The 1,051,923-nt window shown below is 44.4% G+C and overlaps 10 protein-coding genes, 1 long non-coding RNA gene and 1 pseudogene across 27 annotated transcripts; 4 read left to right on the top strand and 8 right to left on the bottom strand.

Moving 5' to 3' along the window:
- The first annotated feature begins 123,926 nt into the window (after positions 1-123,926).
- LOC130367851 (adhesion G protein-coupled receptor E1-like) lies at positions 123,927-241,722 on the top strand. The gene is made up of 18 exons (XM_056570738.1): positions 123,927-124,160; positions 168,518-168,586; positions 177,844-177,963; positions 188,213-188,353; positions 191,168-191,206; positions 199,315-199,394; positions 199,826-199,906; positions 204,542-204,743; positions 205,269-205,376; positions 210,152-210,306; positions 211,522-211,692; positions 211,771-211,965; positions 214,406-214,641; positions 219,294-219,357; positions 237,569-237,660; positions 237,865-238,036; positions 239,686-239,778; positions 241,460-241,722. The coding sequence occupies exons 1-18, from the start codon at positions 124,103-124,105 to the stop codon at positions 241,535-241,537; spliced, it is 2,154 nt and encodes a 717-aa protein (XP_056426713.1). The 5' UTR covers positions 123,927-124,102; the 3' UTR covers positions 241,538-241,722.
- On the bottom strand, positions 124,396-525,933 carry LOC130367855 (uncharacterized). The gene is made up of 6 exons (XR_008892203.1): positions 525,657-525,933; positions 460,103-460,152; positions 338,839-338,878; positions 237,548-237,646; positions 150,642-150,724; positions 124,396-124,989 (listed from the first exon to the last, which is right to left on the bottom strand). It is a non-coding gene; the product is annotated as an uncharacterized LOC130367855 (long non-coding RNA).
- Positions 213,586-213,745, bottom strand: LOC130267925 (U2 spliceosomal RNA; annotated as a pseudogene).
- ADGRE5 (adhesion G protein-coupled receptor E5) lies at positions 360,464-544,667 on the top strand. 3 transcript variants are annotated; one of them, XM_056570735.1, is made up of 19 exons: positions 360,464-360,851; positions 404,889-404,927; positions 435,463-435,522; positions 460,981-461,139; positions 463,869-463,991; positions 469,183-469,320; positions 479,051-479,097; positions 480,791-480,877; positions 482,067-482,232; positions 500,297-500,398; positions 504,752-504,942; positions 508,305-508,457; positions 510,032-510,235; positions 519,954-520,168; positions 521,896-521,962; positions 525,537-525,628; positions 533,902-534,070; positions 534,206-534,307; positions 544,358-544,667. In XM_056570735.1, the coding sequence occupies exons 1-19, from the start codon at positions 360,800-360,802 to the stop codon at positions 544,385-544,387; spliced, it is 2,196 nt and encodes a 731-aa protein (XP_056426710.1). In that variant the 5' UTR covers positions 360,464-360,799; the 3' UTR covers positions 544,388-544,667. The 3 variants fall into 3 exon arrangements, with proteins under 3 accessions (XP_056426710.1, XP_056426712.1, XP_056426711.1); XM_056570736.1 differs by lacking the exon at positions 360,464-360,851 and adding an exon at positions 399,491-399,600; XM_056570737.1 differs by lacking the exon at positions 469,183-469,320 and having other exon boundaries at positions 360,466-360,851.
- Positions 544,589-560,139, bottom strand: DDX39A (DExD-box helicase 39A). Of its 2 annotated transcripts, none has more exons than XM_056570739.1 (10): positions 560,002-560,139; positions 557,175-557,390; positions 553,480-553,700; positions 553,216-553,399; positions 552,184-552,302; positions 550,674-550,805; positions 549,721-549,830; positions 547,077-547,221; positions 546,811-546,958; positions 544,589-544,793 (listed from the first exon to the last, which is right to left on the bottom strand). In XM_056570739.1, the coding sequence occupies exons 2-10, from the start codon at positions 557,380-557,382 to the stop codon at positions 544,777-544,779; spliced, it is 1,284 nt and encodes a 427-aa protein (XP_056426714.1). In that variant the 5' UTR covers positions 557,383-557,390; positions 560,002-560,139; the 3' UTR covers positions 544,589-544,776. The 2 variants fall into 2 exon arrangements, with proteins under 2 accessions (XP_056426714.1, XP_056426715.1); XM_056570740.1 differs by having other exon boundaries at positions 557,175-557,386; positions 560,002-560,131.
- Positions 560,132-680,096, top strand: LOC130367848 (serine/threonine-protein kinase N1-like). Of its 5 annotated transcripts, none has more exons than XM_056570731.1 (23): positions 560,132-560,271; positions 571,880-571,944; positions 622,144-622,522; positions 624,406-624,545; positions 633,178-633,292; positions 634,125-634,270; positions 638,387-638,594; positions 639,092-639,274; positions 644,240-644,349; positions 645,293-645,436; positions 648,765-648,840; positions 650,703-650,817; positions 651,227-651,281; positions 660,971-661,023; positions 663,340-663,415; positions 665,127-665,218; positions 666,046-666,222; positions 666,465-666,527; positions 668,220-668,296; positions 672,205-672,347; positions 676,943-677,050; positions 679,159-679,239; positions 679,735-680,096. In XM_056570731.1, the coding sequence occupies exons 3-23, from the start codon at positions 622,204-622,206 to the stop codon at positions 679,936-679,938; spliced, it is 2,685 nt and encodes an 894-aa protein (XP_056426706.1). In that variant the 5' UTR covers positions 560,132-560,271; positions 571,880-571,944; positions 622,144-622,203; the 3' UTR covers positions 679,939-680,096. The 5 variants fall into 5 exon arrangements, with proteins under 5 accessions (XP_056426706.1, XP_056426707.1, XP_056426709.1 ...); XM_056570732.1 differs by lacking the exon at positions 560,132-560,271 and adding an exon at positions 560,434-560,484; XM_056570734.1 differs by lacking the exon at positions 560,132-560,271 and adding an exon at positions 560,447-560,465.
- A 5,099-nt stretch (positions 680,097-685,195) lies between these two features.
- On the bottom strand, positions 685,196-708,987 carry PTGER1 (prostaglandin E receptor 1). Of its 2 annotated transcripts, XM_056570741.1 has the most exons (3): positions 708,740-708,987; positions 707,577-708,440; positions 685,196-685,829 (listed from the first exon to the last, which is right to left on the bottom strand). In XM_056570741.1, the coding sequence occupies exons 2-3, from the start codon at positions 708,384-708,386 to the stop codon at positions 685,584-685,586; spliced, it is 1,056 nt and encodes a 351-aa protein (XP_056426716.1). In that variant the 5' UTR covers positions 708,387-708,440; positions 708,740-708,987; the 3' UTR covers positions 685,196-685,583. The 2 variants fall into 2 exon arrangements, with proteins under 2 accessions (XP_056426716.1, XP_056426717.1); XM_056570742.1 differs by lacking the exon at positions 708,740-708,987 and having other exon boundaries at positions 707,577-708,650.
- Positions 708,988-733,194: 24,207 nt separating this feature from the next.
- Positions 733,195-747,266, bottom strand: GIPC1 (GIPC PDZ domain containing family member 1). Of its 4 annotated transcripts, XR_008892201.1 has the most exons (8): positions 747,073-747,264; positions 743,103-743,424; positions 741,057-741,242; positions 739,660-739,840; positions 735,936-736,051; positions 735,733-735,814; positions 733,922-734,155; positions 733,195-733,678 (listed from the first exon to the last, which is right to left on the bottom strand). XR_008892201.1 is itself a non-coding variant. In XM_056570729.1 (7 exons), the coding sequence occupies exons 2-7, from the start codon at positions 743,385-743,387 to the stop codon at positions 734,004-734,006; spliced, it is 993 nt and encodes a 330-aa protein (XP_056426704.1). In that variant the 5' UTR covers positions 743,388-743,424; positions 747,073-747,266; the 3' UTR covers positions 733,195-734,003. The 4 variants fall into 4 exon arrangements, 3 of the variants coding, with proteins under 3 accessions (XP_056426704.1, XP_056426702.1, XP_056426703.1); XM_056570729.1 differs by having other exon boundaries at positions 733,195-734,155; positions 735,945-736,051; positions 747,073-747,266; XM_056570727.1 differs by having other exon boundaries at positions 733,195-734,155.
- A 23,874-nt stretch (positions 747,267-771,140) lies between these two features.
- Positions 771,141-785,639, bottom strand: DNAJB1 (DnaJ heat shock protein family (Hsp40) member B1). Its single transcript, XM_056569150.1, has 4 exons — positions 785,483-785,639; positions 780,253-780,504; positions 774,166-774,758; positions 771,141-772,906 (listed from the first exon to the last, which is right to left on the bottom strand). Exons 2-4 carry the CDS (start codon positions 780,461-780,463, stop codon positions 772,676-772,678), a joined length of 1,035 nt encoding a protein of 344 aa, XP_056425125.1. The 5' UTR covers positions 780,464-780,504; positions 785,483-785,639; the 3' UTR covers positions 771,141-772,675.
- A 60,202-nt stretch (positions 785,640-845,841) lies between these two features.
- TECR (trans-2,3-enoyl-CoA reductase) lies at positions 845,842-897,327 on the top strand. Of its 3 annotated transcripts, XM_056570724.1 has the most exons (13): positions 845,850-846,072; positions 864,715-864,765; positions 869,937-869,988; positions 875,212-875,256; positions 878,354-878,457; positions 882,411-882,526; positions 883,975-884,080; positions 888,347-888,419; positions 890,584-890,627; positions 890,967-891,024; positions 893,776-893,864; positions 893,996-894,041; positions 896,936-897,326. In XM_056570724.1, exons 1-13 carry the CDS (start codon positions 846,058-846,060, stop codon positions 897,061-897,063), a joined length of 927 nt encoding a protein of 308 aa, XP_056426699.1. In that variant the 5' UTR covers positions 845,850-846,057; the 3' UTR covers positions 897,064-897,326. The 3 variants fall into 3 exon arrangements, with proteins under 3 accessions (XP_056426700.1, XP_056426699.1, XP_056426698.1); XM_056570725.1 differs by lacking the exon at positions 864,715-864,765 and having other exon boundaries at positions 845,842-846,072; positions 896,936-897,327; XM_056570723.1 differs by lacking the exon at positions 845,850-846,072 and having other exon boundaries at positions 864,426-864,765; positions 896,936-897,327.
- Positions 897,328-919,049: 21,722 nt separating this feature from the next.
- LOC130367844 (adhesion G protein-coupled receptor E3-like) lies at positions 919,050-949,987 on the bottom strand. 4 transcript variants are annotated; one of them, XM_056570718.1, is made up of 18 exons: positions 949,754-949,987; positions 943,188-943,223; positions 942,763-942,819; positions 939,623-939,676; positions 936,316-936,411; positions 935,498-935,556; positions 932,699-932,779; positions 932,162-932,330; positions 930,196-930,306; positions 929,926-930,113; positions 926,869-927,036; positions 925,721-925,915; positions 925,117-925,352; positions 924,730-924,790; positions 924,551-924,642; positions 923,230-923,398; positions 923,038-923,136; positions 919,050-920,889 (listed from the first exon to the last, which is right to left on the bottom strand). In XM_056570718.1, exons 1-18 carry the CDS (start codon positions 949,851-949,853, stop codon positions 920,836-920,838), a joined length of 2,025 nt encoding a protein of 674 aa, XP_056426693.1. In that variant the 5' UTR covers positions 949,854-949,987; the 3' UTR covers positions 919,050-920,835. The 4 variants fall into 4 exon arrangements, with proteins under 4 accessions (XP_056426693.1, XP_056426694.1, XP_056426695.1 ...); XM_056570719.1 differs by lacking the exon at positions 942,763-942,819; XM_056570720.1 differs by lacking the exons at positions 939,623-939,676; positions 942,763-942,819; positions 943,188-943,223; positions 949,754-949,987 and adding an exon at positions 936,521-937,170.
- Positions 949,988-966,370: 16,383 nt separating this feature from the next.
- LOC130367345 (adhesion G protein-coupled receptor E3-like) lies at positions 966,371-999,188 on the bottom strand. Its single transcript, XM_056569757.1, is given in 13 exon segments — positions 966,371-966,441; positions 967,653-967,739; positions 967,844-967,927; positions 967,930-968,017; positions 978,224-978,315; positions 978,402-978,462; positions 978,859-979,094; positions 983,083-983,277; positions 987,269-987,436; positions 987,767-987,954; positions 988,037-988,147; positions 989,830-989,998; positions 999,111-999,188. Coding segments are annotated over 13 exon segments (1,563 nt in total). The 3' UTR covers positions 966,371-966,435.
- Positions 999,189-1,051,923: the final 52,735 nt, after the last annotated feature.

The raw sequence follows: 1,051,923 nt of genomic DNA, 5'->3' as shown, positions 1-1,051,923 counted from the left end.
AAGTTTTAGCACCTCCCTAGTACTCTTGACGCATCTTTGTTTGCCCTGCACCTTAGAGAAAGCAGTCTCAGTGTTTCCTTGCTGTGTACCACACCTTTGTATTCCGTGACCCGGCCGTGTTTCTAGCCGCCAGCCTATTGACCTTCTGCTACCCTACTGACTACGCTCCTGTGCCGCCTGCCCTGACCTCTAGCCAGCCTGACTATGTCCTGCCTATTCCTTCGGTGCCATGCTCCACCTCAGCCACCTGTGTGGTCGAGTCATGCCAGGGGTTGCGACCTGGGTGTCGCCTGCCGCAGCAAGTCCAAACCGCTTTGTGGCCGGCTCTGGTGAAAACCAGCAGCACCTTAGACTCCGCTCCCTGGCACGGCCCGCGTCATCTGCCACACAGGTCCAGCGGATCCACTATATCACCTGTTCCAGACTACCGTTGAACTACAGATCTACTACTCCCTGGGTACCTACCGTCTGCGGTGAGTCTAACAATATCTATCTATCTATCTCATATCTGTCTATCTATCTATCTCATATCTATCTATCTCATATCTATCTATCTATCTATCTCATATCTATCTATCTATCTATCTCCCATGTGTCACATGTCCATCAAGTTCAACTGAATCATTGTGTCTTTAAGTTGTACACAAAGCAGAATGTTCCTTTAAGGCAATGCGGTACAGAGCCAGCACGAGAGGACTGGCAGGATACAAGTGGTGATAAGAGGCCAGCGTGCCCGCCTGATGGAATATGGAGCCACACAAAGTGCTGTATCTGAGGTTTGTTTTATATCAGCTATTCTCAGCTCTCCTTATTTTACTCTCTTTCCAGGCTGCTTAGAATAATCATCTTCCTTCTATCCATGTAGATGAGATGCAAACCATCTTTAAGAGGTTAACAAAACTGCTCAAAGATCATGTATTATACAGCACTGGAGCGATTGTCTCCCAGATACAGATGTACAAGTTCAGGCACCTACCGGGGCTCGACAGGATTTACAGCCTTTTTTTGTTTTTATTGAAAAGTTTACTTTTAAGTTTCATAAGAATTACATCCAGAAAATGTAAGGAAAGTGTGTGTCCTATATTCAAGAAGACAGTTCATTAAAGAAAAATTCAAAAACTTATTTTCAACTTTGTGAAAAAATAGCCTTACATACATTCAGGGGCCACATGGGTTCAATTGCTTGTTGACACAAATAGCTAATTGTCAATCACATGACAGCAACTCAATGCATTTAGGCATGTAGACGTGGTCAAGACAACTTTCTGAAGTTCAAACTTAGTATCATAATGGGGAAAAAGGAGGTTGGCAGCCGCCAGCATGTAGCGCAATCCGCTGCCTACCTTGGATAAACTGTGCCACACAAGGTATGTCTTTTTAAGGGTCTGTGTGTGCCTCTGATTCTGCTCCCCCTCCAATCCCTGACTGGTATCACCTATTTAAGGGCATGCCACCCTCCTTTCCTTGCCTGAGCGATATTGTAGTTCCACACCTGTTGGGGCGTTACAACTTTGAACGAGGTATTGATGTTGGTGCCATACAGACTGGTTTGAGTATTTCAGAAACTGCTGATCTACTGGGATTTTCATGAACAACCATCTGTAAGGTCTGAAAAAGAGAAAATATCCAGTGAGCAGTATTTGTGTTGACAAACATGCCTTGTTATCACAGGAGAATGGGCAGACTATTTTAAAATATCAGAAAAATAACAGTAACTCAACCACTCGACACAACCAAGGTATGCAGAATTTCATCTCTAAATTGTAGCCTCATTTCCTGTCCTTAGCTGTACCTTAGTTGTACCAACTAAGGTACAGCTAAGGACAGGAAACAAGGCTACAATTTACACAGGCTACCAAAATATGCCAACGGCTGTCCGGGCATGCTGGGAGTTGTAGTTTTGCAACATCTGGAGGTCCGCAGGTTGAAGACCACTGGTATTGGAGGTTATACTCACGTGTTCCCGACACTCCGGACCGTCACCGCTCATCACCGCTGCCCTGGATGTCGCCCTCCATCGCTGTCGCCGCGTCCCCGGGGTGTCCCCGACGCTCCGGTAAGGCCTCTGCTTCCCCGGCATCCTTGCTCTCCGTCGCCGCCATCACGTCGCTACGCACGCCGCTCCTATTGGATGACGGGACGGCGTGCGCAGTGACATGATGACGACGATGGAGAGCGCCGACGATGCAGGGGATCCCGAAGAGGACGCGCCGGAGCCCCGAGGACAGGTAAGTGATAGTCAGCGGACCACACGGGCACCGTAAATGTTTATGCGATGGCCCCGACATACAAAACCATCGTATGTTGATGCGGCCTCTCAGAGGCCATTGTATGTTGAAATGATCGTATATCGGGGCCATCGCAGGTCGGGGGGTCAATGTATTCTATTTTAGAGGAAATAAAAAAATGCCTACAGATTGTCGTTTTGTCCAAAGTAGACTTTGTACTCAAATAATAAATAAATAAATAAATCTCAAAAATTCTGTAGAAAAAAATGAGACTGAGTCATTAAATAAAATACCCACATTGTCTGTCTTTACACATACGTTTCTCACTTATAACCAAGAAAAAGTCTAACAGGATAATACTCTGATCATTACTCTGCAATTCTATGTAAGTTCCCGTGTGTACCTCCTGACTCTCACTTGATTTGCGCTGGTTTAACTTCCTCCTGTACTTACTGAGAAAATCTCACAACATTTGGTGGTTGCTAAACTGTGCAAAAAATAGTATGTAAGTCTGCCTGACAGGACTTGACACTTAGCCACAGAAAATGTACCTAAATTGACCATATTGTATTTGCTGTCTACAGTTGTAACAGTACTCTGTGTCCTGCAGAAACCAGATGGGGGTTAATTTTGGAAATCTGCCCCCTTTGATTGCGATGCTTAACATGATGTGAAGATTATATCTGGGCACCTACCTAGCAACAATGAATAAACTTTATTGGGCACCAAAGACGGTATCATATGAGACAGCACTTAAAGGGAACCTTTCATCAAAAAAAACTTTTGATATATTATAGATTAATGTATGCAGAATAACTTTCCAATAGCATGTTATTAAAAAATATGCTTCTTTCTATTTAATTTTCCACTTTGAAAAAATGACCACTAGGGGTCTCCCTACCAGTCCTTTTTTTTATAGATTTCAGACTCATGAAGGAGTCCTAAATCTCGGACTGCAGCCGGGACACAGACAAACTCAGCACTGCTCACTGCCAGGGAGTTTGCCTGTGTCCCGGCTGCAGTCTGAGATTTAGGACTCCTGCATGAGTCTGAAATCTAAAAAAAAAGGAATGGTAGGGAGACCCCTAGTGGTCATTTTTTCAAAGTGGAAAATTTAATAGAAAGAAGCATATTTTTTAATAACATGCAATTGGAAAGTTATTCTGCATACATTAAACTATAATATATCAAAAGTTTTTTTGATGAAAGGTACCCTTTAACCTCTTAAGGACCCAGCCATTTTACACCTTAGGACCCGGCCATTTTTTGAACATCTGACCACTGTCACTTTAAACATTAATAACTCTGGAATGCTTTTAGTTCTCATTCTGATTCCGAGATTGTTTTTTCGTGACATATTCTACTTTAACATAGTGGTAAAAAAAAATTGTAACTTGCATCCTTTCTTGGTGAAAAATGTGAAAATTTTATGAAAAATTTGAAAATTTAGCATTTTTCTAACTTTGAAGCTCTCTGTTTGTAAGGAAAATGGATAGTCAAAATATTTAAATTTTTTTTTCACATATACAATATGTCTACTTTATGTGTGCATCATAAAAGTGACAAGTTTTTACTTTTGGAAGACACCAGAGGGCTTCAAAGTTCAGCAGCAATTTTCCAATTTTTCACAAAATTTCCAAACTCACTATTTTTCAGGGACCAGTTCAGGTTTGAAGTGGATTTGAAGGGTCTTCATCTTAGAAATACCCCACAAATGACCCCATTATAAAAACTGCACCCCCCAAAGTATACAAAATGATATTCGGTCAGCCTTTTAACCCATTAGGGGTTTCACAGGAATAGCAGGAAAGTGAAGGAGAAAATTCACAATCTTCATTTTTTACACTCGCATGTTCTTGTAGACCCAATTTTTGAATTTTTACGAGGGGTAAAAGGAGAAAATGTACACTTATATTTGTAGCCCAATTTCTCTCGAGTAAGCACATGTAAAGTGTTCGGTGGGCGCAGTAGAAGGCTCAGAACCGAAGGAGTGACAAGGGGATTTTGGAGAGTACGTTTTTCTGAAATGGTTTTTGGGGGGCATGTTGCATTTAGTAAGCCCCTATGGTGCCAGAACAGCAAAAAAAAACACATGCCATACCATTTTGGAAACAAGACCCCTTGAGGAACGTAACAAGGAATTAAGTGAGCCTTAATACCCCACATGTGTTTCACGACTTTTGCATATGTAAAAAAATAAAATAAAATTTCACTAAAATGTGTGTTTCCCCCCAAATTTCACATTTTTGCAAGGTTTAATAGCAGAAAATACCCCCCAAAATTTGTAACCCCATCTCTTCTGAGTATGGAGGTACCCCATAAGTTGACCTGAAGTGCACTACGGGCAAACTACAATGCTCAGAAGAGAAGGAGTCATATTTGGCTTTTTGAGAGCAAATTTTGCTCGGGGGCATGTCCCATATAGGAAGCCCCTATGGTGCCAGGACAGCAAAAAATACCCACATGGCATACCATTTTGGAAACTAGACCCCTTGAGGAACGTAACAAGGAATTAAGTGAGCCTTAATACCCCACACGGGTTTCACGACTTTTGCATACGTAAAAAAGAAAAAAAAAAAAAATTTCATTAAAATGGGTGTTTCCCCCCAAATTTCACATTTTTGCCAGGGTTAATAGCAAAAAATACCCCCCAAAATTTGAAGCCCCATCTCTTATGAGTATGGAGGTACCCCAAAAGTTGACCTGAAGTGCACTACGAGCGAACTACAATGCTCAGAAGAGAAGGAGTCATATTTGGCTTTTTGAGAGCAAATTTTGCTCGGGGGGGGGGATGTCGCATTTAGGAAGCCCCTATGGTGCCAGGACAGCAAAATAACCCCTACATGGCATACCATTTTGGAAACTAGACCCCTTGAGGAACGTAACAAGGGGTACAGTGAGCATTTACCCACACTGGTGTCTGTCAGATCTTTGGAACAGTGGTCTGTACAACATTTTTAATTTGCACAGCCCACTGTTCCAAAGATCTGTCAGACACCTGTGGGGTGTAAATTCTCACTGCACCCCTTATTACATTCCGTGAGGGGTGTAGTTTCCAAAATGGGGTCACATGTGGGTTTTTTTTTTTTTTTTGCGTTTGTCAAAACCGCTGTAACAATCAGCCACCCCTGTGCAAATCACCTCAAATGTACATGGTGCACTCTCCCTTCTGGGCCTTGTTGTGCGCCCCCAGAGCACTTTGCGCCCACATATGGGGTATCTTCGTAGTCGGGAGAAATTGCATTACAAATGTTGGGGGGCTTTTTTCCCTTTTACCTCTTGTCAAAATGAAAAGTATAGGGCAACACCAGCATGTTAGTGTAAAACATTTATTTGTTTACACTAACATGCTGGTGTAGACCCCAACTTCACATTTTCATAAGGGGTGAAAGGAGAAAAAGCCCCCCAAGATTTGTTAGTCAATTTCTCCCGAGTACGACGATACCCCATATGTGGCCCTAAACTGTTGCCTTGAAATACGACAGGGCTCGAAGTGAGAGCGCCATATGCATTTGAGGCCTAAATTAGGGATTTGCATAGGGGTGGACATAGGGGTATTCTACGCCAGTGATTGCCAAACAGGGTGCCTCCAGCTGTTGCTAAACTCCCAGCATGCTTGGACAGTCAACGGCTGTCCAGCAATACTGGGAGTTGTTGTTTTGCAACAGCTGGAGGCTCCATTTTGGAAACAGTGGCGTACCAGACGTTTTTCATTTTTATTGGGGAGGGAAGGGGGGCTGTGTAGGGGTATGTGTATATGTAGTGTTTTTTACTTTTTATTTTATTTTGTGTTAGTGTAGTGTAGTGTAGTGTTTTTAGGGTACAGTCACACGGGCGGGGGGTTACAGCGAGTTTGAGCTGCCGCGCAAAATTGGCTGCATCGCAAACTTGCAGCCTGATACTCACTGTAAGCCCCTGCCCATGTGAATGTACCCTGTACATTCACAGGGGGGGACCTCCAGCTGTTGCAAAACTACAACTCCCAGCATGCACAGTCTATCAGTGCATGCTGGTAGTTATAGTTTTGCAACAGCTGGAGGCACACGGGTTGGGAAACACTGAGTTAGGAAACAGACAATGTTTCCCAACCAGTGTGCCTCCAGTTGTTGCAAAACCACAACTCTCAGCATTCTCAGGCATGCTGGAAGTAGTAGTTCGGCGACATCTTTAGAGCCAGATGTTGCCGAACTACAACTCCCAGCATGCTTGGAGTTGTAGTTTTGCAACATCTGGAGGACTACAGTTTGCAGACCACTAATACAGTGGTTCCCAATCTGTGCCCTTCCAGATGTTGCAAAACAACTCCCAGTATGCCAAAACTGTCCAGGCATGCTGGGAGTTGTAGTTCTGCAACATCTGAAGGGCCAGATGTTACAGAAATACAACTCCCAGCATGCCTGGACAGTAAGGGCATGCTGAGGATGTGTAGTTTTGCAACATCTGGAAGGGCACAGTGGTCTCCAAACTGTGGACCTCCAGATGTTGCAAAACTGCAACTCCCAGCATGCCCAGACGCCAAGGGCTGTCTGGGCATGCTGGGAGTTGTAGTTTACAGGGTCCCATTACAGCAATGCATGTCGCTTTACGGCGACGTGCATTGCTGTAAAGGGCCCGACCACGGCTGAAGATCTACTCACCTGTCGCTGCCGCCGTCTCCGCTGCCAGGATCCGGGTCTTCAGGGACGAGGTAAGTACCGGGGCCGGTCCCCAGCACTCCCCCGTCCCCCGCCGCGTCCTCCGGTCTTCCTCCCGTCCTCTCCGGACTTTCAGGGGCCGGGCAGGACGGGAGGAAGTAACCGCCCCCCCTCCTGCGATTGGTCTGTTAACTAACCGACAGATCGCAGGGGATCGGAGGAGGTGGCAGGCTTGCCACCTCGCTCCTATTCTTTAGCATGGTCCTGGCTGTCTGTGACAGCCGGGATCATGCGAAATTACCGGGCGGTCGGGTCCCAGAGACCCGATCAGCCCGGTATCGCCGCAGATCGCAAGGGCGATTTCCTACATGGCCCCCCTCGGCGTTTGCCCTGGATGCCTGGTGAAGGATTTCAGCAGGCATCCAGTTCCGATCTCTGCCCGGCGCGCGGCAGAGACCGGAAAACGCCAGGGCGTATGGTTACGCCCTGGGTCCTTAAGGCCCAGGGTGTGAGGGCGTATCCATACGCCCTGGGTCCTTAAGAGGTTAATGGTGTAGAAATCATTTGAATATGTTTTGTATGAAATGTAATCCGACGTTAGATTTACAGGAACAGTTCGGCTCCCATAGAGCCTGCAACTTCAGCAGCTCCACCGCAAATCTTTATCCACTTTGTGGCAATCTACATTATAATCTATAAGGGTATGTTCACACTACAGAATGAAGCCAGGAAACTTTTCCTCCTGAATTCCTCTTGGGAACTGCACCTTCCTGCTTCATGGTAAATGGAACAGAAATTATGCAAAATCTGCACACATATATATAGATATATATACAGTGACCCCCCCCCCCACCCCCCCGACCTACGATGGCCCCGACATACGATAATTTCAACATGCGATGGCCTCTCAGAGGCAGCGTCAACATACAATGGTTTTGTATGTCGGGGCCATCGCATAAGCGGCTATCCAGCAGCGCAGACTGCTTCAGCTACCACCGGATAGCCGTTTACGGTGCCCCGTGAGCTCCGGTGATGGTCACTCACCTGTCCTCGGGGCTCCGGCGCGTCCTCTTCGGGATCCTCTGCATCATCGGCGCTCTCCATCGTCGTCATCACGTCGCTGCGCACGCCGTCCCATCATCCAATAGGAGCAGTGTGCGTAGTGATGTGATGGCGGTGAAGAAGAGCGCGGTTGCTGGGGAAGCAGAGGCCTTGCGGGAGCGTCAGGCACACCTCGGGACGCAGTGTCAGCGATGGATGGCGACGTCCCGGGCAGTGGTGACGAGCGGTGACGGTCCGGAGCAGCGGGAACAGATGAGTACAACTTTCTCTAACAGTGGTCTACAACCTGCGGACCTCAAGATGTTGCAAAACTACAACACCCAGCATGCCCGGACAGCCGTTGGAGGTCCGCAGGTTGTAGACCACTGTCCTATACTTTACATTGCACGGATCCCTCAACATACGATGGTTTCAAAAAACGATGGTCCTTTTGGAACAGATTACCATCGTATGTTGAGGGACCACTGTATATTCACACTACAGAATTAAGCCAGGAAACTTTTCCTCTCCCTCTTGGGAACTGCACCTTCCTGCTTCATGGTAAATGGAACAGAAATTATGCAAAATCTGCATATATATATATATATATATATATATATATATATTGTTTCTTTTTTTTTTTTTTTTTTTTAAGCTCTAAAGAAAGGAAAAGTAACACCATCTTTGACCAAATACTGGCCCGCCATTGCTAAAAAATAGAGTTATAGCTTTGTAATGTAAATGTGCCGCACCTTGGTAACCCATCATTTATTCTGTATGCTAATTCTTTGGTGATCAGATTAGCATAAAAAGGAGTATATGAACTTAAAAAAAGAAAGAGGAAATAAAAGAGCACATTAAAGCTGTGTTTATCTCATACAGGACTGTCACGATGCCGGCTGGCAGGAGGTGGATCCTCTGTGCCAGAGAGGGATTGGCGTGGACCGTGCTAGTGGACCGGTTCTAAGTCACTACTGGTTTTCACCAGAGCCCGCCGCAAAGCGGGATGGTCTTGCTGCGGCGGTAGTGACCAGGTCGTATCCACTAGCAACGGCTCAACCTCTCTGGCTGCTGAAGATAGGCGAGGTACAAGGGAGTAGACAGAAGCAAGGTCGGACGTAGCAGAAGGTCGGGGGCAGGCGGCAAGGTTCGTAGTCAGGGTGATAGCAGAAGTTCTGGTACACAGGCTTTAGACACACAAAACGCTTTCACTAGGCACAAGGACAACAAGATCCGGCAAGGGAGTGCATGGGAGGAGGTCAGATATAGTCAGGGACCAGGTGGAAGCCAATTAAGCTAATTGGGCCAGGCACCAATCATTGGTGCACTGGCCCTTTAAGTCTCAGGGAGCTGGCGCGCGCGCGCCCTAGAGAGCGGAGCCGCGCGCGCCAGCACATGACAGCAGGGGACGGGAACGGGTAAGTGACCTGGGATGCGATTCGCGAGCGGGCGCGTCCCGCTGTGCGAATCGCATCCCCAACGGCCATGACAGTGCAGCGCTCCCGGTCAGCGGGACTGACCGGGGAGCTGCAGGGAGAAAGACGCCGTGAGCGCTCCGGGGAGGAGCGGGGACCCGGAGCGCTAGGCGTAACAGTACCCCCCCCCTTAGGTCTCCCCTTTTTTTTGTCCGGTGACTGCCTCCCCTGGGATGAGGACACCGGGAAGGAATGGATGGTTTCCTCAATGGCAGGCAGTACAGCAGGAGTAGGAATGGGGAGGGAGGGCAGAGGGTGAAGCTTGGCACGGGGCAGGGAGACACAAGGACGGGAGCCATGAGGGGACACAGAGGCTTGCCTGAAGGGACTGGGAGGGGGGGAGAGGCATTTTCTGTGGCAGGCAGAGTCCCTAACGACCTTAGGGGGACCGGATACAGGAGGAACCACAGGGTCACGGCAGGGAGTACTGGGAACCGGTTTAAGGCAGTCCTTGGAACAAGAGGGACCCCAGCTCTTGATCTCCCCAGTGGACCAGTCCAGGGTTGGGGAATGGTGTAGAAGCCAGGGTAGTTCAAGGAGAATTTCGGAAGTGCACTTGGGAAGGACCAAAAATTCAATTTTCTCGTGATGAGGTCCGATGCACATTAGGAGGGGCTCCGTGCGGTAACGCACGGTGCAATCCAACCTGGCTCCGTTGACCGCGGAAATGTGGAGTGGCTTGACAAGACGGGTCACCGGAATGCGGAATTTATTCACCAAGGACTCCCGAATAAAATTCCCAGAAGCACCAGAGTCCAGGCAGGCCACGGCTGAGAGGGAAGAGCTGGCTGAAGTAGAAATCCGTACAGGCACCGTGAGACGTGGAGAAGCCGACTTAGCATCAAGAGACGCCACACCCACGAGAGCTGGGTGCGAGCGTGCGTTTCCCAGACGTGGAGGACGGATAGGGCAATCCACCAAAAAATGTTCGGTACTGGCACAGTACAGACAAAGATTCTCTTCCTTACGGCGATTCCTCTCTTCCAGGGTCAGGCGAGACCGATCCACTTGCATGGCTTCCTCGGCGGGAGGCCTAGGCGCAGATTGCAGTGGAGACTGTGGGAGAGGTGTCCAGAGATCTAAGTCTTTTTCCTGGCGGAGCTCTTGATGTCTCTCAGAAAAACGCATGTCAATGCGAGTGGCTAGATGAATGAGTTCATGCAGGTTAGCAGGAGTTTCTCGTGCGGCCAGAACATCTTTAATGTTGCTGGATAGGCCTTTTTTAAAGGTCGCGCAGAGGGCCTCATTATTCCAGGATAGTTCAGAAGCAAGAGTACGGAATTGTATGGCGTACTCGCCAACGGAAGAATTACCCTGGACCAGGTTCAGCAGGGCAGTTTCAGCAGAAGAGGCTCGGGCAGGTTCCTCAAAGACACTTCGAATTTCCGAGAAGAAGGAGTGTACAGAGGCAGTGACGGGGTCATTGCGGTCCCAGAGCGGTGTGGCCCATGACAGGGCTTTTCCAGACAGAAGGCTGACTACGAAAGCCACCTTAGACCTTTCAGTAGGAAACTGGTCCGACATCATCTCCATGTGCAGGGAACATTGCGAAAGGAAGCCACGGCAAAACTTAGAGTCCCCATTAAATTTGTCCGGCAAGGACAGGCGGAGGCTAGGAGTGGCCACACGCTGCGGAAGGGGTGCAGGAGCTGGCGGAGGAGATGATTGCTGCTGAAGTTGCGACTGAAGTTGCTGCACAATGGTGAATACTTCCGACAGCTGGTGGGTTAGATGGGCGATCTGTCGGGATTGCTGGGCGACCACCGTGGTGATATCAGAGATATAAGGCAGAGGGACGTCAGCGGGATCCATGCCCGGATCTACTGTCACGATGCCGGCTGGCAGGAGGTGGATCCTCTGTGCCAGAGAGGGATTGGCGTGGACCGTGCTAGTGGACCGGTTCTAAGTCACTACTGGTTTTCACCAGAGCCCGCCGCAAAGCGGGATGGTCTTGCTGCGGCGGTAGTGACCAGGTCGTATCCACTAGCAACGGCTCAACCTCTCTGGCTGCTGAAGATAGGCGAGGTACAAGGGAGTAGACAGAAGCAAGGTCGGACGTAGCAGAAGGTCGGGGGCAGGCGGCAAGGTTCGTAGTCAGGGTGATAGCAGAAGTTCTGGTACACAGGCTTTAGACACACAAAACGCTTTCACTAGGCACAAGGGCAACAAGATCCGGCAAGGGAGTGCATGGGAGGAGGTCAGATATAGTCAGGGACCTGGTGGAAGCCAATTAAGCTAATTGGGCCAGGCACCAATCATTGGTGCACTGGCCCTTTAAGTCTCAGGGAGCTGGCGCGCGCGCGCCCTAGAGAGCGGAGCCGCGCGCGCCAGCACATGACAGCAGGGGACGGGAACGGGTAAGTGACCTGGGATGCGATTCGCGAGCGGGCGCGTCCCGCTGTGCGAATCGCATCCCCAACGGCCATGACAGTGCAGCGCTCCCGGTCAGCGGGACTGACCGGGGAGCTGCAGGGAGAAAGACGCCGTGAGCGCTCCGGGGAGGAGCGGGGACCCGGAGTGCTAGGCGTAACAAGGACACAATATCAGGTAACTTAGTCCATGGTTTCCAAAAAGAAGAGTGGCCCATATTAACTTTTGAGTTTTTATAAGTTTTAGACAATTTTTAGACCTCATGTCCAACATAAAAGGGAAGTGACCTTGGCAAAAGGGGTGGGGCTTGGAGATGCAACGCTGTGCGTCAAAAGTGTGCCAGAATTCTGATGTAAGATTTTGGTGCAGTTTTGGTCAACTAATAGATGGTCTAATCGGCTTAAAACTAGACAGTCTAAGATTTCACATATTTATCCAACAGCACGATACACTTTGATAAATCAGGCCCAATCTTAGACTATATCCAAGAAAAAAAAGAAACACGCAAAACAGCGCACACCCATGAAGAGTGAATATCAAAATGTTCTCTTTATTAATACATAGATCAAAAGGACAGACAGGATTATTAAAAACATTTAAAACAGGCCAAAAACAGCCAAAGCACAAAACAGGATGAGCCCCCTCAACAAGGGAACCCCACCCAGGGCACCTGCCTATTACAATACATCAATAACGTCACTATGATATACACATAAACTGCCACATAGTACTATATTCATCTCAACAGCCCATATACAACCTGTATTCTCATGTAGCAAAGATATGATGAAATGACATAGGACGGTTAATGGAGGAGTTACCAGGCAGGTGCCCCCCTAAAAACCCCACGTGTTCCGTTGCCCGTCGGCAACTTACTCAGGGGTGCCCAATCTTAGACTGTCTATTCTTAGTTTACATTGTTTAAATGGGCACTCTCATTAAAAATTTTTTTGCTATTGCACTCCTTATGGTAGATAAAAAATCTCTCTAATGTACTATGTTTAAAAACAATGAAGTTTTCTATGTTTTATTTGTGTGTTAAAAAAAGCTGCCACTAGGTGTCTCCCTACTTGTCCAGAACACATTTTCCCCCATCTCTTGCATAGACTTTGGACTCCTGCTGGCCTGGCAGAAGTCCAAAATCAGGAAATATTGGGGGGGGGGGAGGTAGCGGCCTTAGCCAATCATAGCTCACTTCACACACTGAACTGCTGTGGGCTGTGTGTGGCAGAGTGAGGGAGGAAGTTCTCCCCTGTATGGCTTCAGATGATGTCGCGCCTGCTGGGGAACGCCCCTTCCCAGTCTGTGGATCTGACTGAGACTAAGCAGAATATACAGAGTAACATCAAGGTAGGAAACTGAAAAATAATAAAAATAAAGACTAGGGGTAGTTTATCATGATGGGGACAGTGAACTGGGAGGGAGGTTTATAACATTTTATAAGATCATGAGAGGTATAAGACATTAATAGTAAACCTGGACTTAACAAAGTAGGAGGTAAGTCCAACATCCACCTGGACTTATCTCCTTTTTTTAAGTCTTTTATACCTTGATAGTCCTCAAAGGTACATGTCTGTGCATGCCCCATGATAACAGCAACAGCAGCCCAGTGTTCCTCAATCAGTGGCTCAAGTACTGTATTATTAAATTGGCTTCAGGGTCAAAGCCATCTCAACTACTGTAGTTAAACTTGTAGGACATGTCAAGGCAAATATATTTACATATGTATTAATTTAGCTAACATGCCTTCTTCTCCTGATATTACTGCATCTTCCTCCCCTTGTTGTTTGCTTGTTGTCTAGGTTACAGACCACCACTCCACTCTAGAAGCAGTATTTTGGGTGGTGTATACCAGTCTGACCCAACGCCCACTTCTAGAGTGGAGCAGTGGTCAGAAACCTAGACATCAAGCTGCCAACATGGGAAGGGAAAGGAGCAAGAATATCATAAGAAAGAAAAAAGGTTGTTTAATAAATGTATTTGCAAAAATATTTAACTTGGCATGTCCTACGTGTTTAACTTCATAAGTTGTGATGGATATAACCATTTAACATAGTGCAAAGAAACATGTCAGTTTTCCTGGTATAACCAAGATAAAGTAGAACCCAGTATACACTCACTGTCAAAGACTAATAAGAAAGCTTTTCTTTTATTGGAAAATCCAAAAAGTAAACACATTGGGGGAGAAATGTATCAAAACCTTTGCAGAGGAAAAGTTTACCATTTGCCTCTATCAACCAATCAGATCGCTTCTTTTATTTTTGAAAAGGCCTCTGAAAGATGAAAGAAGCGATCTGATTGGTTGCTATGGGCAACTGGTCAACTTTTCCTCTACACGGGTTTTGATAAATTTCCCCAATATACCTTTCAGTCCTTCACAGACCTTGCTTTGTAAATGTCACCTTGGTTTTGGTTCCTAAATAAATACCAAAAATGTAATTTGTAAATTACTTCTGAATTTTTTGCTAGAAGTGCCCCCTCTCGTCTGGTAAGGTATACTTCCGAGACCGGAGCAGGGCAGAAGTGGAGTACAGAAGAAATAATCCCTGTTCCGCTTTCCAGACAATCCCTTTACAAATTCACTTTTATTGCCTATAAAAAAAAAAAGCCAGATAGGGCCCAAGCTACAAGTGATCACACTGTTATAGAGAACTTTGCTGTCCAGCAGTGGAGAAAATGGGGGGAACCTATCATTGGTTTTACCTTGGTTTTGGGGTGTACATTTGCCACACAGTTTGTCTCAGATGCTGTTTACAGTCGCTTTGCGACTTTTTCTTTAGAAGTTTTTTTTTTAAGGTGATTTAAGCTGATATCAGGCAGTGGTCAGGAATTTATCATGCGCGACTTTCCAATTTGTCACATCTGACCTTACTTAAAGGGGTACTCTGATGCCCCAGCCTTCGGAACATTTTATTCCGAAAGTTGGGTGCCGGCAGCAGGGGTCGTGAAGTCATGACATCACGCCACGCTCCCTCAATGCAAGTCTATGGGAGGGGCGTGGCTACCGCCACGCCCCTCCCATAGACTTGCATTGAGGGGGCGTGGCCGTGACATTACTACCCCCCGCAGTTTGCACCCAGCGTTCACAACAAATTGTTCTGAACGCAGGGGCAGTGGAGTAGCCCTTTAAACACTAATCTACACCAGCCCTGACTTGGCTAACAAAACCGACTACAAACAGCATTCTTAAATTGTCACATGGGATACAAAAAGTCGCAGAGGGGTAACATACAAAGTGGTGTATTGAAGTAAGAAATGTGATCAGCACCAGATTTATCTCTTGCCCTGCACCATGTGATAAATTTGGTGCAGGTACACAGTTTTCACCACATGAATTAATGGGGTACAAAAACGTTCACCTACCCCACTCTTAATGAATACCCCCCCCCCCCCAATGTGTTTTGAAAGAATGCATCGAGTTCTCTACTAAAATTAGATTTTTGACTGGACCATAGCTTATTGGCATACATTTACAAATAAAAGATACATTTTAACATATGGGTGCATTCATGTTAGGAATCACGGCAGGTGGACAGCAAGTGTTGGATCCTCTGGGTGTGTGTGGAAGGAGACTTGAGCCGTGCCAGGGAGCAGGGTCTAAGGTGTGACTGGTTTTCACCAGAGCCCGCCGCAAAGCGGGATGGTCTTGCTGCGGCAGGTGGCACCCAGGTCGCGACTCGTCCACACAGGTAGCTGGGGAGGGTGACGTGGCACTGATAACGACTGGCAAGACGTGGCGTAATGGCAGAAGAACAGGGCTGAAACACAGGTACAGTATAGGACGGAATTAGGAACAGATACACAGACTCTGGGAAACAGGACTTTACTAAGGCTTGACAACCAAGGAATACCAAAGATCCGCCCCAGGAACAGGGAGGGCCAGATACTTATTGCCCCGGGAACAGGTGCAGGTGCTAGAACAACTAATTGGGTGCTGGCCCTTTAAGAAAGTGAGCTCCGGCGCGCGCACGCTCTAGAAGGCAGAGGCACGCACATCGGAGCTGCGTGGACACAAGGAACAGAGATACAGGACCGTAAGTGACAACGGACTGAGATTTACATGCAGGCACATCTCGCGATACGAATCTTAGCCCTGCCGGCAGCAGGCACAGAAAGCGCTCCCAGCCGGCGAGGATGGCCGGAGTGCAACTGTAACAATTCACATGACGTTTAGGCACTACGACGGCTGGGAAATTTCAAAAACGGGCACTCCCGCGTCCCATCTGGACAGGTGCCGAAACCAATTCACTTTAATGAGCCGACCAGAGTCAGATAGTGACTCCGGTCGGCTCATTTTTAATCTGTATCCGGTTTTGTGACCTGACTTAAAACCGTAGCATACCACCATTTTAAGTCCGGTCACAAAACCGGATACGGGGGCAGCCATAGTGCCTAAACATGATGTGAATGCAGCCTTACTATTAATTGCCAAAAAAAGTAGTTATATTTGCTGGTGCACTAACAGCAGACTAGTGGTGAGTAGAGATGTAGAAGCTTTTACATCATAGTTCAAGTTAGTAAAAGCAAAATCTAATTTTACCCAGAGATTGTGTATTTAGAATGAGATTTGACAATGTCATGTTCACCTCTATGTTCCTAATAGTTTTGATATTCAGCTTTGTGCAATGCACACTCTTCACTTTATCCACTCTACAATCTTTTACCTGCCAAGATCTGAAAAGAAACTCACGTCACTGCCCTATTCTTCCACTTGGCAAGAGATTCTGTATATAGATGCTTTCTTTGCCCACGGGCACAGTGGTCCTTCTCAGAGTCCATATATTAGACAGAGTATGGCCACGTCTGGCATGTTCTTGGTGTGAGATGTTACTGCAGGTGTATCTATTGTTGTAGTGACATTCCTCACATCTTAGCTGATACAGGTGAAACTTGAAAAATAAGAATATCGTTCAAAGTTAATATCTTTCAGTAATGCAACTTAACCCATTAAAGACTGAGGGTTTTTCCATTTTTGCACTTTCGTTTTTTCCTCCTTATTTCAGAATCATAATTCTTTCAATTTTGCACCTAAAAATCCATATGATGGATTATTTTTTGCACCACCAATTCTACTTTGTAATGACATCAGTCATTTTACCCAAACATTTACAGCAAAATGGAAAAAAAAAATCATTGTGCTACAAAATTGAAGAAAAAACACCATTTTGTAAATTTTGGGGCTTCCGTTTCTACACAGTAGATTTGTCGGTAAAAATGACACCTTCTCTTAATTCTGTAGGTCCATGCGATTAAAATGATACCCTACTTACCGTATTTTTTGCCGTATAAGACGCATTTTTTCTTCCCCAAAACTGGGGGGAAAAAATCGGTGCGTCTTATTCGGCGAATGCACCCCTATCGCGGCGGTCCCTGCGGCCATCAACGGCCGGGACCCGCGGCTAATACAGGACATCACCGATCGCACTGATGCCCTGTATTAACCCTTCAGACGCGGCAATCAAAGCTGACCGCAGCGTCTGAAGGGAAAGTGACACTAACCCGGCTGTTCAGTCGGGCTGTTCGGGACCGCCGCGATTTCACCGTGGCGGTCCCGAACAGCCCGACTGAATAGCCGGGTTAGTGCTTACAGGACACCGGGAGGGACTTTACCTGCCTCCTCGGTGTCTTCCCTGTTCAGGGATCCCCTGTATGGCCGGCGCTCTCCTTCCTCGTCATCACGTCGTCGCGTACGTGCGTCGGCGTGCGTAACGACGTGATGGCGGCAACGGAGAGCGAGGATACCCGGCCGGCAGCAGAGACGTTCCGGAGCGACGGGGACACAGCGACAGCGATGGAGCGACATCCAGGTCAGCGGTGACGTGTCCGGAGCGGCGGGGACACGTGAGTTTTACCTCCTATGCAATGGTCTTCAATCTGCGGACCTCCAGATGTTGCAAAACTACAACTCCAAGCATGCCCGGACAGCCAACGGCTGTCCGGGCATGCTGGGAGTTGTAGTTTTGCAACATCTGGAGGTCCGCAGGTTGAAGACCACTATTGGGTTCAAAATCTTTATTTTTTTAGATTTTGCACCTATAAATTGGGTGCGTCTTATACGCCGGTGCGTCCTATAGGGCGAAAAATACGGTATATCGGTTGATTTTGTCGCACTTCTGAAAAAAATCATAACTACATGCAGGAAAATTTATACATTTAAAATTGTCATCTTCTGACCCCTATAACTTTTTATTTTTCTGCGTGCGGGGCGGTATGAGGGCTCAATTTTTAATAGGTGATCTGAAGTTTTTAGCGGTACCATTTTTGTATTGATGGGACTTTTTGATCACTTTTTATTCATTTTTTCATGATATAACAAGTGACCAAAAATACGCTACGCCATTGAGCGTGCGGTTAAATTAATTATATATATTTATAATTCGGACATTTCCGCACGCTGGCGATGCCACATATATTTATTTTTATTTAAACTGTTTTTTTAAATGGGAAAAGAGGGGTGATTCTTACTTTTGTTAGGGAAGGGGTTAAATGATCTTTATTAACTTTTTTTTTGCAGTGTTATAGCTCCCATAGGGGGCTATAACACTGAACACACTGATCTTTTACATCGATCTTTGTTATCTCATAGGATAACATTGATCAATGATTCTGCCGCTTGACTGTTCATGCCTGGATCTCAGGCACTGAGCAGTCATTCGGCGATTGGAAACGCAGGAGGAAGGTAAGGACCCTCCTTGTATCTGCCAGCTGTTCGGTACGCCGCGATTTCGCTGTGGCGGTCCCAAACAGCCTGCTGAGCTAGCCAGGAGCAGTTTACTTTCACTTTAGACACGGCGATCAACTTTGGACACCACATCTAAAGGGTTAATAGCACGTGGCACCGCGATCAGTGGCCTGCACTGTTAGCCACTTGTAGCAACGGCTGGGCCCGACCCACCATGACACGTGGCCAAACCGTGGCCCTGTGTTAAAGAAAGGGAGCGGACTCAAGGTGTTCAGGTACGTCCTGCGTCCTTAAAGGGGTACTCCGGCCCTGAGACATCTTATCCTCTATCCCACCGCCGCTGGCGACCCCCCTCAATCTTGTATTCGCCACCCACCTGTTTGAGCTGCACGTCACAGTGCCAGCTCACAAACAGCCGGGTGGCGACCACGGGGCCGAAGTATCGTGACGTCACGACTCCACCCCCCCCGTGTGATGTCACCCCCACTATGCAAGTATATGGGAGGGGGCGTGACGGCACGTCACGCCCCCTCCCAAAGACTTGCATAGCGTCACGCGTCACACAACAAAGGGGAAAATTTGTCAAGGGATTTTCACAGGATTTTTGGTGTGCAAAAGTCGCAAAAAGTTAGCTTAGAAAATGTGGCGTAAAGTCTCGCATGCATCTAACATCCGCTGTCCACCCCATTTCTATTACCCGCCGCCCGCTTCTATCAATGGCTGCCCGCATATACCACCCGCTACCCACTGTTGTAAGTCTAAAACTCCCAGCATGCCTTTACAGTTAGGACATGCTGGGAGTTGTAGTCTTTCAGTAGCTAGCTAGTTGGCTGGGGAAAATGCAGCCGGACAGCAGGTGGTATATGCAGGCAACGGGCAGTAAATGGGGGGTTCAGGAGAGGACCCCCATGTCCTTACTGTACCCCCTACTGAACGGAGAAGACACCGAGGAGGCAGGTAAGGTCCCTCCCGGTGTCCTGTAAGCACTAACCCGGCTATTCAGTCGTGCTGTTTTGGACCGCCGTGGTGAAATCGCGGCAGTCCCGAACAGCCCGACTGAACAGCCGGGTTAGTGTCACTTTCCCTTCAGACGCGGTGGTCAGTTTTGATCGCCGCGTCTGAAGGGTTAATACAGGGCATCACCGCGATCGGTGATGTCCTGTATTAGCCGCGGGTCCAGGCCGTTGATGGCCGCAGGGACCACCGCGATAGGGGTGTATTCGCCGTATACGGCGAAAAATACGGTAAGTACTGGAAGGATTAAGATTTTTTAATAGAAGTAATTTACAAATCTGTTTAACTTTCTGGCACCAGTTGATTTAAAAAAAAAAAAAAAGTTTTCCACTGGAGTACCCCTTTAAGTGCGGCATATATTCTGTATGGATAAGGGTGCATTCACGCTACGTTTCTGGCATATGGCAGTTGGATCCGGCAGGGAAATTAGAAAAACCTTCCGCTGCCGTATCCCATTTATTTAAATGAGCTGGCTGGGGTTAGATTGTGACTCAGGTCATCTCATTCTTGCACTGTATCAGTTTTATTGCCGGACTGAAAACCACAGCAGACAACAGCTTTCAGTCTGGCAACAACTGGCCGGCTCATTTAAACGAATGGGTCCGTCAGGGATACGGCAGCGGCTGGTTTTTAAATTTCCCTTACTGCAACTACGAGCTGGACTTCTGTTTCTCTGTATGAAGACTGGGGTTCCAGGGTAACAAATACCAGAGCTATCATTGTTTTTAGTGGGGGGGGGGGGGGGGGGGGGTTATGTGGTTTCATTACCTTTCTATGCTGTGCCATCACCATATGGGTATAACCTTTTGTTCAATTTTCAATTTTTATTATGAATAGTTCCATTGTAAAATGATTTGTTTTCTCCTTGTACATCAGGCTAAATGATGCTTAAAATTACTTCTGTTTTGTCAAGATCTTATTTTTTTTTTTTTTTTTTTTTTTTTTGGTACATTGTTTTTATTACATTTCTAATGTTAAAAAGTTACAGATATTTATATGTTTGCAGCAAAACTAAACAGAGGTAGAGTACCCAGTGAAGAGATAAACCATGCATGGATATGATACTGGATAATCTTCACCAAGACAATGTGGAAACAAAATCCTTAGAAAAACACATAAGCCAGGTAGGAACTTTGCAGGTAACAGGGTTAAAGGGGTACTCCACCCCTAGATATCTTATCCCCTATCCAAAGGGTAGGGGATAAGATGTCTGATCACGGGGGTCCCGCCGCTGGGGACCCCCGCAATATAGCATGCGGCACCCACCTGTTTCTTGTCCGGAAGCGTTGGAGGGTCTGGGTTCCGTTCACGGGATCGGAAATTTGTGGGGCGGAGTCGTGACGTCACAAACTTACTTTCCCGTGGACGGAACCCAGACCCTCCAGCACTTCCGGACAAGAAACAGGTGGGTGCCACATGCTATATTGAGGGGGTGCCCAGCGGCGAGACCCCCGCAATCAAACATCTTATCCCCTATCCTTTGGATAGGGGATAAGATGTCTAGGGGTGGAGTCTCGGGCCAGCCAGAGAAATAAAAATGTTAGTGGTCGGGAGAACTAGGGTATCCTCTTTAAAGGGGTACTCCGGCCCTGAGACATCTTATCCCCTATCCAAAAGATAGGGGATAAGATGTCTCACCACGGGGGGTCCCGCTGCTGGGGACCCCTGCAATCTTGTATTCGCCACCCACCTGTTTGAGCTGCACGCCGCGGTGCCAGCTCACAAACAGCCGGGTGGCGACCACGGGGCCGGAGTATCGTGACGTCATGACTCCGCCCCCGTGTGACGTCACAACCCCCCCCCCCCCGTTATGCAAGTCTAAAGTACCCCTTTAAGTTAAAATATTTATGAGCTGCTGAAGTTGAGTTGTTCTTTTCTGTCTAAGCTCTCTGATGACAACTGTCTCGGGAAATGTCCAGAGTAGAAGTAAATCCCCATAGCAAACCTCTTCTACTCTGTGCAGTTCCCGAGACAAGCAGAGATGTCAGCAGAGAGCACTGTTGCCAAACAGAAAAGAACAACTCAACTTCAGCAGCTGATAATTATTGGAAGGATTAAGGTTTTTTATTGAAGTAATTTACAAATCTGTTTAACTTTCTGGAGCAAGTTCATATAAATATATATATAAAAGTTTTTTCCTGGAATACCCCTTTAAGATTTCTTAATACAAATCTTTATAACTTTCTGGAAACATTTTTTTCTACAGAGTACAAGCTTTACATAGAAAACATGAGAAAAAATGGATGGGGATATAGGATTGCGTTGAAAGCTGTCTGCATTTTATTTAAAGAGACCTTCATAGACAAGGGTAGTTGACTTTGTATACAGCAGTTTGAACAATATTTGGGTAAACGGTGTTAAAAAGATGTAGACTATTTGGGCCAAAATTGTGAACAAAAGGGTCCTGAACATGCAATAGGTTAGGGATAGACTAATGGAGATGTCATTAAAAACAATATGTCATCTGTGAAAAGGTAAAGTTTATGGTGATTTTCTTTTTACAGTGAAGCCAGCTATATTCAGGAATTGTGGATCCAACATTATAAACGCAAGAACTTTAGAACCTAAACCGGTTGCCTCATCATGGCCACCCAAGAAATACATGAACAGCTGAAGTCTATGAAAGCGTGCTGGTTTATTGAGAGGTTTCTAGCGGGGAATTTCTCTATGATTTCCATACCCTAAGGGTACGGTCACATGTGCATATTTTGCTTGATTTCAATGGGTAGCAAAATCTGCTACAGCAAATCAGGTGTTTTTTGGTAAACAGCCACTGCAGTTTCTAAGCCAAAGTGTAAAAGACGTGTATTCAAAAGGGATAGGAATTATAATGGAAGGACTCGTACTTCTCCTTCCTACTGGATCCACTTCTGACTTTGGCTCAAAAACTGCTGTGACAGTTTTCCAAAACAAGGTCAGCAAAAAAAAACCTGTGTGGAAACCTAGCCTAATAGGGATATGGACAGGTGTTGTCATCATGGGACAATCCTTTTAACTAGTAGAAAACGGAAGATGTCCAGCACCAGGAAGGCAGGTAAAAACGTATTTATTGAGGTACAAAAATAACAAACAGCATATCGAGGAGCGTAGAGCCTACGCGTTTCAGGCTAAAGAGTCCTTAGTCATGGCATAAAAACTTTACAACACTGTGTCCTTTTATAATAAAACACATTAGAGTCACATGATCTGAACAGCAAAGTGTTGGATCATCTATAAAATCCGGCATGGAATTGACACGGGGATAGAGCAGTACCTTTGCACTGTAATCCTTTTAACTAGTCAAATGTCAATGAAAGTATTGTGCAGTTGCAACATCTCAAAACACAGACTGTCTGCAGAAGTAGACAATGGACACTCTACAGAATGGGACCAAAAAGTACTGAAGTCAAATCCATTTCCAACCACCTCTGAAAGTTACATTTGTTCAGAACATCATCAGAAGACTCATGTATGAAATTTCCATGGCCCAAAAGCTTCACACAATCCTGAGCATGATTAGTAATGTAAGTTTCAGTCATGCGGACATTGGGGACTGAAAGTATATGAATCGCTGAATGCAAGTCCCACAATCTAGGGAAAAGCCTTCCCAGAAGAATGGAGGTGTTTATAGCAACATAAGAAACGGTCTTCATGTTAATGCTCATACTGTCGGAATAAGATACTTGATGAACACATATGGAAGGGATATTCAGACGTCTATATACTTTGAGCCAGGTAGTATATAGATGGCATATTCTGTGCATTTTTTTTTAGAACTAGCTGAGTACCCGGCGTTGCCTGGTTTTTCCTACCTTATCCTTGTGGGGGAAGAAAAGCAACAAAGGAGGAAGCTTTTGTCCTCATATCCTCTCCTTAAATCCTGACCCCATATCCCCTCCTCATATTCCGACTTCATATGCTCTCCTTATATTTTGTCCTCATATCCCATCCTCATATCCAGTCCTCATATCCTGTCCCCACATGCCATTCCCCATATCAAATCCTCATATCCCGCCCTCATATCCCTCCCTCATATCTCGTCCCCATATCAAATCCTCATATCCCATCCTCATATCCAGTCCTCATATCCCTTCCTCATATCCTGCCCTCATATCCCATCCTCATATCCCGTCCTCATATCCCGACCTCATATCCCGTCCTCATATCCCGTCCCCATATCCTGTTCCCCATATCTAATCCTCATATCCCGACAACATATCCTGACCTCATATCCCATCCTCATATCCCGGCCACATATCACGTCCCCATATCTCGTCCCCTTATCCCGTCCTCATATCCCGACCTCATATCCCAACCTCCTATCCTGTCCTCATTTCTAATCCTCATATCCCATCCTCAGGTTGGGCTGCGTTGTGGTAAAGATATTGTAAGCTGAAAATAAAGGGGGGGGGGGGTGGCTTAAATGGTTGGCATATCTTTGCAAGATGGGGTATGGCATGAGGGGAGGGTGTGACTTGCCAGCTGGACTGACGCATTCACCAGGTGATGCAGAACGGAGGTTGTGGAGTAAGGTACCAGAAGTCTTATATACTTGCAGGGGACAAAAACCCCATCCTTCACATATGGGGGTAGGTTAGGGTTAATTGAACTATTATATATTTTTATTTGACATATACTGTAAGTAACATGTTACCAAGTATTATCGAAATATCTCCAACCGTACTAAAGTTATGCTGGAACATACATTTGCTATAGATTTGCATTGGACTCTAAACAAAAACCCTGACCCTCGCAAATGAGGGTAGGTTAGGGTTAAGTTAACTATTACATATTATACATTTTTAGTGGACATATAAGTAACATGCGACCGAGTATTATCTCCAGCTGTTTGGAAGTTATGCAGTAACATATATTTCCCATAGACTTGTATGGGACTTTAAATAAAAACTCAGACTCTCGCAAATGGGAGTGGGTAAGGGTTAAATCACCTATCCTATGTTTGTTGTTGACATATAAGAACATGTGTACCAAGTTTCATGTTAATCTCTTTACACACACACACACATACACACACATACATACATACATACACACATATACACACATACACATGCACACATTGAGTTTTATATATATATATAGACTAGCTGAGTACCCGGCGTTGCCCGTTTTTTCCTTCCTAATCCTTGTTGTGGAAGAAAACCAACAGAGGAAGCTTTTGAATTCATATCCCAACCCCATATCCCGTCCTCATACCCCAATCTCCTATCCTGACCTCCTATCCTGACCTCCTATACTGACCTCCTATCCCGTCCTCCTATCCCGTCCTCCTATCCCATCCTCCTATCCCGACCTCCTATCCTGTCCTCCTATCCCGTCCTCCTATCCCGTCCTCCTATCTCGACCTCCTATCTCGACCTCTTATCCCGTCCTCCTATCCCGACCTCATATCCTGACCTCCTATCTCGACCTCCTATCCCGTCCTCCTATCCCGTCCTCCTATCTCGACCTCCTATCTTGACCTCTTATCCCGTCCTCCTATCCCGACCTCATATCCTGACCTCATATCCCGACCTCCTATCCCGTTCTCCTATCCCATTCTCCTATCCCGACCTCCTATCCCGTCCTCCTATCCCATCCTCCTATCCCGACCTCCTATCTCGACCTCCTATCCCGTCCTCCTATCCCGATCTCCTATCCCGACCTCCTATCTCGACCTCCTATCCCGACCTGTAATATGTGTACAGGGAACTGAAATATCTCCAACCGTACAGAAGTTATGCTGGAACATACATTTCCCATAGATTTCATTGGGACTTTAAACAAAAACCCTGACCCTCACAAATGGGGGTAGTTAAGGGTTAAATTGACTATCCTATATTTTAAGTGGACATATAAGTAACAAGTATTATCGAAATATCTCCAGCCGTTTGGAAGTTATGCAGTAACATAAAATTCTCATAGTCTTGAATGGGACTTTAAATAAAAAACCCCGACCCTGGCAAATGGGGGAGAGTAAGGGTTAAACTACCTATATATATATATATATATATATATATATATATATATATATGTATATATATATATATAGACTAGCTGAGTACCCGGCGTTGCCCGTTTTTTCCTTCCTAATCCTTGTTGTGGAAGAAAATCAACAGAGGAAGCTTTTGAATTCATATCCCAACCCCATATGCCGTCCTCATACCCCAACCTCCTATCCTGACCTCCTATCCGGACCTCCTATACTGACCTCCTATCCCCTCCTCTTATCCCGTCCTTCTATCCCATCCTCCTATCCCGACCTCCTATCCTGTCCTCCTATCCCATCCTCCTATCTCGACCTCCTATCTCGACCTCTTATCCCGTCCTCCTATCCCGACCTCCTATCTTGACCTCCTATCCCGACCTCCCATCCCGTCCTCATATCCCGACCTCCTATCCCGTTATCCTATCCCATCCTCCTATCCCGACCTCCTATCCCATCCTCCTATCCCGTCCTCCTATTCCGACCTCCTATCTCGACCTCCTATCCCGTCCTCCTATCCCGATCTCCTATCCCGACCTCCTATCTCGACCTCCTATCCCGACCTGTAATATGTGTACAGGGAATGGAAATATCTCCAGCCGTACAGAAGTTATGCTGGAACGTACATTTCCCATAGATTTCATTGGGACTTTAAACAAAAACCCTGACCCTCACAAATGGGGGTAGTTAAGGGTTAAATTGACTATCCTATATTTTAAGTGGACATATAAGTAACAAGTATTATCGAAATATCTCCAGCCGTTTGGAAGTTATGCAGTAACATAAAATTCCCATAGTCTTGAATGGGACTTTAAATAAAAACCCCGACCCTGGCAAATGGGGGGTGAGTAAGGGTTAAACTACCTAGCCTATGTTTGTTGATGACATATAAGTAACATGTGTGCCAAGTTTCAGGCTAATATCTTTAGCCGTTGGGGAACATACACACACATATACACACAAACATACAAATGTTGAGTTTTATATATATATAGATTATCACTGGAGAAAAAGTGAATAGCACTACAGTGTTGTTATAATGAAGGCATTTTGCATAGTGAGACAGCAATAATGAATGTCTTCAAGCTCGCCCAATGTCGTCCTCCTTACATTGTAGCTTAATTTGGTATCATCCATGCATAACACAATCTCAATTTAGAATGCTTGGCACATAGGCTGGCACACAATTTAGTCTAAATCATTATGCAGAAGAATCATCTTCCTCATAAGAGCACCATCTAGAACAAACATTCGAGCATTCACAGAAGCATTTTATTTCACAAAACCATATGCTGTTGTAAGAGAACACAATATATGGATAAGTGAATGGTTCTATTGTTAAAAGCAAATCATGGGAATGACCCTCTAATGATAAATTTCCATAGTGATAAAATACAATAAAACATCCTTCAGACTACGAGGTCAATGATTTAATGACTTAATGACTACTTCTCTCCAATCTTAAATTGAGATCATAGTTTACATCAATGAGTGAGTGGTGCAGTCACAATATGAACTATAAGCAACTCCTTCACTTACTTCATACACTAGTTTTGACAAATCTCTGTCATTAAAGGTGTCTTCCCATGTTATATATGGATGGCTTATCCACAGAAGCCCTCCCTATTAAAGAGTACCTGTCATCAAAAATTATTTTGATATGTTATTCATTAAGCTCTCCCTAACAACTTTCAAATTATATGTAATTAGAAAAAATGTTTATTTATATCTTAATTTTTTTATGTAAAATATGACCCGAAATCTCAGTACTGGGAACACTGACAAACGCAACTACCTGCCTATCAATCAGACAGGCAAAAGCGAGTGCTAAGCCCGCAGCACAGCAGGGCGCGCTCCTGATTGGTTGGCCATGTCCGCCGGCTCCGACCCTTTTGGAGAGTCGGCACGCGCTGGCCAGAAGTCAGCGTAGAGCAGCTCTGCTGCACAGAGGCATCGGGTCTGCCTTTCTTCTAGTCTGATCGAGGTCTTTTAGAGAGAAGTGATTTAGAGAGAGAGAGATACAGGTGCTTTAGAGAGAGAAGAAGGGCGGAAGTGAGCCAAGACAGGCATCAGCTGACATCACGCCCACCAGGCCACTCCCCATTCCTCTCTCACAGACAGCACAGAGATAAACAGCCATGCAAGGACAGTTTAAGGTAGGAAAGAGGTTTAAAAAAAAAATACAGAATTAGCATCAGGAAGAGTCAGGGACAGTTTAGTTCATGATAGGTACGCTTTAAGTAAACAGGGGTCTTGTGATTCCTGTCCGCAGGGTCATAGCTGTAGTTCATCCAGTACAATTTAATGGACAAGATGGCCACACAAATCAGAAATGTATGGTCTATCCTTCCTATATGACATACGTTGGTCAAACCAGATGGGTAGCACATCTAATATGGATCACAACTGTGCTGGGTGTAAGTAAAGTAATGGATCTGATCACTTTCTAGTTTCCTCTCTGATCTGTGACCCTGCTGTTGCTGTACAATAGTGCACATACTTTCCCGCAATCCCCTGGGCTTGCATACACAGTAGAGATTAACAAGCAAAATGTAGTTGAACTGAGCATGTGCGACTGTCTCAGTGGATGCCCTGAAATAAGGGCATGGGGGATTAGTGTGTATATATATATATATATATATATATATACAGTAGGGGGGGAGTATTTAGTCAGCCACCAATTGTGCAAGTTATCCCACTTAAAAAGATGAGAGAGGCCTGTAATTTTCATCATAGGTATACCTCAACTACTAAAGACAGAATGGGGGAAAAGAGAACAGAAAATAACATTGTAGGATTTCTAATGAATTAATTGGTAAATTCCTCGGTAAAAAAATAAGTATCTGGTCACCTACAAACAAGCAAGATTTCTGGCTCACACAGACCTGTAAGAGTCTCCTCTGTCCTCCACTCGTTACCTGTATTAATTGCACCTGTTTGAACTTGTTATCAGTATAAAAGACACCTGTCCACAACCTCAAACAGTCACACTCCAAGCTCCATTATGGCCAGGACCAAAGAGCTGTCGAAGGACACCAGAAACAAAATTGTAGACCTACACCAGGCTGGGAAGACTGAATCTGCAATAGGCAAGCAGTTTGGTGTGAAGAAATCATCTGTTGGAGCAATTATTAGGAAATGGAAGACATACAAGACCACTGATAATCTCACTCGATCTGGGGTGTCATCCTGTGGTGTCAAAATGATCACAAGAACGGTGAGCAAAAATCCCAGAACCACACGGGGGGACCTAGTGAATGACCTGCAGGGAACTGGGACCAAAGTAACAAAGGCTACCATCAGTAACACACTACGCCGCTAGGGACTAAAATCATGCAGTACCAGACGTGTCCCCCTGCTTAAGCCAGTACATGTCTGGGCCGTCTGAAGTTTGCTAGAGAGCATTTGGATGATCCAGAAGAGAATTGGGAGAATGACATATGGTCAGATGAAATCAAGGTAGAACTTTTTGGTAAAAATCGTGTTTGGAGGAAAAATAATGCTGAGTTGAATTCAAAGAACACCATACCTACTGTGGAGCATGGGGGTGGAAACATCATGCTTTTGGGCTGTTTTTCTGCCGAGGGAAGACTGATCCGTGTAAAGGAAAGAATGTATGGGGCCATTTATCGTGAGGGCAAGGGCATTGAAGATGAAACGTGGCTGGGTCTTTCAGCATGACAATGATCCCAAACACACCGCCCTGGCAACAAAGGAGTGGCTTCACAAGAAGCATTTTAAGGTCCTTGAGTGGCCTAGCCAGTCTCCTTATCGCAACCTCATAGAAAACCTTTGGAGAAAGTTGAAAGTCGGTGTTGCCCAGCAACAGCCCCAAAGATCTCCATGGAGGAATGGACCAAAATACCAGCAACAGTGTGTGAAAACCTTGTGAAGACTTACAGAAAATGTTTGACCTCTGTCATTGCCAAAAAAGGGTATATAACCAAATATCGAGATAAATTTTTGTTATTGACCAAATACTTAATTTCCACCATAATTTGCAAATAAATTCTTTAAAAATCAGACAATGTGATTAGAGATGAGCGAAGGTGACGAATACAAATTTGTTATGAATTTCATGAAACATTTGATTCACAACTAATGCGAATATTGCCGTGATTCTATTGCGCAAATGGCTTTATTAAACTCCATTTAGTGCAGTCCAGGCTCCAGGGCATCTAAAATGGCGGAGATGGGGCAAGGAATCCTGGGAAGGTGGGAAAAAGGAATCCCATGGAGGATCCAGCCTATCAGCAGCCAGTCACCCCTGTGATGTCACAGCTCTATATAATTGGCCGCCATCTTCCGGCTAGTCACTTCATCCTTTCACTGCAGAGAGATAGGACAAACATCGCTGTGTGTTACACAGAAAAGCTTTTTTCAGCAGTGTTTCACCTCCTAGTCGCTTCAGCGCTCCGGTGGACAGAGAGCAGTGCATTTTTCACAGAAAATTATTTTTTTACTTCACCCATTAACCTCCCAGTCACTTTCTACAGTATTGTATTACAAAGAGGGGAAGAGAGCTGTGTGTTGCTGCTTATGTTTGAACAAACTGGCTCAGCTGGAGAAACTTTAGGAGAGGAGGGAGGAATACGTTTTTACCACAACTCTGTGTCTTTTGTCCACAACAAATGGTCTGCTGGTTATACTAGTCTTTAGATGGTATAATACATACCCAGCAGTCCATTCCTAATAGTCTTTGAGAGAGAAAGTGCAATTTTGGGTTTAGTACACAGCGACTGTGTGCTGCAGCACTGTTGTGTACTGCTGGTGTTGTGCACAGATACTTATTTAAGTGTACTGTAGCACATTTTTCTGCCTTCATAAGTGCATACCACATAACTAGATCTAAATAGGGTACTATTTTGTACCTGTTAATCTGTCAAGGGCATAGATACTGTGAAAGGTTGGGCAAAAGTACTCACCGGCTGGTGTTGTACTCAAATTCTTTTTTAAGCATACTGTACTGTATTTTTCTGCCTCATAAGTGCATACCACATAACTACATCTAAGTGGTGTACTATTTTGTACATGTTGAACTCTCAAGGGCCTAGATACTGTGAAAGTCCAGGCAAAAGTAATCACCAGCTGGTGTTTTACTGAAATACTTTTTTAAGCATACTATAGCGCATTTTTCTGCCCTAATAAGTGCATACCACATACCTACATCTAAATGTATTATTAAGTGTACTATTTTGAACCTGTTAATCTGTCAAGGGTCTAGATACTGTGAAAGGACAGCCAAAAGTACACACCTGCTGCTGTTCTAGACAAATACTGTTAAGCGTAGTGGAGCGCATTCTACTGCCCTTGTAAGTACATACCACATACGTACATCTAAGTGTTGTACCATTTTGTTTCTGACAAAGTCTTAAGGGTCTAGATACTGTAATAGGCCAGCCAAAAGTACACACCTACTGCTGTTCTAGACAAATACAGTTTTAAGCGTCGTGAAGCGTATTGTACTCCCCTCACATACACATTGGGGGACATGTATCATTATTTGTGTATGGTAGAAGCAGTTTACCCCTTTTCCCAAACTCTAAATTATGCGCAGAAGCGCTAAATGTATCAATCAAGCGTAATGAGCTTCATAAATTGCGGGTAAATATAGTAATCTCCTCAATCCACTCTTTGGAAAATAGAATTGATGATTTAGAGCATCTTGCTACGTTAAGTCCAAGATGGCTTATATTTGCGCAAAAAAACCAGCTCTTGCAGCAAAATTTTTGGTGTAAAGGAAAAGTACACAGTTAATAAATCCATGCGTACTATAGATGTCACTCCAAGGTACCCCGATTAGGCCACATCTGGAGGACATACTCTACCAAAACGTGCGCAAAAAAATGCGCCAAAAAAGGGCTTGCGCAAAATTTTGCACAAAAAAATACACACAAAACAGGGGTAAAATCTTTGATACATGACCCCCACTGAGTATGTCAGGCAGAGAAGTGCCAGGACGTGCACAGAGGAGTGGCAGAGGTCTAAATTAATCAGGCGCAGGCAGAGGTCACATCAGACTAGGGGTGAGTGGCATCAGGAGTCGCAGCAAGAGGCCTGATCTCCCGATATTAGCAAGCGGTCGTGTCTCGACCAGCAACCCATCTGCCGTCATCAATTGGTTAACACGGACATCCACTTTATCACAAGTGACATCCAATACCCCCAGTCAACAGTCGGTGGGTTCCTCAGACACAACCCTCAGTTGGTATGGTCCAGGAGCAGTTCCTGTCCTCCCATTGCCTGTGTCCTATGCTGTTCTCTCCCCTAAAGAAGTATCTTATGCTGTGGGTTCAGCTCCACTATTTACTGAGGATGATCTAATAGAGGACAGTCAGCAGCTACTGCCCAGCCAAGAAGTGCAGGAGACATGCGTCGCTTCCTTGCGAGCAAGTAGTGATGAGGAGAGTGATGTGGAAGGCGGTGTTGCCAGCATTCAGGGTCCTGAAGCAGACACTGTTGAGGAACCTGAGGAGGACATCAGTGACATGCAGACACATGTTGATGATAATGAAGCCGATTGCAATTTGGAGCCGGGTACAGAAGGGGCTTCATCATCATCAGGAGAAGAGGGTTGAGCCAGCAAGGTGTTAGCATGGTTAGCAGTCAGCATGGTGGCAGAAGTGGAAATTCTGGAGCCAAACGTGCCCGGGGGAGAACACCTGCTTTGCGGCAGCCTAACTTACCGGGAGGTAGTGAAACAGGGGTTCCTGGAGACATCGGCAGTAGCAGTCAATTAGTGCGGACTGTTGGTGGAAAAATTAGGTACTCGGTGGTGTGGCAGTTTTTCATCAAGCATCCGGAGGAGGTTAACAACAGTGGCTCCGATGTGGTGGTCCAGCCTGCTGCATCACCCAGTGGCACACTGCTCCCTCTTTCAGCCAGCTAAGGCTCCACCACCTCAGCCGAAGGGAGCTGTGTGTCATACCCTCCTTCTGTTGCTCCTGATGCTCCTGCTCCTCCTACTTTTAGTCAGTCATTCCGCCAGTAATCCATTAGCAAAGCCATGTCCTAGAGACAACAGTATGCGCCCACTCATCCAACGGCGCTGAAGCTGAAGGTGCTCCTGTCTAAGTTGCTGCTGCTGCAGTCACTCCCTTTTAAAGTGGTGGACTCTGCAATTTTCAGAGAATTGATGGCTTGTGCCGAGCTGAGGTGGAGTCCCAAGCCGTCATTTCTTTGCGAAGAAGGCAGTACCAGCCCTGCACAATTTTGTGGAAGAGAACGTGGGCCAGTACTTGAGCCTGTCGGTGTGTACCAAAGTGCATGGCAGCACCGATGTCTGGAGCTGTAACTACGGTCAGGGACCATACATTTCCTTTACGGCCCACTGGGTGAATGTGGTTCCTGCACAGCCACAACACCAACTTGGATAGGTCACGCCGCTTCCGCCTCCACGCTCTCGGGCCATTGGTCCTGTGACAGTCTGCGACTCCACCTCCTCATCCTCCACCGTGTCCTCAGCCTCCACTGCACGGACAAGTCTCAGTGCCCCTTAGCATACCATATGTGCAGGGCACAGCGGTGTCACGCTGTTCTTCACATGGTTTGCCTTGGCGAACGTAGTCACACAGGGGAGAAACTGCTAAAAGTAATTCATAAAGAAATCAGAGCATGGCTTACTCCACGAAACCTGGAAATGGGAACCCTGGTAACAGGAAGAACATCTTGTCTGTGCTGCAACAAGAAAGGCTGAGCCATGCACCCTGCATGGCACACGTGTTCAATCTGGTTGTCAAGCAGTTCCCGAAGTGTTCCCCCCCATTTGCAAGACATCCTAACAATGGGAAGGAAATTTGCATGCACTTCAGCCACTCGTACATCGCAAAGTAGCGTCAGAATGGTATCCCCCAACATAATCTGAATTGCGACGTTTCCACGTGTTGGAATGCCACCCTGCATATGTTGGACCGACTATAAGAACAGAGAAAAGCCATTGCCGATTTTTTGATGATCCAAGCAGATAGGGGGACTCCCCTGTGTAACTTTAATGTCAACCAGTGGCAGCTTATACGTGATACCTGCCGTTTGCTCAGGCCCTTTGAGGAAGCCACATTATTAGTCAGTCGCCAGGATTATGGGATGAATGACGTCATTCCACTGCTTCATTTCCTACAACTTATGTTGGAAACGATGGCTGGTTGGGGCACTGGAGACGTGGCGCCTACATCTCACGGCCACATGAGCCATGTGGGGGGCTGAACTGTAGGAGGAGGGGAGGGGCATGGTGGAGCACAGTTTAGGTTTCGTGAAATGGGTGGTTTTTCTAATCATCTGACAGGAGAGGAGGAGCAGGAGCAGCCAGAGGAGCTAGAGGGTTATGAGAAGGCGAGAAAGAGGACCCAGACACACCGTGGCAGTATGCAGTGGAGATGGAGGTAGGGAGTCCCTCCGAGTCACTTGCATAAATGGCACAATGCATGCTCACTTGCTTGCGTAGTGACAGTTGAATTGTCACCATTCGGCAGCAGGAGGACTTCTGGCTCTCCACCTTATTGGACCCTCGCTGCCGCCACAAAATGGGGGCCTTTTTTACACCCACTGAGAGGGAGGACAAACTGACCTACTACAGAGACATCCTACGTAGTCAGTTTGCCAATGCCTATCGGCACCATTGTCCAACAGATCTGACTCGGGGGGCCCTCTGCGCTCACCTTCCACTGCCATGGCTGCTGGGGAGGGTTGGGGTGGCAGGAGCAATACTAGCTCCATCAGCTGCAGCCTGAGTCTACAGTCGCTGATGAGTATCTTTCTTCACTCGCATAGTGAAGCAACTCATCAGCAGCAGGTTGACCTGGAGCAGGACCTGAACCAGCAGGTGGTGGCATAGCTTGACATGCCCAAGATCCGCTGGACTTCTGGGCAGCAAAACTTGATTTGTGGCCGCAACTAGCAGAGTTTGCCCTGGAAAAGCTGTCCTGCCTGGCCAGTAGTGTGAACTCAGAGTGGGTTTTTAGTGTGGCGGTGCCATAGTGACCCCCAGGGAGAACTCGTCTGTCCATGAAAAATGTGGAGAGACTGACCTTTGTGAAGATGAATCAGGCATGGATCAGCGTGGATTTCCACCCACAGATGCCTGATGCATCAAAGTAGATTTATCATGGTGCCACACCAACACTTCACAAATATGTATAGTGCCAAACAGATTTAAGGCGCTTCTCCTCAGTTACAAGCATTCCTCCGCATCAGACCTTTTTCACCCACCTTTGTCACCAGGTACTGGTATTGCCACCCACCGTACCACTCTGTCACCGGGTCACTTTCAGGACTCCTGATGCTGCTGCTGCCAGCTCCAGGCTGTCTCATTCTGCCACCATATGGTCTCCTCATGCTTCCACCAACTCCAGGCTGTGCCATTCAGCCACTATATGTTTTACTCATGCTGCTGCCAACTCCAGGCTGTGCCATTCAGTCACTATATGGTCTCATGATGCTGCCGCCACCTCCACGCTGGGTCATTCAGCCACAATGGTTACGTTATGCGCTCCGGCCAAACACGCTGGCTGTGAGCGCATGGTCACGTTACCTGCTGCTGCCGGCGGGGCTGGGACTCGCAACGCAAGACACGCCCGCATGCGAGCCCCAGTCCATCACTCACCTGGTGTTTCTGCTGCCCCCGCCTCTTTCTCTCTGCTCCGGCACGCGCTGGGTTCCTGTCTTCTGAAACGTGAGTGTTACAGTAAGGTTCCGGCCATGGATCCTGTTGAGGTACCCCTGCCTGAAGTCACGGATTTTCCCTCCGTTAAGATATGTCAGTCGCAGCAGTTGGCCTGACATGCGCAGCAACTTTGTCAACTTTGTGCTATGATGCAACAGCTTTTGGCCTTACAACAGCAGCAGGTACCGCAACCTGGCCCACTCCCACCACAGGTTCCTGCAGTGTCTTCTGACTCCCAGTTAAGTCTTCCATTACCTTCCAAGTATGATGGGGATTCCAAGTCATGCAGAGGTTTCGTTACACAGTGCTCCATGCACTCGGAGCTCATGCCTGAACAGTTTCCGACAGAACGTGCTAAGGTGGCCTTTGTCAGTAGTATACTGTCCAGAAAACTCTGGCCTGGGCTACACCCCTTTGGGACTGCGGTGATCCAGTATCCTCCAATTTGTTGGCCTTCTTGGCAGAATTTCACAGTGTCTTTGAAGAACCCGCATGTGCCTCTTGTGCTGAGACGGCTTTGCTGAACCTCTGTCAAGGGAATTCTTCTGTTGGTGTCTACAGCGTTCAATTCCGCACTCTTGCCTATGAAATTGCATGGAATGATGAGGCTTTGTGTGCCACATTCAAAAAAGGACTGTCAAGGAGGATTAAAGATGTCCTCGCAGCACATGATCCTCCATCCTCTTTGACTAAACGTATCCACTCGGCCACACGCATTGATGTGCGTTTTGCTGAGAGACAGGAGGAACTACGCTTAGAGAGGGAACCTACATAAACAAGGAGATATCCTCGTCTAGCACCCGTGTTTCAACGTCCTCCTCTTCTGTTTCCTGCGCCTCTTTCCGAAGAGGCTATGCAAGTGGATCGTTCACGTCTTACGCAACAGGAGAGGTCACGACGACGTAGTGAGAATTTGTGCTTGTATTATGCTAGCCCGGAGCACTTCCTCAAGGACTATACAGCTTGCCCACAGAGTCCGGGAAATGCTCACACCTAGGGTTTGTGGGAGAGGCATCCCTGGGTATGAATACTACCTCTCCATGCTTAACTATTTCTGTACAAGTGTTCGCTTCTGCCAAGTCTTCCTTCAGTGCTACAGCATTTTTGGATTCTGGATCAGCAGGTGACTTTATTGATGCTTCTTTAGTCCACAAGTATCATCTTCCTCTTACTCGGCTTGCCAAGCCATTGTTCATCTCCCCTGTTAATGGACATAATCTGGTCTGTATGGTTCCCTTCTGTACTGAATGTCTTGTCATGCAAGTGGGTGTATTACATAAAGAAAAGATTGCATTCTATGTTCTGCTACACTGTACATCAAAGATTCTTCTTGGCCTTCCTTGGCTGCAATGCCATTCTACGCAACTGGATTGGAGAACTGGAGAGATTATTCATTGGGGGCAATCCTGTCAAAAACTTTGCCTCCAATCAGTTCAGTCTAAAATTGTTTTCTGTCCTCCTCCTTTACCTGGCCTGCCACCACCTTACCAAGATTTCTCTGACGTTTTCTGCAAGAAACAGGCTTAAATCTTGCCTCCACATCGTCCTTACAACTGCCCTATTGATCTTCTGCCTGGTACCACTCCGCCTCTTGGAAGGATATACCCTCTATCGGTTCCTGAGACCAAAGCCATGGCTGAGTATTTTCAGGAAAATCTCCAAAAGGGATTTATTCGTAAATTCTCTTCTCCTGCTGGAGCTGGTTTCTACCTTGTTCGAAAGAAGGATGGCTCACTCCGTCCATGTATTGACTACAGGGGACTTAACAAAATCACGGTCAAGAACCGTTACCCTCTACCTCATATCTCAGAACTTTTTGGCCATCTACGTGGTGCCAAGGTCTTCTACAAGTTGGACTTACATTGTCACGATGCCGGCTGGCAGGTAGTGGATCCTCTGTGCCAGAGAGGGATTGGCGTGGACCGTGCTAGTGGATCGGTTCTAAGTCACTACTGGTTTTCACCAGAGCCCGCCGCAAAGCGGGATGGTCTTGCTGCGGCGGTAGTGACCAGGTCGTATCCACTAGCAACGGCTCAACCTCTCTGACTGCTGAAGATAGGCGCGGTACAAGGGAGTAGACAGAAGCAAGGTCGGACGTAGCAGAAGGTCGGGGCAGGCAGCAAGGATTGTAGTCGGGGGCAACGGCAGGAGGTCTGGAACACAGGCTAGGAACACACAAGGAAACGCTTTCACTGGCACAATGGCAACAAGATCCGGCCAGGGAGTGCATGGGAGGAGGTTAGATATAGTCAGGGACCAGGTGGAAGCCAATTAAGCTAATTGGGCCAGGCACCAATCATTGGTGCACTGGCCCTTTAAGTCTCAGGGAGCTGGCGCGCGCGCGCCCTAGAGAGCGGAGCCGCGCGCGCCAGCACATGACAGCAGGGGACGGGAACGGGTAAGTGACCTGGGACGCGATTCGCGAGCGGGCGCGTCCCGCTGTGCGAATCGCGTCCCCAACGGCCATGACAGTGCAGCGCTCCAGGTCAGCGGGACTGACCGGGGAGCTGCAGGGAGAAAGACGCCGTGAGCGCTCCGGGGAGGAGCGGGGACCCGGAGCGCTAGGCGTAACAGTACCCCCCCCCTTAGGTCTCCCCTTTTTTTTGTCCGGTGACTGCCTCCCCTGGGATGAGGACACCGGGAAGGAATGGATGGTTTCCTCAATGGCAGGCAGTAGAGCAGGAGTAGGAATGGGGAGGGAGGGCAGAGGGTGAAGCTTGGCACGGGGCAGGGAGACACAAGGACGGGAGCCATGAGGGGACACAGAGGCTTGCCTGAAGGGACTGGGAGGGGGGGGGGGCATTTTCTGTGGCAGGCAGAGTCCCTAACGACTTTAGGGGGACCGGATACAGGAGGAACCACAGGGTCACGGCAGGGAGTACTGGGAACTGGTTTAAGGCAGTCCTTGGAACAAGAGGGACCCCAACTCTTGATCCCCCCAGTGGACCAGTCCAGGGTTGGGGAATGGTGTAGAAGCCAGGGTAGTCCAAGGAGAACTTCGGAAGTGCAATTGGGAAGGACAAAAAATTCAATTTTCTCGTGATGAGGTCCGATGCACATTAGGAGGGGCTCCGTGCGGTAACGCACGGTGCAATCCAACCTGGCTCCGTTGACCGCGGAAATGTGGAGTGGCTTGACAAGACGGGTCACCGGAATGCGGAATTTATTCACCAAGGACTCCCGAATAAAATTCCCAGAAGCACCAGAGTCCAGGCAGGCCACGGCTGAGAGGGAAGAGCTGGCTGAAGTAGAAATCCGTACAGGCACCGTGAGACGTGGAGAAGCGGACTTAGCATCCAGAGACGCCACACCCACGAGAGCTGGGTGCGAGCGTGCGTTTCCCAGACGTGGAGGACGGATAGGGCAATCCACCAAAAAATGTTCGGTACTGGCACAGTACAGACAAAGATTCTCTTCCTTACGGCGATTCCTCTCTTCCAGGGTCAGGCGAGACCGATCCACTTGCATGGCTTCCTCGGCGGGAGGCCTAGGCGCAGATTGCAGTGGAGACTGTGGGAGAGGTGTCCAGAGATCTAAGTCTTTTTCCTGGCGGAGCTCTTGATGTCTCTCAGAAAAACGCATGTCAATGCGAGTGGCTAGATGAATGAGTTCATGTAGATTAGCAGGAGTTTCTCGTGCGGCCAGAACATCTTTAATGTTGCTGGATAGGCCTTTTTTAAAGGTCGCGCAGAGGGCCTCATTATTCCAGGAAAGTTCAGAAGCAAGAGTACGGAATTGTATGGCGTACTCGCCAACGGAAGAATTACCCTGGACCAGGTTCAGCAGGGCAGTCTCAGCAGAAGAGGCTCGGGCAGGTTCCTCAAAGACACTTCGAATTTCCGAGAAGAAGGAGTGTACAGAGGCAGTGACGGGGTCATTGCGGTCCCAGAGCGGTGTGGCCCATGACAGAGCTTTTCCAGACAGAAGGCTGACTACGAAAGCCACCTTAGACCTTTCAGTAGGAAACTGGTCCGACATCATCTCCAAGTGCAGAGAACATTGCGAAAGGAAGCCACGGCAAAACTTAGAGTCCCCATTAAATTTGTCCGGCAAGGACAGGCGGAGGCTAGGAGTGGCCACTCGCTGCGGAAGGGGTGCAGGAGCTGGCGGAGGAGATGATTGCTGCTGAAGTTGCGACTGAAGTTGCTGCACAATGGTGAATACTTCCGACAGCTGGTGGGTTAGATGGGCGATCTGTCGGGATTGCTGGGCGACCACCGTGGTGATATCAGAGATATAAGGCAGAGGGACGTCAGCGGGATCCATGGCCGGATCTACTGTCACGATGCCGGCTGGCAGGTAGTGGATCCTCTGTGCCAGAGAGGGATTGGCGTGGACCGTGCTAGTGGATCGGTTCTAAGTCACTACTGGTTTTCACCAGAGCCCGCCGCAAAGCGGGATGGTCTTGCTGCGGCGGTAGTGACCAGGTCGTATCCACTAGCAACGGCTCAACCTCTCTGACTGCTGAAGATAGGCGCGGTACAAGGGAGTAGACAGAAGCAAGGTCGGACGTAGCAGAAGGTCGGGGCAGGCAGCAAGGATCGTAGTCGGGGGCAACGGCAGGAGGTCTGGAACACAGGCTAGGAACACACAAGGAAACGCTTTCACTGGCACAATGGCAACAAGATCCGGCCAGGGAGTGCATGGGAGGAGGTTAGATATAGTCAGGGACCAGGTGGAAGCCAATTAAGCTAATTGAGCCAGGCACCAATCATTGGTGCACTGGCCCTTTAAGTCTCAGGGAGCTGGCGCGCGCGCGCCCTAGAGAGCGGAGCCGCGCGCGCCAGCACATGACAGCAGGGGACGGGAACGGGTAAGTGACCTGGGACGCGATTCGCGAGCGGGCGCGTCCCGCTGTGCGAATCGCGTCCCCAACGGCCATGACAGTGCAGCGCTCCCGGTCAGCGGGACTGACCGGGGAGCTGCAGGGAGAAAGACGCCGTGAGCGCTCCGGGGAGGAGCGGGGACCCGGAGCGCTAGGCGTAACATACATGGAGCGTATAACCTCATTCGTATCCGCAAAGGAGATGAATGGTAAACGGCCTTCAATACTTGTGACGGACACTTTGAGTGTCTTGTAATGCCTTTTGGTCTCTGCAATGCTCCAACCGTTTTTCAAGAGTTTGTCAATTAAATCTTCCGTGATTCTCTACACCTGTGTTGTCGTATACCTAGATGACATCCTGATCTTCTCTTCTAACTTAGAGGAGCATCGTACTCATGTTCAGCTGGTTCTTCAGCGACTACAGAAGAATCATCTCTACACCAAACTGGAGAAATGCCTGTTCAAGAAATCTAGTCTTCCGTTTCTTGGCTACATTGTCTCTCATCAAGGCCTGCAGATGGATCCAGACAAATTGTCTGCAGTATTGGATTGGCCTCGTTCTTTGGGCCTACGTGCTATTCAATGCTTTCTTGGATTCTCAAACTATTATCGTCAATTTATCCCACATCTTTCATCCTTGGTTGCTCCAATTGTTGCTCTCACTAAGAAGGCATGTAATCCTAAGTCTTGGCCTCAAGAGGCTGAAGAGGCCTTCTCCCGTTTAAAGTCTGCGTTTGCCTCTGCTCCCATGCTTACAAGACCTGATCCGGAGAGGCCCTTTGCTTTGGAGGTTGATGCCTCATCTATTGGAACGGGTGCCGTTCTTACACAGAAAAATGCCAAGGGCAAGACTTGTGGGTTCTTCTCCAAGACCTTCTCTCCTGCTGAGTGGTATTACTCCATTGGAGATCGTGAACTCCTCGCTATCAAGCTAGCTTTGGAGGAATGGCAACATTTATTGGAAGGTTCTTCTCATCCAGTCAGCATCTACTCCGACCATAAGAATATTCTATACCCCCGCCAGGCTAGGTGGTCACTGTTCTTTTCTAGGTTCAACTTCTTCATTCATTTCCATCCAGCAGACAAGAACATCAGGGCTGATGCTCTCTCCAGGTCCTCTGACGTCATTGGTTTGGACTCCACGTCTAGGCATATTATTCCTGCTGACCATTTGATTCCTGCCGCTCCTGCCGAGATTCAACAAGTTCCTCTGGGAAAATCCTTTGTGCCTGCCAGAATGAGAGGCAATGTCCTGAAATGGGGTCATTCTTCCTTGACAGCAGGACATCTTGGAATACGCAAGACTCTATTTCTTATTCCCCGGCACTACTGGAGGCCCCATCTTGAATGTGATGTTTCTGATTTTGTTCGTTCCTGTGAAACTTGTGCCCGTGACAAAACTCCTCGACAGAGACCTGCAGGACTCTTACAGCCTTTACCCATTCCAGAGACTCCCTGGTCCCATATCGCCATGGATTTGATCACCAATTTGCCTCCATCTCATAATTACACTGTCATCTGGGTCGTTGTAGGTCGATTTTCCAAGATGGCTCATTTCATTCCTCTACCAGGTCTTCCTTCTGCCCTGCAGTTGGCGAAGTACTTCTTGTTGCATGTCTTTCGTTTACATGGTCTTCCTCAGCATATCGTTTCGGATCAAGGTGTGCAGTTTGTCTCTAAGTTCTGGTGAGCCCTTTGTAATCGTCTGGACATCAATCTGGACTTCTCTTTGGTGTACCACCCTTAGTCCAATGGAGAGGGTTAATCAAATCCTAGAGACATATCTTCAGCATTTTGTTTCAGTTCGCCAAGATGATTGGGTCGACCTTCTCCCCTGGGCTGAATTCTCATATAATCATAAGGATTCAGAGTCCACAAGGTCTTCCCCCTTTTTTGTTGTCTACGGACTCCATCTCCGTCCTCCTCTTCCTCTCCCAGTTTCCTCCGGTGTGCCTGCTGTTGATGAGCTGGTCCGTGACTTCTCTACCATCTGGCAACAGACCCGACAGTCGTTATCCCAGGCTTCTTCCCGCATGAAGGCGCAAGCGGATAAAAGTACAAGAGCTCCTCCATCCTTCTCTCCTGGTGACATGGTGTGGCTTTCATCCAAGTACATCCACTTCAAGATCCCCTGTTACAAGCTCGGTCCTCGCTACCTTGGTCCCTTCTAGATTCTACAAAAAATGAACCCTGTCTCCTACAAACTCTGTCTACCTGCCAAGTTACGTATTCCCAATTCCTTCCACCTCTCTCCTCAAGCCTCTTGTCATAAACCAGTATCCTCAGAAGAATCTTGTCCCACACCTGTCTCCAGCTCTTCTGACATCTTCAAGTTTAAAGAGATTCTTGCTACAAAAGCTGTGAGAGGTAAACAATTTTTTTCTGGTCGACTGGGAGTGTTACGGTCCTTAGGAGAGATCTTGGGATCCTGAGGAGAATATCCTGGACCGTGACCTTCTCAGGAGTTTTCTCTCTCATAAAAGGAGAGGGAGGCCAAAGGGGGGGTACGTTACCTTATGTATGCGCTTCAGCCGCACACGCTTGCCGGGAGCGCATGGTCCCATTACCTGCTCCTGGCGGCAGGGCTGAGACTCGCATCGCAGGACGCGCTCGCATGCGAGCCCCAGTCCATCACTCACCTGATGTTTCTCCTACCCCCGCCTCTGCCTCTCTGCTCCGGCACGCGTGGGTGCCAACTGCCGCAGCAAGTCCATCCCGCTTTGCGGCGGGCTCTGCTCCGCTCCCTGGTATGGTCCGAGTCATCTCCCACACAGGTCCAGTGGATCCACATCCACCGGGGTTCCTGTCTTCTGAAACGTGAGTGTTACAACTATATGTTCTACTTAAGCTGCCGCCAACTCCAGGCTCTGCCATTTAGCCACTATATGGTCTCCTCATCTGCCGCCAACTCCAGGTTGTGTCATTCAGCCACTATATGTTCTACACATGCTTCCGCCACCTCCAGGCTGTGTCATTCAGCCACTATATGGTCTCCTCATGCTGTCACCAACTCCACGCAGTGTCATTCAGCCACTATATGTTCTCCTCATACTGCTGCTAACTCCATGCTGTCCCATTCAGCCCCTATATGCTCTCCTCATGCTTCCGCCACCTCCAGGCTGTGTCATTCAGCCACTATATGTTCTACTCATGCTGCCGCAAACTCCAGGCTGTGCCATTCACCCACTATATGGTCTCCTCATACTGCCACCACCTCCATGCTGTGTCATTCAGCTACTAAATGTTCTCCTCATGCTGCTGCCAACTCCAGGCTGTACCATTCAGCCACTATATGGTCTCCTCATCTGCCACCAACTCTAGGCTGTGCCATTTTGCCACAATATGTTCTACTCATGCTGCCGCCACCTCCAGGCTGTGCCATTCAGCCCTTATATGATCTCCTCATGCTTCCGCCACCTCCAGGCTGTGTCATTCAGCCACTATATGGCCCCCTAATTCTGCTGCCACCTCCACGCTGTGTCATTCACCTTTTATATGTTCTACTCATGCTGCCGCCAACTCCAGGCTGTGCCATTCAGACACTATATGGTCTCCTCATGGTTTGCGATGTTAGCTTTCAAGAAGGTGTTTGTTAAGAACACCACCTGGTTTACCATAGATAAACCCCCTAGTCTCCTCGTGTGGTACGTAACCTCCCCCTTGACTAGGTTCAACCTGTTCCCCCATAACAGTTGGAAAAACAGGCTGTAGACCCTAGTGTAGTAAGCCTCTGACAAGATACATACTCTGCCCAGTTGGATAAACAAGGGGAGCAGGTACGATTTGATCAGGTGTACCCTTTTCCTGAGGGTCAAAGACCAACCCTTCCACTGGTTCACCCTCTGAGTGGCATCCTGGAGCTTAGGATTAAGATGTTTTAATAGAAGTGATTTACAAATCTGTTTAACTTTCTGGCGCCAGTTGATTTGAAAAAAAATTGTTTTCCACCGGAGTACCACTTTAGACAGATTTGTAAATTACTTCTATCTTAAAAATATTTACCCTTCCAGTACTTATCAGCTGCTGTATGCTCCAGAGAAAGTTGTGTAGTTAGCACAGTGCTCTCTGCTGCCACCTATGTCTGTGCCAGGAACTGTCCAGAGCAGGAGCAAACCTCATAGCACCTTTCTTGCTCTGGACAGTTCCTGACATGGACAGAGGTGTCAGCAGAGAGCACTGTGGTCAGACTGGAAAGAACTACACAAGTTCCTGTGGAGCATACAGTAGCTGATAAGTACTGGAAAGATTAAGATTTTTAAATAGAAGTAATTTACAAACCTGTATAATTTTCTGGCACCAGTTGATTTTTTTTACTTTTCCTCCAGAGTACTCCTTTTAGGACATTGGAGGTAAATGTACTTAATAGAATATAAGATGTCTAGGAGTGGAGTACCCCTTTAATGAATCAGGACAAACGTTTTGTCCTAAGCGGCATCCCAACTATGAAATGAGAGCTATCAGCAGCACTGCCCTTACAGTCAATGATAGAGAACAGCGATCTTCTCCATCATTTACCCCTTAAGTGCTGTGATCAATAGCAGTCGCGGCACCACAATTGTTATTCCCCCAATCAATTGTCAACCCATCAACATGTAAGTCTGATCTTTTTGTTGGCCCTGTGGAGGTCCTCTCACCTACTCTATGTCAGTCCCACTCCTAGTCAGTGCACTCCTAGTCACCTCAGTTTACATAAGTGAACATAATAATGTATACACCTATAGTTATTACCCATATATAAACACCTACAGTGCATAGTGAAAGTATTCGGCCCCCTTGAACTTTTAGACCTTTTGCCACATTTCAGGCTTCAAACATAAAGATATAAAACTGTAATTTTTTGGGAAGAATCAACAACAAGTGGGACACAATCATGAAGTGGAACAAAATTTATTAGATATTTCAAACTTTTTTAACAAATAAAAAAACAGAAAAATTGGGTGTGCAAAATTATTCAGCCCCTTAAGTTAATACATTGTAGTGCTACCTTTTGCTGCAATTACAGCTGTAAGTCGCTTAGTGTATGTCTCTATCAGTTTTGCCCATTCCTCCTTGCAAAACAGCTGGAGCTCAGTGAGGTTGGATGGAGAGCGTTTTTGAACAGCAGTTTTCAGTTCTTTCCACAGATTCTCAATTGGATACAGCTCTTGACTTTGACTTGGCCATTCTAATACCTGGATATGTTTATTTGTGAACCATTCCATTGTAGATTTTGCTTTATGTTTTAGATCATTGTCTTGTTGGAAGACAAATCTCCGTCCCAGTCTCAGGTCTTCTGCAGACTCCATCAGGTTCTCTTCCAGAATGGTTCTGTATTTGGCTCCATCCATCTTCCCATCAATTTTAACCATCTTCCCTGTCCCTGCTGAAGAAAAGCAGGTCCAAACCATGATGCTGCCACCACCATGTTTGACAGTGGGGATGGTGTGTTCAGGGTGATGAGCTGTGTTGCTTTTACGCCAAACATAACGTTTTGCATTGTTGCCAAAAAGTTTGATTTTGGTTTCATCTGACCAGAGCACCTTCTTCCACATGTTTGGTGTGTCTCCCAGGTGGCTTGTGGCAAACTTTAAACAAAACTTTTATGGATATCTTTAAGAAATGCCTTTCTTCTTGCCACTCTTCCATAAAGGCCAGATTTGTGCAGTATATGATTGATTGTTGTCCTATGGACAGAGTCTCCCACCTCAGCTGTAGATCTCTGCAGTTCATCCAGAGTGATCATGGGCCTCTTGGCTGCATCTCTGATCAGTCTTCTCCTTGTATGAGCTGAAAGCTTAGAGGGACGGCCAGGTCTTCGTAGATTTGCAGTGGTCTGATACTCCTTCCATTTCAATATAATTGCTTGCACAGTGCTCCTTGGGATATTTAAAGCTTGGGAAATCTTTTTGTATCCAAATCCTGCTTTAAACTTCTCCAGACAGTATCTCGGACCTGCCTGGTGTGTTCCTTGTTCTTCATGATGCTCTCTGTGCTTTAAACGGACCTCTGAGACTATCACAGTGCATGTGCATTTATACGGAGACTTGATTACACACAGGTGGATTCTATTTATCATCATTAGTCATTTAGGTCAACAGAGGATCATTCAGAGATCCTCACTGAACTTCTGGAGAGAGTTTGCTGCACTGAAAGTTAAGGGGCTGAATAATTTTGCACGCCCAAGTTTTCAGTTTTTTATTTGTTAACAAAGTTTGAAATATCCAATAAATTTTGCTCCACTTCATGATTGTGTCTATATCTTTATGTGTGAAGCCTGAAATGTGGCAAAAGGTCAAAAAGTTCAAGGGGGACTAATACTTTCACTATGCACTGTATAGCTATTACCCAGAAAGTCCATTTTAACCCCTTGGGGACGGAGCCCATTATAACCTTAAGGACGGGAGCATTTTTTGCAAATCACTTTATGTATTTATAACTCTGGGATGCATTTACTTATAAATGTTATTCCGAGATAGTTTTTTCATGACATATTCTACTTTATGTTAGTGGTAAATTTACGTCTATACTTGCATAAATTCTTGGTGAAAAATTCCAAAATTTCAGGAAAAAGTTGTGAATTTAGCATTTTCTAACTTTGAACCTCTCTGCTTGTAAGGAAAAGGGACAGGTCAAATAAATTACACATTGATTCACATATACAATATGTCTACTTTATGATTGCATCATAAAGTTGACATGTTTTAACTTTTTGAAGACATGAGAGGGCTTCAAAGTATAGCATCAATTTTCCGAATTTTGCTGAAATGGTTTTTGGGGGGCATGTCGCATTTAGGAAGACCCCATGATGAAAAAAAATAAAAACACATGGCATACTATTTTGTAAACTACACCCCTTAAGGAACGTAACAAAGGGTACAGTGAGCCTTAACACCCCACAGGTGATTGACAAACTTTCGTAAAATTGGGACGTAAAAATAAAAAGAATTCTTTTTTTCAATAAAATGCTGGTGTTGCCACAAATTTTTCATTTTCACAATGGGTAATAGGAGAAAAAGCCCCCAAAAATTTGTAACCCCATTTCTTCTGAGTATGGAAATACCCCATATGTGGATGTAAAGTGCTCTGCGGGGGAACTACAATGCTCAGAAGAGAAGGAGCTCCATTGGGCTTTTGGAGAGAGAATTTTGTTGGAATTGAAGTCGGGGGCCATGTGCGTTTACAAAGCCCTCGTGGTGCCGGAACAGTGGACTCCCCCCCATTTTGGATTTTAATTTAATTAAAATGTAATTTAATTTAAATATTTTTACACTACATGAGGGTGTAGCCCCCAAATTTAATTTTTCCTAAGGGGTAAAAGGAGAAAAATCCCCCCAAAATTTGTAGTGCAATTTCTCCAGAGTACGGAAATACCCCATATGTGGCCCTAAAATGTTTCCTTGAAATACGTCAGGGCTCTGAAGTGAGAGAGCGCCATGCGCATTTGAGGTCTAAATGAGGAATTTTCAATAGGGGTGGACCCGGATACAAGGATGGGGCTTGTTTCCACCAAAACCCTACAGCAGTGTTTCCCAAACAGAGTGCCTCCAGCTTTTGCAACAGCTGGAGGCTCTGTTTAGGAAACACTGCCGTATGAGATGTTTTTCATTTTTATTGGGGGGAGGGGGGACGTGTGAGGGGGTGTAAATGTAGTGTTTTACTTTTTATTATTTGTTAGTGTAGTGTAGTGTTTTTAGGGTACATTCACACAGTTGGGTTCACAGTGAGTTTTCCACTGGAAGTTTGAGTTGCGGCGGAAAATTTGCCGCAGCTCAAACTTGTAGAAGGAAACTCACTGTAAACCCACCCGTGTGAATGTACCCTGTATCCTGTACATTCACATGGGAGGGGGGGGGGGGGGCACCCGAAACCTTCAGCTGTGGCAAAACTACAACTCCCAGAATGCACTGACAGACCATACATGCTGGGAGTTGTAATTTTGCAACAGCTGTAGGCACACTGGTGGGGAACCACTGAGTTAAGAAACAGACTCTAGCTCAGTGATTCTAACCTGTGTACCTCTAGCTGTTGCAAAATTACAACTCCCAGCATGTGCGGTCTGTCAGTGCATTCTGGGAGTTGTAGTTTTGCAACAGCTGGAAGCACACGGGTTGGAATCACTGAGTTAGGAAACAGACTCTAGCTCAGTGTTTCCCAACCAGTGTGCCTACAGCTGTTGCAAAACTACAATTCCCAGCATGGCCAGACAGTCAGGGATGCTGGGCAGTGTAGTTCTGCAATATCTGGCCCTTCATATGTTGCAGAACTACAACTCCCAGCATGCCTGGACAGTCTGGGCATGCTAGGAGTTGAAGTTATGCAACAACTGGGGAAGAACAGTTTGGAGACTGCTAAGTAGTGGTCACCAAACTGTAGCCCTCCAGATGTTGCAAAATTACAACTCCAAGCATGCCCAGACTGTCCAGGCATGCTGGGAGTTGTAGTTCTGCAACATATGAAGGGCCAGATATTGCAGAACTACACACCCAGCATCCCTGACTATCCCTGAGGTGGCAACACTGCCAGCTCGCTCCTATCCTTTAGCATGGTCGGAGCGGTCTGTGACAGCTCCGATCATTCTTATTTTCCGGGCGATCTGAATTGACCGGCGATTTGCAGCGATCGCTGACATGGGGGGGTCTCAGGACCCCCCTAGGCATTGCCACGGGATGCCTGCTGATAGATATCAGCAGTCATCCCGGTCCGATCACCGTCCGGCGAGCGGCAGTGATCGGAAATACGGAGGGCATACAGGTATCCATAAGCCCTCTGTCCCCAACAGGTTAAAGAACACCTTAGATTTACCTTCAATCCCATTTACTGCTGATGTTCCTTTGCAAAACTCAGCTCTGTTCCCTCTGACACCATATCCCACGGCCGTCACGCCCTCTCCCATAGACTTGCATTGAGGGGGCGTGGTCGTGACATCACGAGCGGGGCACGGCCATGACATCCCGAGCGGGGCGCGGCCATGACATCACGAGCCTCCGGAGCTGCACCCGATGCTCTACATGAATGCTGGGTGCAGCAGAGAGATTCTGGAGGTCCCCAGCGGCAGAACCCCCGTGATCAGACATCTTATCTCCTATCCTTTGGATAGAAGATAAGATTTCTAGGGGCGGGGTACCCCTTTAAGCAAATAAAACACTTTTATGCCACCATACTTTTGTCCACCAATACTTTCTGCTGCAGAAAAATCCCCCCCCCCCCAAAAAATAAAATAAACACATTGATATTTTTGATTGTATGTTCATATATGGAGGCTTTCCTCTCCCTCCTGGCTGGTGTTAATTTCTGATCCTATTACCCGAGTCAGTGGCTTAGTGGTAATATATGGGGATTGTTTTGTGAAAGTCTCTCTTCCTACATCTGAGTCTACCTTAGTCTAATCCCTTGTTCAGCCAGCTGGGTTCCTCTTCTATTCCGCTGTCATTTACATAAGCATTAACCTTGTGTAGAGAATTAGCAGTTAAATAGCTCTCTCCATTGTTGCACTTGTACCTGAAATACCCACACAGGATCATCAGTAAAACCTCACTGGTTAATCCCCTTCCTCGCTGAATGATCAACAGCTGGTAGAAAGCTGTCATTCACGTCGCAAAGATTAGTTACCACTGTGCGACTTATTGTCACACACATTAAACTGCATCGCTCTGTCCCTAGCGCTATGCCAGCACCAAGACCCCTGCCAGCCTGTCCGCATGGTATCTAATTTATAGATTTACTTATAAAACCTACAATAGAAGTTGCCTTATATAGATTTATTAATAATGCCCCCCCTTGTGTCTGAACAAATGGGGAAAAACAATACAAGTCATAAAGAGATATTTCTATTCTTTCTCGCTTACATACTATTCTTAGTAATGCTTTTAAGAATGATGTAAGGGGCTCTGTCAGCCACTAAATGGTTAATTTCTACAAAGAACTAAGCTGCATTACAGGAGGAAATAGAGGGTGGAATTTCTAACTTCTTTTATAAAATTTTACGTTTGGTGAATGTTGTAGCTGAATAGACCTAAGGAAGAATAGCAGCAAAAATCTAATAAAAACAAAACAAAAAAAACCTAGTGCTTCGGCAAAAAGTCCATAAAATTGTGTTTTTTTTTCTCTTTTAATTAATCAAGTAATTCAAGATATACACAAGCATGTAAAGAATTGCATTGTAGCATGTTTTGGATGTTTTGGCCTAAAAGTTGAAATATGTCGTGCTACAGTAAGTACCATTTGTTTCCATGCTTGGATATGTAAATTGATAATAAAACTACGTTTTATGGACTTTATGCCAAAGTGCTGTTTTGTTTTTGCTTTATTGTTTTTTTTTTTTTTTCTTATTGGCGAGACCATTTTCTCTTGAAAAGCAGGAGAAGCTGTTGTTTCTACAGGAACAATAAATGGGTTAAAAGAGCTCACTAGAGGACTCCTACTTGAAGCTGTTTAAAAGGTGCTGTGGTGTATTTTTTTAGGTTTATTGAAAAAGTATTTTTTATATTTTATCAACATTATAACTTGCATGTGCACAATGATAACAGAAAAGTTGCATACACTACTTTTACGGTACTTAGCTGACCCAAAGTACCACAGTCTGACATTACACTCACCTTGTTTATATAGAGATATAGAAAAAAGAAATAAAAAAGGCGCACTAAGTGCTGTTACCCAATATGGGTTTCGTGACCACACGTAGGGCGGTAAAGTGCTCACCTGGGGTGTCCTGCTAAGGCAGTGTTTCTCAATTCCAGTCCTCAGGGCCCCCTAACAGGTCATGTTTTCAGGATTTCCTTAGTCTTTCACAGGTGATATAATTGTGGTGATGCCTGATTCACTGACCATAATTATGTCACCAGTGAAAGACTTAGGAAATCCTTAAAACATGACCTGTTGGGGGGTCCTGAGGACTGGAATTGAGAAACACTGTGCTAAGGGCACAACACCGTATAGCACATATAGATCAATTGGGGAAGCCAGAATCGCGTTACACCTTCTCCCATAGACATGAATCATTCCTGTCTATGGGAGGGGGTGTAAGGCGTGACGTCCCAAGGGGGGCGTGGCATTATTTCACGTCTCCAGTCCCAGTAACCCGGAGGTTTCCGAAATTGGAGACGCAGCCCTGCATACAATGCGGGTGCTGCAGGGAGATCGAGGGGGTCCCAGTGGCGGGCCTCTCGCGATCAGACATCCTATCCCCTATCCTTTGGATAGGGGCTAAAATGTTTAACCCCGGAAAACCCCTTCATAGGGGTACTCCAGCGCTTAGACATCTTATCCCCTATCCAAAGGATAGGGGATAAGATGCCTGATCGCGGGGGTCCTGCCGCTGGGGACCCCCGTGATCTTGCACGCCGAACCCCGTTTATAATCAGTCCCCAGAGCGTGTTCGCTTCGGGTCTGATTACTGTCGATCACGGGGCCGGAGCGTTGTGACGTCAAGGCCCCGCCCTCTCAATGCAAGCATATGGGAGGGGGCATGACAGCTGCCACGCCCCCTCCCATAGGCTTGCATTGAGGGGCGGAGTGTGATGTCACACAGGGGCGGAGGCATGACGTCACACGCCGCCTGCCCCGTGGTCGGCGGTAATCAAACCCGGAATGAACACGCTCCAAGGACTGATTATAAACGGGGTGCAGTGTGCATGATCATGGGGGTCCCCAGCGGCGGGACCCCGCGATCAGGTATCTTATCCCCTATCCTTTGGATAGGGGATAAGATGTCTAAGCGCCAGAGTACCCCTTGAAGCACAAGGCTGCAACATGACAAAATGTGAAAAAAAGTAAAAGGGTCTGAAGACTTTATAAATGCTCTTTGTATATAGTCCTTATACACCTGCAGTATACAATGTGCTTCCCCAGAGCCTTGTCTCTATCCAGATCTATGACGTCTCTGCAGACTTTCTGGCTCTCCCCTTTAAAGTAATAGCCTTTACTGAGAAATCTCATAAAACCTTTCATCAGAATCCAGAGGCCTCATATGCATACTGTTTTTGTCTCGTTGTGAGGAAGTCGTCCCTTAGTATATTAGATATCCATTGACTGTTATGGTAACTGAATGCTAGATGATAGCAGTTTTCCTCTGCAGATTTGAAAGCAATTTTGGTATAAACAGTATTACTTACTGTCATGTATCTATCCAGACACTTGAAGAGTAGCATTTTGTGCTATGCAGGTGTGGACAGCTGATCTAGGTTTTAATGCATTTTAAATTGAGCTTTAGAAATGCCTGTAAGCATGCCAAGTCTTAACACAGGGGTTAAAATGACCTTAAATTGGCACTGTCAGACACAAAAACTTTTTATATGCTGTACATCTTGGCAAAACATTAACCTTTCTAATATACGTCACAAGAAATGTTAGTATCCTTTTTTTTTTTTAGAAATCATGGCTTATAAAATCATGGCTTTGTCAAAGCTGAAGCACAAGCATAGACAAAGTAAATGAGGGTGGGCTAGGACTGATAATACAGGAGAGGGCACAGAGGAGTACCATCAGATAGGAGAGAGCACAGAGGAGTACTAGCAGACAGTAGAGCACAGAGGAGTCCTATCAGACAGGAAAGAGCACAGAGGAGTCCTATCAGACAGGAGAGAGCACAGAAGATACTATCAGAAAGGATAGAGCACAGAAGAGTCCTATCAGACAGGAGAGAGCACAGAGGAGTACCATCAGATAGGAGAGAGCACAGAGGAGTACTAGCAGACAGGAGATCACAGAGGAGTGCTATCAGACAGGAGAGAGCACAGATGAGTACTAGCAGACAGGAGAGCACAGAGGAGTGCTATCAGACAGGAGAGAGCACAGAGGAGTACTATCAGACAGGAGAGAGCACAGAAGAGTCCTATCAGACAGGAGAGAGCACAGAGGAGTCATATGAGATAGGAGAGAGCACAGAGGAGTACTAGCATTCAGGAGAGCACAGAGGAGTGCTATCAGACAGGAGAGAGCACAGAGGAGTCCTATCAGATAGGAGAGAGCACAGAAGAGTACTATCAAACAGGAGAGAGCACAGAGGAGTACTATCAGACAGGAGAGAGCACAGAGGAGTCCTATCAGACAGGAGAGAGCACAGAGGAGTCCTATCAGACAGGAGAGAGCACAGAAGAGTCCTATCAGAAAGGATAGAGCACAGAGGAGTCCTATGAGATAGGAGAGAGCACAGAGGAGTCCTATCAGATAGGAGAGAGCACAGAAGAGTACTATCAAACAGGAGAGAGCACAGAGGAGTACTATCAGACAGGAGAGAGCACAGAGGAGTCCTATCAGACAGGAGAGAGCACAGAGGAGTCCTATCAGACAGGAGAGAGCACAGAAGAGTCCTATCAGAAAGGATAGAGCACAGAGGAGTCCTATGAGATAGGAGAGAGCACATAGGAGTACTAGCAGACAGGAGAGCACAGAGGAGTGCTATCAGACAGGAAAGAGCACTGAGGAGTCCTATCAGACAGGAGAGAGCACAGAAGAGTCCTATCAGACAGGAGAGAGCACAGAGGAGTACTATCAGACAGGAAAGAGCACTGAGGAGTCCTATCAGACAGGAGAGAGCACAGAAGAGTCCTATCAGACAGGAGAGAGCACAGAGGAGTCCTATCAGATAGGAGAGAGTACAGAGGAGTACTATCAGACAGGAGAGAGCACAGAGGAGTACTATGAAACAGGAGAGAGCACAGAAGAGTACTAGCAGACAGGAGAGAGCACAGAGAAGTACTATCAGACAGGAGAGAGCACAGAGGAGTGCTATCAGACAGGAGAGAGCACAGATGAGTGCTATCAGACAGGAGAGAGCACAGAGGAGTCCTATCAGACAGAGGAGGGCACAGAGGAGTACTAGCAGACAGGATAGAGCACAGTGGAGTCCTATCAGACAGAGGAGAGCACAAAGGAGAGCTATCAGACAGGGGAGAGAGAGCACAGAGAAGTGCTATTAGACAGGAGAGAGCACAGAGAAGTGCTTTCAGACAGGAGAGAGAGCACAGAGGAGTGCTATCAGACAGGAGAGAGCACAGAGGAGTGCTATCAGACAGGAGAGAGCACAGATGAGTGCTATCAAACAGGAGAGAGCACAGAGGAGTCCTATCAAACAGAAGAGAGCACAGAGGAGTCCTATCAGACAGGAGAGAGCACAGAAGAGTACTATTAGACAGGAAAGAACACAAAGGGGTACTATCAGACAGGATAGAGCACATAGGACTCCTATCAGACAGAGGAGAGCACAGAGGAGTACTGTCAGACAGGAGAGAGCACAGAGGATTGCTATCAGACAGGAGAGAGTACAAAGGAGTGCTTTCAGACAGGAGAGAGCACACAGGCATCCTATCAGACAGAAGAGAGCACAGATGAGTCCTATCAGACAGTAGAGAACACAGAGGAGTACTGTCAGACAGGAGAGAGCACAGAGGAGTGTTATCATACAAGAGAGAGTACAAAGGAGTCCTATCAGACAGGAGAGAGCACAGAGGAGTGCTATCAGACAGGAGAGAGCACAGATGAGTGCTATCAAACAGGAGAGAGCACAAAGGAGTCCTATCAAACAGAAGAGAGCACAGAGGAGTCCTATCAGACAGGAGAGAGCACAGAAGAGTACTATTAGACAGGAAAGAACACAAAGGGGTACTATCAGACAGGATAGAGACACATAGGACTCCTATCAGACAGAGGAGAGCACAGAGGAGTACTGTCAGACAGGAGAGAGCACAGAGGATTGCTATCAGACAGGAGAGAGTACAAAGGAGTGCTTTCAGACAGGAGAGAGCACACAGGCATCCTATCAGACAGAAGAGAGCACAGATGAGTCCTATCAGACAGTAGAGAACACAGAGGAGTGCTATCAGACTGGAGAGAGCACAGAGGAGTGCTATCAAACTGGAGAGAGCACAGAGGAGTCCTATCAGACAGGAGAGAGTACAGAGGAGTACTATCAGACAGGAGAGAGCACAGAGGAGTGCTATCAGACAGGAGAGAGTACAGAGGAGTCCTATCAGACAGAAGGGAGCACAGAGGAGTACTATCAAACAGGAGAGAACACAGAGGAATCCTATCAGACAGGAGAGAACACATAGGAGTCCCATCAGACAGGAGAGAGCACAGAGGAGTCCTATCAGACAGGAGAGAGCACAGAGGAGTCCTATCAGACAGGAGAGAGCACAGAGGATTACTATCAGACTGGAGAGAGCACAGAGGAGTCCTATCAGACAGGAGAGAGCACAGATGAGTCCTATCAGACAGGAGAGAGCACAGAGGAGTACTATCAGACTGGAGAGAGCACTGAGGAATCCTATCAGACAGGAGAGAGCACAGAGGAGTACTATCAGACAGGAGAGAGCACCGAGGAGTTCTAGCCCTTCCTCACTTACTGGATTGTAAAATCCGGTTCCGATTGATGCGCCAAGATACAGGATAACTTTTGTATTTTCTGCTCATTGGACTTTGTCAATGCCTGAGTTTCAGTTTGGACAAAGCCATGATTTTATAAGCCATGATTTCTATAAAAAGGAAATACAATTTTCTTATGAAGAATATAAGAAAGGTTAATGTTTTGCCAAGATGTACAACATATAAAAAGTTTTTGAATCTGACAGTGCCCGTTTAAATACATTTTGTTCCAAAGAGGTCAATTGGAGAGATTTATCAGAACCTGTAGAGACACATAGGACTCCTATCAGACAGAGGAGAGCACAGAGGAGTACTGTCAGACAGGAGAGAGCACAGAGGATTGCTATCAGACAGGAGAGAGTACAAAGGAGTGCTTTCAGACAGGAGAGAGCACACAGGCATCCTATCAGACAGAAGAGAGCACAGATGAGTCCTATCAGACAGTAGAGAACACAGAGGAGTGCTATCAGACTGGAGAGAGCACAGAGGAGTGCTATCAAACTGGAGAGAGCACAGAGGAGTCCTATCAGACAGGAGAGAGTACAGAGGAGTACTATCAGACAGGAGAGAGCACAGAGGAGTGCTATCAGACAGGAGAGAGTACAGAGGAGTCCTATCAGACAGAAGGGAGCACAGAGGAGTACTATCAAACAGGAGAGAACACAGAGGAATCCTATCAGACAGGAGAGAACACATAGGAGTCCCATCAGACAGGAGAGAGCACAGAGGAGTCCTATCAGACAGGAGAGAGCACAGAGGAGTCCTATCAGACAGGAGAGAGCACAGAGGATTACTATCAGACTGGAGAGAGCACTGAGGAGTCCTATCAGACAGGAGAGAGCACAGAGGAGTACTATCAGACAGGAGAGAGCACATAGGACTCCTATCAGACAGAGGAGAGCACAGAGGAGTACTGTCAGACAGGAGAGAGCACAGAGGATTGCTATCAGACAGGAGAGAGTACAAAGGAGTGCTTTCAGACAGGAGAGAGCACACAGGCATCCTATCAGACAGAAGAGAGCACAGAGAAGTCCTATCAGACAGGAGAGAACACAGAGGAGTACTGTCAGACAGGAGAGAGCACAGAGGAGTGTTATCACATAAGAGAGAGTACAAAGGAGTCCTATCAGACATAGGAGAGCACATAGGAGTATTGTCAGACAAGAGAGAGCACAGAGGAGTGCTATCAGACTGAAGAGAGCACAGAGGAGTGCTGTCAAACTGGAGAGAGCACAGAGGAGTCCTATCAGACAGGAGAGAGTACAGAGGAGTACTATCAGACAGGAGAGAGCACAGAGGAGTGCTATCAGACAGGAGAGAGTACAGAGGAGTCCTACCAGACAGAAGGGAGCACAGAGGAGTACTATCAAACAGGAGAGAACACATAGGAGTCCCATCAGACAGGAGAGAGTACAGAGGAGTCCTATCAGACAGGAGAGAGCACAGAGGAGTCCTATCAGACAGGAGAGAGCACAGATGAGTCCTATCAGACAGGAGAGAGCACAGAGGAGTACTATCAGACTGGAGAGAGCACTGAGGAATCCTATCAGACAGGAGAGAGCACAGAGGAGTACTATCAGACAGGAGAGAGCACCGAGGAGTTCTAGCCCTTCCTCACTTACTGGATTGTAAAATCCGGTTCCGATTGATGCGCCAAGATACAGGATAACTTTTGTATTTTCTGCTCATTGGACTTTGTCAATGCCTGAGTTTCAGTTTGGACAAAGCCATGATTTTATAAGCCATGATTTCTATAAAAAGGAAATACAATTTTCTTATGAAGAATATAAGAAAGGTTAATGTTTTGCCAAGATGTACAACATATAAAAAGTTTTTGAATCTTTTTAAATACATTTTGTTCCAAAGAGGTCAATTGGAGAGATTTATCAGAACCTGTAGAGATGAAAATTGGTGCAGTTGCCCATAGCCCCTAATTCCATTTCAATAGTCACATTACTACTGAAAAATGAAAGAAGCAATCTGATTGGTTGCCATAGGCAACTGTACCATTTTTCATCTGCACAAGTTTTGATAAATCTTCCCCTACAACTTTTCAGTAGCAGTGTATATAGTCATTATTTGACCAGTTTTTATATTATTTTGCTGCAAAAACGCTGTGGCCAAATGTTGGCAGGGAGTCAATAGGGAATAACTAAACTCATTTTGGGTTTTTGGGAAAACTAGAACCCTCCCCTCAATGCAGCATGCCGAGACTATGGTATTTTTGCCATCAAAAACTTTCAGTGTCTATATAAGAAGTGATGCACAGCATCACTACTTACCTCCATCGGTAGTACAGAATCTAGTGCTGTATAGTGCATCAGCATATCACTGTATACTGTCCCTGCTGGTAGCGGGACTGAGCTGTGCTACATTATATATCTTCTGCCCAGCAAGAATATACAGTAAGTCAGCAATCTGTATAGACCGCTGGTTTACTGTAACCCCTTACTGACCTGAGCACTATGTGCCAGCCCAGCAATGAAAGAGTTAAGCACTAGTTAACTTCTTTGGGAGGGGGCGTTCAGTTTACATCCATCTAGATAGCTGTTTACAGCCAGCAGAAGTTCACTTACCCACCTTCATTCCTATTCTGGCCTGGCCCGGTGTAGCACAACCTCTAGTAATAACGTCACTAAAGGTGGAGCTACAAACAGAAACGGGGTTAGTAAGTGAGGCTGTGTTCACATTGTGCGTTTTAGCATTTTTTTTTCCGTTTACAAAAGGCATGTTAAAAATGTATAATGTGAAAAGACCCTTTATGGCAATGTTTGTAACGCCGGCCGTGAGCGCTCTTTGCTCATGTCCCCACTGTCGCTGGGGCTGGGATTCGCATCGAGGGACTCGCCCGCATGCGAATCCCAGCCCGTCACTCACTTTCCTTATCTTCTGCCTCTCTGTGTCCTCGCAGCCCCGGTGCGCGTATCCCCGCTTCCTAGGGCGTGCACGCGCCGGAGCTCTTCCTTTTAAAGGGCCAGTGTTCATTTAATTAAGTGTCTACACCTGCACCCTGTCCTGAAATATCAGCTCCTCCCTTGGTTCCCGGCCGGATCTTTAGTTACCTTGTGCATAGTGAAATTCCTGTGTCCCTGTTACCGTGTACCTGTTCCTTGCTACCTTACCTCCCCTGCACCTGTGTTACCTGCCCTGACCTACTGCCATCCTGCCACGTCCTGCCAGCCTCCTTCTGTGCCATGCCCTCTCCCTGCTACCCGTGTGGATGAGTCGTGCCAGGGGTAGAGACCTGGGTGCCACCTGCCACAGTAAGACCATCCCGCTTTGCGGCAGGCTCTGGTGAAAACCAGCGGCACCTTAGACTCCACTCCCTAGCACGGCTCACATCATCATCCACACAGGCCCAGAGGATCCACCACCTGCCGTATCCCGTTACAATGTTTCCTAAAGAGGGAGCCTCTGGCTGTTACTAAACTACAACCCTCAGCATTTCCAAACAGCCGAAGGCTGTACGGTGACAAAAGGGGAGTATGGTAACAAAAGAGTTAAGCAGCAAATCCTTAGCAAATCCTACAGAAGCAACTAATCCATGACAGCTATGAACAATAGAAGTTATCAACTGGGAACTGAGGTCAGATCCACAGGTACAAAATTTATGGAGCAGATGAAGAGCCTATTCAGGGAATGGAGACAACAGTCAACCTAAGGACATGTAATACCGACGGTTAGAATTCACTGGAGTATGGTGTGTATCACTGCTTACCAGTACCACGCTGTGTGTGCAGTTCCTCAGCTATGCTCTCGGCTCCGGATGTCCTTCTCTTCTGCACTGTAGCATGCTGCGACAGTTTCTACCATGTCCCATAGGGGCTGCACGCATGCACGTGCCTCCTCTTATAGAACCAGTGTGTGCTCCTGATTCCTGTCCTCCTCCAATCCCTGCCAGACACCTCCTGATATGAAAGCACTCCACCGTGCATAATCTTGTAGTATCTACAATTGAATGTGTCTGTTCCCTTGTTCCTGACTTACACACCTGTGTTTGACCTGAACCTGATATCTTGACCCTGCTTTTGCCTCACCTCCTGTACCTGCTTGATACTCCTGTGTATGATATGATTGATGATAACAGCTATACACCAAATCAGCTTGCTTCATTGGACATTGTTGCTGTGCTAATACCATCTATAACATCAGCACTCCCCACCTGCCTATGTCTCAGCCGCTTAGCAGAGGGGCTTTCTGGCCTGCCTGGCAAGACCTGGTGTCTACCCTACAGCTGATGCCCAGCTTCTGCATCCTGGATTGGGTCAAAGGGTGAAAACCAGGGAACACTTAGACTCTGCTCCCAAATCTGGTCTAAAGCCAAACCAGTAAGTGCCACAGCGGGTCCACACCCATTGGGGCATTACGCAACACCTGAAGTAAAACTGATATGGATACAGATGATCAAAGGGAATCAAATTAACGGGAATTACAACCTTATTAACTGTGTAGCAAAAAATTTGATAGCTTGCCCCCTCTTAGGGAAAACATCCCCTAACCCCCACAAACACATTTTGCATCAAATCTAATCTATTATGTATGGCTTTTGCCCATTTTAACACATAGTAGGATGCAGGGAACTCATAGATTGCTAAAATAACAATAGATAAACAGATTTACTATAAACAAATGTAGTCAGTCAATCTGCCCCTCAAAGTACCTCTATTTAGAGCTGTTTATGACGGTTTTAATTATTAATCTCAGCTAGTTGGGAGGGTTGGAATGCATGCCATGTAAAGAGTAAATTGAATTAATGCATCTAAATCTAATTATTTTTGTTACTGCCTGTGGTGAATTGAAATGGATTTTTATGCCACAATCTTATTTACTTTTTTTTTTTAGCTTCTGAGGGTGTAAAATGAATTATTACACATCATTAGAACTAAAACTAAAAAAAAAAAAATTCTGTGCAAGTAACCCAGTAACTTAACTTCTATACTTAATTCCCCGTATTTAGGTGATGGCGTCCCAACATACTACAGTCCCTGGGCCTATCTTATATGAAGGATGGCCTTATGCCTGGTATGGCATCTACATTGGATATACATGGTACTATGCATTATTTACAAGTGTGTATTTAGGAGCATTTGAGTACTGTTTGCACTGTGCACTTTAGTATCTTGCATTAGTATTTGGAGATTCCTTATTTAGTTGTCTGGAGGTTGGTTAGACAGCTGACGTTGTACATGTGTTACATTTATGGGACCCTCTCCTTAGGCTATGTAAGCCAGAGTATGGGGTATAGTGTAAGAGGATCACATTTCTCCACTTGTTCATATGTACTTTTTAATGTGATTTTAATTGTCTGTATATTTCTTTTTGTGTCCAATAAAAATTCATATTTCTATATCATAGTCATTTTTGGTGTGCATCAACTGCTTATAGTTGTCAGAAGAGATGAGCGAACTTCCAGTAATTCGATTTGTCACGAACTTCTCAGCTCGGCAGTTGCGGACTTTAGCTTGCATGAATGAGTTCAGCTTTCAGGTGCTCCGGTGGGCTGGATAAGGTGGATACAGTCCTAGGAGACTCTCTCCCAGGATTATATCCACCTTTTCCAGCCCACCGGAGCACCTGAAAGCTGAACTAATTTATGCAGGCTTAAGTCAGCAAACGCCGAGCCGAGAAGTTTGTGACGAATCGAATTACTGGAAGTTCGCTCATCTCTAGTTGTCTGCTTTCCTTCTTCTTTCTGCATATGTTGAATTATTGACAACCAGTCGCACCCAGATTTATTTAGTGGTTCGTGGTTGCTGTGCCCATCATTTCAGAATTATACACCAATTGTAATAGTCTCTTAAAGGGGTTCTCCACCCCTAGACATCTTATCCCCTATCAAAAGGTTAGGGGGATAAGATGTCAGATCGCGGGGGTCCCACCGCTGGGGACGCCAGGGATCTCGGCTGCAGCACCCCGCTATCATTACTGCACAGAGAAAACTCGCTCTGTGCGTAATGACAGGCGATACAGGGGCCGGAGCATCGTTACGTCACGGCTCTGCCTCCTTGTGATGTCACGGCCCGCCCCCTCAATACAAGTCTATGGGAGGGGGCAAGGCGACCATCATGCCCACCCCCATAGACTTGCATTAAGGGGGCGGGCCGTGATGTCACGAGGGGCCTGAGCCGTGACGTAACTATGCTCCGGCCCCTGTATTGCCTGTCATTATGCACAGAGCGAGTTTTCTCTGTGCAGTAATGAAAGTGGGCTGCTGCAGCCGAGATCCCGGGGGTCCCCAGCGGTGGGGGATAAGATATCTAGGGGCGGAGTACCCCTTTAAGGATAGGTATTAGGCAGGATAATAGCTGCCCAAAATGACATATGGAAGGGGCAGATTTCTTCCATATGATTTTGAAGTGCCCTAAGGACACGAGACTATGGGAAGGATTTGGGTCTGAAATGTTTCATAGATCAGGTCAAAAGGTAACACTAGACCTAAAAATATGTATTCTGGGGGAATCGTCCAAAGTGGATCTTTAATCAGAGTTTTTACCTGCTTTTATGGGTAAAAAAGTGGGTCATTTGTTGACTTTTGCAATTAAGAAATTAAGGTGTGTTGTGATACAAAAGATTTGTAATAATTTTAATGCAGTGGTAATGGATTTTTGACCGAATCCCCTTAATTTGTCCCAAATTTACACAAGCCCAAACTTGTCTTACAAAACTTGCTGTGGATTTGTAAAAAGTTGCACATTTTGGTGCAAACGGGTTACAAAGTCGCAGAAAACATCACAGAGGAGGCACCATACAAAGTGGAGTACTGAAGTAAAAATGTGCGCAGCATCATCTTTATTACATTCCCTGCACCATTTAATACATTTAGTGCACATAGACATTTTCCTTCACACAAATTAAAAGTGTAAAAAAATGCTCACCTACACCACCCTTGATAAATTCCGCCCATATTTCATTAGAAAACCACTCTCTGTGGAAACATGGAAAAAGCTTAAAAGGGTTCTCCCCCCCTAGACATCTTATCCTCTATCCAAAGGATAGGGGATAAGATGTCTGATTGCAGGGGTCCTGCTGCTAGGGACCCCCGCGATCCATGCTGCACCCGGCGTTCATTTAGAGCGTCAGGTGAAGAGCTGGAGGCTCGTGACGTCATGGTCGCACCCGCTCATGATGTCACGGCCACGCCCCCTCAGTGCAAGTCTATTGGAGGGGGCATGATGGCCGTCACATCCCCTCCCATAGACTTGCATTGAGGGGGCACGGCCATGACATCACGAGCCTCCACCCCGCATCGCCAGTCATTCGGCATGGAGCGAAGTTCGCTCCGTGCACCAGATGTCTGGGGTGCCGCAGCCGCCGATGGGGACCCCCACAATAAGATGTGTAGGGGCGGAGTGCCCCTTTAATGGTAAAATGAAATGTAACAACCTATTTTTGCTAAAAGAAAGCGGTAAAATCGTTCTGGGCAATAGAATATGGGAATGATAGTAAAGAGCGTTAAAGGAGGGGCTACCTGGAGAGGTTATTTTTTTTATTGTTGCGATATTGCTGCGATCCTCTTCCTGTCAGAAATCATGACGCTTGGGAGTGGAGTGATGTTGGGGCCCAGAGTGTTATACTGCCACTCAACCAATCACTGGCCAAGACAGGACATTGCTGTGTCCAGTGACTGGCTGAGCGGCAGTATGACACCGATGTCACTCCGGGCCCAAGCATCACGATTTCTGGTGGGAAGAGGACCGAAGCTGGGGACCATAGCAGGACACTGTGGGCACCGAAGGAGCAATGGAGGTAAGTAAAGGTTTTTCTTTTCATAACAAGTATAGTGGGCAAAGTTATACCCCCCCCCCCCCACCCCCCACCAGATGACTAAAGTAATGGGTTTGAGACATATTTTTATTTATTTATCTATTTTGTTTCCGTGCTTGTGGGGGTTGGTTGGGGGAGAGGAGGTAGGGAAATGCATTTATCAATGTACTGATATGTTAGCTTGCAAATTAAATTGTATTTTGTTATTTTAAGTATCTCTGAGTATATAAAGACTGGTATTTTACAATGCAATGAATATATTTCATTGTGCAGTTTTGTATATTATGTAAATACGTACTCTGCATTTCTATTAATTATCCCTAATTGTTTATGAAAGGCTAACTATAATATAACTCCCATTAGAGTCCATTGGACATCCACACGTATGTATATTTGTACTCCTACTGTACTTACCTTTGAGTCCTCCCTTACCATTTCTCTTGGCATGAAATATCCTGAGGTTACCAGCTTAAAGGGGTACTCCACTGCCACAGTGTCTGGAACATTTAGTTCCGAATGTTGGGTAGGGGCTGCGGGGGTCGTGACATCACACCACGCCCCCTCAATGCAAGTCTATGGGAGGGGGCGTGACGGACATCACGCCCCCTCCCATAGACTTGCATTGAGGGGGTGTGACATCACAAGGAGCATGGCCGTGACGTCACGACCCCCACACCCAGCGTTCTGAAGTAAACGTTTTGGACGCTGAGGCAGGGGAGTACCCCTTTAAAAAGGTGTTTTAAATTAGGTTTTTTAAAATATATTTTCAAAGCTGATTTTATTGCACAACTCATCTCAGGGTATCTCATGCCGTATATATTCTATATTCAGCCAGCTACCTCATCTACCCTCTAAATGGAGAGAATTCACATTAGGTGCCTAGGGCACAGCCCTGCCTAGTCATTGTTATCTAATTAGCTGATAAACATACTTCTTGAAATAAAGATACCATTTTCCTGTTTTTTTTATCTATAAATCAGTAGTTACAACATATTTTTTTTAGCACTTCTTCTTTTTGAGGTACTTTGCAAATTCTACAACCGATATGAAGGCTCCAAAGGAAACATAGATGTTAACGCCTGTCGAATCAGCACAGCATAAGGCAGTGTTTCTAAACTAATGGGTCGTGACCCAAAAATGGATGGAAACTTTGTTATAGTTTACACCTAGAGGCTGCAGACCCTTGTCCAGCTTACATTTATTGTAAGACTGCTGTAGGTAAGTGCACACCTGCACTTTACAGTATACAGTAAATCGACCGAATTCTGCCATGTAGCTCAGAACCATAGAAAAAATGTAGCTCGGCAGAAAAGAACCATTTGGCTAAACTAGTCTACCTAATATTCTGAATACTATGAATAGTCCCTGGCCCTATCTTATATGAAGGATAGCCTTATGCTTATCCCATGCATGCTTAAAGGTGATCTGTAGGGCAATATAACTTATCCCCTATCCGAAGGACAGGGGATAAGTGATAGATCACGGGGGTCCGAGCGAGGTCCGGGATCTCCTGAACGGGGCCGCAGCAGTATGCTGGAAAGGGGGCGTTCTGTCCACACATGACGTGGCGTCCGACACGCCCCTTCCATGTACCCCATAGACATATATGGAGGGGGCGTGTCTGCCGCGGCTTTCTGCTGGGGACAAAACTTTGCTTCCTGCAGACTGTCGTGGCCCCTTCCAGGAGATCTTGGGGGGCCCCAGCGCTCAGACCCCCCGCGATCTATAACTATATAACTATATCTATATTTTGCACTGGAATACTCCTTTAAACTCCTTCACTGCAGCTATCACTTCTATAGGAAGTCTATTCTATGCTTCCACTACTCTCTCAGTAAAGAAAGCCCTGGACAGGAAAGCATTGTATGGGAGGGATACATGACAAGGGGGGTCTGTGCAGGGCACGAAGGGTTAAGGTCAGGGTCAGATAATGGGCAATGGGAGGAGTTGAGTGGGGGTATAAAAGAAGGGGCTGAGGGGAGGGCTATCAGTCTGCGGGAAAGAGCCACAAAGAAAGGTTGTTACTTACCTGTGGTGAAGAGCTCCAGCATGTCGGCGGCGATAGAAGAGGTCTTGGCATGGATGCGGGATGAGGCGGAGCGCCGGGGCCCCGGTTGGCTGGAGGAGCAGTGGAGGAGCCTCATGGGGACAGCGGTGGTGGAGCCTGCGGTGGTCCGGCTGGGTGTGGAGAGGGAGTCTAGGGTGAGCGGTCGGCGCTCCCGTGCTCCGACCCAACTGAGTCAAAGCCCTGTCCTGAGGTCCCGACGCCGCCAACGCAGCCCCAGTGTTCACCTCTCGGCCTCCGCTGCTGGTGTGGCCAGTGGTGAGCGGTTGGGGAGGTCCGGGGGGTTGGCGAGGAGGTGCGCTGGTGAGGCGGCAAGGGGAAGTGCAGACAAGGCTTCCCCTGCAGTACGGCGGCCTAGCGTGCTGGAGCGAGCGACGGCCCGTCCCTGGGAGATGATGTCAGGAGGGGGGCGGGCCCGGCAGGAGAGGATGGCGGCCGCAGCGATCCCTGTCTCCGGGAGAGGAGGGCAGCCACCTGCAGGCTCAGTGGTGATCACCCGGGCATTGGTCCACAGGAGTGCGGCGGCTGGTGATGGGAGCCTGGCCTTGCTCGGGGACACAGCGGTGGGCGTTGAGGTCACTGGAAGTCCCGCCCCTAGGTCAACGAGCAGTGGTGGTGAGGAGGAGATGGCAGGGGATGCGCTGCCCCTGAGCCCTGCGGAATTGTCAGAGGAGGAGGAGGTCGGAGGGGGTTCCCAGGCCCCACGGCATTGTCCGGAGAGATGACGGCCCTTCTGGGGCTTCTGCTGCCTGGTGTGCTGATGGTGGAAGGAGGAGCTGTGGCCGGGGGGCGCCGCCCTCTCCACTACAGAAAGAGCTGTGGAACTGGTGGCTGCTGTGAGAGCTGTGCACCCTGAGGCTGCCAATGCTGCTGCTGTTCGTGATGGCAGGGGGGACCCTGGCCGGAGGCGTGTGGATCAAAGTCGGGCGGTGGACGGAGGAGCTTCTGCGGGAGAGACGGCCGCTGGTCAGGACGGAGGCAGTTGCTTTTAGGGGGTGGTTTTGGGGCTGGCGGGTCTCCTGTTAATGTATGGGGGGGTCAGGGAGGGGGACCTGGGCCTGTGAAGATTTCTGCGGTTGGGGGTAGCGAGGCTGCTGCAGGGGGGCTGTTGGGTGTAGGGCCTGCGGTGGTTCAAGGGACTGTGGTGGTGGTAGCTGGTCCTGAGGTGGGACAGGTTAGTGGTAGTGGGGTTAATGCGTCTGGTTCGGGGGTGGTTGCTAGTGGGTCAAGTGTGGGAGGAGAGGTGAGATTGGAAGATGCTGCAAAAGGGGAGGTTTATGTGTGTTTTGAGGGGCCATTGGGGGCACACTTGAAGCCGGAGGTGCGGGAGAAGATTTGAAAGGGGGAGTTTGTGGAGATATTTACTCTCTTGCCCTTGAGAAGTTTAATTTAGATAGGGTTAAATCTGAGGACACAAGGAGGAAGGAGGAGGAGGAGGAGCGTCGGCGGTATCGCTTGATACCGCGGACCTTTTGTAATTGGCTGCAGGCATTTGCTATCCTTGCAAGTGTGATTGGGGAGAAGGCGCCGGAACATTGTTCCAGAATTCTGTTACTTAGATTCGGTGGGGGAGCCATATAGGGTGTATGGGGGTACTGCTTGGCTGTGCTATGATGAGCAGTTTAGGCAGCGCATGGCAGTCAGGCCGTCGTTGAGGTGGTACCACAAGGACATTGGTCTTTGGATGAGGCTGATGGCAGCGCCGCGGGGGGGACAGCAGTCCTTTCGGGAGGTTGCCGGCGGGTCCGGCTCAGGAGCAGGGAAGTCAGGGACAGCAGCAAAGGGACTGTGTTGGCAGTTTAATGAGGGCACCTGTAAATTTGGGGTGGACTGCCGCTTCAAACATGAGTGTTCAGGTTGCGGGGGGTCGCATAGCTTTGCCCGTTGCTTTAAGCGCAGTCGGGTAAAAAGGAGGGGAGGCTGAACAGAAGGGGGGCGACGCCAGTCCTGGTGGGAAGGATGGCGCCTTTTCTAGACAGATATCCAATTAGAGGGGCGGCTGCCTTATTAAGGGAGGGGTTTACAGATGGGTTTCAGATTCCGAGTGTTACGGCGGGCCAGTGGAAGGGGGGGGGGGGTGCGCAATTTGTCTTCGGCTTTGGCCCAGCCGGGGTTGGTTTTGGAGAAGTTGCTGAAGGAAGTGGCGCTGGGTAGGATGGCTGGGCCTTTTAGTTCTCCTCCTTTGCCTGACTTGCGCGTTTCCCCTTTGGGCCTTGTGCCAAAGAAGGAGCCGAACAAGTTTCGCCTCATTCATTACCTCTCTCACCCTAAGGGGGGGGGTCGGTGAATGACGGAATTGACCCTGCGCTTTACGCGGTGTCATGCACGTCTTTTGATAGAGCTTTGGTTTGGGTTAGGAGATACGGGAGGGGTGCGTTGTTGGCCAAGATGGATGTTGAGGCTGGGTTTAGGTTATTGCCGGTTCATCCGGAAAGTTTTCCGTTGTTGGGGTGTTGTTGTGGGGGGCAGTTTTTTGTGGATTTGTGCTTACCTATGGGGTGTTCCATTTCCTGTGCCTATTTTAGCATATTCCTTGAGTGGGTGGTGAGACAGGAGGCTGGGGTTGCTTCAGTTTTACATTACCTGCATAACTTTTTATTTTTGGGCCCGGCTGGGTCTAGGGTGTGTGCCATACTACTTCAGGTAATGGAACGGGTGTCTAGCTGGTTTGGGGTTCCTTTAGCGCCGGATAAGACGAAGGGCCAAGTATGACAGTGCAGTTGTTAGGGATTGTAATTGACACTGTTGCTATGGAATGTCGGTTGCCTGCTGACAAGTTGGGGTTGCTGCGCAGTGAGGTGGAGCGGGCATGTCGGATGCGGAAGCTTAGGTTACGGGAGGTCCAGTCCTTGTTGGGCTGTCTCAACTTCACTTGCCGCATTATGCCTATGGGGCGGGTATTTTGATGCCGGCTGGCGGCTGCTACAGGTGGGGTGCGCAGGTCACACCATTTTGTGAGGCTGACGAGGGAACTGCGAGAGGACTTGAAGGTGTGGAAGAGCTTTCTGGGGCAGTACAATGGGAGGTCGGTGGTGTTGGAGCGGCCGGTGACTAGTCAGGATTTAAATTTGTATACAGATGCTGCTGGTAGCATGGGTTTTGGATGTTTCTTTCGGGGGAAGTGGTGTGCGGAGGCTTGGCCGGTGGAGTGGACGGTGTCAGGGTTAGTGAGGAATTTGGCGTTGCTGGAGCTGTCTCCCATTTTATTAAATTTGGGGGGCGGAGTTGGGAAATAGGCAAGTTTGTTTCCACTGTGACAACTTGGGGGTGGTTCAGGCGATCAATGCTCAGTCAGCTAGCTCCCCTCCGGTAGTTAAGTTGTTGCACTGGTTAGTTTTGAAGGGGCTAGAGTTGAATGCGCATTTTGTGCCGGGTGTCCAGAACTCCATTGCTGACGCTCTTTCTCGTTTTCAGTGGGACAGGTTTCGGGAACTGGCGCCAGAAGCGGAGGAGCAGGGTCTTCCTTGTCCAGACGGGATGTGGCAGCTGGTTTGGGCCTGGTGCAGCGGTCCGTGAGTGGGGCTACCTGGGCGGCTTATAGCCGGTGGTGGGCTGATTGGGAGGCGTTGCTGGATGGTTTGGCGGATATTCGGGTGAGTGATGACTGGGTGGCTGCTTTGTTGTATTATGTGGGGGTCAGCTTTTGGGGCAGGGGTGTCTCCGTCTGGCATGGGCAGGCGCATGTCTGCCTTGGCCTTTTGGTTTAAGTTCAGGGGTTTGGGGGATTTTATTAAGTCTTTTTTGGTAAAGCAGGCATTGAAGGGTTTTCGGCAGGGGGCGTCTAGCCGGGATAAATGTAGGCCTGTGTCTTTTCCTTTGCTTGAGCAGTTGGGGGTTCAGGTGGGAGTGTTGGGTGTTTCTGAGTACGAGATTGCTTTGTTTTGCGTGGCTTTTTCTTTGGCGTTTTTTTGGGCGTTCAGGATTTCTGAGCTGGTGGCGACTAGCCGTGCGGTGGCCGGGGGCTTGCGGAGAGCGGATGTGAGAATGGCTGATGGGGTGGTTGAATGTTGGATTCGCAGGTCGAAAACGGATCAACTTGGTAGGGGGGTGTTTGTTCGATTGGTGGCACATGGGGCATCTCTGATGTGTCCGGTGGCGTGTGTTGGTCGTTTCTTATTGGTGATGGGACGTTTCTTTTTGGGTGATGGGCCGTTCCTGGTGCATGCGGATGGCAGTTTTCTCTCTCGGTTTCAGTTTGTTGCGGTGTTTCGGAAGTGCTTGCGGGAGATTGGTTACGAGGGGTCGGAGTACAGTTCCCATTCGTTTAGGATAGGGGCTGCGACAGAGGCGGCCAGGTGGGGGTTGTCCCCGGATATCATCAGACGTATTGGGAGGTGGGAATCTGAGCGCTTCAATTTGTACATTCGTCCACAGCTGTTGTAATTTGTATTGTGCTATTTGTGTTTTCTTTTGCAGGTGCTGGAGTATGCCTGGTGTGGATTTGTGGGCATTCTTATGTAGCTCGGGGGAGGGCCAGAGCTGCAGTGTGACCAGAGGGTTGACAGTTTGGTTTCCTGCGTGAGGAGGTACAGGTGTGGTGGTTGGGAAAAGGGGGGCTGATGTGGGCGGGTTTGTTGCCTCATATCCAATATTTTGTGGATATGGATCGGGCCCCAGATATACTGGTTATCCACGCGGGGGGAAATGACTTTAGTCTGCGGAGGTCTAGGGATGTCACTAGGGATATTAAATTGGACATGTTAAGGTTGTGGGCTACTTTTCAGGGCATAATACTTGTTTGGTCTGACACAGTGCCGCGCCGTAAGTGGCGGCAGGCCAGGTCTTTGGCCTCGGTGAACTGGGCACGGGCCAAGACGAATAAGGTTGTCACTAAATCTGTGCAACGGAATGGGGGCCTGGTGGTACGCCACCATGAGCTGGAGGCTGGGGCCCTGGAGTTCAAGGATCCTGATGGTATACACTTGAACGCCATGGGTATGGATCTGTGGACTCTGGCGATTAAGGAGGTGGTAGAGCAGGCTGTGGTGTTGTGGCGGAGCGGCGGGGAGTGAGGGGGTCACTTCTGCCATCTTGGCATGTTTGTGGGGAGGAAGACTTGGAGGCACTTTTGAATGCAGAGATGATTAAAATGAGGGTGTGGCTGGGTGAGGATACCCAGCTTGGTGAGGACCTGGCGGGCATGGGGCCCACAGGTATAGTTAGGGGACTTCGAAAAGGGTGCCCCGGAGTTCGGTGACCTACGGCCAGGGGTAAAAGTAGGAGGACCCGTTATAGGTGGAGAAAAGATTTGACATAGAGAGTGGAGAGGTGCCTTCAGGTTTTTCCCCCCACTTGATAATGGGTGTTTTGGCTCAGGAAGTTTAGATATAATGTTATATATAATGTTCGTGTATGATGTTCATACGGTTTTATTTTGGTATTTATAATGTTAATGTTTAATAAAAGTTGGTCTGCTGTGACCGTTTTACACCAACAGGTATCCGTGTGTTATTTAAGGTAAAAGGTAGGGTGTAACAGGCCAAGCTACTAGACTATCCCTTAGTCAAGTAATACTTCCTGATATTACTGCAGAAACTTTGGCCCACTCTCATATAAGCAGTAACATTTTGACCCTAATAAATTACTTACTGCATCACTAGAACTGTTGCTGGCTTCTGGTCAGGTGACTCTTCCACTAGGCCTGTTAGGTGGGCACCTAAGCCCTTGCCACCTGCCACCACTTGTAGATGAGAAAGCCTCCACCACTTTAAGAGAGCAGTGCTTGCTAGTAGTAGTACACGTGCTGCACCAAGCGCAGGCAAGTCTTCTATACACGCACCTGATGTGAACTATGATGTTACTTGTGTTGAATTTTTTTTTTAGGGTTGTGACTTAAAGGGGTACTCCAGTGGAAAACTTTTTTTTTAAATCAACTGGTGCCAGAAAGTTAAACAGATTTGTAAATTACTTCTATTAAAAAGTCTTAATCTTTCCAGGACGTATTAGCTGCTGAATACTATAGAGGAATGTTACGCCGAGCGCTCCGGGTCCCTGCTCCTCCCCGGAGCGCTCGTGGCGTCCCTCTCTCTGCAGCGCCCCGGTCAGACCCGCTGACCGGGAGCGCTGCACTGACATTGCCGGCGGGGATGCGATTCGCGATGCGGGACGCGCCCGCTTGCGAATCGCATCCCAAGTCACTCACCTGTCCCGGTCCCCGGCTGTCATGCTCTGGCGCGCGCGGCTCCGCTCTCTAGGGCGGCGCGCACCAGCTCTCTGAGATTTAAAGGGCCAGTGCACCAATGATTGGTGCCTGGCCCAATCACCCTAATTAGTTTCCACCTGCTCCCTGGCTATATTACCTCACTTCCCCTGCACTTCCTTGCCGGATCTTGTTGCCCTTGTGCCAGAGAAAGCCTTTCCTTGAGTGTTCCTAGCCTGTGTTCCAGACCTCCTGCCGTTGCCCCGACTACGATCCTTGCTGCCTGCCCTGACCTTCTGCTACGTCCGACCTTGCTCTTGCCTTATCCCTTGTACCATGCCTATCTCAGCAGTCAGAGAGGTTGAGCCTTTGCCGGTGGATACGACCTGGTTTCTACCGCCGCTGCAAGACCATCCCGCTTTGCGGCGGGCTCTGGTGAAAACCAGTAGCAACTTAGAACCGGTCCACCGACACGGTCCACGCCAATCCCTCTCTGACACAGAGGATCCACCTTCAGCCTGCCAAATCGTGACAGTAGATCCGGCCATGGATTCCGCTGAGGTGCCGCTGTCAAGTCTTGCTGACATTTCCACGGTGATCGCCCAGCAATCCCTAATGATCGCCCAACGAAATCACCAGCTGTTGTACTGGTGACACACCACCACCGTGACACAGCAACTTCAGTCACAGATACAGCAGCTGCTACCGCAGATACAGCAACTTCAGTCACAGACAAAGCAGCTGCAACAGCAACAACCATCTCCTCCGCTGGCTCCTGCACCTCCTCCGCAGCGAGCGGCCGCTCCAAACCCCCGCTTGTCCCTGCCAGACAAATTTGATGGGGACTCTAGACTCTGCCGTGGTCTCCTGTCTGGGAAGGCCCTGCCATGGGCCACACCGCTCGGAGCACCTCTCTCACAGTATCCTTTGCAATCTACCCCTGTGCCTCCCGCCGAGGAGGCTATGCAAATGGATCGGTCTCGCCTGACCCCTGAAGAGAGGACTCGCCACAGAAATAAAGATTTACGTCTATACCGCACTGTGCGTTACCGCACAGAACCCCTGCTCATGAGCATGGAACTGCATCTCGAAAAAATTGAACTTTTTGTTTTGCCCAAATGCTCCTCTGAAGTCCTCCTCGGTCTGTCATGGCTCCAACGACACTCTTCTACCCTTGTCTGGACCACCGGGGAGATCAAGAGCTGGGGTGCTTCTTGCCACAGAAAATGCCTCACGTCTGCTCCCAGTCCCGTCAGTCATACCTCAGTGCCTCCTCCTTTACCTGGTCTCCCCAAGGCCGATCTGGACTATGCTGTGTCTCCTCCTCATAGCCCCCGTCCTGTTAACACTCTGCCCCGTGCCAAGCTTCACCCTCTTCCCTCCCTCCCCACTCCCACGCCTTCTTGTTTGCCCGCTGTTGATGTGGTTTCCCGGGGCTTCGCCACCGTCTGGAAAAAGACTCAAAAATTCCTCATACTAGCCTCATCCCGGGTGAAGAAGCATGCCAACAAAAAAAGAAGAACTCCTCCTGTTTTTGTGTGGCTCTCCGCCAAGTATATCCGCTTCCGTGTCCCCAGTTTTAATCTGGGACCACGTTATCTTGGACCCTTTGAAGTTAAGTGCCTAGAGGAAGCTACTCCTGTCTCCGGGTCCTCAGATGTCTTCCCGATTAAAGAATTTTCAGGTCCCAAAAAGAGGGGGAGACCCAAGGGGGGTCCTGTTACGCCGAGCGCTCCGGGTCCCTGCTCCTCCCCGGAGCGCTCGTGGCGTCCCTCTCTCTGCAGCGCCCCGGTCAGACCCGCTGACCGGGAGCGCTGCACTGACATTGCCGGCGGGGATGCGATTTGCATAGCGGGACGCGCCCGCTTGCGAATCACATCCCAAGTCACTCACCTGTCCCGGTCCCCGGCTGTCATGCTCTGGCGTGCGCGGCTCCGCTCTCTAGGGCGCGCGCGCGCCAGCTCTCTGAGATTTAAAGGGCCAGTGCACCAATGATTGGTGCCTGGCCCAATCACCCTAATTAGTTTCCACCTGCTCCCTGGCTATATTACCTCACTTCCCCTGCACTTCCTTGCCGGATCTTGTTGCCCTTGTGCCAGAGAAAGCCTTTCCTTGAGTGTTCCTAGCCTGTGTTCCAGACCTCCTGCCGTTGCCCCTGACTACGATCCTTGCTGCCTGCCCTGACCTTCTGCTACGTCCGACCTTGCTCTTGCCTTATCCCTTGTACCATGCCTATCTCAGCAGTCAGAGAGGTTGAGCCGTTGCCGGTGGATACGACCTGGTTGCTACCGCCACTGCAAGACCATCCCGCTTTGCGGCGGGCTCTGGTGAAAACCAGTAGCAAATTAGAACCGGTCCACCGACACGGTCCACGCCAATCCCTCTCTGACACAGAGGATCCACCTCCAGCCTGCCAAATCGTGGCAAGGAAATTATTTTCTTTTTGGAACACAGAGCTGTCTGCTGACATCATGACCACAGTGCTCTCTGCTGACATCTCTGTCCATTTTAGGAACTGACCAGAGCAGTATATGTTTGCTATGGGGATTTTCTCCTACTCTGGACAGTTCTTAAAAAAGACAGAGATGTCAGCAGAGAGCACTGTGCTCGTGATTCAGCAGAGAGATCTGTGTTCCAAAAAGAAAATAATTTCTTCTGTAGTATTCAGCAGCTAATAAGTACTGGAAGGATTAAGATTTTTTAATATAAGTAATTCACAAATCTGTTTAACTTTCTGGCACCAGCTGATTTAGAACAAAAAAGTTTGCCACGGGAGTACTCCTTTAACCTGTTAAGGACCCATGACGTAACGTTACGTCATGAGTCCACTCCCGTCATAGCGGGTCGGGCCCGTGGCTAATAGCGCGCGCACTGATCGCAGTGCGGCGGGCTATTAACCCTTTCTAAAGTGAAAGTAAAACCATGCCAGTTAGCTCAGGGAGCTGTTCGTGATCGCCGCGGTGTAATCGCGGCATCCTGAACAGCTGCAGGACACGAGAAGGGTCTCCTTACCTGCCTCCTGGTGTCCGATCGCCGAAGGACTGCTCAGTGCCTGAGATCCAGGCATGAGCAGTCAAGCGGCAGAATCATTGATCAATGGTTTCCTATGAGAAAGCATTGAACGATGTAAAAGATCAGTGTGTGCAGTGTTATAGCCCCCTATGGGAGCTATAACATTGCAAAAAAAAAGTGAAAAAAAAAGTGAATAAAGATCATTTAACCCCTTCCCTATTAAAAGTTTGAATCACCCCCCTTTTCCCATTTAAAAAAAAACCTGTGTAAATAAAAATAAACATATGTGGTATCGCCGCGTGCGTAAATGTCCGAACTATAAAAATATATCGTTAATTAAACCGTACGGATAATGGCATATGCACAAAAAAATTCCAAAGTCCAAAATAGTGTATTTCTGGTCACTTTTTATATAATGTAAAAATGAATAAAAAGCGATCAATAAGTCCGATCAATGCAAAAATCGTACCGCAAAAAAATTCAGATCACAGTGCAAAAAATGCACGTAAAAATAAAAAAGTTATAGGGGTCAGAAGATGACAATTTTAAATGTATACCTTTTCCTGCATGTAGTTATGATTTTTTCCAGAAGTATGACCAAATCAAACCTATATAAGTAGGGTATCATTTTAATCGTATGGACCTACAGAATAAAGAGAAGGTGTCATTTTTACCGAAAAATGTACTGCGTAGAAACGGAAGCCCCCAAAAGTTACAAAATGGCGGGGTTTTTTTTCAATTTTGTCTCACAATGATTTTTTTTCCCGTTTCGCTGTAGATTTTTGGGTAAAATGACTGATGTCATTACAAAATAGAATTGGTGGCGCAAAAAATAAGCCATCATATGGATTTTTAGGTGCAAAATTGAAAGAGTTTGGATTTTTTAAAGGTAATGAGCAAAAAACAAAAATGCAAAAACGGAAAAACCCCTGGTCCTTAAGGGGTTAATGACCAAAGACAAATGTGGGTCCTGAGGTTACATGGGTTAATAACCACTGGCATAGGGAACTAACTGGCTGCCATACGTGTGTGTTGTCACTAAATATCCAGAGGAAAAAATATTAATTGGTGAAATACCAATCAGTGTTAGTCTCAAAGACACTGGATTACAGCGTATTAAAGGAGAAATCTACCCAAAATTGTTCTCAACACATCTTCGATATATGTCAGAAGACAGCAAGACACTTTAAGTATGGTCCTCTGGCAGATTCCAAATGAAAGATGATAAAGTAATTCTTAGACCATGTTCACACGTTGTAATTTCTGTGGGATTCTCTGTACACAGCAGAAATCCTGATTCCGGAGTGCCAGAAACAATAGACATGTCTAAAAGTCAAAGTTCTAAGAGGCAAAACTTTATTTTTCCATCCAGAGACTCATATACTGACTTGTTTTACTTTGTAATGACACTTTTCATTTTACCATAAAATGTATGGCACAACCCAAAAAAATATTATTTGCGTGGGGCGATACATAAGAAAACCACAATTTTGCATCTTTTGGAGGGTTTAGTTTGTACGCTGTACACTTTATGGTAAAACTGACTTTTTTTCTTTTAACTCTGTAGGTCAACACGATTGAAATGATACCCATAGTTACATGCTTTTCTATAATTGTACTGCTTTTTAAAAAAAAACTCAAAACTTTTCTAACAAAACCAGCATGTTTAAAATCACTTTGTTCTAATTTTTACTTTGTGATCTGTAGTTTTTATTGGTACATTATTGGATATTGTTTTTAATGCGCATATGTGATTTTTTGATACATTTTTATTTATTTTCTTCTGGTATGTGATGTGACTAAAATCAAAATTTTTTTACTTTTTCTTCTTTTTTTTTTTTTACTTTTACGCCGTTCACCATACGGGACTATTAACATATAATTTTAATAGTTTGGACATGTACACATGCGTTGATACCAAATACGTTGATTTATTTTATTGTTTTTTACATTTTGTTTGGTAAAATGTGAAAAGTGGGGAATTTATTATTGGGGAGGGGCTTATTCACTTTTATTAAAACTTTTTTTTAGACTTTTTTTGTCCCTACAGGTGACTATTTTTTGCAATCTTTAAATTGCAGATACAGATCGGTGCTATGCATATGCATAGCACTGAACAGTGTTATTTGTGATCTACCTCTCTGGTCTGCTAGAAGGCAGCAGGAGCCGGCTGGAGGAGGTTAGAGGAGCGCCGCCAGCCATATTAACACAAAGGACCACCTGCAAAGGTAGTGTAGTAGCAGGAAGCACATGGCAGGTATCCAGTACCAAAATCAAGCTCATTAGATAAAGGACCAGAACATATCAGTACAGAAATCAATTGCAAAGTCTGGTTGATCCAATGCTAGATTTGTACTTTGTAACATTACACCTCCCAGTAAGACCTTAACGGTGCTAAAGGTATGCTAGGAGCTGTGGTTTCATGAACAAATATGCCACTGCTCATTATCACACTACAAACCTGTAACACCAAAAGTTCTGGACTGCAGAACTAGGCTTTACCTTTCCAAGGACCCACCTCTCCTGGTTCCCAATATATAGATACCCCCAGGACTTATGGAAGGGAAAAATAGAACAACCAGTCAACAGTCATGTGAGTATGGTCATGATGAAGTATGGTTGAACCATATGGAAAAATAAAGACTGTTAATCGATTTTATGCTAAAAGTGATTCTATATAGATCCTTTTGGTTATACACCACAGTAGCAGTCATTACCAGGACATCCAATTTTTTTCTCTGGCCCCCATTTTAATTGCCGAAGAGAGTAACAACCTGGCCAGGGGCCAGGCAGCGATTCTGGAGAAAAATATAACAAATAGGTTTGTTAAGCATCTGTGATCTTATGTTCAATAAAAACTAAACACACATTGTCCCCTCCGTGCAACTTCCCCTTTTCCAGTGAAGAATATTTATATGTTCCTGGGCAATTTTTGAAAAGTTAACTTGGCCTTCTCTGGCAAGTCTCGTGTGGAGCATCCAAGGAAGGGTGTGAAGGGCTTTCCAAAGTGCTGCTGCTATATCTCAGATAAGGAGGATTGTGACAGCATCCTAGCTCTCCATCATTCTCCATGATCAAAACAGCTGGTATTTTAACCCCTTAAGGACCCTTGACGTACGCGTACGTCATGACACCCTGGTACTTAAGGACCCATGATGTACGCGTACGTCAAGGAGAATTCCGGCACCCACCGGTCGGGAATCGGACCAGGATGCCTGCTGAAATCATTCAGCAGGCATCCCATGCAAACGCCCAGGGGGGTCATCAGACCCACCCATGTCAGTGATCGCGGCAAATCACAAGTGAATTCACACTTGCGATTTGCGCGATTCCGGGTCATTCCGGGTCTATGGTGACCTGGTGATCCAGAATATAAGGGGGATCGTGGTTGTCTAAGACACCTACGATCTCCCTGAAGGGATAGTAGTGAGGTGGCAGGGGTGCCACCCCTCCTGTCCCTGCTATTGGTCGCCAGAAGCGACGGCCAATAGCAGATCGGGGGCGGGGGGGTTAACTTTCGTCTTCTCCATCCTACCCACCCACAATAGGCAGGGCAGGATGGGGAAACCCGACAGGGAATGGTGCCAAAGGTCACTTACCCGTCCGGAGGCTGCGGGCGACGGAGATCGGTGGGTGGCGACATCGTGCAGCGGCGACAAGCCGGTGAGTTGCCTAGCAACATCTGGAGGGTACAGCTTGAGACCACTATACAGTGGTCTCTAACTGTAGCCCTCCAGATGTTGCAAAACTACAACTCCCAGCATGCCCAGACAGCTGTTTGGGAATGCTGGAATATATAGTTTAGCAACAGCTGGAGGGCTACAGTTTGAGATGACTATACAGTGGTCTCTAAACTGTATCCCTCCAGATCTTGCAAAAGTAAAACTCCTAGCATGCCCAAACAGCTGTTTGTTGTCTGGGCATGCTGGGATTTGTAGTTTTGCAACATCTGGAGGGTCACAGTTAGGAGATCACTTTGCAGTGTTCTCTAAAACTGTAGCCCTCCAGATGTTGCAAAACTGCAAATCCCAGCATGCCTAAACAGCTGTCTCGGCATGCTGGGAGTTGTAGTTGTGTAGCTCCAGCTGTTGCAGAACTATATCTCCCAGCATGCCCTTCGGTGATCAGTACATTCTGGGATTTCTAGTTTTACAACAGCTGGAGGCACACTGGTTGGAAAATACTGAGTTAGGTAACAGAACCTAACTGAAGGGTTTCCAACCAGTGTGCCTCCAGCTGTTGCAAAAGTACAACTCCCAGCATGCACGGTCTGTCAGTACTTTCTGGGAGATGTAGTTTTGAAACAGCTGGAGGCTTGCCCCCCCCCCCCCCCCCCATGTGAACGTACAGGGTACATTCACACGGGCGAGTTTACAGTAAGTTTCCTGCTTCAAGTTTGGGCTGCAGCAAATTTTTTGCCGCAGCGCAAACTCCTAGCGGGAAACTCACCGTAACACTCCAGTAAAACACTACATATACACCCCTTACACTGTCCCCCCCCCAATAAAAATTAAAAACGTATTGTATGGCAGTGTTTCCAAAACAGAGCCTCCAGCTGTTGCAAAACAACAACTCCAAGCATTTCTGGACAGCCACTGACTGTCCAGGCATGCTGGGAGTTTAGCAATAGCTGGAGGCACCCTGTTTGGGAATCACTGGCGTAGAATATCCCTATGTCCACCCCTATGCAATCCCTAATTTAGTCTTCAAATGCGCATGGCACTCTCTCACTTCGGAGCCCTGTCGTATTTCAAGGGAAAAGTTTAGGGCTATATATGGGGTATTTCCATACTCGGGAGAAATTGCACTACAAATTTTGGGGGCTTTTTCTCCTTTTACCCCTTATGAAAAGGAAAAGTTGGGGGCTACACCAGCTTGTTAGTGTAAAAAATAAATAAATGCTTGCACTAACATGCTGATGTTGCCCCATACTTTTTATTTTCACAAGCGTTAAAAGGAAAAACAGACCCCCAAAATTTGTAACGCAATTTCTCCTGAGTATGGAAATACCCCATATGTGGGCGTGAAATGCTCTACGGACGCACGACAAGGCTCAAGAGTGAGAGCGCACTCTGTACATTTGAGGCCTAAATTGGTGATTTGCACAGGGTGGGTGATTTTACAGCGGTTCTGACATAAATGCAAAAAAATAAATACTCACACGTGACCCCATTTTGGAAACTTCACCCCTCACGGAACGTAACAAAGGGTATAGTGAGCCTGAACAACCCACAGATGTTTAATGAAAGTTCTTCAAAGTTGGATGGAAAAATGAAAAAAAAAAGAAAATTTTTCACTAAAATGCTGGTGGTACCCTAAATTTTCATTTTCACAAGGGAAAATAGGAAAGAAAGCCCCCCAAAATTTGTAACCCCATTTCTTCTGAGTAAGAACATACCTCATATGTGGATGTAAAGTGCTCTGTGGGCGAACTACAATGCTCGGAAGAGAAGGAACGCCATTGGGCTTTTGAAGAGAAAATTTGTCCGGAATTGAAGGCCACGTGTGTTTGTAAAGCCCCCACTAGTGCCAGAACAATGGACCCCCCCACATGTGACCCCATTTTGGAAACTACACCCCTCACATAATGTAATAAGGGGTACAGTGAGCATTTACACCCCACAGGTGTCTGACAGATTTTTGGAACAATGGTCAGTGAAAATGAAAAAAAATTTTTTTCATTTGCACAGCCCACTGTTCCAAAGATCTGTCAAACTCCAGTGGGGTGTAAATACTCAATGCACCCCTTATTACATTACATGAGGGGTGTCATTTCCAAAATAGGGTCACATGTGGGGGGGTCCATTGTTCTGGCACTGGGGGACTTTGTAAATGCACATGGCCGCTGACTTCCATTCCAAACAATTTTTTTCCCCAAAAGCTCAATGGTGCTCCTTCTCTTCTGAGCAATGTAGTGCGCCAGCAGAGCACTTGACATCCACACATGGGGTATTTCCACACTCAGAAGAGATGGGGTTACAAATTTGGGACGGCATTTTTTCCCATAATCCCTGGTAAAAATTTTACATTTGAGAGAAAACTAGCATTTTAGTGAAAAAAAAAATCATCCAACTTTAACGAAAAGTCGTCAAACACCTGTGGGGTGATAAGGCTCACTGGACCCTTTGTTACGTTCCTTGAGGGGTGTAGTTTCCAAAATAGTGTGCCATGTGTTTTTTTTTTTTTTGCTGTCCTGGCACCATAGTGGCTTCCTAAATGGGACATGCCCCCAAAAACCATTTCACAAAATTTGCTTTTCAAAAGCCAAATGTGACTCCTTCTCTTCTGAGCATTGTAGTTCGCCCACAAAGCATTTTACTTTCCTAACATGGGGTAATTCCATAGTCAGAAGAGATGGGGTTACAAATTTTGGGGGGCATTTTGTCCTATTATCCCTTGTATAAATTTTAAATTTGAGGGAAAACTAGCATTTTAGTGAAAAAAAATCATTTACACATCCAACTTTAATGAAAAGTTGTTAAACACCTGTGGGGTGTTAGGGCTCACTGGACCCCTTATTATGTGCCTTGAGGGGTGTAGTTTCCAAAATAGTATGCCATGAGGTTTTTTTTTTTGTGCTGTTCTGGCACCATAGGGGCTTCCTAAATGTGACATGACACCAAAAACCATTTCAGAAAAATTCACTCTCCAAAATCCCATTGTCGTTCCTTCCCTTCTGAGCCCTCTACTGCGCCCGCCGAACACTTGACATACACATATGAGGTATTTTCTTACTCGAGAGAAATTACGTTACACATTTTAGCAAGATTTCTCTCCTTTCACCCCTTGTAAAAATTCAAAAACTGGGTCTACAAGAACATGCCAGTGTAAAAAAATGAAGATTTTGAATTTTCTCCTTCAATTTGCTGCTATTCCTGTGAAACACCTAAAGGGTTAACAAACCTTTTGAATGTCATTTTGAATACTTTGAGGGGTGCAGTTTTTATAATGGGGTAATTTGTGGGGTATTTCTAATATGAAGGCTGTTCAAATCCATTTCAAAACAGAACTGGTCCCTGAAAAATTTCGATTTTGAAAATGTAATCAAAAATTGGAAAATTGCTGCTATACTTTGAAGCCCTCTGATGTCTTCCAAAAGTAAAAACATGTCAACTTTATGATGGAAACATAAAGTTGACATATTGGGGGAGATTTATCAAAGGATTTAGACTGGTTTTTCTTGTCTAAATTTGTCGCACAGAAAGTCGCAGTCTAAATATGTGCGACTTTTCTGCGACTTTTGCTCTAGAGGATTTTTAGAACATGATGCATTCTAGTCTATTTTAGACTGAAATGCATTGAAAAATGCATTGGTGCTGAATTTATCAAAAGCGACTTTTCAGCGACAAGTCGCATAGGCTGAAAGTACGCCGAAATGTCAGACCACACTGGAGCAGGTTTAAATATAGACTAAAGAATAGATCACGAAGTCTGTGCACAGAATTTATCAAGAGCCTTGCGCCATTTGATAAATTAGGTGCACAATAGACCAGACTAACCCTCTGTAGTTTGGTCTATATTGATGCGGGACATAGACAACTTTGATAAATATCCCCCATTGTGTATGTGAATCAATATATAATTTATTTGGAATATTCATTTTCCTTATAAGCAGAGAGCTTCAAAGTAAAAAAAAATTCAACATTTTCAATTTTTTCATCAAATTTGGGATTTTTTCGCCAAGAAATTATGCAAGTATCTAATTTTTTTTTTACCACTAACATAAAGTAGAATATGTCACGAAAAAATAGACTCGTAATCAGAATGATAGGTAAAAGCATCCCAGAGTTATTAATGCTTAAAGTGGTCAGATGTGCAAAAAATGGCCGGGTCCTACGGTGAAAATTGGCTGGGTCCTTAAGGGGTTAACAACCAGTCCAACCCTTTCCCATGTGCTGCCCTACAAGCATATGACCACTTGAGGTGGTCAATAAGTAGGCAAAGATTAAAACATTGCTAAATGATCAACGTATCTCTAACCCCATGGTGCATAATGGGGATTTTTCCTAATTGCCACAAAGGCGGTTGGTAGCCGCAGGCATGCAGCATATCCCACCGCTCATTTCGGCTAAGCCACACACTCAGTTTTCTCTCCTTGCTAAAGGCTCTGGACTTCCTCCTCTGCATTGTCACTTTAAGGATCCATGCACATCCCTGATTTCTGTCCTCCTCCAATCCCTGCCAGGTACCACCTATGTCAGAGCACTCCTTCCTTCCTGTGGTGCATGAGCAAAGGTGTCTGATTGTTTTCCTGTGATCCTGCGTTCCTGAACAAGTCTGTTACCTGACTCTGCCTTAACCTGATCTCTCTACCTGTCTGCTTCTCCAGTGCATGAGCCGGATTGTCGGCCACGCCTCTCTCTGCTGATCAAACCAGCTCCACCTGGCTGCATCTATGCTCCTCAGCTCTGCTGTTATAACAGTTTCAGCTCAGCTTTGAAACAAGTCAGCACTGCTTCTTTAGTCTCTGTTGCTGCACTATGTATGTCCCACTTGTGTCAGGATTTTCCATATTTCTTTTCCCACCATTTGTTCTTCACCTCCTTCCCAACTGTTCTTTTTTCTGTCTCCCTTTATTTCTTGTTTGAAAAAAATTAAAATAAAATTGTTTTAGATTTTGAAAAATGAAATATAAATTTTGCTTACCTACCCTGCTACCCCACAGCTCTCGGTCCACTGCCTTACAATTTATCCTGCACCCTGCGTGTAGCTGCTTCCGCAATCATGTATCAAAGCAGTACCTTCCTGCTTAGCCAATCACTGGCTGCAATGGTGACTCATCTTTACCTGTGATTGGCTGGGCAGGACATTTCATCTCAGAAACAGTCACATTCATAAACAGCGTGGGACCCAAGTCAACAGACTAAGAGTTGTGGCAAACCAGGGTAGATAAGTATCATTTATTTTTTTCTTTTCATCAGCCTTACAAAAACATTTAAAAAATAATACATTCCATAATGCTTCCTTAAAGTTTTGGAATGGCCAAGTCAAAATCCTGACCTTAAAGGGGTACACCGGTGGAAAACTTTTAATTTTTAAATCAACAGGTGCCAGAAAGTTAAACAGATTTGTAAATTACTTCTATTAAAAAATCTTAATCCTTCCAGTACTTATTAGCTGCTGAATACTACAGAAAAAAACTATTTTCTTTTTGGAACAAAGAGCTCTCTGCTGAATCAGAAACCAATTGACCAGGGGTAACCCCCTGATCACAAAAACCCTAATTAAATTCCCAACCCTTAAAACTTAACTTTTATGGTGTTAATAATAAATGAGATTGGTGTGAGCTAGAATCTGTTTAAAAACACAGACCTATAGTGTGAAATTTCAATATATATGCATATTATCACAGACACTTCTGTTCATCTCACATGAGTCAGCAATCACCAGTGGCCTGCAGATGCCCTGGTTGGTTGCAATGATAACACACAATTAGGACTGCTTATTAAAACCTAACACTGACCCCTCTACATGTTTCGTTACTTCCGTAACGTCTTCAGGAGTGAAACAAGCATCAACCTGTTTATAGACCTGTCTCACTATTTATGGGCGCTGTAGTCAGAAATACCCCGGCCTCTGATCGCCTCCCGGCCAACCAGCGTAGCTCCTTGTGCGGCTCAAAGGGTTACCTCATCTGTTTGGGATCTTCTCCTGATTACTCCTATCCGGATATCCTATGGAATCCTTCCCTGTCAGCGACGTCATCTTTGTGCGTCCCCATGACTTGTAGTCTCGGTCGCACTCTCCGCACCGTAACTTGCGAATGCGCAGACCACAGGTCTAGCTGCGGCACTCGCGCATGCGCAGAAGGTGCTTTTTTGCACTTAGTCTCTGCCGCCGATGTCAAAAGTCAAAATCGTGGGCAAGCTAGACCCCCACCAACTTTAGGCTATAGTAACCAAAGTAGGACATACTCTGAATCTGACACGTTAGGTACGGAGGGAGGTTTCTCAGATACAAGTGGGTCCCAGCGACCACAAGGAAAGAGGAAAGCCAAATATTATAGGGGGAGGCAAAAAGGCAACGAAAGAACTTTCCAACCAGGAACCTATAGGGCACCCACACAACAACATCAAGTACGCACAGGAATTATACAACAACAGTGCATGTCCAGGACCCTCACAAACAAACAGGGATACAATGGCAAGTGGTGGCGGTACATCATCATTGGTTGGGCCATTGGGACCATCGCTCAACTTGGGAATGCCCATTGGTGGCCAGTTGCCACCACGACAAGGTGGCAACAGGACAGAGACAATTCCACCAAGCCAGACAACTATGCCAATGTTTCTAACACAGACCCCTGCGCAAGGAGGAATGCCTTTTTTACACCTACCCCCAACAATGTAGTTGGGGATGATAGATGTAGTTTAATTAATGGGTCGGGAACAGAGTTACAAGTATATAATCTATCTACACGACAATTAAGTGATGCTGAAACCAAACTGCTTGGTCGTGGCCTTTCTTTTGCACCTATACCAAAATTTGATAAATTCAATTGGGTCACAGATATTAACTTGTTTGCTAGAAAGATCGTGTTGCATAAATGGCATACCCAACGTGATTCTGATGCACGATACTTGTTACAGAGAGATGAACAGGTTCGTAATGACCTTCATGAATTATTTTTGGAGAGTGAAGGCTACCCGATTCAATTTGTGGCCCCGTTTACTGATCTGAAGCCCAGGTAACCCCACAGTTCTCACAATTCCCAAACATTGAGATGTTCGTGGAATTGGTGACACGCGATATTGAGAACATTCGGGATCAGAAACAGATTGGACCGGCAAATTTAACAATGGAAGAGCAGAGGGCCTTGGAGAATCTGAGGGCTGATAGCACAATAGTCATCAAGCCCTCAGACAAAGGCGGTAACGTCGTTGTGCTAGACAGAGGACAATATGTGGATATGGTTATGGACCTATTGTCTGACCCCACAAAATACGAAGTTCTTCCGTCAGATCCCACACATCCGCCATGTGCACCTAATTATGCAAATTTATTTTTGGGGTGGTGGGAGGACATGGTAGTTTTCGGTGACACTTTAAGTTTATACACGGATCACATTTTATTTTGGGGACGCTACATCGATGACGTCCTCATTCTGTGGGATGGTGGTGGGGATTTGTTTGGTGAATTTGTTAAAATACTCAATGACAATGAGATAGGGATGACATTTACCTTTGAAATTGGAGGCCAGTCCATCAACTTCTTATATATCCACATTTATGTGGATCAAGAGAAAAAACTACAGACTACTGAGGGCCTAAGTATCAGAGATGACAACCCTAGTGGATACTGGTCTCCCTAACAGCCGGGGGAACAGCTCAACTAGTAGTGTGGGGGATGGTAACGCAGGTAGGCCAAGACAGTTAGTTGTGGTAGGGGATTCTATAATCAGGAAGACGGATAGAATAATTTGTCGCCAAGACCTAAATGTAGCCCGAAAAATTGTAATCCCAATAATTCAAAAAATTCCATTAGCCCCAATAACTCAAGAACTACAATAAGCCCCATTAACTCAAAAAATACTGATAGCCCCAATAACTTAAATAATAACGTTAGACCCAATAACTCAAAAAATCCCATTAGCCCCAATAACTTAAATAGTACAATTAGCCCTTATAACTCAAAAAATAACATTAACCCCAATAACTCTGAAAATCCCATTAGTGAGACTATATGTGTAAAACTTAATGGAAATGTAAAGTGTATGTTCACAAATGCCAGAAGCCTAGCAAATAAAATGGGGGGGCTTGAGGCCTTGATACTGGAGGAACATATTGATATAGTTGGGGTCACTGAGACATGGCTGGACTCCTCGCATGACTGGGCTGTCAATCTGGAGGGTTTACATTGTTTCGCAAGGATAGAATGAACAGAAAAGGTGGTGGAGTCTGTCTGTATGTAAGAAGTGGTATGAAAGTCAGTGTGAACGATGCCATAGTGTGATGATTCTGAGGATGTGGAATCACTGTGGGTAAAATTACAAAAGGAGGGAAATACTGAAAAAATAATATTTGGTGTAATCTACAGACCCCCTAATATCACTGAAGAGATAGAAGGTCGGCTGCATAAACAAATAGAGAGGGCCGTCCAGGCAGGTACAGTGGTAATAATGGGAGATTTTAACTATCCAGATATAGATTGGGGCCGGGGGCTGGCTAAAACTACAAAGGGGAGAAAATTCCTAAATTTATTGCAGGATAATTTTATGGGCCAGTTTGTGGAGAACCCAACAAGAAGTGATGCCTTGTTGGATCTGATCATTTCCAACAACGCAGAGCTGGTTGGTAATGTAACTGTACAGGAAAACCTTGGTAATAGCGACCACAATATAGTTACTTTTGACTTAAAATGTAGAAAACAAAGACAGACGGGGAAAGCAAAAACATATAACTTTAAAAAGGCAAATTTCCCTGGGCTGAGAGCTGCACTACAGGACATAGACTGGGGGGATGTGTTCTCAAATACGGATACAGAAGGTAAATGGGACATCTTTAAATCAACTCTAAATAGCTATACAGCTAAATATATACCAAAGGGGAACAAATATAAACGATTAAAACTAAATTCTACATGGCTGACAAATGAGGTTAAAAGAGCAATAAACAACAAAAAAATAGCCTTCAAAAAATTCAAATCGGAGGGGTCAGCTATAACATTTAAACAGTACGAAGAGCTTAATAAAATCTGTAAAAATGTAATAAAAACAGCAAAAATTCAAAATGAGAGACAGGTGGCCAAAGAAAGCAAAACTAATCCTAAATATTTTTTTACATATATAAATACAAAAAAAACCAAGGACAGAGCATGTAGGACCCCTTAATAATGATAATGGGGAGGTTGTCACGGGCGATCAAGAGAAGGCGGAGCTACTGAATGGGTTCTTTAGTTCTGTATACACTATGGAAAAAGGAGCTGACATTGGCCAGGTCAGTGCTGGTAACACATCATGTAATGTACTGAACTGGCTTAATGTAGAGATGGTACAAGGTAAGTTAAGTAAATGTAAGCAAATCTCCAGGGCCGGATGGACTACACCCAAGAGTTCTTAGAGAGGTAAGTTCAGTAATATCTGTACCCTTGTTCATGATATTTAGAGATTCTCTGGTGTCTGGTATTGTGCCAAGGGACTGGCGCAAGGCGAATGTGGTACCAATCTTCAAGAAGGGCTCTAGGTCTTCCCCAGGAAACTATAGACCGGTAAGTCTAACGTGCATTGTGGGTAAATTGTTTGAAGGACTTATAAGGGATTACATTCAGGAATACATAGGGGATTATAGTATTATAAGTGATAGCCGGCATGGGTTTACTAAGGATAGAAGTTGTCAAATCAATCTAATTTGCTTTTATGAAGAGGTGAGTAGAAGCCTTGACAGAGGAATGGCTGTGGATATAGTGTTTCTGGATTTTGCCAAAGCATTTGATACTGTCCCTCACAGACGTCTGACAGGTAAGTTAAGGTCTTTGGGTTTGGAAATTTTAGTTTGTAACTGGATTGAACACTGGCTCATGGATCGTACCCAGAGAGTGGTGGTCAATGATTCATACTCTGATTGGTCCCCGGTTATTAGTGGTGTACCCCAAGGTTCAGTACTGGGCCCGCTGTTGTTTAATTTATTTATCAATGATATAGAGGATGGTATTAACAGCTCTGTTTCTATCTTTGCAGATGACACCAAGCTTTGTAGCACGGTACAGTCTATAGAGGATGTGCATAAGTTACAAGATGACTTGGATAGACTAAGTGTCTGGGCATCCACTTGGCAAATTAGGTTCAATGTGGATAAATGTAAAGTTATTGTTACGCCGAGCGCTCCGGGTCCCTGCTCCTCCCCGAAGCGCTCGCGGCGTTTCTCTCCCTGCAGCGCCCCGGTCAGACCCGCTGACCGGGAGCACTGCACTGACATTGCCAGCGGGGATGCGATTCGCATAGCGGGACGCGCCCGCCTGCGAATCGCATCCCAAGTCACTTACCTGTCCCGGTCCCCAAGTTATCCAAGTTATCCGTATCGGTACGTATGATGGAAAAACTGATGAAATAATGAAAATTCTACGCCGACACTGGCATTTTCTATCAGGAGATGTTGACCTGATGGTGGTGGGCAGAAGACCAAGAGTGACATTCCGGTAAGGACCCAACCTAAGAGACCTTCTTGTAAGGAGACACTTGTCCCAGGAGGATAGACCAGGGAACTGGTTGAAGAGCAAAATAATTGGCTCATATAGCTGTGGCCAGTGTAGTTTTTGTACCTTGGTACCCAGAATAAAAAAAATTACGAATCTGGTGGATAACCGTGAGTATGAGATCAGACAGTTTATTAAATGCAAGTCTAAAAATATTGTCTAGATTGCATGCTGTGGGTGACCTAAACTATACGTGGGTAAGACCACCCAGCTATTTAGCAGAAGGATTAGTCAACACCTAAGTGACTTCAGAACAGGAGTGGACACATCAGTGTCGAGACACATACAAGCAGTGCATGGAGGCAGAAGACATGATTTGAGATTCTGGGGTATATGTCAATTGACATTGGGCCCAAGGAAGGGGAATATTGACAAGGCCCTTTTGAGAGAGGAAGCCAAGTGGATGTACAGGCTAAAAAGCCTGTCACCTAATGGTCTTAACTAGAGATGAGCGAACTCTTCAAAAATTCGATTCAGCCGATTCGCCAAATTTTCCGATAAAGTTAGTTTAGATCCGAATTTTTTCGCGGCAAATCTATATTAAAAAAGGCTATTTCTAGCCTACATACAGCCTCTATAGGGGTATAGAACACTTTGATGTGTTCTAAAATGCATATGGAGTGTGCTGGGTTAGTGAAATAATACTGTTATTCAGAATAACATGCAGATTACCGGCATCGCTTTTAGAATCACTGGCCCACAGCAGCACAATTACAGAGCCTGGTGGTGGCATCAGTGTCAGGAGACCATATAGTGACTGAATGACACAGCGTGGACGTGTTGGAAGCATGAGGAGACCATATAGTGGCTGAATGGCACAGCATGGATGTGTTGGCAGCATGAGGACACCATATAGTGGCTGAATGGCACAGTGTGAAGGTGTTGGCAGCATGACACAGCTTGGATGAGGATGAAGCATGAGGACACCATATAGTGGCTGAATGACACAGCGTGGATGTGTTGGCAACATGAGAAGACCATATAGTGGCTGAAGGGCACAGCATGGATGTGTTGGCAGCATGAGGACACCATATAGTGGCTGAATGGCACAGTGTGGAGGTGTTGGCAGCATTAGGACACCATATAGTGGCTGAATGACACAGCTTGGATGAAGCATGAGGACACCATATAGTGGCTGAATGACACAACGTGGAGGTGTTGGCAGCATGAGGAGACCATATAGTGGCTGAATGGCACAGCGTGGAGGTGTTGTCAGCATGAGGAGACCATATAGTGGCTGAATGACACAGCATGGACATGTTGTCAGCATGAGGAGACTATATAGTGGCTGAATGACACAGCCCGGAGTTGGCAGCATCATGAGTAGGCACTAGGCCTTCACAATCCCTAAGATTAAAAGATGAATTAAGAAATTTAAGCCAAAGATTTTGGATAGCGGGTGCTACCTATGAGAAAATTTGAAATTCCCAGACCCAGGCCCAACAGCGGCATCAGTAACCCATATATTGCCTGAATGACACAGCCTGGAGTTGGTTGATGCACGAGTACACACCAGGGCTTCACAATCCCCCCAAAAAACACCGAAATTTTAGAAATTTTTGGAAAAGATTTTGGATAGCGGGTGGTACCTATGAGAAAATTTGAAATTACCAGACCCAGGCCCTACAGCGGCATCAGTAACCCATATATTGCCTGAATGACACAGCCTGGAGTTGGCTGATGCACGAGTTCACACCAGGGCTTCAAAATCCACCCCCCCCCCCCCCCCAACAAAAAAAAAAAAAAACACCACAATTTTTGAAATTTTTGAAAAAGATTTTGGATAGCGGGTGCTACCTATGACAAAATTTGAAATTGCCAGACCCAGGCCCCACAGCGGCATCAGTAACCCATATATTGCCTGAATGACACAGCCTGGAGTTGGCTGATCCACGAGTTCACGCCAGGGCTTCACAATCCCCCCCAGAAAACAACACAATTTTAGAAATTTTTGAAAAAGATTTTGGATAGCGAGTGCTACCCATGAGAAAATTTGAAATTAACAGACTCAGGTCCCACAGCAGCATCAGTAAACCATATATTTCCTGAATGACACAGCCTGGAGTTGGCTGATGCACGAGTTCACACCAGGGCTTCACAATCCCCCCAAAAAACACCACAATTTTAGAAATTTTTGAAAAAGATTTTGGACAGCGGGTGCTACCCATTAGAAAATTTGAAACTCCCAGACCCAGGCCCAGCAGCGCCATCATTTTTTTATTTGAAATTTAAAACAACCTTTGCGTGTCCCGGACCCCAGCGTGTGGGTACAAAGGACCAAATCCAACAAGCCCCACAGGGCTCATGTGGCCGTGAGATTTAGGCGCAATGTCTTCATTGCCCTGACCGGCCATTGTTTCCAAGACTTCTCGCCAAGGCAAACCATGTGAAGAACAGCGTGACACCGCCGTGACCTGCACACATGGTATGCTGAAGGGCCAATGAGACTTGTCCGGGCAGTGGAGGCTTAAGACACAGTGGAGGATGTAGAGGCGGAGTAGCACACTGTTGCAGGACCAACGGGCTGACAGAGTGTAGCAGGAAGCAGAATCCCAAAGAAAAAACAACCATTTTAAAAATAATTTTAAGAATATTTAGGACAGCGTGTGCTACCTATATATTGCCTGAATGACACAGCCTGGAGTTGGCTGATGCATGAGTACACACTAGGACTTCTCAAATCATCCAAAAAAACACAACAATTGTAGAAATTTATGAAGAAGACTTTTGGATAGCGGGTGCTACCTATGAGAACATTTGAAATTCCCAGACCCAGGCCCAGAAGCGCCATCAGTAAACCATATATTGCCTGAATGACACAGGCTGGAGTTGGCTGATGCATGAGTACGCACCAAAGCTTCACAATCCCTAATAAAAAAGACAAACATTTTTGATGAAAAATGTTAACGAAAATTTAGGACAGCGAGTGCTCTCTATATATTACCAGAATGACGCAGCCTGGAGTTGGCTGAAATGTGTGATTTTTTTTATTTGAAATTTAAATCAAAATTTGTGTCCCGGACCCCGTCGTGTGGGTTCAAAGGACCTAATCTCACAAGCACCCACAGGGCTCATGTGGCCGTAAGATGTAGGCGCAACGTCTCCATAGCCCTGACCGGCCATTTTTGTTTTTTGTACCTTTGTTTAGGAATAAGCGCATATCCAAGAGTCCAGAAGACTCTATAATGCAGGACGGTGGACCACCAAAAGACATTCTTCTATAAAATAATTTTTATGAAATAAAGAAGCAGAGTTCATCCCTGTTTGTATCTTTTTTTTTTTAAATTCACGCGCAACAATCGTTCAATGGTGTAATGGTTATTATTGTGGAAAATTCATGTTTATTACTGTGATAATTATCTGAAAATTTGAAAAAAACACTAACCAAGAGTATTTAATAACCCCATACATTGCACCATAAATGTTGAAGTTTAAATTAACCATGTATGTATGTATTTTAAAAAACCTAAAATTAAAGGCCCAAGCCCAGAAGCATCATGAAGTCAAGTGGTTCCTGAAAGACACAGGAGCAGTCAGGAGTAGACATCAGCAGTACCCAAGAGGCTTTAATAACCCCTTACATTGCATGATCACTCGCGAGATTGAGCAATAACTGGTGTGTTATGCCCTCAGATGTCCGGGGCTGCACGCACGCTACACTGAACGGACCAGCGTGTGTCTATCTTTCACCGACAGGTGCGGGTAACCCGCTGAACCCCATTCTCGATAGGGATCAGGGATTGCAATTGTTTGCCAGGAAAGAAGAATAACAACTAAGCGCGGATCATAAGCTTGGGTTCATTAAGTCCCTGCCCTTTGTAGACACAACATGTCTCTACTACCGATTGGATGGTTTAGTGAGGTCCACGGATCGGCCCCGGCGGGGTGAGAGAAGGCCCTAGCAGAGCGCCGAGAATTTTAAGATCATTGTTGAAATTTGCATTAAGCATGTATTAGCTACTGCTAAACTTCCAAAAATTGAAGGCCCAAGGCCTGAGGCATCAGGGGGTCAATTGTTTCCTGAAAGACACAGAATGAGTCAGGAGCAGTCATTCGCAGTACCCAAGAGGGTTTCATAACCAACCCCTTACATTTAAAGATGAATGTTGAAATTTGCATTAAGCATGTATTTAGCTACTGCTAAACATCCAAAAATTGAAGGTCCAAGGCCTGAGGGCAGGGAGGCAAGTAGTTCCTGAAAGACACAGAATGAGTATGGAGCAGGCATTCGCAGTACCCAAGAGGGTTTCATAACCCCTTACATTTAAAGATCAATGTTGACATTTGCATTAAGCATATATTTAGCTACTGCTAAACATCCAAAAATGAAAGGCCCAAGGCCAGAAGCATCAGTGAGGCAAGTAGTTCCTAAAAGACACAGGATGAGCCAGGAGCAGGCAATGGCAGTACCAAAGAGGGTTTCATAACCCTAATTGATAACCCAAGAGGGTTTCATAACCAACCATAATTGGGAAATGTTGGTGTAGCAGCATGGTCAATCTACTCTGAGGCATCTGGCATTGGTGGCTGGAAATCCTGGCTGATCCATCTTGACAAACGTCAGTCTCTCCACATTTTTAGTGGACAGACGAGTTCACCTTGGGGTGACTATGGCTTCGGCCGCACTAAACACCCGCTCTGATGGCACACTACTGGCCGGGCAGGACAGCTTTTCCAGGGCAAACTCTGCTAGTTTTGGCCATAAATCAAGTTTGGCTGCCCAGAAGTCCAGCGGATCTTCAATGGTTGTTGGCATGGCCATGTCAAGGTATGCCACCACCTGCTGGTTCAGGTCCTGCTCCATGTCTACCTGCTGCTGATGAGTTGCTTCACTATGCGGGTGAAGAAAGCTACTCATCAGCGACTGTAGACTCAGGCTGCTGCTGATGCAGCTGGTACTGCTCCTGCCACCCCTCCCCTCCCGAGAAGCCATGGCAGTGGAAGGTGAGCGCAGAGGGCCCCCCGAGTCAGACCTGCGAGTGGATGGACTATGTGGCTGACTACGTAGAATCTCTCTGTAGTAGGTCAGTTTGTACTCCCTCTCAGTGGGTGTAAAAAAAGCCCCCATTTTGGGACGGTAGCGAGGGTCTAATAAGGTGGAGATCCAGAAGTCATCCCGCTGATGAATTTTGATAATTCGGGGGTCATTACGCAAATAATGTGGCTTCCTCAAAGGGCCTCAGCAAATGGCAGGTGTCACGTCTGAGCTGCCACTGGTTCACATTGAAGTTACACAGGGGAGTACTCCTATCTGCTTGTAGATCAAGAAACCGGTGATGGCTTTTCTTTGTTCGTATAGTCTGTCCAACATATGGAGGGTGGAATTCCAACGTGTGGCAATGTCACAAATAATACTATGTTGTGGGATACCGTTCTGACGCTGCAGCTCAAGGAAGGTGTGCTTGGCGGTGTACGAGTGGCTGAAGTGCATGCACAGTTTCCTTGCCATTTTCAGGATGTTTTGCAAATGGGGTGAAGACTTGAGGAAGTGCTTGACAACCAGATTCAACACGTGTGCCATGCAGGGCGCATGTTTCACACTTCCTTGTCGCAGTGCGGATACGATGTTCTTCCCGCTGTCGGTCACCATGGTTCCCATTTCCAGATTTCGTGGAGTAAACCATACTCGGATTTCTTTATGAATGAATTTTAGCAGTTCCTCCCCTGTGTGACTCCGTTCGCCAAAACAAACCATGTGAAGAACAGCTTGACAACGCCGTGCTCTACACACATGGTACGATGAAGGGCCACCGAGATTTGGATGTGCAGTGGAGGCCGAGGACACGGTGGAGGATGCGGAGGCGGTGTCGCACACTGTAACAGGACCAACTGCCTGGGAGCGAGAGCATGGAGGAGGAAGCGGTGTGACCTTTCCAAGTTGCTGTTGTGGCTGTGCAGGAACCACATTTACCCAGTGAGCCGTAAAAGGCAAGTATTGTCCCTGCCCGTAGTTACAGCTCCACATGTCGGCGCTGACGTGCACTTTTGAACACACCGACAGGCTCAAGGACTGGCCCACCTTCTCTTGTACTAACTTATGCAGGGCTGGTACTGCCTTCTTTGCAAAGAAATGACGGCTTGGGACTCTCCACCTCGGCTCGGCACAAGCCATCAATTCTCTGAAAGGTGCAGAGTCCACCAATTGAAAAGAGAGGGACTGCAACACCAGCAACTTGGACAGGAGCACATTCAACTCCTGCGCCGTTGGATAAGTGGGCGCATACTGTTGTCTCTTGGACATGGCTTCGCCGATGGATTGTTGGCGGAATGGCTGACTAAAAGCGGGAGAAGCAGGAGCGACAGAAGGAGGGTTTGACACACAGCTCCCTTCGGCTGAGGTGGTGGAGCCTTGGCTGGATGAAGGAGGGAGCGGATGGCCACTGGGTGATGAAGCAGGTTGGACCACTACATCGGAGCCACGGTTCTAACGGGCCGCTTGATTGCGGTGAAGCATGTGTTGACGCAGGGCTGTGGTGCCAACATTGGGACCCTGGCCACGCTTCACCTTCTGCCGACAGATCTTGCACGTGGCTAGATGAACCACCTCCGGATACCTTATGAAAAACGTCCACACCGCGAGTAGCTGATTTTCCCACCCGCAGTCCGCACTAATTGACTGCTACTGGCGCCATCTCCAGGAACCCCTGTTCCACTACCTCCCGGAAAGGTAGGCTGCCACGAAGCAGGTTGTCTCCCCCGGGCACGTTTGGCTTCTGAATTTTTACTCCTGCCACCACGCTGACTGCCAACCGTGCTACCGCCTTGCTGCCTCAAGGGCAACGTGCAACTCTCTTCTCCTGATGATGATGAAGCCCCTTCTGCACCCGGCTCCCAATTGCGATCGGCTTCATCATCATCAACAGTTGTGTGCACGTCACTGATGTCCTCCTCAGGTTCCCCAATAGTGTCTGCTTCAGGACCCTGAACACTTGCAACACCGCCTCCCACGTCACTCTCCGCATCACTACTTGGCCGCCTAGCGGAGCAAGCGGCGCATGTCTCCTCCCCTTCTTGGCTGTCCAGTAGCGGCTGACTGTCCTCTAATAGATCGTCCTCAGTAAATAGTGGAGCTGAACCCACAGCATAAGATACTTCTTTAGGAGAGGGAACAGCATAGGACAAAGGCAATGGGAGGACAGGGACTGCTCCCGGGCCATGCCAACTGAGGATTGTGTCTGAGGAAACCACCGACTGTTGACTGGGGGTGTCAGATGTCACTTGTGATGATGTGGATGAGCGTGTTAACCAATCGACGATGGCAGATGGGTTGCTGGTCGAGACATGACCGCTGGCTTATAACGGGAGCTCAGGCCTCTCGCTGCGACTCCTGCTGCCACTCGCCCCAAGTTTCCTGCCAACTCTGCCTGAAGTATTTAATCCTCTGCCACTCCTCTGTGCACATCCTGGCACTTCTCTGCCTGACATACTTAGTGCCTTTATGAGGGTATTACAATACGCTACACTACTCTTTAAACAGTATTTGTCTAGAATAGCAGCAGGTGATTACTTACGGCTGTCCTTTCACAGTATGTAGACCCTTGACAGATTAACAGGTACTAGATGATACAATACTTGGATGTACCTATGCGGTATGCACTGATGAGGGCAGTAATATGCATAACTATACACAGAAAAAACTCTGTATTTTTGTAAAACACCAGCAGGCGAATACTATTGTTTGGACTTTGATGGTATGGAGCACCTTGACAGCTTAACAGGTACTAAATGGTACAATACTTGGATGTACCTATGTGGTATGCACTGATGAGGGCAGTAAGATGCCTAACTATACGCAGAAAAAAATCTGTATTTTTGTAAAACAACAGCCGGTGGATACTATTGTTTGGACTTTGACGGTATGGAGCACCTTAACAGCTTAACAGGTACTAAATGGTACAATACTTGGATGCACCTATGCGGTATGCACTGATGAGGGCAGTAATATGCCTAACTATATGCAGAAAAAAATCTGTATTTTTGTACAACACCAGCCGGTGGATACTATTGTTTGGAGTTTGACAGTATGGAGCACCTTGACAGCTTAACAGGTACTAAATGGTACAATACTATAATATTTTTTTTAAAAACAGCCAGTGAATACCATTGTTTGGACTTGCACAGTATGTATCCAGCCCCTTGACAGATTAAAAGGTACAAAATGGTACAATTGCACTACAGTCCACTGAACAATCACGTATTTCTGAACGGCAGCAGGACCCAACAGTGCAGCACCACAAAAAAAAAAAAAAAAAATCCAGGGATTAAACCCTAAATTTCACTCTGTCACACAATTCTGAGCAGCAGAAGATTTGTGGAGCAAATAAAATAAACTCAATTGGGCTGAAAAATTAGGAGATAAGATGCTGTTCAGGCAACTTGGAGATCTGTATGAGGCAGCTGACAGCTGTCTGCCCCTCTCTGCTGCAATGCTCAATAACGTGAATAGGAGGTTTAGCAATCAATGATCCTTCTCAGTGTAACAGCAAAGCACTCTGCACTCCTGGCCGCCGATTATATAGGGGCTGTGACATCACAGGGGTCAGTGAACACTGATAGGCTGCATCTCACATGTGGTTCAGGGTCAGCCCGCCTACCTTCATTCCCGCCGCTGTTTGCCGCCCTCCCATAATCCCCTGCCCCATGTACTCACATGTGGATCTGCCATCTTAGGTCTCCAATAGCCTGGAACGCTGTAAAATGGAGTTTAATGAAGCGATTTGCGCGATAGAATCGCGGCGATATTCGCATTCGTTGCACATCGAATTTTTCATGAAATTCCCAACGAATTTGGGTTCGTCAACTTCTATTCGCTCATCTCTAGTCTTAAAGAAGGATTTTCTTCTGCAGCATTTTTGTAAATATAGGGACATTAAGTTGCGACAAATGACTATTAAATACTGTAGATTAACGTAAACTATTGATAAGTATACTGTGAGTTTTTAGATCTCATTACCTGTTTTATACCTGGCTATACAGTGACGATATATGGCATTACAAGCAATGTGTAATGGGGAAGCCAGTTTTTGACTAAAAATGGGATAGAATATTACCCATCTGGACTAATCTCATTAACCCCTTAATGACGCAGCCCATTTGGGCCTTAAGGACACAGAACATTTTATTTTTACATTTTCATTTTTTCCTCCTCGCCTTCAACTCTTGCATATTTTCATCCACAGTCTAGTATGAGGGCTTGTTTTTTGCACGACCAGTTGTCCTTTGTAATGCCATCACTCACTTTACCATAAAATGTATGGCGCAACCAAAAAAATACTATTTGTGTGGGGAAATTAAAAAGAAAACCGCAATTTTGCTAATTTTGGAAGGTTTCGTTTTCACGCCGTACAATTTATGGTAAAAGTGACATGTGTTCTTTATTCTTTGGGTCAATACGATTAAAATTATACCCATGATAACATACTTTTCTATTACTGTTGCGCTTAAAAAAAATCACAAACTTTTAAACCAAATTAGTACGTTTAAGGTCCCCCTATTTTGAAGACCTCTAACTTTTTCATTTTTCCGTATAAGCGGCGATATGAGGGCTCATTTTTTGCGCTGTGATCTGTACTATTGATACCATATTTGCTTATATAAAACTTTTAATAAATTTTTTATTATTTTTTTTTTAAATAATATGTTATAAAAAAGCAGCTATTTTGGATTTGTTTTTTAACGTTCACGCCATTTACCGTACGGTATCATTAACACTTTATTTTAATAGTTGAGATATTTACGCACGCGGCGATACCAAATATGTATATAAAATATTTTTTTAACACTTTTTTGGGGGGAAATAGGGAAAATGGGGCAATTTACGTTTTTATTGGGGGAGGGGGTTTTTCACATTTTTTTACTTTATTTTTTTACTTTTTTAACTTTTATTTTTACACTTTAATAGTCCCCATAGGGGACTATTTAAAGCAATCACTCAATTGCTAATCCTGTTCTGTGCTATGTATAGGACATAGCACTGATCAGGGTTATCGGTCATCTTCTGCTCTGGTCTGCGGGAAGACAGATCAGAGCAGAAGACTCCCGGAAGACAGTGGAGGCAGGTGAGGGGACCTCCGGCTGCCGTGCTGGATGATCGGATCGCCGCGGCAGCGCTGCGGGCGATCCGATCATCCAATTAAGTGACCGCGATGCTGCAGATGCCGTGATCGGTATTGATCCCGGCATCTGAGGGGTTAATGGTGGACATCCGCGGTATCGCGGATGTCCACCATTACCGGCGGGTCCCTGGCTGCGATCAACAGCCGGGACCTGCCGTGCATGGTCCGAACATCGTAAATGTACGTCCTGGTGCGCTAAGTACCGCATCACCAGGACGTACTTTTACGTCCTTTGTCGTTAAGGGGTTAAATAAGTAAATATATTGATTGTAGGGAGATGTGCCCCTCCAGTATTATAGTCCGATGTAGAATTATCCCATGTCCTTATTGTACACCTTTATGATTAAATTCAAAAGTCAACTGATAAAGTGTATATTTTTAAGATACTATATCCAACAGTCAACTGAGAAAATGTTCTAATCAACTAATATTTACATTTGGAGTCATTATTCTGATTAGAGAGATATATACAATGGATAATGACTGGGAACTGGCTCACTAACATGGATGGGTAGGGATAACCCATCTATGTGAGTTAGATGGATATACACAATGGATAATGACTGGGAACCAGCTTACTAACATAGATGGGTATTGGATTACATTGTACTGGAGAGTGAGGACTATACGCATGCGCGGCTATCCCTCTATGTTAGAATGAGGACATCGGCGGCAGAGACTAAGTGCGAAAAAGCACCTTCTGCGCATGCACGAGTGCCACAGCTAGACCTGCGGTCTTCGCATGCCCAAGTTGCGGTGCGGAGAGTGTGACCGAGACTACAAGGCATCGGGGACGCACAAAGATGATGTCGCTGACAGGGAAGGATTCCATAGGATATCCGGATAGGAGTAATCAGGAGAAGATCCCAAACAGATGAGGTAACCCTTTGAGCTGCACAAGGAGCCACGCTGGTTGGCCGGGAGGCGATCAGAGGCCGGGGTATCTCTGACTACAGCGCCCATAAATAGTGAGACAGGTCCATAAACAGGTTGATGCTTGATTCCTCCTGAAGACGTTACGGAAGTAACGAAACATGTAGAGGGGTCAGTGTAAGTTTTTAATAAGCAGTCCTAATTGTGTGTTATCATTTCAACCAACCAGGGCATCTGCAGGCCACTGGTGATTGCTTACTCATATGATATGAACAGAGGTGTCTGTGATAATATGCAGATATATTGAAATTTCACACTATAGGACTGTGTTTTTAAACAAATTCTAGCTCACACCAATCTCATTTATTATTAACACAATAAAAGTTAAGTTTTAAGGGTTGGGAATTTAATAAGGGTTTTTGTGATCAGGGGTTTACCCCTGGTCAATTGGTTTCTGTATGTTTTTGACCTTAACCCGTTCTGGGGAATTTTATTTTTGCTCTGCTGAATCACGCACACAGTGCTCTCTGCTGACATCTCTGTCTATTTCAAGAACTGACCAGAGTAGGAGAAAATCCCCATAGCAAACATATGCTGCTCTGGACAGTTCCTAAAATGGACAGAGATGTCAGCAAAGAGCACTGTGTTCATTATGTCAGCAGAGAGCTCTTTGTTCCAAAAATAAAAGAATCTCCTCTGTAGTATTCAGCAGCTAATAAGTACTTGAAGGATTAAGATTTTTTAATAGAAGTAATTTACAAATCTGTTTAACTTTATGGCACCAGTTGATTTAAAAACAAAACAAAAAGTTTTCCACCTGAGGACCCCTTTAATCCAATAGAAAGATTGTGAAAGGACTTGAACCAAGGAGTTTGGTGGAAAAAACCCACCAACATAACAGAGTTAAATCTGTTTGTATAGAGCAGTGTTTCCCAACCAGGGTACTCCAGCTTTTGAAAAACTGCAACTCCCAGCATGCCCAGACAGCCTTTGGCTGTCTGGGCTAGAGATGAGCGAATCGAAGTTGACGAACCCGAATTTGTTACGAATTTCATGAAAAATTTGATTCGTAACGAATACGAATATCGCCGCGATTCTATCACGCGAATCACTTTATTAAACTCCATTTTACATCGTTCCAGGCTATTGGAGACCTAAAATGGCGAATCCCCACGTGAGTACATGGGGCAGGGGGAATATGGGAGATAGGGAAACAGCGGCGGGAATGAAGGTAGGCGGGCTGACCCTGAATCACATGTGAGATGCAGCCTATCAGTGTTCACTGACCCCTGTGATGTCACAGCCCCTATATAATTGGCGGCCATCTTGCCTCTCTTCATTTCATCTATGCACTCAGATAGGACGGGACTGTGTGTGTGTGAATAGCTCATACCACAGTGTTACACTGCAACTGCTACTCACATCAGCATTAGGGAAAGGCAGGAGTGCAGAGTGCTTTGCTGTTACTCTGAGAAGGATCATTGATATCTAAAACTCCTATTCACGTTATTGAGCATTGCAGCAGAGAGGGGCAGATAGCTGTCAGCTGCCTCATACAGATCTCCAAGCTGCCTGAACTTTATCAACCATCTTATCTCCTCATTTTTCAGCCCAACTGAGTTTTTTTTTGCTCCACAAATCTTCTGCTGCTCAGAATTGTGTGACAAAGTGCAATTCAGGGTTTAATCTCTGTATTTTTTGTTTTTTTGCTGTGCTGCACTGTTGGGTCCTGCTGCTGTTCAGAAATACGTGATTGTTCAGTGAACTGTAGTGCATTTGTACCATTTTGTACCTGTTAATCTGTCAAGTGGCTACATACTGTGCAAGTCCAAACAATAGTATTCACCGGCTGGTGTTTTTTCTGCCTATAGTTGCGCATCTTACTGCCCTCATCAGTGCATACCGCATACGTACATCCAAGTAGTGTACCATCCTGTACCTGTTAATCAGTAAAGGGCCTACATACTGTGAAAGGACAGCAGTAAGTAATCACCTGCTGCTATTCCAGACAAATACTGTTTAAAGAGTAGTGTTGCGTATTGTAATACCCTCATAAAGGCACTAAGTATGTCAGGCAGAGAAGTTCTAGGATGTGCACAGAGGAGTGGCAGAGGACTAAATACTTCAGGCAGAGTTGGCAGCAGACTTGGGGCGAGTGGCAGCAGGAGTCGCAGCGAGAGGACTGAGCTCCCATTATCAGCCAGCGGCCATGTCTCAACCAGCAACCCATCTGCCGTAGTCGATTGGTTAACACGCTCATCCACATCATCACAAGTGACATCTGACACCCCGAGTCAACAGTTGGTGGGTTCCTCAGACACAACCCTCAGTTGGCATGGCCCGGGAGCAGTCCCTGTCCAGCTCCACTATTTACTGAGGATGATCTATTAGAGGACAGTCAGCAGCTACTAGACAGCCAAGAAGGGAGGAGACATGCGCCGCTTGCTCTGCTAGGAGGCCAAGTAGTGATGCGGAGGGTGATGTGGGGGGAGGTGTTGCAAGGGTTCTGGGTACTGAAGCAGACACTGTTGCGGAACCTGAGGAGGACATCAGTGACGTGCACACACCTGTTGATGATGATGAAGCCGATCGCAATTGGGAGCCGGGTACAGAAGGGGCTTCATCATCATCAGGAGAAGAGAGTTGCAGGTTGCCCTTGAGGCAGCAAGGCGGTAGCACGGTTGGCAGTCAGCGTGGTAGCAGGAGTGGAAATTCAGGAGCCAAACGTGCCCGGGGGAGACCACCTGCTTCGCAGCAGCCTACCTTTCCGGGAGGTAGTGGAACAGGGGTTCCTGGAGACGGCGCCAGTAGCAGTCAATTAGTGCGGACTGCGGGTGGGAAAATCAGCTACTCGGCGGTGTGGAAGTTTTTCATAAGGCGTCCGGAGGAGGTTCACGTAGCCACATGCAAGATCTGTCGGCAGAAGGTGAAGCGGAAATGGGAACCATGGTGACAGACAACGGGAAGAACATTGTGTCCGTGCTGTGACAAGGAAGTGTGAAACATGTGCCCTGCATGGCACACGTGTTGAATCTGGTTGTCAAGCACTTCCTCAAGTCTTCACCCCATTTGCAAAACACCCTGAAAATGGCAAGGAAACTGTGCATGCACTTCAGCCACTCCTACACCGCCAAGCACACCTTCCTTGATCTGCAGCGTCAGAAAGGTATACCACAACATAGTCTTATTTGTGACGTTGCCACACGTTGGAATTCCACCCTCCATATGTTGGACAGACTATACAAACAAAGAAAAGCCATCACCGATTTCTTGATGATCCAAGCAGATAGGAATACTCCCCTGTGTAACTTCAATGTGAACAAGTGGCAGCTCATACGTGACACCTGCCATTTGCTGAGGCCCTTTGAGGAAGCCACATTATTTGTAAGACACTTGGATTATCCCATGAACGACGTAATTCCACTCCTACATTTCCTACAACAAATGATTGAAACCATGACTGGTCACGGCAATGGAGACGTTGCGCCTACATCTCAAGGCAACATAAGCCCTGTGGGGGCTGAACTGGAGGAGGAGGATGATGAGGGGCAGAGCGGAGCACAGTTTAGGTTGGATGAGATGGCCGGTGTTTCTAGTCATCGGACAGGAGAGGAGGAGCAGCCAGACGAGCTGGAGGGTTATGAGGAAGGCGAGACAGAGGACCCAGACACACCGTGGCAGTATGCAGTGGAGATGGAGGCAGGTAGTCCCTCCGAGTCACTGGCACAAATGGCACGATGCATGCTTAGTTGCTTGCGTAGTGACCCCCGAATTGTCAAAATTCATCAGCGGGATGACTTCTGGATCTCCACATTATTAGACCCTCACTACCGTCCCAGAATGGGGGCCTTTTTTACACCCACTGAGAGGGAGGACAAACTGACCTACTGCAGAGAGATTCTACGTAGTTAGTTGGCCGATGCCTATCGGCCACATGGTCCACCCACTCGCAGGTCTGACTCGGGGGGCCCTCTGCGCTCACCTTCCACTGCCATGGCTGCTGGGGAGGGGAGGGGTGGCAGGAGCAGTACCAGCTCAATCAGCAGCAGCCTGAGTCTACAGTCGCTGATGAGTAGCTTTCTTCACCCGCATAGTGAAGCAACTCATCAGCAGCAGGTAGACATGGAGCAGGACCTGAACCAGCAGGTGGTGGCATACCTTGACATGACCATGCCAACAATTATTGAAAATCCGCTGGACTTCTGGGCAGCCAAACTTGATTTATGGCCGCAACTAGCAGAGTTTGCCCTATAAAAGTTGTCCTGCCTGGCCAGTAGTGTGCCATCAGAGCGGGTGTTTAGTGCGGCCGGGGCCATAGTCACCCCAAGGCGAACTCATCTGTCCACTAAAAATGTGGAGAGACTGACGTTTTTCAAGATGAATCAGGGATGGATCAGCCAGGATTTCCAGCCACCAATGCCAGATGCCTCAGAGTAGATTGACCATGCTGCTACACCAACATTTCCCAATTATGGTTGGTTATGAAATCCTCTTGGGTTATCAATTAGGGTTATGAAACCCTCTTTGGTACTGCCATTGCCTATTCCTGGCTCATCCATTGTCTTTCAGGAACTACTTGCCTCACTGATGCTTCTGGCCTTGGGCCTTTAATTTTTATAAGTTTAGCAGTAGCTGAATACATGCTTAATGCAAATGTCAACATTGATCTTTAAATGTAAGGGGTTATGAATAGTGTTGAGCAACATAGGCCATATTGAATATTCGCGAATATATGGACGAATATTCGTCATATATTCGCGAATATTCGCAATATTCTTGTTTTATTTTCGCATATGTGAAAATTCGCGTGTGCGAAAATTAACATATACGGAAATTAACATATACAAAAATTAGCATAAGCGAAAATTCGCATGTGCGAAAATTAGCATATGCAAATTTTCACATATGCAAAAATTCGCTCACCTGTCTCACACAGTAGTATTAGAGCTGGAAGCAGAGAGGGGTGATCACTGTGATGTGTACTGTGAAAAAAAAAAAAATGAATATTCGTAATTACGAATATATAGTGCTATATTCGCGAATATTCGCGAATTCACGAATATGCGATATTCGCGAATAAAATTCGCCTTGCGAATATTCGCAAGCAACACTAGTTATGAAACCCTCTTGGGTACTGCGAATGCCTGCTCCTGACTCATCCTGTGTCTTTCAGGAACTACTTGCCTCACCGACGCTTCTGGCCTTGGGCCTTTAATTTTTGGATGTTTAGCAGTAGCTAAATACATGTTTAATGCAAATTTCAACATTTATCTTTAAATGTAAGGGGTTATGAAACCATCTTGGGTACTGCAAATGACTGCTCCTGACTCATTCTGTGTCTTTCAGGAACTACTTGCCTCCCTGATGCCTCAGACCTTGGGCCTTCAATTTTTGGATGTTTAGCAGTAGCTAAATACATGCTTAATGCAAATTTCAACATTGATCTTTAAATGTAAGGGGTTATGAAAGCCTTTTGGGTACTGCGAATGCCTGCTCCTGACTCATCCTGTGTCTTTCAGGAACTACCTGCCTCACTGATGCTTCTGGCCTTGGGCCTTTAATTTTTGGAAGTTTAGCAGTAGCTAATACATGCTTAATGCAAATTTCAACAATGATCTTTAAATTCTCGGCTCTCTGCCAGGGCCTTCTCCTACCCTGCCGGGGCCGATCCAAGGACCTCACTAAACCATCCAATCGGTAGTAGAGACATGCGGTGTATACAAAGGGCAGGGACTTAATGAACCCGAGCTTATGACCCGCACTTAGTTGTGATTCTTCTTTCCTGGCAAATAATTGCAATCCCTGATCCCTATCGTGAACGGGGTTCAGCGGGTTACCCGCACCTGTTGGTGAAAGATAGACACACGCTGGTCCGTTTAGTGTTTTGTGCTTGCAGCCCAGGACATCTGAGGGCATAACACACCTGTTATTGTTAGAACTCGCAATTGATCGTGCAATGTAAGGGGTTATTGAAGCCTCTTGGGTACTGCTGATTCCTACTCCTGACTGCTCCTGTGTCTGGAACTACTTGACTTCATGATGCTTCTGGGCTTGGGCCTTTAAATTTAGGATTTTTGAAATACATACATGCTTAATAAAAATTTCAACATTTATGGTGCAATGTATAGGGTTATTAAACACTCTTGGGTAGTGTTTTTTTCAAATGTTTTGATAATTATCACAGTAATAAACTTGAATTTTCCTGAATAATAACCATTACACCATTGAACGCTTGTTGCGTGTGATTTTTTAAGTAAAATTTTCAAAAAAAATATGGAGAGGGATGAACTCTGCTTCTTTATTTCATAAAAAATTATTTTATAGAAGAATGTCTTTTGGTGGTCCATCGTCCTGCATTATAGAGTTTTCTGGACTCTTGGATATGCACTTGTTCTTAAACAAAGGTACAAAAACCAAAAATGGCCGGTCAGGGCTATGGAGACATTGCGCCTACATCTTACGGCCACATGAGCCCTGTGGGTGCTTGTGAGATTAGGTTCTTTGTACTCACACGGCGGGGTCCGGGACACAAATTTTGATTTAAATTTCAAATAAAAAAATCACACATTTCAATGGTCTCCTCATGCTGCAGTCAACTCCATGCTGCGTCATTCTGGTAATATATAGAGAGCACTCGCTGTCCTAAATTTTCGTTAAAATTTTTCGTCAAAAATGTTTGTCTTTTTTATTAGGGATTGTGAAGCTTTGGTGCGTACTCATGCATCAGCCAACTCCAGGCTGTGTCATTCAGGCAATATATAGCTAGCACCCGCTGTCCTAAATATTGTTAAAAAAATTTTTAAAAAATGGTTGTTTTTACTTTGGGATTCTGAAGCCCTGGTGTGTACTCAATGCTGCTTCCTGCTACACTCTGTAAGCCTGTTGGTCCTGCGACAGTGTTCTACTCCGTCTACACATCCTCCACTGTGTCTTAAGCCTCCACTGCCCGGACAAGTCTCAGTGGCCCTTCAGCATACCATGTGTGCAGGGGAAGGCGGTGTCACGCTGTTCTTCACATGGTTTGCCTTGGCGAAAAGTCTTGGAAACAATGGCCGGTCAGGGCAATGGAGACATTGCGCCTACATCTCACGGCCACATGAGCCCTGTGGGGCTTGTTGGATTTGGTCCTTCGTACCCACACGCTGGGGTCCGGTACACTCAAAGGTTGTTTTAAATTTCAAATAAAAAAATGATGGCGCTGCTGGGCCTGGGTCTGGTAATTTCAAATTTTCTCATAGGTAGCACCCGCTATCAAAAATCTTTTTCAAAAATTTCTAAAATTGTGGTGTTTTTTGGGGGGAATTGTGAAGCCCTGCTGTGTTCTCGTGCATAAGCCAACTCCAGGCTGTGTCATTCAGGCAAGATATGGTTTACTGATGCCGCTGTGGAGCCTTGGTCTGGTAATTTCAAATTTTCTCATAGGTAGCACCCGCTATCGAAAATCTTTAAAAAAAAATTATAACATCTTTGTGTTTTTTGGGGGGAATTTTGAAGCCCTGCTGTGTACTCGTGCATCAACCAACTCCAGGCTGTGTCATTCAGGCTATATATGGTTTACTGATGCCGCTGTGGGGGCTTGTGAGATTTGGTCCTTCGTACCCACACGCTGGGGTGCGGAACACTCAAAGTTTGATTTAAATTTAAAATAAAAAAAATGATGGCACTGCTGGGCCTGGGTCTGGTAATTTCAAATTTTCTCATAGGTAGCACCCACTAACCAAAATCTTTTTAAAAAATGTCTAATATTGTGTTGTTTTTTGGGGGGAATTGTGAACCCCTGCTGTGCACTCATGCATCAGCCAACTCCAGGCTGTATCATTCAGGCAATATATGGTTTACTGATGACGCTGTGGGGCCTGGGAATTTTAAATTTTCTCATAGGTAGCACCCGCTATCCAATATCTTCGGTTTAAATTTCTTAATTCATCTTTTAATCTTAGGGATTGTAAAGGCCTAGTGCGTACTCATGCTGCTGGCAACTCCGAGCTGTGTCATTCATCCACTATATGGTCTCCTCATGCTGCCAACACCTCCACACTGTGTCATTCAGCCACTATATGGTCTCCTCATGCTGCCAACATGTCCACACTGTGTCATTCAGCCACTATATGGTGTCCTCATTCTGCCAACACCTCCACGCTGTGCCATTCAGCCACTATATGGTCTCCTCATGCTGCCAACACCTCCATGCTGTGTCATTCAGCCACTATATAGTCTCCTCATGCTGCCAACATGTCCACACTGTGTCATTCACCCACTATATGGTGTCCTCATGCTGCCAACACCTCCACGCTGTGCCATTCAGCCACTGTATGGTCTCCTCATGCTGCCAGCACCTCCATGCTGTGTCATTCAGCCACTATATGGTGTCCTCATGCTGCCAACATCTCCACGCTGTGTCATTCAGCCACTATATGGTCTCCTCATGCTGCCAACACCTCCACGCTGTGTCATTAGGCCACTATATCTCCTCATGCTGCCAACATGTCCACACTGTGTCATTCAGCCACTAAATTATCTCCACATGCTGCCAACACCTCCACGCTGTGTCATTCAGTCACTATATGGTCTCCTGACACTGATGCCACCACCAGGCTCTGTCATTGTGCTGCTGTGCGGCAGTGATTCTAAGAGCGATGCCGGTAATCTGCATGCTATTCTGAATAACAGTATTATTTCACTAACCCAGCACACTCCATATGCGTTTTAGAACACAGCAAAGATTTGCTTCTACTCTGGACAGTTCCCGTGACAGGTGTCATCAGAGAGCACTTAGACAGAAAAGAACAACTCAACTTCAGCAGCTCATAAGTACTGAAATGATTAAGATTTATTAATAGAATTAATTTACAAATCTAAAAAAGTAAAAAAGGGAAGTGGAGCTCACAACAAAGGGCATGAGGTTAACTGTGACCCTCTCACCCAGGGAGGGAAAGGTATCAGAAAAGAAAACTAATCACTAGTGTTGAGCGGCATAGGCCATATTCGAATTCGCGAATATTCGCGAATATATGGACGAATATTCGTCATATATTCGCGAATATTCGCATATTCGTTATATTCTCGTTTTATTTTCGCATATGCAAAAATTTGCCTATGCGAAAATTAACATATGTGAATATTAGCATATACAAAATTAACATACGGGAGTTTTCGCATATGCGAAACTTAGCATATACGAATTTTCGCATATGCGAATTTTCGCACGCCAGTCTCGCACAGTAGTATTACAGCCTTCTTTACACCACACAAGCTGGAAGCAGAGATGGGTGATCACTGTGATGTGTACTGTGAAAAAAAACAAAAAAAAAAAAAACTAATATTCGTAATTACGAATATGTAGCGCTATATTCGCGAAATTCGCGAATTCGCGAATATGCGATATTCGCGAATAATATTCGAATTGCGAATATTCGTGAGCAACACTACTAATCACCACAGTCCTCAGTGTCCTACCCCAAAGAGTATATGATGGACTTCGGTAGTATATAAAAATGATTTAATCTACTCACATATAAAAATATGAATAATACAAATGCACATAGTGCAGATAAAATCAAAAAAATAATCCGCAGGACCCTTGCGGTTTGTAGCAACCAAACTCAATACTGTACCCACAATAACCCATTCTTTGTCTACATTGTGGGTACAGTATTGAGTCCGGTTGCTACCGCAAGGGCCCTGCGAATTACTTTTAGATTTTATGTATTCATATTTTTATATGTGAGTAGATTAAATCATTTTTATACACTACCGAAGTCCATCATATACTCTTAGGGGTAGGACACTGAGGACTGGTGATTAGTTTTCTTTTCTAATTTACAAATATGTTTAACTTTCTGGAGCCAATTGGTATAAATAAAAAATATAAAGATTTTTCCTGGATAACCACTTTAACCCCTTAACGACGCAGGATGTATATTTACGTCCTCCGCCGGCTCCCGCCATATGCCGCGGGGTCACGCGGTGTCCCCGCGTCATATTGGGTCGGTCCCGGTGGCTATCAACGGCCGGGACCCGATCGCGGTGATGCCCTGTATTAACCCTTCAGACGCGCCGATCAAAGCTGACCGCCGCATCTGAAGTGAAAGTGAAAGTATCCCGGCTGCTCAGTCGGGCTGTTCGGGACCACGGCGGCATCCCTAACAGCTTACAGGACACCGGGAGGGCCCTTACCTGCCTCATCGGTGTCCGATCGAAGAATGACTGCTCCGTGCCTGAGATCCAGGCAGGAGCAGTCAAGCGCCGATAACACTGATCACAGGCGTGTTAATACACGCCAGTGATCAGCATGAGAGATCAGTGTATGCAGTGTTATAGGTCCCTATGGGAGCTATAACACTGCAAAAAAAAAGTTTAAAAAAAGTGTTAATAAAGGTCATTTAACCCCTTCCCTAATAAAAGTTTGAATCGGGGTGATTCAACTTTTATTAGGGAAAAAAATAAAACAGTGTAAATAAAAAAAAATAAACATATGGGGTATCGCCGCGTGCATAAATGTCCGAACTATAAAAATATATCATTGATTAAACCACACGGTCAATGGCGTACGCGCAAAAAAATTCCAAAATCCAAAAAAGCTTATTTTTGGTCACTTTTTATACCATTAATAAATGAATAAAAAGTGATCAAAAAGTCCGATCAAAACAAAAATCAAACCAATAAAAACTTCAGATCACGGCGCAAAAAATGAGTCCTCATACCGCCCTGTACGTGGAAAAATAAAAAAGTTATAGGGGTCAGAAGAGGGCATTTTTAAATGTATAAATTTTCTTGCATGTAGTAATGATTTTTTCCATAAGTACGACAAAATCAAACCTATATAAGTAGGGTATCATTTTAATCGTATGGACCTACAGAATAAAGATAAGGTGTAATTTTTACCGAAATATGCACTGCGTAGAAACGGAAGCCCCCAAAAATTACAAAATGGCGTTTTTTCTTCGATTTTTGGTCGCACAATGATTTTTGTTTTCCGTTTCGCCGTGAATTTTTGGGTAAAATGACCAATGTCACTGCAAAGTAGAATTGGTGATGCAAAAAATAAGCCATAATATGGATTTTTAGGTGGAACATTGAAAGGGTTATGATTTTTAAAAGGTAAGGAGGAAAAAACGAAAGTGCAAAAACTGAAAAACCCTGAGTCCTTAAGGGGTTAAGGCGATTCATCACTGGTTTTGAAGACTTATAACTCAAATAAACCTGATTTCTATGGTCACCTCAAACTTGCCTGACCTTGTCTGGTCTTCATGCATGACAGATACTCGAAATCATTTCATGGGCTTGGTCATCACGTCTACAGACATACTCAAAGGTCTTGTAATTTCTCCTAAAAGGCTTATGTCTTGGTTCCACCACGCCGCGTAATTACATCAAGATAAAAATGAAATTGAGAAAGACAGACTGCTTGATAGATATTCTAAAAGTAATTAGTTTTGATCAAATTCCTCATATACAAGTGCATATCTCTGCTTATTGAACAATAAAAACCATTCTAATATAGAAATATCTAAGAATGATAGAGATTCTAGAAGTAATTAGTTTTGATCAATTGCTTGATATAAAAGATCATACCCCTTATTATGGAACAATAAAATCCACCAGAATATACAATGAACTGAAATTAAGCTCTATGTATTCTTTTAATGTTCAATTACAATTTAGCATTATACAGTAGAGCACTGCCTGCTTAAAACAGAAGGTACTTCCAAAAAACAAGGGGTTCATTCCATATTTTCAGGTGATGGGTCAACCCATTTAAATTCTACCATGGACTCATCTCTGCCAGTGGCACACGTGTTGCTGACTTCACAGTCTAAGTTTCAGAAGCTACTGTATGTGTCAGAACAAGCAGCAGACCGATGGAAACAGCGTCTGTTGCTATATAACACTGCCTTTAGCAGGGGCATCATACCAAGTGTAAAAGGTTAACTTTAACCCCTTAAGGACCAGGCCCATTTTTGCCTTAAAGGGGTACTCCGCCCCTAGACATCTTATTCCCAAAGGATAGGGGATAAGATGTCAGATCGCCAGGGTCCCGCTGCTGGGGACCCCGGGGATCGCTGCTGCGGCAGCCCGCTATCATCACTGCGCAGAGCGAGATCGCTCTGCACGTAATGACGAGCAATACAGGGGCCGCAGCATTGTTACGTCACGGCTCCGCCCCTCGTGACATCACGGCCCGCCCCCGTCAATACAAGTCTATGGGAGGGGGCGTGGCAGTCGCCACACCCCCTGCCATAGATTTGCATTGAGGGGACGGGTCGTGATGTCATGAGGGGCGGAGCCATGACGTCACGCTGCTTCGGCCCCTGTATCGCCCGTCATTACGCACAGAGCGAACTCGCTCTGTGCAGTAATGATGGTGGGGTGCCGCAGCGGCGATCCCCAGCAGCGGGACCCCGGCGATCTGACATCTTATCCCCTATCCTTTGGATAGGCGATAAGATGCCAGGGGCGGAGTACCCCTTTAAGGACCAGACCTATTTTATTTTTGCATTTTCATTTTTCCTCCTCGCCTTCAAAAAATCATAACGCTCTTATATTTCCATTCACAGACCCATATGGGGCTTGTTTTGTGCATCACCAATTGTACTTTGTAATGACATCACTTATTTTACCATAAAATGTACGGCGCAACCAAACAAATATTATTTATGTGGGAGAATTGAAAATAAAATCGCAATTTAGCAAATTTTGGAAGGTTTTGTTTATTCTGTGGGTCAATACAATTAAAATGATACCCATGTTATATGCTTTTCTATAATTGTACCGCTTAAAAAAAAATCTCAAACCATCTTAACAAAATTAGTATGTTTGAAATTGCCCTATTTTGACCACCTATAACTTTCTAATTTTTCCGTATATGGGGCTGTGTGAGGGCTCATTTTTGCGCCATGATCTGTAGTTTTTATCAGTGCCACTTTTGCTTAGGTTTTACTTTTTATCCATTTTTTATAAAAAATTTTTGGGAATACAATGTGAAAAAAAAGCTGAAATTTTTGACTTTTTACTATTTTTTTACGTTTACGCCATTCACTGTACGGGATAATTAACAATATATTTTAATAGTTCAGACTTGCACGTGGTAATACCAAATATGTGTATTAATTATTTTTTTTACACTTTTTGGGGTGTAAAATGGGAAAAATGGACGTTTAAAGGGGTACTCCGGTGAAAACCTTTTTTCTTTTAAATCAACTGGTGGCAGAAAGTTAAACATATTTGTAAATTACTTTTATTAAAAAATCTTAATCCTTCCTGTACTTATTAGCTGCTGAATACTACAGAGGAAATTCTTTTCTTTTTGGAATGCTCTCTGATGACATCACGAGCACAGTTCTCTCTGCTGACGTTATTATAATAATAATAACGCTTTATTTATTGTTGTCCTTAGTGGGATTTGAACCCAAGTCCCCAGCACTGCAAGGCAACAGTGCTAACCACTGAGCCACCATGCTGCCCTTAGCATACATCTGCTATGCATGGTTGCTAAAATGGACAGAGATGTCAGCAGAGAGCACTGTGCTCGTGATGTCATCAGTGTTCCAAAAAGAAAGAAATTACCTCTGTAGCATTCAGAAGCTAATTAGTACTTGAAGGGTTAAGATTTTTTAATAGAAGTAATTTACAAATATGTTTAACTTTCTGCCACCAGTTGATTTAAAAGAAAAAAGGTTTTCACCGTAGTACCCCTTTAACTTTTTTATTGGGGGCTTTTTTAGTTTACATTTTTTTACTTTTTTTTTTTTTACACTTTAATAGTCCCCATAGGGGACTATTCAGAGCAATCATTTGAGTGCTAATACTGTTCAGTGCTATGTATATCGATCTCAGACCAGAGCAGAAGACCCTTGTAGATAGCAGGAGCCAGGTGAGGGGACCTACCTCCAGCTGCCATGCTGGATGATCGGATCCCCGTGGCAGCGCTGCGGGTGATCCGATCATCCATTCAAAGTACCGAACTGCCGCAGATGCCATGATCTGTATTGATCACGGCATCTGAGGGGTTAATGGCGGACATCCTCGCAATCGCGGATGTCCGCCATTGCCGGCGGGTCCCTGGCTGCTGATAGCAGTGCGTAAATGTATGTCATGGTGCGTTAAGTACCATGGCAACATGACGTACATTTACGTCCATTGTCATTAGGGGTTAAAGGAGTACCCCGGCTGGAAAACTTTTTAAAAAAAATCAACTGGTGCCAGAAAGTTAAACAGATTAGTTAATTACTTATATTAAAAAATCTTAATCCTTCCAGTAGTTATTAGCTGCTGAATACTACAGAGGAAATTATATTCTTTTTGTAACACAGAGCTCTCTGCTGACATCACCAGCACAGTGCTCTCTGCTGACATCTCTGTCCCTTTTAGGAACTGTGCAGAGCAGCATATGTTTGCTATGGGGATTTTCTTCTACTCTGGACAGTTCTTAAAATGGACAGAGAGGTCAGCAGAGAGCACTCTGCTCGTGATACAGCAGAGAGCTCTGTGTTCCAAAAAGAAAAGAATTTCCTCTGTAGTATTCAGCAGCTAATAAGTACTGGAAGGATTAAGATTTTTTAATATAAGTAATTAGCTAATCTGTTTAACTTTCTGGCACCAGTTGATTTTTTTAAAAAAGTTTTCCAGCCGGGGTACTCCTTTAACCCCTAATGACAATGGACGTAAATGTACGTCATGTTGCCATGGTACTTAACGCACCATGACATACATTTACGCTGTCACGATGCCGGCTGGCAGGTGGTGGATCCTCTGTGCCAGAGAGGGATTGGCGTGGACCGTGCTAGAGGATCGGTTCTAAGTCACTACTGGTTTTCACCAGAGCCCGCCGCAAAGCGGGATGGTCTTGCTGCGGCGGTAGTGACCAGGTCGTATCCCCTAGCAACGGCTCAACCTCTCTGGCTGCTGAAGATAGGCGCGGTACAAGGGAGTAGACAGAAGCAAGGTCGGACGTAGCAGAAGGTCGGGGCAGGCAGCAAGGATCGTAGTCAGGGGCAACGGCAGAAGGTCTGGAATCACAGGCAAGGAACACACAAGGAACGCTTTCACTGGCACTAGGGCAACAAGATCCGGCGAGGGAGTGAAGGGGAAGTGAGGTGATATAGGGAAGTGCACAGGTGTAAACACTAATTGGAACCACTGCACCAATCAGCGGTGCAGTGGCCCTTTAAATCGCAAAGACCCGGCGCGCGCGCGCCCTAGGGAGCGGGGCCGCGCGCGCCGGGACAGAACTGACGGGGAGCGAGTCAGGTACGGGAGCCGGGGTGCGCATCGCGAGCGGGCGCTACCCGCATCGCGAATCGCATCCCGGCCGGAGGTGGTAACGCAGCGCCCCGGGTCCGTGGAACCGACCGGGGCGCTGCAGTGAGGGAAGTGTAGCGAGCGCTCCGGGGAGGAGCGGGGACCCGGAGCGCTCGGCGTAACAGTACCCCCCCCCTTGGGTCTCCCCCTCTTCTTGGGGCCTGAGAACCTGAGGATCAGACTTTTGTCCAGGATATTGTCCTCAGGTTCCCAGGACCTCTCTTCTGGACCACAACCCTCCCAATCCACTAAAAAAAAAGTTTTTCCTCAGACCTTTTTGGAGGCCAAGATCTCTTTGACAGAGAAGATGTCCGAGGAGCCGGAAACAGGAGTGGGAGGAACAGATTTAGGAGAAAAACGGTTGAGGATGAGAGGTTTAAGAAGAGAGACGTGAAAGGCATTAGGGATACGAAGAGAAGGAGGAAGAAGAAGTTTGTAAGAGACAGGATTAATTTGAGACAAAACTTTAAAAGGACCAAGATAGCGTGGTCCCAACTTATAGCTCGGGACACGGAAACGGACATATTTAGCGGAGAGCCATACCTTGTCTCCAGGGGAAAAAATGGGAGGAGCTCTTCTTTTCTTATCTGCGAATCTCTTCATGCGAGAAGAAGCCTGTAAGAGAGAATTTTGGGTCTCTTTCCATATGGTGGAAAGATCACGAGAAATTTCATCCACAGCGGGCAGCCCAGAGGGCAAGGGGGTAGGGAGGGGGGGAAGAGGGTGACGGCCGTACACCACGAAAAACGGAGATTTGGAGGAAGATTCAGAGATTCTGAAATTATACGAGAATTCGGCCCAAGGTAGAAGATCTGCCCAGTCATCCTGGCGGGAGGAAACAAAATGTCGTAAATAGTCACCCAAGATCTGGTTAATTCTCTCTACTTGTCCATTGGATTGAGGATGGTATGCAGAAGAAAAATTTAATTTAATCTTGAGTTGTTTACAGAGAGCCCTCCAGAATTTAGACACAAATTGGACGCCTCTATCCGAGACGATCTGTGTAGGCAACCCGTGAAGACGAAAAATGTGTACAAAAAATTGTTTAGCCAACTGAGGCGCTGAAGGAAGACCAGGAAGAGGGATGAAATGTGCCATTTTGGAGAATCGATCAACGACCACCCAAATAACAGTGTTGCCATGGGATGGGGGTAAGTCAGTAATAAAATCCATACCAATCAGAGACCAAGGTTGTTCGGGGACAGGTAGAGGATGAAGAAAACCAGCGGGCTTCTGGCGAGGAGTCTTATCCCGGGCACAGATAGTGCAGGCTCGCACAAAGTCCACCACATCAGTCTCTAGAGTCGGCCACCAATAGAAGCGAGAGATGAGTTGCACAGATTTCTTAATGCCCGCATGACCTGCGAGATGGGAGGAGTGACCCCATTTGAGGATCCCAAGGCGTTGGCGTGGAGAAACAAAGGTCTTTCCTGGAGGAGTTTGCCTGATGGAGGCTGGAGAAGTGGAAATCAGGCAGTCAGGAGGAATGATGTGTTGAGGAGGGAGTTCAATTTCAGAGGCATCTGAGGAACGAGAGAGAGCATCGGCCCTAATGTTCTTATCAGCAGGCCGAAAGTGAATTTCAAAATTAAATCGGGCAAAGAACAGAGACCACCTGGCCTGACGAGGATTCAGCCGTTGGGCAGACTGGAGGTAGGAGAGGTTCTTGTGATCGGTGTAAATAATAACTGGAAATCTTGATCCCTCCAGCAGATGCCTCCATTCCTCAAGTGCTAATTTAATGGCTAGAAGCTCTCGATCCCCGATGGAGTAGTTCCTCTCCGCCGGAGAGAAGGTCCTGGAAAAAAAACCACAAGTAACAGCATGCCCGGAAGAGTTTTTTTGTAGAAGGACAGCTCCAGCTCCCACTGAGGAGGCATCAACCTCCAATAGGAAGGGTTTAGATGGGTCAGGTCTGGAGAGCACGGGAGCCGAAGAAAAGGCCGACTTGAGTCGTTTAAAGGCGTCTTCCGCTTGAGGAGGCCAAGACTTGGGATCGGCATTTTTTTTTGTTAAAGCCACAATAGGAGCCACAATGGTAGAAAAATGTGGAATAAATTGCCTGTAATAATTGGCGAACCCCAAAAAACGTTGGATGGCACGGAGTCCGGAGGGGCGTGGCCAATCTAAGACGGCAGAGAGTTTATCTGGGTCCATTTGTAGTCCCTGGCCAGAGACCAAGTATCCTAGAAAAGGAAGAGATTGGCATTCAAACAGACATTTCTCTATTTTGGCATAGAGTTGATTATCACGAAGTCTCTGAAGAACCATACGGACATGCTGGCGGTGTTCTTCAAGATTGGCAGAAAAAATCAGGATATCGTCCAGATATACAACAACACAGGAGTATAGGAGATCACGAAAAATTTCATTAACAAAGTCTTGGAAGACGGCAGGGGCGTTGCATAGACCAAAGGGCATGACCAGATACTCAAAGTGTCCATCTCTGGTGTTAAATGCCGTTTTCCATTCATCCCCCTCTCTGATGCGGATGAGATTATAAGCACCTCTTAAGTCCAGTTTGGTAAAAATATGGGCACCTTGGAGACGATCAAAGAGTTCAGAGATGAGGGGTAGGGGGTAGCGGTTCTTAACCGTGATTTTATTAAGACCGCGGTAGTCAATGCAAGGACGTAGAGAGCCATCTTTTTTGGACACAAAGAAAAATCCGGCTCCGGCAGGAGAGGAGGATTTACGGATAAAGCCCTTTTTTAAATTTTCTTGGACGTATTCAGACATGGCAAGAGTCTCTGGGACGGACAGAGGATAGATTCTGCCCCGGGGTGGAGTAGTGCCCGGGAGGAGGTCAATGGGACAATCATAAGGCCTGTGAGGAGGTAGAGTCTCAGCTTGTTTTTTGCAAAAAACGTCCGCAAAGTCCATATAGGCCTTAGGGAGACCGGTTACATGAGGAAGCACAGGGACACGGCAAGGTTTACTGGGAACCGGTTTTAAGCAGTCCTTGGAACAAGAGGGCCCCCAACTCTTGATCTCCCCAGTGGACCAATCCAGGATTGGGGAATGGAGTTGAAGCCAGGGAAGTCCAAGAAGGATTTCAGAAGTGCAATTGGGGAGGACCAACAGTTCAATCCTCTCGTGATGAGATCCGATGCGCATTAGAAGGGGCTCCGTGCGGAAACGTATAGTACAGTCTAATCTTTCATTGTTTACACAATTGATGTAGAGGGGTCTGGCGAGACTGGTCACCGGGATGTTGAACCTGTTGACGAGAGAGGCCAAGATAAAATTTCCTGCAGATCCAGAGTCCAAGAAGGCCACAGCAGAGAAGGAGAAGGCAGAGGCAGACATCCGCACAGGCACAGTAAGACGTGGAGAAGCAGAGTAGACATCAAGGACTGTCTCACCTTTGTGCGGAGTCAGCGGACGTCTTTCCAGGCGAGGAGGACGGATAGGACAATCCTTCAGGAAGTGTTCGGTACTAGCACAGTACAGGCAGAGATTCTCCATGCGGCGTCGTGTCCTCTCTTGGGGTGTCAGGCGAGACCGGTCGACCTGCATAGCCTCCACGGCGGGAGGCACAGGAACAGGTTGCAGGGGACCAGAGGAGAGAGGAGCCGGGGAGAAGAAACGCCTCGTGCGAACAGAGTCCATATCCTGGCGGAGCTCCTGACGCCGTTCGGAAAAACGCATGTCAATGCGAGTGGCAAGATGGATGAGTTCATGTAGGTTAGCAGGGATTTCTCGTGCGGCCAGAACATCTTTAATGTTGCTGGATAGGCCTTTTTTAAAGGTCGCGCAGAGTGCCTCATTATTCCAGGATAATTCTGAAGCAAGGGTACGGAACTGTACGGCATACTCGCCAACGGAAGAATTACCCTGGACCAGGTTCAACAGGGCAGTCTCAGCAGAAGAGGCTCGGGCAGGTTCCTCAAAGACACTTCGAATTTCCGAGAAGAAGGAGTGTACAGAGGCAGTGACGGGGTCATTGCGGTCCCAGAGCGGTGTGGCCCAAGCCAGGGCTTTTCCAGACAGCAGGCTGACTACGAAAGCCACCTTAGACCTTTCAGTGGGGAACTGGTCCGACATCATCTCCAAGTGTAATGAACATTGGGAAAGAAAGCCACGGCAAAACTTAGAGTCCCCATCAAATTTATCCGGCAAGGATAGTCGTATTCCAGAAGCGGCCACTCGCTGCGGAGGAGGTACAGGAGCTGGCGGAGGAGATGATTGCTGGAGCTGTGGTAGTAACTGTTGTAGCATAACAGTCAGTTGAGACAGCTGTTGGCCTTGTTGCGCAATCTGTTGTGACTGCTGGGCGACCACCGTGGTGAGGTCAGCGACAACTGGCAGAGGAACTTCAGCGGGATCCATGGCCGGATCTACTGTCACGATGCCGGCTGGCAGGTGGTGGATCCTCTGTGCCAGAGAGGGATTGGCGTGGACCGTGCTAGAGGATCGGTTCTAAGTCACTACTGGTTTTCACCAGAGCCCGCCGCAAAGCGGGATGGTCTTGCTGCGGCGGTAGTGACCAGGTCGTATCCCCTAGCAACGGCTCAACCTCTCTGGCTGCTGAAGATAGGCGCGGTACAAGGGAGTAGACAGAAGCAAGGTCGGACGTAGCAGAAGGTCGGGGCAGGCAGCAAGGATCGTAGTCAGGGGCAACGGCAGAAGGTCTGGAATCACAGGCAAGGAACACACAAGGAACGCTTTCACTGGCACTAGGGCAACAAGATCCGGCGAGGGAGTGAAGGGGAAGTGAGGTGATATAGGGAAGTGCACAGGTGTAAACACTAATTGGAACCACTGCACCAATCAGCGGTGCAGTGGCCCTTTAAATCGCAAAGACCCGGCGCGCGCGCGCCCTAGGGAGCGGGGCCGCGCGCGCCGGGACAGAACTGACGGGGAGCGAGTCAGGTACGGGAGCCGGGGTGCGCATCGCGAGCGGGCGCTACCCGCATCGCGAATCGCATCCCGGCCGGAGGTGGTAACGCAGCGCCCCGGGTCCGTGGAACCGACCGGGGCGCTGCAGTGAGGGAAGTGTAGCGAGCGCTCCGGGGAGGAGCGGGGACCCGGAGCGCTCGGCGTAACATACGCACTGCTATCAGCAGCCAGGGACCCGCCGGCAATGGCGGACATCCGGGATTGCGAGGATGTCCGCCATTAACCCCTCAGATGCCGTGATCAATACAGATCATGGCATCTGCGGCAGTTCGGTACTTTGAATGGATGATCGGATCACCCGCAGCGCTGCCACGGGGATCCGATCATCCAGCATGGCAGCTGGAGGTAGGTCCCCTCACCTGGCTCCTGCTATTATTTATTAATAGAAGTAATTTATAAATCTGTTTAACTTTTTGGCACCAGTTGATTTAAAAAAAAGTTTTCCACCGTAGTACCCCTTTAAGTCCCGTAAATTGTGGGGTGAGGGTCAGATAAATTTTTCCATCAAATTTCACAGATGTGTGTTAGACTGGTTCTTAAATCAAGCTTGACACCTTGAATTCTTTATCATGTTCCTCAGTGCTGTCCTGTTGAAAGAGGCCAATGCTATAAGGGAATACTGTTGCAGGTAAATCCAGCGGAAGGATTGTGAGTCAAAGGGGGAGATTTATCAAAGGATTTAGACAGTTTTTTCCTGTCTAAATTTGTCGCACAGAAAGTCGCAGTCTAAATATGTGCGACTTTTCTGCGACTTTTGCTGTAGAGGATTTTTAGAACATGATGCATTCTAGTCTATTTTAGACGGAAATGCATTGGAAAATGCATTGGTGCTGAATTTATCAAGTGCGACTTTTGTGCGACAAGTCGCATCTGCCCAAAATACGCTGAAATGTCAGACCATGTTGGAGCAGGTCTAAATGCAGTTTAAGCTGTAGACCCTGAAGTCTGAGCACAGAATTTATCAAGGGCTGTGAGACCTTTGATAAATTAGGAGCACAATAGACAGGAGACTACCACATATGCTGGTCTATAAGCATGCCCAGAATAGATTAGTAAATGTCACCCAAAGTGTCCTCCTCTTGTGTCTATTTTTGTCAGAGACATGTGGGAGGGGGGGGGGGGGGAACTCATCAAACCCTTTTTAATCTTTTTTTTGTCTAAATTTTTCACAGCGTGATTCCGTGCAACTTATCTGAAACTTTTCATCTAGAGCATTTTAGAATCATAACCACATTGTTGACTTTGACATTGACTGCCACTCACCATTTCTTGTCTTCAAGCTTCTTCATTATCCGAAAAATATTCACATAGCAAACTGGGGAGAGGGACATATACCAGATGGTACAGATAGGCAAAAAGCTCCATTTCACACTATTAATTGCTTCTTCTGGCCGTATGGCCGGAAGAAGCACTTAATAGTGCGAAAAGGAGCTTGTTGTCCATCTGTACCCCCCGGTATATGTCCCTCTCCCCAATTTGCTATGTGAGTATTTTTCTGATAATAAAGAAGCTTGAAGACAAGAAATGGGGAGTGGCTGGCTTTCATTTTCTCTTCGTCATGTGGTTACCTGTATACTATTCCTAGCCTGAGCACCGCCATATGTCCACGCTGCAGTATAAGCATAGTCCCAGTGCCAGAGTGGCCGTCTTTCATTTTCTCTTCGTCATGTGGTTTGATGAATTTGTTGCATGCAGGTCAAAATCACCATGACATTTGTGTTCTAAACCTTAATTATATAAGAGTAATGGCTCTTTTAGAAGGAGGAAAACCTAAAATTGGCTGCAACAATAAAAGGTTAACCCCTAACCATACCTTGGCATAAAAGTGCCACAAGTGATATGAATTTAATCAGATAGCCTAGTAAGTATCTTACTTCCGTCCAAATTCAGTATAGTCTTCGATTAGATTACGTACATGCACCGTAAGTAAATCACACAGACACACACATGGTCAGTGGTAAAATACTTCTAACCTTTATTAGGCTTTCCACTTGGTTATATGACCTCTGTATTTAGCATAAATCCCCACCCTCAGTAAGGGGATAAGCCTAGGTGTGGCTTATAATATAAGGTATGCTTTTCCTGAAATGTTTGGCAGGCTATGAAGTCTTTGTCAAGGAACTCTACTCGATGGGAGGGGGTGAGCAAGGAGCAGAGTAGCATGAAGAGAATGGAGGCCCCTAAAATGAACATTTTATGTATACACATACGTAAGCATATATATATATATATATATATATATATATATATATATATATACATCCATTACACAAGAACCTTTGATTGTAAGTGCACTATGACTTTTTATTATGTCATGGTGATCATATAGTCATTGCCTCTTTGCCAATTCAATCAGTGATGGTAAGGGCATGTTCTTATGTGCATGAAACCTATAAGTAATTAGCTAATGTTTTCATGTACAGTAACTGTAATATCCATTCCACTGGTGGGTCTTTGGCACTCCAGTTATGCACTTGGTCTGTACATTTTATATGTAGGTGGTACCTGTCATAGAAACATCCATATGAATGCCAGGACCCAAGGTTTACCAGCAGAACATTGCTGAAAGCATTAGGCTACTTCTGCCAGATTGTTTTCTTACCATAGTGAATCCCCCAGGTAGGATATGCAAATGCATTAGTCTGTAAAATGGGATTCTTCAGACCAGGCCATCTTCTTCCATTACTTCATGATCCAGTTCTGCTGCCCACATATTAGTTGTAGATGTTTTTGGATGTGGAAAGAGATCAGCATGAGAAAATTGACTGTATACAGATGAATACACAGCAAGCTGTCATTCCCTGCTTATTCTGACACCTTGGTATTATAGCCTGTAAGGAATGCCAGGAAAAATCTAATATACTGATCCACAGAATAATTTTCGCATAAGAGAAGTCCTGTGGACAGGAGTGAGAGGATCTAATAACTGAGGACAAGTGTTGTTGGTCATTGATTAAATGTTATGTGTAGTGCTCCGGCCATTCATTCTGGATGTGAGCGCCCCCTGCCGGTTCCAGTGGCCCCAGGACTCGCTGTGCGGGACGTGCCCACATGAGAGTCCTGGGGGTTGCTATGGGCAATGCTACGGCCATTCATCACGGTCGTGAGCACACCCCTTCATATGCGCCCGCACACAAGCCACGGGCATCTCCTTACCCTATGGAAAATAGAAAAAGCAAAGAGTCAGATCACCATGTGTTGTAATCAATCCTCTAATCCTGAAGGATCCTTCCAAGGAAGCACGAAAGAGGAATGGGCCGAATCCCAGACAGTCAACAGTAGGAAGCTGGATTACATATATCTTCATCTCCTTACCCTGCAGTGCTCCTGGCCCCTCTCTGACAGTGTGCCACAGGCAAGCGCGTTCCCTTTCCTTAGGGTGCCGGCACTGCCCCATTTAAAGGGCCAGTGCGCCCTTAATTGGTCTGCTGCAGGACGGACCTTATTTAAGTCCGGCACCTCCCTATCATGGTGCCAGATCTTCGTGCCTTGTGCCAAGTGAAAGCGTACCTACTGTAATTGCCTATTTTGTGTTCCTGACCTCTTGCTCATGACCAGGCCTTGCTCCTTTGCCGCCTGCCTCCTGACCTAGGGCTCGTGACCTGACCTTGCTTCTTTGCCGCCTGCCCTTCTGACCTGTGCTTGTCCTGACTACGTCTCACCATCTGTGCCAAGTTACATCTGGGCTACCTGTGTGGACGGATCGTGTCAGGGGTATCGACCTTGGTGCCACCTCCCGCAGAAAGTCCATCCCGCTTTGCGGCAGGCTCTGGTAAAAAACAGCGGTACCTTAGACTCCGCTCCCTGGTACAGTTCAGCCTTTGTCCACACAGGCCAGTGGATCTACTACCCAGCCACTTACACTAAATGAAGGGAATGAGTGGGTTTATAAACTAAGATGAGAACACAGATGTGTGATGGTCCATCATGTCTCCATTAAAGCCTTGTAACTCCACATGTATGAAGTGGGCCATGAGTTACAGTCACTATATCTGATTCTTTACAACCAAATGATGTAGTTTATAAGTTATATAGCTGGCTTATTGTCCATTCCATTAGTACTTCTCTACTTTACTCTGTCTAGTACTGTATAGGAAAAACAAACCCACTTTTATAACTTCCTCTTATATTTGCAAAACCAGACATGAGGAAAGAGTAAGCTTAAAAGAAGAGCATGCAGATATGTCAGCAAGAGGATACTGATAACATATACAGAAGAGTGCATGTCAAAATATTAGGGAAGGAAATAAAGGTGGTAAATAAAGCCTAAGAATAGCCTTTCATTTCACCGAGCCTGCCCCGAGGACAGAGAACATACATGAGGAGCTCTGAGGATACTGGACTGATACAGTAGTGATGATGCTGTGGTAAAAACAGGAAAGTTATCTATAAGTTTCGAAAATGGAAATAGTTGTTTGATACAGGGATAACTGTTCTATATGACCTAAGGTACTAGACACTGGGTATCAAAAAAACGCTGAAGCAAGAAGTATTTAGATCATATCCTGAACATGAAAGAATTCGGAATGGATCAGAGGTTTCCCACACATTTACTGCTGCTTATACTCGGTAATACTCTATGTGTGTCTTTTGTCATATTACTGTACTATGCAAGTGTTCAGCTGGTCATTGTCCATGGTATAGGCTATCAGCTGTCTGTGGACTACTGGATCACTACACTGGCATTTAGATTTATATTAGAGCATTAGAATGTATAAAATATATTTAAAAAACAAAAAATCTCTCTATGGGATTAGAAGTGGAAAAAAAACACACACAAAAAAACACGAAACCAATATCCTTTCCAAAATACCCTGCATTTGCATATATTACAAAAGACTTTATCAAGCATAAGTCCCAAGATGTAAAATTACGTACATATATTTTGTACTGTTTAAGGTGGTTACAATCTGTACATTAAGTTTTTTAAGCATTAATAAAGAGCGTCTGGTAGCCAATGCATGTGAAATTAGCAGTGCTTGCTTCTTAGTCCCTTAGCATGTACAACCTGCCACATTGAAATTGCAGTCCAACCTGAAGATACTGTATCAGGAGAAGCTGAGCAGACTAATATACAGTTTTGTGGGAAAAGTTCCAGGATAATTCTATATTTATTTAGTAAACCTGAGCTAAGTAGTCATATGAGCAGACAGCAAAGAGAAGACAAAAAGATGTGTCTGCACTCACCATAATGTAGCAAATATTGTCGGACTTAATTTTGGCATGTCCATACATTTAAAAACTTCACCCACTGCAGGGAGGGAAAGCGTCTCCAAGCCTGGAGCAGGGGCGTACCACTGGAACAACAGTACCGTTTCGTGCCACAGACGAATCTTCTGGTTCCTTCAGGAACGGTGGGTTTGATGTGATTTTCTGTCTTTGGGCTTCGGTCCTAAGTCTGTGTATGAGATGGGAGAAAATGTGCTCTTCAGCTTTTTTAAGCAAAGTATATTAGAAATATTTTTTATTTACCATAAGGAGTGCAATAGCAAAAATTTATTTTAATGAGAATTACCCTTTAAAATAACTTAGAAAGTTTTCTACAAGACACTAATAACTGAGGAGTAACATTGCTCCCTCTTTTTCACTACCTGTATATATGTGGGAATATGCAGAGAAATTTTATTGAAATAAATGTCAATTTCCCAATCAGTATTAGCTTGATGGAAAGCAGAATAAAACTAAATTTTCACTGTTTTTGGTCAGTGTTTACATCCCCCCCCCCCCCCCCCCCCCCCCCCGGAAAAAACACAGGGAAAAATGCATTTTTGCTGTTATTCTAACATTTTTGCCTTTGTCTGGAAACTGTGTTTTTTTTTCTCCTTTGACAGATTTTCCTGTACCTGTGTTAACCCCTTTTTTTTTTTAACTCTTAATTAAAAATAAAAAAAAAATAAAAACTGTATGTTGAGCCCAAATGCGCTGAAAAATGCCAGTGAAAAAAAGACGAAAAGACAAAAATGACAAGTATGTTGTTTTATTGTTTTTTTTCTTTTTTAGAAAAAAAAGAAAAGAATGCAGTGCGCATTTGTGGCATTTTTGGAGAAAAAAAAAGTGGAAACCCAGCCTCAGGCTCTGCTCTCATCTAGTTATTTATGCTCCAATGTGTCCATATCCTTACCCCTCACACACCCAAAATATGCTAAGACTACTTTCACACTGCCGTTGTGCCCCGTCCTTAGGCTTTTTTTTTTTCAGCCTTAAAAGGATGTTATCAGGACTGGGCACAACGGGCAATAACGTGTCCCAATGGATCTCATTAACCATAATGGCATCCATTGGGCGCCATTATTTTGTAGCGGGAATAGCAGGAGAAAAAGACGGCACATGCAGTAAATTTTCTCCCCCTATTCTCCCTGGCTTCCCCGATGGCCGTCACTGCCGAGTCTCCTAACGGCAGTGTGAAAGAAGCCTAACAAAGAATGTTCTTTTGGCATATGTTGGGCTGGAAAATGTAGTCTAGTAAGTTTTACTATGCAACACAATAATGTCTGTTGTTTATATTCATGAAATCTCCTGAAGTATAGCATCATTGGATAAAGCTAAAAATAACAAGATTTGAACAGAGCCTAACGTCCAACACCTTTCCAAAAAGCTGCTGTTCCTGGAATGTGTCAATAAGTTGTTGACTAATCAGTTAGTTGTGTTTAGTTTAGGATTTTGAATACATAATGGTAGTCTACTGTGAATGGTTTATTAATAATCCTAGGCTAGGTTGACACTTTGGAATTTCTGGACATAGATTCTGAGTGCGCCCAACTGAATCAGTCGTCACTAGGACCATGCGTACATTGCTGACCTCAAAGACGCCAATGTCTGCGGCGCAGATTCCTCCTAAAGAATCAGCATGATCATTTTTTGGTGGCGGAATTTCAGTGGCGGAATATCCACCACTGACATTCCATAGTTTGCACTGTCAGCTGAATCCCTTAGCCAGCAAAGGCTAACAAAATTCTGAAGTGTGAACCTAGCCTTAGAATCCTTCTTCTTTAACACATAAAAACCCAATGCATTTAGTAGGTACTATATAAAAGACGGCATTGTTATCAGCAAGGCAAAAGAACCTTTATTTAATGCTGTTGTGGATCTAGACATAGATATACACCATGCCCTATTGATTCTTCCAGGCTTCTTTTGGCTGTAGACATTGGTGGAAATTTTTGTGATATGTCGGAACTTCTCAAGTACTAGAAGTTCACTTTAGGAAGTCTTAAAAATGTCGTAATGGATAATTACAATGAAGACTTTTAGTGTTGTTTCCCTTTTAATCAAAGGGTTAAGTCATGTATGCGCACTAGTGTTGTAGTTGCCAATTCAGCATAAATGTGTGGTAGCCCTTGAGGGGTGTATGGTAGGGATGGTATGGTGTTGATATATGAGGGGTTAATATTAACCCTGTCACTCGTGACACCAGGGTGAGGGCTGGTATGCTGAATCTATGTTCCGGCCTATAGCCGCCCTTCCCTGAAGCGATAGGTGCAATGAAATGACTGAAGGTCCACAAGCAGATTTAACTTGAACTTGAATAACTTTACTGCAGTGCTTGCAATATCCAATGCATAGTAACAGTCTCATATAACAGTTCTTAGGTTGCTTAGCGACTGGAAGAAGTTGCGGACCTTGCATTAAACTTATAGTCTCTGAATTTAGGGAGTGAAGTGCCGATCCGTCCGGATTTAGGGGAAATATTGGGTCCGGTGATACTGCAGAGTGCTTAGGGGATGACACACTCTATAATTTAGATCATTCAGCCGTTGCCGCAAGGCTCAGGCTTACTCACTGCGATTACTGCGATATAGGTCTTCTCTCATCAAGAGCCAGGAGAAAGAGAGCGAGAATATGGCCGCCACTCCCTTATATAGGCAGGGGGCGTTTTGATTCTGATTGGTCCGAACGTCTGCCATTCACCAGTACATGGTGGGATGGGATTACTGACGTAAGAGCACCTCCAAAGGTCCTTAAGCTAAAACCATAGAGTTCACCATGTCACATGACCCGCAGGTCCTGCAACGCTAATAGAAACAGGTAATTAACCATTTATATACAGAAATAATACTATATACATTATTCTATGGACAAATTAGAAATCTATATATTATAATAGAGGCGACTAGGGGCAGACTGACTAACAGAGATTACTAAATCCTAGGGACTCTGGCTACGGGGACCCATAGGTAAATAAGAACCATATGAAATACGGTACTGGGACACCACAAATGTCTTCATGCAACATCGAGTAGTACATCTGTATCATCCATTGAAATACACAGCTTATTACAAGTAGTCAAAGTAACTCTAACCTAAATATATACATAGATACACTGATAAATACATAGATAAAATAATCATCTGTGTAAAAGTAAAGCATCATGTGTATTATTTATACTTTAGTACTACAGTCCTATGTTTTAGTTGTATACTTAGGCTAGGTTCACATTGTGTTAGAGCTTCCGTCAGATGTATCCTTCAGCATCCCTTTTTCACTGTAACAGAGGGTAATGGATGCCATTAAAGGGGTACATCGCTGCTCAGCATTTGGAACAAACTGTTACGAAAGCTGGAGTCGGCGACGGGAGCTCGTGACGTCATAGCCCCACCCCCTCATGACGTCACTGCCCCCTCCTATAGACTTGCATTGAGGGGGCGGGGTGAGCAATCATGATGGGGCGGGGCTATGACATCACAAGCTCCCAATGCTGGCTCCATCGTTCTGAACAATTTGTTCCAAATGCTGAGCAGCAGAGTACCCCTTTAATTTCAATGGCCTGAACAGAATCATGGTTCGGGCCTGTATGCACTATCTTTGAGTCCTCTTAAAATAGTGCATAGAGCCCAAACGTGGACTCCATTTGGGCTATAATAATGAATGTCAATCTTTAAAATATTCATTTTTACTTTTTATTTTTTACTGTAGCCCCCTAAACAAACAAAATTCAGTTTTCATGGCTAAATATATGTCTGGCACACACAACATTAAAATGACCACAGGGACTTAAAATATACCAGCAAAGGTGTTCGTACACAGGGAGAAAATTCAGGTGGAATCTGCAAGGAATTTTGCACAAAATCTGCATTAAATTCTGCTACGTCCGACCTTGCTCTTGCCTTGTCCCTGTGTACCGCGCCTTTCTCAGCTGTCAGCTGGGGTTGAGTCGCTATCGAGGGGAACGACCTGGGGGTTACCCGCCGCTGCAAGTCCATCCCGCTTTGCGGCGGGCTCTGGTGAAAACCAGTAACCCCTTAGACTCCGTTCCCCTGGTACGGCCCACGTCATCACCCCACTGACACAGAGGATCCACCACCAGTGTCCTCGCTGCATACCAGTCCGGATCCTGACAGTAGATCCGGCCATGGATCCCGCTGAGGTCCCGCTGCTTAGTGTCGCTGACCTAACCACGGTGGTCGCCCAGCAATCCCAACAGATCGCGCAACAAGGACAGCAGCTGACTCAACTGACCGTCATGCTGCAACAACTTTTGCCACAGCTTCAGCAATCATCTCCTCCGCCAGCTCCTGCATCTCCTCCGCAGCGAGTGGCCGCTCCCAGCCTCCACCTGTCTCTACCGGACAAGTTTAATGGGGACTCTAAACATTGCCGAGAATTCCTGTCCCAGTGTTCCCTACACTTGGAGATGATGTCGGACCAATTCCCCACTGAACGGTCTAAGGTGGCTTTCGTGGTCAGTCTCCTGTCTGGAAAGGCCTTGTCATGGGCCACACCGCTCTGGGACCGCAACGATCCTGCCACTGCTACTATCAAGTCCTTCTTCGCTGAAGTTCGTAGTGTCTTTGAGGAGCCAGCCCGGGCCTCCTCAGCCGAGACTGCCTTGCTGAACCTCGTCCAAGGGAGTTCTTCCGTAGGCGAATACGCCATCCAGTTTCGTACCCTCACCTCAGAGCTATCCTGGAACAATGAGGCCCTCTGCGCGACCTTCAAGAAAGGCTTATCCAGCAACATCAAAGATGTCCTGGCCGCACGAGAAATTCCTGCTAACCTGTCTGAACGTATCCATTTGGCCACCCACATCGACATGCGTTTCTCTGAAAGAGGCCAGGAGCTTCGACAAGAAAAGGATCTTGTTCGCACCAGGCGATTTCTCTCCCCGGCTCCTTTCTTCCAAAGTCCTTTGCAATCTGTTCCTGTGCCTTCCGCCAAGGAGGCTATGCAAGTGGATCGGTCCCGCCTGACCCTACAAGAGAGGACTCGCCGCCGTAACGAGAATCTGTGCCTGTACTGTGCTAGTACCGAACACTTCCTAAAAGACTGTCCTATCCGCCCTCCGCGTCAGGAGAGACGCACTCCGTTACCTCACAAAGGTGAGACGACTGGTGTAAATTCTGCTTGTGAAGTCTCACTGTGCCTGTGCGGATTTCTTCTTCCGCCAACTCCTCCTTCTCAGCTGTGGCCTTCTTGGACTCTGGTTCTGCAGGAAATTTTATTTTGGCCTCTTTTGTTAATAGGTTCACCATCCCAGTGACCAGTCTCGTCAAGCCGCTCTACATTTCTTCTGTCAACGGAGAAAAATTGGACTGCACTGTGCGCTACCGCACAGAACCCCTGCTTATGAGCATTGGACTGCATCATGAAAAAATTGAATTTCTTGTTCTGCCCAACTGCACCTCAGAATTCCTTCTCGGTCTGCCATGGCTCCAACACCATGCTCCTACCCTTGACTGGACCACCGGGGAGATCAAAAGTTAGGGTTCTTCTTGTCTCAAACGATGCCTCACGTCTGCTTCCACTTGTCAAACCCCTGTGGCTCCACCTATACCAGGTCTTCCCAAGGCCTACCAGGACTTTGCTGATGTTTTCTGCAAAAAGCAAGCAGAGATCTTACCACCTCATAGGCCTTAGGACTGCACCACTGACCTCCTTCCTTGTACCACTCCACCCGGGGCAGGATTTACCCTCTGTCTGCCCCAGAGACTCAAGCCATGTTCGACTATATCCAGGAGAACCTAAAGAGAGGTTTTATTCGGAAGTCCTCATCCCCTGCTGGAGCCGGGTTCTTCTTTGTCTCTAAAAAGGATGGATCCTTACGACCATGCATTGACTACCGCGGTTTAAATAAAATCACCATCAAACCCGCTATCCCCTGCCTTTGATTTCTGAACTCTTTGACCGTCTTCGTGGCGCTAATATTTTTACCAAATTGGACTTAAGAGGCACATATAATCTTATTCGCATCAGGAAAGGTGATGAGTGGAAGACCGCGTTCAATACTAGAGATGGACATTTCGAATATCTAGTTATGCCCTTTGGGCTCTGCCAGGCCCCTGCAGTCTTCCAGGACTTCGTTAATGAGATATTTCGGGACTTATTATATACCTGTGTTGTGGTTTACCTGGACGACATCTTGATTTTCTCCTCTAATTTGGAGGAACACCGTCGTCATGTCCGTCTAGTGCTTCAAAGACTTCGTGAAAACCACCTGTATGCTAAAATTGAAAAATGTCTCTTTGAATGCAACAGTCTTCCTTTCCTAGGTTACCTAGTCTCTGGCCAAGGGCTTCAAATGGATCCAGATAAACTGTCAGTGGTTTTGGATTGGCCACGCCCTTCTGGACTCCGTGCTATCCAACGATTTGCCAACTACTATCGACAGTTTATTCCCCATTTCTCCACCAATGTGGCCCCTATTGTGGCCCTGACCAGGAAGAATGCTAATCCTAAGTCATGGCCTCCTCAAGCTGATGAGGCCTTCAATCGTCTCAAAACTGCCTTCGCTTCTGCACCAGTGCTGTCCAGACCTGATCCATCGAAACCTTTCTTTCTGGAAGTTGACGCCTCCTCAGTCGGAGCCAGAGCCATACTTCTCCAAAAAAAACTCTACCGGATGTAACATCATTTGTGGTTTCTTCTCTAAAACTTTCTCTCCGGCAGAAAAGAATTACTCCATTGGAGATCGTGAACTCCTGGCCATCAAGTTAGCACTCGAAGAGTGGAGGCATTTATTGGAAGGTTCCAAACATCTCATAGTCATTTACACTGACCACAAGAATCTCTTGTACCTCCAGTCTGCTCAGCATCTGAATCCTCGCCAGGCTAGATGGTCGTTGTTTTTTGCCCGCTTTAATTTCGAGATACACTTCCGTCCCGCAGACAAAAATGTCAGAGCTGACGCCCTCTCTCGTTCCTTTGATGCCACCAAATCTGAAGCCCCACTGCAGCATATTGTACCACCTGAGTGCCTGGTCTCCTCTGCTCCAGCCTCACTGGGTCAAACCCCCCCTGGAAAGACTTTTGTTCCTCCACGCCTTCGCCTCAAGATCCTCAAATGGGGGCATTCCTCTCACCTAGCTGGCCATGCTGGCATTAAAAAGTCTATCCAGCTCATTTCCCGTTTGTATTGGTGGCCTACACTTGAGGGTGATGTTACTGACTTCGTTCGGGCCTGTACCATTTGTGCCCGGGATAAAACCCCTCGCTAGAAGCCTGCTGGACTCCTCCTTCCTTTTCCCGTCCCTGAGCATGGTCCCAAATTGCCATGGATTTCATTACTGATCTGCCCGTATCCCATGGCAACACCGTCATCTGGGTGGTCGTTGATCGTTTTTCCAAAATGGCTCACTTCATTCCGCTTTCAGGTCTTCCTTCTGAGCCACAGTTGGCGAAGCAATTTTTTCTGCATATTTTTCACCTTCACGGGCTTCCCACGCATATCGTCTCGGATAGAGGCGTTCAATTTGTGTCGAAATTTTGGAGAGCTCTCTGTAACCAATTAAAAATTAAATTAAATTTCTCGTCCTCTTATCACCCCCAATCCAATGGACAAGTAGAGAGAGTTAACCAGATTCTTGGTGACTATCTGCGACATTTTGTCTCCTCCCGCCAAGACGATTGGGTCGACCTTCTACCCTGGGCTGAATTCTCGTATAATTTCAAAAATTTGGAGTCCTCTGCCAAATCCCTATTCTTTGTGGTGTACGGCCGTCACCCTCTGCCCCCCCCCTCCCCATTCCCACTTCTTCTGGATTGCCTGCTGTAGATGAAGTTACCCGGGACTTCTCTGTTATCTGGAAGGAAACTCAAAAGTCGCTCCTACTGGCCTAGTCTCGTATGAAGAGACATGCAGATAAGAAAAGAAGAACTCCTCCTGTCTTCGCCCCTGGGGACAAAGTGTGGCTCTCTGCCAAATATATCCGCTTTCGTGTTCCTAGCTACAAGCTGGGTCCACGTTACCTTGGACCATTTAAAATCAAAAGTCAAATCAATCCTGTCTCCTACAAACTTCTTCTTCCTCCTTCTCTTCGTATTCCTAACTCCTTTCATGTTTCCCTTCTCAAACCTCTCGTTCTTAACTGCTTTTCCCCCAAGGTCACCGCTCCTGCTCCTGTCTCTGGCTCCTCTGATGTCTTCATGGTAAAGGAAATCCTCGCCTCCAAGGTAGTCAGAGGTAAAAATAAGATTCTCGTTGACTGGGAGAATTCTGGCCCTGATGAGAGGTTTTAGGAACCCAAGAATAATATCCTCGACAAGGAGCTCATCCATAGGTTCCTGGACTCCAAAAAGAGGGGGAGACAAAAGGGGAGGGGGTACTGTTACGCCGAGCGCTCCGGGTCCCTGCTCCTCCCCGGAGCGCTCGCGGCGTTCCTCTCTGTGCAGCGCTCTGGTCAGACCCGCTGACCGGGAGCGCTGCACTAGTGTCACCGGCGGGGATGCGATCCGCGTAGCGGATCCCAATCTCCTCACCTGCCCCGTTCTCTGTCTGCTCAGTCCCGGCGTGCGCGGCCCAGCTCTCTAGGGAGCGCGCGCCGGCTCTCTAAGAATTAAAGGGCCAGTGCGCCATTGATTGGTGCCTACCCAATCAGTACCTGCACCTGTACCTTGTGTATATAAACCCACTTCCCCTTCATGTCCTCGCCGGATCTTGTTGCCTTGTGCCCTGTGAAAGCATTTAGTGTGTTCCCAAGCCTGTGTTCCCAGACCTTCTGCTGTTGCCCCTGACTATGACTCTTGCTGCCTGCCCTGACCTTCTGCTACATCCGACCTTGCTCTTGCCTTGTCCCTGTGTACCGCGCCTGTCTCAGCTGTCAGCTGGGGTTGAGTCGCTATCGGGTGGAACGACCTGGGGGTTACCTGCCGCTGCAAGTCCATCCCGTTTTGCGGCAGGCTCTGGTGAAAACCAGTAACCCCTTAGACTCCGTTCCCGTTGACACAGAGGATCCACCACCAGTGTCCTCGCTGCATACCAGTCCGGATCCTGACATATATAATGTTGTGACAACGTGTGACAGTATATAAAAGCAAACTGCATGTATCTATGTAAAAATGCAGAAGTACCAGCTGTGACAGCGACTCCAATGCGCATGCGTAACTTGTGTCTCGCAGTAAACTTTATCACATGGCTTCTTGTGTCGGCGCCTGCTGCTTTTCTAGCTGAATTTTTGCATTGGATTTCAGGAGGGAATCCTGCCTTGTGAAAGGGCCCTAAGGGTGGGAGGAAACATAGAGAAGGTTTCCATAAACTATGCTTATGCAATGCTAGTCTTCCCATCATTATGACACCCTAATAGTACTCACTGGACTCCATTATCTGTCACTAAAGGCCAATAAGGATCAGAGATATTGGCTATATGACAGATCTGTGTGGTAATGTAAAGTGGTTTCTGTTGCAAGCAGAAACTACAGTGCGAGCGTGCTGTCTACAGGATGTCAACACTGCATGATCATCGTGTAAAGTGAAACTCAAATGTAACGTAGTGGCCAAAATGCTGCATACATGTTATATATGAATGCACACTAAATAACCTGAAGTTTGAGAAAATTCTTCCTGCATCAAAACCAGCTATGTCTACAGTGCATCAATCTTTAAACTCATATGTACCCCCTACAAAAGACTAAAACTCAAAAACGATACAACAATATTTATTAATTACCAAAATAGCTACAAAACAACATAGAACAGCCCTACTATTAAAAAATAAATAAAATCCAGTCACAAGATGGGAGGCACACACAAGAATACCCCAGTACAAGTGACTCTAATCATGTATGCTGCTGTACCTAGCTGGGACATCCTGGAGGATCTGTGAGTACCCCCCCCCCCCCCCAACACATCAACACCTATCAGGAGGTGGGAGAGGGGGCATGTCAATCTGTAATGGCGGCACATACTTTCTCCATGTCTGTAAAATAGTCATACCTGGCCTGTCCCTTTAGACTAAATCCCTAAGCTTCAATATTGGTTATTTCTATATGCAAAGTGACATACACATCAGTGGGCATCTTTACCAGTAGTATCATCTCACCTAAACAAGCCATCTATACATGTAGCACTATCTGTAGGAGACAGCTTGATCAAGTCCTTTTTTTGCTCATTAGAATATATTGCATCTGATTCTTTTTATTGCAAAGTGTAAAATACAAAAATATATATATTTTTAAAGGGGTACTCTGGTTAAAAACATTTTTTTTAAATCAACTGGTGCCAGAAAGTTAAACATGTAATTCTAAAAATAATATTTTTTTAAAATTCATTCTGTGAAACTTTTTTTTTTAATAGTAATGTATTTTAATGTGTTTAATGTATTTTATTGTGTTTTATAAAGAGTGTGTGATTTTTTTTTTTTACTTTTAAAATGTATTCTCTTTTTTTAGACATTATTTAGGTACTACTACTCCCAGCATGGAACAGTGTCATGCCTGCACTAAGAGACAGATCACAGCGGGTGTCACTCCTGACACCTGTTGCGATCATCCTTTATGTTTCTGAGATGTGGAGCAGCTCTCTGCCACGCTCCATATCTCTGCTCTGTACTCTGGGCCAGCCAATGATGTTAATAGAAATTCACATCACTGATTCATATTTACCAGAGCGGTGATGGTGCCAGCCAATAACCGCTCTGAGCAGCGTATATGAATCGGTGATGTGAATTTCTATTAACATCATTGGCTGGCCCGGAGTACAGAGCAGAGATGTGGAGCGCAGGAGAGTGGCGCTCGCCTCTCAGGAATATAAAAGACAATAACAACAGGTGTCAGGAGTGGAGATGTTTGTACAACTCCATTTAGTGGGTGGTACACAAACACAACCAAAAAGTTATTTAAAAAATGTGCAAATTCATCATGCATCACTTGACAACTTGATCAAGTGCAAGCTCAAAAGAAGGATGAAATGTCACAAATGATACATTTCTACCATTATCTCCAAGTGAAGGGAATTTGAAACAGTGATGAACATTTCCAGAAGTGTTGGTCCGAAAGGCATTAAAGGGGAATGCAGGTGGAAACCAGTGTAAAACAAATGTTTTCAAATCAACTGGTGCTCGAAAGTTAAACAGATTAGTAAATTACTTCTATTTCAAAATCACATAGCTGCTGTATACTACAGATATACTACAGAGAAAATTGTTCAGTTCTTCCCAGTCTGACAACAGTGCTCTCTGCTGACACTCTTTTTTATTATAAAAGTACAAAACACAAAACAAGTTCATTTCACTGTAACAAAATTAACAAAACTGAACATAACAACAAACTATTCATCTCAAAATAACAACTTAAACCGGCCAGCCCAGATAAACCAAAAATAAATAAATAAATCATTACCTACTATAGTCCAACACACACACACACACACACATACCTATTGAACATAAATAAAGCTTTCCTCGCTGGGATCAAAAACTAAAAATATCCAAACTAGGAAACATAACCACACTGCCCCCCCCCCCTAATAACAAGACAAAAAAAAATGGCTAGCTGCCGTAACAAAAATAATCCAACTTGGATAACAAAATATATATTATTTTTTTATACATCTATATTTTTTTTTCCTTTTTTTATATACTATATATATATATATATATATATATATATATATATATATACACATATACATACATACATACACATATCCACATACATACACATACACACATACATACATATATACATACACACATTTTTTCTTTTTTTTTTCTTTTTTGTTTTTTAACTTCCCCTATCCTCCAACCCCTGTTTCTTGGGGCCCTGGAAGGGTGTCCGGGAGATCAAACATGGGATCCCCCCCTCCCAGCCAGAGACTTTCACACTTATCCTGGTTGATCTTAGACCCGGATGCCTCCGAGTAGCGGTCCACCTCCGACATCACCACACCGACCTCCTCTCTCGTGGAGACGAAAATAGTGACATCGTCAGCGTAAGCCACCACTCTCTGGGTGACAGCCGGCTCCGCCAGACTCATCCCGACTCCCGCCAACGGCCCACAATCTACCCTCCGGATGAAGGGATCGATTGCGAACACGTATAAAAGCGGGCTCAAAGGACAACCCTGACGGACTCCGGACCCCACCTCAAAAGAGCGGCCAGACCACCCGTTCACCAGCGGGAAACTCTCTGCCCCTGCATACAAGATCTTAAGCCAATTAACAAAAGTAGTTGGTAAGCCATATCTCAGGAGGACGGACCATAGGTACTCGTGGTTTACCCGATCAAATGCTTTGGCCTGATCCAAGGACAGCAAGTACCCCTTCCAAAGACCTGCACTACTCCGCTCCACTGCCTCCCTGACACTAAGGACAGCACTTAAGGTGCTTCGGCCTGGAACAGAGCAGTGCTGAGCCCCCGAAAGGAGCCGGGGTGCAAACTTCACCAGCCGATTAAACAGTATCTTGGCCAGAAGCTTCCTGTCCGTATTGAGAAGAGCTATGGGCCTCCAATTCTCAATCTGGCTAGGATCTTTACCCTTTGACAGAAGAATCAGGGCTGACCTCCTCATTGACTTCGGCAGAGTACCCGAGGAGAGACACTCATTGAATACCTCAGTCAAGAGGGGAGCTAAAGACTCCTTAAAGGTCCTGTACCACTCGGATGTTAAGCCATCCGGACCTGGCGACTTCTTGGGGGCGAGCCCCTCGATCGCCAGTCTCACTTCCTCTTCCCTGATTTCTTCTGCCAAAACATCAAGAGAGGGGTCTACCCCTGGCTCAGGAATGGTTTCAGTCAGGAAAACCGACATCCTGTCTCGATCTAGATCCTTCCTCCCCAAGAGGTGCGAGTAGAAGGATCTGACGACCTCCAAGATCCCTGATCTGGACCGATTCAGAGATCCTGTACTATCAATCAGTCCTGAAATGACTTTACTACTCACTGACATCTTACAGTTTCTGTAAGGGTCGGGCGAGCGGTACTTCCCGTAATCCCTCTCAAAAACCAAAGATGTGTGTCTATCGTACTGACACCTCATCAGCAAGGATTTCACTCTGGAGGTATCCTCTCGGCTACCTCCAGTCGAGACGAGAAGCTCGAGTTTCCTCCTCAGACCCTGATACAAGCGATACCTGTTCAGGGACCTGAGGCTCGAGAGCTGGCGGAAGAACCCCGCAACCCGCTTCTTGAATATCTCCCACCACTCTGACTTACTACTACATAGGTCCAGTAAAGGTACCTGACTCTGAAGAAAATCCTCAAAGGACTGTCTTATCTCCGCTTCCTCCAGGAGGGACGAATTCAGCTTCCAATAACCTTTTCCCATCCGGGAGGTCTCTGAAACATTCAGGGAAAACAAAATCATACAGTGATCGGAGAACTCCACCTCAACCACGGACACTGCAGAAGAGACGGCTTCCTCCTTTAAAAAAAACCTATCTATCCTAGACCTGGGACTACCTTGATGATAGGTGAAACCCGCGTGGCCCGAGGGGCTCCGGATGTGGGCGTCCTCTAGGCGAGCTTCTCTAGTTATGCTAATCAGTGCCACACTATCACAAGTCAGCGGACCATTGGAGCCTCCCCGATCTTGGGACCTCGTGACATTATTGAAGTCCCCTCCAAAGATCACTTGCCGACTCGTAAAAAGAAAGGGCTTAATCCTCATAAAGAGATCTTTACGGCCCCGCTTAGTTTGCGGGGCATAGATGTTAATGAGCTGGAGCTCTTGTCCCTTCATGAAGACATCTAAGATCAGGCACCTCCCCATTTCTAATTCAATAACCCGTCGGCATTCAACAGGAGCGGTAAAAAGGACCGCCACCCCACTATACGGCTCAGCTGCAAGAGACCAGTGGGAGGGGCCGTGCCTCCACTCTCTTCTGGCTTTTACCAGAGAGGCTAGATCTGACAACCTGGTCTCTTGTAAAAAGAAAATATCGGCTTCAACACGGCCGAGAAAATCAAAGGCTGCAAATCTAGCCGTATCCGACTTTATGCTGGCACAATTAATAGATGCCAGCGTCAATGGGGTGAGTGCCGCCATACAGGGTGATTGAATTAGACGGCCACACCCTTTACTTTTGCTTCCCTTTCTTTTTCGCCCCCTCACCCCTGAAGAAGATGAGAGGGCAGGACCACACTTAGACCTTTTTTTGGATTCAGATTGATCCATTTGATCCCCGTCTCCATCCGGCCCCGGTCTAGCCCTGCCCTCCGAGGAAGGTGTCCCGACAGGACAGGGCCCAGTTCCCCCCAGAGGCTCTTTCTTCCTAGGCACCCCGCCCTCACCTTCCCCCTCCAAGGAGGGGGAGGAGATGGTATCGAGGACGAGGTACCGGTTTGACAGGTCAATCAGAGGGGGGGCAGTCAGGCTTCCGTTTTGGACCTGGCCCGTAGTACAAGGAACAGATGACTCTGACCTCTTCTTTCTCCCTTTCCTTTTGCCCTTATCTTTCTTTTTAGGCCTCTCCCCACTATCCTCATCCACACTTTCATAGTGGGAGGAATCAGAAAGGTCGGCCATATTGCCATCCTCTTTGCGCAGTCTCCTGATCTCCTCATCTAGCACGTTCTCCTCCAGGGCTTCAGCAGTTACAGGGCCAGCTTCAGGAGCAGGGGCTGAAGCTACCCCCGCCACCTGGGCACTCTCCAGCTCCCTACTCCTTCTACGATTTTCCTCCCGCCTTAGTTTGGCGGGGCCCTTTTTCCTCCTCACTAGCCCTGTTGTGCCCCCATCCCTGCTCGTACCCTCCCCAGCCGAGGCAACTTCACAGCTCTCCTCAGCCGGAGCGGCCGCCGCACGGGTGAAGGCACTAGGACAACGGCTAAAAGGGTGTCCGAGGACACCACACAGGTGGCACCGGATCTGCCGACAGGATGCGGCCAGATGACCCACCCCACCACACAAAGCGCAGACCTGCACAGTACAGGCTGCGCTAAAGTGGGTGGGGCTGCCACACCTGTGACAGACCTTAGGCTGCCCCTGGTAGAAGACCTGGATCCTGTCACGTCCAAGGAAGGCGGCTGACGGAATGTGGGCAACCGTACTGCCTGAACGCTTGAGTTTGACGGAAAACGTCCAGGCCCCGGACCAGATCCCGTGCTCATCAAAGTTTTTCTTGGGCATGTCCGTCACATCCCCATACCGACCGAGCCAGGTCATGATGTCATAACAAGAAAGAGACTCGTTACGGATCAAAACGGTCACTTTCTTGACAGAGTTCTGACGGGAAATCGCCTTTACGGTGAAATCCCGCCAGCCGGGCTTGTTCTTCGCCACTTCATAGTTTGACCAGAAGAGTTCAAGACCCTCTGGCCGAACGAAACTGACGTCAAACTCAGACGAACCGTAGGGGTGAATCAGGGCAAAGATGTCACTCGCCCTGAATTCCATCTGAAGGAGGAGCTCAACCACTTTAGCGCGAGGTGGACACGCATCCTCGCCCCTCCAAATCAGACGGACCACATTCCTACGGTTATTGTCCTGCCCGGGTGTCGGGAGGGACCAGACCACCTCCCCATTCCGCTCTCGGAAAGCCCCCAAACCGTGTCTCTCTATCCAGAAAGACAGGTCGACCTCACCCCTTCCCTCTACCTGGATCGACCTGTCACCCCTGCGTAGAGCCTCCAGGAGGCGCTGTTGCAAATGGCCCCCAGGGCCGGACGGAGACGGGGACCCCACTGAACCCCCGGCAGCGACATTAGCATAGCTCCTGGGAGCAGTCACTGCCGGGGGGGCAGCCGGACCAGACCCAGAGCCAGAACCACTTACAACACCATTCACACCACAACTCTCAACCTCTTTATTTCCAGCCATACTATTACCACTCCCATCAACATTCACTCCACTGACACTCCCACATACACTCCTCTCACCCACAACACTACTACACCCATCAATATCACATCCTACATTCTTGTCCTGACTAACAAATTCTGGGCTGGCTGGGACTTGTAGTATGGCTGGCTTTAGTAAAGCCCTTTGTGCTGGCTTAGCCGCTGCTGGGGTAGACGCCGATGGCTTCTCCTTCATGGCTGCTATCACATCCTGATTCTGGGACTGCCCCACCGGGCGCACCCCAGCTCCTCCCACAGCGCCAGCACCTGCTTCACCCGACTTCACAGGCTCTGTGGATAATCCCGGCGCCCGGACACTCCCCCCCCTCACAGGGGAGTGCCTTGCAGTGCCGGTAATGCCCCCAGTACTCGGGGAACCGCCCCCCGAGCACCCAGGGGCATAACTCGTGCTGCCCACCATGAGCCCATCCTGCCCCTCCCTACCGGCAGGATGGGTGGGCTTCACATCTATTGCGTCTGCAGCTTTTACTGACGCCATGCTGTATCCCCCATGCTGGCTCCGTTCCACCACAGAAACGGAGTCTGGCAGTTTAGAGTACCCAGCAGCCTGAACCAGCTTTGCAGCTGGCCCAGACTGCTGGAAAGGACGGAACACATAATGCACAGTTTCCTGGGTCTTCTGTTTTTTTGCCTTTCTTTTTACTAATGTGTCATCACACTGGTCATCACCAAATGTAAAATTCTGGAGGTGGGCTGGGGACTCCTGCATCACTATAGCCCTCAGCAATCCCCCAGCCTCACTCTCCACATCATCATCCTCACTATCGCTTAGCGGTAGTGCCACCTGAGCCGGCTCTATGTAGCTGTCCTGAGTCTTAGTGGTCTGGGTGTCACAGGGAGTAGGGTCAGGCAATACATCATCCTCCACAACCTGTACACTTTCCTCCAACTTCTTCTCCTCCACCTCCTCCTCCTTTACACCAACACCACCATCCTCTCTTTCTTCACCGCCACTACTCTCCCCATCATCCACCTCCACCTTACCTGGGGATTTCATGGCGGCAAACCGATCCCGGTTCTCCATCTTCTCCCTGAAGAGACCGCTTCCCTCCAGGATCTCTGCTCTCCTCTCCTCCATCTTTGCAATGTCTTTCTTCAGGGCTGCAATCCTCTTTTTCAGTTCCAGTTTATTCTTTTTGGACCCAGAGCATGCCAGATTCTGGGCTCCACGCAGGTCCTCTCTCATCAACCTAAGCTCCCTACCGCAGCGGTCGTATTCCGCAAACCGTGCGGTCATGCGGGAGCAGTAGGTCTCGCTGGACTCTTCGGGCCCTCTCTCAGCCCACAACTCAATACTTTGCCTCCTCGCCTTCCTTCCACTGGATCTCTGGCTGGCACCCATTGCCGGAGGAGCCGAGCCTGCATTGCTGCAGACTCTGCCAGATCTTCTTCCTCCGGCCGGAAAAATGGCTATCGCTGTTTTCTCTCCACCCCCCGCCAGCCTGGAAGAACGGGGAGTGGAGGCCAGGGGCTCCATGCAGGGAAAACTCTCCCAAGGAGCCTGCCACACCCCTGGGAAAGGTTGGTGAATCACCTGCTCTGCCTCTGGAACTCTGGAGAAACACAAAAAGGGACACACCCAAAGCTGCTTCACACACAACTGCTCCTGGCTACTGTGTTCCACAGGAAGCGCTCTCTGCTGACACCTCTGTCCATGTCAGGAACTGTCCAGATTAGAATCATATCCCCATAGAAAACTTATCCTGCTCTGGACAGTTCCTGAATTCCATGGAATTTCCAAGCGGTATTCGGTTTTGAAATTTAGCTCGGATATTCAGGTACAGCAATGGGATGGTGAACACTGCAGAGTTTTCGAAGGTGGACTTTTTGCCCGGAAAATCAACTCAAAAAATTCCACCAGGACATTGAACAAGTTCAATGTTCTGGCAGATCTCTGCTCTGCAGACATTTCCATCTATGGGTACGGCAACGTCTGCACGGTCCTAGAGCAATGAATCAGTGCACTGTCGGCATTCGGAGTCTCCGGACGGATTTTGTCTTCCCAGAAATTCCAAAGTGTGAACGAGGCCTAAATGGTGAGGAAGAATCAAAGACTGTAAATAAAAAGTTCACCCTGAAAAGTTCTGCATTGTGGCTGAATTGAAGCAATTCTGAAGAATTTAGCACTGACACTAAAATACTAAAATAGTATTACCAAATGTTGGGGGAAACGGCCTGTGGTCTAACCATTTTAGTAAAATGTAGTTATCGGACTGTCTATTTTGCATCTTCTGTTCCCATTATTCTCAGTATTTTTTTTAAAGTGCCACAAGATAAGCCAAATTTGGACTACTTTGTACAGCAATACTTTAAAAATATTCGGACAAACTCATAGTTGCAGTAAGTAGCGGAATGCTGTATCAGCCATTCAGTCACTATAACTGACTGTCCAGAGAATGGCTGTTGGGGCCTTGCCATCCCCTGAACTTCACTACTGGTATACTACCCATTGGTCTAGGATTCTACAATCAAATATTTAAAGGGGTATTCCAGGAAAAACTTTTTTATATATATCAACTGGCTCCAGAAAGTTAAACGTATTTGTAAATTACTTCTATTAAAAAATCTTAATCCTTTCAATAATTATCAGCTGCTGAAGTTGAGTTGTTCTTTTCTGTCTGGCAACAGTGCTCTCTGCTGAAATCTCTGCTTGTCTCTGGAACTGCACCGAGATGAAGAGGTTTGCTATGGGAATTTGCTTCTGAACTGGGCGGTTCCCAAGACACGTGTCATCAGAGAGCACTTAGACAGAAAAGAACAACTCAACTTCATCAGCTCATAAGTACTGAAAGGATTAAGATTTTTTAATAGAAGTAACTTACAGATCTATAGATAGTGGGGTGTGTAGCACACTAAAGGATGAGAGGAAGTGTTCGAGGTTAAAGGTGATGCCTTCACCCAATCAGGCCTATTCAATTTAGGAAAAAGTAAATATGTAAAACCAGTCCTCAAGAACACTGTGGGTATATAGAATATAGTGAAGAGTAGATTAAAAGAAGAGAAAAGATATTGGATCAAATAAATATAAATTTATTAATGTAAGTATATGAATTAATAACCAATCACTCTGCAGGGCCCTTGCAGGAGAGAATTGGAAAATACTGATAAAAATGTAAATAAAAATATGAGTAAATACAAATAAAAAATAAAATATAAAATAAATGCACCAATTAATAAATAGATATTTTCATTAGTGTCCACTGGATGGTTAGCAATATGTCTCTTTCTATTGTGTCCCAGGGTGTCCAATCGAAAAATCACAGTTCAGTAGGAAAAGAGTTCAAAGAGTGAATGAATGAATGAATGAACTGTGAAGTTCTTATGAGTCTCATCAGTTACTGTAACAGATTTGTAGTTGTAGCAAATATAGCAGCAGTTGTGGCTACAGTAGCGATCAGAGCAGCAATTGTAGTGACTTTGTTGCAATCTTTGAATATGTAGTATCGGTGCAGAGCGCCACTCACCCTCCTTCACCAACAGCCGAGAAGGAGGGTGAGTGGTGCTGTGCACCGATACTACATATTCAAAGATTGCAACAAAGTCACTACAATTGCTGCTCTGATCGCTACTGTAGCCACAACTGCTGCTATATTTGCTACAACTGTTGCCATTTCTACAAATCTGTTACAGTAACTGATGAGACTCATAAGATCTTCACAGGAGTTCATTCATTCATTCACTCTTTGAACTCTTTGATTTTTCGATTGAACACCCTGGGACACAATAGAAAGAGACATATTGCTAACCATCCAGTGGACACTAATGAAAATATCTATTTATTAATTGGAGCATTTATTTTATATTTAATTTTTTATTTGTATTTACTCATATTTTTATTTACATTTTTATCAGTATTTTCCAATTCTCTCCTGCAAGGGCCCTGCAGAGTGATTGGTTATTAATTCATATACTTACATTAATAAATTAATATTTATTTGATCCAATATCTTTTCTCTTCTTTTAATCTACTCTTCACTATATTCGATATACCCACAGTGTTCTTGAGGACTGGTTTTACATATTTACTTTTTCCTAATTTACAGATCTGTTTAACTTTCTGGCGCCAGTTGATATATATATATATATAAAAAAGTTTTTTCCTGGATAACCCCTTTAATCATATCTGAGCTTCTTCCAACTTTTGTCCACTTAATAATCTTTTTCCATTTTGAGAGGTTCTTATAAAAAAAAAAATAATAATAATTTTCTTCATAGCAAACATTATTTTTATCAGAGCACACTAACATTGTGTTCTTTGGATACCCATTATTTGCGTCACACTGGAATTAAGTGGAGGAACTGGTAGAAAATATTTGTATATTGTAATATTACTAGATTGATTTGCTTATTGCTAAAACAATAGAAATACAGTCCCACCGCATACATACACACTAGGATTCACTTCAAAACCTTCTTTTACCGTAAGTCAACAGATGGGCCAGACCAACCCGATTTCCAAAGGAATCATCAGGCCTCGGTTCTTATGGGATCGGTAGATCGGCACAAGTCTACTGGTTTATCTCCTGCTGGATAGAAATTCTGCATACCCATCACCATTGAGGTGTCTCTCTCTACACTAGATACTTCATGATGCTCTGGGACAATAGGCTTTCTCGTTCCACTTTATTTTACAGGCCGGGTCTGCTGATCCTCTTGTTTCATAATCACAACTTTCCCCAGAAGTTAGGTGGGATGCATTTTTTGCTCTACAAGACTTTTCCAGATTAGTCAAGCCCATTTGACTTTGCCCGCATTTACTCAACTTGGTGACTCCTGTCCTATTACTGGAATACTGACCATTTCTATTCTGGCTCTTTTTATTTCCACAACTGTAAAAACCGTCAGGGAGACATGACTGCCTTAGTGACTATGCACACGACAGAATTTCAGCTTGCGGAATTCCGCCTCAAATTAAAGGGGTTATCCAGGAAAAAACTTTGATTGATATATATATATATATATATATATATATATATATATATATATATATATATATATATATCAATCAACTGGCTCCAGAAAATCACAGAGATTTGTAATTCCACCTCAAATTAAAGTCCATAGACTTCTAAGGGATTCCGCACTCCCATTCACACTTCTGAATTTCCGCTTGCGGAAATTCAGAAGTGTGAGTGGAAGTGCAGAATCCCATAGAAGTCTATGGGCTTTTAAGGGGTATTCGAGGAAAAAAATGTTTTTATATCAACTGACTCCATTTACAGATTTGTAAATTACTTCTATTAAAAAATCTTAATCCTTTCAGTACTTATGAGCTGGTGAAGTTGAGTTGTTCTTTTCTGTCTAAGTGCTCTCTGATGACACCTGTCTCGGGAACCGCCCAGTTTAGAAGCAAATCCCCATAGCAAACCTCTTCTACTCTGTGCAGTTCCCGAGACAAGCAGAGATGTCAGCAGAGAGCACTGTTGCCAGACAGAAAACAACAACTCAACTTCAGCAGCTGATAATTATTGAAAGGATTAAGATTTTTTAATAGAAGTAATTTACAAATCTGTTTAACTTTATGGAGCCAGTTGATATAAATATATATATATTTTTTCCTGGAATACCCCTTTAACCCCTTCACGACGAGTGACGTACATGTACGGCGCCGCGAAGTGTCACTTGGCGCGCGGCGACGTACATGTACGTCGCGGGGTTCCGGGAGCGCCGCGTCACCGGTAGCGATGATCGGACCGGGATGACTGCTGTTATCTAACAGCAGGCATCCCGGCACATCGCCAAGGGGGGTCCTGAGACCCCCCCATGACCGCGATGCGCGCAAATCGCAGGTCAATTCAGACCTGCGATCTGCGCGATTCCGGGTCATACGGGTCACTGGTGACCCGGTGACCCGGAAAATAAGAGGGATCGTAGGTGTCCGAGACACCCTAGATCCCCCTAAAGGGATAGGAGTTTGGTGGCAGGGTTGCCACCCCTCCTATCCCTGCTATTGGTCGGCCGAGCGACCGACCGATAGCAGACCGGGGGAGGGGGGGTTAAAGTTCGGTTCCCCCGCTTTGCCCACCTATCGGTGTCCGGGCAAAACGGGGGAACCGTCCAGGGAGGGTCGGCGCCGAAGGTCCCTACCTGGATCCCGGATCGTGATCCTCCATGCGGGGATCCCCCACGTGCGGCGGCGGCGGCTTCCGGGTCCTGCTAGGTGAGTTGTTGCCTAGCAACATCCGGAGGGCCACAGTTTACAGTGGTCTCTAAACCGTGGCCCTCCAGATGTTGCAAAACTACAACTCCCAGCATGCCCAGACAGCTGTTTGCTGTGTGGGCATACTGGGACTTGTAGTTTTGCAATATTTAGAGGGGTTCAGGTTGTAGATCACTAAGTGGTCTCAAACTGTAGCCCTCCAGATGTTGCAAAACTACAACTCTCAGCATGCCCAGACAGCAGTTTGCTGGCTGGGCATGCTGAGAGTTGTAGTTTTGCAACATCTGGAGGGCTACAGTTTGAGACCACTTAGTGATCTACAACCTGAACCCCTCTAAATATTGCAAAACTACAAGTCCCAGCATGCCCACACAGCAAACAGCTGTCTGGGCATGCTGGGAGTTGTACTTGCGTGCCTCCAGCCATTGCATAACTAGATCTCCCAGCATGCCCTTCCGCAATCAGTACATGCTGGGAGTTGCAGTTTTGCAACAGCTGGAGGCACACTGGTTGGAAAATACTGAGTTAGGTCATAGAACCTAACTCAAGGTTTTCCAGCCAGTGTGCCTCCAGCTGTTGCAAAACTACAACTCCCATCATGCATGGTCTGTCAGTGCATGCTGGGAGTTGTAGTTTTGACCCCCCTCCCGTGTGAATGTACAGCCTGGCGGCAGATTACAGTGAGTTCCCCGCTGCAAATTTGAGATGCGGCAAATTTTCCGCCGCAGCTCAAACTCCTAACGGGAGACTCAGTGTAATCTGCCGCCAGTGTGAATGTAACCTAAAAACACTACACTACACTAACATAAAATAAAGAGTAAAACACTACATATACACACGTACACTGCCCCCCCACCCCCCACCCCCCTTCTCCAATAAAAATTAAAAACGTATTGTACGGCAGTGTTTCTAAGATGGAGCCTCCAGCTGTTGCAAAACAAAAACTCCCAGCATTTCTGGACAGCAATTGACTGTCCAAGCATGCTGGGAGTTTAGCAACAGCTGGAGGCGCCCTGTTTGGGAATCACTGGCGTAGAATACCCCTATGTCCACCCCTATGCAAGTCCCTAATTCAGGCCTCAAATGCACATGGCGCTCTCACTTTGGAGCCCTGTCGTATTTCAAGGCAACAGAATAGGGTCACATATGGGGTATCGCCGTACTCGGGAGAAATTGCCTAACAAATTTTGGGGGGCTTTTTCTCCTTTTACCCCTTATGAAAAGGAACAGTTGGGGTCTACACCAGCATGTTAGTGTAAAAAAATAAAAAAAATTTACACTAACATGCTGGTGTTGCCCTATACTTTTCATTTTCACAAGAGGTAAAAGGGAAAAACGCCCCCCAAAATTTGTAACACAATTTCTCCCGAGTACGGAGATACCCCATATGTGGGCGCAAAGTGCTCTGGGGGCGCACAACAAGGCCCAGAAGGGAGAGTGCCCCATGTACATTTGAGGTGATTTGCACAGAGGTGGCTGATTGTTACAGCAGTTCTGACAAACGCAAAAAAAAAAAACACACCCACATGTGACCCCATTTCGGAAACTACACCCCTCACGGAATGTAATGAGGAGTGCAGTGAGAATTTACACCCCACAGGTGTCTGACGGATCTTTGGAACAGTGGTCCGTGAAAATGAAAAATTTTGCACAGCCCACTGTTCCAAAGATCTGTCAGACACCAGTGGGGGGTAAATGCTCACTGTACCCCTCATTACATTCTGGGACTAGTGAGGGGTCTAGTTTCCAAAATGGTATGCCATGTGGGGGTTATTTTGCTGTTCTGGCACCATAGGGGCTTCCTAAATGCGACATGCCCCCCGAGCAAAATTTGCTCTCAAAAAGCCAAATATGACGCCTTCCCTTCTGAGCATTGTAGTTCGCCCGTAGTGCACTTCAGGTCCACTTATGGGGTACCTCCATACTCAGAAGAGATGGGGTTACAAATTTTGGGGGGTCTTTTCTACTATTAACCCTTGCAAAAATGTGAAATTTGGGGGGAAACCCACATTTTAGTGAAATTTTTTTTTTTTTTTTTACATATGCAAAAGTTGTGAAACACCTGTGGGGTATTAAGGCTAACTTTATCCCTTGTTACGTTCCTCAAGGGGTCTAGTTTCCAAAATGGTATGCCATGTGTTTTTTTTTTTGCTGTTCTGGCACCATAGGGGCTTCCTAAAGGTGACATGCCCCCCAAAAACCATTTCAGAAAAACGTACTCTCTAAAATCCCCTTGTCGCTCCTTCGCTTCTGAGCCCTCTACTGCGCCCGCCGAACACTTTACATAGACATATGAGGTATGTGCTTACTCGAGAGAAATTGGGCTACAAATATAGGTATACATTTTCTCCTTTTACCCCTTGTAAAAATTCAAAAATTGGGTCTACAAGAACATGCGAGTGTAAAAAATGAAGATTTTGAATTTTCTCGTTCACTTTGCTGCTTTTCCTGTGAAACACCTAAAGGGTTAAACATTTACTGAATGTCATTTTGAATACTTTGGGGGGTGTAGTTTTTATAATGGGGTCATTTGTGGGGTATTTCTAATATGAAGACCCTTCAAATCCACTTCAAACCTGAACTGGTCCCTGAAAAATTGCGAGTTTGAAAATTTTGTGAAAAATTGGAAAATTGCTGCTGAACTTTTAAGCCCTCTGGTGTCTTCCAAAAGTAAAAACTCGTCAATTTTATGATGGAAATATAAAGTAGACATATTGTATATGTGAATCCAAAAAAAAAAATTTGGAATATCCATTTTCCTTACAAGCAGAGAGCTTCAAAGTTAGAAAAATGAAAATTTTTTAATTTTTTCATCAAATTTTGGAATTTTTCACCAAGAAAGGATGCAAGTTACCACAAAATTTTACCACTAACTTAAAGTAGAATATGTCACGAAAAAACAATCTCAGAATCAGATTGATAACAGAAAGCATTCCAGAGTTATTAATGTTTAAAGTGACAGTGGTCAGATTTGCAAAAAAGGGCTTCGTCCTAGAGGTGAAAATGGGCTCCGTCCTTAAGGGGTTAAAGCCCATAGACTTCTATGGGATTCCACATTTCCATTAAATGGGAGTGCGGAATCCCTTAGAAGTCTATGGGCTTTAATGTGAGGCGGAATTCCACAAGCTGAAATTCTGCAATGTGAATAGATCCTTACAGCCGGGACCTCTGTATAGCCTCTTATCAGAAGAATATAATAGAGCTTGATCTGATATCCCGATCCCTAACTCTTTGAAGCCGATTGGCACAAATCATTTATTTCTAACCACAAATTGCCACTGGCCGCCCATGCACATAAAAAAACAACAACAAAATAGTTAAAAGATGGTATACCTACCCTGCTTTCATGCAATCTTCCCATCTGTGTGTAACCTTTGCTAGCACTGTAACCAAGCATCAATTTCAATCACCAAATTCCATGACGGGGTAAAAAAAACAAAAACCTAGAGTAACTAAACCCCCATACTTAACAAAGTGTGGTGTTAAAACTTCACTTTTATTAAAGAATTATATATAAGATCTCGGTGCATGAAAACCTGCAGCGCAATCCCATTAAGTTATATAGGCTCTCATGTCCGGAGCATGGCAATTATATCAACCAGTGTCTGCAGTACGCTGTGCAGTATGGGCATGAGGCTGTTATTCAAATAAGTTCACAAATTTTTCTCCCCTACATGTTTCGGGGTTAGACCACGTCTTCAGGGGTTAAGAGACAAATGGCTCCAATTAGGCAAAGTGCTTTCTTTTACAACCTTGTCTAAGACCTCCCACTAACAGGCAGCCAATCACCACAACTAACAAAAGAATGGAAAAGTAATAAGCCAATCACATATTGGAGGTCAAAACAAACATTGAATTACTTCCGGCGCTGGATATTTACCTGGTTCCGGCGCGCTGATTCCACATCACTGTAAATCTTCCACTGTTCCTCTCCTGGCTAAGTGTGTTGGTGGTGTTATTTACCTAATGCTTATGGAGAAAAGGACATGATGGCTTAAAGGGGTATTCCGGGCAAAAACATTAGGGGATAAGATGTCTGATTGCCGGGGGCCCGCTGCTGAGACCCCCCGCAATCTCCCTGCAGCACCTGCTTTCTATGTTGGTGCTGAATCTGTAATGGCCGTTACACCCCCGCCCATAGACATGAATGGAGGGGGCGTGGCGTGACGTCACGTTCCCAGTCCCGGAAACCTGGAGGTTTCCCAAACTGGAGATTCAGCATCCGCATAGAAAGCGGATTCTGCAGGGAGATCGCGGGGGGGGGGGGTCTCAGAAGCGGGCCCCCGGTGATCAGACATCTTATCCCCTATCTTTTGTAGTGTTGAGCGGCATAGGCCATATTCGAATTCGCGAATATTCGCGAATATAATGGACGAATATTCATCATATATTCGCGAATATTCGCATATTTGTTATATTCTCGTTTTATTTTCGCATATGCGAACATTCGCGTATGCGAAAATTAACATATGTGAAAATTAACATACACAAAATTAGCATACGCGGAAATTCGCATATGCGAAAAGTAGCATATGCTAATTTACGCATATGCGAATTTTCGCACGCCAGTCTCACACAGTAGTATTACAGCCTTCTTTACACCACACAAGCTGGAAGCAGAGAGGGATGATCACTGTGATGTGTACTGTGAAGAAAAAAAAAACAAAAAAAACGAATATTCGTAATTACGAATATATAGCGCTATATTCGCGAAATTCGCGAATTCGCGAATATGCGATATTCGCGAATAATATTCGAATTGCGAATATTCGAGAGCAACACTAATCCTTTGGATAGGGGATAAAATGTTTTTGCCCGGAATACCCCTTTAAATCTTTCTGATCTACTAGTCTGGACCTGAAGGGGGGATTTATCAAAACCTGTGTAGAGGAAAAGAGGTAAAGTTGCCCAGAGCAACCATTCATATCGCTTTTTTCTTTCCTAAAAAAAAAAGCCTCTGAGAAATAAAGAAGCGATCTGATTGGGTGCTAGCTACAGCTGCACCACTCTTACTCTATACAGGTTTTGATACATTTCCCACATGGTCTCCACTGGCCAAATTTACAGTTAACTTACACCTGGCCAGATGGCTCAGCCCCGACTTAAAGGGGTACTCCACTGGAAAAACATATATATTTTTTTTAATCAACTGGTGCCAGAAAGTTAAACAGATTTGTAAATTAATTATATTTAATAATCTTAATCCTTCCAGTACTTATCAGCTGCTGTATGCTTCACAGAAAGTTATTTTCAAATTTCTTTTCTATCCAGAGCAGGAGAGATTTGCTATGGGGATTTGCTCCTGCTCTGGACTGTTCCTGACATGGACAGAGGTGTCAGCAGAGAGCACTGTGGTCAGACAGAAAATAAATTTTAAAAGAAAATAATTAATTAAGATTAAAGGGGTTCTCCGGTGCTTACACATCTTTTCCCCTATCCAAAGGATAGGGGATAATATGCCTGATCGCGGAAGTCCCGCAGCTGGGGACTCCCGTGATCATGCATGCGGCACCCTGTTTGTAATCAGTCCCCGGAGCGTGTTCGCTCCGGGACTGATTACAGGCGACCACCGGACCGGCGGCGTGTGACGTCACGCTCCGCCCCTCAATGCAAGCCTACAGGAGGGGGCGTGACAGCTATCACACCCCCTCCCGTAGTCTTGCATTGAGGGGTGGAGCGTGACGTCACACGGGGGCGGTGGCTTGACGTCACACGCCGCCTGTAATAAGACTGATTACAAACGGGGTGCCGCGTGCAAGATCACGGCGGTCCCCAGCAGCAGGACCCCCGCGATCAGGCATCTTATCCCCTATCCTTTGGATAGGGGAAAAGATGTGTAAGCACCGGAGAACCCCTTTAAGGATTAAGGTTTTTAAATAGAAGTAATTTTCAAATCTGTATAACTTTCTGGCACTACTTGATTAAAAAAAAAATTTTTTCAACCAGAGTATCCCTTTAACCCTTATTTTACCTATCTATCTTTCCTTTCCTCTTTGGCCCCTGTTGCAGAGACCCAAAGGGTGGGTTTCTAAATATTATTCTCTTTATTGTTATTGATATGATACCGCGTGCTATCATGTAATCCTCCCTCTTTTTTTCTTTCTTCTCTTTTGATTTCCCCTCCTATATTTCCCCTTTTCTCTGTTATCCTTCTTCCTCATGCTTTGTATTCTCTTACTGTTGTTCTTTTTTATACTACTATACTATTTCTATATACTACCATCGGATGTACAGCGTATACGCCAGTGTAGTACTGTATCTAGTATCCCCATAAGGGTAGGGTCACACATGCTGTATTTTACTGTATATATGCTGCTGCGTATTTCCCTACCCATTATGTGTGACCCCCTACCCTAACACGGAATTCTTATTAACAATGCCCACAGGAGTTGCAATATTGCTTTGCTTTATGGTGTACTGGGTCTGTTCTGTGCTGTTCTACTGATTGTGGGTGTCTCATTGGTTGGACGCCCAGGGACAGCTGGAATAACCCTTCAATAAACCATTCTGTACCTTTACCTCAGACATGAATCATGTTTACATTGCAGTCTAAAATATTTGCACTTCACATTACATAGGTTTTGATAAATCTCCCCAAGAGGAAATATGGTGCAGTTGCTCATAGCAACCAATCAGTTTGCTTCTTTTAGAGGCTTTTTAAAAAATTAAAGAAGCAACCGGATTGGTTGCTATGGGCAACTGCTCCACTTTTCCACTACCCAGGTTTGTTAAATCTCCCCCATTGTGTATAATAGTGTAAACTGCAATGGCTTTAACCCCTTGAGGGTTCAGTGCATTACATGTATGTCCTGAGTCATTAACGGGTTAAAGGGGACTCCACTGCTAGCCTTTTAATCCCCTATCCAGAGTATAGGGGATAACATGTCTGATCGCGGGGGTCCCCAGCAGCCAGACTCTCCACCGTGGCATCCCTATCATCTGATGCTCCTTACCTTGTTTAGTTTTTAGTCTTACACTGTGGAGTAAACATCCACAGTGTAGGGAGAAAAAGTAAGTAAACCCTGCAAAAACCTGGCAAAAAAAGAGGAGTGCTCAGGGGACTAGTGAGTTGAGTAGTGAGAACCAGGTCCTGTTCAGGAGATTGCAGATGGTTCCAGCGGTTGCCCCCCCCCCCCCCCCCCCCCCCCAAGATTAGACGCATATCCCCTATCCTGAGTATAATTTCAATGAAGTCCATACAAAACATTTTATATATTAGCCATTAACCTCTATAAAGCTCCTTGCTGCAGTATAAAGAAAACACAAAACAGCATGCAAGTTCTGAATTGAAAAACTGTACAATGAAGGGAATTTGTTCTTCTCAAATGAAAACAAATTTCAGAACTGAAGTTAAAGAGACTCATTTAGCTAGAAAAAGCTACAAAAGTATTGCTAAAGCCCTGGGTGGACATCAGTTGCGAGGTTAAACAAATGGGACATATTCAGATTCAACCAGATTCTCTGGGCTTGGTGGTAAAGGAAATGACTAAGCAGTAAAGAAGCAGTGCTTGAATGGGACTGTGTGGGGCAAAAAAAGTGGCAAAATGTTGGTGTAAAGAAAGACAACCAAGTCTATTTGGTCTGGACTTAGTCTAGCTGGTTAAAGATGCATCAAATTTTCTAACAGCCTGTGTTAGTTTGACAAATCGGGTGCATTTGTAGACTATCTAGTCTATGTTTGCATCATCTAAGAATTAGACTGTTGGTAAATTTCCCCTCTTCTACAAATGAAGAATATTCAGGACTATAGCTAATTTCACAAGGAGTAGGAATTCGGTTAAGGAAAATCCTTACAGGCTATCGGCAATCCTGAAAGATGTGAGAAAATAACCAACGGTTACAGTAAAAATTCTATTGAAAACTCTACAAAATGTGTCCAGTATTAGAATAACAACGAACAAGAATGCGATCATGAAGCACAACACAAAGGAAGGCGCTCTTGTAAAAAGAAAGAAAAAAAACAATAATAATAATTAATGCCCATTTCACATTTGCCTAATGTCTTGCGATCTTTGAGAGAAGTACAAACAATGATCAAAAACACATATGTTAAGCAATTAAAGAATGTTTTGGACAATAAGATTTGTGATTTGGAATGTCAGAGACTAATTGCTGTGCCATGACCTGAGGAGGGCTGGGCATGCTTGTTGCACTGTGAATGTTTACATGATGTGTTCAATAAAAGTCATGGACAGTAGAAATCTATGTGTGTGAATTATTTAGTAAAATTACAAGTGTCTATAATTGTAGGCCATAAATATACTAAAAATCATGCCCCCGTCCCTTACTGAGAGGACAGTAAGATAACTACAGCAAGCACTGAGTGTATTGGCTGCAACTGGTTAGAGCAAAAGAGTTCATTCTTCCTGTGTTCGGCTGATGCATCCTTCATTGTTGTTTCGTCAACCAGGCCAATTAGGAGGCTTGGATGATAAGCCAATTACATCTAGCCTCGGTATCCACACCCTGCCTTTGTTCAATTTCTACACTAGCTCCTAGCTTGTTGTGGTTTCCCAGTACAGGACCTCCTCCTGTCCCTTGTATTAAGTCCCCTCAGCTAGAGCTCCTCCATCTCCACAGGGCTCTCCTGCAGGGCTTGCCTCTTGGTCACCTCATATAATTGCATTAACATGTCAATTATTTAATGTATAGGTATAATAAATGTATAGGACCTTCCAAGGTCATGTGATCTACCATTGTGAATGTACATAGGTTTAAGGACCTTACTGGGTTATGTATTGTACCCAGAGTTCACTGGGTTCAGGACCTACAGGTTTGTTGGCCAATGAGCTTAGTCCAGCCCCTTAATATATAAAGGGCTGTTGTCTGTAAATTCGCTCTCTTCTCTCTTATCTCCCGGATCCAAAGTAATCGCAATCAGCATATCTTCAATCTCAATTCATTTAGGCCAAAGCCTAAAGGATCAGCAGCCACTAAAACTGTGAGTTATAAAGTTCAACCTACAAATCCTGTGTGACTACTATTCTACTCAAATCTTATAATTAGTAGCACAGTGGCCTGCATAAAGCTCATTACTATCCATCCCAACAAAGCCTGTGAGGAACCTGCATCCCAGTTACCTCAGGAGAATCTGTTTCATTGTAGAGACTGTTGCATAAAAGTTCAAGTAAAAGTTTCCAGTTATCTCATAAATTCTGCTGTGGACATTCCGTTTATTATCCCTGCCGTTTTGCGGCAGGATCTTGAATACTTAGTAAACCGCACTCTGTCGTCACGACAAGTAAGGGTTAATACCACCAGACCCTTCATTCACCATTGCAACACCCCAGACACCACATTGTGCTTTGGCTTGACCTTGGCTTTTATTTTGCTTGACCTTGGCTTGTTCTTTGACTACTCTTCTACTTACTGTATTTGTACTGCCATGTTCTCACCAGTATCAACTTGGCCTATTTGACTCTGATTTTATATTTGGTTGTCAAATTATTATTTTTTTTATTAAGGTTCATGGAATAACAAGCAGACTTGAGCACATAATAGTGCAAGGCATATTGGTAAAAAAAACAAGCATGTGGACACAAAAACATATAACATTTTCCAAGAAGCATGAGAGCAACAGGCACTCAGGGTATTGGGAACAAGATTAAAATACCCTGAAAAAAATTGAACAGTCGGGACTCCAACTACACAATAGCCATCCCACAAGAATAAGCCCCCAGAAGGGGCAAGACCCAAGAAAAAAAAAGAAGAGAGATAGATAAAGAGAAAGGAGAGAGAGAGAGAGAGAGAGAGAGAGAGAGAGAGAGAGAGAGAGAGAGAGAGAGAGAGGGAGAGAGAGAGAGAGAGAGAGAGAGAGAGAGAGAGAAGGAAAAAAATGGGGAGGAAAACTCACACAGCCACTATCCACGACCCATTGGAAGAAAGGAGGAAGAGAGCCACCCACATTAGACTGAAGTGGAATAATTATGCCAGGGTTGTTAGACCTTCCAAAAATGATTTTCTTTATTTATTAAAATACTATGAAGACGGTGATTATCCATTATCCAATTCAGTTTTGCCCTTACTAGACTAAAAGCACTGTCATTTTCTTTCAAGAGGTCGCTATAGCATTTTAAATAGGAAGGATGCAAATTTCTGTGAATACTTCAACATCCCTGGAATAGGTTTAATAAGGCATAAGTGGGAGACATAATTATGTTAACCTGGGTAGGAGAAAATAACATATTAAAGATTCTCCTCCAAATGCAACAAATCTTAGGGCAGGTCCACCATGTATAAAAAGGAGAACTCACAGTCCCACAATTGTGGAAGCACATAGGAGAATAACTCTGAACCATCTTTGCAATACGTTATGGGACTATTAACAAAGAAAAACCTTGTAATTAGCTTCCACTGATGCCATATTGATAGAAACTTCAGCAGTCGTTCTGCCATGTCTTGCCATCCCCTCATAGAAAGACTTAGAAATGTGGGCTTCTCAGTGCACATATAAGAAAACTTACAGGAAGGACAAATCAATACTAGAACAAATAAGAGAGAGAGTATGTTAGCCGAATGTAGAGGCCAAGCACTATTTTGAGTAGCTTAAAAAATTGGTAATCTTATTAAACCGAAAATCGTCTATAAATAAAGTCCCCAGTATGAGAAAGGCCCTTGACCTTGGCCTAGATTAAAAGATGAATTAGACAACAACCTTGCTGCAGGGGAAGCCAAACAATATGTATAATTCAGTCTGTCCCACAAAGCCAGGGTAGAAGAGAGGAGGGGGCATAAAATAGTCGGACTCTCTTTCTGTGGGATCCAAGGTAGAAGGTCAGTGGCCATCGAAAAGCAAGCTCACTGTTCAAAAGGAGTTACAAAAAAACCAGAGCACTAACCGAGCCATATGATAATATTTAGTCAAGTTTGGAAGACGAAACCTTCTAAATTTCTTCATCCCCAAATAAATACCAAAATATTGTTATGCATCTGCTTTAAAAAGTAGAAAGGTACACCCACTGGAACTTCCATAATGGCCCCAAATTAGCACTATACAAAGACTCAAAGATGCAAATGAAGGTGTCAAAAAAAAAAAAAAAAAACAACCAACCAAAATAGATAATTCGTCTTCTCTCCAGCACAGTTTTAAATTTGATTCTATCACCTGGGCCATACGAGGGTACACAGTGAGGACTCCCACAATCACTTGCCAACTTACAAACTTGACACTACAGAAAAGTCCCAAACTCCCTTCCCTACCTAGTCCATTGGAATGGTTATGGACCAGAGGAGAGATCATGGGTTCTTGCCTCCTGGGTTCATGCTCCTACTCTGGTGAGGAAATTTCATGCCTTTCATCTGCACACACCTTAACCCATGATAAAAGGTCTGGTGGCCCCTCATAAAAAGGGAGGAGGTACTGTAATAGGTGTATCTGTTTTTGGTAGTAGGATTAATTCCTCCTGTGTCCGGCTAATACATTCTTTATTGCTGTGACTTCTGGGCCAATCAGGGGACTGGTATGACATTTGGCCTTGGCACCCACACCCTTTTTAGGTGGACTATATTTTCTCACTTGGTCTGTTACTCTGAGCCAGTGTTAGCATTGAATTGTAACACAGCTCCTGACTTGTGCTTTGCTTTCATTCTGTGTATTCTGATCTTGGCTTATTCAGTGACTACTTTTCTGCTTACCGTATCTGTACTCTGATGCTCTCACTGGTACCGACTTAAACCTGTTTGACTCTGATTTTCATTTGTATTTGCATTCTCTTTCTCTCTTTTTGCTGTGCTGTTAGTTAACCATTGTTTATTACTATGACTTTGTTAGCATAGGGCACAATACAGTCCCTATTTATGGGTTTGTGTGACCTATCAATGCAGCTACTGGCAGCCGCAGCAAGAAGGAGGCAGCATATAATGCAGTGGCAAGAGAGGCTCTCTACTTTCTGCTTTCAAGATGTCACGTTGAAGCAGAATCTGCCTGCTTAACCAATCACTAACCCCAGTGGTGGTTGAGTGGTACTGCTTCAATGTATCATCTTGAAAGTAGAAAGAAAAGAAGAGCAATGGGGGACTTAAAGGAGCCACAGTGGGTCCTGCAGGAGTTCAGAGTAGGAACGTTTAACTTTTGTTTTATTTAAGAAAGAAAATTTAAAAAAATAAGTAAAATCCTGGAAAACCCCTTTCAAGAACTAAATCTGTAATGTTTGGATGGAAGAAGGAAAAGAGGGAACAAGAAATTATAAACTGTAAGAGGAAGGAGATGCAGCACTCACCGGCCTTTTTAAGTTCCTTTAGCAAGCATTTACATAATGTTCAGGAGTGTTTTTAAAGTATCTGAACACAAGAACAAGGGGCATATATATATATGTGGTAGCCCTTGGGGGTGTGTATAGTAGTGGTGATATGGTATTCGGTATATATGGGGTTAATGTTAACCCTATAGTTCGTGACGCCAGGCTGAGGGCTGGTATGGGGAGGTAATGCTCCGGCCTATCGCCGCCCTTCCCAGTAACGATAGGTGCATGAAATGACTGAAGGTCCACAAGGAGATTGAACTTGAACAACTTTACTTAAGTGCTTGTGATACATCCAAAGCACAGTAACAGTCTCATACAAACAGTCCTTATATTGCTCAGTGACTGACAGTTGTTGCGGACCTTGAGCTATTTAGAAGGTCTATGAATTTAGGGTAGGTATTTGCAGATCCGTCCGGATTTAGGGGTTATATTAGGTCCGGAGATGCTGCAGAGTGTCTGGGGATTGATACACTCTCTATTCTGAATTACTCAGCCTTTGCCGCAAGGCTCGGGCCTAACTCACTGCGATAGTTCCTGTGCAGATCCTTCTCGTTTGACAGCCCAGGAACAAGAGAGAGAAAAGATGGCCGCTGCTCCCTTATATGGGCAGGGGGCGGGGTGAATCCGATTGGTCCGAACATCTGTCATTCACCATTACACAGAGTATTGGGATTGCATACATCACAGGGCCTCCAAAGGTCCTTAAGCAAAATAGCATAGAGTTTACCTAGTCACGTGACCCGCAGGTCCTGCAACGCTATGGAACCGGTAATTAACCATTTATTTACATATATATTACTATATTTACATCACCCTTACATAAATTACTAGGCTATTAGTCTGAATAGAGGCGACAAGGGGTAGGCTACACAACAGGGATCCCTACGTCCTAGGGACTCTGGCTATGGGGACCCACACATACATAGGTACCGTATAAGATGCGGTACCTGACACCACAAATCCCCTTACTTAAGATAAGTCGGCCTTGACGTCTGTCCCCTGAGACAGAGGGACTAGGACAGGATGCTATAGAAAAGGATGATCTGTACTTTTGCTCAGGGCTCAGGTATGTCCTTCATATAAGGATATACTGGCTAATGTCTCATTTTTACATCAGTTCTGAGGATTAGCTAATATCATTGTATATAATTACCACAGGATTGAAACCCCACTTTTGTCCATAGGTGCGGGTCCTCTACCCCATTGTATGAGTGCACAATTGCACTTGGGGTTGAGCACCTGTTATCACCTTGAGACTATGTTGTTTTGTTTTTCTGATCTGTACTTTTGCTATACATCCTAAGTAGATTAAACACATTTACATTCTTTTGATACCTTTCCTAGTATCTGGATTAGGCAATTAGAAATCTATCTAGACATATAATGCTATCTAGACATTTAAAGAAGCTATCTATCCTTTAGTTTCTAGCTTCCTATACAACTTTTTCAAACTTATTATACATTTGAAGCTTACTAGACAATTAGGCAGCTATCTGACATGTAGTTGCTAGCTCCTAAGACACTATTAGCTCTCTATACATTTTTATGAGGCTAAACTGAACATCAGCACATACTTCTATACATAAGGCTAACTAGACATTAGTACAGCTTTCTATACAGTTAGCTTCAAGCTGACTAGGCATTTGAATTATCTCACACATTCTATTTGCCAACAATAGGTTCCCTGCTAGTTACTACACAAAAGGTATACTGGCTAGCCGGAAGCTAGGTCACTGCTAGGGTCTATAAGGCTGCTAGGGTCTATAAGGATGGCTGCTAGGGTCTATCGGCTACACGCTACTTATCCCTAGAGCACTTTCAAAACAACCTACTGTCACGATGCCGGCTGGCAGGTAGTGGATCCTCTGTGCCAGAGAGGGATGGCGAGGACCGCGCTAGTGGACCGGTTCTAAGCCACTACAGGTTTTCACCAGAGCCCGCCGCAAAGCGGGATGGTCTTGCTGCGGCGGTAGTGACCAGGTCGTATCCACTAGCAACGGCTCACCTCTCTGGCTGCTGAAGATACTGAAGATAGGCGAGGTACAAAGGAGTAGGCAGTAGCAAGGTCGGACGTAGCAGAAGGTCGGGGGCAGGCGGCAAGGTTCGTAGTCAGGGGAGATAGCAAAGGTACTGGTACACAGACTATTAAACACACAATAACGCTTTCACTAGGCTCTAGGGCAACAAGATCCGGCAAGGGAGTGCAAGGGAGGAGACTAGATATAAGCAGGGAACAGGTGGGAACCAATTAAGCTAATTGGGCCAGGCACCAATCATTGGTGCACTGGCCCTTTAAGTCTCAGGGAGCTGGCGCGCGCGCGCCCTAGAGAGCGGAGCCGCGCGCGCCAGCACATGACCGCAGGAGACGGGAACGGGTAAGTGACCTGGGATGCGATTCGCGAGCGGGCGCGTCCCGCTGTGCGAATCGCATCCCCAACGGCCATGAGAGAGCAGCGCTCCCGGTCAGCGGGACTGACCGGGGAGCTGCAGGGAAAGAGACGCCGTGAGCGCTCCGGGGAGGAGCGGGGACCCGGAGCGCTAGGCGTAACAGTACCCCCCCCCTTAGGTCTCCCCTTCTCTTTATCGGGTAACTGCCTCCCCTGGGATGAGGACACCGGGAAAGGATGGAGGGATTCCTCAACGGCAGGCAGAACCGCAGGAGTAGGAATGGGGAGAGAGGGCAGAGGGCGGGACCTGGCACGGGGCAGTGTGACACCAGGAGGAGGGCCATGAGGGGACACAGAAGCTTGCCTGATGGAACTGGGAGGGGGGGAGGGGCATTTCCTGTGGCAGGCAGAGTCCTTAATGACCTTAGGGGGACCAGATACAGGAGGAACCACAGAGTTACGGCAAGGGTTACTGGGAACCGGTTTTAGACAGTTCTTGGAACAAGAGGACCCCCAACTCTTGATCTCCCCAGTGGACCAATCCAGGGTTGGGGAATGAAGTTGAAGCCAGGGAAGTCCAAGGAGAATTTCCGAGGTGCAATTGGGGAGGACCAAAAGTTCAATCCTCTCGTGGTGAGATCCGATGCTCATAAGAAGGGGCTCCGTGCGGAAACGTATGGTACAGTCCAACCTGGCTCCGTTGACCGCGGAGATGCGGAGTGGCTTGACAAGACGGGTCACCGGAATATGGAATTTATTCACAAAGGACTCCCGAATAAAATTTCCAGAAGCTCCAGAGTCCAGACAGGCCACGGCTGAGAGGGGAGAGCTGGCTGAAGTGGAAATCCGAACAGGTACCGTGAGACGTGGAGAAGCCGACTTGGCATCAAGAGACGCCACACCCACGAGAGCTGAGTGTGAGCGTGCGTTTCCCAGACGTGGAGGACGGATTGGGCAATCCACCAGAAAATGTTCAGTACTGGCACAGTACAAACAAAGATTCTCTTCCTTACGGCGATTCCTCTCTTCCAGGGTCAGGCGAGACCGATCCACTTGCATGGCCTCCTCGGCGGGAGGCCTAGGCGCAGATTGCAGTGGAGACTGTGGGAGAGGTGGCCAGAGATCTAAGTCTTTTTCCTGGCGGAGCTCTTGATGCCTCTCAGAAAAACGCATGTCAATGCGAGTGGCTAGATGAATGAGTTCATGCAGGCTAGCAGGAGTCTCTCGTGCGGCCAGAACATCTTTAATGTTGCTGGATAGGCCTTTTTTAAAGGTCGCGCAGAGAGCCTCATTATTCCAGGAAAGTTCAGAAGCAAGAGTACGGAATTGTATGGCGTACTCGCCAACGGAGGAATTACCCTGGACCAGGTTCAGCAGGGCAGTCTCAGCAGAAGAGGCTCGGGCAGGTTCCTCAAAGACACTTCGAATTTCCGAGAAGAAGGAGTGTACAGAGGCAGTGACGGGGTCATCACGGTCCCAGAGCGGTGTGGCCCATGACAGGGCTTTTCCAGACAGAAGGCTGACTACGAAAGCCACCTTAGACCTTTCAGTAGGAAACTGATCCGACATCATCTCCAGATGCAGGGAACATTGGGAAAGAAAGCCACGGCAAAACTTAGAGTCCCCATTAAATTTGTCCGGCAAAGACAGGCGGAGGCTAGGAGTGGCCACTCGCTGCGGAAGAGGTGCAGGAGCTGGCGGAGGAGATGGTTGCTGCTGCTGTAGCTGAGACTGAATCTGCTGTAGCTGCGACTGGAGTTGCTGAGTCATGGTGGTCAAGTACGACAGCTGGTGATCTTGTTGGGCAATCTGTCGGGCTTGCTGGGCGACCAGTGTGGGGAGGTCGGCGACAACAGGCAGAGGAACTTCAGCGGGATCCATGGCCGGATCTACTGTCACGATGCCGGCTGGCAGGTAGTGGATCCTCTGTGCCAGAGAGGGATGGCGAGGACCGCGCTAGTGGACCGGTTCTAAGCCACTACAGGTTTTCACCAGAGCCCGCCGCAAAGCGGGATGGTCTTGCTGCGGCGGTAGTGACCAGGTCGTATCCACTAGCAACGGCTCACCTCTCTGGCTGCTGAAGATACTGAAGATAGGCGAGGTACAAAGGAGTAGGCAGTAGCAAGGTCGGACGTAGCAGAAGGTCGGGGGCAGGCGGCAAGGTTCGTAGTCAGGGGAGATAGCAAAGGTACTGGTACACAGACTATTAAACACACAATAACGCTTTCACTAGGCTCTAGGGCAACAAGATCCGGCAAGGGAGTGCAAGGGAGGAGACTAGATATAAGCAGGGAACAGGTGGGAACCAATTAAGCTAATTGGGCCAGGCACCAATCATTGGTGCACTGGCCCTTTAAGTCTCAGGGAGCTGGCGCGCGCGCGCCCTAGAGAGCGGAGCCGCGCGCGCCAGCACATGACCGCAGGAGACGGGAACGGGTAAGTGACCTGGGATGCGATTCGCGAGCGGGCGCGTCCCGCTGTGCGAATCGCATCCCCAACGGCCATGAGAGAGCAGCGCTCCCGGTCAGCGGGACTGACCGGGGAGCTGCAGGGAAAGAGACGCCGTGAGCGCTCCGGGGAGGAGCGGGGACCCGGAGCGCTAGGCGTAACACCTACTAGGTTATTCTTAGAATTGCGTGTTTATTTTTATATTTGCAAGAGCACCTACTGGCCAGGCAGAGCATCTCACACACGCAATGAAAGAGAAGAAAAAGTGTACCTAACAGTGGCAGGAACTGGGTATCAATATGCTACAATTCCTTAAGTGTTTTCTTAAGTGAGATATTTATTTTGATGTATGTACTAGAGAAATTTTGAGGTAGTACATGTAAGTGAGTTATCTAAGGTACTATGTGTACAAGTACTAGTTTAAGGGAAATTCTAACTACTATTTTTGTCGAGACAGGTGTTAGCGATGGGCGACAGCAATAATACTACCCTCGGAGAAGCCGAGGTGTCCCCTATTGAGTTACCTACTAAACACCTTTAGCATTCTATAAATTTATATGTACAAGAATTAGGTTTTTAGTGTTGAGTGTACACGTGCAGTGTGTCAATATTTTCTGTGTACAGCTCTAACTTACTTTTTATGTACATAGACATTAGACTATTTTCCTATGTACAACCTTTACTTACTACTTATGTACACAGATACAAGGATATCTTTTTGTGTACAGAACCATATACATATTTGCTATACATTTATCAACACTCCAACATGTTTCAGATGCATTCATCCGATAAGTGCAACATTTATCATAAGAGTTCTTATGAAGCTGGTGGTATATACATAAAGCAGATGTGTAAGGATCAGCAGTCCACCTACACTAAGAGTCCAAAGAAAATATACAAGTTGGCGTATAAGGATCAGCAGTCCACCTACACTAGGAGTTCATAGGAAGGGAAAGGTAAACACGGCCTTAACCACAACTCAGCCGGGTACAGTCCTTAATGAATCTCCTACAGGCTAGGAGTCTCTTGACTTAATAGTCAGGCACAAGCTTAGTGGTTACGTTGCTGAACTTTGAACTGGAAAAATCTTAGCACAGTCCTGCTAGGCACCATTCTTGAACTTGGTTACTGTAAGACAAAAATGGTTAGACAGAAAAACAATATGACATTACTTTAGAGTCTCTTTAGAAGATGTTCTTCTTTACTCTTGTAGTGCCTCTTCTGGTTCCTCTATATCTGCCAGCATCAGGGGCAGGATTAGACTTAACATAGCTTTGCCACACCACATTGGTGAGGATGGAGTTGTGGAAGGCAGCTTGAGAAGGGGTTATAGGCTTACTAGCCAGGATCACAGTGGGGCAATAGGGCTTGAGCACCATCTCCAAATTAGGAGCAACCCATGACCCTTTCGTTGGTACCTTAAGAACTGGCAAACTCTCACTGCTCCGAGAGGGCCTTGGTACATCTGTGGGTACCCCAGGGTTAGACAAACTCTCCCTGCTCCGAGAGGGTCTAGGTACCGACTTGGGTGGCCGCAACTTTGGCCTGTTTTCTTCACCCTGTGCAGAACTTGACTCTCGACGGTATGAAGAAGATGATGAACTTGACTCTTTGCTGTATATAGAAGATGATGAACCTGACTCTTTAGGCTCCTCCTCCTTGGGTACGCTGGTGGAGGCTTTAGGAGCAGACCTCGTCGGCCTCAAGTTGAAGGGATCGGACTCCCAATCCGTCGACGGGAAATATTTGAAAGGAAGCTGTGTTGGGGCTGTTGGTCTGGTGACTGCTGCAGCCCATTCTCCACGAAGGCTCTGGACAGGGGTGTACTCCACAATTTCACCCACCTCCAAGGTATAGAATTTCTTATGGAGATATGGCCTTTGCACTGCTCGCCGGTTTACGAGGATGGTCCCATAACCTCTTGTCGAACTTGGCCACAGTTGCTCTCCCTCTTTCTAATGGCTCCTCCCCTTCTCGGGGATGATCCCATTTACGGATGTACAATGCCTTCATTTCTTTGGTATTTTCTTGATACCGCACTTTTTCTTCATAAGGCAAATGTACGTGCTTTGGAGCGTATGGGGTCCTTTGTATCGGGCCTTTAGCTTTTCCATCAATTCGGCCAGCTCTTCTTCTTGACGGGCCCTTTCCCTTTCTGCAGTTGGGATTGGTGGGAGTGTCTTCCCAGGTAACGGTTGAAGTACTCTGTGCATGTACTTGATCAGCTCCGGCTCATCTCCGAACACCCATTGCAGCAATTTTGGTGAGCACGGTCGTGCACTTGGCAAGCTTGATCGAGGAATGACCTCAGGGCTGGAGGAGGAAGAATAGGCCGCCTCTGGCTGGGTACTCACAGCAGACTCCTCCGACGGGATCTCGGCCCTCGAGCCCCAGGTTCTGTGGTGAGGGGACAATCTCACCGGTGACGCACCTCCAGGTGTCCCTGCACTGTTCGGTGGAGGTGTCTCTGGCCAATCGTCGTCGTCGTCATCATCAGGCAGTGGGGGAAGATTGCAGGCCCCCTCTTCGTCTAATGACAACCGCTGCAGACGATCAGCAAGCTCTTGAAAATGTTGGGCTGCGACTGCCACAACTTTCCGTGTTTCCGGCGCCATTTTGCCAACTTGAACTTGACGGCTGGGATACAGCAACTTGGTGTCCACGCCCAGGGGCGGGGCGTGGTGCAGCGCGGGCTTTCTTCATTCCGGCAGCAGTTCGGCTCCGCCTGTGCCGACCAGACCAGAGGATCGCAGCAAGAACTCATTGCGCAGTTTAGACATTTCAACTGTAGACAAATCTTCGCCTCCCCCTTACTTTTCTCTTGGCCCCCTTGTATGGTGCCCCACAAGCACCGTTCTTGTACACAGCAACACATGAATAAAGTTCGCTTTCTGGGGGGAGGAGTACACTTTCCCTAGTGGCAATAGCAGGCACACACCCGAATCCTGTTTGTGCAACGCCAAAAAGGCTTTGTGGTAGCCCTTGGGGGGGTGTATGGTAGTGGTGATATGGTATCGGTATATAAGGGGTTAATGTTAACCCTATAGTTTGTGACGCCAGGCTGAGGGCTGGTATGCTGAGGTAATGCTCCGGCCTATCGCCGCCATTCCCAGTAACGATAGGTGCATGAAATGACTGAAGGTCAACAAGGAGATTGAACTTGAACTTGCACAACTTTACTTAAGTGCTTGCGATACATCCAAGGCACAGTAACAGTCTCGTACAAACAGTCCTTATATTGCTCATTGACTGACAGTTGTTGCGGACCTTGAGCTATTTAGAAAGTCTCTGAATTTAGGGTAGGTATTTGCAGATCCGTCCGGATTTAGGGGTTATATTAGGTCTGGTGATGCTGCAGAGTGTCTGGGGATTGATACACTCTCTATTCTGAATTACTCAGCCTTTGCCGCAAGGCTCGGGCCTAACTCACTGCGATAGTTCCTGTGCAGATCCTTCTCGTTTGACAGCCCAGGAACAAGAGAGAGAAAAGATGGCCGCTGCTCCCTTATATGGGCAGGGGGCGGGGTGAATCCGATTGGTCCGAACATCTGTCATTCACCATTACACAGAGTAATGGGATTGCATACGTCACAGGGCCTCCAAAGGTCCTTAAGCAAAATACCATAGAGTTTACCTAGTCACGTGACCTGCAGGTCCTGCAACGCTATGGAACCGGTAATTAACCATTTATTTACATATATATTACTATATTTACATCACCCTTACATAAATTACTAGGCTATTAAGTTGGAATAGAGGTGACAAGGGGTAGGCTACACAACATGGATCCCTACGTCCTAGGGACTCTGGCTACGGGGACCCACACATACATAGGTACCGTATAAGATGCGGTACCAAGACACCACATATACTCGGTGGTGTTTTTTGCAGACAATGTTTAATGTTTGAAACCTTTATCTTCCAGGCAACAATTTGGGAATGTGTCATCAAAACATTACCTTTTGTTTAAATCACATTTTTATGTTACCCATATTTTTAAAGAATTATTGGTAATGTTTTTTTCTAATTTTCAATTTTACTATTTATATTTTAGTATTTTTAGCCTTCCTCTGAGAAGGTCAATGAGCATGCCCAGTAGCACCTTCAATTCATCTGAATGGGACAGGTCCTATCTATTGTTGCCTATGTTCCATGGATCCTGCTGTTTAGCATATCTCTAAATGATGTTTAATGAGGTAAACAACTGAGACAGGAAGACAGCCCCCATATTAACGTACAAAAAAATAAAATAAAAAATTCCAATCAGAAAATAGAAATAGATTAGAAAAAAAGAATATGTTTTAGTATCTGGCTCTAATCAGACAAACAAAATCTAGGAGATAAATTCACTTATAACCCTTTGCAGATTTGTGAGAATCTATAACCCTCTTTCTGAAACCTGTGTGGTGCACTTCACTTTGATTTCCACCAGAGCCACTACTTCTGCAAAATCTGCAATAGGTGACCCACCTACCATATTAACACTGGTATACATGTAACCTAGGGACCTTTGGTCCTTCTTATACACTACACCTGGGTGTTCCAACTATACATATAAAGCTGAAAGGTTAGGGTTCTATGATGGAATTGCTAATTCGTATGGTGGGCTCCCTAAAAAATTCTTGGGAACCACAGATGTAAAACAATGCTAATTCTTTCTTTTTTCCCATGCACAGGTCTCACTGTATTTTCCATGGCTCAACAAGATGCAATTCAATGTGTAAAGGAAGATGAACTTCTTGAAGGTCAGAGAAAATTTCTGAATTAATCTTAAAGGGGTACTCCAGTGAAAAACCTTTTTCTTTTTTTAATCAACTGGTGCCAGAAAGTTAAAGGGGTACTCCGGTGGAAAAAAAAAAATTTTGTTTGTTTTTTAAATCAACTAGTGCCAGAAAGTTAAACATATTTGTAAATTACTTCTATTAAAAAATCTTAATCCCTCCTGTATTTATTAGCTGCTGAATACTACAGAGGAAATTCTTTTCTTTTTGGAATGCTCTCTAATGATGTCATTATAATATTAATAAGTCTTTATTTATTTATTTATTGTTGTCCTTAGTGGGATTTGAACCCAAGGCCCCAGCGCTGCAAGGCAGCAGTGCTAACCACTAAGCCACCATGCAGCCCTTAGCATACATCTGCTATGCACGGTTGCTAAAATGGACAGAGATGTCAGCAGAGATCACTGTGGTCGTGATGTCATCAGTGTTCCAAAAAGAAAGGAATTTCCTCTGTAGCATTCAGTATCTAAAAACTGGGAGAGTTAAGATTTTTTAATAGAAGTAATTTACAAATATTTTAACTTTCTGGCACCAGTTGATTTAAAAAAGAAAAAACATTTGTTTTTCCACCGGAGTACCCCTTTAAACAGATTTTTAAATCACTTCTATTAAAACATCTTAATCCATCCAGTACTTTTTAGGGGCTTTTTAGGGGCTGTATACTAAAGAGAAATAAAAAAAAAATGCATTTCCTCTGATGTCATGACCACAGTGCTCTCTGCTGACCTCTGCTGTCCATTTTAGGAATTGTCCAGAGCAGCATATGTTTGCTATGGGGATTTTCTCCTGCGCTGGACAGTTCCTAAAATGGACAACAGAGGTCAGCAGAGAGGACTTTGGTCATGACATCAGAGGAAATGCATTTCTCTTTTGGATTTCTCTTTAGTATACAGCCCCTAAAAAGTACTGGAAGGATTAAGATTTTTTAATAGAAGTGATTTACAAATCTGTTTAACTTGCACCAGTTACATAGTTAGTTAGTACGGTTGAAAAAAGATATACGTCCATCAAGTTCAACCAGGGAATTGAAGGGTAGGGGTGTGGCGCGATATTGGGGAAGGGATGGGATTTTATATTTCTTCATAAGTATTAATGTTATTTTGTTCCAGGAATGTATCTAATCCTGTTTTAAACCTTAAAGGGGGGTTTAACCTGGAACAGTTTTTCTCCATATTTTTTGTATGGGCCATTAATATACTTATATACATTTATCATATCCCCCCTTAAACGTCTCTTCTCAAGACTAAACAATTGTAACTCCTTTAATCGCTCCTCATAGTTAAGATGTTCCATGCCCCATATTAGTTTAGTCGCACGTCTCTGCACCCTTTCCAGCTCCATAGTGTCCCTTTTATGGACTGGTGCCCAAAACTGAACAGCATACTCCAAGTGAGGCCGTACCAATGCTTTATAAAGGGGGAGTATTATGTCCCTGTCCCTCGAGTCCATGCCTCTTTTTATACATGACAATAACCTGCCGGCCTTGGAAGCAGCAGCCTGACATTGCATGCTATTCTGTAGTCTGTGATCTACAAGTACACCCAGATCCTTCTCTACCAGTGACTCTGCCAGTTTAATCCCCCCTAAGACATACGATGCATGAGGGTTATTAGTACCCAGATGCATAACTTTACATTTATCCACATTGAACCTCATTTGCCAAGTGGATGCCCAGACACTTAGTCTATCCAAGTCATCTTGTAACTTATACACATCCTCTATAGACTGTATTGTGCTACAAAGCTTGGTGTCATCTGCAAAGATAGAAACAGAGCTGTTAATACCATCCTCTATATCATTGATAAATAAATTAAACAACAGTGGTCCCAGTACAGAACCTTGGGGTACACCACTAATTACCGGGGACCAATCAGAGCACGAATCATTGACCACCACTCTCTGGGTACGATCCATGAGCCAGTGTTCAATCCAGTTACAAACTAAAGTTTCCAAACCCAAAGACCTTAACTTACCTGTCAGACTTCTGTGAGGGACAGTATCAAATGCTTTGGCAAAATCCAGAAACACTGTATCCACAGCCATTCCTCTGTCAAGGCTTCTACTCACCTCTTCATAAAAGCAAATTAGATTGGTTTGACAACTTCTATCCTTAGTAAACCCATGCCGGCTATCACTTATAATACTATTATCCCCTATGTATTCCTGTATGTAATCCCTTATAAGTCCTTCAAACAATTTACCCACAATGCACGTTAAACTTACCGGTCTATAGTTTCCTGGGGAAGACCTAGAGCCCTTCTTGAAGATTGGCACCACATTCGCCTTGCGCCAGTCCCTTGGCACAATACCAGACACCACAGAATCTCTAAATATCATGAACAAGGGTACAGATATTACTGAACTTACCTCTCTAAGAACTCTTGGGTGCAATCCATCTGGCCCTGGAGATTTGCTTACATTTAAATTACTTAATTTACCTTGTACCATCTCTACATTAAGCCAGTTCAGTACATTACATGATGTGTTACCAGCACTGACCTGGCCAATGTCAGCTCCTTCTTCCATAGTATATACAGAACTAAAGAACCCAATCAGTAGCTCCGCCTTCTCTTGATCACCCGTGACAACCTCCCCATTATCATTATTAAGGGGTTTTACATGCTCTGTCCTTGTTTTTTTTGTATTTATATATCTAAAAAAAAATATTTAGGATTAGTTTTGCTTTCTTTGGCCACCTGTCTCTCATTTAGAATTTTTGCAGTTTATATTACATTTTTACAGATTTTATTAAGCTCTTTGTACTGTTTAAATGTTATAGCTGACCCATCAGAATTAGAATTTTTTGAAGGCAATTTTTTTGTTGTTTATTGCTCTTTTAACATCATTTGTCAGCCATGTAGGATTTAGTTTTAATCGTTTATATTTGTTCCCCTTTGGTATATATTTAGCTGTATAGTTATTTAGAGTTGATTTAAAGATGTCCCATTTACCTTCTGTATCAGTATTTGACAACACCTCCCCCCAGTCTATGTCCTGTAGTGCAGATCTCAGCCCAGGGAAATTTGCCTTTTTAAAGTTATATGTTTTTGCCTTCCCCGCCTGTCTTTGTTTTCTACATTTTAAGTCAAAAGTAACTATATTGTGGTCGCTATTACCAAGGTTTTCCCGCACAGTTACATTACCAACCAGCTCTGCGTTGTTGGAAATGATCAGATCCAACAAGGCATCACTTCTTGTTGGGTCCTCCACAAACTGGCCCATAAAATTATCCTGCAATAAATTTAGGAATTGTCGCCCCTTTGTAGTTTTAGCCAGCCCCCAGCCCCAATCTATATCTGGATAGTTAAAATCTCCCATTATTACCACTGTACCTGCCCGGGTGGCCCTCTCTATTTGTTTATGCAGCCAATCTTCTATCTCTTCAGTGATATTAGGGGGTCTGTAGATTACACCAAATATTATTTTTTCAGTATTTCCCTCCTTTTGTAATTCTACCCACAGTGATTCCACCTCCTCAGAATCATCACACACTACGGCATCGTTCACACTGGCTTTCATACCACTTCTTACATACAGACAGACTCCACCACCTTTTCTGTTCATTCTATCCTTGCGAAACAATGTAAACCCCTGCAGATTGACAGGCCAGTCATGCGAGGAGTCCAGCCATGTCTCAGTGACCCCAACTATATCAATATGTTCCTCCAGTATCAAGGCCTCAAGCTCCCCAATTTTATTTGCTAGGCTTCTGGCATTTGTTAACATACACTTTACATTTCCATCCTTTATGTTATTGGGGTTAATGGGATTCAAGGGTGTAAGTTTTATTTTCCTATGAAGCCTATTCCTATTAACCATTCTAACCCCTCCCTCCGCTCCACCCCCAGGTACATTTATAATTCCCACCTCTCTATCTACACTATCTTCCCCCTCTTTGCTGTGGGTTCCCTCCCCCCAAGTCCTCCTCTACCCTTCTAGCCATCTTCTCCCCAAGCACAGCTGCACCCTCCCCATTGAGGTGCAGCCTGTCCCTACGGTAGAGCCGGTAACCGACAGCGAAGTCGGCCCAGTTCTCCATGAACCCAAACCCCTCCTTCCTACACCAGCTTCTGAGCCACTTGTTTACCTCCCTGATCTCCCACTGCCTCTCTGGTGTTGCTCGTGGTACTGGCAGTATTTCAGAAAATACTACCTTGGAGGTCCTTGCCTTAAAGGAGTAGTCCAGTGGTGATTCAGTGGTGAGCAACTTATCCCCTATACTAAGGATAGGGGATAAGTTGCAGATCACGGGGGGTCCGACCGCTGGGGCCCCCTGCGATCTCTTGTACGGAGCCCCGACAGCCCGCGGGAAGGGGGCGTGTCAACCTCCGCACGAGGCGGCGGCCGACACGCCCCCTCAATACAACTTTATGGCAGAGCCGAAGCGCTGCCTTCGGCAATCTCCGGCTCTGCCATAGAGATGTATTGAGGGGGCGTGTCGGCCGCCACCTCGTGCGGGGGTCGACACCCGCTATCTCGGCAGAGAGCCGGGGCCCCGTACAGAGAGATCGCAGGGGGCCCCAGCGGTCGGACCCCCCGCGATCTCAAACTTATCCCCTATCCTTAGGACAGGGGATAAGTTTTTCACCACTGGACTACCCCTTTAAGCTTGCGGCCTAAGTCCCTGAAATCATTTTTAAGGACACTCCACCTACCTCTTACTTTGTCATTGGTGCCAATATGTACCATGACTGCTGGGTCCTCTCCAGCCCCGCCCAGCAACCTGTTAACCCGATCCGCGATATGCCGAACTCGTGCGCCAGGCAGACAACACACTGTTCGGCGATAACGGTCTTTGTGACAGATCGCCCTGTCTATCCCCCTAATAATTGAGTCCCCCACCACTAGTACCTGCCTGGCCTGCCCTGTACTCCTCCCTCCCTCCTTACAGGAGCAGCCCCCCGGCGGTCAGAGGCAGTATCCTGCTGCAGTTCTGCTAGCTCTGTAATGGCATCCCCCTCATCTGCCAAGCGGGCAAACTTGTTGGGGTGTGCCAGTTCAGGACTAGCCTCCCTGACACTTTTTCCCCTACCCCGCTTTCTAACTGTAACCCAGCTAACTGCCTGACTGTCCTGCAACTCCATGTCCTCCCCCACCTCTACTCCTGAGAGTGCCTGCTCAGTGAGCAGGAGACTCCTCTCCATGTTGTTAATGCTTCTCATTGTTGCCAGTCGCTCCTCTAGATGCAGGATCTAGGCTTCCAAACGAACAACTAGCACACATCTCGCACAACAATATGCACCCTCAAACTGCTGTTCAAGGATTGCATACATTGAGCAAGATGTACATTGGACTGCATTTTCCAACATGGAGGCCATCTAGTTATGGGGATTTCACAAATGTATAGGCAAAAACAGACAGTCAAAACTAAATTTCACATTTTTTGTAGACCTTGTGGGTTCAGAAATTAACACTCACAGCGATCTCAACCTCCTGCTTTGAAACTCCTGCTTTTGAAACTCCTCTTTCACGCCCCCTCTTACAAAGCAACACTCAGAAAGAGCAAGCTGATTTAAAAGTTGATTTAAAAAAAAAAAAAGTTTTCCACGGGAGTACCCCTTTAAAGGGAGTCCGTCAGCAGTCTGGGGTTTTTTCATTTGTGTGGAAATTGCACCTTGACAGTTTTTTTTGGTACACAAAATTTGTTGGGTAAAAAAAGGATGCAGTAATGATGGAAAAATATTTATTTAACAAAATTTATATTTTATAGCAGCATTTTAATTAATTGTTAATAAAGTGTGTGTGTTTCACTTTTTTCTCTATTTTTTTTAAACATTTTTAGGTAGTACTACTACTCCCAGCATGGAACAGACTGTTCCATGACGGGAGTAGTAGTACATGTACTAATAGACATATTGCCCCGTGTGTCAGTCATGACACCCGATGCGATCGTCCATATTATAGCAGAGATGCGGAGCGGCTCTATACAGCGGCTCATATCTCAGCTCTGTACTCCGGCCAGTGATGTGAATAGAACATCATTCATTCATATTTTCCGCCTAGAGTGGTGATTGGCCTGGTGGTTTCCGCCAATCACCGCTCTCAGAGGGAAATATGAATGAGTGAGTGGCTGGCCGGAGTATAGTGCAGGGATGCGAACGCAGGAGAAAGCCGCACCACATCTCTGCAATAGACAGGACGATCACAGCGGGTGTCAGTAGTGATACCCGCTGTTATCTGTTCTTATCTGCAGGTACTACTACTCCCAACATGGAGCACACTCTGCTGGGAGCTGTAGTACCTGCATTAATAGACAGATTGCAGCGAGTGTAAATTCTGACACCTGTTGTGATCTGTCTATCAATGCAGCTACTACAGCTCCCAGCATTGAGCAGAGTGTACTCCATGTTGGGAGTAGTAGTACTTGCAGTTAAGGAAAGATCACAGCGGGTATCACTACTGACATAATATAATGTATAGTGTATAGATGCGGCCAGGCGCTCTTCTATGGTCCCCTGCACTGACGTATATATACACATATTCATATTTCCCACAGAGCTGTGATTGGATGGAACCATAGCTCTCTGTGGGAAATATGAATATTTGTATATCTACGGCAGTGCAGGGGACCATAGAAGAGCGGCTGGCCGCATCTATACATTATACAGGAGGATCGCAATGGGCGATCTGTTAATTACATCATGGAACAGTGTGTTCCATGCTGGGAGTAGTAGTACTACCTAAAAAAATTTAAAAAATTAAGAAAAAAGTGAAAAACACACACACACTACATTTTTATTATTGTCGGCTAAATGTTTAGGTCCCTGCCCGCCCACATACATTGATCCCTGTTTTAAAAATGAATTAAAATTTTGTTATAAAAAAAGATACATTTCGTTAGATACAATTTTTTCCTTCACTACTGTATCTTTTTTATTTTTTAATAAATATTTTTTACCCTACGAAATTTTATTAAAAAAGGTATCTCCATCACTTTTTTTGATCGCTAAAGTCCAAAAAAGAATAAAAACCGCCTGCAAAAATGCCAAAGTTAAAACCCACATATTTTTTCACTCCCATAGACTTCTATGGGAGAAAAAAGCCACGATTTTGACCAAAAAAAATCATCAGTGGCTCAACATGCTGCGATTTTGGAAAACCGCCAAAGAGCTAAAAAACACCAAAAAAAGAGTGAAAAAACAGGATTAAAAAAATGCCAAAGTGAAAAATGCTAAGTGGATTAAGAATTTGGCGATTTCTCATTGATTTACAGCTAACATCTGTCCGCAGCGTAGAAACTTAGCCTTAGGCTGACAAACCACAATACAGAATTATAGCTTGTTGCAATGATGAGGAGAAATACAAATTATGAATGTCTAACATGTCACAAAAACTCTTTGTTAAAACAATGCTTCTTGTCACATAGGTTTCTCACTGTAAGGGGGAAGTTACATATGTCTCACAAACCACAGGCATTTGAGTAATGTGAAACTTAAATACACATGAAAAATGCATCTATTGCTCAGATCCCCCAATGTGAAGTGGTTCCCCCCTCCCAAACACACATAGGACAGCTCTTGAGAAGTAAAAAGCTGTTTTATAGGCACTTTACAACCAATGAAAGGGGAAAATAACATTTTATGTCTGAAGACATAAAAAGTTTACTGTCTTTAAAGGGATACTCCGCCCCTGGCATCTTATCCCCTATCCAAAGGATAGGAGATAAGATGTTAGATCGCCGCGGTCCCGCTGCTGGGGACCCCAGGGATCGCCACTGCGGCACCCCGCCATCATTACTGCACAGAGCGAGTTCGCTCTGTGCATAATGACGGGCGATACAGGGGCCGGAGCAGCGTGACGTCATGGCCCCGCCTCTCATGACATCACGGCCCGTCCCCTTAATGCAAGTCTATGGCAGGGGGCGTGACGACCGCCACGCCCCCTTCCGATAGACTTGTATTGACGGAGCGGGCAGTGACGTCACGAGGGGCGGAGCCGTGACGTAACGATGCTCCGGACCCTGTATTGCCCGTCATTACGTGCAGAGCAATCTCGCTCTGTGCTGTAATGATAGCGGGGTGCTGCAGCAGCGATCCCCGCGGTCCCCAGCAGCAGGACCCCGGCGTTCTGACATCTTATCCCCTATCCTTTGGATAGGGGATAAGATGTCTAGGGGCGGAGTACCCCTTTAAGAGGGAACCTGTCACATGGAAAATGCAGTCCAATGTAAAACCATCATGATATAGAGCAAGAGGGGCTGAGCACATTAATATATATTTTTGTGGGAACTGTTCCATGACAACTTGTCACTTGTGTAAATCTCAGTTCATTTTGGGCTAAGCAGTCATGTGAGTGGTCCTATTCAATGACTGACAGCTATCTGTGTATAAGAATGCATATAGTGAGAGCTGTCAATTAATAACTACACCACCCACACGAATACTAACAGATTGACATGAATATATTACTGGCTATCCTTTAAATTTTCCCAGTAAACTTTATATTAATCTGTTCAGCTCTTTTTGCTCTATAACATGATGCCTCCCGGTTAGACTGTAATTTCAAAATGGCAGGTTCCCTTTAAGACATTAGATCACGTTTAGCTTTAGCCTAATTACTATGTTTAAATACATATATATATCTAAATTCAATATAGAAGAGGATATATACTTATAAATATGTATACCCAAGCCAGTAAGCATAGCATAGGACATTAGAACCATGTCCCCCAATCAGAGGCTAAGGACAGGAGCTACATGTAACTCCATAGTTGTTGGTTGATGCAGGCATTACTGAGCACCAGACGCACAAGGGATGTCATAGTGATACAAGGACTAGAGAAACAAATGATATCATCTTAGATTAATGGAACAGAATAAACCTGGAAAGAAATGGTATGTCTAGTTATCAATGACAATGAGTGATCCACATAAGACTGCTTTTCAATAAAGGATAAAGGATATTTCCTCTGTGGTCAGAACGGTCAGGCATTTTACATGGGTTTTTGTATTGACAGAAAAACTAGTTGATGACTACTTAAAGGGGTTATTTAGGAATAGAAAGACAGAGCTAATTTCTTTCAAAAAGAGTTCCACGTCTGTTCCCATGTTGTATGTGGTATCCCTACTTGGCTCCATACACTTCAATGGAACTCAGCTGCAGAACCAAACACAACTTGGAGACAGACCGGGAGTGGTTTTTGAAAGAAATTAGCTCTGGTTTTGTATTCCTGGATCACCCCTTTAAATACTTTGCAATTATATGAATTGTGCTCCTCTCAGGTAAACACGAATGTTCAGGCAACTGGATCTGCCCATCAAATGTAAGTTGTCACCAAACCACGTGTCGCTGCAAAAAAGGATACTACCCATGTCAGAAGAAGAATGCCAGATATTGTAGAGGTGAGTGGTCTGAACTTTCTGTTATCACAAAAATGTAATAGTGGGTAGCTATTTAGACTATTTCACTTTAGAGGCCATACTGATCATGATAAGCTGAAAACATTTAGAGTTTATTTACACAGGAGGTTTATCCACGAGTTTCCCGCTGCGGGTCAAACCCCTAGCAGTAAAATCGTGGGTAACCTGCCTGTGTGAACGTAGAATAGTTTAAGGTCTAAACTATCATTTAGAGTCCACACCAGTTGTATTGTCTAAGCAAATCTGGAAGCAATCTGTAGAGTAACCTACAAGACACATCCATACTAAATTGAACAGATTTTGGTGAAGTTTTGATGATGATTTGATGGTGTTGGTTAAAAATCCATGTGTTTTTTTCTTTGTTTTTTTTTAAATGCAGTTGTAAATGTTACTGTATATCCACAGGTAATCTGCTGTAATATCTGCAACTATATATTGTTTGTAGATTTCATTGTAGATTTTTATTTTCCCATCAAAGTAAATTTGAAAAATACACAGCAAATTTAACCAAAGTTGTGGATTTTAAAATCCTTCCTGCAGGTGATATTCCATGCTCAAAATTTTCACAGAATGTGCTTGTTAAAATCCACCATATGCGAAAGATTTACCATGGTCCCACTCCAAATCTCTTTGGAGCTCTGTTCATTCCTTATCACCTTGCAGTTACATTTCTCACTATCTCCAGAACTGGGTATGCCATGATTAGGTACCCATTCTCTTCCCGTTTCCCATATAAAATTGCTTTGTCATTTATAGTCCAACAATGTAGAGAACGGTGAAGCACCATGCTGGGATTTATAGTCTGAATATAAGATTGTTGATCTATCCAGGGTGTTCAGCTCCAGGACTCGACCCATGGTCCTAAGGAGGAAGCTGCACTCCACTCAGGCAGAATTAAGTTGAAGAGTTTATTCACCTATCCGTGACAAACAAGCTACGTTTCGGCTCCACAATATAGCTTTTCTAAAGCATAATACATAGTGCATCAAAGAAGAATTTATAGGCCCTCACTCGCACACAATCATTGAGTGTGGGAGGGTGAACAATAAGTGACAGCATAAAAAATAATGGACATTTATATGATCAAACATGTAGTGTACATTCATCGTATATATATATATATATATATATATATATATATATACTATCTTACAGAGTGACAAGCTTCGTAAGTTACATTATACAGTGTGTTCTGTGTCATAACTAAAACCCCCTAAATGTGTATTAAACCATAATTAGGGGGCGTCCCTCACCAAAAACAAAGAGATGTCATCAATATAACTCACATGACCAGACACAGGGCTCTGCGATGTGTTTGTAAATAAACTTACTGTGCAAGTCAATGTGTGGGTTTCCAGGTCATTAGGGAATCAGGGAAAACAAACCGGCGTTATCAGCATGCCAGGCCGCAGTCTCATGACTATAACCATAGCGACAGTTGTATACAGCGACCAAGGACCGCCTCCACAGTCAGCTAAAAGTTTAAGCGCGTCCGTGTCCTGGCTCAGGCTCGCAACACCATCACTATAGTGATAGATCCGGCCCACAACTGTGTTAATATCCACCATATCTGGTAAAGTATGATATATTCCATTGTTCTTTTGTGAAATATTTACCATGGTCCCACTCCGAATATCTTTGGAGCTCTGTTCATTCCTTATCAACTTACAGTTACATTTCTCACTGTCTTCAGAATTGGGTATGCTATTGTTAGGTATTGATTCTCTTCCCGTTCCCCATAGAACATTTATATATATAGCCTCCCTAACAGCTCTTGCTCAAAACTGAAAATCCACTACAGTCCCCAAACTATTGGTCAATAATAACTACAAAAAAAAAAAAAAAAACAGACAACATCATACAAAAGTGGACAAAGGGGGTACTCCCCTAGAAAACATTTTTTTTTTAAATCAACTGGTGCCAGAAAGTTAAACAGATTTGGAAATTACTTCTATTTAAAAATGTGAATCCCTCTAGTATTTATCAGCTGCTATATGCTCCACAGGAAGTTCTTTTCTTTTTGAATTTCCTTTCTGTTTGACCACAGTGCTCTCTGCTGACACCTTTGTCCATTTTAGGAACTGTCCAGAGCAGGAGAGGTTTGCTATGGGCATTTGCTCCTACTCTGGACAGTTCCTAAAATGGACAGAGATGTCAGCAGAGAGCACTGTGGTCTGACAGAAAGGAAATTAAAAAAGAAAAGAACTTCCTCTGGAGTTTACAACAGCTGATAAGTACTGGAAGGATTAAGATTGTTAAATAGAAGTAATTGACAATTATGTTTCTGACACCAATTGATAAAAAAAAAAAAAAAAAGTTTCTAGTGGAGTACCCCTTTAACCCCATAAGGACCAAGCCCATTTTCACCTTAAGAACCAGATAGTTTTTTTGCACATCTGACCACTGTCACTTTAAAGGGGTACTCCGGTGCTTAGACATCTTATCCCCTATCCAAAGGATAAGATGCCTGATCGAGGGAGTCCTGCCACTGGGGACCCCCGGGATCTTGCACGCGGCACCACGTTTGTAATCAGTCCCCGGAGCATGTTCGCTCCGGGACTGATTACCGGCGACTACAGGGCAGGCGGTGTGTGACGTCACGCCCCCGCCCCCCGTGTGATGTCACGCTCCGCCCCTCAATGCAAGCCTACGGGAGGGGCCGTGATAGCTGTCACGCCCCCTCCCGTAGGCTTGCATTGAGGGGCGGAGCGTGACATCACACGGGGGCGGGGGCGTGACATCACATGCCGCCCGTCCTGTAGTCGCCGGTAATCAGCACCGGAGTACCCCTTTAAGCAGTAATAACTTGGGATGCTTTTACTTTTCCTTCTGATTCCGAGATTGTTTTTTTGTGAAATATTCTACTTCACCTACTTCATTCTATTTACATCTACTTCTATGTTAGTGGTAATTTTTTGTCGATACTTGCATCATTTCTTGGTGAAACATTCCCAAATTTTATGAAAAAATTGAAAATTTTGCATTTTTCTAACTTTGAAGCTCTCTGCTTGTAAGGAAAATAGACATTCCAAATACATTATATATTGATTCACAAATACAATATGTCTACTTTATGTTTGCAGTTTACTTTTGAAAGACATCAGAGGGCTTCAAAGTTCAGCAGCAATTTTCCAATTTTTCACAACATTTTCAAAATCACAATTTTTCAGGGACCAATTCAGTTTTGAAGTAGATTTGAAGGGCCTTCATATTAGAAATACCCCAAAAATTACCCCATTATAAAAACCGCACCCCTTAAAGTATTAAAAATGACACTCATTAAGTGTGTTAACCCTTTAGGTGTTTCACCGAAATAGCAGCAAAGTGAAGTAGAAAATTTGAAATCTTAATTTTTACACTCGCATGCTCTTGTAGACTGAGTTTTTGAATTTTTACAAGGGGTAATAGGAGAAAAAGCCCTCCAAAATTTGCAACCCAATTTCTCTCCAGTAAGGAAATACCTCATATGTGTATTTTAAGTGTTCGGCAGGTGCAGAAGAGGGCTCAGAAGGGAAAGAGCGTCAATGGGATTTTGGAGAGTGAATTTTGCTGAAATGGTTTTTGGGGGGCATGTCGCATTTAGGAAGCCCCTATGGTGCCAGAACAGCAGAACCTACCCCCCCCCCCCCCCATGGCATACAATTTTGGAAACTACACCCCTCAAGGTACGGAACGAGGGGTCCAGTGAGCCTTAACACCCCACAGGTGTTTGACGACTTTTTGTTAAAGTCGGATGTCTAAGTGAAAAAAAAAAAAATTTCACTAAAGTGCAGTTTTTTTCCCAAATTTACCATTTTTCCAAAGGATAATGGGAGAAAATGCCCCCCAAAAATTTGTAACCCCCTCTCTTCTGAGTATGGAAATACCCCATGTTAGGACGTAAAATGCTCTGTGGGCAAACTGCAATGCTCAGAAGAGAAGGAGTCACATTTGGCTTATGGAAAGCAAACTTTGCTGAAATGGTTTTTGGAGGCATGTCGCATTTAGGAAGCCCCAATGGTGCCAGAAAAAGCAAAATAAGAAACACATGGCATACTATTTTGGAAACTACACCCCCCAAGGAACGTAACAGGGGGTACAGTGAGCCTTAACACCTCATAGGTGTTTGATGACTTTTCGTTAAAGTTGGATGTGTAAATGAAAAAAAAAAGTTTTTTCACTAAAATGCTAGTTTTTCCACAAATTTTACATGTTTACAAGGGAAAAGTAAGGAGAAAATGACCCCCAAAATTTGTAACCCCATTTCTTCTGAGTATGGAAATACCCCATGTGTGGATGTCAAGTGCACTGCTGGCGCACTACAATGCTCAGAAGAGAAGGAGCACCATTGAGCTTTTAGAGAGAGAATTTGTTTGGAATGGAAGTCAGGGGCCATGTGCCCATTTTGGAAACAACAACACTCACAGAATTGAATAAGGGGTGCAGTGAGTATTTACACCCCACTGGCGATTGACAGATCTTTGGAACAGTGGGCTGTGGAAATGAAAAATTACATTTTTCATTTTCATGGACCACTGTTCCAAAAAACTGTCAGACACCGTAAATGCTCACTGTACCCCTTATTACAGTACGTGAGGGGTATAGTTTCCAAAATGGGGTCACATGTGCTGGGGTCCATTGTTCTAGCACTATGGGAGCTTTATAAACACACGTGGCCTCCAATTCTGGACAAATTTTCTCTCCCAAAGCCTAATGGCGCTCCCTCTCTTCTGAGCATTGTAGTGCACCCACAGAGCACTTTACATCCACATAGGGGGTATTTTTTTACTCAGAAGAAATGGGGTTAAAATTTTTGGGGGGCTTTTTTTCCTATTTTCCCTTGCGAAAATGAAAAATTTAGGGTAACACCAGCATTTTAGTGAAAACATATTTTTTTTTCATTTTCCCATCCAACTTTAATGAAAATTCTTCAAACACTTGTGGGATGTTAAGGCTCACAGCATATTGTTGCTGTGGTACATGCCATGACTCACTTGAAGATATACAAAAATATACTATCCTGATCTTCCCTCCTTAAAGGGGTTCTCCGTTGCTCAGAATTTGGAACAAACTGTGACATCACACCCCGCTTCCTCAATGCAAGTCTATGGGAGGATGCGTGGCGGCTGTCAAGCCCCCTCCCTTAGACTTGCATTGAGGGGGCGTGGCGTGACATCATGAGGGGGTGGGGCTATGACACCACAAGCTCCCGGCGCTGGCTCCAGCGTTCTGAACAGTTTGTTCAAAATTCTGAGCAGCGGAGAACCCCTTTAACCCCTTAAGGACCCAGGACGTCCCGTGACGTCCTAACACCATGGGCTTTAAGGACCCAGGACGTCCTGTGACGTCCTGGCGTATTCCGGTCCCTGCCGCGCGCCGGGCAGAGACAGGAACCGGATGTCTGCTGAAATCCTTCAGCAGGCATCCAGGGCAAACACCGAGGGGGGCCATGTAGGCCCCCCATGTCTGCGATCTGCAGCGATACCGGGCTGATCGGGTCTCTGGGACCCGACCGACCGGTAATTTTGCATGATCCCGGTTGTCACAGACAGCGAGGACCATGCTGAAGTATAGGAGCGAGGTGGCAAGCCTGCCACCTCCTCCTATACCCTGCGATCCGACCAATCTGGAAGTCCGGAGACGACGGGAGGAAGATCGGAGGACGAGGAAGGGGACGGGGGAGTGCTGGGGACCGGCCCCGGTACTTACCTCGTCCCTGAAGACCCAGATCCCGGCGGCGGAGACGGCGGCGGTGGCGACAGGTGAGTTGATCTTCCACGGCGGCGCGGGACCTTTGCAGCAGTCCAGACCGCCGTAAAGTGTTCTGGACTGCTCCATCTGGTCCCCTTACACAACAACTCCCAGCATGCCCAGGCAGCCCTTGGCGTCTGGGCATGCTGGGAGTTGCAGTTTTGCAACATCTGGAGGTCCACAGTTTGGAGACCACTGTGCCCTTCCAGATGTAGCAAAACTACACATCCCCAGCATGCCCTTACTGTCCAGGCATGCTGGGAGTTGTAGTTCTGTAACATCTGGCCCTTCAGATGTTGCAGAACTACAACTCCCAGCATGCCTGGACAGTTTTGGCATACTGGGAGTTGTAGTTTTTCAACATCTGGAAGGGCACAGATTGGGAACCACTGTATTAGTGGTCTGCAAACTGTAGTCCTCCAGATGTTGCAAAACAACAACTCCAAGCATGCTGGGAGTTGTAGTTTGGCAACATCTGGCTCTAAAGGTGTTGCCGAACTACTACTTCCAGCATGCCTGAGAATGTTTGGGAGTTGTGGTTTTGCAACAACTGGAGGCACACTGGTTGGGAAACATTGTCCGTTTCCTAACTCCGTGTTTCCCAACCCGTGTGCCTCCAGCTGTTGCAAACCTATAACTACCAGCATGCACTGATAGACTGTGCATGCTGGGAATTGTAGTCTTGCAACAGCTGGAGGTTCCCCCCCCCCTCCCCTGTGAATGTACAGGGTACATTCACATGGGCAGGGGGCTTACAGTGAGTATTAGGTTGCAAGTTTGCGATGCAGCAAATTTTGCGCGGCAGCTCAAACTCGCAGCGGCAAACTCCCTGTAATCCCCCCCCCCCCTGTGTGACTGTACCCTAAAAACACTACACTACACTAACACAAAATAAAATAAAAAGTAAAAAACACTACATATACACATACACCTACCCTGTTTGGGAATCACTGGCGTAGAATACCCTTATGTCCACCCCTATGCAAATCCCTAATTCAGGCCTCAAATGCGTATGGCGCTCTCTAACTGTCGTATTTCAAGGCAACAGCTTAGGGCCACATATGGGGTATCGCCGTACTCGGGAGAAATTGCCTAACACATTTTGGGGGGCTTTTTCTCCTTTCACCCCTTATGAAAAGGTGAAGTTGGGGTCTACACCAGCATGTTAGTGTAAAAAAATAATTTTTTTACACTAACATGCTGGTGTTGCCCTATACTTTTCATTTTGATAAGAGGTAAAAGGGAAAAAAAGCCCCCAAAATTTGTAATGCAATTTCTCCTGACTACGGAGATACCCCATATGTGGGCGCAAAGTCCTCTGGGGGCACACAATAAGGCCCAGAAGGGAGAGTGCACTATGTACATTTGAGGTGATTTGCACAGGGGTGGCTGATTGTTACAGCGGTTTTGACAAACGCAAAAAAAACAAAACCCCACATGTGAACCCCTTTCGGAAACTACACCCCTCATGGAATGTAATGAGGGGTGCAGTGAGAATTTACCCCCCACTGGTGTCTGACAGATCTTTGGAACAGTGGGCTGTGCAAATTAAAAATGTTGTACAGTCCACTGTTCCAAAGATCTGACAGACACCAGTGGGGGGTAAATGTTCACTGTACCCCTTGTTACATTCCTCAAGGGGTCTAGTTTCCAAAATGGTATGCCATGTGGGGGTTATTTTGCTGTCCTGGCACCATAGGTGCTTCCAAAATGCGACATGCCCCCCGACCAAAATTTGCTCTCAAAAAGCCAAATATGACTCCTTCTTTTCGGAGCATTGTAGTTCGCCCGTAGTGCACTTCACGTCAACTTATGGGGTACCTCCATACTCAGAAGAGATGGGGTTACAAATTTTGGGGGGTATTTTCTGCTCTTAACCCTTGCAAAAATGTGAAATTTGGGGGGGAAACACACATTTTAGTGATTTTTTTTTTTTTTAACCTATGCAAAAGTCGTGAAACACCTGTGGGGTATTAAGGCTGACTTAATTCCTTGTTACGTTCCTCAAGGGGTCTAGCTTCCAAAATGGTATGCCATGTGTTTTTTTTTTTTTTTTTTGCTGTTCTGGCACCATAGGGGTTTCCTAAATGCAACATGTCCCCCCCCCCCCCCCCCCCAAAAAAAAAAAAAAACATTTCAGAAAAATGTACTCTCCAAAATCCCCTTGTCACTCCTTCCCTTCTGAGCCCTCTACTGAGCCCGCCGAACAATTTACATAGACATATGAGGTATGTGCTTACTCGAGCGAAATTTTCTCCTTTTACCCCTTGAAAAAATTAAAAAATTGGGTCTACAAGAACATGCAAGTGTAAAAAAATTAAGATTGTGAATTTTCTCCTTCACTTTGCTGCTATTCCAGTGAAACACCTAAAGGGTTAAAACACTGACTGAATGTCATTTTGAGTACTTTGGGGGGTGCAGTTTTTATAATGGGGTCATTTGTGGGGTATTTCTAAGATGAAGACCCTTCAAATCCACTTCAAACCTGAACTGGTCCCTGAAAAATAGTGAGTTTGAAAATTTTGTGAAAAATTGGAAAATTGCTGCTGAACTTTGAAGCCCTCTGATGTCTTCCAAAAGTAAAAACACATCAATTTTATGATGCAAACATAAAGTAGACATATTGTACATGTGAATAAAAAAAAATTATTTGGAATATCCATTTTCCTTACAAGAAGAGAGCTTCAAAGTTAGAAAAATGCAAAATTTTTTAATTTTTCATCAAATTTTGGGATTTTTCACCAAGAAAGGATGCAAGTGACGCCGAAAATTTACCCCCAAAATAAAGTAGAATATATCACAAAAAAACATTCTCGGATTTAGAATGATAACTAAAGGCATTCCAGAGTTATTAATGTTTAAAGTGACAGTGGTCAGATGTGCAAAAAATGGCCGGGTCCTAAGGTGTAAAAAGGGGTTAAGTAGGGAAGGTCAGAATAGTATATTTTTGTACATCTTCAAGTGAGTCATGGCATGTACCACAGAAACAATATGCTGCCTAAAAATCCTCTCTAAAAGTCTAGTGTCTAACGCTAATCACCATAAGGTGATTTTAGTACTTACCTGCCAGACAGTAACTTGGACATGCTTCAGAAGGATCAATGCTTGTCTTGAAGCTAAATGGCTGTGTTGTGAGTCCACCATTACGCTGCTGTATTCTTTTTGTGAAATTGCTATTTTCTGTGGTTCTCTCTATCCAAATACAGTCCCTGAATTCCATGTTTGTAAGTATGAGGCCACCTTTCTCCCTCCCACATTTCAGCCACCCCACCCATTGAAGCACACATAAGCTTCTTTTCATATTGTGCTGTAAAGAATAGACCAGTGGTTTCTTACCAGGATGTCTCGTGCTGTTGTAAAACCACAAGTCCCTTCAAAATAAATTCCCCCCACCCAGTCGTAGCTCCACCCAGACAGGCCCCCTTTTATTACCTGACAAGTGATGTAATGTCTCGGGCCGCACTGCAACCTGGAAAAACCTGAGAAAACACTCATTTTGTATGCTGCTAAAAATGAAGATCGGGGCAAAGATCACATAACAATTGCGAGACCATCAAGAAACACAGGTACAGATACTATATTATGAACTACACTAATTTTACAGCCCCGTAGCATAGTCAAACTAAAAAATACCCATTTAAGAATTCATGTCTTCATAAAACACTTCAATTATAATTATACAGTAGGTCAGATCACATTCACCTCATGGCTATATTTCTCAAAAAAAAAAAAAACACTTTGAATAAGAAAAAGGATGAAAACTGCATGTAGTGTGAACTGACACTAACCTACTTAAGAGCTCAGCTGTTTAGGTTTCTGGTTGCTGGAAGTCTAACCAGGTTAATAAATTTGAATTGAACAACCCCCTCTTTGCAAAGCCAAAGGTTTCATGGGAAATGAATGCAGCATGACCATTTTAGTTTTGCTCTGCAATCAAAATCAAAACATGGCCCAAAACGCATGTACACCACATCAGCTAAACAGAAGGAATACACAAATGCCTCTACATTATTCTCTAATAATATACTATGATGTGCTATATAAGCAAAAAAAATTATAATTCCCAGAATGCTTCTTTAAAAATCGCTAAGCATGTATGTTTACAAATACTAATAGGCGTGTTCATTTTAAGAGGATCACCAATGGAAAATATTACTACAGTATGCTTAGCATGTCACAATATTAAGGTGCGGGTTGGCACGAGCAATCATACTGTCACACAGAGAATTAGGCTGCATTTATACTACTGTAGGTGGCACAGATCTTCTGTTTTATCAGATTTGACAGAAAGAATAGCACAGTATGCATGCCTAATCTTTCACCATAATGACAGACATCATGAAAGAACCCGATGGACCCCATTATAGGACAGGCATAGTTGGCGTCCATTGTATGACCGATCCGAAAATGTGCTATGGTTTCCGATTGTAACAGAAACCATGGGGGTAATGTGAACCCAGTCTTACATGTAACTAGGTACAGTATTTGTTCTGTCTTTCAGATTTAAATGAATGTAACAAGAATCATGGATGTGGAAAAGGAGCAACTTGTAAGAATACACTTGGGAGCTATTATTGTGAATGTGACAAGCAAAACTCCACTAAGTTCTGCCCTAATAAAAATACAGAAAATTATTGTGAAGGTAAGCAAATTTCTAAGTATTTGATAATATTACATAACATTACTAAGCTTGTTCCAGGAGACTTTTTCTAGAAGTGACGTATCACAGAGAGAGGAATTAGAGGTTACACGTGTAAAAATTGGTTTGGGATATAGGCGTTGCGCCGACATGCTGGATAATACTGGTAACATTGTGGTGGGTACTCATGATTGTTCTTTAGGCTGCCCTATCGAAGGGCAACATACACTAGTTCCAGACACCCTTACAATCTTTTATGAAGCTCATCTCATAAATCCAGAGTTTTTGTCCAGGACATTAAGGGTCTATTCAAACATACAGTATCCTGGGAAGATTCAAGTTCACCTTGAAATCTGCAGAACAAAATCCTGCGCATCAAATTCTGCTCATCAAATCTGCGCAAAATACTGTACATGTGAATACACCATAAAGTGGAACTCTGCACCTAAACATCTTCAAAGGATAGGGGATAAGATGTCTGATCGCGGGGGGTCTGGCAGCTGGGACCCCCTGCGATCACTGGCACGGCACCCCAGTCATCTGGTGCACAGTGTACTCCGAACCATGCTGAATGACGGGCGACCACAGCTTTCATGCCCCCTTTATTCAAGTCTAAGAGAGGAGGCTTGACGGCTATGTACTAGCCGTCATGCCCCATCCCATAGACATGAATGGAGGGGGGATGGCGTGACATCAGAAACACAGAAGCTCTAACCTTTGCAGGGGGTCCGGCCGCTGGGATAGAGGATCCTTTGGATAGGGGATAAGATGTCTGGGGGCCGAGTACCCACACTAGTCGGACCTGACACTGCTGCAATTTGGTTCCTGGTTTTGCTTATCAAGCACAGGTAGGCTAGCGGTTAGGTCTAGCACCATTTGAGAAACCTTGGCGTTGGTGTGCGGGCCCAGGTGTGTCCTTCATATAAGGATATACTGGCTAATGTCTAAATTTTAACATCAGTTTTGAGGGTTAGTTAAAGGGGTATTCCAGGCCAAAACTTTTTTATATATCAACTGACTCCGGAAAGTTAAACAGATTTGTAAATTACTTCTATTAAAAAATCTTAATCCTTCCAATAGTTATTAGCTTCTGAAGTTGAGTTGCTGTCTTCTGTCTAACTGCTTTCTGATGACTCACGTCCCGGGAGCTGTGCAGCTCCTATGGGAATATTTTCCCATCATGCACAGCTCCCGGGATGTGACATCATCATTGAGCAGTTAGACAGAAAACTTCAGAAGCTAATAACTATTGGAAGGATTAAGATTTTTTTAATAGAAGTAATTTACAAATCTGTTTAACTTTCCGGAGCCAGTTGATATATATATAAAAAAAAAGTTTTTGCCTGGAATACCCCTGTAATGTCATTGTTTACATCCACCACAGTAGTGAACCTATATTGTGGTCCACAAATGCAGGATCTCCACCCCAGCTAAGAGTGCACAACTGCACTTGGGGTTGAGTATCATCTGCCATTTTAGACCACCTCAGTGATTTTGTCCAGCAAATGATTTTGGTGTCCACAGTAGTCATGGACATTCATTCATGGGCTGCCGATCCCTCCGCTCACTGGCTGTTTACTGACAGCTTTCTGATTATGCTGTGTTTAGACTGTTGTCCATCAGTTACGGGAGGAATGAGAGGCAGCATTGCACTTGTCTCACTCTGGAGGGCTCTTTTACTAGTTCATGCTACTCTCAAATAAGGCAGTATAAGCCTAGAGACAGATTTCCTTAAAATAAATGGGAATAAATGTGCTTTATCAAACAATGCTATGGACAAGATTTGTTACCAGGAGAAAGCAGAAATCATATCACACTAAGAGTAACATCCAGTTTTCTGAATGGACTGGAGATGTAGGCAGGAACATAAACACTACAATATGAGGCCTTCTTAATTCTGAAGTGCTAGTTTTTACACAAGATGCAAAAAAGAAGTCTTTCTGTTTCAAGCTTTACTTTTAAGAGGGAAAAGGCAACTACCAGACATCTCAAACATGAAGTATGTGACAGAACTACAGAGAGGCACCCACACCGTTTGGGTGAAAACACACACCTGGTTGCATTGTGGTTGTGTGTGTTGCAGTGGGCACCATATGAAGAGAAGTCATATTTTCTAACACATATAATGAGAGAGCAATCTTATTCTTCATGATTTCCCATCACCGGCTGAGGGGGAATATCCCTGTGGCATACGATTAGGTGATCTGCAGTGTTAGTGCCGACTCCCAGAAGCAGAAAGAAGATTGCATCGGAGGACATCATTTCCCACTTATTTCCCACAGAGAACTTTTTATTTGCTCTCCATTTGTTTCCTCTTCTCATCATTTACAATTTTTCTCCCCTGCATCTCGCATACACAGGAACCCAATACTGAATACTACCGGCTTTCTCCAGCTATTTGAACCTTTATAATCACCCTAAAATTGCACCTCTATTTTCCCACCTCTCTTATTCTGTAATAGTCTGTCAATTAGTAAGATTTTGTTAATTGTACTTGCTTGTTTATTATATGTTCATATCGAACAGTATAAAAAAAAAAAAATTTTTTTCTAGTTATGGCCTCAGTATACACTCAATACACTTCAGTCATAATGTGTTTTAATTTAAAAAATTTACAGATATTAAAGAATTGAAAGATATGATAACGTGTAATTACATCCATGAACTGATTATGACTAGACAAGAAGGCAACAGGGATAAATGTTACAATAATTGGAAATCCATCTATTTAATAAATTATTCCACTTGCATACCATATGGTTATAAGATTGACCCCCTTCAAGCCACCATGTAAATACAACATTTCTTTCTTTCTAGCTGAAGTTCTTCCACCTCAGACAACGACATCCCCACCAGGTATGGCTACTATTACATTACTGAGTAACCTACAATTACAGATGTAAAACAGTGGTAGATGACACAAAATAAAACTTTATAGGTACCTATCTTATAAAGGATGGCTCCTATTACTCCCTTTTTTTCTCTGGAAATGTTCATGTTTAAAGTTTATATGCTATTTACCCCCTTTCCCTACCTTAAAAAAATGTCCTCAATACACACTTGCCCTGCAGACCCACAAGTGGAATAAAGGCTCCTATTTACACCTATTAATATAGTCTCACACTTTCTCGTGTGGCAGGTTTACTCTATGGCGCAAGCGCCACTTCACCCAGGAAGCGGCACATGCAGCATAGAGTAAACCTTTTACATGAGCAGGGAGGGAGGTGATGCATAGGGATGAGCTGGGCGGAGTGACCGCCCGGCCGATGATGACGTAGGGGTGCCCGGAGCTCCAGCTGTAGCTCCACCCATGCCCCAAAGACGTAATGTACATAAGAAGAAAAAAAAAGAATAATGGGGAACAGCTGGAAATTTCGGGACACGGTAGGCATTGTTTTCCTCAGTGGGTTATACTGATGACTAGATATGAGCAAATTTTTTAAAAATTCGATTCGCTGTATTTCCCCCCAAAATTTGTTTCGGTCTGAATTTATTTGCAGCAAATCACTATTAAAAACAGTTATAATACTGTTATTCAGTATGACATGCAGATCAGAGGCGCCGCTATTAGAATCACTGTCGCAGGGCTGCACAATGACAGAGCCTGGAGGTGGCATCCCTATGAGGAGACCATATAGTGGCTGAATGACACAGTGTGCACGTGGCGGCAGCATGAGGAGAACATATAGGGGCTGAATGACACAGCCTGGAGGTGGCAGAAGTATGAGGTGACCATATAGCTGCTTAATGACACAGCGTGGAGGTGGCAGGAGCATGAGGAGACCATATAGTGGTTGAATGACACAGCCTGGAGGTGGTGGCAGCATGAGGAGAACATATAGTGGCTGAATGACACAGCCTGGAGTTTGCAGCAGCATGAGGAGAACATATAGTGGCTGAATGACACAGCCTGAAGGTGGCGGCAGGATGAGGAGACCACATAGTGGCTGAATGACACAGCCTGGAGTTTGTGGCAGCATGATGAGAACATATAGTTGCTAAATGACACAGCCTGGAGTTGGCAGCAGCATGACACCACAAAGTGGCTGAATGGCACAGCCTGGAGTTGGCGGCAGCATATAGTGCCTGAATGACACAGCTTGGAGTTTGCAGCAGCATGAGGAGAACATATAGTGGCTGAATGACACAGCCTGGAGATGGCGGAAGCATGAAGAGACCATATAGTGGCTGAATGACACAGCCTGGAGGTGGCGGCAGCATGAGGAGAGCATAAGGTGGCAGTTTGAGACAGCTTAAAGCTGGCATCAGCATGAGGAGAACATATGGTGGCAGAATGAGACAGCCAGGAGCTGGCATCAGCATGAGGAGAACATATGGTGGCAGAATGAGACTGCATGGAGGTGGCATCAGCATGGGGAGAACATATGGTGGCAGAATGAGACAGCCTGCAGCTGGCATCAGCACGAGGAGAACAAATGGTGGCAGAATGAGACAGCCTGGAGGTGGCAGCACCAGCATCAAGAGTCCAAAAAGTGACCTGATGACAGCGTGGTGCAGTGGGTGGCAATACCAGTACCCGTGATGAAGGTGGGTGAAAAAAGGAGAACTTTGCATCAGATGTGTGGCATCAGGCAGGTGGCAGGATAAGAATAGTAGCTGAGGCAGGTAGTCAGAAGAAATTTTTTGTAAAAGTGTTAGTGTGCAAAAGTAAGTATTGAGGATATGCATTACGTAAAACTTAACTTTTAATTATATGCTTAGGATAAAATATATGGACCCCAAAATTTTTTTTTTTATTAATCAAAAGGAAAGGTGTGCAAAAAACACCGTGTGCCACCTACACCATGAAGTATTAATGTGATGCAAAGACCCTTGTAAGCGGTGGGGGTAAAAACTTCCCCTGTAAAGCCCTACTCTCGCATTATTAATTCCCTTCTTGGCAAGTGTTACTCACCCTAAAAAGGGTGGCCCCACACAAGAACCTCTCCCTATTTCCACCTACAAACACTGCCATTTCCCAGGGTTTTTAGGTGGAAATAGGGATTGGTTCCTGTGTGTCGCTGCCCTTTTGAAGACGAGTAACACTTTCCTTGAAAAGGTGGAAGGGAACAATGTATTGTCCATTGTAACAGGTGGGGGTAAAAACTTCCCCTGTAAGGCCCTACTCTCGCCCTATTAATTCACTTCTTGGCAAGTATTACTCACCCTAAATAGGGGAGCCACACACAGGAAACTCTCTCTATTTCCACCTAAAAACCCTGGGAGATGGCAGGGTTTGTAGGTGGAAATAGGGAGAGGTTCCTGAGTGGGGCTGCCCTTTTTATGGTGAGTAACACTTGCTAAAAAAGAAATTATGAATGCAAGAGTAGAGCCTCACAGGGAAAGAGACCATGGCCAATCTACTCTGATGCATCAGGCATTGGTGGGTGGAAATCCTGGCTGATCCATGCCTGATTCATTTTCACAAAGGTCAGTCTCTCCATATTTTTCGTGGACAGACGAGTTCTCCTTGGGGTTATTATGGCCCACGCCGCACTAAACACCCGCTCTGATGGCACACTACTGGCCAGGCAGGACAGCTTTTTCAGGGCAAATTCTGCTAGTTGCAACCACAAAACAAGTTTGCCTGCCCAGAAATGCAGCAGATCTTCAAGGTGTGTTGGCATGGTCATGTTAAGGTAGGCCAAAACCTCCTGGTTCAGGTCCTGCTCCAGGTCTACCTGCTGCTGATGAGTTGCTTCACAATGCGGGTGAAGAAAGCTACTCATCAGTGACTGCATGCAGTAATTTTTCCGCCACGATTTCCCGTCACTGTATAACGTCCGCAATGGATTACGGGCATATACGGGTGCAAACGGGCAGTTACAAAATCCCATAGATTGCAATGCGATTTAGTCTCGGCCGTCAGGGGTTTTGTAACGGCCGGCGTTCGCTGAAAATCGTGATGGAACATGCAACGGAACTTCTATAACGGAAAAATCACTATTCTGAAAGGAACCTAACACGTGTGCCATACAGGGCGCATGCCTCAGGCTTCCTTGTTGCAGCGCAGACAAGATGTTTTTCCCGTTGTCAGTCACCATGGTTCCCATTTCCAGTTTTCGTGATTAAGCCATGATTCGATTTGTTGATGAATGCCTTTTAGCAGTTTCTCCCCTGTGCGACTCCGTTGACCAAGACAAACCATATGAAGAACAGCGTGACACCGCCTTGCCCTGCACACATGGTATTCTGGAGGGGCCCTGAAACTTATCCGTGCAGTGGAGGCTGAGGACACGGTGGAGGATAAGGAGGCGGAGTCGCACCCTGTCACAGGACCACTGGCCTGAGAGCGTGGAGGCGGAAGCGGCATGACCTGTCCAAGTTGTCCAACATGGACAGGAACACATTCAGCTTCTGCACCGTTGGAAGAGTGGGCGCATACTGTTGTCTCTTGGACATGGCTTCGCCGATGGATTGCTGGCGGAATGACTGACTCGAAGTAGGATAAGCAGGAGCATCTGGATCGACAGAAGATGGGTATGACACACAGCTCCCTTCGGCTGAGGTGGTTGCGCCTTGGCTGGCTGAAACAGTGAAACAGGCTTGCCACTCGCCCACCACATCGGAGCCACGGTTCTCCCAGGCCGCTTTATGGTGATGCTGCATATGTTGACGCAGTGCCGTGGTGCCAATATTGGGACCCAGGCCACACTTCACCTTCTGCCGACGCATCTTGCATGTGGCCAGGTTAACATCCTCCGGATGCTTGATGAAAAACTCCCACACCGCCAAGTAGCTAATTTTACCACTAACAGTCTGCACTGATTGACTGCCTCTGCCGTCGACTCCAGGAACCCCTGTTCCGTTACCTCTCGGGAAGGTAGGCTGCCGCAAAGCAGGTGGTCTACCCCAGGCATGTTTGGCTCCAGACTTTCCACTTCTGCCACCATGCTGACTGCCAACCATGCTACCACCTTGCTGGCTCAGCTGCTGCCTCATGGGCAACCTGCAACTCTCTTCTCCTGATGATGATGAAGCCCCTTCTGCACCCAGCTCCCAAGTGTGATTGGCTTCATCATTATCATCGAGTTGTGTCTGCACGTCACTGATGTCCTCCTCAGGTTCCTCAACAGTGTCTGCTTCAGGAGCCTGAATACTCGTAACACCACCTCCCACGCCACTCTCCTCATCCCTATTTGCCCGCCTAGGGGAACAAGCGGTGGATGTCTCCTCCGCTTCTTGGATGGGCAGTAGCTGCTGACTGTCCTCTAGTAGATTGTCCTCACTAAATAGTTGAGCTGAACTCACAACATAAGATACTTCTGTGGGGGAGGAAACAGCATAGGCCAGAGGCAATGGGAAGACAGGGACTGCTCCTGGGCCAAGCCAACCGACTGTTGACTGGGGGTGTCAGATGTCACTTGTGATGAAGTAGATGGCTGTGTTAACCAATTGATTACAGCAGATGGGTTGCTGGTCAAGACACGACTGCTAGCTGATACCGGGAGCTCAGGTCTCTCGCTGCGACTCCTTCTCCCACTCGCCCCTAGTCCGCTGCGACCTCTGCCTGATGAATTTAGGCCTCTGCCACTCCTCTGTGCATGTCCTGGCACTTCTCTGCCTGACATACTGTGCGTATATGAGGGGAGGAAAATGCACTCCTCTATGCTCAAAATGTTATTTGACTACAACACCAGCAGGTGTGTACTTTTGGTTGGCCTTTCACAGTATCTAGGCCCTTAAGACTTTAACAGGAACAAAGTAGTAAACCACTGAGATGTACGTGTGTGGTATGCACTTATAAGGGGAGGACAATTCGCTCCACTACGCTTAAAACAGTATTTGTGTACAACACCAGCCGGTGTGTACTTTTGCCTGGCCTTTCACAGTATCTAGGCCCTTAAGACTTTAACAGGAACAAAATAGTACACCACTGAGATGTACGTATGTGGTATGCACTTATGATTGGAGGAAAATGCGCTCCAGTACGCTTAAAACAGTATTTGTGTACAACACTAGCTGATGTGTAGTTTTGTCTGGCCTTTCACAGTATCTAGGCCCTTAAGATTTTAACAGGAACAAAGTAGTAAACCACTGAGATGTACGTATGTGGTAGGCACTTAGGAGTGGAGGACAATGCGCTCCAGTATGCTTAAAACAGTATTTGTGTACAACACCAGCTGGTGTGAACTTTGCCTGGCCTTTCTCAGTATCTAGGCCCTTAAGACTTTAACAGATACAAAATAGTACACCACTGAGATGTACCTATGTGGTATGCACTTATGAGGGGAGGACAATGCTCTCCAGTATGCTTAAAACAGTATTTGTGTACAACACCAGCAGGTGTGTACTTTTGCCTGGCCTTTCACAGTATCTAGGACCGTAACACTGCTCTCTGTCCCGCTCTCTCTGTGCAACAGAATGCTGATGTGACTGGCAGGTGAATCGCTGCTGGAAAAATGTGCAACACACTCTCTCTCTCTGCAATTTAAGACTGAAGTGACTGCCCGCAAGATGGCTGCCGATTATATAGCGCTGTGACATCACAGGGTGGCTGGCTGCTGTTATGTCTGTCTATATCTGTGTTCACACAGCCATTTGGATTTGCTTGTGTGGGACCAGTTTTACATTCCCTGTTCAGGGAATAGTTAATGCCTCTGTTTTTTTTCAGCCAATAGCTCCTAGGGTGTGTCTATTTAATGTCAGCCCAGTCTAGCCTCTATCCTGACTTGCTAAGATGCTGGACATGCTGCATGGAGCTTTTGGTGATTACATCTTGCTGCTGCCATGTTTGACATGCTGCTTTGGAGCTTTGGCTGAAACACTCTTTGTTTGAGCTTTTAATCTACTATCTCTGTTTTAGCATGCACTTTGTATTTTCTAATGAAGTTCTGTGTTTTATATTTCTGTTATACTACTTTATTTCTATACTACTATATTTCCTACTGGGCCAGCATCCTGTCCACACTGGTGAGTGTGCCGCTGGCCAGTAGTCTATTTGGATTTATTATTAATAGCTACTTCATTAGTGGGGTGGAGTGTCCAGTTTGTGTGTCCAGTGTGAACAGTGTCCTATGTTAGATCCCTGTTACGGCTCCATGGGGACTCCTTGTCTATTGGAGGTTTTCAGAGGGTTTGCTATTCCTGTCTTGTGTTCAGCGTGAATAGTGTTCTATAATTAGATCCTGTGTATTTTGGCATCCCTGTTACCTGTCCATGGGGACTCCGTGTCTACTGGAGGTGTTCAGAGGGATTGTGATTATTCCTGTTTAGCGATAGATCCCGTTTACCTGTCCGTGGGGACTCAGAGGGTATTGTTATTCCTGTGTCTACCGGAGGTTTTTCTAGGGGATTAAGCTTATTCCTGTTTTGTTCTGGAGTATGTTCATATTTATCCATTTTCCTCTCTGGCGTTTTGAACTCTATATGTTTATTTGGTCTTGATTTCAGATTTTGAAGTTCTGTACATGACTACTGATCTATAGTGTCCTCTGTCCACGACCACGGATCTATAGTGTCCTCTGTTCACGACCACTGAGTCCTCTGTTCATGTCTGCTGATCTATAGTGTCCTTCGTTCATGACCGCGTATCCATAGTGTCCCCTGTGCTGCTCACTGATCTGAGTCCTCTGAACTTAATCTGTTCTACAGTTCTATGTTCCTGTTATGTTTCTGGTTTGTGACCGACTATTTATTAGTATGTGTTTTTATTAGGCCCCTGTACTTTAGTTCAGGGAGGGACTGGCATCCAGTTGTCGATTCACCGGTTAGGGTGGATGGGCAAGTAGGTAGGGAGAGTGGTTTTAGGGTCAGTTTAGTGCTCGCTCTGCCTGTCCCTTGGTCAGTCCCTGACACTGATAGGCTGCATGCTGCATGTGATTCAGGGTCATTCCGCTTACCCTTATTTCAGTCTTTCCAGGATTCCTTGCCCCATGTCCTCACATGTGGATCTGCCATTTTAGATGCCCTAGAGCCTGGATCGCAGTAAATGGAGTTTAATGAAGTGATTTGCCTGGTCAAATAGCGGCGATGTTTGCATTTGTTTTTCGAATTTGGATTTGTCAGATTCGATTCGCTCACCCCTACTGATGACAGATTCCCTTTAAAGTTTATATGGGGTTTTCCCCTTTCCCTACCTTGATAGGAGATATCCAAGCCAAAAGAGGTAAAAATAAAAAATAAATTAAAAAAAAGGTAAATTTCTATGCTCACATGACTCCAAAAGGCATCCCAGTTGAATTGTTTGAAAATCGGACCCTCCATAGCCCCCATAAACAGCCTTTGAACATCAGACCTTCAGCCCCTGTGCTTGTTTCCTGTGTGAGCTGCGGGAGGACCTGCCTTCAGAGAGAAAAGCAGGACACATGATTAGGGAAGCAGTGAATATAGATGAGGGAAGTGTGTGTGCCAATCACAAACTAAAGCTCTCTCGGCTCTCTAAGAGCTGAGGAGAAAGAGTGTGACATTGCAAATTGACATCATGTGTGCTAAGAATTACTGGGCTTCCTGCCTGGAGGAAAAGCTGAGAGAAACGTGGTATGTTCTGAGCAAAGATTATACTTGTACATTACAAAGTTATATAACTTTAACATGTGCAGCTTTATAAAGGTCATTTCATTTGGCTGGAGTTCTCTTTTGAAGGAAAATGATGTCAAAGATCTCTTACCAGTAGATTATTCACTTTAGTGTGTATCCATGGTGTAGACCAGAATCATAGATCCAACCACATTAGAAAATAATATGCACAGCTTTTTCTGGACACTCCAAGAACAATATACAAAAGAACTGATTGTGTGAGAGTTGATACATGTCAAACATCGGAAGAAGTAAAACAGTGCTTATTGCATTCGTGTGGCCGTCATTTTCTTTCCATGATACTACTCTATATACATTATTTTTCTTTTCCTGTTTATTATAAAAATAAAAACGATTTGACTGAAAAATAATATTGGTATGTAGAGAAGAATGTTTGTGTTTTTCTTTGTATTTTGCTTAACATTCTCTCCCTTTTTACTCTTTAGACAGCAAAGTGAAGGATAAATGTGATTTTAATAGTTCAGAGTTAAAGGAGAAGGAGAAATGTGATAGAATGAACCCACCAGTAAGTCAATATATCACAGTTTATTATCTGTCATGGTATAGGGTTGGACCGGCTCACAAAGGATCTTCTTATAGGGCCAGGCTTTGACACAGTTATGGGACACAAATACAACAGGGCCTTAAAAGGGAAGGCAGAAAAAAGCTCAATTTAGAGCTAACTTTGTAGACAATCATTTCTTGGTTGGGTCTACTTTTTATGGGATTATTTACGAACAACCTATTAGATCCTACAGATATGTCCTCTGTGAACTAAGATACACATTTAGTGAACCTGCATCTGTTTAATATGAATGGAGGGAGATCCCATATAATCCATGGACCATGTAGCATCTAGAGGCTTGTACTAAACATTTCTAAAAGTAGAATATAAGACCTAATATTATTGCTTCTGTAAGATTTTTATTATAACCCCCGCTATCTCTGCATTTGCAGGATGCCATCTGTTCGCTGCTGCAGACCGCATTTGCTAGGTTCAATTCTTCCTGTCATTCAAACACCAATGTGACCAAAGAGGTGAGTACATTTGGGCTAGATTTATCAATTAAGTTCTTTTTAACCCAATTTGCGTAAGTGTACTTCATGTTACCTTCCTACATTTATCAAAGAGGTGCACATTCTTCATTAAAGGGGTACTCCACCCCTAGACATCTTATTCCTAATCCAAAGGATAGGGGATAAGATGTCTGATTGAGTGGGTCCCGCCGCTGGGGACCCCCGCAATCTCCCTGCTGCACCTGGTATTCGTTTAGGGTGTCGGGTGCAGCACCAGAGGCTTGTGACATCCCCGCCATGCCCCCTCAATGCAAGTTTATGGGAGGGGGCGTGCCCCCTCCCATAGACTTGCACTGAGGGTGTGTGGTCATGACATTACGAGTGGGGCGTGACCGTGACTTCACAAGCCTCTGCCCCGCATTGCCAGTCATCCGGCACGGAGCGAAGTTTGCTCCGTGCACTGGTTGTCTGGGGTGCCACAGCCGAGTTTGCAGGGTCCTCAGTGGCAGGACCCCCGTGATCAGACATCTTATCCACTATCCTTTGGAGAGGGGATAAGATATCTAGGGCCGGAGTACTCCTTTAAGTAGCTAAAATGTAGCAAAGTAGCTTGGTGGCTTAAATGTAGACAAGTTTCTAAGGGTGGTCTGTGCTGGGGTGAGGTTGCTTAAAAGTTGAGAAAAAGTCCCAGTTGATAAATCCCTGATCACTGCAAAATGCATTACCATACCACACTACATTAAGTTGTTTACCTGAACGAGTGTAAATGAATTGCGCAAAAAACATGTGAATTTATCCCAGCAAAAAAAACTGTGTATAACCAATTATAAATTCATAATGCTTTTGTAACATCTGCTCCCTGGCCAGACACGCTGGCCGTGAGCACTCTCTTGTCATGTCCCCGCTGCCGGCAAGGCTGGGATTCGCATCACGGGACACTGTGTCTCTGATATCTGTGTTCCTTATCCTTGTTCCATTACCTGACCCTGCACCTGTGCCCCCTGCCCTGACCTACTGCTACCTAGACCTCTTCTTGCCAGCTTCCATCTGTACAACACTTCATCCCAGCTACCTGTGTGGACGAGTCATGCCAGGGGTAGTGACCTGGGTGCCGCCTGCCACAGCAAGACCATCCCGCTTTGCGGCGGGCTCTGGTGAAAAGAAGCGGCACCTTAGACTCTGCTCCCTGGCATGGCTCACGTCATCATCCACACAGGCCCAGAGGATCCACCACCTGCCGTGACCCATTACAGCTTTCATGTCCATACATGTATTAACCCCTTAAAGACGCATGGAGTTTTCATTTTAGCACTTTTATTTTTTCCTATCCCGCCTTCTAATGGTCATAATGTTTTAAATTTTCCACCTACAGACGCATATAAGGGCTTGTTCTTTGCGCCACAAATGTTTATTTGAAATTACATCACTCCTTTTACCACCAAGTCTATGCGTAAACAAATAAATACATTAAATGGGCACTATCACATCCAAAAACTTTTTATATGTTGTTCCTGATGAAAATTAAAGACCTTTTGCAATATGGTTGCAATATTTAATAAAGAAAACAGCCCCTGAAAATTTCACTACTAGGGGTCCTCATACTTACTGGGACACTTACCAGTCCTGCAGCAGCATTAGGCTTGTCCATGAGTCATAGACAAGGCTGCATGAGCAGACCCACCAATCACCTCCCACCACCACAAGAAGAGACACGCCCCCTTCCCTTGAGAGGGTTTCTAACACTGTGAGCTAATGAAAAGAGGTGTTTTTATAATGAATATAGGTGATAGAGGCATAAAATTAGATTTACATGGTCACGATTAGGTACTCAGTAAGATATATTCTTTGTGGGATCTGATAGGTACGCTTTAAAGCATACCCATCAGATCCAACAAAAAAAAACAACTTTTTTTTATATATCACTCAGTATATAATCCTGACCATGTACATTTTTATGTGTCTAGCACCTTTATTTTTTTTTTTTATTAAACTTTTAAATTAGCTCACTAGTCTGAATTCCTCTCAAAGGGTCTCACGGTGCAGGTCTCCGCCCCCTCCCTCAGTATGGTGTCTGCTCACATCTCCCCTAGCATTAGCAAAACTACAACTCCCAGCTTGTCCTCACTGACAGTAGAGGGACACAAGCTGACAGTGGGAGGATTTTTCCTCCAGTTGTGAGCCCTGCGCTCACGGCTGTCAATCAAGGAAGTGTGTCCATGACATAGGTGATGATGCATGGACACAGCAGGACTAGTATGTGTCCAAGCAGGCAGGGGCGGCAGTTGTTTGACTGACTTTTTCAATATGAAATACTGAACATTTTCTAATGAAAGCTATTGCAAAACCTATTGGTTTTGCGTGCTTTACCACATATGAAAAGTTTTGTATCTGACAGTGCCCATTTAATTTTTTTTGCCATTTTGTAAATTTTGGGGGTCTCCATTCCTATGCAGTGCTTTTTTTTGGTCCTTAAAATTACAACAATACCCACTTTATATAGTTTTTTTTATTTAAATTTTTTTTACTACTTTTAGTTAGTACTATTCTGGTACATTAATTGACCAAAAATATGTAATTTTAGACTTTGGTATTTTTTACATTTACGTAATTGACTGTGTGGTTAAATAATGTAAAATTTTAATATTTCGGACAATTACGCACCCGGTAATACCACATATGTTTCTGTTTATTTTTGTTTACATTATTTAAAAAAATGGGAAAATGGGGTGATTCAAACTTATATTAGAGAAGGAACTTATTCAAATTTTTTACACATTTTATTCACTATTTTTTAGTCCCCATAGGGGACTATTACATGCAATCTTGCAAACTAATGCATTGCACAATGCTGTGCTATAGATCAGTGCTCCATTAGTGCAGGCTACTATGGCTGCCTGTACTATTCGACCACTGACTAAACAAGCCGGAAGCAGATAAGGACCATTCGTCTGTCCGCTGAACTGAAAGGGAAACCGTGATTTTGCCACCGTTGGCCCTGATCAGTTCCCCTGAGCTAACCAACAATGTATTTTAACACATTTAGGCCCCTTTCACACTGCTGGTATGCCCCATCAAATACGGCTGTCAAACTCCCTTTTTTATTTTTGCAATTTGACGGCCGTAATTTTGACGGGTCATGATGGCCAATAACGAGTCCCCATGGACCCCATTATAGTCAATAATGTCCATCGGGCACCGTTATTTTCGGAGAGAATAGCCGGAGAAAAATATGGTGCATGCACAATTTTTTCTCTGACTAGTCTCGATCCTAAAATAACGGGCTTCACACTGCCGGAGACAACCAGCAGTGTGAATGTAGCCTGTGTGTGATTGTGATAACTAAAGGGTTATTGCCAGACATCAACCTGATCGGTAATGTCCCTAGTAATAGCATCTGTGACCAACTGGCTATGAAGCGCACTCAGCTCCTGAGCACACTTCATAGTACGGGAGCAGTGTAGTGTGTATATTTATGCTGTATATCCTTAATGGATTAAAGGAGTACTCCAGAATAGTGTTTTTGTTTTTCAACATTCCCATTTTGTCAGGTGTGAAAAATAAAAACTTACTTCCCGTTGCTCCCCTGGTGCCTCAGTTGTCCCGCTGTAATCCCCAATGCACTGCTCTTCTGGGTTCCCTGTGGTCAATACGTCACATTGCGGCTCAGCGAATGGCTGATTAGCAATGTGATGTGTTGAGCCCTGGTACTAGGAGGAAGAACTGGGGCTCAGTAAGTCACTTTGCCACTTACCCATCACTGGCCAAGACGGAACATCCCTGCGGCCAGCGATTCACTGAGGTATTGACCACAGGGAACCAGGAAGAGGAGCGCACCGGGAATCGCTGCGGGACCAGGGAGGCACTGGGGTGAAGGCAGGATGTAAGTAGATGGTTTTTTTTTCTAGATAGAATGGGGATGTTGGTTAAAAAAAACCCTGTCCCAGAGTACTCCTTAAATATATAAATAATGCTGCCATACAGTGTCCCAAAAAGTGTGTTTTACAGACCACACGTAATACCGCTGAAATAATAATGGAATTTATTGTCCACATAACAATAACATGCATTACTATCTATGCTTCATCCATGGGAGAACATGCCATATCTGTTGACAGTATGTAATACTGTTGTTACATTCTTATTCCTCCAAACTTCGCCTCCACCCTAGGCACTTCAATGTCTATATTAGAAAAAGGTCCATACTTTCAACAATTATTAGACACTTGTGCACAAACTTTCTTTTTACTTTTTCCTCCTAAAATAAGAAAAAACAGATGACCTTTGTGCTGCCTTCTGTCGTGATTGGCTGATGTTTTATTTGATCATTTACATACATTACCTAATATTGGAACATTTATTTCATGTATGTGGCCAGCAACAGGGTAGGTTCCCTGACGTGTCCACTCTCAGTGTCCCTTAAAAGGAAAACTGCTTTACATGCTGATCTTCCTACTTTTGGTAAATGCCAGTGTATGATAACTAGTAGGTTTTTATGGTTGACTTTTTTTTTGTAAATTTCTTGTTAAAAGTAGGGACCTTTCATGGCTTTCCACTATCATCAGCCCAATGACCGTTTAGCTAATGCCTTCAATAGCATGCTCGCCCTTGTTTTTGGCCTCCATTCTTTACAATTACTCTCTAACATTCTTTCCACAGGAAGCCAAAGAACAACTTCAACAGGTCACAAAACACCTCAGTGATAAACTTGATGAACTTGATAAAACTTATATCGATTCCACCGAGAACAGAACAGAAATTGGTCAAATTGCTACAAACATCCTAAACTTTGTGGAGACAATTATGCTGAAGTCTTTTATTGACACCCCAAGAAATCAAATCGTCATCACACCAAAGCTTAGTGAGTACATCTATAACTGTAACAAGACAACAAGTGTGGACCTACTGTACTTTGATTTTCCGCTGTAGAATTTCCGAAGTGGAAATTCTGCATTCCGGATTCTGCTAAAACACTGAACAGAATTCCCCCCCAGAGTTCACAGAAGTCCAGAATCTGTTTGTTAAGCACAAGAAATTCTGCATAAGTTCATCACAAATTTCAAGCACATTCTGCATTTAGTCCAGCGTAGGGACCATCGCCCAGTTGGGGGCCACCCTTTAATTCAGATCATCAAAATAGGTAGAGCTTGTGGTTGGGGTGAGATCCAGGACTGCACTGTTCCCTACTCTGGAGATGACAGGCTGCAGTTGGACCTTGGCCGAGTGGACCACTCTACCACAAAAGAGATCATCAGTACTATTAGTGGCAAATGCTGGTTTACAATGTTGTTCTTGATTCTAAAACTTATGGCAGATTCTAAAGCTCACACAGGAACTGAATAAAAATGTATATTTCTCTAATTATTTGTTATTACCTGATTTTCAGGTGTCTCTATGAAAGCTTCCCATAACATCTGTACTTCTGGTGTCTTGTTCTTTAGCCTGACCGTAAATGACAGTCTTATGGAATTTCCATGTCCACAGGGAGACACAGGTAACCGGAAGTATGGAAAGTTTAAGAGATTATATTATGTATGTATGTGTATGTGTGAAAGTCGTCTGCTAAAATCAAGCATATTATAAATTGAATAAAATAAATATAATTATTTACCAGGCACTGAGAGAAGGGACTGACATTTATACCGCTGTACTTTACCCCAATTCACACGTCACAACTGTCATACTCATCATACTCATCAAGCCGTTTTCTACATAACATTCATTAGAGTTCTTTTAGCTAAAGTAACCCTGGGAAGACCTTCAAGAAAAGAGTTAAAGGGGTACTCCCTTTTTTTTTTTTTTTTTTTTAATCAACTGGTGCCAGAAAGTTAAACAGATTTGTAAATTACTTCTATTAAAAAATCTTAATCCTCCCAGTACTTATTAGCTACAGAATACTACGGAAGAAATTATTTTCTATTTGGAACACAGAGCTCTCTGCTCAATCACAAGCACAGTGTTCTCTGCTGACATCCATTTTAAGAACTTTCCAGAGTAGGAGGAAATCCCCATAGCAAACATATGCTGCTCTGGTCAGTTCCTAAAATGGACAGAGATGTCAGCAGAGAGCACTGTGCTTGTGATGTCAGCAGAGAGCTCTGTGTTCCAAAAAGAAAATAATTTCCTCAGTAGTATTCAGCAGCTATTTAGTCCTGGAAGGATTAAGATTTTTTAATAGAAGTAATTTACAAATCTGTTTAACTTTCCGGCACCAGTTGATTTAAAAAAAAAAAGAACGTTTTCCACCAGAGTACCCCTTTAATTCAGGCCAGAAAGACTGTGCCCATTACATACTGTATAAATAAACATAGTTAGGCCTAAATTCTGCGGTCCCTATTTTTCTCTTAGAGGGTTTCCTAGTGTTATACAAATAATTTACCAATAAAAAATTCTCCAATTTCCTAATATACTTTGTTTCAATTCCTCACCATTTTAAAAATATTTAGTTGCAGTCAGTATCTGAGATCTCTTTACATCCACATGCTGGAGTCCTGTATATAGCTAGTCCTACTCATAACTAAGACGTGGAAACAACTGTATCCCGCCTAGGCAATGCTCTGTGAGCTAAATCCATCAGCAGCTGAAAATATCTTTCTTAGTTTTCTACAATGTATCAATCCGAAGTCCTAGATATGTTTGGGATATGTTTGCTGCATTTGAATGTAAACTACCTATTCACTGACGGTAAACAAAGGTCTCTAAAATTTTAAAATATTGAAAAGTATATTATAAGGTTCTATAAATATTAAATTATCTCTCTATTTTTTCATTTATTCATTAATTATGGCTAAGAGTTTTCTATGCATGTGATAATACTGTATATCTCAAAATAATAGTCTAAGTTACCAAGTAAGATGAGAATACAAGGATCAAATATCATCATACATGTTACCACTACACTGTTACTGAATACAATCCACCATACATAGACTGATATTCCCACATACAGTGACCATATGCTAGTGCAGACCATAGAAATGATGACAGTGCAAATATATTTAGTGACTCACAGGTAGTACCTTCTCTGAACGAGTTGTTCCCTTTTCCCTTTTTCCTTTATGCGGCCCAGATCACCATGACGACTTCGCCTAAACAAGACTTCTCTCTGCAGAATTGTCAGACAAACATTTTAGGCTCGATTTTCCAACACCATCTCCACCTCTTTCCAAACTGACCATGTGTACTGTCCAACACATTAACAGCTCCCTTATAGTAATTAGGCCCCCCACACTTCCCCTATATAGTAGTAAGGCTCCATACTACCCCATATAGTAGTGGACACCCATACTGCCCTCTTATAGTATTAGGCTCTCATACTGACCCCATAATGTATTAGACGCTCATACTGCCCCCATATAGTTTTAGGCCCCCACATGGACGATATATAATATTAGGCACCGATATTGCCCCATATAACAGTAGGCCCCATATAGTATTAGGCTCTCATAGTGCCCAGTATATCACCCCAACATAATAGTGGATGCCATGAAACAAAAAATACTCATCTCTCCATTGCCAGGGCTCCACCTCTTTAAGCCCTCGGTGCAGCTAGCATCATACAGAATCACTGCCTGCACAGAAGTTTGTGGCTGAAGTGACAGGACAAAGCTGCTAGCTTTGTCTCGTTTCCAACACAGTGTGCATTTTACTGTGTGTACAGTGGGGCAAAAAAGTCACCCACCAATTGTGCAAGTTCTCCCACTTAAAATATGAGAGAGGCCTGTAATTGTCATCATTGGTATACCTCAACTATGAGAGACATAATGAGGAAAATCCATGAAATCATATTGTCTGATTTTTAAAGAATGCATTTGCAAATTATGGTGGAAAATAAGTATTTGGTCACCTACAAACAAACAAGATTTCTGTCTCTCACAGACCTGTAACTTCTTCTTTAATAGTCTCCTCTGTCCTCCACTCGTTACCTGTATTAATGGCACCTGTTTGAACTTGTTATCAGTATAAAAGACACCTGTCTACTACCTCAAACAGTCACACTCCAAACTCCACTATGGCCAAGACCAAAGAGCTGTCGAAGGACACCAGAAACAACATTGTAGACCTGCACCAGGCTGGGAAGAATGAATTTGCAATAGGCAAGCAGCTTGGGGTGAAGAAATCAACTATGGGAGCAATTATTAGGAAATGGAAGACATACAAGACCACTTAATCTCCCTCGATCTCGGGCTCCATGCAAGATCTCACCCCCGGTGTCAAAATGATCACAAGAATGGTGAGCAAAAATCCCAGAACCACACGGGGAGGGGGGGGGGGGACCTAGTGAATGACCTGCAGAGAGCTGGGACCAAAGTAACAAAAGCTACCATCAGTAACACACTACGCCGCCAGGGACTCAAATCATGTACTGCCAGACATGTCCCCCTGCTTAAGCTAGTACATGGCCAGGCCCATCTGAAGTTTGCCAGAGAGCATTTGGATGATCCAGAAGAGTATTAGGAGAATGTCATATGGTCAGATAAAACCAAAGTAGAACTTTTTGGTAAAAACTCAACTCGTCGTGTTTGGAGAAGAAAGAACGCTGAGTTGCATCCAAAGAACACCATACCTACTGTGAAGCATGGGGGTGGAAACATCATGTTTTGGGGCTGTTTTTCTGCTAAGCGACCAGGACGACTGATCCGTGTAAAGGAAAGAATTAAATGGGCCATGTATTGTGAGATTTTGAGTGAAAACCTCCTTCCATCAGCAAGGGCATTGAAGATGAAATGTGGCTGGGTCATTGAGCATGACAATGATCCTAAACACACTGCCTGGACAACGGCTTCGTAAGAAACATTTCAAGGTCCTGGAGTGGCCTAGCCAGTATCCAGATCTCAACCCCATAGAAAACCTTTGGAGTGAGTTGAAAGTCCTTGTTGCCCAGTAACAGCCCCAAAACATCACTGCTCTAGAGGAGATCTGCATGGAGGAATGGGCCAGTGTGTGAAAACAGTGTGTGAAAACTTTGTGAAGACTTACAGAAAACCTTTGACCTCTGTCATTGCCAACAAAGGGTATATAACAAAGTATTCAGATGAACTTTTGTTATTGACCAAATACTTGTTTTCCACCATAATTTGCAAATAAATTCTTTAAAAATCAGACAATGTGATTTTATGGATTTTTCTTTCTCATTATGTCTCACATTGTTGAGGTATACCAATGATGAAAATTACAGGCCTCTCATCTTTTTAAGTGGAAAAACTTGCACAATTGGTGGCTGACTAACTACTTTTTTTCCCCACTGGGATCCAGAACATGTGTCCCTTCACACGGGGCTTCATAGCAGTGGTGTGCCATGCCTTTATGGTAGATATGCTTGAGGTTCCGCTGGCAGTTGCAGAACGGGGAAGAAAAAAGCCAAGTAATTTTTGGGGCGCACGCCGCAAATTTAAGAGAGCTGTGGATGCCGTGGATTAGATCATAGTTCTTTATTCACGTAGACAACGCGTTCCGAGAGCGGTCCGCTCTCTTTTTCAAGTGAATAAAGAACTATAATCTAATCCACGGCATCCATGGCTCTCTGAAATTTGCATTGTGCAACCCGAAAATTACCTGGCTTGTTACTTCCCATTCGGCAACTGTCAGGGGAACCTCAAGCATCCTTCAGCCACCCTCATCAGGTAGACCCGGGTCCGGAGGCAGCCCCGCACTACATTTTTTATGCTACTATAGATGTTGAGCTCTGAGCCCAACATCACAAGGTACATGAGAAATCAGAACCCCTGATTTAACCATCTCACCCCTGGTAACGGCACAAGGCAGCACCTTCCCCTGTCTGTTTCTTTTTGTCTCTGCATATATCTGCTCTATGGTAGATATGCCACTGATGCCAATACATATTGCTGGTGAAAGTGGACAGGACAAGAAATTTTTTTTACAGTACACTACTATAGATGACATTTGGATGGAAAGGGGGTTACTCATATCCTGGCTTTGCAAGGTGGCATGTGAATAGAAATGACAGAAACGGCAGCAGTAGAATCAAAGCAAGGAAAGGGTTACGAGTGTCATTTTTGGTAAATTAAGTTATTTACTTATATTACAGATCACATAGGTTCATTGTAGGGAAGTTGTTTGAAAGAACTAAGAGCTTATGTACCTATGGATAGAACTAGAGGGACAGTTTTCCACCTTCTGATAAAATACTGTTTTGTATGCTTTTTAGCCATGGAGCATTACCTACAAGATTCCATACTTTTATCTGGTTCTGCTCAGGGAGGACAGTATGGACAGTGATATTAGTGACATGTTTATCAACTTTCTCAGGTCCATCAGATGGTGCCGTTTTTATTGTCTACCAAGACTTTGAATCCACCTTTAATGAAGTCTCAGAAGATTATGAAATCAATACAAGGGTGGTGACTGGTGCCATTACACGCAATCTAACTTCACAGGTGACATTCACCCTTGCTCATATTCAGGTTTGTATTATGGGGCTGAGGCTTTGTTAGTAATTGCAAAGAAGAGAGGACAATGCATGAAAAAGTTTTTAAAGTGAAAAAGCTGAAAGTGAAAAATTCTCATTTAAAAAGTATTCTGAGGAAAAAATGCATAAGATCCATACAGCTACAAAACATCACAGAAAGTGCCAGATTGAGGTTGCAAAATGATTTATGATCTGATTTATGTTCATTCCAATAACAGAGCAATATGTAGAACCTTAAAGGGGTTCTCCGGTGCTTAGACATCTTATCCCCTATCCAAAGGATAGGGGATAAGATGCCTGATCACGGGAGTCCTGCCGCTGGGGAGCCCCTTGATCTTGCATGCGGCACCCCATTTGTAATCAGTCCCCGGAGAGTGTTCGCTCCGGGTCTGATTACTGTCGATCACGGGGCCGGCGGCATGTGACGCCACGCTTCCGCCCGCGTGTGACCTCACGCTCCGCCCCTCCCATAGGCTTGCATTGAGGGGCGGAGCATGATGTCACACAGGGGGTGGGGGCGTGACGTCACACGCCGTCGGCCCTGTGGTCGCCGGGAATCAGGCGTGTTCGCTCCGGGGGCTGATTACAAACGGGTTGCCGCGTGCAAGATCACAGGGGTCCCCAGCAGTGGGACTCCCGCGATCAGGCATCTTATCCCCTATCCTTTAGATAGGGGATAAGATGTCTAAGCACTGGAGTACCCCTTTATGGTGATGGGTTAAGGCAAAAAAAAACATACCTAGTAACCCACCGTCCTCCACAACTCTTGTTTGGTTCCCTTCGATCCCCCGATCTTATTTTTTCTTCTGGCTTCCGAGACAAGCACTTGTTGCCGGACCTGCGATTGGTTAAGGGGGTAGGGTCCTGCAACATGCACTCGTTTTGGAAGCAGGAAGATCAGGGGAGCAGACAGAGCTGAAAGAGAGCTTCGGGGGACCTGGAGTATGTAAGTATGAGGTATTTTTCTATTTTCCTTCACTATATTATTATTATTATTATTATTATTTTTTAGCACTGAATTACTTCCTTAAACAAGTTTGGCATTAAGACATTAGAATTTTCTCCATTATTCCACCTATCTGCTTGACAGAAAGAATGGGGAAACATTCATGCATTTTGATTTAGTTCATATTATGGCTATTTCCAATGCTCATATGCATATGAAATATAGAACCAATGATTGTCAATAAATGTCAAATAATAATTTCAGACATTTCAAAATTCTAAAGTTCCAACATGTGTGTTCTGGGATCCTAAAAAGAATGACTGGAGCACTGATGGATGTACCACTGAATATTCCAAATCTAATGACACACACACCACCTGCTCCTGTAACCATTTATCCAGCTTTGCGGTAATCATAGCACCATTTGGACATGAGGTATTCATTCATTTATCAGGGTCTATTTTTATGGGATGATTCACCTAGTGAAACTTATTGGTGATTTTTTTTTCATAGGACAATCTTGGTCTTACAATTGTGTCACAAATTGGCTTAAGTTTATCTGTTGTCTGCCTGGTACTGTCTCTTCTCACATTAAACCTCTGTCGCTCTTTGAGGAGCGCTCACACATCTGTCTTGACAACTATGTGCAGTTGCCTTTTCCTGGGACAAGTTCTGTTTTTGGTTGGACTTCATCAAACAAGCTGCAGGGTAAGTCGGCTAGAATATTACCGTACTTGGTTGGTTTCCTGGTTGTTGATCACTGGTAAAGTTACATTAACTCCTTATGGGCAAGACCAATTTTCATTGTTGTATTTTCATTTTTTCTTTGCACCTTCTAGGAGCCATGATTTTTAATTTCCCAACTACATAGTTATATCATTGACTGTTGTTTTGGAAAAACCACTTGTACTTTGTAATGAAACCCTACCATATATATTCTTACTACTTCTATTTTATTTTTATACAATATATATATATATATATATATATATAAATATTTAAATTAGCTCACCACACCACCTTCACAGATAGTTGTTACGCCGAGCGCTCCGGGTCCCCGCTCCTCCCCGGAGCGCTCACAGCATTCTCCTGTTCGCAGCGCCCCGGTCAGACCCGCTGACCGGGTGCGCTGCGATAATGTTCCCAGCCTCGATGAGAGTCGCGATGCGGGACGCGCCCGCTCGTGGTGCGCATCCCGACCCGCTTACCAGACTCTCTCCCCGTCTGTGCTGCCCCGGCGTGCGCGGCACCGCTCCCTAGGGCGCGCACGCGCCGGGTCTTTGCGATTTAAAGGGCCGGTGCGCCACTGATTGGGGCATGGGTTTTAATTAGTGTCTTCACCTGTGCACTTCCCTATATTACCTCACTTCCCCTGCACTTCCATGCCGGATCTTGTTGCCATTGTGCCAGTGAAAGCATTCCTTGTGTCTTCCTAGCCTGTGTTCCAGACCTCCTTGCCGTTGCCCCTGACTACGATCCTTGCTGCCTGCCCTGACCTTCTGCTACGTCCGACCCTGCTCTTGTCTAATCCCTTGTACCGCGCATATCTCAGCAGTCAGAGAGGTTGAGCCGTTGCCGGTGGATACGACCTGGTTGCTACCGCCGCTGCAAGTCCATCCCGCTTTGCGGCGGGCTCTGGTGAAAACCAGTAGCAACTTAGAACCGGCCCACCGACAAGGTTCACGCCAATCCCTCTCTGACAAAGAGTATACACCTCCAGCCTGCCGAATCCTGACAGTAGTGTGTCCTGTGACCCCCAAACAAACCTTAGCCTTCGCCTCCAGACCAAAAGGTACCTGCGAGGTTCCAGGTTCGATGTCCCTTTTCGCCGAAGCTACTAGGGGACCACAAATGCTCCCGGCATCCCCCTTGGCGTTAGCCAAGGTATCTGCCCGCAGAGCCGATAACGGTAGGTACCCTGCCAAAGCAGGAGTACCCGGGGTGTTTGCAGGGAGGTGCCTAATGACCACACACACCTCCCCTAGACCGCCAGGAGGGACACCCAGAAGGGCTACCGCATCCTGACAAATCCTGTGAACACACAACACGAAAAAAGTGACACAGTGAGACAAAAAGAAATAAATAAGCGAATGTGTTAAGATATACTGCCCGGACATCCGGCCGGATCTATAAAAATTTCTCTGATCCTAGCCAGAAGGCCGGGAATCAAGAGGTGAGTGCCATAAGGTGAAGAGATTATGGTGCCCGTGCTTCAACTCAGTGAGCCAATCCTCCCAGTGAGTTTCGGCACCTCGGGGTCACCACTCCCTGAGGCACAAAAATACCTCGGCTCCAGACCCTCTCAGCCTCATGGCGAGACCCGGAGGGAACAGGTCACATCGGGGCAGCCGTCAAGCTGATTCCTCAGAACCAGCCCCGGAAAGCCCTGGTACACCTGCATCCTCCATGCAGCACCCATCCCCACCAGCATGAAAACTGATAAGAACAGATACCACACTTGATCTTAGCCAAAAGGCTGAGAAGCAGACAGCTGTTTCGGGGTGTTTGCCCCTCGTCAGTACAGAGCAGGGTGATCTGGCTTGGCTGTGGTGAGAGGCCTGTGGCTTTAAACGGAGTCAGTACTTTCCTCGGGGAGAGGACACCTCTTCAGGTGTAACAGAGATTCAAGTTAGGCCATTTAGCACTCCGCGGGCTTCTGGGTAAAAAAATGGAGCCTGAGCTGTTTTGCAGGACACACTACCTGTGAACGTGGTGTGGTGAGCTAATTTAAATATTTTTTTAACCAGAAGCCCGCGGAGGGCTAAATGGCCTAACTTGAATCTCCGTTACACCTGAAGAGGTGTCCTCTCCCCGAGGAAAGTACTGACCATATATATATATATATATATATATACACACACATATACATACACACACCCATATATAATGTATTTGTCGACAACCTATTTAACTGCTCAGCACCCCACATTGTGTGTGCAATCCGGTGGCAAAGTGGAACCCCCCTCTATATACTGGTGGATCTAGAGGGTTGAACTGCTGCAGAACACAGCCAGTACGCAACATTTATGAAGTGTGCTCCGCTCCTGTGTCTGCTTCACACTCCCTGCCAGACATTATGAGACATATTTATGTGAAGATCGTAATATATTTTACATACTTCTGATCTCCCCTTCTCCCTTATATGCAGGTCCTTTGCTCTATTATTGCTGGTGGTCTCCACTTCCTATTCCTCTGTGCATTCTGCTGGATGTCTATAGAGAGTGTTCTATTGTTTATGACTGTCCGTAACCTTAGAGCTGTGAATTATTTGACTTCTCGGCGGTCAAATTTCCCAGTGATGTGTTTGCTGGGGTTTGGGGTTCCAAGTGTCATTGTTGGGATCTCTGCAGCAATACAGCCCGATGGCTATGGCACAGATAACTAGTAAGTCCTCCTCAGTTTTCTTTAAGTATGGTTTTTGTCACTTCTTTAAACAATAATAATATTTTTAGATTTTTAACTCCTATTTGTTCCACTTTAAAATATTATTTGGTCGAGAACTACAATCAGGCAAAGATCTGACCCAATGAAATGGCAACTATCATAGAACATTCAGACACCTCATAATAAAACAAAAAGAAAATAATCCTGCTCATAGATGTTTATGTCATAGGGTCCTGTACAGCAACATATTGGGGAAATACCACTGTATTCTGTATGCATCTGTGAGAAAACTTTCCACAGAGCATCAAAGATAAATGGAGGACAAGTATGGGCCCATGGCCACCTCTACAATTCATCTATATGAAATTGTTAGACATCATAGCCCATTTATAAGTAGTTGGGCTCCTTTTTGTGGTAACAGCCACTGCTCTTCTAGTAAGGCAACAAGATTTTAAATAACGTTTGTGGGACTTTGTCCTATTCAGTCAAAAAAGCATTTCTAAGGTCAGACATTGCTGTTGGCTGTATACCAAATCATCTGAATGGTGTTATATGGGGCTGGCATCAGGGATCTTCAGTTCCTCCACACCAAACTCCAAACCATGTCATTCTAGATCTTGCTCTGTGCATTACAGTCATGATGTAACAAAAACATTAGAAGCGTAGAATAGTCGAACATATCGTTGTTTGCCGAGTGTCAACAGCCAAGTGTCCCTGAAGCCCACCTTGGACCAATCGATTCGGTCCCTGGCTGGCAATCGCTCCTATTGGTCTGTCAGTAAAGACAGACCAATGGCAGGGATATAGCGGGGGTCTCCTCTTTCCACCTCTCCTCTGTGAAACGATTGGAATAGAGGGGGGCCCGTCAGAGCTGCGCTCTGATCTTGAGTAAACCCTGTAGACGCTGCAGTCACTGTGACCGCAGCATCTATTAAGGAGGAAGGGAGCTCCCTCTGATACTGATTGGCACTCTGCAAAGTGAAATCAGAGAGCCGATTGTTGCCATGGCAACCGGAGGCCTGACCTCCATTGTCATGGTAACAGAAGCTGATCAGCCTCTACCTAAAGTAGAGACTGATCTGCTATCCTATGTCTGCCAGTGTAAAACTGACAGGCATAGGCATAATTCAGTGGAGTACAAAACTATTTTTGTAAAAAATTAAAAACATGTTTTTATTTTTTACAAAAATAGTTTTTATGCTATATGTACTAAAATATAAAAAAATATAAATTTGGTATTGCCATAATCGTATCAACCTGCAGAGTAAAGTTAACATGTCATTTATACCGCAAAATGAACAACCTAAAAAAAATTATAAAAAACAACCACAGAATAGATTCTATTTAGTTATACCACCTCATTAAAAAGCAATTAAAAACGATCAGTGTCACATGTACCACAGAATGGTACCAAACAAAGCATCAACTTATCTCCCCAAAATATTTTTGCATTCCAAGGCCTCTGCAACTTTATATGATGCCAGCAAAATATCCTAAACTAAAAAGAGGCCCCAAAATCCACACAGCACGCGTTCAAGTCTGAGGCCTGTGTGTAAGTCATGTAGCACACAAAGGTCACATATGGGATATTTCTAAATAGATCAGAATTTGGGGAATAAATTTTGAGGTGCATTTCCTTGTCAACACCTTAATATATCCGCTGAATATATCAAAACTTACCACTAATGTAAAGTACAATATGTCACGAAAAAACTATTTCAGAATCACTTTCATAAGTGAAAGTGTTCCAAAATGATTACCAAATAAGTGGACACATATCAGATTTTAAAAATTTGCCTTGGTCATTAAGGTCAAAACAAGCTAAGGAGTAAAGGGGTTAAAGTGTACCTGTTGTTTGCAAAAACATTTTATGCATATTTGTAATATACATTGCTTAAAAAAATCTTAAAATTTTTGGGAGAAAAATTGCCGCCTCATAGACAAAATAAGGAAAGAAGGGGCGGGACAAGAAGGACTCTGTGCAGGCTCCTGCCTTGTCAGTCTTCCTGCTGTGTAAGCCGGGGACATGTCATAGAACCTCAGTGTACAGAGCCCTGCTTGTCCTCAGTGCACAGAGCCCTGCTTGTCCTCAGTGCACAGAGCCCTGCTTGTCCTCAGTGCACAGAGCCCTGCTTGTCCTCAGTGCACAGAGCCCCGCTTGTCCTCAGTATACAGAGCCCCGCTTGTCCTCAGTATACAGAGCCCCGCTTGTCCTCAGTATACAGAGCCCCTGCTTGTCCTCAGTGTACAGAGCCCCTGCTTGTCCTCAGTGCACAGAGCCCCGCTTGTCCTCAGTATACAGAGCCCCGCTTGTCCTCAGTATACAGAGTCCCGCTTGTCCTCAGTGCACAGAGCCCCGCTTGTCCTCAGTGCACAGAGCCCCGCTTGTCCTCAGTGTACAGAACCCTGCTTATCCTCACTGTACAGAGCCCTGCATTTCCTCAGTGTACAGAGCCCTGCTTGTCCTCAGTGTACAGAGCCCTGCTTGTCCTCAGTGTACAGAGCCCTTCTTGTCCTCAGTGTACAGAGCCCTGCTTGTCCTCAGTGTACAGAGACCTGCTTGTCCTCAGTGTACAGAGCCCTGCTTGTCCTCAGTGCACAGAACCTTGCTTGTCCTCAGTGCACAAAGTCCTGCTTCTCCACCACAGCAGCATCTCGGCCCCTAATACAAGGAATAGATCCAGCATGGTGACTAGCCCTCACTAAATACGCAAACAGTTTACCATTCTTGTCTCTGAATTCAAACAGGGCAGTCTCCCTATCCACCAACCGCAACTGGACCCTATCTTACAAAAAAATAAACAAAGACCTCTGAGCCTCTGCCCACGCCCTCTCATTATCAGGAGATGGATTCCCAACATATTCTGCCTCCAACACACTCACTTCCTGCAACAGCCTACCCTCCATATCCGACCTAATTTTCCTCTGACCCGCTACACCTGCGATAAAGGCTCCTCTAACCATTGCTTTGTATGTGTCAAATTGAACTAAGGGATCAGGATAAGAAGCATTGTTCTCCCAATACTCAGCATGGGCAACCCTCACTACTGCCTCATCATGCAGCTAGCTAGGGTGCATGCGTCAGATACGGGAAGGGGGACTAGGGCCTAAGTGGAGAACTACCAGTACAGCAGAATGGTCTGAGATCCCCCTAGTGGTGTAGGAAACATCTCTTACCGCCTGAAGGAGGTCCTCAGACATCAGCACGAGATCAATTGAGCTGCAGAGTAAAAAGAAAAGGAGGATGCAGTTGGGTACTTTCCCCTCCAGAGGTCGGTCAGGCCCAATGCCAAGCGCCAGGTGTTAAATGAGAAGGAGCAAAGGTCAGCAGCATTGATGCGGTCAAGCATTGGATCAGGAACCACACTGAAATCACCTATGAAAAGAAAAGGATCAGAGGGAAAAGACAACAGTTTGTTAGCAATTAGCTCCAGCACAGAGACAAGAACAAAGGAGAAAGAACCCAGAGAACAATGTAATATTACAAATCTCCCAAAGTAGTCACAGGCCGCCTGAGAGAAGGCTAACGGCAGGGATTTGGTGATTAACACAGAGACACCCCTAGCATAATTGGAGTATGAGGCATGATTACCCCACGCTATCCAAGCCCTTTTTAGGGCAAGAACTTTCTGACCCATAAAATGGGTCTCTTGTAGACAAATAATGTGAGGAGACTGGCGTTTCACAAAGTCTAGACATAAGGCCCTTTTGAACTTAGAATTAAGCCCCCGAACATTCCAACTAACCACCTTTAGGGTCCCCATCATAAAAAATAATGTACAGAAAAAAAAAGAAAGGTTGCAGCAACACTCTTGGTCAAAAAATGGAGTCTTTTAGCGCACTTTCTGATCAAAACGTCTCCCCCATCCATTACGCGAAGGTGGTCTCATTTTGGATGGGACCCTGACATGTTTAATACACTCACCTTCTGCTGGGCATATGGTCTCTGACTGGGTGAAAGGCAGGATTCACTACCAATTTAAAACCTCCTGTGGACAGGAAGGGGTGCAGGGCTAGAGAGTGTGTCATTCCACCTTGCTTGTAAAGCAAAAACACAAAAAAGAAAAACAGCCAGCACAACTACCTAATACACAGGTGCACACTGCTGTGGCAAATACAGAATTTACAAAAAAAAGAAAGAAAGGTTGCAGCAGTACTCTTGCTCAAAAAAATGGAGGCTCTTAGTGAATTAAAATTATGTAGTGTGAAAGGGACCTAAAAGGGTGTTTACCAAATTATGGGAACATAAAATAGACATGTTGTAGTTGTGAATTAATAATTAATGTGGTGTGGAATTACTATTTTTCAAATAAGCAGAAAATTTCAGATCTAGAAAAATCAACCAAGATTTGTCACTAATATAAAGTACAATATCTTACAAAAAAAACAAACCTCTCATAATGGATTGAGTCAGTAAAAGCATTGAAAAGTTATTACCACATATAGAGATACATGTCAGATTTGAAAAATAAACCTTGGTCATTAAAGGTCAAAACAAGCAAAGGAGTATACGGGTTAACTTGAAGCACAGAAAAATAAATGGCTAAAATTACACTATGGTAAAAGGTGTGGTTATATTCATGAAAAAGAAAAATAGTAGATGTATAATATGAGTCCCATAATGGGTTGCTTTTATCTTATATTTCCTGCAGTTGTTGGCTCAAACCCAAGTCTACAATTTGGAGTTTCCTTGGTCCAGTAGCAGTGATCGTCATTGTGAGTACATAGAACAGACTGAGCTCATCAAAATGAATTTATCATTGGTTTATAGTATAGCTAGTATTTATTCTGTTTGAATTCATTGGTGTTTCACTCAAAATAAGACCAAATCTGCATGAGAATTGTAGGTACAGAACAGTTGCTGCTCCAAGTTCAGCCCTATCAAATTTTAATTTTCATATACGCATAAAACATTCTTTAGATTCTCTTGTTCTCCTGAAGAATTATGCCCATAAGTATGTGTATATATATATATATATATATAGAGAGAGAGAGAGAGAGAGAGAGAGAGAGAGAGAGAGAGAGAGAGAGAGAAAACAGGGTAGAGCAGCACCTCAGTGGAAAATAGAAAAAGTAGTGGGGGTGCGCGTCAGTCGCTGGGACCCTGGTCCTGGGTCCAAATACACAGCATAAAACAAAAGGGATGACTGCAGCACTCTATAGATTGAAAAAGAAAATTGTCTTTATTCCATGAACAAAACTTGGTGCAACGTTTCGGTGTCCTCACAACAGAGAATGGTGTTGTGAGGACACCGAAAAGTTGCACCAAGTTTTGTTCATGGAATAAAGACAATTTTCTTTTTCAATCTATGGAGTGCTGCGGTCATCCCTTTTGTTTTATGCTATATATATATATATATATATATATATATATATATATATATATATGTATATATATATGTATATTTGTTCCCACAGTTAGATTTAACCAATTTTTATGGGTCAAGGATGTAAATCTCTTCACTAGGAAGTTGAAATGGAAAAAATACTTCCTATTGAAGGATCAGAGACAAATTAGATAATTGGGCCTTGACACAGAGGACATCTCTTTGTTCCATGACATGGTTGGCCTGACTGAAGAAGCTGAAATAACGGAAGGGCAAGGCCCTTCACAAAGCTACATAAAAAAAACGTACTAGGCCAGCCCCCATAAGTGATTATAGCAACATTGATATATTCCTGGAGGTAGTTACTAAAGAACTGAGGTCCTTAAATACTACAATACAAGAACCACAAAATGTATCTGCAGCAGAAAGAAAGGCCCTGATGTCCTTGGAAAAGGATTCCTCCCTGGTCATCAAACCCTCCGATAAAGGGGGTCACATTGTTTTGATGGCCAGGGAGGAATATAAGAAAATGTGCTTACGTCTGTTGGATGACACAGAGTGCTACAAAAAAATGGTAGAGAACCCTACAAAACAATATAGCGCAGAATTGTTACATATTCTCAATGAGGCCAAAAGTGCTAAATTGATTAATCTTGCTGAGTTTGAATATCTTAAACCACCTGATGCACCTAAGACAGCTTGCTTTTACGCTATCCCCAAGATCCACAAGGGGTATCCCCCATTAAAAGGTCGCCCAATTGTCACAGGGGTGGACAACTTAACTCAAGCCCCTAGCCAATATGTGGATCAGGTTTTGAGGCCCTTTGTATATTCATTGCCCTCATTTGTGAGGGATACAATGGATGTTCTGAGGAGACTAGAAGATCTAAGACTAGATGAAGGCTCATTTTTGGCATCATTAGAGGAGTGGAGGCCCTATATTCTAGTATTCCACACGATCTGGGGCTTAAAGCAACAGAATATTTCCTGAGAACTAGGGGGTTGCAATATAGCGCACCCAACGAATTTGTTATTCGTTTGCTATCTTTTGTTCTTACAAGAAATCATTTCGTCTTTGAGGGGAGGTCCTTCCACCAGCAGCGTGGAACAGCCATAGGGAGCCCTTGTGCCCCCAGTTACACTAATTTATATCTAGGCTGGTGGGAGGACCAAACCGTATTCACTGATGAAATGATGGAATGGACACATCAGTCTCTGGGTCAGATACATAGACGATGTCCTTCTTATTTGGACATCGTCTAATGCAAGGTTCGAACAATTTGTAAACATTCTGAACAATAATACTATTAATTTGAAATTTACACATACCATCAATCCACAAGAAATTGAGTTTCTTGACATCAAGGTAAGATTGATGCCAGATCATACAATTCAAACCACACTGCATAAGAAAGAAACGGCAACTAATACCCTTCTTCAGTGGGAGAGCTACCACCCTCTCCCACTGAGGAAGGGTATACCAACAGGACAATATCTTAGGGTGAGGCGCAACTGTTCCACCCTGTCTGAATTCAAGGAGAAAGCACAGGATCTTAGAGAAAGACTGAGAGAAAGGGGGTACCCTAACAAGGTATTAAAAAGAGCGTACCATAGGTCCCTCCAGAGCTCTAGAGATCAACTACTTAGGCCTAAACCAAAAGCAGAAGAGAATGAAGTCATTCGTATTATAGGCAACTTCGATGAGAAATCCAGCCAGATTAGAGATATTTTGCAAAAGTATTAGTCGATTTTGCAAGCAGACAAAACAATATCTCCAATCCTATCAGATAGCCCTCAAATCACCTATCGTAGGGGGAAGAACCTTAAAGATAGGCTTACTAAGAGCTATTTTGAGCCACTAAAAAGCCAAGAAACATGGCTCAGGACAGGACTCAAAGGAACTTATCCCTGTGGGAGATGTTCCATATGTCCATTCATTGAAAAGGGACAGTTTGCCGTAAGTGCAAGTACAGGAGAGAGTTTTCCATTAAAACACTTCTCCAATTGCAACATGAGGGGGGTAGTTTACATGCTGAAGTGCCCTTGCCCAGTAAATTATGTCGGTAAGACCTATAGAACATTGAAAAATAGCATACAGGAGCATCTTGCAGACATTAGGCACCAAAGAGACACCCCGGTGGGTAACCATTTTTCTCAATATCATGAATGGACCCCAGAAGGACTAAAAGTCCAAGTTTTGGAAGTGGTCCCTCCACCCACTAGAGGTGGAAACTGGGACAAAATACTCCTGCAAACAGAAGCAAGGTGGACTTTTCATATTGATTCTGTTAAACCGAAAGGCATAAATGAGTTCATTGCCTATTCTAGTTTTATCTAATACTAAATGTATAGGTTAGGTTATCCATACAATAGGAAGAAATGACATAAATTGGGTCTCTGCTATGTAATGAGTATTTTGGACATACCCATTTAAATTTCAAAATGTAGGTCCTGAATCTTTAAATCACTGAATCTTCATTCTAAACTAGGGATAAGTCTTAGTAATCTATATATTCACTGTTAATAATAGAATAAGACTAAAATTCCAGTATTGTTTTAATGTCCTAAATAATCCACATAGATTTATCCATCAAAATTTAGGTTTAAAATACCTTGTTAATACATTTCCCTGTAGTGACTAGACAGAACGTAGTTAACTCTCCTGTCAAATCAGTATACCAGCCCACTTAGTAGCACCTGAGCTAGAATAACCCGATACCTGTGAATGGGAGCGTCAGAGTACTGACGTATAGCGACAGGATTGGGAGAGCCAGGGAAGTTGCAGTAAGGGGAGGGTTAAGCGTCCTACAAAAGGAAGTAGGAGTGAGTTCATTTGATGCTGACCACCATCAGTGTCGGACATCAACTTCAATAGATCCCTAAACATCAGCCAGGAAACGGTTCCTGAGGATCTGGCTAAGGAAACGCGTCGAACCGGAATATACAGAGTGATCTAATATCCATCTGAAGCAGAACATAAAGAGGATTCACAACACGGCTGGGATCGATATCAGGTTCAGTTAAAAAAAATGATGTTGACAATCACATAATGTGCCAAATGTTGGACTTTAATGAACTATGCAGCATACTATATGGTCATAAAATGGGACTCAGCAATTAATACAGTGTTTTTGACCATATATTATGGAAGACTTACATCCATTCATAAATACCTTGGAGTTCCCTTTATGTAAGACCTAAATGTGGAGATGCAGCAGGTCACTGCACCTAATCTCACCTGCCTATAATTAAGTGCAACAAGCAAGCACATAAAGTTACAAGTTGAGATCATAAAAATGGATAACTGTGCAATAATGTCACTCATGAGGATTATATAAACACCTATTGGATTCCATATATGGGCAATATAACTGTCTAATATTCATACAATGTTAGTGACTAGAATACTACATATAACGCACTAAAAACGCATTGGTATCTGAACACATCCCTAATACATTGAGGGCTTGTTTAACCCTCACGGAGGTGTCGAATCCAAAATTAATACCATGCTAACATAGTTACTAAACATATCGGTGACAACTCTGAGTGCATGTGTCAACTAGGCATGAGTGAGTACATGCTATATAATACCTGATAGTAGAATAATACCAGGATACAGCAGTTATCAATGCTGATATAAGGGCTATATATAACTACAATAGGAATCCATAATATCCAAGTAGTACCAGCGACACTGCTCAGTGAATATAATATATATGGTTCAGTATCATGATCAGTACCGCTTTATCTCTAACCACTCTAGCATATGAATGAATGCATGGGTATGTGGATGTTCCTATACTGTTTTGTGACAACAGACGCACTATTTGATGGTACAAAGTATGCTTAACAAGGGTGTATGTTAAATAAGCACATAACGCAATATCGCACTTAATAACGCACCATGGTCTGAACAGAGACTTATATTGAAAAGTACCATTTTTGGAAGGAACTATACCCAAGTGTCCAATAATCTGTCTCTTACATTGTATTGTGACAGCAGACGCACTATTTGATGGTACAAAAGATGCTGAACAATGATGTATGTCCAATAAGCACATAATGAAAAACGGCATATAATAACGCACCATGGTCTGAACTGAGATTTATGATTCAAAGTTCCAACATTGGAAGAAATTACACCCAGGTGTTCAATTACTTGTCTAATACTGCCAGCAGGGACTGGGAAAGATATCACTCATGTGAACATGATACTATGAGATATATAGTCACTATCTCTTTTCCATCCATACTGGAAACAGTTGTACAATTAAATACGGACTGAGCAGGATACAACATCCAATAATCCAGGACATTGTTTAAAATACAAGCATCTATCTGGATGTAAACCCTCAATATATTAAACACAGTACTTCGAGGACGCTATCTATGAGTTAAAGGACCAATGTGAACAGTGTGCTAATATTCTATCCTAACGACACCATCTAGCACGTACGGAAAATAGTGTGTGGACTGTGTATGGACATCAGTGTTGCTCGCGAATATTCGCAATTCGAATATTATTCGCGAATATCGCATATTCGCGAATTCGCGAATTTCGCGAATATAGCGCTATATATTCGTAATTACGAATATTCGTTTTTTTTTATTATTATTTTTTTTTTCTTCACAGTACACATCACAGTGATCATCCCTCTCTGCTTCCAGCTTGTGTGGTGTAAAAAAGGCTCTAATACTACTGTGTGAGACTGGCGTGCGAAAGTTCGCATATGCGAAAATTAGCATATGCTAATTTTCGTATATGCGAATTTTCGAGTATGCTAATTTTCTATATGTTAATTTTCGCATACGCGAATTTACGCATATGCGAAAATAAAACGAGAATATAACGAATATGCGAATATTCGCGAATATATGACGAATATTCGTCCATATATTCGCGAATATTCGCGAATTCGAATATGGCCTATGCCGCTCAACACTAATGGACATTGATGGAACGTATTGACTATTATAGACAGTGGAGTTGTATACTCCGTAGCATTGGTGGCTGTCATTGTTAATATAAATTTAAACATTTTTTCTACAATTTTTAAAGGACTAAATAAATCGATATGTTTTAAAGGTTCCCTAATTTTCATATTTTTTCATTTAATTGTGGGAGACCTCACCTTGGCAAGTGGACAGCACCACTATTAATTGCTATATATATATATATATATATATATATATATATACACACATCACATAACAGAACGAATACACTTGCACTCACCGGTCATGTGATTATCTGTATTCCGGATTATCCGTTATGCTGGGCCACTGAACCGCTAATATATTACCATTATCCCACTGCATTTAATTGACTGAACATAGAGACTGTGCCTTCCGAATTCTCTGAAATTGCACTAAATATATATATATATATATATATATATATATATTGTAAGGATTCCTCCTTGGGGATTAGCTCTGGGATAGTCCTGGTCACTTGCCACGGGACACGTTCTTCACAATAACACCACAGACCACAATTCCACATACAAGTCTGGCTCCTCGCCAGCTTTATTTCCACAGGTTGCAGGTAAAACAAAACATAAACGGGAACAAAAATAAAGTCCTAGACCGTCTGTTCACTGACTACACATATCAGCATGCCCTGACTACGAACTGGTGAGCTACCCTCAGCCAGTTTAACATGTGTCTCCTGCAACCTGTTACTCACAGTTCACACCACTTCTTGGACCACTCGCAGCGCCTTCTGCGTGTTACCTAAACAGGGTCCGTGTGTCTCCCCCTCTAACAGCCAGCATACTGTTTCCCAGGGAAAGCCCCAACTTTTCTGTTTCCTTTCCTTTTAAACACACTTCCCCTTCCTGATACCTCATTAATCAGGCCACAGGTGGATTCTCCGGAGTTAGCAAGGGAAATACACCCTTTCCTTGCCACACTGAGATGTAATATTGCAATTCCCTGTGCAGTAATGCATTCTGGATATGTTGATTTCCTAGACATTAGATTACTGCTCAGTGCTTGGTAAATAAAAATTACACTTACCAGACCTGGGTAGCCAGAGAGTGAGGCCTCATCCACGAATCATCACTGCCCTTCACAATGGCTGCAATATCTCTGTTCAAACCATCTGACATATGTAAACCCGCATCTCATTAAGTTGAATGAGTGGTATACCACGGTTTTCAGTCTATCACAAAACTGGATACGGGGCAAAAATGAGCTGACCAGAGTCACTATGTGACTCCGGTCGGCTCCTTCAAATGAATGAGATGCGGGCTTGGTCTGGCTGGGATACGGGAGCACCCGGTTTTCACATCTCCGAGCCGGATCCGGTAACCGTATTGAACAATCGGGGTGTGAATGCACCCTAATAGAGTTTTTAGATCCACAGTTTGATGACTTTAATGGTACAGATACTTGATAGCTACAACTTCTGCATACGTATTGACATATGACATAGTACTTGCATAAAAGTTTTAACAGGGGAACAATGGCTGATGATTACCCCGCAGATTATATTAGCTCGGCTCCTCTATTTGCAGGCTTTGGGCTGAATAACTCAGTTGTGTCGCTGGATCAAGGTTAAGTTTTGCAATTTATCTTATTACACAAAAAAATGCTTCTTTCTCATGGTATCAAGCTTCTCTCAGACCCCGCCCCCAACCTATCAAATGTTATCCACTCAATTTGTCCTGTGTTTGTCCAGCAGCTCACTTAGTGAAAAATACAAGCTATAAAAGTCTATGGAAGGGTGAGGGGAAAAATGGGAGGATGAGTGTCTGGGAACACACACAAGCTGCAGTGAAACTGCAAAGTGAACCAAAGTTTACTGCTCACTGCTGCTCTATCTGTCCTTCATGCTGCTGCAGCTGTTAAGGCTGTCTACAGACACATAGAAGTGCAGGCTCCCATCCTGTACATGTGTGCAGTTTATGGCAAACAAAACACACACTAAGACTCCCCCCACCAGTTCTAGGAGAACTTAAAATTATATAAGAAGCCCACAGAACAGAAATCTGCTGAAAAATGTTATACACAAGTTATACATTATCTATGTTTTGTATATCATGTGACGCCAGTCTGACATTACACTCTGCTACAATGTAACGTAGTGAGTGCGCAGCCTGTATAACAGGGTTTAATGTTGTGTCCTCTCAAAATAACTCAACCTTGGCCACAAATGTGAGCACACCCCTAAGTGGAAATGTCTAAATTGGTCCCAATTAGCCATTTTCCCTCCCCTGTATCATGTAAAAAGGTAATAGGTGTGAATGGGGAGATGGTGTCATAACTTTGGTGTTATCGTATTCACACTTTGTAATACTGGACACTGGAAGTTCAACAGGGTGCAACATGGAAATAACTCTCTGAGAATGTAAAAAAAAGATAGAAACTTAGCATGACCATTCTGTTACAGTGAGCGCTCTGGTTTGGCACTCTGACCGTGAGCGCTTACCTCCCCTCTTCTCGCCTGCCTCCGCTATGGAACAGTCTCCTGCTGCAGCCGGCGGGGCTGGGATTTGCATCGCGAGACTTGCCCGCATATGAACCTAAGCATTTCTATTGTCTGTTTGCCTTGCCCGTATATTTTGACACTTCAGCTACGTTATTTGACTATGCACCTTTGCCACCTGACCTGACCTTCTGCTTAGTCTGACTACGTCTGTGCCTCATCCTTCAATATCTCGTCTTGCCCAGTTACCTGTGTGGTTGAGTCGTATCGGGGGTAGCAACCTGGGTGTCGCCTGCCGCAGCAAGCCCATCCTGCCTTGCGGCGGGCTCTGATGAAGACCAGCGGCACCTTAGACTCTGCTTCCTGATACGGCCCAAGTCATCGGCCACACAGGTTGGAAGATCCACATCTAACAGCGCTACTACTACTACCGTGAGCGTTACACATACAGCAATTTCAAAGAAAAGATTTAGTTCAGAACAGGCCTGACATGGTTGAGTGAACATGCTCAGCATCATTTCCAAAGGTTGTCTTTGGGAAACAGACATATAAGTGCTACCAGCATTGCTACAGAGGTTGCAGGGGTGGGGAAATCAGCATGTCAGTGCTCAGACAATACGCTGCACACAGCATCAAATTGGTCTGCATGGCTGTCAACCCAGAAGGAAGCCTCTTCTAGAGATGATGAACATGAAAGCCTACAAAAAGTTTGATGAAGACACGCAGACTATAAACATGGATTACTGGAACCATGGCCTGTGGTCCGATGAGACCAAGATAAACGTATTTGGTTCAGGTGGAATTAGATAGATGATACAGTATGATAGGAGTCACGTGTGTCCAAGGGTTACTTTAGGTATCAGCACAGATTTACTACTTACATATTTGTGTTATTCTTCTCCCATGTTTACCAAGGATTTGTGTAATTTATCGACTTCTACCATTTTAAATAGGATTAATCAGTTTTGCCATCTTCATCTATTATGTATTATATCTTTCCTTCATTCCACATTTGTTTCTTTTCATCATGCATTTATTTATGTCTAATGTTCATTCCTCCAAAAATCCGAATGGACCAAAATGTACAGGGAATTATATATCTTCTTATTGACTTTGCTTACTATACACTTTCTTCGGACACGGTGCTATTGGGGTTTCATACAACATTTTCTAACATTTCAAAGAAAAAAAAAATCTTGGTATCATCCATTGACAGATAGCTATGCATATGATTAGAGGTAGCAACAAGACTCCAAACCCTTTGTGCGTGATATTTTACATATGATTACAAATGGATATAATCAGTATCAGGATGCATATAGCTGTAATGTTGAATTATATATCATCAGGGAAAAATGTAGGATTTTTAACCTGTTAAGGACGAAGGGCGTTCTTGTTCCCGGTACCAAAGTTTGAAGCATGCTCATGAGCTGAGGTCCCGGTTGCTGTCAGCAGCCAAGATCCACGGTTAATGCCAGACACTGTCGATTGGGCCAATGCCCGGCATTAACCCTTTAGACACCGCAATCAAATCTATAGGTGCCGGTAGCTCAGCAGAGCTGATCAGGACATCTGCTGATAAATTGCAGGTCCCGATCAGCTGAGTGGATGGCAGGAGGGCCCTTACCTGTTCCCTCGCCGTCTGATCGGTGGTCTTATGTCTCCAGCCAGTCATGGCAGGCTAGAGCAGCAGAGCACTGATAAAACTGATCAATGCTGAGCCAAAACTCAGAATTGAACAGTGTATGCAATCAAAAGATTGCCCCCTATGGGAACTTAAAAAAAAAAAAAAAAAGTGTAAAAAATGAGTTTTTTATTCATTTTTTCATGATATAAAAAGTGACCAAAAATGCACTATTTTGGACTTTGGGATTTTTTTGCGTGTACTCCATTGACCGTGCGTTTTAATTAACGATATATTTTTATAATTCGGACATTTCCGCACGCGGCGATACCACATATGTTTATTTTTATATTTATTTACACAGTTTGTTTTTTTCTGGGAAAAGGGGGGTGATTCAAACTTTTATTAGGGAAGGGGTTTAATGATCTTTATTCACTTTTTTTTTTTTGCAATGTTCTAGCTCCCATAGGGGGCTATAACACTTCATACACTGATCTTTTACATTGATCAGTGGTTTCTCATAAGAAACCACTGATCAATGATTCTGCCGCTTGACTGCTCATGCCTGGATCTCAGGCACTGAGCAGTCAATTGGCGATCGGACAGCATGGAGGCAGGTAGGGATCCTCCGGCTGTCATGTAAGCTGTTCAGGATGCTGAGATTTCCCCGCGGCGATCCCGAACAGCATACTGAGCTAACCGGCATGGTTTTACTTTCACTTTAGACGTGGCGTTCAACTTTGAAAGCCGCGTCTAAAGGGTTAATAGCGCGCGGCACCGCGATCAGTGCTGCACGCTATTAGTCACGGGTCCGACCCGCTATGACTAGTGTTGAGCGGCATAGGCCATATTCGAATTCGCGATATTTCGCGAATATATGGATGAATATATGGATGAAATTCGCATACTCGTTATATGTGGTTTATTCGTATATGCGAAAATATATGCGCATATTCGCGAATATTGAGCCCTCCCTTCTTTAATGGTATAGGGAACTGTGACTGGTGCATTAACTCTGTGATTTTTTGCCCATTGAAACCAATAGGTCAATTGTGGTCTATGGGGGAGATTCATCAAAACCAGTGTAGAGGAAGAGTTGTGCAGTTGCCCATAGCAACCAATTACATTGCTTCCTTCATTTTTGAAAAGGTCTCTGAAAAATGAAGGAAGCAATCTGGTTGCTATGGGCAACTCAGAAACTTTTCCAGGAAAAGTTTCTGAGTTGCCCATAGCAACCAATCAGATTGCTTCCTTCATTTTGCAGAGGCCTTGTGAAAAATGAAAGAAGCAATCAGCAGCGTTTCTAGGAAAGTAAAGCTAAACCACAACACTGTAACACTCAAACCCGTGGTGGTCTCCCATCCACTGTGTTACCAAGACGGTCCTGCTTAGCTTACTGTATTACATGCCGTGAGGTCCCCATAGACCACAATGGGCCAATTGGTTTCAATGGGCAAAAAATCACAGAGTTAATGCACTAGTCACAGTTCCCTATACCATTAAATAAGGGAGGACTCAATATTCGCGAATATGCGCACATATGCATACAATTTTGCATATGCAAAAAAAAATGAATATTCGTAATTACAAATTTATAGTGCTATATTCGCAATATTCGCGAATTCGAGATTAAAATTCGAATTGCGAATATTCGCAAGCAACAGTAGCTATGATGCGGGGCCACGCCATGGCCCAGCGTTATAGATCGGGAGCGGACTCATGAGGTACTGGTACATCATGGGTCCTTAAGAGGTTAAAACTAGTTTTAACTAGGCAAACCTGTTTAACTGAAACAAATCAGTTAAAAGCAATTAAAACTTAAATAGAAATGAAAGACATTTCTATGATGCAGCATTTGTTGAGGTTACAACAATATTCAGAATAATGTATAGGATACAACATTCGTTTTTTATATTAGTAGTAACATTCTAGTTTGAATGAAGGTGTTCGGTAAAAACCTGGTTTTAACTAGGGAAAGCAGTAAAATCTAGTTTTCTCAACAGCGTTCAGTGAAAAGTGTTTTTACTAGTTTTCTAATTAAAAGCCAGTTTTAACTGCAATATATATATATATATATATATATATATATATATATATATATATGCTCAACTATACATTAAATCCTCTGTTTCTGTAATCCTTAAATGTCTTTCTTTCTTGAGTGTTTTTGAAGTTTCCTCTTAGTATCTTGATTTTACGGTCATGTATGCAGTCATCTATTTGGGTAAAGTGGTGTCCTACTGGGGTGCAATAGTCATTCTCTTTATGGTGGTTAATGGAAAATCTATGTAGAATTATAGTTTCATTGAGTTTCTGGCTGATTTCACCAATGTAACATCTTATTTCACATAGCATCAAGTATACCAGATTTTGAGATGTGTAGGAGTATAGTCTTTTCATTTTGTATGTCCTGTTGTTGTGGATGGTGTGTTGGCAGAGTTTACAGCAAGGTTTTGGGAATTGTTTGGCCCCATTATCTGTGTGTGTTGTTCCTGTGGGTAGTTTCCTGTTAACTAGCTTTTTTTTTTTAAAGTTGTGTGGTTTTCTGAAGACCAAGATGGGAGGTTCAGGGGGAAGTTGTTCTAGCAACACGTCTTCTGCTCATGTTGGCTGCAGGTCCTTGATGATTTTGCGTGTTTCTCCAAGAACAGGATTGTAGGTGGGTACCAGTGGTATGCATGATGAGGTTTGTATTGTAGCAGGTATTCATTTGGTGTTTAAAGAGTGGAGTGTATTTTCTTATAGATGGTTCTTGGTGTGTACCCTTTTTGCTAGAATTTCTCGGATACTATTTGTAGATGTCTCTGTCATCATTGCTGGAGCAAATGCGCTGGTACCTGGCAGTTTGAATAAACACTTACATTGACGTGATCTAAGGTGATACAAGGTGCTCAACCCCAAGTGCAGTTGTGCACCCACGTTGGAGTGGAGGAACTGCACCTATGGATCACAATATGGTTTCACTGCTGTGGTTAATGTAAACAATGACATTAGCTAACCCTCAAAACTGATGTAAAGACTGATTGAGACATTAGCCAGTATATCCTTATATGAAGGACACACTTGAGCCCGCACATCAAGCCAAGGTTTCTCAAATGGTGCGGGACCTATCAGCTAACCTACCTGGCCAGATAAATAAAACCAGGAACCAAATTACGGCACCCAAAGGTCCGACTTGCAGATTGCTCCTCAGTTACCTCCAGTGTGGACTAGGCACACATACAATGGGAGGGAGGAGACAAGCTACGAGCCCCACCCTGGTTGGTTAATTTATAGCCGGCCTCACAGGTAAAACCCTAATGCTACCCAGCAAGATAAAAGGGTACATTAGTATAAGCCTTAACCCCTTAAGGACCGGGGGTTTTTCAGTTTTTGCACCTTCGCTTTTTGCTCCTTGCCTTTAAAAAATCATAACTCTTTCAATTTTGCACCAAAAAATCCATATGATTTCTTATTTTTTGCGCCACCAATTCTACTTTGTAATGACATCAATCATTTTGCCCAAAAATCTACGGTGAAACGGAAAAAAAATCATTGTGAGAAAAAATTGAAAAAAAAAAACGCCTTTTTGTAACTTTTGGGGGCTTCCGTTTCTACGTAGTACATTTTTCGGTAAAAATGACACCTTATCTTTATTCTGTAGGTTCATACAATTAAAATGATACCCTACTTATATAGGTTTGATTTTTTCGTACTTCTGGAAAAAATCATAACTTCATGCAGGAAAATTTATACGTTTAAAATTGTCATCTTCTGACCACTATAACTTTTTTATTTTTCCACGTATGGGGGGGGTATGAGGGCTCATTTTTTGCGCCGTGATCTGAAGTTTTTAACGGTACCATTTTTGCATTGATAGGACTTATAGGACTTTTTATTCATTTTTTCATGAAATAAAAAATGACCAAAAATGCACTATCATGGACTTTTGAATTGTTTTTGCGCGTACGCCATTGACCGTGCGGTTTAATTAACGATATATTTTTATAATTCGGACATTTCCGCACGCGGCGATACCATATATGTTTATTTTTATTTACACTGTGTTTTTTTTTTTTTATGGGAAAAGGGGGGTGATTCAAACTTTTAATAGGGGAGAGGTTAAATGAGCTTTATTCACTTTTTTTCAAAATTTTTTTGCAGTGTTATAGCTCCCATAGGGACCTATAACACTGCACACACTGATCTTTTACATTGATCACTGGTTTCTCATAGGAAACCATTGATCGATGATTCTGCCGCTTGACTGCTCATGCCTGGATCTCAGACACTGAGCAGTCATTCGGCGATCGGACAGCGAGGAGGCAGGTAGGGACCCTCCGGCTGTCCTGTAAGCTGTTCGGGATGCCGGGAATTCATCGTGGCGATCCCGAACAGCATACTGAGCTAACCGGCATGGTTTTACTTTCACTTTAGACGCGGCGTTCAACTTTGAAAGCCGCGTCTAAAGGGTTAATAGTGCGCGGCACCGCGATCAGTGCTGCGCGCCATTAGCCACGGGTCCGACCCGCTATGACTAGTGTTGAGCGGCATAGGCAATATTCGAATTCGCCATATTCTCCGCGGCTATCCCGAACAGCCCACTGAGCTAACCGGCACTTTTTACTTTCACTTTTAGCCGCGTGGCTCAGCTTTGAGTGCATGGCTAAAGGGTTAATAGCGCACAGCACCGCGATCAGTGCGGCGCGCTAGTAGCGGCGGGTCCCGGCTTCACTATGATGCTGGGCATGCCGTGACATGACCCCGTGTTATATCCCGGGGGGGGGGGGGACCAAGGACGTACTCATACGTCCTTGGTCCTTAAGAGGTTAAGTAAAGACATGTCGGCTTATATTTGCATGAACATGGTTATAGCAGGAAACTCAACCCCAAGTGCAGTTGTGCACCTTTGCTGGGGCAGAGGTCCTGCACTTGGAAACCGTTGCTAAGGGCGATCCCCAGCAAAAATTGCATACAATGGAGGATGCCTGCAGACGGTCACAATTACCACAGTGGCATCCTGACACCTGATAAACGTGTATGTGGATGCGTTAACCATGACTAACTTTAAACAAACAATTACATTGACGTGATCTAAGGTGATACAAGGTGCTCAACCCCAAGTGCATTTGTGCACCTAAGTTGGAGTGGAGGACCTACACCTATGGATCACAATGTGGTTTCACTGCTGTGGTTAATGTAAACAATGACATTACCTAACCCTCAAAACTGATGTAAAATTTAGACATTAGCCACTATATCCTTATGTGAAGGACACACTTGAGCCCGCACACCACGCCAAGGTTTCTCAAATGGTGCGGGACCTATCAGCTAACCTACCTGGCCAGATAAATAAAGCCAGGAACCAAATTACGGCAGCCACAGGTCCGACTTGCAGATTGCTCCTCAGTTACCTCCAGTGTGGACTAGGCACACATACAATGGGAGGGAGCAGGCCTCACAGGTGAAACCCTAATGCTACTGTGGTTTCCCGGCACCGGATTGCATCCGTTGCCTTGTGGTGAGGTACCCAAAGTCAGAGTCCCTAGGTGTAGGTGGGGTCCTCATCCTTATCTAGCCCCTTGTCACCCCTTTTGTAATTAAAATTATTTAAATTTAATGTGTATATATTTATATAGTAAGTGTACTTACCTAGTTGGCGTCGCAGGACCTGCGGGTCACGTGATGCGTTCCAAAGACTCTATGATTTGTAGTTCAAGGACCTTTGGAGGAAGTCAGGTGTTTACCCATCAGGCTATGTAACGGTGAGAGACAGCTGACTTGGACCAATCCAAAACGGCCCTGCCCATATAAGGGAGCGGTGGCCATTACTCTCTGTCTTTTCCTCGTGGGCTGTTGACAGGGAAGGATCTGTGCTGCTGTCATCAGTGAGTTAGGCCCGAGCCTTGTGGCGACGGCTGATCTTTAAAAAACTGTGAATGTAATCAAGCCCTAAGCACTCTGCAAGATCACTGGACCATATCTAACCCCTAAATCCGGACGGATCTTCGCAAATTACCCTAAATTCTGAGACTTATATCAAAAGTCAAGGTCCGCAACAACTGTCAGTCACTGAAGTGTATGGAGACTGTATTAATGAGACTGTTACTGTTCATTGAATGTACCGCAAGTCTTTAAGTAAAGTTTATCCAAGTTCAAGTTCAACTACCTTGTGGACCTTCAGTCATTTTATGCATGCACCTATCATTACTGGGAAGGGCGGCGATAGGCCGGAGAATTACCTCAGCATACTAGCCCTAGCCTGGCGTCACGAACAACAGGGTTAACCTTAACCCTTGATATACTGAAGCAACACCCTGACTACACTACCCCTACCCCTGAGGCCTACCACACTACCCAGCAAGATAAAAGGGTGCATTAGTATAAGCCTTAAGCAAAGACATGTCGGCTTATATTTGCATGAACATGGTTATAGCAGGAAACTCAACCCCAAGTGCAGTTGTGCACCTTTGCTGGGGCAGAGGTCCTGCACTTGGAAACAGTTGCTAAGGGCGATCCCCAGCAAAAATTGCATACAATGGAGGATGGCTGCTGGCGGTCACAAGTACCACAGTGGCATCCTGACACCTGATAAATGTGGATGTGGATGCGTACAACATGACTAACTTTAAACAAACAATTACATTGACGTGATCTAAGGTGATACAAGGTGCTCAACCCCAAGTGCAGTTGTGCAGCTAAGTTGGAGTGGAGGACCTGCACCTATGGATCACAATGTGGTTTCACTGCTGTGGTTAATGTAAACAATAGTGGTTTGGCTTTATATGATGCCTTTTATTAGTGTAAGGAAGGATGGAAACTTGATTTGTGTAAATATGTCAATTGGTGTGTGGGTTTTCTGTATACAGATTTCTGTAGTGTGTCCTTGTTTATTGGCTAGGAAGGTCACACTTTCACTACAGAAGTCTATTTTGAGCTTGCTAGACAAATTAAATGTGTTAATGGCATTATAAAACGTTCTGAATTGTTTTCTTTTCCTTGAGTCTAAATAATGAAAAAATAATCAATGCATTAGTAGTATCTAGAGGGTTGTGAAATTTTGTGACTTTATGTATCTAGAAATTGCTGTTCTAGGTCTGCCATGAATAGATTGGCATATTGTGGTGCTTTCCTGGTCCCCATTGCGGTGCCCATCATCTGTAGATATATGTCACTGTGGAAGATGAAGTAGTTGTGTGTGAGGATGAATTTTATGGGGGAGATTTATCAAAACCTGTCCACAGGACAGGTTGCTGAGTTGCCCATAGCAACCAATCAGATCGCTTCTTTCATTTTTTTTTAAAAAGGGCTCTGAAAATGAAAGAAGTGATCTGATTGGTTGCTATGGGCAACTTAGGAACTTTTCCTCTGGACAGGTATTGCTAAAGCTCCCCATATAAGTTTAGTAAAGATTTGAGGGCTGTACTTTCGGTTGTAGGTTTGGGAGGAGTGAATAAAGAGAGCAGGCATCAATTCCATCTTTGTATTTATGAATCCTGGGTTTTCTTTATTATAACCAGGCGTAGAAGTGAGACCATTGGCTGTTTAGGGTATTCTATTGTTTGTAGTGATCCTGGTTTCCCTCTCTCCTTGGTGCTTGTTGAAATTTTGGGAAAATTTGCTCAGTTTCTTATTTTTCTTCATGAAAAGATCTCTTTGTTGTTTTGCGTGGAAGTATTGCATTTCTTTTTCCACTTGTTTAGCCATTATTTTCCAGTAGATTCTGAAGTAGGGATTGTTTTATATTTTGAATGTCTTGTGTTTCTTCTTTTTTTTTTTTTTTTTAGTACAGTAGGTGGATAAGATGGTTTCTAAGTTTTTTGCTGGTGTGTTTGCAGAGGTTTGGGTATACTGAAAGTTACGAGTTGATGCAACTGGACTCTTGATCCTTAGTCCTTTGGGGAGGAGTCTCTTTTTTTCACAGTAAGATGAAAAAGTATATGTCACTGTGAAACTGTTAAGTTATGTGTAATAATGTAAAATGACAAAAAGAAAAAATATTTTTACAGATATTTATTTAATACTTTGTATAAAAGCCTTTGTTGGTAACAACAGCTTAAAGACTCCTCCTGTATGGAGAAACTAGTGGCATGCATTACTCCGGTGGGATTTTGGCCCGTCTGTGTTCTTGCCAAAATATTGGTGAAAATTTGACTCAAAATAAGGTGTGCACATAGCTTTAGAGCCACAGTTTGGTTGTTAAAAAAATAAAAATAGGTAAAAAAGTAAATTACAGAGAAGTCGCAAACAGAACACCCTGCAGCTTACATAGAAGTCAGCCTAGAATGGCTGCATGTGACTTGCAACCTGTGACCAAAAATCCAACAGTCCAACACTTTTCATGTCAAGGGACCAGACTGCTCTGAAGCCCGAGCCTTATACAGTTCCTATTATAATAACAATAATCCAGTTATGTATATTTATTGTATACTTATGTAGAAAAGGTGTAGGAGTAAAGAGCGTCAGACAGCCCGGTTCAATCTGTCTCCAAAATAAACAAATAAGCCAGCGCCATTTGCATATATACATTTCCAAACATTTTACCTTGTCTCTCTTTCCTCCTAGACAAACACAACACTCTTAGTCTTTACTGTTCTACTCCTCAGGATCAAGCTTGCAAATCTGAACACAAATGTATCCACCCTGAAAAATAATAGGTAAGTATGAATGACAGTGGTTGGAGGATCAGTGCATGATACGTGTAGTGAATATCTTAGCGTAGTCAAATATTAAAAAAAAAAAAACATAAGTAAGGAACAGGGTAAATAAGTTACATAAAGCTCTAAGCTAAATGTAATTTGTTTATAGTTTCCTAGTTTCCATTCACTTCATATATATTTTTTTCTGTTTCTCCGCTTTAGGATACTGACATTCAAAGCCTTGGCTCAATTATTTATTCTTGGCTGTACTTGGGGTATTGGTTTCTTCCAGTTCCATGGAAGTGGTTCCCTGGTTATAGCTTATATTTTCATAATATGTAATAGTCTACAGGGTGTCTACATCTTCCTTGTACATTGTATTTTCAACAACCAGGTAAATTTTTATTTGTGAAAGTTTATTTTATATATATATATATATATATATATATATATATATATAAATATATATATAATCCCAAAATAAAGCACCACTACTTATCCATTCCAACCAGAAAATTGGTGCCAGCGTCCCAAAGGACTTGATCAGAGTCCATCCAAGATAAGAACCAGATACAGACGCAGCACTCCAACAAAAAAGTGATTTAATATCTCATGTCAGCATTACAACGTTTCAGCTCCTCCTGGAGCCTTTTTCAAGCAAAGAATAAGTCAGCCAGCACTTTAGTTGATACCAAACTATTATATGGACCTGGCCTGCAGGTGCACGCTACTAGGCTAGATATACAGCAACAGAAGAATGCAGCAGCACACTGCCAGCCAAGGATATAGGTGAAACATGAATATGCAGATAAAACATGGAGAGCTATACAGCTATGGTGTAATAGATGCAAATGTGAAACTATGAGATAGTGAGGCACTTAGGTCGCAAATTTGTCTCCGCCGGCGGTCAAATAGCTTGGACCGTCCCATATATATATATATATATATATATATACGGTAAATATATATATAGCTTGTCAAAGACGTATAGCAGGACTGTGGTGGTGTAATGTACCCAGTCTCCTCTCCCAACTATGACAAAAGTCTGGCTGTGTATTCTTGACTTCCCCCTATAACAGCAGACTGTTGGAGCGCCCCCTATAAACGTAATCTGCTTGTATTGTTTTGCCACAGAGACCTGTCAAAAGTTGGGATCAGATAGAGTCTCAGTGCTGACAGCCCCACCAATCAGGAGAATGAGTGGGGAGACATGTATAGCTACATGCTTCACTCTTTGGCTCGCAGCAATCTCTGTCCCGTGGCCCCATAGACTTATAATGATCGTCAGTGAAGGTCTTAGCACTTATACTGGCCCGAGACTACAACAATCAGGATACAGGCTTGCCCGGAAGCCAATAGACTTGCATGTGACTTCAGACAAATCCATATCCTGATCACTGTAGTCTATGGCAAATCTTCAGCTAGAAAGATGTAGGGAAAATTAAACAGAAATCCTGCCATCAGAGCATCATCGGAGTTACGCTTTACAGCATAAAGAAAGCATGTAAAAAACAGAATACTCCAGGGAATCACTCGAAACAAGGATGCATAAAATGACGCTAACCAGCAAATGACATCACCGTTTATGGGATTTAGTACAGTAAATAAAGTAAAAGACAACGTGCTTCCAGACGTCCTCCTCTCTTTTGTCTGGACGTGCCAAAGAGAGGAAGACTTTCTGAAATGTGTTGTCCATAATCAACATTTTATTATTTCACTGTAATAAATCCGGTAAATGGTGGTCTCATTCACATTCAGCATCATTTTTATGCATTCTTGTTTCGAGTGATTCCCTGAAGTTCTCACCGCTGTTCACCACTGTTTAGACCACTCCCCATCAGACCCCACTTTTGCTATCCACCTCTATATGCCTATACAGTTATTCTGAACAAGTTAGCACTATTCTCATGTTCCTCTTTTTTCTATATTCTTAGACAGCATAAACACGGCCATACTCTTTGCAAAGCATATAATACAAGGAGGCTGAGAAGACTTGTTAAAGACTAAAAAATAATCCACCTATTGCACTTTTGTACTTTACAGGTGAGACAAGAATACAGAAAACTGTTCCGCAAAGCTTGGAAACGTGACAAACAGTCATCGGATGAGGCCACCCCTCACACCGGCAGTAGAACGGTAAATGTCTATGACAACATTTACTTTCCCACCCAGATCTATTCTGCAGTCTAAGAAGGGGGAATTTATAAATTTATGTAGACTATATTTTTGCTCTAAATTTGGCACAGTTACTTTTTTTTATCACTTTTTTGTCACTGTTCAAGTAGAGGACTCATGATTGTGTAAAATTTGTTGTTTTTCTGCGGTGGTTATGAATTTACCAAATGCGACTTTTGAGCCCTCAATTTGTTTCAAATCTACAACAGCCCTGATCTGGCTTTGCAAAACTAATTGTGGACAGAAATAGTTGCACATATATTCTCGCAATGGGTTAAAAAGTAGCAGAAAAAGTCAAAGAAGAGGAACCATACAAAGTGATGCATTGAAATTAGGGATGTCCCAATACCGATACTAGTATCGGTATCGGGCCGATACTCGGAATTTGCATGGTATCGGGGACTCTTTTCATGTCACCGATACCATGTCCGATACCTGCTGCTGTGCTGCCCCGCTCCGCTGTCCAGTTCTCCCGATCGCATCATGGCGTCCTATGGAGGAGCATGTGACACACACATCACTCCTTCCCTGCGCCCAGCGTAACACTACGGAGGAAGCAGAGTGACGTGGATGTCACATGCTCCTCCATAGGACGCCATGATGCGATCGGGAGAACGGGACAGCGGAGCGGCAACATCCGAGCACAGCCGCAGGTGAGTGCTGTCTATAAGGGGGGGGGGGCTGCAGGCTATAAGAGGCGGGCCTGCTGTCTATAAGAGGGGGGCCTGCTGTCTATAAGAGGGGGGGCTGCTGTCTATAAGGGGGGGGCTGCTGTCTATAAGAGGGGGGCCTGCTGTCTATATAAGGGGAGGTTTGCTGTCTATATAAGGTGGGCTGCTGTCTATTTAGGTGGGGGGCCTTCTGTCTATATAGGGGGGGGGGGCTGCTGTCTATAAGGGGATGGGGTCTGCTCCCTACAAGGGGGACCCTACTGTCTACAAGGGGAACAAGAGGGAGCGCTGTCTACAAAGTGGCGGGGCCTGCTGTCTACAAGGGGGGGCCTGCTGTTTGTAAGGGGACAAGAGGGAGCACTGTCTACAGGGGGGGCCTGTTGTCTACATGGGGGACACGGGGGGCACTGTCTACAAGTGGGACAAGAGGGGGTGCTGTCTACAAGGGGGCAGCGCTGTCTACAAGGGGGGCTGTGGTCTACAGGGAGGCTGCTACTAATGTCTGCAACTATTTATACTACCTACAAGGGGATACTACGTACTATTAAAGACAATCTTACAGCAGAGTCACCTGCACTAACTTGAATTTATATGTAGATAGTGCAAGTGACCCGATTTCTACTGCTGCTCACCATGTGAACGTCAGCACAATTGCTCCGGAGACATCGGTCTCGCCGCCAATGCAAATTCCCTGTTCTGTCCAATGGAGAAGAGAGATCTTGGCTCATATTACAGCAGCCGCCTCCATTGTACACAACAATAACCCACATATCAGCACGTTAAGCAGCGCCAGAAACCAGGTCACCCTGGTGTCAGATTCCCTTTAAAATAAAAGTACTTGTACTTGGTATCGCCGAGTACTAGAATTAAAGTATTGGTACTCGTACTCGGTACGGGACATCCCTAACTAAAATGTCTACCACCCTTGATAAATCCCCCCTAAATCTCTTTTTTTTTTTTTACCTCCCCAGATAAATTTAACTGAAATTACTAAACCTGCGATCTGTGAACAGAGCTCTGAGGCTGAGAGTAAAGTGAATTGGCAATAGCTTGGATGGATGAGGGAGGAGAAGCTGCTGTGAAGTGAAGACAGCATTTGATCTGTACCTATCAACCGTTATCTCTTTCTATGACAGTTTTATTTTTTACATGCCCTCACAATGTTTTTCTAATATTGTATAATAAAAGCAATCTATACAGTGAAACCTCTTGAGAAGACCACACCCACCGATTTTTTTTTTATTATAGTCTATGCTGCTCTATAAGTAGAACACTTCCTTATCCAACCAAAGACCACTGTTTTGAGCAACCTTTTCAGCTAGAACCCCTCTGAATAGACTCTCCAAATTAGACTTAGATGCACTCTGAATCATCTGGTTGTAGATCAACACTGTGCTGCATCGCCAAACAGACGCAGTATAAGGAGGCTTGAAATTGACATCAAGGGAGAGTTGCTAGTAGTATTGTTTCACATCACTGGATCTAGCAAGGGGGGAGTGTTAACAGCATCAGCAAGTGTGATTGGATAGGAGGCAGGAAGAGGCAGGCCACAACGGGGACAGCAGCCATGCTGGCGGACAGGAATGAGAAGGAAAGTCATACCAGGAGTCCTGGAAAAAAAGATGTGGCCATGCTGGGATCACAAATGAGCGAAGATCCATGCCAAAGGACAAGAATGAGATGGGAAGCCTTGCTGAGGACCAGGGATGAGAGGGGAAATTTGCTGAGATTACGATTTGAGATGGGAAGCATGCAGTGGGCCAGGAATGAAAATGAAAGCATGTTGGGGACTGGAAATGAGAGGGGAGACAGGCTGTAGGCTAGGAGGGAGATCGGGAGCCACGTATCAGAGACTGTCAGTATCAGTGGCACACATGGAATCTTTATGGAGGTCAGGTGGATCATGACTGCTGGAAACCTCCATGCCAGGGTTCAGTTTGGGGTCAAATGTAAATGTTTCCACTATTATGTTTTGCACTGGTCTCCTAATTAAAGGGGAAATAAATGGGTGGGCAATTTCTGCAGCTTCAGTCAGGGCCGGCCCAAGACATTGTGCTGCTGTCCAGGAGTGAAATGCTGCCATGGCAAATCAGGAGGACATGATTAAAAATCGCAATTCTGGGGTTGTGTATATTTTTTACATTTACACCATTTACCTTAGTAATGTTATATTTTAATTGTTTGGACAATTACGCACGCGGCGATACCTAATATGTTTATTTTTATTATGTTTACATGTTTTTTATATGGGAAAAGGGGGTGATTTAATCTTTTAATATGGAAAGGGTTATTGTGTGCTGTTTTTTCTTTAAACTTTATTAAACTTTTTGTACACTTTATTGGTCCCTTAGGGGACTTTTAGGAAGAATTATTAGATTCCTCATAAAGATCAATGAAGTTCCATTCAACTTTATTGATCCGTTTGCTCTGCAATCATTTGGTAGAGCCTGGTGCAGCCAGGCTCTATCAAATGAAGAGCCATGGACCAAATGGAAGCAGAGGTAAGCCCTCCAGCTATCTCTACAGTGGAATGCCTCCCCACGATCGTGCTGCTGGGGGGGGGGGCAATCCACCCCACTGGACCACCGGGGATGGTTTAAAGCTCCCTTTAGATGCCGCTGTCAGCTTTAACAGCAGCAATCTAAAGGGTTAATAGTCAGCTGGGGCGAGGACCCAGGGGGACCCACTATTGGGCCGGCCCTGGCTTCGGTATCACTCATCCTAGTCCTGGCCATCTTAATGGAAGTTGTGATGTGTCAACATATCCCCCACCCTTCATCTTCAAACTGTACATATTTACTTCCCTTGTCACAGCTTTACTTTGACATTAATTTCAAGATCAGGGAACTGAGGAGTCTTATTTTTGTTAACTTTATGCCTACAGCTTGGTGATTTAGCAGACACAATGTTTTTGCTATGTATGTAGAGATTTAATAAAGCTGTGGCCGGTTATAAATCCTACAGATGTGTTTTTTTTTTTTTTTTTTGTTTATTTGGTGGCAAGGGTGGTGGACAACAGCGGAGAACCCAGAGAACCCATCTTTGTAATTTTGGATAGTAATGTTTCCCCTTTTTGCAGTCAAGATCAGTGAAGGTCTAACTGCTATCACCCCCAGTGATCAGATAAATGAAAGAGGTGTGGCATTCTACCAAGCGATGCAACCCTTCACTGTTTGATAGACACAGGTCTACTTTTAACTACTAAAAGTAGGGGACATGGCACTCAATTGATCAGTGGGAGTTCCAGCAGCCGACCTTCCATCATCTGATATTGATTGCATAACCTAAGAATAGACTAATTCAAAAGGGTTTACCAGGACTACAACATTAATGGTTTAATCTTATATTACAAATTGTTATGCAATGTACACCATGTACATCTTGTTAAAGGGGTACTCCACTGGCCAGCATTCGGAACATTTAGTTGCGTGGATCGGCCATGCTTTCTCATGCAGACAGGCCATGCCCCCTCAGTGTAAGTCTATGGGAGGGGGTGTGATGGCCACAATGTAACTCCAAGTCAATCACACATGTGTGAAATCACACTGTCTACTCAGGAAGCAACACTGATTGACAATTAATTTCACATGCTGTTGTTCAAATGGAACAGACAACAGGTGGAAATTATAGGCAATTAGCAAGACACCACCAATAAAGGAGTGGTTCTACAAGTGGTGACCACAGACCACTTCTCAGTTGGTTTGCTTCCTGGCTGATGTTTTGGTCAATTTTGAATGCAGGCGGTGCTTTCACTCTAGTGGTAGCATGAGATGGAGTCTACAACCCACACAAGTGGCTCAGGTAGTGCAGCTCATCCAGCATGGCACATCAATGCGAGCTGTGGCAACAAGGTTTGCTGTGTCTGTCAGCATAGTGTCCAGACCATGGAGGCGCTACCAGGAGACAGGCCAGCACATCAGGAGACATGGAGGAGGCCGAAGGAGGGCAACAACCCAGCAGTAGGACTGCTAACTCTGCCTTTGTGCAAGGAGGAGCAGGAGGAGCACTGCCAGAGCCCTGCAAAATGACCTCCAGCAGGCCACAAATGTGCATGTGTCTACTCAAACAGTCATAAACAGACTCCATTAGGGTGGTATGAGGGCCCGACATCCACAGGTGGAGGTTGTGCTTACAGCCCAACACAGTGCAGGACGTTTGGCATTTGCCAGAGAACACCAAAATTGGCAAATTCGCCACTGGCACCCTTCACAGATAAAAGCAGGTTCACACTGAGCACATGTGACAGACGTGACAGTCTGGAGACGCCGTGGAGAATGTTCTGCTGCCTGCAACATCCTCCAGCATGACCGGTTTGGAGGTGGGTCAGTAATGGTGTGGGGTGTGATTTCTTTGGGGGAGCAGAACAGCCCTCCATGTGCTTGCCAGGGGTAGCCGACTGGGGCGACACACTGTAACAAACCTCCTCCTCATGTAATCTCCTTACTACAGGGGCAACACTGTAACAAACCCTCTCCTCATGAAATCGCCTTACTACTGTGGTGACTGCCATTAGGTACCGAGATGAGATCCTGAGACCCCTTATGAGACCATATGCTGGTGCGGTTGGCCCTGGGTTCCTCCTAATGCAAGGCAGTGCTAGATCTCATGTGGCTGGAGTGTGTCAGCAGTTCCTGCAAGAGGAAGGCATTGATGTTATTGACTGGCCCGCCCGTTCCATAGGCCTGAATCCGATTGAGAACATCTGGGACATCATGTCTCACTCCATCCACCAACGCCACGTTGCATCACAGACTGTCCAGGAGTTGCTTTAGTCCAGGTCTGGGAGGATATCCCTCAGGAGACCATCCTCCACCTCATCAGGAGCATGCCCAGGCATTGTAGGGAGGTCATACAGGCACGTGGAGGCCACACACACGACTGAGTTGGATCAGTCTGTAGTGTGGTTTTTCACTTTGATTTTGAGTGTTACTCCATATCCAGACCTCCATGGGTTGATAAATTAGATTTCTATTGATCATTTTTGTGTGATTTGGTTGTCAGCACATTCAACTATGTAAAGATGAAAGTATTTCATACGATTAGTTAATTCAATCAGATCTAGGATGTGTTATCTTAATGTTCCCTTTATTTTTTGGAGCAGTGTATGTGCTTGTTACTGTAGTGAACACTAGTATTATGTTCACACACTTTGATCATATGCAAGTTCGTGTTGTGAGTATCCATTCTTATTCTATATTGCCCTAAGACAATGTGTAATCCTGTGAATCTCAGTGGCATAGGGGGGCCTCCATCTAGGTAGAGTCCCCAGCCATGCCGAATATAATAATTCACTTTTTTTTAGTTTTGTACTCAGTCTCCCCCACCCCCCCATACAGGCTAATCTGAGACATGAACAGTCCTTGGAACAGCAACAGAAGTTCCATGCAGAAGCTTTTCAAGCCCAACAACAAGAACAACAGCAGGCCATCGTACAGTTGCAGAAGTTTTATTCAGAAGCGCGTAGGGAGGCAGTGTCCTCTGACGTCAAGCGCATGCTTGTATTAGGTGTCATTGAGAAGTCTACTAGTGAATGGTCAAGTCCTATTGTGCTAATCCCACAGCCCAATGGGACATGGAGATTCTGTAATGACTTCAGAAAATTTAATTAGGTCTCAAAATTTTATGCATACCCCATGCCCAGGGTAGATGAACTTATTGAGAGGCTTGGGAGGGCAAGGTACATCACAACACTGGACCTTACAAAGGGTTATTGGCAGATACTGTCATCTGAGGAGGCTAAAAAGAGAAGACTGCATTCTCCACTCCAGAAGGCCTGTTTCAGTATGTTGTGATGCGATTTGGGTTACATGGGGCCCCTGCTACATTTCAGAGGCTGATGGATCTAATCTTGAGACCACATCGTGATTATGCCGCTGCTTACCTGGACAATGTGGTAATTTTTTTTATCTGACTAGAAAAGTCACCTCTGTAAGGTACAGGCTGTGTTACACGCCATCATTGATGCAGGCTTAACCATAAACCCTGATAAAAGTGCAGTATAATTGGTAGAGGGCTGGTTAAACCCACAGATCAATAAGATTGAGGTGATACAGAACTGGCCCAGGCCATTAACAAAGAAACAGGTGAAGGCCTTCCTTGGCATAACCAGGTACTACCTTCGGTTCGTGCCCAACTTTGCCTCAATTGCTACACCATTGACAGACTTAACAAAAGGTGGTAAGTCAGTAATGGTGAAGTGGACCCCCAGAGGCAGAAAAGGCTTTTCAGAGCCTAAAGTCTGCCCTGTGTGAACAGCAAGTGCTTGTTTCCCCAGATTTCAGCAAACAGTTTCTGGTCCAGACGGATGCGTCTGATACAGGTTTGGGAGCAGTCCTGTCAGAAGTGGTAAATGGGGAAAAACACCCAGTATGTACCTGAGTAGGAAACTGACCCCAGCAGAGAAAAATTATGCCATAATGGAAAGAGAGTCTCTTGCCATCAAGTGGGCATTGGAGTCCCTGAAATATTATCTGCTGGGTAGAGGATTTGTGTTGGTGACAGACCATGCTCCTCTATCCTTAATGAAATTAAATTAAGAGAGAAATGCAAGAGTGACCCGATGGTTTCTCTCCTTATAAAATTTCAGTCCTTGGGGACGGAGGGATTTCCACTTTTTGCACTTTCATTTTGAAGAGACCATATAGTGGCTGAATGACACAGCGTGGAGGTGGCGGAAGTATGAGGAGAATATATAATGGCTAAATTACACAGCCTGGAGTTGGTGGCAGCATGAGGAGACCAGATAGTGGCTGAATGACACAGCGTGGAGGTGGCGGAAGCATGAGGAGACCATAGAGCGGCTGAATGACACAGCGTGGAGGTGGCGGCAGCATGAGGAGAACATATAGTGGCTGAATGACACAGCCTGGAGTTGGCGGCAGCATGAGAAGAACATATAGTGGCTGAATGACACAGCCTGGAGTTGGCATCAGCATGAGGAAACCACATAGTGGCTGAATGACACAGCCTGGAGTTGGCGGCAGCATATAGTGGCTGAATGACACAGCCTGGAGTTGGTGGCAGCATGAGGAGAACATATGGTGGCAGTTTGAGACAGCTTGAAGCTGGCATCAGCATTAGGAGAACATATGGTGGAAGTATGAGACAGCTTGGAGCTAGCATCATCAGCATGAGAAGAACATATGGTGGCAGAATGACACAGTCTGGAGTTGGCATCAGCATGAGAAGAACATATGGTGGCAGAATGAGAAAGCCTGGAGTTTGTGGTAGCATGAGGAGAACATATAGTGGCTGAATGACACAGCCTGGAGGTGGCAGCAGCATGAAGAGAACATATGGTGGCAGTATGAGACAGCATGGAGCTAGCATCAGCATGAGGAGAACATATGGTGACAGTATGAGACAGCTTGGAGCTAGCATCATCAGCATGAGGAGAACATATGGTGGCAGAATGAGACAGTGTGGAGCTGGCATCAGCATGAGGAGAACATATGGTGGCAGAATGAGACAGCCTGGAGGTGGCATCAGCACGAGGAGAACATATAGTGGCAGAATGAGACAGCCTGGAGGTGGCATCAGCAGCATCAGGAGTCCTGAAAGTTACCCGGTGACAGAGTGGTGCAGTGAGTGGCAATACCAGTACCAGGTGACAAAAGTGAGTGAAAAAAAGAACTTGCATCAGATGTGTTGCATCACGTGTGTGGCAGCTGAGGCAGAAGAAAGCGGTCTCTTTTAGTGTGCACAAGTAAGTATTGAGTATATGCATTACGTAAAACTTAACTTTTAATAATATGCTTAGGATAAAATATATGGACCCCAATTTTTTTTTTAAATCAAACAAAAGGAAAGCTGTGCAAAAAAACACCATGTGCCACCGACACCCCCAAGTACAGTAACCCCCCGCCTTGCGATGGCCCCGACATATGATAAAATCGACATACTATGGCCTCTCAGAGGCCATCGCATGTCGATGTCAGCATCGACATACGATGCTTTTATATGTCTGTGCCATCGCATTAACTGCTATCCGACAGCGTAAAATGCTTAAGCTGCTGTCGGATAGCAGTTTAAGCATCCCGGGCAGGTTCGCCTACCTATTCCCGCTGCTCCGGGTCCACTTCGCGATCCTCCGGCGTGTTCTTCATCTTCTCCAGGGTCCGGGCCTCGCTTTCTGGCGTCGTTATTACGTCACCAGAAAGCGAGGCCCGGACCCTGCAGAAGATGCGGAAGAAGCCGGAGGATCGCGAAGAAGACACCGGAGCAGCGGGACAGCATCGGGAGCCCCTTGGACAGCATCGGGAGCGGTGAGGACCTGGTCCTGAGTGGCGGGGACAGGTGAGTACAGCTTCCTATACTTTACATTGCACGGATCCCTCAACATACGATGGATTCGACAAACGATGGGTCATTTGGAACGAATTACAATCGTATGTTGAGGGACCACTGTATTGATGTGATGCAAAGACCTCTAAAAAGGTGGAAGGGAAGAACTTATGGTCCATTGTAACCGGTGGGGGTAAAAAACTTCCCCTGTAAGGCCCTACTCTCGCATTATTAATTCCCTTCTTGGCAAGTGTTACTCGCGCAAAAAAGGGTGGCCCCACACAGGAACCTCTCCCTAATTCCACCTACAAACACTGCGATTTCCCAGGGTTTTTTGGTGGAAATAGGGATTGGTTCCTGTGCAGGGCCGCCCTTTTTAAGACGAGTAAGGGTGCGTTCACACAGCGGATATTCCGTCTGGCGTCCGCCGCCAAAAATACTTCGGTGTTAGGGCAACGGGGCACTGAGCCGTCACCATTGACAGCTATGCAGTGCTTGCGCAATCTGCACAAAAAATGAACATGCTCTTTCTTAGCGCAAAACAATTTCAGTGGCGGAATTGTCCACCGCTGAAATTCCGCAGTGTGAACGGGTCTCGCGTAGACCCATTCACACTAATGTTAAGTTCACACCACGGCCTGTGGAATTCCATAGTGTGAACGTACCCTAACACTTTCCTCGAAAAGGTGGAAGGGAACATCGTATTGTTCATTGTAGCAGGTGGGGGTAAAAACTTCCCCGGTAAGGCCCTACTCTCGCCCTAATAATTCCCTTTTTGGCAAGTGTTACTCACCCAAAAAGGGCAGCCCCACGCTCTCTCTATTTCCACCTAAAAACCCTGGGAAATGGCAGTGTTTGTAGGGGGAAATAGTGAGAGGTTCCTGTGTGGGGCCACCCTTTTTAGGGCAAGTAACACTTGCCAAGAAGGGAATTAATAATGCGAGAGTAGGGCCTTACAGGGGAAGTTTTTACCCCCACGGGTTACTATGGACCATACGTTGTTCCATTCAACCTTTTAGAGGTCTTTGCATCACATTAATACTGGGTGGTGTAGGTGGCACATGGTGTTTTTTGCACACCATTCTTTTTGTTTGATTTCAAAAAGATTCTGGGTCCATATATTTTATCCTAAGAATATTATTAAAAGTTACATTTTACGTAATGCATATCCTCAATATTTACTTGTGGTCTGATGCAGAGTAATGTCTGTAACTGGGGTGCAGTGCCTTAAATATGTTTAGCACTATCCATATTTGTCAAGTGTTGGTGTGGCACAATGGTCAATCTACTCTGATGCATCAGGCATTGGTTGGTGGAAATCCTGGCAGATCCATTCCTGATTCATCTTCACAAAGGTCAGTCTCTCCACATTTTTCATGGACAGACAAGTGCTCCTTGGGGTTACTTTGGCCCCCACCGCACTAAACACCCACTCTGATGGCACACTACTGACCTGGCAGGACAGCTTTTCCAGGGCAAACTCTGCTAGTTATGGCCACAAATCATGTTTTACTGCCCAGAAGTCCACTGGATCCTCAAGGTGTGTTGGCATGGTCATGTCAAGGTTTGCCACCACCTGCTGGTTCAGGTCCTGCTCCAGGTCAACCTGCTGCTGTTGAGTTGCTTCACTTTGCGGATGAAGAAAGGTACTCATCAGCGACTGTAGACTCAGGCTGCTGCTGATGGAGCTGGTACTGCTCCTGCCACCCCACCCCTCCCCAGCAGCCATGGCAGTGCAAGGTGAGCACAGAGGGCCCCCCGAGTCAGTCCTGCGAGAGGATGGACGATGGCGCAGATAGGCATCGGCCAACTGACTACATAGGATGCCTCTGTAGTAGGTCAGTTTGTCCTCCCTCTGAGTGGGTGTAAAAAAGGTCCCCATTTTGTGCCGGTAGCAAAGGTCCAATAAGGTGGAGAGCCAGTCATCCCGCTGCCCACTGGTGACAATTCTGCGGTCACTACGCAAGTAAGTGAGCATGCATTGTGCCATTTGTGCAAGTGACTCGGAGAGACTGCCTGCCTCCATCTCCACTGCATACTGCTCTGTCTTGCCTTCATCATAACCCTCTAGCTCCTCTTCTCCTGTCAGATGACTCGAAAAACTGGCCATTTGGCAAAACCTAATCTGTGCCTAACTGTACCCCTTCCCCTCCTCCTCCAGTTTAGCCCCCACAGGGTTCATGTGGCCGTGAGATGTAGGCACCATGTTTCCAATGCCCTGTCCAGCCATCGTTTCCAACACATGTTGTAGGAAATGAAGCAGTGGAATGATGTTGTTCATACCGTAATCCTGGGGACTGACTAATAAGTTACCCCCCCCCCTTTCCCCATAGGTATAGGCAGAGTTACCCCCTCCTTTCCCCATAGATCTAGGTAGAGTTACCCCGCCTCTACTTTCCCCATAGATATAGGCAGAGTTACCCCCCTTTCCCCATAGGTATAGGCAGAGTTACCCCCCTCTTCCCCATTGGTATAGGCAGTGTTACCCCCCCCCCCCCCACTTTCCCCAAAGGTATAAGCAGAGTTACCCCCCCCTTTTCCACCCCTTTCCCCATAGGTATAGGCAGAGTTACCAACCCTTTTCCCCATTGGTATAGGCAGAGTTACCCCTCCACACACTCTTTCCCCATAGATATAGGAAGAGTTACCCCCCCACACTTTCCCCATAGGTATAGGCCGAGCTACCCCCCTCTTTCCTGTAGGTATATGCAGAGTTACACCCCCCCCTCTTTCCCATAGGTATATGCTGAAAAATGATGCTCACCTGATGTCCCAAGCAGCAATCTCCTCAGCAGCAGGGGCCTGCGTCTTCTCCCCTCCACAGTACAGGCATCGATGAGTGACGTCATCGGCGCCTGTACTGCGTGCTACGTTGGGGCGGAGGTCACATCTCCTCTGTGTAAGCTGCAGATGTGGCTCAGACAGAGGGGACGCCTTCTAATGTATGTGCGTGTATCGCACATACCGCAGAAGGCAGCAATGTCTGCTGGGGATCTGGGACGAGTGTCCCGGATCCTCAGCAGCGGCTTCGGCGGGCTCTTAACCTGGCCAGGCCCTTGGACGACGTCTGATTGGACTGGCTGGTCAGTCCACCCCTAGCCCCCCCCCCCCTCATTAGTTGCTTCTCGTGTGACACAACTCTTCTTATCTGTGTATAGGGAGAGGTTACCATGAAGAGTCATTCTCTTTCCATTTATTCTCTTACTGGTCCAGACTGTCATGAAGACTTCTTCATCACTCTGCTCTGTAGAATCTGTTGTACATATATCCTGGGCTCACGTTTTATTCAGCACCATTCCTAACTTTTCTGGACCCATCATGTCCTAACTAGTAATAATGCCCCCCACCCCCCCACCCCCAGTAAATAGAGTGCTTTCCCTCAGTAGTTATGGAGTTGTTTCCCCCAGTACATACAGATTCCATTCCCCCTCCCCCCACTTAGAAAAACTTTTATGGGCCCTGCCCACTTATCCTTAGTGTCGTCACTCACATAGGTCAGCAGTAAGTTTGTCTGTCATCTGTAAGTTTCATCTTATCCAGGAGAAGTTCACCTGCTTTAACATTGTTTTACTGGACCAGTGTATTTGCAATAAAGACTGAGAAAAAAAAGAAAAAACAAAAAAATTGGGGAAAACGCCCATGATGGGGGTTGTAGTTTAGCTGCAGTTGGTGGCTTCCTGTTGAGAAACACACTGCCAGAAAGAATATGTTTACATTATACAAAACGCATAATGAGAACAGACCCATACTCACTACCCTGGCTCCAGGCTGTAGCTTTGCCTCTAATGACATAATCACAAGAGGTGGGCTACACCGGACCAGGACGGGACAGGAGCCAGGTTGATAAGTAGAGGTCTGGCTACTGTATACCCCAAAAAAGTTAACTAGCACTGCTCAGCAGTGCAAGTTAACTCTTTCCTTGCTAGGTTGACGCATAGTGCTCAGCCCAGCACATGGTTACAGTAAAGCAGTAATATATATAATTAATTATGTATATATGTATATAATAAATTTTCATTGAATTAAGCTGCGGAAAACACACCAAGATCTGGGCCTGCCTTATCTTCTATTCCACCTACATTACCATCTACCTTGCCTTTTTATGTTGTATCAGGTAATAAATGGCCTCCTGAACCTGCTACTGAGACGCTATCATCTTAGATGGAAAAGTCACTATAATCACCCTCAGATCAGTCCACCACTTCCACTGTCAACAGAGAGAGAGACAATACCTTACAAGGGTGAGGAATCCACAAGATCGTTAAGATTTTTATTGTAGTGGAAAAGAGTGCCATATATGTATATAATGCATGCATTTTGCACCACTGTAAATATTAGTTCGGTGATTGATTTACAATCCTGATTTCCTCCTCCTCCTCCTCTCCTCTATTTTTAGCAGTTGATCAGACTCAGTCAGTGCTCGTGCATGATTATTTGGATAACACCATTACATATGACTTAAAACACTACAATAATAATTATAAAAAGAATGAGTGGATGTGCAGGAAAGTGATACAATCTGTAGTCATCATAAAGAAAGCTCAATCCTTTCCAAAGGAAACAAGGAACCGAGTGACCAAATATAAAGCTATTAAAGAGGAGATGAACCCATTTTGATGTAATAAAACGTATGACATTTTTGCCAAATTGAGCGTTGTTTGGGAACGTTACACAACCTGTCTGCTAATAATTGTTCCATACCATAGTTGTAATGGATTGAGTGATAAATGTCCTCCCAATTTGGAAAAGTGACACTATTTCACTAATTAGCAGTCAGTTGTAGAATATACAACACCAAGGGACCTGTCCATGGTCAGAAAGGACTCAATGAGGGGAATTTATCAAGTTGTTTAAACAGATTTTTTTCTAAATTTGTCACAGGAAAAAACGCAGGCAGGTCCCGTGCAACTTTTCCTGCGACATTTCATTTAGACTGTTTCATTTTTATTACCACAAAGTGATCTGATGCAATGCTGTGGTCACTAATTTATTATGTACGAATTTTCTGCGAAAAGTCGCAAAAAAGTTGCACAGGCCAGATTTAGAAGAAGTCACAGGGCAACTAAACCCTGCCCTATATGTATCCATGCAACAATTGTATTAAAGGGGTACTTCGGCCCTAAGACATCTTATCCCCGGAGTACCCCTTTAAGGTCTGTGCGACTTTTTGGGCCACGGTACACCTTTAAGGTCCGTGCAACTTTTAATACAATTGTCTCATGGCCACCATTGCTCTGCAACATTTAAACAGAGCAGTTCAGTGGGCACTTATTAACATCCGTGCGCCATTTGATAAATTTGGCGCACAAACATCACTTTGCCCGGAACTTTTTTTTTTATCTAAACTGAACTAAAACCAAGTCCAGTTTTGGTAAATGCCCCTTAGAAGAGCAAAGACAGGTGACCATTCAGTGGAATAGCCAAGTACTTCCATAAGCATTTTTATAAAAAGCCGTTCAACGGGGCTGTAAGATGAAGCAACTCCACCAGATATGGAGGATCAGGACTGTTGCCTCTTTGCACCTCCAAGTTGCAGTAGCAGAGGGAAATATTTTACACTATTTGTTATATTTATAGGAAAACAAAGAATGCTTGGTGTGATTATATTGGCTTACTTGCACCATTATGAAAGTACTGAAGCTCTGTTTACTCTACGACCATTGGCTGTCTGGGCTGTCTTGCAACATCTGGAGGTCCACAGCTTGATAACCACTGCTGTATGGGTTTTATACATATGTGATACTGTTAACTAAGTTGTCACAGCTGTCACTTTTTGTCAGTATTTAAACTAGTAACAAGCGCTGTTATTGTATATAAACTGTACATTTAATATAAATTGTATCCAATATGCATTTTCCGTTATAACTTATTAATGTTTATTAACATTTATAAATGTCTTTACATGTACACTACTAATAAGTGAGCACTAGATGTCGCTGTTTTTATATTTATTGAACATTGGTTGCTTTAGAAGGCTCTAACAAAGACAGGTTATTGCTCTGCTCATATATTTTGCAGATTTTACCACATTAGAACAATTTTTTTTTTTTTAAATATCGGAACATTCAGTGCTCTTTATTATGACAAAATGACAGGCACATGAACCAGACAATGCCCATTATAGGTCAATCCCACCCCTAAAACTTCGCTTTTATTGTAATGCTAAGAAAAGATTGATACTGGATCGAACACTGTTAAAACCAATGGCTCAGATACTAGCTAGTGTATCGTAAAATTGCTAGATAGATATTCTAGCAAATCATCTGTTCATGTGAGCCTGCAGTGCTGACGACTAAAGCTAGAACATCTAGACCAATGTTAAATTAAAGGGGTATTCCAGGAAAAAACTTTTTTATATATATCAACTGGCTAGAGAAAGTTAAACAGATTTGTAAATTACTTCTATTAAAAAATCTTAATCCTTTCAGTACTTATGAGCTTCTGATGTTAAGGTTGTTCTTTTTTGTCTAACTAATCTCTGATGACACCTGTCTCGGGAAACGCCCAGTTTAGAAGAGGTTTGCTATGGGGATTTGCTTCTAAACTGGGCGTTTCTCGAGACAGGTGTCATCAGAGAGGACTTAGACAGAAAAGAACAACCTTAACTTCATAAGCTCATAAGTACTGAAAGGATTAAGATTTTTTAATAGAAGTAATTTACAAATCTCAAAGCGAAGATGTGATATTCGGCACTGCTCCTACTGGCTGAGCTGGACTGCTAGACGGGCGTACGACTAGGACAAACCAATAGAGATGTGGTGGTGCTCTGACGTAGTAGCAAAGTTCAAATCTTCAGTACAGAAGAGAATTAGAAAAACATCGGCACTCACCGGTCTTCTCTTTGAAAAAGCTTCTTTATTAATACATTCTCACAACATGAAATGCAGTAAGGGAGAGGGATCCGTGCAGGGGGGGTAAGTAGTAGGCAACGAGTGAAACAGAGTCTGTTGCCTACTACTTACCCCCCCTGCACGGATCCCTCTCCCTTACTGCATTTCATGTTGTGAGAATGTATTAATAAAGAAGCTTTTTAAAGAGAAGACCGGTGAGTGCCGATGTTTTTCTAATTCTCTACTGTACTGATAATTTACAAATCTGTTTAACTTTCTGTAGCCAGTGTATATATACGAAAAAAAGTTTTTTCCTGGATAACCCCTTTAACTTCAAACGTGCCCCCTCTGTGTCCGCAACATCATCAGGAGGGTAATGGACAGTCATGAAAGTGGTCGGCAAGTTCCGGTATTTATAATCTTGACCCCTATTGTGTCATAGGATTTTCTGTCAATATAACCAATGTGTCTCTATTTCACATCTCAGTGGACGGTGCCATCCAGTTTGCACCACACGGTTTTTGACTTTGCACAGTTTTTTTTCTAGGAATCAAACAAGTGAAACTCTATTCAAAATGGAGTGAAAAATTAAAAACTTATGTTTTTTTTCCCTTAAAAAACGGATGCAACCGGACATCATTTTTCAAACCATATACTCTTTGTAACCGTATAGAGGTTGAAATTTGTACACACGTTTTGATACAGTTTAGTCAGGTTTTGGGGAATCCGTTTTCATCAAAAACCTGATATGGGAACTGTATTGCAAAAACGTGGTGTGTATGCACCCTTACATCATGCCATACTTACCAAATAGCATCACTACCAGGTCAACAACTGACAGATAAACATTACGTCACAATCTGGTGTCCACCTTTCGCATCTCTCCGCACTGCGCCTGTGTAAAATCTACTCTCTAATCCATCAGTTTTGCACATGTGCTGTATAAAGCTGTCACTTTCACGCATGTATAGTATGGATCAAGGTCTTAGAATAAGCATGCATGTTCCATGTGCTTAAAGGGGTACTCCGCTGCTCAGCGTTTGGAAGAAACTGTTCCAAGCGCTGGAGCTGGCGCCGAGAGCTTGTGACGTCATAGACCAGCCCCCTCATGATGTCGCAACCCACCCCCTCAATGCAAGTCTATGGGAGGGGGCTTGACAGCCGCCACGCCCCCTCCCTTCGACTTGCATTGAGGGGGCAGGGCAAGACGTCATGACGTCACAAGCTCCCGGCGCTGGCTCCAGCGTATGGAACAGTTTGTTCCAAATGCTGAGCAGCGGAGTACCCCTTTAATGTATTACTATAACATCTAAAATAAACTGAAATAATACCTGTCTCTAAATCCAATGACATTAAATGTTTCGTATCAGGAATTAGACACAGATGTATATAAAGCCCAGGCTGGTTAAGGGGTTTTTAAATATAAATGCTGGCTTACTGACACCTATGACACATCTGAACACTTAAGAACTTGACTGAGATGCTATGGTTTATAGCAACATATTTACCAATATCTAAAGACACAATTTGCCATATGATCTGTTTATATCTAATCCATTGTTTCCTTTCATAAAAGCAATGTCTAAATGTTGTTTGACAGATACCACTGGCTAAAGGAAGCCGCCTGATCACATGACACGATAAAATCCTATATATGCCTACCCATCAAAATGGGAGCACAGGGAGCTGCCATTGTTTGGTTCAATACAACTAAGCCTAACCTTACCTATTTTACCCTGGTCAAAACAATCCTTGGCATCTCCTCATAGCAATGTGATGGACACAATTTAACAATTCTGTCATAAAAACAAGACGTTATAAAGTAAAAAAGGAGAATTTAAATTTGGTATCATAGAGAAACTGTTCTAGATATAGAAGGTGCTTCCAGTATATTATATGGACAGCAATACTAAGAAGTGGCAGTAGGGGGCAGTAATTGCATAACTTTTGGTGGCTTAGTGTAATGTCTGAGTGTAAACCTCTAGTAACCTTTTCACTGCCTGCCAGTTTCACTAAAACATGTTGAGGAAATGGGGAAAGGAATCCTGGGAAGGCGGGAGCAAAGGTAGGCGGGATGAACCTGAATCCCATGCAGGATGCAGCCTATCAGCAGCCAGTCACCCCTGTGATGTCACAGCCCTATATAATTGGCAGTCATCTTCCGGATAGTCACTTCACCCTTTCACTGCAGAGAGATAGGACAGTGCTGTGTGTTACACAGAAAATCTTTTTCCAGCAGATTTTAACCTCCAAGTCACGTCAGTGTTCTGGTGGACAGAGAGCAGTGTGCTTTTCACAGACATTTTTTTTAATGCAGCAATTAACCTCCCAGTCACTTTCTACAGCATTGTATTACAGAGAGAGGCAGAGAGCTGTGTGCTGCCTAATATGTTTGAACAAGCTGGCTCAGCTGTTGAAACGTTAGGAGAGGAAGGAGGAATACGTTTTTAGCGCAACTCTGTGTTCCACAACAAATGGTCTGCTGGTTAAACTAGTCTATAGACGGTATAATACATACCTAGCAGTCCATTCCTAATAGTCTTTGAGAGAGTAAGTGCAATTTTGGGTTTAGTACACAGCGACTGTGTGCTGCAGCACTGTTGTGTACTGCTGGTGTTGTGCACAAATACTTATTTAAGAACACATTTTTCTGCCCTCATAAGTGCATACCACATACCTAGATCTAAGTAGGGTACTATTTTGTATTTTACAATTCTACTTTGCAATTCTACTTTACCCAAAAAGCTACCTCAAAATGGAAAAAAAAATCATTGTGCGACGAAATTGAAGAAAAAAACTCAATTTTGTAACTTTTGGGGGCTTCCATTTTTTACGCTTTCTACGTTTTCTACGAAGTACATTTTTGGGTAAAAATGACACCTAATCTTTATTCTGTAGGTCCATACGATTAAAATGATACCCTACTTGAGAGCGCATGCGTGCGGCTCACAGGAGGAGACGTGACTAATGTGAGCTCCGTGCCGACCTGAGCTTTCAGCCTTAATTAGCGCCGTACTATCGGCTCCACACACCCGGTTGCCTACCCACCTGCAAGGGGAATATGCACCGCACGCCGCGGAGTAGGAATAAGGGACGCTCGCAGCAGCTTTCTCAATCTATCCCTGACATTTTCCGCGTCATCGCCCACTCCAAGATGGCGGCCTCCCGCTCCGGCTCTCCAGTGCCTCAGTCAGAGGGAGAGGACGCTGATGTATCAGAGGACCTCTCCCCTGCAGCTCTGTTCCGCAACATCAAGGCCTTGTTTCAAGCAGAGCTGGCGAAAGCTGTTGCAGATTTTACCTCCCAGATCCACAATCTCGGGCAAAGAGTAGCGGACTCAGAGGCGAAACTAGACGAGCTTGCTCACGCAGTTACAGCCGACCGCCATGACATAGACGATCATGCGACACAGATACAGGCCCTAGAATTGAAGCTGGAAAATCTCAAGAATCGCTCGAGGAGAGCGAACACACGTATACGGGGCTTACCTGAATCCATCACCGACCTTCGGAAGGTGGTATCGGCTCTCTTCTATGAACTTCCGCCCCAGCTGGAACCGGAGCTCCGCCTCGACCGCATCCACTGGGCGCTGGCTAAACCGAAAAACCCTGACCTGCCCAGGGACGTTATAATGAAGCTACATTACCCTGAGGTAAGGAACACTTAATTGCAAGCGGCTCGGAATCTGTCCGTGCTGCCTGGACTGCCGCCAGCGGTACACTTATATTCGGACCTGGCACCGACTACCCTTGCCCGCATATGGGACTTTCGCCCCATTACACTGGCTCTACAGAGGGAGGGAGTGTAGTACCGTTGGGGGTCCCCATTTTCTCTGTCATTCCAACTTAATGGCCGTTCCCATAATGTACGCACGTTGACAGAAGCGAGGGATGCCCTGATTAGGGAAAATATTACAGTGCTGGATCTCCCACCCCTGCCTCAACGCACAAGACGCCCTGCTCGTACTTGGCAAACGGTGACCCGGGGCCACAGAGGATCCCAACGGCCTGATCCTCTTGAACTGATCCATGAGACCCCCCTGTTCTTCCTTCATACCGATCTGGACCCGCTTGCTCGTGACTGTTGTTAACTCTCCCGCTACTTACCTTCCTATGGTTTGACGCCCGACAGGTTCACCTGGTCTTTTGCACCTGAGAGGCCAATACTTGCCCTGATGGTCCGGGACTACTACCTCAACAATGTTCTCTGATTTTTCTTTCTCTGTCGGCGACCGGCCCTAATTTAGAGGTTGGCTTGGTGTCGGACTATGGCGCTCCTGTACCCTTTGGGGGGTGAGTGGAAGTACGACGGGCCATGCTCCATGGTGGTCCCTCTTTCCATGATAGATGGACATTTCTGTTTTGTTTATTGTTTATTTGTCTGGTTTGTTTTTTGTTTTGTGGTGTATGTATGATGATTGCTCAATTTATGGCCATGCTGTTATCATGCTTGCTATTCCTGGGCGGGATGCTATTGACACTAATGTTTGTCTTGGAAAGCCTTCTAGCAAAGTGTTTCCTAGTGCATCATGAGTAAGTTTCTCTCCCATAATGTAAGGGGATTTAACTCCCCACAAAAGAGGGCTAAGGCTTTTAGGGACTACCAGAAACACGCCCCCGCAGTTATAAATCTACAGGAGACACATTTTACTAGCACCTCACAACCCCGCTACTTCCACAGATCTTACCACCGGGTTTTTATGTCCAACTATGTCACGAAAAGTAGGGGTGTTATGATTTTACTTCATGATTCTTTCCCTTTTCAGGTGAGGGAGGAACATTTAGACAGTGAGGGTAGGTACTTGATATTGCTTGGCTCACTTTATGATAGGACCGTCTGCTTGGTTAATACATATGCTCCTACTGATTCTCCTCTTTCCTTTCTACAACAGATGTGCGACCTGCTGGGCTCCTTGACCTACGAAACCTTATTCTGGGCATGATTTCAACATGGTGTACAGCAGGAAACTTGATAGATCCAACACCGCCCCATTCCGCAGATCGGGAGCCCAGCAGCGCCTTCTCTCCTCTCTTTTTGCCACCCACTCGCTGACTGATACCTGGCGTGAGTATAACGGAACTGCTAGAGGCTACTCATACTTTTCTCCTGCACAACAACACTATACTCGCATTGACTGGCTTCTAACTAACACCTCTTCCTTACCTCAGCTGCTCTACGCGCGCCACATTGTTTCTGCATGATCGGATCATGACATTGTTCTGGCAGCTTTTAACCTGCTGGATCCGCTGCGCTATCACTTTCGATGGAGACTTAATGAGGCGCTCCTTACGATGCCTCGTGTTAAACAACAACTGTCTGAGGACATATCCTCCTATTTTACTCAAAATGCTGGTCGCGAGGCGGATCCAAAGTGGGCTTGGCTTGCACACAAATCGTTTATTAGGGGTCGCATTATATCGTTGGCCTCAGGCATTAAACGCGATAAGACACACACCCAGATAGCGTTAGAAGCTAAATTACATCGTCTCACTTTCGCACATCAGCAGGACCCATCTCCCTTCCTGTACAGAGCAGTGCTGGACACCAGGGCGCAGCTGGACGCGTTACTGTCGACCAAGTTCGAGAAAGCCCTGCGGTGGACCAAGGCGACCTATTATAGGTATGCCAATAAACCAGATCACCGGCTGGCAAGCATGCTCAAAAAGACTACTTCCTTTAATAGGGTCGATAGCCTTCAGCTGCGCCCTGGGCTCCGCACCTCCCACCCTGATAAAATAGCCTCTGCATTCCACTCGTTCTATTCTACTCTCTATGCTGAACCACCCCACTCACCTTCTTTTTCGGACTCTCTTCATAATTTCCTCTCTACTATTTCTCTCCCTTCTCTCTCTTATGATGCCAGGGAGGCACTGAACACTTCCATTTCTGTTGAGGAGATTTAATTAGCTATCTCCAAGCTGAAGAAGGGCAAGTCGCCTGGGCCCGACGGCTTACTACAAGAATTTTGGTGACCTCCTTATTCCACACCTACAATCCCTATATAATTCACTGATGACACCAACCAGTCTTCCTTTCGGAGTTTATGGATGCCCATAACTGTACTGCCTAAGCCCCAGAAAGATCATTTGAATGTGGTGAACTATCGGCCTATATCATTGTTGAATATTGATCTTAAGTTGCTAACCTCAATATTGGCTTCACGCTTGAACAGATGCCTCCCGAGCCTCATTTATGCGGACCAAGTGGGCTTTGTCCCCGGTCGACAGGCCCCGGACAATATTAGAAAAGTGCTCTCTCTTATTCAATGGTCTAAGGACACATCCTCCCCTATGTCAGTGCTTTCCTTAGATATTGAAAAGGCCTTTGATTGTGTCTCTTGGAGGTATAACTGGCCCTTTTGCACAAATGCTATCACATCTCTATTATTCCCCTCAGGCTTATCTTAAGCTTCCCTCGACCTCCCCCCAACCCATCACTATCAGACACGGTACCCGCCAGGGGTGTCCCTTATCTCCGGCCCTATTCGCTTTGGTAATGGAACCCCTGGCGGCCAAAATAAGAGCAAACTCTGATATCAAAGGAGTAACAATTTCGTCTTCAGAGTATAAAACATCTCTTTTTCTGACGATTACTGAGCCCCTGGTGTCCCTCCCCAATCTGTTTTCTCTCCTTGACTCTTTCTCGGCTTGCTCTGGCCTTCGAGTCAATGCTTCTAAATCTGAAATCTTGTACTGTCAGGTCCCTGCTGCCCAGAGGGCTCTTATTTCCCTTAACTTTGGCTTTAAGGATTCCTCTTCTGGTCTTCCTTACCTAGGTGTTAAACTTACCTCCTCACTCCAAGAGTTATACGCTAAAAATTACCCCCCCCCCCCCCTTTACTCCTCTATGCGTTCAGACATGGTGCAATGGGACTACCCCTATCTCTCTTGGATTGGGAGAATTAATGTTGTTAAGATGGTGATCCTGCCCAGATTGCTGTATCTGTTCCGCTCTTTACCTATACCCGTTGTTAGGCGTGACGTTATGGCACTCCAGAAGGATGTCTTCGCTTATGTCTGGGCGCACAGACGACCTTGCATCGCCCGCTCTGTGATGCACTATAGGTGGCCTCTCGGTTTCCCACTTTCTCAAATATTATTATGCAGCTAGGCTAGCAAAGTTGGCCCTTATTAATGTCCGGTGGGGAGCACCCCGATGGGTTACATTGGAGGAGTCCTTGTTACTCCCTCATTCCTACCGGGCCCTGATGTGGTCTTCATGCTCCATCTCCGATTTGCTCCCTTCTTCGGCGTTGGTTGTCCTTTATTCGCTGTCTCTCTGGCGTCAAGTATGTTTTAAGTTCCTGCTGCAGTCTTCCGTTTCCCCCCTCCTTCCTTTCCTCTGTAACCTTCTCTTTCCTCCTGGTATTACCTCTACGAGTTTTTCTTGGTGGATTCAGAATAACCTGTATTGTCTTCACAATCTTACCAGACGACAACAGCTTTACTCATTGGACCAATTTCATATTGCACACTCCCCCCCCCCCCCCCTAGTGAGTTTCTACGCATTAGACAGATTTTTTCCTTCTATACGGCCCTCCTTCCCACACCTTCCCTGATTTCCCTGATATTCTTTGAGACATGTATGCTGCACACACCTGACCGGTTGGGGTTGCTATCTTTGCTGTATGCCCATTTGAATGCCCCCCCCCCCCCACCTGGCAGGAAGCTGAAGTTCAAGTTGGAGTGGGAACGAGACTAGGGCACTACCCTGTCTCTTGAACAATGGAGAAGCTGTAGTGAAACTTTGAGTCGGGGCAGTTGGCAGGTGTCTCTGATGGAGACAGCACTTAAGGTGCTTCACAGGACCTATTTTGTCCCAACCAGATTACATACTATATACCCACTTGTCTCTCCTCTGTGTTTCCGTAGTTGTGGCATGATCGGCACAATGTATCATGTGTGGTGGTCGTGCCCTGTAGTGGCCTCCTTGTGGGCTAGGTTCCGCGATCTCTTAGCTTCTATTTTAGCATGTCATGTACCGGAGACACCTGCCTTTTGTCTGTTGGGCCTAAACCCCACTAGAATGAAGTTCAAGACTTTCCGATTAGTTCAGCTTATTCTCTTGGCTACCAGAATCAATATTGCATCCCAATGGAAACAACAGTCCCTACATTTCTAGTTTTTTTTTTACAAAGAATTAACACTATAATGTTATATGAGAAATTGACTGCAATTAGGGAGGATACGGTATCTCGTTTTGAAGAAGTTTGGGAACCCTGGCTCACTTCCTCTCATAGTCCTGATAAGCGCCATAGCCTGTCGTTATACTAACTGAATAGGTTTGTGTTCCCGCCCGGGAAGGTATTTTGTACTTGCACTATATGGTACCTGATAACGTATTTCCTGTATTTATCTCTATGTACGCCACTAGTTCGGTTCACTTTTGTAGGTCATATTGACCTTACATCATCCTGTTTATTGCTTGTACTTGTGTACATTTCCTTTTGATTCAATAAAAGATTCATGGTTTGACCATTAAAATGATACCCTACTTATATAGATTTGATTTTGTCATACTTCCGGAAAAAATCATAACTACATGCAGGAAAATGTATATGTTTAAAATGGTCATCTTCTGACCCCTATAACTGTTTTTGTAACCATTTTTGTATTGATCGGACTTTTTTATCGCTTTTTATTCATTTTTTCATGATATAAAAAGTGACCAAAAATATGCTATTTTAGATTTTGGAATTTTATTGCACGTACGCCATTGACCCTGCCGTTTAATGAATGATATATTTTTATAGTTCGGACATTTACGCACGCAGCGATCCCACATATGTTTAAATTTATTTTTATTTACAGGTTTAGTTTTTTTTATGGGAAAAGGGGGTGATTTGGACTTTTATTAGGGAAAGGGTTAAATCACATTTATGAACTTTTTTTTTACACTTTCTGTTGCAATATTATAGCTCCCATAGGGGGCTATAACATTGCATACACTGATTGCCAGCACTGTTCACTGCAAAGCCATAGCTTTGCATTGATCAGTGTTATCGGCGGTCGATTGCTCAAGCCTGAATCTCAGGCTTGGAGCAATCAATCGCCGATTGGATGTGCCAGAGGAAGGTGAGTGACCCACCGCTCGTGTCCTAGCTGATCGGGACACCGCATTTTCACTGCGGTGGTCCCGATCAGCCCCACTGAGCAGCCGGGAAGGTTTTACTTTCGTTTTAGACGCGATGGTCAACTTTGAATGCCGTGTCTAAAGGGTTATGAGCGCACGGCACCGCGATCGCTGCCGCACGCTATTAGCCCCGGGTCCGACTTCAGTTACATGCCGGGACTCACCCTATATGAAATGCGGTCATCGCGTGACCGCGCGTTATATTGCGGGAGCTGGCCACGGACGTAAATATACGTCCGTGGTCGTTAAAGGGTTAAGGGTCAGTGTGCACCTCTGATTCTGCTCCCCTCCAGTCCCTGCCTGGCATCTCCTATTTAAGAGCTCTCTGCCCTCCTCTTCTTACCTAAGCAATATTTAGTTTTCTGCAAGCGAAGGTGTCATCTGTTGTGTTCCTGCTTACCAGTTTCCTGACCAGCTTCTGTTCCTGACTTCGTCTCTGCCTAAACCTTTTGCACCAGTTCAGCTTCTCCTGTGTTTAACTTCGGACTGTTTGTCTACGCTTCTCTCTGCCAGCAAACTTGTTCAATCCAGCTGTACCTGAGCTATTCAGCTCTTCTGTTTTAACAGCATCAGCTCTGCTAAGCACCTGACCTGATCTGCTGTATCTGACTCAGCCTGCTGTGATCTCCCATCTCCAGTGTCTGCTCGCACTCACCTGCCTGTATCCCTGGTGCTTTGCTCCCAGTGTCTCCTCTGCAGCTAAGACCAGCTTCACCATCAGGATAACGGGTGAAAACCAGGGGAACACTTAGATTCCGCTCCCAAAGTTCGTCCCTACGCCAAACCAGTAATTGGCACAGCGGGTCCACACCTGTTGGGACGTGACAGGTAGTAAACAGGAGAGGATCCAATTTTGACATAATAGAACCTATCCCACTTTTGCCATTATTCCACTAATAATTGCTCCATACCTTAGTTGTAATGGATTGAGAGACAGTTGTAATGGATTGAGAGACAAAGTTTCTCCTAAATATGCAACACCAAGGGACTGTCCAGTGTCAGAAAGGACTCAATGTTCAGAGATGGAGGAGCAAAGACAGATGACCATTCAAATACTTCCATAAGTACTTTGCATACAGCCGTTCACACCAGATATGGAGGATCCTGCCTGTTGCCTCCTTGGTCCTTCAACAAGTTGCAGTAGTAGAGGGAAATACTTTAGAAAGCCAGACTATTTGTTATTTTTATAGGAAAACAAAAGATGTTTGATGTGTTATAATGGCCTACTTGCACCTTTATGGAATTACTGCAGCTGTGTCTTACTCTAGGAACGTTGGCTGCCTGGGCATGCTGGGAGTTGTAGTTTTGCAGCATTTGGAGGTCCACAGTTTGAAGACCATTGTTCTATAGGTTTTGCTCATGTGTGGTACTGTTAACTGAGTTGCCACAGCTGTCACGTTTTGTAAGTTTACAAACTACAGTAGCAGACTCTGTTATTATATAAATATATATCTATCTATATATATAAAACTCAATGGCCCTTATTTACTATTGCAAACTCGACATGTTTTGTCGGGTTGTGCACCAGATTCTGTAGCATTGTGCCAGAAATTCTGTCTGCGCCAGATTTTGTGCCAGAATTTAAAAAACCCCAACTAACTCTCCATTTTGCTAAGAAAACCTAAAAAAGAGGCATGGTTGCCGGGAAAAGCGGGCGTGGTTGACGGGAAAAGGGGCAAGTTCCCGACATTTTCACAAAACCCAACATATTTAGTAAGGTTTCCACATAAAATGTGGTGAATTTGAGCTGAGGAAAACCCAACATATTAGAGCAGGTGTAAAAAAGGCAAAATGTAGGGAAACCTTAGTAAATACTGTGGAAAATAAATTGTAGGGAATTAAAACCCACAAAGAAATGGCTCTCGATTGTATTCCCATTTCGGATCGGTGGATGGCTGTCTGTAAGTGAGCCCGACAAGGGAGGAGCGGTTGTGGTCATGTTGTGGTTCACAATATTTTAGGGAGGCTGCCAGACAACTCAACGATGGACTCACTTACAGACAGCTATCCACCGATCCGAAATGGGAATACAGTCGAGACATTCAGCAAATAGTCACAACAGCACTTCACAACAAACTGATTGATAAAGCCTTATTCAATTACCTCATTGTGCAACACCACATCACATCAGTTTTATACCTTCTAACGAAGATATATAAAACTCTACACAATCCACCAGGCAGACCGATTGTTTCCGGATGAGAATCACTCACAAGTCACATCTCCATCTTCCTGGATGAAATTATTAGGCCCTATGTATACAATGCTCGATACATTAGGGACACAGGTGATCTTTTGAACAAAATCAAAGATCTTTACATTCCAGACGATGTCATATTGGCCACCTTCGATGTCATCAGCCTGTACACCTCCATTCCACACGATGGAGGTGTACAGGCAGTGAAGTCATTCATACATGCTGACATTTCCCCCGAACAATCCAACTTCATCATCACACTCTTGCAGCTGGTTCTCACAAAAAATTATTTTACATTTTACGACATCTATTATATACAATTGGTAGGTACCGCAATGGGGAGAAACGTGGCGCCCATGTATGCAAATCTATTTGCCACCCACTTGGAGGAGGAGTCTGTTTATGTATCTCCCCACTTTGAACATGTTTTGAAGTGGTGGAGGTACATAGATGACATCCTCCTGATCTGGACCAGTACAGAGGTCCAACTCACCAACTTTCACATGTTTCTCAACCACAACTTCACAGGTTTACAATTCACACTCACCTCATCCAAATCAGACATACATTTCCTTGACACCAAAATCCCCATAGTTCAAAACCATCTTGAGTCAGACATTTTAATTAAACCTACGGACTGCAACTCAATGTTGCGATTTGACAGTTATCACCCACGTAGTATGGTTCGCTCCCTGCCTCTGAGCCAAATGATCAGGGCCAAAAGGATCATAGGCTCAGAGGCAAGGGTTGATTCTGCTTTAGACAACATGATGCATAATTTTCTAGATAGAGGCTACCCCAAAAAACTCGTATTAGACAACAAACACAAAGTAACGACTATCACCAGAGAAAGTCTATTGTAGACAAAAATCAAACATCCACAAAACAGACAAGCCTTTGTTTCTACATACTCAGGTTTGTCGGACAAGGTTTCCAATATCTTTAGGAAAAACTGGCACCTCTTACGTGAGGGTACAGACAACATTCCTGAATTAGGCTGGATTCACATCACGTTTTGTCCCATACGGGACCACAAACGGCAGGGGGAGCTGAAAACTTGCGCTCCCATATGCGGTCCCGTATGTAATTCATTTCAATGAGCTGACCGGAGTGAAACGCTGTCGGGTAATTTTTGCCCCGTATGCGGTTTTCCACCGGACCTATAATCGTAGTCGACCACGATTTTAGGTGCGGTGGGAAAACCGCATACGGGGCAAAAATGAGCCGACCAGAGTCAGCGTTTCACTCCGGTCAGCTTATTGAAATGAATTACATACGGGACCGCATACAAAGGCATTCGGGAGAGCAAGCTTTCATCTGCCCCTGCCGTATGCGGTCCGGTATGGGACAAAACGTGATGTGAGAGACAAAAAACCTTGGGGAGGCAACTCCCCTCAGGGTAAACCCTGAATAGAGACCCTCTCTGGTCTAAAACTTAACTTTTAATTTTACAAATAATAACTATATTTACGTGCTCAAAATTGCCCACTAGGTGGCAGTGTGTGATTTAAAATTACAATCCCGTATTCATTTGTTTTAGTTTTGTGGCATATTGTGCTTGGATGTATCTGACCACGGGGCTCTGTATACAGTGCTCTGCTCAAATGCCGTCTATAGACTTAGCATCTCAGAGCTCCGTGGTCCATCCATATATTACTGCCGGGATTGAGCTAAAATCTGTTCTCCTCTATATCAACGTTTCGCCGGTGAGACCCGGCTTTTTCAAGAGTCTGAGGTACACTGCGTTATGGCCGCTTTCTTATTTATGCCCTCGCTACTAACGCGCTAATTGCTCGGCGTTCGCATCTACCAATAGCACATCGTACTTTTACTTACATCATCCTCCGTCACTCATTCCGCTCACATTCATTGGAGGTTGTCATTTTTATGTTGGCCAATGTGAATTGTTCCTCTGCGCATGGCAAGGAACTTAGTCCTGCCGACTAACTTTGCTTGCTTGTCGTACTTGTTTCTGCGCATGTCTTTGGACTTATATTATTTTTCAGGTGCCGAATTATCTCTGCGCATGTCTTTGGACTTAGTTTTTCTTCTTGCATGTCATTTCTCCCTTGCACATATCTTTAGACTTAGTTCCTCTTCTGTCATGTCTTTGTTTATCTGCGCATGTTTTGGGACTTAGTTTTACTTCTATCATGTCATTGCTGCTATTTTTCTCCGTTCACTGTTCTTTATCATTCTGGAGTCTTAGTTTTCTAAAGTGTAACGTCAGCTAAATATATACCAAAGGGGAACAAATATAAACGATTGAAACTAAATCCTACATGGCTGACACATGATGTTAAAAGAGCAATAAACAGCAAAAAAATAGCCTTCAAAAAATACAAATCTGATGGGTCAGCGATAACATTTAAACAGTACAAGGAGCTTAATAAAATCTGTAAAAATGTAATAAAAACAGCAAAAATTCAAAATGAGAGACAGGTGGCCAAAGAAAGCAAAACTAATCCTAAATATTTTTTTAGATATATAAATGCAAAAAAACCAAGGACAGAGCATGTAGGACCCCTTAATAATGATAATGGGGAGGTTGTCACAGGCGATCAAGAGAAGGCGGAGCTACTGAATGGGTTCTTTAGTTCTGTATACACTATGGAAGAAGGAGCTGACATTGGCCAGGTCAGTGCTGGTAACACATCATGTAATGTACTGAACTGGCTTAATGTAGAGATGGTACAAGGTAAGTTAAGTGATATAAATGTAAGCAAATCCCCAGGACCGGATGGACTACACCCAAGAGTTCTTAGAGAGGTAAGTTCAGTAATATCTGTACCCCTGTTCATGATATTTAGAGATTCTCTGGTGTCTGGTATTGTGCCAAGGGACTGGCGCAAGGCGAATGTGGTGCCAATCTTCAAAAAGGGCTCTAGGTCTTCCCCAGGAAACTATAGACCGGTAAGTTTAACGTGCATTGTGGGTAAATTGTTTGAAGGACTTATAAGGGATTACATACAGGAATACATAGGGGATAATTGTATTATAAGTGATAGCCAGCATGGGTTTACTAAGGATAGAAGTTGTCAAACCAATCTAATTTGCTTTTATGAAGAGGTGAGTAGAAGCCTTGACAGAGGAATGGCTGTGGATATAGTGTTTCTGGATTTTGCTAAAGCATTTGATACTGTCCCTCATAGACGTCTGACAGGTAAGTTAAGGTCTTTGGGTTTGGAAATTTTAGTTTGTAACTGGATTGAACACTGGCTCATGGATCGTACCCAGAGAGTGGTGGTCAATGATTCGTACTCTGATTGGTCCCCGGTTATTAGTGGTGTACCCCAAGGTTCTGTACTGGGCCCGCTGTTGTTTAATTTATTTATCAATGATATAGAGGATGGTATTAACAGCTCTGTTTCTATCTTTGCAGATGACACCAAGCTTTGTAGCACGGTACAGTCTATAGAGGATGTGCATAAGTTACAAGATGACTTGGATAGACTAAGTGTCTGGGCATCCACTTGGCAAATGAGGTTCAATGTGGATAAATGTAAAGTTATGCATCTGGGTACTAATAACCTGCATGCATCGTATGTCTTAGGGGGGATTAAACTGGCAGAGTCACTGGTAGAGAAGGATCTGGGTGTACTTGTAGATCAAAGACTACAGAATAGCATGCAATGTCAGGCTGCTGCTTCCAAAGCCGGCAGGATATTGTCATGTATCAAAAGAGGCATGGACTCAAGGGACAGGGACATAATACTCCCCCTTTATAAAGCATTGGTACGGCCTCACCTGGAATATGCTGTTCAGTTTTGGTCACCTGTCCATAAAAGGGACACTGCGGAGTTGGAAAGGGTGCAGAGACGCGCGACTAAACTAATATGGGGCTTGGAACATCTTAGCTATGAGGAGCGATTAAAGGAGTTACAATTGTTTAGTCTTGAGAAGAGACGTTTAAGGGGGGATATGATAAACGTATATAAGTATATTAATGGCCCATACAAAAAATATGGAGAAAAACTGTTCCAGGTTAAACCCCCCCAAAGGACGAGGGGGCACTCCCTCCGTCTGGAGAAAAAAAAGTTTAGTCTCAAGGGGCGACACGCCTTCTTTACCGTGAGGACTGTGAATTTATGGAACGGTCTACCTCAGGAACTGGTCACAGCAGGAACAATTAACAGCTTTAAAACAGGATTAGATACATTCCTGGAACAAAATAAGATTAATGCTTATGAAGAAATATAAAATCTCATCCCTTCCCCAATATCGCGCCACACCCCTACCCCTTAATTCCCTGGTTGAACTTGATGGACATATGTCTTTTTTCGACCGTACTAACTATGTAACTATGTAACTATGTAACTATGTAACACATTTATATGATATTAATTTGTTCTTATATAGGTGAGATATACCTATATCTCATTATTGATTAACTCCTTAATTTTCAGATTATATATGAGTTCATTCACATGCTAACATAAGTACTATCAGGATTTCATATATAACTAGTCCTATCAGTTTTATTACTTGCTCATTTACTTACTAGATGTTTTGTATTTTAATACATTTCACTATCGACGAGCAGTTTTGCAAAAATTACAGGAGTCACAATTGTTTCTGATTCTATGTATTATGAACATTGAATCTATTAATGTGCATCGGCAACAAAGCTCCATCATTCACCATTGTGGTAGATACTAAGTAAATTGTTGTATTTTCCTGTGGTTTTTCGTTCTTACTATTGTTTTTTTATATATGTATTTTTTCACTGTATATTACTTTATGTTCTTTTAAGGCCAGTTCTTACCTTTTGTTGAATGATAGCACTTTTTTGTATCATTTGTGTCCTAAGGAGTGCTTGATGTTATTAATCCCTTTATTACTTGGTAACTCAAATACTATGTTATTTTATATTTATATGTTGTCCATATAGGAGTTGTCCTTTGCTTTTCTAAGGTACCAAATGCCTCTTTTAGCTTTACACACAAAGTTATATAGTATATAGTTTTATGCCAACAAGTAAATTAACCATTGTCTTTTCATTATATATATATAGTGGACTGTCTCATTCCCTTAACTCTCCTCCCTCTATTTCCCGTGTGTCCACCGAACCTCCAAACTCCAACACCTCTTCCTCTCAGCATAGGTAAGTGTCTTGTGGATGGTTTGTGAGGAGGAATGGAATAATGGATGTGCTAATTGGTGTATAACAATTGGGCAAATGTTCTCCTTTTTCAGAAACAATTGTGACTCCTGTAATTTTTGCAAAACTGCTCGTCGATAGTGAAATGTATTAAAATACAAAACATCTAGTAAGTAAATGAGCAAGTAATAAAACTGATAGGACTAGTTATATATGAAATCCTGATAGTACTTATGTTAGCATGTGAATGAACTCATATATAATCTGAAAATTAAGGAGTTAATCAATAATGAGATATAGGTATATCTCACCTATATAAGAACAAATTAAGATCATATAAATGTGTTACACTTTAGAAAACTAAGACTCCAGAATGATAAAGAACAGTGAACGGAGAAAAATAGCAGCAATGACATGATAGAAGAAAAACTAAGTCCCAAAACATGCGCAGATAAACAAAGACATGACAGAAGAGGAACTAAGTCTAAAGATATGTGCAAGGGAGAAATGACATGCAAGAAGAAAAACTAAGTCCAAAGACATGCGCAGAGATAATTCGGCACCTGAAAAATAATTTAAGTCCAAAGACATGCGCAGAAACAAGTACGACAAGCAAGCAAAGTTAGTCGGCAGGACTAAGTTCCTTGCTATGCGCAGAGGAACAATTCACATTGGCCAACATAAAAATGACAACCTCCAATGAATGTGAGCGGAATGAGTGACGGAGGATGATGTAAGTAAAAGTACGATGTGCTATTGGTAGATGCGAACGCCGAGCAATTAGCGCGTTAGTAGCGAGGGCATAAATAAGAAAGCGGCCATAACGCAGTGTACCTCAGACTCTTGAAAAAGCCGGGTCTCACCGGCGAAACGTTGATATAGAGGAGAACAGATTTTAGCTCAATCCCGGCAGTAATTTATGGATGGACCACGGAGCTCTGAGATGCTAAGTCTATAGATGGCATTTGAGCAGAGCACTGTATACAGAGCCCCGTGGTCAGATACATCCAAGCACAATATGCCACAAAACTAAAACAAATTAATACGGGATTGTAATTTTAAATCACACACTGCCACCTAGTGGGCAATTTTGAGCACGTTAATATAGTTATTATTTGTAAAATTAAAAGTTAAATTTTAGACCAGAGAGGGTCTCTATTCAGGGTTTACCCTGAGGGGAGTTGCATCCCCAAGGTTTTTTGTCTCTGATTAAAGTGCCCGTAGACCCTTTAGGAGGTATTGTGGTTATAGAAAACGTGATGTGAACCCAGCCTTACAGAATTTCCAATTATGGCATACAGACGTCCCGCCAATTTGCAAGACAAACTCGTGAAAGCTGATATTGCCTTACCCAAAAGCAGTCAGAGATATTTATAGGGTGCAAATTCAGGGTAATTTCCATGTAGAACATGTGTGAATTGCAGTTACATGCTACAATTGTAGTTGTAGTTACATTGTAGTACCCCTTTAATAATGCTAATGTGCATTCACAATTTGTGTACCGCCGTTGCACGCTATCTTGTAATATGCTTTTCACTATGATTATCATGTATATTATGCATCACTGGTTTTGTTTACATATCAATTATGTTAATTGGTGGGTGGTCCTGCGTGACCTTAAATACCCTCCTCTTACACCACTTTTTGCTTGATAATGGCAGAGTGAGGCTGCCGAAACGTAGCTCACTTTGGAGTGAATAAAGACATCACCTTTTTTTTCACACACTTGGAGTGCCTCTGCTTATTTTTGGCTCTCTGACCCGGATAAACAACAGGGGGCACCCGTGCATCATCTCTATAGGAGTGCTGCTTTCTTCTTCTTCATATATATATATATATATATATATATATATACACACACATATATATATATATATATATATATATATATATATATATGTATATACAAAATAGCACTATATATATATATATATATACATATATATATATATATATATATATATATATATACAAGAAAAAAGAAAGATAGCCAGCACAACAGCCTAATACACGGGTGCACACTGCCATGGCAGATACAGAGTATACAAAAAAAGAGGATTGCAGCAGCACTCATTGGTCAAAAAAATTGAGGCTCTTAGCGCACTTTTTGATCAAAACGTGTCCCCCATCCACCACGGGGAGGTGGCCTCATTTAGGATGGGAACCTAGCACAAATTCTGAGCCTAACACTCAACTATCCACTCACCTCTGCTGGGCATATAGCCTCTGACTGGGTGACATGCTGGATCCATTTAAAACTCCACCTGTGAGAAAGGGGGAGGGGTGTACAGCTAAAGTATCTGCCATGGCAGTGTGCACCCGTGTATTAGGCTGTTGTGCTGGCTATCTTTCTTTTTTCTTGTATGTACAATTCAGGGGGAAATGGCACCCTCTTTAGCTGTGCACCCCTCCCCCTTTCTCACAGGTGGAGTTTTAAATGGATCCAGCATGTCAGAGGCTATATGCCCAGCAGAGGTGAGTGGATAGTTGAGTGTTAGGCTCAGAATTTGTGCTAGGTTCCCATCCTAAATGAGGCCACCTCCCCGTGGTGGATGGGGGACACGTTTTGATCAAAAAGTGCGTTAAGAGCCTCAATTTTTTTGACCAATGTGTGCTGCTGCAATCCTCTTTTTTCGTATACTCCATATATATATATATATATATATATATATATATATATATATATATATATACACTGTACATTTAAAACCTTAAGGATGCAGGGCTATCAGCTGCCAAGATGATGGTATCGCCGCGTGCATAGATGTCCGAACTATTAAAATATATTATTAATTAAACTGCACGGCCAATAGCATAGTGTAAAAAAAATTAAAAAGTCCAGGAAAGAGTATTTTTGATCACTTTGTATACCCTAAAAAAAATGTATAAAAAGCGATTAGAAATTCTAATCAAATCAAAAGGTACTACAGATCACAGCACAAAAAGGACCCTCATACATCCCTGTATATGGAAAAATAAAAAGTTATAGGGGTCAGAAAAAGAGAATATTAAACATGGTAATTTTCATACAAAAAGAATGCTAATTTTTTAAAGAAGTAAAATAAAACCTATACAATCTGGGAATCATTGTAATCGTATGGACCTACAGAATAAAGATAATGTGTAATTTTTACCAAGAAGTGCACTGCGTAGAAGCAGAAGCCCCCAAAAATTACAAAATGGCAGGGTTTTTATTATATTTTGCCCCAGAAATATTATTTTCTTTGTTTCGCTGTATATTTTGTGGTGAAATTATTGATGTCATTACAAAGTGCATTTGGTGGTGCATTAAGCCCTCATATAGGTCTGAAGGTTGAAAAGCGTCATGATTTTTAGAAGGTGGGGAGGGGGGGAAAAAAAAAGTGCAAAAATGAAAAAAAAAAAAAAAAACTACAAGAGCCTTTAAAGGGGTACTCCGCCCCAAGACATTTTATCTCCTATCCGAAGGATAGGGGATAAGATGTCTGATCGCGGGGGTCCGCTGCTGGGAACCCCTGCGATCTCTCCTGCAGCACCCACTGTCATCTTGTGCAAGGAACGAGCTTCGCTCCGTGCACAAGATGACAGGGGGTGCTGCAGCAGAGATTGCGGGGGTTCCCAGCAGCGGGATCCCAGTGATCAGACATCTTATCCCCTATCCTTTGGATAGGGGATAATATGCCGAGGGGTGGAGTACCCCTTTAAGGGGTTTAATATAAATTGTATCCAATATTTCTTCCTAATAAGTGAGCACTAGATGTCGCTGTTTTTATATTTATTGAACATTGGTTGCTTTAGAAGGCTCTAACATAGACATATATTTAGAAGGCTCTAACATAGACATATCTGCTAATATATTTAGCAGTTTCCACCACATTACACCAAAATAAATAAAAATATAGCGTAACACTCAATGCTGTATATTATGGCAAAATGACAGACACATGATTGAGCCAGACAATGGGGTCTGCTGGGTCCTGCTTTGTATCCAGCAGATGTAAATAAAGCTCAGGCTTGTTTAAGGGTTTTGGAATATAATTGCTGGTTACTGGCATCTATGACACATCTCAACACTTAAAGTGTTTTTTTCTGCCAAAAAAATACACAATTTTTAATCAATGTATATTACAAATATACATATAATGGTATTATCTACATTATATAAAATGTTTTTGTTGACGACAGAAACACTTTAACCCCTTAAGGACACATGACGTACTGGAACGTCATGTGTCCGCTCCCGATCTATAATGCGGGGCCACGGCGTGGCCCCACGTCATAGCGGGTCAGGCCCGTGGCTAATAGCACGCGGCATTGATCGCGGTGCCGATCGCTATTAACCCTTTAGATGCGGCATTCAAAGTTGAACGCCGTTTCTAAAGTGAAAGCATGCCGGTTAGCTCAGGGAGCTGTTCAGGATAGCCGCGGTGAAATCACAGCATCCCGAACAGCTTACAGGACAGCCGGAGGGTCCCTTCCTGCCTCCTCGCTGTCCGATCGCCGAATGACTGCTCAGTGCCTGAGATCCAGGCATGAGCAGTCAAGCGGCAGAATCATTGATCACTGGTTTCCTATGAGAAACCAGTGATCAATGTAAAAGATCAGTGTGTGCAGTGTTATAGGTCCCTATGGGAGCAAAAAAAAGTGAAAAAAAAAAAGTGAATAAAGATCATTTAACCCCTTCCCTATTAAAAGTTTGAATCACCCCCCTTTTCCCATAAAAAAAAACACAGTGTAAATAAAAACAAACATATATGATATCGCTGCGTGCGTAAATGTCCGAACTATAAAAATATATCGTTATTTAAACCGCACATCAATGGCGTACGCGCAAAAAAATTCAAAAGTCAAAATAGTGCATTTTTGGTCACTTTTTATATCCTGAAAAAATGAATAAAAAGCGATCAATAAATCCTATCAATGCAAAAATGGTACCGTTAAAAACTTCAGATCACGGCGCAAAAAAATGAGCCATCATACCGCCCCATACGCGGAAAAATAACAAAGTTATAGGGGTCAGAAATTACAATTTAAAACGTATTAATTTTCCTGCATGAAGTTATGATTTTTTTCCAAAAGTACGACAAAATCAAACCTATATAAGTAGGGTATCAATTTAATCTACCTACAGAATAAAAATAAGGTGTCGTTTTTACCGAAAAATGTACTACGTAGTAACGGAAGTTACAAAACTGCGTTTTTTTTTTTCAATTTTGTCTCACAATGATTTTTTTTTACCGTTTCACCATAGATTTTTGGGTGATGTCATTACAAAGCAGAATTGGTGGCGCAAAAAATAAGCCATCATATGGATCTTTAGGTGCAAAATTGAAAGAGTTATGATTTTTTAAAGGCAAGGAGCAAAAAAACGAAAATGCAAAAATGCAAAACGGAAAAAAAACCTTAAGAGGTTAAAAAGTACTTGACCGAGATGCAACATATTTATCAATATCTAAAGACACAATTTGCCATATGATCTGTTTATAGCTGTATATATAGGTTGTATATATAGGTTTCCTTTAATAAAAGCAATGTCTAGATGTTGTTTGACAGATACCACTGGCTCCAGAGGCACCCCACTGACTTATAGTGAGGTCTGTCAATTTTTGCTGGGTTTCTGTCATTTGCATATGAACTAATGCTGCATTCACACAAGATTTCTGTTCTTTTCACGTTTGAATAGCATTGCAAACTATGAAACTATGCTTCTTCTACTCACCACATAGAACAGAAGCTATGGGAAGCCACCTGATCATATGACAAAAGAAAAACTTATATTAGGCTGCATTCACATCTCGTTATGTACATACGGCGGGGGGAGGGGCAAAACCAGCCGGATCAGCCCGTGAATCCATTTACTTTAATGAGCCGACCTGAGTCAAACGGTGTCTCCGGTCAGCTCAGTTTTGACCCGCATGCGGTTTTAGACCAGACCTAAAACCGTAGTATACTATGGTTTGAGGTCCGGTCAGGAAACCGTATACGGGTCAAAACTGAGCCGACCGGAGTCACCGTTTGACTCTGGTCGGCTACGGGCGGCTCATTAAAGTAAATGGACTTACGGGCTGATCCGGCCGGGGTATGGGAGGGCCCCGTTTTCCCCAACCCCCCCGCCGGATCCGGCACCCGTATGTACAAAACGAGATGTGAAGGGTACATTCAGACAAGCAGATCCACAGTGTATTTTACGCTGCAGATGCGCCACTGAAGGACCCCTACAGGGTGCCTGCTCAGAGCGGTAATACATCGCTACGAGCAGACACACCGCTGCGATGTGCGAGTTGCAGCACATGCGCAGTGTACTCGCAAACATCGCGGCCGTTCCCCCTGCTCCCTGAGCTAGGCCAAGAGAAGCCGCGATGTGCGAGTATACTGCGCATGCATAGAGACTCGCACATCGCACTGTCTGCTAGTAGCGGCAGATTGCTGCTCCGAGCAGACACCTGTAAAGGCAGCAGATAGAGGTCCTTGAGCAGCGGATCCGCAGTGAAATACGCAGTCGGGATCCCCTCATCTGAACGTACCCTAAGGCTACCTATCAAAACGAGAGCATAGGCAGCTGCCATATTTTGCTCCATACAACTTAGGCTTACCTTACCTAGCATACCCTCAGAGCAATTCTGTCATTAGAACAACACTTTATAGAGTAAAAAGGAGTACTTTAATTTAGTATTAACACATGCTACACATATAATACATTTGGTGCTACTCACCGTATACTAGACACACTTCCTAATGCCACCTCATGGCTATAGTAGATGTACATCTGTATTTTATACAATACAACAACACACCAAAAATCACAACTACATTTGTGTCTAGCATTGTCAAGTTTTAATGTTTTTTTTTGGCATTTTTAAAGTAACAAAAAGTCCCTTTATAAATTAGAACTATACATGCTTAAAAAAAACAGAAGGGAACTTGCAATAAGAATAAATAAATATTTCACACTATGCTTTTAGATACTGCAGAAAAACCTAAAAAGGAAGTAACACTTGCTTAATGCAGCACAAACCATACACCTTATAGTTCACAGTTTTATAAACAGCAAAAATATGATAACATAGAGATGGGAGAGAGAGAAAGATAGGTAGATATGAGATAGATATGTGGTGGCGGGGTGTGATGAGGGCAGATGTTGTTACCCTAGGGGCAGAAGGCATTAAAGGGGTACTCCGGTGCTTAGATATCTTATGCCCTATCCAAAGGATAGGGGATAAGATGCCTGATGGCGGGGGTCCCGCTGCTGGGGATCCCCGTGATCTTGCACGCTGCACCCCGTTTGTAATCAGTCCCCTGAGCGTGTTCGCTCTGGGTCTGATTACCGGCGACCACATGGCGGGCGGCATGTGGCGTCACGCCCCCGCCCCCGTGTGATGTCACGCTCTGCCCCTCAATGCCAGCTATCACGCCCCCTCCCATAGGCTTGCATTGAGGGGCGGAGCGTGACGTCACACGGGGCGGAGGCGTGACGTCACACGCCATCGGCCATGTGGTCGCCCGTAATCAGACCCGGAGCGAACACGCTCCGGGGACTGATTACAAAAGGGGTGCCGCGTGCAAGATCACGGGGGTCCCCAGCGGCAGGACCCCCGCGATCAGGCATCTTATCCCCTATCCTAAGCACCGGAGTACCCCTTTAACCCCTTGTATTTGTGACGCTAGGGCTTGGTTTAATCTATAACCACCCGCTGTATCCTGGGCTAGGCACGGGGGTAATAAAGACTCAGACGCCAAGTTACGGACAACGGTAGCTTTACTGAGGGTAGACAGATGGTAAAGTCTTTACAGTTCAGCCAGGGCCCAAGGAGGTGACCAGTGACACAGAGACCTTAAGGGCTTGCTGGGACTTGTAGTAGGACTAGACAATTTTGTGCAGGCCACGTTGCTTGACAATTTGACAGAGACTGACTTGACTGATGACGGACAATGCTGCAGGTTTAGCTTGCTTGCACTTGAATGTGGCTGCAGGACGTGACTTGAGGCCTCCAATACTCTGGGCACACACACTAGGAACGACTGATCTCAGCAAAGACTTGGTGCCAAAGAGAAAGAGCTAGCTCCACCCAGGGCTTATATGGGGAGACTAGCAGGGAGCCCATAGGTCACCCCTGGGATCACCTGGTCACTGGTACCTCCTGGGTAACAATCACATGACATATCACATGGTATAACTCTTAAAGTGATAACACATTTTATACAGTACAACATATTTACAATGGGGAAACTAATGCAGGAGGCCCTGGGGACACTGAAGGAGGACAGGACAGGACAGGACAGTGAAGATAGATAGATAAATATATAGATATGAGATGGATAGATATGAGAGATATAAATAGATATGAGATAGATAGATAGATGGATATGAGATAGATAGATAGATAGATAGATAGATAGATAGGAGATAAATATATAGATATGAGATGGATATGAGATAGATAGATAGATAGATAGATAGGAGATAAATATATAGATATGAGATGGATATGAGATAGATAGATAGATCGATAGATATGAGATAGATAGATAGATATGAGATAGATAGATATGAGATAGATAGATATAAACCAATAGTAAGCAGCACATCCAGTAAAAAGAGTCCCAGGGGTGCACGCCAATTGAATCTCGGTGCTCCGATCCCACTTTAGATAATGTTGATAATAGGCAGCACACCAAAGTTAGTGCAAATAAAGGTGTTCTTTATTCCATATACGAGACAACGTTTCAGCGATCTCACATCGCCAATTGCATGTGGCGATGTGAGATCGCTGAAACGTTGTCTCGTATATGGAATAAAGAACACCTTTATTTGCACTAACTTTGGTGTGCTGCCTATTATCAACATTATAGATAGATAGATGTGAGATAGATAGATAGATAGATAGATACAAAAATAGAGAGGTAGGATTGCAGCACTCCAAACAAAAAGATCTTTCATTTATTCCATCCAAATGCAATGTTTCGGTTGCCCCATGCAACCATTTTCAAGCAGCTTGAAAATGGTTGCATTGGGCAACCGAAACGTTGCTTTTAAGATTGAATAAACTAAAGATTTATTCAGATTTTTTGGAATGTTGCAATCCTACCTCTCTATTTTTGTATCTAGTAGCCCTGGACCAAGGCTGTTTTGGACTGCTGTCACCATCCTCCCTCTATTGTGGTTGTGCTGTTTCTACGCCTGTTTCTTAGATATAGATATGAGATAGATAGATAGATATGAGATAGATAGATATGAGAAAGATAGATATGAGAAAGATAGATAGATATGCGATAGATAGATATAAAATAGATAGATAGATAGAAAGATATGAGATAGATAGATATGAGACAGATAGATGATAGATAGATAGATATGAGATAGATAGATAGATATGAGATAGATATGAGGTAGATAGATATGAGATAGATAGATAGATATGAGATAGATAGATAGATGATAGATATGAGATAGATAGATAGATACCAAATAAAGCGTATGAATCAGCATGTAAGATACTGCATATAAATCAGACCTACAAGGGGTCAAATTTCCTCCCAGCATTAAAGACAATAAGAGAGAACCTAAATATAAAGGTGTGAGGGGAGTGCTATTTAAGACATAACTTTTATTGTATGCTTCACTAAAAAAAACACCCAATGTGCAAAGTGATTTATTCCCAAAATAAGGATAAAATCATGCGACACAGGATCCACTAGGACCACCACCCATCTGGTGGATTTATATTAAATCTCTAATATAGATACAAATCTCTTATCATAAATCTCTTATAAAAAAACAAAACAAATGCTCAACGCGTTTCTACTCCAATTCAGAGTTGTCAGGATCCGGGTACTGAGAGGATACTGGTGGTGGATCCTCTGTGAAAGTGGGGTGATGACGTGGGCCGTACCAGGGGAACGGAGTCTAAGGGGTTACTGGTATTCACCAGAGCCCGCCGCAAAGCGGGATGGACTTGCTGAGGCAGGTAACCCCCAGGTCGTTCCACCCGATAGCGACTCAACCCCGACTGACTGCTGAGATAGGCGCGGTACAAGGGATTAGGCAAGAGCAAGGTCGGGGTCTGACCGGGGCGCAGCGAGCAGGTAAATGCTGCGAGCGCTCCGGGGAGGAGCAGGGACCCGGAGCGCTCAGCGTAACAAGAGTGTCCTCAGGAGAATATCATAATCACAGAGATAATATGAGTATCACATTTAAACAATCATGGTTATCCTGAGTGACCCACGATACAGGGTGTCACTCAGTGGGTGTGATCCATCCCAGCTGGAGCAGGAGTATGCCGGCACAACCTGAAAAGAAAACCAACAATACAGTCAGCCCAATATGCGGACTTGCACTAAACATAGTTTCTGTAGGGCTGAAAGACTCACAGTCCTTGCCGTGGTTCCGGACGCCTAAAAACAAGATAATACGTTCCTATCAGTAAACATAGGCTCCGCTGTACCTGCAAAGCAAATCTAGCAGTATCGCCGCTAGTTCGCTGTACTCACTGTCAGCTGGTCAAAGTGCCGATCACTGGATCACGGGAGGTGCGCAACCCGCAGTGGAGGGGAGCCGGAATGATTCTAATCGGCTGCGATGCGCTCACCTTCCGGGTCCCTCGGCGTCTGGCGTCATATCCTGGCGCCCTCGTGTGATGTCGGCCGTGCCCGCCCTGCTCTGACGCCCACAGGAGGCGGATCAATATGCCGAAAACACCACTGAAGTCCAGGGCCAGGTTACAAGATAGGTGGGAGTGACTTGTGGCTAATTATAGAGTATATTAACTCCTAACTGACTGGCAAGTATTGCTCATGAGGCTAATGGGAGTTGGGAAATAATGGCATTAAAACAAGTACTCATTATACACCAGTACTCATTATACACATAATGCCCTGTTCCAAATTATTATGCAAATTATATTTTTCTCTTTTGCCTAAATAATTGATGTAAATAACAGTCAGCATAATTCTCATGTTATCAACTATTAAGAGTACAATAAAAAAAATTATTGAACAAACCTCCTAATGAAAACAGCATTTTTTTAAACTTACAATGCACTGTTCCACATTTTACGCACAGTGGGGGAGATTTATCAAAATCTGTCCAGAGAAAAAGTTGCCCAGTTGCCCATAGCAACCAATCAGATCGCTTCTTTCATTTTGCAGAGGCCTTGTTAAAAATGAAAGAAGCGATCTGATTGGTTGCTATGGGCAACTCAGCAACTTTTGCTCCAGACAGGTTTTGATAAATCTCCCCCAGTAAGTTTCAAAACACTTTATAGGTTGTAAAGAACTGAAAATTGTCATTTGTTGTGTTTGCAGCATATTTACTGAAATCAAAAGCTATTTCAATCAAACTTTTAACGACATTGTAACTTTTTAAACATTTTAACAGGTCACATTATATTTTAATATAAGGACCTCTTATTTGATAGCAGCTTCACAAGACTTGCATCCATTTTTGGACAGTTTCTGCTTGAATTTGTTTGCAAGATGTCAGAATAGACTCCCAGAGCTGCTGTTTGGATGTAAACTGCCTCCCACCATCATAGATCTTTTGCTTGAGGATGCTCCAAAGGTTCTCAATAGGATTAAGGTCAGGGGAGGATGGAGGCCACACCATGACTTTCTCTCCTTTTAACCCCTTTAGCAGCATTGATGCAGAGGCATTCTTTGCAGCATGAGATGGTGCATTGTCAAGCATGAAGATGATTTTATTAGGGAAAGCATAGTTCTTCCTTCTGTACCAGGGAAGAAAGTGGTCAGTCAGAAACTCCACATACATGCAGAGGTCAGCTTTACACCATCGGGGGACCCTTAGGGGCCGACCAGCAATCTTCCCAGGATTCCGGCCCAAAACATGACTCCACCACCGCCTTGCTGACGTTGCAGCCTTGTTGGAACAGAGTGGCCGTCCACCAACCATCCACTACTCCATCCATCCGGACCATCCAGGGTTACAAGGCACTCATCAGTGAACAGGACTGTTTGAAAATAAAAGTCTTTATGTATTTTTCTGCCCAATGCAGCCATCCTTGCTTGTGAGCACTAGTTAGTGGTGGATGAATAGAAGGTTTATGCACAGTTTCAAGACTCCGGAGGACTCTACACCTTGATGTCCGTGGGACTCCAGAGGCACCAGCGCTTCAAATATCTGTTTGCTGCTATGTAATGGTATTTTAGCAGCTGCTCTCTAGATCCGATGCATCGATCTGGCAGAAATCTTCCTCAATGTGCCTTTATATTGACGAACCCGTCTGTGCTCTGAATCAGCCACAAATCTCTTAATAGTGCAATGATCAAGCTTACGTTTTCATGAAATATCTAATGTTTTCATACCTCGTCCAAGGCATTGAACTATTTCACGGCAGTAGAGAGATCCTTTTTCTTCCCCATATTGCTTGAAAATGGTTCTCTGCTTAATAATGGGAAACACCCACCTTTAGTAGTTTTTCCTTAAATTGGGCTCACCTGGCAATCTAATTATCACAGGTGTCCGAGATTGTTTTCAGTGATCAGAAGAGCCCTGAGAATCAACGCCATCCATGAGTTACACAGAAAAACAAAATATTTAATCTTTGTGACACTTAAATAGAGTTTGCATAATAATTTGGAACAGGGTGTAGTTGTGGTCAAGACAACTTTCTGAGGTTCAAACCAAGCATCAGAATGGGGAAGAAAGGAGATTTTAAGTGATTTCAAATGTGGCATGGTTGTTGGTGCCAGATGGTTTGGTCTGAGTATTTCAGAAATACTGATCTCCTGAGATTTTACTATCTCTAGGGTTTACAGTGAATGGTCTGAAAAAGAGAAAATATTTATTGAGCGGCAGTTGCATGGACGAAAATTTTCATCGCTCACTTTGGCCCTTTAGTACTAACTAAGCATTGTTTAACAGTGACAGCCTACTTGAGTATTGTTGCTGACCATGTTCATCCGATTATGACCACAGTGGACCCGTCGTATGATGATACTTCCAGCGGGATAATGCTCCATGTCACAAAAGTCACATAATCTCTAACTGGTTTCTGAAACAAGACAATTAGTCAATTGTACCCCAATGGCCTCCACAGTCACCAGATCTCAATCCAATAGAACATCTTTGGAATGTGGTTTCGCATCATGAATATGCGGCCGACAAATCAACTGTGTGATGTCATCACATACATATGGACCAAAATCTCTGTAAAATGTTTCCAGCATCTTGTAGCAAGTATGCCATGAAGAAAAGCAAATTGGGATCCAACCCAGTGCTAGCAAGGTGTACCTAATAAAGTGGCCAGTGCACTGTGCAGTGTACATTTATTCGGCAGTACTGTAGATTTTATTTTTTTATGCAGTTATGCAAACGAGTAATGCAATATAATAAAGGGAAGTGTTATCGCTTTACACCCAGTTATGTAACATTGCTTAAGTGTTTTTTTTTTTCAGCAGTTGAATGCGTCTTAAGTATCTAATTACACGCACCGTATCCTCCGCATTATTCATGCACAGGATTGAAGCTTCAGATTTTATGCTGCAAATTTCAATGTAAACTAAATATCTGAACACAGCATCAAATCTGCAGCTTCAAATCCTGCGATTACAATATGTGCAGGACACCGTACATGTAAATACACCCTAAGGGTACGTTCACATATGCCCTGCTGGCACACATAGAGTTAAGGCATAGAGAGCTCCCTGCTGCTGCTGCCGCCATAGCTCTGTGTGTCCGCTCATGACTGCGGATTTCCCACCAGCAGTGATGAGCGGACACATGGAGCTACTGCACCAGCAGCAGGGAGCTTGCTCTGCCTTATATCTGTGTGTGTCGGCAGCCCATCCACAGGGTCAATTACGCTGCAGATGCCCTCCCGTGTGAATGTACTCTAAGGGTACACACACATACGCAGATTTGATGCGCAGGATGTGATGAACAGGATTCTGCTGCAAATTTCAATGTAACCTAAATGACTGAGCACAGCATCTAATCGGCAGTTACAAATCCTGCGCATCAAATCTGCGCAGGATCCTGTATGTGTGAACGTACCCTAAAGAAGCTATCTGGGCAAAAGTGTTAAAAATACTTAAAGGGGTACTCCACTGGAAAACATTTTTTTTTTATCAACTGGTGCCCAGAAAGTTAAACAGATTTGTAAAGTACTTCTATTAAAAAAAAAATCTTAATCCTTCCAGTATTTATAAGCTGCTGTATGATCCACAGGAAGTTCTTTTCTTTTTTGAATTTCCTTTCTGTCTGACCACAGTGCTGGGGTCAGACAGAAAGGAAATTAAAACAGAAAATAACTTCCTGTGGAGCATACAGCAACTGATAAGTACTGGAAGGATTAAGATTTTTTTAATAGAAGTAATTTACAAATCTGTTTAACTTTCTGGCACCAGTTAATAAAAAACTTAAAAAAAGTTTTCCAGTGGAGTACCCCCTTTAAATTATATATATATTATTATATTAGTATTTTTTTGTATACTCTGATGCCATAGCAGTGTGCACCCGTGTATTAGGCTGTTGTGCTGGCTATCTTTCTTTTTTCTTGTATGTGCAATTCAGGGGGAAATGGCACCCTCTTTAGCTGTGCACCCCTCCCCTTTTCTCACAGGTGGAGTTTTAAATGGATCCAGCATGTCACCCAGTCAGAGGCTATATGCCCAGCAGAGGTGAGTGGATAGTTGAGTGTTAGGCTCAGAATTTGTGCTAGGTTCCCATCCTAAATGAGGCCACCTCCCCGTGGTGGATGGGGGACACGTTTTGATCAAAAAGTGCGCTAAGAGCCTCAATTTTTTTGACCAATGTGTGCTGCTGCAATCCTCTTTTTTTGTATATATATATATATATATATATATATATGGACAAAGCCACTGATGTGGTGAAAAATGTTGAGGGGGGCCAAATGACTACATGTGCTTCTACTCCTACCAAGAGTTTACCTGTGTAACTGCAGACACAGGTACACAAAAATCGAATATTGCAATAAGAAGAAGCCAGATGGCCGAGTGCAATAGATTTCACTATGTAGGATCCGATTAGGTAGAATACAAACACAAAGTGAAAATTTGTGTGCTAAGTCTCAGATATCCACCTCTCTCCACTCGGCACCTGCATAGAATCTACTTTCTCCTCCGTCAGTTTCGCATATGTGCTGTATGGATCAAACGGGACTTAGTCTTCAAAGGTCTAAAAATAAGCATGAATGCATGCATGTATTACTATAGCATCTAAAATAACATGAATTAATAACTGTCTCTAAATCCAATGAGATTACATTTTTCTTATCCAGCCCAGGCTGGTTAAAGAGTTTTTAAATATAAATCCTGGCTTACTGACACCTATGACACTTCTGAAAAATTTTAAAAACTTGACCGAGATGCGATTGTGTATAGTAACATATTTACCAATATCTAATGTAAAGGCGCAATTTACCATATGATCTGTTTATATCTAATCCATTGTTTCCTTTTATAAAATCAATGTCTAAATGTTGTTTGACAGATACCACTGGCTCCAGACGCACCCCACTGACTTATAGTGAGGTCTGTGAAGTTGTGTTGGGTTTCGTTTTGATGGGAACTAATGCTGCATTCACATAAGATTTCTGTTCTTTTCACAAGTTTGAATAGAATAGCAAACTATGAAACAATGCTTCTTCTACTCACCAAAGGTGCTGAAAACCTCATAGAACAGAAGCTAAAGGAAGTCACCTGATCACATGACATAAGAAAAACCTATGTATGTATAAAAATGGGAGCACAGGGAGCAGCCATCGTTTGGCTCAATACAACTAAGCCTAACCTTACCTATTTCACCCTGGTCAAAACTATCATTGGCATCTCCTCATAGCAATGTGATGGAGACAATTTAACAATTCTTTTTTTTTTTTTTTTTATTCAAATTTTTATTAGTTTTTCCACAACAATTAACAAGGTCATACACAGTGCTTATGCAACAAAAAGCAGAACATATAGGAGACTGGCTTTTTGGTCAACCAAACAGATCCAGCATTGAAGTCAGGGTAGTTAACAAGGGGCAATGTAGACAAAACCCGCTGTTTCAGTGGAGACCTCTATTTTGAAATCATGAGTGGGGGAGACAAAGAGGGTAAAATGTAACAGTGTGTATACTTTGGCGCTCAGTGGCCCTAGGTAATCCATAGGAGGCGTCTGGGAGAAGTAGGTCCAATATTGGACGATGTGGGGGGGGGGAGGGGGGATATAGGGAGAGGAGGGGGTGGGCAAAAGGGGGAGGGGAGGGACTCGAAGGGGTCGGCAAAGAGGGGAGAAAGAGAGGAGTAAGGAAATGAAAAGAGAGGGGAGAAAAAGAAGAGCTAAAGAGTAAGTAGAGAGGAACAGAGAAGGATAGAGAAAAAAAACATCTCAATAAGCGCCTACACAGGAAACTCGGAGGGTGAAGGGGATACCTGTGGTGATAACGGTAGGGGTATTTTAGAGGTGTAATATCTGGAAGCGCGCCACTGCAACCATGTTCTCATAAAATCATCATGAATTCTATTCGTCCAGCCGATCGACAATTTAACAATTCTGTCATAAAAAACTACACTTTATAAAGTAAAAAGGAGATTTTTTAGTTTTGTATTAAAGAGAAACTGATAGCTAATTCACTTGCACTAAACCCAATAAACTGGGTTATAGTGTGGGTGAACATCTATAAAAAAGAAGGGTTTCTCACATTATTTGGTTAAGTATTTCCTGAGTTCTGGGCATTTATGTTTCTGTAGCTATTGCATTTTTTTGTGCAATGGAGGCGGGGAGCCAGCTCGCTGAGCTCCCCTGCCCGGCCCACCCCTATCATGAATACATATGCTAATTTATTTACTAGCTTGCTGGTAGTGGTCTGCCAGGTGCCTCTGCCTTTGGGGTGTAGCAAGGCAGTGCACTGACCCCCGACAGCTTCTCAAATCCTAGTGAGAGTAATTATATTAGCATAATCATGACAGGGGCAGGCCGGGCATTTAATATAGAATCCATACACTTAAATTTTGTATCCTTTTTTTACTTTTGTTTTTCTGTGTTACATATCTTAACACTGTAACAATGCTGACAGGTTGCTAGACTGCAGAACCAGGCTTTACCTTTAAAAGTTGCCTTTCCTGGGTCCTAAAAGAGGCTACCAGTACTCAGATACCTCCAGGACTTATGGAAGGACAGAACAGAGTGACCATTTAAAAGATGCACAAAGAATATAAGTATCATTGTGAGAATCAGTAATACAAAATGGCAAAATCTCCCCATTTTATGGCAAGAACTTATAATAGTGGTAAGCTATAATTAGGTGCGCACGATGACATCACTCATTGTGTGCACCTCTGCGCGACATAGAAGGCAGAAGAAACATCTCTGCTGGGAGAGGTATGTTTTTTTTTTCTTTTGGCACAAATGGTGGCATTGTTACTGGGGGGAAAGAAATCACCTCATCAAGGGGCCTACCTACCACCAGGTACATTACCTACAAATCTACGGGGTCTGCTTACTTAATAGGGGGACTTACTAGGGGCCCTTTCTGTCTACTGGGAGAGCCCTACCTGCTTTTCTACTTGAAAGAATTACTTACTAAATGGGGAGCCCTACTTCTAAATGGGGGGGCTTTATACCAGGGCCCTATTCACCTAATAGGTGGGACATCCTACCTATTTAATAAGGAAGACCTACCTAAATTAAATGGGTTGTCCGAGCATTAAAACATACTATTTTAGGACTCATGGATTAATAACCCACATATTTGACTCTGACCCTAGCAAAACTGTGTACATAACACAAAAAGAATCGCTATCATAATATAATGCCCTGAAATAATTGCAACAAGGTAACAAAATACCCACAACTAGAATCTATTTATTCCAAATACTAATATCTTTATGCTCATTTAATCCCAGGTTGCCTAGAGCTATGAGCGTAAATATATTAGTATTTGGAATAAATAGATTCTAGTTGTGGGTATTTTGTTACCTTGTTGCAATTATTTCAGGGCATTATATTATGATAGCGATTCTTTTTGTGTTATGTACACGGTTTTGCAAGGGTCAGAGTCAAATATGTGGGTTATTTTACACGCACATTGTCTTCTACTAGTTTCTATTGGTAACCTCAGTCTTGACCTGTAGCTCTTTAATCACTGTGCTATTGCTATTTTAGCTTTTGTATTTATATAGAACAATTTTTGCATGTTGTGTTTTTTTCTATGCGTTTTTTTTTCTCTGTGTGTGAACACTCACCTGAGATGTAACCAGCTTCAGTATGCGTCCTCCTCACCTTTTGGTACTTGCAGAGTTAACTCACAGGTGAGGTGAGATTGGGAAGGCGGATCGCATACTTAAGTTTGAGAAACTGGATGTGACGTATGGTCCAATAGAAGCCACAGGAGCGGTGAAACGATCGTTGACCTGTCCCTCTTGTCGCCACTCCCGATGTCTGTGAATCCTTTGGTTTGAAATAAAGAAGCACCTTTTATGCCAGCACATCGAGTGCCGTGAGCATTTCTTCTTTCTATTGTTTGACACGTGGATCTTTTGCTAAAGCCACTGAGCACCGAAAGACTGGCTTTGTGATTGTGACAGCTCCAATAATCTGGCACCTCTACAGTTTCCAGGTAACAGATGGTGAACATTTATATAGCAGTGCCGCCCCACATCTTTATTGTGTGTTTCATTAATTTGTGTAGGGTGGGGAAGGTGCAGGAAAACATATTTGTCCAGCACATTCTGCAAAGATGAATTATTTCTAGAAGTTATCTTGCTCCTCTGGGCCGTTCGAAGAAAAAGGGAAAAGTGAACAACTCTGATCAGAGAAGACGTCACCTGTTAGTTATCGGATGCAACTGCGCTGTAATCTCTTATATGTTTTAAAGATCCTTTGTTCAGCTGGCATGTACAACCATATGGTCACTGTGTGGGGGTAATATCGATTTTGGTATAGTGATTTTATTCAGTAATAGTATAATAGTATTACAGTAAAATCTCCCTTAGCGGACACCTCCCAATAGTGGACAGTATATAATTCCCCGGCAGAGTCCCATAGGACTTAATGGTAAGTAAGTAGAGGAAACACAGCCAGGGCACATTATTTAAACAAGAAAATAAGCTGAATAATTGTCACGTTAGGCAGGAATGTGTGCAGCCCTTTGCCCACCCACAGCCATTTTTCCTGCCTCCTTGATGATCTGTCCTAAGCGACAGACCCTCAACTGGATAAGTAAGTGGCGTAGCGATGTCAATACAATAAAGAACAGTACAAAGTTTAAAGAACAGGTGAGGACACAAAGAGTTAACCAAAACAGCCAGGAAATATGAAACATGATGGCGGGGGGTCCAGACGCTGGGACTTTCAGTGGTCTCCTGTTCGGAGCCCCAGCTACATACAAGTCTTCAGTGAGTTCCGGCCCCCAACTTCTTGGATGAGTACAAGTAACAGCCCGCTCAGTCAATAATGGCTTCAGCAATCTTCCACCTCAGCCGCTAAGCCGTTAAGCTAGAAATCAGGTAGACACCAATACAGTGAACCCCCTACCTACGATGGCCCCGACATACGATCATTTCAACATACGATGGCCTCTCAGAGGTCATCGCATATTGAAGGCAGCATCAACATACAATGCTTTTGTATGTCGGGGCCATCGCATAAACGGCTATCCGGCAGCGCAGACTGCTTCAGCTGCCACCAGATAGCCTTTTACGGTACCCCATGTGGTCCGCTGACGATCACTTACCTGTCCTCCGGGCTCCAACGCATCCTCTTCGGGATCCCCTGCATCGTCGACGCTCTCCATCGTCGTCATCACGTCGCTGGGTACGCCGTCCCGTCATCCAATAGGAGCAGCGTGCGTAGCGACGTGATGGCGGGGACGGAGAGCGAGGATGCCGGGGAAGCAGAGGCCTTGCCGGAGCATCAGGGACACCCCAGGGACACGGTGACAGCGATGGAAGGCAACATCCAGGGCAGCGGTGATGGTCCGGAGCGACGGGGACACGTGAGTATAACCTCCAATACCAGTTGGTCTTCAACCTGCGGACCTCCAGATGTTGCAAAACTACAACTCCCAGCATGCCCGGACAGCCGTTGGCTGTCCGGGCATGCTGGGTGTTGTAGTTTTGCAACACCTGGTGGTCCGCAGGTTGTGGACCACTGTCCTATACTTTACATTGCACGGATCCCTCAACATACGATGGTTTCAACAAACGATGGTCCATTTGGAACGGATTACCATCGTATGTTGAGGGATCACTGTTTTACAGGCAAGATGCCCAAGTAAGACTGAGCTTAAATAGTACGCAGCAGGAAGACGTGGACTGCAAGACCAACTACAATTGGTTAATCATCTACGCCTTTAATTCTTCTGCGCATAGTGCAGTCAGTATATTACTGTAATGTATTCATGATGCCGGATGTTCCTGTCATGCAGAAGACCTAAAACTGCTGATGTGTTAAAAAGGTGTACACATCTTTGGTAGAACAGAGGTTTATTTTTGCTTTTTTTATTTTTCAACTTTTATTATTTTATTTATTAAATTTTACTACATGTATTAATAAATTTCAGTTTTGCAGGGTACACATAATCTTAGCCATTTTTTGGGCTACATCAAAAACTGTAGCCCAAAAAAAAACCAAAAAACTGCTGTTTTCAAAAGAGATCTTTGGAGGTTTACATCCCAAAATATGACCATATCAATGACTGAACAGAAGGCCCTTGACCTTTTATATCAGTAATAATTACAGCTTTAAAATTACTGGGTGTGTGTGTGAGTATAAATAACCATTTCTGTATGAATTTAACCCCTTAGGGAATTTTCACCAATTCTAACAACTGTCACTTTATGCATTAATAACTCTGAGATGCTTTTACCTTTTATTCTGATTCCAAATTAGTTTTTTTCGTGACATATTCTACTTTAACATAGTGGTAAATTTTTGTCATTACTTGCATCCTTTCTTGGTGAAAAAATCTCAAAATTTCATGAAAATTTTGAAAATTTTGCATTTTTCTATCTGGAAACTTTCTGCTTGTAAGGAAAATGGATATTCCAAATACATTATCTATTGATTCACAAATAAATATGTCTGCTTTATGTTGGCATCATAAAGTTGACATGTTTTTACTTCTTGAAGACATAGAGACAGAGAATGTGTCGGCAGATAAGAACCATTTGGCCCATCTAGTCTGCCCAATAATCTGAATCCTATCAATAGTCCCTGGCCCTATCTTACATGATAGCCTTATACCTATCTCTATCTTATATGAAGGATAGTCTTATGCCTATCCCTATCTTATATGAAGGATAGCCTTATGCCTATCCCATGCATGTTTAAACTCCTTCTGTAAGACATTAGAAGGCTTCAATGTATAGCAGCAATTTTCAAAATTTTCATGAAAAATTCAAAATGTGAATTTTTCAGGGACCAGTTAACCCCTTAAGGACTCAGGGTTTTTCCGTTTTTGCACTTTCGTTTTTTCCTCCTTACTTTTTAAAAATCATAACCCTTTAAATTTTCCACCTAAAAATCCATATTATGGCTTATTTTTTGCGTCACCAATTCTACTTTGCAGTGACATCAGTCATTTTACCCAAAAATTCACGATGAAACGGAAAAAAAAATCATTGTGCGACAAAATCGAAGAAAAAACGCCATTTTGTAACTTTTGGGGGCTTCCGTTTCTACACAGTGCATATTTCGGTAAAAATTACACCTTATCATTATTCTGTAGGTCCATAAGGTTAAAATGATCCCCTACTTATATAGGTTTGATTTTGTCGCACTTCTGGAAAAAATCATAACTACATGCAGGAAAATTTATACGTTTAAAAATGTCATTTTCTGACCCCTATAACTTTTTTATTTTTCCACGTACAGGGCGGTATGAGGACTAATTTTTTTGCGCCGTGATCTGAAGTTTTTATCGGTATGATTTTTGTTTTGATCGGACTTTTTGATCACTTTTTATTCATTTTTTAATGGTATAAAAAGTGACAAATACGCTTTTTTGGACTTTGGAATTTTTTGCGCGTACGCCATTGACCGTTCGGTTTAATTAATGATATATTTTTATAGTTCGGACATTTACGCACGTGGCGATACCCCATATGTTTATTTTTATTTACACTGTTTTATTTTTTTTTATGGGAAAAGGGGGGTGATTCAAACTTTTATTAGGGAAGGGGTTAAATGACCTTTTATTAACACTTTTTTTATAGGGACCTATAACACTGCATACACTGATCTCCTATGCTGATCACTGGTGTGTATTAACACGCCTGTGATCAGTGTTATTGGCGCTTGACTGCTCCTGCTTGGATCTCAGGCACGGAGCAGTCATTCGTCGATCGGACACCGAGGAGGCAGGTAAGGGCCCTCTTGGTGTCCTTCAAGCTGTTCGGGCCGCCGCGATTTCACCGCGCCGGTCCTGAACAGCCCGACTGACTAGCCGGGATACTTTCACTTTCGCTTTAGAAGCGGCGGTCAGCTTTGACCACCACTTCTAAAGGGTTAATACCGCACATTGCCGCGATCGGCGGTGTGGTATTAGCAGCTTCATATCACGGGAGCCGGCGCAGGATGTAAATATACGTCCTGCGTCGTTAAGGGGGTACTCCGGTGAAAAACTTTTTTTTTATTTTTTTTTATCAACTGGTGCCCCAGAAAGTTAAACAGATTTGTAAATTACTTCTATTAAAAAAATCTTAATCCTTCCTGTACTTATTAGCTGCTGAATACTAAAGCGGAAATTCTTTTCTTTTTGAAACGCAGAACTGTCTGCTGACATCATGAGCACAGTGCTCTCTGCTGACATCTCTGTCCATTTTAGGAACTGTCCAGAACAGCATATGTTTGCTATGGAGATTTCCTTTTATTCTGCACACTTCCTAAAATGGACAGAGATGTCAGCAGAGAGCACTGTGCTCATGATGTCAGCAGACAGCTCTGTGTTTATAACGGAAAATAATTTCCACTGTAGTATTCAGCAGCTAATAAGTACAGGAAGGATTAAGATTTTTTAATCTCTATATATATATATATATATATATATATATATATATATATATATATATAAAACTCAACGTGTGTATGTATGTATGTGTGTATGTTCCAGCATCACGTCCAAATGGCTTAAAATCCACTTAAAATATAGGATAGTTAATTTAACCCTTAACTACCCCCATTTGTGAGGGTCGGGGTTTTTGTTTAAAGTCCCATGCAAATCAATGGGAAATGTATGTTCTCACATAACTTCTGTACGTCTGGAGATATTTCAATAACTGGTACACATATTACGGGTCGGGATAGGAGGTCGGGATAGGAGGTCGGGATAGGAGGTCGGGATAGAAAGTTATTACTGCAAGGACCCTGGTTGGCTACACTCTGCACTCTGGACAGTTCTTACAGCTCTGAGTGAGCAATCCACTTCCAGGACTTACCTGCCTCTAAGTCTGGACTCAATCAGTTTCAGCTCCTATGAATTGCAAGACTCCTGACGTCAGACGCTGAAAACACGAGGCTCTGCATCCATCTCCTCGGTATCATCTGGCGGTATCACCCGGGCCCTGCGCCGTCAGGACCAGCCGCCGTCTGTGCATGCCAGCACACATCTCTGCAAGTATATCTGCAGCTCAGCGAGGGATTGCTGACTAGAAAGGAGCACCATAGGAACTGATAACAAAACATTGTTTTTTGCTACAGTTTGTAGTGCACTCAAATAATCCAACCAGAGACAATTTATTATTGTAACATCATCGTAGCGACTATTGCTACAACATAAAGGACAATTACATTTCCTAAGTATATCGGTGTCCATCAATGGACACAACTTGCAATACTAATAATAACTAACATAACAAAAGTGGCATATAGAATATTTTTGCATGATGTTATATATTTTTTTATTTGTATTTTAACATTGTTTCTTCTCCCACAAGGGCCCTGTGAGAGTGGGATATAAGATATTATAACAAATTTTTAATAAATTATTGGAATAATTGAAGCACGGTCTTATTGCAACATTATTACTATTTAAACACTAACCTTGAGGTGGGGGATACTGTTTTTCTGTTCTTTTGATATATTTAACACACCGTGGTATAGGTGTGTACCCCATATCACCTCGGTAAGTGTATAATTGTGAGCTGCACCAACAAATTTTCTCAGATTTGTAAATTACTTCTATTAAAAAATCTTAATCCTTCCAATAGATATTAGCTTCTGAAGTTTTCTGTCTAACTGCTCAATGATGACGTCACGTCCCGGGAGCTGTGCATGATGGGAGAATATTCCCATAGGAGCTGCACAGCTCCTGGGACATGAGTCATCAGAAAGCAGCTAGACAGAAAACAGCAACTCAACTTCAGAAGCTAATAGATATTGGAAGGATTAAGATTTTTTAATAGAAATTTTTTAATAGAAATTAATCTGTTTAACTTTCCGGAGCCAGTTGATATATAAAAAAAAAAGTTTTGGCCTGGAATACCCCTTTAAGTACTGATGTTTTGTAATTTCCCTATGTGCAGCAGTTCTGTTGGTTCTTCCACCACATGTGTAGCTTATCTCTGCTCAGTATATCTGCAGAAAACAGTTTCACATAGTTCCACTCAGTGTGCTTAACCACAGAGAAGATATAAAGATCAGATAAATATAAAGGATCATTATACCAGTGCCTGCACCATCTCCTCTCTGGACATGACGTGGCATATAAAAAGGAAGTATATTGTAAAAACAAATCTACCATAGAAAAATGATAGCAAGAAGAGGTATTTAACACCTTAAAGGAGTATTCCACTGCTCAGCGTTAAGAACAAACTGTTCCGAACGCTGGAGCTGGCGCCGGGAGCTTGTGATGTCATAGCCCTGCCCCCTCATGACATCACGTCCCGCCCCCTCAATGAAAGTCTATGGGAGGGGGCGTGACAGCACCTTACATAGACTTGCATTGAGGGGGCGGGGGGCATGACATCATGAGGGGACGGGGTTATGACGTCACGAGCTCCAGGCGCCAGCTCCAGCGTTCAGAACAGTATGCTCCAAACTCTGAGCAGCGGAATACTCCTTTAAGGACCACAGTTTTTTTTCGTTTTTGCACTTTTGTTTTTTCCTCCTCCCCATCTAAAAATAATAACACTTTCAATTTTCCACCTACAGACCTATATGAGGGCTTGTATTTTGCGCCACCAAATTTACTTTGTAATGATTTGAATCATTTCATCACAAAATCTACGGTGAAACCAGAAAAAAAATCTTTGTGGGGCAAAATTGAATAAAAACTCCTACCAGTTTGTAACTTTTGGGGGCTTGCGATTCTACCCAGTGCACTTTTTGGTAAAAATGACATCTTATCTTTATTCTGTAGGTCCCTATGATTAAAATTAAACCCAAATTATAAAGGTTTTAATTCTGTTAAAAAATTATATCTTTTTGCACAAAAATTAGAGTACACAAAGTGACCAAAAATACGCAATTTAGCATCTGGAATTTTTTCACGTATACGCCATGCGGTTTAATTAATGTTATATTTTTATAGTTCAGAATCTTACACGTGGCGATACCCCATATGTTTATTTTTATTATGTTTACATATTTTTTTTCTAAGGAATTTGGAGGAAAAGGGTGTGATTCAAACTTTTAATATGGAAGGGGTAATGGGTGTTTTTTAAGCTTTTATTCAACTTCTTTATTACAATTTATTGGTCCCTTAGAGGACTTTTAGGAGGAATTATTAGATTCCTCATACAGATCGATGTAGTTACATAGAACTACACTGATCTGTGTGATCTGCGCTCAATTGATAAAGCCTGGTCCAGCCAAGCTCTATCAAGTACAGAGCCGCAGCAGCCAGAGGATGAGAGGTAAGCCCTTCAGCTACTTCAGCACTGGATCCACCCCACTAGACCATCAGCTTTGACAGCAGCGATCTAAAGGGTTAATAGCCGAGCATGGTGATCGCCGCATCTACAGGAATCAGTTGAAGGCCGCCAGGTCAAGGTACGACTCAAGCCTTCGCCATACACCGTTAACGGCACAAGGACGTGTATACACACACACAATGTAAACTAAATGACTGAGCACAGCTTCTTATCTGCAGTTACAAATCCTGCGCATCAAATCTGCGCAGGATCCTGTAAGCATGAACTCTGCTTCTTAAAAATCTTATCCCCATGCGGCACTCGGCTCTGTGGCGGATGATGGGCAACCACAGCCATCACAACCCCTCCATTCATGTCTATGGGAGGAGGCATGATGTCTATGTACTAGCCGTCACGCCCCCTCCCACAGATATGAATGGAGGGGTTGTCACGTCCCCCTCCATGCTTCCATGTTCATGAATGCTGTGGTGCCGGCCCGGAGATCACAAGGGGACCTCCCCCCCATGATCAGTCATCTTATCCCCTATCTGTGGCCTTCCGATGCCTCCCATTCCTCTCTGGTGCTTCCCCTTACCCTTCGGTAACTCCCTGAATATGCTGTTGGCCTGCGGCCTAGCTCAAGCAGTGAGACCACGGCCTGGAGTGCAGTCCGGAGCCGGCACTGCCTCCTGATCCTCGGTGCCTATGGTCCTGACATTGTGGGAGCCCCCTCAGTCTGGCCAGAAGCCCCGTTCTCTATCCTCCCTGCAGTGATAGATCTTCCTGTTGCAGGGAGGAGGACGCCATCACTTAGGTCTGTGTACTACTCCTTCTCCCCTGCAGCTATGCTCTGGCTCATGCTGTCCCCTCTTTTCCTTCGGCTAGGTTTCCAATATATTTTTTTTTTTTTTACAAAAACGTCAATAAAAACGCCCATTCTGCCACATGGCTGCGGCCAGATGTTAGCTGCAAGTCAATAGTAAACTGCAAAATGCCAAATCCACTTGCCGTTTTTCAGTTTGCCGTTTTTTAATCCTTTTGGCGTTTTTGGGCTCCTTGGAAGTTTTTAAAAAACGACCTCTTGTCGAGACTTTGGCATTTTTTCAGGAAAATCTTGCCGTTTTTCTCCCATAGAAGTCAATGGGAGTGAAAAAACGACAAGAAAAACACCATGTGGGTTTTAAATTTGGCGTTTTTTCAGGCGTTTTTTATTCTCTTTTGGACTTTAGCGATCCAAAAAAGTGTTGGAGATACCTTTTTTATAAAAATTTTGTAGGGTACCATTAAAAAATAATAATAAAAAAAGATACAGTAGTGATGGAAAAAATTGTGTTTAACGAAATGTATCTCTTTTATAACAAAATTTTAATTAATTTTTAAACAGGGATCAATTTATGTGTGCGGGTAGGGTACTAAAAATGTAGCAACAATAATAAAAAGGTAGTGTGTGTGTGTGTGTTTCACTTAATATTTTTTTAAAAATTTTTTAGGTAGTACTACTACTCCCAGCATGGAACACGCTGTTCCATGATAGGAGTAGTAGTTACCTGTACTAATTGACAGATCGCCGGGGTCCGTTGCGATCCTGTATAATGTATAGATGCGGCCGCTCTTTGATGGTCCCCTGCATTGCCGTATATACATCTATTCGTATTTACCGCAGAGAGCTGTGATTGGTCAGATGGTTCCAGCCAATCACAACTCTGTGGGAAATAGCAATATGTGTATATATACGGCAGTGCAGGGGATAATAGAAGAGCGGCCGCCCGTATCTATACATTATACAGGAGGATCACTGCGGTTGTCAGGAGGAGTGACACTCCCTGCAATCTGTCTATTAATGCAGGTACTGCAGCTCCCAGCATGGAGCAGAGTGTGCTCCATGTTGGGAGCAGTAGTACCTGCAGTAATGTACAGATCACAGCTGAGGTCACTCCTCCTGACACCCGCTGCGATCCTCCTGAAGTGACTGTCGGGATGTTCTCAAGGCTACAGAGTCGGTAGAACAGCTGACGCTGAGCCATAGGTATACATCGTATATATTCTGCCCAGCAAGAACTTACAGTGAGCCTGCAATGTGTATACAGAATACACATTGCTGGCTCACTTAACCCCTTGCTGACCTGTGCGCTAAGCCAGCCCGGCAAGGAAAGAGTTAACTTACACTGCTGGACAGTGTAGGTTAACCTTTTGGGCGGTATACACTATATACAGCTATCTATAGATAGCTGTATACAGGGGCGGACTGACAGGCCGGTCCATTCGGCCCTCGTCCGAAGGCCCGGACGGGGGAAAGGGCCCGCTGTCTGCCGCCTGCCACATTAAATAAAATAAAAATTTGATCTAATTGCCCGGCACACACCCGGACCCAGAGAACGGTGCTGCTGGCTGCTGTTTGGCATCTCCCAAACAGCCACGGCAGCCCTGTAAGAGAACCGCAGTGGCTGCCTGGGAGATGCGCTTTGAACTCCGGCACATCACCGTGGCCACGTCGGAGGTCACGTCACCGCGCCCACGTCGAAGCTCACTGTGTGCCCGCCGCCCTGTTCGCTCGTACAGGGCCCACTTGTCCTCAGGTACGGAACCCCGCTTTTCCTCAGGTACGGAGCCCCACTTGCCCTCAGTGTACGGAGCCCCACTTGTCTTCAGTGTACAGGGCCCCGTGTGTCCTCAGTGTACAGGGCCTGCTTGTCCACCGAGGACAAGCGGGGCTCTGTACACTGAGGATAAGCGGAACTCTGTACACTGTGTACAGAGCCCCGCCTGTCCTCAGCGCACAGAGCCCCGCCTGTCCTCAGTGTACAGAGCCCCGCCTGTCCTCAGTGTACAGGGCCCCGCTTGTCCTCAGTGTACAGGGCCCCGCTTGTCCTCAGTGTACAGGGCCCCGTTTGTCCTCAGTGTACAGGGCCCCGCTTGTCCTCAGTGTACAGGGCCCCTCTTGTCCTCAGTGTACAGGGCCCCTCTTGTCCTCAGTGTACAGGGCCCCTCTTGTCCTCAGTGTACAGGGCCCCGCTTGTCCTCAGTGTACAGGGCCCCGCTTGTCCTCAGTGTACAGGGCCTCGCTTGTCCTCAGTGTACAGGGCCCCGCTTGTCCTCAGTGTACAGGGCCCCGCTTGTCCTCAGTGTACAGGGCCCCGCTTGTCCTCAGTGTACAGGGCCCCGCTTGTCCTCAGTGTACAGGGCCCCGCTTGTCCTCAGTGTACAGGGCCCCGCTTGTCCTCAGTGTACAGGGCCCCGCTTGTCCTCAGTGTACAGGGCCCCGCTTGTCCTCAGTGTACAGGGCCCCGCTTGTCCTCAGTGTACAGGGCCCCGCTTGTCCTCAGTGTACAGGGCCCCGCTTGTCCTCAGTGTACAGGGCCCCGCTTGTCCTCAGTGTACAGGGCCTGCTTGTCCTCCGAGGACAAGCAGGGCTCAGTGTACAGAGCCCCGCCTGTCCTCATTGTACAGGGCCCCACTTGTCCTCAGTGTACAGGGCCTGCTTGTCCTCCAAGGACAAGCGGGGCTCTGTACACTGAGGACAAGCGGGGCTCTGTACACTGAGGATAAGCGGAACTCTGTACACTGTGTACAGAGCCCCGCTTGTCCTCGGTGCACAGGGCCCCGCTTGTCCTCGGTGCACAGATCCCTGCCTGTCCTCGGTGTACAGAGCCCCGCATGTCCTCGGTGTACAGATTCCCGCTTGTCCTCGGTGTATAGATCCCTGCCTGTCCTCGGTGTACAGATCCCCGCCTGTCCTCGGTGTACAGATCCCCGCCTGTCCTCGGTGTACAGATCCCCGCCTGTCCTCGGTGTACAGAGCCCCGCCGGTCCTCTGTGTACAGAGCCCTGCCGAAGAAGTGCCCTGATCTCTCTGCCAGCTTTCTCAGTCGGCATCTGCATGGACACATAAACAGGCTAGCCTGGCCAGGTGGGTGGCTTATGAATTGTATAATTGTATGTATCTTCTACCTGCCTTTCACCGCGCCCTATATCTCTGACTGTGCCATCATGTAGGGGGTGGTAAAAGGCAGATAGAAGATGGCGTAGGCTTCCCAGCAGCACAGAGTATTTCAGACAGTCTGCCTCACTACAGTTCCCTCCAGAAATCCTCTGTGCTGCTGTGCTATTTCTGTAATAAATCTAAGAGGCCTCACCCAAGCAGGAGGCAAAAAAGGTAAAGTGTGTGGCTTATGAATGGACTATTTGCTATTTTCTACCTGCCTTTCACTGTTCACTATATGATGTCAGAGATGAGTTCTATATCTGACTGTGCCATCATGTAGTGAGCGGTAAAAGGCAGGTACTCCTGTGAAAAACTTTTTTTTAATCAACTGGTACCAGAAAGTTAAACAGATATTTAAATTATTTCTATTAAAATGTTAGAATCCTTTCAGTACTTATTAGCAGCTGTATACTACAGAACAATTTCTTTTCTATTTAAGGGATTTCTTTTCTGTCACGACCACAGTGCTCTCTACTGACACCTCTGTCCATTTTAGGAACTGTCCAGAGCAGAAAAAAATCACCGTAGCAAACATATGCTGCTCTGGACATTTCCAAAAATGGACAGAGGTGTCAGCAGAGAGCACTGTGGTCATCACAGAAAAGAAATCCCAAATAGAAGAGAATTTCCTCTGTAGTATACAGCAGCTAATAGGTAATAGTAATTTACAAATCTGTTTAACCCCTTAAGGACCAGGCCATTTTACACCTTAGGACCAGAGCATTTTTTGCACATCTGACCACTGTCCCTTTAAACATTAATAACTCTGGAATGCTTTTAGTTATCATTTTGATTCTGAGATTGTTTTTTCGTGACATATTCTACTTTAACATGGTGGTCAATTTTTGTGGTAACTTGCATCCTTTCTTGGTGAAAAATCCCAAAATTTGATGAAAAAATTGAAAATTTAGCTTTTTTCTAACTTTGAAGCTCTCTGCTTGTAAGGAAAATGGATATTCCAAATTAAAAATTTTTTTTTTCACATTTCTAATATGTCTACTTTATGTTTGCATCATAAAATTGACGAGTTTTTACTTTTGGAAGACACCAGAGGGCTTCAAAGTTCAGCAGCAATTTTTAAATTTTTCACAAAATTTTCAAACTCACTATTTTTCAGGGACCAGTTCAGGTTTGAAGTGGATTTGAAGGGTCTTCATATTAGAAATACCCATAAATGACCCCATTATAAAACTACACCCCCCAAAGTATTCAAAATGACATTCAGTAAGTGTGTTAACCCTTTAGGTGTTTCACAGGAATAGCAGCAAAGTGAAGGAGAAAATTCACAATCTTCATTTTTTACACTCGCATGTTCTTGTAGACCCAATTTTTGAATTTTTACAAGGGGTAAAAGGAGAAAATGTATACTTATATTTGTAGCCCAATTTCTCTCGAGTAAGCACATACCTCATATGTCTATGTAAATTGTTCGGCGGGCGCAGTAGAGGGCTCAGAAGGGAAGGAGCGACAAGGGGATTTTGGAGAGTATGTTTTTCTGAAATGGTTTTTGAGGGGCATGTTGCATTTAGGAAGCCCCTATGGTGCCAGAACAGCAAAAAAAAAAACACATGGCATACCATTTTGGAAACCAGACCCCTTGAGGAACGTAACAAGGAATAAAGTGAGCCTTAATACCCCACAGGGGTTTCAAGACTTTTGCATATGTAAAAAAAATATATAATTTTTTCACTAAAATGTGTGTTTCCCCCAAAATTTCACATTTTTGCAAGGCTTAATAGCAGAAAATACCCCCCAAAATTTGTAACCCCATCTCTTCTGAGTATGGAGGTACCCCATAAGTTGACCTGAAGTGCACTACGGGCGAACTACAATGCTCAGAAGAGAAGGAGTCATATTTGGCTTTTTGAGAGCAAATTTTGCTCGGGGGGCATGTCACATTTAGGAAGCCCCTATGGTGCCAGGACAGCAAAAAAAAACAAAAAAACACATGGCATACTATTTCGGAAACTACATCCCTCAAGAAACATAACAAGGGGTACAGTGAGTCTTCACACCCCACAGGTGTTTGATAAATATTCATGAAGTGGGATGTGAAAATGAAAAATTTGATTTTTTTACACTAAAATGCTGGGGTTACACCAAATTTTTCATTTTCACAAGTGGTAAAAGGAGAAAATGTCACCGTAAGTTTGTAAATACATTTCTTTGGAGTAAGGACATACCTCAAGTCTGGGCGTAAACAGCTTGCACACTGGTCTGAGAGGAGCAGGTTGCATTCAGGGGCCTTGAGCTTCTGCGTTGCGGCCTAAGGAGCCAGAACAGTGGGACCCCCCCTCAAGGGGCATTACATGGGGTAAATAACTGGGGTACACTAAATAACTAAAATGGGGTACAGTGGGACATAAAATTATAAAACAGGTTATGGTCCCAGAATGATGGCCCAGAGCATAGCCAATACTAAAAAATATGCCCACCCCAAACCCTATGCTCTGAATCATCATTCTGGGAATGTGACGTGTGTGGCCGTCCCTAACCTGTTGCCTCAAATGCGCAGCCCGCTCAGGTGGAGAGAGAGCGCTGCGCATTTGAGGCAACAAAAAAAGTCCCCGATGATAGTGACTCAGTAACCCATGACCCAGAGAAAAAAATACCCCCAGAGGTCTCATCAGTTTTTTGTTTTTTTTTAGATGAGTTTTTTTGGGCAATTTAGTGGTTTTATGGTGTTAAAATTTGGAATGTACTCTGGACTTGGTACATTGGGGTCAAATTATGGAAAATTAAAATGAAAAGGGAAAATTTAGTACTCCATGGAAGTGTGATACTCCCTGAAGCAGTTTTTAATGCAGAGGCCCGGATGATCGGGGCAAGTGTCACACTGAGTGGTGGTGTCCTTCCGAATCCCCCTCTTGTTACACACTCTGCATTTTTTCTGGGATCGTCCCTTCTTTCCAGTATGGGGGACTTCACCTGGAAAGTGTTGGCCTGGGACGATCCTGGCACCTATAACTCCAGTTCCTTGGGAAGTACGGCCTGCTCTTTCCCGGTCGCCAAAGATCAGGACCTTTAGGACTTCTTCTTGGAACTGGAGGAATGTCCCTGTGTTGCCAGCGTACTGGGACAGTACAAAAGAGTTGTACATGGCAACCTGTACCATGTAGACCGCAACTTTTTTGTACCATACCCGTGTTTTCCGCATGGCCATGTATGGCTTGAGGACTTGATCAGAAAGATCAACTCCCCCCATATACCGTTGTAGTCCAGAATACAATCGGGCTTGAGGACCGGTGTTGTGGTACCTCGCACAGGGACAGGTGAGCTGCCGTTGCCATGAATAGTGGTCAGCATAAGGACATCCCTCTTATCCTTATACCTGACCAACAACAGGTTTTCATGGGTAAGGGCACGGGACTCACCCTTGGGCATAGGTGTCTGCAGAAAATTTATAGGGAGGCCTCTCTGGTTCTTCCGCACGGTCCCACAAGCGGACGTGGATCTGGCGGCGAGGGATGTGAAGAGAGGGATGCTGGTATAAAAGTTGTCCACGTACACGTGGTAACCCTTATCCAGCAAAGGGTGCACAAGCTCCCAAACGATTTTCCCGCTAACACCCAGAGTGGGGGAACAATCTGGGGGTTCAATACGGGAATCTCGTCCCTCATACACTCTAAACTTGAGAGTGTACCCGGAGGTACTCTCACAAAGTTTATAGAGCTTCACGCCATACTACGCCAGCTTCGAGGGAATATACTGGCGGAAGATGAGTCTCCCCTTAAAACTGATAAGAGACTCATCAACAGAGAGGTCCCTGAGCGGTACATAGGCCTCCAAAAATTTGGCCCCAAAGTGATCGATGACCGGCCTCACTTTGTAAAGCCGGTCATGGGCGGGATCACCTCGGGGCGGACATGCCGCATTATCTGCATAATGCAGGCATTTCCGAATCGCCTCGTACCGCCTCCGTGCCATGACCATACTGTAAAGCGGGGTCTGGTAGAAGATGTCCCCGCTCCAGTACTGTCTGACACTTGGTTTTTTGACCAGGCCCATATGCAGCAAGAGGCCCCAAAATGTCCTCATCTCTGCTGCATCAATGGCGTACCATTCATTGGGTCTGGCCAAAACAGAATCAGGGTGGTGGGCGATGAACTGCCTGGCGTACAGATTCGTCTGCTCCACCATTAGATTGACAAAACTGTCACTGAAAAAATAACTGAAATAGTCAATTTCAGTGAATCCAGAATTGTCAATCCGGATTTCGGAGTCGCCAACAAACTCCGGAACCCGTGGCTGATAAGCCTCTGGGGGTCTCCAGACAGGTTCACCGGAAGGGGGCTCTGGTAAACTTGTCTGGGGGGTCGGACTCCCAGTACGAGCAGCATCACCACTCGCACTAGTGCCGGCCACTGGGCCACTATCATGGGGGGTGCATGGCCTCACCTGACGGCGTCTCCGCCGCCGTATAGGTGACTCATCATCAGTACTAGATGAGGAGGAGGACGATGAAGAACACAGGAATGTTGGATCTTCATCGTCCTCACTGACAGATTCAGAGTCGGAGGCAAGAAAAGCATATGCCTCCGCTGCCGAAAATGCCTGGCGAGCCATCGCCTTTTATCTACGGTGGTGGTGGGGGGGTTGGTGGCGGGTGTGTGTGTGTGGGGGGGGTGAGTATGTAGTGTGTGTGATTGGTGTAACTAACTGAATGGGGGGGAAAAAAGCGCTGCAGCCAAAAAAAAAAATGGGCAAATGCAGCGCCCTGAATCCCTAATAGGGCCCGGGTCACACTAAAAAAAAATTGTTGCGGACCCTTTAGGTCCTATTTAGGGGGTCAGGGGGGGGGGGGGAATGTTAACTTTTTTTTTACTTTACTTTTTTTTACTGGTTAACCCTACCTGTCCCTGGGGCTGTACTCTCTCCCTGCTCTAAGGGGGGTCTTCCTCTGTGAGGGGCTCCGATCTTCACAGAGGGGGGGTCCCTGGCTCCTTCTCGCAGCTCTGGCCGCTGAATGAACTCAGGGAGCAAGCAGAGCCGCGAGAAGGGGCCGTTAACCCCTCCCCTGTAGGCTGCTATTGGCCAATAGCAGCGATCCTGGGGGGGTGACGACATCGCCACCTCCCCATAGATACAGAGGGTGATAGGGGGTGTATCCTACACCCCCGATCACCTTGTATCTCCGGGTCAGCGGGTCACACGTGACCCGCATCACCGGAATCGCCGATAATCGCAAGTGTGAATTCACTTGCGATTTTCGGCGATCACCTACATGGGGGGGTCTGATGACCCCCCTGGGCATTGGCGCGGGGTGCCTGCTGATCGATATCAGCAGTCACCCCGGTCCGGTCCCCGCCCGGCGCGCGGCAGGGACCGAAATTCCCACGGGCATACAGGTACGCCCTTGGTCCTTAAGTACCAGGGAGCAAAGGCGTACCTGTACGCCCTTGGTCCTTAAGGGGTTAACTTTCTGGCACCAGTTGATTTAAAAAAAGTTTTCCACCGGAGTACCCCTTTAAAGGTGAGTGGAGGCTGGAGCCAAGTTGGACTGGGTATCCCAGACAGAGATCCCAAGTTGGCACAAAAAGGAGGAATTCAGTGTTTTAAGGCACTCGGTGTAGTTAAGGTGATTGGCATTGCCATCCCTCAAAGCACCCCATAGCCTCAAGCGCACTGCACCCCCTATTCCTTTCTATGGCAAATATTCATATGCATACTGGGCGGGAATAGGGGTGGGGCAGAGGTGGGGCCAGGGGTGGAGTCTTGCTGGGGGCCCTTGCTTTATTTGGTCCAGGGGCCCTGGGTGGTGTCAGTCCGCCCCTGGCTGTATATAGTGTATACAGAAGATGGAGAATTCCCCTTACCTCCGTCCAGTCCCTGCATGTCCATGTAGCTCCGCCCCTAGTGATGACGTCATTAGGGGGTGGAGCTACAGACGCGATCCAGGCTGGAAAGGGTATAAGGCTCTTTTAACATTGTCCGTATTGGATAATGTGAACAGACCCTTCTGCCAGTGTCTACCCAGACAGGGAGACTCCAGCTGTTGCTAAACTACAACTCCCAGCATGCCCAGACAGATCCGTGTATTCAGAGGATTACGACGGATTCGATGGATTACCACGGATGAACAGGATTTTTTATATTTTAATAAAATGGTTAACGAGGGCTGTGGGGGACTGTTTTTTTAAAATAAAATAATTTTTCCAATCTGTTGTGTTTTCTTTTTTATTGAATATTCAGGCTTAGTTATGGAGGCTGTCTAATAGATGGAATCCATTACTAAGTCAGGGCTTAGCGTTAGCCCCAAAAACAGCTGGCGCTAACCCCCAATTATTACCCTGGTACCCACCGCCACAGGAGTGCCAGGAAGAGCCGGTGCCAACAGGCCCGGAGCATCAAAAGTGGCGCTCCTGGGCCTAGGCGGTAACAGGCTGGCGTTATTTAGGCTGGGGAGGGCCAGTAACAATGGTCCTTGCCCACCCTGGTAACGTCAGGCTGTTGCTGCTTGGTTGGTATCTGGCTGATACTGAAAATAGGGGAAACCCTATGCGTTTTTGTTTTTTTTAATTTATGAAAAATAAAATGCATAGGGTTCCCTGTATATTCAGTATCAGCACGATACCAACAAAGCAGAAACAGCCTGACATTACCAGGGTGGGCGAGGACCATTGTTACTGGCCCTCCCCAGCCTAAATAATGCCAGCCTGTTACCACCTAGGCCCAGGAGCACCATTTTTGATGCTCCGGGCCTGTTGGTACCGGCTCTTCCCGGAACCCCTGTGGTGGTGGGTACCAGGGTAATAATTGGGGGTTAGCGCCAGCTGTTTTGGGGGCTAATTCTAAGCCCTGGCATAGTGATGGATTCCATCTATTAGACAACCTCCATTACTAAGCCAGAATATTCAATTAAAAAAAGACACAACACATTGGAAAAACTATTTTATTTTAAAAAACACTCCCCCACAGCCCTCGTTAACCATTTTATTAAAATTAAAAAAATAAAGTTATTCCGTTGTAACCCATCAAATCCGTCGTAATCCTCTGCATACACGGATCTGAAACGAGAAGAAAAAAAAAAACACAAAAAAAATGGGTTAGGACATTTTTTGCGCTCTCTGCAGGGGAGAGCACCCATAATGCAATGTCTACCTAAACAGTGAGCCTCCAATTGGTGCAAAACTACAACTACCAGCATGCCCAGACAGCCTTTTGCTGTCTGGGCATGCTGGGAGTTGTAGTTTAGCAACAGCTGGAGTCTCCCTGTCTGGGTAGACACTGGCAGAAGGGTCTGTTCCCATTATCCAAAACGGACAGTGTGAACAGAGCTTCAGACTAGCCTGAATACCGTCTGTAGCTCCGCCCCTAATGACGTCATCGGTAGGGGCGGAGTTACACGGACCGGCGGTGACAGAAACAAGGGAGGTAAGTGGACCTCCTGTTCTGTATACACTATATACAGCTATCCATAGATAGCTGTATATTCTGTATATCGCCCAAAGGGGCTATAGGAGCAGGGAGTCCTGTCAGTCTGGTGACAGGATTCCCGGCTCCTGTATAGTATATACGGGTACACTATGGCCCCCTGTATACTATACTGCCGGAGGAGGTGAGTAGTGATGCTGTACATCACTCCTCATCTCCTTACACTCTGTGGACTGGGCGCTCAGCATCCGACCCACTGAGTGGTACCCAGAAGGCAGGGAAAAAATTACAACAGGGGACAAATTTGGCTGTTTCTACACACCAGGGAAATCGCCAGAAAAAACGCCAGAAAAACTGCCAAAACTCAGGAAAAACCTTCCGTTTGAGGAAGCACCACTTTAGTATGTCACAGTACATGTTGGCATTCATGGTTCCCTCAGTGAACTGTAGCTCCTCAGTCATGCAGCCACAGACCATGACATGCCATTACCATGCTTGACTGGAGGAAAGACACACTTGTCTTTGTACTCCTCACCTGGTTGCCGTCACATTGTTTACAGCATCTGAACCAAATAAGTTTATCTTATGTCCTTAGTCTGCTTGTCTATGGCAAACTGTTTGTGGGATTTCTTGTGCTTCATCTTTAGAAAAGGCTTCCTTCTGGGTGAACAGCCATGCAGACCAATTTGATGCAGTGTGTGGTGTATGGTCTCATGGTTCAGCAATGTTGGCAGCCCTCCTGCATCTATTTCCCAAAGGCAACCTCTGCATATGGCGCTTGATACGTGCACTCAACTTTTTGCCTGACCATGGTGAGTGGATCCTGTCCTTTGGTGAGTGGATCATGTCCTTTTCAGATCATCAGAGAGTTCTTTTTCATAAGATGCCATGTTAAACTTCACATGGCCAGTATTAGAGAGTGTGGGTGAGTGATAACACCATATTTAAGACACCTGCTCCTCCTTCACACCTGAGACTTTGTAACACTAATGAGTCACTGACACCACTGGAACGCAAAAAAGATTTTCTATCTGTCTGTAATTCTACTGAAGAAAGTTGTGAGAAACCATTAAAACGCCTGAATACTAGCTTGTTCCACCTATCAGGAGAGGTTTCCCTATGCTGTACTGACTATCCCTAACCTGACTGCTGCATTTCATATTAACCTCTCCAGGAAGGATGTACAGGTACGGCCTTGTGTCCTGGTACTTAAGGACCGAGGGCGTACCTGTATGCCCTGATCCCGTTACCGAGGTTTTAAACCATGCTCATGAGCAAAGCACACTTCAAATCCGGTGGGTCCTGGTTGCTATGAGCAGCCGGGACCCACAGTAATGTTTGGCATCCCTGATCAGGGCGATGCCTGGCATTAACCCTTCAGATGCCGCAATCAAAGTTGATTGTGGCATCTGAAGTGTGGGGTTAATGGTGGTCGTTAGCTCAGGGCAGCTGATCGCTACATCCACGATGAAATCATGGGTCCCGATCAGCTAAGTGGATGGCGGGAGGGTCCTTGTCTGACTCCTTGCCTTCTCATCGATGCTCTGAGACTCTGGCCAATGATGGCAGGCTGGAGCAGCAGTGCACCGCTAACACTGATCAGTGCTATGCTATGGCATAGCACTGAACAGTGTATGCAATCTACAGATTGCATGTTATAGCCCCCTATGGGGACTAAAAAAATAAAAGGTAAAAAATTAATTAAAAAGTTAATAAAAGTGAATTAACCCCTTCTTAATAAAAGTTTGAATCACCCCCTTTTCTCATTGTTTAAATAAAATAATTTTATAAAAAATAAACAAATATGTGGTACCGCCGCGTGCGTAAATGTCCGAACTATTAAAATATAAGGCGAGTGGGGGCGTGGCTTGCCATGGCTAAGTGAGGAAGCGTGCTGCTGGAGCTCCAGTCCTGCACCCGTTTCAATTGCGGACTCTGGCGTTCTTTATGGGGAAAACCTACAAGAAAAACAAGAAAGGGGCTCACTCTCGTCCCCCCTCTCCACAAAAGGATCTGGCAACGTACTTTACCTGGTCCCAGCCCCGCCGGAGTACGCCGCTGCCTCTGGGTAATATGGCTGCAAGCAGCTCTGTGCAAGCAGGCCCTGCATCCTTGCCTGCTGTTCCTCTGGTCCCTGCTCCACCGTGCACCCCGTTACCTGCCTCCTCCTTGCCAGCGGGGATCACCACTGCCTCCCAGCCACAGCCGGTCTCCTTCATGATGCAGCCTCCACCTCAGGAGCTCCCGGAGCGCTGCGCCTCTCCTGTCGGGGACAGCGGCCCTCCTGCCTCTCAGGCCGCAACTCTCACCGGGACTCAGGCTCAGTGCTTGCCCTCACTTGCCCCCTGGATGAACTACCCCCCCCAGGGACCTAGCTCCTGCTCCCCTGCTGTCCCCTCCACAGGAGCATGAGCTGGAGGACTTGCTCTCATCAGACCCCATTGCTGTTCCCCAACTTCCACCTGTCCTCATGGGGTCAGCTCCTGGTGGTCTTGATGCTGTGGGGCTCAGTCCTGACCTGACCCGAGAAGAGTGGCCCCCTGTCTCCCTGTGGGGCTCTTCTCCTGTGATGATCTTTTATGCTATGCCTGGTCACATGCACCATCTGCACCAACGGACTGTTGCTTCGCCTCCATGGTCCTCAGGCTCTTGGTGGGACTCCCCCTCTCACTGCTTTCTGCACCTTCATACTGTGGGTGACATACTGCCTTCACCTGCTACAACACCAGTGAAAACGAGTTGTGCTGTGGAGACCCCCATCCCTGGGTTCCCTGCTCCATCCCTGGGTTCTGCACCCAGCCTGAGAGGTACCCCTTGCATTTTTGGTGCCCCTTCCCCTGACCGTGCTCCTTCAATATATGCAATCCCTCTCCGGGACACTCTCTCCCCCCTTTACCTGACCGCCCTGTTACTCTAGCGGACCTACGTTCACTGGTTGCTTCACTTCTTTATTCTTTGGCTAAACAGATGGTGGCGGAGTGCAAGCAACAATTTGTTCAACTTCATCAGGACTTTTCGGACCTGTCCACTAGGGTGGTGGCACAAGAATCCTCATCTTCCTTTGTTCAAGCTTTCCAAAGCGGTGGTGCGGCAGCACATTGATCAGCTCTTCGCTCTACAACAACATCTTAATGATGTTGAGAACCGCAACAAACAAAACAATATTCATCTACCTGGCTTGCTGGAGTCTGTGGGCCCGGATGAGCTATACCCTGCTCTGTTGTCTTTCTTCAACGATCTTCTGGAAAGTGCTCCGGATGCCCACATTGGACAGGGCACACAGAGCCCTCCGGCCTTCTCATCCCGATGATCAGCACCCAGAGAGTTGAGTCCACTTTTTTGCCATTAAAGAGGACATTCTATGCTCAGCTCGAGCCCGCAGGAGAATTTTCTACAAAGATGTCCAAGTTCAACTGTTTCCAGACTTGTCGCGTCATACTTTGGCCCAAAGAGCTGCTCTCAAGCCCCTCCTTGAAGTTCTGCGGGAGCGTCATTTTCCTTACCGTTGGGGTTTCCCGTTTGCTCTCTCTGTACCAAAAAGGCGGGAAGACCTTCACTGTGCACTCCACCGAAGACTTGCCTGGATTAAGGCGGGACTTGGACTTGCCTTCAGTTTCCCTGCCTGACTGGCCTCAGTTGTCCTGGAGCCCTGAAGAGACCTCTCCAGCGGTCCCCTCAACCATCCTCCAAGCTATCCCGTCCAGGCCTGCCTCACAGGGGTGGTCGCCGTCAGCGGCTGATTACCCATTGGGAACCTGTCCCTTCCGGGTCCCAGAACGGACCCCCACTGACCACCTGAAAGCCTTGTCATAATTGCTTAATTTGTTTCTGTTATTATGTGCTTTTTTGATACAGGATGGCCTTGACCTGATGGCAAGATACTTTACCTGCAGCCTCGGTGACCTGTTGGCATTGTAGTTTCTGTTGTTCTCTCTTCATTTTTCATACCCCGGCCCTTAAAAATAGACACTATCCCGTCTAGTTTTGTGCCGATAATCCAGACTCTAGGTCTAAGGGGGTAGCGATTTCCCTACATAAATCGTTAACTCATCAAGTTACTAATATCCCTAGGCAGTAACAGGCTGGCGTTATTTAGGCTGGGGAGGCCCAGTAACAATGGTCTTTGCCCACCCTGGTAACGTCAGGCTGTTGCTGCTTAGTAGGTATCTACATACATTTTTTATTTATTTATTTTAAAAAAACGCATAGGGTTCCCCCTATTTTCAGTATCAGCCAGATACCAACCAAGCAGCAACAGCCTGGCATTACCAGGGTGGGCAAGGACCATTGTAACCAGCCTAAATAACACCAGCATGTTACCGCCTAGGACCAGGAACGCCATATTTGATGCTCCGGGCTTGTCGGTACCGGCAACCCAGTGGCGGTGGGTACCGGGGTAATAATTGGAGGTTAGCGCTAGCGGTTTTTGGGGCTAACGCTAAGCCCCGGCTTAATAATGGATTCTGTCTACAAGATGGCTTTCCAAGCCTGAAAATTAAATTATAAAAAACACAACACATTGAAAAAATAAAAATAAAATACTCCCACATAGCCCTTGTTAACCCTTTTATTGACATTAAAAAAAGCTGGTCATCATCGCAATCCACTGAATCTGACTTAGTCCTTTGCATTCAAGTATCTGAAATGAGAAGAAAAGAAAAACACGAAAAATTGGGAAAGCGCACATAATGCAGTGTGTTCTTAAACAGGGAGCCTCCAATTGTTGCTAAACTACAACTCCCATCATGGGGGGGCTGTAGTTAAAAAACAGTTGGAGTCTCCCTGCTTGGGAACGCACTGCCAGAAAGGCTCTGTTCCCATTATGCAAAACGCATAATGAGAACAGAGCCATATTTACCACCCTGGCTTCAGGCCGGGACTGTGTAGCTCAGCCCCCTAATGATGTCATCACTAGGGGGCGGAGTAGTAAAGGTCGCAGGGGGTCTCAGGAGTGAGACCCTGTGAGATCTGTCCCTCTGCCCTTGGACTACTTACTCCCATCATAGGACATTCTGTGCCCCATGATGGAAGTAGTTGTAGTACTGCATTGAAGAGGGATGGCATTTACAAATCACCCAGCTGCGGGACTCTTTTGAGACTGTTAGGACTACTACTCCCATCATGGACAGACTCAGTCCATATTGGGAGTTGTAGTCCGGGGACTGAAGGACAGATCGCAGCAGGTCATTCTCCAGAGACCCACTGCGATCTGCATTTATTAACTTAACAAGCGGGCGGCACATGTGGCTCCACTGCGCTCCTCGCCGGCTCCAGTCTACTGTATACAGCTGTCACAATTCATAATCCCTGGCGACGATCGCTCTGATTGGTGAAAAGCTATTCGCCAATCGGAGCTCCTGTCTCCTGGTGGCGGAATTATGAATTGTGACAGCTGTATACAGGAGCTGGCGGGGAGCGAAGTGGAGCTGCCTGTGCCGCCCGCTTTTTAAGTAAATAAATGCGGATCGCAGCGGGTCTCTAGAGAATGACCTGCTGCGATCTGTCCTTCAGTCCCTGGACTACAACTCCCTAACAGTCCCAATAGAGTCCTGCAGTTGGGGGATGTGCAAGAGCCATCCCTCAGTTCTGCAGTACTACAACTACTCCCATCATGGGACAGACTCTGTCCCATTATGGGAGTAGTTGTAGTACTGCAGTGCTAAGGGCTGGCTCCTGCATCCCCCAGCATCTGACACTTTCTATGTGTCCCTGCTAGCAGTCTTAATTTGTATGCAAAAAAAACTAAATTGCGCAAAAAAACAAAACATCCAGACATTTTTTGCGCAATTGATACATACTAGTTCACTGAATAAACTGGTGTACAGTACACCAAACAGGTGAAAACTTTGGAATAGCATCCACCCAAAGAAACTCAGCACAAATGAAAAAAAAGCGCAATTGCATAAAATTTGTAGACATGAAAACTGGTGTAAAGGCAATGATACATGTCCCCCATTGTCCTTTCTCTGTTAGTGGGTGGCAGGGCCTTCACCCTCATTAACGCATATGCCCCTAATCAGGGCCAATGTGATTTTCTTGTTAGCCTTGTTGATCGTGTTGCCGGTGGTATGGGGGACTGTGGTACTGTGCGGAGACCTGAATCTAACTCTGCATCCTACCCTGGATAACTCCTCAGGTCGTTCCAGTGTTTTCTTTTCTGCTATTAAGCGAGTCAAACGTTCCCTCGCTCAGCTTCAGCTTTGTGACCCTTGGCGTTTACAACATCCCTTAGATAGGCATTATAGATTTTTCTTCTTCTCCGCACGGGTCCTACAGTCACCTGGACTATGTTCTGGTTCAGCACAATGCCCTCTTCTGGCTGTCAGCTACTGCGATAGGGAGCATTCTCTGGTCGGATCATGCCTCGGTCTTCTGTTGCCTCCAGCTTCCATTCCTGACTCAGTCCGCTTGGTCGTGGAGGTTGAATGAGTCCGTACTCGATACAGTTTGTATGGCTGATCTGACCAGAACTGATTCCGACTTTATATCTGATCATGCATTGGACCCTACTGCTTGCTCATTGGAAGGCACTCAATGTGTTCTCAGTGGGGTTCTTATCAGACATGGCTCTAGACTAAAACGGGAGGAAGCCCATGCCCTTAGTAAGGCTTCATCCAAAGTCTCTTCGCTTGAACTGGTACACAAGCGTTCGCTTTCACAGCCAGTTTTGCAAGATTTGCAACTGGCTCGGCTGGAAATGAAACGCCTTTTAGAGACCTCCTGGGGCCGTTGGCTCCAAATGGGGCATAGTAAATTCTATGAATATGGGAACAAAAGCGGAAAAATGCTTGCCAGGGCTCTGCAGAGTAGACTGGCCCTGACTCCCCACCATTTGATCCCATTCCGGGGCTATGGTGCACATCATGGAAGACATCATGTCCACCTTTCATTGCATTTTTTCTGATCTCTATAACCTAAAGTCCCAAAAAGTCACATGAAAATAAAAATGGAACCAATAATAACTACAGACCACGGCGTAAAAAATGAGCCCTCATATACCCCTGAATGCGGAAAAATAAAAAAATTATAGGGGTCAGAAGATGACAATTTTAAACACACTAATTTTGGTGCATGTAGTTATAATTTTTTGAAGCAGTAAAATAAAAATAAAAACTACATAAATTGGGTAGCTTTGTAATCGTATGGATCTAGAAATAAAGATAAGGTGTAAATGAACTGCGTAGAAACGGAAGCCCCCAAAATCTACAAAATGGCGTTTTGTTTTTTCAATATCACCTTACAAATATATACATTTTTTGCACACAAAGAAGAAAGCAGGAGGAGGTTGAGGCAGAGATGGTATGGGGGGAATCAGGCGTCGGGCCACAGCCGTATAGCACCATTTGGTGCTTCGTCAGGCCCCTAAACGGTGCAATACGGCTGTGGCCCGATGCCTGATTCCCCCCCCCCATACCCTCTCGGCCTCCACCTCCTCCTGCCGCCTGACTGCGATGTGACAACCTGACTACTTACCTTGGACTCTGTGAGCTGCTCTGCAAATTTCTTCTTTGTGTGCATACATTTGCTTGCTTCCTTTTAGCGTGTAGCACCACCCACGTCAATCCTTGGACTTTTGCATTGTGTTTGGCTATCAGCACGTACATTGTTTGTCACTTCATATTATATAGAAAGGACAATAGAAGTGCCGGAATCCGCTTTTCTAATGCGGTTGTGTGAATATATATTTTTTTGTTTTGCCGTAGATTTTGTTATGAAATTATGGATGTCATTACAAAGTACAATTGGTGATGCAAAAAAAAAAAGCCCTTATATAGGTCTGTAGGTGCAAAATTGAACGCGTTATAATTTTTAGAAGATGAGGAGGAAAAAACTAAAGTGCTAAAATGAAAATTGGCCTGGTCCTTAAAGGAGTACTCTGGTGGAAACAACATTTTTTAAATCAACCGGTGCCAGAAAGTTAAACAGATTTGTAAATTAAAATGTACAAGATACAGAGTCCGGCACTGCAACGGTAATCACTGCGGTAAACCACGAGGACACAGGTGGATACTGACACAAGCCAATCCAACTAGGTGCTCAGTCCATAAATACAATGGTAGTAGACACAAAGAGGATGTGAAAAGTATAAGACGGCACTCACCGGGATTATTCAGGTTTGCAAAAGCTTTTTATTGCATAAGCAAAAGGTGCATAGCGGTGCAGTGTGAAGGCAGGTGAGGAAGTGCGGAAGCATGACACAGCTGTAAGCATCACGCTGCATTTGTTATCCGGCGTCCTGGCCGGTTACCTGCCTTCACACCGCACCGCTATGCACCTTTTGCTTATGCAATAAAAAGCTTTTGCAAGCCTGAATAATCCTGGTGAGTGCCGTCTTATACTTTTCACATCCTCTTTGTGTCTACTAGATTTGTAAATTACTTCTATATAAAAATCTTAATCTTTCCAGTACTTACCAGCTGCTGTATGCTCCACAGAAAGTTGTGTAGTTATTTCCAGTCTGACCACAGTGCTCTCTGCTGCCACCTCTGTCCCTGTTAGGAACTGTCCAGAGTAGAAGCAAATCCCCATAGCAAACCTATTCTGCTCTAGACAGTTCCTGACAGGGACAGAGGTATCAGCAGAGAGCATTGTGGTCAGACTGGAAAAAACTACACAACTTCCTCTGCAGCATACAGCAGCTGATAAGTACTGGAAGGATTAAGATTTTTATATATATAAGTGAATCACAAATCTGTTCAAATCAACTGGTGCCAGAAAGTTCTAAACATTTTTTCCACTGGAGTACCCCTTTCCACTCCGCCCCTAGCCTCTTATCCCCTATCCAAAGGATAGGGGATAAGATGTCAGATCACTGGGGTCCCACTGCTGGGAACCCCCGGGATCTCCACAGAAACACCCCACTTTCATTACTGCACAGAGCAAACTTGCTCTGTGCAGAATGACTGGCGATACAGGGGCCGGAGCATCGTGATGTCACGGCTCCGCCCCCTCGTGCCGTCATGGCCCACCCCCTTAATGCAAGTCTATGGTCTATGGGCCATCACGACCCCTCCCATAGACTTGTATTGAGGGGGCAGGTCATGGCGTCTCGAAGGGGCTGAGCTGTGACATCACGAAGCTCCGGCCCCTGTATCGCCGGTCATTACGCACAGAGCGAGTTTGCTTTGTGCCTTTAGATAGGGGATAAGATGCTAGGGGCGGAGTACCCCTTTAAGGTCAAAATGGGCTGAGTCAAAATGGGGTTAAACCTCTGCAAGAGCGTGCACTCCAACACTCCTCACAAGGATATCACCGCGCTGTCAGAAAACCTGCTCTACTTTCTCCCTTCCCCGGAGTTAACTCACATGGCCGGCCAGCACATAGGGGACGCTGTCGCCGCGTCCCCGTGGTGTCCCCGACTTTCCGGACGTCTTTTTCCCTGGGATCCACGCTCTCCGCCGCCGTCATCGCGTCGCTAACCACGCCGCTCCTATTGGATGACGGGACGGCGTGCGCGACGACGTGATGACGTCGAAAGGAGAGCACCGGCCAAGCAGGGGATCCCGGCATGGAGCAGACACCGAGGAGGCAGGTAAGGTCCTGCAAGCTGTTCGGGACTGGCGCGATTTCACCGCTGCGGTCCCGAACAGCCCGACTGAGAAGCAGGGTTAGTGTCACTTTCCCTTCAGACGCGGCGGTCAGCTTTGATCGGTGCGTCTGAAGGGTTAATACAGGGCATCACCGCGGGTCCCGGCCGTTGATGGTCGCAGGTATTCGCCGTATAAGACGCACCAACTTACCCCCCCCCCCCCCCCCCCAGTTGGGGAAGAAAAAGTGTGTCTTATACGGCGAAAAATACGGTATATACAGGACCTCACTGCCACACTGACCTGAAAATCTGAGCTCAAAACAAGTTCTGGTTTTGTTGCAAAAAAGATAAGCAGCAGTGGATTGCATCACGCCTTCTTTACCATGAGAACTGTGAACTTATGGAACAGTCTACCTCAGGAACTGGTCACAGCAGGAAAAATTAACAGCTTTAAAACAGGATTAGATACATTCCTGGAACAAAATAACATTAATGCTTATGAAGAAATATAAAATCCCATCCCTTCCCCAATATTGCGCCACACCCCTACCCCTTAATTCCCTGGTTGAACTTGATGGACATATGTCTTTTTTCGACCGTACTAACTATGTAACTATGTAACTATATGTAACTATGTACCAGAGCCTAAATAACACATTGCACAAATGTGATCTAATCTTCCATATAAATGTGAAATATTTTGTAATAGTTTTCAGACTAGATTTATACATGAAGTCACTAAAACCAACAATCACCAACTTTCTATGTAGTATACAGCAGCTGATAAGTACTGGAAGGATTAAGATTTTTACATAAAAGTAATTTACAAATCTGTTTAACTTTCTGGCACCAGTTGATTTGAAAACATTTGTTTTTCACCAGAGTACCCCTTTAATTCTATTGGAAACTAATGGTGACAATTTTTTCCAGAGCCAGATATAACAACCTGCTTACGTACCATTTATGATTGCAATTTACACGTTTTAAAATTAGAAAAATTAAAATATGTGTAACGATGGAATTGTTCATCATAGGCTTTGTTTTGCTATTTTTTGTGGTCATTTTCTATTTTTAATCTAGACAGATCCAGCTGATCCTATTAACAATGTATTTTTCCTGGCTTGAGCATTTCGGCAGGATAACCATCTGTTGTCCCTTCTCTGAGGTCTTTTATTTCCCAGAATGACTCTTTCTTCCCTTCTTCACACATAACTCTGAATTTCCCTTTTCTTTTTGGAAACTCCAGTACAAAATGAGTTTTAAAACTTACATAATATAAATAGCCCAATTATCTGCGTCCACTTTTTCATGGCTTAAATGGGCACTCTCATTAAAACAAATTTTTGCTATTGCACTACTTATGAAAAATATTTCTAATTTACTTTGTTTAAAAAAAATGAAGTTTTCTATGTTTTATTTGTGCTTAAAAAAGCTCAAGAGCACATTTTCCCCCATCTCATACACAGACTTAGGACCAAGGTCCAATACAAAAAGTGCAGCCTGGAGTGCTGAGGGGGGGGGGGTGTCCAACCAACAGCATATGGCAGTTATGTGTGAGAGGAGCTATGATTGGATGAGGCTGGACACACCCCCCTCAGCACTCCAGGCTGCACTTTCTGTGTTTGGGCTCCGGTCCTAAGTCTGTGTATGAGATGGGGGAAAATGTGCTCTTGAGCTTTTTTAAGCACAAATAAAACATAGAAAACTTCATTTTTTTTAAACAAAGTATATTAGAAATATTTTTCATTTACCATAAGGAGTGCAATAGCAAAAATTTGTTTTAGTGAGAGTTACCCTTTAAACATTGCACATCATACTTGCGTTTATTCTTCCTCTTATTTATTCCCCTAAACTTTCAACATTTGCAGTTCTCTATATGGTATTTGCACTTTTCACCCTTACATTATCATCTCAGACTATTTCCTGTCACTTTAAATTAACCTTTCTGCAAAAGATCAGACTCTTAGGGTGCTCCCGTAGAAATGAATGTAGCATGTGCTGTCTACCGGTAGAAGACACGCGCTCCTCAATGAGAGAGCTGGGGTCCCGGCAGTTGGACTCCCCATGATCAGCTACTTAACCCCTATCCTGTGCATAGGTGATAAGTACATTTTTGCTGGAGTTCTCCTTCAAGTCATTTATTATATTGGTGTATTCATTTTGGGAAGTGGGACTTTTTGATGCTCTTAGACACCAGGACCTGAGTGCAACTGCTCCCACAATGCTTGACTAGCTCCCCACAGCTAATATATTGATAACTAATACAGCCAAAAGACAAGTTGTTGCTTTAGTGCATGTCAGCTTTGAAGTAGTCCTTCAAATGTTATGTCATGTGCAGGGGGGTGTAGCTAACCTGATTTTCCCTGTGAACCCAAGTTCCCTTTGTCAACTGAGTTGTTCCCGAAGTGGTTAAGCAACACTTTATTGAAACTTCTGCATAAAGGATAGGGGATAAGATGTCTGATCGTGGGGGGGGGGCGCCGCTGGGAGCTCCCCCCCCCCCCCACCCCCACGCGATCTCCCTGCAGCAGCCCGCATTCTATGCACAGCTGTGTCTGCCGTTTCGGAAACCTCCGGGCTTCCAAGACGGGGACGTGACGTCACACCACGCCCCCTCCATTCATATCTATGGGAGGGGGCATTGTGGCCGTTACGCCCCCTCCCATAGAAATGAATGGAGGGGGTGTGGCGTGACATCACGTCCCCGTCTCGGAAACCTGACGTTTCCAAAACTGCAGATGTAGCTACGCATAGAATGCGGGCTGCTGCAGGGAGATCGCGGGGGGGGGGGGGGTCCCGCGGCGGGCCCCCCGCGATCAGACATCTTATCCCCTATCCTTTCGATAGAGGATAAGAAGTTTTTTCCCAGAATATCCCTTTAATCCTTCCTGTACTTAACAGCTGTTGTATGCTCCACAGGAAGTTATTTTCTTTTTGAGTTTCCTTTCTGTCTGCCCACAGTGCTCTCTGCTGACACCTCTGTCCATTTTAGGAACTGTCCAGAGTAGGAACAAATCCCTGTAGCAAACCTCTCCTGCTCCGGACAGTTCCTAAAATGGACAGAGGTGTCAGCAGAGAGCACTGTGGGCGGACAGAAAGGAAATTCAATAAGCAAAGAACTTCCTGTGGAGCATATAGCAGCTGATAAGTACAGAAAGGATTAAGATTTTTTAATAGAAGTAATTTACAAATCTGTTTAACTTTCTGGCACCAGTTGATTAAAAATTTTTTTTTTCCAGGGGAGTACCCCTTTAAACCTACAGAACGTTTAGACTTAGAAATACCAAAAGAAATACTGTGCTTTGTAAACCTTCTTTTAAAGGAGTAGTCCAGTGGTGAACAACTTATCCCCTATCCTAAGGATAGGGGATAAGTTTGAGATCGCAGGGGGTCCGACCGCTGGGGCCCCCTGCGATCTTCTGTACGGGGCCCCGACAGCCCGCGGGAAGGGGGCGTGTCAACCTCCACACGAAGCGGCGGCCGACACGCCCCCTCAATACAACTCTATGGCAGAGCCGGGAGTGCTGCCTTCGGCAATCTCCGCCTCTGCCATAGAGTTGTATTGAGGGGGTGTGTCAGCCGCCGCTTCAAGCGGTGGTCGACACCCCCTATCTGGCCGGAGAGCCTGGCCCCCGTACAGAGAGATTGCATGGGGCCCCAGCGGTCGGACCCCCTCGCGATCTCACACTTATCCCCTATCCTTAGGATAGGGGATAAGTTTTTCACCACTGGACTACCCCTTTAACTAAAAGATACTAACCATTTAAAAAAAAAACATTTGACATGTCATAAGTTTTGATCAGTGGGTGTCTGGGTGCTGAGACTCCCTCACTAAAATATAGAAACAGAAGTGCTTACCTGAATACAGAGCCCATTTGTTTCAGACTATTTTAGCAGAAAGCTGAGTTTTAGGTGTATGGATTTACAGAAAGTCTAAAAACTTTATAGGCTCAGCTCTCCAGATGTGTGTTGCCTAAGACGTGTACCTATGCAGGCAGTTCATTGATGTCCTCATGTCCCCTGCATTGTACCACAGAAGACTGGCCCCATCTTCCCTGAAGCTGGATGATGGCATGGGAGCATTGGCAGCTGATTATTCCTTACTGTAGGGTGCTGGGCCATTTTTATTAACACTGTCTTCAAAGGGCCTAGTGTGGTAGCCATATTTCATGTAAAGGGACTAGTGTTTGGGCCATATTTCATAAAGAGGGATTGGGGTGGGGGCTCCATTTCATGCAGTAGGCATGGTGTCGGGCCATACATTAATCAGGGGGTGCATTGTGGGTGCCATATTTTTTATCAAAGGGCAGATTGTGGGGGCTATTTTTTTTATAGTCAACAATTGGAACACTTGTAACTAGCATGGGCACAATATTGAAGGCATGGAGAAAATACAGTAATCTTGAATAACAAGGATAGGTGAGAATATATGCATACAAACAAACACAGTCTCAATTCCTCGCTCCCCCCTGAAACACCCAAACAGAGTAAATACTTAAACCTTGTAATATCCGTGGTAGTAAAGTTCCTTAAACAACAAGACCAGATATTGGTAAAACAATGAAGGTAACATCAGTTCCTTTATAGTATTTTATAAAATAGAATATAGAAATTAACCAATTTAGCCCACTGAGCCAAAGAATGACCATCTGGTCACTTCCAGGGTATAATAATAAACAATACAAAAATCGAAGAAAAAGTCTTCTATAATTGCCAAATAAAGATGTCCAAGACTACCAACAAACACCCCTGAAAGGAAATGACCCTAGGGATTTCAAAATGTTGTACAACCATAAGACAGATGACCAAAAAGGTGAAATTTTGTCACAGGACTGGACAGGATAAAGAAAAGTACATTGTTCAGTGTGGCATCTAAAACGCTTATCAGATGAAGCAACCCAAATATTCTGAGCCTGATAGAGTGCAGTAGACCCTGTGTAAGAATTTATGGTAGGATAAAACATTGTCCATGCTAATAATGGAGAACAGAAAATAATACACAATGAGCCTAATTTATTAAGGCTTTTTCCAGTAGGTTATTTTGTGTCACGTGCAACAGAATTTCTGACAAAAGATCCAAATACCCCTACTAACTCTCCACTAAACTCAGAAACCCTACAAAGGGGCATGGCCATCAGGGAAATGGGGCGCATCTCCCCCAAAAAAATGTTTTTCAAAAGAAACCTACCAATGTACTAATGTTTCCACATAAAATGTACATTTTATGAATTTTAGACATTTTATAAATTAGGAGCTGTAACGTCGCCTCACTCACTGGGAGACTAAACCATGGCATCTTTCCCTGATAGTAGAATGAAGAGAGAATACTGTCCAATGGGTGACTCAAGGGCAATGTTATTGGTAAGGAGCCATGGGTGGCCATAATTTTATTAGTGACACAGCAACATCATCATTAGGGGACATGTCAATCCATTCCTGGGGGTATGACTGATAGGTTTTGTATATAAACATACATATTAGATACAATTTAGCTTTTAGTAAGACGTAACATGGTCATTTGCAATTCCTTACCAAAGGGCAGATAAGACAATGGAAACATTGCATGATATTGACCATTTCCTCTTTCTCTAAGAAATGAGGCGCCAAAGAGGAACCTGCTTAGCTAGGTTATTTTCAGAGCCTATATAACTGCAAGCTTCAGAAATACACATTTACAGTAAAATCAGGAGATTAGTTAGAGAATTGAAGGCTTAAAAAAAGCTTGCCTTATTTTACTTCAAAACTTTTCTGTTTTGAACAAAAATTTATTTTTGGTATTTTTAATGCCAGGTTTCGTGTTCAAGCATTTATGAATTTTCCCCTGTAGTCTCTCCTACATTTTTTACAATCTGTTCGTTTGCTTGTTTATTGTTATGATTCAGCTTTACGTCATCATACTGGACTTCTTAGATTGTTCTGTAATGTGTACACAGGTGTTGTTTAAAGGGGTTATCCAAGTACTAAAAAGTAACTCTTATTGTGCTGGGGCTGCCATGAAAATAATAAAAAACTAATACTCACCTACCGTGCTCTCTTGGGGACCCCCCTGAGAAGTCTTCTGGTGAATGCTCCAGTCGGACTCATCTCGGCAGTGACGGCCCACTCAGCCAGTCACTGACTGGCGATGCAGCCGGTGATTGGCTAAGTGGACAGTGACTGCTAAAATGAGTAGCGACTTAAAAAACATCTGTGGGAAAATCCCTGTGGAGGAGGTAGGTAGGTATATGCTTTTTATTACTTTAAAGAGGTTATCCAGGAAATAACTTTTTTTTAATAAATCAACTGGCTCCAGAGAGTTAAACAGATCTGAAAATTACTTCTATAAAAAAAAAAACTTAATCCTTTCAGTACTTATGAGCTGCTGAAGTTGAGCTGTTCTTTTCTGTCTAAGTGCTCTCTTATGACACGTGTCTTGGGAACTTTCCAGAATAGAAGCAAATCCCCATAGCAAACCTCTTCTACTCTGTGCAGTTCCCGAGACAGACAGAGGTGTCAGCAGAGAGCACTGTTGCCAGACAGAAAAGAACAACTCATCTTCAGCAGCTGATAATTATTGGAAGGAGTAAGATTTTTTTTTTATAGAAGTAATTTACAAATCTGTTTAACTTTCTGGAGCCAGTTGATATAAAAAATTTTTTTTTTCCTGGAGTACCCCTTTAATGGAGGCCCTAGTAAAATAAGAGAAACTTTTTAGTACCCTTATAACCATTTTAACCCTATGCTTTCTTTCCAGTCTGTCAAGCTGCTGCTTGCTATTAAGTGCTTTAGTTTGTTGTTGGCATTTATGTACCTTCTTCTCCCCTCTTGGCAGTCTGAGGTAGTGTCAACATGTTAGGGCAGAGGTGGCATTAATTGTTAACAGTATTTCTCAGATAAGTGCTCTCTAGGGAAATAAATAAGTCTCTTCTTCTGTTTTTTATGTCTGCAAACGTATTCCAAAAAATGTATACTGTCTGGAAACTCATTCAAATTCTCAGTCAAATTAAATTGGCTTTGTGCTTTGTTGGATGAACATCACCTCTCTTTGGCTATATATAGGCTGTACTTGGCTGTACGCTTTTTTTTTCTTTGAGTTCTCTGAAGGTATTTGTAGTCCATTGAAACCAGGTGTTCCCCCCCCCCCCCCCTCTTGTTATAAAAATGTGTACGAATAAACTTCCAAGAATAAAATGAATGTCAGCACTTACCAATGATTCCGTTCTTTTTCTTGTTTATTAGCACTACTCACATATTACATAAACAGCACGGCAGACAAGGGGGGGGGGGGGTATCACAAGGCGACAGCACTGTTTCGCTCACCGGAGAGCTTCAACGGGCCTGAGGCCCGTTGAAGCTCTCCAGTGAGCGAAACAGTGCTGTTGCCTTGTGTTACCCCCCCCCCCCCCCATGTCTGCCGACCTGTTTATGTAATATGTGAGTATTGCTGATAAACAAGAGAAAGAACGGAATCAACAATGGTGAGTGCCGTCATTCATTTTTTCTTGGAAGTTTATTCGTACAAATTGAACTCGTAATCAGAGCACCACTTTATATTCCATTATTTACAAGACTGTGGACCGTTAATAGGTGTAATACGGATCCAGGTGGGACGCAGTGCCGGACTAGTTTCTTTATCAGTTTTATAAAAACGTGTGTCTGTACAAAGGGGTTTTCAATGAAAACTAAAAGTTTTCTATCTGCTTCTAAATACTATAGATAAAATAAAAGAAAGTGTACTTACCTCACCTGCTCCCCCACTGCAGCAGCTCTCACATCTCATGAAGGGAATGTATTATTCCACGGACACATTATTCTAATCGAGAATTAGACTGGCTTACAATGTTCATAATTATGTTCTACCTAATTTTATTAAAGCCCTCTGTACTTTACTAGTGTCTACTACTTGGGTCGAATAAAGTCTGAATCAAATATACCAAGCAGCTTGGAATTTGCTCTATATTATATTTAAAAACCATTACAACATCAATATTTTTGGCTAAATCACCACTACTGTGCTGCTGGTAGGATGTAAGGAATATGTTGACTATTGAAATCTATACCTTTTCCCTAACAGCAACACAAGCCTGTCTTTGGTAGGATAGCTATTCTTTTATAGGGTCTGGGGCTAGTAGTGTTTAATTTGACTAAACATTCTATTTTCCCTATTAGTGCACAGGGTTGGGAATACCCCATTATTGTGCTGCTCTTAGATTAAGGAAAAACTGATTTAGATTAGAAATTAACACTTCAGTTACTGACCACTTCTGTGGTTGATGGTTCTTGAAATTTGTTGAATCTTAAGATTGTCTTAAAGGGTTACTCCGGCCCTAAGACATCTTATCCCCAATCCAAAGGATAGGGGATAATATGTCTGATCGTGGGGGTCCGGCCGCTGGGGACCTCCGCAATCTAGAATGCAGCACCCACCTGTGAGAACTGCAAGAAGCGCTGGAGGCTCCAAGTTTTATGCCTCCCGACCACGGGGGCGGAGTATAGTGAGGTCACGTCTCCGCCCCCGTGTGATGTCATGTCCTGCCCCCTCAATGCAAGTCTATAGGTGGGGCAGTGGTCGGGAGGAATAAGACTTGGAGTCTCCAGAGCTTCCTGCAGTGCTGACAGGTGGGTGCTGAATGCTAGATTGCGGGGGTCCACAGCGGCGGGACCCCCACGATCAGACATCTTATCCCCTATCCTTTTTATAGGGGATAAGATTTATTAGGGCCGGAGTACTCCTTTAAACTTAGATATGAAATCTGAGAATTTGAGCAGGCGTTGATGAGGTTTTTCATACATTAGGTTAAAACCTAATAAACTTGTCTGACTAAACGTCTACACACCCTTCTGCTAAACCCCACAAATTTTTCTTGTCCCTTCTCAAAAGTGGCAAAAGGAGTAAGAAGATGTAGATTATAGCAAAAATATTCATTGCATCATAATCTGAAACTTTTTTTATAGCAAAAAAGCCAGTATAAAATTGATATATTTCTACCATAGTTTATGAGACCAAAGAAATGAAGAGTGGAGGGCTTCCATACCCTCACTACCCTTCTCAATGTGAAGAGGGCAGAGAGTTGGGGGCAGCACTCTCATGAACACAACACACTCAAACTATGCTTTCAGTATGGTCTCTGGTCCTTCCTATTTGTGGTCAATGCTTACCGGACAATGTACTTACCGAACATTGTTCTAGCAACCTTACCTAACGGTCTGAGGTGTGCCAAAACCGTACGTCACGGCACGCCTATAGAGGGCATGCCCTATGTAATGGTGAAAAGAAAAAGGGGAGGGCTGGGAGGGATTGAACGCTACATACGCACCTGTTGCAGGTAAAGGGAGGGTATATATAGGGACTCCCAGCTCCTCCCACAAATTAAGCCCAATGGGCTTCCACTTGTGGTCAATGCTTACCGGACAACGTACTTACTAGTGTTGCTCGCGAATATTCGCAATTCGAATATTATTCGCGAATATCGCATATTCGCGAATTTGCGAATTTCGCGAATATAGCGCTATATATTCGTAATTACGAATATTCGTTTTTTTTTTTTTTTTTTTTTTCTTCACAGTACACATCACAGTGATCACCCCTCTCTGCTTCCAGCTTGTGTGGTGTAAAGAAGGCTCTAATACTACTGTGTGAGACTGGCGTGCGAAAATTCGCATATGCGAAAATTAGCATATGCAAATTTTCGTATATGCGAATTTTACCTTATGCTACTTTTGTATTTGCTAATTTTCACATCCGCAAATTTTCGCATACGCGAATATTCGCATATGCGAAAATAAAACGAGGATATAACGAATATGCGAATATTCGCGAATATATGACGAATATTCGTCCATATATTCGCGAATATTCGCGAATTCGAATATGGCCTATGCCGCTCAACACTAGTACTTACCGAACATTGTTCTAGCAACCTTACCTAACGGTCTGAGGTGTGCCAAAACCGTACGTGAGGGCACGCCTATAGAGGGCAAAAACACACAGATAGGGTTTGAAAGGTTTATTTTCAGAAACAACATTACAAAGCCAAAAACGTAAATACCTCGGCTAACTCAGCATGTGGTTTAGGGATATAACGTTCAAAACAACCAGAATCCCACCTGCCCAAGCTTTTAATCAAATGAGCAGGCACTTTGTGATGTGAAGCGGCAGACGCTGCCCCCATACAGAATGAGTGCCCAGATATTGAGTTGGGATCGTGGCCCAAGGCGGCTACTAGTGTACGAACGTGTTTAACGAACCAAGAGGTGGTGAGTGGTAGGTTATTGTGCGGGAGTAAGCAAATGTAAGGACCTGAGCTAATAGTGCCGCCAGCAACTGCCGCAACACCAGAACCGGGCACCATTTATGCCTAGAAGGGAAGAACCTGACCTGTACTGGTGTGAGGGTAGTTTTAGTATGTTTCAGGGTGAGGGTAAAATATGGGTCCTGGAAAACTAACTGGCCCTTCGATAGTCACGGCACGCCTATAGAGGGCATGTCCTAGATATATATATATAAGTATATATACACTTAGTGGAGGAAACAGTAAACTCACCTGGTCGTAGGAAACCATAGAACCCTAAGTAAATGGCCGCCTTGATGACTAAACTGTCCAAAAACCCAAAGGGAAGGGCGTCCAGAGCATCAGACACACTTCTGAACAGTTCACCGGAAATGGGTACTCGACTAGGGGCCTTGCGTACTGATAACTTGAGAATACCCCTTAAAATAGCTCTGATTGGATGGGTGGCAAACAAGGACGGCCTACTAGGATGTCTGAGGGCCATGTGGTGTTGGATACCTGCCAAGTAGTTTTTGATGGTGCTATGTGACATATGCAAAGTAGAATGGCAAAAAGCCACAAAACAAAGTAGGGAAGAGATATAGTCCTCCGTGTCTTGAGGGTTAGTGGCTAGAAAATTCTGATAAGCATCCCATGCCACCCGATAGGCCCTCCTGGTGTTGGCTGACAGTGAACCGATGATGAGGCCATTGGCAATGTGTCTGTAGGAGCTCAACCCATTATCAGGGACTGCCCCGGGCATTGTCTGAAAGAAGAGATGAAATTTAGCTTTAGACAGGGAGTCTGCAGCAACATTGTTAACCCCTTCTATGAACTGTGCGGTGAATTGGAAATTATGCAATAACGATAAATACACAAGCCTCCTGAGAAAGTGCATGATTTGAGAGGACTTTGATCTGCCTTTGTTGAGTATTTCCACCGTGGCTGCGTTATCGCAGACAAAGGTGACCATTTTCCTGGACCAGAGCCTACCCCACAGCTGGGCTGCTACTACTACCGGGAAGATCTCAAAAAGTGCAGAACACGTTGAAAAACCCTGAATACCTCTAACCTGCTCCGGCCACGTGTCGGCCACCCAATGGCTGTCAAAAATTGCTGCGAAACCTATAGATGAAGAGGCGTTGGTAAAAACCCTGGGAGAGTCTAATGAGACACTGGGCACAAAAAAGGACACCCCATTCCAGTTCTGTAAGAACTCCTGCCACATGAGCAGATCAGCTCATGTGGCAGTGACCCAGATGGACCGCAACCTGCTGACTAGGGGCTAGCGGCAATAGTTCCAAGAGACCTGACACAAAGGAGCAACCCTGTGGTATAATCCTCAGCGAAAGCTAACATACCAACCAAGCTCCGGAGCTCTACTCTGGTGGCTACCTGGGACCTCGTGAACCTACCAATCACGGAACGGATCCTGTCCAGTTTGTCTGAAGATAGCCTAGCCTCCATCTTTGCTGCATCCAATACGACCCCCAAAAAGGTCAGCATGCTCACCGGACCATCCACCTTTTTTGGGGACACGGGCACCCCTAAATGCTCGAAGAGTGCTAGACACTCCTGTAACTGGAAAGGAATTACCCCTGAAGGCTCAATGACGAGGAAATCATCCAAATAATGGAGTACATTCCTGCACCCGACAACGTTCTCCATGGCCCAATGTAAGGCAATGGTCAACTGATCGAACAGCCAGGGGCTGCTCTTTGAGCCAAACGTTAGCTTAACCGCAAAGTAGTACAGCTGCTACCATTTAATGCCGTACCACTGCCAGAGGTCCTGCCTGATGGGCAAAAATTTAAAAGCATCGGTGATGTCAATTTTTGACAAAAACGCCCCTGGGCCTAGCTGCAGAATCATTGATCCATGGATGCATATTTCATGTCGAATTCCTCTGAAGGAATTAGGGAATTCAAACTGGGGATTAAGGATGAATGAGGTGCGGACAAGACATAAATCATATGTTTTTTTTTTTTTTTTAATTAAAATTACCCACCACTACTCCAATCGGGCTGACCCTCCAGGAGATAAATGGTGAAACACAAAAGGGGCCAATAACAAAACCCTTGGTCACCTCCGCCTGTAACAGTTCCGTCACTGCCAGTGGATCTGCCATGGCGGACCTGAGGTTATCACACTCATGTGTGGACTGAGGCAGTGCCACCAAGCCCGTATGGAAACCTTGCCGGAATCCGGTGAGCAGCCAATTAACCCATCCTCTGTCAAGGGGATCTCGCAAGACCCTGTCCAAGGCCATCACCTCAACCCCGCCTAGTCATGCCTGAGAAGCTTTGACAGGGCATACAGACCGAGGATGAGCCCAAAAACAATTAAAGCAAACGTGAAGAAGCCTACATTGATAGTAGTTGCATGTTGATATATTAAAATTATTACAAATCTGGTTGCGCCCCAGATACCTGACCGGTCTCCCCAACTTGTCGACATTGGCCGCGCCTTTCTGACCCCCGCCAGCCCCTGCGCCAGACCCCCTGCCCACCTGGCTGTCCTCTTGCGCCAGGGAACACCACGCAGCCGTATTAGAGATGGACTGACACAGGGTACAGGCAGGAGCCCTCAAGCCCGCGAAATGCCTACAGAAGAGGTCAGTATCGACCCTGGACCAATCAGTGACATATCCGTACTGGGCAAAAGCGGCCGCAGCCTTAGCTGCGAGCGACTTGTGGTAGTCATAAAAAGATGATCCGTCATATCTGTAACCTAGATCCGTCACATCAAGGAGGTACATGTCTAACTCCTCCCTCCTGTCCGGTCTGGCGGAACAGATAACATCACGGAAAAGGCTAAAGGCAATGACAAACCCAGGTATGGACAACTTTCCGTTCAGCCTGGCGTCCTTACTCCTGAAGGTTACCGCCAGCTCCCCACAAGACACCGTTTTAGCCTCAGTGATGTCATGGGTGGATATGAGGAATGATGTCAGATTGACATCCCTGCCCTCCAGAATATCCTTGCGGATGCTGGCCGTGATGAAATGGGAAGGAGCTACCCTGGGAGGTTTCTTCTGCGTACCTGCTGCGGGTGTCAGAAATGAGGATGCAACTGGCATCAAAGCAGCACTAGGCCCCGGGAGAGGCTGACCAGCCGGCTCCACGACAGGAGTACAGGCAGCTTGTGCGGCCTGCGCGTTGCTTCTGTCCATGGCGTCGAGCCTAGCCTGAAAGACCGCCATGGTATCCTGACTCGGCAGCCAGTAACCTATAGAGTTCCACTTTCCGGGCGCACGCTGGGTACGCAATGCCTCTCCTGCGGAGCTCGTCCATCAGCCTGGGGATGGTCCACAAGCGGTACTGCAACCCGCTGTCCCTCTGAGAACTCCTCAGCGGGGTAGCCGGTAGAGACATCATCTCTTCGATGTCCGAGCCGTGTGACATATCCGCTCCCACCTAACATGGCAAAACTGGTACCAGCATAAGAAAACAATCGTAAGAACACCGTAACACCAAACGTACGTGGCTCATTGGAGCGAGAATACACACCTGATGACAAGCCACTAGAACCGTAAGCTGCTCCTACAAGACGTAAGCGCAATCTGAAATCGACAAGAGAACAACATGAGTATGCCCTGGGCCAAGAAAAGAACAGCAACACTTCCACCTGCACACAACTGAGCACCTGCTGGCAGCCCGACAGAAAACTGTGGTGAGACCACGGACCTCTGACGACAACAACTAGAAAGACACAATAAGGAAGAGAGCCATCTGTCGGCACGTATACTACCCCTAACCCAAAATAACCTTGTTATTAACTATATATATATATATATATATATATATATATATATATATATAAAAAAATTTTTTACCCTTGTGATACATACTCATGCGTATTGCAGTGTGTTCCCCTACCCCTGGACGTGTATAACCGTATGACTGCGCTGAAGACGAGTCAGGAAGCAGTGATAACGTGATTGTACTGAAAGAGACAGTAACAAATACCCCAGTATGAAATGTTTGATTAACTGTGCTGAGTGGAGTCAGGAGACAGTTTCAACTACGAAATTGCTCTGAAGACGTGTCAGTAACAAATAATTGTGTACATACGGATTGCTGCTCTGAAGATGAGTCAGGAGTCAGCATGAACGAAAATTGCTCTGAAGACGAGTCAGCAACAATTCCTCGTATGGGTATCAACTTAAACTGCTCTGAAGACGAGTCAGCAGACAGTTTGACTACTCAATTGCTCTGAAGACGTGTCAGTAACAATTAATAAGATGTATGTAGGGAATAACTACTGCTCTGAAGACGAGTCAGGAGACATTAATGATAGTGCCGTCGCTCTGAGGATGAGTCAGTAACAATGACAGGGTACGCTGAGTTGCTGCCGTGACAACCGAGCCCGTGGACAGCAAAGCTTGAGATTGCTCTGATGATGTGTCAGTAACAATTAATAAGATGTATGTAGGGAATAACTACTGCTCTGAAGACGAGTCAGGAGACAGTAATGATAGTGCCATCGCTCTGAGGACGAGTCAGTAACAATGACAGGGTAAGCTGTCTTGCTGCCATGACAACCGAGTCCGGGGACAGCAAAGCGTGAAATTGCTCTGATGACGTGTCAGTAACAATATGTGATGCCAGGAGTGTAACCGCTCTGAGGAAGAGTCAGAGGCAGCTAATGAGGTAGCTAAAATCCATACAGGAATGACCTCATGTGTATGGAAAATATGTACTGGCGGGTACCTATGCCTGAGTATATGTAACGTCTAGAGGCCCCCCTTTCCCCCCCCCACTACCCATACCTGAGCATAACCCTCCAAAGTCTCCCCCTTATTATTATTTATATATACAGGTATATATATATATTTTTTTTTTTTTCCGTAACCCGTAGCAACCAGGCCCAAACTAATACAAACAAAACCCCAAGAGTAAAATGAATGGGGAGGCAATGCACCTGACACACTAAGCCAAAGACAACACTGTAAAAGAAGAAGACAAGAGGGGGAGAAGGTATAAGCAAATAGCAGGCTGCAGGTCACGTGGCAACCTGAAAAAAAAAACACCATACTTGTGTGGAACATATGACCCCTGCAGCTGCCCATACAGAGAGCCTGAGGGAAGCGTACGCTGAGGCTGACCACTGCCGGCGGCGTGAGGCCTGCGTGCCGTCCCCCCGAGCCGGGAAAGGAGAGGAGCGCTACAGCCGCACCACCCCAGTAAAGGAGTAGTGCATCCCGAGCGCCCGCCGCCGTCCCCGACCCGAAGGTGCACTCCTGCCACTCCCCCCGCCGGACAGACTCGCAGCAGGAGCGGGGGTATGCCGCAGCTGCCCCGAGAAGCCCACAAATTAAGCCCAATGGGCTTCCACTAGACAAACGACACAATACATTTTTTGAGCTGCTCTGGCTATTAGGAGAGCAGACCTTTTCCCATTACATAGGCGAATGACAAATGTTCTTTATAGTAACAAAATGTTTATATTGAAATCATCCAGTAAAACGTGTGGCCTGAGAAACCCCATTAATCCATGGCTGAGAAAGAGCTAAATATATACACAGACAAGTGCTTCACATGCCACTGTCTAGCTCTGCCCTGCACATGTGGGCACAATGTCAAATATGGGGCAAGTTTTTTAACAAGGGAATTTCCAATCTATTCTGAAGACCTTCTCTTATGTTTTTCCCTCAATTCTGTATTTAACAGTGGTTATCTGCCTATCCTAAAATGTATTAAAGGGGTACTCCACTGCCCCAGTGTCCGGAACATTTAGTTCCGAATGCTGGGTAGCGGCTGCGAGGGTCATGATGTAACAGCACGCCCCCTCAATGCAAGTCTATGGGAAGGGGCGTGACGGACGTCACGCCCCCTCCCATAGACTTGCATTGAGGGGGTGTGACACCACTAGGGGCGTGGTCATGATTTCCCAACCCCCACACCCAGCGTTCTGAACTAAATGTTCCGGATGCTGGGGCAGTGGAGTACCCCTTTAACCCCTTAAGGACACATGACATACTGGAACGTCATGTGTCCACTCCCGATCTATATAGTCCCGCGTCATAGCGAGTCGGGCCCGGCCTCTAACAACGGCCGGCACCCGTGGCTAATAGCGCGCAGCATTGATCGCTGTGCCGCGCGCTATTAACCCTTTAGACGCGGCGTTCAAAGTTGAACACCGCGTCTAAAGTGAAACCGAAAGTATGCCGGCTAGCTCAGTGGGCTGTTCGGGATAGCCGTGGCGAAATCGCGGCATCTCGAACAGCTTACAGGACAGCGGGAGGGCCCCTACCTGCCTCCTCGCTGTCCGATCGCCGAATGACTGCTCAGTGCCTGAGATCCAGGCATGAGCAGTCATGCGGCAGAATCATCGATCACTGGTTTCTTATGAGAAACCAGTGATCAATGATATTGATCAGTGTGTGCAGTGTTATAGGTCCCTATGGGATAACAATGATCAGTATAAGAGATCAGTGTTATCCCTATGGGAGCTATAACACTGCAAAAAAAAAAGTGAAAAAAAAGTGAATAAACATCATTTAACCCCTTCCCTATTAAAAGTTTGAATCACCCCCCTTTTCCCATAAAAAAAAAACACAGTGTAAATAAAAATAAAAATAAACATATATGGTATCGCCGCGTGTGGAAATGTCCGAATTATAAAAATATATTGTTAATTAAACCGCACGGTCAATGGCGTGCGCGCAAAAAAATTCCAAAGTCCAAAATAGTGCATTTTTGGTCACTTTTTATATCATGAAAAAATGAATAAAAAGCGATCAATAAGTCCCATCAATGCAAAAATGGTACAGTTAAAAACTTCTGATCACGTCGCAAAAAATGAGCCCTCATACCGCCACATACACGGAAAAATAAAAAAGTTATAGGGGTAAGAAGATGACAATTTTAAACGTATAAATTTTCCTGCATGTAGTTATGATTTTTTCCAGAAGTCCGACAAAATCAAACCTATATAAGTAGGGTATCATTTTAACCGTACGGACCTACAGAATAAATATCAGGTGTTATTTTAGCGAAAAATGTACCACGTAGAAACGGAAGCCCCCAAAATTTACAAAATGGCGTTTTTTTTTTTCAATTTTGTCTCACAATGATTTTTTTTTCCGTTTCACCGTATATTTTGGGGCACAATGACTAACGTCATTACAAAGTAGAATTGGTGGCGCAAAAAATAAGCCATAATATGGATTTTTAGGTGCAAAATTGAAAGAGTTATGATTTTTTAAAGGCAAGGAGCAAAAAAACGAAAATGCAAAAACGGAAAAAACCCCGGTCCTTAAGGGGTTAAGTACATCAAACTTCAAATGCTTTTAAACATATATATGTTTTTACTGTAATGAAAAAATATATATAAAAGCACATTAAAAGGTGTAGCAGCAGCATCCAGATAGAAAATACAAGTACATTGGTGGGGATAAAAGAGCTGGATGGACATTGGGGTGGGTACTTGCATTTTATTGGATTGTTTGCTTCTTACTGGGTTGCAATAGATAGATTTGCATGGGCTTTTATGTGTGGGCAATTTTATTATTTTACCTGTAGTGTGGATCGTGAGCATTGACTTAGTGTTTTGCCCAGTCGCTAGCAAACAACATGGGGTGCCAGTACCATACTTTTTGTGTGTCCCTCTTTTTTGGTTATCATGTAGTATTTATTTTATTGTATTTTTTTATCACATACCAAGATTAAATGTCAGCTGTTTTATGCAGCATGTATTTAACTGATGACACAACTTATAGCAAAGTGTATCAGTTGTCTAGTATACGGCGGTCATTATTTGCACATTTTTGTCCCTCAATGTAAAACTGCAATGTTTTTGCAGCAATTAAAGAAACCATGGCAAATAAACTTGAAACTTGAGGCCTAAGAAAGACCAAGGCCTTAGAAACGTTGCATGACTTGAATAAAAATGCAACAATTACCGTATTTTTCGCCGTATAAGACGCACTTTTTCTTCCCCAAAACGTGGGGGGAAAAGTTGGTGCGTCTTATACGGTGAATATACGCCCGAGGCTGCTGCGGGCGAGAGCGGGAAGTCAGCAGTAAGTACAGAGGCTGCGGCGGTGCGGTACAGCGCTGACTACTCGCTCCCCACCCGCAGCAGCCTCATGACCGCCGGTGAATTTTTCACCTCTCACCGGCTATGTTTATTGCCCTACGCCTGGAACATACAGTTCCGGGCACTGGGCAAGTGAATTACTAATAACTGTATACTAAAAACCAGGGTGCCTCCAGCTGTTCTGAAACTACAACTACCAGCATGCCCGGACCAGCAAAGGCTGTCTGGGCATGCTGGTAGTTGTAGTTTCACAACAGCTGGAGGCCCCCTGGTTTTTAATATACAGTATTAGTTTTTACCTGCTCTGGCCGGCCCCCGCCTGCAGCCGCACACAGGAGCCGGCCCGGGCAGATAAAATCATAGGTTTTCCTATGCCGGACATCCTTATGTCCCGAAAAATCTTTTCGGGACATAAGGATGTCCGCGGGTCACTCACCATTCCCCGGCCGATGCGCGCCCTCCTCCGGTCTTCCTGCGATCCTCCGCCTCTCTATGGTTGTATGCACGGGACCTCAGTGACGTCCCGTGCGTACAACCATAGAGGCACCGGAGGACAGGAGGACCGGAGGAAGACGTGCGCTGACCAGGGCCTGGTGAGTGACCGGCGGCGCGTAATCTTCAGCGTTCCGGTCACCGCTCCTCCGGTCCCGGCACCTACTGCTATGGTCCATAGGCCATAGCAGTAGATGTGACACTGGGCCAGAGGAGCGGTGACCGGAACACTGTGGGGGCAGCAGTACAGACATACAGCCTCCAGCCGTACACTGTATAGAGCTGGATGTCTGTGGGGGGGAGCTGCCTACTATTGCGGGGGAACTATACTGCCAACTATTGTGGGGGAACTATACTGCCAACCATTGTGGGGGAACTATACTGCCAACTATTGTGGGGGAACTATACTGCCAACTATTGTAGGGGAACTATACTGCCAACCATTGTGGGGGAACTATACTGCCAACCATTGTGGGGGAACTATACTGCCAACCATTGTGGGGGAACTATACTGCCAACCATTGTGGGGGAACTATACTGCCAACCATTGTGGAGGGGGGGGGAGCTGCCTACCATTGTGGGGGAACTATACTGCCAACTATTGTGGGGGGGGGGGAGCTGCCAGTGCCTACCATTGTGGGGGAACTATACAGCCAACTATTGTGGGAAACTATACTGCCAACCATTGTGGGGGAACTATACTGCCAACTATTGTGGTGGAACTATACTGCCAACCATTGTGGGGGGAGGGGGGAGGAGCTGCCTACCATTGTGGGGGAACTATACTGCCAACTATTGTGGGGGGGGGGAGCTGCCAGTGCCTACCATTGTGGGGGAACTATACAGCCAACTATTGTGGGAAACTATACTGCCAACCATTGTGGGGGAACTATACTGCCAATTATTGTGGTGGAACTATACTGCCAACCATTGTGGGGGGAGGGGGGAGGAGCTGCCTACCATTGTGGGGGAACTATACTGCCAACTATTGTGGGGGGGAGGGGGGAGGAGTTGCCTACCATTGTGGGGGAACTATACTGCCAACTATTGTGGGGGAACTATACTGATATAAAATATTTTACTACAGTATTTGGTTCAGAATCTTTTTTTTCTAGATTTTCCTCCTTTAAAATTGGGTGCGTCTTATATGCCGGAGCGTCTTATAAGGCGAAAAATACGGTACCACATGGCAACATTTTTGGTCTTTCATAACACCCCCTCTACTGCTCTTGCATCACTACAAAAAACAAATAATAATCTGCATCTGGATTATCACATCTACACATACTGTATCTAAAGGGAGAAATGTAAACATAAAATACAGTCTTTATGTGGTGACTAACTTACCTGGTCCAGTTTCAGCGCCACTCTGAACACCTCTTTGATCCTTCAATGAGACATTAACACATACGTCAGACCAAAACATGGCATCCGTAAAGTTTTTTTTTTGTTTTTTTTTTAAGAGAAGAGCATATTAGGCTATCACTATGGCATAAATGCACTTGGATTGGAGCTTTCATGAATTATTTGATGTAATAGGCAACATTTTAAGAGGTGTTTTTCCTCCCAAAGGCAAGATACATGATTTTGTCCACCAAAAAGGAAATGTGTTTTGCATTACACATCCCATGCTTAGACTTCAGCCTCCCACATATCAAAATTCATCCTTCATGATTCCCAAGAGCAGAGCAAATTCCATCGTTTTATTTTCCCAGTAGTAAAGTCATCTAGAAAGTGAAAATCGTCAAACATCAAGTGCCCTTCTTAATAAAATCCACAAACATCCACTTGTGAGAAGCTATACAAAGAACAGATCCCGCTGCTGATGTCATTTACCAATTATTGCTTTATTTATACATATGCTTTATTTTTTTTAGTGGGTGGTTCTTTGGTTTTAAATTTTCAAGACAATGTACTCTGGACTGGTACATTGGAATCGAATTCTGGGGAATGAAAATAAGGTGAAAGGATTAAAAATTTAGAACTCCATGGTAGTGTGATACTCCCTGAAGCAGTTTTTAATGCAGAGGCCCGGATGATCGGGGCAAGTGTCGTACTGAGTGGTGGTGTCCTTATGAATCCCCTTCCTGTGACACACTCTGCATTTTTTCTGGAATCGTCCCTTCTTTCCAGTGTGGGGGACCTCAACTGGAAAGTGTTGGCCGGGGACGATCCGGGGGCCCACAGTTCCAGAGGTGCTCTCACCCGCTCTTTGGCAGTCAGGCCTGTCGCTACCGAACCGGCAAACCAAGCAATTGCTTGGGGCCCCGAGCTGGCTGGGGGCCCCGAGCAGAGCCGGTGCACATCCAGTAGCGACGGGGCACTTCGGGGGGCCCGCACATTTCAATTAAATTACCTTTGTAGGGCGCGGGCCCCTTAAGAAACAAAGCGCAGGGCTGGCACCGGACAGGTCAGGGGCTGATGGGAGTAGAGACATCACGTGCCCCGCGCAGGCACGCACGTCCACTCCGATCACCTGACCTGTCCTTGCTTACATCCCTACCCGAACCTCCAGCATCCTCCCCATGCAGTGACAGGAGCAGCAGAAGACTCATGCCGCTGCAACGATCCGCAGCAGGGTAAGTAAACTGTCCGGGGGGGAGGGGGGGGGGGAGGAGGATTGTATGGTGGTTAGGGGACTACATTGGTGATGAGGGGTGTGTGTGTGTGTGTGGGGGGGGGGGAGTGTTATGGGGGTGATAAGAGGTGCAGTAGGGGTGTTATGGGGGTGATAAGAGGTGCAGTAGGGGTGTTATGGGGGTGATAAGAGGTGCCGGGGGGTGTTATGGGGGTGATAAGAGGTGCAGGGGTGTTATGGGGAATGTTATGGGGGGTGTTATGGGGGTGATGAGAGGTGCAGGGGGGAGTGTTATGGGGGTCATGAGAGGCGCAGGGGTGTTATGGGGGTCATGAGAGGTGCAGGGGGTGTTATGGGGGTGATAAGAGATACAGGGAGGGGTGTTATGGGGGTGATAAGAGATACAGGGAGGGGTGTTATGGGGGTGATGAGAGGTGCCTCTCCTCATCACCCCCCCCCCCATAACCCCCCCCCCCCCCCCTGGTTATAGTAATATTTTATTCAGGGTACAGTGTATGGCAGTATTATATTCAGGGTACAGTGTGGGGCAGTATTTTATTTAGGGTACAGTGTGGGGCAGTATTATATTCAGGGTACAGTGTGTGGCAGTATTATATTCAGGGTAAAGTGTGGGGCAGTATTATATTCAGGGTACAGTGTGGGGCAGTATTATATTCAGGGTACAGTGTTGGGCAGTATTATATTCAGGGTACAGTGTGTGGCAGTATTATATTTAGTTGGTACAGTGTGTGGCAGTATTATATTCAGGGTACAGTGTATAGCAGTATTATGTTCAGGGTACAGTGTGTGGCAGTATTAATTTTAGTTGGTACAGTGTATGGCAGTATTATATTCAGTGTACAGTGTATAGCAGTATTATGTTCAGGGTACAGTGTGTGGCAGGATTATATTTAGTGGGTACAGTGTATGGCAGTATTGTATTCAGGGGTACAGTGTGTGGCAGTATTATATTCAGGGTACATTGTGTGGGAGGATTATATTTAGGGTTCACTTTCTGGCAAGGTTATAATGATTACTGTCATCATGCAGAGGATGAGGATCTGCTGATAGTGAGGAGCCAATGATGTCTGGATGTCAGACTCTGCAGAGAAGATGGAGCTGGGGGAAGACCTGGTCTCTGGACCCAATAAAGAAGAAAAGATAACAGAGAAGATGTCACACAAGGCAGAAGACGTCACTCAGGTCACTGATATCATTGTGTATTCTCCTGACTGTCCCATCAGAGCTGTAGTCACTTGTAAGTTCTGCAGTGATGATGGGTAAAACTGTGTCCAATCTGTGTCTCTCCAGCTGTTACAAAACTTCAACTCCCAGTGCCAGAGGCTCTCCAGACATGATGGGAGTTTTAGCTTTCCAACAGCTGGAGAACCACTTCAACCGATGTGATCGGTGGGGGTCTCAGCAGTCAGACCCACACCAAAAAAAATGGCCCTGGGGGGGTGGACAGGGGGTATGGGTAGGGAACACTGCTTCACCTAATGTGGGGGGAACACTGCCTGCCTAATGTGGGGGGAACACTGCCTGCCTACTAAGGGGGAACACTGCCTGCCTAATGTGGGGAACACTGCCAACCTAATGTGGGGAGAACTATGCTGCACCTAATGAGTAGAGGGACATTCTGGGGGTTCAATACGGGAATCTCGTCCCTCATACACCCTAAACTTGCAAGTGTACCCTGAGGTACTCTCGCAAAGTTTATACATCTTCACGCCATAATGTGCTCGCTTGGTAGGGATGTCTTGCCGGAAGCTGAGTCTCCCCTTAAAGCTGGCGGTCATACGCGGGATCAGTTCGGGGGGGGGGGGGGGGACACATGCCGCATTATCAGCATAATGCAAACATTTCCAAACGGCCTCGAACGTCCCCACTCCAATATTGCCTGACACTGGGTTTTTTGACCAGGCCCATATGCAGCACGAGGCCCCAAAATGTCCTTATTTCAGCTGCATCGACTGGGAACCACTCATTGGGTCTAGCCAAAAAATGAGCCCGGGATTGGGGCAACGAACTGTTGGGTGTACAGGTTCGTCTCGTCAACAATCAGATTGACAAAGTCGTCACTGAAAAAAAACCTGAAATAGTCCATTTCAGTGAACCCGATTATGTCAATCTTGATTCCTGCGTCGCCAACAAATTCAGGAATCACAGGCTCGTGGTCCGCTGGCTCAGTCCAGACAAGTTCTCTGATACGGGGCACCAGTAAACTTGGCTGGGGGGCTTGATTAGTATGAGCGCCAGGGGGCGATGATACTAGCATGGGGCACAGAGTCAGGAGCAGATGAGGTTTGGGGTCCCGCATGGCGGTGTCTCCGCTTCCTTGGTGGCTCATCATCAGAACTAGATGATGAGGAGGACGAGGAAATAAGGAAGGTGGGGTCTTCCTCGTCCTCTGAGGCGCTTTCAGTGTCGGAGGCAAGTATGGCATATGCCTCCTCTGCTGAAAACTCTAATGGGGGGGGGGTGAAGGGCATATATGTGGGGGGGAAATACTTTCTTGGTGTATGTGTTGTGTGTGGTGTGATACTACCTCCCTAACCCGCCCTAACCTAACTAACTAAACCCGCCCTAACAGACAAATATAAACTAAAAAGGGAAAACAAACTTTTTTTTTTTTATTGACTTCTAGCGCAAAAAAAGCCCTGCGCCAAATAGGTGCACGGACCGCCTATAGGTGCAAAAAATAATAATATAAAAGCCGCTATAATCCAAAAAAGTGCCTTCACCACAAAAAAAAAAAAACGCTGATCAGTACTATGGGACTGATCAGCGATGGGTGGGCTTTAGCTAACGGCGGAAAACCGCTCGCTCTTTTATAGCTAAGAGGGTCCGGCCACATATTTAGCAAAAAAAAAAAAAAAAAAGGTCTGCACCAAAAAAAAAATAATAATAATGCTGGTGGCATACCGCGGCGGCCCAGTAGGACCGGGGTCATGAAGTTAAAGGTGCTATGAGAACCCGCGGACACCTGCAGAATGTACACTGAAAAAAATATATATATCTTTTTTTTTTTTTTTTACTTCTAACTGTCCCTACCTAATCTAAAGCTTTCCCTGACTGCTTTCTGTGCCAAGGGGTCACAGAAAGGGGGCAAAGGGGCACTTTTAAAAAACTTTTTTCACTCTGAGGGGGAGATGGCAGCACGTGGCTCCGTCCTGCACACCAGATCTCTCAGAAATGGTGGGCAGAATGGAGCAACATGCTCCTAAACCCACCTCCCCCCTCCCCATACTGCTGTGATTGGTGCGGTCACTACAGCCGCCCAATCACAGCTGTACTGGGGGGTGGCAACACTGCCACCTCCCAGTACTGTACGGATGATGAATGGTGGTATATATTACACCACCGATCAACATCATTATCCGGGTAATGGGGTCACTTATGGCCCACGTTACCCGGAAGTGTCGCAGACCGCAGGTGAGTATTTAACGGTGAGCGGGGATGCCTGCTGAATGATTTCAGCAGGCATATCGGTCCGATCCCCGCCCGGCGAGCACGGGAACCAGAATCGCCGAAAAGCGCCGGTCTGAATTTACCATTGATTTCCAGCAACCGCCTACATAGGGGGGGGGGTCTCAGGACCACCCTCAGCGATGTGCCGGGATGCCTACTGAATGATTTCAGCAGGCATCCCAGTCTGGTCCCTGACCGGCTAGTGACAGGGACCGGATTTCCCACAGGTGTACCCATATGCTCTACGTCCTTAAGGACTCAGGATCAGGGCGTATGCCCTGCGTCCTGAAGAGGTTAATCACCCCAGCAGATCTGCTAATTTAGGATTTGGACAAAAGAAACTCTGTTTTGGACATGGAAGATGTGGTAATTTCTGCATCCAAAACTGTGTTGTGTTATTACCAAAAACATGTCAAAAGTATTGTATACTGACAGGAGCACTGTAAAGTGGTTGTGCCATCTTGTAACATTATCCCTTATCTAAATGATAGGGGATAATTAGCTGACTGCTGGGTGTCCAACCTCCTCTGTAATCTTGAGAAATTAGATGGGATGCATAATGACACTCCATTCATTCTCTATATGGGCTCCCGGAAACAGCTGAACACTGTATTTGTATGTTTCTGCTGGTCCCATAGAATGAATGGAGTGTCGCACATGTCGAACCAACTGCTCCATTTTAAAGGGAGACTGGGGGGTCTTCATTCTCAAGATCCAAGCGGTGGAACACCCTGCGATCAGCTAGTCATCCCCCATCCTGTAGATAAAGCATAGCTTTACAAGATTGCACAACCCCTTCAAAGTGTCCCAGTCATTATACAAAACTTTTAAAGTGTCAAAGGGACAAGTCAAAAATTTTGATCAGTTGTGTTCTGAGTGTTCAGACCCTAGCTGATCTCTAGATACAGCCCGCTGTAGGCTCATGGTAGAATGCTTTACTACCCGGCTGGCCATGATCACCATCGAGTTGGAGGAAATGGCTCGTTCAAGGGGTACTCCACTGGAAAACATCTTCTTTTAAATAAACTTGTGCCAGAAAGTTAAAGGACAACTGCAGCACAATATACACTTATCCCCTATCTACAAGATAGGGGATAAGTGTTTGATCGCGGGGGATCCGACTGCTGGGACCCCCCTCGATCTCCCTAATGGGGCGCTGCCATTAGCGCTCATGGTGACTTAGCGTCGACCTAGAGGTCGACGGTGATGCCCCGTCTCCTCCCCGTCCCCATACAGTTCTATGGGGGAGACTGGGAGGCATGAACGCTGCCTCCCTGCCTCTCCCATAGAGATGTATGGAGGAGGCGTGCTGGCTGCAACATCATGCTGCGGCTGGCACGCCCCCTGCACTGGACAGCCGCGGCCCGGTACAGGAGATCACAGGGGGTCCCAGCGGTCAGACCCCCCGCGATCAAACACTTATCCCCTATCCTGTGGATAGGGGATAAGTGTTAATCACGCTGCAGATGTCTTTTAAACAGATTTGTAAATGACTTCTATTAAAAAATCCCAATACTTCCAGTACTTATCAGATGCTGTATAATACACAGGAAGTTCTTTTCTTTGTGAATTTCCTTTCTGCCTGACCACAATTGCTCTCTGCTGACACCTCTGTCCATGTCAGGAACTGTCCAGTGCAGGAGCAAATCCCCATAGCAAACCTATCCTGCTCTGGACAGTTCCTGACATGGGCAGAGAGCACTGTGGTCAGACAGAAAAGAAATTCAAAAATAAAAGAACTTCCTGTGTATTATACTGCAGCTGATAAGTACTGGAAGGATTGGGATTTTTTTTAATAGAAGTAATTTGCAAATCAGTTTAATTTTCTGGCACCAGTTGATTTAAAAGAAAATGTGTTCCAGTTGAGTACCCCTTTAAGGACTCTGAGGCCATCTACCATGCTGCTTCCACATTTAGAGAGGCCTGAAAACGCAGATATAATGACAAGGACATTTTAAAACGGATTGCTGCCTTTTATCATTACTTCATTTTAGGTCCAATGATCTGTGCTGTTTATTGTCTGATATAGAGCTTAAATTCAGACCCATAGCAGTCTCTCTCAGGATGTGTAGATAACACTGTTCATATCACATCAGATAGATATATTAGACGTAAAGCTCTGATGATTGCTATTGTACAGACACAGAGTGGCATTTGTGTCCCCTAAGCATTGGCGACAATGTTAAAAATGCAATGTAAAGTGCGGTTTGCTGTTCTTTCATGCACAGTAAAAACAAACAAAAAAGAAGTATGAATGCATAGCGTTTGAACAGAGACCAAAAAGTCCAGGGTTGCAGAAATCTTTAAATATATATGCAATGCAGGTTTATATTACTTATAGCCAGCTACTTATGAACAGTTACTAACAATGATAATAGGTTTTAGAACCACAGAGCTCTAAATTCCTCATAACAGTTTTCACTGTCAATAAAGAAGCATTGGAAATATAAAAGGAGAAGAAGTGTATGTCTATATATTATTAATACATGGGAGAATATGTAGAGATTGTTATATTGAGATCAACCTACATGAACAGCAGCCTTAAAGGGGTACTCCGCTGCTCGGCGTTTGAAACAAAGTGTTCCTAATGCTGGAGTCGGCAGAGGGAGCTTGTGAGGTCATAACCCCGCCCCCTCATGATGTCACGCCCCGCCCCCTCAATGCAAGTCTATGAGAGGGGGCTGTCATGCCCCCTCCCATAGACTTGAATTGAGGGGGTGGGGCGTGACGTCATGAGAGGGCGGGGCTATGACGTCGGAGCTCCTGGCGCCGACTCCACCATTAGGAACACTTTGTTCCAAACGCCGAGCAGCGGAGTACCCCTTTAATGGTATTGAGGGACCTCATGACTTATTTGTGATGTTAAATATATTCTTTTTATGTAGTTTTATTGCTGCAGCCAACTCCATTAACAACATAAAACTAATTCTACCCCATACAGCTGTAATGTCCCAGTACAGGACATGGTCCTGCACTACACTTAGGCCCTGTCAGGTTGAGTCCCTCAGTGACCTAGCGGCTCTCCTGCATTGTCTCCCCTGCTTTTATTATAAGTGTCATGTATTGTCCTAGGATTATAGTCAGTGTCTTAATGTACAGCTAGTCTAAAGGACCAGTGAGATGTCTCAAGGACCTGTGGAATGTCACATGTTATGTTATGTTATGTTGTTACATGATGGTACACAGAGAGCACCAGCTTAAGGTCCTTGGGTCACTTGTTACCCACAAATCTTTGTAATGGTGATTGACATCAGTATGGACCAATTAGCACTAGTCCGGCCCCTGCCCATATAAGGGAGCTACGTCCAATTATCGCTCTCTTGGGTTGCTGCTCTCGTGGATGCCGGACTAACAGGATGGTTCTGCGCAACTTTCAAAGACACACTAGGCCTCAAAAACCTGCCGGCCTCAGCTGAACCAAAACCGTGAGTTCAAATCTAAATCCCTGCTAATGCTAGCGTGACTACTGGACCGCAACTAAGTCCCCTAAATCCAGTGGAACAACGCACAGTACTAAAAGACTCTTAATGCTAAAGTCCCAACCTTTGTCAATCTCCAAGGAAAGCCGTTGTTATGCTTAAAGAATTATGTTATTGGAGCTTGCAGAAAACCTTCAGTAAAAGTTAATAGTGTTTCAGAAAACTCTCTGGTTGTGGACCTACCTCCCTATCGCTCTTGGGAAGGGTGGCGGTAGGACAAACGTTGCTGAGGAGCCCTCACCCTGGCATCACAAATAGCAAGGGTTAACAAACACCCTTTAATAACTGCACAGCTACACTCCCCATACCCTACATCCCCCAAGCTATCACAAGTATAATAGGTCCAGAAAGCTGCAAGGTCCTTCTGTGTTCCTAGCCACCCCTCTGGGATTCTGGCCTAGCTGTGAAGATAATTCCATCTGTCTTAACTCAGTAAAGTCTCCATTAAACCATAACTTGGTTGTGGACTCTCCTTTCACTAACTAGCTATTGGAATTGCAGAGATACCGTTCGTGTGGTCCCGGTACCCAAAAACCACTCTGGCATCACAAACACTAGGGGTTAACAACACCTTGCCCCGGGGGTTAATACCATCTTGCCCCTCCACCTACCCCGCTACACCCCGTGGTCCCGCCATACACCGTGGGTCACCACACAACAAAGATAAGATATTTTTGTGTGAATCCCATAACAGACATGTGGTTACTATGAGACACATATACTAGGAACATTAATAACAAGAACATGACTAACACTGAGCCCCATTTCCTGTAATAAATGCTTGAAATAGATGAAAAGATCTACCAGAGAACTGATGAAGATTTGATATTTTTGAAAAGCAAACTGGAGTACAAAACTTACTAGCACAGATTATTTTTGGATTCTGATCATATAACATAGGAAATTCACATGTGATTATAAGCCACAATGATTTTGATAATATGACAAAAGACTTGTACTGATGGAACAGATTTTCTGTCAGAAATAGATTATCACTACATGATCATTGTCAGTCCTACTGTCTGAATTATCTAAGCTCGGCCTGAGAATGTCCATTTTGCGTATTTGCTGACAAATGTGTATAGCTGGCTGAGGATTTGCTTCGGATTCCTTCTCTCTCCAGATATTTCTTTCCCCCTGGGTGAGAGGGACCAGAGAAGGCAAGTCTTTCTCTATGTGAGGGAAAGGCTATGTCCAGAATTACTCCGGTGAAAAACTTTTTTTTTTTTTTTAAATAAACTGGTGCCAGAAAGTTAAACAAATTTGTAAATTACTTCTATAAAAAAATCTTAAAGGGGTACTCCGCCCCTAGACATCTTATCCCCTATCCAAGGGATAGGGGATAAGATGTTAGATTGGCGCGGTCCCGCTGCTGGGGACCCCGGGGATGGCTGCTGCGGCACCCCGCCATCATTACTGCACAGAGCGAGTTCGGTCTGTGCGTAATGACGGGCGATACAGGGGCCGGAGCAGCGTGATGTCATGGCTCCGCCCATCATGACATCACGGCCCGTCCCCTTAATGCAAGTCTATGGCAGGGGGCGTGACCACCACCACCACGCCCCCTCCCATAGACTTGTATTGACAGGGGCGGGCCGTGATGTCACGAGGGGCGGGGCCGTGACGTAAAGATGCTCCAGCCCCTGTATTGTCCGTCATTACGTGCAGAGCGAACTCGCTCTGCGCAGTAATGATAGCGGGGTGCTGCAGCAGCGATCCCCGGGGTCCCCAGCAGCGGGACCGCGGCGATCTGAAATCTTATCCCCTATCCTTTGGATAGGGGATAAGATGTCTAGGGGCGGAGTACCTCTTTAATCCTTCCTGTACATATTAGCTGCTGAATACTACAGTGGAAATTATTTTCTTTTTGGAACACAGTGCTCTCTACTGACATCATGAGCACAGTGCTCTCTGCTGACATCTCTGTCCATATTAGGAACTGTCCAGAACAGCATATGTTTGCTATGGAGATGTCAGCAGAGAGCACTGTGCTAATGATGTCATCAGACAGCTCTGTGTTTCAAAAAGAAAATAATTTCCACTGTAGTGTTCAGCAGCTAATAAGTACAGGATTAAGATTTTTTAATAGAAGTAATTTACAAACCTGTTTAACTTTCTGGCACCAGTTGATTTAAATAAAAATAAAACGTTTTTCACCGGAGTACCCCTTTAACCCCTTAAGGACGCAGGACGTAAATGTACGTCCTGGTGCGGTGGTACTTAACGCACCAGGACGTACATTTATGTCCTAAGCATAACCGCGGGCATCTGAGCGATGCCCGTGTCATGCGCGGCTGATCCCGGCTGCTGATCGCAGCCAGGGACCCGCCGGCAATGGCCGACGCCCGCGATCTCGCGGGAGTCCGCCATTAACCCCTCAGGTGCCGGGATCAATACAGATCCCGGCATCTGCGGCAGTGCGCGATTTGAATGAATGATCGGATCGCCCGCAGCGCTGCTGCGGGGATCCCATCATTCATAACGCCGCACGGAGGTCCCCTCTCCTTTCTCCGTGCGGCTCCCGGCGTCTCCTGCTCTGGTTTGTGATCGAGCAGACCAGAGCAGAAGATGACCGATAATACTGATCTGTTCTATGTCCTATACATAGAACAGATCAGTATTAGCAATCATGGTATTGCTATGAATAGTCGCCTATGGGGACTATTCAAGTGTAAAAAAAAATTTAAAAAAATGTAAAAGTAAAAAAAAAGTGAAAAATCCCCTCCCCCAATAAAAAAGTTAAACGTCCGTTTTTTTTCCTATTTTACCCCCAAAAAGCGTAAAAAAAATTTTTTATAGACATATTTGGTATCGCCGCGTGCGTAAATGTCTGAACTATTAAAATATAATGTTAATGATCCCGTACGGTTAACGGCGTGAAAGAAAAAAAAAAAGTCCAAAATTCCAACTTTTTTAATACATTTTATTTAAAAAAAAATGATAAAAAATTTATTAAAAGTTTTTTATATGCAAATGTGGTATCAAAAAAAAGTACAGATCATGGCGCAAATAATGAGCCCCCATACCGCCGCTTATACGGTAAAAGTGATTATAAACGTACTAATTTGGTTAAAAAGTTTGTGATTTTTTTTAAGCGCAACAATAATATTAAAGTATGTAATAATGGGTATCATTTTAATCGTATTGACCCTCAGAATAAAGAACACACGTCATTTTTACCATAAATTGTACGGCATGAAAACGAAACCTTCCAAAATTAGCAAAATTGCGTTTTTCGTTGTAATTTCCTCACAAAAATAGTGTTTTTTGGTTGCGCCATACATTTTATGATATGAGTTATGTCATTACAAAGGTGAACTGGTCGCACAAAAAACAAGCTCTCATACTAGTCTGTGGATGAAAATATAAAAGAGTTATGATTTTTAGAAGGCGAGGAGGAAAAAATGAAAACGTAAAAATTTAATTGTCTGAGTCCTTAAGGCCAAAATGGGCTGAGTCCTTAAGGGGTTAATACATGATTAGCCAGAACATTGGGGGAGATTTATCAAAACCTGTCCAGAGGACATGTTGTCCAGTTGCCCATAGCAACCAATCAGATCAATTCTTTCACAGGAGACCATGGAACTTCGGAGAGACCAGGAATTTTTGTGGTGCTGATCGGGGAGAAGTCAAGATAAAATTATTTTTAATGGTTATGGTGCAACATGTTTCACTGCGCAGGCGCAGCTGTGCCTGCGCAGTGAAACGCGTTGCACCTTAACCGTTAAAGGAAGTTCATCTTGATGTACACACCGTGACTGACTTCTCCCCGATTAGCGCCACGAAAATTCCTGGTCTCTCCGAAGTTCCATGGTCTCCTTGATCTTCACGAGAAGGCTGCAGATGGGTTCATGAATATTTTGTCATTCATTACGTGCTGTCCATTGTTGTGTATGCCGGTACACAACCGGAGCGGGTAAGCAGCCATTGTGCAGCCCTCTGTATAATTACCATCCAGCATATGTGATTCCCCACAGGGAGCGCCTTTTTGTTGCTTTTAGGTCTCATTCTTCACAGGCCTCTTTAAAAATGAAAGAAGCGATCCGATTGGTTGCTATGGGCAACTGCGCAGGTTTTGATAAATCTCCTCCATTATAGCTACAGTGAATAACATAGATCATCTCATGGTACGTTCACACTGTTACGCCGAGCGCTCCGGGTCCCCACTCCTCCCCGGAGCGCTCGCAGCGTTCTCCTGTTCGCAGCGCCCCGGTCAGACCCACTGACCGGGAGCGCTGTGATAATGTCCCTAGCCGGGATGCGATCCGCGATGCGGGACGCGCCCGCTCGCGATTCGCATCCCGGTCCGCTTACCAGACTCGTTCCCCGTCTGTTCTGTCCCGGCGCGCGCAGCTCCGCTCCATAGGGCGCGCGCGCGCCGGCTCTCTGCGATTTAAAGGGCCGTGCGCAACTGATTGGCGCCTGGTTCTAATTAGTGTGTTCGCCTGTGCACTTCCCTATATAACCTCACTTCCCCTTCCCTTCTTTGCCGGATCTTGTTGCCATTGTGCCAGTGAAAGCGTTCCTTGTATGTCCCAAGCCAGTGTTCCAGACCTCTTGCCGTTGCCCCTGACTACGATCCTTGCTGCCTGCCCTGACCTTCTGCTACGTCCGACCTTGCTCTTGCCTAATCCCTTGTACCGCGCTTATCTCAGCAGTCAGAGGGGTTGAGCCGTTGCCGGTGGATACGACCTGGTTGCTACCGCCGCTACTTTGCGGCGGGCTCTGGTGAATACCAGTAGCAACTTAGAACCGGTCCGCCGGCACGGTCCACGCCAATCCCTCTCTGACACAGAGGATCCACCTCCAGCCTGCCGAATCCTGACAGTAGATCCGGCCATGGATCCCGCTGAGGTCCCACTGCCAGTTGTCGCTGACCTTACCAGTTGTCGCAACAGATAGCGCAACAAGGCCATCAGCTGTCTCAACTGACTGTTATGCTACAGCAGCTTCTACCACAGCTTCAGCAACCATCTCCTCCTCCAGCTCCTGCACCTCCTCCGCAGCGAGTGGCCGCATCCAGCCTCCGTTTATCTTTGCCGGACAAGTTCGATGGGGACTCTAGACTTTGCCATGGTTTTCTCTCGCAATGTTCCCTGCATTTGGAGATGATGTCGGACAAATTTCCAACTGAACGGTCGAAGGTGGCTTTCGTGGTTAGTCTCCTGTCTGAGAAGGCCCGGTCATGGGCCACACCGCTCTGGGACCGCAATGATCCTGTCACTGCCTCCGTACAGTCCTTCTTTGCTAAGATTCGAAGTGTCTTCGAGGAACCAGCCTGAGCTTCTTCTGCCGAGACTGCCCTGCTGAACCTGGTCCAGGGTAATTCTTCAGTAGGCGAGTACGCCATCCAATTTCGTACTCTCGCCTCCGAATTATTTTGGAATAACGAGGCCCTCTGCGCGACCTTCAAAAAAGGCCTATCCAGTAACATCAAAGATGTGCTGGCCGCACAAGAAATCCCTGCCAACCTGCATGAACTTATCCATTTGGCCACCCGCATTGACATGCGCTTTTCCGAAAGACAGCAGGAGCTCCGTCAGGATATGGACTTTGTTCGCACTAGGCGGTTTCTCTCCCCGGCTCCTCTCTTCTCTGGTCCGCTGCAATCTGTTCCTGTGCCTTCCGCCGTGGAGGCTGTGCAAGTAGACCGGTCTCGCCTGACACCACAAGAGAGGACACGCCGCCGCAATGAGAACCTATGCCTGTACTGTGCCAGTACCGAACACTTCCTCAAGGATTGTCCTATCCGTCCTCCACGTCAGGAAAGATGCACTCCGATCCCGCACAAAAGTGAGACAGCTCTAGGTGTGAACTCTGCTTCTCCACGTCTTACTGTGCCTGTGCGGATCTCTTCTTCTAACTCCTCCTTCTCAGCTGTGGCCTTCTTGGATTCTGGATCTGCAGGAAATTTTATTTTGGCCTCTTTCATTAACAGGTTCAACATCCCAGTGACCAGTCTCGTCAGACCTCTCTACATCGCTTAAGTTAATGGTGAAAGATTGGACTGTACTGTGCGTTACCGCACAGAACCCCTGTTAATGTGCATTGGACCTCATCACGAAAAAATTGAATTTCTGGTCCTCTCTAACTGCACTTCTGAAATTCTTCTCGGATTGCCTTGGCTCCAACGCCATTCCCCTACCCTTGACTGGACCACCGGGGAAATCAAGAACTGGGGTGCTTCTTGCCACATAAAATGCCTCACGTCTGCTCCCAGTCCTGCCAGTCAAACCCCTATGGCTCCTCCTATACCAGGTCTCCCCAAGGCCTATTTGGACTATGCCGATGTTTTTTGCAAAAAACAAGCAGAGACTTTGCCTCCTCACAGGCCTTATGACTGCCCTATTGATCTTCTTCCTGGTACTACTCCAACCCGGGGCAGGATCTATCCTCTGTCAGCTCCTGAAACACAAGCCATGTCGGAATACATCCAAGAAAATTTAAAAAAGGGGATTCATCCGCAAGTCTTCCTCCCCTGCCAGAGCGGGGTTCTTCTTTGTCTCCAAAAAAGACTGTTCCTTACGGCCATGCATCAATTACCACGGTCTTAATAAGATCACAATAAAAAAACGCTATCCCCTGCCTCTTATCTCGGAACTATTTGATCCCCTACGCGGCGCTAACATCTTCACCAAATTGGATTTAAGAGGTGCATATAATCTCATCCGCATCAGGGAAGGGGATGAGTGGAAGACCGCATTTAATACCAGAGACGGACACTTTGAATATCTGGTTATGCCCTTTTGGCTCTGCAATGCCCCTGCTGTCTTCCAGGACTTTGTAAATCAAATTTTTCGTAATCTGTTATATACCTGTGTTGTGGTTTACTTGGACGACATTTTGATTTTCTCTTCTAACCTCGAAGAACACCGCCGTCATGTCCGCCTGGTGCTCCAGAGACTCTGTGACAATCAATTATATGCCAAGATGGAGAAATGTCTCTTTGAATGCCAATCTCTTCCCTTCCTAGGATATTTAGTCTCCGGTCAGGGACTTCAAATGGACCCAGACAAACTGTCAGCCGTGTTAGATTGGCCACGCCCCTCCGGACTCCGAGCTATCCAACGCTTCTTGGGGTTTGCCAATTACTACCGACAATTTATTCCACATTTTTCCATCATTGTGGCCCCAATTGTGGCCCTAACCAAGAAAAACGCCAACCCTAAGTCCTGGCCTCCCCAAGCGGACGAGGCGTTCAACCGTCTCAAAACTGCCTTTTCTTCTGCTCCCGTACTCTACAGACCTGATCCATCTAAACCCTTCTCACTGGAGGTAGACACCTCCTCGGTGGGAGCCGGAGCTGTACTCCTACAAAAAAACTCTTCTGGACATAACGTTACTTGTGGTTTCTTTTTCTAGGACCTTCTCTCCGGCGGAAAAAAATTACTCCATTGGTGATCGAGAACTGCTGGCCATAAAACTAGCCTTCGAGGAATGGAGGCACCTGATGGAGGGCTCCAAATACCCAATTATCATATACACAGATCACAAGAATCTCTCTTATCTTCAGTCTGCCCAACGGCTGAACCCACGCCAGGCTAGGTGGTCGTTGTTTTTTGCCCGTTTTAACTTTGAGATTCATTTTCGCCCTGCTGACAAGAACATCAGGGCTGACGCCCTCTCTCGTTCCTCTGATACCTCCGAAATGGAAGCCCCCCTACAACACATTGTTCCTCCTGACTGTCTGATCTCCTCTTCCCCAGCTTCCATCAGACAAACACCTCCTGGAAAGACTTTCGTCCCTCCACGCCAGCGCCTCAAGGTCCTCAGGTGGGGACACTCCTCGCACCTCGCCGGCCATGCTGGCATCAAAAAGTCCATCCAGCTCATCTCTCGATTTTATTGGTGGCCTACCCTGGAAGCAGATGTTGCTGATTTTGTTCGGGCGCCTCCTTCATCCTCTGCCTGTTCCTGAGCTACCATGGTCTCAGATTGCTATGGACTTTATAACGGACCTGCCTTTATCCCATGGCAACACAGTCATTTGGGTGGTCGTTGATCGTTTCTCCAAGATGGCACATTTTATTCCACTTCCAGGTCTTCCTTCTGCGCCACAGTCCGCGAAACAATTTTTTGTGCACATTTTTTCGCCTTCACGGGCTTCCCACGCATATCGACTCGGATAGAGGCGTTCAATTTGTGTCGAAATTCTGGAGGGCTCTCTGTAATCAACTTGAAATCAAATTAAATTTCTCGTCTTCCTATCATCCCCAATTCAATGGGCAAGTAGAGAGAGTTAACCAGGTTCTTGGTGACTATTTGCAACATTTTGTTTCCTCCCGCCAGGATGATTGGGCCAATCTTCTACCCTGGGCTGAATTCTCGTACAATTTCAAAATCTCTGAATCCTCTGCTAAATCCCCGTTCTTTGTGGTGTACGGCCGTCACCCTCTTCCCCCCGTCCCCACTCCCATGCCTTCTGGTTTGCCCGCTGTTGATGAGGTTACCCGGGACTTCTCCACCATCTGGAAAGAGACTCAAAAATCCCTCTTACAGGCCTCATCCCGGATGAAGAAGCATGCCGACAAAAAAAGAAGAACTCCTCCTGTCTTTGTTCCTGGAGACAAAGTGTGGCTCTCCGCCAAGTATATCCGCTTCCGTGTCCCCAGTTATAAACTGGGACCACGTTATCTTGGACCCTTTAAAATCAAGTGCCAAATCAATCCTGTCTCCTACAAACTCCTTCTTCCCCCTTCTCTCCGTATTCCTAACGCTTTTCATGTTTCTCTCCTTAAACCGCTTATCCTTAACCGCTTCTCTCCCAAGGTTGTCGCCCCTACTCCTATCTCCGGGTCCTCTGATGTCTTCTCGGTTAAAGAAATTCTCGCGTCTAAGACGGTCAGAGGTAAAAAAAAAATTCTTGTAGATTGGGAGAATTGCGGCCCTGAGGAGAGGTCATGGGAACCCGAGGATAACATTCTCGACAAGGACCTCATTCACAAATTTTCAGGTTCCAAAAAGAGAGGGAGACCAAAGGGGGGGGTACTGTTACGCCGAGCGCTCCGGGTCCCCGCTCCTCCCCGGAGTGCTCGCAGTGTTCTCCTGTTCGCAGCGCCCCGGTCAGACCCGCTGACCGGGAGCGCTGCGATAATGTCCCTAGCCGGGATGCGATCCGCGATGCGGGACACGCCCGCTCGCGATTCGCATCCCGGTCCGCTTACCAGACTCGTTCCCCGTCTGTTCTGTGCCGGTGCGCCACTGATTGGCGCCTGGTTCTAATTAGTGTGTTCACCTGTGCACTTCCCTATACAACCTCACTTCCCCTTCCCTTCCTTGCCGGATCTTGTTGCCATTGTGCCAGTGAAAGCGTTCCTTGTATGTCCCAAGCCAGTGTTCCAGACCTCTTGCCGTTGCCCCTGACTACGATCCTTGCTGCCTGCCCTGACCTTCTGCTACGTCCGACCTTGCTCTTGCCTAATCCCTTGTACCGCGCTTATCTCAGCAGTCAGAGGGGTTGAGCCGTTGCCGGAGGATACGACCTGGATACGACCTGCGGCGGGCTCTGGTGAATACCAGTATCAACTTATGTGTGGTGAGCAGGAGGAAGAGTAATGCTGACTGCGGTGTTGCGATGATAATGTCGGGTCTATTGGTGTTAACCCTTAAATGTCGTGACGCCAGGGTGCGGTTTCCTCAATGTAGTAATCCTACCGCCAACCGTCCCACAAACAGCAGGGAGAAATAAAGGAATGTCCACAGCAGATTTTATTAAGTAAACTAGAAGTAACTTTACTGTATTTTAGGCAACGGCATGGAACATAACAGTCTTTGAGAGAGAGAACTGTGGTACAGGTTCCTCACAGGTTTGCTGGGATTCCGGGATCAATGAGCTTTGGTGCTAGCCACGGTGCTACTATTTTTAGGAGAATTGAGTTTCTAGTTGTCACACAGGATTCAGTAGTTTGAGCTTTGAGTAACTCACGTTTAGTGTCTGCGGATTCCTAGGCTTTGGGCCTAGCTTGAATTGATGCTGATGAGATGATGAGATGTGCTTCTCTGATAATCCGGAACTAAGAGAGAGAATTTAGTGGCTGCTGCCCCTTATATATTAAGGGAGTGGGACAAAGCTCATTGGTCAGCAGAACCTGTCAGTCCTGACCCAGTGAACTCTGGGTATCACATGACCCAAAGGTCCTTAAACCATAATACAATTTAATTAAAGGCACATGACCTCTAATGTCCTATACAGAGGTATTCCTATATAACATGTTAAATATATATATATATATATATATATATATATACACATTAAATACAATTTATATGAGGCGACTAGGAGTTAGCCCTACAGGAGAGCCCTATTGACATGGAGAGGCTCTGGCTGAGGGGACTTCAGACAAAGGGACAGGACCAGGTCCTGAACCGGGACACCACATATGCACAGATTTTTAAATGGAATCTGCCATCAGTGTTACCTGCACTAACCTGTTGGTAGAGGCTTGTACTGCAAGCGATACTGATAATAATGATACCACCACCAGATCCATGGATCTGTTCATCCGTTATCCTTTTTCAGTATATGCAAATCGCCAGACTTGGCGTTCTTACGTAGCCCATGAACAACGATGTCCCCACTGCTTCATCCTCGCGGCTACTGTACATGTGTCACTTCCACAGTCTAAAGCGGCCACGGCTGTGAAGCAGCGCTGTACACCACTTCCGCATGTATCCTTGAAGCAGTGCACGCACAGTAACCATGAATAGGAGCAGGCAGACAGAGCTTTATGAATATTCATTACCCAGGCAAACGGAGGACCAAGCAATGGTGACATCACAGCGCATAGGGGTTGGCATGGAAACATCCCACACACACCAAATCTGGTGATTTACATATTCCAGAAAAGAATAACAGACAAACAGAGCCACGGATCTGGTGGTGGCAAGTATCATTTTCATCAGTATCACCCTCACTACAAGCCTCTACCAACAGACTAGTGCGGATGAAACTGATGAAATATTCCCACTAAACATCCGATCTCCTTTCCCACGGATAGGGGATAAGATGTCTGATCATGGGGGTCCAAACTCTGTGTTCTGTGTGGGTGACCACAGCCATCATGCCCCCTCCATTCATGTTTATGGGAGGAGGCATGACAGCTATGTACTAGTCACCACGCCCCCTCCAACAGACATAATTGGAGGGGTCATGGCGTGACGTCATGAACATGGAAGCTCCAAGCTTCCGTGTTCAGAGCGCCACGGTGCTGTGTCAGAGATCATGTCAGCATCCGGACTCCCCGTGACCAGACACCTTATACTCTATCTTTTGGATGGGGATAAGATGTCTAGGGGCAGAGTACCCTTTTAATTCTAACAACCTTCTTTAAAGGGGTACTCCGGTGAAAAACTTTTTTTTTTTTTTTTTTTATCAACTGATGCCAGAAAATTAAACAGATTTGTAAATTACTTCTATTAAAAAAAATCTTAATCCTTCCTGTACTTATTAGCTGCTGAATACTACAGCGGAAATTCTCTTCTTTTTGAAACACAGAGCTGTCTGCTGACCTCACGAGCACAGTGCTCTCTGCTGACATCTCTGTCCATTTTAGGAACGGTCCAGAACAGCATATGTTTGCTATGGGGATTTCCTTTTACCCTGGACAGTTCCTAAAAATGGACAGAGATATCAGCAGAGAGCACTGTGGTCGTGATGTCAGCAGAGAGCTCTGTGTTTCAAACAGAAAAGAATTTCCACTGTAGTATTCAGCAGCTAATAAGTACAGGAAGGATTAAGATTTTTTTAATAGAAGTAATTTACAAATCTGTTTATCTTTCTGGCACCAGTTGATTTAAAAAAAAAAAAAAAGTTTTTCACCGGAGTACCCCTTTAACCCCTTAACGACGCAGGACGTATATTTACGTCCTGCGCCGGCTTCCGCGATATGAAGCGGGATCGCGCCGCGATCCCGCATCATATCGCGTCGGTCCCGGCGCTAATCAACGGCCGGGACCCGCGGCTAATACCACACATCGCCGATCGCGGCGATGTGCGGAATTAACCCTTTAGAAGCGGCGGTCAAAGCTGACCACCGCTTCTAAAGTGAAAGTGAAAGTGACCCGGCTGCTCAGTCGGGCTGTTCGGGACCGCCGCGGTGAAATCGCGGCGTCCCGAACAGCTGATCGGACACCGGGAGGGCTCTTACCTGCCTCCCCGGTGTCCGATCGACGAATGACTGCTCCGTGCCTGAGATCCAGGCAGGAGCAGTCAAGCGCCGATAATGCTGATCACAGGCGTGTTAATGCACGCCAGTGATCAGCATTAGAGATCAGTGTGTGCAGTGTTATAGGTCCCTATGGGACCTATAACACTGCAAAAAAAATGTAAAAAAAAAGTGTTAATAAAGGTCATTTAACCCCTTCCCTAATAAAAGTTTGAATCACCCCCCTTTTCCCATAAAAAAAATAAAACAGTGTAAAAAAAATAAAAAATAAACATATGTGGTATCGCCGCGTGCGTAAATGTCCGAACTATAAAAATATATCATTAATTAAGCCGTACGGTCAATGGCGTACGCGGAAAAAAATTCCAAAGTCCAAAAAAGCGTATTTTGGTCACTTTTTATATCATTAAAAAATGAATAAAAAGTGATCAAAAAGTCCGATCAAAACAAAAATCATACCGATAAAATCTTCAGATCACGGCGCAAAAAATGAGTCCTCATACCACCCCATACGTGGAAAAATAAAAAAGTTATAGGGGTCAGAAGATGACATTTTTAAACGTATAAATTTTCCTGCATGTAGTTATGATTTTTTCCAGAAGTGCGACAAAATCAAACCTATATAAGTAGGGTATCATTTTAACCGTATGGACCTACAGAATAATGATAAGGTGTAATTTTTACCGAAATATGCACTGCGTAGAAACGAAAGCCCCCAAAAGTTACAAAATGGCGTTTTTCTTCGATTTTGTCGCACAATGATTTTTTTTTCCGTTTTGCCGTGCATTTTTGGGTAAAATGACTAATGTCACTGCAAAGTAGAATTGGCGACGCAAAAAATAAGCCATAATATGGATTTTTAGGTGGAAAATTGAAAGGGTTATGATTTTTAAAAGGTAAGGAGGAAAAAACGAAAGTGCAAAAACGGAAAAACCCTGAGTCCTTAAGGGGTTAATCTAATCCTTTAGTCAGGACGGGTTGACTGATAAGTTCAGAAAACATGACTACTGTGTGTGACTTATTCTGCTTCCTATAAACGGATGGTATAATTGACTGCATAAATACAACAAATGGTTACACTTCGGACCCCTGTATACACCCCCGATAGCTTAGAGGCTCTGTATGTCTATTACTTCCTTGCTTGGTAGTCACTTCTTATGCTGCCAGCTGATATTGTATACCTTTTTGTGCCGTGTTGCTTTCTATTTCTGTTATACTTTTTCTCTTTAGAACATTTCTGTGTTTCCCCTCCTCTTTTTCCTCTTCGCCTCCACACCTCCCATTCCTCATTTCTGTATCCTGATTATGACCTCACTCTTACACCCCCCTATCTCAGCCACTTCCCCTAAATGTACACAGAATGAGAGAAAGCATTGAGCAGGAAGGATACAATAGAACACACAGAGTGACCACAGGACTTACAGGGACTCAGAAGAGTGAGAATAGGGGCACCCTAAAAACCTGCCCTAGGGTACATGAAGGAACTGTCTGCAGATAGGAAGAATATTGCAGTTCTATGAAGGTAGTGGAGAGATATTGGGCTGTGTTCAGATATAGCACATAGTTCACGTGGACTCTCCTCTCCCGGATACACTGGATTACATACTACAGACAATATGCCACACTTTTGGAATACTGGAATTTGCCTGGCGACACTTCTCATAAATGGTAATATTATCTTTCCTAAATGCTTTTTGTGTATCTGGTGTCTCTATTGCCAAGTTCAATTTTGGGGCATACATATGTCAATGGAAAATTCAGATTTCACCATTATACACAGCTGTATTACAAAGTGGGGTTTATGGGGGGAGATTTATCAAAACCTGTGCAGAGGAAGAGTGGTGCAGTTGCCCATAGCAACCAATCAGATCGCTTCTTTCATTTTCCACAGGCCTCTTTAGAGGCCTGTGGAAAATGAAAGAAGCAATCTGATTGGTTGCTATGGGCAACTGCACCACTCTTCCTCTGCACAGGTTTTGATAAATCTCCCCCTATGTGTGTATATTTTTATATACAGTGAGACCTCTTTTCAAAGAAAATTTATAGTGTATGGTGGACTGACTATCAGTTACACTAAAACTGGTCCAGAAAAGGGGATGGTCTTCTCAAAGAGGTGGTCTTTTGGAGAGGCTTCACTACAGAAAGACTATTTGATCAATTTAAAGTTTAACCTTTGTGAGCACATGATTTGATCCATCCAATCTATAATTTATTTCAGATGCAGAAAAGCTGCAATATTTACCCCTGTAGTTGTTATTAAGGATAGTGGATAAGATGCCTGATCGCGGGGGTCCCGCCGCTGGGGACCCCACGCAGCACCTCAGTTAAAATCAGTCCCTGGAGCGTGGGGTCTGATTACCGGCGGCCACGGGGCAGGCGGCGTGTGACGTCACGCCTCCGCCCCCGTGTGACGTCACGCTCCGCCCCTCAATGCAAGCTTATGGGAGGAGGCGTGACAGCTTTTTATTCATTTTTTTCAGGATATAAAAAGTGACAAAAAAAATGCACTATTTTGGACGTAAGAATTTTTTTGCGCGTACGCTATTGACCGTGCGGTTTAATTAACGATATATTTTTATAATTCGGATATTTCCCCACGCGGTGATACCACATATGATTATTTTTTATTTACACTGGTTTTTTTTTAAGGGAAAAGGGAGGTGATTCAAACTTTTATTAGGGGAGGGGTTATTCACTTTTTTTTTTTCACTTTTTTTTTCACTTTTTTTTGCAGTGTTATAGCTCCCATAGGGACCTATAACACTGCACACACTGATCTCTTATACTGATCATTGTTATCCCATAGGGACCTATAACACTGCACACACTGATCTTTTACATTGATCAGTGGTTTCTCATAAGAAACCACTGATCGATAATTCTGCCGCTTGACTGCTCATACCTGGATCTCAGGCACTGAGCAGTCATTCAGCAATCGGACAACATGGAGGCAGGTAGGGATCCTCCTGCTGTCATGTAAGCTGTTCGAGATGCCGCGATTTCGCCGTGGTGATCCCGAACAGCTCCCTGGGCTAACCGGCATGGTTTTACTTTCACTTTAAAGGGTTAATAACGCGCGGCAGCACGATCAATGCCGTGCGCTATTAGCCACGGGTCCCGGCCGTTGTTAGAGGCCGGGCCCAACCCGCTATGACGCGGGGTCACACCGTGGCCCTGCGTTATAGATTGGGAGCGGACTCATGACGTACCAGTACGTCATGGGTCCTTAAGAGGTTACTCCAGTGGAAAACTTTTTTTTTTTTTTTTTTAATCAATTGGTGCCAGAAAGTTAAACAGATTTGTAAATTACTTCTATTAAAAAGCCTTAATCCTTTCAGTACTTATTAGCTGCTGAATACTACAAAGGAAATTATTTTCTTTTTGAAACACAGAGCTCTCTGCTGACATCATGACCACAGTGCTCTCTGCTGAAATCTCTGTCCATTTTAGGAACTGTCCAGAGCAGCATATGTTTTCTATGGGGATTTTCTCCTACTCTGGACAGTTCATAAAATGGACAGAGATGTCAGCAGAGAGCACTGTGGTCATGATGTCAGCAGAGAGCTCTGTGTTCCAAAAAGAAAATAATTTCCTCTGTAGTATTCAGCAGCTAATAAGTACTGGAAGGATTAAGATTTTTTAATAGAAGTAATTTACAAATCTGTTTAACTTTCTGGCACCAGTTGATTAAAAAAAAAAAGTTTTCCACCGGAGTACCCCTTTAACCCCTTCTTGTCGTGACGCCAGGGCGTGGTTTAGCCTTAACCACCCAAAGGTTATACCGCTGATCCTGGGTTAGGCAGGAGCAATGAAGACACCAACGCCAGATTAACGATAACGGCAGCTTTACTGAGGTAAGACAGGTTATATAGTCTTTGTAGTACAGCCAAATATCCCAGGGAGGTGACCAGTGACACAGGGGGACCTCGCAGGCTTGCTAGGACTTGCAGTAGTTAGACTGACTTTAGCGCAGGCCACGGTGACTACAGATGGACTTGACTTGACAGAGATGGCGACTGACAATAAGATTACTTGACTTACTGATGACCGACTTGTGGCTGCAGGACTTTAGGCTTGAGGCCTTCAATGCTCTGGACACAGACACTGGAACAACTCGACCACACTGGACCTCAGCAGGAAAAAGAATCATTTATATAGCCCATAGGTCACTTGGGGGGGGGGGGGGGGGTCACCTGGTCAATGGAGCCTCCTGGGTAGCAATCATGTGATCCAAACATTAAAACAACAGTACATTATATATACACAAAACCTATGTACAACATGGTGAACTGTAAGGGGGGGGGGGGGGGGGGGGGCTGGGGACATGCAGGGACTTAGCCTGACAGACCAGGAGGACAGTACAGGGCCACATCATCCCGTACTGGGACACCTCATAGTCATTAGACCCTGGGGGTTTACTCAACTTTTGCTATGTGGATTCTATTATGGGACATTACGGATTGTTTATGGCAGATTATTATGCTATCTAGTAGTTTGATGTGGCACTGAACTGTAGTATTCTATTAATATGTAGACAGTATGGAATGAAATATTTGCCCAATAAACAAATGTAGTAGATTTATGCTTGTCAGATGTAGGAGAGCTGAGTTTGTCAGACACAATTGTCATATAGGAAAGTGTTATCTGTGCTTTTTTTTATAAACATATCCAAACTCTGAGTTGCCACAAACAATGTAGCGGCAAACATGACACATTGAGCTGGGCCACATCTACACTATGGGGGTCATGTATCAAAGATTTTACCCTTGTTTTGTGTGTATTTTTTTGCGCAAAATTTAGCGCAAGCTCTTTTTTTTGCGCATTTTTTTGCACACGTTTTGGTAGAGCATTTCCTCCAGATGTGGCTGAATCGGGGTACCTTGGAGTGACATCTATAGTACACATGGATTTATTAACTGTGTACTTTTCCATTACACCAAAAAGTTTGCCGCAAGAGCTGTTTTTTTTGCGCAAATAGAAGCCATCTTGGACTTAATGTAGCAAGATGCTCTAAATCATCTATTCTATTTTCCAAACAGTGGATTTAGGAGATTACTATATTTACCCGCAATTTATGAAGCTCATTGCGCTTGATTGATAAATTTAGCGCTTCTACGCATAATTTAGAATTCGGGAAAAGGGGTAAACTGCTTCTACCATACACAAATAATGAAACATGTCCCCCTATGTGTTCACTATAATGTAAAAACATCCTGCAGCCTGTCAGTACAGTGTCACCATAAAGGTAAAGGCAGTCTTTGCCAATGTCTTTTGTTTATCTCTTCACAGGCAAACATATAATGGTTCAGTAGGAGTATTCTGTGTCTAATGTGAGGGCTGTGAGGTTATACAGAAGTTGATGTATACCTTATACAGAGGATTATTACTTAAAGGGGTACTCCGCCCTAGACATCTTATTCCCTATTCAAAGGATAGGGGATAAGATATCAGATCGCGGGGGTCCTGCTGCTGGGGACCCCCGGGATCTCGCCTGCAGAACCCACCTCAACGGCTTCCGGCAACGCTGGAGGTTTCAGATCCCGACCACGCAAGTGGAAGAGTGTGTCGTCACGCCCCGCCCCTCAATGCAAGTCTATGAGAGGGGGCGTGTCATCACGCTCCCTCCCATAGACTTGCGTTGAGGGGCGGGGCATCAAATGGGGGCGGAGTTGTGACGTCACGCTCTTCCACTCACGTGGTCGGGATCTGAAGCCTACAGCGTTGCCGGAAGACGTTGAGGTGGGTTCTGCAGGCGAGATCCCGGGGGCCCCCGCGATCTGACATCTTATCCCCTGTAGGGGCGGAGTACCCCTTTAAGGCCCTATTACATGGGTGGCTTATCGGTCGGACAGGTTAATACCGCACAGTTTAGAAATCATTGTTCGCTGACCGCACATCTCTATCTGTAATAGGGAATGTGTGGCTGACAATGATGGAAAGAAAGGGCCAAATGAAGGATTTGCGCAGCCCTACCTGCATGATAGCCAAGCCACGAAAAAGTGCACAAGCGCCTATTTACTGGATTGGCAATCGTATCAGGTCTGAGTAATATTACCCATATTCCCATACCTAATGTTCCAAAGCTAGTTAGTCACTAGCCAAAAAAGGTTTAGAATGGCAGACGAATACAGAATGGTCTCACACTGACGTGGTTGTGTGGTTTGGGAAAACCCCTTCAGTTTCACAGTTTGTGCTAAAAAAAAAAGTTTACCACAGGGCCTTAAAGGAAATCTATCAGGTGTATTTGCTACCAAGAACTGCAGTCATCATCAAATAGCTGGTAGGCTATTTTCACACAGGGGAATATCCGTGTGGAATTTCCACAGACAGCTGAGGGCGGCAGAACATGCTCCATCTCATAGACGGCAGTGCATTTCCTTGTGGACTCTGCAGACTTGTCTGTTCTTTCTGCGGACGCTGGAATTGGAATTTCCACCACAGATATATTTGGCGTGAAGATTCCACCATGTAAACAATGCAGCAGAATCCCATTGATATCAAAGGGGCTCTGTTGTAGCGGAATGTCTGTGCGGAATTTTTCTGCAGAATTCTGCATGGAAATTCCGCCATGTGAACATGGCCTTAAGGTATTAAAACAAACTGTACCTTTCCTGGAGCTAATGGTGGATGCCGAACTTATAACATCACTTTTTTATTTTTCAACCAAGTGTCAAGGAGGTGGGGCTAAACTGTCACAGCCTGGAAAGCCTTCTTGCTTGACTACAGGTCTCTTGCGAGAAGGGGGTGGGAGGTGGAGGCGAGCGAGGAGGTTTGCCAGCTATGACACTTGAGCAGATTGGCCCCACCTACTTGTTGAAGTAATTAAAAGGCAATTTTAAGTTCAGCAACCCCCATCAGCTACAGGAAGGATACAGTCTGCTTTATACCCTACCAGCTATCCAATGGTGTCTGCAGTTATCAGATCCATTTAAGACAAAAGCAGATGTGGGTGCTTTGCTGCACTTTTCTTACTTAAAGTTTAAAGGGTACACCAGAGAAAAACATCTTATCCCCTATCCAAGGGATAGGGGATAAGATGTCTGATCGCGGGGATCCTGCCGCTGGGACCCCTGCGATCTCCGGTGCAGCACCCCGGTCATCCATGCACGGAGCGTACTCCACTCCATGCTGAATGAATGGCGACTACAGCTGCCACGCCCCATCCATTCATTTCTATGGGAGGAGGTGCAACGGCAATGGCATGAATGGAGGGGGTGTTCCGGATGCCTCCACTGCCAGCCAGGAGATCACGGGGGGTCCCGCCAACGACATATTATCCCCTATCCTTTGGATAGGGGATAAGATTTTGGTGGCCCAGTACAGGATTTGTACCCCTGTACTCTTGGTGTCCTGTGTGGCGGACTCTATTGCAGTGTCCCCTGAGTCACCCCCTTAAACTTTGTATCATAAATGGTTAACCCCTTAATCTTTGTATCATAAATGGTTAACAAGTGCCTCATGTTATGTATGAGAATGCCTTGATAATGATATATACCTTTAAATGTTATTACCAAGTCTTGTAACCAGGGATGGTGTCAGTGACCCGATGACTTGTGAGTGACCTATAGGACCCCCCCAAAGTCTGCCCCATATAAACCCTGGGAGGAGCTAGCTAGATAGTTCAGTTATATGCATGCTGAGGAACATTCAAGACCTGAGAGTGTCTGTGTCCTGAGGAGACCAAAGGCCTAATCACACAGCCACGTTTCCATCACCAAGTGCCCCACAGGTGAACGTCAAAACCTGGTAAGTTACACAAGGGGTGAAGTCTAGTCAGTCCTAGTCAAGTCAGTTAAATCTGTTGAAATTCAGCGTGGGTCTGTAGCATTCTATCCTAGTCCACTACAAGTCCCAGCAAGCCCATGAGTCTCTAAAGTCACTGGTCACCTCCTTGGGCCTAACTGAGCTGTAAAGACTATTCCATCTGTCTGCCACAGTAAAGCTGCCATTGTTCCGTAACTTGACGTCGGAGTCATTATTTGCCCCATGCCTAGTCCAGGATCCATACCTCAGGTAGTGCAGAGGTTTACCACGCCCTGGCGTCACGAATACAAGAGGTTAATGCCCTCTACCCCTCACCACAAGATTTTTTTCGCCGGAGTACCCCTTTAAAGGAAATCTGTTAACAGTATCACCGGCACTAACCTGTTCGTACAGGGTTATGAGTGACACAGATGAAAACATTGTTTACTGATACTGTATATTGTCTGTGGCTCCATTCTTCTGGATATAGTAATAAAGAGCTTGAATCACAGGGGTGTTCCCAAGCTCCCCATGCACGGTGATGTCCTGGACCTCCACTTTGCAGCACAATAGCTCTCCTCTGCATGGGCAATAGCCACAGCCAGTACCGTTATGCTGCAGAGTGGAGCTCCATCCTGAAGAATAGCAGGCTAATCACAAGGGGAGGAGAAAGACAATGAAGAAGCCAATGTGCACAAGTCTTCAGAACACTGGACATCATCTTGCACAAGTGGTTTGGGAATGCCCCCCGTGCTTCAAGCTCCTGATTATCATATACAGAAGACCAAGGATTACAGAAAAAGCCATGTACAGAAGATCGGTAAGTATGGGTTTCATCAGTTTTCATCAGCACTATAACCCTATACCAACAGGTAAATGTGGTTGATATTGATGACAGATTCTCTTTACAGGAAAACTGTCACCCTGATCACCCACACTAAACCCAATACACTGGGTAATAGTGTGGGTGACCAGGAATCCAAAGAGGGGTCACTTACTATAATTGGAGCTGTGGTTCCCGAAATATTAGCTAGCGAAGTTGCCCTTCTGAATTCAGGGAGTCGCGAGCAGGAGGCAGGGCCCCGCCGGTTGGCAAACTGGCGGGGCCCTGCCTCCTGCACGCAACTCCCCTGATTAACAAGGGGAACTTCGCCAGCCAATATTTTAGGAACCACAGCGCCGATTATAGTAAGTGACCCCTCTTTGGATTCCTGGTCACCCACACTATAACCCAGTGTATTGGGTTTAGTGTGGGTGATCAGGGTGACAGTTTTCCTTTATTGGAGTTGACGGGTCCAGAAATCTGGGAAGATCAAAGTTTAGTAAATGGGTCTGCTATTTAGGATCCTCTTTTGGCTAGAAACAACGTGTTGTTGGTGGGCGTATTTATTAAAATTGTCTGAAAGCAAAACTTCTGGTTGCCCTTTGCAACCAGAGCTCAGATTTTATTTCTAAAACTGCAAAACTAATAAAATGAAAGCTGCCCTGTGATTGGCTGTTATGGGCAACAAAGACAGTATTGCTTACAGACAGTTTTGATAAATCTTCCCCAGTGCCCATTGCTCTGGAGGACCTGTCCTGTCCTGCATTACACAAACAACTGACTGATTTGAATGGACCCTGTGTAAGGCTATGTTAACACATCCAGAATATCTGCACGGGAAATCTCAGAGCAGACATTCCCTTACGGTAATATGCTGGTAAAATGTAGGTGCTAGGACCTCACGGGAATGCGCCCTCTCATAGATGCTATGCATTCAGTGCGGAGTGCGCGGTAAGAATGAACAGGTCCATTCTTTCTGCGGACTTGAAAGTCAGAATTTCGGTGCCGGAAACATCTGGCATGGAAATTACGATGTGTGCACAGCGCAGCAGAATCCCATGGAATACAATAGGACTCTGCTGCTCCAGAATCTCCAGCAGAATTCCAGACACGTGAACATAGCCTAAGACTTTATTTGACATGTGAGCAAGAAAACTTTAAATGTTCCCTGGCAGCTTGGTGACCCAAAGTGTTTTCACTTACAGAAATGTTTGATGCATATCTTTTCTGCGGGAGGTCTAATGCATTTATTTACACAAGTAAAGCTGACCCCTGGCACCACTTAAACCACTCCTATTCAGTAACAAGTACTCCACAACTCATGTACGAGCAGTAAACAATAGCCATGTCACAACCTGGGGTGCTCTAACGTAATGAAATGGAGAAACCCAGTACAATCCAATCTATGTAAAAGAATGAAAACTAAGCACTCCCCAGGTAAAATTTGCAGTGCATATCTTCCTTATTGAAACAGACAGTGCATCAACATGAACAGGCGGGGAGCAGGTAAGTGGATAGTGCGCGCGGGGGGGTAAGGAAAAGGCGACAGATCGTTGCACGCACGTAGCGCTTCATTAGGCCTGTGCATTTGTTATGGTTTATATACAAATTCGGGCTAGCTTTACTTGTTCGCATGCAACAAACCCTCGACTGTTCTCATCGAATTTGCTGATGAGCTGATAACTTGGTTTACAATGGATACTGCTGAGTCACAATTTTGAAATGTTTCATCACTGTAAAAATTGCACAATTTGGATTTGCTTCTATAAATTGCCAGTTTCCTACAGGAAATTGCTGTTTAACTCTATATAGGCATGTTCACATGGGCAATTTCCATTGACTTTGAAGCCAGGGAAACATGCAAAAAAGAAATGCCATGTCACTCCTTTTATGTGCAGTAAGGCGCTGAAGTTCACCCTGAAATCAATGCGGGCTTTGGGCTGGTGTCTCCAGCGCTACCCATGGCTCAGACAGCGCTGCAGGCATCCCTTCATGCAGCTCTTTTTGCCGATGAGTATGCATGCTAAGGGTAGTTATTACCTGTAATACTCCACTGTTGCATTTACAATTAGTTGAGCCATTGTGTGCCTTAACCCCTTAAGGACCAGGCCATTTTACACCTTAGGACCAGAGCGTTTTTTGCACATCTGACCACTGTCACTTTAAACATTAATAACTCTGGGATGCTTTTAGTTATCAATCTGATTCCGAGATTGTTTTTTCGTGACATATTCTACTTTAACATAGTGGTAAAATTTTGTGGTAACTTGCATCCTTTCTTGGTGAAAAATCCCAAAATTTGATGAAAAATTTGAAAATGTTGCATTTTTCTAACTTTGAAGCTCTCTGCTTGTAAGGAAAATGGATATTCAAAATAAAAAAAATTTTTATTCACATATACAATATGTCTACTTTATGTTTGCATCATAAAATTGACGTGTTTTTACTTTTGGAAGACTCCAGAGGGCTTCAAAGTTCAGCAGCAATTTTCCAATTTTTCACAAAATTTTGAACCTCGCTTTTTTTCAGAGACCAGTTCAGGTTTGAAGTGGATTTGAAGGGTCTTCCCATTAGAAATACCCCACAAATGACCCCATTATAAAAACTACACCCCCCAAAGTATTCAAAATGACAATCAGTAAGTGTTTTAACCCTTTAGGTGTTTCACAGGAATAGCAGAAAAGTGAAGGAGAAAATTCACAATCTTTATTTTTTACACTCGCATGTTCTTGTAAACCCAATTTTTGAATTTTTACAAGGGGTAAAAGGAGAAAATGTATACTTATATTTGTAGCCCAATTTCTCTCGAGTAAGCACATACCTCATATGTCTATGTAAAGTGTTCGGCGGGCGCAGTAGAGGGCTCAGAAGGGAAGGAGCGACAAGGGGATTTTGGAGAGTACGTTTTTCAGAAATGGTTTTTGGGGGGCATGTTGCATTTAGGAAGCCCCTATGGTGCCAGAACAGCAGAAATAACCCACATGGCATACCATTTTGGAAACTAGACCCCTTGGGGAACGTAACAAGGAATAAAGTGAGCCTTAATACCCCACAGATGTTTCACGACTTTTGCATATGTAAAAAAAATATTTTTTTTTCCCACTAAAATGTGTGTTTCCCCCCAAATTTCACATTTTTGCAAGGGTTAATAGCAGAAAATACCCCCCAAAATTTGTAACTCCATCTCTTCTGAGTATGGAGGTACCCCATAAGTTGGCATGAAGTGCATTACGGGCGAACTACAATGCTCCGAAGAGAAGGAGTGATATTTGACTTTTTGAGAGCAAATTTTGCTCGGGGGGCATGTTGCATTTAGGAAGCCCCTATGGTGCCAGAACAGCAAAAAAAAAACACATGGCATACCATTTTGGAAACTAGACCCCTTGAGGAACGTAACAAGGAATAAAGTGAGCCTTAATACCCCACGCGGGTTTCACGACTTTTGCATATGTAAAAAAATATATATTTTTTTCACTAAAATGTGTGTTTCCCCCCAAATTTCACATTTTTGCAAGGGTTAATAGCAGAAAATACCCCCCAAAATTTGTAACTCCATCTCTTCTGAGTATGGAGGTACCCCATAAGTGGACCTGAAGTGCACTACGTGCGAACTACAATGCTCAGAAGAGGAGGAGCACCATTGAGCTTTTGGAAAGAGAATTCGTTTGGAATGGTAGTCAGGGGCCATGTGCATTTACAAAGCCCCCCGTGGTGCCAGAACAGTGGACCCCCCCCACATGTGACCCCATTTTGGAAACTACACCCCTCACAGAATTTAATAAGTGGTGCAGTGAGCATTTACACCCCACTGGCGTTTGACAAATCTTTGGGACAATGGGCTGTGCAAATGGAAAATTACATTATTCATTTTCACGGATCACTGTTCCAAAAATCTGTCAGACACCTGTGGGGCGTAAATGTTCACTGTACCCCTTATTACATTACATGAGGGGTGTAGTTTCCAAAATGGGGTCACATATGGGGGGGGTCCATTGTTCTGGTACCATGGGGTCTTTGTAAACACAAGTGGCCTTCAATTCCGGAAAAATTTTCTCTTCAAAATCCCAATGGCGCTCCTCCTCTTCTGAGCATTGTAGTGCACCCATAGAGCACTTTACATCCACATATGGGGTATGCTCTTACTCATAAGAAATTGGGTTACAAATTTTGGGGGGCTTTTTTTTATTTTCCCTTGTGAAAATGAAAAATTTAGGGTGACACCAGCATTTTAGTGAAAAAAATATTTTTTTTTCACTTTCCCATCCAACTTTAATGAAAATTTGTCAAACACCTGTGGGGTGTTCAGGCTCACTATACCCCTTGTTACGTTCCGTGAGGGGTGTCGTTTCCAAAATGGGGTCACATGTCTGTATTTATTGATTTGTGTTTATGTCAGAACCACTGTAAAATCAGCCACCCCTGTTAAAATCACCAATTTAGGCCTCAAATGTACATGGTGCGCTCTCACTCCTGAGCCTTGTTGTGCGCCCGCAGAGCATTTTACGCCCACATATGGGGTATCTCCGTACTCAGGAGAAATTGCGTTACAAATTTTGGGGGTCTTTTTTTCCTTTTACCTCCCGTGAAAATAAAAAGTAAAGGACAACACCAGCATGTTAGTGTAAAAAAAATTTTTTTTTTACACTAACAGGCTGGTGTAGACCCCAACTTTTCTTTTTCATAAGGGGTAAAAGGAAAAAAAGCCCCCAAAATTAGTAACGCAATTTCTCCCGAGTACGGAGATACCACATATGTGGCACTAAACTGTTTCCTTGAAATACGACAGGGCTCCAAAGTGAGAGAGCGCCATGCGCATTTGAGGACTAAATTAGGGATTGCACAGGGGTGGACATAGGGGTATTCTACGCCAGTGATTCCCAAACAGGGTGCCTCCAGCTGTTGCTAAACTCCCAGCATGCCTGGACAGTCAGTGGCTGTCCGGAAATGCTGGGAGTAGTTGTTTTGCAACAGCTGGAGGCTCTGTTTTGGAAACACTGCCGTACAATACGTTTTTTATTTTTTATTAGGGGGACAGTGTAAGGGGGTGTATATGTAGTGTTTTACCCTTTATTATGTGTAAGTGTAGTGTAGTGTTTTTAGGGTACATTCACACTGGCGGGTTTACAGGGAATTTACCGCTAGGAGTTTGCGCTGCGGTGAAAAATTTGCCACAGCCCAAACTTGAAGCAGAAAACTTACTGTAAACCCGCCAGTGTGAATGTACCCTGTACGTTCACATGGGGGGGCAAACCTCCAGCTGTTTCAAAACTACAACTCGTAGCATGTACTGACAGACCGTGCATGCTGGGAGTTGTACTTTTGCAACAGCTGGAGGCACACTGGTTGGAAAACCTTCAGTTAGGTTCTGTTACCTAACTCAGTATTTTCCAACCAGTGTGCCTCCAGCTGTTGCAAAACTTCAACTCCCAGCATGTACTGATCGCCGAAAGGCATGCTGGGAGATGTAGTTATGCAACAGCTGGAGGGATCGCAACTACAACTCCCAGCATGCAGAGACAGCTGTTTGCTGTTCAGGCTTGCTGGGAGTTGCAGTTTTGCAACATCTGTAGAGCTATAGTTTAGAGACCACTGCATAGTGGTCTCCAAACTGTGGACCTCCAGATGTTGCAAAACTACAACTCCCAGCATGCCCAGACAGCAAACTGCTGTCTGGGCATGCTGGGAGTTGTAGTTTTGCAAGATCTGGAGGTGCACAGTATAGAGATCACTTTGCAGTGGTCTCAAACTGTAGACCTCCAGCTGTTGCAAAACTGCAACTCCCAGCAAGCCTAAACAGCTCTCTGGGCATGCTGGGAGTTGTAGTTTTGCAACATCTGGAGGGTTACAGTTTAGAGACCACTATAGTGGTCTCAGACTGTAGCCCTCCAGATGTTGCTAAGTAACTCACCGGCTTCCGTTGGATCCAGGGAGCTGCGTCGCGGTCCTCTTCTTCCGCTGATCGTCGCCGCTGCCGTCGCCGATGGGTAAGTGGATCTTCGGCGCCGGTCCCTGTCGGTTTCCCCGTTCTGCCCGCCTATTGTGGGAGGGCAGGACGGGGAAACCCAAAGTAAACCCCTCCGCCCCTGATCTGCTATTGGTGGTCGCGTCTAGACCACCAATAGCAGAGATAGGAGGGGTGGCAACTCTGCCACTTCACTCCTATCGCTACAGGGGGATCGTGGGTGTCTAGGACACCCGCGATCCCCCTTCTTTTCCGGGTCACCGGGTCACCATAGACCCGTATGACCCGGAATCGGCGCAAATCGCAAGTGTGAATTCACTTGCGATTTGCGCCGATCGCCGACATGGGGGGGTCTAATGACCCCCCTGGGCATTTGCGCGGGGTGCCTGCTGATAGATATCAGCAGTCACCCCGGCGCGATCCCCGCCCGGCGCGCGGCGGGGACCGAAATTCCCACGGGCGTACAGGTACGCCCTTGGTCCTTAAGTACCAGGGAGCAAAGGCGTACCTGTACGCCCTTGGTCCTTAAGGGGTTAAGGGAGTACTGCAGTCTTAGACACTTATCCCCTTATCCCCATGTCTGATCAGCGATCTCCCGTACGGGGCCTGGCATTGCGCAGCAAATGCGCATGACGTCAACCTCACTGAGGTCGACGACACCCCCCCTCCATGCACGGACGTTGCATTTCCGCTTCTCCCATAGAGACACATGGAGGGGGCGTGTCAGCTGCAGCATTACACTTTCTGCACGGGAGAGCTGCGGCAGAGCTGGGGCCCTGCGATCAGACACTTCTACCCTATCCTGCTGATGAGGGATAAGTGTCTAGGGCTGTAGATCTCCTTAATTAGAATATGTTGTTTATGCTGCTCATTGTACTTCTGCTTGGTAAGGAAAATGCAGTAAGTTTTGGAAAGGGATAATATTTTTTTTTAATTTTTTGTTGGAAAAGTATCTCATGTTATAGGCGATTAGAAATGTAATGTTTAGCTTTCTAATGATAGATGAGGTTATAAAGAGACTGCAGCGAATACATATTACACATACATGTCGTCATGCCCCCGCACATAGGCCCTCATTTACTAAGAAAATCGGGTTGTAAGTCTATGTTGCTTTCTTACCCGACTGCTTTTTTTCCCTGGTATTTATTATTATGTCGCATCCTGTTTGTCGCACGTGGGTTTTGTAGGTTTTGGTTTCCAACTCCTCTGAGCTGTCGGGAAAAAATCCACAACAATTCAACAAATTCGGGTTGGAAACCTTAATAAATACGTGGGAAAGCTCAGAAATGTGGGGTTACGCCCCTTTTTCGGGTTTGGGAGAATCCACATCGGGTCTGTCGGGAAAAAATGTCGCATAGTGTCGCAGACTGGTGCACGATGTCTGCGACATGGCGCAGACAAAGATGCGCCAAAAAAAAACAGACAAAAGAGGTCGGGTTTAGAATAGTAAATGAGGGCCATAGACTTACATTGAGGGGGTGGAGCGTGACGTCACACGGGGCAGAGTCATGACGTCAGGATACTCTGGTCCTGTGGTCATCATGCTACACACTCAGAGTCTCCAACGCTGTGGAGAACTCACAAAAGGTGGGCGCAATGACAGATTGCGGGGGTCTCCAGTGGCGGGATCCCCGCGATCATACATCTTATCCCCTATCCAAAGAATAAGATGTATTAGGGATGAAGTACCCCTTTAAAGCCACATATACAAGAGCATATTACAGGAGAATATAGTGTCCCAGCCTTTATTTTATTGACCCAATCCCACAGCATCACAGATACATAATGGCAATTCTGTTGGTTAAGTGTCCAGTGTACTCCTTGGAGAGGTAGCAGTTTAGAGGAAATACAGCACTGCATTGAGCAGTAAGATGCAGCCTCAGAGACTCTGCTCAGCCTTTCTTGTGGTTGATAGACTTCCGTCAGCAGGTAGCAGGGGAAATCAGTGTGAAACAGCATATCATATAAACATACACAAACATTAGGCCACAAAACTCAATTTGCACAGAAATTCAATGTGAGGCAGGGAAGTTTTATAACTACAACTCATATATGGACCTACCATATCACTGCACTCCTGGTCCCTTAGGGCAATAACAACCTCTTCATAAGCATGATGTTTTATGCATGGGATTACATCACTCATTTTACCATAAAATGTATTAAACAACCAAAATTTTAATATTATTTGTTTGGGGAAATTGAAAAGAAAAAAGCAATTTTCCTTTCATTTTCACGCTGTACACTTTACGGTAAAATTGACCTGTTTTTGACATGTAATTCTGTGAGCCAATAGGATTAAAATGATACTTTTGTTTACATGCTTAGCTATTACTGTACTGTTTTGAAAAAATAAGTACTTATTTTTAGTAATTGTAATACATTTTTTTGTAAGGTTTATGCCGTTCACCGTATGGGATCATTAACATTATATTTAGATAGTTTGGACATTTATGCACACGCCAATACTGAATACGTTTATTTATTTTTTAAATGGGAAAAAGGGGATATTTCCAATTTTTCACAACTTTTTTTTTGTACATATTTTACATTTCCTATAGTTCCCATAGGGGACTATTTATACCAATCTTTTAATTGATAATACTGTTCAATGCTATGCATACTTTACTGCAGATTTTATGCAGAGGTAAAACAGGAACAGTCTTTACATATGTAGTCTATGAGGATCCTGACAGTTGGTTGGGACCTTGTATAAGCTCTTGAGATTGATTTACGCTGTTCCGCTGGATTTAGGGGACTGGTTTTAGGTCCATCAGTCACGCAAGCTTTAGCGTGGATTTGATTTAGTAATTCACGGTTAGTAAGTTGCGGGATTGTTAGGCTCCAGGCCTGGTTTTGCCTGGTAAATCACACGTATCTTCTCTCTCTGATAGTCCGGAACCCAAGAGATGCTACTTGCTTTTCAGCTCAGGAACAAGAGCGCAAGAAAAGAGCAAAAGAGAGCGTGTATTGGCTGGCAGCTCCCTTATATGGGCAGGGGCTAGCCTTGAGCTGATTGGTTCATCCCAACTGTCAGTTCTTTACACAAAGGATTATGGTAGAACATGTGATTACCCACGTGACCTGGAAGGTCCTTTAGCATACCATAACAGTAGAAACATTAGTCATGTGACCTAAGGTCCTGCAGACACTATATAGATCAATACATTACACTAATTATATACATGTACACATAAAATTAAAGAACGAAGAGGTGACTAGGGGTTATCTCAGCAAGCGGACCCCAACGGTACCAAGGAACTCTGACTTTAGGGACCCAGCACACCAGGTACAGTATGAAATACAGTACCGGGACACCACACATAGGCATAACACTGATCAGTATAATCGGCAATCTACTTCTCTGATCTGCCAGGTGGCAGACAAGAGAGAAAGATCACCTGAGAGGGCAGGAGGCAGGCGAGAGGACCTCCGGATGCCATCTTGGCTCATCGGATCCCAGCAGTCATGCTATGAGTGATCCAATGAGCTGTACAAGGCCCCTGTAATGCTTCAAATGCCTTGATTGATGTTGATAAAGACATAGGCCATGCATGAAGTGAGTGCAGCTCTTACACTCCCTATATGTACAGGATGTAAATGTACATCCTGGTGTGCAAAGTACCAGGGCATCAGGACATACATTAAGTCCATTGTTATTTAAGAGTTTAATAACAGCAACACTTTAAGTTATAGTTACATAAAGCATTATAAAATACCACCGCCTATTGAGTAGTGCCACTACTTTAGGCCACAATCTATGCATCTTCTACTAGCTACTACCAGCAGGTCACATAATCAACATCTCCAGGACCACAGTTTGGAGACCACTGATCTAGAGCAAGAGTTGCTCTCTGCTAAAAGAGGGAAGCCCCTTAACCCCTTAAGAACCAAGCCCATTTTGACCTTAAAGGGGTACTCCGGCCCTTAGACATCTTATCCCCTATCCATTTAGGAAGCCATTTAGTGGTGAAACGATCGTTGGGGTTGGTAGGTAAGGTCTGGCATACTTGTTCCCTCTGGTCCTTGGGTTTGATCCCTTTGTTTATTCTCTCCCTGCCCTCGTGCTTGCATTCAGCAGCCATTTGGTGCGTCTCCACCTCTGACATATACTTTGATTGCCCTTTGACCTCGTATTTATATCTATATTTATTACTTCTCTATACTCAGTTCTAGTCCTCACCTACCCATCTGTAGTATTTTTTGGTGCCTTGTTTTTATTATGTACGTGTGCTATCGTTTTTTAATTAATAATATACTTCAATAAAGATTTTGTTAACTTTCTTCCATTTCTTGTTTAGTTATTCATTTGTGCATAATTTTTTCTGTATTTTTGGTGGTACTACTGTGGTAGATGTAAACAATGATGTTGATTTAACCCTCAACACTGATGTTAAAATTGAGACATTAGCCAGTATGAAGGACATACCTGAGCCCGCACACCAACACCAAGGTTTCTCAAGTGGCACGGGACCTAACACTAAACCTACTTGTGCCTGATAAGCAAAACCAGGGGCCAGTGGGCAATTACGGCAGCATTAGGCTGACTCACAGCCTCCTCCCAGTAACCTCCAGTGTGGCTGAGCACACATACAATGGGAGGAGGAAGACAGACTATAAGCCCCATGTGAGGCCAGCAACTACATCAGCCAACTTGGGTGGGGCTTATAGTCTGCCTCCCTCCTCCCATTGTATGTGTGCCCAGCCACACTGGAGGTAACCTGGGAGGAGGCTAATGCTGCTGTAATTGCCCCCTGGCCCCTGGTTTTGCTAATCACGCAAAGGTAGGTTCGTGTTAGGTCCCGTGCCACTTGAGAAACCTTGGCGTTGATGTGCGGGCTCAGGTATGTCCTTCATACAAGGATATACTGGCTAATGTCTCAAATTTAAAATCACATTAACCTTTGCAAATTCACTTGCACTATGGCAACAAATCTGGACACTAGCAATTAAAAAGGAGAACATATAGGTTTTGAACAGGAGCATTTGTCACACTCTTATCACATTTGAGGAATTTAAACTATCCAAAATGACATTTGCATAAGAATACCTACAGTTTCCATGTGACATTTCTCTAAAAAGGCCTAAAATATTTTTAGGACATTTAATGAAAGAGTATATTATGCTCTGTGCAATTTTGGTAGGAAAGAATATAGTGTTCTTTTTCCATGCAGATGGAAAAAGGAAGTGTGCAAAAAGTATGTTAAATGTGTAGTTTTTCAGAAACTCAAACTACAATTATGTGGTTAAAGGGGTATTCCAGGATTTTTTTTATTTTTTATTTGACTATGCTACAGGGGCTGTAAAGTTAGTGGAGTTCATAAAATAGTGTCTGTACTTGTGTGTGACTGTTTTCTCACAATTCTTCTGTCATTTTCACCCTAATATTTATTTTTAACAGCATACAAAATGACTGTTGTCTCCCAGCTTGTAATGCAGCCGAGACCTGACTCACTAGTCAGCTGATGACAGGGAGCCTGTTTGCTTCAATGGGTGGAGGGATCGCTTGGTGGGAGAGAGATCAATCTGCAACTAATGCAACAGCTGTAGGCATCCAGATTTTGAATGGATGCAGCTCATTTATGTTTCAATGGGTGGGGTGGCTGATGTGTGGGAGGGAGGAAAATGGAATTGTGGGATTTGTAGTTAAAAAAAGAAAAATCAAACAGGAAATACCAGTTCACAAAAAGCTAGCCACAGTGTTATGGTAATCTCACAACATAGCCATTTAGCCTCAAGACAAGACCCTTCCTGCGCATGTCCATTACTGCCTGCCAGGTACGTACTACAATCACCTTATGGTGGATAAGGGGTTCTCCAGTGCTTACACATCTTTTCCCCTATCCAAAAGATAGGGGATAAGATGCCTGATCGCGGGAGTCCAGCCGCTGGGGACCCCCGGGATCATGCACACGGCACCCCGTTTGTAATCAGTGCCCCGGGGCATGTTCGCTCCGGGTCTGATTACAGGCGACCACCGGGCCGGCGCCGTGTGACCTCACGCTCCGCCCCTCAATGCAAGCCTCTTGAATTGTACAATTAGGAAGAAACAACATGTGGTAATGGCGGGGTGTGTCGTGCAGGGCAGATGTTGTTGCCCTAAGGACAGATGTTATTAACCCCTTGTGTTCGTGACGCCAAGGAGTGGTTTAGCCTTAACCACTCGAAGGTATACTGCTGGATCCTGGGCTAGGCACGGGGGCAATGAAGACACCGATGCCAAATTACGGACAAAGGTAGCTTTACTGAGGGTAGAGGATTTTGTTACAGTCTATGCAGTACAGCTAGGGGGCCCTGGGGACACTGAGGGACACTGCCTGACAGGGCAAGAAAGGTACGGGGAAACACCATCCCGTACGGGCCACCACAAACATAAGGTTTTAGAATAATTATAGCAATCATTAAAAAACTTCAGAAGAAACTAAAGGTTATGCATTTAAAAGATGGTAATCCCACATCATCAATTTATTGTCAGAGGTGGTGTGACCTAAGGGAACCTTACTTCTCCTGAGAATAAAAGCAGATGCATGCACACTGGTGTTCAAGGTCACCAGAATATGCAAGGAACTGTAGCTGGGGCCCCATTCGCTTAAAAGCACTTTGTCCCCTTCATTCTAATGACTAGAGAAGTCCCAGAGGTTGGACCCCACCAATCATTAAGTAATAGCTTATCCTAGCATTCTGCCAACTCTTCATGACATAGGAATGCCCCTCCAAAAGCAACAAGCCATCAGATAATGACCTACTGGTTAGTGAATGTATGAATTAGAAACTTGTTCTTTTTTTCCCAATCCGATTCTATTTTCTGATAATTTTTTAATTTTTGCCTGAGTTGTTTTTTAATGCATTTAGATATGTGCTTTACAGCAAGAACATGGGCACAATTGACTGGAGGAGCCATGGACTCAAAGGGGGGAAGTTATCATTGGTTTTACGCTGGTTTTGTGGGGTAAATGTGTTGCACAGTAGAGACTTTTCATTGTGATTTTTGCTTTAAAAGAAGAGACTTTTTTTTTTTTTTTCTAACGAACATACCAAGTGGGGATTTTAACTGATATCATTCAGTGGTCAGGAATTTATCATGTGTGACTTTTCTGTTTGTTGCATCATTTGGCGCAACTGGCTAACTGAGGCGCAAATCAACACCAGACCTCAGTTGGCATTACAAACTGATTGTGGACGGCATTATTAAAAAGTTGCTCTGGTTAAAAAGTCACAGAGGAAGCACAGCTGTCACACCGCCTCCCATAGACTTGAATTGAGGGGGTGGGGCGTGACGTCATGAGGGGTTGGGGCTATGACATCACAAGGTCCAGTTTGTTCCAAACGCTGAGTAGCGGAGTACCCCTTTAATATATATGTGTGTGTTGTTCAGGCAATTTGGCTGCCCTCATAATAATGTCATTATTATTAGGCCAATAAAGATGTTAGCATTGCTACTTTAACTTCCCTTTTGAAGTTCATTGAGAAAATCTGAAACAAATCTGCAACATTTCAGTCCTGTGTGAAATTTCTCTTAAATACTTTATTGTAAAAGTATTAATGATTCTGCTATGGCAATAAATCTGGATAGTCTACAAAGTGTTTGTCGATCACAACAGTAGGAGAAACAACGTGAATAACTATTAAAAGCACAGAATACCATAGCCAAGAAAAAGAAAAAACAGTGTGCAACAACTAACCTATCCCTTCCTGTTATCTAAAAAAAAAGTCAAGGGAACCTCTGGATGGGAACATATCAAGGACTGGTCCTGTCAACACTGTGACAAGGATAAAACATACATTGTCGTAACCCTGCTCTGCCAAAAGCATCTTCTTGTTGGATAAGCACTGGGCATAAGCCCTGGTTTCTAAAAATAATTTAGTAAAAAAAAATGTTTAATCTTAAATGCCAGTGCATTTCTTCCTTTTAGGGCCTGGGCAAAAGTGAGACATGGTACAAGTGCCTGCTAGCCAAGGACACTCAGTCAGTAAAGTGTGATGAGTTCACGCTGTTTGAGGGTATCACACACACAAAATATAAAAGGACTTAGAGTGAGTTCACACCACGTTTTCTTCATACAGTCGTCATTTGAATGAGCCGATTGGAATCAGAGCCAAAACTGAGGTAAAACTGAGCCAACCGGAGCCACTATCTGACTACATTTAAATGAATGAGATGGGGGCCGGGTCCAGTTGGAATACAAGAGCACCCGATTTTGATATTTCTCAGCTGGATCCGGTGACTGAATGAAGAAAACGTGGTGTGAATGCAGCCCTATACTTTGTCTTCATGCTGGATCCACTTCTGGGTGCGGCTCAAAAACTACAGTGGTATTTAACCCCTTAAGGACCGGGGGTTTTTCCGTTTTTGCATTTTCGTTTTTTGCTCCTTGCCTTTAAAAAATCATAACTCTTTCAAATTTGCACCTAAAAATCCATATGATGGCTTATTTTTTGCGCCACCAATTCTACTTTGTAATGACGTCAGTCATTTTGCCCAAAATTCTATGGTGAAGCGGGAAAAAAAATCATTGTGCGACAAAATTGAAAAAAAAACGCTGTTTTGTAACTTTTGGGGGCTTCCGTTTCTACGTAGTACATTTTTTGGTAAAAATGACACATGATATGTATTCTGTAGGTCCATATGATTAAAATGATACCCTACTTATATAGGTTTGATTTTGTCGGACTTCTGGAAAAAATCATAACTACATGCAGGAAAATTAATATGTTTAAAATTGTCATCTTCTGACCCCTATAACTTTTTTATTTTTCCGTGTATGGGGCGTTATGAGGACTCATTTTTTGCGCCGTGATCTGAAGTTTTTAACGGTACCATTTTTGCATTGATAGGACTTATTGATCATAAATGATATAAAAAGTGACCAAAAATGCACTATTTTGGACTTTGGAATTTTTTGGCGTGCACGCCATTGACCGAGCGGTTTAATTAATGATATATTTTTATAATTCTGACATTTCCGCACGCGGTGATACCATATATGTTTATTTTTATTTACACTGTTTTTTTTTTTATTGGAAAAGGGGGGTGATTCAAACTTTTAATAGGGGAGGAGTTAAATGATCTTTATTCACTTTTTTTTTTCACTTTTTTTGTGCAGTGTTATAGGTCCCATAGGGACCTATAACACTGCACACACTGATCCTCTATGTTGATCACTGGTTTCTCATAAGAAACCAGTGATCAACGATTCTGCCGCATGACTGCTCATGCCTGGATCTCAGGCACTGAGCAGTCATTCGGCGATCGGACAGCGAGGAGGCAGGTAGGGGCCCTCCCGCTGTCCTGTCAGCTGTTCGGGATGCCGCGATTAGCCGCGGCTATCCCGAACAGCCCGATTGAGCTAGTCGGGAACTTTCACTTTTAGCCGCGCGGCTCAGCTCTGAGCGCGCGGCTAAAGGGTTAATAGCGCGCGGCGCCGCGATCGGCGCTGCGATCGGCGCTGCGCGCTATTAGAGGCAGGTCCCGGCTTCACTATGACGCCGGGCCCGCCGTGATATGACGCGGGGTTACTGTGTAACCCCGCGTTATATCAGAAGAGCAGGACCAAGGACGTACCGGTACGTCCTTGGTCCTTAAGGGGTTAAAGACTCAGCCCATTTTCACCTTAAGGTCTCAAAACTATTTTTGTTTTTGCACTTTCGTTTTTTCCTCCTCCACTTCTTAAAATCATAACTCTTTTAATTTTGCACCTGCAGACCCATATAAGGTCTTGTTTTTTGTGTCACCAATTGTACTTTGTAATGAAATCACTTATTTTATAACATAATCTGCAACGAAATAAAAAAAAAACATATTTGTGGGGTAAAATTAAATGCTATTTTGCTACTTTTTAGAGCTTCCGTTTCTACGCAGTCAGTGCACTTTTTGGTAAAAATGACACCTTATCTTTACTCTGTAGGTCCATACAGTTACAAAGATCCATAGGAACCTAAGCACAATAGACTACAGGAGTCCTGGACTCTATGGGGTAAAGTTAGCATTGGTTTTACCCTAGTTTTGTGGGGTATATTTTTTGCACAGTAGAGACTTTTCATTGTGACTTTTGCTTTAGAAGACTTTAATAGCATGCAGTGGTCAGGAATTTATCATGTGTGACTTCAGTTTGTTGCATCATTTGGCGCAACTGACTAACTGAGGCGCAAATCTACACCAGACCTCAGTAGGCTTACAATCTGACTGTGGACAGCATTGTTAAAAAGTTGCTGAAGAAGCATCATAAATAACACATTAGTCCCACATTAGTATAACAGGTCTACGCTTGGACCACAAGATAAATGCAACAAGAAGAAAGAAGCGTATAGCGGCCAAGTAAATAATGCAAAAGTAATTTTATTAAACACATATGCTCAAAGGTGACAAACATTTAAAATCACATAAAAATGAGAAAAAGGTGCAAGAAGATCGACTAAAATGGAGGCTACACGCACAAGAGTCAGCCTAATAGCTGAGAAGCAGCTGCATCAAGACATCGAACAATGTAAACATGGGACCGCACTAATCAGTAAGGTGCATAAGTGCATGGCAATGGTAATAGTACAATGGTTGCTATCCAACAGAGCATACGGTACCAACAAACGTTCAAGTATAATGCTAAGGTGCTAGAAAGAGATGCAAGGGTAATTTACCATAGTGGGATAAAGCTCCTCAGCGAAACGTCGGGTGGTGGAGGCACACGCTTGCAACTTATCCCACTGTGGTAAATTACCCTTGCATCTCTTTCTAGCACCTTAGCATTATACTTGAACGTTTGTTGGTACCGTATGCTCTGTTGGATAGCAACCATTGTACTATTACCATTGCCATGCACTTATGCACCTTACTGATTAGTGCGGTCCCATGTTTACATTGTTTGATGTCTCAGCTATTAGGCTGACTCTTGTGCGTGTAGCCTCCATTTTAGTCGATCTTCTCGCACCTTTTTCTGATTTTTATTTGATTTTAAATGTTTGTCATCTTTGAGCATGTGTGTTTAATAAAATTACTTTTGCATTATTTACTTGGTCGCTATACGCTTCTTTCTTCTTGTTGCATTTATCTTGAAGAAGCATCATATAAAGTGGAGTACTGAGGTAAGAAATGTGATCAGCCCCATAAATATCAAATTCCCTGCACAATGTAATAAACGTGGTGCAGGTACACAGTTTCCCCTACACCACTTTTCATGAATATTCCCCCCTATACATTTTTATGGGATAGTTTTCTAGGTAATTTTTGTGACCTGTGTAGGGGTCACTGTGCTGGAAAACAGGGAGGCTGATCTCTATTGTGAATGACCAGATCATGTCTTATCTATATACTGGTGTCACAATATGTAATAGCCCAGCCTCTCCCCTCCCTGTATAACTGCACATGTTACAGAGCATGTCTAGAAAAGTCTCCAACAGAAATCAATAGGGGCTCCTCCAGTCTATTACTTCTTATGCAGGTGCCGGGGCCGAACATGTCACACTGTCACTCAGCCTACCGCCGGCTGAGGCTGGACTTCGCTGCCGCCGGTGATTGGCTGAGTGCAGTATGACTCACCGACCACCAGCAACCTGGAAGAGGAGCGTGGCGGAGGCCGGAGCCGGTTACCAGAGGCACCGGGGGAGTCACTGAAGGTTTGTACCTCTTTATTTTTTTTACTGCAGGCAGTATGAATGAAGATTTTCCCATCCCGGAATGCTCCTTTAAATGCTGTAAGCATGTGGCCATTTGTATAGTTGGACTGTTGTCTCCTGATGCTAAACTGTAAATCTTAGCTACATTCACAAAAAACTGCAAATTTGTTGCAGACTTTAACTTCCCTTTTGAATTCATTGAGGAGATCTGAAACAAATCTGCAGTATTTCAGTCCTGTGTGAAATTTCTCTTAAATACCTTATTGTAATATTATTAATGATTTTACTATGGCAATAAAGCTGGATAGTCTACAAAGTGTTTGTCGATCACAACAGTAGGAGAAACAACGTGAATAACTATTAAAAGCACAAAATACCATAGCCAAGAGAAAAAAACACAGTATGCAACAACTAACCTATCCCTTCCTGTTATCTAAAAAAAAAAAAGTCAAGGGAACCTCTGGATGGGAACATATCAAGGACTGGGCCTGTCAACACTGTGACAAGGATAAAACACACAAAATATAAAAGGACTAATGGTGAATTCACACCACATTTTCTTCATAGAGTCGTCATTTGAAAGAGCCGATTGGAGGCAGATAGTGACTCTGGTCAGTGCATTCTTGCCCCATATCCGGTTTTGTAGCCGGACTGAAAACCATGGTATACCATGGTTTTCAGTCCGGCCACAAAATCGGACACGGGGCAAAAATGCACTGACCAGAGTCACTACCTGACTCCGAGCGGCTCTTTCAAATGAATGAGATGTGGGCCAGGTCCAGCTGGAATATTGGAGCGCCCGTTTTTGACATCTCCCAGCTGGATCCGGTGACCGAATGAAGAAAACATGGTGTGAATGCAGCCTTATACTTCTTCATGCTGGATCCACTTCTGGCTGTGGCTCAAAAACTACAGTGGTATATAAAAACAAACAAAACAATACACTGTGCAAAACCTTACTATAGGATCCATATGCAGTAAATCATGGCTAGACACATCTCAGTTAACTGTTGTTAGTAAGTTTGCAGTAGACTTCTGTTTAAGTTGTTTTCCATTGATGTTAGTGATAGGACCCCATCAGACATTTATAACGTGGTAAGAATGGCGATTTGACATAAATACTCTTTTTTTTACTTTAAACACTGTCAATAACCTAGAAACATAGAATGTGTCAGCAATAAGAACCATTTGTCCCATCTAGTCTGCCCAAAATTTCAGAATGCTATGAATAATCCTTATCCCTATCTTATATGAAGGATAGTCTTATACCTATCTCTATCGTATATGAAGGATAGTCTTATACCTATCTCTATCTTATATGAAGAATAGCCTTATACCTATCCCTATCTTATATGAAGGATAGCCTTATGCCTATCCCTATCCTATATGAAGGATAGCCTTATACCTATCCCTATCTTATAGGGATAGGCATAAGGCTATGCTTCATATAAGATAGGGATAGGTATAAGGCTATGCTTCATATAAGATAGGGATAGGCATAAGGCTATGCTTCATATCTTATATGAAGCATAACCTTATGCCTATCCCTATTTTATATGTAGGATAGCCTTATACCTATCTCTATCTTATATGAAGGATAGCCTTATGCCTATCCCTATCTTATATGAAGGATAGCCTTATACATATCCATATCTTATATGAAGGATAGCCTTATATCTATCCCTAGGTAGAAGGCTATCCTTCATATAAGATAGGGATAGATATAAGGCTATCCTTCATATAAGATATGGATATGTATAAGGCTATCCTTCATATAAGATAGGGATAGGCATAAGGCTATCCTTCATATAAGATAGAGATAGGTATAAGGCTATCCTACATATAAAATAGGGATAGGCATAAGGTTATGCTTCATATAAGATATGAAGGATAGCCTTATACCTATCCATATCTTATATGAAGGATAGCCTTATATCTATCCCTATCTTATATGAAGGATAGCCTTATACCTATCCCTATCTTATATGAAGGATAGTCTTCTACCTATCTCTATCTTATATGAAAGATAGTCTTATACCTATCCCTATCATATATGGAGGATAGCCTTATGCCTATCTTATATGAAGGATAGCCTTATGCTTATTCCATGCATGCTTAAACTCCTTCACTGTATTTGCTGCCACCACTTTTGCAGGAAGGCTATTCCATGCGTCCACTACTCTCTCAGGGAATAAATAAAGTAACATCAGTAAGTATTAATTTACTATCAGAATGACCATTCAATGTATCCAGTGTTGATGAAAGACATTTCTTATTGGGTGGCCACAAAATAATCACAGTAATCCTGGGCCGGAGCTACTAGATACTTGTGACCACCAGCACTAAACACACAAAGAGGAGAAAACCAGGGAGCGCCATAACAAGTATGTAACAGAAATATCGAAAAACTACAATTACTCCAGTTAAAAACCTGGAACAGATCTAACAGAGTAAATTAATATTTCATCTTTGGACAACCCTTTTAACATATTAGCAATAACATTTCCAGAGGAAAAGTTAAAAAGTAAAACTGGAATAATGTTTTTTCCCTGACTGTCAATGAAGTATGGATAGCGCTGTCCCGGAATGTGGCTTGCCATTACATGTGTCATCTATGCAGCCCAATGTAAATACACGGGCACCGTGAGAAGGATAAAATCTTGCATACCAAAGAAGTAAACTCTCCAATGCTCAAATAGACACAGGAACCTGCAGCTGCATGCTGAAACACTTCCAATGTATAATATGTCGATGTAATACAAATAGCAGGAAATAAAGTACATACTGCCAAGCAACTTTATTACATTTCTCAGTAATAACTAACTATTTTATATCAAGACCTTTAAAAAGCTAAGGCCTGGCACAACAGTGCTTAATCTCCATCTTTGCAATAAAGATCTCCATGTTACTTCTACAAAGGGGAAGAGGGGGAGTTATCCCAGGTGGAAAATACTTAGGGGTGCAAAGTCTGATGATCAAATGATCGTCAAATTTTGTGCTTCTAGAAATGTAAAGTGATGCATACAATGTACATATTGTCATGCAATGAAAGGGAAATTTTGGTCTCAAACCGAAATTTAGGCTGTGCTTGGCCGAAAACCAAAACCGAAAATACATTGCCCTGCCCACTTTTTTAATATAGTTTTTGTAGAACTGTATTATCAGGATTTTTTAGTTAAATACATTTGTGAATTTAAGTAATCTGAAATTAAAACTCCTTGTTAATAATAATAAAATAAACAGTTTTATTATTAAATAACACAAATTAATTAAATAAAACATACTGATGCAAAACAGTAAATTAAAGGGGCTAAGTGTCTGTTCATGGGATCTGACCTCTGGGACCCTCCCCCCTTGAGATTTCCTAAACGGGGCCCGGCTTTTCCAGCTGAGTGCTCAAGCCCCTACTTTCCGAGGCACACTTGTCTCGACAGTGACGGCCCGCTTGGCCAATCACCTGCATCCGATGATTGACTGAGCGGGCAGTGTGGTATCGGAGAGAGCTGGCAAGGCTAAATTATTCAATATGCCATCACGCCCTATACATTAAACCGGCCCTGGCCCTTTTACAAACTATGGGCCAATGTGGGAAGAATGCAGCAAGCATTAGGTACTGGCCCTGCTTCCGAAATACCAATCCTGGGAGAGATGTGGTGATCCTGCTGGTACTTGGCACCAACTGTGCTTCTTCTGCCGGACTTGTTTAAGTAAGTTCCAAGCCACGCCCTTACTTTAACACTGTTACGCCTAGCGCTCCGGGTCCCCGCTCCTCCCCGGAGCGCTCACGGCGTCTCTCTCCCCGCAGCGCCCCGGTCGGTCCCGCTGACCGGGAGCGCTGCACTGTCATGGCCGTCGGGGATGCGATTCGCACAGCGGGACGCGCCCGCTCGCGAATCGCATCCCAGGTCACTTACCCGTCCCGGTCCCCTGCTGTCATGTGCTGGCACGCGCGGCTCCGCTCTCTAGGGCGCGCGCGCGCCAGCTCTCTGAGACTTAAAGGGCCAGTGCACCAATGATTGGTGCCTGGCCCAATTAGCTTAATTGGCTCCCACCTGCTCCCAGACTATATCTGATCACTGCCCCTGCACTCCCCTGCCGGATCTTGTTGCCTTGTGCCAGTGAAAGCGTTTAGTGTGTCCAAAGCCTGTGTTTCCTGAACCCTTGCTATCCATCTTGACTACGAACCTTGCCGCCTGCCCCCGACCTTCTGCTACGTCTGACCTTGCCTCTGCCTAGTCCTTCTGTCCCACGCCTTCTCAGCAGTCAGCGAGGTAGAGCCGTTGCTAGTGGATACGACCTGGTTGCTACTGCCGCAGCAAGACCATCCCGCTTTGCGGCGGGCTCTGGTGAACACCAGTAGCCTCTTAGAACCGGTCCACTAGCACGGTCCACGCCAATCCCTCGCTGACACAGAGGATCCACTACCTGGAAGCCGAATCGTGACAGTAGATCCGGCCATGGATCCCGCTGAGGTGCCGCTGCCAAGTCTCGCTGACCTTACCACGGTGGTCGCTCAGCAATCGCAGCAAATTGCCCAACAAGGACAGCAGCTGTCGCAGTTGACCGCCACGTTACAGCAACTTCTGCCTCTGCTACAGCAGCAACCATCTCCTCCGCCAGCTCCTGCACCTCCTCCGCAGCGAGTGGCCGCTCCTAGCCTCCGCTTGTCCCTGCCGGACAAATTTGATGGGGACTCTAAACTCTGCCGTGGATTTTTGTCTCAGTGTTCCCTGCATATGGAGATGTTGTCGGACTTGTTTCCTACAGAACGGTCTAAGGTGGCGTTCGTAGTAAGCCTTCTTTCAGGAAAGGCCTTGTCTTGGGCCACACCGCTCTGGGACCGCAATGATCCTGCCACAGCCACAGTCCAGTCCTTCTTCGCTGAAGTCCGGAGTGTCTTCGAGGAGCCAGCCCGAGCTTCTTCTGCCGAGACTGCCCTGTTGAACCTGGTCCAGGGTAATTCTTCAGTGGGCGAGTACGCCATCCAATTTCGATCTCTTGCTTCCGAGTTATCATGGAATAACGAGGCTCTCTGCGCGACCTTTAAAAAAGGCCTATCCAGTCGCATCAAGGATGTGCTGGCCGCACGAGAGATTCCTGCCAACCTGCAAGAACTCATCCATTTGGCTACCCGCATTGACATGCGTTTTTCTGAGCGACACCAAGAGCTCCGCCAGGAAAAAGACTTAGATCTCTGGGCACCTCTCCCACAGTATCCATTGCAATCTACGCCTGGGCCTCCCGCCGAGGAGGCCATGCAAGTGGATCGGTCTCGCCTGACCCAGGAAGAGAGGAATCGCCGTAGAGAAGAAAATCTCTGTCTTTACTGTGCCAGTACCGAGCATTTCTTGGTGGATTGCCCTATCCGTCCTCCACGTCTGGGAAACGCACGCACGCACCCAGCTCACGTGGGTGTGGCGTCTCTTGGTTCTAAGTCTGCTTCTCCACGTCTCACGGTGCCCGTGCGGATTTCTCCTTCAGCCAACTCCTCCCTCTCAGCCGTGGCCTGCTTGGACTCTGGTGCCTCGGGGAATTTTATTTTGGAGTCGTTTGTGAATAAATTCAGCATCCCGGTGACCCGTCTCGTCAAACCGCTCTACATTTCCGCGGTCAACGGAGTCAGATTGGATTGCACCGTACGTTACCGCACAGAACCCCTCCTGATGTCTATTGGACCCCACCACGAAAGGATTGAGTTATTCGTCCTTCTCAACTGTACCTCTGAGGTCCTCCTCGGTCTGCCATGGCTCCGGCTTCATTCTCCCACCCTTGATTGGACCACCGGGGAGATCAAGAACTGGGACTCTGCCTGCCATAGGAAGTGCCTCTCCCCCCCTCCCAGTCCCGTCAGGCAAGCCTCAGTGCCTCCTCATGGCCCCCGTCCTGGTGTCACACTGCCCCGTGCCAGGCTTCGCCCTCTGCCCTCCCTCCCCATTCCCACTCCTGCTGTGCTGCCTGCCGTTGAGGAAACCCTCCATTCTTTCCCGGTGTCCTCATCCCAGGGGAGGCAGTTACCGGACAAAGAAAAGGGGAGACCTAAGGGGGGGGTACTGTTACGCCTAGCGCTCCGGGTCCCCGCTCCTCCCCGGAGCGCTCACGGCGTCTCTCTCCCCGCAGCGCCCCGGTCGGTCCCGCTGACCGGGAGCGCTGCACTGTCATGGCCGTCGGGGATGCGATTCGCACAGCGGGACGCGTCCGCTCGCGAATCGCATCCCAGGTCACTTACCCGTCCCGGTCCCCTGCTGTCATGTGCTGGCGCGCGCGGCTCCGCTCTCTAGGGCGCGCGCGCGCCAGCTCTCTGAGACTTAAAGGGCCAGTGCACCAATGATTGGTGCCTGGCCCAATTAGCTTAATTGGCTCCCACCTGCTCCCAGACTATATCTGATCACTGCCCCTGCACTCCCCTGCCGGATCTTGTTGCCTTGTGCCAGTGAAAGCGTTTAGTGTGTCCAAAGCCTGTGTTTCCTGAACCCTTGCTATCCATCTTGACTACGAACCTTGCCGCCTGCCCCCGACCTTCTGCTACGTCTGACCTTGCCTCTGCCTAGTCCTTCTGTCCCACGCCTTCTCAGCAGTCAGCGAGGTAGAGCCGTTGCTAGTGGATACGACCTGGTTGCTACTGCCGCAGCAAGACCATCCCGCTTTGCGGCGGGCTCTGGTGAACACCAGTAGCCTCTTAGAACCGGTCCACTAGCACGGTCCACGCCAATCCCTCGCTGACACAGAGGATCCACTACCTGGAAGCCGAATCGTGACAAACACCTTAAGGACCAAGGGCATACCTGTACGCCCTGGTCCCGCTCCCCTGCTATGACGTAGGGTCATGGACTGACCCCGCGTCATAGCTGGGTGGTCCCAGCAGTTATCAGTCGCCAGGACCCGTATCTATTGCCGGACATCACCGATCGCGGTGATGCCTGGCATTAACCCCTTAGAAGCGGCAATCAAAGTTGATCGTGTCTAAAACTAAAGTAAACTGTTCCTGGTAGCTCAGTCGGGCTGTTCAGGACCGCAGAGGTGAAATCACGGTGTCCCGAACAGCTGAGAGGACGGGGGAGGGTCCCTACCTGCCTCCATCTCCAATCGGTGATCTGCTGCTCCATGCCTGAGATCCAGGCTGGAGCAGCAAAGCGCTGATAACACTGATCAATGCTATGCTATGGCATAGCATTGAACAGTCTATGCAATCAGAAGATTGCATGTAATAGTCCCCTATGGGGACTAAAAAATGGTGTAAAAAAAAAAAGTTAATCTGGTAAATGTGATTTAACCATTTAACCCCTTCCCTAATAAAAGTTTGAATCACCCCCCTTTTCCCATTTAAAAATAAATATGTAAACAAAAATAAACAAACACTACTTAAATTTTTTTTTTAAGTAGTAAAATAAAACAAAACCTACATAAATTAGGTATCTTTGTAACCATATGGACCTACAGAATAAAGATAAGGTATCATTTTTACCGAAAAGTGCACTGCGTAGAATCGGAAGCACCCAAAAGTAACAAAATTGCATTTTTCTTTTTTTTTATTTTGCCCCAAATTTTATGGTTTCACCGTAGATTTTGTGGTGAAATGATTGATGTAAAGCCCTTATATGGGTCTGTAGGTGGGAAATTAAAAGCATTGATTTTTAGAAGGTGAGGAGGAAAACACAAAAGTGCAAAAATTAAAAATTGCCTGGTCCTTAAGGGGTTTACCCCTTCATGACCCAGCAATTTTATTTATTTTTTTGCTCCTCATATTCCTATAATTTTTTTATTTTCACTAACAAAGTTGTATTAGGTCTGCTTTTTTGTGGGACAAGTTGTACTTTTCATTGGCACACTTTATTTTATCATATAATGTTTTCTGAAATTAGAGCCAGAAAAATATTATAAGTAAGGCAAAATTTAAGAAAAAAATGAAATTGCACAATTTTGTTGGCCAACTATTTTTGCAGGGTTCACAATATGGTAAATCTGACATACTATCTTTATTCTATGGGTCAGTATGATTCCAATGACACCAAACTTGGGAAGTTTTAAGGTGAAAAAAATTTGAAAACATGAAAAAGAAAAGAAAAAGTTTGTTCAATGCCATGTTCTGACCCCTATAATTGTTTTTTTTTTCCACCAACAAAACTATGTTAGGGTTTATGTTTTGCATCATAAGCTTTAGTTTTTAAGGTACAACTTTTGCATATATATGACTTTTTGATTGCTTTTTATTAAGTTTTCTCTGGGATGTGATCAGCAAATTTGGCGTTCGGAATATTTTTGCATACAGCATCAGGAACATCATAATTTAATTGATTGGACAATTATGAACACAGCGATGTATGTTAATAATTTTTTACAGTGTTTCATTTGAACAATGGGAAGAAGGGGGTGATATGATCTTCTATTTGGGGGGGGGGGGATAGGTCCTATCAGAAGCCATCAGGCAGCCTTAAGCAATCGCCAATCCACTGAGTGCTGGGAAGGACGGCCAGCAACCCATCTGCAGCCCACGATTACATCGTGGAGCAGCAGATGGGTCCCCTAGACCCCAGGGATGACCGGTATTTAATGTTTAAATTCATGACAGTCCGTCATTACCCGCAGATGTCAGCTGCTGATAGCCGATCAGTGGGCCGGCATCATATTCCCCTCACCCGACCCATGACATACCGGTATGTCATAGGTCAGGAAGGGGTTCAGCCACGCCCACTAAAGTTATCGGCTGTAAATTCCCTTAGCCGAAAAGGCAATTTTCAGCCGATAATTTCAGTGCATCCCTAGTTATAAGCAGGGCCGGCCTTAGGTGTTCAGGCGCCCTGTGCAGGCTAACCTTGTCCCCCCCATAAACGTACACAAAGAGGAAAAAAATATTTGTGACAAATATTTTATTATATCGAATCAGTCCCATGTACCCCTTCACCAGTCCCCTGCCCCCCTTAATCAGATGCAGAATAGTTCCCCCACATTAGGTGCAGTATAGTTCCCCCACATTAGGTGCAGTATAGCTCTCCACATTAGGTGCAGTATAGTTCCCCCACATTAGGTGCAGTATAGTTCCCCACATTAGGTGCAGTATAGTTCCCCCACATTAGATGCTGTATAGTTCCCCACATTAGATGCTGTATAGTTCCCCCACATTAGGTGCAGTATAGTTCCCCCACATTAGGTACAGTATAGTTCCCCCACATTAGGTACAGTATAGTTCCTCCACATTAGGTGCAGTATAGTTCCCCCACATTAGGTACAGTATAGTTCCCCCACATTAGGTACAGTATAGTTCCCCCACATTAGGTACAGTATAGTTCCCCCACATTAGGTGCAGTATAGTTCCCCCACATTAGGTGCAGTATAGTTCCCCCACATTAGGTGCCATATAGTTCCCCACATTAGGTGCCATATAGTTCCCCACATTAGGTGCCATATAGTTCCCCACATTAGGTGCAGTATAGTTCCCCCACATTAGGTACAGTATAGTTATCCACATTAGGTGCAGTATAGTTCCCCCACATTAGGTGCAGTATAGTTCTCCACATTAGGTATGTATAGTTCCCCAACATTAGGTGCAGTATAGTTCCCCCACCACATTAAGTGCAATATAGTTCCCCCACATTAGGTGCAGTATAGTTCCCCCACATTAGGTGCCATATAGTTCCACCACATTAGGTGCAGTATAGATATCCACATTAGGTACAATATAGTTCCCCCACATTAGGTGCAGTATAGTTCCCCACATTAGGTGCAGTATAGTTCCCCCACCACATTAAGTGCAATATAGTTCCCCCACATTAGGTGCAGTATAATTCCCCACATTAGGTGCAGTATAGTTCCCCCACATTAGGTGCCGTATAGTTCCCCACATTAGGTGCAGTATAGTTCCCCACATTAGGTAGAAGCAGGTTCCCCACATTAGGTAGAAGCAGGTTCCCCACATTAGGTAGTAGCAGGTTCCCCACATTAGGTAGTAGCAGGTTCCCCCCCCCCCTCCCCCAAACACACACACACAGACAGACAGACACACATGCACACATACACAGACACCCACACATGCACACATACACAGACTGACACACAGACACCCACACATGCACACATACACAGACACCCAAACATGCACACATACACAGACTGACACACAGACACCCACACATGCACACACACACACAGACAGACACACAGACACCCACACATGCACACACACACATAGACACACTTACCTGTCCTGCGCTGCGCTTCTCTCCGGCGTCGGCCTGGGCGGGGTAAGTGTAACCTCCCTGTGTAATGAAGAAAACTGTGCCCTGAAGCGGAATGTGACCTTCCGCATAGGAACACATTTGAGGGAGGGTAGTGGGAATGGAATGAGAGGGAGCGGCCTGCAAAGCAGAAAACTGTGTCCCTGTGTGGAGGGTCACATTCCGCTACAGGGCACAGTTTTCTTCATTACACCGGCATTTAGCGCTGCTTGCCCGAAGCAGCACTAAATGTCTGAAGAAGTTACCTGCCCGGTGCCCGGACTGTACGTCGGGCAATACAAATTACATATACCTGGTGCGAGCTGTGTTGGCCGCTCGGTGCCCCCTAAGGCCGGCCCTGGTTATAAGTTTATATTTTTAAACCCCATCCCTTCAGGAAATCCTGCATATGCTCCTGGTGGGTGTCCATGCACAGTCTGTAGACATCGCCATTCTCTTACATTCACAGGCCTGGTGGGGAGGGAGCAATATCTCGCCCCAGGTGCTGGCAAACCATGCTACACTTCCCAGCATAAATAGGATTTGCTATTATACTATGTAGACTTACACTATGGCAGCACAGGGCATTGACAGTTATTAGTATTAAAGCATTAACATACTGCACAGACTGCTCAAATAAAAGTTATGTCATTGTGTAATAATTCAAATACAATAACATTTTTGCCACCTAATAGTCCAGGACAATCACTGGCCTGAACAAAAAACGGTTGTTGGGTACCAGAAAATAGAAAGAAAATCATATAACACTGTTCTTTATGTTTTTTTTATGACTGTCAGGATGTGTAAAATTAGGCTTTGTTTTTTGTTAAAGAAACCTACTCCTGTATATAAATTTTTTTGGCCCTTAGTGTATCAGACAAGTAATTAGACATGATGGGGAAGATTTATAAAAACCTGTCCAGAGGAAAAGTTGTTGAGCTGCCCATAGCAACCAATCAGATGGCTTCTTTCATCTGAAAAATGAAAGACGCAATCTGATTGGTTTTGGCTGTATTTTTGGAACTTATGGCGGTTCCACGTTATATAATGGTATTTCCCCCCCCCCCCCCCATTAATTATTAGCCCAGCGCTGTGCCGTCACCATCGGGGTATCACTCACGTCACCCGCAAGCGCTGCTCTCCTCATCCTCCTGTTTGTTGCGGCCGCCGGCGCTGACACTCTATACTGTATCCCTATGCCCGGGCTGCAGAAAGTAAACAAAAATAAACTTTAATGCATGTTCCTACGTTGGCCTTAGGCACTTCCTGGGGACGTGAACGTTGGACAGCCGTCAGCCTATCACCGGCCGCAGCGATGTTCCGCCTCGGCCGGTGATAGGCTGAGCTCACTGTCATGTAAGAAGCCGGCTTCTTACATGACAATGGTCTCAACCTATCACCGGCCGTGGCGGAACATCGCTGCGGCCGGTGATAGGCTGACGGCTGTCCAACGTTCACGTCCCCAGGAAGCAGATCCGGACCGACGGGGAAGGTGAGTTAAAGTTTATTTTGTTTACCCTTTGCAGCCCGGGCATAGGAATACAGTATAGAGCAGTGGTCTTCATCCTGCGGACCTCCAGATGTTGCAAAACTACAACTCCCAGCATGCCCGGACAGCCATTGGCTGTCCGGGCATGCTGGGATTTGTAGTTTTGCTACATCTGGAGGTTGAAGACCACTGGTATAGAGTGTCAGCGCCGGCAGCCGCAACAAACAGGAGGACGAGGAGGGCAGCGCTTGCGGGTGACATATAGTACCCCGATGGGGACAGCGCAGCGCTTGGCTAATAATTGGTGGGGGAGCAGAACAGCGCTCGCGGGTCACATATGATTAGTTCCCCGATGTGGGGACAGCGCAACGCTGGGCTGATAATTCATTAATTCCCGAGGGGGCGGGGCCAAACTGGTATTGCGGTATGGGTTAAAATTCATATCGTGCAGCACAAAGATTTGGGTATTCGGTATGAACCGGTATACCGCCCAACCCTACCACAAATCCACTTTTGTTTCTGCCCAGTTGTATAATCTTTATTGATACAACTACAGTAAGCAAAGGATTTCATGTACTTCTCTTTTAAGTCATCTTGAACTTTCAATCACCTTTGTAAACATCTGTAATACTGCATAAGATTGCCTTTACATTTAATAGCTGGCAGCCAAATGGGGAGAGGGACGTAAGCCATTGGCAAACACCTCTGGTAATTTGTCTCCCTTGAAAAAGAAATGATTTGGCACTAAAAAAAAATATACCTGATCCTTCTATCTCCCAACATTATTTGTCTGGGGACAGTTACTCAAATCCACTCAACTCGTCAGTTTCGGCCAACTTTGCTTTTGTGTATATGAGCACCTTAAACCACTTGCTGTCTCCAAAAGGGAAATCATAAGTGACATTAGACAGTGAAATCCATGAAGCCAATGAATAAATGATATGGTCCAATAAGAAGGAGCCCACTGCAGTCCCTATGTGGTCGTCGCTGTCAGGGGACCTATATAAGAAATTATTCAAACACTTACATCTTCCCTTACTGTCACTTAACACTTCCTGCAAATGAATGTTCATGTACGTCAATTTTTCCGGTGACATGCCGTAAATAGATTTACATGTATGTCCATTCAAATCAAAGGGCTGATGCTTTTTTTTTTTTTTTTTTTTATCAAAAATAGATTTATATTGTAAATAAGATAAACCATAAAATACATAAATGAGGTACTGCCATAATCATACCGACCTGCAGAATAAAATTACCAAGTAATTTAGTCATTAATACCCCACTGGGAAAACCGTAAAAAATAATAATAAGAATAAGAATAAACTGCCAAAATTAAAAAAAAATTGATAACAAAATGATCAAAATGTCAGATGTACCCTTAAATGGTACCATTTAAAAACCGTAACTTATCTCGCAAAAAACAAGCCCTCACAAAGCTCCACTGGTGATAAATACAAAGCTAGAGATCTTAAATATTTATTTTAGTGTCACTATATTCTAACAAAAATATTTTTGGGTGATGTAAATGTGATAAACCTTAAAAAAACTTATATAAATTAGATATCGTCACAATTGTACTGAACCACAGAATAAAGGTAACATGTCATTTACACTGCATAGAGAATGACAGCAAAAAACGAAATAAAAAAAACAATGGCAGAACTGATTTTTTTATTCGTTCCACCTCATAAAAAATGGAATAAAAGCGATCAGTGTCACATGTATCTCAAAATGGTACCAATGAAAACATCAATGTGTCTTGCAAAAATACTTTAGGACCCAAAGGCCTCTGCATCTTGATCCAAAAGTTTCCAAAGTATCCTAAATAAAAGGAATACCCAAAATCCACACGGTTTCTCCTTCATGTCTGAAGCCTGTGTGTGAGCCATGCAGTGCTCTAGGGCCACATATGGGATATTTCTAAATACATCAGAATAACGGGTATAAATATTGAGTTGCATTTCTCTGTCAGCACCCGCTGTGTTACCAAAAAAAAAAGTCTCAATATGACATATGTGCAAGGAAAATTATATTTTTTGAATTCCACTTCCACTTTGCTTTCATTTCCATGAAACACCTAAAGGTTTAACACTAGGGATGCACTAAAAAGGGAAATTTTGGTCTGAAACAGAAAATTTGGGCCGAAAACCGAAAATTCATTGCCCCGCCCACTTTTTTCAATATCATTTTGTTAAATTGTTATGTTGAAAAGAGAACTAATCACTGCACCTCTCTATATATTACTCAGACACCATTACCCATAGTATGCAGTTGTGACACCAATTTGCTGTGGTCCTATGACCTTCCCGGTGTGTAGTGCTTCTACGTATGGCAGTCAATGGAATAATATCACAAAAGAGGAAAGTACGGAGCACTGACCGGTTGAGATGCAGCGGGATTCTTTATTTTCTTTCACAGGAACATCTTGTGCAGGGGAGCAAACTGCTGGGCCTTTGGGCAACGGACCGTATCATGCGTTAGCGCTTCTTTAGGCCCTACGTCAGCACATCCATGGGTGGGCTTTTAAAACCAAACCTTTGTAGTCATGACAACCAGACAATGCTTGGAAGACATACAGACAGGTGAGTGGGATGTGAGACAACATAAGGGACAGGTGTATGGCTAAGAGAAACACAGTACAAAAAGGAATATAAAAGCATACACACTACAGTGAGTCCATAAGATGCGAGTATATCTAAACAAATACAGGGTGGGCCATTTATATGGATGCACCTTAATAAAATGGGAATGGTTGGGGATATTAACTTCCTGTTTGTGGCACATTAGTATATGTGAGGGGGGAAACTTTTCAAGATGGGTGGTGACCATGGTGGCCATTTTGAAGTTGGCCATTTTGAATCCAACTTTGTTTTTTCAATAGGAAGAGGGTCATGTGACACATCAAAATTATTGGGAATTTCACAAGAAAAACAATGATGTGCTTGGTTTTAATGTAACTTTATTATTTCATGACTTATTTACAAGTTTCTGACCAATTATAAAATGTGTTCAATGTGCTGCCCATTGTGTTGGATTGTCAATGCAACCCTCTTCTCCCACTCTTCACACACTGATAGCAACACCGCAGGAGAAATGCTAGCACAGGCTTCCAGTATCCGTATACACTGCTATATACTACTATATACACCGCAGGAGAAATGCTAGCACAGGCTTCCAGTATCAGTAAACACTGCTATATACACCGCAGGAGAAATGCTAGCACAGGCTTCCAGTATCCGTATACACTGCTATATACTACTATATACACCGCAGGAGAAATGCTAGCACAGGCTTCCAGTATCAGTAAACACTGCTATATACTACTATATACACCGCAGGAGAAATGCTAGCACAGGCTTCCAGTATCTGCATACACTGCTATATACTACTATATACACTGCAGGAGAAATGCTAGCACAGGCTTCCAGTATCCATATACACTGCTATATACTACTATATACACCGCAGGAGAAATGCTAGCACAGGCTTCCAGTATCCATATACACTGCTATATACTACTATATACACCACAGGAGAAATGCTAGCACAGGCTTCCAGTATCCGTATACACTGCTATATACTACTATATACACCGCAGGAGAAATGCTAGCACAGGCTTCCAGTATCCGTATACACTGCTATATACTACTATATACACCGCAGGAGAAATGCTAGCACAGGCTTCCAGTATCCGTATACACTGCTATATACTACTATATACACCGCAGGAGAAATGCTAGCACAGGCTTCCAGTATCCGTATACACTGCTATATACTACTATATACACCGCAGGAGAAATGCTAGCACAGGCTTCCAGTATCCGTATACACTGCTATATACTACTATATACACCACAGGAGAAATGCTAGCACAGGCTTCCAGTATCCGTATACACTGCTATATACTACTATATACACCACAGGAGAAATGCTAGCACAGGCTTCCAGTATCTGTATACACTGCTATATACTACTATATACACCACAGGAGAAATGCTAGCACAGGCTTCCAGTATCCGTAGTTTCAGGTGCTGCAGAATGGGCAAAACAAAAATTGGAACAGGACACTCAGTTTACGCAGAAGATTTTGTTCAGTGATGAGGCAAACTTACGGCACTAAGACATCTTATCCCCTATCCAAAGGATAGGGGATAAGATGCCTGATCGCGGGGGACCCCCGCGATCAGGCATCTTATCCCATATCCTTTGGATAGGGGATAAGATGTCTTAGCGCCGGAGTACCCCTTTAAATTTACAGAAACGTATTCTAGAAAAATCTATCTGAATATGAGGCTACCACAATAGATCTATGCAAAGTGTGAGCTCCGGGCGAGAGTGTCAGAAAAAATGTTTAACACTTTCATGCAAGCGTTGGAGAAAAAACTCACAGTGATACAATGTACCATAAAAGAAATTAAAAGAGACAAATTCTTACCCGATATGCGTGATTTTGAATCCAACCAGGTGTTCTCATGGAATAAGCATCGATCTCATATAAAAATGAAAGGAGGAAAGCCCCGGCAGAGAAAGGGGCTAGGACCACTTAAAAATAAAGGCAAACATGTTTCTGATTACTTTACTACTGACTCTGATTCAGGCCAGTCAGATGAGAATGGCGATACCCGTATGTCACCATTCACCATTCGTGCTATACGAAAAGTAAACCTGAAAATTGTTTTTGCTACCACTAAAAATTATAAAAATGTTAACACTGCATTACAAAAGGAAAGGGGAAACACAATGTTCTATCAGCCCCTTGGGGTTTTAACCAATTCTAGATATGTCAACACAAGATGTCGCCACACTTCATAACCTGATTCAGTTATCAGGTGGAGACATCAATCCCCCTGGGGAGCTTGAACGTGTTTCAGAATTTCATGAAGTTAATCCCTCCAGATTTAAAGGGGTACTTGGGCGCTAAGACATCTTATCCCCTATCCAAAGCATAGGGGATAAGCTGCCTGATCACGGGGGTCCCGCCACTGGGGACCCCTGTGATCTTTCACGCCGAACTCCGTTAGAATCAGCCCCCGGAGCGTGCTCACTCCGGGTCTGATTACTGGAGATCACGGGGATGGAGCACAGTGATGTCACGGCTCCGCCCCCTCAATGCAAGCCTATGGAGGGTGTGTGACAGCTGTGGGGGATAAGATGTCTTAGCGCCGGAGTATCCCTTTAATATACCCTAAGCCAAAATCTAATATCCCTGCCCACGAAGAGATGGCACTGCGTCAGCTGGCTGGAAGGGAAGATGTACTGGTATTCAAAGCTGACAAGGGAGGATCTATTGTCATTTGGAAGTATAGGAATTAAGCCCAAAAATTGTCCGCTAACAAAGAGATATATGAAAGATTGGAGTCTAACCCTATTAATAAAGTCATTGATAGATTGAGATTGCATTTACTAAAATATGTGGGTAAAAACAAAAAACATATTAGAAATCAAAATTAGTTCACGTTCCATTATTCGTAGAAGCTGTTTTAATTTAGAAGATTAGTTTACACTTTAAAGGGGTACTCCGGTGGAAAACTTTTTTTTTTTTTTTTTTATCAACTGGTGCCAGAAGTTAAACAGATTTTGTAAATTACTTCTATTACAAAATCTTAATCCTTCCAGTACTTATTAGCTGCTGAATACTACAGAAGAAATTATTTTCTTTTTGGAATGCAGAGCTTTCTGCTGAATCACGAGCACAGTGCTCTCTGCTGACATCTCTGTCCATTTTAGGAACTGTCCAGAGTAGGAGAAAATTCCCATAGCAAACATATGCTGCTCTGGACAGTTCCTAAAATGGACAGACATGTCAGCAGAGAGTACTGTGCTCATGATGTCAGCAGAGAGCACAGTGTTCCAAAAAGAAAAGAATTTCCTCTGTAGTACTCAGCAGCTGATAAGTACTGGAAGGATTAAGATTTTTTTTAATAGAAGTCATTTACAAATCTGTTTATCTTTCTGGCACCAGTTGATTTAAAAAAAAAAAAAAAAGTTTTCCACCGGAGTACCCCTTTAAAGCTATTTTAAAAGGTAATTTTAAAAGGGGTTTCACTGTATAGTGTTCTGGGTAAGGATTTGGTATATCTTGTGGCTCAGTACAATTGATTTAAATTCTTGATGTTTCTGTGTTTTGAAGTGCAGGTGGTCACTATAATGGGCAGCCTTTCTTGTACGAGTCTGTATACACATATTGCTGTCAATCATTGACAGCACCGCCCACTGGACTCCTAAACATAAAAAGAATAAGGATTTTGTATCAATATGTTACATGTTACTATGAATCTTTTTCGACAAAACTACATATGAATTTGCTCTGCTCCTTCTGCTTTTTCCTCTTTCTTGACGCATGTACATTGTTACAGGTTCCCTCTTAAAATTAATGCTCAACATTGGTTTCGTAGGAATGATGTGGTTACACTATTTTGTACTACAGTTTTATTGTTCGTCAGTACTGTACAAGTATGTGCTGATGCAAAAACACAAAAAAGATTGCAAAACAGCAGCTTTGGTTGGACACACTTTCTTGATGTATTTTACAGTCTAAAATCATACACTACCACAATTTTACCTCTGCTTTTGTATTGTATTTGTTACTATAAATGTACTCAGCCATAATGTGCACAGATTCCTATCAATTCACATGCAAACCAACAGAACAGACAGTAAAAGGTGGGGGCATTCCCCTCTTTTGCCTCTACTGTAGCAAGGCCAGGAGTCACCCATAATTCACCATGCAAGAGGGAAAGTCCAAGCCTTATAGTTTCCCCTCCATCTCTGCCCCTGACATCACTCATGTGGGTGCTAGACAATAGGATGAATCATTCAGCTCGAAATACACGTAAATTGCCAACTTTAGAAAATTGTGAAGTTAATGTAGATATTAAAGGGGTACTCCGCTGCTCAGTGTTTGGAACAAACTGTTCCGAACGCTGGAGCCGGCGCCGGGAGCACGTAACGTCATAGCCCCCCTCATGATGTCACGTCCCGACCCCTCAATGCAAGTCTATGGGAGGGGGCGTGACGGCCGTCACGCCCCCTCCCATAGACTTGTATTGAGGGGGCGGGACGTGACATCATGAGGGGAGGGGCTATGACGTTATGAGCTCCCGGCGCCGGCTCCAGCGTTCGGAACAGTTTGTTCCAAACGCTGAGCAGCGGATTACCCCTTTAATAAGACGAATCTAAAGCAGTGGACTGAACGGAACTCCTATGTGGATACTGCTGTGTATATTATTAGTGTACCAATGATATTACTGTAACACCACCCTTGCTGAGACTTAATAATATTTATTAATAATAGACTTCTTAAGTTGTTAACCTTGTAGTCTTCCCTTCAAAGCGATCTCGGGACTCCAGTTTACATGCACTAGCTTCCTGCAGTCTGTTGATATCTTGTCATTTTTAACCTTTACATATTTCCCGTGTGTCCTCCATAATGCATGTTCAAGTATTGTGAACAATATTCAGAAAATATATTCCCTTTATGGTATATTAAGCAAACCCATAACATACAATCATGCCCTGCAGCTATTCCGCTGGACTAACAGCACTGGCACAACACTACCACTCCCCTAATATAGAGCACCGTCTTTCATGGCTTGGAGTCTCTTATATTTCCAAAGTAGACGGGTCACATCATCTGGACTTGGTCTCCAAGCTACACTATGACCCCACAAAACTATCAAAGAAGTCCTGGAACTGTTCTCCACGTCAAAGGAGAACTGCAAAACGTCATAAACGCACAGAACACCAGAGTCCGTATTAAAGGTTGTAAGCTGTAAAATACTCTTTTTTCCAATAATGATGTTAAAATTAACAGGCCCTATAAAATATAACTGCACTGGAAGTCACTAATGGTAATTTGTCTTATTTACAGGTATTACAATCATGTCAAACAATATATCACCAACCACAGGTGAGAATACTTTTTTTGTAACTATATTTTAAGATTTGTTATGTTCTCTACCTACAGTTATCCATTTATCCTTCTATTAGCTAGCATTGGGGAACTGTAACATAACGTCTAGCTAAGCCCAGTCCTATCACAATTGCTTTTGTTAGTTTTCATGTTTTTATGTTTTGTTTCATTGGTAAGATTTCGAAGATTATTCTCACTTATTTAAAGGGGTATTCCAGGCAAAAACTTTTTTATATATATATCAACTGGCTCCAGAAAGTTTAACAGATTTGTAAATTACTTCTATTAAAAATCTTAATCCTTTCAGTACTTATGAGCTTCTGAAGTTAAGGTTGTTCTTTTCTGTCTAAGTCCTCTCTGACGACACCTGTCTCGGGAAACGCCCAGTTTAGAAGCAAATCCCCATAGCAAACCTCTTCTAAACTGGGCGTTTCCCGAGACAGGTGTCATCAGAGAGGACTTAGACTGAAAAGAACAACCTTAACTTCAGAAGCTCATAAGTACTGAAAGGATTAAGATTTTTTAATGGAAGTAATTTAAAAATCTGTTTAACTTTCTGGAGCCAGCTGATATATATAAAAAAGTTTTTGCCTGGAATACCCCTTTAACGTTTTCACACAAGGCAAAGTTAGTAAAATCATATGTAGAAGATGTAACGTTTACGGTAGTAGTAGTGCTGCTGGATGTGGATCCTCCAACCTGTGTGGCAGTGGACATGGGCCGTTTCGAAGAGCGGAGTCTAAGGTGCCGCTGATCTTCACCAGAGCCCGCCGCAAGGCAGGATGGGCTTGCTGCGGCAGGCAACACCCAGGTTGCTACCCCCGATATGACTCGACCACACAGGTAACTGGGCAAGACGAGGAACAGAAGGATGTGGCACAGGCGTAGTCAGACTAAGCAGAAGGTCAGGGCAGGCAGAAAAGGTGCGTAGTCAAATAATGTAGCTGAAGGGTCAAAATACACGGGCAAGGCAAACAGACAATAGAAACGCTTAATCTCAGGCTAGGGTCAGTGAAGATCCGGCAGGGAAGAGCGGGAGGTGGAGGAGTTTATAACTGAGGCACAGGTGATTACTTAATTATTGGACGTACTGGCCCTTTAAATTTCTGAGCTCTGGTGCGCGCGCGTCCTAGGGGACACGCGTGCCGGAGCAGAGGAGGAGGCAGAAAGAGCATGTGATGAGTGACGGGCTGGGATTCGCATGCGGGCGCGTGCTGCAATGTGAATCCCAGCCCTTCTGGCTGCAGCAGGAGACGGGGCCATAGCAGAGGCAGGCGAGAAGCGGGGAGGTGAGCACTCACGGTCAGAGCGCTCACCGTAACAAATGTGCTGCTTTTAAAGGGAACCTGACAGGCTAGGGTATCCCAACCTGCTGACACTAATAGGGGCCATTACCATGAGCATTGTCAGGATCCGGATAGGTATGCAGCGAGGACACTGGAGGTGGATCCTCTGTGTCAGTGGGGTGATGACGTGGGCCGGACCAGGGGAACGGAATCTAAGGGGTTACTGGTTTTCACCAGAGCCCGCCGCAAAGCGGGATGGACTTGCAGCGGCAAGTAACCCCCATGTCGTTCCACCCGATAGCGACTCAACCCCACTGACAGCTGAGACAGGCGCGGTACACAGGGAAAAGGCAAGATCAAGGTCGGACGTAGCAGAAGGTCAGGGCAGGCAGCAATGGATCGTTGTCAGGGGCAACGGCAGGAGGTCTGGATACGCTTTCTCAGGGCACTAAGGCAACAAGATCCGGCGAGGACAGGAAGGGGAAGTGGGTTTTTATAGGAATGAGAAGTGATTAACAACTGATTGAGCCAGGCACCAATTAGTGGTGCAATGGCCCTTTAAATTTCAGAGAGCCGGCGCGCACGTGCCCTAGAGAGCGGGGCCACGCGTGCCGGGACGTGACAGCCAGGGAACGGGACAGGTGAGTGGATTGGGATGCGACCCGCGGGCGGGCGTGTCCCGCTACGCGGATCGCATCCCCGCTGGCAGTGACAGTGCAGCGCTCCCGGTCAGCGGGTCTGACCGGGGCGCTGCAGGCAAGAGAACGCCGCGAGCGCTCTGGGGAGGAGCAGGGACCCGGAGCGCTCGGCGTAACAAGTATTATAGTACTTTAAGTATGACACTCCCAGGAGCTGTTTATCTGTCATATCCCATTTAGTGATAAGTAAATGAGGCCATTCAGTGCACTGGGGAAATTCCTTTACCAACAATAAGGCCGCCCGCTCACTTCTTTAAAGGAAAACTGTCATATGTTTTCTCCCGCACTATCCACAGGTACTGATGGATAGTGCCGGAGACGCTGAACATTTTGAGTCCTACCTTGCCCGGATGCGCAGCGCCGTTTGCCCGTTATAGCAGTTTTTCTGTATATTTAAATTAGCTGCTAGCTGGCAAGGGCAGGGTTACTGCCTTCATCTGGCACTGTGACATAAGCGCCGCCCGGTCTGCAGCACCGCCCGGCTAATGAATATTCATATAATGTCTTACACTCTCCTTCTCATCCCGGCCGATACTGCGCATGGGCGGGATTTCCTACTATACCCGGAAGCGGTCTTCAGCGCTGCTTCATTAGTCCAGAGCAGCACTGGAGTAAATCCCGCACATGCGCAGTATCGGCCGGGATGAGAAGGAGAGTGGAAGACATTATATGAATATTCATTAGCCAGGCGGTGCTGCGGGCCGGGCGGCGGTTACGTCACAGTGCCAGATGAAGGCAGTAACCCTGCCCGTGCCAGTTAGCAGCTAATTTAAATATACAGAAAAACTGCTATAACGGGCAAACGGCGCAGCGCATCCGGGCAAGGTAGGACTCAAAATGTTCAGCATCTCCCACACTATCCACCGGTACCTGTGGATAGTGCGGGAGAAAACATATGACAGTTTTCCTTTAAAGGGGTACTCCGCCCCTAGACATCTTATCCCGTATCCAAATGATAGGGGATAAGTTGTCAGATCGCCGCGGTGCTGCTGCTGGGGAGCCTCGGGATCCCCGCTGCGGCACTGCGCTATCATTACAGCACAGAGCGAGTTCGCTCTGCACGTAATGACGGGCAATACAGGGGCCGGAGCATCGTTACGTCACGGCTCCGCCCCTCGTGACGTCACGGCTCGCCCCTTTCAATACAAGTCTATGGGAGGGGGCGTGGCGGTCGTCACGCCCCCTGCCATAGACTTGCATTAAGGGGACGGGCAGTGATATCACGAGGGGCGGAGCCATGACGTCACGCGGCTCCGTCCCCTATATCGCCCGTCATTACGCACAGAGCGAACTCGCTCTGTGCTGTAATGATAGCGCAGTGCCGCAGCGGGGATCCCGGGGGTCCCCAGCAGCGGGACCGAGGCAATCTGACATCTTATCCCCTATCCTTTGGATAGGGGATAAGATGTCTAGGGGCGGAGTACCCATTTAAAGATACCTCTCATTAACTTGATACATTTTATAATCCCAGTGCAGATTTTAGCAATTTTTTGTTGCCTTGTTTTTGACATTGGTTGCACTACTCTGGAGTGGAGGGGTGGGGTGGAGGGGCACTGGACATAGGACATCATAACTGTCACTATCTATCTTCCTTGTTTGTTGTTTTATCCCTCACTTTATCTTAGGTCAGGGAATGACACCGTGGTTGAGGCCACCCTGTTAAGGAAGTGAGTCCCTCAAAAGGTAGGGAAAGAGGGAAGGGAGGCTTCAGTGACAGTGGGCACACCATCCCCTTCTATACTGTCATACTAGGTACCATCCAGCAACAGTGGGCATAACATCCCCCATCCACACCAGTCACCATCTTAAAACAGTGGATAGAATACCCCCCTGTGTACTTTGTATACCAGATATCACCTTAGGCTAGGTTCACACGGTCGTTTGCATCCGACTCAGATTGAGAAAATTCTAAAAAATCTAAAATTGAGATTTTGACTTTTTGCCTAAACTTTGCTGCTACACCTAAAGGGTTAACAAACTTTCTGAATGTCATTTTGAATACTTTGAAGGGTGCATTTTTTATAATGGGGTAAATTATGGGCGATTTCTAAGATGAAGGCCCCTCAAGCCTACTTCAAACTGAACTAGTCCCCTTAATATTTATCATTTATTTGGCATGATCGCACATATCAACAAAAATTTACTACTATCGTATAGTACGATATGTCACGAAAAACCATTCTCTGAATCAGACTGATAAGTTACCTTCAAGCCTTTCTATAAAAACTTTATTTATAATAACGGTCAGTTTCTGTTAACTATAAATAGCTGTCAACTATATATAAACATTATCAGCTCATGGTAATTTTAAGTTTGCCTCTTGAGAAGACTTTTCCTGAGCGGTCTCTGTTCCTATCCTGCTCAACTTACAAAGTCCCTATTGTTGCAATTTAAAGAATGGGCTGTCACATGCAAACAAAAATAAATGTAATAAACTATTTTTAACGCAACATTTAAAGAGGACTTGTAGCCAACCCCCCAAAATCTGAAATGTTACTATAATTTAAAGGGTTTATCCACCATAAGGTGATTTTAGTACGTACCTGCCAGACAGTAATGGACATAGAAACATAGAATGTGTTGGCAGATAAGAACCATTTGACCCATCTAGTCCGCCCAATAATGGCCCATCTAATCCGCCCAAAAACATGCTTAGGAAGGATCTGCGCTTGTCTTGGGGATAAATGGCTGTGTTGCAAGATTACCATAATGCTGTGGTTATCTTTTTGTGAACCTGGTATTTCCTGTTGAAGTTCGCTCTCTCAAACTACAAATCCCATAGTTCCTTGTTCGTAAGTGTGAGTAGAGTTGGGCGGTATGACCAAATATGTACATCACGGTATTTTTGTAACTTATGGCGGTTTCACGGTATATAACAGTATTTCTCCCCCCCCCCCCCCCAAAATCATGTGCTGTTCTACTCCCCCCCCCCCCCCCAATTATCAGCCCAGCGTTGCGCTGTCCCCATTGGGGTACTACTCACGTCACCCGCAAGCGCTGCCCTCCTCGTCCTCCTGTTTGTTGCGGGCCGTCGCGCTGGAACTCTGTACTGTACGCTGTATCCCTATGCGCAGGCTGCAAAAGATAAACAAAATAAACTTAAACGCACCTTCCTACGTCGGCCTCACACTCTTCCTGGGGACAGGTACATCGGATAGCCGTCAGCCTATCACCAGCCGTCAGCCTATCACCGACAGGCTGAGGACGGGAACGTTGGGATATGAGGACGGGACAAGAGGTTGGGATATGAAGTCGAGATAGCAGGACGGGATATGAGGACAGGATATGAGGACGGGGTATGGGGTCGGGGTATAGGGACGAGATATGGGGATTGGATAAGGGGTCGTGCTATGAGGACAGAATATAAGGACGGGATAAGAGGTCGGAATATGAGGAGGGGATTTGGGGTCGGGATATGAGGAGGGGATATGGAGTTAGGCGTGGCCAAGCGTTTTTTTGCTGCAAGGACTCTCCTGAGTCCTCTTTCCTGTTCTCCCCCCCGGACCCTACTGTACTGCGGATCGTCACCTTCATGTGTATCGTTTGATCTGAATAAATCACTATCAATGGTGAGTGCTGCGCTGTCATTTTCCTTTACATCCACATCATCGCACCTCTGTCTATTGTCGCTTTGCACCGCCCAGTGTACAGTACAGGCACCTGATAATTATGCATAAACTCAATTAGAAGGACCCCAGTGCCGAGTGCTCATATTCTATTTGTACCAGGATTTAAAGGGTAACTCTCATTAAAATTAATTAACTTTTTTTTTTTTTTATATATATTTGTGCTTAAAATAGCTCAAGAGCACATTTTCCCCCATCTCATACACAGACTTAGGACCGAAGCCCAAACACAGGAAGTGTTTGGGCTTCGGTCCATAGTCTGTGTATAAGATTGGGGAAAATGTGCTCTTGAGCTTTTTTTAAGCACAAATAAAACACAGAAAACGTCATTTTTTTTAAAACAAAGTATATTAGAAATATTTTTTATTTACCATAACGAGTGCAATAGCAAAAAATTGCTTTAACCCCTTAACGACGCAGCACATATATTTACGTCCTGCGCCGGCTCCCGCGATGTGAAGCGGGGTTGCGCCGCGATCCCGCATCATACCGCATTGGTCGCGGCGCTCATCAACGGCTGGGACCCGCAGCTAATACCACACATCGCCGATCACGGCGATGTGCGGTATTAACCCTTTAGAAGCGGCAGTCAAAGCTGACCGCCGCTTCTAAAGTGAAAGTGAAACTATCCCGGCTAGTCAGTCGGGCTGGTCAGGACCGCCGCGGTGAAATCGCGGCGTCCTGAACAGCTTACAGGACACCGGGAGGGCCCTTACCTGCCTCCTCGGTGTCCGATCGACGAATGACTGCTCCGTGCCTGAGATCCAGGCAGGAGCAGTCAAGCGCCGATAACACTGATCACAGGTGTGTTAATATACGCCAGTTATCAGCATAGGAGATCAGTGTGTGCAGTGTTATAGGTCCCTATGGGACCTATAACACTGCAAAAAAAAAAAAGTAAAAAAAAAGTGTTAATAAAGGTCATTTAACCCCATTTAAAGGGCATTTTTTGAAAATCTGACCACTGTTACTTTAAACATTAATAACTATGGAATGCTTTTACTTATTCTGATTCCGAGATTGTGACATATTCTACTTTATGTTATTGGTAAAATTTCACTGATATTTGTATCCTTTCTTGGTAAAAAATTTAAAAATTTCATGAAAATTTTGAAAATTTTGCATTTTTCTAACTTTGAAAGTCTCTGCTTGTAAGGAAAATGGATATTCCAAATAAATTACATATTGATTCACATATACAATATGTCTACTTTGTGTTTGCACAAACTTCAAAGTTCAGCAGCAATTTTCCAATTTTTCTCAAGATTTTCAAAATCGTACTTTTTCAGGGACCAGTTCAGGTTTGAAGTGGATTTGAAGGGCCTTCATATTAGAAATACCCCACAAATGATCCCATTATAAAAACTGCACCACTCAAAGTATTCAAAATGACATTCAGTAAGTGTTTTAACTCTTTAGGTGTTTCACAGGAATAGCAGCAAAGTGAAGGAGAAAATTCTAAATCTTCATTTTTTACACTCGCATGTTCTTGTAGACCAATTTTTTAAATTTTTACAAGGGGTAAAAGGAGGGAAATCACCCTAAAATTTGTAACCCAATTTCTTTCGAGTAAGGAAATACCTCATATGCGTATGTAAAGTGTTCGTTAGCACAGTAGAGGGCTCAGAAGGGAAGGAGCGACAATGGGATTTTGGAGAGTGAGTTTTTCTGAAAGGGTTTTTGGGGGGCATGTCCCATTTAGGAAGCCCCTATGGTGCCAGAATAGTGGACCCCCCCCCCCACATGTGACCCCATTTTGGAAACTACACCCCTCATGGAATTTAATAAGGGGTGCAGTGAGCATTTACACCCCACTGGCGTTTGACAGATATTTGAAATAGTGGACTGTGCAAATGAAAAATTGTATTTTTCATTTTCACAAACCACTGTTCCAAAAATCTATCATACACCAGTGGAGTGTAAATGCTCACTGCACCCCTTATTACATTCCGTGAGGGGTGTAGTTTCCAAAATGGGGTCACATATGGATATTTATTGTTTTGCGTTTATGTCAGAACTGCTGTAACAATCAGCCACCCCTGTGCAAATTGCCTCAAATGTACATGGTGCACTCTCCCTTCTGGGCCTTGTTGTGCGCCCCCAGAGCACTTTGCGCCCACATATGGGGTATCTCCGTAGTCGGGAGAAATTGCATTACAAATTTTGAGGGGCTTTTTTCCCTTTTAGCTCTTGTGAAAATGAAAAGTATAGGGCAACACCAGCATGTCAGTGTAAAAAATTAAATTTTTATACTAACATGCTGGTGTAGACCCCAACTTCACCTTTTCATAAGGGGTAAAAGAAGAAAAAGCCCCCCAAAATTTGTAAGGCAATTTCTCCCGAGTATGGAGATACCCCATATGTGTCCCAAAACTGTTGCCCTGAAATTCGACAGGGCTCCAAAGTGAGAGAGCGCCATGCGCATTTGAGGCCTAAATTAGGGATTTGCATAGGGGTATTTTATGCCAATGATTCCCAAACAGGGTGCCTCCAGCTGTTGCAAAACTCCCAGCATGCCTGGACAGTCAATGGCTGTCCGGCAATACTGGGAGTTCTTGTTTTGCAACAGCTGGAGGCTCCGTTTTGGAAACAGTAGCGTACCAGACGTTTTTCATTTTTTTGGGGAGGGGGGGCTGTGTAGGGATATGTGTATATGTAATGTTTTTTTACTTTTTATTTTAGGTTAGTGTAAGTGTAGTGTAGTGTTTTTAGGGTACAGTCACATGGGCAGAGGTTCACAGCAAGTTTGCCGCTGGGAGTTTGAGCTGCAGCGCAAAATTTGCGCCATCTCAAACTTGCAGCACTCACTGTAAACCTCCGCCCATGTGAGTGTACCCTGTACATTCACATTGGGGGGAGGGGGCAAACATCCAGCTGTTGCAAACTCCGAGCATGCCCTTTGGCTGTCCGTGCATGCTGGGAGTTGTAGTTTTGCAACAGCTGGAGGCACACTGGTTTGGAAACACTAAGTTAAGTAATAAACTTTCAAGTGTTTTGCAACCAAACTTAGTGTTTCCAAACCAGTGTGCCTCCAGCTGTTGCAAAACTACAACTCCCAGCATGCATGGTCTGTCAGTGCATGCTGGGAGTTATAGTTTTGCAACAATTGCTACAGCTGGAGGCACTGAGGTAGGAAACGGACAATGTTTCCCAACTAGTGTGCCTCCAGTTGTTGCAAAACTACAACCCCCAGCATGCCCAGACTGCCCAGGCATGCTGGAAGTTGTAGTTCGGCAATATCTGAAGGATCAGATGTTGCCGAACTACAACTTCCAGCATGCTTGGGCAGTCTGGTATGCTGGGAGTTGTAGTTTTACAACATCTGGAGGTCCACAGTTTGGAGACCACTGTATAATGGTCTCCAATCTGTGGTCTTCCAGATGTTACAGAACTACAACTCCCAGCATGCCTGGACAGACTGAGCATGCTGAGATTTGTAGTTTTGCAACATCTGGAAGAGCACAGATTGGAGACCATTATACAGTGGTCTCCAAAACTGTGGACCTCCAGATGTTGCAAAACTGCAACTTCCAGCATGCACAGAGAGCCAAAGGCTGTCTGGGCATGCTGGGAGTTGCAGTTTTGAAACTTCCAGAGGCAGCAGTGAGATCGCTTTACGGCAATCTCACTGCTGCCAATGAAGATGTCGCCCTGCTGCCGGAAACTCACCACGGGGACGCAGCGCCGCCGGGACCGCATGGAGGACGTCGCTCGCGCCGGGACCGCTTGGGACATCGCATGGCCGGGTAAGTGACGCCGGGGGACGGGTCAGGGACACTTAGCAGATCGGTGTATGTCCCCATCCCCGTGATCGGGACTCACACACCGCGCTGCTAAGTATTCAGATTTGACCAGCTGATAGCAGCGATCGCTGGGGGGGTGGGGGATGAAACCCCCCGTGGTCGCATGGTAAGATGGCTGGCTATCAGTGATAGCCACCATCTTACCGGGCGCTGCGGGGTGCCGCGAGTAGTGGCAAAAATGTTCATGACGTACCTGTATGTCATGGGTCGGGAACACCTTGCCACTCATGACGTACAGGTATGTCATAGGTCGGGAAGGCGTTAAAGGAAAACTGTCACATATTTTCTCCCGCACTATCCACAGGTATTGGTGGATAGTCCGGGAGACGCTGATTAAAACGAGCCCTACCTTGGTCTGATCCGCGCCGCCGTTCGCCCGCAATTGTAGTTTTAATCTGTGTGTATATCCTGCTGTAACTGGCAAAGGTTGGGCTTCTGCGGGCTAACGGACACTGACGTCAGCGCCGCTCATGAATATTCAGAGGGAGGGATGAACATTCATGAGCGGCGCTGACGTCAGTGTCCGTTAGCCCGCAGAAGCCCAATACCTGTGGATAGTGCAGGAGAAAATATGTGACAGTTTTCCTTTAACCCCTTCCCTAATAAAAGTTTGAATCACCCCCCTTTTCCCATAAAAAAAAAATAAAACAGTGGAAAAAATAAATAAATAAACATATGTGGTATCGCCGCGTGCGTAAATGTCCGAACTATAAAAATATATCTTTAATTAAACCGCACGGTCAATGGCGTACGCGCAAAAAAATTCCAAAGTCCAAAAAAGCGTCTTTTTGGTCACTTTTTATACCATTAAAAAATGAATAAAAAGTGATCAAAAAGTCCAATCAAAACAAAAATCATACCGATAAAAACTTCAGATCACGGCGCAAAAAATTTGTCCTCATACCGCCCTATACGGGGAAAAATAAAAAAGTTATAGGGGTCAGAAAATGACAATTTTAAACGTATACCTTTTCCTGCATGTAGTTATGATTTTTTCCAGAAGTCCGACAAAATCAAATCTATATAAGTAGGGTATCATTTTAACCGTATAGACCTACAGAATAAATATCAGGTGTCATTTTTACCGAAATATGCACTGCGTAGAAACGGAAGCCCCCAAAAGTTACAAAATGGCGTTTTTTCTTCGATGTTGTCGCACAATGATTTTTTTTTCCGTTTCGCCGTGAATTTTTGGGTAAAATGACTAATGTCACTGCAAAGTAGAATTGGTGGTGCAAAAAATAAGCCATAATATGGATTTTTAGGTGGAAAATTGAAAGGGTTATAATTTTTAAAATGTAAGGAGGAAAAAACGAAAGTGCAAAAACTGAAAAACCCTGCGTCCTTAAGGGGTTAATGAGAGTTACCATTTAAGGACGGGATATGAGGACAAAAGATTCCTCCTTTGTTGCTTTTCCTCCCCCACAAGGATAAGGTAGGAAAAACTGGGCAGCACCGGGTATTCAGCTAGTTATTCATATAATCACATTAAAAACTCAGAAAAGGTAAGAGTAATAAAATGGTGAGAGAACTGACACTAATAAAGCCATCCCAGGGAAACATGTCTTTGGTTGGTTGGGTTCTGGAGCGTGTCCTGAAACGCTGTATGGACCTGTATGTATGTATCTTATATGCGCTGTTTGAATGGCCGGATACATGATTTTATATTTCTATGCACTTAGGCACTTTCTATTGTGCGCTGGTCAATGATATTGCACGTTATTTGTGAGGGATTGTTACTTTTCTGAATGGCAAATATAGAAGGTAATGAAGCAGCACTCCTACAGGATTCCATCCAATTGTGTTTTCATTCACTCATCAAAGAGAGGTGCAACGTTTCGGTCCACAATCCAGACCTTTTTCATGCATCACCTGCTTTAAAAATATCCGGATTGTGGACTGAAACGTTGCACCTTTCTTTGGTGAGTGAATAAAAACATTTGTTTACATTCCTATCCATGTTCGATTGGTCCAATGGCCATGAAACTAATATTACTGTCAATAGCACTAGAGATGAGCGAACTTACAGTAAATTCGATTCGTCACGAACTTCTCGGCTCGGCAGTTGATGACTTTTCCTGCATAAATTAGTTAAGCCTTCAGGGGCTCCGGTGGGCTGGAAAAGGTGGATACAGTCCTAGGAAAGAGTCTCCTAGGACTGTATTCACCATTTCCAGCCTGCGGGAGCACCTGAAAGCTGAACTAATTTATGCAGGAAAAGTCATCAACTGCCGAGCCGAGAAGTTCGTGACGAATCGAATTTACTGTAAGTTCGCTCATCTCTAAATAGCACATTCACTTGTGTACATTAGGGGATGTGCTGCCACCTAATGATCATGTTTACACCCACATAAAAATCATATAAACGACAAAAGCAAAGATCAGCAAAAAAAAAAATGTTTAGAGCAGAGTTTCTCAAACACATTGGGGGGGTATTTATCAAAGGATTTATGTGTTTTTTTTTCACGTAACTTTGGCGCAATACTTTGGCGCAGTGTCTGTTTGCGCCAAAATTTGGCGCATCTTCTCCACTGTCATTTTTACAACTTTCTCAAAATCACACGGTCCTGTGTGGGATTTTAACTTTAGTCAGTAATTCATCATTTGCGCCAATCGATCTTTGGTGCAATTTTGGCGCAAATCCCGTTTTTTTTTTGGCGCAAATCCCCGCCAAGAAATTTTGCACATGGAAAACACACTTAGCAAGGTCAGAAAATGTAAAGGCGTCAAAATACATAAAAAATTATTTTTTTGTGAAAGCAGCGACGCCTCCGGGGCTGCTCAATACTATCCTGCGACATAGTTGTCTCTGAGGGACATGGCCACACAGGTTCAGGAAAGGGAAGCACTAAAGCAGTGGTCTCCAACCTGCGGACCTCCAGATTTTGCAAAACTACAACTCCCAGCATGCCCGGACAGCCAACGGCTGTCCGGGCATGCTGGGAGTTGTAGTTTTGCAACATCTGGAGGTCCGCAGGTTGAAGTCCACTGCACTAAAGTAACAAAACAAAAAAAACTACTCAAGTTGAAAATAAAATCCATTTCACATGTTGGCTATAAACCCCACAAAAGAAAATAACACGTCGCTTGCTGATATACTGCAGGAGGGACTCCGACATGGCTGCTCTACAGGGTAAAATACGCTCTACAGGGTAAAATACGCTCTACAGGGTAAAATACGCTCTACAGGGCAAAATACGCTCTACAGGGTAAAATACGCTCTACAGGGTAAAATACGCTCTACAGGGTAAAATACGCTCTACAGGGTAAAATACGCTCTACAGGACAAAATACGCTCTACAGGGCAAAATACGCTCTACAGGGTAAAATACGCTCTACAGGGTAAAATACGCTCTACAGGGTAAAATACGCTCTACAGGGTAAAATACGCTCTACAGGGCAAAATACGCTCTACAGGGTAAAATACGCTCTACAGGGTAAAATACGATCTACAGGGTAAAATACGCTCTACAGGGCAAAATACGCTCTACAGGGCAAAATACGATCTACAGGGTAAAATACGCTCTACAGGGCAAAATACGCTCTACAGGGCAAAATACGCTCTACAGGGTAAAATACGCTCTACAGGGTAAAATACGCTCTACAGGGTAAAATACGCTCTACAGGGCAAAATACGCTCTACAGGGCAAAATACGCTCTACAGGGTAAAATACGCTCTACAGGGTAAAATACGCTCTACAGGGCAAAATACGCTCTACAGGGTAAAATACGCTCTACAGGGCAAAATACGCTCTACAGGGTAAAATACGCTCTACAGGGCAAAATACGCTCTACAGGGTAAAATACGCTCTACAGGGTAAAATACGCTCTACAGGGCAAAATACGCTCTACAGGGTAAAATACGCTCTACAGGGTAAAATACGCTCTACAGGGTAAAATACGCTCTACAGGGCAAAATACGCTCTACAGGGCAAAATACGCTCTACAGGGTAAAATACGCTCTACAGGGTAAAATATGCTCTACAGGGCAAAATACGCTCTACAGGGTAAAATACGCTCTACAGGGTAAAATACGCTCTACAGGGTAAAATACGCTCTACAGGGCAAAATACGCTCTACAGGGTAAAATACGCTCTACAGGGCAAAATACGCTCTACAGGGTAAAATACGCTCTACAGGGCAAAATACGCTCTACAGGGTAAAATACGCTCTACAGGGCAAAATACGCTCTACAGGGTAAAATACGCTCTACAGGGCAAAATACGCTCTACAGGGTAAAATATGCTCTACAGGGTAAAATACGCTCTACAGGGTAAAATACGCTCTAGAGGGTAAAATACGCTCTACAGGGCAAAATACGCTCTACAGGGTAAAATACGCTCTACAGGGTAAAATACGCTCTACAGGGTAAAATACGCTCTATAGGGCAAAATACGCTCTACAGGGTAAAATATGCTCTACAGGGTAAAATACGCTCTACAGGGCAAAATACGCTCTACAGGGTAAAATACGCTCTACAGGGCAAAATACGCTCTACAGGGTAAAATACGCTCTACAGGGTAAAATACGCTCTACAGGGTAAAATATGCTCTACAGGGTAAAATACGCGTCCTCTGTGGTGGTAAGTTCTGTGTAAAAGGCGCTGTGAACAGCTGGTTTCAACATTTGCACCAAAATTACTAACAACTTGCACCAAATGATAAATTTGGTGCATGTCCACGAAAACCAAAGTGAAAAAAAGAAGGGTAAAAAGAAACTGTCAACAGGCAAAATTGATAAATACAACCCCCCCCCCCCCCCCCAATTGTCTCCAGCTGTTGTAAAACTACAACTCCCAGCATGCCCGGACAGAAAAAGGGCCTAATAATAATGGCCTAATCTAAAATACAAAACATGTCCCATTACAAACAGCTGTCACTGCGGACCCCTAATCCTCAGCTATGTCGCTGACTAAGCCTTTCCTGGTTTTGTTAAATAGAATGTATAAAAATACAGCCAGATGTTGCCCTGGACCACAATCTGAGAAATGTATAAGAAATCATTTAGCAGCCTTTCCTGTTTTCTATAGAGACCACAAAGAGAATGAAGAGCTGAGACAGGAAACGCTGTTCACAATGTGGGCGAAGAGTCGCTTAGTGTCCAAATTTGCTCAAAGTATCTAGTCTACATATTAGCTTTTGAGTCAGAAAGCAAGGATTTAAAGGGGTACTCCCACCCCAGACATCTTATCCCCTATCCAAAGGATAGGGGATAAGATGTCTGATCGCTGGGGTCCCCCGCATTATTGCTTGCGGCACCCACCTGTGTTCTCACCGGAACCGCTAGAGGGTCTGAATTGCGACTCCGGGAACGGAAGTCCGTGACGTCAGCACTCCACCCCCGTGTGATTTCACGCCCGTCCCCTCAATGCAAGTCTATGGGAGGGTGCGTGACAATAATGCGGGGGTCCCCAGCGGCAGGACCCCCGCGATCAGACATCTTATCCCCCATCCTATGGATAGGCGATAAGATGTCTAGGGTGGGAGTACCCCTTTAACCTGTTGGGGACGAAGGGCATATGGATACGCCCTTGCGTCCTTGTACTTAAGGACGAAGGGCGTATCCAAACGCCAGTGGGAATTTCGGTCCCCGCCGGGCGGGGATCGGACCGGGGTGACTGCTGTTATCTATCAGCCCCATGTCGGCGATCGGCGCAAATCGCAAGTGAATTCACACTTGCGATTTGCGCCGATTCCGGGTCATTACGGGTCTATGGTGACCCGGAATATAAGGGGGATCGCGGTTGTCTAAGACACCTACAATCCCCCTGAAGGCATAGGAGTGAGGTGGCAGGGGTGCCACCCCTCCTAACCCTGCTACTGGTGGTCTAGACACGACCACCAATAGCAGATCGGGGGTGGAGGGGTTTACTTTCATTTTCCGCGTCCTGCCCACCCACAATAGGCGGGGCAGAACGGGGAAACGAAGGGGACCGAACGCCGAAGGTCCACTTACCCCTCCGGAGGCTGCGGGCGACGTGCGGCAGAAGAGGACAGCTCCCTGGATCCTACGGAAGCCAGTAAGTTGCCTAGCAACATCTGGAGGGCTACAGTCAGAGACTGTAGCCCTCCAGATATTACAAAACTACAACTCCCAGCATGCCCAGACAGCTGTTTGGGCATGCTGGAATATGTAGTTTTGCAACAGCTGGAGGGCTGCAGTTTGAGACCACTATACAGTGGTCTCTAAACTGTATCCCTACAGATCTTGCAAAACTACAACTCCTAGCATGCTCAAACAGCTCTTTGCTGTCTGGGCATGCTGGGATTTGTAGTTTTGCAACATCTGGAGGGTCACAGTTTGCAGATCACTGTGCAGTGGTCTATAAACTGTAGCCCTCCAGATGTTGCAAAACTGCAAATCCCAGCATGCCCAAACAGCAAACAGCTGTCTCAGCATGCTGGGAGTTGTAGTTGCGTGACCTCCAGCTGTTGCATAACTACATCTCCCAGCATGCCCTTCGGCGATTAGTACATGCTGGGAGTTGTAGTTTTGCAACAGCTGGAGGCACACTGGTTGGAAAATACTGAGTTAGGTAACAGAACCTAACTGAAGGTTTTCCAACCAGTGTGCCTCCAGCTGTTGCAAAAGTACAACTCCCAACATGCACGGTCTGTCAGTACATGCTGGGAGTTGTGGTTTTGAAACAGCTGGAGGTTTGCCCCCCCCCCCCCCCCCCCCCCCGTGTGAAAGTACAGGGTACATTCACACTGGCGGGTTTACAGTAAGTTTCCTGCTTCAAGTCTGGTCTGCAGCAATTTTTTGCCGCAGCTCAAACTCCTAGCGGGAAACTCACCGTAACACGCCAGTGCGAATGTACCCTAAAAACATTACACTACACTAACACAAACACTACATATACACCCCCTTACACTGTCGCCCCGATAAAAATGAAAAACGTATTGTACGGCAGTGTTTCCAAAACGGAGCCTCCAGCTGTTGCAAAACAACAACTCCCAGCATTTCTGAACAGCCACTGACTGTCCAGGCATGCTACAAGTTAAGCAACAGCTGGAGGCACCCTGTTTGGGAATCACTGGCGTAGAATACCCCTATGTCCACCCCTATGCAATCCCTAATTTAGTCCTCAAATGCACATGGCGCTCTCTCATCTGGGAGCCCTGTCGTATTTCAAGGAAACAGTTTAGGGCCACATATGGGGTATTTTCGTAATCGGGAGAAATTGCACTACAAATTTTGGGGGGCTTTTTCTCCTTTTACCCCTAATGAAAAGGAAAAGTTGGGGGCTACACCAGCCTGTTAGTGTAAAAAAAAAAAAATGTTTACACTAACATGCTGGTGTTGCCCTATACTTTTTATTTTCACAAGCAGTAAAAGGAAAATTTCTCCTGAGTACGGAAATACCCCATATGTGGGCGTAAAATGCTCTGCGGGCGCATAACAAGGCCCAGGAATGAGAGCGCACCATGTACATTTGAGGCCTAAATTGGTGATTTGCACAGGGGTGGCTGATTTTACAGCGGTTCTGACATAAACGCAAAGACATAACTACCCACATGTGACCCCATTTTGGAAACTACACCCTCCACGGAACGTAACAATGGGTATAGTGAGCCTGAACACCCCACAGGTGTTTGACGAATTTTCATAAAATTTGGATGGGAAAATGTTTTCACTAAAATACTGGTGTTACCGTAAATTTTTTACCCTAAAGCCCCGCAAAATTGTAACCGCATTTCTTCTGAGTAAGAACATACCCCATATGTGGATGTAAAGTGCTCTATGGGTGCACTACAATGCTCAGAAGAGAAGGAGCGCCACTGGGATTTTGAAGAGAAAATTTGTCTGGAATTGAAGGCCACATGAGTTTACAAAGCCCCCATAGCGCCAGAACAATGGACCCCTCCCACATGTGACCCCATTTTGGAAACTACACTCCTCATGTAGTGTATTAAGGGGTACAGTGAGCATTTACGCCCCACAGGTGTTTTACAGATCTGTCAAACGCCAGTGGGGTGCAAATACTCACTGCACCCCTTATTCAATTCTGTGAGGGGTGTAGTTTCCAAAATGGGGTCACATGTGGGGGGTCCACTGTTCTGGCACCACAGGGGGCTTTGTAAACGCACATGACCCCTGACTACCATTCCAAACGAATTCTCTTTCCAAAAGCTCAATGGCACGCCTTCTCTTCTGAGCATTGTAGTTCGCCCGCAGAGCATTTTACTTCCTAACATGGGGTATTTCCATACTCAGAAGAGATGGGGTTACAAATTTTGGGGGGCATTCTCTCCCATAACCCTTTGTAAAAATGGTAAATTTGGGGAAAAAACTGCACTTTAGTGAAAAAAAATTTTTTTTTCATTTACACATCCGATTTTAATGAAAAGTCGTCAAACACCTGCGTGGTGTTAAGGCTCACTGGACCCCTTGTTACGTGCCTTGAGGGGTGTAGTTTCCAAAATGGTATGCCATGTGGGGTTTTCTGCTGTTCTAACACCATAGGGGCTTCCTAAATGTGATCTGCCCCCCCCCCCCCCCCCCCAAAAAAAAACCATTTCAGCAAACTTCACTCTCCAAAATCCCATTGTTGCTCCTTCCCTTCTGAGCCCTCTACTGCGCCCGCCGAACACTTGATATACACATGAGGTATTTCCTTACTTGAGAGAAATTGGGTTACAAATTTTGGGGGGCTTTTTCTCCTATTACCACTTGTAAAAATTCAAAAACTGGGTCTACAAGAACATGCGAGTGTAAAAAATGAAGATTTTGAATTTTCTACTTCACTTTGCTGCTATACCTGTGAAACACCTAAAGGGTTAACAAACTTACTGAATGTCATTTTGGATACTTTGAGGGGTGCAGTGTTTATAATGGGGTCATTTGTGGGATATTTCTAATATGAAGGCCCTTCAAATCCACTTCAAAACTGAACTGGTCCCTGAAAAATTCTGATTTTGAAAATTTTGTGAAAAATTGGAAAATTGCTGCTGAAATTTGAAGCCCTCTGATGTCTTCCAAAAGTAAAAACATGTCAACTTTATGATGCAAACATAAAGTAGACATATTGTATTTGTGAATCAATATATAATTTATTTGGAATATCTATTTTCCTTACAAGCAGAGAGCTTCAAAGTTAGAAAAATGCAAAATTTTCAAATTTTTCATAACATTTTGGTATTTTTCACCAAGAAATGATGCAAGTATCGACAAAAAATTACCACAACCATAAAGTAGAATATGTCACGAAAAAATAATCTCGGAATCAAATTTATAAGTAAAAGCACCCCAGACTTATTAATGCTTAAAGTGACAGTGGTCAGATTTGCAAAAAATGCTCCCGTCCTTAGGGTCATAATGGGCTCCGTCCCCAAGGGGTAAAGCAAGTTTCAGTAAAACTATTAACTGTTTCCCTGAATGTATTTTCTTCTGACAAGGTACTGCACTTAGGCAGTGTTCATACGTTCAGGTTATTAATTGCAAGTATTGAATGCAAAGTCAGGAATGGAACTGAAAAGTAGAAGTGTCAGACTTTTCTTAAAGGGGTACTCCGGTGGAAAAACTTTTTTTTTATTTTTATTTTTTTTAAATCAACTGGTGCCAGAAAGTTAAACAGATATGTAAATTACTTCTATTAAAAAAAATCTTAATCCTTCCAGTACTTATTAGCTACTGAATACTACAGAGGAAATTATTTTCTTTTTGGAACACAGAGCTCTCTGCTGACATCATGACCACAGTGCTCTCTGCTGACATCTCTGTCCATTTTAGGAACTGTCTAGAGCAGCATATGTTTTCTATGGGGATTTTCTCCTACTCTGTCAGCAGAGAGCACTGTGCTCGTGATGTCAGCAGAGAGCTCTGTATTCCAAAAAGAAAAGTATTTCCTCTGTAGTATTCAGCAGCTAATAAGTATAGGAAGAAGATTTTTTAACAGAAGTAATTTACAAATCTGTTTAATTTTCTGGCACCAGTTGATTAAAAAAAAAAAAAAAAAAAAAGTTTTCAACCGAAGTACCCATTAAAAGGAGATCTGCGGTGTATAACACTTATGCCCTATCTGCAGGACCCCTGCAATCTCCCACATGGGGACTCTGCACTACCGCGGCTCTGCTAATGCGCATGTCGTTAATCCCACTGAGGTCAATGATACACCCCCCATGCAGCTCTATGGGAGAGGCAGGGATGCATGAACGCTGCATCTCTGCCTTTCCCATCAAAAATACATGGAGGAGGCCTCTTGCACGGGTGAGCCGTAGCAGAGCCAGGGCCCCATAAAGGAAATTGCTGGGGGTACCAGCATTTGGACCCCCGCCATCAGACACTTATCCTCTATCCTGCAGATAGGGGATAAGTGTTATACACCGCAGATCTCCTTTAATACATGAACTCAATTTATGATCTATTCTAGGTTTTTTAACAATAATAGCTTTTTAATAACAGATTCTCTCTTTTTGGGGTTGGGGTAGTTTAACTTTAAAAGGGTTTCCAGAATTGAAAGCTATGTTTAATTTAACGTATATTTCTCATAGAAACAGCGCTTGTCTCCTCCTCTGACTGAAGTTCAATCCCATTTATTTGAATGCTAAAATACCAAATGCAAATCACAGATGCAAAATCTACACCCAATCTACCACATGCCATTAATAATACTGTAGTCTTCTGATTTGCCTTTGGGCACCAGGGTGTGACTGTTCCTTCTACATTCCCTATAGTTACTCCCCATTTACAAGAGCAGTGGAAGTAGACTCTTTTATAAACTGGAACATACAGGACATAAGATTCCGTATGGAACCGTATACATGTGCGTTTCCCATTGACGTCCATGTTAAAAAAAAAAACGTATGCGGTTGCAGTACGGTTTTTAAACCGGAGACAAAATCGTGGTCAACCACGGTTTAGACTCCGGTTTAAAAACCGTACTGCAACCACATACGTTTTTTTTTTAACATGGACGTCAATGGGAAACGCACATGTATACGGTTCCATACGGGAAAAACGTACACGTTTTTACTTTGCACATGCGCATTTGAATCCTAAAGTCCCCACCCAAGACCCCTCCCATTAAAAATATACAAAATTTTCAAAAGCGTATGTTTTTTTTCTTCTATAAAAACTGACGGAACTGTATGCACTTTTAAAAACAGTATACTGTTTAAAAACGCATACGGTTTACTTTTTACCATACTGTTCCATCCGTTTTTTTACCATACGGTTTTCTTTAGAAAAACAGATTGAAAACAGTATGACAAAAACGTAGTGTGAACCCTTAGGCTGGGTTCACACTACGTTTTTCAAATACGGTTCCCGCATACGTTTTCTATCAAACCGTATGGGGAAAAAACTGATGGAACAGTATGGGGAAAAGTAAACCGTATGCGTTTTTAAACAGTATACTGTCTTTAAAAGTGCATACAGTTCCGTCCGTTTTTATATAAAAAAAAAACATACGTTTTTGAAAGTTCTGTCCATTTTTAATGGGAGGGGTCTTTGGTGGGGACTTTAGGTTGCAAATGCGCATGTGCAAAGAAAAAACGCATACGGTTTTGCCGTATGGAACCGTATATATGTGCGTTTCCCATTGACGTCCATGTTAAAAAAAAAGGTATGCGGTTGCAATACGGTTTTATAACTGGAGTCAAAACCGTGGTTGAACACGGTTTGGAGTACTGTTAAAAACCGTATTGCAAGCAAACCGTACGCAACCGTATGCATCAGGGTGCATACGGTTTGCAATGCTTTGTCTATGTATACGGTTGTCAATACCGTTCCATACGTTTTCACTAATGAAAACGTATGCAGGAACCGTAGTTGAAAAATGTAGTGTGAACCCAGCCTTACAGTGGTAATAGCCAGCAGCTGCCACACTTCTAATAATTGCAGCGGGCACCTGGAGCCGAGGAGTCAGCCTCAATTATCAAGGCATCTCTAGAACTACTGGCTAACAGCAAGACGTTCGAGAATCCCCAGTAATTGGAGCCAGTACCTGGACTTCCAGTGGCTTAAAGCGGCAGATTCAGGTGCTGGCGGCAGTGATAATACGGGTGGCAGCCACGACTCTTACCGCCACATGTAACAGTGGCCTAAGGCCGATAACAGCTGATTTAACACATGCTACAATTACGGGCAGAGCACAAGTCACCTGAAACTTTACAAAACAAAGAGGAAAAAAATGATAGAAAAGGCAAAGTATCCGTTCTTTAGATTATATGATTCATTATGATCCACACCTGAACACTGCACTGTGTAAGAGCACCTACAGATGAATTGTGTTTTGTCATTAATTGTAGCATGTACTGAATCAGCTGTTAGGGTTAAACCACATGATCAGAATGACTTGCGGTTACATTGAGATTAGCTGCTTAAAGGGGTACTCCGCTGCTCAGCGTTTGGAACAAACTGTTCCGAACGGGTGGAGCCAGCGTCGGGAGCTTGTGTCGTCATAGCCCCACCCCCTCATGATGTCACGCCCGCCCCCTCAATGCAAGTCTATAGGAGAGGGCGTGACGGCCATCACGCCCCCTCCCATAGACTTGCATTGAGGGGGCGAGGAGGGACATCATGAGAGGCGGAGCTATGACGTCACGAGCTCCCGGCGACGGCTCCAGCATTCAGAACTGTTTGTGTCAAAAGCTGAGCAGTGCAGTACCCCTTTAACGTATAGGTGCATTCACACAGCAGAATGTCTGCCTAGAGAAATTCAGAGCAGGAATTCCATGCACATCAGGAGTCGACTGATTCAGCCAGCGCCATAACTGAGCAAATTCTGGGGAAAGAATCAACATGTTCATTCTTTTGGCCGAGTCTGGAATTTGAATTGCTGCTGCAGAATTTATGCCAGTGACTGTGGGTTTAGTTAACATTACATTTTAATAGATCGGACATTTCCGCATGCAGCGATACACCATGAGGGAGATTTATTAAGTAATTTAACCCCTTAAGGACTTAGCCCTTTTTCACCTTAAGGGTACGTTCCCACACGGCATATTTTGCTGCGTATTTGCTGCGTATTTGGTGCTGCGTATTTTCCTACCCATTGACTTCAACAGAGAAAATAAAATACGCAGCAGCAAATACGCAGCAAATACGCCGTGTGGGAATGTACCCTTAGGACTCAGACGTTTTTTGCACATCTGACCACTGTCACTTTAAACATTAATAACTCTGGAATGCTTTTACTTTTCATTCTGATTCCGAGATGTTTTTTTCGTGACATATTCTACTTTAACAAAGTGGTAAATTTTTGTGGTAACTTGCATCCTTTCTTGGTGAAAAATCCCCAAATTTGATGAAAAAAATGAAAATTTTGCATTTTTCTAACTTTGAAGCTCTCTGCTTGTAAGCAAAATGGATATTCAAATTAAAAAAAAATGTGGGTTCACATATACAATATGTCTACTTTATGTTTGCATCATAAAATTTATGAGTTTTTACTTTTGGAAGACACCAGAGGGCTTCAAAGTTCAGCAGCAATTTTCAAATTTTTCACAAAATTTTCAAACTCCCTATTTTTCAGGGACCAGTTCAGGTTTGAAGTGGATTTGAAGGGTCTTCATATTAGAAATACCCCACAAATTACCCCATTATAAAAACTGCACCCCCCAAAGTATTCAAAATGACATTCAGTAGGTGTTTTAACCCTTTAGGTGTTTCACAGGAATAGCAGCAAAGTGAAGGAGAAAATTCAAAATCGTCATTTCTTACACTCGCATGTTCTTGTAGACCCAATGTTCTTGTAGACCCAAAGGGGTAAAATTGTTCGGCGGGCGCAGTAGAGGGCTCAGAAGGGAAGAAGCGACAAATTGTTTTTGGGGGGCATGTCACCTTTAGGCTAAGTCTCCACTTTTTTTTTTTTTTTTTGCAAAACGCAAAGAAAAACTCCAATTCTGCCGCATGGCTTTTTTTCGTCAAAAAACGCTGCGGCCAGATGTTAACTGTAAGTCAATGAGAAATCGCAAATTTAGAATTCCACTTAGCGTTTTTTTTCACTTTGGCGTTTTTTTTTTATCCTTTTGGCGTTTTTTCACTTTTCTGCGTTTTTTCCCGCTCTTTGGCGTTTTGAAAAAAACGCTGTAGTTCCCTCAAACCGGCGTTTTTTGTCAAAATCGTGGTGTTTTGCTCCAATAAAAGTCTATGGGAGTGAGAAAACACCAAGAAAAACGCTATGTGGATTTTAACTTTGGCGTTCTTGCAGGCAGTTTTTAATCTTTTTTGGACTTTAGCGATACAAAAAAGTGATGCAGATAGCTGTTTTTAATAAAATTTCGTAGGGTACCATTAAAAAAATGTTTTCAAAAATATACAGTAGTGAAGGAAAAAATTGTATCTAACGAAATGTATATTATTGGAAAAAAAAACTATTACTTTTTAAACAGGGATCAATTTATGTGTGCGGGAAAATACAAATGTAGCCGACAATTATAAAAATGTATTGTGTGTGTGTTTTTCACTTTTTTGCTTTATTTTTTACATTTTTTTTAGTTAGTACTACTACTTCAAGCATGGAACACACTGTTCCATGATGGGAGTAGTACTACCTGTACAAATAGACAGATCGCCCGCTGCGATCTTTCTGTATAATATATAGATGCGGCGGCCGCTCTTCTATGGTCCCCTGCACTCACGTATATATACACATATTCATATTTCCCGCAGAGAGCTGTGATTGGTCAGATGGTTCCAGCCAATCACAGCTCTCTGTGAGAAATAGGAACATGTGTATATATACGGCCGTACAGGGGACCATAGGAGAGCGGCCGCTGCATCCATACATTATACAGGAGCATCACAGCGGGTGTCAGGAGTGATACCCACTGTGATCTTTCCATAACTGCAGGTAATACTACTCCCAACATGGAGCACACTCTGCCTCATGCTGGGAGCTGTAGTACCTGCATTAATAGACAGATCAAAGCGGGTGTCAGAAGTTACTATCTATTAATACAGGTACTACAGCTCCCAGCATGGAGCAGAGTGTGCTCCATGTTGGGAGTAGTAGTGCCTGCTTAAGGACACATCACAGTGGATGTCATTACTGACACCCTCTGTGATCGTCCTGTCTATAGCAGAGATAGAGCAGCTGTATACATCGCTCACATCCCTGCTCTGCACTATACTCAGGGCCGGCCACTCATTCATTCATCTTTTCCTCAGAGCTGTGATTGGCTGCAACCATCCGGCCAATCACAGCTCTGGGTGGGAAATATGAATTTCTGTTGACATCAGTGGCCGGAGTATAGTGCAGAGAGGCGAGCGATGTATAGACCCGCTCGCTTCTCTGCTATATTATGGACGATATATGTCTATAGTACAGATACTATCACTCCCAGCATTCTGTTCCATGCTGGGAGTAGTAGTACTACATAAAAATGTTAAAAATTTATTAAAAAAAAAGTGAAACACACACTTTATTAAAAAATAAAAAAAATTGGGTTATAAAATATACCGTATTTATCGGCGTATAACACGCACTGGCGTATAACACGCACCCCCATTTTAATAGGGAAATTTAAGTAAAAAAAAAAAATACAAATAAGATAAATGAAAGACTAAATGCCATATCATCCCTCTGATTTTGCCTGAACTTCAGTTTGGTCCCCCCTTCTAGTGCCACATCATTCCTCCCCTTTTATCAGCCCGTGTGCCACATTTACACCCACCCACCCCCCTTACCCTCTCATCATTCCCCACTGTCTTATCATTTCCCCCACCACTCTCTTATCATGCCCCCCTCTCACCATGCCCCCCTCTCACCATGCCCCCCTCACATCATCCCCTTTCCCTCCGTTTTTGATATATATATTTTTCCCATCTTCCTTACTTAGCCGCGCTCGGCAGGCCAGGTCCGGTGTCGGGTCTTGCGGGCTGCGGTCAGTGAAGCTGGATGAGTGACGTACTCTGCTGGCTGCACAGCATCAGGGACGTCACTCATCATTCGCTGCATCCGCCGCTGGTCAGTGTGGTCGCCGCTGGCAGCCCAACCGCAGCCACCTTAGAATAGTCACAGCGGCAGCAGCATTGAATGAGGGACGTCGCTGATTTTGTGCAGCGGAGCTAGCAGAGGACATCACTCATTCGGCTTCACTGACCGCAGCCGACACCGGACCTGGCCTGCCGAGCGCGGCTAGGTAACGAAGATGAAAAACAAAACAATACAATAAAAAGCAGAGGGGAAAAGAAGGAAAATGTAAAAAAAACAAAGGGGGAGCCGCGCGCTGGTCACTGATTTAAAGTGGCCGCGGCCAGGCTGCTAATCCTTAACAAGCAGCCGCTGCTGCGGCCACTTTAAATCAGTAACAAAAAGATTTATCGGTGTATAACACGCAGGCAGACTTTTTGCCTTGAATTAAAGTTTTAAAAGTGCGTGTTATACGCTGATAAATACGGTATACATTGCGTTTAATAAAAAAAAATTCCATCACTGCTGCATCCTTTTTTTTTTTTTTTTGGTACCCAGGAAATTTTGGGTACCAAAAAAAACCGCCAAGGTGCAATTTCCACACAAATGAAAAAAACGCCGGAAAAAACGCCGGAAAAAACGCATGATGACGTCACTTGCACTGGCGATTTTTCAGACGTTTTTTTAATCCCTAAAAATGCAGTGCAAAAAAACAAGTGGAGACTTAGCCTTAGGAAGCCCCTATGGTGCCTGAACAGCAAAAAAACAAACACATGGCATACCATTTTGGAAACTAGACCCCTCGGGGAACATAACAAGGGGTAAAGTGAACCTTAATACCTCACAGGTGATTCACGACTTTTGCATATGTAAAAAAATATATATATTTTTACCTAAAATACTTGGTTTCCCAAAAATTTTACATTTTTAAAAAGGGAGCTTTATTTACTTACAAAAGTCGCACAAAAAGTTGTACGTGAGACTTTTTGTGCGACTTTTTGCACAGCTCCACTCCCCGGCACCCACTCACATCTACCACCTGCCTGCAAGGTGTTGGGACTACAACTCCCAGCATGTCCTCACTGTAAGGGCATTCTGGGAGTTGTAGTCCTGCAATCGCTAGCGGCTGGGTGGTAGATGTGGGTGGTTGGTTGGGATGTGAAGCTTTGCTAAAAGTCGCACAAAAAGTTGCAGGTGAGACTTTTTGTGCAACTTTTTTTACTTTTATTTTCACAGGCACGGTGGGATGAGCAGTAGGAGATGTACAGGAGGGTGACAAGCTTGTCATTCATCCGCACATCTCCCTCCCACGCAACACTACTACAACTCCCAGCATGTCCTTACTGTAAGGACATGCTGGGAATTGTAGTTGTGCGGCACAGGGGAGTGTGTTAGATGGGCCGGCGGATGACAAGCTTGTCACCCTCCTGCACTGCATGACTACAACTCCCAGCATGTCCTTACTGAAAAGGCATGCTGGGAGTTGTAGTCATGCAGTGGGGGCAGGTGACAAGCTTATTACCTGCTTGCATATCTCCCCCAGCCCTGTTGCATGATTACAACTCCCATTATGTCCTTACTGTAAGGGCATGCTGGGAGTTGTAGTCATGCAGTGCGGTGCGGGCGGGAAATGTGCGGGTGGGTTACAATAATTGTACTAACCTATTTTCCTTCTCATTTCAGATCCATGTATGCTGTGGACTGCAACGATGACCAGTGTTTTTTTTTGTTGAATGTTAATAAAATGGTTACCGAGGGCTTGTGAGGGAGTGTTTTTTTGGAATAAAAGTTTTTTGAACATGTTTTTTTATTTTTATTTACTTTACCGGCTTAGTAGTGTAAGCTGTCTTAGAGACGGAATCCATTACTATTCTGGGGCTTAGCGATAGCCACAAAAACGGCTGTCACTAACCCCCAATTATTACCCCAGTACTTACCACCACAGTGGTGCCGGGAAGAGCCGCTACCAACAGGCCCGGAGCATCAAATATGGCACTCCTGGGCCTAGGCGGTAACAGGCAGGTGTTATTTAGGCTGGGGAGGGTCGGTAACAATGGTCCTTGCCCAGCCTGGTAACGTCAGGCTGTTGCTGCTTGCTTGGTATTTGGCTGAGAATGAAAATATGGGGAACCCTATGTATTTTTTTCCCTTAACTAATTAAATATTAAAAGAAAAATGCATAGGGTTCCCTGTATTTTTATTCTCAGCCAAATACCAACCAAACAGCAACAGTCTAATGTTATCAGGGTGGGCGAGGACCATTGTTACTGGCCCTCCCCAGCCTAAATAACACCAGTCTGTTACCACCTAGGCCCAGGAGCGACATTTTTGATGCTTTGGGCCTGTTGGTACCAGGGTAATAATTGGGGGTTAGCTGTTTTTGGGGCTAATGCTAAGCCCCAGCTTAGTAATGGACTCTGTCTATAACATGGCTTCCACTACTAAGTCTGTAAAGTAAATTACAAAGAAAAAACACACACATTTCAAAAAACTTTTATTCCAAAAAACACTCTCCCACAAGCCCTCGTTAGAAAATGTTGTTAATACAGTATTAAACAATAAAACCCTGGTCTTTGTAGTCCACCAAATCTGAAGTAGCCCACAGGATAGACAGATCTGAAATGGAAAAAAAAATGGGTTAGTACATTTAAGGGGGAAAAAAGTGGTAAAAGACACATTTTTTTTTTGCTTATGTGTGCTAAGAAAATGGTATTCCAAAGTAATTTTATTGTTTTTATCTTATGTAAGCCAAATTTATCAACCCCCTGTGATAGTATGATAAATATGTCACACATAAGCAAACCCAAAGCAAAAAAAAAAAAAATGACTACAGAACTCGCTTACCAAAGTAAACACTGATAAATGTCCTCGCATATGTTTAGATTAACTGTTGTTTACTTTTTATTTGAAAAATGGGAAAAGGAGAATGATTCAAACTTTTATAAGGGAAGGGGCTTATTTATGTTTATTAAGTATTTTTTGGTTTTGTTTTTTAATTCACATTTTAATCACTATTTTTAGTCCCCATAGGGAACTATAACATGCAATTTTTTGACTGCAGAAACAATGCTGTGTCATAGCACAGCATTAATTAGTGTTATTGCCACTCCAATATTACAAGCTGCTGAGGCTGCCTGCAGTTAAAGGAATACTTTAGTGCAAAAGTATAGATCACGAGGGTCCAACCCCTGGGACCCCCGCGATCTCCTGTCCCCAGCATGACATGGCAGCAAGCACCCCCCTCATATCCCATAGAGATACATGGAAAGGAATGGAATGCTCCCTTCATGCAGACTGCCAGGGGCCCCGTATAGGAGATCGTGAAGGATCTATAACTTTTCCTTCAGATAGGGCATAAGTTATTTTGCACTACAGTATTTCTTTAAGGAGAACCAACTGGACGAGAGGAAGCCAAGACACCTTTGTCCGTCCTTTCAACTCATCAGGATATTTCCTGCATTAAGAAGCCACAATCAGCTTTGATTGCAGCATCTAAAAGGCTAATTCTAGGCATGGGTTCGATCAGCGATTTCCAGCATTAGCTGTGAGTCCTAGCTGCTGCGTATGACCCGCTGGGTATGAAGCGGGCTTAACTCCTGAGCTAGCTTCAAACAGTGGGAGAGGGCGCAGGGCGTACATTTACTCCCTGCAACCTTAGGGTGTTCTTAGATTCATTTATATGGATTTTGAACTGAAATGCAACCTGATCATATGGTTCACCCTTGGCTGTATAGTGTACCTAAATACTGCATGCGTTTTGATGCAGCACAGCACTGTGTAAATCGCCCATTGTGTGATTGCTTTCTTACAAGTTTGTCTTTGCTCACTGCAGTTTTTGTCACCTTGTACAAGAGGCCCCATTCTTAGCTCTGTTCTTTAATATGGTGGTTTCTCTGGATCATATGCATTGTTGTAATGTATGTGATATGTGATTTTAAATGTATTGTGCCTGGCATGCACGTTTCAATAAATGGATATATTTTGGATGTCCATACGCATGTTTCTTTGTATGTGATGTTTATTTTTACATAGGATCAGTTAAAGGGGTACTCCACTGCTCAGCGTTTGGAACAGACTGTTCCGAACGCTGGAGCCGGCGCTGGTAGCTCATAGCCCCGCCCCCTCATGAAGTCATACCCCGCCCCCCTCAATGCAAATCTATAGGAGGGGGCTATGATGTTACGAGCTCCGAGCGCCGGCTCCAGCGTTCGGAACAGTTTGTTCCAAATGCTGAGCAGCGGAGTACCCATTTAAGATCACCTGTTTGGGGTGTTTGTATATTGTTGTACTATTAGATTTTATATGTATAGGTATAAAATAGACAATGGGGCAGATGTATACTTGGATTACCTCCTTTTGTGCCATGCTCAACATGTTAGATAGAATTTTCTGAAAATGGTGCAGTTTTGGCTTTTGCTAGTTTTCAACACATTTTGGAATTTGGTTACACAGATTTTGTTGCAACTTCTATTACAAACTGCAAGTTTTTTTTTCCATGTCCAGCGGCACAATGAGGAACATGTTAAGAACAGCCACATTCATAAGTAAATGAGAAGGGCCGAAAGGAGGAAATCCAGTCAGGAAAGGTGTCTGGCGCTCCATAATATTAAAATACATCCAAGCGGACTTCAATGTTTTAAAGTATTATAGTCCGCTGAGATATATTTTAACGTTATGGATCAAATAAAGTCAGGATTTTATACCTTCCTTTGGAGTGCCGGACACCTTTCCTGACTGGACTTCTTCCTTCAGGCCCTTCTCATTGACCTAGTAGCGTGAGCGGCCGTGCCAGAGTGTTCCGTGCACCTGGAAATGTTAGCTGGGATGAGAGACTTCTGCAGGGTGAGCTGTATTATAACTTTTTGACTTCTATTATATTCATAAGTAGGCATACACCAGATTGTTAATTCAAACAGGAGAGAATATCTATTTATGTGCCTATGGAACCCAAAGGTGGCTGTATAGAAGAATGTAGAAATCGTACAGCTCTATAAGACCTGTATTCCTATCAACATGTCAAAAAAGCCTTAAAAGATAGGGTCACATTGTGCCTTATTTTGTTGTATATTTTCTGCAGCTGATTTCGCTACCTATCAAATTAAGTGGGTAGGAAAATACGCAGCAAAATAAGGCACCTGTGACCCCACCCTAAAAGAAAACCGCTTCAATAAAAATGTACATAGCAGTATTGTGCTATTTTTACACTCCAGTTTATTGATGTTTTGGGATGTCTGTATACTGACAGTCTGTTCTCTTCTAGGTGTCAGTGCATCAATGATCAATAAACCTTTATTGTGTCCCAACGGAACTAAACCTCCAGGTATATATCAATGTCTGCCCCATATAGATGTTTCGGTGTTGTTGTTACTAACAAGAGCCTAAAGAGGTTTTACCATGAAGATAAATAGGTCGAAACTGATGCATTATGTGAAATTAAACATATTTACAAATACAAGTATTAACTCCTTAATGACACAGGATTTATATTTACATCCTGCGCCGGCACCCGCGATATAATGTGGGGTCACACAGTGACCCTGTGTCATATCGGGTCAGCCCCGAAGGCTGGGACGGCCGGGACCCGTGGCTAATACCGGACATCACCGATCGCGGTGATGCCCATTATTGAGCCTTCAGAAGCGGCTATTAAAGCTGACCGCCGCATCTGAAGTGAAACCGAAACCATCCTGGCAGCTCAGTCAGGCTGTTTGGGACCACCGCGGTGAAATCGTGGTACCCCGAACAGCTTGTAGGACGTGAGGAGGATCCCTACCTGCCTCCTGCACGTCCGATCGCCGAATGACTGCTCCGTGCCTGAGATCCAGGCAGGAGCAGTCGAGCGGCGATGACACTGATAAGTGCCAAGTTAATGCATGGCAGTGATCAGTGTAGGAAATCAGTGTGTGCAATGTTATAGTCCCCTATGGGGGCTATAACATTGCAAAAAAAAAAAAAAGGGGGAAATAAAGTATTAATAATTGGGATTTAACCCCTTCCTTAATAAAAGTCAGAATCATCCCCCTTTTCCCATAAAAAAAAAAATTAACTATGTGAGTAGAAATAAACATGTGGTATCGTCGCGTGCGTAAATGTCTGAACTATAAAAATATATCATTAATCAAACTGCATGTTCAATGGCGTAAGCGCAAAAAAATTCTAAACTTCAAAAGTGCGTTTTTGGTCACTTTTTATACCAAAATTTTTTTTTATAAAAAGCAATCAAAATAGTCCAATCAAAACAAAAACAGTAACGATAAAAACTACAGATCACGGCACAAAAAATGAGCCCTCATACATCCCCATACGTGCAAAAATAAAAAATGTTATAGGGGTCAGAAGATGACATTTTTAAACGTATAAATTTTCCTGCATGTAGTTATGATTTTTTTTTTCCAGAAGTACGACAAAATCAAACCTATATAAGTAGGGGATCAAATCGCATGGACCTACAGAATAATGATAAGGTGTCATTTTTACCGAAATATGCACTGCGTAGAAACAGAATCCCCAAAAATTTACAAAATTGCGTTTTTTTCTTCAATTTTGTCACACAATGATTTTTTTTTTCGTTTGGCCATGGATTTTGGGGTAAAATGACTAATGTTACAGCAAAGTAGACTTGGTGGCGCAAAAAATAAGCCGTAATATGGATTTTAAGGTGGAAAATTGAAAGGATTATGATTTTTAAAAAGTAAAGAGGAAAAAACAAAAATGCAAAAACTGAAAAACGCTGAGTCCTTAAGGGGTTAATTAGAACTCAATTGTTTTTGAAAGGTAGCCTTCTCTCTAGTCAGGCATGCTCAAATGCTCAGAGTGAATATACAGCCAAATAGACTGTAGCATATACAGATGCAATAAATATTGAGTGTGGCTGAATATTCACTGGCCAGAATTATGTAAATATACCTCATTAGTGATATAGCAAAATTTTCGGTACGGGAACGTCCGCAAAAGTTCGCGAACCGCCATTGATTTCAATGGACAGGCGAATTTTAAAACCAACAGGGACTCTTTCTAGCCACAATAGTGATTTAAAAGTGTTTTCAGGGGACTAACACCTGGACTGTGGCGTGCCGGAGTGGGATCCATGGCAAAACTGCCATGGAAAATTACATAGTTGATGCAGAGTCTGGTTTTAATCCATAAAGGGCATAAATCACCTATTATTCCTAAATGGTTTGGAATAACGTGCTTTAGCCCCCTTTAGGCAGCACAGAGCCCCCCTTTAGGCATCACATAGTTAGATTCCCCCTTTAGACAGCACATAGTGGGATTTGAACACAAGGCCCCAGTTTTGCAAGGCAGCAGTGTTAACCTCTGAGCCACCATGCTACCCTTAGCATACATCTAATATCCACGGTTGCAAAAATGGACAGAGATGTCAGCAGAGAGTACCTGAAAAATTAGGCATGCACACATGCCTGAAAAATTTGGTATTGTTGCAGCGGCTTCTGTAGCAGCGGCCATAAAAGTTGCAGCACCATAACAATTGCAGCAGCAGAGGCCAGAAAAATTAGGCATGTACACATGGATGAAAAATTGGGTATTTTCACAGCCGCATCTGTAGCAGCAGCCAGAAAAATTGCAGCACCAGAAAGTGCAGTAGCAGAGGCCAGAAAAATGTACACCTGGCTGGGAAATTTGGTATTGTCGCAGCTGTAGCATCGGCCATGAAAATTGCAGCACCATAGCAAATGCAACAGCAGAGGCCAGAAAAATTAGGTATGTACACCTGGCTGGGAAATTTGGTATTGTCGCAGCTGTAGCATCGGCCATGAAAATTGCAGCACCATAACAAGTACAGCAGCAGAGGCCAGAAAAATTAGGTATGTACACCTGGCTGGGAAATTTGGTATTGTCGCAGCTGTAGCATCGGCCATGAAAATTGCAGCACCATAGCAAATGCAACAGCAGAGGCCAGAAAAATTAGGTATGTACACCTGGCTGGGAAATTTGGTATTGTCGCAGCTGTAGCATCGGCCATGAAAATTGCAGCACCATAACAAGTACAGCAGCAGAGGCCAGAAAAATTAGGCATGTACACATGGATGAAAAATTGGGTATTGTCGCAGCCGCAGCTGTAGCAGCAGCCAGAAAAATTGCAGCACCATAACAAGTGCAGCAGCAGAGGCCAGAAAAATTAGGCATGCACACATGGATGAAAAATTGGGTATTGTCGCAGCCGCATCTGTAGCAGCAGCCAGAAAAATTGCAGCACTAGAAAGTGCAGTAGCAGAGGCCAGAAAAATTAGGTATGTACACCTGGCTGGGAAATTTGGTATTGTCGCAGCTGTAGCATCGGCCATGAAAATTGCAGCACCACAGCAAGTGCAACAGCAGAGGCCAGAAAAATTAGGTATGTACACCTGGCTGGGAAATTTGGTATTGTCGCAGCTGTAGCATCGGCCATGAAAATTGCAGCACCATAGCAAGTGCAACAGCAGAGGCCAGAAAAATTAGGTATGTACACCTGGCTGGGAAATTTGGTATTGTCGCAGCTGTAGCATCGGCCATGAAAATTGCAGCACCATAAAAAGTGCAGCAGCAGAGGCCAGAAAAATTAGGCATGTACACATGGATGAAAAATTGGGTATTGTCGCAGCCGCAGCTGTAGCAGCAGCCAGAAAAATTGCAGCACCATAACAAGTTGTTACGCCGAGCGCTCCGGGTCCCCGCTCCTCCCCGGAGCGCTCGCTTCACTCTCCCCGCTGCAGCGCTCCGGTCACATCCTCTGACCCGGGGCGCTGCGATTCCGCTGTCAGCCGGGATGCGATACGCGATGCGGGTAGCGCCCGCTCGCGATGCGCACCCCGGCTCCCGTACCTGACTCGCTCCCCGTCTGTTCTGTCCCGGCGCGCGCGGCCCCGCTCCCTAGGGCGCGCGCGCGCCGGGTCTCTGCGATTTAAAGGGCCACTGCGCCGCTGATTGGCGCAGTGGTTCCAATTAGTGTGTTCACCTGTGCACTTCCCTATATCTCCTCACTTCCCCTGCACTCCCTTGCCGGATCTTGTTGCCATTGTGCCAGTGAAAGCGTTCCTTGTGTGTTCCTAGCCTGTGTTCCAGACCTTCTGCCGTTGCCCCTGACTACGATCCTTGCTGCCTGCCCCGACCTTCTGCTACGTCCGACCTTGCTTCTGCCTACTCCCTTGTACCGCGCCTATCTTCAGCAGCCAGAGAGGTGAGCCGTTGCTAGTGGATACGACCTGGTCACTACCGCCGCAGCAAGACCATCCCGCTTTGCGGCGGGCTCTGGTGAAAACCAGTAGTGGCTTAGAACCGGTCCACTAGCACGGTCCACGCCAATCCCTCTCTGGCACAGAGGATCCACTACCTGCCAGCCGGCATCGTGACAGTAGATCCGGCCATGGATCCCGCTGAAGTTCCTCTGCCAGTTGTCGCTGACCTCACCACAGTGGTCGCCCAGCAGTCACAACAGATAGCGCAACAAGGCCAACAGCTGTCTCAACTGACCGTTATGCTACAACAGTTACTACCACAGCTTCAGCAGTCATCTCCTCCGCCAGCTCCTGCACCTCCTCCGCAGCGAGTGGCCGCTCCTGGGATACGCTTATCCTTGCCGGATAAATTTGATGGGGACTCTAAGTTTTGCCGTGGCTTTCTTTCCCAATGTTCCCTGCATCTGGAGATGATGTCGGACCTGTTTCCCACTGAAAGGTCTAAGGTGGCTTTCGTAGTCAGCCTTCTGTCCGGAAAAGCCCTGTCATGGGCCACACCGCTCTGGGACCGCAATGACCCCGTCACTGCCTCTGTACACTCCTTCTTCTCGGAAATCCGAAGTGTCTTTGAGGAACCTGCCCGAGCCTCTTCTGCTGAGACTGTCCTGTTGAACCTGGTCCAGGGTAATTCTTCCGTTGGCGAGTATGCCGTACAATTCCGTACTCTTGCTTCAGAATTGTCCTGGAATAATGAGGCCCTCTGCGCGACCTTCAAAAAAGGCCTATCCAGCAACATTAAAGATGTTCTGGCCGCACGAGAAATTCCTGCTAATCTACATGAACTTATTCACCTAGCCACTCGCATTGACATGCGTTTTTCCGAAAGGCGTCAGGAACTCCGCCAAGATATGGACTCTGTTCGCACGAGGCGTTTCTTCTCCTCGGCTCCTCTCTCCTCTGGTCCCCTGCAATCTGTTCCTGTGCCTCCCGCCGTGGAGGCTATGCAGGTCGACCGGTCTCGCCTGACACCTCAAGAGAGGACTCGACGCCGTATGGAGAACCTCTGCCTGTACTGTGCTAGTACCGAACACTTCCTGAGGGATTGTCCTATCCGTCCTCCCCGCCTGGAAAGACGTACGCTGACTCCGCACAAAGGTGAGACAGTCCTTGATGTCTACTCTGCTTCTCCACGTCTTACTGTGCCTGTGCGGATGTCTGCCTCTGCCTTCTCCTTCTCTACAGTGGCCTTCCTGGACTCTGGATCTGCAGGAAATTTTATTTTGGCCTCTCTCGTCAACAGGTTCAACATTCCCGTGACCAGTCTCGCCAGACCCCTCTACATCAATTGTGTAAATAATGAAAGATTGGACTGTACCATACGTTTCCGCACGGAGCCCCTTCTTATGAGCATCGGATCTCATCATGAGAGGATTGAACTTTTGGTCCTCCCCAATTGCACCTCGGAAATTCTCCTTGGACTTCCCTGGCTTCAACTTCATTCCCCAACCCTGGATTGGTCCACTGGGGAGATCAAGAGTTGGGGGTCCTCTTGTTCCAAGAACTGTCTAAAACCGGTTCCCAGTAACCCTTGCCGTAACTCTGTGGTTCCTCCAGTAACCGGTCTCCCTAAGGCCTATATGGACTTCGCGGATGTTTTCTGCAAAAAACAAGCTGAGACTCTACCTCCTCACAGGCCTTATGATTGCCCTATCGACCTCCTCCCGGGCACTACTCCACCCCGGGGCAGAATTTATCCTCTCTCTGCCCCAGAGACTCTTGCCATGTCCGAATACGTCCAGGAGAATCTTAAAAAGGGCTTTATCCGTAAATCCTCCTCTCCTGCCGGAGCCGGATTTTTCTTTGTGTCCAAAAAAGATGGCTCCCTACGTCCTTGCATTGACTACCGCGGTCTTAATAAAATCACGGTTAAGAACCGCTACCCCTTACCCCTCATCTCTGAACTCTTTGATCGCCTCCAAGGTGCCCACATCTTTACTAAATTGGACTTAAGAGGCGCCTATAACCTCATCCGCATCAGAGAGGGGGACGAGTGGAAAACGGCATTTAACACCAGAGATGGACACTTTGAGTATCTGGTCATGCCCTTTGGCCTGTGCAACGCCCCTGCCGTCTTCCAAGACTTTGTCAATGAAATTTTTCGTGATCTGTTATACTCCTGTGTTGTTGTATATCTGGACAATATCCTAATTTTTTCTGCCAATCTAGAAGAACACCGCCAGCATGTCCGTATGGTTCTTCAGAGACTTCGTGACAACCAACTCTATGCCAAAATTGAGAAATGTCTGTTTGAATGCCAATCTCTTCCTTTTCTAGGATATTTGGTCTCTGGCCAGGGACTACAGATGGATCCAGACAAACTTTCTGCCGTCTTAGATTGGCCACGCCCCTCCGGACTCCGTGCTATCCAACGCTTTTTGGGGTTCGCCAATTATTACAGGCAATTTATTCCACATTTTTCTACCATTGTGGCTCCTATCGTGGCTTTAACCAAAAAGAATGCTGATCCCAAGTCCTGGCCTCCTCAAGCAGAAGACGCCTTTAAACGACTCAAGTCTGCCTTTTCTTCGGCTCCCGTCCTCTCCAGACCTGACCCTTCCAAACCCTTCCTATTGGAGGTTGATGCCTCCTCAGTGGGAGCTGGAGCTGTTCTTCTACAAAAAAATTCTTCCGGGCATGCTGTCACTTGTGGTTTTTTCTCTAGGACCTTCTCTCCAGCGGAGAGGAACTACTCCATCGGGGATCGAGAGCTTCTAGCCATTAAATTAGCACTTGAGGAATGGAGGCATCTGCTGGAGGGATCAAGTTCTCCTGTTATTATCTACACCGACCACAAGAACCTCTCCTATCTCCAGTCTGCCCAACGGCTGAATCCTCGCCAGGCCCGGTGGTCTCTGTTCTTTGCCCGATTTAATTTTGAGATTCACTTTCGTCCTGCCGATAAGAACATTAGGGCCGATGCTCTCTCTCGTTCCTCGGATGCCTCAGAAGTTGAACTCTCTCCGCAACACATCATTCCACCTGACTGCCTGATATCCACTTCTCCTGCCTCCATCAGGCAGACTCCTCCAGGAAAGACCTTTGTTTCTCCTCGCCAACGCCTCGGAATCCTCAAATGGGGTCACTCCTCCCATCTCGCAGGTCATGCGGGTATCAAGAAATCTGTGCAACTCATCTCCCGCTTCTATTGGTGGCCGACTCTGGAGACGGATGTTGTGGACTTTGTGCGAGCCTGCACTATCTGTGCCCGGGATAAGACTCCTCGCCAGAAGCCCGCTGGTTTTCTTCATCCTCTGCCTGTCCCCGAACAGCCTTGGTCTCTGATTGGTATGGATTTTATTACTGATTTACCCCCTTCCCGTGGCAACACTGTTATTTGGGTGGTCGTTGATCGATTCTCCAAAATGGCACATTTCATCCCTCTTCCTGGTCTTCCTTCTGCGCCTCAGTTGGCTAAACAATTTTTTGTACACATTTTTCGTCTTCACGGGTTGCCTACGCAGATTGTCTCGGATAGAGGCGTCCAATTCGTGTCTAAATTCTGGAGGGCTCTCTGTAAACAACTCAAGATTAAATTAAATTTTTCTTCTGCATATCATCCCCAGTCCAATGGACAAGTAGAAAGAATTAACCAGATCTTGGGTGATTATTTGCGACATTTTGTTTCCTCCCGCCAGGATGACTGGGCAGATCTCCTCCCATGGGCCGAATTCTCGTATAACTTCAGGGTCTCTGAATCTTCCTCCAAATCCCCATTTTTCGTGGTGTACGGCCGTCACCCTCTTCCCCCCCTCCCTACTCCCTTGCCCTCTGGTCTGCCCGCTGTGGATGAAATTTCTCGTGACCTTTCCATCATATGGAGAGAGACCCAAAATTCTCTCTTACAGGCTTCTTCACGCATGAAGAAGTTCGCGGATAAGAAAAGAAGAGCTCCTCCCGTTTTTTCCCCTGGAGACAAGGTATGGCTCTCCGCTAAATATGTCCGCTTCCGTGTCCCTAGCTACAAGTTGGGACCACGCTATCTTGGTCCTTTCAAAATTTTGTCTCAAATTAATCCTGTCTCTTATAAACTTCTTCTTCCTCCTTCTCTTCGTATCCCTAATGCCTTTCACGTCTCTCTTCTCAAACCACTCATCCTCAACCGTTTTTCTCCCAAATCTGTTCCTCCCACTCCTGTTTCCGGCTCCTCGGACGTCTTCTCTGTCAGAGAAATCTTGGCTTCCAAGAAGGTCAGAGGGAAAACTTTTTTTTTGGTGGACTGGGAGGGTTGTGGTCCTGAAGAGAGATCCTGGGAACCTGAGGACAACATCCTAGACAAAAGTCTGCTCCTCAGGTTCTCAGGCTCTAAGAAGAGGGGGAGACCCAAGGGGGGGGGTACTGTTACGCCGAGCGCTCCGGGTCCCCGCTCCTCCCCGGAGCGCTCGCTTCACTCTCCCCGCTGCAGCGCTCCGGTCACATCCTCTGACCCGGGGCGCTGCGATTCCGCTGTCAGCCGGGATGCGATACGCGATGCGGGTAGCGCCCGCTCGCGATGCGCACCCCGGCTCCCGTACCTGACTCGCTCCCCGTCTGTTCTGTCCCGGCGCGCGCGGCCCCGCTCCCTAGGGCGCGCGCGCGCCGGGTCTCTGCGATTTAAAGGGCCACTGCGCCGCTGATTGGCGCAGTGGTTCCAATTAGTGTGTTCACCTGTGCACTTCCCTATATCTCCTCACTTCCCCTGCACTCCCTTGCCGGATCTTGTTGCCATTGTGCCAGTGAAAGCGTTCCTTGTGTGTTCCTAGCCTGTGTTCCAGACCTTCTGCCGTTGCCCCTGACTACGATCCTTGCTGCCTGCCCCGACCTTCTGCTACGTCCGACCTTGCTTCTGCCTACTCCCTTGTACCGCGCCTATCTTCAGCAGCCAGAGAGGTGAGCCGTTGCTAGTGGATACGACCTGGTCACTACCGCCGCAGCAAGACCATCCCGCTTTGCGGCGGGCTCTGGTGAAAACCAGTAGTGGCTTAGAACCGGTCCACTAGCACGGTCCACGCCAATCCCTCTCTGGCACAGAGGATCCACTACCTGCCAGCCGGCATCGTGACACAAGTGCAGCAGCAGAGGCCAGAAAAATTAGGCATGTACACCTGGCAGGAAAATTTGGTATTGTCGCAGCCGCTGCTGTAGCAGCGGCCTGAAAAATTTCTGTTTGTTTTGCCAGGCAGAAAGTGCCCTAAAACATTGCGGCTTGAACCCTAGTTGGTGGCGGATAAGTCACGCAAGTCATCCGGCATTCAGAGTTCAAATACAGCAGTGTGTGGACCATTTTTAGGCCAAGGCAGCTCATCTGATCAGGCCTTGTTCAGTCAAATGTATCGCCCAGTGTCAGTCCCTTCGGGATCCATCCCTCATTCATCTTAAGAAAGGTGAGGTAATCCAGACTTTTTTGACCAAGGCGACTCCTCTTCTCAGTGACAATACCTCCTGCTGCACTGAAGGTCCTTTCTGACAGGACACTTGAAGCGGGACAGGCCAGAAGTTTCAGCGCAAATTGGGATAGCTCAGGCCACAGGTCAAGCCAGCACACCCAGTAGTCAAGGGGTTCATCGCTCCTCAGAGTGTCGATATCTGTGGTTAAGGCTAGGTAGTCTGCTACCTGTCGGTCAAGTCGCTCTCTGATGGTGGACCCCGAAGGGCTGTGGCGATTCGTAGGACTTAAAAAGCTCTGCATGTCCTCCATCAACAGCATGTCTGTACAGCTTCCTGTCCTTGCTGGCGAGTTCGTGGGAGGAGGAGGAGGATTACTTTCACCTCTTCCCCTGTTATGCTGTGACATGACCCTTATACGCTGTGTACAGCATACTTCTTAATTTATTTTGGACCTGCTGAATCCTTTCCGCCTTGCTGTAATGCGGTAACATGTCAGGCACTTTATGTTTATACCGGGAGTCTAGTAGCGTGGACACCCAGTGCAGGTCGTTCTCCTTCATCCTTTTTATACGAGGGTCCCTCAACAGGCACGACAGCATGAAAGACCCCATTTGCACAAGGACGGATGCCGAGCTACTCATGTCCCGTTCCTCGTCCTCAGTGATGTCAGGGAAGGTATAATCTTCTTCCCCCCAGCCACGTACAACACCACGGGAACCAGATAGGTGACATGGAGCACCCTGGGATGCATGCTGTGGTTGGTCTTCCTCCTCCTCTTCAAAGCCACATTCCTCCTCTGACTCCTCTTCCTCACAATCCTCTTCCAGCGTTGCCGCAGGTCCAGCAAGCGATGCTGATAAGGCTGTTTCTGGTGGTGATGGTGTCCACAACTCTTCCTCTTCACGCTCATCTACTGCCTGATCCAGCACTCTTCGCAGGGCACGCTCCAGGAAGAAAACAAACAGTATGATGTCGCTGATGGTGCCTTCGGTGCGACTGAGCAGGTTTGTCACCTCCTCAAAAGGACGTATGAGCCTACAGGCATTGCGCATGAGCCTCCAGTAACGTGGCAAAAAAATGCCCAGCTCCACAGATGATGTCCTAGCACCCCGGTCATACAAATATTCGTTGATGGCTTTTTCTTGTTGGAGCAGGCGGTCGAACATTAGGAGTGTTGAATTCCAACGTGTCGTGCTGTCGCAAATCAAGCGCCTCACTGGCATGTTGTTTCGCCGCTGGATATCTGACAATTGCGCCATGGCCGTGTAGGAACGCCTGAAACAGCCACACACCTTCCTGAACTGCTTCAGGACATCCTGTAAGCCTGGGTATTTGAGCACAAAGCGTTGTACAATCAGATTACACACATGTGCCATGCACGGCACATGTGTCAACTTGCCCAACCTCAATGCCGCCAACAAATTCGTTCCGTTGTCACAAACCACCTTGCCGATCTCCAGGTGGTGCGGAGTCAGCCACTTGGCCACCTGTGCGTTCAGGGCCGACAGGAGCGCAGGTGCGGTGTGACTCTCCGCTTTGAGACAAGTCAACCCCAAGATGGCGTGACACTGCCGTATCCGGGATGTGGAATAGCACCTGGGGAGCTGGGGGGGGGGGGGGTGCCGGTGATGTGGTATCAGTGGTCAGATGGACCGTTGCCCCTACACTGACAGACATGCCATAATTTTCTTTTGCACAATGGAGTAAAGGTTGGGGATTGCCTTTTGTGCAAAAAAATTTCGTCCAGGTACCTTCCACTGCGGTGTCCCAATGGCTATAAATTTTTTAAAGGCCTCAGACTCCACCAGCTTGTATGGTAAAAGCTGCCGGGCTGGCAGTTCCGACAAGCCAGCTGTCAGACGCCGGGCTAGGGGGTGACTTTGAGATATTGTCTTCTTGCGCTCAAACATCTCCTTGACAGACACCTGACTGTGGGCAGATGAGCAGGAACTGCTCAAGGCGAGAGACGGAGAGGCGGATGGTTGAGAGGGGGCAAGGAGGGCAGCAGTGGTTGACCTGGCTGAAGATGCTGGACCAGGAGGAGGATGGCGGCTTTGACTTTGTGTGCTGCTTGTACTGATGTGTTGATCCCATAGGCGTTTGTGATGTGACATCATGTGCCTTCGCAAAGTAGTTGTGCCTAGGTGGGTGTTGGACTTCCCACGACTCTGCTGTGGTGCTAGTGTGTGGTGGCGGCAGGCGGGCAAGTGGTAGCATGAGAGGTGCCCGAAGCTAAGCTAGAGGAGGAGCAGGATGGTGCGTCAAGGTTCCGAGCAGAAGCTTTAGTAGTAGATTGGGTGTCTTGTGATAGCCAGTCAACTAAGTCCTCAGAACTTTGGGGGTTCAGGGTACGTGGCCTCTGAACACTGGCCATTCTAGGGCCAAAGGGAATGCCAGCACCACGATGGCCCCTGCGGGGTGGCCTTCCTCTGCCTGTCATTTTTTTTGGTTACATTTACACGTGTCACACCTTATGTGATTTGCACTAGGGTGACACAATTTGCCCTGCAGGCAGGAAAAATGGCAACTGTGACGTGAACTAACAGTGACAACTGATTTTATTTAACAGCCAAAAAGGGTATTTTTTTTTTATTTGCACAACTGTCACACCTAATGTGATTTGCACTAGTGTGACAATGAGCAAAAAACTTGCCAGCGGAGTTCCCCTTTTATGCAGTGGTCCCCAACCAGGGTGCCTCCAGCTGTTGCAAAACACAGGGACTGATATATTTCAGCCCTTTGAATACTGTAGTAGTTAGTTGCTTTAAAGAAAAAAAAGCTTGCCAGCGGAGTTCCCCTTTTAAGCAGTGGTCCCCAACCAGGGTACCTACAGCTGTTGCAAAACACACGGACTGATATCTTTCAGCTCTTTGAATACTGTAGTAGTTAGTTGCTTGAAGGAACTTAAGTTTGATTCTGGAGTACCCCTTTTAACCAGCGGTTCCCTCCCAACCAGGACTGATATCTTTCAGCCCTAAAAAGGGATTTTTTGGGTGCTGCCCCAGATGTTACACTAGTGCTTTAGGAGTAAACTGGACCCTGAATACACCACCTAGCAGCAACCTAGCTATCGCTTTCCCTATGCAGCAGGAGCAGCTTCTCTAAGCCTGCAGCATGCTGAATCAGGCTAAAATGGCGTCCGTGCAAAAGGTAGGAGGGTTTGGAAGGGAGGGACTGATGCTGATTGGCTGTAATGTGTCTGCTGACTGTGACTCACAGGGTCAAAGTTTACTGCAATGTTAAAGTATAGGGGGTGGATCGAACTTCACATATGTTCGCCCGGCGATGCGAACGCGAAAATGCGAAATTCGCCGGCGAACAATTCGCGACATCTCTATACCTCATATTATATATAGCTTCTATATTACAGGCAATAACGCTGTTATTCACTGGTCAGGGGAGGGGGGGATATTACTCACTATAATAAACACTGTACACTGTGTGAGGAGAGAAGAGATAACTTTACATTCTCTATAGATGATCTATACTATGTGGTACAGGAATGAGCAGCTGCACTATTGACTGATGGGAAATGAAATTCAAAGCAAACCATGTGATTCAGAAGCTCCGCCCACCACACAGGTTTTCATAAGAAAAGGGGAGTGGAAAAAAGAACGCAGAGACAAGGAATAAGGTCATGTCTGCATTATTTTTAAGATGCAGACATTTCATTTCAAAAATTTAATTCAACCTAACAAAATATTGTGGAAAAGTTTTATGGAAAGTGAATCATGGTAAAACCCCGTTAGATTTAATGGTATATCAATATGTAAGATGTAAGTAGAATATGAAAAAGAGAGAGATACAAGGCGCAGCTCACTTTCTGGTGTTGTATTTTGAGCACAACACCATGTAGCGCCTGTTCGGCAAGGCAGTAGGCAGAGAACCGTGTGCAGGGAACCGGGAGTGTTGCCGGCACCACTCCGTCCTAGAAGCCTCCTGGACGGTCTGGAATGAAGGATGCAAAAACTGCAATAGCGGAGATAAAGAACGTGTACTCGGCGCTCTTCTCTGGATCTGAAGTCCCCATTCAGTCAAAATGGAGCGGACCCAGTAAATTGATGGAGTTACCAAGGAAGATTGTCTGTCATCCACCACAAGGACAAACTCCAGATCCACCTCCGCAGAAAACACAGCTTCCACTCTCTCCCCCTTTTTTTCTGGTTTGTCTTTTTACTTTGCAGTCTCATTCATCGAATAGGTCATATTTTGGATGGAGCCAATCATTTTGTGCCATCTTTTTGTAGGTATACTGGAAAAAAGGAATATTTTCCTGTTTTTTACAATTTTGCTCGAAGATCTGTAAATTGTCCTTCTTGTATTACTGAGGAATGACTCTCCCATTTTCTATTGTTCTTTTATTCTTAAAATTCAATAAACAAATGAGCCTCTCCTACAGACAGGCATTGTGTGTCTTCAGCATGAGAGCTGTAAGATGTAATGTAGTCCCCACACCATATCCTGTAGCAATGTATAGTTGTAATATAAAAATAGTATAATAACATGTAATAAATCTTTATATTAATACACTATAGGGATGGCAATGTAGATCTTTAATGTTGCACTTTAAATGTATTGGTGGCAAACAACTGTATATCTCAGATATCTGATATCTCATACACCCCAAACAATGGATGAAAACTTGTACAGTATTGACTGTGAATATTTGAGCAGCTCTAGATACAGCTGCATAAACAATGTATGCACAAAATCCATGCAGGAGGGTTCGTGATGACAGTGAGAGAATGTATATACAACTGCTTTACATTTTTTTTCTGCAGTTTTTATCTGTATCCTTTTTTGTTTTGATGGGACCATTTGATCACTTATAATGAATTTTTTTATGCTAAATGAAGTCACCAAAATTAATCGATGCTAGACTTTGGTCTTTTTTACGTTTACACTGTTCATTGTGAGGTTTCATTAACATTATATTTTAGTACTTCGAACATTTCCAAACACAGTGATACCACATGTTTATTTTTGCTTACAATATTTTATTAGAAAAATGGAAAAAGGGGGGTGTTTTAAACTTTTATTAGGGGAGGAGCTTATTCACATTTTTAGTTTTTCCTCATAGGGAACTATTACCTGCAATCTTTTGGCTGTATACAGTGAACAATGTTGTGCTATTTCCAGCATTGATAAGTGTTATTGGCGCTCCATTATTATAGGCTGCTGAGGTTGCTGCCCATTCAGAGCATTTATAGAACAGGAAGAAGCACAGAAAGGGACTTCCGCCTGTCCAGGCAGTTGTGTTCTGCTAACAAACCCAGTCTAGCCGAAAAAAATGTAGTAAAAAAAATTACCTAAATGTTGTACACCCCCTTTATATAGCATGGAGAATGGAAATGCAAATTATTTTAAGAGAACTAGAACTCACTTATTTTATCATCTCTCAGATTCATGAAACTGTTGGAATCATATCTGCCCTAAATTCTGATGTGTCATTGTCCGGATCCGGACTGGTATGCGGGGAGGATACGGGTAGTGGATCCTCTGTGCCAGAGAGGCAATGGCATGGGCCGTACCAGGGGAACGGAATCTAAGGGATTACTGGTTTTCACCAGAGCTTGCCGCAAAGCGGGATGGACTTGCTGTGGCAGGTAACCCCCAGGTCGTTCCAGTCGGTAGCGACTCAACCCCTCTGGCGGCTGAGACTGGCGTGGGACACAAGGACAAGGCAAAGGAAAGGTCAGGGCAGGCAGCAACAGTTTGTAGTCAGGGGCAACAGCAAGGGTCTGGATACACAGGCAATGGGCTCACAAAAACGCTTTCACTGGCACAAGGCAACAAGATCCGGCAAGGACAGGAAGGGGAAGAGTGTTTTTATGCAAATTGGGAGTGATTAAACTGATTGGGCCAGGCACCTACTAGTGGTGCACTGGCCCTTTAAATTTTCAGAGAGTTGGCGGGACCGCGCGCGCCAGGATGGAACCGAAGGAGGACGGGGCAGGTGAGAGAATTGGAATGCGACCCGCGGGCGGGCACGTCCCGCCACGCGGATCGCATCCCAGCCGGGGACCCAGCGCTCCCGGACAGCGGGTCTGACCAGGGTGCTGCACACAGAAGAATGCCGCGAGTGCTCCAGGGAGGGACAGGGACCCGGAGCGCTCGGCGTTACAGTACTGCCCCCTTTGGTCTTCCCCTCCTTTTGGAGCCCAGGACGAGCTCTTTGTCAAGAATGTTGGCCTCAGGTTCCCAGGACCTCTCTTCTGGACCACAATTCTCCCAATCAATTGAAAAAAATCTTTTACCTCGGACAACCTTGGAGGCGAGGATCTCCTTGACAGAAAGACATCAGATAAGCCAGAGACAGGAGCAGGAACCGTGACCTTGGGAGAATAACGGTTAAGTATGAGAGGTTTAAGAAGAGAAACATGGAAAGAGTTGGGAATACGAAGAGAAGAGGGAAGATGAAGTTGGTAGGAGACAGGATTGATTTGTTTTTTGATTTTGAAAGGTCCAAGAAAACGAGGACCTAGCTTGTATCTAGGCACACGGAAACGAATGTACCTAGCAGAAAGCCACACTTTGTCACCAGGGGCAAAAACAGGAGGAGGTCTTCTCCTCTTATCGGCATGTTTCTTCATGCGAGATGAGGCCTGCAAAAGAGAATTACGAGTCTCACTCCAGATGGAGGACAAATCTTGAGTTAATTCATCCACAGCAGGAACTCCAGAGGAAGAGGGAATAGGGAGGGGGGAATCGGGTGACGGTTGTACACCACAAAAAAATGGGGACTTGGAAGAAGACTCTTTAAAATTGTATGAAAATTCGGCCCAGGGCAAAAGATCCACCCAGTCATCTTGACGGGAGGAGACAAAATGACGCAAGTAGTCACCGAGTATTTGATTTACTCTTTCCACTTGACCGTTGGATTGAGGGTGGTAAGCAGAAGAAATTTTTTATTTGATCTTTAATTGACTACATAGCGCTCTCCAAAATTTGTAAACAAATTGGACGCCTCTGTCAGAGACTATGTGCGTGGGGAGCCCATGGAGGCGAAAAATATAAAGAAAAAATTGTTTCGCCAATTGAGCGCAGTAGGCAGACCAGGCAGAGGGACAAAATGAGCCATTTTAGAAAAACTCTCAATGACCACCCATATGACTGTATTGCTGTGAGACGATGGGAGGTCAGTAATGAAGTCCATAGCTATATGGGACCATGGCTGTTCAGGTACAGGCAGAGGAAGAAGAAGGCCTGCAGGTTTCTGGCATGGGGTTTTGTCACGGGCAAAAACAGTACAAGCCCTAACGAAATCAGTCACATCCTTCTCCAGGGAAGACCACCAATAGTGCCTGGAAATTAACTGCACAGACTTCTTGACACCAGCATGTCCGGCTAAATGAGAGGAGTGACCCCATTTAAGGATTTTGAGCCGAAGACGTGGAGGTACGAAGGTTTTTCCAGGAGGAATTTGCACAAGGGTGGTAGGAGCAGAGGAGATAAGGCACTCAGGAGGAATAATGTACTGAGGAAGAGCTTCAGATTCGGAGACATCGGTGGAACGTGAGAGCATCAGCCCTGACATTTTTGTCGGCAGGACGAAAATGTATTTCAAAATTGAAGCAGGCAAAAAACAACGACCATCTAGCTTGCCGTGGATTTAATCGCTGTGCAGATTGAAGATACGACAAGTTTTTATGGTCCGTATAGATGACTATGGGGTGAACGGATCCTTCCAAGAGATGTCTCCACTCCTCAAGTGCCAACTTGATGGCCAAGAGTTCACGGTCGCCAATCGAGTAATTTTTCTCTGCAGGAGAAAAGGTTTTGGAGAAAAAAAACGCAGGTGAGGGTCTTTCCCGTTGCGTTTTTTTAAAATTAAAATTGCACCAGCTCCGACAGATGAGGCATCAACTTCGAGGATAAAGGGCTTCAATGGATGAGGCCTGGACAGTACAGGAGCATAGGCAAAGGCAGTTTTGAGGTGGTTAAAGGCTTCCTCCGCCTGCGGTGGCCAGGATTTCGGATTAGCATTTTTCTTGGTCAATGCTACAACAGGAGCAACGATGGTGGAGAAGTGGGGAATGAATTGACGTTAATAATTTGCAAATCCAAGAAAACGTTGGATAGCTCGCAGACCAGTGGGGCGTGGCCAATCTAACACCGCAGATAGCTTGTCAGGGTCCATTTGAAGGCCTTGACTGGACACTATGTATCCCAAGAAGGGTAGACTGCTGCGTTCAAAGAGACATTTTTCAATTTTGGCATAAAGATGATTTTTGCGTAGGCGCTGAAGCACCTGATGGACATGGAGGCGGTGTTTCTCTAGAGGCAGAGGATAACGGTTCTTTACAGTAATTTTGTTAAGACCACGGTAATCAATGCAAGGCCGTAGTGATCCATCTTTTTTGGCAATGAAAAAAAAGCCTGCTCCTGCAGGAGATGAAGATTTTCTGATAAAACCCTTTTTAAGGTTTTATTGTATATATTCAGACATGGCCTGCGTTTCTGGAGGGGATAGAGGGAAAATCCTGCCACTGGGGGGAGTAGTGCCAGGAAGCAAGTCAATAGGACAGTGAAAGAGTCTGTGTGGCGGTAAGACCTCTGCTTGCTTTTTACAGAACACATCAGAGAAGTCCTGGTAGGCCTTAGGTTAGCCTGGCAGAGGTGTAGTGATGGAAACTTGACAGATGGGTAGAGACTTCAGGCATCGCTTGTGACAGGAAGAACCCCAACTTTTAATGTCCTCAGAGGACCAATCTAGGGTAGGTGTATGGCGCTGCAGCCACGGCAGGCCAAGTAGGACTTCCGAGGAACAGTTGGGAAGTACAAAAAATTCTATGTCCTCGTGATGGAGGACACCAACACCCATGCGCAAGGGTTGAATGCGATAGCGCACGATACAGTCCAGATTTTGACCGTTCACGGTGGAAATGTAGAATGGTTTGAGGAGACGGGTCACAGGGATGTTGAATTTATTGATCAATGAAGCTTCAATGAAATTTCCTGTAGAACCAGAGTCCAGAGAGGCCTCAGCAGAGAAGGAAGACTTAGTGGGCAAGGAAATCCGTACTGGTATAGTCAGGCGTGGAGAGGAAGAATTCACACCTAGCAACACCTCTCCCACATTCACTAGGTGCGTGCGTTTCCCTGACGCGGAGGACGAAGAGGGCAGTCCTTTAAGAAATGTTCCGAGCTCGCACAGTATAGGCACAAGTTCTCATTCCTACGGCGAGTCCTCTCTTGTTGGGTCAGGCGAGACCGGTCCACTTGCATGGCCTCCTCGGCGGAAGGCACAGAAACAGGTTGCAATGGATGCTGAAAGAGAGGAGCCAGGCACGGATTACGCCTGGTGCGAACAAGATCCTTTACCTGGCGAAGCTCCTGGCGTCTTTCAATGTAGCGCATATCAATGCAGGTAGCCAACTGAATGAGTTCAGTCAGGGAGGAGGGTATCTCTCGTGCGGCCAGACAATCCTTGATGTGGCTGGATAAACCTTTCTTGAAGGTCGCGCAGAGAGCCTCATTATTCCAGACCAACTCAGAGGCCAGTGTGCGGAACTGTATGGCATATTCGCCCACTGTAGAGTCTCCTTGGACGAGGTTTAGCAAGGCTGTTTCAGCGGATGATGCACGGGCAGGTTCCTCAAAGACACTGCGTACTTCGGAGAAGAAAGACTGAATGGTAGCAGTGGCAGGATCGTTGCGATCCCAAAGCGGTGTGGCCCAGGACAAGGCCTTTCCAGATAGCAGACTGACCACGAATGCCACCTTAGACCGTTCTGTGGGAAACTGGTCGGACATCATCTCCAGGTGCAGTGAACACTGGGTCAGGAACCCACGGCACAGCTTAGAATCCCCATCAAACTTGTCAGCTAGAGACAGGCGGACTCTGGACGTGGAAGCGGCAGCTCGCAGTGGAGGAGATGCTGGAGCTGGCGGAGGAGATGGTTGCTGCTGTGGAGGCAGAAGCTGCTGAAGCATGGCAGTCAACTGAGACAGCTGTTGTCCTTGTTGGGCGATCTGGTGAGATTGCTGGGTGACCACGGTAGTGAGGTCAGCAAGACTTGGCAGCGGCACCTCAGCGGGATCCATGGCAGGATCTACTGTCAGGATCCGGACTGGTATGCGGGGAGGACACGGGTAGTAGATCCTCTGTACTGGAGAGACTATGGCGTGGGCCGTACCGGGGGAACGGAATCTATGGGATTACTGGTTTTCACCAGAGCCCGCCGCAAAGCGGGATGGACTTGCTGAGGCAGGTAACCCCCAGGTCGTTCCACCCGGTAGCGACTCAACCCCTCTGGCGGCTGAGACTAGCGCGAGGCAAGGTCAGACATAGCAGAAGGTCAGGGCAGGCAGCAACAGTTCCTAGTCAGGGGCAACAGCAAGGGTCTGGATACACAGGCAATGGGCTCACAAAAACCCTTTCACTGGCACAAGGCAACAAGATCCGGCAAGGACAGGAAGGGGAAGAGGGTTTTTATGCAAAATGGGAGTGATTACACTGATTGGGCCAGGCACCTATTAGTCGCGCGCCCTAGAGAGCAGGTCCGCGCGCACCAGGATGGAACCGAAGGAGGACGGGGCAGGTGAGAGGATCGGAATGCGACCCGCGGGCTGGCGCGTCCCGCCACGCGGATCGCATCCCTGCCAGGGACACTAGAGCAGCGCTCCCGGACAGCGGGTCTGACCGGGGCGCTGCACACAGAAGAACGCCGCGAGCGCTCCGGGGAGGGACAGGGACCCGCAGCGATCAGCATTACAGTCATATCCCTGTATACCAGGATATAAAAACTACAGCAATGAATGTGTAGGTAAGTGCTGTGGGTGTAAATGATGGTACATTGAGGGAAATATACTAAGCAAAATGTGTCAAACAAATCAGATATCAAAGAGAGTGTCATTGTTATAATGTATTGTGTTTTGTAGTAGTTACTGATAATTGATTAGCTGGCAGACAAGTTCAATGAAGATTCATTCAGTAATCATGATTTAGTAATTTTATTGACACTGATATATATACTGTATCATACTTCAACACACAGGGTTATTGTTTTTTTTATCAAGTTCCAGTAGAAAAAATCTTTGGTTGTAGTTGTATGGGTGTTCACACAATCAGAAGTTTAGATACATTAATGGATTTAGATTCAAAAACTGTATTTAAAAGGAGAAGGTTTGTTTTTTCCATTAAAACGTTTCCATCATTTATGATCTGTTCCTGGCTTTGGCTTCATAAACCCTGACCACGGGAACACATCCTTTACAGCATGGAAATAACTAATCTATAATACAATAACAAGAGACCCCAGTAGTGTCAACAAATTATCTATATAATGTGAATCTGTCAGATTTAAATATCCGTAAATATCTATTTCTATATCAATAAATAAAATCAAACTTGTGGGTTCATCAATGTTTATACTAGAAAACTGGGTAAAAAAAAATTACACATTTTTGTGCAATGCTCTTAAATATTTCAAAACACAGGAAAAAACGCAATTCCTTAAAGGAAAAACTGTCATGTAAGCCTTGATAAATTCCCCCATGGTTGTGTAAACATAATAATGATGTACAGTGCCTTGCATAAGGATTCACCCCCTTGGAATTTTCTACATTTTGTCATAGTATGACCACAGATTCAAATGTATTTCACTGCAATTTTATGTAATTGACCAAAACAAAATAGTTCATCATTTGGGAGTAGAGAAAAATATTACATGGATTTCAAAATTATTTACAAAAATCTGAGAAGTGTTAAGTGTATATGTATTCACCCTCTTTACTGTAAAAGCCCAAACAAAGATCTGTGGTGACCAATTAACTTCACAAGTCACATTTGCAAGTCAAACAATTAGGAAGTAGAGTCCACCTGTCTGCAATTTAATCTCAATACAAATACAGTGGTCCCTCAACATACGATGGTAATCCGTTCCAAATGGACCATCGTTTGTTAAAACCATCGTATGTTGAGGGATCCGTGCAATGTAAAGTATAGGACAGTGGTCTACAACATGTGGACCTCCAGATGTTGCAAAACTACAACACCTAGCATGAACGGACAGCTGTCCGGGCATGCTGGGAGTTGTAGTTTTGCTACATCTGGAGGTCCGCAGGTTGAAGACCACTGGTATTGGAGGTTATACTCACGTGTCACCACCACTCCGGACCGTCACCGCTCGTCACCACTGCCCTGGATGTCGCCTTCCATTGCTGTCGCCGCGTCCCCAGGGTGTCCCCGATGCTCCGGCAAGGCCTCTGCTTCCCCAGCATCCTTGCTCTCCGTCGCCTCCATCGCATCGCTACGCACGCCACTCCTATTGGGTGATGGGACCGCGTGCGCAGCGATGTGATGACGACAATGGAGAGCGCCGACGAAGCAGGGGATCCCGAAGAGGACGCGCCGGAGCCCCGAGGACAGGTAAGTGATCGTCACCGGAGCACACGGGGCACCGTAAACAGCTATCCGGTGGCAGCTGAAGTAGTCTGCGCTGCCGGATAGCCGTTTATGCGATGGCCCCGACATACAAAAGCATTGTATGTTGATGCTGCCTTCAACATGTGATGGCCTCTGAGAAGCCATCATATTTTGAAATGATCGTATGTCGGGACCCTCGTAGGTCGGGGGGGGGGGGGTCACTGTATATCTGTTCTGTAGAGGTCAGGGAAAAGGTTGTTGAAAAGTACAGCATGGTTAACCGTGTATGTGTCAGGTAGGGCAGGGAAGAGTGAGCCCTAAGCTTCCCCAGAACCCCTTCCCCTGCCTATTGCATAGCCACTCTAAATGGTGGCTCTACAACTTGAAGACAGTCCATACACTAACTAAAGTGCAGGAACAGACCTAACCAATATGAGGAACAGGATTAACTACAACAGCAAACTTCAAATCAGGTTTGAACACTATCAAAGATACAGGTTCATTTTTCAGCAGGACAATGTGGAAAATATTACTGGGTTTGGAGTTTTCAAATTTTATTTGTGACTTTTCAACATCCACACTTTTTGCTCTGTCGACTTGTAGTAATCATATTTTTGGCAGATGCAGTAGACATTGATCTATTAACTGTGATTTTTTTTTAAAGTCGCAAAAATTTTGCGCAACTCTACATCACCCAAGGACTACACTTGCGTGTATTCTGGACACTTGATTACCTACACTGTGGCAAAATTAAATGGCTTAGAATTTTGCTAAGCTTTAACTATTAAATTGAAAGTGCCTCTGGTTAACATTTTTGTTAAGGGTAAGTTCTGGAGGGCTATACACTGTTACAAATAGATAAGAAAAATAGCCAGATACCTGGAATTCATTATCAACAACAGTACTTTGCAGGTGACGCAAAAGCTGAGTTAGGTTGGGTTCACATATGTCCGGCATCCGGCATAGGTGAACTCAGCCTAGATCGTGACACAACTGATACCATAACTGATGACAACGTGCAACCCAACAAGCTGCGTTCCCCTGTCCGGTGCCATCCAGCATGTCCAGCCATGTGGCGTCAAAATTGAGACAATGGATGATTGTGAACTGTTCTATTCAAATGAATAGAATCAGTTCTAACATCAGTTTCCCTCTGGTGCATGCTGGAGGGAAACTATGCCGGACGCCGCATATATGTGAACCCAGCCTTACAGAAGTTAAATGAGCACTGGTGTAGTCAAGTAATCTTTTCCGGGTGTTTTGTGGGCTGCTCCAAAATTATTTACTAAGAGTGGAGTGCAGTTTTCTTGCGTGTTTTTTTTCCCCAACAGATATTTTTCCACAGTATTTACTAAGGTTTCCCTACATTTTGCACGTTCCCCTACATCTTGCTTTTTTTTTTTTTTCACATGCCCTGAGCTGTTGGGTTTTTCTTAGCTCAAATCCACTACATTTTCTGTGGGAACCTTAGTAAATATGTTGGGATTTTTCGAAAATGTCGGGGACAAGCCCCTTTTTCCCAGCAACCACGCTCATTTTTCAGGTTCTCTCAGTAAAATGGAGAGTTGGATGGGGTTTTAGAGCAAATTCTGGCGCACAACCCGACAAAACAGGTCAAGTTTACAATAGTAAATCAGGGCCAATGTGTCTTTTTGTTAAATTTGGTGCAAAAAGGCTCCACACAGCACACATATTCAAAATGAATACTTACATTCATCAGAACTGTACAAATGAAAGGAGACTCTAGTAACCCCTAAACTGGATGAGATGAGATTTGGTTGGGCATGGAGACATACAGGTTAAATATGGCAGCCAGTAAGCTCCTTCTCACCATAAATGCTCGATTGGCAGTAAATCTGGCAGCCAAGGAGGTGTTACAATCTGATGGAGACATTCCTGGTAATCCCGTGCTGTGTGGACGACCATCATTCTATTGAAAGACGGCAGTTGGAAACTATGGATGTCCTGCACATATCGCTGAGCTGTTGGTGTCCCTTGTATCACCACTAGGGGTGACCGACTGTGATATCTTCCCCCCCAAACCAGCACACCCGCAGTCCACGAGGCCTCCATACTATAACCTGACTGTTGTCAAATTCTAAACAGAACAATACTGTTCCAGTCCATAGCAGTACAGGTTTCCAGTTCATGACACCACTGCAAACAAAGGCAATGGTTGCTGTCTGTCAATGGCAGGACATGTAATTAGCTAGGCACCTTGGGGGAGATTTATCAAAACCTGTCTAGCGGAAAAGTTGCTGAGTTGCCCATAGCAACCAATCAGATCGCTTCTTTCACTTTGCAGAGGCCTTGTTAAAAATGAAAGAAGCAAGCTGATTGGTTGCTATGGGATAACTTTTCCTGTGGACAGGTTTTGATAAATCTCCCCCCTTATAACCTGGTCCGGACAGAGACAGAGGAAACAGAAACAAGGAAACTGTGCAAGCTGCTTCTGCTTGTTGGCAAAATGAAATAATCCTTTCTGATGGTGGTCTGTATGCCCAACCAGAACCTCCTCTCCGTGTGTGCTCTCACATAACCACTGCACCCAATACCTCGAGACAGCTTGCTCAGAATGGCCTAAATGGTGGGAAATTTTTGGGAAACGACCATCATGCTTCTAAGTCCAGTGAAGAGTCCCCTCTACTTATAGTTCAAGGAGCATGTAGAAATCACCCTTTACCTTGTAAAAGAGTTAGGACGGATTGTGAACCAGAAAAAAATCCTAACTTACTACTTCTAGGTCATTCCTGTGTCATGTCATTTCAGTAGGTATTCTATTACTAAAACTGTATTCTGTGCACCTTAGTGGTAGCTGACCATTCCATTTGACTACAGAAAGAGGTAGGGTTTATTTTTACCAACTAAAATGCACCAGCTGTGTCATATGATTTATTTCACTTCATAAAAAGTATGTGAAATTTACTGACCAATTGGAGTGATGTAATTTTCTTTTTCAGTTTAAGGTTCTATGATAGTCCTGAAAGAAAAACACAGACATGATAGTCCTGCACACTCCTACGCCAAAGACAAGAGCTAGAAAGAATATGACATTTTGGGACTAGGAGAGGCTACATTATATTTTACTATTACTACAATTGTGGTATATATGTTTTCTTAGTGGGCATATGAAATAACCTATAATGGCCCTCATTTACTTAGAAAATCGGGTTGTAAGTCTATGTTGCTTTCTTACCCGATTGCTTTTTTCCCCTGGTATTTATTAATATGTCGCATCCTGTTTGTCGCACGTGGGTTTTGTTGGTTTTGGTTTCCAACTCCTCTGAGTTGTCGGGAAAAAATCCACAACAATTCAACAAATTCGGGTTGGAAACCTTTATAAATACGTGGGAAAGCTCAGAAATGTCGGGTTACGCCCCTTTTTCGGGTTTGGGAGAATCCACATCGGGTCCATCGGGAAAAAATGTCGCATCCTGTCGCAGACTGGCACACGATGTCTGCGACATGTCGCAGACAAAGATGCGCCAAAAAAAACGACAAAACAAGTCGGGTTTAGAATAGTAAATGAGGGTCAATGTCTATATTGGTCTCTACAGACACAAGAGGCCAAAGTGCAGGAAGACAACAAAAGCTATAATGTGTACATTTACTACTGATGGAACAACAGACTACAGTAGTGTTTACCAACCAAGGTGCCTCCAGCTGTTGCAAAGCAACAACTCCCAGAATGCCTTGCACATCCTTTGGCTGTCCAGGCATGCTGGGAGTTGTAGTTTTGCAACATCTGAAGGCGCCTTGGTTGGAAACACTGCACATGTAACAAGTCTGTTTTCTTTTTGTTTTTCAGATATAAATGAATGCCGAAAAAGAACAGATCTTTGTCATTTTTACACTCAATGCAAAAACTCCCAGGTTGGTTATTACTGTAAGTGTGATGAAGGCTTCCAGAAAGAAAATAAAACAGAATTCTGTCCTTCTGTCAACAGAAGCGAAAACACGTGTACAGGTCAGTGATGTGCAGCAGAAGAAACGAACATGATGAGACATGTATCACATATTAAACAATACATTACTCCATATAATACATCCATAATGCACTCCATTCATGTCCAGTCTCCATTGAATATTTTGCCCTATTACATCCTGTTAAAGACTATTGGCAAAGGTGATACAAAGATTTGAAGAAATAGATTTTTACTGGGCTACGATTTTTGTTTTTTTTATTTCCCGGCCCTTACGTGATGCTTGATGTTAATCCTATTACAAACAATTTAGAGATACCCCCGAACAATCTGAGTACTGTATATGATATACCTTTTCCACCTATGTGGTTATCAGTAATTTCTACATAAAGATGTGTCAATCAAGTAAGAGAAGGTGCAGCGATACCGCTAGCATGATATGAGCAATCTTTGTTGTGGTTTACCCATGTCACTAAACACATACTAGAATCCGAATTGGTTACTCATAGGCTGCTTCACCAATAACTATGTTTATTCCTGAAGGATCATTGGTGCAACTGCATAACATGGAAAGCAGCCACTACAACCACCACTATAAGGCCGCATTCATAAGGCAGAAATTCTGCACTGAATTTATAGCCAATACACTTCAATGTGATTCAGCTGTCCCATTCACACTGCAGAAGTTCTGCTCCAGTAATTACATTGAAGTGAATTGGCTATAAAATCATGCCGAATTTTCATGCAGAATTCAGTGCAGAAATTCTGCATTGTGAACCCGGCCCAAGGCTATGTTCACACGAAGAGTTCTGCTTAAAATTCTAGCAAAATTTACTGCACATTGATTTCAATGGGATTCCGCAGTCCCATTAAGACAGTGGAATTTCTGTTACGGGCATTCTGCTGCGGAAAATCTGCTTTGCGCAAAAATATGAGTCCAGTCTTAGGGTATGTTCACACTACGGAATTCCCGGCGGAAATAAGCGAGCGGAATTCTGCAGTGTGAACTTAACATTAGTGTGAAAGGGGCTCCGCGAGTCCCGTTCACACTGCGGTATTTCAGCGGCGGACAATTTCGCCGCTGAAATTGTTCCGCGCAAAGAAAGAACATGTTCATTCTTTGCGCGGAAGTCCGCGCATAGCCTTCAATGGTGACGGCGCAGTGCCGTGCGGTCCTTCCGCCGCTGCCGGCTGCCAGTCTGAATCTCCGATCGCTGAATTCAGCGAGCGGAGATTCCGTTCTCACTCTGTAGTGTGAACATACCCTTATAGTTTGCAGAATTCAGGGGCAGAATCCCATTGAAGTCCATTGGGCTTGAATTTCAGCAGAATTCTGTGTTCTAAGAATACAGAAATTCTACCGCTATTCTGCAATTTGTTCAGCAATCTTTTCTGTGTGAATTTGTTGTGTGAACATAGCCTTACATTATGACTTTTACTATCCCTTTGGTGTTTACACTCAAATGCTCACTCACAAGCTCTCGGCCACAATAAATCTTAAGAGCCCTAGTAGATGTGCTGAGCCCATCCATAAATGAGCACCAATCTGATTTACTGGGCCCATTTCAAGGCTTGATCACTGAGCAGAGAGGCCCATTGCTGTAATCCCCCATTGGCCGCACATCCTTTTTACATATGGAGATCTGCCGCTGATGGCCAACGAATTTCAAACAGGTCAAAACATTTGCTCGTTTGTTGGATAATCGCTGCCCACATTACACAACGTGATATCAGCCTATTTGACATTAAAGGGGTAATCCGCTCAGCGTTTAGAACAAACTTTTCTGAACGCAGGAGCCGGGAGCTCGTGACATCATACCACGCCCCCTCCACGCTACCATAGACTTGCATTGAGGGGGTGGGGCTATGGCATCACGAGCTCCCGGCGCCAGCATTCGGAACACTTTGTTCCAAACGCTGAGCTTAATGGCTCTGTGTAATAGGGCCCCATGCCTCAACCCTGAGGCTCCTCTTGGGCCCCACAGAAGATGCCACCTGCCATGTAATAGTTATATCCTTGCACATAAACTTTCAAGAGTATGTTGTTTGCTTTTCACATGTGAATTCTGGCCTATTGGGATTTCTAGTTGTGCAAGCTAAGATGGACAGGTTGCACTTCCTTGATTCCAACTCACATAAGTCACTCATTTTGCATCTTGAATAGCTTTCTTGTGACTACTGGGTCGTGATTATTGCTACTTGTGGGACCCCATTCACTTAAATCAGTTGCAATGCCGCTAGATCACAGCAGCGCCACACAGTGATTTTTATTCGTGTGTCCTAAAGTCTCAGGGGGAGATTTATCAAAACCTGTCCAGAGGAAAAGTTGCTGGGTGGCCCATAGCAACCAATCAGATCGCTTCTTTCATGTTTGAAAAGGCCTCTGAAAACTGAAAGAAGCGATCTGATTGGTTGCTATGGGCAACTCAGAAACTTTTCCTCTGGACAGGTTTTTTTTTTATATAACTGTTAATCCTCTGGACAGGTTTTGATAAATCTCCCCCATAATGTTTTCTGTGTCACTGTAAAGCAAAATTATTGTATTTTTTTATTTTTATTTTTTTACAAAAATCTGGGTAAAATAAATTCTAGTAATGTAACTACATCTTTAGTTATAACACCTAAGTCACATCTCTATTTGAAAGAAAGTGTCCCTTTCTTTTTCTAGAGTTACAGAATAGAGTATTAGCGGTTGCGATGCTTTCTTCCCTAAGTCAAACTGTATTGTAGCGCCGCTACCATTTGTATAACGTTATTTTTTCTCTTTTAAAAGATATAGATGAATGCAGTGATTCCCCACGTGTCTGTGGTTCTAACTTGATCTGCCGCAACTTGCCCGGCTCATATAAGTGTGTTTGTAATGAAGGATTTACAAAAGTTTCCGACACGTGTTTAGGTGAGTACAGCATTAATGTTTCCATTTCTATTCAATCTTATTGTATTTATTTGATTGAATAACAATGAGTTTAACCCAGTGGTCATTGACATTGTGCCCTTCTCTGCTATCTGTATTATTTATTGTGTGTACATACGCTGATTTGTGTAATACACTGCACTTGGCTGTCTCCACCAGTCCCATAGACTGTGGAGTGGCAGAGGGGGGGGGGGGGGGGTACGATCAGTAGTCCATTTATACTCCTCATCACATGACCCTGTGAGAAGGAATAGAGGACTCCAAATCCACATTCTAGGAATCAGTATGGAGTCTAGCACAAATGCTGTGGTTGGTCCAATTACAATATTACACTTTTTAATACCTATCTAGTAGGGCCTCCACAATGGTTGAAGTCCACACCGAAAATGTAAATATAGTTTAAAATTTATATATTTCTTTTTTCTCCAAAACCAAGTATAAAATTAATATAAACAAAAAGCTTTTTATATTGCTAAATGGGATATGGCTGCAGTCAGGGGGAGGCTCATAATTGCCTCTATATGTGGGGGTACATTACAGTGTAAGAAGTAATGATCTAGTGTAAACGCTGCTCTTGTGTATATACTTTCTATATCTGACACATAATTATGTCGATTTTAAATTTGGCAACTAAAAATAACAAAATATTTTACTGAGGTGTAACTTGTAGCTTTTAAAGGGGTACTCCACTGCTCAGTGTTTGGAACAAACTGTTCCGAACGCCGGAGCCGGGAGCTCGTGATGTCATAGTCCCGCCTCCTCATGCCCCGCCCCCTCAATGCAAGTCTATGGGAGGGGGCGTGACATTTGTCACGCCCCCTCCCATAGACTTGCATTGAGGGGGCAGGGCTATGATATCACCAGCTCTTGTGCCGGCTCTAGCGTTCGGAACAGTTGGTTCCCAACGCTGAGCAGCGGAGTAACCCTTTAAGCCCTGATGCAAATATGCAGCTGGGCCCCATGTGCCAATCATAATACTGGTCTATTATGGGGCATATGTGCTTTGGGGCCCTCTTTTGCACCAGGGCCTGGTGCGACTACTACCTCTGCAGAAATATGAAAAACTCTGCATTTGCTACTGTTAACAGTATGCTATGTGAACACATTTAGCCGAACACAGCCATAGGCTTTCCAAAAAACACTGCTGTGTGCGTGTTCCCAGTCTTAGGCTGTTACTCAAAGGGGTTGTCTGGTGAAAGAAATAATGGTAGGAGACCAGTGATGTGAAGAGTGGGAGCTCATATTACTTCTTATTACGATGTGTGGTACATTTTACGCAATATGTGAGATTAAAATATGTAAGAAAGACTTTTTCTAGAACTCTGTTTAAAGGTAGTCTAGATTTGCTATTTTTTCTTCTGTGCTTTGCTTTGTATATTACTGAAAAATTTGCACTTTTGCATTTCTTGCACAAAATGGCACATGCAAACAAATTTGCGCCTATATTCCCTGGTTGGACTTGATGGACGTATGTCTTTTTTCAACCATACTAACTATGTAACTATGTAATATATATATAGACAAAAGCTAAGAATAAATTACCCCACTCTTACTATATTCAGCTTTCAACAAACTGAGACAAGCTCAGGCCCACTCTTTGGGTGTTTCTATTTGTTTTTGTTTGTTTTTTACAACGCTTCCAAAAATACATCATTCTCCGCACATCAATTTAGTTATTTTTTTTGTGGGAAAAATGCAGCGGTCAAATGTTAGCTGAATGGAATTATGAAATGCCTAACCTACTTGTCATTTTTTTCTTTAGCATTTTTTGGCTTATTGGCAGTTTTCAAAATTGCACGCAGCATTTTTTTCCCCCAAAATGAATCAGTTATATGGAAGCAAATCTGTCTCCTTCTTACAGGTAAAGAGGTGCAGTTACCATCGCATAGAGCAGAATGTGTAGTAAAAGTGGGTGCTTTTACTAACATTCACCACGGTCTGTAAAGGAAACTGTTACCTTATTCTGACGTCGGACCACAGTCGGATGGGCCGGCTGACTCCTGCTCCCCGCTCCTAGCATGGAGGGCTGCACGGAAAATCATGCTGATCCTGCCCGACTGACATGTATCGCTCCATGCAAGGAGTGGAGAGGAGAGGGGGAGGCAGTGTCCCGCTGCAGGAGTCAGCCGGCCCATCCGACTGTGGCCCGACGTCAGAATAAAGTAACAATTTTCCTTTACAGACCGCGACAAATGTGAGTGACAGTTGCGCTTTAAATATGCTATTTTTCCCCGTCAACTCTTCAATAGAAATCCTAGTGTCAAAGGATGAATTAATCATATGACTTAAGAAAAATGCAGGGAAATATGACGCCTGACGTAATTAATACCCACTCCATTTATTTATTTAAATGTCACAAAACCTGCATCTTGGGAGTGCAAAATCAGGGGGCAGTTTTTTGTGGATTTTTTTGCAAAAGTAGTTATGCATGTTTATTTTGGTGCAATGCTTTAAAAAAAATCGACATTTTTGCACACAACCTGACAAAAGCAGTTTGGGGTTACAATACTAAATCCGGGCCAATGTTGCCACTGCAAAGGAAGACTGCAATAGGACAGATGTTACACTTACAAGACAGGATCAAGGCACAAGTAAACCTCTGGGGATAGGTCAGAACTTTTCTGTTCCCCAGGTAACCATTTAACTCCTTAAAGCAGTATTCCGGTTTTAGAAAATAGTATTTAAATAAATAATCCCAAGATATATAACTTACTTATATAGTGTTTTCACCAATTTTGCTAGTTTCAGTAAGGTTTTGGTTGAACTCGCCCTAACAGGAAGTTGTGTAGTTCTTTTGTTTTCAGTGTGGTGTTGTCTCAGCAGTTTTCCAACTCTTCTCCATCCCAAGATGACGCTGTCATCAGAAGGTGTGAATGGATCCTGTTTCTGAGCTCCAGCCCCATCCCAAGTGATTTCATCACCACGTCCTTGTCATATACATATACATCTTTATTGGGATATTCAGGGAACAATGAAGTGTGATTATACCATGGTGCCTTGTGGTGTACAGTGCCACAGGCAGAGGAGCAGACAGGGAATGAATACAGTACCTGTAGGCTGTTCTTTTTGTAGAGCAATGTCCGGCAGCAGCTCTCGCCCAGGAGCTGTAAGAAGTACTGTGGGAGGGGAGAAGGCAGGGTGGGAGGGCTAAGATGATGAGCTGAGGGAAATTGTAGAAATAAGCAACTGGTCACTAAATTTGTGTTTCTGACATGGAAGTGATTTTGGAACTGTGGCAGGCAGATAAGGAATGCTATATGCTCCTGCAGCATTTTAATTAATTTTTTTACCTGATGTAGGAGTACCCCTTTAAGGCTCCGTGACTAAAACATATCATGAATTGCGTTATCTAGAGGCAATATAATGTACATTTATGTCAAGGTCATCATAATGGCACAGACCTGTGCAGTGCGATCAACAGCTTAAGTCTGGTTGTTTTTGAAAGCCAGCCTCCTGCTGTAATGGCAGGAATCATCGTAACCTTTGATCCATGTAATTGAACTACTAAGATTCTTCAGTCAATAGCAACTGTGGTATCTAATGAGCTTGACAGAGGGAGGTGGGTGATTTGTCTGTCTGACAGTACCATGACATTCCAATATCTTTCAAACACCTGAAATACAATTTATAGAGGACCTCTCCTCTTTCCTTTCCTCTGTAATTACTTGCATTTAAAATTCTAGAGCTTTTCTTTGCATTGTGACCTCCCTCAGCTATTCCTCTGGAATCAATATTTGAAAAAATTTATAACTTCACATTACCATTTTCCTTGTAAGGCTGCATTCACATTACCATTTTCCTTGTAAGGCTGCATTCACATTACCATTTTCCTTGTAAGGCTGCATTCACATTACCATTTTCCTTGTAAGGCTGCATTCACATTACCATTTTCCTTGTAAGGCTGCATTCACATTACCATTTTCCTTGTAAGGCTGCATTCACACCTCATCTTCACAGTACAGGTGCCGGATTCGGCTCGGGGAGGGGAAAACCCGGCGCTCCCGTACCCCAGCCTGGCCAGCGCTGAAATCCATTTACTTCAATGAACCGACCGAAGTCAAACGGTGACTCCGGTCGGCTCATTTTTGACCCGTATCCAGTTTTGTGACCCGACCTAAAACCGTAGTATACTACGGTTTTAGGTCGGGTCACAAAACTGGATACGGGTCAAAAATGAGCCGACCAGAGTCACCGTTTGACTCCGGTCGACTCATTAAAGTAAATGGATTTCAGCGCTGGTCAGGCTGGGGTACGGGAGCGCCCAGTTTCCCCCTCCCCCACTTGGATCCATCACCCGAACTGTGAAAACGAGGTGTGAATGCAGCCTTACAAGGAAAACGAGGTGTGAATGCAGCCTTTGTAGGGTGTGTCCCTGCACATTCTGATACTGCCCAATCAGGACACATCTTACATTTAGTAGTTTAGCAAGAATTAGTGGAAAGATGTCACCACATATGGCTGCAGGATCAGACTACTGAAGGTTTGTTTGTAGTCTGTTACTAAGAAGATGCATAGACCTATACGGCTACTGTAGACATAAAAAGATAGGAGGCGTTATGAAAAGTTGTATCATTTTTTTTCTTTCAAATGCATGGGACCAATCAACAATTATTCAAACGTGAACATATTCCTTAATCTGTATATACTATTTTAAAATTATGATAATTAAGTGACCACATTGTACCAAGTTATATAGTCCGAAAGCTCCCGCCTTCTCCTGGACTTGTTATGCCTAAGGCCATGTTCACATGTCGGGGCAGAATTCCGCCAGAGATTCCAGAGCAGCAGAGTCCCATTAAATTTAACAGAAATGTGCTGCTTTGTGCACACATGCGGAATTTCCGTACCAGATGTTTCTGGCAAGGAAATTTTGCTTTCTGTGTCTACAGAAAAAATGAACCTGTGTCTATGAGAAGTGATAGAAACGGCATGTAATGCCGGCGCCTGCAGTCTCAGAAATGTCCGTACGGAAGATCTCCGGATGTGTGAACATAGCCTAAGGCTCCTAGACTACATGTTTGCCTTCACTGAGACTAAATAATGTGTTACCATAACTAGAGCTTCTGATCTCTCCGCTAAGCCTGGATCTGTAATAGACATCTTGTTAGAGCCTAAAGATGTCTCACTATATGTGCTTTCCGATTCCTAATAAAAATATTATTTTTTGCCACAGAAATAGTGAGGTGTCACAGGAACAAGAATTCATGTGGTTTGAAAGGTATATGTGTGTCAAATCAAATCTCCATAACATGTTCCTGTCAAGATGGATACAGAGCAGTTTCACTGGGATTACCGCACCCCCAATGCAATGGTGAATACAAGCACGCCTGCAGCCATGCCACTAGGCTTGCTTTATTCTTTCTCATCATTTACCCCTCTGTGCCTTTTTCCGATTGTGTAATTAATTGTATTTTTTAAATTATTTTATTGTTTTCTTCCACCAACACTTCTAGCTTCTACTAACACTTTCAATATTATACTGTAGTATATAGAGAAATCAGAACGCACTCACCCTATTCTCAGTTGCGACAATCTTCATTCTTTATTTCATGAAAAAGGTGAACTAAAGGGGTACTCCCGTGGAAATCAACTATCAACTGGTACCAGAAAGTTAAACAGATTTGTAAATCACTTCTACAAAAAAATCTTAATCCTTCCAGTACTTTTTAGTGGCTGTATACTAAAGAGAAATCCAAAAAAAGAAATGCATTTCCTCTGATGTCATGACCACAGTGCTCTCTGCTGACCTCTGCTGTCCATTTTAGGAACTGTCCAGAGCAGCATATGTTTGCTATGGGGATTTTCTCATGCTCTGGACAGTTCATAAAATGGACAGCAGAGGTCAGCAGAGAGCACTGTGGTCATGACAACAGAGGAAATGCATTTCTTTTTTGGATTTCTCTTTAGTATACAGCCACTAAAAAGTACTGGAAGGATTAAGATTTTTTTGTAGAAGTGATTTACAAATCTGTTTAACTTTCTGGCACCAGTAGATTTAAAAAAAAAAAGTTTTCCACGGGAGTACCCCTTTAAAAGGCAAGTGCAGAGATACTGGGAGCCTACTGCAGGACGCTGCTAACGCTCCACAATGTGTGACAGCTGTTTCACCCGCATGCGGGTGAAACAGCTGTCACACCTTGTGGAGCGTTAGCAGCGTCCTGCACTAGGCTCCCAGTATCTCTGCACTTTTCTTTTAATTCACCTTTGTCATGAAATAAAGAATGAAGATGAGAATGGGGTGAGTGCGTTCTGATTTCTCTATATACTACAGTGTGAATCATTTGCCTTGTGCTTTATGGAGACGCACCCCAACTAATCTGAAAGCGACTTATGCTTAGCGGTTTTCATTGTATAGAGCATATGTATAAAGGAGAGTGGAATGTTACAATAGGAGGGTAGTGCCAAGCAGATCTGTATCTATATATTGGATTTTCAATATTATAATTTATTATTTATAGAAAAGAGACTGCTACTGAGGTGCAAAGACTATCCATACACCCTTTTAGGAACTATTAATAGTTGCAGCAAAGCAGTACTTCTTGAGATGTCCATCTCTTTCAGCCATAATGAAAAGACACTGCATAGAGTGATTGCTCCAATTACATAGTTGTACACTAACTCCAATGAGTCATATATAATACTTAAATAAGCAAATAAAATGTATTCTTTGCAGTCCAATTTACTAACTATTAAAGGGGTAGTCCAGTGGTGAAAAACTTATCCCCTATCCTAAGCATAGGGGATAAGTTTGAGATCGCGGGGGGTCCGACCACTGGGGCCCCCTGCGATCTCTCTGTGCGGGGGCCAGGCTCTCCGGCCAGATAGCGGGTGTCGACCTCCGCACGAAGCGGCGGCTGACAAGCCCCCTCAATACATCTCTATGGCAGAGCCGGAGATTGCCGAAGGCAGCGCTTTGGCTCTGCCATAGAGTTGTATTGAGGGGGTGTGTTGGCCGCCGCTTCGTGCGGAGGTCGACACGCCCCCTTCCCGCGGGCTGTCGGGGCTCCGTACAGGAGATCGCAGGGGGCCCCATCGGTCGGACCCCTCGTGATCTCAAACTTATCCCCTATCCTTAGGATAGGGGATAAGTTGTTCACCACTGGGTTCACCACTGGACTACTCCTTTAAGATCACTACTTTATGTAATTTACAAGAAACCAAGGGAACCCCTAGCACAACAACCATGAGGCTACATAGCAAAACTTATTTTGGGGTCCCAATCCACAAAGACCAGGTGTTACAGAAAATTCAGAACATGGGTGACTTATTTTGCTTTCCCTAATGCACAGGGAGACAATGCACACAGTGATATCGCAGTGAAAGAACACTGCATAGAGAAATTTTACAGTACAGGCAGAATGCTCAGAGTGATATCACAACAGTAGGATAATTCACACAGTGATGTCCTGATAGAGGAATGATGCACAACTTGACGTTACAGTACAGGAATGAAGAACACAGTGTAAACACATTAAAGGGATAAGGCACATCAGAATAATATAGCAGAGACTTTACATAATATATATCTTGATGAACAAGGTCACAAGAAGGAGCAATGTCTGACAGGAAATGGGACCCCCTTAGTTGTTGGGCCCTATTGCAGCTGCTATGACTGTTACTCCATTAAATATCTCCATTTTAAGAACTTTAATTGTTAAGTCCGACGAAAAATGTGTCTTGGTCATGCAATGCTTTTTACACAAACCCTTTTGAATTACCAAGACCCCTACAGGGTACAAACCCTATACAACTAGGAACTCCCCATAAAATAATGATCTTATTAAAATGTTTAAAAAAACAGTAAAGTGTATGTGGAAAAAACTAAAGGAGATAAAACTCAAACGTATCCTGTACACTTCTGATTTAATGAGATGAATTCCCATTTATTCTAGTGGAATGGCCCTCCAATATCAGTGCTCCTTGCACTAGAGCCCTATGGGAGATCGGGCTGCTATCTAGGCTGCCTTCTGTGCTGTGCCTACACCCAATACAATCTTCCATAGAGCTCTAAGTGTATATGGTTTGTGCCCTATATGGGTTTGTGTAAAAAGTAATAATTGCCATGGGGCCACTCAGGGATTATTGTTTGTCATGCAATGGACGGGTTGCTCCACTGGAAAAAAAAATTTGGAATCAACTGGTGCGAGAAAGGATTTGTAAACTAATTCTATTAAAAATTCTTAATCCTTCCAGTACTTATCAGCTGCTATATGTTCAACAGGATGTTCTTTTCTTTTTGAATTTCCTTTCTGTCTGACCACAGTGCTATCTGCTGACACCTCTGCCCATGTCAGGAACTGTCCAGAGTGGGATAGGTTTGCTATGGGGACTTGCTCCTACTCTGGACAGTTCCTAAAATGAACAGAGAGCACTGTGGTCAGACAAAAAGGAAATAAAAAAAGAAAAGAACATCCCGTGGAGCATATAGCAGCTGATAAGTACTGGAAGGTTTAAAATTTTTAAATATAAGTAATCTACAAATCCGTTTAACTTTCCGGCACCAGTTGATTATCAATTTTTTTTTTCCAGCGGAGTACCCCTTAAAGGGTGCACAGCCCGTAACAAGACAACGCTGTACTGGAACCAGTTGTGCACTCGTGTGTCTTTCATACAACTAGGACAGAGTTATTTTCAGGAGTAAATGTTGAAGTAAATGCTGAAGATTTCCACTGAATAAAAGCAAGTAGACATCTTGAAAATACTAAGGAATTGATATGGAAATCATATTGGAAAATCTTATTACTTTTCATTAAAATAAGAACCATTGATTCCCAATGCTGCAATATAGTCACTCGGAGTTAAATTCCGCAGGCTATTACAGCTGACCACAAGAAGGTCAGTATAGTGGGAGACAAGGGCTCCTAATGCAGTTCTTATTTCTGGCAAAAGCCACATATGTTTGCACATTTCCCTGTAGGAGTCTGATGAAGGGGGTTATCTGTATCACATCCATAGAACCGTTTCCCTTTACATCAAATCAATAGCACATTTCAGATTCAGCAAACAGTTCAGGATTTTAATTCACCTAATTACAAATGCCATGAAGTAATGAACATATTTTTGTCTGTAAAAGTAATTCAGCAGACAAGGGGGGTAATTTACTAACGTGATCCCGACTCTTTTTTCTCGGGTTTTGTGCCCAAATTGTGTGGCACGCAACGTGCCACACAATTTGCAACAACAAAGACCGAAACCCTCCATTTTAAAAGAAAAATGCGAAAAGGGGGTGTAGCCACTGGCCCAACATATTTACTAAGGTTTCCACATAAAATGTGGTGGATTTGAGCTTGAAAAAAAACAGACGAATCAGAACAGTTGTAAAAAAAATAATACCCTTAGGAAAAGTGTAAAATGTAGGGAAACATTAATAAATACCTTGGAAAAATACCTGTCGGGAATCAAAACCCACAAAGAAACTACATTCCACTCTTAGTAAATAACCCCCTTGGTTTTTCCCATTAACAACATTGGGCTGCATGTCAATCACCCTTTCTCATCTTAGAAATAGTCATTAAAAGCTATATCAAACTTCTCCATAAGAGACAACATAATACACACAAGAACACAGATTGCCAGCATCACTCGTCCATCAGTACACACATTAAAGGGGTATTCGGCCTTTATGCATTTTATCCCCTATCCAAAGTATAGGGGATAAGATGTATGATCGCAGGGGTCCCACCGCTATCCCGGAGCAGCCTCCGGCACTGCCTCCGAGACGGGGACGTGACGTCATGGCCCCTCCATTCATGTCTATGGGAGGGGGCATGATGACTGTCACACCCCCTCCCATAAACATGAATGGAGTGGGCGTGGCCGTGAAGTCCCTGTCTCGAAGGCAAGGCATGGCACAGAATGCCGGGGGCTGCAAAGAGATCGCGGTGGTCCCCAGCGGCGGGACCTCTGCGATCATACATCTTATCCCCTATCCAAAGGAGACGTATAAAGATGTATAAAGCTGGAATACTGGGGTACTCCGTTGGAAAACTTTATTTTATTTAAATTTTTTTTTTTTTTTTATCAACTGGTGCCAGAAAGTTAAACAGATTCATAAATTACTTCTATTATAAAATCTTAATCTTTCCAGTACTTATTAGCTGCTGAATACTACAGAGAAAATTATTTTCTTTTTGGAACACAGTGCTCTCTGCTGACATCACAAGCACAGTGCTCTCTGCTGACATCTCTGTCCATTTTATAAACTGTCTAGAGCAGCATATGTTTGCTATGATGATTTTCTCCTACTCTGGGCAGTTCTTAGAATGGACAGAGATGTCAGAAGAGAGCACTGTGCCTGTGATGTCAGCAGAGAGCTCTGTGTTCCAAAAAGAAAATTATTTCCCCCGTAGTATTCAGTCGCTAATAAGTACTGGAAGGATTAAGATTTTTTAATAGAAGTTATTAACAAATCTGTTTAACTTTCTGGCACCAGTTGATTAAAAAAAAAAAAAAAATGTTTTCCACCGGAATACCCCTTTAAGTAATCTATTGCTACATAACCATTGAGTCTGTAGGGTATATTAACCCCTTAACGACGCAGGACGTATATTTACGTCCTGCGCCGGCTCCCGCGATATGAAGCGGGATTGCGCCGCGATCCCGCATCATATCGCGTCGGTCCCGGCGCTCATCAACGGCCGGGACCCGCGGCTAATACCACACATCGCTGATCGCGGCGATGTGTGGTATTAACCCTTTAGAAGCGGCGGTCAAAGCTGACCGCCGCTTCTAAAGAGAAAGTGAAAGTGACCCGGCTGCTCAGTCTGGCTGTTCGGGACCGCCGCGGTGAAATCGCGGCATCCCGAACAGCTGACCAGACACCGGGAGGGCCCTTACCTGCCTCCTCGGTGTCCGATCGGCGAATGACTGCTCCGTGCCTGAGATCCAGGCAGGAGCAGTCAAGCGCCGATAACACTGATCACAGGCGTGTTAATACACGCCTGTGATCTGTGCAAGAGATCAGTGTGTGCAGTGTTCTAGGTCCCTATGGGACCTAGAACACTGCAAAAAAAAAGTAAAAAAGTGTTAATAAAGGTCATTTAACCCCTTCCCTAATAAAAGTTTGAATCACCCCCCTTTTCCCATAAAAAAAATAACAGTGTAAAAAAAAAAATAAACAAACATATGTGGTATCGCCGCGTGCGTAAATGTCCGAACTATAAAAATATATCATTAATTAAGCCGTACGGTCAATGGCGTGCGCGCAAAAAAATTCCAAAGTCCAAAAAAGCGTATTTTGGTCACTTTTTATACCATTAAAAAATGAATAAAAAGTGATCAAAAAGTCCAATCAAAACAAAAATCATACCGATAAAAACCTCAGATCACGGCGCAAAAAATGAGCCCTCATACCGCCCCGTACATGGAAAAATAAAAAAGTTATAAGGGTCAGAAGATGACATTTTTAAACGTATACATTTTCCTGCATGTAGTTATGATTTTTTTCCAGAAGTCCGACAAAATCAAACCTATATAAGTAGGGTATCATTTTAACTGTATGGACCTACAGAATAATTATAAGGCATAATTTTTACCGAAATATGCACTGCGTAGAAACGGAAGCCCTCAAAACTTACAAAATGGCGTTTTTTCTTCGATTTTGTCGCACAATGATTTTTTTTTCCGTTTCGCCGTGCATTTTTGGGTAAAATGACTAATGTTCCTGCAAAGTAGAATTGGCGACGCAAAAAATAAGCCATAATATGGATTTTTAGGTGGAAAATTGAAAGGGTTATGATTTTTAAATGGTAAGGAGGAAAAAACGAAAGTGTAAAAACGGAAAAATCCTGAGTCCTTAAGGGGTTAAGAACTGACACAATGTGCCAGCTGCAGAGCTGCTTTCTATACTCAAACCTCAGTTTGTTCATTTTAATATAAATATGTTCACAATTCTGTGTTGATAAATTTCCTAATACGTCTTCGTTATAAGAGAGTCAAATCCAAATCCAATGACTCCAAATCCCCAGAATTCTGGCTGCCTGCTGCTGTCACTAGGGGAGTTTACTACATACTGTTTATAGCCTGAAAATGGGAACACAGTATGGTGTCCGAGGCGGCTTCTATTAGTAGATGCAGGTAGTCAGAATGTGGCCTTATCCATCTACAGTCATGGCCAAAAGTTTTCAGACTGACACAAATTTTGGTTTTGACAAAGTTTGCTGCTTAGATCTTTTGGGGTGCATTCGCACGCTGCAATATGGTCACAGAGTTATTTTCTGCTGGCGATAACAGCTGACCACAAGAAGGATCTTTTAGGAAGCATTTACACAACATTTTCAGTCTCTGGCGACAGATCTGGCATGAAAATCCTAAAACTGCTGAGTGCCATGTCTTGGCGCCATGTCTCCAGCTTGGTCTCTGCTGGAGACATGGCGCCAAGACAAGTGACATCATAACACCACTCACCAATCATTGGCCACAGCAGTGCCCCGCCTCAGCCAATGATTAGCTAGCGCCACTGTCCGATCCCCCAGCTGTAGATGCTACACTCTACAGCTCGGAGAAAAGCAGATTCATAGTTACGAGGGAGCGGAGGAAAGTGAGTTAAAGGGGTACTCCGGTGGGAAACAACTTTTTTTTTAAATCAACTGGTGCCAGAAAGTTAAACAGATTTGTAAATTACTTCTATGTGAAAATCTTAATCCTTCCAGTACTTATCAGTTGCTTTATGCTCCAGAGGAAGTTCTTTTCTTTTTTGAATTTCTTTTCTGTCTGACCACAGTGCTCTCTGCTGACACCTCTGTCCATTTCAGGAACTGTCCAGAGCAGGAGAGGTTTGCTATGGGGATTTGCTCTGCAGAGAGCAGAGAGCAATGTGTCAGCAGAGAGCAATGTGGTCAGACAGAAAGGAAATTCAAAAAGAAAAGAACTTCCTCTGGAATATACAGCAGCTGATAAGTACTGGAAGGATAATTTATACAGCAGCTGATAAATACTGGAAGGATAATTTACAAATCTGTTTAACTTTCTGGCACCAGTTGATTTAAAAATAAAATTTTTCCACTGGAGTACCCCTTTAAAATTTTTATAATGTTATTAGGCAGCCTGGGGAAAATTGTAAAATAAATTCCGCTGGACAACCCTTTTAACTAAATGCCATAAGATAGCTTTAAATATATCCTCCATCAATTTGTTTTGCATTGAGCGTCCATGTTTGACATTTTGACTTGGTAGAGTCTCTTAAAATGAAAAAAGGATACCTTGTAGTGAATATGTCTAGTCATAAGGTGGACATTTTCTTGAAATAATCTGAGATCATGAATGGTGAAAAATAGCACATCACAAAAATTGATTGGGACTCAATTATGGACATTTATCAAGGGGTTTAGTCAGGTTTTCTCTACTATAATTGTCGCAAAATTGTCGCAACTGCGACTACGCGATTTTTTGTGCGACATTTTGACTGGAAAGCAAGAAAAGCAAGTTTTCCAAAAATTAACTACGTAGTAAGAATTTTTAAATGGACTACGGGTAGTCAGGTATTTATTAACTGCGACAGTCGCAACTGCGCAAAAAAAAAAGTCGCAACAGGGTTAAAAATTTACTAAATTTACTCCAGCTCAAACATGGAGCAGAAAAAGCTACTACCAAAGTAAAAAAGGAAAAATTGCTTACGTGAAAGAAAATTATCAACAGGCTGAAACCAGTTGATAAATAAGTCAGACATAAGCAAAAAAAAAGTAAGGAAAAAATTACTAAAAAAAAAAAGAATTCATAAGCAAAGATTGATAAATGTCCCTCAATATGTATATAAAAACATACCAAAATGTTAAAGGTCTTATCCAGGATTTGAAAAACAGCTGATTTCTTCAAAAACCAGCACCATCAGCCGTCCTCAGGTTATGTGTGATTTTTCCATTGAAGTGAATGGAGCCAAACTGTAATACAATATGCAAACTGAGGACAGGTGTGGTGCTGTGTTTGGAAGAAATTCGCCCTCGTTTTCTAAACCTGGATAACTCCTATACAACCTAACTAAGGGTGCGTTCACGTGGCCGTCTGTCCCCGTTTTTTCATCCCCGTTTCGGTTCCGTTCTTGCAGGCTATAAACGGATTAAAAATGGTTTAAAAAAATCCCATTCATGTCAATGGGATTTTTTTTCAATCCGTTTACATCCGTTTGTACCCGTCTGCACTCATTTCCATTTGCAGTATTTTTCCGGCACATACGGTATATTTTCTTCTGTCCAAAAAAATTTAAGAAAAAACAGATACAGTAAATTTAACATTGAAGTCTATGGAAAACGGATGAGTCTTTAATGTCACCTGTTTGCATCCGTTTTTTGATCCGTTTTTACTTCTGAGCATGCTCAGAACAAAAATAAAAAAAATTTTGGGTTTATTAACTGAACAATAACGGATCCAAACAGATCCAAACGGATAACATCCGTTTGCATCCGTTATTGTCCATTTTTTTTGACGGGAGAATAAAGGGACGGGTCTAGACGGCCGTGTGAACGCAGCCTAATAAAGAACGTACGGAGCCATCCTCCCATCATATACAAATCAGTCCTATTGTTGTAGAAAGTCAACACTAAATGTCTCATGTCATAACAAACACCTGAGTGTCCATGACAATACTTTTATCTTCCTGGTGAAGTGTCACAATCTCCACAGCTTGAATGCTTTATCATTGACACTGCTGTAAATTTTTTAAAGAAAATGTATATATATATATATATATATATATATATATACCGTATATATATATATATATTCGAGTAATCGACCAGCACTCCAGTATTGCGAAAAACCAATATAGTTAATTCACCAGTGTCTGTGCTTGTAGCCATTTTCAAGCATGAAAATGGCTACAAGCTCAGACACGGGTGAATAAACAATTATTATTTTTTTTTACAATACTGAAGTGCTTTTGGATTACTTAAATAGAAATTTTTGGGGTCTGTGACTTGGTCCCTTGGGCTGCTTGCACCCTGCATCATCTAGAAACTTGTGGTTGTGCTACATATATATATATATATGTATATATTGGATGTTCCCATATTCCCATTACTGATTTTATCATATGCTATTCTCTCTAGTGAAATGCAAAAATAATGCAACCCGAAAGGAATGTCATCATGATCCGGTAAGATATACATGGTCTCCTTCTAATGTCCTTTGCTGGTTGGTTTATAATTTATTCTCTATATATCCCTATGTCCTCATGAAGAAATAAAGGGTAACTCCGCTCCCCAGCATCCAGAACGCAATGTTCCGAACGCTGAGTGCGGGCTTCCGTGTTCACACCCGCCCCTCGTGACGTCACGCCCCGCCCGTGACGTCACGTCCCGCCTCCCTCAATGCAAGTCTATGGGAGAGGGCATGACGGCTGTCGTGCCCCCTTCCCGTAGACTTTTATTAAGGGGGCGAGAAATGACAGGGTGTGGCGTGACGTCACGAGAGGGCGGGCGTGAACACGGAAGCCCGCACCTAGTGTTCAGAACATTGAGTTACGGATGCTGGGGAGCGGAGTAACCCTTTAAATAAAGAGAACTATTAAACTAATAGTTGCTAGGAGTAAATATTGTACAGCTCCCATAACCAGAGAGTGGGGACGACATACTGTGCCTGGCATCCAGCGGGAAAGGATTCCTGATTACTGTGAACACTGGATATTGGTAGAGAGAAGCGGAATGACATACAGCAGCTTCCATTACCGCTAACACTAGATTTCCACACAGGTTTTTATCTGGTGTTTTTTTTTTTTTTAACTACCACTGTGGTTTTTGAGTCAAAGTAATACGTGTATTAAAAAGGAATGGGAAATATAATGGAAGGACTTCTACTTTTCCTTCCTCATGGATCCAATTTTGACTTTGGCTCAAAAACTGCGGTGGCAGTTTTCCAAAAAATCCCAGAAAAAAACCTGGAAGCCTGGCCCTTATGTGACTTTTTTTTTAGCACGACATGTAGCCCCAACTCTGCTTCTGGGAGATGCATACTGCCTGAAAGAAATTAACCCATTATGGGAATCCAATAGATGCCCATGTTTACAATGATTCTGTTTTAAGTAAGGCTCTATGGTAATACAGGGTGGCCTAAAATAAGTGATAAAATAAGGGCACATTTACGCTACGGAATTTCTGAGCAGCGCCTCCTATTGTTTTCAATGGAATTCTGCTGAACCATACACAATGAAGAATTTCTGTGGCAAAACATTTTGCTGTGGAAACTCAGATTCCAGGTTCATTTTTTTTTTTTTTTTTTTGGCGGATCTGCTCAGATATGCATTGTTGTCAACAGTGACAGTGTATGTCCGAGCGAATCTAGCGCGGACCCCTTTGCCATGCCTGATGTGTACAGAATTCAAATAAAATTGGAATAAAAAGTGCCATCAAATAGGATTTACAAGAGAGAGAATAAAGTATTTATAAAGGAGGCCTAAGAGTGACAGAAGAGGTTGAAGGGGTACTCCGCTGCTCAGCGTTTGGAACAAACTGTTCTGGAGCCGGGAGCTCGTGATGTCATAGCCCTGCCCCCTCATGACATCACTCCCATAGACGGCTGTCAAGCCCCCTCCCATAGACTTGCATGAGGGGGCGGGGCGTGATGCCCCGCCCCCTCAATGCAAGTCTATGGGAGGGGGCTTGACAGCCGTCTATGGGAGTGATGTCATGAGGGGGCAGGGCTATGACATCACGAGCTCCCGGCACCAGCATTCGGAACAGTGAGCAGCGGAGTACCCCTTTAAGTGGAACTAGATACTGGGTTAAAGAGCGGTAAAAATATACGGTATATCATGAAAATGAGTAAACATCCCTTTGTCTCTATCCATCCAGATTGAATGCAAACTGAAAGATTTCACTAATAACTTTACACCATATTGTAAGAACGACACTACCCAGGATGAGCTCTCATTGGAGAAGGTAAGATAGCAAACAATAATAACCATGTTCACACCCTGTATACTCGTGCCAGGTCCAGTGGTTTAATGGACTGAATATAGTCAAATAGTGACTCAAAAGTGTTGTCTACTGCCCTTTTGAGTCCTGCAAAATAAAGGTATCTGAAACAGAACGAACATAGTCACTAGTAGACTATCCCTCTACTAGTGACTATGTTCGTTCTGTTTCAGATACCTTTATTTTGCAGGACTCAAAAGGGCAGTAGACAACACTTTTGAGTAAAGTCAATAAGCCTGCTGCAGGGACGCCACGTATAGCTTTTTGCTGGTATACAGTCTACATGTTGCATGAACCCAGCCTTACAACACTGTAAAATCCATTTAGGTTTTTCACCCTTAATTTTCTAATGTTTCTTTATCTTATTTATATCAGCACCACTTTGCTTGCCCCCTTCTAGGTACAGTACATACATTACAATATGTATATATGTGTGTGTGTGTGTGTGTGTGTGTACATCAATAATACATCAATAATATTTACACCTAAATATTTACACCTATTTACACCTAAATACCTGCTTTTTATGGCTGTATTACTGTACTTGTATTACAGTACTTGTATTACTGTACTTGTATTACTGTACTTGTACCAACTCTTTAGAAAATACCCAACTGGCAGCATTTTTAATTAAAGTACAAATAGTACACATGGCAACCTTAAGCCCATAATAAAATGCACATTAAAGGGGTACTCTGCTGCTTAGCGTTTGGAACAAACTGTTTTAAATGCTGGAGCCGATGCTGGGGGCTAGTGACGTCATAGCCCTGCCCCCCCAATGCAAGTCAATGAGAGGGGGCATGACAGCCATCATGCCCTCTCCCATAGACTTGCATTGAGGGGGCGGGGTGTGACATCACGAGGGGGCGGGACTATGACGTCACAAGCTCCCGGCACCTGCTCCAGCGTTCGGAACTGTTTGTTCCAAACGCAGAGCAGCGGAGTACCCCTTTAAACACTAGGCGAGATCAACCCCCCCCCCCTCAAGTATACAGACCCCACGCCAGACCCTCCTGTATACAAAAACCCAGTCAACGGGTAGTAAGTAACTTGGTGCCACCCAGTAGATTTCCACAGTTTTTGGCAAAAATAAACTGATTTGTTATTAAAGATCTGCTTAATAATCACATTTTGATCTCTTTGCTTCTGGAAGCTTTTGGAAGGCCTGGATGGTCTGATTGATGGATTTAGCTATGTCAATAAGTCTGATAGATTACAGAAAGCGGGAAATATCCTGAAAACTGTGGAACTCACAGTACAGAACTTGGTTCTTTTAAAACAGAAAGCTTTGTCACTCACCAACAAGAAGAAAACGATCAGTGAGTATTCTTACGATGCATTCTATATTGTTAAAGGAAATCTGGCACCTTTTTAATTCTGAACAACAAGAAAAAAAGGTGGTTTTAAATGAAAAGAACCCCAAATGCAGTAGTGCATTAATGCTGGGGGAGCAGATCCTGCCCTTGTGGTCCATTGCTAGGGGCGATCCCCAGCATAAAATGCATACAATGGAGGATGCCTGCAGCGGACCACAAGTGCCACAATGGCATCCTACACCAGATGAAAGTTGTGGATGTGTAACATAGAGAATAATACATACATTTAGGTGCATTACTGTGGTAGATGTAGACGGTAACATATGACTAACCCTCAAAATGATGTTAAAGGGGTAGTCCAGTGGTGAAAAACTTATCCCCTATCCTAAGGATAGGGGATAAGTTTGAGATCGCGGGGGGTCCGACCGCTGGGGCCCCCTGCGATCTCTCTGTACGGGGCCCCGGCTCTCCGCTGAGATAGCGGGTGTCGACCCCCGCACGAGGCGGCGGCCGACACGCCCCCTCAATACATCTCTATGGCAGAGCCGGAGATTGCCGAAGGCAGCGCTTCGGCTCTGCCATAGAGTTGTATTGAGGGGGCGTGTCGGCCGCCGCCTCGTGCGGAGGTCGACACGCCCCCTTCCAGCGGGCTGTCGGGGCTCCGTACAGGAGATCGCGGGGGGCCCCAGGGGTCGGACCCCCCGCGATCTGCAACTTATCCCCTATCCTTAGGATAGGGGATAAGTTGCTCACCACTGAATCACCACTGGACTACTCCTTTAAAATCAAGACATTAGCCAGAATATCCTTATATAAAGGATATACCTGAGCCCGCACACCAGCGCCAAGGTTTCTCGTAACACCTAACCTACTAACACTTAACCTACCTGTGCCGTATGGGCAACATGAAACAGGCACAGGGGGCATGATCCTGACACACAAGATTTAAATCATAATTTAAAAAAGCTGGGTAACTAGTCATTTAACCCCTTAAGGACCACGGGTTTTTGCGCCACCAATTCTACTTTGCAGTGTCAGTCATTTTACCCAAAAATCTACGGCGAAACGGAAAAAAAAACATTGTGCGACGATATTGAAGAAAAAATGGCATTTTGTAATTTTGGGGGCTTCCGTTTCTACGCAGTACATTTTTCGGTAAAAATTACACCTTATCTTTATTCTGTAGATCCATATGATTAAAATGATACCCTACTTATATAGGTTTGATTTTGTTGTACTTCTATAAAAAATAACTACATGCAGAAAAATGTATACGTTTAAAATTGTCATCTTCTGACCCCTATAACTTTTGAATTTTTCTGCATATGGGGCGGTATGAGGACTCATTTTTTGCTCAGTAATCTGAAGTTTTTAGAGGTTTCATTTTTGTATTGATAGGACTTTTTGATCGCTTTTTATTCATTTTTTCATGATATAAAAAGTGACCAAAAATACGTTATTTTGGACTTTGCAATTTTTTTTGCCCATATGCCATTGACCGTGTTGTTTAATTATTGATATATTTTTATAGTTTGGACATTTATGCACGTGGCGTTACCACATATGTTTATATTTATTTTTATTTACATGGTGTTTTTTTTTATGGGAAAAGGGGGGTGATTTGAACTTTTATTAAGGAAAGGGTTAAATCACATTTATTAACTTTTTTTTTACACTTTTTTTTGCAGTGTTATAGCTCCCGCAGGGACCTATAACACTGCATACACTGATTGCCAGCACTGTTCACTGCAAAGCCATAGCTTTGCAATGATCAGCGTCATCAGCGGTCGATTGCTCAAGCCTGAATCTCAGGCTTGGAGCAGACAATCACCGAGGGGACACGCCGGAGGCAGGTAAGAGGAACTCAGCTCGTGTCCCAGCTGATCGGGACATCGCATTTTCACTGCGGTAGTCCCGATCAGCCCCGCTGAGCAGCTTTCACTTTCGGTTTAGACGCGGCGTTCAACTTTGAACACCACGTCTAAAGGGTTAATAGAGCGTGGCACTGCGATCGCAGTCGCGCGCTATTAGCCCCGGCATCAGATACATGCCGGGACCGACCCGACACCGCGTGACCCCGCGTTATATTGCGGGAGCCGGCCAAGGACGTAAATATGCGTCCTTGGTCGTTAAGGGGTTAAGTATCTGTGTATTGGGAGAGAGGTATCTTTTAGTTTTGGCAGGGAGGAGAGCAGCCGCAGGGAGCTGCCCCAATGACTAGTTAGGCTTGGTTCACATCACGTTTTAGGCAATATGGAACCGCCTACGGCTGGGGGGAGCTAAAACCGGGCACTCCTCTATCCCTACTGTACGTGGCCGTATGTAATGTATTTCAATTCACTCCAGTCGGCTCATTGAAATACATTACATACGGGCTACATATGGCAGCGCCCGGTTTTAGCTTACCCCAGTCGTATGCGCTCCTGTATTGCCTAAAACGTGATGTAAACCCAGCCTTACCAGGGTCCCAGCAGCTTTTTTAAACTCTGATTTTTCCTGGCTCCTCCTCATGTTTTTAAGAAAGGTAAGCAACTAGCATAACACTTAGGCCAGGTTCAATATGGACATTCCGCTGCACTGTTCACACAGCAGAATTTCCACGCCAGATGTTTCTGCCATGGAAATTCTGATTCCGGCATCTGCAGAAAGAATAGACAAGTCTGCAGAGTCCACAAGAACATGCATTACCATCTATAAGACATTTCCGAGTGGTCCTAATGCCTGCCAGATCAGTGGTCACAAAATTCGGATGTTTTTATATAGAAAGTAACAGGGAAAATGAAAACAACAGAGCTGGTAGTTGGTTTGATGACTGTACACCAGCAGATTGCAGTGTGTTCTCATTCGAATGGGGTTAGCTGCAGTGGCCTACACAGCTGAACGCGAAGGTCGCAGTGTATAACTAGTAACTTTTTCCATACATATCACTGCCTCTACCTATGTCCAAAGGGCTTGTTGTAAAACACAGGAGAGATTGCTGTCCCAGTAATTGAGTACAGAAATGAGATAAAAGAAATACACAGATTAGAAAAAATAACATGTTTCAGTATCCTGGCTCTAATCAGGGATCGCTGAACAGTGTGTTGTCTTCCTGGCGCACGAGTTCGGCACATCACGCATCGGGTTGACAGCTTGCTGGGTAGGGCTAGAGAGGACCCAGCGGTCATGGTACATATTGTCACCAATGACAAAGTAAGAGGTAGGTGGAGTGTCCTTAAAAATGATTTCAGGGACTTAGGCCGCAAGCTTAAGGCAAGAACCTACAAGGTAGTCTTTTCTGAATTATTACCTGTACCACGAGCCGCACCAGAGAGGCAGCGGGAGATCAGGGAGGTAAACAAGTGGCTCAGAAGCTGGTGTAGGAAGGAGGGGTTTGGGTTCATGGAGAACTGGGCCGACTTCGCTGTCAGATACCGGCTCTACCGTAGGGACGGGCTGCACCTCAATGGGGAGGGTGGAGCTGTGCTTGGGGAGAAGATGGCTTGAAGGGTGGAGGAGTGTTTAAACTGGGGGGAGGGAACCTACAATGTAGAGGGGCAAGATAGTGTAGATAGAGAGGGGGGACTTATTAATGTACCTGGGGTGGAGTGGAGGGAGGGGTTAGAAGTTAATAGGAATAGGCTTCATAAAAAAAAAACATAAACCATTGAATTGCATGTTGACTAATGCCAGAAGTCTGACCAATAAAACTGACAAACTGGAGTTGATAATTTCTGAGGAGGATTATGACATAGCGGGTATAACAGGGACTTGGTTTAGCTGTGACTGGGCGGTCACCATACAGGGTTATAGTCTATTCAGGAAGGATCGGACAAAACGGAAAGGGGGAGGAGTTTGTCTTTATGTGAAATCGAGTCTGAAGGCCGCACTACGGGAGGATATATGGGAGGGAAACGATAACGTGGAGTCATTATGGGTAGAAATATATATGGAGATAAAAATAAAAAATAAATCCTGATGGGGTTTGTTATAAGCCACCAAACATAATGGAAGAGGCAGAAGATCAATTACTGAGGCAAATAAACAAGGCAGCAAATCAGAATGAGGTGATAATAATGGGGGACTTTATCCTGATATAAACTGGGAGACTGAGAACTGTGAATCTCATAAAGGAAACAGGTTTCTGACTATACATAAAGTCAATTATCTGTCCCAAATGGTGCAGAGCCCGACCAGAGGGGGCGCTCTACTAGACTTAATATTAACCAACAGACCTGAGTAACTAATGTGCAAGTAGAAGGACACCTAGGAAATAGTGATCATAATATAATACATTATAACTTGTTCTTCAATAAGGGAATCTCTGGAGGGGCCACAAAAACAATGAACTTTAGAAAGGCAAAGTTTGATCAACTCAGAGAAGCCCTTAACAATATAAAATGGGACATTGCCCTCAAAACCAAGAATACTGACACTACATGGGAGACTTTTAAAAAGATCTTAAATTCTCACTGTAAGATGTATATACCTTATGGGAATAAAAGGGTCAGAAATAAAAGAAAACCAATAAGGATGAATGAAAATGTTAAAGGAGATCTCCAGTGCTGAAAAACGTATCCCCTATCCTAAGGATATAGGATAAGTTTCAGATTGCAGGTGGTCTGACTGCTGGGGCCCCCTGCGATCTCCTGTACGGGGCCCCAGCTTGCTGGCCAGCTTGCTGACACGCCAGTTCAATACAACTCTATGGCAGAGTCGAAGCGCTGCCTTCGGCAATCTCCGGCTCTGCCATAGAGATGTATTGAGGGGACGTGTCAGTCGCCGCTTCATGCGGTGGTTGACACCCGCTATCTGGCCAGCAAGCTGGGGCCCTGTACAGGAGATCGCTAGGGGCCCCAGCGGTCAGACCTCCTGCGATCTGAAACTTATCCCCTATCCTTAGGATAGGGGATAGGTTTTTCAGCATACCCCTTAAAGGGGGCAATAAATGACAAAAATAAAGCACTGAAACAGGACGGCGTGAAGAAGCATTAAAAAGCTATAGAGCAAAAATGTAGAATATGTAAAAATCAGATAACAGCCGCAAAAGTGGAGACGGAAAGACTCCTTGCCAAGGAGAGTAAAACTAACCCCAAAATGTTTAATAACTATATAAATAGCAGAAAGGTTAAAAATAAAAGTGTTGGCCCCTTGAAAAATGATGAGGAAGAAATTATAGACTGGGATCAGGAAAAAGCAAATATATTAACCCCTTCACGCAGAACGCCATATATATATATATATATATATATATATATATACACACACGCCGAGTGACACGATACCTCCATGCATTCCGCCGTGTATATACAGCGTTCATTAAATGCGCGCTTCAGCTAAAGTCCCGGGGTGTCTGGAGGGAGACCACTCCCGCCTGACACCAGGGGCCCCATTCGATTAGCCCGATCAGTGATCGGGTGTGTGGTGGGTGCGCGGCGGGATTGACGGCAGCAGCAGGTGTCCAGAGGTGGCGGCCATGATGCCGGGGGTAAGTGGCCTCCCCCTTACAAATTACAACACTACAACTCCCAGCATGTCCAGAGGACCTGGAGGACCACAGTTTAGAAACCACTACCCGGCAGCAAATGGCTGTCAGTACATGCTTGGAGTTGTAGTTTTGCAACAGCTGCAGGCACACTGGTGGGTAAACACTGAGTTAGTCTGTTACCTAATTCAGTGTTTTCCTACCAGTGTGCCTCCAGCTGTAGCAAAACTACAACTCCCAGCATGCACAGTCTGTCAGATCATGCTTATAGTTGTAGTTCTGCGCCCGTAAACAACCCCCCCCCCCCCCCCCCTCACATGGGCTAGTGTTCCAATGCAAGTTGGAGCTGTGGAAAATTTGCCACCCAGCAGGAAACTCACTGTTATCCCCCACCCATGTGAATATACCCTAAAAACACTAACTACACTACACTACCACAAAATAATAAGTGAAACACTACATGTACACCCTTACACAATAACCGCCCCCCCCGCCACCCAACTCCACCTAAAATAAAAATGAAAAACGTTCCATACAGCAGCGTTTACTAAGCGGAGCCTCCAGCTGTTGCAAAACAACAACTCCTGGCATTACCGGACGGCCATTGACTGTCCAGGCATGCTGAGAGTTTTGCAACAGCTGGAGGCCCCTTGTTTGGGAAACATGGCATAGGGTATATTTGGTGGTGGAAGCAGGTGTAACGCTCCTATGCAAATCCCTAATTTAAGCCTCAAATTCCCATGGCGCTCACTCACCTCGAAGCCCTGTCGTATTTCACGGAAACAGTTTAGGGCCACATGCGGGGTATCTCCGTACTCGGGAGAAATTGTGTTACAAATTTTGTGGGGCTTTTCCTCCTTTTAACCCTTAAGGAAAGGAAATTTCATTTTTTACACTAACATGGTGGTGTTGGCCCATACTTTTCATTTTCACAAAAGGAAAAGAAAAACAAGACCCCCAAAATTTGTAAAGCAATTTCTCCAGAGTACGAAAATATCCTGTATGTGGGCAAAAAGTGCTCTGCGGGCACACAACAGTGCTCAGGAGTGAGAGCGCACCATGAACATTTGAGGCCTAAATTAGTGATTTGCACAGGGGTGGCTGATATTACAGTGGTTCTGACATAATCTCATAAAAAAAAAAAAAACACCCACATGTGACCCCATTTTGGAAACTATAGCCTTCATAGAACATAACAAGGGGTATAGTGAGCCTTAACACTCCACAGGTGTTTCACAAATTTCAATTAAAGTTTTCATTTTCACAAGAGGTAATAGTAAAAAAAAAAAAAAAAAAAGCCCCCCAAAATTTGTAACCCCATTTCTTCTGATTTTTGGAACAGTGGTCCGTGAAAATGAAAAATTTCATTTTTCGTTTGCACAGCCCAGTCCACTGTTCCAACGATCTGTCAAGTGCCAGTGGGATGTAAATGCTCACTGCACCCCTTGTTACATTCCATAAGGGTTGTAGTTTCCAAAATGGGGTCACATGTTGGGGGAGTCCACTGTTCTGGCAGCATGGGGGCGTTGTAAACGAACATGGCCTTCAATCCCAGCCAAATTCTCTCTCCAAAAGCCCAATGGCACTCATTTTCTGTTTTGGCACCATGGGGGCTTTGTAAACGCACATGGCCCCCGACTTCTATTCAAACCAAATTCTCTCATAGCGCTCAAAAGCCCAATGGCGCTTCTTCTCTTCTGAGTCCTGTAGTTCGCCCGCAGAGCATTTTCTATCCATATATGGGATATTTCCATATTCAGAAGAAATAGTGTTACAAATTTGGGGGACTTTTTTCTCCTATTAACCCTTGTAAAAATGAAAACTTTGGGATAACACCAGCATTTTAGTGAAAAAATCTAATTTTTCATTTTTATGTGTAACTTTTGTGAAAATTTGTCAAACATCTGTGGGGTGTTAAGGCTCACTATAACCCTTGCTACATGCCTTAAAGGGTGTAGTTTCCAAAATAGTATGCCATATAGGTTTTGTTTTTTCTTCCTGTTCTGGCACCATAGGGGCTTCCTAAATGCGTCATGCCCCCCAAAAGCCATATCAGCAAAATTTGCTTTTCAAAAGCCAAATGTAGCTCCTTCTCTTCTGAGCATTATAGTGCGCCCGCAGAGCACTTGACGTTACCACATGGGGTGCTTCCATACTCAGAGGAAATGGGGTTACAATTTTTGGGGGGCATTTTCTCCTATTACCCCTTGTAAAAATTGTAAATTTGGGGAAAAAAACAGCATTATAGTACAACATTTTTTATTTTCATTTACACCTCCCACTTTGACGAAAAGTTGTCAAACAGCTGTGGGGTGTTAAGGCTCACTGTACCCCTTGTTACATTTCTTGAGGGGTGTAGTTTCTAAAATAGTATGCCATGTGTGTTTTTTTTTTTGCTGTTCTGACACCATGGGGGCTTCCTAAATGCAACATACCCCCCCCCCCCCCAAAAGCCATTTCAGCAAAATTTGCTCTCTAAAATCCCATTGTCGCTCCTTCCCTTCTGAGCCCTCTAGTGCACCCACAGAGCACTTGACATGCACAAAAAATAAAAATAAAAAGCCCCCCAAAATTTGTAACCCCATTTCTTCTGATTTTTGGAACAGTGGTCCGTGAAAATGAAAAATTTAATTTTTCGTTTGCACAGCCCAGCCCACTGTTCCAACGATCTGTCAAGTGCCAGTGGGATGTAAATGCTCACTGCACCCCTTGTTACATTCCATAAGGGTTGTAGTTTCCAAAATGGGGTCACATGTTGGGGGAGTCCACTGTTCTGGCAGCATGGGGGCGTTGTAAACGAACATGGCCTTCAATTCCAGCCAAATTCTCTCTCAAAAGCCCAATGGCACTCATTTTCTGTTTTGGCACCATGGGGGCTTTGTAAACGCACATGGCCCCCGACTTCTATTCAAACCAAATTCTCTCATAGCGCTCAAAAGCCCAATGGCGCTTCTTCTCTTCTGAGTCCTGTAGTTCGCCCGCAGAGCAGTTTCTATCCATATATGGGATATTTCCATATTCAGAAGAAATAGTGTTACAAATTTGGGGGACTTTTTTCTCCTATTAACCCTTGTAAAAATGAAAACTTTGGGATAACACCAGCATTTTAGTGAAAAAATCTAATTTTTCATTTTTATGTGTAACTTTTGTGAAAATTTGTCAAACATCTGTGGGGTGTTAAGGCTCACTATAACCCTTGCTACATGCCTTAAAGGGTGTAGATTCCAAAATAGTATGCCATATAGGTTTTGTTTTTTCTTCCTGTTCTGGCACCATAGGGGCTTCCTAAATGCGTCATGCCCCCCAAAAGCCATATCAGCAAAATTTGCTTTTCAAAAGCCAAATGTAGCTCCTTCTCTTCTGAGCATTATAGTGCGCCCGCAGAGCACTTGACGTTACCACATGGGGTGCTTCCATACTCAGAGGAAATGGGGTTACAATTTTGGGGGGGCATTTTCTCCTATTACCCCTTGTAAAAATTGTAAATTTGGGGAAAAAAACAGCATTATAGTACAACATTTTTTATTTTCATTTACACCTCCCACTTTGACGAAAAGTTGTCAAACAGCTGTGGGGTGTTAAGGCTCACTGTACCCCTTGTTACATTCCTTGAGGGGTGTAGTTTCTAAAATAGTATGCCATGTGTGTGTTTTTTTTTTGCTGTTCTGACACCATGGGGGCTTCCTAAATGCAACATACCCCCCCCCCCCCCCAAAAGCCATTTCATCAAAATTTGCTCTCTAAAATCCCATTGTCGCTCCTTCCCTTCTGAGCCCTCTAGTGCACCCACAGAGCACTTGGCATGCACAAAAAATAAAAATAAAAAGCCCCCCAAAATTTGTAACCCCATTTCTTCTGATTTTTGGAACAGTGGTCCGTGAAAATGAAAAATTTAATTTTTCGTTTGCACAGCCCAGCCCACTGTTCCAACGATCTGTCAAGTGCCAGTGGGATGTAAATGCTCACTGCACCCCTTGTTACATTCCATAAGGGTTGTAGTTTCCAAAATGGGGTCACATGTTGGGGGAGTCCACTGTTCTGGCAGCATGGGGGCGTTGTAAACGAACATGGCCTTCAATTCCAGCCAAATTCTCTCTCCAAAAGCCCAATGGCACTCATTTTCTGTTTTGGCACCATGGGGGCTTTGTAAACGCACATGGCCCCCGACTTCTATTCAAACCAAATTCTCTCATAGCGCTCAAAAGCCCAATGGCGCTTCTTCTCTTCTGAGTCCTGTAGTTCGCCCGCAGAGCAGTTTCTATCCATATATGGGATATTTCCATATTCAGAAGAAATAGTGTTACAAATTTGGGGGACTTTTTTCTCCTATTAACCCTTGTAAAAATGAAAACTTTGGGATAACACCAGCATTTTAGTGAAAAAATCTAATTTTTCATTTTTATGTGTAACTTTTGTGAAAATTTGTCAAACATCTGTGGGGTGTTAAGGCTCACTATAACCCTTGCTACATGCCTTAAAGGGTGTAGATTCCAAAATAGTATGCCATATAGGTTTTGTTTTTTCTTCCTGTTCTGGCACCATAGGGGCTTCCTAAATGCGTCATGCCCCCCAAAAGCCATATCAGCAAAATTTGCTTTTCAAAAGCCAAATGTAGCTCCTTCTCTTCTGAGCATTATAGTGCGCCCGCAGAGCACTTGACGTTACCACATGGGGTGCTTCCATACTCAGAGGAAATGGGGTTACAATTTTTGGGGGGCATTTTCTCCTATTACCCCTTGTAAAAATTGTAAATTTGGGGAAAAAAACAGCATTATAGTACAACATTTTTTATTTTCATTTACACCTCCCACTTTGACGAAAAGTTGTCAAACAGCTGTGGGGTGTTAAGGCTCACTGTACCCCTTGTTACATTCCTTGAGGGGTGTAGTTTCTAAAATAGTATGCCATTTGTGTGTTTTTTTTTTTGCTGTTCTGACACCATGGGGGCTTCCTAAATGCAACATACCCCCCCCCCCCCAAAAGCCATTTCAGCAAAATTTGCTCTCTAAAATCCCATTGTCGCTCCTTCCCTTCTGAGCCCTCTAGTGCACCCACAGAGCACTTGACATGCACATATGAGATATTTCCTTACTCGAGATAAATTGGGTTACACATTTTGGGGGGGCTTTTTCTCCTTTTACAAAACATTTTTTTAAAAATGGGTCTACAAGAACATGTTAATGTAAAAATTTAAGATTTTGAATTTTTACTTGTCATTTTAAATACTTGGAGGGGTGTAGTTTATATAATGTGGTAATTTATGGGGTATTTCTCACAGAAAGGTCTCTCAAGTCCACTTTAAACTGAACTGGTCGCTGAAAAGTCCAAGCCCATTTGACCTTAAGGACCAGGCCAATTTTATTTTTGCATTTTCTTTTTCCTTCTTGTCTTCTAATAATCGTAACTCTTTTATATTTTCATCCACAGACTAGTATGAGGGCTTGTTTTTTGCACGACCAGTTGTCTTGCGTAATGACATCACTCATTTTACCATAAAATGTATGGCGCAACCAAAAAAATACTATTTCTGTGGAGAAATTAAAAAGAAAACCGCAATTTAGCAAATTTTGGAAAGTTTAGTTTTCACATTGTACAATTTATGGTAAAAATTACATGTGTCTTTTCTATTATTATTGCGCTTAAAAAAAATCGCAAACTTTTTAACCAAATTAGTATGTTTCAAATCCTTCTATTTTGATGACCTATAACTTTTAATTTTTCCATATAAGCGGCAGTAAGAGGGCAAATTTTTTGCTGCTATGATCTGTACTTTTTATTGATACCACATTTGTGTATATAAAATTTTTATAAAAAAAAATTATATAAGAAATCAGACAAAAAAGCAGCAATTTTGCGCGATTTTTTTATTTTTTTTTACGTTCACGCCGTTCACCATAAGGGATCAATAACATTATATTTTAATAGTTTGGACATTTACACATGCGGCAATACCAAATATGTGTATTCATTTTATTTATTTTTTACACTTTATAGGGGTAAAATGGGGAAAAAAGGGCATTTTACATTCTTATTGGGGAAGCAGATTTTTCTATTTTATTTTTTTTTACTTTCCTTTTTACACTTTAATAGTCCCCATAGGGGACTATCTATAGCAATCCTTTGATTACTAATACTGTTCAGTGCTATTCATAGGGCATAGCACTGATCAGTGTTATCGGTCATCTTCTGCTCTGGTTTGCTCGATCTCAGACCAGAGCAGAAGACCCCGGGAGACGGCCAGAGCCAGGTGAGGGGACCTCTGGCCGCCATGCTGGATGATTGGTTCCCTGCGGCAGCGCTGCAGGCTATCCGATCATCCATTTAAAATACTGCCGCAGATGCCATGATCAGTATTGATCACGGCATCTGTGGGGTTAATGGCGGACATCCGTGCGATCGCAGATGTCCGCCATTACCAGTGGGTCCCTGGCTGCTGATAGCAGCCAGGACCTGCCGGGCAAGACGCATGCACCGATCCGGTGCTCGTGGTCATGGCAGAGCGTAAATGTATGCCATGGTGCGTTAAGTACCACGGCACCATGACGTACATTTATGTCCATTGTCATTATGGGATAATGTCTTCAAAAAGTCAAAACATGTCAACTTTATGATGCCAACATGAAGTAGACATATTGTTTGGGTGAATCAATATACAATTTATTTGGTATGTCCATTTTCCTTACAAGCAGAGAGTTTAAATTAAAAAAAAAAAAAACTCCCCAGTACAGGTCACCTGTCTAACCCAGGAAGAAGTACAGTGCCGCCTACAAAAAATCTAAATATACAAATCACCAGGTCCAGATGGCATTCTTCCCCGTGTCCTAAGGGAGTTAAGTAAAGTTATAGACAAACCCCTATTTCTAATATAGTGACAGGGATGGTTCCCCAGGACTGGCGCATAACAAATGTGGTGCCAATATTTAAAAAGGAGTCAAAAAGTCACCCTGGGATTTATAGGCCTGTTAGTTTAATCTCAGTTGTATGTAAATTGTTTGAGCGTTTTCTAAGAGATGCTATTTTGGAGAAATAAATGTATGACCCCATATCAGCATGGCTTTATGAGGGATCGGTCCTGTCAAGCTAACCTGATCAGCTTTTATGAGGAGGTGAGTTCCAGACTGGACCAGGGGGAATCACTGGATGTCATATATCTTGATTTTTCCAAAAGCATTTGACACGGTGCCACATAAAAGGTTGGTTCATAAAATGAGAATGATGGGGCTGGGGGAGAATGCGTGCAAGTGGGTAAGTAACTGGCTCAGTGATAGGAAACAGAGGGTGGTTATTAATGGTACTTATTCTGATTGAGTGACTGTTACTAGTGGGGTACCATGGGGGTCAGTCTTGGGTCCTATTCTATTTAACCCCTTAAGGACTTAGGACGTACCTGTACGTCCTAAGCCCGCACCCGGTGTTAAAAACGGGGTCACGCCGTGACCCAGCACCACACCGAGTCGGTCCCGGCTGCTAATCATAGCCGGGACCCTGGGCTAACAGCGCGCGGCATCGATCGTTGTGCCGTGCGCTGTTAACCCTTCAGACGCGGCGATCAAAGTTGACCGCTGCGTCTGAAAACGAAAGTAAACGCTTCCCGGCAGCTCAGTCGGGCTGATCCGATCGCAATGTTCCGATCAGCTGGGACGCAGACATTGGTCTCCTTACCTGTGTCCGCGGCGTCCGATCAGGGTTTGCCTGAACTACAGGCTTGAGCAATCGAGCCCCTATCTCGCTGATCCATGCAGAGCTATGGCTCTGCAGGGATCAGCAAAGGAGATCAGTGTGTGCAGTGCTATAGCTCCCTATGGGAGCTATAGCACTGCAAAAAAAAAGTTAAAACAAAAAGTTAACAAAGGTCATTTAACCCCTTCCCTAATAAAAATTCAAATCACCCCCCTTTTCCCATAAAAAAAACTGTGTAAATAAAAATAAAAATATGTGGTATCGCCGCGTGCGTAAATGTCCGAACTATAAAAATATATCATTAATGAAACCGCACGGTCAATGGCGTACGCGCAAAAGAATTCCAAAGTCCAAAATAACGTATTTTTGGTCGCTTTTTATATCATGAAAAAATGAATAAAAAGCGATCAAAAAGTCCGATCAATACAAAAATTGTACCGCTAAAAACGTCAGATCACGGCGCAAAAAATGAGCCCTCATACCGACCCATACGCAGAAAAATAAAAAAAAAGTTATAGGGGGTCAGAAGATGACAATTTTAAACGTATAAATTTACGTGCATGTAGTTATGATTTTTTCCAGAAGTACGACAAAATCAAACCGATATAAGTAGGATATAATTTTAATCATATGGACCTACAGAATGCATATAAACGGAAGCCCCCAAAAGTTGCAAAATGGCGTTTTTTCTTCAATTTCGTCGCACAATGATTTTATTTTCCATTTCACTGTAGATTTTTGGGTAAAATGACTGATGTCACTGCAAAGTAGAATTGGTGGCGCAAAAAATAAGCCATCATATGGATTTTTAGGTGCAAAATTGAAAGAGTTATGATTTTTAAAAGGCGAGGAGGAAAAAATGAAAGTGCAAAAACCGAAAACCCCTCAGTCCTTAAGGGGTTAATATATTTATTAATGACCTTGTCGAGGGATTGTATAGTAAAGTAGCAATCTTTGCAGATGATATTAAACTCTGTAAAGTGGATAACACCATAGAGGACAGTGCACTGTTACAAATGGATCTGCATAGGTTGGAGGTTTGGGCTGGTAAGTGGCAGATGAGGTGCAACACTGATAAATGTAAGGTAATGCCCATGGGGAGGAAAAATCCGGGCTGGGATTACCGTATATACTCGAGTATAAGCCGACCCGAATATAAGCCGAGGCCCCTAATTTGACCCAAAAATCCCAGGAAAAGTTATTGACTCGAGTATAAGCCTAGGGTGGGAAATACATCATCCCCCCCTGTCATCATCCAGACCCCCATCATTAACACCCTCATCATCATCACCTGTCATCATCCCCCCTTCATCATCACCGCCTGTCATGATCCCCCCTTCATCATTCCCTTGTCATCATCCCACCCCCCCTTCATCATCCCCTTGTCATAATCCCCTTGTCATCATCCCCACCCCCCTTCATGATCCCCTTATCATCCCCACCCCCCTTCATCATCCCCTTATCATCCCCACCCCCCTTCATCATCCTCTTGTCATCATCCCCACCCCCCTTCATCATCCCCTTGTCATCATCCTCTTGTCATTATCCTCTTGTGAACTATCCGCCCTCAGTGATCTTCAACCTGCGGACCTCCAGAGGTTTCAAAACTACAACTCCCAGCAAGCCCGGGAAGCCATCGGCTGTCCGGGCTTGCTGGGAGTTGTAGTTTTGAAACCTCTGGAGGTCCGCAAGTTGAAGACCACTGCGGCCTTCGACATCATCCAGCCCCCTCTCACCCCCTTTAGTTCTTTACAGTACTCACCTCCGCTCGGTGCTGGTCCGGTGCTGCAGGACTGTCCGGTGGGGAGGTCGTCCGGTGGGATAGTGGTTCCGGGCTGCTATCTTCATCGGGGGCGTCTCTTCTCTGCGCTTCGGGCCCGGAATAGAGGCGTTGCCTTGACGATGACGCAGAAGGGCGTTGGTAATGAACGTACCTCTGCGTCGTCGTCAAGGCAACGTGACTATTCTGGGGCCGGGCCCGAAGCACGGAGAAGATAGCAGCCCGGAACAACTATCCCACCGGACGACCTCCTAACCGGACAGTCCTGCAGCACCGGACCAGCGCCAAGCGGAGGCGAGTACAGAACTAAAGGGGGTGAGAGGGGGCTGGATGATGTCGAAGGCCGCAGTGGTCTTCAACCTGCGGACCTCCAGAGGTTTCAAAACTACAACTCCCAGCAAGCCCGGACAGCCGATGGCTGCCCGGGCTTGCTGGGAGTTGTAGTTTTGAAACCTCTGGAGGTCCGCAGGTTGAAGACTACTGAGGGTGGAGAGTTCACTCGAGTATAAGCCGAGGGGGGTGTTTTCAGCACGAAAAATCGTGCTGAAAAACTCAGCTTATACTTGAGTATATACAGTATGTATTAAATGGGAGAACACTTGGAACACCTGACATGGAAAAGGACTTAGGAGTCTTAGTTAACAGTAAATTTAGCTGTAGTGACCAGTGTTGGGCAGCTGCTGGCAAGGCAAATAAAATCATGGGGTGCATCAATAGGATCATAGATGCCCACGACAAGGAAATAATTCTACCGCTGTACAAATCACTAGTCAGACCACACATAGAATACTGTGTACAGTACTGGGCACCAGTGTACAAGAAAGATATAGTGGAGCTGGAGAGGGTTCAAAGACGGGCAACCAGAGTAATACAGGGAATGGGAGGACTACAGTACCCAGAAAGATTATCAGAATTAGGGTTATTTAGTTTAAAAAGAAGACTTAGGGGCGACCTAATAACTATGTATAAATATATCAGGGGACAGTACAGAGATCTCTCCCATAATCTATTTATACCCAAGACTGTATCTATAACAAGGGGGCATCCTCTACGTCTAGAGGAAAGAAGGTTTCTACACCAGCACAGACGGGGGTTCTTTACTGTAAGAGCAGTGAGACTGTGGAATTCTCTGCCTGAGGAGGTGGTCATGGTGAACTCAGTAAGAGAGTTCAAAAGGGGTCTGGATGCATTTCTAGAAAGTAATAACATTGTTGGTTATGGATATTAGATTTATAGGGACAGAACGTTGATCCAGGGATTTATTCTGATGCCATATTTAGAGTCAGGAAGGAATTTCTTCCTCTAGTATGAGGTTTTTTTTCCTTTCTCTGGATCAACTCAGCAGGAACTCATGGGGCCATAGGTTGAACTCAATGGACTCTGGTCTTTTTTTAACCTTATAAACTATGTTAAAATATATGTTATACATTCCTTTCAAGAAGTTACTTTTGTGGTTCCTGTTAATGGCCATTGAAAATTGATTAATGGCTTATTCTCCGAACAGGCTATGGACAGCTGGTCAATGGACTGCTGACATCCATCAATCCCCAGATCAGCTGTCTAGATGACCCCCGATGCCTAGAAGACCACCATGTACAATGCCAGAAGCCTTTAGCTTTATACATTGTCTAGTGTTGTGCTATGTTACTGAAGATTAGCTCACATCGAAGTGAATAGATGCTGAGATGCGGTAACTATGCACAGCCACAACACAATGTATGGAGCTAAGCTTTTGGGTTCCGTACACTTTGTTTACATTTGATTGCAGGGGCTTGCCAGAACAGGTGCCCGGAGGAGGTACCGGATGTCAGCATCCTTCCAATAAGCTACTGATGGACTATCCTGAGAATGCGCAAATCAATTAATTGAATAAGATCCTCTTTGCTCGTTACAACTCCTGTTATGCTTTATTACAATAATGGATGTTAATGGCAAAGTAGAAAAAAAAAGAGCAACAGTCATAGTGTGAAAGAAGCCTTATACACAATGTTTAAACAACAATTTTCATGCTGCGCAAAATCTGATGTGATGTGTATTCTTCTATTAGCTGAAATACAGGGCTACTCAGAGGCAGCCCTGTGTGTTCAGTGAGGATTGAAGGCTTGACCGCGTGCCAACGTAACTGTAACATGTGGCCCCACATCCAAACCATCACTGAACAGGGCAGCTGCAGGGTAGCCCCGTATGTCAGCTACAGCTGGGTTTCACAACACATAAGGCATTAGGTCTTATAAGGTAGTCTATCTACAAATGAAGCATTGAAATATGAATATGAAAAGTGTCAACTAAACCCAGGTTTGCTACTTCTGTATATTCATGGATATAAATAAAGTTTTAACTCTTTTAAAGGAGTAGTCCAGTGGTGACTCAGTGGTGAACAACTTATCCCCTATCCTAAGGATAGGGGATAAGTTGCAGATCGCGTGGGGTCCGACCGCTGGGGCCCCCTGCGATCTCCTGTACGGAGCCCCGACAGCCCGCGGGAAGGGGGCGTGTCGACCTCCGCACGGAGCGGCAGCCGACACGCCCCCTCAATACAACTCTATGGCTGAGCCGAAGCGCTGCCTTCGGCAATCTCCGGCTCTGCCATTGAGATGTATTCAGAGGGCGTGTCGGACGCCGCTTCGTGCGGGGGTCGACACCCGCTATCTGGCCAGTGAGTCGGGGCCCCGTACAGAGATCGCAGGGGGCCCCAGCGGTCGGACCCCCCGCGGTCTCAAACTTATCCCCTATCCTTAGGATAGGGGATACGTTTTTCACCACTGGACTACCCCTTTAATCTACAACATGGATAATACATAGTACGACAAGCCACATGGTAGAAAATAGCTAACACCCATTACAATTACAATGCTAATGAATAGTAGTAATATGACTGTCACTTATGGTTTGAACATTGGGGAGATTTTTCAAATCAGAGGAAAAGCTGCTGAGTTGCCCAAAGCAACCAATGAGATCGCTTCTTTCATTTTTCAGAGGCCTTTTAAAAAATAAAAGTAGTGATCTTATTGGTTGCTATGGGCAACTCAGCAACTTTTTCTGTGGACAGATTGATAAATCGCCCCCAATATTGTATTTAGATTTATAATCCGTTATATGACAAAAAAAAAATTGAACCCTAAATGCGAGTTATGTTTCCATAGGTATTGAAGTTGCCCATGGTACTGCAGATAGCGGCACACTCTCACTTCAAGGCAGCAAAAGCAGTGTAACACTGGACTCTAAAACAGCTGCGGGGAATACAGGTAACCAGCTTCTTTTCCATGTAGCTGTTATGGCTCAAACCACATGCATGTACACGGTATTGTGACAACGGAGCCTGAGGGGAGGATATAGAACAGGTCTATGAGAGACACTAGATTCTAGATTGATGCGACTAACTTGGTGGTGGAAGTAGTGATATTATACCTCCATGACCTGGCATGTGATGGAACAAGACACAACTTTGTTTTATGGATTCCAAAAAAAAAAAAACTTTACATCTATAAACTCAGAATATGGACCTATAGGTGACAGTGATTGTTGAATTTCAGATCGGTACAATATAGCTTTGGTTTGAAGCTGTGTGCATAAGTCCTTAGGTAAAAAGTCTACTATAGGTGATAAATCTATAAGCGGTCAGGTTAGGATATTTGGATGAGTTCCATGGGCACCAAAGGTACAGCCAAAATCAAGTTGAAAATGTAAAATGTCTGCACTATGCTTCATTACTCATTAATATTACCAGTTGCAAGTAAACGAGTCTACCCTAACTTTGAAAACATCCTGACGACAGATGGGTAAAAACCCATAAAGACTTTGAAGGACATTTACCTGCAGTAAGGACATTCTGGGAGTTGTAGTCATGCAACGTGGGCGGGAGATGTGCGGACGGGTGACAAGCTTGTCACCTAACCCACCGCATAACTACAATTCCCAGCATGACTTTACAGTAAGGACATGCTGGGAGTTGTAGTATTGTGACACAAGAAGGCAAGAGATGTGCATGTCAACTGTCCCACCGCACGACTATAACTCCCAGCATGTCCTTACATTGAGGACATGCTGGGAGTTGTAGTCCCAATAGCTTGCTTGTGGTAGATGTGAGCGGGTGCCGAGGTGATGAGCTGCGCACAAAGTGGCACAAAAAGTCGCGACCTTTTGTGGGACTTTTAAAAATGCTGTGAAAAGCAAGTTTGTAAGCCAGGTCTGACCTTGCTTACACTTGCGACTTTTTGAAGGGGAGTTGCGATTTTTTTTTTTTGCTTACGTGTGACTTTTGCACTTGATCAATTCCCGAACACTGCAAAATGAAAACTGAAAATTGCTTAGGTTGGGCTGAATTATATTTTTTGCTTACCCACAAAAGTCGCACAAAAAGTTGCTTACGTTCACGTGCGACTTTTCTAAGCAAAAAAAAAAAAAAAACTCTAAATATCTTGATAAATCTCCTTCTTTAACTCCATTGGTGGTCATCTCAGATCTAATCACTACTGATAGAGGGCTAAAAGGCTTAAAGGGGTACTCTGGTGAAAAACGAAATTTTTTTAAATCAACTGGTGCCACAAAATTAAACAGATTAGTAAATTACTTCTATTTAAAAACCTTAATCCTTCCAGTACTTATCAGCTGCTGTATACTACAGAGGAAGTTCTTTTCTTTTTAAATTTATTTTCTGTCTGACCACAGTGCTCCCTGCTGACCTCTGTCTGTCTGTCAGGAACTGTCAAAAGCAGGATAGGTTTGCTATGGGGATTTGCTCCTACTCTTGACAGTCCCTACTGCACATATCAATCATGTAAGAAATATGAATAAGCTATGTGTACAGTGTGGTCACTAGTCTGATTAGAATAGCAGGGTCCTTAAATAAGTATTAAAATGAAATACATGCATCCCAAGCCTCCCAGAAAACATAAAGCAGAGGGAAATATGGAGCCATAATATTTAGTGCAGATATCTGGCATTGAAGGGTTACTCTGGTGAAGGGGTGTTTTAGCTATTCTTAGCATGGGACCAAGGCTTCCTTTTCCATAGCTGACATTAGATCCGGCTTAGTATACTTATCTTGGCACCAAGTATAACCAGCATTACACATCTTCTTGCTCACCCTCACTTCCCAGTCTCTTCATGATTGATGTACTTAGCCATGTACGCCACTCAAAGTAGGACTGGGACATGAGAGTGAGTAAGGCTAGGTTCAGACTACGGAATCTCCGGGCAGAAAATTCCCGCCCGGAGATTCCGAGTGCGGCCAGCACCGACTGAATCAGTCGGCGCTAGGACCGCGCGGACACTGCGGTCTCCAATAGACTGCAATGTGTTCCGCGCAGATTTCCACCTGAAGAAAGAGCAGCGCCATTCTTCAGGCGGAAATTTCCAAGCAGATTTTCCATTCACAAATTCCGAAGTGTGAATTTGTGAACGGAAAACCATTCACTATACAGTACATTTTAGCAAGCGGAATTTCCGCCTGCAATTTCAAAGCGGAATTGCAGGCGGAAATTCCGTAGTCTGAACCTAGCCTAAGAGGTATGCCAGGCTGTGGCACTTCGGCAAATTGGCCTTGGCTTCTTGACAATTGGTTGAGAAATAAAACGGCCACCACCATCAGCTCAAGGAAAGATACAGGTGTCTGCAGCAGGAAATACAGCTGACAGTTCACAGGAGGTGGTGAGTGCAACGCTAAACTTTTAAAATTGTATGAAGAAAAATCACAGCTTGCGCAAAAAGTTTACTTTAATTTAAATTTTTACCACAGTTTTTATGAATTCCCTCCATGTTTCAATTTCATTCCAATTTTACATTTTTGGCACACCATCTCCTTATTGATTTTAATGGAGAAAAGCCACAGCGCTGAAATCTATGATAAAACCCTTTTCACTAAAAGCCACTTTCACAAAAAAAAGAGGAATTTATTTTGGGCTAAGAGTAAATGTGAACGAAGAATGTCCGGCACGAGATGTGCATATACAACTTGCTTTATTAAAGGAGCAGTCCAGTGCTGAAAAACTTATCCCCTATCCTAAGGATTGGGGATAAGTTTCAGATCGCGGGGGATCCGACCGCTGGGGCCCCCCGCGATCTACTGTACGGGGCCCCGGGAGCCCACGGGAAGGGGGCGTGTTGACCACCGCACAAAGCGGCAGCTGACACGCCTCCTCAATACAACTCTATGGCACAGTCGTAGCGCTGCCTTCGGCAATCTCCAGCTTTGCCATTGTGCAGTATTGAGGGAGCGTGTCGGCCGCCACTTCGTGCGGTGGTCAACACGTGCTATCTGGCCAGCGAGCCGGGACCCCGTACATGAGATCACTGGGGGCCCCAGCGGTCGGACCACCCGCTATATAAAACTTATCCCCAATCCTTAGGATAGGGGATACGTTTTTCAGCACTGGACTACTCCTTTAATGCTTGGCAAGGAGTCACAATACAGATAAGAAACGTCTGACGCGTTTCGCACCTGGCGGTGCGAATCGCGTCAGACATTTCTTATCTGTATTGTGACTCCTTGTCAAGCATTAATAAAGCAAGTTTCATATTCAAATCTCGTGCCGGACATTCATTGTTTGGATTCGTATGGTGTAGCCGGGGCGGGGACGGCGGGTCCGATAGCACAGGTGTACATTGGCAGTTATAAGTGGATGAGCGGACAACACAGCTTTTTGTTTAAGAGTAAATTTGGGCTACCTGTGGAGTAAGTAAGGTGGACATCATAGATGTCTAATCAAAATTAAAGACAAAAATTAAGAGCAAATGTTAATAATAGGAAAACTTTGCCTTTACTGATAAGCATATAAATGCCACGCAAATACTGCCCAGGTCACATATGAATCTGAGGCCACATTGCTGCAAACAGAGAACCCTATGCCATGTCTACAATGAACTAATGCACCAAAGAGATTACCTCCAATGTCCTCTTCAAGGGCTTTATCTGCCCATACAGTTTACAGACACTGAAGGAGAAATGTGGTATCATATGCAGATCATTGAGATAAATCACCAACTATGCTATAAATGTGTAGGTAAGGTCCATCAAAGGCGGAACTAATGGCATATTTACAGGCTTGTATTGCCAGAATTACCCCTTTCAGTGACCACTTTCCACATCAATTGTCACTGTTTAGTTAAACAGAATCATTTCATTTGTAGCAACTAAGGGTAGGTGCACCTGTGTGAACACTGCGCCATAGAACCACAGTGCTCAACCTCGCAGAAGAGAATTGACATGCCAATTCTTTTTGTGCAATTCCCCAGATCCCATTTAAAGGGGTTGTGCGCTGCCCTACCTTTCGGAGCTCCGCTCGCAGCAGAGTGACGTCCGGCCCCTCCCTTCCCATAGACTTTGGTTGAGAGGGCGGGCGTGACGCCACGAGGGGCCGGGCGTGACGTCACGAGGGGGCGGCCGCGAACATGGAAGCCCGCACACAGCGTTCGGAGTAATGAACTTCCGGACGCTGCGAGTGAAGCTCCGAAAGGCAGGGCAGCGCACAACCCCTTTAAGCTAATAGAAGCAATATGCTGTTTTTAAAACAGAAATGGTTTCGTTTTTCGCATCACAACTAGCTTGTCTTTTGCCCATGTGAACATACCCTAAATCATTTTCACTTCTTTTCTTACAGGTGTAGCATTATTAGGATGCATAGAGTATACAAATATCACTCATATTTTCGAAGAAGCTGATCTTTTGGAAGAAATATCAAAAAATAAAACCTTTAAACTTGTCTCCCCTGTGATCAGTGTCTTCCTTGGCATCACTAACACATCTAGTCTCCGACAACCAGTATCAATGAGACTGAATGTCAAAGAGGAGGTAAGGACATTCTACACATAGGGGGGTATTTATCAAAGGATTTATGTGTTTTTTTTCCCCATAACTTTGGTGCAATACTTTGGTGCAGTGTCTTTTTGCGCCAAAGTTTGGCACATTTTCTCCACTGTCATTTTTACAACTTTCTCAAAATCACACAGTCCTGTGCGTGATTTTTACTTTGGTCAGTAATTCATCATTTGCGGCAATCGATCTTTGGCGCAATTTTTTATGTGCAATTCACCGCCAAGAAATTTTGTACACTTAGCAATCTCAGAAAATGTAAAGGCGTCAAAATACATTAAAAAAATGTTTTTGTGAAAGCATCGACATCTCCAGGGCTGCTCAATACTATCCTGCAACATAGTTGTCTCTGAGGGACCTTTACCCTCCGTTGAGCCAGCATTGGACATGGCCACACAGGTTCAGGAAAGGTAAGCACTAAAGTAACCAAAAAAAAAAAAACACTCAAGTTAAAAATAAAATCCATTTCACATGGTGGCTATAAACCCCACAAAAGAAAATAACTCACGTCGCTTGCTGATATACTGCAGGAGGGACTCCGACATGGCTGCTCTACAGGGTAAAATACACTCTACAGGGTAAAATACGCTCTACAGGGTAAAATACGCTCTACAGGGTAAAATACGCTCTACAGGGCAAAATACGCTCTACAGGGCAAAATACGCTCTACAGGGCAAAATACGCTCTACAGGGTAAAATACGCTCTACAGGGTAAAATACGCTCTACAGGGTAAAATACGCTCTACAGGGCAAAATACGCTCTACAGGGTAAAATACGCTCTACAGGGTAAAATACGCTCTACAGGGTAAAATACGCTCTACAGGGTAAAATACGCTCTACAGGGTAAAACACGCTCTACAGGGCAAAATACGCTCTACAGGGTAAAATACGCTCTACAGGGTAAAATACGCTCTACAGGGCAAAATACGCTCTACAGGGTAAAATACGCTCTACAGGGTAAAATACGCTCCACAGGGTAAAATACGCTCTACAGGGCAAAATACGCTCTACAGGGCAAAATACGCTCTACAGGGTAAAATACGCTCTACAGGGTAAAATACGTGTCCTCTGTGGCGGTAAGTTCTGTGTAAAAGGCGCTGTGAACAGCTGATTTCAACATTTGCAGCAAAATTACTAACCACTTGCACCAAATGATAATCATTTGGTGCATGTCCACGAAAAACAAAGTGAAAAAAAGAAGGGTAAATAGAAACTGTCAACAGGCAAAATTGATAAATACCCCCCATACTGTATACCTTCACCACAACAGAATGCTTTCACCACCTAAACAGAATTTTGGAGAAACCCTTAGCAATTCAGTGTACAACGCTGTCTCCTTAATAAGGAACTCAATTTCTACCTAGTTCCATGCAATCAATGAGGTTAGTACAAAATAATGTAATTAGAGTCTATAATAATATTCGGGAGGCTGGATATACATTTGGAATCATATAAAGCTATTTCTTTGATCTCCACTGAGTGATGTATTAGTAACCGAAAAAAATGGATGATTTTATTCCTAGCGATCACTAAATATTATTCTGATCTATTGTCCTACGAAAGATATTGTTGAAACTGTCTAAAGGCTGGAATTTTTTTTTTTATGCTTAAAGGGGTACTCCACCCCTAGACATCTTATCCCCTATCCACCCCTAGACATCTCCGCCCCCATGTGACGTCAGGCCCTGTACACTCAATGCAACTCTATGGGAGGGGGCGTGGCGGTCATTACGCCCCCTCCCATAGACTTGCATTGAGGGGACGGGACCTGACATCACACGGGGGCGGAGTAGTGACGTCACGAACTTACGTTCCCGTGGTCGGGACCCAGACCCTCCAGCGCTTCCGGACCAGAAACAGGTGGGTACCGCATGCTATATTGCGGGGGTCCCTAGCGGCGGGACCCCCGAGATCAGGCATCTTATCCCCTATCCTTTGGATAGAGGATAAGATGTCTAGGGGTGGAGTACCCCTTTAAATGCTTAAAAATAAATGTCTATGGCCAGCAAAAGGTTAAAGGGGTATTCCAGGCAAAAACTTTTTTTTATATATATCAACTGGCTCCGGAAAGTTAAACAGGTTTGTAAATTACTTCTATTAAAAAATCTTAATCCTTCCAATAGTTATTAGCTTCTGAAGTTTTCTGTCTAACTGCTCAATGATGATGTCACGTCACGGGAGCTGTGCATGATGGGACAATATCCCTTGCATGATGGGAGAATATCCTCATAGGAGCTGGACAGCTCCCGGGACGTGAGTCATCAGAAAGCAACTTCAGAAGCGAATAACTATTGGAAGGATTAAGATTTTTTTATAGAATTAATTTACAAATCTGTTTAACTTTCCGGAGCCAGTTGATATATAAAAAAAAAAGTTCTTGCCTGGAATACCCCTTTAAAGGCATTTTCGCATTGCAAAAATTCTATATGTAGCACAAGGATTCACTTGAATTGAGTCGGCTGCAGTTTCCTCAATGTGGGTGGCACAAGGGTAAATAGCCCCGCGGTCCCTTTATTCTCAGGTGCAGGTGTTAGTGTGAAACACGTTACGGTTGCGTATCGGTTTGTACCTGTATCACATCAGTTACCAATAGCAAGTATTTATTACATAATTTGAAACTGCAATGCAACATGATCACGTGGTAGCATATTATTATCCTTAAAGGGTACCTCTCATCAAATAAACTTTTGATAGATTTTAGATTAATGAATGTTGAATAACTTTCCAATAGCATGTTAATGAAAAATATGCTTCTTTCTATTGTATTTTTCCCGATCAGTCCTGTCAGCAAGCATTTCTGACTCATGCTGGAGTCCTAAACACTCAGAGCTGACAGCCTGCTTTGTTCACAGCCAATCAGGCAGTGAACAAAGCAGGCTGGCAGCTCTGAGTGTTCTCCTTTGTGAACAAAGCAGACTGGCAGCTCGTAGTGTTTAGGACTCCAGCATGAGTCTGAAATGCTTGCTGCCAGGACTGGTAGGGAGACCCCTAGTGGTCATTTCTTCAAAGTGGAAAATTAAATAGAAAGAAGCATATTTTTTAATAAGATGCAACTGTAAAGTTATTCTGCATACATTAATCTATAATATATCAAAAGTTTTTTTGATGAGAGGTACCCTTTAACATTTACATTTTCTATGGTAAATCTGCAGTGACAAATCCTCTACAAATCTAAATAAAAATCTTGCTGCTTATATCTAGCAGTGCAAAACGGCCAGCATTTTCATCACCTCATTTTTTTTTTTTTATAAATTTTTCTCATTAAAACCAATGCAGATTGTTTTTCTTATTTGTTTTTACTTTCCGATCATAATTGTTTTCCAAACTTTTTATTTTGCAGATGTCCAAAAAAATGAGTTGTGTGTCCTGGTCAGTGTCAGACAATAGTTGGAGCAATAAAGGTTGCGAGACGGGACGTGATGAATATGGAGTGACCTGCAACTGCACTCACTTGACCAGTTTTGCCGTCTTAATGCTTCTGCATGACGATGAGGTAAGACCCTCTGGCCCTGATTTACTAAGAGTGTTGTGTAGGTTTCTTTGTGGGGTTTAATTCCCTACAATTTTGTTTCCACGGTATTTACTAAGGTTTCCCTACATTTTCCACTTTCCCTACATTTTGCTTTACACATGCTCTGATCTGTTGGGTAAATATGTTGGGTTTTTGTGAAAATGTGGGGAACACGCCCCTTTTCGGTGACCAGGCCCCATTTTCCCAACAGCCATGACCCTTTTCGGGTTTTCTTAGCAAAATGGAGAGTTAGTCTGGGTTTTTTCAATTCTGGTGCAAATTCTGGAGCACAACACAACAAAACATGTCAGGTTTGCAATAGTAAATGAGGGCCTCTGTGTATGTCATTTTACAACATAGGGTGTAATACAATTTCTTGTTTACAATCTCAAGTAATTGGATAATATCAACATAATAGGCTCCAATAGGAATTTAATATTGACATTTCATTGTATGTAAATGAGCTGTATAAGCCTCACATTCTGAAGATAAGTGGTCCTACATAAGGACTTCATACACTTCTGTTGTCACAGGCTTAAAGGGGTTCTCCACCATAAGGTGATTTTAGTATGTACCTGGCAGACAGTAATGGACATGCTTAGGAAGGATCTGCGCTTGTCTTGCGGCTAAATGGCTATGTTGTGAGATTACCCTATTACTGTGGCTAGCTTTTTGTGAACTTGTATTTCCTGTTTGACTTATGTTTTTTGACTACAAATCCCACAATTCCATTTTCCTCCCTCTCACACATCAGCAACCCCACCCATTGAAACAAAAGACCTGTGGTTTTCAATCAGGGTGCCTACAGCTGTTGCATTAGTTGCAGATTGATCTCTCTCCCACCAAGCGATCCCTCCACCCATTGAAGCAGACAGGCTCCCTGTCATCAGCTGACTAGTGAGTCAGGTCTCGGCCGCATTGCAAGCTGGGAAAAATCCGAGACAACAGTCATTTTGTATGCTGGTAAAAATAAATATTGGGGTAAAATCACAGAAGAATTATGAGAAAACGGTCACACACAGGTACAGACACTATATTATGAACTACACTAACTTTACAGCCCCTGTAGCATAGTCAAATAAAAAAAAAACCTGGAATACCCCTTTAAATTGAAATGAATGGGAGTTGAGTTGTGGTGAATGGTCACTTCACAATGTACGAGCTGTCTGTCTCCTGTTCTGGTTCACTGTGATGGTGGTGCCCCGGCTCTGGCACACAGCTGACCGGTGGGGGTGCCAGGTGTCACAGATCTGATATTGAAGACCTATGGCGAGGAGAGGTCATCAATACATTTTGCCTGGAAATACTCTATAAAAACGAGACTAGGACAGAACTAACCTCTGCCTTTGCATATCCATATGTACCCTACATTGGCTTCCTGAAGTCGTCAAGTTGTGCATTAAAACGAGAACCTCTGATCCAAATGTTTTGGAACCATTTATTTTGGAATCTCAATTTGAAGTATACCAGCAGTCTATAGCATGTTGCCAGTAAAGAACATGACAGTTACATACAGTATTATTCCGCATATAACTTGTGTAATGTATTCCTTATAGGAGGTCTTACAGAGCGTGCCTTTGACCCTCATAACACAAATCGGGCTCTCAATCTCCATCTTCTGCCTTGTACTAGCCATCATCACTTTCTGCTTTTGCCGTTCGCTCCGTGGAACACGAAACACCATTCACATGCACTTGTGTATAAGTCTCTTCTTTGGCAACTGTATATTTCTACTTGGAATCACAGCAGTTAACAGCAAGGTAACATCTATTGCATTTAACCCTATATTTTCACAGTATTAGATAATAGGGGGAGTATATCAAGGCTTGCATGCCAGTTTTCTGTCCTAAAGTCACAAATGTTTGTGCAAGTCCTTTTACTCAAAGGTTTGCAACTTTTTCGGTACTTTTGCCCTTTGTACAACAAATGGGAAAATGCTTCAGTATAAAAGAGGTGTTTTAAATGTAGACACATTTATCATATGCGACTTAATAAATGTAGTGCAACTTCACTCCACTCAATAGAAAAACGTGCATTGCAAAAAATGGCAAATTCATCATACATCACACAACTATTAATAGATTTTGCAAAAGGCATTAGAGTTTAAAGGGGTACTCCACTGCTCAGCATTTGGAACAAACCGTTCCCATTGCTGGAGCCGGCAGCTCGTGACGTCATAGCCCCTCCCCCTCATGACGTCCCGCCCGGCCCCTCAATGCAAGTCTATGGGAGGGGGCGTGACGGCTAATGATAAATTTCCCACAATATTGTATTTTACTTCACTGGCATTTAGTTTTTGAATTAAAAAGATTTCTACAAAAAGCTGTGCTTATTACTTTTATAACATATCTTTATAGAGAACAGCCACCACTAGATGGAGCTAACTAAATGTTTCTTTATACAGTAAATAGGAGATGCATAAAGCAGTAACAGAGTATTTTGTAAGGCTGAAAAAAGACAAACGTCCATCCAGGTTAGTCTATTACCTTGCAGGGAAAATCCAGAGGAAGGCAAAATGCACGAGACAGAAGCCAGTTATTCTAATCATAGGGAAAAATGGCTATTTTCAAACTTATTAATCATAATAAATCACGATCCCTTCTCCAGAATCTAGAGACTATGAGGGATATTTATCAAGGTATTTAGAGCCTTGTTTTTTGTGGGTGCACAAAAAGTCACATGTGTGGGTAAGCTCAAAGTTGCAAACAACCTTACCTAAAGCAATTGTCAGTTTTTACTTTGCAGAGGTCCCGTATTTACGATGTGTGAATTAGACATGTGCAATTAGGTTCGGCACGAATGTCTAAATTACCGAATTTTACCGTTTTCGTGCATTCGGACCGATCCGAATGCACGAAAATATATTTTGAACATTCCCGAATAGCCACGATAATACGAATAGCAAAGTAATGAATACATTCGTTATTTCCCGACCATATGCTGTAAATAACGAATGCATTCGTTATCCGTAAACGAACGTGAAGAATTCATTCTGATAACAAATATAATAAAAAGGATACAGATAGTTAGATTTTCGGATACATTCGGTATTCGGGTACATTCGGTAAATCTTTTTATTCTTTTTTTGGACTTTAGCGATCCTAAAAAATTATGGAGATACCTTTTTTATTAAAATTTCGTAGGGTATCATAAAAAAATCATAATAAAAAAGATACAGTGGTGATGGAAAAAATTGTATTTAATGAAATGTATCATTTTTATTATGAAATGTTTATTCATTTTTAAACAGGGATCAATTTATGTGAGCGGGTAAAGCACTAAAAATGTAGCCGACAATAATGAAAATGTAGTGTGTGCGTGTTTTTCACTTTTTTTTAAAAACATTTTTTAGGTAGTACTACTACTCCCAGTATGGAACACACTCTTCCATGATGGGAGTAGTAGTTACCTGTACTAATTGACAGATTGCAGGGGTCCCTTGCGATCCTCTTGTATAATGTATAGATGCGGCGGCTGCTCTTCTATGGTCCCCTGCACTCACGTATATATACACATATTCATATTTCCCGCAGAGCTGTGATTGGCCAGATGGTTCCAGCCAATCACAGCTCTCTGTGAGAAATAGGAATATGTGTATATATACGGCCGTGCAGGGGACCATAGGAGAGCGGCCGCCGCATTCATACATTATACAGGAGGATCACAGCGGGTGTCAGGAGTGATACCCGCAGTGATCTTCCCTTTACTACAAGTACTACTACTCCCAACATGGAGTACACTCTGCTCCATGCTGGGAACTGTAGTACCTGTATTAATAGACAGATCGCAGCGGGTGTCAGAGGTTACACTGGCTGCCATATGTCTATTAATGCAGGTACTACAGCTCCCAGCATGGGGCAGAGTGTGCTCCATGTTGGGAGTATTAGTACCTCCAGTAAGGGACAGATCCCAGGGATGTCACTCCTCCTGACACCCGCTGCGATCGTCCTTATGTGAATGTCGGGATCAGCTGTTCTCAGGGCTACAGAGCCGTGAGAACAGCTGACGCTGAGCCGTAGGTATACATCGTATATCTACTGCCCAGCAAGAACCTACAGTGAGCCTGCAATGTGTATATACAGTATACACATTGCTGGCTCACTTAACCCCTTGCTGAGCTGTGCGCTATGCGCAAGCCCAGCAAGGGAAGAGTTAACTTACACTGCTGGACAGTGTAGGTTAACCCTTTGGGCGGTATACACTTTATACAGCTATCTATAGATAGCTGTATACAGTGTATACAGAAGACGAAGTCCAGCTTACTTCCCTCAGTCCCGGGCCGGGTTTGTGTAGCTCCGCCCCCTAGTGATGACGTCATTGGGGGCGGATCTACAGAAGGGAACAAGGCTAGTTAAGCTCTGTTCACATTGTACGTTTTGTATAATGTGAACAGACCCTTCTGGCAGTGTCTACCCAGACAGGGAGACTCCAGCTGTTGCTAAACTACAACTCCCAGCATGCCCAGACAGCCAAAGGCTGTCTGGGCATGCTGGGAGTTGTAGTTTTGCACCAATTGGTGGCTCCCTGTTTGGGTAGACATTGCATCATGGGTGCTCTCCTCAGCGGACAGCGCCAAAAATGTCATAACCAATTTTTTGTGTTTTTTTCTTCTCGTTTCAGATCCGTGTATGCAGAGGATTACTGCGGATTCCATGGATTACGGCGGATTATTTATTTTTTCCTTTAATAAAATGGTTAACGAGGGCTGTGAGGGAGTGTTTTTTTAAATAAAATAATTTTTTCAATGTGTTGTGTTTTTTTTTTTTTTTTTATTGAATTTTCAGGGTTAGTAGTGGAAGCTGTCTTATTGACGGAATCCATTACTAGGCCAGGGCTTAGTGCTAGCCACAAAAACAGCTAGCGCTAACCCCCAATTATTACCCCGGTACCCACCGCCACAGGGGTGCCGGGAAGAGCCGGTACCAACAGGCCCGGAGCGTCAAAATGGCGCTCCTGGGCCTAGGCGGTAACAGGCTGGCGTTATTTAGGCTGGGGAGGGCCAGTAACAATGGTCCTCGCCCACCCTGGTAACGTCAGGCTGTTGCTGTTTGGTTGGTATTGTGCTGAGAATGAAAATACGGGGAACCCTATGCGTTTTTTTTTATTTATTTTTTTAGTTAAATTAAAAAAAAAAAACGCATAGGGTTCCCCGTATTTTCATTCTCAGCACAATACCAACCAAACAGCAACAGCCTGACGTTACCAGGGTGGGCGGGGACCATTGTTACTGGCCCTCCCCAGCCTAAATAACGCCAGCCTGTTACCGCCTAGGTCCAGGAGCGCCATTTTTGACGCTCCGGGCCTGTTGGTACCGGCTCTTCCCGGCACCCCTGTGGCGGTGGGTACCGGGGTAATAATTGGGGGTTAGCGCTAGCTGTTTTTGTGGCTAGCACTAAGCCCTGGCCTAGTAATGGATTCCGTCAATAAGACAGCTTCCGCTACTAACCCTGAAAATTCAATAAAAATAAAAAAAAACACAACACATTGGAAAAATTATTTTATTTAAAAAAACACTCCCCCACAGCCCTCGTTAACCATTTTATTAAAGGAAAAAATAAATAATCCGCCGTAATCCATCGAATCCGCAGTAATCCTCTGCATACACGGATCTGAAAAGAGAAGAAAAAAAAACACAAAAAATTGGTTATGACATTTTTGGCGCTGTCCGCTGGGGAGAGCACCCATGATGCAATGTCTACCCAAACAGGGAGCCACCAATTGGTGCAAAACTACAACTCCCAGCATGCCCAGACAGTCTTTGGCTGTCGGGGCATGCTGGGAGTTGTAGTTTAGCAACAGCTGGAGTCTCCCTGTCTGGGTAGACACTGCCAGAAGGGTCTGTTCACATTATACAAAACGTACAATGTGAACAGAGCTTAACTAGCCTTGTTCCCTTCTGTAGATCCGCCCCCAATGACGTCATCACTAGGGGGCGGAGCTACACGAACCCGGCCCGGGACTCGAGGGAAGTAAGCTGGACTTCGTCTTCTGTATACACTGTATACAGCTATCTATAGATAGCTGTATAAAGTGTATACCGCCCAAAGGGTTAACCTACACTGTCCAGCAGTGTAAGTTAACTCTTCCCTTGCTGGGCTTGCGCATAGCGCACAGCTCAGCAAGGGGTTAAGTGAGCCAGCAATGTGTATACTGTATATACACATTGCAGGCTCACTGTAAGTTCTTGCTGGGCAGTAGATATACGATGTATACCTACGGCTCAGCGTCAGCTGTTCTCCCGGCTCTGTAGCCCTGAGAACAGCTGATCCCGACATTCACATAAGGACGATCGCAGCGGGTGTCAGGAGGAGTGACATCCCTGGGATCTGTCCCTTACTGCAGGTACTAATACTCCCAACATGGAGCACACTCTGCTCCATGCTGGGAGCTGTAGTACCTGCATTAATAGACATATGGCAGCGAGTGTAACTTCTGACACCCGCTGCGATCTGTCTATTAATGCAGGTACTACAGCTCCCAGCATGGAGCAGAGTGTACTCCATGTTGGGAGTGGTAGTACTTGTAGTAAAGGGAAGATCACTGCGGGTATCACTCCTGACAGCCGCTGCGATCCTCCAGTATAATGTATGGATGCGGCGGTCGTTCTCCTATGGTCCCCTGCACGGCCGTATATATACACATATTCCTATTTCTCACAGAGAGCTGTGATTGGCTGGAACCATCTGGCCAATCACAGCTCTGCGGGAAATATGAATATGTGTATATATACGTGAGTGCAGGGGACCATAGAAGAGCAGCCGCCGCATCTATACATTATACAAGAGGATCGCAAGGGACCCCTGCGATCTGTCAATTAGTACAGGTAACTACTACTCCCATCATGGAACAGTGTTTTCCATTATGGGAGTAGTAGTACTACCTAAAAAATGTTTTAAAAAAAAGTGAAAAACACGCACACACTACATTTTCATTATTGTCGGCTACATTTTTAGTGCTTTACCCGCTCACATAAATTGATCCCTGTTTAAAAATGAATAAACATTTCATAATAAAAAAGATACATTTCGTTAGATACAATTTTTTCCATCACCACTGTATCTTTTTTATTATGATTTTTTTATGATACCCTGCGAAATTTTAATAAAAAAGGTATCTCCATAATTTATCAGGATCGCTAAAGTCCAAAAAAAGACTAAAAAGATTTACCGAATGTACCCGAATACCGAATGTATCCGAAAAAAACAACCCGAATACCCGAATACCGAATGTATCCGAAAAATCTAAACCGACAATATTGCCGAACCGAAATTTTTTCCAAAACTAAAAAACGAAACGAGATTAAACGAACATTTTTCTAGTGCACAAGTCTAGTGTGAATGTCGCACACACGTAACTCACAAAACTCCCTTACGTAAGCAATTTAAAAAAGTAGCAAAAAAGTTCCAACTAAGACTTTAGTGTTTTGCTTATGTCTTCCAGATTTATCAACCAATTGTGTTAGTATAATAAATATGCAGCACATAAGCAAAACTAAAGCAAAAAAAAAGATGCCTTCCCGAACAAAGAATGATAAATGTCTCTGTATATCCTGTAGAACTTCACTCCAGAAACTTATCCAGGCCCCTTTTGAACCATATTAGTGAATTCACAATAACAACTTCCTCTGGCAGAGCGCTCCATAGTCTCCCTGCTCGTACAGTGAAGAATTCTTGTCTGTGTTGGCATAGAAACCTTCTTTCCTCTAGATATAAAAAATATTCCCTTGTCACTAATAGTGTCCCAGGTATGAACAAATCATGGGGTGTTCCCCAGTCTTCCTACCTTAAAGGGGTACTTAAAGGGTAAAAGCAGCAATGACTCTCTTATCCTCATATCCCGATCTCATACCCCAACCTCACATCCGGTCCCCAACACTAATTGTTTTCTGCATCGGGCAGTCTGCAGGATATCTTAGGGCAGGGACCCACAGGGCGCATCCGCTGCGTATTTTATGCTGTGGATGCGCCGGCGGCAGTCACAGAGGGACTGCAGAGCGAGTATACAGTAGGGCAAAAAAGTATTAAATCAGACAATTGTGCAAGTTCTCCCACTTAAAAAGATGAGAGAGGCCTGTAATTTTTATCATAGGTATACCTCAACTATGAGAGACATAATGAGAAAAAAAATCCTTAAAATCACATTGTCTGATTTTTTTTAATGTATTTGCAATTCATGGTGGAAAATAAGTATTTGGTCAATAAAAAAAAGTTCCTCTCAATACTTTGTTATATACCATTTGTTGGTAATGACAGAGGTCAAATGTTTTCTGTAAGTCTTCACAAGGTTGTCACACACTGTTGCTGGTATTTTGGCCCATTCCTCCATGCAGATCTCCTCTAGAGCAGTGATGTTTTGGGGCTGTCGCTGGGCAACATGGACTTTTAACTCCCTCCAAAGGTTTTCTATGGGGTTGAGATCTGGAGACTGGCAAGGCGACCCCAGGACCTTGAAATGCTTTTTACAAGCCCCTCCATTACCCGGGCGGTGTGTTTGGGATCATTGTCATGCTGAAAGACCCAGCCACGTTTCATCTTCAATGCCTTTGCTGATGGAAGGAGGTTTTCTCTCAAAATCTCACGATACATGGCCCCATTCATTCTTTCCTTTACACAGATCAGTCATCCTGGTCCCTTACCAGAAAAACAGCCCCAAAGCATGATGTTCCACCCCCATGCTTCACAGTACGTATGATGTTCTTTGGATGCAACTCAGCATTCTTTCTCATCCAAACACAACGAGTTGAGTTTTTACCAAAAAGTTCTACTTTAGTTACATCTGACCATATGACATTCCCCAAATACTCTTCTGGATCATCCAAATGCTTTCTAGCAAACTTCAGACGGGTCCAGACATGTACTGGCTTAAGCAGGGGGACACTTCTGGCACTGCATGATTTGAGTCCCTGGCGGCGTAGTGTGTAACTGATGGTAGCCTTTGTTACTAATTTCAGTGGACCGTTCATATCAAAAGATGGGTTTAAATACATAAACATATGACAAGAAACTAGTACACTAAACATGAACTAAAGTAGTGGCAGGCTGGTATAGAGGGAGAGTGGTGCATGTTCCCAAGGGTTTACAGCATACAAGGGAAGGGGTTAGGAAATAGTAGGTTCATCTCCCTCTACTGGTGGCTTCCAGCTATACACACTAAACATGCATCCCAAAAAACAAGAAAAATGAAAACCCCATCAATAATGCCATTTTTGTCTCTACAGTATATTAATATGATATAATACAGCATTATACATTGATTACAATTTTTATCAATTTAAGCAAATATCGAAATGTTCACATACCTTATTTTTATGTGGTTTTTCTGAATGGTGTTTGACTAAATGATCTCATAAATGTGATATAAATGATTTTGGGGCGTGTAAATTATTGATTGTCTAGAACAGGGGTCTCAAACTGGTGGCCCTCCAGATGTTGCAAAACCTTAACTCCCAGCATTCCCAGACAGCAGTTAGCTGCAGCGAAATGTTGTCCGGGCATGTTTTTCAACATCTGGAGGGCCACCAGTTTGAGACCCCTGGTATAGAATGCCAACAGAACTCATTTTGATTTGAGGAACCTGAAAAATGTCATGTAATTGAAAAATACTGAAAATCTTGGAGACAGAAGTATTAGTGCATATAAAAGAATTACATGGTCTCCCTTTCATTCTGTCGCCCCTCAACAGAACAATAATGGGATGTCCCTGTCCTTCCTGCAGGACATGGGAATTTGTTGATAAGGTACCCCCCCCCCCCCCCCCAATGGTATGCATAGATTCAGGAACATGTCCCCGCCGGGGATCCACTTACTCTCGGGATACAGGGTGGATTCTGGAACTCAAACAGTTTTGCTGTCTCTGTGCTGCAGTATTGGAGACTGCACTTGGCACTGTGTAGGCTCTGGGAAGCCCTAACGGACCTACTTTTTCCATCTTCACGTAGTCTTGCATTGCTCTGTGTAACACATACTGGGATTCTATGGAAAAGAAAGAAAATCTACATTCCCTCTTCCAGGGTAGGGATCGAGGCAAAAAAGCCTCCAAAATTTTCAAATCTTGTTAGATATGTGAGTGTTTTAACACTTGCTATTTCTTGGAAGGTCTGAATCCCCCCAGAATTTACAAAAGCCTACTCCACCAGGGCTGTAGCATCATCTTTGGCTAAGAGGTGTTCTGTTCCCATTAAACAGGAATGTCTGAGTGCATCTTGGTCACCTCAGAATTTCTTCAAGTACTATAAACTAAACACCAGGCTATCCTCTCAACCGACCTCTGTTTCTCTGGTTATTGATTCTGTTAAGAAGTAAGGTTTTTCCCTATGGGGGTAACTACTTTCTATATCCCCATTATTGTGCTGCTGAGGGATAACAGAAAATAAGATCTACCTGATCATCTGTTTTCCCTTAGTCTACTCAGCAGCACAAGACTCCTTCCCTACTTACATTTACTTTATAATCTACTCACTCGGTATAGGGAGTTGAGTGCATATATACCCTGGGGGCAAATACCCAATTTACATATTTGGGTTGTAAACAATTCCCATGTCAGACAGGAGAGAGCACAGAGGAGTGCTATCAGACAGGAGAGAGCACAGAGGAGTGCTATCAGACAGGAGAGAGCACAGAGGAGTGCTATCAGACAGGAGAGAGCACAGAGGAGTGCTATCAGACAGGAGAGAGCACAGAGGAGTGCTATCAGACAGGAGAGAGCACAGAGGAGTCCTATCAGACAGGAGAGAGCACAGAGAAGTCCTATCAGACAGGAGAGAGCACAGAGGAGTCCTATCAGACAGGAGAGAGCACAGAGGAGTCCTATGAGACAGGAGAGAGCACAGAGGAGTGCTATCAGACAGGAGAGAGCACAGAGGAGTTCTATCAGACAGGAGAGAGCACAGAGGAGTTCTATCAGACAGGAGAGAGCACAGAGGAGTGCTATCAGACAGGAGAGAGCACAGAGGAGTCCTATAAGATAGCACTCCTATGTTCTCTCTCCTGTCTGATAGCACTCCTCTGTGCTCTCTTCTGTCTGATGGACAAAGCCATGATTTCTATAAAAAGGAAATAAAATTTTCTTATGAAGTATATCAGAAAGCTTAATGTTTTGCCAAGATGTAAGCTCAGTCAATCACTGACTGGGGTGGGACACAGGCACCGCCACCGAGTGGCTGAGCTGGCAAATCTTTCTGCTGACACAGCACAAGGAAGTGCGGAGTAGAGGTACCAGTCATAAGGCTGGTGGCAGGGGGGGCGGGAAGGTAAGTATAATATTTTGTAATTATTTAAAATAAGCCTGCACAAAAATATTCATAAACAAGATACCAGAATATATCACCTGAATTATAATCTGAATAATCAAACATCAGTCAAAAGGGGGGGGGGGAAATATGCTACCCACAGACGTTGTGATCTTGTGTGATGATGTAAAAGTGACTACATTCTATTATGCCTTTTATTACTTAATAACAGCAATATTTTTGCATCATAGGTTTGTGGGATAGTTGCAGGACTTCTTCATGCTTTCTACCTCTCTTCCTTTTGCTGGATGTCTCTGGAGGGATTGGAGCTTTACCTTATGCTAGTTACGGTATTTAACACCCATCTCAAGAAAAGATACCTCTTGGCAGTGGGGTATGGTATACCAGCTGTGATCATCACGATAAGTGCAGCAATATACCATGAAGGATACGGCACTAAGAAATAGTGAGTGAAAAATGTAACTACATAATGACTAGGGTCAGCAATGGAATAAGACTAAGGGTTAATTCATGTTTTAGTGACTGTCCTGTGAGGAACTTACAAATAATATGAACTTCAGCATCAGCAGGGAATCTTTACCTGCTATTTATTTTCCTCATATCTTAATGCCTGACTGGGTTTTTTGTTTTAGCTCAGATCCATTAGGAGAAAGTTGTGATCTTTGACTAAAGCTTAGCTACAGTGTCTGAGGTATCTAAGGGCATGTTCACACTATATAAATCCCGCAGAATTCCGTGAGCAGAGTTCTGAATTCTGCGCTTTCAACATAAACATCAGTGTGAATGGGTCTTCCCCGAAAACCCGTCCACACTAAGGAATTTCAGAGTTGGACAATTCCGCCACTGAAATTGTTCAGCACAAAAAAGGAACATGTTCATTCTTTGCGCGGAAATCCGCAAGCATTGCATAGCTGTCAGTGGTGACTGCACAGTGCCGCTCGGTCGTACCGTTGAAGTATTTCGGCGGCAGCTGCCAGAGCGGAATTCTGCGAGTGTACCCAGTGTGAGCGTACCCTAAGTCATGCCTCATGTCCTCTCATTGGTTCTGGCAGCTACTCTCTTTCCCTCCCCTGTAGCTCTCCCTTCTTAGGGTGGGTTCACACTTTTTACTGTACGGCTGCCGGATCCAGTTGGGGGGAGCAAAAACCGAGCGCTCCAGCATCCCAGCTGGACCCGGCCTGTATCTAATGCATTTTAATCAGCTGAACGGAGTCAAACGGTGATCCGGTTTTGTGACCGGACCTAAAACCGCAGCATACCACAGTTTTAGGTCTGGCCAGAAAACTCGATACAGGGCAAAAATGTGCCAACCGGAGTCACCGTTTGACTCCGGTCGGCTCAATGAAATGCATCAGATATGGGCTGGGTCCGGCTGGGATACGGGAGCACCGGTTTTCACTCCCCTAACTGGATCCGGCAGACGTACAGTGAAATCGTGTGTGAACCAAGCCTTACATCAGCTGCTCTGTATAACCACAAGTCTTTCACGAGCTCACCAGGAGGTCAATGTACGGCTGATTTGTAATGCAGTAGAACAGCCATCATGAGCCCCTGAAACATAGAATAAATTGTAGGAGTAGAAAAAAAAATGAATTAGAAAACCAAAGCTTAGACTACTAGAAGGCTGGGATTCCACTCTGCAGTTTTTTTTTTAGCCAAAGTTGTCCTTAAAAGGAAAGGGAAATATAAAGGAAGGACATACACTTCTTCGTGGATCCATTTCTGGCTTTGGCTCAAAAAACTGCCAAGTGGAATCCTAGCCTAAATATATAGTAAAGCCTTCTAGGAGTGAAGGAGATCAGCACAACCCCAAAGTTATACTTACCAGGTTCCCACCATTCTGCAGATCCATAAGGGTCTTCATGCAGCCTGTCTATTACAAACTGCGGGTATTATGAGCTACCCGGGAATATTTACAAGAAATAACTCTTGTGTTAGCTGAACAGGCAGCCATGGTGAAGGAATCCCCTGTATGGAGTCCCCCATAGATCTCTTTTCAGTCATGAAACAAGTACAGCTTTGGAGGGAGAGGTGAATGATTTTAATCTTGAATTTTCAGATTTTTGCCAAGCTTCACTTTAAGAGATTAAATTGAATAGAATTTTCAGACTCTAACAAACCATATATGAAATAATGCACATGTAAAGTAAACTCATTCCCCTTATTTCATAGCTGCTGGTTGTCTCATAAACAAGGATTTATCTGGGCCTTTATGGGACCTGTGTGTGCCATTATACTGGTAAGTAGACTTTCACATGAATTGACATACAATTCACTATTGACGTACACGGTACCATAATGGGAGAAGTTAAATAGGATACTCCGCCCCTAGACATCCTATCCCCTATCCAAAGGACAGGGGATAAGATGTCTGATCGCGGGGGTCCTGCCGCTGGGGACCCCCATGATCTCCTGCACGCCACCCCGCCATTTTGAACTTTCATTCTGAACACTGGGTTCGTGGCTGTGGTCGTGATGTCCCCTTCCCATTGATATGATTGGCCACGGCCTCGAATCCAGCGTTTGGAATGAAAAGCTTAGAATGCCCGAGTGGCATGCAGGAAATCGCAGGGGTTCCCGGTGACAGGACCCCGTGATCAGACATCTTATCCAGTATCCTATCCCCTTTAAATACTTAAGGACACAGGGCGTACATGGGCTGACCCCGCATCATAGCGGGGTGGGCCTGGTGGCTATCAATGGCCGGGACCCGTGTCTAGTGCCGAACATCACCGATTGTGGTGATGCCCGGTATTAACCCATTAGAATCGACCATCAAAGTTGAGTGCGGCGTGTAAAATAAAAAAAAAACATTCCTGGCCATGAAACTGCGGTGTCCCGATCAGCTGAGAGGACGCAGAAGGGCCGTTACCTGCCTCCTCGCCATCTGATCTGTCCCTCGATGCTCCAGGCAGCCTCAGCAGGCTGGAGCAATCGAGCACAGATAACACTGAACAATGCTATGCTATGGCATAGCATAGAACAGTGTATGCAATCAAAGGATTGCATGTTATGGTTCCCTATGGGGACTAAAAAGGTGTTAAAAACTAAAAAAAAATGTAATGTGAATTAACCCCTTCCATAATAAAAGATAGAACCACCCCTCTTTTCACATTTAAAAATATGAAAATAAACATCGCTGCATGCGTAAATGTCCTAACTATAACAAAATAATGTTAATTAAACTGCACAGTCAATGGCGTATACGTAAAATAAAAAAGTCCCAAATTGCGTATTTTTGGTCATTTTGTATACACTAAAAAAAAGTATAAAAGTGATCAAAAAGTCCCATCAAAACAAAAATGTTACCAATAAAAACTACAGAACACGGCGCAAAAAATGGGCCCTAACACATCCCCGTAAACAGAAAAATATAATTAAAAGTTATAGGGGTCAGAATATGACAATTTTAAACACACTAATTTTGGTGCATGTAGTTAGAATGTTTTTCAACTAGTAAAATAAAATAAAACCTACATAAATTGGGTATCCTTGTAACCATATGGACCTACAGAATAAATATAAAATGTCATTTTTAACAAAAAGTGCACTGCGTAGAAACAGAAACCACTAAAAATTTCAAAATGGCGTTTTTTTTTTCGTTTTATCTGACAAATAATAATAATTTTTTTCGGGGTAACCGGGTCACCAGAGACCCAATTGACCCGGAATAGCCACAAATCGCAGGTCGATATGCCGGGATGCCTGCTGAACGAAATCAGCAGGCACCCCAGTCCCTGCCCGGCGAGCGGCAGGGGCCGGAAGAACGCAGGGCGTATCCATACGCCCTGAGTCCTTAAGGACTCGGAAACAGGGGTGTATGGGTACGCCCTGCGTCCTTAAGGGGTTAAATTTGCCCTCTTCTGACCCTGTAATACTTTTCATTTTACATATACGGAGCTGTTTGAAGGCCTTGATCTGTTTTTTTTTTAACATTAATCTTTTTGTTTTAAAGGGACTTTTTTTTTATCACTTTCACTACATTCATTTAATTTTTTTCGGTATATGTGGTGACTAAAAATCAACAATTCTGGACTTTGTTTTTCTTATCGTTTTTACATTAGTTCGGACATCTCCGCATGTGGCAATACCACATATGTTTGGCTATTTTGACATTTTATTTGAAAAAAGGGAAATGGGGGTGATTTAAACTTTTATTAGGGGAGGAGCTTATTCACATTTAACTTTTTTATATTTTATTCACTACTTTCTAGTTTCCATAGGGGACTATTGCATGTAATCTTTCTATTGCGAACACTGTTCAAGGCTATGCCATAGCATAGAATTGATCAGTGTTATCAGTGCTCTGCTTATACAGACCTCCTGCCATCATCTTCAAGGGGTAGTCCAGGGAACTAAACTTTTTAGACACTTAGGGGGAGATTTATCAAAATTTCTTCAGAGAAAAAGGTTGCCGAGTTGTCCATAGCAACCAGATCGCTTCTTTCATATTTGAAATGGCTTGTGAAAAATGAAAGAAGGGATCTGTTTGGTTCCTATGGGCAACTCAGCAACTTTTACTCTGGACAGGTTTTGATAAATCTCATGAGCACAAGAGTAAGGAAAATCCGGCTCCCAAAACTGGATAAAAGTACGTAGCTTTATATTTTTTATATTAAAATCCAACATAGAAAGAAAAATGGCAGCTAAAAGCACAAACGAAACGCACCAACGCGTTTTGACTTGTTAACAAGTCTTAATCATGGTCAATCTGACAATGATTAAGTCTTGTTAACAAGTCGAAACGCGTTGGTGCGTTTCGTTTGTGCTTTTAGCTACCATTTTTCTTTCTATGTTGGATTTTAATATGATACATTAAAACTACGTACTTTTATCCAGTTTTGGGAGCCAGATTTTCCTTACTCTTGTGCTCATCTGATGTACCTGGGAACACGGCCCTTGCTCATTCCGTGGCTTCCGCTGGAGGGTGTGCTGAGTTCATTGTGATCTGGGTCTGCATGCTGCTAATGGTGAGCTGAACCTTTACCTATTTTTCTGGACTTTGATAAATCTCCCCTTAATCTCCTATCCCCATCGCTCAGAACCCCCATCGCTCCTATACGGGTCTCCGGCTACTTACACGTCTTCTGAGCAGAGTGGCCCCCACCTTATTGGAAGAACGAAGCGACAGCCTACTCAGCCAATCACTGGGCACTGTGATGTCGCGCCTCAGCTGGTGATTGGCTAAGCGGGCCGTCACTTGCATTCTCCCAAGAAGGTGGGGGCCATTGTGCGCCAAGGATGATGACCGTGAAATGTTGCTGGGATCATATGGGCAACACTTCTATTATTTCTTACAATATGGAAAAATCTGATTACATAAATAATGGAAGTACAGTGTAAGGTTATTGGGAGGCGCCTTTCAGAAACAAGGTCAAGAAATATGATTTTACTAAAAGAGCAATGGATCCTTGGACCAAACTTTCAGCAGATGTGGTTGGTGAATCCTGAGTAAATGAATAAACCTGCCTGGGTTAAACCTATAGCTATCCTAAGAGAAAAATATAAAAGGTAATAGTATAAGGGTGAACTAGATGGACCAGACAGTTTTTATGATAATAATCCCTTTCTATTAATTAATTAATAAATAAATTAATAAAATAAATACAAAACTTGAATCTGTGCGCCACCCCCTGGTCATGACAGGTACTGCAGGACATAAAACAGATTTATTTCCCCTAATATGAGATTTACTATGTTGTATTCTGTGTCATTCATCACAATAATAACTTTAGATAAATGCCCCTGATGGCTCACCCCGAGCTCCATGGCACCCCCTGCTGGCCTCACTATCTCCCCTCTCTTCTTTCCAGGTGAATTGCGGAATCTTCGTGCTCACTGTGTGGAAACTTGCTGAGAAGATGTCTTCTGTCAGCCCAGAGCAAGGGAAGCTGAGGAGATTCCGGTAGGTGACCCGTGGCCGACATATTTACCTCACAGTGTGCACTGGTTATATGCGCAGTTTTACTAGTCACAGTCACTGGTCTCTGTTCGGTGTTGTGATGGCCTCAGAAATGTTTCTCTCAATTGACCGTAGACATGTTGTGCGTCACAGTTCTCCTCAGGAGACCACCGGACATCTTGTTGCTCGGCTGCAAAGCCGTTCGTGACGTCACCAAGACACCAAATGGCGGCCTCTGCTGGAGCTGTTGGCGCGCAATGATGAGGGGGCGGGGCCTAGTGAGACGTTCCTCAGAGGAGCGCCATAGACATACATACAGTACAGTGTGGTGTATACTACTGGGTACACCACAGTTGTGCCGTGCGATACACATATATATATATATATATATATATATACATATATATACACACATATCACAATATACATTTTCTTTCAGGAATTTATGTTGAAAAGCATAGTCAACTACGTTTTCCAATGCAGCAAAGAAAAAAAAATCACACTGACAAAAAATTCAGCCTTCTGGCCTATATATATATATATATATATATATATATATATATATATATACAGTGGTCCCTCAACATACGATGGTAATCCGTTCCAAACGGACAATCGTTTGTTGAAACCATCGTATGTTGAGGGATCCGTGCAATGTAAAGTATAGGACAGTGGTCTACAACCTGCAGACCTCCAGATGTTGCAAAACCACAACACCCAGCATGCCCGGACAGCCAACGGCTGTCCGGGCATGCTGGGTGTTGTAGTTTTGCAACATCTGGAGGTCCGCAGGTTGTAGACCACTGTTAGATGAAGTTGTACTCACCTGTCCCCGCCGCTCCGGATCGTCACCGCTGCCCGGGATGTCGCTGTCCGTCACTGCGTCCCCGAGGTGTCCCCGACGCTCCGGTAAGGCCTCTGCTTCCCCGGCATCCGCGCTCTCTGTCGCCGCCATCACGTTGCTACGTACGCCGCTCCTATTGGATGACGGGACGGCGTGCGCAGCGACGTGATGACGACGATGGAGAGCAGCGACGATGCGGAGGATCCCGAAGAGGACGCGCCGGAGCCCCGAGGACAGGTGAGTGACCATCACCGGAGCTCACGGGGCACCGTAAACGGCTATCCGGTGGCAGCTGAAGCAGTCTGCGCTGCCGGATAGCCGTTTATGCGATGGCCCCGACATAAAAAAAAGCATCGTATGTTGATGCTGCCTTCAACATGCGATGGCCTCTGAGAGGCCATCGCATGTTGAAATTATCGTATGTCGGGGCCATCGTAGGTCGAGGGGTCACTGTATATAGGGCTGTTTTAGCCATTGACATGTATGAGTCAGGAGAACTTCCCAACATGTATTCCAGATGTGCACCATAATTGCAGTGTGAACACACCCTTAGGGAAGAGTCACATGTAGTGCATCTGCAGCATATTTGACGCTATTTGATGAGTATTTCAGATATTAAGTGCCAGAGAAATCTATGGCACTTAATATCCGCAGCGTTTATTACTGAATTTTGCACTCGCTGCGGTAGTGACCGCCTTTCCTTATAACAAAGAACACACTGAGGAGGTGCTGGGAGAAAATACACAGCATCAATTATGTTGTCAAACAAAGAAGAAAGTGCGCGTCAAATACACTGCAGATGGGCGATGTGTGACCCTACCCTAAGGGTGTATTCATACGTACAGTATCCTGCACATATTTAAAGCTGCACATTTGAAGCTGCAAATTGATGCTGAAGATTTTAATGCAAACTAATTGACTATTGCATCAAGTCTGTAGCATCAAATATGCGCAGGATACTGTACTTGCAAATACGCCCTCAGGGTACATTAACGTGTGTATTTTTCTGTAGATTTTCTGCTGCTGATTTTCCTGCCCATTTAAAGAAGTACTCCGACGCAACCTGTTTATGGGGGAAATGAAGCATTAACCCCTTCAGGACCAAGCCCATTTTGGCCTTAAGGACCAGAGCGTTTTTTGCACATCTGACCACTGTCACTTTAAACATTAATAACTCTGGAATGCTTTTAGTTATCATTCTGATTCCGAGAATGTTTTTTCGTGACATATTCTACTTTAACATGGTGGTAAATTTTTGTGGTAACTTGCATCCTTTCCTTGTGAAAAATCCTAAAATTTGATGAAAAATTAGAAAATTTTGCATTTTTCTAACTTTGAAGCTCTCTGCTTGTAAGGACAATGTATATTACAAATAAAAAATTTTTTTATTCACATATACAATATGTCTACTTTATGTCTGCATCATAAAAGTGACGAGTTTTTACTTTTGGAAGACACCAGAGGGCTTCAAAGTTCAGCAGTAATTTTCCAATTTTTCACAAAATTTTCAAACTCACTATTTTTCAGGGACCAGTTCAGGTTTGAAGTGGATTTGAAGGGTCTTCATATTAGAAATACCCCACAAAAGACCCCATTATAAAAACTGCACCCCCCAAAGTATTCAAAATGGCATTCAGTCATCATTTTAACCCTTTAGGTGTTTCACAGGAATAGAAGCAAAGTGAAGGAGAAAATTCACAATCTTCATTTTTTACACTCGCATGTTCTTGTAGACCCAATTTTTGAATTTTTACAAGGGGTAAAAGGAGAAAATGTATACTTATATTTGTAGCCCGATTTCTCTTGAGTAAGCACATACCTCATATGTCTATGTAAAGTGTTCGGCGGGCGCAGTAGAGGGCTCAGAAGGGAAGGAGCGACAAGGGGATTTTGGAGAGTACGTTTTTCTGAAATGGTTTTTGGGGGGCATGTTGCATTTAGGAAGCCCCTATGGTGCCAGAACAGCAAAAAACCCTCACATGGCATACCATTTTGGAAACTAGACCCCGTGAGGAACATAACAAGGAATAAAGTGAGCCTTAATACCCCACAGGTGTTTCACGACTTTTGCATATGTAAAAAAAAAATATTTTTTTTTCACTAAAATGTGTGTTTCCCCCCAAATTTCACATTTTTCCAAGGGTTAATAGCAGGAAATACCCCCAATATTTGTAACCCCTTATCTTCTGAGTATGGAGGTATCCCATAAGTTGACCTGAAGTGCACTATGGGCGAACTACAATGCTCAGAAGAGAAGGAGTCATATTTGGCTTTTTGAGAGCAAATTTTGCTCGGGGGGCATATCGCATTTAGGAAGCCCCTCTGGTGCCAGAACAGCAAAAAAGCCCCACATGGCATACCATTTTGGAAACGAGACCCCTTGAGGAATGTAACAAGGGGTACAGTGAGCATTTGCCCCCCACTGGTGTCTGACAGATCTTTGGAACAGTGGGCTGTACAAGTTTTCATTTTCACGGACCACTGTTCCAAAGATCCGTCAGACACCTGTGGGGGGTAAATTCTCACTGCACCCCTCATTACATTCCGTGAGGGGTGTCGTTTCCGAAATGGGGTCACATGTGGGGTTTTGTTTTTTTTGCGTTTGTCAAAACCGCTGTAACAATCAGCCACCCCTGTGCAAATCACCTTAAATGTACATGGTGCACTCTCCCTTCTGGGCCTTGTTGTGCGCCCCCAGAGCACTTTGCGCTCACATATGGGGTATCTCTGTAGTCGGGAGAAATTGCGTTACAAATTTTGGGGGGCTTTTTTCCCTTTTACCTCTTGTGAAAATGTAAAGTATAGGGCAATATCAGCATGTTAGTGTAAAAAATTAAATTTTTTTACACTAACATTCTGGTGTAGACCCCAACATTTCCTTTTCATGAAGGGTTAAAGAAGAAAAAGCCCCCCAAACCTTGTAACGCAATTTCTCCCGAGTACAGCGATACACCATATGTCGCCCTAAACTGTTGCCTTGAAATACGACAGGGCTCCAAAGTGAGATTTGAGGCCTAAATTAGGGATTTGCATAGGGGTGGACATAGGGGTATTCTACGCCAGTGATTCCCAAACAGGGTGGCTCCAGCTGTTGCTAAACTCCCAGCATGCGTGGACAGTCAACGGCTGTCCGGCAATACTGGGAGTTGTTGTTTTTCAACAGCTGGAGGCTCTGCTTTGGAAACAGTGGCGTACCGGACGTTCTTATTGGGGGAGGGGGGCTGTGTAAGGGTATGTGTATATGTAGTGTTTTTAACTTTTTATTTTATTTTGTGTTGGTGTAGTGTAGTGTTTTTAGGGTACAGTCACATGGGCGGGGGATTACAGCGAGTTTCCCGGCGCAAAATTTGCTGCATCTCAAGATGCGAGAAACCCACTGTAAAAGCCTCGCCCATTTGAATGTACCCTGTACATTCACAGGGGTGGGTGCACCAGATGTTGCAAAACTACAACTCCCAGCATGCATGGTCTGTTAGTGCATGCTGGGAGTTATAGTTTTGCAACAGCTGGAGGCACACAGGTTAGGAAACACTGAGTTAGAAACAATGTTTCCCAACCAGTGTGTCTCCAGTTGTTGCAAAACTACAACTCCCAGCATGCCCAGACAGCTGAAGGGCATGCTGGGAGTTGTAGTTCGGCAACATCTGAAGGGCCAGATGTTGCTGAACTAAAACTCCCAGCATGCCTAGACAGTCAGTGCATGCTGGGAGTTGTAGTTTTGCAACAGCTGGAAGAGCACAGATTGGAGACCATTATACAATGGTCTCCAAACTGGGGCCCTCCAGATGTTGCAAAACTACAACTCCCAGCATGCTCAGACAGCCAAAGGCTGTCTAGGCATGCTGGGAGTTGTAGTTTTCAGACTCCTAGAAGCAGCAGTGAAGATCTTCACTGCTGCTTCTGAGGACCATATACTTACCTGCCAGTCTCGTCGCTGCTCGTCCACGTGGCCGGTCCTGCCACTGCTCCTCGGTCCCGCCAGGTAAGGCCGCCGGTCCCCTGATGTTCCCCCCTATGCAGCAGGTCCCCGCGAGCCCCCGCAGCCATCGTCCCCCGTTCTGCCCGACTTCCAGGGGCGGGCAGTTTGGGGGATCTGAACTTTCACCCCAGATCACTGTGATTGGTCCTCAGGGACCAATCACAGTGATCGCTGCCCAGGACCATCAATGGATGGTCCTGGGGGTGAAGCAGAAGTTGTCCCCTGCTGGAAACAGCGGGACTTCTGCCAGTTAACCCGTGTGATGCTGCGCATCGCCGGGTTAACTGAATGTCATTTATAAACGCCGGGATGCGCGAACGCACTGCACAACCCAGCGTTTATATATGACATTCTACGGGAAGGGGTTAATAAAAGTTATATCACATTGTAATATACTCACGTTGTCCATGTCGGCTTCTTCCCGGACTTCTCGCTTTTCCATCTGGCCGGAAGCTGGGTCCTTTGATGATGCTCGACCGCGTCTTCTTCACGATCCGGCGCCATCTTCGCCCGGTGACTCATCGCTCCCATGAGTCACTGCGGGCTGTGCCGGCCTCCCAGCCCGGAGTCGGCTACTCCCCCAAAGTTAATTTATTCTGCGCATGCGCAGTACTATAATAAATAGCGTAGGGCTAACGCTAGGCTCCTATCGCTGCCTACTTTAGCCCTACGCTATTTGCGTAGTGCTGCGGCATTCTTGTGACACCGCTAGTGCAGTGTTTCCCAACCAGAGTGCCTCCAGCTGTTGCAAAACTACAACTCCCAGCCTTCGGCTGTCCGGGCATGCTGGGTGTTGTAGTTTTGCAACAGCTGGGGGCACCCTGGTTGGGAAACACTGCGCTGGTGGGCACATGGATCAGTGGGCTAGTGGGCACATGGAGAGGGCTGATGAGCTGGGAGGGGGAGGATGGGAGGAGATAACCACAAGGGAATGAGCTGTGGGCATCACTTTATTATAATTTATTATAATTTCCTTGGGGGGGGGGGGGGAGAGGAGGGGGAGAGAGCAGCAGCTAACAGGAAGCTGGCGCAGGGAGTCATGGGAAATGTAGTCTTTATGACATGGCTGCTGACAGGTAGCAATTACAAGAGAATGGCTGGGCCAAATTTGACAAATGAGGTTTCGTTGGAAAGGTCTTTGAAAGAGCTATCAGATGAGGTAAACTTTTTTTTTATGTACCAGCGCTCCGGAGTACTCCTATAAGTCAACCATAAAACTCAGCAGCAGAAAATCTGCAGCAAAATACAAACATCTTAATGTATGCGGAGGGCGTATTTGCAAGTACAGTATCCTGCACATATTTGATGCTACAGATTTCATGAACAGTACTTTCACACGGGTGGATTAGAGTTTCCCGCTGCAGGTTTTATGTGCATTGTAGTCAATGTAATCTGTAGATTTTCTGCAGCAGAAAATCCACCGCAGCTGAAACCTGCAGTGGGTTGAGGCTTAAAGGAGTACTCCGCCCCTCGACATCTAAGGGTCTATTCACATGGGGCAGAATTCCACCTGAAATGAAAGCCCATGCACTTCTATTGGTTTCTGCACTCCTGTTGACACTTTCCACTTCATTTCATTAGCACAGCTTCAGTATGTGTACTTTGTTATGGATAATGATACACAGCTCTGTACACTGAGGACAAGCAGGGCTCTGTACACTGAGGACAAGCAGGGCTCTCTGCACTGAGGACAAGCAGGGCTCTGTACACCGAGGACAAGCAGGGCTCTGTACACCGAGGACAAGCAGGGCTCTCTGCACTGAGGACAAGCAGGGCTCTGTACACTGAGGGCAAGCAGGGCTCCGTACACTGAGGACAAGCAGGGCTCTGTACACTGAGGACAAGCGGGGCTCTGTATACTGAGGACAAGCGGGGCTCTGTACACTGAGGACAAGCAGGGCTCTGTACACTGAGGACAAGCAGGGCTCTGTACACTGAGGACAAGCAGGGCTCTACATTGAGGTCAAGCAGGGCTCTGTACACTGAGGACAAGCGGGGCTCTGTACACTGAGGACAAGCAGGGCTCTGTACACTGAGGACAAGCAGGGCTCTGTACACTGAGGACAAGCAGGGCTCTGTACACTGAAGACAAGCAGGGCTCTCTGCACTGAGGACAAGTAGGGCTCTCTGCACTGAGGACAAGCATGGCTCTGTACACTGAGGACAAGCAGGGCTCTGTACACTGAGGACAAGCAGGGCTCTGTACACTGAGGACAAGCAGGGCTCTGTACACTGAGGACAAGCAGGGCTCTGTGCACTGAGGACAAGCAGGGCTCTGTACACTGAGAACAAGCAGGGCTCTGTACACTGAGAACAAGCAGGGATCTGTACACTGAGGACAAGCAGGGCTCTCTGCACTGAGGACAAGCAGGGCTCTGTACACTGAGGACAAGCAGGGCTCTAAGCACTGAGGACAAGCAGGGCTCTGTACACTGAGGACAAGCAGGGCTCTGTACACTGAGGACAAGCAGGGCTCTGTACACTGAGGACAAGCAGGGCTCTGTACACTGAGGACAAGCAGGGCTCTGTACACTGAGAACAAGCAGGGATCTGTACACTGAGGACAAGCAGGACTCTCTGCACTGAGGACAAGCTGGGCTCTGTACACTGAGGACAAGCAGGGCTCTCTACACTGAGGACAAGCAGGGCTCTAAGCACTGAGGACAAGCAGGGCTCTGTACACTGAGGACAAGCAGGGCTCTGTACACTGAGGACAAGCAGGGCTCTGTACACGGAGGACAAGCAGGGCTCTGTACACTGAGGACAATCAGGGCTCTGTACACTGAGGACAAGCAGGGCTCTGTACACTGAGGACAAGCAGGGCTCTGTACACTGAGGACAAGCAGGGCTCTGTATACTGAGGACAATCAGGGCTCTGTACACTGAGGACAATCAGGGCTCTGTACACTGAGGACAAGCAGGGCTCTGTATACTGAGGACAAGCAGGGCTCTGTATACTGAGGACAAGCAGGGCTCTGTATACTGAGGACAAGCAGGGCTCTGTACACTGAGGACAAGCAGGGCTCTGTGCAGTGAGGCTTTGTGACATGCCCCAGGCTCAAACAACAGGATGATTGACAAGCCAGGAGCCTGCACAGAGCCCTGCTTGTCCCGCCCTCACTTCCTGTATTTGGTCTCCTCATAGAGACAATCATGCAATAGCTGCAGAGACAGCATTTTCATGAGACAGCATTTTTATAAATATACAGATATAGGTATTATCTACATTATATTAAAAGTTTTTGTTGATGACAGATACACTTTAATGATTGCAGGCCACAAGGAATCCTTTGTCACTATCAATTTTTGTGCATTACACAGGAAAAGTCACTTTTATTTAAATAAATAATCGATTGCCCAATAATGTGCGCCAGTTGCCTCGACGACACAAAGACATTGATAAATTCCCCTTGTATATGCATACTAACTTTATATATGGCGGAATGTCTTTAGGACCCTGACCGTGACATCGCTGGCACAGCTGTGTATCCTGGGGAGCTGCTGGGCATTCGGATTCTTCATGTTCAGCTCTGCTACACTCTTTTTCGCTTATGCGTTCACCATCCTCAACACCCTGCAAGGAATACAGATCTTCTGTCTGCACTGTCTGATGCACAAAAAGGTAAAAGAAGGGGGCGCTATGGTGGGTGGGGACAATGGAAAGTCAAATGCAATCAATCATAATCCTATCAGTACATGACACTTTGATGCGTTGTGTCCCCTCCTGTATTCATTCTCAGTTGTCTCTCCTTCACAGGTGCGGGCAGAGTATAAGATATGGCTTTGTGCGCTTGCGCATTTCAAGTCTCCGGTTTACTCCGAATTCAGCAACACCAGCAACACACAGACACATAGCAAGGTAAGGGGGCAGCGACAGCCCTGCACAGAAGATGGCGTGGGGCATCCATACCATACAGGAAGCGTCTTGATCAGGAATCTTATTTTAGTAATAGAGAAGTTTAAAGGGGTATTCCAGGAAAAAACTTTTTTCTATATATATATCAACTGGCTCCAGAAAGTTAAACAGATTTCTAAATTACTTCTATAAAAAAAAATATTACTCCTTCCAATAATTATCAGCTGCTGAAGTTGAGTTGTTCTTTTCTGTCTGGCAACAGTGCTCTCTGCTGACATCTCTGCTTGTCTCGGGAACTGCACAGAGTAGAAGAGGTTTGCTATGGGGATTTGCTTCTACTCTGGACAGTTCCCGAGACAGGTGTCATCAGAGAGCACTTAGACAGAAAAGAACAACTCAACTTCAGCAGATCATAAGTACTGAAAGGATTAAGATTTTTTAATAGAAGTAATTTACAAATCTGTTTAACTCTCTGGAGTCAGTTGAGATATATATATATATATATATATATATAAAAAGTTTTTTCCTGGATAACCCCTTTAATTTTTCTACGTTGGAAAAACGGTTTATGAACCAGATAAAAGTCATATCAGTGGGCCTGTCCTGTCCTTCCCAAAAGAGAAGTGACAAGTCCCCCAGTAGTCTGGCCAATATACTATACATCAGGGATAGACAATTTTAACCTAAATTATTAGAAATAAAATGATCAGTTGAACATTTATCCTTGATTACAATGAAAGAACAATTTTAGGCCTCGCCCACTATTTGCATACCACGACACTGAATTTTGACTTAAAGGGGTACTCCGCTGGTCAGCGTTTGGAACAAACTATTCCAAACGCTGGAGCCGGGAGCTCGTGATGTCATAGCCCCGCCCCACTCATGACATCACGCCCCAGCCCCCTCAAGCAAGTCTATGGGAGGGGGCGTAACAGCTGTCACGCCCCCTCCCATAGACTTGCATTGAGGGGACGTGACGTGACGTCACTAGGGGGCGGGGCTATGACGTCACGAGATCCCGGCGCAGATCCAGCGTTCGGAACAATTTGTTCCAAACGCTTAGCATTGGAGTACCCCTTTAAGTTATTTCTCTTTAATTGTCCTGCACTATTATGCCTCATAAAATTGGATGGTCCACACACAGTATTATGCCTCCCTTAGGGTCCTATTCACACGGCGGAATTTCCGCTTTCTGCCGCAAATTAAATCCCATAGACTTCTATGAGATTCCACACTCCCATTCACACTTCTGAATTTCCGCTTGCGGAAATTCAGAAGTGTGAATGGGAGTGCGGAATCTCATAGAAGTCTATGGGCTTTAATTTGAGGCGGAATTCCGATAGCGGAAATTCTGCCATGTGAATAGACCCTTATGGCAAATTTACACTACAGAATTTCTGAGCAGAGCTCTGCATGGAAATTCCGGTGCGGCGGCAGCCTCATTGTTTTCAATGGGATTCTGCTGCACTGTGTACACTACTGAAATTCCAGGTTCATTCTTTTGGCAGAATCCACTTACATGTGTTGCCGTCAATGATAACAACGAATGCCAGGGCGCTGACTAATTTATTTGGTGCCTGATGTGAATAATACGGTCAGTAACATAGGCCATGGAGCCCCTGCTTACACAATCCATCCTTTGTAAGGCTGGGTTCACACCACGTTTTTCGAGTACGTTTCCCGTATACCTTTTCATTATTGAAAACGTATGGAACCGTATTGAAAACCGTATGCATCCGGTTGTGTACGGTTTGCTTGCAATATGGTTTCCTCCCGTACTCAAAACCGTAGTTGACCACGGTTTTGTCTCCGGTTTAAAAACCGTACTGCAACCACATACGTTTTTTTTTTTAACATTGACGTCAATGGGAAACGCACATGTATACGGTCCCATACGGGAAACTGTAGACGGTTTTTACTTTGCACATGCGCATTTGCATCCTAAAGTCCCCACTTAACCCCTTAAGGACTCAGCCCATTTTGGCCTTAAGGACTCAGACAATTTCATTTTTACGTTTTCATTTTTTCCTCCTCGCCTTCTAAAAATCATAACTCTTTTATATTTTCATCCACAGACTAGTATGAGGGCTTGTTTTTTGCGCGACCAGTTGTCCTTTGTAATGACATAACTCATTATATCATAAAATGTATGGCGCAACCAAAAAACACTATTTTTGTGGGGAAATTAAAACGAAAAACGCAATTTTGCTAATTTTGGAAGGTTTTGTTTTCACGCCGTACAGTTTATGGTAAAAATGACGTGTTCTTTATTCTGAGGGTCAATGCGATTAAAATGATACCCATTATTACATACTTTTATATTATTGTTGCGCTTAAAAAAAATCACAAACTTTTTAACCAAATTAGTACGTTTATAATCCCTTTATTTTGATGACCTATAACTTTTTTATTTTTCCGTATAAGCGGCGGTATGGGGGCTCATTTTTTGCGCCATGATCTTTACTTTTTTTTGATACCACATTTGCATATAAAAAACTTTTAATACATTTTTTATAATTTTTTTTTTAATAAAATGTATTAAAAAAGTAGGAATTTTGGACTTTTTTTTTTTTTCGTTCACGCGTTAACCGTACGGGATCATTAACATTTTATTTTAATAGTTCGGACATTTACGCACGCGGCGATACCAAATATGTGTATAAAAAAAATTTTTTGCGCTTTTTGGGGGTAAAATAGGAAAAAACTGACGTTTTACTTTTTTATTGGGGGAGGGGATTTTTCACTTTTTTTTTACTTTTACTTTTACATAGGGGACTATTCATAGCAATACCATGATTGCTAATACTGATCTGTTCTATGTATAGGACATAGAACAGATCAGTATTATCGGTCATCTCCTGCTCTGGTCTGCTCGATCACAGACCAGAGCAGGAGACGCCGGGAGCCGGACGGAGGAAGGAGAGGGGACCTCCGTGCGGCGTTATGAATGATCGGATCCCCGCAGCAGCGCTGCGGGCGATCCGATCATTCATTCAAATCGCGCACTGCCGCAGATGCCGGGATCTGTATTGATCCCGGCACCTGAGGGGTTAATGGCGGACGCCCGCGAGATCGCGGGCGTCGGCCATTGCCGGCGGGTCCCTGGCTGCGATCAGCAGCCGGGATCAGCCGCGCATGACACGGGCATCGCTCCGATGCCCGCGGTTATGCTTAGGACGTAAATGTACGTCCTGGTGCGTTAAGTACCACCGTACCAGGACGTACATTTATGTCCTGCGTCTTTAAGGGGTTAAAGGGATATTCCAGGCAAACACTTTTTTTTATATATCAACTGGCTCCGGAAAGTTAAACAGATTTGTAAATTACTTCTATTAAAAAATCTTAATCCTTCCAATAGTTATTAGCTTCTGAAGTTTTCTGTCTAACTGCTCAATGATGATGTCACGTCCCGGGAGCTGTGCATGATGGGAAAATATCCCCATAGGAGCTGGACAGCTCCTGGGACGTGAGTCATCAGAAAGCAGTTAGACAGAAAACAGCAACTCAACTTCAGAAGCTAATAACTATTGGAAGGATTAAGATTCTTTAATAGAAGTAATTTACAAATCTGTTTAACTTACCGGAGCCAGTTGATATATATATATATATAAAAAAAGTTTTGGCCTGGAACACCCCTTTAAGACCTCTCCCATTAAAAATGGACAACATTTATCAGAAGTTAATAAAGCCACATTATGTTATTAGGCTTTGGTTACACAGAATTGTTTGCAGTGTAATTCATTCAATTTTATTATCAAGTTACAATTCAGGGAATCAGCCAGCTGGGCATTACTCTGATGCCAGGAAGTTAAACAGATATGTAAATTACTTCTATTAAAAAATCTTAATCCTTCCAGTACTTTTTAGCAGCTGTATGCTACAGAGGAAATTCTTTTCTTTTTTAATTTCTTTTTTGTCTTGTCCACAGTGCTCTCTGCTGACACCTCTGTCCGTGTCAGGAACGGTTTGCTATGGGGATTTTCTCCTGCTCTGGACAGTTCCTGATACGGGCATCAGGTGTCAGCAGAGAGCACTGTGGACAAGACAAAAAAGAAATTCAAAAAGAAAAGAATTTCCTCCATAGTATACAGCTGCTAAAAAGTACTGGAAGGGTAAAGATTATTTAATAGAAGTCATTTACAAATCTGTTTAAATTTCTGGCACCAGTTGATAAAAAATAAAGTTTTCCACCGAAGTACCCCTTTAAGTTCACACCTATCTGATTCCCTGGATTGTCACACAAACTATAAACCCTCATATCTCAGGAGTAGGAGGGTGTATTAAAAGTTTCTAAAAAATATTTAGAAGACCCTAAAGTATTTCAAATTATAGCAAAATCTCAATTTGGGGTTGTGGGGACATGTCCTCTTTAACCCCTTAAGGACCAGGCCAATTTTATTGTTGCATTTTCCTTTTTTCCTCCTCATCTTCTAAAAATTCTAACTTTCATATTTCCATCCACAGACCCATATAAGGACTTGTTTTTTGCATGACCAATTTTTCCTTTGTAATGACCAAAAAAATGTACGGTGAAAAAAATATATATATGTGTGTGGGGAAATTGAAAAGAAAACCGCAAATTTTAGAAGGTTTTGTTTTTACACTGTACAGTTTAGGATAAAAATGACTTTTTTCCCTCTATTTTGTGGGTCAATACAATTAAAATGATACCCATTGTTACGTGCTTTTCTATTAATGTACTGCTTTAACCCCTTAAAGGGGTACTCCGTCCCTAGACATCTTATCCCCTATCCAAGTATAGGGGATAAGATGTCTGATCGCAGGGGTCCCGCTGCTGGGGACCCCAGGGATCGCAGCTGCAGCACCCCGCTATCATTACTGCACAGAGCGAGTTCGCTGTGCGTAATGACGGGCAATACAGGGGACGGAGCAGTGTGATGTCATGGCCCCGCCCCTCATGACATCACGGCCCGCCCCCCTCAATACAAGTCTATGGGAGGGGGTGTGGCGGTCGTCACGTCCCCTGCCATAGACTTGCATTAAGAGGGCAGGCCGTCATGTCACGAGGGGCGGAGCCATGATGTCACGCTGCTCTGTCCCCCTGTATTGCCCGTCATTACGTACAGAGCGAACTCGCTCTGTGCAGTAATGATAGCGGGGTGCCGCAGCGGCAATCCCCGGGGCTCCCCAGCAGCGGGACCGCAGCGATCTGACATCTTATCCCCTATCCTTTGGATAGGGGAGAAGATGTCTAGGGGCGGAGTAACCCTTTAAGGACGGACCCATTTTTTACCTTAATGACCAGGCTCTTTTTTTTTTTTAAATTTGACGTGTCTTTTTAAATGGTAATAACTTTAGAACGCTTTTTCTAAGCGGAGCGATTCAGTTTTTTTGTGACATATTGTACTTTATATAACTGACGCATTTTTGTTGACACGAAGCATTTTTTGTGACAAACGCAAAAAATATTGTGGGAAAAACTGGAATATTTGTAGTTTTTTAAATTTATTTTATGGTGTTCACTGTGCGGTAAAAGTGATGTTATATTTAGTCTGTGGGTCAGTACGATTATGGTGATGCCCATTTCGTATAGCTTTTCATGTTCTTTTTCCTTTTTCTGAGCAAAAGTCTTTTTTTCCCTTTTTGTGTTATGTTCCAACAGCCGTAACTTTATTTTTCGTCCAACGCCATTGAGTGAGGGCTTATTTTTTGCGGGACAAGCTGTACTTTTTATTGGTATCATTTTTGTGATACATGCTACCTTTTGATCTTTTTTTGTTCCACTATTTGTATTAAAATTGGCAAATTTAGCACTTTTTTTTTTACGGCGTTCACCGTGCGGGATAATTTACATTATAGATTTATAGTACACGTCATTACAGACATGGCAATACCTAATATGTATATGATGTGTTTTCTTTATGATAATACAGGGCTTTTATACGGAAAGGGGCTTTTTTTCTTCTTTTATTTACACACTTAATTTTTTTTTTTCACTTTTTACAGGTTATAGTATGCTGTAATACATTTTACTGCAGCACAGTATGACCTGATCAGCAGCACAGTACAGCTTGTGGCTGGATCTCACAGGCTTCTGTAGCAGACAGACAGGATGTCATCATCCGAGGACCTGCTGCCATAGCAACCCACGATTGTGTTGCGCAGCCGCCAAACAGGGGGAGCTCTCTCTCCCTCTGTCTCCGCCAATCAGTGCTGCAGTTAGATTGACCACAGCACTAAAAGGGGGTTATCTGTCAGGATCGGCGCTCTGCTCCTAACAGCTGCGGCGGGTGCTTATTTATTTTTTTAATGTGATGACACAATGTCCGCCATTACCGGCAGGTCTCTGGCTGCTGATAGCAACCGAAACCTGCCGTGCATCATGTACAGGACAAAGTTACATCCTGGTGCTTTAAGTACCACCGCATCAAGACATACATTTACGTCCATTGTCCTCAAGGGGTTAAAAAGCAAAGGACCAATAGGCAGAACTTGAGACTTTATTATATCTAGTACAGGGCCTTCGGGGCTATTTTTGATGCTCCTGTTCCATTCACTTCCCTGCACTAGGAATCAGTGTACACGGAGCAGCCATAACATTAAATCCAGACAGGTGAAGAGAATAACACAGATTTTCAATGACAATTGGGTCTTTCAAGAAGTTCAAAGGCAGCGAGTAAACTAGAGATGAGTGAAGTTACAGTAATTCAATTCATCACGAACTTTGCGGCTCGGCAGTTGCAGACTTTATCCTACATAAATGAGTTCAGTTTTCAGGTGCTCCGGTGGCTGGAGACTCTCTCCTAGGACTGTATCCATCTTTTCCAGCCACCGGAGCACCTGAAAGCTGAACTAATTTATACAGATTAAAGTCTGCAACTGCTGAGCCGAGAAGTTCGTGACGAATCGAATCACTGTAACTTCGCTCATTTCTAGAGTTAACATTAGGTAACAGTGTGATCAGTCAGTTGCTGAAGTTGCAAGTGGAAGGATCTGGGAGACTGACAGGAACCAAAAGTGATCGAAGGAAAACCAAATGGTTAACAAGCGACAAGTTTGTGAACCCCCAAGGCTCACTATTTTATGTGAAGAGCACAGGCTAGTCACTCTTACTGTAATGCAAAATGCTAAAACAGTTACCCCAAGTGATTGTAGAAAGGTGTCAGACCACACAGGGCCATGTGTGGGGGTGGATAGTCGCAGATCAGCTATATTCATCCACTAAACTAGGAAAAATGGAAATGACCTGGCTAGAGGATCAGTGTGAGGCTTTGTTCTGCTAGGAAACCTTGGGCATCATGTGGATATCACAGACATGCACCATCTACTTAACCCCTTAAGGAACACAGGTTTTCCACTTTAGTTTTTTCCTAATCACATTCTAAAAATCATAACACTAAATTTTGCACCTACAGAACCCTATGATGACTTATTTTTTGTGCCACCAACTGTACTTTGTAATGACATCAATCATTTCACCACAAAATTAACGGCGAACCCAGAAAAAAAAGATAATATATATTATTTGTGGGGCAAAATTGGGAAAAGTCATTTGGTAACTTTTGGGTTCTTCCAATTCTACGGAGTGCACTTTTCGGTAAAAATGAGACCATATATTTTTTATTCTGTAGGTCCATAAGGTTACAATGATACCCAATTTAAATAGGGTTTTCTTTATTTCACTACTTAAAAAACATAACTACATGCACCAAAATTAGTATGTTTAAAGTTGTCCTCTTCTGACCCCTATAAACTTTTTTATTTTTCCGTATATGGGGCGGTATGAGGGCTAATTTATTGCACTATGATCTGAAGTTTTCATCGGTACCATTTTTGTTTTGATGGGACTTTTTGATCAGTTTTTATATATTTTTCAGTGTATGCAAAGTGACCAAAAATACGCAATGTGACTTTTTAACGTATGCACCATTGACCGTGCGGTTTAATTAACATTATATTTTTATAGTTTGGACATTTACGCACGCGGAGATTCCACATATTTTTATTCCGTTTATATATTTATTATATGGAATTTGGGGAAAGGGGGGGCGATTTGAACTTAATAAGGAAGGTTAACTTGTTTGTTAACTTAAACTTTTTTTTTTTTTTCACCTTTATTGGTCCCTTTAGGGGACTTTTAGGAGGAATCATTAGATTCCTCATACAGATCAATGTGGTAAATTGCTGGGGGGGGGTTGGAGATCCACCCCACTGAACCACCAGGGAGAGTTCACAGCTTCCTTTAGACGCCGCTGTCTTCTATTAATACCGCTCCCAGCTACAAGAATCAGCTGGGGGTGGCCGGTATGACGCCGGCTGGAGTCGGGAGCCCACATCATAGAACGGTTAAATGGCACATGGACAAGTATACACGTCCATGGTCGTTAACCAGTAAAAGGGGGAACTCCGGTGGAAATTATTTATTTATTTTAAATCAACTGTTGCCAGAAAGTTGAACAGATTTGTACATTTTTTTTTTTTTTTTTTTTTTTTGAACAGTGCTCTCTGCTGACATCTCTGTCCATTTTAGGAGCAGCATATGTTTGCTATGGGGATTTTCTCCTACTCTGCTGACATTTCTGTCCATTTTAAGAACTGTCCAGAGAGCACTGTGTTTGTGATGTCAGCAGAGAGCTCTGTGTTCCAAAAAGAAAAGTTTCCTCTGTAGTATTCAGCTGCTAATAAGGACTGGAAGAAGATTTTTTTTTTTTTTTAAATAGAAGTAATTTACAAATCTTAACAAAGAAAAAAAAGGGAAGTGGCACCGATACCTTGAACCTCCTAAGATCACGAGATGAAGACGACGTCCCGCTAGTCTGTAAATCTACCCTGGCAGCGGAGGTGCTAGGACAATAAAGACCGCAGTCACCAAATAGCAGTAATTAAAGAACAAAAGGTGCCCTGCACTCACCGCTTAAATCCAAGTAATCCTGCTCCCATCTCGGGTCACGGCTCGAACACGGAGGAAATGGACAGTGGAGCGCTCAGAGGCGACTGCCGGCAGTTTCACGCATAGGAATGCCCTACACATTCCTATGCGTGAAACCGCCGGCAGTCGCCTCCGAGCGCTCAACTGTCCATTTCCTCCGTGTTCGCGCCGTGACCCGAGATGGGAGCAGGATTACCTGGATTTAAGCGGTGAGTGCAGGGCACCTTTGTTTTTTATTTACAAATCTGTTTAACTTTCTGGCACCAGTTGAGTAAAAAAAAAAATAAATAAATTTTTTTATATATATATATATATATATATATATATATATATATATATATATATATATATATATATATATATATATATATATATATATATATATATATATATATATATATATATATATATATATATATATATATATATTATATATATATATATATATATATATAAATAATATAATATATATGGTTCACATATACTAGAGAAAAACAAGAGACCAGCAGCACACAGAAATAAGGTGCAAAAAAGGTGAAAAATGTATTGCATAATCCCAGTGTACAAAGGAAGCGACGTTTCAGCGACCTCGTCGCCATTCTCAAGCTCGAGCTTGAGAATGGCGACGAGGTCGCTGAAACGTCGCTTCCTTTGTACACTGGGATTATGCAATACATTTTTCACCTTTTTTGCACCTTATTTCTGTGTGCTGCCTCTCTCTCTCTCTCTCTCTCTCTCTATCTATCTAGATATATATATCTATATATAATAAACGTTTTCCACTGGAGTATCCCTTTAAACCAGTGTTTCCCAACCGGGATTCCTTCAGCTGTTGCAAAACTACAACTCCCAGCATGTTGATATCGGGAGAGCCTGCAGGACACAACAGAAGAGTTTAATCCGTCATCTTAAAACAGGTCACATTACACCAGTGTTTAACAAGGGTGCCTCCAGCTGTTGCAAAACTACAACTCCCAGCATGCCCAGACAGCCTTCGGCTGTCTGGGCATGCTGGGAGTTGTAGTTTTGCAAAAGCTGGAGGCACCCTGGTTGGGAAACACTGATCTAAACATTGTACTGGCTGAAAAACCTGTAGGCAATGGACACTTTTGATAAACGTGATCATGGTAAACTCCATGTTCTATTATGTCATCTTCTCACAGGGCAAAACAGGCAAGGACTCCGGCTTATGATGAGCGGTACACGGCTACTACTGGACTCCATTACATTTTAGTCTTCCAGATTTTCCTAGCGTGTTTGGCTTCGCCACAGAAGAAGAGGTCCACTCTACAACCCTAAAAAAGAAACCACGTCCAGAGACCACCACAGTGAAAATCCCCAATATATGACCTCCATCAACCCGATTTCCCAGAGACGTCACAAAACACAAGATCCAAACCATAAAAAAGTTTTTAATTTTTTCCCTTCTTTACACAAAAGCCATGAATTAAAAAAAAAAAAAAAAAAAAAAAATTCCAAACAACAATGTAAAATCAGAAGAATCTTTCCCCGCACGGGTGGTGCGACCACATAAGAAAGCACAAGATCAGCCAGGAGAAATGCTGGAGAACGGAGGGCAGGGTTATCGAGACTGTTCAACTGTGGAGAGAAGAGACGTGTCAGTGCTCTGCACAACAAGGTGTAAATATTCTTACATGCAAAATGCTTCTGCCTAAAGGTACATATTTATATTAGAAATGCACTGGATTTGTATACCATGCTAATAAATATACTTTACTTGTTCTGCTCGTCTTGATGTCAGCTTATTAGATCTACTGAAGGTATCGCGGCTCATGGGCCACGTTCACACCACAGACTTCACAAGTAGAAAGGGTAAATGCTGACGCAGAGATGGCGCTGGACTTGGGCTGTGTTCACACGTTACAGTTTCATTGCGCTACTGCAGCATTTTTTTTTCTGTTTACACAGTACTGCAATAAAACTGCAATGCAAAATATGAACACGGCCATAGGATTTAAAAAGGAGTGCTCTGGTATTTTTTTTTATATGACTATGCTACACAGAAGTTAGTGTAGTTCATAATATAGGGCCTGTGCCTGTGTGTGACGGTTTTCTCACAATTCTTCAGTGATTTTCACCCCAATATTTATTTTCTCAGTCGCTCTTTATTGGGGGGACACCTTACTGATGGTATATGCTCTTGCCACTAGGAGGCACTGACACTCGGAAAAAAGTCGGCTCCTCCCTGGCAGGATATACCCGCCCTCTGGAAGTCAGGCAGTCAGTTTTAGCTAGTGTCAGTAGGAAGCAAGACACAGGACTGCAATGCGGCCAAGACCGGACTCACTAGTCAGCCTATGACTCACTAGTCAGCCTATGACTCACTAGTCAGCCTATGACTCACTAGTCAGCCTATGACTCACTAGTCAGCCTATGACTCACTAGTCAGCCTATGACTCACTAGTCAGCCTGTCTGCTTCAATGGGTGGAGGGATCGCTTGGTGGGAGAGAGAGATCTATCTGCAACTAATGCAACAGCTGTAGGCACCCTGATTGAAAACCACGGGTCTTTTGAATGGATGCCGCTCATTTATGTTTCAATGGGTGGGGTGGCTAATGTGTGGGAGGAAGGGAGGAAAATTGAATTATGGGATTTGTAGGCAAAGAGGGAAACTCAATCAGAAAATACCAGTTCACAAAAAGCTAGCTAAAATGTTATGGTAATCTCACAACATAACCATTTAGCCCCAAAACAAGCGCAGATCCTTCCTAAGCATGTCCATTACTGTCTTCCAGGTACCGTATGTACTAAAATCACCTTATGGTGGAGAACCCCTTTAATACTAATGCTACTTCATTCTCATTGCCTTTATTTGATCTTACAATTTTTTTAAATTTTTTTTTTGCTGTACGAGCCAGAATCTTGCTACATTCCTATGGGAAGGTTACACTGTGCTATTAAGAGAAATGCTATTTTATTGTGCCTCAGACTACAAAGAACGCATCCAAGACTGATCGTTTCCTACCCAAACGTCCCCTGTGAATATCGAGCCTATTGGGGACCAGTGATGAGCGGCAGGGGCCATCTTCAAATTCGCAATATTTAGTGAATATATTGATTATTCGACCTATGTTCGCGAAATTCACATATTTGCTATGTTCATTAATTTTTTTTCTCCCTATGCGAAAATTTGCATGTGAGAAAAAAATAAATATATATAAAAGAATACAAATATTCGTCTATCCTGCTGGGAGGGGCCAACTTTTCTTGTTGCCATAGTGTCAAGCCTCCTAGTGACAGCAGCATACACCCATGGTCTGTGTCTGCCAATGGAGCAGAATATTCATCATTACGAATATATAGCACTATATTATAAATATTTGCAAAAGTGCCAATATTCGCCATAAAAATTTGCATTACGAATATTCGTGCTCAACACTATTGGGGACAACATATTCTGTGCAACATTCCAAAATTCATAATTTTCTAAAAGGGAATTACCAGAACATGTTGTGTTGGCGATAGCCAAGGTGCTCAAAAATTATCGACACACCAAGCGTGGACTATTTTAACTTTGCTGAATAACTAAAAACGCAAGTCCAAATAATTTTTGATCACGGATAATGGGCTCCTGGAGACACTCAAAATACTCACTGTAAGTGGATATGTCTATCTCATCAGGCAATTCTCCCACATTGACTTCAAATCGGTCTTGGACATCATTGAGAATTTTGGCATCTTCCTCGTCAGACACAAAAGTCACAGCCAGACCTTTGGTGCCAAATCGACCCGCACGAGCCACCTGGAGCAGAGAAGAATTAGGATTAGGCCCCAAAATACAGATCAGGTTGTACCACTTCAGTCAGTGCAGGGATTGGGCTGGACAAATACAACTCTTTTATTACAATCAGTGATCTTACCCTGTGTAAGTAGGTGTCCGAGTCCTCAGGCATGTCATAATTAAAGACAATATTAACTCTTTCAATGTCCATACCGCGTCCGAATAAGTTAGTAGCTACCAGGATTCTTCTCTGGAAATCCTTAAACTGTTGATATCGGGAGAGCCTGCAGGACACAACAGAAGAGTTTAATCCATTATCTTAAAACAGGTCACATTACACCCTTGTTGGGAAACACTGCATTACACACTAGGGATCGACCGATATTGATTTTTTAGGGCCGATACCGATAATCTGTGGACTTTCCAGCCGATAGCCGATAACTTATACCGGAATATCGGTATAAGTTATCAGCTATTTCACCTTTAAAGCGGGTGATTTAAATCAATGAATTGCAGCGGGGCCAGAGACCACCGCCGCCACCCACTTCTCTCCCCCTGCCTGTCCTGAGTTTAACCACTGCCGCTGCCCCATTGCCTCCCCCATCCCCGGTTTTATAATTACCTGTTCCCGGGGTCCGCACTACCACCACCGCTGCCCCCCCCCCCCGCCCAGAGACCACCGCCGCCGCCACCCACTTCTCTCCTCCTGCCTGTCCTGAGTTTAACCACTGCCGCTGTCCCATTGCCTCCCCCATCCCCGGTTCTATAATTACCTGTTCCCGGGGTCCGCACTACCACCGCCGCTGCCCCCCCCCCCCGCCCAGAGACCACCGCCGCCACCTGCTTCTCTCCCTCTGCCTGTCCGGAGTTTAACCACTGCCCCATCCCCGGTTTTATAATTACCTGTTCCCGGGGTCCGCGCTACTTCTGGCTCCGCCGGCGTCCTGAGCTGTCACTGTGACGTCGCATTGAGGACGTCACTCGTCATTGCGCAGCGCAGTGCACAGCGTAAAGCAGGACAGCGCAGGAGCCAGAAGTAGCGCGGACCCCGGGAACAGGTAATTATAAAACCGGGGATGGGGGGAGGCGATGGGGCAGCGGCGGTGCGGTGGCGGTGCATTATCGGCAAGGTAATTGCCGATACCGATAAAGCCCAAAATCGTGATTATCGGCCGATAATATTGGCCAAACCGATAATCGGCCGATCCCTATTACACACTACTGTACTGCATTCACAACTACAAAGGCTGTCCAGGCATGCTGGGAGTTGTAGTTTAGCAACAGCTGGAGGCACCCTGGTTGGGAAACACTGCATTACACACTACTGTACTGCATTCACAACTACGTAGACCCAGCGCCCCTTGCTGTTTTAGCAATATATAATCCTTACACTAGGGTTTAATCTCAAGGGGAAAAAAATAAACGACACTGTTAGGACTATTTGACAAGCTTGCTGACCGCTTCCAAAAAGATAACTAGCACAAATGTAGCCGATGCCTTTATTTAAATTTTTCCCAAAAAAGCGGTAGTACAAGCAGCTTGGGAAAATGGTGTATTTTTCCCCCACTATAATAAAAATTGCAGAAATCTCAATGTTAATTCACAGATGAAATCCTATCTTCATAGAGGAATCAAGTTACAACTGCATATCATAAGTCTATGGAGAGTGGAGAAATGACCTGATCTGCGGCCTATTCCAGGATTGGTGGGGGTCCCATCATACAGTCCCCCACTGATCAGCTTGTTATCCCCCATCTTACAGACAGGGCGAGAAGAGAATACCCCTTTATATACAATTTGAAATTTACATTAAAAAGGGTTATTCCAAAATCTGCTATCCACAGGGTAGGTACAAATGGTGGTGATCCCGACCACTGGGACCCCCAAGCACAGAGGTCAACTGTCCCCCAAGTGAATGGAGCAGCAGAACAATAGATCAGCCTCCGGTCCATTCACTTGATGGAACATCTGATCAGAATTCCCATATAAAGTGAATAGAGAGGCAGCTGAGTACACATACGACCACTTAATGTACTCAGGGGACAAGGGCCCTCCAGTGGTAGGACTCCCACCGATTAGCTAGATGGCACCTAAATTGTGGATAGGGTATAACATTTAAAAAGGGTACTCCGGTGGAATTTAATTATTTTTTTTTAATCAACTGATGCCAGAAAGTTAAACAGACTTGTAAATAAATTCTATTAAAAAAAAATATTTACCCTTCCAGTACTCTTTAGAAGCTGTATGCTACAGAGGAAAATTCTTCTCTTTTTGAATTTGTTTTTTTCTCCTTGTCCACAGTGCTCTCTACTGACACCTGATTCCCGTATCAGGAACTGCCCAGAGCAGGAGAAAATCCCCATAGCAAACCTATGCTGCTCTGGACAGTTCCTGATACAGACAAAGGTGACAGCAGAGAGCACTGTGGACAAGACAAAAAATAGCATACAGCCGCTAAAAAGTACTGGAAGGGTAAAGAATTTTTTATAGAAGTAATTTACAAATCTGTTTAACTTTCTGGCATCAGTTCATTTAAAAAAAGTTTTCCACCGGAGTACCCCTTTAATCTTGTGATAAAGGGGGAGATTTATCAAAACCTGTCTAGAGGAAAAGCTGCCCAGATGCCCTTAGCAACCAGATGGCTTCTTTGATTTTGCAGAGGCCTTGTTAAAAATGAAAGAAGCGATCTGATTGGTTGCTACGAGCAACTTTTCCTCTGGACAGGTTTTGATAAATCTCCCCAAAGTCTCTATATTTGCAGACCATTCACCACGATCACTCACCTCTCTTCTTGCTGCATTCCCCTGTGAATGGCAATTGCTGGGAAGTTCTGTTCTACCAGGAGTTGTGCCAGTGCCACACACCTCTGCACAGATTTAACAAAAATCACCACCTACAAGAAAAACGTATACATAAGAATGATTGGTACCCCTAAAGGAATTACTACATCCAATTATTTCCAGGTCTCTATGGATATCTGATCGGTTACGTTGACATCTCTTTCCCATCACAGAACAGGTTTCATGTGGCCCATCTTCTATAAAGGACACATTTATAGCTATCCCATACATGCTTAAACTCCTTCACTGTATTTTCCGCTGCCACTTCTACAGGAAGGAGATTCCATGCATCCACTACTCTCAGTAAATACTTAAAAGGAGTATCCCAATATTTTTTTTTATTTGACTATGCTACAGGGGCCGTCAAGTTAGTGTAGTTCATAATAGTGTGTCTGTACCTGTGTGTGATGGTTTTCTCACAATTCTTCTGTGAGATATTTATTTAACATTTATTTAGCATACAAAATGACTTGTCTCAGATTTTTCCCAGGTTGCAATGATCCGAGACCTGACTCACTGGTCAGCTGATGACAAGGAGCCTGTCTGCTTCAATGGGTGGAGGGAGATCAATCTGCACCCCGATTGAAAATCACTGGTCTTTTGAATGGATGCAGCTCATTTATGTTTCAATGGGTGGGGTGGGCTGATGTGTGGGAGGGAGGAAAATTGAATTATGGGATTTGTAGGCAAAGAAGAAAACTCAAACAGGAAATACCAGTTCACAAAAAGCTAACCACAGTGTTATGGTAATCTCATGACATAGACATTTAGCCCAAGACAAGCGCAGATCCTTCCTAAGCATGTCCATCACTATCTGCCAGGTATATATTAAAACCACCTTATGGTGGAGAACCCCTTTAACACCGCTGATCCGATCACAGCCTTTCCATACTAACCTGGTTAAACTCCAGCACATCCAACAGGTCAAACAATTTGCGGTTCTTTTCGCTGTCCTTCAGCTTGACGTAATATTGCTGCAGACCATGAAGGGTCAGCTTTGTTTCATCATCCACAAACACCTCCATAGGCTGAGGAGAAGGAAACAGATATTAGTCATATACCTAAAGCAGCAACAACAATTCCCAGAATGGGTAACTCCAGAGCCACACTGGGTTCACACCACATTTTTGCAATAGTTCCCGTATATGTTTTCAATGCGAAAACCATATACATTGACTCTCCATTGGAAACCGTATGCCAACCGATGCATCAGGTTGTGTCAGTTTTGCATCCTGAACGGTTTTGTCAGTTTATTCCCCCGTACCCAAAACCATAGCCTACCACAGTTTTTGGCCCGGGTGAAAAACCGTATTGAAACGTATACATTTATTTAATTATTATTTATTTATTTTTTTAACATGGGAGTCAATGGGAACTGTACAGAACCGTATGTGCGTACGGTTCCATCCGGTTTGTGCCCTACTTTTTTTTTTACTTTGCAGTTTTTTTTTCCTTGGATTTTCAATCAAACATGTGAAACTTTATTCATAATGGAGTGAATCGTTTAAAAACTTATACTTTTTTTTTCTTTAAAAAAAAAAAAAAAAAAAAAATGGATGCAACCGGACATCATTTTTTCAAACTGTATACTGATTAAAATGTGTACACACATTTTGATACAGTTTAGCCTTCTTTTAGGATTTTTTTAAACACACACACATATATATATATATATATATATATATATATATATATATATATATATATATATATATATATATATATATATATATATACACACACACATAATATATATATATATATATATATATATATATATACACACACACATAATATATATATATATATATATATATATATATATATATACACATACATACATACATATACTGTATTGCAAAAACGTAGTTTGAACTCAGCCTTAGGCGGAGAAGCCCTGAGAATTAAAATTTTTTGCCTAGTTCTAGGTCAGTGATTCCCAATCAGTATGCTTCCAGCTGTTGCAAAACTACAACTCCCATCAGTTGGGAGTTGTAGTTATGCAACAGCTGGAGGCACCCTGGTTGGGAAAGACTGATTTGAAGCCTTTACTTTTTACTTTGCTTCTGGGCATGCTGGGAGTTGTAGTTTGGGAAACACTGGCCATATAGAATACAATATGCACCAAGAGATTGAACAATATTATAAAAACATGGCCGATTTTGTCCAAAAGCAGCATCCATTTCTATGGAGCTGAACTGTAACACCAGACAATCCATTGACAATTGTAGCACCAGATAAGTTTTTTCTAGACTTGTACAACCCCTTTAATTACCCACTTACATTTCCCAGCTCAGAAAGTAGTTTACGGCTCAAAAATGGAGCACAAAATAACCAGACACCTTCAGAAGACACTGTCCCAAAATTGTGTGTTTTTTTTTCTTGATAAGAAAAATAGTGACTTACATCCTGCATGAACTTTCTGCAGACTGGTCGGATCTCCTTGCTGAGAGTCGCACTGAACATCATGCATTGCTTTTCATGCGGGGTCAGACGGAATATCTCCTGCACATCTCTACGCATATCTGGAAAAAACGGAAACGCAAAATACTTAGAATAAGACCATGTGTGCAAGCTCATATCCCTCCACCTGGAGACTGGGTACCCAGATATCATAGAAAGCAAGGGACTGTGACGAGAAAACTGGAGCAGGTTATGACCACTTTTATCTTTTTATGTTTTTAAAAAGGAAACCTGTTATCAATTTCATACTGCCTAATCCAAGAGTCATTGGAGTGTGCCATGGTTACTTCTGCCAGCCACTCTGGCCTTGGCCGAAGCCAACAGGGACCAACCCAATAACAATGTCCAGGCAGTGTGAAAGTGATATGTTCCTTTAAAAAGGCATACGCCGGTGGAAAATCTATTTTTTTCTTCAAAATCGACTGGTTCCAGAAAGTTAAACAGATTTGTAAATTACTTCTATTAAACAATATTAACCCTTCCAGTACTTAGCTGCTGTATGTTCCACAGGAAGTTGTGTAGTTCTTTCATGTCTGACCACAATGCTCCCTGCTACCACCTCAGTCCGTGTCCCGAACTGTCTAGAGTAGGAGCAAATCCCCAAAGCAAACCTCTCCTGTTCCAGACAGTTCCCGACACAGACAGGAGGTGTCAGCAGAGAGCACTGTGGTCAGACTGGAAAGAAATTCAAAAAGAAAATTACTTCCTGTGGAGCATACAGCAGCTGATAAGTACTGGAAGGATTAAGATTTTCTAATAGAAGTGATTTACAAATTTGTTTAACTTTCTGGAGCTGTTTTCCCATGTATCTGAGGCTTCTCTGCCCCAGTAAGAGGAAACCTACAAAATAACACCACAATCCCAAACCCACACATCCCAACAGTCAAGATAATCGCCCTATGTGTCATACATGCATCTGAACATTTTGGTCATAAAAGGGTTGTTTACCCTGCCCACCACATTCACACTCCTTACCCAACTGCTCCAGCATCTTGTCACATTCATCCAGAACAAAGTGTTTGACGTTCTTCAAGCTGAGGGTTTTCTGTCTTACAAGAGCCAAGATACGACCTGGAGTCCCGACCACAATGTGAGGGCAACTTTTGCGTATTGTATCTTCGTCCTTCTTTATGGCAAGTCCACCGAAGAAAACAGCAACCTAGAACCATAATAGTCATGTAAATACATGGTACATAACACAAAAGGAAACCGAAGAAGAGGGCATTGTAGGAGACTTGCCTTCACTGCAGGCATGTACTTGGAGAATCTCTCGTACTCCTTGCTGATCTGAAACGCCAGCTCTCGTGTGTGGCACATCACCAGAACCGACACTTGTCCTTCAACCGCCTCAATCTGCTGGAGAGTGGCCAGCACAAAGACAGCCGTCTTCCCCATACCGGATTTTGCTTGGCACAAGATGTCCATACCGAGAATGGCCTGAGGAATACATTCGTGCTGAACTGCAACAAGAAAATAAGGAAGTATGAAGGTTTTCCAGGCTAAAAAGACTGATTACCGATCCTCAGAATAGGCCATCAATTGCTTATCAGAGGGGTGTTGTCACCCAAACGGGAGCTAAACTGAATAACACGACGCCACCTCTACACAAGGAATGGATCCAACTGCTTCACATCTAGTTCACACAAAAAATCAGTGGGGATGGAGGGCGTCAGCACCCCACTGCTCAGCGATTGATAACCTTTCATTGTCAGAGAAGCAAAGCAAAAAGTAAAGACTTTAACCCCTTAAAGACAAGCCCATTTTAACCTTAAGGACCAGGCCAATTTTATTTTAGCGTTTTCGTTTTTTCCTCCTCGCCTTCTAAAATCCATAACTTTTATATTTCCATCTACAGACCCATATAAGGGCTTGTTTTTTGCGTGACCAATTGTACTTTGTAATGAATCCTCTAATTTTACCATAAAATGTACGACAAACCCCCCCAAAAAAAATTTTAGGGAGGAAATTTAAATGAAAACCAAAATTTTGCACATTTTGGAGGGTTTCGTTTTCACACTGTACACTTTACGGTAAAAGTGACGTGTTCTTTATTCTGTGGGTCAATACGATTAAAATGATACCCATGGCTAGATACTTTTATATTTCTATACCGCTTAAAAAAACTAAAATTTTGTACAAAATCAGTAATCTAAAATCGCCCTATTTTGACCACCTATAACGTTCATTTTTCCGTATATAGGGCGGTATGAGTGCTCATTTTTTGCGCCGTCATCTGTACTTTTTATCGATACCACATTTGCATATATATATATAAAACTTTTAGATCATTTTTTATTAATTTTTTGGGAATAAAATTGTCAAAAAAAAAAAAGGCTGCAGTTTTGGCCTTTTTTTATTTTTGCGTTTACTCCGTTCACCGTACGGGATCAACAACATTGTATTTTGATAGTTCGGACATTTCTGCACGCGGCAATATAAAATAAGTTTATTAAAAAAAAATTGTTTACGCTTTTTTTGGGGGGGGGTAAAAATTTTCATTTTTATTGGGGGAGGGGATTTTTCACTTTTTTTCCCCTACATTTTTCAACTTTTTATTTATTTTCTTTACACTTTTTATATCCCCATTGGGGACTATCTATAGCAATCATTTGATTGCTAATACTGTTCAGTGCTATGCATAGGACACAGCACTGAACAGTATCTATTTTAACATGCACATTGACGTGATCTGTACTGATCACGGCATCTGAAGGGTTAATGGCGGACATCCGCGTGATCGTGGATATCGGCTATTACCGGCGGGTCCCTGGCTGCTGATAGCAGCCGGAACCTGCAGTGTATGACACGAGCACCGCTCCGATGCTCATGGTCATACTCAGGACGTAAATGTACGTCCTGGTGCGCGAAGTACCGCCAAACCAGGAAGTACATTTATGTCCGTGGTCGTTAAGGGGTTAAATCAGTGTTTCCCAACCAGGGTGCTTCCAGCTGTTGCAAAACTACAACTCCCAGCATGCCCAGGGCAGGGTAAACAACCCTTTCATGACCAAAATGTTCAGAGGCATGTATGATGCGTAGGGCTATTATCTTGACTGTTGGGATGTGTGGGGTTGGGATTGTGGTGTTATTTTGTAGGTTTCCTCTTGCTAGCGCATAGAAGCCTCAGATACATGGGAAAACAGCTCCTGGTGATGCAATACAGTAAAAAGTGTGATATTTTTGTTGACTTAGGCATTGGGCATTCCAGGAGTTGTAGTTTTGCAACAGCTGGGGGCAGCCTGGTTGTGAAACACTGATTTAAATGCTTGCAATGGCGTTAACTTTTCTATGTTACCCACTGGGAACAAAAACCTGCCAGGCTCAGTCTGAGACAATTTTTTTTTACACCACCGATTACATTTTGATGCAACTTTGCTGTTTGGAATTGGCACAAGTACTGCCTGCTCAGCCCCTTGGAGGTCTATTGCGGAGCCGGGGCGATTCCTGTCCACATGTGTCTACTTTTGCTGCTATTGTTTGTCGTTTCACCTTTTTTTCCTGTGTAAATTGTTTGGCACTTGTCTAGTTCACTGCACTATCTTTGCACATTCATTTTTATATTGCTTTAGCACATTATAGTGTGCAGTTTGGTCACCGCTTTGTCCTCATGCACTTGCACTTTTGTACTTATAGTGGCTATTTATTGTTACTAGACATACGCCCGCACCCATTTATTTAACTACTGAGGCTCACACGATCAATACACCAGGAACCTAATCCCCCTTGTGCACCCTGCTACAGATGAACTATTATATATGTATAAAATTTCTATCAAGGTGAATTTTTTTTTAATAAACTGATATATATGTATTTATTTTTATTCCATCTACTATGTACTTTTAAAGGGGTATTCCAGGAATTTTTTTTTATTTGACTATGTTACGGGGCTGTGAAGTTAGTGTAGTTCATAATATAGTGTCTGTACCTGTGTGTGACGGTTTTCTCACAATTCTTCTGAGATTTTCACCCCAATATTTATTTTTACCAGCATACAAAATGACTGTTGTCTCAGATTTTTCCCAGGTTGCATTGTGGCCGAGACCTGACATCACTAGTCAGCTGATGACAGTGAGCCTGTCTGCTTCAATGGGTGGAGTGATCGCTTGGTGGGAGAGAGATCAATCTGCAACTAATGCAACAGCTGGAGGCACCCTGATTGAAAACCACAGGTCTTTTGAATGGATCCATCTCATTTATGTTTCAATGGGTGGGATGACTGATGTGTGGGAGGGAGGAAAATGGAATTGTGGGATTTGTAGTCAAAAAAAGAAAAGTCAAACAGGAAATACTAGTTCACATAAAGCTAGTCACAGTGTTATGGTAATCTCATGACATAGCCATTTAGCCCCAAGACAAGCACAGATCCTTCCTAAGCATGTCCATTACTGTCTGCCAGGTACGTACTAAAATCACCTTATGGTGGAGAACCCCTTTAAATAATATGTTTTTGCAATTTTAATAAAATCTAATTTTTAATACATTTTTCTACTATTTATTTTGGTGTTACTAAGTGTTACGCCTCGGCATCTGTAGGTATATATGTTAGTTTCTCTTGTTTCAGTAACCCCTGCCTACTTTATTTTATTCTACTATTGAGCCATACACTTTGGACTTTATAGGTTATATATATACTGTTCGGCCCATCAGCTGCTGAGGTGGGACTCACACCCCATAGCAGTGTTTCCCAACCAGCATGCCTTACGCTGTGGCAAAATCCCAAGTCCGGTCATTCTGAATGTTGTAGTTTTGCAACAGCTGGAGGCACACTGGTTGGGAAAACACTGCTCTATAGTGATCAACACAAGAGGACAGTCTATAGTTCGAACATACACACTCCTCAGTTTTACCTAAGTGACTCATTCACCCATAGTGCACTGTTGCAAAACTACAACTCCCAGCATGCCAAGACAGCCAAAAGCCTGAACAAGACGTACCTTCAGAGGGGTGCTCAAAACCGCAGTCCACAATGGCTCGCAGCAGTTCAGGCTTTAACAAGAAGTCTCTAAACCCGGAGCTGTGGATGGACACATAAGAGCCTTTCACCTCCTTTCTGCCGGCCGGTGCGGGGGCCTCGGCGGGTGCCTGGGGCTCGTCATCTTCTTCATAGTCCAATAATTCGTTCTCAACATCCTGCTCTGTCATGGTGCTGTCTGAGAGACAAGTCATAAGTTACAGACACAATATTAATGGAAACAAAGATCTATTGTGAATTACTAACCAGACAGGTGAGGATCTCAGTCACCGTCAAAGCCCTAAACGAGTGGTCTTCAACCTGCGGACCTCCAGCTGTTGCAAAACTACAACTCCCAGCATGCCCGGACAGCCGTTGGCTGTCCGGGCATGCTGGGAGTTGTAGTTTTGCAACAACTGAAGGTCCGCAGGTTTGAGACCACTGGTGTAGGGCTTACCTTTCCTGAACCTGCCGTTGGCTGTCCGGCCATGCTGGGAATTGTAGTTTTGCAACATCTGGAGGTCCGCAGGTTGAGGACCACTGCCCTACACCATAGCTTCCCAACCAGAAAGCATCCAGCTGTTGCGGAACTACAACTCCCAGCATGGGAAATCCCGTTGTGTATAATTGATGGCCTATTCTCCAGGACTCCGACTACCCACCCATCCTAACCCTAAAGATAGGCAATCAATTTGACGACATCATTAAAGGGTTACTTCCCCCCCCCCCCCCATGTCCGGAACATTGAGTTCCGAGCGCTGTGTGCGGTCTTCCGTGTTCACATCCGCCCCCTTGTGATGTCACGTCCCGCCCCCTACATACAAGTCTATGGAAGGGGGTGTGACGACCGTCGCGTCCCCTTCCCATAGGCTTTCATTGAGGGGGCAGGCCATGACGTCACAAGGGGGGGGGGGGGGGGGGGCGTGAACACAGAAGACCGCACACAGCGCTCGGAACTCAATGTTCCAGATGCTGGGGAGCGGAGTAACCCTTTAATCACTCAACTTTTCCACACAAGTGCACCTAAGGTTGAGTTCATAATACCTTGTATCATGTCATCTTGTGGCTTGTTACAAAAGAATCTTTATTTATACAAAACATGTCCTGCTAGTCAGAGCTGTTTGTTTTAAAGGGGTTCTCCACTGCCCTGCCTTCTGGAGCTCCGCTCGCAGCGTCCGGAAGTTTATTACTACAAATACTGTGTGCGGGCTTCAGTGTTCGAGGCTGCCCCCTCGTGACATCACGCCCACCCCCTCAATGAAAGTCTATGGGAAGGGGGCGTGGCCACTGCGAGCAGAGCTCCGGAAGGCATGGCAGTGGAGAACCCCTTTAACCAATTTTAAGTTTAGTTTGTGTCAAGATGTATTTACATATTTTTAAAACACTCCTAGGGTCTTTACTTTAAGGCCAGGTTCACATTACAATTTTTTTGTCTCCGAGGCAGAAGATACCCATTCAATCCAATGGTCTAGTCACTATATTCAGGTCATTTTCCAAGTGTTTCCCAGTTTTGGATCTGTCCAGAGCAGGAGAGGTTTGCTATGGGGATTTGCTCCTGCCCTGGACAGTTCCTGACATGGACAGAGGTGGCAGCAGAGAGCATTGTGGTCAGACAAAAGAAATTCAAGAAGAAAAGAACTTCCTATGTAGTATACAGCAGCTGATAAGTACTGGAAGGATTAGGATTATAAATAGAAGTAATTTACATATCTGTTTAACTGTCTGGCACCAGTTGATTATATATACATTTACCAGTGGAGTACACCTTCAAAGGGGTACTCCTTGGAATACAACTTATTAGTGGGGGTCCAACCATTGGGACCCCCCAGCGACCTTCTGCATAGGGCCCAGTTCTCGCACTGAGATTATCACTCAGCAACAACTCAGTGAATCACAGGCTAAACCAGGCACCATCTCAGCCGGTGATCGGCCTGCTCACCTATGAGGTCGGAGGCCTGAGCGTTTGGCAAGATGAGCGGTGAGAGCATGAGCCCCTATAGAAGATCACAGGGGTCCCAGCTTTCAGACACTTACCCCCTATCCCAGTGTTTCCTAAGCAGGGTGCCTCCAGCTGTTGCAAAAACAACAACTCCCAGCATGCCCGGACAGCTTTTGGCTGTCCAGTCATGCTGGGAGTTGTAGTTTTCCAAAAAGCTGGAGGCATCCTGGTTGGGAAACACAGACCTAAACATTGTACGGACTAAAAAAAAATAAACTGTAGGCAATGGACGGTTTTGTAGTGTGATGGGCCCTATGAGTGCTACAGGGATAATTAAATAAAGTTGCTTGAAAACAGACAAGAATGTGAACGCCATGATCTAATTAAATAAAGTTTGTTGAAACGAACAAAGAGCTCGGGATAACAGGACGTGCGGCTCGTTACAATAAACTTTATTCACACAAAACATGGATTAACATTGCGGTACACAGAGGTCAAGACCGGGCCCGGGGTGCAGTTACACACCGGAAGGGCTCCTTGTTCCGTTCATTCTCCGGTCCCTGGGCCTCGTCCACCCCGTAGTTTATACACACATCCGCCCGGACCCTGTATTATATCCTCATATCCAGCCTCCTGGACCCGTCCTCTCCGCTATACACTGAAACCGGGACCCATCCTCCCCCATAATGTCACTAATGGTTCGGCTCAGGCCTCACTATCCGCCATATACAGCAGCTGCGCCCGCCAGTTCTGCCCGGACATCCTGTATCGCGGTCTCCGCTTTTTCCTCCGCTCAGATAACCCCACCGTGATTCCCTCTTCCCCCTCCCCGCCGCTCACCGGACAACGAGAGCTCCCCGGTCCCGCTTACCTGTGCTTTCCTCCGGCTACACTTCCACGTGTGGTACAAGCTGACCCTGCTGCTAAGCCTAGAAGAGAGTAGGCCCGATCAAAGCTCCTCCCCCTCGCCACGATTGGCTTATTACTGGTGACGTCACGGCATTTCCATGTACTTATTGGCAGCAAACCGCACCGGGAGGGGGCGTGGCTCGCAATGGAACAAGGAAGACGCGGGGCTTTTTTTGTTAAGAGAAATTCGGCAGCCGATTGGTCAACTTGGTAGGCGGGACTAATATTGGAGGTGACGTGATAAAACGATTTTTTTTTTTTTGTAACAGCTTTATTGATTCGTGTGACATTAATAACAAAACAATGGAAATCTCTTTATTTGGAACTATTAGTGTGTTGTTTACACATTCAAGCTTTTTTATACAGCTTTTGAAGCCAAAGCCGGGAATTTGTATAGAGGAGACGTTTCAATCTTTTCATAAAGGGGTACTCCATTACTCAAAGGGTCAGCTATTGCACTACTTATGGTAAATAAAAAATATTTCTCATATACTTTGTTTATAGAAAAACGAAGTTTTCTATGTTTTATTTGTGCTTAAAAAAGCTCAAGAGCACATTTCCCCCCATCTCATACACAGACTTACCACCAGAGCCCAAACACAGGAAGTGCAGCCTGGAGTGCTGAGGGGGGGGGGGGGGGGGGGGGGTGTCCAACCAACAGCAAATGGCAGTTAAAGGACAACTGTAGTGGAACACTTTTATATATGCCTGGACCTCAAAAATAAACAAAATAAACCCACCACATACCTTCCTACGAGCCCCCGTTGGTGTGGCAGTGCTGACGTCATTCCACTTCCTGGGGGCAGGGATGCCGTAGAGCTGTCGGCGTATCACAGGCCGTAGAGATGTCCCGCCCCGGTCGGTGATAGGCTGAGCCCACTGTCATGTAAGGAGCTCTGTCCGGCTTCTCACATGACAGTGGGCTCAGCCTGTCACAGGCCGGGGCAGGACATCGCTATGGCCGGTGATATGCCGACAGCTCTACAGCATCCCTGCCCCCAGGAAGTGGAATGACGTCAGCACTGCCGGACCGTGAGGCCTGTGCCGGACCAACGGGAGCTCGTAGGAAGGTATGTGGTGGGTTTATTTTGTTTATTTTTGAGGCCCGGGCATATATAAAAGTGTTCCACTACAGTTGTCCTTTAACTGCCATTTGCTGTTGGACACCCCCCCCCCCCCCCCTCAGCACTCCAGGCTGCACGTCCTGTGTTTGGGCTCCGGTCATAAATCTGTGTATGAGATGGGGGGAAAATGTGCTCTTGAGCTTTTTTAAGTACAAATAAAACATAGAAAACTTTATTTTTCTCTAAACAAAGTATATTAGAAATATTTTTTATTTACCATAAGGAGTGCAATAGCAAAAAATAGTTTTAAAGGGGTACTCCGGCGCTTAGACATCTTATCCCCTATCCAAAGGATAAGGGATAAGATTCCTGATCACGGGGGGCCCGCCACTGGGGACCCCCGTGATCTTGCATGCCGCACCCCGTTAAAATCAGTCCCCGGAGCGTGTTCGCTCCGGGTCTGATTACTGGCGATCACGGGGCCGGAGCATTGTGACGTCAAGCTGTTGCGCCCCATCCCATAGGCTTGCATTGAGGGGGGCGGAGCCTTGATGTCGCAATGCTGCGCTCCCGTGATCGGCAGTAATCAGACCCGGAGCGAACATGCTCCGGGGACTGATTTTAACGGGGTGCGGCGTGCAAGATCACGGGGATCTCCAGTGGCGGGACCCCCGCGATCAGACATCTTATCCCCTATCCTTTGGATAGGGGATAAGATGTCTAAGCGCCGGAGTACCCCTTTAATGAGAGTGCCAATTTAAACTAGTGTTTCCCAACCAGTGTGTCCCCAGCTGTTGCAAAACTACAACTCCCAGAATGTCTGGGAGTTGTAGTTATGCAACAGCTGGGGACACACTGGTTGGGAAGCACTAATTTTTAGACACCTATATCCTATCCACAAGCCACAGTGTTACCCAACCAGGGTGCCTTCTGCTGTATCAAAACTAGTTTTGCAACAACTGGAGGCACACTGGTTGGGAAACCCTGATATAGACACCTATATCCTACCCACAGAATAGGCCACAGTGTTTCCCAACCAGTGCACCTCCAGCTGTTGCACAACTACAACTCCCAGCATGCCCGTACTGCCAAAGGCTATCTGTTTGTGGTTTTCTCTAGACTGCCATCATGTGAGACTTCAGCCGCTGGTTCCTTTATTTCAGGACCTATAGCACCTCCGAGGGTGATCCTTGTGCCCCCTCTTGTTTTTGACTAGTCCTTTTTTAGCTTGTGGGCTTTTTAAATGATTTTAGTCTTGTCTATGTCAGCCACATACAGTATATGTTTAATAAATAATTGACTTTATTATGTTTTCATTCATCATTATCAGGGTATGCCCTAATATGTCTGTGTTGTTAGCCCTCCAGAGACATCGCCATACGTATCTGTGAATGCCATTAGAATCCTATCTTGTAGCTCTGCCCTGTAAAAAGGCCACTTTAGAGTTACTGCACCTTTTTATTCTAAGGGTAAATATGATTAACATAACTATAGGGACATTAATTTATTCCCACATCCAAAAAATCTGATAATATGGTATAGAGCCCTGCATAGGAATTAAGATCCCACGGGTCCTGTGGGACCCAATAAAAACTTGCGGGCGGTCACAGAACATACAGCGGGTCCTGCAAAATCCAGTGCAGTCCTGAAAACCTCTGAAACGCCACATGGGGATAATAAAAGGCCTCAAGGGGATAATAAAGTGGCACAAGGGGATAATAAAATTCCACAAGGGGTGATGAAATTGCGGGGGGGGGGTACTATCTCTAAAAGTTTTGACAAAATGTGGACACACATGGAGCGGGCGGAAGTGGAACATACTGTTACGCCGAGCGCTCCGGGTCCCCGCTCCTCCCCGGAGCGCTCGCAACATTCTCGCAATTGCAGCGCCCCGGTCAGACCTGCTGCCTGGGTGCGCTGCGATACCTCTCCCAGCCGGGATGCGATTCGCTATGCGGCAGGCGCCCGCTCGCGATGCGCATCCCGGCTCCCGTACCTGACTCGCTCTCCGTCGGTCTTGTCCCGGCGCGCGCGGCCCCGCTCCCTAGGGCGCGCGCGCGCCGGGTCTTTGCGATTTAAAGGGCCAGTGTGCCGCTGATTGGCGCCTGGTTCTAATTAGTGAATTCACCTGTGCACTTCCCTATATAACCTCACTTCCCCTTCCCTTCCTTGCCGGATCTTGTTGCCATCGTGCCAGTGAAAGCGTTTCCCAGTGTGTTCCTAGCCTGTGTTCCAGACCTCCTGCCGTTGCCCCTGACTACGATCCTTGCTGCCTGCCCCGACCTTCTGCTACGTCCGACCTTGCTCTTGTCTACTCCCTTGTACCGCGCCTATCTTCAGCAGTCAGAGAGGTTGAGCCGTTGCTAGTGGATACGACCTGGTTGCTACCGCCGCTGCAAGACCATCCCGCTTTGCGGCGGGCTCTGGTGAAAACCAGTAGCAGCTTAGAACCGGTCCACTAGCACGGTCCACGCCAATCCCTCTCTGGCACAGAGGATCCACCTCCTGCCAGCCGAATCGTGACAGTAGATCCGGCCATGGATCCCGCTGAAGTTCCACTGCCAGTTGTCGCCGACCTCACCACGGTGGTCGCCCAGCAGTCACAACAGATAGAGCAACAAGGCCACCAGCTGTCTCAACTGACCGTGATGCTACAGCAGCTACTACCACAGCTTCAGCAATCATCTCCTCCGCCAGCTCCTGCACCTCCTCCGCAGCGAGTGGCCGCTTCCGGCCTACGACTTTCCTTGCCGGATAAATTTGATGGGGACTCTAACTTTTGCCGTGGCTTTCTTTCACAATGTTCCCTGCACTTGGAGATGATGTCGGACCAGTTTCCTACTGAAAGGTCTAAGGTGGCTTTCGTAGTCAGCCTTCTGTCTGGGAAAGCTCTGTCATGGGCCACACCGCTCTGGGACCGCAATGACCCCGTCACTGCCTCTGTACACTCCTTCTTCTCGGAAATTCGAAGTGTCTTTGAGGAACCTGCCCGAGCCTCTTCTGCTGAGACTGCCCTGCTGAACCTGGTCCAGGGTAATTCTTCCGTTAGCGAGTACGCCATCCAATTCCGTACTCTTGCTTCCGAATTATCCTGGAATAATGAGGCCCTCTGCGCGACCTTTAAAAAAGGCCTATCCAGCAACATTAAAGATGTTCTGGCCGCACGAGAAATTCCTGCTAACCTGCATGAACTCATTCATCTTGCCACTCGCATTGACATGCGTTTTTCCGAAAGGCGTCAGGAGCTCCGCCAGGATATGGACTTTGTTCGCACGAGGCGTTTTTTCTCCCCGGCTCCTCTCTCCTCTGGTCCTCTGCAATCCGTTCCTGTGCCTCCCGCCGTGGAGGCTATGCAAGTTGATCGGTCTCGCTTGACACCTCAAGAGAGGACACGACGCCGCATGGAGAATCTTTGCCTGTACTGTGCCGGTACCGAACACTTCCTGAAGGATTGTCCTATCCGTCCTCCCCGCCTGGAAAGACGTACGCTGACTCCGCACAAAGGTGAGACAGTTCTTGATGTCAACTCTGCTTCTCCACGCCTTACTGTGCCTGTGCGGATATCTGCCTCTACCTTCTCCTTCTCTACTAAGGCCTTCTTGGATTCCGGATCTGCAGGAAATTTTATTTTGGCCTCTCTCATCAACAGGTTCAACATCCCAGTGACCAGTCTCGCCAGACCCCTCTACATCAATTGTGTTAACAATGAAAGATTGGACTGTGCCGTGCGTTACCGCACGGAACCCCTCCTAATGTGCATCGGACCTCATCACGAAAAAATTGAGTTTTTGGTCCTCTCCAATTGCACTTCCGAAATTCTCCTTGGACTACCGTGGCTTCAACGCCATTCCCCAACCCTTGATTGATCCACAGGAGAGATCAAGAGCTGGGGTACTTCTTGTTTCAAGGACTGTCTTAAACCGGTTCCCAGTACTCCCTGCCGTGACCCTGTGGTTCCCCCTGTAAGCGGTCTCCCTAAGGCTTATATGGACTATGCTGACGTATTTTGCAAAAAGCAAGCTGAGACTTTACCCCCTCACAGGCCTTTTGACTGTCCTATTGACCTCCTCCCGGGCACTACTCCACCCCGGGGCAGAATTTATCCTCTGTCCGCCCCAGAGACTCTTGCTATGTCTGAATACATCCAGGAAAATTTAAAAAAGGGGTTTATCCGCAAATCCTCCTCTCCTGCCGGAGCTGGATTTTTCTTTGTGTCCAAAAAGGATGGCTCCCTACGTCCTTGCATTGATTACCGCGGACTTAATAAAATCACGGTAAAGAACCGCTACCCCCTACCTCTTATCTCTGAACTCTTTGATCGCCTTCAAGGTGCCCACATCTTTACCAAACTGGACTTAAGAGGTGCATATAATCTAATCCGCATCAGGGAGGGGGACGAATGGAAAACTGCATTTAACACCAGAGATGGACACTTTGAGTATCTGGTCATGCCCTTTGGCCTGTGCAATGCCCCTGCCATCTTCCAAGACTTTGTTAATGAAATTTTTCGTGATCTCTTATATTCCTGTGTTGTTGTGTATCTGGACGATATTCTGATTTTTTCTGCCAACTTAGAAGAACATCGCCAGCATGTCCGCATGGTTCTTCAGAGACTTCGAGACAATCAACTTTATGCCAAAATGGAGAAATGTCTGTTTGAATGTCAATCTCTTCCTTTCCTAGGATACTTGGTCTCTGGCCAGGGACTACAAATGGACCCAGATAAACTCTCTGCCGTCTTAGATTGGCCACGCCCCTCCGGACTCCGTGCTATCCAACGTTTTTTGGGGTTCGCCAATTATTACAGACAATTCATTCCACATTTTTCCACTATTGTGGCTCCTATCGTGGCTTTAACCAAGAAGAATGCCAATCCCAAGTCCTGGTCTCCCCAAGCGGAAGACGCATTTAAACGGCTCAAGTCTGCCTTTTCTTCTGCTCCCGTGCTCTCCAGACCTGACCCATCTAAACCCTTCCTATTGGCGGTTGATGCCTCCTCAGTGGGAGCTGGAGCGGTCCTTCTACAAAAAAATTCTTCTGGGCATGCTGTTACTTGTGGGTTTTTTTCTAGGACCTTCTCTCCGGCGGAGAGGAACTACTCCATCGGGGATCGAGAACTACTGGCCATTAAATTGGCACTTGAGGAATGGAGGCATCTGCTGGAGGGATCAAAATTTCCAGTTATCATTTACACCGATCACAAGAATCTCTCCTATCTCCAGTCTGCCCAACGGCTGAATCCTCGCCAGGCCAGGTGGTCGTTGTTCTTTGCCCGTTTTAACTTTGAAATTCATTTTTGCCCTGCCGACAAGAACATTAGGGCCGATGCTCTCTCTCGTTCCTCGGATGCCTCGGAAGTAGAGGTCTCTCCGCAACACATCATTCCTCCTGACTGTCTGATCTCCACTTCTCCAGTCTCCATCAGGCAAACTCCTCCAGGGAAGACCTTCGTTTCTCCACGCCAACGTCTCGGGATTCTCAAATGGGGTCACTCCTCCCACCTCGCAGGCCATGCGGGCATCAAAAAGTCCTTGCAACTCATCTCTCGTTTCTATTGGTGGCCGACTCTGGAGACGGATGTTGTTGATTTTGTGCGGGCCTGTACTGTCTGTGCCCGGGATAAGACTCCTCGCCAGAAGCCTGCTGGTCTCCTTCATCCTCTGCCTGTCCCCGAACAGCCTTGGTCTCTGATTGGTATGGACTTTATTACAGACTTACCCCCATCCCGTGGCAACACTGTTGTTTGGGTGGTCGTTGATCGATTTTCCAAGATGGCACATTTTATTCCTCTTCCTGGTCTTCCTTCAGCGCCTCAGTTGGCAAAACAATTTTTTGTACACATTTTTCGTCTTCACGGTTTGCCCACACAGATCGTCTCGGATAGAGGCGTCCAATTCGTGTCTAAATTCTGGAGGGCTCTCTGTAAACAGCTCAAGATTAAATTAAACTTCTCTTTCTTCTTATCATCCCCAATCCAATGGGCAAGTAGAAAGAATTAACCAGGTCCTGGGTGACTATTTACGGCATTTTGTTTCCTCCCGCCAGGATGACTGGGCAGATCTTCTACCATGGGCCGAATTTTCATACAACTTCAGAGTCTCAGAATCTTCTGCTAAGTCCCCATTTTTCGTGGTGTACGGCCGTCACCCTCTTCCCCCCCTCCCTACTCCCTTGCCCTCTGGTTTGCCCGCTGTGGATGAAGTGACTCGTGATCTTTCCACCATATGGAAAGAGACCCAAAATTCTCTTTTACAGGCTTCATCCCGCATGAAAAGGTTTGCCGATAAGAAAAGAAGAACTCCCCCCATTTTTGCACCCGGAGACAAGGTATGGCTCTCCGCTAAATATGTCCGCTTTCGTGTCCCCAGTTACAAACTGGGACCACGCTATCTTGGTCCTTTCAAAGTCTTGTGCCAGATTAATCCTGTCTCTTACAAACTCCTTCTTCCTCCTTCTCTCCGTATTCCCAATGCCTTCCATGTCTCTCTCCTTAAACCACTCATCATTAATCGCTTCTCTCCCAAATTTGTTTCTCCCACTCCTGTTTCCGGCTCTTCTGAAGTCTTCTCCGTGAAGGAGATTCTGGCCTCCAAGACGGTCAGAGGAAAAAAAAATTTCCTGGTGGATTGGGAGGGCTGTGGTCCTGAAGAGAGATCCTGGGAACCTGAGGACAACATCTTAGACAAAAGTCTTATCCTCAGGTTCTCAGGCTCCAAGAGGAGGGGGAGACCCAAGGGGGGGGGTACTGTTACGCCGAGCGCTCCGGGTCCCCGCTCCTCCCCGGAGCGCTCGCAACATTCTCGCAATTGCAGCGCCCCGGTCAGACCTGCTGACCGGGTGCGCTGCGATACCTCTCCCAGCCGGGATGCGATTCGCTATGCGGCAGGCGCCCGCTCGCGATGCGCATCCCGGCTCCCGTACCTGACTCGCTCTCCGTCGGTCTTGTCCCGGCGCGCGCGGCCCCGCTCCCTAGGGCGCGCGCGCGCCGGGTCTCTGCGATTTAAAGGGCCAGTGTGCCGCTGATTGGCGCCTGGTTCTAATTAGTGAATTCACCTGTGCACTTCCCTATATAACCTCACTTCCCCTTCCCTTCCTTGCCGGATCTTGTTGCCATCGTGCCAGTGAAAGCGTTTCCCAGTGTGTTCCTAGCCTGTGTTCCAGACCTCCTGCCGTTGCCCCTGACTACGATCCTTGCTGCCTGCCCCGACCTTCTGCTACGTCCGACCTTGCTCTTGTCTACTCCCTTGTACCGCGCCTATCTTCAGCAGTCAGAGAGGTTGAGCCGTTGCTAGTGGATACGACCTGGTTGCTACCGCCGCTGCAAGACCATCCCGCTTTGCGGCGGGCTCTGGTGAAAACCAGTAGCAGCTTAGAACCGGTCCACTAGCACGGTCCACGCCAATCCCTCTCTGGCACAGAGGATCCACCTCCTGCCAGCCGAATCGTGACACATACACCTTGTGGGAGCAGACGGTAATAGTCAGAAATCCAGAGGGATCGGGATTAAAGGGGTACTCCGGAATTTTTTTTTAAATCAACTAGTGCCAGAAAGTTAAACAGATTTGTAAATTACTTATATTAAAAAATCTTTATCCTTCCTGTACTTATTAGCTGCTGAATACTACAGTGGAAATTCTTTTCCGTTTGAATCACAGAACTGTCTGCTGACATCATGAGCACAGTGCTCTCTGCTGACCATCTCTCTGACCAATCTCTGTCCATTTTAGGAACTGTCGAGTAGGCGAAAATCCCCATAGCAAACACATGCTGCCCTGGACAGTTCCTAAAATGGACAGAGATGTCAGCAGAGAGCACTGTGCTCATGATGTCAGCAGACAGCTCTGTGTTTCAAAAAGAAAATAATTCCCACTGTAGTATTCAGCAGCTAATAATTACAGGAAGGATTAAGATTTTTGAATAGAAGTAATTTACAAATCTGTTTAACTTTCTGGCAAAAGTTGATTTAAAAAAAAAAAAATAAATTTTTTACCGAAGTACCCCTTTAACCCCTTAAGGACTCAGCCCATTTTGGCCTTAAGGACTCAGACAATTTAATTTTTACGTTTTTATTTTTTCCTCCTCGCCTTCTAAAAATCATAACTCTTTTAGATTTTCATCCACAGACTAGTATGAGGGCTTGTTTTTTGCGCGAACAGTTGTCCTTTGTAATGACATCACTCATTATATCATAAAATGTATGGCGCAACCAAAAAACACTATTTTTGTGGGGAAATTAAAACGAAAAACGCAATTTTGCTAATTTTGGAAGGTTTTGTTTTCACGCCGTACAATTTCTGGTAAAAATGACATGTGTTCTTTATTCTGATGTTCAATACGATTAAAATGATACCCATTATTACATACTTTTATATTATTGTTGCGCTTAAAAAAAATCACAAACTTTTTAACCAAATTAGTACGTTTATAATCCCTTTATTTTGATGACCTATAACTTTTTTATTTTTCCGTATAAGCGGCGGTATGGGGGCTAATTTTTTGCGCCATGATCTGTACTTTTTTTTGATACCACATTTGCATATAAAAAACTTTTAATACATTTTTTATAATTTTTTTTTTTAATAAAATGTATTAAAAAAGTAGGAATTTTGGACTTTTTAAATTTTTTTTCGTTCACGCCGTTCACCGTACGGGATCATTAACATTTTATTTTAATAGTTCGGACATTTACGCACGCGGCGATACCAAATATGTCTATAAAAAATGTTTTTTACGCTTTTTGGGGGTAAAATAGGAAAAAATGGACGTTTTACTTTTTTATTGGGGGAGGGGATTTTTCACTTTTTTTTTACTTTTACTTTTACATTTTTTTACATTTTTTTTTACACTTGAATAGTCCCCATAGGGGACTATTCATAGCAATACCATGATTGCTAATACTGATCTGTTCTATGTATAGGACATAGAACAGATCAGTATTATCGGTCATCTCCTGCTCTGGTCTGCTCGATCACAGACCAGAGCAGGAGACGCCGGGAGCCGCACGGAGGAAGGTGAGGGGACCTCCGTGCGGCGTTATGAATGATCGGATCCCCGCAGCAGCGCTGCGGGCGATCCGATCGTTCATTTTAATCGCGAACTGCCGCAGATGCCGGGATCTGTATTGATCCCGGCACCTGAGGGGTTAATGGCGGACGCCCGCGAGATCGCGGGCGTCGGCCATTGCCGGCGGGTCCCTGGCTGCGATCAGCAGCCGGGATCAGCCGCGCATGACACGGGCATCGCTCCGATGCCCGCGGTTATGCTTAGGACGTAAATGTACGTCCTGGTGCGTTAAGTACCACCTCACCAGGACTTACATTTACGTCCTGCGTCCTTAAGGGGTTAAGATAACAATCCAGTGCAGGTCTCTAATCTGTTGCCTTTTTTTGCATCTGTATCATGGCAGCCACACCTGCACCTCCCACAGTTCAGATGTACTAGACAGGGGCGTAGCTGTAGAGGTAGCAGTCGCACCGGGGCCCTGGTACCTAAGGGGGCCCCAAACCACATCTGCCCCATAAGAGACCAGTATTATAACTGGCAAATGGGGCTCTGTTTCAGATTTTGCATAGGTACCCAGAAGCTCCAAGCTGCACCTCTGGTACTAGATATTGTCCATTACAGGATTCTATTTGGTTCAGTTGAGCCAATGGAGATCCAGGAATTGCATCTTTGCTAAAACACAATGATCTGCCTTCAAAGCCCATTAACATGGATTTGACTGTAGTTAGATATTATTTTTATGTGAAACTTTTAGTCATTCATCCTTCTAGTCTATTTCCATTACAGGAAGGAGGCTGGTGGCACCTTGTTTGCATTAGAATTGGGGAGTAGAACTGTAGGGTGTTACCCACAGTCAATACACATATGGTAAGAAGGAGGACAAGACTTATAGTTATGGTAAATGTGCTTCTGGTTCTTCATGCAGAAACCAGTTTCCATTCCAGTGGATCTAGTATTTTCACAGATTTCTAGTGTTAATTATATATATATATATATATATATATATATATATATATTCTCATAATCCATATAAACCACTATGGTAGAAGATGATTCGACTTCCCTATTGTTTCATTTTGTATGTCACAGATTTTGGTGTGCTTAGGACTGCATTAAAGGGGTACTCCGGCGCTAAGACATCTTATCCCCTATCCGTTGGCTGTCCGGGCATGCTGGGAGTTGTAGTTTTGCAACATCTGGAGGTCCGCAGGTTGGAGACCACTGCTTTAGTGCTTTACCTTTCCTGAACCTGTGTGGCCATGTCCAATGTTGGCTCAACGGAGGGTGAAGGTTCCTCAGAGACAACTATGTCGCAGGATAGTATTGAGCAGCCCTGGAGGCGTCGCTGCTTTCACAAAAAATTTTTTTAATGTATTTTGACGCCTTTACATTTTCTGACATTGCTAAGTGGGTTTTCCATGTGCAAAATTTCTTGGCGGTGATTTGCGCCCCAAAAAAAACCCTAAAGGCGCAAAATTGCAGCAAAGATCGATTGGCGCAAATGATGAATTGCTGACTAAAGTTAAAATCACGCACAGGACCGTGTGATTTTGATAAAGTTGTAAAAATGACAGTGGAGAAAATGCGCCAAACGTTGGCGCAAAAAGACACGGCGCCAAAGCATTGCGCCAAAGTTACGTTAAAAAAACCACATAAATCCTTTGATAAATACCCCCCGTAATTTACCACAAATACTATGGTTTGTTGTCTATTAACATATCAATGTACAACCCTATCCTAATACACTCTCTTCTGCCTTTTCATATGTTACAGTGTGAATCCTGGTTTCTGACATCAACTCCTCTACCTTGATTGCTCCCTCCCGCTCTACTAGACAAGTAGGTTATTCCAAGAGTCCAAGATCTGTTGGCTCTTCAGTGAAATCCACTTGTACTCCGAATAAGTGACATAGTTACTCCTCTAATAAGTATAACCCGCTGTCTAGACAACCTCAAGTGTCCAGGAGATTGTTTGGTGGAGTCTAGAGATGAGCGAACTTACAGTAAATTCGATTCGTCACGAACTTCTCGGCTCGGCAGTTGATGACTTATCCTGCATAAATTAGCTCAGCTTTCCGGTGCTCCGGTGGGCTGGAAAAGGTGGATACAGTCCTAGGAAAGAGTCTCCTAGGACTGTATCCACCTTTTCCAGCCCACGGGAGCACCTGAAAGCTGAAGTAATTTATGCAGGAAAAGTCATCAACTGCCGAGCTGAGAAGTTCGTGACGAATCGAATTTAATGTAAGTTTGCTCATCTCTAGTGGAGTCCTTTCACTGAATGGCAGCACATGGAGTCCATAAGTAAGTAGTCCATGTGCCGCCTCATGGTACTTATAGAATGTGTCGGCAGATAAGAACCATTTGGCCCATCTAGTCTGCCCAATAATCTGAATACTATGAATAGTCCCTGGCCCTATCTTATATGAAGGATAGCCTTATGCTTATCCCATGCATGTTTAAACTCCTTCACTGTATTTGCAGCGACCACTTCTGCAGGAAGGCTATTCCATGCATCCACTACTCTCTCAGTAAAGTAATACTTCCTCATATTACTGCAGAAACCTTTCCCCTCTAATATATAACTATGTCCTCTTGTGGTAGTTTTTCTTCTTTTAAATCTTCTCTCCTCCTTTACCATGTTGATTCTCTTTATGTATTTAAAAGTTTCTATCATATCCCCTCTGTCTCTTCTTTCCTCTATACATGTTAAGGTCCTTTAACCTTTCCTGGTAAGTTTTGTCCTGCAATCCATGTACTAGTGTAAAGCATCACATTATTCCCCATATAATACATACCGTATTTATCGGCGTATAACACGCACTTTTTAGGCAAAAATTTTTAGCCTAAAGTCTATGTGCGTGTTATACGCCGATACACCCCCAGGAAAGGCAGGGGGAGAGAGGCCGTCGCTGCCCGCTTCTCTCCCCCTGCCTTTCCTGGGGTCTAGAGCCCTGCTGCCGGCCCTTCTCACCCCCCTGGCTATCGGCGCCGCTGCCCGTTCTGTCCCCCTGACTATCGGTGCCGGCGCCCCATTGCCGGCGCCGATAGCCGGGGGGAGAGAAGCAGCGGCCAAAGCCAGGGGGAGAGAAGGGGCAGCGGCACCCATTGCCGACGCCGCTGCCCCGTTGCCTCCCCCCATCCCCGGTGGCATAATTACCTGTTGCCGGGGTCGGGTCCGCGCTGCTGCAGGCCTCCGGCGTGCGTCCCCTGCGTCATTGCTATGCGCTGCACGGTGCGGCACATGACGTCAGTGCGCCGCGCCGTGCATAGCAACGACGCAGGGGACGCATGCCGGAGACCTGCAGCAGTGCGGACCCGACCCCGGCAACAGGTAATTATGCCACCGGGGATGGGGGGAGGCAACGGGGCAGCGGCGTCGGCAATGGGTGCCGCTGCCCCTTCTCTCCCCCTGGCTCTTCTCTCCTTCTAGCCAGGGGGTGAGAAGGGCCGACAGCAGCGCTCTAGACCCCAGGAAAGGCAGGGGGAGAGAAGCGGCAGCGACAGCCTCTCTCCCCCTGCCTTTCCTGGGGGTGTATCGGGGTATACACGCGCACACACGCACCCTCATTTTACAATGGATATTTGGGTAAAAAACTTTTTTTACCCAAATATCCTTGGTAAAATGAGGGTGCGTGTTATAGGCCGGTGCGTGGTATACCCCGATAAATACGGTATATAAAATAGAGCATGACACAAATAGTTTTCATTTTTATTTTTTATGAATTCGTGCAGTGATAATGAGCCATAAGGATGTAAAGATCTAGACCAGTGGTCTTCAACCTGCGGACCTCCAGATGTTGCAAAACTACAACTCCCAGCATGCCCAGACAGCCGTTAGCTGTCCGGGCATGCTGGGAGTTTTAGTTTTGCAACATCTGGAAGTCCGCAAGTTGGAGACCACTGATCTAGACTATAGTCATAACGATTTTGTCTATAGAAATTGACTTTAAAGATTAACTCCCGTGGAAATTATTATTATTATTATTATTATTTTTTTTATTTATTAACCCCTTAAGGACAATGGACGTACTCCTACGCCCCTGTTTCCGAGTCCTTAAGGACCGAGGACGTAGGAGTACGTCCTGTCCATTCCCGGCCCCCTGCAGCCAGCTGGAGCGGAGCCGGTGCCCGATACCTGCTGATATCGTTCAGCAGGCATCGCGGCATATCGCCCAGGGGGGTCATGATGACCCCCCCATGTCGGCGATGGTCGCAGATCGCTGAACAATTCTGCCCAGCGATCTGCTGCGGATTCCGGGTCAATCGGGTCTCCAGTGACCCGGTGACTCGGAATTACTGGCTGATCGAGGCCGTCTCTGACGGCCCCGAACAGCCATAGCCAGCAGGGGTGAGGTGGCACTGGTGCCACCTCACGATCGCCCTGATTCGTCGGCCGGTTTACCGGCCGACCAATCAGGGCACCTGCTGCGGGTGTCACTCCCGCAACCCGCCCCGCCCCTCTTCCGGAGGACGTGATCGGGTGCGGGAAGAGGACCCCGGCAGCTGGGGACCCCGATCCCTGGCATCCCTGTTGGGATCGGGGCCCCAGGAGCGGCGGCGGCGAGGGACTGACCTGAAGCGGCGTGGATCAGCAGTTGGACGTGAGTGACAGCCTCCTGCTGTTGCTTAGCAACAGCTTCCAGCATGCAAAAAGGGCATGCTGGGAGCTGTAGTTATGCAACAGCAGGAGGCAGACCACCACAACTCCCAGCATTCCCTTATAGGCATGCTGGGACTTATAGTTTTGCAACAGCTGGAGGCACATTTTTTCTATGGAAAAGTGTACCTTCAGCTGTTGTATAACTACAACTCCCAGCTTGCACAATCAGCTAAAGTGCATGCTGTGAGTTGTAGTGGTGCATCTGCTGGTTGCATAACTACAACTCCCAGCATGCCCGTTGCTTGTTGTTGACTGCTGAGAGATGTAGTTTTGCAACAGCTGAAGGCACACTGGTTGTGAAACACTGAGTTAAGTAGCAAACCAGTGTGTCTCCAGCTGTTGCATAACTACAATCCCCAGCATCCCCAGCAAAAGTAGTATGCCTCCAGCTGTTGCATAACTACAAGTCCCAGCATGCCCTTCCACTGTCCGTACATGCTGGGGGTTGTAGCTTTTGCAACAGCTGAAGGCACACTGGTTGCAAAACACTATCAAACTCGGTGTTTCACAACCAGTGTGCCTCCAGCTGTTGCAAAACTACAACTCCCAGCATGCACTGATAGACCGTACATGCTGGAAGTTGTAGTTTTGCAACAGCTGGATGCCCCCCCCCCCCCCCCAATGTGAACGTACAGGGTACACTCACATGGGCAGTGGTTTACAGTAAGTATCCGGCTGCAAGTTTGAGCTGCGGCAAATTTGTTGCCGTAGCTCAAACTGCCAGCGAGAAACTACTGTGAACCCCCGCCCGTGCGACTGTACCCTAAAAACACTACACTACACTACACCAACACGCAATAAAATAAAAAGTAAAAAAAACACTACATATACACATATCCCTACACAGCCCCCCTCCCCTCCCCAATAAAAATGAAAAATGTCTGGTATGCCATGGTTTCCAAAACTGAGCCTCCAGCTGGAGGCACCCTGTTTGGGAATCACTGGCATAGAATTCCCCTATGTCCACCCCTATGCAAGTTCCTAATTTAGGACTCAAATGCGCATGGCGCTCTCACTTTGGAGCCCTGTCGTATTTCAAGGCAACAGTTTAGGGTAACATATGGGGTATCGCCGTACTCGGGAGAAATTGTGTTACAAATTTTGGGGGGTATTTTCTGCTATTACCATTTTTAAAAATGTTAAATTTATGGGAAAACAAGCATTTTAGGTAAATTATTATTATTTTTTTTTACATATGCAAAAGTCGTGAAACACCTGTGGGGTATTAAGGTTCACTTTACCCCTTGTTACGTTCCCTGAGGGGTCTAGTTTCCAAAATGGTATGCCATGTGTTTTTTTTTTTTTTTTGCTGTTCTGGCACCATAGGGGCTTCCTAAATGCGGCATGCCCCCAGAGCAAAATTTGCTTTCAAAAAGCCAAATGTGACTCCTTCTCTTCTGAGACCTGTAGTGCGCCAGCAGAGCACTATTCACCCCCATATGGGGTGTTTTCTGAATCGGGAGAAATTGTGTTTCAAATTTTGGGGGGTATTTTCTGCTATTACCCTTTTTAAAAAATGAAAATGGTATGCCATGTGTTTTTTTTTTTTTTTTTGCTGTTCTGGCACCATAGGGGCTTCCTAAAGGTGACATGCCCCCCAAAAACCATTTGTCGCTCCTTCCCTTCTGAGCTCTCTACTGCGCCCGCCGAACAATTAACATAGACATATGAGGTATGTGCTTACTTGAGAGAAATTGGGTTTCAAATACAAGTAAAAATTTTCTCCTTTTTACCCCTTGTAAAAATAAAAAAATTGGGTCTACAAGAACATGCGAGTATAAAAAATGAAGATTGTGAATTTTCTCCTTCACTTTGCTGCTATTTCTGTGAAACACCTAAAGGGTTAAAACACTTACTGAACGTCATTTTGAATACTTTGGGGGGGTGCAGTTTTTATAATGGGGTCATTTGTGGGGTATTTCTAAGATGAAGACCCTTCAAATCCACTTCAAAACTGAACTGGTCTACTGTAAAAATTGCTGCTGAGCTTTGAAGCCCTCTGGTGTCTTCCAAAAGTAAAAACTCATACATTTTATGATGCAAACATAAAGTAGACATATTGTATATGTGAACCAAAAAAAATGTATTTTGAATATCTATTTTCCTTACAAGCAGAGAGCTTCAAAGTTAGAAAAAATGAAAAATTTTCATTTTTCAAATTTGGGGATTTTTCACCAAGAAAAGGATGCAAGTTACCACAAAAATTGACCACTATGTTAAAGTAGAATATGTCACGAAAAAACAATCTCTGAATCAGAATGATAAGTTCCAGAGTTACTAATGTTTAAAGTGACAGTGGTCAGAATTGCAAAAAATGCTCTGGTCCTTAAGGTGTAAAATGGCCTGGTCCTTAAGGGGTTAAATCAACTGGTGCCAGAAAGATAAACAGATTTGTAAATTGCTTCTATTAAAAAATCTTAATCCTTCCAGTACTTTTTAGGGGCTATATACTACAGAGGAAATGCTTTTCCTTTTTGATTTCTCTGATGTCATGACCACAGTGACCTCTGCTGTCCATTTTTGGAACTGTCCAGAGCAGGAGAAAATCAACATAAGCTGCTCTGGACAGTTCCTAAAATTGACAGCAGAGGTCAGCAGAGAGCACTCTGGTCATGACATCAGATAAATCCAAAAAGAAAAGCATTTCCTCTGTAGTATACAGCCCATAAAATGTATTGGAAGGATTAAAGGGTTACTCCGCTCCCCAGCGTCTGCAAAATTCCACCTCACACCGCAACATTGAGTTCCAGGACGCTGTGTGCGGGCTTCCGTGTTCAGGCCCGCCCCCTTGTGACGTCACGGCCTGCCCCATCAATGAAAGTCTATGGGAAGGGGGCACGATGGCCGTCACGCCCTCTCCCATAGGCTTGCATTGAGGGGGCGTAGCATGACTTCACATGGCGGGATGTGACGTAACAAGGGGGCGGGCTTGAACACGGAAGCCTGCATTCAGGAACTCAATGGGGAGCGGAGTAACCCTTTTAAGATTTTTTAATAGAAGTACCGGTAATTTACAAATCTGTTTAACTTTCTGGCACCAGTTGATTTAAAGAGGTTATCCAGGAAAAAAACTTTTTTTTATATATCAACTGACTCCAGAAAGTTAAACAGATTTGTAAATTACTTCTATTATAAAATCTTAATCCTTTCAGTACTTATGAGCTTCTGAAGTTAAGGTTGTTCTTTTCTGTCTAAGTGCTCTCTGATGACACGTGTCTCGGGAACCGCCCAGTTTAGAAGAGGTTTGTTATGAGGATTTGCTTCTAAACTGGGCGGTTCCCGAGACACGTGTCATCAGAGAGCACTTAGACAGAAAAGAACAACCTTAACTTCAGAAGCTCATAAGTACTGAAAGGATTAAGATTTTTTAATAGAAGTAATTTACAAATCTGTTTAACTTTCTGGAGCCAGTTGATATATATAAAAAAAAAGTTTTTTCCTGGATAACCCCTTTAAAAAAAAAGTTTTCCACGGGAGTACCCCTTTAATATTCCTCACAGGCGCTAATAGTCTCCACTTCAGCAATAAACAATTGCCAGAGACATTTACACGCCTATCACTCCACCGAGGTCAGTATTAGCAATCCGTTGTTGTAACAACAAGTACTTCCCTCACACAATGGAGACGGTGACGTCTCTTCCTACGGGGCTGTTGATACAATAAGATTCAATGCAAATATGTAAAAGAACAAATGTGAAATAGTGGTGCTCCGCAGTCCTACCTGACACAAGTTATGTGCCAGGATTACCGCACTTACTTTCCTTTCTATTATCTGTCACCACATCTTACCTTAGACACACAGATAGTACAAAGTGTAAACTGCACCACTAAAATGGCACAAGATAAAACATTTATGGGAAGTGAGATGCAGAAACCCATCACAGCCACTACATGTCTTTGTGCTATAGATAAAAATTAATACCACCATGCTGTACAAAAATCAAAAAGTGCCTCTCACGACACTGAATACCCTAAATAACCCTAATAAAACTTAACTTTAAATATATTAAATAATAAAATATGATGTCCTTGATTTAAATTACTAATAATATTACCACAGTGAGCTAGATATATGTGGTGGCCCAGTACAGGAGTTGCACCCCTGTACCTTTGCTGTCCTGTCAGGCAGACTCTATTAAAACAACGAAGTTATGTTGCGTAACAAAGTGCTAGCTGTACCTTAAAGAGTTCAGGATGTGCAGGAGAAGCGAGAAGCGCGCAAAAATGGCCCGCGCCGGTCAGTGTCCCGCTCCTGGGTGTGGAAACCATGTTGCCATCCCGAGTCCTAAGTGGAATTTGAAAGATTCGCCCCTTGTTGCTGGGGGAGTGGAAGTCAGCACTGCACCGCTGACATACTTCCAGCCGGCGGCCATCTTCCCAAAGTCCACTATAAAAGAAGCAGCACCGCTGGACCTCTTCAGTTTGCCAGAAGTCTGCAGAGAGAGCAACATGGCAGAAGACCAAGAAAGCACGAGGTCTGAGAGTCCTAAGATGGCGCCCGGTGCCCGAAAAGTTGCACTGGCCGCGCACAGATGTTTCAGCAGTTGGCGGACCGGCTGCAGAGGATCTCCATTGAGGCTGACGACTCTTGCCTAAAAGTCCTGCTGCCCGATGACGACAGAGAGTGGCCAGTGACTCCTGAGGGCGGAATGCCCACGTCATCCAGAGGAGCGTCACCTGTGAGACTGTCTTCACACCACCGATCTTGGGGGTCCTGGGCCAAGATACCTACAGAGGAGTCCGATGTGAGTACTCCGGCGTAAGCTGCATTTTCTACCCCTTCCAGCCAGTCCAGCCCAGAGTCTACACCCCAGGCCCAGAAGTCTATTGTACACCCTAGATCAGCCCCACTTCCAGAGTGGGTGTTCGGCAATGAGCCACAAGTAGTCTGTGATATGCATGAGTTCCTGTCAGTTACCTGAGTACTTGTCAAAGCTACCTAAGATGGCTGCCACTGCTCCCAAGTACACCCCAAGTCGAGGAGCAGCAGTATCCAGTACAGATGTGCCCAGGCCTACTCCTGTCCCTGAGGAGGCTTGGCCTGCTCACTGGGCACCAACTAAAGGGCCTTGGCCTACTCCTGCTGAGGAGGAAGTTTGGCCAGCTGCACAGGCACCGACACCTTGTCCCCCAGTGGCGTAAGCTGCTGCTGTGCAAATGGTAGTCACTGTGAGTCCTACCATAACTGAGTCCACGTTGTCCCAATTATCATTATTGTTGTGAAACTGTATTATTTGGTCAACAACAGAAGAAAAGAACATCTGCACTCACCACTCGGTATCAGCCGTCGCTTCCGGAGACCGTGATTACAGGCGCTGCATGTAGCAGGGAGTGCTCAGAGACTATACCGGTATTTCGCACAACAGTGGCTTTGCACACTGTTGTGCGAAATACCGGTATAGTCTCTGAGCGCTCCCTGCTACATGCAGCGCCTGTAATCCCGGATCTCCGGACACGACGGCCGATACCGAACGGTGAGTGCAGATGTTCTTTTCTTCTGTTGTTGATTCTATGATTCTGCTGTGAGTTTTCTGCACCCCACAGATCGGCTTCACTTTGAACTCCCTGGTACTCCAGAGCCGCTGAACGGTCTACAAGTTAGTGCTTGCCATACGTTGCCTGTTTTTCCCTACCTATTAATGTGTGTTACGCCGAGCTCTCCGGGTCCCTGCTCCTCCCCGGAGCGCTCGCGGCGTTCTCCTCTCTGCAGCGCCCCGGTCAGACCCGCTGACCGGGAGCGCTGCACTGACACTGCCTGCGGGGATGCGATCCGCATAGCGGGACGCGCCCGCTCGTGGGTCGCATCCCAATCTACTTACCTGTCCTGTTCCCCGGCTGTCATGTCCTGGCATGCGCGGCTCCGCTCTCTAGGGCGCGCGACGGCTCTCTAGGGTTTAAAGGGCCAGTGCACCACTAAATGGTGCCTGGCCCAATCAGTGTAATTGCTCCCATCTGCTCCATGCCTATATAACCTCACTTCCCCTTCCCAGCATTGCCGAATCTTGTTGCCTTGTGCCAGTGAAAGCATTTTCTGTGTTTGCCTTACCAGTGTTACCAGACCTTCTGCCGTTGCCCTTGACTACGAACCTCGCCGCCTGCCCTGACCTTCTGCTACGTCCGACCTTGCTCTTGCCTTGTCCTTCTGTCCCACGCCACTCTCAGCAGTCAGTGAGGTTGAGCCGTTACCGGTGGACACGACCTGGTTGCTACCGCCGCAGCAAGGCCATCCCGCTTTGCGGCGGGCTCTGGTGAATACCAGTAGCAACTTAGAACCTGTCCACCGGTACGGTCCATGCCAATCCCTCTCTGACACAGAGGATCCACCTCCAGCCTGCCGAATCCTAACAGTGTGCTCTCCTCATGCTTGTAGCATACTATACTGTATTATTTGGGTCACCATGTAATAAAGTGTATATAAAGTGTTTATACAAAATGTCCAAAGTGTCTAATGTCCTTCCTACCCATGGCAATTGTATAGGAGGTATCCTGACTTTGTCAGGAAAAGCGTACCCACTTACCTCACTTCCATGGTAATACCAGCAAGGCCTGCAGCAAATTGTCCAAATCCACTATAAGTCCCAGTGAGCTCTGAAGTCTCTGAAGTCACTGGTCACCTCCTTGGGCCTAACTGAGCTCTCAAGACTATTACACCTGTCTAACCTCAGTAAAGCTGCCGTTGTTCCATAACTTGGAGTCAGAGTCATGCCTAGCCCAGGATCCAGCGGCATACCTTCGGGTGGTGCAGAGGTTAAACCATGCTCTGGCGTCACGAATACAATGGGTTAATGCCATCTGGCCCTAGGGTAATAACATCTGCCCTCATCACATCCTCACCGCATATACAGTAACAAATACCAGTGTATATAAATGCCAAATAGCTATGTGGTCCTCTCTACCAAGGAGTATATCACACTAGTTAATGAACTTTTAAAGGAGTACTCCACTGGAAAACCTTTCTTTCTTTAAATCAACAGTGCCAGTAAGTTAAACAGATTTGTAAATTACTTCTATTTAAAAATCTTAATCCTCCCAGCACTTATCAGCTGCTGTATGTTCCAGAAGAAGTTCTTTTCTTTTTGAATTTCTTTTCTGTCTGACCACAGTGATCTCTGCTGACACCTCTGTCCATTTTAGGAACTGTCCAGAGTAGGAGCAAATTCCCTATAGCAAACCTATCTTGGTCCGGACAGTTCCTAAAATGGACAGAGGTGTCAGCAGAGAGCACTGTGGTCAGACAGAAAGGAAATTCAAAAAGAAAAAAACTTCCTGTGGAGCATACATCATTAATTCTGTACTGTCATGTCTTTCTGTGCATTATGCCTGTACTATGATGTCATTCTATGCATTATCACTGCACTGAGATGTAATTCTGTGCATTGTCTCTGTACTGTGATGTCACTGTGTGCATTATGTCTGTACTGTGATGTCGCTGTGTGCATTATCTCTGTATTGTGATGTCATTCTATGCATTACTTATGTACTGTGATCTCATTCTGTGCGTTAACCCTGTACTGTGATGCCACTGTGTGTATAATTCCTGTCCTGCGATATCACTGTCTACATTATGCCTGTACTGTGATGCCATTCTGCACATTATCCATGTGCTGTGATGCTACTGTGTGCATTATCCATGTAATGTGACATCACTGTATACATTATTCCTGTACTGTGATGTCATAATGTGCATTATCCATGTAATGTGACACTGTGTGCTTTATTCCTGTACATTCACATTATTATGTGCAGTATACCCCTACAGTGATATGACTGTGATAGCCTGGGAGAGTAGGGTATGAGATGTAGCTGTGCTGTGACTAAAGGGTGCTTGTTAACCCTTGCTATTCATGACGCCAGGGTGAGGCTCCTCAGTAATGCTTGTCCTTCCGCCACCCTTCCCAAGAGCTATAGGGAGGTAGATAATAATGGAATGTCCACAACCGGAGAGTTTGCTTAAACAGTTGTAACTTTTACTGAAGATTTTATGCAAGCTTCATAACCGGAACAGTTGCTATACATGCAAGCTTTCTTTGGAGATTGACAAAGGTGTGGACTTTAGCAATTTAGAGTCTTTAGGATAATATGCGCTGATCCACTGGATTTAGGGGATTTAGATGCGGTCCAGTAGTCACGCTAGCTTCAGCGGGGATTAGATTAGAACTCACGGTTTAGTTCCGCTGAGGCCGGTAGATTTTCAGGCCTAACGTGTCTTTGCAAGTTGCGCAGATCCGTCCTGAAAGTCTGGCATCCACGAGAGCAGCAACCCAAGAGAGCGATAATTGGCTACAGCTCCCTTTATATGGGCAGGGCCTGGACTAGTGCTAATTGGTCCAATACTTGTGTCAACCACCATTACAAAGGATTGTGGGTAACATGTGACCCAAGGACCTCTAAAGGTCCTACAACACACCATAGAGGATATTAACACAATCACATGACCGAAGGTCCTGCGACGCTAAACAAGGTAAGTATACTATACATTATATTAAATATACCTTACTACTAAATATGCACATGTATTAACATTGTAGAATTAGAGTAGAAGAGAGGCGACTAGGGGCTGTCCCACCTGGGGGACCCTACCTGAGCGTAGTTACTCTGACTTTGGGGACCACCACACGAGGTACGGTATGCAATCCATTATGTGGATTATCCCTGTCCTATAATATCAGGGGATTTGACACTCTATATAACATTTTTTAGCTTGATCAGCAATTTAGAGCTGTACTGTAATTACAGAATTTTGGACCTTATAACTTGAACAATTTCAGTAATGAAGTGTCACCTCAGGTCCCAATGATCAGCCTCTGTCAGTGAGCACAAGTACAGTAATGCTGTAGAAAAGCTTAGTGTTTCTTCTTGTATTCCATGCGGAACAGTGTTTGGCGCTCTACCAGACGATGGGTTCATATCATAACATGAATACAGATAGCTTTTCGCTTTCCCACCACAAATAACAATCCTCTGAACAATATTATTTGTTGTATGATTTATCTACCAGGACAGTTTATTCCATTCTATTAGAGGTTTAGAATATACAAAGCAATAATAACCACAATCCATCTCTCCTGTCTAGACCTCCAGCAGCTGTTACTATTAGTGTAGGATATAAAGCAGCGTGTCCAGGAAGCAGCTCTTCTAAGTTGATGGTAACATAATGGTTGAGCAGTGGACATTCATCACGTTGTGTGTGCACTCAAGTCTGCTGATGAGTTTTATGTCTCCGAAGAAAGCCGGACTTCTGTAGAGCATTTACATGGCTGGTATCTGCAATTAAATCCTAGCCGTAGGCATTAGCTGTACTGAATAGTCACTTTGTTGGTGCCACTCTTCTATTAACCTGTTGGACCAGCTTTGGCCTTCATAACCGCAGCAGTTTATTGTGGGATAGATTCCAATACTTGAGAATATACAGTAATTCTACAGGAATATTGGCCCATGCAGCCAATATTACTGATGCTGCATGTTAGGTAACAGTTCTAAAATGCTCTCAGCAGCCTGTTCTACATCGTCCCTATGATGCTCTACAGCATTGGTTCCCAAACTTTTTCAGTTCACGACTCCGTGTATCAGGATATGACAAACAGTTGCAGCACATTTATATAGCAGTTAGGTCCCTCCTGAACCCCCATATAGTAGTTGTGTCCACATCTGTGCCCCCTTGCAGTAGTTTGGCCTCACACTGTACCCCTATATAGTAATTAGGCCCCCACTGGTGTCCTGGTGTCCCTGTAGCAGTATTAGCCCCCCCCCCCCTCCCCTAGTAGTAGTATTACATCCCCTGTTGTAGCATTAGGCCCTCTGTACTAAGAGTTGGCCCTGTTGTATTAGGTCCCCTGTAGTAGTATTAGGGCTGTTACGCCGAGCGCTCCGGGTCCCCGCTCCTCCCCGGAGCGCTCGCTTCACTCCCTCCGCTGCAGCGCTCCGGTCACGTCCTCTGACCCGGGGCGCTGCGATCCTGCTGCCAGCCGGGATGCGATTCGCGATGCGGGTAGCGCCCGCTCGCGATGCGCACCCCGGCTCCCCTACCTGACTCGCTCCCCGTCTGTTCTGTCCCGGCGCGCGCGGCCCCGCTCCCTAGGGCGCGCGCGCGCCGGGTCTCTGCGATTTAAAGGGCCACTGCGCCGCTGATTGGCGCAGTGGTTCCAATTAGGGTTTTCACCTGTGCACTTCCCTATATTACCTCACTTCCCTTGCACTCCCTTGCCGGATCTTGTTGCCTTAGTGCCAGTGAAAGCGTTCCTTGTGTGTTCCTTGCCTGTGTTTCCAGACCTTCTGCCGTTGCCCCTGACTACGATCCTTGCTGCCTGCCCCGACCTTCTGCTACGTCCGACCTTGCTTCTGCCTACTCCCTTGTACCGCGCCTATCTTCAGCAGCCAGAGAGGTGAGCCGTTGCTAGTGGATACGACCTGGTCACTACCGCCGCAGCAAGACCATCCCGCTTTGCGGCGGGCTCTGGTGAAAACCAGTAGTGGCTTAGAACCGGTCCACTAGCACGGTCCACGCCAATCCCTCTCTGGCACAGAGGGTCCACTACCTGCCAGCCGGCATCGTGACAAGGGCCCCCTTTAGTACTATTAGGTCCCTTGTAGTAGTATTAGGTCCCCTGTTGTAGCTTTAGGCCCTCTGTACTAAGGCTTGGCCCTGTTGTTTTAAGTTCCTTTGTAGTAGTATTAGGCCCCCCCTTTAGTAGTATTAGGTCCCCTGTAGTAGTATTAGGCCCCCCTTTAGTAGTATTAGGTCCCCTGTAGTAGTATTAGGCCCCCCTTTAGTAGTATTAGGTCCCCTGTAGTAGTATTAGGCCCTCCTTTAGTAGTATTAGGGCCCCCTGTGGTATTAGGTCCCCTGTAGTAGTATTAGCCCCCTCTGTAGTATTACTAGGTCCCCTGTAGTATCATTAGGCCCTCTGTACTAGTACTAGGCCCTGTTGTATTAGGTCCCCTGTAGTAGTATTAGGCCCTCCTTTAGTAGTATTAGGGCCCCCTGTGGTATTAGGTCCCCTGTAGTAGTATTAGCCCCCTCTGTAGTATTACTAGGTCCCCTGTAGTATCATTAGGCCCTCTGTACTAGTACTAGGCCCTGTTGTATTAGGTCCCCTGTAGTAGTATTGGGCCCCCTTTTAGTAGGGGCTTGCCATCCTCCTCGCAGCCTCTCTCCTCTCCCAGCATTCATAGTGTGGTACAGTGCTGAATTCCTGGCTGTGGCGCCCTTGAAAGCCATCCATGAGGGCCCAAAGTGCTGCGGCAAAAAGTTTGGGAACCTCTACTGTACAGATTTAAGATCTAGGGACTGTGAATGCCAGGGAAGTGAGGAAAACTCACTCATGTCATGTCCCTGTAAATAATCCACGACTCTGTGACTCTTGTGAATGGTGCATTGTCCCATAGAGGAAACAGTTGCCATGAAGAGATAAACTTGGTTCGCCATAATGCGTAGATAAGTCCTTCTGTCCAAAGGTTCATCCATAGGTATCAGAGGAGTCAGGGTGCACCAAGAAAACATTCCCCACACAATAACACCCCCCTCTACCAGCCTGAACAGTTTACACCTGACAGGAAGGGGTCATAAGAAGCTTTTGTCAAGTTTCGACCCACTCATCAGCATGGGGTAGTCAGTCCCGTTCAGCTACTGTCAAGTCAGCGTGGCCTGCATTAAATTGTCCAGTCCTACTACAAGTCCCAGCAAACCATTAATGTCTCTGAGTCACTGGTCACCTCCTTGGGCCCTGGCTGAGCTGTATAGACTTTAACATCTGTCTACCCTCAGTAAAGCTACCGGTGTCTGTAACTTGGCGTCAGAGTCATTATTGCCCCCGTGCCTAGCCCAGGATACAGCGGTATACCGGTGGTATCGTGAATAAACCACGCCCTGGCGCCACGAATACAAGGGGTTGATGCCATCTGCCCCTAGGGTAATTCCATCTGCCCTACATCACACCCCGTTACCACATATCTATCTATCTATCTATCTATCTAGCTCATATCTATCTATCTTGATAGTGGCTTGAGAATGGTGTTGTGAGAACACCGAAACGTTGCACTTGCCTGTTCATATAATAAAAGTCACTTTTTATTCTTGATACTCAGGAGTGCTGCGGTCATCCTTTTGTTCCTGTATCCTTTTGGACCTGGGACCGGGGTCCCAGAGACCTGCCTACACCATATTTACTTCATTTGCTGTTTTGGAGGTGCTGCTCTACACCCATTTTTTGCATTATCTATCTATCTATTTATCTATCTATGTATTTTATATCCTCTATCTATCTATCTCATATCTATCTATCCGTCTCATATCTTTCTATCTCATATCCATCTATCTCATATATATCTCTCATATCTATCTCATATCTATCTTTCTATCTCATATCTATCTATAGCATATCTATCTATCTCATATCTATCTATATATCTATCCTTTTCATATCTATCTTTCTATCTATCTATCTATCTATCTATATATCTATCCTTTTCATATCTATCTTTCTATCTATCTATCTATATATCTATCCTTTTCATATCTATCTATCTATCTCATATCTATCTATCTATCCGTCTCATATCTATCTTTCTATCTATGGCATATCTGTCTATCTATCTCCTATCTATCTATCTATCTATCTATCTATCTATCTATCTATCTATCTATCTATCCTTTTCATATCTATCTTTCTATCTCATATCTATCTATCTATCTATCTATATATCTATCCTTTTCATATCTATCTATCTCATATCTATCTATCTCATATCTATCTATCCGTCTCATATCTATCTTTCTATCTCATATCTATCTATATCATATCTATCTATCGCCTATCTATCTATCTGTCTCATATCTATCTATCTATCTATCTATCTATCTCATATCTATCTATCTCATATCTATCTATCTATCTCTCTCATATCTATCCATCTATCTATCTAATATCTATCTATTTGCATTCATGAGTTTCCCCGTCACGTTTCTTATATCTTATTCTCACTATCTCCAGTATATCTCATGTCCCTCTATTATGTACGAGCGAGCCTGTGATATATCCCTGTGTGTAGAACAGCTGTGCTCCACAAATAGTCAATATTAAAAAGCTAATGAAAAGTTTAAAAATCCTCTAGTGATCCCCAGACTGACCCCCACATTGCCTCCCCTATGTACAGACACTATTGATCCTGTCACTCCACTCACTAGTATTAGATCTGTCTTCACAAACTACTATACAGGCTCACGAGCCTATCTGCTGAACATCCACAGGAAATGCAGGGAGGGACCGGCAGAGAGGGACCGTCACTCAGTGTGTGACACAACCATGTCATCCTGTGTGTGGCTGCAGGGCGGCATTGGTGACACTCTCTGAGCTGGTGTCACTTACTTTCTTAAATAATGCCCCATACCCCGACTGAGGAGCAGGATGCCGAGGTACTGGTGTGTATGTGTGTAGCCTGCGGGTCACTGCTACGTGTGCCAGGGCTGTGGAGTGCTCTTATTTCTATATATGATCCTGTGTGTTAACTATATTTGGATGTTTTCTTTCTAGTGCTTAGCAGAGCTGAGTTTTCTTTATATGGGTTCTCTTTGGCACAACCCGTTGTGATATCACAATGCGTTATCTGTGGTTTTACATTGGACTGCAGCTTTTAATATTGTATTTTGTTATGATTCCCAAATAATACAGTCATGACGAGATACATGAGCAGTTCAGCTCTGATATACCATTTAAATTGGCCTCTTCTTTTCCCTTTAGTTCTTCAAAAATTCTAAAAAGTTCAAGTCTTTTGTGCATTTTGCCAGTGTCTTATTGAACGTTTGTACGTCATGTCTGACTGTGTCCATATTCTGACTTTATGATGTTTTACTTATTATAATATTTATTATCGTTTAATATTATTTTTACTAAAATAGTAGTAAATGCTAATGTATAGGAAAGATTATCAAGAAGTGAAGTTTAACCAATGTCTGGGATATACACAGATATCTCTTAAGAACAAGGCGTAGACCACCGGGTCATCATATGGTTTCTATATGTTTCTTCTCAGAAGAGGTTCTGGGTTTCGGGCCACTTAGTGTTTATATCACAATATCACTTCTTCTGTAGAGATGATCATAACCGGAAACAAGACAGGAGGTAAGGGAGGGGTCACTGGGCCACACAGGAGGTGCGTGCCGCCGGTTAGTTGTGAGATGCGCTGTATGTGCTTGGATGGGGTAAGGTGGATTGAGGGCTGGAGAAGCTCCTCATTGGGTCTCGCACCAATGGTCTTGGGCAAGTGCTAGGGAGGAATCCTTATGGTTTAAGATGCTAGATGTTGGACAGGATCCAGAAGGAGTTTGTTAAGAAGGGGTTAATGAAACAGCACTGCGGGTGAGGGTCAGGAAGTGAGCCATTACGGAAGTCAGGAGGTGCTAGACCAAAGGCTTTAACAGTTTATAAGACTATGACCTAAAGGAGAAGTCTCCAAAACGTGGACCTCTAGCCGTTGCAAAACTACGACCCCCAGCATGCACGGACAGCCAACGGCTGTCCGGGCATGCTGGGAGTTGTAGTTTTGCAACGGCTGGAGGTCCTCCGTTTGGAGACTTAGGATCTAAAGGCTGCCTGATGCAGCCAGAACTAAAAAAAATTATAATGTCTTTAGTGACTACTTCTCCATTCGGTTTCAAGAATTTTCCCTTTTAAATAACCATTATAAAGGGGGAAATAAATGCCTTTTACTATGTTCCTATATAGTTATTATAACCAAAGATAGTATATTGATTGGCTACGTCCAAATACAGTATATTATACAGTTTTCTCCTTTACGGCATGTTTCTCGATTACTAAAAAACACTTGAACAAAAACTTATCATAGTCCCAGCTTCCAGATTTTGTTGTTATTTTGGTCCATTTTGTTCGATTCAGTGGGGCACCTCAGTGCTTGGCAACATTCAGAGGTCCTATAGTGAATGAGAGAAGTGATCATGCATGTTGCCGCTCCATTCACTTGGAGGACCTTAGCACTCGTGATCATTGGGGGTTCCAGAAGTTGGACCTCCACCGACCGGTTTGTTATCTTGTAGATAGGGGATAACTTTTAGTCTTAGGATAAGGTCTTTAACAAAAGAACCCCCTCGGTTATCAAATACAGTGTTATACATTTTTATAAAAATTTGTATATTTTTGGGGGAGAAAACTACACAGAGCTATTTGGCTATTTCTGTTGAACTAGTGGTCACCCTCCAAAGCAGCTGTTGTTTGCTGTTGCTGTGGTCACTCCCACCCCAATAAATATTTTCCTATCGCTAGGGTATGGCACATATTTTTCATCAGTGGGGTTTCCAATTGATCCTGTGGCCTCTTCATAGTTTATACCTGCACTGCAGCTGCCTGGCCACCTACTGTGTAGGGGAACTGCAGTACAGCCAAGTAGATGGGGCTTGGTGCAGGCCCCGACACAACTGAATGGCCAGGTGTCAATGTGTAGAGAAAAAACAATGAAAGAATTCCCAACGATCATAAAGTGACGCCATATCCAATTACTTAGGTGGGAATACCCAGGGGCGTATCTATAGAGGTAGCAGTCGCACCGGGGTCCTGGTGCCTAAGGGCGCCCCAAAGCACATCTGCCCCATAAGAGACCAGTATTATAGATATTATTATCTTGCATCGGGGCCCAGAAGCTACAAGCTACACCTCTGGGAATACCTTATTCAAAGCTGAAAAAACTTTTCATGTGTCGTTGGGACATGTCAAAAGTTTTGATTGGACAGGGTCTAAGTGTTCAGACTCTGACCGATCGCTAGAATGAGCTGGGAAAAAAGCACTCTGAGACAAACTTACAATATAAGTCTATGGGATTGTCTTGGCCAGCCAGTGCTTCTCTCCCCGCCCATTGTATTGATCGGTGGGGATATATGAACACTCAGACTCCTACCAATCTTAAGTTTTGACTTGTCTCTAGGACATGTGAAACATTTTTTAAAGAGACAGGTACACTTTAATCCTGGCACTTGGCGATCTTTGTCTTGATGCCCCATAGACTTATCGTACTGTTCTCTTATCCACATTAGTTCTCCTATTCGGGGGAGGTCTCAGCATTTGGCTACAGTAGTATTACTTACGCTAAACTAATGTTTAATGAGTTTTCACTTTGAAGAATCTATTACTATTGGAAATTTCCTCTGATAATTAACCTAATCCCAGGATGTCCAGCTCCAGTGACCCTCTTTAATCAGCTGTGAGCTGGGGGCTTCCTTGCATCAAGTTTGAATATCTCTGCAGTTCCACCTCAAGGAGGATGAAGCATTACACAGTTCTCAATGTGCTGATCATGTAATTGAAGATTGCTTTCTGCTCTTTCTAATAGATATAGGTCCTGAGCTGAGGAACTCCCCCTATTAACTTCTAATTCCCTAATAGTATTTCAACCCCTTCTACCCATTCCCAACACTTGACGTACATGTGGTGGCCCAGTACAGGAGTTATACCATTGTACCCTTGCTGCCCTGTCAGGCAACCTCCCTGCAGTGTCCCCTGGGCCCCTGACACCTTCTCCTTATGTATATATATTTTCTGCCATGGGTTATACTGTAAAATGTATATGAGTGTTATTGCTTTAAGAAATGTTAACATGTGATCACCAGTTGTCATGTGAGTGTAACCCCATGAGGTATCAGTGACCATATGACCTAAGGGTGACCTATGGGACCCCTCCTAGTCTCCCCCATGTAAGCCCTGGGGCTGATTGAGTTTAAAAGTATGCCGTTTGGGCTGTGCAATGCCCCTGCTACGTTTTAGCATCTGATTGAAAGGTGCCTGGGCCACCTACATTTTCAGAGTGTCTTGTTATACCTGGACGATGTCATTGTGTATTCTAAGTCTTATGAGGAACACATCAATCATTTATCGGAGGTCTTTCAAGTCCTGATTAAGCATGGGCTGAAGATTAAACCATTCAAGTGTCACCTGTTCAAACCACAGGTCCTTTACTTGGGTCATGTTGTCAGTGCAGAGGGACTCCAGCCCAATCCTGAAAAGGTAGAAGCTGTCAAGAACTGGCCTACTCTGTGCATGGCGAAAGCTGTCAGGAGCTTCCTGGGATTTGCCGGCTACTACTGCCGCTTCATTCTGCCCAGATTGCAGAACCCCTCACAGCTCTCATACGGGGTACGGCGAAGGAGAATTATAACGGAAGACTACCCATTGAATGGGCTGAAGAGCAAGAGACGGCGTTCCAAGCTCTTAAACATCTGAGCCACCCATCCTGGCATATCCAGACTACAGTCAGCCTTTCCAGCTTTACATTGATGGCAGTTTTGAAAGTCTGGGAGTTGTCCTATCCCAAGTCCAGGATGAAAAAGAGTGAGTAATTGCTTATGCCAGTCGTAACCTGCGAGTAGCAGAGAAGAAAGATGCCAACTACAGCTCATTCAAATTGGAACTGCTTGCCCTGGTGTGGGCCGTGACTGAAAAGTTCAAAGACTATTTGGCTGCCACGCCATTTACTGTCTACATGGATAATAACCCGGTAGCCCACCTGAACACTGCCAAGTTGGGTGCCGTTGAGCACTGATGGGCTTCAAGACTGGCCAATTACAATTTCACCATCAAGTACAGAAGCGGCAAGTCAAACGTCAATGCCGATGTACTGTCTTGGATGACCCCTGGCGAAGAACCACCTGTTGAAGATGTGTGAGAAGACGTGGAGATGCCCCCCTTTTATCAACTGTTTGTGAACCAGAATGCTGGGGATGGATGGGGAACCCAGGTCCGAAAGGGTTAAAGAAGACCTGTATACTTGGAAGACTCTTCAGGATGAAAGTTGAGTCATGGGGGATCTGTTGGACTACCTTCTGGCGAAAAAGGTACCAACCAGTCTACACCAGGCCCAGTGTGATTATGAGTTGAAACATCTATGGCGACATAGGAAACCAATGTTTGTGCACAAAGAACTGTTGTACCGAAATTCTTTGGATCCGATCTCTGGTGATCGACTTAATCAGATTCTGGTTTCCCGAAGAGATGGGGTGATGGTCCTCAACGCATACCATGACCAGTCGGGACACTTTGTAGTCCATAAGACTGAAGCTGCTGTCAGACGAAGATTCTATTGGATCGGAATGCGGAGTGATAAAAACAATATAAATTGGGTATCGCTATTATCGTACTGATACATGGAATAATGCTAACATGTCAATTTTACCTCATAGTAAAATTCCCACAAACAACCGAAGGCTGTCGTGCATTCTAGGAGATGTAGTTTTGTCACAGCTGGAGGCGCCCTGGTTGGGAAACGCTGGTCCAGACAAATACCTTCGCCATTGCTCATCCCATTACCCCCCCCCCCCCCTTTTTGTGAGCCATTAGAAGCATTATGAGGGAGATTTATCAAAACCTGTCCAGAGGAAAAGTTGCTGTGTTGCCCATAGCAACCAATCAGTTCGCTTCTTTCAGTTTTGAAAAGTGAAAAATGAAAGAAGCGATCTGATTGGTTGCTATGGGCAACTCAGCAACTTTTCCTCTGGACAGGTTTTGATAAATCTCCCCCTGTGTATATAAGTAATAATACTCTGTGTTAGGGTGCATTCACACCACGTTTTTGCAATACAGTTCCCGTATCAGGTTTTTGATGAAAAACTGATTCCTCAAAACCGGACTAAACTGTATCAAAATGTGTGTACAAATTTCAACCTGTATACGGTTTGATAAATGATGTCTGGTTGCATCCGTTTTTTAAGAAAAAAAAAACGTATACGTTTTTAACTTTTCACTCCATTTTGAATAAAGTTTCACTTGTTTGATTGATTGAAATTCCAAGAAAAAAAAACTGTGCAAAGTCAAAAACTAGTAAAGAGGGGGGGGGGGGGGGGGGGGGGAGGTGCATATACAACTTAGCTTTTAATAATGGTAATTAAGAGATATAATGCATGTGATGCAGTATTGTTGTTTGTAGCACTCAGATGAGAAGTGCACAAACCAAATAGACGCCTGATATAATCTGCTAAAATATAACAGATGGGGAGAGGGCTCCCACAATATTAGGATAATGTACACAACAGTACATAGATGCCCGTAATAGGCTCTCTATGTTTTGGAAAAACCACAATGCCCTACGCGTTTCAGCACACTGTAACATGTGACCTCCTCAGGGGCTAGACAAGTGGTACATATCTCATAATAGTAAACAATAAAAGTATCTGAGCCCATAAACATTGGGGCTCAGAAGATGGAGTTCTTCCTTTACCCAATAGACCGGGTCCACCTGCAAATAAACACATAAAAAGAAATACCGTTCAGTATACCATGTCCGGGCTGTATGGTGCCTGTAACAAATATATGCATGCACTCACGGTTCTATCAGAGGCATAGTACGACACCTGTGAAGGAAAAGGAAAGAAAATGCCATTTGTTCTGGCTATCTCCTAAATCACGGTGCACATGCCTGTAAACAAAAGGAACAACACTCACGGTTGCGGCGTCCTAATTGCAAATAGAAAACTCCAGGGACGTGTGTTACACGCAGTGGCGGGGAGCCGAACTGTTAGCCGGCTGCTCACACGCGTCTCCTGAGCGGACGGCGTCTGACGCCTTATCCGCTTCTGGGGCTGTGGGTGGAGACTCCGCCCAGACGCCATCTCCATACCAACGCCGAAGTAGGAGGGTGTCAACCCAGCCTCGCTAATCTAGCGAGTAGGTAAGCGGAGAAATATTAACCCTAATCGCCCCGTGGATAAGGAAAGACGCTGTGAGTCAGAAGGACATCTGACCCACAGTGTAATAATGGCTTTATTGACTAAATCCGGATCGCACCCTAGGGACTGAACTAATGGGGCAGTGATATGCGCATGATTAACTCTGTATAACAAAATATTGAGTAAATATAATTGATTGGCATCTAGAGCAGGATAACGGATAACCCTCCGATAAAAGGGGGAATATAGTCATCATGAATAGAAACCTGTATAAAGAGATGTTACAAAATCTTAAAAGATAGGGAATCCTACGAGATACTGCAAGAGGATCCAACATCTAAATATAGGCAGGAATTGATGACTATTTTGGATGAAGCCAAGACAGACAGCCTTATTAGCGATGGGGAATATAGATATTTGACACCTGATGCTCCCGTTACTCCCACGTTCTATGCACTGCCAAAAATTCACAAGGGCACTTCCCCGCTTAAAGGGCGTCCAATCGTCTCGGGGATTGGTGGCATTTCGCAGAACGTGGGAGTCTACGTGGACAAGGTTCTTAGAGATTTCGTCACCGCCCTTCCTTCATTTACACGAGATACGATGGACCTTATGTCCAAATTAGAAGGCATTGTAGTGGATAAGGATGTGTTGTTGGGAGGAATAGATGTCGAGGCGTTATATTCCTCCATCCCACACGAACAGGGGATGAAGGCCGTGACGTATTATCTCTCCACTAGGGGAATTTACCTACACAATCATAACAATCTTATCATCAGATTGATGGAGTTCATACTATTACACAAATACTTTCTCTTCGACGGACGCTTCTACCACCAGCTTAAAGGGACTGCCATGGGCAGTCCCTGTGCGCCAACTTATGCTAACATCTTTTTAGGCTGGTGGGAGACCACTGTCGCGTTCGTGGAAGAGAAAGAAAGGTACCTGGAGTATGTCCCTTTCTGGACACGATATATAGACGACGTGTTCGTCCTATGGACAGGTACAGAACAAGACTTCAAACAATTTATGCACTCCATCAATAATAATGAGGTAGGTCTCAAATTTACTTACACCTTGAGCCCCTCACACTTAGACTTTCTGGATGTTACTATCCGAAAGGATGATTCAGGTGGTTTGACTACTAATGTGTTCCGTAAAGCCACTGCAACGAACAACCTCCTGAGGTGGGAGAGTTGCCATCTGGGCCCCCTTAAAAAGGGGATCCCTAAAGGGCAATACCTCCGCCTCAGGAGGAACTGTTCGGAGGAGCGTGAGTTTTTGGCACAGGCGAGGGATCTAAGGGAAAGATTTAGGGAACGAGGGTACCCCGACCAGGTACTTATTCCAGCCTTCCAGCATGCTATATCCACCCCGAGGCAGGAACTATTGGTACCTAGGGTTCACACTGCAAAATCACAGATCTGTAGGATCATTGGTACCTATGACAATATGTCCCAGCCAGTTCGTGATATTCTCCACAGACATTTGAGCATACTTTTGATGGATAAGGATATTGCACCCATTGTAGGAGGTTATCCCCAAATTACTTATAGGAAGGGGAGAAGTATAGGGGATACCATTACACAAAGCCACCTTGCTCCTCCTAAACCTCCTAAGACTTGGCTGGGAACTAATGCCATCAATGGGTCCCACAAATGTGGCCACTGCAAAGCGTGCCCCCATATGAGGAAAACAGAAAGCATTTCTATCAAAACTACAGCAAGAACCTTTAAGATCAAGGGGTTGATTAACTGTAGTACCAAGGCTATCGTTTATGTGGCCATATGCTCCTGCTACCTACTCTATGTAGGAAAGACACGGGGGGGACCCATCACATATTCAGTTTTTTGGTCTCGAAAAAATGCGCCCGTCTCCAAGAGGGGGCAACCTTGACCAAATGCTCCTACAGTGGGAGACACGATGGATATACGTCTTAGATACAGTAGTCCCTAAGGGGCTTAACGAGCAGCTTATTTTTACCAGTTTTCTATAATGGATGGATACCGCTGGGGATACCCTTGGGGTGTAGGCTAGGTAGTCAGGGGGGGGGCTGTAGTCAGCCCACGAGTTAGTACACCCCCTAAATAGGGAGTAGAAGGGTTTATAGACTAGGTTCCAGTGCGGGACCGCCCTTATTAGGGCGGCCACCCCGCCTAGGTTTAGGGACTAGTGATAGGGCTTAATAGGGACAACATAGGCTCACTAGGCCCCTGCTATATTTCCCTCCTCTCCCATTAGGGTTGCGCCCCCTCTTCCCCGGCGGTATCTGTTACAATATGACTTAGACAGTGTGATCTCGTGAGTTGATTTCCCTTGATCATATTGTTGTAGTCATATTTATACATTCATTAATATCTGATTCTGTGTAGCCCCCATTAACTAACTAATATACTTTCCCGACCTCTGTTCCCAGGTTTGTGCCAGCTCTACGCTCCTGTCTTGGGTCCCTTTGGGTCTGGAGCAATAGAGGACCAAGTCCTGCTCTAGATGCCAATCAATTATATTTACTCAATATTTTGTTATACAGAGTTAATCATGCGCATATCACTGCCCCATTAGTTCAGTCCCTAGGGTGCGATCCGGATTTAGTCAATAAAGCCATTATTACACTGTGGGTCAGATGTCCTTCTGACTCACAGCGTCTTTCCTTATCCACGGGGCGATTAGGGTTAATATTTCTCCGCTTACCTACTCGCTAGATTAGCGAGGCTGGGTTGACACCCTCCTACTTCGGCGTTGGTATGGAGATGGCGTCTGGGCGGAGTCTCCACCCACAGCCCCGGAAGCGGATAAGGCGTCAGACGCCGTCCGCTCAGGAGACGCGTGTGAGCAGCCGGCTAACAGTTCGGCTCCCCGCCACTGCGTGTAACACACGTCCCTGGAGTTTTCTATTCGCAATTAGGACGCCGCAACCATGAGTGTTGTTCCTTTTGTATACAGGCATGTGCACCGTGATTTAGGAGATAGCCAGAACAAATGGCATTTTCTTTCCTTTTCCTTCACAGGTGTCGTACTATGCCTCTGATAGAACCGTGAGTGCATGCATATATTTGTTACAGGCACCATACAGCCCGGACATGGTATACTGAACGGTATTTCTTTTTATGTGTTTATTTGCAGGTGGACCCGGTCTGGGTTAAGGAAGAACTCCATCTTCTGAGCCCCAATGTTTATGGGCTCAGATACTTTTATTGTTTACTATTATGAGATATGTACCACTTGTCTAGCCCCTGAGGAGGTCACATGTTACAGTGTGCTGAAACGCGTAGGGCATTGTGGTTTTTCCAAAACATAGAGAGCCTATTACGGGCATCTATGTACTGTTGTGTACATTATCCTAATATTGTGGGAGCCCTCTCCCCATCTGTTATATTTTAGCAGATTATATCAGGCGTCTATTTGGTTTGTGCACTTCTCATCTGAGTGCTACAAACAACAATACTGCATCACATGCATTATATCTCTTAATTACCATTATTAAAAGCTAAGTTTTATATGCACCTCCCCCCCCCCCCCTCTTTACTATATTTAGTTTGGGAGATCACATATACGGGTTAGTAGATACCCCTATAAATCTATTACTAATCTCAAAGTCAAAAACTGTATGATGAAAACCGGATGGAACCATAGGCACATACGGTTCTGTACGGTTCCCATTGACTACCATGTAAAAAAAAAAAAAAAACGGATACGGTTTAATACGGTTTTTCAACCGGACCAAAAAACGTGGTAGACTACAGTTTTGGGTATGGGTAAAAAAACGGACAAAACTGTATAAGATGCAAAATAGACTAAACCGGATGATGCATTTGACATACGGTTTACAATGTTAAGTCAATGCATACGGTTTTCTATACAGTTCCGTACGGTTTTTAACTTGAAAACGTATACGGGAACTGTATAGCAAAAATGTGGTGTGCATGCACCCTAATAATGCTGCTGTAGTTTATCATCTCTGGACTGTATTTAGTGGCTCTGGATTATAAGGAAGATTGGAGGAGAGGACGGCCGGGCGGACAGCAGACTTCCTGTCAGTAATCTAATTAGACGCTCATTGTATTTCCTTCTCTTAAAGGGACATGAAACCTAAAGCCATTTTATCTCCATTTGCTGTACTGCTGAAAGGAATCTATTTTCTCTGTAATCCGCAGATTCGTCCTCTTCCTCCTGACAGAACTTTACTTTTTCACCCATGAGCTGAATACCCAAGTAACCTGAGACAGAACGGACAGACATGCTGCATGACAACTCCATACACCATGTCATTGCTAACAGTATGCACCTAGTAACCAGTCTGTCCCCAAATCTGGATTGGTATAGTGCTGCCAGCAGAGGAGAAGACGCGTGGAAAAAATAGCTTTGGGGTCCAGCATTATTAATCAGATTGTTATGGTGCTACCGAGCAGTTCTATATTATAGAAACAATAGCGTAAAATTGTATTATGGTCATGTTGGGGGTTGTAGTGTTCTCTGTATAGAGTATAATAGAATTGTATTATGGTCATGTTGGGGGTTGTAGTGTTCTATGTATAGAGTATAATAGAATTGTATTATGGTCATGTTGGGGGTTGTAGTGTTCTATGTATAGAGTATAATAGAATTGCATTATGGTCATGTTGGGGGTTGTAGTGTTCTATATATATTGTATAATAGAATTGTATTATGGTCATGTTGGGGGTTGTAGTGTGCTATGTATATTGTATAATAGAATTGTATTATGGTCATGTTGGGGGTTGTAGTGTTCTATGTATAGAATATAATAGAATTGTATTAAGGTCATGTTGGGGGTTGTAGTGTTCTATGTATAGAGTATAATAGAATTGTATTATGGTCATGTTGGGGGTTGTAGTGTTCTCTGTATAGAGTATAATAGAATTGTATTATGGTCATGTTGGGGGTTGTAGTGTTCTATGTATAGAGTATAATAGAATTGTATTATGGTCATGTTGGGGGTTGTAGTGTTCTATGTATAGAGTATAATAGAATTGCATTATGGTCATGTTGGGGGTTGTAGTGTTCTATATATATTGTATAATAGAATTGTATTATGGTCATGTTGGGGGTTGTAGTGTGCTATGTATATTGTATAATAGAATTGTATTATGGTCATGTTGGGGGTTGTAGTGTTCTATGTATAGAATATAATAGAATTGTATTAAGGTCATGTTGGGGGTTGTAGTGTTCTATGTATAGAGTATAATAGAATTGTATTATGGTCATGTTGGGGGTTGTAGTGTTCTCTGTATAGAGTATAATAGAATTGTATTATGGTCATGTTGGGGGTTGTAGTGTTCTATGTATATTGTATAATAGAATAGTATTATGGTCATGTTGGGGGTTGTAGTGTTCTATGTATAGAGTATAATAGAATTGTATTATGGTCATGTTGGGGGTTGTAGTGTTCTATGTATAGAGTATAATAGAATTGCATTATGGTCATGTTGGGGGTTGTAGTGTTCTATATATATTGTATAATAGAATTGTATTATGGTCATGTTGGGGGTTGTAGTGTGCTATGTATATTGTATAATAGAATTGTATTATGGTCATGTTGGGGGTTGTAGTGTTCTATGTATAGAATATAATAGAATTGTATTAAGGTCATGTTGGGGGTTGTAGTGTTCTATGTATAGAGTATAATAGAATTGTATTATGGTCATGTTGGGGGTTGTAGTGTTCTATGTATAGAGTATAATAGAATTGTATTATGGTCATGTTGGGGGTTGTAGTGTTCTCTGTATAGAGTATAATAGAATTGTATTATGGTCATGTTGGGGGTTGTAGTGTTCTATGTATATTGTATAATAGAATAGTATTATGGTCATGTTGGGGGTTGTAGTGTTCTATGTATATTGTATAATAGAATTGTATTATGGTCATGTTGGGGGTTGTAGTGCTCTATGTAGAGAGTATAATAGAATTGTATTATGGTCATGTTGGGGGTTGTAGTGTTCTATGTATATTGTATAATAGAATTGTATTATGGTCATGTTGGGGTTGTAGTGTTCTATGTATAGAGTATAATAGAATTGCATTATGGTCATGTTGGGGGTTGTAGTGTTCTATGTATAGAGTATAATAGAATAGTATTATGGTCATGTTGGGGGTTGTAGTGTGCTATGCATATTGTATAATAGAATTGTATTATGGTCATGTTGGGGGTTGTAGTGTTCTATGTATAGAGTATAATAGAATTGTATTAAGGTCATGTTGGGGGTTGTAGTGTTCTATGTATAGAGTATAATAGAATAGTATTATGGTCATGTTGGGGGTTGTAGTGTGCTATGTATATTGTATAATAGAATTGTATTATGGTCATGTTGGGGGTTGTAGTGTTCTATGTATAGAGTATAATAGAATTGTATTAAGGTCATGTTGGGGGTTGTAGTGTTCTATGTATAGAGTATAATAGAATTGTATTATGGTCATGTTGGGGGTTGTAGTGTTCTCTGTATAGAGTATAATAGAATTGTATTATGGTCATGTTGGGGGTTGTAGTGTTCTATGTATATTGTATAATAGAATTGTATTATGGTCATGTTGGGGGTTGTAGTGCTCTATGTAGAGAGTATAATAGAATTGTATTCTGGTCATGTTGGGGGTTGTAGTGTTCTATGTATATTGTATAATAGAATTGTATTATGGTCATGTTGGGGGTTGTAGTGTTCTATGTATAGAGTATAATAGAATTGTATTATGGTCATGTTGGGGGTTGTAGTGCTCTATGTAGAGAGTATAATAGAATTGTATTCTGGTCATGTTGGGGGTTGTAGTGTTCTATGTATATTGTATAATAGAATTGTATTATGGTCATGTTGGGGGTTGTAGTGTTCTATGTATAGAGTATAATAGAATTGCATTATGGTCATGTTGGGGGTTGTAGTGTTCTATGTATAGAGTATAATAGAATAGTATTATGGTCATGTTGGGGGTTGTAGTGCTCTATGTATAGAGTATAATAGAATTGTATTATGGTCATGTTGGGGGTTGTAGTGTGCTATGTATATTGTATAATAGAATTGTATTATGGTCATGTTGGGGGTTGTAGTGTTCTATGTATAGAGTATAATAGAATAGTATTATGGTCATGTTGGGGGTTGTAGTGTTCTATGTATATTGTATAATAGAATTGTATTATGGTCATGTTGGGGATTGTAGTGTTCTATGTATAGAGTATAATAGAATAGTATTATGGTCATGTTGGGGGTTGTAGTGTTCTATGTATAGAGTATAATAGAATAGTAGTATGGTCATGTTGGGGGTTGTAGTGTGCTATGTATATTGTATAATAGAATTGTATTATGGTCATGTTGGGGGTTGTAGTGTTCTATGTATAGAGTATAATAGAATTGTATTAAGGTCATGTTGGGGGTTGTAGTGTTCTATGTATAGAGTATAATAGAATTGTATTATGGTCATGTTGGGGGTTGTAGTGTTCTCTGTATAGAGTATAATAGAATTGTATTATGGTCATGTTGGGGGTTGTAGTGTTCTATGTATAGAGTATAATAGAATAGTATTATGGTCATGTTGGGGGTTGTAGTGTGCTATGTATATTGTATAATAGAATTGTATTATGGTCATGTTGGGGGTTGTAGTGTTCTATGTATAGAGTATAATAGAATTGTATTAAGGTCATGTTGGGGGTTGTAGTGTTCTATGTATAGAGTATAATAGAATTGTATTATGGTCATGTTGTGGGTTGTAGTGTTCTCTGTATAGAGTATAATAGAATTGTATTATGGTCATGTTGGGGGTTGTAGTGTTCTATGTATATTGTATAATAGAATTGTATTATGGTCATGTTGGGGGTTGTAGTGTTCTATGTATATTGTATAATAGAATTGTATTATGGTCATGTTGGGGGTTGTAGTGTTCTATGTATATTGTATAATAGAATTGTATTATGGTCATGTTGGGGGTTGTAGTGCTCTATGTAGAGAGTATAATAGAATTTTATTCTGGTCATGTTGGGGGTTGTAGTGTTCTATGTATATTGTATAATAGAATTGTATTATGGTCATGTTGGGGGTTGTAGTGTTCTATGTATAGAGTATAATAGAATTGCATTATGGTCATGTTGGGGGTTGTAGTGTTCTATGTATAGAGTATAATAGAATAGTATTATGGTCATGTTGGGGGTTGTAGTGTTCTATGTATAGAGTATAATAGAATATTATTATGGTCATGTTGGGGGTTGTAGTGTTCTATGTATAGAGTATAATAGAATTGTATTAAGGTCATGTTGGGGGTTGTAGTGTTCTATGTATAGAGTATAATAGAATAGTATTATGGTCATGTTGGGGGTTGTAGTGTTCTATGTATATTGTATAATAGAATTGTATTATGGTCATGTTGGGGATTGTAGTGTTCTATGTATAGAGTATAATAGAATAGTATTATGGTCATGTTGGGGGTTGTAGTGTTCTATGTATAGAGTATAATAGAATAGTAGTATGGTCATGTTGGGGGTTGTAGTGTGCTATGTATATTGTATAATAGAATTGTATTATGGTCATGTTGGGGGTTGTAGTGTTCTATGTATAGAGTATAATAGAATTGTATTAAGGTCATGTTGGGGGTTGTAGTGTTCTATGTATAGAGTATAATAGAATTGTATTATGGTCATGTTGGGGGTTGTAGTGTTCTCTGTATAGAGTATAATAGAATTGTATTATGGTCATGTTGGGGGTTGTAGTGTTCTATGTATAGAGTATAATAGAATTGTATTATGGTCATGTTGGGGGTTGTAGTGTTCTATGTATAGAGTATAATAGAATAGTATTATGGTCATGTTGGGGGTTGTAGTGTTCTATGTATAGAGTATAATAGAATTGTATTAAGGTCATGTTGGGGGTTGTAGTGTTCTATGTATAGAGTATAATAGAATAGTATTATGGTCATGTTGGGGGTTGTAGTGTTCTATGTATAGAGTATAATAGAAGAGTATTATGGTCATGTTGGGGGTTGTAGTGGTCTATGTATAGAGTATAATAGAATAGTATTATGGTCATGTTGGGGGTTGTAGTGTTCTATGTATAGAGTATAATAGAATAGTATTATGGTCATGTTGGGGGTTGTAGTGTTCTATGTATAGAATATAATAGAATTGTATTAAGGTCATGTTGGGGGTTGTAGTGTTCTATGTATAGAGTATAATAGAATTGTATTATGGTCATGTTGGGGGTTGTAGTGTTCTCTGTATAGAGTATAATAGAATTGTATTATGGTCATGTTGGGGGTTGTAGTGTTCTATGTATAGAGTATAATAGAATTGTATTATGGTCATGTTGGGGGTTGTAGTGTTCTATGTATAGAGTATAATAGAATAGTATTATGGTCATGTTGGGGGTTGTAGTGTTCTATGTATAGAGTATAATAGAATTGTATTAAGGTCATGTTGGGGGTTGTAGTGTTCTATGTATAGAGTATAATAGAATAGTATTATGGTCATGTTGGGGGTTGTAGTGTTCTATGTATAGAGTATAATAGAAGAGTATTATGGTCATGTTGGGGGTTGTAGTGGTCTATGTATAGAGTATAATAGAATAGTATTATGGTCATGTTGGGGGTTGTAGTGTTCTATGTATAGAGTATAATAGAATTGTATTATGGTCATGTTGGGGGTTGTAGTGCTCTATGTATAGAGTATAATAGAATTGTATTATGGTCATGTTGGGGGTTGTAGTGTTCTATGTATAGAGTATAATAGAATTGCATTATGGTCATGTTGGGGGTTGTAGTGTTCTATGTATAGAGTGTAATAGAATTGTATTATGGTCATGTTGGGGGTTGTAGTGCTCTATGTATAGAGTATAATAGAATTGTATTATGGTCATGTTGGGGGTTGTAGTGTTCTATGTAGAGAGTATAATAGAATTGCATTATGGTCATGTTGGGGGTTGTAGTGTTCTATGTAGAGAGTATAATAGAATTGTATTATGGTCATGTTGGGGGTTGTAGTGCTCTATGTATAGAGTGTAATAGAATTGTATTATGGTCATGTTGGGGGTTGTAGTGCTCTATGTATAGAGTGTAATAGAATTGTATTATGGTCATGTCTAGGGGTTGGGTGATGTTAAATTTCGTAGTGTTCTTTTCTATATGCTGTAATATTGTATATTTTTTGGGTGCAATTTGCCTAGGAGATCTCCTGTGTATTTGCACCATGTTTTAGGATTATTTGGGGAGACTCGTCAAAACTTGTGCAGAGAAAAAGTTGACCAGTTGCTCATAGTGACCAATCAGATCACGTCTTTCATTTTTTTTAAAGGGCCTCTGACTTATAAAAGAAGGAATCTGATTGGTTGCTATGGGTAACTGGTCAACTTTTCCTCAGTACAGGTCTTGATGAATCTTCCCCATAGAGATGGCTTTCTAATACACATTTTCAAACACTTACTCAGGAAATTCTTAGTAAATACAGGAAGGAAACCCAATTCAGAACCTAAAATCTTTTTCTGAGACCCCTGAACACTATACCGAGCTGGGAGAAGTGCACACTAAGCACACTTTTTCATAGCTCTCTGCCCTTAATCGAGGCGATCTCGTAATAAGTCTATGGGATTGTCTCAGTTGTGCTCACAGACAGCAGGAAGATAATCGCTCAGACACAAATTTCTCTCCATGTTCCTTCTAGCGATCGGTTGGGGTCTGAACACTAAGACTTGTCAAAAGTTTTTAAAGTGACAGAGACACTTAAGGTTCCGCACCTGATAATCGGGGGTTTTAGCCTATTATCAATTTATTATTGGGGAACCCTTTTAACAGGAAAAGTTTTTTTTTTTTTTTTTTGCAGAGTGGACAATGCTTTTAAGAATTATTACTAATGTGCCACCTAGAAAACAAAACAAAAACCTAACGCCTAAAAAGGAATTAAATCCATAAAAAATCTTTAGAGAAAAGCTTTAAAGTGAACCGGTCATCAACAAAAACCTTTTATATAATGTAGATAATAACATTATATGTAGGGATGTCCCGATACCATTTTTTTTAGGCCGAGTACGAGTACCGATACTTTAATTCTAGTACTCGCCGATACCAAGTACGAGTACTTATATTTTAATGGGAATCTGACACCAGGGTGACCCGGTTTCTGGCGCTGTTTACCGTGCTGATATGTGGGTCCTTGTTGTGTACAATGGGGGCGGCTGCTGTAATATGAGCCAAGATTTCTCTCTTCTCCATTGGACAGAACAGGGAATTTGCATTATGGGCGAGACCGATGACTCTGGAGCAATTGCGCTGATGTTCACATGGTGAGCAGCGGTAGAAACCGGGTCACCTGCACTATCTACCTATACATTCAAGTTAGTGCAGGCGACTCTGCTGTCAGACTGCCTTTAATAGTAGGTAGTATCCCCTTGTAGGTAGTATAGATAGTTGCAGACAGACAGCAAGACCCCCACCTGTAGCCAGCAGGATCCCCCTGTAGCCATCAGGGCCCCCTCCCCTTTGTAGCCAGCAGGCCGCCCCCCTTTGTAGCCAGCAGGCCGCCCCCCTTTGTAGCCAGCAGGGCCACCCTTTGTAGCCAGCAGGGCCCCCCTTTGTAGCTAGCAGGCCGCCCCTTTGTAGCCAGCAGGATCCCCTTTGTAGACAGCAGGCCCCCCCCTTTCTAGACAGCGCCCCCCCCCCCTTTGTAGCCAGCAGGGCCCCCCTTTGTAGCCAGCAGGATCCCCTTTGTAGACAGCAGGGCCCCCCCCCCTTTGTAGCCAACAGGGCACCCCTTTGTAGCTGCTCACTTTCCAGTGTCTCCGCTCTGCATCACCGTTCTCATCACTGCCGCTGCCCCGTTCTGCCGTCCGCATAATGGCGTCTTATGGAGGAGCATGTGACATACACGTCACTCTGCTTCCTCTGTAGCGTTACGCTGGACGTAGTGGAGTGACGTGTATGTCACATGCTCCTTCATAAGATGCCATTATGCGGACGGCAGAACGGGGGCAGCGGTAATGATGCGAACCGGAGGACATGCCAGTGAAGCGGAGCACTCCACCAGGTATTGGATTATCGGATACTAGTATCGGTATCGGGACATCCCTAATAATATTTATATTTGTAATATACATTGGTTAAAAAATATGTATATTTGGGGGTGGGGGGGGGGAAATGCTGTCTCCCCACAGCTATTGCATGATTGTCTCTATACAGGCTCCTGGCTTGTCAATCACCCTGATGTGTGAAACCATAGCATGTCACAGAGCCTCAGTGCACACTCTCCTGATTTTTCTTACTGCACAGATCCCTGCTTGTCCACCCTCACTTCCTGTATTTGGACTCATCATAGAGACACACAGGCAATTGTGTTGTCCCGGCACCGTATTTCATACAGTGCCTTAGTTATTAGTCCCCAAAGTTAGAGTCCCTAGGACTGTCGGGGTTCGCTTCCCTAATTAACCCCTAGTCACCCCTTAGTAACATGATATTTATAAATATTATCTACGTAAATATATGTATATGGTGTTACTCACTTGTTACCTGCGGGTCATGTGACACGGTTCAGAACTCTATGGTTTGCTTAACCCCTTAACGACGCAGGACGTATATTTACGTCCTGCGCCGGCTCCCGCGATATGAAGCGTGATCGCGCCGCGATCCCACATCATATCGCGTCTGTCCCGGCGCTAATCAACGGCCGGGACCCGCGGCTAATACCACACATCGCCGATCGCGGCGATGTGCGGTATTAACCCTTTAGAAGCGGCGGTCAAAGCTGACCGCCGCTTCTAAAGCGAAACTGAAAGTGACCCTGCTGCTCAGTCGGGCTGTTCGGGACCGCCGCGGTGAAATTGCGGCGTCCCGAACAGCTGACCGGACACCGGGAGAGCCCTTACCTGCCTCCTCGGTATCCGATCGGCGAATGACTGCTCCGTGCCTGAGATCCAGGCAGGAGCAGTCAAGCGCCGATAACACTGATCACAGGCGTGTTAATACACGCCAGTGATCAGCATTAGAGATCAGTGTGTGCAGTGTTATAGGTCCCTATGGTACCTATAACACTGCAAAAAAAAAGTAAAAAAAAAGTGTTAATAAAGGTCATTTAACCCCTTCCCTAATAAAAGTTTGAATCACCCCCCTTTTCCCATAAAAAATTAAACAGTGTAAAAAAAATAAAAAATAAACATATGTGGTATCGCCGCATGCATAAATGTCCGAACTATAAAAATATATCATTAATTAAGCCGTACGGTCAATGGCGTACGTGCAATAAAATTCCAAAATCCAAAAAAGCGTATTTTGGTCACTTTTTATACCATTAAAAAATTTATAAAAAGTGATCAAAAAGTTCGATCAAAACAAAAATCATACTGATAAAAACTTCAGATCACGGCGCAAAAAATGAGTCCTGATACCGCCCTGTACGTGGAAAAATAAAAAAGTTATAGGGGTCAGAAGATTACATTTTTAAACGTATAAATTTTCCTGCATGTAGTTATGATTTTTTCCAGAAGTGCGACAAAATCAAACCTATATAAGTAGGGTATCATTTTAACCGTATTGACCTACAGAATAATGATAAGGTGTAATTTTTACCGAAATATGCACTGCGTAGAAACGGAAGCCCCCAAAATTTACAAAATGGCGTTTTTTTTTCAATTTTGTCGCACAATGATTTTTTTTTTCCGTTTTGCCGTGCATTTTTGGGTAAAATGACTAATGTCACTGCAAAGTAGAATTGGTGACGCAATAAATAAGCCATAATATGGATTTTTAGGTGGAAAATTTAAAGGGTTATGATTTTTAAAAGGTAAGGAGGAAAAAACGAAAGTGCAAAAAACGGAAAAACCCTGAGTCCTTAAGGGGTTAAGGACCTTTGGTGGTTCTAGTCAGGTGATCACCCACAATCCATTGTAATGGTGAGTGACAGCTGATATGGACCAATGCAAAACGGCCAGCCTCTTGCCCATATAAGGGAGCTGCGCCATTTTATCGCTCTCTTGGGTTGCTGACTCTGGACGAGGTAGGACCTCCGCAGCTTACAAGACAATTACTAGGCCAAAGCCTTGCGGCCTAGGCCTGCGCTAGAGACAGATAGTTCTTGCAATTCCCCGCTATCTCCGCAAGATCTCTGGACCTAATCCAACCCCTAAATCCAGCGGATCTATGCAAATACAATCCTCCTAATCTTCAGAGAACTTTCTGGTCCTAAGCATCTGTCAGTCACTGCTGTGCTGTCTATATAGACTCTGTTATCTGGACTGTTACCGATACTGCATGTGCAGAAAATCTTCAGTAAAGTTCCTGCAAGTTTTAAGTTCAGCACTGCTGTGGACAATCCATTTATTCTACACTCGCCTATCGCTCTTGGGAAGGGTGGCAATAGGCCCAGCATCAATACAGAGTTTTAACCCTCACCTTGGCGTCACGAGTGACAAGGGTCAAGTTAACCCCTCATATACTACAGCAACACCCCAACTACCCTACACCCCCACCAAGGCACCACACAATAGCTGCAGGGACAAAAATGTACATATTTTTTAACCAATGAATATTACAAATATACATATAATGGTATTATCTACATTATATAAAAGTTTTTGTTGATGACAGGTACACTTTAAAATTGAGTTCCACAGTCTGAACAATGAATATGCAATGATAAAAATAGGTATAATTTAGGGTACAGAGGCTTGCCATGCAGTGTAAGCTTAATAGTGTATGAAAGGTATAAAATACCTGCAAGCATAGGTTTATAGGGTATAAGGCACTATTTCCCAACCAGTGTGCCTCCAGCTGTTGCAAAACTAAAACTCTCAGCATTCCCGGACAGCTGAAGGCACACTGGTTGGGAAACGGTGCCTTATACCAAACAAACAGGATACAAAGCATCAGTATACAAACAAATGGAATACAAAACATAACTATAGATGAAAGCATACATTTATAGGATTGGTAGTTTTTGCAACTACAACTCCCAGCTGTCTTTCCGGGTATGCTGGGAGTTATAGTTTTGCAACAGCTGGAGGCACACTGGTCAGGAAACACTAGTATAAGGTGAATACCCTCTCATATCAAGGGTGTTTCCTTTTCTCATCTTTTACTTTCTTCTTATTGACATAGGAAGCTGTGAATGTAAGATACAATTATGGGATATTATTCTCGGTAGATCATACACTTACTGAAATAACATTTCTAGTGTAGGGGTAACAATAGTCCAAGCAGCTGGCATTTCTGCTTCTGTAAGACAGGAAGTCTTATTGTGTAACTTTATGGGACACATTATACACCCACCTAAACTGCGAAATCTAAGACGATTTTTATTAAAAGGGGTCCTATAAAGTGATGGCACATCACCAAGACATACCATCACTTTATGATGATGGGGGGGGCCTGATCTCTGGGACCCCACATCAGGCATGAGAATGAAGGGGATGCAGTGCTATTTAGTGCTGCGCCCCCTTTCTGAATTTTTCCCTGTACAGCAGTTCTTCCAGCGAAACGCCAATGGCTCTTCTTTATGTGGGGGTTGTCCCGGAACGATGGGATGTCCCACTGGATCTTGGACAGTTGGGAGGCATTTGGCAACCTCTATGTCAGTGACACTTGGGGTAGACTCACCCCCACCCCTATGCCCCATGCACCATTAACCCAGCTGAGCTGTATTTGCTATATTTTCTATACACTGACTTAGAGGAAAGCAGGTTTCTACACCAGCACAGAGAGGGATTCTTTACTGTAAGAGCAGTAAGACTATGGAACTCTATGCCAGAGCAAGTGGTCATGGTGAACTTAAAGAAAAACTGTCAGCCTGTTCACCCACACTAGTGACGTGGAGTCGCTAGTCACGTGAGCTCATATGCCGACTGAGCACTCATTGTTGCTTTGGTAAGCGAGTTCTGTAGTCATTTTTTTTGCTTTGGTTTTTTTATGTGTGACATATTTATCATACTATCACAGGGGGTTGATACATTTGGCTCACATAAGCAAAAACCAATAAATGACTTCAGAACACCACTTTAGTCAGCCACCAATTGTGCAAGTTCTCCCACTTACAAAGATGAGAGAGGCCTGAAATTTGAGAGACATAATGAGAAAAAATCACATAAATATCACATTGTCGGATTCTTAAAGAATTTATTTGAAAATTATGGTGGAAAATAAGTATTTGGTCAATAACAAACAAGCAACATTTCTGGCCCTCACAGACCTGTAACTTCTTCTTTAAGAGTCTCCTCTGTCCTCCACTCATTACCTGTATTAATGGCTCCTGTTTGAACTTGTTATCAGTATAAAAGACACCTGTCCACAACCTCAAACAGTCACACTCCAATCTCCACTATGGCCAAGACCAAAGAGCTGTCGAAGAACACCAGAAACAAAATTGTAGACCTGCACCAGGCTGGGAAGACTGAATCTGCAATAGGCAAGCAGCTTGGTGTGAAGAAATCATCTGTGGGAGCAATTATAAGAAAATGGAAGGCATACAAGACCACTGATAATCTCCCTCGATCTGGGACTCCCCGCAAGATCTCATCCCGTGGTGTCAAAATGATCACAAGAACGGTGAACAAAAATCCCAGAAACACATGGGTGGACCTAGTGAATGACCTGCAGAGAACTGGGACCAAAGTAACAAAGGCTACCATCAGTAACACACTACGCCGCCAGGGACTCAAATCATGCAGTGACAGACATGTCCCCCTGCTTAAGCCAGTACATGTCCGGCCCCTCTGAAGTTTGCTAGAGAGCATTTGGATGATCCAGAAGAGTCATATGGTCAGATGAAACCAAAGTAGAACTTTTTGGTAAAAACTCAACTCGTCTTTTTTAGCGGAGAAATAATGCTGAGTTTCATCCAAAGAACACCATACCTACTGTGAAGCATGGGGGTGGAAACATCATGCTTTGGGGCTGTTTTTCTGCTAAGGTACCAGGACGACTGATACATGTAAAGGAAAGAATTAATGGGGCCATGTATCATGAGATTTTGAGTGAAAATGCAGCAAGGGCATTGAAGATGAAACGTGGCTGGCTCAGCATGACAATGATCCCAAACACACTGCCCGGCCAACGAAGGAGTGGCTTCGTAAGAAGCATTTCAAGGTCTTGGAGTGGCTTAGCCAGTCTCCAGATCTCAACCCCATAGAAAAGCTTTAATTAAAGGGAGATGAAAGTCTGTGTTGCCCAGTGACAGCCCCAAAACATCACTGCTCTAGAGGAGATCTGCATAGAGGAATGGGCCAAAATACCAGCAACAGTGTGTGAAAACCTTGTGAAGACTTACAGAAAATGTTTGACTTCTGTCATTGCCAACAAAGGGAATATAACAAAGTATTGAGATGAACTTTTGTTATTGACCAAATACTTATTTTCCACCATCATTTACAAATAAATTCTTAAAAAATCAGACAATGTGATGTTATGGATTTTTTTTCTCATTATGTTTCTCATAGTTGAGGTATACCTTTGATGAAAATTACAGGCCTGTATCATCTTTTAAAGTGGGAGAACTTGCACAATTGGTGGCTGACTAAATTCTTTTTTGCCCCACTGTATATATATATATATATATATATATATATATATATATATATATATATGGTTATTAAATTTTTTTAACCATTTTTTTTTTACAATTTTTTTTCCCCCTAAATGTACTAACCCATTTTTTGTTTGTTTTTTTCTTCTCATTTCAGATCCCTGTATTCTGTGGACTACTTCAGATTCGGTGGACTACAATGACCAGCCTTTTTTTTTTGTTTACTATTAATAAAATGGTTAACAAAGACTTGTGGGGAGTGTTTTTTTAAATAAAAGTTTCATAAACATGTTTTTTTATTTACTTTACAGGCTTAGTAGTGGAAGCTTTCTTATAGACTGAGTCCATGACTAAGCCGGGGCTTAGAGTCAGCCCCAATTTTTACCCAGCTACCCACCACCACAGGGGTGCCGGAAGAGCTGGTACCAACAGACCAAAATGGCGCCCCTGGGCCTAGGCAGTAACAGGCTGCCGTTATTTAGGCTGGGGAGGGCCAGTATCGTCAGGCTGTTGCTGCTTGGTTGGTGTCTGGCTGAGAATGAAAATATGGGGAACCCCAAATGTTTTTTTGCATAAATAATGAATATATATATATATATATATATATATATATATATATATAATGCATAGGGTTCCCCCTATTTTTATTCTTAGCCAAATACCAACCAAGCAGCAACAGACTGATGTTACCAAGGTGGGCGAGGACCATTGTTACTGGCCCTCCCCAGCCTAAATAACGCCATCCTGTTAATGCCTAGACCCAGGTGTGCCATTTTTGACGCTCCAAGCCTGTTGGTACTGGCTCTTCCTGGCATCCCTGTGACGGTAAGTACTGGGGTAATAATTGAGGGTTAGCACTAGCTGTTTTTGGGGCTAACACTTAGCCCTGGATTAGTAATGGATTCCGTCTATAAGACAACTTCTACTACTAAGCCTGTAAAGTAAATAAAAAATATAAAAACACGTTTAAAAAACTTTTATTCCAAAAAACACTCCCCCACAAGCCCTCTTTAACCATTTTATTAACATAAAAATATTTAAAAAATAAAACAATGGTCATCGACGTAGTCCATCGAATCCGAAATAGTCCACAGGATACACGGATCTGAAATGAGAAGAAAAAAAAAAAACACGGAAAATAGGATAGTACATTTATTGTCACCCGCCCATACATCTCCCGCCCGCTGCCACGCGAATACAACTCCCAGTATGTCCTCATTGTAAGGGCATGCTGGAAGTTGTAGTCATGCAACGGCGGCTGTCAGGAGAAGTGCAGGCGGGTGACAAGCAAGCCAGGGAAGCTTGTCACCCGTTCACTCATCTCCTGCCACCCACGCCACAAGACTACAACTCCCAACATGCCCTTACAGTAAGGCCATGCTGGGAGTCGTGCAGGCAGGTGTGAGATGTGCTTGTCACCCGCCCCAGCTGCATGACTACAACTCCCAACATGCCCTTACTGTATGGGCATGCTGCGCTTTGTAGTTGTGCGGGGGGAGGAGATGACAAGCTTGTCACCCACCCATGCTGCATGACTACAACTCCCAGCATGTCCTTACAGTAAGGACATGCTGGGAGTTTTAGTCGTGCTGCGCTAGCGGAGGATGTGGGAGCTGGTGGCAAGCTTGTCACCTGCCCCTGCGGCACAACTACAACTCCCAGCATGTCCTTACTGTAGGAACATGATGGGAGATGTAGTAGTGCTGCGCAGTGGGAGAAGTGCTGGTGGGTGAAAAGCTTGTCACCCACCTGCACATCTTCCGCCCGTCCATGCGCAGTATGACAACAACTCCCAGCATGTTCCTACCGTAAGGGCATGCTGGGAGTTGTAGTCGTGCTGCTTGTGTGGGCGGGTGACAAGCTTGTCACTCGCCCGCACATCTTCCACCAGCCCGCGCCGCACGACTACAACTCCCAGCATGTCCTTACTGTAAGGGCATCGTGAGAGTTGTAGTTGTGCTGCGCAGGTGGGTGATAAGGAAGCCAGGGAAGCGGGCAGCATTACGCTCACTGTAAGGGCATGCTGGGAGTTGCAGTCCTGCATTAGCTAGCGGGGTGGGTGGCCAGGGGAGCGTAGCTTTACAAAAAGTTGCACGAAAAGTTGCACGTGTGACTTTGTGTACGACTTTTTGAAAATCTCTGCTCCCCTGGCCACTCGCCCGCTAGCTATCGCAGGACTACAACTCCCAGTGAGAAGTTGTAGTCCCAACAGCTTGCGGGCAGGTGGTAGCTGTGAGCGGGTGCCTGGGAGTGAAGCTGCACAAAAAGTCGCTGTCAAAACAATGTTTGTAAGCCAGGTCTGACCTTGCTTACACTTTTGACTTTTTGAAGGGGGTTTGCGACTTTTTTATGCTTACATACGACTTTCGCACTTGATAAATTCCCGAACACTGCAAAGTGATAACTGTAAATTGCTTAGGTAGGGCTGATTGGTATTTTCTGCCTACCCACAAAAGTTGCACAAAAAATTGCTTAGGCTCACGTGCGACTTTTTGTGCCACTTTAGTAAGCAAAAAAACAACTCTAAATCCCTTGATAAATCTCCCCCTATGTGATTCAGTTGCTGTGTTTGGCTATGTTCACACCGTGGAAATTCGCCTATTCCACTCAAATTCTGTTAAAAAAAAAAAAGCAGACTACAGATTTTTCGCAGTTTTGCTGGATTTGAGCAGAATTCGAGCGGAACTGCTGTGCTTTAAAAACAGTTCGAATTCAGTCCTAATAACTTTAAAGGGGTACTCCCCTGGAAAACTTTTTTTTTTAAATCAACTGGTGCCAGAAAGTTAAACAGATTTGTAAATTACTTCTATTAAAAATCTTAATCCTTATAGTAATTATCAGCTTCTATTTGCTCCACAGGAAGTTCTTTTCTTTTTGAATTTCCTTTCTATCTGACCACAGTGCTCTCTGCTGACACCTCTGTCCATTTTAGGAACTGTCTGGAGCAGGAGAGGCTTGCTATGGGGATTTGCTCCTACTCTGGATAGTTCCTAAAATGAACAAAGATGTCAGCAGAGAGCACTGTGATCAGACAGAAAGGAAATTAAAAAAGAAAAGAACTCCCTGTCGAGCAAATAGAAGGTGATAAGTACTAGAAGGATTAAGATTTTTAAATAGAAGTAATTTACAAATCTGTTTAACCTTCTGGCACCAGTTGATTAAAAAGAATAATAATAATGTTTTCCAGGGGAGTACCCCTTTAATGGGGCTCTGAAAGTAATTTCGCAAAATTTAAAGACTTGTCTTAAAACATTGTGGAACCCAGAATGGGGAATTTCTGCTGTGTGAATGGGACAGGGGAATCCCCATTGAAGATAATGTGCGCTAAAATTTGTGAAATTTTTTTGCAAAATATTTCACCATGTGAACATGGCCTTACACAGCAAAGCCAAGAAGTCTTTGGGTGGAGGTAGTTGCCTAGTTTAGGAATTCCCTTGATTTGCTACCTGGAGAAGCTGCCTTAGGGTCGGAACATACTACATTTTAAATCGTATCCGTTGTCATTCTGCCAAAAACAGGATGCTGACAAATACTGTTAATGGGGGCGCAGCGGTCCCCATTCACTTCTATGGCCGAAAGGAGTCACCTAGTCACTCTTTTCGGGACGTCTGTGCAATTTCAAAAGCGCAACAGCCACTATCATGCGCATATGTCCCGAACGGAGTCACTAGAGGTGAATCCGTTCGGCAACAGAAGTGAATGGGGTGCGCGGCTCCCGTTAACAGTATACGTTGGCATCCCGTTTTCGGTGGGATGCCGACAGATACAATGAACAGGGGCCAAAACGTAGTGTGTTCTGACCCTTACTACTAGGACAAGGTATCCATAGCAGTCAATGTGCATTCACAGCATCCATGGATTCCCTAGTGTCCTCAGCGGAGAGCCAGGCTGAACGTGGCTGAACGTGGCTGAACGTGGCTCTACTCACATTCTCTGTCGCTCAGTGTATATTTTACCATGCCGCACTATAAGAAAGGGTGCCCGGCTATTCAGTAAGTTCATGAAGCATGTAAGGTATGTACAGAATGGTTAGGTGAAGTATTCGGTAGCATAGTCCGATTCTGGAATCCTAGCAGGAATTATCCAGGCTGATTAGGTTCATACCAAGACCTAAGAACAAAGAAGAAGGAAATAGGAAACTATTAGTTCATACAATATTGATGGGGATATGAGGATATCTGACGGGTAAATGACACACACCCCTTATACAATGGGATATTCTCAGAACCCTGGAATGTGAATGCAGTTGTATTGGGTGAGGTGAGGACAGATATGTTGGAATTTCTCCTGTACGCCTGTAATCCTTTATCTCCACAATTTCATGCACCAGAGATTGGTATAAGAGTTCTTGACATTGTCTATACACTTCAGATAGCTGCCGAAAAATGATTGTTTGGCCAACACCTATGTCTCCCAAACCTTATATAAACAAGCCAAGCATACATGTGTTCGGAATTAAAGGGGTACTCCCGTGGAAAACTTTTTTTTTTTTTTTTTTTAAATCAACTGGTTCCAGAAAGTTAAACAGATTTGTAAATTACTTCTATTAAAAAATCTTAATCTTTCCAGTACTTTTTAGGGGCTGTATACTACAGAGGAAATGTCTTTTCTTTTTGGAACACAGAGCTCTCTGCTGAAATCACGAGCACAGTGCTCTCTGCTGACATCTCTGTCCATTTTAGGAACTGTCCAGAGCAGCATATGTTTGCTATGGGGATTTTCTCCTACTCTGGACAGTTCTTAAAATGGACAGAGATGTCAGCAGAGAGCACCGTGGTCATGATGTCAGCAGAGAGCTCTGTGTTCAAAAAAGAAAACCATTTCCTCTGTAGTATTCAGCAGCTAATAAGTACTGGAAGGATTACCATTTTTTTAATAGAAGTAATTTACAAATCTTTTTAACTTTCTGGCACCAGTTGATTAAAAAAGGGTTTCCACGGGAGTACCACTTTAAGAAAGGGGAAATAAGCTGCTGTCATACTCCTCTGGCAATGGTGGTAACTTATCTTTCCTGTGAAGTTAAAGGGTTACTCTAGTGAAAAATAAATATTTTTAAATCAACTAGTGCCAGAAAATTAAACAGATTTGTATATTACAGCTAATTAAAAATCTTAATACTCCAAGTACTTATCAGCTGCTGTATACTACAGAGGTATTTATAGTTCTTTCCAGTCTGATCACAGTGCTCTCTACTGACACCTCTGTCTGTGTCAGGAACTGTCCAGAGCAGGATAGGTTTGCTATTAGTATTTGCTCCTGCTCTGGACAGTTCCTGGCATGGAGAGAGGTGTCAGCAGAGAGCACTGTGGTCAGACTGGAAAGAACCACACAACTTCCTCTGGAGCATACAGCAGCTGATAAGTACTGGAAGGATTAAGAAATTAAATATAAATGATTTACAGATCTGTTTAACTTTCTGGCATCAGTTAAATAGAGAACATTTGTTTTCCAGCTGTCACGCCCCCTCCCAAAGACTTGCATTGAGATAGCGCGGTGTGACGGCATGAGGGGGCGGGGCTATGACGTCACGAGCTCCCGGCGCCGGCTCCAGAGTTCGGAACAGTTTGTTCCAAACGCTGAGCAGCGGAGTACCCCTTTAAGGTTTAGGCACATTGAAATCCAGCTTCTCAAACCTTCTCTCCATTCTATCAATGACATGTGACATAGGGAAGAATTTGTCGGTCCCGCTAAAATCATTGGGTTTTTATGACATTAATCTGATATATTTGTCCATCTTTAGAGGCGCAGCCACCAATAATTTGGGGCTTATTCATATTACAACCCTCCCCTTATCTCATGTGCATCACGAGGTGTGGTCTTCCAGTGTTGATCTATGAGCCAAGATAGAGAAGTATATTTAGATGTGTCCACAAACCAAAAAGTTCAGTAGTAAGTACAAACTCCGCAAACTGGAGACTCCACCAAACCAAAGTGTGTAGTCAGAAGTTCTATTTCTGGAATAATGTAATTGTGATGGATCAGGATATTTAGTGTTTTTTACCACAAGTTCACCACAAAAGGTCTTTATTTCACTGTAACTGTAAAGGGGTACTCCGGTGAAAAACTTTTTTTTTTTTAAATCAACTGGTGCCAGAAAGATAAACAGATTTGTAAATTACTTCTATTAAAAATTCTTAATCCTTCCTGTACTTATTAGCTGCTAAATACTACAGTGGAAATTATTTTCTTTTTGAAACACAGAGCTCTCTGCTGACATCACGACCACAGTGCTCTCTGCTGACATCTCTGTCCATTTTAGGAACTGTCCAGAGTAAAAGGAAATCCCCATAGCAAACATATGCTGTTCTGGACAGTTCCTAAAATGGACAGAGATGTCAGCAGAGAGCACTGTGGTCATGATGTCAGCAGAGAGCTCTGTGTTTCAAAAGAAAAGAATTTCCGCTGGAGTATTCAGCAGCTAATAAGTACAGGAAGGATTAAGATTTTTTAATAGAAGTAATTAACCCCTTTAAGGTCTTGAGGCCTTTTTCTTCATCGATGCGTTAAAGCAGAAAGGCACGTGTAGGTGTACATTGGCCATACAGGAACAAGGTAAAATATGAGACAAACATATTCTGTACACTGGAGATAATTTTTAGTTTTTTTGTTGTTGTTGTTTTTTTTTAATATATTTTTTTTACAAAATACAAACCTAAACAGTCATTTAAAGCATCAGCCAATTGGTTTGGAGGTTCTGAATTGGATAGTAAATTCTTAAAGGGGTACTCCACTGGAAAACATTTATTTTTATTTTTTTATCAACTGGTGCCAGAAAGTTAAACAGATTTGTAAATTACTTCTATTAAACAATCTTAATCCTTCCAGTACTTATCAGCTGCTGTTATGATCGACAGGAAGTTTTTTTTTTTTTTTTTACTTTCCTTTCTGCCTGACCACAGTGCTCTCTGCTAACACCTCTGTCCATTTTAGGAACTGTCCAGAGTAGGAGCAAATCCCCATAGCAAACCTCTTCTGCTCTAGACAGTTCCTAAAATGGACAGAGATGTCAGCAGAGAGCACTGTGGTCAGGCGAAAAGGAAATTTAAAAAGAAAAGAACTTCCTGTGGATCATAAAAGCAGCTGATAAGTACTGGAAGGATTAAGATTTTTTAATGGAAGTAATTTACAAATCTGTTTAACTTTCTGACACCAATTGATTTAAAAAAAAAAACCAAAAAAAAAAAACATGTTTTCCAGTGGAGTACCCCTTTAAGTTGCAACTGGTTGTGTAATGGCTAGACAGGAGGGGGGTGGAATGTACCCCCTGGTTTTCACCATTAACCCTCACATGGAGGTATGGACTTGCTGTAGGAGAATTTCCAGGTCACACTCCCTGCAATAGTTTAGACCAGTGGTCTCTAACCTGCGGACCTCCAGATGGTGCAAAACTACAACTCCCAGCATGCCCGGACAGCCGTTGGCTGTCCGGGAATGCTGGGAGTTGTAGTTTTGCAACATCTGGAGGTCCGCAGGTTGAAGATCACTGGTTTAGACTATGAGGACAGAACTAGATGTGGAACATAGAACCGGACGAAGAGCTGGGAAAAGAATGCGGAACAGGATTGTGGACACAGGACTGAAACACGATCACAGGACAGAGTCATGGACACAGTACTAAACCATGGGAGAACAATGCTAGGCAGCATCCAGGCGTAGGCCAGGTTAGGACTAGGAGGACAGGGCAAGGAACCAAAGATCAGGAACAACAACAGGAATGAAGGTGAAGAGCAGACCAGCAATTGGCCGGGAACAAGGCAGCTTGAGGCACAGTCCACAGAGACAGAAGGCCAGACGGAGCAGAAAGTGGCTATAGCTGATGAAGACCCTTGACTCTTAAAGGGGTTATCCAGGAAAAAACTTTTTTTTATATATCAACTGGCTCCAGAAAGTTAAACAGATTTGTAAATTATTTCTATTAAAAAATCTTAATCCTTTCAGTACTTATGAGCTTCTGAAGTTAATGTTGTTCTTTTCTGTCTAAATCCTCTCTGTGACACGTGTCTCAGGAAACGCCCAGTTTAGAAGAGGTTTGCTATGGGGATTTGCTTCTAAACTGGGCGTTTCCCGAGACAGGTGTCACAGAGAGGATTTAGACAGAAAAGAACAACATTAACTTCAGAAGCTCATAAGTACTGATTTTTTAATAGAAGTAATTTACAAATCTGTTTAACCTTCTGGAGCCAGTTGATATATATATATAAAAAAAGATTTTTCCTGGATAACCCCTTTAAAAGCATGCAGGAGAAGGGCCACAAAACATTTCAGGGGACACTTGCACTGTTCCTTAAAGGGGTTCTCCGGTGCTTACACATCTTATCCCCTATCCACATCTTATCCCCTACGGGAGGGGGCGTGTTAGCTGTCACGCCCCCTCCCATAGACTTGCATTGAGGGGCGGAGCGTGAGTTCACACGGGGGCGGAGGCATGACGTCACACGCCGCCGGCCCCGTGATCGACAGTAATCAGACCCGAAGCGAACACGTTCCGGGGACTGATTACAAACGGGGTGCCGCGTGCAAGATCACGGGCGTCCCCAGCTGCGGGACTCCCGCGATCAAGCATCTTATCCCCTATCCTTTGGATAGGGGATAAGATGTGTAAGCACCGGAGAACCCCTTTAAGTACTGTAAATGAAGCTTAAAGGGGTACTCCGCCCCTAGACATCTTATCTCCTATCCAAAGGATAGGGGATAAGATGTCAGATCGCCGCGGTCCTGCTGCTGGGGAGCCCTGGGATCGCTGCTGCGGCACCGTTACTGCACAGAGCGAGAGCATCATTACTGCACAGAGCGAGTTCACTCTGTGCGTAATGACGGGCGATACAGGGGACGGAGCAGCGTGATGTCATGGCCCGCTCCCTTAATGCAAGTCTATAGCAGGGGCGTGACAACCGCCACACCCCCTCCCATAGACTCGTATTGAGGAGGCAGGCCATGACGTCACGAGGGGCGGAGCCATGAAGTAACGATGCTCCGGCCCCTGTATTGCCCATCATTACATGCAGAGCGAACACGCTCTGTGCAGTAATGATAGCGCGGTGCCGCAGCGGCGATCCCAGGGCTCCCCAGCAGCGGCACCGCGGCGATCTGACATTTTATCCCGTATCCTTTTGGACAGGGAATAAGATGTCTAGGGGCGGAATACCCCTTTAAGGACTGTAAATGAAGAAAATGTAAATCTCCATATTTTACCTCACTCCTGAACTATAGAAGTAATGTCAGATGTGGTGAGCATATAGTTTACTGCAAGGTAACTTTATATGTTATATGTTTGAAACTTTATATGTTTATTTTGTTGAGTTTTTTTTTACTGTAGCCATATCCAACATTGACATATGTAGTAAATGCAACCCCTATGTCTCCTTATGTTTGGGATTCATTTACACAACAGGAGCATTGTAAGACATCGAAAACTTAGATATCCTAAGGGCTTATTCCCACTTATGTTCTATGGAACTATATCATTTCCTTTTTTTATTTGTTGAAAACACATTGACAACATATTTAAAGGAGTACTCCAGTGAACATTAACTTATCCCCCATCCACAGGATAGGGAATAAGTAGCTGGTCGTGGGGGGGGGTTCCACAGCTGGGGCCCCCACGATCACCGGGACGAGACTCCAACGCTCTGTGAGGAGCACAGGCCAGTAGACGGCACACGCTCCATTCATTGCTATGAGGGCGCCGATGATGCCCGAGAGCTGTAATACCCATCCCCCCTCGTGATCAGCTGCTTTTCCCCTATCCGCAGGGTTATTTTTTGCCGGAGATCTCCTTTAAGTGGTTTTACTGACGCTTCCTTTTCTGTGTGTGTGATGTTTTTTCTATAGGGAGTATGTTTCAGCAGATCTGCATTGATCCTCTTTTTAGCCTATAAAAGTCAATGGGTTCCGCCCCATTTTTTGCATAGTACACATGTTCGTATGTTCTGTTTCTTTGCATCTGTATTTAATTTACATCACCAAAAACAGCAAAAAAAAAAAAAGGTTAATTATTTTACAAAAAATTTAACAAATACAGATATAAAATTACCAACTTATAACAGAATATGGAACAAAAACAATTTACAAATTGTAAATAAACAACCAGTTTTCATAGTTACAGTATGCTTTCATACCGAAGAGTGAACGAGACATAAAGCTGTAGGACTCTTGGTGTAGAGAATGCAGTGTCATTTTTCTCATTCAATGGCATTGCTGTGATGTAGTATTATTATTCTTATTTTTATTCTACAGGTTAAAGTTTGTGCTCCATACAGTAACAATGTGGAGCAGGGGCCCAGAGACCGAGGTGGGATGCAAGCGGCAAGAGAAGGAAGGTCCAGTGTTGGAGATCAAAGTGAGGAGCTCCATGATGGAGGAGACCTGTTAGGCATGGAGTGTGACAAGGGGGATCAACAAGGCCTGGAGGATGAGAGAGACCGTCTACGCAGGGAGATCAGCAGGGAGCTGAGGATTAAGGAAGGAGCAGAAAAGCTTCTGAGAGCTACCACAGAACGCAAGAACCTGGGACATGTAGAGACCATGCTTAGGACATGTGAGAGACGACTGGATAACTTGAAATTGGAACTGGATGAACTTGATGTCTGTCCCACATCACCAAACGAGAAGTCAGGTAATGCCAGTCCTTAAAGATTGGATGTTATATCTCACAAAAAAAAAAAACTAAAATGTTATGTTATCAATTTTTATATATCTAGCACCTATATTTCTCTCACAAATACCCTTTTCTCTTGCTCACTTGCTTTGTCATTCTGTGCTTTGGAGGGGGCATGTCCTCACTCTGCATGACTCTGCTGAATCTGCTGTGCTGACTCTGCTGTGACCTGAGTTTGCTGTGCTTTGCTGGGTATCTTCATTAAATCGCTGCAGGCTGCTCTGTAACACCCCCACCCCAGAGGGCTTCTTTGCAATTCATTCTTTCAAAAATTTCCAGTGGAGCATGCATGGCCTACAAATCTCCACACCCCTTTTTTTGCGCACTCCTCAAAGAGAAACTTTACCCTTTTATTCCTTAAAGAGTTTATCCAAGTTATTACAATTTTTTTTAATGGCCCAGATGCCTTAAAGGGGTACTCCGGTGAAAACCTTTTTTCTTTTAAATCAACTCGTGGCAGAAAGTTAAACATATTTGTAAATTACTTCTATTAAAAAATCTTAATCCTTCCAGTACTTATTAGCTGCTGAATGCTACAGAGGAAATTCCTTTCTTTTTGCAACACTGATGACATCACGAGCACAGTGCTCTCTGCTGACATCTCTGTCCATTTTAGCAACCATGCATAGCAGATGTATGCTAAGGGCAGCATGGTGGCTCAGTGGTTAGCACTGCTGCCTTGCAGTGCTGGGGACTTCGGTTCAAATCCCACTAAGGACAACAATAAATAAAGCGTTATTATTATTATAATAACGTCAGCAGAGAGAACTGTGGTCGTGATGTCATCAGAGAGCATTCCAAAAAGAAAAGAATTTCCTCTGTAGTATTCAGCAGCTAATAAGTACAGGAAAGATTAAGATTTTTTAATAGAAGTAATTTACAAATATGTTTAACTTTCTGCCACCAGTTGATTTAAAAGAAAAAAGGTTTCCACCGGAGTACCCCTTTAAAACAATCCATCCTGGTCTAAGTTTACACTTTCTGGGGGAGATTTATCAAAACCTGTGCAAAGGAAAATTTGTCCAGTTGCCCATAGCAACCAATCAGATTGCTTCTTTCATTTTGCAGTGGCCTTGATAAAAATGAAAGAAGCGATCTGATTGGTTGCTATGGGCAACTGGGCAACTTTTTCTCTGGACAGGTTTTGATAAATCTCCCCCCTCTGAGTATTGTAATCTCCTGGTGTTACACAGTTGCACATATTAGTAAGTCTTCCCCATTTTGCTCTGTGTGTATGTTATTTTAAAGGGGTACTCCGCCCCTAGACCTCTTATCCCCTATCCAAGGACAGGGGATAAGATGTCTGATCGCAGGGGTCCCACTGCTGGGGACCCCCACGATCTCTCTTGCAGACACCCCCCCCCCCCCCCCCGATTCATCAGCTCTCCAGAGATAAGTTTGCTCAGTGGCTGATGATGGGCTGGCAGTTCGTGACATCATAGCTCCGCCCCTCGTGACTTCACACCCGCCCCTTAATGCAAGTCTAATGGAGGGCGCATGGTAACAGTCACGCCCCCTCCCATAGACTTGCATTAAAGGGGCGGGGTGTGATGCCATGAGGGGGCGGAGCCATGACATCACAAACCACTGGTCCCTGTATCGTGAGTCATCAGCCACTGAGCAAACCTAGCTCAGGAGAACTGATGAATCTGGGGGCTGCAGGAGAGATCGCGGGGGTCCCTGGCGGGGGTCCCCGGGATTTTATGCCCTATCCTTGGATGGGGGATAAGATGTCTAGGGGCTGAGTACCCCTTTAATAGGGGTATAAGGGAGACAAATGAGACAAATCTGCATTCTATCTCCCTAGAGGACTTAGGGATATTTTTCTTCTTTTCTTTCAGTTTACCCAATTTCTCCAGGTGTCCTCAGCCCGATCCAGCATGCTCGCGTGTCCCGGTTAGAACGCCAGTTGGATATAGAGATGCGAGTGAGACAAGGAGCAGAAAATATGATCCAGATGTACAGTAATGGCTCCGTCAAGGTAAGGATAGAAAAGGAGTCACCACTATGTGGTTTCCTAGGACCCTGCTTGGCTTAAGTTGATGCTAAAGGAGAAATATCCTATTGGTAGATTGAATAGTGGAAAAACAAAAAACATTGACAAGAGAGGGACTTATCCAGTTTTCCCATGGGTTAGACACAGTGGGGGGAATTTATTATTGGTTTTACCCTGATTTTGTGGTGTACATTTGTCTCACAGTTTGTCTCAGATGCTGTTTTGAGACTTTTCATAGCGACTCTTGCTTTAGAAGGTTTTTCGAAAAGAACATACCAAGTCATGATTTCAGTTGATATCATGCAGTGGTAAGGAGTTCATGATATGCGACTTTTCAGTTTGTCGCATCTTTTGTCACTATTGCGCTAAATTAGGTGCAAATCTACACCAGCCCTGACTTGGCTTACATAACTGACTGCAAACAGCATTATTAAAAAGTTGCACATTTTGTCGCACGGGATAAAAAGTTGCACAAATAGTTGCAGAGGGGCACAATACAAAGTGGTTTACTGAAGTAAGAAATGTGATCAGCACCAGATTTGTCTCTTGCCCTGCACCTTGTAATAAATTTGGTGCAGGTACACAGTTTCCACCACATGAATTAATGAGGTAAAAAGACATTCACATACACCACTCTTCATGAATACCCACCAGACTGTTTTTCTAGACCTATGGACCAATCCATAACTGAACTTTTAGGCATTGCATATATAAGTTTTTCCTTTGAACACCATTTTGTATGTTTCCTCCTCTTCCCTGTGAGTTTTCTGCACAAAAAGTAGCAGTTTCGACTTTTTGTGTGATGTTATAAAAGTGCTCTCCAAAGGCAGTTTTGTATACCAGGTCTGACTTGGCTTAGGTTTCAGAACTATTTGGAGGCGTTTGCAACTTTTTTTTTAAAGCCTACGTGCGACATTCGGACTTCATAAATTTGCTACCGCTGCAAGGTAAAAACTGAAAGTTAGAATATCACAATAAGATGTAGAGTTCGGCACTGCCCCCGACCAGGTAGTCACACTGTATACCCATGCATGGCTGTATTAGATGCTCAGGTGTGGTGCAGGATTAGCTGCTGCCGGCAGTGCTGCACGTGAATAATACAGGCATAAGATGCAATCACAAAAAGCAGATGGACGGACCACTCACCGGTCCGGTAAAGCAGATGGTCTCTTGTATTCACACTTCAATCTTTCTTCATAAGGACATGAAGCACGAGCAGGGAGGCGGTAGATGGTAGATGCCGTCTGAACTCCCGCCGGATCCATCTACTGCCTCCCTGCTCGTGCTTCATGTCCTTATGAAGCAAGATTGAAGTGTGAATACAAGAGACGATCTGCTTTACCGGACTGGGTGAGTGCTCCGTTCATCTGCTTTTTGTGATAGCAAAAACTGAAAGTTGCTTAGGTTAGGCTGTTTGCTACTTTACTACACGTACCCACAAAAGTTGCAAAAAAAAGTGCATAGGCACAGATGCAACATTTTGTGCGCCTGGAGTAAGCATTGTGTAGACTCTGTCTGTCTGTGTTTTCGCAATGTCTATGGAAAGCTTCTCTGGACATCCTCTATTCAAACTTTATGTGACTGCGTAGGATATCCTTGTACCTGGCTTTTGTTGGCTGCTCCCATAGGGTTTGAATGGAAGCAGCGTACATACTTGACTGTCGCATCACTCAAACAGCAACACTAAAAATGGGAACTCTGCCCTTAGACAACTTATCTCCTATCCAAAGGATAGGGGATAATATGTCAGATTGCAGGGAGTCCAGCCGCTGGGACCCCTTCAATCTCCGGCCCAGCACCGTGGCATTCTGAACACTTATGTTCAGAACACCAGCTGTGCTTGGCTTCGGGGTCGGAGTCATTATTTGCCCCTTGCCTAGCCCAGGATCTAGCGGTATACCTTTGGGTGGGGAAGAGGTTAAACCATGCCCTGGCGTCACGAACACAAAGGGTTAATGCCATCTGCCCCTAGGGTAGTAACATCTGCCCTCATCACACCCTCACCCCAACTTTTGCATCCTACGAACAGGATACGGGTGTGCGCCTTTTGCAAAAAGTACCCCCATTCTGAACTGTGTCCAGTATTGCAGAGTAAAACACACGAGTGTGCGACAAAAATTGTGCCAAAAAGTGTACGGGACTTTGTCAGTAAAATCTTTTTATTTCGAGGCGCTTGTGAAATAGAGGGGAGGTGAAGAAAAGTCTGCTATCTGCCATTGATAACCGTAAAAGAATTGTGCCCGCCATGTGTAAAATACGGGCTGAAGTTATGCTGCGTAACAAAGTGCTGGCTGTACCTGAAAGAGTTAAAGATGTGCAGGAGAAGTGCGCAAAAATGTCCTGCGCTGGTCAGTGTCCCGCCCCTGGGTGTGGAAACCATGTTGCCATCCCGAGTCTTTGAACTTTAAAGATCTGCCCCTTGTTGCTGGGGGAGCGGAAGTTAGCGCTGACATACTTCTGGCCGGCGGTCCACTATAAAAGAAACAACGCCGCTGGACCTCTTCAGTTTACCAGAAGTCTGTGGAGAGAGAAACATGGCGGGGGAACAAAGAAGCACGAGGTCTGAGAGTCCTAAGATGGCGCTGAGCGCCCAAAGAGTTGCAGCGGCCATGGTGCAGATGTTTCAGGAGTTGACCGACCGGCTGCAGAGGATCTCCATGGGGGCCAAAGATGCCTGCCTAAAAGTCCTGCTGCCCAATGACAATGGAGAGTGGTCAGCGACTCCAGTGGGTGGAACGCCTGCATCATCCAGAGGAGCGTTGCCAGTGAGGCTGTCCCCACACCACCGGACCTTAGGATCCTGGGCGGAGATCCATATGGAGGAATCGGAAGAGAGTACCCTGGATGAGGCTGCTTTCTCTATCCCTCTATCTACCCCCTGTCCAGAGCCTGCCCCCCAGGTCCAGCAGCCCACAGCAGGCTTCCGGTCACCACCGCTGCCCTGGTGGCTATTTGGCAATGAGCCGACACTTATCCAATATGTAAGAGAATATCTGTTACCCCTGCCAGGGAAGCCCCATCCCTCAGTTTCGATAGCCCAGTCCGAGAGGTCTAAGCAATAGGTCCAAATGGCTGCATTAGTGGAGATGAGGACACAAAGAAGAAAAGAGTATAGGTCAAAACCACTACCATATGAAGTGCGCCAAGTGCAGCAACAGGACACAAAAACCCTTGAGGCCCTGTACATTAGAATGCTGGTCCACCCCCGAGAGGGAGAGCCACCCCTGGAGAGGTGCAGAGCCACGGTTGTTAAGTTTGACAGAGTGCGGGGGTTTGGCACCCTCATGGACTGCCATCACGATGGAACCATCCTGGTAAATAGAAGAGCAGTCAAGAGAGACTATCTCCCACCACATTTGCATTCTCTGGAGAGCGGGGAGATAGTAGAATATACTCCAGTCAAAAGCGTGAGAGGAGAGTGGGCAGCAGTGGTGACCCGTTCAGAGAACCCCACGCAGCTCCCTTTCGCCTACTTTCCATCGGACAACTGGGATGCAGACCCCTTTGGCTTGCTGTCTCCCAAAGTCAGGGGAACCTGTCAAAAAGAAGCTGCCTGTCAGGGCACCGAAGTACCAACTCATGTCATCTACAGATGTGCCCAGGCCTACTCCTGTCGCTGAGGAGGTTTGGCCTACTCACCGGGCACCAACTAAAGTGCCTCGGCCTACTCCTGCTGAGGAGGAGGTTTGGCCGGCCCAACAGGCACGACACCTTGTCCCCCAGCTGCTGCTGTTCAAATGGTGGTTACCATTAGTCCCACCATAACCGAGTCTATGCTGTCTAGAGTGAATTGCAACACTCTCTAGTTAGTCCTTTGGAAGGGGCACAGTCCCGTGGTCCCCGTTATATGTCCCAGCCTAGGAAGCAGTCCGACAGGCGAGGCTGGGATGGGAAATTCCCAGGCTGAAGAGCTTATGTGTGATAACTTTACTATTAAGTCGAGAGACTAACTTTGTTTTTGTGGAAGCATCATTGTTGTTTTCCAGGTTCCTGCAACATTTAAGAAAAGTGCCTGGTGGACTAACCAAGAACTCTCTGCAACCATTTTGCCTAAGTTCATGTAAACTTTACTGTGAACTCTAACGTACCAGAACTGTGGAGTGGTACTCTAAAATTATTTACAGAAGAATATATTGTTCATTCTTTTTGCACAAGTGAATACAATTATAGTTATTGTTGTGAAACTGTATTATTTAAAGTACATTGTAATAAAGTGTTTATTAAATGTTTATACAAAATGCCTAAAGTATGTAATGTCTTTTGTACCCATGGCAATTGTATAGGAGGTATCCTGGCTCTGTCAGGAGAAGCGTATCCACTTACCTCACTGCCAGGGACAGTTACCAGCCAGGTATAGAGAGTAAAAGTATTTTTGTATAATAGTTGTCAGTAAATACTATACTAATATCAAGTCTGTATAGAATAAATTATTCTATCTAAATAGTCAGATGTCATATAACTATTTAGGACTGTAGCTAACCAGTCTAAACATTCAGTCCATAATAGTCATTTAATGTATGATGTCTAATTATTTTCCTGATCATCGTGTACAGGGTGCACTTGTAGCCAGAGAGTTCTCCTGGAAGTGTAAGTAACACGTATGTTAGGATTTGTAGAAGCAAGAAGTGAGGATCGAAGATCCTCGGAGAAACGTGGTGCTCCAAAAGCGCTTCTTTTCAAGGTAAATAATAACCGTAGGTCTGGTGTTCAATAAAGCAGTGAATACTTTATTCATGCAAGAAGATGCAGGGATAACTCGTTTCGAGGGGCGGAGACCCCCTCTTCGTTCATTGGATCTGACGAAGAGGGGGTCTCCGCCCCTCGAAACGCGCTATCCCTGCATCTTCTTGCATGAATAAAGTATTCACTGCTTTATTGAACACCAGACCTACTGTTATTATTTACCTTGAAAAGAAGCGCTTTTGGAGCACCACGTTTCTCCGAGGATCTTCGATCCTCACTTCTTGCTTCTACTGACCAGACGCCCAGGACCGGTTCCCGGGACGGTGAGGTGCCAGCAGCCCTTTCGAGACCACGTGTCCCTCAGAGACCTGGGACCAAAGCTGATTACGGTGTTGTGCCTCGGACACAACACGCAACACCTTTCCTTTCCATCGTTTCACCACTGCTCAAACAGAATCATGGCACATTAGTGCGCTTTTTCTCTGTTTCTTTCTTCACATATTCGAGTATGTTAGGATTCGGCAGGCTGGATGTGGATCCTCTGTGTCAGCAAGGGATTGGCGTGGACCGTACCGGTGGACCGGTTCTAGGTTGCTACTGGTATTCACCAGAGCCCGCCGCAAAGCGGGATGGTCTTGCTGCGGCGGTAGCAACCAGGTCGTATCCATCGACAACGGCTCAACCTCGCTGACTGCTGAGAAGGCGTGGGACAGAAGGACTAGACAGAGGCGAGGTCAGACGTAGCAGAAGGTCAGGGCAGGCGGCAAGGTTCGTAGTCAATGGTGATAGCAGAAGGTCTGAAAACACTGGTATGGCAAACACAGGAAACGCTTTCTCTAGGCACAAGGGCAACAAGATCTGGCAATGCTGGGAAGGGGAAGTGAGGTTATATGAGCAAGGAGCAGGTGGAAGCTAATTACAGTGATTGGGCCAGGCACCAATCAGTGGTGCACTGGCCCTTTAAATCTTAGAGAGCTGGCGCGCGCGCGCCCTAGAGAGCGGATCCGCGCGCGCCAGGACGTGACAGCCAAGGACCGGGAGAGGTGAGTAGCTTGGAATGCGATTCGCGAGCGGGCGCGTCCCGCTATGCGAATCGCATCCCCGCCGGGAGTGTCAGTGCAGCGCTCCCGGTCAGCGGGTCTGACCGGGGCGCTGCAGAGAGGAACACGCCGCAAGCGCTCCGGGGAGGAGCAGGGACCCGGAGCGCTCGGCGTAACAACGTACAGTGACAGAGCTACTGTGTATATAGGTAACATTCTAATGTGTTGTCAAAATGAAAAAAAAAATGTGTATTTACTTGTATAATGTTGCGGGGAGAAGTAGCTATAGCCGAAGGGCCCCACTAGCACAGGCATTCGGGTAGAAAGCCTTAGGCAACCCAAACCGAACCAAAATATCTGCTAAGTATGCAGTTGCAAGGCAAAAAAGATTTCACAGGTTTATATCTCATAAACCCATTTATTAATATCCTCACACATTTGAGCATGTAAGTGTGTTAATTGCAATGCCACATGGACTCTGCCCCAGTTAATCAGCCCTGTGAAGGACATTGATTCAAATGCCCCAGGAACTATCTCTGTTGTTGCTACCTGGCCTCGGTAGCCACTTTATGTTTGTCCGCCCTCCAGGATGGCTGTTGTTAAGAGGGGGAGTTTGTGGTGGCCCAGTACAGGAGTTGCACCCCTGTACCATTGCTGCCCTGTCAGGTGGACTCTATTCAGTGACTCCTAGGCCCTCCTTTTGTCTGTGTTCCCTAAGTAGTTAACTACCACCTGTGTTATCTATTGTAAATGTATATAACTTGTCATATACCTTTAAGTAATGTTGCTAAGTGTTGTAACCAAGTAAGGTACCAGTTACCATTTGACCTATAGAATGACCTATGGGACCCCTCCAGAGTCTCCCCCATATAAACCCTGGGAGGAGCTAGTTCAGTCTCTTGTCTCTTGAGTGCTGAGTGCAGTAAAGTGAAGTCCAGAGAGAGTGTCTAGTGTCCTGAGAAGGCCTAAAGCCTACCACGCATCCACAAGTCCACTACCCCACAGGTGAACGTCAAAACCTGGTAAGCTACAAACGGGGTGAAGTCTGTCTAGTCAGTCTCAGTCAAGTCAGTCAAGGTTAATCTGTGTCAAGTCAGCGTGGTCCTGCATCAAATTATCCAAGTCCACTACGAGTCCCAGCGAGCCCTAAGGTCTCTGAAGTCACTGGTCACCTCCGTGGGCCTAGCTAAACTGTTAAGACTGTCACACCTGTCTACCTAAGTAAAGCTGCCGTTGTTTCGTAACTTGGCGTCGGAGTCATTATCCTAGCCCAGGATCCAGCGGTATACCTTCGGGTGGTGAAGAGGTTAAACCACGCCCTGGCGTCACGAACACAAGGGCTTAATGCCATCTGCCCCTAGGGTAATATCATCTGCCCTCATCACACCCTCACCACAATGCCACCATGCAAAACAGTATTTGATGAGATGTTGACATGATGACCAAGTCAGAAAAGCCACAATGTTTCCCAACCAGTGTGCCTCCAGCTGTTGCAAAACTACAACTTCCAGCATGCCCGAACAACCAAAGGCTGTCCAGGCATGCTGGAAGTTGTAGTTTTGCAACAGCTGGAAGCACCTTGGTTGGAATACACGGTATTAGAGGAAGAATTTTAGTCTTGGTTCCAGGAAAACAACAACTATTTGATGGAAGCATTGAGAAGGAAGGCCCCATTGTTCAGTAGGCCACTTCTTACCCCTGTCTGGAGGGATTTGTCCTGAAGGGCACAGTTATTGTCTGTACTCCATTTATGATCGGATTGTCTATATTTGGAGACTCAGTGAGCCAGAGAGAGATTTACAGGGCAGATGCACAATGCAGAATGATGACCTATGTGCACATTACTAGATGAATAGCTCAATTCAGGCCACACTGAGATTTTACATTTTTGCTGCATAAAAGGGAAGGTTATAATGTGACATGGGGAAACAGATGGGAAATGCCTGCAATTGGGCAGGTTCACAACTGGCTGCTCTAGAGAGAGTGCTGGAGGGTGGACGGGGGCGCAGCGCACATTGCTGCAATACAGATGGAGGAAGTTGTGGCATTTTCGTTTAGATCAGATGACTGTAATGTTGAGCAGTCAGGACAATCTGAACATAAAAGAAGTGACGGAGAAACAACTGAAATGACAAGAAAGTATTCTCAGTTCCTGCAAAGGCATAGAAAGATAGAAAGATAGATAGATAGATAGATAGATAATTAGATAGATACATAGATAGATAGATAGATAGGAGACAGACATAGCTAGATAGATATGAGATAGATATGAGATAAATAAATTGATATGAGATAGATAGATATGAGATATATAGATAAATATGAGATGGATAGATATGAGATAGATAAATAGATATGAGGTACATAGATAGATAAAAAGATATGAGATAGATAGATATGAGATAGATAGATATGAGATAGATAGATATGAGATAGATAGATAGATAGATAGATAGATGAGATAGATATGAGATATATAGATAAATATGAGATGGATAGATATGAGATAGATAAATAGATATGAGGTACATAGATAGATAAAAAGATATGAGATAGATAGATATGAGATAGATAGATAGATGATAGATCCAGGAGCATAACTTCAGGGGGTGCAGAGGTACCAGTTGCATCGGGGCCCTGGTGCCCAATGTGGCCCCAAAGACACCTCTGCCACACAAGAAAACACTGGTATTATAAATGGTACATGGTAGATATAGTGCCCTGTTATGGATTTTGCTTTGGAGCCCAGAGATTACGCCTCTGGATAGATAGGAGATACATAGATAGAAGGTCACAGAAATCATTGCCCCGACTGAATTAAAAAACGCCAATACATCTATGAGTAATCACACGATGACGTCTCAGCCCTCCAATCTATTCTCCTTGTATTACAGGATAAGAAGCTGCTTTCCACTACTCAGAAGATGTTATCCGAAAGTGACGCAAAGATCCATAGTCTACGCAATCAGATCCGAAGGGCGGCCCAGGAGACATCTGGGGGAGGGGCAGGTACACAATATTACTTAAGCATTTATACCTTTTTATATGCTGCCATATTATCTCCCATTACTACCTCCCATGGGAGGGCTTCCATAGCTTAAAAGGGTTGTTCCAGAAAGCAAAGTTGGTAAAATCAGATGTGAAGCGCATACATATATGTAAAGGAGAACAAATGTGATGTTTTTGTAACTAACATCCCCGTACTACTCTTCTTTCCTGTGGATCTCATCATTTCCTTTCTGAACTGTGACCCTGCTGTTGCCAGGCAACAGAGCACACACTTTCCCACAATCCCCCTTGCGTATATACACAGTGGAGACCAACTGCCAATACTTTCAGTTGAACTGAGCATGTGTGACCCATCTCATTGGGTCGTAACCAAGGGCAACAGTTCTGAAAACAATACAAGCACATGGGCACATTAGTGAGTCTATGGGGGAGATTTATTAAGACCTGTCCAGGGAAAAAGATGCTGAGTCGCCCATAGCAACCAATCAGATGGCTGCTTTCATTTTTTAAAAGGCCTCTGAAAAATGAAAGAATCGATCTGATTGGTTGCTATGGACAACTCAGCAACTTTTTCTCTGGACAGGTCTTGATAACTCTCCCCCTATATCCATGAAGCACATAAATACTTGTATATCTTTAAATATGCTTAATTTCACATAAAGTATCAGTTAAAAAGACCTATTTTCTTATAGGGACAACCCCTTTAACTACTCAAAGGCCTACACAGGCTGACGGGTGCACAATAACAGGTGCAGGGCAGTACCCACAAACAATAGCCTTTTATTAATATGCCCCCCTTATGGCTTTGGTCTAATTTATGCTTTTTGCTCAGGCACATCTGAATTATCCCACACTGAAATTCATATCGAGGAGCTGAGACACCACTATCGGATCGAGCGGGCTGTCTCTGAGGGAGCGGAGAATGCCCTGCGGATGCTGGGAGGTGTCAAGTCCCAGGACAAGAGTGCGGTCAATGAGGTGGGTTTGATAGAGTATTTTTTTTATTGAAATGGTCCCTGTGAACAGCTAGATGGTTGACCACAAGAGTAGCTTCTAGTGAGTTCACAACCGCGGCCATAATTGCTGTGGCCCAAGTTAATGAGCCATACTGGAGCAATTACTCTTCATGTGGTTTCCCCTCCCCGACCCATTTTCTGCTGTTTCTGCCACCGTAATGTGATGTCCCTGAGAACATTTCACACAGAATAGGGATAAAACGAGCCTTCCGAAAAGCCATATGCAGACAGGACCAGGCCGTGGGACACGCATAGTTAAGTTATCCCTGCTAATGCCCTTACTAGTGACTGCTAAAGACCACCCTTCATGGGCCTCATTTATTGTGGAAATATCTGAAATTATTCTTGAGTTTCAGAAGAAGGCCTGAGATTGCGTCAACCTTAAAAGGGTACTCTGCCCCTAGACATCTTATGCCCTATCCAAAGGATAGGAGATAAGATGTCTGATCTCGTGGGTCCGGCCACTGAGACCCCCGCGATCTCCGTGTCGGCACCCCAGCGTTCTCAACATTTGTGTTAAAATTCCGGCTTTAAATGGCTGTGGCCCCTTCTATTCATGTCTGTGGGAGGTGGCGTGACCGCTGTATGTATTCAGAATGCCAGGGTGCCAGCTCAGAGATCATATCATATCGTGGGGGGGGGGGGGGTCCCCGCGATCAGACATCTTATCCCCTACCGTTTGGATAGGGGATAAGAATCTAGGGGTGGAGTACCCCTTTAATCCTTTTACGTAACAAGGGTTCACATGTATTCTTCTGATGAGACCCCCAGTGATCACTTCAAATCTGTTAGTGCAGTGTTTCCCAACCTGGGTACCTCCAGCTGTTGCAAAACTACAACTCCCAGCATGCCCAGGCCAAAGGCCTGGGCATGCTGGGAGTTGTAGTTGTGCAACAGCTGTAGGCACCCTGGTTGGAAAACACTGTGTTTAGGAGATGAGTAGTAGCCCAGATGATGAGGCCCCAAAATTCCTGGTACGTAGAGCATATGTTAATCTTTAAACATCGTGCATAGAATAGCGTACATACAATGTTAAGTAACTGTGTAAATTCAGTACTTTACTTGTCTTGTACTGATCCTGAGTTTCAGCCGTATTATAATCCAGAGCTGTGTTCACAATCCCTTCTGCTTACCACTGGAACCGATTGTATTTAGATAGACACATGCCTACCAGCTTAGCCGAGCTCGTACAATGCAATGCGTTGTCCTGCATTCCTCGAGATTTAGCTTTTATTCCCTTTTACATCACATTGTTGTACAGTGTTTGGTGTAAGGGGCTCACTTCCAAGAAAACAAAACGACGCGGAGGCTCAGTACAGACAGTGAACATGTAGGGGCTGCTTGGAGCGTATGAGCAAGTTAAAGGGGTGCTCCGGTAGTAGTCATCTTATCCCCGTATCCACAGGATATGGGATAAGTATCTGATTTCATGGGGTCAGGACGCTGGACCACATGCACATAGTGATCTCCGCTCCGTGCCGGATTACTGTCTACCACAGCCTGAAGCTATGGTCAACATTAGAGATGAGCGAACTTACAGTAAATTCGATTCGTCACGAACTTCTCGGCTCGGCAGTCGACGACTTTTCCTGCATAAATTAGTTCAGCCTTCAGGTGCTCCCGTGGGCTGGAAAAGGTGGATACAGTCCTAGGAGACTCTTTCCTAGGAATGTATCCACCTTTTCCAGCCCAGCGGAGCACCTGAAGGCTGAACTAATTTACGCAGGAAAAGTCATCAACTGCCGAGCCGAGAAGTTCGTGACGAATTGAATTTACTGTAAGTTCGCTCATCTCTAGTCAACATACGCCTTCCATTTATCTCTATGGGAGAACGGGAGATACACGAACGCTGTATCTCCATCTCTCCCATAGACTTGATCTCCATCTCTCCCATAGACTTGATCTCCATCTCTCCCATAGACTTGATCTCCATCTCTCCCATAGACTTGATCTCCATCTCTCCCATAGACTTGATCTCCATCTCTCCCATAGACTTGATCTCCATCTCTCCCATAGACTTGATCTCCATCTCTCCCATAGACTTGATCTCCATCTCTCCCATAGACTTGATCTCCATCTCTCCCATAGACTTGATCTCCATCTCTCCCATAGACTTGATCTCCATCTCTCCCATAGACTTGATCTCCATCTCTCCCATAGACTTGATCTCCATCTCTCCCATAGACTTGATCTCCATCTCTCCCATAGACTTGATCTCCATCTCTCCCATAGACTTGATCTCCATCTCTCCCATAGACTTGATCTCCATCCCTCCCATAGACTTGATCTCCATCTCTCCCATAGACTTGATCTCCATCTCTCCCATAGACTTGATCTCCATCTCTCCCATAGACTTGATCTCCATCTCTCCCATAGACTTGATCTCCATCTCTCCCATAGACTTGATCTCCATCTCTCCCATAGACTTGATCTCCATCTCTCCCATAGACTTGATCTCCATCTCTCCCATAGACTTGATCTCCATCTCTCCCATAGACTTGATCTCCATCCCTCCCATAGACTTGATCTCCATCTCTCCCATAGACTTGAATGGAGGGGGCGTGTCAACACGGTTGTTCCGAAGCGTAGCACAGCCTACGTTCTGAACATAAATATTCAGAACGCTGGGGTGCCAGGCTGGAGATTGCGGGGTCCCCCCACCATCGAATATCTTGTAGATAGGGGATAAGAAGTCTAGTACCACAGATCCACTTGAAGCTAGGTTTTGTACTGCTTTTTGTGTCTTCATTTCTTTACCTGTAATTTTGCTGTATACAAAAGTGTAGCTGACTATGTTGTTGTATACAGCACAAAAAAATGCATATGTTGCAATGCGTTCTTTTTTTGTTGTTCTTTTTTTTTTTTATATAATATAAGTCAATGGGAAACATATTCTGTTGTATTTCATCCAGCAGCATCTGATTTTAGCATTGATGTATATGTTTTATATACAACGTATATGATTCCTGTAAACAAAAAGCAGTGTAAGGCTAGGTTTCCACATAGGTTTTTTTCTGGCGTTTTTTTTTGGAAACTACCACTGCAGTTTTTGAGCCAAAGCCAGAAGTGTATTTAAAAGGAATGGGAAATATAAAGGAAGGACTTATACTTCTCCTTCCTACTGGATCCAATTCTGAGTTTGGCTCAAAAACTGCAGTGGCAGTTTCCTAAAAAAACGGCAGAAAAAAAACCCTATTGAAGACCGACTTTAGGCTTTAAAGGGGTACTCCTTTTTTTTAATCAATGGGTGAAAGTTAAACAGATTTGTAAATTACTTCTATTTATCTAATCCTTCCAGTACTGTATACTACTGTGCAGAGGAAGTTCTTTTCTTTTTTAATTTCCTTTCTGTCTGATCACAGTGCTCTCTGCTGACACCTCTGTCCATTTTAGGAACTGTCTGGAGCCGGATAGGTTTTCTATGGGGATTTGCTTCTACTCTGGACAGTTCCTAAAATGGACAGAGGTGTCAGCAGAGAGCACTGTGGTCAGACAGAAAGAACAATCAAAAAGGAAAGAACTTCCTCTGGAACATACAGCAGCTGATAAGTATCTGTTCAACTTTCTGGCACCAGTTGATTTAAAAAAAAAATGTTTTCCAGGGGATTACCCCTTTAAGCGATCACCAACTATATATTGAAAGATGCCGTGATAGAAATAATGGACTTGACGCTCCTACATAGAGGACACCGGTGGATCAGGTCTCAGAACATCTGCGGACGCTCAGAGGCGACTGCTGCCGGTTTCGCGCCTATGCGCGAAACCGCCGGCAGTTGCCTCTGAGCGCCCGCGGATGTTCTGAGACCTGATCCACCGGTGTCCTCTATGTAGGAGCGTCAAGTCCATTATTTAACGGTGAGTGCAGGAAGCATTGTATCTAGTATTGTTGCACACATGCCAGGAATACCCCACTATCCTTCATACTCCAAGTCGTCTTACCGCTCCACGATGGACCCTGTCCCGATGGCCAGCAGCTCCCAGGTGGTATATCATGTAATAGCCCACTAAAGTCTATAAAATAGATGAAAAATGTGATCCTGCACTAATACTTTCTCCACTTTTATCCTTTGCTGACTAGGTGCAGGCTCGCCTTGTGGAGTCTAAGCAGAGACTAGATCTCCTGACACTGTCCCTACAGAAGTGTCTCGAGGACCTACCTGATGACCACCCTAAGAGATGTCTCTTGCGAGAGGAGATGGCCATGTGTGATTCTTCAACAAGAATGGGGGCGCCATCACCTACTTCTCCTTATAGTAGTACCCTCTCCAAATCTGCTCCCCTTACAGGTAACTTATTACTGGCTGACCACCAATGTGTACGCTGTGGTGTTTCGAAAACATATCTCACAAGATCTGTGGGGTTTAGGGTTGCCACCTGGCCGGTATTTTGGCCACCCTGCTGGTATTTTTATATTAAAAATACCGGCAATGCAATGGCCGGTATTTATCCAACCAATCCTCCAACTCCCGGAATGTTGCACCATATACTTTACCAGGGTTTCCCAACCAGAGCACCTCCAGCTGTTGCAAAACTACAACTCCCAGCATGCCCAGACAGCCAACAGCAAGTGTAGCGCATGGTACTTCCCAGCCCCCACACTTTTGTTGAACACAGGGGTGGTCATACCTGGACAGCCAGGTTTCTCTAATCTCATACAATCCCTCAGAATGAGGCGTCACTTTATTAACAACAGGAGCTGGATACTTCAGTATACCATGAAATGTTTTATTGTACAGGACATATGTTATTTCTGATTATTACGTATGTATCTGTCTTATTGTAGGGGTACTCCAGGTCCGGCTCTTAGGCTGTACCGATCTGTATGACCCCATCCGGGGGCGTACAAAGAGTTCACCTGTCTGGTTACCTGGAAATAACCCCCTAGAAGGAAAGACAATGAGGACGAGACCGTCACGGAGTATGTATTCACGAGCAACCAGCCTGAGCCGCAGTGAGGACTTTTCAAGTAAGTTTCAGCTATATGCATATACAATTTGTTGTCACAACACGCTGACCCACATGCAGCGGAGTCCAGAATTCTCTTCCCTTTCACCACTCTAACCCTGCATCTTGGGTCGTGTGCATGCATTGGCTCCTTGCCTTTTAAAGGGACAGTCTTATTTAGATGTCCCTGACTTTAGTCACCACTAGTGTTGCCGTCTGCCTTTTTAAAGACCTTTGAGCGTGAGCAGTAAGGTCCATATGGTACCTGCTATCTACAAATGTGTTTTGTTCCAGATTCTGTTACCAACCCAGTTTGTATCTTTGACCACATCTGCCCATCTGCCACCTATCCTGACTTCAGCATGACCACCTAATATCAACAAACTTTGCCTAACTTGACCTATGGTTTGTCTATGATAAATGCCTGCTTCCTTGGTTTTGCAACCTTCTGTCCAATTTTCATCTACAGCATCCAGCCATTGCTAAGTCTCCAATATCTTTGACTTGGCTGTCAATGTGGAGATTAAAGGGGGTATTCCATGATTTTTTTTATTTGACTATGCTACAGGGGCTGTAAAGTTAGTGTAGTCCATAATATAGTGTCCGTACCTGTGTGTGACGGTTTTCTCACAATTCTTCTGTGGTTTTCACCCCAATATTTATTTTTGACAGCATACAAAATGACGGTTGTCTCAGATTTTTCCCAGCTTGCAATGCGGCCGAGACCTGAGTCACTAGTCAGCTGATGACAGGGAGCCTGTCTGCTTCAATGGGTGGAGCGATCGCTTGGTGGGAGAGAGATCAATTGCAACTAATGCAACAGTTATAGGCACCCTGATTGAAAACCACAGGTCTTTTGAATGGATGCAGCTCATTTATGTTTCAATGGGTGGGGTGGCTGATGTGTGGGAGGGAGGAAAATGGAATTGTGGGATTTGTAGTCAAAAAAAGAAAAGTCAAACAGGAAATACCAGTTCACAAAAAGCTAGCCACAGTGTTATGGTAATCTCACAACATAGCCATTTATCCACAAGACAAGCGAAGAAACTTCCTAAGCATGTCCATTACTGTCTGCCAGGTACGTACTAAAATCACCTTATGGTGGAGAACCCCTTTAAGCGTATTGCCTAATGGTTTATCCATTGTCAGATTTATAGATATGACACTGACATTCATTGAAGCCCTCTGGGCCCCGGTTTGCTTTTGGACCACCTAAAATATCCACCATTAATGTTCCTGTAATTTACAGCTTTTGATATGTCACAGAAATGTTAAAAGTTTTGATCTGTCGGGTCTTGTTGTTCAGACCTCCACCGATCGGGAGAACGAGCAGCGAGAAGCACATGCATGGGCAATTCAATCGCTGCACCTATGAAGACGTGGCTCCGTAGACTTATAATGGAGGATTTTTCATGTAGTGAGATATAGATTGTAGCAAGTCAAGGAGTGAAGCACACAGTCCCAGCTCGTTCTCATGATTTTGGGGTTCTGAACATCCAGACCTGACCAATCAAAAATTTACATTTCTCAGTGACACATAAAATACTTTTGGAAATGACAGTCACTTTAAAATACATAGCCTGCACATTTATATTTTTAGGACGAAAAATGTAACCCAGTGTCTGTATTTGTGCAAAATATACATTTTTGATAATTAGTCTTCTTTAAAGGGTACTCCGCTGCCCCAGCGTTCAAAACATTTTTCTCCGAACGCTGGGAGCAGTCGGCGGGGGTCGTGACGTCACTGCCTAGCCCCTCGTGACATCACATCACGCCCCCCTCAATGCAAGTCTATGGGAGGGGGCGTGGCGGCCGCCACGCCCCCTCCCATAGACTTGCATTGAGGGAGCGTGCCGTGACGTCACAAGGGGCATGACAGTGACTGCTCCAAGCGTTCTAAACGAATGTCGGGTACTGCACAGAGATCGCGGGGGTCCCAGCGGCGGGATAGGGGATAAGATGTCTAGGGATGGAGTACCCCTTTAAGGGCACATTCACACAATCCTGAATTGCCGGCAGACCTGTTGACCTGAATGGTAGCGTAACTCGTTGCGAGTTACGATCCTCTGAACGTACCCTATAACTTAGAGCTATATGATATCCTGAAATAAAGATGCTATCTTCCTGTTATAGAAGTTTTTTATGGATGACACTTTTCTTCTCATATTGCAAGTCCTGTTGACATTGTCTCATGTTCTCTCCATGTTTAAACTTGACGTTTCTTACCTAGGAAGGCCAAATAGAGATCAGGTGAATTACGATAAGGATACGTGTATTCACGCGTACAGTATCCTTTAAGGATACAAGGATACATATTTGAAGCTGCAGATTTCATTGTAAATCTGCAGCTTCAAATATGAAGACCCTAAAGCAGAATAGATTGTTGGTAGTGATGGTGCAGCTTGGGAAGAAGTAGGAAAGATGGCCACAAAAAATATAACTATGTAAAGCTATCCTTAGGGTAGGTTCAGACGAGCGGATCCACAGCGTATTTTACGCAGCAGATCCGCCGCTGAAGGACCACTACAGCGTACCTTTAGATGTGCCTGCTTGGAGCGGCAATACACTGCTACGAGCAGACAAACTGCTGAGATGTGTGAGTTGCCGCGCATGCGCGGTGTACTCGCACGCATCGTGGCCGCTCCCCCCTTGTTCCCTGAGCTAGGCTGAGAGCATGGCACACATTACAGTGTGTCTGCTCGTAGCGGCATATTGCCACTCCAAGCAGGCACCCAAGCAGGTCCTCTGGCAGCGTATCCGCAGTGTAATATACGCTGCGGATCCGCTCGTCTGAACGTACCCTTAGGCTAGGTTTCCACACAGTTTTTTCTTGCCTTTTTTTTTTTGTACCACTGCAGTTTTTGGGCCAAAGCCAGAAGTGTATTTGAAAGGCATGGGAAATATAAAGGAAGGACTTATACTTCACCTTCCTACTGGATTCACTTCTAACTTTGGCTCAAAAACTGCAGTGGCACAAAAAAAAAATGGCAAGAAAAAAACTGTGTGGAAACCTAGCCTAACGCTGCCTCATCCTATTACTCAACTTGTCCATACAGAAGTTTGCCATACTGGTAATTTTTTACTTTTAGCCAATGTTACATATGAAATTATTATTTGGAATGCCCAACATCTAAAGGATCTCCCCATATCTTCATATGAAGGCTTGACATGAAATAATCAGAAAATATAGAAGGATAATTATCAAGCTGCGTTGTAGATTTTTTTCGCATAAAAAGTTGAACATACTTGCGCACGTGCGACTTTTCTATACATGCTGCGACTTTTAGATTTTTGCTCATTCCAAAGCACATTTCTGAAATCTGCTCATGTAGTAATTTTTTTTATATTTTTTTATTTTGCAGTGGTCATGTCTTTATCAAATGCGATTTTTATGAAGAAAAAAAGTTGCATCTCTGTTTAAAAGTCGCATATGTATTCCAGGTCCAACCTGGCTTACAGAAAGTGCATACGTCTGCAGAAAAGGACATTAACACTCACTTTAACAACTCTTCTTGTTCTGCATCATGAAACAAAGCTACTACATTAATGTGAATATTAATTATAGAAAAAAGTAATTATATACCGTATTTTTCGCCGTATAAGACGCACTTTTTCTTCCACAAAACTGGGGGGGAAAAGTCGGTGCGTCTTATATGGCGAATACACCCCTATCGCGGCGGTCCCTGCGGCCATCAACGGCCGGGACCTGCGGCTAATACAGGACATCACCGATCACGGTGATGCCCTGTTATTAACCCTTCAGACGTGGCGATCAAAACTGACCGCCGCGTCTGAAGCGAAAGTGACACTAACCCGGCTGTTCAGTCGGGCTGTTCGGGACCGTCGCGATCTCACCGCAGCGGTCCCGAACAGCCTGAATAGCCGGGTTAGTGCTTACAGGACACCGGGATGGACCTTACCTGCCTCCTCGGTGTCTTCTCCGTTCAGGGATCCCCTGTATGGCCGGCGCTCTCCTTCCTCGTCATCACGTCGTCGCGTACGTGCGTGATGGCAGCGACGGAGAGCGAGGATACCCAGCCGCCAGCAGAGACATTCTGGAGCGACGGGGACACGGCGACAGCGATGGAGCGACATCCAGGGCAGCGGTGACAAGTCCGGAGCGGCGGGGACACGTGAGTATTACCTCCTCCTGCAGTGGTCTTCAATCTGCGGACCTCCAGATGTTGCAAAACTACAACTCCCAGCATGCCCGGACAGCCAACGGCTGTCCGGGCATGCTGGGAGTTGTAGTTTTACAACATCTGGAGGTCCGCAGGTTGAAGACCACTATTGGGTTCAAAATCTTTATTTTTTTAGATTTTGCACCTATAAATTGGGTGCGTCTTATACGCCGGTGCATCCTATAGGGCGAAAAATACGGTAACTAATAACTCTATACATTTTAAGAATGAAAATTGTTAATTTTAGGACACGTACATGCTGGCGTACCCACTTAATTCTAAAATGAATCTTGTGTTAAAATAGAATAAGGCACAAAAAACTTTTCTGCTTTAAAAAATGCTTTTGTAACCTGGTTTCCCAGGTTTTGCTTACGTGCGATTTATTTATCAAGGTCGTGCGACTATTTGATAAATAGGTCGCATGTAAGCAAAAGTAAGTTAAAAAAAATTGTCATATAAAAGCCGTACATGTGAAAAGAATGATAAATCTCCTTCCTAGTCGGTTATATTTCATTATTTTACTCCTTCATCTGTAATCTTTGTATGTATAAGTATACAGTATATACATGATTGTATATGATCGGCTTACCTGGCTGCACTTGTCAACAGTCTTGATTTTGTTGGGACAACCAAGTAAATTAGGGTGTAGAGGGGAGGGGTTTATTCAAACCAAATCTAAAAGTGGACATGGGAAGTTACTGGGTGGTCTCAGGGAAGGGGCTTAATTATCCCATTTGTGAAATGTTGATAACTATTCATACCTATGTATAAATGATGATCCTGTCCTCTATTGGTTGCGTTCTCAGGTGAGATCAACGTTGTCTTACGGTTGGATAATGTGGTGGTCGGTCAGACTTCTTGGAAGACAGAAGGACATGACACATGGGATCAGGTGTTCAAACTACAGCTTGAGAGGGTGAGAATAACAAGTACTGTATATTATTACAGCCAGGGTCATAACTCAAGTGGGTGGAGAGGTGGCAGCTGCATCAGGGCCCTGGTGCTTAAGGGGGCTCAAAGGCAGCTTTGCCCCATAAGAAAACACCAGTAATATAAATGGTGCACAGTAGACATGGGGCCCTGTTACACATTTAGCATCGGGGCCCTGAATTTACGTCTCTTATTACAGCAGCAGGGATCGTACACTATGAATCCACACTTTAAAGGGGTACTCCAGTGCTCCAGCACTCTTAACATTTTGTTTAGAGCGCATGGAGACAGAGGCCGTGATCGCGACCTCACAGCCACACCCCTCGTGATGCCACGCCATGCCCCTCCATTCATGTCTATGGGAGGGGGCGTGTTGGTCGACACCCCCCCTTCCATAGGCATGAATGGAGGGGCGTGGCATCACGAGGGGGCATGACCGTGAAGTCACAATCACTGCCGCAGGAACCCGGTGTTTGTTTAGAATGCCAGGTGCTGCAGGAGGTCGTGGGGGGCCCCAGCAGCGGCACCCCACCGATCTGACATCATATCCCCTATTCTTTGGATAGAGGATGAGATGCCTAGCAGCGGAGTACTCCTTTAAAGAGGTATTCCTGGGAGTAAATTTTATGAAGAATTATGCTTAGGCAGGTTCTAAAAATAAAAAAATAAACTATACTTACTAACCTCGCTCCCCCAACTCCACTAGAATCACAAAGCTCTGTTTTCGCTGAACAACAGTTCCAAGGTCAGAGCTGTCACAGAAATTACCCCCTTAGCCAGTCAATGGCCGCAGTGGTTTCCCCATCTGCAGCTTCTTATATAATTCCACAGAAGAACTTCATACCTTAGCAATAGGGGTGCAGCCAGTGATAGTTGTCTAACAATGTGCACCATACTTACATTGCACTGTATATTCTCTATGTTTACAGTCACGTGAGCTGCAGGTCTCTGTGTACAGGAGAGATACCCGCACACTTTGTGCTATTAAATATGTGAAATTAGAAGAATTTCTGGACGACCAACGGAAAGAAACATATCTGGAACTGGAACCACAAGGAATGCTACTGTGTGAGGTAACAGCTCAAATAGGCAAATCCATGTAGCTGGTTACAACATATCATTTTGCATACCCAATTTCAGCACCATAACACCCTGGTCCTTAAAGGGGTACTCCACTGTCCAGCGTTTGGATGTAAATGTTCCGAACGCTGTTTTCGCGCTGCACGTGTCAGCCACGCCCCCTGGCGGCCGTCACACCCCCTCCCATAGACTTGCATTGAGGGGGGTGGTCATGATGTCATGAGGGGTTTGGCCGACCCGCGTAGCGCAAAAACAGCGTTTGGAACAATAAAGGATTTCACACCAGTCCCTGGCCCTTCTCTACAAAGGATAGTAAAAACTAAACTCCTTTGCTGGAGGGTCCTGGTGAGCTGTAGAGAGTCAGCACCTGTTGGTTTAGGCTGGGTCCTCCTTAGCTCTTGTTGCAAATCCACAGTGAATTACATGCAGATTTTGCTTTGCATTTCCCATAGATTTTACCCTAAATGTCTATATTGAAAATCTGTGACAAATCTGTGCAGAAAGTGTCTGCAGCATGTGGAAGATATTTGGAAAGCTTCACTCACTTTCCTGCTACTGTAATCCGCTCAGGGCTGTATTTACCATTAGGCACCGTAGGCCTGTATCTAGGGCAGTGGTCTTGAGGAAGGGGGGGGGGTACTTGACTAGGGGATAGTTTATACCGCTGTGACCCCACCCATAGCCCCGAAAATAGCACAGACACCAAGTTGGTAGAAAAAGGCCACAGCAGCCCAATTTTATTAAATAACATATTTTAGCAATATAAATAACTTTCATAATAATTAGGTAAACATTACCCATAACATTTTACAAGTGCAAAAAAACAAATCCTACAAACACTATCCCAGCGGGAGGGGGACTTGAAGGCAGCACGAGTCTCCTACTTTACCCTTGGCCGTACTTCACCTAACCCAAGGGCACCTCTTTCGGAGACCATTTCCCTTTGGGACCGCCCCCGCAGGGATTTCCTCCACCGGCTAAGTACTACCCCAGCTCCACCATACTAATATCTCCAATACTCTTCTTCAGATCTCTCCCAATGCCTCCAAGTCCCCCTCAAGTCCCCCTCCAGCCCCTGCCCCAATTCCGATGCAGCAGTGTTCCTTGATTTTAATGGAATTCTGCTACACTGTGCACACGGCGGGATCCCGAGTCCGGCATGAAACATGGAACAGCTAACCAAGTCGGGCCACTCTGCGGTGGTCAGTCATTGGTCCAATTTGAAGCTTCTGGACTATAGTGCAAAAATGATACCATTTATATACATTGAGAAACATAATATGTAATTGTCTCTACAGCCATCCCACACCCATGTTGTTCTGCAGTGGTCTTATGTTAACTTATATAACAATTTATCAGTTAGACCACAATGCCAACATAAACATAGGGCAATCTGGTCAGATACATAAGGTGCATTAAAGGGGTACTCCGGTGGAAAACATTTTTTTTTTTAAATCAACTGGTGCCAGAAAGTTAAACAGATTTGTAATTGACTTCTATTAAAAAATCTTTACCCTTCCAGTACTTTTTAGCAGCTGTATGCTAAAGAGGAAATTCTGTTCTTTTTGAATTTCTTTTTTGTCTTGTCCACAGTGCTCTCTGCTGACACCTGATGCCTGTACCAGGAACTGTCCAGAGCAGGAGAAAATCCTCACAGCAAACCTATGCATCTTTGGACAGTTCCTGACACGGACAGAGGTGTCAGCAGAGAGCACTGTGGACAACACAAAAAAGAAATTTAAAAAGAAAAGAATTTCCTCTGTGGCACACAGCTGCTAAAAAGTACTGGAAGGGTAAAGATTTTTTAATAGAAGTCATTTACAAATCTGTTTAACTTTCTGGCATCAGTGCATTAAAAAAAAAAAGTTTTCCACCGGAGTACCCCTTTAAGTGCATGAAAATGGACTTTAGTCATGGTTTCTTATGGCTACTGCTACGGCTACTGCAGTGTTTCCCAACCAGGGTGCCTCCAGCTGTTGCAAAAATACAACTCCCAGCATGCCCGGACAGCCAATGGCTGGTTGGGAAACACTAGGCTACTGTGTCATTGTGCCATACTAACTGTGTCACTGTCACATACAAACTGGTATAAAGCCATATATGCATGTTATGAAAGATGGTATAAATTATATTAAGTTAATTCAGACTACTGGTCCCTCTCCCAGGATCACAGTACATCCTTTCTCATGAGCTCTTTGTAGTATGAAAATGCTATTGTTTTCCTGTTATATTAGTTAAAGGGAAACTGATATATGGATCAACCCCACTAACCTGAATATACAGGTGGTTAGTGTGGGTGATCCAGAGTAAAACAACCCATTCAGCCATTCCTGAGGTATAGCAAAATCTTATATAAACACAATGTGGAAAATTGCCAGCTCACCACCTCGTGATAGTGCACGGATCCGTGCCCGGCAGGGCACTTCCAACGTAGAACAAAGAAGCGATGATCCAGCACTTGAAATGACAAAAAGTTTTATTGAAGATCACTGGACACAGGTAAAACCGACCATACCACAGACACGTTTCGAGTGCATGCACTCTTCTTCGGTAGAAGAGCGCATGCGCTCAAAACGCGTCTGTTGGTATGGTCGGTTTTACCTGTGTCCAGTGATATTCAATAAAGCTTTTTGTAATTTCAAGTGCTGGATCATCGCTTCTTTGTTCTACATAGCAAAATCTTGCGATATGCACATGAACTCTTAACTGCACTGGAGGCGGGCTTGAGGACTATCTGCACTCTAACGCTATCCACTGGGTCCCGATAGCTCCGCCATGCTTATCAAAGTGAAGCAGATGAATATTGATGAGTGAGGCAGTGCCAACAGGACCGAGGGGATGGCGTCAGAAGTGCACATAGTCTTCAAACCCGCCTTCAGTGCACTTAGGAGTTAATTTGCATATTGCAAGATTGTGCTATATCTTTGGAACGGCTGCACAGACTCGGGTAAGTCATGCATACTGTAGTTTTACTCGTGATCACCCACAATAAATAATTGTTTATTCAGGTTAGTGGGGTTGATCCATCTGTCAGTTTCCCTTTAAACCTATTAGGATGCACGGAAAGGGGTTGTATAAAGACAGACAGTCCCCTTTAAGATAGGAAGGCTAAGGTAAAGTATGATCACATGTATAAAAAGCAGAAAATAGGCGTGAGATTGAAGCAGGGGACTCAAAACTGTTAGCCTGAAAGTATAGAATCCTTATTTGTAAGATTTGAAGGCTGAATGACAATATCTCCATATGTGCATGACAAATATATATATATATATATATATATATATATATATGTAAACCTACAGTATATGTGCTGTATTTCAGGTAACATTTTATAATCCAGTGATTGAAAGGTTCTCCAAACTACGCCGACAGAAGAAGATTTTCTCCAAAGAACAAGGTCTTAGTAAATTCAGTATATAAACAATAATGGTATACAGTGTTTTCGCCATAAAAATTGCAAAAATAATATACTGTGCATTGTCTAAGTAGCACTGCCACACAATTTCTTACCAAAAACCTTTTCACATTGCTCAAATATGTATGCCATCCCAAACCTTGAATGACAAGACACTAGTGGTTTTCCCTTCATCCGTGTTGGCTAATACTCCCTGGGAAGCCATTCAGGTTGCACATGCCTATATCTCATTGAATGTGAGCATGTAACATCCTCCTCCGCAAATACTTCTTAACTAACATTTCTAGTTGTTCTCCTCTCACCTAACATTTGGATCTTTCCTTTTACCCTCCACTCAACTTATGTTGTTCTTCTGTCTAGAGTCTATTCACAAGGCAGAATTTCTACTTGCGGAATTCCGTCTCAAATTAAAGCCCATAGACTTCTATGGGATTCCGCGCTCCCATTCACACTCCTGAATTTCCGCTTGCGGAATTCCGCTAGCGGAATTCCGCAAGCAGAAATTCAGAAGTGTGAATGGGAGTGCGAAATCCCATAGAAGTCTATGGGCTAGGTTCACACTACGGAATCTCTGGGCAGAATTTCTGTCGGAGATTTTGCCGGCGGCACTAAGAACGCAAGGACTGCATTGCCGTCCCCATAGATGGCAATACATTTCTGGGTGGCTCTTTTGGGAGATCTGCTCAGAAATGCATTGACCTTTATGGGGACTGCAATGAAGTCCGCGTGGTCCTAGTGCCGCCGGCTTGATCTCCGACAGAAATTCTGCCCAGAAATTCCAGTGTGAACCCAGCCTATGTTTTTTTTTTTTTTTTTTGAGGCGGAATTCCGCAAGTGGACATTCTACCGTCTGAATAGACCCTACTTATTCACATAAATAGCTACAAAACATCTCTCATGTTGCTCCTATCACATAGAACTCTCTTTCTTTACCCTTATCTCATCTTCAGTTGTTCTCCTCTCTTTTATGTCCTATTCACATCCACAAATACAGGACTTCTCTTATGCTGCACCTACAACCTAAAATTATTTTCCTTTTCCTTTACCCTCTTCTGCCCTTCTGTGGTTCTTCTCTTACAGGACTTCTCTGATGCTATCCCTGTTGTATAATTCTCTTTTCCTTTTCCTTTACCCTCTTCTGCCCTTCTGTGGTTCTTCTCTTACAGGACTTCTCTGATGCTATCCCTGTTGTATAATTCTCTTTTCCTTTCCCTTTACCCTCTTCTGCCCTTCTGTGGTTCTTCTCTTACATGACTTCTCTGATGCTATCCCTGTTGTATAAATCTCTTGTTCTTTCCCTTTACCCTCTTCTGCCCTTCTGTGGTTCTTCTCTTACAGGACTTCTCTGATGCTATCCCTGTTGTATAATTCTCTTTTCCTTTCCCTTTACCCTCTTCTGCCCTTCTGTGGTTCTTCTCTTACAGGACTTCTCTGATGCTATCCCTGTTGTATAATTCTCTTTTCCTTTCCCTTTACCCTCTTCTGCCCTTCTGTGGTTCTTCTCTTACATGACTTCTCTGATGCTATCCCTGTTGTATAAATCCCTTGTTCTTTCCCTGTACCCTCCCTCACTAATTTAGTTTATTGACTCCATCAATACTCAGTTCTTCACAGCTGCCAGGACACTTTCACCTCCATATAATGGACTTTTTTACATGGGACTATTATCGGCCAAATGAACGTTCTTGGGAACATTTGTTCCCGATAAATGACCCCTGTAAAAGGACCAGCATTGAGCCAACAAAGAAGAAAATGCTGAGTGCTATTGTTCGGCAATTATTCATAGAATTATATTTTATTTAATTACTAAATCCTGTCCTCTATGGTGTGAATGTTGTACACAGGAAAGGTCTTTCTTCGTGCTAGACAGATGAACATTGATCCTTCTACCTGGCTCCGTCTCCTGCGAAGAGCAATCCCGGCCAGTACTGGGGGGTACAGTCCTGCGGAGCGCATAGAGTGAGTCATATAAATGGTAGCATCCGTGACAACTGTTCCCTTAATCCATATAAAATCCTCATTGTTCTGCTACTTGTCTTGATAGCACTGTCATCACATATAAGGTCATTTATATACCATTCAGGCAGTCCATGCGGCTGCTATGGGGCTCCTAGGGAGAGGGAGCCCAGCTCTTCTTTATCCCATTCCCTTGCTTGTTCCCCTTATGGACTAACTGCATTGTTAGCAAGCAGCAAGGTATCACTTTGGTTAATGGGTAATAGAAATATGGTAGGGAAGGTTGTGGGGACCAGGCCCCTCAGTCCTAGTTGACAGAACTTATCTCCATCATCAAGGTCCCTCTTTGATTTCTGATATTGAGTCCTCTGTTTTCTTTGCCACCAATCTTGTATTCTGTTTTTATTGATAGAGGGTTAAACCTGGACTCTCTGACACTGGGACCAAGTCAGGAAACACATGACGAGGTGAGAGATTTCACACTTATTCACAGGGTCACCTGGTTCACCACAGTCTAAAGACTTGAAATGGAAAAGATCATTTATCTGTTGTGGTCTTAATTGTTCGATAACAAGGACAACACAAGGAGTTTCCTCTTTTATCTATTTTCTGACAAGTCCATGTGATATGTCTCAAAAAGGTAAGAAACATGAACCGGGGTCTTCACCAATTACTAGACTTATAAAAAAGATATGCGGCGAAAAAAACGTATCCCATATCCGTAGTACAGGGGATTAGTCTCTGATCTCCCATACGGGGCCCTGGCTCGGCCCTGGCTCTTCTCATCTAATGATGTGTCGCACCCAGCTGGTCGAAACACGCCCCCTCAATGCATCTTTATGGGATGAACGCTCCTATAGGGATGAATGGAGGGGGCATGTTTTGACCAGCTTCTATGCTAGGTACGACACACAGATTAGAGGAGCAGAACCGCTGGGGCTCTGTACGGGAGATCGAGGGGGGCCCAGCGTTCAAACCCCCACAATCGGACACTTATCCCCTATCCGCTTTTCTCCTCTAAGGGTCCTATAGTACTTGAGTGTTGTGCTACATATCCATTTTCTTCTGTAGGACTTTAAATGGTAACTCTATCAACATTGCTTTAAGCTGAGCACTGCTGTGGGCCCTTTGTTCTACTAATCAGGGGGTCCCACTCCATTAAAAAGGGTACTCCACTGGCCAGCATTCGGAACATTTAGTGTTCCGCCACGCCCCCTCCCATAGACTTGCATTGAGGGGGTGTGGCGTGACATCTTGAGGGGGCGTGGTCGACCCCCGCAGCATGCACACAGCGTTCGGAACTAAATGTTCCGAATGCTGGCCAGTGGAGTGCCTTTAACTTCTCTGTATACTTTCCTCTGATTTGTCTTACTGACATGGAGATCAAACGGATATTTAGATTTCCATTAATGGCCACAATGCTGCCATGGTTCAGTCAATTTCCTAATATATCCCAGTATAACATATTGATATATTATTTCAGGAACTACCTATGCTAAGTTAGTCCAAAAAACAAAGAAGTGTCAGAACAGCATTCTACAACAGATTTCACTAATTTATGGCTCTTAATCTATTGAGAAACTACAGCTCCCATCATACCTGTCGCCATATGCTGGGATTTGTATTTTTACAACTGCACATTACCCTGTGTTTGGCAGCCCCCATTTTAGAGGTTACATGATTTTCTTAGTTAAAACAGCAATACAATCATTTACCTCAAGGTGGAGCTGTGCATATAGGAAAGTGGAATAATTGTGGCTTTACATAATATGACCCATATAAACTATATTTGTGTTATATATTTATGGAAAATTTGACTACGGTAATTGTAGCTTTATGTAATACAACCTATATATTCTATATTTGTGTTAAATGTTTTTAGAAAATTTACGAATTGTAGCTTTACGTAATACTACCCATATATTTAACATTTGTGTTATGTGTTTATAGAAAATTTTACAAATTGTAGCTTTATGTAATACAACCTATATATTCTATATTTTTATAAAAATATAGGGGAGGCTCTTACCAACTAGTGACCTAGGACCCGAGCAACTCAAATGACACCTATACCCATGGTGTCAAAAAATGCATTAGACTATAAATGGAAATTGAGGCTCAGGGTCAATAAATATATGATAAAAATAGATTTATTTGAATATCATATATGTTTAAATTAAAATATATGATTAAAGTGTGGGCCGGACCTCACAGGGCCCTTGTGGGTCAGCAAATACACAATATATAATCACAATCAATATATAAATATAATACGGCAATTACAACTAATAAAAACAAATAGGTAATATATATAAAAATAATTAAATAAATACATAAAAGTGACCACAGCGTCCAGAAACCAGCCAATAATTAGGGATTGATAAAGGGTTAATATAGGATAGTCAGACAGATTTTGTAATCCAAGTAGTGAAAATAGATGGAATAGAGTACGTGGTAATCACTAATAGGGATACACAATGAATAGTTTTGATTGTAGTCAATCACATTCTCTGGGAATATTTGTAATCCAATTTATAGTTTTGGCTCTTTATGCAGGGAGCCCGCTGCTAGAGATTATGCTGTCTCAATAGTATGCAGGGATGTTAAGAATGGACTTGTAACAATGAAACAATGTTAATGCGCAGGTGTTACAATGTATGCATATGATTGTAAGAAGGGCTTTAGTTTTCCTGAAAGGAGACCCGCTGCTAGAGATGTAGCGATCTCAAATAATGCAGTGGGGTTTAGTGGGCAAGCAAAATGGGGGACTGCAGCGCTTCAGAAATACAGCATAGCTATATACATAGTACCTGATGCGGTGCTGGTGGTCCCGACTTCGTATGGATGGTAGTTGGCTGTTAGAGACACGGCAGTCTCAGAAGATACAGCAAATGGTGGTAGGTCCGGTCTGTAGCAGCACTGATGATTCGCCCGATGTAGCGTATGCTCGTGGCTGGAGCGTTGCGCATGTTTTAGATGCGCCGCAAATGTAGATATTCAATCTCTGGAGTGAAGGCTGGATGGTGTGGCACTTATAGTATAAGCTGGATGTGTTTCAAGTCCTCCATAGGACGTTTCCTTAGCAGCCACATTAGCCACAGCGAAAATTCCTATGGAAAATTCCGCTGCATGAAGGTAACATGCAGGGGAACAGGTTTTTCGTTAACCCATTCACACTGCAGAATTTCCATCAGAAAATTCCAATCGAATAATTCTGCCAGAAAATTCAACCTGCTCAATGTTCTGGTGGAATCTTCGCTGCAGACATTACCTTCTATCGGGGCGGCAATGTCCGTGCGGTCCTAGCGCCGCACTTCTGTAGTGTGAACCTGGGCTAAGTCTTCTCAGTAAAATTTTTTAGGTGTACTCATAGATTTGGGCAGAAATTTCTGTGACCGAAAATCAGTCCTATTCATCTGAGGTTGTTTTGGCGGCAAACGTGTGGATTTCTGCAAGGGCAGGTTCAGGTGAATGAGACAGTCATAGTCTTTCGACTAAATAGAGCTGATGTCTAACATACTAATTTCCATTGGATTTATTCTTCCAATTTTAGTTGTTCATACCTTGTGTGGTTTATCAAGAAAGAAAGGATGATCCAGCACTTGAACAAAAACTTGGTTCTGTATCAAATAGACTTCACACAGTAAAAACGATCACTCCACTGTCATACGTGTTTCAAGTGCATGCGCGCTCTTCATCTGTGACATCATGGAGCTCTCAGGTAGAAGTTTATATCCGAATAATTGGATTGGGATAATTTGGTTAATTTTCATATACCCTCCCTGTGAGCTATCTTTCCTTGAGAGACAGCCATGATTACATGGGTAGTGGTGTTCATTTAAAAAGACGTATAAGATTAAATAATTACATTGTATAAGATCAAATAATCTCGAAAATATAGCAACAAATGAAAAATAGAAAGGGTGCTCAATAATGAAAAATCAGTTCTCTCCTGATATTCATGCCAAAAGACGCACGAGTACCCAGGGTGAACTGCCAATAGGCTTCTCTATCAGCCAATTTTCTTCTTATACAGCCTTTTCCGACACTGACTTTAAGATGTTCAATTGCATATATCACATTATTATGAAGGAAGTAACTCCCGAGGGGAGGGAACCAGCACTTCAGATTCCAGTCAGGATATAGTAAAAAATGCAAGCTTTATTTTCATCTTCTTAAAATCATTACAAAAAGGGGTAGAAAAAAGAATAAAATAGCATGGAAACACTGACGCGTTTCGGGAGGACCCTTTATCAAGGCATACAAAACAGTAATGAAAACCTTCATAAATAGACATACAATGTAAAGAGAACTCCCCCTTTCCATTAAGGAAGTTAAACAGCAGCTGGTCCAAAACTCTGAGCAGAGGGAAATTAACCCTTTGTAATATGTGGTGTCACAAACCAGGTATATATGCAAATATACAAAGATACAAAAATACACCAATACATAATGAAAATGTTAATGTGCATAATAAGTATACGATGTAAACTGCAGTATAAATCTCACAGTAATGTAATGGCAAGATAAAGATATACACATGCATACACTCCATATATATGTAAAATATAATGTTGATGTGTACCAATGAATATATATTTAAACCTACAGTATATGTCATGACAATTCTATGAGATAATGAGTATGTGATCAGAAATATAGAAGATATCAACTAATAGTGTAGCATAATATCTCATCTATTGTTTAGGCCTGCAGGAAATCACATACCCAGTTTAATAATCCAGTAGGCTTCACGCGCTAGGTGTTTCTTCCTCCACTCTCCACCCCGTAGGGGGCACATTGCTATTTCTATGGGATCTACGCAGAGTGAAATAGTGCTGCCCTGCAGTTCGGAGCTCCGCTCACAGCGTCCGGAAGTTCATTACTCCGAACGCTGTGTGCGGGCTTCCGTGTTCGCAGCCGCCGGGCGTGACGTCACGCCCGGCCCCTCGTGATGTCACGCCCGCCCCCTCAACGAAAGTCTATGGGAAGGGGGCGCGACCACTGTCACGCCCCCTTCCCATAGACTTTGGTAGAGGGGGGCAAGCGTGACATCACGAGGGGGCGGGCGAGACGTCACGAGGGTGCGGGCGAGGGGCCGGGCGTGACGTCCCGCCCGGCGGCCACGAACACGGAAGCCCGCACACAGCGTTCGGAGTAATGAACTTCCGGACGCTTTGACCGGAGCTCCGAACTACAGGGCAGCGCACAACCCCTTTAAACTTATAGTATATGTCATGACAATTCTGTGAGACATTGGGCCTCATTTACTAAGCTGAAATCAACCAGTTTTTGTCTGGTTATTTTGGCACAGAGTGTCTGAGACATGTCTGCGCCAGTCTGCACCTGGAAAATCCGACAAATCCGACATTGCACTGTGAAAAGCCGAAATTGGGGCGTGGTCTGTTGCAGGGGGAGTGGTCAGCCCGGAAAGGGGCGTGGTTTCGCAACCCGACCGATTTACTATTGAATTCACAGAAAATCCTGTGGATAAATGGCTGGAAATATCGACCTAGAAAAAGCTGGTCAGAAAATGTTCCCGACTTTTCCCAATAGTAAATAGAGAGGAATCCTACAAGTCTGAAAAAACTTTTCACACTAGTAAAAACCCCAAACTCTTAGTAAATGAGGCCCAATGAGTATGTGATCAGAAATATGCAGGATATCAACTAATAGTGTAGCATAATATCGCAAATTAAATTCTGTTCCCACCATAGATATACAAAATAGATTGAAACATATTTTGAAGGTCAGGTTTTGGGTATTTTTCACGCAAAAAGGAAGAGTCACTTTTTGTAACTTTTTGTTTCAGAACCCGTTTGCCCCATTTTTCATTATTTCCCTAAAACACATAAGAACATTCCCCCCCCCCCCCCCCCCCCCCCCCTCTGCCCTATAGGTTCGGGCATTGGCTCAGTGAAAGGAATACTATGGTGCTTTTTTTTATTAACCCTCCGTGCCCGGGCTGCAAAATGAAACAAAACGAACTTTAACTCACCTGCCCACGTTCCCCGTTGCTCAGATGTTTGGTGTCCCGTTCTCCGGTCCCTGTCTTCTTCCGCTTCCTGCGGGTCGATGAGTCATTCTGCTCTCAGCGTATCACCGGCCGCAGCAATGTCCCGCTGCGGCTGGTGATATGCTGAGAGCAGCGTGACTCACCGACCCGCAGGAAGTGGAAGAGGACAGGGACCGGGGAATGGGACACCGACATCTGAGCAACGGGGAACGTGGGCAGGTGAGTTAAAGTTTGTTTTGTTTAATTTTGCAGCCTGGGCACGGAGGGTTAATTAAAAAAAAAAAGCGCCATAGTATTCCTTTAATGAGAAGTTTTCTATGTGGTTGGATAGTCTCCTATAACCTTTAGTCATCAGAGTCCCTGGGTACATGCAAGACACCAAAGATCTTGTGGTGTCCTTTCAGGATTTCAAGTGGCAGTCTGACATAATGTGGATTTCCAGTGACGTTACGTGTCTATACACACTACAGCTAATCCCTTTCTCCGCCACATCGCGTGGTACGGACACTATATTGATGATGTCCTTGCGGTGTGACGGGGACCATGTGATCATCTCTTCTTTTGTATAGTACCTCAATAACATTGTGGATAATTTAATTTTTATGTGTAATTTCCATCCCAATGAAATTATTTTTTTGGATGTTTTTTCTTTCTTTCTGACTCAGGCACAGTTCACATGAAATATATAGGAAACCTTGCTCTGGCAATTCCCTATTGTATGCAAAGAGCAGACACGAGAAGCATACAATACACAATTTACCAATAAGCAAATTTGTCAGAGCAAGGAGATCATGCTCTAAGGAGTCCTTTTACAAACAGGAATGGGAGGTGATTATTAGTATTAGAATTAATATTCCCCAGGCCTCATTGACCATGCCGAGAAGATAGCAATAAAAATAGAGCTGATTTTTTGTACAGTGGGACAAAAAAAATCCACGGTAGTTTTTTCCACAGTTTTTTCACAACAATATAAACAAGTAAAAAATATTGTAAAAAAGAATCTTCCAATTGTACAGCAAGACCATACTTTAAACACTATTTTGTCTGAAGGGTGCAGATACGTAGCACGTAAAAATGCTGCAATAGGAAATTATGTATCTCCCAGCTATTTCATCCGTAATCCCTCCCCGAACAAAACAACATGGTTACCTTATAGAGGAAGTATATTTTGTGGCAGAAGCAGATGTCCTTCCTGCAAGTTCATAAAAAAAAAACATGAAGTAGAATTGTTCACTAACAAATGTAAATTTCCCATTTCTACCTATTTGTCCTGCAAATCAGATCATGTAGTCTATTCCATGCATTGCAGTGAGTGTAGGGTCCAGTATGTTGGATCGACTACACGCAAGCTCAAGACCCCATCTCTGAACATGTGGCAGGTCCCCGAGTCTTAAACAGCGTTCAGACTGGTGCGTCTAGACATTTTAGAGACGCGCATGAGGGCAGCACTATTTCACTCTGCATAGTTCCCATAGAAAGAGTAACGCACCCCCCACGGGGTGGAGAGTGGAGGAAGAGACACCTAGCGCGTGAAGCCTACTGGATTATTAAACTGGGTATGCGATTTCCTGCAGGCCTAAACAATAGATGAGATATTATGCTACACTATTAGTTGATATCTTCTATATTTCTGATCACATACTCATTATCTCATAGAATTGTCATGACATATACTGTAGGTTTAAATATATATTCATTGGTACACATCAACATTATATTTTACATATATATGGAGTGTATGTATGTGTATATCTTTATCTTGCCATTACATTACTGTGAGATTTATACTGCAGTTTACATCTTATACTTATTATGCACATTAACATTTTCATTATGCATTGGTGTATTTTTGTATCTTTGTATATTTGCATATATACCTGGTTTGTGACACCCCATATTACAAAGGGTTAATTTCCCTCCGCTCAGAGTTTTGGACCAGCTGCTGTTTAACTTCCTTAATGGAAAGGGGGAGTTCTCTTTACATTGTATGTCTGTTTATTAAGGGTTTCATTACTGTTTTGTATGCCTTGATAAAAGGTCCTCCCGAAACGCGTCGGTGTTTCCATGCTATTTTATTATTATTTTTTTCTACCCCTTTTTGTAATGATTTTAAGAAGATGAAAATAAAGCTTGCATTTTTTACTATGTCCTGACTGGAATCTGAAGTGCTGGTTCTCTCCCCTCGGGAGTTACTTCCTTCATAATAATGTGATATACATTATTGCGTGCACCCACTGTAAATTAATATTCGTGGGTACACTACGCAGAAATTGAAAGTACGTGCTTTAGAGCACATCAATGACACAGGAACAATGAGTTCTCTAAAGAAATCTGCTGCATCTCAGCATTTCCAAATGGTTCACAATGGCAATGTGTCAGGCTTTAGGATATATGCAATTGAACATCTTAAAGTCAGTGTCAGAAAAGGCTGTATAAGAAGAAAATTGGCTGATATCAGGAGAGAACCACCTTTTTCATTATTGAGCACCCTTTCTATTTTTCATTTGTTGCTATATTTTCGAGATTGTGCATAATCCAGTAATTATTTTTACACCCAATAAATGCTTAAAGTGAACGTTGAGTGTTTTTAAGATTTTTTTGATCTTATACAATGTCTTTTTAAATGAACACCACTACCCTTGTAATCATGGCTGTCTCTCAAGGTAAGATAGCTCACAGGGAGGGTATTTGCAAATTAACCAAATTCTCCCTCACCTGTGAAAATGCGGATATAAGCTTCTACTTGAGAGATCCATGACGTCACCGATGAAGAGCGCGCATGCGCTTGAAACGCGTATGACAGTGGAGTGTTTGTTTTTACTGTGTAAAGTCTATTTGATATGGAACCAAGTAAAGCTGCAAGTTTTTGTTCAAGTGCTGGATCATCCTTTCTTTCTTGTGCTTATTAGCACCTTGCTTGGTGCAGGTCCGCACACTACCATATGGGAGGTGAGTTGAACATTACTATTTCATATATACCTCTTGTGTGGTTTATCCCCTGAGGACGTTGCCATATGCAATAGAAATGCGTTGGGTTAGAGCTCTTTGTGAATGTGCATAAGTACATGTGGTGAGCCTCAGGGTGCGATGTGAGGTGTAGGGGCAGATGGTGTTGCCCAGGGGTAGATGGTGTTAACCTCTTAGTGTTCGTGACGCCAGGGGATGGTTTGCCTATGTCACCACCCAAAGGTAATCCCATTACTCCTAGATTAGGCAGGGGTAAATAATAGTCCAAGGCCAGGTTAAGGTTAACGGTAATTCACTGAAGCTGAACAGGTATATCAGTCTTTACAGGATAGTAAGGTTCCCAGAGAGGTGACCAGTAACACGAGGGAGCTCGCAGCTTGCTGGGAATTGCAGTGACTTGACAGACTTTAGCACAGCCACACTGACTATAACTGACTTGAGTTGACTGAACATAGTGACAGCAGACAAAGATGACTTGACTTACTGATCTGTGGATTCAATTTAGGCTTGAGGCCTCCAGATGTACTGGACACTTGACCTCAGCAGAAAGTGAAACACAAGAGAAAGATTGTAGTACCTCCCCCTCTTATAAAGGGGGGGCTGAGCAAGGAGCCCATAGGCCAACTGTGGGTCACCTGGTGCTCTCTGGGTAACAAAACATATGACTTGAACTTGTGAGAACCCTTATCATGTGACCAACAATCATGTGACCATATCAAAGGTCCTTTGCACTTAATATATAATTTATACACATTATGGTGGAACACTGCAGCCCTGAGGACGTACAGGGACTCAACCAGACAGGACTGTAGGAGCATATCCCGTACTGGGACATCACATACATACTAATAATATACTATAAAAGACCATGAATTGAACCACATTGTATTGTTTATTGCTGGCTTCACTTTGCAGTGTTATTTTAGTGCAATATAATAAAAGTTAAGTATTAAGTGCACTCCCCTTTTACCCTTATACCCTTTTTTTTTTGTTCTTTCAATTCACAACAGCAAGCAGAACTCTTTAAATGAGAGTATTCGAAACACAACATTTTTATTTTTAAGGTGCAAATTTTTATATTTTTTTAATTACATAATGAGAGGGGAGAACCCTTCATCCCCATAGGTATAACACTATGAGAGGTGCCATGTATTCACAATGTCTTCTTCACAGGTGGATGCTCCAGTACTCAAGAGTCCACCAACAAGGCGGGAGAGCCAGAGGCGGTCAGTACACACAGTCTTGATATATACATAAAATCTTACCCTGAAGTTACCCTTTTCCCCCAAGGCACTCCCGTTGTCTAGAGCAATATTTCCCAACCAGAGTGCCTCCAATTGTTGCAAAACTATAACTCCTAGCATGCCCGGACAGCCAAAGGTTGTCCGGGCATGCTACGAGTTGTAGTTTTGCCTGGGCTGCTTTTTACTATATTAATAATATGCTTTACCGCAGCCTCATGGAGATAGGAAGCAATAGACTAGATGGGACCATTTGAGTACTATGGGAGAGTTTTCTAGAAAAGTTCTGTGACCTGTGCAGCAGCCATTGTGCAGAAAGCTCTGACCATGGCCTATTGATGAGTGACCTGATCCCATTTTATCTGGTGTTAGTTTTTCCTGCATCAGATTATAGTACAGCGACTGGTATAAAAGGTGGCACTTTTCAGAATGCTAATAATCTGGGCAAGCTCTTTGCAGACACTGAACAAGCAAGGAATGCTGGGAGGGTTTAGCTCTTAAAGTTCTTCTGTCACATAGCACTAACATTGCAGTAGGGCTTCACATAATGGTATAATCCAGTCATACCTTTAGCGGGACTTTGGGATGATTTATATCCATAAAAAAAAAAAAGTCTTGTAACTAGTCCAGGACAGCCGGAGAGGAGGTGCCCAATGTACGGCCACTACTGTCTTCACATCACCGCCGCTCGTCCTGTAATAAGCACAGCAATGTAATGCATTTTTGAAAGCACATACAGTTCTACCATGCATGCACCGTCAAAGTACATTACAGCGCCGTGCTTATTATAGAACGCACAGCCATGACATAAGTGGAAAGAGGTAGGGAGGTGCACAGACATTTTGTGGGGCAGGTCCTGACGTGAAAAAAAAAAAAGAGGCACTCTGTAATGTCCGTTTATTTGTTTTTGTATTTTTCTGTTTTGGCATGTATTCACACACTAGCATGTTCGGAGCAGTTTTCTATTTTCCCTGGATAGGGAATGGTTAATGCTCTGAACGAATGAGAACTCTGGTGTGTCTAGAAATCTCCAGCTCTGTCTAGCTTCTGGGCTGGCTCTGTTCCTGCTTCCGCTCCTGTGGAGCCAGAAGTTAGTCTTCCTGACCAATATTCGGGTAACTGCAAATATGGGGTCCACTGAGGACAACTCCGGAGAAGTATTTGCGGTTACCCGAAAATCGGTCAGGAAGACCAACTTGTGGCTCCACAGGAGCGGAAGCAGGAACAGATGACAGGATGTCAATCACCAGACCAGAAGCTAGACAGAGCTGGAGATTTCCAGACACACCTGAGTTCTCATTCGTTCAGAGCATTAACCATTCCCTATACAGGGAAAATAGAAAACTGCTCCGAACATGCTAGTGTGTGAATACACACCTAAACAGAAAAATACAAAAACAAATAAACGGACATTACACACTTATATCCACATAATGATGCCCCAGTGTCAAAAGGGCAGGGGATCAAGCCCCCTTTCTTGTCAAAGTATGCACGTCCCTGGAAAGAGGCATTGTGGTTATATCGTAAGCCCCTTTCTTCATCTGTCCTGGACTCTGTACAAGATTTTTTTATGCATATAAAGCACCCTAAAGTCCCACAATGTTTTGTATAATTCAGTATGGGCCCCATATCAGCCACTGGAGCTGCCTCCACAGAACGCATTTGTCGCCAAAATGAGAAGATCTATCACTTAATTTCCGACATATCACACAAATTCACAGTTACGTAACATACCTCCTCCCAATGACTTTCATTACTATTTAATGACATTTTCTAATTCCCAAACATTCCAATAAGAACAATGCCTTTCAGTCTGCTAGAGCAGACGTCCCCAGGGCGACCATTCGCTGATATTTCCTCTATGGAAACCTCATAACTGGTACCTGAGCCCATCCCAACTTCCTCTTATATAGAGATAAAAGCAAAAGTGAAGGCTCATCCAGTAACAATAATCACCAATAAATCTTCATCGCCCCATCAGTGCCATTTTATATGAAGAAATGTAAAGTCTTGGGACCGCTTATACGGGGATATGCTGCACAAATTCATATCTCCTGCCAAAACCGTTCCATCAAGTAGTCACTCCTTGCCTAAATTATTCATTAGATTAATATTTCCTTTGCTATTACAGATCTTGCATTTGCTGTCTGAGAAGTAAATTTGTTTGTGCATCTATAAAAAAAAAAAAGTATTTACTCTTATGGACTTTTTCCTATTGTTACACAATTATAGTTGGAAAAGTAAAGGGGGGCGGGGGTTAATACTTTTTGAAGCTGTTACATGAATGTTCTGCTTTTACAGAACGCAGAGCGTCTCACATCTCTCTTTAGAAGACTTCAGACTTTTGGCTGTCTTGGGTAGAGGACACTTTGGAAAGGTGAGTGGCATATATTGGCTGAACATTAGTCCGTAGAGGTAAAAATAGGAAAAGGGTCCAATAGGGTGCTCGGCAACTCAGGCAGGCAAGCGGCACTCGAAGATAGGCATGAAAAAAAGTGATTTATTCACCCACGTGACAGACAGCTTTGTTTCGGTCTCTTGGTGAGGCATGAGAAATGTCTCATTGAGAGACCGAAATGTAGCTGTCTGTCACATGGATGGGTGCATAAATCACTTTTTTCATGCCCATTTTGGAGTGCCGCTTCCCTGCTTTTTTGGATTTAAGTCTGTTGAGGTAGTTAGGGTATCATACACATTAGATGAAAGTCAAAATCAGTCAGTTTTGACATGATCGTCATTCTGTCTATTGTGCATGGGGACCTCCAGACTCTTCCCTGATAGCAGATTTTAAGAGAGAGGATTGGGCACTTGGACATTGATATGCCTGATTCTGTTTCCATTGTAGATAAAATGCTGCCAGAGGAATGGCCTGGGGAAAAGAAGGGTCAGCGTTTTGGGTTTCAATATACTCATTCTATTTGTTACATATTTACCTTTGCGTGGAGGAGCAGTGAACAGCAGCATCTGCATTTTGCTGCATTTCGCCTGAGTATGAGACTGCTTTAAAAGCAACCTAGATAGCGAGTTGTGCGAGCGCTTGGTGTGTATGCGCGATTTCAAAGTGAGTGACTTGGAATTCAGTGACTTTAGATTCTGGGAGTTTAGAAAAGTCACTTATAATTTAGACCTGACTCTAAAGTTAACTGGGTAAGGGGATCACCACAGAAGGGGATAACATAATATTACAGAGGGATCTGGGGAAGCTGGAGGCCTTGGGCACAGACATGGCAAATTAAATTTAATGTGGAGAAATGTAAGGTTACACACTTGAGCCATAAAAATAAAATGTACAATTATGTGCTGAATAATAAGACATTAGAGAAAACTTCTACCGTAAAAGATTTGGGGTACTGGAGGACAGTAAACTCTACTTTAGTGATCAGTGCCAGGCAGGGGCTGCCAAAGCTAATAAAGTCATAGGATGTATCAAAAAAGACATAGAGGCTCCTGACAGGGACATCATTTTGCCTCTGTATAAACCATTAGTCAGACCGTACGTGGAGTATTGTGTCCAGTTTTGGGTGCCTGTGTATATGGGGCACATGGCTGAACTGGAGAGGCTGCAGAGGAGGGCGATAATTGGTGGTATGGGAGGATTACAGGACCAAGACAGGTTATCACTTGGGGTTATTTAGTTTGGAGAAAAGACGATTTCATATGTTATTCAATTGATAGAAACGCAAATGTTTTGTGTCTCACAATGTTTGGAAAGTAGAAGAAAGACTGGTTTGGTTAAAGGTGTTCTCCACTTTGGGCAATCTCTACTTAACAATGTTAAATTACTCCTCTGCAGGGATCAATAGCAATCAGCTGTAATCTATGTTGAACCACATAGCAAGTGTACAGTATCCCTACAGCGCCACGAGAGGGGAAATTAAGCATTACACAGTGGATATTCAAATCAATGAGTTGCAATACAGGAAAGAAGCTCCAAAATGACTCTTTGTAATTGCCCTCCCCTCAGACCAAGAGTTGAAGATCCTGAACAGGGAGCCCCTCTAGAATTCCCTAATAGGCCATATGAAGATGTTTTTTTTTTATATCTTATGTTTTTTGTCTTATAGTTTTATTGCCTTTCTTATATTCAGGTCCTGTTGTCTGAGTACAAGGAGACTGAAGATTTATTTGCAATCAAAGCTCTAAAGAAAGGAGATATCATTGCCAGGGATGAGGTTGAAAGGTTTGTTTGCACTTTAGACCTATTATTAATGCCTGTATTTGTAATTTGCAGAATTTACTTACAACTTCATCAGTTATATACTTTTCGGTCTCAATTTTGACAAAACAAGCCCACAAACTGGGTCACAAAAGGGGCAGGAAACACTAGCTAAATGGGGTATTTTGGGGGAGTTTGTTGTAATTTTGGGTGCGTTTCAGGGTCAGGCTTAAATGGGCACTCTCATTAAAACAAATTTTTTATATTGCACTCCTTATGATAAATAAAAAATCTTTTTCATTTTCTTTGTTTAAAAAAAAAAAAATAGTTTTCTATCTTTTATTTGTGTTTAAAAAAGCTGCCACTAGGTGTCTCCCTATATGTCCAGAGCACATTTCCCCCATCTCTTGCAAAGACTTTGGACTCCTGCTGGCCTGACAGAAGTCCAAAATCAGGAAATGCAGTCTGGAGTGCTGAGGGTGTGTGTGTGTGTGTGTGTGTGCAGCCTTAGCCAATAATAGCTCATCTCACACTGAACTTCTCTGGGCTGTGTTTAGCAGAGTGAGGGAGGAAGTTCTCCCCTGTATGGCTTCAGATGATGTCACGCCTGCTGGGGAACACCCCTTCCCAGTCTGTGAATCTGAACCTGAGGCTGAGCATAAAATACAGAGCAATATCAAGGTAGAAAACGAAAAAATAATAAAAATAAAGGCAGGGGGAGGTTTATCATGATGGGAGCAGTGAATTTTACTGAGGACAGGTTAAATATTCCAGTTTTGGTTTTTAATAGGGTGGTAACGATGCAGTCATAACCGGTTTTTCAATACTACTTTCTCTCTACTTTTCTTCAGTCTCATGTGTGAAAAACGGGTGTTCGTAGCAGTAAGTGGAGCCTCACACCCGTTCTTGCTCAGTCTTCTGGGATGCTTCCAGACCCGGGATCATGTCTGCTTTGTCATGGACTTTATGGCTGGAGGAGACCTAATGACTCATATACACACAGAGGTGTTCAGTCAGCAGCGAGCAATGTGAGTATATATGTGTGACAGATGGATGAGCTATAGAGAAAGTTCTGGTGTCACCCATATAGTGTGTCCAGATTTCCCATTTCTGCATCAGGAGAGGAACTGAATCATGTGACCTCCGCGAAGAACATCTAAAAATAAATAATTCCATATATCTTACTTTGATTCACATAAAAATAATTTGTATGTAGTACTGAATGAACATATATATTAACCTATTAACCCATGCACATTTCCTATTACAGGTTTTATGCAGCATGTGTCCTTCTTGGGCTTCAGTTTCTGCACAGTAAGAACATTGTGTACAGGTGAGAAGATATTGCCATAGGTGGTGGCAAGGACTATAAGACAATCGATGTAACTGGTGTTGGGCTTGTGAATATTGGGATGATGTGATGGATCGTAACAGGGCTTACAAGGATGAATGTTTATATATGGTGGTAGAGGATAAAAAAGACATGACATCACACTAGGCATCATAAGTAATTCCATCTATACTTCAACCTAATGCCATCCTCAAATAGAAAAGATTAGACCAATGAGGATATTTTTGCTATATTGTCCTTAAAGTGTACCTGTCAGATCCCCCCCCTCCAAAAAAAACTGTAATATGTTGCTCAGTACCTCATCCTGATCATGTACATCTAATTTGTATGTGTCTACGACCTATATTTCTCTCAGAAATATCTTACCATCATTTGCTCAGTGAGGTTTCTGTCCATGCAGAAGCATTGGGCGTGTCCCTCTCTTCTTCTCACTGTGATGACTCCTCCCCCTCCCTCACTCTGCTCGGACTCAAAGAGGGCCCTGAACCTGCCTGCAGCCCTGTCAATCACTCATGGTGTCCATGACCATTGGACACTGCAGCATTGGTATGTGTCCCAGGAGGCAGGGGGACCCCTAGTGGCCAGTTGTTTGACTGGATTTTTCAGTATGAAATACTGAAACTTTTCTGATGAAAGCAATTGCAAATCATATTGTTTTTGCTTTATGCTTTATAACATAAAGGGGTATTTTAGAAATTTTCAGACTACGCTACAGGGGCTGTAAAGTTAGTGTAGTTCATAATAAAGTGTCTGCACCTGTGTTTGACGGTGGTTTCGTAATTCCTCTGTGATTTTTACCCCAATGTTTATTTTTAACAGCATACAAAATGACTGTCTTCTCAGGTTTTCCCAGGTTGCATTGCCGCCCGAGACATTACATCACTAGCCTGGATTGAAAGGGAGCCTGTCCTGCTTCAATGGGTGTACAGCCTACATAACACGGGCCATAAATAGTTTGATATCTTGGCCCCAACTGTGCTATGCTATAGCCTGGATATGGATTATAGGTGGCCCTAAAATCCAGACTAATAATTTCATAACATGATACAAGAGAATTAGATATTAGTGAGAATTGTTAAATTCTCATGAATAAGTATACGGTAAAAAAAAGGGGGGGGGGCACTCACCAGATTCTTCTTAGGAGGAAAAACCTTCTTTATTCAAAAAACTGTGCACATGGTAAATGCAGGGGAGCACGGACGCCACTGGCGTCCATGCTCCCCTGCATTTTACCATGTACACTGCTTTTTAAATAAAAACATTTTTTTACTATGTCCACTGCTTTTTGAATAAAGAAGGTTTTTCCTCCCAAGACTGTCTTTTTGGTGACTGCCTGTAGGAACATCTTACAATACTGTGAATGGTCAATGGTCAAGATGAATAGAAATATATATAACCAGGGGTCTCAAGTCCTGGGAAAAAAGTGGGGGAACTCACCCAAGATTCCCACCCAAGAGCTGGTCCTGCAAGACTCCTGCTAATGGGAACAGTGTTCCTGCTGTGGAAAAAGTGCAGGAACTCCGTTCCCATGTGTTCCTGCAGGACTTTAACCCGGTATATAGTTGTGTGCTTGGAAGAGTTCATGTGATCTAGTGAAGAGAATAAGAGTTAACAATGGTGTAAGTAGAAATTGTAAGATTACAGAGATTTAACTGATCTTTGATCCCTTTGCAGAGATTTAAAATTGGATAATCTGCTGCTGGACTCAGAAGGATACGTCAAGCTGGCGGATTATGGTCTTTGTAAGGAGGGTTAGTACTTGGTCTATGTGCATGATATATAACATTGAATATACACCGATCACCCATAACATTATAACTACTGACAGGTGAATTGAATAACATGCAGGGCCAGCTCTGCTTATAGGCAAAATAGGCAGCCGCCTAAAGCGCCTTGTTGATGGGGGGTGCCGCTTTGCCCGCTGCAAGAAAGTTAAACAACCAGCATGAAGCACTCGCTCAGCCAGCAGCACCACCACCCCCTCCCCCCGTGCCATAACTTTCTGTACATTGAAGTTATTGATCCAGCTAGCTAGAGAAGCGCATGGCCGCCACTACACGCCTCACTCATCCGAGGCAGACATGATCCTAGCTGGAGATGCGTGTGTTGAGTAGCTGCTGCTCTCCTGACCCTATCCACTTGCTGGCATGTAGTGGATGAAATAGCAAGTTGGGGTAGAAAAAAAGGTCCTTGATGGAGGCGCTGCTGTAGTTTGTCTTATGTACAGTTATCACAGAGACTATAGGATTGGATGGTTTACTTCGGTATTTTCAACATAAAAGGGGTCAACGTGTTTTGGGGCACACCTGTGCCTTCCTCGGGTCAATTTATAAACACGGCAAGTAGATGAAGGATTGGATCTCTGTGAGTGTAGCAGCAGTGTAGAGATCTTTTTCTGAGAGTTGAGCATGTCTGGGTCTCTAGGGGGAGAGTATATTAAGCGGGATGAGATCAGTCAGTTCTTGAAGTTGAAGTGTTGGAACCAGGAAAAATGGGCGACTTTAAGGATCTGTACGACTCTGACTAGGGCCAAATTGTGATGGGTAGACATCTGGGTCAGAAGGGCAGGTCTTGTGGGTTGTCCTCTGTGTACAAGGGTTAGCAAAGATTGTTCAATAAAAGGTTACCTTTTAGTTTAAAATTCACATAGCAGACATGTCTTTCCATAGCAGCCTATGTCTATGTTAATCTCTGACTGGAAGCTTTATGTATCTGACTTAACAATTTCCATAATTGAATGTAACATAAAGAAACAAATCAATGATGGAAACTTACAATTTACCATTAAAATCCCAGAAACCGCTGAAACCCTACTTAACAGATTTCCTATTTTTCTTCTATAATACTGCTTGTCACTCATGGTTTCAATACGTTATGAGCCAAAAAGCTTTTAGACACAGTTTCGATATCTGGACCTTCATGCTAAAGTACAGTGGTCAATATCAGGTCAGAGCAATATTATAGTGGAAATAGCCTCAATGTGACCAACACGTCTACTAATAATAAAACTCCAAAGGGTTAAAAGAACATTATGTGCTATACTGGAAAGAATGGTCGATGAACATGAGTGATGACAGCTCCTATATCCTGGTACATGTAGTAATCTCCCAACTCAAGTCTGCTACAATCCTATCACATGACCATATGGGATCCTTTCCTTACTTACACTAGCGACCATACTTTGTCTATCATTAAAGGGGTACTCCAGTGAAAAACATTTTTTTTCATCTCTGTCCTTGTCAGGAGCTGTCTAGAGTAGGACAAAATCCCCATAGCAAACCTATCCTGCTCTGGACAGTTCCTGACATGGACAGAGGTGTCAGCAGAGAGCACTGTGGTCAGACAGAAAAGAACTGCACAATTTCCTCTGGAACATACATCAGCTGATAAGTACTGGAAGGATTAAGATTTTTTAATAGAAGTCATTTACAAAACTGAATTCGAGTAGAATACAGACATAGCGCACATCTACAATCTTGTATAATGATCTGATTGCTTCTCAGCACAATATCAAAAACTAACAGGTTGTTAGTATACATTTTTGATCAAAAAGTACAAGCCCACTCGCCACGTCAAGGCCACCTATTCAGAGTGGGTCCCTAACGTCCCTAGCATAAAATGGCGTAGCACCGGGCGGCGACCACCACCGCCGCGACACAGGTGCCCACGGGGGGGAGCGACCCACTGGCAGAGCGGCCCCAATGCCTCTCAAACCAGTCTATAGGCCGCATCCGCCCGCAGACACAGCGCCACGGCAGCAACGGACGCCGCCCCGCACCACAACAGTGTGAACAAGGTGTAATGGCTCACTTACCATGCTCTCCCAGTCAGACTGGGAGGCTGCTAGGAGTGAAATGGCCCTAGTGTGGCTAATTACCACCTATATAGGTTTGGGCTGAGGGGGTGGGGAAGAGTGCAGCACATGTTCAAAAAAAAAAAAAAAAAAAAAAAAGGGGGATCATTTACAAAACTGTTTAACATTCTGAAGCCAGTTGATATGAAAAAAAATGTTTTCCACCAGAGTACCCCTTTAAGGCTAAAGAATAACACAGTATAACAAAGCTGAAGACCCCCGACTAGAGCTCAGACCATCATTTTTATGCTATAGGATCCTTGCTTTGCATGCTGTACAAGGAGAGCAACAAACATACTTACAAATAGCTCAAAGAAGTGTGTGTCCGGCACTTACGTAACAAAGAACACCACCGCCACTGTGGTGAATGGAGTCCAATGTGACCCGTAATGAGCTGGTAGCGGTGATGCTCAGCCCGAGGAGAGAAATACATATGACAAACAATAAAGGCAGAGAAGGCGGCACTCACCATCCAGAACAGTGCTTTATTCAATGAGTAGCAGCATCACAGGTACAAGAGGGTATGGCGATGTGAGGCAGGGGCAACCACTTCAGTTGCCCCTGCCGCACATCGCCATACCCGATTGTACCTGTGATGCTGCTATTCATTGAATAAAGCACTGTTCTGGATGGTGAGTGCCGCCTTCTCTGCCTTTTTTGTTTGTCACATACTTACAAATAGTGCTTGTAGAATTTTAGTGTATTAGAGTTAAAAAAAAATAAAAAATAGCATTTGTTACTCCAAGTTTTATAAAAAAAAACCTGATCATAAGACATAAAACATTAAGTGCATTAAACAGAATGGAAAGAGAAAGAAAGCAAAGGATGGGCACTGCACACGTGTGTAATAGCCTTACTGCAGCACAGCAATCAGACACCTGGTGGACAGACAACGTCTATGGGGTGCCAGACAATAGTAGAACCAGCAATTCCACAAAAATATCCAAAAAGGAAAAAAGCATGTCTGCACTCACCATATAAGACCAAGAAAGTTCGGACTTTATTGAAGTAATGTCCACATACAAAATATATTCGGACACAAACGAAGCAATGTCCATAAACAGATGGAGTTCACCCAGGGAGGGAAGGCGGCTACCAGCCGGTAGTCAGAGTGTAGCAGAAGAACCGGAACCGGATGATGCGTCACTGACACAAAACCGCGCTGTGGATCCACAGATGGAGTTCACCCAGGTGCAGGGAGGGAAGGCAGCTACCAGCTAACAGCCAGAGTGTAACAGAAGAACGACAGCGCGTGATGGAACCGGATGATGCGTCACTGACTCGAAATTGTGCTGTCGTTCTTCTGTTACACTCTGGCTGTTAGCTGGTAGCCGCCTTCCCTCCCTGTACCTGGGTGAACTCCATCTGTGGATCCACAGCGCGGTTTCGTGTCAGTGACGCATCATCCGGTTCCGGATGGAACCGGATGATGCGTCACTGACGCGAAACCGCGCTGTCGTTCTTCTGCTACACTCTGACTACCGGCTGGTAGCCGCCTTCCCTCCCTGCACCTGGGTGAACTCCATCTGTTTATGGACATTGCTACGTTTGTGTCCGAATAGGTTTTGTACATGGACATTACTTCAATAATGTCCGAACTTTCTTCGTCTTACATGGTGAGTGCAGACATGCTTTTTTCCTTTTTGGATAATTAAGTGCATTAACATTGACTCATCCATTGACTACATTGTCATGATGACAAACCCCGCTAATTTCCTTTGATATATGAAAGACAGATTTTTGTAAGGACTTTAATAATGTGTGACATCTTACCTCTCTTTCTCTTCCCATATATCTATATATTAGGAATGGGTCCATCAGATCGCACCTCCACGTTCTGTGGAACGCCTGAGTTTTTGGCTCCTGAAGTCCTTACAGATGCCTCCTACACCCGAGCTGTGGACTGGTGGGGTTTTGGAGTTCTTATATATGAGATGATGGTTGGAGAGGTAAGACTGACTACTATCATAAATGTAATGAGTGATTATCTGGTAAGAATTGAGATTCATGAGGTAATATGTAAATATTGGTTCAGGTTAGCGTTCTTTAATGATCTATGTCATGTATAAATAGGTAAAAGGGATTTTGCTATCTGTAAGATGTTGACTAAGACAGTGGATTTTTGAAGATATTTAGAAGGACGGAGAAGCTGAAATGTTAAAAATAACCAAGTGGCCATTCTATCCAAGTCTTTCTTTGAAATGATGGAGCGAGAGATGGTGTGTGGCTACAGAATACTGGTTTGGTGATGTGTTTAATGCCAGAGAAGTAATAAAGCATTATGTAACATAAGGTACTCAACTGGGTCGTCTTCAGAATGTTGGCCACAGAGGTAATAAGGATGTGGCTAGTAGTAAATAGTTTTAACTACCTGGTCGGTATTTAAAGGGGTACTCCGCTGCTCAGCGTTTAAACTGTTCTGAACGCTGGAGCCAGCGCCGGGAGCTCGTGACGTCATAGCCCTTCCCCCTCATGATGTCACGCCCCGCCCCCTCAATGCAAGTCTATGGGATGGGGCGTGACAGCCATCACGCCGCCTCCCATAGACTTGCATTGACGTCATGAGGGGTGGGGCTATGACATCATAAGCTCCCGGCTCCAGCGTTCGGAACAGTTTGTTCCAAATGCTGAGCAGAGGAGTACCCCTTTAAGCCCAATCCAGGAGTGGCTCAAAACTACAAAAAAAGGTGCAAATTGTTTCATTATTTTATTTCCATTTGTCAGCTCCACTCCAGTTTGTGGCTAAAAATACAAAACCCAATCTAAAAATGCATTTACATAGTGAAGTGTTGGGTCCATAGCAAATTCACATAATTATGATTGGATGTTCACCCATTTTAGTAAAAAAAAGAAAAAATACAGATTCAAACTTGACCATGGTTACATCTGGGTTATTGTGTCTTAAAGGGGTATTCCGGCTTTATGCGTCTTATCCCCTATCCAAAGGACAAGGCATAAGATGTATGATCGCAGGGGTCCTCCCGCTGGGACCCTGCGATCTCGGTACAGCCCCTGGCATTCTGTGTCGGGCGCTGCCTCCAAGACCGAGACGTGACGTCACACTCCCTCCCATAGACATGAATGGAGGGGGCGTGGCCGTGATGTCATGTCTCTATTCGAAGGCAGCGCCCGGCACAGAAATCGCGGAGGTCCCAGTGGCTGCACCGAGATCAGCGGCAGGACCCCTGTGATCATACATCTTATTCCCTGTCCTTTGGATAGAGGATAAGATGTATAAAGCCGGAATACCCCATTAATGGGCACTAAACTGAATGGCAGGGGTCGTAGTTATTGAGATAAAGGCCTGGCACTCTTATTATCACAGATGCATTGCTTAATACTTAGAACATGGGTTTAGAAGATAATAAAACAGGGGCCATTCCATTTAGGACAACTTGGATGATGGATAGCCTTTAAGAATTTTCAAGAATGGCTTATAATGACCTTAAAAACGAAGTGAAGAAAACACTGAATATAGATTTCATGGAGATAATGTTATAGGAATGTGGTATGAAGGGAGTAACCTCAGGACTCATGGGAAAGTCATAAATAAGCATAAGACAAGTGTGCACAATGTTCATGTGTCTTTCAAGGAATAAACTTAAAGGCATAAAAATAAAACAAACATAGACATCTGAAAAAAAGACTACATGATCCATCTAGTCTGCTCTTAAATGTGCAAACACGTGACCTGTGCTGTCACCACAGAGCAGTTCTGTATATTTACCCAGAGTACAATGAGAAAGGGAAGGGCTGGATCTAGAGTTTGCGGCATATTGTACTTACCATTCCCTAGTCCTTTCTCTTTTGGGTACTGCTACTACTGCATTATGCCCTGACACTATCCTGTGCCACATAAGACAAATATTTACCATAATCCCAAAAAAATATAATAATAATTTATTGGCAAGAACAAAAGGAAATGTCCAGCATGGCTTGGAGTGGGTGAGAGGGTGAGCTGTGTCTACCATTGCTTGTTTAATAATTTATTGGTATCAGAACATAGAGACCACATGTAGAGCCATGCAGGGCTACATTTGAGAAAGACCCTTGTGAGTATCAAGAGGTTCAGTATCCAGGACTAAGGGAGGGTGCAATCTTATTACATTGCTGATAAATTGTGACACTAATCTACACATATATATATATATATATATATATATATATATATATATATTTATATATATATATATATATATATATATATATATATCTCAACATGTGTGTGTTTATATACACAGTGGGGCAAAAAGTATTTAGTCAGCCACCAATTGTGCAAGTTCTCCCACTTAAAAAGATGAGAGGCCTGTAATTTCAGATATAATGAGAACAAAATATCCATAAGATCACATTGTCTGATTTTTTAAGAATTTATTTGCAAATTATGGTGGGAAATAAGTATTTGGTCAATAAGAAAAGTTCACCTCGATACTTTGTTATATTCCCTTTGTTGGCAATGACAGAGGTCAAACGTTTTCTGTAAGTCTTCACAAGGTTTTCACACACTGTTGCTGGTATTTTGTCTCATTCCTCCATGCAGATCTCCTCTAGAGCAGTGATGTTTTGGGGCTGGGCATCACGGACTTTCAATTCCCTCCAAAGGTTTTCTATGGGGTTGAGATCTGGAGACTGGCTAGGCCACTCCAGGACCTTGAAATGCTTCTTATGAAGCCACTCCTTTCTTGCCCGGGTGGTGTGTTTGGGATCATTGTCATGCTGAAAGACCCAGCCACGTTTCATCTTCAATGCCCTTGCTGATGGAAGGAGGTTTAAAATCTCACGATACATGGCCCAATTCATTCTTTCCTTTACACGGATCAGTCGTCATGGTCCATTAGCAGAAAAACAGCCCCAAAGCATGATGTTTCCACCCCCATGCTTCACAGTAGGTATGGTGTTCTTTGGATGCAACTCAGCATTCTTTCTCCTCCAAACACGACAAGTTAAGTTTTTACCAAAAAGTTCCACTTTGGCTTCATCTGACCATATGACATTCTAACAACACTCTTCTGGATCATCCAAATGCTCTCTAGAAAACTTCAGATGGGCCCAGACATGTACTGGCTTAAGCAGGGGGACACATCTGCATGTTTTGAGCCCCTTGCGGCATAGTGTGTTATTGATTGTAGTCTTTGTTACTTTCTGCAGGTCATTCACTAGGTCCCCCCGTGTGGTTCTGGGATTTTTGCCACCGTTCTTGTGATCCTTTTGACACCACGGGATGAGATCTTGCATGGAGCCCCAGATCGAGGGAGATTATCAGTGGTCGTGTATGTCTTACATTTTCTAATAATTGCTCCCACAGTTGATTTCTTCACACCAAGCTGCTTGCCTATTGCAGATTCAGTCTTCCCAGCCTGGTGCAGGTCTACAATTTTGTTTCTGGTGTCCTTCGACAGCTATTTGGTCTTGGCCATAGTGGAGTTTGGAGTGTGACTGTTTGAGGTTGTGGACAGGTGTCTTTTATACTGATAATAAGTTCAAATAGGAGCCATTAATACAGGTAACGAGTGGAGGACAGAGGAGACTCTTAAAGAAGAAGTTACAGGTCTGTGAGAGCCAGAAATCTTGCTTGTTTGTAGGAGACCAAATACTTATTTTCCACCATAATTTGCAAATAAATTCTTTAAAAATCAGACAATGTGATTTTATGGATTTTTTTTCTCATTCTGTCTCTCATAGTTGAGGTATACCTATGATAAAAAATTACAGTCCTCTCATCTTTTAAATGGGATAACTTGCACAATTGATGGTGACTAAATACTTTTTTGCCCCACTGTATATATGTATGTATATGTATCCAGCATAACCTCTGAACTGCTGGAGATATTTTGATTAAACTTGGTACATATCTTTCTTGTATGTAAAATAAAAGTAGAATTTAGGGATGTCTCGATACCAACAATCTCCATCTCTGCATCCCAAGAGTAACGCGATGTATGTACTGGAAGTCCCATTCAAATGTATAGGACTTCCGGTACATCTCCTGATCACTTTACTCTAAGGCTGCAGAGATTGCCCGGGAGTTTTAAACATCCTGCCCCCAGACCGACGTCATGGTAAAGTATGATTTAACTGTATGGCAGACAGGTACAGAGAATAGTTAGTGCTGGGCAACGAGAGAGGATGGGGAGAGCAGAGGAGAGAGAAGAGTGAGGGGGAGAGAAGACATCAGTACAGAGGCGGAGAGAGGGCATAGTAGCCATGGTGCAGTAAGGAGTGCAGGGAGAACAAGCACCTTGTTACTGCTGGGGCTTCAGGAGACTTGGAAAGCTGGGTGGTATGCAGTATGTATGCCACTCAGCTTTCTCAGTCTCCTAAGGAGCTCCAGTATGGCTGCTTTACCAGGGAGATATTCTTTAAATGACACTAGGAAAGCTCACCATAGTTCACATGTGCAGTGATGTCCTGTTCCAAATACTAAATTTTTAGGACTTTTGAAAGACTTGTCATATACATTGAGCCACCATCTTCATAAAGTTTTCCCACAGTTGTTCTATATCATTTGTAGCATCATTATTAACCAGTTTCTTCTCCGTCTCAGTCTCCATTCCCAGGAGATGAAGAGGAGGAAGTATTTGACAGCATTGTTAATGATGAAGTCCGGTATCCGCGATTCCTCTCAGCCGAGGCCATTGCCATTATGAGGAGGGTAAGATCATCGTCTGGACAGCAACCGCATACGGGGTTAACAGGCTTGTTTCTATATTAAGCCATCTAAATGGGAAAAATTATAGCTGTATGAATATTGTTTATTTGAAATCTGCTATTTCTACAAATATCTGCCTGGCAGCTCTGTCATAGGGAACATTGCCTTTAATAATATTATGGCTGACATCAATGTCCCCATCCTGAATAATAGAAAGTAAGGATGTAGACTGTTATGGAGATGTCCACAGTATCTTCTGACCCAAGTGAGCTATCCCCATTGGTGTGACACATTGACTGGGCTTTATTGACATGATTGACGTTACTTAAAAGAGAACTCCTGCCATAGCTAACTTATCCCCTATCTACAGAATAAGAGATAATTAGCTGATTGTGAGTGGTCCCCCCTGATCTCCAGAATGAGACTCCGGCTGTCAGTGAGGAGCACGTATCGTCTCCGGTAGACGGTGTACTCTCCATTTATTTCTATGATTGCCGAGTGCTGTACGCGGCTCTTTTCGTGCTCCCATAGAAATGAATGGAGCACTTGCCGCCTGTAGCACGCGCTCCTTACTGAGAGCCAGGTCCTATTCAGGAGATCAGCTACTTACCCTATATCCTGTGGATAGGGGATAAGTTGGTTTTGGTTGGAGTTCTCCCTTAATGTGCCATCTGTCATGGACAGGGGTGGCTAGGGAACCCTAAGCTGACCCTAGAAACACTCTCCCTGCCTATTGCCCATCCACCCCAAATGATGGATCGACAACTGGGTGCCAGTCCCTTCCTGCACTGAAGTGCAATAGGTGTAAAGGTCAACATAAACAAACAATACAGTAAATAGTTGGGGACAGGTCAGAAACATAACGGGAACACAAAAACCAGAACAGAATATATATATATATATATATATATATATATATATATATATATATATAACAAAGCAGAATAAACTGTATGCTAACATATAGTTAAGAAACTAGAATCAAAATTAACGGAAGATATGAATAAATGAACAAGACTAGATATGGAATAAATATACAGCTGACATTACCAGGCGATGGAGGGGATGAACAGATGAACTGAATGTCAAACACTAAACAGTTCACACTGGACACAGAACACTCAACACAAACAGATAAAGTTCAGAGGACACAGATCAGTTATAAAGAGAACACTATAAATTAGTAATCTTGTACACTATGATCAGTGGATGTCCTAAAAACACTTAAGATATGAAATCATGTACTCTCTAGATAAACAGAGAGAAGAAAAAGCCAAGCTCCATAACATGGAGGAAAACAGGAACTACAAAACCAAACTCCAAAACATGGAGGAATACAAATTAAGATATTAAACAGGAATATAACAAAACCAAACTCCATAACATGGAGAAATACGGGTCAGGATAATAAATACAGAGCACGGGTACATGAAAAAGACTCACAGTGTGAACACAGACTAAGATATAACAAGGTTAAAGCAGACAGAGATACACAATACTAAAAACCGACAGATGAACTAAAACCAAGCATGCTAAAATCTATATAATAAACAGGAATAATAACCATGGTTAAAACTCAGAATATAAACAGACAGACATAGCAAAGGTGCCTCATAAAAAAGCCATAGTCAGAGAAAAGCACTAATCACCAGCAGGAAGTACTGTACCAGCAGAGCTCAGGTTTACATGACCCCACCCAAGTTCTTATAGGCTTATATCATTAACTATTCCCTAGTCAGGGAGACTACCACAGAAAACTGTTCAGACACAACATAGTGTCTGAGCAGACACCAAAACAGAAAAATACAAAAACACAAAAACAGACATTACACCATCCTCATAACACATCATCTCAGTCCAAGTCTACTCTTTTGTTCTATCTCTTCCTCAAATTAATGAGTATTATTGAAGGGTAAAGGGGTCGTCCTAGGCCACAACAACAAACAGTGCCACCCCTGTCCACAGGTTGTGTGAGGTATTGCATTCATGTTATTCTGATCTTGGACAACCGCTTTTACTTAACGTCATATTATTATATCAGTCCATGAGATTCGACCGCGATTCCCTCATAACATCAATCACTTTGTTGTTCTTCATACATCCGTGCACAGCTTTTGCGCAGAAACCCGGAAAGACGCCTGGGCTCGGGAGAACGTGATGCAGAAGATGTAAAAAAGCAGCCATTCTTCAAGGTGAGTGATGAAAGCAATAATATATTCATCAAGGAGGGGAGAGGGAGGATTTATTAAGAGTCTAAAACACATAATAAATGAGAGCATGTTTTTTTGGTGCTAGAATTCTGGCGTCTTCCGCTTTTTTTTTTATCTTTCCTTATGTATCTGTGTTCTGTATTATGCTCTGTTTGCTCTTACACTTGACACAATGTTAGTACAAATGGTTCTCTTGTTTGTGGACCAGATATGGGTTCTTAACCAGTGTTTTTTCTAGGACAGTACACAACTCTAGAGCGATGTATTCCAACCTCTGGCTCTTCCGCTGTTGCAAAACTACAACTCCCAGCATGCCCGGACTGCCTTCCGCTGTCCGGGCATGCTGGGCGTTGTAGTTTTGCAACAGCTGGAGGCACACTGATAGGGAAACATGACTCTTGAGACAACGTTTTCCTAATTTGCATAACAAATTTTCAGATACGACACATTGGGACTTTTACTTCTTTTCCATCCTAGGAGCTGGATTTCGAGGCCCTCCTTGCCCGCCGGCTACCCCCTCCATTCACCCCGTCTGTCAAGGGGCCACATGACATCAGCAACTTCGACCCTGAATTCACATGCGAAGGACCAGAGCTGACCCCTCCGAAGGAACCCCGACTATTGACCCCCCAAGAACAGAGCCTGTTTCTGGGCTTTGACTTTGTGAGGGACGGCGCCTGAGAGAACATCCACAGCTGGAAACTTTCTTCATTTCTTTTACCCTTGCAGTATTTGTTTTAGTTTTTAATTTTTTTTTAAATACATTTCTGCCTGCCCCATTGCCATTGCCTTTTTTTCTTCCTACCTCAGGCAGTTGTTGTAAATAAAGATCTTTATTAACTATGTAATGTTCACTAGTCATTTGATGGTGGTAGGGTGAGGGACACTGTGTACGAAACCTCAAGGTCTGGTGCAGACACAGGACCGGCTCTGCCTATAGGCAAAATAGGCAGCCGTCTAGTGCGCCCTCTTGATGGGGAGGCGCCGCAAGAAAGTTAGACAACCAGCATAAACCACTCGCTCAGCCAGCAGCAGCACCACCCCCTCCTCCCCTGTACCATGACTTTCTGTACACTGAAGTTATTGATCCAGCCTGCTAGAGAAGCGCATGGCCGCCAATGCATGCAGCGCTTATCCGAGGCAGACAGGCGCAATCACTCAGGCTAGGTCCAGCATTCTGACAGCACGTGCGCCTCCATACATCTACTACCCCTCTGTGACAGTGTGCAGTGATGGCGCTCCTGAGCAATCATGTCTGTCTGCATCAGAGGAGTACTGCTTTCAGTAGTAAGGAGATTACATGGGGAGGAGGTTTGTTACAGTGTGACACCCCAGTAGTAAGGTGGGGCATGTCAAAGGGCGGGCCAACGGGCAGAGTCAAGGGGGTGGCAAAATTAACTTTTGCCTAGGGTGGCAAAAATCCTTGCACCAGCCCAGAAATTGGAACCTTCCCTAAAAGACCGGCTCATTGAGTGGACCATATTTTTTGTGATGGATTTTTAATTCCCTATATCCTATGTATACTGTCCTAGAAATATAGTAAATCTGCTTTATCACCAGAGACTGTGCCCCTCAGATTAAAACCTATAATGCTTCAATTAAAACCTATAAACCTAGGTCCACACTAAGGAATTTCCGGCTGGACCAAATCCTGAATCGGCTGAATCCGTCGGCACTAGGACCATGCGAATATTGCCATCCCCATAGACGGCAATGTCTTCAGAGTGGATCCCGCCTCAAGAATGAAAAGGATAATTCTTTTGGCAGAGAAATCTGGTAAAATTCTGTAGTGTGCACTGTGCAGCGGTATCCCATAGCCAGCAATGGGATTCTGCTGTACTGGAATTTCTGACCAAAGTTCAGTTTGGAAATTCCGTAGTGTGAACCCAGCCTTGGAGAGTGTCAAAAACTGTTAAAACTGAACAAATCCCCCTCCCCAAGCACTGGTGTATCTGGGTAAATTTGGCCCTAAGTCCACATGAACCAGGGTCCACAAATTCTGCATAGAGTTTGTGTTATCGCATACAGTTATCTGTAGATAGGATATAAGAGTAATAAAAAATACAAATAGAACGAAATTAATGCTGTTAAATGTACATTGCCCTTATTTACCTATTTTATCTAAGACCGTATTTACTCAAAATTAATGGAAAATGTTGGTCTTCATAATGGTATAACAGCCGTATTACATTACAATACTACACTGTTAAAAACAATTCATCAATGTACGTACACACTGAGCCTTTGTAGTTACTAAATGGGAGATTTAGTAATCTGGATGCTGGTTCCTCTAAACTGTGCAATGTAAATACAATTTTGCGACAAAGTTTTAGTGGGGCAGTTGATGTGTTTTTGGTAATTTTTCTGGAGCAGAGAACTGGTTAAATATTCACTGTAGTTTGAACATGTATCTTATCAGAGCAAAATTCTATTTTGGAGGTATGGTATGATATGGTATGATGAACTGGCAGTTCACTGAATGAACAGGTTACATGCTGCCAATAGAAGTCTAAGGGGGTGGAAGGGGGGGGGGGGAAGTGGAGTGAGTAGATGGAGGCAAACATTAGGACTACAAAGAAACTACAGAAGGTTTCAGTAAGTGTTAGATGTCACCCAAGTGCTGGATTCACAGCTTACAGAGCTCAGTACTGCTCTATAGTGTCTTTCATGCTGCTTCTTATCGTGTGCTAAAGAATTTTAGATTGGAATTGGCATATACTATAGAGGCTAGTCTACACCCACTAGCTCAAGAAGAATTTAAAATTAGAGATGGTTGCAGAGGGGAAAACTGGTGAAAAATCTCATAAACAAGTGATCTAATGGTACTTCCTATATACACACACACCTGACAGCGTATGCCAAAAAGTTACCTAAAATGACAGATATGTTTTAATATCTGTTGTTCTGGTGGTCTAGGGCAGCAAAGGTGAATAGACATTCCATTGAAATCCTCTATGAACGGATATAAGTGACTCAGTGACACAACATTTGGCCGTCCTAACATTGCCAAAGGACACACAGTAATCTAAGATCTTAATTTAGCTTATATAGTTCTTGAAACTAGCAGCTGGTGAAACAACTGGAGCTACTGTTTGTTCTGCATAATTTGATAGATTATTGGTAATGAATTAGACCCAGTAGGGTGGGGTTGTATTTTACACTTACCACCAGGGCAGGATGTCTATGCTTCAGAATTCTCAAAATCAATTGTTTCTAAGCAAACTAAGACTATGCTTAAGGCCTCTACATTTTAAAAGGTCACCTGAACCCACAGGGTAATGTGCAAGAGGGGCCCCTGGACTCTCTCCAGGTGAAATGAAGAATTGAGCCATTGTCTGACACCAGCTTAAAGGGGTACTCCGCCCCTAGACATCTTATCTCCTATACAAAGGATCGCGTTGCTCGCGCCGCTGGGGACCCCCGCGATCTCAGCTGTGGCACCCTAGACATCCGATGCACGGAGCGAACTTTGCTCTGAACCGGATGACTGGTGATGCGGGGCGGAGGCTCGTAACGATACGGCCACACCCCGCTCATGACATCACGGCTACGCCCCCTCAATGCAAGTCTATGCGAGGGGGCGTGATGGCCTTCACACCCCCTCCCATAGACTTGCATTGATGGGGCGTGGCTGTGATGTCACGAGCGTGGCGGGGCCGTGACACCACGAGCCTCCTGCGCTGCACCCAATGCTCTAACTGAATGCCGGGTGTAACAGGGAGACCGAATGGGTCCCCAGCGGCGAGACCCCCGTGACCAGACATCTTATCCCCTATGTTTAGGATTGGGGTACATCTTTAAGTCGATTGTGTATAGTCAACTTAGATAAAAATGTTATTGATCTCTGAAAGTGCACTCATCTGGTATCCTTAGAGACTGATAAGATAGGGTACCGCTTCTCCTTTAATCTTCCTCTTGAGGTTGTCATAGTTTATTAAAGTTGAGCAAACTTTTCAAAAACTTTTCCAAAAAAGTTTGGTTCGCAGCGAACAGGTTTTCTGCAAACCAGCAATGAAATAAGCCTTAACATACATCTATAACACTGCCTAAGAGCTCTAAAGTTCGGTAAAACACTGCTAGAGTCACCTTAGAATGTATTCAAGTACTTTTACGAATAAGATAATATGGATAAGTAAATGTCAAAGTTATGGCGACATACCCATGGTATCTAACGGGTTACTGATGTATGTCACATAATGCAAGCAATTATTGGCTAACCTGGGGTCATGTGATTTTACTTCTGGGCTACCCTGATGTCATCCCAGTTTTCCCAGTACTTCCTCTATTCACTAGGATGCCAAAACATCATGTGTTCCTGCTATTGTTACCACCGAGCCTGGCAAAGTTTGAAAGCTCGGCAAGCCACAGTCACCCCAAAGTTCTGTCGAAGACAGGGTTAGCCGGGTTAGCTTAATCATCTCTAGAGTTTATAAACTTAAAAGAGTATTACAGTGTCCTGTAGAGAAAAGAAAAAAAAAAAGCTACACTTACCTACCCCTGGTCCCTTCACAGGTTCCATTGTGGCTTCCGTTCGGCTCCTCCCAGTTCCCTGATGGTTTTGTCTCTTTTGCCTGCTTCCAAAACGAGAGGTTGGAGCAGAACCTGCCTTGTCAGTGAATTACTGGCTGCAGTTATGTCCCGTCTGTTACGTCCTGCGCACCGGCCAGACATGCTGGCCGTGAGCGCTCCCCTGTTCTGTCTTCATCTGCTGGTGGGGCTGGGATTCACATTGCGGGATGCGCCCGCATGCAAATCCCAGCCCGTCACTCACCTCTGCTCTCTGTTCTCCCTCCAGTCCTCTCGCAGCGCCGGCGCGCGTGCCCCCACCTCCTAGGAGCTCTAAGATTTAAAGGGCCAGTGCGCTCGTAATTATCATCTACATCTACACCTGCACCTATCCTTTAAGTATCTGCACCTCCCACGAACCCCTGCCAGATCTTTGTTTGCCATAGTGCCCTACAGAAAGCATTTGTAGTCTTGCCTTTCTGTGTTCCAGACCCCTTTGTTCCATGACCTGACCTTGCTCCTGTGCCGCCTGCCTATTGACCTCCTGCTACGAGCCTGACTTTGCATCTGTGCCGCCTGCCTTGACCTTCTGCTATCCTGACCACGAGTTGCGGTATCCCTCCAGTGCCTCAAATCTCCTCAGCCGCCAGTGTGGTCGAGTTGTGCCAGGGGTAGCGACCTGGATGATGCCTGCCTCAGCAAATCCATCCCGCTTTGTGGCGGGCTCTGGTGAAAATTAGCGGCACCTTAGACTCCGCTCCCTTGCACGGCACATGTCATCTACCACACAGGTCCAGCGGATCCACTACTACCCTGAATGCTACAGCCTACTGTCATGAGTCTTACACCGTCTCAGCCCAGTGGTTGGCTTAGTGGGCAGGTCCTGCTCCGTCTTCTCATCTCGGAAGCAGGAAGAAGAGATGAGAATCGAGAAGCTGGAAGGAGCCGAACTGGAGCTGCAGTGGGACCTGCAGGGGATCCCAGGGTAGCAAAGTATAGCTTTTTCTTTTTTGTTTCCTTTTCTATACAGCAATAAATTAATTTATTAAGGACAATACCCCTTTAAAGAGGAGATGTCAGCCTTTCCGACATATTGGTAAATACTTGCATTTTTCATTAAATACTTCTAGAACATGCACTGTGTTAGTCTGTCTGTCATTACACCTGGAAACATTTTACTGCGTTGACAACAGGGTGTTACAATTTTCCTTGTCACTAGGACAGTCTGACTCTCTCCAGTCAGTGTGAAAGGACACGCCCTATTGACAAGGGGAATATTTACACCCAGATGTCAATTTTTTCATACATTTTCAGGATTAATATCTGAAGAATGACATAGAAACATAGGTCCTCTGAAAAGTAAGACAATGGGGTCATCCATATTGATGCACCATAAATCAGCCATGTAAACTGTGATTGAACCTCCATTTTTATTACTATTAGAAAAGAACATAGTGAGGTTAAACAGTCACTGTGATTTTGTTCTGGTATAAATTTCTGAGGTTCCATTGATGGAGGCCCCGTCTGTACAAAGGTATCGTGCAGAGCTGTTACCTGCCAGCCTCTGTGTGTACGGGAGTGTATTTACTACAGTGACCTTCTCAGTAATACATATGCACACCAATAAGGCAATAGTACATCTCATCAGTTAGTGGGTCACTCTCATAAAAGTCTGCATTTTATATACATATTTACAAGCGACCTACGTAGTCTACACTCTAGGATTCTTCTGTATCAACCATGCAAGCACAAGGTCCATTGATATATGTAGTGGTCCATATTCCTTGAATGATCTCTGTACATTTCTTAATACTTAGAACCTATAGGTGGCTGATTTGGCTGTGTTCTGAGCTCTGAAAGTCCCTTGGATCCCAACGAATTGGTTTCCCTCCTCGCACTCGTGAAACCCTCACAAAGATGCTGCAGAGTCGATGCAGTACAGAACGTCTTAGGAGAATGTAAACCCAAGGATCCAAAATCTGATTGCATGAAGCTAAGCGAACCGTGAACAGCAGCCAATTCGGGCGAGGGAGTGGTGCTCCAGCCTGTAGCATCACAACAGAGACCTGCATAGAAGAGGAAGGGGAGAGAAGTTAGAAAGCACCATGTAGGGTATACCAGATTTCGAAAGGTCCAAATACCTGTCTGCTTTAGTAATGAAAAGACATTTTGGTACTTTTATAAAGGGGAACATTCAGCTTTTTCAACATGTTTGTTTTATTAAAGACTTGTTTTTCCCATGAAATAACAATTTGGGGACCTTTTTTTTTTAGAACTCTGAATTGGGTTGTCTCCTTATTATTTTGTAAACCAGTAAACCATACAGAAATATCCTGCACTCATTAGACTTGAAGCTCCTTAACCGGATCCGGGTCCCCGGTTCATCCGGATAAGGAGCTTCGAGTCTAATGCTGAGCGGTGAGTGCAGGATATTTCTGTATGCTTTACTGGTTTATTTGATCCCAAGTCTATCCCTATATCCCATCCTAGCACCTCATCACGTCCTGCTGACTCACTACTAAGGTCGTGTTTCTGCATCACCGCTAAGTATTGCCCTCCACCTGCTTAGTGCAATTGGACGCTATTATTTTGCTCGAAATGTATGAATACATTGAGACCTGGGTGTTACTATTCCCTTCCATACTATGTCTCTTTGTACTCTAAGGGCCCTATTACACAGCCCAAAAGTAGGTCAACACTCATTTATAGAGCCTATTAAACGTTCAAGTGGCCCTTTGCTGCCATCAGTCAAGAGATATGCAGCCGATGCCCGATGATTTTTTGATGGGTCAAAATCACCCAATCAGTTAACAAATCCTTTGCTTGTTTGTTGGCTAATTGCTGGCCCTATTACACAAGGCGATATCTCCCTGTTTGGCCAATAATCTTCCCATGTAATAGGGTTTTATCACTGTCAGAATTGATTGGATAGTGTCAACTTGTGTAGAGACAGTCCCCATTGGCGCGGGGAGTAATGATCCTCAGTTGCCAGTGGATTCATGCTTTTCCAAGTAGAATAATAGAGATCTGAAGACCTCTACTGACTTGCTTCATCATGTTGTGAATTATCCTGAGTTGCATTGTCACATTCCTCAGTATAAATAAGTATACCATCTGCAAAGATTTGGTGACAACTACCAAAAGGAGAATCAAAGGATTTTTTCCAAAAAGTTCTCTGGGCAAGGGTGCATTCACACAGGGGCGTAGCTATAGAGGTAGCAGAGGTAGCAGTCGCAGCGGGGTTCTGGTGTCTAAGGGAGCCCGAAAGCACATCTACCCCATAAGAGAGCAGTACAATAATTGGCATATGGGGCCCTATTGCAGATTTTGCATCGGGGCCCATAAGCTACCAGCTATGCCTCTGCATTAACACCATGGATCCAGTGGAAGAAGCTCAAAACTGCGTGCTGACGTCTCCTTGCCAAAACCCATTCAACCCAATGGCCTGAACTGAGTAACTTTCTAACTGTATCTGACTTCTGACACAGACTGAAAATTGTGGTCTCCAGCAGTTTTTAGTTTAGGCCAAAAGTTGGATAAGGTTGGAAAATTACCAGAATGGAGTGACTAGTTGACTCAGTTTGGGTCAACGTATTTAAAGGAGTAGTCCAGTGGTGATTCAGTGGTGAGCAACTTATCCCCTATCCTAAGGATAGGGGATAAGTTGCAGATCGCGGGGGGCCCGACCGCTGGGGCCCCCCGCGATCTCCTGTACGGAGCCCCGACAGCCCGCGGGAAGGGGGCGTGTCGACCTCCGCATGAGGCGGCGGCCCTCACGCCCCCTCAATACAACTCTATGGCAGAGCCAAAGCGCTGCCTTCGGCAATCTCCGGCTCTGCCATAGAGATGTATTGAGGGGGCGTGTCGGCCGCCGCCTCGTGCGGGGGTCGACACCCGCTATCTCGGCGGAGAGCCGGGGCCCCGTACAGAGAGATCGCAGGGGGCCCCAGCGGTCGGACCCCCTGCGATCTCAAACTTATCCCCTATCCTTAGGATAGGGGATACGTTTTTCACCACTGGACTACCCCTTTAACGGGGTCCAGCACATATACGTCAGTAGGCAGTTTTGAGCTTCTCCCGCCAAATCCGTTTCATTGAGGCACAAAGTGTGGTGTGGGTGCTCGTGCCCAATCCCCCACTGATCACCACTTTCTGGACCTGTCTTGACACATAGGAAATGCCAGTTTAGTCTGTCTGCAGCAGTGTCTCACCTCAGCCAGTGAGTGTCTAGATGGGACCAGGAAGTGGTGATCAGCGGGGACCTGGGAAGGGCCAGAAAGCATCGGCAGGGAATTGGGAAAGTTAGATTTTTAATTATTATTTTTTGACCAACCTGAGAACATTAGAAAATAACAAGATTACCCCTATCATTTATTCAAGAACAAGGCAGTTGTAACTGCAGAAACCTGGAATATCATATTTAGAGACATTTTAGCTCAGATTTCTCAATCTGTCTGAGGATGAAAACTAATTGATTTTCCTATAGCAAACATTTACAGCTTTTAGAGCTGTCATTGGTCGCTATGGAAAAACCAGACAGTTTGATAAATCTGGGCCTAGAGGAGGTAATATATTTAACATAGTAACTATCTAGCTTAGCTGGTAAATGGGTAAAGCATTGGAAAAAAAATAATAAGAATATCATAAAAATAGTATTCGAGGACAGGAACATGGGAAAAGTGAGAAGTGACAGGATAAGAACACGTTTTAGGGAGGTTGACAGTATAGATGGGGTCAGCTCACCCCATTGTCCCCCAATCACAGAAGCTGTAGACAAGTACGCAGAGCTTCCCTCTTACCCCTCCTATCAATATGTCCAATGTATAATAGTCCAATGAACATATCCAATATATAGTCTGTGTCCTTCTAATTAGTGTTGAGCGGCATAGGCCATATTCGAATTCGCAAATATTCGCGAATATATGGACGAATATTCGTCATATATTTGCGAATATTCGCATATTCGTTATATCCTCGTTTTATTTTCGCATATGCGTAAATTCGCGTATGCGAAAATTTACAGATGTGAAAATTAGCATATAAAAAATTAGCATACGCGAAAATTCGCATATGCGAAACTTCGCATATGCTAATTTTTGCATATGCAAATTTTCGCGCGCCAGTCTCATACAGTAGTATTAGAGCTTTCTTTACACCACACAAGCTGGAAGCAGAGAGGGATGATCACTGTGATGTGTACTGTGAAGGAAAAAAAAAACGAATATTCGTAATTACGAATATATAGCGCTATATTCGCGAAATTCGCGAATTCGCGAATATGCGATATTCGCGAATAATATTCGAATTGCGAATATTCGCGAGCAACACTACTTCTAATAGGTAAAAATGGGCATATAATCCTCATGGGATCAAGGTCAACTGTTCTAAGAGTCAGACCCATGACAAATTACAATATGTTGTTCAACTTCAACCCTAATCTTAAAACGATAAAGACAATGAGAATCAAAACAAGTACAGATGGTAAAAAAGTGTTAAAATGTCTCCAGACGTCACCAATATGAACAGTCTTCTAGTTGCCATCTGTCCCTAATTTCGACCATCTGCACAGAGTTAATGCACTTTTTCCGTACATTATATTCAAGCCTCATCAGCAATTCATGGTCCCCAGAGACTTATGTCTGCAGATATTGAAAAATAACCACAAATACAGTCAACTTCCGATACTACTGTGTTTGCTAATGGTTCTCTGTGCTCGATAGGCTTACATGCAGTGGGTCAATATTTTTTGGAGATAAGTATTGACTATATCCAGCTAGGGTTGGGTTATTCCTAAACACTGCTTTACCCTAGGCCGGGAATACCTAGAAGATGTTGCCACCATTCTCCACACCATGTCCTCCCTTGTTGGAGAGAAAGGTGGCATGAAGTGAAGGCTATATCCTCCTCACTGTCACTAGCCTTTCGCTTAAAGGGATACTCCGCTGCTCAGCATTTGGAACAAACTGCTCCGAACGCTGGTGCCGGGAGCTCGTGACATAATAGCCCCGCCCCCTCATGACGTCACACTCCGCCCTCTCAATGCAAGTCTATGGGAGGGGTGTGACAGCCATCACGCCCCCTCCCATAGACTTGCATTGAGGGGGCGGGCTATGACATCACCAGCGAGCTCCTGGCACTGGCTCCAGCGTTTGGAACAGTTTGTGATGTCACACGCCGCCCCTTCAATCAAAGTCTATGAGAGGGGGCGTGACAGCCGCCACGCCCCCTCCCATAGACTTGCATTGAGGGGGCGGGGTGTGAAGTCATGAGGGGCGGGGCTATGACATCACGAGCTCCTGGCACCGGCTCCAGCATTTGGAACAGTTTGTTCCAAACGCTGAGCAGCGGAGTACCCCTTTAAATCCCCTTGTATCTGTGTGTGCATCCCTGGGCCCCTCTGTTGGCAATGGTTGGCAAAGACATACAGCAAACCGATTCCTGACCAATGTGTAGAAAATAAAAATATTCAACTTTTATTATACAACAGACTACGCGTTTCAACCCCTCTTATCATCTGGTCCTCTCCACCCTTTGAACTCCAGTCGGATGCAGGCTGCTCCCAGCATTTTTTAATACATTTATGTAGATATTGGTGTCGTGCACTGAGGACAATATCAGAAGGTGAGCATAGTCAGATCACTTGCAACTCTGTGATTAAAGGGGTTAAAGGGGTACTCTGCTGCTCAGCGTTTGGAACAAACTGTGTGACATCATAGCCCCGCCCCCTCATGCCGAAACGCCCCCCCCCCCCCCCAGAGACTTGCATTGAGGGGGTGGGGCGTGACGGTATGAGGAGGGCGGGGCTATGTTGTCACAAGCTCTCGGCGCCGGCTCCAGCGTTCGGAACAGTTTGTTCCAAACGCTGAGCAGCAGAGTACCCCTTTAATGGCACACGATAGCACCTCTGTTTTGAAAGGGAATCTAGTAAATTTTTTACCTGACGTCACGCCCCCTCCCATAGACTTGCATTCAAGGGGCATGGCCGGGATGTCACGAGGGGCGTGGTCAACCCCTGCAGTGAGAAAACAGCATTTGGAACATTTTCTTCCGAAAGCTGTCCAGTGGAGTACCTTTTTAAGTCCATGTCTGAGTAGATTTGTGCATATACATCCCCCCCCCCCCCTTTTTTTAAGTGGTTTCCAAATTTGTCAAGCAATGAAAACGCAGCAAATTGTGCAGGTCATACCTCATCATTTTGACATTTTTGGAACCCAGTTTATGGCAAACTACCAAAATGTGACCCTCTGTAGTTTGTATACCTAAAAAATCGTCAGGTAATGAAGAGGGCAACATACCAGCAGCATAATGTAAAGCAATGGAGATGGTGGTGTCAAGTTGATTAACCCCTTAAGGACCAGGCCATTTTACACCTTAGGACCAGAGCGTTTTTTGAACATCTGACCACTGTCAGTTTAAACATTAATAACTCTGGAATGCTTTTAGTTATCATTCTGATTCCGAGACTGTTTTTTCGTGAAATATTCTACTTTAACATGGTGGTAAATTTTTGTGGTAACTTGCATCCTTTCTTAGTGAAAAATCCCCAAATTTGAAGAAAAAATTGAAAATTTTGCATTTTTCTAACTTTGAAGCTCTCTGCTTGTAAGGAAAATGGATATTCCCAAAAAAATTTTGAATTCACATTTCCAATAGGTCTTTATGTTTGCATCATAAAATTGACAAGTTTTCACTTTTGGAAGACATCAGAGGGCTTCAAAATTCAGCAGCAATTTTCCAATTTTTCACAAAATTTTCAAACTCACTATTTTTCAGGGACCAGTTCAGTTTTAAAGTGGATTTGAAGGGTCTTCGTATTAGAAATACCCCATAAAAGACCCCATTATAAAAACTGCACCCCCAAAGTATTCAAAATGACATTCAGTCATTCATTTTTACAAGGGGTAAAAGGAGAAAATTTATACTTGTATTTGTAGCCCAATTTCTCTCAAGTAAGCACATACCTCATATGTCTATGTAAAGTGTTCGGCGGGCGCAGTAGAGGTCTCAGAAGCGAAGGAGCGACAAGGGGATTTTGGAGAGTATGTTTTTCTGAAATGGTTTTTGGGGGGCATGTTGCATTTAGGAAGCCCCTATGGTGCCAGAACAGCAAAAAAAAAAAAAAAAAACACATGGCATACCATTTTGGAAACTAGACCCCTTGAGGAACGTAACAAGGAATAAAGTGAGCCTTAATACCCCACAGGTGTTTCACGACTTTTGCATATGTAAAAAAAAAATTCACTAAAATGTGTTTCCCCCCAAATTTCACATTTTTGCAAGGGTTAATAGCAGAAAATACCCCCCCAAAATTTGTAACCCCCATCTCTTCTGAGTATGGAGGTACCCCATAAGTTGACCTGAAGTGCACTACGGGTGAACTACAATGCTCAGAAGAGAAGGAGTCATATTTGGCTTTTTGAGAACAAATTTTGGTCGGGAGGCATGTCGCATTTTGGAAGCCCCTATGGTGCCAGAACAGCAAAAAAAAAAAAAAACACATGGCATACCATTTTGGAAACTAGACCCCTTGAGGAACGTAACAAGGAATAAAGTGAGCCTTAATACCCCACAATGGTTTCACGACTTTTGCATATGTAAAAAAAAATGTGTGTTTCCCCCCAAATTTCACATTTTTGCAAGGGTTAATAGCAGAATATACCCCCCAAAATTTGTAACCCCATTTCTTCTGAGTATGGAAATACCCCATGTGTGGACATCAAGTGCCCTGCGGTCGAACTACAATGCTCAGAAGAGGAGGAGCGCCATTGAGCTTTTGAAGAGTGAATTTGTTTGGAATGGTAGTCAGGGGCCATGTGCGTTTACAAAGCCCCCGTGGTGCCAGAACAGTGGACCCCCCCCATATGTGACCCCATTTTGAAACTACACCCCTCAAAAAAAATGTAATAAGGGGTACAGTGAGTATTTACACCCCACTGGCATTTGACAGATCTTTGGAACAGTGGGCTGAGCAAATAAAAAATTAAATTTTTCATTTTCACGGACCACTGTTCCAAAAATCTGTCAGACACCTGTGGGGCGTAAATGCTCACTGTACCCCTTATTACATTACGTGAGGGGTGTAGTTTCCAAAATGGGGTCACATGTGTGGGGGGGGTCCATTGTTCTGACACTATGGGGGCTTTGTAAACACACGTGGCCTTCAATTCCGGACACATTTTCTCTTCAAAATCCCAATGGCGCTCCCTCTCTTCTGAGCATTGTAGTTCGCCCACCGAGCACTTTGCATCCACATTTGGGGTATTTTCTTACTCAGAAGAAATGGGGTTGCAAATTTTGGGGGGCTTTTTTTCCTATTTTCCCTTGTGAAAATGAAAAATTTAGGGTAACACCAGCATTTTAGTGAAAAATTTTTTTTTTTTCATTTTCCCATCCAAATTTAACGAAAAATTTTCAAACACCTGTGGGGTGTTCAGGCTCACTATACCCCATGTTACATTCCGTGAGGGGTGCAGTTTCCAAAATGGGGTCACATGTCGGTATTTATTTTTTTGCGTTTATGTCAGAACCGCTGTAATATTAGCCACCCCTGTGCAAATCACCAATTTAGGCTTGAAATGTACATAGTGCGCTCTCACTCCTGAGCCTTGTTATGCGCCCGCAGATCATTTTACACCCACATCTTGGGTATTTCCGTACTCAGGAGAAATTGCATTACAATTTTTTTTTCCCTTTTACCGCTTGTGAAAATAAAAAGTAACGGGCAACAACAGCATGTTAGTGTAAAAAAAAAATTTTTTTTACACTAACAGGCTGGTGTAGACCCCAAATTTTCCTTTTCATAAGGGGTAAAAGGAGAAAAAGCCCCCAAAATTTGTAGCGTTATTTCTCCCGAGTACGGAAATACCCCATATGTGGCCCTAAACTGTTTCCTTGAAATACGACAGGGCTCCGAAGTAAGAGAGCGCCATGTGCATTTGAGGACTAAATTAGGGATTGCATAAGGGGGTGGACATAGGGGTATTCTACGCCAGTGATTCCCAAACAGGGTGCCTCCAGCTTTTGATAAACTCCCAGCATGCCTAGACAGTCAGTGGCTGTCCAGAAATGCTGGGAGTTGTTGTTTTGCAACAGCTCGAGGCTCCGTTTTGGAAACTCTGCCGTACAATACGTTTTTAAATTTTATTGGGGGGGACAGTGTAAGGGGGTGTATATGTAGTGTTTTACCCTTTATTATGTGTTAGTGTAGTGTAGTGTTTTTAGGGTACATTCGCACTGGCGGAGGTTTACAGTGAGTTCCCTGCTAGGAGTTTGCCGCAGCTCATACTTGAAGCAGAAAACTTACTGTAAACCCGCCCATGTTAATGTGCCCTGTACGTTCACATGGGGGGGCAAACCTCCAGCTGTTTCAAAACTACAACTCCCAGCATGTACTGACAGACAATGCAGGCTGGTAGTTGTACTTTTGCAACAGCTGGAGGCACACTGGTTTGAAAACCTTCAGTTAGGTTCTGTTATCTAACTCAATATTTTCCAACCAGTGTGCCTCCAGCTGTTGCAAAACTACAACTCCCAGCATGTAGTTATGCAACAGCTGGAGGGATCACAACTACAACTCCCAGCATGCTGGGATTTGCAGTTTTGCAACATCTAGAGAGCTACAGTATAGAGACCCCAGCAAACTACAAATCCCAGCTTGCCCAGACAGCAAACAGTTGTGTGGGCATTCTAGGAGTTGTAGTTTTGCAAGATCTGGAGGGCTATAGTTCAGAGACTACCATATAGTGGTCTCAAACTATAGCCCTCCAGCTGTTGCAAAACTACAACTCCCAGCATGCCCAAACAGCTGTCTGGGCATGCTGGGAGTTGTAGTTTTGCAACATCTGGAGTGCTACAGTATAGAGACCACTATATAGTGGTCTCGGACTGCAGCCCTCCAGATGTTGCTAGGCAACTTACCGGCTTCCGTCGGATCCAGGGAGCCTGCTGCACGACATCGCCGCCCGCCGATCTCCGACACCGATCGTCGCCCGCAGCCTCCGCAGATCGGTAAGTGGACTCCGGCGCTGTTCCTCTGTCGTTTCCCCGTTCTGCCCCACCTATTGTGGGTGGGCAGAATGGGGAAAACAAAAGTTAACACCCCCCGCCCCCGATCTGCTATTGGTGGTCGCGTCTAGACCACCAATAGCAGGGATATTCAGGGGGATTGTGGGTGTCTTAGACACCCCCGATTCCCCTTATATTCCGGGTCACCGGGTCACTATAGACCCGTAATGACCCGGAATTGCGCAAATCACAAGTGTGAATTCACTTGCGATTTGCGCCGATCGCCGACATGGGGGGTCTGATGACCCCCCTGGGCATTTGCGCGGGGTGACTGCTGATCGATATCAGCAGTCACCCCGGTCCGGTCCCCGCCCGGCGCGCAGCAGGGACCGAAATTCCCACGAACGTACGCGTATGTCTTTGGTCCTTAACTACCAGGATGCTTAGACATACGCGTACGTCCATGAGCCTTAAGGGGTTAAAATGATTCTGACTGCCGATCAATATATATTTTTTAATACTTAAATATTAATATGTCATTTCTAATGCTGAATAAAAGATATCTGTTACCTACTCTTAAATTAAACTAAATTAAAAGATATCTGTTACCTACTCTTAAACTAAACTAAATTAAACTAAACTTAAACTAAACCTGTTCCTGAGTTTGCAATCTGCTCGTGACTAAGTAACCTTGGAATAACGCCAGAAGGTCCAAGATGAGACGTTGGAAGTCAAAACATTTGAGGAAGATGCAGATTGTATAAGAAGGGCAAAGAACTGGAATTTTCCAGTATTAGAGCAAGAGGGCTGCATAAATGAACTTTGGGCAAGAAAGAAATTAATGGACACTAGATACGCTAATATATAGGGACAATAATCAAACAACCAATCAAAATGTAACATGCCAATTTTGATGTCATAACTAAACCTCCTTCTTTGTACAATGTAAAAACTAGCTGTACTTCCTGGATTAAATCAGAACTCCCTGGAGTCAGTACCAAGGAGGGAATTCATACCAACCTGGTATGGTGTGAATTTGCTTACGTCAACACTCGGCAAAATAGCACAGCAGTAATCACTCACAGTTTAAGGCCTCACATTAATCCATCCTTAACAGTGGCAGGTACTCTTTAAACGCTGCCACTACATATTCAATATCTTTGAGTACTGCAGACTCCAGTGTCCTTTGCTACTATAAAGATGGTGAAACCATCTAGTGTGAAATACATTAAAGGGGTATTCCGCTGCTCAGTGTTTGGAACAAAATGTTCCGAATGCTTAGAGCCAGCGCTGGGAGCTCGTGACATCATAGCCCCGCCCCCTCAATGCAAGTCTATGGGAGGGGGCGTGACACGCCCCTCCCATAGACTTGCATTGAGGGGGCGGGGCTATGACATCAAGAGCTCCCAGCGCTAGCTCTAAGCATTCGGAACATTTTGTTCAAAACACTGAGCAGCGGAGTACCCCTTTAACTCACTGTAAGGTAGTGTGTTAAAACATTGTGTTTTTGTGCCCTGAGCCTTTGTGGCCTGGGTTTTTGTGATTGCATTGATTTGGAATCCCTGACTTTCCTTTGGGAGACATTGGGGTTTATTTACTAAAGTAATCCTGACTCTTTTTTCTAGGGTTTTGCGTCCAAATTATGTCGCATATTCAGGAGTCAAATTCCACAAAGAAAACTACATTCCACTCTTAGTAAATAAACCCCATTGTGTTTTGGAACTATATGGAATGGGACATACAGTGGGGATCAGAAGTTTGGACCCCCCCCCCAGGTAAAAATTTGCAGTAATGTGCATAAAGAAGCCAAGGAAAGATGGAAAAATCTCCAAAAGGTATCAAATTACAGATTAGACATTCTTATAATATGCCAACAAAAGTTAGATTTTATTTCCATCATTTACACTTTCAAAATAACAAAAACAAAAAATGGCATCTGGAAAAGTTTGGGCACCCTGCAGAGTTAATATCTTGTACTGCCCCCTTTGGCAAGTATCAAAGGTTGTAAACACTTTTTTTTAGCCAGCCAAGAGTCTTTCAATTCTTGTTTGAGGTATCTTTGCCCATTCTTCCTTACAAAAGTCTTCCAGTTCTTTGAGATTTCTGGGCTGTCTGTCACGCACTGCTCTTTTAAGGTCTATCCATAGATTTTCAATTATGTTGATGTCAGGAGATTGTGAAGGCCATGGCAAAACCTTCAGTTTACGCCTCTTGATATAATCCACCATGGATTTCGAGGTGTGTTTAGGATCATTATCCATTTGTAGAAGCCATCCTCTCTTTAACTTCAGCTTTTTCATAGATGGCATCAAGTTAGCATTTATTGAATCCATTTTTCCCTCTACTCGTGAGATGTTCCCTGTGCCACTGGCTGCAATACAACCCCAAAGCATGATTGATCCACCCCCATGCTTAACAGTTGGACAGAGGTTCTTTTCATTAAATTCTGTTCCCCTTCTTCTCCAAACGTACCTTTGCTCATTCCGGCCAAAAAAATTAAATTTTAACCGCATCGGTCCACAGAACTTGTTTCCAAAATGCATCAGACTTGTTTATATGTTCATTTGCAAAGTTCAAATGCTGATTTTTGTGGTGAGGACGTAGAAGAGGTTTTCTTCTGATGACTCTTCCATGAAGACCATATTTGTACAAGTATCTCTTTATAGTGGAATAGGGTACCACAACTCCAGTGTCCAACAGATCTTTCTGGAGGGATGGTGCAGTAAAACATGGGTATTGAATAGTTTTTCTCACAATCCTGCGACCTGTTCTGTCTGATTTTTTCTTGGTCTTCCAGATCTTGCTTTAACATCCACTGTTCCTGATGACTGCCATTTCTTAATTACATTTTGAACAGAGGATATTGACATCTGAAAACGTTTTGCTATCTTCTTATAGCCTTCTCCAGCTTTGTGAGCGTCAACTATTTTTAGTTTCAGATTTCTAGGCAACTGCTTAGAAGAACCCATGGTGCTGATTGTTGGGGCAAGGTCAGATGAGTCTGGGCATTTAAAACCTTTGAGATTGACATCACCTGGTCTTCCCAGATGATGATTGAGAACAATCCATGACACTGGCAGGTCTCAGTTTTGCAAAGGGGGCAGTGCATGCTATAAATTCTGCAGGGTGCCCAAAGTTTTGCAGATGCTATTTTTTGTTTTCTGTTATTTTGAAAGTGTAAATGATGGAAATAAAATCTAACTTTTGTTGTCATATTATAAGAATGTCTAATCTGTAATTTGATGCCATTTGGAGATTTTTCCATCTTTCCTTGGCTTCTTTATGCACATTAATACAAATGTTTACCTGGGGTGCCCAAACTTTTGATCCCCACTGTATGGCTCCAAAAGATGGATGCCTACATAAGTGTCTCTTATCCGGGATCTCTAGGAACTCTGAGGTTCCTCAGAATCCAGTCAAGGGAAGACCACATTGGCAAGAGCTATGACATCTACTGTAGGAAAAAGAGAATTTTCCTACAAGATGTTTGGTATATTGGCAGGAAAAGTAGTCAACCCGTGTCCACCAAATTCTAGATTTAGCTAAGAACTGAATCCTTTTTCACAATTTTTGAAGCTTTTTTGTGGTATATTTTTACAGTGTACCTGTAATGATCTTGGTAAATTTTATAATCCCCCATCATGATAAACCACCCCCGGCCATTATTTTTATAATTTTTTTTTGTTTTCTACCTTGATATTGCTCTGTATTTTCTGCTCAGTCTCAGATTCACAGACTGGGAAGGGACGTTCCCCAGCAGGCGTGACATCATCTGAAGCCATACAGGGGAGAACTTCCTCCCTCACTCTGTTACACGCAGCTCAAAGCAGTTCAGCGTGAGATGAGGTATGATTGGCGAAGGCTGCACCCCCTCATCCCCCCCAACCCCCCTCAGCTCTCCAGACTGCATTACTGGATTTTGGACTTCTGCCAGGCCAGCAGGTGTCCAAAGTCTGTGCAAGAGATGGGGGGGGGCATGTGCTCTGGACAAGTAGGGAGACACCTAGTGGCAGCTTTATTAAACACGCATAAAACATAGAAAACTTCTTTTTTTTTAAAACAAAGTACATTAGAAAGATTTTTTATTTATCATAAGTGCAATAGCAAAAATGTGTTTTAATGACGGTGCCCATTTAAGTTCTTTGAGGTGAGAAGACAATTAGGAAGTCAGGCCTACATCACTGGATATGCTAGACACCATAGTATATGGCTGAAGGTCGGTCAAGTTGATGGATGTCTAACTGGGCTCTGGAGTCAGCACCTACTTATTGCCGGAGTGCTTCCTCTCTAAAAGGGATGTTAGCTCAGCATGGAAATAATGTTACATAAAGAGTTAATGGGGAGAATTCAGTAGGAAAATGTATAGCTTTGGATTTTTCCTCATCCACATTCCTGTCAACATAGAACATGGATTCTTAGAATAATGACTGAACTTGAGTCTTATTCACCTCATTTACCATGTGATCTGTGCAGGAATGTGAAAAGCCGAATGGACAAAGTCCAGAGACAGAAGGGAAGGGAACATATATGGGGTGAGGACCGGGAATGAAGAAAACCAGAAAAGTGAAGGTGAAGAGGCTGTCATAGTGCAGGGGGTGAATGAAAAGGCAAAGAAACAACAATAAAGATATTATTATAACAACAGCCAACAAGTAGTAAAGCTGGCACCACCTCACCCAGCAGACAGTACTGTACAATATATTTTATGACTTTAGAAATGTCAAGGATCCTTCTTCAGACACAAAGATGCCAGGCTCACTGCTTGTTACACTTTACTTAACAACACTGCCAGTCTTGGCCTTGGCTTTTACGCCAATGGCAGTAGTGTCTGTCTCTAATACATGTGTGCCACTTTCTCCTATACCATTCTCCATGTATAGTATCCTACATTTGCAACTTTGCCAGTCTCTTTATGTATAATGTTGTCAATGCAATAGTGCCAGTCTCTATATAGTCTAGCCAACGTAACACTGCCAGAGTCTTTATAAATAACCTTGTCAATGCAGCAGTGCCAGTCTTTCTCGCTCTCTCTCTCTCTCTCTCTCTCTCTCTCTCTCTCTCTGATAATCCATGTATCATTGTCAGTTACTTTATATATAACATAGTCCATGCAAAAGTGTCAATCTCTTTATTGATTATTTTTCAAAGTTTTCAATGTCACCAATGTACCACTGTTAGTTTTTCTCTCTCTCTTTCTTTCTCTCTCTCTCTCTCTCTATATATATATATATATGGCTTGGCATAAATCCCGATCGGCTTTTTATATTCCTTAACAGGAGCCAAGCTGATACCAGGGAACACTACCTGAAAAGGTGGTGTAATGAGCTGCTTTGCATATATATATATATATATATATATATATATATATATATATATATATATATACTGTAAATATATAACATATATACAGTGGGGATCCAAAGTTTGGGCACCCCAGGTAAAAATTTGTATTAATGTGCATAAAGAAGCCAAGGAAAGATGGAAAATTCTCCAAAAGGCATCAAATTACAGATTAGACATTCTTATAATATGTCAACAAAAGTTAGATTTTATTTCCATCATTTACACTTTCAAAATAACAGAAAACAAAAAAATGGCGTCTGCAAAAGTTTGGTCACCCTGCAGAGTTAATATCTTGTACTGCCCCCTTTGGCAAGTATCAAAGGTTGTAAACACTTTTTTTTAGCCAGCCAAGAGTCTTTCAATTCTTGTTTGATGTATCTTTGCCCATTCTTCCTTACAAAAGTCTTCCAGTTCTTTGAGATTTCTGGGCTGTCTGTCACGCACTGCTCTTTTAAGGTCTATCCATAGATTTTCAATTATGTTGAGGTCAGGAGATTGTGAAGGCCATGGCAAAACCTTCAGTTTACACCTCTTGCTGTAATCCCCTGTGGATTTCGAGGTGTGTTTAGGATCATTATCCATTTGTAGAAGCCATCCTCTCTTTAACTTCAGCTTTTTCACAGATGGCATCAAGTTAGCATCCAAAATTTGCTGAAATTTTATTGAATCCATTTTTCCTTCTACTCATGAGATGTTCCCTGTGCCACTGGCTGCAATACAACCCCAAAGCATGATTGATCCACCCCCATGCTTAACAGTTGGACAGAGGTTCTTTTCATTAAATCCTGTTCCCCTTCTTCTCCAAACGTACCTTTGCTCATTCCAGCCAAAAAGTTCAATTTTAACCTCATCGGTCCACAGAACTTGTTTCCAAAATGCATCAGGCTTGTCTATATGTTCATTTGCAAAGTTCAAATGCAGATTTTTGTGGTGAGGACATAGAAGAGGTTTTCTTCTGATTACCCTTCCATGAAGACCATATTTGTACAAGTATCTTTTAATAGTGGAATAGTGTACCACAACTCCAGTGTCTGCGGGATCTTTCTGGAGGGATTGTGCAGTAAAACATGGGTTTTGAATTGTTTTTCTCACAATCCTGCGAGCTGTTCTGTCTGAAATTTTTCTTGGTCTTCCAGATCTTGCTTTAAATATCACTGTTCCTGATGACTGCCATTTCTTAATTACATTCCGAACAGAGGATATTGACATCTGAAAATGTTTTGCTATCTTCTAATAGCCTTCTCCAGCTTTGTTAGCGTCAACTATTTTCAGTTTCAGATTTCTAGACAACTGCTTAGAAGAACCCATGGTGCTGATTGTTGGGGCAAGGTCAGATGAGTCTGGGCATTTAAACCCTTTGAGATTGACATCACCTGGTCTTCCCAGATGATGATGATTGAGAACAATCCATGACACTGGCAGGTCTCAGCTTTGCAAAGGGGGCAGTGCATGCTATAAATTCTGCAGGGTGCCCAAACTTTTGCAGACGCCATTTTTTTTCCCTGTTATTTTGAAAGTGTAAATGATGGAAATAAAATCTAACTTTTGTTGACATATTATAAGAATGTCTAATCTGTAATTTGATGCCTTTTGGAGATTTTCCCATCTTTCCTTGGCTTCTTTATGTACATTAATACAAATTTTTACCTGGGATGCCCAAACTTTTGATCCCCACTGTACTGTAGATACAGTATATTATTGATCATGCGTCAGTGCCAGTTTCTTTTTATATAACACAGTCTAGACAACAATGACAGTCTGTCTATCAGTACCAGTATGTATATAGCAAATACAGTGGTCCCTCAACATACGATGGTACTTCGTTCCAAACGAGCCATCGTTTGTCGAATCCATCGTATGTTGAGGGATCCGTGCGATGTAAAGTATAGGAAGCTGTACTCACCTGTCCCGGGCCTCCGCTGGGCTCTCCGCTGTCTTCTCCGGTCCTCTTCTGTCTTCTCCGGTCCTCTTCTGTCTTCTCCGGTCCTCTTCTGTCTTTCGCAAGGCCTTACTGGGCCTGCGTAGCAACGTCATTACGCTGCTGCGTACGCCATTCCTATTGGATGGCGTGCGCAGCAGCGTATTGACGTCATCGGAGAGGGCCGAGAAGACGCCGGAAGACCAGCGCTGGACCCGGAGGGCACCCCGGAGCATCGTGGAGGGGTAAGTAATACTTACCGCACCACACGGGGAACATTAAGCTGCTATCCGGCAGCAGCTTAAGCATTTGGCGCTGCCTGATAGCACTTAATGTCGATTTCATCATATGTCGGGGTCATCGTAGGTCGGGGGGCCACTGTATTAAAATGGGCCTCCTAATATGGCATCTGATTATGCCCCGCCAGGACAGATAGGTCTGGGGTTTATTTCTTCTTTGCTTTTTATGACCCATATCCCCCTCCATTAAAGGGGTACTCCAGTGGAAAAAAAAATTTCATATCAACTTGTGGCAGAAAGTTAAACAGATTTGTGAATTACTTCTATTTAAAAAATCTCAATCCTTCCAGTACTTATAAGCTGCTGTATACTACAGAGGAAGTTCTTTTCTTTTTGACTTTATTTTCAGTCTGACCACAGTGATCTCTGCTGACACCTCTGTCGTGTCAAGAACTGTCTAGAGCAGGAGCAAATTCCCATAGCAAACCTATCCTTGCTCTTGACAGTTCCTGAAATGGACAGAGGTGTCAGCAGAGAGCACTGTGGTCAAACAGAAAATAACAACTCAACTTCCTCTGTAGTATACAGCAGCTGATAAGTACTGATAAGCTGATAAGTATCTGTTTAACTTTCTGAAGCCAGTCGATATGAAAAAAATTGTTTTCCACCGGAGTACCCTTTTAATTTGTTGACAATGCAGTTCTATGGAGAGAGTTCTGTACAGCTTCTTATTAATAGAAAAAGGAATGGGACCAACCAGGATGGGGCTCCTTCTCTGTCTCCAAGGGTCCCTCAGCAGCGGCATGATGCACCAATATGGAATGTACATCTATGCGGTAGCACCAGTATCTTTTTTCTTTTATAATTTTATATAGTGTGTGCAAAACGGTCAATAATACAGCTCCTATGCAGACCCATGTACCTCCATGGTTCCAGACAAATTACTTACTTAAAGGGGTACAGTATTCCATGAAAAAAATATATATATTTTTTTTCATATCTACTGGCTCCAGAAAGTTAAACATATTTGTAAATTACTTCTATAAAAAAAAATCTTAATCCTTCCAGTACTTATCAGCTGCTGAGGTTGAGTGGTTCTTTTCTGCCTGACCACAGTGCTCTCTGCTGACACCTTTGTCCGTGTCAGGAACTGTCCAGAGTAGGAGCAAATCCCCACAGCAAACCTCTCCTGCTCTGGACAGTTCCTGACTTGGACAGAGGTGTCAGCAGAGAGCACTGTGGTCAGAAAGAAAAGAACAATTCAACTTCAGCAGCTGATAAGCACTGATTTTTTAATAGAAGTCATTTACAAATCTGTTTAACTTTCTGGAGCCAGTTGATATGAAAAAACAAAACAAACAAAAAACTTTTACTGGCGTACCCCTTTAATTTGTTTATGCAAGACAGGGAAGTGTACAGCAATCAGAGTGCTTTAGAAGACTTCTTACTTTATTAGTTAAAAATATCTATCGAAACCGGTACAGTGCAGTAAAAAAAACTCTGCCGTGTTTCACTCCGGAGAGCTTAGTCATAGAGCACTGTTTTCCAACCAGGGTACCTCCAGCTGTTGCAAAACTACAACTTCCAGCATGCCCGGACAGCCAAAGGCTGTCCGGGCATGCTGGGAGTTGTAGTTTTGCAACAGCTGGAGGCACCCTGGTTGGAAAACAGTGTCATAGAGTAACAAACAGATACAAAGTGCACATTAAAAAAGTCTTGAACTTAGTCACCTGACCGTGACCTCATTAACCCCTTAAGGACTCAGCCCATTTTGGCCTTAAGGACTCAGACAATTTAATTTTTACGTTTTCATTTTTTCCTCCTCGCCTTCTAAAAATCATAACTCTTTTATATTTTCATCCACAGACTAGTATGAGGGCTTGTTTTTTGCGCGACCAGTTGTCCTTTGTAATGACATCACTCATTATATCATAAAATGTATGGCGCAACCAAAAAACACTATTTTTGTGGGGAAATTAAAACGAAAAACGCAATTTTGCTAATTTTGGAAGGTTTCGTTTTCACGCCGTACAATTTATGGTAAAAATGACATGTGTTCTTTATTCTGAGGGCCAATACGATTAAAATGATACCCATTATTATATACTTTTATATTATTGTTGTGCTTAAAGAAAATCACAAACTTTTTAACCAAATTAGTACATTTATAATCCCTTTATTTTGATGACCTATAACTTTTTTATTTTTCCGTATAAGCGGCGGTATGGGGGCTCATTTTTTGCGCCATGATCTGTACTTTTTTTTATACCATATTTGCATATAAAAAACTTTTAATACATTTTTTATAATTTGTTTTAATAAAATGTATTTAAAAAAGTAGCAATTTTGGACTTTTTTTTTTTTTTACGTTCACGCCGTTCACCGTACGGGATCATTAACATTTTATTTTAATAGTTCGGACATTTACGCACGCGGCGATACCAAATATGTCTATTAAATTTATTTTTTACACTTTTTGGGGGTAAAATAGGAAAAAACTGACGTTTTACTTTTTTATTGGGGGAGGGGATTTTTCACTTTTTTTTTTTACTTTTACTTTTACATTTTTTTACATTTTTTTAACGCTTGAATAGTCCCCATAGGGGACTATTCATAGCAATACCATGATTGCTAATACTGATCTGTTCTATGTATAGGACATAGAACAGATCAGTATTATCGGTCATCTTCTGCTCTGGTCTGCTCGATCTCAGACCAGAGCAGAAGACGCCGGGAGCCGGACGGAGGAAGGAGAGGGGACCTCCGTGCGGCGTTCTGAATGATCGGATCCCCGCAGCAGCGCTGCGGGCGATCCGATCATTGAAATCGCGTACTGCCGCAGATGCCGGGATCTGTATTGATCCCGGCATCTGAGGGGTTAATGGCGGACATCCGTGAGATCGCGGTCGTCGGCCATTGCTGGCGGGTCCCTGGCTGCGATCAGCAGCCGGGATCAGCCGCGCATGACACGGGCATCGCTCCGATGCCCTCGGTTATTGACAGGACATAAATGTACATCCTGGTGCGTTAAGTACCACTGCACCAGGACGTACATTTACGTCCTGCGTCCTTAAGGGGTTAAGCATTAAAAACAGACAGAAGGAAAACCCGGTTCGGATGTGGTAACATCCAATATCCGAAACAGATTACATTTAAAGTTCCAGGTGAGTATAATAATAAATAATAATAAACTCTACATGATCCTTACACCATAAAATGAAATAGTGTTCCATAATAATATAACGATAGCAACCATATATAATTAAATATAGTTTGGGATATATCTTGGTCTCATAAGGTGCCAATAAACCCAGCAGGGAACATGAAGCTCTGCACATACCAATGATAACATGTTAAATTACATGGAAACATATATTTGTTGTTCTAGAAACATATATACTGTATGTGGAGATTTATCAAAACCTGTGCAAAGGAAAAGTTTCCCAGTTGCCCATAGCAACCAATCAGATCGCATCTTTCATTTTAAAAAAAAAGGCCTCTGCAAAATGAAAGAAGCGAGCTGATTGGTTGCTATGGGCAACTGGGCAACTTTTCCTTTGCACAGGTTTTGATAAATCTCCACATACAGTATATATGTTTCTAGAACAACAAATATGAGGGAAAATTTATCAAAACCTGTCCAGAGGAAAAGTTGCTGAGTTGCCCATAGCAACCAATCAGATCACTTCTTTCATTTTGTGAAAAGGCCTCTGAGAAATGAAAGAAGCGATCTGATTGGTTGCTATGGGCAACTCAGCAACTTTTCCTCTGGACAGGTTTTGATAAATCTCCCTCTATATGCTTCCATGTAATTTAACATGTTATCATTGGTATGTGCAGAGCTTCATGTTCCCTGCTGGGTTTATTGGCACCTTATGAGACCAAGATATATCCCAAATAAAATTGGATTATATATGTATACTATTGTTATATTACTATGGAACACAATTTCATTGTATGCTGTAAGGATCATGCATTTGTAGAGTTTATCATTATTTATTAATATTTATTACTATACTCACCTGGAACTTTAAATGTAATCCATTTCGGATATTAGATGTTACCACATCTGAACCGTGTTTTCCTTCTGTCTGTTTTTAATGTTTGATGATGTCATGGTCAGGTGACTAAATTTCAAGCCTTTTTTTATGTGCACTTTTTATCTGTTTGTTAATCTAGGACTAAGCGCGTCAGTGCGTCCGGAGCGAAATGCGTCAGTGTTTTCTACTCCGATGGCTACTTTTAACCAATAAAGATGCCTTCTAAAGCACTCTGCTCGCCAGACACTACCTTGTTTTGTCTATACGCATTTGAAGCCGGAGGCGGTGCTGGCGTGTCTGTTGTACGGGTGCAGCATAGAAGCCTTGAGTAAACTGTAATCCACTTGACTGTGTACTTAAAGGGGTACTCTGGGATGAGAAAACTCATCCCCTATCCAAAGGATAGGGGATAAGCTTCAGATCGTGGCGGTCCAACCTCTGGGGTCCCCCGCGATCTCACGTACGTGGCCCCGGCAGTCAGTGGCAAGGGGGCGTGTTCGACCACTACATGACGCGGCAGCTGGTGCAGTCTCTGCCTCTGCCATAGAAATGTATTGAGGCGGCGTGTCGGCAGCCGCATCATGCGGTGGTCGAAATGCGCTATTTCGACATAGAGCCGGGGGCCCTGTAGAGGAGATTGCGGTTGTACCCCTCTCGATCTGAAACTTATCCCCTATCCTTAGGACAGAGGATAAGTTTTCATATCCCGGAGTACTCCTTTAATTTTGTTTCTTGCTCTATACACTCTATGCATCCACTACCCACCTATCAGCCATCAAGGCCATATTGTGTGCATACTTGTCCTGTGATGTTGTTGCGTAGGTTCTTGCAGACTCCTATTATCTTTCTCTGCCCATAAAAACCTACGGACCCCTTTAAATCTCGCAGTTTTATAGAGAGGACAGCCTGTTGTGTACTGCAGTGACGCACGTCTATTTGGAACATTGCTCAATGAATTTCGGCAGTGGTATTGTATACAGAGATGTAGCAGCGCCGAGGCAGTCGCAGAAAAACTATTTATACTGTGCACTGTAGTAACTCAAAGATACCATGATTCAGTAGGTTTACTTGTAGTCCAGTAGGTAGGACATAGTGACACCAGGAGGAGTTGAGCCAAGTGAAGAACTCTCCTAAATCTGTGTCTTTTCTTAGTAGTTACTCATAAAGACAGCTTTCATTATTATGGAGAGATACAATAAAATAAAAAGTGTAATACATAATTGTAATGCAAAGATCTAACATGGTAATAGGATATAAAAAGATCCTCACCAATAATGGGCTCCAGCAAACGCAGGAAACAATGGTAATAGCCAACAATTGCACCATCATTTCCAGGTCATGGGAACGAGCACCTCGACGCCTCCTTCTGCGATCCTCCCCCGAGGCTCTTAGGAGTCGAGCCTGAAGCAAGGTAACTCCGACTACCAAGTTACAAACCAATGCGGCCGTCAGTGATCCAAGACCTAGTCCTGAGAACAGCAGGCAAAATCCCGGAGGCTCCTGTAGAAAACACCAGGTCCCTGATGGTTGCAGTCCATATGTACCATAACCGAGCAGCGGTAGAGTAGACACCAGAAGAGCTAAAGCCCAAGCTAAACCAAGGCCAATCCAAGCTTTGCTTTGGGTGACCACAGCTGAATGCCATAGTGGTCTTGTAAGGCCAATGCAACGTTCACATGCCATAAGAAGTCCAAGCAGAAGTGGTGAAAGTCCAAAAAATACCATGCAGCCCCCAAGAAACTGACATCCAGCCATCGGTAATGCTCCATTAGAATAGAGCCACAGGACAAAGGATCCAGTTATCAGATGACCAGCCAGGTCCGTCAAAAGGAGTCCAGAAGCCAAAAGTAGAAACTGTGCCCTTGAACGTCGCAGTCTTCGGGAGACAGAGTAGGCTCGTGCAAGGATCCAGAGGCCCAGGGCATTGGATAATGCCCCAATAGCCATAGAGAGGGATGGAAGAAGTGGGGTAGATGTAGGGGGACGAGATGATGGTGGAGTAGAGTACAGGGGGGAAGTTGGAGGAATAGGGGAGAATACAGTGGAAAAGGAAGAGTTGGGGTGTAGTGGTGGATACATTGGAGGAGAATGATAGGTTAAGGATGATAGAAAATATTATAAATAATAGAAGGACTGTCACAGGAAATAATACATTACAGAGCGACAATGAGAAGAGTCAGAAGGTAGGCAAGGAATGAAAGATAGAGGGTGGAATGAGAAAAACAAAAGGAAAACCAAAGTTAATATGAGTGTTAATAGCTAAATCCCACCCCTACAATGTACAGAGGTAGAATATACAGTATATAGGATTACTCACAATCACAATGAATTACTAAAAATTATAAACCCAGCTCTGCTATATCTTCATACATCTACTCGTATATGTATTACCACTAACACTGTCAACCAATCCCAACACTTTTGGTACTCACCCCTGTGTAGGGTATCTTAGTGCCCCTTGTGTGACAATCCCGGGGTGTGTCTCTGGTTTACCCACAGTCCATGATGTCCTATTATCTCACTTTGCACAGCCTAATGATACAATAGTATAATACAATCTCCTCCTGGGCTGTAGTCGAGTTCCTTTCTGGTAAACGTCTTCTTAATGTCAAGACATCTTGCACTTGTGGTGTCTTCTCTTCGTGAACTTGATGTCTCTCTGTGATGTGTCGGAGCTCAGTCTGCTCTCTGTACTTCTACCTCCCTATCTCATGTGCACTGTTCTCTAATGCTTCCCTCATCCTCCCCTGGATGGTGCCTCCTCCTCCTACCGAAAGGACCAGAAGAAGAGAACGTGAGAGAATTAAGAGTCAGAAATCGGTGGGAAGAACATAATAGGGAAAAGTTATGAGACAAAAATTCAGGGATGCAAAGTTAGTTAAAGGCTTTATACATCTTATTCCCTATTCAAAGGATGGGGGAATAAGATGTATGATCACAGCTGTCCCGCCGCTGGGGACCCCCGCGATCTCAGTGCAGCCCTCGGCATTCTGTGCCGGGCTCTGCCTCCAAGACGGGGACGTGACGTGATGTTACGCCACTGACCTCACACCCCCTTCCATAGACATGAATGGAGGGGGCATAGCGTGAGGTCACTGGGGGAAGTGGCATGACATCACGTCCCTGTCTCGGAGGCAGCGCCTGACACAGAATGCCAGGGGCTGCACAGAGATCGCAGGGGTCCCCAGCAGCGGGACCCCTGTGATCAAACATCTTATCCCCTATCCTTAGGATAGGAGATAAGATATATAAAGCTGGAATACCCCTTTAAGGTCTACCTATCACGTAGAGACCAACATCATCTGCCGTCCTCCATGAGCAATGACTATGAAATTAAAGGGTTAAAGTCATCTCTTTAATTCCTCTATAAAGGTTAGAGATGTAGATCCTACGTGTTCACCTGATATGTAATGATCTCCTCGAAACAGGTCCACCTTTTCCACAACCACTGATCCATAGTACTCGACCTGTTGTTGGTCATCGGTACATGGCCATTGAGTAATGCAAATAGATAGAACGAGTCCTCGTGTCTTTATTATCCATCCATATCTGCTTAGTTTTCGCTTCTGTCTTTTCTTGGCACTTTTTCCTGTTTATCAAGACTTCTGGCCTTTTGTATGATATCAAATTTAACCCCCACCCCTTAGACACACACTCTGTTCTGCCGAGAGGGTGCCACTCCTAATAAGGCAGCAAATCCCTGGAGATTCCCCAATTCCGGGACCCTGGAAAACTTCATTCTTTGCAGCACTAGCCGAACTCAGGGACAGCAAACTTCATATAGAGAATATTAGAATAAGGCCGGCAGGGGTATAGCAGATATGATGGAGAGACCATCTGGAGGGTCGTGTAGGACAATACAAGAGGCTTATGGTAAATGATTAGTCTATGGCCAGGAGGATCACTGGGATATAGATGTGCACAGGGTTTACTGGTAGAGGGATAAGTAAGTACATTAAAGGTCTTTAACCCCTTAAGGACCAAGGACGTACCGATACGTCCTTGGTCCTGCTCTCCTGATATAACGTGGGGTTACACAGTAACCCCGCATCATATCACGGCGGGCCCGGCGTCATAGTGAAGCCGGGACCCGCCTCTAATAGCGCGCAGCGCCGATCGCGGTGCCGCGTGCTATTAACCCTTTAGCCGCGCGCTCTGAGCTGAGCCGCGCGGCTAAAACCGAAAGCGAAAGTTGCCGGCTAGCTCAGTGGGCTGTTCGGGATAGCCGCGGCGAAATTGCTGCATCCCGAACAGCTTACAGGACAGCGGGAGGGCCCCTTCCTGCCTCCTCGCTGTCCGATCGCCGAATGACTGCTCAGTGCCTGAGATCCAGGCATGAGCAGTCATGCGGCAGAATCGTTGATCACTGGTTTCCTATGAGAAACCAGTGATCAGTATAAGAGATCAGTGTTTGCAGTGTTATAGGTCCCTATGGGAGCTATAACACTGCAAAAAAAAAGTGGAAAAAAAAAGTGAATAAAGATCATTTAACTCCTCCCCTATTAAAAGTTTGAATCACCCCCCTTTTCCAATAAAAAAAAACACAGTGTAAATAAAAATAAACATATATGGTATCACCGCGTGCGGAAATGTCTGAATTATAAAAATATATCATTAATTAAACCGCTCGGTCAATGGTGTTTACGCAAAAAAATTCCAAAGTCCAAAATAGTGCATTTTTGGTCACTTTTTATATCATTTAAAAATGAATAAAAAGCGATCAATAAGTCCTATCAATGCAAAAATGGTACCGTTAAAAACTTCAGATCACAGCACAAAAAATGAGCCCTCATACCGCCCCATACACGGAAAAATAAAAAAGTTTTAGGGGTCAGAAGATGACAATTTTAAACGTATTAATTTTCCTGCATGTAGTTATGATTTTTTTCCAGGAGTCCGACAAAATCAAACCTATATAAGTAGGGTATCATTTTAATCGTATGGACCTACAGAATAAAGATAAGGTGTCATTTTTACCGAAAAATGTACTACGTAGAAATGGAAGCCCCCAAAAGTTACAAAATGGCGTTTTTTTTTCAATTTTGTCGCACAATGATTTTTTTTCCATTTCACCGTAGATTTTTGGGCAAAATGTCTGACGTCATTACAAAGTAGAATTGGTGGCGCAAAAAATAAGCAATCATATGTATTTTTAGGTGCAAAATTGAAAGAGTTAGGATTTTTTTAAAGGCAAGGAGCAAAAAACGGAAATGCAAAAACGGAAAAACCCCAGGTCCTTAACCACTTAAGGACCTAGGGCGTATGGATACGCCTTGACCTCCTGGTACTTAAGGACCCAGGGCGTATCCATACGCCCGTGGGAATTTCGGTCCCCGCCGCGCGCCGGGCGGGGACCGGGCCGGGGTGACTGCTGATATCTATCAGCAGGCACCCCGTGCAAATGCCCAGGGGGGTCATCAGACCCACCCCCGACCCCCCCCCCCCGTCGGCGATCAGTGCAAATCGCAAGTGAATTCACACTTGCGATTTGCAACGATTCCGGGTCATACGGGTCTATGGTGACCCGGTGACCCAGAATAGAAGGGGGATCGCGGTTGTCTAAGACACCCACGATCCCCCTGTAGGCATAGGAGTGAGGTGGCAGGGTTGCCACCCCTCCTATCCCTGCTATTGGTCTGCTATTGATCGTGAAAGGCAACAACCAATAGCAGACCGGGGGTGGGGGGGGTTAACTTTCGTTTTCCCCGTCCTGCCCACCCACAATAGGCGGGGCAGAACGGGGAACCGAAGGGGACCGGGCGCCAACGTCCACTTACCCGTCCGGAGGCTGCGGCGACGTTGATCGGCGGGCGGCGTCACGTGCGTCTGAAGAGGACGGCTGCCGGGATCCTACGGAAGCCGGTAAGTAGATCTGGAGGGCTACAGTCTGAGACCGTGGTCTCTAACTGTAGCCCTCCAGATGTTGCAAAACTACAACTCCCAGCATGCCCAGACAGCTGTTTGGGCATGCTGGAATATGTAGTTTTGCAACAGCTGGAGGGCTGCAGTTTGAGACCACTATACAGTGGTCTCTAAACTATATCCCTCCAGATGTTGCAAAACTACAACTCCTAGCATGCCCACATAGCTGTTTGTTGTCTGGGCATGCTGGGAGTTGTAGTTTTGCAACATCTGGAGGTCCACAGTTTGGAGATCACTGTGCAGTGGTCTAAAAACTGTAGCTCTCCAGATGTTGCAAAACTGCAATTCCCAGCATGCCCAGAAAGCAAACAGCTGTCTCGGCATGCCGGGAGTTGTAGTTGGGTACCTCCAGCTATTGCATAACTACATCTCCCAGCATGCCCTTTGGTGATTAGTACATGCTGGGAGTTGTAGTTTTGCAACAGCTGGAGGCACACTGGTTGGAAAATATTGAGTTAGGTAACAGAACCTAACTGAAGGTTTTCCAACCAGTGTGTCTCCAGCTGTTCCAAAGCTACAACTCCCAGCATGCACGGTCTGTCAGTACATGCTGGGAGTTGTAGTTTTGAAACAACTGGAGGTTTGCCCCCCCATGTGAACGTACAGGGTACATTCACATAGGCGGGTTTACAGTAAATTTCCTGCTTCAAGTTTGGGCTGCGGCAAATTTTTCACCGCAGCGCAAACTCCTAGCGGGAAATTCACTGTAACCCGCCAGTGTGAATGTACCCTAAAAACACTACACTACACTAACACATAATAAAGGGTAAAACACTACATATACACCCCCTTACACTGCCCCCCCCCCAATAAAATTTAAAACGTCTTGTACGGCAGGGTTTCCAAAACGGAGCCTCCAGCTGTTGCAAAACAACAACTCCCAGCATTTCTGGACAGCCACTGACTGTCCAGGCATGCTGGGAGTTTAGCAACAGCTGGAGGCACCCTGTTTGGGAATCACTGGCGTAGAATACCCCTATGTCCACCCCTATGCAATCCCTAATTTAGTCCGCAAATGCGCATGGTGCTCTCTTACTTCGGAGCCCTGTCGTATTTCAAGGAAACAGTTTAGGGCCACATATGGGGTATCTCCGTACTCGGGAGAAATTACACTACAAATTTTGGGGGGCTTTTTTTCCTTTTACCGCTTGTGAAAAGGAAAAGTTGGGGGCTACACCAGCCTGTTAGTGTAAAATTTTTTATTTTTTTACACTAACATGCTGGTGTTGCCCCATACTTTTTATTTCCACAAGCGGTAAAAGGAAAAAAAGACCCCCAAAATTTGTAACGCAATTTCTCCTGAGTACAGAAATACCCCAGATGTGGGCGTAAAATGCTCTGCGGGCACACAACAAGGCTCAGGAGTGAGAGCGCACCATGTACATTTGAGGCCTAAATTGGTGATTTGCACAGGGGTGGCTGATTTTACAGCGGTTCTGACAAACGCAAAAAAAAAAAATACCCACATGTGACCCCATTTTGGAAACTACACCCCTCACCGAACGTGACAAGGGGTATAGTGAGCCTGAACACCCCACAGGTGTTTGACGAATTTTCATTAAAGTTGGATGGGAAAATGAAAAAAATTATATTTTTTCACTAAAATGCTGGTGTTACCCTAAATTTTTCATTTTCACATCGGGAAATAGGAAAAAAGCCCTCCCCCAAATTTGTAAACCCATCTCTTCTGAGTAAGAACATACCCCATGTGTGAATTTAAAGTGCTCTGCGGGCGAACTACAATGCTCAGAAGAGAAGGAGCGCCCTTGGGATTTTGTAGAGAAAATGTGTCCGGAATTGAAGGCCACATGTGTTTACAAAGCCCCCATAGTGCCAGAACAATGGACCCCCGATACATGTGACCCCATTTTGGAAACGACACCCCTCACGTAATGTAATAAGGGGTACATTGAGAATTTACACCCCACAGGTGTCTGACAGATTTTTGGAACAGTGGTCCGTAAAAATGAAAAATAAAATTTTTCATTTGCACAGCCCACTGTTCCAAAGATCTGTGGAGTGTAAATACTCACTGCACCCCTTATTAAATTCTGTGAGGGGTGTAGTTTCCAAAATGGGGTAACATGTGGGGGGTCCACTGTTCTGGCACCACGGGGGGCTTTGTAAACGCACATGGCCCCTGACTACCATTCCAAACTAATTCTCTTTCCAAAAGCTCAATGGCGCTCCTCCTCTTCTGAGCATTGTAGTTCGCCAGCAGAGCATTTTACGTCCTAACATGGGGTATTTCCATACTCAGAAGAAATGGGGTTACACATTTTGGGGGTCATTTTCTCCTATTACCCCTTGTAAAAATGTAAAATTTAGGGGAAAAACTGCATTTTAGTAAAAAAAAAAAAAATTTCATTTACACATCCAACTTTAACGAAAAGTCGTCAAACACCTGTGGGGTGTTAAGGCTCAGCGGACCCCTTGTTACGTTCCTTGAGGGGTGTAGTTTCCAAAATAGTATGCCATGTGGGTATTTCTTGCTGTTCTGGCACCACAGGGGCTTCCTAAATGCGACATGCCCCCAAAAAACCATTTCAGCAAAAGTTGCTTTCAAAAAGCCAAATGTGACTCCTTCTCTTCTGAGCATTGTAGTTTGCCCGCAAAGCATTTTAAGTCCTAACATGGGGTATTTCCATACTCAGAAGAGATGGGGTTACAAATTTGGGGGGGCATTTTCTCCCATTACCCTTTGTAAAAATGGTAAATTTGGGGGAAAAACTGCACTTTAGTGAAACATTTTTTTTTCCATTTACACATCCGACTTTAACGAAAAGTCGTCAAACCCCTGTGGGGTGTTAAGGCTCACTGCACCCCTTGTTACGTGCCTTGAGGGGTCTAGTTTCCAAAATGGTATGCCATGTTGGGGTTTTCTGCTGTTCTGGCACCATAGGGGCTTCCTAAATGTGATATGCCCCCAAAAAACCATTTCAGCAAAATTCCCTCTCCAAAATCCTATTGTCGCTCCTTCCCTTCTGAGCCCTCTAGTGCACCCACCGAACACTTGACATACACATATGAGGTATTTCTTTACTCGAGAGAAATTGGGTTAGAAATTTTGGGGGGATTTTTCATCTATTACCCCTTGTAAAAATTCAAAAACTGGATCTACAAGAACATGCGAGTGTAAAAAATGAAGATTTTGAATTTTCTCCTTCACTTTGCTGCTATTCCTGTGAAACACCTAAAGGGTAAACACACTTACTGAATGTCATTTTGAATACTTTGAGGGGTGCAGTTTTTATAATGGGGTCATTTGTGGGGTATTTCTAATATGAAGGCCCTTCAAATCCACTTCAAAACTGAACTGGTCCCTGAAAAATTCAGATTTTGAAAATTTTGTGAAAAATTGGAAAATTGCTGCTGAACTTTGAAGCCCTCTGATGTCTTCCAAAAGTAAAAACATGTCAACTTTATGATGCAAACATAAAGTAGACATATTGTATATGTGAATCAATGTATAATTTATTTGGAATATCCATTTTCCTTACAAGCAGTGAGCTTCAAAGTTAAAAAAAAAATGCAAAATTTTCTATTTTTTCATCAAATTTTGGAATTTTTCACCAAGAAATGATGCAAGTATCGACAAAATTTTACCACTAACATAAAGTAGAATATGTCACGAAAAAACAATCTTGGAATTAGAATGAAAGGTAAAAGCATCCCAGAGTTATTAATGCTTGAAGTGACAGTGGTCAGATGTTCAAAAAATGGCCGGGTCCTTAAGGTATATTTGGGCTGGGTCCTTAAGGGGTTAAGGGGTTAAAGGGGTTCTCAGGTGAAAACCTTTTTTTCTTTTAAATCAACTGGTGGCAGAAAGTTAAACATATTTGTAAATTACTTCTATTAAAAAATCTTAATCCTTCCAGTACTTATTAGCTGCTGACATCACGAGCACAGTGCTCTCTGCTGACATCGCAGGGCATCCACCGCAGGGCTGTGAAAGTGAAATGCTGTGCCGACCCGCCGCCGCCGCGTGATGCCGGGCAGAGCCACCGTGGGAAGCCAGGCTGAGCTGCTGCATGAGCCGGTGACCGGTTAACCAAGTAATTGCCAGATTTGGTCAGATGGCGAACTATGGCGGCATGCCCACAGAGGGGGCTCGGCGTACCACCTGTGGCACGCATGCCATAGGTTCGCCATCACTGTTATAAAGCAATTGTAACAGGCGCATACATGTGTGATAAAGGACTTTATTGGCACAATGTCTCGTATGATCTGTGGGTTTCCCTGCTACGAACAAAATGAATAGACAGAAATTCTCGGCTGCCGGTGCTCCTCCATACCTTTTTGGCTCCTGCCAGAAAGCCGAGTGTGCCGGCTGCAGATTTCATGAACTTCTATAGGCTTTTTATAAATCTGTACAATAGATTCGCTCTCCAAGGACAGCTAAACAGAAATAGAGGGCACAGTGTACACACTGAACCCGTCTGTCTTTTCATTTTGGCAAACACAGGGGTCTGAGCACCTGAACATCCATGGATCAAAACTTTTTTAGTGTCGCTATGACAGTGTTTAAAGGGGTACTCCGTCTCTAGGCTTCTTATCCCCTATTCAAAGGATAGGGGATAAGATGTCTGATCGTGGGGGTCTTGCCACTTGGAGAATGCTTGGAGTGGGCAGCGGGGGTTGTGAAGTCACTGTCACGCCCCCTCATTGCAAGTCGGTGGGAGGGGGCGTGGCAGCTGCCACGCCCCCTCCCACAGACTTGCAATGAGGGGGCGTGATGTGATGTGACGAGGGGCATGGCAGTGACATCACGACCCCTGCCACCTGCTCCAAGCTTGGGCAGCGGAGTATCCCTTTAAATGATATTGTATGTACCCTTTAAACACCTTTATTAATAAAATGATACATGACAACTGAATACAAGGAAAATTATTGTCCACGGAACATTAGATAACTTCAGTTTGACCAAAGAGTCGGCCATAGGCTTAAAGCCAAACTTCTAAGTACTAACATAGCACCCACACAGTGCTTGACTCTACTCCACGTCTAGGGTGGAGTGTGAGGCTGTGACCCGTGGCAGGTGTGCTCTACAATTCTTCTGGGCTGAATGAGCTGATATGTGTAGTATGTGTAGTGTCTCACAGACTCCACTAAAAAAGTTTTGGTTAGATGTTTTATATTCCCTAATATTCCCAGACTAAGTTTTTACACCTAAACGGTCCCAATGCGGCCAGATGTTAGCTGTAAATCAATAAGAAATCGCTAAATTCTTTTTCCACTTTGCGTTTTTTAGTTTGGCGTTTTTTTTTAATCCTTTTGGCGTTTTTTTCACAATTTTTTTAGCTTCTTGGCGGTTTTGCAAAATTTCAGCATGTTGAGCCTATGGCGTTTTTTTTCCATGAAATCGGGGCGTTTTTTTCCATAGAAGTCTATGGGAGTAAAAAAAATGCCATGTGGGTTTCAACTTGGAGTTTTTGCAGGCGGTTTTCATTCATTTTTGGACTTTAGCGATCCAAAAAAGTTATGGAGATACCTTTTTTAATAAAATTTTGTAGGGTACCATTAAAAAAATAAAATTAAGATACAGTAGTGATAGAAAAAATTGTATCTAACGAAATGTATCTTTTTTTATAACAAAATTTTTATTAATTTTTTAAACAGGGATCAATTTATGTGGACGGGCGGGGACCTAAAAATGTAGCCGACAATAATAAAAATTTAGTGTGTGTGTGTTCCATGATGGGAGTAGTAGTACCTGTACCTGTACCTGTACTTCTGACACCCGTTGCGATCCTTCTGTATAATGTATAGATGCAGGCGGCCACTCTTCTGTGGTCCCCTGAACTCACGTATATATACACCTATTCATATTTCCTGCAGAGAGCTGTGATTGGCCAGATGGTTCCAGCCAATCACAGCTCTCTGTGGAAAATAGGAATATGTGTGTATATATACGGCAGTGCAAGGGACCATAGAAGAGCGGCCGGACGCATCTAGGAAGGACACTCGCTGCGATCTGTCTATTAATGCAGCTCCCAGCATGGAGCAGAGTATGCTCCATGTTGGGAGTAGTAGAACCTGCAGTTAAGGACAGATCACAGCAGGTATCACACCTGACACCCGCTGCGATCATCATTCATCCCTGAGATGCGGAGCGGCTTTCTCCTGCGCTTGCATCTCTGCTCTGTACTCCGGCCGACCACTCACCATTCATATTTCTCTCTGAGAGCTGTTATTGGCTGCCACCATCCAGCCAATCCCCATTCACATCACTGGCCGGCCCGGAGTATAGTGCAGAAATACGAGTGCTGTATAAAGCCTCTCCGCATCTTTGCTAGATTATGGATGATCGCATCGGGTGACACCCGGGGCGATATGTCTATTAGTACAGGTACTACTACTCCCATCATGGAAGAGTGTGCTCCATGCTGGGTGTAGTAGTACTACCTAAAAAATAGGGGGGGGGGGGGAGTGAAACACACACACACACTTCATTTTTATTATTGTCACCTACATTTTAGTGCCTGGCCCGCACACACAAATTGATCCCTGTTTAAAAATTAATAAAAATTTTGTTATAAAAAAATATAAATGTCGTTAAATAATTTTTTTTCCATTACTACTGAATCCTTTTTTTTTTTGGTACCCAACTAATTTTGAAAAAACATCAAAGGGGCCAAGAATGCAATTTCCACTCAAAGGCAAAAACGTCAAACACAGGAAAATGCTGTGGCATTTTTTTCTTGTGGTTTTTTTTGGGCCACAAAAAAAAACAAGTAGTAACTTAGCCTAAGGAGTAGCACCCGTCAGCGTCCCACATGGTGTAGCTGCTACCATCCAGTTAGTGGATGTTATTATTAGCAGCAGTACCGGACTTTGATTCTATTGTGTTGGACTTATAATAAGGACCTTTAGAGTTTTTTTTGCCTCCTAAGGCCCCTTTCACACCAATGTTGTCACGGCAGTCGGGGCCGCTGGGGAAAATAGCGGCAAAAAAAATACAGCTTTCGCAGTCTTTTTTTCCTGCTACTCCCGCTGAAATACAGCGGTGCCCGACAGACCCCATTGACTATAATGAGGTCCATCGGGACCTGCTGTTGCCGTTGTGCCCCGTCAAAATGACGGCCGTTCTTGAGGGGCACAGCGGCAGTGTGAAAGAAGCCTAAGATGTACAAAGCAAGAATAAAAAAAATGGCTTTCCAAAGGCATCTAGTGCCTGTAAGTTTTTCGTTGGGATCTTCGTGTGCAGATTGTCCCTGGTATGTGGAAGATACCATTTCTGATGTTTGGAGGTGCTCGGTATTGGCAGTCACTCAGCTTTCCTAGAAGCAAATACAACAAAGGCTAATAAAATTTAAAAACTTGGCAAGAGACAGACTACCGACATGTTTTTTTCGTCCACATGTAGCATCAGGTCGTATATCGTGGCAGAATAGCGTGATGGCGGATCCAGTGATGAATGTGTTTTGCCTGTAGGAACAGCCGATCCAGCTGGGAGCATTAGGACTTACAATAACAGCCTTTGATGATTCAAGGCCTCTCACTTGGTGACGTGCTGCTCGTCTGAGGGGAGCGCCATGTCAATGACACACGAGGTGACCCAAGTCTTTATAGTCACTCTCCTTTCCCAAGAGCACTGACACAGTGCAGGCAACCAATGCAAGTGGCCGGCAGGGGAAGGGTTAATGGAGCGATGTTCTGCGGGTCTCTGGGGATTTAAGGGCTCTCAATGTTTAGGGAACTGCTAATCTTCTCACAGAGGCGGCTGACAAATTCCCACACACGACACATCTCCAAGCACAACACATACACTACATACATATAGAAACACACTGACATAAGCCAGAGTCCAGGAGCCATCCAACGCGGAGGTCGCATCAATCCTGGGTCAGGTCATCCTCTACGGCAGTGTTTCCCAACCGGCGTGCCTCCAGCTGTTGCAAAACTACAACTACCAGGTTGAAGATCACTGTTGTAGAGCAGTGTTTCCCAACCGGCGTGCCTCAAGCTGTTGCAAAACTGCAACTACCAGTTTGAAGATCTCTGCAGCAGGTTGAAGATCACTGTTGTAGAGCGGTGTTTACCAACCGGCGTGCCTCCAGCTGTTGCAAAACTACAACTACCAGGTTGAAGATCACTGATGTAGAGTGAGGTTTCCCAACCGGCTAGCCTCCAGCTGTTGCAAAACTACAACTACCAGGTTGAAGATCACTGTTGTAGAGCAGTGTTTCCCAACCGGCGTGCCTCCAGCTGTTGCAAAACTACAACTACCAGGTTGAAGATCACTGTTGTAGAGCAGTGTTTCCCAACCGGCGTGCCTCAAGCTGTTGCAAAACTACAACTACCAGTTTGAAGATCTCTGCAGCAGGTTGAAGATCACTGTTGTAGAGCGGTGTTTACCAACCGGCGTGCCTCCAGCTGTTGCAAAACTACCAGGTTGAAGATCACTGATGTAGAGTGGGCTTTCCCAACCGGCGTGCCTCCAGCTGTTGCAAAACTACAACTACCAGGTTGAAGATCACTGCAGCAGGTTGAAGATCACTGTTGCAGAGCGGTGTTTCCCAACTGGTGTGCCTCCAGCTGTTGCAAAACTACAACTACTAGATTGAAGATCACTGTTGTAGAGCGGTGTTTCCCAACCGGCGTGCCTCCAGCTGTTGAAAAACTACAACTACCAGGTTGAAGATCACTGTTGTAGAGCGGTGTTTCCCAACCGGCATGCCTCCAGCTGTTGCAAAACTACAACTACCAGCATGCTGGTAGTTGTAGTTTTGCAACAGCTGGAGGCACACCGGTTGGGAAGCAGTGGTCTACTGTATTTGCCATAGATAGCAGCAGCCAGGAAGCATCACTGAGCACATTATTACAGTCACCGCAGGCTAGGCGTCCATACCATAATGTACATCGCACCGCCGTCTCCTTCCTGTAAACATGGGTGATAATAGTTCTGCGGTGATTACGAAACCGCTCCAGAGGGACATGAATTAATAATAAGGTGAGGTATTTGTGCACAAACCCTGCTGCTTATATAAATGAGGGGGGCAACACTTAGTGTCCCTGTTAGTTAAAAAAAAAAAATTCATATGTTATAGAGACATATAAAGTTTCGAACGGTCGGGTCCTGGGTGATGAGGCCTCCACCGATCATAAGAACAAGGAGGGAGAGGTGTTCAGATAAATGACCAAAACAACCAAAACATTTGACTTGTCTCTATGACATGTCAGGAGTTAGGCTGCGTTCACACGGCCGTCTAGACCCGTCCCGTTCTTCTCTAATTTAAAAAAAAAAACTGACAATAATGGATGCAAACGGATGTTATCCATTGGTATCCGTTATTGTTCAGTTAATAAACCCAAACAGTTTTTTTGTTCTGAGCATGCTCAGAAGTAAAAACGGATCAAAAAACGGATTGAAAAAAACAGATGCAAACAGATGACAGTAAAGGCTCATCCGTTTCCATTAGACTTCAATATTAAATTTACTGTATCCGTTTTTTCTTCCATTTTTGTGATGGGAGAAAAAATACTGCATGCTCCGTCTTTTCTCCCGTAAAAAAACAAAACGGAAATGAGCGCAGATGGGTGCAAATGGATGTGAAAGGGTTATAAAAAAAAATCCCATTGATTTACAAGCTGCAACAACAAAACCGAAATGGAGGGGGGGTCGGAATGGCCGCCTCCGGCAGACTTCCGGGGCCCTGTTCTATCCTTTGTATAGGGGATAAGTTATTTTACACTGCACTATTCCTTTTATTACAGTAACACTTTAAGGGGGCATTCCCTCCTGGCGTATATGCAGCATATTTAACGCTGTACAAAATTTGCGCCGGCAGCAGGAAATACGTTGCGTATTCCTTGCTCACTATACACAAAGGGCTTTCCGGTGACAGCCCTATGCGTGTAGTGAGTTTTGGAGGCGAGGCCGTGTGCCGGCGTGACTGTGACGTGCGGCTGCCGCCGGAAAGCCCTATAGTGAGCAAGGAATACGCAGCGTATAGGCCAGACATCTCTTACCTAAACTGACCCCTGTAATATAGCCCCATAAGCACTATGTATTGCCTGCCTGACATTTTATTGGCTGTAATTTGGCGCAACATTTTTGGGCAGTAAGCTATGGCGCAATTTCGAATTAGACACTTTCTCCGAAATGGACTGTGAAATGCAGTGCATCCTAATTGACATTACAGTCGAAGATATTCACCATGTGCACCAACGATCCAACCCCCCCCCCCCCCCCCCCACAAATCCATACCACTGCCTTGTCTTAGAAAAGTGACATCCTACTGCAAGTTCTGAGGTGACTTTTCATTTGCGCAAAGATGTATCAAAGGCTGTGCGCCTTTTTGATAAATTTGGAGCAGATAAGCCAAAAAAACTAAAACAATAAAGAGCTACACCAATCCAACACGCCTGTCTCCCAGACGTTGCCGGCCTTTGATTAATACACAGGGCTACCCTGCCGGCAGCAGCCACGTGTGTGCAGTCTGCGGCAGTTCTGGATTCTGGCGCCTGCTCATTGACCTCTGTCGGCCAGGTATGGAGGCTGTTCCCGATGCGCCAATGTCTGTCAGATCAGTCAGTCACTAGAGCGAGTTCTCTACCTCTAGTGACTGTGACAGCCGGCCGGGTAGCCCTGTGTGTCAATCAAAGGCCAGTGACGTCTGGGGGAGAGGTCTGTAGTATTGGCACAGCTCCAGACCTGCTGAATCCGCCTCTGGGACACTGGAAAAAGACTTACAAAGGTATTTTTTCTGCTTATTTTCAGCCACCACAATATAAAATAAAGGTATGTAAGGACATGGAACAGTAAATAGTATGAGGGAGATTTATCAAAACCTGTGTAGAGGAAGAGTGATGCAGTTGCCCATAGCTTGTCTTGTATTTTTGTTTTTGTTAAAAAGCTGTGAAAAATGAAAGAAGTGATCTGATTGGTTGCTATGGGCAACTGCACCACTCTTCCTTTACACAGGTTTTGATAAATCTCCCCCTATGTGCTTATAGGGCTACATTACAGGAGTCAGTTTAGGTGACAGACGCGCTTCAACCCCTTAAGAAAATGGGATGTAAATGTACGTCCTGATCTGCTAGGACTTAGCACACCAGGACGTACATTTACGTCCTGTAAATGCTCACATCATGCATGGCAGGTCCCAGCTGCTTTCAGCGATCTCGCTAATGGCTGCCATTGATCTGGATTTTGTCAGTGCTCTTGTAACTATCTTACTCCAGGCCAAATCCGTATACAGAATTTATGTACCGAAGTATACCAAAGTAAACGGAGCCTATGTCAGTTTCAAATGCTTCAAAGTTCTGTGTGCTCTTCTGAGCTTTATTTCAAACCGTTCAACCTTATATCACCTTTGTAACTAACAGAAGTTCCAACCCCCTACTAGGGGGAAAGGTATGCCTTTCCTGAAAAGTTTGGCGGGCTTCTTTGTTCAGAGCCTCTACACGATTGGAGGGGTGAGACAGGAAGGAGCAAAATACCATTAGGGGGAGGGGTGGCTCCTAAATGAACATTTTACGTATAAACATACATAAGCATATACACATAGATACATCTATTACAATCCCCCCTTAAAATTATAATTTTACCTCTCCCTAATTTCCATCATCCTAACTCATCTGCTCCAAATTGTTTTCTCGAATGTTTCACTGTACTTTAGATGACCCATGGCTTATCCATGGACCCCCTTAGCCTCAGACTTTACACATATTGAGTCAGATGCTGTCCCTAAGGTTTACTGGTTTTATAGATGGAATTGAAGCTCCGTAATGGGGTATAGGCTTCATCTGTAATCTCGAAGTCCACATTCGTTATCACTGGCGTGGCATTCTCGACGGTCGTCTCACAGTTCTTCTTTAGGCAGGGCAAAACACAACACACAACAAAGCAAGATTATCAGAATTGTAAGTATGGTTATTTTATTGGTCTTGTATTGGCTGAGATATATATATATGTGCAACAGGTCACCATAAACATTTTACATACCCCCCTTTTTCCTCTTACACCATACATCATATCTAATGCCGTACCATTTTGGAATGTTAAAGCGGATGTGGCTCTTAGTTGTTTGGCCTGACCTTTAAAGGGGTACTCCGCCCCTAGCATCTTATCCCCTATCCAAAGGATAGGGGATAAGATGTCAGATCGCCAGGGTCCCGCTGCTGTGGACCCCCGGGATCTCCGCTGCAGCACCCCGTTATCATTACTGCACAGAGACAACTCGCTCTGTGCGTAATGACGGGCAATAAAGGGGCCGGAGCATCGTGTCACAGCCCGCCCCCTCAATACAAGTCTATGGGAGGGGGCGTGGCGGCCCAATGCTCCGGCCCCTGTATCGCCGGTCATTACGCACAGAGCGAGCATTCTATGTGCAGTAATGATAGAGGGGTGCCGCAGCGGAGATCCCGGGGGTCACCAGCAGCGAGACCCTGGCGATCTGACATCTAATATGCTAGGGGCGGAGTACCCCTTTAAGAGCATTTCCAAAGAAATGTACTAATCTTTGTTGGTTATAATAGATATAATTAATCCAGTCTACATTCTTGTTTATGGAAATCTGGGGTATTATAAGACTCAAATCCAGCTTTTACTTCATCTCTAGCTTTAAATTCATCTGGGACCCCCCTTGGGACTCCTATAGCATCAATATACACATGGGGGTCAAGGCTCCCAGCAGGGGCTACACATTTACTTCTAGAGTGTGGTTTGGGTTCCTTTGTAGGTTCGGTAATGGAAGTGTGTATGGGCAGACGTGTCTTGACTAATATATATTCTCCAGTTCAATTCCCTTCTAATGGGATTCTAAGCTTCATATCCCCAAGTATCCCATACTTTACGATAGTTACCATTTACTCATCACACTAGCTAGGTCTATTCCTTTCTATAATCTTACACAAAGTATTTCTTTTCTTTATAACATTATCACCCACTGAAATACTTATTTCACCCCGCTATTTGTACATGCTCACCCACTAATTCTCCTCACACATTGTCGCTTCCTAACAATCTGTTGTGATAATCTTTCCCTTTGGAACAACCATGGTTATGTACAGACATAGATTTAATAGTTATCAGAGAATATATCTTAGATACATCTATATGGGATCTTCATATGAAAGCGTCTCTTTCCTCACTTATTTCCTGACATACACTCATAGGTTTTAAGGAAATGGGTGACAATTACAGAATCTGAAATAGGCACAACTTTATAAAAGGTTCTTAATTGTATACTTTACTGTATCTATGGTTAGTGATCAGTACAGTCAGACGAGGACATACTGATATTGGCTCACCCCAGGCAGTTAGATGAAGTCTACTCCTAATCTCTGAAACAGGTAAGATGATTATGGAGTGTGTTGGTCAGGTACCTTTATTGTTTTACCTAGGTCATAACAGATGTAAATGATGACGTCTCTACAAACCTTCTTTCCGCATTGTTGAATCCTGAGGCCACCCAATGTATGGACATTACTACACACATAGCTCAGTGTATGGGGTCATATATGTTACCATGGGGTACAAGACTGCTGGCACACACAGTTTCTTACCAACTCTCCAGATGCCGTCTTTGCCCTGTACCACCTCTTTCTTCTTCCATTTGTCTCTCTCAGCATGCATTGCTGGTTCCTGCAGGAGACTTAACAAGAAAAAATCCACATTGCCCACCCACCTGTACACTTTGTACCATAAGTGTGGGGGAACTGGAGCACTGCAGCCTTAGCAGCCTCCTTCACCATTCAGTTCCCTTGGCTTCTGGGGCTGTCTCCTTCATGTTGGTTTGATCTTTACGATGGCCACCTTCTCTGGCAGCTCTAGGAATTTGAACACCCGAATTACAAACTATAGATTGGTTTGCCCAAGGATTCAAGAAAACCTTCACTCCAATAGGCCCATTCTTGTGGGCGGTAATTAAAGTGTACCCGTACTCATTATGTCTTACTTTCAGATATCTTACACATCTCAGTGAATACCTTCAACTCTACTTCTCTGAACCACCAGCTCAGATTGAGTGGTTTATTGCAGTAGAACTTCATTCTGCGTGTGGTCACCATATATCCTGTCTTATGTATTACATCTTTACATTACTTGGAACAAGCTTACATTTATAACTCAGCATCAACCATGCATTCTCGGATATCCTATCATGGCTCTTGAATTTTTAACCTTATAAGTTTAAGACAATCAGCATCTTCGTGTTACACTAAATCATCATTATAAAGTTATCCACACAAAATTGATGTTATTCAAATAAATACAATGTAGAATGTATAGGTATATCACATTGTGTATGCAGGAACTATAACACATTCAAGTTTAAGCAGTAGATATGTAGATACGTCTGGCTTTTTGTCCTCCTTACGGTTTGGTCATTCCTCAATCACGATCGAACGTCTAGGTGTCTGCCTTGATCCCTGTGTTACTTTACAAGGAGACATACAATACACATGTAACAATACCAACATTTACAAATACTGAATTTTACAACACACAGGGCCCACATTCTCACCAAACACAAAATGTAAAATAATAAAAAATATACAGAGCTCTTTCAGAAATTGGGAAAAATCACCTTCAATGCGCATTATTTATAATCAATAAAGCATTAGCTGATTTTAAATGATTAAGGTAATATTCATTAATTAAATAGTGATCACTTTTTAATTTATTTTATTACATTTTATTTTCCTTGGCCAAACTTCTTCTCTGGTTACTCCTATAATATAATCAGACCATTAATTGCATTTCCTTATACATTTCATTTTTTTTTTTTCATCCATCTTGCACACCTGTGAAAACAAAACTCATTAAGAAAGTAATAAAATATCATTAAATAGGTTCAATTAATACCACTTGGATTTTTTCCCTTGTTCTTTACCAATTTAAAAAGGATTCATTACGACAAACAGCTTCACCAGGAAACATTCACTGGTCATACTCCATGTATTCCTAATTAATTAATCTACATCATACATATTTCCCTATACTAGGTGTGCTAAAATGGCTGCTGGGGAGTGGAGGTGGGAATAATTGGGTGAGGCAATATGGCTGCTGGGGAGTGGAGGTGGGAATAATTGGGTGAGGCAATATGGCTGCTGGGGAGGAACTTCACTTCCGGGGGTGGTAACATGGCTGCCCTCATACGGAGTAAGCATGGGATTTATGTTGAGGAAGAAATCATGGAGGTAGTGATTTTAGGGTGCGGCCGTGCGTGCCACAACTATAACAAGTATCACTCCATAAAGGATTTTTAAGCACCACAATGGAAACATGACCAAGAATATGGCGGTGGCTGGTTACGTTACTCCCAGCATTAAATACAGATGGCACAGAAGGTATTTCATCTGTATTTTCACACTCTCTACAGTTCCCTTGGTATTTCAGCTCTCACTTCTCTAAGGCTGATGGTGGCCCCCTACAGCTCCCTTTCCTGTCAGCAACTCTCAGTGAGATCAGATTACAACTGCAGACCTAAGGCCCCCAGCTTCTCATCTAGAGCCCACAGCCCCCCTTCCTGGTGGGACCTATTCATGGGCCTCCAGCTGTTGCATAACTAAAACCCTCTCAAACCCTTCTGTACTTTAGGAGATATCTTTAAAACACTTTTCAACTAGGTCTAGTATTAGAAAGGGGAAACCTACTCCCTCTCCTCGTCTGAATTAGCTAATTTAACAATAATCCATGGACACATTATAGACAAACATGACACATATACGACATATTCAGTTAGTTACTATGGGAAGAGGATCCCGAGGATATTTTTGGGGAGTCCCTGGAAATATGTAATTTCAAGACACACTGTCCTAGATGACAGTCTACCCCAAAATTCAATTCCCCCAAGGGACATAGGCCCGTTTAATCAGCGTTCTGCACCAAAACTCCACTGATACCCTCTCTTCGGATCATCAGCTCACCCCAAACAACTCAATCCTCCAAAGCTACCAAGGAAAGAGTCCGAGAATCTGTAATTTTTGGGAGTCCCTGGAAATCCCCCAAGAGACATCATACCCCAAACAATGCAATTCCCCCAGGCGACTCAATCAACTCCTCCCCAACAGGATCCAGCTTATTCACTCACTCACACTTCATACACACTCGGGCAGGTACAAGGTTCCTGACACTGGGCAAGATTACCTGTCTCTGGTTCGTCACAAACCAGTCAACTTAAGGCATCAAGAGAAACCAAAAGGAGAGACGTACTAGAAGGTTTCTCTTTTGGTTCAAAATGATGCCCCATCGGTGCAACTGGATTATGATCGAAAAAAAAAAAAAAAAAAACAGGTCCCACTTGATCTGGATTTTATCAGTGCTCTTGTAACTATCTTAATCCCAGCCAAATCCGTATACAGAACTTATATACCGAAGTATACCAAAGTAAATCAAACGGAGCCTATGTCAGTTTCAAATGCTTCAGTTATATCACCTTTGTAATTAACATAAGTTCCCACCCCCTACTAGGGGGTGGGGGGGGGGGGGGGCGGGGGAAAGGTACGCCTTTCCTGAAAAGTTTGGCGGGCTTCTTTGTTCAGACACTCTACAAGATGGGAGGGGTGAAACAGGAAGGAGCAATATATATATATATATATATATATATATATATATATATATATATATATATATATATACACACACACACACACACGCACACATAGATACATCTATTACACCATTAACCCCTCAGATGTCGTGATCAATACAAATCACAGCATGTGCAGCAATTTGAATGGATGATCAGATAGCCCGCGGAAAGCCCACGTGGGTCCAATCATCCAAGATGGCGGACGGACGTCCACTCACCTGCCTCTGCCGCTCTCCCGGGGGCTTCTTCTCTGGTCTCAGATCGAGCAGAGAAGATCGCCGATACTACTAATCAGAGAAATGCCTATGCATAGTACTGAACAGTATAGCAATCTGATGATTGCTATAAAGTTTCCTATGTAATAGTTTGTAAAATTATATATATATATATATATATATATATATATATATATATATAAATAAATAAATGTGTAAAAATACCCTATCTCCATAAAAAAATGTAAATCGCCCATTTTTCTATTACCCCCCCCCCCCCCCCCCCCCCAAAAAAAAAAGAATTAATAAACATATTTTTATTGTATTGCCACGTGCATAAATGTCAAAACTATCAAAACATATAATGTAAATTATACCGTATGGTGAAAACTTAAAAAGAAGATTTAAAAAAAAGTCCAAAATTGCTGTGTTTTGTTCACATCATATTTAAAAAAAATAAATAAGAAAGTGACCAGATATACACAAAAGTGGTAGAAAAAAATTAAAATTAAAAAAACTACAGATCACAGCACAAAAAATTTGCCCTAATACAGCCTTATATACAGAAAAATTTGTTATAGGTGGTCTAAAAAGGGCAATTTTAAACATACTTATTTTGTGAAAAAAAGTTGGTCTCGTATGGGTCTGTGGATGGAAGTACAAAAGAGTTATGATTTTTAGAAGGTGAGGAGGAAAAAAAACTAAATTGCTAAAATAAAATTGGCTGCCTCCTTAACCCCTTCATGACCCAGCCCATTTTCACCTTCAGGACCTGGGCATTTTTTGAAAATCTGACCACTGTCACTTTAAACATTAATAACTCTGGGATGCTTTTACTTATCATTCTGATTCCGAGATTGTTTTTTCGTGACATATTCTACTTTATGTTATTGGTAAAATTTCACTGATATTCGCATACTTTCTTGGTAAAAAATCTAAAAATTTCATGAAAATTTTGAAAATTTTGCATTTTTCTAACTTTGAAAGTCTCTGCTTGAAAGGAAAATGGATATTCCAAATAAATTACATATTGATTCACATATACAATATGTCTACTTTGTGTTTGCATAAAAAAATTGACAAGTTTTTACTTTTGGAGGGCACCAGAGGGCTTCAAAGTTCCGCAGCAATTTTCCAATTTTTCTCAAGATTTTCCAAATCGTAATTTTTCAGGGACCAGTTCAGTTTGGAAGTGGATTTTAAGGGTCTTCATATTAGAAATACCCCATAAATGACCCCATTATAAAAACTGCACCCCCAAAGTATTCAAAATGACATTCAGTAAGTGTTTTAACCCTTTAGGTGTTTCACAGGAATAGCAGCAAAGTGAAGGAGAAAATTCTAAATCTTCATTTTTTACACTCGCATTTTCTTGTAGACCCAATTTTTGCATTTTTACAAGGGGTAAAAGGAGAGAAATCACCCTAAAATTTGTAACCCAATTTCTCTCGAGTAAGGAAATACCTCATATGCGTATGTAAAGTGTTCGGCGGGCGCAGTAGAGGGCTCAGAGGGGAAGGAGCGACAATGGGATTTTGGAGAGGGAGTTTTTCTGAAAGGGTTTTTGGGGGGCATGTCCCATTTAGGAAGCCCCTATGGTGCCAGAACAGTGGACCCCCCCCACATGTGACCCCATTTTGGAAACTATACCCCTCATGGAATTTAATAAGGGGTGCAGTGAGCATTTACACCCCACTGGCGTTTGACAGATATTTGAAACAGTGGACTGTGCAAATCAAAAATTTTATTTTTCATTTTCACAGACCACTGTTCCAAAAATCTGTCATACACCAGTGGGGTGTAAATGCTCACTGCACCCCTTATTACATTCCGTGAGGGGGTGTAGTTTCCAAAATGGGGTCACATATGGATATTTATTGTTTTGCGTTTGTCAGAACTGCTGTAACAATCAGCCACCCCTGTGCAAATCGCCTCAAATGTACATGGTGCACTCTCCCTTCTGGGCCTTGTTGTGCGCCCCCAGAGCACTTTGCGCCCACATATGGTGTATCTCCGTAGTCGGGAGAAATTGCATTACAAATTTAGAGGGTCTTTTTTCCCTTTTACCTCTTGTGAAAATGAAAAGTATAGGGCAACACCAGCAGGTCAGTGTAAAAAATTTTTTTTTTTTACACTAACATGCTGGTGTAGACCCCAACTTCACCTTTTCATAAGGGGTTAAAGAAGAAAAAGCCCCCCAAAATTTGGAAGGCAATTTCTCCCGAGTACGGTGATACCCCATATGTGTCCCAAAACTGTTGCCCTGAAATACGACAGGGCTCCAAAGTGAGAGAGCGCCATGCACATTTGAGGCCTGAATTAGGGATTTGCATAGGGGTGGACATAGGGGTATTCTATGCCAATGATTCCCAAACAGGGTGCCTCCAGCTGTTGCAAAACTCCCAGCATGCCTGGACAGTCAATGGCTGTCCGGCAATACTGGGAGTTATTATTTTGCAACAATTTTTTTGGGGAGGGGGGCTGTGTAGGGGTATGTGTATATGTAGTGTTTTTTACTTTTTATTTTAGGTTAGTGTCAGTGTAGTGTAGTGTTTTTAGGGTACAGTCACATGGGCAGAGGTTCACAGCAAGTTTGCCGCTGGAAGTTTGAGCTGCAGCGCAAAATTTGCGCCATCTCAAACTTGCAGCACTCACTGTGAACCTCCGCCCATGTGAGTGTACCCTGTACATTCACATTGGGGGGAGGGGGCAAACATCCAGCTGTTGCAAACTCCGAGCATGCCCTTTGGCTGTCCGTGCATGCTGGGAGTTGAAGTTTTGCAACAGCTGGAGGAACACTGGTTTGGAAACACTAAGTTAAGTAATAAACTTAAAAGTTTAAAGTGTTTTGCAACCAAACTTAGTGTTTCCAAACCAGTGTGCCTCCAGCTGTTGCAAAACTACAACTCCCAGCATGCATGGTCTGTCAGTGCATGCTGGGAGTTATAGTTTTGCAACAATTGCAACAGCTGGAGGCACTGAGGTAGGAAACGGACAGTTTCCCAACTAGTGTGCCTCCAGTTGTTGCAAAACTACAACTCCCAGCATGCCCAGACTGCCCAGGCATGCTGGAAGTTGTAGTTCGGCAATATCTGAAGGATCAGATGTTGCCGAACTACAACTTCCAGCATGCTTGGGCAGTCTGGGCATGCTGGGAGTTGTAGTTTTGCAACATCTGGAGGTCCACAGTTTGGAGACCACTGTATAATGGTCTCCAATCTGTGCTTTTCCAGATGTTAGAGAACTACAACTCCCAGCATGCCTGGACAGACTGAGCATGCTGAGATTTGTAGTTTTGCAACATCTGGAAGAGCACAGATTGGAGACCATTATACAGTGGTCTCCAAACTGAGGACCTCCAGATGTTGCAAAACTACAACTCCCAGCATGCCCTGAAAGCCAAAGGCTGTCTGGGCATGCTGGGAGTTGCAGTTTTGAAACTCCCAGAGGCAGCAGTGAGATCGCTTTACGGCGATCTCACTGCTGCCAATGAAGATGCCGCACTGCTGCCGGAAACTCACCGCCGGGACGCAGCGCCGCCGGGACCGCATGGAGGACGCCGCTCGCGACGGGACCGCTCGGGACACCGCTCGGACGGGTAAGTGACGCCGGGGGACGGGTCAGGGACACTTAGCAGAGCGGTGTGTGTCCCGATCCCCGTGATATGGACTCCCACACCGCGCTGCTAAGTATTTTCATAGCGAAACGCTGCTATCAGCTAGTCAGATTTGACCAGCTGATAGCAGCGATCGCTGGGGGGATGAAACCCCCCGTCGTCGCATGGTAAGATAGCCACCATCTTACCGGGCGCTGCGGGATGCCGCGAGTAGCGGCAGTAATGTTCATGACGTACCTGTATGTCATGGGTCGGGAACACCTTGCCACTCATGACCTACAGGTATGTCATAGGTCGGGAAGGGGTATTCCAGTGGAAAACTATTTTTTTTCAAATCAACAGATGCCCAGGTAGGTTAAACAGGTAGATCAAACTAAATCCTGTTTTTACAGACTAATAGGGGGAGATTTATCACAACCTGTGCAGAGCAGTTGCCCATAGCAACCAATCAGATCACTTCTTTCATTTCTCACAGGCCTCTCTAAAAATGATTGGTTGCTATGGACAACTGCACCGCTCTTCCTCTGCACAGGTTTGGATAAAGCTCCCCCAATATCTTCCTATAACCCCAAAGAAGAAACATCAAACTCCTATGTATAAAATCTTTTAATAAATTCAGTATTTTCTTTTCCTTTCTCTTACAGTCATAACAGGGAACACAGAAAATAAACTTGTGAGTCGACGACATAAATTATCTAGGTCAGCGATCCCTCGCATCCAACAAGAAGCGCTGTAACCATTATTGCCATTCTGCCACTCGGACAACGGGTGGCGCTAGTAACCAGCATCTCGTGAATACAGAGGGTATGTAACATAGCAGTTATAGACTTTAACGTTAGAAAAAGTGTCCTGGACGAGCGGAAATGTCTTCCGTATGCATTTCCATGTTGGGTTTGTCCTCTATTGGCGGCTTCCAACTATCCCATTAGCTTGGTTAAATCTTATTTTTACTAAATATTCTCGGAATCCATAAAACGCATTCAAGTTCAGGTTCAGTGCCCTTCCAAGGAATGTAGTGGAGTGTTACTGTAGTATGGTCCTCGCCCAGCAGCCATCTTGAGTCTCGCTCAGTAGATCCTGCAATGGGTTTGCATCAGAAAAAATGTGAATTAATGTTCATGCCCATTTGTAAGAGTCACCCAGGGGAGTCATCAGTGCCAGGCTCCACCCGGCAGTCTCCGCAGAAGAGTAGAAGCATTTCCGCATAGTGATGTAATCGCAGGAACGAGTACGGGTGACAAATTATGGCGAGGATCTTGACAGCAGTGGTTTAGCCCTTAGAACAATCCCCCCCCCCCCTCACCAGTATGCCGATCCTACCGGGACTGCACGATGGAGATGTGGTTGGGAAGCAGCAGATACACCCCCTTTAAGGGGGAAAGGGGGGAGGTGCGGGGATAATTTAGTAGCGTCCAGCCTTGGCATCGCCTATCGCACCCCAGACATCAAAGACAAACTCGTCCGGGAAAGCGAAGTCCCCGAGCGTGCGGTCCAAGGCCTGCGAGAAGTCGTCAGGGTTCTGTTTATCCATGCCCAGCTCCACCATGGTGCCAGCTGCGGGAGAGGGCAGAGAGAGGTCAGATTATTATCGCAGAATATCTGGTACGGATTCCACAGTCACTTAATTCACTTAAAAGCTAAATTAAATAAATTGAAGGATCAGGGAAGAAAAAGGAAACGTGCAGCAGGGATAATACTGAGACGATCTGCACTGCGGCCGTGTGGCGTCAACATGGACCATTTATACCGATACATATAGTGTTAGGCTTCGATCAGTGACTCTGTCTTAGCTGCTTTGCATTATGGGAGTCCGAAGTTGTCCGAAATCTGACTCCTGTTTTATCAGTGACACCTTTTGCATCACTCCCCCCATGCTTGATACTGCAGTTCTGCATAAGCACAAGCCCAGGAGAAAGCCAGTGCAATGAGAACAGATATTACAGCAGTGTTTTCCAAACAGTGTGCCTCCAGCTGTTGCATAACTACAACTCCCAGCATGCCTGGACAGCCGAAGGCTGTCCAGGCATGCTGGGAGTTGTAGTTTTGCAACAGCTGAAGGCACACTGTTTGGAAAACACTGCATTACAGTAAGAGGTCTTTTATGCTGGCTGATTGCTGCTGTGGCCCCCCCGCGATTTCCAGAGCAAAGCAATTTCCCACTTTGGAGACAACGTACAGGAGTGACAACCCTCTCGCCACCTTAGACAGGGGTCCCGTCGCAGACTGTAATTGGCTTAGTGGGCCAACACTCCTGCACGTCGTCTCCGAGGGTGGGGGCCACTCTGGGTGAGTAAACAGGCCCTCTTCTGGAGATTGCACAGGGCCCAACTGTCGGACCCCCTGCGTTGACTTATCCCCTATCCTGCGGATAGAGAATACATAGTTTTTTTTTATTTTTTACCCATAGTACCCTTTTAAAAGGCCCGGGGAATGATTTAGGGATAATATGGCAGCCCTGCCTCCACCACGATTGAATTATGTAAGGCTGTGTTCGCACGCAGCAGTACCATGTTTTTTTTTGCCGAGAATGACTGATATAGCAGTAAAAAATTATGCGTAATTTATACCGCAATTTTGGAAAAAAAAAACGCAGCAGCAGTGCAACTTGTGAACACAACCTATAAAAGGCACTTTAAATGGAGAACTGTAGTGCAATATAACTTAAAAATAGGGGATAAGTTATAGATCGGACGGGTTCTGACCGCTGGGGCCCCCCGCGATCTCCTGTACGGGGTGGCGGCAGTCTGCAGGAACAGCCGTGTCGTCCCCAGCAGGAAGCCGCACAGACACAATGGGATACATGCAGGGGAATGTCGGCCGCAGCATTACTGCTGCGGCCCCGTGGAGGATATAGTGGGGGGTCCCCTGCAATCTATAACTTATCCCCTATCCTTCGCACTACAGTTTTCCAATCTGCGACGCAGGTCGGACCATCTAAAAAAGTCCACTTGTACATATCCAAAAAAGTTGCGTCACTTCAGAACTCAATTTATTTATGATTTATTCGATCATCTGCAGGATTGGTGTTTGTTTAGAGGCACAGGGCGGCCTAAATGTTTCTAAAAAAAACTATTAAAACTTCGCTCTCCGTGCAACAACCATGACAGAGACGACGAATGTCACAAACTCACCCAGGTCACTGTCCCTGATGCCCATATAACTCTCCAGGAGATCGTCCACCTTCTGTATAGCTTTCTCCTCAATGACAGAAACCTAGAGCAGGAATCAGAAATGGTCAACAATACAAACATCACACAACTTTATTAATGTCCATTGTCATGTACACAGTACACAGCTCCCTCCACCAGCACCCAGCTAATACACAGTCCCCCACCTCTCTCACCGGCTCCTCCACGGTCGGGGCCCCCTTTGCTCTGAGACGTAACGTTCCTCTACCCGATGATATCCCAGCACTACTAGCGGATGAGCTGGAGCGCTGACCGATCATATCTGAGGAGGAATGAAACATCAGATACGTAGAGTAAGCGGGCTGGAGATCACACAGGAGTGTCGCAGCTTATCAGTGCACTTTACACCTGTTTACTGGGGCTTATCTCCTGGGGCTACTGTCCTACAGAATCACACATGACTGACAGAAGGCTGTTATAACACACTGCAGACACTAGGAGCGCACTACTCGTATTCAGTAAATATGTTCTCATTTCAATTACACAGCATTGTCCATTGAGCGGTGCCCATCATGCCCATCCTTCCAGCCATATTAGTGCCAGCTATCAGCCTTACATATGACATAATGGAGACTACCTGTGAGCGCCCTCCTCTGACTGCTCCTTACTATTGAGAATAATGTATTTCGACTTAGATGCTGACCATAGGCGGACATGTTATCTGCTCACCCCTAATAGAGATGGGAAAGCCTGGAAAAACAACGGAAATTTTTTCCAGAAAAATTGCCAATTCTCCAGCGTCACCTGAAGAGCTGCCAATCTCGTTGGCATTACAGTAGTTGATCCCTATTAAATGTTCTCTCCCCCCATCACAGATAACGTTTCTCCCCCCCCCCCCCCCATCACAGATAACGTTCTCCCGCCATCACAGATAACATTCTCTCCCCCCATCACAGATAACGTTCTCCCCCCCCATCACAGATAACTTTCTCCCCCCATCACAGATAACTTTCTCCCCCCATCACAGATAACTTTCTCCCCCCATCACAGATAACGTTCTTCTCCCCCCCCCCCCATCACAGATAACCTTCTCCCCCCCCCATCACAGATAACGTTCTCCCCCCATCACAGATAACGTTCTCCCCCCCCCCCATCACAGATAACGTTCTCCCCCCCCCCCATCACAGATAACGTTCTCCCCCCCCCATCACAGATAACGTTCTCCCCCCCATCACAGATAACGTTCTCCCCCCCATCACAGATAACGTTCTCCCCCCATCACAGATAACGTTCTCCCCCCATATCACAGATAACGTTCTCCCCCATATCACAGATAACGTTCTCCCCCATATCACAGATAACGTTCTCCCCCATATCACAGATAATGTTCTCTCCCCCATATCACAGATAACGTTCTCCCCCCATATCACAGATAATGTTCTCTCCCCCATCACAGATAACGTTCTCCCCCCCCCCCATCACAGATAACGTTCTCCCGCCATCACAGATAACATTCTCTCCCCCATCACAGATAACGTTCCCCCCCCCATCACAGATAACGTTCTCCCCCCCCCATCACAGATAACTTTCTCCCCCCATCACAGATAACTTTCTCCCCCCATCACAGATAACTTTCTCCCCCCATCACAGATAACTTTCTCCCCCCATCACAGATAACATTCTCCCCCCATCACAGATAACATTCTCCCCCCATCACAGATAACGTTCTCCCCCCTATCACAGGTAACGTTCTCTCCCCATATCACAGCTCATCCTCCTCTCAGTAAAATGGTGAGACCAACATCCAACACTGAAAATGATTTTCAATTCGTAAAACTACTCCATTTTTTTATTTTACCATTAATTTCCCTGAATTACATCCGGACCCTCCATCTATCAGTCTACATTTCTGTTCTATGCTCACACTATACACGATTCAAGACAAACTACAGCAGTGTCAGCCATAGCTGTAACCTGAGCTGTATGTAATATTCTGACCGAAACCTCAACCAGAATTAAGCAAACAGACACACCCGGCTCCCTGTACGACAGTCCACGTTACATTAGGGCAGTGTTTCCCAACCAGGGTGCCTCCAGCTGTGGCCAAACTAAAACTCCCTAAAACTCACTCTTTATAAGAGCAAAGTATCTGCAGTAACATAACTATATAAGATTTGAAAGTGGAGCTTCATTTCAAATACTATATAAAATAAATAAATAAAAGAATTAAAAAAATACAAACAAATTGTCATATTTGCATTTTCTTATAAAACACGAAGATTACGCAGCACGTTTGGTCGCACGACAATCGTTGACGTCAGTCTTGTTGCGTAACTTGCGGGTTGCAAAGCGGCTACAATCACTAGTTGCAATTTATCAAAAAGAGGGGACCCCATAAAATTAGAGGAATATTCCAGCCCCTACAGGATAAGGAATAAGTGTGTAATTGTAGGGGATTCCAACCTCTGAGACCCCCGTCATGATCTCCAGAACGGGGCTATTACTCTCCTGGCTGCACGGAGTGATGGGTCGGCACGCCCTCGATGCAGCATGGAGAGTTGGGGCCCTGTTCTGGAGATTGCTGGGCCCCCCCGAAGCACATATCACCTATGCTGTGGATTGGGAATATGTTTTTAGAGGCTGAAATACCCCTTTAGAGTAGGGTCACACATAGCGAATCCGCATCATATTTGATTCTGCGGGTGCACTACTGCCAGTCCCTAGAGTGTGTCTCTAGCTGTGCCCCTGTGTCCTGCTCGCAGCAGCAATCCACCACTATGAGCAGACACAGAGGGAGTTGTGCACAGAAACGCAGCTCTCCAGACATCGCGGCCGTTCCCCCTGCTCCCTGAGCTAGGCCGAGAGCAGCCGGGATGTCTGGAGTACACTGCGCATGCGCAACTCCCTTGGTGTTTGCTCATAAAGGTTGATTGCTGCTGCGAGCAGGACACACGTGCACAGCTGGAGACACACTCTAGGGAGTAGCGCATCCGCAGAGTCAAATACGCTGCGGATGCGCTACGGGGGACCCTAGTTGGGATCGCTGGGACCCCCATGCACATATCACATATGCTGTGGATTGGGAATATGTTTTTAGAGGCTAAAAAAACCCTTTAGAGTAGGGTCACACATAGCGAATCCGCATCGTATTTGACCCTGCGGATGCGCTACTGCCGGTCCCTAGAGTGTTTCTCTAGCTGTGCCCCTGTGTCCTGCTCGCAGCAGCAATCCACCACTATGAGCAGACACAGAGGGAGCTGCGAGTTGTGCACAGATACCCAGCTCTCCAGACATCGTGGCTGTTCCCACTGCTCATACACTGCGCATGCGCAAATTGCAGCTCCTTGGTGTCTGCTTGTAGAGGTGGATTGCTGCTACAAACAAGACACACGTGCACAGCTGGAGACACACTCTAGGGACGGGCAGTAGCGCATCCGCAGAGTCAAATACGCTGCGGATGCGCTACGTGTGACCCTATCCTTAAAAGGGAACTTGTCATCAGTTTCCTGCTGCCTGAACCGCAGGACACTGGAGCCGCCCCCAGCAGCTTCTCCTGGCCCACCGGTCTTCATTAATAGATCTTTCCTTATACCAAAGCTGGTTGGGTGGGGAGAAACCACAGATGGCTTGTGGTTCAGGCATGGTTTATTGTAGCATGTCCAAAATCAGTGTTTAGTCTTACCCTAAAGAGAAAATCACAGGATGTCTCTAAATGATGCCAATTATTAGAAATAGCCAACACTCAAATGGCAAGGGCCCTCCAAGCTTCCTAATGCATCGTCATATGGCATATTGTGGGTGACAGAAGCAGTGTGGGCGACTTTACTAGACCGATTTGCCCCTAATAGACATATACAACCATCGTGGTAGCCATAAAATAAACAAATGCCTATTTTCGTTATGGATTAAATCAAACAATATGAAGTTTACCAAAGGCTTTCCTGGGTTCACATAATTTCACTGTAAAGGCTCTTCCCCGGGGCAGTTCCTTCAGAGCTCGGGCCACTTCAAAGTGACGGCTGCCCACCAGATTCTTCCCGTTTATGGCTTCAATCATGTCCCCGACGTTGATCAGCTGCATCCGGTGTATTATGCTGCCTTCCTTAATACGCTGGAGATAGAGCAGAAATCACACGTTAGATAGTAAGGGTAATGGTGCCAGAACCTGCAAGGACCAGTCAACTACTTAACGCAGTGTTTCCCCAACCAGTGTGCCAAAGGCTGTCCGGGCATGCTGGGAGTTGCAGTTTTGCAACAGCTGGAGGCACACTGGTTGGGGAAACACTGACCTAATGTGTATGGTGGCATGTGAAGGATTGTGTCAGGTGTATGGCCACCTTATGTCATACATTAGAGTTCAACAAGATCTTATTACATAGTAACATAGTTCATAAGGTTGAAAAAAAGACCAGAGTCCATCAAGTTCAACCTATAACCCTAATGAGTCCCTACTAATTTGATCCAGAGGAAGGTAAAAAACCCTCATACTAGAGGTAAAAATTCCTCCCAGACTTCAAATATGGCATCAGAATAAATCCCTGGATCAACGTTCTGTCCCTATAAATCTAGTATACATAACCAGCGATGTTATTATTCTCCAAAAATGCATCCAGACCCCATTTAAATTCTTTTACAGAGTTAACCATGACCACCTCCTCAGGCAGAGAATTCCACAGTCTCACTGCTCTTACAGTAAAGAACCCCCGTCTGTGCTGGTGTAGAAACCTTCTTTTCTCTAGATGTAGAGGATGCCCCCTTGTTATAGATACAGTCCTGGGTATAAATAGATCATGGGAGAGATCTCTGTACTGTCCCCTGATATATTTATACATAGTTATTAGGTCTCCCCTAAGCCTTCTTTTTTCTAAACTAAATAACCCTAATTCTGCTAATCTTTCTGGGTACTGTAGTCCTCCCATTCCCCGTATTACCCTGGTTGCCCGTCTTTTAACCCTCTCCAGCTCCACTATATCTTTCTTGTACACTGGTGCCCAGTACTGTACACAGTATTCTATGTGTGGTCTGACTAGTGATTTGTACAGCGGTAGAATTATTTCCTTGTCGTCGGCATCTATTCCCCTATTGATGTCCCCCATGATTTTATTTGCCTTGGCAGCAGCTGCCCGACACTGGTCACTACAGCTAAATTTACTGTTAACTAAGACTCCCAAGTCCTTTTCCACGTCAGTCGTCCCAAGTGTTCTCCCATTTAATACATAATCCCAGCCGGGATTTTTCCTCCCCATGTGCATTACCTTACATTTATCAGTGTTGAACCTCATCTGCCACTTCCCAGCCCAAACCTCCAACCTATACGGATCCATTACCTTGATGAAGGCGTAACCGGCGCCATTATCGGTGATGGTCAGGCCCAGCGAGTCCTCAGACTTATACACCTCGAGCTCCTTTTTCTGGCCGCGTATGTGAGCAAAGATGAAGTCTTCCAGGCCGATCTGACCCCCCAGAAGCTTGTCCATGTCCAGACGATGCGTGTTTAGTGTGCAGAACATTACCTGAAAGTAACAGAACAAGAAACCATTCTTAAGTATTAACTTATGCTCAATGCAGGGAAGACACAGACAGAGCCTCCTATGCGCCATTATGGCCACGTTCACACGATGGAAATTCCATGCGTTTCCGGCACGGAAATTCCTTTTTCTGTATCCGCACACAGAATTAGCGCGCTCATTCCCCCCACGGAATGCATAACCATCTATGAGACGGCGCATTTCGTGTGGTTCTAGCGCCGGCAGATTCCACACTGTACAGAAAGGCCCTGATTTACTAAGAGTGTTGTGTAGGTTTCTTTGTGGGTTTTAATTCCCTACAATTTATTTTCCACGGTATTTACTAAGGTTTCCCTACATTTTCCACTTTCCCTACACTTTGCTTTTTTTACACATGATCTGATCTGTGGGGTTTTCCTCAGCTCAAATCCACCACATTTCCTGCGGAAACTTTAGTAAATATGTTGGGTTTTTGTGAAAATGTCGGGAACACACCACTTTTCGGTATCCACGCCCCCTCTCCTTGCAGCCACACCCCTTTTTGGGGTTTTCTTAGTAAAATGGAGAGTTAGTTTTTTTTTTCAATTCTGACGCAAAATCTGGTGCACAACCAGACAAAACGTGTCGGGTTTGCAATAGTAAATGAGGGCCAATGTCCGCGAGGAGATTTTCCATGCGGACATTCCTCCATGTGAACGCGGCCTAAAGGAGAGGTATGATGCTTAAAAACTTATCCCCTAAGGATGGGGGATAAGTTTTAGATCGCAGGGGGGGGGGGGACCAACCGTGGGGCACCGGTTCTCTCCAATCCAGCAGGACATGCACCCTCCAAATATATCTAGATATAATAATATAATAGATACATAGGGGTTTAGTCGGCTGTTCCTTTGTGCGGGGTCCTCTTGCTCCGCTCCCGGGGAGTGCCGGGGCCCCATGCAGGAGATCGCCCCGGGGGTCCGACCAAAAACCTCTTCCCTATCTTTTTCATAGGGGATACATTTTTTTTTTGGGCATGATACTTCTCCTTTAATTCTTTCTCCATGGGGGTGTCCAGTGTGACAAGCTGTGATGATGCTCCCCACCTGCCCTGTGAGGATACGGGAGGAGCGCACAGTGACTGCTTACACCATAAACACACAGTATTTACTGTATAAATCATAAAGGAGGATGACTTGTTATAGGAAATACAACACCATTACGAATAACTGCAGCTTCTCCTGTATCATGTGTCAGTGGTCTCCAAACTGTGCACCTCCAGCTGTTGCAAAACTGCCACTCCGAGCTTGTCTGAATGGCCGATTGCCATCTGTGCATGCTGGGAGTTGTAATTGTGCAACAAACTGTGGTCCTCCAGCTGTTGCAAAACTACTACTACAACCAAAAGGCAGTTAGGGCAAGCTGGGAGTTGTAGTTTTGCAACAGCTGGAGGCACCCTAGTTGGGAAACACTGCACCACATAGATCTGCAGACCTCCAGCTGTTGCAAAACTACAACTACAACCAAAGGAAGTTCGGGCAAGCTGGGAGTTGTAGTTTTGCAACAGCTGGAGGTCCACAGATCTATGTAGTGCAGTGTTTCCCAACTAGGGTGTCTCCAGCTGTTGCAAAACTACAACTACAACCAAAGGAAGTTCGGGCAAGCTGGGAGTTGTAGTTTTGCAACAGCTGGAGGTCCACAGATCTATGTGGTGCAGTGTTTCCCAACTTGGGTGCCTCCAACTGGTGCAAAACTACAACTCCCAGCATGCCTGGACAGCCTTCGGCTGTCCAGGCATGCTGGGAGTTGTAGTTTTGCAACAGCTGGAAGCACCCTAGTTGGGAAACACTGATGTAGTGTATAGATTTTATTAACCGGTTCTGGACGCACCTCGCTGGCAGGTATATTAAAGGCCTCGGCTATCTTGGCATACAGCTCCTTCACGTTACTGAACCCTTCGATCCTCCCCGTGGGGCTCCCGTGAGCCAGCTGTGCATGGAAGACCAGGCGAGGGCGCAGGGCAGTAGCCGGGGGAGGGAGGCCTGGGACCTGCGGTGAGATGGAGCCGCCGGAGACACCGCCAGCACTGGATACCCCCAATGATGTGCGCTCGCCCACGTCATCTTCCTCCATCAGCGGAGAAGCCTTCTTTCTTCGACCAAGGCCTAGCGGCATCGGGACTCCTTAGTGTTGGACAATCCGTAATAATAAACTATGGGGGAAAGAAAGGAAGACAAAGTAAATCCAGGGGGGACAAGGCCCCGAGCTTTATATACTTATTTACTTCTAGGTACCTGCCATGGAGAAAAAGGCAATGTAGCTTAACCTACAGGTCAGTGTTTCCCAACCAGTGTGCCTCCAGCTGCTGCAAAACTACAACTGGATAGAAGGATTGAGCAGTCAATGGCCAGACAGGAAATCTTTACATTTCTGGGTACATTGTAATATCCTGAGTGTCTTCTTACTATTGCTGAACTTTCCTGATGACAGGCGGCCATTACACATGTATTTATTACAGGCGGGAACACCTATGTGTGTCAGCAGAAAATACATGGAAAATAGAAACGCCAGATGTCCGACCATCTGTATATACAAATCTGTAAGGAGGAGTGAGGTGATAGGTAGATATGAGATTATATATATATATATATATATATATATATATATATATATATATATATACACACACATATACACACACACACACAATCATGGCCGTAAATGTTGGCACCCCTGAAATGTTTCTAGAAAATGAAGTATTTCTCACAGAAAAGGATTGCAGTAACACAAGTTTTTCTATACACATGTTTATTCACTTTGTTTGTATTGGAACTAAACCAAAAAAGGAAGGAAAAAAAGCAAATTGGACATAATGTCACCAAACTCCAAAAATAGTCTGGACAAAATTATTGGCACCCTTAACTTAATATTTGGTTGCACACCCTTTGGAAAAAATAACTGAAATCAGTTACTTCCTATAACCATCAATAAGCTTCTTACACCTCTCAGTCGGAATTTTGGACCATATTCATTTACAAACTGCTCCAGGTCTCTCTTATTGGAAGGCGCCTTTTCCCAACAGCAATTTTAAGATCTCTCCACAGGTGATCAATGGGATTTAGATCTGGACTCATTGCTGCCACTTCAGAACTCTCCAGCGCTTTGTTGCCATCCATTTCTGGGGGCTTTTTGATGTATGTTTGGGGTCATTGTCCTGCTGGAAGACCCAAGATCTCAGACACAAACCCAGCTTTCTGACACTGGGCTGTACAGTGCGACCCAAAATCCGTTGGTAATCCTCAGATTTCATGATGTCTTGTACACATTCAAGGCCCCCAGTGCCAGAGGCAGCAAAACAACCCCAAAACATCATTGACCCTCCACCATATTTCACTGTAGGTACTGTGTTCTTTTCTTTGTAGGCCTCATTCCGTTTTTCGGTAAACAGTAGAATGTTGTGCTTTACCAAAAAGCTCTATCTTGGTCTCATCTGTCCACAAGACGTTTTCCCAGAAGGATTTTGGCTTACTCAAGTTCATTTTGGCAAAATGTAGTTTTGTTTTTTTATGTCTGTGTCAGCAGTGGGGTCCTCCTGGGTCCCCTCCATAGCATTTCATTTCATTTAAATGTCGACTGATAGTTTGCGCTGACACTGATGCTCCGCAGGACAGCTTGAATATCTTTGGAACTTGTTTGGGGCTGCTTATCCACCATCCAGACTATACTGCGTTGACACCTTTCATAAATTTTTCTCTTCCATCCACACCCAGGGAGATTAGCTGCAGTGCCATGGGTTGTAAACTTCTTGATAATGTTGTGCACTGTGGACAAAGACAAATTTAGATCTCTGGAGATGGACTTGTAACCTTGAGATTGTTGATATTTTTCCACAATTTTGGTTCTCAAGTCCTCAGACAGTTCTCTTCTCCTCTTTATGTTGTCCGTGCTTAGTATGGTACACATAGACACACAATGCAAAGACTAAGTGAACTTCTCTCCTTTTTATCTTCTTTCAGGTGTGATTTTTATATTGCCCACACCTGATACTTGCCCCAGGTGAGTTTAAAGGAGCATCACATGCTTGAAACAATCTTATTTATCCACAATTGTGAAAGGGTGCCAATAATTTTGTCCAGACCATTTTTGGAGTTTGGTGTGACATTATGTCCAATTTGCTTTTTTTCTCCCCTTTTTGGTTTAGTTCCAATACACACAAAGGGAATAAACATGTGTATAGCAAAACATGTGTTACTGCAATCCTTTTCTGTGAGAAATACTTCATTTTCTACATAAATTTCAGGGGTGCCAACACTTACGGCCATGGCTGTAGATATGAGATAGATAGATATGACATAGATAGATAAATAGATAGAAAGTTCATATAAATCCGCAGCACACAGGTCCAAGTCAAGTGGGTTTGACGTTTCACTTGGTGTTTTTTCTTTTTTTGTGTGTGTTTTTTCACTCCTCTTTGGTTTTCCAAAATTACAGCATATTGACACTAGGGTTTTTTTTTTTTTTGGGGGGGGGGGGGGGGGTGATTAAAGAATCACATGACTTTTCTTGATAAGAACCGCAAAAGGTAAAAATCTGTATTTCTGAACAAATGTTTCAAAAACTGCAAAGTGACGTCACAGTTTTTTCAGGTAAAAAACGAACAAACAAAAAAAAAAAAAAACGCTCCCTCCCCTAACATCTGCCGTTTGTGGCTTTTTGCGGAAAAAAATTATAAATACATAAAAAAAATCATAATAATAAAAAAAAATAAAGTGGTGTCCATAAATCAAAAAATGTCAAAGGAAAAAGAAAATACAAATCCAACAAAAGGACAATACGAAGATTGTAAAACACACTCCATAGTGAGTGATGACAACCTCTGTACTACGCTGCAGAATAGGTGGGTGCTATATCAGATATGGTTACTTACAATGAGGTCCATCTCGTTCTCCTGTGGGTGATAAGAATTGCGCTGTCAACTCTATACATATTTATTTTTTAAAGGGGTTATCCAGGAAAAAAAAAATTATATATCTCAACTGGCTCCAGAAAGTTGAACAGATTTGTAAATTACTTCTATTAAAAAAAATCTTAATCCTTTCAGTACTTATGAGCTGCTGAAGTTGAGTTGTTCTTTTCTGTCCAAGTGCTCTCTGATGACACCTGTCTCGGGAACTGTCCAGAGTAGAAGCAAATCCCCATAGCAAACCTCTTTTACTTCTACTGTGCAGTTCCCGAGACAGACAGAGGTGTCAGCAGAGAGCACTGTTGTCAGACAGAAAAAAGAAAAACTCAACTTCAGCAGCTGATAATTATTGGAAGGATTAAGATTTTTTAATAGAAGCAATTTACAAATCTGTTCAACTTTCTGGAGCCAGTTGAGATAGATATATATGTGTTTTTTTTTTTTTTTATCAAATCAAATGTGATGAAATCCAACAGCGGAGGTGTGAACAGCACCTGTCGTTACTATGTAACAGATTTGTCACTGTTGATTCTGCAAAAAAGCTGATTGTCACTCCCCTCCCCAGAACTGATGCTCTATTGCAGCGTTTCCCAACCAGGGTGCCTCCAGCTGTTGCAAAACTACAACTCCCAGCATGCCCTGACAGCCTTCGGCTGTCCGGGCATGCTGGGAGTTGTAGTTTTACAACAGCTGGAGGCACCCTGGTTGGGAAACACTGCAATAATGAGCCAGGTTCATGGTATGTCACTCTACTTTTCTGGAGCCCTGAACGGCAGAGAAATATGACATATCACTGAATAAGTAGGGAGATTACAGTCACTAACGCACAGTGTAAACAAGCCTCACTGTAATGAATGGATCACACACCACACCAGTGCGATCCCCTCACACACTGACCTCTCTGGCTCCCCGTCCTCCTGTCACCCGGTCGGTATCCCGGTGCTTCCGCCCGTCTCTGTCGCTTCCCGGTACCGCTTCCGGTTTCGGTGACTCTCCCCACATTAGTCAGAGTGGGAGTGGTCAGAGAGGAAACTGTGTTAAGCGACAGCCAATTAGAACGCGGAGTGGGCGTGGCAAGGCGATGCGCGTTCTCTGTTCTGTCAATAAAGCTTGTTTGGGAGACATTGGCTAGATGTGGTAGTTTAGATGGTTGCCATGGTGATTATTATGAAGGAGATGGAGACTGGGTGGCTGCTGCGGCCGCCATCTTATTGTAAAAAGCAGAAATGTGAGGTGTCAGGGCTGAAACAACCTCCTTATAGTCACAATTTCAATAAATATTAAACAAATTGGCTTAATTTAGGATTTTGATAAATCCTCTGTTTTTTTCTATTCAGAATTTTACTCCCATCATCCCTCACGGTTGAGGATGATGAGAGTTGTCTCATATTCCTTGCCGCCTAAAGCTGGTTCGTGCTTCGTGGTGTTTTGTGATGACGTAACCAAAAATCACAATGGCGTGATGGAAGATCAAAACCGTTTGCGACATGACAGTCCCCAAAATCCAACATTATCACCAGCTGCGATTATTTAGCATAAGGGTCTGTTCACACAAGGAATTTCCTCTGCGTTCAAAATGCTCCAGGAAACGGCACTTCTCTGGCGGCACAATGGTCCGAGAAAACGGCACTTTTCTGACAGACTCCTCCCAAAGATTTAACATGTTGCGTTTTGGAACTTCTGGCGTGGGAACAGAGCAGCAAAATTCCAATTGAAATCAATGGGAGAGTGCCGCATGAGTCGATGGGGGATTTCGACTTGTCGCACAGTCACAAGTTGTCATGTCAACCAAATCCTCAGGCCAGTGATTCCCAACCAGGGTGCCTCCAGCTATTGCAAAACTACAACTCCCAGCATGCCCGGACAGCCGTCGGCTGTCTAAAGAATGTCTGGGATGGCCGCCAATAATTGTATAATTAACAGGCGTCTACAAGTTACGTGTTCTGCAGGCAGAAGCAATATAATCTCTGACGTGTATCTGGTGTGTAAAGGATGGATAACTTCAAATAAACAGCACTTTGCTCAGAGCATTCTGGATTACCCAGCTTTTCTGTGCATTCTCTAATGCTAATGAATGATCGGTAGGCCTATTAGTCAATGTGTAGCACCAGTGTCTTTACATGCAGGAGTCACATCAGTCATACCCTCAATGATTGTTTATGGACATAGATTGTAAGCTCTTGTGAGCAGGACCCTCACTCCTGTTGTTTCAATTGTTAAAGAGTACCTGTCATGATCTTGTTAAATTTTATTCACTGCCCCCATCATGATAAACCACCCCCTGCCTTTATTTTTTATTATTTTTTTTTTTTCTACCTTTATATTGCTCTGTGTTTTCTGCTCAGTCCCAGTCAGGTTCACAGACTGGGAAGGGGCGTTCCCCAGCAGGCGTGACATCATCTGAAGCCATACAGGGGAGAACTTCCTCCCTCACTCTGCTACACACAGCCCAGAGTAGTTCAGTGTGAGATGAGCTATGATTTGGTTAAGGCTGCACACACCTCCCTCAGCACTCAAGACTGCATTTCCTAATTTTGGACTTCTGCTGGACCAGCAGGAGTCCAAAGTCTGTACTACAGATGGAAGGAAATGTGCTCTGGACAAGTAGGGAGACACCTAGTGGCAGCTTTTAAAGACACAAATAAAACATAGAAAACTTTTTTTTTTTTTTTTTAAACAAAGATTTAGAAAGATTTTTTTATTTACCATAAGGAGTGCAATAGCACTCCTTATGGAAATAAAAATTAGTTTTAATGAGAGTGCCCATTAAAAATAGTGATTTTTTATTTTTACATGTGGCCTCTGCATTATAAAGTGCTGTGGAATATGTTGACGCTATATATTGGCTAAGTTCACAAAGCCATTGTCTTCCGTCCCGCTCTGGGTCCATAATGTTGATTAACAGAGCATACATTAAATGGATTAATATGCAAGAAGAAGTTGATGGCACTCACGATTAGACATGTGCAATTCGTTCCAGCATGAATGTCTTATTTACCGAATTTTACCGTTTTCGGGCATTCAGACCGATCCGAATGCACAAAAACATATTTTGAACATTCCCAAATAGCCACGATAATACGAATAGCAAAATAACGAATGCATTCGTTACTTACCGAATGCATGTGGTAAATAACGAATGCATTCGTTATCCATAAACGAAAGTAAAGAATTAATTCAAATGTTTTTATTGGTCCTTGTGCTAACACTGTTGTTCTACACACTCTGTTACTGTTACCTGGTTGCCTCCAGCTGTTGCAAAACTACAACACCCACCCAGCATGCCCTGTCTGGGCATGCTGGGAGTTGCAGTTTTGCAACAGCTGGAGGCACACTTTGGCAAACATGCGCAAAGCTTTTTAATTCATTTTCAAATTCCGCTCGCTTTTTTCAGAAATGGGTTAGTAGGTCAATGACATGCATAGTAATTGCCGTGGGAACATTTTTTATTCATAAAACCGCAGACTTAATTGGATAATTGCCGTTTAGAACGTTGGGACCCCAAACGTTCTAAACGGCAATTATCCAATTAAGTCTGCCATAGATTCAATATTCGGCACAGATATTATAAACATAGTCCAGACATTTCACTATAGCACACAATGCAAACCCGGAGTTATTAAGGGTCACCCCAATTGAACAGATAGAAAAGGGGCTAAGATGTTTTTGAACATTATGCAAGAGGGAAAGTTTTTATATATTCAAATTGGATACATTATCTCCAAAAGGTTTTAATGAGATGCTGGAGCGTGTATGATTTATTGTTTGATTTATGATTTTTTTATATGGCTTAATTTTATATTTTAGAATCTTAAGTATAAGAAGTGTGGAACTTCCGCTCTGTAGTTAGATCCGGGGGAAAGAGTAGGGCGGGATATAAAAAGTTGGATAGGATTACTACTAGTCATTCCCTGAGGAAGGAGGCAACTCTGCAACGCGTCGGATATATCTAGTTTTATTGTTTTTTATTGTTCATAATAAATGCTGTACCTTTAAGAAGAGTCGAAGAGAAGTACAAAAGAAATATCGACTGTCTTTGCTGTCCAGGTGGACTTACAAGGGAACCGGCACGGGGGGAGCAATACGGACCTAGCTCCCCTCGGTGAAGTAAGTGCACCGGCAACGTGTATTTGTAATTGGGGTTAGAAGTGATAGGTGTGTCCGCTCCTCGTTTTTTCCTTTTTTCATAGTGTTCCATGTCGGGTGAGCAAGTCTCACCAGAAAGGAGTGTAGCGGCTACCTAAAGAAGGTTTTCCTGTTGATTTGATTGTGCAAGATACAGTTGTGAGTGGTCCTTTTTTGGCCACTCACAGAGTGTAAGTATATAGTTATTTCTTTCAAGTGTGTCTGTGTTTGGAAGTGAACTGCAGCCGCTCCCCAGTGTATTTTTTCTTTTCCCAATTGATTTAAAAAACGGAATAGAAACGTAACGGGTGCAAACAGATGCTAAAGGTTTATAAAACAATCCTATTGATGTCAAGAAAGATCCTTTTAAATCCATTAGCAAAAGTCAACAACGGATCTCACTAACGGGGACAACAGAAGGGAGCCCGACGGCTATCTGAACGAGCCCTAAGTAAAGATTAATCTTTATCGGCTCACCTCCTGACACTGGCTCCATTGGTTCCCACATCAGTGAGCCCCAACTTCAGCCAGTGCCCAGGCACCCCAGGCTTCTCAAGGATCCTTCTCTATCATTGAGCAATAGGTCTGTTTGATTCTAAGGTCTGCGAAGGTGTCCTGAACTGGCCAAACACATACCATAGCTGTCATCCGAACAGCTATCCATTGGGGCTAGAGGCATGTCTTCTGATCCTGCCCCCTCAATGCAAGTCAATGGGAGGGGGCGTGACATCCATCACGCCCCGTCGCATAGACTTGCATTGAGGGGGCGGGGCGGGACGTCACAGGGGAGCGGAGTCGTGATGTCACGATACTCCATCCCCCTGATCGGGAGGCATAACACTGAGAGCCTCCAGCGCTTCCTGCAGTGCTTACAGGTGGGTGTTGCATGATAGATTGTGGGTATCCCCCGCGATCAGATATCTTATCCCCTATGCTTTGGATAGGGGATAAGATGTCTCAGAGCTGAAGTACCCCTTTAAATAAGGATGGGCCAGTTGGAATTCAACATGGCTAAACCTTCTCTCCTTTGACATTTTCTGTCAGAGAGCCTGTCCAGCTGATATCGGCGGGTTAGGCTGCACATATCCTGCCTTGTTGGGTATTGATATTTGATCCTCAGTTCTTATATTTGATCTTGTCCAGTTGTTTTTTACTTGTCTTGACCTCAGCCAGCCTTGACTGGTGCACCATCTAACCACCATTCCTGCTGAATGCCTTTATACCACAACTTGGTGACTTCAGCCTATGTACCAGCTGTTGGTAACGGAGCTTATTCTGTGGTAAGTGACCTGTGGAAAAGGCTACCGCCGCTTACAGAAGTTAAAGGGGTACTCCGGTGGGAAAAAAAAATGTCATAATAACTGTCACTTCCAGTATGTATACTACCGAGGAAGTTGTAAATTTCTTTTCTGTCTGACAGAACTACAGTGCTCTCTGCTGATACCTCTGTCCATGTCAGGAACTGTCCAGAGTAGGAGCAAATCCCCATAGCAAACCTCTCCTGCTCTGGACAATTCCTGACATGGACAGAGGTGTCAGCAGAGAACACTGTGGTCAGACAGAATGGAACAACTCAACTTCCTGTGGAGCATACAGCAGCTGATAAGTACTGGAAGGATTAAGATTTTGTAATATAAGTAATTTACAAATCTGTTTAACTTTCTGGCACCAGTTGATTTGAACTATTTTTTTTTTCTACTGGAGTACCCCTTTAAAGTTGAAGAACTCTGCTCCCTTGTTAAGCCTCAAGCCACATCAATTTGTCCTGTTGGCTTCGTTACATCCTAGTTATCTGTAAAAAGAGAAAAAATATCCCCATAAACAGTACCATCCAGAGACTTTTACCATAAACAGTACCATCCAGAGACTTTTACCATAAACAGTACCATCCAGAGACTTTTACCATAAACAGTACCATCCAGAGACTTTTACCATAAACAGTGCCATCCAGAGAGTTTTACCATGAACAGTACCATCCAGAGACTTTTACCATAAATAGTACCATCCAGAGACTTTTACCATAAACAGTGCCATCCAGAGAGTTTTACCATAAACAGTACCATCCAGAGACTTTTACCATAAACAGTACCATCCGGAGACTTTTACCATAAACAGTACCATCCAGAGACTTTTACCATAAATAGTACCATCCAGAGACTTTTACCATAAATAGTACCATCCAGAGGCTTTTACCATAAATAGTACCATCCAGACACTTTTACCATAAACAGTACCATCCAGAGACTTTTACCATAAATAGTACCATCCAGAGACTTTTACCAAAAATAGTACCATCCAGAGACTTTTTACCATAAATAGTACCATCCAGAGGCTTTTACCATAAATAGTACCATCCAGAGACTTTTACCATAAATAGTACCATCCAGAGGCTTTTACCATAAATAGTACCATCCAGAGACTTTTACCATAAACAGTACCATCCAGAGACTTTTACCATAAACAGTACCATCCAGAGACTTTTACCATAAACAGTACCATCCAGGCACTTTTACCATAAACAGTACCATCCAGAGACTTTTACCATAAACAGTACCATCCAGGCACTTTTACCATAAACAGTACCATCCAGAGACTTTTACCATAAACATTACCATCCAGGCACTTTTACCATAAATAGTACCATCCAGAGACTTTACCATAAATAGTACCATCCAGAGACTTTTACCATAAACAGTACCATCCGGAGACTTTTACCATAAACAGTACCATCCAGAGACTTTTACCATAAATAGTACCATCCAGAGACTTTTACCATAAATAGTACCATCCAGAGGCTTTTACCATAAATAGTACCATCCAGACACTTTTACCATAAACAGTACCATCCAGAGACTTTTACCATAAATAGTACCATCCAGAGACTTTTACCAAAAATAGTACCATCCAGAGACTTTTTACCATAAATAGTACCATCCAGAGGCTTTTACCATAAATAGTACCATCCAGAGACTTTTACCATAAATAGTACCATCCAGAGGCTTTTACCATAAATAGTACCATCCAGAGACTTTTACCATAAACAGTACCATCCAGAGACTTTTACCATAAACAGTACCATCCAGAGACTTTTACCATAAACAGTACCATCCAGGCACTTTTACCATAAACAGTACCATCCAGAGACTTTTACCATAAACAGTACCATCCAGGCACTTTTACCATAAACAGTATCATCCAGAGACTTTTACCATAAACAGTACCATCCGGAGACTTTTACCATAAACAGTACCATCCAGAGACTTTTACCATAAATAGTACCATCCAGAGACTTTTACCATAAACAGTACCATCCAGAGACTTTTACCATAAATAGTACCATCCAGAGGCTTTTACCATAAATAGTACCATCCAGAGGCTTTTACCATAAATATTACCAGACATTCATCAGCACTTTTGTGCATTACGAAAGGCAGCGGTCATATCAGGAGAGGTCAGCACCTCGTGAGGTCTGTTTGCCAGTCCGACCAGTGACCTGTAAAGTAGTCTCCCCAAGGGTGGCAAAGAAGAAGTTGACCTAACATGTATTGTATATACATCTTCAAAAGACCTCTTAAAGAGTTGTCTCTTTAAGACAACCATGCCGAATCCTGAAAAAATGTATGCGATAGCATTTCTTGTTTGAGAGGAACATTCATGTAGAAGACCATTTCCACTGCAGGTGGTTCATTGTATGCCCTATGGTTTATCACCTACCTAGAACAGTCTTTTCCTTGACTACCACCACTCGCTTGTAGTCCTACTGTATCTCAGCATACATGTTTATAGCAAGGTTAAAGGGCCAAGGGACCTCACTTATCCTATGCGAGTCACCTGTATTTTCTACTACCAGATTCTTTAGACCTCAGAGGACGTCAAGTGGAGCCACATATTGTGAAGTCAGCAGATACCTGCGTAATCCAGGTCATACATCCTAGACGTGACCTACTACTCCACCCCACATCTATTTTCCTTGGACTGAATTAAGTAACTGATGATTATCGTTTTAACAGTGTCGTGAAAATGTCACTGATAAATTGAGTCACCTTCTTATGATTAAGCATTTGTTAAGCTACGCACCTTGTAAGAAAGTATTCTAGAGGTGCACGGCTTGGAGCAACATCAAGTTGGGTTCTAGAATCTCATCTTGGCTTCTCAATTGTTCTAAGCTTCAGGGGTCCCCATAATATCATGTGCATCATTAAAGTCATTTTATCTTCTTAAAGGAACACTCCAGGCAAGACTGAAAGAGTTGATACACAGGCTTGGCATCAAGAAAAAACATTGCTCTGGATTTGGCCAGAGTGTTACTTTAACCCATTTCCGACATGTGACAGATGAGGCCTGTCATCATACGCTTGCTGACATGATAGACGTGATCCGTCATGCAGTAAAAGAAGTAGAGAGAGCGATCAATGAAGGAAATGATCACAATAGCAACTTAGCTCCGATAGTGCTGCTCAATACCTCACTATCACTTACTTAGCTCAGATAGTGCTGCTCAATACCTCACTATCACTTACTTAGCTCAGATAGTGCTGCTCAATACCTCACTATCACTTACTTAGCTCAGATAGTGCTGCTCAATACCTCACCATCACTTACTTACCTCAGATAGTGCTGCTCAATACCTCACGATCACTTACTTAGCTCAGATAATGCTGCTCAATACCTCACGATCACTTACTTAGCTCAGATAGTGCTGCTCAATACCTCACAATCACTTACGTAGCTCAGATAGTGCTGCTCAATACCTCACTATCACTTACTTAGCTCAGATAGTGCTGCTCAATACCTCACGGTCACTTACTTAGCTCAGATAGTGCTGCTCAATACCTCACAATAACTTACTTTGCTCAGATAGTGCTGCTCAATACCTCACTATCACTTACTTACCTCAGATAGTGCTGCTCAATACCTCACGATCACTTACTTAGCTCAGATAATGCTGCTCAATACCTCACGATCACTTACTTAGCTCAGATAGTGCTGCTCAATACCTCACAATCACTTACGTAGCTCAGATAGTGCTGCTCAATACCTCACTATCACTTACTTAGCTCAGATAGTGCTGCTCAATACCTCACTATCACTTACTTAGCTCAGATAGTGCTGCTCAATACCTCACGGTCACTTACTTAGCTCAGATAGTGCTGCTCAATACCTCACGGTCACTTACTTAGCTCAGATAGTGCTGCTCAATACCTCACGGTCACTTACTTAGCTCAGATAGTGCTGCTCAATACCTCGCGATCACTTTCTTAGCTCAGATAGTGCTGTTTAATACCTCACGATCACTTTCTTAGCTCAGATAGTGCTGCTCAATACCTCACGATCACTTTCTTAGCTCAGATAGTGCTGTTTAATACCTCACGATCACTTTCTTAGCTCAGATAGTGCTGCTCAATACCTCGCGATCACTTTCTTAGCTCAGATAGTGCTGCTCAATAACTCACGGTCACTTACTTATCTCAGATAGTGGTGCTCAATACCTCGCGATCACTTTCTTAGCTCAGATAGTGCTGCTCAATAACTCACGGTCACTTACTTAGCTCAGATAGTGCTGCTCAATACCTCACGGTCATTTACTTAGCTCGGATAGTGCTGCTCAATACCTCACGGTCACTTACTTAGCTCAGATAGTGCTGCTCAATACCTCACGATCACTTTCTTAGCTCAGATAGCGCTGCTCAATAACTCACGGTCACTTACTTAGCTCAGATAGTGCTGCTCAATACCTCACAATCACTTACTTAGCTCAGATAGTGCTGCTCAATACCTCACAATCACTTACTTAGCTCAGATAGTGCTGCTCAATACCTCACAATCACTTACTTAGCTCAGATAGTGCTGCCTTATACCTCACAATCACTTACTTAGCTCAGATAGTGCTACTCAATAACTCACAGTCACTTACTTAGCTCAGATAGTGCTGCTCAATACCTCACTATCACTTACTTAGCTCAGATAGTGCAACTCAATACCTCACTAACACTTACTTAGCTCAGATAGTGCTGCTCAATACCTCACTAACACTTACTTAGCTCAGATAGTGCTGCTCAATAGTGTTGCTCACGAATATTCGCAATTCGAATATTATTCGCGAATATCGCATATTCGCGAATTCGCGAATTTCGCGAATATAGCGCTATATATTCGTAATTACCAATATTCTTTTTTTTTTTTTTTTTTTTTTTTTTTTTTTCTTCACAGTACACATCACAGTGATCATCCCTCTCTGCTTCCAGCTTGTGTGGTGTAAAGAAGGCTCTAATACTACTGTGTGAGACTGGCGCGCGAAAATTCGCATATGCGAAAATTAGCACATGCGAATTTTCACATATGCGAATTTTCGCGTATGTTAATTTTGTATATGCTAATATGCACATATGATAGTTTTCGCATACGCGAATGTTCGCATATGCGAAAATAAAATGGGAATATAACGAATATGCGAATATTCGCGAATATATGACGAATATTCGTCCATATATTCGCGAATATTCGCGAATTCGAATATGGCCTATGCCGCTCAACACTACTGCTCAATACCTCACGGTCACTTACTTAGCTCAGATAGTGCTGCTCAATACCTCGCGATCACTTTCTTAGCTCAGATAGTGCTGCTCAATACCTCACTATCACTTACTTAGCTCAGATAGTGCTGCTCAATACCTCACGATCACTTTCTTAGCTCAGATACTGCTGTTTAATACCTCACGATCACTTTCTTAGCTCAGATAGTGCTGCTCAATACCTCGCGATCACTTTCTTAGCTCAGATAGTGCTGCTCAATAACTCACGGTCACTTACTTAGCTCAGATAGTGCTGCTCAATACCTCACAATCACTTACTTAGCTCAGATAGTGCTGCCTTATACCTCACAATCACTTACTTAGCTCAGATAGTGCTACTCAATAACTCACAGTCACTTACTTAGCTCAGATAGTGCTGCTCAATACCTCACTATCACTTACTTAGCTCAGATAGTGCAACTCAATACCTCACGATCACTTACTTACCTCAGATAGTGCTGCTCAATACCTCACGATCACTTACTTAGCTCAGATAATGCTGCTCAATACCTCACGATCACTTACTTAGCTCAAATAGTGCTGCTCAATACCTCACAATCACTTACGTAGCTCAGATAGTGCTGCTCAATACCTCACTATCACTTACTTAGCTCAGATAGTGCTGCTCAATACCTCACGATCACTTTCTTAGCTCAGATAGTGCTGTTTAATACCTCACGATCACTTTCTTAGCTCAGATAGTGCTGCTCAATACCTCGCGATCACTTTCTTAGCTCAGATAGTGCTGCTCAATAACTCACGGTCACTTACTTAGCTCAGATAGTGGTGCTCAATACCTCACGATCACTTTCTTAGCTCAGATAGTGCTGCTCAATACCTCGCGATCACTTTCTTAGCTCAGATAGTGCTGCTCAATAACTCACGGTCACTTACTTAGCTCAGATAGTGCTGCTCAATATTTCACGATCACTTACTTAGCTCAGATAGTGCTGTTCAATACCTCACAATCACTTACGTAGCTCAGATAGTGCTGCTCAATACCTCACTATCACTTACTTAGCTCAGATAGTGCTGCTCAATACCTCACGATCACTTTCTTAGCTCAGATAGTGCTGCTCAATACCTCGCGATCACTTTCTTAGCTCAGATAGTGCTGCTCAATAACTCACGGTCACTTACTTAGCTCAGATAGTGCTGCTCAATATTTCACGATCACTTACTTAGCTCAGATAGTGCTGCTCAATACCTCACAATCACTTACTTAGCTCAGATAGTGCTGCCTTATACCTCACAATCACTTACTTAGCTCAGATAGTGCTACTCAATAACTCACAGTCACTTACTTAGCTCAGATAGTGCTGCTCAATACCTCACAATCACTTACGTAGCTCAGATAGTGCTGCTCAATACCTCACGATCACTTTCTTAGCTCAGATAGTGCTGTTTAATACCTCACGATCACTTTCTTAGCTCAGATAGTGCTGCTCAATACCTCGCGATCACTTTCTTAGCTCAGATAGTGCTGCTCAATAACTCACGGTCACTTACTTAGCTCAGATAGTGGTGCTCAATACCTCACGATCACTTTCTTAGCTCAGATAGTGCTGCTCAATACCTCGCGATCACTTTCTTAGCTCAGATAGTGCTGCTCAATAACTCACGGTCACTTACTTAGCTCAGATAGTGCTGCTCAATATTTCACGATCACTTACTTAGCTCAGATAGTGCTGCTCAATACCTCACAATCACTTACGTAGCTCAGATAGTGCTGCTCAATACCTCACGATCACTTACTTAGCTCAGATAGTGCTGCTCAATACCTCACGATCACTTTCTTAGCTCAGATAGTGCTGCTCAATACCTCGCAATCACTTTCTTAGCTCAGATAGTGCTGCTCAATAACTCACGGTCACTTACTTAGCTCAGATAGTGCTGCTCAATATTTCACGATCACTTACTTAGCTCAGATAGTGCTGCTCAATACCGCACGGTCACTTACTTAGCTCAGATAGTGCTGCTCAATACCTCACTATCACTTACTTAGCTCAGATAGTGCTGCTCAATACCTCACGGTCACTTACTTAGCTCAGATAGTGGTGCTCAATACCTCACGATCACTTTCTTAGCTCAGATAGTGCTGTTCAATACCTCACGATCACTTTCTTAGCTCAGATAGTGCTGCTCAATAACTCACGGTCACTTACTTAGCTCAGATAGTGCTGCTCAATAACTCACGGTCACTTACTTAGCTCAGATAGTGCTGCTCAATACCTCACAATCACTTACTTAGCTCAGATAGTGCTGCTCAATACCTCACAATCACTTACTTAGCTCAGATAGTGCTGCCTTATACCTCACAATCACTTACTTAGCTCAGATAGTGCTACTCAATAACTCACAGTCACTTACTTAGCTCAGATAGTGCTGCTCAATACCTCACGATCACTTACTTAGCTCAGATAGTGCTGCTCAATACCTCACGGTCACTTACTTAGCTCAGATAGTGCTGCTCAATACCTCACTATCACTTACTTAGCTCAGATAGTGCTGCTCAATACCTCACGGTCACTTACTTAGCTCAGATAGTGCTGCTCAATACCTCGCGATCACTTTCTTAGCTCAGATAGTGCTGCTCAATACCTCACGATCACTTTCTTAGCTCAGATAGTGCTGTTCAATACCTCACGATCACTTTCTTAGCTCAGATAGTGCTGCTCAATACCTCGCGATCATTTTCTTAGCTCAGATAGTGCTGCTCAATACCTCACGATCACTTTCTTAGCTCAGATAGTGCTGTTTAATACCTCACGATCACTTTCTTAGCTCAGATAGTGCTGCTCAATACCTCGCGATCACTTTCTTAGCTCAGATAGTGCTGCTCAATAACTCACGGTCACTTACTTAGCTCAGATAGTGCTGCTCAATATTTCACGATCACTTACTTAGCTCAGATAGTGCTGCTCAATACCGCACGGTCACTTACTTAGCTCAGATAGTGCTGCTCAATACCTCACTATCACTTACTTAGCTCAGATAGTGCTGCTCAATACCTCACGGTCACTTACTTAGCTCAGATAGTGGTGCTCAATACCTCACGATCACTTTCTTAGCTCAGATAGTGCTGTTCAATACCTCACGATCACTTTCTTAGCTCAGATAGTGCTGCTCAATAACTCACGGTCACTTACTTAGCTCAGATAGTGCTGCTCAATAACTCACGGTCACTTACTTAGCTCAGATAGTGCTGCTCAATACCTCACAATCACTTACTTAGCTCAGATAGTGCTGCTCAATACCTCACAATCACTTACTTAGCTCAGATAGTGCTGCCTTATACCTCACAATCACTTACTTAGCTCAGATAGTGCTACTCAATAACTCACAGTCACTTACTTAGCTCAGATAGTGCTGCTCAATACCTCACTATCACTTACTTAGCTCAGATAGTGCTGCTCAATACCTCACGGTCACTTACTTAGCTCAGATAGTGCTGCTCAATACCTCACTATCACTTACTTAGCTCAGATAGTGCTGCTCAATACCTCACGGTCACTTACTTAGCTCAGATAGTGCTGCTCAATACCTCGCGATCACTTTCTTAGCTCAGATAGTGCTGCTCAATACCTCACGATCACTTTCTTAGCTCAGATAGTGCTGTTCAATACCTCACGATCACTTTCTTAGCTCAGATAGTGCTGCTCAATACCTCGCGATCATTTTCTTAGCTCAGATAGTGCTGCTCAATACCTCACGATCACTTTCTTAGCTCAGATAGTGCTGTTTAATACCTCACGATCGCTTTCTTAGCTCAGATAGTGCTGCTCAATACCTCGCGATCACTTTCTTAGCTCAGATAGTGCTGCTCAATAACTCACGGTCACTTACTTAGCTCAGATAGTGGTGCTCAATACCTCACGATCACTTTCTTAGCTCAGATAGTGCTGCTCAATACCTCGCGATCACTTTCTTAGCTCAGATAGTGCTGCTCAATAACTCACGGTCACTTACTTAGCTCAGATAGTGCTGCTCAATATTTCACGATCACTTACTTAGCTCAGATAGTGCTGCTCAATACCTCACAATCACTTACGTAGCTCAGATAGTGCTGCTCAATACCTCACGATCACTTACTTAGCTCAGATAGTGCTGCTCAATACCTCACGATCACTTTCTTAGCTCAGATGGTGCTGCTCAATACCTCGCAATCACTTTCTTAGCTCAGATAGTGCTGCTCAATAACTCACGGTCACTTACTTAGCTCAGATAGTGCTGCTCAATATTTCACGATCACTTACTTAGCTCAGATAGTGCTGCTCAATACCGCACGGTCACTTACTTAGCTCAGATAGTGCTGCTCAATACCTCACTATCACTTACTTAGCTCAGATAGTGCTGCTCAATACCTCATGGTCACTTACTTAGCTCAGATAGTGCTGCTCGGTTTATGGATCGAGATAATTGTCCAGAAAGCCTGTCAGATGGTCAGATGGTGCCTGCCCTGTCAAAGATGGCTTTGCCCTTCTTCTGGAAAAGCACAGGAGGAGATTGCTGTTGCATGGGGGGTCATACAGCTCCACCCAATCAAGTGCCCCCAAATATTATACAGTGCCCCCCATTGCCTGACTCTGACCTTCATGGATCTGCCCCCCTCTCCGCATTGCATTGAGACAAAAGTGGATGTGGATTTGTGAAAACCAAAAGCTCTTTTTACATGTATTAACCTCTTAATTGCCGTAGATCACTGATCTTAACCCCTTCATTACCGTATATCATTGACCATAACCTCTTCATTGAGAAGTTCATTGATCTGCCCCCTTTATTTGCCATAGATCACTGCTTAGTTAGTGAAACTCGAAAGCTTCTATTAGAGCTGAATTAGTTAATTAAAAGTTATCTGTGCACCTCCCAAATAATGCCTTTTAGCCACCAAATAATTTCACAAACATGTACATGGGTGGTATCACTGTACTCTGATGTTGCTAAATACATGTAACTATTCGAGTATTTCAGAATTAACACAGTGTAAAAGAATTTCTTAAAAATAAAGTCAGAATTTTTTTTTTATGTAATCAAAATAATGGCACCTAAACAAAGTCTTACTTGTCAGGAGAAAACCAATATATATTCTGTAAGTGTATATTACATGAGAAATAAGAAAATTACAACTTAAAGGGGTACTCCGGTGAAAACCTTTTTTCTTTTAAATCAACTGGTGGCAGAAAGTTAAACATATTTGTAAATTACTTCTATTAAAAAATCTTAATCCTTCCAGTACTTATTAGCTGCTGAATGCTACAGAGGAAATTCCTTTCTTTTTTGGAACACTGGTGACATCACGAGCACAGTGCTCTCTGCTGACATCTCTGTCCATTTTAGCAACCATGCATAGCAGATGCATAGCAGATGTATGCTAAGGGCAGCATGGTGGCTCAGTGGTTAGCACTGCTTCCTTGCAGTGCTGGCGACTTGGGTTCAGATCCCACTAAGGACAACAATAAATGAAGCGTTATTATTATTATAATAACGTCAGCAGAGAAAACTGTACTCGTGATGTCATGAGAGAGCATTCCAAAAAGAAAATAATTTCCTCTGTAGTATTCAGCAGCTAATAAGTACAGGAAGGATTAAGATTTTTTAGTAGAAGTAATTTACAAATATGTTTAACTTTCTGCCACCAGTTGATTTAAAAGAAAAAAGGTTTTCACCGGAGTACCCCTTTAACCCAAACACCATAGAAATGTAAAAAACAGGCATATGTCCAGAAAGACAAAAAATGCTTCAAATGTCCGGTCCTGAAGGGGTTAAAGGGAATGTGTCATCAAAAGATGACTCTTTGTTCAAGTCAAATTTTTACCTTAACCATATTTTAAAATACTTTTTATTGATGTTTTATTCAGTTTTGCATTTTATTATCTATAGGTTAAAATAATCCTGTCATTTTGCACTTTTCATTCTGGCCACTAGGCCTAAAACTAATCTGAGACTTCCTGATCTGTAGAGATAATTTCCTAGCAATCCTTTTTTTTCTAAACACAAACATGAGTACAGTGTAAAGTGACACCAGTAGAGAAATAACACTGGATCCACCACCATTCACATGCACTTTCACATATGACAGAATGGGGCACTGACAAAAAAAAAAAAAGTTTATATTTATTGAAAGCACCAGACTGTCCAATAGCCGAGCTCTTGCCGGGTCATTTACACAGCCGGATGTGGCCTTTATACCGGCCTGTTCACTCATCTTTGCTACCTGATTTGGTAATGGATGCCATAGGTTGCAGTGCAGAAGACGTCACTGTGCTAAGTTTTATTATATTTTAACATGGTGATAAATCGATATCCTGGAGATATCACACTGGGTGGATTCTATAGTGGAAGAAAGCATATACTATTAAAGGGGTACTCCGGTGGAAAACTTTTTTTTTTTTTTAATCAACTGGTGCCAGAAAGTTAAACAGATTTGTAAATTACTTCTATTAAAAAATCTTAATCCTTCCAGTACTTATTAGTACTGCAGAGGAAATTATTTTCTTTTTGGAACACAGAGCTCTCTGCTGACATCATGACCACAGTGCTCTCTGCTGACGCCTCTGTCCATTTTAAGAACTGTCCAGAGTAGGAGAAAATCCCCATAGAAAACATATGCTGTTCTGGACAGTTCCAAAAATGGATAGAGATGTCAGCAGAGAGCACTGTGGTCATGATGTCAGCAGAGAGCACTGTGTTCCAAAAAGAAAATAATTTCCTCTGTAGTATTCAGCAGCTAATAAGTACTGAAAGGATTAAGATTTTTTAATAGAAGTAATTTACAAATCTGTTTAACTTTCTGGCACCAGTTGATTAAAAAAAAAAAAAAAGTTTTCCACTGATGTACCCCTTTAATGCAGAGGGGAGAAAATGCTTCAAGAGTACCTGTCATGATCATGTTAAAGGGGTATGTCGGGAGCTTGTGACATCATAGCCCCGCCCCCTCATGACATCACACCCCGCCCCCTCAATGCAAGTCTATGGAAGGGGGCTGTCACGCCCCCTCCCATAGACTTGCATTGAGGAGGCGGGGCTATGATGTCGCGAGCTCCCGGCGCCGTCTCCAGTGTTCGGAACAGTTTGTTCCAAACACTGAGCAACGGAGTACCCCTTTAAATTTTATAATCCTCCCAGTTCACTGCCCCCATCATGAAAAACCACCCCCTTCTTTTATTTTTATTATTTTTTTCGTTTTCTACCTTGATATTTCTCTGTATTTTCTGCTCAGTCTCAGTCAGATTCACAGATTGGGAAGGGGCGTTCCCCAGCAGGAGTGACATCATCTGAAGCCATACAGGGGAGAACTCCCTCCCTCACTCTACTACACACAGAGCCCATAGCAGTTCAATGTGAGATGAGCTATTATTGGCTAAGGCTTTACACCCCCCCCCCCCCCTCAGCATTTCCTGATTTTGGACTATTGCCAGGCCAGCAGGAGTCCAAAGTCTGTGCAAGAAAGAGATGGGGGAAAATGTGCTCTGGACTAGTAGGGAGACACCTAGTGGCAGCTTTTTTAAACACAAATAAAACAGAAAACTTTATTTATTTTTTTAAACAAAGTACATTAGAAAGATTTAATATTTTACCATAAGGTGTGCAATAGCAAAAACTAGTTTTAATGACAGTGCCCATTACAGTTCACTCACTGGAGCCATAATGCTGAGTGTAAGCTGTGCAGGCTTGTGTTGGGGGTGGAATGGGATGTAGACTGACGCACACTGTGAGATTGCCGGTTACAGGATACTTGCATGCTCCTATCTGGCGCACATCTCCATGGGGGGCACACCTGTGTACGAGCTTTCTCCGCGAGACAATGCTTCCTGCCCATGGTGAGGAACATCCTGGAGAAGCTCCATTCTGTGGTTATAGGGGACACAGTACTGCACAATCTTCTCTTTTCCCAATTCAAGCTGGAGTAAAGGGTCTTACTTTTGCCTAGGCCAGTGGTGTCCAAACTGTGCACCTCCAGATGTTGCAAAACGACAACTCCCAGCATGCCCGGACAGCCGTTGGGGGGGCCTAGGCCAGTGGTGTCCAAACTGTGGACCTCCAGATGTTGCAAAACTACAACTCCCAGCATGCCAGGACAGCCTTTGGGAGGGCCTAGGCCAGTGGTGTCCAAACTGTGCACCTCCGGATGTTGCAAAACTACAACTCCCAGCATGCCCGGACAGCCGTTGGGGGGGCCTAGGCCAGTGGTGTCCAGACTGTGGACCTCCAGATGTTGCAAAACTACAACTCCCAGCATGCCAGGACAGCCTTTGGGAGGGCCTAGGCCAGTGGTGTCCAAACTGTGCACCTCCAGATGTTGCAAAACTACAACTCCCAGCATGCCCGGACAGCCTTTGGGGGGGCCTAGGCCAGTGGTGTCCTAACTGTGGACCTCCAGATGTTGCAAAACTACAACTCCCAGCATGCTCGGACAGCTGTTGGCTGTCCGGGCATGCTGGGAGTTGTAGTTTTGCAACATCTAGAGGTCCACAGTTGGGACACCACTGGCCTAGGCCTTTACTATGTAGTTCATTATTCCCTGTTCCCCAGTTTTTTAGCATTGCAACTTTTTGTGCGAGCCCCATTTAGCAACTTCACAGCCTGAGACTTGAAGGGGTACTCCGGAAGGAAAATCCACTGGTGCCAGAAAGTAAACAGGTTTGTAAATTACTTCTATTTAAAAATCTTAATCCTTCCAGCACTTATCAGCTGCTGTATACTACAGAGGAAGTTGTACCCCTTTAAGCGTTCAGGATACAGATTTGCTGGAAGCTCCATAGACATGCATGGGACTTCTGGCAAACTGGTATCCTGATTGTAATGCAGTCTTGGGCTACAAAGGTACCCTGCCAACTGACCAACATTGGAGTTACGCTTTAATTTACAGTGATCCCTCAACTTACAATGGCCTTAACATACAATGATCTTTTCTGGACCATTGTAACTTGAAACCAGACTCAACATACAATGTACAGACAGTCCAGATCTGTGAAACGTGTCAATGGCCGGAAGAACCGACCAATCAAAATGGGCATTTACTGGTAAAGCCCCTGTATTACTGTAGTGCCTGCACTGATTGGCTGTCTGGTAGCGCCCCCTACAGTACAGGGAGGTATTACATGTTCTGTACTCTTTACCTGTACCAGGGTTACCTGCTCTTTTGGACACCAGGTGAGGGCGGCTCCATGTTACTTTTTTAGGACACTGGGGGGGGGGGGGGGAGATTTATCAAAACCTGTGCAGAGGAAAACTTGTCCAGTTGCCCATAGCAACCAATCAGATTGCTTCTTTCATTTTGTGATGTAGCAGCTATACAGGCTGTCACGCCCCCTCCCATAGACTTGCATTCAGGGGGCGGGGCGTGATGTCATGGGGGGGGGGGTACCAACTGTCATGAGGTTTGGGGCATATAACCGAACCAAAGTCTGTGTACGGTGTGTAGAATATGTATTCAGCCTTACTTGTATGTCTCTTATTACGGCTTTTATCATCCCAAAAACCACTTTTATTTGCAGCCACTGACCGTTGGATAGGTGCGGCCAGGGGTTTGCTATGCCCTGTGACCGCCACGCCTGTCCCCTGTACAACAGCGCTGGGACCACTGTGTGATTGACACACAGGTCCCAGCACATACGCCCCTATCTTTCATAAGTGAGTGCTGACTGACAAAGCCGTAATAAGAGACATACAAGTAAGGCTGAATACATTTTCTACACACCATACACGGACTGTGGTTCGGTTATATGCCCCAAACCTCATGACAGTTGCGCTGGTACTATGGTGGAGAACATTATTATTATTATTATTATTATTATTATTTTTAATCAACTGGTGCCAGAAAGTTAAACAGATTTGTAAATTACTTCTATTAAAAAAAATCTTAATGCTTCCAGTACTTATTAGGAGCTGTATACAACAGAGGAAATTCTTTTCTTTTTGAATTTTTTTTGCCTTTTCCACAGTGCTCTCTGCTGACACCTCTGTCCGTGTCAAGAACTATCCAGAGCAGCAGAGGTTTGCTATGAGGATTTTCTCCTGCTCTGGACAGTTCCTGATACGGGCATCAGGTGTCAGAGAGCACTGAGGTCAGACAGAAAAGAAATTCAAAAAGAAAAGAACTTCCTCTGTATTATACAGCTGCTAATAAGTACTGGAAGGATTAAGATTTTTTTAATAGAAGTAATTTACAAATATGTTTAACTTTCTGGAGCCAGTTGACTTAAAAAGACCAACCGGAGTACCCCTTTAAGATACATTGGAGCTATAGGCCGGATAAATACCAAACGTGAGACATCACATGGGATGTGCCTTAGGCTTCCAGCTGCCAAATCTGAGGGCGGCCAGCGCCAACTGAAGCAGCCGGCACTAGGACCACGCGTACATTGCTGTCCCCAAAGGCGGGAATGTATTCCTGAATTCTGCAAAAACACTGCCCGAGATCATTCTTTTGGCAGCGGAAATTTTGCAGAGTGCACTGTGAAGTAGAATCTCATTGACAGCAATAAGATTCTGCTGCACCGGAATTTCCAAGTGTAATTTTTAGGCTGAATTAGACTAGGAAATTCCACAATGTGAACCTAAACTTATTCTCACTCTACCGGCAATAACGACAAGAACATGGCTCCTGGGGTTCTTAACTGACTGGTTATGTACTTCATAAGGGGCATTAACCCCTTAACGACCACAGACGTAAATGTACGTCCTGGTTTGGCGGGACTTCCCGCACCAGGACGTACATTTATGTCCTGTGTATGACCGCGAGCATCGAAACGGTGCTCGCGTCATACACAGCAGGTTCCGGCTGCTAGTAGCAGCCGGGGACCCGCCGGTAATGGCCGACATCCGCGATCGCACAGATGTCTGCCGTTAACCCCTCAGGTGCCATGATCAATACAGATCACGGCATCTGCAGCACTTTGAATGGATGATCGGATCGCCCGCAGTGCTGCCGCAGCAATCCGATCATCCAGCATGGCGACCGGAGGTCCCCTCACCTGGCTCCGGCCGTCTCCCGGGGTCTTCTGCTCTGGTCTGCGATCGAGCAGACCAGAGCAGAAGATCACAGAAAATACTGAGCAGAGCTAAGTCCTATACATAGCACTGAACAGTATAAGCAATCAAAGGATTGATATAGATAGTCCCCTATGGGGACATAAAAAGTGTAAAATAAAAGTTAAAAAATGTAAAAAGAAAAAAAAAAGTGAAAAATCCCCTCCCCCAATAAAAATTGTCAGTTTTTTCCCATTTTACCCCCAAAAAGCGTAATTTTTTTTTCTATAAACATATTTGGTATCACCGCGTGCGTAAATGTCCGTACTATCAAAATGTGCAGAAAAGGAAAAAAGAAAGGAAACAAAGGGGGCGCTATCTAAGTGCCGTAAATGGTGGTAATCGCAAAGGTTGAAAATTTGCGCATACAGGAATAGTGGAGCCAAATTAAAGTGTGTGTTAACACACTCACCTTCTAGTGTTGTGCAAGCTCAGGCACAACACTGATGTGGGCTTTCTGAGTGCATGCACTCTAGACGTTCTCCTCTGGGCTGCCAAGCATCTATCCCGATACTCCGTGGTGTCGGTCTGGCGGATAGTGGTGTGGAAACTGGATGACCTCGGCAAGGTGCTTATCCAGTCCTGGTGAAAAACGGCGATGCTTCTCTGGGGCGCCTCCGGATGCGTAGATGGTTCAGCTCCCAACCCAGGTGGGGGTTGAGGAAGGAGGAAGATACGGGAGCAATTGGAAGTTTTAAAAGCTTTATTCAGACGACGCGTTTCGCAAGGGGTCCCTTGCTTCATCAGGTCATACTATGACCTGATGAAGCAAGGGACCCCTTGCGAAACGCGTCGTCTGAATAAAGCTTTTAAAACTTCCAATTGCTCCCGTATCTTCCTCCTTCCTCAACCCCCACCTGGGTTGGGAGCTGAACCATCTACGCATCCGGAGGCGCCCCAGAGAAGCATCGCCGTTTTTCACCAGGACTGGATAAGCACCTTGCCGAGGTCATCCAGTTTCCACACCACTATACGTACTATCAAAATGTAATGTTAAAAAAATGATCTAAAAGCTTTATATATGCAAATGTGGTATTGATAAAAAGTACAGATGACGGCGCAAAAAATGAGCCCTCATACCGCCCTATATACAGAAAAATGAAAAAGTTATAGATGGTCAAAATGAGGCGATTTTAGATTACTGATTTTGTACAAAAAGTTTTAGATTTTTTTTTAAGCGGTACAAAAATATAAAAGTAACTAGCCATGGGTATCATTTTAATCGTATTGACCCACAGAATAAAGAACACATGTCATTTTTACCGTAAAGAGTATAGTGTGAAAACAAAACCCTCCAAAATGTGCGAAATTGTGGTTTTCATTTAAATTTCCTCCCTAAAATTTTTTTTGGGGGGTTCGCCGTACATTTTATGGTAAAATGAGGTTTCATTACAAAGTACAATTGGTCACGCAAAAAACAAGCCCTTATATGGGTCTGTACATGGAAATATAAAGGAGTTATGGATTTTAGAAGGTGAAGAGGAAAAAACACAAAAATAAAATTGGCCTGGTCCTTAAGGTGAAAATGGGCTTGGTCCTTAAGGGGTTAAAGAACATGTAAATACGACTGATTGTTTCTCGACCTGATATAAAAGAATGCAGACACCCCGCACCCCTACTGATCAGTACAGTTGCAGCGTCCGCACCAAACAGTGAACAAAGCCGGAAGCCATTGGCCCCGTTCAAGTGGATGAGATCTGAGCTGCAATAAAGCCCAACCACTAGGTCACTGCTTCCCAACCGGGGTGCCTCCAGCTGTTACAAAACTACAACTCCCAGCATGCCCGGACAGCCTTTGGCTGTCCGGGCATGCTGGGAGTTGTAGTTTTGCAACAGCTGGAGGCACCCTGGTTGCAAAACACTGCACTATGCAGTCAGACCCGACTGCTTCCAGTTTTGTGTGGTGCAGGGCAGTGGGGGCACAGGCAGTCCATCAATCGTATTTGCCAAGAAAACCCTTTTAATGAAGTGACTCCTTCTCAACTTCCTTAAAGGGGTACTGTGGTGAAAAACAATTTTTTTTTATTTTTTATTGTTTTTAAATCAACTGGGGCCAGAAAGTTAAACAGATTTGTAAATTACTTCTATTAAAAAAATCTTAATCCTTCCAGTCCTTTTTAGGGGCTGTATACTACAGAGGAAATGCTTTACTTTCTAGATTTCTCTGATGTCATGACCACAGTGCTCTCTGCTGACATCTCTGTCCATTTTAGAACTGTCCAGAGCAGCATATGTTTGCTATGGGGATTTTCTCCTACTCTGGACAGTTCCTAAAATGGACAGCAGAGGTCAGCAGAGAGCACTGTGGTCATGACATCAGAGGAAATGCATTTATTTTTTGGATTTCTCTTTAGTATACAGCCCCTAAAAAGTACTGGAAGGATTAAGATTTTTTTTTTTTTTAATAGAATTTACAAATCTGTTTAACTTTCTGGCACCAGTTGATTTAAAAAAAATAAAACACACACTTTTCCAAGGGAGTACAGTGACCCCCCAACTTATGATTGCCCAGACATATGATCATTTCAACATATGATGGCCTCTCAGAGCCCATCGTATGTTGAAGGCAGCCTCGACATATGATGCTGCTGTGTGTCGGGTCCATCGTACAAACCGCTATCTGACAGCGCTGACAACTTCAGCAAATGACAGATTTGTTTAATGTCCTGTGTGCCCCGTTCTGCCTCCTGTTACTCACATGCTGTCCTGCTAACATGCTATCCAGGCTTCCACTGTGAGCTCCGTGTAAGCCCCGCCCCCAGTGCAGCCATAGCCAATAGCCTGCAGCATCTTGCTGCAGGCATCCAATGAGCTGCTGGCTGCCCTCCCCTTCCTTTCCTATAGAGCTGTAGTCGGCAGGATCGTAATGGAGGACATTCTGTCCCCCCCTGAAGGTATTTAAAGAACAGTACAGTATTGTATGCAATGTCACACATCACATACAATACATAGACACACTATACACCCCAATGTTTCCCTATCAGTGTGCCTCCAGCTGTTGCAAAACTATAACTCCCAGCATGCCCAGAAAGTCAATGGCTGTACATGCATGCTGGGAGTTGTAGTTGTGCAACAGCTGGAGGCACCCTGGTTTGTTAAACACTCCCCATACACTGGTCATCCCAGAACCAATTAGCAGTTTCCCATAGAGATAGGTATTCAACATACAATGGTTCCAAGGCCCCAGAACCAATTACCATTTTTTTTACACTAGCAGTAAATTGCGCACACACAATATTTATTGAAAATACTTTATTAAAGTATTGGAGACATGTAACATGTGGTCCAGGGAACGCCCCGCCACTCACGTGGCGCACACACACACACAGTGGCCGGACACATGGGCAGTACTAGGAAATGTCATCATCTTATACAAACAACACAACAAAAATCTATATCCAAAAACGCCATACGTCACAGTTCATTCACCAGCTCAAGCTCGCACCGCTCCAGTCACCTGCAGGTCACGTATTTACAGCATGAAAAAAAAGAAAAACCACAAGTACAAGCCCATCAAAATAAAAAGATATCTATATATATATATATTTTATTTACAACACAAATAAAAATGTATTCGTACAGAGGACACTGGAGTGAGTCAGTTATATCCTAATAGGTCAGGCCGTCCCCGTTTCAAAACACATATAAAGTTGCAAAGCTTGGAGCCAAATAGCAGCTCCTTTGGCGCCAACTAGTGTTGAGTTCAAACTGTGCAAGAATAATAAAAAAAAAAAAAAAAAAAAATTAATAATAAAAAAAAATTTTTGTAAAAAATATAACAAAAAACACACAAACTGTGCATGCCTCCCAAACTCAATTGTTGGAAGTGAGATGAGAAGAATTTGCTGGCCCTTCCAATATTCTAAAAGGGCCCCGCTTCCAGGAAAGCTGGAGGAGACTACAATGTCAATCTCTACCTCCCCCAAGGATTGGGCACCATGACATGTGCGGTACCCACGGGGCAGTGACAGCTTTACAGAACCTTTAAGGGTTAATGTGCCGCACCGGTCAGCACGGGCATGGCTAGAATTGAGATTTTAAAAGGGGTACTCTAGCGTTCGGAACGCTAGGAGCCGGAGGCCGTGATGTCACGGTCACGCCCCCCTCCATTCATGTCTATGGGAGGGGGCGTGTCTACCGACACGCCCCCTCCCATAGACATGAATGGAGGGGGCGTGGCGTGATGTCACTGGTGTTTGTTTGGAACGCCAGGTCTGGCAGGAGATTGCGGGGGACCCCTGCGATCAGACATCTTATCCCCTATCCTTTGCATAGGGTATAAGATGTCTAGTAGTGGAGTGCCCCTTTAAGAACGAGATGACTGCTGTGCAATGGGATCTGCTGAGAGACTCTTTACATGGGACTGCAGCATCTTGAGTTCCAGCTGCTCTCCTCTGTGTACTAGCAATGTCCACTGGACAGCAGATAAGATTCCTAAACATGGTACAAAATACGCAGGGACCTCTTTTCCCACGACTATGGGGGGGCTTCTATATAAAACCAAACAGCGGACAATTGCCATTGCCCTTAAGACGTTCAGTGATAGCTGGTTCAGGGCTAATACTGGTGCAGCACATATAGTTAATGTGAGATAAATGAAGAAAATGTATAATGTGTATATATATATATATTTTGGCTCGTAGGGCGCCCTAATACCCCCCCCCCCCCCCCTCAGAAGTCTCTCCAGCTTCTCAGGCACTGCAGGCATGTGGGGCAGAGGCCCGTCAGCGCCCCTTTGGTCTGTGTCATTGTACGTGGAGTCCATGGGATCGTTACGCAGGAAGGATCCGCTCTAGTGTTTCCCGAGAAGCTGCGGGCAGACGTTCGGGGAAGCGTATGTCAAACTCCACTAGGAGATCCCCCCGCTGTTCAGGGGCCTTGGGGAGCGGTAGTCCTTCTCCATGAATCCTGCGCTTGGTCCCGGGGTTGATGATGTCTTTGCTGACAATTGGAATGGTTCGACCGTCCAGAGTTGGGACATTGACGGAGCAGCCACAGAGAGCCTGGGAGAAGAGAATCAATGGTAAACAACGAGGATAGGTTCACACTACAGCACGTGAAGATAGTCCGGAAGAATGAGACGACCGCTAGGAAATGCGTTTCCGTGCGCACTACATAGAAAGAATAGACACGTCTGCGGACTACGAAATCAGGAATTCACTGTGTGCTAAGGGCAGGGGAATCCTATAGGTATCAATGGGACTGTATTGTAACCCGTTATCTAGTCTGGAGCACTAATATTCGTAATGTGAATTGTTATCGCTAATATCGGCACTTCGCGAATATTTACAATATAGTGATATATATTCATAATGACCAATATTCGTTTTTTTTCACATGCAAATTTTTATGTGAATTTTATGCAAATTTTAGTTTTTTTTTTCCACATGCAAATTTTTATGCGCATTTTTCATGCAAATTTTCCTATGGATAAAAGAAAAAGTGAATGAACATAGCGAATATGTGAATTTCGCAAACATAGGACGAATAATCGTCAATATAGTCACGAAATATGGTGAATTCGAATATGGCCCCTGCTGCTTATCGCTATTATCATCCACTGGGGGTAGTGACCGGTATTGCAGGAACACGCTCTATTATAATAATAATATTACATTTAATTATTTTTATTATTTTAATATTACTATATTTTTTATTAATTATATTTTAATATTACTACATTTTATTAATTATATTTTATTACTACATTTTATTAATTATATTTTAATATTATATTTTTATTAATTATATTTTAATAAAATTATTATATTTTATTATAAATATATATATAATTATTAAAAACTGCGGATGAAAAGTGGTGCAGTTGGCCATAGTAACCAATCAGATCCCTTCATAGGAATTTAAAAAATATTTAAGAAATTATCTGATTGGTTGCTATGGGCAACTGGTTCACTTTTTCTCTTGCGCAGAATTGAATAAATCCCCCAATATCCAAGCATTCTGTGCAGATACTAAGTTGTCATTTTACAACAGCTGGAGAAGATCAGGTTGGAGACCATACTATAGACCAGTGGTGTGCAAACTGTGGGCCTCCAGATGTTGCAAAACTACAACTCCCAGCATTTGTTGTCACTATAGACCAGTGGTGTGCAAACTGTGAGCCTCCAGATGTTGCAAAACTACAACTCCCAGCATGCCCGGACAGCCAACGGCTGTCCGGGCATGCTGGGAGTTGTAGTTTTGAAACATCTGGAGGGCCACCGTTTGGACCCCGCTGCTATAGACATGATCTCTGTCTCACCTCTCGTAGGCTGATCTTTGCCGTGTAGATGACATTAGATGAATCTCTCTTGTATACAGAATGAGGTTTGTCTTTTAGCACGAACACGATGTCGGCCGGGATGATGTTGGGCGTCTCGTCGCCCTCCTTGGGGAAAGTGATCTTTGTGCCCTCCTTCCAGCCCTTCTTCACCTGGATGGTGAGGATCTTGTCCTCGTTGTGTACGCTCCTTCCATCTGGGCCTACTCTCTTGTGAGAGATCTTCATCTTTTTGGTGCAGCCGGTGAAGATTTCTTCGAGCGAAACCGGCAACTCCCTGACCACTGGAGGGTCCTGCTTTTTGGGGCCCACTTCACGACGTCCGGGGGCAGCTCTGGGGTAGCCACCCATATGGCCAAAACCACCCATATGGCCACCCATACCAAACCCTGAGAAGGGGTCATCTGTGTCCATGTCGTCCTCTCCCCTTCCAAAAAAGGAATCAAACGGGTTACGGCCTCCGAAGAACTCTGCAAACATGGCGTGAGGATCTCCATGGAAGGTATAGCTGAAGGAAGGACCATTGGGACCACCACCACCTCCTCCTCCACCACCACCTGGGGCTCCTTTAAGACCTGTACAAAGACATTAACATCACTGATTTACAAGGATATACATAAAAAAAAATGTGCCATTTATTAGGTTTATTCTAAGGATTTATAGGGATAGTTTTGCACAAGAAATGTAGCATTAGGTTTTGTTCACACTAACATAATCCGCTGCAGGTTTTTCGCAGCGGAAATTCTGCATGCAGAATTTCAGCAGACCCACTGAAGTCAATAGGTAGCAACATAATCTGTTTGCAGCATATATGCAGGGATAACGTCTCCCAACATATACACCTGACAGACGTCTGTAATACGGCACAAAGGGGACCCTAAGGCTAGGTTCAGACTACGGAATCTCCAGGCAGAAAATTTCCGCCCGGAGATTCTGAGTTCCGCCTGCGCCGACTGAATGAGTCGGCGCTAGGACCGCGCGGACACTGCAGTCTCCCATAGACTGCAATGTGTTCTGCGAGGAATTCCGCCTGAAGAAAGAGCAACCCCTTTCTTCAGGCGGAAATTTCTAAAGCGGATTTTCCGCTTCACAAATTCCGAAGTGTGAATTTGTGAACGGAAAACCATTCACTACACTAGATATTTTAGCAAGCGGAATTTCTGACAGAAATTTTACGACTGAATTTCTGTCGGAAATTCCGTAGTCTGAACCTAGCCTAAGGGCAACGTATCACAATGTACGTCAATACAACGCGATACATCGCCCATAGGGAGTCATTACTGTACACCTTTCTACGGAATAGCAAAGTCTACTACACTAATTAGAGAGGAGCGAATTTACAGTAAATTCGATTCGTCACGAACTTCTCAGCTTGGCGGTTGATGACTTATCCTGCATAAATTAGTTCAGCCTTCAGGTGCTCCCGTGGGCTGGAAAAGGTGGATACAGTCCTAGAAAAGAGTCTCCTAGGACTGTATCCACCTTTTCCAGTCCACTAGAGCACCTGAAAGCTGAACTAATTTATGCAGGAAAAATCATCAACTGCCGAGCCGAGAAGTTCGTGACGAATCGAATTTACTGTAAATTCGCTCATCTCTAACACTAATGATAACTTCTTTTCAGCACTGCAGAGATATAGGCCACTGTAATATATAAAAAATAAAATAATAATTAATTTATATATAATTTATAAAGATAGTGGATTTATTTAGCTCACATAACAGCCGCGACGTTTCTGTCCTACCATAGGACCATTTTAGACACTGTTATGATTGAATACACTTCTGTTGTAATCGATTATGCACTTGTATATGGGTATATAAAGCCCCTCTTTGAATTGTATCACTAAGACTGGGTTCACATCACGTTTTTGCCATACTGTTTTCAATCCGTTTTTCTAAAGAAAACCGTATGGCAAAAAAAACGGATGGAACAGTATAGAAAAAAGTAAACCGTATGTGTTTTTTTAAACTGTAAACTGTTTTTAAAAGGGCATACAGTTCGGGTCTTTTTTTTTTTTAAATAAAAACGGAACTGAACTGTATGCACTTTTAAAAACAGTATACGGTTTACTTTTTCCCATACAGTTCAGTCCGTTTTTATAAAAAATAAATAAAAATAAAATAAAAAGACACATACGTTTTTGAAAATGTTGTCCATTTTTAATGGGAGGGGTGTTGGGCGGGGACTTTAGGATGCAAATGCGCATGTGCAAAGTAAAAACCATATACGGTTTCCCATATGGAACCGTATACATGTTTGTTTCCCATTGATGTCCATGTTAGAAGAAACTTATGCGGTTGCAGTACGGTTTTTAAGCCGGAGACAAAAAAGTGGTCAACTACGGTTTTGACTCTGGTTTAAAAACCGTACTGCAACCGCATAAGTTTCTTTTAACATGGACATCAATGGTAAACGCACACGTATACGGTTCCATCCGTTTTTTTGCCATACGGTTTTCTTTAGAAAAACGGATTGAAAACAGTATGGCAAAAACGTGATGTGAACCCAGCCTAAGCTTGAAAATGGTCCTATTTTAGGACAGAAATGTCACTGCTGTTATGTGAGCTAAATAAAGCCACTCTCTTTTGCACATACTGGAGGAGTGCTGCGCTTTTCTACGTATGTATTACATGGACTGTGGTCAAGTCTGGGGCGAGTGCACCCGCAATGCATTTGGATAATTAGTGCTGCAATTTTCTATAAAAAATATATATATCTAGCTTGAGTCTAGGCTTCGAAGTACCCCTTTCCTCTGGGACCATAGAGATGCCATGCTCACACGGCCATATAACAAAAAACATTCCCGTTTCCAAGTCAAAATCCACATGATTTTATCTAAAATAAATAAAATTGAATCTCCAACTGGTTTGAATGGGAGACGTGGTACTATGCAGAAGTAGTGACATGTCACCCATCCCCCTCCCCCCCCCAGAATGGTTATGCTTTGAATCTGAATCTCCTATTAAAATCAATAGAAAAATGGAAACTTCATGACACCCCAGAGAGACCCGTGGTGCTGCACAGCAGCCGGACAAGTTGTACACTCCATATCTGCCGAATATAGCCATATCTGCCGAATATTAAGCTGTAACTCAAAGCTGCACATATGCAGTGCCTTTTTATTATTAAATTTAGGACATTGCAAGATTTCTTGCACAAAAAAATTATTAAAAAAAAAAAAATATATATATATTTTTATTTTATATAGAATATATATAAAAATAAAATGAAAAATACAAAATTAATGAATTAATTAAAAAGGAAAACGGTCATATGTTTTCTCCCGCACTATCCACAGGTACCGGTGGATAGTGCGGGAGATGCTGAACATTTTGAGTCCCACCTTGCCCAGATACGCTGCGCCATTCGCCCGTTATAGCAGTTTTTCTGTATATTTAAATTAGCTGCTAACTGGCACAGGCAGGGTTACTGCCTTCATCTGGCACTGTGACGTAACCGCCGCCCGGCCCGCAGCACCGCCCGGCTAATGAATATTCATATAATGTCTTACACTCTCCTTCTCATCCCGGCCGATAATGCGCATGGGCGGGATTTCCTACTATACCCGGAAGCGGTCTTCAGCGCTGCTTCATTAGTCCAGAGCAGCACTGGAGTGAGGTTTTAGGCATCAATTGGCAATATAATGAAGCAGCGCTGAAGACCGTTTCCGGGTATAGTAGGAAATCCCGCACAGGCGCAGTATCGGCCGGGATGAGAAGGAGAGTGTAAGACATTATATGAATATTCAATTACAAAGGTTTTAGAAAAATAGCTGGCACTCACCAATCTTCTTGCTTAATTTAAATACTCACATATAAATAGGGGTAGGGCACAGACATAGGGGGGTTACAAAGACTATTGTTGTCTTTGTAACCCCCCTATGTCTGTGCCCTACCCCTATTTATATGTTAGTATTTAAAGGGTAACTCTAATCAAAAAAACTTTTGATATAATATAGAAATAATTTATGCAGAATAACTTTACAATTGCATGTTATTAAAAAATATGCTTCTTTCTATTAAATTTTCCACTTTGAAGAAATGACCACTAGGGGTCTCCCTACCAGTCCTGGCAGCAAGCATTTCAGACTCATGCTGGAGTCCTAAACACTACGAGCTGCCAGTCTGCTTTGTTCACAAAGGAGAACACTCAGAGCTGCCAGCCTGCTTTGTACACAGCCTGTTTGGCTGTGAACAAAGCAGGCTGGCAGCTCTGAGTGTTTAGGACTCCAGCATGAGTCAGAAATGCTTGCTGACAGGACTGATCGGGAAAAATACAATAGAAGGAAGCATATTTTTCATTAACATGCTATTGGAAAGTTATTCAACATTCATTAATCTAAAATGTATCAAAAGTTTAATTGATGAGAGGTACCCTTTAAATAAAGCAAGAAGATAAAGAAGATTGGTGAGTGCCGGCTATTTTTCTAAAACCTTTGTAATTGAATTTATGGACACTCTATACTTAGCCAGAGCACCACAGCTTCAACAAGCGTTGCCCAGAGAGATCGCGTAGTTCTCATTTCTACAGTGCCGTACGCAGTTTCTAATATTGGATTATATGAATATTCATTAGCCGGGCGGTGCTGCGGGCCGGGCGGCGGTTACGTCACAGTGCCTGATGAAGGCAGTAACCCCGCCCGTGCCAGTTAGCAGCTAATTTAAATATACAGAAAATCTGCTATAACGGGCGAACGGTGCACCGAATCTGGGCAAGGTAGGACTCAAAATGTTCAGCATCTCCCGCACTATCCACCGGTACCTGTGGATAGTGCGGGAGAAAACATATGACAGTTTTTCTTTAATTGAATAAATGAATAAAATATTGAATCAGATTGGTTCCTGCCCTGCTGCGCTGTACATTACCTGCCGGATCTACCTTACAATGACTGTTAATATTAAGATACAGACAGAAGCAGGAGACAAGTCCTGATCTGTGGGAACAGCGAGGCTACAGCAAGATGGGACCTGCTCACTGCACAGTCACCTCTCTCCCGAACATCAAGTCACGTAGATCTTTAGCAGAGGCGATGGTGGTCGGCTGGGAGAAGCAGGGCGAATCTGACGGATAAACCTCCCGGGTTATACAGAGAACATTCTATTCCTCTGGGTCATCTGGAATCATTGTGTACATAATTTGTCGCAATAAAAAGGAGTGCCCTGCCCTCAGTCTGCCAGGAGAAAGGTCCCTGCGTACCACGAGGTACACTACTGGGCACCTAGTGCTGGTAAACATGCTGGCACAGGTTTACTGGGGCGTGGAGGGTGGAAATGTATCCTGGTTGCCAGGGGATCTCCTGATGCACCTATCGGCGGACTGGAGGAATGCTAGGTGTATGAGTAAGAGTAAGTTTAGCCTCTATAAGGGCACGTTCACACGCTCTTTGTTTTTACGGGTTTTCCGCTGTGCATTTGAAAGGGGGCGGGCTCTTCTCAGCTATTCGCAGCAGATTTTCCACGGAGGAATTTACGCTGCAGAAAATCCACCGGAAGCCCCATTGAAGTTGGGACTGCGGATTTTCCGAAGGGTAAATTCCGCCGCGGACAATCTGCTATGGACAGCAGAGAAGAGCCCGCACCCTTTCAAATACGCAGCAGAAAACCCACAAAAACAAAGAGCGTGTGGTGAACGCACCCTAACAGTGTTTCCCAGCCAGGGTGCCTCCAGCTGTTGCAAAACTACAACTCTCAGCATGCCCAGACAGCCTCTGGCTGTCTGGGCATGCTGGGAGTTGTAGTTTTGCAACAGCTGGAGGCACCCTGGTTGGGAAACACTGGTCTATACCAAGTATGGTAGTTCCAGCTGTTACAAAACTGCAACTCCCAGCAGCCGTTGGCCGTCGGGCATGCTGGGAGTTATAGTTTGGTAACAGCTGGAGGCTCGCTGGTTGGAAAACCCGGTCTGTACAGAACTAGGGGAAGATGCCTCCAAACTTTTGCCCATAACGTACAATCAGATCCCAGATTAGTTGCTTCAGACGCCCCCGCTCATTTCCCCGGTCTCCGACCACCTCCTGCCAATCCCATCATCGCTTCCCGCAATCCTCCACACAGAACGAGCACCTACCTTCCTCGCCGAACTTGTCGAATATCTCCCTCTTCTTGGGGTCGCTCAGCACATCGTAGGCCTCGGCGATCTCCTTAAAGCGCTCCTCCGCCCCCGGGTCCTTGTTCTTATCCGGGTGATACTTCAGGGCTTGTTTCCTGTAGGCCTTCTTGATCTCCTCCTCGGACGCCCCCTTGGACAAGCCAAGAGTCTTGTAGTAATCTTTGCCCATGCTTCCCGGTGACCTTATCAGTTAGTGGTGTGACCAGACACCTGCGGAGGAAAGGGGGGGAAAAAAACAGATGAGTATCACAACGCTCATACGTGTACAGAAACGAGGGGGTGCAGGGAGGAGGACCACCATAGGAACAAGACAGTAGATGACAATAACCATCTTGAGGGCATTTTCTGTATTTCATAAAGTGATGGAATATCGCTAAGGCCGGGTTCACACCACGTTTTTTCTATACAGTCCCCGTATACGTTTTCTATGTGAAAACCGCACAGAACCGTATTGAAAACCGCATGCACTGACTCTCCATTGAAAACCGTACGCCAAAAGATGCATCAGGTTGTGTCCGTTTTGCGTCTTGTACGGTTTTGTCCGGTTTTTTTTCCTGTACCCAAAACTGTAGCCTACCACGGTTTTTGGTCTGGGTGAAAAACCGTATTGAAATGTATACGTTTTTTATTTATTTATCAACGGGAACCGTACAGAACTGTATGTGCGTACGGTTCCATTCAGTTTGCACCGTTTGTTTTTTTGACACCAAAAGAGTTTTTTCTTGGAATTTCAATCAAACAAGTGAAACTTTATTCATAATGGAGTGAAAAGTTAACGTATACCGTAATTTTCGCCGTATAAGACGCACTTTTTCTTCCCCAAAACTGGGTGGGGGGGGGAGTTGGTGCGTCTTATACGGCAAATACACATTAAAACCGGCGGTCCCTGCGGCCATCAACGGCCGGGACCCGCGGCTAATACAGGACATCACCGATCACGGTGTACACACAGTGCATTCCAAGGTTTTTCACTGCATGCTGGGAGTTGTGGTTTAGCAACAGCTGGACGCACCCTGGTTTATTCTAAGGCTCAAAAATACATTTGTATTAATAAAACAGCCTTTTGAGTTATTATGCCCCAATTAGATAAACAGTTTTTTTTTTTTTTTTTTTTTTTTGGAGCTTTAAAAAAAAAAAAAAAAATACACGTGAACTATCTAGTCTAACATTTTCAAAGCAGCGAGCCTCCAGCTGTTGCAAAACTACAACTCCCATCAGGCCGTTGGCTGTCCAGGCCTGCTGGGAGTTGTAGTTATGCAACGACTGAAAACATGTTTGTAAAACGCTGTCCTAGATAGTTCACGTGTATTTTTTATTCTTTTTTTCTCCTATTGAATTACATTTAAAAAAGAAAAATAAAAAAAATATGAAAATAAATAAATAAAAGATCAAAACCTATTTCCTTTGGTGTACACAATAGCGTTGTTGACTATATTTTCGTATACAGCAAAATGAAACGTACTGTAACCGAAAAGGAGACAAAAGCCCAGTGTGAGCCCGGCCTAAGGCCTATTTCACATAAGCAAATATTGGCCGCTGGCCCAGGCCCGACTGTATCTCCAATGACCTGAAGTGACACAAGGTTTTTCTGATGCTTTCAGTTCAGACTTGTAGTCACAGTGACCCCCCCGACCTGCGATGGCCCCGACATACGATCATTTCAACATACGATGCTTTTGTATGTCGGGGCCATTGCATAAACGGCTATCCGGCAGCGCAGACTGCTTCAGCTGCCCCCGGATAGCCGTTTACGGTGCCCCGTGTGGTCCGCTGATGATCACTTACCTGTCCTCGGGGGTCCGGCGCGTCCTCTTCAGGATCCCCTGCATAGTCGGCGCTCTCCATCGGCATCATCACGTCGCCGCACACGCCGTCCCGTCATCCAATAGGAGCAGCGTGCGTAGTATGGCCGATAACCACGATTTTGGGCATAATCGGTATCGGCAATTACCTTGCCAATAATGCCCCGCCCCCCACACCCACTGCGACCGCCCCCCCGACCCACCGCACCACCCACCGTAGTACTGGGCGGTATACCGGTCGGGCCCCACCCTCCGAGTCAATAAAAAAAAAAAATTTAACTTACCCGTAATGGGGGTGGTCCGGGCCATCCATCCTTCCTGTAGTGTCCGGCGGCATTCCGGGTGGAGGGTGAACCGGTCCGGGCTGTCCTTCTCCGGGGGTCATCTTCTCCACTCCGGGCAGGCTCTGGCCTAGTACGCTGCATAGACGCCGCTACGCCATGACATCAGGTGCGTCACTGCGCACGGGCGTCACTGCGCAGCGGCGTCTATGCTGCGTTACTAGGCCGGAGCCTGCCCGGAGTGGAGAAGAGGACCCCCGGAGAAGAAGGACAGCCCGGACCGGTTCACCCTCCACCCGGAATGCCGCCGGACACTACAGGAAGGATGGATGGCCCGGACCACCCTGACAGGCAGGGGGAGAGAAGCGGGTGGCGGCGGCGGCGGTCTATGGCACCGCAAAAGCCACTGCAGATCATTGATTTAAAGCGCCCGCTTTAAATCAATGATCTGCAGCGGTGTCGCGGGGGGATAAATAGCCGATAACTTATACCGATATTCCGGTATAAGTTATCGGCCCTAACCTCCACAGATTATCGGTATTGGCCCTAAAAAAACGATATCGGTCGATCCCTACTCCGTACCCAACCTGCGGCTATCCAGCTGTTTGGAAACAACACCAGGGCATTCTGGGAGTTGTAGTTCCAGATTATATACTCGTGACCGTACCCTAAGGACCTATTCACACTGCCGAATGTCTGTTCTCCATTGAAGGAATGATCTCGAAGATGCATTGCTGTCTATGGAGACGGCGTACTTCCGAGCGGTCCTAGCGCCGGCTTGTTCTGCCGGCACCTGATGCCCAAGGAATCTCCCGGCAGAGATGACAGTGTGAATGGGCCCTAAGAGTAGATCTCACAAGGCAGCCGTCATACGCGGATGAACCCCTGCTGCTGATCTGCAGACCAATGGGATAGCAGAAGCTGGGAAAGATGGGTGCTGACCCCTACTGGTCAGTAATGGAAGTCATTTATCACCCAGTAATGTCATATACAGACGGGGCCTTCCTTATAGGTCTGATACTATGGTAACTGCAGTCCTACTGTGAATCCAAACCTCTCTCCACTGCTCAGTATAACTTCTCTATAAGGAGTTGAAGGGTTACTCCGCTGGAAAACAATTTTTTATTTTATTTTATTTTTATATCAACTGGTGCCAGAAAGTTAAACAGGTTTGTAAATTACTTCAATTTAAAAATCTTAATCCTTCCAGTACTTATCAGCTGTTGTATAATACAGAGAAAGTTCTTTTCTTTTTGAATTTCTTTCCAGTCTGACCACAGTGCTCTCTGCTGACACCTCTATCCATTTAGGAACAAATCCTCATAGCAAACCTATCCTGCTCTGGACAGTTCCTAAAACAGACAGAGGTGTCAGCAGAGAGCACTGTGGTCAGACAGAGAGGAAATACAAAAATAAAAAAACACTTCCTCTGCAACATATAGCAGCTGATAAGTACTGGAAGGATTAAGATTCTTGCATAGAAGTAATTTATAAATCTGTTTAACTTTCTGGAGCCAGATGATTTAACACTACGATACGCCGGTTACAGCTGCATCCAGTCTAGAAAATTGTACACATTCAGCACCCTACACCGTCCGAGACCCAACACCTCTAACATCTGAGGGTTTGTTACAGTTGCATCAAGTCTACAGAATCCTCTGTAAAGCTAATACACCAGCACCGATCTCTCCTGTCCTGATAGCTCCCTATTATGACCAGATCCCACTGTAACGTCCCCTCAGCTGTGCCCAGATCCCACTGTAACGTCCCCTCAGCTGTGCCCAGATCCCACTGTAACGTCCCCTCAGCTGTGCCCAGATCCCACTGTAACGTCCCCTCAGCTGTGCCCAGATCCCACTGTAACGTCCCCTCAGCTGTGCCCAGATCCCACTGTAACGTCCCCTCAGCTGTGCCCAGATCCCACTGTAACGACCCCTCAGCTGTGCCCAGATCCCACTGTAACGTCCCCTCAGCTGTGCCCAGATCCCACTGTAACAACCCCTCAGCTGTGCCCAGATCCCACTGTAACAACCCCTCAGCTGTGCCCAGATCCCACTGTAACAACCCCTCAGCTGTGCCCAGATCCCACTGTAACGTCCCCTCAGCTGTGCCCAGATCCCACTGTAACGTCCCCTCAGCTGTGCCCAGATCCCACTGTAACGTCCCCTCAGCTGTGCCCAGATCCCACTGTAACGTCCCCTCAGCTGTGCCCAGATCCCACTGTAACGTCCCCTCAGCTGTGCCCAGATCCCACTGTAACGACCCCTCAGCTGTGCCCAGATCCCACTGTAACGTCCCCTCAGCTGTGCCCAGATCCCACTGTAACGTCCCCTCAGCTGTGCCCAGATCCCACTGTAACAACCCCTCAGCTGTGCCCAGATCCCACTGTAACAACCCCTCAGCTGTGCCCAGATCCCACTGTAACAACCCCTCAGCTGTGCCCAGATCCCACTGTAACAACCCCTCAGCTGTGCCCAGATCCCACTGTAACAACCCCTCAGCTGTGCCCAGATCCCACTGTAACAACCCCTCAGCTGTCACCAGATCCCACTGTAACAATCCCTCAGCTGTGACCAGATCCCACTGTAACAATCCCTCAGCTGTGACCAGATCCCACTGTAACAATCCCTCAGCTGTGACCAGATCCCACTGTAACAATCCCTCAGCTGTGACCAGATCCCACTGTAACAATCCCTCAGCTGTGACCAGATCCCACTGTAACAACCCCTCAGCTGTCACCAGATCCCACTGTAACAACCCCTCAGCTGTCACCAGATCCCACTGTAACAACCCCTCAGCTGTCACCAGATCCCACTGTAACAACCCCTCAGCTGTCACCAGATCCCACTGTAACAACCCCTCAGCTGTCACCAGATCCCACTGTAACAACCCCTCAGCTGTCACCAGATCCCACTGTAACAACCCCTCAGCTGTGACCAGGTACCACTGTAACAACCCCTCAGCTGTGACAAGTATAGGGACAGTTTTCAGCCTCTGAATACATTGGAGGTTTCTATTCACTGACTGCTTGCAGAAATCTTACTTCGTTTACTCCAATAGTATGTGTATATACCCGTGCACACCCTCACCTGTACCTAAACATACCTGTGTCCGCCGCCCGTGGTGCCTTCTCTGCTGGGGACTCGTGACAGCCAGTCGCTTGTATAGGCGCAGCTCCACCTCCAGAACCTTCCAGATCTTTCTTCCGCACTCTAGAAACTTCAGGAGCTGTGGACCAATCAGATCGCTCACAGCGCGGAGATAAACCAATCACCGGCAAGTAACATTCCGCAGCCAATCAGCACGCAGTAATCTGCAGGCTAGGGGGGGTGTGACGACCTCTCGCAGGTGATTGGTTGTTAGGTGGTTTCGACCAGCGAGTGGACCAATCAGGGGAGACGACAGAGAAATGTCGGAAAAATTCGTGACGCCATGCTGAAGCTGGGTTGTGTGGGCACGCTGAATGTAGCGCGTTGATAGTATTTCTATAGGGCAGTATTTTCCAAAGAGTGTGTCTCCAGCTGTTGCAAAACTACAACACCCAGCATGCCCGGACAGCCGAAGGCTGTCCGGGCATGCTGAGAGTTGTAGTTTTGAACAGCTGGAGATACAATGTTTGGAAAGCACTACTGATGACGTCAGTACAGGCATATACAGAGGTAGTCACCCAGCTTTTCCAGTGCTGACTATAATACTGCATCATTAGATTTGCCTTCATCTTCCCAAAGCATACATATGAAACCTCCTCAAAGCAAAAACTGTCTTTGTTGCCCATAGCAACCAATCAAATCGCTGTTTCAACTTTTTCAATTGCGGAATATAAAATGAAAGCTTGTCTTGCCCAAAACATGTACATTCACCTCTGCCGGTCCTAAAGCGCCTCACCTGTTTGATTTCAGCACAGCTGCTTCCATGCCTTTCATTACTGTAACTGGGTCATGTGATCAGTTCGGACTCGTTCCCACTACGACAATTTTGCACGGAATTTCTTTCTTTCTGTTTCCGTGACGGAAGTTCCACAACAGTACTCCAGATTGGATTCTGGCGAAAGTCCCGTCCGTCAATGGGCCAGCGCAGATTGCCGCAGGCGTAAGTGCTGAATCCGTATTGTTTTCGCTCCAACAGCGAGATCGCGGATCCACCGTGGAATAAAATGCAAAAACAAATATTGGCTGTGACCTTAAAGGGGTACTCCGCCCCAGGATATCTTATCCACTATCGAAAGGATAAGGGATAAGATGCCTGATCGCGGGAGGTCCAGGCTGCTGGGACCCCCACGATATCCGGGCGGCACAGCGGCATTCTGAACATTTTTGTCATCACGCCCACTCCCATAGACATGAATGGAGGGGGCGTGGCGTGATGTCACGACCACAGCTGCCCGAACCCAGTGTACTGAACAAAAATGTTCAGAACTCCGGGGTGCTGCCCCTAGATTGCGTGGGGGGGTCCCAGCGGCCAGTGTTTATTGATAGCAGTGGGCATAATAGATGCCTACTGTCCCCTATAATGGCAGTGGGCACTGTATTGTATTGTTTTACACTGCTATCTGATGGTTGTGTGGTGAGCCACGGGGGTGCCATGTGAGGTGTATGGGGCAGATGTTGTAGGCCAGGGACAGATGGTATTAACCCCTAAATGTTCGTGACGCCAGGGCATGGTTTGCCTATGTAACCACCTGAAGGTAGCACCACTAGTCCTAGTTAGGCAGGGCAAATAAGAGTCCAAGGCCAGGTCAGGGTTAACGGTAGACAGATAGTACAGTCTTTACAGATAGGCCAGGATCCCAGGGAGGTGACCAGTAACACAAGGGACCTCGCAGCTTGCTGGGACTTGCAGTGACTTTGACAGACTTTAGGACAGCCGGGCTGACTATAATAGACTTGAATGAAGGTAGTGACAGCAGACAGAGATGACTTGACTTACTGACTTGTGGCTGTAATTTAGGCTTGAGGCCTCCAGATGTACTGGACACTGGCTCTGAGACGTCTTTACTGGACTTGACCTCAGCAGAAAATGAATCACAAGAGAAAGATTGTAGTACCTCCCCCTCTTATAAAGGGGGGGCTGAGCAAGGAGCCCATAGGTCAAGCTGCAGGTCACCTGGTTAGCTGGTGCTCTCTGGGTAACAAAACATAGTAACATAGAGGGGCATTTACTAAGGGGTTTAGTCATTTTTTGGCGCAAAATTGTCGCAATTGCGCCTACCCTATAAATTGTGCGACTTTCCCTAGCAAGAGCTAGAAAGTAAAAAAAAAATTTCCCGCTTAATTTACGCAAGTTTTCAGTTTTGACTTGCAGTGGTCAGGAATTTATTAACTGAGATAGTCGCAGTTGCGCAATAAACTGTCGCAACGGCCATAAAAATTGACTAAATTTACTCCAGCTCCAACATGGAGCAGGAAAAGCTACTGCCGCCCGGGCTCCGACATACTTTCTCCCCGCTACCCTCACTGCGCTACCGGGACACTACAGTGATTTATATCCCACCCCTCTCACCTGCCAGCGCCACACAACTCCCATCTGTCTACTGTTGCAAGACTACAAGTCCCAGCATGGCCTTACAGTGAGGACACGCTGGGAGTTGTAGTCTTGTAGCAGCGGGAGCTGAGCGGCGCGGGCGGGAGACAAGGAGGGGGGGGGGGGTAGCGGGGAGGCCGTTTGAGGAGCCCGGGCGGGAGACAAGGGGGGTAGCGGGGAGACCGTATGAGGAGCCCGGGCGGCTGCACTGTAATGTCAGCCCGGGCTCCTGCCCTGAGAGCCATAGGCTTTGGCTGTCAGGGCATGCTGGGTGTTGTAGTTTTGCAACAGCTGGAGGGCCACAGTTTGCAGACCACTGGTGTGTGGTCTGTAAACTGTAGTCCTCCAGCTGTTGCAAAACTAAACAGCTGAAGGGGACCGGCGAAAACGTTCACTTACCCTTCCGAGGCTCCAGCAACGATCGCTGACGGAGATCGTCGCGCGGCACTGTCGCGCGGCAGTGTCGTGTAGCGCTGGATCCTACGGAAGCCGGTAAGTTGCGCAAGCTTCCCAACCAGGGTGCCTCCAAATGTTGCAAGACTACAACTCCCAGCATGCCTGGACACCCTTTGGCTGTCCGGGCATGCTGGGAGTTGTAGTTTTGCAACAGCTGGAGGCACCCTTGTTGGGAAACATTGGCCTAAAACAGTGTTTCCCAACCAGGGTGCCTCCAGATGTTGCAAGACTACAACTCCCAGCATGCCTGGACAGCCATTGGCTGTCCAGGCATGCTGGGAGTTGTAGTTTTGCAACAGCTGGAGGGCCACAGTTTGCAGACCACTGGTTTGTGGTCTGTAAACTGTAGTCCTCCAGCTGTTGCAAAACTAAACAGTTGAAGGGGACCGGCGAAGAAGTTCACTTACCCTTCCGAGGCTCCAGCGACGATCGCTGTCGGAGATCGTCGCGCGGCACTGTCGTGCGGCAGTGTCGCGCGGCACTGTCGCGCGGCAGTGTCGCGCGGCACTGTCGCGCGGCAGTGTCGCGCGGCAGTGTCGTGCAGCGCTGGATCCGACGGAAGCCGGTAAGTTGCGCAAGCTTCCCAACCAGGGTGCCTCCAGTTGTTGCAAGACTACAACTCCCAGCATGCCTGGACAGCCTTTGGCTGTCCGGGCATGCTGGGAGTTGTAGTTTAGCAACAGCTGGAGGCACCCTGGTTGGGAAACACTGGCCTAAAACAGTTGGGAAACACTGGCCTAAAACAGTGTTTCCCAACCAGGGTGCCTCCAGATGTTGCAAGACTACAACTCCCAGCATGCCTGGACAGCCAAAGGCTGTCTAGGCATGCTGGGAGTTGTAGTCTTGCAACATCTGGAGGCACCCTGGTTGGGAAACACTGTTTTAGGCCAGTGTTTCCCAACCAGGGTGCCTCCAGATGTTGCAAGACTACAACTCCCAGCATTCCTGGACAGCCTTTGACTGTCCAGGCATGCTGGGGCTTGTAGTTTTGCAACATCTGGAGGCACACTGGTTGGGAAACACTGTTTTAGGCCAGTGTTTCCCAGCCAGGTTGCCTCGAGATGTTGCAAAACTACAACTCCCAGCATGGCTAGACAGCCTTTGACTGTCCAGGCATGCTGGGACTTGTAGTTTTGCAACATCTGGAGGCACCCTGGTTGGGAAACACAGTTTTAGGCCAGTGTTTCCCAGCCAGGTTGCCTCCAGATGTTGCAAAACTACAACTCCCAGCATGCCTAGACAGCCTTTGACTGTCCAGGCATGCTGGGACTTGTAGTTTTGCAAAATCTGGAGGCACCTTGGTTGGGAAACACTGTTTTAGGCCAGTGTTTCCCAGCCAGGTTGCCTCCAGATGTTGCAAAACTACAACTCCCAGCATGCCTAGACAGCCTTTGACTGTCCAGGCATGCTGGGGCTTGTAGTTTTGCAACATCTGGAGGCACCCTGGTTGGGAAACACTGGCCTAAAACAGTGTTTCCCAACCAGGGTGCCTCCAGATGTTGCAAAACTACAAGTCCCAGGTTGGGAAACACTGTGCCCGGCCTCCGCCCCACCTTACTGTAAGGGCATGCTGGGAGTTGTAGTCCTGCAGCTGGGGGCAGGAGACAAGCTTGTCACTTGCCCACACATCTCCTGCACCACACAACTACAACTCCCAGCATGTCCTTACTGTAAGGGCATGCTGGCAGTTGTAGTCGTGTGGGGCGGGAGATGTGTGAGCAGGTGATAATAAATGTACTAACCCATTTTTTTTTGTTTTCTTCTCATTTCAGATCCGTGTATCCTGTGGACTCCTTTGGATTCGGTGGACTACTTCGATGACCAGCGTTTTTCTTTGTTTGATTTTAATAAAATGGTTAACGAGGGCTTGTGGGGGAGTGTTTTTTGTAATAAAATTTTTTTAAAACCTGTTGTGTTTTTTTCTTACTTTACTAGACAGGCTTAGTAGTGGAAGCTGTCTTATAGACAGAGTCCATTACTAACCTGGGCTTAGCGTTAGCCACAAAAACAGCTAGCGCTAACCCCCTATTATTACCCCGGTACCCAACGCCACAGGGGTGCCGGGAAGAGCCGGTACCAACAGGCCTGGAGCGTCAAAAATGGCGCTCCTGGGCCTAGGCGGTAACAGGCTGGCGTTATTTAGGCTGGGGAGGGCCAGTAACAATGGTCCTCGCCCACCCTGGGAACGTCAGGCTGTTACTGTTTGGTTGGTATTTGGCTGAGAATGAAAATAGGGGGGACCCTATGCGGTTTTTTTTTAAAATAAATAATTAAATATATTTAAAAAACGCATAGGGTCCCCCTATTTTTATTCTCAACCAAATACCAACCAAACAGTAACAGCCTGACGTTACCAGGGTGGGCGAGGACCATTGTTACTGGCCCTCCCCAACCTAAATAACGCCAGCCTGTTACCGCCTAGGCCCAGGAGCGCCATTTTTGACGCTCCGGGCCTGTTGGTACCGGCTCTTCCCGGCACCCCTGTGGTGTTGGGTACCGGGGTAATAATTGGGGGTTAGCGCTAGCTGTTTTTGTGGCTAACGCTAAGCCCGGCTTAGTAATGGACTCAGTCTATAAGACAGCTTCCACTACTAAGCCTGTCTAGTAAAGTAAAATAAAAATAAAACACAACAGGTTTAAAAAAAAATTTATTACAAAAAACACTCCCCCACAAGCCCTCGTTAACCATTTTATTAACATCAAGCAAAGAAAAACGCTGGTCATCGAAGTAGTCCACCGAATCTGAAGGAGTCCACAGGATACACAGATCTGTAGAAGAAGTAACCAAAAAAAAAAAAAAGTGTAAGTACATTTAGGGAGAAAAAAACTGTGTTAAAAAATGTAATAAACACACACACACACACACTAAACGCCGTTTACCACTTCTGAGCCATGACTACAATTTACAGTGATCCCTCAACTTACAATGGCCTCAACATACAATAGTTTCAACATACAATGGTCTTTTCTGGACCATCGTAAGTTGAAACCAGACTCAACATACAATGCTACAGACAGTCCAGATCTGTAAAACGTGTCAATGGCTGGAAGAACCAACCAATCAAAATGGGCATTCACTGGTAAAACCCCTGTATTACTGAAGTGTATGCACTGACTGGTGTCTGGTATTACATGTTCTGTACACTTTACCTGTATCAGGGTTAGCTGCTCTTTTGGACACCAGGTGAGGGCGACTCCATTACTTGTTTGGGACATTGCCTGTACTGTACAGGACCCCTGAAGAAGCTCCTGTCCTCTACATAGACCAGTGTTTCCCAAGCAGGGTGGCCCCATCTTTTGCAAAACTACAACTCCCAGCATGCCCGGACAGCCTTTGGCTGTCCAGGCATGCTGGGAGTTATAGTTTTGCAACAGCTGGAGGCTCCCTGCTTGGGAAACACTGACATAGACAGTAATTTACAGCTCCCAGCAGATCTTTCTTACTTTTATATGTAAGGATTTGCTTTATCTATATCAGTTATCTACTTATTTTTCTTTGTCACTTTTTCCTATTTTGGATGACATTTTGGTGCCTTTAGAACCAATTACCACGTTTCCATAGAGTTATGGTCTCAACATACAATGGTTTCAACTTGCAATGGTTTTCCTGGAACCAATTAATATTGTAACTTGAGGGACCACTGTAGTTATTGAATTATTTAGATGTGGTGAAAAAGCTAAAAAAAAACCTCAAAAACAAAAGATCCAGAAGGAAACCAGCAGCCAAACCTATTCAGACAGCAGGAAAAAGGAACAGACTATTTTTTCTACTACATGAAGTAAATTTCCCACTTTTGCCTATGTGTGCCAAATTTATTAATGCCGTGCAACAATTTAGTAAATTTGTCGCACATAGTCAAAAATGAAGTAGAAAAAAACAGGGTAAAAACCAGACTACATAGTAAAAGATTAGTAAATGCCCCTCATAGTTCATAAGGTTGAAAAAAGACCAGAGTCCATCAAGTTCAACCTATATCCCTAATGAGTTCTTACTGAGTTGAGAAGGAAAAAAACCCTCATACTAGAGGTAAAAATTCCTTCCCGACTCCAAATATGGCATCAGAATAAATCCCTGGATCAACGTTCTGTCCCTATAAATCTAATATACATAACGAGCAATGTTATTAGACTTGTGCACAAGAACATTTTTCGTTTCGTTTAGTTTTGGATAAAATTTTCGGTGTGGTAATATTTTCGGTTTTGATTTTTCGTATACATTCGGTATTCGGGTACATTCGGGTAAATCTTTTTTAAGCAGGGGACCATTATCGGGAGCGTGTGTGTGCAGGAAAAGAGGGCACCCGCAGAGATCGGAACATAGGAAGACAGGTAAGATAATTTTATGTGATTTATTATTAATACATAATGTAATGTTGAATGAATGAGTAAATAAATGAATGAATGAGTAAATTAATGAATGCTGTATGAATGATTGATGTGTTTGATCGATGTGTTTGATTGTAGGGTGATTTATGTATAACATGTCATGTCATTTGCGCTAACACTGTTACTGTTGCAAAACTACAACACCCTCCCAGCATGCCCTGACAGCCAAAGGCTGTCTGGGCATGCTGGGAGTTGCAGTTTTGCAACAGCTGGAGGCACACTTTGGCAAACATGCGCAAAGTTTTTTTTAAAATTCATTTTCAAATTCCGCTCGCTTTTTTCAGAAATGGGTTAGTAGGTCAATGACATTGCCGTGGGAACATTTTTCATTCATAAAACCGCAGGCTTAATTGGATAATTGCCGTGTAGAACGTTGGGACCCCAAACGTTCTATACAGCAATTATCCAATTAAGCCTGTGGTTTTATGAATGAAAAATGTTCCCACGGCAATGTCATTGACCTACTAACCCATTTCTGAAAAAAGCGAACAGAATTTGAAAACTAATTAAAAAGCTTTGCGCATGTTTGACAAAGTGTGCCTCCAGCTGTTGCAAAACTGCAACTCCCAACATTCCCAGACAGCCTTTGGCTGTCAGGGCATGCTGGGTGGGTGTTGTAGTTTTGCAACAGCTGGAGGCACCCTGGTAACAGTAACAGAAACAGTATTAGCGCAAGGACCAATAAAAAAATTAGAATGAATTCTTTACGTTGGTTTACGGATAACAAATGCATTCGTTATTTTTCTATTCGTATTATCGTGGCTATTCGGGAATGTTCAAAATATGTTTTCGTGCATTCGGATCGGTCCGAATGCCCGAAAACGGTAACATTCGCTAAATTAGACATTCGTGCCAAAACGAATTGCACAAGTCTAGATGTAATTATTCTCCAAAAATGCATCCAGACCCTTTTTGAACTCTATTACAGAGTTCACCATGACCACCTCCTCTGGCAGAGAATTCCACAGTCTCACTGCTTTTACAGTAAAGAACCCCCGTCTGTGCTGGTGTAGAAACCTTCTTTCTTCTAAACGTAGAGGATGCCCCCTTGTTATAGATACAGTCCTGGGTATAAATTGATCATGGAAGAGATCTCTGTACGGCCCCCTGATATATTTATACATAGTTATTAGGTCGCCCCTAAGCCTTCTTTTTTATAAACTAAATAACCCTAATTCTGATAATCTTTCTGGGTACTGTAGTCCTCCCATTCCCCGTATTACTCTGGTTGCCCATCTTTGAACCCTCTGCAGCTCCACTATATCTTTCTTGTACACTGGTGCCCAGTACTGTACACAGTATTCTATGTGTGGTCTGACTAGTGATTTGTACAGCGGTTGAATTATTTCCTTGTCGTGGGCATCTATGCCCCTATTGATGCCCCCCATGATTTTATTAGCCTTGGCAGCAGCTGTCCGACACTGGTCACTACAGCTAAATTTACTATTAACTAAGACTGATAAGTCCTTTTCCATGTAAGTCGTCCCAAGTGTTCTCCCATTTAACACATGATCCCAGCCTGGATGTTTCCTCCCCATGTGCATTACCTTACATTTATCAGTGTTGAACCTCATCTGCCACTTCTCATCCCAAACCTCCAACCTATCCAGATCCATTTGTAACAGTGCACTGTCCTCTATTGTGTTTACCGCTTTACAGAGTTTAGTATCATCTGCAAAGATTGCTACTTTACTCCCTCCGTCTGGAGAAGAAAAGGTTTAGTCTCAAGGGGCGACATGCCTTCTTTACCATAAGAACTGTGAACTTATGGAACAGTCTACCTCAGGAACTGGTCACAGCAGGAAAATTTTACAGCTTTAAAACAGGGTAAGATACATTCCTGGAACAAAATAATATTAATGCTTATGAAGAAATATAAAATCCCATCCCTTCCCCAATATCGCGCCACACCCCTACCCTTCAATCCCCTGGTAGGACTTGATGAACGTATGTCTTTTTTCAACCGTACTAACTATGTAACTATTCAACCCCTCTACAAGGTCATTAATAAATATATTAAATAGGACAGGACCCAAGATGGACCCCTGTGGTACCCCACTAGTAACAGTCACCCAATCAGAATAAGTACCATTAATAACCACCCTCTGTTTCCTATGACAGAGCCAGTTACTTACCCACTTACACACATTCTCCCCCAGCCCGATCCTTCTCATTTTATGCACCAATCTTTTATGTGGAACCGTATCAAATGCTTTGGAAAAATCCAGATATACGACATCCAGCGATTGCCCCTGGTCCAGTCTGGAAACGCTTTCACTGGCACAATGGCAACAAGATCCGGCGAGGGAGTGCAGGGGAAGTGAGGTATAAGTAGGGAAGTGCACAGGTGAAGGTACTGATTAAAACCTGATGCGCCAATCAGTGGCGCACCGGCCCTTTAAATCGCAAAGACCCGGCGCGCGCGCGCCCTAAGGAGCGGGGCCGCGCGCGCGCCGGGACAGCACAGACGGGGAACAGGTCTGGTAAGGGAATCGAGATGCGCATCGCGAGCGGGCGCGTCCCGTATCGCAAATCGCATCCCGGCTGGGAACATTATCGCAGCGCACCCGGTCGGCAGGTCTGACCGGGGCGCTGTGAATAAGAGAACGCTGTGAGCGCTCCGGGGAGGAGCGGGGACCCGGAGTGCTCGGCGTAACAGTACCCCCCCCCCCCCCTTGGGTCTCCCCCTCTTCTTGGAACCTGAAAACCTGAGGATAAGACTCTTGTCCAGGATGTTGTCCTCAGGTTCCCATGATCTCTCCTCTGGGCCGCAATTCTCCCAGTCAACCAAAAAGAATTTTTTAGTATCAAACAACCAATTTTATTGTAATAGGCATAAAGGTAGCAATACCAAAGTAAAGCAAAAGTATCGGGACGCAGCCCGAATCAACAAAGAGGTAAAATCAAATGAATAAAAGGGAATAGGGGGATAAACAAGTCCATGGGTCAGACATGTGTGGATAAAAACAGACAGCAGGGTAATAAAACAGAACGGGTGTTGTCAGTGATTACGTTAGAGACAAAGTATGGCGAATCTCCGGGCAATAGGAGGATGATATCCAGGGAGACCAGACTCTCTCGTAGGAGGCCATTATGTCGGCGCGAACCGCGTTAATTTTTTCAAAGATCAGAATATTATTAACTCTATCAATTACTCTATCAATAGACAGGACTGGGCTTTTCCAGCATGTTGCTATATGGATCCGCGCAGCCAGCAGTATGAATTGCGCTAGTCTAAATTGGCTGTTGGGCATCCTGCGTGGCCGTCTGCTAAGGAGGCAAAAAGCAGGTTGGAGGGGACAGCGAAAAGAGAGAACAGAACGAAGAATAGAAAGAACAGATGTCCAGAATGTTCTGACGAGAGGACAGGTCCACCACATATGAAGCATGGTTCCCCTATCTGCGCAGCCCCTAAAGCATAGGGGAGAGGCACAGGGGAAGATGGAATGTATTCTCGTGGGAACATAATACGTCCTATGTAATATTTTCAGTGACGTCTCAGTAAGGGACACTTGCCAGCTCCCTCTACTCAAGGTATCGCAACATTCCCTCCAGTCTTCCAGAGACAGTTCCATATGGAAGTCAGCCTCCCATTGGGTCATGAACGACAGTTTAGTGTCGGGTGGGGGAGAATTTAGTATTCCATATATTATGGCTAGAAGTCCTCGTCTAGAAGGACTATATTGCATAAGACGTTCAAACCTAGTCAACTGTGGTATGGTGCGTGCAGGGAAATTAGAATGTAGGAATGAAAAGATCTGATGCATTCGGAAGAGTTCTGAGGGTGGGGGGCGAAATTGTAGAGCAAACACTTCCTTTGTCATCAGAACCCCTCGAGTATGGAATTGATGGGCAGTAATCAGGGATTGTGAAGTCCACCAACTGAATGAGGAATGAGCAAGACCGGGTGGGAAAAAAGGGTTACAGAGGAAGGGCAGGAGGGGAGGAGGGCAAGATTGTAGGTGAAAGCGAAAGCGGACCAGTCGCCAAAGGGAGAGGGAATGAAGAGTGAGAAGAGCAGAGTAAGGGACGTATTTAGTGACAGGTTGAGTAGACCACATTAGGGAAGAGAAAGAGTGGGGAGAGATGAGAGAGGATTCGAGGTGAACCCAGATGGGGGTATCGCCATCCGTCAGGAACCAGGCCATCTGTCCTAGTCTGGCAGCATAATAGTATTTTTGAAAGTTGGGGACGGACATACCACCTAAACGTTTATGAAGGTACATTACATTACGTGCTATGCGGGGGGTCCCGGACTTCCATACAAATCTAAAGACATCGGACTGAAGGGACCTGAGATCCGCAGTCGAGACTGGAACCGGAAGAGTGCGAAACAGGTATAGTAGTTTAGGCAGAATCACCATTTTAACCGTGTTTATTCTTCCGATCCATGATAAGTATGGCCTGTCCCAAGTGCGGATATCATGTCGAATAGATTTGTATAGGGGCGGGTAGTTCGCACCGTAGAGGGAAGCAACCGCCGGGGTTATACGAACACCTAGATAGGACAGGGCAGGCATTGGAGGGGGAAAGTTAAAGTTAAGGGAGATCAACTTTTGTGTATGGAGGGGAACATGTATATAGAGTGTTTCAGACTTAGATGGACTAATCCGGAGACCCGAGCAAGACGAGAAGTCTGTGAGTAGGCGAAACAGGTTAGGTAGAGATGATAGGGGGTGTGTCAGGGATAGAAGGAGGTCATCGGCAAACAAACAAAGTTTATGGGTAGAGTCCTTAATCGTGACCCCCAGTACAGTGGGAGAGGCTCGCAGGGATCTCGCCAGGGGCTCCATCGCCAGGGCGAAGAGAGCAGGAGACAACGGGCATCCCTGGCGAGTGCCCCTCTTAATAAAAATCGGGGAAGGGGAGGAGGTAGGGAGTTTGAGAAAAGCCGTAGGATTAGAGTACAGCAGGTGCAGAAGGTGTACAAACGGCCCAGTGAACCCCATTTTAGAGAGGACCCCCCAAAGGTATGGCCAGAGAACTGAGTCGAAGGCCTTTTCTATGTCTAAGGCCAATAGCATAACAGGAGTAGAAGTGGAGGAAGCCCAGTGCACCACCCCCAGCACCCTTCTAATATTGTCCGCCGCTTGTCTCCCCGGTATAAAGCCCACTTGGTCAGCTTGAATAACACGGGGCAATATAGTGTTCAGTCTGCGTGCCAGGATAGACGTTAATATCTTCGTATCCAGGTTAATTAAGGAGATTGGGCGGTAGTTTGAGACCAGGGATGGGTCCTTCTGGGGTTTGGGGATCACCGTTATAAGGGCATCCAAGTATTCAGGGGGTAAAGAGGGGGCCTGAAAGAGGTTATTATAAAGGTTAACTAGGTGGGGAACTAGAATAGGAGAGAATTTCTTATAGTACATTGCAGACAGGCCATCTGGGCCAGGGGCTTTTCCCAATTTCAGGGACGCAATTGTATCTGATACATCTTCGTGTGAAATTGGAGAATTAAGGAGATCCCTCTCGGGGTCAGTGAGAGAGGGGAGGGAGGTAGAATCAAGAAAAGAGTTCAGACTGGGAGTGAAGGTAGGCGACTGGTCAGGGATAGAATAAAGTTTAGAGTAGTAAGAGTGAAAAGTCTGGTAAATCTTGTCGGGGTGGGAGGACCGGGAACCAGGGTGCAACTGAATGGTGTGAACATAGTTAAGCCATTGTTTGGTGCGGAGCATATTGGCAAGCAACCTATCCGGCTTATTGGCATAGCGGTAGTATGTGGCCTTAGTCCACCTAAGCGCTTTTTCCACTCCGGTGGACAGGACAGCATCCAGGCGCAACCTGGTATCCCGGATAGCATTGTGGAGATAAAGAGAGGGGGCACGCTGGTGAGCCAGGGTGAGTCGAGAAAGTTTGTTGTGTAGCGTATGTTGAAGGTGGGAGCGACCTCTTTTCATGTATGAAGCTAGCGATATGAGCCGTCCCCTAATGAAGGCTTTGTGGGCAGACCATACCCAGATCGGGTTTGAATTCGGGGTGGCATTGGTGGAGAAGTAGGATGTGAGATCTGCTGTAAGAGAACGTTTAACTGTCTGGTTAGTCAGCATAGACTCATTAAGTCTCCAGGTAAAAGGTGTGGTAGGACCACCTATGAGATCCAGCTCTACACATACCATATCATGGTCAGACCAGGGAGAGGCAATGTGTCTCGCGTACAGGAGGCACGGTAAGGTAGAGGTGTTGAGAAGTAGCCAGTCTATGCGAGTGTAATTTTTCTGGGAGGATGAATAGTAAGAATACCCCCTCGACTGACCATTGTGCTCCCTCCATGCATCCGCGAGTTGAAGTGAATGGAAGGCCGAGACCAACCTTTTCTGCAACGCTCTAGATCGACCTAAGGGACTAGGGGAGGACCTATCCAAGACGCCATCGTAGACAAAATTAAAATCGCCCGCCCACACCAGAACATCATAAGAGTATGATAGGAGTAAAGAGCAGAGAGAAAGAAAGAATGAAATAGGAGAAGAGTTAGGAGCATAAGAGTTAAGTAGACAGATCTGCTTACCGTACAGGGTGCCCAACAGCAAGACATACCTGCCTTCAGAATCTGTATGAACGCGGGTCACCTCGAATGGCAACGTATTTTTCAAACAAATCATTACTCCCCTGCTTTTGGAAACAAAAGAAGAGACATATAACCGGGAGTACTGGGAATGGAGGAAGCTAGGGCAGGAGGACTGGGAGAAATGAGTCTCCTGAATGCAAATTATATCAGGGCGGTAACATCTATAATCGATGAAAGCTTTCCTCCGTTTGGGGGGGGAATTAAATCCCCTGACATTATGGGAAATTATCTTACACATAAGACGGAAGACCAGGCAATGCGGAGACGGGACAAACACGCAGAGACAGAACAACCATAGAACACATGGACCCACTGACTAACAAAAACGAACAACATCAAGCCACAAACAAAACATTGAACAAACAGAAAAAAGTCAAACTGGAAAGCGAAGCCGTATAATATAGCGGCTCCGCTTACTTCCATCTCTCGAAGCAAACGAAGGACACATCAGTCCGGTCACACCAGCCCTTCTAGGGTCGGTGGCTTCAGGGTGCCAGGTGAGAGGGGGTCACTTGCAACGGCGAGTCAACCTTCCGGGGCCATCCCCAGGCATCGCTGTGATTTACGCTGGGCCGAGGGGACACTGGTCCAGGACTTGGAGGGTCGGGGACCCCGTCGAGGCAAGTCGGTCGCAGGAGGCTGTTCTGGGGCAGTCCAGGGGATACCCTCTTTAGTGAGGGCAGTTTGGGCCTCAGACAGGGAGCGAAACTGGTAGGGGCGCCCCTTAAGTTGGCAGATGAGGGAGAATGGAAATCCCCATTTATACTTCACCCCCTCCCGGACCAGGGCCAGCGTGATGTGGCGGAATGTCCTGCGCCGTTCTAGCGTGGACGGGGATAAGTCCGAGTAGAGGCGCACTTCAGCGGGCATGCCAGGTAGCGCTGTCAGGTTGCGGGCAGCGAAGAGCAGGGGATCTCTCACCTCCGGGTAGTGCAGGCGGAGGACCACGTCCCTCGGCATTTCAGAAGATCTCGGGCGACCTAGGGCTCTGTGGACACGATCCATACGGAGAAGCTCAGGCTCATATTGCGGCAGTAGGGCCTGGAACATCGCATCAACCGCAGATTTCAGGTTAGTCTCCGACTCAGGTAGTCCCCGAATGCGAATGTTGGCTCTGCGGGAGCGGTTCTCCAGATCCTCAAGTTTGAGGTCGATAGCATCAAGCTTGGCCGCATGTAGGTCAATATCCCGACGGTCAGACTCCGCGGCCTCCGCTAAGTCGTCCAGTTTGTTTTCATTGTCGGAGACTCTCTGGCCCAGATCTTGAAGTTGCGCTGCGAAGTCTGAGACAGCTTTTCTGAGCTCCGACTGGAACATTTGTTTGATCTGGCGGAACATATCTGCCGGGGACATCTGCGCCAGGTCCGGCTCTCCCTCTTCATCGGACGCCATATCAGAGCGGTGTGGGGAGGACGCTGCCGCCGCCGCCATATTGGGTTTCGGGGAGGCTCTGAAAAAGTCCGGAATGGACTGAGAAAGACGCTGAGAGAGGTTCTTATTTCGTGACCGCTGCCTCCTGGGCATGACCAGGTCCAGTTCGCACTGAAGCCACAGCGTGTGGAGCCTTTAGGGCGCTGAATAGGGCTTAGATAGGTGAGACTGGCGCGGAGCTTACATCACCCACGTCTCTTCCGGTAAGCCGCGCGCATGCGCCCCCAAAAGAATTTTTTACCTCTGACCGTTTTGGATGCCAGAATTTCCTTCACCGAAAAAATGTCAGAGGACCCGGAAACTGGAGTGGGAGAAACAACTTTGGGAGAGAAGCGGTTAAGGATGAGTGGTTTAAGGAGAGAAACATGGAAAGCATTGGGAATACGGAGAGAAGGAGGAAGAAGGAGTTTGTAAGAGACAGGGTTGATCTGGCACTTGACTTTGAAAGGACCAAGATAACGTGGTCCCAGTTTATAACTGGGGAGACGAAAGGGGACATACTTGGCGAAGAGCCATACCTTGTCTCCGGGAGAAAAAATGGGGGGAATTCTTCTTTTCTTATCGGCATATTTTTTCATCCGGGATGAAGCCTGTAAAAGAGAATTTTGAGTCTCTTTCCATATGGTGGAGAGGTCCCGAGTCACTTCATCAACAGCGGGCAAACCAGAGGGCATGGGAGTGGGGAGGGGGGAAGAGGGTGACGGCCGTACACCACGAAGAATGGGGATTTAGCGGAGGATTCGGAGACTCTGAAATTGTACGAGAATTCGGCCCATGGTAGAAGATCTGCCCAGTCATCCTGGTGGGAGGAAACAAAATGTCGCAAATAGTCACCCAGAACCTGATTAATTCTTTCTACTTGCCCATTGGATTGGGGATGATAAGAAGATGAGAAGTTTAATTTGATTTTGAGCTGATTACAGAGGGCCCTCCAGAATTTAGACACAAATTGAACGCCTCTATCCAAGACGATATGCGTGGGCAACCCGTGAAGGCGAAAAATGTGTATAAAAAATTGCTTTGCCAACTGAGGCGCCGAAGGAAGACCTGGAAGAGGGATAAAATGTGCCATCTTGGAGAATCGATCAACGACCACCCAAACAACTGTGTTGCCACGGGATAAAGTAAGTCAGTAATAAAGTCCATACCAATCTGAGACCAAGGTCGTTCAGGAACAGGCAGAGGATGGAGGAGACCAGCAGGCTTCTGGCGAGGGGTCTTGTCCCGGGCACAGACTGTACAAGCCCGCACGAAATCAACAACATCAGTTTCCAGGGTAGGCCACCAATAAAATCGAGAGATGAGTTGGATGGATTTTTTGATGCCAGCATGGCCTGCGAGGTGAGAGGAGTGTCCCCACTTGAGAATCCTGAGGCGCTGGCGTGGAGAGACGAAGGTCTTCCCTGGAGGAGTTTGTCTGATGGAAGCTGGAGAAGTGGAGATCAGACAGTCCGGAGGAATAATGTGTTGCGGGGAAGATTCCACTTCAGAGGCATCTGATGAACGAGAGAGGGCATCGGCCCTAATGTTCTTGTCAGCAGGGCGAAAATGAATTTCAAAGTTAAAACGGGCAAAGAACAACGACCACCTAGCCTGGCGAGGGTTCAGCCGTTGGGCAGACTGAAGATAAGAGAGATTCTTGTGATCAGTGTATATAATAACTGGATATTTGGATCCCTCCAGCAGGTGCCTCCATTCCTCAAGCGACAATTTTATGGCCAGTAGTTCTCGATCACCAATGGAGTAGTTTTTCTCCGCCGGAGAGAAGGTCCTCGAAAAAAACCCACAAGTAACAGCATGCCCGGAAGAATTTTTTTGTAGGAGTACTGCTCCAGCTCCCACCGAGGAGGCGTCTACCTCCAATGAGAAGGGTTTAGATGGGTCAGGTCTGGAGAGTACGGGAGCAGAAGAAAAGGCAGTCTTGAGATGTTTGAATGCGTCTTCCGCTTGAGGAGGCCAGGACTTAGGGTTGGCGTTTTTCTTGGTTAGGGCCACGATAGGAGCCACAATAGTGGAAAAGTGTGGGATAAATTGTCTGTAATAATTGGCAAACCCCAAAAAACGTTGGATAGCACGGAGTCCGGAGGGGCGTGGCCAATCCAATATGGCAGATAGTTTATCTGGGTCCATTTGTAGTCCCTGGCCAGAGACTAAGTATCCTAGGAAGGGAAGAGACTGACATTCAAAGAGACATTTTTCCATTTTGGCATATAATTGATTGTCCCGAAGTCTCTGAAGAACCATGCGGACATGCTGGCGGTGTTCTTCTAGGTTAGCAGAAAAAATCTGAATATCATCTAGGTAAACCACAAGACAGGTATATAGAAGATCACGAAAAATTTCATTTACAAAGTCTTGGAAGACGGCAGGGGCGTTGCAAAGGCCAAAGGGCATAACCAGATATTCAAAGTGTCCATCTCTGGTGTTAAATGCAGTCTTCCACTCGTCCCCCTCCCTGATGCGGATGAGATTATATGCACCTCTTAAGTCCAGCTTGGTAAAGATGTGGGCGCCTCGTAGGCGGTCAAAGAGTTCCGAGATAAGAGGTAGGGGATAGCGGTTTTTTACAGTGATTTTATTATGTCCGCGGTAATCAATGCAAGGGCGTAGAGAGCTGTCTTTTTTGGAAACGAAAAAAAATCCAGCTCCGGCAGGGGAGGAGGACTTGCGGATAAACCCCTTTTTTAAATTCTCTTGGATGTACTCCGACATGGCTTGGGTTTCTGGAGCAGACAGAGGATAGATTCTGCCCCGGGGTGGAGTAGTACCCGGGAGGAGGTCAATAGGACAGTCATAAGGCCTGTGAGGAGGCAAAGTCTCTGCTTGTTTTTTGCAAAAAAACATCAGCATAATCCAGATAGACCTTGGGAAGACCAGATAACGGGGGAACCACAGGGTCTTGACTGACAGTACAGGGAGCAGGCTTAAGACAGTCCTTGTGGCAAGAAGTACCCCAGTTCTTGATTTCCCCGGTGGTCCAATCAAGGGTTGGGGAATGGCGTTGAAGCCACGGTAATCCAAGAAGAATTTCTGAAGTGCAGTTAGAGAGGACCAGAAATTCAATTTTTTCGTGATGGGGTCCGATGCACATTAAGAGGGGTTCCGTGCGGTAACGCACAGTACAGTCCAATCTTTCATTATTAACAGAGGCGATGTAGAGGGGTCTGGCGAGACTGGTCACCGGGATGTTGAATCTGTTGATGAAAGAGGCCAAAATAAAATTTCCTGCAGATCCAAAATCCAAGAAGGCCGTAGCTGAGAAGGAGAAGGTAGAAGAAGAAATCCGCACAGGCACAGTAAGGCGTGGAGAAGCAGAGTTCACATCAAGAGCAGTCTCACCTTTGTGCGGAGTCAGCGTGCGTCTTTCCTGGCGTGGAGGTCGTATAGGACAATCCTTCAAGAAATGTTCGGTACTGGCACAGTACAGGCATAGGTTCTCCATGCGGCGTCGTGTCCTCTCTTGAGGTGTCAAGCGAGACCGGTCAACTTGCATAGCCTCCACGGCGGAAGGCACTGGAACGGATTGCAGTGGACCAGAGGAGAGAGGAGCCGGGGAGAGAAACCGCCTCGTGCGAACAAAGTCCATATCCTGGCGGAGCTCCTGACGCCTTTCGGAAAAACGCATGTCAATACGGGTGGCAAGATGAATAAGTTCATGCAGGTTAGCAGGGATTTCTCGTGCGGCCAGCACATCTTTAATGTTACTGGATAGGCCTTTTTTAAAGGTCGCGCAGAGGGCCTCGTTATTCCAGGATAATTCGGAGGCAAGAGTACGGAATTGGATGGCGTACTCGCCAACAGAAGAATTACCCTGGACCAGGTTCAGCAGGGCAGTCTCGGCAGAAGAGGCTCGGGCAGGTTCCTCAAAGACACTACGAATCTCCGTGAAGAAAGAGTGTACAGAGGCAGTGACAGGATCATTGCAGTCCCAGAGCGGTGTGGCCCATGACAGGGCTTTCCCAGACAGAAGGCTGACCACGAAAGCCACCTTTGACCTTTCAGTTGGAAACTGGTCCGACATCATCTCCAAATGCAGGGAACATTGCGAAAGAAAACCACGGCAAAATTTAGAGTCCCCATCAAATTTATCTGGCAAAGATAATCGGAGGCTGGATGCGGCCACTCGCTGCGGAGGAGGTGCAGGAGCTGGCGGAGGAGATGATTGTTGAAGCTGTGGTAGTAGCTGCTGTAGCATCACGGTCAGTTGAGACAGCTGATGGCCTTGTTGCGCTATCTGTTGCGACTGCTGGGCGACCACCGTGGTGAGGTCAGCGACAACTGGCAGCGGGACCTCAGCGGGATCCATGGCCGGATCTACTGTCACGATTCGGCTGGCTGGAGGTGGATCCTCTGTGCCAGAGAGGGATTGGCGTGGACCGTGTCGGTGGACCGGTTCTAAGTTGCTACTGGTATTCACCAGAGCCCGCCGCAAAGCGGGATGGTCTTGCAGCGGCGGTAGCAACCAGGTCGTATCCACCGGCAACGGCTCAACCTCTCTGACTGCTGAGATAAGCGCGGTACAAGGGAGTAGACAAGAGCAAGGTCGGACGTAGCAGAAGGTCAGGGCAGGCAGCAAGGATCGTAGTCAGGGGCAACGGCAAGAGGTCTGGAACACAGGCTAGGAGCACACAAGGAAACGCTTTCACTGGCACAATGGCAACAAGATCCGGCGAGGGAGTGCAGGGGAAGTGAGGTATAAGTAGGGAAGTGCACAGGTGAAGGTACTGATTAAAACCTGATGCTCCAATCAGTGGCGCACCGGCCCTTTAAATCGCAAAGACCCGGTGCGCGCGCACCCTAAGGAGCGGGGCCGCGCGCGCCGGGACAGCACAGACAGGGAACAGGTCTGGTAAGGGAATCGAGATGCGCATCACGAGCGGGCGCGTCCCGCATCGCGAATCGCATCCCGGCTGGGAACATTATCGCAGCGCACCCGGTTGGCAGGTCTGACCGGGGCGCTGTGAATAAGAGAACGCTGTGAGCGCTCCGGGGAGGAGCGGGGACCCGGAACGCTCGACGTAACACATGTTAATGAAAAATATGCTTCTTTCTATTGTATTTTTCCCGATCAGTCCTGTCAGCAAGCATTTCTGACTCATGCTGGAGTCCTAAACACTCAGAGCTGCCAGCCTGCTTTGTTCACAGCCAAACAGGCTGTGAACAAAGCAGGCTGGCAGCTCTGAGTGTTCTCCTTTGTGAACAAAGCAGACTGGCAGCTCGTAGTGTTTAGGACTCCAGCATGAGTCTGAAATGCTTGCTGCCAGGACTGGTAGGGAGACCCCTAGTGGTCATTTCTTCAAAGTGGAAAATTAAATAGAAAGAAGCATATTTTTTAATAACATGCAATTGTAAAGTTATTCTGCATACATTAATCTATAATATATCAAAATTTTATTTTGATGAGAGGTACCATTTAAAGGTCCTCAAAGGTCCTTTATGCATAATACATATAACACTATGGGGGAAGACGCTGCCGGAGAGCCACAAGGACACAGAGGGACCCAACCTGACAATGCCTAATTACTGTACGGGACTATATCCTGTACTCGGACATCACAGTTATAATACCCTAAACAACCAGATCCTGTTATCAGCTTCTGAAAAATCCATTTACACATTGGCATTTTATAGGCCTTTAGGCTTTTGGTTATCCAGCTATGGCAGCTATACTCTAGTGTAGATTTTTACCAAAATTTATGCCAATTTCTAACACCGGTTACAGGAAATCTATTAGCGCACTAGAATGCACCAGCTACTCCTTGCCCACTGTCCTATAAGTCCTTAATGGTCTATTCACACGTACGGGATTTGATGCGCAGGATTTTCTGCTGCAGATTTCAATGTAAACCGAACACAGCTTGAAATCCTGTGCATCAAATCTGCGCAGAATACGGTGCTCCCTCAACTTACAATGGCCTCAACATACAATAGTTTCAACATACAATGGTCTTTTCTTGACAATCGTAAGTTGAAACCAGACTCAACATACAATACTACGGACAGTCCATATCTGTGTCAATGGCTGGAAGAACAGACCAATCAGAATGGGCATTCACTGGTAAAACCCCTGTATTACTGAAGTGTATGCACTGACTGGTGTCTGGTATTACATGTTCTGTATACTTTACCTGCACCAGGGTTATCTGCTCCTTTGGACACCAGGTGAGGGCGACTCCATTACTTTTGTAGGACATTGTATGTACCCTGAAGAAGCTCCTGTCCTCTACATAGACCAGTGTTTCCCAAGCAGGGTGCCCCAGATGTTGCAAAACTACAATTCCCAGCATGCCCGGACAGCCTTTGGTGATTACAGCTCCCAGCAGATCTTTCTTACTTTTATATGTAAGGATTTGCTTTATCTATATTAGTTATCAACTTATTTTTCTTTAATCCTAATTTTTTCCTATTTTTGGATGACATTTTGGTGCCTTTAGAACCAATTACCAGGTTTCCATAGAGTTATGGTCTCAACATACAATGGTTTCAACATACAATGGTCGTCCCGGAACCAATTAATATTGTAACGTGAGGGACCACTGTACTGTACGTGTGAATAGACCCTAAAGAGGTATTCTGCCCTTGGAATCTTATCCTATATCCAGAACGCTGGATTCGGGCAGCCCCCTCTATTCATGTCTATGGGAGGGGGTGTGATGAGCGACCACAGCAGTTACGCCCCCTCCCATAGACATAAATAGAGGGGGTGTGACATCAGAATGCTGGGGTGCCATCCAGAGATCACAGGGGGTCCCGGTGGCCAGACCCCCCATGATCAGACATCTTATCTCCAATCCCTTGTATAGAGGATAAGATGTCAAGAGGCCGAGTAACCCTTTAAGGGGTAATAAAAAAAAGTGGGCATGGAGTAGCTGGTGCATTCTAGTGCGCTAATAAATTCCCTGTAAACGGTGTCAGAAATTGGCATAAATTATGGTGAAAATTTATACCAGATTATAGCTGCCATACATGGACAACCAAAAGCCTATAAAATGCCAAAATATTTCCCCCAAAGTGTAAATGGATTTTCTTAACCTGATAACAAGATCTGGTTATTTAGGCCATTACAACCATCAGATGTAAAACAATACAATACAGTGGCCACTATCATTATTGGGGACAGTAGGCATCTATTGTGTCTACTGCTAGGACCAGCACTCCTCTGTGCTCACTCCTGTCCCATCAGACTGCAGCATGAAAACAGAGAGGAGGGGGTTACAGAGCAGCCTGCAGTGATTGGATGAAGAGATCCAGCACAGCAGACTCAGGGAGGAAGGGAATGTATGGTGAGTGAGGGCGGGATCAGTGCTTGTCTAGGACATGCCCCTTCCTGAGCAGTGGATGTTAGAATGAGTGAGTAGCAGAATAGAGGAATTTGTGAGCTAAATGCAAAGCTAGACACATAAAAAAAAACATGCAAAACATCTGCATGACCTATTGAGAAAAATAAAGAATCGCTGGTTTTTTTTTGCGCTGCGGGGGTTGGCCGTGCCCCTGTGTGACATCACGGCCACGCCCCCTCAATGCAAGTCTATGGGAGGCACGTGACATGTCACGCCCCTCCCATAGACTTGCATTGAGGGGTGTGGCCGTGACCTCACGAGGGGGCACGGCCGACCCCCGCAGCGCGGTAAAAGCGTTCTGAACATTTAGTTCCACGCTGGCCAGTGGAGTACCCCTTTAAGTGTAAATGATGTCTAATATAAGCCATTGATGGGTGACCTCTGCTAATGCTATGCTAAGCCCACACACTGCACATGTCAGACTGGGTCTCCCTGACAGGAAGGTATCCGGTTGCAGGCAATGAAGACGCCGGACTGTCCACCTAACAGATCCATGTCACCGGCTGTTCACACATAGCACGGCTGATCTGGAGGGCACGGCAGCTACAGGTGGTGATAGGGCCAATACTACCCGTATTACCTAAAAAATGAGCCCATGTGTGATTACCGCATCACCTTCTATATTAAAGAGACATTAAAGGGTACTCCGCTGTAAAAAAATTTTTTTAAAATGAATTGGTGCCAGAAAGTTAAACAGATTTGTGAATTACTTCTATTAAAAAATCATTATCCTTCCAGTACTTATTAGCAGCTGAATACTACAGAGGAAATTCTTTTCTTTTTGAATTTCTTTTTTTTTGTCTTTCCCACAGTGCTCTCTGCTGACACCTGATGCCCGTGTCAGGAACTGTCCAGAGCAGCATAGGTTTGCTATGGGGATTTTCTCTTGCTCTGGAGAAAATTCCTGATACGGGCATCAGGTGTCAGCAGAGAGCACTGTGCACAAGACAAAAAAGAAATTCAAAAAGAAAAGAATTTCCTCTATAGCATATAGCTGCTAATAAGTACTGGAAGGATACAGATTTTTTAATAGACGTAATTTAAAAATCTGTTTAACTTTCTGGCACCAGTTGATTTAAACATTTTTTTTCCCCACCAGAGTATCCCTTTAATATCTTATCCATATATGTTCTATACATTTGACATAAAGTCAGGTGGTTGTTTAAAATCTGAGAATTGAACATATACCTAAGACAGTGGTGTCCAAACAGTGGACCTCCAGCTGTTGCAAGACTACAACTCCCAGCCTGCCTGGACAGCCAACGACTGTCCGGGCATGCTGGGAGTTGTAGTCTTGCAACATCTGGAAGTCCACTGTTTGGACACCACTGACCTAAGGTGACTTTAACCCCTTAGAACTCTTTTATATTTCCATCCACCGACCCATATGAGGGCTTGGTTTTTGTGCGACCAATTGTCCTTTGTAATGACATCACTCATTTTACCATAAAATGCATGGAGAAACAAAAAATATTATTTGTGGGAAATTGAAAAGCACATTTCGGAAGGTCCAAACAGTAGAAATGAAAGACAAGTTCACTCACCGGATTGGTCCGATTTCTGCTTGTTTTATTCGTGAAATGTAAACATCACGTAAACAGATAAGCTTATCTTCCCCATGTGCGTAGTGCATTTTGGAAGGTTTCGTTTTCACGCTGTACACTTTACTGTAAAAAGGGCATGCTTTCCTTATTCTGAGGGTCTATAACAGGGGTACTAAAACTATTTTTAGTGAGGATCCGCTTATTCAGGTCTGCCATCTGAACGCTAAGGCCTGGTTCACACCTAGCAACCTCAGTGCCATGAAGGAAATAGCAAACGAGCGACTGAAGTGTGGAGGATGTATGACCTGAATACTGCCACACACTGTACCCCTGAATATAATACTGCCACATACTGTACCCCTGAATATAATACTGCCACACATTGTAACCTGAATATTATACTGCCACACATGGTACCCCTGAATATAATACTGCCACACACTGTACCCCAGAATATAATACTGCCACACACTGTACCCCTGAATATAATACTGCCACATACTGTACCCCTGAATATAATACTGCCACATACTGTACCCCTGAATATAATACTGCCACACATTGTAACCTGAATATTATACTGCCACACATGGTACCCCTGAATATAATACTGCCACACACTGTACCCCAGAATATAATACTGCCACACACTGTACCCCTGAATATAATACTGCCACATACTGTACCCCTGAATATAATACTGCCACATACTGTACCCCTGAATATAATACTGCCACACACTGTAACCTGAATATTATACTGCCACACACTGTACCCCTGAATATAATACTGCCACATACTGTACCCCTGAATATAATACTGCCACACACTGTACCCCAGAATATAATACTGCCACACACTGTACCCCTGAATATATTACTGGAGCACACTGTACCCCTGAATATAATACTGCCGCACACTGTACCCCTGAATACTGCTGCACATTGTACCCCTGAATATAATACTGCCACACACTGTACCCCTGAATATATTACTGCCACACACTGTACTGTACCCCAGAATATATTACTGGAGCACACTGTACCCCTGAATATAATACTGCCGCACACTGTACCCCTGAATATAATACTGCTACACACTGTACCCCTGAATATAATACTTCTGCACACTGTACCCCTGAATATAATACTGCTGCACACTGTACCCCTGAATATAATACTGCCACACACTGTACCCCAGAATATATTACTGGAGCACACTGTACCCCTGAATATATACTGCTGCACACTGTACCCCTGAATATAATACTGCCACACACTGTACCCCAGAATATATTACTGGAGCACACTGTACCCCTGAATATAATACTGCCATACACTGTACCCCTGAATATAATACTGCCGCACACTGTACCCCTGAATATAATACTGCCACTCACTGAGCCCCTGGTATATTACTGCCACACACTGTAGCCTCTGAATATAAAACTGGCACACACTGTATCCTCTGAATATAATAATGCCGTACACTGTGCCCTTAAACATAATACTGTCACACACGGTACCCCTGAATATAATACTGCCGCACCCAGTAGCTTCTGAATATAATAATGCAACACACTGAACCCCTGGTATATTACTGCCACACACTGCACGCCCTGAATATAATACTTCCACACACTGGGCCCCTGGTATATTACTGCCACACACTGTACCCCTGAATATAATACTGCCACACACTTTACCCCTGAATATAACACTGCGACACACCGTGCCCCTGAATATAATTCTTCCACACACTGTACCCCTGAATATAATACTGCCTCACACTGTACCCCTGAATATAATATTGCCACACACTGTGTCCCTGAATTTAAAATTGCCACACACTGTACCTTACTGCCACATGCTGTACCCCTGAATACAATACTGTTGCCCACTGTGCCCTTAAATATAATACTGCCACACACTGTACCCTCTGAATATAATACTGCCGCATACTGTACCCTCTAAATATTATACTCCCATACACTATACCCCCTGAATATAATACTGCCACACACTGGGCCCCTGATATATTACTGCCACACACTATGCCCCCAAATACATTTTCTACATTTTACATTTACAAACCTCCGTGTCCCTAAAACAATGAATGACTCCACTGTGCCCCTACAATAAATGGCACCACTGTGTCCCCATAATGAATAATGCCACTAATATGCCCCCACAATGAATGATGCCACTGTGCCCCCAGAAGTAATGATGCCATTTTGGCCCCACAATGAATGATGCCATTGTGCCCCCACATGAACTTTACTACTGTGACTCTCCAGCTGTTGCAAACTACAACTCCCATTATGCCCAGACAGAAGGTCATTATGGGAGTTGTAGTTCTACAACAACTGGAAAGTCACAGGTGGGGGAACACCTGATTATTACCAGAGAAATTTCTCTCCCCGTCCCAGGTCCCGCGCTGCTCCTCTGCTCTGGCCTCTTCTAGTCAGGCCTGGCGAGAGCGGATGATCCAGGCAGCGCTAATCGTGTTACCTGCATCATAGGAGAAGTGCGGCCGGGCAGGGACAAAGTGTTCCCTTGCTCCGGGCCAGTGTTAAAGACACCGCTACAAAATAAGGGGAGATCTGGCAGGTGGTCCGGATGACTGACCGCCGCTGTCCGGATATGGACCGAGGTCCGCTCGTTGAGTACTCTTGGTCTATATGATTAAAATCATACCCATGGTTACATGCTTTTCTATTAATAGAATAGAATTAAATACAATTATAGGATTAATACAATTAGAATACGCTCACAGCTGAACGTGTGCAGCCAGGACCCAGGGTTAATGACGGGCACCGTCGATCGGGCCAATGCCCAGCATTAACCCTTTACCAACTTTGATCGCGGCGTCTAAAATGAAACTAAAAGCACCCCGGCAGCTCAGCGGAGCTGATCAGTACTATCGCGATGAAATTGTGATGTCCCAATCAACTTAGAGGATGGCGGGAGGAAGCTTACCTGCCTCATCACCGTCCGATTGGTGCTCTATTGCTCCAAGCCTGCCAGGGTTAAAGATTACCTGTCATCAAACCATATTTACTAAACTTACTCAGATTATATTCCCTAACTATTCCTGACGCCCCTCCTGTTCTTAAATTTTTTTCCGAGCTTTAACCCCTTAAGGGCCGAGCCCATTTTCACCTTAAGGGCCAAAGCATTTTTTGCACATCTGACCACTGTCACTTTAAGCATTCATAACTCTGGGATGCTTTAACTTATGAATTTGATTCCAAGAATTGTTTGTGACATATTCTACTTTATGTTAGTGGTAAATTTTCGTTGATATTTGCTTCATTTATTGGTGAAAAATAAAATTATTTCATGAAAAATTTTACAATTTGGCATTTTTCTAACTTTGAAGCTCTCTGCTTATAAGGAAAATAGATATTCCAAATAAATTATATATTAATTCACATATACAATTTGTCTACTTTATGTTGGCATCATAAAGTTGACATATGTTTTACTTTTTGAAGACATTAGAGGGCTTCAAAGTTTAGGAGCAATTTTAAAATTTTTCATGAAAATTTCAAAATCCGAATATTTCAGGGACCAGTTTAGTTTAGTTTTTAAGTGAATTTGAGGGTCTTTATGTTAGAAATTCCCCATAATGGACCCCATTATGAAAACTGCACCCCTCAAAGTATTCAAAATTACATTAAGAAAGTTTGTTAACCCTTTAGGCGTTTCACAGGAATAGCAGCAAAGTGGAGGAGAAAATCTAAATCTAAATTTTTTACACTAACATGTTCTTGTAGACCCATTTTTTCATTTTTACAAGGGGTAAATGGAGAAAAAGACCCTCAAAACTTGTAACCTAATTTCTAATACCTCATATGTGGATGTGAAGTGCTCTGCGAGCGCACAACAGGGCTCAGAAGAGAAGCAGCGACTCCTGAGTTTGGTCTCTTGCCAGACAAGGGATACTCCAGTAAAAAACTATTTTTTTAAATTCAACTGGTGCCAGAAAGTTAAACAGATTTGTAAATTACTTCAATTTAAAAATCTTATCCCTTCCAGTACTTATCAGCTGCTGTATGCTCCACATGAAGCACTTTTCTTTTTAAATGTCTTTCCAGTCTGACCACAGTGCTCTCTGCTGACACCTCTGTCCGTTTCAGGAACTGTTCAGAGCAGGAGAGATTTGCTATAGGGATTTGCTCCTGCTCTGGACAGTTCCTGACATGGACAGAGGTGTCAGCAGAGAGCACTGTGGTCAGACAGAAAATAAATTTAAAAATAAAAGATCTTCCTGTGGAGCATACTGAAGCTGACATATACTGGATGGGTTAAGATTTTTAAATAGAAGTCATTTATGAATCTGTTTATTTTCTGGCACCAGTTGATTAAAAAGAAATGTTTTTACTGGAGTACCCCTTTAACTGTTTGACTTACACAGGGAACAGAACAGAGCCACCTAGTGGCTGTTTTTTATATCACATTAAAAACATATAAAGAATGAGAATTTTAACAGTAAGTAAATGGCAAAGTGTCTTATAATAACATAAGGAACAATATATTAAACGTTTAGTTTGGTGAGAGGTATTCTTTAACCTGTTGGGGACGAAGGCGTACCTGTACACCCTCAGCCCACTCCCTTTCTATAACGAGCGGCCACAGCGTGGCTCCACATCATAGTGGGTCGGGCCTGGCTTCAAACAACAGCCAGGTCCCGTGGCTAATAGCGTGCAGCACTGATCGTCGTGTCGCGCGCTATTAACTCTTAAGACGCGGCGTTCAAAGTTGATAGTCACGTCTAAAGTGAAACTAAACTAATGCCGGTTAACTCAGGGGGCTGTTCGGGATCGCCACAGTGAAATCACAGCATCCCGAACAGCTGTAGGACACGAGTAGGGTCCCTACCTGCCTCCTGTTGTTCGATCACCGAATTACTGCTCAGTGCCTGAGATCCAGGCACGAGCAGTCAAGCGGCAGAATCATCGATCAATGATTTCCTATGAGAAACCATTGATCAGTGTAAAAGATCAGTGTGTGCAGTGTTATAGCCCCCTATGGAAGCTATAACACTGCAAAAAATAAAAAGTGAAACAAAAAGTGAATAAAGATCATTTAACACCTTCCCTAATAAAAGTTTGAATCATCCCCCTTTTCCCATTTAAAACAATAAACAGTGTAAATAAAAATTAAAAAAACATATGTGGTATCGCCGCATGTGAAAATGTCCGAATTATAAAATTATATAATTAATTAACCCGAGCCCATTTTGACCCTAAGGACCAGAGCATTTTTTGCACATCCGACCACTGTCAGTTTAAGCATTAATAACTCTGAGATGCTTTTACCTTTCATTCTGCTTCCGAGATAGTTTTTTCGTGACATATTCTACTTTAACACAGTGATAAATTTTCGTTGTTATTTGCATCCTTTTTTGTGAAAAATCCCCAAATTTCATGAAAATTTAGAAAATTTTGCATTTTTCTAACTTTAAAACGCTCTGCTTTTAAAGAAAATGGATATTCCAAATAAATTATATATTGATTCACATATACAATATGTCTACTTTATGTTGACATCATAAAGTTGACATGTTTTAACTTTTTGAAGACATCAGAGGGCTTGAAAGTATAGCAGCAATTTTTCAAATTTTCACGAAAATTTCAAAATCTGAATTTTTCAGGGACGAGTTAAGTTTGAAGTGGATTTTAGGGGCCTATCTGTGAGATATAACCCCTAAATGTCCCCATTATAGAATCTACACCCCTCAAAATATTCAAAATGACATTCAGAAAGTTTGTTAACCCTTTAGGTGTTTCACAAGAATAGCAGCAAAGTGGAGGAGAAAAATCTAAATCTACATTTTTTACACTAACATGTTCTTGTAGACACATATTTTTATTTTTACAAGGGGTAAAAGTAGAAAAAGCCCCACAAAATTTGTAACCCAATTTCTCTTGTGTAAGGAAATACCTCATATGTGGATTTAAAGTGATCTGCGGGTGCACTAGAGGGCTCAGAAGGGAAGGAGTGACATTTGGCTTTTGGAAAGCGAATTTTGCTGAAATGGTTTTTGGGGGGCATGTCACATTTAGGAAACCCCTATGGTGCCAGAACAGCAGAAAAAAAACACATGGCATACTATTTGGGAAACTACACCCCTCAAGGAACATAACAAGGGGTACAGGGAGCCTTAACACCCCACAGGTGTTTGACAACTTTGCCTTGAATTTGGACGTGAAAATGAAGAATTTTATTTTTTTAACAAAAATGCCAATGTTACCCCAAATTTTTCATTTTCACAATGGGTAATAGGTGAAAATGTCCCCCAAAATTTGAAACCCCATTTCTCTCGAGTAAGGAAAACTACACCCCTCAAGGAATGTAACAAGGGTACAGTGAGTATTTACACCCCACTGGCGTTTGACAGATCTTTGTAACAGTGGGCTGTGCAAATGAAAAATTACATTCTTCATTTTCACGGACCACTGTTCCAAAAATCTGTCAGTCACCTGTGGGGTGTAAATGCTCACTGTACCCCTTATTATGTTCCGTTCCGTAGTATCCGAAATGGGGTCACATGTGGGTGTTTATTTTTTTACGTTTATGTCAGAACCGCTGTAACCAGCAGCCACCCCTGTGTAAATCACCAGTTTAGGCCTCAAATGTACATGGTGCGCTCTCACTCCTGAGCCTTGTTGTGCGCCCGCAGAGCATTTTACATCCACATATGGGGTATTTCCGTACTTGGGAGAAATTGTGTTACAAATTTTGGGGGTCTTTTTTTCCATTTACTTCTTATAAAAATGAAAAGTATGGGGCAACACCAGCATGTTAGTGTAAAAAATAAAAAAATGTACTCTTACATGCTGGTGTAGACCTCAACTTTACATTTTCATAAGGGGTAAAAGGAGAAAAGGCCACCAAAAATTTGTAGCACAATTTCTCCCGAGTATGGAGATACCCCATATGTGGCCCTAACCTGTTGCCTTGAAATACGACAGGGCTCCGAAGTGAGAGAGCGCCATGTGAATTTGAGGCCTAAATTAGGGATTTTCATAGGGGTGTACCCGGATGCAAGTGTTACACTTGCCTCCGCCACCAAAAATACTGTAAGTCAGTTTTCCCCAAACAGGGTGCCTCCAGCTGTTGCAAAACTCCCAACATGCCTAGACACTCAATGTAAGGGTGTAGTGTGTATGTAGTGTTTCACTCTTTATTTAGGGTGAGTGTAGTATAGTGTTTTTAGGGTACATTCACATGGGCGGAGGTTTACAGTGTATTTCCAGCTGCAGCGGAAAAGTTGCCGCATCTCAAACTTGAAGAGGGAAACTTGCTGTAAACCACCGCCCGTGTGAATGTACCCTGTACATCCATGTGGGGGAGGGGGTGGGGGCAAAACTACAACTCCCAGCATGCACTGGGAGTTGTAGTTTTGGTGTCTGTTAACATTTTTTTTTGTTTTTTGCTGTGTAAACTATGTGCTCCAAATAAAGATTGTTATTTTTGCTTAAAATTGAATATTTTGGTGTGCTTCCATTTGTACATTATTTCTGGTTTTCTTTGTTGCTTTGGTCTCAATTAATGTTGGTTAAGCACCCGTGTTCATTTATAGCAGCTGAGCCCCCCTTTCTCTTCTTTTCCAAGAGAGTTGTAGTTATGCAACAGCTGGAGGCACACTGGTTGGGATTGGGAAACACTGAGTTAGGTAACAGACTACCGCAGTGTTTCCGCACCACTGTCTGTTTCCCAACCTGTGTCCCTCCAGCTGTTGCAAAACTACAACTCCCAGCATGCATTGTCTGTGAGTTATAGTTTTGCAACAGCAGGAGGCACACAAGTTGGGAAACACTAATTTAGGAAAAATACAAGGTTTCCCAACCAGTGTGCCTCCAGTTGTTGCAATACCACAACTCCCAGCATGCTCAGACAGCCGAAGGACATGTTGAGAGTTGTAGTTATGCAACAACTGGAGAACAATTTTGAGACCACTGTGTAGTGGTCTCCAAACTGTAGCCCTCCAGATGTTGCAAAACTTCAACTCCAAGCATGCCCTGACTGCCCAGGCATGCTGGGAGCTGTAGTTCGGCAACATCTGAAGGGCAAGTTGTTGCTGAACTACAACTCCCAGCATGCCTGGACAGTCTCGGCATGCTTTGAATTGACATCTGGAGTGCTACAGTTTGGACACCACTGTACAGTGGTCTCCAAACTGTACCCTTCCAGATGTTGCAAAACTACAACTCCCAGCATGCTGAGACTGTCCAAGCATGCTGGGAGTTGTACTTCAGCAACATCTGAAGGGCCAGATGTTACAGAACTACAACTCCCAGCATTCCTGGACTGTCTGGGCATGCTGAGAGTTGTAGTTTTGAAACATCTGGAAGGACACAGTTTGGAGACCACTGCACTGTGGTCTCCAAACTGTGGCGTCCAGATGTTGCAAAACTACAACTCCCAGCATGCCCAGACAGCCAAAGGCTGTCTGGGCATGATGGGAGTTGTAGTTTTGAAACTCCTAGAAGCTGCAGTGAAGATCAAGGCGATCTCCACTGCAGCATCTGACACTGCAACACCACTTGCCTGCTGCCGGTCCTGGTCCCCGCTTGACTGCCACCGGTCCCCAGGTAACGCCCGCCGGTCCCTGCCGCATCCACGGCCGCCGCTCCTCTGCCCCGACATCCAGGGAAGGGCAAAGTAGGGAAATGAACGTTCTCCCTGCCCCTGCCCTGCAATTCGCCGATCAGTCCGCCGATAGGCCAATCACAGGGGATAGGAGGAGGTGGCACCCTACCACCTCGCTCCTATGCTTTAGGATGATCGGGGCTGTTTCTGACAGCTCCGATCATCCCTATTTTCCGAGCTATCGGGTCATCAGAGACCCGATCAGCCCGAAATAGCGGCAAGTCGCCGATCTAAATTGATCTGCAATTTGCTGCGATCACCGACATGGGGGGTTCTCAGGACCCCCCCAGGCATTTTGCACGGGATGCCTGCTGAATGATTTCAGCAGGCATCCCGGTCCAGTCCCCGCCCGCCTCACGGCGGGGAGCGAAATTCCCACGGACGTACAGGTATGCTCTTGGTCCTTAAGTATCAGGGAGCAAGGGCGTACCTGTACGCCCTTCGTCCCCAAGAGGTTAAACCGCACGGTCAATGGCATATGCGCAAAAAAAATTCAAAGTCCAAAATTGTGTATTTTTTGGTCACTTTTTATATCATGAAAAAATTAATTAAAAGGTCAGATCAATACAAAAATGGTACCACTAAAAACTTCAGATCACTGCCCCAAAAAAATTAACCCTCATACCGCCCCGTAAGCGGAAAAATAAAAAAGTTCTAGGGGTCAGAATATGACAATATAAATTTCCCTGCATGTAGTTATAATTTTTTCCAGAAGTACGACAAAATCAAACCTATATAAGTAGGGTATCATTTTAATCGTATGAACCTACAGAATAAAGATAAGGTGTCATTTTTACCGAAGAATGTACTGCGTAGAAACGGAAGCCCCCAAAATTTACAAAATGGCGTTTTTTCTTTAAATTTGTCGCACAATGATTTTTTTTTCCATTTTGCTGTAGATTTTTGGGTAAAATGACTGATGGTGGCGGAAAAAATAAGCCATCATATGGATTTTTAGGTGCAAAATTGAAAGGGTTATGATTTTTAAAAGGTGAGGAGCAAAAACGGAAAAAAACCTCCGTCCCCAAGGGGTTAAAATCCCTCTATTTTGACCATCTCTATGAGGGTTCATTTTTTGCACGTTCATCTGTAGCTGTTATTGCTACCACTTTGCATATATGTAACTTTTAAATAGCTTTTTCTTAATTTTTTTTTTTTATGTGATGTGACAAAACAGCAATTTTGGATTATTTTTTTTTTTCTACGCCGTTCACCGCACTGGATGTTTATTGATTGTTATAATTTTTTTTAATGCTTTTTGGGGTTAAATGAGAAAAATGAGCCATTAAAAGTTTTATTAGGTGAGGGGCTGTTTCACATTTTGTTAGAATTTTATTTTTTTTACAATTTAATTTTTTTACACTTTTTATGTCCCCATAGGGCACTGTCTACAGCAATCCTAAAGGGGTACTCCGGTGAAAAACATTCTTTTTTAAATCAACTGGTGCCAGAACATTAAACAGATTTGTAAATGACTTCTATAAAAAAAAAATCTTAATCCTTCCAGTACTTATCAGTTACTGTATGCTACAGAGAAAGTTTTTGAATTTCCTTTCTGTCTGACCACAGTGCTCTCTGCTGACACCTCTGTCCCTGTCAGGAACTATCCTGCTCTGTACAGTTCTTGAAATGGAGTAGTAGTAGTTTTGCAACAGCTGGAGGCACCCTGGTTGGGAAACAATGGCTTATGTAGAGGACAGGAGCTTCTTCAGGGTCCTATACAGTACACACACTGTCCCAAATGGAGCAGCCCTTACTTGGAGTTCAAAGGAGCAGCTAACCCTGGCACAGGTAAGGAGTAGTACAGAACTTGTAGTTCCTCCCTTTACTGTAGGAGGCACTACCAGACAGCCAGTCAGTGCGTACGCTTCAGTAATAGAGGTGATTTACCAGTAAAATGCCCATTCTGATTGGTCAGTTCCTCCAGTTGTGACAGGTATCACAGATCTGGACTGTCTCTACATTGTATGTTGAGTCTGGTTTCAAGTTACGATGGTCCAGAAAAAAAATTGTATGTTGAAACTATTGTAAGTTGAGGCCATTGTAAGTTGAGGGATCACTGTACTATAAAGATTGCTAGGCTTGTAATATTATTCCCATACCGACACCTCCAACAACACCGCTGTCCTCCATGACTTCTTCTATTCCTATACCAACAACAACACAGCCATAAATCACATGTACAACTACTCCGTCTTTCTCTCCCTAAAGTCTTCACTGGGAAATCTATGAAATGGAACAAGACATTTATACAAATGAGACAACGTGATGATGCTAAGTGTGAATGTGGAGGACGGACAGCTTCTGAAGGGTGCTTGGGGCTTCTATACCTGTATATATATATATATATATATATATATATATATATATAGGGGAATATGCAAATCAGCTCATTACATCACCTTTTCAGGCAATGTTCCCTGGCATCAGCTTAGCTCCAGTTACGGAATAGAAAAAGCTAATTGAGATTAATGCCAAGCCAGAACTCTCTCTCCAGAAGGAAAGAGTACCCATGCAGATGGGTACTCTTTCCTTCTGGAGAGAGAGTTCTGGCTTGGCATGCAGATGGGTACTCTTTCCTTCTGGAGAGAGAGTTCTGGCTTGGCATGCAGATGGGTACTCTTTCCTTCTGGAGAGAGAGTTCTGGCTTGGCATGCAGATGGGTATTCTTTCCTTCTGGAGAGAGAGTTCTGGCTTGGCAGGCAGATGGGTACTCTTTCCTTCTGGAGCGAGAGTTCTGGCTTGGCATGCAGATGGGTACTCTTTCCTTCTGGAGAGAGAGTTCTGGCTTGGCATTAATTAGCTTTTTATATTCCGTAACTGGAGCTAAGCTGATACCAGGGAACATTGCCTGAAAAGGTGATGTAATGAGCTGATTTGCATATTCCCCTACCCAGAATGCCTGCGGAGTGCTTAGTGGCCCTTGAAAGCTCCGTCACACCAGGAGTGGTGAACTCTCCCTGAGTTAAATACTCATCCCGTTTATATATATATATATATATATATATATATATATATATATATATATCTAGCACTCTAAGTGCATTACAGCTGTTATTATAAGCTTCCATACTGTGTCTTGTAGTATGGTTACAGTTATAGAAAATGTCTGAAACCATAGTTTTATTCACATGCGCAAATTAGTCCCAAGAAGTCATGGGGGCTGGGAGCAACTAGTCATGATTGACAGGCAAAGAGGCTTCTATGACCTGGCAAAAAGTGGCGTAGCAGCTTATTCAGGCCTGCTTGTGCCGCATATGTGAATAAATAATTTCAACCTTTTTGGATAACTGTAAATATACTAGAAGACACAGTAGGGAAGCTTGTAATAACAGCTATAATACACTCCCAGTGGTTATATATACTAGATTCTAAAGAAAAGTTTACTTTAAAGTGTACCTGTCATATCACAGAAAAATAATGCTTCTATATGTTATTGAGTCATGCAGATGCTTTATGTGAACAAAATGTGGAAAATTGCCAGCTCACCAGATGCTTTACATGTCTGATCTGCTGCTCACTCATTCTGACATCCACTGCTCAGGAAGGGCATGTCCCAGGCAAGCATTGAGCCTGCCTTCACTCACCATGCATTCACTTCCTCCCTGAGTCTGCTGTGCTGTGCTGTGTCTCTTCACCCAATCACTGCAGGCTGCTCTGTAACGCCTTCCTCTCAGTTTTCATGCTGCAGTCTGACAGGACAGGAGTGAGCACAGAGGAGAGCTAGCCCCACCCTCACTTCCTGGACTTTGACCCAGCTTGTGCTTCAGCTGGGACAAAGATAAAGCTGCAGCTGGACAAGATTATGTTCTGGATGGTATGGGGACCCCTTGTAGTCTTTTTTTTTTATAAGCCATGATTTCTATAAAAAAGTAGATAACAAGTTAGAAAAGGTAATGTTTTGCCAAGATGTACAAGATTATTTTTTTTGATTCTGACAGTGGCCATTTAAAGGAGTACTCTGGAGCAAAATATTTATTGCACATTGTAAAGCTCGCCCAAAGTTATATAATATCCTAAATTACCTCCGTTGCGCTAACTGCATGCATATACGACTTTTCGGAAAACCGGAAGTGCAGCCAGTATCTCACAATTATGAATTTCGTTCCCCAGTATTCGGCCTGCCGCGGCCATCTTCGAAACGAAACGTCATCACTGTAAAGGTCCTTCCCCGCTCCCATATTTTACATATTCATATATTCCTCGTTTGCGCAGCCGTCATTGGCTGGACTGCGCAAACAACTCTGAATGCCTCCCGCCTATCACATGAAGCTGAGCGCGCCGACGCACTCAGCATTTCCCCGGGACCGAACATGTGACCACTCCTGGCCAATTATATCCCGGTTAGTTACGCTGCCGTAACTAACAGGGATATTCTTCAAACAAGTTACACATGATTTCAATGTGTAACGTTTCAAAGGGGCGGGTTTAATATAATTACTAGGGAGGGGAAAGGATGAGGTAGAGGAGGGGGTGAGAAGGACTGAAGCACGGAGGGACTGGAAGCTGGAGCAAGGCAGCATGGGGGATGACGATTTTTACGTCATCCTCCACACCACCATAACCCGGAAGAACCGGGAAATTCGCGGTGCTGCCACGGGAAAACGGTCAGACCGACTTCTGAAAGGAGGACATTGATAGAAAGGTACAGCCGCGGGGAACATTTGGGGCTAAAAGAATTGTGCACCATAGTACTCCTTTAAGATCTGTCTGATGTATAGTCTGGGAAAACCAAATATCTATCAATCTATCTCTATCTCATATCTTTCTATCTATCTACACTGCTCAAAAAAGGGACCACTAAGGTAACACATCCTAGATCTGAATGAATGAACTAATCGTATGAAATACTTTTGTCTTTACATAGTTGAATGTGACAACAAAATCACACATAAATTATCAATGGAAATCAAATTTATCAACCCATGGAGGTCTGGATATGGAGTCACACTCACAATCACAGTGGAAAACCACACTACAGGCTGATCCAACTTTATGTAATGTCCTTAAAACAAGTCACAATGAGGCTCAGTAGTGTGTGTGGCCTCCACGTGCCTGTATGACCTCCCTACAATGCCTGGGCATGCTCCCTATGAGGTGGCGGATGGTCTCCCAGACCTGGACTAAAGCATCCGCCAACTCCTGGACAGTCTGTGGTGCAACGTGGCGTTGTGGATGGAGCGAGACATGATGTCCCAGATTGCTCAATCTGATTCAGATCTGGGGAACGTGTGAGCCAGTCCATAGCATCAATGCCTTCCTCTTGCAGGAACTGCTGACACACTCCAGTCACATGAGGTCTAGAATTGTCTTGCATTTGGTCTCACAAGGGGTCTGAGGATCTCATCTCATTACCTAGTGGCAGTCAGGCTATGTCTGGCAAGCAAATGGAGGGCTGTGTGTCCCCCCAAAGAAATGCCACCCCACACCATTAGTGACCCACGGCCAAACCGGTCATGCTGGAGGATGTTGCAGGCAGCAAAACGTTCTCCATGGCGTGGTAGTGGTCCTGATGCTGGGTTGTTGCCCTCCTCCATGTCTCCTGATGTGCTGGCCTGTCTCCTGGTAGGGCCTCCATGCTCTGGACACTACGCTGACAGACACAGTAAACCTTCTTACCACAGCTTGCATTGATGTGCCATCCTGGATGAGCTGCACTACCTGAGCCACTTTTGTGGGTTGTAGACTCCATCTCATGCTACCACTAGAGTGAAAGCACCGCCAGCATTCAAAAGTGACCAAAACATAAGCCAGGAAGCATAGGAACTGAGAAGTGGTCTGTGGTCACCACCTGCAGAACCACTCCTTTATTGTGGGTGTCTTGCTAATTGCCTATAATTTTCACCTGTTGTCTGTACCATTTGCACAACAGCATGTGAAATTGATTGTCAATCAGTGTTGTTCCTGAGTGGACAGTGGGATATCACAGAAGTGTCATTGACTTGGAGTTACATTGTGTTGTTTAAGTGTTCCCTTTATTTTTTTGAGCATCTATCTAACTATCTATCTATCTATCTATCTATCAATATGTCATAACTTTCTTTCACTGAAGATTTCTGGGTAGTGTACACAGGCCTATCACTTATATGAATAACACTGGAGATATATATGGTTGTACACTTGTACTGCATATTTGTAAGCTGAATAATATAAAAAAGAGTCTGATCAGGCAGACACCGCAGTCTTCAGGCAGTGTTATAGACCAGTTTTGGAGTCAAGGCAAATATTTTCCATTTTTGACTCCTGACACTTCCTGGCAGCCATAACTTTTTATTACATTTTTTAGCTTGTTTGTGGTATGGCAAGCTGTACTCTTCATGGTACTATTTTTTTATATTGGTAAAATGTCAAAGCATCAATTATGCCTGTTTTTTAAAGGAGCCGGCGGCAGGAGCTCGTGATGTGATAGCCCCGCCCCCTCACTGCAAGTCTATGGGAGGGGGCGTGATATAGACTTGCATTGAGGGGCAGGGCGTGACATCATGAGGGGGCAGGGCTATGACATCACGAGCTCCCGGCGCTGGCTCCAGCGTTCGGAACAGTTTGTTCCAAAAGCTGAGCAGTGGAGTACCCCTTTACAGGGTACAATAAAGAACATGTTAAAGTGGACCTGTCAGCAGCAAAACAGGGGTATAAATAAGCCAATGGCTAGATAGGGCTTCTCATGAGGATTCTCGGCATACCTTTGATTATCCCTATAGTCCTGACCAGCACTAAGATATAAGACTTTCTGTTAAAGGGGTTATTCAGGAAGACAAAAACAGAGCTGATTTTTTCAAAAAGACAGTGCCACACCTGTCCTCAGGTTGTGTGTGTTATTGCAGCTCAGTTTCATTGAAGTAAATTGAGCCAGGTTGTAATAGCACACACAACCTGGGGACAGGGGTGGTGCCATTTTTGAAAGATATTACCTTGATTTATCTCTTCCTGGATAACCCCTTTAATTCTGTAAATGAGACCCAAGTGCCCAGGGGGCATTTACCAGCACAGCCCAGGGTGAGCCCGGAATCATATCTACTGTCTCAATGCCTTTTGGCAATAACGGAGAGGGGCATATGCAAGCGGGCACAGAGGCAGTGGGTAAAAGGATGGCTCACCCTGGTTTATTACTGTATTGGGGAACACCCCCTGGGTACTTGATCCTTATTTACATATTAACAGAAAGCCTTATATCTTAGTGCTGGAAATCACCTTGGTTAAAAACAGCTTGAATGAGAAAATGTGGCTATGTCGGGACTTATAGTCAGTGTGGAGGACATACTGGCATCCTTGATTATATGGCTGGGACTGAGGCGACAACGGTAGCCCTAATATTTGATAGTAGGGGGTATCTATAGTAGGTGAGGCAGTTCAATGTAGGAAAGACTCCCATCATCTTCAGAAACAAATATAAGGCTGCATGCGCCCATTTACTGTCGCGGCGCCCGCACTCAGCCGTATTCGGGAACCGTATTTAATGCATGTCTATGAGTCGACTGGAGTGAACCGCAGCCTCCGGTCGGCTGCTTTTTCGGCTGTATGCGGTTTCCCGACCGTAGGCAAAAACACGGTCGACCACATTTTTGCCTGCGGTCGGGAAACCGCATACGGTCGAAAAAGCAACAGTTGTGTCAGGGTCCGGACTGGTATGCGGGGAAGACACGTGAGTGGATCCTCTGTGTCAGTGAGGCGATGGCGTGGGCCGTACCAGGGGAACAGAATCTAAGGGGTTACTGGTTTTCACCAGAGCCCGCCGCAAAGCGGGATGGGCTTGCTGCGGCAGGTAACCCCCAGGTCGTTCCACCCGATAGCGACTCAACCTCACTGACAGCTGAGACAGGCGCGGTACACAAGGACAAGGCAAGGCGAGATCAGACGTAGCAGAAGGTCAAGGCAGGCGGCAAGGTTCGTAGTCAGGAGCAACAGCAAGGGTCTGGATACACAGGCTAGGGAAAGACACAAAATACTTTCTCAGGGCACTAAGGCAAAAAGATCCGGCGAGGACAGGAAGGGGAAGTGGGTTTATGTAGTGTTTGGAGGTAATTACACTGATTGGGCCAGTCACCAATTAGTGGTGCACTGGCCCTTTAAACTTCATAGAGCCGGAGCGCGCGCGCCCCAGAGTGCGGGGCCGCACGCGCTGGGACGGAGCCGAAGGAGGACGGGGCAGGTGAGAGGATCGGGATGCGACCCGTGGGCGGGCACGTCCCACCACGCGGATCGCATCCCCGCCGGGGACACCAGAGCAGCGCTCCCGGACAGCGGGACTGCCCGGGTGCTGCAGGCAGAAGAACGTCGCGAGCGCTCCGGGGAGGGACAGGGACCCGGAGCGCTCGGCGTTACAAGTTGGAGGTACCCATGTCAGAAAACAGGTGTGTTTTAATGGGTGGGAGATGTGTGGGAAGAAGAAAAGTCACCTCACACTTACAAACAAGGGATCATGGGATTTGTAGTTTAAGGGAGAGAACTCCAACAGGAAATAGCCAGTTGACAAAAAGATAGCCTCTGCTTGGTAATCTCACAACATAGCCATTTAGCCCCAAGACAAACGCAGATCCTTCCTAAGCATGTCCATTACTGTCAGACAGGTACATACTAAAATCACCTTATGGTGGATTATCCCTTTAATACTATGTGGTGGCGGGGTGTGTGGTGCAGGGCAGATGTTGTTACCCTAGGGGCAGATGGCATTAACTCCTTGTATTCGTGACGCCAGGGCGTGGCTTTGCCTGTAATCACCCAAAGGTATACCGCTGGATCCTGGGCTAGGCACAGGGGTAATAAAGACTCCGACGCCAAGTTACGGACAACGGTAGCTTTACTGAGGGTAGACAGGTGATACAGTATATGCAGTACAGCAAGGGCCCAAGGAGGTGACCAGTGATGTAGAGACCTTAAGGGCTTGCTGGGACTTGTAGTAGGACAGGACAATTGAATGCAGACCACGCTGACTTGACAGATGACAGGGACTGACTTCCCTTGACTCATAAAGCTGTGACTTTATCTTACGTGAATTGATGGTGGCTGCAGGACTGGACTTTGAGGTCTCCAACCCTCTGGACACACACACTAGGCGACTGCACTGGACCTCAGCTTAGCAGAAGAGCAGAGCTCAAAGAGAGGGAAGCTCCACCCAGGGCTTATATGGGGGAGACTAGCAGGAAGCCCATAGGTCACTCTGGGGGGTCACCTAGTCACTGATACCTCCTGGGTAACAATCACATGACATATCACATGGTATAACTCTTAAAGCAACATTACATTTTATAATACAATACACTGCAGAACATATGTACAGGGGGGACACTGAAGGAGGCTGCCTGACAGGACAGCAGGAGCAGGGGGTAACACCTCCCGTAATGGGCCACCACAACTATTTTAAGCCATTTATTTTACAATTTGTTTGACAGATATAAAAATCGTGGTATCTTTGTTTTATGTTTCTTGATCTTTTTAGGCTATTCCGAAGCTATATATAAACAGTTTGTAAACTGTATAAACAGTTTGTATCTGTTTTTATGCTTATGGATCTTTCTTGATTTCTTCTTTTGTGAAAAAAAAAAAAAAAAAATTAATATATATATATATATATATATATATATATATATATGTGTGTGTGTGTGTGTGTGTGTGTGTGTGGTGTCTCGGTACCGTATTGCATACTGTACCTTGGTTAGGGGTCCCCAAAGTCAGAGTTCCTAGTAGCTGTGGGGTTCCGCTTCTCTAGTCATCCCCTAGTCACCCCTCAAATAGTTAATATTCTAGTGAATTATATGTAAATGCTGTATATTATATGTATGCTTACCTTCATAGCGTCGCAAGACCTTAGGTCATGTTATTCGGACTAGTACTCTATGGTAGGTAAAAGGACCTTTGGAGGTTCATGGGTCAGGTGATTACCCACAATACCTTGTAAAACTGATTGACAGATGGTCTGGACCAATCCTAAAACGGCCAGCCCCTGCCCATATAAGGGAGTTGCAGCCAATAGACGCTCTCTTGGGTTCCAGATCATTGAAGAGTCAAGATCTGCGCAACTTACAACGACTGCTACTAGGCCGCAGCCTGCCGGCCTCGGCCTGAAGCTAAACAGTGAGTTCTTACAAACTTCCCCGCTTATGCTAGCGAGACCTCTGGACCTAAACATACCCCTAAATCCAGCGGATCTATGCTTACAAAATCCTAATAATCTAAAGAACTTACAAAAGTCCCAACCATACGACAATCTCAGCTGAGCTGTATATTGACTCTGTTATAAAGACTGTTCCTGTTATCGCATGTTACAGAAAATCTTCAGTAAAGCTTCCGAAAGTTTTCAGCAAAGCTCTGGTTGTGGACATTGCATTTATTCTACATCTCCCTATGGCTTTTGAGAAGGGTGGCGATAGGCCAAGCATCACAGTATTAACCCTCACCCTGGCGTCACGACTGACAAGAGTTAATTACACCGTTGATATACCGCACAGCAACACCCCAACTGCCATACACCCCCCCCAAGGCGCCACATATATATATATTTATACGCTTAAATGGTTTAACTTACAGTGATACAATACAATTTAGATAGACAGTAATATAAAAAAACAAACAAACAAACAACCCAATAAATTGATACGATTTAAATAAGTTTTAAAATCGGCCTGGTCAACCATGATTTTACACCCCTCAATGGATACGTCTAGATCAGTATTGTATACTGTGCACAGTCCTATTCTGCAGAACCTGGCACCATGCCCAAAAATTCTGCTTATGTACATCTCCCGCAGCCAAATACCGCTCCAGAATATTCACCTGATGCCGTTCCAACAGGGGGTATCGCTTGCACTTGTCAGTGAGCGGCACATGGAGGCGGAGCGCTTCTAGGCCTAGAATAGACCACTTGTATTTTTATTGGTGTGACAATTAGTTGCAATGAATGCTGATGAGGATTTAGCATTAGCCTAATGGAAATTAAGTATCAGGGATGTCACACAGGTCGAGTTACCCTTCGAGGAAACAATTTAAAGGGGTAGTCCAGGGAACTGAACTTATCTTGAAGCGCACCCGTCAGATCCAACATAAAAAACTTTTTTTTTTTAACCCCTTGGGGACGGAGGGTTTTCCAGTTTTTGCACTTTTGTTTTTTCCTCCTTACCTTTTAAAAATCATAACCCTTTCAATTTTGCAGCTAAAAATCTATAGGATGGCTTACTTTTTGCGCCACCAATTCTACTTACAGTTATTTGACTGGCTTTTTCAGTATGAAGTATGAAACAACATATCAAAAGTTTTTGTATCTGACAGTGCCCATTTAAACTTATTCCCTATACATAGTATAGGTAAAAAGTGTCTGATTGCGAAGGGTCCATCCGTTGCCGCCCACACCCCCCCACCTTCCCGTGATCTCCTGTACAGGACCATTCTACTTACCAGTCCTGGCGAGCCTCAGTCCAGATTAGTTCCCCCAGATTAGGTTGTCAGTACAGTTCCCCCACATTAGGTGCAGTATAATTCTCCACATTAGGTGCAGTACAGTTCTCCACATTAGGTGCAGTACAGTTCTCCACATTAGGTGCAGTACAGTTCTCCACATTAGGTGCAGTACAGTTCCTCCACATCAGGTGCAGTACAGTTCACCCACATTAGGTGCAGTATAGTTCCCCCCACATTAGGTGCAGTATAGTTCCCCCCACATTAGGTGCAGTATAGTTCCCCCCACATTAGGTGCAGTATAGTTCTCCACATTAGGTGCAGTATAGTTCCCCCACATTAGCTGCAGTATAGCTCCCCACATTAGGTGCAGTATAGCTCCCCACATTAGGTGCAGTATGGTTCCCCACATTAGGTGCAGTACAGTTCTCCACATTAGGTGCAGTACAGTTCCTCCACATTAGGTGCAGTATAGTTGCCCCACATTAGGTGCAGTATAGTTCCTCCACATTAGGTGAAGTATAATTCCCCCACATTAGGTGCAGTATAGTTCCCCCACATTAGGTGCAGTATAGTTCCCCCACATTAGGTGCAGTATAGTTCCCCCACATTAGGTGCAGTATAATTCCCCCACATTAGGTGCAGTATAGTTCCCCCACATTAGGTGCAGTATAGTTCCCCCACATTAGGTGCAGTATAGGTCCCCCACATTAGGTGCAGTATAGCTCCCCACATTAGGTGCAGTATAGTTCCCCCACATTAGGTGCAGTATAGTTCCCCCACATTAGTTGCAGTATAGTTCCCCACATTAGGTGCAGTATAGTTCCCCACATTAGGTGCAGTATAGTTGCCCCACATTAAGTGCAGTATATTGCCCCACATTAGGTGCAGTATAGCTCCCCACATTAGGTGCAGTATAGTTGCCTCACATTAGGTGCAGTATAGTTCCTCCACATTAGGTGCAGTATAGTCCCCCACAGTAGGTGCAGTATAGTTCCCCCACATTAGGTGCAGTATAGCTACCCACATTAGGTGCAGTACAGTTCCCCCACATTAGGTGCAGTATAGCTCCCCACATTTGGTGCACTATAGCTCCCCACATTAGGTGCAGTACAGTTCCCCCACAGACATACAGCCTTCAGCCATATACAGTGTATGGCTGGAGGCTGTATGCCTGTTTACTGCCCCACTTCAATATTCCGACCACCGCTCCACCGGTCCGGGGTCACAATCTACTGCTATTGCCTATGGGCCATAGCAGTAGGTCCCGGGACCGAAGGAGCGGAGGTCGGAACACTGAAGATGACGTGCCACTGGTCACTTACCATGCGTGTGCATCCTCCTTGATGCTCCGCTCTGCTTTTCTCATATGGGCACACGCAGGGACGTCAGTGACGTCCCTGTGTGTGCTACTTCCTGGCGGCCCCTGCCTTTTTAAAGGAAATGAGGGGGCCCGCCACAAAGAGGTAACCGCCGGGATACCCTTGTGTCCTGAAAAGATTTTTCGGGACACAGGGATGTCCCGAATGTGACGGGGATCCCGCCCTGGTGAGACAGCCTGTGGCCTGAGATTGGCTGGACAGGCCGTCATTTGCACTCATCCAGAAAGATGAGGGCTGGAGCTCGCCAGGACTGGGAAGTAGAAGAGTCCTGTACAGGAGATTGTGTGGGGTCCCAGTGGTCGGACTCCCTCCTGTCCCGTACATTACCACATGAGGGGATAAGTGTGTGACAACTTCAGTTCCCCACACTACCCCTTTAAAGGGATTTTGCCACAAAGGTAAATGGGTCTTAACTGGTGCATTATGTGAAATTAAACATATTTCCAATGTACAAGCATTTCTAAAAATGTACTGTTTGTAAGATACGTCTACTTACTTATCCCCAAATGGTTCTTCTTTGTTTTTCATGTTGCCTATAGTTACGACCTTCACACGCACATGCTCAGTTCAACTACAATCTCGCGGGGCTGTCCAGGAAGTATTGGTAGTCAATCTCCAAACAAGGTGGATTGTAGGAAAGTGTGTTCTCTGTTGCCTGGCAACAGCAGGGTCATAGTTCAGAGAGGAAACCAGGAAGGGATCAGATCCATGGGGGAGAAGAACCATACAGTGATGTAGATCTTTTTATGTAAAAAAAAAAATGTTGTCCTCCTCTACACACTGTATGTGGTGCAAATCTGATTTTACCAACTCTGCTTTGTGGAAAAAGACCTTCAAAGGGACTGTCCACTCACTATCTAGTAAAGTAAAGACAATTACAGACAATTTAAAAAGCTAAATGTCATGTTGGGAAGAGAAAAGTGCATGCCTGAGCTCACCCAGACCTCTGTCCCTGCCTTAATAAGATGGCCCCAACCACGGTGCAGACCCTGCACTGAATAATGTGTAGGGCACAGTACAGAATTTGGAACACAAGGGGTTAAGCCAAAGCACAAACCAGGAAGCATAAAATAGTTAACAGCAAACTGACAAATAATTCAGAGTCAAAAAGGCCTGAGTCAATACCAGAAAGTAACGCAGTACCAAAACACTAAGCGAAGGAATAATCAAAGAACAAGCTAAAGGTCAGTTAGTGCCTGGACAGACATTTCTATCACAGTAAACATGCAGAGAGTATATCATTGGCTAGAAGTCCATGCCTCTGGCATCGTCATGGTAATGAGTGACACCACAGCTGAAGAAAGTATGGATTGGAACTAAAAACAGGTGCAAACATCCATTAAACTAAGGTTGGGTTTACCCATTCAGGTTTTTCATTTCAATTATTAAATACATAGCTAGGAATGGATAAAAAATATGAGAATTTTCAGTGTTTCCTTTATTATTTTCCTCTATGATCTATTCCTGGCTGTGAATTCAGAAATGGCAAAACCTGAAGGTGTGAACACAGCCTTAAAGAGCTTCTGTCACACGGTTTAACACTACGAACCCATTAACATAGTCAAATAGCTGTTAGTAAGACGATACCTTTCGTAACTTTATATCTGCATGTTTTTATTGCACCCAAAAACTACAATTATGGGGGCCTATAAAGAGGTGTGGCCTAGCACCTGCTGTGCCCTCGAGCTGTAACGCCTCTACCTACAAGCATCAATCATGTCAGTGCGAACTTCTGAAAGCCGATTCAGGTTTACTTCCCATATTCCCAACAGTTCTACAATTATTTGCCTTTGGCTAGTGTCACTATCAGGGGTGATGGTAGACCGGAGTTACCTGGAGAACTGACGCTGGGGGAGGACACCTTGTCAAAATCATGGTGCCAAGAGATTTGGTGTAACTAGTACCGTATATACTCGAGTATAAGCCAACCCGAATATAAGCCGAGGCCCCTAATTTCACTCCAAAAACCCAGGAAAAGTTATTGACTCGACTATAAGCCTAGGGTGGGAAATACATCATCCCCCCATGTCATCATCCCCCCTGTCATCAACACCCCCCCTTCGTCATCACCGCCTGTAAATCCCTTCATCAGTGGTCTTCAACCTGCGGACCTCGCCGATGGCTGTCCGGGCATGCTGGGAGTTGTAGTTTTGCAACATCTGGAGGTCTGCAGGTTGAAGACCACTGAGAAGGGATTGACAGGATCAGGTTCACTTGAGTATAAGCCGAGGGGGGCGTTTTCAGCACAAAAATAGTGCTGAAAAACTTGGCTTATACTCGAGTATATACGGTAGGTCACGGCCATGTTTATAGAATAGCTGTTTGGACCTACTCATTTATAGCTGGAATCATTACTGGAATGATGGGTCAGTAGCTTCGACCAATTATTTTGCCTTTACCAGGAACCAAAGGACCATCTGCACTAAAAACCTACTGATAATAAGAGATTTTTCGACTATTGGAGGTCCAAAGAGAAGAAGAATGTGTTCTGCGTTCTCTTCAGCTTAATGCCAGTACAATGGATTTATAAGGTCATTGTGGGCATAGATATTGATCTTTTTTACCAACATTTTATAAATGTCAAGAAAAAGGCCGACCAGTTCCTTTTATTGTTTAATTCCATTTATGACAAGATAATATAAGACAACATAATAAGATAAAATAAATATAAATGAATAATAAAGGCACACCAACACATATCACCATGACACATATTTCCATGCACTACAACAAGTCCCAAACCCTTATCAAACCTATTTCTCTATTCTTCATAGGCCTTTGGGAAGTTTATAAATTTCAACAATAGTAAAAAAAAAAAAAAGTCTAGCTGCATACTTATGGGGGCTGGAAAAACACGAAGTTGGCTCAATGGGGAGTAAATATGGCCTTATGATTCCACCAGATCAGCGGTCATACATGTCTGGAAAAAGATCAGCACACGACTATGTATAGCTGCAGGTACGTCAGTGCAGGCCTGGTCATCTTTACTTTCCTTCTTGTTGTTGTTTTAGACTGTGATTCTTGAGAACTTGCCACACGGCCTCCTTTGGCAGGATCTGATGCAGCTGCTATAGATGCTGACCTAATGTTCTTTGTGGGGTTTCAGAAAAATCATAGTTTTAAAACTGGTGTAATGTCCCAATGGGTGTGTACCCACTGTGCCACTTACCGGTTTAGCTATGTGCTAAATTTGAAGGCGGAGTCTAAGTATTCCCCTGGTCTTCACACTTTATCCCGCTCCAGGATGCAGAAGCTGGAGACAACAGGTCACTTCCGCAAGAGTGGTCCTGGTCAAGTGGCAACCGGCCAAAATGCTCTGGTGCCAAGTATCGGGGATAAGAGGCAGGTGGGGTGAGCTGATGCTATAGATGGTATTAGTGCAGCAAACAGAGTCTGATGAAGCAGAAGTGACTTAGTGTTATAGATGAACTGGAGCTGTTTGAACAGCAGAGCTGAAGAGCTACGATGCAGCCAGTAGGAGCAGGCTTGATCACCAGACAGTTGCGTGGTGGACAATTCGGGTCATACACTGGAGAAGCAGACAGGTACAGAGGGATCAGGCTGAAGCAGAGTCTGGCAACAGGCTTGGTCAGGATCACTGGTGAACAAACAGACACCGTGAGGATACACAATATTGCTCAGACACAAAAGGAAGGGAGGAGTGAACTTATATAGGAGGTGTCTGCCAGGGATTGGAGGAGGATGGGAATCACGTACATACACAGATCCTTAAAGTGTACCTGTCATCAACAAAAACTTTTTCTATAATATAGATAGTACCATTATATATATATATATCTATATATATATATATATATATATATATATATATATTATACATTGGTTAAAAATGTGTATAATTTTGTCCCTGCAGCAATTGCATTTGTGAATCTGAGGAGTCCAAATACAGGAAGTGAGGGTGGACAAGCAGGGCTCTGTGCAGTAAGAAAAAGCAGAACAGTGTGCACTGAGGCTCTATAATATTCTCCCGGCTCACACATCAGGATAATTGACAAGCCAGAAGTAACAGATTTCTGCTTGTCCACCCTCACTTCCTGTTTTTGGACTCCTCATAGAGACACACAGACAATAGCTGCAGGGACAGCATTTTTTCACACAAAAACATGCACAGTTTTTAACCGGTTAACAACCATGGACGTGTATACTCATCCATGTGCCATTAACCGTTGTATGAGGCGGGCTCCCGACTCGAGCCCGTGTCATACCGGCCGGCCCCCAGCTGATCCTTGTAGCTGGGGGCCGGCGTTAATAGCCGACATGTGGTGGCATGATAAAAAGTGCTATAAAGCAACCAAATGTATGGCTGAATTACTATTATAAACACCTCTGATATACAGCTATTAGGATAAGGGGGTTAAATGTCATCACAGCTGCACTTTAAAGTGACAGTCTATTCACGCGTGTGGCCCCTATGGGGTGCCCAAGAAACTGATGCCACCTGTGTCAGCGGAGGAAGTCCAGGACCTGCAGTGAGGAGGGAGAACTGAGCGTGCTGCTGGGCCGAGGTAAGCTGCGGGGTGCCCACTGCCAGCGTTACGATCGGTCAGGGATGGGGCTTATATTCTCCATGGCCGCCCCAGCAGGCTTCTTCTCATCCCATTCGCTTGATTTCTAGATCTTTCCTTATATACAAAGAGAGAGACACCTGCCAATGAAGCCCAGTGCGGTGGGTTGAAGCTGGCCAGGAACCCGTTTCCAACTGCTTTTAAAGGGGTACTCCGGTGGAAAACTTTTTTTTTATTTTTTAAATCAACTGGTGCCAGAAAGTTAAACAGATTTGTAAATTACTTCTTTTAAAAAATCTTAATCCTTTCAGTACTTATTAGCTGCTGAATACTACAGAGGAAATTCTTTTCTTTTTATGGAACACAGAGCTCTCTGCTGACATCACGACCACAGTGCTCTCTGCTGACATCTCTGACCATTTTAAGAACTGTCCAGAGTAGGAGAAAATCCCCATAGCAAACATATGCTGCTCTGGATAGTTCCTAAAATGGACAGAGATGTCAGCAGAGAGCACTGTGGTCATGATGTCAGAAGAGAGCACTGTGTTCCAAAAAGAAATAATTTCCTCTGTAGTATACAGCAGCTAATAAGTACTGGAAGGATTAAGATTTTTTTTTAATAGAAGTAATTTACAAATCTGTTTAACTTTCTGGCACTAATTGATTCAAAAAAAAAGTTTCCATCGGAGTACCCCTTTAAACATAGTCCATTGTAATACAGCATAAAAACTCCCATAAAATCTCCCTGACGAAGGAGCAAAACAGCAGCAGTAGGGGTACACAGTGTCACACGGGACACGTCGTAAGCATGGGTGGAAATATACTTTGATATACTTTATTGTCTTGCATGTGCACTGGGCATGATGGTTATATAAGTGGAGGGATATTAGTGCCTTACTAGTTACTTATAATGTAGATACAGATTACTTTAGTTCATCAGATGATGTCTCACTTGGATATTACCTCTGTATTGGGTCCCTGAGATTGTTTAAAATTCACCTGTACTTTTATTGTATCATACTGTATTAAAACAGGCTGTAATTATATATATATACCGTATTTTTCGCCCTATAGGACGCAGCGGCATATAAGACGCACCCAATTTTAAAGGTGCAAAATCTAGAAAAAAAAGATTCTGAACCCAACAGTGATCTTCAACCTGCGGACCTCCAGATGTTGCAAAACTACAACTCCCAGCATGCCCGGACAGCCAACGGCTGTCCGGGCATGCTGGGAGTTGAAGTTTTGCAACATCTGGAGGTCCGCAGGTTGAAGACCACTGGTATAGGAGGTAATACTCACGTGACCCCGCCACTCTGGACCCGTCACCGCTGCCCTGGATGTCGCTCCATCGCTGTCGCCGCGTCCTCAGGGTGTCCCCGACGCTCCAGACATCTTCTTCCCCGGGATCCACGCTCTCCGTCGCCGTCATCGCGTTGCTACGCACATCGCTCCTATTGGATGACGGGACGGCGTGCGCGACAACGTGATGACGGCGAAGGAGAGTGCCGGCCATGCAGGGGATCCCGGCATGGAGCAGACACCGAGGAGGCAGGTAAGGTCCCTCCCGGTGTCCTGTAAGCTGTTCTGGATGCCGCGATTTCACCGCGGCGGTCCCGAACAGCCAGACTGAGCAGCCGGGTTAGTGCCACTTTTCCTTCAGACGCAGCTGTCAGCTTTGATCTCCGTGTCTGAAGGGTTAATACAGGGCATCACCGCGATCGGTGATGTCCTGTATTAGCTGCGGGTCCCGGCCGCGATAGGTGTGTATTCGCCGTATAAGACGCACCAACTTTTCTCCACCCAGTTTTGAGGAAGAAAAAGTGCGTTGTTTACGGCGGAAAAAAAAAAAGGTAGTTGTCCTGTGCAACGCTGCTATTGTTTACATTGGAGTCAGTGACTGTCATACCTCATTAATGGATTTTAAATATTATACTAATAAAATATATTTGTTTTAATATGGATTGGAGTCTCTATATGTTCTTTTGGTGTAAAATATGTCAATATAGAGCCCCCCCCCCCCCCAATACAGGAGGTGTAGTTTTAGCTGTTTGGACATGTTGAACAATTACCTAAATTAATGAAAAATAAGGGTCCAATGGGACAATCTGATGTAGCATAAAAACTCCTGTCAGGTTCCTTTAAATAAATACAATACAATCACCCACTATACACACATCTCCTTGTACGCTCAATACTCACCCACTACATCTCCTTATATATTCAATACTCACCCACTACATCTCCTTGTACGCTCAATACTCACCCACTACATCTCCTTATATATTCAATACTCACCCACTACATCTCCTTGTATATACAATACTCACCCACTACATCTCCTTGTATATACAATACTCACCCACTACATCTCCTTATATATTCAATACTCACCCACTACATCTCCTTATATATTCAATACTCACCCACTACATCTCCTTGTATATACAATACTCACCCATTGCATCTCCTTATATATTCAATACTCACCCACTACATCTCCTTATATATTCAATACTCACCCACTACATCTCCTTGTACCCTCAATACTCACCCACTACATCTCCTTATATATTCAATACTCACCCACTACATCTCCTTATATATTCAATACTCACCCACTACATCTCCTTGTACCCTCAATACTCACCTACTACATCTCCTTGTATATACAATACTCACCCACTACATCTCCTTGTATATACAATACTCACCCACTACATCTCCTTATATATTCAATACTCACCCACTACATCTCCTTATATATTCATTACTCACCCACTACATCTCCTTGTACCCTCAATACTCACCCACTACATCTTGTATATACAATACTCACCCACTACATCTCCTTGTATATACAATACTCACCCACTACATCTCCTTGTATATTCAATACTCACCCACTACATCTCCTTGTATATTCAATACTCACCCACTACATCTCTTTGTATATTCAATACTCACCCACTACATCTCCTTGTATATTCAATACTCACCCACTACATCTCCGTGTATATTCAATATTCACCCACTACATCTCCTTGTATATTCAATACTCACCCACTACATCTCCTTGTATATTCAATACTCACCCACTACATCTCCTTGTATATTCAATACTCACCCACTACATCTCCTTGTATATTCAATACTCACCCACTACATCTCCGTGTATATTCAATATTCACCCACTACATCTCCTTGTATATTCAATACTCACCCACTACATCTCCGTGTATATTCAATATTCACCCACTACATCTCCTTGTATATTCAATCCTCATCCACTACATCTCCTTGTATATTTAATACTCACCCACTACATCTCCGTGTAAATTCAATATTCACCCACTACATCTCCTTGTATATTCAATACACACCCACTACATCTCCTTGTATATTCAATACTCACCCACTACATCTCCGTGTATATTCAATATTCACCCACTACATCTCCTTGTATATTCAATACACACCCACTACATCTCCTTGTATATTCAATACTCACCCACTACATCTCCTTGTATATTCAATACTCACCCACTGCATCTCCTTGTATATTCAATACTCACCCACTACATCTCCTTGTGCCCTCAATACTCACCCATTACATTTCCCTGTATCCTCAATACTCACCCACTACATCTCCTTGTACCCTTAGTACTCACCCACTACCTCTCCTTGTGCCCTCAATACTCACCCACTACATCTCCTTGTACCCTCAATAATTACTCTCCATACTCACCCACTACATCTTCTTGTACCCTTAATATTCACCCACTACACCTTTTATCACATGGTACATGCATTGGAGCTACTTGCTCATAAGTTTCAGAAAATAGCCCTGCCCCATCTTATACCATGTGACTGATAATGTCCATGCTTTTAAGCAATGTCATAAATGAATGTTCATATGCCCAAATAGAGCACTAAGACAGGCGTCACCCTGATTAGACAACCTCTTTATCACTGTGATGCAAATACGACTGGCACACCTTTCTGGTATTTAAGGGATATCCTTATCTCAGACAATCATTAAACTTACAGAACAGCCACCTCTGTCCAATTCTGAGGTGAAGGCAGGGCCATAACTGGTGCATATTGCCCCTGGGCCCAGGAGCCCGAAGGCCATTTAGGTCTCTCACTCTCTTAAATAAGATCCATACTATAAATGATGAATTTAGTTGTGGGCCCTCTTTTTCACTGGGGCCCCACATATTCAATTTAAACATCTGTCTAAAGGGATCTGTGAGGTCCAGTTCCAGAGATAGGTGCAGGTCTCAGTGGTGGAACACGCATCTGTCAGGCATTAAAGGGGAACTCTGGATAGCAATTCTCTTTCCTATTTTGTCCTTATGGTCAGACCAACTGTATTGTAATATACACTTATTACCTGTACTGAGCTGTTTTACCTGTTGGAATATGTTGTGACAGAAAGGAAGTGAAACCTGTCATCCTTGGTCCACTCTGTCTCCTCTACTCCCCCCCCCCAACTGAGATTGAGATCCTATGTAACCACCCGAAGGTAGTACCGCTAGTCCTAGGTTAGGCAGGGCAAATAATAGTCCAAGGCCAGGTTAAGGTTAACGGTAGCTTTTACTGAGGTAGACAGATGGTACAGTCTATATGTGGTGACGGGGTGGTGCTGGTGGTGTTAACCCTTAAATGTTGTGGTGCCAGGGTGTGGTTTCCTCAATGTAGTAATCCTACCGCCAACCGTCCCACAAACAGCAGGGAGAATTAAAGGAATGTCCACAGCAGATTTTATTAAGTAAACTTGAAATAACTTTACTGTATATTTTATGCAACGGCATGGAACATAACAGTCTTTGAGAGAGAGAACTGTGGTACAGGTTCCTCACAGGTTTGCTGGGATTCCGGGATCAATGAGCTTTGGTGCTAGCCACTGTGCTACTATTTTTAGGAGATTTGAGTTTCTAGTAGTCACACAGGATTCAGTAGTTGGAGCTTTGAGTAACTCACATTTGTTGGCTGCGGATTCCTAGGCTTTGGGCCTAGCTTGAATTGATGCTGATGAGACGTGTTTGCTTTCATGCACAGGTCTCGAGAGAGAATTTAGTGGCTGCAGCCCCTTATATATTAAAGGGGTGGGACAAAGCTCATTGGTCAACAGAACCTGTCAATCCTGACCCAGTGAACTCTGGGTATCACATGACCCAAAGGTCCTTAAACCATAATACAATTTACTTAAAGGCACATGACCTCTAAGGTCCTATACAGAGGTATTCCTATATAACATTTTAAATATATATATATATATACATTAAATACAATTTATATGAGGCGACTAGGGGTTAACCCTACAGGAGAGCCCTATTGACATGGAGGGGCTCTGGCTGATGGGACTTTAGACAAAGGGACAGGACCAGGTCCGGTACCGGGACAGCACATATACAGCTTGGCCAGGATCCCAGAGAGGTGACCAGTAACACAGGGGACCTTGCAGCTTGCTGGGACTTGCAGTGACTTGAGAGACTATAGTTGCAGGCCACGCTGACTGTCGCAGGCTCATCGGCGGATCCACAGTGTAAATTACGCTGCGGATCTGTCCGTGTGAATAACCCCTTAATGGGGCTTTTACATAGGCTGATCATTGGGCAAACGAATATCCCTATGAACGTTGGCACTCGATCACTGCCGAGTATGAACCCACCGGTGGTCAGATGACAAATGAGCAAACACTCGAATGTCAGCTGATCACATCTTTTATGTCAACATTAAAAGCATTAAGTAAACAGCAGCGCATTTCTCTGTAATAACACAGAATGAATGTTTCACTGACTAACAATGTAAAAGAAATATTAAGAACAAGCTTTCATTCTAACTCCTCCCAAAAATTTGTGAGTAAACAAGCAGCAATGAATTTCTTATATCACCAATTATTCCTAGTCACGGACTATTCATCTGCCCATGTAAAAGGTGCCCTACATGGTAATTGTGACTTGTTGCACTTGATTACACATCCTGCAAAAGATAAAGAGTTCAGCATCCGAAGACTTTAGACTACCAATTTATTTAGACATATACAGTACAAAACGGGAGGTTAAAGGGGTATTCCAGGAAAAAACTTTTTATATATATCAACTGGCTTCAGAAAGTTCAACAGATTTGTAAATTACTTCTATTAAAACATCTTAATCCTTTCAGTACTTATGAGCTTCTGAAGTTAAGGTTGTTTTTTTCTGTCTAAGTGCTCTCTGATGACACGTATCTCGGGAAATGCCCAGTTTAGAAGCAAACCCCCATAGTAAACCTCTTCTAAACTGGGTGTTTCCCGAGACACATGTCATCAGAGAGCACTTGGACAGAAAAGAACAACCTTAACTTCAGAAGCTCATAAGTACTGAAAGGATTAAGATTTTTTAATAGAAGTAATTTACAAATCTGTTTAACTTTCTGGAGCCAGTTGATATATAGATATATATATATATATAAAAAAGTTTTTCCTGGATAACCCCTTTAAAGTGGTACTCCAGAGGAAAATAAAATGTTTTCAAATCAACTGGTGCCAGAAAGTTATACAGATTTGTAAATTATTTCCATATATGAATCTTAAAGCGCAATTGTCATCATTTTTTAGCCCCCCCAGACTACTACAATGTTGTTACAGATGTCTATAACGTGAGTGTAACCATACCTTTATCGCTGCTCTTACTTCTTTTATAACTTATAATTACATTTATCCAGCGGTCAGGCACAGTCGGATAGGTGTGGCTTGGGGTTTGCAAAGCCCCGCCGCTGTCACGCCTATCCTCTCCTTTCAGTGCTGTGACCATTGTGTAGTAAGACACAGCGCATCCACAGCGCATCCCTAGCACATGCGCCCCTCCCTTCCTCTAGTACTGCACAGGCGGCAGAAGCGATCGCTCGCTCTGTCAATGCAGGGCGGCAGCGCACACACATCAGAGCTGTCAGGGAGGGGCGCATGCGCTGTGTCATATTACACAATGGTCACAGCGCTGAAAGGAGAGGATAGGCGTGCCTGCGCGGGGCTTTGCAAACCCCAAGCCACACCTATCCGACTGTGCCTGACCACTGGATAAATGTAATTATAAGTTATAAAAGAAGGAAGAGCAGCGATAAAGGTATGGTTACACTCACGTTATGGACATCTGTAACAACATTGTAGTAGTCTGGGGGGCTAAAAAAGATGACAGTTGTGTTTTAATCCCTCCAGTACTTGTCAGCTGCTGTATGCTCCAGAGGAAGCTGTCACCTTTGGAGTGCTTCCGCTTTGCTTTTAAAGAGGTAGTCTGGAGGGAAAAAAAAAAAGTTCAATTCAACTGGTGCCAGAAAGTTATACAGATAGAGGAAGTTGTGTAGTTCTTTCCACTTTTGCCACAGTGCTCTCTGCTGACACCTCTGTCCGAGTCAGGAACTCTCCAGAGCTGGAGCAATCCCCCATAGCAAATTTCTCCTGCTCTGGACAGTTCCTGACATGGACAGAGGTGGCAGCAGAGAGCGCTGTGGTCAGTCTGGAAAGAACTACACAACTTCCTCTATCTGTATAACTTTCTGGCACCAGTTGATTTGAAATTTTTTTTTCCTCCGGAGAACCTCTTTAAAAGCAAAGCGGAAGAACTCCAAAGGTGACGGCTGTTTTGCAACCTAACGCTTCTTCCCGGTTTAGAAAACACATCACATCATTGGCGTGCTGATGAACTAGGCCGCTAGTGGCGATGTCCTGGATACCAGCCAACACGACATAATAAAGAAACATACGTTCAATCATTATAAGAATACACATAAAGGGTATCTCCGGTCACGCTCCGGTGGCAGGCTACCTGTTTATATCTCCCAGCATACATCTTAGTCCGAAACTACAGCAATCAGGATACGGATTTCCTGAAAGTTCTAGGCATGTCCTGATCGCTGCAGTTTAGGGATACGAAGTATGCTGGAAGATTTAAACAGGCACACTGCCACCAAAGTGTTATTAGAGTTACACTTTAAATGGGCCATTTATTTGTGTTTAAAAAGCTGCCACCAGGTGTCTCCCTACTTGTCCGGAGCACATTTCCCCCATCTCTTACACAGACTTTGGACTCTTGCTGGCCTGGCAGAAGGCCAAAATCAGGAAATGCAGTCTGGAGAGCTGTGGGGGGAGGTGTGCTGCCTTATCCAATCATAGCTCATTTCACACTGAACTGCTCTGGGCTGTGTGTAGCAGAGTGAGGGAGGAAGTTCTCCCCTATATGGCTTCAGATGATGTCACGCCTGCTGGGGAATGCCCCTTCCCAGTCTGTGAATCTGACTGAGACTGAGCAAAAAATACAGAGCAATATCAAGGTAGAAAACTAAAAAATAATAAAAATAAAGGCAGGGGGTGGTTTATTATGAAGGGAGCAGTGAATGGGGAGGATTATAAAATTTAACAAGATTATGATAGGTACCCTTTAAAGGGGAACTCCGGTACCTAACAACAGGGCGCCGTGCAGGAGATTGCACGCAGGGGTTGGGGATGTGGATTTTCGGTGTGGCTCCAGCAGTCGGAAGCCCCCTCCCCCCACGCGTAATCAGATACTATTTTTAAGTACCAGAGTTCCCCTTTAAGTCATTTTTATTATAATAATCATTAAATTATGCCTAAAAATACACTGGGAATTTTTTTTCATATTTAACTGCGGTGTCCCGGTACCGTATTGCTTACCGTACCTAGTGTGGTGGTCCCCAAAGTCAGTAACTACGCTCAGGTAGGTTCCCTCAGGTGGGACAGCCCCATGTCGCCTCCTTCTACTCTAATTCTACAATGTTCATGTATGTATATATTTAATAATAATATATATTTGATATAATGTATAGTATACTTACCTTGTTTAGCGTCGCAGGACCTTCGGTCATGTGACCATGTTGAAACCTCTATGGTATGTCAGAGGACCTTTGGAGGTCCTTGGGTCACATGTTGCCCATAATCCTTTGTAATGGTGATTGACACAAGTATTGGACCAATTAGCACTAGTCCAGCCCCTGCCCATATAAGGGAGCTGTAGCCAATGATCGCTCTCTTGGGTTGCTGCTCTCGTGGATGCCGGACTAGCAGGACGGATCTGCGCAACTTTCAAAGACACGCTAGGCTTGAAAACCTACGGCCTCAGCTGAACTAAACCGTGAGTTCTAAACTAATACCCGCTAAAGCTAGCGTGACTACTGGACCGCATCTAAATCCCCTAAATCCAGTGGAACAGTGCATACTATCCTAAAGACTCTAAATTGCTTAAGGTCCCAACCATTGTCAATCTTCAAGAAAGCAGTTGTATGTATAGAGACTGCTCCGGTTATGAAGCTTGCAGAAAATCTTCAGTAAAAGTTATACCTGTTTCAGAAAACTCTCCGGTTGTGGACATTCCATTATTATCTACATCCCTATCGCTCTTGGGAAGGGTGGCGGTAGGACTAGCATTACTGAGGAGCCCTCACCCTGGCGTCACAAATAGCAAGGGTTAACCAGACACCCTTTAGTCACCGCACAGCTACACTTCCCATACCCTACTCCCCCCAGGCTATCACATAGCCACTTGCTGACCACCCATAGACTTTAAAGGGGTTCTCCGGTGCTTAGATATCTTATCCCCTATCCTATGCAAGATCACGGGGGTCCCCAGCGGCGGGACTCCCACGGTCAGGCATCTTATCCCCTATCCTTTGGATAAGGGATAAGATGTCTAAGCACCGGAGTACCCCTTTAAATGTCGGTGAGGAGTCCACAGTTTGGGCTGGGCAAGAATTCCTTGCTGTTGGGTACCAGAGGGGGGCGATAAAGCACACAGGGCTACACCGTCTACATTTGTGGCTTGGGATAGTGTTTCCCAACCAGTGTGCCTCCAGCTGTTGCGAAACTACAACTCCCAGCATGCCTAGACAGCCGGAGGCTGTCTAGGCATGCTGGGAGTTGTAGTTTTGCAACAGCTGGAGGCACACTGTTTGGAAAACACTGCTTTAGGGTAGCTTAACTTCACAATTTTTTATAAGTTTTCATTTATTAGTATTTGTAATTAAGATTAATGCTAGGATAAGGCGTTTCACTATTGTTCTTGAAGGAATTGTCCAGTTCCTTCTACATCCATTGAGGACACAGACCGCCCCCTCCCCCAGTGCAGCGCTACAAATAACCTGACAGCTGTCAATCATTCTAGACACATCCTCAATCCCCATTGGCTGAAGACAGAAGCATGACAAAAATCTGTCTTTTCATTGGTTTTCTCCTTGTCAATCATTTCAACTACGCCCCCCCCAGAAACTGCCTGCTGCGCTTTACTCTAATTCCGCCCACAGAAAGAAACTGGAACTCCGATTGGCTGAGCGTTCTACCCTCCCGCCCACTGATACCTGATTCGGTCATCTGATTGGGCTGAGTGCTTGTCTTTCACCATGTCGAGCGGTTGGCCCCGCCCCTGGCTGGATCTTCTCCGGCAGGTGAACTGCAAACAGTACAGTGTGGCCTAAAAGCCCGGCGGAACCATGAAGCACTATGAGGTGAGCAGAAGGACCGAGGGCAGGTGTGAGGGCTAGGTGTGTGTATGAGGGGTGAATGGAGGGACGCTTCATCTGGGGCAGGGGAACGACCTATTTTTATTCTAAACTTGGTATGATCCGCTGTGCTTGCAGAAACTCAAGGCCTGGGAACTGAGGGACGGGGGCCGCAGAGGGTCAGATCTAGTTAAAACGCGAAAAGTGATAGAAAGTTGGATAAAGGGGGAATAGTTTAGGGTTAAGAATGTAAATAACAGTCTACAGCAGAATTTTATTATTTGGAGCAATGGTCTTCAAACTGTGGCCCTCCAGATGTGGCAAAACTACAATTCCCAGCATGCCCGGACAGCCGTTGGCTGTCCGGGCATGCTGGGAGTTGTAGTTTTGCCACATCTGGAGGGCCACAGTTTGAAGACCGCTAATTTAGAGCAGTGTTCCTCAACCTGCGTCGCCCCTGCTGTTGCAAAACTACAACTACCAGCATGCCCTGACAGCCTTTGGCTGCAGGTTGGGAATTTAGTGCTGTATTTCCCACTTTATGCCCCTCCAGCTGTTGCTAGGTATAGACCGGGGTCGGAGTTGTATTTGTTGGTCGGGTAACATGAGATATTCATAATTTTACCCCAGCTGTGCCCCATCACAACATTGGCGCACCACTGTGGGCTCCCGAACTATAATATCAGAGACAAGATTTTGAATAATTGGAAGCAGCTAAAGTGGAACTCCGAAGTTGTGAGCCTGCGGCATCTTGGCAGGACACAGAGCCATATGGTTGTCGAGGCAACCGTACCACGTTCGGGGAAGTTCCGTGCACCAGAAAAGAGCTCATGCACCGAACTTTCCAGAGTGTGGTACTGGTTGCCTGGGCAACTGTACTGCCCAGCGTGGCCTGCGTCTTGCCACGCTGAAGATGAAGAATGCATAGGCAGGCTCATCACTTCGGAGTTACCCTTTAAGCTCTCTCAAGCCAGGTAACATGTCGCTATTGATGTGGATGGTGATCCAAGTCCACATGCGGTCTCCATGACAACAGTACAAGAGAGACTGAAAGAGGACGACATGTGCATCAGTCTGAGCATTAGGGGGCGCAACTGCAGACCCTTTTTCTGCGGGACTTATGGGCTGTCGCTGATCCTGCCGTCACCTGGCAGCACGGGACCGGTATCATAACGTGACAGGGTAAAGTCCTTTGATAACGCCGCTGCTTTGTTAACCCTTAATAAGCCACTGAAAGACGTCATACCCATATTCTACAAGTCACCGAGGGCGATTAACACTGGAAAATACGTTTATTTATTTTTTTTTTGGTTATCCCCCTATCCCATTGTTTCCCAAGTAGTATGCCTCTAGCTGTTGCAAAACTACAACTCCCAGCAGATGCCTGCTGTGAATTGCAGTTTTGCAACAGATGGGGGCATACTAATTAGGAAACACTGCCCTAGCCACAGGATAGGTGGGTGTACAACCATGGGGGGGGGGCCTACTGATCATGAGAATGGAGGTGAAATGTCCCCAGAAGGGACGTAGCGTCTACTACATTCACTCTTTATTGGACATCAGACTGTAGCCGAGAACGGCCTTCCGCTATCTTTGGTAGAGTCGATCTCATTATCTAAATTGATTAAAAAACAGTTGGTGGTCCTTCAGGGGTGCTGGTCAGAATCTCTGCAGCGAAATGGTAAGATGGTGCCTTCGGATAGCACTATTCAGTGTTTGCGATCGAAAGATTGCAGGTAAGAGCTTGTTCACACTGCTGCTGTGCTATGTCCTGTTTAGGGTCTGTTTGGCACCAAACAAGAAAGCCAAAAGAAACCTATGTACAACGGACCCCGCTGAGTCCTGACGGATCCTTTTGACTTGAATGTAGTGTCTTTTTTTATTTTTCTACGCTCAACTACCGTCCTATAAACAGGTTAAAAAGGTGCCCCGCCTCTAGACCTCTTATCCCCTATCCAAAGGACCCCCTCGATCTTGGGCCTGGCACCCCAGTCATCCAGTGCACTGAGCGAACCCTGCTCCGTGCTGGATGATGAGCGACCACAGCTGTCACGCCCACTCTCATAGACGTGAATGGAGGGAGTGTGGCGTGACGTCATGAAAGACAGAATGCTGCGGTGTCGGCCCAGAGATTGTGGCGGGGTCCCAATGGCCGGGTTCCCCCGCGACCGGACATCTTATCCCTTATCCTTTGGATAGGGAATAAGATGGCTAGGGGCGGAGTACCCCTTTAAACGTTGGAGCTCCCTTTAGTGGCGCTCGACAGCAATGTGAACCTTGCCTAATAGTCTTCTATGGAGAAAAAAATACTGATAACAATGTTAAAAAAAAAATTAATAAACGTGAATAAGCTTAAAGTTTAAATTACCCCCATTTTTCATATAAAAAAATTATATAAAAATGTAACATTAATAAAATGATTTAAAAAAAAATACTAGATTGGAATTGGCAGAATTTTTTATTTATTTTTTTTATAAAAAAAAGCGTCCAAAAAGTGCTTACAAAACAAAAGTAATACAGATCAAAACTACAGATCACAGCACAAAGGAAAAGCCATCATGTTGCCTGGCATATTCAGAAAAATACGTTTTTTTTATAGGGGTCGAAAAAGAACAATTTCAAGCATACTCATTTTCTTATAAAATTTAGAATGATTGTAAAAGTAGTAAAACAAAACCTACCGTATATAAATTGGGCATCGTTGTAATTGTTTGGACCAACAGAATAAAACTAAGGTATCATTTTAACTGTAAACTGCGTAGGAACGAACCCCCCCCCCCCTCCCAAAAAATTTTTTCAAAATCATTACAAAATTGTTGTATTTTTTATTTTTTTTTGTTGGCCCCATAGGGTGTTTGTTTATGAATTATTATTTTTTCATCATAGATTTGGTAATAAAATAAGTGATGTCATTACAAAGAACAATAGTTCCCGCATAAAACAAACCTTAGGCTTCATTCACACTACCGATATGACATGGCAGTATGACTGCCGTCAGGGGCGCTGGGAAAAATAGCTGGAGAAAAAATACTGCTTGCGGCGTCTTTTTCTCCCACTATTCCTGTTAAAAAATACAACGGTGCCCGATTGTCCCATAATAGATAATGGGAACCGTTGGGCCCGTTGTTGTCTGTTGTTCCCCGTCGTGAGAACGGCCGAAAAAAAAATATTTAAAGACTTTAACGGCCGTTCTTGATGGGGAGCAATGACCGTGTGAAAAGGGCCTTATATGGTAGATGGGAAATTAAGACCTCTGCAGTGATATAACACTGGCCCCGCGGCTCTCTCGTGCAGGGTGCGTGCCGGCCGCAGCATGATGCCACAGCCAACCCTCCTCCTCTATGTAGATCTATGGGAGAGGTGGGGATGCAGCACTCGTGCCTCTCCTCCTCTCCCATAGAACTGTATGGGGAGGGGGCGTACCGTCGACCTCAATTAGGTCGACGATACGCACAATAACCAGCGCACAGCGCAGCAATTCCAAGGCCCCATTTGGGAGATCACGGGGGTCCCAGTGGTCAGACCCGCCCCCCCACACCCGTGGATAGGGGGATAAGTGTTATATCACTGCAGATGTCCTTTTTAAAAACGTTCTGGCTATGAGAAGGGGAAGAGGAAAAAAAATGAAAATAGAAAAATAAAAAAGGGGAAAAAATGAAAATACTAAAAAGAAAAGTTGCTGCCTCCTTTATATATTTTTTATTTTTATTTTTTTTTAACATATTTATAATTTTTTTTTAAATTTCTCCTATGTGCCCGGAATACCAAAATAAATATAATAAACTGGAACTTACTTTCCGCCTCTCCCCTGGTTCCGCTGAAATGGATCTCCTGTCCTCCAGCCCCGTTCTTCTTCCGGATTTTGTGGCCCGACACATCACACTGCTCTCAGCTAATTGACAGCCGCAGTGATGTCCCGCAATCGGCAGGTGATAGATTGAGCGGCAGTAGTCCTCTTCCTGGTGCCTGGGCCTGTTACATCACACTGCCGCTCACCCTATCACCGGCTGAGCGCTGTGTGATGCTTTGAGCCTCAAATGCTGGACGAAGACCTGGGCAAGCGGACAGGAGAGTGATTCTAGCGGCATAAGGTAAGTTAAAGGGGTTCTCCGCTGCCCTGCCTTCCGGAGCTCCGCTCGCAGCGTCCTGAAGTTCATTACTCCGAACGCTGTGTGCGGGCTTCCGTGTTCGAGGCCGCCCCCTTGTGACGTCACGCCCGCCCCCTCGTGACGTCACGCCTGCCCCGACAGCGGTTGTGCCCCCTTCCCACAGACTTTCATTGAGGGGGCGGGCGTGACGTCACAACGGGGCAGCCTCGAACACGGAAACCTGCGTTCGGAGTAATGAACTTCCGGACGCTGCGAGCGGAGCTCAGGAAGGCAGGGCAGCGGAGAACCCCCTTTAAGGTTTTATTGGAGGAGATTTATCAATACCTGTGCAATGGAAAAAGTTGCCCATAGCAACCATAGCTTCTTTCATTTTGCCTTGTTAAAAACGAAAGAAGCGATCTGATTGGTTGCTACGGGCAACTGGACAATTTTTTTTCCTCTGGACAGATTTTGATTAATCCCTCCCCACATTATTTTAATTTCGGCAGCCAAGGAGCGATACAAACTCTAGCTGGAGTACCGCAGCTAATTAACCCATACATTTTGGCCGAATTACAGAAATCAAGGTAAAATGGTGCATTTTACCACAATTTGCCTAACTGCATCAATTTTACAGCGATTCGATTAATTCCGGGTAATAAAAAAAAATACAAAATAAAAAAAAACGCATGCGGCAGTTAGCTGCGGTACCGCTAATTAGCCGCAATGTGTGAACACGGCCTAGAGGCTCATCAGATGAGCATTGATCATTTAGATCAGTGTTTCTCAACCAGGGTGCCTCCAGCTGTTGCAAAGCTACAACTCCCAGCATGCCCGGACAGCCTTCGGCTGTCCGGGCATGCTGGGAGTTGTAGTTTTGCAACAGCTGGAGGCACCCTGGTTGAGAAACACTGACCTAGATCAACGCTAGTTGTCTGCCTATCGTCCCCACATGTAAAAGTGTGAAACACGGATGTTGGGATATAAAAATCTGAAGCCGTAGCAGAGATCTGGGTTTGTCGTCTTGTCTAGTTTTTAGTGCACAATCTGCAACACGAATCCATCATGTGTGAACTTGATCCCACAAGGCGTTACTGCTCTCGCATGTATTTGGAGATGTGAGATAACGTTGCGATCATAGGGCAGGGATCCTTCTGGACTTTGTGCCAGTCATCTCCATTGAAGAACACTACACTCAGCTTCTTCTTTCCTATCAGAAATGGCTGATGCCAAAGATGGTAGAAAAATCTCTGTACGGAAATTGCGCAGACTGCCTGCGCAATATGCCAGCGCTAGGACCGCACTGGAATGCGCCATCTCATAGACGGCATTGCATTCCGTGCAGAGTCCGCAGAAAGAATGGACAGCTTCATTCTTTCTGAGGACACAGAAATTGGAATTTCCATGCCAGAAAAATCGCGCCTGGAAATCGCACAGTGCAGCAGAATCCTGTTAAAGGGGTACTCCACCCCTAGACATTAGTGCTGGGCGGTATGACTAGAGATGAGCGAACTTACAGTAAATTCGATTCGTCACGAACTTCTCGGCTCGGCAGTTGATGACTTATCCTGCGTAAATTAGTACAGCCTTCAGGTGCTCCGGTGGGTTGGAAAAGGTGGATACAGTCCTAGAAAAGAGTCTCCTAGGACTGTATCCACCTTTTCCAGCCACCGGAGCACCGGAAAGCTGAACTAATTTACGCATGAAAAGTCATCAACTGCCGAGCCGAGAAGTTCGTGACAAATCGAATTTAGTGTAAGTTCGCTCATCTCTAGGCATGACCAAAAATGTGTATCACGGTATTTTTAAAACTTATGACGGTTCCACGGTATTTGACGGTGTTTTTTTTTTTTTTTTTTTCCCCACTCATTTCCCCCTAACACCCCCCCCAATAAATTATCAGCCGCGGTGCGCTGGGGAACTAAGGGACTAATCATATATGACCCGCGGGTGCAGCTGCAGCCCACTGGCTTTCTGCGCTTGCAGGGGGAGGCGACAGCTTCCATTCTCCAAACAGAAGTCCTGCGCCAGTGGCTCACAACTCATTCATTTCCAGCGCCACCGCTCACAGGAGGAGAAGGAGAGCAGCGCCTGCGGGTAACGTGATTAGTCCCGCGATGTGGGGACAGCGCTGCAGCTGATAGTTCATTCATTCAAGGGGGGGGGGGGGGGGCTGAACAGTATTGTGGTATAGGGAAAAATTCATATCGTACAGAAAAAATACACCGGTATTCGGTATGAACCGGTATACCGCCCAGCACTACTAGACATCTTATCTCCTATCGTTAAGATGTCTGATCATAGGGGTCCTGTCGCTGGGACACCCGCAATCTCCCTGCTGCACCCGGCGGTCGTTTAGAGCATTGGGTGAAGCGCCGAAGGGTCAAGACGTCATGGCCATGCCCCCTCAATGCAAGTCTATGGAATAGGGCGGGACGTGATGTCACAATGGGGCAGAGACGTGACATCATGATACCTCGGCCCCTGTGACGCCCATCATCAGCCACGGAGCGATCTTTACTCCGTGCAGCTCATGAATGGGGGTCCTGCAGGAGAGATTGCGGGGCGTCCCCAGTGGCTGGACCCCCGCGATCAGACATCTTATCCCCTATACTATGGATAGGGGTTAAGATGTCTAGGGGCAGAGTACTCCTTTAAATTCAATAGAACTCTGCTGCAGCAAAATCTCCTTGTAGAATTCCAATGCAGAATTCCGCACGCAAATTCCCAACTGTGAACATAGCCTAAATGTACAGCACATGTAAAAAAAAAAAACCTCTGAGCAGTACAGGCGCCCAGCCGCCAGAGATGGCAGGGTACTTCCATAGACAAATCCTGATCATGTGAACATACCGTATATACTCGATGATGAAGGGGGGGATAATGACAAGGGGATGATGGGGGGGGGGGGATGATGACAAGGGGATGATGAAGGGGGGGGATGATGACAAGGGGATGATGACGGGGGGGATGATGACAAGGGGATGATGACGGGGGGGATGATGACAAGGGGATAATGAAGAGGGGGTGGGGATGATGACAAGGGGATGATGAAGGGGGGGGGGGGTGGGGATGATGACAAGGGGATAATGAAGGGGGGGGGGGTGGGGATGATGACAAGGGGATAATGAAGGGGGGGGTGGGGGATGATGACAAGGGGATAATGAAGGGGGGGGGGGGTGGGGATGATGACAAGGGGATGATGAAGGGGGGGGGGGTGGGGATGATGACAAGGGGATGATGAAGGGGGGGGTGTGGGATGATGACAAGGGGATGATGAAGGGGGGGGGGTGTGGGATGATGACAAGGGGATGATGAAGGGGGGGGGTGTGGGATGATGACAAGGGGATGATGAAGGGGGGATGTGTGGGATGATGACAAGGGGATGATGAAGGGGGGGTGTGGGATGATGACAAGGGGATGATGAAGGGGGGGTGTGTGGGATGATGACAAGGGGATGATGAAGGGGGTGTGTGTGGGATGATGACAAGGGGATGATGAAGGGGGTGTGTGTGGGATGATGACAAGGGGATGATGAAGGGGGGGGGGGGTGTGGGATGATGACAAGGGGATGATGAAGGGGGGGGGTGTGGGATGATAAGGGGATGATGAAGGGGGGGGTGTGGGATGATAAGGGGATGATGAAGGGGGGGGTGTGGGATGATGACAAGGGGATGATGAAGGGGGGGGGTGTGGGATGATGACAAGGGGATGATGAAGGGGGGGGGTGTGGGATGATGACAAGGGGATGATGAAGGGGGGGGGTGTGGGATGATGACAAGGGGATGATGAAGGGGGGGGGTGTGGGATGATGACAAGGGGATGATGAAGGGGGGGGTGTGGGATGATGACAAGGGGATGATGAAGGGGGGGGGTGTGGGATGATGACAAGGGGATGATGAAGGGGGGGGTGTGGGATGATGACAAGGGGATGATGAAGGGGGGGGTGTGGGATGATGGCAAGGGGATGATGAAGGGGGGGTGTGTGGGATGATGACAAGGGGATGATGAAGGGGGGGTGTGTGGGATGATGACAAGGGGATGATGAAGGGGGTGTGTGTGGGATGATGACAAGGGGATGATGAAGGGGGTGTGTGTGGGATGATGACAAGGGGATGATGAAGGGGGGGGGTGTGGGATGATGACAAGGGGATGATGAAGGGGGGGGGTGTGGGATGATGACAAGGGGATGATGAAGGGGGGGGTGTGGGATGATGACAAGGGGATGATGAAGGGGGGGGGTGTGGGATGATGACAAGGGGATGATGAAGGGGGGGGGGTGTGGGATGATGACAAGGGGATGATGAAGGGGGGGGTGTGGGATGATGACAAGGGGATGATGAAGGGGGGGGGTGTGGGATGATGACAAGGGGATGATGAAGGGGGGGGTGTGGGATGATGGCAAGGGGATGATGAAGGGGGGGGTGTGGGATGATGGCAAGGGGATGATGACAGGGTGATGGTGATGGGGGTGTTAATGATGGGGGTCTGGATGATGACAGAGGGGGGATGATGTATTTCCCACCCTAGGCTTATACTGGAGTCAATCCCTTTATTTTTTTTTTTTTTTTTTTTTTTTATTTTTTTTTTTTTCCCCTTCCCTGGGATTTTGGTGTGAAATTAGGGGTCTCGGCTTATATTCGGGTCGGCTTATACTTGAGTATATACGGTAGATAACATAAGGTGACGTTCACTTGAGTTAGATTTGCTGTGGATAATTCTGCTACAAATTCAACCATGATTCTGCAGGCAAATTCACCAGATAATCTGCACTAAATTGCACTGATTTAGGTGTGGGTTTTGTTGTAGATTATTATTATTATTATTATTAAAATAATTTTGGGGGGAGGGGGTGACAGTGGAATCTGATAGCTAACATAAAAAAAGTAAATAAAAAAAACCTTCTGCCGCTTCCTTGGTCCTCTGGCCATTTTCTATACTTTCTGCTCCAGCAGAATATTGTCTTTACTTGTGTCACCAGGACACGTTTCGGAAGGGGCTAATAAAGGTGAGGAGACCTCTGTTTTCTTATTATCTGAGGCTGGGCTCACATGGGGGGGATTTATCAAAACCTGTGCAAAGGAAAAGTTGCCCATAGCAACCAATCAGATCGCTTCTTTCATTTTGCAGAGGCCTTGTTAAAAATGAAAGAAGTGAGCTGATTGGTTGCTATGGGCAACTGGGCAATTTTTCCTCTGGACAGGTTTTGATATTTTGATAAATCTTCGCCACATATGTCCGTCTATCCATCTCGCTGACGGCAATTCATTTCTGAGCAGATTCTGCAGAAAGAATTGAATTTTTCTCTGGTCGTCTCCACGACAGCACCCTGAGATTGCCTCCGCCTGATTGGACAGGGAAAAACACAGAGAGGTTAAAGACCCTCCCTCTCCCCTTCAGTGTTTTTCCCGGTCCTGCATCTTCAGGGTGATAATCCTCGTGAACAAATTCTTGAATCTCTTCCCCTCCTCAAAATGGCCTCAATTTTCTTTATCGGATGCTTCTGCTGAGTCTGTTAGACCTGTACAGCTGTTATCGAACTCCTCAAGACGTGTGTTATGGTTAAAATCCTGGTCTGGGGATCTAGCATCCAAAAACAAATTACGTTCGCTTCCCTTTCACGATCAGTTCGTATTTGGTCCTGAGTCTGATTCCATCCTGGCTTAAGCAGCTGATAATCAAAAAGGGTTTCCTTGGGAGAAAGCAGAACCTAAAAAGAAGACTCCTTTTCGTCTCCTATGCCAACCAGGTCAATCTTATAGAGGAGGGAAAGGAAAAAAACGGGACGCTGGTCCTATAGCAAGGGTGGTAGAGGTAGAGGATTCATACTTAAAGGGGTACTCCGGTGCTTACACATCCTATCCCCTATCCAAAGGATAGGGGATAAGATGCCTGATCGCAGGAGTCCCGCAGCTGGGGACGCCCGCGATCATGCACGCGGCGCCCCGTTTGTAATCAGACCCCAGAGCGTGATGGCTATCACGCCCCCTCCCGTAGGCTTGCATTGAGGGGCGGAGCGTGACGTCACACGCTCCGGGGACTGATTACAAACAGGGTGCCGCGTGCATGATCGCGGGCGTCCCCAGCTGCGGGACTCCCGCGATCAGGCATCTTATCCCCTATCCTTTGGATAGGGGATGAGATGTGTAAGCACCGAAGTACCCCTTTAATCCCAACCAGCCTGACTCTGATACCAAAAAAACAATGATGTCATCCCTGTAGGGGCTCGGTTAACCTTTTTTTGCCCCCAATTGGGAAGCTATAATTCCCAATCCCTGGATTGTGGACATCATTCAGGAGGGCTACTTAGTAGAATTGACCTCCTCTCCTCCTCAGAAATTTGTAATAACTCTAACTTCGAATCATTCTTCACAGATTCTTTAGGGTGTTTGGGATTTATTGGTTTGGCACAGTTGTTCAAGTTCCCACATAGTCAGCTCAAGCAGGGGCATTACTTCCGTCTGTTCTTGGTTAAAAATAAAATAAATAAACCCAAATGACAAATTCAGAACTATAATAAATCTGAAACCCCTGAACAAATTTGGAAAGTACAGAAAATTCAAGATGGAAACTGTGAAATCAGCAGTAGCTCTAATAAAGGAAAATTCAGTAATGGTGACTTATAGATTTAAAAAACTCCTATTACCATCTTCCAATTCACAGGGTATCTCAGCAGTTCCTGAGGTTTGCTGTTTCCTGGGGAGGCAGAATCCTTCACTACCAGTTTGTCTGTCTGCCCTTCGGGCTCTCTTCTGCTGTCGGAGGTGGTTTCCTTCTGAGGAAGGAGTCTATTGTGATCATTACCTATCTGGACAGATTCTGTTCCTCTGTTATAAGATCACATTCACAGGACAGTTCAGATTCTTCAGAGCCTGGGCTGGATACTCAGTTTGGAAAAATTAGATCTCTCTCCCAGTCCAGTGAAATAATTTCTAGGAGTTGTCTCGAACCTTCAGCAGTCTTTCCTTCCACCAGCAAAGAAGTTGAAGATTCAACAGTTAGTGAGAGTTTTGTGCAGGGAGATTTTGCTCAATCCGTTATGCAATGTCCATGCTGGGTCACCCTTCTTGCATCCCGTCAGTGAGGTGGGCCCAATTTCACTCAAGACCACTACTAAAAATGGCTCCTATCAGTATGGGACAAATCCCAATTTTCTCTGGAGAAGAAAGTACTTATTCCCCTAAAAGGTAAAAAAAAAACTTCTAGCTTGGTGGGGCTCCCAGGAAATCTTGAGTCAGGGGGTTCATTGGTTCCAGCAGGATCCCCTAATTATTACCACAGATGCCAGCACGTGGGGTTGGGGAGCCCACATAGTGGATCAGGCAGTTCAGGGCAGATGGGGACCTGTACTATCTCAGAAATCCCCAAACTTAAGGGAGCTTCTAGCCATATGGATGTCTCCAACACCTAGAACCATCTTTCAGAGGCAGACACATTCTTCTTCACTTAGACAATAACATGGCAGTATTCTTTATCCACCATCAGGGAGGCCCCAGGCACAGTCCTCTACAGTCCATAGCAAAGAACATTTTTTCCTGGGCAGAAAAAAAGAATCTTATCCATAACAGCTGTACACCTTAGAGGATTCTGGAATCTACAGGCGGATTTTCTTAGCAGGCAGACCCTAGATCCCGGGGAATGGTGTCTAGCAGCCTGGGCTTTTAGGATGATAACCAAGAAATGGGGTGTCCCTCAGATCGACTTATTCGCTTCAAGAAAAAAAACAGGAAACCAGAAACATTTTTCTTTCCTCAATCCAAGAGACTATCCAGTGGCAAGAAACACCTTAGCTCACACATGGAACTTCAGTCTAGCATATGCCTTCCCTCCTATTCCAGTGATTCCCAGGGTCTTACGGAAGCTAAGTCGAGAGAAGTGCACCCTAATCTTAGTTGCTCCATTCTGGCCCAAAAGATGGAGCATGGATTCTGAAAAGTTCCTGCTAGAGAAGAAGGGATTCTCAGTGCTCAATCTACGGACAGATTAAGACCCAGAATAAAAAAAATATTTTTCTCCTTGGAATTTAAATACAGTCCTCTTAGATATGACTAAAACTCCTAAATTCTATTTCCTTGAAATTCCTTACCATCAAGACAGTGTTCCTAGTAGCCATCACTTCAGCCCTTAGAGTTGATAAAATTCAGGCTCTTTCCATTCATCAACCTTATTTCAGAGTATAAAACGATAAGATTATTTTTCAACTAGACCACAAACTTGATTCCAAAAGTTTCTTCTTCATTCCACAGGTCTCAAGATATTGTTATCCCGTCTTTTTGTGGCCATCCTAACAATGAGCCAGAGAGTGTTTTCAGTTTTTTTTGGACGTTAGGGGAGCTGTCCTTAACTACAAAGGCCTTCTTGCCTCTAAGGGCTCCATTGCTAGGTGGATTCGTTTAGCCATCTCAGAATCCTATACAGCTAGCGGTCCAGATTCCCCCTCCGAGATTAGGGCTCATTCAACTCGTGGAGTATCATCTTGGGCAGAAAAAGCTTCAGCCTCGGTGGAACAGATCTGCAAAGCTGCTACCTGGAAAAGATTACCTACCTTTTTCCAAACACTCAAAACTTGACGTAATGGCAGGTCAAGACATGGCATTTGGACGCAAAGTCCTAGGTGCTGTGGTCCCTCCCTAATAATTCTTTGGTATTTCTCAGGGTGCTGTCGTGGAGACGACCAAAGAAAGGGTGAATTATACTCACCGATAATTTGTTTTCTGGAAAGTCTCCACGACAGCACCCATACATCCCACCCTTTGGTGATAATTTTGGTGTTGGTTTTTAGTTACCACTTTTTTCCTTTTTGTTCTTTCTAAATACACGGAAGGGGAGGGTCTTGTAACCTGTCCAGTCAGGCGGAGGCAATCTCAGGGTGCTGTCGTGGAGACTTCTGAGAAAACAAATTATCGGTGAGTATAATTCCCCCTTTTCTACGGAGGCCAGAATCAGAAATTTTTCTTCAGATGTTTCCCCTCGGGGATTCTGCTGTGTGCACTTGCAAAAGAATCTGAAAACAGAACGGAATTTTTTAACTGAATTTTTCTGCAGAATTCCTCTTGGAATTTCCACAATGGGAATGAGGCCTTAGTGTATGTTCACACTTTCTCGCTTAAATTTCCTGAGGGTCTATTCACAAGGCAGAATTTCTGCTTGGGGAATTCGGCCTCAAATTAAAGCCCATAGACTTCTATGGGATTCCGCACTCCCATTCATACTTCTGAATTTCCGCAAGCGGAAATTCAGAAGTGTGAATCGGAGTGCAGAGTCCCATAAAAGTATATGGGCTTTAATTTGAGGCGGAATTCCGCAAGTGGAAATTCTGCCATGTGAATAGACCCTTATTGCTCCATGGTAAAATGAAAACGAAATGAAGCAGAATTAGCTATTTATTTTGGCATGGAAATTCAAAGTCCTATGGGATTTTACTTGCAGATTCTGTGATTTTTACTCCCGAATTATGGAGATGTTTCCCGAATGACCTCAGCTAGAATTAATCTAGCAGTGCCAAATCTAGCTGTCCAGACATGGTGGGAGTTGTAGTTTTGCAACAGCTGGAGGCACCCTGGTTGGAAAACCTACCCTTCACAGGAGGCTATGGGACCAGTCTCGTGCTGGCTAGAAATCTTTTTGGATTTTGGATATCTCTCTCTCGGGAGTGCACATTGACTCAGTCACATGCGGCGGCGAGAGCTGTACAGGCAGCTGGTACTCCTTGTTTATAGGTGCAGTCCTCCCCCGATTGCCTCCTGCTGTTCTGTCTCTCGCCCACTATTCGGAAGCGTTGTTAACACCTTAGTGAGATTCCTGCGGCCTGAAACCTCTCCAGCTACTGCGCTGATCGGCCGGCTTTCCTTCTGATTGCTGTGAAGTTCCATAGACCTTGTGTGGAGGTCACCCCTCTGGAACGGGCTAAGTGTTCTTCCACCTGTGGAACTCCAGCTGTTGCTAAAACATCTATCTCTTATTGCATTTATTGGAGCAATCTAAGTCAAAGCTAGTGGAGCTGTATCCACTTGAAGGTTTTTTTTGCCATGTTTACAAGTTATACCCTATTCTCTAGATAAGAAATAATTATTTAGTCACGAGGAGGATTTGAACCCTGAGACTCCTGCGATCTCCAAAACGAGGAGCAGGGAAAGGCACATGCACATTGCTGCTCTAGTCATTCTTCATGGGAGCCACATACTCCATTATCTCCAACAGGTCCTATAGAGAATAAATGGAGCAGCAATGTACGTGAGTGTTTGCCATCAACTCACCCTCACCCCCCTTAGCTCCATTGTGACCGACCACCCCAGTCTTGAAATGGATAGGGAATAAGATGTTTGTTCGTGTGGGTCTCACCTCTGGGACCCCCTGCGATCTCCCTTCAGTCATGGCCACCCCTCTCCTAGTGATGTCATGCCACGCCCCTCAATGCAAATCTATGGGAGCGGGTGTGGCGTAACGAGCCTCCGGGACCGCACCCAGCGTTCTAACAGAACGCCAGGTGCTGCAGGGAGATCGTGGGGTCCTAGCGGCGGGACCCCCGCAATCAGACATCTTATCCCCTATCCAAAGCATAGGGGATAAGATGTGTAGGGACAGAGTACCCTTTTAAGAACAAGGCCTAATTTCCTTTTTGCACTTTTTCGTTTTTTCCTCCTCCACTTCTAAAAAAAAAAATCTTGATGCTTTCAGTTTTTCACCTTCAGACCAATATAAGGGATTGTTTTTTGCGTCACCAATTGTACTTTGTAATTACATCACTTATTTTATACCAAAATCTGCAGAAAAACCAAAAAAACATTATTTGTGGGGGGGGGGGGGGGGGGGAAAGCCATTTTGTAACTTTTGGGGGCTTCTGTTTCTACGCACTGCACTTTTTGGAAAAATGACACCTTATCTTTATTCTGTAGGTCCATATGATTACAAGGATACCAAATTTATATAGGTTTTATTTTATTCTGCTACTTAAAAAAAAAAAATTATAACTACATGCACCAAAACTAGTATGTTTATAACAATAATAATCTTTTGACCCCTCTAACTTTATTTTTTATTTATTTTTTGGTATATATTTATGTATGAGGGCTCTTAGTAGTTTTGGACTTTGGTATTTTTTTTTTTACGTGTACGCCATTGGCCGTGTGGTTTAACTAACCTTATATTTTAATAGATCGGACAATTTACTGTAAGTTCGCTCATCTCTACTTCTTATGCTCAGTCAGCGGACTTGTCCTGCAGTGCCTGATAGCTACTTTACCTCCTGCCTATTATTTTTTAATACATTTATATTAAAAAAATTGGGAAAAAGGGAGGGGATTTCAACATTTATTAGGAAGGGGTTAATTCACTTGTATTCACTTTTTTATTACCTCTCTCTTCCTTAATCCTTCTCCCTTGTCTGTCCCGTAGCAGCTGCTCCGATATCTGGACCCTTTAAAGGGGTACCTAGACATCTTATCCCCTATCCAAAGGACCCCCCATTCTACCATGCGGCACCCACCTGTAACTGCTTCCGGAACCGCTGGAGGCCCTCAGGCTAATACCATCGCGACCACGGGGACGTAAGATCGTGACGTCATACCCCGCCCCCTCAATGCAAGTCTATGGGAGGGGGCATGACGGATTTCACACCCCCTCCCATAGAGGGAGCTCTGATTGTCATACATACATAGTAAAAAGTACTGTACATATACACCGTATTTTTTTCTACTTAAATTTTTTTTTTTTTTAAAGCATCTACAGCCTATAAAAAAATAGCCTTTTATATATTTTTTTTAAGCTGTTTTTGCTTTCAAAATGACATTTTTATAAGCTAAACAAATACAACCAAAAATATAATTTTTGAACAAAGCCTAAGGCAGTGTTTCACAGACCAGACGGCCTTCCAGCTGTTGCAAAACTACAACTCTCAGCATACACGGACAGCCTTTGGCTGTTCGGGCATGCTGGGAGTTGTAGTTTTGCAACAGCTGGAGGCACCCTGGTTGGGAAACACTGCTCTGTGGGCATGTTAACATTTTTTTATTTTTGGTTGTATTTTTTAGCCTAATAAAAATACCATTTTGCATGCAAAAACAGCTTAAAAAAAAGCAAGTTTTGAAGGCTGAAAATGCTAAAAAAAAAAAATCATGTACAGCTGTAAAAATTGCAATCGTTCTATGCATTTGTGAACAGAACTAAAAAAAAATAGTAAAAAGTAAAAAAAACTAAAAAGGCAATTTTTAAAGCTTTTTGCCCCCCAAAAAAGGGCAAAAAAAACCCTGTGAATTTAGCCTTACGTCGACACCTTGATTTCCTCACAGTCCTACGGTAATAGTTAACGATTTGACAACATAATTCAGGATAACCAGAAATCATCTTCTCATTAACTCTCCCAGTCCCCCTATTTAAAGGGCTACAGTAGATTGTCCCCTGAAGTCCAAATAATTTCTTCGATTAAAAAAATGTAATCCTTCCAGTACTTATCAGCTGCTGTATGCTCCAGAGTAAGTTGTGTTGTTCTTTCCAGTCTGACCACAGTGCTCTCTGTCCATGTCAGGAACTGTCCGGAGCAGGCTAGGTTTGCTATGGGGATTTGCTCCTACTCTGGACAGTTCCTGACCTGGACAGAGGTGTCAGCGGAGAGCATTGTGGTCAGACACAAAATAACTCCACTTCCTCTGTAGTATACAGCAGCTGATAAGTACTGGAAGGATTTAGATTTTTTTAATAGAATTCAAATTTTACAAATCTGTTTATAAAACGTTCTGGAGCCAGTTGATATGAATTTTTTTTTATTTTCCCACTGGAGCACCCCTTTAAGGGTCTTACAGACGGGACAACCACTGATATCCAAAATGATTTTTGCAGTAGAAGTGTGGTCACCCCTCTATGGAAATCATTCAACCAACAGGAAGGGCTATCTGTTTAGGACATTGTTACTCAGCCGGTTGCTCTCCAGTTGTTTCAGCGTGCTTGAACAGCATTTGGCATGCTGGGAATGGTAGTGTTGCAACAGCTGAAGAGTTTACCTGTTGGGGAACACTGATCTAAGTTCTAGTCCGAGTGGAAGGATCTGCACAGCTATGGGCTTGTTCACATCTACGTTCTAAGCTCCGCTTGCAGAATCTGTCCAAATGAACGGAGTTGAGTGGAGGAACAAATACTGCAGGTCCTGCAAGTCAACTCCTATAAAACAATGGACACCTGACGGAAACCAGAAGTATCCCATTCAAAGTCTATGGGACCTGTTGGTGCACAAAGGACCGTCCGGGTCAGTGGCAGACCTCTGAACGCATATGTTAACTTAGCCAATGCTTAAATGTTTTTTTCCGATCTAATATAGAAAGTAAAAACAAAGCGGACTGCCAAACCGACCCTAGTCAGCCATGGCAGGAGGGTCATGTCCTCCATTGAGCTGTGGCTGCTAGACTCGACAGGGTGCTAATCCACAGGGGGATTTGCTCAGATATATGATTTCGTCAGGTTAGACCCTGTCAGGTAACGCACAATATCCTGAACAATATAATAGCTGTGAAGGGTTTAACAAAGCAGCTGTCACTCAAAAAGTACTTACCTCTGGAATGGTAGGTCTCCTCTCTTGCTGGAGTGTCTTTCATGGTCTCCTCTCACACAGTGTGCGTTTTTTCTCGCTCTCATGTTGTATGGGGGTCTCGTGTTTGCTGCGTAGGGGGAGGCAGTATGGGGAGCAGCCTATATTTAGGCTCCTGGTACTGAGCCCAGATATTTGCTGAGATCAATGAATACCAAGAGACAGCCGCAGAGGTGTAGAGAGACATCCTCAGCTAGCGGGAGGGCTGAGAGGAAAAAGAGTACAATATGTCCGGGAGATCTTAAACTGTAATGTCAGAAATTAGGTGAGGAAACGAAGATTGTTGAAGAAGGTTGAGAGAGGGAGTTGGCATAAAGATGAGGTCTGTTAAGGAGTTGCTGGTGTCCATGTGTGGGGTCCCGAGGGGTGGGCATCTCGGAAGTGTAGAAACACTGACAGATGTGAAATAGCCTAGTGAGTGATAAATATAGAGATCTGCTTCATATTACATCTGGACAGCCCGGCTGAGACTGCCAGGGGGAGTCATGGGAGAGAGAACCTGTACGTGTAATATTTGAGCACCCTGCAAAGTGAGAGAAGATATTTTGACAGTGTGAGAGAGCGACTCGATGTAAGCAACTCTGTAGGTTAAGAAAGGGATATATCATCCAAGAGTTGGAGAAAGTGGTGCCCTATACTTCTGCACCTGTCATAAACGGCTTCCTAGGGGAGTGGGGGCTGCGTTTAAAGAGAACGTGTGGGACCGCTGAGGAAGCGAAAAGATAGCTGAGATAGTAAAATATCCCTGAAAATAAGACCGTCAGGAGAGGAAAGAAGGAGGCACTTGGGAATACTGAAGGAACTTGTTGGTGAACGTGAGGGAGTGAAAGAAAAGCATCCTTTTCGACCATGGATATGAACTCTGTGGTTTCGGAAATAAGACGGCCCAAGAATCAGAATGATAGTCCTGGTCCCACCAGGCGTGCATCTTCTAAAGCTCAAAAGAAAAAGACCCCTGCTAAACGTGCTACTGTTTATTTCGAGGTGGAGATCCTTGATGCCAAGACGCGGGAGAAGCTCTGCTTCCTGGACAAGGTAAGAAGCTGCTGCATGGATGGATTGTGCTTGGCCCAATGTAAGGGGAGAAGGTATACAGTGGGTAGGTGCTACTGGCAAGGCCATCTTGTGTGGGCAGGTAGTATAGGTGATACATGGCTCTCTGGCGAGTAGTAGAGAGGATACAACAAACGCTTATATCGAGAGCTTGGACGATGGATATTGAAAAGAAAAGGTTGGGCATTGGGGCAAAAGCAGCAGGTGGATGATGTTTAGAGTTTTTGGAATGAAGATGTCGGATGTGATGTAGACAGAGCATGTGTTGTGGTAAGTAGTAGAGGGGACATAAGGAGGGCTTGTCCTCAAATCTTTGAGTGAAGTTGATGAATGCTTTCTAGGGTTATTGGCATGTCAAAGATGGACATATAGGTTGGGGCAGTGTATGTTTTGGTCATGGAGGGTGGGAGCAGTGGTAAGAGGACATTGGTTGGCAAGTTTTTTGATGCTTTGTAGGTACTTTAGACAGGACAACATGGGCTTGTAGTGAGGGAGTAGCTGGGAATGAAGAGGAATATTTGATGTTGAAGAGAAGATGATGGATACAAGGAGGTCAGGCATTGAAGAGGTGACAGACATGTGGGGCACATGATGGAAAGGTACATGATGGTACTTCAGATAGTAAATTTGATATGCAAGTAGAGGAGAGGACGCCAGAATAGGTAAAGATGATGGTCATAAAAGTGTGGTGGGCATTGAGAATAGGGCAGCAGTAAAGGGGAAACGATACTTATTCACAAAATAAAGTAGAGGACATGGTTAGTTTGTGAGAGCAATGTGAAGGGAAAGTTACTTGGCAGACATTAAAAATAAGTATTGAACATGTCCCCAATTTTCTCTCTTAAAGGGGTACTCCGCTCCTACACATCTTATCCCCTATCAAAAGGATAGGGGATAAGATGTCTGATCATGGGGGTCCCGCTCATGGGACCCTCGAAATCTCTGTGCAGCACCTGGAGTTCATTTAGAATGCTAGGTGTGGGGGGACGTCACAGCCACGCCCCCTCGTGATGTCACACCATGCCCCCTCAATGCAGGTCATAGACCTGCATTGGGGGGGTGTGGTGTGACGTCACGAGGGGCGTAACTGTGACATAACAACCCCCGCCACCCGCACTCAGCATACGGAACAAGATGTTCCAAACACTGAGGCAGTGGAGTATCCATTTAATACTGTTTATTTTAGACAACAGTATCTGCTAATTCCAGGTCTCTTTGAAGCTCTCCATAAGTGTCCTTGGCTCATGGACCACTCTTCTGATTCTTTTCTCCTCTGTCAGAAATCTTGTGAGGAGCAAATTTACGGTGAAATGATTGTCTTTTCACTTCCGTATTATGGCCCCAATAGAGCTCCCATGAACATTCAGAATCTTAGAAATGCACCAATGCCATAACCAATTCCATTATATCTAACAATTAGGTTGTTAAGGTCTTGAGACAGCTCTTTGCTTTTACCCATCATGAGATGTCTTGTGTGACACCTTGGCAATGAGACCTTTTTGTAGGCCTTTGTTTGGACAAAACCAGCAGATATTAAAGCGCAACTGTCATCATATTTGGACCCCCCCAGACCACTATAATGGTGTTCCAGATGACTGCAGCCATACCTTTTTATTGCTGTTTGTTCTTCTTATCTTACTAATAAAAACCTTTTATCCAAAAGTCAGGCACAGTCGGATAGGCATGGCTTGGGGTTCGGCAAGCCCTGCTGCCGCCACGCCTATCCTGCCTTCCAGCGCTGGAACCACTTTGTCTTACTACACAGTGCATCCACAGCGCATGCGCCCGTCTCGTCAGCACCATGTCCTGAATTAACAGCAAGCGCTGGCTCCAGACGTCTGTACTAGAGGTAGTGGGCTCCAGACGTCTGGAGCGAGCGCTTGCTGTCAACTCAGGTTGAGGCGGCTCACTCAAGTTAGAGCCGATGGGACGGGCGCATGCACTGTGGATGCACTGTGTAGGATAGGCATGGCGGCGGCGGGGCATGGCGAACCCCAAGCCACGCCTTTCCGACTGTGCCTGCCTTTTGGATAAAAGGTTTTTATAAGTAAGAAAAGAAGAACAAACAGCAATAAAGGTATGGCTGCAGTCACCTTATAATCATCTGGAACACCATTATAGTGGTCTGGGGGGGGGGGGGGGGGGGTCATAATATGATGACAGTTGCCCTTTAATTTGCACTGACAAAGGGGCTTCATTGCTTTTTAATTACTGATAGATTTCAGCTGTTGTCTTGGCTTTCCATGCCTGCATTCTCTTTCTTCATGTGTAAATACTTTTTCTCTGAGTCATTTCCCCTAATTACATATAACTTTAATTTCTGAGCTTATTTGTTTTGGTTTCTTTGTATATATGAATTACTTGGGGTGTTACCAACATCTGGTGGAAAGTTCATGTCCATGGCACCTTTTTGGAAATTATTTAGTGAGAAAAATGGGGACGTGTTCAATACTTATTTCACTTGCAGTATTTCGTGAAAGTTCTAGAAAGAGGTTATTATGTCAGCCACTTTCGAGAAGTTCAGTAGTCCTGACATAGTCCTGAGGTTGTTGCATAACACAGGCCTAAAGGCAGGAGATCTATTGCAGGACATCAGCTTACATTACATGATATATACATTCCAGGGATCCATTTCATTGGTATCCGGTTTAGGACCATGCGCCCTGGAGCCAGCATGCATGTTTTGGACTAAATGTGGCTGTAAGATAAACTAAACTCCGACATGCCTGTGCCGCTCAGTATGGACAGGGTTCTTGTGTCATTCATGCACTGGCATACACATATATCCCTCATTACTAGGCGTAGGAACTTGGCATGGACACCTCTCAGGAGATCATATCGGTGAGGTAACAAAAGCTCAGACCAGAAGGAAGGGGCCTGTGGAGATGGGGATTAATCCTAAAACCAAAGCTCTAGTGTAGGCTGTAGGCAACCACAATGTGTAAGAAACACCACCAAAGCATACCCCTTTCTATCATAATCCACTGGTATCCAAACTGCAGCCCTCCAGATGTTGCAAAACGACAGCTCCCAGCATGCCCGGACAGCCGTTGGCTGTCCGGGCATGCTGGGAGTTGTCGTTTTGCAACATCTGGAAGGCCGCAGTCTATCATAATCGGTAGGGGTCCCAGATGTCGGACCCACATCGACCATAAAGTGATGACATAACTAGTAATATACGATCACTTTTAAACTTATTTCTAAGCAGCACGGAGATTCGACGAACATGGTCGGGGCATCACTCTACACCCCCTCGGGATGACACGCCATGCCCCCTCCATATATGTCTTTCAGAACACCGGGTGCTGCACTGAGATCGCAGGGGGTCCTAGCAGCGGGACCCCGGCGATCAGTCATCTTATCTCCTATCCTTTTGGATGGGGATAAGATGTGTAGGGGCGGAGTACCCCTTTAAAGTGGACCTTGGCCAACCCCCAAAACCTTTGACTTTGCTCTCTTAAAATATTTTCGGGTGCCCTGAAAAAACTCCTTTTTATAGTTTCTTGATATGTCCTTCCGTTCCTGAGAAATAAGGGATAATAGTTTGTCTGACAATTCAGGAAATCAGTCAGATGGGCGGGAACTTAATATTAATAATGGGAGTGGCTATCAGGTGATGGGCGGGGTTATACATTCAGAGGGTGTGTATGTTTTACATTGAGGGACGTGTATGTCTAAAACACACACCCTGGGGGAGATTTATCAAAACCTGTACAGAGGAAAAGTTGCCCATAGCAACCAATCAGCTCGCTTCTTTCATTTTGCAGAGGCCTTGTTAAAAATGAAAGCAGCGATCTGATTGGTTGCTACGAGCAACTAGGCAACATTTCCTTTGCACAAGTTTTGATAAATCTCTCCCCCCCCCCCCCGAGTGTATAACCCCACCCCTCATCTGACTATCACTTCCATTATTATAATTACAGGAGTAGTCCAGTGGTGAAAAACATATCCCCTCTACTAAGGATAAGTTTCAGATCGTGGGGGGGGTCCGACCGCTGGTGCCTACCGCAATCTCCTGTACGGGGCCCCGACAGCCCGCGGGAAGGGGGTGTGTTGACCACCGCACGAAGCAGCAGCTGAAACGCCCCCTCAATACAACTCTATGGCAGAGCCGGAGCGCTGCCTTCGGCAATCTGCGATGTATTGAGGGGGCGTGTCGGCCGCCGCTTCGTGCGGTAGTCAACACACGCTATCTGGCAAGCGAGCCGTGGCCCCGTACAAAGAGATTGCGGACCCCCCACTGTGATCTGAAACTTATGCCCTATCCTTAGGATAGGGGATACGTTTTTCACCACTAGACTACTCCTTTAAGTCCCCGCCCATCTGACTAATTCCCTGTAACTATAAAATCTCATCTTGGGAATGGGAGGGCGTATGAAGAAACTGTGAAAAGGTGTATAATTTATTATTAAATTCATAATTTACCCATTTAAATTTTTGTTTCTATCTAAATAGGCCCAAATAGACTAATTTCCTCAGTGGTCTCTCAAGTTTCAATATTTATTGGTTCCAAGACGACCATTGTATGTAGAAACCATTGTATGTTGAGACCATAACTCTATGGAAACCTGGTAATTGGTTCTGAAGCCCCCAAAAATGTCATCCAAAAATAGGAAAAAGTGAGGATTAAAGAAAAATAGATGGATAACTAATATAGATAAAGCAAATCCTTATATATAACAGTAAGAAAGATCTGCTGGGAGCTGTAATCACTGTCTATGTAGAGGACAGGAGCTTCTTCAGGGTCCTATACAGTGTCCTAAAAAAAGTAACATGAGCCGCCCCCACCTGGTGTCCAAAGGAGCAGCTAACCCTGGCACAGGTAAAGAGGACAGAACATGTGATACCTCTCTGTACTGTAGGGGGCGCTACCAGACAGCCAATCAGTGCAGGCACTACAGAAATACAGGGGCTTTACCAGTAAAATGCCCATTCTGATTGGTCAGTTCTTCCGGCCATTGACAGATCGGGTCTGTAGCATTGTATGTGGAGTCTGGTTTCAAGTTACATTGGCCCAGAAAATACCATTATATGGTGAAAATATTGTAACCTGAGGCCATTGAGGGATGACTCTTTATAGTGGTCAGAACTTACAGGTGAAGTGGTAATGTTCGATCCTGGCAATTTTACTTATTACTTGTCCTGTTTTCTAGGTGGAGCCCAATGCAACCGTCGCAGACATAAAGAGCATGTTCAACAAGGCCCGTACGTATAAAGGAAGCGCCCTGTCCCCATTTGACATTGGAGCAGTAGTGCCAAGATTTCACATGAGACATGTATGTTATTTCTGTCAGCACATGACATCAGGCCAAATCCCCCCAACCCCCCACCGGGCGATCACTACAGATGCCTGAGGCTGAGGCTTTGTGGGTAAGGAAAAGGAAAATCCTATAGTTAACCCTTTTGCCTCCCTGTGCATTAAAACAACTGAAGCCTGCATACTTCTCTCGCCTGCTCCCCCGACGCTCCAGCTGTCATATCTTCCAGTTGCTGCTCTTATGGTTTTCCAATGTGTCTGTTCTCATAATAGCTGAATGGGGAGCAGGATAACCAAACATGTGACAGCTGCAGCATCGGGGGAGCAGGTGAGGCGAGTACGAAGCATTCGAAAGTCTTCAGACCCTTATAATTTTTTCACATTTTGTTATGTGCGGCCTTGTGCTAAAACACAAAAATACATTAATAATAATTCATTTTCTCCACAATTCTTCACTTAATGCCCCATAATGAGAGCGTGAAAAATAAATGCAAACAATTTAACATTCTAAAATTTTTAGGCTTTACTGCTAAATGGTTGACCTTCTGGAAGTTTCTTCCATCTATATTGGGGCTCAGCCAGAGTGATCATTGGTCCTTGGTCACCTTTCTTACCAAGACCCTTCTCCCCCGATTAAATTGGGGCGACCATCTCTAGGAAGAGCCCTTGATGTTCAAAAACTTCTTTGACGTGAAGCACCCCTGCTTTATGATTTTTAGCCAGAGATCCCACAAAAAAATAAAAATACAAACAAATGTTACTCCGTACCTAATCCTGACAATGTACATCTAATTTTTTATTCCTCTATCACTTATATTCATTATAATTGTCATTAGCTCACTGTGTTAGAGATCCTCTCGGGAAGGGGGCATATCCCTCCTTGTGGTGGTGGGAGGTGATTGGTGTGTGATGGGAGGGGGCGTGTCCCTCCTTGTGGTGGGAGGTGATTGGTGTGTGGTGGGAGGGGGCGTGTCCCTCCTTATGATGGTGGGAGGTGATTGGTGTGTGATGGGAGGGGGCGTATCCCTTGTGGTGGGAGGTGATTGTTGTGTGATGGGAGGGGGCGTGTCCCTCCTTTTGGTGGTGGGAGGTGATTGGTGTGTGACGGGAGGGGGCGTGTCCCTCCTTGTGGTGGGAGGTGATTGGTATGTGACAGGAGGGAGCGTGTCCCTCCTTATGGTGGTGGGAGGTGATTGGTGTGTGACGGGAGGGAGCGTGTCCCTCCTTATGGTGGTGGGAGGTGATTGGTGTGTGACGGGAGGGGGCGTGTCCCTCCTTATGGTGGTGGGAGGTGATTGGTGTGTGACGGGAGGGGGCGTGTCCCTCCTTATGGTGGTGGGAGGTGATTGGTGTGTGACGGGAGGGGGCGTGTCCCTCCTTATGGTGGTGGGAGGTGATTGGTGTGTGACGGGAGGGGGCGTGTCCCTCCTTATGGTGGTGGGAGGTGATTGGTGTGTGATGGGAGGGGGCGTGTCCCTCCTTATGGTGGTGGGAGGTGATTGGTGTGTGACGGGAGGGGGCGTGTCCCTCCTTATGGTGGTGGGAGGTGATTGGTGTGTGACGGGAGGGGGCGTGTCCCTCCTTATGGTGGTGGGAGGTGATTGGTGTGTGACGGGAGGGGGCGTGTCCCTCCTTATGGTGGTGGGAGGTGATTGGTGTATTTGACGGGAGGGGGCGTGTCCCTCCTTATGGTGGTGGGAGGTGATTGGTGTATTTGACGGGAGGGGGCGTGTCCCTCCTTATGGTGGTGGGAGGTGATTGGTGTATTTGACGGGAGGGGGCGTGTCCCTCCTTATGGTGGTGGGAGGTGATTGGTGTATTTGACGGGATGGGGCGTGTCCCTCCTTATGGTGGTGGGAGGTGATTGGTGTGTGTGACGGGAGGGGGCGTGTCCCTCCTTGTGTTGGGAGGTGATTGGTGTGTCTGCTCATGCAGTTTTGTCCATAAGTCACCTCTTGTCTATGACTCATGGACAAGCTGATGCTGCTGCGGGACTGGTTAGTGTCCCAGTAGGTATGGGGACCCCTAGTGGTGGGATTTTCAGGAGCCGTTTTCTTCAAAAAATGTTAAACCACCATATTACAAAAGGTCTTTTAATTTTCATCTGTAAAAACATATGAAAACATTTTGTATCTGACACCACCCATTTAACCCTCCCCACCCATCACTTGTTCTTGCGGAAGAAGTCTGATTCCTTCAAGGGAGTCTCCTGTAAAAGAACAATGTCTGGGGGGAAAAGCGCTTCTAGTGGCGAAGGACCACGAAGAGACCTAAAAGCTTGAATATTCCAAATGATCATTTGCATAAAACAAGAAATAGGAATCCGCTAACCTGGGAATATACAGTAACAATAATAACCCTCTTAAGTCAGTGCTTCCCAACCAGGGTGCCTCCAGCTTTTGCAAAACTACAACTCCCAGCATGCCCGGACAGCCAACGGCTGTCCGGGCATGCTGGGAGTTGTAGTTTTACAACAGCTGGAGGCACCCTGGTTGGGAAGCACTGCTCCCTGGGAAATGGCGGTCCTCCAAAGCACCTTCACAGCCAAGAGGCGCGCGCCCTGCTGTGTGACCGTGTGCTGTAGTTGTTGTAAGGTGGTCTGTACAGTAGTAATAAGTGTCTCCTGTACTTTAGGAACAATGGGGGAGATTTATCAAAACCTGTTCAGAGGGAAAGTTTCTGAGTTGCCCATAGCAACCAATCAGATCGCTTCTTTCATTTTTGAAAAGGCCTCTGCAAAATGAAAGAAGCGATCTGATTGGTTGCTGTGGGCAACTCAAGGTTTTGATAAATCTATAAATCTCTCCCAATATGTTTTATGAACTCCGCCACCAGAAGAGTGTTATCCAGTCGGTTAGAGACCTGGTCATCACCCCCATCCATAGATTCCGGCTTAGAGTGTGCCGGATAGAGTGCTCGCCATGCTGGCTTTGCTGCCCAGCGTAATGAAGACTGCCTTTTGCTCCTATAGTCAGTGTTGTGACCTGTACAGGGGAGATAACAATTCATATGATCCCCCCCCCCCCCCCCACCCTCCACTTTGGGAAGAAGGAGACCAGATCAGGTAAAATTACATGAATTGGGGGGTCCAGACATGGAACTGCCTCTGAAAATGTTCCCACCTCAGGACACCGGAACCAGAAGTCAATTAAATTTTTTTTAATTTATTTTGGCACAAGGTCTCAATATTACAAAATATGAAAAAAGTTGGGTCAAAGGGCTTTCTGAAAGGGGTACTCCACTGGGAAAAAAAAAAAAAATAAATAAATAAATAAATAAAAAAAAAAAAAAAAAAAAATAAATAAATAAATATATATATATATATATATATATATATATATATATATATTATATTTATTATTATTATTATTATTATTATTATTATTATTATTTTATTTATTTATCAACTGGTGCCAGAAATTAAGCAGATTTGTAAATGACTTTTATTAAAAAATTCTTAATCCATCCAGTATTTATCAGTTGCTGGTATACTACAGAGGAAGTTCTTTTCTTTTTGAATTTCCTTTCTGTCTGACCACAGTGCTCTCTGCTGACACATCTCTTCTTATCAGGAACTGTCCAGAGTAGGAGAGGTTTTCTATAGGGATTTGCTTCTACTCTGGACAGTTCCTAAAATGTACAGAGGTGTCAGCAGAGAGCAATGTGGTCAGACAGAATGTAAATTTAAAAAGAAAAGAACTTCCTGTGGTGCACATAACAGCTGATAAGTACTGGAAGGATTACGATTTTTAAATAGAAGTAATTTACAAATCTGTTTTAACTTTCTGGCACCAGTTGATTTAGAATTTTTTTTTTTCCAGTGGAGCACCCCTTTAATGCATTGTTTATGGCGATTTCTTGTTAAAGGCGTACTCTGGTGCTTACACATCTTATCCCCTATCCAAAGGATAGGGGATAAGATGCCTGATCGCGGGAGTCCCGCAGCTGGGGACGCCCGGGATCATGCACGCCGCACCCCGTTTGTAATCAGTGCCCGGAGCGTGTTCGCTCCGGGTCTGATTATGCTCGACCGCAGGGCCGGCGTGTGACGTCACGCCCCCGTGTGATGGGTATCACGCCCCCTCCCGTAGGCTTGCATTGAGGGGCGGAGCGTGACGTCACACGGGGGCAGGGGCGTGTCGTCACACGCCGCCGACTCTGCGGTCGAGCATAATCAGACCCGGCGCGAACATGCTCCGGGCACTGATTACAAATGGGGTGCCGCGTGCATGATCGCGGGCGTCCCCAGCTGCGGGACTCCCGCGATCAGGCATCTTATCCCCTATCCTTTGGATAGGGGATAAGATGTGTAAGCACCGGAGTACCCCTTTAATGCATGGGGATAACTATTGGGTTTTCCCTGGAAAACCCCTTTTAACATTAGAGGCATTTTAAAAACCTCCTATACATCCTTCCTCCTTGGGTCTGCTTTCAGACTTCTAGTGTCCCTGAAAAAACTGTGTGACTCTGGAGTTGTCACCCAGCTTTTCGGACTTGTGAATGGCAAATCTGAGATGGGGCAGCAAAGGATTTTGCACAGTACTCTGCAGAAGGGAATGTAAACTCTCCCATTCATATTAGGGAATTGTTAGTCCTGCAGTTTCCAACTAAGGCTAGAGTTACATATATATGGCGCCCGGCTCTCGCGAATCTCTCCACAACCGATTCCAGAAGGACATCAGATGTGTAACATCCGGTGTACATTGTTTGTGATCAATGCATTTCTTTGTCTTTGCCAGCCCGGCGAGTCCAATAATCTGGCATCCAAATTGAGATGCCAGATAATTGTAAACTGTCCCATTCAAATGAATGGGATCAGTTCTTGCTTAATTTTCCCTTAATTTTCTGCAGCGCCAGAGGGTAAAAACAAAACTGGTTACACATATGTGTAAAGGAGGCTTAAAGGGGTATTCCAGTAATAAAAAAAAATAGGCCTTTTTTCTTTCAAAGACAGCGCCCTCCTTGTCTCCACTCTAAGTGTGGTATTACAACTTGGTTCCATTCACTTCAATGGAACAGAGCTGCAGAACCACACCCAACCTGGAGACAGACAGCAAGAGGTCTTTAAAAGGAAAAATCCTGGAATACCCCTTTTAAGTTAGTGCAGATTTGGAAAGAAAGAATACACAGTTTAATGTGTTATTTTCTTTTTTCTTTTTATCTTTTAATAGATCCTGAGTGGTATCCTTCCCGGCAGTCACTGCGTCTGGATCCAAGTAGGTCATGAACCTGGCGGCTGTGTGTGTGTGTGTGTGTGTGTGTGTGTGTTTGTGTATATACATTATCTCCCATAAGTGAGTCCACCTCTCACATTTTCGTAAATATTTTACTGTATCTTTTTAAAACTGAAGAAATGACACCCTGCTGCAATGAATGCACAGCCTGCATAACCGTGTTTAATGTTGTGTCCCCTCAAAATAACTCAACACACAGCCATTAATGTCTAAACCTTGGCAACAAATGTGTCCCGAATGGGCCCAAAATATTTTGTGTGGTCAACACTATTTTCCTGCACTGCCTTAAAGGAAATCTGCAGTAGTAACTTTTTGAAATCCTCTGTGCCCGGGCTGTAAAAAGTAACAAAACAAACTTTTTAAAAGAGTACTCCGCTGCTCAGCGTTTGGAACAAACTGTTCTGAACGCTGGAGCCAGCGCCAGGAGCTTGTGAGTCCTAGCCCCACCCCTGGGGTGGAGTTAAGACGTTTTCCAAACACTGAGCAGCGGAGTACCCCTTTCTGACCTTCCCCCGTTGCGCCAATATCTGTCTCCCGGTCCTCCGGTGCTGGTCTTCTTCCTGGGGATGATGAGTCATACTGCGCTCAGTGTATCGCCGGCCGCAGCAATGTCCCGCCTCGGCCATTGATGGGCTAAGAGCACTGTCCTGTATCGAACCTGGACCCCGCCTTCTCCCTGCTGCCCAGGCTCCTTACATGACAGTGCGCTCAGTACTGATCACGGCATCTGAAGTATTGCAGTCTTCAGTGTTATCTGAAAACTGCTTCTCTGGTCTGCTAGAAGGCAGGCCAGAGAAGCAGATCACAGTTAACACTGATCAGTGCTTTGCATTTTCATAGCACTGTTCAGTATCTGCAATCCAAAGGTTGCAATAAATAGTCCCCGTGGGGACCAAAAAGTGTAAAAGTGCCCCTCCCCTAATAAAATGAAATTCCACTCTTATTTTTTTTTTTTTTTTTACATTTTGTGTGGTAAAATAGAAAAAGTCAAGATATTTGGTATCGCCACATGCGTAAATGTCCAAACTATTAAAATAAAATGTTAATGGTCCCGTACGGTGAACGGCTTAAATGTAAAAAAAAAAAGTCTGAAATGTATTCACATTGCAGAAAAAGTTATCACAAAGTCACATATATGCAAATGTAGGACCAATAAAAACTACAGATTACGTTACAAAAAATGAGCCCTCATACATCCCTGTGTATGGCAAATTGAAAAAGTTTTAGGGGTCAGAATAGAGTGATTTTAAACATATACAAATTTTGTAAAAAACTATTTTTTATCAATTTCCCCACACAAATAGTGTTTTTTTTTTTTTTTTGTTTTTTTTGGTTGCGCCATACTTTTTATGGTAAAACAAGTGATATCATTACAAAGTGCAACTGGTCGTGCAAAAAAAAACAAGTCTTCATATGGGTCTGTGGATAGAAGAATAAAAAAGTTATGGCTCTTAAAAGGTGAGGAGGAAAACACAAAAATGCATAAATGAAATTGTCTGGGTCCTTAAGGCCAAAATATGCTTTGTCCTTAACCCCTTAAGGACTCAGGGTTTTTCAGTTTTTGCACTTCCATTTTTCCTCCTTACCTTTTAAAAATCATAACCCTTTCAATTTTCCACCTAAAAATCCATATTATGGCTTATTTTTTGCGTCACCAATTCTACTTTGCAGTGATATTAGTCATTTTACCCAAAAATTCACGGCGAAACGGAAAAAATAATAATTTTGCGACAAAATCGAAGAAAAAACGCCATTTTGTAACTTTTGGGGGCTTCCGTTTTTACGCAGTGCATATTTCGGTAAAAATGACACCTTCTCTTTATTCTGTAGGTCCATACGGTTAAAATGATACCAGACCAGTTTGATGCAGTGTGCGGCAGAGGTCTGAGTACTAACAGCTGACACCCCCACTCCTTCAACCTTTGCAGCAATACTGACAGGACTCATTCATCTATTAACCAAAGACATCCTCTAGAAATAAGGCTGAGCATGTGCACTCCGATTTTGAGTGAAACCGCTGTATGGTCTTGGAAACCGCACTGCAGCTCAGTTTTAGGGTCTTTGCAATCTTCTTATAGCCTAGGCCATCTTTATGTAGAGCAACAATTCTTTTATTCAGGTTCTCAGAGAGAGTTATTTGCCATAGTAAATAAATCGCTCAGTACCTAATCCTGACCATGTACATCTAATTTTTATGCGTCTGGCACCTTTATTTATTTGATTACACTTTTAATTTAGCTCACTAGTCTGAATTCCTCTCAAAGGGAGGGGGCAGGGCCTCACTGTGCAGGTCTCCGCCCCCTCCCTCAGTATGCCGTCTGCTCTCATCTCCCCCAGCATTAGCAAAACTACAACTCCCAGCTTGTCCTCACTGAGAGTAGCTGGACACAAGCTGACAGTGGGAGGATTTTTCCTCCAGGTATGAGCCCTGCACTCACAGCTGTCAATCAAGGAAGTGTGTCCATGACATAGGTGATGACGCATGGACACAGCAGGACTAGTATGTTTCCAAGCAGGCAGGGGGGCAGTTCTTTGACTGGCTTTTCCAGTATGAAATACTGAAAATTTTCTAATGAAAGCAATTGCAAAACCTATTAGTTATACATGCTTTACAACATATCAAAAGTTTTTGTATCTGACCGTGCCCATTTAAACTTCCAATGACCAGTATCAGAGAGTGTGAGAGCGATAACACCCACTTAAGGATGAACTTACTTTTATTGCCAAAGTTTAAACATTAATGGCTGTGTGGAGTTATTTTGAGGGGACGCAACATTATACACTATTATTCTGGCTGTGCATTCATTACTTTACATTGTATATGTATCTTTGCCGGCGCAGTTTGTGTCGAAAGATAAACTTTGCTCTCTTTCTATTACACTCGGCTTTGCTCTGTGTGTGTGTGTGTGTGTGTGTGTGTGTAAACGCTGCACTCGTATGACAGTGTTTCCCAACCAGGGTGCCGTTGGCTGTCCGGGCATGCTGGGAGTTGTAGTTTTGCAACAGCTGGAGGCACCCTGGTTGGGAAACACTATCGTATGACCTTTTTAAGCTTACGACCTGTTGCTGTGTGTCACAGAGGGAAGGTCGCTGAAAGACGAGGATATTCTGCAGAATCTACCCGTGGGAACCACCGCTACACTGTACTTCAGAGACCTGGGAGCGCAGATCAGCTGGGTCACGGTAAGTACCCGTGCTGGGACCCTTTATAACATTAAGGGCGAGATTTATCAAAACCTGTCCAGAGGAAAAGTTTCTGAGTGGCCCATAGCAACCAATCAGATCGCTTCTTTCATTTTTAGAAAAAAGGACTCTGAAAAATGAAAGAAGCGATCTGATTGGTTGCTATGGGCAACTCGGCCACTTTTCCTCTGGACAGGTTTTTGTAAATCTCCACCTTAGTGACTATGGGGGAGATTTATCAATAACTGTGCAGAGGAAGAGTGGTGCAGTTGCCCACGGCAACCAATCAGATCGCTTCTTTCATTTTTAAAGAGACCTGTGAAAAGTGAAAGAAGCGATCTGATTGGTTGCTATGGGCATCTGCACCACTCTTCCTCTGCACAGGTTTTGATAAATCTCCCCCTATATCAACCAGACGGAGAATGAAAAGGACGCTCTTATGGCGTCTTCTGACTAATGTCCCAACATGTGAACAGTGTGTGAACTATTAACCACAGGCTTCCCTATGTACAGTGCCCAACTAATACAGGGGCAGAGATGGTCACAAGAGAGCGTCTATACACTCCTAACAAGCCGGGGGTGTAACATGACAAGACATTGAAACACACAGTATATAAAGAAAAATTACAGAACTTTATTGAATGATTAAGATGTATATAAATGAACCAGAAAATCACTTGTCAGTCTGTTGGATTTATGAAATGTATACTCTGTATAGAGAGAAGCGTGCAGTTATATGTATATACACTGTATAGAGGGAAGCGTGCAGTTATATGTATACTCTGTATAGAGGGAAGCGTGCAGCTATATGTATACTCTGTATAGAGGGAAGCGTGCAGTTATATGTATACTCTGTATAGAGGGAAGCGTGCAGTTATATGTATATACACTGTATAGAGGGAAGTGTGCAGTTATATGTATACTCTGTATAGAGGGAAGCGTGCAGCTATATGTATATACACTGTATAGAGGGAAGTGTGCAGTTATATGTATACTCTGTATAGAGGGAAGCGTGCAGCTATATGTATACTCTGTATAGAGGGAAGCGTGCAGTTATATGTATACTCTGTATAGAGGGAAGCGTGCAGTTATATGTATATACACTGTATAGAGGGAAGCGTGCAGTTATATGTATACTCTGTATAGAGGGAAGCGTGCAGCTATATGTATACTCTGTATAGAGGGAAGCGTGCAGTTATATGTATACTCTGTATAGAGGGAAGCGTGCAGTTATATGTATACTCTGTATAGAGAGAAGCGTGCAGTCATATGTATACTCTGTATAGAGGGGAGAGTGCAGTTATATGTATACTCTGTATAGAGAGAAGCGTGCAGTCATATGTATACTCTGTATAGAGGGGAGAGTGCAGTTATATGTGTACACTGTATAGAGGGAAGCGTGCAGTTATATGTATACTCTGTATAGAGGGGAGCGTGCAGTTATATGTATACACTGTATAGAGGGAAGCGTGCAGTTATATGTATACTCTGTATAGAGGGAAGCGTGCAGTTATATGTATACTCTGTATAGAGGGAAGCGTGCAGTTATATGTATACTCTGTATAGAGGGAAGCGTGCAGTTATATGTATACTCTGTATAGAGGGGAGCGTGCAGTTATATGTATACACTGTATAGAGGGAAGCGTGCAGTTATATGTATACTCTGTATAGAGGGGAGCGTGCAGTTATATGTATACTCTGTATAGAGGGGAGCGTGCAGTTATATGTATACTCTGTATAGAGGGGAGCGTGCAGTTATATGTATATACTCTGTTTGGATTCAAGCGTGCAGTTATAAGTATACTCTGTATAGAGGGAAGCATGCAGTTATATGTATACTCTGTATAGAGGGAAGCATGCAGTTATATGTATACTCGGTATAGAGGGAAGCGTGCAGTTATATGTATATACACTGTATAGAGGGAAGTGTGCAGTTATATGTATACTCTGTATAGAGGGAAGCGTGCAGTTATATGTATATACTCTGTATAGAGAGGAGCGTGCAGTTATATGTATATACTCTGTTTGGATTCAAGCGTGCAGTTATATGTATACTCTGTATAGAGGGAAGCATGCAGTTATATGTATACTCTGTATAGAGGGGAGCGTGCAGTTATATGTATACTCTGTATAGAGGGGAGCGTGCAGTTATATGTATATACACTGTATAGAGGGAAGCGTGCAGTTATATGTATATACACTGTATAGAGGGAAGCGTGCAGTTATATGTATACTCTGTATAGAGGGAAGTGTGCAGTTATATGTATATACTCTGTATGGTGGGGAGCGTGCAGTTATATGTACACTCTGTATAGAGGGAAGCGTGCAGTTATATGTATACTTTGTATAGAGGGAAGTGTGCAGTTATATGTATACTCTGTATAGAGGGGAGTGTACAGTTATATGTATATACCCTGTATACAGGGGAGCGTGCAGTTATATGTACACTCTGTATAGAGGGGAGTGTGCAGTTATATGTATACTCTGTATAGAGGGAAGCGTGCAGTTATATGTATACACACTGTATAGAGAGAAGCGTGCAGTTAAATGTATACTCTGTATAGAGGGGAGCGTGCAGTTATATGTATACTCTGTATAGAGGTAAGCGTGCAGTTATATGTACACTCGGTATAGAGGGAAGCGTGCAGTTATATGTATATACACTGTATAGAGGGAAGTGTGCAGTTATATGTATACTCTGTATAGAGGGAAGCGTGCAGTTATATGTATATACTCTGTATAGAGGGGAGCGTGCAGTTATATGTATACTCTGTATAGAGGAGAGTGTGCAGTTATATGTATATATCCTGTATAGAGGGAAGCGTGCAGTTATATGTATACTCTGTATAGAGGGGAGCGTGCAGTTATATGTATATACTCTGTATAGAGGGGAGCGTGCAGTTATATGTATACTCTGTATAGAGGGGAGCGTGCAGTTATATGTATACTCTGTATAGAGGGAAGCGTGCAGTTATATGTATACTCTGTATAGAGGGGAGCGTGCAGTTATATGTATATACTCTGTATAGAGGGGAGCGTGCAGTTATATGTATATACTCTGTATAGAGGAGAGTGTGCAGTTATATGTATATATCCTGTATAGAGGGAAGCGTGCAGTTATATGTATACTCTGTATAGAGGGGAGCGTGCAGTTATATGTATATACTCTGTATAGAGGGGAGCGTGCAGTTATATGTATATACTCTGTATAGAGGGGAGCGTGCAGTTATATGTATATACTCTGTATAGAGGGGAGCGTGCAGTTATATGTATACTCTGTATAGAGGGGAGCGTGCAGTTATATGTACACACTGTATAGAGGGGAGCGTGCAGTTATATGTACACTCTGTATAGAGGGGAGCGTGCAGTTATATGTACACACTGTATAGAGGGGAGCGTGCAGTTATATGTATACTCTGTATAGAGGGGAGCGTGCAGTTATATGTATACTCTGTATAGAGGGGAGCGTGCAGTTATATGTATGTACTCTGTATAGAGAGAAGTGTGCAGTTATTTGTATACTCTCTATAGAGAAGTGTGCAGTTATTAGATGTATATAGGGCAGCGTGTGTGGGCACAGACCAGTCTATTTTCATGGAGTATGAGAGGTTATACTGGTCCTGGCACAGCCGGGCAGACTAATGAGTGCGGGGTGCCAGTGTGTTTCTTGTGCTGCCAGACGGGTCTCAATCATTAACACATCAAAGTGGAGGCCATATGTCCTTTTGATTGTAGCACATACCGCAGTGTAAGTGTCTGCAGCCTGTCCTCTGGCTGCCGGATCATAAATGTCGGCTTACATGAGGATTTGCTGTTCCTTCTTCCCTTGTAAAATGTAGCACATTAATAAGATGATCATTGTGCCCCATGGCCCTGCGGGGGCATCATCTGTCACTATAGATCTGGGTTACACCACATCATTGGTGATGAGACCTGTGCTCTTCTGTCTCCAGGTGTTCCTCACAGAGTATGCCGGGCCATTGGTCATCTACTTACTTTTCTACTTCCGAGTCCCCTTTATTTATGGCCCCAAGTACGACTTCATCACGAGCCGGCACTCCGTGGTACAGTAAGTATTGTTGTCCTCGTGGTATTTGTACTGGGTGGATAAGGAACAAACATAGATTCAGTCTTTACATTTAAAATTTTACTTTTTTATTTTCATAATAATAAAAAAAAAAAAGTATATATCCTGTAGCTGTGACATGTCACATTGTCCCTGCTCCCCCCTCCCCTCCTGTCTTCTCAGGAGGGACCAGTGATGTAAAGAGGGGAGCTCATATATACTTCTCATTAGGTTTTAAAGCAGAAGGAAGCTTTTCTTAGTCACACTCGTTTCCCACAGAACAGACTCACTGCTGTCTTATCTGAGAAAAGCTTCCTGCTGCCTTAAAATGTAATGGACAGTAATATTAGCACCCCCTTCTCACCTCACTGCTCTCTTCCTGAGCAGACAGGAGGCGAGGGGGAGACTTTCATTCAGAGACATTTCCTGTTTTCTGCAGCTAAAAAGGGTATTATGACCTTTATGACCTATCCTGTGAATAGGGGATAAGTGTCTCTAAAAGGTGGCAACCCCCACAATCTAGAGCAGTGTTTCCCAACTAGGGTGCCTCCAGCTGTTGCAAAACTACAACTCCCAGCATGCCCGGACAGCCTTGGGCTGTCCGGGCATGCTGGGAATTGTAGTTTTGGAACAGCTGGAGGCTCCCTGGTTGGGAAACACTGATCTAGAGGATGAGGACCCAACTTTAAACTTGGAATGAAGCGGCAAGGCACTGCTCCAGAGAGTTGTAGTTTCACAACAGCTGGAGGCACACTGGTTGGGCAACACTGGTCTATGGAGCTGCCAAAGATCGCCAAATACAGTGATCGGCCATCTCCGATCATGTGGCTAGGGGGTAAGTGTTAGAAGTTGTACCAGAGATGCAGGGCTGTGTCCATGGAGCATTGTTTCCCAACCAGGGTGCCTACAGCTGTTGCAAAACTACAACTCCCAGCATGCTGGGAGTTGTAGTTTTGCAACAGCTGGAGGCACCCTGGTTGGGAAACACTGCCCTGGAGGAAGAGGGGCATTACAGGAGCACATGTACTCTGGCCTACAATTGGATCCCTGGGTCATCTGTAATTCAAAGCTGTAGATGATATGGCAGCCTGAGCTTTGTTCCCTTTTTTTTTTCTCTTTTTTGTTTTTTACATTTGAAGTGTTACAAGTTGGAATACCCCTTTTAACTGCCAGCAATAGGAAGGTGAATTAATGGGGAGATCTAGGAATAGAGCTGATTTCTTAAAAAAATAGAAAAAATAAAAATAAAAAAACACCACCGTGTCATCAGGTTATGTGTGGTATTGCAGCTCAGCTCCACTCGCGTGAATGGAGCCAAGCTGTAATAACACACAGAACCTGAGGACAGTTGTGGTGCTGTTTTTGGAAGAAATTAGCTCATCCCCCCCCCCCCTACTATTTTTTGGATAATCCCAAACTTACATGTACTGTGTATTTTTTGTCTCCTGCAGCCTGGCTTGTATCTGTCATTCGTTTCACTATATTAAGCGTCTCCTGGAAACTCTCTTTGTACATCGCTTCTCTCATGGCACGATGCCGTTCCGAAATATTTTCAAGGTAAATGCTGTTCAGTTGAGTTTTTGAGACAACCTTAAAGGAGTACTCCAGCGCACACTTTTTTCATGTTATCCCGTCCAGGCTGCAAAATAAAAGAAAACGCACTTTATCTTACCTGCCAATGAGCCCCCGGTGCTCCGGTACAGGTGTTCGGTCCCCTTGCTGTATTCTTCTTACTTCCTGTTAGCCCGGCACGTCACACGGAGCTTCAGCCTATCACTGTCCGCAGCGATGTCCCGCCTCGGCCAGTGATAGGCTGAAGCTCCGTATGACGTGCTGGGCTAACAGGAAGTAAGAAGAATACAGCCCGGGGACCGAACACCTGTACCGGAGCTTCGGGGGCTCGTTGGCAGGTAAGATAAAGTGTGTTTTCTTTTATTTTGCAGCCCGGACGGGATAACATGAAAAAAGTGTGCACCGGAGTACTCCTTTAAGAAAGAGGGACTCCGGGGAAGTCAACTTATCCTTATCCACAGAATAGGGAATAAGTGTCTGACCGCTGGGACCCCCACGATCTCCTGTATTGGGCCCAGCAACTCTCCCATCCTCGAATCATTCGACCCCCATCTTCCGAAACAGGAGGGTATTACCACCTGCTCGGCCAATCACACGTCCCGTCCAAGCCGATGATTTGGTGTGGCACCGCCACTCCTGTTCGTCTCTGAGCACGTGGGTTGGAGCACTCTGAGGACGAGCGAATTGCTGTGCCTAATAGAAGAGGTTTGCGGGGGTAGCCAGTCCCACAGTCAGACCTCCTACATTAAAGGGGTACTCCGCTGCATACATCTTATCCCCTACCCAAAGGATAGGGGGTAAGATGTTAGATCATGGAGGTCCTGCCCCTGGGGACCCCCACAATCTCCGGGCTCGCACCCCTCTCATTCGGGGCATGGAGCAAATTCCGCTCGATACCCGATGACTAGCTATGCAGACCGCCACGCCCCTCCATTCACGTGTATGGGAGGAGGCATGACTGCTCTGTACTAGCCATCATGCCCCCTTCCATAGACATGAATGGAGGGGGCGTGACTACGCGGAAGCTGCAAGCTTCCGTATTTTAGATGCTGCAGCTGCCGGCCCAGAGATCGCGGGGGTCCCCAGTAGCTGGATCTCTGTGATCTAATACGTTATCCCCTATCCTTTGTGTGCACCGGAGTACCCCTTTTATCCCCTATCCTGTGGATAATGGATAAGTTGATTTTCCTGGAGTGTTTCTTTAAAGGGGTTCTCCACCATAAGGTGATTTTAGTATGTACCTGCCAGACAGTAATGGACATGCTTAGGAAGGATCTGCGCTTGTCTTGGGGATAAATGGCTATGTTGTGAGATTACCATAACACTGTGGTTAGCTTTTTGTGAACTGGTATTTCCTGTTTGAGTTTCCTTCTTTGCCTACAAATCCCATAATTCCATTTTGCTCCCTCCCACACATCAGCCACCCCACCCATTGAAACATAAATGAGCTTCATCCATTGTGGTTTTCAATCAGGGTGCCTACAGCTGTTGCATTAGTTGCAGATTGCTCTCTCCACCCATTGAAGCAGACAGGCTCCCTGTCATCAGCTGACTAGTGAGTCAGGTCTCGGCCGCATTGCAAGCTGGGAAAAATCTGAGACAACAGTCATTTTGTATGCTGGTAAAAATAAATATTGGAGTGAAAATCACAGAAGAATTGTGAGAAAACCGTCACACACAGGTACAGACACTATATTATGAACTACACTAAGGCTCCTTTAACACTATATGTTGCTCCGTTTTAAAGACCTGTTATAATGTCCTGTTAAGAAACCCCTTAAACGGCCGTTAAAAAATCCCATTAAAGTCTATGGGATTTTTTTTATTATCAGTTATAGACCATTATGAATAACGGATCTTATTTGTGACTGGAGAAAAATTTGCGCATGTAACGTTTTTTTCTCCCGTCACAAATAACGTCCGTTATTCATAACGGATAATCAAAAAATCCCATAGACTTTAATGGGATTTTGTAATTGCCGTTAAACGGCCATTTTTAATGGTTTTGTTAACTGGTCATTATAACGGATCTTTAAAACGGACAATTCTATAGTGGGAAAGCAGCCTTAATTTACAGCCCCTGTAGCATAGTCAAATAAAAACAATTCCTGGAATACCCCTTTTAAATGAGGGTTATTTGTTTTGTATATGTTCTCCTCCTATAAGTGCGCAGTCCATGTCTCACGGAATGATTTTCCTGCTTAGTGGATATTAGTCCTTTTAGTTTTTGCAATAGTTCTGTATATGTTTTCAATGTGAAAACTGTACGGAACGGTATTGAAAACCGTATGCATTGACTCTCCATTGAAAACTGTATGCCAAAAGGTGCATCAGGTTGTGTCCGTTTTGCATCCTATATGGTTTTGTCAATTTTTTTTTCCCTGTACCCAAAACCGTAGTCTACCACGGTTTTTGGTCCGGTTGAAAAACCGTATTGAAATTTTATATATTTTTTTAACATGGGAACCGTGGAGAACCGTATGTGTGTACGGTTCCATCTGGTTTTCACCATACGGTTTTTAACTTTGCACAGTTTTTTTTCTTGGAATTTCAATCAAACAATTGAAACTTTATAATGGAGTGTTAATGAAAATCTGCTCCCCGAGAAAACCCCTCTTAGGCTGGGTTCACACCACGTTTTTCAAGTACGTTATTGAAAAGGTATGGAACTGTATTGAAAACCGTATACATAGACAAATAATTGAAAACCATATGCATCCGGTTGCGTACGGTTTGCTTGCAATACGTTTTTTTTTCCCCCATACTCAAAACCGTGGTTGACCACAGTTTTTTGTCTCCGGTTTAAAAACCGTACTGCAACCACATATGTTTTTTTTAACATGGACGACAATGGGAAACTCGCATGTATACGGTTCCATACGGGAAACCGTATACGCCTTTTACTTTGCACATGTGCATTTGCATCCTAAAGTCCCCACCCAATACCCCTCCCACCCCAAACAAGACAAGATTAACTTTAATAAAAAATTTACAACATTTTCAAAAACATATATATATATATATATATATATATATATATATATATATATATTAATAATATTATATATTTTTTTTTTTTTATAAAAACGGACGGAACCGTATGCTTATTTAAAAAACAGTATACTGTTTAAAAACTCATACGGTTTGCTTTTTCCCCATACGTTTCCATCCGCTTATTTTATTTATTTTTTTTGCCATTCGGTTTTCTTTAGAAAAACTGATTGAAAACAGTATGGCAAAAACGTGATGTGAACCCAGTCTTAGGCTGGGTTCACATCACGTTTTTGTCATACTGTTTTCAATCCGTTTTTCTAAAGAAAACCGAATGGCAAAAAAACGGATAGAACAGTATGGGAAAAAGTAAACCGTATGCGTTTTTTAAACCGTATACTGATCTTAAAAGTGCATACAGTTCCATCTGTTTTTATAAAAAAAAAATAATACGTTTTTGGAAATTTTTGTCCATTTTTAATGGGAGGGGTCTTGGGTGGGGACTTCAGGATGCAAATGCGCATGTGCAAAGTAAAAACCGTATACGTTTCCCATTGACGTCCATATTAAGAAAAAAAAAAAAAACAGCGGTTGCAGTACGGTTTTTAAACCAGAGTCAAAACCGTGTTCAACCACGGTTTTGAATACGGGAAAAAAACGTATTGCAAGCAAACCGCACGCAAACGGATGCATACGGTTTTATATTATTTGTCTATGTATATGGTTGTATATGGTTTTCAATACGGTTCCATAGGTTTTTCAATAATGAAAACGTATACGGGAAACGTAGTTGAAAAACGTGGTGTGAACCCAGCCTTACTGGGCTTCATCTTGCACAAGGCAGGCAATTATAGCTGCAGTGTAAAGCATGGGGGTAGACAGATAATGTAAACTATTTCTGATAGTGACACTTATCTTATCCAGCTGTCTGTATTCCTGCCCTGCAGCCCCTAAGAGAAAAGTATACACGACCTGCAAACCGATAAACCAGTGTTTCCCAACCAGTGTGCCTCCAGCTGTTGCAAAATTACAACTCCCAGCATGCCCGGACAGCCAAAGGCTGTCCGGGCATGCATGGAGTTGTAATTTTGCAACAGCTGGAGGCACCCTGGTTGGGAAACACTGCCGTAAACCAAAGTATGTCCTATAGGAAGGAACATTTGTGTGCGAGTGTGAACAGGGTCAGAACTGCGTATCGTGCCTTTTAACCACACTGATATACGCACTGCTTGTCTTTCATGGCTGTACTGTGTGTTGCAGAACTGTATGTATTACTGGGGATTTGCAGCCTGGATGGCATACTACATCAACCACCCCCTGTATACGCCCCCAGGTAAGTGTTCACACATCTCATGTTTCAATATTTGATTATTTTGGGAACTTTTTAAAGGGGTACTCCCGTGGAAAACAATTAAGATTTAAGATTTTTTTTTTATAGAAATAATTTACAAATCTGTTTAACTTTCTGGCACCAGTTGATTTGAAAAAAAAAGTTTTCCCACTGGAGTACACCTTTTAAAGGAAAACACTTTTTTTTTTTTTTTTAAATCAACTGGTTCCAGAAAATTAAACAGATTTGTAAATGACTTTTAAAAATCTTAATCCTTCCAGTACTTATCAGCGGCTGCATACTACAGAGGAAGTTGTATTTCTTTTTTGAATTTCCTTTCTGTCTGACCAAAGTGCTCTCTGCTGACACCTCTCCTGCTCTGGACAGTTCCTGACTTGGACAGAGGTGTCATCAGATTCATCAGAGAGCACTGTGGTCAGACAAGAAAGAAATTAAAAAAGAAAAGAACTTCCTCTGTAGAATAGAGGAGATAAGTAATGGAAGGATTAACATTTTTAAATTGAAGTAATTTACAAATCTGTTTTACTTTCTGGCACCAGTTGATTTAAAAAAAAGATTGTTTTCCTTTAAATGGGTACTCCAGTGGGAAAACTTTTTTTTTTTTCAAATCAATTGGTGCCAGAAAGTTAAACAGATTTGTAAATTACTTCTGTTAAAAAATCTTAATCCTTACAGTTCTTATTAGCTGCTGAATACTACAGAAGAATTTTTTCTCTTTTTTGGAACCCAGTGGTCTCCGCTGACATCACAAGCACAGTGCTCTCTACTGACATCTCTGTCCATTTTAGGAACTGTCCAGAGCAGCATATGTTTGCTATGGGGATTTTCTCCTACTCTGGACAGTTATTAAAATGGACAGAGATGTCAGCAGAGAGCACCGTGGTCATGATGTCAGCAGAGAGCTGTGTGTTCCAAAAAGAAAACAATTTACTCTGTAGTATTCAGCAGCTAATAAGTACTGGAAGGATTAATTTTTTTTTAATAGAAGTAATTTTACAAATCTATTTATTTAACTTTCTGGCACCAGTTGATTAAAAAAAAAAAAAAGTTGTCCCACTGGAGTACCCATTTAAGGGAAGAATTAGTTCTTTGGTGGTTCTCTGCAACTGTTTAGATGCTGTGGTCAATAGTGACTGCAGCATCTAAGGGGTTTAATGGCTGGCATAGGAGATATCGTTGATCTCAGCTATTGCAGTGGAATGTTCAGCTGTAATCTACAATGGACACTAGCTGTGGATGGTGCGGATGTTCTGTACTCTTTACCTGTACCAGGGTTAGCTGCTCCTTTGGACACCAGGTGGAGGCAGCTTCATCTTAAAGGACATCTATAGTGCAAAATAACTTATCCCCTATCCGTTATAGATCGCGGGGGGTCCGAGCGCTGGGGCCCCCCGCGATCTTCGGTACGGGGCAGCGGCGATATACAGGAAAGGGGGCTTTCCATCCCCGCATGACACGGCAGCCGACACGCCCCCTCCATGAATCCCATAGAGATACATGGAAGGGGGAGTGTCTGCCGCGGCTTTCTGCTGGGGATGAAACTTCACTTCCGGCAGACTGCCGCAGCCCCGTCCAGGAGATCCCGGGGGCCCCAGTGCTCGGACCCCCCCGCGATCTATAACTTATCCCCTATGCTTTGGATAGTGGATAAGTTATTTTGCGCTTGAGTACTCCTTTAATTTTTTTATGACACTGTGTGTTCTGTACAGGACCATGAAGAAGCTCCTGTCCTCTACATAGTCAGTGATTACAGCTCCCTGCAGATCTTTATTACTTTTATATATAAGGATTTGCTTTATCTATATTAGTTATCTACTTATTTTTCTTTAATCCTCACTTTTTCCTATTTTTGCAGACCTTTTGGGGCTTTAGAACCAATTACCAGGTTTCCATAGTTATGGTCTCAACATACAATGGTTTCTACATACAATGGTCGTCCTGGAACCGATTAATATTGTAACTTTAGAGACTACTGTATATAGCTTGAAAGTATAATAAAAGTATTATTTAATTCACGTTCTGTTTAATTGTTATAGCTGCAATATCCACTTTGTTATATAGAGGTAATTCAGTGTTGGGCATAGAGCTGTGTGACTGCAGATGAACCACATCTACTGTAACCATGATGTGTCTTATTTTTTATCAGCATTCGGAGAACAGCAGGTGAAGTTGGCAGTCGCCATATTTTTGGTAAGGGAGTTCACATTGTTCTCTTGTTTCTTCATTGCCCATATGATGCACACTTACTATCTCTAGTCCTACAGACAGTCTGTTTCGTTCTAGCACAACTGCATACATAACTACGTTACTGTAAAGGGGTCATGTGATCACCAGTCGGACCCACAAAAGATCACAATGTTTAATGTGTCAGAGGAAGTGGTTAGTCCTGGGTAGCTGACTTCATGTGAACTACAGGATGACATAATAACCTATCAGATGTCTCCTGTCAGGTCAGACCCCTCCCACATGGATAAATGTTCAGACCCTGTAATCTGGATACTAACTGTGTTTATTCACTTTATTTCTCAGTTCTGTCAGCTGGGCAATTTCTCCATACACATTGCCTTGAGGAACCTGCGGCCAGCCGGTAAGTCCTAGAAGTGGGGTGTCAAAAGTGCTGATAGGTCTATTTCACACCCATGAGTGTTTTACCTATTGGGGTATTCATCATGTTAAAGGGGTACTCCGCTGCCCCAGCATTCACAACATTTTCTTCTGAACTCTTGGAGCGGGCGTTGGGGGTCGTGCCTTCTAACTCGTAGACTACCAAAAAGGCAGCCCAAAAAAAAACCCTTTATTTCCCATATATCAAAAAAGTGAGATTAAAAGTGCAATCTTTATTGTATTAGGTTCGCACTTAGTAGTGTTTTAAAATATAGAGCACCATGTCGTCCTACTTCTTGGATTATATATATATATATATATATATATATATATATATATATATATATATATAAATAGACCATCCGGTCTAATGAATTGAATACACACTGAAGCGAAGACGAGGTGCCTGCAGACCACCTACATTCAGCGCTATTGTAGGACAATGGAGCTCAAAGTTAAAAGCTTAACATGGCCCCCCTCGACATGTTTCACTGCCTCAGCAGCGTTATCAAGAGGTAAATGGGCAGAGGTAAATGTCACGCCACGCCTTCTCAACGCAAGACTATGGGAGGGGGCGTGGCGGCTGCCACGCCCCCTCCCATAGACTTGCATTGAGGAGGCGTGGCATGACATAACGAGGGGTGTGGTCGTAATGACACGACCCCTGCCCCTGCACCCAGGGTTCTAATTGAATGCTGCACAGAGATCGCAGGTGTCCCCTTTTTGGCTTGGGGATAAGATGTCTAGGGGCCACCTGACATGTTAATGTTTTTAAAGTTAGCAGGTTTATGCCCTGTAGGCCGCCAGTTTTATAATGATAGATAATCCCAAACCAGCTGGATAATATCAAACTAAACAAACTTAAAGGGAATGTGTCACCAGAAAATCACCTATTGTTTATATCAAATTTGGTGACGATCAATCCTAATTCCTTCTTATGGGCTTTCCCTCCCCCACCCCTGAACGTCCTCTTTTGGGTCCCATGTTGTTTTCCAGTTATGTACGGAGCTACTGTTCGAGACAATTTCGGCGTATTTCCTCTTTCTCTCCTTTACAATCTTTTTTTCTATCACCCTGATTTTTCTCCGGGACTAACTATGGTTAGAGAATGGGGCTCAAGGTCTATTTGGCTGGGTGGATGTTGTTGATCCCCCTCACTCGTTCTCTCCTTCCTCTCGATCAGCTGGCTGCGTGTTGGGATCTCCCTTCTGAGGAAGCCCACTAAGAGCAAACCCTTTCTTCAGGCGGAAATTTCCAAGCGGATTTTCCATTCACAAATTCCGAAGTGTGAATTTGTGAACGGAAACCCATTCACTACACTATACATTTTAGCAAGCGGAATTTCCGCCTGCTATTTCAGAGAGGAATTGCAGGCAGAAATTCCGTAGTCTGAACCTAGCCTTATAGCCAAGCATTGGAAGCAGTCCTTGCCAATTTCAGAAGACTATCTTATTTCCCACATTCATGAGATTCGCTCCCTAGAATCTCACTGAATAACACTGTCCCCATGTTTGTGTCCATATGGGATCCGTGGGATCAATTCACAGAAAGACAGCCTCCGTGACTGTTTCTTTTAGCTTTGTTTTTGTACTGACCTCTACCTCCTATTTTCTTTCTCTGCTCCTCTGATTTCTCTTTCTTTTCTCCAGTGCTGCTTCTTCGTTCTCTTGTTCATCTTTACGTGTTTTTTCACTCCCTATTCTCTACCCCCCCCTCGTCCCTTATTGATTATCATATTCTGATGGTTTACTCCCCGGATGTTTGCTTGGACTTATTGTTCTCGCTCTGCTCTTTTTGCCTTGTTTGGCTCTACTGTGTTCTTTGTGTGTATGAAACACTTATAGGTTACCATCAGGCAACCCCAAAAAAAACCTTTCCTTTCCATACACCCAATTTTTTTGTATATAAAAGTGCAATCTTTATTGTTTGAAATCCGCACACAACTTATTTAAAATTGACAAATGCCATATTGTCCTGTTTGTAAAGAAGGTCTTGACCATCCGGTCCAATAAGGTGCATCAATCTGTCAATACAAGGTGCCTTCAGGAAACCCTGTATTCTTGGAAAATAGGACAAAGGCACCTGATTTAAAACCAATTTAACCGCCCCCCCTTGACATGTTTCACTACCGAAGTAGCTTGATCAAGAGGCAAACGGGCACTTTAGTGCCCGTTTGCCTCTTGATAAAGCAACTTCGATATCTATTATACAATAATCCAGAAATCTTGCAGTTTTTGGTTAGGCCACTAAGCCTAATAAGCTGACACTTCCTGTTCTGTTGAGAAAACATATAAACAGTCTCTTCCTGATCATCACAGGCAGGATTACATTGAAGGGTGACACCAGTGTATAGATAAGACAGTGTCAGGCCATTCACAACAGGTGATGATCACAGCGCTTCTCCTCTCCCTGCACAATGACCTCTGCATGGGTCACAGAGCATGCCTAGTGAACTCCCCCATAGAAGTTAAGGGGTCGGCTCTGGTCTGTGGTTTCCTATGGTCTACGTAGCTGTTGCTACAAGAGCAGAAGCTGAGGCAAGATGGCTGCCCCAAGATTAATGTACAAAACATGTAATAAAAAAAAATAATGTACCAAAACATTTATTTTTTTTCTAATAAGGATATAGAGGACACATTCCCCTTTAGGAGGTCAGAAACAGGTTGTTGACATTGTGGAAATGTATTTTATTCTATGTATTTTAATGTATTCATTCCTATATTTTTGTTTTAAGGCTCAAAGACCCGAAAGATTCCTTTCCCTACTCGTAATCCGTTCACATGGCTCTTCCTACTGGTGTCCTGCCCCAACTACACTTATGAGGTAAGCGGCTGGGCCTTCATGGGTTAATTGAAAGGGGATGCTTTCTTTAATGACTGCTTGAGCCTGCCCTTCTATTAAACTATTATAGTTTTATATCAGATCTGTTTATACCTTCTGCCTTCATGTTTCAGGTTGGCTCTTGGATTGGGTTTGCCATCATGACCCAGTGTCTTCCTGGTAAGTGTGGGGCCTCCCCCTCTGCAACCTTGAGAACTCCTAAAGCTCCTGTCAAAATGAAGCAACCCTGTATATTTGGCAGCCTCTATATTAGTTGTCTATGGGAGTGCCCAAGATAGCCACGTACTAAAGTGGTTCCACCAATCTTTAAAATAAAATAAAATAATGTAACCCCTTAAAGTGGTACTCTGCTGCTAGACATCTTATCCTCTATCCAAACAAACACCCGATTCCTGCAGCAGAGGTCATGACGACACATCACGTCACACCCCTCCATTCATGTCTATAGGAGGGGGCGTGTCTAAGACACGCCCCCTTCCATAGACATGAATGGAGGGGGGGTGACATCACGAGGGGCGTGGCCTCTGTTCAGAATACCGGAGTACCCCTTTAACGCTGCAAGAATTTTTTGTTACTGCGTTATTTTTTTTTGTTTTTTTTTTTTCTCTTTTTTTCTCTTTCAATTTTTCTTCTACACACTCATATGAGGGCTTGTTGTTTGCGGGACTAATTGAACATTGACATCACTCATTCTGACGCGAAATCTACAGCAAGGCATGAAAAAGATTGTCAAGGGTCCGATTGGAGAGACCATCGTGATTAAATGAGGAGTCCCATGTAGAAAAATGTATCCCCTATTAATCAGAAAGTGGATATATTTCTGATCGCAGGGAGTCTGACTGCTGGGACGATCTCCTGTACGACTCTCCATGCACAGAGAACAAGGTTCCGCACGCGCCCTCCATTCGTCTCTATTGGAGTGAATCTCCTGGTTGCCCAAAAAAGATGAATGGATAAATTTTCCTACATCAGACTTTTCCTTTAATCATTACTCTTGCCTTCAGGTGGCGCTCATGGCCTACATATACTACTTATGATACCAATTGTTACATATTGATTTCTGGATCAATACATTCAGACTAAAAATAAATAAATAAATATAGAGATATCTCAAACTGAATTCTAAATACATACCCTTTAATCAACATAGATAACTTAACCTACATTTCCAATGATTTGTTGGGCAAGATCTGTTTTAATAATATATATTGATACTTTTACACTGTCCCATAAACAAATCCCAGCATCTATGAGTGTCCTTGTTTGTCGATAGACTAGTTAATCTGTACTAGTTTGCTAGAGTAGACTATCGATCCCAGCGCTCTTATAACCTTTCTCAGTTTAGGTTGTACAGTAAAATCTCCCTTAGCGGACACCTCCCAATAGGGGACACCTCCCAATAGGGGACACCTCCCAATAGTGGAATTTTTTTTTATTCCCCAGCAGAGTCCTATAAGACTTAATGCAGTTGCACCCTCCGAATAGGGGACTATCCCAATAGGGGACAACCAGGCTTATGTGCCGGCCCTACCTTATGCACAGGGCCGCCAACAGGGGGGGTACAGCCAATTCCCCAGTAAGGGGCCCAGGCTCCCCAGCACAGAAGCAGAACAGTGTTCTCCTGCTTCTGTAAGGCTGCTAGCCATGTCATTCGCCCCACCCCATCCAGCCCATGCCAAATAATCCCCCTCTTTATAACCCCCTGTGCCACATCATTTCCCCTTGATTCCCCCTGTGCTATTCTACCCTATATGCATATTCAAAACCCCTTCTTTACCACCCCCTGTGCCATCTTTCCCTCCTTTATTCCACCTGTGCCGTTTCATCCCCCTTTATCCCCTGTGTAAAATAATCCTTCCCTCACCCCTTGTGCCGCATCACTTTTCCCCTCCTCCCCTTGTTGTTCTTCTTACCTGCCCAGCAGGTACAGTGGCTCTCAGCAGGTTTGACATTCTCCTGAAGTCCCCTGCGTTGCACTCGCTGAGAGGCTGTGAGCAGCAGTAGCTGCGGGCACAGATGAGTGACTCTCCTGAAGTCATTCGTTAGTGCCCACAGTCGCCGCTGCTGTTCTCAATAAGTGCAGCGCACAGGATGTCAGAAGAATGTCATACCCGCTGAGAGTCCCTGCACCTGAGCCTGCTGGCCAGGTAAGAAGAACAGGAGGAGGATGAAGGAAGGGGAAAAGTGATGTGGCGCAAGGGGTGAGGGGGATGATTTGGCACAGGGGGATAACGAGGGAATGAAATGGCACAAAGGGGAAGAAATGGCACGGGGTGGAAAAGAGGGGGTGATTAACAGAGGGTAATAAAGGGGAAATTATGTGGCACAGGGAGTAGGGGGAATGATTTGGTACAAGGCACTGGGGAATAAAGTGGCTTAGGGTATAAAGGGGGAGTGAAATGGCATATAAGGGTTTAAAAGGGGAAGAATGGAGTGTTATTGGAGGGATCTAAAGGAGAAATAAAGTGGCATATGGGGGGGGGGTAAAATGGTACAGGGGACATAAGAGGTAATTAAACGTCACTGAGATTATACTGAAATATCGCTTTTTATCATGTTTTATAAGTTATTACACTCTGGAGTGAGTACATTACTCAGATTTTTTAGCCTTTTTTTTCCCCCACTAAGGGACATCTTAAAACAGACACTTTTTTTTATTATTTTTTTTTAATTTTTTTTCTCTGTGAGTGTTCGCTATTGGGAGATTCTACTGTACTGGGCAGGTCTAGGTATAACAATTGTTTAACCTGTTGTTGACAAATCTGTTGGACAGGCAGTCATCTTTATTATCAGTATGTGTGATACTTGTATGTGAATGTTTCTGTGTCTCCATATTCCATCTTGATTCAATCTATATACCACATAATTTCTAATAAAATGCTTAACTCATCCTGTAACAACAAGCCCCTAACCTAAAGCCTTCATAGTTCTAAGATCACATGTGACCTGCCATATCTTTCCTAGGAATTTATTCTGAATCCACACAAAATAATGTGAAATCTGTTTTAAATGACTTTTGACTCATTTTAAACCCTTCCCTCCCTTTGATGCAGTCGCTCTCTTCTCCCTGGTCGGGTTCATCCAGATGACAATTTGGGCCAAAGGAAAACATCGCAGTTACTTGAAAGAGTTTAAGGACTACCCACCTCTCCGCTCTCCCATCGTCCCCTTCCTCCTGTGATTTTATGCCCTTATATCCCTGTTCTAGAACTCTAACTTCCCACCTATGCACTGAAGGACCCCGCACTGAAGTCTCCTCATGGGCCGTCCCTGGAAGAATCAGTCTCATCATTTTTCTTTCTTTTTTTTTTTCTTTCCTTTTTTTTTAATACTGTGAAGAGATGGGATGAATTTTATTAGTTGCATTTGTCAGCACGTTTTTTTGGTACTCATAAATATGTGGGATATGATAAAGTAGATCTGGATATTATCATTTGATCATTGTTTTTTTTCAATGAAATGTTTTACACCTTTTGACCTCTGTTCTCTTGCTGGGTGTGAAAATTGTACAGTAGGGGGTCTCTTTCTGTTGCTGCAAAACTACAACTCCCAGCATGCCCTGATATAACCTATCTGGGCATTCTGTGACTTGTAGGTTTGCAGTATATAGTCTTGGTCATATCTCCTTTCTCGAGGGAGGATTCATTTTAACTATTAAATGACAGCAGCAGACTATTGGACTATGTACAACCTGGCTGTACTACGGATGTAATGATACGTCTGTATTATGTTAGTGGAAACCCAGCCTGTGAGTGGGGTCTTTAACCCTTAATATGTACCTGTTGTTCAAAGACCAGTGTTCAAAGTGTAACATATCAACGCAGAATATCTGTTTAAATCTCATTCGAAACTTCATAGCCCAAGATGACAGCAATAAGGATATTGGATGGGACTACAGGCAAATCTGTGTCCTGATCTTTGAAGGAAGAATACTGCAAGACTTGCCAGAGTGTGATTGGAATTACGTTTTAACCCTGGTGACAAGGTGCTCTTACTGTTGTTTATTGAGCCCCTCAATCCCCCCCCCCTATTCTGCACTGATCTATCTCCCTTTCTGATTTCGGAGAGTGGGACCAGGACACTGCTTGTTTCCAGTAGTACACACAGGACTTCCTCTCTTAGTTGTCTGTCTGTTATGCAAGAACACAGTGCTTGTGAAAGTGCACTGAACAGGCTGCACTGTGCAGCAGGATGATTTACACAGTAGACTATTATAGATGGCATGTGGAGGGTGAAGGGGTTACTGATGCATTGAGTTTGCAAGTTGTTATGTAAGCAGAAAGGAAAGATAAAGCAGCAGAAAGGAAAGATAAAGCAGGAGGGGATGATAACTTACAGGAGGAGCAGCACAGCAAGGAAGTGCTTATAGTAAGCACTAAACTGTTGCTAAGATTAGAGGGAAATCTTGACTTATCTTTCAGGTATTATGCAATGTCTGTAGAGAATTGTCTCTTACCCACTCCAATACATAGCACATGCCCCACTTTCTGTGTTACGTTTTGCTTTGCCTGTTACTTGAGACAGAATTTGCCTAACTGCAGGCAGTGGACGGTTTCTCTGGGGGTCACATTGTCGTTTCCAACTTCCCTCCATCTAATGGTCAGTGACCATTTACTGAACTGTGATTAACATGTATGTTATAGGTAGGATGTAATTCTTGGCTCATGTTGAGCTAGCAATATGTGAAGGGTACACAACCTACACTCATGGGTTAGATATGTACAGCTATTCTGTATCTTACATTGAGATCACAGACCAGACACAGAATTGCTCAAGACCATGAAGTAACAACCTTTCTTTTTATAGATTGTACTGTTAGATCTCATTGCTGACATGTACCTCCAGCTAGTATAGTCACAAGAAGTCTAACAAGGTGGCTGTGATATCTCAACTATTTCGGGAACACGTAGAATAGACGTCAAGACCCATTATGTGGAAAGACGTTGACTTCACCCGTGTGCACTTACTGAAAATGAGAAGCAAAGCCCGGCAGACACATTTTATTGTGCAGGGCTCCTATAGGACGTGGATTAGACTGAACAAGCTTTCTGTCCGTATTCTAGACTATTCATCATTTATGGAATTCTTGCATACCGGGTAAGGCACAGCTATGCGACTCTTAGTATTTCCCTGCGTACACTTGTAAAGTAGAATGATGCACAATGAGTGTAGTACAAAGACCTGCTTTATGTAAAGTTACAGTACAGTCATTCTATCCTGCTTCTACTACAATCAAAAGTATGTGAACCCGTTATTATTGAGATCAGGTGTTTAACCACATCCACTGTAAACAGGTGCATAAAATCAAGCACACAGCCATGTAAACTCCATAGATAAGCATTAGTAGTAGTGGTAGGGGTGATACTGAAGAGCTCCGTAATTGTAAAGGCAGTTTGCGAAATTTAACTAGAGAAAAGTACATACATTGTGTAAAAATAAGATGATTTATAAGATCAAGTTATAAAGATGAAGAGGGAATCTGGTAGTTTCCTTATCTTCCTAGGCGCCGCCATCCCCAAGATATCGATATAAATCCATATATGTAAATGAGTTACTTGGTGCACTCGGGGTGTTCCCTGAATAGAAGGTGCACTGATTCTTCCTCCTGGTTCATCCCTGATTCACGCCACATAATGAATATTCATATATTATGTCTTCTGCACAACTACTGCTCCTTAACTCATGTGGCCAATTCATGTAGGAGATGCCCAGTTTCTTATTTAGAGTCAAATGGGCCCTGTAGCAAATTTTGACACCAGCCAACCCCACCGTCTCCATGACAGCATTGCTAGATTCTCTTCACTATTTTGTTTGAGGTTCAGACTTTTTTTTTTTTTTTTTTTATCAACTGAAGCCAGAAAGTTAAATAGATTTGTAAATGATTTCTGTATAAAAAGCTTAATCCTTCCAGTACTTATCAGCTGCTGTATGCTCCACAGGAAGTTATTTTCTTTTTGAATTTCTTTTCAGTCTAAACACAGTGCTCTCTCCTGCCACCTTTGCCCCATGTCAGAAACTGTCCAGAGTAGGAGCAAATCCCCATAGCAAACCTCTCCTGCTCAGGACAGTTCCTGACATGGACAGAGGTGTCAGCAGAGAGCACTGTGGTCAGACAGGAAAGAAATTCAAAAAGAAAAGAACTTCCTGTGGAGCATATAGCAGCTGATAAGTACTGGAAGGGTTAAAGGAGAAATGTGGCACTAAACTTTTAACTCCAATAGTACCTGGGCTGCAAAAAAAATTTTTTTTAAATAAATAAATAACTTAAGCTCACCTTCCTACGTTCTGCCATTGCATCGGCCTGGGCTCCTTACATGACAGTGTGCTCAGCCTATCACCAGTCGAGGCAGGACATCGCTGCGACCGGTGATACGCTGACCGCAGTGAGATGTTCCGAGCCTAAGAAGACGATCGGCATCAGAGGAACGGGAAGCCAATACCGGCACAATGGGGAAATGTATGAAGGTGAGCAAAAGTTTTTTTGGTTTTTGCAGCCTGGGCACTATTAGAGTTAAGTTTAGCACCGCATTTCTCCTTTAACCCCCTTAAGGACGCAGGGTTTTTCCGTTTTTGCACTTTCGTTTTTTCCTCCTCACCTTTTGAAAATCATAACCCTTTCAATTTTGCACCTAAAAATCCATATGATGGCTTATTTTTTGCGCCACCAATTCTACTTTGCAGTGACATCAGTCATTTTACCCAAAAATCTACGGCGAAACAGGGAAAAAAATCATTGTGCGATGAAATTGAAGAAAAAATGCAATTTTGTAACTTTTGGGGGCTTCCGTTTCTACACAGTACATTTTTTGGTAAAAATGACACCTTATCTTTATTCTGTAGGTCCATACAATTAAAATGATACCCTACTTATATAGGTTTGATTTTGTCGCACTTCTGGAAAAAATCATAACTACATGCAGGAAAATTTATACGTTTAAAATTGTCATCTTCTGACCCCTATAACTTTTTTATTTTACCGCGTATGAGGGCTTTTTTTTTTTTGCGCCGTGATCTGAAGTTTTTAGCGGTACCATTTTTGTATTGATCGGACTTTTTGATCGCTTTTATATTCATTTTTTCATGATATAAAAAAGTGACCAAAAATACGCTATTTTGGACGTTGGAATTTTTTGACGTGTACGCCATTGACTGTGCGGTTTAATGAATTATATATTTTTATAGTTCCGACATTTACACAAGCGGTGATACCTCATATGTTTATTTTATTTACATGTATTTTTTATTTTTTTTGTAATTGGAAAAGGTTAAATGACCTTTATTCACTTTTTTTTTTTTTTTTTGCAGTGTTATAGCTCCCATATAATGCTGTCTGGGCGTGCTGGGGATTGTAGCTTTCCAACAGCTGGAACTCTTTTTATTAGAAAAATACCAAACTTTTACAAAGCACAAAAACAATGCTTAATCAGCTGAAACATAAACAATGAAAAAAAGTAACATAAATTTACACTTTTTGTTACAGAATAAAAAGACCTTCTTAAGCGGCCCGCCTAGCTTAACTCAACTAACAAATAATGTCTTCTACTACTAATTCTACCCTATTATCCTTACACACACACACACATTTTTTTTCTTAACTAAGTTTTAACTGAAAAACATCCGGATAGGAAACCTCACGTACCATACACAACACACATTAAACAAAAATAAATATGGCTAACTGCCATAACAAAAAAAAAAGAATTTTGGCAAACTGCCATAACCAAAAATAATTCCAACTTGGAAGAAGTTTGTGTCTTTCTTTTTTTTTTTTTTTTTTTTTTTTTTTTTGTTACGCTATAAAATCAGCTAAAATCTGGTCCAGCTGCCTTTACCCTACAATGAGGTATAACACTATACAAAAATGCTTATACATAAAACAATTTATACGTAAGAAATGCATATAAATAAACCTACACTATGAACTATCCCATCACCCACACCACCACCCCCCTGGAAATAGGTCGGAGTTCATAAATCACAGTTTTAACACAAACAGTCATTGTCCATAAACTGACCCAAGCCAGACCCAGGGGGGCCCCAAAAAAAAAAAAATTTTAAACACACCTCCCTCCAAAAACCCCCACCCAACCTAAAATACACCCCTCACCCACTAAATTATAAACTGACTAAACAATATACAAACTCACTACAACCACAGAAACAATATAAAAAAAAAAGAGTAATACAGTACTCTATCACAAACCCCACCAGGCCCAAGTTTGGTTACCTGCAAGCCCTTTACATTCAAATTACAGAAAACAAAACAAAAAGTTAGAGTGACATGCATAGTCTACCACCAGGAAGAAAGATGGTAATCTTGATAAAACTAAATTTCAAAAACCTTTCCCTATCAACCTTACCTCTAACCCTATCGCCATTCCTTCATAAAACTGACCCTATACTCCCCCTAACGTCTATATACTGTCCCTAACCAAAATTAAAATACTTTACCTTAAGGGCCTAGTACCTAGGGCAGATCAAAAGAAAACCCTCTCCATAGGAGAGAAGCCCTACTGGTAGCAAGACTGCCATACGTCAAAGACCTGATCTTCCCAAGGTCACCGGTGATATTCCTACAGACCTCCACCTCGGAGAGGACTTTCTGTTGGGTTGACACTAAACACCGTGCGTTCCACTTGTAGTACCTAACTACTAAACTAACTAAGAATAAAGTGCCCCGGTCTCTGTCACACAGGTTCCTAAATGCCCCATAAGCCCACTCCGGATAGGTAAGGCCGGCAAGTTGACTCCAGCCGATAGAAGCACCCACCCGGTTGTAAACTCCTATACTAAAGGGACAATAAGGCAGGATGTGGTCCGTGCTTTCCAGCATGTCCCCGCACTCTTCTCAGGGATATCCCCGGTCATCAGAGTTCCTGTACTTCAGGTTGTCCCTGGCATATAGCTTCCCCTGAAAGCAGCGCCAGGCCAAGTCCCAAAACTTCTGGGGGATCAGTTTCATGTTCAAAAGATATCACCCCACCCTCAGATCCCGACCTGGGCAGTCCCTGAGCGCCAGAGAAACATAGAATGTGTCGGCAGATAATATCCATTTGGCCCATCTAGTCTGCCCAATAATCTGAATACTATGAATGGTCCCTGGCCCTATCTTATATGAAGGATAGCCTTATGCCTATCCCATGCATGTTTAAACTCCTTCACTGTATTTGCAGCAACCACTTCTGCAGGAAGGCTATTCCATGCATCCACTACTCTCTCAGTAAAGTAATACTTCCTGATATTACTTTTAAACCTTTGCCCCTCTAATTTAAAACTATGTCCTCTTGTGGTAGTTTTTCTTCTTTTAAATATGCTCTCCTCCTTTACCATGTTGATTCCCTTTATGTATTTAAAAGTCTCTATCATATCCCCTCTGTCTCTTCTTTCTTCGAAGCTATACATGTTAAGGTCCTTTAACCTTTCCTGGTAAGTTTTATCCTGCAATCCATGTCCTAGTTTAGTAGCTCTTCTTTGAACTCTATCTAGAGTATCTATTTCCTTCTGGAGATACGGCCTCCAGTACTGCGCACAATACTCCAATTGAGGTCTCACCAGTGTTCTGTACAGCGGCATGAGCACTTCTCTCTTTCTACTGCTTATACCTCTCCCTATACATCCAAGCATTCTGCTAGCGTTTCCTGCTGCTCTATTACATTGTCTTCCTACCTTTAAGTCTTCTGAAATAATTACTCCTAAATCCCTCTCCTCAGATACTGAGGTCAGGGGTGTGTCAAATAATCTATATTCTGCCTGAGGGTTTTTACGCCCCAGGTGCATTATCTTGCACTTATCCACATTAAATTTCAGTTGCCAGAGTTCTGACCATTCTTCTAGTTTGCCTAAATCCTTTTCCATTTGGTGGATCCCTCCAGGAACATCAACCCTGTTACATATCTTTGTGTCATCAGCAAAAAGACATACCTACACAGAGGCTTCTGGAAATGGGTCAGCAGAACCCGTTTGTCAAGGAACTGCCTTGACTGGGTTCTGATCTCCCACACTCCCAGACCCCACCGACGTATCACATTCAGAATCGGGGTAGCATAAGCCGGAAGATATCCATGGGGTGTACGAAGGTCCTTCACTCGCCCTCCTCTCTCCCATTCCTGGAAGAAAGGCCAAAACCATTCCCTGCAGGAGATTACCCACGGAGATCTCCTCGTGCGATACGTAATCTCCCTCTTGACTTGGTTCAACCTGTTCCCCCATAACAGTTGGAAAAACAGGCTGTAGATTCTAGTGTAGTAAGCCTCTGGCAAGATACATACACTGCCCAGATAGATAAACAAGGGGAGCAGGTACGATTTGATCAGGTGTACCCTTTCCCTGAGGGTCATAGACCAATTTTTCCACTGGTCCACCTTCTGAGTGGCATCCTGGAGCTTACCGTCCCAGTTTTTGGTGGGATAATCATCTGGCCGAATGTGATGCCTAACACCTTTGCTGATTCATGGAGCCCTGGAAGGGTGTCCGGGAGATCAAATGTGGGATCTCCCCCTCCCAGCCAGAGACTTTCACACTTATCCCGGTTGATCTTAGACCCGGATGCCTCCGAGTAGCGGTCCACCTCTGACCTCACCACATCGACCTCCTCCCTCGAGGAGACGAAAATGGTGACATCATCAGCAAACACCACCACCCTCTGGGCAGCCTCCGGCTCCGCCAGACTCATCCCGACTCCTGCCAATGGTCCACGACTCACCCTCCTAAGGAAGGGATCGATCGCGAACACATATAAAAGCGGGCTCAAAGGACAACCCTGACGGACTCCGGACCCGACCTCAAAAGAGCGGCTAGACCAACCGTTCACCAGCGGGAAACTCTCTGCCCCTGCATACAAGATCTTAAGCCAATTAACAAAAATACTCGGTAAGCCATATCTCAGGAGGACAGACCAGAGGTACTTGTGATTCACTCGATCAAATGCTTTGGCCTGATCCAGGGACAGCAAGTACCCCTTCCAGAGACCTGCACTACTCCGCTCCACTGCCTCCCTGACACTAAAGACAGCACTTAAGGTGCTTCGGCCTGGAACAATGCAGTGCTGGGCCCCCGAAAGGAGCAGGGGTGCAAACTTCAGCAACCGATTAAACAGTATCTTGGCCAGAACCTTCCTGTCCGTCTTGAGAAGAGCTATGGGCCTCCAATTCGCAATACGGCTGGGGTCTTTACCTTTTGAAAGAAGAATCAGGGCTGACCTCATTGACTTCGGCAGAGTGCCTGAGGAGAGACACTCATTGAATACCTCAGTTAAGAGGGGAGCTAAAGACTCCTTAAAGGTCCTGTACCACCCGGATGTTAAAGGGGTACTCCGCCCCTAGACATCCAAAGGAGAGGGGATAAGATGTCAGATCGCCGGGGTCCTGCTGCTGGAGACCCCGGGGATCGCTGCTTCAGCAACCCACTATCATTACTGCGCAGAGCGAGATCGCTCTGCACGTAATGACGGGCAATACAGGGGCCTTTGGATAGGGGATAAGATGCCAGGGGCGGAGTACCCCTTTAAGCCATCCGGACCTGGCGACTTCTTGGGGGCAAGCCCCTCGATCGCCAGTCTCACTTCCTCTTCCCTGATCTCTTCTGCCAAAACGAAAGAGAGAGGGGTCTACTCCTGGCTCACAGAATGGTTTCAGCCAGGAAAACCGACATCTTATCTCGGTCCAGATCCTTCCTTCCCAAGAGGTGCTAGTAGAAGGCTCTGACGACCTCCAAGATCCCTGATCTGGACCGATTCAGAGATCCTGTACTATCAATCAGTCCTGAAATGACTTTACTACTCACTGACATCTTACAGTTTCTGTAAGGGTCGGGCGAGCGGTACTTCCCGAAATCTCTCTCAATAACCAAAGATGTGTGCCTATCGTACTGACACCTCATCAGCAAGGACTTCACTCTAGAGATATCCTCTCGGCTACCTCCAGTCGAGACGAGAAGCTCAACCACGGACACTGCGGAAGAGATGACTTCCTCCTTCAAATAAAACCTGTCTATTCTAGACCTGCAGCTAACTCGATGAAAGGTGAAACCCGCGTGGCCAGAGGGGCTCCGGATGTCCTCTAGGCGAGCTTCCCTAACTATGCTGTTGAGGGCCACACTGTCGTAAGCCAGCCGATCATTGTAGCCTCTCCTATCTTGGGATCTCGTGACATCATTGAAATCCCCTCCAAAGATCACTTGCCGACTTGTAAAAAGAAAGGGCTTAATCCTCAAAGATGTTTGTGGGGCATAAATTTTAATAAGCCAGAGCTCTTGTCCCTTCATGAAGGCATCTAAGATTAGGCACCTCCCCATTTCTAACTCAATAACCCGTCTGCATTCAACAGGAGCGGTAAAAAGGACCGCCACCCCACTATACGGCTCAGCTGCAAGAGACCAGTGGGATGGGCCACGCCTCCACTCTCTCCTGGCTTTTACCAGGGAGGCTAGATCTGACAACCTGGTCTCTTGTAAAAAGAAAATGTCGGCTTCAACGCGGCCGAGAAAATCAACGGCTGCGAATTTAGCCGTATCAGACTTTATGCTGGCACAATTAATAGATGCCAGCGTCAATTGGGTGAGTGCCACCATCATGGGTGATTGAGTTAGATGGCCTTACCCCCTTATTTTTTCTTGCCCTTCTTCTTCACCGCCTCATCCCCTGAAGAAGAATGAGCATTTTTACTTTCTTTGGACCTCTTTTTAGATTCAGACTGATCCATCTGGTTCCCGTCTCCATCTGGCCCTGAGTTAGCCCTGCCCTCCAAGGAAGAAGCCTCAACAGGACAGGACCCAGTTCCCCTCCCTCAGGCACCGCATCCTCGCCACCCCCCTCCAATGAGGGGGAGGAGAGTGTATCAAGGACAAGGTACCTGTTTGATAGGTCAATCAGAGGGGGGGCAGGTAAGCTTCCTTTCAGGACCTGGCCTGTAGCACTCTTTTGCCCCTGTCTTTTTTCGGCCTCTCCCTCCCCTCCTCATCCACACTTTCATAGTGGGAGGAATCATAAAGATCAGCCTCTTTGCCTTCCTCTCTGTGAAGCCTCGTAATCTCCTTATCCAGCACATCATCCTCCAGGGTCTCAGCAATATTTGGGCTAGCGACAGGAGCAGGGCCAGGAGCTACCCCCGCCACCTGGGAACTCTCCAGCTCCCTACTCCTCCTGCGGTTTTCCTCTCACCTTAGTTTGGCGGGCCCCTTCTTGCTCTTCATTAACCCTGTTGCTCCTTCATTCCCACCCGTACCCTCCCCAGCCGGGGCAACCCTAAAGCTCTTCCCAGCTGGAGCGGCCACCAAACGGGAAAAGGTGCTGGGACAACGGCTGAATGGGTGTCCTAGGACACCAGACAGATGACACCGGATCTGCCTACAGGACGTGGCCAGATAACACGCCCAACCACATAAAGCGCAAACCTGCACAGTGCAGGCTGTGCTAAAATGGGTAGGACTACCCCACCTGTGGCAGACCTTAGGCTGCCCCTGATAGAAGACTTGGATTCTGTCACGTCCGAGGAAGGCTGCCGATGGAATGTGGGCAATAGTGCTCCCTGAACGCCTAAAGTTTGACGGAAAACGTCCAGGCCCCAGAGCAGACTCATGCTCATCTAGATTTTTCTTGGGCATGTCCGTCACATCCCCATACTGACCCAGCCAGGTCATGATGTCGTAGCAAGAGAGTGACTCGTTACGGGTCAAAACGGTCACTCTCTTGGTCTGGTTCTGCCAGGATATCGCTTTTACAGCAAAATCCCGCCAGCCGGGCTCGTCCAGAAAAGTTCGACCAGAAAAGTTCAAGACCCTCTGGCCGAACAAAGCTGATGTCAAACTCGGATGAGCCATAGGGGTGAATCAGGGCAAAGATGTCACTCGCCCTGAACTCCATCTGAAGGAGGAGCTCTCACCCGAATTGGGCATGCATCTTTGCCCCTCCAAATCAGACGGGCCACATTCCTACAGTTACTATCCTTCCCGGGTGTCGGGAGGGACCACACCACCTCCTCATTCTGTTCTCAAAAGGCACCCAGACCATATCTCTCTATCCAGAAAGACAGGTCAACCGAACCCCTCCCTTCTACCTCAATTGACCTATCACCCTTACGCAGAGCCTCCAGGAGGCACTGCTGCAAGTGACCCCCAGAACCAGATGGAGACAGGGACCCCCCTGATTCCCTGGCAGCGATGCTGGCATAGCTTCTAGCAGTCACCACCGGGGGGGGGGGGCAGCTGAACCAGCCCCTACTTCCTTAGAACTCCCAGCAAATCCAGCACCCCTCTTTTGCACACCGCTAACACCCCTCTCTTGCATATAACTAACACCCCTCTCTTGCACACTATTAGCACCCATCCCTTGCACACCGCTAACACTCCTCTCTTGTACAACTCTAGTACCTCACTCTTGCACTCTGCTAACCTTCTCATGCATCATACCAATACCAAAATTTTTATTTTTATTTGCCGAGGATACTTCACTCTCTGTTACACTCTTTCCTTTCACACCATTATCCTGGCTGGACTTTGCTGGGCTTGCCGGGTTGTTTATGTGCGCCACGGGGGTTCGCGCCGCTAGCCCCGCCCCTGATGACAGCACTTTCGGTTCCGGCGATGTCACTTCCGGTTCTGGCGATGTCGCTTCCGGCAACACTGATGATGATCCCAGTGGGAACTGCTTCACACTGGGTGGGAGCTGTCCCTCAGGACGCACCCCCATCCCTCCTACAGCAGCTGATGTGCAGAGATTCCCCTCCCTCACAGGGGAAAGCCCCACAACATCAGTGCAACCTTCAGGAGCCTCCTTTTTTGCCAATCCAGGCGCATGGACACTTCCCCCCCCCCCCCCCCCCCTCCTCACAGGGGAATCTCCTGCTATGTCTAGATCACTCGGGCAGAAAGCCACGTCACCAAGCTCCGGCGCTCTGACACGCCCCCCGCCCACCTGAGGCGATCCTGCAGCACCAGAGTCACCCACCTTAAGCCTGTCCTGCTCCTCCATACCAGCAGGACAGTCGGGCTCCTTGGCGCGTCTGCAGCCATCTTATCCGGTTTCCACCATGTACCCCCCATTCTGGCCCCACTTCACAGCACAAGGGGGGGCTGGCAGACTGGGGGGCCCAGCAGCCATAACCACCTTTTCAGATGGCCCAGACTGCTGGAAAGAAGAAAAAACAAGCCTTGTCATCTCTTCTTTCTTCCTTTTACTTTTCCTCTTCCTCTTGCCCTTCACCTCAGTTTCTGGACCCAAGTAATTTCCAAATGAAAAGTTCTCAAAGTGGGTAGGAGATTACTGGAGCACAATCGCCTTCAGCAATCCACCACCACTTAACCCATTGCTGCTGCTGCTGTTGTCACTGTCGTCCGAACTTTCAGGTAGGGCTGGCTACCTGAGCAGGATTTATATATGCACTTTGTGAAGTGTCCTCCTCCATTTCACTCTCTTCTGCACCAACATCTTCCTTCTCTTTACCACCTTCCTCAGCACTGTCTTCTCTTTCTCCCCCACCATCCTCCTCTACACCGTCCTCCTCAGGACTGCTTTCGCTTTGACTGACCTCCTCCTCCTCTCCTTCTGGCCTCTGCATGTCTCTAAACTGGTATTCATTAGAGAGTTTTTCCCTAAAAAAGACAGCCCCTTCCACGATCTCCATCCTCATTCTTTCTACCTCCTCGGCCTCTTTCTTCAGAGTGCGCACTTTAGCTGCATACACTGACCTCAGATTCCTTGAAGCGTTATCAGCCTGGTAACGGGCACATTTTAAATCCTCCCTTAGGCCTCAAAGAGTTTTGCCGTGACGCTCAGCCATTTTAGCTTGGAGTCGAGACCCGAAAGTGGCCAAAGACTCCCTAGGATCCCTTACCCCCCATTGCTGGGGCTCAGAGGTACCAAGGGAAGTCCCTAATGGTGAAGCCTTCCTGTGCTTTTTCTCACCTCCATGCAGGCCTTTTCCTGCAGCCTTGCTTGCAGCCATGGTTGTAGCCTCGCAGCTTCCGGACAGGGGAGTGGACTCCGCATTGCTGCGGACCCTGGTGGACCTCCTCACCCCCTCCTGGGAATTGGCCATTGCAATGTCTCTTCCACCCCCCGCCGGCCTAGTATGGGAAGTGGGGCACGGGGACTCCCGGGGCTCCATGCAGTGAGGCCCTTCCCCGAAGGATGCCACAAACCTGGGGAAGGGCTGATGAAAAATCCTGCTGTTTCCTGGTTCTCCTGGAGCACACAAGCACACAACCACACTTCAGCTGGACACACCCTGATTGGGAAGTTTCCAACAGCTGGAGGCACCCTTAGTGGAAAAACAGTGCATTGATAAGTAACACATGGTGATAATGAAAGCCATCAGCATCAATATACAGTCCCTTCTGTACTGGATCTATGAATATGGGGCTGGTCTGCAGACAGTACAAACTGTACAGGAGGAGATAACTAGACTCCCTATAAATAAATCAGACCTGATACATTACAGTCTCTATTCTCCTGATCAGTCATTGTGGACGTGTTTATTCCTCTATAATACATTAGCTTTGGTTTTATGGTTCAGAAATCTAGTGTTTATAATATAATGTATTCTATGGTAAATAGCGCCGTGTAGTGGATGTCTGGGAATTTGCATGAAGAAAATAAAGTTACATTTACAATAATAACTAAAACGACGTAAACAGAAATTTTTACTAATAATCTGCTGTCCAATAGTAAAATAAGAAATCACTCAGCAAGGGGAGACAAAGTATACAGTATCTTTCATAAGTGAGTCCACCCCTCACATTATATATACAGTATCTCCCATAAGTGAGTCCACCCCTCACATTATATATACAGTATATCCCATAAGTGAGTCCACCCCTCACATTATATACAGTATCTGCCATAAGTGAGTCCACCCCTCCCATTATATATACAGTATCTCCCATAAGTGAGTCCACCCCTCACATTATATACAGTATCTGCCATAAGTGAGTCCACCCCTCCCATTATATATACAGTATCTCCCATAAGTGAGTCCACCCCTCACATTATATATACAGTATATCCCATAAGTGAGTCCACCCCTCACATTATATCTACAGTATCTCCCATAAGTGAGTCCACCCCTCACATTATATATACAGTATCTCCCATAAGGGAGTCCACCCGTCACATTATATACACAGTATATCCCATAAGTGAGTCCACCCCTCACATTATATATACAGTATCTCCCATAAGTGAGTCCACCCCTCACATTATATACAGTATCTCCCATAAGTGAGTCCACCCCTCACATTATATATACAGTATCTCCCATAAGTGAGTCCACCCCTCACATTATATATACAGTATCTCCCATAAGTGACTCCACCCCTCACATTATATATACAGTATATCCCATAAGTGAGTCCACCCCTCACATTATATATACAGTATCTCCCATAAATGAGTCCACCCCTCACATTATATATACAGTATCTCCCATAAGAGAGTCCACCCCTCACATTATATATACAGTATCTCCCATAAGTGAGTCCACCCCTCACATTATATACAGTATCTCCCATAAGTGAGTCCACCCCTCACATTATATATACAGTATCTCCCATAAGTGAGTCCACCCCTCACATTATATATACAGTATCTCCCATAAGTGATTCCACCCCTCACATTATATATACAGTATCTCCCATAAGTGAGTCCACCCCTCACATTATATATACAGTATCTCCCATAAGTGAGTCCACCCCTCACATTATATATACAGTATATCCCATAAGTGAGTCCACCCCTCACATTATATACACAGTATATCCCATAAGTGAGTCCACCCCTCACATTATATACAGTATCTCCCATAAGTGAGTCCACCCCTCACATTATATATACACAGTATCTCCCATAAGTGAGTCCACCCCTCACATTATATATACAGTATATCCCATAAGTGAGTCCACCCCTCACATTATATATACAGTATCTCGTATAAGTGAGTCCACCCCTCACATTATATATACAGTATCTCCCATAAGTGAGTCCACCCCTCACATTATATATACAGTATATCCCATAAGTGAGTCCACCCCTCACATTATATATACAGTATCTCCCATAAGTGAGTCCACCCCTCACATTATATATACAGTATCTCCCATAAGTGAGTCCACCCCTCACATTATATATACAGTATATCCCATAAGTGAGTCCACCCCTCACATTATATATACAGTATATCCCATAAGTGAGTCCACCCCTCACATTATATATACAGTATCTCCCATAAGTTAGTCCACCCCTCACATTATATATACAGTATCTCCCATAAGTGAGTCCACCCCTCACATTATATATACAGTATCTCCCATAAGTGAGTCCACCCCTCACATTATATATACAGTATATCCCATAAGTGAGTCCACCCCTCACATTATATATACAGTATCTCCCATAAGTGAGTCCACCCCTCACATTATATATACAGTATCTCCCATAAGTGTCTCCACCCCTCACATTATATATACAGTATCTCCCATAAGTGACTCCACCCCTCACATTATATATACAGTATCTCCCATAAGTGAGTCCACCCCTCAAATGATATACAGTATCTCATATAAGTGAGTCCACCACTCACACTATTTGACACTTTGCTACAGTTTAAAGTAGTGAGTGCACAGCCTGTGTAACTCTGTTTAATGTTGTTTCCCCTTAAAATAAAACACACAGCCATTAATGTCTAAACCTTGCCAACAACAGGGACCAAAATGGGCCCAATTAGCCATTTTCCCCTCCCGATGTCATGTGGCTCTTAAGTTTTCCAAGGCCACAGGTGTGAATGGGGAGTAGGTGTCTTAAATTTGGTGTAATGGCTCTCACATTCTCTAATACGGGTCACTTTGTGGCAAAGAACACTCTGATAATCAGAAAAAAGAATTGTTGATCTACATAAAGATGGCACAGGCTATAAAAAGTTAAGTGCACATGCTCAGTGACATAGCCAGAGATTGTTTTTGGGAAATAGATGTGAGTGCTGCCAGCATTGCTGCAGAGGTGCTCAGACCATATGCCAAAAACTGCATTAAATTGGTCTGCATGACTGACGTCCCATGAGGAAGCTTCTTCTAAAGATGAAGCATAAGCAAACTCACAAACAGTTTTCTGAAGACATGTAGACTAAGGACATGGATAACTGGAACCATGTCCTGTGGACTAATGAGACCAGGATAAACTTATTTGGTTCAGATGGTGTCAAGAATGTGTGACAGCAACCAGGTGAGGATTACAAAGACAAGTGTCTTGTCTACAGTCAAGCATGGTGGTGGGAATGTCATGGTCTGGGCCTACATGAACACCGACATGTATTGTGACATACTGAAGTAGAAGCATGATCCCCTCCCTCCAGAGACTGGGCTGCAGGGCAGTATACCAACATAATAATGACCCCAAACACCTCCAAGAAAACCACTGCCCTGATAAAGAAGCTGAGGGTAAAGGTGATAGACTGGCCAAGCATGTTTTCAGACCTAAACCCTATAGAGCATCTGTGGGGCATCCTCAAATGATAGGTGGAGGAGCACAAGATCTCTAACATCCACCAGATCTGTGATGTCATCATGGAGGGGTGGAAGAGAACTCCAGTGGAACATGTGAAGATCTGGTAAACTCCATGTCCAAGAGGTTGGAAAATAAGGTTGGCCACACAAAATATTGACACTTTGGGCCAAAGTTGGACATTATCACTTAGGGGTGTACTCACTTTTGTTGACAATATTTAGTTATTAATGGCTGTGTTGGGTTATTTTGAGGGGACATAACATTAAACCCTGTTCTACAGGCTGTGCACTCACTACTTTACATTAGAGCAGAGGGTCATTTCTTCAATGTTGTTACATGAAAAGAGAATAAAATATTTTAAAAATTTGTAGGGGTGGACTCATGGGGGATACTGTACATTTCCAGGGAATTTACCACTTTTCGTAGTCCCAGGGGATACATGGGGGATAGGAGGGTGCAAGTATGTTGTACATAGCATGTATATCTTATGACTTTTCACTAGCATCTGGTTCTAGAGTCCAGAAATAGAAGACATGTTCCACATCGCCGTTTCTGAGGATGACATGGTCCCAGAAGAATATGACCTACTCTAGGTCTTTTGTATTCAAGATCGTTGGTGTTAGTATAGTAGCATTCCCTACGTTTGGAGATTGAATGGCCCCCTAAAGACATTGGAGAAGGTCACATTTGTTTATCATTTAGTTTTCCTGTGAACCAGTCTCTTGGAATACAATAGTTGCAATATTTTACTCAAAATCACTATAAGGGAATGTTTACACATGTCTGTAAAGCGAAAAAGCCCTAATTCACACCAAAAACATAAATTATAGCAGATGCAAACAATACATTTAGGACATCTTACTCCCTCCCTTGTGCATGTACTGAAGTCTTACATACTGGGGTTGGCATTTATTTTGGGTGAACAATAGAAAAATAAACCAATTTTCCAGATCCCCGGGATCCTGACTGTTCCTGCGCACAGAACAACACTTCCATATAGTGTGGAAATAGATTCACTAGTAGAAAAAGCAACCAGTGCCAGGACAGTAAAAGAAGATCCTTTATTGAAGACTCGTAAATCCTCACATGTCAATGGCTGTACACACCACATGTTGTTTTTATGAGTCTTCAATAAATGATCGTCTTTCACTATCCTGGCACTGGATGCTTTTTCTACTGTTGGATTTATTTTGTGTACTGGTCTGGGGACCATATTTATTTTGGCTACTGGACTGGGGTCTGTATTTATTTTTGGTAATGGTCTGGGGTCTGGTCTCTATTTATTTGGGGTAATGGTCTGGGGAATGTATATATTTTGGCTTCTGGTCTGGGGTATGCATTTATTTTGGGTACTGGTCTGGGGGGGCTATATTTATTTTGGGTACTGGTCTAGGGACAATATTTTTTGGGGGTACTGGTATAGGGCCTGTATTTATTTTGAATGCCGGTCTGGGGGCTGTATTTATTTTTGGTACTGCTCTGGGGTATGTATTTATTTTGCATACTGGTCTATAGACTGTATTTATTCTGGGGTCATTTTAATGTAGGCTCAAGGGTTTGTATTAATTTTGGGGACTTTACTTACTTTGGGGTACTGGTCTTGGGATTGTATGTATGTGGGGTACTGGTCTGGTGGCTGTGTTTATTCTGGGTACTGGTCTGGGGAATATATTTTGGGCACTGATCTGAGGGGTTGTATTTATTTTAGGAATTGATCTGAGGTCTGTATTTATTTTGGGTACTGGTCTGGAGACTATTTATTTAGCATACTGGTCTGGGGGCAGTTTTTATTTTTTGGTACCGCTCTAGGGTCTGTATTTATTTTGGGTACTGGTCTGTAGACTGTATTTATTCTGGGGTCTTTTTAATGTAGGCTCAAGGGTCTGTATTCATTTTGGGACTGTACTTACTTTGAGTACTGGTCTTGGGATTGTATATGTGTGGGGTACTGGTCTGTGGGCTGTATTTATTCTGGGTACTGGTCTGGGGGCTGTATTTATACTAGGTACTTCACTGAGGTATGTATTTATTTTGTGGACTGAACTGTAGTTAATTTCAGGGTCTGTATTTATTCAGGGGCGTTAATTTGATATAAAATATTTGGATCCAGCACTGAAGATTTAAATCGAAATCTTAAAGATCCATTATGAACCATATGCCTGGTGGTTCCCTGGCACTCTTCAATGGACTAAATAAAGTGTGTGAATTTAACAAATGGTGCTGGATCCAACTCTATTATGAGTTTTTGTAATGCTGGCTGCAGCTTCTATGCCACTCATGGAAAGTTTTTGCTAAACCATAGTCATCTTTGTTTTACTTTTCATGTGTTTTTTGATTCTGAATACAATTTGTTATATGAGTCCTGGGTCTATAACCATTTCAGGAAGTAGTTACCATATGTGAATGTATTACTTTAGTGGTGTATGGGGGCATGGCCTTTATAGTTTGGATAAAGTCTCCCTGATGTAACTATTGTTAAGTAGGCATGTATAGTGTATAACGTGTCTGTGTGTATATACTTTCCATGAAGGGGTCTATTTACAGACCAGAGACTTAAACATTAGACACCATCTACTTGAATAATAAAACTAAACCAAAATGGTGCCCTTTAACCCCCCTAACTTACACAGATCACGAGGAATGTTCTTGTTAACTTTTTTTTTTTTTATTACCAATATCTTTAAAAAATACAATAATTGTAATGGATGATGGTTTTGCCATTTTCTCTTAATTTTATCACAGTTTTTACTCTTTGCGTGGCAAAGAGTGGAATGTAAGGCCAGATCTGAAGCAACATTCTGGGACATAAAGTGCATTTAAAGGGGTATTCCAGGCAAAAACTTTTTTTTATATATCAACTGGCTCCGGAAAGTTAAACAGATTTGTAAATTACTTCTATTAAAAAATCTTAATCCTTCCAATAGTTATTAGCTTCTGAAGTTTTCTGTCTAACTGCTCAATGATGATGTCACGTCAGGGGAGCTGTGCATGATGGGAGAATATCCCTTGCATGATGGGAGAATATCCCCATAGGAGCTGGACAGCTCCCGGGACATGAGTCATCAGAAAGCAGCTAGACAGAAAACAGCAACTCAACTTCAGAAGCTAACAACTATTGGAAGGATTAAGATTTTTTTATAGAAGTAATTTACAAATCTGTTTAACTTTCCGGAACCAGTTGATATATAAAAAAAAAGTTTTTGCCTGGAATAACCCTTTCAAATGGAATATGATTGATAGAAATCATATTCACTTGGGAGAGGGGGGGGGGGGGGGGGGGGGGGGGTTGTCCCAGATTTGACCACTTATATTTTTCATTATCTTGTCCAGCTCTGTGCTGCTCAGTTGTTTTGATGCTGCCAGAGCTTGCTGTGGGTAGGATTATAAATGGGAAGGACTACAGTTCTCATGATTCCTCTCCCTTCTCAATGACATTGGGGCTTATTTACTAACATGATCCTGACTCTTTTTTTTCTCGGGGTTTGAGCCCAAATTGTGTTGCACCCAAAAACCCCGAAACCCAAAATTTTGCAAGAAAATCTGAAAAAGGGGGCATGGCCACTGGGAAAGGAGGTGTGGTTCCAACAAAAGGGGTGTGGTCCTGACAAAAGGCGCGTGTCCCCGGCAGTTTTGAAAAATCCCAACATATTTATTAATGTTTCTACATAAAATGTGGTGAATTTAAGCTGGAAAAAAACTGGCAGATCAGTTGTAAAAAAAATGTAGGAAAAAGTGCAAAATGTAGGGAAACATCAGTAAATACCTTGTAATCAAAACCCACAAAGAACACTTCAGTCTAACCCCCATTTACTTTATTTACAACATGTAACATATAGTGCTCTGCTGTTCTTCTATTATCAGCACAATCTGCTGCCCAGCATTTGAAACATGATCCTTTCATAGGAAGAAGGGAGGATGTGAGCAAGTCAGGAAAGGCAGTAGCAAGTATCTAAATTCCTCAAGAGCCAAATTAAAGGGTAGCTCCCACCATCACTTTTTTTTTCCTTTTTCTGTCCCTGCCTATTACCCATCTATCCCTAACCCCCTCCCTGCCTTTAATTTTTTTTTTTACATATTAAAAATGCCTTTTTGCCTGCCTGGTAGCATGCTCACTACTAGGCAGACTTCCCCAGCAGGCACCACGTCACTGATGCCTGCTGGGGCTGACATTTCAGCCCGTAGTTCACCTATACAGGGCGCCTCCAGCTGTTTCCCCACTGCAACTCCCAGCTTGCCCTGACATCTATTGGCTGTCAGGGCATACTGGGAGTTGTAGTGGGGAAACAACTGGAGGCACCCTGTATAGGTGAACAACGGATCTGTGATCGCCGCACATACCGCTACCCACCGCACAGCCTGCAACCCCCCCCCGGGCCCCGTCGCGCCGCTCAACTCACACCCCTCCGCCTTAGTTCACCCATTCAGAGTACCCCCTCCCCGCCGCGCAGTCCGCTACCCCCCCTGCCCCGCCGCTCCGCTCAACCCCCTCCCCACCCCCCTTAGTTCACCTATTCAGTGTCCCTCCAGCTGTTTCCCCACTACAACTCTCAGCTTGCCCTGACATCTATTGGCTGTCAGGGCATGCTGGGAGTTGTAGTGGGGAAACTGGAGGCATACTGTATAGGTGAACACGCAACCTCCCCCCCGGCATAATACTTTACCTTGTCCCCGGGAGCCTGCGCGCATCCACTTCCTTCACAGAGCTCGCTCCCGCCTGTCTGATTGACAGGTGGGAGCGAGCACCGCAGTGACTGAATTTCGACTCGTTGCCAGGCTTAAATGAGTCGAAATTCTGTAGTGACGTCACTGCCGAATGCATTCTGCATTCAGCCACTAGGAGGGCGACCCCTAGTGGACGAATTTAAAAGTGATTTTAAACTGGTTTCAAATCACTTTTTTTTTATTAAAGTATATTAGAGATATGTTGTAGTACTTAAGTACTACAACATATCAATTTTTTGATTTCATGACAGTGCCCATTTAAGAGTGAGCCGCTCCCTTTCACTGATGGCATATTTCTTTTCAGCAGGGGAGAAGAGCTTGGAGAAACAAATACAAGTGACAAATTTTACCCTGCAACAGAAACATTTCATCAGAGGAAGCATCGATTTTAAGGAAGAACTGCTCAGATGTATCTGGGTGATGTAGAACAGAAGCAGTGTCAAAATAATCCTTTAATTGTAGGAAGGCAGACTCAGCCCTCTGGGGTCCATTTCTTGGCATCTACCCACCACTCACTTTTTCAGTCAAAGCAGATCCTTTTCCCATACAGTCCATTTCCCCTCGGTTGTTGCAGGACAAGGAATATGTGTTTTCGAGAAAAGTAAATCAGAATACTGTCAAGGTACTCCACCACTCGCAAGATGTCATTTACAAATTCCTTAAAGAACAAAAACCTACAAAAACAATACTGCAGCAAGCCAAGTAAAGGCAAAAAAACAACAAATCTTTATTAATGTCAGCACATGAACAACATATACCGTATTTTTCGCCCTATAGAACGCACCGGCGTATAAGACGCACCCAATTTTTAGGGGCAAAATCTAAAAAAATAAAGATTTTGAACCCAATAGTGATCTTCAACCTGCGGACCTCCAGATGTTGCAAAACTACAACTCCCAGCATGCCCGGACAGCCGTTGGCTGTCCGGGCATGCTGGGAGTTGTAGTTTTGCAACATCTGGAGGTCCGCAGATTGAAGACCACTGCAGGAGGAGGTAATACTCACGTGTCCCCGCCGCTCCGGACCCGTCACCGCTGCCCTGGATGTCGCTCCATCGCTGTCGCCGTGTTCCCGTCGCTCCGGAACGTCTCTGCTGCCGGCCGGGTATCCTCGCTCTCTGTCGCCGCCATCACGTCGTTACGCACGCCGACGTACGAACGCGACGACGTGATGACGAGGAAGGAGAGCGCCGGCCATACAGGGGATCCCTGAACGGAGAAGACACCGAGGAGGCAGGTGAGGTCCCTCCCGGTGTCCTGTAAGCACTAACCCGGCTATTCAGTCGGGCTGTTCGGGACCGCCGCGGTGAGATCGCGGCGGTCCCGAACAGCCCGACTGAACAGCCGGGTTAGTGTCACTTTCCCTTCAGACGCGGCGGTCAGCTTTGATCGCCGCGTCTGAAGGGTTAATACAGGGCATCACCGCAATCGGTGATGTCCTGTATTAGCCACGGGTTCCGGCCGTTGATGGCCGCAGGGACCGCCGCGATAGGGGCGTATTCGCCGTATAAGACGCACCGACTTTTCCCCCCCAGTTTTGGGGAAGAAAAAGTGCGTCTTCTACGGCGAAAAATACGGTATATAACAAGCACATAAAAGCAGAGATTATATAGTATTTGAAAAATGGACGTCCTGAGAGGCAGTACATGTAATAAAGGATTCATAGACCAATAAAACCCCAAGGGATAATAGTATAATGCAAAGGTCCTTCTTTCCCCGGAAGACGGATGTAGTTCTGAAATGGACGTAGGAGTGGACGTCTCCAGGCTGTTCTTAGCGTGACTATGTGGGTATCCTGTATGGTGACTAGGCAGATTGCATTTTAATGTTCTTGCCCATGCACTTTACTGTTCTTATGCATTATCTGGCACCTTAGGTTAAACCCCTTTACTGCATTATACTATTATCCCTTGGGGTTGTATTGGTTTATATATCCTTTATTACCAGTACTGCCTCTTGTGCCGTCCATTTTTCAGCTGCTATCCCCTGTTTTTCTTTGTTCTGACCTGCTGCGGTATTGTTTTTGTAGGTTTTTAGTTGTTTGATCACTGCAGGTAGCAGACCTTTATGTGGTCCTCATATTAGTGCTGTTGGAGTACGAGTGGGTTTGTTTTCATACGCCCTCTCCTTATGGTGACAGCCTTTATCACATCAGTGTTATTGGTATATAAATTCCTGAAAGACTGCCGGGGCGTTGCAAAACATTGCACCAGATGGCATGACAAGATAGTCGTAGTGGCCATTATGAGTGTTGAAAGCAGTTTTCCATTCATCGCCTTTACAAATTCGGATCAGATTGTAGGCCCCAAGCAGATCCAGCTTGGAGAAAATCTGGTCAGATAATTCAGAGTGGACTTTATACTAAATGTAATTTTTTTAGCCCACATTAGCCAATGCAGGAACAAAGACGTCCATCTTTCTTTTCCTCAAGAAGCGGCTCCAGCCAGTGAGGTTGACTTTCTTATAAACCTGTTCTTAGTTTTTCCTTAATATATTCAGCCGTGACCTGGGTTTCCGGTAGGGTAATGGTTAAAACCTTCAACATGGAGGAGAAGTCTCAGGCAAACATTCAATTGGACAGTCAAACGTCCAATGGGGTGGCAGCTGGGATGAATACCATTATTTCTTTTCCTTATGAAGGTGCTTATGTGTTCTACTGTAGGTGCCCTAATGTCTTTATATTGTTCATACTGGCACTCTTTGAAGTGGATGATGTCACATGCATTGCGGAGTCCATTCGTCTTCAGTATATTTGGTTCTCCATGCCGTCCAAACCATCTTTTTCTGAGCTTTGACTCTGTTACAAGGTTAAATGTGTTACAATGCATTACTGGCTGATCTGGATAATTATAGGAATATATTAGTAATAATTTAAAGGGGTACTCCGGCGCTAAGACATCTTATCCCCTATCCAAAGGATAGGGGATAAGAGGCCTGATCGCAGGGGGTTACAGCTGTCACGCCCCCTCCCATAGGCTTGCATTGAGGGGGCGGAGCGTGACGGCACACAGGGGCAGGGCCGTGACCTCTCAATGCTCCGGCCCCCGTGATCGCCAGTAATCAGACCGGGAGCGAAAATGCTCCGGGGACTGATTATAACGGAATGCTGCGTGCAAGATCACGGGGGTTCCCAGTGGCGAGACCCCCGCGATCAGGCATCTTATCCCCTATCCTTTGGATAGGGGATAAGATGTCTTGGTGCCGGAATACCCCTTTAAGGTATTTTAGGCTAGTGGGGTCTCTCCAAAAATGATACTGGACTGTGGAAATGTAACAATTTATGTTTTAAAACCCATCGATCATATCTGATTTAGTTCTTTCCACATAAAACAACAATCCTAGGACATCTTTTACTTAAAACTCTGATTTGTATATACCTCTTTCATGTCTCTGGGAAATATATGAATAAATTGACAAGTGGGTGTTACCATCCCCCCTTATAAAAAGGGTGTGTCCTCCGCAGTATGGTACTATCAGTACTAATTGGACATTGTCAGTGGAGAACACACCCTATTGATAAGAGGAATACTTACATCCAGTTGTAAATGTATCAATTAACTTCCGACAGGAGCAACAGAGGAATGGCAGGATGCAGAGTTCTAAAAATAAATGCTCCAAAATTGTTATTCCATGGGGAATGCAAGTATTCAGTAAAGCAGACATGTCAGGAGGATTGAAAGATCCTTTTTAATATGAGCAAATAAAGGTTCACCTGGCACTACTCTGCGACAACAGGTTCTCAATCCATGCGGTCATTCTGCGCTATTCACATCAGCACGCCGGTGGTTGATTCTCACGCTAAGTAGTCACTTCATATACACTCATGGAAGAAGTATGAAATAAAGACGCGGATCACTCGCCACAATTCCAATGCTGTGTTCTTTATTCCAAGCAACGTAGGTGGCTATACATGAACCGATGTAACGGCAGGGCAGTAGGTGGTTGGGAGCCCCGTCCGGAGCGCTGTCACCGTTTCACGCCCTCTGGGCGTGAAACGGCGCCGGTGCTCCGGACGGGGCTCCCTACTGCCCTGCCTTTACATCCGTCCATGTATAGCCACCTACGTTGATTGAAATTGTGGCAAGTGATCCAAGTCTTATTTCATTCTTCTTCCATGAGTCCTTTTTAATATGATTGTTTCTGAATATATCAGGGTGACATCCATTAATCCCAACACTACATACCCTAAATAGTAAAAGTAGTTATTATCCAGCTTCTTTGTGATTACCTAACCCCTGGATGACACAGGGCGTACATATATATATATACACACCCACTCTGGTGGTGGTCCAGGTGTATGAAGCACCCGGTAAGTCCCAACTTCCATCAGCCAAACTCGCCAATGCCAGGCATTAAGGGGTATTCCAGCCTTAGACATCTTATACCCTATTACAAGGATAGAGGATAAGATGTCTGATCACGGGGGTCCCACCGTTGGGACCCCCACGATCTCTGTGCAGCACCCGGCATTCTGTGCCTGGTGCTGCTTCAGTGTCAGAAATGCTGGTTTTCCGAAACAGAGACATGGCGTCACGCACCGTGCCCCTCGTGATGTCACGTCTACATCTTGGAAAACCAACATTTCAGATACTGAAGCATCACCCAGCACAGAATGCCGGCTGCTGCACGGAGATTAGAGGGGGTCCCAGCAGCCGGACCCCAATGATCAGATGTCTTATCCCCTATCCTTTGAATAGTGGATAAGATGTTTACGGCCGGAGTACCCCTTGAACCTTTCAGATGCTGCGATCAAAGTTTTAGTTCGCTATATCTAGGGATTGGTGGGGGTCTCAGCACTGAGACCCCGACTGGTCAAAACTTTTGACATGTCAATGTTTTTTAAAATGATTTTTAGATTCATACAAAGCTACTGTGATGATCTAGCTCAAAATGCTACTACTATACATAAGCAGACATTAGGATAATAGACAATACCAAGACTTACTGGTTTTAGACTCATGCGTGTGGTAGTACCAGACACGTTGTAAGACTTTGACTTCTTAGAATAAAACTTATGGAATGCTCGGCTGTATTCTTCCCGTACCTATAAGTAAAAGTAAGAAAAGAGAATAAGGCAGACTAATCCTATTGGAGAAAAGGTGTAAATGATAATGATGGGTGATGAAAGTCACATGACCTGGCGGTTGAGGAGACAATGTACAATGAAGATGTACACTCCTTGGAGACTGTTGCAGATTGTGAAGATGTAAGACACAACAATGGAACTAGATCCAAACTGAAAGAGGCCGATAATCCATGTACAGCCAAGTATGAAGAGCTGGGAGAAGGCCTTGAATGTCAGTAGGCTGCAGGGAAAGTAAGGTTTAAATGATATTATTTCATATTTTGCAAATTAAACCCCAAGCTCCATTACATGCCTTTCTTATATAGACCTTACAGAGACTGTGTCACCATCATACCCCCTCTAAACTAAAGGTATCAGAAAATAGTCAATTCCAAATCCGTAATTTTTATCTTTCTACTCATTTGCATAGATAAAAGATATAGGGTACGTTCACACAGGTATATTTATTTTCAAACTCCCAGCGTATTTCTCGCTGCAAGTTTAAAAAGAGGTAAGGTCTCTGTGGGCTATCTGCAGCAGATTTTCGGCAGCGGAATCTTCGCTGTTGAAATTCCACCGCAGACCCTATAGACTTCAATGGGATCTGCTGTGGATAGCCCGCAGAGACCCTGTCCCTCTTCAAACTCGCAGCAGGAAACATGTTGCGAGTTTGAAACTAAATACGCTCGTGTGAATGTCCCCCAAAGCTGTAAAAGAATATTTGTGACAATATATTGTAATAGTGTGGTCAAGATATATATATATATATATATATATATATATATATATTGGGGCATAGCTATAGAGGTAGCAGAGGTAGCAGTTGCACCAGGACACTGGTGCCTAAGGGGGCCCCAAATCACATTATAATAGCATTATTATAATTGGCATATTTGCAGAATTTGCAGAATTTGTATCGGGGCCCAGAAGCTATGCCTCTGTATATATATATATATAGATATATATATATATATATATATATAGAGAGAGAGAGAGAGAGACACACATAGAGCTAATGGTAAGGTTGTTTTCAACTTGATAGAGGGTGTCCATGGTCAGGACTTTTGACCCGAGCACAGTTACCAAGAGTATCTCCTGCCAGAGGACCCACCTTGTCCTGTGTTACACAGACAACCCATTGATTTGAATGGCCATTGTGTTATGTTTGATTTCCCCTATGGTGGTAGCGCTGTAGGTAGAATGAACATTTATTGCCAGATTTTCCCACTGATCACAGATGATTACAGGGGGTCGAAGCAGTAGACACTTTGTGATCACCTTATTGTCAGGGGACCCTTCTAACAAATAGGCTTTGGAGAAAGAGGAGAACCCCCTTAATCAAAAGTGAAGCTAATGACTGACAACAAACAGAACATTTCTGTATTGGGCTCACCGGGTATGTTTTAGGGTAGAGACGTTAGAGTTTAGAGATGCCAACTTCTTTTTGAGAAGCCAAAATGTGAGGACCAAGAGAATAAAATTAGCCTAACAAGAGAATCAAAGACAAAAGGAAATGAGTTGCAAAGATATAACAGGATAAGGAGGTTGTCATGGATACAAATTTGTACTCACAGAAATAAACAAGCAAACCGGACCAAGGAAACTCCAGACTTGACTAACTTTAAGCCAGCAACTAAAGGGGAAAAAAGTGGTAATCAACTTCATTAATTCATCTGTCTTTTCTCATATAGGAAGGGAAATTTCATGAGATGGAAGCCTAGGGGTATTCTCTATCATGGCAGCAAGTGGTAGGGTTGGTTGACTAAGACCACCTTGGGATCCGGAGCTTGGACTAGTGATGTCATTTAGCCCATACAACAGCTGAATATTAAATAATCGATCTCATAGATAGATTTATTGGGCACTTGGGGCTTTCAGGTCTCAGGTATTTGCCAGATTAGTTCCCATCATTAGAGACATTTAGGAGGGCATTTCTCCATATTCAGAAATGTAACTTACACTGTCTTCCTTCCATACATTTGTGGATATAATGAAGCCGATATAACCATTATGATGACGGGGATTCCAAACCCAGCCAGACAGACATATGGGAAATAAGAGCGTTGAGACTTCATATAATTTATATCTTGCATGTTTCGGACAGCTAAGAAGAGAAGGATGCTTTCCAGAGACATCCAGCAGAATGCACAGAGGAAGATGAACTGTAGGCTGCCGGCAATCACTGAGCAGAGGGTCTGAAATACAGATAGTAAAGGACAAGATAGTAAAGGGTTATATCAGGCTATGATATGGTTAAAATCACTGAGGGACTCTTTGCTAAGTGGGTGTAAGAAGTTAGATATGGGGCATATCAGGGTCATACAATGTTAGTAAGACTCTCCTGGAATGTAACAAGAACCAGCCATGTTCAGTAGAACATTCAGTAGAAATATGTATATCAATCTACTCAGCTACTTCTGCCCAGAGATTGGACTGAATTTTTGGAAGCAGACAATGGATCGAGGTATTATTTACCACTGTCGAAGGACAGGAAAGGAACAGCCTTGTTGGTTATAGAAGACCCACAATACTTGACAATTCTATAATGGTAAAAACCAGTCACCTTATTCCAGGTTTGTTCAAGTCCCACCAAAACGAGAAGTTGGCCCAGGAAGAGACATCCACACAGAACTGTTAGAATGGAGGTGTGAGCGCTTCTCAGAGACCGATAGAGGATGAAGGTGAGAAAAGAGAGAAACAAGCAGACAAGAGATATACTGAGGCCTATGAGAAAGATCAGTTTCAAGCCAGTGTCCACCTGTAGAAAAAATTATTAGAAGTCACCATGTAAGATTGTATTTAATCTAATAGAAAGAATTGTACAGGAAGAGCCCAGCAAATGCTGGTTTTCTATAGAACACTAGGTGCAATCTACTTCCTATGTGCCGCCTATTATAGTATGATGCGTTTCTTGACGTTCATGATCTGAACTTGTTGAATGTATGGTCAAATGTCCTTATCGCTTCTTCCTCAATTTTTTATGACTAAAACTAAATGTTGTTTTAGTCAAAAAACTATGACTAGAACAAAATAAAAAATGAGCTGTAAAAATGACCACTGATCTCCGTGAAATTATTTGAAGATAGGTTGGAACTTCATGTCATGGCCCATCATAAATCACTACTTGACACGTATAGTATTTTTTTTTATCAATGATAAGACACAGGATAATTCTCTGGTGAAAGATTGTAAACCACCAAATAAGATAAACCACTAAATGGCAAGTAGTTTGTAAAAGTGGGCAGATAAGAAGACAAGTGAATAAGTGATGAAGCTAAAGGATTTGTCCAAGGGCAATACTTAAAGAGGTTTTACCACAACGGCAGCTTATCGCCTATCCCCAGGATAGGTTATATGCGTCTGACGACTGGGACCTCCACCAATAATGAAAAAAGTGGTTCTAAGTGTCCCTGTTTGAATGACCCAGCCATTGTGTATGTGCATTCAATGTCTATGGGACTACTGAAGATAATGCTGTACTGAAGTCCCCGGTTTTTATAATTGGGGAGTGTTGATACCGTGACCAGACACTTACCATGTATCATATGAGTAGTTGATAAGTTGTTATTGAGTTATAACCCCCCAAGGTGAAACTTTTATTTCATGACTCCCTATAGGTATACTTCTGGATCTAGCTGTCCATTTCACGTTATACAGAAGTATCTGACTCCCCAATAACAATACGTAGGTCTACTATTATATTATCATCACCTGGATTTCAGTGGGGGCCATCAGGACAGCAAAGGTGGAGAGATGTGTGCAGACACAGAGGGTACTGTCCTTTTGCTCTGACTTCTGAGTTGTACATCCACGGGTTGACCAAATTTCTGTTTTTGTGTCCCAAAATACGCACCATAAATTGTTGGAGGGTTTTACAGTCTATATGTAAAAATAGATGTAGACAGATATACAGTGTTAATTCGGGTAGAAAAACAGACATGGTGCACATCTACAATCTTGTATAATGATCTGATTGCTTCTCAGCATAATGTCAAAAACTAACAGGTTGTTAGTATACATTTTTGATCAAAAAGTACAAGCCCACTCGCCACGTCAAGGCCACCTATCCAGAGTGGGTCCCTAACGTCCCTAGCATAAAATGGCGCAGCACCGGGCGGCGACCACCGCCGCCGCGATGACATTGCCCACAGGGGGGGAACGACCCACCGGCAGAGCGGCCCCAATGCCACTCAAACCAGTCTATGGGCCGCACCACCCCGCAGACACAGCGCCACGGCAGCAACCGACACCGCACAGCACCTCACCAGTGTGAACAGGGATGTAATAGCTCACTTACCATGCTCTCCCAGTCAGACTGGGAGGCTACTAGGAAAGAAATGGCCCATGTGCAGCTAACTACTGCTTATATAGGGTTGGGCTGAGGGGGTGGGGAAGAGTGCAGCACATGTTAAAACAAAGAAAAAGGAGGGGATAGAAAACACAGTGTGAATTCGGGTAGAAAAACAGACATGGTGCACATCTACAATCTTGTATAATGATCTGATTGCTTCTCAGCATAATGTCAAAAACTAACAGGTTGTTAGTATACATTTTTGATCAAAAAGTACAAGCCCACTCGCCACGTCAAGGCCACCCTCAGCCCAAACCTATATAGGTGGTAATTAGCCACACTAGGGCCATTTCACTCCTAGCTGCCTCCCAGTCTGACTGGGAGAGCAAGGTAAGTGAGCCATTACACCTTGTTCACACTGGTGAGGTGCGGGGCGGCGTCTGTTGCTGCCGTGGCGCTGTATCTGCGGGCGGGTGCGGCCTATAGACTGGTTTGAGAGGCATTGGGGCCGCTCTGCCAGTGGGTCGCTCCCCCCCCGTGGGCACCTGTTTCGCGGCGGTGGTGGTCGCCGCCTGGTGCTACGCCATTTTATGCTAGGGATGTTAGGGACCCACTCTGAATAGGTGGCCTTGACGTGGCGAGTGGGCTTGTACTTTTTGATCAAAAATGTATACTAACAATCTGTTAGTTTTTGATATTGTGCTGAGAAGCAATCAGATCATTATACAAGATTGTAGATGTGCGCTATGTCTGTATTCTACTCGAATTCAGATATACAGTGTTATTTTATATCTCAAAACTGTGTTTAACAGACGATTATGGATCAATAATAATCAAGGAAATTATTTTATAAACACCAAAATTGTACATCTAGACCCGCATTCGACCAATGATCAGGTCGACTGACATCTGTCACGTTCCTAAGAATTGTATGAAGATGCACAAAGCATATTTTGTTCCCGTCCAATAGCTGTGACCAACTCAAATACAGAAAATGGCATCTTCATCATAATGGTCGGGCAGTATCATGTTTAAGCTATGTAGGTACCAACACCTCTAACTCATTACCTCCTGGACAAAATTTCCTGGACAAAATCGGACAATTTTCCCTGTGTGGCTTTCATAACATTGTGGCTCCAAACAACCTCTAACTTATGTGGAGCCGTAATATTGCAGTCCATGAGGGTTCCTAACAGGGCCTACTGTACCTCTCCTGGCACTGCTTCTAAGGAAGAATATCCTTGGAACACAATGTCAGGTGGAGGACCATACGCCAGCTCATGGAGTAACTATATCTCTGTATTACAGAATCGCAGTACCTACGTTTTTGCCTCTGTACACATGCCTTATTTGCATGAGGCTTAAAGGGGTACTCCGCTTCTCAGCGTTTGGAACAAACTGTTCCGAACGCTGTAGCCAGCGTCGGGAGCTCGTGACGTCATAGCCCTGCCCCTCATGATGTCACACCCCACCCCCTCAATGCAAGTTTATGGGACTTGCATTGAGGGGGCAGCGTGTGACATCATGAGGGGGCAGGGCTATGATGTCACGAGCTCCCGGCGCCGGCTCCAGCATTCGGAACAGTTTGTTGCAAAGTTTGTTGGAGTACCCCTTTAAGCATAATATGAGCCAAGTATAATTTGCCTAAATCAGGATGTGACAATCACCTCAGGTTTATTTTTTATGTTTATTTGAACATTGAACATACAGTCTGCAAGTGACTTAACCCCACCTGTCTTTACATTTTTGGAGTGACAGGAAGACTGGACCGGAGAAGAGGGGATCATTGATTCAGTATAAGAATTATTAATCTTACCAAAGGAACGCTGACTCTTCCAGATGATATGGATGCTGGGGACAACCCCTGAAGTCCTCCTGATCACTGCCTAATGCCAGGTATGAGAAGGTCATCTAGAAACTGTTCCAGGTGCCTTTCCTACTGGGGTATATAAGGGCCAGAACTGAGGATAAGTGGTTGATTATGGATCATTGAAGGAGCAGAAGCCGAGGCAACTGGGATCCACAAGCAAATATCATTTCTTGTGGATCCCAGTAGAGCAAGAAGCAAAATTGGAAGCTATATGGCCATGAGGGCTATTGCTATATTGGAGTGTGAAGTTGCTGCTGAGGCCAAGATCCCTCGACAGACATCAATCCAGAGGAGGACCCAGAGTTCTGCTGTACCTGGTGGCCAGCAAGCGGAGTATGCCCTGTGGACTGTAGCCCTTGGCTTTGGATTTACCCAGACTGGTCTGCACCCATACTCTGTGGACTGAATTTTGTTTGTTATCTCTGCCAACAAATGCAAGGGATGTTCCCTATCTTTCATTCTGTGGATCGTGCAAAATCCCTAATATGGACCTTATCACACAGGACGTTAGTCTTTCCCATGGCAAACAAGTATATGGCTGAAAATCTGCCACTAGTAAGGGTACTGGTAACATACTGTAGAAATGGTGGCAAATTCTTGTACTGACCTTCAGATGTTTCAATGTGAAGGTCACTGGAGCATCCAGGTTCTTTGTATTGGGATTTGTGATCGCTCCACAAACCACTGGGGAGATCACTTCATCTTTTTCTGTTTCTTCAGATTCCCCAAAAGCTGCAAGAATACTTCCATTTAACCTGGAGCTTAGACCTTTGTATGCGATGAACATGGCTCCACCTGATAAACACGTAAATATTACAATATAAGCATACCAACAAATAATACATAGTATAGTCAGTACAGGGGACTCCTCACTCACCACCTGTGAAGTTGACAAGTGAACACGGTACTTCCATTTTGTTTTTATCGACTCTTAGGATAATGGAAGATTCTTTACCGCAATAGTCTTGGGAAACCTTCATCTCAGCCTCTATATGAGATAAAAAAGTTATTATTCGGGTGTATTCTGATTATTTGCTCATATATAAGGGAGCTATGACTTATTCTCTAAGATTTTACAAATAAAAGAATATAAGTCATTACATAACACCAGTCAGTGGTGCACGATCATATATAAATATTGAGAACCCTCCTTGTGCATCTATTACACCAGTGACCACAGACATTGAAGGACAATTGAGGAATTGTATGGCCTATTGCCTATGTTGAAGTATTCTCCCAGACCCTTGTACACATTTTCTGGGTGCACCACTTTAGTGACTGGGAAGGAGTTAAATGGTATTCTCTGTTTCTTTAGCTCATTGGGTAGGGGAAAAGGTAGGGATGGCGGTGGACTTCTCTCCTATTGTCCTCAAGGCATATAGCACAGCCATTACAGTGAAGCCTCAAACCGTGCTCCAATATACCCCGTTTCCTTAAGACTTTATCTGCTCTCAGATTCCGTGTCTTGCCAGTATTATTGCACCTTCACTAAGCTAAATCCAGGGTTAGCCTTAGGGGTTTGTGACCTGTGGGAACTACTTATCACTACTGACAGGTTGCCCACTGGTCCTGATGGCCTGATTTTGAACCCTTGACCCCAGACTTGGTGCTCAAACCAATGGAAAAATCTATGTTATTTGGGGACTATAAGGTGCACCATCAGAGGGTCAATAGGGCACTGTATAGAACACCATTTAAGCTAAAGTCGTAGAAATGTTTATTTTATTTTTTCTTTTCTTTCAGACATATTCATAACATGGAGAATGGTTTGCTTTACTGTGTGAAATTATTCTATGATGTTATCCTTGTGATTTTGCCAGCTCCTGTGGCCCCTGTTGTCTTCTGAATATTATTTTTCCTTGCATGCAGCCCAGCCAATTGCTCTTACTATCTGTGTGCATGCTGTGTGGTTGTAAGTTGTAAACACACTCAGCAGCACACACTGTACATGTCTTTTCTTTCAATCTATCCTTCCCCCAGCAATAAATCATGCTATGCTCAGAATGGCAGCAGTTAATGACTAGGTAAACAGCAGGCAAAGAGCAGTGTTATGTGCTGAGTTGCGACTAAGAATCTTCACAGGAGATGCTGGGCCTCTCTGTCGGCAAGATCTTCACACAGGGAGGAGAGGAGGAGGAAGGGAGGTGTGGCTGTGAAACCAGACAAGAAAGAAATCACATGGTGCTTGTCTTCCAGGAGGGTGGAGGCTAGTCCCAGTGAGGGCTTTGCACAAAGACAAGGGGGATCTGATAATAATGTCTTTCTCTCACTCACTGCATGTAAATCACAGCTGAAAGAGGGAATCCTCTCTATATAGCTAATGTATGATATTTCCTATTTAGACAAATAAATAGCTTGGTGAGAGGGAAAGGATGGGCTATGGGTTTAGTTCCCCGGAGTACCCCTTTAAGGATCAAGTCCCAAAAAATCCCTCAAAAATGCCCCCAAAAAGGGAAAATAAAGTTTATTCCATCTAAATGTTCAAAAAACTGTGTTTTATGCACATTTAGATGGAATAAACTTTATATACAGTACACACACACACATATATATATATATATATGTGTGTGTGTGTGTGTGTGTGTGTTTCTTAATTCTTAATTAAAGGGGTTATCCTGGAATAGAAAAACAGAGCTAATTTCTTTCAAGAACAGCTCCCCGTCTGTCTCCAGTTAGGTGTTGTTCTTCTGCTCAGTTCCATAGAAGTGAAGGGAGCCAAGTTGTAGTACTACACTCAACCTGGGGACAGACGGGCAGCGGTTTTTGAAAGAAATCTGTTTTTCTATTCCTGGATAACCCCTTTAATTCTTTCTTACTAATATTATACATGTCAGTCTACTCACCAATTTCAGGAGTGCTTATTTTTTCATTTTTGGGGTCTGTAGAGAAAGATTCCAGTAGTGCAGTTTCTACGTTTTCTATTACTGCAACGACAACTGTTTGGAGTTCCGAGAAGTCCATCTTTTTCAAGGAAGTTTGATTGAGAAGGTCAGTGATCTGAGATGCCACTTTCTATTAAGATGAGCAAATATAGGCATTTCTATAACAAATCCAATGACAGAGAAGGAAAGCAAAAAAACTATGAAAAGCACAAGTGTTGTCTACTGCAGGATATTGTGGATGATCCGAGACAACAGTCTACTTGTTGGACCCATCTGGTTTAATAGTATGACATCTATCCATTCTGAGGGTCTATTTCCCTTGGTTAGCCCTACAGGAGCAGTGGAATGTACCAGTTATCTTGATTTAGATACGTGAGGAGCAATGATGAACAATCATGATGATAACCAGATGGCAGTCAGGAATTAAGAACCCTAAAAAATACATAAAGCTGCTATTACTCACTTGTAGGTTTCATCTCCTTTTGGTTCTTCTCTTACCTGGACAGTATTGGTGATATTTCTCTCACAGGCATTTTCTCTTATATGCACAATGGATTTCCAAAAAGAGCACAGTGGATCCTGAAGAAAAATGTACACAAAGGGGGAGATTTATCATTATTTGTCTATTGTAGACACAGATCTACCCCTTTATACTGCTGTCTAATTTACACTCTTGCTCAAGATTCACTAAAGTTGCGCATGTCCTTTGATAAATTTTGTGCAAATATAGAAACGCCCCCCTCTCCTCGCTCTACCGTTCTCTCCTCCTCTACCGCACACTTCACAGAGCTGTGGCATTTTCCCGCTGTACCGGAGCAGCAGTGTGCGCCGAACAAAACTCTGCACAATAGTAAAATCATAAATCTTTATGAAGTACACAGAGGGGGAGATTCTCAAAGAATTTTGCACCCCAAAAAATATATTTTGGTGCGAAATGTATCGACCGCATTTTCAAAGCGATTTGTGCAGTGGTTTACACTGTTCACATCAGTTTTGTAAAAGTGGGCGTGTCCACGTATTTATTTTTTTCTTTACATGATATTTTCATGAAAAAGATATTTTCATGCAAGGGGGGAGAGTCCAGTTTACATCAAAAATTTCACACCAGCTTTTTGATAGTAGTTTTATTGTTTTTGTTTTCTTCTCATTTTAGATACATGAATGCAGAGGATTAAGTCAGATTCGGCGGATTTCGACGATGAACAGCGTTATTTAAAATGTCAATAAAAGGGTTAATGAGGGCTGTTGGGGAATGTTTTTTTTTAAATAATTTTTTTTTTTCAATGTGTTGTGTTCTTTATAATTGAATTTTCAGGCTTTGTAGTAGAAGTCGTCTTGTAGACAGAATCCACTACTAAGCCAAGGCTGAGCGGTAGCCCCCAAATCAGCTAGCGCTAACCCCCAATTATTGCTCCCCGGTACCCACCGCCACAGGGGTGTCGGGAAGAGCCGGTACCAATAGGCCCGGAGCGTCAAAAATGGCGCTCCTGGGCCTAGGCGGTAACAGGCTGGCTTTATTTAGGCTGGGGAGGGCCAGTAACAATGGTTCTTGCCCACCCTGGTAATGTCAGGAAAAAAAAAGAAAAAATGGGGGAACCACACACTTTCTTTTATTTATAAAAAAAAAATGCATAGGGTTCCCCCTATTTTCAGTATCAGCCAGATACCAACCAAGCAGCAACAGCCTGACGTTACCAGGGTGGGCGTGGACCATTGTTACTGGCCCTCCCAAGCCTAAATAATGCCAGCCTGTTACCACCTAGGCCCAGGAGCGCCATTTTTGACGCTCCGGGCCTGTTGGTACCGGCTCTTCCCGGGACCCTTGTGGCGGTGGGTACCAAGGTAATAATTAGAGGTTAGCAGCATTAGCTGATTTTGGGGCTAATGCTAAGCCCTGGCATAGTAATGGATTTCGTCTATAAGACGGCTTCCACTACTAAGCCTGAAAATTCTATTATAAAAAACACAACATATTGAAAAAAAATGTATTTAAAAAAAACACTCCCCCACAGCCCTCGTTAACCCTTTTATTGAAATAAAAAAAAAACGCTGATCAACGTCGCAGTCCACAGAATCTGATACATTCATGTATCTAAAATGAGAATAGAAGAGAGCGCACATAATGCAGCATGTTCATAAACAGGGAGCCTCCAATTGTTGCTAAACTACAACTCCCTTCATGGGGGTTGTAGTTAAGCAACAGCTGGAGTCTCCATGTTTGGGAACACACTGCAAGAAAGGCTCTGTTCCCATTATGCAAAACGCATAATGAGAACAGAGTCAGGCCTGGACTGTGTAGCTCAATCTGTCCCTCTGCCCTTGGACTACTACTCCCATCATGGGACAGAGTCTGAGGGATAGCACTTGCACATCCCCCGGCTGTGGGACTTTTAGGACTACTACTCCCATCATGGACATACTGCATTCATGATGGGAGTTATAGTCCAGGGGCTGAGTGGCACATTCATTCTCCCGAGACCCGTTGTGATCTGCATTTATTAACTGTAAAAGCCTGCGGCACATGCGGCTACACTGCGCTGCCAGCCGGCTCCTGTATACAGCTGTCACATTTCATAATCCCTGCCCGGGATAGCTATTCACCAATCAGAGCTCCTGTCTCCCGACAGCTGGGATTATGAATCATGAGCTTTCTGATGGGGACGAAACTGCACTTCCTGCAGACTGCCGCGGCCCCGTCCAGGAGAGCTCGGACCCCCGCGATCTATAACTTATGTTGCGCTGGAGTACTCCTTTAAGCTTTCCCTCTTTAGACATGATACACACACAGCAAGCGCCACTGCAGGAAACTTAAAGGGGTACTCCGGTAGAAAACTACTTTTTTTTAAATCAACTGGTGCCAGGAAGTTAAATAAATTTGTAAATAACTTCAATTTAAACATCTTAATCCTTTCAGTACTTATCAGCTGCTGTATACAACAGATGAAGTTGAGTTGTTCTTTTCAGTCTGACCACAGTGCTCTCTGCAGACACCTTTGTCCATGTCAGGAACTGTACAGAGTAGGAGCAAATCCCCATAGCAAACCTCTTCTGCTCTGGACAGTTCTGGACACGGACAAAGGTGTCAGCAGAGAGCACTGTGGTCAGAAAGAAAATAATTCCAGAAAAAAAATACAACTTCCTGTGGAGCATAAATCAGCTGATCAGTACTGGAAGGATTAAGATTTTTAAATAAAAGTAATTTACAAATCTGTTTAACTTTCTTACAAAATGATTTCATTTCTCTTCGGTAACCTGTATACGGCTGTACCCTTTCACACATTTAGTAACATTACATACCTTGTTGTGTTTTTCACACTTCTGCTCAGTTCTAGATTTAGTGAGACATCTGTCATCATCTGTGAAGAGAGAAGAGACAGAGAAGTATTACACTTACTAAAACAGTTCATTCTGAGCAGGAGCTTTGAATTACATGAAATTAACTACTTACTGGACCATTTATTTTTTATTTTAAGCAGGGGCGGGACAAGCTCTGTTGCTGCTTAAAGGGGTACTCCACCCCTAGACATCTTATCCCATCTGATCGCGGGGATCCCGCCACTGGGGACCCCCGCAGTATAGCATGCGGCACCTACGCCGTCACGCCCCCTCCCATAGACTTGCATTGAGGGGACGGGGCGTGATGTCACACGGGGGCGGAGTCATGATGTCACGGACTTCCGTTCCCGTGGTTGCGACCCAGACCCTCCAGCACTTCCGGACAAGAAACAGGTAGGTGCCGCATGCTATACTGCGGGGGTCCCCAGCGGTGGGACCCCCGCGATCAGACATCTTATCCCCTATCCTTTGGATAGGGGATAAGATGTCTAGGGATGGAGTACCCCTTTAATGTTTCACAATGTACTCCACTATTCCCAGTGAGGTATGAATAAATTATCCCCTGTTATGTCTATGGAACATAGAAACATTAGGAATCTAGTCAACTGTGCAGATATTTTTCTCTCTTGGCCAGGCTCTCCTCCTCCCCTCTCACAGCACATGCACAGAGAAGCTACATCTCCCCTCCTCCCTGGTTTACACTATTGTATTATGAAAAAAATCTAAGAAAAAAAAGTGGTGGACTGAAGGATTATATTTGGAAAGTTTTGTGTACCCACCTGGTTTTCGTGGCGGAGCTCCTGGGTGCTTATTCACTGCTGTGTTTGCCGTGTTCATTATTGATGTCAACGGTGGACTAGTCGTGGAACTTGTGGCTGATGAAGAAGAAGTTGTACAGAAATTGGTTAGCTTTTTATGGTATTCATTATTTTGGCATAAGTGTGTATTGCGACATCTAAGTGGTGAGAAAAATGGCTTTCTCACACTCGTTGTAGGTGAATTCGTCAGGGAATAGATTATGATTTGACGATTTCTTGTAGCCACGCCTCTTTTTCGGGATTTCTTGAGATTGTAGTGTAGAAGCAAATTTTGGGGCAGACAGTGTGGACACCACAATTGTCATAAAGACTTTTATGGGACATTATGAAGTTTTTGCTTTGGTAGTGGCTTTTTCTGCTCCATGTCTGAGCTGGAGTAAATTTAGTAGTTTTTTTCAAGTAATGCGACTTTTTTTTGCGACTTTCGCACTTGATAAATCTCTGACCACTGCAAGTCAAAAATTACTTTTTGCTTTGGTTAGCAAGATTTTTTATTTTTTGCTTAGGACACTGCACAATCAAAAAGTCGCAGAAAAAAGAGAGTAGTCGCAAGTGCGACTTTTTTGCGACAATTTTAAGCAAAAAAAACTACTAAATGCTTTGATAAATGTCCCCCCATAGTAAATCGGTTGGGATGAAGTTCTTCTAACAAACTGCATAATGCATGGCATTTAATAGGGTAACAAAGCTGAAATCAGCATGGCCCCAATGTCTCTAGGTATGGTGCCTGTTCCTGTAGGCCCAACCAGTCTCTTCAGTGTTAAATGGCACAGATGACAAGTTATACAGTGGTCCCTCAAGTTACAATAGGGGAGATTTATCAAAACCTGTCCAGAGGAAAAGTTGCTGAGTTGCCCATAGCAACCAATCAGATCACTGCTTTCATTTTTCACTTGCCTTTTCAAAAATGAAAGAAGCGATCTGATTGGTTGCTATGGGCAACTCAGCAACTTTTCCTTTGGACAGGTTTTGATAAATCTCCATTAATATTAATTGGTTCCAGGACGACCATTGTATGTTGAAACCATTGTATGTTGAGACCAGAACTCTATGGAAACCTGGTAATTGGTTCTAAACGCACCAAAATGTCATCCAAAAATAGGAAAAATAAGTAGATAACTAATACAGATAAAGCAAATCCTTACATATAAAAGTAAGAAAGATCTGCTGGGAGCTGTAAATCACTGTCTATGTCAGTGTTTCCCAAGCAGGGAGCCTCCAGCTGTTGCAAAACTACAATTCCCAGCATGCCCGGACAGCCAAAGGCTGTCCGGGCATGCCGGGAGTTGTAGTTTTGCAACAGCTGGGGGCACCCTGCTTGGGAAGCACTGGTCTATGTAGAGGAAAGGAGCTTCTTCGGGGTCCTGTACAGTACACGCAATGTCCTAAAAAAGTAACATGGGGCCGCCCTCACCTGGTGTCCAAAGGAGCAGCTAACCCTGGTCCAAAGAGTAGTACAGAACATGTAATACCTCCCTGTACTGTAGGGGACGCTACCAGACACCAGTCAGTGCATACGCTTCAGTAATGCAGGTAAAGAGTAGTACAGAACATGTAATACCTCCGTGTACTGTAGGGGGCGCTACCAGACACCAGTCAGTGCATGCGCTTCAGTAATACAGGTAAAGAGTAGTACAGAACATGTAATACCTCCCTGTACTGTAGGGGACGCTACCAGACACCAGTCAGTGCATGCACTTCAGTAATACAGGTAAAGAGTAGTACAGAACATGTAATACCTCCGTGTACTGTAGGGGGCGCTACCAGACACCAGTCAGTGCATGCGCTTCAGTAATACAGGTAAAGAGTAGTACAGAACATGTAATACCTCCGTGTACTGTAGGGGGCGCTACCAGACACCAGTCAGTGCATGCACTTCAGTAATACAGGTAAAGAGTAGTACAGAACATGTAATACCTCCCTGTACTGTAGGGGGCACTACCAGACATCAGTCAGTGCATACACTTCAGTAATACAGGAGTTTTACCAGTGATGGCCCATTCTGATTGGTCAGTTCATTGACACGTTTCACAGATCTGGACTGTCCATAACATTGTATGTTGAGTCTGGTTTCAACTTACAATGGTCCAGAAAAGACCATTGTATGTTGAAACGATTGTATGTTGAGGCCATTGTAAGTTGAGGGATCACTGTACATGGGCTCCTGATTGACCGTCTACTTGTAAGGCTTCTTTCCCACTACAAAATTACTCAGTTTTAAAGATCCGTTGGAAGCTCCATCTGAAAATCGGCAGTTACAAAATCCCATACGGCCGTTAGAAAATCCCATTATAGTCTATGGGATTTTTCTAATAGCCGTTTTAACCCATTATTAATAACGCCCGTTATTTTGTGACTATTTTTCTCTCTCATTCGCCCGTCACAAAATAACAGCCGTTAGTAATAATGGGTGATAACGGGTTAAAACAGCTATTAGAAAAATCCCATAGACTATAATGGGATTTTCTAATGGCTGTATAGGATTTTGTTTGTTGATTTACAGACGGAACTTCCAACTCTATGTATGGGGGCCACTGGCTATGGCTTGGAATGTAACTGGGGAACTGATTGTACTGTGTACTGTGGTTGGCTGTTTTGGACTGGTTATGGGCCGCTGTGGGTGGTAATAAGGGCTTTACATAATAGTAGAAATATTATGGGGGTACTAGCTACTATTAGGAATGTAATGAGGACACTTCATGTTAACTGAAACGCATTGTTATTTAAAGGGGTACTCCGGTGAAAAACTATTTTTTCATATCAACTGGCTCCAGAAAGATTTGTAAATTACTTCTATTAAAAAAATCTTAATCCTTCCAGTACTTATCAGCTGCTGAATTTGAAATTGTTCTTTTCTATCTGACCACAGTGCTCTCTGCTGACGCCTCTGTCTGTCTCAGGAACTGTCCAGAGCAGGGGAGGTTTGCTATGGGGATTTGCTCCTACTCTGGACAGTTCCTGAGACAGACAGAGGTGTCAGCAGAGAGAAGTGTTGTCAGACAGAAAAGAACAACTCGACTTCAGCAGATGATAAGTACTGTAAGGATTAAGATTTTTCAATTGAAGTAATTTACAAATCTGTTCAACTTTATGGAGCCAGTTGATATAAAAAAATAGTTTTTCACTGGAATACCATTTTAACCAGTGTGTGTATGGAGAGACCTGGTCGCAAGGTTAAGAGACTGTGGGAATTTTGAGCCCCTGAAGCGAGGAGCCCAAGCCAAATACTCTGAACTTAGTTTATTCCCCACCAGAACGGCAAGTTTACCTTTCCTCCGGTCTGATCCCTCCTCGTAATATTCGTAATTTTCATCAGTATTGTCTGAAAGTAAAGGTATGGTGAGTTCTGCATTCCCTTCATTCCCATTTCATTTTTATGACTCAAGTACATTTTTCGGGGGCCCCGTGCCAAGATAACACCACCATATAGTGTCTAAATAATGTGCAATAAGAAATCAATAATCCCATATAATAGTGCCATATTGTTCGCACATAATACTACAACTAAAATTCTAAATTCTACAACCATACACTGCTAAATTATACCCATTAAAATGGTGACAAGTCTAAGCAAGCACCTGTCGTGGAAATGACAACAACAACGGCAATGGCAATGTCTGTACCTGCCTTGTCTGTGGAATTTGCTCCCCGGTCAGGTAAGAGTTAAAGATTCTAGCCAGTCAGCAGCATAGGATGGGATATTTAAAGGGGCACTTCACTGGCCAGCGTTCGGAACATTTAGTTCTGAGCGCTGTGTGGGCACTGTGGGGGTCGACCGCGCTCCCTCATGATGTCACGTCGCGCCCCCCTCAATACAAGTCTATGGGAGGGGGCGTGGCATTCGCCACGCCCCCTCCCATAGACTTGCATTGAGGGGGCGTGGCCGACCCCCCACAGCACCCACACAGCGTTCGGAACTAACTGTTTCCAAACGCTTGTCAGTGGAGTACCCCTTTAAATCCCAGCTCAGCTTGCATCCATGGCTCCTGATTTTGACTTTTCTCTGGGTTTTACTCTGTTCACTCCTGTTTGTGTGCACATATGTTCTTTGTATAGCCATAACATTCTGCCCTGTTCTCATATTCTGTAGTTATTTTGTGTACTTAGCCTGTCCTGTTTGTATCCTGTTATAAATTCCTTGTTGGTGTGTGTTCACACCTGATTTTTTTACCAGATGTGTTTTGGATTTTGAGTTCTTCCAATGTTAGGTCCTGTCTCACACAGTGGTGTGTCCTTAAAGGGGTACTCCCGTGGAAATTTTTTTTTTTTATAAATCAACTGGTACCAGAAAGTTAAACAGATTTGTAAATCACTTCTATTAAAAAATCTTAATCCTTCCAGTAATTTTTAGGGGCTGTATACTAAAGAGAAATCCAAAAAAGCATTTCCTCTGATGTCATGACCACAGTGCTCTCTGCTGACCTCTGCTGTCCATTTTAGGAACTGTCCAGAGCAGCATATGTTTGCTATGGGGATTTTCTCCAGCTTTGGACAGTTCCTAAAATGGACAGCAGAGGTCAGCAGAGAGCACTGTGGTCATGACATCAGAGGAAATGCATTTCTTTTTTGGATTTCTCTTTAGTATACAGCCCCTAAAAAGTACTGGAAGGATTAAGATTTTTTTTTTTAGAAGTGATTTACAAATCTGTTGAACTTTCGGGCACCAGTTGATTTAAAAAAAAAAGTTTTCCACGGGAGTACCCCTTTAACTTTGAGCCTCTTTGGAATGGTATTTTGTGTAGTGTTTTGTATTTTTTTTACTGTGTCCTGTCTAGTGTGAATTAGCACGAGAGTTTCATGATCTGGATAGTGCTCTGACCTCAATAATTCCATTAATTCTTGTCATCCCTGGATATTCTTGCCGTTGTATCTCCTGGTTACTGTCTTGGTCATCTTTTCATTTTTGCACAATCATGTCCAGAAGTCCTTTGGGAATGGGTGACGGTGCTGTTGTCAGAGGAAACAAACTGGAGCCATGGAAGGAAGAAAGAAGTCTTGCTCCCAAGAGGCCATTTGTTCCTGCTAATTCAAGTCCTTAAAGGGGTACTCCTTTGGCGAGCGTTTGGAACTAAATGTTCCAAACGCCGTTTTCACTCTGCGTGGGTCGGCCATATCCGACCCCCGCAGAGCGAAAACAGCATTCAGAACATTAGTTACGAACACTGGCCAGTGGAGTACCCCTTTAAGGGATGACTCTTGGTGGAGCAGTAGAGCTGTTGCTACGGGTGACCCATTTCAACAGCAGTAAAGCTTGGACAAGCAAATAGATTGGGTCACTTTGTTTAATTTGGCCAGGTGGCGGGAAACCCTTAGTGGTATTAAATGGTCCAGTGGCCTCTTATAAAAGGGGGCACTGTAATGGGTGTTTCTGCCTTTTGCTCTGAAAGATGCTCCAGCCTCCCCTGCTCACCTGCTGGCTCACCTTTTGTTTTGACGATGACACACCCGGCTGAGTTTTGATTTCTCCTGTGTATCTTATCTTGGCTCATTCTCTGACTACTCTTCTGCTTACCGTATCTGTACTGCAACACTCTCTTTGTTACCATCTTTTCTTGTTTGACTCTGAGTTTACATTTGAATGTGCATTCCCTGTCTGTCTTTTTGCTGTGCTGTTGATTGTTAAAGGAGTACTCTGGTGCAGACTACTCCTTCTCCGTCCTGCCTGGGCTGCAAAAAAATGAAAATAAACCATCACTCACCTTCCTGGGTTCCCGCGGAGCATCACTACAGCTGATCGGTCCTCCAGTCTATCTTCTTCATACTTCCGTGTGAACAAAGTGTCACATAGCGTCATGTGACTCTTTGTTCACACGGAAGTATGAAGAAGATAGACCGGAGGACCGATCAGCTGTAGTGGAGCTCCGCGGGAACCCAGGAAGGTGAGTGATGGTTTATTTTCATTTTTTTTGCAGCCCTGGCAGGATGGAGCAGGAGTAGTTTGCACCAGAGTACTCCTTTAACCCCTCTGTGCCCTGACCTTTTTCCTGACTTCTGTACTGTGTTTGTTTGTTACTTTGGCTTTACAACTTAGTAGCGTAGGGACCGACTCCATGGTTGGAGCCATCCTATCAATAAGATAGGCCCCCCAAAAGGCAGGGTCAGAGAGCATGACTGAGTTCAGGGCCGGACATGACACATATCTTATTGTCTTTGCATTGTACTATCCGAATACATATATCGATGGCTTAGTTCATTTCTGTAATATTACTGAACAATGTATATGTGTGACTTCTCTGTAGACTGTGGACACACAAGGGTGTCATATGATTTCTATTATGTGAGGATATCATGGAGACTTCTGCTGCTGTAATAGGTGAAGAGACTGTGTGTATTGTGAGCCCCTGAAGCAGGAAGACAAAGACAGAGACTGTGAACTTAGTTCAAGCCCCACCAGACCCATCAGCTTACTGTGTAACCAAGGATCTGTCTCCTCACTCCATATTTGCCATTTGCTAAGTTCTCCTCCTGCAAATAAAGTTATAATAGTGAGTACTGCATTCCCTTTTCATTTTTATTATTTAAAGGGGTCCTCCGCTGCTCAGCGTTTGGAACAAACTGTTCCGAACGCTGGAGGCGGCGCTGGGAGCTTGTGACATCATAGCCCCGCCCCTTCATGACATCAAGTCCCGCCCCGTCAATGCAAGTCTATGGGAGGGGGCGTGACGGCCGTCACGCCCCCTCCCATAGACTTGCATTGAGGGAGCGGGGTGTGACATCATGAGGGGGCTGGACTATGACGTCACGGGCTCCTGGCACCAGCTCAAACGTTTGGGACAGTTATTTTTTTTAAAGATTCAATGTAATTTTAACCCTTCATTCCCCCTATGACTTACCTCTCACGGTGCGGCAGTTCAAGATGTAGCACAGACCTGAGGAAGAAATAACCTATTACATATGGGTTTCATGTCCTAACAAGCAAAAAGAAGGCATTTTGCTCTTTAGGGTGGTGCAATGAGGGTTAATAATTCCAAATGTGCTACTTGGTCGGAGTGGTACAACCCTTGGTCCCTGTACCCACAATATTCCTTTTCACGATAAGCTGTTCCCCTTACTTCTCAAAGACTTCTGACATTACGAACTTTACAATTCAACTTTGCTTACATTCAGTACAGTTACACTCGATAGCTTATAAAGACACAGAATCTGGTCACTATTCACAATGCCTTGTTCTTGGTGTGCCATTCTGGCACTTGTAGTTCTACAAGTATCTCCCATAAGGGAGTACACCACCTAAAAAAGTTTGTCAATATTTTTTTCTTCTATTGTTTCACGTAGCAACATTGAAGAAATGGCCCTCTGCTATAATGTAAAGTAACGAGTGCACCGCCTGTATAACAGTGTTTAACCCCTTAAAGGGGTTCTCCACCCCTAGACATCTTATCCTCTATCCAAAGCATAGGGGATAAGGTGTCAGATCGCCGCGGTCCTGCTGCAGGGGACCCCCGGGATCGCCGCTGCGGCACCGCGCTATCATTATTGCACAGAGCGAGTTCGCTCTGTGCGTAATGACGGGCGATACAGGGGACGGAGCAGCGTGACGTCATGGCTCCGCCCCTCGTGACATCCCGGCCCGCCCCCTTAATGCAAGTCTATGGCAGGGGACGTGACGACCGCCACGCCCCTTCCCATAGACTTGTATTGAGGCGGCGGGCCATGATGTCATGAGGGGCGGAGCCGTGACGTAACGATGCTCCGGCCCCTGTATTGCCCATCATTATGCGCAGTAATGATAGCGCAGTGCCGCAGCGGCGATCCTGGGGGTCCCCAGCAGCGAGACCCCGGCGATCTGACATCTTATCCCCTATCCTTTGGATAGGGGATAAGATGTCTAGGGGCGGAGTACCCCTTTAAGGACCAAGCCCATTTTAACCTTAAGGACCAGGCCAATTTTATTTTTGCGTTTTTTCCTCCTTGCCTTCTAAAATCCATAACTCCTTTATATTTCCATCTACAGACCCATATCAGAGCTTGTTTTCTTTGCGTGACCAATTGTACTTTGTAATGAAACCTCATTTTACCATAAAATGTACGGCGAACCCCCAAAAAAATTTTAGGGAGGAAATTTTAATGAAAACCACAATTTTGCACATTTTGGAGGGTTTTGTTTTCACACTATACACTTTACGGTAAAAATGACATGTGTTTTTTATTCTGTGGGTCAGTACAACTAAAATGATACCCATGGCTAGATACTTTTATAGTTTTGTACCGCTTAAAAAAAAACTAAAACTTTTTGTACAAAATCAGTAATCTAAAATCGCCCTATTTTGACCACCTATAACTTTTTCATTTTTCCGTATAAAGGGCGGTATGAGGGCTCATTTTTTGCAACTTCTTCTGTACTTTTTATCGATACCACATTTGCATAGAGAAAACTTTTAGATCATTTTTATAATTTTTTTTAAATAAAATGTGACAAAAAAGCATAATTTTTGGACTTTTTCTATTTTTTACATTTACGCCATTCACCGTATGGGATAATGAACACTATATTTTGATAGTTTGGACATTTACGCATGCGGCGATACCAAATATGTTTATTAAAATAAAAAATTTACGCTTTTTGGTGGTAAAATGGGAGAAACTGACAATTTTCATTTTTATTGGGGGAGGGGATTTTTCACTTTTTTTTGCTTTTTATTTTTAAATTTTTCAACTTTTCTATACACTTTTTATGTCCCCATAGGGGACTATCTATTGCAATCCTTTGATTGCTAATACTGTTCAGTGCTATGTATAGGACATAGCACTGATCAGTATTATCGGTGATCTTCTGCTCTGGTCTGCTCGATCTCAAACCAGAGCAGAAGACCCCGGGAGACGGCCGGTGAGGGGACCTCCGGCCGCCATGCTGGATGATCAGATTGTCGCGGGAGCGCTGCGGGCGATCCGATCATCCATTCAAACTACCGCACTGTCGCAGATGCCGTGATCTGTATTGATCACGGCATCTGAGGGGTTAAAGGGGTTATCCAGGAAAAAACTTTTTTTTTATATATCAACTGGCTCCAGAAAGTTAAACAGATTTGTAAATTACTTCTATTAAAAAATCTTAATCCTTTCAGTACGTATGAGCTGCTGAAGTTGAGTTGTTCTTTTCTGTCTAAGTTCTCTCTGATGACACGTGTCTCGGGAGCTGTCCAGAGTAGAAGCAAATTCCCATAGGAACTGCACAGAGAAGAATAGGTTTGCTATGGGAATTTGCTTCTACGCTGGACAGCTCCCGAGACACGTGTCATCAGAGAGCACTTAGACAGAAAAGAACAACTCAACTTCAGCAGCTGATAATTATTGGAAGGATTAAGATTTTTTTTATAGAAGTAATTTACAAATCTGTTTAACTTTCTGGAGCCAGTTGATCTTAAAAAAAAAAGTCTTTTCCTGGAATACCCCTTTAATGGCGGACATCCGTGCGATTGCGGATGTCGGCCATTACCGACAGCCGGAACCTGCCGTGTATGATGCGAGCACCCTTCTGATGCTCACAGTCATACACAGGACGTAAATGTACGTCCTGGTGCTGGAAGTCCCGCCAAACAGGACGTACATTTACGTCCATGGTCGTTAAGGGGTTAATGTTGTGTCCCCTCAAAAAAAAAACTCAACACAGTAGTGTCTAGACCTTGGCAACAAAAGTAAGTACACCCCTGAGTAGAAATGGGCCAATTAACCATCTTCTCTCCCCGGTGTCATGTGACTCGTTAGTGTTAGTGTTGCCCAGACCCTGAAAGTGAGCTGCAGCATGGTGGGCAAGACTTACAGTTTTCGTTTTTCAAATTGAATTGTTCACGTTATAAGCCACATTAATGGTGGCAAAAGTTCAGATATGATTTATCTTTGTCTCATTCATTAATATCACAATACCTGGCATACCTGGCATTTTAAAAGGGTTTGTAGACTTTTTGCATCCACTGTATGCCACTGCACTGTCATTCTCCCACATCCATCTGATCACTTCTCTCTGAGCTGTGGTTCTGCTGTTGCCATACAATAGTGCACACACTTTCCTAATTTCCCTTGCTTTTGGATATGAAGTGGCGACTAAGGGTCTATTCACATGGCAGAATGTCCTCTTGTGGAATTCCGCCTTAAATTAAAGGCCATAGACTTCTATGGGATTCCGCACTCCCGTTCACACTTCTGAAATTCAGAAGTGTGAATGGAAGTGCGGAATCCCATAGAAGTCTATGGGTTTTCATTTGAGGCAGAATTTCTGCCGTGTGAATAGACCCTAAAGGAGTCATGTACTAAGGCCAAAATCGTACTATTTTTTCCCTCATCACATGTATTACACTGTTTTTGCCAGGTCAGATGGCTTTTCTGCATTGGCAAATTCAGGGGGTGGAAAGTGGCTTTTGAATACTGGTGTATTGTTCACGCCAGGATTTATCATATAATGCTTTTGAAAATTTTTCAAAAGTCCCACATAAAGTCATTCTATACCTCCAGCTCCTGCCCAGCCAGGAAAGAATAAAAAAAAAAAAAAAATGCTGTGCATTGCTCTTTAACTCTTTGGTGACAGACAGTATCTAGTATTCACTATCCACAATGTATAGACATTGCTGGATAGTGTCCCCCACTGCTGGGCTGAACACTCTGCGCCAGTCCAGCACTAAAGGGGTTAACCATCAAAGCCAAGCATCGCTAGTTAACTCCTTCTGGGCTATAGAGTATACAGCTATCTATATAGATGGCTGTATACAGTCAGTAGCTTTCACTTACCCCTCGGGGATCCTGTTTTTTTTTTTTTTTTATTATATTCTGTAGACCCGCCTCTAGTGACATCATGGTTATTAAAGCAGGACTGCAGAATACAGTACAAAACAGTCAGGAACCCACGATGGGTAAGTAAGCAATACTAAGTAACATACTTATTTTAATTATTGCGACAGAAAAGGCATTTAAAAAATGTTGTGTGAACACAACCGACATAACTTAACTTTTTTTGTGTCTTCTCTTTTTTTTTAATTTCAGATCCGTGTATCCTGTAAACTACTAAGGGCTATGTTGATGACCAGCTTCTTTTTCTCTTTAACTTTACTATACTTGCTTATTAGCAGGCACTTTCTGACAGATGGCATTCATTAATAAGTCGTGGCTTAGTGTTAGTCCCAAAACAGCTATTGCTAATCTTCCATTATTACCCTGGTACTAACCGCCACAGGGGTTTTGGAAAGAACCAAGTACCAACAGGCCCGGAGTGTCAAGAATGATGTTTCAAGGCCTGGGCGGTAGCAGGTTGGCATTATTTAAGCTTGGGAGGGCCAAAAACAATGGTTCTTACCCACCCTGATTCTCGCCCCATCCATGGCAGGCTGCTGCTGCTTGGAAGGCTTTCAGCTGATTTTGTATATACGGAGGACCCCACACAATTTTTTATTATTATTTAAAAAAATTAATGCATAGGGTTTACCATAATTTTTTAGTCATCCAAATACCAACCAAGCAGCAGGAGCCTGATATTACCAGGGTTGACGAGGACTATTGTTTTTTGCCCTCCCCAGCTTAAATAATGCCAATCTGCTACCGCTCAGGCCTTGGAGTACCATTTCTGATTCTCTGAGCCTATTGGTACCCGTCTCACTAATCAAAGGTTAGTGATAGGTATTTTAGGGGCTAAGTCTTGGCTTATTAATGGATGCTGTTGAAAAAAAAACCTGTAAAAAATGTATTTAAAAAGAAATATTCCCCCACAGAACCCTTGTTATCCATTACATATACATAAAGCCAGTCATCGACGTAGTCCACCGAATCCACAGGATACACAAATCTGAAATGAGAAAAGAAAACACAAAAAAAAAAAATAGTTAGTACATTTTGGGCACTCTCCCCAAAGTTATGTTAATTGTTTTAACATGCCTTTGTTGTTTTTCACAAAAACTCTGTGTGAGAACGCAGCATCACTTACCCATCTTGGGTCCTGTACATTCTGTTCTTTAATCGCACTGCAATCCTGCCTCTAGTGACCATGGTCTCATTAGAGGCGGGGCTACATACAGAATAATAAAGACCAGACAGGAACCCGGACGAGTAAGTGGAAGCTCCTGACTGTAAACAGTATACAGCCATGTATATAGATTTGTATGATTTTTGCTGTGATTGGGGAAAATATCATTAAAAGCACAGCATTACGGCAACAGTACCACAAATAAAATGTAATAAGTGCATTTTTTGGGGTGATTTTTATTTTCTGGCTTTTTATTGTAGCAGGCGTATTCTCACTCACATCATTTTTGGATTCAGATTTGGGTATTTCAGATGCATCTTGTTTGGCGGACTCGTGAACTTGCTTGTTGTTTTATTTATTTATTTTTCTTTCCTTTCCCTAGTTGGGTGTTTTAATAAACTGCTAATTCAGAGATGCAAATGTTTACTGTTAGAAGTTGATGCAGTGTTGTTTTCTTTATTGGCTTCACCTTGAAGGTAGGTTCACTTGGGCTGGATTTAGAAGCTAGTTAGCAGCGAGTTTCCCACTGAGAGTTTAAGCCTTAAACTTGCAGTGGGAAACTCGCTTCTAAATCTGTCCATGTGTACCCTGAAATTTATTTTGCATATATTTTCAAACTATCTCGGCATATGAGCAGGACCTACTAACTCATTTGTTTTTTAACATCACCTCTTGATCAATGTTTAAACCATAAACCTATATGAGGTCTCTGAAGACTGCAATGATAAAAATAATAATAATAAAAATAATGATAATATTAATAATGATAATAATAATAATAATAATAATGCTAACAATATTAATAATGATAATATTAATAATAATAATAATAATAATGCTAACAATATTAATAATAATACTATTAATAACAATATTAATAATAATAATGACAATATTAATAATGATAATAATAATAATGACAATATTAATAATGATAATAATAATAATGACAATATTAATAATAATAATAATAAATAATTGTAATACTACTACTACAAATAATATATGTTATCTCTTAATTGTGTAATGTGTGGTTTGCATTTTCTTGCCTCCTACAGTATATATTTTTGAAGCAATATAAGTGAAATGTAAATGAAATGAAATTAAAATGTTAATTACTTTGACATTAAAATACACAGGTTTATAAAAAAAAAACTGATAAAAAAATTGTGTGTCACCCAAAATTAGGCCGATGAAATCCGCAGCTTGTCCTACGAACAAAAACACACACACAGAGCTCTATTGATGGAAACATTAAAAAGGGTGACATAAAGAAATTATTTTGTAAGAAGTTTTTTGTATGCAAACGTAGTAAAACATTATGAAAAAAAACTATGAAAATTTTGTATTGCCATAATAATTGACCTGCAAAATAGAGGAAATGCATATTTTTTAATGCCAAAATATACAAATTCCACTGCCCTAGTCTTTCATAAGATTTCAGCTACTCACCGTAGAGCAGGAGTCTTCTTGAGGTCTGCATTGTCACCAGAGATGTGAAGAAGTGGGACGATAGAGAATCGGTCTCCGCACCCATACCCACTCTGATCATAGCACTCGGGATAACAAAGCACTTTCTCTACAACTAGAAAACAAACTGTGATACATAAGTAAACGTAATTTTACCGTCAGAGGCTATATATATCCACAGCATTACCAGGACAATGGTTAGGTGGGGAGGCAGCTGCCTAGGGGGGCCCCAGAGGGATGTAATTCACAGAAGGACAATGCGACTGGCACAATATAAAGACAAAATTAGAATCACTTATCTTTTCCTGAGAAACAATCCAGAGGACCAGAGGAAGAACGTGTATTGTATGGAAAGGTCATCGCCTGTTCTGTGTGTCCCTGATCTTTGTCTGTCCTCCCCAGTGCTGTACTCTCGTGTGCTGCTGTATAAAGATTGAAGGAATTTACTCCAATGTGGTAGAATTGTACACACACAAACACCATATGAAAGAAGTCACACAGCTGGATACAGGTGAAATTATTGATCACATTAAAGGGGTACTCACATTAAATCAACTGGTGCCAGAAAGTTAAACAGATTTGTAAATTACTTCTATTAAGACATCTTAATCCTTCCAATACTGCTGGTGAATACTACAGAGTAAATTCTTTTCTTTTTGGAACACAGTTCTCTCTGCTGACATCACGAGCACAGAGCTCTCTGCTGACATCTCTGTCCATTTTAGGAACTGTCCAGAGCAGCATATGTTTGCTATGGGGATTTTCGCCTATACTGGACAGTTCTTAAAATGGACAGAGATGTCAGCAGAGAGCACTGTGGTCATGATTCAGCAGAGAACTCTGTGTTCCAAAAAGAAAAGAATTTCCTCTGTAGTATTCAGCAGCTAATAAGTACTAGAAGGATTAAGATTTTTTAATAGAAGTAATTTACAAATCTGTTTAACTTTATGGCACCAGTTGATTTAAAAAAAAATAAAAAAAGTTTTCCACTGGAGTACCCCTTTAAGTGGTGTTCTGCTCCTTATAACTCGTAGGTGAAACATCTTCCATGTAGAAATAAAATAGCGGCACTCACCATAGACCACGGTTTCTTCTTTGTTGAGTCAAATACTCACTTACATATTAATAAGGTTGTAGCAGCTTTTGGTGCCTTCATTTATCAAAAAAATTAGCGCAGGAACAGAAAGTGGCCGGGTAATGGAGGACAGCAGTGTTCCTTGCTCAGTAATATGGCTTCAGTGAAGGTAATAACATAATGATGCACAAATGTGGCCATCACTTGGCGGTACACGTAAATGGTGGAAGCCATACTGTCTATATAATTGTATCATCTAGGAGCATCTATAGCATAGCTTATGGGAAGTAGAAATCCAAAGACAGAACGTTGACTCTTTTGTTGGTACTATTCTTTTTTTATATTTAGAAGAAATCTCCATTAAAGGGGTACTCCACTGCTCAGCGTTTGGAACAAAATGTTCCGAACGCTTAGAGCCGGGAGCTCGTGATGTAATAGCCCCGCCCCTCATTATGTCATACCCTGCCCCTCAATGCAAGTCTATGGGAGGGGGCGTGACATTCGTCACGCCCCCTCCCATAGACTTACATTGAGGGGGTGGGGTGTGACATCATTAGGGGCAGGCTATCATGTCACGGGCTCCCGGCACCGGCTCTAAGCATTCAGTTGGCTAGCAAAGTTTTCTGTGCAATAAACAATATGTTTTAGCGATGGACTACTACCTCCTTCATCAGGTTTACACACTATGAAATGTGATGGCTATTGCATGTTAACATGAAAAATATACAGTGGGGAGAACAAGTATTTGATACTGCAGGTTTTCCTACTTACAAAGCATGTAGAGAGCTGTCATTTTTATCATAGGTACTCCTCAACTGTGAGAGACGGAATCTAAAATAAAAATCCAGAAAAATCTCATTTTATTTATGATTAAAAAACATTTTAATTTGCACTTTATGGCTTGAAATAAGTATTTGATACATCAGAAAAGCATAATTTAATATTTGGTACAGAAACCTTTGTTTGAAAATACAGAGTTCAATTGTTTCCTGTAGTTCTTGACCATCTTTGCACACACTGCCGCAGGGATTTTGGCCCACTCCTCCATACAGACATTCTCCAGATCCTTCAGGTTTCGGGGCTGTCGCTGGGCAATACGGACTTTCAGCTCCCTCCAAAGATTTTCGATTGGGTTCAGGTCTGGAGACTGGCTAGGCCACTCCAGGACCTTGAGATGCTTCTTATGGAGTCACTTCTTAGTTGCCCCGACTTTGTCTTTTGAGTCATTTTCATGCGGGAAACCCAGCCATGACCCATCTTCAATGCATTAACTGAGTAAATGACTGTTTTCGGTCCGGTTAGAAATGAGCCGACTGGAGTCACTGTTTGACTCCGGTCGGCTCATTAAAGTCAATGGATTTCGGTGCCGGTCCGGCTGGGGTACGGGAGCGCACTGTATTCCCCTCCTCCATCCGGATCCAGCAGCCGTATGCTGCAACCGTAATGTGAATGCAGCCTAAGTGACCCTGGACTGTGAGCAAATCATCATGGTGTCTGTCAGTAGTAGTGGCTCACTCATAGGGACGCTAACTCTGTTCTCAATGCAGATCAGTGACCCTAGGAATCTGATGTCACTTACCCTCTTTGCGAGCCAATACTGTATCAGTGTGTTATTCCTGTGACACTCCAGGGGCAGGAACACTCATCAAACTTGGCCTCCCCAATCACCAAACCTTAAATCAGTTGGGATCTCTTTGTACAGACCTAAAATGTTCCTCAATGCCGCTAATAAGTCTGCTTTTTGATTTTGTCCACATAACATAGTCCACACTAACATGTGAGACCGTACTCTACATGGGTAATTTTTCAGGTAATAAATTGTAGACATGTGCAATTCGGTTCGGCACGAATGTCAAATTTACCAAATTTTGCAGTTTTCGTACATTCGGGCCGTTCCGAATGCACGAAATTTTTTTTCTAATATTTCTGAATAGCAACGATAAAACGAATAGCAACATAACAAATGCATTCATTATTCTCCGAATGCATGCGGTAAAAAAACAAAAGTAAAGAATTGTTTCTAATTTTTTTATTGTTCCTTGCGCTACACTGTTTCTGATTGTTAGTTATTGTTTTACTGTTACTAGGGTGCCTCCAGCTGTTGCAAAACTACAACACCCACCCAGCATGCGGCGGTCTGGGCATGCTGGGAGTTGTAGTTTTGCAACAGCTGGAGGCACACTTTGGCTAACACACGCATTCGCGCAATGCTTTTTAATTCATTTTCAAATTCCGCTGGCTTTTGTCAGAAATGGGTTACCAGGTCAATGACATGCATAGTAATTGCCGTGGGAACATTTTTCATTCATAAAACTGAAGGCTTAATTGGATAATTGCCGTGTAGAACGCTTAGGACACCAAACATTCTACACGGCAATTATCCAATTAAGTCTGCGGTTTTATGAATGAAAAATGTTCCCACAGCAATTACTATGCATGTCATTGACCTGGTAACCCATTTCTGACAAAAGCCAGCGGAATTTGAAAATGAATTAAAAAGCATTGCGCGAATGCGTGTGTTTGCCAAAGTGTGCCTCCAGCTGTTGCAAAACTACAACTCCCAGCATGCCCAGACAGCCGCATGCTGGGTGGGTGTTGTAGTTTTGCAACAGTTTGATCGATGCGTTTGATTGTCGGGTGATTTATGTATAACATCATGTTATACATAAATCACCCGACAATCAAATACATCGATCAAACACATCAATCATTCATACAGCATTCATTCATTCATTTACTCATTCATTCATTCATTCAACATTACATTATGTATTAATATAAATCACATAAAATGATATTATCTTACCTGTCTTCCAATGTTCCGATCTCTGCGGCTGCCCTCTTTTCCTGCACACACTCCCGATAATGGTCCCCTGCTTAAAAAAGATTTACCCGAATGTACCCGAATACTGAATGTATACGAAAAATCAAACCCACCCGAATACGAATGTATCCGAAAAAAATTAGCCCCTGACACCCGAATACCGAATGTATCCAAAAAATCAAACCCACCCAAATACGAATGTATTCCAAAAAAAATTAACCCACCGGACACCCGAATACCGAATGTATCTGAAAAAATGAGCCTCCGGACACCCGAATACCGAATGTATCCGAAAAAAAATGAAACTTGGACACCCAAATACCGAATGTATCTGAAAATCAAAACAGAAAATATTGCTGAACCAAACATTTTATAAAAAACAAAAAAACTAATGAAAATCAAACGAAAATTTTTCTTCTGCACATGTCTAATGAATTGTCTTAACTTAATAGCCTATTTTGAAGGTATTTTGGCTACATTTGATTTACAAAGGGAACAACAACCACATTTGAAATTTCCTTTCGGGAAGACTATCGTTAAGCCAAGTATTTTCTTTGTCTTTTTTGTGTCCTTTATTGCTTTGACTAATGTCTCTAGGGTGCGACTCTTATGATATGATTTTCTATGATTTCTCTTAGACCATCATCCTGTTTTAAGCATGAACCTGTTTTTTTTTTTTGATGACCATTAATAGTCACTTTCATAGGTGTATTGTCAAAGGAAAAAGTAAACTTCTTTTTCTTAGTTTTTGTCTGATTTTTTTCATTACTCAGCAGTTCTCTTCATGTTTTTGTTTCTACTTTAGAGAAGGCTTCCTCTATTATACTTTTGGGATAGCCCCGCTCCAACAACCTCTTCCTGAGATCTCCTGCCCGTTCAAGGTCAGTCTCATTGTCATTATTTATTCTTTTAATGCCTACAAACTGAAAACAAGAAATTCTTTTTTTGGTGTAAATGGGGTGGGAACTCTCGAAATGTATGAGTGCATTCTTGGAACTAGTTTTTTCTGAAAGCCAAGGTTGTTGTTTTTTTACTGCAATTGTGACGTCTAGAAACACTAATGATTTCCCCCAAATGATGTGTAAACATTATATTAACAGTGTTAGGTATATTCAAATATGCAACAAAGCCATTGAATTCGTTTTCACTCCCTTCCCAAATGACAAAAACATAATGAACCTAACAAATTGTTGATTGTTTTGGCAAATGGATTTATGAACCTGAAAATGTAGTTGCTTTCAAAAATGGCCAAATGTACATTAGCATATGCACAGGAGATGAAAGCCCCCGTTGCTGTACCTTGCTTTTTAACATACCACCATTATATCTGAAGACATTGTTACTTTATACAAAAGTTAGAGCCTCACTGATAAACTGTATGAAGTCAGCTGACTTATTGATATATCGGAGGCACTCTTGGATTCCCTGTACACTCTCATTGTGAGGGATCTACATTAATAGAAGCCAATTGGTAATTTTTATGCCACTCAAAATTTTCCAAGGATGAAATAGTCACCAGTGTCCCTTTAAAAATGAGGACAACTCCTTGAGGATGGGAGTCATGAGCCAGTCTAAAAACCCAGACAGAGACTTAGTCACTGAGCAAAATCCAGCCACTATTGGGAGGCATGGGGGTTGGCTCAGTGATTGTAGATTTTTGGTAATATGTACTATTAGTATGGCTTCTGCTCACTGCATACAGTATACAGCCATCTATATAGACGGCTGTATACTGTATTCCTCCCTCCAAGGAGTGTTGTTAACTTTTTTCATGCTTGGCTGGAACATCGCACTCAACCCAGTAAGGTGTTACAGTAAACTAGCGATCTATACCAATCACTGCTTTACTGTATATTCTTGATAGACCAGAGATATATAATGTATATCTCCTGCCCAGCCTGAGCTGTACCCACGGCTGCATAGCTGCAGGCAAAGCTAAGCCCCGCTAGTAGCAGGGACAGTATATAGCGTTGCGCTATATGTATTCAGTGCTGGATACTGTACCACTACTTACCTCCGTAGATGCTGAAACTATGGTGTTTTTACTTGAAAAAATGCTATATTCTCAGTATGCTGTGATTTTTGGAAACTGCCACTGAGTCCAAAATTGCAGAAAAATTGGCAAGATGAGGGGGAAAAAAACTAAAAAGCCTAAAAACACCAAGTTGGTTTAACATCTTATAATTCCCTATTGACTCCCTGACAACATCTGCCCACGCAGTTTTAAACAATGCTGTGTGCCCAAAAAAACACGAGTTGAAACTTATCCTTATCCCTTTCAGGATGGAGCATTTTTCCATTTTTGCACTTTCGTTTTTTCCTCCTTACCTTTTAAAAACCCATATGATGATTTGTTTTATGCGCCACCAATTGTACTTTTCTAATAAAATCAGTCATTTTACCAAAAAATCTACGGCAAAACCCAAAAAAATAAAAAATAAAAAAAAATATTTGTGGGACAAAAAGAAAAAGAAAAAAAAACACACCATTTTGTAACTTTTGGAGGCTTCCCTTTCTACGCAGTGCATTTTTCGGTAAAAATGACACCTTATCTTTATTCTGTAGGTCCATACAGTTAATATACTACCCTACTTATATAGGATTGATTTTGTCGTACTTCTGGTAAAAATCATAACCACATGCACGAAAATTAATAGGTTTAAAAATGTTATCTTCTGACCCCTATAACTGTTTTATTTTTCTTCATACAGGGCGGTATGAGGGCTCATTTTTTGGCCATGATCTGAAGTTTTTATCGGTACAATTTTTGTTTGATGGGACTTTTTGATTGCCTTTCATACATTTTTTTATGGTAAAAAAAAAGTGACCAAAAATACGCTATGTTGGACTTTGGAAGTTTTTACGTGTACACCATTGACCATGCGGTTTAATTAACGATATATTTTTATAGCTCGGACATTTATGCATGCTGTGATACCACATATGTTTATATTTATTTTCACAATGCAAAGGAGAGGAAGTGGTCTCGGCACCATCCAACTGCTGCTGTTTAGAGAAGGACACTATTCCGATCATCATGCACAATCCCTAGAAGTCACACCTGTGACCTGTCCGTTGCTAGTCATGCAATGCAGTACAGTATGGCAATAGATGTAGAAGAAAAATCCGGAGCACTCACCAGGTTCTCGTTTTAAGTATGGTGCGGGTTCACATGCGGGGGAGCGAGATGGAATATATGCGGGGGTATTCAAGCTGGCAACGGACTGTTTGCGCGCCGAAGCGCTTCTTCAGGCCGGTGTCATATGCTTGAATGAAGTCAATACCATGAATATGATTTTTACATATGTATATGGTGGCCACTGCCAGTCACTTGAGTTTCTGGACATAAAGACCGACATTATGCATAATAACATCATTATATCTGGTTTTAGAAAACCTTTGTCAAAAAAATGCTTTACTTCACACCACTTCGTCCCATCCCACACACACGAAGAATGCCATCCCAACCAGCCAATTTGTCAGTTTAACACGGATTAACAATGATTCTGAAATATACAGCAAGCAGGCTTCAGATCTGGAGAACAGATTCCTCCAACGAGGTCACCCACCTAAAGTGATTGAGACAGCCTGAAAAAAAGTTGATGAAATACCAAGAAATGAAAACGCAACAAAAATACAAACAGGTTTACTTTTGTTTTTAAAAATACTCCCATGAATGATCACAAAAAAAGAGCCACAAATAAATACTGGTACATGTTGCAACGAGATATAATCCTATAATCACATACAGAAAAAATACCACCATACGTGTTTACATTAATAAACGAAAAAAGAATAAAACCCATGCACATAATTGGCTTAAAAATAGTCGACACAAATTTATATTCAAAAGGTTTTTATTAAAACAAGGAAAGTGAATAACAAACAGAAGCTGCCAAATACAGGACGGTAATTGTTATACATCATCAACATGTGCGATACAGATGAGCACAAGCAAACCCGTATAGCAGTGATAACCAAGGTACCATAATAGAGTCCTCTGCGCTATTACAATCAGGTGGCGTAAAACAGACACTCAATAAGGCTATAGAGGCAGAATCCAATACAAAAAATCCAAGAAAAAGAACATAAAAAAACTTGGGAATCTACAGAAACATGAGGGCTACACAACAGGAAAAGGGAGTGGGGAAAAGTGGGGAGGAGGGGGAGAAGTGGAGGATGAGAAGGAAAAGGGGGAAGAAGAGGAGGAAAAAGGCAATATAGAGGTGGGAGAATGGAAGAATCCAGAGACCTAGCAGAGCAGACAGGGCAGGGGGGGGGGGAAGAAAGAAAGGTAAGGGGTGCAGCAAGAGTAGGAATCAGATGGCTGAGGGTATGGAGGGCTGTTGGATTTCCAATGAAGTCTTACAACTCCACCATCCCTCACGTACCGGGATACTGGGGGGTGAGGGGGATAGCTTGAATTTCTGGGGAGGCCAGAAAGGTTGCCCAAGGAGACGAGCGCGACACAAAACGGTCGGGCGAATGCGCCAGATCTGCTCTACATTCCTCCATCCCGTAGACATGTTGAACTTCACGAACCCAGTCAGCCAGGGTCGGGGGCTGAACCGATTTCCATCTACGCGGAACCACTCTCCTAGCGGCAGACAGTAATACACCAACCAGGCCCCTCTTTAGGGATTTCACTTGGCCTGGAAGCATGGATAATAGGGCGGCCTGGGGGGAACGTGGAATGTCAACGCCAGCAATCTTGGAGATTGCGTCAAGGACCCCCAACCAGAAGGGCGTAAGTAGAGGGCAATCATACCAGATATGTAGCATGGTCCCAGAGGCAGAGCCGCACCTCCAACAAACATCAGGGACTGTTGGGTAGCACCGGTGAAGCAAAGCTGGCACACGATACCACCTCGACAGAATTTTAAAGTTAGTTTCTTGTAATTTAACAGACACAGAGGATTTGTGGCATAGAATATACGCCTTACCCTAATCTTGAAGACCAAAGGTGTAGCCCAACTCCCGGGACCACCCCTCCCGGTGGACCGGTGCCCGAGCAGCACCCCCCCCCCGACTGCAGGAGAGCATAAACAACAGAGATTAGATGACCGGGAGAATCTGCTGCTAAACACAAAGACTCAAAAGGAAGGGGAAGCCTATGAAGTTCTAAGGAACGTTTCCAGGTGGAATAGAAATGTGTCAATTGAGTGTACTGCCAACACAGGGAAGGGGTACGTGATTCCCCCTGTAGGACCTCCGCTAAAGACTTCAGGGATCCAGAATGAGGAACATGAGCAAATACGAAAACAATCCCACGTGGTCTACCCAAGAAAGGGCTAGAGAGTCTCCCTGGGGAAAACTCAGGGTTGCCACAGATTGGCGTCAGAGGACCATTGGGGCGTGGGAGACCCGCCTTACCAAAATAACGGAGGCACACCCGGAGCACTGAACGTGCTACTAGCGGGAGACCCGTTAGATGAGCATCTGACCAATATGACGCATGCGTCCAAGGAAGCGACGCTAGCGGAAACAGGGAAAGCAGGGTCTCCAAACGCACCCAAAGTTTACTCTCGTGATGATGGAACCAATCCATTATTCTAGTGGCAACCGATGCCAGGTAATAAAGGTGGGGGTCAGGGAGGGCCAAACCCCCTTCCATCTTAGGTCGAGTCAGTCCCTGACGGGCCATACGGTGTCCAGTCAAGCCCCATACATATCTCGTAAACAGTCTGTTCAGAGTCACAGGGCACAGTGGTCTCCAAACTGTGGACCTCCAGATGTTGCAAAACTGCAACTCCCAGCATGCCCAGACACCAAAGGCTGTCTGGGCATGCTGGGAGTTGTAGTGTAAGGGCACCAGATGGAGCAGTCCAGATTGCTTTACGGCAGTCTGGACTGCTGCAAAGGTCCCGCAACGCCTCCGGAGATCCACTCACCTGTCGCTACTGCCGCCGTCTCCGCCGCCGGGATCCGGGTCTTCAGGGACGAGGTAAGTACCAGGGCCGGGCCCCAGCACTCCCCCGTCCCCCGCCTCGTCCTCCGGTCTTCCTCCCGTTCTCTCCGGACTTCCAGGGGCCGGGCAGGGTGGGAGGAAGTAACCGCCTCCCCTGTGATTGGTCAGCTAGCTAACCGACGGATCGCAGGGGATAGGAGGAGGTGGCAGGCTTGCCACCTCGCTCCTATACTCCAGCATGGTCCTGGCTGTCTGTGACAACTGGGATCATGCAAAATTACCAGGCGGTCGGGTCCCAGAGACCCGATCAGCCCGGTATCGCCGCAGATAGCAGGGGCGATTTCCCTCGCGATTTGCGATGATCGCCGACATGGGGGGCCTACACATGGCCCCCCTCGGCGTTTGCCCTGGATGCCTGCTGAAGCGTTTCAGTAGGCATCCGCTTCCGATCTCTGCCCGGCGCGCGGCAGGGACCGGAAAACGCCAGGACGTATGAGTACGTGCCTGGTCCTTAAAGCCCAGGGTGCCAGGACGTACTCATACGTGCCTGGTCCTTAAGGAGTTAAATTTATATGATACATTTTAATAAAATAACAGAATAATTGAAGCACGATCTTATTGCATTATCTTTGTAATAATTTAAACACGAGCCTTGAGGTGGGGGAAACCATTTTCTCTTTGTATTAATTTACAAATCTGTTTAACTTTCTGGAACCAGGTGATTCTAAAAAAAAAAAAGTTTTCCACTGGAGTACCCCTTTAACCCGTACAGGACCTAGGGCGTATGGATACGCCTTCTGTACCTGGGTCTTAATGACCCAGGGCGTACCTGTACGCCCGTGGGAATTTCGGTCCCCGCCGCTCGCCGGACGGGGACCGGACTGGGGTGACTGCTGATATTGATCAGCAGGCACCCCGTGCAAATGCCTAGGGGGGTCATCAGACCCCCCCATGTCGGCGATCGGCGCAAATCGCAAGTGAATTCACACTTGCGATTTGCGCCGATTCCGGGTCATACGGGTCAATGGTGACCCGGTGACCCGGAATATAAGGGGGATCGCGGTTGTCTAAGACACCCACGATCCCCTTGTAGCGATAGGAGTGAGGTGGCAGAGGTTCCACCCCTCCTATCTCTGCTATTGGTGGTCTAGACGCGACCACCAATAGCAGATCGGGGACGGGGGGTTTACTTTTGTTTTCCCCATTCTGCCCACCCACAATAGGCGGGGCAGAACGGGGAAACGACGGGGACCGAACGCCGAAGATCCACTTACCTGTCGGTGGAAGCTGCAGGACGGGATCGACGGCGATGATCGGCGCGGGCGGCGATGTCGTGCGGCAGAAGAGAACGGCTCCCTGGATCCGACGGAAGCCGCTAAGTTGCCTAGCAACATCTAGAGGGCTACAGTCTGAGACTGTAGCCCTCCAGATGTTGCAAAACTACAACTCCCAGCATGCCCAGGCAGCTGCTGAGCATGCTGGGATTTGCAGTTTTGAAACAGCTGGAGGTCTACAGTTTAGAGACCACTGCACAGTGATCTCTATACTGTAGCACTCTAGATCTTGCAAAACTACAACTCTTAGCATGCTCACACAGCAGTTTGCTGTCTGTGCATGCTGGGATTTGTAGTTTTGCAACATCTGGAGGGTCACAGTTTGGAGATCACAGTGCAGTGGTCTCTATCTGTAGCCCTCCAGATGTTGCAAAACTGCAAATCCCAGCATGCCGAAACAGCTGGCTCGGCATGCTGGGAAAAGAAGTTGCGTACCTCTAGCTGTTGCATAACTAGATCTCCCAGCATGCCCTTCTCTCATGAGTGAGAGCGCACCATGTACATTTGAAGCCTAACTTGGTGATTTGCACAGGGGTGGCCGATTTTACAGCGGTTCTGCCATAAACGCAAAAAAATAAATACCCACACGTGACCCCATTTTGGAAACTACACCCCTCACGGAATGTAACAAGGGGTATAGTGAGCCTTAACACCCCACAGGTGTTTGACGAATTTTCATTAAAGTTGGATGGAAAAATGAAAAAAAAAATTTCACTAAAATGCTGGTGTTACCCAAAATGTTTCATTTTCACAAGGAAAAATAGGAAAAAAGCCCCCCAAAATTGGTAACCCCATTTCTTCTGAGAAACAAAATGTAAACCCCAGGATGTAAAGTCCTCTGCGGGTGCACTACAATGCTCAGCAGAGAAGGAGCACCATTGGGATTTTGAAGATAAAATTTGTCCGGAATTGAAGGCTACGTGTGTTTACAAAGCCCCCATAGAGCCAGAACAATGGACCCCCCCACATATGACCCCCTTTTGGAAACTACACCCCTCATGTAATGTAATAAGGGGTGCAGTGAGCATTTACGCCCCACAGGTGTCTGACAGATATTTGGAACAGTAGTCCGTGAAAATGAAAAATGTAATTCTTCATTTGCACAGCCCACTGTTCCAAAGATCTGTCAAACGCCAGTGGGGTGTAAATACTCACTGCACCCCTTATTAAATTCTGTGAGGGGCGTAGTTTCCAAAATGGGGTCACATGGGGGGGGGGTCCACTGTTCTGTCACCACAGGGGGGGGGGGGCTTTGTAAACGCACATGGCCCCTGACTTCTTTTCCAACCAAATTCTGTCTTCAAAAGCTCAATGGTGCTCCTTCTCTTCTGAGCATTGTAGTACGCCTGCAGTGCACTTGACATCCACACATGGGGTATTTCCATACTCAGAAGAAATGGGGTTACAAATTTTGGGGGTCATTTTCTCCTATTACCCCGTGTAAAAATATAAAATGTGGGGGAAAACCAGAATTTTAGTGAAACTTTTTTTTTTTTTCATTTACACATCCGAATTTAGCAAAAAGTCGTCAAACACCTGTGATGTTTTAAGGATCACTGTACCCCTTGTTGTGTTCCTTGAGGGGTGTAGTTTCTAAAATAGTATGCCATGTGGGGATTTTTTTTGCTGTTCTGGCACCATAGGGGCTTCCTAAATGCGACATGCCCTCCAAAAACTATTTCAGCAAAATTCGCTTTTCAAAAGCCATATGTGACTCCTTCTCTTTTGAGCATTGTAGTGCGCCAGCAGAGCACTTGACATCCCTGCTTGGGGTATTTCCATACTCAGAAGAGATGGGGTTACAAATTTTGGGGGGCATTTTGTCCTATTATTCCTTGTAAAAAAATTTAATTTTGGGGAAAACTAGCATTTTAGTGGAAAAAAATAAATAAATCATTTACACATCCAACTTTAACAAGAAGTCGTGAAGCACCTGTGGGGTGTTAAGGCTCACTGGACCCCTTGTTACGTGCCTTGAGGGGTGTAGTTTCCAAAATAGTATGCCATGTTTTTTTTTCTGTTCTGGCACCATAGGGGCTTCCTAAATGCGACATGCCCCACAAAAACCATTTCAGAAAAACTCACTCTCCAAAATCCCATTGTCGCTCCTTCCCTTCTGAGCCCTCTACTGCGCCCGCCGTACACTTGACATACACATATGAGGTATTTCCTTACTCGAGAGAAATTGGGTTACACATTTTAGGAAAATTTCTCTCCTTTTACCCCTTGTAAAAATTCAAAAACTGGGTCTACAAGAACATGCCAGTGTAAAAAATGAAGATTTTGAATTTTCTTCTTCAATTTGCTGCTATTCCTGTTAAACACCTAAAGGGTTAAAAAAACATTTTGAATGTAATTTTGAATACTTTGAGGGGTGCAGTTTTCATAATGGTGTCATTTGTGGGACATTTCTAATATGAAGGCCCTTCAAATCCACTTCAAAACAGAACTGGTCCCTGAAAAATTTAGATTTTGAAAATTTTGTGAAAAAATGGAAAATTGCTGCTGAACTTTGAAGCCCTCTGATCTCTTCCAAAAGTAAAAACATGTCAATGTTAGGATGCAATCATAAAGTAGACATGTTGTATATGTGAATCAATATATAATTTATTTGGAATATTCATTTTCCTTATAAGCAGAGAGCTTCAAAGTTAAAAAAAATTCAAAATTTTCAATTTTTTCATAAAATTTTGGAATTTTTCACCAAGAAACTATGCAAGTATCGACAAAATTTTACCACTAACATAAAGTAGAATATGTCACGAAAAAACTATCTCGGAATCAGAATAAAAGGTAAAAGCATCCCAGAGTTATTAATGCTTAAAGTGACAGTGGTCAGATGTGCAAAAAATGGCCGGGTCCTACAGTGAAAATTGGCTGGGTCCTTAAGGGGTTAATGCAAAGCAAAAATGGGGAAAAAAAAAGTCCATGTAGAGATTTCAACAGAAATGCTTTTACGATGCTTACGGTAAAAAGTCACAAAAAAAGCTGCAGTTGTGACAAAATTGCATCAATCCTATGACAAAAAGGCTCTGAAGTCCTTAATAAGTCTTCTTCAATGACTTCAAAGGTCCAGCAGAAGACAACCCCATCTGGAGGTGAATTGTTTCTTAACTATTTTTTATTGAATGATTCACAAATAAGCCTTTAGATTTTACTGTGGATATGTGCTGTGTGTACAGTGATAATAAGGATTATAGAGCATGTAGATGTGAATACATATATTTTGAATAGATGGAGGGTGGGCCTCAAAATAATTAAGCTTGACTGTCTTCACCCACTTGATGTCAACTGGATTAACTGCTCTTCATGTCCTCAGGAAGGCGCTACTGTGTTCTAGATGCCGTAATGCCTTTATATTATTTATATTGGGTGATGTGAATGTGTGCAGGGCAGAAACATTAAGGAGTCCATTAGTTTTCAGCATTTTTGCTTCTTCACGCCGTCCAGACATCTTCTTTTGATGTCTCTGTCTGAGATTTGACTCTGTAAATGTGTCACAATGCATTACTGGCTGATCTGGATAACTTTAGGAATATATTAGTAATAACAAAATGTATCATAGGCTAGTGGGGTCTCTCTTGAAGTTGATACTGAACTTAGGAAATGTAACAATTTGTGTTTTAAAAAAATTGGATCATATCTGATTTAGTTATTCCCACATGAAACAAAAATTCCAGGACATCTTTACTTAACCTCTTAAGGACTCAGCCCATTTTGGCCTTAAGGACTCAGACAATTAAATTTTTACGTTTTCATCTATTCCTCCTCGCCTTCTAAAAATCATAACTCTTTTATATTTTCATCCACAGACTAGTATGAGGGCTTGTTTTTTGCGCAAACAGTTGTCCTTTGTAATGACATCACTCATTATATCATAAAATGTATGGCGCAACCAAAAAACACTATTTTTGTGGGGAAATTAAAACGAAAAACGCAATTTTGCTAATTTTGGAAGGTTTCGTTTTCACGCCGTACAATTTATGGTAAAAATGACGTGTGTTCTTTATTCTGAGGGTCAATACAATTAAAATGATACCCATTATTACATACTTTTATATTATTGTTGCGCTTAAAAAAAATCACAAACTTTTTAACCAAATTAGTACGTTTATAATCTCTTTATTTTGATGACCTCTAACTTTTTTATTTTTCCGTATAAGCGGCGGTATGGGGGCTCATTTTTTGCGCCATGATCTGTACTTTTTTTTGATACCACATTTGCATATAAAAAGCTTTTAATACATTTTTTATAATTTTTTTAAATAAAATGTATTAAAAAAGTAGGAATTTTGGACTTTTTTTTTTCGTTCACGCCATTCACCGTACGGGATCATTAACATTTTATTTTAATAGATCGGACATTTACGCACGCGGCAATACCAAATATGTCTATAAAAATATTTTTTACACTTTTTGGGGGTAAAATAGGAAAAAACGGACGTTTTACTTTTTTATTGGGGGAGGGGATTTTTCACTTTTTTTTTACTTTTACTTTTACATTTTTTTACATTTTTTTTTACACTTGAATAGTCCCCATAGGGGACTATTCATAGCAATACCATGATTGCTAATACTGATCTGTTCTATGGTATAGGACATAGAACAGATCAGTATTATCGGTCATCTTCTGCTCTGGTCTGCTCGATCACAGACCAGAGCAGGAGACGCCGGGAGCCGGACGGAGGAAGGAGAGGGGACCTCCGTGCGGCGTTATGATTGATCGGATCCCCGCAGCAGCGCTGCGGGCGATCCGATCATTCATTCAAATCGCGCACTGCCGCAGATGCCGGGATCTGTATTGATCCCGGCACCTGAGGGGTTAATGGCGGACGCCCGCGAGAACGCGGGCGTCGGCCATTGCCGGCGGGTCCCTGGCTGCGATCAGCAGCCGGGATCAGCCGCGCATGACACGGGCATCGCTCCGATGCCCGCGGTTATGCACAGGACGTAAATGTACGTCCTGGTGCGTTAAGTACCACCTCACCAGGACGTACATTTACGTCCTGCGTCCTTAAGGGGTTAAAGAGGTAGTCCGCCCATGGACATCCTATCCCCTATCCGAAGGAGGTCCGGCCACTGGGATCCCCCATGCTCTGAAAATCCCAAAGGATAGGGGATAATATGTCTGATAATATGTCTGATCGCATGGGGGGACCAGCCACTGGGACCCCTCACAATCTTCTCGCAAACTTCTTATCCCCTATCCTTTGGGCAGATTACCCCTTTAAAACTCTTAAAAATGTATGAATAAATTGACAACTGGGTGTTACCATCCCCTTGTAAATAAGGTGTGTCCTTCCCAGTATGGTACTGATTGGAGTCCAGTAAGCTCAGCTCCCCTGCTTTGCTATAAGCTAAGGACATCTTTCTATCCTGCAACAGTTTCTGACTGCCTCTGGCTGGTCCTTTCATACCTCACTGTCCTCCTGTGTCTCACCTGGACTGTTGACCATGTTTCCCTAATCTGATCAAGCTTCTCAGCTCTGCTCCTCTACAAACTCAGTTCTTTTATAACACCAACTAATACTAGAATAAAAACTTGATGTAAGAGGAAAACACACTGCCATATAGTCTAGGGATTTTTTAATTTAGGAGGACAAAAACAAAAATAAATATTTAAATATCATTTTACGAGTCTGGAACATATACAGTGACCCGCCGACCTACGATGGCCCCGACATATGATCATTTCAACATACAATGGCCTCTCAGAGGCCAGCGTATGATGAAGGCAGCATCAACATACGATGCTTTTGTATGTCGGGGCCATCGAATAAACGGCTATCCGGCAGCGCAGACTGCTTCAGCTTCCACCGGATAGCCGTTTACGGTGCCCCGTGTGCTCCGCTGACGATCACTTACCTGTCCTCGGGGCTCCGGCGCGTTCTCTTCGGGATCCGCTGCATCGTCGACGCTCTCCATCGTCGTCATCACGTCGCTGCGCACGCCGTCCCGTCATCCAATAGGAGCGGCGTGCGTAGCGACGTGATGGCGGCGAGGATGTCGGGGAAGCAGAGGCCTTGCCGGAGCATTGGGGACACCTCGGGGACACGGTGACAGCGATGGAAGGCAACATCCAGGGCAGCGGTGACGAGCGGTGACGATCTGGAGCGGCGGGGACACCTGAGTATAACCTCCAATACCAGTAGTCTTCAACCTGCGGACCTCCAGATGTTGCAAAGCTACAACTCCCAGCATACCCGGACAGCCGTTGGCTGTCCGGGCATGCTGGGTGTTGTAGTTTTGCAACATCTGGAGGTCCGCAGGTTGCAGATCACTGTCCTATACTTTACATTGCACGGATCCCTCAACATACGATGGTTTCAACAAACGATGGTCCATTTGGAACGGCTTACCATCATATGTTGAGGGACCACTGTATATAGTTAGAATTTTACAAGACCGGAGACTTTACCATATGCATAATGTTCGTCTCCTGTCTTAAAATCCATATTTTCCGTCATAGGACTAGGGAAATCTCCAATTAAAGCACTTCTACCAAGGAGTTGGCTATATTTAGGAATTGGTGGGGGTCTCAGCACCGAGACTCCAACTGATCTAGAATTTTGACATGTCTGCATGACATGTCAATTTTTTTTTTTTTTACAATATAACAGGGACACTTTAAAGGATTTTTAGGATTTTCACAAGGCATTGGTACTATGATGACCCAGCTCTAAATGCTCCTATTATACCTCAGCAGAGAGTAGAATATTAGACAAAATGCGAAGACTTACTGGTTTTAGACTGCGCGTGGTACTACCAGACACGTTATCTGACATAGAATAAAACCGCTGGAATAATATGCTGTATTCTTTCTGTACCTATAAGTAAAGGTAGTCATTTTGAGAATCTTTTGAGGGAGACAAGACTCCAAGAATCATATTGGTGAAACAGTGAAAATAATGGGCGATTAAAGTCACATGACCTGTTTGTTTAGCAGACAATGTACAATGAAGATGTACACTCCTTGGAGACTGTTGCAGATGGTGAAGATGTAAGACACAACTCAACAATGGAACCAGATCCGAACTGAAAGAGGCCGATAATCCATGTACAGCCAAGTATGAAGAGCTGGGACAAGGCCTTGAATGTCAGTAGGCTGCGGGGAAAGTAAGGTTTAAATTATTATATTTCCTGTTTTTTCTAATTAAACACCAATTATCCTTAAAGGGGTTATCCAGGAAAAAATTGTTTTTTTATATATCAACTGGCTCCAGAAAGTTAAACAGATTTGTAAATGACTTCTATTAAAAAATCTTAATCCTTTCAGTACTTATGAGCTTCTGAAGTTAAGGTTGTTCTTTTCTGTCTAAGTGCTCTCTGATGACACGTGTCTCGCGAACAGCCCAGTTTAGAAGAGGTTTGCTATGGGGATTTGCTTCTAATTTGGGCGTTTCCCGTGACACGTGTCATAAGAGAGCACTTAAACAGAAAAGAACAACCTTAACTTCAGAAGCTCATAAGTACTGAAAGGATTAAGATTTTTTAATAGAAGTAATTTCCAAATCTGTTTAACTTTCTGGAGCCAGTTGATATATAAAAAAAGTTTTTTCCTGGATAACCCCTTTAATTTCGCCAAACCACATTACATTCCCTTCTTATATAGACTCCGGTGGAAAACTTTTTTGTTTTTTTTAAATAACTGGTGCCAGAAAGTTAAACAGATTTGTAATTTACTTCTATTTAAAAATCTTATTCCTTTCAGTACTTATTAGCAGCTGTATGCCACAGAGAAAATTATTTTCTTTTAGAATTTCTTTTTTGTCTTGTCCACAGTGCTCTCTGCTGACACCTCTGTCCGTGTCAGGAACTGTCCAGAGCAGCATAGGCTTGCTATAGGGATTTTCTACTGCTCTGGACAGTTCCTGATACGGTCATCAGGTGTCAGCAGAGAGCACTGTGGACAAGACAAAAAAGAAAAAAAAGAGAAAAAAAAAAGAATTTCCACTGCTAATAAGTACTGGAAGGGTAAACATTTTATAATAGAAGTAATTTACAGATCTGTTTAACATTCTGGCACCAGTTGATTTAAAACAAAAATGTTTTCCACCAGAGTACCCCTTCAAAGAGATTATATTACCATTAATCCCCCTCGAAACTAAAGTTATCAGTGTATAGATTAAAAGACATTGATTCCAAATCTATAATTTTTTTATCTTTCTACTCACTTGCACTCCCCTGATGTAAGCCTGCAAATGTAGAAGTCTACATGGTCTGGTATTTTGTGTCCCTCTTGGTTTTGTAGCTTATCCGGTTCCTCCTATTGGTTAGGTCCGTTTCTGAGCTTTGCTGTTTCCCTAACATAGGAGTCAGTTTGTTTTTTTGTTTCTAGTGTGAAGTAGTTTTTTTTGTATCCTGATCTTGGTTAGTGTTCAGATCTTTGGGTCTTTGTGTGTTTTTGTATTTTGTCTAGTGTGAATTGGTTCTTATGCATCCTTGTATCCATATATAGTGTCTGATTTAAGTTTAACCTTTTTCATTCCCTGCATTCCTGCTTTTGTCTCTCGCCATTATACTTCAAGTTATCCTGTACTTTCTGTTCATGTTATCATATCTGCTGTTTATCTTGGTCTGGTTTCTAGGCTGTTGTCTGTAAGCTAGGAGGGGAATTCATCAAGCTGTTTAGAAACTTTTTTATAGTCTAAAATTGTCGCATCAAAAGCGATATTAGCTATTGATCATATGTGAAAGTGAGCCACCATTTGCAGTGCTTTAGACTAGTTTTATGCAGTGGGCACTGATTCATTATGTACGACTTTTCTCTGAAAGTCCCAAAAAAGTCTTAAAGAAGTCGCAGCATCTGTACCGTGGAGGACAGGTGGAACACATCCCCCCCCCCCCCCAATGAACTGACGCAGTGTTGGTCCTTTGATGACCCCCCCACCCTCAATTGTACCTGTAGGATAATTTAGGATAAGGGGCGGCAGAGGGAGGACGATGAGGCCAAACAGGCAAGTGAGGCAGCCTGTTTCCATTGCCTGACACTTGGCTTCTTAGTTTATTTCCAGTGCTGGTGCAGGAAGGTGTATTCTTAGGTGACTTTTCACATCTATAATTGCACATATACTAGTAAAATATTGATGAATGCCCCTCTATATACCTACTGCCATGTTTCCCTGATATATGTTTACTACTTTGCTTTCCTGACGTTATTTAGTATTCTGGTTTCCTGAATTGTGTGTCCCCGACCTTGTACAGTTCTTGTTTATTGTTTTGACCATGACGCCCCTGCACTTTAGTTAGTGTATGGACTGTTGTCCGGTTGTAGATCCACCGTTTTTGGGTGGCTATACAAGTAGGCAGGTAAATAGGTTCATGGTCTGCATAGAGCTCGCTCTTCCCTGCCTACGGCACGCAATATCTAATCATGACAGTAGGCTTAAAGTGGGCAAATGCAAGTGAGGATAAAAAATTAAGACAAGAATTACAGATTTGTAATCTGTGTTTTTTACTGTATTTACTTGCAACTTTAGTTCCAGTGGAGTTTTGGAGGTGACCGGGTCCCTTTAAACACTACCTTCCCCTCTAATTACCCTTTTTCTGTGCTTCTATCCTATGAATACCATATCAAATGTGGGTGCTACACCAGTTCTATGGCCCCTCTCATAGTCAGTGGATATCTCAGCGGTCAGACACTCACAATCATAAAGTGATGGGATCTCCTAACAATAACCTAAGATAACAAACAGCCACTCCAGCATGTAAAATATGTATCCCCTCTCCAAAGGATAGGGGATATGTTTCTGATTGTGTGTGTATGTGTGTGTGTGGGGGTTCTGTCCCCTGGGATCTCTGGAATGGCACCTGAGTCATCCTGTGCATGAAGCAGAGATGACAAACCCCCTTCATGTACTCTCTATGGGCTGTATTCGAGTACAAATACATTTTCTCCACCTGTGACCCATATGTCTCTAATATTAAGGCCTTTAGAAGATATGTTGACGATGTACTCATCATTTGGGAAGGATCAGAGGAAAGATTCGCTGAGTTTGTTGATTACCTAAACACTATCAATGATATGAACATGAAATTTACCAGCGTGATTAGTAGGGAACAACTAGAATTCCTCGACATGAAAATTATCGTCACACCAGAGGGTCTAATCACACAAGGATATAGAAAAAACATCTCTAAAAATAGTTTGTTGCATTACTCAAGCTCTCACCCTATGCACACCAAGCGCGGATTACCGCTAAGCCAATTCATACACCTTAAGAGGCTCAACAGCAATCCCTCTACCAATCAGGACCAAGCAAATGACTTGGAGAGGAGACTGACGGATAGAGGATATCCTCAGCATCTGCTGAACACAGCACGTGAGAGGGTAGACGGTATGGATAGGAATGAGCTGCTGTCCTATAGGAAGAAAAGCCCAACTATTAAGAATAGGAGATTCCGTTTGTCCTTTAAAAATTCACAGATGAATGATATCATCAATAATACAGTGCGGAAAAACTGGCATATCCTAGGAAATTGTCACGATTCGGCTTACAGGTTGTGGATCCACTGTGTCAGCGAGGGATTGGCGTGGACCGTGCTGGTGGACCGGTTCTAAGAGGCTACTGGTGTTCACCAGAGCCCGCCGCAAAGCGGGATGGTCTTGCTGCGGCAGTAGCAACCAGGTCGTATCCACTAGCAACGGCTCAACCTCGCTGACTGCTGAGAAGGCGTGGGACAGAAGGACTAGGCAGAGGCAAGGTCAGACGTAGCAGAAGGTCGGGGCAGGCGGCAAGGTTCGTAGTCAAGGTGGATAGCAGGAGTTCAGGTAACACAGGCTTTGGACAACACTAAACGCTTTCACTGGCACAAGGCAACAAGATCCGGCAAGGGAGTGCAGGGGAAGTGATGTGATATAGCCAGGGAGCAGGTGGAAGCCAATTAAGCTAATTGGGCCAGGCACCAATCATTGGTGCACTGGCCCTTTAAGTCTCAGAGAGCTGGCGCGCGCGCGCCCTAGAGAGCGGAGCCGCGCGCGCCAGCACATGACAGCAGGGGACCGGGACGGGTAAGTGACTTGGGATGCGATTCGCGAGCGGGCGCGTCCCGCTGTGCGAATCGCATCCCCGACGGCCATGTCAGTGCAGCGCTCCCAGTCAGCGGGACTGACCGGGGCGCTGCAGGGAGAGAGACGCCGTGAGCGCTCCGGGGAGGAGCGGGGACCCGGAGCGTTCGGCGTAACAGTACCCCCCCCCTTAGGTCTCCCCCTTTCTTTGTCTGGTAACTGCTTCCCATGGGATGAGGACACCGGGAGTGATTGAAGGGTTTCCTCAAAGGCAGGCCGTACAGCAGGAGTGGGAATGGGGAGGGAGGGCAGAGGGTGAAGCTTGGCACGGGGCAGGGTGACACCAGGACGGGGGCCATGAGGAGGCACTGAGGCTTGCCTGACGGGACTGGGAGGGGGGGAGAGGCATTTCTTGTGGCAAGCAGAGTCCCAGTTCTTGATCTCCCCGGTGGTCCAGTCAAGGGTGGGAGAATGAAGCTGGAGCCATGGCAGACCGAGGAGGACCTCAGAGGTGCAGTTGGGAAGGACGAAAAATTCAATCCTTTCGTGGTGGGGTCCAATGCACATTAAGAGGGGTTTTGTGCGGTAACGCACGGTGCAATCCAATCTAACTCCGTTGACCGCGGAAATGTAGAGCGGCTTGACGAGACGGGTCACCGGGATGCAGAATTTATTCACCAAAGAATCCAAAATGAAATTCCCAGAGGCACCAGAGTCCAAGCAGGCCACGGCTGAGAGGGAGGAGTTGGCTGAAGGAGAAATCCGCACGGGCACCGTGAGACGTGGAGAAGCAGACTTTGAACCAAGAGATGCCACACCCACGTGAGCTGGGTGCGTGCGTGCCTTTCCCAGACGTGGAGGACGAATAGGGCAATCCACCAAGAAATGCTCGGTACTGGCACAGTACAGACAAAGATTTTCTTCCCTACGGCGATTCCTCTCTTCCTGGGTCAGGCGAGACCGATCCACTTGCATGGCCTCCTCGGCGGGAGGCCCAGGCGTAGATTGCAAAGGATGCTGTGGGAGAGGTGCCCAGAGATCTAAGTCTTTTTCCTGGCGGAGCTCCTGATGTCTCTCAGAAAAACGCATGTCAATGCGGGTGGCCAAATGGATAAGTTCCTGCAGGTTGGCAGGAATCTCTCGTGCGGCCAGCACATCCTTGATGCTACTGGATAGGCCTTTTTTAAAGGTCGCGCAGAGAGCCTCGTTATTCCATGATAATTCGGAAGCAAGAGTACGAAATTGGATGGCGTACTCGCCCACTGAAGAATTACCCTGGACCAGGTTCAGCAGGGCAGTCTCAGCAGAAGAAGCTCGGGCTGGTTCCTCGAAGACACTATGGACTTCAGCGAAGAAGGACTGGACTGTGGCTGTGGCAGGATCATTGCTGTCCCAGAGCGGTGTGGCCCAAGACAAGGCCTTTCCTGAAAGAAGGCTCACTACGAATGCCACCTTAGACCGTTCTGTAGGAAACAAGTCCGACAACATCTCCAAATGCAGGGAACATTGAGACAGAAATCCACGGCAGAGTCTAGAGTCCCCATCAAATTTGTCCGGCAGGGACAAGCGGAGGCTAGGAGCGGCCACTCGCTGCGGAGGAGGTGCAGGAGCTGGCGGAGGAGATGGTTGCTGCTGTAGCAGAGGCAGAAGTTGCTGTAACGTGGCGGTCAACTGCGACAGCTGCTGTCCTTGTTGGGCAATTTGCTGCGATTGCTGAGCGACCACCGTGGTAAGGTCAGCGAGACTTGGCAGCGGCACCTCAGCGGGATCCATGGCCGGATCTACTGTCACGATTCGGCTTACAGGTTGTGGATCCACTGTGTCAGCGAGGGATTGGCGTGGACCGGTTCTAAGAGGCTACTGGTGTTCACCAGAGCCCGCCGCAAAGCGGGATGGTCTTGCTGCGGCAGTAGCAACCAGGTCGTATCCACTAGCAACGGCTCAACCTCGCTGACTGCTGAGAAGGCGTGGGACAGAAGGACTAGGCAGAGGCAAGGTCAGACGTAGCAGAAGGTCGGGGCAGGCGGCAAGGTTCGTAGTCAAGGTGGATAGCAGGAGTTCAGGTAACACAGGCTTTGGACAACACTAAACGCTTTCACTGGCACAAGGCAACAAGATCCGGCAAGGGAGTGCAGGGGAAGTGATGTGATATAGCCAGGGAGCAGGTGGAAGCCAATTAAGCTAATTGGGCCAGGCACCAATCATTGATGCACTGGCCCTTTAAGTCTCAGAGAGCTGGCGCGCGCGCGCCCTAGAGAGCGGAGCCGCGCGCGCCAGCACATGACAGCAGGGGACCGGGACGGGTAAGTGACTTGGGATGCGATTCGCGAGCGGGCGCGTCCCGCTGTGCGAATCGCATCCCCGACGGCCATGTCAGTGCAGCGCTCCCGGTCAGCGGGACTGACCGGGGCGCTGCAGGGAGAGAGACGCCGTGAGCGCTCCGGGGAGGAGCGGGGACCCGGAGCGCTCGGCGTAACAGAAATGATCCAGATCTTAGGCAAGCAGCCAAAATGCCCCCCTCATATCCTACAGGAAGTATAAAACGATTTCCGACCACCTCCGTTTACTTTCCAACAAAACTCCCCCTACTGACATTGGAAGGACAGGAACCTGGCTCAATGCCTCCCCGTTGCAAGGTAATTACAAATTGCCGCTATTGTCACCACAATACGTGCGTGAAAGTCCTTTCTTTAGGTGGGGTAACTCACCATGTACCCCAGATGCTAACTTGCAAAAGCACATATGTGGTATACTACCTTATTTGTCTATGCTTCCAGGTTTTATATAGGGAAAACCGAACGACAACTTAAGGTCCGTTTTAGGGAACACCTCTATTCCCTTAAAAAAGGACATGGTTCCCCCAGAATAGCAGAACATCTAGCTCAACACCATAATAACGACATAGGAGTACTAATGTTTGGAGCCCTCCAGAAAGTCTACCTGCCAAAATCAGGAGGAGACCTTAAAAATCTACTTTTACAATGCGATTTACAAAGTGGATTTTACATTGTGATGCGCAGGGCGCAGCAGGCCTTAATGATCGTCTAGATCTCTCCCCCTTCCTTAAGTAGTTTCTATTATACATCATTTGTATATCCTTGATAAATTATATTATTACATATTAATCAAGCATCAATATACACTTTTTCTGTTCTTTACCTTTAGTAAAGGTCCTGGTTGGACTTGATGGACGTATGTCTTTTTTCAACCATACTAACTATTGCTGGGCTGCCTGTTTAATTAACAGGATATATTCCATTAGCACTTCTCACTTTTTTGAGTTTGCCCTCACTCTTTTGTCCCTTCCCACTTACTGTCCCGTATGGTTTACACGTCCCTTTGGTAACTACTCACAGATAAAAGATGCAGCGCGATGACGTGAAGTAGAGGCCGGAAGAAGCACGCTTTATCGTGCGAAAGGCCGGCATCGCCTCTGAGCGCTCCCCGTGATGCGTCTCCAGTAACCTGCTGCTCGTGACCCGGACTCCGGTACAGCCTGACGTTCCCTGCGGTGAGTGCACACTTCTCCTTTGTTGTTGTGAATTCTATGATGCCTCACTCTATTGTATGCACCCCGCAGGTGTCAGCGTAATTGTCTGAGGGCCACTGCATTTACTTCCACCAGCCCATCAGGTGTGCACCTACACCATTGAATAATACATTGATTCGAAATACACCGCCAGGGAGTGCACGCTCTACTTCCGATATCTAACTACTATTACTCTCTATGGGAGCACTGGAGATGCATGAGCGCTGTACTCAGCAGTCTCCGGTGCCCCCACAGGGAAAGAGATTCAGGCGCCATTTTTGAGATCATGAAGGTCTCAGCGGTGGGACCCTCCACAATCAAACTCTAATCCCCAATAATGTAGCTAGGGAATTATGAGGGGCATTCATCAATATTTTACTAGTATATGTGCTATTATAGATGTGAAAAGGTGCCCAAAGAACAAACCATTTGATGAATTTGGCATACAGGAACATTACCTCAGAATCCTCCTATTTTTCCACCTGCTCCATCAGCGTGCGGCACTGCAAATAAACTAAGCAGCCAAGCGTCAGGCAATGGAAACAGGTTGCCTCACTTGCCTGTTTGGCATCATCATCCTCCCCCTGCCGCCCGTTATTCTAAATTATCCTGTGGGTAAAATTGAGGGTGGGGGCATCAGAGGACCAACACCGTGTCAGTTCATTGGGGGAATGTGTTTCACCTGTCCCCCATGGTACAGACGCCCATGATACTTGTTTAGACTGCTTTCCAGGGCTGAAGTGACATGATGTGAGTTTGTGTTTTAAATCATGGCGCTGCAACTTTTTTGAGACTTTCAGAGAAAAGTCACACATAATGAATCAGTGCCCGCTGCATGAACTAGTCTAAAGCACTGCAAATGGTGGTTCACTTTCAGAAATGTTCAATAGCTAATGTCGCACATGGGACTTTTGGTGCAACAATTTTAGGCTGAAAAAAGTCTCTAAACAGCTTGATGATTTCCCCTCTGTTTTCAAACGCTGGAGAACCCCTTTAACCTCTTCAGGACACAGGGCATACGGATACACCCTTCATTCCGAGTCCTTAAGGACCGAGGGCGTATCCATACGCCCGTGGGAAATCCGGTCCCCACCGCTAGCCAGTTGGGGACCGGAGTCGGATGCCTGCTGAAATCATTCAGCAGGCACCCTGGCATGCACCCAGACATGCGATTTTCTGTCAGCAACAGCCCCGATCAGCCTAAAGGATAGGAGTGAGGTCGCAAAGCTGCGATCTCCTCCTATCCCCTGCCATTACTCAGAACGGAGTTCTGACCAATGGCAGCGCAGGACAGGGGGTTGCCATGGCAACCCCCGTTCTGCCCGCCCCTGGATGTCGAGGGGCTTTGGGAAGAAGATGGAGGCCGTACCTGCAGGAGAAGATGCCTGGGGACCTGGGATCTTCGCTGGAGTCTGCTGGATCTTTGCTCAGGTAGGGAATCGACAGTGGGGGGGAGGGGGGAATTGAAAGTAAATCGATCTTTACTGTGGCAACCACTAGGGGGGCCAAACTGCGACTCCCAGCATGCCCAGACAGCCAAAGGCTGTCTGGGCATGCTGGGAGTTGTAGTTTTGCAACATCTGGAGGGTCACAGTTTGGAGACCACTGTTACAGTGGTGCCCAAACAGTAGCCCTCCAGATGTTGCCAAACTACAACTCTCAGCATGCCTCGACTGCCCAGGCATGCTGGGAGTTGTAGTTCTGTAACATCTGTCCCTTCAGATTTAGCAATTTTCATGACATTTTTGAAAATTGCTGCTCTACTTTGAAGCCCTCTAATTTTTTCAAAAAGCAAAAGTATGTCCATTTTATGATGCCAACATAAAGTGGACATATTGTGTTTGTGAAGAAAAATTAAAAATTTTTGGAATATCCATTTTCCTTACAAGCAGAGAGCTTCAAAGTTAGAAAAATGCTAAATTTTCAAAATTTTCATGAAATTTTGGGATTTTTCACCAAAAAAGGATGCAATTAACGCCGAATAATCAGAATCAGAATATTCGGTAAAAGCGTTTTCGCGTTATTAATTCGTAAAGTGACGGTGGTCATAATTGCGAAAAAGGGCTCAGTCCTTAAGGTGAAAAAGGGCTGCGTCCTTAAGGGGTTAATAAGAATCAAATTGGGGTAACAATACACTGATTACTGAACCTGCACATTGCTCTATAGCACAATGCTGTCCACAGTTATATAGATATGGGTATACGAAGCCTCGCATTAATGAGCTACACTGATTTTTCACTGCAGAACAACATTGTGGACTAAACATACTGGGAGAATAACTGGTCTGTTAACAGCAAAAAAAAAAAAAATAATATATTATAATGGTGTAATAAATATATACAGAATAGAGTATGTCTCACCCTAGAGGACATGTCCAGTCCGGTGTTACACAGACAATCCATTGATTTGAATGGAGATTGAACTTTCATTACCAGGTTTTTCCACAGATTACAGATGATTGCAGGGTGTCGGAGCAGTAGACACTTTGGCCCAGATTTGTCGAAATGTGTGAAAGGAAAATTAGAGTGATTTTTTGATAGAAACCAATCACAGCTCAGCTATTACTTTACCAGAGCTCATTAGCTGAGCTGTAATTGGTTGTTGTGGAAAAGTCCCTCCATTTTTTTTCTCTCTCACACAGTTTGATAAATCTGGGCCTTTGCGATAATAGGATTTGGGAAGAAAAGGAGACCCACTTAATCAAGAGTGAAGCTTCAATGTACTCTAATGACTACGGACTGACATCCAACAAAGTTTTTCTATCTTGGGCTCACCGGGTATGTTTTAGGGTGGAGACATTAGAGTTTAGAGATGCCAACTTCTTTTTGAGGAGCCAGAATGTGAGGACCAAGAGAATGAAATTCACCTAACACGAGAATCAAAGACAATGGTAAATGAGTTGCTGAGATATAACAGGATGGAGGGTTTCCGAGGATAAAACTTTCTACTCACAGAGATAAACATGCAGACCGGACCAAGGAAATTCCAGATGTGACTAACTTTGAGCCAGCAACTATAGGAAAAAAGAGAAGAGGCAAAAAGTTCAAATGGTCATTAATTCATCTTTCTTTTCTTGAATAGGAAGGGAAATTAGGTGAGATGGAAGCTCGGAGGCATTCACTAGCAGGGCTGTCAGTGGAAGGTTTGACTAAGACCATCTTGGGCTCCTGAGCTTGGACTAGTGATGTCCCTTACCTCATACAGAAGCTGATAGATATCTTAGATAGATTTGGTTGGCACTTGGGGCTTTTCAGGTCTCAGTTATTGCCTGATTAGTTCCCATCACTGGAGAGGTATTTAGGGTAGGGTCATAGATGCTGCATTTTAAAGCGGCGTATTTTCCTACCCATTGATGTCCAGGAGGACTTTGTTAAACCTATAATTTTCCATATTTACAGCTGCAACTTACTGTGTCTTCTCGCCGTAGAGATCTGGATATACTGAATCTGAAATAACCATAAGGATGACAGGGATTCCAAACCCAGTCAGACAGACATATGGGAAATAAGAGCGTTGAGAGTTCATATAATTTACAGCTTGCAGGTTTCGGACAGTCAAGAAGAGAAGGATGCTTTCCAGAGACATCCAGCAGAATGCACAGAGGAAGATGAAATGTAGGCTGCCGGCAATCACTGAGCAGAGGGTCTGAAATACAGACAGTAAGGACAAGATAGTGAAGGGTTACATCAGGCTATGATATGGTTAAATTTAGTGACAAACTCTTCACCAAGTGTGTGTAAGAACTTTAACAGGAACCAGTCATGTTAAAATATAATCCACACTGAAGGCAGAATGTTTTAGAGCAAAATGGGCCAATAGATTGATATACAGTAACTCACATTTTTGTTAATCTTTTCCTGTGACTACACTGAAGAAATTACCTCTGCTACAATGTAAAGTAGTGAATGTACAGTTTGCATAACAGTGTATAATGTTGTCTCTCCCTCAAAATAACACAACACTTAGCCATTAATGTCTAAACCTTGACAACATAAGTGAGTACACCCCTAAGAGTAAATGTCCAAACTGGGCCCAATTAGCCATTCTCCCTCTCCAGTGTCTTGTGACTCATTAGTGTTGCAAGGCCTCAGGTGTGAATGGGGAGCAGCTGTTTTGGTGTTATCACTCTCACACTCGCTAATACTTGCCCTGGGGGGGGGGGGGGGGGGGGGGGGGGTCAGCATGGCACCTTATGACAAAGAGCTCTCTAAGGATTTGCAAATTGTTGCTCTATATGAAGAATACATAGGCTATAAAAAGATTGCCAAGACCCTGAAACCAAGGTGCAGCATGGTGGGCAAGACCATAAAGTGGTTTCACAGGACAGGTTCAGCATTATTGCCAGAGTTGGTTTTTGGGAAACAGAGGTTTAAGTGCTGCCAGAATTGCTGCAGAGGTTGAAGGTCAGACTGTCTGTGGAAGGTCAGACTGTCTGTGCTTTGACCATACACCGCACATTGTATCAAATTGGTCTGCATGGTTGTCATCCCAGAAGAAAGCCTCTTCTAAATATGAAGCACAAGAAAGCCCTCAAAGAGTTTGCTGAAGACAAGCTAAGGACATGGAATACTGAAAACATGTCTTGTAGTTTGATGAGACGAAAATTGTGTCAAGCCTAGTCTCTATCATCCACCAGCTCCATGATGTAGTCATGGAGGAGTGGAAGAGGACTCCAGTGATAAACTGTGAAGCTCTGATAAATTCCATGCCTAAAGGGCTTAAATGGGCACTGTCATGAAATCTAAAAATTGATATGTTGTAGTACTTAAGTACTACAACATATCTCTAATATACTTTAATTAAAAAAAGTGATTTTAAACAAGTTTAAAATCACTTTTAAATTCGGCCACTAGGGGTCGCCCTCCTAGTGGCCGAATGCATTCTGCAGTGACGTCACTACTGGATTTCGACTCATTTCAGCCTGGCAAATGAGTCGAAATCCAGTCACTGCGGTGCTCGCTCGCGCCTGTCAATCAGACAGGCGAGAGCGAGCATGCTGATAGCTGGGGCTGCGCGCATTGGCCAGCTCCACTGGCCTCGCGCGCGGCCCCGCCCCCCCCCCTCCCCCCTTACCCTGTCCGGAGGCCGTTACCCTGTCCGGAGGCAGCACATTGATCCTCTGGTAAGTCTTCCTCACTGGAGGAATGGGGTGGGGGAAGCGGGGTTCGTGGGAGTGCCGCCGCTCAGCACTAGAGGTATGGGGGTGGGGAGCGGGGTTCGGGAGAGCGCCGCCGCCGCTGCTGCTGCTGCTCCCGAAGTAGCACTGCTTATTGTTTTCACCACAGGGTGCCTCCAGCTTTTTCACCACTACAACTCCCAGAATGCCCTGACAGCCAGTAGATGTTAGGGCAAGCTGGGAGTTGTAGTGGTGAAACAGCTGGAGGCACCCTGTATAGTGAGCTAAGGGCGGAAGTGCCGGCTCCAGCAGGCATCAGTGACGTGGTGCCTGCTGGGGAAGTCTGCCTGGTAGTGAGCACACTACCAGGCAGACAAAAAGGGATTTTAATATAGTAAAAAAAAAATGTAAAGGGAGGGAGGGGGTTAGGGAGAGATGGGCAATAGGCAGGGACAGAAAGAAAGAAAAAATGGATGGTGGGAGCTACACTTTAAGGCAGTGCTTAAACAAAATGATGGGCACACAAAATATTGACACTTTGGTCCAATATGAACATTTCCACTTAGAGGTACACTCATGTTGGCTGCCAAGGTTTAGACATTAATGATTGTGTGTTGGGTTATTTTGAGTGGACACAACATTTTACACTGTTCTACAGGCTGTGCGCTCTCTAGTTTACATTGTAGCAGAGGGTCATTTCTTCAGTGTTGTCACATGAAAAGATAGAATGAAATATATCTACATATATGTGAGGGGTGGACTTCCTTATGGCAAATACTATGTATAATGTGAGGGGTGGACTCACTTATGAGAGATACTGTATATATAATGTGAGGGATGGACTCACTTATGGGAGATACTGTATATATAATGTGAGGGGTGGACTCACTTATGGGAGATATTGTATATATAATGTGAGGGGTAGACTCACTTATGGGAGATACTGTATATAATGTGAGGGGTGGATTCACTTATGGGAGATACTGTATATATAATGTGAGGGGTGGACTCACTTATGGGATATACTGTATATAATGTGAGGGGTGGTCTCACTTATGGGAGATACTGTATATAATGTGAGGAGTGGACTCACTTATGGGATATACTGTATATAATGTGAGGGGTGGACTCACTTATGGGAAATACTGTATATAATGTGAGGGGTGGACTCACTTATGGGAGATACTGTATATATAATGTGAGGGGTGGACTCACTTATGGGAGATATTGTTTATATAATGTGAGGGGTGGACTCACTTATGGGAGATACTGTATATAATGTGAGGGGTGGACCCAGTTCTGGGAGATACTGTATATAATGTGAGGGGTGGACTCACTTATGGGAGATACTGTATATATAATGTGAGGGGTGGACTCACTTATGGGAGATAATGTATATATAATGTGAGGGGTGGACACACTTATGGGAGATACTGTATATAATGTGAGGGGTGGACTCAATTATGGGAGATACTGTATATATAATGTGAGAGGTGGACTCACTTATGGGAGATACTGTATATATAATGTGAGGGGTGGACTCACTTATGGGAGACACTGTATATATAATGTGAGGGGTGGTGTCATTTATGGGAGATACTGTATATATAATGTGAGGGGTGGACTCACTTATGGGAGATACTGTATATAATGTGAGGGGTGGACTCACTTATGGGAGATACTGTATATATAATGTGAGGGGTGGACTCACTTATGGGAGATACTGTATATAATGTGAGGAGTGGACTCACTTATGGGATATACTGTATATACAATGTGAGGGGTGGACTCACTTATGGGAAATACTGTATATAATGTGAGGGGTGGACTCACTTATGGGAGATACTGTATATAATGTGAGGGGTGGACTCACTTATGGGAGATATTGTTGATATAATGTGAGTGGTGGACTCACTTATGGGAGATACTGTATATAATGTGAGGGGTGGACCCAGTTATGGGAAATACTGTATATAATGTGAGGGGTGGACTCACTTATGGGAGATACTGTATATATAATGTGAGTGGTGGACTCACTTATGGGAGATACTGTATATATAATGTGAGGGGTGGACTCACTTATGGGAGATACTGTATATATAATGTGAGGGGTGGACTCATGGGAGATACTGTATATTTCTGTTGGGGAAACATTCTATGGAACTGATAATATATTCATTTAAACCTCTGCTCATTCTAGGCTTGAGAGTCCAGTGGGCAGTCCTATTCAGTGTTTGACAACAACCTCAGAATGCAGGACCACCCACTGGACTTCCAGACCTAGAATGAGCTGGGATTTGAATTTATAAATTATTAGTTATATTAAATCTTTTCCTACAAATATTTATATCACTCTGCTACTTCTGCTGCCAAACATTCTACCTGTAGATTGGACAGCATTTTCAATGTGACATGTTCTGAAGTCCTACTGCAGCTCAAAGGAAAGGGAAGAGACCCTCTCATTGGTTATAGATCCACAGTACTTTAAAATCCAACAATACTAGAACCCATAATTACCTTATTCCAGATTTGCTCAAGTCCCACCAAAACAAGAAGTTGGCCCAGTAAGAGACATCCACACAGAACTGTTAGAATGGAGGTGTGAGCGCTTCTCAGAGACTGACAGAGGATGAAGGTGAGAAAAGAGAGAAACAAGCAGCCAATAGATATACTGAGGCCAATGGTAGAGATCACTCTTAAGCCAGTGTCCACCTGTGGTTGAGAAAACAAAAAGGGCTTAGATGGGACAATGTAAGATTGTACTTAATCCGATATAGAGAATTGTACATGAAGACCCCTGCTGTTTTCTATAAACCCTATGGATGAGATTTATCAAAACCTGTCCAGAGAAAAAGTTGCTGAGTTGCCCATAGCAACCAATCAGATCGCTTCTTTAATTTTTTTTTAAAGGCCTCTGAAAAATTAAAGAAATTATCTGATTGGTTGCTGTGGGCGACTCAGCAACTTTTCCTTTGGACAGGCATTGATAAATCTCCCCCTATGTGTTATCTACTTCCAATGTGTCCATATATGATGTCCATATATGATGTGTTTCTTGACTCCAAGTAGTTCCTGGTCTGCATTTGTTGCATGTAAGGTCTTCTATGATTTCTCTTATCATGGTTGTAGGCTCTGCTTGTACTGTCCAATACAGCCAACAACAAGTCAAACTCATTGACTTTCCAATCACCTGCCCTTCAGTTTTCCATCTGTTCTTGACTCCTTAGTGTAAGGACTCACAGCAGATGGCAGGACACTCACAGAGGAAGTGGACCCACTGGACCTGTGTGGCAGATCACGCAGGTCGTGCCAGGGAGCAGAGCCTAAGGTGCCGCTGGTTTTCACCAGAGCCCGCTGCAGCAGGATGGTCTTGCTGCGGCAGGCAGCACCCAGGTCGCTACCCCTGGCACGACTCAACCACACAGGCGGCTGAGGTGATTCGAGGCACAGGAGGGATAAAGCAACTTGTGGTCTGGATAGCAGTAGGTCAGGGAGGGCAACACAGGAGTGTAGTCAGGAACGTGGCAGGAGGTCAATAGGCAGGCAGCAGAACAGGGTCAGGTCACGGATGAGCAGAAGTACAGGGATGCTTTCTCTTAGGAACTAGGGCAACAAAGATCCAGCAGGGAGTGAAGGGAGGTGCAGAAACTTATAAATGATGTGCAGGTGAAATCAATAATTAAGGGCGTACTGGCTGAGAGAGAAGAGAAGGACCGGTGGAGAGCGCAGGTAAGTGACGGGCTGGGATTCGCATGTGGGCACATCATGTGATGCGAATCCCAGCCCCGACGGCAGAAGAGGAGGGGGAAGGAGGAGAGCATTCACAGCCAGCATGTCTGGCCAAAGCGCAGTTTATGACAGTACCCCCCCTTTGGTCTCCCCCACTTTTTGCGGTTCAAGAAATGTCAGAGAAGGTTACGGTCCAAGATGTTCTTCTCCGGCTCCCAAGATCTTTCCTCTGGACCAAATCCCTTCCAGTCAACCAAGAAGAATTGTCTCCCTTTCACGGTCTTAGAGGCTAAAATCTCTTTGACTTCATAGACATTAGAAGAACCAGAGACAGGCGTGGGAAGAAAATTCTTTCGAGAGAATTGGTTGATGGCAAGAGGCTTGAGGAGAGATACATGGAAAGAATTGGGAATACATAAAGAAGAAGGCAATCTGAGTTTATGAGAGACTAGATAAATTATCCGCAAGACCTCGAACGGACCCAGGAAACGAGGCCCCAACTTGTAACTGGGAATTTTGAAATGGATGTATTTGGAGGATAACCAAACTTTATCTCCGGGAGAGAAGGACGGAGGAGGTCTTCTTTTCTTATCTGCCTGGATTTTCATACGAGTAGAGGCTTGAGAGAGAGAATGCCGAGTCTGTTGCGAGATGGAGGAGAAGTCTCGAACAAGTTCATCAACAGCTAGTATGCCAGAAGAGACCGGAATGGGTAGAGGAGAAGGAAGAGGATATCCATAAACAACAAAAAATGGAGAAATCCTCGTAGATTCAGTATCTTTATGATTATAAGAAAATTCTGCCCAAGGTAGAAGGTCGAGCCAATCGTCCCGTCGAGCAGAAACAAAATGGCGAAAATTTGATTCACTCTCTCCACTTGACCATTGGTCTGAGTGTGGTAGGCAGAGGAGAAGTCCAAATTGATGTCAAGTCGGGTACAGAGAGCAAGCCAGAACTTGGAAACAAACTGCACTTCTCGATCCAAGACAATGTGATTCGGGAGGCCATGTAGGCGGAAAATATGCTGAAGGAAATGTTTCGCCAGCTGTGGAGAAGATGGAAGACCTGGTAACGGAATGAAATGAGCCATCTTGGAGAATCAATCAACCACCAACCAGATGACCGTATTATTATGGGAAGATGGCAGATCGGTGATGAAGTCCATAGCAATATGAGACTAGGGAGTCTCCGGAATGGGCAAAGGCTGTAAGAGGCCACCAGGTTTCAGTCGAGGGGTCTTGTCACGGGCATGGGTTACACAGGAACGGACAAAATCAGTGATATCGCGTTCAAGGTGTGGCCACCAGTAATGCCTGGAGATAAGCTGAGTAGTCTTCCATACTCCAGGGTGACCAGCCAACAAAGAAGAATGTCCCCAATTCAAGACTTTACGTCTCAGTTTAACTGGCACAAAACATTTCCTAGGGGGAATTTGCTGAAGATTGGCAGGAGCTGCAGAAATTAAACGCTCCGGAGGAATAATATGCCTTGGCGTGGCGTCCAATCCTATAACATCGTAGGACCTGGAAAGAGCATCGGCTCTGTGAAAAGTCGCATATACGCAAATTCGCATATGTGAAAATGTATGCACTTTATAGCAAGTATACCAGTGTAACTTGATAGAAGCAGCAGAAGGGAGGGATCAATATTCGTGAATATTCGCATATGCGAATATTCGCCCGGCAGTCTCACACTGTAGTACTAGAGCCTTCTTTAGACCACACAAGCTGGAAGCAGAGAGGGATGATCACTGTGATGTGTACTGTGAAAAAAAAAGCGAATATTCATAATTTCAAATATATAGCGCTATATTCGCGAATATTCGATATTCGCGAATAAAATTCGAATTGCGAATATTCGCGAGCAACATTAACGGGGATTCAATCGTTGAGCAGACTGGAGGTATAAGAGATTCTTATGGTCTGAGTAGATACTGACCAGATGAGGAGACCCTTCTAACAAATGTCACCACTCTTCCAAGGCAAGCTTAAAAGCAAGGAGTTCTTGATCTCCAATGGAGTAGTTCCTTTCAGCACGGGAAAAAGTCTTAGAAAAGAAACCACAGGTTACAGTCTTGCCCTTGGAATTTTCCTAGGAGGTGGGGGCACGCGGGCCGATGCTGAGAGAATGAGAAGAACCTGTGGAGAGCGGAGGTAAGTGACGGGCTGGGATTCACATGCGGGCACGTCCCGCGATGCGAATCCCAGCCCCGCCGGCAGAAGAGAAGGGGGAAGGAGGAAAGCGCTCACAGCCAGCGTGTCTGACTGAAGCGCAGGACATGACACTCAGCTGACTTCAGCTGTATAATACCAAGGGTTATTCTACAGTCACACAGGCCAAGACTAATAGATTCCACAAGTCCCATATGCTAATGGTTATACAGGAAATTTTTAGAAGGCAGGTTTGAACAATGATCAATGATAAGACACTGGATAATTCTCTGTAAACCAGCAATAAGATTAAACACTAAAAGTAGTTTGTGAATGAGTGGTCAAACAGAAGGATAATGCTTAAAGGTGGTTCACCACACTGACAGCTTTTCACCCAACCCCAGGATAGGTGACATGTGTCTGACCATTGGGATCCTCACCAATAATGGAAACAGGGGTCCCAAGTACCAGTGTATGAATGGAGCTGCCATTCAGTATGTGCATTCAACTGCTGAAGATAGCCCTGTACTTGAGCCCCCCGTTTTCATTATTGGTCAGGATCCAAACAGTCAGATTCCCACCACTTACCATATCTGATGTGAACCATTGATAATTTTTCATTAAACTTTTGGGCCCCATATAGCCTGCACCATTTATAATACTGATGTCTTCTTAAGTCTTAGGGAGTGTTTGGGAGTCTTGGGAACAAGGTTCAAGGTGCAACTTCTACCTCTGGACTCCCTATAGCTGCATGTATGTGTCTGATAGGTATGACTCCTCAATAGCAATAAGTAGATTAGAGGAACCCATTATATTATCATCACCTGGATTTCAGTGGGTGCCATGAGGACAGCAAAGGTGGAGAGATGTGTGCAGACACAGCGGGTACTGTCCTTTTGCTCTGACTTCTGAGTTGTACATCCATAGGTAGACCAAACTTCATGTTGTGTGTCCCAGAATACGCATCGTAAAGTGTGGAAGGTTTTTACAGCCTATATGTAAAAATAGATGTAGACAGATATACAGTGTTATTTTAGATCCTAAAACTGAGGGTTATGGGTGAATAAAAGTAAAGAAATTATTTTTATAACACCAAAACTGATGATCATTTTGATCATGATAATTTTCATGATCATTTTTCTATTGCCTGAAATGAGAAGAGTATCTAGATACTTTCCCAGGTGCCTCTCCTACTGGGGTATATGAGTGCTTGAACTGAGGATGAGTGGTGGATTCTGGATGAGTATCCCATTGGAGGAGCTGAAGCTGAGGCACCTGTGTGGGATACTGAAGACGCCATTTCTCATTCTTCTTGTACTGACCTTTTGATATTTCAATGTAAAGATCACTGGAGCCTCCAGGTTCTTTGTATTGGGATTTGTGATCGCTCCACAAACCACTGGGGAGATCACTTCATCTTTTGCTGTTTCATCAGATTCCCCAAAAGCTGCAAGAATACTTCCATTTAACCTGGAGTTTAGACCTTTGTATGCGATGAACATGGCTCCACCTGATAAACACATAAATATTAAAATGTAAGCATACCAACAAATAACACATAGTATAGTCAGTACAGGGGACTCATCACTCACCACCTGTGAAGTTGACAAGTGAACACGGTACTTCCATTTTATTGTCATGGACTCTTAGGATAATGGAAGATCTTTTACCGCAATAGTCATAAGAAACCTTCATATCAGCCTCTATGGGACATAGAAAAGAAGAAGAGCTCAGGGGATTATTTGGGTGTATACTGATTCATTGCTCATACATATGGGGGCTATGACTAATAATTATGATAATAATAGTGTTATTATTAATAACAACAACAATAATAAAATAATACAATAACCATTATCATATATTGTGAACCCTCCTACTACATTTATTACATCAGTGACCACAGACATCAAAGGACAATATAGGAATTTTATGGCCATCACACTATGTTAAATGTATTCTCCCAAACTCTTGTACACATTTTCTGGGTGCACCAGTTAGTGACTTGCTTCCAGCAGATTCTCGGAAAGGAAAGAACATTATCTGTCATGGGGGAGAGAACATTATCTGTGATGGGGAAAATATTGATGATGGGGAAGAGAACATTATCTGTAATGGGGAAGAACACTATCTGTGATGGGGGAGAGAACATTATCTGTGATGGGGAGAATATTATATGTGATGGGGGAGAGAACATTATTGGGGATGGGGAGAATATTATCTGTGATGGGGGAGGGAACATTATCTGTAATGGGGGAGGGAACATTATCTGTGATGGGGGAGGAGATCATTATCTGTGATGGGGAAGAACACTATCTGTGATGGGGGAGAGAACATTATCTGTGATGAGGAGAATATTATATGTGATGGGGGAGAGAACATTATCGGTGATGGGGAGAATATTATCTGTGATGGGGGAGGAGATCATTATCTGTGATGGGGGGGAGAACATTATCGGTGATGGGGAAGAACATTATCTGTGATGGGGGAGAGAACGTTATCTGTGATGTGGAGAACATTACCTGTGATGGGGGAGAGAACATTATCTGTGATGGGGAGATAACATTATCTGTGATGGGGAGAACATTATCTGTGATGGGGGAGAACATTATCTGTGATGGGAAAGAACATTATCTGTGATGGGGAGAATATTATCTGTGATGGGAGGAGAACATTATCTGTGATGGAGGAGAACATTACCTGTGATGGGGGAAAACATTATCTGTGATGGGGAAGAACATTATCTGTGATGGGGGAGAACATTATCTGTGATGGGGGAGAACATTATCTGTGATGGGAAAGAACATTATCTGTGATGGAAGAGAACCTTATCTATAATGGGAGAGAACATTATCTGTGATGGGGGAGAACATTATCTGTGATGGGGGAGAACATTATCTGTGATGGAGTGAAATCATTATCTGTGATGGAGGAGACCATTATCTGTGATGGGGGAGAGAACATTATCTGTGTTGGGGGAAAGAACATTATCTGTGATGGAAGAGAACATTATATATATAATGGGAGAGAACATTAATTGGAATTAGATAAATGTGAATTAAGGCCAATCTCAGAGGACAGAAACATCAGCAAGATGTAGCCCAACCACAACCAAACTAAACTGAAACCTTTTTAATTTTTTTTTCCAGACCTTCCAATTTAAGGGTATGTTCATACGGCAGAATGTCCCTGCAGAATTCCACACGGACATTTCACTGCAACAGAATCCTATTGATTTCAATCAATCTTACTATTCAGTCTTACTATTATCACTGCCATCTCCATACTACCCAATGGACCTCCAGTGTCTATACCCTTCACCACAAAGTATATGTTTCTTACTCATGAACCTTTTTTTTTATAATACACATGTCAATTTACTCACCAATTTCAGGGGTGCTTATTTTTTCATTCTTGGGGTTTGTAGAAAAAGATTCCAGTAGTGAAGTTTCTACATTCTCTATTACTGCAACGGCAAATGTTTGGAGGCCTGTGAAGTCCATCTTTTTTAGGGATGTTTCCTTGAGAAGGTTGGTGATCCGAGATGCCACTTTCTATTTAGATGAATGAATTTAGGATTATCAATAACAAACACAATGACGGAGAAGAAGTTGTCTACTGCAGTATATTGTGGATGACACAAAACAACGGTCTACTTTTTGTACACTTCTGATTAAATAATGGGACTTCTATCCATTCTGATGGTCTATTTTCCCCTTGTTAGCCCTACAGGTACTGTGATTGGGGGCAGGGAGTAAATATTGATGAGGCGGCAGAGCTAGGTGAGCCACCTCATGGCCGCCATTTTGCAGAGCTACGCAATGCCAGCTGATTTCTTTTTATATAACTGTTTATTTTTATATTTTATAAACAATTTTTCATTTTAACAGTAAGGGAGTCAAAAAAGAAAAAAACAGACATTGAAAACAAATAAAAAGAAAATATATCGGTATTATCTGAATCCGAACCAATAAATTGTTAGTCCTCTAATTGTATAATTCACTTAGACATGTCTTGGAATCATAACTTTCAGTTTCATGAAAGTACACATCTAATTACAATAAGGAATAAGATTTGGCATATCACTATATGATACAGCAAGGTTGCCATGTCATAATGCCTTTCAAAATTAGTAACAGTATTCATGCAACCTAACCATTATTCTCTATGGGGGGCATTTACTAAGGGGTTTAGTCATTTTTTTCTGACTATTTTTGGCGCAAAATTGTCGCAATTGCGCCTACCCTATAAATTGTGCGACTTTCCCTAGCAAGAGCTAGAAAGTCAAAAAAAAAATTCCCGCTTAATTTACGCAAGTTTTCAGTTTTTACTTGCAGTGGTCAGGAATTTATTAACTGAGACAGTCGCAGTTGCGCAATAAACTGTCGCAACGGCCATAAAAATTGACTAAATTTACTCCAGCTCCAACATGGAGCAGGAAAAGCTGCTGCCGCCCGGGCTCCGACATACTTTCTCCCCGCTACCCTCACTGCGCTACCGGGACACTGCAGTGATTTACATCCCCCCCCCCTCACCTGCCAGCGCCACACAACTCCCATCTGTCTGCTGTTGCAAGACTACAAGTCCCAGCATGGCCTTACAGTGAGGACACGCTGGGAGTTGTAGTCTTGTAGCAGCGGGAGCTGAGCGGCGCGGGCGGGAGACAAGGGGGGGGGGGGGGGGTAGCGGGGAGGCCGTATGAGGAGCCCGGGCGGGAGACAAGGGGGGGGTGGGTAGCGGGGAGACCGTATGAGGAACCCGGGCGGCTGCACTGTAATGTCAGCCCGGGCTCCTGCCCTGAGAGCCATAGGCTTTGGCTGTCAGGGCATGCTGGGTGTTGTAGTTTTGCAACAGCTGGAGGGCCACAGATTGCAGACCACTGGTGTGTGGTCTGTAAACTGTAGTCCTCCAGCTGTTGCAAAACTAAACAGCTGAAGGGGACCGGCGAAGAAGTTCACTTACCCTTCCGAGGCTCCAGCGACGATCGCTGACGGAGATCGTCGCGCGGCACTGTCGCGCGGCAGTGTCGCGCGGCAGTGTCGTGCAGCGCTGGATCCTACGGAAGCCGGTAAGTTGCGCAAGCTTCCCAACCAGGGTGCCTCCAAATGTTGCAAGACTACAACTCCCAGCATGCCTGGACACCCTTTGGCTGTCCGGGCATGCTGGGAGTTGTAGTTTTGCAACAGATGGAGGCACCCTTGTTGGGAAACACTGGCCTAAAACAGTGTTTCCCAACCAGGGTGCCTCCAGATGTTGCAAGACTACAACTCCCAGCATGCCTGGACAGCCATTGGCTGTCCGGGCATGCTGGGAGTTGTAGTTTTGCAACAGCTGGAGGCACCCTTGTTGGGAAACACTGGCCTAAAACAGTGTTTCCCAACCAGGGTGCCTCCAGATGTTGCAAGACTACAACTCCCAGCATGCCTGGACAGCCATTGGCTGTCCGGGCATGCTGGGAGTTGTAGTTTTGCAACAGCTGGAGGCACCATTGTTGGGAAACACTGGCCTAAAACAGTGTTTCCCAACCAGGGTGCCTCCAGATGTTGCAAGACTACAACTCCCAGCATGCCTGGACAGCCATTGGCTGTCCGGGCATGCTGGGAGTTGTAGTTTTGCAACAGCTGGAGGCACCCTTGTTGGGAAACACTGGCCTAAAACAGTGTTTCCCAACCAGGGTGCCTCCAGATGTTGCAAGACTACAACTCCCAGCATGCCTGGACAGCCATTGGCTGTCCAGGCATGCTGGGAGTTGTAGTTTTGCAACAGCTGGAGGGCCACAGTTTGCAGACCCCTGGTTTGTGGTCTGTAAACTGTAGTCCTCCAGCTGTTGCAAAACTAAACAGCTGAAGGGGACCGGCGAAGAGGTTCACTTACCCTTCCGAGGCTCCAGCGACGATCGCTGTCGGAGATCGTCGCGCGGCACTGTCACGCGGCAGTGTCGCGCGGCAGTGTCGTGCAGCGCTGGATCCTACGGAAGCCGGTAAGTTGCGCAGGCTTCCCAACCAGGGTGCCTCCAGTTGTTGCAAGACTACAACTCCCAGCATGCCTGGACAGCCTTTGACTGTCCAGGCATGCTGGGGCTTGTAGTTTTGCAACATCTGGAGGCACCCTGGTTGGGAAACACTGTTTTAGGCCAGTGTTTCCCAGCCAGGTTGCCTCCAGATGTTGCAAAACTACAACTCCCAGCATGCCTAGACAGCCTTTGACTGTCCAGGCATGCTGGGACTTGTAGTTTTGCAACATCTGGAGGCACCTTGGTTGGGAAACACTGTTTTATTCCAGTGTTTCCCAGCCAGGTTGCCTCCAGATGTTGCAAAACTACAACTCCCAGCATGCCTAGACAGCCTTTGACTGTCCAGGCATGCTGGGACTTGTAGTTTTGCAACATCTGGAGGCACCCTGGTTGGGAAACACTGGCCTAAAACAGTGTTTCCCAACCAGGGTGCCTCCAGATGTTGGGAAACACTGGCCTAAAACAGTCACCCTGGTTGGGAAACACTGTTTTAGGCCAGTGTTTCCCAACCAGGGTGCCTCCAGATGTTGCAAGACTACAACTCCCAGCATGCCTGGACAGCCTTTGACTGTCCAGGCATGCTGGGGCTTGTAGTTTTGCAACATCTGGAGGCACCCTGGTTGGGAAACACTGTTTTAGGCCAGTGTTTCCCAGCCAGGTTGCCTCCAGATGTTGCAAAACTACAACTCCCAGCATGCCTAGACAGCCTTTGACTGTCCAGGCATGCTGGGGCTTGTAGTTTTGCAACATCTGGAGGCACCCTGGTTGGGAAACACTGGCCTAAAACAGTGTTTCCCAACCAGGGTGCCTCCAGATGTTGCAAAACTACAAGTCCCAGGTTGGGAAACACTGTGCCCGGCCTCCGCCCCACCTTACTGTAAGGGCATGCTGGGAGTTGTAGTCCTGCAGCTGGGGGCAGGGGACAAGCTTGTCACATTTATTATCACCTGCTCACACATCTCCTGCACCACACAACTACAACTCCCAGCATGTCCTTACTGTAAGGGCATGCTGGCAGTTGTAGTCGTGCGGGGCGGGAGATGTGTGAGCAGGTGATAATAAATGTACTAACCCATTTTTTTGTTTTCTTCTCATTTCAGATCCGTTTATCCTGTGGACTCCTTCGGATTCGGTGGACTACTTCGATGACCAGCGTTTTTCTTTGTTTGATTTTAATAAAATGGTTAACGAGGGCTTGTGGGGGAGTGTTTTTTGTAATAAAAATTTTTTAAAACCTGTTGTGTTTTTTTCTTACTTTACTAGACAGGCTTAGTAGTGGAAGCTGTCTTATAGACAGAGTCCATTACTAACCTGGGCTTAGCGCTAGCCACAAAAACAGCTAGTGCTAACCCCCTATTATTACCCCGGTACCCAACGCCACAGGGGTGCCGGGAAGAGCCGGTACCAACAGGCCTGGAGCGTCAAAAATGGCGCTCCTGGGCCTAGGCGGTAACAGGCTGGCGTTATTTAGGCTGGGGAGGGCCAGTAACAATGGTCCTCGCCCACCCTGGGAACGTCAGGCTGTTACTGTTTGGTTGGTATTTGGCTGAGAATGAAAATAGGGGGCACCCTATGCGTTTTTTTTTTTTAAATAAATAATTAAATATATTAAAAAAACGCATAGGGTCCCCCTATTTTTATTCTCAACCAAATACCAACCAAACAGTAACAGCCTGACGTTACCAGGGTGGGCGAGGACCATTGTTACTGGCCCTCCCCAACCTAAATAACGCCAGCCTGTTACCGCCTAGGCCCAGGAGCGCCATTTTTGACGCTCCGGGCCTGTTGGTACCGGCTCTTCCCGGCACCCCTGTGGTGTTGGGTACCGGGGTAATAATTGGGGGTTAGCGCTAGCTGTTTTTGTGGCTAACGCTAAGCCCGGCTTAGTAATGGACTCAGTCTATAAGACAGCTTCCACTACTAAGCCTGTCTAGTAAAGTAAAATAAAAATAAAACACAACAGGTTTTAAAAAAAATTTATTACAAAAAACACTCCCACACAAGCCCTCGTTAACCATTTTATTAACATCAAGCAAAGAAAAACGCTGGTCATCGAAGTAGTCCACCGAATCCGAAGGAGTCCACAGGATACACAGATCTGTAGAAGAAGTAACCAAAAAAAAAAAAAGTGTAAGTACATTTAGGGAGAAAAAAACTGTGTTAAAAAAATGTAATAAACACACACACACACACACACACACTAAACGCCGTTTACCACTTCTGAGCCATGACTACAATTTACAGTGATCCCTCAACTTACAATGGCCTCAACATACAATAGTTTCAACATACAATGGTCTTTTCTGGACCATCGTAAGTTGAAACCAGACTCAACATACAATGCTACAGACAGTCCAGATCTGTAAAACGTGTCAATGGCTGGAAGAACCAACCAATCAAAATGGGCATTCACTGGTAAAACCCCTGTATTACTGAAGTGTATGCACTGACTGGTATTACATGTTCTGTACACTTTACCTGTATCAGGGTTAGCTGCTCTTTTGGACACCAGGTGAGGGCAACTCCATTACTTGTTTTGGACATTGCCTGTACTGTACAGGACGCCTGAAGAAGCTCCTGTCCTCTACATAGACCAGTGTTTGCCAAGCAGGGTGGCCCCATTTTTTTGCAAAACTACAACTCCCAGCATGCCCGGACAGCCTTTGGCTGTCCAGGCATGCTGGGAGTTATAGTTTTGCAACAGCTGGAGGCTCCCTGCTTGGGAAACACTGACATAGACAGTGATTTACAGCTCCCAGCAGATCTTTATTACTTTTATATGTAAGGATTTGCTTTATCTATATCAGTTATCTACTTATTTTTCTTTGTCACTTTTTCCTATTTTTGGATGACATTTTGGTGCCTTTAGAACCAATTACCCTGTTTCCATAGAGTTATGGTCTCAACATACAATGGTTTCAACTTACAATGGTTTTCCTGGAACCAATTAATATTGTAACTTGAGGGACCACTGTAGTTATTGAATTATTTAGATGTGGTGAAAAAGCTAAAAAAAAACTCAAAAACAAAAGATCCAGAAGGAAACCAGCAGCCAAACCTATTCAGACAGCAGGAAAAAGGAACAGACTATTTTTTCTACTACATGAAGTAAATTTCCCACTTTTGCCTATGTGTGCCAAATTTATTAATGCCGTGCAGCAATTTAGTAAATTTGTCGCACATAGTCAAAAATGAAGTAGAAAAAAACAGGGTAAAAACCAGACTACATAGTAAAAGATTAGTAAATGCCCCCCTATAACGTTAATAAAGAACATATTGTATACACAAATAGAAGTGTAATCCTCTCTATCATTTATAACATGATTTATAATGGACTGGGGATAAAATAATTATAAGATGACATATTTTGGCTAAAATATGGTTCAGAGAATGGAGAAAAAAAAAAGTGGGGTAAAGATAACAGTAGAAAAATTATAGTTAGAAAGACAGACAAATTAAAAACATAAGATACTATAATAAAAAGTATATGCAAGCTCATGTGACAGTATCCGGACCTCCTCTGCCTCACCGGGGGATGGTATTCTCCATAAAGCCGTCCCAGTCCTTCCATATATTTTTAAAATGGGTAAGTCTATTTTCAGAAATCACTGATAAATATTCCATTCGTCTGACCTCAAGGATTCTATCAGTAAGTGATTGAGCTGATGGGGGTTCGGATTTTTTCCAATTTTGGGCCAATAAACATAGCTGCGGTAAGTATGTAATGGAAAAGCCTAAGTTTATGTTTTCTTACACCTGGAGGTGGGACATTCAGAATATAAGTAAGAGGACATAAGGGAATATGTATCCCTACAGTTGTTACGCCGAGCGCTCCGGGTCCCCGTTCCTCCCCGGAGCGCTCGCCTCATCCTCGTTGCTGCAGCGCCCCGGTCAGATCCACTGACCGGGTGCGCTGCGATACCGCCTCCAGCCGGGATGCGATTCGCGATGCGGGTGGCGCCCGCTCGCGATGCGCACCCCGGTCCCCGTACCTGACTCGCTCTCCGTCGGTCCTGTCCCGGCGCGCGCGGCCCCGCTCCCTAGGGCGCGCGCGCGCCGGGTCTCTGCGATTTAAAGGGCCAGTGCACCAATGATGGTGCCTGGTCCAATCTTCCCAATTACCTTGTTTAGTTTCCACCTGTGCACTCCCTACTTATACCTCACTTCCCCTGCACTCCCTCGCCGGATCTTGTTGCCATTGTGCCAGTGAAAGCGTTCCCTTGTTTGTTCCTAGCCCGTGTTCCAGACCTCCTGCCGTTGCCCCTGACTACGATCCTTGCTGCCTGCCCCGACCTTCTGCTACGTCCGACCTTGCTTCTGTCTACTCCCTTGTACCGCGCCTTTCTTCAGCAGCCAGAGAGGTTGAGCCGTTGCTAGTGGATACGACCTGGTCACTACCGCCGCAGCAAGACCATCCCGCTTTGCGGCGGGCTCTGGTGAAAACCAGTAGTGACTTAGAACCGGTCCACTAGCACGGTCCACGCCAATCCCTCTCTGGCACAGAGGATCCACCTCCTGCCAGCCGGCACCGTGACAGTAGATCCGGCCATGGATTCCGCTGAAGTTCCTCTGCCAGTTGTCGCCGACCTCCCCATACTGGTCGCCCAGCAAGCCCGACAGATCGCCCAACGAAATCACCAGCTGGCATACTTGACCTCCGTGACACTGCAACTTCAGTCACAGATACAGCAGCTTCAGTCACAATTTCAGTCACAGCTACAGCTGCAACAACCATCTACTCCGCCGGCTCCAGCAACTCCTCCGCAGCCACCGGCCGCTCCTAACCCCTGCTTGTCCCTGCCGGACAAATTTGATGAGGACTCTAGACTCTGCCGTGGTCTCCTTTCTGGAAAAGCCTTGTCTGGGGCCACACCACTCTGGGACCGCAATGATCCTGCCACAGCCACAGTCCAGTCCTTCTTCGCTGAGGTCCGTGGTGTCTTCGAGGAGCCTGCCCGAGCTTCTTCTGCCGAGACTGCCCTGCTGAACCTGGCCCAGGGTGTTTCTTCCGTTGGCGAGTACGCCATTCAGTTCCATGCTCTTGCTTCCGAGTTGTCCTGGAATAGTGAGGCTCTCTGCGCAACCTTTAAAAAAGGCCTATCCAGCAACATTAAAGATGTTCTGGCCGCACGAGAAACTCCTGCTAACCTACATGAACTCATTTATCTTGCCACTCGCATTGACATGCGTTTTTCCGGATGGCGTCTGGAGCTCCGCCTGGATATGGACTTTGTTCGCACGAGGCGTTTTTTCTCCCCGGCTCCTCTCTCCTCTGGTCCTCTGCAAACCGTTCCTGTGCCTCCCGCCGTGGAGGCTATGCAAGTTGACCGGTCTCGCTTGACACCTCAAGAGAGGACACGACGCCGCATGGAGAATCTTTGCCTGTACTATGCCGGTACCGAACACTTCCTGAAGGATTGTCCTATCCGTCCTCCCCGCCTGGAAAGACGTACGCTGACTCCGCACAAAGGTGACACAGTTCTTTATGTCAACTCTGCTTCTCCACGCCTTACTGTGCCTGTGCGGATATCTGCCTCTACCTTCTCCTTCTCTACTATGGCCTTCTTGGATTCCGGATCTGCAGGAAATTTTTTTTTGGCCTCTCTTATCAACAGGTTCAACGTCCCTGTGACCAGTCTCGCCAGACCCCTCTACATCAATTGTGTTAACAATGAAAGATTGGACTGTGCCGTGCGTTACCGCACGGAACCCCTCCTAATGTGCCTCGGACCTCATCACGGAAAAATTGAGTTTTTGATCCTCAGGTTCTTTGGCCCCAAGAAGAGGGGGAGACCCAAGGGGGGGGGGGGGTACTGTTACGCCGAGCGCTCCGGGTCCCCGTTCCTCCCCGGAGCGCTCGCCTCATCCTCGTTGCTGCAGCGCCCCGGTCAGATCCACTGACCGGGTGCGCTGCGGTACCGCCTCCAGCCGGGATGCGATTCGCGATGCGGGTGGCGCCCGCTCGCGATGCGCACCCCGGTCCCCGTACCTGACTCGCTCTCCGTCGGTCCTGTCCCGACGCGCGCGGCCCCGCTCCCTAGGGCGCGCGCGCGCCGGGTCTCTGCGATTTAAAGGGCCAGTGCACCAATGATGGTGCCTGGTCCAATCTTCCCAATTACCTTGTTTAGTTTCCACCTGTGCACTCCCTACTTATACCTCACTTCCCCTGCACTCCCTGGCCGGATCTTGTTGCCCTTGTGCCTAGTGAAAGCGTTCCCTTGTTTGTTCCTAGCCCGTGTTCCAGACCTCCTGCCGTTGCCCCTGACTACGATCCTTGCTGCCTGCCCCGACCTTCTGCTACGTCCGACCTTGCTTCTGTCTACTCCCTTGTACCGCGCCTTTCTTCAGCAGCCAGAGAGGTTGAGCCGTTGCTAGTGGATACGACCTGGTCACTACCGCCGCAGCAAGACCATCCCGCTTTGCGGCGGGCTCTGGTGAAAACCAGTAGTGACTTAGAACCGATCCACTAGCACGGTCCACGCCAATCCCTCTCTGGCACAGAGGATCCACCTCCTGCCAGCCGGCATCGTGACAACAGTCTTCGCTACCAGAGATTGAACTTCCAGCTAATAATGGCGAAGGGATTGACAATCCCAAAATATATGTGGCAGGGTTCCGGAAACCGAGCCACATCGCCAACATCTTGACGATACCTGTGGGTAAAAGCGGTTCAGCACATCTGGTGTATGGTACCAATGGAAGAGAATCTTGTATTGATTCTCTTTGTGCATTATACACGAAGAGGATTTCGCAGCTTGAACCCATATATTCCGCCAAGTAGACATAGGAAGTGAGTTCCCTAAGTAATCCTCCCATTTCTTCATGTAGTTATATTTCGGGTTGTCCCGGTATATGAGGGAATTCAATATGTTATAAATGGTTGAGATTAATCCCTTTGTAGATACTTCCCCCCTACATTGTGTCTCAAAAAGAGTTGGTTTAGAAACAGGTATATCGCTTGTTGGTAAACTTGAATGTAGTAAAACGTCCTGATAAAATGTACTAGCAGAACTAGGGAGGTGATGTTTGTCTTTCAAGGTGTGGAAGGGAAGAATTGTCCTCCTTATAGGATCCACCAAATCCGCTAGGTGAAATAATTTAGCATTTACCCAAGGGGATATCGTATCTATGTCGTCACTATTAGGAAAGGAAGGATTAAATATGAAAGGAGTCAGTAGAGAGTTAGCTGATTTTAGGGAATATTTAGTGTTGGCTAGTTCCCAAATCTTCAAAGTTGCTCTCATAGGACCTAGTAGGTTCCTTGAAAGATTAGGAGGGTTAGGACTCCAAATTAGAGCACATAAATGAATGGGGGCCGACCGCAGCTTTTCCACATCCATCCATTTATTATACGCTAAGAAGCGTGACCATGAGGGAACTGCTCTAAGATGTGTAGCGTGATTTCTAAAGATGTGATTTCTAAACAGCCTGAACTCCAGAAATATGGCACCTATATATGTGAGTAAGCCAACTTTTTATAGCTATTCACCCACATTATAACCTAATTTATTGGGTTTTGTGCAGGTGAAATAGCTCTTAGTTTCTCTTTAAGCTACATGGGTTCTCTGTGTCTACATGGGTACAGACTACAAACAAATCCTGGCTGTAGTCAGATCCTTGTTAGGGCTGTATTACACAACCTGATGACTGTCCGATACAAGCGCTGATCTCTTATACTAGAGCTTATTTAATGTGTTGTAAGCAAGCACCTGAGAAAATGGTGTATGGGAGGCATGTATGACTGAGGCGGCTTGCTTCAGGTACTGGAAACAAAGTGTGGGAAAATACTCAAGATATCTAATACAACCCCCCCCCCCCCCCCCCCACCACCACAAAGAAGTCCATGCTGAAACTTCTCTTGGAATCCTGCATGGTTCCCGACTTACCTTACACTCAGGGTATACAAGAAGGATTGCGTTGCCAACACATACTGTTGTGTACTGAATGTGGCTTAATTCACTTTAATGACTCAAACGTAGTCAAATAGTGCCTACGTTTGGTCTATTTAACGAATGCACTATATGTGTTTACTTTGCAGCATTCTAAAGCACAGCAGACTGGTCAAAACGACTTGATCGGCCGACCAACAAGCTTTTGCCTGATTGTCACTTGATCGCTGGCCCTACACTGGGTAATACTGGCCTCCTTGACTGATAACCGCCTCTTGTAAGACTGCTTTCACATCTCGTTTTTACACTACTGGTGCCGGATCCAGCTGGGGAAGGGGCAAACCGGGCTCTTCTGTACCCCAGCTTGACCAGCGCTGAACTCCATTCACTTTAATGAGCCAACCAGGGTCAAACGCTGACTCCGGTTGGCTCACTTTTGACCCGTATCCAGTTTTGTGACCGGACCTAAAACCGTAGTATACTACGATTTAGGTCCGGTCAAAAACTGGATACGGGTAAAAAAATGATCCGAACGGAGTCACCGTTTGACTCCGGCCAAGTGAATGGAGTTTAGCGCTGGACCGGATGAGGTATGGGAGAGCCTGGTTTGCCCCTCCCCCAGCCGGATCCGGCACCCGTAGTGTAAAAACGAGATGTGAATGCAGCCTAATAGGGCCCTTACTTACCAGACCTGTTTCTAGTGATGAGTTTTGTGGAGTGGTCACATTCCTTCACTAAAGCACCCCCACATCCAATGGGTGAGTATTCTATAGACCACAACTTGGTAACCTGACCATTAATGGCCACACCACAACTTGGTGGTTAAGGCTTGCAATAGAGTTACATTAGGGCTCAGTAGTTTTAAGTTATCTCTGCTCCATGGAAAACAGAAGAGTAGAAAATATGGAGGTTTCAAATCTTGTTTGTTCTTTTCTTACCTGGACAGATGCATCGGTTCTATTTCTTCCACTGGCATTTTCTCTAATCTGCACAATGGATTTCAAGAAAGAGCACTGTGGATCCTTTAGGGAAATGTACACACAATGAATTTCAACTATTTTTCTAACATGTTATTTTCTTTAAGTGAAGCTCTCCTTCTTTAGACATCATCTTATTACCAAAAGTGAGACCTAACACAACAGTTGCAGCTGCAGGGAACACAAGTGCCCAGTGATTAGTGTTGCTCGCGAATATTCGAATATTTTTTTTTTTCACAGTACACATCACAGTGATCACCCCCCTCTGCTTCCAGCTTGTGTGGTGTAAAAAAGGCTCTAATACTACTGTGTGAGACTGGCAGGTGGATTTTCGCATATGTGAAAATTTGCATATGCTAATCTGCTAATATGCTAATCTGCGGAAATAAAACGCGAATATTATGAATATGCGAATTTAGCGAATATATGACAAATTTTCGTCCATATATTCGCGAAATATCGTGAATTCGAATATGGCCTATGCCGGTCAACACTACCAGTGACTGCCCATTAGGTGCCAATGTCAGAACAGAGGCACCTTCTGTGCACTTCAGCAACCAGTATGTATTTAGAGCTAATGTACCTATATGTAGAGAAAATGAAGTAACTTTGCAAAAGGAAAAAAGGTGTGAAACAATTTGGGCCAAATGGAAACCCTTGACTGCATAATTAAATCATGTCATTGTCACTGATTGGTTGTGTTGATATATATGAATAAGTAAATTATATTCTGTTAACTTTAAAAAACAAACAAAAAAATGTAATATAAAATAAAAAAAATTATTAATCAAGCAATATAAAAAACATTTGGGCCTCATTTACTAAGAGTGGAGGGTAGTTCTTTTTGTGGGTCTTTGTTTCTGACAGGTATTTTTCCATGGTATTTATTATCATATCTTGTATTTGGCGATTTTTCCCTACGTTTTGCACTATTGACACATACTTTGAGCTGTCGGGTTTTCCTGAGCTCATTTATGAGGAAACGTTAGTAAATTTCTAGTTTTCTTTTGAAAACGTAGTTTTTTTTTAGACAAGCCCCTCTTCCCTGATGGCCACACCCCTTTTGTAGGGTTTTCTGGGTAAAGTCGAGAGTTTGTAGGGTTTTTTCGGATTTTTTGTTGGAAATTCTGGCGCACTACACATGCGACACAAAAAACTCTACAAAATCTTTCTGGAAAAGTCTTAGTAAATGAGGCCCATAGTGTTCATACACTTTAAGAAAGGTTTTATTTTCTCTTCTGTAACCTGTATATGGCTGTACACTTTCACACATTTAGTAACATTACACACCTTGTTATTATGTTTTTCACACTTCTCCTGTTCTGTTTTGGATTTAGGGTGATGTCTGTAATAAACTGAGAAGAGAGAAGAGACATAGAAGGATAAAACTTATTGTAACAGTTCATTCTGAGCAGGAGCTTTTTTATTTTTATTTTTTAATTATCCATAAATTGTATCTCCCCCTCACTGGTGCCCCCTGCCTATTAGTCTTCATACCCCGGAATTTAAAGAGTATCTACAAAGTAGAAATCTATTCACTAATGCGGATGTTTTTATGCTAGGCTCTGGTGCTATGGTAATGCTGTACTATCTGCTTGAAGCCTTTCAGATGTTTCCACCTGCCGCTCCTCCTCCCCTCTCACAGCACACACAGAGAAGATGCATCTCCCTCTTCCCTGGTTTCTACTATTGTATTATGAAATAAAGTTAAATCCTAGACAACCTCAGCTATGACTAGCCGAAACAAATTTAATATTCATTCTTTTGGCTCCCATTGAATTCTACTTTGAATGGTGGACTGAAGGATTCTATTTGGCAAGTTTTACCCTCCAAGGTAACTTTTGCCTTCTATAGAGCAGCGAGACACATATTGGGGCAAGCCAGGTTACCTGTAGCAATACAGTTTATTACTGTCCTTGATGTACCTATAGCAATATACTACCATTCCAGATGTACCTATAGCAGGGCTTTCCAAACTGGGTACTGCAACATATTAGTGTGTCATTGGAGGTCCCCAGGTGTGTCACGGGACTGTCCGGTCCTGCGGCAGCAGCTGCTGCTGGTTACTGCTCTTAGGAGGCCACGGCCTGTGCTGCCAATCCTGAACAGGTTGACGGTGCGGCAGCCACTTTGAAGCAGTGATGGTTGCAGGGACTGACGATGTGTCAAGGAGTGAAGCAGGTGGACTTCAAATTGACATGACAGACATGCCGAGACGCCGAGCCCGAAATCCTAAAGTCTCGTAGTACTTGGCATGTCAATCATTCACTAATTTTAATAATGGAAACAATCATTGGAATAACTAGTATGTCACATTGGGATGATGACTTTATGAAATACCCACCTATTTGTCGTGGTGGAGCTCTTGGTTGCTTATACACTGTTGTGTTTGCCTTGTTCACGATTGAAGTCACCGGTGAACTAGAGCTGGGACTCGCAGCTGGTGAAGAAGAAGTTGTACAGTAACTATTCTGACCCCATCTGGGACACCATCTTTGGTGACCTATGTGTATCCAGGATCTACAGGCCCAGCTGCAACATCTGTGAGCAAACTTGCTGCAGGATGCCATAACGTACTTATAGGCCTCCATACCCAACCATATCTTATCTTGTATCCAGGCTAGAGGTGGCCCAGCAGGGTACTAGAGCCTGCTTCCAATTGTACAGTTTTCCCCAGTAAACTTATCCACTCACTCACTCACTCACTATTGTTATCACTTCCATATATTGTACAATTACACATAGAAAGTTTCATCAATTCCAGCAACACCTTCTTGGTACATTATTTTGTATGTCAGAAGTGTATTACGGTTCTATGAATTCTAGGTATTAAAGAAAATACAAGAATTCCTGAAGTCACGTAGAACTTGGCATCTCACCCATTCTCTGATTGCAATAATGGGAACAACCATTGGAATAACTATCAGGTCACATTGGAATGATGACTCCTATGAAATACCCACCTGGTTGTCGTGGCGGACCTCCTGGGTGCGCAGACGCTGTGGTGTTTGCCATGTTCATGATTGATGTCACCTGTGGACTGGTATAGGGGGGACTCGTCGCTGATAAATAAGAAGTTGCACAATAATGTGATCTTAAAAAAGTAACTATTATGACCTATTAATAGGTGAAAAATGCATTACCTATTAAAGCAATAATGAAGAAGAAAGCACAAGAAAGAACTATTGTTGCTGAAGTTAGATTTATCACTGTATGTGAGGAAAACTAGAGTGATCTTCCCTCCCAGCGACCAATCACACGATTGGTTGCTGGGGGAAAATCAGTTCAGTTTTTCTCACACATAAAAACCTGTACAAATGAAGAGTTGTGCAGTTGCCCATAGCAACCAACCAGATTGCTTCTTTCATTTTTGAAAAATCCTCGGAAAAATGAAAGAAACGATCTGATTGGTTGCTATGGGCAACTGGTCAGCTTTACCTCTGCACAGGTTTTGACAGATCTCCCAACGGTTTAATAAATGTGGGTCCATAGGTGTAAATGGCTTTTCATTAGTGGTACACCTAAATCTTAATTTTGGACGGAAACCTAAAATTTAAGATCTGCTTGGCCGAAAAGCAAAACCCAAAATGACTTGACCCACCCACTAAAAATAAATGAATAAAAAAAATTATTGTAATTGTATTATTACTCCCAGGATGTTTCACTATATTTCATGTTGCAACATGCTGGGACTAGTTGTTTTGGTTTTGGGTCAGCTGCAGAGCCATAGGTGGTGTCAGGGCATGCTGGGTGACAGGTTGCATATGGATACTATATGGAGCAGGGGCGTAGCTATAAAGGTAGCAGAGGTAGCAGTTGCATCGGGGCCCTGGTGCTCCAAAGCACATCTGCGCCATAAGAGACCAGTATCATAATTGGCATGTGGGGCCTAGTTGCAGATTTTGCATCGGGGCCCAGAAGCTAAAAGCCACCATGTCTATTGCTAAGTTACATAGAGGGTAGTCATGGGCACGTGGGGCTATAGAAGGTTTGTCTGAGCTCTGCACCACAGCACTGCCACTCACTGTACAGTGGAGAGCCTCAGGAAGCAATGTAATGGCTGCTGCAGTCCTTCTTTCGGGCCTGCGGGAGTATGCACAAAGCCACGTTCCCTACTGTAAGTCATGCCAACGACAGGTTCGGTGTGCATTTTCCTTTTTTTCAAAGTGCTGAAAGCACCATTTTTGGATAATTTTTGGTTGCCAAAATGTCAGTGCATCCCTGCTAGTAGAAATATTATGGGGTTTATGGCTGCTACTGGGAATGTTATGAGGAACTACGTGTTACCAGAAATGCTGTGGGTCCAATGGTTGTATCTTGTAAATTAGACTGTGACTGGCTTTGTTGTGGGGGCCTACCTCTACTAATGTTACGAGGACACTGAATGAGCCTTGTTTTCTTGAACCCAAGCACCTATCCATTTCCCTCTCCCTTACTTCCTTACTTGATGTAACCCGTGTGCTATGTTCATTGCTCTTCATGTGATTGTTTTTCTATAGTATGTACACTCTTGTCCCTTATACATCACACATATACAGTACAGAATTTTTCATCCTTTGTATGCCTGTTTTGGATGTATATATGCCACAAGTTTTTGTGCAAAGCTACCGTAGCGCTTACGCAGCGTAAAAAAGTGCTGCGCATTCTTCTTTGAGCATATACACACGGCTACCCCACGGTAGCCCTGTGTGTTTAGTGCGGGATGGAGATGGGGCTGAGCTCTAGCGTGACACACGGTCCCACCTGCAGGTGGGGCCGCTTGACACGGTCACGCCAGCGTGGGACCCTGCCTCCAAACCCTCACTGAACACCCAAAGGGGCTGCCAGGTAGCCCCATGTGTATGCTCAATGGAGAATATGCAGCACGTATCGTGCTGGGAAGCGTGAAATACGATACGTGCGACCGTAGCCTCAGTGTGAAAACTACAGCAGAAATCTACACAAGTTCGAAGCTGGCCTAGGGCTCCGAATTCAATGGCCGCGACATTGTACTAAAGACTGCAGTGTAATACGCACTTCCAACTACCATATCACCCCCTCCGACACTGTACACATTCAATATTATTTTACCCCTTCATTTCCTCTGTGTCTTACCTCCCAATGTGTGGCAGCTGAAGTAGGAGCAGAGACCTGAAGAAGAAATAAGCTGTTACATAAGGGTTTCATGTCTTAACAAGTAAACAGGAGACATTAGTGCCATGTTTGATGGCGACTATTAACTGCAAAAAATGTGATCTTCCAGGCTGGATTTCTTTGCTTGTGATCGGCTAAATATACCAGTGAATGTTATGGTTAGCTGAAATTAGCCCATCATTTGTCACTTGGCACACGCTTGTTGCATGTGCGTTTTCTGGAACTACATTCTCAGTTCTTCCAGTTTTTAGTCTGGCATGTCTCTGGGTGGGTGTCACTCATAGAAGCGATAACATAGACAATTGACTGGCAGCATTGTGGTTAATTACAGTGTTATGTGTATGGGCAGCTTTAATCAGGTTTATTAGGGGTCTGGGGATTTCAGCAGGTGCTCTGTTCAGCTGGTGCTTTGTGCTGAAAAGTCATGGCAAGCTGGCTGGGTAACTTCTCTTTAAAATACAATATATTCTTCTTCTCAGAAGGTGAAAACATTCCCCAATTCTGGCTTTATACCAAGTTATTAAGAATGTGGCTAACCAGTACTGCCAGCTTTTCTGAGGAAGTGGCTTGTCCCACCTCCATGCCATACTGTCAAGGATGGTCATCATGGTCCTCGTAGTCATCCTCATCATCACTGTTACCTTGTTTAGGTTCCTCCTCAGGTCCCAATTCATCATCCTCCTGATCCAACTTCTCTTCAAGAAGAACATCCATACTGCTACCAGCCAGATATAAACCTTTCTCCATCCCTCCTTGTTAAATTATCACCGTAAACGTCTGCTCCAGAAGAAATGTCAGCTGCACTACATCACTAATTCCACTGTTGTCCTTTCTGACAAATCTTTTTGCATTGCATCAAAATACCTGAGCATGTGGCAGGCCTCTCTAATTAGCTACTAATGCCTCAGCTGAAAGTCCCACTGGTTCCAAAAACTATTTGTCTGCTACCTAAGGAAGTCTTTCACTGCTTTGTGCTGCCGGTACAGATGGTCCAACATGTGTAATATTGAGTTCCAACGTGTCGGAATGTAGAAAATGAGGCGATGTTGAGGAAGATGTTTGAGAGGGATGTTAAAGAGCATAAGAATGGCTAAACCATACATACCATCCTTCTCAGCTTTCTCCCCAAAATGGCACTTGCAATGCAGTGCATAGAATTTTTATTAGCCTCTTAAACCAACCTTATGTTGTTTCCTGAGTGGCCTGGGAGCTGTATGTCATCTAAGGGAAGTAGTGATTAGATAACCTGGGGTCATGTGATCTTGCTGCTAGTTGCAAGGTATGCTGGGCTACCCTGACATCATCAGTGTTCCTAATATTTCCTCCATTCATTTAGAAACCAAAACACCATGGTGGAGATTTATCAAGACCTGTTCAGAGGAAACGTTGCTGAGTTGCCCATAGCAACCAATCAGATTGCTTCTTTAATTTTTTAGAAGTTCTCTGAAAAATGAAAGAAGGTTGCTATGGGGAACTCAGCAACTTTTGATAAATCTCCCTCCATATGTTTCTCATCCCTTCTGCTATTAATGATGCCGATGTCAGGCTTGCATGAGTTGAGTCTAGAATAGTTTGAAAGTTCTGTGAGCCGAATTTACCCTTAAGTTCGAGATCGGGTTCACTCACCTCTAATAGCAAGGGCTTTTAATGGGCTTATATGAAGTCTGCATATAAAAAAAATCCCATAATGCTCTATCAGATGCAGTATATTGAACAAGGTTTACTCTGCGTGAAATTTATCACGTTTTAGAACTATGCACCTCACAAAATTGTTCTGCATGGAGAATCTATAATATGGTACCCAAAGTACCTTTTCTTATTTATTTCATACAATAAAATTGCTTTATTTTCTCATAACAGCATTAACGGGATCCTGTCGCCAGTTTTATACTGCCCAAACCACAGGCAACATAAAACTGGAGAAGGCAGTGTGCACAGTTCAGATAAATCTTAGTTTAATAATGGGTGAGTAATTATGGGGAAAAACCCTGTGTCTGTTATTTTCACCCTTCATTCCCCCCAAGACTTACCTGACTCTGTGGTGCAGTTCAAGATGTTGCAGAGATCTGAGAAAGAAATACCGGTAAGCTGTTACATATGGCTTTCATGTTCTAACAAGTAAACAGGAGACATTCTGCTCTTTAGGGTGTTGCAATGGCTGATGGTGATTATTATCTGATAAAAATGTGATCTTCCAGGTTGGATTTGCTCATCTGTAATAGGCTGAAGAAACCAGTGGATGGCATAATTGGTAAAATTCAGACCATCATATGCCACTTGGCGCACTGCAAATTCACTGCATGTACGTTTTTAACTATTTTCCCATTCTGCCAGTTTTTAGTCTGGGATGTTGCTGGTGGGATCCCTCATAAGAACGATCACATAGACATCTGACATACAATGATGTGCTTAATTATAAAACATTGGGTTAAACTTCTGCTGAAAAGGACTTGGGGTATTGGTTAACAGTAAGCTCAACTTTAGTGACCAGTGCCAGGCTGCTGCTGCCAGGGCTCTGGCATTTTTCCTCTGTATAAATCATTAGTCAGACCGTACATGGAGTATTGTGTCCAGTTTTGGGTGCCTGTGTATAGGAGGGACATGGCTGAACTGGAGAGGCTGCAGAGGAGGGGACAAGGATAATTGATGGTATGGGAGGATTACAGGACCAAGACAGGTTATCAAGCTTGGGGGTATTTAGTCTGGAGAAAAGACGTCTTAGGGGGATCTGATCACAATGTACAAATATATGGATGGACAGTACAGAGATCTTTCTAGTGATCCTTTTATACCTAGGCCAGTAACCACGATAAGGGGGCGTCCTTTACGTCTAGAGGAAAGAAGGTTTCACCATCATCACAGATTCTTTACTGTAAGAGCAGTGAGACTATAGAACTCTCTGCCACATGATGTGAAGTTCCCATAGAACATCGTCCTCTACCTACACTGGCGCTGAACCCTTACATCTGGAGGGGTTGATATGTCCAACTAAATAATGATTTTAAAAGCTGCCTTCTGAAAAAAACTGAACAAAAATAACTATTAAAATGGTCGGCGACTGTCTTATTCCCATCAGCAGTTATTTTCCCATTACTCATTTTTGTAATTTACATTTTTCTTCTTCCTGTTTGTAACATATCTGAAAGTTTTATTCCCCTCCTTAGCAGATTTGGCCATTTCTTCCTGTTTTGACGTTTTAGCAACATAAATAATCTGTTTTCTCTCTTATATTGTTCCCCACTCTGCCGGCTACACCTCCTGTCTCTTTATATCTCTTATAAGCAGATTTTTTATTTTATTATAGCACTTGCGTCTCTTGTAAACAATAACGGGTTTCTTTTACTTTTCATTAATCACGTTCTAATTGCTTCAAAAATGTTTAATAAATGTAGGATTTTTTTTCTCATTTTAGCAAACAAAACATCTCAGTATGCTCAATCAAATACAGTATTTTCCACCAAGTTTTTAGAAATTTAGTATGCTATACTGCAGAACAGGGGTTGGAAAATTTGGATATTTATGGGATCATTTTGGTGCTATACAAAATTATCAACAAAAAATTAGCCAGCGATATAATGCAAAATATTTAAAACATAACTGTCAGATCCCGCAAAAAAACTAAACAAAACTGTTATGTTACTTAGTACCTAATCCTGATCATTTATATGTAATTTTTTATGTCTCTATCACCGATATTTCACAAAAATATAGCATAATAATGCTGCTCATTGTCTTTTTCTTCTCACCAAAGGGAGGGGGCGTGTCCTCTCTTGCCTGCACTGTGATAACTCCTCCCCCTCCCTCAGCTCTGACTCACTGCTATGGGGAGCGAGCCTGGCAGCCCTGCTCTGTATCCCTTTCCTCTCTGGTTTCATGCTGTACACACACACACACACAATGATTATTGGAGATTGTTTGTACTCCACCACCAAAGACAATATAGCAAGTACGTAACTTACATATTCCTATGTCATTCATGTGTATTATCCTTAGGCAGTCCTGTAATGCTGGGACTTGTGTTTGGATACCTCTTTTTTTTTATCTATTTTTTTTTTTTTGTTGCAGCAGTGTTGCCTTCAGCTGTGTGCATACAGCTTTTGCAAAACTACAACTCCCAGAATGCCCAGACATCCTTTGACTGTCCAGGCATGCTTGGAGTTGTAGTTTTGCAACAGCAGAAGGCACTTAATTGGTAAAACTCTGTGTTACAGCAGTGTTGCTGCAGGCTGTGTTCCCAGGAGGTATGGGGACCCCTAGTGGTGGGATTTTCAAAGGCAGTTTTCTTTAATAAAATGCGAAAATTGAGGAGGACGCCGGGTATGGTAAGTCACCACTCACCAGCACGTCATCTTCGGTGTTCCGACCACCACTCCTCCGGTCCTGGGACCTACTGCTATGGCCCATAGGCCAAAGCAGTAGATCGTGACCCCGGACCGGAGGAGCTGTGGTCGGAACACTGAAGTGGGGCAGTAAACAGGCATACAGCCTCCAGCCATACACTGTATATGGCTGAAGGCTGTATGTCTGTGGGGGAACTGTACTGCACCTAATGTGGGGAAACTGTACTGCACCTAATGTGGGGAATTATACTGCCAATCTAATGTGGGGGAACTGTACTGCATCTAATGTGAGGAACTATACTACACCTAATGTGGGGGAACCCGCCTTAAGGTATCCTGTTCCATGTCTCTTGGATACCCTAAATGTAAATTGCCCTTGTAGGAAGGACCCTCGTGCTTCACAGTGTCCTTCATGTTCCGCTTCTAGGCCACAGGCAGCTTCCTCCTGCAGCCACTAGAGGCTGGAAGCATAGCTACCTTTACGACATGCACAATGCCATCACTCATTGGTCACATCCAAGAGAAAGACATGTGCCTGGCCTATAGAGGCTTCCTGCGGTCTAGAGACTTTACAGCTTAGGATGTGGTGGAGCATCTGTTGCAGTGCTATGCCACAGGCATCCTAGCACGTCCTGTTGCTATCTTCCCTAATGTAATGCCACAGCACTACAGTTGGGATCCACTGGTGGGCCAGACCAAACTATATTTCAGGCCTCATACAGCACCCAGGCCTAAAGGCCCAAACGCCTGCTATAAAACTATGCATCTCACAAAATTGTTCAGTATAAAAAATCCATAATGTGGTATCCAGAGTCTATATTGTTCAATTTCTCATGGGTTCCATCCATTAAGGTTGGTCTATTTTCTCCTAACAGCATTGATGGGCACTGTCAGATCCAAAAACTGTTTATATGTTAAATTAAAGACCTTTTGTAATTTGGTTGTTTAATATTTTTTTTTAATATTTAATAAGGAAATTGCTCTGGAAAATCCCACCAATAGGGGTCCTCATGACTACTGGGAGACTAACCAGTCCTACAGTAGCATCAGGCTTGTCAATGAGTCATGGACAAAAGATGACTGCATGAGCAGACACGCCAATCACCTCCTATCACCACAAGGGATGGACACGCTCCCTTCCACAACACACCAATCACCTCCCACCACCACAAGGGAGGGACACGCCCCCTTCCACCACACACCAATCACTTCCCACTACCACAAGGAAGGGGACACCCCCCTTTTCCTGAGAGGATTCCTAACACTGTGAGCTAAGGAAAGATGTATTTTTATAATAAATATAGGTGATAGAGGCATATAAATTACATGTTTATGGTCAGGATTAGATACTGAGTAACATTTTTTTGTGGGATCTGACAGGTACGCTTTAAGTTTATATATCTGGAAAGTGCCAGACCAGGGCTCTATGTATTGGGGCACTGGCTATAGCTTGAAATGTATGGGGCCACTGTGGGTAAGGCAAGAATGCGACTGGCACTGCCCCTGGTAATGGTATGAGGACAATGAATGTTATTGGATATATTACTGGATCACCAAGTATATTTTGCAATGTAATTATTTTACCAGTGTGTCAAAAGGGTTAAAGGAGATCTCTGGCGGAAAATAACTTATCCCCTATCCACAGGACAGGACCCTGCGCTCAGTGAGGAGCGTGTGCTGCAGCCGGCATGCATTCATTCCTATGGGAGCGCTAAAAAGACCCGAATACAGCACTCGGGCATCATCGGCACTCCCATAGAAATGGAGTGTATACCATCTACTGGTAGAGGACACATGATCCCTACTGAGAGCACTGGGGTCCCGTCCTGCTGATCGTGGGGGGCCCCGGGGGTCAGATCCCCTGCGATCAGTTACTTATCCCCTCTCCTGTGGATAGGGGATAAGTAATTTTTCGCCAGAGAACCCCTCTAAGAGACTGTGCATATTGTGAGCCCTTAAAGCAGGGAGCCTGAGCCAGAGACTGTGACTTTAGTTCAAGCCCTACCAGACCCACAAGCTTACTGTGTAACCACGTTGATTTATCCTTGTCAGCATTGTCATCATCAGAATCTCCTGTAAGTAAAGTTATAAAAGTGAGTTTTGAATTCCCTGTTTTTATGAACCAGGTACATTTCATTGTGGCCCGTGTATAAAGCAAAAAACAGCTCCCCCCCCCCCCCTTTAATTTTAGGGATGTAAAAGCAAATTCCCCGCTGTGAGTTTGAGCCACAGTAGGTTTTAAGTGGACGATTTTCCACTGCAGAATTTCCACAGCAGAAAATCCACAGCTGACCCTACTGAAGTCAATGTAATCTGCTGCAGATTTAAGCTGCTAAAACTGGCAACAGGAAACTCACTGCAATCTGCCCATGGGAATGTACCTTTAGGGTAGGGTCGCAAGTAATGGATCCGCAGCATATTTTACACTGCGGATCCGCTGATGACCCAACTCTTTATTGTGTCTCCAGCTGTCAACCCCCCGCACCACGCCGTTCTGAGCAGCCACATGGGCCTGTGAGTCGCTGTGTGTACTTGCAGTGTACTCACAGACATCGCAGAGCGGCCACAATGTCTGAGTACACCACGCAACTCGCAAGTTCCTGTGTGGCTGCTCAGAACAGCACATTGTCACTGCGAGCAGGATCGGGGGAACAGCTGGAGGCACAATATAGGGTTGGATCATCACGGATCTGTGGCGTAAAATCCATTACGTGTGACCCTACCCTTGGACAGTTTTGCACATAATTTCAACCCGCATAATAATACAATACAGTGCCAAGATAACACCACCAAATAGTGTCCAAATCATGTGCAATATTCAAATACCTTACTGTATAATAGTGTCATATTTATTGTTACATAATGCTACAACTAAAATTATAAAATAATACAACAATACAGTGCTAAATTATATGCCTTGAAATAGTGACCATTCCAACTCCCTGTTGTGGAAATGTTACAGGGTCAGTGATTGTGTCTTGTAATGTGATGGGGGCACTGCTGTTGCTGCTAATGTTATAGGGACAATGGATGTAAATGGAAAAGTTACAAGATCATTGTAGTTTGCAACGTTATGAGAGAACTGAATGTAAATTGAATACACATGCCTCTTGTTAGACATTGTTTTTATACTAAAGAGTTAATTAAAGCAACAATTGTTGACAATAAAATGAAATGTAGTACTGTTATGTATGTGTGTGGACTTCAAGGTTCTCACTACTTGTAAGTTTGTTGCAGCTTGTCCAAGCAATGATCAGGATTGAGTCAGCCCCCATAAAAACAGACAGGAGTTCTATTTTATGCACTGGTACCATAAGTGTGTTGGGATCCACAACTTCTGTTCTGTGTATGTATCAGAGCTAATACCCTAAGGGGTGGGAACCTGCTGTGCCACATATCGGTTTGGCTTTGGGCCAACCTTGGGAGTGAAGTCTAAGGGTTTCCAAACTTTCAACCTTTATCCTGCTCCAGGATACAGAAGCTAGACTTCTGCTGCACAGGGGATACCAGATTGCCACATCAAGAGTGGTCCCAGTTAAGTGGGAGCTGGCCATGCAGGCCAAAATGCCATGGTCGCACTAGGGATACAGGCATGAGGGGAGAGCTGATGCTCTAGATGGTTAAAGCATGGCAAACAGACTCTGATATAGCTGAGCTGGTATTAATAGCAGAGCTGAGTAGCTCAAAAGCAGCCAGGTGCCGCTCAAAATAGAGAGGCTAGGTCGACAGGCCAGGTCATACACAGGAGGGCAAAGAAGTACAGGAGGATCAGGCTGAGACAGAATCAGGAAACAGGCTCAGGTCAGCAACACAATAACAAAGCAGACAGGAACCTTTGCTGTAGAATGCTATAAGGTAGTTATATAGATGGTACCTGGCAGGGATTGGAGGAGGGCAGGAATCAGGGAAGCATTAGAAACTGTCGCTGCCTGCGACAATATGGGGAAGAAAGTCTGGAGTCTGCAGCAAGGAAGGAGAGCCGAGCGTGCGCCTCAGCCAAGGTCAGCAGCTGGATACGTTGCATGTCTGTGGCTGCCAGCCATCGACGTAACATAGACTTTTTTCTGCACTTTTTTTTTTACAAGAGAAATAAAAAAAGTTGTGCCCTTAACTGATCAATATTCTGCCATGTACATGTGTAAGTTCTCTCTAGACTGCCTCCCCCCCCCATTGTGTGCATGAAGAATTGCAAGGGTGCTGTGTGATTCCTATTATAAAAGGCTATGGCTGCTGCTGTAAAAGAGCCAATATTCAAAAACTTGTGTTATCAGGGCTCTTTTTTTTTGCACCTCAAATAGTGTTAACTGCGCCTCATTTTCAGAAGTGTGTAATGTTTTGAAAATTTGGGGCAAATAGCACATTATGTAATACCAGGTATGCTTGGTATTAAATGTGACACCTTTGTGCACCATAAAGTTGTACTAAACCTTTAAATACAGGGTGTTAATAGCACAAAATGCCTAGTCACGCCCCTATTAAAAAAATTGGCAGGGCGCTAAATCGGGTGCCAAATATCTGAATATGTGGCAGTAATAGTGTGCGCCACAATTTAAGCCAGTGTTGCGCAGCTAAAGCAAAAAAGTGGCGCTAAATTCTTTGAATATCCTCCCTATCGTGTGTATGAAGATGTGGTGTGGCTGGATGTTGTTGATGAAGCGATGGATACTTAGCTGGTAGGGTTGTCAGGTTCGTAACCCCAGAAGTAGGGTTGTGAATCGGATGAGTGATAAATGAGGATGATTGCAGTGTCCTGTGGCTGAAGTGTAACAACCCTGTAGTCAGATGATCACCCCCTCCAACACGTTAAATGTTATTTTAACCCTTCATTTCCCCTATGACTTACCTCTCACTGTGTGGTAGTTCAAGAGGCAGCAGATACCTTAGAAAGAAATAATCTGTTACCTATAGGTTTCATGTCCTAACAAGCAAACAGGGGGCATTTTGCTCTTTAGGGTGGTGCAATGGATGATGGCGACTATTATCTGAAAAATCACTCATAAGAACGATCACATAGAAAACTGACCGGCAGCATTGTGGCCAATCACATTCGTATGTGTATGGGCAGCTTTTGTCCGGTTTAGAAGAACCAGCTAAAACAGGCCTCTAAAAGAAGCTGTATTGTGAGATGTGCACATGTTTTCTGAAATCCCCATTGCTTGCATGTGCAGTGGAGACTTACTGCCAATACTTCTGTGCCTGACCAAGGAGATTGCTGTAAAACTGAGAATGTTTGGATGCCACTAGGTGGTCATAACCAAGCGGAACAGGTTATCATAACAAAGCAGGCACATGAGGGGTTTCAAAAAATGCTTGTACATGTGATATATGTTTAAAGGAGCTGTCCATATTTGTTAAAAAATTTCAGACAATCAGTAACCTTAGTCATGCTCTGATTGGTGATGCCAGGAGTACCGAATGTAACCACCGAAGCTTTTGATTGGCTGCGGTGGTCATGTGACATCTGGAAAAGGTTTTTTCGCTGGAGTACTCCTTTAATGTGAATCTTCTACTCTTTGGTGTAATAATATTTTCTTGCGTTTCTTCTGATCTTCCCCCAAAGATCCCCAACCGGATCGTTCTACTGATCAGTTGGGGCCTGAACACTCCCTACAACATACCAAGGACATTTGTAACATATGTGAACTTTTTGATCATGATTCCTCCGCCCTTTATCTACTTTCCTTTATCCTTAATCAGATTTAGTCTTTTTAAAGTCTTTCTGGTTAAGTTTATGCTTAACAAAAAATGTTGTCTCTATATTGTGTCAAAAGGCAAGGTGACTACCCCCTTATAATGTACAAAAAAAAAAAAAAAATATATATATATATATATATATATATGGTGAAAATAAAAAAAGAAAGAAAGAACATTTTCCAGTATTTGGTGGCAATCAGTAAAAAAAAAAAAAATAATAATAATCCAGGTGACAAATTTACTGAAAAACCTAAACAAAAATAACTATTTAAATGGTCAGCAGTTATTTCCCCATGACTTGTTTAAGTAATTTATTTTTTTCTTCTTCCCATCTCTAATATTTCTTAGGTTTTTCCCCTCCTCAGCAGATTTGTTCCTTTCTTCCTCTTTTGAAGCTTACTAACGTTAATAATCCGTTTTGCCTCCTTATTTTGTGCCTCTATTCTAGTTAAAGGGAAACTCCGATGGAAACGAGAGGAAAACAAATATTTTCAAATCAACTGGTGCCAGAAAGATAAACAGATTTGTAAATTGCTTCTATTTCAAAATCTAAAGCCTTTAAGTACTTATCAGCTGCTGTATACTACAGAGAAAATTGTGACTTTCTTTTCTGTCTGACCACACTGCTCTCTGCTGACACCTCTGTCCATGTCAGGAATTGTCCAGATTAGAAGCATATTACCATAGAAAACCTCTCCTGCTCTGGACAGTTCCTGACACGGACAGAGATGTCAGCAGAGAGCACTGTGGTCAGACTGAAAAGAACTTCACAAATTTTTCTGTAGTATATCTGTAGTATACAACAACTCATAAGTACTGGAAGGGTTAAGATTTTTAAAGGGGTGTTCCAGGCCAAAACTTTTTTTTATATATCAACTGGCTCCGGAAAGTTAAAAAGATTTGTAAATTACTTCTATTAAAAATCGTAATCCTTCCAATAGTTATTAGCTTCTGAAGTTGAGTTGTTGTTTTCTGTCTAACTGCTCTCTGATGACTCACATCCCGGGAGCTGTGCAGTTCCTATGGGGATATTCTCCCATCATGCACAGCTCCCGGGACGTGACATCATCATTGAGCAGTTAGACAGAAAACTTCAGAAGCTAATAACTATTGGAAGGATTAAGATTTTTTAATAGAAGAAATTTACAAATTTGTTTAACTTTCCGGAGCCAGTTGATATATAGATAAAAAAGGTTTTGCCTGGAATACCCCTTTAAATACAAATAATTTACAAATCTGTTTAACTTTCTGGCACCAGTTGATTTGAATTTTTTTTTTTTCCACCAGAGTACCCCTTTAAAAGTTTTTCACTTAAGCACTGATAAAGAAGGAAGGTGTATCTTCTTCCATGTTACGATGAGTGGGTTAACATCTGGTGTCCTCATGAAAACTCCTGAAAGCTTTTGTAAAAAATGTGAAAGTTGCCCCATTTTGGTGATTGAGAATTTAAATGGAGTTATGGAAGAAGTGGAAAGACATAGACCAGGTATATCTTTGGATCTTTATGGATCATCTCAGTTATCTTCCATGTGGGGAGAGTTGGGTCTGGTAGATATCTGGAGGAAGAAAAATCTGGAAAAAAAAGTTGTTTCCGGCTAGAATAACTTATGTAATGTGATGTCTAGAATGTGCTGTGGTGTCCCCAGATATCTCTGATCTTAGCTATTTGACACCTACCATCACCAACCATACTCTGGTTGGGGAAAATTTTTTATTAAATAGATGGAAGAATATGGGAAATTAAAATGAATCCATATTGGTTTATTATAATAGGGGTAAACACACAGTTTGGTTTCATTTTTAATTTTCCTCTGTTAAGAGACCTGGAAAAGTATCTCAAAAAATAAAAATAAATAAATAAAATCTCGAAAAATCTGTGTAACTTACAAACTAAACTTACAATCATTGCTAGAGGAATTTGAAAGAAAATTAGGAATTTGGGATGAATAGCCAATTGTGAGGGCAGATAAAATAGTCCTTATAAAATCGATATTTTTACCCAAATTACTAAATCTTTTTTTGCGCAGCTCTACTAAGGATCATTGAGGTATCAGATTGAATTACTTATCTATCCCCTATAGTTTATCCTTTCCAAATATTAGGACATATTTACTTTTTAAATATTTGATAAAAAATGCCGTAGAAGAAAATTAGGATGCTTTTCAACTTTTTGAAATGACAATTGAAAGAGAGAAAATGGAAAAAAAAACTCTCAATGGTGTCTACATTTATTAGATATCATTGGGCATAGTTGGTACAATCTTAATCTGGAAGAATTCTCTAAATTGGGTTGCCTTAGGGTCTAATGCAACAACTCATGTAACAGTCACTGTTCAGTGCATAGGTCTACCACTTCTTTAACCCCTTAAGGACGCAGGACGTAAATGTACGTCCTGGTGCGGTGGTACTTAAAGCACCAGGACGTACATTTACGTCCTAAGCATAACCGCGGGCATCGGAGCGATGCCCGTGTCATGCGCGGCTGATCCCGGCTGCTGATCGCAGCCAGGGACCCGCCGGCAATGGCCGACGCCCGCGAACTCGCGGGTGTCCGCCATTAACCCCTCAGGTGCCGGGATCAATACAGATCCCGGCATCTGGGGCAGTGCGCGATTTGAATGAATGATCGGATCACCCGCAGCGCTGCTGCGGGGATCCGATCATTCATAACGCCGCACGGAGGTCCCCTCTCCTTCCTCCGTGCGGCTCCCGGCGTCCCCTGCTCTGGTCTGTGATCGAGCAGACCAGAGCAGGAGATGACCGATAATACTGATCTGTTCTATGTCCTATACATAGAACAGATCAGTATTAGCAATCATGGTTTTTGCTATGAATAGTCCCCTATGGGGACTATTCAAGTGTAAAAAAAAATGTAAAAGTAAAAGTAAAAAAAAGTGAAAAATCCCCTCCCCAATAAAAAAGTAAAACGTCCGTTTTTTCCTATTTTACCCCCAAAAAGTGTAAAAAAAATTTTTTATAGACATATTTGGTATCGCCGCGTGCATAAATGTCCGAACTATTAAAATAAAATGTTAATGATCCCGTACGGTGAACGGCGTGAACGAAAAACAAAAGTCCAAAATTCCTACTTTTTTATACATTTTATTTAAAAAAAATTATAAAAAATGTATTAAAAGTTTTTTATATGCAAATATAAAAAAAAAGTACAGATCATGGCGCAATAAATGAGCACCATACCGCCGCTTATACAGAAAAATAAAAAAGTTATAGGTCATCAAAATAAAGGGATTATAAACGTACTAATTTGGTTAAAAAGTTTGTGATTTTTTTTAAGCGCAACAATAATATAAAAGTATGTAATAAAGGGTATCATTTTAATCGTATTGACCCTCAGAATAAAGAACACACGTCATTTTTACCATAAATTGTACGGCGTGAAAACGAAACCTTCCAAAATTAGCAAAATTGTGTTTTTCGTTTTAATTTCCCCACAAAAATAGTGTTTTTTGGTTGCGCCACACATTTTATGATATAATGAGTTATGTCATTACAAAGGACAACTGGTCGCGCAAAAAACAAGCCCTCATACTAGTAGTGGATGAAAATATAAAACAGTTATGATTTTTAGAAGGCGAGGAGGAAAAAATGAAAACGTAAAAATTAAATTGTCTGAGTCCTTAAGGGGTTAAAGGGGTACTCCTGTGGAAAACTTTTTTTTTTTTTTTTTTTTTTATCAACTGGTGCCAAAAAGTTAAACAGATTTGTAAATTACTTCTATTAAAAAATCTTAATCCTTCCAGTACTTTTTAGGGGCTGTATACTACAAAGGAAATGCTTTACTGTTTAGATTTCTCTGATGTCACGACCACAGTGCTCTCTGCTGACCTCTGCTGTCTATTTTAGGAACTGTCCAGAGCAGAAGAAAATCCCCATAGCAAACATATGCTGCTCTGGACAGTTCCTAAAATGGACAGCAGAGATCAGCAGAGAGAACTGTGGTCATGACATCAGAGAAATCTAAAAAATAAAGCATTTCATCTGTAGTATGTAGCCCCTATAAAGTACCGGAAGGATTAAAAAATTTTAATAGAAGTAATTTACAAATCTGTTTAACTTTCTGGCACCAGTTGATTTAAAAAAAAAATAAAAAAAAGTTTTCCACAGGAGTACCCCTTTAACCCCTTAAGGACTCAGGGTTTTTCCGTTTTTGCACTTTCGTTTTTTCCTCCTTACCTTTAAAAAATCATAACCCTTTCAATTTTCCACCTAAAAATCCATATTATGGCTTATTATTTGCGTCGCCAATTCTTCTTCGCAGTGACATTAGTCATTTTACCCAAAAATGCACGGTGAAACGGAAAAAAAAATCATTGTGAGACAAAATCGAAAAAAAAACGCCATTTTGTAACTTTTGGGGGCTTCCGTTTCTACGCAGTGCATATTTCGGTAAAAATTACACCTTATCATTATTCTGTAGGTCCATACGGTTAAAATGATACCCTACTTATATAGGTTTGATTTTGTCGCACTTCTGGAAAAAATCATAACTACATGCAGGAAAATTTATACGTTTAAAAATGTCATCTTCTGACCCCTATAACTTTTTTATTTTTCCACGTACGGGGCGGTATGAGGGCTCATTTTTTGCGCCGTGATCTGAAGTTTTTATTGGTATGATTTTTGTTTTGATCTGACTTTTTGATCACTTTTTATTCATTTTTTAATGTTATAAAAAGTTACCAAAATACGCTTTTTTGGACTTTGGAATTTTTTTGCGCGTACGCCATTGACCGTACGGCTTAATTAATTATATATTTTTATAGTTCGGACATTTACGCACGCGGCGATACCACATATGTTTATTTTTATTTTTTTTACACTGTTTTATTTTTCTTATGGGAAAAGGGGGGTGATTCAAACTTTTATTAGGGAAGGGGTTAAATGACCTTTATTAACACTTTTTTTTTTTACTTTTTTTTTGCAGTGTTATAGGTCCCATAGGGACCTATAACACTGCACACACTGATCTCTTATACTGATCACAGGCGTGTATTAACACGCCTGTGATCAGCATTATCGACGCTTGACTGCTCCTGCCTGGATCTCAGGCACGGAGCAGTCATTCGTCAATCGGACACCGAGGAGGCAGGTAAGAGCCCTCCCGGTGTCCGATCAGCTGTTCGGGACGCCGCGATTTCACCGCGGCGGTCCCGAACAGCCCGACTGAGCAGCCGGGATACTTTCAGTTTCACTTTAGAAGCGGCGGTCAGCTTTGACCGCCGCTTCTAAAGGGTTAATACCGCACATCACCGCGATCGGTGATGTGTGGTATTAGCCGCGGGTCCCGGCCGTTGATTAGCGCCGGGACCCACGCGATATGATGCAGGATCGCGGCGTGATCCCGCTTCATATCGCGGGAGCCGGCGCAGGACGTAAATATATGTCCTGCGTCGTTAAGGGGTTAAATCACATCAGATCAAGGGAACCTATTTCATGAAAAAAGTTAAAACTTCACTTTTCGTCAGACTCTTAATACCGTTATAGTATCCGCATAATAGCACATATCTTATTAATTGACTGCCACCATTAATTTCCACACACCTTTCATGCAGCAATAAATTGTATAATAGCCTATACACGAGATTCCTCCCTGGTCATATATGGTCGGATAAAGGGGCTAATATTGTATTGATGAGCAGGGAGAATTACCGTGAGATGTGTCTCCAGATTCTTAATAATAGAGAATGTTATCTACCATTGAGGATTGATCCCACCAAAAAGTTTGGTGATGAACTGCTGGGAATCCTGGATCGAGTTGGGGCATCTGGTCTGATCAATATGAAGGAATATGAGTACACATCCTAGAATTGCCAGTTTTTATGCTATTCCGAAGATACACAAGGACTACCCCCCATTGAGGGGGCACCCTATTGTATCCGGAATAGAAAATCTCTCACAAGCAGCTAGTGAGTATGTGGATGTCATACTACACCCATTTGTTTATGCCTTAGCCTCATTTGTTAGGGATACCATGGATGTGCTGAAAATACTATTTTTATTCTTTTTCTCTTGCAGTTTGGTGGGAGTAAAAAAAATGTGTTGTTTAAATGTTATGCTATTTATTTCCCAATACAACCTCTGGATATTATGCTGAGCATGTGCACTCAACTCCTTTGGTCAAACATAGTGAGGCCTGAGGGGAACTTGTCCTGCAAAACCCTTGTATGGTCTTGCCAACCATCCTGCAGCTCAGATTACCATGGATGTGCTGAAAAGACTAGAGGATTTAAGGATTGAGGAGGGGGCTCTCTTAGCGTCATTAGACATGGAAGGCCTTTATTCCTCAATACCGCATGATAAGGACTTGGAGGCAACATAGTTTTTTTCTCCAAACTAGAGGTACACAGTATGGCCCACATAATTATTTTGTCCTGGGATTCCTAACATTCATCCTTAATAAGAATTATTTCTTGTTTGAGGGGCAGTCCTTCCACCAATAGCGAGGTACATCGATGGGGAGCCCCTGCACCCCAGTTACGCGAACCTGTACCTCGGTTAGTGGGAGGAGCAGCATGTCTTTGGGGAAGATATGTCTCTATGGACTGACCACATAGCTATATGGGTTAGATTCGTAGATTATGTGTTTCTGCACATCTACCGAAGACATGTTTAATGAATTTGTTAACACCCTAAACAGAAATACGTTGGGCTTGGTATTGACTTCCACATGCAGTGAAACGGAGTTAGTCTTTTTAAAAATTTGGGTGGCCAATGACAATCAGATCCATACTACAGTCTTTAGGAAGGAAATGGTCACAAATTCACTTCTTTAGTGGGACAGTTGTCCTCCTCTCCCACTGAAGAGGGCATCCCTACAGGTCAATATCTACAAATGTGGAGGAATTGTTCCACATTGGAAGAGTTTGAAGTTAAAGCTTCGGAATTGAGGACCAGATTAAGGAATAGAGGTTATCCAAATAAAATGCTGAAAAAAGCTTATCATAGGGCCCTCAATATTCACAGAACCAGCCTCTTGTCACCAAAAGCCCAACAGAGCCAAAATGATTTCATTAGAATCATAGGCGCTTATGATGAAAAGTGGAGGGAGATCCAAGACATTTTTTCTTCATACTTGGAAATTCTAAAAATTGATAGGAAAATTGCTGACATCACTCCTCTTAGACCACAGATTACCTACCATAGAGGTAGGAACCTTAAAGATAGGTTAACACATAGTTATTTATCCAAAGGAGACGAAAGAAAGAAGCGGATCACTCACCAATCCGATGCTGTGCTCTTTATTCAAAAAAGTAGTTACAGTGGCAACAAACGGTTAGATGGAAAGGTAGGGCAGGAGGTATTACAGAGCCCCGTCCGAAGCGACGGTGCCGTTTCATGCCCCCTGGGCATTTCTTCAGGCCCGGAATTGACCAGGTCAAATTCCAGTGGGTGTGTTAATGTGAACAGTTGACAAACAATACTGCATGCATTGGATGATATCCGTGTTCAATATTGTCTCTATGAAATACTACAGTTATGAAGGTGTTAATTGCAAGTTATGGCAGCTTCAACCAAAGACTATAAACCACTGATGGATTTTAGTTTATATCCATTGATCGACTATTGGACTGTCTCTTGGCGCACAGAGTGCAAGGCTATTATACAAGTCATTGATGCATGAAAGGTGTGTGGAAGTTAATGGTGGAGGTCCGTTAATAAGATATGTGCTATTGTGCGAATACTATAACGGTTTTAGGAGTCTGAATAAAAGTGAAGTTTTAACTTTTTTCATGAGAAAGGTTCCCTTGATCTGATGTGATTGCCTTAGGGCCTGTTCATACGGCAGAATTTACCCCTCAAATTAAAGCCCATAGACTTCTATGGGATTCCGTACTCCATTCACACTTCTGAATTTCTCCTTGCGGAATTCCGCTAGTGGAATTTCGCAAGCAGAAATTCAGAAGTGTGAATGGGAGTGTGGAATCCCATAGAAGTCGAAATTCTGCCGTGTGAATAGACCCTTAAGGGGTTCAGTCAGGGAAAACTGAGAAATCGAGAAGATTGATAGAAAGGATAGTTAAAGATCTCCCAAATATTAAAGATCAACCTGTGATTCAAATAAAATTCAAAGATACAACTATATGGCAGCGGATTACTGGAGAGATGTAAAGAGAGCAGAGGACCAGAGTTTATCATAATGTTAAATACTCTTTCCCTAATATAAACCCTTAGGTTCAAATTATTTTTATAGAATTTTTAAGAGAATTTACAGTACAGTAAACAAGGCCATTACAAACATTATGGCCAAAAAAGAAAATAATATAAACAAAGAAATAATATAAGAGATGCGCTAATATTATATGTATACGGAAATATTACTCAGTTTATTTGAAATTTCAAATAGATAAAACCAAAGTTTTAATTATAAGTGTGTATTGATATTCATACACATTGGGTTAGCAGGGTTAGGGTTAACAGGGTTTGGGGTTAGGGTTCATCTAGTTTCATATTGTACACAGAGTTACCTTCTTTCCAGTATACAATACGGTTAATAGCAGGTTAAATGTACAAATCCTACAATTATCTCAATATTTCCGGTTAATGTTTTATGCGAGATTGCTTGTTGTTAGAAATAGGTTCTCTATGTGTTATTTCCTACAAAGAAATTGTTGACCTATTTGAAAGCTTTTTGGATTATAGCTGTTTGCATTTTTTTTCTTTTTCTCTTGCAGTTTGGTGGGAGTAAAAAAATGTGTTGTTTAAATGTTATGCTATTTATTTCCCAATACAACCTCTGGATATGATGCTGAGCATGTGCACTCAACTCCTTTGGTCAAACATAATGAGGATCTTGTCCTGCAAATCCATTGTATGGTCTTGCCAACCATCCTGCAGCTCAGATCCTGACCATCCAGTAGGTTCTGCAATGACAAGTGACTTTTCCACACTGAACCCAAGTGCAACCCATCTGTGGCCAGAAATCTGCTTAACCCCTTAAGTACAATGGACGCATGTACCAGGACATACATTTACGTCCTATACATAAAGCGAGCACAGTGGAAACTGCATGAACAGCACATTCTACTGCCCTGGTTTTTCATAAGATTGTAGCTACTCACCGTAGAGCAGGAGTCTTCTTGAGGTCTGCATTGTGACCAGAGATGTGAAGAAGTGGAGAGATAAATAGAGAAGTGGTCTCTGCACTCATATCAAGTCTTATAACACTTCTTATATCACTGGGCATTACATAGCACTTCCTCTTAAATTGGATTAAAAAAACTGAGATTCATAAGTAAATTTTATTTTACCGAAAGAGGCTATAAATATCCATGGCATTACCAGGACAAAATTCAGGTGAGGAGGCAGCTACCTAGGGAGGAACATACAGTTCTTTGCATAAGTATTGCAAGGACTTTCTGCCTATTTTGCTACTGTTACAAACTAGAATTCAAATAGAATTTTACCATTTGATCAACACAACATGCGTAGTGCTTTGGATGCATTAATATTACAATTACAGTCTTTGGGGCTTGTCTCCACCAGCTTTGCACTTGGAGAGATGAAAATGTTTGTCCATCCTTCTTAGCAAGAAAGGTGAAGCTTTTTGGATGGAGACGTCTATGAACAGCAATTTTCAAGTCTTGCCATAAATCTTCAAATAGATTAAAGGGGTACTCTGGCACTTAGACATCTTATCCCCTATCCAAAGGATAGGGGATAACATGCCTGATCGCAGGGGTCCCGCCGCTGGGGACATGACGTCTCACGGGGCGGAGCCTTGATGTCACAACGCTCCGGCCCCGTGATCGACAGTAATCAGACCCGGAGCGAACACTCTCCGGTGACTGATTTTAACGGGGTGCGGCAGGACCCCGCAATCAGGCATCTTATCCCCTATCCTTTGGATAGGGGATAAGATGTCTAAGCTCCGGTATACCCCTTTAATGTCTGGTCTTTGACTGGGGTTTACATCAGATTTTCTTGGATTGCCTTGTATTTGGCTCTATCCATCTTTCTATCAATTCTTCTTCCAGTTTTCCTGTACCTGCTGAAGAGACGCATCCCGCAGCATGATGCCGCCACCACCACTAGGTTTCATTGTGTGGATGGTGTGCTTATGGTGATGGGCAGGGTTGGGTTTCCACCACACATAGGCCCTCATTTACTATTGCAAACCCGACATGATTTTGTCGGGTTGTGTGCCAGATTCTGTCGCATTGCGCCCGAAATTCTGTCTGCGCCAGATTTTGCGCCAGAATTTGCACCAGAATTGAAAAAACCCTGACTAACTCTCCATTTTACTAAGAAAACCTGTGAAAAGGGGGCGTGGTCTCCGAAAAGGAGCGTGTTCCCAACATTTTCACAAAAACCCAACATATTTACTAAGGTTTCCACATAAAATGTGATGGATTTGAGCTGAGGAAAACCCCACAGATCAGAGCATGTGAAAAAAAAGCAATGTATAGGGAAAGTGGAAAATGTAGGGAAACCTTAGTAAATGCAATGGAAAATAAATTGTAGGGAAATAAAACCCACAAAGAAACCTACACAAGACTCTTAGTAAATAAGGGCCATAGTGTTCTGCACTGAAGCCAAAAAGTTTAATTTTGGCCTCATCTGACCAGAGCACCTTCTTCCACATTTTTGCTGTGTCTCCCACGTGGTGGCTTGTGGCAAACTCCAAACTGGACTTCTTGTGGTTAACTTTTATTTTTTTTTATTCACTTTTTATTTAGTAAATTTTTCCACACAATACATAATATGTTCAAAATAATTGAAATAAAAGAAAAACAATTATAGAAGAACAAAACAAACAAAATCAACCTGAACATATAAACGTATTACAAAAGTGGCGCAACTATATATAAAACTGGGTGTTCCACTATAAACTCTTTGCTCATAATCTATCCATAATGCTTAAATGGGTACTCCGCTGCTCAACGTTTGGAACAAACTTTTCCAAACGCTGGAGCCGGCGCTGGGAGCTTGTGACATCATAGCCCCACCCCCTCATTATGTCACGCCCCACCCTCTCAATGCAAGTCTATGGGAGGGGGTGTGACGGCTGTCAAGCCCCCTCCCATAGACTTGCATTGAGGGGGAGGGGCGTGAAATCATGAGGGGGTGGGGCTATGACATCACTAGCTCCTGGCATCGGCTCCAGCGTTCGGAACAGTTTGTTCCAAACGCTGAGCAACGGAGTACCCATTTAACTGTCAAGGGGTTCATATATTAGCCATTTTGACCATAAATAAAAAAAAAGCGAGAAAGGTTGCTCGAAGATGATGCTATACTATACTCCATTTAGCAAGTGTGATGCATTGTGTTGATCAAACACTTAAAGGGGTTATCCAGGAAAAAACTTTTTTTTTTATATATCAACTGGCTCCAGAAAGTCAAAACAGATTTGTAAGTTACTTCTATTAAAAAAATCTTAATCCTATCAGTACTTATGAGCTGCTGAAGTTGAGTTGTTCTTTTTCGTCTAAGTGCTCTCTGATGACACCAGTTTAGAAGCAAATCCCCATAGCAAACCTCTACTACTCTGTGCAGTTCCCGAGACAAGGAGAGATGTCAGTAGAGAGCACTATTGCCAGACAGAAAACAACAACTCAACTTCAGCAGCTGATAATTATTGAAAGGATTAAGATTTTTTTATAGAAATAATTTACAAATATGTTTAACTTTCTGGAGCCAGTTGATATAAAAAAAGAAAAGTTTTTTCCTGGATAACCCCTTTAACATTCGGGAGTTCTGATTCTTTCCATTTTGCAGCAATTTTATTTTTAGCAACAGTTACAAAATTCACTATCACTACTATATCAGGAGTGGAAAGATCATCCAAGAGTAAAAGGGCCACCTCCGGTCCCCAAGGTATTGGGAAGCCTACTATATTATTTACAAAATCATAATTTGTGACCACAGATCTCTTATGCTTTCACACTCCCACCGCATGTGCAGCAGCGTGCCCACCTGAAGTTTGCGACGCCAACATAAATTCGATTAATCTGGGAATATTTTCGATAATTTAAATTTGGTTAGATGCCATCTATATAGTAGCTTCCTAGTTATCTCCAAAAATGTAATACACTTGGATGTTTGACAATTAATTATGAATGAGTGCTCCCATTGGGGGACATTTATCAAAACCTGCCCAGAGGAAAAGTTGCTGAGTTGCCCATAGCAACCAATCAGAACGCTTCTTTCATTTTTCAGAGGCCTTTGCAAAAATGAAAGAAGCGTTCTGATTGGTTGCTATGGGCAACTCAGCAACTTTTCTTCTGGACAGGTTTTGATAAATCTCCCCCATTGTGATTTAGAAAAGGACTGGCATAAATCGGATTCCCATCTGATACACTGCGAAATTCTGCCCACCCGAGGAATCAAGGAGGGATAGATTGTGGATATTCTTTTTACTAAAGGTTGTAAATGAAAAAAAAAAGGGTGGCTGGGATGTGTAATTTTCCCCTTAAAGGGGTACTCCGGTGGGAAACTATATATATTTTTTTATTAACTGGTGCCAGAAAGTGAAACAGATTTGTAAATTACTTCTATTAAAAATCTTAATCCTTCCAGTGCTTATTAGCTGCTGAATACTACAGAGGAAATTCTTTTATTTTTGGAACACAGTGCTCTCTGCTGAATCACGAGCACAGTGCTCTCTGCTGACATCTCTGTCCATTTTAAGAACTGTCCAGAGTAGGAGAAAATCCCCATAGCAAACATATGCTGCTCTGGACAGTTCCTAAAATGGATAGAGATGTCAGCAGAGAGCACTGTGGTCATGATGTCAGCAGAGAGCACTTTGTTCCAAAAAGAAAACAATTTCCTCTGTAGTATTCAGCAGCTAATAAGTACTAGAAGGATTAAGATTTTTTTAATAGAAGTCATTTACAAATCTATTTAAATTTCTGGCACCAGTTGATTTAAAAAAAAAATAAATAAAAAAAAAAGATTTCCACCGGAGTACCCCTTTAATAGATAATTTAGTAGATGAAATAAGATGGCGCAGCTGCAAGAACTAGTAAAAGTCTAAAGTAGGAAGATTAGATTTCTGTTTTAATTGTTCAAAGGGGAGGAGACCAACTTCTCCCAACATATCTCCGGATGAAATAATGCCACTACTTACCCAGTCTAGTATGTGGGATTGAATCACTGACAATGGTTGGTCATTAATAGCTAATGGTAAAAGCGAGTTCCTTACTTCATGAAGGGACCATGTATGTAGTGTTGCTGCAACTGTTGGGTATGAAAGGTCCCGGGGTTTTACTCCCAATCTAGAGGACCATAATGTCTCCTTAAGTGATCCCTCTGGAACTAATTCAATTTCAATTTCAACCTACTGTTTTGTTGTGTCATAATGCCACCAATATTGGGTTGGTTCCAACATGGATGCATACTCGTAGCTCTGTAAATCAGGACATCCCATTCTGCCCTCAGATACAGGGAGATATAACAACTTGCTGATACCCTTGGTTTTTTATTTAGCCAAATTAACTGCATACTCAATTTTTGCAATGTCCTTATTTTCCCTTTAGGAACCAGTACTGGTAAAGTTGCAGAAATAGTAAAGGATCTTGGGGAGCAACATCATCTTGGTGGCAGCAATATGACCTGCCCAAGATAGTGGTAGTTTTACGTGTGTGGACACATCTCGTGAAATAGTAGATATTAGCTAAGAGAAATTCGCTTGAACTATGTTGGACAGAGGGGTGGTAAGAATTATACCTAGGTATGTGATCTGCCCCTAGCCCACTGGTATGGAAAGGCTGCATGTAAAGTTTTTTTAAGTATGCGGGGGGGGGGGGGAATTGAGATATCCAGCATAGTGGATTTACCCACATTAGTTTTATAGTATCTGATTGTACCATATTTTTCCAACAGAGCCTTTATCCCTATGGGAGAGTTTCCTGGGTTCATTAAGAATAGAATGATATCGTCTGCAAACAACCCTACCCGGTATTTTCTTTTACCTATCATTACTCTGGCTATGTCCGTGGAGGACCAGATACTTTGGGCCAGTGGTTCCATTGCTAATGAAAAGATTATGGGAGACAGTGGGCAACCCTGTCTTGTACCGTTGGTCATCCGGACCTAAGCCCAGAGGTATAAACACATGCTGTGGGACAACTATATAATGCCATTAATGCTGATTCAAATATCTCCTTTAGGCCAAATTTGTCCAATACCTGGGAGAGGTGGCCCCACTGCACTCTATCGAACGCCTTCTCTGCATCCAATGTGAGAAGCAGAGAAGGCGCTCCTTGTTTTTCCAAAACTGAGATAATTTCTATGATACCTCGGGTGCCATCATTAGTTTGGCGGCCCTTTATAAACCCCACCTGATTGTTTGCTATCAATAAATGTAAAATGGGGTTCAATCTGCCTGCCAAGATAGAGGCGTACATTTTTAAATCTGTATTCAGCAAGGCTATTGGCCTGAAGGGGCTAGGCACATCGGGAGTCTTCCATGGCTTGGGTAGGTAATCAGGATAGAAGGGGAAAAAACTCTGGATCCTCTGCGCCACCCGTTGCAATAAACTTCAGAAGTCACTGGTACAATTAAAATTTTCTTTATTCACCTATGTCAGACGCGTTTCGAGGTTTAGGATACCTCTTTCTCAATGACCGCATCAATAAACATCGAAGCAACACAAATTTGAAATATCAACTACACAGCATCTCCCATCATGCATCTACTCACCACCAAGTCAACTTTTCATACTTTACAGTAACCACTATTGAATCCATAGATAAAGAAATTCCACAGAGATTCAATGTTTTACTCCAATGAGAACATTTTTGGATTTACAAACTACACACCTTACATCCTTCAGGCTTGAACGAAAGCATTGAAAGCAACCTATGAAAGTATTGTTTTTATTTAGTCTATGTCTTTTTTATGTATGCTTTTTATATATGGTTTTATGTGTGTGGGTATGTTTTATGGTCATGTGCACATATATCTTTGTACATGTATTTACTATAAATTTTAGATATCCCCATATTTATATATTATATTCTATATCTTCTATCTATGGATTATCCATCAGCCATTTTTTTAAATATTATACCCTATTATTACATACACCTATCATCCATTCACCGAATGATGATCTGTAGTATTTATTCCCCATTCATTATGTGCATATCTGTTTACACATACTGTGTCCATTAGTTTTTATCTTTATTATATTTATCCTCTGCTACATAGTTGTATCATCCCGGCTTTTCTAATTGTTCTACTTTTTGTGCGCATTCAAATACTGTTCTATTGCAGAGTGGTTCTCTTACAGTGCTGCCGTGGCTGTGTGGCAGATGCAAGCCAGCCGCACCGTTCTCCGGGCCCGGGTGTGTGCTGGGCCCGGCAATTAAAAAAAAAATGCTTTATTTAATGTGACAGGCGGCGGACAGCGGGCCCTTTTCCTGGCTGGGCCTTCGGACGACGGAAGAATGGACCGGCCGGTCAGTCCTCCCCTGGGCTAAACAATTAAAATTTTGGACTGGGAAAGGCTGACATATTTTTAATTACAGCAGCCTTCAGCTCGCTAATTACACCAGGGGTCTCAAACTCAAATTATCTGGGGGCAACTGGAGGTAGCAGCTGGGTGAGGCTGGGACGCATGCGTCCCTTACATATAATGCCTCCATCATGCGCCCCTCATCATCCACCAGCAATTCCCCATTCCCTTTACCCCGTGTGGTAATAGCATGAGCCGACGGATGATGGGGGTGCTACTTCTGGGGGTTCCCCACATTAGTTAGTTGCAGGTTCCCCACATTAGGTAAAAGCAGGTTCCCCACATTAGGTAGGTAGTAGCAGTTTCCCCACATTAGGTAGGTAGTAGCAGATTCCCCACATTAGCTAGTAGTAGGTTCCCCACATTAGGTAGAAGCAGGTTCCCCACATTAGTTAGTAGCAGGGTCCCCACATTAGGTAAAGCAGGTTTCCCACATTAGGTAGTGGCAGGTTCCCCCCCCATTAGGTAGAAGCAGGTTCCCCACATTAGGTAGTAGCAGGTTCCCCACATCAGGTAGTAGCAGGTTCCCCACATTAGATAGAAGCAGGTTCCCCACATTAGGTAGAAGCAGGTTCCCCACATTAGGTAGTAGCAGGTTCCCCACATTAGGTAGTAGCAGGTTCCCCACATTAAGTAGAAGTAGGTTCCCCACATTAGGTAGTAGCAGGTTCCCTACATTAGGTAGTAGCAGGTTCCCCACATTAGGTAGAAGCAGGTTCCCCACATTAGGTAGTAGCAGGTTCCCCACATTAGGTAGAAGCAGGTTCCCCACATTATGTAGTAGCAGGTTCCCTACATTAAGTAGAAGCAGGTTCCCCATATTACGTAGTAGCAGGTTCCCCACATTAGGTAGTAGCAGGTTCCCCACATTAGGTAGTAGCAGGTTCCCCACATTAGGTAGAAGCAGTTTCCCCACATTAGGTAGAAGCAGGTTCCCCACATTAGGTAGTAGCAGGTTCCCCACATTAGGTAGAAGCAGGTTCCCCACATTAGGTAGAAGCAGGTTCCCCACATTAGGAAGAAGCAGGCTCCCCAATTAAGTAGAAGCAGGTTCCCCACATTAGGTAGCATTGTCGTTTCCCCACATTAGGTAGAAGCAGGTTCCCCACATTAGGTAGCATTGTCATCCCCCCCGACTCTCTCTCACACACACACACAGACAGACAGACACCCACACATGAACACACATAGACACACTTATCTGTCCTGCGCTGCGCATCTCTTCTCCGGCGGCGGCCTGACGAGTGACGTCACTAACGTTCACCTGTGCGGGTCTGCGGAGGGACGTCACATGCACCATGTCCCTCATCAGACTCAGCCCGGCCAACCAGAGACGCGGAGGAGGAGGGCGGGGTAAGTGAAGCCTTCCGGCATTTAGCGCTGCTTGCCCGAAGCAGGGCTAAATGCCTGAACAAGTTACCTGCCTGGCACCCGCAACTGCATGTCCCGGGCGTCAGGCAATACAAATTACACATACCTGGTGCGGGCCACAAAATTTTGTGGGCCGGGTGTTTGAGACCCCTGAATTACACGATTTAGGCGGCCGCGAGGCCTTAGGCGGCCTATATCCTCTAATTAGAGAGCCACCTCTGACGATGCGCTCTGCACACTGAGCGCTTCTGCGTCCACGCCCCTGCATCTCCATTGGCCAGCAGTGTAGCTTACTAGCGACACATCCCTGGTTACCCTCAGTGCATAATAACAACAACTCCGGCATGCCGGAGTTTATCTCCGTGACACGCATTCACAGCTTGATGTTTACTTTCTAAGCCTCGCTTTTGTCCCTGCATGGGACACAGTTCACACACAAGATACAGAACGTACATTACCAACTGCACTTTATTCATAACTTTCTAAATTTTTTTGATTTCCATCTCATAGCTCAGCCTCTCCATCTATCCCAGATGTACCTCCACTAGCCCTGTGTGATAACTGATCAGTAAATTAGCTTTTTTACAAAAAATGTGACCTTTTGCCTTTGTACTGTGCTCCATTTTGATTACCAATGAACATACCTAAATAAACCCCTCATGTATGCTGTTATGTATGTACTATGTCAATCTGAAGAAGGGGTAGTGTGTACCCCGAAACGCATCATTGCTGTACATCAATAAAGTTGCCTATACTTTACCCACATAAGTGTGATATCTTCCACGGACCTCTGGTTTTTTCTCCTCATCCATATCCCAGTTATCTACAGGACACCGGCTGGTACTCCTGGACCTTGGGATGCACAGGATCCACATTCATTCAATACTCCTACACGGGGTGATATGTGTATTTCCCATATGTTAAAGGTGAGCGGCCACTCTATAGAGCCTGCACCTTCCTCCTGCTACCAGCAGGGAGGGGAAGAAACATTACCACCCCCCCCCCCCCACTGCTATCTGGGGTAACGCACAAGGCGCGTTCTTTAATTTTTTTACTTGTATACAAATAAACTAACATAGACCTCTTTGCCACTAAATTCAAAATGACCCAGTGATACAAAATTAATTTGACTGCTGTGCTCTACATGTACATACAAACAACATAGTTCCAATGCATTTCCCCCATTTGTGTAATGGTTTCTCAAAAGATGACAAACCTGAGACCACCAGTTTAAGTTTATGATAGTCCTTATGAGCAGAAGAGAATCAGAAGCATATTTAACTCTCCTTATTGTTACGGCGTGTGCTCCGGCCAGTCAAACTGGCCGTGAGTGCTCTCTTCCTCTGTCCTCCGGTGGGCCCGGTATTCACATGGCCGGATGAACCCGCATGCGAATCTCGGGCCGTCACTCACCTCCTCCTTCTGTCTCCTCCCTGTTCTCACACCGCCGGCGTGCCCATCTCCGCCTCCAAGGGCGCGTGCATGCCGAAGCTCTGAGATTTAAAGGGCCAATGCGCCCTTAATTAGTGTTTGCATCTGTTCCTTCTCTATAAGTATATGCACCTCCCTCTACCTCTTGCCGGATCTTTGTGTGCCCTGTGCCCAAGAGAAAGTGTTTCTGTGTTTAGCCCAGCCTGTGTTCTGACCTTCTGCTCCATGACCTGACCTTGCTTCTGTGCCGCTTGCCTGTTGACCTTCTGTTATGTTTCCTGACCACGCATCTGTGCCGCCAGCCCTGACCTTCTACTTGTCCTGAATGCGAGTTGCCTCATCCTTCCTGTGCTACATTTCATCTCAGCAGTCTGTGTGAACGAGTCGTACCAGGGGTAGCAACCTGGGTGCAGCCTGACGCAGCAAGTCCATCCCGCTTTGCGGCAGGCTCTGGTGAAAACCAGTGGCACCTTAGACTCTGCTCCCTGTACGGCCCACGTCATCTTCCACACAGGTAGAGCGGATCCACTACCTCCTTGCCAATTACACTTACTGTATATACTGTTATAAATAATACTGAAGGCTACAGCTATAGTCCATCCAACAGAAAGCAGTGGGTGCTATTCAGCGATGCCCCCAGTCATATTGAGAAGTTGGGTCTCTTAAAAAGGCAAGAGGGGGAGGGTATCAGGATAGAGGACACATTTCCCATTTTTTTCTCTCTTTTGAATCTAATGAATTTAATTATATACTTTGTGAAGCTATAGAAAATAATAAGCCTGAGAGGAAGAAGACATGTATGTTGCCAAGAGAAGTATTGAGCATATAACATCTATATAAATCTATACTATATACACTAGTTAATTTTATATCCTTTTTCTGCCTTGATAGCAGTGTCTGACTGCCGACAGTTGATTGAGGACCATATACTGAGGGTCTTATATACATTAGATTTACACCTTGGGGACCGAGCCCATTTTGACCCTAAGGACCAGAGATTTTTTTGCAATTCAGACCACTGTCACTTTAAACATTAATTACTCTGGGATGCTTGTACTTATGAATTTGATTCAGAGATTATTTTTTCGTGACATATTCTACTTTATTTAAGTGGTAAATATTCTTCAATACTTGCATCATTTCTTGGTGAAAAATTCCAAAATTTCATGAAAATTTTGAAAATTTAGCACTTTTATAACTTTGAAGCTCTCTGCTTGTAAGGAAAATAGACATACCAAATAAATTATATTTGATTCACATATACAATACGTCTACTATATGTTGGCATCATAAAGTTGACATGTTTTAACTTTTTGAAAACATCAGAGGGCTTCAAAACTCAGCATCAATTTTCCAATTTTTCAAGTAAATTTCTAAATCTGAATTTTTCAGGGACCCGTTCAGTTTTGAAGTGAATTTGAGGGTCTTTATGTTAGAAATACCCCATAATGGACCCCATTATGAAAACTGTACCCCTCAACATATTCAAAATGACATTCAGAAAGTTTTATTAACCCTTTAGGTGTTTCACGGGAATAGCAGCAAAGTGGAGGAGAAAATTCAAAATCTTCATTTTCTACACTAACATGTTCTTGTAGACCCAATTTTTTTATTTTTACAAGGGGTAAAAGGAGAAAATTTCCCCAAAATGTGTAACCCAATTTCTCTCGAGTAAGGAAATACCTCATATTTGGATTTAAAGTGCTTTATGGGTGCACCAGAGGGCTCAAAAGAGAAGGAGTGACAATGGGATTTTGGAGAGCGAATTTTGCTGAAGTGGTTTTTGGGGGGCATGTCGCAGTTAGGAAGCCCCTACGGTGCCAGAACAGCGAAAAACTCCCCACATGGCACACTATTTGGGAAACTACACCCTCAAGGAACGTAACAAGGGGTGCAGTGAGCATTTACACCCCACTTACATTTGACAGATCTTTGTAACAGTGGGCTGTGCAAATGAAAAATTGCATTCTTCATTTTCACGGACCACTGTTTTAAAAATCTGTCAGTCACCTGTGGGGTGTTAAGGCTCACTGCACCCCTTGTTACATTCCGTGAGGGGTGTAGTTTCCAAAATGGGGTCACATGTGGGTATTCATTTTGCGTTTATGTCAGAACCTCTGTAACCAGCAGCCACTCCTGCACAGTTTAGGCCTCAAATGCACATGGAGCTCTCTCTCTCCTGAGCCTTGTTGTGCGCCCGCAGAGCATTTTACATCCACATATGGGGTATTTCCCTACTTGGGAGAAATTGTGTTACAAATTTTGGGGGTCTTTTTCTCCTTTTACCTTTTACGAAAATAAAAGAATGGGGCAACACCAGCATGTTAGTGTAAAAAAAAAAACATTTTTTTACACTAACATGCTCGTGTAGACCCCAACTTTACCTTTTCATAAGGGGTAAAAGGAGAAAAAGCCACCCAAAATTTGTAGCGCTATTTCTCCCAAGTACGGAGATACCCCATATGTGGCCCTAAACTTTTGCCTTGATATACGACAGGGCTCTGAAGTGAGAGAGCGCCATGCACCATTCTTAGGGGTGTACCCGGATGCAAGCGTTACACTTGCCTACACCCCCAAAAATACTGTACGCCAGTTTTCCCCAAAAAGGGTGCCTCCAGCTGTTGCGTAACCATGCTCCGGCCCCTGTATCGCCCGTCATTACGTGCAGAGCGATACAGGGGCCGGAGCATGGTTACGCAGCGGGACCCCGGCGATCTGACATCTTATCCCCTATCCTTTGGATAGGGATAAGATGTCTAGGGGCAGAGTACCCCTTTAAGGGTTAGTGTAGCGTACTGTTTTTTAGGGTACAGTCACACGGGCGGAGATTTACAGTGAGTTTTCCGCTGCAGCGGAAAATTAGCCGCATTTCAAACTTGAAGCGTCAAACTTGCTGTAAACCCGCCTGTATGAATGTACTCTGTACATTAACGTGGGGGAGGGGTAGGGGTGGTCAAAACTACAACTCCCAGCATGCACTGACAGACCATGCATGCTGGGAGTTGTAGTTATGCAACAGCTGGAGGCACCTTAGTTGGGAATGGGAAACACTGAGTTAGGTAACAGACTACCGCAGTGTTTCCGCACCACTGTCTGTTTCCTAACTCAGTGTTTCGCAACCCATGTGCCTCCAGCTGTTGCAAAACTACAACTCCCAGCATGCATGGTCTGTCAGCGCATGCTGGGAGTTATAGTTTTGCAACAGCAGGAGGCACACAGGTTGGGAAACACTGAGTTAGGAAACAGACAATGTTTCCCAACTAGTGCGCCTCCAGTTGTTGCAAAACTACAACTCCCAGCATGCCCAGACAGCCGAAGGGCATGTTGGGAGTTTTACTTATGCAACAACTGGAGGAGAACAGTTTGGAGACCACTGTGCAGTGGTCTCCAAACTGTAGCCCTACAGATGTTGCAAGACTTCAACTCCAAGCATGCCCAGACTGCCCAGGCATGCTGGAATTTGTAATTTGGCAACATCTGAAGGGCCAAATGTTGCCGAACTACAACTCCCAGCATGCCTGGACAGTCTCGGCATGCTTTGGATTGACATCTGGAGCGCTACAGTTTGGACACCACTGTATAGTGGTCTCCAAACGATGCCCTTCCAGATGTTGCAAAACTACAACCGCCAGCATGAAGAGACTGTCCAAGCATGCTGGGAGTTGTAGATCTGCAACAGCTGGTGGGCCAGATGTTACAGAACTACAACTCCCAGCATGCCTGGACAGTCTGGACATGCTGAGAGTTGTAGTTTTGCAACATCTGGAAGGACAGTGGTCTCCAAACTGTGGCCCTCCCTCCAGATGTTGCAAAACTACAACTCCCAAAATGCCCAGACAGCGAAAGGCTGTCTGGGCATGCTGGAAGTTGTAGTTTTGAAACTCCCAGATACAGCACTGAAGATCACTTTACGGCGATCTTCACAGCTGTATCTAGGAAACCGCTGCCGCTGCCTCCACTTGCCTGCGCCTCCTGTAAAGCCGGACCCTGTTCCTCGGTCGCCGCGTGAGCCCAGGTAACTGGCGGTCCCCGCAACGGCCTCCACACTTCGCCGGCATCTTCCTCTGCTCTGCCCTGACATCCGGGGCGGGCAGAGCAGTTGAAATGAACGTTCCCCCCGCCTCTGCCCTGCGATTCGCCGATTGGCCGCACCACTGCCACCTCGCACCTATTCTCTAGGATGATCTGACAGCTCCGATCATCCCTATTTTCCGGGCTATCAGGTCATCAGAGACCCGATCAGCCCGGAAAAGTCGCGAATCGCCGATCTGAATTGATCGCCGACATGGGGGGGGGGGGTCTCAGGCATTTGCCCCCCAGGCATTTGCACGGGATGCCTGCTGAATGATTTCAGCATGCATCCCATTCCGATCCCCTTCCGGCTAGCGGCGAGGATCGAAATTCCCACGGGTGTACAGGTACGTCCTTGGTCCTTAAGTACCAGGACGCAAGGGTGTATCCATACGCCCGTGGTCCCCAACAGGTTAATTAGTTACTTCATTTTTTTTTTTTAAATGTTTGCTATATTTATCTTACTGGAGGTCAGTATATAACAAAAAGTTGCTTACCAAAATTTTCATTTCCTGGAGTTCATAGGCAGCACAACAACAAATAGGAGCTTGGGCTGCTATAGGACGATCAGGAAAACCAAAATTTGCTGACCAAAATGTTCATTTCCTGGAGTCTGTAGGCAGCACAAGCTTCTATTTGTTATTGTGCTGCCATAGGATTATCAGGAAAGGGTTAATTCTAGAAAAGAGATTGGCCATTCTAAGGGCAATCCCAATTGTGGTTTGTGCATACATGTTAGCATGAAGTATGGGTAATGGAGGGAATTTTAATAAATGTCCTAGCTGTGTAGCATTTTAATAACTGACAGTAATATGGCTACCGTTCACCGGGAGGGCTGAGTAAGCCATGTGTGTGCTGTGCAAAACAAAGAGGTTTATATAATTTGCCAAAACTGCAAGTGATAATATCTGGCACTACTTCCAAATATATAGGGGGAACAGCATTCACATCCTCAAAGTGGTATTCCAGGCCAAAACTTTTTTTTATATATCAACTGGCTCCGGAAAAAGATTTGTAAATTACTTCTATTAAAAAATCTTAATCCTTCCAATAGTTTTTAGCTTCTGAAGTTGAGTTGTTGTTTTCTGTCTAACTGCTCTCTGATGACTCACGTCCAGGTAGCTGTGCTGTTCCTATGGGGATATTCTCCCATCATGCACAGCTCCCGGGACGTGACATCATCATTGAGCAGTTAGACAGAAAACTTCAGAAGCTAATAACTATTGGAAGGATTAAGATTTTTTAATAGAAGTAATTTACAAGTCTGTTTAACTTTCCAGAGCCAGTTGATATATATATATAAAAAAGATTTTGCCTGGAATACCCCTTCAATATGCAGCACAGTCACTAAAACATCAGTCCCATAGGTGGTGCTCAGTCACAAGTAATCAAACGTAGTAATAAACAAAGTCAGTAAAGAAGCGGCAACTCAACACCATTTCTTTCCAGGCTTTTATTATGCAGGGTGCTGGTGCCCAAGTGGGATACACACAGGTTTACTGCGCAACATCCGTTTCACACTACATCCTGCTTTTTCCAGCTCCAGAAGGACCAAGAAGAAACACGATTTAGTGTGAAACGGACGGTACTCAGTGAATCTGTGTGTATCCCACTGGTGTACCAACACCTTGCATAAAAACACCTGGAAACAAATTGTGGTGTGTTGCCGCTTCTTTATGCCTCTATGGACTTGGTCTATATAATTTGCTGTGAGGAAATTGTCTTGTGCTGACACGTCCATGAGTCCATGTGTGCAATAACAGACACAGTCGATATGGTCGAGAGTGGCAGCAGACATAGTCAAAAGTGGCAGGAAGAAAAGGATCCATATTGATTTTCATTGCATTCTATATTCTGTTTGGCATTACATAGTAACATAACCAAAAACAAATTAATCAAAATATCAATATTATTGATTAATTTGTCTTTGGTTAGATTATGGATAACTATTTGGGAGTTTAGTTGGGAGGGGGGGGAGTTGAGGGGAGAGGTATCAGTTGCTTAGCCAAATTGACGATAAAAATATGTGGACGAAGAGGGTAGGACAGGACACTGAAACCGGATCCGAGAGATGTGGGAGGGGGGTTGGGGGAAAGAAATTGTTTTCTGTAACGAGTAGGATAACTAAAGTATTTTTGTAAAAAGAATGAAAAATATGTTGTTATTGTAAATTCAAAAGGAAAGTAATAAAAAAAAATTAAGCTAAAGAGACAGGAGAGGTTAAAGGTTCTGAATGTACAAATATAATGTACTGCAGGAGGAAAAGACATTGTACAACATTTCTGGTTTTATCTGTATTCATTAAAATGGTTTTAAATAGCTAAAAAAAAAAAACATAGTTCATAGGGTTGAAAAAAGACTCATACTAGAGGTAAAAATTCCTTCCCGACTCCAAATATGGCATCATAATAAATCCCTGAATCAACGTTCTGTCCCTATAGATCTAGAATCCATAACCTGTAATATTATTATTCTCCCAAAATGCATCCAGACCCCTTTTAAATTCTTTTACAGAGTTCACCATGACCACCTCCTCCGGGAGGGAATTCCACAGTCTCACTGCTCTTACAGTAAAGAACCCCTGTCTGTGCTGGTGTAGGAACCTTCTTTCCTCTAAATGTAGTGGATGCCCCCTTGTTATAGATACAGTCCTGGGTATAAATAGATCATGGGAGAGATCTCTGTACGGTCCCCTGATATATTTATACATAGTTATTAAGTCTCCCCTAAGCCTTCTTTTTTCTAAACTAATTATCCCAAATTCTGATAATCTTTCTGGGGACTGTAGTCCTCTCATTTCCCGTATTACTCTGGTTGCCCGTCTTTGAACCCTCTCCAGCTCCACTATATCTTTCTTGTACACTGGTGCCCAGTACTGTACACAGTATTCTATGTGTGGTCTGACTAGTGATTTGTACAGCGGTAGAATTATTTCCTTGTTGTGGGCATCTATGCCCCTATTGATGCACCCCATGATTTTATTTGTCTTGGCAGCTGCTGCCCGACACTGGTCACTACAGCTAAATTAACTATTAACTAAGACTCCTAAGTCCTTTTCCACATCAATCGTCCCAAGTGTTCTCCCATTTAATACATAGTCCCAGCCCGGATTTTTCCTCCCCATGTGCATTACCTTACATTTATCAGTGATGAACCTCATCTGCCACTTCTCAGCCCAAACCTCCAACCTATTCAGATCCATTTGTAACAATGCACTGTCCTCTATTGTGTTTACCGCTTTACAGAGTTTAGTATCATCTGCAAAGATTGCTACTTTACTATATTATCCCTCTACAAGGTCATTAATAAATATATTAAATGGAATAGGACCCAAGACTGACCCCTGTGGTACCCCACTAGTAACAGTCACCCAATCAGAATAAGTACCATTAATAACCACCCTCTGTTTCCTATCACTGAGCCAGTTACTTACCCACTTGCACACATTTTCCCCCAGTCCAAGCATTCTCATTTTATGCACCAACCTTTTATATGGCACCGCATCAAATGCTTTAGAAAAATCCAGATATACGACATCCAGCGATTGCCCCTGGTCCAGTCTGGAGCTCACCTCCTCATAAAAGCTGATCAGGTTAGTTTGACAGGACCGATTCCTCATAAAGCCATGCTGATATGGAGTCATACATTTATTTTTATCAAGATATTCCAAAATAGTATCTCTTAGAAAACCCTCAAACTATTTACATACAACAGAGGTTAAACTAGGCCTATAATTTCCGGGGTCACCTTTTGTCCCCTTTTTAAATATTGGCATCACATTTGCCATGAGCCAGTCTTGGGGAACCTTCCCTGTCACTATAGAGTCCCTGAATATTAAAAATAGGGGTCTATCTATTACATTACTTAATTCCTTTAGAACACGGGGGTGAATGCCATCTGGACCTGGTGATTTGTCTACTTTGATTTTTTGCAGGCGGCACTGTACTTCTTCCTGGGTCAGACAGATTACCTGTACTGGGGAGTTTACCTTATCTTGCTGTATTTCACCTGGCATTTCATTTTCCTCGGTGAATACAGTGGAGAAGAATTTGTTTAATATATTTGTTTTTTCCTTATCCCCGTTTATAATTTCTTCCTCATAAATATTTAAAGGGCCTACACTTTCATTTTTAACCTTTTTGCTATTTATATAGTTAAAGAACATTTTGGGCTTAGTTTTACTCTCTTTGGCAATGAGTCTTTCTGTCTATATTTTTGTGGCTTTTATCTGTTTTTACATATTTTAAATTTTTCTCTATAGCTTTTTAATGCTTCTTCACTGCTGTCCTGTTTTAGTAGTTTAAATGCTATATTTTTGTCATTTATTGCCCCCTTAACGTTCTTATTCATCCATATTGGTTTTCTTTTATTTCTGACCCTTTTATTCCCATAAGGTATATACATCTTACAGTGAGAATTTAAGATATTTTTAAAAGTCTCCCATTTAGTGTCAGTATTCATGTTTTTGAGGATTTTATATTGTTAAGGGTTTCTCTGAGTTCATCCAACTTTGCCTTCCTAAAGTTCATTGTTTTTATGGACCCTCGAGAGATTCCCTTATTGAAGAACAAGTTATAATGTATCATATTATGATCACTATTTCCTAGGTATCCTTTTACCTGCACATTAGTTACTCTGTCAGATCTGTTGGTTAATATTAATTCTAGTAGGGCGCCCCCTCTGTTCGGGCCTGCACCATTTGGGAAAGATAATTCGGGGACATTTATCATCGTTGCTTTGGTAAGCAAGTTCTGTAGTCATTTTTTTTTCTTGCTACGTTTTTGCTTATGTATGACATATTTATCATACTATCACAGGGGGTTGATAAATTTGGCTTACATGAGCAAAAACCAAGAAATCACTTTTACATACCATTTTTTTAGCACACATAAGCAAAAATCAAATAATGACTACAGAACACCACTTTGCAGCTTTGAAAAAAAATGTGTGTGTATATATATATATGTATATATAAATATATATATATATATATAAATATATAATGTGTGTGTGTTCATTACATTTTTTACACAGTTTTTTCTCCCTAAATGTACTTAGTCATTTTTTTTTGTTACTTCTACAGATCCGTGTATCCTGTGGACTCCTTCGGATTCGTTGGACTACTTCGACGACCAGCGTTTCTCTTTGCTTGCTGTTAATAAAATGGTTAACGAGGGCTTTTGGGGGAGTGTTTTTTTGTAATAATTTTTTTTTAAACCTGTTGTGTTTTTTTGTTTTTTTTACTTACTGGACAGGCTTAGTAGTGGAAGCTGTCTTACAGACGGAGTCCATTACTAAGCCGAGCTTAGCGTTAGCCACAAAAACAGCTAGCGCTAACCTCCAATTATTACCCCGATACCCAACACCACAGGGGTGCCGGGAAGAGCCGGTACCAACAGGCCCAGAGTGTCAAAAATGGTGCTCCTGGGCCTAGGCGGTAACAGGCTGGCGTTATTTAGGCTGGGGAGGGCCAGTAACAATAGTCCCCGCCCATCCTGGTAACATCAGGCTGTTACTGTTTGGTTGGTATTTGGCTGAGAATAAAAATAGGGGGGACCCTATGCATTTTTTTAAAAATAAATAATTAAATATTAAAAAAAAAAACACATAGGGTCCCCCCTATTTTTATTCTCAGCCAAATACCAACCAAACAGTAACAGCCTGACGTTACCAGGATGGGCGAGGACCATTGTTACTGGCCCTCCCCAGCCTAAATAACGCCAGCCTGTTACCGCCTAGGCCCAGGAGCACCATTTTTGACGCTCTGGGCCTGTTGGTACCGGCTCTTCCCGGCACCCCTGTGGTGTTGGGTACCGGGGTAATAAATGGGGGTTAGCGCTAGCTGTTTTTGCGGCTAACGCTAAGCCCAGCTTAGTAATAGACTCTGTCTATAAGACAGCTTCCACTACTTAAGCCTGTCAAGTAAAGTAAGGAAAAAACACAACAGGTTTAAAAAATTTTTTATTACAAAAAACACTCCCCAACAAGCCCTCATTAACCATTTTATTAAAATCAAACAAAGAAAAACGCTGGTCGTCAAAGTAGTCCACTGAATCCGAAGGAGTCCACAGGATACACGGATCTGAAATGAGAAGAAAAAAACAAACCAAAAAATGGGTTAGTACATTTATTATCACCTGCTAGCACAACTCCCGCCCCGCACGACTACAACTCCCAGCATGCCCTTACAGTAAGGGCATGCTGGGAGTTGTAGTTCTGCAAAGGGAGCCCGGGCACACATACACACACAGAGAGTCACACACAGTCACACTCACACACACACAAACACACACAGACAGTCACACACAGACAGTCACACACAGACAGAGATAGAGACAGACAGAGAGACAGACACTCACCCATCCAGCGCAGCACCCTTTCTCTCCGGGAGCCCTGTGAGTGACGTCACTGACGGAGGGACGTCAGGCCGGCGCAACCGAAGACGTGCACAGGCCAGGGCCGGGCACAGTGCAGGTGAAGGCTGGGGGGTGAGAGGAGTGCTGGTGCGGGCGGAGGCCGGGTACAGTGCAGGTGAAGGCCGGTGGGGGGGGGGGGGGGGGGGGGGGTGTATGCTGACGGACCCCCCCCCCCCTGACAGACTTCTATATCCCCTAATCATGTCACTGTTCCGGTCGGGTCCTGTGATTGGCTGCTGGTCCTGGCCAATCACAGGACCCAGTGGGACATGTGAAATGACAGCAGGGGATTTTGAAGTCTGCGGCATCGGTATATGTTATAAGGAGCCCGGGCTGACATTACAGTGCAGCCGCCCGGGCTCCTCATACGGCCTCCCCGCTACCCTCACTTAATAATGATGGGGACTCTGATATACATCCCCCCTTGTCTCCCGCCCGCACCGCTCAGCTCCCGCTGCTACAAGACTACAACTCCCAGCGTGTCCTCACTGTAAGGGCATGCTGGGACTTGTAGTCTTGCAACAGTTAGCAGACAGATGGGAGTTGTGTGGCGCTGGCACATGAGAGGGGGGATGTAAATCACTGCACTGTCCATGTAGCGAAGTGAGGGTAGCGGGGAGAAAGTATGTCGGAGCCCGGGCGGAAGCAGCTTTTCCTGCTCCATGTTGGAGCTGGAGTAAATATAGTCGATTTTTACGGCCGTTGCGACTTTTTATTGCGCAGCTGCGACTGTCGCAGTTAATAAATACCTGACTAAATCCATTTTGAAAAATTAACTACATAAGCAAGTTTGAATTTTCTTGCTTTTCTTGTTCTTCACGCAAATTGTCGCACGAAAACACACGTAGTCGCAGTTGCGGCAATTTTGCGACAATTATAGTAAAGAAAACCTGACTAAACCCCTTGATAAATGTCCCCCATTGTCTTTAGCTATAGTCAGAAACCTGTTTCCTTTATGAGATTCACAGGTCTCAGTCTCCCAGTTTATATCAGGATAAAGTCCCCCATTATTATCACCTCATTCTGATTTACTGCCTTGTTTAACATGTTCAGGACCCAGGGCGTAATTTTACGCCCCGGCGCCCTGGGACTTAAGGACCCAGGGCGTAAACTTACGCCCTGGCGGTTTCCGGTCCCTTCCCGCACGCCGGGCAGAGATCGGAAGCGGATACCTGCTGAAATCCTTCAGCAGGGATCCAGGGCAAACGCCGAGGGGGGCCATGTAGGCCCCCCATGTCAGCGATCGCCGCAAATCGCAAGGGAAATTGCCCTTGCGATCTGCGGCGATACCTGGCTGATCGGGTCTCTGGGACCTGTCCGCCCGGTAATTTTGCATGATCCCGGCTGTCACAGACCTCCTCCGATCCCCTGCGATCCGTTGGTTAGTTAACCGACCAATCGCAGGGGGGGGGGGCGGTTACTTCCTTCCGTCCTGCCCGGCCCCTGAAAGTCCGGAGAGGACGGGAGGAAGACCGGAGGACGCGGCGGGGGACGGGGGAGTGCTGGGGACCGGCCCCGGTACTTACCTCGTCCCTGAAGACCCGGATCCCGGCGGTGAAGACAGCGGCGGCGGCGACAGGTGAGTAGATCTTCAGCCGCGGCCGGGCCCTTTACAGCAATGCACGTCGCCGTAAAGCGACATGCATTGCTGTAATGGGACCCTGTATACTACAACTCCCAGCATGCCCAGACAGCCCTTGGCGTCTGGGCATGCTGGGAGTTGCAGTTTTGCAACATCTGGAGGTCCACAGTTTGGAGACCACTGTGCCCTTCCAGATGTTGCAAAACTACACATCCTCAGCATGCCCTTACTGTCCAGGCATGCTGGGAGTTGTAGTTCTGTAACATCTGGCCCTTCAGATGTTGCAGAACTACAACTCCCAGCATGCCTGGACAGTTTTGGCATACTGGGAGTTGTAGTTTTGCAACATCTGGAAGGGCACAGATTGGGAACCACTGTATTAGTGGTCTGCAAACTGTAGTCCTCCAGATGTTGCAAAACTACAACTCCAAGCATGCTGGGAGTTGTAGTTCGGCAACATCTGGCTCTAAAGATGTTGCCGAACTACTACTCCCAGCATGCCTGACAATGTTTGGGAGTTGTGGTTTTGCAACAACTGGAGGCACACTGGTTGGGAAACATTGTCTGTTTCCTAACTCAGTGTTTCCCAACCCGTGTGCCTCCAGCTGTTGCAAAACTATAACTACCAGCATGCACTGATAGACTGTGCATGCTGGGAGTTGTAGTTTTGCAACAGCTGGAGGTTCCCCCCCTGTGAATGTACAGGGTACATTCACATGGACAGGGGGCTTACAGTGAGTTTAAGGCTGCAAGTTTGCAATGCAGCTAATTTTGCGCGGCAGCTCAAACTCGCTGTAATCCCCCGCCCGTGTGACTGTACCCTAAAAACACTACACTATACTACACTAACCCAAAATAAAAAGCACTACATATACACATACCCCTACACAGCCCCCCTCCCCTCCCAATAAAAATGAAAAACGTCTGGTACGCCACTGTTTCCAAAATGGAGCCTCCAGCTGTTGCAAAACAACAACTCCCAGTATTGCCGGACAGCCGTTGACTGTCCAAGCATGCTGGGAGTTTTGCAACAGCTGGAGGCACCCTGTTTGGGAATCACTGGCGTAGAATACCCCTATGCAAATCCCTAATTCAGGCCTCAAATGCACATGGCGCTCTCACTTCGGAGCCCTGTCGTATTTCAAGGCAACAGAATAGGGTCACATATGGGGTATCGCCGTACTCGGGAGAAATTGCTTAACAAATTTTGGGGGGCTTTTCCTCCTTTCAACCCTTATAAAAAGGTGAAGTTGGGGCCTACACCAGCATGTTAGTGTAAAAAAATTAATTTTTTACACTAACATGCTGGTGTTGCCCTATACTTTTCATTTTGACAAGAGGTAAAAGGGAAAAAAGCCCCCCAAATTTGTAATGCAATTTCTCCCGACTATGGAGATACCCCATATGTGGGCGTAAAGTCCTCTGAGGGCGCACAAAAAGGCCCAGAAGGGAGAGTGCACCATGTACATTTGAGGTGATTTGCACAGGGGTGGCTGATTGTTACAGCGGTTTTGACAAACGCAAAAAAAAAACAAAAAAAAAAAACACGTGTGACCCCATTTCGGAAACTACACCCCTCACGGAATGTAATGAGGGGTGCAGTGAGAATTTACCCCCCCCACTGGTGTCTGACAGAGCTTTGGAACAGTGGGCTGTGCAAATAAAACATTTTGTACAGCCCGCTGTTTCAAAGATCTGACAGACACCAGTGGGTTGTAAATGCTCACTGTACCCCTTGTTACGTTCCCCAAGGGTTCTAGTTTCCAAAATGCTATGCCATGTGGGGGTTATTTTGCTGTCCTGGCACCATAGGGGCTTCCTAAATGCGACATGCCCCCGAGCAAAATTTGCTCTCAAAAAGCCAAATATGACTCCTTCTCTTCTGAGCATTGTAGTTCGCTTGTAGTGCACTTCAGGTCAACTTATGGGGTACCTCCATACTCAGAAGAGATGGGGTTACAAATTTTGGGGGGTATTTTCTGCTATTAACCCTTGCAAAAATGTGAAATTTGGGGGGAAACACACATTTTAGTGAAAAAAATTATATATTTTTTTACATATGCAAAAGTTGTGAAACACCTGTGGGGTATTAAGGCTCACTTTATTCCTTGTTACGTTCCTCAAGGGGTCTAGTTTCCAAAATGGTATGCCATGTGGGGGGGTTTTGCTGTTCTGGCACCATAGGGGCTTCCTAAATGCAACATGCCCCCCAAAAACCATTTCAGAAAAATGCACTCTCCAAAATCCCCTTGTCGCTCCTTCGCTTCTGAGCCCTCTACTGCGCCCGCCGAACACTTTACATAGACATATGAGGTATGCGCTTACTCGAGAGAAATTGGGCTACAAAAATAACAATCCATTTTCTCCTTTTACCCCTTGTAAAAATTAAAAAATTTGGTCTACAAGAACATGCGAGTGTAAAAAATGAAGATTGTGAATTTTCTCCTTCACTTTGCTGCTATTCCTGTGAAACACCTAAAGGGTTAAAATGCTGACTGAATGTAATTTTGAATACTTTGGGGGGGGGTGCAGTTTTTATAATGGGGTCATTTGTGGGGTATTTCTAAGATGAAGACCCTTCAAATCCACTTCAAACCTGAACTGGTCCCTAAAAAATTGTGATTATGGAAATTTAGTGAAAAATTGGAAAATTGCTGCTGAACTTTGAAGCCCTCTGGTGTCTTCCAAAAGTAAAAACTCGTCACTTTTATGATGCAATCATAAAGTAGACATATTGTATATGTGAATAAAAAAAAAAATTTTTTGGAATATCCATTTTCCTTTCAAGCAGAGAGCTTCAAAGTTAGAAAAATGCTAAATTTTCAAATTTTTCATCAAATTTGGGGATTTTTCACCAAGAAAGGATGCAAGTTACCACAAAATTTTACCACTATGTTAAAGTAGAATATGTCACGAAAAAAAAATCTCGGAATCAGAATGATAACTAAAAGCATTCCAGAGTTATTAATGTTTAAAGTGACAGTGGTCAGATGTGCAAAAAATGGCCGGGTTCTAAGGTGTAAAATGGCTGGGTCCTTAAGGGGTTAATTGATCTTCTGCCTCTTCCATTCTGTTTGGTGGCTTATAGCAAACCCCTATCAGAATTTTGAAATTTTTATCTCCATATATTTCTACCCTTAATGACTCCACATTGTCGTTTCCCTCCCATATATCCTCCCGCATTGCGGCCTTCAGACTGGACTTTACATAAAGACAAACTCCTCCCCCTTTCAGTTTTGTCCGATCCTTCCTGAATAGACTATAACCCTGTATGTTGACCGCCCAGTCACAGCTATCGTCCAACCAAGTCTCTGTTATACCCACTATGTTATAATTCTCCTCAGACATCAACCACTCCAGTTGATCTTTTTTATTGGTCAGACTTCTGGCATTAGTCAACATGCAATTCAATGGTGTATGTTTTTTTTCTTCCTATGAAGCCTATTCCTATTAACTATTCTAACCCCTCCCTCCGCTCCACCCCCAGGTACATTAATAAGTCCCCCCAGGTACATTAATAAGTCCCCCCTCTCTATCTACACTATCTTCCCCCTCTACATTGTAGGTTCTCTCCCTCCCAGTCCCTAGTCTAAACACTCCTCCACCCTTCTAGCCATCTTCTCCCCAAGCACAGCTCCACCTTCCCCATTGAGGTGCAGCCCGTCCCTACGGTAGAGCCGGTATCTGACAGCTAAGTGGGCCCAGTTCTCCATGAACCCAAACCCCTCCTTCCTACACCAGCTTCTGAGCCACTTGTTTACCTCTCTGATCTCCCGCTGCCTCTCTGGTGTGGCTCGTGGTGCAGGTAATAATTCAGAAAATATTACCTTGGAGGTCCTTGCCTTAACCCCTTAAGGACTCAGCCCATTTTGGCCTTAAGGACTCCGACAATTTTATTTTGACATTTTCATTTTTTCCTCCTCGCTCCTTACAAAATTAAATCGTAACTCTTTTATATTTTCATCCACAGGCTAGTATGAGGGCTTGTTTTTTGCATGACCAGTTGTCCGTTGTAATGTCATCACTCACTTTACCATAAAATGTATGGGGCAACCAAAAAAATACTATTTGTGTTGGGAAATTAAAAAGAAAACCGCAATTTTACAAATTTTGTAAGGTTTCGTTTTCACGCCTTACAATTTACAGTAAAAATGACGTGTTCTTTGGGTCAATACGATTAAAATGATACCCATGATTACACACTTTTCTATTACTGTTGTGCTTAAAAAAAATGGCTAACTTTTTAACCAAATTAGTACATTTAAAATCGCTCTATTTTGAAGACTTATAACTTTTTTTTCCATATAAGTGGCGGTATGAGGGCTAATTTTTTGAGCCATTATCTGTACTTTTTATTGATACCATATTTGCATATATAAAACTTTTAATACATTTTTTATCAATTTTTTGGGGAATAAAATGATGTAAAAAAGCACCATACAGTATCATTAACATTATATTTTAATAGTTCAGATATTTACGCACGTGTCGACACCAAATATGTTTATTACATTTTTTTGTACACTTTTTGGTGGTGAAATGGGGAAAATGGGACAATTTACATTTTTATTGGGGGAGGGGATTTTTCACTTTTTTTTTCACTTTAAAAAAAAACTTTTTTTACTTTTAATTTTACACTTTAATAGTCCCCATAGGGGACTATTTATAGCAATCATTTGATTGCTAATACTGTTCCGTGCTATGCATAGGGCATAGCACTGATCAGTGTTATCGGTCATCTTCTGCTCTGGTCTGCTCGATCTCAGACCAGAGCAGAAGACACATGGAAGGCAGCGGAGGCAGTTAAGGGGACCTCCGTCTGACGTTCTGGATGATCGGCTCTCCGCGGCAGCGCTGCAGGCGATCCGATCATCCATTTTAGTGACCGCAGCTCTGCAGATGCTATGATCTGTTTTGATCTGAGGGGTTAATGGCGGACATCAACTCGATTGTGGATGTCGGCCATAACCGACGGGTCCCTGGCTGCTATCAGCAGCCTGGACCTGCCGCGCATGACCCGAGCATCGCTCCGATGCTCGCGGTCATGTATAGGATGTAAATGTATGTCCTGATATGTTAA

This window comes from Hyla sarda, chromosome 4 (assembly GCF_029499605.1).
Source record: "Hyla sarda isolate aHylSar1 chromosome 4, aHylSar1.hap1, whole genome shotgun sequence".
Lineage (NCBI taxonomy): Eukaryota > Metazoa > Chordata > Amphibia > Anura > Hylidae > Hyla > Hyla sarda.
Note: the sequence above shows the minus strand (reverse complement) of the source record. Positions and strands in the feature narration are given on the sequence as shown.

Excerpts from the sequence above, each read along its gene's own strand:
- LOC130367851 (XM_056570738.1), top strand. The coding sequence starts at position 124,103 with ATGAAAGAATTCGGAATGGATCAGAGGTTTCCCACACATTTACTGCTG. Across the intron at positions 199,907-204,541 it reads ACACCAATGTGACCAAAGAG|GAAGCCAAAGAACAACTTCA; the intron begins GTGAGTACATTT and ends TTCTTTCCACAG. Across the intron at positions 238,037-239,685 it reads ATTGTATTTTCAACAACCAG|GTGAGACAAGAATACAGAAA; the intron begins GTAAATTTTTAT and ends TGTACTTTACAG.
- ADGRE5 (XM_056570735.1), top strand. The coding sequence starts at position 360,800 with ATGCCACACTTTTGGAATACTGGAATTTGCCTGGCGACACTTCTCATA. Across the intron at positions 461,140-463,868 it reads AAGCGAAAACACGTGTACAG|ATATAGATGAATGCAGTGAT; the intron begins GTCAGTGATGTG and ends CTCTTTTAAAAG. Across the intron at positions 534,308-544,357 it reads ACACACAGACACATAGCAAG|GGCAAAACAGGCAAGGACTC; the intron begins GTAAGGGGGCAG and ends ATCTTCTCACAG.
- DDX39A (XM_056570739.1), bottom strand. The coding sequence starts at position 557,382 with ATGACAGAGCAGGATGTTGAGAACGAATTATTGGACTATGAAGAAGAT. Across the intron at positions 553,400-553,479 it reads AGTACATGCCTGCAGTGAAG|GTTGCTGTTTTCTTCGGTGG; the intron begins GCAAGTCTCCTA and ends TTATGGTTCTAG. Across the intron at positions 552,303-553,215 it reads CAAGATGCTGGAGCAGTTGG|ATATGCGTAGAGATGTGCAG; the intron begins GTAAGGAGTGTG and ends CGTTTTTTCCAG.
- LOC130367848 (XM_056570730.1), top strand. The coding sequence starts at position 588,141 with ATGCCCCATACCCCGACTGAGGAGCAGGATGCCGAG. Across the intron at positions 661,024-663,339 it reads AGGCGGGAGAGCCAGAGGCG|AACGCAGAGCGTCTCACATC; the intron begins GTCAGTACACAC and ends CTGCTTTTACAG. Across the intron at positions 663,416-665,126 it reads GTAGAGGACACTTTGGAAAG|GTCCTGTTGTCTGAGTACAA; the intron begins GTGAGTGGCATA and ends TCTTATATTCAG.
- PTGER1 (XM_056570741.1), bottom strand. The coding sequence starts at position 708,386 with ATGTATCCACCACTACACCCCAACTCTTCCTTTTCCACTGTATTCTCC. Across the intron at positions 685,830-707,576 it reads TTTGCTGGAGCCCATTATTG|GTCTCTGTTGTGATGCTACA; the intron begins GTGAGGATCTTT and ends TCTTCTATGCAG.
- GIPC1 (XM_056570727.1), bottom strand. The coding sequence starts at position 743,387 with ATGCCGCTAGGCCTTGGTCGAAGAAAGAAGGCTTCTCCGCTGATGGAG. Across the intron at positions 739,841-741,056 it reads CCGGTTACGCCTTCATCAAG|CGTATTAAGGAAGGCAGCAT; the intron begins GTAATGGATCCG and ends CTCTATCTCCAG. Across the intron at positions 734,156-735,732 it reads CATCAGGGACAGTGACCTGG|CTGGCACCATGGTGGAGCTG; the intron begins GTGAGTTTGTGA and ends CCTCTCCCGCAG.
- DNAJB1 (XM_056569150.1), bottom strand. The coding sequence starts at position 780,463 with ATGGGCAAAGATTACTACAAGACTCTTGGCTTGTCCAAGGGGGCGTCC. Across the intron at positions 774,759-780,252 it reads CGACAAGTTCGGCGAGGAAG|GTCTTAAAGGAGCCCCAGGT; the intron begins GTAGGTGCTCGT and ends GTCTTTGTACAG. Across the intron at positions 772,907-774,165 it reads CAAAGATCAGCCTACGAGAG|GCTCTCTGTGGCTGCTCCGT; the intron begins GTGAGACAGAGA and ends CTCTTCTCCCAG.
- TECR (XM_056570723.1), top strand. The coding sequence starts at position 864,580 with ATGGATATGAACTCTGTGGTTTCGGAAATAAGACGGCCCAAGAATCAG. Across the intron at positions 882,527-883,974 it reads AGCCGGCACTCCGTGGTACA|CCTGGCTTGTATCTGTCATT; the intron begins GTAAGTATTGTT and ends TGTCTCCTGCAG. Across the intron at positions 890,628-890,966 it reads TGGCAGTCGCCATATTTTTG|TTCTGTCAGCTGGGCAATTT; the intron begins GTAAGGGAGTTC and ends TTTATTTCTCAG.
- LOC130367844 (XM_056570718.1), bottom strand. The coding sequence starts at position 949,853 with ATGATCAGAGTGGGTATGGGTGCGGAGACCGATTCTCTATCGTCCCAC. Across the intron at positions 943,224-949,753 it reads AAGAAGACTCCTGCTCTACG|GTCTGTGCTACATCTTGAAC; the intron begins GTGAGTAGCTGA and ends TTTCTTCCTCAG. Across the intron at positions 932,780-935,497 it reads AGTGTGAAAAACACAACAAG|GATCCACTGTGCTCTTTTTG; the intron begins GTATGTAATGTT and ends ATTTTTCTTCAG.